The sequence below is a fragment of the Dromiciops gliroides genome, chromosome 4, assembly GCF_019393635.1.
Source record: "Dromiciops gliroides isolate mDroGli1 chromosome 4, mDroGli1.pri, whole genome shotgun sequence".
Lineage (NCBI taxonomy): Eukaryota > Metazoa > Chordata > Mammalia > Microbiotheria > Microbiotheriidae > Dromiciops > Dromiciops gliroides.
In genome coordinates this window covers 84,599,448-85,752,880 of record NC_057864.1, presented here as the reverse complement: position 1 = coordinate 85,752,880, position 1,153,433 = coordinate 84,599,448, and the positions used below count along the sequence as shown (strand labels likewise).

The 1,153,433-nt window shown below is 35.4% G+C and overlaps 2 protein-coding genes across 6 annotated transcripts; both read left to right on the top strand.

The window, feature by feature from the left end:
- Positions 1-373,465: 373,465 nt before the first annotated feature.
- BRINP3 (BMP/retinoic acid inducible neural specific 3) lies at positions 373,466-924,691 on the top strand. Of its 5 annotated transcripts, none has more exons than XM_043962623.1 (8): positions 373,466-374,604; positions 398,791-399,076; positions 687,383-687,573; positions 711,427-711,617; positions 777,176-777,281; positions 781,454-781,690; positions 816,340-816,562; positions 920,210-924,689. In XM_043962623.1, exons 2-8 carry the CDS (start codon positions 398,841-398,843, stop codon positions 921,324-921,326), a joined length of 2,301 nt encoding a protein of 766 aa, XP_043818558.1. In that variant the 5' UTR covers positions 373,466-374,604; positions 398,791-398,840; the 3' UTR covers positions 921,327-924,689. The 5 variants fall into 5 exon arrangements, with proteins under 5 accessions (XP_043818558.1, XP_043818560.1, XP_043818557.1 ...); XM_043962625.1 differs by lacking the exon at positions 373,466-374,604 and adding an exon at positions 375,162-375,596; XM_043962622.1 differs by lacking the exon at positions 373,466-374,604 and adding an exon at positions 375,612-376,258.
- On the top strand, positions 843,666-843,950 carry LOC122725495 (mitochondrial import inner membrane translocase subunit Tim13-like). The gene has a single exon (XM_043962627.1). The coding sequence runs from the start codon at positions 843,666-843,668 to the stop codon at positions 843,948-843,950; it is 285 nt and encodes a 94-aa protein (XP_043818562.1).
- Positions 924,692-1,153,433: the final 228,742 nt, after the last annotated feature.

Below are 1,153,433 nucleotides of genomic sequence, written 5' to 3'. Positions count from 1 at the left end.
GTGAAACTTCCTTATTAGTTGGTTCTTTTAAAGACAGCTAAGTGATATAATGCATAGAGCACAAGACTTAGAAACAAGAAGACCAGTTCAAATCTAGCTTCAGATTCTATTTAATTGTATAACACTGGATAAATTACTTTATCTCAGGCTACTTTGGTTTCCTTATGTGTAAGATGGGGATAATGGCACCTATCTTCTAGGGTTGTTGCTTAAAGAATATTGGAAAGGGCTATGCAAGCTTTAAAGTGCTACATAAAAGCTAATACTAGTATCTTTTATTAAATAATAATGTTAGTAATGAAAAGGTATAGTCTTTTCTATTAGAAAGAATTATTTGAAAGAATATTCAATTTAACTCAGCAATTATTTATTAAGCTCTTGCTGTGTATTCAGCACCATATTAGCTAATATAAGGCATATAAAGGAAGTACAAGAAATCATTCTTGACTTAAAGAAGTATCTATTCTCATTTAGTGATAGTTTGCTTACATAAGAAAAATGGATAGAGAAGCCTTAGAAATACATTAAGGCTCATATAACAAAAATGCTCAATAATCTAAACATATTTATTGAAGAGAGGATCTAATTGATATGCAATTATTTCTCTGTTTTCTGTGGGTATTTATGTCTTTATTTTTAAAGTCTTATTTGTATTTTTTGTGTGTTTACATCATCTTTCCAAATATATTCCCCCTCCCTTTTCCTGGAAGTTATCTATAAGAAAAAGATAAAAAAGGAAGGAAGAAAGGGAAGAAGGAAGGAAGGAAGGAAGGAAGGAAGGAAGGAAGGAAGGAAGGAAGGAAGGAAGGAAGGAAGGAAGGAAGGAAGGAAGGAAGGAAGGAAGGAAGGAAGGAAGGAAGTTGGGTACAACCAACACACTGAATGTGTCTGACACATGTCCTTATACAGCATTCAGTTTCATTTGTTATTTTGATCATACTGCTGTGGTTGATTCTGCTTACATCGCTCCACATACATTCATATGTCTTCTCATGCATCTTGGAATTCTTCATATTCATCCTTTCTTATGGCACATTAACATTCCATTACATTAATGTACTAGAATTTGTCAGTTAATCAACCAGCACTTATTAAGGACTTATTATGTATGTGCCAGGCATTCTGCAAAGCCCTGGGATTACAAAGAAAGTTAAAAGGCAGTCCTTGTTCTCAAGAAATTTACATGGGAAAGACAACATGAAAATAACTGTGTCCAAATAAAATATCTATATATGATCTTGTTGTTGTTGTTGTTCTTGTTTGTCCTTCATTTTCGAAGAGGACCATGATATCCAAAGGTGATGCTATTGCTTACAGTGAATTGAATTTAAGTGAGGCAGGGCTTTGCAAATTCACCAGCCTCACTGTCTCATCTGGAGCCATATATGATATATCATCTATCTATCTATCTATCTATCTATTGTATATAATCAACAGAAGGAAGACCCTAGCATTAAGGGAGATCCTGAAAGTCTTCTTACAGAAATTGGCATTTTAGCTGTGACTAGAAGGAAACAAGGGAAGTTAAGAGATAAGATGTTGTTTGGTCTTTCCCTAATTGATGGGCCTCTGCTTTACCTCCAGCTTTTTGGTACAACCCAGACTGTGGCCATGACTATTTCATTGTGTATGACATCTTTCTTATTTGAGAAAGTCATAACATAAAATTTTAACCCAAGATTAACAAGTGTTATTGGCAAACATATGGTAAAGTCAATCCAATCAATCTTAATCCAATAATCCCCTCAAGCAGGGGTCTTTGGGCATTCCCCAAACCCTATTATTTTCTCACACTAATAAAAATGTCCACTGAAGATAACTGAGGGAAACCCCCCACAAATGACTAACAGATGATTAATTTTCATGATGTGTATCTTAAATTGTTTTAATTTTAAATTGGTTTCATTAAAGAGATCCTCTGTGGAGAACTTGTAGGGAAATATGAATAAAAATCCCACATTTTAATGAGCCAGTTAGGTGGCACAATGGATTGAGTACTGGACCTAGAGTCAGGAAGACGTACATTCACATCTAGCCCCATAATATTTTCTATCTGTGTGACCTTGGTCAAATCACAACCTTTATATGCCTCAGGTTCCTCATCTACAAGATGGAGATAATAATAAGATCTACCTAATAGGGTTATTGTAATAATAAAATGAAATATTTGTAAAGTTTTTTGTAAACTTTAAAGCTATCTAAGGTATGTAAAAGGTATGACCTGAGCAGGTGACAAAGATGCCCCTATGTTAGAAAATAAATATAGAAACTCCATCAATTCTTTTTAAAGAAAATATATTTCTCCTCTTAATCCATATTAATAATTACACTACTACCTTTGATTAGTGAATGTAAATGAGTAGCAGTATGAATTATTGTTTACAAGGCTTGAATGTTACAAGAAAGGAAATGTTTATGAAGAAAGTTGTCTGAGGGTGGAGCTCTGATTTAATTCAGCTTGGTTAACTATTTTTTTAAGTGAAGTAAAGAGGTTTGTGTCTCTACTCTGTCAATAAATATTAAATGAAATTTCAATTGTAGTGATCAACAAATGAGTGGCAGGGAAAAGAATATTTGTGAGTTCTTACAGCTTTGTGGGAAAAGAGGGTAGAGACAGTCCATCAGAAACCTCAATGACAAAACTGTCTTACTGGCTACATGTAGGGTCACCTGATTGCAGGGCAGCAATGGCATTGATAGAAAAAGTTTAAACAAGACCCTAGACTATAACGTGTGACCAAGGCAGAGGATTTATTTTTACTCTGTTTCTAGAACATCTATTTCCCAGTATGCAGGGGGAAAATGAATGAAGTATGGACAGATGATTTGGATAAAATGAGAAGCATTCCAAGTTTTCCAAATACAATATGAACCACTTTAGAAGGAGAATCAATGCTTGCAGTGCTGGAAGGGTCCTTAGAGATTGTCTCGTCCAACCACCTTATTTTCCAGATGAAGAAACACATTTTCATAGAAAAAAAAAAGATTCGATTGGAATGGATTGAAGTTTTTAGAGGGTAAATGACTACTTACTCTAAGCTTGCTTTCCAAGCTGCCTTTTAAATTTAAAAATAAAATCCAAGGGTTTCTATTTTTTAAATGTAGGTTATTTCTAATATACTTTTTGGTTGGGTGGTTTTTCCAATAATGTTTATAATGTGTAAGCTCCCCTTCCTTTTTTTCTCTGTGAAACTTGGTAAATTATACAAAAATTCTGTACTAATGTCTTTTTTACATAATAATTTTTTTTAAATTTGACCCTGAGCTAGCTCTCAATTGTATCTTTGAATGATGTAATCCTGCCACTTCTGAATATAAATAATATTGCAGTATTGGTAAAGAGGGTTTTGAAGTGAATCTCTTAAGTTCACCATGATTGAGACATGATTTATTTTTTAAAAAAGTATGTTCATATGGCACAAGAATCTATCAAACTTTATGCTGGCATTCTGATTTTGATTTTAGTGATTTTCATTCAAACTCCTACATTATAAAAGATTGGAAACCAATTTAGTTAAGCCAGTGGTTCCAGTATATAATAATACAGTTGGCAGACTCAGGTCAAGCAATTAGTAATATATAACCCAGGCTAGGAATAAAAAAATGCATTAAAGTAATAGAAGGAGTCAGTTAAATGCATCTGATTTTAAAATGGTTCATTTAGTGAACATCTTACTGAAATATTAAAATGGCAGTAATCTGTGTGAAGACATTAAACCATCAATTGATAGCAAGGGTCAAATATAACTGAGATTTCTTTCAATTGACAGTCAGATTTCAGGTTAAATAACTTACACTTCATCAAATTCAATGGTAGAGCTATAAAGTGGCGATGGGTAGGGGTACAGAGGGAATGATGTGAGGTTGCTTTAAATCAAAACTAAGGGAACACAGTGATAACAAAGTATTATTAAATCCCTCCCTGGATGGAAAAAAAAATCAGTATGAGGCATCTATGGAAACTTTAAAAACTAATAGAATTGCTTTTTGAATTAAATCCTAGAACATATTTTCACAGGGGAAAATAAGTCTATGTAGGAATGGATTTTGAAAGAAATAATAATTTAGATGTAAAACAGATTTAGATTTATATTTCTTCAAAATCTGTTTAATACTTTCAAAGATTTCCTTCCTTATAACCTTTATGAGCAACCATTAATTGCAATCTGGAAATGTAAAAAAAAAAATGTTCTTGGCAAATTTGTTTGCTCAACACCCAGATTTCCTAAAACAATAACATTTCACATAGATGTTTATATAATAAAGAAATAGAAATGAAGAATATGAATATATCTGTATTTTGTGGTCAGGGTTAGATTGATTTGTGACAGGAGAAATTGTAATATAATCTAATCCAATCTGAGAAAATCCAACAAGCATTTATTCAGCATCTACTGCTCACAAGGCATTGTACTATGTGTTGAGAATAAGAGTACAAAAAGAAAAATGAACTATATCCTCAAGGAATGAAGATAAAGCAACATGTAAAGAAATAAGCATGATCATTTGAGAAGGGAGAGAATCCTAAAAACCAGAGGTATCAGGAAGGTGTCCAAAAAGAGGGCATATATAAACTGAATCCTGAAAGCAGCTAGAATTTACAATGCAGAGAATAAAGTAATAATTTGGCTGGAAGGCATCTACTTGGTCTCCTCCTCTTATGGCTGGGCCAGCAATAGAGAGCCTGGTCCATTGCCAAGGTATCTTATCATACCTGAAAGCTTAGAATTACTTTGCTATGAATAATGTTCATCAAGTAGGGTAGAAAAGTGGGAGAAGCAGGTGCATTTAAGAAGCACACATAGAGGTTCAATGAGAAGTATAAAGTCAGGAGTGTGTTTATAAATATTTAACAAGCAGCTCTCAAAAAACCCATATAGTATACACTTTTAAATTTAATCTCCATTATTAATATTTTATCCATCACCTTCTTATGTCTGGAAAATCAACAAAACAAATCAGGCCCTGATTTTTAGCATTTGCTGATTTCTGATGTGTGACTGCTCACAGTGAAAAAAAAGATATAGATATAGATATATAGATATATACAATACATATATAGACACAATATATATATAATTATGTGTACATAGTTACATATTTTATACTTACACACACAAAACTATATGGAAAATACAAATTTAAGATTAAAGATAATCTTTTTCCTAAGAAGCTTATCTTCTAGAGGAAGTGGGGAGGGCCTTAAAATGTGAGCAAAGTGAAAAAAAAATCTCCTAATACAGTAAGAAATTCTGTGGGTTATTAATTATCAAAATAAAATTCCAGAAGAAATTAGTTCTACAATCCTTACAAATAGACATTTGTTGTTCCCCAAAAAAACCTTCCCCCCTCAAAAAAAGTGAATTGGCCACATTTACATTGAAATACCTGTAGTAATTCTTTTTTCTAGCCCTGTGCTTCCATTGAAGTATGGAACTTGATGAAGAAGCCCATTCTAACAGCTCAGTCACTCATATGTTCAGTTGAAAGAGGACATTGAAAAGTAAAGTGGAAGTAGAGAAAATATGACAGAGCAGAGGCATCAATCCAGTCAAAATCTCTCAACCTTCCCCTCTATACAACTTTAAAAGAATGATCAAATTGACTTCTCTAGTGGCAGAGTCAAGAAAAGTTGAGGGGAGATATTTTTCCAACCCAAACCAGCTTAGGGAGGAGGTCAGAAGGAGACATTTGTGACACTGGGGTAGATGCCATTCCTGAGCACAAATGGTAGCAGTGCTAGCAGCAACAGCAGCTTTATTTTATCTCATCACAGAGACAGCAATAGGGTCAGGCACCTAGTCAAAAAATAAAAATAATAATAATAATATAGGGGACCCCGAGCTAGCACTGGATACAAGACCTTGTTGCATTACCCATAAGCAGTTCTGGATCATAGTTCCAGGGAAGAGAGGAGCATTAGCATTTGCTCAGGGGCCTTGGCCACAGTTCTAAGGCAAAGAGCAAAACCAGTACTTGTGAGTGCAATAAGGTAGGAGACCTTCTAGGGTAAAGAACAGAGCAGACACCAGGAGAATACTGACCACACTTATCTCTGGATCACACTACCTTAGAAGCACCAAAAACTTACAAACCCCCAGAACTAGCTTTGAGAAGAGCACCAAAAAAAAAACATGTCCTGAAGTTTGTGAAAATGTATTCCCTTCCCACATCCCACCCTCAGGAACAGAGCAAGTCAAGACATGGGTTGGAGAAATGAGCAAACAACAACAAATAATCTGACCACAAAATGCTACTATAGTGACAGACAAGATCAAGACACAAATTAGGAAGAAGAGAACAATGTGATTACAATTAGAAGCAAAGCCTCAAAGAAAAAAAAATGCAAATTGGGCACAAGCCCAACAAGAATTCCTAGAAGAGACAAACAAGGAGATAAAAGTGGTAGAGGAAAAATTTGGAAAAGAAATGGGAGTGGAGGGCAGTGGTCAGAAGCAAAACAGACTTTTGAGAAGGGACAAGGTTAAAAAAGAGAGAAGCATAAACAGAAAAAAATAGGATGGAGGGAAATACATAATTAATAACCATAAGTGTGAGTGTGAATGGGTTAAGCTCACTGATAAAATAAAAGTAGATAGAAAAATGGATTAGAAACCAAAATATATTCTTTACAAGAAACACACTTGAAACAGAAAGACACATACAGTGTTTAAATAGAGACATGAGCACAATATATTATACTTCAGCTGAGGTAAAAAAGACAGTGGTAGCAATAATGATTGCAGACAAAGCAAAAGCAAAACAAGACCTAATTAAAAGAGCTAACCAGGGAAACTATATCTTGCTAAAAGTACCAGGGAAAATGTAGTAGTATCACTACCATTCATATATGTACCAATATCACAATGCACTAAGCTATGAATAGTCATATGAAGAAATATTCTAAATCACTGTCGATTAGAAAAAATGCAATTTAAAACAACTCTGAGGTACCACCTCACACCCATCAGATTTGTTGACATGAAAGAAAAGGAAAATGACAAATGCTACAGAGGATGTGGAAAAATAGGTATACCAATCCACCGCTGGTGGAATTGTGAAGTTCTTTAGCCATTCTGGAAAACAATTTGTAACTATGCCCAAGAGTTTTAAAATGGCATGCCCTTTGACCCATCAATACCACTACTACGTCTGTATCCCAAAGAGATCAAAGAAAACAAAAAAGGACCTATATGTTTAAAAAATATATATTTATAGTAGCTCTTCTGTGATGGCAAAGAATTGGAAATAAAGGGGATGCTCATCAATTTGGGGATAACTGAACAAGTTGTGCCATACGATGTTGATAGAATACTATTGTGCTATACAAAATAATGAGCAGCATGATTCCAGAAAATTTGAGGAAGACATATATAAACTGATGCAAATGAAATGAGCAGACAAGGAGAATATTGAACATAGTAATAGCAATAGCATAATTATGATCAATTATGAAAGATATAGCTACCCTAATCAATAAAATGAACCAAGATTAATTCCAAGACTCATGGTGAAAAATGCTATCCATATTCAGGCAGAGAACTGATGGATTCTGAGCACAGATTGATGTATATATTTTTTCACTTCATTTTTCTCACTTTTTTTGCAACATGATCAATATGGAAATGTTTTGCATGATTTTACATGTGTAATTTATATCATATTGTTTGTTTTCTCAATGGGTGGGGTGGAGCTGTGCTGAGGGAGAGAATTTGGAATTCAATTTAAAAATTGAATGTTAAACAAGGCAAAGTAACTTGTCAAGGGTCACATAACTTACGTATGTTAGAGATAAAACTTGGCCACAGGTATTGTTGTCTCAAAGTCTGGCTCTCTATTCACTACATCACAGTGCATGTGTATAATCATATTAGATGATGGGATCATAGATGTGGTCTGGAAGAGACCAGAAGGGATATTTAGTCTAATCTCTCCATTTTAGAAATGAGTAAACTGAAGCCTAGGGAAATTAAATGTCTTGCCCAAGGTTACATAATGGATAGATATGTATAGTGGAATATATATTTTCACTAATAATATTTTTTAATTCACAGACAAATATATAATTATATATTAAAAGTACAAATATGTTGAAACCATTTGAAATCAATAAATCAATCAGTATTTATTGATCATGTCCTATGAGTTTATCAATACCCAGGAAAACAAATGGAAAATCATTCTAACACTAGCTACACTTTCTCATTTTCTCTAGATGACATTATGAATGAATAGTATATTATTCACAGATTGGAGATTAATATTGACATTTCTTGCATATAAAATATTTTGCATAGTAATAGCCATGATGAATAGTGTAACAGATGGCTTCTTTTATTATTGTCAAACTTGCCCTAAAAACATGAAAAAAGATAAACAAAATGACATTCAGTAACAATGGTAGAAAAAAACCCTTAAATTAAACCTTTTTTCAAGAACACACAACCCCATAATAGATACTATATTTAGTATTATTGATTTTTTATTAATTTATCAGCCCCTAAGACCTTTGGATTAGCGTAAGAAAACAAGAACAATACAAAGAAGGGATTCTACATAGATTCAGAAATAGAATTATAACCACAGTAGATTTCTACAGATACCATGCTAGTAATGTCTTTTTGTTCACATTCTCCTCAAGTTCAACATTGAAGACTATTTGTGCCAGCCTGATTGATGCCAGTTGTCTAGCCTTAACAACTACATTGATAGCTCATAGGGACGTGGCCCTTTGCAATACATGTGACCCTCTAGCAATCAGGTAATTTCTGATAATTCTGCATTTCTTACGATAGTCCTGCATGATAGTTGGAGATAATAATCATAAAAATATCATAGAACTGGAATAGACTTTAGACACCACTGGATTTAATCCCCCCATTTAAAAAATGAAGGAATTTAAGTCCAGACAAGTAAGAGGTATTATTGTGTACTAGAAAGAATGTAGGGCTTGGCATCAGAAGGATAGCATCAATGTGGCATCAGTGTGAATTTAATTCCTTCTTAACACACTTACTAGCTATATAATCATGAATAGACAAGACATTTGACCTTTTGAGCCCCACTACAAAATGAAATGATGACACCTGTACAACCTACTTCACAGGATTATTGTGACATCTAGTGACATGATATATTTTCAAACCTTAAATGCACAACTAAATGTCATGGTTATGATTAGAATTCAGGTTTAGTAGATGTGAGTTTGATGATCTTGCCACTATGCTATGCTAAGAGAGGAGATGACTTTCCCAAGTTAACCCAACTAGTAAATATTAGAACTATTATTGGAACCCAGAACTGCTTACTGTGACTCTAGTAATCTTGTTTTAACACTATAATACTTCTCTTCTAAGATCAGAAGAGTTTTTTCAAGATCATATGCTGCTCTTTGACTCTGAAACTGGACTTTTGTTATTGTTATTGTTGTTCAGTTGTTCAGTCATTTCTCATTCTTCATGACCCTATGGAGCACAGCACACCAGGCATTTCTATTCTGCACTATCTCTCAAAGTCTATCCAAGCTTTTCTTCATTGTTTTCATGACAATATCCATCTCATCATTGGCCATCCCTTTTTCCTTTTGCCTTCAATCTTTCCCAACAAAAGGGCTTTTTTTTTCCAACACGTCTAAACTTCTCATTATATGGCCAAAGTATTTAAGTTTTGGCTTCAGTACTGTGAGGGCCAAAATTTGGTGACTTTCCAGTTAATTTTTTAAGTATTGACTGATTTGATCTACTTGTTGTCCAAAAGATTGTCCAAAAACTGTCTTCTTCAGCACCACAATTCTAAAGTTTTATGGTACTTACATTTTCTCATACTCCAACTCTCACCACCATATGTTACTACTAGAAAAAAACATAGCTTTGACTATATGGGGATTTGTCGGCAAATGTATGTAGGCTATCCATAATTGTTATAGCTTTCCTTCCAAAAAGCAAGCATCTTTTTTATCATAAAATTATTTTCCTATTTTCTAGTTACATGTAGAGATAATTTTCAACATTTGTTTTTTTATAAGATTTCTAGTTCCAAATTTTTCTCCCTCCTTCCCTTCCCTCCCACCTCCCCAAGACAGCAAGCAATCTGATGAAGGTTATATATGTACAATCTTATCAACATATTTCTGCATTAGTCATGTTGTGAAAGAAGAATCATATCAAAAGGGTAAAACCTCAAAAAAGAAAATAAAAGTAGAAACATTATGGTTCAATCTGCATCCAGATTCCATAGATCTTTTTTTTTTTTTGGATGGGGAAAGGATTTTCCATCATGAGTCCTTTGGAAATATCTTGGATCATTGTATTGCTGGGAAGACTCAAGTCTATCACAGTTTATCATCATACAATGTTGTTGATACTGTGTACAATGTACTCCTGGTTCTGCTCATTTCACTCAGCATCAGTTCATGTAAGTCTTTCCAGGTTTTTCTGAAATCTTACTGCACAATAGTATTCCATTACATTCATGTACCACAACTTGTTTAGCCATTCCTGAATTGATGGGCATCCCCTCAATTTCCAATTCATTGCCACCACAAAAAGAGCAGCTATAAATAATTTTGTACAGCAAAAAAAAAAAATAGTTCTGTACAGCAAGCATCTTTTAATTTCAAGGCTGCACTCACCATCTGCAGTGATCTTTGAGCCCAAGAATATAAAATATAATACCGCTTCTATTTCTTCTCACTCTATTTAAAAAGAAGTGATGGGGCCAGTTGCCAAGATCTTAGTTTGTTGTTGCTTTTTTAATGTTAAACTTCAAGCTAGCTCTTATACTATCCTCTTTCACCGTCATCAATAATAGGCTTCTTAATTCTTCTTCACTTTCTGGCATGGGAGTGTTATGGTCCGCATGTCTGAGTTTGTTGATAATTCTCCTGACAACCTTAATTTTGGCTTTTGATTTCTCCAGTCTGACATTTCTTATGATGTACTCTGCATATAAGTTAAATAAGTTACAGTATGCACCCTTATTATACTACTTAAACCAATGTTCATTTCTAACTGTTGCTTCTTGACCATTATACAGGCTCCTCAGGAGACAAATAAGATACTCTGGTACTCCCATCCCTTTGAAAACTTGCCACCTTTGTTGACACCCACACAATCAAAGGCCTTAGTGTAGCCAATGAGGTAGAAGTAGATTTTTTTTTGCCCTGGAAGTCCTTTGCTTGCTCTATAATCCAGTGAATTTTGGCAATTTGGTCTCTAGTTCCTTTTTCTCTTAGAAAACTAGCCTGGTCTTCTGGTAATTCACAATTCACATATTTCTGAAGCCTAGCTTGTGGAATTTTAGCATAACCTTGCTGTTATGTGAAATGAGCACAACTTTTCAGTAATTTGAACATTCATGTCATTGCCCTTCTTTAGAATTGGGACATAAACTGATCTTTTCCAATCTACTGACCACTGTTGAGTTTTCCAAATTTGTCAGAATATTGAATACAGCACTTTAACAGCATCACCTTTTAAAGTTTTAAACAACTTGGCTGGAATGCCATCATCTCCACTAGCCTTATTATTAGTAATGCATTTTTTGTTTTTGTTTTTGTTTTTGTTTTTTGGGTTTTTTTTGTTTTTTTGTTTTTTTAGTGAGGCAATTGGGGTTAAGTGACTTGCCCAGGGTCACACAGCTAGTAAGTGTCAAGTGTCTGAGGCCAGATTTGAACTCAGGTCCTCCTGACTCCAGGGCCGGTGCTCTATCCACTGCGCCACCTAGCTGCTCCAGTAATGCATTTTTAAAAGAAATAAAACCTTTTTTTAAATAAACATTTTTATTTATCATTTTGAGTTCCACATTTTGTCCCTCATCCCCTCCCTCTGCTACTCCCTTCCTGAGGTGGTAAGTAATCAGTTAGCATTGCTTTTTTTTTTTTTTTTTTTTGCGGGGCAATGGGGGTTAAGTGACTTGCCCAGGGTCACACAGCTAGTAAGTGTCAAGTGTCTGAGGCCAGATTTGAACTCAGGTACTCCTGAATCCATGGCCGGTGCTTTATCCACTGCGCCACCTAGCCGCCCCCTAGCATTGCTTTTTAAAAATTTTTTTTATTAATTTTTAAATTTTTTTGCAGGGCAATGGGAGTTAAGTGACTTGCCCAAGGTCACACAGCTAGTAAGTGTTAAGTGTCTGAGGTCAGAGTTTAACATGTGCATGGATACTATCCAACCTGTGCTTAACAGGACACCAGGTAATAGATTGTGTGGGTTTATATACATTTTTTTTGTGTGTGGGGCAATGGGGGTTAAGTGACTTGCCCAGGGTCACACAGCCAGTAAGTGTCAAGTGTCTGAGGCCGGATTTGAACTCAGGAACTCCTGAATCCAAGGCCGGTGCTTTATCCACTGCACCACCTAGCCACCCCAGCATTGCTTTTTAAGTCCCACTTGACTACATTCTCTAAGATGTCTGACTCTAGATCAATAACTACATCATCATGGTTATTGATGATGTTGAAATCTTTCTTGTATAGTTCTATATGTTCTTGTCAGATCTTCTTCACCATTTCTATTTCTGTTAAGTACCCTAACATTTTTGTCCTTTATCATGCCCATTTTTAATGAATAATCCCCTTGATAGTTCTCCTTTTCTTTTTTCTTTATTCATTTATTTAGAATTTCCTCCATCTTACATGTAAAAACAAATTGTAACATCAATTTTTATAACTTTGTGTTCCAAATTCTCCGCCTTCCTCCCTATTGCCCCTTAAGAACTCAAGAAATTCAATATACATTATACATGTTCAGTCATATAAAACATAGCAGACCAAAAAAAATTTAGAAAAAGGAACTAACAACAACAACAAAATATACTTCCATCTGTATTCAGATACCAGCAGTTCTTTCTCTGTAGATAGATTGCATTTTTCATATGTCCTGCAGAGTTGTCTTGGATCATTATGTTGTTGAAAATAACTAAGTAAAAAAAAAAAGAAAAGAAAATAACTAAGTCCTCCCCAGCAGATCATCTTAAAAAATTACTGTTATTTTGTATACAGTACATTTCACTTTGCATCAGCACACATAAGTCTTTCCAGGTTTCTCTGATAGCATCCTTTGTATATATATATATATATATACACACACACAAGTACCTATAGTACTTGTAGCAGATGATGTTAGGCTTTTTCTCCTTAGGGGTTGCTTCCCATGTGATGACTGTGGGAATTGGACTAGAAAAATTGCTTTTTCTAAGACTCTTAATCAGGGTCCTAGGCTGGTCTCATCAGGGTCTTAAACCAGATGGTAGTCAAGGTGGTGGTTGTGGGTTGATTTGCATGGCACATTCTGCCCCCTGTCTCTCCTTCTAGGTGCTTGGTTGTTTCAGCTAGGGTTGCTTCCCTGCCCTGTGTGTTACAGTTGTTTGGAATAGTTGGCTCCCTTCTCCATAATTATTTCTCTCCTCACTGGAAGCTGGACTAAAAACTGTTGTGATGGTGCTAGGGATACTGCTATTCTTGCTCTAGGAAGGCTATTGGTTCAATTTAAATTATATAAGCTTCTTTTTTACCCTTTATGCCGCAAATTATGACCAGGTAGAATTCAGCAACTTTTTAGGTCCTATAAAATTCATGAGTGTAAAGTAGTTTGCCAAAATTACAGAATTGGTTAGTCCCCAATTCTAATGGTTTCCTTCTGAGTATATGGAATTGTTCATCAAAAGTTCTAAGCCCAAATTTGATTACTATAGGAGTCTTTGCCAAAATAGAACATAATTCCAATCAGAAGAAATACATTCACCTCATTAACATCTGGGATCAGGACTGACCCTTGTTAAGCTTGTAAAATACATAATTTGTCTTTGATATCACTGTACCCACCCCTGGACCATCTTTAGTTGCACTTTCCACTTCTACTCCCTCACATCTCCACCCGAAGTAAGTATCCCATGGTATGATGGCTAGAACACTGGCATTGGAATTAGAATGATCTGGATCTTTATCTATATTTACACACTTATGACCTTTGTGACTTTGGGTGGGTCATTTAATCTCTTTCACCTTCCATTTCCTAATCTGTAAAGTGGGGATCATAATACCTCACAGATTTTTGAAAATAAAGATCAAATGAAATTGTATAAAGTATGTTAAGCAGCAGCCTGCCAGGTAAAGAGCACTAGATTTGACATCAGAGGACATGGGTTCAATCTGTTACTTACAACCTATATGACGCTATTCAAGTCACTTAACCTCTATGGATCTCAGGTTCATCATTTGTAACAAAAGGTAGTTGTGGGGGCAGCAAAGTGGCACAGTAGATAAAGCACCAGCCCTGGATTCAGGAGGACCTGAGTTCAAATCTGGCCTCAGATACTTGACACTTACTAGGTGTATGACCCTGGGCAAGTCGCTTAACCCTCATTCCGCCCCCCCCCAAAAAAAAAAAGAAAGAAAAGAGGGATTTGAAAGAAATGCCCTTTAAAGTCCAGTCTATTTCTATATCTATGATGCTATGAAAACATTAAAGTACTAAATAAATGCCAGTTGGTATTACTCTACCTAATTATCCATTGCTCCCACTGTGATACTCATCCCTACTTTGTATTTCCTATCAAAACTGTCCTGTCCTATGCATTATACCTCTGTTAGGTAACAATGGCTGCTTTTATTGATTAACTAATTAGCATGCAGGCAATGCATTCAGTAGTATCATATTTTGTTTTTGATGGTGTTTTATATTTCTGTTTTTATGGTTAAAACATAGAACCAAATTAGAACAATAACAACAACAAAACCCTTTTCTTTATGAGTACATTTTAAAAAATATTTGATTTTTCTCCAATTACATGTTAAAACAATTTTTACAGTAAAAAAAATGTTTTGAGTTCCAAATTATATACCTCCCTCCCCACCCCTTCCTGAAATGGTAAGCTATCCAATAGAGGTTATACATGTGCAATCTGAGTACATGTTTAAATCCATAGGCAGATGCCCAATCTACAAATGCCCAGATTTATAATTTTGACCACTTTCACTGTTCACTTGTGAGGAACTTTCTTTCCTTTGCTTCCACCAAAAAATAATTTGACTTACAATATCTAAAATGTTCAGATTGGCATCATTTAAGAAAAATTTAGACTTCTAGACCTACTTTAACACTTTCCACAAATACTCATTTATATAATGCATATCAATAAATGAGTCAGTCATTTCATTCACCTAGTAATTTTTACCATTTTGGATATAAAAGCACTTGTGTCTTACCTTGATGGAGCCCATGTCTCTACACCATTTCATGACCATTTCTTCTCTATGTTGTTTCCTCACTGGCCAACCCTCAGGATTAACCTCATTTTTTTTTTCCACCAGGATTCTTGGACTCTGCTTCATCTGTCTCCTGGCTCTAAGACATGAGTTTTGCTTTAACTTGATGGGACACAGGCCTTCATGTCTCTTTCTGGCAGTTTTCTAACTATGTCCCACCTTGGTTCCCCTCCGCCTTTTCCATAACCTCTTTATGTATTGTCTTCCCTCATAATATAAGTTCCTTCAAAGCAAGAACTCTTTTGCTTGCTTTTATTGTATCCCCCGCGACCCCCCACCGCTCACACACATACTTAGAATATTGCCTATACCTTAATAAATACTCTATTCATGTATCTAGGCAGCTAGAAGGTACAGCAGATAGAACAACAGACCTAGTGTCAGGAAGACTTGAGTTCAAATCCGACTTCAGATACTTACTAGGTATGTTACACTGGACAAGTCTCTTAAACCCTTTCTGACTCAGTTTCCTCATTTTTTAAATGGGAATAATAATAGCATGTACCTCACAGAATTGTTTTGGGGGATCAAATGAGATAATTATAAAGTACTTAGCACAGTGCCTGGCATATTGTGTCATATAAATGTCAGCTATTGTTATCATCATCATCTGTCTACCCATATATGTATTATCTGTCTATTGAAACAAGGTGAGAAAGATAGCTATTCCTTTTACCTGGTATTTTATTTAATCATCTGAAAAATAGGAATGGGACTTGTGATTTTAATGTTCTAATGAATGCTCAGATGAAAGATTCTCTCTCTACTATTGTTGGTTGGGACCTTCTATGGAACTTCAAATCTTAGACAGTTGTCTGGGGCACTGAGAGGTTAAAACATTTTCCCAGGGTTACGTAGCCATTTTGTGACAGATAAGGGACTAGAATGAAGGGATCAATTAACAAGTATCTATCAAGTATTTATTGGATATCAAGCACAGTGCCAGGATCTGAGGATGTAGATAAAAAGAATGAAAAATCTCTATGTCAAAGGAATTTACATTTTAATGGGGGATGATGCATATACACAGAATAAAATTATAGAGAATAAGAGCAAATAAATGGAGAGTATTTAAATAGAAGATAGTTTTGAAGGGAGGGTATTAGCCATTAGGAATTTTGAGAAAGATTCATGTAGAAGGTGTTCTTTAGAGTAGTGAGAGAGATGAGGACGGAAGGGCAATTAGGGAGACTCTCTTAATAATCTGGGCCAGATATGATGAGAGCCTAAACTGGAGTGGTAATTATGTGGATAGAGATAGAGAAGAAGGAGACTAAAATAAGACATTTTGTGGAGAGAGAAAAGAAGAACCCAAGATTGAATTTTGGCTAATACCCACATTTTGAGGGGATGAAATTGATGATGAATGAATAAAGGAAACAGAATAAACAAATAGGTAGGAAAAGAATTCATACCGTACTCTCTCAAATTACAACTCTTTATCCACTGCACTGTGGTGACTATCAAGTGTTCCTTAAAAAATAAGGAAAATGTCTTTAATAACTATTATTAGAGGGGCAGCTAGATGGGGCAGTGGTTAAAGCACCGGCCCTGGATTTAGGAGTACCTGAGTTCAAATCCGGCCTCAGACACTTGACACTTACTTAGCTGTGTGACCCTGGGCAAGTCACATAACCCTCATTGCCCTGCAAAAAAAACAAACAAAAACAAAAACAAAAAACTCTTATTAGAATTGGTGACTAAATCATTTCTGGATCTTAGAAATGATGAATTTGATGAATACAGAAAAGCTTAGGAAGACTTACATGAACCGATAAAAAATAATCAGAACCAGGAAAATAACATACACAATGAAGAACAACAAAACTATCAAAAATGAATGCTGTGAAATTATAATGACCACACTTTGCTAATTATGATAATGCAATCCCCTTGTTTCTTTGCAGAGGTGGGCAAATATAGAACAGTGCATATGTTGTCATAGTTTTTCAATATGTTGCTTAGCTTTGTTGATTCTTTTTCTTGACCTTATCTTTCTTTTTTGTTTGTTTGTTTTATTCTTCAGTCAGATAAGCCATGTATCATACTAGATAGAGTTGGCCTCAAAGCCAGGAAAAAATGCAGTTCAAATTCTTCCCCTGACACATAATGGGAATGTGACCCTGGGGAAGTCAATTAAACCCTTAGTGTTCTAGGTGATTCTCTAACACTCTAAGTTGCACAGTAGGTTCCAGTATGCATTGGCAGAGGGAGTTTCCTGGCCTGATAGTTCCATATTCCAATGAAATCACAGTCCAGTCCTTATCCTTATTTTTTCAATAAAGAGATGGATTTTGAAGAAGAGCTAGGGGAAGAGAGTACACTGGGAAATGTATGTGCTATAAGAAATAAAAATATCAAAAAGTTTCTTTTGAAAATTAAGAAATAAATCTTATATTTATGCAATTAAAAATCATTGGTTTTATAAAAAATATCTCCTTATGGAGCAAGACAAGAGTTAGTGGGCTTCTGCTTGCAAGTGCAAAAGTGTACCTTCACTCTTTATAAAAGCCATGCAAATCTAAGCTCAAATTAAATGACTAATGAGGTCCTTCTTTGAAGAAAATCTTCTTGTATAAAAACCAGGTATTAATTTAAGGAAAGAAATCATTATAAAAAAGTTAAGAGCAACTAAAGAGCTTATGACTCTTTGAAAAACTCTTTTTATCATCTTTAATCCAGAAAAAAAAACAGATTTCCTCATTTGGAAAGTTGAAGAGTTGAGATCTCCTTTTTAACAAGCAAATTTACCTTTCATTGAAGAATATCCTTATTTGGAATGTGCAAAAGATCCTGGTATCATATTTTAAAGCTTGGATACCTCATTCACCTACAACTAAAATGGATTTTAAACTATTGCAAGTGGAGCCAGGGTTTACTGAATACATAGTTTTCCTAATATACATTTTATCAAATTCTTGCTTTAAGAGAAATAGACTTCTCTTCCCAAAAGCCTATAAGAAGTAGCAGCACCTTGAATTAAGGCAAACTCTGTTCCTAAGCTTTGTTTTCAAGAGATTTTGTTTTCCACTTATTTGATGTTTCAGAGCTTCCCTGTGCCACTCTTAAGATAAATCATTATATTTCATTTCATAAGTCCCCTCCTTTCAAATAAAACAAAATAACTTACATTTATATTGCCTTTTAAAGCTTGCAAGGCACTTCTCATTTAATATCTCATTTGATCCTGATGACATTCTTGTCAGGTAAGTGCTAGTGCTATCCTCATTTTATAGATAAGGAAACTGAGGCTGAAAGTGGCTGAGACCTCCTTAACGTTATACAGCTTGTGTCTGATATAGAATTTCAACTCAGACTCAAGTCCTAAGCCCTATTCTCTGTGACATCCTCCCTTTTTAATCTTGGCATTGAGTTATGCATAGCTGTAGATATAGAATATTTTTAAAAAACAGGAAGGAAAGAAATAAGCATTTATTTAGCCCCTTTGTAACAGGCACTGTACCAGTGGTTTTACAAATGGCATTTCATTTGTAAATGAGATAATACACAACAGCTGAGGACACTGTTTCAGAGAGAGGTCAAGTGGCCCATCCATGGTTATGCAGCAAGTAAGTGTTTGAAGTTATATTTGAACTCAGGTCTTTCTGACTACAATCCCAGAACTCAATCAGTTGTACTATCTACCTGTTTTCATAAAAAATCCCTCAGAGCCTATTTAGAGTATGTTGTTCAACTGTATTCGACTCTTTATTACACCCCTGGACCATACTGTCCATGGGGTTTTCTTGGCAAAGATACCGGAGTGATTTTGCCATTTCCTTCTCCGGTGAATAAAAGCAAAGAGAGTTTAAACGATTTGCTTAGGGCCACACAGTTTCTAAGTGTCTGACTTTGGATTTGAACTCAGGTCTTTTTGACTCCAGGTCCAGTGCTCTATTCACTGAGTCACCTAGTTTTCTGTTAGATTATAACCCTGGACTAAAATGAAATTTTGGAATGCACTTTGGTTCTACAATGTAGTCACTACATTTTCCAAATAAGCAATACACATTAGCAGCCCTAGGCTGAACTTTTTATTACTGAGTATGGTTCAACTTCTGATATTTTAAAAATTTGCATGACTTGCCACCTTTGCTATTAGATTGCAGTTTTAAGAAATCATGTTAGAGGTTCTTCAGTTACATTTAATAGGCATGAAATCCAATTACTTTATCTCAGTCCTCATTCACCTTAATCTTTCTGTATCATTCAACCCGATTGTCAACTAGTATTCTCTCATATATACTCTTGGCTTCAACTGTATAAAGATGACTATCAAGTCTACATTTTGCCAACCTCTCTCTACTTTTTTTTTTCAACTGCCTTTTAGACATTTCTGCCTCAATGTTCTCCTGTTTTATACTACACATATTTAAAAGAGAACTTATTTTCTCAAAAAAGCTTATTTTAAGGAGCAGCTAGATGGTGCAGTGGATAAAACACTGGCTTTGGATTCAGGAGAACCTTAGTTCAGATCTAGGCTCAGGCACTTAACACTTACTAACTGTGTGACTTTGGGCAAGTCACTTAACCCTATCAGCCACACCAAAAAAAAAAATCTTATTTTGATCTCTGTCTTACTCATGTCTATTAATAATACATTTTCTTAATTAACTAGATTAAAACTCATGTTCTCTTCTTTCCTCTACTCACTCAACTTCTTACTTAGTCTTCAATAAAAGACTGAACAAAATCAGTGTTGAAGGGACTGTGGAAAAATACACACACTAAATCATTGCTGGTGATAAATCAGTTTTGGAAAATAATTTGGAAGAATACAAGAAAATCTAGGAAATTGTTCATACTCAGAGATTCCAACAATAGATTTTTTTGTCTTCTGTTTATTGATGAGAAAAAAGAAAACAAGAAATACATCTGTACAAAATACTCATAGCAGTATGGTTGGCATGAACATAATGTAATATTACTGTAACACAGAGAATGACAAATGTGAAGAATATAAAGAAATACAGGAAGGTTTGACAACAGTGATGCAGAGTAAAGAAAACAGAGTTAAAACAACAATAAGGACACTGATTTTTTTCTGATTTCATTGATAAAGGGAACTCTTAATAAAGGAACTCCATAAATTTGTTTTGCCCTTTATATTCTTAGAAATTTACTAATTCTTCTTGACACAGAAGGAGAAGAGCAGAGACAACATGGCTTTAGACTGAATGGAAAGTGGCACAGTGAGCCCAATCCAGACAACAAAGGATAAAATCTCACTCTTCTAAACTCAGGCTTCAGGGGAAGAATTCTGAGTTTCGATAGAAGGAGGAGTCTAGAATCATTAGAATATGATTTGGAGATGGCCTGGAACTGGAGAGAATTATTTGGGATGGAGGAAAGGAAGGGAGAGAGAGAATGAGAGAGTGAGAGAGAGACAAAGACAGAGATACAGAGAAACAGAGAGAGATAGAGACAGAAATAGGCCACTGTCAAGTACTGGGTACTTATGAGCAAGTGAAATATTCCCTGACCTCAAAGAGTTCGCATTCTAATAGATGACAATGTAGTAGGGGATGTTGTTAGGTTACAAGGAGGCATAGTGAGGAGTTGACAGGACAGTGACTCAAAGGCATAGTCCCTGTGAAGATAAGGAGAAGGATAACCTATTAGAATGGGTTGACACTGGGGGAGAGGCTTGGAGTTGAAGTCCAAGGAAGAAAATCTGAATGATATTCCAAGAGAAGAAGGCATTGTGTAAAGACAAATTAGAAGTGTTGTAAAAATCTGATACCCAGCAAGATAAAGTTCATCTATCCAATCTGTAACACCTAGGAATGTAGTCCAATATTCCAGTGAGAAACAGGGGGAAGAAGATAAGTAGAGAGCAAAAACATGGCATGAGGTAGCTGGGATATAGAGGACATGATTACTGCCTTCAAATACTTTAAAGACATCATGTGAAAGAGATATTGTTATGGGCCCAGGCCACCCCAGAAGTTTTCTGGGGTACATCAAAGAAGCTTCTCCTTGAGAAACTAAACCAAAGGAGAGATATACCTAAAGAGATAAGTGGAACTGGATCAGGACTGAGCTAGCTCCAGGACCATCACCCTTCATTCCAGTCTCCTTCACCCCTGGGAAGATAAGATTTGGTGTGGCTGCTGCCTTTGTAGCAGGGGGAGAGGATGGTTTGAGAGATGCGCAGCCACCCCTCATCCTCACCCAATTCCCCCAGCCACCACCAGTGGGGGATGGTCTTCCCTCAATAAGGGAACTTTCCACAGCCAGATGATCACCCCCATCAATCCTCTATAAAAGTATCTGCCTGTCTTCTGCTCACAGAGATTGGTATCTCAGAACCATCCTCTGTGCCATGCCTTCTCTCCATGAGAAGAAGTCCAAGGATTTCTCTCTTGGTTTCCCTTCCCCAGCCCCTAAATAAACAATTATTACATTAGATTTGTGTGCAAGAGGGTGTAATTCTTTGGGGTTTTTTTTGTTTTGTTTTCTTTTTAGTGAGGCAATTGGGGTTAAGTGACTTTTCCAGGGTCACACAGCTAGTAAGTGTTAAGTGTCTGAGGCCAGATTTGAACTCAGGTACTCCTGACTCCAGGGCCGGTGCTCTATCCACTGCGCCACCTAGCTTCCCCGGGGTGTAATTCTTTAAAGAGGAATTCCTAAGGACCCTTACCCCAAACTCCTACCCTTACTCCTATCCCCTACCCCTAGCCCAAACCCCTTCCCCAAACCCCCTACCCTATTTCCCATAACAGATATTATACTTTTTCTTGGATTCAGAAGGCAAAACTAACAGTAGTGGGAAGGAGTTACAAAGGTACATTTAGACTTGAGTTAAGAAAAGACTTCATAACAATTACAAATAATCAAAGGTGGCTTTGTCTTTAGGTAGTGGGTTTTCCCATACTGGAGTTCTTTAAGCAGAGGTGTGTGTTGGTTAGAATAACAATGTTTTTGGTGTGTGTGCTGTAATTGTTTTTTGGTTTTTGTTTTTGTTTTTGTTTTTGTTTTTTTCTTTTCAGTTAGGTATTGAGTTAGCTACTTAGTAAGACCTATTCTTACTCTGAAATTCTGTGATATGAAAAAATCAGCGTCACAAATACAAGATGGAAAAGATATGTATAGAACGCTGTTTCAAAAATACCTGGGTTAAGGAGAAGGAAAGTTGATGGATTAAAAATTCACTGACTCAATAGCTTGGCACTGTGGACAAAAAAAAAATGGTAAAGATGCCTTATTGTATTATGATAATCTTCTTCCTGGCTTTCCTATTCCCAGTGGGATGGGGATAAACATCCCCACTTCCCACATGAAGCCTTCACTAAGCAGCCCAACCCACAGTACTCTTTAAAGTTTCATAGTTTCTGTAACTCAGATATTATTTGGCCATCATAACAACCTGCCTATTGTTATGTATTCCTTTCTATATTTCATATCTCCCAGATAGATTTTATAATTTTTAATGTCAAGAATAAGCTTTTACCTGAATGTTCCACACCTAATACTTTCTTAGTAATATTTGTTGATTTGTTGCACATGTTCTCTCCTGACTTTACTAACAAAATCAATTCTACCACAAATACGGATGGTCTATTAAGAAGCTTAATATTACCCATTTTTTTTTAACCTAAAAGAATATTGGGGCCGAGTTACCTGACCCTTTTTCAGTGATAAGGGACCAGGTGCTAGCAGATTACACTTCTTTTGGGGGTTATGTACTCCATTCAACACTAGTGGACACTTGGGGAAAATGTCACAGTCATTGTTTTACAAAGAGTTGATGTCTGGTCCACAGCTCTGCCCTTCTTGTGAGTGGCAGTATTCACAGGATTAAACTAGATGTGTGGTTTATGCTGATGTATTCAGTTAAACTCTTGCCTTGAGCATTCATCCACTGGTTAAACCTTGTCCTCCTCCATGGCCTTCAGCATTTAAATGAACCCTAATAATGGTCACATGGCATAATGATATTGACCTCAAACATGACGTATAGGATGATAAGAAAATTGATTTCAAATGAAAGGGACCTTATAGAAGCCCTCTCGTTCAACTCTTTCATTTAACAGATCAGACTAAACTGGGGCCTGGAGAGTTTAAGTGACTTTCCTAAAGTCACAGAGGTATTAATGGCAGAGGTGGGTTTCACAGCCAAGTCCTCTGATTCTAAAGATCTCTCCCCTATACTGCCTCTAACTATAGATGGTTTTTACTCATGATTACATAAATAAAAGAAAAAATTGAGAAAAAAACATTATTTTAAAAAATATTTTATTTTCCCCAATTATATGTAAAAACAAATCTTAACATTCTTTTTACTTTTTAAGTTTTAAGCTCCAATTTCTATACTTTTACCCCTCCCCTCCCCCTCTCCCTGAGATGGTAAAAATCTGATATATGTTATATATGTGCAAACATGTTAAACATTTCCATATTAGCTATTTTGTGCAAGAAAACTCAAAAAGGAAGGAAGGAAGGAAGGTTTTAATATAATATGAAGGAAGGAAGGAAGCTATTTATTCAGCTGTAACTTCTCTCTTGATCTCCAACCAACTCCAATTGCCTAATGGACATCTAAAATATAATGTCCTATGACATCTGAAACTCAACGTATACAAAACAACTTATTTTCTTTCCTCACATACCATTTCCTCTTCCTAACTTATCTGTTGACAATTGCTTAAAGAACAAGAGATTTTGGGGTCAGCTAGGTGGTCCAGTGGATAAAGCACTGGCCCTGGATTCAGGAGGACCTGAGTTCAAATCTGACCTCAGACACTTGACACTTACTAGCTGTGTAACCCTGGGAAAGTCACTTAACCCTTATTGCCATGCAAAAAAGAAATAAATAAATAACATTTTTTTAAAAGATAAAAATAAAAGAGTTGTGGGGCCAGAGCCATGATAGTGGAGGAAAGGCAGTAACTTCTCAGAGCTAACCACATGATCATACACACACACACACACACACAAACCCTTCCACATAATGCTATCAGACAAATCCTGGAGAAGCAGACCCACAAAAGGATGTCATGAGATCATTTTCCAGTCAAAACCAGCTTAGAACATCAGCAGGAAAGTTTTGTTGTACCAAGATGGGAGTGGAGCTCAGCCTCCTGGCCATGCCATGCAAATACAGCCTGAGGTCACGCTGATACAGATCCAGCCCTAGACAAGCCATACCAGAGAAACAGAACTCTAGAGCCTCTGAATCACCTGCAGCTGTGACTTCTTCTGAAACTAAGCTCACAGTCTGGTAAGAGGGATAAGAAGCCCTAAGGACAGGGGGAGATTACAGGGGTCTCTGCTGACACTGAGGTGGAACTCGGTTGTTTTGCCCATGCTGGGAATCAGGAAGCAATCTTGAGTGGCAGCCCAGGTTGGGGAGGGTTGCAGACTCACCAGCTAGCAACCACAATGAAACAGATTTTTTTTTTGTTTCCAGGTTGAAAAGCAAGTATCCCTGAGATTATTTACAGATAGATCAGGGCACAGTACAGGGAAATGAACAATGTGCCTTTCCTTAAATCATACCACCTGGGACCCCCTGAAGCTTGGGACAATGCACCCTGGAAGCAGTGCCCCACTTTAAGAAGGAATTAAAAGACAAGATATATGCTAGCAAAATGAGCAGACATAAAAGAATGCAGACCATAGAAAGTTTCTTTGGTGACAAGGAAGATCAAAATACCCCCTCAAAAGTAGGTAACATACTCAAAACTCCTACATCCAAAGCTTCTAAGAAAAATGTGAATTGGTCTCAGGTTATAACAGTGCTCAAAAAGGACTTCAAAGATAATGTAAGAGAGGTAGAGGAAAAATGGAAAGAGAAGTGAGAGTGATTCAGGAAAGTAACAAAAAAAAAAGTCCACAGCTTGAAAAGCCAAATGGAAAAGCTCTCTGAAGAAAATAATTGCTTAAGAATTAGGATTGAACAAATGGAAGCTAATGATTTTATGAGAAATTAAGACAAAATAAAACAAATCCAAATGAATTAAAAAATAGCAGGCAATATGAAATATCTCCTTGGAAAACCAGCTGACCTGGTGTAACGATTGGAATAACGCCACCTGCTGGATACTTACTGTAGAAGAGTTCTGCCCATGAAGCGAAGGTCTTTGAGGGCAAGACCAGGAGTCTTTTCTTTGGCATCAGGAAGTGACGCGGACTAGTGGGAGGAGGAAGGAAGAGACTGGCGCTCACTCTCGCTGTGTTTTTCCTGAGGACTCTGGTGGAGAGCGGAGCTAGAAATGTGCTCTCCCTTTAATAGATAGGAATCTAGGCCTTTTTCTCTCTCTTTAGCAAATTCTTATTCTCCTTAATAAATGCTTAAAAGTCTAACTCTTGCTAAAGCTTATAATTTATTGGCGACCACTCATTAGATATTTTAGACAGACTAGCTAGAATTTTAGCCCTGGAAAATAGTTCCAGGAGGGATAACTTGAAAATTGATTGAAGTACCTAAAAACCATGATCCAAACAAGAGCTTAGACATCATCTTTCAAGAGGTTGTCAGAGGAAATTGCCCTGATATTCTAGAAACAGAAGGTAAAATAGAAACTGAAAGAATCCACCAATCACCTCCTGAAAGAGATCCCAAAATGAAAACTTCCAGGAATATTACAGCCAAATTCCAGAGCTCCCAGGGCAAGGAGAAAATATCACAAGTAGCCAGAAAGAAACAATTCAAGTACTGTAGAGCCACAGTCAGGATAACACAAAATCTATCAGCTTCTACATTAAAGGATCAGAGGGGATGGAGTATGATATTTTGGAGGGCAAAGGAATTGGAATTACAACCAAAAATCACCTACACAACAAAACTTTTGGGGGAAAAATGGGATTTCAATGAAAAAAAGGAATTCCAGGCATTTGTAAAGAAAAGACCTGAACTGAATAGAAAATTTGACTTTCAAATACAAGACCCTAGAGAAGCATAAGAAAATAAACAAGAAAAAGAAATCATGAGAGACATTAAAAGGTTAAACTGTTTACATTCCTACATGGAAAGATGATACATCTAAATCATAAGAACTTTCTCAGTATTAGGGTACCTGAAAAGAATAGATTTAGACAGAGGGCACAGGTGGGAATTGATTATGAAGGGATGATATATGTAAAGCATTTATTTTTTGTTTATCATCTTTTTTTTTGCAGGACAGTCAGGATGGGGTGGCCTGCATAGGGTTGAGTAGCTGGTGAGTGGCTTGTGTCTGAAGTTAGATTTGGGTTCAGGTCCTCCTGGGTCCAGGGCAGATGCTTTGTCACCTCGCTGCCCCATGATGACACCTTCAAAAAAAAATTAAGGGGTGAGAGAAATTGCACTGGGAGAAAGGGAAAGGGAGAAGGGGAATGGGGTAAAGTGTCTCACATAAAAGAAGCAAGACAAAGCTAATGGAGGGAAGGGGAAGATGGGGGAATGTGGGGAAGTGAATGAGCCTTACTCTCATCAGAATTGGCTCAAAGAGGAAATAACATGCACACTCAAGTGTGTATAGTTATTGTTTTTGTTTGTTTGTTTGTTTTTTTTGCGGGGCAATGGGGGTTAAGTGACTTGCCCAGGGTCACACAGCTAGTAAATGTTAAGTGTCTGAGGCTGGATTTGAACTCGGGTACTCCTGAATCCAGGGCCAGCGCTTTAACCACTGCGCCATCTAGCTGCCCCCAAGTGTGTATAGTTATATATCTTGCCCTGCGGGAAAGTGGGAGGGGAAGGGGATAAGGCGGGGTGGGTGAAGGAAAGGAGGGCAGATTAAGGGAGTGGCAGTAAGAAGCAAAACACTTTTGAGAAGGGAAAGTGTAAAAGAAGACAAGAGATAGAGTAAATATCATGGGGAGACAATAGGATGGGGAAAATGGTGATTGTAACTGGGAAAAAAATTTTGAAGCAGAGGCAAGAGAAATGTAAGATGAAGATGATGATGGTGGTGGTGGTGGTGGTGGTGGTACTTACTTTGCTGGGCTACTGTGAAGAAAATTCTTTGTCAGGTATAAAATACTATATAAATGTAAGCTATTACTATTGTTGTAATAATTAACCTCATGGGTGTTTTTCAAGGAAATCTCCCTTTAAAGTACTATATAAATGTAGTTTAATATTAAAAGAAAAAAAGAATAAGAATTTTGCAAATCTCACAAGGCATAAAGAAGGTTTATTATGAATATTTTTGCCTTACAAATAGTGAAAAGTTATTGAGAAGAAATTAACCTTATAGAGAATTTATCAAGAGATAAATCCAGTTATGTCAGATTATCTCATATGAATTTGTAGATAAAACTGGAAAGTAGCCAACAAATACATATAAAGTGGCTGGTGTTTTAATGGTGTTTTGATCAGATACAATTATGGAACCATAACAATCGGATTTTGTCATTTCATTTGATATATAAAGCACTGGAAAAGGTAGTGAGGATGCTTGCCTGAAAATCTATTGGATGCAGTAAGAAGTATAAAAAATCAATATTGGCAGCAACATCATGTTAAAAATTTTCTTTTAAAGGTTAAGAATAGAAGATTCCAAAGTTTAGAAAAATAGCATTAAAAATAAAACAAGTAAAGAAAAATGATGTCAACAACTACTCTTTATACCTAATTTTAAAATTTTTCTATAAAATCTTTGTCAGGATGATATACACATGTGCTGAATTTACCTTGAATTAAAAAAAAAAACCGGAAGAGAATGTACTTTTCCAAATAATTTTAATGGATCGATTCTTTAAGGCATTATTAAGAAGTACAGACAATATCAGAAGCCACTGTTCTATATTCTGTATACTTCCAGCCAAGATGTTTCTTTTGTGTATACAAATATCTTTATTCAACCCACTGCATGCCAAAAGCTATTTAGTTAAATCTTTACTGGTAAAATTTATGTCACCTAAGGTGTCTGTCATTGTTCTCCATGGGACCTAAAAAATAGGATATTAATGGTCAATTGTTCCTTAATTAAAGAAAATTCAAAAATACCTTAAATTTTCTAGGTAAATAGAGGGAAATGCAAAAGAGAGCCTAAGGATCAATTAAAATCAAACCAGAAAAATAAAATGCATAAGAAATTCATATTGCCTAGATTATTATACAGAGCTTAAAAAACAACACATAAAATTAATACTCATCAGTAAAAGTGTCTTAGGCAAGAATAGCTAACAGCCAATGAGAAATAAATAGAAGAGGAAGTTCAATTGTATGACAAACACAAATAAAATAATTATATATGGACATTTGGTCATGGTGCTTTATAATGCTCAACCCAGCAATGTGTAAAAAGACCACAACCAAGGAAATTAGAACTGATATAAAAACATCTAGAATTAAGAATGTCTATGAAAAATGTTGACAAAGGGTTTCAAATGTAGTCATCATTCACTTTAACACTCTGTGACTTTAATGAGGTGACCAAAGGGTAGGACAATAAAAAGGATGTTGGACAATATAGTTATGATTATTCACAGTAGTATTGGAGTTGATGATGATGGCCATTCAGGACCAGGCCATTGGCACAAAAAGTTATAAAAGTGTTATTTTTTTTAAGAGTCTAGATTTAGCATTCAGTTCAGATAATACAAGAAAATGATAGAAAGTGTGCAACAAATCACTGCAGGCTACAAAAATTTATTACCTACCAAATAGCTAGTAAAACATAGGACCTGGTTTATATTTCATAAACTAGAATGTCCATACCACCAATACAGACCAAAAAATATCCAAGAGAATTCAATCAATAAACTTTTGGAATTGAACTCTTTTCACAGATGGAACTGCAGTCTAAATCACCTAGAACTAACCTTGATCCATAAAAACCTATGAACAATTTTTTAACATCTGTTACCATATCAAATACTAATATTCTTCAATCTACATAGAATGAAAAGTTTTCAAAATATAGAGACCAAATGGAGGATCAGATAAATCATTATTAGCTCAAGTGATTTTCAGTATACATAAAAGCAAAGCACTTTAAAAGAGCCCATTTTTCAAATAAGGTATATATGTGTGTGTGTATGTGTGTGTGTGTATATCTGTGTGTGTGCATATGTATATGTATGTATGTTTGTGTATATATAATATATTTATTTATCTATTTATTTATTGCCAAAAGATGAGAATAATGGTTATCCTCTCAGATATAGGACCATCACATTTATGTACATTATGCCCATTATAACTTGTATCATTTGAAAATATCTACAAATATAAGAAAACAATATATTGACCACGGCAGAGTGAGAAAACTTCATTAGTGTTTTCTCATTGAGAAAAAGATTAGCCCTCAGTATCCATCAACACCAGAAATGCCAGAACACTGTCTTAGAAAATTGCCTAGAGTAAGTTAAAAGACTACCTATGGGGGCAGCTAGATGGCGCAGTGGATAAAGCACTGGCCCTGGATTCAGGAGGACCTGAGTTCAAATCCAGCCTCAGACACTTAATACTTACTAGCTGTGTGACCCTGGGCAAGTCACTTAACCCCAATTGCCTCACCAAAAAAAAAAAAAAAAGACTACCTACATTCCCACAGATAGCATGTTTCAGAAGCAAAACATGAACCCGGGTCTTCCTGACTCTGAGTTTGGTGTGATATCTTCACAATGTGAAGCCCAAACTTTGTATTGACATTAAAGAAAATATTTATCTTGATTTCTAATATTAAATGGTCATTAAGGTAATTCAGATGTAGAAAAACTGACATCAACTTTATGTGGTAATTATATTTGTATATTAGAACAAAAATTCTTATTCTCATCACCTGATCAACTATTTCACTTTAATGACCTAGAGTGGATTATTCCCTAGTCACAAATACAAACATTCCCAGAGCACAGAGTAGTTCAAAATGCATTTGAAGCTATCTGCAAGTAGAAAAACTGTCACACAACAGTCTAGTGACTCATTATCAAAGTAACAATGCCACATTGGAAACTATGGTAGTGAAACTTAGAAATGCTCTAATGAAGCTGATGGTATTGATTGGGGAATGTTGAGTTCTTCTTGAAACCCCCTTTTTTTTTTTTAATTAATAATTTTATTTTTTTTCTGTTATATGTAAAGATAGTTCTCAACTTTTGTTTATACAAGCTTTACAATTTCAGATTTTTCTCCCTCCCTCCCCTCTCTCCCCCCGCCCCTAGACAGCAGGTAATCTGATATAGGTTATATATATATAAAATAACATTAATCCTATTTCTGCATTAGTCATGTCATAAGAGAAAAAATCAGAGCAATGATGAAAAACCTCAAAGTAGAAAAAAACAACAGCACCAAAAACAAAAGAAATAGTATGGTTCATTCAGCATCTATACTCCGCAGTTCTTTTTTTTTTTCTTCTTGGATTTGGAGATCGTCTTCTATCATGAGTTCCCTGGAACTCTTCTGTACCATTGCATTGGTGAGAAGAATATAGTCCATCACAGTAGGTCAACACTCAATGTTGATGATACTGTGTACAATGTTCTTCTGGTTCTGCTCATCTCACTCATCATCAGCCCACACAAGACCCTCCAGGTTTCTCTGAACTCCTCCTGCTCATCATTTGAAACCCCTTTTTACCCTTGCTTATGAAATTTACACTGTAAATAAATGTAGGACTCTCCTTCCCTGGACCCCTCCTTCCCTGTAGGTCTAGTTATTGTCTGCTTGCAAATGAAACAATAGCTATTCAATTCCCACCCCCCAAGCCAGAGTAAACTAATTAAAATTCTTAAAATGTTATTTTACTATCTGAAATATAATTAAAATGAAATGGTCTACTTAATCATATTTAATTTTGTAATTTGCTTTTTCCACTTAGTATAGGGATATGAACAAGACTTGTGATTTCTTTGATTCAGAGTACTCTCATGTGAGTAACCACGGAAGATCAGTAACTTCTCTGCAACTTACTGTCTTCAAGATGTGTCTAAAGAATTGAGAGTATAAATAACTTGTCCAGGGTCACACCTCCACTATGTATTAGTGGCATTTAATATAATATTCCATGATAAAAGTTCCCTTTTTAAACACAGTTTTGGTAAATATAAGAATGTGAATAGGACACAATTTTTATTGGTTTAAATCGTAAACATAATTAATAGATTTGGGTCATTATTGTATATACTGTAATTATAGCATAACTTGAAGGGCTCATACTACTCTTGATGCTAACTCAAGAACTTACATAGTTTATTGGTCTGAATATATAATATCAGATGATCATTAATGTAATAATTAAAAAATAGTTTATTTTCATGCTTCCTTTTGTTTATAAAATTTATAGTATGAAAATTTTCTTGATAGGAAATGTAGCATTATTTAAGATTTTTAATTGTATAATTTAAAATGATGATATATGCTTATTGATTGGATTTAGTCTAGAAAGATGGATAATTTTTTTTAATCCCTTCAAGATAACATTCAAAGGGAGAACTTTTTCTCAAGCCCTGTTTAACTAGAATTAAAATTTAAGAAGAATGGCTTCTTTTTATGGTCTCATTCGATTCAGTTATAGCTTATTCTGTAAAGTGACAAAGGTCAAAACTTGATCAATTTCATCAGACTGGACTACTAATTTCTAAAATTACATTAAATTGCCCACATTTAAGAAAATGGTGATATTGGAAGGAAAGAGGATAAATGAAGCTGGACTGATATAAAAATTAATCACCCTTTGATAAATTGCAAATCTCTTTTCTGTACCTTTAGTTACAAGTTGTATTTTTGTATAATGGCTTGAAAACTGAATGAGACTAATTGACTGAGAATTGCTTCATCACAAGTACTCTTCAAAAGTGAAGAGAATATAATAATATTTCATTGTTCTTAATTCAAATTATATGGAAAGCTAAAATTGTCTTCATTTTTAAAAAGCAAGTGCTTTTGTTTTTAATTTTGGAATGACTAATACCTAGACTCATATCCAGCTGAAATGCAGTAGAACTATGAAAATTGTTCAACTTATATCCATATGTTTACTTATTCCTGTATAGAGCATTGCTTTTTGATAAATCAGGGGAAATGCTATAATTCAATTGTTGGCTTATACTGATTTCATAAAACAAAGTAATGCAGAAAAACCAAAGACAGAATTATTATATACTTATTCCAAACCAAATGCTATAGATTTGAAAACTAAATTCCATGGATGACAAGCATAGTAGACTTTCATTTTTAATGTATATGATTCATAAATGAATATATAAGTATTACTTTGCCATCTTTGTTCTACTTCTTTGAATCTTTTTTTTTTTTTTTTTGGCGTAGGGAACTCCAGGGTAAGAATATCCTTCTACCAATTTTATAACAAAGTTTTCCATACAAATGCTTTATGCTAACTGTGGTCAGGCACATGTGGATACTAACATGTAATAATACAGCATGTCACAAAAGTCTTAGTGCATTTTTAGTCTATTAAAGCTTAAAATTATAGTAAGACTTTTGGAGTACCCTCTGTAACGCATAGTTATATGCCTAAATTCATTTTGGTGGTAAAATCTAAATTTTTTCTGTGTTGAACCTACATGTAATCCACTTGATATGTTTTGATAGTAGAGCTAGAAATTCTAGGCAAACTTGTCATCTGAAATAAATTTGAGCATCTTCCTATATTAATTTGAATCACATTTCATGATCATGAGATCAATTCTTCATGTGAGGCAAGATTCATACACATATTTACATATATGCATATATTGCTTTGATATTTTAATTCTTTAATTTCCTTGTAATTCATTATTATGATAGCAGAGAAGGGATTTATCATTATGTGTGTTGAGGGAGGCGGAAGAGATATCTTTAATCTCTTCTCCCACCCTTCTCCAAGGGAGACTTTCAGTGCTTCCGGAGGAGGTTGAAGCCATCGGCCACTCTGCTCTCATCAGAGGAAGAGGGGATATCAGACTATAATTATATCCATGTCTCCCTTAAATATTATTAACACAGGAGCTATGGTCGAGTTCCATCTAACTTTTTAATCTCTCATTTTGTGGAGGGAAGAGGACCCTAAGCTTTATACCCAAAGCTTGGTCCCTTTCCCACCATATACCTTTCCACAATGAACATACATAGAAAATAGCAAAGAAACCCATTTATCCAAATCAGTCAGTAGCAAAACAGAAGTCAGAGAAGTCATACATAGTATTGGGATGAAATTTTACATAAGGAGAGTTAATTGAGTGGCTCGCTGTAATATTGGGGTCCCGGAAATAATGAGGGACCTCTAGGCCTAAAGCTCCCTCCCCTCCAAACTGCCTTTTTAGATATTTCTCCCAGGCCAATAAGAAAGGAGCCTAACAGCCTCTTTTCTTTTTTTTTTTTTTTTTCTTTTTTTTTTTTAGTGAGGCAACTGGGGTTAAGTGACTTGCCCAAGGTCACACAGCTAGTAAGTGCTAAGTGTGTGAGGCCAGATTTAAACTCGGGTACTCCTGACTCCAGGGCTGGTGCTCTATCCACTGCACCACCTAGCTGCCCCTAACAGCCTCTTTTCAACAAATGAATCAGGTTTTATTAATGGGAATAAAATAAACCACAAATGGTAAAATTAATAAAACCAAAGACAAGGGAATAGGGGAAAAAAATGGATAATCCCCCTAACTCTAACCTAAGTCTATACCATCCTCAAACTAGCTTCCAGTTCAGCTAATTCAAAAGAGCAAGGCTCGTATGTTAACTCACCACCTGGGGTCTGCAGCTTCAATGGGAAACAGCTTTTTAGTCAGGGCCCACAGGACAAACTGCCAGGAAAAAACCTCTTTCTGTCTGCTCCTACAGCTCACACCACCATAAGGAAAATGACTCACAGAAAGAGACTGAGCTCCCCTCAGTGAACGTTTACCCTCCCTCCCCCAAGAGGGGAGGTCCTTCAAACTGCCTGTGGAGAGTGGTTTCTCCTGCTGACATCAGCAGCATAGTCACTCAGGATAGGCCAGGCGTGACCCATCCCAATCATTCTGCCAAATTCTATTATTTACCACAATAGGAGAATAAATACTAGACAATACATAGTGAAAGACCTTTGGGAGTAAAATAATTCAATTCAATTTAATCATGAGAGATTTTTCTTGATTTCAAATAAGGAGAAACTCCTTGCAGTCTCAACAGTAGCAAGCTGAAGACAAGGACATTATAGAGACTGCCAGCTCCTCTCATGTTTTATCAGTCTTTTCTTTTAGCAACGTGAAGTAGGGTTGGCATCTTCTATCTCTTCTCACAAAACTGGAAGCCAGAAGTGCCTAAAGTAACCTGATACTTGGAATCCCAAAGTGGGAACTCTCAGAGGGAGACATAAAGGGGACTCACTTGGAGAATCCTGGAAGGGATTGGCTAGTGAAGGTTAGAGAGAGGCCCATACCAATGGGCTCTGGGACAGGGGTTACATTGTTGTTGCTCAGTCATTTCAGTCTCATCTGACTCTTTGTGACCCCATCTGGGATTTTATTGGCAAGGTACTGAATGCTCTTCCATGCTGTTCTCCATTTCTTTTTATGAATGAAAAAACTGAGGCAAACAGGGTTAAGTAATTTGCCCAGGTTCACAGACCTAGTAAGTGTCTGAAAAAACATTTGAACTTAAGAAAATAAGTCTTTCTGACTCCAGGGCCAACACTCTATCCATTATGCCACCTAGTTGCCCAAGGGATTTCATTTGAAATTTTTAAAAAAGACCGACTTACTAAGCTCTTCCATTATTTTAAATGACGCTATTGTGGGTCTGTTTTCTGAATTGGGAATCTCCATCTTGGCTTGAGTCATTATGTAAGGTTTGCACTTCTTACATATTACCCTAAACACTGTATATCAATATAGTGTGAGATGCATAAGAATCTCTCCATTCAAATTTAGCAGGTTCGAAGTTATTTGACACTTGCAGTAACAGTCTCATTCTACATTGATAACTTAATTGTTAATATAAAATACTCTATTAATCCCTGTTGGACAATCCTCGTTTACAAATTTCTCATCAGATAATATTATTTTTTAAGACATTCTAACTATCTGAATTTTGTTCCCCAATCCTCTAATCTCACCCCTTTCCACCTTCCACTCTTTTTATTTGCTCTAGGGCTCAATAATTAAGTTAATGTTATATCCTTATTTCCAAAAAGTTTTCACCAGTTGATTGCCCTATGGATCAACACACCATTTCAGTGGTTCCCCAGCTACTCCCTTTTCCTGTGTTGTTTTCCCTTATTAGTATATAAACTCCCTGAGGGAACAGATTGTATCACTTTTGTGATTGTATATCCAGAACTTAGCAGAGTCTGAAACATAGTATATAACACATATATTTTATTATTCATTTCATTCTTTCATTAATTAGCAGTCATGCATTTGTGTCTTTTTCATTTTCCTTTATACTTATATGAGACAAATTTAAAAAAAAGAACAAAAACCTTCCATAACACCGATTTCCCTAGTTACGAATGATTTTTCAACAAGAATACTTTCCCTGGAGTCATTTGGTGACCTGGATGAGAATCATACCCTTTCCATGTATTATTTATATACCTTTAGACAAGGCTTTAAGACTCTCTGAGATGTAGTTCCCTTATCTGGAAAATGGTAATGATAGCAATACCTATATTACCTATCCCATAGAGTTGTTAAAAAGATCAAATAAAGTATATGATACCATATGAATAAAATTTTTAATAATTATTTATGTAAATGTATTTTCATTTTATTTTCTACTATTATATATGTATATATATGAATATATTACTTGAATAAAATACTTTTTATTAAGAAGAAATGGTTCCTGTCTTGTCAACAAAGATGTAGCGGGACTAAGAATTTCTGTAAATTCATAAGGAAGGATTTCCTATACTTTTTTAGGATATTGTGTAACTGTAGTGAAAGGGTATGTATAGAATATTGTAGTGAACAGTGCCTTCTCATGACTTCAAAAAGGACATTTAAAAATTTTTTTTCAATCTTAAAAGTATTTTTTTTCAGTTATATGTAAAGATAATTTTCAACATTTGTTTTTATAAGATTTTGATTTCCACTATGCCCAAAGGTCTATAAAGCTGTGCATAACCTTTGTCCAACAATACCACTATTAGGTCTTTTTCCCAAAGAGATCATAAAAAAGAGAAAAGGACCCACATGTAAAAAAATATTTATAGCTGCTCTTTTTGTGGTGGCAAGGAATTGGAAATTGAGGGCTTGCCCATCAACTGGGGAATGGCTGAACAAGTTGTGGTATCTGAATGTAATCTAATACTATTGTGCTGTAAGAAAGGATGAGCTGGTGGATTTCAGAGAAACCTGGAAGGATTTACATGAACTGATGCTGAGTGAGAAGAGCAGAATCAGGAGAACATTGTTCACAGTATCAACAACATTGTATGTTGATAAACTGTAATAGACACGACTCCTCTCAACAAAACAATGGTCCAAGACAGTTCCAAAGGACTCATGATGGAAAATGCTCTCCAAATCAAAAAAGAAAAAGGAACTGTGGCATCTAGATGCAGAGATTGAACCATACTATTTCTATTACTTTTATTTTTCCTTTTTGCTCTGATTCTTCTTTCACAGCATGACTAATACAGAAATATGTTTAATGTCATTATACATATATGACCTATATCAGATTGCTTGCTGTCTTGGGGAGGGTGGAGGGAGAAAAATTTGAAACTATAAATCTTATAAAAACAAATGTTGAAAACTCTCTACATGTAACAAGAAAATAATAAAATACTTTTATAATTAAAAAAAAGATTTTGAGTTCCAATTTTTTCTCCCTCCCTCATTTCTCTCCCCCCAAGACAGAAAGCAATCTGATATAGGTTACATTTGTATAATTACATTAAACATATTTCTGCATTAATCATTTTGTGAAAGAAGAATCAGAACAAAAATGAAAAACCTAAAAAAACAAAAGTAGGAAAAGTACCGCTCAATCTACATTCACATTCCATGGTTCTTTTTTTTTTTTTTTTAAGTGAGGCAATTGGGGTTAAGTGACTTGTCCAGGGTCACACAGCTAGTAAGTGTCAAGTGTCTGAGGCTGGATTTGAACTCAGGTCTTCCTGGCTCCAGGACTAGTGCTCTATCCACTGCGCCACCTAGCTGCCCCCATGGTTCTTTTTTTCTGGATGTAGAGAACATTTTCTATCATGAGTCCACAAAGGACATTTTTAATGTATGTACACGTTATTCTTTTTTGCTTCTCAGAAAGTGTATTCCACCTGAGCAGAAAATGTGTAGCCTAAATTCCAAATGGAAAAGGGATTTCATGCAAATGTTATATAATTCCCTTCAAGACTCAACTCAAAACCTTTCTTCTTCCTTCCAGCTATTAGTGTGTTCCCTTCCAAAATGACCTTCTATTCATTTTCCATATATTATGTAGAAACTCCTTGAGGACAGGGATTATTATGATTTTGTCTATCTCCAGCATTTTTCACAATATCTGTGAAAGCACTTAATTCTTTTAGACAGATTAATTGAAGACAAGATCCTCTACATGCTCCTATTTGCATATGGTAATGATGATTTCATCAAATTCTATAACTCAGTGAAACTTTTTCTTTTCCTTTTTTTTTTCCAGGGCAATGAGGGTTAAGTGACTTGCCCTGGGTCACATAGCTAGTCAGTGTTAAGTGTCTGAGACCGGATTTGAACTCAGGTCCTCCTGAATCCAGGGCCCATGCTTAATTCACTATACCACGCAGCTGCCCCCCACTGTGAAACCTTTTCAATGAGATACATGACCCCTCACTCAAAAGACTTTAGGGTCATTATCCACATAGGAAAATTAAACTTTAAAAAAGGATTAAGAATAGTTTTTTTCCCAAATATGATTAATTTAATAATCAAGGTTATCCAAGAGTAAATGAAATCTATCATCCATCTATCTATCTATCTATCTATCTATCTATCGTCTAACTATTTATTATTGACACTGCAAATAGGAGGCACTAAACCTATGAGCCAAGTCCAATATTAATAGGAGAGGAGTTGATCTGGGTTGCTTGTGGAAAATTTTACGGTATATTTAATGAACTCAATTTTCACCTGAAACAGACCCATCATTTTATCAGCATTCTTTTCCAGTTAATGTTGTTTAGGTTTAAATACTATAATCTCTGATAATATAATATGGAATATTATACTAAGGGAAAAGGGGAAATGCATGGTGTGCATGAGTAGGCTGCAACATATTAGGAGCAGTGAGTTGTGCAGGAAAAGCAGCATAAGGTATGTCATCAGAGAAACATATGGCCAGAAAAATGGATGGACCTGTCAGGTAGTAAGAGCTAGGTATAACCCATGGAGAGTCTACAAGAGATGATGATGATGAGCATGGAGAGAAGTCAAATGTTTTAACTATTATTTTGCTTCTAGTTTCTCTGCCAAGGATTTTTTTTTGGGGGGGATCAGAAAGGAAAAACAAAAATGACTAAAAGGGATTTTATATTCAAGATGAGAATACAATAAGAGAGTACTTAGCTGCCCTCAATGATTCCAAGTCACCTGGTCCAGATGATTCTCAGTGTACACTTGAATACTAAAAGAAGTCCAGTGAAATTGATTTCAATCCCTTGGAAAATTCCATAATTTATTAAAGGGGTGATTAGAAAATTTACAGATAACAAAATAGTAATCACAAATAGCTAATATAGCTTCATCAGGAAGAGTTTTTGCCAGACTAACTTCATTTCCATTGTTGACATGGTTGCTATTCTGAAAGATCAGGGAAATTCTGTAAATAAATATTACCTGGATATTAGGAAAGCATCTGACAAAGTCTTTTATGCTCTTATTGTGGGAAATGTGGGGGGAGATAAAAGTTAAACAGTGCAAAAATTAAGTAAATTTAGAGTTGATTAAATGTCTGCAGCCAAAGAACAATTAATAATGTGATATTGACTTTTTATAAAGTCTCTAGTGGAGCACTGATAAGTTGAAGAATGTCCAAAGCTGGGAAAACTTCATGTGACATTAGTATCTAAGTATTTGGGGCCTGGAAAAGAGAAGAGTTAAAGGAAGGACATGTTAGGAGTTTTAAAATAAGGGCTAAAGTGCTATCAAGTGGATGAACAATGTGACTTTGCCACACGAGGGGAAAAACTAGGACCAATACATTGAAGCTATAGAGATCAGTTTAGTATTGATTTAATGAAAGTATTTCTGAACCATGAGAGCTATCCAATTGTTTTTAAAAATGCATCTCAATTGATATCACATTTCTCGTATTTTCAATGGGTGGGAGGGAGGGAGAGACTTTGGAACTCCAAATTTTTTTTTAAAATGTTAAAAATAAATAATCTATTTTTTAAAGTTTAAAAATGCATTAGGTTAAGTCTCACTAGAAGTTTCAGGATGAAAGGGAGTAAACACTTGGAGGGGATCCTTGTTCATCTATAAGCTGGACTCTAAAGAAGGTCTCTGAAGTAACTTCCAATTCTGAAATTCTGTTATTCTCTAATAAGGAAAAACATAAATTTTGATAGTTGTGTTCAAAAAATTAACTGCATGAGTAAAGGGTGATATTACATGGTTAAATAATGTTAACGTGATAAAGATTTACCTGTTTTAATGGACTACAAGCACAATATGAATCAACAACTTGACTCTGTCCATAAAAGTTAATATGAACCTATGCTGAATGACAAAAAACATGATGACCAGAATAAAAAATGTGATAGTCCCACTCTATTCTGTCTTGGTTAGACCACATCTGAGTCAGTCAATAAACATTTATTTATCACCTACTATATGTTAGGCACTGTGATAAATGCTGAGGCTATAATGAAATGCAAGACACTCCCTTTTCTCCCTTCTCCCAGAAACCTGACAGCTTAATGGAGGAGATAGCATATAAACAACTATATAGAATCAAGCTATATACAGGATAAAATGGAAATAATTAGAGGAAAGGCACTAGAAGGAAGCAGAATCAGGAAAGACTTTCTACAGAAGGTAAGGAAACATAATGTTCATTATGGGGGGAGGGGCACATCTTAGTAAGGACGTCAACAAAACGGAATACATCCAGAGGAAAGGGACTGGAATGATAAGAAGACTCTAGTCAGTATGATATGAGAATCTGCTCAAGGAACAGAGATTGTATTAGACTGATGACAAGAACATTTATATATAACAGCTGCCATAAAAAAATCTGAAGGTCTGTCATGGAGCAGAAGAGTGTAAACAGTTCAACTCGGTTAGAGGCAGAATGAGGATCAATGGGTAGAAACTTCATTGAGACAGATTTGTGTTTTATACTAGGGGAATAGAAGATTGGGGAACACTTTTGTAACACTTAGAGCCACTAAAAATGAAATAGACTGTATTGGGAGGCAGTGAGTTCTCATTACTGAATGTTTTTGAATGGTGAATGGATATAGATTTTTTATATTTTAGGGGAAATTATTGTTCATTTGTGCTTTAGATGAGCTAGCATCTGATGCCCCTCCCAACTATGACAACATAATCTTTAATAGATTAAAATTTCATATTAATTTTCAAAAAGAGTTTATCAAGAATTTTATTACATTTTGTTGAACAATTCAGCCCTTTTCAAGTAATTCTAGAGAGAGAATTCTCTGTGGCTTAGTTTGCTCATTGATGAAATGAAAGTCCCCATCTCCCTTCTCTGCCCTCCAACCAGCTTTAGGTCCTATGATCTATGAATTATATTTTTAAGAGACATTCCATAGAGCTTTTATGTTTGAATGTGTAGCTCCCATGCATAAAATTCATAGTGAGTAGAGTTCTGAGTATCCTGCCTGTCATATGAGACTAGAATTTTATTGCCTCCCAGAGAGAAGCTCAAATTTATAAGGCTCAGTCTGTTAAGGAAAGGACTAGGGTCTTGAGAACTGTAAATTTTTATTCCCAGTTGGCCACTGGCAGGCTATGTGACCTTAGTGATTTTTTAATCTTTAAAAACAACTGGTACTATACTCCAATATGACTTATGGCATTTCCTGGTTATGATTTTCTATGAAGGATGTGGAAAGTTTTTCATTTGGTTTCTTTTCAATTAAACTTTTTAAACTTGCTCAATATTAGAAATGCTAGGGGCAGGTAGGTGGCACAGTGGATAAAGCACCAGCCCTGGATTCAGGAAGACCTGAGTTCAAATCTGGCCTCAGACACTTGACATTTACTAGCTGTGTGACCCTGGGCAAGTCACTTAACCCTCATTGTTCCACCCCTCCCAAAATGCTACATATGTAATAGGAGATTTCAATAGTTAGGGTTGGTAATATCTACATAGTTGTCTTCAAACATTTATGATGAATTGATATATAAATGTGCTTTTTAGATAAGTTTTTTTTTAAAGTAGAAAAACCAATAGAATGGGAATGGTAAAGGTAACAGAATGAGAGGTAACATAGGGTGCAATAACTCCTGCACTCAGATAAAGATGTTCCCCAAATGGAGTACACAATATAATTTTTACAGAAAATGAAACAAAACAAAACAACTCAGGTCAGCAGGACTTTGTTCTTGGTGCTCTCACCCTTCTCCCCCTCCCGCTCCTCACTGCCACCAACAACCATTTCATCATAGTGAGCCTGACCTCGTTCTGATGGCTGACATCTTGTACACCGTCTTTTGAAATATCAGAAGGACTTGCTTCCTAGAACAGCATGAGGTCTATGCATAGAATCAGCCCAGAGGCTTTAGAGACATTAGTAGATAATTGTTGAATGAAATAAAATATAATTTATTCCCAACTATGGGGATAATTTCTTGCCGATGCAGATGCAAGACATACTTTTATATGTTATCCATTTCATTCCATATATAACCTATAATGGATTTATCTAAAACAATACAGCTCTTTCTCTTGTTCTTTTATTTTTTCATAGGTACCAATATATTACTAGGACAGTTTACCCTAAAGGATTGTCTCTTATTTTTCCAATGTGTCCAGCAAAGCTCCTTTTTGACTCATACATATCTTCAATAATTTTTTTTGTTGTTATTTTTGCCTTTTTTGTTCAAAAATTAACTATGATATCATGCCAACCTGAGATCTACTATATACTTTTTCATTGCTCTTTCAAATATTTTAAAATTTTATTTTTCTGAGATTATAGTAATCCATGATTTGCAGCCATGTAGAATCAATGGGAGAAATTGATATATTTCAGAGAGATGGTCCTTTGTGGCAATGAGCAATTTGGGATCATTGGAATCCCAAATGTGTAGTTTCTCAAATGGGTTGCAGCCTGTTTTCCTCCTCCCTCTCAATTCTGGGTCCAAGTCAATGTGTGTTTGAAGCACCTATCCAAGATATGCATATTGTTGGAATAATTCTGTGCACTGCCCACCCAGCTGAATGTCATTCTGGGCAATAGGCCTTTTTATTTTGCTTTGTTTTTCCACTGTGAATGGTGAAACAAATCTCATTTGCATATCTGTGGATTACACTGATGAGCCTTTGTAGTGTCCTGTGGGCCAATGCAATTTGTACAATGTCATTTGGAATAGAAGCATTTAGAAAACCTAAGCAATGATTCAGAATCTGTGTGTGTGTGTGCGTACTCTGTGAAGATAATTCTACACCCTAACTACACATCTTGCTAAGGATTAATGCACTTTGGATTTCTATAGTCATAGATGTATAATTTTTATTTACTCATGCTTTGGACATCATAAAAGTTTAACAAATGTTTGCTGAATTAAGTTGAATTTCTAGACTAATTTAATCATAGAATCCTGGAGTAGGATGATACTTCGAAAGTTGTTTTACCCAAAGTATGAATCTCATGTAGAACATTACTGACAAGTGTACATATATGGACATATTCCCTATAATATACTTTATATATAAAGGATGATGTTTTCAAAATTTGAAGATAAGCTAAGAGAGGAAAAAGATGGCTATATCGCTTTAAGATATGTCATCTGTATTGAAAAGATTTAGATAATTCTTGATCAGAAATTCTGAAAAAAGGGGCAGCTAGGTGGCACAGTGGATAAAGCACCAGCCTTGAATATAGGAGGACCTGAGTTCAAATCCAGTCTCAGACAATTGACACTTACTAGCTGTGTGACCCTGGGCAAGTCACTTAACCTTCATTGCCCAGCCACAAAAGCAAAACCAAAAGCAAAACCAAAAACAACAACAAAAAAAAGAAATTCTAAAAAAAATTATATTAGAGACATATGTCTTAACTAATATTTTGATAGCAGTATTTAATTTGCATTGTTACACATTCCTTTTTCTAGTTACTCTTCTATTTATCCCTTTCTATGTATCCCCCATATTATTAGAAATAGAATTTTGCAAAAAATTAAGTATATTAGTACTCCGAAATAGTCAAATGATATATGAAATAGTAAATTCAATTTGGGACATGACATTTTAAGATACATTTTGACAAATTATCATATCCAGAAAAAGACAAATAATATGGTAAAGGGGCTTGATATAATACCATTCAAGGTACAGTTTAAGATACTGGAATATTTAGGTAGATAAGTAGATACTTCAAATATTTGGGGAATTATGTGAAAATATAGGCATGTCTATGGTGTGGGCCAGATGTCTCAGCACACCGGAGAGCATCATTCCTATTATCTCTTCACCTTCCCCTTAAAATATTTTAAGACAGACATCATGATTCCCTCTTGGCTTTGCTTATCTACCTAACATCCTTAGATTCTTCAACTGTTCCCTAAATAGCAAGATTCAAGCCCCTGTAAGAGGAAAAGTTGGGGTCAGAGAACCTGCATTTTCTTTTTAGCAACTCTACCTATACATCCAAGAAAAGAGGAATGGTAGCAAAGAAGTCTCTGTCTATAACTATAATGTCTTTGACTGTATGGCACCACTCCATAATTGATGAATAGGCAATAGGATTAATCAGAGACTAATATAGCCTAAGGCAAATGGCTTGCCATGCCAAGATGCAGTTAGAGGATGACATCAAAGGTTAACGCCAATGATATAACTGTGAGGGGAAAAGTAGCAACTTGGGAAGTTGGCCCTGGTTTCATTCCTTATAACTATCACATCTGGGTTGACTTTAATATTTTAAGACAGTATAAATAGGAAAAACAGATCAGAGTAGCATTGGAGGCAGAACATGTATTGATGTTTGTAATTCCCTGAATTGTGTTTGAGAACTTCTGAGTTTGGGGTTTTCCTGGTTTGGGGGAACCTGTTGTTGTATATCTTGAATAATATTATTTTAACAATAAAATTGTTTTAACAATATTTTATCTCAGCAGAATGATTTCAGAAAAACCTGTAAAAACTTAGGTGAACTGATACAAATTGAAGTGAATAGAAAAAGAACATTGTCACAAGTAACAGCAATATTATATGATATTTGTGGTTTAAAAAAAAAAAGGAATTGAGGAAATGCCCATCAATTGGGGAATGACTGTGGTTTATTATTGTGATGGAATACTACTGTATATACTATAAGATACTTTATATGCTATAAGAAATGAAGAGCAAAAAACTCAGCAAAACCTGGAAGAAGGAACTGATGCAAAGTGAAGTGAGTACAAGGAGAACATTGGACACAGTAACAGTAAAATTGTATGATCATCAGCTGTGAATGACTTAGCTATTTCAGCAATACAATGATCTAAAAAAGCTCCAAAGGGCTCATGTCTGAATGCAGGTAAAATCATACTTTTTTAAACTTAATGTGTTGAAGGGCTTTTTTTTTCCACATGACTAATATGGAAATATATTTTACGTTACTGCATATATATAAATATAAATATAAATATATAAATATATATATATAAATAAATATATATATATATATATATATATATAATCTATACCAAATTGCTTGTCTTCTCCATGAGGGGAGAGAAGATGGAGGTAGGGAATTTGGAATTCAATTTTTTTTGAGGGGTGGGCAAAGAGGGTTAAGTGACTTGTCCAGGGTCACACAGCTAGTAAGTGTCAAGTGTCTGAAACCAGATTTGAACTCAGGTCCTCCTGACTCCAGGGCCGGTGCTCTATCCACTGCGCCACCTAGCTGCTGAGTGAACAGAGTTGGAAACAGGAAAACCTGAGTTCAAATCCTGCCTCAGACAAATAGCTCTGTGACCCTGAGCAAGTCACTGAACCTCTTTCACCCTCAGTTTCCTTAATGTAAAATCATAACAGTACCTACTTTACAGGGTTGTTATGAGGATCGAATTAGATAATAGAAACAAAGTGTTTTGCAAAACTTAAAGTCGTACATAAACATCTATCATCTATTTATATATCTATCATCATGATCATCATCATTCCCCCCCTGCTTGTGGCAGCTAGGTGGTGCAGTGGATAGACCACTAGCCCTGGAGTCAGGAGGACCTGAGTTCAAATCTGGATTCAGACACTTGACACTAGCTGTGTGAATCCTGGGCAAGTCACTTAACCCCAATTGCCTCACCCCCCCCCCAAAAATGTTAAAAATTTTTTACATGAAAGTGGGAAAAAATTATAAAGAAAGCTACAGGGGCAGCTAGATGGCACAGTGGATAGAGCATCAGCCCTGGATTCAGGAGTACTTGAGTTCAAATCCGGCCTCAGACACTTAATACTTACTAGCTGTGTGACCCTGAGCAAGTCACTTAACCCCAATTGCCTCACTAAAAAAAAAAAAAAAAAAGAAAGCTACACAAATAGACTAATTGAATTCATAATAGCTAATGAGATCACTAAGTGAAATAATATAGAGATAGAAAAGAATAGAGTCCAGGACAGAGCATTGGGGTCAACAATCATTAACTGGTATGATTTGGATGGAGATTCATTAATGGATTTGAGAATGAGTGGTCAAACAGACAGAAAGAGAACAAGGAGAAAGCAATGTCACACAAACCTAGAGAGAATAGAATATCAGGAAGGTTATTGACAGAGTCAAAAGCTTAAGAGACATCAAGAAAAGATCATGGAATTTGGCAATTACGAAATCATTAATAACATCAGAAAGGGTAGTTTCAGTCAAATGATGAGGTCAGAATGCAGAGTGAAGAGGGTTAAGAAGAGAGTGAGAGGAAAGGAAGTGGAGACATCTATTGTAAATGTCTTCTCAAGGAGCTTTGCTACAAAAAAGAGGTAAGAAAATGGTGAGTTTTTGTCAAAGATAGGGGAGACACAGACAAGTTTGTAGACAGTATGGAAGAAGACAGTAGATAGTGAGAGATTAAATATTGGTAAAAGGGTAGACATAATAGAGGGGGAAGTTTGCTATAGAAAATGAGATGTGTACATAGTGGGTTTTTTTTTTTGTTGTTTTGTTTTGTTTTGTTTTAGCAAGGAGAAAGCCTACTCCCTCATATAAGATAGGGATAAAGGGGGAAATCATGGCAGTGATATGAGATAAGGACAGAATAAGAGGAAACTCAGTCAAATGGCCTCAACATTTTTTAGTAAAATGTGAGAGAAGGTTCTCAGCTAATGAATTGAGAAGTGATGCCATGGTACATTTGAAGAAGTGTACAAAAGTTTAGAAAAGCCACAGTGGTGAATAGAATAGTGAATTGATAAGGACGACGTAAAAGAATGGCCTTAACTTAGTGAAGGCTCAGCTGAGATAAAGTAACAAATCTGTAGTGGATATAATCAGCAAACTCTCATGATTTTCTCCAGTTTCATTCAGCAAAACCTCAGTAGAAACAAAGAAATTGGATGATGTTAGTAATCTAAGGCTGGGATGTGGTAGCTAAGATTTTCTATAAGATAAATGCAAGTGTATGCTGGAGCCAGCTCATATATGTTTATGAGAGCCAATTATTAAATCTTCAGTTAATTTTTACACAATGGAAATCAGCAAACAGTACAAGTGAGGGATTTATTTATTGTTTTGTTGATTTCTAGACTTAAATTGTTAATAAATCTGAATTAAACTTTAATGCCATGAAGCTTTTTTTTTTTTTTTGAGAACTGGTTATTAAACATTTACCAGCATTCTCCTGGATAAAGAGGAAAGTCAAGAGAAAAGAGCACTATAGAGTGGAACTGGTTCTTTGAAGGATCAAGATGAAGAAGGGAAGACATTATAACTAGTGCCAGGATAATGGCCTGGGAGAAAAAATTGTGGGGTCAAGGGTTTGGAGGTTGCTATTAGGGCAAATGAGAGAAAAGACTATATTTGGACTCTTCTCAGAGCCCTAAAGGCAGAGAGTGAGTCCAGTTTCAGGCCCAACAGCTTTGTGGCCCCCTTCCCCCCCCCCCAAGCTCCCAGCAGGGGGCCGCTGGGCACACAAGGCTTCCAGCTGAGGCTCCTGGGCCTTAGGCCTAAGTAGGGCCTAAAGAAGGGCCTAGGTTTTGTGGGAGTCTGGCTGGGCTGTGAGTTCACCTTGAGGCACCTGAGGTAATCCCCACGTGACTGGGAGCTCAAGCCCTGACTTAGTTTTGTTTTGAAAGGTTATATTTACACAAGCACTGTTTAGTGGGAAATGGGGACATTCTTACTCCAGCGTAGGATTGGGACCTAAAGCCACAATTCGATTGGTTGGTAAATGGAACAATCTGATTGGTAAAATCCCAAGATAGGTCTTCTTTCTTGAAGAGTTAAGTATGTTAACACAGTATTATTATGAGAGGGAACCAACACTCTTGCCCAGAATAGGTTAAGGCCTGGTATCGTAGTTTGTAAAATCTGATTGGTTAACTGGTACCAACTGATGGGTTCTTAGGCTATAACTGTTATTCTGTATAAGTAGCAAAAGTAATAACTATAATAACTGAAATGTAAATAAGGGGTATCAAAATGCCTTAATGTGATTGGTTGGAGGGGACCCCTTGAGGGGTATTAATAGAGGTGAGGGACCTTACTTCAGTGCACTCTCCAGCACATTAAGAAGAGTGGCAATCTTTGTGAAGATGAATAAAGCCTTCACTCACCAACTGCTGCCTGCTTGGATTTTTGAACAGTGACCTGCTAGCAACACTAGGGCTGCATCACTTGAGCAGCTGGCACTCAAGCTGCCAACACTAGGGCTACTAACACTAGAGCTCTGCAACACGAAGAGTGGTTAGCTGTGTTTCTAACAGCAAAGAAAGGGTTTCAAATTGCAAGGAAGTAGGAAAAATGGAATTAAAGCAGATTATTATCAAAGAGAAGAATTATTTGTTGATTAACTGATTTACTGCTATAACAAGTAGAGGAAGGTAGGGCCAGTGCCTTGTACATTTTTCAAGGGTGTGAGGATATGCCTGTAATTTTATTGGTATGGAGTGCTCCTGATGATGAAACACAACCCATGAAAATTAACACCTGTTCTGCAAATCCTAGTCTTAGACGGTTTCCAGGGGGCACTTAGAGATTTACTGAATTGACTCTAGTTCACATAGCCAATATGTCCCTGAGTGGCAGCATGGTGTGGTAGACAGACATCTGACTTCAGAATCAGAAAGACCTAGGTTTGGGCCCCTCCTTGAATATAGCAAGTACTTAATAAATATTTATTGAGTTGAACTGAAATTTTAAATAGCAGATTCCAAAGGAGTTGAAGGGCATCTGATTCTTTGCCCCATGGATTAATGTTTGAAGGGGGTAAAAAATTATGCAAAAGGAGAAAGAAGCTATAAATTAGGCAGATTCTGTTTCTGTATGAATCAGTTTCACTGAACCAGGAGATACAGAGGACAGAGTGAAGTTAGCTACCTCCGGTCTCACAGATGAGGTGAGAATAGTTTAATCAGGAGAATGGAAACAAATTAGTCACTGAATCACTTTATATTGGCATTAACTCCAAGGCAAGACTAGAAAGTAGAAAAACAGAGAGGTAAAGGCTTGGCAAAGTAATTCTCAATATCTCTGACCTGCCTAACTTGATACTAAATGTAGTAACTTTTTAACATCTTATTTTATATGTGACAGTCATCACATTATATAGTTTATAAAATAAGAAGAATTACAGAAGGTGCCTATTGAGGATAGATATTTTTTAGCATATTGCTTTGAAAGAACATTACTATTTATTAAAATTTTTCAAGAAAAAAAAAAAAAAGGGGGCGGCTAGGTGGCGCAGTGGATAAAGAACCGGCCTTGGATTCAGGAGTACCTGAGTTCAAATCCGGCCTCAGACACTTGACTTACTAGCTGTGTGACCCTGGGCAAGTCACTTAACCCCCATTGCCCAGCAAAAAAAAAAAAAAAAAAAAAAAAGAAAGAACATTTCATAAATGATTTATTTTAAGCTTTCAGTAATTGTTTTATTTTTAATGTTTTATTGATGCTCTTTTTTGGATCATCGCCTTTTACCAATGATGCCCACACATACATCAGAACCCTCACACTTCCAAAATAAAGAAGTACAACTAAGTGTGTGCCAAACTTGACAATTTGTGCTCATTCTGCATATATAGTCATCTGCCATCTCTCAATTAAAAGGAGGGACATATGCTTTATCATCAATCTGGTTAAGTCAGTAGTTCATTGAATTGATCAGAATTTGTATTTCTTTTTTATAATTTTTTTCTTGGAAATATATACATACATATACACTTGTATACACATACACACACACTATATATATATATATATATATATATATATATATATATATATATATGTATACACACAGCCACATGAATACATATTGATATATAAATACATATATACACATATAAATACACACATATTATTATGTATGTTTATATATCACACAAACTTTATTGAAACCTTTTCTTTTTATATTATAAGTATTAAGAAATATTGCATACCCCTTCCTACCTCCAGTGAGCTTTTCCCTGTGACAAAGAAAAGCCCTTTAGCTAAAATAGCCATGATGACTCTTGGGATTGCATATGTAACATTCCATGTGTAGAGGTTCTCACCTCTCAAATACAAGCCAGGAGGTGCATTTTCTAATATTTTCCACTGGGAACTGATTGGTGATCAAAATTTGAGGCCTCTACATAGCACAATAAGTAGAATGCCAGAACTAGAGTAAGAAAGACATGAATTCAAGTCCAGTCCCTAACACTTACTAGCTGTGTGAATCTGGGTAAATTACTTGGCTTCCCATTTGCTTCATTTTCCTTACCTGAAAAAATAGGGATAATGATAGCACCTACTTTCCAGGGTGGTTTTAAAGATCAAATCAGATAATAAATATAAAGTTCCAGGCAGAGTAAGCATTACACAAAAGTTTATTATTATTATTGCTACTGCTGTTATTGTTGTTATTATTATACAATCTTATTTCATTTTACTGTTATTTCTCTCTCTCTCTTTTTAATTTTTTTTTTGCAGGACAATGAGGGTCAAGTGACTTGCCCAGGGTCATACAGCTAGTAAGTGTCAAGTGTCTGAGGCCGGATTTGAACTCAGATCTTCCTGAATCCAGGGCTGGCGCTTTATCCACTGTACCACCTAGCTGCCCCCCCATTTTACTGTTATTTCTATTTATATAGCTATGGTTACCACACATGTTGATTTGCTGTTTCTGTTTCATTCATCAATTCATGCCATACTCCTTATACTACTTAGAATTCTTCATATTTACCCTTTCTTAAGCACAATAATATTCCATTTCATTCATATATTATTTTATAATCATTTCCTTATTAATGAGAATATACTTCCCCCCACCCCAAGTTCTTGGCTACCATAGACAGTGTTCATATGAATATATTGGCCTATATGTTATTATTCTGCCTTGGACTTTCTTAATCAGGAATAAGATCTCCAGACCAAAGGGTCTAAGTAGTTAATTCACTTTTATAACAATTCCAAATTGTTTTACAGAATTATTGCAACAATTTATAGCTTCAACAAGAGTAATATGTCTATCATCCTATGACTTCTGCAAAATTTACTGTTCCCATTTTTAAAAATCATCTTTTCCAAATGAAATGTGCAAGATAAAACCTTGGAGTTACTTTAATTTTAAATTCTTTTACTATCATTGATTTAGTGAATATTTGCAAATGATCGTTTATACTTTTACAATTCCTTTGAGAGTGTTTTGTTCATAGCCTTTGATCCAGTTATCTACTGATAATTGCTCTTAGAATTTTATATTTGTATTAATTCCATTTACATACTGGATCTCAAATTTTTATCAGAGATATTTAATGTAATGATTTTGTCCAATTATAAGTTACTTTTGTGAGAAAAAATTATTAATAATGAATTTCTTGGGGGGACCTAGAGATCAGTTCCTCAGTCCTTTCTCTCCCCACTCCAGAAAGTTCAGATCTTGCCTAGGAGCCTGTATGGGACACTTTAACAAGAGGTTAAAGAGGCAAAGGCAAGAATCAAAAGACCTTACAGTGACAAGAGTGCATGTCAAATAAGTTGTATGTAAGGTCTTTCTGATTCATATTTTAAAATTCATAACTAATAGCAGACAAATGACAAAGCAAGATTCTTATACACTTTAGTTGTTTAGAATATAAATGGAATAGAATTTCTATACCTGCATCTCACTATAATAACCCATTTGCAGTACCAACCTAAGGGATGAAGAGCCAATAGTGTTCTTGATGAGAAGATAGACAAAGCTCTCAGGGAATAATGCTTCCCTAAGCTTCATGTGCACTCTAGGCAGAAGTTATATAGATAGCCAATTGCAGTGGGCCAGGCTTAAAATCAGACAGGTGTGATAGTTTTCATTCCATGTGTCATATTGGGGAAATTGAGTCAGAAGAATCCTACCTCAGCTTTGCTAAAAGTCATTCTCCTAGCCTTTCCCATGACAATAGACCACTTGCAAAAATGTCTTAGGGTTGTTGGCACCATGGCTCCTAGATGATCATACCTGGAGTTAGACTCAGAATAATAAAACAGTCACATAATGCCAGATGCTTTTCATCCTTAAGTCAGTATTACATAAATGAATTTTGCTTTAAAATGCTTAGTAACAAATAAAAGAGTTGGAATAAGTATACTGCATTCAGAATTCCTTAAAACAGTGGGGACATATTTAAAGTGACTCAACTAGTTTTCAGGCAATTCCATGCATGTTCTAATTCCAGATTAAGTAAAAAGCATAGGTTACCTGAGATTTCCTATTTTAACATATTTTTTTTTAAAAAGCTTGACATCCATATATAAGAGAAATCACTTTTTCACCATAGTTAGATACAATTGTTCACCAATTTATACATTAGAAGGAAGTTTAGAAACATAATACTTTAAACAGTAAATGGAACATTTTAACTTTCTAGGGCATAATTCTTTTAGCACTTTAAAAGAAAAAGACTATTATACATAAATTTCCATAGTACATTTTATAATGTGATGAGGTTTCTTTATTCCTTTTCTAAAGAGCTGAGACATCTTCCTATACCTTAGCAGCTTATCAGATAAAGAGTCAGTGTGACTGCTTTTTTTTTTCTTTTTTCTTTTCTTCAGCAGCTTTTTTTCCCCCCAAGACTTTTTCAGCCCAGCAAGTCATAAGACAGAAAAGTAATTAAATCAAAGTTTAAAGCTGATCTTAGGGCAGTATGGTTCAATGGTGAGAGACTTAAATATATATATATATATATATATATATATATATATATATATATATATATATACACATTCTTTGAAACTTTTACACATTACAAATAATTACTGATTTTAAACTATCCCACTACAAAGGATTTTAAAAGTGGCAGTATATAACAGATTTCAGCCATGCTAAATCCTTAGGCACTAGACATTATCAGATTGTTCCCCTCCCCCCATAACGGAAACTGCCAAGAGGAAAGAGAGGGCTCAGCTCTATAGTGGAAGCTGCCACCTGGAAAGATGGGGGCTGTAGGACACGTAGTATCCTCCATTTTGATTTTAGCCCCATGTAACTATTTTGGAAATTAAAAAGAATCCATTAGACTCACCCTTCTCATGATTTTACCCTGTAAGCAGCCACTTTCTGTCCAGACACACAAGTGCAGTACTTGATGGACACATAAGACAGTAGATGGGCACTTAAGACAAGATGACAAAATAGAGCCCACTGCCACTGTGGTAGGGGTTGATCTGGCTTAAGGCCATGAGGGCTTTCTCTAGTGCAAAACGAGTCCAATTGGTTTGTTTTTTCCCAGTTTCAGAGTTCCAAGGTCAAATTTAGCTCAATTGTTCAGAATCACCCAAAGGGAAATCCCTCAGAATATTCTCTCTCTAAAGCTGTTAGTCCAATTAGTGGAGCCAAAGGGAAATCCCTCCAAATATTCTCTCTGCCCCAGGGGAGAGTCCAAACTGGGTTCTGATGGCTGACTGAACTTTTTGCAAGGGAGGGATACACCCAGCTGCCAGTCACTGTCCAGTGAAAAAGCTGACCCCTACTACTCCTCCATGAGCAAAGGCAAGGGGTAGGGTCAGGGGAGAGAGAGAGAATAAATGAAAAGGGGGTTCTGATGTCTGGGTTTTGTGTCAAGAGGAAAAAGGAATTTCCCATGCCCCACTTTGGTGCCAGAAATATATCATGTGAGAAATAGGTGGTGGGGATTCTTAGGTATTCCTCTTTAAAGAATTACACTTTCTCACACACAACTCAATTAGAATAAAATAGTCTTTTATTTGGGTGCTTAGAGAAAGTGACCTACAGCAAAGTCAGACTTCCCTAAAGAGGATATGGTTCAGAGACATGATTCACTTAGATACCTTTGTCTTCAAACAGAAGAAAGGCAGAAGCTTTTATAGACAGTAGATGGGATGACCACCACCTGACTATGGAGGGGTGGTGGTCCTGACTTCTAGAGTTATCTCTGTTTCCTGGTGTGGCTCAAGTAGCAGACATGCCTAATGGGCTTATCTCCCTTCTTAGGTGTGTCTTTTATCTAGTTGTCTAGTTTAAACTTTAATGGTCCCAATCCCCATGTCTTAGGGATAATTGCTCTTGGAATTACATATTTGTGTTAATTCCATTTACATACTAGACCTCAAATTTTTATCAGAGATATTTAATGTAATGATTTTGCCCAATTAGCAGTAACTTTTGTGAGAAAAATATTATTAATAATGGATTTCTTGGGGGGACCCAGAGATCACTTCCTCATTCCTTTCTCTCCCTACTCCAGATCTTGCCTAGGACAAACCCAAGTGAACAAAATAAATGGAGACAGACTCTTTTGTCTACCTCAGTGAAGGACCACACCTAGATAATGGACTTTGCCTTAGGCAACTTGAGTGAGGGTCATCTGTAGAGTTCATTTTAATTTAGACCATCAAGTCATGTCAACCAATGGAATTGAATGATGCTAACCAATTAGCTTTGATAAATGTATACTGACCTGCCTCTATCAAAAGAGGATAAAACCCTTGGCCACAAGGTTCTCTCTCTTAGTAAGCTCTCCCTGTTAGGACAGTATAGGTTTCGTAGGTCTTCTGAACTCTCCCTGAAACCATGTGCTATCTGTCTGAGAGACAGCATGAGTCTTCCTGGGCTTTTTGTCCTGCTCATGTTAACTGCCGCATAATCAATTTTTTACTGGTATATATAATATTAATTAATAATAAATACTTACTGCCAAAAATAGTGCAATAGGGGACAGCTAGGTGGCACAGTGGATAGAGCACCAGCCCTGGATTCAGGAGGACCTGAGTTCAGGTCTGGCCTCAGACACTTGACACTAGCTGTGTGACCCTGGGCAAGTCACTTAACCCTCACTGCCCTGCCAAAAACAAAAAAAACCAAAACCAAAACCAAACAAACAAAAAAACCAATCTTTTAAAAAAAATAGTGCAATAGCAAATTAATTTAGAAAACACAGCAATAGCCATAATTTATAAAAAACAAACTTTTGCCTTTTTATTTCATGAAATTGAAATATCTTTTTTTTTTTAATGATCTCCTCTATTCCTTACTTGGTTTGGAGTTTTCCTCCTATCTGCCTTTTTCCTTCATTTATTTTCTTTTTTTGCCTTTTAAAACTTATGCTAGAACTTACTGTGATACATGGTGTGACTTGTCGGTCTAAATCTATATTTGGCCAACTGCTTTCTGGTTTTTGTAGTAGTTCTTGAACAAAGTCAACAAGTTCTTTAATCCAGCCATTTGGGACAAAATTGCCTCAGTTTACCCAAATAATTCAAGGAGACCACCAAGTCAAGCAGAGTCAAATTTATTACATTCTCATGAGAACGGGTGACCCCATGCAAGAGATGAGGAACATCATAATGGGCTCATGAGTTGGGTTTTTATGGAAGTTTTGAGGGGGGGGGGGTCCCCTCGTGAACAGGGTGAGCTCATAATCTAACATCCAATCCTGTCTCACCCAAGATGCATGTTCAGCTCATGATCAGGGTATGGATACATGTTCCAAGAGCAAGGGGGAAAGGGGAGGGGGAAAAGGTCAAACCACAGGAGGGGTGAAACCATTCCAAACTACTCCACCTGGGTGAGGAGGGGCAAGGGGGAAGAGGGGAGATGGTACCAGGAGCTAGGGCTTAGGAATGTAAAAGGGGAAGGTAGTATCTGGGTGGGGTCTGCACAAGCGCTAGCAGGAGACATTTTCTCCTGCCTGGTCATTAGGGGTGTTGTAGCAAGAGCATAACTAACCTATAACACAGACTGGAGGTTTGGAATGTAGGTGGGGATGGGGCGGGGGTGGGGGGGTGGTAACCAGGGTACATCAGGTCCAGTAAGGCAAAATACATGATTTCTGTTATTAGCAATGGAATAAAACATGGACAGAATAATCTAACAATAACAGGGACTGGGGGCTGGGTACTTTCCAGATCCCATCCTCAGAATCTGAACTGACTCAAGCCCACCTATGCCATACACAGCTTTCTTATTCAAATATAGAGTCCCAGCTCTTCTAAAGTTGTACTATTTTGCTGTTATTATACTGCCATCTTTACAATTTTCTGCTCCTCTTGCATCATTCTTTTTTGTCAAAAAAGGAATTTTTGAAATAATATTTTATAGGCTACTAAGTCCTGTTTATCTTTGTTATGGTTTTCTTTCAATATCCTTAAATACATTTTTTAAAATTCAGATCAGGTGCTATATTTTCTTTGATTCACTCATTCATTGACTTTTATCTTCTGAGGATCTAGGATTTGTTTCCCCTTCAGGAGATTTCTCAATTTCTTTTACTCCACAATTATTTGATTATTGTATTGAGGCCTTGTTTCTGTAGTCATTTATTCAGTCTTTCTTTTTCCACCAAGTTTTTCCCCAACCTGGGGATCTATCCTTCCTTTTCCCTTTTGCTATGGTTGTTGTCCTTTTATATTACCTGTCCCATATATTGCTACTTTGAGGTAATCAAAGGAAGCTTAGCTCAGACATAATCACTTACTGTCAGAGTTTTCCATTTGTAAACCTTTAGAAAGGAAAGTAGAGATCACTAAAACCCATCATTATTTCACCAAATTCCTATGTAACACAACTTTGGCCTACCTCTTAACATGGTACTCACAGTGTGGATACCTTGGGAGATAATTATGCTAGGTTCAAGTTACTTTGTAACTTTGTACTCTCATAAAACCCCACTAGTGCATTTAAAGGCTATTAGCTTCTGGCCTGGATGAAATTACAAATTTTGTTGTTATTGTTCAGTCATGTCCTACTCTGTGACCCCATTTGGGATTCTCATGGCAAAGATATTATTAGATGATTTGCAATTTCCTTTTCCAGCTCATTTTATAGATGAGGACCAGAGGCAAACAGGGTTAAAGGACTTGCCCAGGGTCACACAGCTAGTAAGTTTCTGAGGCTGGATTTGACCTTATGAAGAAGAATCTTTTGGATTCTAAGCCCAGTACTCTTATCATTGTACCACCTAGCTGTGAAACTGAAAATTAGTTAAATGATAGCACAGAGAATGGTCATCAAGTTGTAAATAGAAACCTAGAAAAGTCACTAATGAAATACCACAGAAATCACTCCTGTTTAGTACCATTTAGTAATGCTTTTTTCTCCCCTACTGTAAAGATTTTAGTTGGATTACTATATGTACTTGAAATAATAGAATTGAATTTTTTTGGCTTACCATTATTTCATTTTTGTTCTATTCAGCTAACATTTATTGAGTATCTACTCAGTTTATAAGTCAGTATTTATTAATTTTCTTTGTCACATTGTGAAAAATAAAAATCAAGGCCAAGGTATCACCTTTCCCCACTCCTCTCACACACCTTTGGTAACTTTCCCCTCTTTGGAGACATTGAAAACTGATTTTGTGAATGTCATAAATTGTGTTGTTTCCTTCCTAAAGTTCCTTCTTATATGATCAAGCCAGTGAAGCTTCTTTTCTCATATTGTTTTCTTCAGGTCCAGTTTCTTAGGAAGTTATCCAAAGTTAGAAGACAGAAATAGGATAGCTCCAATATTATTGATAGATTTGTTCATCTATTAATATATGACAGAGTGCAGATTTCAAAAATCTTCAACAGATTAAAACATAATATAAAATATAATATGGACAAATATAAAGTCATATACTTAGGTTCAAAAATCAACTTCAAAGTGGGAAGAGATATGGGTAGATAGTTTTTTCTTTTGTTTTATTTTTGAAAAAACAAGTCTTGGGAGGGTTTAATGGAGTATAACGAGTATGATAAATGAAGCAAAAAACCATTTCAATCATAAGGTTTAGTGTACAGAATGAGGGGAAATGATAGCAGTGCTATTAGTCTATCCCAGCTTGGCCACAGCAAAATATTATGTTTAGTTCTAGACATCTCATTTTTAAAATGGAATTGAAAATGAGAATAACAAACCTGGCCAATGGTATGTATATATATAAATTCTTTTCCAAGATCTGTTGAAGGAACTGTAGCTACTTTTTTAAAAAAAGCAAATTTAGGGAGAATATAGTACCTGCCTTTAAGTTTTTCAAAGATATATTATGAAGAAAAGAATACTAGATTCGTTCTTGTTGACAGACAGGAAAACTCAGTACAGTAGGTAGAAGTTATAGAGAGGCAAATAACAGCTCCCTGGAAAAACTTCCTAACAATTAGAAAAAATAAAGAAGAGAAAGGGATGCCTGAAGAGGGAGTAAGTATCCCCTCACATGGAGCAAAGCATAGATTATATCATCAATTGTCAGATATTATAGTAGAGATTCTTGTTCAGGTACTCAAACTACTGAGCTTCCTTTTATCTCTAAGATCCCATACTCCTTTACGGGGAAAAACTGCCTTGAATTTGGAATGAGGAATCAACAACTGTGCTTGCTAGATCTGTATTTGCTGACTTTCTGGACTTTGGACTTTGCTATTTTTTTCTCTGCATTAGCTTTCCTACTGGGACATGACCCTTTGCTTTCTTGGCCCTTCAGTATCTCCCAGGGTCTATGTATTTTACTCGAATCCATTATACTCTGACTAGCCCCAGTTTATTTCTGCTTATATCTAAGGATACTCCTATTGCTATGCCTATTATAATTCTATAGCTTAAATTCATGAGATTATCAGGTAACACCATTTGAATAAGATAAAAAATGACATACAAAAGATTTGTCAGAAAGCTAGTAAAAAGGAATATTTATCTTAATTTCTACTATTGAAGACATTCCCCAGTCTTCCATTTTATATTTCTTCAAAATTGAATGTGATTGTGAATATTAAAGGAACTATGGGAAATACATAATCTTATGTAGTTTCATATTCAATTTATATTTTAGCTAACCTCTATAATATTTATTATTTTTTGCCTGAATTGCCCTGTAGCTGTTGAAAACCTGCTTCTCATTTGAAGGCAGCTAGTAGTTGAGAACTGATTTTATGATTGAATGCATTAAGAAGCTCAGCTTCATTAGTATAATTATGGAAATGTGCCTCATAGCCTTGGGATATTTTCCATTTTTTCAAAGAAGATTCTGCTTATAGGAGACCAACATACCAAGCAGGGAATTCATTTTAAGAAATAAATGTTTATAATCTATAGAACTTTGTGTGAAGAACTGTGGATTATTCCTATATCATTAATAATTAATGAAGGAACATTTCAGATGTTATATTACTAATATTGAAAATTAGTTAGGATTAAACATACAAGTCACTGTCCAGGATATAGTGTCAAAGTGGTAAAAAAAAGGCAGCTCTATAAGTTCTTTTTATTAAAAAGAGTTGGAAAAAATTTCCTCAATAACTTTTTCCTATGAATTTTTTAAAATTTGTCTTTCAAAAACTTTTATCTTTTGTTTTATATCACCTTTATTATTATAGAGGTTTTTTTATGCTCTATGCAGATAATAATCCCTTATAACAAAAAGGTGAAATAAGGAAGACAAAAAAAGGTGTAAAAAATCATCCAAAACAATAATTGAGTCTACAACTAAATGCAACATTCCAAATGAATATTCTCTGAAAAGAATCAAAAGAGTTTTATTTTCATATCTCTACCTGAAATCAAACTATAATTATGTCAGGGTTCAGTTTTGAATTTTTGTTGCTTCTACTTAATGCATTATAATTATTCTTCATGTACTTTCCCTGGTTTTGCTTACTCTAATTTACATCTATTCAATTAAGTCTTCTTAGAGTTCTTGAGTTCTTCGTATTCTATGATATAATAGTGTTTATTTTATTATGATAAGAAAATATTTCATTATGTTTGTGTACCGCATTTAATTTAGCTGTTCCCTAAACAAAGCATTTCTCCTTTTTTCCAGTTCTTTGCTATACACAAAAAAATTATGTATATTTTGAGGTATTTGAGTCTAAAATGTAATATCATAGACAAAAAAGTCCTTTAAGTCTTGAACTCCATTAAGAAAGGTCTATCTTCCAGGAATAATGGAGTGCTAGTACTGCTATACTCTTCCTAACCAAATCATATGTGGGATGATTGTGTCCAGTTCTGGGCTATCAATTTTAGGCACCTCATTGGTAAGTTAGAGAGTATCCAAGGCAACCAAGTTGGTGAATGCTCTCCCATCCAAGCCATATGAACATCAGCTGTGAAGGAACTGGTGAGTTTTGACCTATAGAAAACTTGGTGTGCGTGGGAGGGGAGAACATGGTATCTGTCTTCAAGTTTTCCTAGGAGCTGTCACAGAGAATTTAATTTGCACTACTTAACCACAGAAAGCAGAATTAAAAACAATTTACGGGGGGGCAGCTAGGTGGCACAGTGGATAGAGCACCGGCCCTGGAGTCGGGAGTACCTGAGTTCAAATCCGGCCTCAGACACTTAACATTTACTAGCTGTGTGACCCTGGGCAAGTCACTTAACCCCAATTGCCTCACTAAAAAAAAAAAACAAAACAATTTATGGGAGTGGTAAAGAGACAACTTTAGTTTGGATGTCTGGGAAAACTTCCTAACAATTTCCGTAGTGGAAAGAGCTGTCTCAGGACATAGTGGTTTCCCGTTCATTTATGGTCTTCAAGCAAATGAAGGATAACTTGTCAGGTATATTTGTAGGAAAAGCCAATTTTCAGGTATGGGTTATACAAGATAGTTACTAATGAATGTACCTTTCAAAGCTAAAAATCTATGATCCTGTGTCCAAAGCCCTATAGGGCTCTGAATCCACCAAGTAAAAGCTATGTGACTATGGGGCAATCATTTAACTATTTGAAATTTTCTCATAGTAAAATGTGAAGAATTACACCACTACACCCCTAAACTGGGAAAACTGAGTTCTAGTAAATTTTGCTCACATTCACAACAGAGCCTGGCCTAGAAACAAGGTATCTTGGTTCCCAGTTCAGTATTCTCTCTACTCTTAGTCCCCAGGCTTTCCTTTGGACTTCGCCATCATGTCTCAGAAACTTTTTAATTCTAGAAGATTGCTTTAACTCTGTAATTCATACTTCAGAATTAATTGCCCTTTGTCCATTAGGTGCCTACCACTGATTGGATAACTCTTCCCAGATTTTTCATTTAAGGAGAATAGCCAGGCCAGCAATCTCTTTCCTTCTTAAAAAAACTGAAATTTAGACTCTCCATCATGTTCCTGAATCAGGTACCTTCCTCCTTCCATTCCTTTTCAGCTTCCTTGTGTGAATGTGGATGTGTTTTTTTGATTTCCATTAGAATTTAAGCTCCTTGAGTGCAAGGACTGTCTTTTTTGTTTTCTTGTTTGTATTTGTATTCCCAATATTTAGCACCATGCCTGGCATGCAGTGATTTTTAAAATTCTTTTTGACTGACTGATTATATCACAGTACACAATAACATACCTTGAAAAATTATGAGCTCTTCAGAAGAAAACAGTAATTCAACTGGTAAATTCAATTTCTTTTAATATCTTTGTAACATGTTATAAAAATTTTGATTTACAAGATATTCCCATGATTTTTTAAAATTAAAGTTATCACTGTACTTTATGTTTCCATAAATTTCCACTAAGTTAAAGAAATATGAATTTCATATTTTTGGCAGGATAATCACTTTTATGTAGAAAATAGCAACTTGTGCTAGCAATAACAGATGTGGGATGATGATTAACTAAGAAAACACATCATTCTGGAATTTTAAAAAATAGCAAAGTGAAGACATGACTTTTTTGGTAAATATAGCAATATTTTTATTGCAGTTTTTAAATTTTGATTGCTGTACTGGGCTGAATCCTTCTTTTTGCTAGCATATATGAAAAATGAGCCATGTTCCAACCATTGCTAAAGAGTTTGTATTCATATTATACCAGCAGTGAAAAGAGAAGTATTAATTATTAATCATGTGAACCAGTCCCCTCTTTTTTTTTTTTTTCTGCTTGTCAACTCCATCTGACTTCAGTCTATGGCTACAAAGATATATGCAGTAAAATAGACACATATGCTCAGTAAACAACCGTTAAGAGTTTTCTTGATCAAGATGATAATTTCCTTCCCCATTTCAAATATCTCTCTCTATCTTATGTTGGAGAAATTGAACTATTAATAAAAGGAAGAAATAAGGATAAATTGAAATTAAGTGGCAATTTCAGCTGGGATTTTGACTATTTAGAGCACAGTACTAATCAGAAAAGACTACAGATTCAGTCATATCATGCTATGAGTTTTATTCTTGTCTGTGATAACAACTTGCACCTTCTGCCTTGATTCTATGAGTATGTATGTGGATTGTCCAAAGAGTAACGGAGAAGGACTTGAAGAATAAGTGAGAATTGAATAATGCAAAGTAATCATAACTCCCAGAAAAGCAACTTTAAAAAGCTTCCCTGTTGATGAGTGACCTCATCTTCATCTACAGAGGACATTAAATATGAATTAAATATTTTTTATTATTTATTCTAGTGCAATATAAAGCATCTTTAAAAATTTTACTTCAGCACTGATTCTTATACCTAACTGCTTTGGATTATTTCCAAAACTGCTTTAATACTTCATGCATTAATCTGCCTATTCACCAAATATTTACCTAGTAAGTGTAAGACACTCTGCTAGGCACTGTGAGGAAAAAAAAAAAAAGAAGAGATATAGTTCCCACCTAGCATGAATTTGTAATAAAGTGAGGAAATAAGAGATAAACAATACACATCAATGAATGCAAGTAAGCATAGAGGGATGTGCCTGGGAATAACCACAGTAATCTAACAAAGAGAAAGTATAAGCCATATGTTCTAATTCTGATTCTCTTTTGCTGGGTATGAACATCCCTGGTGACATCATGCTCAGGGCATTGTGTCCCCATGATGCCTGTCAGTAAATGATAAATAGCATATTGGGGTGCTGACAAACAGAAATTCAGAAAAGAATTTCAAGCTGAAGTAACCAGTGAAAATTTCATGGAGAATTAGTCTTTATATTAAGCCACTCTGAATAAGTAATTATGTGGTAAGTCAGCATTTATACTAGGGAGTGAAAAAAAAAATAATTCACAAACTTTATGGGTACAAATAGAAATTTTTTCTATACAACTGACTAAGGCCTGAGGAATTGTCTGGTTGTTGTCCTTCCTTCTGGAAGAGGACTTAAATGGCATCACTAGGTTAAGGTCAAGTTATAGTGTGTGGTTAATGAGACTGATACAAGCTCAGAATACTCTACCACAGGTTAGGCACAAATAGTTCATGTGAACATTTGAGGTGGATTGTCTAAATGTGCATATCTCTCCTTCCTTTTGAGCTACTTCAATTCTGCTTTGCTCCTATAGCACTTTCTCTGATGAGGGCATGCCATGCGGAGTGGTCCTATGTCATGTGATGAAATCAATTCCAAAGTTCTTAAGAGAGACCTTGAGAGCATCTTTGTATAGCTTCTTTTGACCACAATGTCTGTGCTTGCCCTGTGTGAGTTCTCCATAAAATAGTCCTTTGGGCAAGTGTATGTTTAGCATTTGAAGAATGTGGGTAGCCCATATTTCCCTGCAGTAGAGTTTGAATGTTTGGCAGTTTAGTTTGAGAAAGGACCTCAGAGTCTGGTATTGTATCCTGCCAGGTGATCTTCAGAATCTTCCCAAGACAATTCAAATGGAAGTGATTCCATTTCCTGGCATGGTGTTGGTATACTGTGCAGGTTTCACAGCCATGCAACAATGAGATCAGGACAACAGGTCTGTAGACCTTCAGTTTGGTAGTCAATCTAATATCTCTTCTCTCCCAACACTTTCCTTCAGAGCCTTAAGAATAATTGAGCTAGCTCTGGCAATGTGTGCATCAACCTCATTATCAATGTGTACATCTCTGGAAAGTTTACTGCCAAGATAAATGAACATCTGCAGTATTCAGAGCCTCTCCTTTTGTTGTAAGTGATGGTTCCATGTATAGATGGTGTGTGCTGGCAGACGGAGCACCTGTGTTTTCTTGGTGTTTATTGTAAGGCCAAAATGAACATAAGCAGCAGAGAATCAATCCATACTTTGTGGCATCTCAGTTTCAGCATCTACATTGAGTGCACAATCATCTTGAAACAAACAAACAAAAAAATCATACACCGACACTCTCTCCATTTTAGTCTAACCTTTTCAAAGTTAAAGAATTTATCATCCTTGTGGTAGCTGACCTTGATGCCATGTTTATCCTAATTGAAGGCATTTGAAAACATGGGTGAAAACTTCATGCTAAAAAGCATGGCAGCAGGCTCACAGCCTTGTTTTACTCCATTTCCATTAATGACTGGCAAACTGCAAGAGTATTGTCCATTATCCAGAACCCAGGCAAGAATGCTATCATGAAACTGATGTACAACCAATTGATGGGCAACCAAATTTTGACATAATTTTCCATAAGCTCTCATGACTGACAGAATCAAAGGCCTTAATCAAACTAACAAATGTTTTATACAGACCTCTGCTCTACTCCTGGCATTTCTCCTGGAGTTGTAGGGCAGCAAACACCACATCAAACATTACTTTTCCCTTTCTGAAGAAACACTGACTTTCAGGTAGATGATCATCCTCTAGGTGAAGGATCAGTTTATTAAGGAGGACTCTGGTAAGAATCTTGCCAGCAATGACTAAAAGAGACGCAGTACTGCCCCCCCTACCTTGAATGTCACAGGAAAATCTACTTCCTTTACCTTTATAGAGATGGACAATGAAAATCCTTGAACTCCTGGGGGAAAACCTTTTCTTACCATATAACCTGAAAATTTTCAGTCAGCTTTTATATGAGCAGTAGACCCCCTGCCTTGTATATCTCAGCTGGAATAGAATCAGAACCAGGTGTTTTACCACAGGAGAGAAGCCTAATGGCATTCAAAATTTCTTCTTCAACTAGAAATTTGTCTAGAGGGATTGACTTTAACCTGAGATAGTACTAAAATCCAAAAGAGCATTGTGGATCTCTGGGTCAGTGTCCAGATTGAACTGGTTGTGGGGCACCTCAGAATTAGGGTGGTGGTGTGGAAATACCAACAATAGTTTCCTAGTTTTCATCTTTTGAACAGGAAAATACCTGCCTCTGAACTTGTGTTAGGAATGCTTGCTCAATTTTCAGAAAATCTAGAGTGGTAATTATTGAGGATTCAAGATATTAACTGTTACTTTCATTCCCAGATTTACATGTGGGTGTTTTCAAACTTTGTAAATGATTAAGAACCAATGGAGTGGGGCAGCTAGGTGGCTCAGTGGATCAAGCACCAGCCCTGGATTCAGGAGGACCTGAATTCAAATCCGGCCTTAGACACTTGATACTTACTAGCTGTGTGACCCTGGGCAAGTTACTTAACCCTCATTGCTCCCCCCCCCCTAAAAAAAGACCCAATGGAGTTGGCAGAAAAGAAGGTGATGCATTTGACATACTGTGGCTGACGTTGGACCTATTTACATATAGAAGAGGATACTCTGAGAAGCTCTCCTCTCAACAGGTGTTCATGAACTCATGAAAAGAAAAAAGATGTTTAAGTTCATACATGTCTTGCATTTCTTATTTAATTCTTTACTCTCCCTAACAATTCTCCAGAATCTAAGGCATATAGCAGGTATAACGAGCAGTTAATATTTATAATGTTTCATTCATTACTTTTTTTGCTTGTTTTGCATCTATCTATGAGTTGGACCATTAGGCAATTGCCAAGGACTAGAAAATCCTCACTATAAGATCTCATCTGAAGTCCAAAAAAGAAATAGAATTTTCTTCATTTTGTTCACTCAAACCTCTTTTTTTGAAGCTGAGACCTAGGAACAAGGAAGAGATTTACATAATTTCCAAGAATTTACTATATTTCTTTTTGAGAAATTCTTTACAGATAATTAACATGATATACTGCTGAAAGTTAATAATGATGTCTCATATTTGAATAGCTTTCATGTTTACAAAGCACATTCACATGTTTGGGGTTTCCCCATGTATTCATCATAAAACCCTTTTGGGGTAGATAGGTTGGCTGCTATTATTCCCATAATCCTCTAGTGGAAGGAACACTAAATTTAAAGTCAGAGGACATGGGTTCAAGTCCTAACTCACCCCTGACTATTTTATAACCTTTCATAAGTCATCCTTTCTGGGGCTCAGTTTCCTCATCTGTTAAATAAGGGAATTGGTCAAAATAATCCCTAAATTTGCTTTAAGATCTAAATCCTATTATCCTATTTATGTTTTATTTTATAGTTTACATTCATTATTTCATTAGCTCCATTTGCCTTATCAGGTAGATCAATTGATTAATTAATTGATTTGAATACAGACTGGAAGCTTCCTAAGTCAATACAAATGAGAAATCATCATTTATATTCCTATAAAGTGTCATGAGGTATAGAGAAGTTAGGATTTTCCAAATGTCACACAGTGACTCTGTATCAGAGGTGAGATCTGAAACCAGATGTGACTGTAAAGCCAACATATTAGGCTGTCTCTCTTGACTACAATAAGATAGCTCTTATTCTGATTTTGCAAATTAACATATGCATTATAATTCATCTATGGTCACATAATTTAATGAATGGTATGCCTGGAAACTCAAAGGTAGATTGCCGGAGTGTCATTTAAGCACTCATTCAACATTACCATAGTACCTCTTGTAGTTCTTGCAAATCTATAGAAAACTGTCTTATCAGATGAAAGACAAGTAAAGTTGGGAATGGACAGGGTCTACTAGAGTAAGCAGAAAGAGTCCTAGGAACTTTGGAATACAGGGTGGACAACATTACCAATGATGTTATAGGCAGACAGCATTACCAAGACCAGTTTTATAACTGGATCCTTTAAACAAGTCAGGTTCCTGCTTGCCTTGTTATATTTTCTCCATTTCTATCTCCTGTTATGACAAGATTGAATGTGGGGCCACTATACAGACTAGGGGCCAATCTATTGACTAGACCTAGAAATTAGTTTATATTACTTTATTGGTGAGTCAAGGACTTTGCATTATGCTGGAGGAGCTCATCATGTGGAAACACAGGCAGGCTCTCAGGAGCCTCAGACTAAATGTGTATTAGTCTATCAATCAACAGTCATTTTTTAAGTTCCTATAATGCAGGCTGCAAAGATACATATGAAATATTTCCTGTCCTCAAGAAACTCACATTCTTTTAGATTAGGCATTCTTAACTTTTTTTCTTCTTGTTTATCATAGATCTTTTTGGCAGTTTGATGAAAGCCATAGACTCAAAATAATGTGTTTGTTAATGCCTATAATAAAATGCATTTAAAAACACAAGGATAGGGGCAGCTAGGTGGCACAGTGGATAAAGTACCGGCTCTGGATTTAGGAGGACCTGAGTTCAAATATGACCTCAGAAACTTGACACTTACTAGCTGTGTGACCCCGGGCAAGTCACTTAACCCTCATTGGCCCACCAAAAAACCAAAACCAAAAACATAAGTATAAAAAGAAACAATTATATTGAAATAGTTATCAATTATTTTTTTTTAAGTTCATAGGTCCCAGGTTAAGAACATCAATTTTAGGAGGGGACAGTATGTGCATAAAAAGTACACACTAAAAATATGCAAAATGAATACAAAACAAATTAGAGAGGAAAGGCATTAGGAGCTAGAAGGATGGGGGCTCCAAGAGGCAGAGGAGAGAAGGAGGTATGTTTCAGGCACGGAGTACCACCAGGGCAAAGGTATGTAGAGAAGTGATTGAGTCTCAAGTGCGATGATGGTGATGATGAGAAGGAGGAGGAGGAGGGCAATAGCATTAATATAGCACCTACAATGTGCTTGACACTGTGCTGTTTTGTTTTGTTTTGTTATGTTTCTACAAAATATTATCTCATTTGAGACAAAAACCCAAGGTGCAAAGTGCTGTCATTATCCCAATTTTACAATTGAGCAAAGTGAGGCAAACAGAGTTTAAGTGACTTATCCAAGGTCATAAAGCTAGCAAGTGTCTGAGATCAGAACTGAACTCAGGTCTTCCCGATTCTTAGCTGTGTTCTAATCATGGTACCACCTGGGTACCTTGTGAAAGGTAGAAATATCAACAAGGGCAGTTTGGCTGAATGTTTAGTGAAGTTGTACAGGAAAATTTAAGCCACGATGTAAGAGATTTTAAATATCAGAGGAGTTTATATTTTGTCATAGCAACATCTGGGAACCTTTGGAACTTATTGAATGTGGAAGATGAAGTTTGCTAATCAAGAAAAATTTGCTTTGTCATCTACACCTTGGGACAATGGGAAAAGCAAATGAGATCAACTATCCTTCACTAGCCTTAGTCTAGTTATTAAATTTGTTGAACATTTTTACGATTACGTCCACTAAAATTTGGGGCATGATGGCATGACCATCTTGGCTATGTTTGGAGGATATTCAACACCAGAAGGTACTTCTTAAGGTGACAGAGTTAAGAGACTACAACATTTTTTTAAGATCTTCTAGTAAGAGGTATTGGAGCTGTATTGGTAAAAAGAATAATCACCTTAATAAAATCATGGCTCACTGAAAAATTGAATCATATTATTGAATAAAATTATATAGCAAAGAAAACTCAATCTAACTAATGCTCATTTCCTTATAAAATATTCTATATATTTCATAATTGTGATTTTTAATTTTAAATGGTCTTTTTGACTTTAGTTCATAAAACAGAAGGATCTAAAAGTAAACCAAGAGTGTTATTTGTAAAATTTACATTGACAGATTTTGTCTTCAAGTTTCATATGGATTCTGCTGCTCACTCTCTAGTGCCAATAAGAGAAATGATATTTTTTGAGGGGGGAACAGGGGGTTGTTTCTTGACAATAAAGAGTATATTTGTAAATATTTTGCCTGCTTTTTAATAAACACAGTAGGCAGCAGGAAGAGCAACAGTAACTACTGCAACATGAAGCCACAAAGCAAAATATTGATGCCAAATGTTTCTGTGAATGAAAATGACATTTACATATTGCTTTAAGATATGCAAAGTACTTTTTAACCATTGTATCATTTGAGGCTCACAACAAGTCTATGAGGTAGGTACTAAAGGTATGTTCATACCCATTTTATAGATGAGGAAACTGACACAGAGACAGTCAGGAATACCAGGAAATTTTTGTGTTTTCATTTTCCTTAAGACTAAATTATTTATGCCGCATCCTAAACCACAAGATTGAGTTTTCATTCTATTGGGAGACACAGAAAATACTTATATTATCCTATTTTTAAAAATATGATACAAAATGATTTATTGTATTGGGGGGTGAACTAAAAATTAGGGGGTAGCACAGAAAAGACCTAATGAAGAAAGTGTTGCTTATGTAGAGTCTTGAGGAGTCTGGGTTGTTAAGTGGAAAAGCTTTGTACAGACCTGTTGTTGTTTGACTTTCATTCTCAAAGAAGATCAATGACATCACAAGCATAATGTCTTGACTTGCAGGTGAATTGAATTTGAGTGAAGCAAAGGTGCCCAGTTATAAGCCTAGTTCCTCCAAAGTCATCAGATTCCAGGGGCAAGACAAAGGTCAAGATGATTGGGGAAGGCTTGGGATACAATGGATACCCTTGACCTTTCTAAATTAAGGTTTTCCCAGGTATCAGTTGGTCCACAGTCACACCTCTTCAATAATTAAAGGATAGGTAAGAATTGAAACAAAAGATGGCCCAATTTGCCATTCTAATGATATCAGTCTGGGAGAGGAAAACCCTCTGGGTTTCTGGCCAGAACAGAAAACCATTGCTATTTATACTATTCTAAGCTATGAAAACCTAAGCAATGACCGACACAGGCTTGGGCTGGGCCTATGATTGGCGTTTAGCAAACTGATTTGGATTTAAAGCTATAGTCAAGTAGTTCTATTTAAAACACAATGGGCTTCTTTAAAGCCCATTTTTTCAGCGCTTCATTTCAAGAAATAAAAAATGAAAATTGTTCAGGACAAAAGGAAGTTTTTCCAGCTTTAAAAAAAAAAATGAAGCACGGGGCAGCTAGGTGGCGCAGTGGATAGAGCACTGGCCCTGGAGTCAGGAGTACCTGAGTTCAAATCCGACCTCAGACATTCAACACTTACTAGTTGTGTGACCCTGGGCAAGTCACTTAACCCCAATTGCCTCACTAAAAATTTAAAAAAAAATGAAGCAAAAGGAGAAGAAATGGAAGGATAAAGTTACTTTCAAAATAAGGGAAGTACAGAGTAGGAAAGAAAAGATAATGACTTTATTTTGTACATATTGAGTTTGAGATGCTTTTGGAATATCCAGTACAAAATCTGCAATAAATAGGTGGTTATCTGGGACTATAGCCCTAAGAAGAGGCTTAGGAAGGATATTTAGTTCTTGGAGTCATATGCATAGAAATGATGGTGAATTCTATGGAAATGATAAAGTCATCAAATGATGGAGTATAGAAAATAAAGGGGGCCTATACCTTTGCGGTATACCCACTGTAAGAGGATATGGTATGGGGGCAGCTAGGTGGCACACTGGATAAAGCACTGGCCCTGGAATCAGGAGGACCTAAGTCCAAATGTGGCTTCAGACACTTGACACTTGCTAGCTGTGTGACCCTGGACAAGTCAATTAACCCTCAGTGCCCCACCAAAAAAAAAAAAAAAAGGGTATGGTATAGTGTTGATCCAGGAAAGGAGATTAAGAAGTAGTCATCTAGAGAGAAAAGAACAGAGAACAGTGTCACAAAAACCCAGAGAGAAGAAAGTATTCATGAAGAGAATATGGTAATCAGTATCCAATGCTCAGAGAGATCAAGGATAAGGATTACAAAAAGCCATTAGATATAACATTTAAGAGTTCATTTACAGCTGAGAATTACCTGAAGAGTATTCAGAGACAGAGGATGTAGGGACCAAATTGCCAACATTTACTGGATTATGAAAAAAGCAAGGGTGTTTCAGAAAAAAGAAAAAAAACACATACACACAACTTCTATTTGTGCTTCATGGACCACACTAAAGCTTTTGACTGTATGGTTGGGTAGCAAGTCTTCAAAGAGATGGGAGTACAAGATCATCTTATTTGTCTCCTCTATGCAGACCAAAAAGCAACAGTTAGAACCCAACACATGTTGTGGGAAGGTTGTAGGAACCCAAGAAACCTTAAGATCTTAACCCCCAAGGAATCCTTAAACTTTCCCAAAGGAAAAGCAGCTCTGTCCCCCCCCCCCCTGCCCAGCCCACCCCCCCACTCCCACCTCAGGAATGGGCATTGCCAAAGTTAGACCTGGTATTCTGATAAGCAATACAAAGGTCTGCAAGATGATATGCAGGATATAGATGGATACTGCATATCCTCCTGACACCCCAGTATTCAAAGATCCCTTTCCAGTTATCTTGCCCTTCTCAGATTTTGCATTTCTATTTATTTGTAATTTCCTCCCCCTTGTTTTATAAGCATAGAAAAGACAAGGTCTTCTCTCACTCAAGTGGGAGCATCTCCATAGTGATTTTATCCCCAGACCATATATTCCTCTCTCCTAATAAATCCCTTTATTTACTGTGTGGGACAATTATGGATTTGAGTCAGATTAAACTCTGAGGATGGAGTATGAAGGATACCTAGCCGCGCCCCCCCCCCCCAATAGCTAGCCTCTTGCTTTGCCTAAAAGTTAATTGCTTGTCAAATTCTCACTGTCTCCTTTAAGTTTTATTGTTGAGATAATGGACTTGGGACAGTTCTGTAAACTTTGGGGATGGGGTCTGGGAGATATCCAGTCCCCCAGTAAGTTTTATTACTTGTCACAGTTCTACCAATTAGCACTATTTACTTTACTTCTGCTTAGTTCCCACATGCCAGCTACACCTTAGTTTATGGCCTGTAATAAAAATCGTGTCTCCAAGTAGTCGGCCTACTCCTCTCACGTGTCAAACCCCAGTCCCTGTCATGATAAATTACAATCAGATAAGGGAGTGATTTCTGCCTCCCTCTTTCTTTGACATTGCTCAGACTTGTACCCCTTCCCCTTCTCCCCTTTGTTCTTGGACGTGTCTCCATACATGGATCACGAGCTGGGTACTCATCTTGGGTGAGACAGGACTGGATGTTAGATTGTGAACTCATCCACCCTAGGTGTACGTGGGGACAGTCCTTTTCAAGATTACTATAAAAACCTAGAGGATTGGGCATATCTTTGCAAGACTTCAATGTGTAATTGGGTTTTGCCCGTCCTCATGAGGATGTAATAAATCTGTCTCTGCTTGACTTGGCGGTCTCCTCGAGTTATTTCTATAAACTGAGGCAGTTTGTCCCAAACATTTACCAAGATTTGTGATGAGCCTCCAATTTTTTGAGTGAGCTGACCTATCTCTGTCCCCGACCCCCATTCAGGTCACAAGTCCCCCCGACACATGGAACAACTGTTTGGTTTAAGATTGACACCTTATTTATTTAAGTTATATGCAGAGTACATCATGTGAAATGCCAGGCTGGGTGAATCCAAAGGTGGAATTATTGCCAGGAGGTAATATTAACAATCTCAGATACAAAGACTTTGATGGCAGAAAGTGAAGAGGAATTAAGAAGGCTCTTAATGAGGATGAAAGAGGGGAGTATAAAAGCTGGTTTGAAGCTTAACATCAAAAACCTAAGATCTTGGGAACTGGTGCCATCACTTCCTGGCAAATAGAGAAAAAATGGAAGCAGTGTCACATTTTATATCCTTGGGCTCAAAGATCACTGAAAATGGTAACTGAAGCCATGAAATTAAAAGATGCTTACTCCTATGGTAAATCTGGACAGCATACTAAAAAGCAAAGACATTACTTTGTCAACTAAGGTCTGTATAGTCAGAGCCATAATTTTACCAGTAGCAAGGTATGACTTTGAGAATTGAACTATAAGGAAAGCTGAGCCCTGCAGAATCAACACTTTCATATTGTGGCACTGGAGAAGACTTTTAAGAGTGCCTCAGATAGCAAGGAGGTCAAATCATTTAACACTTAATGAAATTAATTCAGACTATTTACTGGAAGATCAAATACTGATGCTGAAACTTAAATACTTTAACACATAATGAGAAAATGGAACTCATTGGAAAAGGCCCTTATGTTGGGGAAAATTGAAGACAAAAGGAAAAGGAGATGGCAGAAGAAGAGATAGATCATGTATAGTATCATGGAAACAATGCGATCCAGGTATGTTATTGTCCATCAGGTCATGAAGAGTTGGAAATAACCGAATGACTCAAAAATAACAATAGTTAGAACTTGGGAGAGAACATTTTCATTTAAGTAAGGAAATTAGAGTCAGATTGAAAGAAGCTGGGAAATGAGTGAGCAGAAAGGAAGCAGAGACAATTTTAGATAATCTCTTTAAAAAAGTTTGGTTGATAAAGGGAAGAGATATATAGGACAAAAGTTAGTGGAAATTGTATGGTCTTGCGAAGGGTTTTTGAGAATGGGAGAGACAGGAATATAGCAAGGAAGGAACTAGTAGGAAGCATAAAGTTAAAGATCCTGTGTTTAAAAAAGAATGTTTGTAAGGACAAACTACTTGAAAACAAAGAGGTGATGAGATCAAAGGAAAATTTGAAAGTATTGGCCATGGCAAGGATAAGGTTTACCTCTTCTTCAGAAACTCAAGTGAAAGAAGAGAGAATTGGAGAATGATGTCAAAGAGTTATGAATTGCTGAAAAGTTGTAGAACAGGGAGATTGAAGGGAATAGTCTTTTCTCAGAAAAGTATATTTGTTCTTCATCTGGGGAGAAGTATATGACATTGAAGATTTGAAGAGAAGAGAGGAGAGGAGAGGAGAGGAGATTGGAATAGTCAGTGTGAGGTAGAGAATCAATAAGGAAGAACAAAAGGATTGTTGGTCACAGCATCAAGACAATATGTTGAAATCGCTTAATATAAGGGCAGAAGTTGTGTTTCAACCCATTCATTTCATAGACAATGGAAATCAAATCACTAATCCAAGATTACATAGTGTGAGAAAATAATTATTAGTGGTGGATTTGGGGGGAACCCCACACACACACATACACACACTCAAGGGCATAGCTCAGGAACCTCACCTGATCTCTTTCAAAGCCAACCCAAAGCTGCATTAGAGATCACATTAACTCAGTAGAGATTAAAACCACACCTTTTCAAAAGCGCCTTTCCCCTCAGAAGATTTGTCTTTCACTAGACCCTGAGCTCAATGCAGTACAGCTCATTTTAATATGGACCACCCTCAGGTCATGTCGACCAATGGAATTGAATGATGCTAGCCAATTAGGTTTGAGCAATGTGTAAGAGCCTCCTCTAAGGAAGGAGGAATGGGGGTGGACCTCAGCAGGCTAGTGTACTAGCTGTCTCTCTCTCTCTCTCTCTCTCTCTCTCTCTCTCTCTCTCTCTCTCTCTCTCTCTCACTCTCACTCTCTCACTCTCTCTCACTCACTCACTCACTCTCTCACTCTCAATAGCGGGGAAGTTTTTCAGACATTCGGTCAAATTAATAATAAATGCGTGCCAAAAATGGTGCAATAGCCTCTAATTTATAAGTAAAAATATCTCAGAAACCTCAGCCTTACTCCCCAATAATTTAGAACAGAGACAGGCTTTCCCCCCAATATTTCAAATGACAAAATAGTTAGGAGTAGCCAAGCCAAAATTGAAATCCACCTTCTCTCATCCCAAATCTGGGGCTTCTTCCATTATACAATGCATGCACACACACATACAAATATTAGCTGAGATTATATCTATAGGTTTTACTAATGAAGATCACCAGACTTCATAATTTAAGACTATGAGAAAAACAATAAAAAAGACAAATTTACTGTTAAATTTTTTTTAGATATGGTGAGCTATTCTTTAAAGACAGGTACTTTTAATTAGAACTTCTGCTATGAGGACTAATAAGGGATATGAATATCTAGCCATTCATTAGCTAATGAGTTATCTTTCTACTCTAAGCACCAGCCATTAAAGAATATTGCTGGGAGCAAGACAATGAAAAATTGTTCTGACCTGTGATTCCTTCAGAGTAAGAAACTGTGTCCTCTCCAACTTAAAACCAATGAGCATTCCTAGTACAATGAAACGCTGTGTTTTTTCCCATGATTACAAAATTAGTGTGTGTCAGAAGAAGGCCATGAAACCATCTCCTTGATTTGAAGCCTAGCCTTCTAATTACTAACCCAAGTTTCAAAAGGCTTAGATTTCATTCGTTTGGTCTCAGAAGGCAGAGGTAGGAGTGATAGGTAGAAGTTTTAGAGATGCAGGTTTAGGTTCAATACAAGCATAAACTTTATGACAACTAGAACTGTCAAAAATGGAATTGGATATTTCAGGAGGCAATAGTTTCTCCTTGCTTGAAGTTTACAAAAGAAGTTTGGACATATTTGTAGGGATGTTGAAAAAAAAAACATGTGTAGTCAGTTATGAGTTGGAGTAGATGACCTCTTAAGTTACTTCCAACTTTGATACTTTCAAGATTTCTTAAATGTATTCTGGAGCAGGTAAAAATCTAGGGACTAGACTTCCTTATAATTTTCCTGGGTGTTTTTTGATGTTTTGTCTTTACATTATAAACATTTATATATTAACTGAATTATATATTATTATATATATAATTCCTCTTGAACAAAATAAAACAATCAGACCAAAAAAAACAGTGCTATCATCTGCAAAGTGCATATAACATTCCATATCTGTAGCACCATCCTTCCCTATTTTTAATTTTTAACAAAAATGTATTCTCTTTCCCTCCCAGTCCCTATCCTATTGAAAAAAGAGAAAAGAAAGACAAATTCTTTGTAATAAATATTCATAGTAGAGCAAAATGAATTCTCTCAATGGTTGTATATAAATGCATGTGTAGTATATGTTATATGCATATATGCACACATATGTATATATCTATATACTTATATATTTATATCTATGGATCTATAATTATATATGCATATGTATCTATGTATATACATAATATTTAACACTACAACATAACACAACATAATGTAATGTAACATAACATAATATAGCATAATATAATTAATATAATATAAGTGTATATATGTAGATACTTATGCATATAACAAATATAGTAGAGCAAAACAAATTATCTTAATGGTTGTATACAAGTGCATGTATAGTATATAATATCATACATGTACATGTATGTGCATATCTATCTATATGTACCTCTCTATATGTGTATATATGTGCATGAGGATATGCATATGTTTGTGTGTGCATACACAGAATTCTGCACTCTAAATCCATCATGTCTTTGTCAGGTGATGGATAAGTTTCATCATCATTTCTCTGGAATAGTATTGATCAGAATTCTTACAGCTTTCTAAGTGTTTTTTTAAATGTTATATAAATTGTTCTTCCGACTGCTCATTTTAGTCTTCATTAGTTTAGGTCTTCAGAATTATTCATTTTTATATTATTGATGCCATATTTTAAATTGTTCTTATTCTGCTTACTTCAATCAGTTTTTATGTCTTTTTATGTCTCTTTGAAATCATCTACTTCCTCATTTCTTACAACAGTTATTCCATCACTTTTTCATATTAATTGCTTTCTAATGGAATGCATTAGTGCAAAATTTCTTTACAATGAATCAAGAATGAGGAGAGCCAAGATCCCTAGGTGCAAATGGCCATCTTGATACCCAGTACCTGGTGTTATTCTTCATTTCTCTAGAAGGTCAATGCCATCTAAATCACAGGGCTACCAGCTGAAATCATTCTAAATTCAGCATTCAATTCCATAGAAAATAGCTTTAATAGGAAGTGTTTGAGAGCTAATAAAGTAGGTTTCATTTATTCTTTTTTTTGTTTGTTTGTTTGGGTTTTTTTGCAGGGCAGTGGGGGTTAAGTGGCTTGCCCAGGGTCACACAGCTAGTATGTGTCAAGTGTCTGAGGCCGGATTTGAACTCAGGTCTTCCTGCATCCAGGGTCAGTGCTTTATCCACTGCACCACCTAGCTGCCCCCCAAGTAGGTTTCATTTAAACAACTAAATTATCTCTTTATCTCAAATTCCCAGTTTCACCTATACATGAATATATCCCTCATTCATACCGTAAACCACTGTTTTTCACCTAATTAAAATTCTTCTCTTATTAGCTGTATGACCCTGGGCAAGTCACTTAACCCTTATTGCCCCCGAAAAATAATAATAATAAAAAAAAGGGGGCAGCTAGGTGGTGCAGTAGATAAAGCACTGGCCTTGGATTCAGGAGGATCTGAGTTCAAATTCAGCCTCAAACACTTGACACGTACTAGCTGTGTGACCCTGCGGAAGTCACTTAACCCTTATTGCCCTGCAATAATAATAATAAGAAGAATAAGAAAATAAATAAATAAAAATAAGAAAATAATTCTTAATAATTAGAGAAAACTTTAGAATAAAACAAAACTGAAAATCAAAAAATAATTCTAGCCCCAATTCTACCATTCAAATCAAAAAGACATTTAATAATGTCCTAAAATTCCCAAGACATTATGCTATGAGTTAGAGATACAAAAGTGATGTCATTAATTCTGTTCACATGAAGTTTATGAGCTAATAAGAAAGGCACTGCAAGGTACAATTATATAGGGCCAAATTGGAGGAAAACTCTAAGGAGACTTGGCAAGTGAGAAGTCAACTTCAATAGAGGAATGAGAGAAGGCTTCATGGGAAAGTGGTACCTGACCTTTGAAGAAAGAATGTATTTTTGGGGCTCAAGATAAGAAAAGAATGGGGCAGCTAAGTGGCACAGTGGATAGAGCACTGGTCCTAGAGTCAGGAGAACCTGAGTTCAAATCCGGCCTCAGACACTTAACACTAGCTGTGTGACCCTGGGCAAGTCACTTAACCCCAATTGCCTCACTTAAAAAAAACCCAAAAAGATAAGAAAAGAATGCACTCCAGGCAAGGAGAATGGACTATGTGATTGTATGGAGGTAAGAAAATACAAGAGGAAATCATGGAACATCAGTAGTCCTGGTTAAATGAAAGAATGTATTATGAATAAAAGGATGAAATAAGGTTATAACCAGATTGCAGACTATTTTAAATCACAAGATAAAATATTTGCAATAGGGAACTTATTGACTTTTGTCTCACAGTTGGATTTGATTATAATGGGAGAGAGAATCTAAAAACTTTGTGCAATTCTACCTCACTTAATCCAGTTCACATTCAAGTCAAGACACCACCGCATGATATCATTTGGGTCACTTCAAAAATGAAGGATGAACAACAGGGAGCCACAGAAGGCTGTTAAGTGAGAGTGGGACATGGTTGAACACATTTACTCACAGTGTGATATTTTCAAGTTACTTAACCTCTATTGGCCTTAGTTTTCTCATGAGGCTAGATGTTAGATGTTAGATTTAAAGTCTCTTCCAGACCTAAAACACTACTATCTGATCAAAAATTCAAAAGCTTCCATATATCATTTTGTAGGAATATTTCCTTCATAACATCAAATGTAATATAAGTGCTACTTCATAATAAATGAAATTAACAATGGAATATTGAGAAATACTGAGTATCACTGTGTTTTTTGATAAACCAGTTCAACTACCCCATATGTTTCTATTTGATTTTCCATGAAGTTGCTAAAAATCTTACAGTTCTGACTAATGTATATTATTCTCTTTCCCCTACTCCAGCTGCTCATTAATGCAATGTACCTCAAAGAATCATTTCCAGAAAAATCATTGTCTGCTTGAGCAATCTTCAGGTCATTTGAGTTTCCTAGAATGATCTTTTCACATGCTGATAGAACACAGTCATGGTACAATTAGCAAGAGGACAACTAAATGAGCTGATCTTTTTCTTTACTTGATCAAATTATATGTGTGTGGGGGTATACATTAAGTTTTTCTATACTAACCATTCTTACAATTTAATCAAGAAAAATAAAGCTACTTAGGATCTGTTCTAGGTAATGATTTCAATCATTCTCTTTTTTTCTCAACTTCTGATGAATTTGTTCCCTTTGGCTTGCAGTGAAGGAATGCTGAGGAATTTGGATTTGATATTGAAATAGTGTTTCTATTCAGATCAGGTTTGCCAGCTGTGACACTGGGGACATTTTTTCCAAGAATACCAGCTTTCTATCTTTCTGGTGATGAGGTCTTTTGGGTCGTTGTATTTAGACTCCTGAAATGTTCTTTTTGCTGGTCTCCCAGAATGTATGAATAAAATACCAGCTGGTGTAAAATACTTTAGCTAGAAATTCTGTCTCAAACCATATGGAGTTCACAAGTTTGCTGTTCAATTATATTGGCTTCTAGTCTGGCACTTTTAGATTGAAGATGACTATTGACCAATAGTTTTCTTTAAAAATCTTGACTTGATGTAAATTCTCTTGTGCTCTATCTTTAAGCAATAACTCATCTCAAACTGGCTTATTTATATCTACCTGCATGTTAGAGGTATAGTTGATATAATTCTGTTGATCTGAAAAATACAAAAATAGTGACAGCTTAGCTTGGGTATCTCACTAACTTCTCTCATGATGAGAAACTAGTATAATGCCTAAGCTAGTGCTCTAATAGCATCTATGTTAATCATAGCTTTTTATAGACTTTAAAAACCTTGTGCAATCACTTAAGTGTTTTTTTCATTCATTCATTCATTAAATAGATATTTTCACAGTGTGCATGATTTCATTGCTATCCTATATAGACTTCCACTACTACCATCATAATTAAAGGACGGAGAATGAATGTCTTTCAGAAACAAATTGAATCATGAACAAATCTATGAGATAGATGTAACTGACAATTAGTTCCATCTACTTTGAGTTATTATGACTTTCATTTACATTTCTATAGTATGTAGATTCATTTGTTTAGCTGTGCAGAGAAAAAAAGGATATGTAATTTCACTATTTTCAGTGCTTAAATGTCCATATTTTTCTAGTTTCGATTAGGTTTGATATACAGAAATCACAATATCAAAAAATGTAGGCAACATAAAGAGTGAGTCTTATTGGGGACTCTGATATATCTGTACTTTTCCCTCATCGTATTAATAGATATTTAGACTGAGGAGGTTCAGCTGTCACCCCTGCTAGGTGAAAACAACAACAACAACCAATCATATGGAAAGGGTTTTAAGACAAGTCTTCATAGCAAGTAATCAGCCAATATACATTTATTAAGTATCTACTCTGCTCCAGGCACTGTGCTAAGCACTACAGATACAAAAATAGGCAAAATACAGGCTCTTCCCTCAATGAGCTAACCATCTAAGAGGGTAGAAGTGGAACTTTTTTTAAAAGATGTAATCACCTCAGGAATAAGTACCCTTGGCTATAAATAAAAGGAGGGGGAAATGGGCTTTTTTCTAAATTAAAACGGCAAAGAGTAGAACCTACTTTGTAATTATACTGAAAGAAGTCTTATTTAATATTGCTATATGTGAGGAAGAGTTGAGCACAGTGAAACCTCCCAATTTGCAAATAATACAAAGTCCTTCAAATGAAATAACAAGATGATGGAAACATACTTAAAAAAAAATTCATGAAAATGTTTTAATGGGAAGAAATGATAGGGGAATTTCAATGTGGGCCAGTGTTAGGTAATTTATTTAGGAAAACACTAACCTAAACTGTATCTGTAGGACGGAGATAAATTCCAAGCTCTTAGCAATGATCTTAGAGAGACATGATGATATTGTGTAAGGACTGCTGGATTTGTAGTCATAAGGCTTAGGTTTGATTCATACTTTTGCTACTTATCAGCCATGTGACATTGAATAAGTCTCTGATTTTGGAATCAGAGGAGCTAGGTTCAAATCTCCTTTCTGTCATTTACTACCTGTGTGACCATAGGAAATTCACTTAGCTTTCCTGGGCCTCAGAGTCTTACTATACAAACGAGGAAAATTGGAATAGGTGGCCTCAGGGGACACTTCAGCTCTAGGTCTGTGGTCTTATGATACTATGAGCTTAGGGATCCCTTCCATAGCTAGCTCTATGATCCTGTGATTTGAATGGGATATTCATTCATCAGTAAAATAAGAGTTAAAATATTTATGCTATCCCATAAGGTTGTTGTTAGTAAAATACTTTGTGACACTTAAAGTTCTATGTAAATATAAATATTATATTAGGAAATGGATCAATGGGTAAATTTTATATCCGATCCCTATGCACCACCCCAACCCCAATGCCACAGTAATCATTAGCAAGTATATGAAAATGAAAACCATCATCACATAAAAATGTAGGACCACTATTTCTGTCTCTTGAAGTTGTCTAAGTATTTCTAAAATAACTGAAAATGATGGCAGGCAAGGAGACTTGAAAAAAATCTGATGGAATGAAATATATAGACTGAAATCTAGGCCATTATTAAAGTAGAAAGATGTCATTATTGAACCATTCTGTGCAGATGAAATTTTATACTTTTTATTGTAAGTTGATAGGCTAAGTTTTACTGCTTGAAATAATTTTAGGCAGATGAAGCATAACGGATGCTACTTTCATTCTTTACCAATGCAATATATTTAAAGTAATTTCTCATTTCACTTATGTAAGTCATCAAGTTGCAACTTATTTAAAACTTTCCTACTGCTGTAGATAATCCAACCTCCTCATCAACTATGACCATTATTTTTACCTTATAACATTTTATATAACACTTTCCTAGACCAGCAATGTCTTAAACTCAAGTATGAAGACATTAATAATATTGCATTAGTACCTCTAAATCATTTGCTATCTAAGGACCAAGTTAGTTTTTAGCAGCCTGAGGCAAAGTCATGGACCATTAGAATGTTCTCAGACCCGATTAATTATTTATCAGTCATTAACTCACACCAATTGTGCTATCAAAACACTGATTTTTTCACATAAATGCAACATTACATAGCTCTTTGCTATGATACCCATTATTTAGAATTGTAAAAAGCTTTTAATATTTGAATGTTCTGAAGTTGTCAGTTTTATCAAAGAGAAAAATATAAAATGTTATATCAAGGACTTCTATAATTTTTACATACCTATTCCTGGATGATGATGTCATTATAATTACATGTCAGCCAAATGCTAAATGAATAACAGGTTGAAAGATATGCCTTTTATACATGCCAACATTTTTTGGTTATATAAGCTTTAACTGATGATGCTTTGTGAGCAAACTTTCATAGATGAACTTCACGGGGAGGATGAATTCAGCTTAATATAAAGAAGACTTCCCTAATGATTATAATTGTCCAAAATTAGAGCATATTTACCCAAGAAGTAGAGAGTTTCCATTTATTTGGTCTCTTCATTTCAAGATTAGGTAACCATTTGTTAGCTACACTGCGTAGGGATTTAATACTATAGAGAGATAAAAGACTGACTAGATGACTACTGCTGTCTCTTTTAAATAAAATATTACATTAATATGTTTCCAAATGGAAAGAGGGAAAGGAAAAAGATGAATTTCTATTTAATGAAAAGTTATATAAAATAGTTTAGCAAAAATTAAGTTTATACCAAAATCTTATAACACATAGTAAAAAACAGTTTAAATGGCTGCATGACCTAAATATAAATATATAAAATATAAAAAACTATGCCCTTAACAAATTAGGAAAGGAATAAGATCACATTTCAAACTTGATAGGGGAAAGAATTTTTAATTAAATAAAAGAAATATTTTCATAAAAGAGAAAACATAAGTTTAATTAGATAAAATTTAAAAACTCTTGTATAAACAGCATCAAGTTAAAGAGAAAGTTAAATGGGAAAATCTTTACAGAAAATACCTCTGACCAAGATCTGATATTTAAGATATATAATGAATTGATATAAATATATTCAAATAAGAGCCATTCCTCCAATAAATGGTAAAAGTTAATGAATTATCAACTTCCAAAAGAAAAAAAAGACAAGCTGTATGGAAAAATCATTTAAATGAATAAAAAATAGCTCTGAGGGTCTACCTCATAGCTATCAGATTAGAAAAGATGACAAAAGACGAAAAGAGAAATTATTGGAAGAACTGTGAGAAAACATGAACACTAATGAACTGTTGTTACAGCTGACAACTGAACTAGAAATTAATTTCAAACTATAGATTTTGTTTTGTTTTGTTTTGTTGGGCAATGAGAGTTAAGTGACTTGCCCAGGGCCACACAGCTAGTAAGTGTCAAGTGTCTGAGGCTGGATTTGAACTCAGGTCCTCCTGAATACAGGTCCAGTGCTTTATGCACTGTGCCACCTAACTGCCCCTCAGACTATAGATTTATTGTTGTTGTTTGTCCTTCATTCTCAAAGAGGACCATGTATTGGGGTGCTGTCATGACTTGTACTGAACTGGATTTAAGTGAGGGTCACCAACTTTCTCCTCCAACCGGGTCTAGTGGCAAGATATATATCAGAATAACTGGAGATGGCCCCAGATGTTTAAGGAAATTGGAGTTGTGACTTGCTCAGGGTCACACAGATTTGAGTTCAGGTCCTCCTGACTCCAGGGTCAGTGCTCTATCCACTACACCACTTAACTCCCGCAGTGGATTTATATGAACTGATAGAAAGACATATGAATTAATGCAAAGTTAAGTAAGCAGAGTCAAGAAATCAAGAAATGACAACAATGTAAATGGAAAGAACAGTCACAAAATAGTCAAAACTGAATTTTGCAAAATTACAAAGACCAAGTCTATTTCCTAAGAGACATGAGATGATACTTCCCTCAGTTCTTCCCAGAAGTGAGGTGCCACAGAGGTTGCTTGGTTGTTGTTCTTAGTTCTTAAAAAGGACCAAAATGACATCACTCTGTTAATATCAAGTTACAGTGTGTTCTACTATGGATAATCAGATTGATATCAGCTCAGAATGCTCTACCACAGGTCAGGCAGGCACAAATAATCTGTGGGAATATTTGGGTTGGGTTCCCTAAAATTGAACATCACCCATTTCTTTTGAGGTACTTCAATTCTGCTGTACTCATAGAGCACAGCACCTTCTATAAAGAGGGCATGCCATGCTAGGCAGTCCTGTGCCAGTGTCTTCCATGTCAAGCAATCAATCCCAAAGTCTTAAGAGAGACCTTGTGAGTATCCTTTTTCTGACCACCATGTGAGTACTTGCCTTCTGTGAATTCTCCATGAAAGTCTTTTAGGCAGACATAAGTTAGGAATTGGAACAACCTGGTCAGCCCATCAGAGTTGTGCTGTCTGCAGTAGAGTTGGAATGCTTGACAGTTTAGCTCAAGACAGCAGACTTCGGCGTCTGCTATCTTATTCCACCAGGTGATCTTCATTATCTTTCTAAGACAATTCAAATGGAATTGATTCCATTTTCTGGCATGGGACTAGTATACTATTGAAGTTTCACAGACATACAACTATGAGGTCAGCTGGACAGTTCTGTAGAACTTCAGTTCGGTAGTCATTCTAACACCTCTTAATTACTAGTGGACTTGGACACCTGAAGCAGCTTTTTGGAGAATAATCTGGAAGTCTGTAGGTAGTAAAACATTGTTAAAAAAAAATAGGGCTACTTAAAAAAAATAGGGCTATTTTGGGGGAAGCAAAACACTGATAATGTGTGGGAAAAGGGTGAAATGTATATACAGATATGTATCTGTACATGTATATGAATATGGACATACATGTTTATAAGTATGTATTATGATATACACACATTCATGTTCATTCTTCAAAAGAAAATTAAGTTCTGACTGATAACCAACAACAAAAACAAACAGAATAAAACCAGTTAGCAGGGAAATTATAAGAGGAGCTGAGAGGCACAATGATGTTTTGGAAAAAGCCCTGTATTTGGAGTTATAAGACTCATATTCAAATTCTAACTCTCTCATTTACTACCTGTGTGACTTTAACAAAGTCATATAAATTTTCTGATTCTCAGTTTCCTCATCTATCAAAAGGACTAGATGATCTATAATATCTCTTCCAGTGCTCAATCTATGATTTTCAGGGATCCAGGTGAACGTATGGATCACCTGGAGGTGCCTTATTATCCAAAAGTATTTTTAATGAAATCCTAGTTTAATAGGAGCAAAATTTCCTTCAAATGAACTCCAAACTGAACCCAGATAGCTAGCCTGATGACTTCTTTCCTCAGGATAGTAAGTCCCTATTGTTAAGGGCTAAAATTCTAGCTAAACTGTCTAAACTATTTAATGAGTGGATGAGTGGTCGCCAATAAATTATAAGCTTTAGCAAGAGTTAGGCTTTTAAGCATTTATTAAGGAGGATAAGAATTTGGTAAAGAAAAAGAAAGGCCTAGATTCCTATCTATTAAAGGGAGAGCACATTTCTAGCTCCGCTCTCCGCCAGAGTCCAAAAGGAAGAGCGTGAGACCGAGCGCCCGTCTCTTCCTTCCTCCTCCCACTAGTCCGCGTCACTTCCTGACTCCTGGTCTTGCCCTCAAAGACCTTCCCTTCATGGGCAGAACTCTTCTACAGTAAGTATCCAGCAGGTGGCGTTATTCCAATCGTTACAGTCCCCCCTGTTGTTCCTCAAGAAACAAAATGTTTCCTTGACGGAACAGTAAAAAGAATATAATAACTATTGCTAACTAATAATATGTGAACAACAATATAGAAAAGGAAGAGAGGAAAGTTTTGTCCAGAGGGGCGATTTTTTTTTTTTGTCCTCATGAACTGACGCTTTGACATTAGTCTTGCAAAGGGAGGGCCTCTGCAGAGAATACATGTTACAGATGGTGTATATTATAACAGAAAGAGAAAAAAACAACAAAAACAACAAATCAAAACTGTTCATTTAAAGTCTCTGAAAGTCTTTTCTCAGATGTCCTCTAGGTGTAGTCGTGGAATGGAAGTCTTTTCAGGGGTTGAGGTGTGGATGCTGGTAATCAGCCAGGAAAATTTCCTACAAAATTGAGCTTAACACAACTTTAAAATAGCTTTGTCAATAATCAAATCAAACAATGAAAGTTCTCAAAAACATGTCTAAGGGAATTCAGAATCTTAGTTGTTACACATGAAACATATAATAAAACAAAAATTGAACCATTCTTTAAAATTATAATATTACTATAGTCCCCCCTTATGGAGGGTAATTGAGAAGACAATTGCTGCCATATTAATTTTTAAAAATAATTTTTATCGTTGTTTCATCACTTTTTGCATCATCTGCCTAATTATCCTCATGCCATCATGAGAAATTAAAAAAACCTAATATAATTGGTAACAGATGTCAAGGCCAAATTCAACACTGTTATTTATCATGACATCTGAGATAATTATGGGGGTTACCATAAAAGAACAGAAAAATGATGGGATATGAGCATTCCCACACTTGAGCAATATGTACTGTCCATGCAGTATGCCAGGCTTAAAATAGGTGGATGGAATATATGTCCATGCCACCGAACATATTGGAAGAAACTGAGTCAGACTTAATCAGATGCATGGGATTGAGATGTCCATGGCATCAGGCATATAGGAGGGAGCATAGAAGCCAGGTGTAGAAGTGAGATGGGTGGGATGAATACTTCCAGCCATCTGTACAATATTGTGGGGAAAAGAGAATAAAATATTAAACCAAGAGAATCCAACCTCAACATTTGTCAAAAGCCGTTCCCTCGGCCATACCTTGACTTCATGCATGTCTCCCCTCATGTGACAGTTCAGTGTCTGCTCTTGCATGTATTCCTCTTGTGATTGGATGGCATCTTGGCCAACTGGCATCTGATAACTCAGAATAAAGGCAATTAATGTCTTAAATGATAAGTTCCCATAATCCAAGTCTCATATGGATTTAAAAATTGAGGATAATAAATGATTGCAAAAAATGTGAATACATCTTGACTCAGAACACAATATATAATTATGCAACAATTTCAAATAATACCTCTTTTTACTTAGTATACAATTACTTTTGTGAAAAATCTGAACATACTTGAATACAAGTTAAAGCACAACAGAATCTCAAAGAAAACTTTTTTTGAAAAAAGAAAACTTTTACAAATGTTCCCCTCTTTTTTTTTTTTTTGGAATATGCTTATCAAAAATAATACTTCTAGAATCAATTTATACTTGCCATGGCAACCAATTTGCCAGGGAAATGCTTTAAAGAGTTTGATCAAATAATCAGTTGAGAAAAAATAACAAAAACAAATAACTCAGAATATGGGAGCACAATACTCCTAGAATTAACATTGTATTATGAAATCAAAACCATGTTTCAAAATTAGATAGATGAATGAATAGAAGAAGATACACGTGGAACAATAAAAGACAATGAAATTCAAACTAAGGAAATCTAAATGAATATGAACTTAATATCAATAAGAGTATTATAAAATATAAACTTGATCACATGACTATAAAAAGCTTTTACAAATATTCTCCTTGTTTTAGAAACTAGGTATAAGACACAATCTCAAAAGCATGAAAATCTCTATGAAAATAAACCCATACCATTAATTTCAAAATGTATATGTAATAGCATAGAAATCCTATGTAACCTCTGAACTGATACTATTAATAATCTGAGTGAATTTAGAACACTTTTGATTCCGATATCTAATATCCCCAATACTCATATCAATACCTTGCTGCTGACTTCTACATTTCTGTAAAATATATACCCTTCCATGGCAAAAGAAGCGGAGTCTTGAACTATGTTGATGATTGTCATTCTTATTCGGCTTAAGTTTTTCTTCTTTAACCCCTCTATATTGTCTGTCAGCCTTTTCACCATACAAATGCTTTATAAGATTACTAATTAAAGACAAAAGCAGGTTAGCAAAATTATGAACAAAACGAGCATATCTGGAATTTAAAGGGTTTTCTAAAGTTGTCTCAGAAGCACAGCCAGGCTGGGGAAGGGGTGAGCCTGAAGCTGCAAATGCAGTTAGAGAAAGTTGAGCATGCGCATTAGATCTTTGGACTTCCCGGGCCAGGGAAGCAATGGGCTTGGCCATGGGAGGAGTAGAGGGTGGGGTTTGGAGAGGAGGGGAGGGACCAGAGCAATTAGAATCAGACTTAATTTTGAACTCAGGCCTGGATTCCTCTTCCCCCACTTGGCCTCCAGGTGCTAGGGGATTAAAAACTTCTAGAGGGTGGGTCATTGCCTCCAGGCATGCAAAATTAGAGCAACAATTAGTGTTAGAATTGGGAAAAGCTGCAGGAATCTCTTCAGGTTTCTCTGAAAAAGCATGGTTGGGAGAGGGAGTGATATTTCCTTGTGTGAGTAAGTTGCTGGCTCTTTTAACAAAAATAAAAAGAAAAATAGAAAATCCACAAAAACAAAGCATTAACATGATCTTATCCCCCATTTGTCTGGTTAAACAGACTAAAATCAAAAATAGGGTAATTAGGGAGTTTAAAAGGTCCATTCGAAAAAATTTAAAGGAAAACACAGCCAGTACGCCAGTACTTAGCAGTTAAAGGGAGAGGGAGGGGAAATTTCTTACCCAACCAGAAGATCAGAAGACTGAAGTTTAGCTTTCCTCTTCGTGGTCAGCCATATGTTAAGGGCTAAAATTCTAGCTAAACTGTCTAAACTATTTAATGAGTGGTCGCCAATAAATTATAAGCTTTAGCAAGAGTTAGGCTTTTAAGCATTTATTAAGGAGAATAAGAATTTGGTAAAGAAAAAGAAAGGCCTAGATTCCTATCTATTAAAGGGAGAGCACATTTCTAGCTCCGCTCTCCGCCAGAGTCCAAAAGGAAGAGCGTGAGACCGAGCGCCCGTCTCTTCCTTCCTCCTCCCACTAGTCCGCGTCACTTCCTGACTCCTGGTCTTGCCCTCAAAGACCTTCCCTTCATGGGCAGAACTCTTCTACAGTAAGTATCCAGCAGGTGGCGTTATTCCAATCGTTACACTATCTTATGGGGACATCTGGGCATCCTCGTCCTTGTCAAACCCTTTTTTGGAATCCTGTAATCTTATCATGATGCTTCTGTATTGACTCCATACTTCTTGTAACTGAAATTGTTAAACTGCTTTTACTTCTGGGTTGAATTTGTATCATACTATTGAAACTGCTAACACTTTGCAACCAGTGGACAAAAAAAACCTTATATATACTCAGAAAGGGGAAGTTTCTGAGTTTCCTTCTTAGGAGGGAGTCTCCACATGATCATGTTTCTTTCATCTTGGGACAAATAAATTGGTATCATGTTTTTCTCTCTTTCTCTGATCTGGTTTATCCTGTAGGAGACATTATGTTCTCTGATCTGGTTTTGTTCTGTGGGAGACGTGTCTATATTGTTAATTTTTGTAGGAGATATTATAAAATTAATTTCTCTGATCTGTTTATTATTTTTATAGGAGACAGGCAGATAAAATCTATATTTAATTTTCAATAGTAGCATTCAATGACTTCAAGTAACCAGCTCTGATTAAACTATATCACAATGTACTAAAATACTTGTATGTGTGAATATTTAGGATTTTAGCTATCTTAGAAAAAACATGGAGAATGGGAAAGAAGACTTGGGACTAAAGACAGGTTAAGTGTTTATCCAATTTTTAAAAAAGAAAAAAAAAGTAAGATTCTTCAGAGTAGGTTAGTAGGTTTAATGAAACAGTAAAACTATAGAAAAATGTTAAAATGAAGATTTCTTTATGCTTATAATGAGAGATGATCATTAAGAGGAAACAATTTTTGAGAGCTTTGATAATGAAGAATGTTACCATCTCTTGACAGAGGTAAAGGATTACTATACAAAATAAAACACATTTTTTGATTTAAGGTTTTGTTTTATTTGACTAGGCATGCATTATAGAAAATTAGATTGTCTTTTTTTCTAGTAATGGAAAAGATGGCAAAATGAGAAAATAAATGCTTATTTGTTAATAAATAAATGACTTTGTGCCAAATTAAACTCTTTTTTCCAGGTTTCCTTAATTGTTATATTAAAATAACAGAATACCAGTATAGTAGAAAAAACACTGGATTTAGAATCAGAGGGCCCAAGTTTGAATCTAGACTCTATACCTTACAACCTATATGATCCTGTACAGCTGTTTTTCTCTCTGTACTTCACTTTCTTTGTTTATAATATAAAAAGATTGGATTAGATGATCTCTAGGGTTTAAATCCTATTTATGTAATATTTTGTGAACATAGCATTCTTTTATTTCAGGTATTTATTTGAGAATGAGTCTTATAATATCCTTGTGGACAAGATGAATAAATGTAGATAAATGATAATAAAGTTGGATGGCTTTGAGACATGGTGAATGACTTGATTCAAATGGGGGAGTTTTGTGAATTACCACAGGTATCTATTGTTAATATGAATATATGGATCACCTGGATTTGATGGAGGTACCTTATTATCCAAAAGTATTTTTTTATGAAACCCTAGGTTAATAAATTGCCCTTCAACTCAACTCCAAAGTGAACCCAGATAGCTAGCTGATAGAAGTCCCTACCTGGTCATTTCTTTTCTCTAAGGATAGCAAGTCCCTATTTTATGGGGAAATCTGGACATCCTCATCCTTGCCAAACCCTTTTTTGGAATCCTCTAATCTTAGCATGATGCTTCTGTATTGCCTCAATACTTGTTATAACTGAAATTGTTAAACTGCCTTTGCTTCTGTATCATACTATTGAAACTAATAACACTCTGTAACCCATGGACAAAAACAAACCTTATATACCCTCAGAGAGAGGGAGTCCCTGAGCCTTTTTGGGAAGGGTCTCCACATGATCATGGTTCTTTCTTCTTGGGACAAAATAAATTGTTATTATGTTTTTCCTATGCATTCTCTGATCTGGTTTCTGTGAAGTACCTACTTCTGGTAGGAGAGGCAGAAATAGACTTATCTAATCTGGGTAAATAAATTGTAGGAGATATTATTGATGTTCTCTGATCTGATTATTATCTTGTAGAGGATGGGTATGAAAACTATATTTAATTTTTCAACACTATCTGTTCATGGCCCCACTCTATTTAATAATCTGTTTGATGATTTGATTAGGACATAGACATCACAGGTGTTAAACCTATAGATGACACAAAGATAAAGGGGATGACCAATATGGTATATGACTGAATAATATCCCAAAAGATCACAAAAAAGCTAAGATTATGGAGCAAGTACAGTAAGTAATATTTAACAATGTTTTTGAGAAGCCACTGGCATAGTGGAGAGAAAGATGATTTTTGATGTCAAGAAGACCTGGTATGAAATGTTGTTTCTGACCATTACTGACTGACTGTGTGATCCTTAGCTGTCCCTTAAACTCTCAGTGGCACAAACAACTTTCTAAGACTGTACATTGAAGAAAAGGTTCTGATCCTTGGCCTTCCCATATCCATCCTCTCTGTGATCTGTGGAACATCCCACCTATCTGGCCAGGAGACAAACTCACTACGGAAAATCCCTCTCAGAGGAGTAAGAGAAGACCTAGTCTTTTGTATCTTTACAAAACAAAGAAAAGGGAGGGAATTACAAAGCAAGAAGAAATGCAAAAAATGGGGACCAGGTAACTGAGAGGGGATCTTTGGGAACAAGGTATCAATAGACTATACAGCATCCATTCTTATCTTGCATCTCTTCTTGCAGACCTTAGTACCTTAGTATTGCTTATCAGTGTACTGGGGCCATGCCCTGCCACACCTCATACCTGAGGTGGGAGAGAGAGCTAAGGGGTTGAAATCTTTTGGATTTCTTGGGGTCCCACTGCATTCTCACAATACTCCACAAACACAAAAATATTAGATATACTTATACGTGTATATAAACACATATATTAATAGGTTAATAAACAATTACTATATCTAATATGTGCCAGGCACTATGCCAAGGACTAAGTATACAAAGTATCTGGTAGTAATGATGTGGGATGGCAAATTAATCATGAGGTGTCCCAAAATAATTATAAGACTTAGTGACTCAGTTTCTTAAGTTTTATTGTAATACTATGAGTGACCACAGGGAGGGCACCAGGGAGGGAAGAAAAGACAGTTATATTTATAGTATGGATAAATTGATTATCAGTCTCATTATAATAATCTCCACTTTAGGGATGTACATGGGAGGGGTTATCCTAATTTGGAGTTCCTGGAGTCTTGAGTCAACCCCCAAAGTGGGTACCTTTTTCTGTGGAGGTGTCTTTTGGGGGTTTATATGTCATAAGGTGAATCTGGGGACAAATTTGGCCTTTTCTATGCATATCACCTTTTCATTCCCATGCCTGGTTTCAAAATATTTTTATTTATCAGTTAGAATTTCTATACTGTGAGAAACAAATTGTGAGAAACCCCATTTAAAAATTTCTGGGACTCAGTGCTGGAGAAGTAACAAAGGTCTTTATTTATACATTCACACATGAATGGGCCAGCTCCCTAATGGAAATGGTGGAGAGCTTGGGACTCTTTTATCTCAACCAGATGAGCCCTTTTATCTCAACCAGTTGACCCCTCCCTTCTTCCTCAGTTACAATTTGTGAGTCAAGACACTGGTGCTAAATACTATCCAATTGGAATGCAGTATCGTTACAAAGGGGAAGTCCTCTAAACTCTGCCCCCAAGTGACCAGTCCTGGGTCTTTCTCATAATGTGATCCTGATTGCTGGGGACAGGGGAATAAAGGAGCCATTAGTAAAGACCCTTCTCCCAGCTGAAATTCTCCTCCCAGACATTCCCCCGACAACTTTAATCAGCTTTTGAGGGGGGCCTATATTTTCCCACATATACTCAGTCTGTGTATCATTGTTATAGTTAAGGTCTCTATGACCTGCCTCTTTATGTTCTTGTTGTGAGTGCTGATTAATGTGGGTATTGAGAACCTAGCCCCTGACTTGTATTAATGAAGATTCAAGTCTTAAGTTATCCATTAACTGGGGTATGAAACCCTTATAGAGCTCATATCTAAATTAGAGCTTGGGTCTTAGGTTTTTCTGCTAACTCCTTTTTTGCCTCATACATCAGTATTATCTACTTTCTAGTGAGTCACAAGAAGTGGGTGGTAGCTGTTAACTTTGACAAGCTTTAGGAAGTTCTAGGTTACATCTAATACACATGCTAAGGGCAAAACAACAGACCTCTCTATTTTTTATATCAAGTTGGAACTCTCCAGGAAAAAACAGCAAAACAAAAAAACAACCCTATGAATAACTCTTTATGTCCTAAGTAATTCTTAGTAGTATAAATCACTTACTTTTCCCTGTTTGTGTTTTATGCTAGGGAAGATTACACATATGCATAGACACACACAGAGAAGATATAGATATACATACCCACATAAAATATGCATGTATAAGTATATACGTACATATAAATCTCTATATACAAACATGTGTATGTATGGATGGATGCATGTGTGTGTGCATGTGTCTGTGTATGTGTGTGTGAGAGGGAGGGAGGGAGGGAGAGAGAGAGAGAGAGAGAGAGAGATCTGCACAGAGATGATGGTTAAACCCATGTGAGTTGATGAGACTATAAATGGAAAAGAGAAGAGAGTCCAGACCTGAACCTTGAGGAATAACTATATTTAGGACTGTGATGAGAAAGAAAGGGAATCTAAGAAGGAACTCTGTGTGTGTGTGTGTGTGTGTGTGTGTGTGTGTGTGTGTGTGTGTGTGTGTGTCAGAGGCAATTAAGTAGCATGGTGAATAAAGTCCTAGATCTGGACTTATAAAGACCCAAGCTTGGGGCAGCTGATAGAGCATGGGCCCTGGAGTCAGGAGAAGCTGAGTTCAAATCTGACCTCAGACACTTGAGACTTACTAGCTGTGTGACCCTGGGCAAGTCACTTAACCCCAACTGCCCTGCAAAAAAAAAAAAAAAAGACCCAAGCTCAAATCTAGCCTTGAACATTTAGTAGCTGAATGACTTTGGGCAAATCACTTAACTTTTGCTTCAGTTTTCTCAACTGTAAAATAAATGGGGATAGTACCTCCTCACATATTTAAGGAGCTGAGCAGTCAAGCAGTTCCATTCACTCTGACTCTCATTGACTGGCCAATAGGTTCCAGCCCAAGACTGTGTTGGTCAGTGGTTTTTGATAGCTCAGAATGAGTGTAAGTAGCAATCGTTTTTGTTCTGGCCAGAAAAGCCAAGGGTCTTCCCCTCCCAGATTTATTTATTTTTTTAGTAGGTAAAAGAGACCTTTCACCTCATTTCTTACCTAGCCTCAATCACTGATTGGCTATAGCCTCAGATAGAGACTTGGGAAAGAACTTAGCTTAAAAAGGCCAAGGTCTCCCACTGCATCTGGTGCCATCTTCATTCATCCTGATTTATGTCATGCCACTGGACCCAGATGGCTCTGGAGGAGAGAGTCTGGTGACTTGGTAGGTACAGCCCTGCTATAATTCCAATTCACTTGCAAATCAAGACATCACCTTCCTGATATCTTTGGTCCTCTTCAAGAACAAAAGACAAACAAACAAAAGGAGTTGAGTGGCCAGGGCAAGTCATTTAACTTCTGTTTGCCTTAGTTTATTCAACTGTAAATGGAGTTAGCACCTCCTTCAGGTGGCTTTTGTGAGAATCAAATGAGATATTTGTAAAGTGATTAGCGCAGTACTTAATAAATGTTTCCTCCATTCATTTTTGCTCTAATATATATTCACCCTCTATTCCAGAAAAACTCAAATAATATGACCATAGACAAAATTACAAATATTTCCTTTGGCGTCTGTGCCCTTTCTTCAGCTTTAAGAATTTGAGATACCTAAGCCCCAGTGGTGCCAACACTAGGACACCCCCACACACACACACACACACATGCCTCAGCATAGTCCTGGACAAACAGATAGCCACCAGCTACACTGCCACTTGCTTCCACATAGCCCTGAGGAAACATAGAAACACACCAATGACCTCAGCACATGACAAAGACTAGCACTATGACCCCAGGCTCAGCATCAGGTAAGTTGCCAGAACCCCTTATGGCTTCCAGTATTCACAGCCACCTGCACCTTACCCTCTCAGAGCAGAAACAGACACAATAGTCCCCTTTGGGCCTTAGGGCAATATCAATGTTGCACCAGGTAAATTGCCAGAGCCTGCAGCTCCTGGCACAAGAAGCCTGAGACAGTTACCTGGGAAGCTGAGCTCAAATTCAAAAGAAAGGAAGAATAGGGGGCAGCTAGGTGGCTCAGTGGATAAAGCACTAGCCCTGGATTCAGAAGGACCTGAGTTCAAAGCCAGCCTCAGACACTTGACACTTACTTAGCTGTGTGACCCTGGGCAAGTCACTTAACCCCCATTGCCCTGCCAAAAAAACCCACAAAACAAACAAAAGAAAGGAAAAACAAAAGCAGAAAAGATGATCAAAAAGCAACAACAAAAAAAGATCTGACCAGAGAATGTTATTATCATGACAGGAAAGATCAATACACAAATTCAGAAGAGGAAAACAATGTAGGAACATCTATGGGCAAAGTCCTAAAGAAAAACAGGAAGTGGTCTCCAGTCCAGAAAGAATTCATGGAAGAGCTCAAGAAGGACTTTAAAAATCACTTAAGGAACTGATGTTCACTGAGAGGAGCAGAACCAGGAGAACATTGTATACAGTAGCAGCAGCATTGTATAATGAACAATGGTGACAGACTTGGCTCTTTTTAGCAATGCAATGGTCCAAAACAATTTCAAAGAACTTCATAATAGAAAATGTTCTCAACATTCAGAAAAAAAAGAACTGTGATTTAGGAATGCAGATTGAATCATACTCTTCTACTTTGGGGTTGTTGGGTTTTTTTTTTTAATTTTTTTTTTTTGGTGAGGTATTTCTCTTGCGCTCTGACTCTTCTATCACAATATGACTAATGCAGAAATATGTTTGATGTGATTGTACATATATAACCTATATTAGATTGCTTTCTGTCCTGGGGAGGAGGGAGGGAAGGGAGGGTAGGAGAAAGATTTGGAACTGAAAATCCTATGAAAACAAGTGTTGAACACTATCCTTATATGTAACTGGAAAATAATAAAATACTGAAAAAAAAAGAAAAAAGTTTTAAAAATTACTTAAGTGAGGTAGAAGAAAAATGAGCAAAAGAAATGAAAGTGATGCAAGAGAATTCTGAAAAGGGGGGTCAACAGCTTGGAAAAAGAAAACAACTGCCTAAAAATTAGAATTGGCCAAATGGAAAAGGAAACTAAAAAATCCATTGAAGAAAACAACTCCTTAAAAAGTATAATTGACCAAAAGGAAAAGGAAGTACAAAAGCTGAGGAAAACAATTCCTTAAAAGTTAGAATTGGGCAAGTGGAAGCTAATGACTGTACCAGACATCAAGAATCAATCAAGGGGCAGCTAGGTGGTGCAGTGGGTAGAGCACTGACTGGCCCTGGAGAGTACCTGAGTTCAAATCCGGCCTCAGACACATAACACTTACTAGCTGTGTGACCCTGGGCAAGTCACTTAACCCCAACTGCCTCACTAAAAACAAAACAAAAAGAATCAATCAAATAAATTCAAAGGACTGAAAAAAAAAGAAAATGTAAAATACTTCACTGTAAAAACAACTGACTTGGAAAAGAGATGCAGGAGAGACAATTTCAGAATCATTGGACTACCTGAAAGCCACAATTAAAAGGAGGATCTGCACAACATCTTTCAAGAAATTATAAAGCAAAACTGCCCTGATATCCTGGAACCAGAGGGCAAAGAATTGAAAGAATCCCCCAATCACCTAAGGAAAGAGATCCCAAAATAAAAAGTCCAAGGTACATTATGGCCAAATAACTGAATTATTAGGTCAAGGAAAAAATACTGCTAGTGGCCAGAAAGAAACAATTCAAATATCAGAGAGCCATAATCATGATTAAATAGGATTTAGAAGCTGCAACATTAAATGGCTGAATGTCATGGAACATGATATTCTGGAAGGCAATGGAGTTAGGACTACAACCAAGAATCACTTACCGAGTAAAACTAATAATCATACTTCAAGGCAGAAAATGGTTATTCAGTGAAATAGAAGACTTGCAAGCTTTTATAAGAAGACCAGAATTGAACAAAAAATTTGATCTCTAATATCAAGACGGGAGCCTAAAAGTGGAAAAAGGGGAAAGTACACATAAGGAACACAAGGGAGTTGAAGTGTTTACATCCCTACATGGAAAGATGATACTTGTAATTCTTAAAAATTAATCATTAGGTGGGGCAGGTCGGTGGCACAATTGATAGAGCACCAGCCCTGGATTCAGGAGGACCTGAGTTCAAATTTGACCTCAGACACTTGACACTTACTAGCTGTGTGACCCTGGGCATGTCACTTAACCCCAATTGCCTCACCAAAAAAAAATTTTTTTAGTTAATTAATTAAACCATTGGGGGCATGTAGGTTGTACATTGGATAGAGCACCAGTCCTGGAGTCAGGAGAACCTGAGTTCAAATCTGGCCTCAGACACTTGACACTTACTAGCTGTGTGAACTTGGGCAAGTCACTTAACCCTTATTGCCCAACCAAAAAAATATTAAAATAAAAAATTAAACCATTAATAGTACTGTTAGAAGGAATATACATATACAGAAGGTACAGGTATAATATGAATGTGAGGGAATGACATGAAAAAAATAATTTAAAAATGAGAAAGAAGACTACACTGGGTGTAGAAGGAAGGGAGAGGTAGAATGGGGTAAAATATTTCACATGAAGAGACATGAAAAACCTATTATAGTGGAGGGGAAGATGGGCGGGTAATGGGCATTGCTTGAACCTTACTCTCATCAGTATTAGCTCAAAGAGGTAATAATATGTACAATTGGCTGAATATAGAAATCTATCTTACTCCTGGAATGTAGGAGAAGCAGAGATTTAGTAAAGGGGGTGAGGGGACTGACAGAAGAGAGAACAGACCAGGGGAGGTAGTAGACAGAAGCAAAACACTGTAGAAGAGAAAGGGTAAAAGGAGAGAGGACAAATTTGAGGAAAAATGCATGATTTAGACATAAAGGGTGACACCATAAGCAAATTAGATGAGTAAGGAATAGTCTACCTGTCAGATCTATGGAGAAGAGAAGAATTCATGACCAAAGAAGAGATAGAGAGCATTATGAAATATAAAATAGATAATTTTGAACATATTAAATTAAAATGTTTTTCACAAACAAAAATATGCAACCAAGATTAGAAGGAAAGCAGAAAGCTAGAGAACAATCTTTACAGCACATATCTCTGATAGAGAGACACTCATTTCTCATAAAATTGTGCATACCCCTTGATCCAGCAATACTCCTACTAGGTGTGTGCCAAAGAGATCATAAAAAAGAGAAAAGAACTTACATGTACAAAAATATTTTCAGTGGCCCTTTTTGTGGTGGAAAATATTGGAAATTCAGGGGATGCCTATCAACTGGGGAATGGCTGAAAAAGTTGTGGTATATGAAAGTAATGTAATGCTAGTGTGCTATAAGAAATGATGGACAGGCTGAATTCAGAAAAAAACCTCGCAAGACTTGTACAAACTGATGCAAAGTTAAATGAACAGAACCAGAAAAAAAAATTGTATGCAGTATCAGCAACACTGGGATGATCATCTATAAGTGACTCAATTCTTAGCAATACAATCATTCAAAGCAAGTACAAAGGACGCTACCACATCTAGATAAAGCATGATTGACCTCTGAATGCATATTGACTCATACTTTTTTTTTACTTTATTCTTTTTCATGTTCCTTCTTCTTTCACAACTCTGATATGGAAATACGTTTTATAAGATAGCATATGTATGACCTATATCAAATTGCCTACCATTTTTGGAAGAGGGAGAAGGACAGAGGGAGAAAAATTTGGAACTCAAAATCTTATAAAATGTTTTTTAAATGCATATTGTTAATATGAATATATGGATCACCTGGATTTGATGGAGGTACCTTATGATCCAAAAATATTTTTTATGAAACCCTGGATTAATAAGAGCAAAAAGTCCTTCAACTGAACTCCAAACTGAACTCAGATAGCTAACAGATTAAAAAATCCTACATTGTGACTTCTTTTCCCTCAGGATAGTAAGTCCCTATCTTATGGTAACATCTGGGCATCCTCAACCTTGCCAAGCCCTTTTTTTTTTTTTGGAATCCTGTAATCTTATCATGATGTTTCTGTATTTCCTCCATACCTGTTGTAACTGAAATTGTTAAACTGCCTTTGCTTCTGTATCATAGTATTAAAATTGACAATGCTGGGGAGGCAGCTAGGTTGTGCAGTGGATAGAGCACCAGCCCTGGAATCAGGAGTACCTGAGTTCAAATCCGGCCTCAGACACTTGACACTTGCTAGCTGTGTGACCCTGGGCAAGTCACTTAACCCCAATTGCCTCACCAAAAACAAAAAACAAAAAACAAACACACAAAAAATTGACAATGTCCTGTAATCAGTGGACTGAAACCATATATACCCTCAGAAATGGGGAGTCCCCCAGGCTTTCTTCTTAGTAGGGGAGTCTCCACATGATCATGTGTTATAAATTTCTTTTTGGGAAAAAATATTAAATTGATATTATGTGTTTTCTGTCTCTGATCTGTTTCATAGGAGGACAAGTATGAATATCATGTACTCTGAACTGGGTAGTAGGAGATATAAAATATTATAATTTCTCTGATCTGTTTATTAATTTTGTAGGAGAGATTAAACATTTCTCTGATCTGTTTGTAGGAGACAGGCAGATACAAAAACCATATTTTAATATTCAACAATATTAAAAATTGTCTTGATATGTAATTGGGAAATAAAATAAAATGCTATTAAAACAAATTTGAGGTAGCTCTCCTCTCTCCTCTTCCTAGACATCACTTATGTTTATATCATAGGAATTTTGTTCTTGAAAGACTCAATTTTCTCAAGTTATTTTTCTTACCTTTGTAGAATTTTAGGTCACAGGATACTACTGATACTGTCTCTTAGTTATTTTAAATCTAACATATAGGATATGACAGACCATGTCCAACATTTGCTTTCTTTATTTTAATCTCAAAGATGACATGATCACTTCTTTTTTTTTTTAATTTTGTTTTTTTTTTTTTTAGTGAAGCAATTGGGGTTAAGTGACTTGCCCAGGGTCACACAGCTAGTAAGTGTTAAGTGTCTGAGGCTGGATTTGAACTCAGGTACTCCTGAATCCAAGGCCGGTGCTCTATCCACTGCGCCACCTAGCTGCCCCGATCACTTCTTCCCAAGGTTCTCATCAGACCTAATTGTGCAGCAAGTTCCTCCTTATTGACTAAAATCAGCTCCATAATGGCATTCCCCTTCTTCAGTTCTGACTTCTAAAAAATGAATTTATCAGAATTTCAAATCAAAAACTTCTAGGTTGTTTTGCTTTAAGGGGGGGGAGGGGAGGAGAATGGAATTTTGGTGTTTTGGGAAGATGTATGAAATCTCACCCCAGGAATCATCTGGCCCTCAATTGCATTATGCCCTTATTGTATTTTAACATCAGATTCTTGGAAGGAAATGACAGGACAACTGAAGTAGAAGACTCACAAATGATTCTGAAAGCCATTGAGGAGGCCACCTGTGTTTAAATCAGTTCTCTGAAATGTACTAAGCCTATAATCCTGGACAAGACACGAGATCTCTCAGTATACCAGGGAATTGTCTATGAGTATAAATTGCAGAGAAGGTACCAGTCTGCAGTGGTAGAAGGAGTTTCTTCATTTGAAAGTTTCCCATACCGAATGAAACCAAAACTTCAGTCCCTATTCTTATCCCTATTTATCTTTAGAATGGATTAATGGATTAATCTATTCATAAATTCTGTTGATTGAACATGTCACACAAATCAACCTACTACAAATTAGATCCCTATTACCAGTCACCCAACCTGACCTCTTTTCTGTGTTACTGAATGACAAGGGAGAAGGTCATGCAATTCAACAGTTTGGCTCCACTAGTAATCCTTATTATCTAATATAACTTGACCCTCACTGTGGTCTTGAAATCCTATTAATCCTATTTATTTATTTCTATCATATTCCCTTCAATGATTGCTCTATCCCTTCTCCGCCTCCTCAACTACTCTTCACTAATCTAATACCCCTTCCTCTCAGCACACAACTTTGCCTCATAATTGACTAAGAGGAATGAGACTCTCTTCACTGGTAATTTTTACTCCACTGAAAAAGGCAGTCCTGCTCACTAAGAAAAACCCTTCAATTTATGCCATACAAACAATCCCCTTTCTCCATTGAGAGCACTTTCCTCATTCATTATTCTCTCTCTCCTTCATTTTTAATCTCTCCCTTTCTACTGGTATTTGCTATGAACATGCCAAAATCTCCTTCAACTTAACCCTTCACACTATTCATACTGCTATTTCATTCTGTATCTTTCTCCCTTTTCATTATCACTATTTGTGTAGTAGGGGAGGAGGGTTTGGTGGATCAAAGCCTCCTCTGTTGAGCATGCTTGGGATTGGGTCTGAAGAGGTTATCCTACAGAGCATGAGTGATGCTGAACCTGTGTCCTGACCTCTTCTGGTGAGACCTGCCCTCTGGCCTTTTGTTCAACCAGAGTCTTCTCTTTGGTCCCCATGTGTTCTCTCTTCCACCATAAGTTGGGAAGTTGGATCAAAGAGGATTGACCACTAAGCATCAAGAACTTTAAAGGAACTAATAGATTCTGATCCCTTTCACAATTTTTACTTTTCTGAAGTTTGATTTGGGATTCCCACAGCTCTTCTTTGTACTCCCCATGAAAGGATAGTGCTGATTTCTTCTGCCCCTCAGTTCAAGTAGCACTTATAATTGTTTTTACATTGCAAAGAGCAATGTTTGTCTAAGTGAGCCTGGAGCTACAACTTAACAATCTAGTTCCTCTGCCTTTCTTTTCCCCCTGAGAAAAATTGAACAGTAATCCTGAGGGATGCTTTTTTTGGAGCCTGGTGGCTTACTTTAGGAGTTCAGGCACTCTTGGGTTCTTTAGCTGGTGTTGACTACCCTGAGGGTATTGGTCTTTGAAGTGACTACAATTCTCTTCATTGTTTCTGCTTTATTATGCCCCCTCAGAGAATAGCTCTCATGAAGATCTCTTAAACAAAGTTTAGGAATATTCCATGTCTAGGGCCTCTCCAAAAGGGATCAACAAGCTCTTCCCTGAGAATACCAGTTAGGGGGTTCAGAAGATAGAGTGCTTGTCCTAAAGCCAGTAAGAACTGAGTTCAAATCCAACTTTACACACTTAATAACCATGAGCCTGGGCATGTCACTCAACCTCTGTTTGCCTCAGTTTCCTTAACTATAAAATAGTGACAATAACAGCACCTATTTCATAATGAGATAATAGTTATAAAGTGTTTAGCACAGTGCCTGAAACACAGTAGGCACCATATAAATGATTCCTTTCTCTTCCTCTAGAAATGTGTTTTATATAAAAAAATAGAGCCAGTATAGACCAGCTACTTATTTCCCCCACTACAAAATAAATACTTAAACATAGGAAAAATGCAGGTGTGCCTTAACAAATACTTAAATTTGAATAGGCATGCTAAACACTTAAAGTGAGAATAGGCATGGTATTTCATAATCATCTGTTTTCCTCCCTCCCCAGGGCAATGAGGGTTAAGTGACCTGTCCAGGGTCAGACAGCTAGCAACTATAAAATGTCTGAGTCCGGATTCAAACTCAGGTCCTCCTGAATCTAAGGCCAGTGCTTTACCACTGCACCACCTACTTGCCCCCTCATAATCATCTTAATTTCAGCTCTTTACTATTTGAACAACTCTGGAGAATTATAAAGATCAATACCCCCACGGCAAGCCCATGACCCATTTGGAATGGCCTGGATTTTAGTCACAAATCTAGTTTAGGTATTAGGTTATATGTCATTGTTTCAGTGGTTGACATGGGACCAAAGATTTTCCTCACCTTGAGGAAAATATAACTCATGTGAAAGTACAGTAGCAGAAATCCCTGACCATTTTGTTTAAACAAGATTCAATCAGTCATGTCATATCCTTTAATAAACTCCATTTGAATAAATTAATTAATTTACCACAGAACCATTCAATCAGAAAGCACTGGTTACAGAATTTGGGGAAAATGGGTATGTCATGGGGTGCAGAGCACCCCAGAAGTTCTTTGGGGCACATCAAGGAACCTTCTCCTTGAGAAACTAAACCAGAGGACAGATAACGCCTAGAGAGATAAACTGAACCAAATTGGACTGAGCTAGTTTGGGATTCCTACCCTTCATTCTGGTCTCCCTTACCCTGGGGAGATAAATTTGGGTGTGGCTGCAGCCTTTGTATTCTGAAGAGCGATCTGTAGCCACCCCTCACCCAATTCCCCCAGCTACCACCAGTGGGGGATGGTCCTTTCTCACTAAAGGAACTTTTCACGGGCAGATGGTCCACCCCCATCAGTACTCTATAAAAGTAACTTCCAGTCTCTTGTTCGAGGTACCTCTGAGCCATGTGCTTTATGCCAATCTCCCCATGAAAAGTCCAAGGATTTCTTTCATGCTTTCCCTCCCCCCACCCTTCCCTTCCCTTGCTCCTAAATAAACTACCACCTTATTCTAACTACTGTGCAAGAGGGTGTAATTCTTTAAAGAGGAATTCCTAAGAACCCCAACCCCTGCCCAACCCCGTACCCCACTTCCCACCACAGCAGGTAGGAGAGACCAATCACCTTTCCAACCTCAGAAAATATCTTCCTTGAACTTAGGACAAAGAGGTTTACAAGATGAATACTGAAGTCGCCCAGGAAAATAAATAATGAAAGGAAATGTTATGGGCCCAGAGCACCCAGAAGTTCTCTGGGGTACATCAAGGAACCTTCTCCTTGAGAAACTAAGACAAAAGACAGGCACACCTAAAGAGATAAGTGGAACTAGATTAGACTGAGCTAGTCCCAGGACCCCCACCCTTCATTCTAGTCTCCTCCACCCCTGGGGAGATAAGATTAGGTGGGACTGCTGCCTTTGTGTCCTGAGGAGATGGCTTGAGAGATCTGCAGCCACCCCTCACCAAACTCCTCCAGCCACCACCAGTGGGGGATGGTCCTCCCTCACTAAGGGAACTTTCCACAGTCACATGGTCACTCCTATCAGTCCTCTATAAAAGTATCTACCTGTCTCCTGCTTGAGGAGATTGGTATCTCAGAGCCATGCTCTGTGCCATGCCTTTCTCCCCAAGAGAAGTCCAAGGATTTCTCTCATGGTTTCCCTTCCCCAGCCCCTAAATAAACTACTAACTATCTATTCTATTGCTTTTGTGTGCAAGAGGGTGTAATTCTTTAAAGAGGAATTCCTAAGGACCCCAAACCCCCTATCCTATTTTCCCCACATCATAAATATAGAAAGAAAAACTATGAGTCATCTGCCAAAGTGGTTGAGAATATATGAAGAATGGCATAGAGACTGGTAGGTGACAATGACAAGGATAAGTAAAGGGTGGTATAGATCAATTTCATGTATTTCAAAGAAATGTCTGTGCAGAAATTGTCTAGAAGCAACAGTACTTTGCGTACTCTTCTTCCTATCAAATAGTCTCCACTTTCCTCACCTGCTAATATTAGAATCATATTGTAACAGAGGTCTAGAGAATGTTCAGAGTGCCAAGGACAGGGTGTTCCCAGGTGGTGAAGTTGAGGATTTCAGTTCTGTGCGAAGTGTGATGATATGGAATGGAAGTGTCTTGGAGAGACTGTGGACCATATGTAGACATTCTATTACTAGTTCTGGCTAGTCCTCTTGGGCTCACTGGCCTAACTCATACCATCATTGGAAAATTGTGATTCCAGATGGATGACTAACCTGGAGGAATCTTACTGTCAGGATTCTAGGGATAAGCTGGAGGGTGTTTATCCTCCTACTCCATTAACTCATGAACCCCCATTGATATGCTTCCCCCTTATCATTCAATAGACTCAGTTCTATAGTAAAAGCATTTACTTAAATGTCATAGTAAGGACAGCAGCAACAAATAATTTCCATCAAAATCAGAGGTACACTCTCCTAAAACACACAGAGAAGAAGAGGTACAGAAATAAAAAAAACATTGTAGTGAAACACAGGTGTAGGGGCACAGTGATCAAGGCAATTTACAACTGAAACTACAAGCTCTAGAAGCCTTGTTTGGCTAATGCAGAATCTGGCTAGGGAGGTTGCTTCATCATCCTGTTCTTTTCAGGGCACTTTGATGGTCAGCTTCAATCTTTCTTCTATTCACAGCCACTGCTTGACTAGAAGGAAGGAGGAAGGGCACTATACCTTCTTCATCCATGACCTTTAGCTTTTCAACAATTATTTCCTTGGTTTTAAGTTTCTTCCCTCCATAAACCACCTCAGGCAGCCTTTGGGTAATTAGTTATTTTGACCTCCCACACACTTTGGGGATCTTATCTAAATGAGTGGCTAGGAACAAAGGTGTGAATGTAGTCTTAATCCCAGAGGTATACTCACAATCTTTTTCACCTCTTCCTAAATAATTAAGGTATTCATGCCTCCCATCCTTTCTAGGGTGAGAATGTTTATTTTCCAATTGAAGGATTCCTCATTAACTTTTCAATGTCTGAATTTTACCCTCTGCAGACCTTCAGTTTCTGTAGAAGTGTCATTGGAATTTCCCCTCTCCTCTCACAATAAGACTTATGCTACCCATCTAATAGATATTGTTATGATGAAAGTGTTTTGGGGAAAACTTGCGACCTGGATCAGGGGGCTAGCTCACCCAAAGAATTGGAGGCTCATCATGAATTTTGTAAAATAAAAAGATATTTATTAGGAGAGGAATATATGTCTGGGGAATAGATCACTTTGGTGACTGTCCCAGAGTAAGAGAAGACTGGTCTTTTGTATTTTTACCAGACAAAAGGGAGGGAAAGGCATTACAAAGAACTGGGAGGGAAATGTAACAACAGGGAGGGGATTTTGGAATAATGGGGCATCAGTAAGATATGCAGCACCCATTCCTATCTTGCATATCAGTGTTCCAGGGTCTTGCTCTGCAACACCCATTACTGAGGAGGGAGGCAGAGCTGCCCCTCCTCTGGGATTCCATAGGGGTTGGGATCTTTAGGTTTCTTGGGGTCTCACTGCATTCCCATAACAGAAAGTACATTGTAAAATATAATAGATCATAAATGTAAGATATCACAAACATAGCATATTGTTTAGTATTGTTACTTGGTCTATTTTTACTCTTCCACAACTGGCCCTAGATTGTAAGCTACAAAATGGCAGGATTTTTGTTTTATCTAAACTTTGTATTACATCTAGTACTTAGTATGATACTTTGCAAATAGTAGGTATTTAATAAATATTTATTGAACACCAGTGAATTTGAATTTGATTCAATAGAAATTCTTTAGCAATACTATACAAATTCAATAAAAATACTTTCCCCAAAATATTCTTTTACTGACACTATTAGGTTTTAGGTTCATTATTCCAAGTATTCAAATAATTATATGGATCTGTGATCTTATCAATGTGTATATTTTCGGTTACTGGGTTGGGAAACTGGACCACTAGCTAAAGGAAGAACACACCTTTAGAAGTAAGAGAAATAAAGTGTGGGACAGAGATAGCTCCAGAAATAAGAACTGCCCCTCACCAGACTTTTCCCAACCGACTTCCAATAAGGGACATTCCACCCTCAGGTGATCATTCCCATCTACAATCTATAAAAGTTTTTGCCTCTCTCCTGTTTGAGGAGATAGGTATCTCAGAGATTGTGTCTCTGAACCATCTCCCTTTGAGAGAAGTCCTTGATCTTTCTCTAGCACCTAAATAAAAGATTATTTTATTCAAATTGGATTTGTATGTGAGAGGGTATAATTCTTTAAAGAGGAATATCTAAGGACCCCCCCCCCCATTTCCCCAGTGACATTCCATCTAATGAGAAACAAATTTCAGTCATTTTACACTTTATCCATATCTTCTTTGGTTCTTATCTATGTCTTCCTTTTTTTTTAATCATAAAAGTATTTTATCATTTTCTAGTAACACGTAGAGATAGTTTTCAACATTTATTTTTATAAGATTTCTAATTCCAAATTTTGCTCCTTGCTTCCCCTCCCCCTTCCCTCTCCCCAAGACAGCAAGCAATCTGATATAGGTTATATATGTACAATCACATTAAACATATTTCTACATTAGTCATGCTGTGAAAGAAGAATCAGAACAAAAGGGAAAAACCTCGAAAAAGAAAAACAAAAAAGGTAGAAACAGTATGGTTCAATCTGCATCTAGATTCCAGTTCGTTTTTCTGGATTTGGAGACCATTTTCCATCATGAGGCCTTTTGTCCATGTCTTCCTGTGGGCAGTTAGGTGGCACTGTGGATAGAGCACTGGCTGTAGAGTCAAGAGGACCTGAGTTCATATTTTGCCTCAGACACTTGCTAGCTGTGTGACCCTGAGCAAGTTACTAAGGGAAGGAGATGGCTTAGAAACATTTTCCTTCCAGAACAGAAGGAAGGCAACAGCTTTTATAGAGGATAGGTGGGGTGACCACCTAAAAATGGAAAGTTCCTTTTTGGAGGTGGAGTGGGAAAAGATTCCTGAGAGTCACAGTCCTGACCTCTGGAGTTATCTCTGTCTCTTAGCTCAGGTAGTAGCCATGCCTAATTTACCTTCCTGCTATTGAATTTTATTTCCCCTTATTTATTAGGTGTGTCTGTCCTGATATCTACTTACTTGCTAATCTTTAATAGTCCCTTAATTCTTCCTTATGTCTGTCCTGTTATCTATTTATCTTCGGTTTTGCTTCTCACAGGAGAAATTTCTTTTGACTTATCCAAAGCCCATGTCAACCCCAATTGCCTTAAACATCTGGAGCCATCTCCAGTTGTCCTGATATATATTTTGCCACTGGACCCAGATGGTTTTGGGGGAGAGTGAGGTTGGTGACTTTGTACAGCCCTCCCTCACTTAAATCCAATTCAGTGCAAGTCATGACATCACCCTGATGTCATGGTCCTCTTCAAAGACAAAGGACAAACAACAACAACAGTGACAGCAATGTTTTCTTGTAACACCATGAAGTTTATTGGTGGACATACTCAATTTCTCTTAACATTACAAAGATACTAATAGAACAAACAGATTGCCCATTGACTATCACCCACTCTTGCCACATGATCAGTCCATTCAATTTGATGACAACTTTTACTCCACTTCATAATTCCCTTTTTAGTAATGTTACAACCTATTCAAACCTATCAAGTACACTCTGTATGTTAACTAATTCCGATTTCAAAGACTATACCAGAAAAAATAATGATGATGCTGTCTAGATTGCCAAAATAGTACAGAAAAAAGTCAAGATACTTATAAGAAACATACTGATTTGGAATTATTAAAAATGATTGATTTGGGGGGGGGGGCAGCTAGGTGGCTCAGTGGATAGAGCACTGGCCCTGGATTCAGGAGGACCTCAGTTCAAATCCAGCATCAGACACTTGACACTTAATAGCTGTGTGACCCTAGGCAAGTTACTTAACCCTCATTGCCCCACCCCCCCATGATTGATTTCAAACTCAAGTAATGAAAATAAGCATTGCTTAGTTATAATTGAAGTATTTTCAAAGTTCAGTCAAGGACTGCCTATTTTTTTTTAAACCCTTGGGTTGTAAAAGTCCTTGAGTAGAATTGATTTTTTTCCTTTAAGATACTCGACTGTAATATTTGAGTCAAGAAAGAGATTTTCATAGAAAACTGCAGATGATAGTGAGATATACCAGTCATGTCGTCTTGTAGTTTGCAGGAAATGAACAGTGTTCACAAAATAACCCAGGACTGCTTTATAAATTGCATATTATTTTTCCATAGCAGTCAAACATCTTAAGTCGTTGAACACAAAAGTGTGTTCTGGAACTTCTCTATGTTAAACTATCTGAAATAATGGAAAAGATAAAAGTAACCACTCCTATAAATACATCAGTCATCTGGAAAGAAAGAAAAGGCCTGCAAGGATAAGAGGCATTATCTCTATGACTTCACAAATGACTGTCTACAAGTGATTCATTTGAAGAAATAGTAAGATGAATCAGAGGAGACTAAAGGAGTCTGAATAGACCACCCTTTGCAGGTGGTATCTTCACCTTATCAATTTTCTTTAACAAACTACAAATTAAGGATAAAACATAAAGTTTAAGAAAATAAATGATAAGAATCAGCACATTTTGTTGGATTAAAAAGTGAGAGTTTCGTGAATATACTAACCTGAAAGCCAAGTTAAATAATAATATTAAAACTAGCATTTATATTTAGTGCTTTAAGTTTTAGAAAGTGCTTTACATATATCATTTAATACTCATTACAGTCCTTAGAGGTAGGTGTTATTATTATCCCCATTTTATAGATAAAGAAACTGAGGCTGAGAAAAGTCATATGACTTGCCCAGGGTCACAAAGCTTTAAGGTTGTTGAGACAAGATTTGAACTCAGGTTTTTCTGACTCCAAGTCTAGCACTTTATAAACTATACCACCTAGCTGCCAGAATCTAAGTTTAATTAATATTTGTCAATATCTTTCTTTCTTTCTGTGTATATGTGTGGGAGAAAGAGAGAAAGACAGACACAAAGACAGAGACAGAGAGGAGAAATGGATATCATTTTGAGAGAAGAGGAACACTCATAAATTTAGGGCACTTGGAATCCCCCTGAGGCTAATATATGCAATAAAAATCAAATTAGTCTCAGAAATGGAAGCTAAATTGGTCTATTTTATTATATTTGTTATACTTAGGGAACTTGAACTGGAAATGGTACCAAAATGAGTAGCTCTCTCCTATAAATAGATTATGGCAAAACACATAAACCCAACCTCAAATTTCTTCAGAATGAGTGGGCTCATCCCATCAACCCAATTGTCTTATTCATGCTTCTTAAGATACCAAGCTATGAGATACAAGTAGTTGACAAAGATTAGATAAAACCCTCTCTACTTATACTCTTTGTATGTGCTTCCCTGCCTGGTTTCAGCTCCATACAACTAGATGACCCTGGCTGGGTCTACTGCAGTGTTGCACTCCTACTTTCTTGCCTTCTTTTGTGTATTGTCTCTCCGTTCAGATTATAAGCACATTGAAGACAGGGACTATCTTTTTATTAATTAATTTTATTAATGATTAACATAATTAATTAATCTTTAGAATTTAGCACAATGCCTAGAATATCATAGGTACATAATGAATGGATTAGATTAGATTGGATTTTATTCTATAACTTTTATTTTAAATAGATGTATAATTACTACTAAAAAGTAAAATGGAGGACAATGCTGGTAACTCAATCCTACCTTTTAACATCTGAATGAGGATTTAACATTTATTCAATAATTATTTATGACTCAAGGTCAGTGGCAAACCCTTAATAAAATTTCTCCCTGGTATAACTTGGCATGAGTAGTCAACAACCATGAACCATGGTTAAACTTTCCTTCCTTCCTTCCTTCCTTCTTTCTTTCTTTCTTTCTTCTTTCTTGCTGTTGTTGTTGTTGTTCTTCTTCTTCTTCACTTTCCTTACATTTAGCTTACATTTATCAATATATCTTCAACAGAATGAAACTCTCCTATTTAAAGAACTCCAAATCTTTCCTGCCCATAAATATAATTTATTTTTAAGCATTTACAATATGTGAGTCCCAGCAATAAGTATAATGTAACTCCTACCTGTTCTGGCTTACATTTATTTTCATCAGCCATGTTGACTGCTGCGATATCCCTCATGGTTAGAGATGCTATAGATATATGAAATTTTATCTGGAAAATGAGGGTAAGGCGCAAATATTATTATTAATGTTTTAAGAAACTCCATCCTTAAGCATAATAAACCTTTGTATTAAGTATGCTTAATTATAATCATTTTTGCTTGCCCACTAAGAATTAATAGTTTTCTCTGAATTTTTGTACATTGTAATCTCTTAAATTTGCTTATCAAAAGTATGTTTTGTTTTTTCTCCTTTTCCTCCTACAAAGTGCCACCCCCCTTTTAGATAAAAATAGCTTTTGTTATGATGGAAAATTGATTAATTTCCAAGGTGAGCAGCCTGATCTTCCTTACAAAACCATGAACTTCCAATGTTACTGAGCATATTACATCCTCAGGTTAATTATGGAAACTGGTCCATTATAGTTTCACTTCCCATAAAACAAGTTACTTCGCTTGAGGTAGTTAAAGGTCAAAGACCAATCAGGAATATAAAAAAGACAGTCCATGAGCTAGGTACATGTTCCCATATCAATTAATAATCAAAAAGACTGTCCACAAGTTCTGGCATATGCCACCTGGCCAATTAGTACTCTTACAGCTTCAAACACACTTGACAGGCATTGGCTTACTGATAGGGACTGATGTTAGAAGCAGAACCTTTTCACTATAAGTAGGAGGAAATTAGTCTCAAATCACGTTTCTCAAAATTTAACATGGGACTCATTGTTATATGTTATGACATGGAGAAACCAGGCTCAAGATCAGAAGAAATTTTACTGACCCAGAGGATTGTGTCCTTAATCTATAACTATCTGAGGGGATTGCTAGCAGCTTTCACATTCTCTGCATTTTCTATTCACCTGAGGTCCAATTGTATATAACTGATTTCTGCAACACTTTCTAGTTAAAGAACTCTAGACCTCTCCTGGCCAGAAAATCTCCTTCTATAAATCCCCCTGGAATATAACTAACTATTCATTTAGAGAATATGAGATGCTAAAAGTTGGGAAATAGGCAGGAGAGCAAGATTATTCTTTAATGCCTGGAATTGGCCAAATAAAAACACAACACTGAAGTATCAAAGTTTTAGAACAGGAAGTGACCATTATGTACTAATGCTTTCATTTTACAGATGGAAAATCTAAGGCCAATAGAGATTTGTGGAAGTTCAGACAGGCAACAGACTTAGGATTCAAATCCAGGTTTTCTGACTTTGAATTCAGAGTTCTTTCTACTACATCAGACTTCTACTTTACCACATCATATTAATAATCTTTTAGTGATCTCAGAGTATCAGGCATCATAACTTAGTGGATACAGTTCTGGGACTAGAACCAGAAAGATGACTCCAAATTCTGCTTCTGACATGCAACAATTGACCCTGCACAAGTAATTTAGTATTATTTCTCTCAGTCAACTCAATCAACTTAGCTTATCTACTAAACCATCCATTGAAGGGTTGTGATTTTTTGGGGAGAAGGAATTTCCACATTGTGACTTCCCTACACTAAAGAAATATTTTAGTTGTTTAATAAGCATTTATTTTGTGCCAAGCACCCTTCTAGTAACCTGTGACACAAAAACATAGACTCTTTTTGCTACAGCACACCACTTTAGTGGTTTACAGAATAGTCAGAAGGTAGTGTTCAAAATATTGGCAAGGATTTTAGATCTCATTGGATGATTAAATTTTATGGGATTTTGTTTCAATCTCCCCAAAAGGCTGTAAGGAACTTTTAATTGTGCATAACTAAATTCAAATATTATTTTTCAAGAACACTTAGCTGCTTTAATGGATCTGTGATTCAATCAAGGTAGATGCTCAGGTTAATTGTGTAAATAAGAATCCATCCATTCATGCCTTCTAATTCTGAGTGACTCTAAAAATACTCTCACAGAAGAGTCTACCGAAATTGTTGGAGACCTTCTAAATCTCCTGATATTGTATGGTGATTAATAGAGCACATAGACTCTCCAGGAGTTATCCCTTTGTTGATTACATAACCTCTTCCTACATTACCTCTCCTCAACATCACTCTTCTTCCACTTACTAGTTGTTGTTTTTTTGTTCTTCTTGTACTGTAGGTTATCTTTAAATGAACATATTTTCTCTGTGACTAGAATGTAGACTCCTTGAAAGCAGGAATCAGGTTGCATTTTAGCTTTGTTTCCCATAACATACTTAGCCCAGTGCATTGTAAATATTAGGAACTTAATAAGAAACTTACATTGCTAAATTAGTTGAACTTTGCTCAGGACTGAGATTTGATCATCTTTTTAACGGAAAGTCCCATAACTGCCTTGGAACTTTGTTTACTCAAATGTCAAAGCAAGGTGTTCGATTTGATGGCCTCTGAGGTCCCTTCGACCTCTTGGATCCTTGGTTGCTCTGATAGAAATCACTTTCTCTTCATGTGTTTTCATAGTTCTGTTGTTTCACATTTAACATTACAAGCACACTGGAAATACATAACTAATGTGATATACCTAGAAATCAGGAAAAATGACAAGTTTCTGAAACAGGTATTATATTTATTGCCATTTTTGCTTCATGATTTTATCAATTAAAAAGAAAAAAAAATAAGATGATCTAAAGTAGCATCCAAGGATGCAATTGCGACTTATATGTTTCAGATATTTGAGGTGGTCATTGAATGAACTGGCTTTCTAAAAAACCCTACATTATGAGCCTCAATCTTTTTAATCACCATTTTATAGTCAAACTGGGCATTTACTAACATATATTTAGCCTATTGATCTTCAAAGTTCTGACTAACCCAAAGTATTTTAAAGCCTAGTAAATTGACATTGTTTCCTTATGCCTGAGCCAATGTGAAAAGCTTGTTAAGACCAAGTGATATTTTAAATAATCGTTAGATTTCTGTTCTTCTAAATCTCCCTAGTTCTGATTTTTTTAAACTTCATATAGTATCATCTGCTACTTAATTTTTGAGTATCCATGACTCCTTTCAAAAAAAACTATCTAATTATTGCTCTTTTATAATTAATTAATGTTCCAGAAGTTGGAATTTAGCCAGGTCTCTGTTTTGCTTTCACCTTATTGGAAAAAGAAAAAAAAATATCATAGTGGAGGGAGCTGGGAAATGATTTTGGAGCCATTCCAATCTAAAACTACTTAATCAAAATCATTGCTTAGTGCATGGCCTATTACTGAGTCACATTCTCATGCTACCTAAATAATTAACTTGTAATTAAGAAATGCTAAATTATTAGGATGTCCTTGAATTGCATTTTGAGCATTTTTTAAACCTCCACTGTGTGTGTGGATAAGTGTATGTACATATATATTAACCACATTAAGCTGTTTGGGAATTTGAATACTATGTGTATTGAGAATTCTAAAACATAGAAGAAGAATCCTAAAGCCTTTCCTTATTAAAAAAGAAAGAAAGAAAGATCATTGCTAAGATGTCAAATGCCTGTATAGGAAAGGAGACACAGAGAAATGCAAAGGAAAAAAAAAAGGAATAGAATGATAAAAACCAAGTTAAGAAATGCTATAGATTAAATTATGCAGCTAGTCATCAAATATTTGTTAAGCATTTTAGTATGTGCCAAGCACTATACTAAGCAAAGGACATATAAACATAACGGAGACTCTATCACCTAAGCAGACCCCATCAACTTGCTTGGCTTTCTTCACATAGAGGGCACTGGAGAGTTTGCTTTCAGGAGAATGATGATGAAATAAAAGGGATGAGCCTTTCAGAAAACGTGGATGATCAGTGGACATTCTCTAACTGGTTACAATCAAGATAAATCCATATATTGGGAGAGGATGCCTTTGGGCCTTAGAAGATTAAAATGCTTGTCAGCTTCAGCATCTTTCTCATTTCTTAATTTGTGTCCTGGGGTAACTCATGATTTTTTTTTCTCATGGCATCCAGTGAGAGACCATACAGTAGGGTTGTGGCCAATAGAAACAGCCCTTCTTCGACTTTTCATTCTTTCTTTTCCATTCTAGGTGCAAAGAATGGAGTCTCCAACCTTTGTGAACAGAGCTAACCATAATAATCCAGGAGCCAGATCCAATCTTATATTAATTTTTTTCCCCAGCAAGAATGGCAACAGTGTCCTGAGGAACAAAAAGCAATTTTCAGGAATGAAGTTTGGGACCTCAGTCCACTGGAAAGATTTATCTGAGAATGGTGCTGCATTTGGACATGAATTTGGTAGGACGTGTGCTTTGGTAGGAACTGTGCTAAATATTGAACCTAATATCCTTCATGTAAAAAAAAAAATAAAAACCTAGAGAAGAAAACTCCCTAACACCTCAGTGTACCATGGCACCCTGAGGACAGATAAATCAGGAGTGTGGGGACAGAAAGTTCATATGCTACATAAAGAAGTCAAAATCATGGTTGCTGACTTCAAGGAGCTTACAATTTAATGCAAATGAACATATTCATTACATAAATATGTATCTGCATATACAAACAGATACATTGTAAGTGGAAGATAATCTCAGAGAGAAGGTGCTGGGTATAGGTGGGGGTACTAGGAAAGATGAGATTGGGGTTGAATCTTGAAGGAAGTCAGAAACTAGGAAGAGGAGATGAGTAGGGATAACATTCCAAGAATGAGGGAAATTTTAAAGGCATGGAGTCAGGAGATGAAATGTCATGTGTGTGGGATTGAAAGTAATTTAGTATAGTAAGATTTTAGCATGTGCAGAAGGGAGCAAAGCACAAGAAGGTTGAAAAGTCAAGAAGAGGCCAGGTTTTGAGGGCCTTAAATACCCAAGGAATGATTTTATATCTTGGAGGTTATTAGGTACACCTGGAATTTATTGAGTAGGGACAAGACATGGTCAGACTGGTACTTTAGTAAAATCACTTGGTCAGCTAAGGGAAGTATGGATTGAAGAGGGAGAACAATTGGAAGGCTATTTCAATAATACAGGCAAGAAGTGATGAGGGGCCAATACTAGGCCAGTAACTATGTACACGGAAATGAAGAGGTATATGTGAGAGATGTTACAAAGGAATATGTGGCTTGCTTAGCCGTCTTGCCAAAAACAATGCAGGGAGGGATAGTTGATACAGTGAATGATAGCATAATGTTCCAAAAAGATCTGGAAAGATTAGAACAATTACTTGATCTAAATAAGATTACAATTAGTAGGGACAATTATGAAATTCTATCCTGGAGTTTGAAAAATCAACTACACAAATTAGGATGAGAAAGGTTCGACTAAACCACACTTCATGTGAAAAAAAAAATCTGTAGGTTAGAATGGAATGTAAGTTAAGTATTAGTCAGAGTATGAAATGGGGGGAGAAAAGAGAACAACCATTTATTTGCTACTGTGTGCCACCAAAGACTGTGTTAAGCACTTTACACATACTATTAGCGTCTCTCAAAAATGAAGTAGTAGGCATGGTTGGACTGTATCTAGTGGATTGTGTTTAATTTTATGTGAAAGACTTGAGGAAAAAGATTGACAAAGCTGACAAAATGGAGTCCCTTTATTTTGGAATATAGTGATCAAGATGGTGATGGACTAGAGATCAAAGTCTATGTGAAGTTTACATAGCATTTTAAGCTTTGGAAAGTATTTTATGCATGTTATTTCATTTGATCCTCACAGATAAATGCTTAAAGTATCATTATCTCCGTTTTACAAATCAGGAAATTAAGGTTCCAAAGGGTTATTTCACTTACCTGTGGCCACACAAATTTTAGTTGCTAGGGAAATTAGTTGAACCTCTCACTTTATTCCAGGCCCAGTGCTCTTTCTACTATTCTGCTTCCTCTCTCATACAAGGATTAGGTAAGGTAACTGGTGATGTTTAGCCTGGAGAAAAGAGGGAGGGGAAATTTGATATCTATCTTGAACAGTTTGAAAAGCTGTCATGTGAATGAGAGATCAGAGGCTCTCTGCTTGGCCCCAGAGGGCAGAACTAGGAGTTGGTAGGTGTAAAATGCTGAGAGTTATATTTCAGTTCAACCCGGGGGAAAACATTCTAACAATTAAAGCTTCCTCAGAGGGGTACTGGATTCCCAATCAGTAAAGGGTTTTTTTTTTTTTCCTTTGTTTTGTTTTTGTTTTTTTGAGTGGGAGACTAGAAAGTGATCACTAGAAACTGAAATATAGAGGATTTCTTCTCTGGTATAGTTTAGAAAGATGATCTCTTACATCTCTCTCCCTTCTCTAAAAGCATGCCGTTCAGGGATTCTGTTACTATATGATCATTAAGATCTGTGTCAGCTATAAAATTCTATGACTCTACCATTCCTAGAAGTATCATTCTGCTGGGGAGACAGGCTAGGGCAATGTGAACATGACCTCTAGAAAGATTCTATAGCCTGGTCTTGTTGTTTTTATGCTACCCTGCTCTTTATTATTATAGTGGTTTACACTCGGAGCAAGGTACAGCCTCAGCTTTCCACAGAAAAGAATGAATCAAGAGCTAATCATTATGAGTTATATCTTCAAGGATTTTACTTTCATTAAAGCTATAACAAAACAATCTTTCTGGAGGCATTAAATATGACAATGTTCCATGGTCTTACAAATAGACACAAAAATGGATTTCATCAGTCTCTGCAGGAGTCTGCACAGCAGAAACCTCAAACCAAATTATTTTTTAAAATAAATATTTCCCTTCCATCCAATGAAACTATTAAACTTATACATGAGTTCATTTTTTCATCATTTTAGGTCATATATGTTAGATAGGAAAGCCTATTCTATCTATGCTTATGTTTTTTAAACCAACGAAATTTTTTCTATAGTTATCAGTCGATGAACACAATTTAGATTCACAAGAATTTGTTTCAGTTTAAACCTAGAAGGTGAATTAAGGAGAAAAATATGGTGTAGTTTCTCTGCTTTCTCAAGAAAAGAGTAAATTCTGTTTTAATATTGTAGTTTAGGAATATGATATATTGTGGGACTCTACTACATTTGATTTCGTAGCAGAAGTGACTTCCATGATATATCAGGTGTTAAGTGAGTAGCCTGGACTTGGAACATAGAAATTGTTACAATTTTGATTTGGTCATTCATGGGACTTATTGGCTGAACTACCAAAACTAAAAAAGGTAGTTTTCAATTATGAAAGAGTTCTAGGACATAAGTACCAAGGATGGAATTATGCTAAAATTCTTGCTTTGTTATGTTCTGCAGCCTGGGATTAGATTTGTGATGTATTAAAATCCATTTAATAACATTGAAGCATGTAATGGGATCCTATTATATTTCTTTACTTAAGGTTACTCTTGAAATACCAAAGTATGTATTGGATTGACTTTATCCAGAAATTACACCTATCTACCAAAGAGATTGCAGCTATGTCTGCCTGAAGAAAGCTTTATCACAGTTACACATGACTTTATGACCTCCATACTTTATTACTGCAATGTATTCTACTTGGCCCTACCTTTGTGGATGACCTGAATGTTGTAGCTGATGGAGAATAAAATAGTCAGCCTGCTTAATGTCAAGGACTCAGGCAGAATGGGCTATAATTCTTTAATCTGGTACAGATCTCTGAAGTCTCTGGAATGCTTTCAGAATCTAGATACAGCTCAAACCAAAGATATGAGGAAGTGAAGCCGTCCATTAAATATTATAATCAAGAATGGACACAGCTGGTCCTGGTCTACATTATTAAAGGACATATGTCCCATACCATTTATATCATAGGTCTGGTTAAAAATAAATTTAATAAACCAAATATGAGACTGTACTTTAAGATAATGTTCAGTACCATACATATTTCAAACAATCTTATATTTAGCCAGCTAGAAAAAGTTAGAGAGAGAGAAAAAAATTCAGGACAAAGCACTCTTTGGAGTTCTACTCTCTTATTTCTACAAGGATATTTTTTCCCTAAGATTCTTCTGCTGTCCCTCTTCCTTTTTTCTGTCTATACTTGCTTCCTTAAATAATCTCATTTATTCCATTTTTTTCAATTTCTACACTTTTACATGGTTAATTCAAGATATTTCTTTCTAATTTCACACTATCTCCTGTACCCCACACTGCAAATTTGACCTACTTATTTGAACTCTGGTCAGGGCAGCTAGGTGGCACAGTGTTAGAACTTTAGTTAGGAAGACTTATCTTCCTAAATTCAAATCTGGCCTCAGAGATTACTAACTATGTGATCCTTGGCAAGTCACTTAACCCTGCTTGCCTCAATTTCTTCATCTGAAAATGAGCTGGAGAAAGAAATAGCACACCATTTCAGTATCTTTGCCAGGAAAACCCCAAATGAGGTCACCAGGAGTCGGACACAACTCAAATAACTGAATACCAACAATAATAAAAAAAAAAAAATTGAACCTCTGCCCTTGAACAACCCAGCAGGACCCAAAATTTAATATATCCAAAATAGAATTTATTGTCAAGGACCAAAAGGAATAGATGCAGGCATTCATAAGGAAATAGGGAAAGGCCCAGAAAGAGCACATTATTAACCTTTTGACACAGACTCATCAGTTACAACCCTCCAATATTGTGCCTCAATCCTTGAACAGCTTCCAGCATAGCTAACCATAAAAGATTTCCCTAAGGATACACAAAATACAGAAAGGAACTGTGAGCAAAGATATTCAGGTAATGAAACCCAGAAACTCCTGGAATAATACTTTTCTGCCATGAGGAGATGTCAATTGGCCCTTTCCCATCCAAAAATCAATTCGGTAAACTCAGAATAAGAAGCAAATTTAGGAACATAAACTCAGAAGTTGTGGCTATTTCTGCTTTCGGCCTTAGAAGATGCTCAGATTGGGAGAAAGGGTAAATGCCTTATTAGGGCTAGTGGCAACATCTGCCACATCCCTTCCTAACAACTTAATTGACCAGCCTTCCTGGTTGTAGTAACACTTACCTTTTCCTCTAAATCAACTTCTTTTGATTTTCTTAAATGAATGGCATTACCAGTCAACTAAACATCCATGCCCAAAATCATAATGTTATCTTTAACTCTTTGCTCTCTATTTTCAACATGCTTCATTCCACACCCTCCAATCTGTATATCTTTTGAATATTCATAGCAAGGATGAACTGGCAGTAGCTCAAACTGGCTATCCAGAGCCAATAGTTAATTTTTAGTGCCAGCATTTATACCTTGTAAATTGCTAAATGCTACAAATAAAGACTTTGTTTATTATTTTTATTGATTCTCTTGACTTAAGAAAGTGATCAATAAAATGTTAATAATGAAGTTTAGATGTAAAAGTGTTGTGCACATATTTTTTCTTCCTTTCTTTCTTTCCTTCTCCCTTCTTTTTCACCTTCTTCCTTCTCTCCTTTCCTTCTTTTCTCCCTTCTTTTCTTCCTTCCTCTCTCCCTTTTTCACTCTTTCTCTTTCTTCTCTCCCCTCTGCCTTCTGTCCTCTAAAAGCTAAAAGGTAGAATTTACATTCTATCCTCAAGGCAACAGGGAGCACTGGAGTTTGTTGAATGGGGAGTTACATTGTCAGATGTGGGCTCAATTTATGAGTACACTCCTGAGTATGTGTTTGTGTGATTGTATGCATGTGTTATCTCCTGTAGCCTGATTGTAATCTTCATGAAAACAAGAACGATTGATTTCTCTTTTTGTCTTTCTATTCCAAAAACCTAGTACACTGCCTGTAGGAAAATAATGAATGATTGTTGATTCATTGATTGAAATGTATCAGCTAAGTGATCATGAAATAAGGAAGAAGTTTAGGAATATAAACTCAGAGGATATGCCTCTTCCTGTTTCTTGTCTATTGAAAGCAGGCTATTTACTTTTGATTACAACAGTCATTATTCTGACACAGACCCTTATTGCCACCTACTTAGTCAACTCAAGTTAGCACCACTTATTAAGTACCTACTATATTCCAGGTACTGTGTTAAGCACTAGGGACAGATAGGCAAAAATAGTCCTTTCTCTTGAGGAGCATCCAGTCTAATGATTAAGAAAATGTGTAAATAATTATGAACAAACAAGATCTATATAGGACACATTGGAGATAATATCACAGAAAAGGCCCTCACATTAAAGGGAAATGGAAGAAGCTGAAAATTAAGCAGATAACTGAGGGAAGCCATGAGGTGAAGATGAAAATGAAGACACTCCCAAGCATGGGGAAAAGCCAGTGAAAATTTAGTGTGGAGAGATGGAGAGCCCTGTGAAAGGAAATAGGAAAGAAGCATGGTCACTGGATGAAGAGTACCTGGAGAGAAATAAGATATAGGATGACTGGAAATGAAGGAAGGGAACAGGTTATGAAGGGCTTTAAAAGTTAAAAGGAGGGGGAAGCTAGGTGGCACAGTGGATAAAACACGGGCCCTGGATTCAGGAAGACCTGAGTTCAAATCCGACCTCAGACACTTGACACTTACTAGCTGTGTGACCCTGGGCAAGTTACTTAACCCCAATTGCCTTACAAAACAAAAATTAAATAAATAAAAAAGTTAAAAGGAGGATTTTTGATTTGATACTGGTGGTAATAGGAAACCATTTAATTTATTGACTGGGAGGGAGATGTAAATGAATCACACTTGCATTTTAGGAAGATTGCTCTTATAGCCAAATGAAACATGGATTTGAGTGGGGAGAGATGAGGTAAGGAGAACAATGAAGATGATATTGCAATAGTTCATGCATGAGGTATTGAGGATCTACACCAGAGAGATGGCAGTGTCAGAGTAGAAAAAAAGAGTTTACAAGAAATAATACAAAAGCAGAAGTGATAAGACTCAGCATCTAATTAAAAATATAGAGTAAGAGACTGAGGCGTCAAAGATTACACCACATCTGGAAGCTTGAGTAACTGTGAAAATGGTTGTACTTTTTTATCATAAAAGTATTTTATTATTTTCTAGTTACATGTAGAGATACTTTTCAGCTTTTTTTTTTTTTTTGGTAAGGCAATGAGAGTTAAGTGACTTGCCCAGGGTCACTTAGCTAGTAAGTGTCAAATATCTGAAGCTGAATTTGAACTCAGGTCCTCCTGAATTCAGGGTTGGTGCTTTATCCACTGTGCCACCTAGTGGCCCCTCAGCATTTGTTTTTATAAGATTTCTAGATCAAAAATTTTCTCCCTCCCTTCCTTCCCTCCCATCTCCCAAAGATAGCAAGCATATATGAATAATCACATTAAACATATTTCTGCATTAATCATGTTGTGAAAGAAGAATCAGAACAAAAGGGAAAAACCTCAAAAAACAAAAAAACAAAAAGAAAAATGCAGAAACAGTATGGTTCAATCTGCATCTTGATTCCACAGTTCTTTTTTTCTGGATGTGGAAAGCATTTTCCATCATGAGAACTTTGGAATTGTCTTGGACCAGAGTATTGCTGAGAAGACTTAAGTCTATCACAGTTGTTCATCACACAATGTTGTTGATATTATGTACAATTTTCTCCTAGTTCTGCTCATCTCACTCAGCATCAGTTCATGTTTGTCCTTCCAGGTTTCTCTGAAATCTGCGTGCCCATCACTTCTTACAGCACAATAGTATTCCATTATATTCATATACTAAAACTTGTTTAGCCATTCCCCAATTGATGGGCATCCCATCGATTTCAATTCTTTGCCACCACAAAGAGAGAAACCATAAATGATTTTGTACATGTGGGTCCTTTTCCATTTTTTATGATTTCTTTGGGATAAAGACCTAATAGTGGTATTTCTGGGTACAAGTATGCACAGTTTATAACCCTTTGGGCATAGTTCCAAATCCTTCTCCAAAATAGCTGGATCAGTTCACAGCTCCACCAACAATGCATTAATGTTCTAATTTTTCCACAGCTTCTCCAACATTTATTTTCATTTTTTGTCAAATTAGACAATCTGATAGGTGTGAGGTGATACCTCAGAGTTGTTTTAATTTTCGTTTCTCTAATCAATAGTGATTTAGAGCATTTTTTCATACAGCAATAAATAGCTTTGATTTCTTCATTTGAGAACTGCCTGTTCATATCTTTGACCATTTGTCAATTGTGAAATGACTTAGTTTCTTATAAATTTGATTTAGTTCCAGATATATTTTAGAAATGAGGCCTTTATCAGAAATACTGGCTATAAAAATTGTTTTTCAGCTTTCTGCATCCCTTCTAATTTTGGATGCATTGCTTCTGTTTGTACAAAAACTTTAAATTAATGTAATCAAACTCATCCATCCATTTTGCATTTTAGAATATTCTCTTATCTCTTGTTTGGTCATAAATTGTTCTCCTCTCCATGGATCTGAGAAGTAAACTATTCCTTCCTCTCCTAATTTAACTATGGTATCACCTTTTATGTCTAAATCATATACCCATTTTGACCTTATTTTAGTATATGGTATAAGATATTGGCGTATACCTAGTTTCTGCCATACTATATTCCAGTTTTCCTAGCAGTTTTTGTCAAATACTGAGTTCCTATCCCAGAAGCTAGAGTCTTTGAGTTTATCAAAAAGTAAATACTATAATCATTTAAAACTGTGTCTCCTGTGATCCACCATTCTATTTCTTAGCCAGTACCAAATAGTTTTGATGATTGCTGCTTTACACTATAACTTCAATTTTGGTATGTTTAGTCTACCTTCCTGTGCATTTTTGTACCATTACTTCCCTTGATACTCTTGACCTTTTGTTCTTCCAGATGAATTTTGTTATTATTTTTTCTAGCTCTATAAAATAATTTTTAGGTATTCTGATTGGTATGGCACTGAATAAGTATATTAATTTAGATAGGATTGTCATTTTTAATATATTAACTTGGTCTATCCATGAGCAATAGCTATTTTTTCAATTATTTAGATTTTATTTTATTTGTTTGAAAAGTGTTTTGTAATTGTGTTCATAGAGTTCCTGGGTTTGTCTTGGCAAGTAGACTCCCAAGTATTTTATATTGTCTACCATTATTTAAATGGAATTTCTCTTTCTATCTCTTGCTGCTGAGCTTTGTTACTCATGTATAGAAATACTGATGATTTATGTGGGGTTATTTTATATGCTGCAACTTTGTTAAAGTTGTTACTTGTTTCAAGTACTTTTTTAGTAGATTCTTTAGGATTCTCTAAGTTTATCATCATATCATCTGCAAAGAGTGATAGTTTTGTTTCCTCCTTGCCTGTTCTAATCCCTTTAATTCCTTTTTTCCCCCTTATTGTTAAAGCTAACATTTCTATTACAATATTAAATAATAGAGGTGATATTGAGCATGCCTATCCCACTCCTGATCTTATTGGTGTTAAAGCTAAAATTCTAGCTAGTCTGTCTAAAATATCTAATGAGTGGTCACCAATAAATTATAAGCTTTAGCAAGAGTTAGACTTTTAAGCATTTATTAAGGAGAATAAGAATTTGGTAAAGAGAGAAGGAAAGGCCTACATTCATCTATCTATTAAAGAGAGAGTGCATTTCTAGCTCCCTTCTCCACCAGAGTCCTCAGGAAAGAGCCCCAGTCAGAGCACCAGGCTCCCCCTTCTTCCTCTCACAAGCAAGCATCACTTCCTGACACCAAAAAAAAGATGCATGGTCTTGCCCTCAAAGACCTTCACCTCATGGGCAGAGCTCTTCTACAGTAAGTCTCCAGCAGGTAGCATCATTCCAATTGTTACAGTGGGAATGCCTCTAAATTATTCCCATTACATATGTTTGCTGATGGGTTTACATAGATACTGCCTATTTTGTTGTCGTTGTTGTTTGTTTGTTTGTTTTTTGGTGAGGAAATTGGGGTTAAGTGACTTGCCCAGGTTCACACAGCTAGTAAGTGTCAAGTGTCTGAGGTCGGATTTGAACTCAGGTCCTCCTGAATCCAGGGCCAGTGCTCCATCCACTGTGCCACCTAGCTGCCCCAATACTACCTATTATTTTAAGGGATGCTCCACTTATTCCTATGCTCTCTACTGTTTTTATTTTATTTTTTTAAATTTTTATTTATTTATTCATTCATTCATTCATCCATTCATTCATTTATTTATTTATTTTTGGTGAGGCAATTGGGGTTAAGTGACTTGCCCAGGGTCACACAGCTAGTAAGTATCAAGTGTCTGAGACTGATTTTGAACTCAGGTCCTCCTGAATCCAGGGACGGTGCTCTATCTACTGTACCACCTAGCTGCCTCATTCTCTAGTGTTTTTAATAGGAATGAGTGCTATATTTTGTTAAACGCTTTCTCTGCTTCTTTTGAGATAATCTTATGATTTTGGTTAGTTTTATTATCAATGAGGTTGTTTATATTGTTAGTTTTCCTAACGTTGAACCAGCCTGGCATTCCTGGTATAAATCCCAGGTAGTCGTAGTGTATTATCCTGGTGATAGATTGCTTTAATTTCCTTGCTTCTATTTTATTTAAGATTTCTGCATCAATATACATTAGGGGAATTGGTCTATAATTTTCTTTCTCTGTTTTGGCCCTGCCTGGTTTAGGTATCAACAACGTCTTTTTGTCATACAAGGAATTTGGTAGAACTCCTTCATCTTTTTTTCCAAATAATTTGTAGAGTACTGGAATTAATTGTTTTTTAAATGTTTGGTAAAATTAATTTGTAAACCCATCTGGCCCTTGAGATATTTTATTAGGGAATTTGTTGATGGCTTGTTCAATTTTTTTTTTTTTAATGAGGCAATTGGAGTTAAGTGACTTGCCCAGGGTCACACAGCTAGTAAGTGTTAACTGTCTGAGGCCAGATTTGAACTCAGGTACTCCAGACTCCAGGGCCGGTGCTCTATCCACTGCGCCACCTAGCTGCCCCCCATTTTTTTTAATGGGCTTATTTAAGTATTTTATTTCCTATTCTGTTAATCTGGGCAGTTTACATTTTTATAAATATTCATCTGTTTCATGTAGATTGTCAGATTTATTTTCATATGGTTGACTAAAATAGTTCCTGATTATTGCTTTAATTTCCACTTCATTGGTGGTCAATTCACCCCTTTCTTGTTTGATACTGGTAATTTGTTTTTCTTATTTTTAATCAAATTAACTGAAGTTTTATCTATTTTGTTGATTTATTCATAAAACCAGCTTTTAGTTTTATTGATTAATTCTACAGTTTTCTTACTTTCAATTTTATTAATCTCTCCTTTGGTTTTCAGAATTTCTAATTTAGTATTTAATTGCCTATATTAAATTTGTACTTTTTTTAGCTTTTTGAGTTGCATGCCCAATTCATTGCTCTCCTCTTTCTCTATTTCATTCATGTAAGCATTTAGAGATATAAAATTTCCCCTAAGAATTGCTTTGGCAGCATCCATAAGTTTTGTTATGTTGTCACATTATTGTCATTCTCTTGGATGAATTTATTGATTGCTTCTATGTTTTGTTGCATGATCCATTCATTCTTTAAAATGAGATTATTTAGTTTCCAATTAAATTTGTCTACCTTTCCATGGCTCTTTATTACGTATAATTTTTATTGCATCAGGATTTGAGAAGGATGTCTTTCTTATTTCTGCTTTTCTACTTTTGACTGGGAGTTTTTTGTGCCCTGATATGTGGTCACTTTTTTAATACGTGCCATGTCCTGCTGTGAAAAAGGTGTATTCCTTTTTTTTTTTTTTTTGGTGAGGCAATTGGGGTTACATGACTTTCCCAGGGTCACAAAGCTAGTGTCAAGTGTCTGAGGCCAGATTTGAAGTCAGGTCCTCCTGACTCCAGGGGTGGTGCTCTATCTACTGTGCCACCTAGCTTTCCCAAGTATATTGCTTTCTATTCCCATTCAGTTTTCTCCAGAGGTCTATCATATATAACTTTTCTAAAATTCTATTCACCTCTTTACCCTCTTTCTTATTAATTTTGTGGCTGGATTTATCTAGTTCTGAGAGGGGAAGGTTATGATCCCCCACTAGTATAGTTTTGCTGTTTATTTCCTCCTGTGACTTATTTTACTTCTCTAATAATTTGGATGCTATACCACTTGGTACGTAAATGTTTATTATTGATATTACTTCATTTTCCATGGTACCTTTTAGCAAGATGTAGTGTCCTTCCTTCCCTCTTTTAATTAGATCAAGCTCCAATCTTTTTTTTTTCTGTTTAGAATTTTATTTTCCAAATTACATGTAAAAACAAATTTTGACATCAATTTTTTAAACTTTGTGTTCCAACTTCTCTTCCTCCCTCTCTTCCCCACCCCCAAGAACTCAAGCAATTCAATATAAGTTATACAAGTCTAGTCATGGAAAATATCTCCACATTAGCAGTGTTGTGAGAGAAAAGAGACAAAAGCAAAACTTCAGATTAAGGAACTGTCAAAAAATTATGCTTCAATCTGTTTTCAGATACCATCAGTTCTTTATCTGTAGATGGATTGCAATTTTCATAAGTCCTTCAGAGTTACATTCAATCACTGCACTGCTGAAAATAACCACATGCTTCCCAGCAGATCATCTTACACTACCGCTGTTCTTTTGTACAGTACATTTCACTCTGCTTCAGTTCATGTAGATCTTCCTAGGCTTTTCTGATAGTATCCTAACCTTTATATAGTACCTTAAACTTGACAAAGAAGTTTCTTCACAATAGCCCTGCAAAGTAGGTACCATACATTTTACTATCCTAATAAATCATCATAACTGTTTCCCTCCATCCTATTCCCTTCCCATGATATTTAGTCCATTTTGTCTTCTTTTACCCTATTCCTCCTCAAAAGCATCTTATTTCTGACTGCCCCCTACCCTGCTCTGCCCTCCCTTCTTTCACCCTTCCCTCATTATTCTCTTCCCCTCCTATTTTCCTGCAGGGTTAGACAGATTACTCCTCCCAATTAGGTGTGTATGCTATTCCTTCCTTGAGCAAACACTGATGAGATTAAGGTTTTTGAGCAAATTCTGGGTTCTAAATTTTCTTCCTCCCTCCCTCCTTGACCCTCCCTATGAAATCAAGCAATTCAATAAAAATCATAATGTACAGTTTTGCAGAACATCTTCACCTTCCTTGAAAGTATTTTGCTTTTTCTTCTCACTCTCCTAATCTGGCCTTCCATACTTCCCCTTTATCCCCCTTTCCCTCAACCATCTCCTTCCCCTCCCACTTTCTTTCAGGGCAAAATATATTACTATACCCACTTGAGTATGTATGCTATTCCCTCTTTGGGCCAATTTTGATGACAGTAAGGTTCACTCACTCTCCCACTCCTTCCCCCTCTTCCCCTCCCCATCATAAACTTTTTATTATTTCTTTTATGTGAGCTACTTTCCCCCAGTCTACCTCTCCCTTCCTTTCCCTTTCTTCCAGTGTATTCCTCTTACTCCTTAACTTTATTTTAAATATGTCACCATGGGTTAACTAGGTAGCACATTGGATAAAGTACCAGCTCTGGACCCAGGATGCCCCAAGCCCAAATCTGACCCCAGATATAAGCCACCCCATCCTTCCTGCCCCACAAAAAACAAAGATAAACAAAAAATAAATGCTTTACAGATATCCTTCATATTCAGTTCAGATCTGTGTCCTCTAAGCACATTCCTTTCAGCCGCCCTAATACTGAGAAAGTTCTTATGAGTTAGAAGTATTATCTTCCCATGTAGGAATATAAACAGTTTAGTCTTTTAATATCCCTCATGATTAATTTTTCCTATTTACATGTTTGTGCTTCTCTAGGGTCTTATATCTGAAAGTCAAATTTTCCATTCAGTTCAGGTCTTTTCATCACAAATGCCTGAAAGTACTCTCTTTCATTGAACTCCCATTCTTTCCCCTGAAAGATTATGATCAGGTGGAAGCTAGGTAGCACAGTGGATAGAGCACCAGCCCTGGATTCAGGAGGACCTGAGTTCAAATCTGGCCCCAGACACTTGACACTTACTATCTGTGTGACCTTGGGAAAGTCACTTAAGCCTCATTGCCCAGCCAAAAAAAAAAAAAAAAGATTATGCTCAGTTTTGCTGGGTAGGTGATTCTTGTATGTAGTCCCAGTTCCTTTGCCCTCTGGAATATCATATTCCATGCCCTCCGCTCCTTTAATGTAGATGGTGCTAGATCTTGTGTAATACTTACTGTAGCTCCACAGTATTCGAATTCCTTTTTTCCAGCTGCTTGCAATATTTTCTCCTTGGCCTGGGATCTCTGGAATTTGGCTATAATGTTCCTAGAAGTTTTCCTTTTGGGATCTCTTTCAGGAGGTGATTGGTGGATTCTTTCAATTTCTATTTTACCTTCTGCTTCTAGAATATCAGGGCGATTTTCTTTGACAATTTTTTGGAAGATGATGACTAAACTCTTATTTTGGTTGCGGTTTTCAGGTAGTCCAATGATTTTCAAGTTCTCTCTCCTGGATCTATTTCCCAGGTCAGGTGTTTTTCCAATGAGATATTTCATATTGCCTTTTTTTTGTTGTTGTTGTTCATTTGGATTTGCTTTATTGTGTCTTGGTTTCTCATAAAGTCACTAGCTTCCATTGTTCAATCCTAATTTTTATGCAATTCTTTTCTTTTCTTTCTTTCTTTCTTTTGGCAATTATTTTCTTCTGAGAGCTTTTGTATCACCTTTTCAATTTGGCTTTTCAATCTGTTGACTTTTTTCTCATGACTCTCCTGAATTTCTGTCATTTCTTTTTCCATTCTTTCTTCCACCTCTCTAAATGTTCCTTCTATCTCTCCTACTTTCTCTTCAAAGACCCTTTTGAACACTTTCATGGCCTGACACCAATTCTTATTTTTTCTTGGAAGCTTTGGATGTAAGAGACCTGAGGTTGTTATCTTCTTCTGAGGGTGCACCTTGACCTTTCTTGTTGCTAAAGAAACTTTCTATAGTTCTCAACTTTCTTTGCTTGCTCTACTTGCCATCTTTTACTTGAGAATACCTGGGACCTTCTGAAGCTTAGGACAATGTAGCTTGGAAGTAGGGACTCCCACTGCAAGAGGGGGTTAAAAGTCATACTCCAATAGTTTACCTTTACTCTGTGTGTATCTCTCTGCTTCAAATGTGTTTCTTGTAAACAACATATTGTAGGATTCCAGTTTTTAATCCACTCTGCTATTCACTTCCATTTTGTGGGAGAGTTCATCCCATTCCCATTCACAGTTATGATTACTAACTGTCTATTAACTGTTCTCTCCATCCTATTTTCCCCCTTTGTACTTTTTTCTTTCACCCGATTGCTCCTCACCAGTGTTTTACTTCTGACCCCTGTGTCTCCCATCTGCCTTCCTTTTTATCAGCCCCCCTCCCTTTTCTTAACCTTTTCCTCCTCTGCTTCTGCCCACCCTTCTATCAATGCCCCCCTTTTCCTCTTACAGTTTTAATTCCCTATAGGGTAAGCTCAATTGCTTTATCCTAATAAGCATATTTATTATTCCCTCTTTGAACCCAAACTGATAAGAGTAAGGTTGAAACAATGCTCACTCCTTCCTTCTTTCCCTCTATTGTATTAGGTTTTTTGGGCTTCTTCATATGATGTAACTAACCCCATTCCACCTCCCCTTTCCTCTTCTCCTCATATATTCCTATTTTCACCCCTTAATTTTCTTTATTCATCATATTACAGACATTTTATACTTATAGCCTCATGTATACTCCTTCTGTCTGCTCAAATAGAGATATAGGTCTCAAGAGTTAAATGTATTATCTTCCCATGTAGGGATGTAAACAGTTCAACCTTATTGAATAACTTTTTTTTCCTGTTTACCTTTTTATACTTCTTTTGAGTCTTGTACTTGAAGATCAAATTTTCTGTTAAATTCTGGATTTTTCATCAGGAAACCTTGAAAGTCCCCTATTTCATCGAATGCCCATCTTTTCCCCTCAAAGAGAATGCTCAGATTTTCTGGGTAGTTGATTCTTGGTTGCAATCTACACTCCTTTGACTTCTAGAATATCCTATTTCAAGCCTTGTGATGCTTTAATGTTGAAGCTGCCAGGTCCTGTGTAATCCTGACTGAGACTCCATGATATTTAAATTGTTTCTTTCTGACTGCTTGCAGTATTTTCTCCCTCACCTGATAAGTCATAAATTTGGCTACAATATTCCTTGGAATTTTCCTTCTGGGGTCTCTTTCAGGAGGTGATCAGTAGATTATTTCAATGATGATTTTATCCTCTGATTCTACTTTCCTGGAATATGGTGTCTAGACTCTTTTTTCTGATCATGGCTTTCAGGTGGTCCAGTGATTCTCAAATTATCTCTCCTGGATCTATTTTCCAGGTCAGTTGTCTTTCCAATGAAGTTTTTCACATTTTCTTCTATTTTTTCATTCTTTTCATTCTGTTTGACTGATTCCTGGTGTCTCATAGATTCATTAACTTCCATTTGCCAAATTCGAATTTGTAAGGCATATTTTTCTTCAGTATGCTTTTGCACCTCCTTTTCCATTTGTCAAAGTGCATTTTTTAAGGAATTGTTTTCTTCAGTCAATTTTTGTGCTTCCTTTTCCAAGCTGTTGATTCTTTTTTCATAATTTTCTTGTATAGCTTTCATTTTTCTCATTTCTTTTCCTATTTTTTTCTTCTACCTCTTGCATTTGATTTTTAAAATCCATTTTGAGCTCTTCCAAGAAGGCTTTTGGTCTTGAGACTAATTCATCTTCCCTCTTGAGGCTTCACATACAGTCATTTTGTGAGAATTATCCTCATCTGAATTTGTGTTTTGCTCTTCCCTGTTGCCACAGAAGCTCTCAATGGTAAGGGCCCTTTTCTGTTTCTTACTCCTATTGCGGCTAATTTTAATTTTAATTTTTTTTTTATTTTTAAAATTTAGGTCTGCTCCTGGGGCTTATGGACCATTTTTTTAAAACTTCTTGTGCTGGGGAATAGGGGTCAGGTCCCTGGCTTTCTGCTTTGAGAACTCTATGGCTTTTGGATTTCTCACCACCCTGGGCTTGCTCCCTGTCTTTGCTCCCTGTGCTGGGATGGCTTAGCCTAGTTACACCTGCCCTATGGGTGGTCTCTAGCTGGCAATTTGTCCTCTTACCCAGTACTGGTGGATCTCAGAACTGGCCTGCTGTACCACCAGCTTGTTGAGTCAAGATCAAGTTGCTATACCATTGCCAAGAGCTTCCTGCCAACTTGCCCAGACAGCCTCTACACTAAGCTAGGCTGTGCGGAGCTGCGATGCACTCCCCTTTTGCCCACATGAGACTGACCTTTCCTGAGTCTTCTAAATTATCTCAAGTTGTAAGATTGTGTTTCCCTGTCTTTTTGTAGGTTCTGTAGTTTCAGAATCCGTTTAGAGGATTGAATTAATGTTGTTTTGTAGGCAAACTTGGAGAGCTCAGACAACTCCCTGGCTTCTCTCTGCCATTTTGTCTCTGCCTTGATGGTTGTGCTTTCAAGAGTAATAGGGAAATTAGGAAAAAGGGAAGGTTTAAGGGGGGAAAATAATGATTTCACTTTTGGACCTGCTGAATTTTAGACATCTATGGAATATCCAGTTCAAGAGGTCCAAAAAGCAGTTGGAGAAATGAGTTTGGAGGTTGGGAGAGAAGTTGGCTCATGAGAGAATCCTGATGGCACAATATTCATAGACATAATTTGGATAAAAATCCAGCAAGGGAGACTGAGGAGTGGTGAGACTGATATAAGATATACTAGGAGTGAACAGTGTTACAAAACCTAGAGAGAAGAAAGTATCAAGAATGTTGTCAAGGACAATAAAAGTAAAGAGGGACAAGGATAAGGATGGAAAAAAGGTCATTCAGTTTGGCAATTAAGATATAACAGGTAATTTGGAAAAAGTAGTTTCTATTGAATGATAAAGTCAGAATTCAGACTAAAAAAAATGAGAAGAAAAGACAGTCTCAACTCATCTTTTATCTTGTCTACACCCTTCTTCAAACTACTGTCATATAATCTTTCATATTATTAGGTATAATAATGTCATTCCACTTTTTAAAACCTTTCAGTACCTTTTAAATAAAAATTCTCTCTTTAGCCTGGCAAAAAAATATCTCTATAAACTAAAATCTCTTTACCTCTTAAGCCTTATTCACATTAACCCCATGATCTTATACAATCGGCTACAAAACAGTATTCACCATATTTATACATATTTAGAGCCTTTGCACCCCCAAATCCCTCCCCCCCCCACACCATTCTTTTTTTTTTGGGGGGGGCAGGCAATGGGGGTTAAGTGACTTACCCAGGGTCACACAGCTAGTAAGTGTCAAGTGTCTGATGCCGGATTTGAAGGCAGGTACTCCTGAATCCAGGGCTGGTGCTTTAACCACTGTGTCATCTAGCTGCCCCCCACACACCATTCTTAATGCCTGCAATTCTCTTCTTCCCATCTTTGCTTTTTGAAATTCTCCCCATTCTTTATGGCTTAACTAAAATGCAACATCCTCCATTAATTTATCTGAATTTTATCCTGTAGTAGAGGATCTTCCACATGTTCTGCTTCTCATTTAATTGAAAGATTTTTTGAGTTTTTTGTATACAATATTGTATTTTTTTGTTTATATAATATCTCTCTTGCTGCATTCTAAGCTTCATAAATATAGGACTCATGGGTTAATTATCTTTGTTTCTCTGACACCACCCAGCATATTTTCTTAGAGTAGGCACCTAATAAATGACTATTGAGTGAATTAATCAATGAATGAATGAATGAATGCTAGACAGAGGATACTTGAAAATTCATGCCTATGTAAGGCAAGAAGTCTTAATACCAGACAGTCAATACCACATAGATCTATTCCCAACAAAATTTCCTTTTTGATCACAAATAACTTAATGTAAGGCCATGCAGAAAACAGTAATACTATTTAATTATACTTTGATAATCCCTACGTCCCTAAGAAATTCTTACTTTATTTATTTAGATCATACTTTGATGATCCAGTTACTAATTTTTGTAATATTTTGATATCAAGATTTAATCAGATTTTGCTGAAGAAAAATATTGTTTTCAATTGTAAATGGTCCCTGATTCAATTTCATGAGTTCTTAAAATTATTAATTTATCCCCTGAAGGATCATCTATTCTAATCCTCTCATTTTACTTATGGAGAAATTGGGGACCAGAGGTGGTACATGACTTGCCCATAGTCAAATAGGTATCATATAGTGGTGGCTGGATTTGCACACAGGCTTAGTAACTATATTCCACTATGCCATTTTGCTAAATTGGCAGCTCTAATAAATACTTTTGACCCATTTCTTTCTCAGGGACCTTAGAGGCCATTCAGTCCTAATTCTCTCATTTTGTGTGTGTGTGTGTGTGTGTGTGTGTGTGTGTGTGTGTGTGTGTGTGTGTGTGTGATAAAGAGAGAGAAGGGAAATTGGGGTTAAGTGACTTGCCCAGGGTCACACAGCTAGTAAGTGTTAAGTGTCTGAGGCTGGGTTTGAACTCAGGTCCTCCTGACTCCAGGGCCAGTGCTCTATCCACTGCACCACCTAGCTGTCCCTTTTTGCCCTATTTCTCTGAAGTTCGGGCATACTTTAGAGATATAACAGGTGTGGTTCCAGGCCACTAAAATAAAGCAAATATCACAATAAACCCAGTCATATGAATTTTTTGGTTTCCTAGTGCAGATAAAAGTTATTTTTACACTATACTCTAGTCTATTGAGGGTGTACTTATATTATATCTTTTAAAAAGCCAATGAATATATTTTAATTAAAATACTTTATTGCTAAAAATTGCTAATCATCATCTGAACCTTTAGTGAGTCATAAACTTTTTACAGGCTAAGAGTCTTACCTAGATGTTGATGGCTGTTGAATGGTTGCTGAGGGTTGGGGTGGCTGTGGTAATTTCTTAAAATAAGATAGCAATTAAGTTTGGCACATCAATTGACTCTTTCTTTCACTTGGACACTTAGAGATCATTGTAGGGTTATAAATTGGCCTGATTTCAATATTGTTGTGTCACAGGGAACAGGGAGGCCTGAGAAGAGGAAGAAAGATGGAGGAATAACCAGTCAGTGAAGCAGTCACTACACCCACAACATTTATTAAGTTCACTCTCTTATATGGGTATAGTTCATGGCATTCCAAAACAATTATAATAGTATCAGCAAAGATCATTGATCACAGATCACCATAACAGATGCAATGATGATGAAAAAATTGAAATATTGTGAGAATTATCAAAATGTGACATAGAAATGTGGTGTGAGCATATGCTGTTGGAAACATGGTGCTGATAGACTTGTTTGATGCAGGGTTGTGACAAATGTTCAATTTGTAAAAAACACAATATCTACCAAACACAATAGAGTAAAATAATAAAACAATATATGCACATAAAAGCTCACAGAATATATTTTATTTATGCCAATACTGGTAAGCAATGCGATTTCGATATAGTCTTGTATAAGGTAAGTTTGATCAAATTGTTTCCAATTATATTTCATTGATTTTTCAAAAAAAAGGTAAAACAAAAGTAGTATTTTTATTAGAAATGAGAAATTTGTGACTTTAAAGTAATGAAATAGTGCTTTTAAGGAGGTTGAATGATTAACTGAAATTATTCATTTGTCAGTCTACAAGGATTCAGTTTAATCAAAGCATTATTAATTTCTCAGACACTTTTTCTATGCTTTATATTAACAAGTAAGGCTAAAATTATAACTGCTAATTCAGATTAAACTCCCATGCACCACGACAGTATTGAAACATTGCTCAAATGAGACAAATAAAAGCTGCTGTAATTGCTACTAAATATTCGGTTCAGTTATTAGGAATCCTATTTTAGAATTAGATGTTTAGCTTTCAGAACCTTGGAGAGGGAATAAAACAAAAAGTGGAAGCTATATTTAGAAGTAGCCTTGGTAGTAATATGTTTTTTTCAAGAAGCTGAGATATTGGTTTCTGTACAAAATGAAAAGAATTAGCTGAAAAGATAATTTATAAACTCCATTTTCCTGTCCTAATTAACTGAGGATGTATTTTCTGTATTGGAATTGGAATTAAAATATAGGAAATGGATTTGATTCTTATATATGAGGTACTTGTTAAGGATTCCTTATATATATGACAGTAAGCTATCTAAATCTGTTATACACAAAAAATGTCAGTTTTATTTATTTTAAATGCGGATGTGGAGATAGTTGTTTTTTAATTAGCTTGATCATGAAAATCCTTAGTCATCTATCTTTTTCATTTCCTTTTACATTTATTATGTGTGCACAAAACAGAGGATAAATGTGTACATTAAAAGGATTTTTCCAGGTGCAGTGGAAAGAACATTGGGCTTGGAGTATTAGGTTTTAGGTACTTAAAGCTGTGCTAAATTGATAAATCTTATTTTCTTTCTGAATAAAATGGAGGCAATAATACTTTCATCATCTATATCATGGGGTTATTATGTCAAGTCAATTAATATGTAAATACAAAGTTACTATTATTACTTATTATAACCTTTACCTGTAAAATGAATGACAAAATCAATTGATTCCCAAGAAATCTGTTTAGCTTTTTTCATGTTTATTCAATCAAAAAGTATTTGTTAAGCACCTACTATATATTTTTTTTTAGTGAGGCAATTGGGGTTAAGTGACTTGCCCAGGGTCACACAGCTAATAAGTGTTAAGTGTCTGAGGCCAGAGTTGAACTCAGGTCCTCCTGACTCCAGGGCTGGTGCTCTATACACTGCACCACCTAGCTGCCCCAGCACCTACTATATTTTAAAGTACTTAATACAGTGCCTGCAACATTAAAAAATACTTAATAATGGCTCATTTCCTTCCTTCCTTCCTTCCTTCCTTCCTTCCTTCCTTCCTTCCTTCCTTCCTTCCTTCCTTCCTTCCTTCCTTCCTTCCTTCCTTCCTTCCTTCCTTCCTTCCTTCCTTCCTTCCTTCCTTCCTTCCATTTTCCCTTATCATAAAAGCTAAACAAAGAAATTTACATTTTATCCTAGAGGCAATACCAAGCCTCTGGAGTTGGTTGAATAAATAAGTCATGTGGACAGCTAGGTGGCACAGTGAATAGAGCACTAGCCCTGAATTTGGGAGGACCTGACTTCAAATCTCACCTCAGACAGTTATCAGCTGTATGACCATGGGCAAGTCACTTAACCCCAATTGCCTTAAACATCCAGGGCCATCTTCAGTAATCATGATATGTATATATGTGTGTATGTGTATGTGTATGTGTATGTGTTTGTGTACGTATGCATGCATATGTGTATAAGTATGTATATGAACATATACACATATGTGTATGTTTATGTATGTGTGTTTGTATGTATGTATGTATATACACATACACTGGGCCCAGATTGCTCTGGAGGAGAGAGTGAGGTTGGTGAGTTTTCACGGCCGTCCTTCACTTAAATCCAACTCAGTGTAAGTGATGACATCACTTTCTGATGTCATGATCCTCTTCAAAAATCAAGGACATACAACAACATGCATTCATGTCTGGGCCTAATGTAAATTATTTTGTATATAGATTGTACAGGAGTAGGGACAGATCAGAGGCAGTGAGAACAATTAGGAGTTTGTTTCAGTGATCTAGGCAACAGGCAGTTTGAGCACACATGAAAGAAGAGGGTAGCTATTTGAGTCATCAATGTAAGAAGGGACCAGATGGCTAAGATTTTGTAAATACAGAAATGGCAAGATTTGTCAACTGAGTAGATATGTAAGCTAGAAACCCTGGAAGGATCATGGTGCTTTCATCAGAAATATTGAAGAGGGGACAGTTTAGAATAAAAGTTAAGGAGTTCGTTTTTAGACAGGCTGAGTTAAAGATGTCTCTGGGACATCCATTTTGAAATATTCAGTAGGTGAAGCAAGACTGAAGCTTATGTAGGAGTGTGTGTGTGTGTGTGTGTGTGTGTGTGTATGTATGTGAGAGAGAGAGAGAGAGAGAGAGAGATGCACAGAGATGATAGTTAAACCCATGTGAGTTGATGAGAGTATAAATGGAAAAGAGAAGAGAGTCCAGACCTGAACCTTGAGGAATACCTATATTTAGGACTGTGATGAGAAAGGGAATCTAAGAAGGAACAGTCAGATTAATAGAAGTTGAATCAGGTGATGGTGTCATGAAAACCCAGAGAAGAAAAAGTAGTAAACAAATGCAAGAAATAGTGTATGAAAGATTAATACTGAAAAATAGCCAGCAGCTTTAGCCAGGAAGAGCAGTGATACCTTTGGAAAGAATAACTTTATTTAAGTGATGTAATCAGGAGTTCAATTACAAAGGGTACAAGACTGAGTGATAGAAAAGAAAGTGGAGTAGGTGAGTATAGACAGTTTCAGGGAGTTTGACTGAGAAAAGGTAAAGAGAAATAGAAAGTCATATCTTAAGGGGATGGTAGGGTCTATGGAAAGATTTTTAAGAATGGCAAAGATGTGAATGTTTGAAGATAGTAGGAAAGCAATCAATTTATAGGAAGAGGTTAAATATTCCTTTCCATTTTGTGAAAGTGGTAGGAATACCCAAAGAAGTTTCCTTTTTCTTTTTATTCTTTGGTTATGGGAAAATTCAGAAAGATCAAACATAAGAAGACTTTTGAGCCCTCTGGATGTAAAAAAGGAATGAAAATAGTCATAATCAGGACTATAAATAGTGATTCTTACAAAACCCAAGTCAGAACAATGCATACCTAGAAGTTATGACATTATGACATGTGTCCTAAATCCTATTTAGTTTTATTTCAGGGATTAGCTCCTGAGGGACTTTAAGATGCTTATATTTTGACCAAAGCTAAACAAAGACAGCTGTATAGCTTTCTTTTCAATAAAAAGGACTTGACAATGGTTGCCAGCTATTAATATTATGAGATGTTTTGACTGTTTCTGTGACATTTAGCAGTTAACAAATGCACGAGTAAACTTTTTAATGGGGGTATCAGGTAGTGGTATTCAGTGGAAAATATAAATATATAGAAAAAAAAAACTAATAGCCCACAAATAATTGAATTTAAATTCCTACTTGATATAATTTCTCTGAGGTATCTGTATTGCTTTGTGTTCTGTTTAATTGTTTTTTTTTGTGGGGCAATAAGGGTTAAGTGATTTGCCCAGGGTCACCCAGCTGGTAAGTGTCAAGTATCTGAGGCCGAGTTTGAACTCAGGTCCTCTTAAATCCAGGGCCAGTCCTTTATCCACTGTGCCACCCAGCTGCCCCCTCTTTGTGTTCTTATCCCTAATACCTATCACAATGCTTTGAAAATAGTGAGTGTTTAATAAATGCTTATTAAATTGTATTTTATTGTTGAAAATAAAACTGGGATAAATAAGTTTTTTATTCTTCTTTTACAAGTGTCATTGTTATTGGAACTATACCACTACAATACAAATATATAATATAACACTAAAAAGTGAGAAACAAGGAATAATCTAGCTCCTCCATACCTTCAAACCATTTTTCTCCTAGTCAACCCTATTTCCCAGTGGAAATCAAAGTGTTTAATTTATCAGCTTGAAGGAAAACTATGGCAATTCAAAATCATAGTCCCATAGTTGAAAAGAAGAAGAGGTTAAGGAATATTAAGGATTATATTGAGTTGCCACTTTAATTGGTCCTAGTTTAGTCCTTCCAAAGTTTCCATACATAACTTTCTTTCCCCTTTCCTCCAAGGTTTAGATATTATCAAAGAATATTTATTAAGAAATTCCATTTTTCATATAATGACATTCAGGTGGCACAGTAGATATACTGCTAGACCCACATTCAGGATGCTCTGAGTTCAAATCCAACTTCAGATTCTTAGTCACTTGGTAATCTTGGGCAAGTCACTTAACCTTTTCTTGTTTCAGTTGCTTCAACCATAAAATAAGGATAATACTAGCACTTGGGCAGCTAGGTGGTTCAATGAATAAAGTACTGGTCCTGGAGTCAGGAGGACTTGATCTCAAGTCTCCTTTCAGATACTTACTAGCTGTGGGACCCAGGGAAAGTCACTAACCCCAACTGCCTCAAACATCCGGGGCCATCTCCAGCCATCCTGATATATATCTTGCCACTGAACCCAGATGGCTCTGGAAGAGAGAGTCAGGTTGGTGACCTTGCACAGCCCTCCCTCACTTAAAGCCAATTCAGTGCAAATCATGACATCACTTTCTGATGTCATAGTCCTTTTCAAGAATGAAGGACAAACAACAACAATTAGCACCTAACTCGTGGGGTTGTTTTGAGGATCAATTGGGATATTCTTAAGTTCTTAAGAGTGCCTACCACATTATAGGAACTATATGAATGCTTCCTATTATCATTGTTGTTATTATTTAAAAGTTCATTTGGACCAAATTTATTTATATTCATAGATTTCCATGTCTCTTTATCTTTCAAAGACTTTCATTTGTATGACCAAAGTATGTAATATTGAGTTACCGTGCATTTAGTTATCTCCCCTCCACCATGGATAAAACATTAGCACATTTATGGAAATGATAAATCAATGCATACACAAAGGGACAAGATTTTCTTAACCATGATGTAAGAGGTTGAATACATATTTCCACATAGAATTAGTTTTCAATGAGTTTGGTTGATGTAGGTTTTGAACTGAAGGCAGCATCTTGCTGAAATAAAAAGTTTTAGGAAGTTGTGACAGCCCATAAAACAGTAATTTACTCAGGTTCTGTGAGTAAATGTCTTTCATGACTCTCCTCACCATCCTCCTCTTCTTGACACATCCCTTCTTTTGTTTGCACACTTCCCCTATTACCAAGCCCCAAACAATGTTAGGAGAAGAGGAAAGAACAAATTGGTGGAGCAAAGGGATTTGCAAAATTCTTTCAGATTGATAGTTGTATCTTCCAATGGACTCTCTAAAAGTAGAGAGCAATAAGAGATTGTTTATGACTGTATGGTATTTGCTACCCCTGGGCCCCACTGCTTTGAAGCAGATGTATTATACATCTTATCTCTTTCTCAGAGGTTCTCTGGTACCCTTAAGGGCTTGGGGATATCTAGGCTCTCTGCCAGCAACTCTGGCCCCCATTGATGGTTTCATCTCAAATGTAGGAAGGTCTCCAGCATCCCAGTTCCTTTTATTCTCTAAAAGTCAGGCGAGGCTTTAGTCTCTAACAGTCTAACCTTTCTTTAAAAAGAAATATTTTCTTCAAATGTAGAATCACAAATATACAAATTAACTCCCTGAAATATATGGCTTAATCACCATCTGTCCTTGTACCACTTCAGTCTCTGGGGAGGGGATTAGATATATGGTTTATCTCAGTTGCTATATAATACACAGTCTGAGTTCCTAATCTTAAACCCATGTTGGGTTCAAGTTCCAGGCACCCTGGTTTCTTTGAGCTTCCATATCAGGTTGGCTGGTTGTACCATTCTACCTGCAGTCTTGGTTCCATGGTTACCCTGTCTTGAAATTCCAGGTCCAGATCACCTCCAATACTTGAAAGTGAGAAGAACAAATGAAACATAAGAAAGACACCAGACCCATTTCTCAGAGCTGTGAAAATTGAAAGAGTTCAGTTAATTTCATGGCCTCTGTGCTATGGATGCACTGTTATTTCCCCCCTCTAGATGCAGTAGGAAAGAACATGAAAAAAGCGATAGACTTCTAGTTTGATGGGATTTTTTATAGGCTCTGTAGCCAATCAAAAGAGGTTACTTCTACCCACATGGTGGGAAGACACAGGATTCCTCCATGTTAGTTGATATGGACATACTCCAAAGCCTCATTACAGCCATATGCAAAATTCCTCAACCACTTTATCAAATCTCCAAGCATAGTACAATTTATCTGCCAGCACATTTACTAAGGCAGGACTTCACAAAATGACCATAAAGGGGGTAGAGAGAGGGGAGATTAAAAATGGAGTCTGCACCAAATTACCTTTCCTGATTCCAGCTCATCTTCTGTGCTATCTCAGACCTTTAGGTTGTTTGGGAATTACAAAACACTGGATACTTCTGGCCATATGTAACTCAGTGCAATTTGAGGACCAGGGAAATTTGAGATGATGATGTTATCTTCTCAATGGCCATTGAGTAGGAATAGCGAATGAGTCAATAAAAAAAGTGGAGTGACCCACCCTCAGTCACTCCCTCTCTTCCTTAATTCTCCCAAATGACAAATAAATCTTTTTCACTAGATAGGTCATGAGAGGGTGAGAGAAAAATCATACCTCTCCTCTACCCCATCCCAGGCTTTATGACAATTTCTTACAAGTATTTGAGTAAAGTGTGAAAAAATAGCCTAACCCATCTCATTAGAGACCAGACTTCCCTGTGACTGAAGGAATTCTGGACCATTTGTATGAATATAGAACAGAATGACACCTTTGTGGAAAGAGATTATACAATACAACATCCTTTTGGTCCTGGGGGTACTATAGCAATAGTTTCTATTGTTAGATTCAATCTAATACTTAAAGAACTAAATCTAATATACACTAGATACTAAATCTTTTATTTGGGAGCCCCACACAGGCTTGGGGCACATCTGAAATTGTGTTCCTTTTTTTTAAAAACTAAACCAGTTTTTCCTACTATTAAATGAGTTTGATTCCAATTTGGATTGCCCTACACATTAAGTGCATTTCATTGAAAAAGTGGAATGCTCTATTTAAAAAAATAATATTTTATTATTTTTTCAAGTAAATTTTAAAATAATTTATTAATATCTTTTAAAATTTTGAGTTCCAAATTTTCCCTTTTCCCCCTCTCCACCCCCTCCTTGAGATAGTAAGCAATTTGATTTGGGTTATACATGTACAATCATGCAAAATGTATTTATATATTAGTCATTTTGGAAAGAAAACAGACCCCACAAAAAAGATGAAAAATAAAATGAAAAAATACTATACTTAAATTTGTATTCAGATGCTATCAAATCTTTCTCTGGAGGTGGATGGCATTTTTCATTATGAGTCCTTTGGAATTATCTTTAATCATTGTATTGCTGAGAATAGCTGTCATTAACAGTTGATGACCATACAATACTGCTCTTACTGTGTACATGGTTCTCCTGGGTCAGTTCATTTCACTTTGCATCAGTTCAAACAAGTCTTTCCAGTTTTTCCTGAAATCATCTTGCTTGCCATTTCTTAAAGCACAATAATATGCCATTACAACCATATACCACAAGTTTTTCAGCCATTCCCCAATTGTTGGATGTCCTGTTTTGCAGGAAAGCATGGCGAATTTTTTTTTCTGTACCTACATCTTGATTTGAATGTTCAAAAACCTTAAACCTCTCCCTATCAACTGACTGTTTTTCTATCATTTCTAAGCATGCCTAAGTCTCTTCCTTCCTTATTTTCCATATATGCTGAAGGAATACAGAATAATTTTCACCATAGTTGAATCCTCTAAGAGATTAAAACATAAACATCACAAGAACATTAAAAAAGTTTGTGGAACAGTTGTACTTCATTTGGGTTCTACACTCTCTCAAAGCCCATATCTACTAGATAGCTATGTTTCTCCAAAGTAAAATATTTTCTTCCTTCAGTCACTGCCACCTATTGAGTACAGAAACTTTGTACAACTTGAATTCACAAGATCACCTCTAATCCTCGATATGTCCATATTCCATCTACCCAAAAAACCCTACAATATGGAAAAGGCATTCAGAGTTCAGCCCCAACCTTGCCAAGTTGAGTCCTTCAGCTTTAACTGTGATGTAGGAAACATTGCATTTCCCCCAGTCCTTCACAGGAAGTCTAGAAAGAAGGTTACTTGCCAAACTGGAAAGTTGAAAGAAGAGAAAGGTAACTGAGGGTAGGTCATTCTTTTTAAGGATCCACTGAGTAATTAGGTCTTCCTATACAATGACCAAGGAGGAGATTGCATTATCATTTCAAAGTGTAAATCTTTCAGTGATGAGCCACACATGGCTAGAAAGGAGCTGATCCTAAAAGGACTCAAGTAGTGAGCCAGCATACCTGGTGGGATGTAATCAAGAAGGGGAGTTCTGAGAATACTGCCTTCAATGCTTGGTTACAAAGAACATTTTATTTTGCAAAGATATATAGCTGGAAAAGGGAGAAATATTATAACAGCTAAATAATGTCCCACCATCCACCACAAATTACGATAATATCTGAACAAAGTAATTGAGTTAGTAGACCTAACTTGGAAAATTTATTTTGATATTTATGTGAAGGATAGATTGGAGCCCAAAAGAGGCTATTACAAAATCACGTAAAGATTGATGAAGGTCCAAAATGGAGAGATGGTCATAAGTGGAGAAAAGAAGTTGAATATGAGATATTATACAGGTAAAATCAATAGGACTTGACAACTGATTGAATGTAGAAGAGGGAATAACAGGAGAAGGAGGAGTTCAAGATGCAACTGCAGAACTTTTTTTTTGTTCTTCCAATAGTTTTTGCTGTTGTGGTACCTGAGTCTTTTTATCTACTTTGGAAACTTATTGATCTTACTATTTAGAAGAGTCATCTTTGAGTATAAAATTTAGAAATATTAACTATTTGGCTTAGACTTTAACCATAATTATACATAAAATATCAATTCAACATATGTGATGTGGAGAAACCATATAATCCTATATTCAAAAGGCTCTTGCTTTGTTCAGAATAAAAATAGAAGGTTTGATTTTTACAAGAAAGATTCTTAGGGGCAGCTAGGTGTTGAGGGGCAGCTAGGTGGCACAGTGGATAGAGCACTGGCCCTAGATTCAAGAGGACCTGGGTTCAAATCCAGCCTTAGACCCTTGACACTTACTAGCTGTGTGACCCTGGGCAAGTCACTTAACCCCAATAACCTCACCAAAAAAAAACAGAAAGAAAGAAAAAGAAAGAAAGAAAGAAAGATTCTTTGTGAGCAGAAAGTCCAGTTTTATAGATGTCAAAAATTGAAAAGATTACAGAATCCCAAAGTTGAATGACACTTGAGTGGCCAGCTAAACTCATATCTAAGTAAGAATTCCTTCCCAACTTTGCCCATAAGTATTATCCAGTTTCTTTTAGAAAAACTCTACTTTTTAAGAAAAAAAATGAATCACTACTTGAAAATTCTACTTTCAGATGATTTGAATAGTTAAGAAGATTTCTTTACATTGAACCTTAACTACCCCCTGTAAAACTTCTACATTGTTCTTAGTTATGTACTTTAGGACCAAGCAGGGTAAATTAAATTCTTCTTCCCAAGTCATACAAATCCTTTAGATATAATGACAATTCTCACATTTCTCCTAAGTCTTTTCTTCTACAGGAGATATGTTCCCAATTCCTTTGATCAACAGGATTTGGGTAGATCACTGATCCTACCCCAAAACCTCTTCACTTTATTCTGGAAACATTCCAGTTTGTCAATATCCAACTTAAAATTTGATGCACAGAAATGAACATAACACTTCACATATCTGGGTAGGACATACTTCACATTTGGGCTGTACTAAAATGTGTATATGTGTATGTGTGTATATAGCCACTTATATCCACATATATACATACATACATATATACATATATATATATATAACACACATAAACATATATTCATAGGTATATACACAGAGATGTGGGCTGTATTAAAATATAAAAATATATGTGTGTATTTTAAAGTGTGTATCAAAGAGGAAGAATGAAGCTCTCCTTGCAATCAACTTGGTGTAAATCTTGGGCAAGGGGATTGCAGTAATACCACCAATGCCCATGTCTTGAGCCCTAAGATTAACTATTGCATTTTAGAATAACAGTTTTAAAGGATACCATGTCATGTTGCTGACTCACATTGAGGTTGTAGTTCAATAAAACTTAAATATCTTTTTCACATGTATTCCAGTATACTCTGCCCATCTCTTTCTTGCAGATGTAAATTTGAGTTCAGTCTAGTTTAGGAATTTATACTTTTTTCTTGATCAAGTAAATTATTAATTAATTAATTGATCTATACTTTATTATATTATGTAATTTTAAACTTATATTTGCCCATCATTCTAATGCTAATCATCAGAGTCTCTCTGAGTGTTTAGAGGTCAGGAATAATTTGAGTCATGACTTATACACCATTTTTTAAAAAGTTAAATCCGGGGCAGCTAGGTGGAACAGTGGATAAAACACTGGCCTTGGATTCAGGAGGGCCTGAGTTCAAATCCAGACTCAGACACTTGATACTAACTGTGTGACCCTGGGCAAATCACTTAACCCTCCTTGCCCCACAAAAAAAAAAAAAGAAAAAGAAAAAAGAAAAATAGTTAAATCCACAAAGGTTTGTAAACAAATTTAACAAAATTATAAAGAAAATCGTCTTTGGATATATATGGAGCCTAGAGAGGTAGAAACACTGAGAAGAAGGAATATAGGACAGGAATGAGTGATTATAGCTTTTTAATCATAATGTCCCATATTGGGAGAAAATTGGCACCAAGCTAGACAGAGTCTATGTCTGCTGAAGGGCAATGGAATTTTTTGTAGGGTTTTTTTTTTGTTTTATTGTTTTCCTGTAGAAGATAGTCATTAAGCTAGTGCTAATAAGAAATCAATCAGCCCTCATCATGAAGAAAAGATCAACAAGTCCACCAGAATAAGAACAAATCAGAAATCATGGGAGTGGGAAGTGTTAATAATAATACTTGACATTTATGTAATATTTTAAATTTTATTATGCTTTTTTTTTTTCAGGGCAATGGGGGTTAAGTGACTTGCCCAGGGTCACACAGCTAGTAAGTGTCAAGTGTCTGAGGCCGGATTTGAACTCAGGTACTCCTGAATCCAGGGCCAGTGCTCTATCTACTGCGCCACCTAGCCGCCCTTTTATTATGCTTTTTAATTTACATTATTCTATACATTATGACTCATACAGAGGTGGGACCTTTGTGTAATGGGAGGAGAATAAAGAAGGAAACAAACCCAGTGATTTCATTGACATAAAATGCCTGATGATGAAATTCCTTCTACAAATGCAATTTTATGCCTTCTCTGTAATTTATAATCTCAGAGTTGCTTGGGAATAGAAGTTGTGACTTGTTCAGGGTCACACAGTCAATGTGCATGAGAGGCAGACCTTAAACTCAAGTATTTCTGACTCTAAAGCAGAATCATTATCTATTATATTATTACATTATATACTGCTTCAGAGGTAGATACCATAGTTATAATCAACCTTTTAAATAAAAGGCTACTCATGTTCAGAGAGGATTAAATTTATACAAGATCATACATTAGAAATCATCAGAGATAGGATTCAAATCCATATATTCTTGACTCTATAACCAAATTTCTATTTATCTTACTACTTTGGAAATGAATGGGTTAAAATAAAAGCATCTTATAAAGATAATTATATGACTGGAATAGGGAAAAATGGCCAAGAAAACAAAGCGATCTCCCTGGAATCTCCTCTTGCTCAAGTACCAGATATTTCTTTCCAACAATACCCCTGAAAGAGAATTTCACCTACTACCTTGTTCTTTTTGTTTTTTCCCTCCATGGGGCAATAATGATTAAGTGACTTGCCCAAGGTCACACAGCTAGAAAGTATCAAGCGTCGGAGGCCATATTTGAACTCAGGTCCTCCTGAATCCAGGGCCAGTGCTTTATCCACTGTGCCACCTAGATGCCCTCTATTACCTGGTTCTAATGACGCCCTCTCAATTTAACTGGGTTGGTCCTTGGAAGACAGATATGTAGTCTATCGCTAGATATTTATGCGATACCTTTCCAATTTGTAGGACCTACCAGATTTTTTTTGCTCTTTTATTGCTTTCAAGAACCCAGGGTTTCCTATATGTCAGGAGGAACTATTAGAGAAGGACATTAGAGAAGTCAAAATGAAGATTTCAGTATTTGAAGTTTTAATATTGTTATTACAATGAATATATACATATCCCCAAAATTCCATTAAAGTTCTATTTTGTCACGGTAATGACCATGAGTTCAGGAAGCCTATGCCAGCAGAGGACATACTTTACCTATGCTATGAATCTAGAAAAAACTTCGTTTATTTCTTTCAATAAACTGTTGTGTGAAGATCTACCTAGCTAAATTGAGAGATACTTTGGCCATCAGATAGGGAATTTTTAGCTACAGTAACTCGTCACCACCTACTAAGGAGTAAAAGAATTATTATTTGTGTCAGTGGAAGGGGTATATGAATCAGTGAGAAAATTCAGGTCTTTTGAAATAGTGAATTACTTAGCTCTAGAGTGTGATGCATATTCAAAAACGAGAAAGCATGTAGGTAGAAGTGTGATGAATCAAAGGGCCACAGTTAAAGAGACCTAACTTACTTATCCACATCTCCAAGACAAAGTCTAACTACTGCCTACTGGCAGCTAGCTGAATTGCAGGCATAATATCTATGGGGTAAACTGAGTCTCAAAGAGGATGTGTCTAAAAACTTAAATCTCCTCTATTTAGTAGTAATAGACATTTAAAAGGGTATTGTAATGATTGGAATGACGCCACCTGCTGGAGACTTACTGTAGAAGAGTTCTGCCCATGACGCGAAGGTCTTTGAGGGCAAGACCAGGAGTCTTTTCTTTGGTGTCAGGAAGTGACACGGACTAGTGGGAGGAGGAAGGAAGAGACTGGCGCTCAGTCTCACTCTCTTTCCTCTGGACTCTGGTGGAGAGCAGAGCTAGAAATGTGCTCTCCCTTTAATAGAAAGGAATCTAGGCCTTTTTCTCTCTCTTTACCAAATTCTTATTCTCCTTAATAAATGCTTAAAAGTCTAACTCTTGCTAAAGCTTATAATTTATTGGTGACCACTCATTAGATATTTTAGACAGTTTAGCTAGAATTTTAGCCCTTAACAGTATTCATTACTAAAATAAGCTTCACTTTATGGTCTGTCCAACCTGAAAAACATTTCTTGTATCTTGCAATCATTCCATGTGTTTAATATAAATATTTCCCATTTTATCATATTAATGAGTAAGGCATAAGAATGAATTTAATTATTATATCCTGATGTCATAAGATTACAACCTATTGCCATGAAATAATTAAGGGTATTAATGATGTTTCTGAATTTCACAGTCTATTTCACTTCCAAATAATTATTATGGGAGGAGATTTACCACCTGACAAGATAGTAAAAGTGGAATATTAAAAATGAGTGTTTCCTGTGGTGAATTTGGTATATAGTTATTAAATTGAATTTGAAATGCTGATTGTCTGTAAATGTATAGTTTATGATGCAAGAAATGGAAAGAATCTTAACATTAATCAAAACTCTTGAATGTGGTTCCATATTTCTGCATTGAATTTAAAAATTAACTATTGATACTGCTCAGAACAACAAGGTGACTTATTTTTTCTGTTCTCATTATGACATAAATTATGTCCCACAATGGAGATTTGCACAAATGGATAATGGACTGCCTTATAACATAAAAATATCTAATAAAAAATTCATGAATATTGGTTTTCAACTTACTTTGTGACAAATGAAGTGTTTTTAAGATGTATTTACATTTATCATACTCTATTACCAAGTATTGGGAAGTACTTTCTTTTGTTAACCACTGAAAATGTTGGCTTCCTGAAAGCAAAGTAAGAAAGGCAATATTAGTCAGTTATTTTCCTGTGATGGCTGTGGACAGAATAATTTCTGATTCAGGGAATTAATCCTAAGGAAAGAGAGATTCATTTTTCTATTATTTAAAATGTTTATCAATAAATACTTCATATTATGTATTGAATCCAGTCCTAAAGTACAGCAAGCTATATTTGAAATGAGAAGGGAGCTAACTTAGACTAATTCCTTATGATATAATTTGAATCAATCAGTTAATCAGCAAGGATTTATTAAATGCCTTTTATGTGCCATATGAAATTCCACAAACAGGTTAATGATGGATAGAACAGGAAAGTAATCCAAAGACAGGAGGAACTTGTGGGAAATAATTTTTATTTAATTCACTGAACAAAAAAATTCAGAAGATATTGGTAGAATAAAAAAAACACTTTCCTATATTTGTCTTGATGTCATGTACATACTGAAAGACGTGGTTAATCATAAAGGATCAACTATTATCCAAAATTAAATTCAATTGAGCATATATTAACTAAGCATCTATACTCCATATGCCAATAACTTTACCAGAGGCTGGAGATATAAAGAAAAAATATACTTGCTCTCAATAAGATTATATTCTTCTGAGAAGAAGAGAACAACAAAATATACAAATATAAGTATCTAGAGAATATATATAAGGAAATTTCAGAGAAAAACAACATTTTAACTTAAAGAGGTGACACCTCGCGCCGAGTCCTGAATAAAACTAGGAACATTTCTCCAAGCAGGTAAAGTCAATTATTCTTGTATCCTTTTGGAACTGAAGTACAATAACTTTTATTCAAACTGGTCATCACTCTTCCTGGCATTAATGGTTTTATGGGCAAGCAACGTGGTTAATCAACCTTATATTCATAAAAGTCTAGCCTATCTATGTTTCTCATATTTTATTTTGTAATATTCTATTTTCCCAATTACATATAAAAACAAATTTTAAGATATATTTCTTAAACATTTTGAGTTCCAAATTCTCTCCCTTCACCCCTCCATGCAAGCAGTTTGATGTAGATTACAAATGTGCAGTCATACAACACATATTTTCCTATTAGTCATGTTGTAAAAGACAGTAGGGACAATGAACCCCCAAACACTAAGAAATAAAGTTTTTGTTTTTTTTTAAGCGAGGCAATTAGGGTTAAGTGACTTGCCCAGGGTCACACAGCTAGTAAGAGAAATAAAGTTTTAAAAAAAGTGCAATTCAATCTTCATTCACACTTTATCATTTCTTTCTCTGGAAGTGGATAGCACTTTTTTTTTTTTTTTTTTTTTTTTTTTTTTTTTTTACCATTAGTCCTGTAGAATTGTCTTAGATGACTGAATTGATGAGAATAGCTAAATCATTAACAGGTAATGATCTTTACAATTGTGCTGATACTATGCACAGTGTTCTTCTGGTTCTGTTCAATTCACTTTGCATCAATGCATGTATGTCTTTCCAAGTTTTCCTAAAAGCATTCTGCTCATTTTTTGTATATCAAAATAGTATTTCATCATGATCATATATCACAACTTCTTCAGTCATTCCCCAATTAATGGGTATCCCCTCAATTTCCAAACCTTTTATACCACAAAAAAATCTACTACAAATATTTTTTGTATATCAGGTTCTTTTCCTTTTTTTTACCTCTTTTGGATTGTGAGATTTAAAATTGGATATAAGAGCATTAAACTCCCCTTTAACCTTTCCCTTATATATCTCCCAGACCAGTAAGAGAAACCTCTGAGCTTTAATTAGAGATAGATTACTTAGCTTTTATTGTTTGGGAATTAATTTGCCAACAAACAAGGTGATGCTGATTAGTGAAATAGGAAAGTAGAAATACAAATAAATAGTCTTAGATATAAGCTTAATCTATACACTTTATAAAACTCACCAAATCCCCAAACCACCTCTGAGGCTGAGAACCGCGTCAAGCACGTGCTGCTACCGAGGACCAGGGCCCATCACCAGACCACGCCGTCAAACCTGAGTCAGCATGTGTGTGTGCAGAGCAAGTGAGAGAGAGCACTTCCGTTCTCTCCTTGTTTTTAAGCTCGCACCCAGGAAGTAGAGTGCTTGGTCACCATCTCCCAGCAGGTGCATGGCTGTTTGTCACGGTCTCCTCCCTGAAAGGGCGGACCTTCAAAAACTGGCGTCCTTCAGTTATTGTTTAGCAAACTCTTAAATGTTAGTTAAAAGCTTTCATTTTTTACCACAGGATACAGACCTAGAAGGGTTTTTTCTGTGTCAAAATGTAGGCACAGTATTATAGCCTTCTGATCATAACCAGAATGGTTGGATAAGTTTGCAACTCGACCAACAGTGCATTAGCATTCTAAAATCTCCTCCAACATTTATCATTTCCTTTTTCTGTCATATTAGCTAATCTTACAGCTGTGAAGTGATACCTCAGAGTTGTCTTAATTAATTTGCATTTCCCTAATCAATAGTGATTTAAAACATTTTTATATGATTATAGATAGCTTTGATTTCTTCATGTGAAAACTGCCTGTTCATATCTTTGACCATTTTTCAGTAGAGAAATGACTTATATTCTTATAAATTTGACTAAGTTCTCTATGTATTTGAGAAACAAGTCCGTTATCAGAGAAAATTGCTATAAAAATATCTCCCAGTTTTCTGCTTTCCTTCTATTTTTTGCTGCATTGGTTTTGTTTGTTCAAAAGCCTTTTAATTTAATGTAATGAAAAGTATCCATTTTACATATAATGCCCTTTATTTCCTTTTTGCTTTAAATTATCCCCTCATCCATACATCTCAAAGGTAGAATATTCCTTGCTCTTCTTATAAGCTTATAGTATCACCATTTATGTCTAAACCATGTACCCATTTTGACCTTTTCTTGGTAAATGGTGTGAGATGTTGGCCTATACCTAGCTAATGCCAAACTGTTTCCCAGTTTTCCCATCAGTTTTTATCACATAGTGAATCCTTGTCCCAAAAGCTAGTATCTCTGCATTTATCAAACATCAGATTAATATGGACATAACCTACTGTGCACAATGAACCAATTTATTCCACTGCTCTAGAACTCTGTCTCTTAGCCAGTACCAGGTGTTTTTTAAATTTTTTTTGGTTTTTTCCCATATATCATTTTACTATTTCAGAGAACTAGTATACCTCATTTTTTGCAAAACTCTATTTCTAATAAAATGGGGGGTACATAGAAAGGGAACAATAGAAGAACAATTAGAAAAAGGAATGTGTAATGCAAATTAAACAATGCTGTCAAAATATTAGTTATGGGATATGTGTCTAATATAATATTTTCAGAATTTCTTTTTTTTTCTCATTGCCTATTCTGAGGCTTTCAATTTCTTTTTCTTCTTTTATTGCTGTAGCTAGCATCTCTAATCCAACATTAAATAATAGTGGTGATAATGGGGATCCTTGCTTTTCCCTTGATCTTACTGAGAAGGCTTCTAACTTAAGTCCATTCTAGATAATGCTTGCTGATGGTTTTAGAAAAATACTACTTATTTTAGGGAAAGTTTCATTTATTTCTATGCTTTCTATTATTTTTAATAGAAATGGGTCTTGTATTTTGTCTATACCTATTGAGATAATCATATGATTTCTGTTATTTGTGTTATAGATATTCTTAAATATGCTGATAGTTTCACTAATACTGAACCAGCCTTGCATTCCTGGTATAAATCCTTCTTCAGATACTTACTAGCTGTGTAACTCTGGGCAATTCATTTAATTCTATTTGCCTTAATTTCTTCATCTATAAAATGAGTTGGAGAAGAAAATAGCAAACCACCCCAGTATCTTTGCCAAGAAAACCCCTAATGGGGTCACAAAAACTTGAAAACAGCCATAAATGACTCAATAACAGCAAGAACAAAGATAGAAATATTACAATAACCAATGCCTTCAAGAAGCTTATAGTTTACTTTGGAGGGGATGGAAAAGAGGCTTGAACATGCACAAGTTTCAGTTATTAATACAAGGTGCTTTAAGTCTTCCAAGTTCTTCGTTAGTGTATTCTGTATCTATAAAGTTAACTTGATTTAATTTGTCTTAAAATATTTTAACTTGTTAATTTGTTTTTTTTCTCCATAATGTCAAAAATGCTTTTAAAAAAAGATCTGCAAATGTCAGCCATGTCTTAAACATATTTAATGTTATAAGCTAGATCCATTAACTCAAAGGGACAGTCACTACATTCAACACTTTCAAAGATCTAGGAAAAATATGAGCCTCATATGCTGAACACATTGTACTTCATTTTTAAAAAAAATGTGAAACAACTAGTGTCAGAATTTCCTGAATGCAGAGGACTATTTCATGTTTGGTTTATGATTCTCAAAGCCTACTGCAGGAACTTGTATTTTCTAGATGCTTAATAAATTATTGTGGAATGAATAAATATACATTGCAAAGCTTCCACCTAAGTGCTCTTTGGTTGCCTCATGGTAGTACAGTACCCACAAAAGGCATATTCTGGCAGTCTCTACCAAGCTAGAAAGATTTCTTGTCCCTTCTGGTGAAGGACTGAGTACCTATTGAATGTGTAAGAGGAAAAGAATGCTTGCTTTAAGTAACATAGAAATGATCTTTTTTTTTTCAACGCATTTTAGAAAGACTACAGAGATATGGAGGGGTTACAATCTGCTCTAGTAGAGGGAGTGCCTACAAGAATGAAGTCATAGATCCCTGAAGTAGCTATTGGAATACGCACCTAGATATTTGTAATATTAATGCCCAGGTTTCCACTTTTCTAATACATTCACATGCAAACAAGATTTTTTAAGGATTATATATTTTATCTTGCTAAAGATTAAGCTTTATATACCTTTGAGGTTCCACCTCCCAATCATCTTTGCTAAAGCTGACAAAAATAATCATTGTGAATGCTGGTGGGGCTTTGGGAACACAGGCACTTTAATGAACTATTCAGACAGTTGTAATATGATTCAACTCTTCCGGAAGAAAATTTGAAATTCTACTATATTCTACTGTATGCGTATACATATATACACCCATGTACATGTATACACACATATACATATACACACACATATATATAATGCATGTAAGTTTATATGTGTATATGTATACATACATACATACATACATCACGGGGATGTCAAAGAGGACTTTGAAAATGTCCCATATACGCAAAATTATTTGAATATAATGAAATATTATGCCATAAGAAATGAATAAAAATGACTAACATTTATATAGCAGTTACAATGTTCCAGGCACTATGCTAAGCTCTCTACAAATATATCATTTGATTCTCATAATAACCCTAGAATATAGGTGCTATGTTATCCAATTTTTACAAATGAGGAAATTGAAACAAACTGAGGTCAAATGACTTACTCAGGGTCATACAGTTAGAAATTGTTAGACTAAATTTGAGCTCAGATTTTCCTGATACCAAGTCTTGATGATTTATCCACTGTGCAACCTAGTTTGAAGAATTCTGATAAATTTAGGATGACCTGTATAATCTGATACCAATTAAATTATGTAAAACCTAAGGAACAATACACAATATGACCACAATAAAGTGAAAGTACTTTGAAAAAATTAGAACTCTTATCAATGCAGTGTCTTATAATGACTGTAGAAGACTTATAGTGATGATGCATACCTTTAGCCTTTTGGTGTTGAAGTGGTACACTACAGATGTGAAATGAGGCATATGTTTTCAGACATTGTAAGATATTGATACATTTTCATTTACTGTGCCTATTTGGTACAAGAGAGCATTTATTATGGAACAGGGAGTGGGAGAATTGGGAATTAATTGTGGTACAAAAATCAATAAAATTTGTCTTAAAAGATTAAGCTTTGTAAATATTTTTATTTAGTGTGTATAACATTTAAAAAAGAATGAAAAAATGATTAATCAGTTATGATTATTTGGGGACATCATTCAGAAGATGATAATCATTTGCTACCCTGCATTCAGTGATTCTTTCTGTATTTGGTTTTGTTTGGAGAGCTGTGAAATGGTTTGTTTTTAGAAACTCAGATCTTGGGGCAGCTAGATGGTGCAGTGGATAGATCACCGGCCCTGGAGTCAGGAGGCCCTGAGTTCAAATCTGACCTCAGACACTTGACACTTACTAGCTGTATGACCCTGGGCAAGTCACTGAACCCCAATTGCCTCACCAAAAAAAAAAAAAAAAAAGGAAAAGAAAAAGGAAAAGAAACTCAGATCTCTTTCTTGAACATTTTGTTTCCCTGTATCCTTTAGGCATGCCTGCTCATATACTTTCTTATTTACCCTTTCCCTATGTAAAACTCCTCCAAAGCAAGCATCTCATATCTGTCTTTACCTCTGCATGTAAATTCAAACCTTACAGATAATCATGTAATGAAAGCCTTTGTGCCTTGTTAAATAAAATTCAATAATTAGTGATTGAGTTGGAGGCAAAGACCCTGAAAAGAAAAGTTAAAAACAAAAACAGTAGACAGTCACGTATGCCACTTAGCTATAATGCTCGTAAAGACTGTATTCAGCAAGTATACTTAATCAATAATCAGGATCTTAAGATTTCCATTTGAGAATCCTGAAATCTGGGTCTTCTCTTTGTTAGGCCAGCTAGGGATACATCTCCTAACCATCCTAACCAGCCATCTGAAAATAAATTCTCAATCTGAAATTAACTTTCAATTTGTGATTTGTAAATTACATTAAAATGAAACTTATAAAGAATATATTAATTGGTTGTGTGATCTTGGATGTCAATTAAACTGTCTTGTACTTGTTCTCTTCATCTAAAAAATGGAAGGGCGGAAGTAAAATATCTCTGATATTTTAAAATCCAATAATGCTTTTGTGAGATATGTTGTTGTTTGGAAATAAGGGTGGATAAATGTTTTGCATATTGAAAAAATGTGTATGTGTGTAAATCAGTTTCCCTGTGTGTGTATATGTTTGTTTAATGATTTAGATATTCGTTTCCCTGTGTTTTGGGGATGTATCTCTGAAGGTTGTGAGATGAACTATATTACCTCTTTGAGGCAACAGCATTCTGTGAAGTCTCATTTTAATCCTTTACTCTAAAAATCCTACCAAAATGTAAGGTGTCAGGAACAAATCACATTTCAAGTAACCTTGGTCAAATACCACTTCTACTACACATTATGGGAAGATATTGTCCAAAACTATAACAGTATAGTTGTCTTATATAAAATATGTATATGTATACACACACACACACATACATATGGTATAGTAGTCTAGTTAAATATATACGATCTGATATACTATTTTCTTATTCATAACTATGAACCTAGTTTTTTACTTTTCAATGTAAGTGTAGGGAATAGTTTTTGATATCTGATACACACACACACACACATACACACATGGTATAGTAGTCTAGTTAAATATATAGGATCTGATATACTATTTTCTTATTCATAACTATGAACCTAGTTCTTTTTACTTTTCAATGTAAGTGTAGGGAATAGTTTTGGATATCTGAAAATAATGAACCTCAGAAAAATTTTATAGGCAACTTAAATTATATTTATTTATATTTTCTTAGATTTTTGAGGTAAACATTTCATAATACCAATTACTAAATTGGAATTGAAAAAAATTAATGAAGCATAGTTTTGTTCTTTTCAGTTTATTCTAATGATGAAAGTCTGATTAAGCATTTAATCAGAACTGGATCAAGGTGAGTATAGGTACAAATTCTACCTGGTTGACCCTAAACAAACTGTTCTCTATGCTTGATTATCTGAAAATCAGATTGATATTACCTTTAGTTAGCAAAATGTCATTTGTAAACAGGAACATTTAGAAGACCTCACCACCATGGGGAATATATCTTCAATTTGAATTCTGTACTGAATTTTCTTTATCAGAGCAATGAACACCTTTGAAGACCACAATAAATCTCTTTGTTTTATGCCAGACTTGAAGTTTATGTTTATGTCAAACAACCCTCCGGTTGTTTGATAGAATGATTTCTGTTGTTATATTTCCCAAGAAATCTTGAATGATCTTGACATATAAATGGAAGACACCATGCTGAAAAGGAGCTTATAAGGTGGTGTTTAGCTCTGCTGAATCAAATGCTTTTTAAAATAATCAAACAATAAGCCCAGTGAGTTCTTACATTCTTTATATCTTTCACTCAATTGTAAAATGGTGGAGATGTGGTTTCATTTTTGAATTTTACTAGTAAAAGATGTTTGTTTGTTTTGCCTTGTGAAAACTCTAACGAAGATATTTTCAATTCATGTATTGATGATTCTCATAAACATTTTGTATAGATTTTAAAATTGGCACAAAGTTTAGTAATTACTATTCTTGCCTTGTAAACCTTTTTTAAAGTATTAATGAGGTCCAAAATATGTTCTCTGTCTCTGCTATCTTTCCTTCCTTCAAAAACCTTGCCTATGAATTCGTCAGTACCCATACAGATGTGTTACTGTAGCACATATCTCCTTAGTCCAATCCCACATGGATACACCTGGTCCAATCAAAATGGTTTTCCAATATTTTTCCTCTTTAGTGTCATTTCTACTTCCTCTATAAGTACATCAAGGACAGAGATATTTTGCTTCTGTGTTCTTTTGTGATCACTGGGAAAGAAAACAAACAGTTTGTTATAAATTTTGCAAATCTTTTCAATTTTTCTGGTTAGTTGTCTTCCTCTTTTTGTCCTTAGATTCCCTTGAGATGATTTTGCTTAGTTGAATGTCTAGGCAGTATGTCTTTAAATTTGTTTAACCCTCTTCTCTTTCTCTCTTCTTCATAAGAAAATATTTCTCATAATCATCAATACTTCACATGATTTTTACAAACAACTTTATATCATAACACATTGTTGTCTTGGGGAGCTCTCTGTTTGTTTGTCAATTAGTTCTCATGTTTGCTGACTAAGGTACTTTCTGAGTTCCTTTGGGCTCTATTTAGCACTATTTCAGATGCATGAGGTTGCAAGAAGCTTGACCTCTTTATATTAATAGTATAACACTTGGAAATAAGGATTGAGTGAATTTTCCCTCACCTATTGACCCTGATATGTTATAGAAATATTGCATACCCCTTAGCACCTATCACAGAGCTTTTATATGTTAAGTGTTTAACAAAAGTTTATTAAATGAATCTAGTCCAATCTATATCAAATTGACTAGAGCATTAAATGAGTAAAGGAGAATATTGTATAATTGGACTTGATAAATTGGCTTGAGTCAACCTAAATGCCAAATAGAGTATGCATTTTAGGCAATGAAGAGCCACTGAAGCATACTGAACAGAAGAGAGAGTTGGAGTTAGAAACACATAATTACAGAATCTATAGAGTTAGAAGGAAGACCAGCAGACAATCTAGTTCAAATAATACTGAAAAAGAATTCTCACTATAATACAGTCAGGCCTGAACTTTAAAAATATCATTTCAGCAACTGTGTGGAAAATAGACAAGAGAGAGGAGATATTGGATAGAGGGAAACCAGTTAGGAGACTAGATAAAAGTTCATGTATGAGGTAAATAGTACCTTGACTCAGGTGGTTGTAGTATGAGTAGAATAAAGAAGATGGGCATGACAGATGAGAAGGAGGTAAAATCTAAGGACTTGGCAACTAATTGGATATAGATTGATGGAGTGTAAAGAGTAAAGGAATATGGACCTGGGGGCAGGAAGAATGATGGTACCCTTGACAAGAATAGCAAAGTTAGGAGGAGGCAAAAGATAATGAATTCTGTTTTGGAAATGTGGAGTTTGTGTCTATGACATTATCCAGGTGGTAAACTCGAGTAGCCACTTAGAGAAGCATGGCAGTCATGTCATTTAAGAGAGAAATAGGGTCTGAATATGAAGATTTGGGGAGACATATGTATAGAGATAATAATTCAATCCAAGGGAACTGATAAAATCATTTTTGAGTATGTAGAAAAAGAAGAGGTTCTAAGTTAGAACTTTAAGTTGCATCCTCTTACAGGGGGAAAGACATGGATGTAGTCATGTAAAGGAAACTGAGAAGGATGGGACCAACAATTAGAAAGAGGGTTATAATAGAGTACTGTTATGAAAATCCAAGGAAGAGAAAGTAACCAGAAAGAGGAGATAGTTAACAGTGCTAAACACTGCAAACAAATCAAGTAGACTAAGAATAATTAAATATTAAAAATACAATATAAAATAAATTTTACTTTTAAATTGCAGTTAGTCTACAGAGACTCATTTTAGTTTATAATTTCAGTTCCCCTCACTTTGGTGATTTAATTTAAATATACACACATATACTTGCACGCATACGTGTACATATACACAGTATCTCAAAAGTCTTATTTCAGTTTTATGCTTAAGTAGCTTAAAACTCCACTAAAACTTGGAATACCCTATATAAAATTTACATAACCTTATCATACATGTACAAATAGGTTAATATATTTATATTTTATTTTCCTGCCATGTTTAATTATTTTTTAATATTTGGGAATATCTGATGAAAGCAATGTTATATTTTTTAAAAAAAGATTTATTTATAGTAAATATATTTACTATATAAATATTATTTATCAATATTATTTTTAATTCCAAAAATATGGAAATCATTTTTACATGATAACATATTGCATGTAATGTAGATATGAGAAAACATTTCTAAGGAAAGCAAGAAAGAATACTTTCAAATATGCAAACCTTTGAAATGACAGTCAAAAATTCTAGGTCAATTCCATTTACTAATCAAAAACTAATTTTCTATACCTTTTTACAAGAAACTTGATCTCTTTCTGCTGGTGTTTAGACAGCTATTAAAGGAAAATAGAAAAACGCAAAAAGCATTGTATAGCATAGCTAATGCATTAAAAGTACTTTGAGAGATTTTTAGTTCATAAGAAAGAGCTCAGAAGTAGTAATGCATATCACTTCCAATGAACTTATTGACCAAATGTCACTTTACAATTTAAAGACAAATTTTACATTCCCAAGCCTAGAAACATTGCTAGGGAGTCCTACACTAATTTTAGTTATTTGTATGAATATGACATATATGCATATATATGTGTGTATCTCTCTCTATGTATGTGTATATAGTATATATATATATATATATGTGTGTATGTATGTGTATATATTCATATATATATGATCCGTTGTATCTGTACTACACAAATACCTGATTATCTCAAATGCTTTATTTTAATGTACATGAGAAAATATTAAATCCTAGACCCAGAAAAACATTTCACAAATGAGAATCATAAAATTTTAAAACTGGCAAAGATTTAAGGTAAAATGTATTTATCCATATGTCACACAGAGCTGGGATTAGACATTAAGTCTATTAAAGATCAGGTCATCAGTTCCAGGTCCTCTTCTTTCTACATTCCTCTCCCAGTCCCTTCCTGAGTCTCTGAAATTTCTCCACCAGAATTTAGCAGCCTTCTCACCCTGTAAGTTGACTTTGCCCTTGCTACATATTTCTATGATTGGCCAGTTTTCCATTTTAAGGCAAGTGCCTAGGCTAACCATGTCTTCAATCTTCTCAGGGATCTACTCCTGACAATGTAGACTTTCTCCATCATTCCTTTACCTTTCCACACCCTTCCTGTTTTTCATCTTTTTTTTTAAGTCAGTTGTCTTCACTAATTAGAAGGTAAGCTCCCTGAGGAAAGGGACTAACCTTTTGTTTGTATTTGTATTTCTAGAGCTTGTAATAGTGACTAACACATAGTAAGTGTTTAATAAATACTTGATGACTATAATATATCAGCAAGAGAAAAAGTCACTTGTCTTACTTTTCTTTCTTCCTTTCAAAAAAGCATGTATTTGTTTCCTAAACTTCCTGTAATCAGTTAAATGATCATTGGAAGAGCTTCCCCCCACACCTTAACTGTTGACCTTTTTATGCTTTTCAGAGCTAATTAATGATATTTCCCAAATATATTTTGATTCTTTGTTTCACATAATCTCATGAATCTGAGAAATTAGATCTCTTGGAAATAAACTACATAACATGATACCATAATGACAATGGATTGAATCTAATAAAATAAAATTTAACATAGATAAATTTAAGGTCTTATTCTTGGACTCAAAAAATCAATTTCACAAGTACATGGTGAAATGGTAGCATATTTAGGTTGGATTAGAGAACCCAACACAAGCAAGCAGATATCCATGCAAGTGTCACTGAGACTTGATGTGATGTGACATATAGTTTCTAATATGGCTCTGGAAAGATACAACATTTAAAAGGAACAGAACAGCTGAGAATGGGTAAAGAGAAGAAATGTATAACAACTAATAAGCATTTACATTGAGCACTGGATAAAACACCATTCCTGAGCTCAGGAAGACTGAAATTCAAATCTGTCTTCAGACTCTGAAGAGCTATATAACTTGTCTGTCTCAGTTTCTTCATGAACAAAATAGAGATAATAATAGCACATGCCTCTCAGGTATGTTGTGAGGATAAAAAGAGATATTTATAAAGTGAAATGCAAAACTTAAAATTCCATATAAACACCAGTTATTATAGTTATTATTAAGTAGATATTACTCATATGAGGAAATCCATTAAATCAGAGAGAATAGCATCAGAGATATCATCACTTGCCTTGGATGTATGCTACAGACCACATAGACGACAAGAAGAAATAGATGAAGAATTAGGGAAACAACCTATCAATAAGGCATGATATGGTAGTATAGTTTCTTTTACCCACTCTGTCAAGGAGATATATAAGAATTACATGTCGAGGATGAAGCCTGAAGCTTTGGTCAGAAATCTTAAGTTTGTTATGTCTCATATACTAAGGAGGTATTGTAACATAAAGAACAGGTATTGCAACTTAAAGAGTGGGTATTGCCTTCCTCTGACTCTGCTGATGAAATTTCACAGAAGACAAGATCAGACAAGATCTTGAGGGAGACAGGATCAAGATGGGGCTAGAGTGTGTGGGGAGAAGAGTGCAGCTTAGCAGAGCCTGGTGAGTAGTTAACTTTTTATACCTTCTGGGCCTCTATCCTACTACTACCATATTATCCTTCAGATTTCCCTAAAGTAGCCTGAAGGCAAGGAAAAGAACATCTGGGGAAAACTGGTAAATGCAACATTTTTCCCTTCATTGAGGAGATACCCAGAAAGTAATTGCCTCACCCTGATCCTCCTATCATTTTCCATCCCACTTTTTTTTGGGGGGGGTGGGGCAATTGGGGTTACATGACTTGCCCAGGGTCACAGAGCTAGTAAGTGTCAAGTGTCTGAGCTGGATTTGAACTCAGGACCTCTTGAATCCAGGGCCCGTGCTCTATCCACTGTGCCTCCTAGCTGCCCCATTCTTTAAAATTTGTTTATATCTCTGTTTAATTAATATTGAGATGCTGACATAATATTAAAAAATCACTGAATCTAACAGGTTTTTTTATTTATATGTGTTTCATTATTGTAAATGCAAAGCAAGAGTAAGGGGGAGGAGAGACAGAGAGAAATGGAGACAGAGAGAGAGAAAAAGAGAGAGAGAGGAAAGACAATTTTATTAATTTTGTATTCCATAACTTCCCAAAGAGAGGATAAAAGTTAAATCAACTCATAACCCATGGATTCTCTTTGGCACAGTCAGGCTAAACATTGGCATTGCTTAGGAGGAAATAAGACTTTGTAATGAGTGGAAGGAAATTTCCATAAGAGGTAGCATTCTCTGTCAATTTCACCATTGCTTTCTTGGTAAGTTCCAAATGCCCATCTATTCTTGAGGGAAGGATAGAAGGAAAATATTGACTAAGGTAAAGTCATACCTATGGGACAACTGATTAGAGGAGCTGAGAAATAAAACAATATTTGGAGTAGCTCTACCTCCACCAAGGTGGGGACCAACTAAGAGGAAGTAGTTATTTTTTTCTGTTAAAACAAAAACACCTTTAATTTCAGACATTGTTAGGGTAGTCATGTAGAACTTCCTATATATGAACATCTGCTATTGTAGATGTCTCTGTACAAAAAAGCAGAGCAAGAAATATTTGCTTATAATCACATTTTTTTTTAAAGGTAGCGGGAATAACGAGGGTAGTAATATTCTAATACTCTAAACCTGTGTCCAACCAGTAAGAATAAACCCAATTATAAATCAATGCATTTTACAATTCATTATAAAAATATAAAAACTAGGAATAATTTGATATGCCCCTAGATTTGATGAGAATGGATTTCAAAAGATTCAAATGTAAGGTAGGCTACCATGATATAAAATTCTCCAGAAGCAAGCTAAAGAGGGATAGTAAGCCCTCAATAATAAAGTTCTGAAAGTATAAAGGCAAACTATTTCAAAGAAGAGAATATGTCAGAGAGCATGTTAAAAAGGCTGATTTTCATATCCAGGGAAGATATCAACCATATTAGATTTGTTGTTGTTCTTGTTTTAGTGAGGCAACTGGGGCTAAGTGACTTGCCCAGGGTCACACAGCTAGTAAGTCTTAAGTGTCTGAAGCCGGATTTGAACTCAGGTACTCCTGAATCCAGGGCCGGTGCTCTATCTACTGCACCACCTAGCTGCCCCCACATTAGATTTTTAAGAATACATATAAAAATAGATATATAGTAAAAATATAAAACAGTCCCTGCCTAAGAGACATGACATATGCAAAGATAAGTATATATAAAGTATATACAAAATACAAAGTAATTTCAAAATTTCAAAATGGAGAATAAAGGAAATTTCTGTCTCACCAAGGGGGTGCTCAGGCCTAGAGTACAGTTCAGTTCAGTGCAGTATAGTTTGTGTCCCCTAAAGCCTGTACTTGAAGGTAGCTATAGCAGTGCCAACAGCAGCTTTAGGAGCTCTTATCCACTGATGGCAAGGGGTTGGATAACTGGTGAGAAGGAGATTACAGAGGACCCTCTCTCTGCTGGCACTAGGTGCACAACCTGTTCCAGGTCACAGTACCAGAGCAAATAAAAGTGGTGAAAGGGGAACAGGGTCTCTGGTTATAGTTACAGGATGGAAAAGAGTGCTTGTGTTTTGTGATGTTTAAAATCGAAATTGTGGTAGCCTTAAATTAGAAGCTTTAATACCAGTCCTTGGGCATTAAACATTTATTAAAGCATACAGATATTCCCATGGAGTTCAGAAAGTTAAGAAAAAGAAGTCCTACCTAGCCTAGAGTTCCAGCCTGGTCTGATTCTTCCTCAAGTCCTCTGCCACAAGCCTGCTTCAATCATGAACTCTCTCCAGCAAACTGATTGTGGAAGCTTTTTATAGGTCTGGAACAGAGTCCTTACACACTGCTTCAAGCTGATTGGTTGACATCATCCAAATCCATTGGTTCTAAAGGTGTTCTCAAAGTGTGATTACAATCCAGTTAACTTGAAGTAGGCTAATCAGCAGTTAATCACTCTCACTTGATTCAATCAGTCTAGATTAATCTCCAGGTGGGTGTTTGAGTATCTGCTAAATCTCATTATTTCATCACAGTTTGCTCATAGACAATAGCACAAACCAGGAGAACAATGACTATGCCCCTCCTTAGATCATGCCATCTTGGAAGAATCAAAATTCTAGAACCTTTGAGCAAACAAGAGCAAGAAAATCTGAAACTTAAAATAGGATTCCCTCCACCCTGGGAGCAGAGCCCAACTTTAACACAAAGTTAAAAGTCAATGAATAGGCTAGGGAAATGAACAACAATGATGACAATAACAACAACAACAACAGCAACAACAACAAAACCAAACCCATGATCATAGGAAGTTACTATGGTGATAGGGAAGATCAAGACACAAACTCAGAAGAAGAAATTAAGTCAAAACATAAACATTCAAAGCCTTAAAAAAATGGGAATTGTTGTCAGGTGCAAAAATATTTCCTAGAAGGCCTAAAAATGATTCTAGACATCAAAAAAGAGGTAGAGTAAAAATTGGGGAAAGAAAATGAATGATTTGCATGATACAAATATGATGTGGATACCTAAACCAGGAAAAGCAAAAACAGGGACAAAAAACTATAGACCAATTTCCCTAATGAATACTGATATAAGAAGCAAGAGAACATTTTTTGTTTTTTAGGGAGGCAATTGGGGTTAAGTGACTTGCCCAGGGTCACACAGCTAGTAAGTGTTAAGTGTCTGAGGCTGGATTTGAACTCAGGTACTCCTGACTCCAGGGCCGGTACTCTATCCACTGCAGTATTTTTAATGAAGAACTGTGAATGACTTGACTATTCTCAACACTGCAATGATCCAAGACAATCCCAAAGGACTATTGATGAAACATACTATCCACCTACAAAGAAAGAACTTATATTGATGGACCAGACTGAAGCATGCTATTTTTCACTTTCTTTCTTTCTTTTTTCTTTTAATCCAGTTTTCTTGTACAAAATGACAAATATGGTAATGTTTTACATAATCATACATTCATAACCCATATCTGATTGCCACCTCAGGGACAGGGGAGGGGAAGGAGGGAAAGAGGAATAAAAATTGGAACCCCAAACTATAAATAAAAATGTTTATTATTTTATTATGAGCAGGAAGAGTTCAGAGAAACCTGGAGGGTCTTCCATGAGCTGATGATGAGTGAGATGAGCAGAACCAGAAGAACATTGTACACAGTATCATCAACATTGAGTGTTGATCTACTGTGATGGACTATATATATTCTTCTCACCAATGAAATGGCACAGAAGAGTTCCAGGGAACTCGTGATGGAAGAGGATCTCCAAATCCAAGGGAAAAAAAGAACTGCAGAGTATATATGCTGAATGAACCATACTATTTCTTTTGTTTTTGATGCTGTTTTTTTTTCTATTTTGAGGTTTTTCATCATTGTTCTGATTTTTTCTCTTATAACATGACTAATACAGAAATAGGATTATTGTTATTATGTTTATGTATATATATAAAACCTATATCAGATTACCGGCTGTCTAGGGGAGGGGGGAGGGAGGGGAGGGAGGGAGAAAAATCTGAAATTGTAAAGCTTGTATAAACAAAAGTTGAGAACTATCTTTACATGTAATGGAAAAAAATAAAATACTTTATTAATTAAAAAAATGTTTATTATTTAAAAAATTTTAAATAAAATACCAGGAAATAGATGACCACAATATATAACAAAGATTGTAAACTGTGAGCAGGTGGGATTTATACCAGGAATTCAGTGTTGGTTCAATATTAGGATTACTATGAGCATAAATTACATTATAAATAGCAAAAATTATGAAAATAATATGATTATTTCAATAGATACAGAAAAAGCCTTTGACAAAATGCAACACTCATTCCTACTAGAAACACTAGAAAACATAGGACTAAATGGAACTTTACTTAAAATGATAAGTGGTATTGATCTAAAACCATCAGCAAGCATTATCTGTAATGTGGCTAAGCTAAAAGTTTTCCCAATAAGATCAGGGATGAAACGAGGATGTACATTATCACCATAATTAATCAATATTGTTGAAGTAATAATTGAAATAATTAACAACTTCATCAAATTTTCAAGATACAAGATAAACTCACATAAATCATCAACACTTTTCTTTATTACCAAGAAAGTCCAATAGCAAGAGAGAGAAAGAGAAATTCCATTTAAAACAACTGCAGGGGCAGCTAGGTGGCACAGTGGATAGAGCACCAGCCCTGGAGTCAAGAGTACCTGAGTTCAAATCCTGTCTCAGACACTTAATACTTACTAGCTGTGTGACCCTGGGTAAGTCACTTAACCGCAATTGCCTCACAAAACAAAACAAAAAAACAACTACAGACAAATACTTGGGAGTCTACCTGCCAAGATAAACCAAGGATCTATATGAACACAATTATAAAACACTTTTACACAGAAAATAAGTCAGATATAAGCTAATGGAGAAATATTAATAGCTTATGGATAGATTAAAGCAATATAATGAAAATGACAAGTATAGCTTAATTAATTTATTCATTCACTACTATACCAAACTACCAAAATTATTTTATACAGCTAGAAAAAATAACAAAATTCACCTGGAAGAACATAAGATCAAGAATATTGGGGCAGCTAGGTGGAACAGTGGATAGAGCACCAGCCCTGGATTCAGGAGGACCTGAGTTCAAACCCGGCCTCTGACACTTAACACTTACTAGCTGTGTGACCCTGGGGAAGTCACTTAACCCCAACTGCCTCACAAAAAAAAAAAAAAAGAATATCAACATAATCAGTGAAAAAAATTTGAAGAAAGGTAACCTAGCAGTTCCAGATCTCAACCTGTATTACCAGTTGGTAATTTATCAGAACAATCTGGTACTAGCTAAGAAATAGAGAATTGGATCCATAATATATATTAGGTAAATGATACATAGTAATAAATGGGTGTAGTGTTTAATCAATACCAAGATCCAAGGTTTTGGGACAAGAACTGACTAGTTGACAAAAATTTCTGTAAAAACCTGAAAGAAGTGTGGCAGAAGCTAAGTAAAGAAAAAAAATCATACTCTATACCATGATAAGGGAATGTCATGGGCACATAATTTAGACATAAAAGGTAATATCATAAACAAATTAGGGGACCAGGAATATTTTACTTGTCAGATATATAGATAAGGAAAGAATGATTAAATAAGAAATAGAGAGCATTACATAATGTAAAATTTATCATTTTGTTTACATTTAATTTTGGGGGGACAATGAGGGGTAAGTGACTTGTCCAGGGTCACACAGGTAGTAAGTGTTATGTCTCTAAGGCCATATTTGAACTCAGGTCCTTTTGAATCTAGGGCCAGTGCTTTATCCATTGTGCCACTTAGCTGCCCCAAATCATGTTAAATTAAAAAGGCTTGCACAAACAATATCAATCCAGTCAAAATTGGGAAAGCAAGAAACTTAAAAAAAATTATAACAAGTGTCTCTGAAAAAGACTGCATTTCTCAACAATACAAGTCCTTCCCCAATTGATAAATACTCAAAAGAAATGAACTGGCAGTTTTAAGAAAAGAAATAAAAGCTATCTATACCCCTCTGAAAAAGTAATCCAAATCATTGTTGAGGTACGAAATGCAAATGAAAACAACTCTAACATAGTACCTCACAACTACTAGATTAACTTACATGAAACAAAAAGAAAATGTCAAATGTTGGAGGAGATATGGGAAAATTGGGATACTAATGTTCTCTTGATAAAGTTGTGATCTATCTATTCTAGAGAGAAATTTGGAACTAAGCCCAAAGGACTTTATGAATACTCTTTGACCCAGTATTACCACTACTACATCTGTATCCCAAAGAGATTTTTAAAAAAGGAAAAGGACCTTTATGTAAGCAATGTATATCTATAGCAGCTCTTTTTGAGGTGGCAAAAAATTGAAAATTGAGGGGATGCCCATCAATTGGAGAATATCTGAACAAGTTGTGGTATATTATTGTTACAGAATACCATTTGCTATAAGAAATTATGAGCAAGATGATTTCAGAAAAACCTGGACTTACATGAATTAAAACTAAGTGAACTGAGAACACTGTACACAGTAATAGCAATATTGTACAATCAGAACTGTGAATGACGGTTATTTTCAGCAATACAATAATTCCAGACAGTTCTGGAAGACTTATAATGAAACATGCTATCCAGATCCAGAAAAAGAACTGTTGAAGTCTGAATGCAGATCAAAGCATCATTCTATTTTAATTTAATTTTTTTGTTTTGTCTGTTTTCTTTCTTTTTTTTGATTTAGTTAATATGGAACTATATTTATCATCACTACTTATGTATAAACTATATGAAATTACTTGCCTTGCCAAGGATGGGGAAGGGGAGGGACATGATTTGGAACTAGAAATTAAAAAAAAATTTACTAATGTTAAAAATGTTGTATGGGGGCAGCTAGGTGGCAGAGTGGGTAAACACTGGCCCTGGATTCAGAAGGACCTGGGTTCAAAGCTGGCCTAAGATATTTGACACTTACTAGCTGTGTGACCCTGGGCAAATCACTTAACCCTCATTGCCCCACCAAAAAAAAAAAAATTCTACATGTAATTGAGCAAAATGAAATTTAAAAGAAAATTAAAAAGACAATCCTGGTACAAAAAAATCTGAACACATTAGATTCATAAACTAAAAGAGTTTTGACAGTTATAGTATTCTGGGTTATCGGGTTAGGCCCAAATTATCAAAAAAAGTCTTATACATAGGGAATATAATGTGATTTAAAAAACCATATTGGGAATGCATTCCAAATAAAAGTAACTCCACTATTCATTCATTGCATTCTTACTTAGCATTCTTCTTTATAAATGCTTATACTGTGGGTGACCTATTGAGTCTTGAATATCTTAATATTAACGAATTCAATTCATTCTCTTGTCTTCCTCCCAGGAGAAAATATGACAATATTTTATAGTATTTGATATGTGAATGGCCAATGGTCACTAAAAAGAAATGGTTGGGAGTGGAACACCTGAAACAAATTGAGTATGTTCTATTTTTTACTTTGTGTCTGCTAAATAAATTTAGAGCTTCTGTTACAGTGGATAATCAATATCAGAATCACCTGACTTAACTTATCCTTTTGTCACTTTACATACCTGTGGTTGCTTGGACCATTATAAAGCTAGGTAAGCAAACTTTGCCTAACATGAATCATTTAGACATATAGAAAAGTGGAGGGAAATGTGTGGGAACATTTTTCAGTCATTTTTAAATATGAATAATAATGATAAATGTGTTTATTTATGCAAAGTATGTGCACACAAACTTCAGAGCAGTTCAAAGTAATTTATTCCTCATAAGTGTCTTTTGAATTCATCCCTTTGGGTGTTTTACCCCCTATGTATACTGAGATTGAACAATAGTGTAAACATCCGCTTTTCATATTGCGTCTGGCCAAAGTCTCCTGGTGTACAAAATCTATGACTTATTAACTTATCTTTGGAGAATCTTTCTTTTCCTCATTACTAGTGTTATATCCCCTCCCTCCCCCCCAAAAAAGAGATTTATTCAGAGCCCAGCAGCTTCTGCAGAAAAAAACAAGGTTTCATTTAAATATCAAATAAATAGAAAGCACTTTCTCAAGCTTTTGGGAAGATATGAAGAGTTCTACATATTTATTTGCTTTTCTTTCTGTCCCTTCCCCATCCCCTACAGCTTGTTCAGAGTTTATAGAGAATTCTCTACTAGATTGGGGTGATTCTTTCATGAGCTTCTAATATGGAATAATATGCCTAGTAATCAGAATTTTGAAATATCTTAAAGAGTCCCATAAACTTAAATGTTCTGGTCTCAAAGACATTATTGTCTTCCGCAAAATTCCAGAATGTTAACATAAATTTAATAATCAAAGTTAAAATGAAATTCACCATCTTGTACAAAGGAAACACAAATTATTGTGCATAGTTTGGATTTAACCAAGACATAGCTGAGTAACAGAATCAGAGAAATCTCTGGTTTCCAAAAATATCTTTAATCCCAGGTTCATGTCCTAAAGCTATTATTCACTTTTCTGCCTCTTTTACTTTTTGCCACATAGTCCAGGCATACCTGATTGATTCATAGTTGCTGTAACCAGTAGGGTTAAAGGTACAGAAATAGTGGCTACTATCATGGGGAAAATGGGTGGGGGTCCTTAGGTACTCCTTTATAAAGAATTACACTCTCCCATATAGTCCAATTACTATTAAAATGGTCTTTTATTTGGCATAAAAAAAATGACTGAGGGGTAAGTCAAAGACTCAAGGGGTGAATTAGAAACATCTTCCTCTCAGAACAGAAGGAAGGCAAAAGCTTGTATAGAGGATAGATGTGGTGACCACCTGAAAATGGTAAGTTCCTTCCTGGGATGGTTGGGGAAAGCTTGGATGCTTGTCATTCCTGAGAGTTGAGTTGTTTTTTGAATGATAGTTCTGACCTCTGGAGTTTTTCTCTCTCTTTTAGCTCCAGTCAGGTAGTAGCCATGCATAACTGACTTTCCTGCTATAGAATTTTATCTTCTCATATATCTTAGGTGTGTCTGTCCTGATATTTAATTGACCAGTCTAATCTTTAATAGTCCCTTGATTCCTTGATGTGTCTGTCCTGTTTTCTGGTCAGCCTAAGTTCTATGTCACTACTATTCCTAGGAAGGGCAGGAAAGCAAAATGATGATGCTCAGAGAGCATAAAGCTTATTAGAAATTGAGTTTTCTTTTCTTTTCTTTTTTGGTGGGGCAATGAGGTTTAAGTTAGGTGACCTGCCACCTAGCTGCCCCTGAAATTGAGTTTTCTTCATGGAGATTGATTCCTTTTTCACAAAGACTTAGCAAACTAAGGGCTATTAATTACTATATTATTAATTATATTTGGACTATTAGTAAACTCTATCTCATGTAATATAAAATATCATATATATTCAATATCTAAAATATATTGTATTTTATTTTTAATAAAATAAATATGCAATAAATTTGTAAATTTTTGAAACACTATGTATGGATTGAAAATCTAAACAACCTTGTAGTATTGTTAGTATATAAAGAAACTTATGTCTGAAATTTGGGATTCATACCTCTAGATTTAGTTGTTGATAGCACATCTAACAAATTAACTAATTAGCCTTTCATTTTTTAGGTTCTTGTGACTAAAGACCCAGGGTTTTTTTTTTTAATTTATAGCAATTTAGCATTTCAACAAAATCAACTTTATTAAGACATTAGCAGAAGGTTTTTATAAGCCTATTCTATAAAAAGCAAATAGTAAAAGATAAAATATTAAAAACAAAAATGTAAATAAAATGAGCTGTGTGGATATATTGAGGATGTTATGGTGGAGAATGTGTTTGACCTGGAGTCAGGAAGACCAGAGTTTGAATATTGCCTAGGACATTTCCTCATTTCATGGTCATAGGCAAATCATTTAACCTCTCTTGGCCTTAGTTTGCTCATCTGCATAATAAAAGACATGGACTCAATCACATCTATCTTCTCTCATTTTATGCACACTCCCATTCTGCAGTTTTGTCTCACAAAAAAAAATCACTTATAACTAGAGTGTTGTGAGGATTCAGATCTGTTCCACTACCATCATGACTCATATTAAGTTGTCTTTTTAAATTTATTTTTTGTATACTTTTGAAAAGAATTGTCTTAATGGTTCCTCTATTATTTTGTTGACTGTTATTGTTTTTAACCCCATAGGTGAGTTTCTTATTCTAATCTTTTTTCAAAAATCCCTTTTAATAACATCTAGAGATCAGGTAATTTATTTTGTTTTTTGTTCTTTTCTTGAAGCCTATGCTTTTTTTTACCTTTCTTGTGTTTTGATTGTGTTTTGTTTTTCGTAAGAATGTTCAACCCCCTGTTCTTTTATTGAATGTTTGTATTTTTATATTAATAATTAGGTTTGTGTTTTCAGAGCATCATTTCAAATTGCATCTTGAGGTTTTGCTTTATGGAATATATTATTCTATTCCCCTCTGTGGTTTCTGGCCAGTACAAAATAGTCTTGACTTATTTAAATTTCACTTTCTTTATAATTGAAGGTATTTCTCTTGATCTCTTACAGAAGTTTTTGTCACTGGAATTGATACATTTAACTATTATATGCAAAGCAAAACAACTTTGAGGTATCACCTCACAACTATCAGAGTGTTAAATATAAGAAAAAGGGACCGTATTGGATGTTGCAAGTGATGGGAGAAAGCTGAGACACTAATCCACTACTGGTGGAGTTGTGAAAAGATCCAACCATTCTGGAAAGCAATGGAAAACTGTGCATACTTTTTGATCCAGAAATACCACTGCTAGGTTTATATCCCACAGACATCCCAAAAGGTGTAAAAGACCTATTATTACAAAAATATTTACAGCAGCCCTTTTTGTAGTGGCTAAGAATTGGAAATCAAAGGAATGCCCATGAATTGAGGAATGGCTAAACAAACTGTGGTGTATGATTACGATGGAATATTGTTGTGCTATAAGAAATGACAAGCAGGATGATTTCAGAAAGACGTGTAAAGAAAGACTTGTATGAACTGATGTATAGTGAAGTGAGCCGAACCAAGAGAATGTTGTGTACAGTGACAACAATATTGTTTGATGAAGAACTGTGAATGACCACTATTCTCAGCAATACAATGATCCAAGACAATTTCAAAGGACTAATGATGAAACATACTATCCATTTCCAAAGAAAGAACTGATATTGATTGAACACAGACTGAAGCATACTATTTTTTACTTTCATTTTTCCCTTTTATTCAAGTTTTCTTATATAAAATGACTAATATGGCAATGTTTTACATAATTGCAGATATATAACCTATATCTGATTGCTTACTGCCTCAGGTAAGGGGGAGGGGAGAAACGGAAGGAGGGATAAAATTTGGAACTCAAAACGGAATACTTAATGAAAAAAATTAAACATTATAAGTCTTGGAGATTTAAGCTTACTTTTTTTTTCTTTTTTTGCAGGTTAACTGAATTCTTTCAATTGGCATTTTGTTTTCTCTATTCACTCATTCCAGGCAGTATTTTGTTTTTGTTTTTCATTATGGCTATTTTGTTATTTGTCATCTTGTTCTAGGAAATCTATGATTATCTCTCTGTATCCTGTCTTTGAGATCAGAGTTTTGCTTTATATAAAGATCATGTGTTCTTTTAACATTAGTGCTATTTCACTTTTCTTCCAGATTGAGAATACAAATAGACTGAAATGAAGTACAATCAGTTATTCTCTCTCTTACTTCTTCAGAGAGACTGCCACCATTGATTCATGTTTTTGTATTTTTCCAATTTCTTCTACTATGCAGGACACATTCTCTGATTTGTTTCCTTTTAATTTCTGTTTTCAATATTCTTATTTATGTCTTGAACTATTCAGGCATATGTTGCTATTTTTACATGCTCTCTCCAGAATTCCTAGTGTCCTGTGCCTCAGTATTTTTGGTTCAATTTTTTTTTGTCCTATAGTTTTAGGTATGCATGGACTGATTTAAATGTCTTTGTGGCCATCTTCCTTTCTCTTTTAATACTTTCCCTATTTTTTTCATCTGCTTGTGCTCTGAGTTTTTAACTGAGTTTTTTTCCCCTGAGCTCCTTGATAACATGAGTCTGTTTTTTCTTGTATTCCCCAAACTTTTGCCTTTTGAATCCTTTGATTACAGATCCCTTAAGGACTGTATTGGACTTCTTTCTATGAATTCTTCATAACCTGGTTAGGCTTCTTAGCCTGGGGAGACCCCTGTTATTCCTTTACTTCTACCTCTTAATTCCCATTTTGAGTAGATTTGAGGGTTCATGGGGACTGGAGGAAACATCTAGTCCTTTATGTTGATGGTCTTTTGACTGGAAATCTTAGATATTACATTCTAATGAGGAAAGGTAACACCTATAGCAGAGTGATGGTTAGTGAAGTATATCTTTTGTTTTGTTTTTTGTTTTGGTGGGGCAATGAGGGTTAAGTGACGTGTGAAGTATGTCTTGAAAACCATGGAGATAATGAATGAAACCATAAGGAGTCAACTTGCATCTTTTCCAAGATTAATGATATTGATTCAAAAAAAATTCTCAGAACAAAAGGTGAACAGTGGGACAGCAAGAAGGGCACGATATAAACACATTACTTCATTGTATATGGCAAAAAGATGGCAAGGTTGTATAACTGGATGGACTGTGAAGCATTGTCTGGTTGTATGGGGCAGGCTAGATATAATGAGCTATAGAAATTTTCAATATCACACAGTCACTCACATCAAGATAGCTAAACCCCAGGGTGGAAGTTTCAAAGCTAAGTAGATAATCTCCCTAACTCCTCCCATCTCCAAGGCATGGTCTCGGTGTTTAGATCACCAGAGCATGCAAATAGTAGAAGAGACTGCAAAACAATGACAAAGGTGAATGGGTAGATATTAGATATGTTAACAAAGATAGTATTTTAATAGGAATTATATAACTTCCCAAAGTGATTACTATGAAGGATTTTTATATTGCTTTGTAAGTTCTGATATTAGCTTAAAATTAATGACACTCCATGATCATAACTCACTTTGAGGCTTATAGAGGTTAAAAGTTATTCCTCTTATCTCAGTTGGCACATCGTATTACAGGATGTTTGCTTGGTCTGCTGATTTACAGCAAAGGGTCATAAGAATCTGAGATTGGTGAGAGTCTGGGCATCTTCAGTTCAATTCCATCAATAAATATATATTTGAGTATCAACTATAAATAAAGCATAGGTTCTGGGAAAATAAAAATTTTTATCAAACTATAAACATGTACAAAATGAGTATGTACAAAGTACTTCTGAAACTGGAAAAAGCCTCATGCATGAGGTAACACAAGACAAAACCTGAAGAGAGCTAGGTATAAAGTGAGGATGGAAAGCATTCAAGGTCTGGTGTCAAGAGGGTAGGATTTCATGCACAAGTAAGATGAAGTAGGCCAACTGCCTGATAGATAGAGTGAATGAGGGAGAAAAGTGTGGTGATAATGGAAAGATATTAGAACTAGATTATGAAAAACTTTAAATATCTATTAGAATAATTTGTATCGAATCCTAGAGACAACAAGAAGCCAATGGAGTTTCTTGAGCAGGGAAGAAAGAAGATAAAAATTGTGTTTTAAGAATATCTTTAGGCATTGATGGTACCTTAATAAGGATAATAAATGAGCAGAAAGGAAATCCAAGTAGGAGACTGCTGTAAAAATCTAGGTGAGAAAGAGAAAGACCAGAAAAGGCTATGAGTTTGGAGAAGGTGAACATATTTTGGAAGTAGAATTGATAAATTCAAAATTGAATTCATACGAAGGGAAAATAAGTAGTTGAGGATGACTTGGAGGTTATGAAAGTACTAGCTGACTATGTGCTATGTATTCTAGTGACCTTCACAATCTCAGTATTGTTCATGAAAAAGCAGTCCTTGCTCCCTCAGTTCTTCTCAAATTAAAGCTGGCTAAAATGGAGAAGATGGCCAGTATCTAGATTGTTCTCCAATTCTCAGAAATGATGTATATTTAATTTTAGAGAATTTATTAACAAAGCAAATATAAAATGCCCTTGTTTTCAAAGTTACATTTCTAGCCTGAAATAAATATCCATCATGCCACCAGAGTAAAATTTTCATCTTATATTTCCCTGATATCTCTATTTGTTGTTGCCTTTACTTGTTATTTAAAGGGGCCAAAAATCTCTTAAATGGTTTTCATTATTTTTTTTTTTTTTGGCTAGGCAATTGGGGTTAAGTGACTTGCCCAGGGTCACACAGCCAGTAAGTGTTAAGTGTCTGAGGCCGGATCCGAACTCAGGTACTCCTGACTCCAGGGCCGGTGCTCTATCCACTTCGCCATCTAGCTGCCCCTATTTTCATTATTTTTTAATGCAGTATGCCAGCACAGGAACAATTTATAAACTAATTAGATAAGGCAATTTTCTTCACCAAAAAAATGCAGTAATTTATTTTTAGAATGCAAAGTCTCTAGTTGAACTGAGACAAATTTACAAAAATACAAGTCATTCCCCAATTGATAAGTGATCAAAGGATATGAACAGGCAGTTTTCAGACAAAGAAATCAAAGCTATATATAGTCATATGAAAAAATTCTCTAGATCATAATTGATTAGAGAAATGCAAGTTAAAACAACTCTGAGGTATCACCTCACACCTATCAGAGTGGCAAATATAAAAAAAGGAAAATATTGGATGTTGGAGGAGATGTGGGAAAACTGGAATACTAATCCATTGCTGGTAGAGTTGTGAATAGATCCAAACATTCTGGAGAGCAATTCACAATGATGCCCAAAGAGCTATAAAACTGTTTATACCCTTTGAGCCAGCAATACCACTACTGGTCTATATCCCAAAGAAATCCCCCAAAAGAGAAAAATACCTATTTGTATTGTGAGAAAATAATGGGATTCTATGAGACCCAGAGAGCCTGGCCAGACCTTTCTTAAGGGCAGCCCAGAGTCAGGAGAATTTCAAAGGAAATGTAGTTGGACTTTGGACTGTGAATAAAGACAGTAGAAGTTACCCCACTCAAAACCACACCTACCTGAAGTTTTTTTTTTTTCCCTTCAGAGGGTTCCATACTCTGACATCAGCATGTACTGCACCAAACCACCCTCAAATCCAGTAAACCAATAGGTTTGAATGATGCTAGCCAATTAGCTTTGAGCAGTGTAGAAGGGCCACCTCTCACTCCTGACCTCAGTGAGCTTACACTCGCTCATCTCTCTCTTGGTTTTGGAACTTGGAGGGAGCAGACACAGCCCACTCTTGCTCTCCACTCTCTCTCTTGCTTTACTTTCTGAGTCATGTGCTCTATATTTATTAATATTTAATGAGATTTAATAAATGCTTAATACCCCCAAACTGGTACAGTAGCCTCTAATTTCTAAGTAACAATATATTAGAACCCCAGCTAATTTTTGCTAAAACTTGGGACAATTATAGGGCAACCCCATGTAATTTTAAATGCCATAGCATGAAAATATTTATAGAATCTCTTTTTGTGGTAGCTAAGCATTGGAAATCACAGGAATGCCCATCTAATGGGGAATGGCTGAACTAGCTGTGGAATGAGATTGTGAAGGAATATTTTTGTGATATAGGAAATGATGAGCAGAATGATTTCAGAAAGACATAGAAAGACTTGTATGAGCTGATGTATAGTGAAGTGAGCAGAACCAAGAGAATGTTGTATACAGTGACAACAATGTTGTTTGATGAAGAACTGAGAGGTCCTAATGAACTAGACTTCAAATAGGGGCCTAGTGATAGACCATCCATCTTTAATCCAAGAAGATGAACTGAATCATAGTGGCTTATCACCTTGAGAGCCAAGAGGTAAATTATTTTTGGGCTTCAGCAATTCTTGAAGGCCATATACTAAGTTAGGCTTTCTTTGTTATATGCTTCAGTGAAAAAATGTTCCCATAGACAAATCACAAGTCCTTGAAGTATCAAAATATGTTTTATGAAAGATGTCCAGAAATGTTGCTTTTGTAATTATTGACAAAATCTTGTAGCTACCCAATTATACAAGATGTCTGATTCATATGTTAAGATATTTCAGAAGCTTAAAAGACCTCAGAATTTATCTAGTTCAAAACTATTATTTCACAAATGAAGAAAGTAACTACCAGGGAAATGAAGTGACTTGATCAAGGACAAAGATAGTAATAGAAGTACAACTACAATGTATGTCTTATTTAACTCTAAATTCAGGTTGCTTACTCCTAGATGTCAGATGCTAAAGAACTGGGTTGAATTCCATCAAGACAGTACATTATAAAGACATAAATATGTTTAGCTCCCCAACATTATCCAAAAAATAACAACCAAAAATAACCAAAAACACACAAAGGAAAACTCTCACATAGAAAGAGATGAAGAGAGGAAAGAAAAAGGTGAACAAGGAAAAAGGAACGAAGGAAGAAAAGAAGGAAAGAAGAAAGGAAAAAAGACAACATGATAAAATTGTTGTATTAAAAGAAACAGAAGACAGAATAAACAACAAATGAATATATTTCTAGAGGGAAAGATGAAACTATATTAAGACAATATCATGAATAATAACAATTCTAAATAAAATAAGTGAAAGTCTGATATCACTAAAGAAAGAACCAAAATCAGTATTCAAAGGGGAAAAAGGATGACAAGAGGATAATGGAATGCAAAAGCCTGCAATTATACATGCATAATATAAGTAAATATGGATTTACTTAAAAATTGGAATCTTCTTATTTGAAGTAATGAAAAATACTCAGCAAAACATGCTCAAAAACAAACTAGAAAAAAACTTGATTACTTTACAAACAAAAGTAATAAAAGTAGAGGTTAGCACATGGAGAGATAACACATAATTTTCTTAATTCCTGAAAAAAAATGTGAAAAAGTATGACCACCAAATGCTAAAAAGAAAATTTCTAGATTGATTTAAATTAATTATATATGAGGAAAATCCACAGGGATAAATCACAGTTCAACGGAATCCATAGGAGGCTAACAGAGATAAACTTCCGATTGAATTTATGCATTTTTTTCATACTACAAAACAGAACATGCCAGAAGAAAAATATCATGGTATAAAATACTGATATAGGTGGCACAGGGATTTTCACTCCAATAAATGAACAGCAAGAGTTGTAATATGATATATAAAAAGTTCGTTCAATTCAATAAACATTTATTAAGCAGCTACTTTGTCAAAGATATTATACTAAGCACTGGGGATACAAATAAGAAAAAATGTATATGGCTTTTGCCCTTAAGGATGTTACAATATAATAAGTAAAGACAATATGCAAAAATAAACTAAAAAGTGGAGGTGTTGAGTGCAAAAGGATAATTGACATAAGGGTATGAAGTTCATGGACAAGAAACAAGCAGAGCTGTTCCCGGAAAAGGGATTTACCTGAAAAGTTCTGAGCCTCCTAGAAAACAAAGCTTTGAGAGGAATTTATTACTCTGCTCTTCTAGCCGTCAAATTAGAACAGAGAAGCAGCTGAGGGAGCTGAGAAGGTGTTGAGTATTTAAAAGTTTAGTCAATCTGCATCGTGATAACATTTCAGGTGATCAGTTTATCCTGGGGGAGGCATGATATTCCAGGAATTGAAAGCAAGAAGTGCTGTGGATGGAAAATGGAGAGATATCAAAGATATTTTGACTTCATATAAAAGTTAGGTACCCAAATAGATTTAGTTTACTTTTGCAAGATAAAATATGATAATTTAATATAACACAGGCATTTCATGTATTCCTAGAGAAGTTGCAGAGGCTAGAGAAAGACTTTGATATGGAAATCTACTGTGAAAAACATCAACAAGCTAAATGAATTTCAAAGCTAAGAATAACTACATATTGATTCAATTTAAATTCTATTTGGGAAAACAAAATAAAAATAAAGTTGTTTTGATATTTAACTTTTTCAAACTATCCACAAAAGGTTAGAGGATATAATGAAGTAAGGGCAGCAAGAAGCAGGCATATTGAAATGATTATTGTATGTTTAAATACTACCTCAATGCCATTGCCATAGAAAGACATCAAAGTAACGAAAAATTTAACTTGCTTAGTAATGTAAATTTCACAAGAGGAAAACAAAACAGTTGGTTCAATTGTTTTGGCTAACAACTGAAGCACACTGATAACTTTGAGAAATGGGGGAGAGAAATAAATATATGATTATTTTAAAGTAAAAGCAATATAAGGAAGGCTAGGAATGTTTCTACTATATTTATTACAAATTAAAAACAAAGAGGAGAAAGAGAGCTAGAAACTAAAGCGCCTGGGAATGGTGCTTTAGATAACTAAAATTTACCAAAAAACTTTTGTTCACTGGTGCATCTATGAATGTGTATATATGTTTATGTGTGTGTGTGTGTGTGTGTGTGTGTGTGTGTGTAAAATACACAAAAGTTGTATTGGATTGCTATTATTAAAATATTAGGTTATAGTTCTTCATGAAAAATAACAAGAGTATGATGGATAAAAAAGAAAAAAATTTAACAATGATAACCTTGAACATAAATGGAATGCATACCCCTATAAAATACAATTAAAAAAATCTTATTGAAAAGATTGAAACTCAATATGACAATAAATTACCTGACTTCAAGAGAGAGCTCATGATTAAATTAAAACACTAAAGCCTTTCCACATCCCTTGGTAGGGTTGTTATCATAATTGTATGTGTCAGAAAACATTATTCTCACCTCTAGAGGTTCCGTTTTAAAAATCATGAAAGACATGTCACCCAAAATTTCTTAGAAGGAAAAAGCTGTTGTCTTTCATCATTATACACTAACTTCTGGAACATAGTCTTATTTTTAAAAAAGGAAGGGAAATTATTCTAGTGGCACTTAAAGACTTAGGATAGATAATACTGGGCACTCTGTTTCACTATATTTCTTGGCTTTTAGTTCTTTGTGACTACCTATCACTTCAAGCTTCAGAATTTTTGAGCAAAAGTCATGTCCCCATTTAAAATGGTAAATCTTTTTTTTTTTCTGGCTTTTACAAAATAAACAAATAATAACCAAACTAAAATAAGAATTAACAGACATTAAGATTGATATACATTTGTATTTTACATAAATAACACTGACAGTGAAAGAATAGAACTGAATTCGAACTTACCAGTACTGACCTTACCTTCTTGTAAAGAGTTAATTGTTGTTTGAGGTTTTTATGCCTCGGTGCACACTGGCCTGGGGCTCCACAAACCACATGGTGGTCCACCCACTGGTTTTAGCCGTTGCCATGTCGCTGGCACCTCACATCATCACCACTCGCCGACGCCTACATGGGTCTGGCAAAATTATAATGATTGGAAGCCTAGTGAGGGCAGTCATGTGACTGACTGTCAGAGCGACCATCCCATTGGCTGGGGCTGTGTGGGGTTTTTCTGGGATTGGGGGAGGAGAATTGGGCATTCTAGCTGGACTCTGGAAGGTGACAGGACTTCTGCTGCGTATTCTCAGCTGATTCTTGGACAGTGGTATTTTTTCAAGTTGTATAATTTCCCTTTCCCCATTTTATTTCCTTTCCCTTGATTCTACTGATCCTGCTTGTGTGTGTGTGTTTTTTTAAGTTCATTCTTGTTAAAATAAATTCTGTTCTATTTTGAGGGAGGCTGCTAGTCTCTTTCCATGCCCCAATATTGTGGCGAGCTGCTTAGCTAACATTCCCCAATTAAAAATTGGTCCCTACATTCTGAAAGTCAATGCTAGGGGGGAGCTAGATGGTGCAGTGGATAAAGCATTGGCCCTGGAGTCAGGAGGACCTGAATTCAAATCCACCCTCAGACACTTGACACTTACTAGCTGTGTGACCCTGGGCAAGTCACTTAACCCTCGTTGCCCCCCACAAAAAATAAACAAAGATTGTATAGCTTTAAAGGAAAGAAAGAAAGGCAATACTAGCAGAACATAAGAGTTAATAACAGAAAAGTTTATTATCAGTAAAAGGCCCAGTGATTAATAACATGTGTGTTGGTTAAGTTAAGTTTGGAGAGACTCATAACCAAGTTAGCAGCAGAGTGATGAAATCATTGGCTATAAGAAGTTTTTTTATTGCAAAATTTATTATTTTTAATGTGCTTTTCTTTTTAAAAATTGGGTTCTAAATTATTTCCCTCCCTCCTACCAATCCAGACCTACTGAGAAGATAAGCAAAATGATTTTAATAATTAATAGATGTCAAATGATACAAAACATTTCCATATTAGCCATATCACAAAAAAAGAAATAAAAATAAAGCTTGAAAATTATACTTTACTTAACACCCACTGTTTATCAGTTCTCTCTGGAGGTAGATGGCATTTTAAAATTAGGAATCCTGTGGAATTATCTTGGATCATTGTGTGGATCAGAGTCTTTCATAGTTTGATCAATGTTATAATATAGCTGTTGTGCACAACGATCTCCCAATTCTTTTCACTTCCCTTTGCATTAGTTCATATAGATCTTGTCTTATTTTTATGAAACCATCTCCCTTATGATTTCTGAAATCACAATAATACTCCATCATAATCATATACCATAACTTGTTCAGTCTTTCCTCAATTGATGAGCATCCCCTCAATTCCAATTCTTTGACACCACAAAAAAGCTGCGATAAATATTTTTGTACATATAGATCCTTTTCCTTTTTCTTTGATTTTTTCACTTTTCTTTGGGCTACAGATCTAGAAGTGGTATTTCTGGGTAAAAGGGAATTTATACTTTGACAGCTCTTTGGGAATAGTTCCAAATTGTTCTACAAAATCATTCACATGGATGCCACTAGAAATAAGTGTACCTATTTTCATTCATATCCTCCAGCATTTATCTTTTCCTGTAAAAGTGAGGTGTACCTCAGTGCTGTTCTAACCTGCATTTCTCTAGTTAACAGTGATTTTGGACATTTTTTCATTTGACTATAAGTAGCTTTGATTTCTTCTTCTGCCTATACATACCCTTTGACCATTGATCAATTGGGAAATGAGTTATATTTCTGTCCAATCACATCTCTAATCCCTTTCCTCTTCTATTTCACTATTGGGAAAAATGCTTTTCTATACCCAACTGAGGGTGTATACATATTCTTTCCTTTTTGAACCAATTCTTAGTGAATTTAAAGCATTGCCCTCCTCTACAGTAAGAACTCTTCTTTGTGTGCCTCTTTTATGTGAGAAAAATTTCCCCATTCTACTTTTTCCTTACCCCCCACCTTAGTTTTTCCCTCTTTCACATCCCAAATTTATATTTGGAGATTAGATATGTCATCTACATCTACATCTAAATCAATATCCATATCGATAACAATATTGATATCTATGTCTCTATCTTTATTTATAGCTATAGCTATATCTATTTATATATCTGTATCTAATCATCTATATCAATATCGATATCTATATCCATCATCCATCCATCCATCCATCCATCCATCTATCCATCCATCCATCCATCCATCCATCCATCCATCCATCCATCCATCCATCCATCCATCCATCCATCCATCCATCCATCCATCTATCTATCTATCTATCTATCTATCTATCTATCTATCTATCTATCTATCTATCTATCATCTATCTATCTATCTATCTAATCTATCTCTTGGGAGATCATACAAACATAATGAACTCACACTTGTGCCCTCTGTCCATATAGACTTCTTCTACCTGCTTCACTAATGATAAAGTTCTTAGGAGTTCCATCTATCATTTTCCCTTCTAGGAATGTAAAGACTTTCACTTTATTGAGTCCCTTAAGATTACTCTTTCCTGATTAACTTTTGATGCTTTTCTTGAGTCTTGTGTTTGAACTCAAAATTTTCTTTTCAGCTCTAGTCTTCTCATTCAGAATGCTTGAAAGTCCTCTCATTAAATATCGATTTTCCCCTTGAAGGGTTATACTCTGTTTGGCTGGATAGGTTATGCATGGTTGTAATCATAGCTCCTTTGCTTTCCAGAATATCATATTTGAAGTCCTTCACTCAATAAAGATGGAAGCTAGAAAACCCTATGTGATAATAACTGTTTATATAATATTTGAATTGTTTCTTTCTAGATACTTAAAATATTTTCTTCTTGACTTGAGAGCTCTGGAATTTGACTATGATGTTCCTGGGAGTTTTCATTTTGGGATCTCCTTCAAAAGGTGATTAGTGGATTCTTTCAATTTCTATTTTACCTTCTATATCTAAGATATCATATCACATCAGTTTTTATTTGTGATTTCATGAAATATGTGTAGACTCTTTGATAGTTGTGATTTTTTGGATAGTCCAATAATTTATTTTTGATAATGAAACATTTTCACTTAAAGTTTTGAGTTCTAAATTCTATCTTTCCTTTCCTCCCTCCCTGGGGTAGTAAGCAATCAGATACAGGTTATATATGTGCATGTATGTAAAACATTACCATGTGTAACGATTGGAATAACGCCACCTGCTGGATACTTACTGTAGAGGAGTTCTGCCCATGAAGCGAAGGTCTTTGAGGGCAAGACCAGGCATCAGGAAGTGACGCGGACGAGTGGGAGGAGGAAGGAAGAGACTGGCGCTCAGTCTCGCGCTCTTTCCTGAGGACGCTGGCGGAGAAGGGAGCTAGAAATGTGCTCTCCCTTTAATAGATAGGAATCTAGACCTTTCTCTCTCTCTTTACCAAATTCTTATTCTCCTTAATAAATGCTTAAAGTCTAACTCTTGCTAAAGCTTATAATTTATTGGCGACCACTCATTAGATATTTTAGACAGACTAGCTAGAATTTTAGCCCTTAACAGATGGCTGACCACGAAGAGGAAAGCTGAACCTCACTTCTGATCTTCCGGTTGGGTAAGAAATTTTCCCTACCCTAACCCTTTAAATCTTAAGTACTGCTGAATTGCCTGGTGTTTTCCCTTTAAATTTTTTCAAATGGACCTTTTAAACTCCCTAATTATCCTATTTTTGATTTTAGTCTGTTTAACCAGACAAATGGGAGATAAGATCATGTTAATGCTTTGTTTTTGTGGATTTTCTATTTTTCTTTTTATTTTTGTTAAAAGAGCCAGCAACTTACTCACACAAGGAAATATCTTTCCCTCTCCCAACCATGCTTTTTCAGAGAAACCTGAAGAGATTCCTGCAGCTTTTCCCAGTTCTAACACTAATTGTTGCTCTAATTTTGCATGCCTGGAGGCAATGACCCACCCTCTAGAAGCTTTTAATCCCCTAGCACCTGGAGGCAAAGTGGGGGAAGAGGAATCCAGGCCTGAGTTCAAAATCAAGTCTGATTCAAATTGCTCTGGTCCCTCCCCTCCTCTCCAGACCCCACCCTCTACTCCTCCCATGGCTAAGCCCATTGCTTCCCCTGCCTGGGAAGTCCAGAGATCTGATGCGCATGCTCAACTTTCTCTAACTACATTTGCAGCTTCAGGCTCACCCCTTCCCCAGCCTGGCTGTGCTTCTGAGACAACTTTAGAAAACCCTTTAAATTCCAGATATGCTCGTTTTGTTCATAATTTTGCTAACCTGCTTTTGTCTTTAATTAGTAATCTTATAAAGCATTTGTATGGTGAAAAGGCTGACAGACAATATAGAGGGGTTAAAGAAGAAAAACTTAAGCTGAATAAGAATGACAATCATCACCATAGTTCAAGACTCCGCTTCTTTTGCCATGGAAGGGTATATATTGTACAGAAATGTAGAAGTAAGCAGCAAGGTATTGATATGAGTATTGGGGATTTTAGATACCGAAATCAGAAGTGTTCTGAATTCACTCAGAGTATTAATGTCAGTTCAGAGGTTACATAGGATTTCTATGCTATTACATCTACATTTTGAAATTAATGGTATGGGTTTATTTTCATAGAGATTTTCATGCTTTTGAGATTGTGTTTTATACTTAGTTTCTAAAACAAGGAGAATATTTGTAAAAGCTTTTTATAGTCATGTGATCAAGTTTATATTTTATAGTACTCTTATTAATATTAAATTCATATTCATTTAGATTTCCCTAGTTTGAATTTCATTGTCTTTTATTATTCCACGTGTATTTTCTTCTATTCATTCATCTATCTAATTTTGAAACATGGTTTTGATTTCATAATACAGTGTTAATTCTAGGAGTATTGTGCTCCCATATTCTGAGTTGTTTGTTTTTGTTATTTTTTCTCAACTGATTATTTGATCAAACTCTTTAAAGCATTTCCCTGGCAAATTGGTTGCCATGGCAAGTGTAAATTGATTCTAGAAGTATTATTTTTGATAAGCATATTCAAAAAAAAAAAGAGGGGAACATTTGTAAAAGTTGTCTTTGAGATTGTGTTGTGCTTTAACTTGTATTTAAATATGTTCAGATTTTTCAAAAAAGTAATTGTATGCTAAGTAAAAAAAAAGGTATTATTTGAAATTGTTGCATAATTATATATTATATTCTGAGTCAAGATGTATTCACATTTTTTGCAATCATTTATTATCCTCAATTTTTAAATCCATATGAGACTTGGATTATGGGAACTTATCATTTAAGACATTAATTGCCTTTATTCTGAGTTATCAGATGCCAGTTGGCCAAGATGCCATCCAATCACAAGAGGAATACATGCAAGAGCAGACACTGAACTGTCACATGAGGGGAGACATGCATGAAGTCAAGGTATGGCCGAGGGAACGGCTTTTGACAAATGTTGAGGTTGGATTCTCTTGGTTTAATATTTTATTCTCTTTTTCCCCACAATATTGTACAGATGGCTGGAAGTATTCATCCCACCCATCTCACTTCTACACCTGGCTTCTATGCTCCCTCCTATATGCCTGATGCCATGGACATCTCAATCCCATGCATCTGATTAAGTCTGACTCAGTTTCTTCCAATATGTTCGGTGGCATGGACATATATTCCATCCACCTATTTTAAGCCTGGCATACTGTATGGGCAGTACATATTGCTCAAGTGTGGGAATGCTCATATCCCATCATTTCTCTGTTCTTTTATGGTAACCCCCATAATTATCTCAGGTGTCATGATAAATACAGTGTTGAATTTGGCCTTGACACCTGTTACCAATTATATTAGATTTTTTAATTTCTCATAATGGCATGAGGATAATTAGGCAGATGATGCAAAAAGTGATGAAACAAAGATAAAAATTATTTTTAATAATTAATATCGCAGCAATTGTCTTCTCAATTACCCTCCATAAAGGGGGGACTATAGTAATATTATAATTTTAAAGAATGTTTTAATTTTGTTTTATTATATGTTTCATGTGTAACAACTAAGATTCTGAATTCCCTTAGACATGTTTTTGAGAACTTTCATTGTTTGATTTGATTATTGACAAAGCTATTTTAAAGTTGTGTTAAGCTCAATTTTGCAGGAAATTTTCCTGGCTGATTACCAGCATCCACACATCAACCCCTGAAAAGACTTCCATTCCACGACTACACCTAGAGGACATCTGAGAAAAGACTTTCAGAGACTTTAAATGAACAGTTTTGATTTGTTCTTTTTGTTGGTTTTTTTCTCTTTCTGTTATAATATACACCATCTGTAACATGTATTCTCTGCAGAGGCCCTCCCTTTGCAAGACTAATGTCAAAGCGTCGGTTCATGAGGACAAAAAAAATCGCCCCTCTGAACAAAACTTTCCTCTCTTCCTTTTCTATATTGTTGTTCAGCAATAGTTATCATATTGTTTTTACTGTTCCGTCAAGGAAACATTTTGTTTCTTGAGGAACAACAGGGGGGACTGTAACGATTGGAATAACGCCACCTGCTGGATACTTACTGTAGAGGAGTTCTGCCCATGAAGCGAAGGTCTTTGAGGGCAAGACCAGGCATCAGGAAGTGACGCGGACGAGTGGGAGGAGGAAGGAAGAGACTGGCGCTCAGTCTCGCGCTCTTTCCTGAGGACGCTGGCGGAGAAGGGAGCTAGAAATGTGCTCTCCCTTTAATAGATAGGAATCTAGACCTTTCTCTCTCTCTTTACCAAATTCTTATTCTCCTTAATAAATGCTTAAAGTCTAACTCTTGCTAAAGCTTATAATTTATTGGCGACCACTCATTAGATATTTTAGACAGACTAGCTAGAATTTTAGCCCTTAACACATGTTTGTCCTTTTGTATAAAGAAACCCAAATAAAAGAAAAAATGGAAGCAATAAAGTTAAAATGGCATACTTCATTCTATGTTCAATCAATATCAGTTCTTTATTTGGAAGTAAATAGTATGCTTCATCATTAGACCTTTGAGATTTTCTTGGATCTTTGTATTGCTAGGAGTTAAGTCATCCACACTTCTTCATCAAATAACCTTGCTACCACTATGCACACTGTTCTCCTGGTTCTGCTCACTTCACTATACAGTAGTTCATAAAAGTCTTTCCAGGCCTTTCTGAAATCATCTTGCTCATCATTTCTTATAGCAAAATAATATTCCATCACAATCATGTACCACAGCTTGTTTAGTCATACCCCATTAGATAGGCATTCCTGTGATTTCCAATTCTTAACCACCACAAAAAGAGCTGCTATAAGTATTTTTGTACAAATATGTCCTTTTTGTCTTTTTGGGGGGATTTCTTTGAGATACAAACCTAGCAGTGGTATTTCTGGATCAAAGGGTATGCACAGTTTCATAGCCTTTTGAGAATAGTTACAAATTGCTCTCCAGAATGGTTGGATCTTTTCATAACTCCATCAGCAGTGGATTAGAGTTCCAATTTTCTTACATTCCCTCCAAAATCCAACATTTTCCTTTTTTTTTTTTTTGTTATATTAGCCACTCTGATAAATGTGAAACTTTACCTTGTAAAAATTATATTAACTGCTGGCCTAATCTGTGAACTCCTGGCCAGCTATCTGAGTGCTTTTAATTTAATATGGGAAGAACCAATTGGGAGGCTTCCCCTCTCCCCCACTGCCTCTCCCAGCCTGATAAGGAAAAGATTAAAAAAAAAAAAATCTTTTCTATTAAAGCAAAACAGTTTATTTATGAGAACCAATTTAGAAATAAGATTACAGGAAAGTAAGATATACAACCTGAAACCTCGGCCAACAAACTCTACTGCTGCTTACCCCTCTGTGCATCTCTCGCCGGCCGCAAACTCTCCATCGCTCCCCTTCTGTGGCTGTGGTTGGCCGTCTGCCTCCTGTGCTCTCCTTCACTTTAGTTCTCACTGTCTCTGTAGCAATCCCCTCTTCTAACTTCTCTCTCTGTAGCGACCCCCCCCCCCACCTTCACCATAGCGACCTCCTAGCATCTTCACTACGTCCCCTTTCACCACCCCTGCTCCTGAATATAAACCCTTCTTTCTCATTAGATCCTCTGGCTGCGTTGTGCCCACATACACACCAAGCTAATTGCCTGGCTTCCCCAGGCTGCAAGGAGTCCTGTGCCAGGTGCTCCCAGAGCTCAGGGCTGGGTGGAAGAAGCTGGCATTTGCATGAGGCTTGCATGTGTATCCCCACTGAGCGGGGCTTGGGCTCCTGAGGCCTCCATGTGGGGCAGTTTCAGGAAAGCCAGTCACGTTGGGGGAGGGATGGCCTTTCTGGGATGTCAGAGGCTAATTTCAGCCGCCCACAACCTTAAAGTTATTTTAATTTGCATTTCTCTGATCAATAGTGATTTAGGGGGCAGCTAGGTGGCTAAGTGGATAAAGTCCCTGGCACTAGATTCAGGAGGACCTGAGTTCAGATCTGACCTTAGACACTTGAAACTTACTAGCTGTGTGACCCTGGGAAAGTCACTTAACCCTCATTGCCCTACAAAAAATAAAATTAAATAAAAAATTTTTAAAATTAAATAAAAAATTAAATAGTGATTTAGAACATTTTTTCACATGAATATGGATTTTAAATTTTTGTTTGAAAACTGCTTGTTCATATCCTTTGACCATCTATCAATTGGGGAAAGACTTGTATTTTTACAAATTAGACTCAGTTTTCTATATATTTGAGAAACGAGGCCTTTATCAATGATACTTGTTACAAAAAAGTCTTTTCCACTTTTCTGTTTTCCTTATAATTTTGGTTACCTTAATTTTGTTTGTCCAAAAGCCTTTTAATTTTATACAATCAAAATTATCTATTTTATAATTTGTAATGGTCTCTATATCCTCTTTTGTCCTAAATGCTTCCCATGTCCATAAATCTGATAAACTATACCACACTCTCTTAAATTGCTTATGGTATCACTTTTTATGCATAAGTCATACACCCATTTTGACCTTATTTTAGTATACATGTGAGATGTTGGTCTGTATCTAGTTTCTGCCATACTGTTTTCCAGTATTCCCTGCATTTTTTGTCAAATAATGAGCATTTTTTCCAAAAGCTTGGATCTTTGGGTTTATCATATACTACATGACTATAGTCATTTACTATACTGTAATTCATGCCTATTCTATTCCACTGATCTACTACTCTATTTCTTAGCCAGTACAGATAATTTTGACAATTACTTCATAATACATTTTGATTTCAGGTACTGCTAGGTCTCTTTCTTTCTTTTTTTTTTTCATTGATTCCCTTAATATCTTTGAGTTTTTGTTCTACCAGATGAATTCTGTTATTTTTTCTAGCTCTGTAAACAATTTTTTGATAGTGTGATTGGTATGGCACTAAATAAATAGATTAATTTAAATAGACATCATTTTTATTATATCGGTTTGGACTACCCATGAGCAATTAATGCTTTTTCAGTTGTTTAGATCTGAATTTAATTGTATGAAAAGTGTTTTATAGTTATGCTCATATAGTTTCTTGGCTTGTCTTGGCAGGTAGATTCCCAAGTAATTTCTATTGTCTAGAGTTATTTTAAGTGGTATTTCTCTTTCTATCTGTTGCTGCTGTAGTCCAATAATTTTTAAATTATCTTTCCTCAGTCTATTTTCCAGGTCAGTTATGTTTTCAATAAGATATTTCACATTTTCTACTACTTTTTCTTTCTTTAAATTTTATTTTATTGTTTCTTGATGTCTTATGGAGTTATTAGATTCCATGCAGCCAAGTCTAATTTTTAAGGAACTATTTTTTTTCCATGAGCTTTTGTATTTTTTTTTTCTATTTGGTTAATCTGATTTTTAGGTATTATCTTTGTTAGTATTTTTTGTACCTTTTTCTCTAAGCCATTATTTTTCTTTTCATAATTTTCTTGTATCATTCTCATTTCTTTGCCCCTCTTTTCTTCTGTTACTTTTGTCTCTTCCTTTAATAGGTCTAAGAGTTTTTGTTAAGTGTTTGGGTCTAATTAGAGTATAGGTTTTTGTTTTGTTTTGGTTTTTTTTTTTGAGGCTTTGGTTGTAACTACTTTCACATTGTTATCTTCTTCTGAGTATATGACCTGTTGTTCCCTGCCACAATCATAGCTTTTTATGCTTAAGGATTTTTTGGTTTTTTGCTCATCTTCTAAGCTTATTTCTTGACTTTGAATTTTATGTTAAAATTGGTTTCTGCTCAGTTGGGGATGGGGAGGCACTGTTATAAGCTTCAGGCTCCTTTAAACTGCTCTTTTTTTTGGACAAGTTCTAGGGATCTGTAAATTTTCAGTTCTTCTATGGTGATGTAACCCAGGGAGAGATGTGGTCACTTATCTTGACTGGTCTATGCTCTGGTCTTAAGCCCAAAAACATCCCTGCTCCTCTGTAGCCACAATTACTAGTGCTCTTCTCTGCCCTGGAACTGTGAACAAGAACCTTGCTCCCTTGCAACTGACCAGAAGCATTCCTTTCCACACAGGAGTTGTGATATAGATCAGCTTGTGGTCAGCAAAGTTACCAATAAGTGCCAGCATAGTCCCTGTATACTCTTTCGGACCCGTTGTCTGAGTTGCTGGGCTGAGATTCTCTGAGTTGAGAGCTTCCAACATTACTGATTCTGTTGTTGATGATGCCTCTTTTCAACTGTCTCCAAGTCCTGCAGCTAGTTCATTTGTCATATTCTGGAAACAGACTACTTCTGCACACCTCCTAAGTTGTCTTAGGCCAGAAAAATATCCCACTCTTACCTTTAATTGGCTCTGACACTTCAAAATTTTATTTGAGAAGTTATTTTAAAGCTATTTGGAAGGGAATGTTTGCTAAGTTCATTTGTATTGCTGCCTGTAATCTCCAATCTTCCACAATAATTCTTGAAGACCAATTCTTGAGTTTTAGAAAAATCTGTTTTAGGGAAGTAATACCCAGAGGTACTGGAAGGCTCAAATGAGATGGTGTTTGTAAAACAATTTGTAAACCTTAAACCTCTATGAAAATAGTTATTATTACTATCACACCAACACCATCATCATTATTTATTTTATAGTCATCAGGCTTCAGTCTGGTAATGACTTCATTCCATGGGAGCTCCAGTAATGTTTATAGAGCCATCTAGAGATTTGCTAGTAAACACTTTATAGCTGGACTCTCCAGAAACAAAAATGTACACCAGCCACACTTTTAAGTTTAATATACATTATTAACACTTTTTGAATCCTGGATAATCAACAAAACAATAATTCAATTCAATATTGCAGCTATTTCCTATAACTGAGTTATTACTCACACTGAAAATTTAACAATTGCCTTTTGCAAGCCGGATAAAGCTGGTTCTAGCACTCCTTCAATATCCTTGCTTAAGAAATTAAATGTTTTTTTTTCCATAATTTTCTTGTGTTGCTTTCATTTCTTTCCCCATTTTTTCTCCTACCTCTCTCAATTGATTTTTTTTGTTGTTGTTGAGGCAATTGGGGTTAAGTGACTTGCCCAGGGTCACACAGCTAGTAAGTGTTAAGTGTCTGAGGCCAGATTTGAACTCAGGTACTCCTGACTCCAAGGCCGGTGCTCTATCCACTGCGCCACCTAGCTGCCTCTCAATTGATTTTTAAAATCCTTTTTGAGCTCTTCTAAGAAGGCTTTTTGGTCTTCAGACCAATTCATCTTCTCTCTTGAGGCTTCACATGTAGGCAACGTGAGAGTATTGTCCTCATCTGAGTTTGTGTTTGGCTCTTCCCTGTCAACACAGTAGCTCTCAATGGTGAAAGCTCTTTTTTGTTTCTTATTCATATTGCAGCTTATTTTTTTTTTTAAGTTGAGGTCTGCTCCTGAGGCACCAGCGTCACTGTTTCAAGCTTCTTGTGCTGGGAGATAGGGGCTGTGTCACTGACTTTCTATTCTGAGGGCTTTATGGCTTGTGGATTTCTCACCATCTTGGACTTGCTCCTGGTACGAGGTGGGATGGGCAGACCTGTTCATGCCTGTCCTGTGGGTGGTCCCCTGGTTGGCAGCCTGACCTCTCAGCTGGTACTGGTGGATCTCACCACTGGCCTGCTGCACTACCAGCCTGCTGAGCCAAGATCAAGGGGCCTCAGTTGCTCTGCTGTGGCCTATTGCTTCCCACTGACTTGTGCTGCACTGTGCTCCCCCTGCCTGAGTGAGACCAACCTTTTCTGAAGTCTTTAAAATTATCTCAGGCTGGAAGATTGTGTCTCTTTGTCTTTTTGTAGGTTCTGTAGTTTCAGAATCTGTTTAGAGGCTTGATTTAATGTTCTTTTTGAGGGAACCAAAGAAGAGTTCAGGCAGCTTGCTGTCTTTCCTCTGCCATCTTCAATATTTTTTAATAAAAAGGTATAAAGTTTAAAAAAATATATTTATCTAAATATAAGAACAAACATTAATATAAATGAATAAATATTAGAAATTTTCTCATTGAACATAAGACTAAAATAAGATTATCTATTTTAATGATTATTATCTATCATCACTTGAGAAGTGCTAGCAATAACCATTGATGAAAAGAGATTTGGTGGTTTATTTAGAACATTAAAGATGTTCAAAAAAGGTAAAATAATTTAAAATTATCCCAAAACAATGGGGTATAAAGTAAGCCAATAATAACCACATATATTTTATATTATTAACTAAAATAAATGGTTCTCTTTAGATTTTCCTTACTATTCATATTTGTTTTAACATCTTTATTAGAATTATAGATTTTTTCTTTCAAGAATTTTCACTTTTCTTCATTTTTTCTACCATGTGCAGGGCCAGATCTCAAGCCCTTCCCCCTCCTGTTTTGTACTTAAAATCACATTAACAGGAGTAACTGGTAGAGGAAAATAGCCCCTTTATTTCCTCTCTTTTCCAGGTACTACAGTCTCTCCTCCTTCTTCCTTGAAAATTTTTTTGCATTTATTTGCTTTATATTTCATATATATACTCATTTTATCCATTGATAAAATAAATGCTGTCAGATAAAGGGCTATTTTTAAAAAATTTTCTTTTCATACTCAGTATATAGCAAGGGATTAATAAGTGCCTGTTGACTGATTAGTTAATTTACTCTGTATTTACTTCCTACTTAATACAGTTGTCCTGGGGGAAAAAATGTGATAGTTGAAATAGGTAACTTTAAAATAAATTATTGTGTTCCCTGTCTTCTTACTTGAACATTTATAATTCCTTATTAAATTAACATTTTAGAATTAGTTCTGTGACATACACATACTTAGACAATTGTGAAACTAATTATGTATCAATAAAATCTCACTTCAATCATTCTTCTGTACTAAGCTGTCAATAATAATATAGAAAAAAATAATGCCTTTATTGGCTCCTTGAATAGCAAATTCCTTCAAGAATCGTTAAATAACTTTCTTTTATTCTTTGCTATTTCATCTTCTTTTTACGTATCCTTTGCAGGCTGGTCACAGAAAACACAGTAATAATAAAGCTTTCCCCTGTCCCTTCTTTTTTCCCCCATTCCATTCACTGAGCTTCTTATTAACATCTCCATAGCTCAGCCAAAAAGCCCCAATACTTCTATTCTAATGAGTCTACAATATTATTTTTTTTAAATAGACTTCAGTGAACAGCTGAATGAAACTCTTATTGCAAACTTGGTTCCTTTATGGACATATCAGACTGGGAGGGGAAGAGGGTTAAAGCAGAATCATTTGTCCTGGGGAATAGAATAATAGGGGAAGAAGCTAGAGGACATTAGAGTGAAAGGTCTGAGGCAAACCGAGAAAATTTGTTTAATATTTTGCTTTTAAATTTCAACATGATCCAATGTTCTTTTGAATTTCTTTTAGCAATAGGTTCTTTTTATAGTGCAACTGATTTTTGTGAATAATTGTCAAATGTGGCATTTTCTGCCATTTTGCAAAACTATAAAATGTTCATCAGGGATAGGCAAAACCTTAGTTACTGAAATCTATTTGGTGTTTGAAATTTTAAAGTTGGATCTTCAACTCCAACCCTTATTGGGGGGCATTTTAGTGACTGTCCTAACTCATTGCCCTAATTTCCCAAGTAAAATACAAATAAAAATGTTATTGTTGTTATGTGTTTTTCTTTGTTGTAGTTTTCTTAAAGATTGAGTCTCTTTATCTTACCCAAGCTGGATCTGGGACCTGATAATGTTACTGAATTGGATTGAAACCTGCTCAATTTGTCACTTGGGTGACCTATCCTGGAGCTGGACTTAGCATATATACTGAACTGGCATAGCCCACTAAAGAACACAGGCTGAAACAATCCACTAGCCTCCACCTTGTGAGAATCAGAGCACCAACACCCTGCTGAGAAAGACATTGTGAGAACCAGTGCAGCTCCACCCTGAGGAGAAGTTATGTCAATCAATGCTATCAGCCAATTAGCTTGGAGCTGTGTGTGTAGGGACTGTGCCTGGGCAGGCCCACAGGGGGCTTCTACTCTAGAAAACTGGGGGATCCCTCTTTCCATTGGAGGTGGCAAGAGGAGTGAGTGCAGGTACAGAGAGTGAGGGTCTTGTATTTCTTTCTCCACATGTTCTCTTTAATAACCCCTAATATCTTTTTTTTTTTTTGGTGATGCAATTGGGGTTAAGGGACTTGCCCAGGGTCACACAGCTAGTAAGTGTCAAGTGTCTGAGGTAAAATTTGAACTCAGGTCCTCCTGAATCCAGGGCAGGTGCTTTATCCACTGTGCCACCTACCTGCACCCCTAATATACTTTAATAAATAACTTAATGGTCAAATATTAGTGCTATACGTTTTTAATTTAAGGTGACCACTCATTAGATTTTTAGACATCACAGTTAGATTTTTTAAGCTTCATAGCTTCCCAAGTAGATGGGATTATAGGTATGCCTTTCTAATCATGGCATAAAAGAGTTTTTAAGAAACACATTTTTTTTCTTTTTTTGGGAGGAAATTGGGGTTAAGAGACTTGCCTGGGGTCACACAGCTAGTAAGTGTCAAGTGTCTGAGGCTGGATTTGAACTAAGGTCCTCCTGAATCTAGGGCTTATACTCTACCCATTGTGACACCTAGCTGCCCCCCCCCAAACACATTCTTAAAGAGACTTTCCATTATTTTGAAAACACAGTTTCCAAGTTATGCAAATATTTTCTCTATTTCAATAACATTAAGTGTGTTGTGCTAATCATCCATAGTCACCTAAAGTTGATGAATAAATATTATTGGTTCTCACAACAATTTGGGGTTAATCTATATACCTTTTTGTCATCCAGTACAATATTTATAATTCTGATCTCTGATTATGAGTTAACGTTTCAAACACACACTATTATAAAGTAAGCTATAAAGCTGAATATAGAGAGATGTTTTTCACTTTCATATATTACCTATATAGATCAAATAACTTTTGACATCATTCCTGGATTGTGTTTAGTCATTCTGATGATTCAACTTTGGGATTAAAAATCAATTGTCTGGTTGATCCAATATGAGCAAAATTGGTTCTGCTTTTTTTCCTTCTCTTTTCACTATTGCACTGTAAAACTTCAAAAGCAGTCTAGAATCCTTCAGTGTTCTTATTGTGTGAGATTTCCATAGTCTATAACAAATAGTAAAACACACATTTTTGATGTTCTATATGGCTTTAAGTGGTAGCAGTACTAGCTAATATGTAGTTCTAGAGTTCTGACCTTGTTATATTATTTTAGGATCTTTCACAATGGTTATATGTAGCAATCAATTTACATAATATACAGCATTGCATGACAGTGTGCAATTTGATTAATGTGCTATTTCAGTAAAGTTCATAATGATGCCTGCTGTGAATATGAAACTACATTTAATGAGCTAGACTGAAAATATAAATGTTAATAGTAGAAAATATTTGTAATACAAATTCTAAGTGCTAATTTTTCGACATTATTATTCTTAAACCTCTCCCCTTAACAGTTCTGAAACATCAAACTAAAATATGGTACATGATTAGATAAAATCTTTTTTTTATCACAGGAAAATAGTTTTTTGGCAAATAGTTTATTGAAACCAATAGCGTCATGGGGAAAGAGAATTTGGTTTAACTAGTTTCAACTCAATTGAACTTTTTTTTTTCTATTCATTTATCATTACCTCACAAGACATTTAAAAATTAGACAAAATATGAAAATATTTGTGATATCATTAAAGCAGTCCTTTGAGGAAAATACACACAAACACACAGACATATACACATATGTGCATATATGAAACCATGCATTAATAAAATAGATAAAAGAGTAAAAAATATAGTATGCAAATAAAAACAGAAAATTAATTAGTTGGCAAGATCAAATGTGCAAAAAATGAAGAAACTATAAAAACAAGAGAAAGAAAATGGAAAGAAAATACTATAGAAATGATAAATATAATAAATAACTTTAAAAAAAACAATGATAAATTCTTAAAGCCTTAGCAATTTTGCTCAGAAAAGAAAGTGAACAAAGCATAAGTAACCTACCAAAGAATAAAAAGTCCTAATTTCTGTAGATTTGTGAGTTCTATAAAAAGCTTAAAGAATAATGACTACCTCTGCTATGAATATTATTCTCAATAACTGAGAGAAAAAGCACTCTTAAAATAATTTTATAAAATACATAGTCTTCATACTGAAAATAAGATATAAAGCAAATAACTATGAACTAATGTAAATTAATACTGATTCCACATTTTTAAATAAAAAAAACTAACAGAAAACCTAAAATATATCCAAAAGTATTTGTTATGATCAAATTGGACTTATACCAAGGATGAAAGCAAATCCCAAGGTTGGGGAAACAATTAGAATAATGAATCATATTAAAACATGTGGGAAGTGGATCAAACAACTGCCACCAACTCTATTGCTACCTCCTCTTGTATTCTGATAGAAACAGCTTTGGACCCAGAGTCTAAGAGTCTTGGGAATTTGAATGTTCTCTAGCAGTGCTGCTCCTAGCCCAGAGGTGCTAGCCTAGAGGTAAAACTAAAAATAACCCACTATGACAGTAATTTTTTGAGTTTGACAGCATGGCATCAAGTAGGAGAACAATTATACCAAAAGAGTAATTTTTAAAAGTTACTTTCTGCTATTGCCATCATGAAATGAGAGCAAGAGAGAACCCTTCAGGAAGGAGAATGTAAAAATATCTGATCATCTACATGGTAGCAAGATATCCACCAGAAAGAAAACAAAATTGAACCTTTAAGAAGAAACAGAAACCCTGTACACTATTAATACATGGAAAAAAGTGACTGAAACACAACTCCTTTGTGAAACTGGAAAATTTTAGGGGTAGAAAATGACCCATAATTATTGACTCAAATGAAATACTATCAAGACAGTTTATCAGCTTCTTCTCAGAAATAATCTTCACCTAATCTTCTAAATCAGAAGACATAACATTAACTATTAAAACATGACAACATTTAAAGAAAAATTGCATGTTTGTGTATGTTATACAAAGTATTCACAGCTTATGCCACTAAAAAAAATCTATAAATGATTACAAAAAAATACAGCAGCTGAAGCACAAAAATGCTATTCAAAATACCAGTTACAAATAGAGAAAATTTCTGATTTAATCATTGTTGAACAAGCTACCCCAAACCCTATAACATTTATACTGCCTTTGTTAACAGTTGCAATCTTTGATTAATATATGAACTTATAGCTTGTTCATGTTCATCAAATATATAAAATAGACCAAATAATAGTGATTGCTACAATATTTGATGTCCATATGGAACATTTTCTATTTTGAACATGCCACTAATACAATATCAAGAGCAGTTCATATAAAATTTAACATTTTTGGTGGGCAGACAGTATGAACCCACTATAGATCTGTGTAGCCTTAACTATATTTTTATCTTTCTAAAATGGAACTAAATGTTACTAATATATCCTCCTTGATATACATTAGTGACAAAGCTATTTGGTTCCACCAAATAATTAATTAAATAGATAGTTCATTTGTATAATTTTTCTTCAAAGATATGAAAATATAATTCATATTTAGAGGTATAAAACTCTTAATGTTCACTAAGGAAAGAAAGAAATAGAAAGTTTCAGGATTCAATCTAGAGGTCACATAGAGCCAATGGACAAAAATGATGTGTAACCCTGACAGTGATCATTGTAGATTGTACATTAAACTTTAGAAATAGTAAAACATAGTATAGTAGGCTAGAAAAAATTGGTATCTACTGGTTACCTTTCAAGATATGACCTAGTAGCTAACATTATGTATAAGAAACTCACTATCATTTATGGGAATAACAAGCAACAAATTTCTATACTACACATAAAGATCTTAAGATGTCCTAGAGAGCCCAACCAGTAAACCATATTAAAATGAGATTATCAGCATAGACTGAAATGTTGCTCCCAAACACTTTTCAAAAATATGAGAATAAGAAAGCATTAATTATCAAAATAATAACAATAACAATATCAGACATTTATACAATGGTTTAAATTTTGCAAAGTATGTTATCTACATTATGTTATTTGAACCTCATAATAACTCCATGAGGTAAGTATTCCTACCAATAATAACATTTGCCAGTGGGGATATCAGGTACCAAGTAGACCCAACTAAGCTGGGCTACTCCAGTGCAATGAGCAATCCATAAGCTGCTGATGCCTCAGAGCAGAAAGCTGGTGACTCAGCCCCTGGCCCCCAGAAAAAGCTCTGGATAGTTCATGCTGTATCCCAGGAACAGCAACCTCAAACTTAAAAGGCACAAAAGAGGATAAAATTAAAATATTAATAAGAAACAAAAAAGAACTCTCACCATTGACAATTACTATGGTGACAGAGAGGATCAAAACATAAAATCAGAGGAAGACAATAATGATAAAACAGCTACACATGAAACCTTAAAGGGGAAGAAGAATTGGTCTCCAGACCAAAAAGCTCTGCTGAAAGAGCTCAAAAAGGATTTTATAAACCAAATAAGAGAGGTAGAAAAAAATTGGGAAAAGAAGTGAGAGTTATGCAAGAGAAAGTCAATGGCTGTGAAAAATAAAATAATGCCTTAAAAATACAATTTGAAAATTGGAAAAGGAGGTACAAAAGCTGACTGGGGAAAATAATTCCTGAAGAATCAGAATTGGGCAGATGGAAGCTAATGACTCAATGAGATAATAGGAAGAAGTAAAGCAAAATCAAAATAGTATAAAAATAGAAGAAAACATAAAATACCTCTTCAGAAAAAACAACAAATCTGGAAAATAGATCCAAGAGGGACAATATAAGAATAATCAGACTGAGGACCATTATTTAAAAAAAAAAAACAAAAGAGCCTTGACAGCATATTTCATGACATTATCAAGGAGAACTATCCTATTGTCTTACAACCAGAGGAAAAATTAGAAAAATTTAACTTAAAATTTGTTAAAAGAATAATCACTTATTAGGAACAACTTTCATGGCCACGTGGTACATCTTTGCAATAAATATACTGGTCCTATGCAATATTAAGCACCAGTTTACTGACAAATTTTATATTAGGAAATGAAAGTTTCAATTTTATGAAATGAAAATGAAATTAGCAAAAATGTAAAAGAAAAATAGAAAAATCTGTAGGTGAAAAATGAATGCACTTGGATTTTTGCCTGATAGTAAAATCTAATTTCATTGGCTATTCACTGTGGCAAATATAAAATTAGTTTCACTATGCTTTTTATGTTTTGTTCTCATACCACAGAAAATATTTTTACCTAATTTACAAGTGTAAAATCCCATAATTCCTGACCTAATTTTAACATTTGCAACTAAAGACAATGAAGGAGAAATCCGGAAGGGATTCATTTATCTCTTTCCTTTTCCTCTTCTTTGGAAATGAGTGCTTTGTCTATTAAATAGACCAACAGAATAGAAAAACAAAACAAAATGTTAATAGTATGTAATTTTATTTTGTGACCTCAAATAACCACACTGATTTTTTGACCACCTGGTTGAGTAGCTCTTTTGGCATTGTGCAGATATAACTTCTGTGAAGAAACCACTTTACATTTTACTGGAAATTGTTTTATGGTTTCTATAAGTGTTTTAAAATGTAGGTTCTGGAGAAGAGGATCATGTTTTCTTAAAAAGTGAGCAGACTCAGGGCAGCTAGGTGGTACAGTGAGTAAAGCATCAGCTCTAGATTCAGAAGGACCTGAGTTCAAATCCAGCCTCAGACACTTGACACTTAACTAGCGGTGTGACCCTGGGCAAGTCACTTAACCTTCAATGCCCTGCCCCACCAAAAAAAAAAGTGAGCAGACTCTGTTAAAGATTGGGTTGAATAGACAAGGTAATCAGAGGGATCAAATAATGCTTAGAGAATTCAGTGGCACTAATTGGGAGGGCCACAAAGACAATTTAATAGCTTCTTTTTTTATTAATTTATTATCGAAAAGAGAAAGTTCTATTCTGCCATAAGCAGAATATGGTAAATTGAAATTTGATTTCTGTTCAAGCCTAAGGGATACCCAGGAGTGGTGTTCATAGTAGGAATGGTGGTAGTAGTGGTAGTAGCAGCAGCAGTAGTCACATTACTGATGGACAATTTTTTTTTTTTATCTTTTTTTTTTTTTTTTTTTTTTTTTTTTAGTGAGGCAATTGGGGTTAAGTGACTTGCCCAGGGTCACACAGCTAGTAAGTGTTAAGTGTCTGAGGCCAGATTTGAACTCAGGTACTCCTGACTCCAGGGCTGGTGCTCTATCCACTGAGCCACCTAGCTGCCCCTGATGGACAATTTTATAGGCTGTTCCAAAAGACTTAGTCTAATTTCAATCTATTAAATGTTTCTTGGAACATCCTGTATAGGATCTTAAAGTTTATGGAACACTATGCATAAATTATTTTATTGGACCCTCATGATAGCCCTTGGTGTTTATTATTATGAGTATTGTTATCCACATTTTACAAAAGAAGAAATTAAAAATCAAAGAGTTCTTGCCATATGAGCAGTCATTCAAGGTTTTTTTTTTAGGCAATTGGAGTGAAGTTGTTTTTTTTTGGAAGGCAATGAGGGTTAAGTGACTTGCCCAGGGTCACACAGCTTGTAAGTGTCAAGTGGATGAGGCTGGATTTGAACTTAGGTCCTCCTGCCTCCAGGGCCAGTGTTTATCCACTGTAGCACTTAGCTGCCCCTGGAGTGAAATGATTTGCCCAGGGTTACACTAAGTCTTTGAAGCTGGATTTGAACTCAGGTTCTCCTGACTCAAGGGCTGATGCTCTATCTACTGTGTCACATAGATGCTCCTCTAGTAACTCTTAAAGGTGGTTCACAATGCAGGCCTCTCCTTAAATAAGTCCAATTTATCATACTGGTCCTCAAAGTTACATTGAGCCATGATTGAAAATAAATAAATGTTAGCTAGAAAGGTTAGAAAATATGTCATATTTCTTAAAATATTGCTATAAATATATGTGTATTAATAGTTAACTGAAATTTAACATGACATAATATCTAGAAATTCAAGTCCTTTTGACACATTAACTTGTATGGCACAATTGATATGTCAGTTCTGTGATAGATCCCTTTGTAAATATAAACAATAAATTCACCCATAAAATGGAAGGATAGACTTGAATGGACTAGAAAGCTGAATACAATAATAAATATATTATCTTCAAGAAATCCACCTGAAACATAGATTCAGAATTCAATTGAATTGAGTTGTGTTTGAGCAAGATTTATTATGCAAAAGCCAAATTCAAAAAAGTAGGGGAAACAATTATTTTTTAGAGAAGAAAAACAAAAGAAAACTAAAATTAAAGAAACTACATTTTGCTGAAATATGCCATAGAAATTAATTTACAATTATATATACATATATGTACATATGTATCTATACACATAAATATGGTTTCTCAATTTTCCCACTTTCCTTCCAACACTTGTCATTTCCTTTTTTTATCATATTAGCCAATCTATTAGGTGTGGGGTGGTAACTCAGAGTTACTTTACGTTGCATTTTTCTTGTGAGAAATAATTGTTAAAAATCAATATTTTAAGGGACCCAGCATTCTCCCCTTCTTTTTTAGTCCTTTCTCCCTCCCCCACTCCAAGGTTTAAGTTCTCCTTGAAAGTAAGATTCATCTGGATCAAAGGAGCCTTGAGCAGAGACAGATCCTTTTGTCTAGATAGTTGAAGGACTTTAGCCTGCGCAACCACATCTAGATGGAAACTATTTTGGGTGAGGGGTCTTACATTCTTTCTCTGATGTCATGTTGAGCGACCTGATGTATCCATGGACTTCATTTTAATAAAATCCACCTCCAATCATGTCAACCAATTAGATTTGATTTTTTTTAACCAATTAGATTTCATTGCTATGTGATAAATCTCTTAAAGTTGGAAGGGTATATGAACGGAGACCCCATTGCCATTAGGGGTCTTTGATCTGAGAGAGATGTCCAATAGGCCTCCTTTTATTAGGAGATCTTCTGGGCTATTAATAAAATGCTTAAATCATCCAGAAACTATGTCTTTCATATGTTCAATCATAACGCTCTAATCAATAGTGTTTTAGAGAATTTTTATATGACTATGGATGGTTTTTATTCCTTTGTCTGAAAACTGCCTGTTAATAGCCTTTGACAATTTATTAATTGAAGAACAGCTCTTATTTCTATAAATTTGACTCTCTTCTTTATATATTTAAGAAAGGGGGGGGCAGCTAGGTGGTACAATGAATACAGCACCGGCTCTGGATTCAAGAGGACCTGAGTTCAAATCTTATTTCAGACACTTGACACTGTAAGGGCCTAAAATTCTAGATGTGATATCTAAAATCTAATGAGTGGTCACCTTAAATTAGAAGCTTTAGCAAGAGTAGCCTTTTAAGCATTTATTAAAGTGCATTAGAAGTTAGTGAAGAGAGAGATTGAGAACAGATTCCTTATGGCATGGAAAATCCTAGTTTAGATCTACTCAGTATAGCCAAAGAGAAAAACTTGCCTTTCCCTAACAGCCTATGTTAAGTTCTCCCTATTCTGCCTGTCCCTGCTGCCAAGCCAGGAACCTTAAAGACCTCGCTCCTAAGCGGCTTCTCCCAGAAGCCTCCCATGAAACTGGAAACAGAGCCATCCACACACACACAGCAGAGCCATCCACACACACACAGCTCCAACCTAATTGGCTGGTAACACTGATTGACAGGATGCACAGGAGGCAGACATCACTTCTGGATGCCAAAGTCACATGGCTTCTTTTCAGGCCAGAGTTCACAATGTCCCTCCCAGCAGGGGGTGTCATTCCAATTCTCACAACACTTACTAGCAGTGTGACCCTGGGCAAGTCACTTAACTTTCATTGCCCCACCAAAAAAAGAAAAGAAAAGAAAAGAAAAGAGATCTTTATCAGAGAAATGTGCTGTAAATTTTTTCTCAGTTTTAATTACTATGTAGTTCTCTCCATCCTATTGCCTCCCTGTTTATCCTATTGTTTCTCTTCTTTCATCCTGTCCATTCTCAAAAGTGTTTTGCTTCTGACTTTTTCCTCCCTTAATCTTCCTTTCCTTCTATAAGCCTCCCTGTACCCCCACTCCATCCCATTCCCCTAGTAATTTTCTGTGTGGTATGAAATATTTTTTTACCCAACTCACTTTGAGACTGAGACTCAGGACTTTGACCCAGATCCAAGTATAGGCAATGCAAAAGAGTCCAGGTCCAGCAATGGGACTCCTGTAATATCCTTCTGATTAGTTGTCTGACTCCCTTACCAACTGTGAACAGTAATATCCGGAAACTGAAACTGCTACTACTGATTCAGTTGTCCCAAAGACCTACTGCTGCTTCCATGGGGTGCTTTACTCTCACCTAGGTGCAATAGACCTTTCCTACACATCTTCTAAGTTGTCTTGGTCTGGAAAATTACTTCATGTTGTCCTTTTGTGGGTTCTGGTGCTCCAGAATTTGTTTTGAGGTATTATTTAAAGTATTTTAAATGCGTTTGGGGAAGAATTCAGATGAGTCCCTTCCTTTTTTCCACCATCTTGGCTTCAGTTATTGTTTATATGGAGGTAACTTCCAAGACAATATATCCATCCCATCTTCTTCCCTGAGCTTAATTTCCATATCCAATCTGCTAGACATGTTCATCTGGATGGATAATTGTAACCTAAAACTCACACTATCCTACAAAAATTCTTCATTTCCTCCCTTAAATCTCCACTCACCTTCCAATTTCCATATCTATGTGAATGGAATCATTATTCTCCACAAAATTGAAAGCTTGAAATCATCCTTGACTCTTCCTTCTCTATCATCCCACACATCTAATCAATTGTCAAGACTTACTGTTTCTAACTTACTGTGTGTTCTTACTTAGCTGTGTGACCCTGAGCAAGTCATTTAACCCCTGTTTGCCTTAGAGGTATCTTGGTATCATAGTAGATAGAATTGCACCTGGAGTTAGGAAGACCTTAGTTCAAATCCAGCCTCAAACATTTACTACCTGTGTGATCCTGGGTAAGTCATATAACCTCTGTTTGCCTTAATGCCCTGAAGAATGAAATAGCAAACCACTTCAGTATCTTTGCCAAGAAAACTTCATGGACAGTATTGACATGATATGAACCAGAAGGTCACAGAGATTTGGGAATGGCTAAACAACAAAATACAATTGTTTGCTACATATTACATTAAAGCACTATATATAAATTGTAAGGTTTTTTAAAAACATTATTGTTTTTATAATTATAATCATCATTATTATTATTGGCAGTTAGGTGGTGTGGTCAATATAATGCTAGACTCAAGGTCAAGTATATCTAAGAAAAAAATCCTGCCTGAGACATTTGTTGGTTATATAACTGTGGACATCAGGGGTTGGTCCAGTAAGGAGTCTTCACAACTTCCAGTTCATTACTGTTTTCTAATCTACTAATGGACCCCTGGCTCTTGCCATGAGCATCGCTGCTGAACTCTTAGGGCTTCCTAGCCTTTCCAAATACCCTGAGCTCAATTTTCTTTTCTATTTTCTCCCTCAATTAAGGCATTAGGTCTTAAAGAATTGGAAGTGCTTAGATTTTTCAATTTGTTTACAGAATACTCATACACATAATGAGCAACTAACAAATACTTTCTCATTTATGAATTTTGATGCTGATGATAAATTTGAGAATACTGTTTTCTCAGTCATCACCTTAATTTTAAAACAATTTTGCATGCCAAAAGCTGGTAGCCAGATTCTCAAAATTCATAAGTGCATGACAATGGAATCATCCAAAGAATTTAATAGCCACAAGTTATTTTTTCTCTCTTACTGCAAATAGTTTTTCCCCCTACTTATTTGTTTAGCCTTGTAATTCTTCCCCCTTTTTCAAAGTAAAGCAGGAAAGGGATTGTTCTGTATAGAAAAGAATTCTGGCAACCGTTCACTTTGACCAATGTCAGCTTTCAACCTTTTATTGTCTTCCTTCTTCCATATATTTCTTCCCTATGTTGTCAAGTTGAAAACACAGCTTGGCTCTGGCATTTGGATTAGTCTTCCATCAAGAACAAGGAAAAGCCTGGTGTCTCCAGAAGATGAAACAGAAGGAAAATGTTATATGTGTGTCAAACAGATGTGAATTTCTTTTTTCCAAGTCTGAAAAAATGTAAGGAATAAATAAAAATAGATATAAATATCAGTGGGAGGTTCTTCTTTCAGGACCAGTGAACAGACCCAGGTTTAACTAAAAAAAAAATCAAAGAATATTGAAAGCAAGGTGAATAGAAGAAAACCCTTTAAATGCAAGAAAATAATATTAAGGAAAGCAAAGATAATATAGAATAAAAATTGAACATAAGAGTTAAAATCTGAGCAGGCTTGAGAAAGCATGAAAAAGATTCAAGAGAGGAAAACAATGGTCATCAGAGTAGAGATAAGACAGAGTTAAAAAAAAAGAAGTTGGAGGAGTTAGGAATAAGAATGGGAAAAAAAAGAAAAGAAGGGAACAAAATTTTCTTTGATGGATAAAATATTTCAAGGAGAAAGGAAAAATACCCAAGACAGAGAATCTAAGTAAACGAAAAATGGAACAACAGAAAGGAAGCCATTATTGGTATTAATTAAATTTTAATCAATTATTTGGGTGAAAGAAAGACTGGAAGAAGCAGTAGAGGAAATTTGGAGATGAGAATTAGCTCCCAGCTAACTAAAGTTTTGAGGTAATGAATAATTGGAAGAATTACTGTAATTTAATATGATTTAAAAACAACTTTCCTAGTAGCAAGTATATTTATATTGAGAAAGAAACTAAAGATATACCACGCAATTTAATCACTTTGGAAAGCAAAGAGTAAATAATTTTTTGGATGGTTAAGTACCAAGAAGAGGGAAAATTTACTTAAACATAAGGGATATATCAGAAATGTAATTAATGACAGATATTTATGAAGTCACAATAAATGGTATTTGATTGTCACAAGAATACCAAAGTAAAGTAAAAAATAGACCCAGAAAAGCGTACTTAACTATTTCTTTTCCTATTCTTTTTTCCTTTGGAACATGGTGATTTCCCTTATTTTTTAATTTATATTTTATTTTTTATATTTACATTTAATATGAACATTTAAAAATACAAAGAACTCAAATAGAAAAATGTGTTGTAATCTCTTCTGAATATTTAAAAAAAATTGGGGGGCAGCTAGGTGGCACAGTGGATAAAGCACCGGCCTGGATTCAGGAGTACCTGAGTTCAAATCCGGCCTCAGACACTTGACACTTATTGGCTGTGTGACCCTGGGCAAATCACTTAACCCCAATTGCCTTACCAAAAAAAAAAAAAAAAGGGAAAAAATAATAAAGTATTTATAAAAAAAAAATCGAAAAATCCTTCTTGAGGTGGAGACAAGATGGCCCAGAGAAGCTAGGAAGTTGCCTGAACTTTCCCAAATTTACCTCAGAAACAACTTTAAATTAAGTCTCTAAATGGAAACTGTAGCTACAGAACCTACAAAAAGATGGAGTAAAGCAATGTCACAGCTTATGATAACCTAGAAGGGTTGGGTAGAAGGGGCATGAGTGCAGCACAACACAGAGGGTGTCTGGGCAAGCCAGCAGAAGGCTCTTGGCCACAGCACAGATCAGCAACTTGAGTTCTAGTTCAGCAAGCTAGTGGTACAGCAGGCCAGTTGTGAGGCCCCAGCTTCAATGCAGAAGGCAACCTGACAGCTGGGGTGTCCACCATACAACAGACATAACCATACTGTATCACTCCAGTGCAGTGAGCAAGCTGCAAGCTGCTGAGGCCTCAGAGCAGAAAGCCAGTGGTCAGGTCCCTGACATCCAGAAAATAAGCTTGGGATACTGCACCCTGTGCCCCAGGATCAGAGCTCAACCTTAAAAGGCACATAATAGGCCAAAATATGAATAAGAAACAGAAAAGAATTCTCACAACAGAAAGCTACTATAGCAACAGGGAAGATCAAAACAGAAACTCAGAAGAATTCAACAATGTCAAAATGCCTATATTTGAAGCCTCAAAAGGGAAGAGAAATTGGTCTAAAGACCAAAAAACCCCATTGGAAGAGCTCAAAAAGGGCTTTTTTCAGCTATACATGTCAACTACACAAAAATTAACCATGTATTAGGGGATAAACACCTCATGGTCAAATGCAGAAATTATAAAGGCATCTTTTCAGATCATGATGCAATAAAAATTATTTGTAATAAAGGGCTATGAAAATATAAACCAAAAATTAATTGGAAACTAAATAATCTCATCCTAAAGAATGAGTGGGTAAAACAACAAATCAAAGAAAGAATCAATAGTTTCATCCAAGAGAATGACAATAATAAGACAATATTTCAAAATGTATGGGATGCAGACAAAGATGTTCTTAGGGGAAATTTTTTTTACATCTAAATGCCTACATGAATATAATAGAGAAAGAGGAGATCAGTGAAGTAGGCATACAACTAAAAAAGCTAGAAAAAGAACACACTTAAAATTACCAATTAAATACCAAATTAGAAATTCTGAAAATCAAAGGAGAGGTGAACAAAACTGAAAGTAAGAAAACTATAGAATTAATAAATAAAACTAAGAGGTTGTTTTATGAAAAAAATCAATAAACCTCTGGTTAATTTATTTGATTTTTAAAAAAGAAAGAAGAAAACCAAATTACCAGTATCAAAAATGAAAAAGGGTGAATGTACCACCAGTGAAGAAGAAATTAAGGCAATAATTAGGAGTTATTTTCCCCAACTGTATACCAACAAATTGGACAGTCTAAATAAAATGGATGAATATTTACAAAAAACATAAATTTCCCAGGTTAACAGAAGAAGAAATAAAATACTAAAGCCCATTTTTAATAATAAATTTATTTATTTAGAATTTCCTCCAAGTTACATGTAGAAACAAATTTTCACATCGATTTTTAAAAATTTTATGTTCCAAATTCTCTTCCTCCCTCCCCAGCCCTCCCTAACAAATCAGGTAATTCAATATGTTATACATGTGCAGTCATGCAAAACATCTCCACAATAGGCAGGTTGTGAAAGAAAATAGACAAAATACGTTTACAAAGAGGAACTAAATACACACACACACACACACATATACTTCAATCTGTATTCAGATACCATCAGTTCTTTCTCTGTAGATGGATTGAATTTTTCATAATTCCTTTTTTTTTTTTTTAGTGAGGCAATTGGGGTTAAGTGACTTGCCCAGGGTCACACAGCTAGTAAGTGTTAAGTGTCTGAGGCTGGATTTGAACTCAGGTACTCCTGACTCCAGGGCCGGTGCTTTATCCACTGCACCACCTAGCTGCCCCCATAATTCCTTTTGATAGCATCCTATTCAGGGAAGTCCCAAATTCAAATCCAGACTCAAGCTCTTAGTAGCTTATGACCCTGGGCAAGTCACTTAGTCCCTATCTGCTTCAGTTTACTTATATGTAAAATAGGTGTAAAAATATCAATCACCTCTTAGGGTTACTATAAGGATAAACTAAGATATTTCTAAGCTCTTTGAATATATATAAAGCAGTATATAAATGATAACTATAATTATTAGTCATCATCATTCTCATCATTATCTTCGGGGCCCCAAGTAAAATAGAATGGAGTTCCATAGAAGGGCATAGACTATTCCATTGATGACAACTTAAAAAAAAATAACAAAACGTTATAGAAAACCATTTTCCATGGATGATTTAAGCAAAATACAACTTAGAGGCAGAGCAATATGGGAGCTTACCTCTTTAGGTCTCTTCTCTTCCAATGAGATTGTATATTGAAAGTAGAAAAGATCAGATAAAGTAGTGTTGCAAGCATAAAATCAAGGGTCTTTACTTCAACAGGTTTTGTGCATAATGTAAAATTTAAAAATAAAATTTGGTATTTGAAGGTTATACCTATCAATGCTAGCCCATAAGAAAAACAAACAAACAAAATTATATGTAGGACACATATAAATTTTCCTATATCTTTAATTCACTTGAAAAAAAATAGCAGAAGCTTTGACAATGTTTTTTTCTTGTGTGTCTCCAGCTCATATTCTACGCTATTCATTAAACAAGAGTAATTCATGTTAAGGTAACATCCTTTTTTAAAGATCATAAAGTATATGGAATAACTAAAGAAAATTAAATTGCACCTGTGTTGACAGTACAGTTCTCAAACAAATGGTTGGCTTACCTGATTGCTTGTAAATACATTAGGAGATTGTTAGTACTTAAAACAATGTTTATTGAGACCAGCAAAGTAATACATTGTTCTTGTGAGTTATGTAATGATTTATTATAAATGTAATACTATCGATATGAGTAATTAAATTTGTTTTGTAAATGATTTACATTTAAATAAATTAAGTTTGATATACAAAATCAAATAAATTTGGAGTCACCTCTTACATTAATATCTTCTAGTTAAAAACAGTAATTTATTCTCATTTTTTAATATCATCATTGTGGAAACTCCTACTACTGACTAGATCTGCAATTCATCTTGAACTTTTCTTCTTAGACTGATTTCTGAAGCCCTCCAAAGTTATCATGATATATGGGCACATAGCTAGTATATGTCAGAAGTAGGACTTGAATGTGAATCTTGACTCCAAAGTCAGATATCCATTTTGCCATGCTGTCTCTAATTTATTCATCAATAAACCATTGATTTAATCATTTCCTTATTTTAGGTTATTTGAATTATTTCTTTGTTCTGTTATCAGTACTATTTCTATGAAGATTTTTAACATATAACTTTGAAGGGGAGAGGTTCATCAGAGAAGAACATAAAAGTGGTCAGAATTGACCTACAATTGGACTCCAGACCAGCCCAAAGGACATTCCTAGCCCCTACTCCTACAGTACACATTCCCAGGAACATGTCTTCTCTGAGGGTACAGCTGGCCTAAGGCAAGATGTTGGAAAGCTGAAGGAAAGCTCTTTTTTACAGAAAGCTGAGTTGCATTGGCTTCTACACCTTGGATTTTCCAAGCTGAAGAGCTGCCCTGCAGGGGCCAATACCCAAGTAAGGAATCAATATGAATGAAAGTGCACTTGTTTGTCTGTCATTCTCAAAGAGGACCTTGACATCAGGGTGATGTCATGACTTACACTGAATTGGGTTTAAGTGAGGGAGGGGCTTCAAGTACACTAGAGAGCTGGAAGAAGGGAGAGAATTACCATAGCTTTCACAACTACTTGTGCTTTATAGAACAGGTCTTAAACTTTCTCCACTCACAACCCCTTTTCACCTAAGAAAATTTTGTGACCTCCAGGGTATATAAGTATATAAAATAGGTATACATAACCTTTGACTGTTTCTAATTTTTTTTGCAACCCCCACATTCAGTTATGTGGCCCCAAATAGGATAACAACCCACAGTTTAAGAAGCTACTCTATAGAACAAGAGGATTGACACCCTCACTGGTGTTAAACCTACTTGGATTCCATGGGGTACCTAGGTGATGCAGTGGATAGAGCACTGGCCCTGAAGTTGGGAGGGCCTGAGTTCAAGATTCACCTCAGACATTTACTAGTTGTGTGACCCTGGGCAAGTCACTTAATGCTAATTGCCTTAAAAACATCCAGGGCCATCTCCAGTTGTCCTGATATATATTTTGCCACTGGACCCATATGGCTCTGGAGGAGACAGTGAGGTTGGTGACCTCGCACAGCCCTTCCTCACTTAAATCTAATTCACTGCAAGTCATGACATCACTCCAATGTCATGGTCCTCTTCAAGGACAAACAACTACAACTCAGATTCCTAAGACAAAAATGTTCCAAAGCCTGTTACTCCTTAAAAGGAAGATCCTGTATAAGAACTAGGATGGGACAGAGCTAGAGTGAATTCCCTTTTTCTCCTTCCACCTCCACTGACTACTGAATCACTTGAGGTAAAATTTGGGAGAAGATCATTGCTTCTTGCAATGCCTAGCTGAGTATTATGGACTCTACCAAACTTATTCCTAAATGTTACATGCATTCCTTGTGTACCAATGAGTACTTCATATGATTGAAGAGAATGTGACCTGATACATATTCCAGTTGAATAAGATCACTTCTCCCCTCCTCACCCCCCCCCCCCCACACAATGTAACATACAATGTAAGGTAGACAAGGATTTACTGTGTTTTTTTATGCTCATCTACTTGATGGAGAGTCAGAAGTAAATGCTGAATCACATCCACTGACTGGTTATGGTGACATTCCAGGCAACAGGATAGCTACAGGTTAGAAGATACACCACTACCTCCCATTCTACTCTCCAGGGGAATTGACTTCCACTGTCTTGCTTTTGCTTTGTAGGACCACCCAAAATTCTTTTTTGAGGATAGCTACAGTCTTTCTCTGAGAAACTATGGCACTTTTGATTTGTTTTAGGAGCACCAGGAAACCATAGCCTCAGCTATCTTAATCTTCCAGTACCACTGAGATGCTACTGAGTGTATTTGTTTCTGTATATTGTGGACCCAATCCATTCCACAAATAGACATTTCTCCTCACCCCTCTCTCTGTGCCTCTCTCTGTGTCTCTCTCTGTGTCTAACAAGCACCAAATCACTTTAATGATCAGAGTTTTGTAATTTTGGGTCTAGTGCTGATAGACCCATTTTCTTCCCACATTTTTAAAAGTTATTGCCCCAAAACATTTCTTTTCTCACAAAATTACCCCTAGGACCTAAAGGGGACATGTAGTCAGCTTAGCTCTGGGAACCTGTATCATTGATAGGAAAAGGAGTTGGGTTGAAGATTTCTATCAACTATATGTTACTCTCACAAGAGCTTTTTCCCTTAAAACTTGTCTTTATGTTGTTGTTATTGTTTTTACATCACAGTAATTTCCTTATGTGTTCTTGGATTTATTGAACATTGGCTACTGTATTTGTTTACTTCTAGGTGTTGCTCATCTATTTTCAGTGACCTAGTTTTCAATTTCTTTTATCAGATCCACATTCTTTTGATGACTGTTATTTGTAGTATAACTTGAGAGCTAATAATCCTAGGCTTCCTGCATTTTTTTCTTTATTTCCCTTGAAATTCTTGGCTTTCTGATTCTACAAATAAAATTTATTATTCTTCCTAGTGCTATAAAGTAGCCTTTTTGGAGTTTGATTGGTATAGCTCTAAATCTATAAATTCACTTAAGTAGTATCATCATTTTTGTTATATTGTCACAGCATAGCCATGAACAATGAATAACTACCAGTTCAACTCCAAAACATACCATCTACACTTTGTCCTTTCTCCTCCCCACAGTGAAATGTGGACTCCTACTCCTGAAACTCCAGGATAACTGATGATGTTTTATCTTGTCTTTATCCTGCCCTTCCTTTTATAATCTAGCTCTCCTATCTGTGTTGTTTTAGCATCTTAGGCTATAAGCTCTTTGAGGACAGTATTGCTTGAATGAATGAAGGAAGGAAGGAATGCATTTATTAGTTAGTCAACTAGCATTTAAGAGCATACTTTGTGTCAGGCTAAGTGCTCAGAACATAAATAAAAGCAAAAAAAAAATCACCTAATCTTTAGGAGCTCACATAATAAGGGAAATGGTAGTCAAACAACTTTGTACAAATGAGATATATACAGGATAAATTAGAGATAATCAATGAAAGGAAGGGACTAGAATTAAGGGAGATCAGGGAGGGAACAAGGGGATGAGCATTTATATAGTTTCTGATATGTGTCAGGTACTTTGTTAAATACTTTTACAAATATAATCTCATTTGATCCTCACAACAATCCTGTGAGGTAGGTGCCATCATTATCCTCATTTTATAGTTGAGGACACTAAGGCATACATAGGCTCACATAATATTAAGTGTCTGAGGCCAGATTTGAATTCAGGTCTTTTTCACTACAGGCCCAATACTGTATCCACTGTACCACCAGCTGCCTCCAAAATCAAATTTCCTGTAAAAGGTGAGATATTACCTGGGACTTGGAAGTAAACCAGGGATGCCAGAAGGCAGTGATGAGGAGGAAGAGTATTGTAGACATGGGGGTACAGGGGAGAGAGTGCAAATGCCGAGAGCCAGGATGCAGTGTCTTATGCAAGTTAAGAGCAAAGAAGCCAAGGTCAATGGGTTACAGAGTACAAGGTGAAGAGTAAGGTATAAGAAAAATGGAAAGGTCAGAGAGGGCAGATAATGAAAAGCCATACATCAAACAAAGGATTTTGTATTTGATCCTGAAGGCAACAGGGAACAATTGGGGTTTATTGAGTAGGGGGGCTGAAATGGTCAGGCCTGAGCTTTACTTTAACAACTGAATGAAAAATGGATGGCAGTGGGGAGAGACTTTTGTCCTGGATGCCAAATAAAAGACTATTTTGATAGACCAGGTATGAGGTGAGGGTAACATGCATCAGTGTGGTGATACTGTCAGAGGAAAGATAAGAGATACCAACAAAGTAAAATTAAGAGACCATAGCATCAGATTAGATATGGACAGGGTGGTGAGAGAGTGAAGAGTTGAGGATGACACTTAGGCCCTAAGTCAGGGTAACTGGGATACCCTCAACACTAATAGGGAAGACCCCATATTTATCGGATTGGCTAACATGACAGAAAAAAAGAAAATGAAAAATTCTAGAGGGGATGTGGAAAAATTGGTACACTCTTAAATGCTCAAAAACCCCAAAAGAGTTCTTGGAAGAACTTAAATAGGAATTTAAAAATCAAATAAGAGAAACTGAGGGAAAAAAAGAAAAAAAAGTAATGCAAGAAAATTATGAAAAGAAAGCTAACCAATTGGAAAAAGAGATACAAAATCTTTTGGGGGGGGCATGGCAATGAGGGTTAAGTGACTTGCCCAGGGTCACACATTCAGGTCCTCCTGAATCCTGGGCCAGTGCTTTATTCACTGTGCCACCTAGCTGCCTGAGATACGAAATCTTAAGGAAGAAGATAACTAATTGAAAGTAGAATTTGGCAAGAAGAATGTCATTAAAGGATCAAATCAAATGATGTTATAAGACACCAAAAAATAATTAAACTAGAAAAAATAAAAGAGAATCTGAAACATCTCATTAGAAAAACATCTAATCTGGACAACAGACTTAGGGAAGATAATATACAAATTGTAAGATTATCTGAAAGTTATGATCAAAATAAGAATCTTGATATAATATTATAAAAATTATTGAGGAAAAATGCCCTGAAGTTCTGGAAGAAAAATGTAAAATAGAAATAGAAAAGAAAAAAACAACCCTATTTACCACTTGAAAGAGATACCAGGAAGAATACTTACAGGAATCTCAAAGCTAAATTTAAAAACTCCCAGGTTAAGGAGAAGATATTGCAAGTAACAAGAAAAAAAAATCAAATATTACAGAAATATAGTCAGGATTTCACCAGATCTAGCAGCTTCTACACCAAAAGACCATAGGTCTTGGAACATTATATTTTGAAGAGATAAGGTTGTATCTAAAAATAACTTATTCGGCAAAGTTGAGTATATTCCTGAATGGAGAGAAAAGGGTATTTGATTAACTGAAAGACTTTCAGATATTTTTAATACTAATGCCCTGTTGGTAGTTATGAAATGGTCCAACCATTCTGGAAAGCAGTTTGGAACTATGCAAAAAGGGCTGTAAAACTGCCCATACCCTTTGACCCAGAAATACCAAATACTAGGTCTGTATCACAAAGAGATCAAGGAAAAGGAAAAAAAAGACCTATTTGTAAAAAAGTATAGCAATTTTTTGTAGTAGCAAAGAATTAGAAATTTAAGGGAGGCCAATTAATTGGGGAGAGGCTGAACAAGTTGTGATTGCAATGATTATAATGGAATACTATTATGCTATAAGAAATGAAGAACAAGATGATTTCAGAAAAACCTGGGAAGTCTTATATGAACTGATGCAAAGTGAAGTGAGCAGAACCAGGAAAACATTGTATACTGTAGCAGCAATATTGTAATGGTATCAACTATGAAAGACTTAGCCACCTTAATTAAATCAATGATCTAAGACAATTCCAGAGGACCCATGATGGAAAATGCTATCCACCTCCAGAGAGAGAATTGATGAATTCTGAGTGCAGACTGAAGAATATTTTTTCACCTTATTTTTTCTTTTTTTTGTGTATGTGTGTCTTCTTTTGCAACAAGGCTAATATGAAAATATGTTTTGCATGACTTCACATGTATTCACATGTATTGCTTGCCTTCTCAAGGGGTGGGGGAGGAGCAGCAGGGAGAGAATTTGAAACTAAAAATTTTAAATGGGCATTAATTTTGTAAATGCAATTGAAGAATATTTAATAAATAAAAATATTTATAACACAGTAATGGAAAAGTTAAGAAGAGGTAGAATTTTAGGAAGAAATATAATGAGTTCAGTTTTGTTCGTGATGAGTTTAAGACATCTACAAGACTAGATATTTAGTAAGCAGTTGGATATAGGAGACTTACAATTAGCATTGATGTTAGGGTTAGGTAAGTAGATTTGAGAATCACATGATTAAAGATAATAATTGAAACAATAGGAGCTCATGAAATCACCAAAGGAAATAGTATAAAGGGAGGAGAGGACCCAGGACACAATCCTGTGATATACTCATGCTTATCATAATCTGGATGAAGATATTCACGAATGGTTTCACATTTTTAAATTAAATATAAAAAAAAGTTTCTCAGCTGAGAGGGTAGAAACAAGCTACAGGAGGTTTGATGAGGGATGAAAAGGACAAGAAAATATAAAAGGATTGCCTTGACACAGTGAGGATCCATTTGAAATTACATAATATAAATTTGTAGTGACTCTAGTCAGAATAGTTGTGTGATTTTTCTCCTGCTTCATTCAGCACCCTGAGAGTAGGAATGAAGACAGCCAATGATGGGAGTAATCCAAGGCTCAAACATGACAGGGCAAGTTTGACAGAGCAAAGGATTAAAAAGAAGAGGATAGGGCAGCTAGGTGGCACAGTAGATAAAGTACCAGCCCTGGATTCAGGAGGACCTGAGTTCAAATCTGGCCTCAGACACTTGACACTTACTAGCTTTGTGACCTTGGACAAGTCACTTAACCCCCATTGCCCTGGAAGAAGAAGAAGAAGAAGAAGAAGAAGAAGAAGAAGAAGAAGAAGAAGAAGAAGAAGAAGAAGAAGAAGAAGAAGAAGAAGAAGAAGAAGAAGAAGAAGACAGTGTAGAGTTGAACCGGCTAATTAAGGGGTCAAAATGGAGAAAGAAAAAGAGTGTAGGTGGTGCAGGATTGATGGTTTGGGGAACTAGAAATATAAGGGATCAAAATATTTAAGGTCACAGAGAAGATGGAGACTGGAGATTTGGAGTAGCAAAGCAAAGAGAAAATTGGAATGACATTGGATTGTGATCAGATAAAGAATTTCAGAGTTCATGAATATGGAAGTGGTGCATTTGTGGATGATAATAAGATCAAGGGCATGCTACCACTATGTATAGCTAAGGTGAGGTAGAAGAGGTGAAGGAAAATGAACAGGTTGTAGAACTTGGAAGTAAAGGTGTTTGAGGGAATTTCAGTATACATGTTAAAGTACTCTAGTATGAGGGTAGGAGTTGAGGAGGGGAAAAATTGTGGACCAAGAGCTAAACTGAAAGAAGGGGAGTACTCTTGAGGTTAGTAGATAATAAATTCTGGTGGCTATCTTGATTGGGTGATGGATATGGATAGATTGAGTGAATATCAAAGGAGGGGATGTTACTACATTATGGAGGTAGAGAAAGAACCTGGAAGTGATCATGGGGAGCAAGGAGTATTCCAATTACCTCACCTCAATCAGTAAGTTAGAAAAAACAAATGAGAGTGCAACAAGTTCTGGAAAGGGTGGACAGAGAGGTTATGTCATCAGGATGGAGCCAACACTCAATGAGAACCAGAAGATGAAAAAAAGAAAAAGGAAAATGAAAATGCTTCATATGAAAGCAAATTTCCTGCATATGGAACAGGCATTCCAGAGAGCACAGGTATTTGAGGGGGGTAAGAGTAAAGCAACAGTCAGTGGGGGAGGAAGCACATAATAGGGTTTCAATAACTACAGTTGTGATTTAGAGCTACTGGGGTGGGGAGAGAATGATGAGCTAGGAATATGTTAATCTTTGAGAAATGTGTTTGGGTGAATCATTAATATCACTAGATATTTGGCCTCATTATACACTCTTCTTAAGATACTAGAGAAATCAGGAAAAGGAATTAATTGGAGGAAGGGAAGCTGATGGAATAGTGTTTCTCTCCTAACCCTGAAAGCAGGACTGGCTAGGAGATAGGCAGAAGATATTAGAAGGGATGGAGTTTCTCTGTCCTCTGCTGGCAGAAAAAGAACAGCAAGCAATAGGATGCCATCTCTCTTAACCTTAGTAGACAAGAAGAATCCCCTATAAGCAGGAAAAGATCAGGTCAGGAGACTAGTGTGCCATCTGCGATGGTGTCTCTGATGTCCTGCAATGGAATGACATTCTCAATCTCCTGCTTACTGGAATAGGCCAAGACATAAGATAGGTACAACATTAAGAATGACTTTCATCTGATCTACTGTTGGCAGAAATAGGCCAGATCAGGAGACAGGCATGATGATTGGAATGGCATCTCTGATGCCCTGCAGGCATGAAAGATTCCCTATTGGCAAGAAGAGTCTGGGTCAGCAGACCAGTAGTCAGTGGAATAACCTATCTCTGATCCCCAGTGAGCAGAAAGAGCTTAGTCTTTATTATCATGATCATTGTTGTTGCTACTACTGCATTTGCTATATTTACATTATTTAATACAAATATTATAATAATCACCATGCTAAACACTTACTTCATACAAAGCACCATGTGGAGCATTGGTGATACAAATAGAAAAGCAAAATAATTCCATCTCTCAAGGTACTCACATTTTAATAGGAGCGACAACACCTAAGGAAAGTTTCAGCTGCAAGAGAAATGGAAAAGTCCCATGGTCCTTAGAGTGTACTGTAGTAGAAAAGCATATGTTAATGCTTCTTCTTTAATATAATTTTCACTGATAAAATGATGTTTCTAATGACTATTTAACAATGACAAATAACTTTGGTGGCAAATAACTTTTCTTTCAGAGTCTTCAGTAGCTTTGGCTGCAGTACCTATAGGAGCAGTTGCCATGCTGCATCTCCATAGAAGTTGTTTCTTAGGATGATGGAAGAGGATACTGGACTGGAAGCAAAACTACTCCCAAAACCCTTGGGTATCCTGGACTGTCTCCATAAGGGTTCAAAGGGACACAATGTTAAATGTGGCAGTGGTGATTTGACCTGTGTGGAACATACTGCCTTCTGTTTCCCTCAGGGTACCTTTTTGTTTCAGCCAAGCTGCCTTGCCTGCCTTATGTATGGTAGTTAGTTGACTAACTAGGTAGAGATGTCTGGTCCCCTCTTCAAAAGAATTCCTTCCCAGATGGTGGCTTTGAGGGCTGAACTGGATGATCTAAGGGGTACTGCCACTTCAGGGTCCCTATGTCCATATGCCTGCTGGTGGCAGTGGGTCACATATATCTAATATATTCCTCCCCTCCCCAATCCCATTCAAGAAATGTCATTAGCTCCCTATTACCTCCAGGATTAAATGTAAGGTTCTCTGGCTTTTAAAGTCCTCCATAACTTTCCCTTTACCTACCTTTCCAGTCTTCTTACATTATTCTCTTCTCAAATTATTCTGTGATCTACTGACATTGGCCTCCTTCCTTTTGCTCACATACAGCATTCTATCTCTTGAGGCCAAAAAGAGTTTTCACTGGTGTTTTCCATGCCTGGAATGCTCCTTTTCCTCATCTCTGCCTCCTTGCTTCTCTGCAAGAAGCCTGTTTTAGTTCCCTGATCTTAGTGCCTTCCCTCAAAGATGATCTCCAATTCATCCTGTATATATCTATATATCTTGTGTACATAGTTTGCGTGTCATCTTGCCAATTAGACTATGAGCTCCTCTAGAATAGAGTTTTTGTTAATTTTTTTCCTTTCATTGTTTCCCCAATGCTTAGAACACTGTTTGACACATAGTAGTTGCTTGATAAATGCCAGTTTACTGACTGACTGTGTATTTTTCTTTAAAATGAACTAAATTTAACTTTGTGGGACTTCCACCCACTGTTCCTAGTGTTGTTTCTGGGGTTTAGTAGAACAAGTTCATACCCTTTCTCTAGAACAACTCTTCAAATACTTCAAGTCAATTATCATATACATCCTTCGATATTCCCCCTTCCACAGGACAAGTTCTTCAAACCAGTCCTTACATGTCATAAACTCAAAGCCCTTACACTCCTCTAGAGGCTCTGCAGTTTCTAAGTGTGTCTGGCACCCAAAACTGTACCTCAAACTCCAGTAAGGCATGACCCTGACAGCGGGTACTCCCTAATCCTAAATATTATTTGTTTCAGTACAGACTAAGATATACTTCATTTCTTGGACACTGTATCACTCTGTTCATGATGCACTTATAGCCCATGAAAATCCTTAGGTCTTTGATGAATTATTGCCTGGCCACATTTTGCCATCTTATATTTGTGAAGTTGATTTTTTTTAATACCAGGAATACAGCTTTTCTTTTATTCTCATTAAATATCATTAAATTAGATTCCACATAATATTCTAGCATAACAGGGCTTTGCTTTCACAATTACCTAACACAGAGAGACATCCATGTGAGAGATGCCTGGGACCTACTTCAGAGAAAAGACACTCTGTTCTCTTGGACATGTAAAAAAACTCCTATTATTCTATCATAATTCATTATTTCAATAAAATCAGTAAACACCTTTGACATATACTAATAATCTCTATTGAGTATATCAGCCATCAATGAAATAATTAAGAATAGATTTGTCAACACATTTGCTTTTGGGGGGGGTAAAAATATTAGTCAATTCACCAAGAGTTGAATCATGACTTGTCTATTCTACCCATACCCAAATACTGCTATTGGGACAAGTAGTAATTATGGTCTAAAATTAACATTGCATTATGATTCAGTGATTTACTACTATTATTACTACTATTACTGTTGTAACCACTATCACCACCACCACCAACACTACTACTACTACTAGCCCCTTTTGTTTATGTAACACTTTAACATTTGCAAGGAGCCTTATATGTATATCCATTTGATCCTCAAAAGAAGACTGTTCGGGAAGTAGCAATATAACTAGACACGCAAATAATTTCTCAATTGGGCTTGATGTCAGTTGAGCCTTTACTGACCTATAGAATCTAAATTTTATTATTATCATTACCAATTATAATGACATTATTATATTTAATTATAGTTCTAATTAATTAAAACAACAATAACTAAAACTTACAAAGCAATTTACAGTATGTTATCTCATTCAATCTTCATAACAATTCTTGGGGAGGTGCTATTATCTTCTCTATGTTACAGATAAGGAAACTAAAGTGACATACCCAGGATCCCACAGTCAGTAAGTGTCTGAGGAAGGATTTGAACTCATGCTTTCCCAATCCCAGGTTCAGCATTCTATCCCCTATGCAATCTAGATGCCAGTATGTTGAGTCCATTTCCGAGTGAGGAAACAAAAGTACAATGAGGTTAAATAACCTGACCAGGGTCACATGCATACACACACACACACTCACTCATAATAATCTGAGACCTTTGAACCCAAATCTTTTTTATTCTAAATTCAGTGCTTTTTCTACTATGTCATGTTGTCTCTTTGATATCCCTTTTGATATTTTTAGATGGTTATCATTCAGTGATTTCTTGAGGCTAAACAACCCATTTTCTTCAAATGATCCTCACATAGAATGAACATAAGACCTGTCACCATCTTGGTTGCCCTCCTTGGGAACAGAGACTTTCTTTTTAAAATTTCTTTTTTTATCCCTAGTGTTTAGCATAATGACTTCAGAAATAAATATGTACAATAAATATTTAACAGATTGACTATCAATGACTATAAAAGTCATTCCTAAATAGTGGTGTGTCATACTGAATAGAATACTGCAGTTGTATTCTAAACTGAGTATGGAGGGATCATCCCCACTCCTGGAAGCTATGCCTCTTAGCCTAATTCCCAGGGTCTTGGTATGAATTCCCATTGGAAATGTTGAACCACAAGAGTCCAAGTCCACACAATTGCTATAGCATAAAGTGAGAGTTTTTGGAAAGGACACTAAATTAGGCATCAAGAGACCTGAATTCTATTCTAGGCTCTATCACTAATTTTCCCTGTGATCATTAACTTGTCCTGGCTTCCATGTCACATTGTTGATTCATTTTTATCTTGTGGTTCACAAAAATCTCCAGGGTTTTTTTCAGAGAAACTGCTCTATAACCATACTTTCCTCATCTTGTACTTCTGAATTTCATTTTCTGAACCAAAATATAAGACTTTGCTTATTAAATTATGCCATTAGATTCTGACCATTGTTTTAGCCTGCCAATCCCTAACTTCTGGTTTTGTGTCATCTCTAAATCTGACACTAGCATCACTTCCTCAAATGTTTTTCTAAAATCAAGGTAAACAAGATGTACAACATTCCTCATAGCTACCAGTTCAGTAAAGCTATAATAAAATAAAAAGATTATTTTGTTGTGACTTTAAAATTTTTATATACTTTACATACTTACTCTTGGTGTTGACCACTGCCTTTGCTATATTTGAAGTCATTTGATATGAGACAGCCAGTATACTAAATTTAGTATACTAAATTCTCAAGTCCCAAGTATTAATCCCAGTTAGAAATGTACTACTTTAAGAATTAATTACCATAGTATAAAGAGATATTCATGGAGAGAACTCCAGATTAGGCATATTTGTATCATCAAGGGGAAATCACTTCATCACACTTAAATTTGTTCTGGATACCAAAAGATAGGACTGAACTCTATGGACCTATAAAGTCCTTTGCTTCTAACATCCTTTCTGTCCGTGTGAATTCATGAGATTGGGAGAAGTTCTCATATCTCTGATCTGTCTCCACACATTAAAAATCAAAGAACTGTGGCAGCTAGGTGGCGCAGTAGATAGAGCACCAGCCCTGGAGTCAGGAGTACCTGAGTCCAAATCTGGCCTGAGACACTTAACACTTACTAGCTGCGTGACCCTGGGCAAGTCACTTAACCCCAACTGCCTCACTAAAAAAAAAAAAAATCAAAGAACTATGAATCCTTGTACATAACACAAAAAGGGATGTAGCAGTACATTGGGTGCTGGTCTTGGAGTTAGGAAGACAGGAGTTCAGATGCTGTCCCAGACACCTACTGGCTGTGTGGGAAATCATGTAACCTCTCTCAGCCTCATATTTCTCATCTATAAAATGGTTATGATAATATCACTAACCTCCCAGGGTTTTTGTGAGGACCAAATACAACATATGTAAAGCACTTTGCAGACTTTAAAGCTTTTTGTAAATGCTAGCTATTTTAATTTAAATATATGTGTATCTAGTCTATGCAGAAACTAAGCAACAACTGACCCTAACTCTGTTGTGTTCATACTCACTAGCTATTTCTGACTATCTTAAAGGACATATGTGAACATAGACAAGCAGCTGAATATAGATGTAGTACTTGTAACAAATGTACTAAATGTTACAGGTAAAAAATGGAACATACCCAAGAAAACATCAATGAAATGAATAGTACCCATCTAAATTCGATTTGCAGTGTCTCTTTTGTTTCATGTTTGATACCACCTAACATTGGTCTTTTTCATGATTGATGCTTTTTTAAAAAGTATTACTTTATCCAGCAATGCATTTCATGAGTCTACATCTATTATGATGCTATCATTTAGGTTCCCTTCTTTTTAACTGTTAAATGTATTGGATTCTCTCTCTACTACATTGGAGTTACACTTATGCTACAGAGACCAAAATTAGTCTCATCTGGAAGGATTAGAAATTGACCTCAAGTTGGTTATTACCATATGCAGAACCAACAAATCTGTCTTTTAACATATGACTTGGAAAGGATTCAAAGGCAAGAAACAAACACAACCCATTTTAATTGTTTAAAAGATTGTTTATATATATATACACACACATATATACATATACATAAACATACATACATATATATGTGTGTGTATGTGTGTATATATATAAAAAAAACCTGATTTATTATTACTTATGAGGAACTAGATAGCACAGTAGATAGAGGTCCAGGACTAAAGTTAGACTGGCATCTTCTTGATCAAATCTGCCTCAGACACTTACTATCTGTGTGACCCTGGGCAAGTCTCCTAACTATGTTTGCCTCAGTTTCCTCATATGTAAAAAGCTAGAGATGGAAATGACAAACCACTCCAGTATCTTTGCCAAGAAAATCCCAAAATGTGGTTCAGACACGACTGAAATAACTGAACAAAAAAATTAGTTTATAGCATTCCTTTTGTTCCAGGAGACCTCTTCCTCTTATTTCTAATGGCAAATATTGGTAGAGCAGGATCTTGCTGCTAAATCAGAAAAGAGAACTCATTTGGGTTTATTATTGTTCCATGAATTTTTAAATATCTACTACAAGACAATTTCTAATCATCAGTTGCTGTCAACTCCCATACATCCTTTAATCGTTGCTCATATTCATATTGTATATTAGAGAGGTACATAAATTATAAAGCATATCCATGCAAATGTTCTTTGTTTAATAAAATGTAATTGAGCTTCACATATTAATTGATTCATGTATAATTGTACTAGAAGATCAATAAGCAATTGAATGAATCTGATGCTATCAGTAAAATTGGAGCAAACTTGTCAAAGAGTTGTGAGTTTTAACTTACTTAAGCCTCTGGAGCAAATATATTATGCCCAAAGAAGTAATTTCCTAGTGGAAATAACTAATTTCAACTAATATATCTTTATAAATTAAAGAACTCTCATAAAAATCAGTTCTAGTGTATATTAAAAGGATTAGACCAAAATTTTAGAAATCCATAAAATTTGTTTTTAAATGTATCTTTAAATAATGGATATCTGCATAGCACACAATGGGAAAAAAAAAAGGTGACCTATAACTGTCATTAACACATATGCTCCTCTTTTCAGATGATATTATATTGAAAAGCATTAAACCTCAGAACATTACTGGGCCTCTTCAGTGAGATCTATAATTACTCAGAAAAGACCACCGTACCAATTTATAAAAGAAAAAAAATAGTAGAAGAAAAATTCTGTTGTCCGGCCTATGATATGCTGTTGTATGGATAGTCTATCAAGTTAAGTCATCAGTATTTATATCTAGGAATATTCAAAATTGTAGATAATCTCAAATGGCAGTATCAAGACACAAGACACATTAGAAAATGAGCTCTTTAAGAGCAAGGATTGTCTTTTGCCTAGTACACAGTACGGACTTAACAAATAATTGTGGACAGACTGACATGGTAAACATAAATGGGGACAGGCACTGGACCTGTGATTTCATTGTTATAGGTAACCTTTTTATTTATTTTTTTTTTTTTGCAGGGCAATGAGGGTTAAGTGACTTGCCCAGGGTCACACAGCTAGTTAGTGTCATGTGTCTGGATCTGGATTTGAACTCAGGTGTTCCTGAATCCAGGGCTGGTGCTTTATCTACTGAATCACCTAGCTGCCCCCTTGTATAGGTAATCTTTTATGAAAAAACTACATCTACTAATAGAAGTCAGCACCTTCCCTGCAATTTGTACTCAGAGTTACTTAGAGCACTGAGGTTAAGTGACCTGCCCAGCATCACACAGACAATATGTGTCAGAGGTAGGATTTGAACCTAGGTCTTCTTTGCTCCAAGGCCAGCTCTCTGTCCACTATAACCCAATAGCTCTTGGTGTTAAATAATTTGAAGGAAAAAATCAGAATAGAACAGTAGATCATGTGGCAGGAATGAGATTTGACAGATAAACCTTAGGGTTACACTACAAAATGTAACAAGATGGAAAAACTTTTAGCTTCCTTTGAACATTTCATGGACAATGATATGGGGTGTGGGTTTACTGGATCAAAGTGATTGTGAGGTATTCCAAAGAATTACAACTCAGTGACTCAGTTTCCCAAGTTTTATTGAAATACTGGGAGTGACCACAGGGAGACCACCATGGAGATAGGTATTGAGAATAGGGGGAAGAAAATGGTTATATTTATAGTAAGAAAAAGTGGTTTATCTTCTCATTATCTTAGTCTCCTCCTTGTGGGAGGTTCATGGGAGGTTTTATCCTCATTTGGACTTCCTGGGGTCCTAAGACAACCCCCAAGCCAGGTACCTTTTTCCTTGGAGGTATGTTTTTGGGGTTTACACTTCATAAATTGGCCTTTTCTGCGCATGTTCTCAAGGACATGCTTAAACTTATCAGACCCAGAGGGGTCTCTCTGTTGATGGTATCTCTTTATTTAAGATCTGGTTTCTAAGTGTCCTGTCATCTAGGATTATTAATGGTCCCTAGTTACTGTCTCTGTTGACAGTGAGGGTTGATAGGGACTTACTGTAAGAACGCAAACCTTAGTTTCTCTGTTAACCCTTTTAGGTACTATTGATAGCTACTATTTTTTTTTTTCAAACAAGAAAGTAGCAATGATTTATTGTACAGGTGCGCTACACTAAGCCACAATGAACAATCAGTCTGGAATGATAGGAGTCCAATGGCACAAAATCAAGAAACAGGTAGGTGGGATCTGCATTAAGAGGTGGCATGTCCTTTTGTCAGGGAGGTGTCAAATGGTGGTGAGAATCCTTCATCAGAGGGTAGAGCTAGTGGTACAGTGCTTCTTAGGGAGAGTGAAGTTTCCAGATGGTTTCTGCCTTCCCGAGAATGTCACCAAGGGTTATTCCTTCTCTGCTCCTGTGGCCTCACTTCTCAGCATGGTCTGATTACTTGGACCTCTGCCTCGTCTTTCTCCTCTTGCGTTTCAGCCTACGCATTTGCTTCTTCCTCCACTTGACTCTCATGGCGCAGCGGAAGTTGACAAGATGGCACTAAGAAGAAGCGATAGCTACTATTGATAGGTTATCTGTTAACCCTTTTAGTCTCGTCCATCACTCCCCCTTTTCATATACCCTGTGAAAATGGACGAAGATAATTTCTTCTGTAACTTCTTCCTGCTGAGTGGGGGCAAAGTAGGGCCCCACAGGGGGTCTATGAGCTGAGGGAAATTTAGGAGCTAGAGTTACAAATGCAAGGACAACAACATAAAACACAAAGGATAAACCAAGGGGCAACAGGGACCCTAATACAGAATAAATACAAGGTCCATAAAAAAAAAAACAGACGTAGCAAACAATTGTGAACAGTTTCAACCATCCTGGTAACCATGAAGCTCAACTTTCTGAGAATTGTTGATGTCTGAACCATATAGACTCTACCTCAGTCCAGGACCACATTTGCCAGAGAATTTGAGGACTCTTCCAATTCTTGTAACCTTAATGCAGTAGAATTAGAAATTTATTCTATTGCCAATGTTAAATTTGTAAGCACAGTTTCATGTTCAAGGTACCTAACCCAGGCGATAGTCAGGCAGCAGTTATGGACTCACCAAAGAAAATCATCCCAGGTTCTTCTTCTGACTCTAGTAAGAGAAGAGGGAGGAGGATTCTTATTCTGGGATCCAAATAGCCCAAGGTAACATAAGCAAGTGCTAGTTAACACTAAAGATTTATAATCTCTTCCTTGGTATAGGAAGGGGAGATAATTTGGGGGCACAATAGGGTGCAAGGGAACCAGGGCTAGGGTGGACAGGTGAATGTACCTGGCAACTGATCTAGCAACAAGGTATGCCCTGTGATTGCCTTGTGCTGTGGAATTGATAGCTGGGTGCACTTGGCAGTGCATAACAGAGATCTAACTGGGAAGATTTATGCTAAAACCTGAAATGCATAACTATGTTTCTTAGTTATCATCCTCCCTCTCATCAAAAATGTGTTTGCAATGGGGATGAATTTCACTTTCTTCTAAACCAAAATATACCTAGTTAATTTAACCTTATCATAATACCACATAAACATTTCCAGGCAGATGGCAAACCTAAATATTAATATACCTAGTTGTTTGGCATATCAAGTAACCACACATTTAGACGGAAAACAATATGATCTTACATATTTGCATTGTGTTCATTTCTTCTACTGACTACTTATTCTAATTATAGAAATCTGCTATAAAAGAAAAATCAGGGACATGATTGTGATGGTCAGGATAAAACATCCTTAGCTCTGTTTGATTTCAGGTAAAAGTTAGAAGCAACCATCAGTGATGCAGTACTCTGGGGTCTAAATAGCCAGATAGCCAGGTGGCAAATTTTTCTTGTTCAACAGGAACACAATGAGCCAGAAGGAGCCCACCTCAGATGAGACCCAGATTGTCCTTTCAGCTTTTTCCCAGATACCTCCACCTGCATGCAGCACATTCCTTCTTATGGCACTGATTTGTGGCATCCTCTCTAGTACTTGATTACTGGTTTAATGATCCACATAATTATACCTGAATTCAAAACTCAAAACAATATAAATTACAGTCCCAAAATATTCTATCTTAAATAGCAAACCTCTACTTTTGTTTACTAGGAGACACACATGTTGCTTGGTTTTTCTTTCTGTCTTCTTGAGTTTAAACTTTTCTTGGTCTAAAGATCAATAATTAGAAATTACTTCTATATAATCACAACCTATAACAAGCTCTTTTCTGGCAAGTTTACAAATTAAAAGAAGTCTAGAAGGTCTTTTTTTCTATGTAATGATTTACCAACTTAATAGCCTTAGTTCCAAAATTCTTCCAGTGCTTTCCTCTGTATCTTAGAGGAAACAAAATAATTAATAATCTTTTTCTTTTTTTTTTAGTGAGGCAATTGGGGTTAAGTGACTTGCCCAGCGTCACACAGCTAGTAAGTGTTAAGTGTCTGAGGCCAGATTTGAACTCAGGTCCTTCTGAATCCAGGGCTGGTGCTCTATCCACTGCGCCACCTAGCTGCCCAATAATTAATAATCTTAACAAAAACAGGTAGGAGTCCCATAATTTATGGCATGAAGGGATGTTCATTCATACTGACTGAAAGGGGGTGGAGCCAAGATGGCAGAGGAAAGACGGTGACTTCCCCAAGCTCCTGATAAATAATCCAAACACTCCATAAATAACATCATAAGATAATTTCCAGAGCAGCCCAACTCACATAAGAACAGAGTGAGACTATTTTTCAGCCAAAGACGGCAACTGGGATCACCTGCTGTTTGGTCGGAGAGAGGAGTCAGTACATGATGAGTACCCAGCCTGGAACAGACTTCACCTCCAGGGCCTTTGAGTCCTCAGTGCCTGCAGCTTCTTCTGATGCTCGGCTAACAGACAGCTGAGGGGGTTGGCAGGGGTGAAGTGGCTGCAGTCTCTGCTGGAGTTGGGGCAAAGTGCCCAGTTTCTGAACCAGTGGGCTGAATCAAGTGGTGGCAGCCCAGTGGGGGAGAAGCACAGGCATGCCAAGCTTCTGACCATAGAGAATCAGATTTCAGTCAGACATCTGCTTCCAGGTTGAGATGAGTAGGCATACTGAAGCAATACTCACATCAATGGGATCACTGACCCATTGCAATTTGAAGCAATTTTACAAAGAATTATGTAAAAAGCACAGACTACTGACAACAACATTTTTAGTTAATATTTTATGTTTTCTGAATTTCATGTAAAAACAGTTTTAACATTTTTTTTTAAAATTTTGAGTTCTAAATTCTCTCCCTCTTCCCTCCCGCACATTAAGAAAGCAAACAATTTGCCATAGGTTATACTTCTGTAGAGCCTTCAAAAACACATTTCCATTTAAGTCTTGCTGTAAAAGGAAACACAGACCAAAAAAAAAAAAAGAAAGAAAGAAAAAGAAATTCAGAAAAATTATCTTCAACCAGGTTCTTTCTTTCCATTTTTTTTTTCAGGGCAATGAGGGGTTAAGTGACTTGCCCAGAGTCACATAGCTAATAAGTGTCAAGTGTATGAGATCAGATCTGAACTCAGGTCCTCTTGAATCCAGGGCCAGTGTTTTATCCCCTGTACCACCTAGCTTTCCCTTTTTATTCAGCTTCTACCAGCACCTGTCATCATAAGTCTTTTAAAATTGTGCTGACCACACCTTTACTAAAATCTTAATCTCTTTACTCAAAGAAGCCTACATTTTTGAGAGATAAGCAAGCAGAGTGTTAAACCTGGTAGGTCCCATCAAGGTATGTTTGGGTAAGAATTGTAGATCTGGTATCTTCAGAATTTCCTCGTTAAATTCAGTGGAATTTAACTATAATTATTATTTAAGAACCTACTGTGTTTGAGGCACTATTCTAGACATAGAGTCTACAAAGATGATTTTTTAAAAGTCCTCATTTCAAGAAGCTTACATTCTACTAGGTTAGGTGCAGAGGGATTTATTATTGTAAGGTAGGAAGTCAGTAAGTGATGATATTTTTGGGCATAGGAAGTCATGAAATATAGAAAAAAACTGATTTATTTGATAAATATAGTACCTATACTCAATGAAGAAGACAAACTTTTTTTTTTCCCTTCGGTAAGGCAATTGGGGTTAAGTGACTTGCCCAGGGTCACACAGCTAGTAAGTGTTACATGTCTGAGGCCGGATTTGAACTCAGGTACTCCTGAATCCAGGGCCGGTGCTTTATCCACTGCACCACCTAGCTGCCCAGACATAAACTTTTTAAAGGATCAATGGAAAAATTGGCCACTAATAGTTTTAAATATAGTATATTGCTTAGCTATCCTCTTCTTGTACATGTAGATATCCTATTAATTTAATTAGATATCCAAAAATGAAATTAGTAATGCAGTTTCCATAACTCCTTTACAAAGCCTTTTTTCCCTCTTCTTATTTTTCATAGCAGAGAACTTTTAAAAGAGGCAGCATTGTCTGAGTGTTGGATTTGACATTGGCAAATCTGAGTTTGAATGCAGGCTCTGGTTCTTTCTACCTGTGTGACACTGAGCAATTCACTTAACCTTTATAGGCTTCTGTTTCCTTATCTGTAAAATGAATGGGTTTGATTAGATTATCTCTAAAATCCTTTCCAGATCTAAATACTATGATCCTAGAAAGTGAATAACATTTTTCCTGTTAACTCTTTCCCCAAAGTACAAATAGGTGCTAAGGAATAAGTAAAAATTCTTTAGTTTAACAATATCGTTTCTTGACATTTTCACACTTGTTGTGGATAGTGTAGTGCTCTCTCTTCTCATAGAAAGAGATCAGCAATTAAAAACTATCAAGATAGTTTTCATATAAAGCAACAATATGACCTGATACCCATGAGCATCAGTGATGTGCCTGCCTCCCTAATTTCTAACAATCATTTGATAATTGTTGAAAAAATTAAATCTTTCAATGATCATTGAAAAATTGTTGAGCAGTGTTGAAGAATATCTGTGTAAATCAGTTTTAAAAAGTGATTTCTCCGGGGCAGCTAGATGGCGCAGTGGTTAAAGCGCTGGCCCTGGATTCAGCAGTACCTGAGTTCAAATCCGGCCTCAGACACTTAACACTTACTAGCTGTGTGACCCTGGGCAAGTCACTTAACCCCCATTGCCCCAACCAAAAAAAAAAAAAAGTGATTTATCTAAATAACTTTGTTCCTTGAAATATTACACTTATTACTGGTCGTTTGCAACTCTCATTGTCAAAACATGAAATTCAATTGCTTTTCTAATTGTAATCTTCTTCATTCCCCAAATTTACTTGTCTATCAAAACTTTAACTGCTCAGGAGTTCTCTCTCATTTCTATCTCCACATCTTGCTCAATGTGATATACCACTCCCTATTATGACTTGAATAAAAGGAAGATCTCATTCTATTTCTCTCCTTTCAGGCATATAGCTAACAATAATATACTAACCTCCCATTCATATATCAGTATGATTGGTTATGTGTATACCTACTGTCCAAACCTACAACCTATGAATTATGCTCAATGCTACATATAAATGTATATTTACATATAGATAGTAACAAGACATATCTGTCCTCAATCAGTTACCTATTGTCTTCAGTTCTGTAACGATTGGAATAACGCCACCTGCTGGATACTTACTGTAGAGGAGTTCTGCCCATGAAGGGAAGGTCTTTGAGGGCAAGACCAGGAGTCAGGAAGTGACGCGGGCTAGTGGGAGGAGGAAGGAAGAGACTGGCGCTCAGTCTCGCTCTCTCTTTCCTCTGGACTCTGGCGGAGAGCGGAGCTAGAAATGTGCTCTCCCTTTAATAGATAGGAATCTAGGCCTTTCTCTCTCTCTTTACCAAATTCTTATTCTCCTTAATAAATGCTTAAAAGTCTAACTCTTGCTAAAGCTTATAATTTATTGGCGACCACTCATTAGATATTTTAGACAGACTAGCTAGAATTTTAGCCGTTAACAGATGGCTGACCACGAAGAGGAAAGCTAACCCTCAGTCTTCTTCTGATCTGCTGGTTGGGTAAGAAATTTCCCCTCCCTCTCCCTTTAACTGCTAAGTACTGGTGTACTGGCTGTGTTTTTCCTTTGAATTTTTTCGAATGGACCTTTTAAACTCCCTAATTATCCTATTTTTGATTTTGGTCTGTTTAACCAGACAAATGGGAGATAAGATCATGTTAATGCTTTGTTTTTGTGGATTTTCTATTTTTCTTTTTCTTTTTGTTAAAAGAGCCAGCAACTTACTCACACAAGGAAATATCTCTCCCTCTCCCAACCATGCTTTTTCAGAGAAACCTGAAGAGATTCCCGCAGCTTTTCCCAGTTCTAACACTAATTGTTGCTCTAATTTTGCATGCCTGGAGGCAATGACCCACCCTCTAGAAGCTTTTAATCCCCTAGCACCTGGAGGCAAAGTGGGGGAAGAGGAATCCAGGCCTGAGTTCAAAATCAAGTCTGATTCAAATTGCTCTGGTCCCTCCCCTCCTCTCCAGACCCCACCCTCTACTCCTCCTATGGCCAAGCCCATTGCTTCCCCTGCCTGGGAAGTCCAGAGATCTGATGCGCATGCTCAACTTTTTCTACCTGCATTTGCAGCTTCAGGCTCAGCCCTTCCCCGGCCTGGCTGTGCTTTTGAGACAATCTTAGAAAACTCTTTAAATTCCAGATATGCTTGTTTTGTTCATAATTTTGCTAACCTGCTTTTGTCTTTAATTAGTAATCTTATAAAGCATTTGTATGGTGAAAAGACTGACAGACAATATAAAGGGGTTAAAGAAGAAAAACTTAAACTGAATAAGAATGACAACCATCAACATAGTTCAAGACTCTGCTTCTTTTGCCATGGAAGGGTATATATTTTAGAGAAATGTAGAAGTAAGCAGCAAGGTATTGATACGAGTGTTGGGGATTTTAGATATCGGAATCAAAAGTGTTCTGAATTCACTCAGAGTATTAATGTCAGTTCAGAGGTTACATAGGATTTCTATGCTATTATATATACATTTTGAAATTAATGGTATGGGTTTATTTTCATAGAGATTTTCATGCTTTTGAGATTGTGTCTTATACTTAGTTTCTAAAACAAGGAGAATATCTGTAAAAGTTTTTTATAGTCATGTGATCAAGTTTATATTTTATAATACTCTTATTAATATTAAGTTCATATTCATTTAGATTTCCCTAGTTTGAATTTCATTGTCTTTTATTGTTCCATGTGTATTTTTTTTCTATTTATTCATCTCTAATTTTGAAACATTGCAAGATGGTTTTGATTTCATAATACAATGTTAATTCTAGGAGTATTGTGCTCCCATATTCTGAGTTATTTGTTTTTGTTATTTTTCTCAACTGATTATTTGATCAAACTCTTTAAAGCATTTCCCTGGCAAATTGGTTGCCATGGCAAGTGTAAATTGATTCTAGAAGTATTATTTTTGATAAGCATATTCCAAAAAAAAAAAAAAAAAAAGAGGGGAACATTTGTAAAAGTTTTCATTGAGATTGTGTTGTGCTTTAACTTCTATTTAAATATGTTCAGATTTTTCACAAAAGTAATTGTATACTAAGTAAAAAAAAGATATTATTTGAAATTGTTGCATAACTATATATTGTGTTCTGAGTCAAGATGTATTCACATTTTTTGCAATCATTTATTATCCTCAATTTTTAAATCCATATGAGACTTGGATTATGGGAACTTATCATTTAAGACACTAATTGCCTTTATTCTGAGTTATCAGATGCCAGTTGGCCAAGATGCCATCCAATCACAAGAGGAATACATGCAAGAGCAGACACTGAATTGTCACATGAGGGGAGACATGCATGAAGTCAAGGTATGGCCGAGGGAACGGCTTTTGACTAATGTTGAGGTTGGATTCTCTTGGTTTAATATTTTATTTTATTTTTCCCCACAATATTGTACAGATGGCTGGAAGTATTCATCCCACCCATTTCACTTCTACACCTGGCTTCTATGCTCCCTCCTATATGCCTGATGCCATGGACATCTTAATCCCATGGATCTGATTAAGTCTGACTCAGTTTCCTCCAATATGTTCGGTGGCATGGACATATATTCCATCCACCTATTTTAAGCCTGGCATACTGTATGGGCAGTACATATTGCTCAAGTGTGGGAATGCTCATATCCCATCATTTCTCTGTTCTTTTATGGTAACCCCCATAATTATCTCAGGTGTCATGATAAATAACAGTGTTGAATTTGGCCTTGACATCTGTTACTAATTATATTAGATTTTAAAATTTCTCATAATGGCATGAGGATAATTAGGCAGATGATGCAAAAAGTGATGAAACAAAGATAAAAATTACTTTTAATAATTAATATTGCAGCAATTGTCTTCTCAATTACCCTCCATAAGGGGGGGACTATAGTAATATTATAATTTTAAAGAATGTTTTAATTTTTGTTTTATTATATGTTTCATGTGTAACAACTAAGATTCTGAATTCCCTTAAACATGTTTTTGAGAACTTTCATTGTTTGATTTGATTATTGACAAAGCTATTTTAAAGTTGTGTTAAGCTCAATGTTGTAGGAAATTTTCCTGGCTGATTACCAGCATCCACACATCAACCCCTGAAGACTTCCATTCCACGACTACACCTAGAGGACATCTGAGAAAAGACTTTCAGAGACTTTAAATGAACAGTTTTGATTTGTTGTTTTTGTTGTTTTTTTTCTCTTTCTGTTATAATATACACCATCTGTAACATGTATTCTCTGCAGAGGCCCTCCCTTTGCAAGACTAATGTCAAAGCGTCGGTTCATGAGGACAAAAAAAACGCCCCTCTGGACAAAACTTTCCTCTCTTCCTTTTCTATATTGTTGTTCACATATTATTAGTTAGCAATAGTTATCATATTGTTTTTACTGTTCCGTCAAGGAAACATTTTGTTTCTTGAGGAACAACAGGGGGGACTGTAACGATTGGAATAACGCCACCTGCTGGATACTTACTGTAGAGGAGTTCTGCCCATGAAGGGAAGGTCTTTGAGGGCAAGACCAGGAGTCAGGAAGTGACGCGGGCTAGTGGGAGGAGGAAGGAAGAGACTGGCGCTCAGTCTCGCTCTCTCTTTCCTCTGGACTCTGGCGGAGAGCGGAGCTAGAAATGTGCTCTCCCTTTAATAGATAGGAATCTAGGCCTTTCTCTCTCTCTTTACCAAATTCTTATTCTCCTTAATAAATGCTTAAAAGTCTAACTCTTGCTAAAGCTTATAATTTATTGGCGACCACTCATTAGATATTTTAGACAGACTAGCTAGAATTTTAACCCTTAACAGTTCATAGATATAATTAGAAGAGTTACACAGGATCAGATCTCCTGCCTATTTCCCAATATTTAGTAGCAGATGTCTTCTATTTAGTTATGTGGTTAATATTACCTCCATATCACTGACAAAAAAGAAAAGAAAAGAAATTCAACCTACAACTCTTATATTGTACAGTTTCATTTATAGAGGGCTATAAGTGATTGAAATATATGTTATATCTGGCTGAATTTTTTTTTTTTTTAGTGAGGCAATTGGGGCTAAGTGACTTGCCCAGGCTCACACAGATAATAAGTGTTAAGTGTCTGAGGCTGGATTTGAACTCAGGTACTCCTGACTCCACTGTGCCACCTAGTTGCCCCTAGCTGAATATTTGATACATATTGAATAACATGAAATTGGTTAACATGCTGCATTGACTGCTTCCAATTGAAGAACACGTTCCTTTGGACCTGTAGTAATGTCTGGGTTCCTCTCCTACATCAGATGCAATAGATCACTCAGACCCTGAGCATTCAAGTAAGCAGTCTTTTTGCAAGAAACATTCCAATACCCTTATGTAGAAGCCTTTCTCAAGGTGGTTAGAAAGGTTCAGGAAGATATAAACAAACAAAAACAACAACAAAACACTGTCCAGAAGGTCACAAAGAAGTCACCAAGGAGGTTCCCTGGGGTCTCACGAGTTCCCCAATAAAATTCTAAAAATTGCTTTACACTCGTCCTGTCCAAAGGGGCTATATCTAGTTCCTAGAACAATAAATACATCTCGGGGGGAGGGATTACCCAAATTTCCCCAGGTCAACATGGCAACTGCTTTGCTTGCAATAGTTATGGGAGTATAGGAGTGTTCACTCATACCTCCCTACTTTACCTGGCCCATAACTTGTTCTTGTTGTTTCACTAGATTTCTTCTTACCAAAATAAGCACCAGTATCTGTGCGAGGGTCACAGGACGGTTCTTTGATAGCAGTTCATCTTGTGAAATAATAATTGACAACATTTATGTAGCACTTTAAGGTTTGTAAATCACTTTACAAATAGTATTTCATATTATCCTCACAACAACCCTGGGAGGTAAATGCTATTATTATCTTGATTTTACATTTGAGGAAACTAAGGCAAACAAAGGTTCAGTGACTTGTTCAGAGTCCCATAGCTAGTGACTATCTGACACAGGATTTGAACTCAGGTTTTCCTGAATTCTAGTCCAGCACTCTATCTACTGCAACAACCTAGATGGCTCTATATTACTCTTGTTTTCTTAGACAAAGAGCTCTGCTTCTGATATCACTTATCAGGTTCTGCTCTTCTATTGGGCTTGAAATTTTAAAATAACTAATGGGCTAGATCACGTTATTCATGGCAATTGCATCTCTCTTGGTAATATTTTCTAAGTGTTAATTGGTTAGGGCACATGTCCACTGATGTGCTGGTATATATTTAACAACCAACTTAACAAAAATAAAAAAATGTACCCACAAAAAAACATTTAAGTTTTATCTGCATTATTAACATTACATTCTCAAGTCTAGAAATCAACAAATCAATAAATCAAGCTAATTTGTAATATTTGCTGATTTCCAAGGTGTTTTTTTAATGCTCACACTGAAATTTTAACAATCAGCTCAACTTGAGCCATTAAAATATGGCTCCAACAAATGCCTGTTTGTTTCTGACCTTGTGGAAAGACTTCTTCAGTCTCATGATTGTTTTTTGTGGCAGTTCAGTTTCAGCAAATATTCAAGATACTCAACAGCCTTAGATGTAGGTGACTATTGTCTGGGGGGGACATCTATGATGGGCTGGTTTTCGTAATTAACTTTAAAATGGCATATGGTCAGGTGACAGTTATCTTAGCATGGGAAGTCTGCTCAGCTGAGATACTAAAAAATATCCTTAGAAAGAGCTTTATAGAAGCTACAGAGAAGGTGACCTTTTCCAGAAGTTAAAAGGAGGGGAAAAAACAAAACATGTTGAACTTTTGGTATTCTAAATTATGAGGCTACAAATAGCTATGCTTCAAAGAACACTATTAACTTTTAACATGCAAGAAAAAAATGATCAAAATAAACTATACATAATACAAGTGTTTCTTTTGCTTAGCAAAAAAATAGTCTCCCTAAATGGGGGTTGAACTTATGTTTATAGCAAACAATGAATTATAGCAATAATAAAACACTGATGATAATAATGATAAAAACAATAATAATACTGGTTTGATCCATCACTTAGCCCCACTAATACAGGTAGAAATTCATATATCAGTGGCATCTGAACTGGGAGATGGATCACAGCAGTCACAATAAGGTAGTGGTTAATAAAATAGGGCCACTAAAGGACACTATATATCACTAGATGGAGTCTATAATCCTTTAATAAAAGTCTGACTTCACAGCTCAGGTTTTTTCAGAGGGCTGTCATTATCATCTATTGTGCTTTCCTACCTACTATAATACTCTAGAGTAGAGGAAAGAAATATCTGTCAGATAATGAAGATTCTGGCAAAAGAGGCTAGCGTGCAATATCTGAGACTGTAAGGGCACATAGCTGCAAGTTATTCTCTAGGCCTATTTAAAGAGCACCAGGAGGTACCTCCAGTACCAATGTTAAGCACATTGGAAGAAACTGACCCCAGGGTATGTGTTAGGAGGTTTAGTGTATGGGCTTTTAATAGACTTGGCTCAAGGATTCAGATAAGAAATCCATGGTATGTTTGCAAAAGGAAAATAAGTAAAGAGTGTTGCTTAGAGGGAATCTGTGTATAGAAGAAACAAAATATTTTCCATTGCACAGCATAACTAAATGGCAAGTTTCTGAAATATAAGTAGTTTCTTTTTAGTTATTAAATTTTATTTTTAAATTGTGAAATTAAAAAAACATTTCCATAACAGAGTATAACAATAAAGAAAAGATGATTGTAAAGGAAACTGCAAATCTCCTATGCACAACTTGCCATACCTTTCAAATATACAACAAAATTATTACATGAATTTCTTTTTTCCTTCCCTTCCCTCTCCCACCTTAGAAATAACTACCAATAGACACAAATAGGTGTGTGTGTCTGTATAAAATTAGTCTTTACATCTATATGTCAGTTCTCTCTCTGGATGCAGTTAGTTCTTTCTTCATTTGTTCTTTATGGCTAATTAGGGTATTTATAATTATATATTATATAAATATATGATCTATCTATCTATAGATTCTTATGGGGGGAAAGTATGCATGAGGGGACAAAAAAAGACATAGCATAAAGCATACATGACTGGAAAGGCTAACTATGACACAATATGTCTGGACAAGTTCTCAAAAGTGCTTTTTTGTAAAAACCTAAGTTTGAGTTTCTTCTTTAGCAGCTTCCCAAAGTGATTTCTGTGATCCTCAGTGATTTCTTACCTTATATTCTCTCAGACTCTCCACCGAATATATGACTAAACTTCTGCAGGTGATCCTCACTAGGTGGAGAAAAAAAGAAGTACACACAGCTGGGGTGAAAGGAAAAGTGGGACCCACTACTAACAGGAACAATATTTATACAATTCTGGACCCTCATATGTGACCATTTTTTTCACCTGTAAAATAATAGGCATAAAAAGTGTCTATGGTGGTGTCAAAGAATAGAATGTGGATTTCTCAATCACAAATTAAAATGCAAGAATAACCCTAGTCAGACCTGGAATGCACCTTACAAAGTTTTCCACAGGGCTATTTCCATTGCCTTGCTGATGCTATGGCCTCAAAGCCACTGCCTCTAACTCTTTTCTCATTCTTCCTTTTAGTTCTGCCTTCTATGAGAATCAGCTAGGTAGCACAATGGATAGAACACTGGCCCTGAAGTTGGAAGGATCTGAGTTCAAATTTCACCCCCAGACACTTACTAGCTGTATGACCCTGGGCAAATCATTTAATCCCAATCGATTTAAACATCCAAGTTCATCTCCAGTCATCCTGATAATATATCTTGCCATTGGACCCAGATGACTCTGGAGAAGAGAGTGAGGCTGGTGACTTTGCACAGCCCTTCCTCACTTGAATCCAATTCATTGCAAGACATGGTCCTCTTCAACAACCTTCTATGAGAAAGGTAAATTAAGGCTTTGTAGGATGCAAAATCACCATATAATACACATTTGAATCTTTAGATCCAACTCAAGTATTATCATCATATTGTTCCCTCAATGCACTTCTCCTTAAACATTGATATTTTGTCTGGGTTCAATCCACAATCCACAAGGGTTAGCATACTATCATCCCTTTTATTCCTAGCATCACAACATTTCAGAACTCCTGTGTATCCATATATACCAATATCAAAATATAAACCACTGGGGCAGCTAGGTGGCGCAGTGGATAGAGCAATGGCCTTAGATTCAGGAGGATCTGTGTTCAAATCCAGCCTCAGACACTTAACACTTACTAGCTGTGTGATCCTGGGCAAGTCACTTAACCCCCATTGCCCAGAAATATATATATATATATATATATGTCATTGGCCTATTCCGAGCTGCCTGTTGCCTTTCTCCCATCTACCTCCATCTTGCCTACTACCATGTCCCACTCCACATATGCCTTCTCCTTCTATACACGCTGAAATGTCAGTTACATAAGCAGCACACTTCCTTTTATTTTATTCCTCTCACTTTGTTACTGCATTCAATTTTGGGTACTTACAGAGGCCTGGCTCTCTCCTGATGACACTGCACCCTTCCTTTCCCTTTCCAGTAGTGCCTACACTGTCTTTTATTCCTATGGCTTCACTAGTCTTAGTTGGGAAGTTAGAATACCCCTTACTCCCCATTACTACTTTCAGGTTACCACTGTAACAATTGCTCAATAATCTCTGCTCCTCTGAGTCTCACAGTATTTGAATTTTTTGGACCCAATCCATAATCTGGTAGCCATTATATACATTCCCCTCTAGAATGTTCTCTTTCATTTCTTAATGAGTTCAGTTCCTGTTTCCTCAAACACCCAAGCACCCAAATTTCACAGTTCTTCAATCTACTCAGTTCCCATTAATTACTCCTCATTCTATGTCAGCCATCCTTTGATCCGGCAATCACCCACCAGTATTTTTCTTCCATGTTCACAAATACAAAATTATTTTTATCTGATCACAATCTTTTATCAATCTACCCTTTCCCATTTCTTGTGACATGTTCTTCATTCTCATTGTGCTTTCACTTCCTTCTAGTCCCTAGTTCTTTCCCCTTTTCCCCGTTTTCTACTTCAGCCCTTTGAAGAACCAATTCAATTCTAGAAACTTTTGTCCTACTAAACTATAGATAGTCATACTTTGCCACACCACAGCCATGGATTATCTTCACCCTCCTCCTTCTTTCATTCCTATTCGTGTGTTGCTGACAAAAACTGGAGAAAACCATGAAATTATGACAGCTGGGTTCACTGCTGTTTTGTGTTTTATAAGCTTAGTCAAGCAAACACTGCACTGTCAATCTACTCTGTTCCTCCCCAATCAAGTCACTATCCCGCTCTTCACAGCAGGTGTTACAAGCCTTTTCATCCTTCCTCAACTCCCCTGAGAATCCCCTCATACCATCCTCTTACCTGAGGATGTTACCTCATACTTCACCAAAAAAAATGCCATTGTACATAAACTTCCTCTTTACCCCTGCTCCTCAACTCACTGCTTAGATATATTACTCAACTATTTCTTCCTTCACTCCTGACTTGGCCAAGGGATATAACATATATACATAAAATGTTTGTGTGTATTTATACTTGATCCCACCCTTTCCCTTTTTCCCATCAGACTGCCCTACTACTATTTTCACTATCTTAACTTTAATATCTCCCAATCTAATGACTTCTTCCCTGCTGTCTACACTTATATGTCTCCCTAATCCTTAAAAAACCTTCACTTGGGGCAGCTAGATGGCCCAGAGGGTAAAGCAACAACCCTGGATTCAGGAGTACCTGAGTTCAAATCCAGCCTCAGACACTTAACATTTACTAGCTGGGTGACCCTGGGCAATTCACTTAACCCCAATTGCCTTACCCCCCAAAAAAAACCCAAAACACTTCCAGTTAGCTATTGCCCTAACTCTCATTTCCCAAACTCCATGAGAAATATGTATACAATGGGTATAACTACTTCCTCTCCTCTCATTTATGTCTTAAACTTATGTAATGTGGCTTCTGACAATATCATTCAACTGAAATCCCTCTCTTCAGTTATCATCTCTTAATTCCTAAATCTAAAAGCCTTTTCTTAGTTCTCATTGTTCTTGAAGGTTGATCTCCTTCTCTTCCTGATAACCTGGCCTCCTTTGGTTTTCCTAACACTATTCTCTCTAGAATCTCCTCCAATCAAATGGAAGGGGAAAGGAGAATGCTAAATATCAAGCTAGATACCATAGGGAGTAGCTATAGGGAAGGAATAAAAATGGCAATTAAGAAAGCCAGAAGTTTCCAGGAGACAAAATATAAGAAGCCCAAAGTAAAAGGCATAGATTTAAATATCCATATAGGTATGAAAACTTTATGTGATGAGAAAAATAAAATAAAGTTCTTAATGCAATGAGGCAAATTTGACTTCAGGGGTATCCATGACATTTACTGGATTGAGACACATGACTGAAATTTGTTTCTGGCTGTCTATAACTTATTCCAAAGAATCAGGAAAGGTATGATGGAGGATATATATAAAACAAGGTATAATGAGGAGAAAATCCAGAAATCAAAGGTAGAGAATGTCTGAATGAAGATTAGTCATGAGGAAAAGAGAAACAGATGCAATTTTGTCATTTGCATATACCACTAAACAGAACAGGTAAACAGATGAAGAGTTCAATATATTGATCACATAACTAGCATGAAAAACACCAGATAGCAGTGATGGAGAGCAACAGTCATTGATAAAACTATTGAACCTCTTTCTCTGCCAAAAAATCACAGGAGTTTATAATTTTTGACTTAATGAAAATTTAATCCATTAAAGGGTGGAGGAACCAACAATGGGAAATTCTTTTCTAGACATGAGTTTCATGAAAAATAGGAACTGGTTGGTGGGGTGAAAACAATGGAAACTTTAGGAAAATGTGATCTCTCTCTGACAGAATTCATGAACAAGGAGAAGAAAGACATGCATGGTATGACATGTACTGTACATCTTAAGAGCAGATTACAAATGGTTCAGAGGAAGTATAGGACTATGGACTAAATTCAACAGGGAAACTCAGCTGAGAAAAAAAATATACTCAAGAATAAAACTCTGAAGACACACAAAAGCAATTCTTCTGAAGAGGGAGAATAAAGGTTTATGAAATTAATCATATGGATATACCGAAAATTTAAATTTTAAAAAGATATTTACAAAATATGGAAGCAAATTAAGGTAAGAGGATACAGACAAAATTATGATATAATGAAAGAATGTTTCAGAAGAATTAAGGTTCAGACTGTGATAAAGTAGGTTAAAAGAAAAATTAAAACTTTTTAAAAAAATATGTTATATTCTTGGAAAAGGGAGAATCAAAGCATGGATGGAGATGATGCTAGGGTAGACAAAGTGATGATAACCAATATAAGAAAGGTTATAAACTGTTCGCCTCTTATTTTGATTCTGTTTTCACTCCCAAGAATAACCCATTGACTGTAAAGGACAGAACCAAAATAAGTAGTAGGGAATTGATACCCAAGATAAATTTAGAACTGGTAAGGTGACACCTTGCTGCCCTCTGTGAAACCAAGCACCTAGGCTCCAATAAACTACATCCTTGAGTACTGAACAATCTAGCAGGTGTGACTGCTGAGCTGCTGCCAGTGAAATATCAAAGATTGTGGAGAATGGTAGAAGTACTGAAGGCCAAAAGAAGGGCAGATGGTGTTTTGATTTTCAAAAAGGTAAAAAAATCTAAAAGCTGTCATTTTGACTTCAATTCCTGGTAAAATGTGAGAATGAACTAAAGGGATGATTATGGAATAACTAGAAAAGGAAATAGTAATCATGAGGAGCCAGCATGGCTTCGGGAAGACAGATCATATCAAGTTAACTTCATTTCCTTTTCTGCAGGAATTACTAAATGGCAGATCAGGGAAATGTTGTGTCTATATGTTAATCTAGCTTTTAGCCAAGCTTTTCTAAAGTATATCATTTTATTGTTAGAGGAAAGATGAACAGATGCTGACCAGACAACTGCACAATTAGATGTATTAAAAATTGGTTGAATAATCATGGTGAAAGAGAGTTATTAGTTCTTAAATGTCAATTTAGAAAGAGGGTTTTAAGAATAAATGCTTGGCAGGGCAGCTAGGTGGCGCAGTGCATAAGGACCTGAGTTCAAATCTGGCCCTAGACACTTGACACTAGCTGTGTGACCTTGGTCAAGTCACTTAACCCACATTGCCTTGCCAAAAAAAAGATATATGCTTGATCCTGTGCTGTTCAACCTTTTTGTCAATGACCAGGATATAAATCTAAATGGCATTCTTTTAGAGTTTGTGGATGACATAATTCTGCTATAGATAGCTAACACACTGCATGAGGAACTGGAGATTTAAAAAGAAAAAAAAACCCTTGACAATCTTGAAAATTGGGCAAAAGAAGAAATCGAATAAGAAAAAAGCTGAATGAATATCAAGTCTTCTACTTTAGGTTCTAGGAATCAACTTCAAATTAGAAGGTGGAAATGGGGAGAACATGATGAAATAGAATTTTGCCTGGAAAAGAGCTGGGTAAAAATTTGTTTAGACCACAAATTCAATGGGAGTCAATAGTGTGAAAGGAGAGTTTTGTTTTGTTTTGTATTGTTTTTTAATGGGCTTTTGGGCCACAGTAAGAGAAATAAATGTTCCAGGAATAAGGATGTGATAGTTCTACATTCTGTCATGGTCAGACGACCCTGGGATAATCTGTTCTCTTCTGGGCACTACAAATTAGGAAGGACATTGATAAGATGAAGAACTTCTAGAGGAAGTCAAACAGGAGAGTGGAGAACCTTGATTCCATGTTATAAGAGGATAAGTTAGGAGGCAGTGTTGTATGATGGTTCGAGTGCTAGCATAAGAGTCAGTAAGCCCTGAATTAGAATCCTGTCTCAGATAGTCACTTGCTGTGTGGTCCAAGGAAATCAATTAAGCTCTCTGGGCCTCAATTTCTCCATGTTATAAATGAGTGAATAGGATTCTATGTTTTCTGAGATCCTTCCAGGTCTAAATTTATCATTCTAGGAATGGAGAGGTTTTTAGTATTTTGGAGAGAAGAGACAGAGAAGACAAGCTAGCTGTTTTCAAATATTTAGAAGTCTGTCATGTGGAGGAGGAATTGGTCATGATTTGCTTGGCCTCAGAAGGCAAAACTAGAAGCAGTGGGTGGAAATTCCCAAAACATGAGCTTAGGCTTAATGTCAGGAAATTCTTACTAATAATTAGAACAATGTTTACAAATGAATGCTTTATCCAATAGATGAGTACATCTGGAATAGTGTATATATTATTTAAAAAAAATTAATTATTCTTGAAACTCACTTTATTAAAAATTTCTATGGTAAATTATTTTTAAAGCTAAAGATCAGAGGCAGCTAGGTGGCATAGTAGATAAAGCACCAACCCTGGATTCAGGAGTTCCTGAGTTCAAATCTGACCTCAGACAGTTGACACTTAGTAGTTGTGTGACCCTGGGCAAGTCACTTAACCCTCATTGCCCTGCAAAAAAAAATAAAATAAAATAAAAATAAAGCTAAGGATCCTTTTCACCCAAGTTCAGGCCCCAGTTGCTACTCTCCTGGATGGTTGAAACAACCCTCTATTTTGTTTCCCTGTCTCAATCCTCTCATCACTACAATCCATCCTCCACTCAGCTGCCAAACTCATGTTCCTAATGTATAATTCTGACTATATAACCTTCCTATTCAATAAATTCCAGTGGCTTCTATTGTCTCAAGGATCAAATATAAAATTATCTGTCCTTTAAAGCTCTTCATATCCTGGACCTTTCTGACCTTTCCTGTCGTCTTAAACTTCACTCTTCTTCAAGAACTTTATGATGCAGCCACACTGGCCTACCTGCTGTTTCTCACACATGACTCTCCATCTCACACCTCTGTTGCATCCTCTATGAATGGAATACTCGCCTTCCTTACACAGCTTCTCTGACTTTCTTCAAGATTCAGCTCAAACCAAATCTTCTGTAGAAAGCCTTTTGTGGTCCCCATAGCTGCTAATTCTTCTTCCTCTGAAATAACTTTCTAGCTACTCTCTCTATATACAGTATGTGAGAACCTAGTTATTCATACACTGTCTTCCCCATTATAATTTGAGTTCCTTGAAGACAAGGACTGTTTTTTACCTTTATTTGTATCCCCTGGACTTAGCATAATGTGCATAAATGCTTAATGAATGTTTGTTGGCTTATTGAATTTTCTAAAAAAATAAAGACACCAATTTTATGGCTCTACAACTGTGTATTTCTTCTATATTGTTTCCATATAGTGTAAAACATTTATTCATCAAGCTGGAGTGCATTTTCACCCATTATCTCTTATTCATCTACTGTCGTTCACCTTACCCTCAAATCATATGAAATCAAGGCCTTCACCACTTTGGTTGTCAACCTTTGGAGGCATTCTACTTAATAACTATTCTACCTAAATTTTCATAATATAATTCACTTCTTTGAAATATGTAAATGTACAGGTTGGGTAATTAGACAGATATAAGCATCACAAAAATTTAGAGAGGAAAATATATAGACTGGTATGTGGTTTAGCCTCACTTTTTCTAAGTAAATGATAGCCAATAGAGAAATTTATAATCTTTAAAAGAAAATGGACTGAAACAAATCATTAATTATATACGGAAAGCTGAGAAAGAAAGGTCTAAGAAGCAATGGAAGTATGAATAGATTTAAAGACAATCCAGAAAGGGAAGATAAAGAGCGTGAAACTGATGTTAAAGACAAGCAGGGATAATGCAATAAGATTGTAATTGATATGGTCATTGATTTGGGAAATAGTAGTTTGAATGGAAATAGAAAGGAAACAAGAGAAAGGGGTTAATATATCACAAGAAGACATACATTAAATTAGAAAAAAATCTAAAGAATTAACTTTGGGGAAGAGCAAGAAGCAATTATAAGGATAACAATGGATTTGTGGCAAAAATTTGTCAATAGTATGTTTGATAGAAGAGAAAAAGGGGTGCTACCTAATATCTATTCCAAAGTGATCACCCCATCAATGACAATGACAGAAAGCAAAAGGAAGGTATGTGCAGGCTAATGGAACAATGTTAAAGTATTCAGAGAAAAATAATAGATTTCAAGCTAAAGATTTACAGTTGTTCAAAAGGATAATGGAGAATGATAAAATTTTAAACCTCCTTTAAAATAGAAGCTATCAAGTGTCTAGACTAACTCTACAGAGTGAGAATAGAGGAGAGCCAAGGGAAGAACCTCAAGGTCAGCATGTATCTTAGATTAGTTAAGAAATATCAATCAATCAAGAAAAAAGCATCACTCCTACGTGCCTCCATGGCACCAGACCTACTTGGTGATAGGTACTGGATCTTTTAAAAAGATAAAAAGGAGGTCTTTCCTGCCTTCAAGAAGCTTCTATCAAGGTAAACAGAATGCACACATAAACATAAATTAAAATATATTCAAAGAAGCCACAACGAAAGTTCAGGGAGGAGACCCTAACAACTCAGGAGGATCAAGACAGGTCTCATATAGGAGGTGGTGCTTGAACTGAGTGAGAGCTTTGAATGAAGATTGGGATTCTAAAAGGCCAGAGTACATCCCAGGAATGAGGAACATGTAGCCAGTTAAAAAAAAAAAAAGATGGAGCTGGGATGTGCAACAAGACAACTTTGGCTAGATCTTAGTTTATCTGAAGGGGAATAATCTGTCATAAATATAGAAAGATAGCCTGGCAAAGGGGGTAGCTATATGGTACAGTGGGTGAATTGAGTGCTGGCCCCTGCAGTCAGGAAGACTCATGTTTCTGAGTTCAAATCTGGCCGCAGACACTACCTATGTGACTCTGGGCAAGTCACTTCTCCCTGTTTACCTCAATTTCCACATCTGGAAAATGAGCTTGAGAAGGAAATAGCAAACAATTCTTTAGTCTCTTCACCAAGAAAACCCCAGATGGGGTCATGAAAAATCAGACATGACTAAATAACAAGCCTAGAAAATGAGATCTTACCTTGAGGTAAGGAGCTAAAATTTATTTTTAAACCCTTATATAAGGAAATAAGTTCTTGAAATAAAAAAAAAAACCCTCCAAAATACAGGGTAAATAGAAGATGCAGAATATGTGAACAAATATTTACAATTCTCAAGAGACCTTCACACATTTTCTGAGATTTCCTAGAAAGTCTCATTTTCCATTTCATGAAGAGTTAACATACATTCTACTACAATATGTGTTTTAATGACAAAGGTCAGGTTATTAGTTTGTTGATATAAAAGCTTCCCCTTTAAAATTTTGTGTGTAAGTAAGCCATTATCAACCTAAGGATGTAATTGGCCTCCCTTGTCATAGAGTTGGCTTAAAGGATGACAAATGTCTAACCATTTTGAAGGTTTGTTTTCCATATAGGTGGTTTACAGGAAGACATCAAGCAGGAAAACAAGACAGATCAATTCAACATTATCCCAGTGTGCCAGAGTAACATCTTCAAAGTGGTTCTTTTTTTATCTTATATGACAGGAATTTGCAGAACATCAGAGGTAGCTATATCCAAAGGTAAATGAAAAATATAATAATGTAAGTACTAATAACATAATGATGTTATATAAAGATTACTTGTGAATTATCTAACATTTTAAAATATACAAATATTTTCTCTCGTATATAAACAATTGTGAGTTATATATATATATACATGTATATATAATACATACATATATATGTATATATATATATATTTTTAAAGTTTAAGATAAAGAAGTAAGGGAGAGATGCAAGACACTTATCATATGTGTGATATTAATTCAAAATGTCAGGCATTTGTCAATTCTGAAAACAAATGACCAAACAGTAACAGAGGTTATAGAAGTGCTGTTAACTCTGAAAATACCAAAGAGCTCACACAGGCTATCACAACCATAGTTAACTCTAACAAATAAAACAAAATAAAAACAAAATTAAATTAAATTAAAGAAATAGCAGTGGTCATAAGCAAAAAGCTTTCTTTATTCCTCTGGAGGAGGGAAACTAGACCCTTGTGCTGGGACCTCCTCTAGGAAGAGCAGTGGCTACACATTAAGCTATAGCCCTAACAATGAGGGATAATAGTAACAATGAGACAATTTTGATTCATAGCAGGACTTCATAACCAGAATATGATTCCTGCAGGTGCTTGTCCAAGCTCAGGGACCACCTGAGGTTGGTGTGAAAAAATTCTGAAATTTTGCTGCATCAGAATTCATCCAGAGGATGAATTCATGCAAAGGACTGTTGTTATGCCAAGCTCAGGGCACAGCTTGCTTGTTGGACCTTAGCTGTAGAAAACAGCATGTCTCCTAATAATCAAAAGAAAGGAGTAAAACGAAAGGGGTGGTTTTGGCATGGGAATTCTGACACATTCAAGGAGCCTATTGTGAAAAAAATAATGGGATTTGGCAGATACTCAAAGGCCCCACCTGGAGATTAATCTAAACTGATTGAATTAAGTGAGAGTGATTGACTTTGTTGATTAGCCTACTTAAAGTTAATTAGATTGTAATCACACCTGGCCAGCCCTTAAGAAGGTATTGTTCTCAGAAGCTAAGGACTTTGAACTCAACAAGAGACCACTTTCAAATCCAGTGAACCAATGGATTTGGATGATGCTAACCAATCAGCCTGAAGCAGTGTGTAAGGACCACCTTTGCTCCAGACCTATAAAAAGCTTCCACATTTAGTTTGCTGAACAGTTCCTGGTTGAAGAAGGCTAGTGGTGGAGGATTTGAGGAAGAACCAGACCAGGCTGGAACTCTAGGCTAGATAGGCATTTTCTTAACTTTCTGAACTCCATGTGTTCTCTTTTTACTAATACCAGGTATGCTTTAATAAGTGCTTAATGCCCAAAGACCTGCACTAAAGCTTCTAATTTAAGGTGACTACATATTTAGATTTTTAAACATCATACTATCAAGGTTATTTTTTTCAGGTAAGCGAATTGTTACAGTGTTATGGGATTCTAATTAAGTAGTACCTACTATTATTCAGATGTTGAGGTCCTGAAACCCCGAAAACAAAGTTATATTTACCAGTTCATATCATAAAGTGGTCTCACTGAGTCTGGAAAGACATGAAGAAATGTGACATTACATTCCAGGACATAATTAGCAAAGCTAAATATTAGGATCAAAGTTCACACAACCCTAAGTGGAGTACTGAGAAGAAACCACTAACCTGAGCAAGTTAAAACAACAGAGAAAACTAGCAAAGTCCAAATCATACATTTTTGCACATAGGACAAGCTTGCCCTCTATTGGTAATGGGGAGACCAGGATGGAGAAGAGGAGGCTTTGTTGTTGTTTAGTCGTTTTCAGTGAAGATCAATTTTTTTTTACCCCTTTTGTGGCCAAAGATACTGGAATGCTTTGTCATTTCCTTCCCTAGCTCATTTTATAGGAAAAGAAACTGAGGCAAACAGGGTTGTGATTTACCTAGGATCACACCAGTAGTAAATATCTGAGACTGCATTTGAATTCAGGTCTTTCTAACTCCAGGCCTGGCTACCTATCTACCATACTACCTAGCTGACCAGGAGAAAAGGAGGTGCCCACCCTATTCTGCCATCGGATATGCAGTCATTTTGTCTATTCTGGCAAAGCATTGTAATTGCTATATGCTGTGCTTGCTTCCTTCAAGTCTCAGTTAAAATCATACCTTTGATGGGAAGTCTTTCCCAATCTTTCTTAATTTAGTACTTTTCCTATGTCGATAATTTCCAGCTTATCCTGCATATAGCTTGTTAGTACATAGTTATTTGTGTGTTGTCTCCACCATTAGACTGTGCATTCTTTGAGAGCAAAAAGAGTCTTTAGCTTTTCTTTTTATCCCTAGTGTTTAGCACAGTGGTTGGCACACAGTTGGTGCTTAATAAATGTTTATTGACTGATTGTATCTTCCAAAATTTGATGTCCTAACACTGATCCCCAAGTGTTAAGGGTTTTTAAGCAGAAGAAAAGTTGGGATAACAAAAGATGATAATCAGATAAAGAAATTTCAGATTTCATGAGCATGGAAGTGGAATACTTGTGGCTGATGAACAGATTGTGGCTATATCCATCTCTATGTGTAGCTGAAGTGGAGTAGAGGAACAGGTCATAGGAAATGAGTAAATTGAGGAGCTGAGAACTAAGAGTTAGGGTATTTGTACCCTAAGGTTTTGTCAAGATTATGCTCCTAAAGATTCACATGGGATTTTTCCCCCTATTATTATGTAAATGCAGAAATGCCTCACTTTTGAGAAGAGAGATATATTTAAGATGTGTTAGAAATTCTAGCACTTTATTTTTGAAGAGCTTGCTCTATTTGTTCTGGCAGGAAAAGATAACATTCTTCCTTAGAGATCTTACATTTTTGGGAATCATTAATCAAGCCCTAAAAAGCTTAAAGTATATGGTAAACATTTAAGATGAGCCAAGTTATCTAAATCTGTCCTAGTGTTCCTTCCTTTGGAGTCCAAGATTTTTTTTTCCTTGTGAGATTAAGACTTGTCAAATATTTTTTGTGAAGGATAGAGTGGTGAAATCAACAACTGGTGCATTTCTGTGGGACATTCCATTGCGTTTATGGACAGATTTTAGCTTGCAATTAGTTCTAAATGTGCTAATGTCGTTGGTCACTGGTGTCCATTAAGGAAAGAAGGGTCTCAGAGGTACTCTTTTGATTGGATGCTAATGTATTTTGTTAATAAGAAATCTAACATCAGACTCTAGCAGCATATGTTCAATGTGGGAGGCTGGGATTTACTGAAAGTCTCCTTTAATATAATGTGGTACACATAGGCACTTTTTTTTTCCCCTTCAAAATACTAAAAAAAAAAATCACTCCCCCACCAATCAATTCTCATATTTATTGGGACTTTTTTCTTCAAAGAAACATATAATGTATTATGTATGTAGTGGAATACAGCTGAAATAACATTATGTGATTAGAGAAAATAATGGGAAAATGTTAAAATATGGAGTTGTTTACTTCTTAATCTTGAAAATACCCTCTAGCTCTGTGTTCTGTCATCTTTTCCTCTTTCATATACTCAGAAAGTACTTTATTTCCAACTCCATTTTACCATTTCTTTTGAGACTTGAAAAATATATATTTTTTCTTTTTTTCCTTTTTTATGCAATTTAAACTTGTGCTCTATTATGAAGCAGCATATAACTGAACCACCTGTGATGATGGTATCATTTATCTCTATAATGTGAAATCATTTTTAACCCTCTTTAAACCACATGCTTCATCCTACATTAACAAATAATAATTATCTGTATATGTACATGTGTATATGTGTGAATACATATGCATATGTATGTATGTATGTTTGCATGCATATGCCATTTCATCTCAAATTAATTTGCATCTTTTATAAGTTCTTTAGGGTAAAAATTCAACTGGTCTACAAGTTATATGATAGGAATACTAGAAATAGACTAAGATTATAGCTCCTGTTCTACCACTAGCTAACTGAGTAACCTTAAGCCAGCCATTTTCTATGATGCAACAGGCATATGTTGCCTCTATGAATGTAGAGAAATGGGAAGATGAAGGTTACCCAAAAAGTGATCAGGCCAGGAAACTTATAACCTTTCTGATTCTTAATCTTTTAAATAGGGATGATGCATCTATCCTATTTTCCTTACAAGATTATTGGGTCACCTAATAGGATTTGAGCTGCAAGGGAACTTAGAGATCATCTTATCTATTTCCCTTGTATTGATGAAGAGATAGAGGCAGAGAAGTCAATTGAACAGTCCTAGGTCACATATGTATTATATTGAAGTAGTTAGTAGTTGTATTGAAATCTAGTTCTCTAATTCAGGCGTTTTTAATATGGGGTCCATAGATGTATAGGGGGTCTGTAGTAAGATTTTGAGAAGTCTGAATGGACAAGAAAAAAAATACATCTTCATTTTCACTAATCTCTAAGTGAAATGTAGATTCCTTCAGTTATGAATATGGGCAACAAACATTATTCTGAGTATCAATCCATTGACTTCCCCAAACTGCTAAAGGGGACCATGACAAAAAGAGATTAAGTTCCTGCTCTAACTCCAAAATGAAAATACCCCCCTTACCTCAGTTACTAATAACTCCCATTTACACAGTACTTTAGAGTTTATAAAATGATCATACAACAACTTTGTGAAGTAGGTAATGCATCATTACCCCTTCTTCAATGCCATTTAAGACTACATAGTCAGGATGTACAATTGAGTTAGACCAAGTACTATTTCTCCAAGTAGGAGAAAGTATCCCCTTTAGTCTCCTTTCTTCTATAGCTTCCCTTTTCAATCTATCCTTCACAATGTTGTCACAATAATGTTCCTAAGGTATTGTTCTGACCATATCCCTCTCCTAAACTTTTTTTTTCCCCAGTAGCTCTCTAGGATAAAATATATACTTCTCATCTGTATATTTAGAGCCCTCTAAAGTCTAGTTCTAGCCTCACTTTCCAGACATTTTATATTATTCCTCTTCTATGTTCCAAGAGAAATAGCCTAGTGTTTCTTCTTTCAACTTAATAGTCTATCTTCTTAACTCTGTATATTTACACATTCCTAGAATTAACCCCCTTCTCAACTCAACATCATAGAATCTTCAGCTTTACCAAAGTTTAGATAAGACACCGATTTATACTTTGAAGCCTTTCCTGATTTCCCCAATTTTCAGTGATCTTTCCCTCCTGAATTTTTTTTTCTATTTACTTATCTGTAAGCACATTCACTTTCACCAAATAGAACAAAAGCTTCTTGAGGGTCAATACAAGTTCATTTTTACCTTTGAATCCCCAGAGCCATGGTATAGTAGAGAACACACTGACTCTAGATTTATCTTATATTCAAATACCAGTTTTGTGACTTCATAGTTTCCTAATCTCTAAAAAATGAGGGTTGGACCACTATAGATTATGTCTAGGGTCTCCTTCACCTTCGCTCTATTCATATCTTTTTTGCACAATACTTTGCACCTTCTCTCTCTCTCTCTCTCTCTCTCTCTCTCTCTCTCTCTCTCTCTCTCTCTCTCTCTCTCTCTGTCTCTCTCTCTCATCCAGATTTGTGATTTTATCAGTGTAGAAAAGCATGAAAGCTTCTTGCATCAATTTAGGTTAGCAACTTCTCTGTATTTTATTCTTAGAGTTGCTTGGAAGCACTGAGAGGTTATGAATGTAGGTCTTCCTGACTCCAGGGCCTGTGCTCTATCCACTGTGCCATCTAGCTGCCCCTAAACATATTAATTTCAGCAAATCTTGCATAGCATCCAGAGTATCTAAATTACCATTTGATTATTAAGGCCTTCTTTGGTATAACTGATTTACAATTAAGAGAAGTATCTTCTTTGCTACCTCTACTTATGATGGTATTTCAATTGCCCCAAATGTTTCTCTATTTTGTCTGACAGGGTTAATATCACTACACCACACCATCCACCTCCTTTTGTTTGTTTGTTTTTTGTTTTTGTTTTTTTGATCAAATACAAAAAATTATTGAGAGAGGAATATATGACCAGGAGACAGAGTCACTATGGACACTGTCCCACTGAGAAAGAAAAGAGTAGATCTCTTTATATATTTAGAAACAAACTAGGAGGGGATTGAAACAACTGGGAGGGGGTGATGCAAAGCAACTGGGAAGGTCAAAACAACTAGGAAGGTTGTACCTGGAGTTTGAATAGCACCCATCCATATAAATATATCATCTTTGTCCCTTGCAGATCAAGGTCTTTGTGCTTGGTCACACCACATTCCTGAGGTAGGAGGCAGAGCTGTTTTTCCTTTGGGTTTCTTGTGGCCTGATTCCCACTATCTTCCCCTGTCTCTTATTTCTGGGGAGAAAGGGGTGAAAGTTTGTCTTCTATAATTTCTTCAAGGCTGAAAAATGGGGCATAGAGATGACCCTATCAATTAAGGAGAGAGGGAGCAAAAGGTGTTGTGGATGCAGTCCAAGGGTTGCAGGCGCCAAAATTCTTCCTCAAAATATATTACTCCTTTTATCTTCAGCACTGATACTGGAGCATTTACCTGAATTAATATTTGTGTTACTGTCCCCAAAACATGACAATGTGATACCACCAAATAGTATATGATTTGATGTCAAGGACAATCAATTAACTATTGTGTCACTATGTTACATACCTGTTATTCAAGGTGCTGAGGATACAAGTCCAAAGGGTGAAAAAACCCTACTCCCAGGGTGTTTACATCCTTTCAAAAAATAATTTTAACATGTTTTGCATGACTACACAAGTATGACCTGTATTGAATTGTTTGCCTTCTCAATGAGGGGCGTGGGGAAGGAGAAAGGGAGAGACTTTGGAATTCAAATTATTAAGAATGAATGCTAAAGTTGTTTTTACATACAGTTGGTGATAAATAAACCACTAAAAATAAAAAATAGGTCTTTTTTAAAAATAAAAATATTAAAAATATCTTTTGGTTTCTTACATCACCAAAATTTCCTTTAGTATCCTTTCCCCTTGCCTCTCCCAGAGAACCCTCTCATATGATAAATATTTCAAAAGAAAATAAAATCAACAAACCTGATTGATGCATAGAAAATGTCTAAAAATGTGTGCATTGCGCCACACCCATGGACTTCCAGCCTTCACAGAGCAGTGGGTTATAGATATCTTCACATGTCTTTTCTTTGAAGCCCTGCTTGATCTTTGCTATTGTGTATCATTCATCTCCACATGGAAGCTGGGGTTGTCATCAGGGCAGAGTATAAAGATTCCTGTAGTCTTCAGACATTCCCTAAGTTTGAGGGATTCCAATTTCATGTGGCTGGGAATTTCATGACCTTAGGTGACCAGGAAGCTCAGCCAAGAGCAACAGATGAGCAGTCTAGTCTCGGGGAAAACTCATCCTTCTTAGAGGTAGGATGGGATCCTGATCCAATTACAGAGGTCTTCTCTATTTAAAAAGAAAATCCTCTGGGGCAAGTACTTACCAACACACACACACACACACACACACACACACACACACACACACACACACCTATTCCAGAGAGATTCCATGATCTCTAGAGGAATCCCCTAGAGATTTAATCAAACAAAATAATATAAACCTCACATACCAAATGTTTCAAAATGCTAGAGGCAACTATAAAGCCTAGTTAATACCGTTGTATATTGTATGTTCACTCAAGTATATTAATATATTTAAACCATATAGACACTGTGACTATCCTGTGTGTAGCAGCAGCAGCAGCAACAGCAGCAGTAGCAGTAGTAGTAGTAGTGAGAAAAGAAAATAGTCGAGACTGTATACAGACAACATGGGGCTATGTTAAAAGAGTTGAATCTGGAATCAGAAAAGTCAGAAAATGTGCATTCAAATCCTGGCTCTGCCACTTATTTCCATATGACCAATAATCAAGTCCCTTCAACTTTATGATGGGAACTGTATGACCTCTAAGGTCTCAGTTTATGATCCTTAGTGATAGAGGAATTTTCATCTTGATGGGTTATTTCAATACTTGACAAATGAAATATCACATCGTTTCTTTTCAATGTTTGTAGAAATCCTAATTGAGTGAAGAACCCAATGATTTGTTTACCAAACACTTCCTGTCTTGCCCACCAGTCTCTCTCAAAAATTAAGGTGGATTATGTAGAACACTTTTGGTTAAGCACAGATTGTACCAAAAACCCCATCTAGATTTTATGTCATCACAATTGCCAGCCTGTGGCACAGGATAATATGGATAAACACTTTGTATGTACAACTCAGTAGCATAAAACACTGACAATGGAAAGTCATGAACCAACAGCTCATGAAAGTGAATGACCTAGGTTACTGGATGGCAATACCTTTTGCCAAAATCTTAGGACTTGAGTCAGACTTGATGAGCAGTCAAGGATTGGTCAATGTGCCCTAAATATTGCCTGCATAATAGGAACTCTATAAACTCCTGCTTATGCTATAATAAGCTTTTGTAATTCAAAATGCAAAGCTACCTTATTCAAGGAAAAAATATCAGGACAGTATGAGATGATGAGAAAACCATCTGCCCATAGCTGTAATTTATATTTAAATGGGACATAGCAGTGTGCAATGGAAAAACACTGATTTTGGAATCAGCTCAAGTCCCACTTCTGTTCCTTACTAATTATGTGACCTTGGGTAAATTGCTTAAACTTTCTGAAATTCAGTTTCTTCATATGTAAAAGAAGCATGAAGGTAATAAAATACTATCTACTTTAAATGGCTGTTGAAAATACCTTGTCAAGTGTAAAGTGCTATATAGATATGAGTTATTAGCTATGAGGCTATTCAGGATAGTAGTAAGGGTGCTAGATTTAGGGTCAGAACAACTGGGTCCTCATCCTGTTTCTGCTGTTTATTCATTGTGTGATGTTGGGTCGAACAACTACTCTGGGCCTCAGTTTTATCATTCATTAAATGTGGGAGTTGGACCAGATGGTCTTGAAGGTTCTTTTCTATTCTAAATCCTGTGACATTTATGGTTTAAAAAGTATTTTCATAGCCATTAACTCATTTGATCTTCACAATTGCCCTATGAGGTAGACAGGGTTGATATTATCCTCATTTTCAGAATGAGGAAACCGATACTGAAACAGGTTAAGTGTCTTAGTCACAGAGCATAAACTCAAATCATTGTCTCAAAAGTGAGAGTTCATTCAATCATGTCAGATCTTTGGATTTAATTCAATTCAACAAGTATTTATTTCTGTTGGATAAACTGAGATAATATTTATTGCAAACCCTAACATTTTCAATGCTAGCTTTATTGTTGTTGTTGTTATAATTATCATTTTTGGGGTATCCAGAAATGTATGTAACACTTATCCAACTCTCAAGGAACTTATAAACTAATAGGCAAAAGGCATACATACACATATACATATATATATATATATATATATATATATATATATACATACATACATATATCAACTAAGTTCATATACACACACATATATATATGGCATGAAGAAAAATAAGTGTGAAAGAGAGTTCCAGGCAAAGTGCTAAAGAGATCACATGCACTTTTCTCAGAGTTGAGTCAATTCAATAAGTATTTATTAAGCACCTACTCTGTGTAAGGCACTGTGCTAAGAGATGGGGAAACAGAGAAAGGCAAAAAACAGTATCTGATCTCAAGGAACTGATTATCTAATGGAAAGGCCACATGGAAACAACCATGTACTAACAAGATTTGGGCTGGATAATAAATAAGAGATAATTGGCTAAAAGAAAGTACGAAGATTAAGATTAAGGAAGACTGGATAAATGTTTCATGAAGGATAGAGTAGATTCATTGAGAAGGAAAGAAGTCACATTAACAGATGCAGATGAAGAAAGGAATCTATTTGGGGGGGCAGGATTGAGCATATGAAGACTCAGACAAGAGAGTACAATACTTCAATGGGGGGCAAAAAGTAAACCAGTTTGGCTACAAAATAGAATAGTGGCATCATGTGTGCTGAAGCTAAAAAGATAGGTTTAAATTAGAAGTCCTTGAGTGTCTGGATCAGAAGTTCAGCCTTTAATAGTGTGGAAATATTTTATTAACTAGGGCTAATTTTGAGGGCTAATTTGATTGGGGTACTTATTCTGGGACTGTTGACTTGCTGGCTATCTGACTCCTGTTAATTTAATGTGGCCCGTTTATAAAGTTCCACCACACTGCTCTACTCCCAAATTGATAAACAGAGGATTAAGAAGCCTCTTAACTAAATAATCCAAGCAGAGTTTATTTATGAGATACTATTTCAAATTAGGAATACAGGGAAATAAAGTACAACCTGACTGCTTTCCTGGGGTCTCTTTTCCACCTGCTGCAATTCGAACTTCTTGAATACAATAAGGGCCTTAGCCGCCTCCGGCCTCAGGGCACGTTACACTTTCCCTGGTCAGCTATTTTCTTCTAACTCCTCTTAATCTTCACTTGCTCCAACCTGTACCCTGTGCTGACCTGCTTCTGTGCTCTCCGCTGCCTCCTGTTAGGTCTGTCTGCTCCGTCCTCTGCCGCCTTTGTCGCCCCTCTAATCTTGCCCCTGTAATCTTGTCCGCGGACCTTTCCTCCTTGCTCCTAGTCCACGCTCCCCTCTAGTCACCCTCTCCAATCTTGTCTATCCTCCTCTAGTCAGCCCCTCTAGTCTGTCCTCCTACTCTCCCTCCTGTCTTACTCCCAGGTCTATATATACCTTTTCTTCTCTCCACTCAAATCTCGGGGCTTCCTTTGCCCCCACAGACCAAGCTAATCCACCAGCCAGGGCTGTGGCTGGTTGGGGGGGATACACTCCCACTTCATGTGCCTCAGCACAGGCTATCCGGGATCATTCAGATAGCTCTGCTCAGGTTGGAGGGAGCTGGGGCTTTTTTTCCCCACAGCTGTCTGACCTGGCGTCTTGTATAGACCACGGGGCTTTTTCGCTCAGCTGAAGCTGAGGAGGAGGGGGAGAGACCCTGAGGGCCTAAGGCTTTCTAATCTCAGCCCAAAGGTAGGGTCCCCAAATCAAAATAAATTTCCACAATAGGAAAAGAAAAGGAAGGTGACAAAAATCAAAATATGGCAATTTTTAAAATAAAAAAGCTTGATCTATGTTCTATTTTATTTGTCCTATCATTTTTATTTAACCATTCAGGATGGGGAGGGTAGGAGTATGCACATGCTACCTTATCTATATGTAGCTATTTCAGAAGATCTAGGTGAGATAAGTTTGAGACCTGATCACCCACAGGTGTCAGTTTTATGACTTACATCATATGTTAGTGATTGACCTTCACAACAAAGAATGTTAGTTTTATAGCTACATCTCCAGTAGTACTGCATGCCTTTTTTTTTTTACAACCCAAGTAAATATTTCCTAATACTTATGTATGTAGAAACATTTGTTCAAAAGAAAGGGAACCAAAAAAAAAGAGAAAGGGAACATCCCTTTCTAAGATCCTATACATTAAAATATATTTTTATATTGGATTTCACATGAGTTATGCATTATAAGTAGTGGTGGCTCGCATCTCAAGATTCCCGAAATTTATTTCATTTTTTTATCTCTAAAGACTTATTTAAAGTCCAGAGAGTGATGGTGATTTTTATATAACCATTGACTTCTCTATCTCAGATAAATGACTAATTAGAGAGTAATAACATGATAACAGGAGACAAGGATATCACTTGCCTGGGCATGAGCTGGTATGTCCAAATTTCAAATATTAATGAAAGACAAGGAAACAAGAACAGCTAACCTAATAGGAAATGGAGGGAGTATGAAACAGAGGGAAAATTACGAAAACAGCAACAGGACACCCAAACTTGTTTTACTTCTGTCACCAAACGGCTTTGTGACTTTGATCAAGCTATATAAATCACCTTGGATTCAATTTCCTTAACAATAAAATTAGGGTTTTCTTGTAGATAATTTCTAAGGTGTCTATGAAGCCTAGAATGTTTGTTTCTATGAGGTCAAGGAATGTTAAAGGATTGAAAAGCATTAAAGATTGTGTTGTACCTGGACAAGTAGTTAATTTTTCATATGGTCAGTTCATAGAACTGATATGCTTAATTAAGTGCTTTAGTCAAAATTAAAATTTCAATTGTATATGTGTTGGTTATGTGCATAGAAGCTATTATTTTTTTATAATTATCTAAGAATGAGAGCCTGCCTTTAATATGGCCCAAAGCACATTTCTAAAGTTTGAAATTTGTATGACATAAAAATACATAATAAACTTTTCCAGTACAGAAGTTAGAGTGACAGGAAACCCTCTCTCCATTAGCATTTGTTATAGTTCTAGAAATACTAGATATAATAATAAGATGAGAGAACAAAATTAAAGGTATAATTAAACAAAAAGAAACAAAATTATCCCTATTTGCAGAGGAATGCATAGAAGATCTCAGAGATTCAGTGAAGAAACTAATTGAGATAATGAATAGTTTTTGTAAAATAGCAGGATTCAAAATAATATTCCCTTCTATGTAGTATTTTTTTTGTTTGCATTTTTTGTTTTGTTTTGTCTTATATGGCAATGGGGGTTAAGTGACTTGCCCAGGGTCACCCAGCTAGTAAGTGTCAAGTGTCTGAAGCCATATTTGAATTTGGGTCCTCCTGAATCCAGGGCTAGTACTTTATCCACTGCGCCACCTAGCTGTCCCCCTTTCTATGTAGTATTAACAAAAAAGGAAGAAACTTTAGGAGAAATTCCATTTGAAAGAAGAAAAAATGTATAAATAGCACTTAGTCTACCAGCACACAAATACACATTAAATTTCTATAAATAACAGCAATGAAACATTCTTGTTTTTTTGTTGTTTTTTTTTTTGGTGAGGCAATTGAGGTTAAGTGACTTGCCCAGGGTCACATAGCTAGTAAGTGTTAAGTGTCTGAGGCCGGATTTGAACTCAGGTACTCCTGACTCCAGGGCCGGTGTTCTATCCACTGCGCCACCTAGCTGCCCCAATGAAACAGTCTTAAGAGAAATAATTTTTTTTTTAAATTGAAAAGATATTTACTGCTACTGGTCAGGAAATTATAATATATTAAAATTATAATGTTACCTAAATTACTTTAAGGATACCACTATGCACACGAAAAATACCAAGGGGATACCATACAGCATAAGAAAAAACAATAAGAAAATTCACTTGGAGAAACTAAAAGTCAAAAATCTAAAGGGAAAAAAAAAACAGAAAGAAATACTAATGAAGGGGGATAATCCTTAACTTATACTATTAAGTAATAGTAATCAGAGGTAGAGCAGTATAAAAGACTGGTTAAAGAATAAACAGAAATATGATGTATGATAAACTTAATCACATAAATTACTAGAAAAACTTATTTTTGACAAAAACTTCTAGTGGAAAAAATAGAAAAAACACTTTGGCAGAATTTACATTTAGACCAACATATACTTTATGCCACAATAACTCAAAATGGATATGTGACCCAGATGTAAAGGTAACATAAAAAGAAGAAAAGAAGAGGAGAAAGTGTCATTAGCAATAGTGGCTAAAGAGTGAATTCTTTTTTTTTTTTTTGGTGAGGCAAGTTGGGTTTAGTGACTTGCCCAGGGTCACACAGGTAGTAAGTGTCAAGCGTCTGAAGTCACATTTGAACTCAGGTCCTTTTGAATTTAGGGCTGGTGCTCTATCCTCTGTGCCATCTAGCTGCCCCTAAAGAGTGAATTCTTAAACAAACAAGGGATAGAGGAAGTAATAAAACACAATCTGAATTACATGAAACTTTAAAAAAAATACACAAGTAAAATTAGTGAAGATAGAAGAGAAACCATAAAGTTTGGGGAAATATTTCAACAGACAAAACTGCATTATATATGATATATAGGGAATTAACAAAAATAGAGAATACCATAAGCCATTCCTCAATAGATAAGTAATCAAATAATATGAAAAGAATAAAAAGAATGTATCTTGATTTTATGTTATTTCAGTGGAAAAATAATCCAACCACTTCTCAAGGTACCCATTCCACTTTTTTTAGGAAATTTTTCTGACATCAAGCCTAAAATTTCCTTCTTCCAGATTTAACCCATTGTACCTTTTTCAGCCTTCTGGATTCAAACTCCAAGTGGTAGTCCTTCAAATACTTAGATATAGCTGTCATGACCTCTCTCTCTGTGTCTCTGTGTCTCTATGTCTCTATCTCTCTCTGTGTCTCGCTGTCTCTGTTTCTCTTCCTCTGTCTGTCTGTCTCTGTGCCTCTTTGTCTGTCTGTCTGTCTGTCTCTCTCTCACTCTTTCTCTCCATCTCTTGTCTATCTCTGTTTCTGTCTCCCCCTTACCTCTCCAGGTTTGCTCCAAGTTATCTCCACATGTTATGACATCAAGGACCACGCCATACTGGTTGCTCTTCTCTAAACATTCTTCATCTTTCCAATGTCCTTATTAAACTACCATGCCTAGAACTGAACACACTACACTATTCTATATAATATCTCACAAGTGCAGAGTACATAGGGACAAACACCTCAGAATCCCTAGAAGTTATATTCCCTCTTAACGAAGATCAAAATCACATTTTCATTTCCTCCATTAGACTCCTGATTCATATCAAGCTTGTAGTAAGACTGATGTGTTTTGTCATTGTTGTTGTTAGCCATTATAATAAGAGTAGCATTGCTGTGCCAGTTTAAATTTCACTAAGCACCATATTGTATCTCACTTGATCCTCACTAAAGCCCTGTGAGATACCTGCTATTATTATGCACATTTAACAGATGATGAACCTAAAGCTGAGAGAGGATAAGAAGATAAGCAGGAAATAATAATAAGGAAACACTCTAAGGCAGGAATTGAACTCAGATGTTCTTGACTCTGAGTCTAAAACTTTAACCCCTATGCCACATAAAACAAGTCATTGCCCTCTAACCACTCCTCTCTCATCCTGTATTTGTTCATTTGATTTGTTTTTGTCCCTGAGTTCAAGATTTATCATTATAGCATTTCATCATAGTAGATTTAGACTAATGTTCTAGAATATCAAGCTCCAGCCTTGGGATCCAGACTCGTTTTATACATTGTGTTAGCTCACTTTATGTCATGTGAAAATTTGATGAGTAGACCATGTCTTTAAGTCATTAATAGAAGTATTAAAACATCTTTTGTGGCTTGACATAACACCTCACACTCTACCCCTTTGGAAGGATGAAATTAATTCCTTTTGGTTAAGAGGGAGTTCCAATAATTGTCTGAATAATTAAAGTTGCCTCTATGCAACTTGTAATCTATTACCCCAACACTTGATTAATTTTTTTTTCCTGCTTAGGTGATCTGTAGTATCCTCAAATGATAAAATATTTTCTGTTTCTTCTGTCTTTGTTCCTCACCAAAATCCAAAATACATTATGACCTCTTACCTAAAAAAAAAAACCCCAAAACAATAAAAACCTAAAAACAAACAGACAAAAAAACCTCCAGGTGAAAGGAGAAAAATGAAGAGGCAGAGAGACAACTGTACCTGCAGGATCAGAGGGGGCTTGTGTGTTGTTAACAAAAAACAAAACAAAACAAAACAAAAAACCGAAAAAAAAAATATATATACACATACATATATACATATATATGTTTTATATATATCACACTGTAATTAGATATATTAAGGAAAAATGAACATGCATGTGGAACCCTAAGCTAGTACAAAGAGTTCACAAACCATGCAGAAATTTTAATATTTATGACAGTACAACAAAGGAAGAAGGAGAAAACAGAAATCTCCTCCTAAAGAGAAGTGTCATGGGAGAGGGAAAGATGCAGTAAAGGTGGAAAAAGGACACAAACCCTCCTGAAAGGGAGGAGCAAGGTGATGGCAAAAGCCACATTCTTTTTTCTTGGGAACCACTAGATCATGAAGATACTGTGGTCTGTTTAGGGCTGTTTATCTCCAAGGATCCCAGCTGCATAAACTGGTTCCCAGTCTAGTGCAGACTGACTGGTGCCTGTTTTGACTACTAAGGACACACAGGGAGTGCAGCTTGGGGTATGAACAGCAAATTATGTCATCTGGAGGGGTGGGAGCACATGGTCATCCTTTACATGTTCAGGGCTTCCTGCATACTCTGGGTTCAGTAGTTCTGGAAAATATGGCAACTCAAAAAGTTCAGGGGACCCCTTAACACACAGTTGTATATGTGCATACACATATATACATATACACATATATATTATATATGTGTGTTTGTGTATATACATATGTATGTGTGTGTGTAATGTCTCCTTGGCATACACCACAAGGAAGTAAAAGACAGAAACTAAGGTCTAATATATAACAAAATATTCCTAGCAACACTCTCTGGAGTAGCAAAGAAGCAAAGAGAAGAAAAGAAACTGGATACTTATTTACTATGGAGAATTGCTGGGGGAAAAACCGATATGTTAATCAATGTAAATATTATTATACAATAATAAATTATAAATATAAAGAATGTAGAGTGATAATGGGAAATCTATCTCAACTATTGCAGGGTGAAATGAGCAGAATACCAGCCCCCAAAATAGACACAACTACAACAATATAAAGGAAAAGTTCATGAAAAGCATGCCAAACTGAATAATTGAAAAAACAACAATGGTTCCCCCAAAATGAAAAATACCTCCCTCTTTTTGGCAGACAGCAGGAAGACTACTAAGGCAAAGTGCCAAAATCATGTTGTCAGATATGATCATCCCATTGGTTTTATTTGCTTAATTCTTTTTCTTTGTTGCAAAGAAGTATTGGGGGGGGGGCAGAGGTTGCACATCCAAATAGAGTCATATATTTACAGAAAGGACCATGATATAAAAGCAAATGATACAAATAAAAGCAAATGACACAAAATTAATAAAACATTTAAAAATAGACAAGAGAAAATTCAGAAATGTGATGAATATGGCAATATAATATTTTGACAACTAGTATTAACTAAAATAGAGAAGTAAACTATTTTGGTTTTATTTTTAATTTAGAAGGTTCCAATTTGAAGGGAAACAATAATATTTCAACACAATTATAACTTAATATGTATTTTATTTAAATGTTTATAATTATTTATTGAATCTCTCATTCATAAGGAGACTAAGAAGGAAAGGAGGAGATGAAAAGATTCAAAGTTTGATCCTTGTCATTTGCTTATTATATGAAGAAAAAAAATAACATAAATTTGGTCAATTTATATATTTCTCTTATTTAATAACAATATAGGATTTTATCAGGGCTAATGGAGGGGTAGTATGATATTCTAGGGGCTCTGGCTCTATGGTCAGAGATTTAGTTTTGAATCTTAGCTCTGACATTTAATGGCTTTGTGACCCTAGGGAAACCATTTATTTATTTATTTGTTTGTTTTTTTGGTCTGAGACTCAGTTCTCTAATCTATAAAATAGAAATAATTCTTACACTACAATCCCTGGAAGGAATGTTTCAAGTAAAGTATTTTATATATATTTAAATTACCACATAACAGCAGAGGTGGTAATTATTACAGCTCTTTTTAAAAAATATATCTTTTACTAGTTACTGATCTATGAATATCTCAATCATTTCATTTTTTAAAAAGCTATCAGGTATTTTTGGATGCAGCTTTTTTTTTCCCCCAAAATAATGCTGTCAACATTTGTAGACTAAATGGAAGCTCGTGATTGTGGTTGACTGTTACAAATTAATTACAGATTTAATCAAGTCCCTAATTACAATTAAACACAAGAAATAATTCATGAAAATTTATGGGAAAATGCTATTATTCATCAATGTGTCCCTATTTTTTACTGAATTAATGGAAATATATTGCTCCTAGAGTAAAAAATATAACAGAAAAATCCAACTAACTAATAATATATCAGAACACAAGTAATAAGATAAGACTAGAACAAGAAATAACACCTTCCCCAAGAGGAAAGAAAATTGTGTAAACTTGAATTAACTTAAGTTGGAGAAATAGCAATTGAAGAGTATTTGAGGGAAATAAAGAATATAACAAGTAGTTGCAGCTTTTTCAATTTCTTTCCTTTCTTCTACCCATGTTAGTCTCCTCCCAAACTCTCTTCCCAGTGGAAATTACTTTACTTTCTCATCTTTCCTTTTGGCACATCTCAATTTTCAACTTTTCACTTTCAAGTTTTAAGTAGTTAACTACTTTTTTTTTTGCCACTTTTAAACTTATATTGGCTCCCATTTTTTATCCAAAATCTTTTACTGTATCATTTTTCAATGTGATTGTTAACTTTGTCTCTACATTGATTTTGCCATTTCATATTTGCTGGTTTATTCATTCTACTTTCCTTTCCATTCCCTCCCATAAGGATGTATTAAATATCCAATTTGCCTCCAGTGATAGGCTTGTTTGGATTTTGCAAAGGAAGCATAAAATGTACCATGGTTATACTCCAAAAGAGGATCCTAATTATAATTTAACTTTATGAAATATATGTTTTATAATTTAATTCAGGCAGCTAGGTGGTACAGTGGATAGAGGGCTTGGCCCCTAGTTAGTAAGACTCATCTTGCTGAGTTCAAATCTATCCTCAGAAACTTACTAGCTGTGTGAACATGGGACAGTCACTTAACTCTGTTCTTTCAGTTTCCTCATCTGTAAAATGAGATGGAGAAGGAAATGAGAAAACCCCCACAAAATGGGCTCAGAAAGAGAAGCAACTGAAAAAGAACAGCAAGATAATTTAAGAAATTTATTAAATAAATACCTTTGTTATAGTGGGGAGCAAGCAGAATTCATTAACTATTAGAAGAATACAGGAGAGGGGAACAGATCCAGAGAGAACTCTATAAATAGATAGGAGAAAGTGATCATTTATCAGTGATCAGTGAATTGCAAGATAGCTTTTCAAGGGAAGCCATTACAGTGATTACAGTATTAATTAGGACATTTAAGAAAGATTTAGAGTGATATAATTCTGTTTTTCTAGTTAAAAGTTACATGATAGAACACATTCATTTAATGAAAATGCTTTATTTATGAATTTGGTAAGGGATATTTAATAAGGGCACTAACAGAACTTTAAGATCTTAGGGAATCTGCAAACACCTACAAAAAGGCTGAAGTCATATAAACCCAATAAGCAAAACTTCAAAATATTTTTACCATGTCTGGAAAACATCAGCCAAAAATAATCTGAAACATAGATTAAATAATTAAATTAAATAGATTAAACATAGATTAAATAGGTTAAATAGAATAGCATCATGGCCATAGTGGACCAAGTGGATGGAATAATTGATGTATTTAAATATGGTGTAATAGAGGCAGCTGGGTGACACAGTGGATAAAGCACCAGCCTTGGATTCAGGAGGACCTGAGTTCAAATCCAGCCTCAGACACTTGACACTTACTAGCTATGACACCCTGGGCAAGTCACTTAACCCCAATTGCCTCACCAAATAAATAAATAAATAAACAAATAAACAAACAAATAAATAAATGTGGAATGATAGCAAAAAAGCAGTTGTTATTGATGAATATATTCCAAAATTATATTATTGTTCCTTTTAATTTTTATTCCAAAAATAAGTTACTGGTCATTTTAGTGTGTTGTTGCTTTAAAAGAGACATTCTCATGAGAAAATAGCCTTGGAACACTCTCAACTTTCTCTTTATCTTCGTTTTCAAAAGGGATTGCTTTCTTTACAAGAGACAATGAACCAAACAAATATATTCTTCTTAAGGATGCCTTGCATTTTGAAACTCCTCACAACTTCAATAAATAAGAGTTTAAAAATGAGTCAAAGCATTTAAGTGTCTTCTGAAATGCACTGTGAAGGAGTTAATGTGCCCTAGTAAAGCAATCATCAACTTTATGTCTTTGTCTGTTTATGTACAGTAGGCAATGCAGAGAAAAAGTAAAAGCTGAAATGTCTTTTTCAATGCTCAGGACTGAAATCAACAATGTCAAGTTCTTACTCCCTATAAAAGACAGATGCCAACAATTTCACAAAGTTCAAAAGTTCATCTTTTATATGAATGCTGAAAAACAATTTTAATGGCACTCATCCCATGATGAGTAAGACACAATAGTAACTTCTGCAAATAAGCTGACTTGTTCAGAGAGACAGCCCTTTTTGACGTAATATTGTTAAAGTCTTGTTTTTACAGCATTTATATTTCTGTTTTTTTATGAATCTATGCTTGTAGGAAGCACTTCAATGTTCTCTATGCCTTCCCTTTTCAGAATGATTAACTACTCAGCTATAATTCATTTTGGAGGGAATGTATTGCTTCCATAGTGCCAAATAATCCTTTTTTCAATTCTATAATATACTTCCCTAAAACAATGATTTGAAATCCAATGGGCTTTTCTCTTCCTGTCTAACAGAGAAGTTGTAAATGGAAAGATTTAAATTCAACATAAAGAAAACAGATAATAATGTGTCCGTTGAAGCAAATAAAGATAGAACCTAGAAAAAATAGGAAACCTAGGAAAAACTAGAACCTAGTTCTAGAAAAAAGAAAACAATACCCCTTTTCACGTTTTTGAAGGACTACCCTATAGAAGAATTTGACACATTTTGGAACTGGACCAGCTCTTGGCTGGTGAGCCCTCCCCCTCTGAGGACAGGGTAGGCTGTTAGGACATGTGCTCTCTCATTTAGAAGTATGATACTGGGGTGGGGTATGGCAGGGTTGGCTTGTGTTAAGTGCCATGCGGTCAATTGTCTTCTAATAGTTAATATACTTTAATAATAAATGCTTACTGGCTAAACTGGTGCAATAGTCATTATTATATGAATAGCCATTAATATATAAGTAGTCAATATTTTAGAAAACCCAGCCTAGTGCCCCCAATAATTTAGCTAGAAACAGTTGGTGACCCAATAATTTAGCAAAACACAATTGCAAAGGGGAGTAACAAGGTGGTATTCCTGTCTACTCAGAACATTCTCCTATGAAGACAGGAATTTGTTAGAACAATAGTACAATTTAAACCCTCTTTTCTGGCTAGTGCTTGAGCTTTAATGTTGCCACATCTCTGAACTCTCAATCATCCAAAACCATAGCTAGTTCTACTTGTGCCTCCTGGAGCAGTGGTAGGAAATGAAACCCCAAATCAACTTTTAAAGGCAAGGATGGGGAAAGAGAGGGGAAGGAAGTATTAATTGCAGTGGCTCCAACTCCACCTGAAATTACACTTGCATGTAATGTCAGGAAGGCCCAGGTCACAAAGCTACCAACAAATAACCTCTTTCAAAAACCTCTCCTCCTGATGTGCTTTATTCAAGGTAGGGCCTCAACATTTTTTCCCCTTCAGGGCAATGAGGGTTAAGTGACTTGCCCAGGGTCACACAGCTAGTTAAGTGTCAAGTGTCTAAGGCTGGATTTGAACTCAGGTCCTCCTGAATCCAAGGCCAGAGCTTTATCCATTAGCTGCCCCAGGGCTTCAACATTTTGCTACTGCTTTCCTGGAATCAAGCCATAGCCTCTAATAGTACAGAGAAGGAAAACAGGGTATCAAAGATCATCTCATGAATGGACAAGGGCTGTAGGAAAAAGGTAAGAAGTGAAGGTAGAGTAATATCAGATCTGCCTAGTGACTACTGATCCACATGGATTCACCACTCTCTTCACATTGTGAGTCTTACATTACCTTGCAAGTACTGGTATCTTGCCATTTTTCTTTCTGGTATAATGACCCTAGCCGGTAGGGGCAGAAGATATTTTAGGTTCTATTGTTTCTACCCTTGGGAAAGACAGAAAATGTTCTCAATGCCTCTAAATCTGGCACCTGGATCAAAGCCTCCATCATTCTGCCCTAGTTATAGCTCTTAACCCCAGTAATGCTGTCAAAGGCCCATGACAAAAGACAGGCTTTTCTTTTTGGGAAAGAGGTCACTGATATCTCATTCTGAAAGAAATAAGGAGTTACAAAGGAGGGAATCAAGCATTACTTGGCTTGAGGCTAGGAAGAGTTTCAGAGAAGAATGACAAATACCACTTATTAAAAACTGGAGAGAGCTACTATAGACACCGAACAGAGGAAATATAAGAAGCAGCAATAATTACTAGAAGTTCAACAAGGGCTTCTTTAGAAGTGATTGAATATATATATATATATATATATATATATATATATATATATATATATACCCATACCCATAATCATAACCATATCCATATCTGTATCCACATTCATAACCATATCCATATCTGTATCCACATTCATATCCATATCCATATGCTTATCTGTATCCCTTTCCAAATCCAGGCATCTGAGAAAGAGTTTGCTCATTAGGAAACAGATATTCCTCCTGAGAAGAGATCCCTTGGATTTTCAACCTATAAATAACCTTTTCTTTTTGTAAACCATCTTTATAAAAACTGAATGTTTGCCAGGAGAGTGAGTGACAACACACTGAGTAATGACACATAGGAAAATTCTTAGATTTTCTGGATGGAGGAAATGATCCAGAGATAAGAAAATCCCCAAAAATGTATTTATGATGTTATGTGAGAGCCTCTAACATAATGGTTATATATAATACAGAGACAGAGACAGACAAACAGACAGACAGACAGACAGACAGAAAGCAATGACTGAGACAGAGAAAGAACACTGCAAAAAGATGACAATTTGAAACTGCTTCACAAAGGCCTTTTTTCAAAAAAGGTTTTGGAACACTGCCAATATAATTTTAATAATAGCAATCATCGTTACAGTACCATTTTCAAATCTTTTAACATTCTTTTATCTTGCCAACATGTTTTGTGGTATTTGTGGATTGATTGATGATAAAAAGAGAAATATTATAAAGAATCAAAATGGAAATAGTGATTATTTTCTGCTGATATTCTCAAAAGCAAAAACAAAGTTAAAGTATAACCTTATAACACTAATAACACATTTATATACTGCTTTATGCATTACAAAGCATTTTTCATTCAAGAATTCTTTTAGCATCTCTAAATTTATGTTATAATATAAGTAGGTAGGGCAGAAACTATTATTTCCATTTTAGAGACCAAGAACCAGAGGCTCCAAGACATTTAAGTAACTTGCTAATGGTCACACAGGTAGTATGTGGCTGAGTTAAATCTCAAGCCCAAGTATTTTGAGTTCAAGTACAGAGCTCTCTCAGTTTCTTATACCCATGTGTTGATATCTAAACTTAATTTCATTTGAACTGTTTTATAAAGTCAGACCTTGGGTTGTTTTAGTTATAAGTTAGATAATGTAGTAATATGATAGCATACTAACTAAAATATACATTTCACACACATTCAACTTAAGAATTAATTTTTGATGCCTCAGTAACTAGTTTCATAATGTCTTTCCTCCTATATTTCCTCAACTTTTTGGAAATAAGTATCATAGATTTCTTGTTTTAGTATTTAGTAAGTATTTATTTCTCAAGGAGGATGCAACTTAATTGAGGTTATATAGCAGCAACAACCAACCTTTAGAGCTTAGAGAAGTCAACCAATAAAAAAAAATTAAGTGCTTACTAGGGCCTAGTACTATGCTAAAAACACGAAGAACAGAAACAAAAAACAAAATCAGTCCTTCAAAGAGCTTGTATTTCTAATGGAGGGAGCAACATTTCCATAAATAGGTAAGGTAAAATACAGAGTGACTGGATTAGCTTCAAGAGGAAGGAATTGATCTCTCATACTAACAAGTTAACTAGAAATAATCACTATCTTTTCAGGTATCTCAGCTTTAAAGTTTATAGAAAAGTCTTATCCTGGGCCCCCCACTCTCAAATGCTGGTAATATCTCCAACCTTTGCAAGGTATTTTAAGACTGTCAAAGGTCTTTCTTACCTATTATCTCACCAGATACTAACAACACTCCAGTCACCAGGGATCTCTATCTCCATTTTATATAGATGAAGCCTAGAGAAACATTTTTTTTTCTTAAGCTTACATAGCAGGAAAGTGACAATGCCAGGACTAACACCCAGTGCTTCTACCTTGTAGACCCACGTTCTTTTCACTGTCTCACACATGAAAGATGGTAAGTCCATATCATTTATTGAGATATAATTTTTCCTGAAAATTCATTTATTATGTTTTATTTTATTTTTTACCTTCTATTATATATTAATATAAGTATATATACACACATACATGCATATATATGTGGGTGGGTAGGTATGTATGCATATATATGAGTATATATATATATGTGTGTGTGTGTGTGTATACACACACACACACACACATAGTTTGCACATAATTGTTTCAGTATTGTCTCCTCTATTAGAATATGAGTTCCTTGCAGGCAGGGACCAGGTTTCTATATTTCTTTGTATCTCAGAGTTTAGTAAAGTAGTTGACATATAGTAAGTACTTATTAAATAATTGTTGATTGACTGACTATATAATGGAGAGCATGTGATCAACTATATTGAAACAGGGAGCTAGAAGTGAAATTTATCTCACTTTCTGCTCAATTTCCATCATGAATTACAAATAAAAGAGGTTAAACAAAATCCCAGTATTTTACATAGTATGTACTTGAGATAATTTGGAAGAAATTATAGGGGGGAGGGAAATTTCTATAATTAAAGACTATAGTTTAATATTCACTTTTCCCCTAAGAATGATGCAGCAAAAGATTTTATCGTTTTGTTGCCCAGATAATTTTTCTTTCTTTGTTTTTTAACAAATCAATTATCCATCCATATTTTCAGAATTAATATTAACTCTAACAAGAGACCAAATCAAAACATGGCCAAGTTCCAGAAGTGCTATTTCCTTTTTTCATATACAGTATTGAAAATTATTTACCGCTATGACATGCTATATGCAGTGATGGTCATAAATCTGTTTATTCAGAGGGAGAATAATAGGGATTGTGTAAATAGGAATACTTACGGGAAAGCATTATGTGATACACTGCTTCTGTTTAGAATCCCAAGGTGAAATATTAATGGATATGACTTTCTACTAAACTTGGATATTGAAAAATTTCCCCTGAAAAATTCTAATTCTGGGTAAAAAACTAATTGTATTTTGAAATGTACATTAATGCTTCTTGAAATCCCTTGGGTGTTAGATTTATACCAGTAATTTATAATATAGGATAGATTAATTTTGGCAAGATTTGTGTCATAATCTACACCCTTTCAAACGATGATCAGATTAACACATCAAATGTAAATACTGCCTCATCTTAAGTATTATATATTATTTTCTCCACTATGCTTGGTTCTTTTGTCTCCTTTTCTTTTTTATTTTATGTTTAGAATTTTATTTTCCAAATTACATGTAAAAACAAATTTTGACATCAATTTTTTAAAGCTTTGTGTTCCAACTTCTCTTCCTCCCTCCCTTACCACATCCTACCCCCAAGAACTCAAGCAATTTAATATGAGTTATACCTTAGAAGTCATGGAAAATATCTCCACATTAGCTAGGTTGTGAGAGAAAACAGATAAAAACAAAGCTTCAGATTAAAGAATTGTAAAAAAATGTGTTTCAATCTGTTTTCAGATACCATCAGTTCTTCTCTGTAGAGGGATTGCAATTTATGTAAATCCTGCAGAGTTACATTGGATCATTGCCTTGCTGAAAATAACCACGTCCTTCCCAGCAGATCATCTTACACTATTGCTGTTCTTTTGTATATAGTACATTTCACTCTGCTTCAGGTAATGTAGGTCTTTCCAGGTTTTTCTGATAGCATCCTGTTCATCATCATTTTTATATAAACTTGACAAAGAATTTTTTCCTAATAGCCTAGCAATGTAGGTACCATACATTTTGCCATTTTAATCAATCATCTTCCTCAAGTGTTTTGCTTTTTACTGCTCCTCACCCTATCTACCCTTCCCTTCTTCCCCTCTTCCAACCTCCCCCTTATCTCCTTCCCCTCCGAATTTCCCTCAGGGTAAAAATATATTACTATACCCACTTGAGTATGTATGTTATTTTCTCTTTGGGCCAATTCTGATGATAGTAAGGTTCACTAACTCCCCCTCTCCTTCCCTTCTTCCCCTCCCCTCAATAAGCTTTTTTCTTGTTTCCTTCATGTGAGCCACATCTCCCCAGTCCACCTCTCCCTTCCCCCTTCCCCCAGTGCATTCCTCCTACCTCTCAACCTTATTTTAAAGATGTCATCATGGGTTAGCTAGGTGGCACAGTGGACATGGCACCAGCCCTGGACCCAGGAAACCCTGAGCCCAAATCTAGCCCCAGACACAAGACACCCCCACCCTGCTTGCCCCACATAGAACAAGGATTTAAAAATGCTTTACAGATATCATCCCTTCATATTCAGTTCAGACCTATGTCCTCTAAGTGTATTCCTTTCAGCTACCCTAATACTGAGCAAGTTTTTATGAGTTTGAAGTATTATCTTCCCATATAGGAATGTAAACAGTTTAATATTTTAATATCCCTCATGACTTCTTTTTCCTGTTTAGCTTTTTATGCTTCTCTATGGTCTTGTATTTGAAAGTCAAATTTCTATTGCATTCAGTTCTTTTCATCACAAATGCCTGAAAGTCCTCTTTTTCATTGAAGTCCCATTTTTTCCTCTGAAACATTATACGCAGTTTTGCTGGGTAGGTGATTCTTGGCTGTAGTCCCAGTTCCTTTGCCCTCTGGAATATCACATTCCATGCCCTCCGGTCCTTTACTGTAGATGCTGCTGGATCTTGTTTTATCATTATTGTAGCTTCACAGCATCTGAATGCCTTTTATTCTAGCTGCTTGCAATATTTTCTCCTTGACCTGGGAGCTCTGGAATTTGGCTATAATATTCCTAGAGGCTTTCCTTTTGGGATTTCTTTCAGAAGGTGATCAGTGGACTCTTTCAATTTCTATTTTACCTTCTGCTTCTAGAATATCCAGGCAGTTTTCCTTGATAATCTCTTGGAAGATGAGGTATAAACTCTTATTTTGGTCATGGTTCTCAGGTAGTCTAATGATTTTCAAATTCTCTCTCCTGGATCTATTTTACACGTCAGCTGTTTTTCCAAGGAGATATTTCATATTGTCCTCTATTTTTTTATTCATCTGGATTTACTTTACTGTGTCTTGGTTTCTCATAAAGTCACTAGCTTCCATTTGTTCAATCATAATTTTTAGGCAATTATTTTCTTCATAGGGCTTTTGTATCTCCTTTTCCATTTGGCTTTTCAAGTTGTTGACTATTTTCTCATGACTCTCCCATATCACTCTCATTTCTCTTTCCATTCTTTCCTCCTCCTCTCTAAATCTTCCTTCTATCTCTCCTACTTTCTCTTCAAAGTCCTTTGTGAGTGCTTCCATGGCCTGAGACCAATTCATATTTTTCTTGGAAGCTTTGGATGTATGGGGCCCTAAAATTGTTATCCTCTTCTGAGGGTGCCCCTTCATCTTCCTTGTTGCTGAGGAAATTTTCTATAGTTCTCACATTTCTTTGCTTGCTCATCTTGCTGTCTTTTACTTGACTTTTAACTCCCTCTTACAGTGGGGCCCTACTTCAAAACTATACTGTTATAAGCTTCAGAGGGTCCCAGGTGTTTTGGGTTTGAGGGAGGGCAGGTTTTTCTCTCACCTGGCCTGTTCTCTGGTCTGAAGATAACCCTAAGCCAACTTACTAATTAACCAACTAGCAAAGCTTTCTGTGTTGTGGTTCTTAGCTCTGACAAATCTGTGCTCCTCCCCCACCTGGGCCTTCCTCCTCTCAAGATTTTTTCCTGGTCCCCTACTGAGGTGAGACAGCTGAATTCCTCCTTAGATCCCACAGACATCCCTGTATTTATCATGCCCCCACCTCCCCAGCCAGACTTTCAGCCCTCTCACCTGACCATAAGCTTCATTCCAGAATATGCTGGTGCTGTAGTTGATTCAAAGGCTCCGGGTAAGTTCCTCTGGTATAGCGTACCTGGGACCTGTGTCAGGGAAATTCCAATCATGGGGTTGGACTCTCTTCCCAGACCAGCATGGCCCCCTTTAATCTGTTTTTGGCTGGAAAATAATCTCAGCCTGTCTTTTTGTGGTTTTTGCTGCCCCCGGGGTTCTTTTATTACTGTTTTGGGGGTAATTGTGTCAGGAGCTCCGTGTGTTTAATGTCTTTCCTCCACCATCCTTTTGTTTCCTTTTCTTAAAGCCAAAGTAGATGCACAAAACTATACCTGCCACTTGAGTAGTCCTATGCCATTTTTATGTTTGTGGGGTTTTTTTGTTTGTTTCTGTGGAGCAATGAGGGTTAAGTGACTTGCCCAGGGTCACACAGCTAGTAAGTGTCAAGTGTCTGAGACTGGATTTGAACTCAGGTCCTCCTGAATCCAGGGCCAGTGCTTTATCCACTGAGGCACCTAGCTGCCCCCCCATGCCATTTTTAAACTGATAAAAGTTGAAGGTCAAGTGTTTGTGTCCCTGCACCTATATTAAATACACTTTCTTTTCTGTTCACCCTTATTTGACAGTAGTTTGCTCAGTAGACATATATCCTTCTTCCTCTTCTTCCTCATCTCTAACAACTTCAGTGGATTATTCCCTCAATATGATCATTTCTGTAGTCTTCCAGTCAATCCAACAACCTCATTGTAGTTGTTAAAATTATTTTAAAATAAAGGGAAGCTTTTGACAGATTCTATCCCATCACAATAGCTGATTAGTTTAATGTGTAGATTTTTCAAAAGGAGAAATTGTTTGCAAAAACTTCCTGTCAAGTAATCAACCAACACAATGAGGCCTAACTTTTTATCACTATTTTTGAGGTAGTGATTTCAGGGCTATGAGAGTACTTCAAACTGACTTTGGCAGCTATTTATTTGAAAATTCAGTTCTGGGTCAGGGCGGCTAGGTGGCGCAGTGGATAAAGCACAGGCCCTGGATTCAGGAGTACCTGAGTTCAAATCCGGCCTCAGACACTTGACACTGACTAGCTGTGTGACCCTGGGCAAGTCACTTAACCCCCATTGCTGTGCAAAAAAAAAAAAAAATCAGTTCTGGGTCAAAATCAATCACAGTGGTCTATTCTACATTGACAAATGAAATAATTGATTTATTACCATACTGGTAACTCAATTATGATGAGCCTACTTTAAATCTCTTTGAAAATCTTGTTAAATTTTAATTTAAAATGCTTTATTCTTTGAGAGATATTTTTGAGAGATTCTTATAGAATTCTCTTTCTAACATAGTTCATATCTAAAGCAGTTTGATAAACGTTTTTTGCTATGGTAAACTTCAGTTTTTAAGAGAAACAATTATATGTATATATAAAATAAATAATGGGTGGAAAAGTAGGGAGGAATTGAATATACTAGGGGAATGGAGTTAAATCAGGTAAAAACAATTCTAGTTAAAAAAACAATAATGGAGGACACTTTTTTAAAAATACAATCTACCTTTTTTTTTCTTTTTTTGCTTCTGCTGCATAGAGAGAAGAATCAAAAAGCAAAAGAAATTTAAAGAGGGTTCTTATCTACTAAGTAAAAGAAAAATTGAAACTAAGACTTTCCCTTATAACAAAGCAGCTCACTTATAACATAGATAAAGGACATTGCTATCAAAGGAAGTCTTATTTCCAGTTAAGGTTTTGATACTAATATAGCCAGATTACCCAGATTTATTTGCAGAAAAATTTAAATACCAGATAAAGAGAAACATGCAGTATGGTGTAGTGAAAAGGACACTGAACTTGGAGTCAGGAAGACCCCTGTTCAAATTTGACTAAATACACTTAATAGCTGCTTGATCTTGGGGAAATAATCTTTCTGTGCCTTGGTTTCCTCATAAATAAAATGAGAAGGCTGAACTCATTATTACCTAAAGTTTCTGCCAATTTTAAATTGATTGTATGGTGAAGTCTAGGTCCATAGAAATTAAGTAACTAGGGCATCTATGATATAGTAATAATAATATCTATGCTATCTACCTCACAACATTGTCATAAAATGTTTTTAGATTGTAAAGTAATATATAAATGTGAACTATTTTTACCCAAGTTTACAGAAAATCAGATTAATTTAAACAGTGATTGAAAACCGGGGATTGGTGAGAAAACTATTTCTTTTCTTTACCTCTATAATTATAATTTTAAAATATTTCTCTTAAATGTTGTTTTTCTGTTTTTATCAAGGAAATGTATTTGATCTAAAACAAAGGATAATTCAGTGGGAAATTGTGTTACTCTCTATCTCAATTTGTCATACTTAAGATTAAAACCAATTTAAACCACAAGCAGGAGACCACCACTTATATGGTGACAATGAAACCTATTTAAAGTCAATAAACCTAGGAGTAAATAAATAACTTCTTCAAAATAAGAGCCATATTAAATACTTGGGATTCATTGAGGAACAATTTGTGAAAAAATCATTATTCTCTGAGGTTCTTTATGTTGCACTTTGGTGAAGCCTTTGGATTCCTCAGAATAATGTTTTTAAATGGATAAAATAATATACATAGGATTATAAATGAAAGCAATCATATTGAAATACAGTTATGAATTTTTTTTAAAAATCACAGAATTGAGGTCATGAACTCCTATTCTAGAAGCTTTAAAACTTCTTTATCATATGTAAATGTATTTAAATAAGCATAGGTAAGATTAATTTAAATTTTTTAAAGAGCAAAGAAGCAAAAAAAGTCTCCATTTTTCTTTTTGTGAACATATTCTCTTTGTGTCTTCAGAATTTCTTGAGTATCCCATCTTTCCTGGACAGACTTGCCCTGTAGAATTTTATAACATGAGATCTTATATGTCTTCTCTTTTAAGGCTTTGAAATTTGCTTTCTCCAAATCTAGAGTAGACACCAGATTATATCCAGATAGTCTTGCTTCTCCTACAAATTCTAAGATAAATAATTTAATTTTAATTGTTAATTTAAACCTTACTTCAGTGACAACCAAACCAAAATAAACAATTAGGACAATAAACATCTCTCTCCTGTAGTAGCACACATCTAAAAGCCTCTCAAAAGAAGCTAAACCATCTTCTCAGATGATTTGTGAGAGAAAAAATAATACATTCCTGATCACAGATGGAAATTACACCTCCTTTTGAAAAATGAGATTTGCAAAAAATCTGTTTAGTAAGGACTATACCAAACTCTTTAGGGGAAAAAAATATTAATAGATTATAGGTGATATGGAGTTTTATCTACCCAAGGAATGTATGAATTCATTAAATGTGACTTTTTTTCACTTTGTTTTTCAAATATAATTTTGAGTTGCTTCTGGTACCTGATTTAAATTTCTACCCCTTTTCCTTACAAGAGACACATATTGAGGAAGCTCAGAAGTGGGGCTGGAAATATTTTTCTTCTTAAAGAAACACCTTCAAAACATGATAAATATTCATAAATTCAGATAGTTTAAGGGTATGAAAAATATGGTGTTTTTTTTACCCTTTTTGGTTCCTATTTCTATGGTTCTTTTTCTCTACAAACTTCACTCATGCACACAGACTTTATCACAGACTCAATCATTTTATCTAAAAACAACCCCAACAAAACACATATTCTTTTATTGGACTTTTGATGACACATACACAGGAAGTAGATGTGACATATGACCTTCAGGCTTGTGCTGTCATTCCAAAGAACAGTGTATTAAAGAACTCTAAAAGATAAGTAATACCATTAATCAAACACTGAAGTTATTTCTTGAATTCCCTTGAATCCTAGAGTAGGGCGATACTGTAATTCCTTATCCATGGGACTTTGGTGCTTCTATGTTTTCTCCATGAATATTTAGAAACTATTAGATATTCACATAGAAATGTGAGTGTACTAGTTGCTGATAGTCAACTATTAGGATAAAAATTTAAATCAGGGAGCAGAAGCAACTCAAGATTATATTTTTTAAAAACTATCAACTGTGGAAAATGTCCCATTTAGAGAATAGATACATTCCTTGGGGAAGGTAACACTCCACACAACATATAATTTGTTATTTTTCCCTTAAAGAGGGTAGTGTGTAGAAGTGGAATTACGGTCATTAAATGGTTAGGGTTTTTTCCAATTCTATCTTAGATAAATTAATTGTTTATTAGTATTCATCTCTCAATTTTGTTTACAAGATTAGCATAAAAACATTGTAAAATGCTTTAATAAAGCATAAGTAGATTAGATCTACAGTATTGCCCTGATCTACTAGAGTCAAAATAAGGAAGTTATATTAGACTTGTATGACCCATTTTTAATGAAGTCATGCTGGCTCTTAGTGATAAAAACTGACTTTTCCAGATGTTGACTAGCCATACTTTTAATTATTCATTATTCCCTGCCCCTTTCCCCATAGGAATCAAAATCAAACTCAGTTTCCTGTTGTTTGCAGACTTGTCTTTGTTCCCCCTTTTAAAAAAAGGATATTTTTCTTTCTTCAGTTCTGATGCATATCTTATATTCTTCATAATCTTCCAAAGATCACTGAGAATGGATAAGCAATAACATACACTAGTTTTTCAGTACCTAGGGATTTTATTTGGATTTGTAACAAACTCATTCAAGATAGCTTTTACTATAGTAGAAGTAGTCTTTTACTATACCCTTGCTTATATTAAAGAGTACTGCAATTTAGACTGTTATATTAAGAAGACTTTTTTGAACCCTCAAATGTTCTTGTTCGCTATGCATATTAACTCAGGGCCAAGATTTAAGGGGTATGGATTGAGCTAGTAGATCTGAGAATCTTGCTATCCTCTATTTTGTTACTGGAAGGAAGCAGGACAAAGATTGCCAGCTCCACTAGTTCTACCTAACCCTTTTCTGTCCTACTCCTGAGTTGAACTACTTGACAAGCAGTGTCATATAGGCTGAAAAGAATCTCCTTCATCTGGTTCCTTTTGCATTTTTGCTGAGTGGAGTCCTCAGGATGATTTTAAGGGAATGCAGGCTAGCAACCCAACAGTATGATAAGTGAAAAGGAATTTTACTCCATAATTCAGATAAGAGGTTAGACAAAAAGACTCCACATGGCAGTAGAGCTAAGTTCAAAGGACCAACAAATGCCTGAAAACTGCCCTAGCTAGCTGGGTGTAAATGATTGAGGTCAGAAATCAGCAAAGAGTTTAATAGACCCAGGGACTATGATCTAGAGGTGCGACACAGCTGTCCTATGAGGAATGAAGAAACATAGCAACTGAAGATATGCAGATACCAGTTAAGTGGAGATGCCCAGCAGAGAATTGCACAGCACAGAGAACAGAGCAGTGAATGATCCCAGCTCAGAGGAAATGGCAACTACAGGGTATTTCTTGCTCTTCAAGGGAGCAACAGCAACATTGGACTCACAAGTTGCCCTGAACACATTTATTCCCTTTATATGAATCCCTCAATCCATATTCCTGACATCTTTCCCTTTTCCTACTGTTAATGTGGGAGAATCTACCCTTTATGGAATGGAGGGAATCTTTCTTCTTACTTCTTGCTATCTTGTGACCTCTGGTTACTTTATAAAAGAAATACACTGGTTTCTTTTGATATTAGAAAAAAATCTAGCTTATTTTGATCTGTGGTTTTTAATAGATGAAAAACTTCACCCACAATAATCCTCAAACCTGGGATAGCATTCTAGGGTGCACAGTGGATGAAAGAAAGTATTATATTTCTCTTTGGCTTTCCCTCCTTATTAACCACTTTTGTTCTGCCCCTTCTTATCCAAGATTATTTTTCTTGAAAAAGAAAGCAGAAGAGTTAGAGTTTAGTCATTCTGTCTCCTCTCCATTACCTCTTATCATTCCATCAACTTGAGGGTATTCCAATCCCTTCTTTGTTGTTATTTGGTCATGTCAGTTGTGTCCAACTTTTCATGGTCCCATTTGGGGTTTTCTTGGAAGAGATAATGGAGTGCTTTTTCTTCTCCAGCTCATTTTATAGATGAGGAACCAAAGCAAACAGGGTTAAGTGACTTGTCCAGAGACACAAAGCTAATAAGTGTCTACGACTGGATTTGAATTCATGGATATGAGTTTTTCTGATTCCAGGCCTAGCACTCTATCCACTGAATCACCTAGATGCCCAAATCCCTACTTTAGACCTGTTCTTTTTGTGATATACTTAAAAAGAAACTTAATAATTCCTTATGTTATGGAGGTTATTTTGTAATGCACAAGAACTGATAGATTCAACCATTATAGATGGTTTTGGGATATAATCCTAGTCACAGAATGTCTTGTTAAGGGCTAAAATTCTAGCTAAACTGTCTAAAATATCTAGTGAGTGGTCGCCAATAAATTATAAGCTTTAGCAAAAGTTAGACTTTTAAGCATTTATTAAGGAGAATAAGAATTTGATAAAGAGAGAAGAAAGGCCTAGATTCCTATCTATTAAAGGGAGAGCGCATTTCTAGCTGCCTTCTCCACCAGCATCCCCAGGAAAGAGCCCCAGAGCGAGTGCCAGTCTCTTCCTTCCTCCTCCCACTAGCCTGCGTCACTTCCTGACGCCAAAGAAAAGACTCCTGGTCTTGCCCTCAAAGACCTTCGCTTCATGGGCGGAACTCTTCTACAGTAAGTCTCCAGCAGGTGGCGTCATTCCAATTGTTACAGTCTTTTCCAAGGATGTATATAACTGTTTAGATGTACATTACCAATAGGTGAATTCTTTGTCTATGGAAATTCAAGAAATAAAGATAAATAAAAAATGGTCCTCAGTCCTATGCATTCTCCATACATTTATGCCATGATGCTGGCAGAGTATCAGAAAAGAGAGTAGATAGGGCTAAGAATCATACAGTTTTTAAATCATATATAAATGTTAATTTAAAAGTCAATATACAAAATGTGAGACCCTTGTCAAATGACCAGCAAATTTACCCTAGCATTTGGCTGGATTTATAATGGAGCATTTATAGGAGGTGACAGCCAATAGTCACATAGAAAAAGAAGATTCGCATGGGTTGTAAACTATACCACTAAGTGGAGTTCATGTATATAACAAATTATTAAAGTTTCAAATAAAAATGTTGTTCTCAGAGTTATTCATCAGTCTCAGCTTATTCTGAGATCTTGGTGCTCTCTCTCTCTCTTTCTCTCATCTACATATATCTTTATCTATCTACATATATATCCATGTATATAATGAATATATATATATATATATGTGCATGTGTGTGTGTATGTGTGTGTATGGATATATGGATATTTTTCCAGTATTTTGTCATACTTTTGTGTTAGTCATCTAATATCTGCCTCGCTTCCATCTCATATATATATACACACACATATATATATAAATATGTATGAATGTATGTATATATATGTGTGTATATATATAAATATGATATTATTAACATCTTAGGTGATCAATGAGTTCCTTGGATATAGATATTAGAATTTTGACATAGTTCTCCTTTCTTCCCTCACTGGAATTATTTCTATTTGTATTTTCAGAAATTCTTTCTTGAGAGCTTCTTGTCCCTCTCAGCTTTACTTCACCTAGAGAATTTTGGGCCTTGGGATTTTACCTATTTTTCTTTTTTTTGCTGAACCTCTTGAAATCTGATTTCTAAGTATCTAGGTTGTGTGTTAAACCACATCTAGCATTCATAAGACCATAGTGTCATAGATTTAGGCCCGGATGGGACTTTAGATTGCATCTAATTCACTGTCCTCATTTTAGATGAGGGAACTGAGGCTCAGAGATGTAATGATTGGAATGATGCCACCTACTGGAGACTTGCTGTGGAGAGCTCCACCATGAGGAAAATGCCTCAGAGGCATTGTGGCTTTTCCTTGGCGTCAGGAAATGACGCTTGCTCATGGGTGCTGTCTATCAAGTCCACCAGCCAATCAACTGGAGGAGCCTCCTATGGTCTGGGAGGAGACAGGAAGGAGGAAAGGGAGCCTGCGCAGAGAGCGCTGGCCTTTTTGGCTTCCGGACTTGATGGTGGTGGCGGCAGAGGACTTCACAGGAAATTTGAGGAAAGATAGGAATGCCAGGCTGTTAGAATTCTGTTCTCAATCTTTTTCTTTCTATTTTCCAATAAACCCTTAAAAACCTAAACTCGTTTTATCAGTGATTTTTAGTCAGTTTCCCCCAAACTGGGGGAACACATTAGAATCCACATTTAGAATCTTAAATTACACAGAAACATTTGCTTGTCCAAGGTCACATGGGTAGTAAGTGACAAAGGTGGATTAGAAAACACATCTTCTGATACTAATCCAGTTATCTTTGCAATATACTTTCCTCCCATTCTCTGTCATGACTTTTAAAGTAAAGTTTTCACATCTCCTACAAAGATCCTATCATTTGGCAATTCTAAAAAAAGTTGAGTACAGTTCTGTTCATTTTTCTTTAAAAAAAGCATTTTGGAAATGTTGCTTACATTCATTTTAATTAACAAGTCACTCTCATTGTACATAGTGTGTACTTCATTAGTAACATATTCTGAGATACAGAAAAAGCACAAAATACTGATATGTTTTAAAATATCCTCAGTATCACAGGTTTCATCGTTCTTCTTGGACAACATATAAAATAAATGCATTAACATCAAGGCTTAGCACTTGGAGTCCAAGAACAGCCAGACAGGCATATGGTGCTACTTACCCCGTCACACAATATATAGGTGAGCAGACATCAAAATATGTATTACCCCTTCTTTTTTTCCATCCATCCTTATGTGTCTTTATGTCATCTATTAGCTATGGAGTGCATTGAAATGATTATTTGAATATACACATGAGGAAATGGTCTCAGCTAAAAGAATAATGACTTATAGTAGGTTATTATAGTAAATCAGGCAAGAAGGGATGAGAACTTGAGAAAAGGTAGTAGAAATACTAGAGGCATTCACTATAGATGTTAAATTTCCACACTTGCTCCTATTTAGAGATTACATTGGTCCAAAGACAAAAAATCCTAGAGCACTGCAATGCCTCTTAAATGAGATGCATGGCCATTTAACATAGTCTGACCCAACTAGTCACAGGAAATGACAAGTGTTTGAAGAATTTGTCCAGACCACTAGGTAGTTTGGCCAGACTATTCTCCAGTGATAGGTTTTAATAATAGATAACAAAACATTTCTCCTTCTTTATAACAATGATGCAAGGGATAGTAGGAAATACTTTTGTATAATGCAATCTATATCAGATTTATTTTTCTTTTTTGCTTAATAATTTTCATTTGTTATAAGGGAAGATTTAATTTGGAGGCAGTGGAAGGAGATCTTTTTTTCCAGAAATGGCTATGAAGTAAAGACAAAGACATCAATTGCGTTTGTGTGTATGTGTTTCAGCTTTTACAAAAGGGTATTAGAAGGTATAATAAGAATAAAGTAAAAATATTTACTACTCGTCTAACATCTCAGGAATACAACCTTAGCTTATTTCCTACATAGAATTGATCTTACAGCTAGAATGAGCCCTTATCTCGGTATCCACTGGCCTGGGTTCAGAAGGCTACTCTAGAACATTAATGCTAGACTGACTGCAATGCTCAAACTGTATTCCAAGTTCTAGACTCCTGTGGCTCACTCTCCTGATTTCTAAGATGAATCTCTTATACTTAATAAAGAAAAGAAGAAACATAGAAGCCAAGGACTGAAGTCCTCTCACAGGGCCAGATTGTTGCATATAGGGAGAAGGTGTCAAGGGCTTCAAGGGCCAACATTGTCTCTTACCAGATGTTGTGAGTGAAGGAGTTACACCACTAAAATGCAACTGAAACAAGTATAGCCAAGAGGCCAATAAAAGTATTTGTTTCAAAATAATTGTTTGATGTTTTAAAAAAACTGACTATTGCTTTTAATGATCCCATGAACCTTCCTTAAACAAAGAACCATATTTATAAAATTATTCTTTTGGTGAGGTTGCAGAACAGTGAGTCATGCTAAAGCATAGTCTCTGAAAAATTAAAAGTTGAAGGTTATCCAAAGGTCAGTAGAGAGCTACATAATGAATGTAAAAGTGCTATAACACAGGGAATATGCTAAAACTACCTTGAATCTGTTTGCAAGAGCCAGTTGTTAAATGTTCAGTGTGAGCGTTTACACCATGGAAATTGGCAAACACTACAAATCAGTGTTTGATTTATTATTCAGTTGATGTCTAGACTTTAAAAAGTGATGGACTAAATTTACTAATGTAGGCTAAACTTAAAGGTGTGTCATGCATAACTTCTTTTTTTGGGTGGGGGTGAGCAAACTGGTACTTAAATATTTAGTAACATACCACTATGCAATAGTAATCAAAGAAATGCATGACCTGGACAGAAGATGAATTAGACATGTGGTTAGAGGAAGTGATAACTCATTGGCACACTGCATACTACATTAATATCCACAGAATGACAAGAGGACTAGATTAAGGCTCCCAGTATGTTGGGTGGACCCCATGTGAAGGATTTATGGAAGGAAATTGATGAGACTGATGTATGGGCAGGGATGGATTACAATCTGCATGCCTGTGGAGAGTGCCAACTTTGATGAAATCTCAGATACACTGAGGCATCTTAATATAAACTTCTCTAAAATAGGGCATTAAAAGAAAAAACATTTTCTTTTGTGTATTTTCCATTTTGTAGAGAATTTTTAATGAACTCAGTTTGGTGTAGCTATAATTCCATATGTGTCTTCTAGTCTTTATTCATTCTTCTAATTCGCTATTTAATCTGACCTTTGTTCTAAGCAGCCAATGATCTAACTGCTGATTGTGGAAGTACTGCTGTACTTATAATCATGATCTGTAGATACAAAACTTGTAGCTAGTCCATAAAGCTTTCACTTCTTTTATTTCATTATTAAATACATACATATCTATGTGTGTATATTCATAAAAATACATGTATACACATATGCATTTATTAAAATGTGTAATGTACATTTGGTCATTTTCCATGTTCCTATTTAAAGGTAAACAATCATTTTATCACCTGATCTTTTCATATGTAATGATATGACAGTATATTTACAAAGAAAAAAATTAAAATTACTAAAATGTTTCATTTCCAAAAGTGGTTTGGTGAAACTCTGGAATGCTTTTCCCAATTGTAAATATTTCTCATACTTAATTTCTCAAAATAGCAATTTTTGCTACTCATAATATGTTATTTGTGCATTTGAGAAAATATGCTGAGTCACAGATCATTCTACAAAAATACTAATGTAAATTTTTGTTGTAAATCACTCTTTAATATGGCTGCTCACACATCTACATGGATGCTCAGTTTGGAGTGGGTGAATATTCTCAAAGTAGGGCCAAAAGAGTGGGCCATATGTAAAAATTCCTGACAAGGAAGTGGCTGACAACAAAAAACCTGGGATTGTATTTCTCAGTTTGGGAAGAGAAGAGATGAACTCAAAATCATTTCCCAGATAATGAGATGGGAGTTTTTATTCAGAACAACAGCAAAAGGTTGGGGACTTGAGAAATAATTAGAAGAGAGGAAAGGAGAAGTGGCAGCTGTCCCACGTCAGCAGTCTGACCCAGACAGTATCCGGCGTCTGCCACATTTTCAATCCTTTCTTTAGACCAAGAAAGATGACTTCTAAATGCAGAAGCTGAGAAGTTTTTGTGACTCTGTGCGTTTATCATGTTATAGGAGAACAAAGAGAATCAAGCCAGAGGAATAGGACCCCTACCCTGCCCCAGCCTTAATTCCACTTAATTCTGGTTTTATAATTTTATTCTGTTAATTAATACATTTACCAGATTCAATATCATTTTTCCATAAATATCTCTGGGTGAACTTGTCCTTATGTTGTCAGGTTCCCCTTTGTTTGTGGCATTAGGATACAATGGGGGAGAGAGAGAGAGAGAGAGAGAGAGAGAGAGAGAGAGAGAGAGAGAGAGAGAGAGAGAGAGAGAGAGAAAAATCTTTCCTAGCAGAGGACTAGGAGCTCTCATCCCATACTTTGAGAGTTTTGCTCTCTGTGGGCATAAGCACAAGCTGTTCATAACTGGGCTTCCAATTGTAGAATGGCTATTTATGCAGGCCATATTTTTAAAATCTGTATCATAGGCTCAAGACAAGGGTACACATAAAATCATAAATCTAGAACTTGAAGGACATCAGAGGCTAACATCTAGGCCAAATTCCTTACTCTACAAATAAGATAACAAAATAAAGATAACCAAAATAAAATACTGTTGAAACCAATGTATTTAAGTGACTTGTCAAGGTTACTCACCAAAAGCTACGGGTAAAATTTGAACCCAGGTCCTTTGACTACTGATCCAACACATTTTTCAATATACCATTCTGTCCTTGAGTAGCAGAAAGCAAATAAACAAAATTTAACTTTTGATCATTAGGTACTTCCTCAATTTTCATATTGGAACACTAGAATTAATTTCATAACCTAGAAAAAATTCAAGATTTCATACATTTAAATGAAAAGTATATCATCTGCTACTGTAGTTGCCCACATTGCTATTATCAAGCTGGGAAAGATCTTTCTCCTATATTAGTATGAATTGGGCTCCTTGCACAAGAGTTGGTTGCTAACATGACCACAAAGTTTTAATTAAAATCAGTTATTTACAAAAATTGCTCCATTTGTTTTCAACTATGTAATTTCAAGTCTGTAGCTGAACACTGAACTTTAATAAGTTAAATAGCTGTAAGGACTTAACTGTTATATAAGATGTGTTCAGTTATTTTACTAGTCACTATATAAGGAATCTAATTCTAAAATGAACACTATTTTAAAAAGACAGTCTGCATTTTGAGATTCATATTTAGTATTGTTCATTGCTTGCTGCCACTTAATCATTTAGAGTAGAAAATCAGCTATTGCATTGAAAGTTTCATTTCAATAAATGTAGATTGAGTGACATTTATGTTTACTTGTGATGTAACCAAAAACCATTTCAAACAGAATCACAATAGCTATTGTTTACCTTGCCCAAAACTATGCCATCACAAAATGCATTTTAAGAACTGCATCTGCATACGTGTGTATATACACATATAGATATAGAGATAGATGTTGGAGAGAAGATGAAGATGGAGATGGAGAGATAGACATGGTGATATATGTGTGTTTGTGTGTGTGTGTGTGTGTGTGTATTGCCTTAAGTAAATCATTCTTGGCTTCCCTTGTTGATCACTGCTGAATTAAAAACAAATATTTATAATAGTAAATTTCAATCAACTAGCTGCCAAGCCAGGACTATCTCACCTTGCTACACAGTTTGTTTACAGTATATTTATTATACCTTGTTTTAGAAGGTAAAGACATTTGTAATAGATTTGAGAAAGATTTTACTTCAAAAATGGTTTAAAATGTTTAAGATTATGCTCAAGGATTTTTTTTTTAGTTTTTTTTTTTCTCCAAAACTTAGCATTGTTTGAACATGCCATTGCCCTGGGACTCTAAATAGCTGATTTGTTACTATATGTGTTAAAATTATTATGCTGATAATGATGACTCATATTTACATCATGTTTTCTCATTTGCTTTCCTCATGACAACCTTTGAAAGTAGGCAATGCAATTATTATTACCATTTTACGAAATGGAAATTAAAGATCAGCGTGCCTAAGATACTTGATTAAAATCACACAGTGTCTGAGGCATGGTTTGAACTCAGGTCTCCTGACTCAAAGTCTAGCATAGTATTCACAGCATTAAATGGTACCTCTCAAAATCTAGGACTTTGTTCATTCTGAATAGATAAAAATCACTTGTGTCTTTATTTGCATTGTAGTCATGAACTATATTACAGAGTATCACAAATGAACCAAATTTATTGAACAGAAAATGGAGAGAAATCTGACTTATTCTTTTTTGTTTTGCTCTTATTATGAGAGACTTTATTGGAATAAGTGTTCTAACTTTATAGAACACAGTGAAGCAAAGCCACTGATGTACTTAGACAGTCCTGAGCCTCAAGATGAGCTTTTTTCTTTTTAATAGTATTTTATTTATTTTTACCAATTACATGTAAAGATAGTTTTCAACATTCATTATTGTAAGATTTCGAGTTCCAAATTTTTCTCCTTCCCTTCTCTCCTTCCAAAGATAGGAAGCAATGGGTTATACAATAAAATCATGTTAAACACAATTCCCCATTAATCATTGTGTGAAAGAAAAATCAGAACAAAAGGAAAAAAAAACGACAACGACAACAAAAACCAACAACAAAAGTGAAAATATTATGCTTTGATCCGCATTCAGATTCCACAGTTATTTTTCTGGATGTGGAGAGCATTTTCTAACATGAGTCTTTTGGAATTGTCTTAAATTATTGTATTGCTGAGAAGAGCTAAGTCTGTTACAGTTGATCATCACACAATGTTGCTGTTACTGTGTACAATGTTCTCTATGTTCTGCTCACTTCACTCAGCATCAGTTCCTGTAAGTTTTTCCAGGTTTTTTTCTGAAATCTGCCTGCTCATCATTTCTTATAGCACAATAGTATTTCATTACATTCATATACTACAATTTGTTTAGTCATTCTCCAATTGATGGGCATCCTCTCAATTTCTAATTCTTTGCTATCACAAAAAGCTGCTATATTTTTGTACATGTGAGTCCTTTTCCATTTTTTATAATCTCTTTTGTATGCAGACCTAGTAGTGATATTTCTGCGTCAAAGGGTATGCACAGTCCCATAGCCCTTTGGGTATATTTCCAGATTGCTAACCAGAATGCTTGTATCACTTTACAACTCCATCAACAATGCATTAATGTTCCAATTTTCCTATATCTATTTTCTCCCACCTTTATAATTTTCCTTTTTTTGTCATATTAGCCAATCTGATAGGTATGAGGTGGTACCTCAAAGTATTTTTAAATTGGATTTCTCTAATCAACAGGGATTTAGAACTTTTTTTTCATGTGATTATAGGTAGCTTTAATTTTTTCATCTGAAAACTGCCTATTCATATCCTTCGACCATTTCTCAATTGGGAAATGACTTGGATTCTTATAAATTTGACAGTTGTCTATTTATTTTAGAAATGAGGCCTTTATCAGAAGCACTGGATATAAAAATCGTTTCCTATCTTTCTGCTTTCCTTTTAATTTTGGTTGCATTTATTTTGTTTGTGCAAAAATTTTTTAACTTAATGTAATAAAATGATCCATATTGTATTTCATAATGTTCTCTATCTCTTCTTTGGACACAAATTCTTCTCCTTTCCATAGATCTGAGAGGTGAATTATTCCTTCCTCTCCTAATTTGCTTATGGTATCACCTTTTATATCTAAATAATATACCTATTTTGAACTTATTTTGGTATATGGTTTAAGATGTTGGTCTATGACTAGTTTTTGCCTTACTATATTCTAGTTTTCCCAGCAGTTTTTATCAAATAGTGAGTTTTTATCCCAGAAGCAGGTTTCTTTGGATTTATCAAATAGTAGGTTACTATATTCATTTACTACTGTGTTTTGTGTGCCTAACAAATTCCACTATTATACTACTCTTTTTCTTAATCAGTACCAAACCCTTTTGATGATTGCTGCTTCACAATATAGTTATAGATCTGGTATGGCTAGGCCACCTTCCTTTACATTTTTTCCATTAATTCCCTTGATATTCTCGACCTTTTGTTCTTCTAGATGAATTTTGTAATTATTTTTTCCTAGCTCTATAAATAATTCTCTGAGGACTTTCTATGCTTATAACTTCAATACTATAGTAGAAAGGGTACCAGATTTGCAGGGAAAGGATGTGGATTTGAATCCAGGCTCTGTTATTTGTTACATCTCCTGAAACCTAAAAATTACAGGGATTTATTGAGCTTTGACACTCAACACCTCCTTAGTACTTTCAGTTGCCTCTCCCCCCTAATTATTAGGCTAGAGAATAGAGTAATAAATTTCTCCCAAAGCCTCCCTTTATAGAGTATTCAAAATTTTGCACCTAACTTCATTTCCCATCAGCTGCTCTGCTTGTTTTCAACTCCATGAATAAGATGACCTCATTGGTTGGGTACCTTCTGGTGGGATCCTAAATATCTAAAAAGATGATATTACACTCAAGAGTAATAGGGAAATAATGAAGAATAGCAAAAGGGAGAAGAACATGAGTAGAGATCATGAATTTATTTTGGTATATGTTGAGTTTAAGATGTTAATGAGACATCTGTCTAGAAATGTCTAATAGACAGTGATGCAAAACTAGAACTAAGGAGAGAGACTGGGGTAGGATCTACATATCCCAAATGATTTGTAGAGAAAATCATTGAATGGTTGGGAATTTTTGAGGTGGCCAAGAAAGAAAAAATGTAGAGAGAAAACTGAAGAGGGTCATAACTTACTGTTAGATGCTATGATAAATTATGAGCCAGAATTTTTCAGACAAAGAAATCAAAGCTATCTATAGTCATGTAAAAACGTTCCAGATCGGGGCAGCTAGGTGGCACAGTGGATAGAGCACCGGCCCTGGAGTCAGGAGTACCTGAGTTCAAATCCAGCCTCAGATACTTAACACTTATTAGCTGTGTGATCCTGAGCAAGTCACTCAACCCCAATTACCTCACCAAAAACAAAACAAAAAAAGTTCCAGATCACTATTGATCAGAGATAAGCAAATTAAAACAACTTTGAGGTATCACCTCACTCCTATCAGAGTGGCAAATATAAGAAAAAAGGAAAATGGGATGCTAATCCACTCTTGGTGAAGTTGTGAAAAGATTCAATCATTTTGGAGAGCAATTTTTAATTATGCCCAAAGAACTATAAAACCATGCATACCTCTGATCCAGCAATACCACTCCTAGGTTTATATCTCAAAGACATCCCCAAAAAGAGAAAAAGGGGGCAGCTAGATGGCACAGTGGATAAAGCACTGGCCCTAAGTTCAAAGTCAGCCTCAGACACTTGACACTTACTAGCTGTGTGACCTTGGGCAAGTCACTGAACCCTCATTGCCGCACAAAAAAAACAAAAACAAAAACAAACCAAAAAGAGAAAAAGATCTATTTGTACAAAACTATTTATAGCAGCTTTTTTGTGGTGGCTAAGAATTGAAAATCAAAGGTATGCCCATCAATTGGGGAATGGCTAAAGAACCTGTGGTGTATGATTATGATGGAATATTATTGTGCTATAAGAAATGACAAGCAGGATGATTTCAGAAAGTCCTGGAAAGATTTGTATGAACTTATATATAGTGAAGTGAGCAGAACCAGAAGAAAGTTGTGTACAGTGACAACAATATTATTGTTTGATGTAGAACTGTGAATGACTTTATTCTCAGCAATAAAATGATCCAAGACAATCCTGAAAGACTAATGATGAAGCACACTATCCACTACCAAAGAAAGAACTGATATTAATTGAACACAGACTGAAGGATTGTATTTTTCACTTTTTTTTCTTTTATTCAAGTATTCTTATACAAAATGTATAATATGGTAATGTTTTACAAAATTGCACATGTATAACCTATATCTGATTGCTTACCACCTTGAGGAGTAGGGAGGTGAGGGAGGGAAAGAGGGATAGAATTTGGAACTCAAAACTTTAAATAAAATGTTTATTAAAAAAAAAGTGGCACAGATAGGAGTTGGTGTGTTTACCTAAAAAACAAAAAAACAAAAAACCTGTAAAAATGAGTCCTCAAATATATATATATATATATGAGCCAGTAAATGGAGCCACAGAGAACCCAGAAAAGCAATGTTATGGAAAAACTCAGAAAGGAGTATTCTAGAGATGATAATGTTCAACAATGTCAAATGCTGCAAAAAAAGTTCAAGAAGGATAGAGTAAGAAGAGCAAAATAACCACTCCCATTTCTCTAGTTCATAGTAGCCTAGTCTTATGGTATAGGTGACCACTAAACCCCTATGAGCTAAGAAAAAGTTCATAAATGATGGACATATGTTCTCATTTATATTTAAATATTCCCATGGATTAATGACCTCAGAAATGCAGTTACCCTTTTTTTTTGGTTTTGCTTTGTTATACAGTTACCCTTTTTGCAGAACAGATTGTAACCTATTGGTGCCTTCTTATCCTGTGTGGCTCTTGTCCATCACTTCTCATAAACCTTCCATATAACACCCATCCAACGCAGGGGAGGTGTTTTGGTTATAGCTATTATAAAAACAAGCAAATTTCCTTCATAATAACCTGCAATAAACAAGTAGTTTTCAAGCAGCTTATACCTTTCATCGTGCATATATATGGCCATACATAAATGACTTCATCTTTGCTAAGACCTAATAGATTGAACAGGACGCTTACTGCTTTCTCAAAATTGAATCATGCCCGGTAACAAATGCCAGGTGGGAATTGAAGTCCTATAAGTAAACAAATAATGGCCACTAATTTTATTACTAAACTAACATTTATTAGATATCTTCTAGCAGCCCAATTCAATACATAGACAGTTCTCAAAGCTGAGCTATGCCATTTTCATGAAATAGACTCAGGATATCAGGCCCTTGGATGGAAATGATGAAGTGTGTTATAAAAAGGATTTAAGAGTTTTCTGGGAAAGAGGATGACTGGCTATACAATGCACTGATATCTCCTACCAACTGTTCCATGGAGTACTATCCAAATTGTATTGAGAGAAACACATCACCCTCAGTACTGACAGGAGCTATAAAGCTAAGCTGGTCTTTACCAGTGAATAAAAAGGAAGGGGAAGCAAAGAATGTAAAGTGAATGCTTAGAAAGGAGAGGAATCTTCCGAAGGGAAATACAGACTTTATATTTGTTAAATAATCGAACCATCAGAAGAGACTGTAACAATGCACATGCATTACTGATGGTTCTGAAGTAGTTCAGTAAGACTGAAATGTATTTTATTCTTTTTTTATTGCATTTTCCTTTGGTTCTTCTACGTCCTTTCTTTAAAGTGTCCAGCAAGCTTGAGAACTCATAGAATGGATATATTTAGTCTATTTTGAATCAGTTTCCTTATACTTAAAGTACATATCCTCACAATGTCCATTGTTTGAGTGAAAACTGAAAGATTCTATGGTCTTGTGTGTTAAAAAAAATCTTTAAGAATTAATCTAGGCATCCCAGGAATGGAGTGATACAGTTTCTGATTCGATAAACAAGCATTTAGTAAGTTCTACTTTGTGCCAGACATATGCTAGGCAATGGGTATATGAAAACAAAATTTAACAATCCTTACTTCAAAAAATTACATTCTACCAGGAGAAATGACACATTTTTACCCAAGAAGATGGGAAACATGTATAAGGTCAAAATGGTCATTTCAGTGTAGTGAAGGGTCAGAGAGGCACCAGCAGCTATGGGTGTAGGAAAAGTTTCACACAAGAACAATGAAGAATTAAATGTTGAAGCATATTGCTAACAAAGAATTATACATTAGAAGGGATCTAAAATATATTATCAGAGGAATGTATGACCATCAAAAAAGATTGGCCAATCACCTAGCTGGAGTTAGGGTCATTAAACAGCCTGTGTGCTCCATTAGCTTTTATGTAATGTCCAGAAATCTAGGGCACAGACCCTCAGCTGGGTAAAATCTGGGTGAGATTCCTTGAAGGATATGGACAAGAGTCACCAGGTTGGGCAATTGCAGGATTTCAGTCTGCCCCGAGGAAGAGAATATCCATATAATAATAGCAATAGCAACAACAATAATAATAATAACTAGAACTGCTATTATAAAAAATAATAAGATTTAAGGTATTTTTTCCATTTGATTCTCACAATAAGCCTGTGAGGTACATGCTTTTATTATACTCATTTTATAGATAAGGAAATTGAGGCTTAGGAGAGCTTTAAATTAGGGTCAGCTAGGTGATGCAGTGGATAGAGTGTTGGGCCTGCAGTCAGGAAGACTTAATAACTTCTTGAGTTCAAATCTGGCCTCAGCACCTTAGGAGGTTCCATGACCCTGGGCAAGTTACTTTACCCTGTTTGTCCCAGTTTCCTCATCTGTAAAATGAGCTGGAGAAGAAAATGGCAAAACACTCCAGTATCTCTGCCAAGAAAATCCCAAATGAAGTCACAAAGAGTGACTGAAAAACTACTGAACAACTAAGAACTTAAGTGACTTCCCCATAGTTGCACAGCTAGCAAGTACTGAAAATTGTAGGAAAAGCATTCTACTTCAAATCTTCCTGACTTTAAGTCTAGTGTTCTACCCACAACTTCATAACAATGACAGTATGGATCCATTAGTATCATCTAAACACTATTGTCACAGAGTACTATATAGTTTCTCTAAAATGAATTTCTAACCAATTTACATTTTTTCTTTTACTGAAATGGTACATTTTGCAATGTTACCTATATTTTGAGATGTGTTATGGGAGAATTTGAACTTTGTTAACTTCTAAGAACTCGATATGGACATAAACTATTGAGCTTTCCTGGAAATTAGCATTGGAGTTAATAGAGAAAATCCTCTTCCTCCTCCTCCTCCTCCTCTTCCTCCTCCTCCTCTTCCTCTTCCTCCTCCTCCTCTTCCTCCTCCTCCTCCTCCTCTTCCTCCTCCTCCTCTTCCTCCTCCTCCTCTTCCTCCTCCTCCTCCTCTTCCTCCTCCTCCTCCTCTTCCTCCTCCTCCTTCTCACTAACATTTATATATTGCTTTATTGTTTTTAAACATTACTTTTACATATATTAATTTACCTGATCTTAAGTCATCCTTTCAAATTAGGTGCTATTATTATACCCATTTTATAAATGAGGAAGCTGAGGCACAAAGAGTTCCTACAACTCAGGTCACGTTTAGAATCAGGTAAAAAGGTCGCACATTTCATTTGATCAGGTGAAAAAGAGATTAGATTTAATTTAATTACATAATGTTAGAATATGTGTTAACTAGTTTTACCACTCCAAGTGAGAGGAAAATAAAATGTAATTAAGAAAATCTTTAAAACTGAAGAGTTGGGATTCCTTTCCAACAAAGTTTATGCTTCCAAGGAAGCAATTGGCATTCTTAAGTTTTAGATTTCAAGGCAAAACTACATACAAGAAGAGAAAGTCAACTAAATACAAGCAGGAAATCCATTCAGTGCTAGTCACTTATGCTGCTAATAGGTGAGAGTAATTTATCTTGGGAAGGATCTTGCAAAATCTCAAAAGAGACATGGGATTTCTAAATTCAAGAGTGCCAGGGACAGAGAAAGAACCCCCTTTTCTCTAATCATAAGCTTTCCAGGAACAATTTTAAATTTTTTAAGATTTTGAGTTCAATAGACATTGTTTGTTTTGTTTTATTTTAGAAAAAAGTACTTAGGATTTTATATTCAAATATTGGCCACAATTAAACTAAATCTACATGACTGATACTGACTGTGATTGTGCACAAGTCCTTAATTTCTCCAGGACTCAATATCCTCATGTCCAAAAGGAAAAATTTGAACTATATAATCTCTTAGGTCCTTCCAGTTCTAACAATTATATGGCTTCAATCATAGGAAGATAAAGAGAAGAAAACTTTGCTCATTGCTCAATTTATGGATAAAGAAACTCAGAGAGGTTAAATTTCTTTCCTTTCCTGAGGTCACAGAAAATAATAAATGACCCAAGATTCAAACCTAGCTTTTCTGAGCTCAAATTCATCACCTTTTTCAGCTTTAATGAGTCTTATGAGGTTCTCTGACACATCCTGAATACATGTTTTGGACAGAAAGCAGACTTCTTAAATATTGCTATCAAGCTGACAAATAACTGTCTCTGTAACCTTCCACAAGTAACTACCAATCACTGCTACTTTTCTGTCTACCAATGAAGAAAGTTTGTGCAGTAGAGAAAAGAGGTAATTCAGGAAATGAACTAAATTTGGCACTTTAGTTTGCTAACCAAGACCAGCTAAAGAATGCAGCACATTGGCGATGAGGGGAAATAGTCCTATACAATGTAAAAATGTAAATTCTGCTTTCTTGAATTGTTCTTCTTGTATTTTCTATAGATAGACATACCACAGCAATATAAAAATGCTTATGTTTAGTTTGATTTGGAGAAGGAGGAGATAAATATGGAGCTAAGTCTTTGCTTTTCTAATTGGAACACTAATGCATTGTTGGTGGAGCTGTGGACTGATCCAACCATTCTGGAGAGCAGTTTGGAACCATGCCCAAAGGGCTATAAAGCTTTGCATACCCTTTGACCCAGCAATACCAATATTAAGTCTTTTTCCCAAAGAGATCATAAAAAAGGTAAAAGGACCCACGTGTACAAAAAATATTTATAGCTGCTCTTTTTGTGGTGGCAAGGAGTTGGAAATTGAGGGGATGCCCATCAATTGGGGAATGGCTGAACAAGTTGTGGTATATGAATACAATGGAATACTATTGTGCTGTAAGAAATGATGAGCAGGCAGATGTCAGAGAAACCTGGATGGACTTGCATGAACTGAAGATGAGTGAGATGAGCAGAACCAGGAGAACATTGTACACAGTATCAACAACATTGTGTGTTGATCAACTGTGATGGACTTGATTCTTCTCAGCAATACAATGGTCCAAGAAAGTTCCAAAGGACTCATGATGGAAAATGTTCTCCAAATCCAGAAAAAAAAAGAACTGTTAAATCAGGATGCAGATCAAACCATACTATTTCTATTGGTTTTGTTTTCGTTGTTGTTTTTTCTTTTTTGAGGTTTTTCCTTTTTGCTCTGATTCTTCTCTCATACATGACTAATACAGAAATATTTTTAATGTGATTGTATATATGAATATGTATATATATATATATATATACACATAACCTATATCAAATTACTTGCTGTCTTGGGGAGGGGGGATTGAGAAAAATTTGAAACTAGAAATCTTATGAAAACAAATGTTGAAAACTATCTATAAATGTAACTGGAAAATAATAAAATATTTATATGGGAATAAAAGACTTAGCTTTTCTACAGGTGGTGCCCCTTGCCTATTTTGCCTTCCATTTCTTGGAATTCATTGTCTTTAAGCCTCAGCTCAATGTCATTCTCTTAGAAGGGACCATCTCCAGTGGTCCATATACATACATACACACATACAAACATACATAGAGGTAGTAGACTATAGGTACAAACTACAAAGAATGAGAAACATATTTTCAACATGCCTAAGGTATACATTTGTGTTTGGGTAGTCATGGTGATATTTTTTTAAAAAGAAGAAAATAATGTTATTGAAGCATTTTAAAATACACAGAAGAGAATTGAAGGAATTTCAGAAAAGAACATAGAAGAGCAGGGCAGTTTTTTAAAAAATAATATTTTAGAGTTTAAGTAAAACTAAATAATATAAATATTCATTTCAAATACAATTCTTTTCTGTTCTTTATATAATGAAAAGTTCATGTTTGTTAAATTCATTGTCTGACCAATATATGGATTATACTGTAAAGCCTCACAACTCATTTTCTGGGGTCTCTTGCTTTCTCCAGCCTTGTCTCACACTGGCAGGTCTTGGTCCCCAAGAAAGTACCACCACCAGGACATAAGTACACTCAAATTCTCTCAGGAGTCTAGGAATAACCCTTTTGAGGGGATATCCCCCTCCCTCAATCACCATGTTAGTTCTTTAGCCTCACTATGTTTTCATTTACACACATTCACACATTATAAGGGCATTTCTAGATTTCAAGCATGATCATTTACTTAATAAAGCAAAAGAAATAATGATTTCATAGGTATTATTATATTAAAGTAAATGCAAAAGTAATACATATATAGCAATGCAATAGATACATAAACCTGAGTTGCGCTCTCCCACTGATGCACTGTGGGGGAGAATGGGTACATCTCCTAAAGGAAACTGACAAAAAGCACATGAATGATGAAAACTCAAGAGCTTGATATAATTCACAACTTTGTAACTACCAACTGGTATCTTCTTTCTGTCTCACGAATTGTCCACAAAAAGTTCTTTGATGATCTTAGCTTCTACATGGAGCAGATGTTTCCACTACTCGGTTGAGTTGAATCATTCAGTGTTTGACTAACACCTCAATAGGCATGATGTCTCAGTTGTATTAATCTAAGCATTGGGTGATTTCTCCAATTCTGTTTCCAAGCTGCTCATCCACTCAACTGGACTTATTGCTCTGCAGCACCTCTAATTTCCATAACTTTCAGTGTTAAACTTACAGACTGAAGTACTGAAATCTGTCCTTTTTATATCTCTCTCTTTCTGGATTCAGTATCTAGGTTCTCTCTGCAAATGATCCTACTTTAGTTTATGTTTACTAACTAATTTCTTGTCTTCTATATGTAATCAGATAAATTACATTTGTCCTGTAATTGTAGGAATGCTCTGGTGCCAATATTGCTCTAATATACTATAGCTAGCCACATATTCAAAATAAATAGCAACTGTCTCAGAATTCTGTCACAGTACTCATTGCTCTTAGAACAGCAGAGACAAGTGAATTGTCGAGACACTTTTAACTCAGAAACAAACTGTTCCATATTAAAGAACAGTACTTTAAAATAATAATAAAAAAATTAAGTCAGTTAATTTTCATGCTTCAGGATATGGTTGAGGGGAGGGCCAGGTCTGTGATTTCATTAGGTTATAGAACTCCCAGTAAGGAAATTGCCTCAGTAGCTTGGAAAATTGCTGGAGGGAATGAGATGTTACATAACTTACCCGGGGGTCACATAGCCAGCTTCTGTCAAAAGCAGAGCTTAAACCCAAATCAGCTTCACTCACATTCCAATTCTTGATTCACAACGCCATGTTATCCCCTATCTTTTTATATATTTGTTATAAAATAAGTCAAAAACCTATGTGCGTGCGTGTGTGTTTGTATTGTTGGGAGAAAGAAATATTTGTATAATCTAAAGGCCCTACTGAAAATTCACAAAAATCATAATAATATACGAAATGAAGAGGAAAGAAAAGAGAGGCTAAACAGTCTTTCCATGGGAAAGTACAAAGTTTCAAAACCTTAGGAATGTTTCTTTATCTTAGAATCAAAAGTTCTCATCTATTTGAATCTCAGAGACTACAGGCTTAGCTAAGAGGCAATAGGATCAAAGCCTGTCTTCCTGTTCTATTTCTAAAAGAGAATAGTTAATCATATTTACTATAAATGGGGCAGCAGGACATCAACCATATATCCCACACTGATGAACAGGAAGGCTCCATGTATGTGAACATGATGAGATAGCCTCTTAAAATTTTTTTCAGTGGGGATTTGTTCACATCCTAGATTTGAAGTAGATTTTGTTCAAAGCTTCAAATCTTCCTGAACATACATGACAAGAGTGTTCTGTCTTGTTTTGTTTTGTCTTGCAATATATATTTTCTTTTATTTAGCTCCAGAAATGCCGTCAATATTGAGATTATAGAAGTCCCACTATTTCTATGTGCTTTCTATTTAATTTTACTGAGAATGCTTGTATTTTAAGTTGTTCATTGCAATAAAAATAATGGAATGGACACTTTGATTTATATGTAATATTTCTTAATGTATAATAAGAAATAATTAAATATTAGCATTTAAATAATATTCTTAATCAATGATAAATACAGTTGAAGTTTTACATTCTTATCTATTTCTGAAATGGTTTTCCGTGGAACATTGTCATTTTATGGAAATCATTGAAACAATTCCTTGGTTTCTATTTATTAATCTCCTTTAGATATAATAAAAACACACCAGAAAGGAAAATACCTTGGCAGTAAAATCTATGATCAATGATATCGTATTATGGATGTATCAAAGTTTATTTTACATTCTAATCAAATATACATTAATTTTAATACAAATCCAGTTCAACTCAATAGTCATCTATAAGTCCTATAGATCTGGGTACTGAAGATACTATCAAAAATGAAACAATCTAAGCCATAAGGAATTCATATTTTAATGGGAAAATCCAGATGAATTACCAAAGAAAATAAATAGTGATTGAATTCCTGCTAAGCCACTTAAATTATAAAATCTTATCAACAAGTAGATTTCATTATATAAAAATTATCTGCCGGCACCATACCAATTATAGTTTTGGGAATTGTGTAGTAGGAGGGCAATAGTTTGATAGAGGCAACTAACATTTTGCCAGTTTACAAAATACAACCAATATTGTATTCTCTCCTTGCCTAGTAGTAATTTCATTGCTATAGATCAAGAATAACAATAGACCAAAAAGTTGTTCTGTAACTTTTTGGAAACAGTCTCATTATACCTTATTTGTCCCCATGTACTCTATTTCTGACTGGTCTTCCCACAAAACACTTCACCTCTCAATAACAGGCATTTTCACAAGCTCTGGGAATATTCATTGTATGATCAATTTGTGCTCTAAATCATAACTGCTGGGTGCCATAGTTTTGAAGTTATGTGTTTTCAATGTCTGTTCCTGATACTTAAGAATTCTCTGTCTTCTTATCTTTATTTCCTAGTTTTTCACTCCCTGAAAGTCTCAACTAAGGTCTCACCTACTTCAGTAAGCCTTTCCCAATACTCTTTAATCTGAGTACCTTCCCTCTGAAAGTATCTTCAATTTTCACATTTATGTACAGACACATATGTAATATATGTACCTATAGAAAATATATACATGTGTCTATATATTCCATGGGTGAATCTGTAGATATGTGTGTCTGTATATGTATATACATGCACACACACACACACACACACACATATATATATATATATGAAATTTGTACATAGTGAGTTTTTACATGTTGTCTCCCCAAATATATTGTGAACTCCTTGAGGATTTTTTGGCCTTTTTTTGTATCCCTATAACAGGTACATAGCCGGTGTTTAATAAATGTTTGTCACCCTGACACGCAGAAATAACTAAAAGCTATTGAATATCATTTAGTGAAAAGTAAAAATAAAGATGTCAGTGAATTATCTGTGAGATTTGTCTATGCAACTCTGCTATTTAGAAGCATGCAAATAATTGAATGGATTGTTCATCTTTTATCTGTATCCATGTGGTTTCATGGAAAACATATTTGGTTAATTTAATATGTATTTCATTTAAAGAGGCTGCCCTTTTTATCACTGATAATTAAGTATAGGCTCTATCCAAAAGACAAGGCCTTAACTCATTCCTAAAATCATCTAAGTTCCACCCCCTAGATTACAGTGATAACAAAAAATACTCATGGATTTACTCAATGTCAGAGTTGCAAAGGACTTCATTCTGTATGTACTCTAACCTTTATCTGAAAGCTATATTTAACCTATATCTTCAGCCTACATCTGAAAAAGAATTCTTCATTTCCTCCTACAATTTGCTTCAAAGTGTTATTCCAAAGTGATTTAAGTGATTGGCAAGAGGTAACCCACAACCTCTTGAGATCATCCATTCCACTTTCATATAATTCTAATGATTAGGATGTTTATCACTATCTATTTAGATATTCAACAAATATATTATCTCAGCAATATGGATGTTCTCTCTAACAATGTATATTGCAATCTATCTTGTGATGAAATACTTCCCATGCCTCCTTATAAATTTTCCACAGAGATGATCCAGTAAGTTGAGGACAGTGGTAGCCTTTGTCCAGTCACTCCCACTAAGCCCTAGCCACAAATACAGAAAGTATCCCAAGACTGGGCTGCCAGACACAAAATATCACAAAAGCAATGGAGCAGGGGACATTTAAATATAGGAAAAACACTGGTAGCATGAGAAGAACAATTAAAGTCCCTGGCACATAGCTTACCTTGAAAGAATGGAAGGCTATCTAAAACATACCTTGATGCATGTTTTATGATCATGTTTGTGCAATTGTCTGAGCAATCCTAAGGCTAACATGATTCCCAGAACTTGAGAAGAATATAAAAGCAATCAGAGGGAGGGTTTTGTGGCCTTTCTGGTATAGAAAGATCTTTATAATGATGTGGATTGCTGCAATTGAAGCAAAGAAATACAACTGTGTGAGAAAATAGTGAAGCCTGGGAGCCTTATTCAGCTGTCACCATCTATCCTGTGTCACTAGTGTTCCAATAACCTTTGATGATCTTAGTAAGGCTATTATTAACATCATTCTACTTCAAAACTCTATTATGCTAAAACTTGAATATGAAGCCCTTCAGGGAAAATATAGGGAACTCTTCTCTGTCTATTAACATTCTATGGATTACCATGTATCATGCAGCCTGCCTATCAATTATTGCTTCTCTTTTTAAAGTAACTTGTTCACCTCCTTTTCCAGTAATAAATCTGTTTGATGCCATCCTTTCTATACTTGTACATATTTCTTCATTGGGAATAAGTTTTCATATATTTATGACAATTTTCCTTTGTCCTTCTGGGTAACCCACAATTTTAATTACTGGAAGAATGGGATAACCCATGATTTGTAGCATGGAAATAATACTTGGAGACAAGAAGACCTGGGTTCAGATCTAGCCTTAGATATTTAACAGCTGTGTGACCAAGGATATGTCACTTATGGTCTTATTTTCCCCACCTATGAAATCAGAGTTTAGACCCCAAAGTCCCCTTTAAGTCCAAATCTATGATTCCTTGACCATAGAAATTATCCTAACACCCCTTGAATTAATATAACCTAATCATAGAGAATAACACTGGGATATAATACTTTTATGCTAGGCTTTTATTTACAATTTTCATCCATATTAATATTGGTTATTGAAAAGTTCAAAAACCAAAAAATATATTTGATTCACAATAACTACAAAATTCATGAAGGATTTGGGAGTCAATTTACCAAAATACTCTCAAGAATAATGCATATAATTATAAAGCAGTCTGTATCGGGGCAGCTGGGTGGCGCAGTGGATAGAGCACCGGCCCGGCCCTGGAGTCAGGAGTACCTGAGTTCAAATCCGGCCTCAGACACTTAACACTTACTAGCTGTGTGACCCTGGGCAAGTCACTTAACCCCAATTGCCTCACTAAAAAAAAACAAAAAACAAAAAAACAAAATAAAGCAGTCTGTATCAAGGGATCATCATTGCTCATAGTTAGACCATTATAATAAAAATTATAATACTAAGTAAATAGACAGATGTGGTACAATATCAATTAAATTGTCAATAAACTATTTTATCAAGCTAGACAAAATAATAGCAATTCATTAAGTGAAGAATCTCAAGGTAATTTTTTTAAAGGAGGATTAATAGATCTCAAAATATATTATAAAACAATAATTCTTGAACTATTTGGGACTAGTTTGACTAGATGACTATCAGACTAAGTAAAGAAGAATCAGAAACAATGCAGCTCAGAAATACTCTTAATAATATAGACTATTTTGGGGAGTACTTACTACTCAACAATACAGAAAATTTGGCCAAAAAATTTGAGATCAAAATCTTAGGCCCTATACCCCCAAATTAGAAAGGCTCAGGAAATAAATAGTAAGGGCAAGAGGTCCTACAAAAGGAGGCATATGACCTCGTAAATATCATTGAGATGTAACAATATGAAAACCATGAATAGCTATCAATAGATCTACCTATTTAAAAGAAGCGAAAAGCAGAGAAATCAACAATGGGGAAATTCTGTTCTGGATATCATTCTCAGTAACAGAGAGGAACTGATTTCTGGAGTGGAAATGAGGAAAGCCCTGGGAGTAAATGACAGTTCCTTTCTATTTTTTGTGATAAAAAAGAAGAAATCCTGACAGAATCTTACATGTATCCTAGATTTGGTGAGTGTAGATTTCAAAGAATTCAGAAAAAAAAAATCAGTAGTAGCTCATGGACTAAAGTATTACAGCCAAGAAGAGATACATATAATGAAATATCACATTGAATGTGAAGAATTCAGAGAAAAAGGAGATGTTTATATAAACTGGTAGAGATTAAAATAAGCAGAACAAGGAAAGCAATATACACAATGACTCCAGTGATCAAAATAATAAAAAAACAATAAAAATAAGCTTAATGTTGTATAATTGTAATAACTGAACTTGGACTCAGAGAAAAGATGAACAATGAACCTTCCAATCTTCACTAGAGATGTGGGGGACCAGACATGCAATCTTGCATATGCTGTCATACATAGTTGATATGGGTTTTTTACTTTTATAATCTTTGTTACAGGAGGTATATTTCTGGGCATGGGAGAATAAAAGGTGTGTTCTAATAGAAAAATAAAAGGAGTCACTGACCAAGCAAAGAGATAAGGAGTAGAATCAGTTGTGTAATTAAATACTTGAAAGGAAATATATGTCTTGTAACAGAAGCTAGAAAACTAGAAAGAATTTAACTTTTTAAAGATTAATCACTGTTTTTAGGCTTTTATATCTCTAAACACAGGAGTCATACAGCCACCAGCAAATAGTAAAAAGCATATTAGGGGGCAGCTAGGTAGTGCAGTGGATAGAGCACGGGCTCTGGATTCAGGAGGTCGTGAGTTCAAATCTGGTCTCAGACACTTGACACTTACTATGTGACCCTGGGCAAGTCACTTAACCCTCATTGTCCCACAAAAAAAAAGCATATTAAATATCACTTTTAGCCAGTTGGTTATTCCTAGTATAAATGTGATGGAGGCGATCCAGAGCAGGATCCAGGCTGAAAAGAGAAAATCCCTTAGGAATGGTGAGGCCCTCTGTATGCTCTTGTTTGTGGCTGACATTTTATTGTATCAAACCTCAAGTCAGTGGAAGAGATTTGTAATCAAAGAAAGGAGGCTGGCTTTCCTAGCCACAAATGAAAGAGGAAATTGATGAAGATTATTGCCCACACTTCAACACGAATCTGGATGGATGCCCAAAATAACTCTTCCAAGAGTATGTATATCTAAAACAGACAGTATAGATGGACAATTAGCAAGAATTAAAGTTGAAAAGGTCTCCACAGCCAAGATATGTAACCTTTTTCACAAATCAGATGGAAGAATTATGACTTAACCTCATCCCTTTAAGTTTCTATTATCCAGTATAGAAGTGATCCTTATTTCACACTAGGACAAATGGGGAATTTGATTGGAGGGTTGCTATGGGATAAAATTTTGGTTGAAATTTTTCTCTACAATTACCATGTTATCGTACTGGTCACATCCACCAGTCACATAATATTAATATAGCAGACTATGATACAAAGGCAGCTAGGTGGTAACAGTTGATAGAATGTTGGTATTAGAGTCAGGAAGCCCTGAATTCAAATCTTTTTTTTTTTTTTTTTTTTTTTTTAGTGAGGCAATTGGGGTTAAATGACTTGCCCAGGGTCACACAGCTAGTAAGTGTTAAGTGCCTGAGGCCGGTTTTGAATTCAAGTCCTCCTGACTCCAGGGCCGGTGCTCTATCCACTGTACCACCTAGTTGCCCCCAAGTTCAAATTTTGCCACAAGTACTTATTAGTACTTACCTTGGTAAGTCACTAAACACTTTAGACTTAGTTTCCTTGTCTGTGAAATGTAAATGATAATAACTAATTTAGAGTGGTGTTTTAAAATTCAAATGTAGTCATATGTATATATAGTCTAATTATATATATGTGTGTGTATGTATGTATTTTATAGTCTTATTTGACTATTTGAACTTTGTACATAACTATTATCTAATCATTTCTGTTTTCTGATTAAGAAAAAAATTGAGGGATTTTTATATAGGTGTGATGGATAACCCAAAGATGTATTTTCATCATGTTGGTAAGCAAATTAAAACTGGTAAAGAATAATGAAATCTGTTTTTTGCCCATTTGTATACATTTCATCATATACCAAAGTTCCTTAATTTCTGAGTTACTATTGTTGTTCAGTCATTTTCAGTCCTGATCAATTCTTTGTGACCCCATTTGAGGTTATCTTGGCAAAGGTACTGGAGTGGTTTGCCATTTCCTTTTCCAGCTTATTTTAAAGACGAGGAAATTGAGGTAAACAGGGTTAAGTGACTCGTCCAGAGTTACACAGCTAGTAAGTTTCTGAGGCCTGATTTGGAATCAACAAGATGAGTGTCCCTGACTCCAGGCCTGACATTCTATCCCCTGAACCACCTAGCTGCCCTAGCTGGGTGACTATATAATGTTTATAATAATGGATAAAGTCCAAGTCTACAGAATTCTACAATGGTTATAAATCTTTCAGGTACAAACTTGACCATTGAATTTTTTTAAAAAAACAACTATAACTGAAAATCTAAAATTGCAAGCATTGAAGGAAAAACTATAAATAATTGTTATGTTTACTGTATCAGACTGTTTTCCATCTTGGGGACTGGGGAGGGAAGGGAGGGTGGGAGAAAAATTTGGAACTAAACATCCTATGAAAACAAATATTGAAAACTATCTTTACATGTAACTGGAAAATAATAAAATACTTTTATGATTAAAAATTAAATAGTGTGTTATGTTTTAATGTGTTTACTAGAAATAGTTTCTTAAACTATTTTAATATCCAAGCATTTTTCTAGATTAGAGCAAAAGATGTGCAAACTAACAATGCCTTCCTCCTCCCCCTTCCTTGCCCTTGGACATGTTTCTCTACCCAAAAAGTTTTATAAGAATCTTGAACAAGGAAATAATGTAACATTAAAGATATGTGTGTATGGTGCTTTGTAAACTTTAATGTCTATTTGAATTCTAGCTATTAAAGACAAAGAAAATAACATACATTAAAGATCTTTTATTAATCTACAACTTAATTTTATTCAAATCTTTAACTGCCTTACTGAATATATTTTTGTTATTATATACATGTTTTTAGTATGTGTTAAAGTTTACCTTATTGCTAAAATATACCCCAAATTTGTCACAAGGGAAACTACTGATACACTTTTGTAACCAGATTGCTCTATTACTGGTGACCTACGTGGGGGCTACTGAAGACTAATATTTAATGTTGAATTCATTTATTACACTGTAGATGATGCTTTGTTCTTATCAAGTTTGAGACCAAAAGGATAGATTAACTATGTTGGTAACGTTTCTCCCTTTCTATTTGTTTTTCTTTTTCTTAATGTTGAAGGAGCAGAGAGTAGGAAAAAGCAGACTTTCATCAAATGAAAAAAGTAAAACTTATTTTTAAAAAAAGAAACAATTCATCTGGAAAAAAAAAGATAAACCTCTCCGCTAACCCCCAAAACAGGATGCATCACCCCAAAGCCAATACTGTGTATTATCATGTGTCTACCATTTCCAGGACAAAAAACTATTTATTATTCCTGATGAAGGAACTGTTAAAGGTTTAACTACAAAAATGAGATGTATTATAGAAAATAATCAGTTTCACTTCCTGTCATGTACCTTAACTTATCACTTTCTATATCAGTAGTCACTAGTGAATTTAAGAAGATATTAGGTATGCATACTGGTGAACAAAATGTCTATAATGATTGATGTACAAATTCTTACCATTGAGAAACATATTTTTCTTTATAATAAGATCACTGCATTTTTAATGCTAATATATGTAGTCATGGTCCATTGTGCTGGTGATCTGAGTGAGATGAGACCTTATTACCATTGTATTATAAAATATAAAATTGTGAAAGAAGGAAGATGATTGAAAATTCCATGTTAGGGATTTTTTAAATGACTTTAACATTCTGTTGCTTTACAATAATCATATTGTTCTAAAACTAGAGCTGGGTGATTGATATCTCAGAAACCTGAAAAGCACCTGAATGTTCTTACTGCCTAGAAGAGGTAAGTGAGATTTAATTGGAAGTTTTTGTGATAAAGCCAATACTGGTTTCAGTCTGGAATGTGTGCATAAAGGTTCAGAAAAAGACTACTAGTTTGTATAATTTTTTAAAAAAAGTGATTATCATATAATCCAATTGAATCAGCTCGGGGTGTATTCGAAAGAGCTCTACATATTCTCTGCACTAAGCAACTACATGAGAATCCTTTTCTTATTAATAAGTAAGATTATCTCAGAGGCTGAGACACTCGAGGGGCATGAAGAAAACTTATGAGACCCCAAATTGCTTGAATGGCTATTGGTCATATATGATGACCTGATTATCAGTGCTGGTTTGACAGTTCAAAAATCAAAAATTCTCTTTGATCTATGCCACAGCTGGATGGAGCAATGAATAGAGTTATCTTTCCTGAAGTCAGGAAGAACTGAATTCAAATCCAACCACAGACACTTAAAAGTTATAAGCATGCCACTTAAGCTCTGTCTTGCCTCAGTTTCCTCAACTAAAAAATGGGGATTATAATTGAACCTACTTCTCAGGCTCATTTTGAGGATCAAAAATGATAATATTTGCAAAGCACTTTTCACAGTTCCTGGCACATAGTAGGTACTTAATAAATGCTTATTTCCGTCCTTCTTTCCTTTCTCTGAGTGCAATCACTCAAAATGTACTTCCCATGTCTATATCAACCATATGAAACTAGTATGAACTATGACTCAATGACCTTAGAAAAATGTATGTGGGACTGAGTAGCCTAACTCATATGGTGGCATATGATTATGTGCATTTTGTCTATGCCTGACACATAGTAGGTGCTTAATAAATGCTTATTGACTGATTTTCTTCATTTTACATTATTCTTCCACCACACTCTAAGACCTACCAAACTGAATTTCTCTCTGTTCTTTCCATACAGGAATACATCTCCTATTGGTGTCATTGCACAGGCTATCACCCATACCCAGAATGTACTCTTTCTTTACCTATGCTTCACAGAATCCCTCTCTTCCATCAAGACATGGCTCAATCAGTCAATCAACATTTATTAAATGCCTAATATGTGCCATTCAGAGAGGTGGAAGTGAGGAGTGAGAAATAGCAAAATTAACTAGTATAGAGGGAAAAGAAATGAGGGCCCAGGACATAGTTTTGGGGGACACCAAAAATTAGTAAGCATGATATGGATGAAGATGCAGCCCAGCAGATTTAGAGGGAGCAATCAGTCTTTAAAAGACCCAGAAAGAAATCAGTGTAAACCTAAAGAGAGACTATCTAGAAGCAGAGAATAGTCACTAAATGGTCAAAGGATACAAAAACCAAGGAGGCTGAATACTGAGAAAAGGCCACTACATCTGGCAATTAAAAGACCATTGGTGACTTTGTAGACAATACTTTTAATTGAATATATGAGGTCAGAAGCTGCATTGCACAAGACTTAGAAGAGCATGGGGAGGAAATGGAGCCCCTAGAGTAGACAGCTTTCTCCAGGACTTTAGAGTGTGATTGAAAAGATAGAGGATAATAACTGAATAACTGGCAGAGATGGTCAGATTAAGTTGCTATGTTTATCATTAGCAAGTACAATTGTGTCATTCTTTGTTTTTTATCTGGTCTGTAGTCAGTCCTTAAATCGATTGGTAGCTAGGAACTATGTTGGGCATTGGAGTATAGTGATGTAAAAGTGAGGCAGCTGTTGTCCTGAAGGAACTTGCAAGGTAATGGTAGAACACATTCAAATTGAGGACCTGGGAAGTATCTCTAGGATAATTTCAGTTCTCTCTTGTTTGTTTCTATATGCTTTTTGGAAAACTATCTCAAGGAAAGCCTACCAATGCAAAAATTCATTATATGTGAAAACATTCTTTTTCTTTTTTTGCCTCATCATCACTCATGTGGTAACCCCATTCGGGGTTTTCTTGGTAAAGATACTGGAGTGGTTTACTATTTCCTTCTCCAGCACATTTTACAGATGAGGAAACCAAGATAAACAGGGTTAAGTGATTTGCCCAGAGTCACACAGTTAGTAAGTATTTGAGGCCAGATTTGAACTCAGCAACAAGAGTCTTCCTGACCCCAGACCCAGTACTCGGTCCACTGCACCACCTCATTTGCCCTAGTCCCAAAGAACACTTCAAAAAATTCTGCTTTATCTCTATGCTATTTAACATTTTTGTCAATGACTTGGATAAAGGTATGTAAAGGGCTAAAATTCTAGCTATACTATCTAAAATCTAATGAGTGATCATCAATAAATTATAAGCTTTAGCAAGAGTATTTAAGTGTTTTAAGTATTTCTTAAAGAGCATTAGGATCAGAGAGAAAGGTAAAAATCTAACTATTTCTAAGAGACCCCATCATTCGACCTGCCATGGGGAGGTCAGGAACCAAAAGAAGAAGAACCCCTCCGCCAGCGTCTGTTTCCTAATTCATGTCCTCCTCCGAGAAATGGGAGGCTCCTAAATTTGATTGGCTGGTAGCTTTGATAGACAGTACCCACAAGCAAACGTCACTTCCCGACGCCAAGGAACTGACCACATGACTTGCCCTCAGAAGCCTTCTCCTCATGGTGGAGCTTTCCTACAGTAGCTCTCCAGCAGGTGGTGTCATTCCAATTGTTACAGGTATAACTGGCATGTTCATCAAATATTTAAATGACAAAAAATTGGGAATGATAATGCACCAGATAACATGTTCCAAAAAATTTTTGACAGGCTAGCACATTGGGCTGACTCTAGTTAGATGAAATTCAATAGGGATAAGTCTAAAGTTTTGTTTGGATACAAGTCATGAGCTTCATGAGTACCAGATGAGGGCTAGAGAAGTAATTGACTTTCCAAGGTCAGACAGATAATAAGAGATGAGGGGAGGGGAGGGAGGCCAGAGTCAATTCAGATCTTTCAGCTCTAAGCTCAGCACTCTTTCCACTGCATCACACAGGTCCTCTCATAGTACCTCCTTATTTAAATTAGATATCATAGTCAGTTCCTTATTAGCCATGTTCTTTGTTCTTTATAATGGAAAGATTACTCTCTTTAGCAGACAAAATAGAAATAAAATTCAAGTATTTCTGCTTTCTCTCCATAACATTCTTCATCTTCAACTATTTATTCTTCCATACATCCAATCAAGGAAAATTTTGGGTTTTAAGAACGAAGCTCCTAAGATTTAGAATAAATGAGGTTGGGGCAGTTAGGTGGCATAGTGGATAGAGCACCAGCCCTGCAGTCAGAAGGACCTGAGTTCAAATCTGGCATCAGACACTTGATACTTACTAGCTGTGTGACCCTTGGCAAGTCACTTAACCCCAACTGCCTCACCAAAGACAATAAAAAATAAAATAAATAAATAAATAAATGAGGTTGTTCTTTTTTTTTAACCTAATCAATGGTCAAGCTTTTATTGATAGTTCAGGCTTCCTAATCAGAGGACTGAAGTGATATTTTCTCGAAATTCCTTGCCAAGGTCATCATTCTCTAAGAGCTTTATAATGAACTGCACAATTGATCCAGATAAAGCCCTGCAATACCAATTAGTTTGCTCACAGGAATCTAAGGCATGGGCTAGTGGTTCAATACTGTGTATTAATGCGGCAATGGCAGTCTGGCTATTTTTCAGGCAATATTATTGAAAACTCTATGAACTGCCAAAACTTACTGAATATTGTGGTTTCTTATATGATATGCTTCCCCTTAAAGAGGGTGTCAGAAAATAAAGGTTGATATTTGATCCATTTGTTGGTCAAGAGTAGACCCATGTCATGAGGAATAATAATATCTCCACATATACACATAGTCGAATAACTCAGTTTTAAATTTCCTTTGAGATAGTACATGGATAATGGAGGGTAGTTGGGTCTCTAATTAATCATCAGGGAACTAAAGTTAGGTTCTTATGTATATAGTCAGCTAGGTGGCAGATGGGGATAGGGTACTGGTCCTAAAGTCAAGATCTAAGTTCAAATCCATCCTCAGACACTATCCTGACCTTGGGCAAGTAACTTAACCACTGTTTGCCTCAGTTTCCTCATATGTAAAATGGACGTTATAATAGCACCTATCTCAGAATACTTGTGAGGATCAAATGAAATTATATTTGCAAAGTGTGTATCATAGTACCTGGCCCATAGTAGGCACTGTGTTGTTGTTCTTGTTGTTGTTGTTGAGTCATTTCAATTGCGTCTGATTCTCTGTGACCCGCTTGGAGTTTCCTTGGCAAAGATATAGAAGTGGTTTGCAATTTCCTTCTCCAAAGCTCTATATAAATTTTAGTTATTATTGTATATATATTATATAAATATAGATATGTATAGATATGCATGTATATGTATTTATACATATACATAGTTTATATATGGATATATACCACATATGTATGTGTGTGTATACACATATATATAAAATTCAATGCTTTCAAGAAACAGTGAAGTAGTGAAAAATTCGATAAAATACATTATTTAAAAGAAATTTTGGGGAAATGTTCCAAATAATAAATTAGGAAAATATAAATTAAAACAACTTTGAGATTCCACTTCACAACCATCAGATTAGCATGGCTGACAAAAACAAAAATGACAGATATTGGAGAGACTGAGGGAAAAATAAGTACCTTACTTAACTCACTGTTGGTGCAACTATGAATTGTCCCAACTATTTCAGGAAAGCAGTTTAAAACTATGTCATGGAAGTTACTAAACTATGTACTGTGTGTGTTGGGTATGTAGGTCCACATAAGTTTATCTAAAGGCATCTTACAGGGAGATTAACTACCTCTCTCCAAGTAAGACTGGTTCATGTCCAGAGTGAAGCAGGAAATTAGAGCTTGAGACTGGAACTCTCTGCTCTCCTCAGAGGAGATATCAGTTTAGAATTACATCTTTCTGCCCTTGTAAATATTGTTAGTCTAGGGAAAATGATGTTTAGATTCATGCTGTTTCCCTTGTTGCCCCCTTAACAGTGAATGAGTACACCCAAGCTATATCTGAAGGCTTGTCTCCTCACAAAATACTACTTATTCAAAGACCATCACAAATTATAAATAGTGAATAAACCCATTTATCCATAGTGATGGCAAACAGAAAGAAGAAAAGTTAGGCAGATTGGAATATGCCTTTATGAGATGATATATGTGACTGAAATATCTTAGCGCAATCAAAAAAGAGTGTCCTTGATCTTACCCAAAGGGAAAGTCTTCAAAGTCCAGTGTTGCAAGCTGGAAATCAGGGACATGTCAAAACACTACATCCTATACATACATATCTGCTTCTTACCAAAGTCTTTCTTTCCAGGGACCTCTATCTTAAAAGAAAATGGAACCATATGTGTCCTTTCTCAAAGCTGGAAGAAAAAAGACAAAGATCTCCCTCTTTTCCCAAGCTCTCACCAACTCTGCCCCTCACACAGTCATGGAGCATGATCATTTTATCCACCAAAAAGAAGAGTCATGATTGAACCAGGCTTGAACCCAAGTTTACATTATCGTACCCTTTGATTCAGTAATATTTCTTCCATGCCTACACCCAAAAGAGTTCAAAGAAAAAGGATAAAGACCCATATGTACAAAGATATTTATAGCAGCACTTTTTTAGTAACAAAGAACTGGAAACTAAAGGAATGCTCATTAGATGGAGAATGACAAAACACATTATGTATGTGAATGAAATGTCATACTATTGTGTCATAAGAAATGTCAAAAGGGACTGTTTCAGAGAAATCCAGGAAGACTTGTGTGAATTGAAGCAGGGTTAAGTGACCAAAACCAGTACAATTTACACAGTAACAATACTATAAAGAAAAGTGACTTTGAAGACTTAAGAATTCTGCTTAATTCAATGATGCCAGAGGACTCATGATAATACATAGTACCTACCTTTTGGCAGAGAGGTAAATGCATCAAGGTGCAAAGTGAGATGCACATTTGGAGTTTCCATTGACTGTGCATATTTGTTATATGGCTTTTATTTTGTTTGATTTGGTGTTTTGTTCTTTTTTTAATGGGGAGGAAAGGGAGGTAGAGAGGAGAGAAAATAAATGTTTATTGATAAAGAAAGAAAATAATTTCAAAATCTCTGTTTTTTTTTTCCATGTCCTTATAAATGTTAACGATTCAGCAAATATGTGATCTCATCCCTGACCCCCCAGCTAGAATCTAAATTGAGTAATGAAATCTTCTAAGGACGATGGGAGGTGACTGCTAACTAATAACTACAAGTTCCTCTTTCAAAGTATACTTTCCGGGTTACAAATGTCACCACCTGCAAGGAAAGGGTTTCTGGTTAGAATTAAGAAAGCGTGGGAGAACCTAACTTATCAGGTGACCTGCCTTTTCCAATTGAATTATGTTCAAAATAAGTTTTTGTATTTTTTATTCCTCTTTTCTGTTATAAATATTAGCTCTATAAATCCCTCCTTGTCTCTGACCTCCGAGGAGTCAAATGACCTGATTTAATATGTAACTGCTAGCTTTGCAAATTAAATCATAGATGGATATGTAGCTTTGTTTTTAGTTTTCTTTTTATTTCAGATGATTAATTTTAATGGAAGCAATGCAGAGTCAGGATTTAGTGTCAGGGAAGAGGACCTGGGTTTGAATCCCAACTCTGCTCTCTCCAGTGTATAATCTTGGACAAGTTACTTAATTTTTTAAGACTCAATTTCAAGATCTCAAAAATGAAGGAGTTGGACCAGATGATTTCTTAGTTCCCTCCGAGACTAAATCTATGATATTATAATCAATATGCTGTTGTGCTCCAATTTTCAATTACCTGATGACAGGAATTTTCAAGTTGGCAGCATATGACACCACTCAGGTTCATAGATATTTTTATTTTATCCAATTATCTTTTTTGTTATGAACTTATCAAACAGCAACACACATGAATATATTAAAAAATGAAAGGAGGCATGGATATAAAACTGTGAACTTCTGTCACATACTGCTTTTTTTAAAGTTTATATTATATTTAGCGTGAGAATAGCAAAAACGCCTTGCTTGTCTTCTGAACTTCCTCAATTTCTTTGGTGTATTTTAAAATGTTCATCAATATGCGTTACTTTCATTTCTTTTTTTGCAGTACAATCATGGCTCATTCATTCTACCTCAACAATTCTCACCCACTCACCATTGGTCACATGAAAATAGTATCTCATTCTATATCTAGTCCAATAGCTATTTACCAAACGGTATAAAATATTCTACATCACCAGTCTTCTGGAGCCATCTATTGATTATCATTCCTTTCTTTCAAAGTTTTACTTTTATATTATTGCATTAATTGTATTCATTATTCCCCCAGTTCTGCTCATTCACTCTGTATCAGTTTATGCACATCTTCCCAGGATTCTTAGAAGCCATCATTCCTTATAATGCAATCATATTCTATTATGTTCCTATATCATGTTTTGATAGGACATATATAAATTGATAGCTTCCATTTTGTTTCCAATCCTTTGAAACAGCAAAAATAATGCTGCTAAGAATGCTTTTATATGTATAGATCCTTACATATCACTACTATAGGTATCAATTTATTTTCAGTCCAGCTACGGCAGCTAAAGCTAATACCGTTATAGGGCAATTTTGTATTCTGTCAGACACGTTAAGAACTGCCTTTCATCTCCTGTGTTTAATGCATATTTAAAGAAAAAAAAAGGATGGGGGCATCACAGTTGCTGGCTTACAAACCTCTCATTTTGCCTATCCATAGATTTCTACTGCAAGAGCACAGAAAAGCACTGGCTCTGGCTTATACCTTCCCCACCACCTCTTGCTTCATGAGGGTGATAATTTTCCAGTCACACTGGAAAAGTCTCCAAGGAGTTGCATTATAGGAGAGTGTGCACTGAGTTAATATGGCCTTGCATGAAAGAGCTATTCTAACATTTTCATTTGCCCACCATTAGAGAAAGCAATGGGACTACATGTTTAGACAGAAAGTAAAGAGGTAGAAGTTCTGCCTCCAGAAATTTTATGTAAGCAGGAAGAAATTCCAAAAGGTGATGCTTGCTCAGGAATTGAGCTGTAACTCCAATACCCTTCCCTTTCCATTCTTTCCAAAATAACCTGTCTGATTTCCTGGTTAACAATCCAGAATTATTTTTCCACGTCCAGCACTGATAGAACCATACAGATGGAACTCAGTGGAAGTAATGAGATTTTGAATAAATGTTTTATAAACATAGCTAATTTTGTGAACTATATGCTAAGCCAATTCACATGCTGTTTCTAAGAGGTTTGTTTTGCATCCACCTGAAAAAAGCAAATGGAGACATCTCAATTTTCTTTCTGCCTCTCAAATTTTCTGATCCTTTTGATACTTATATTTTGATACTTATGAAATTGAAGAGTAAATAAATGGGTTACTGCAAATGTCAAAGTGGTGCTTTGTTGCCACTTGTTCCTGGTGAGGGTTTGAATTGTATAATAATAAATATTCAATAGTAGCCCAAAAGAAGAGACACTACAGTAGGAAATATGAAGTACAAGTGAATTTAGATGAACATAAGTGGATTTGTAGAGGAAGATATAATCAAATTGTATTTTAAAGAAAAGAGACATAGAGAATGCTGAGAACAGTAAGTCATGGACATAATAACGGGGCAAAACTCTCTTAGAAATAAGAAATTTGGAAACATGTATTATGCATGTAGAAAAAAATACTGATTAATATGAAACTGTCAGTTTTTATTGTATCTTTAGTCATAAAGTATAAAGTGGGTGGGGCAGGTAGGTGGCACAGTGAATAGAGCCCCAGGACTGGAGTAAGGAAGACTTAAGTTCAACTTCAGTCTTAGACACTTACTAGTTGTGTGACCCTGGGCAAATCATTTACCCCTGTTTACTTTACCTTCCTCATCTATAAAATGAGCTGGAGAAGGAAATGGCAAATGACTCCAGTATCTTTGCCAAGAAAATCCCAAATGGAGTCACAAAAAGACTGAACAACAACAACAAAAATAGTGGCACAATCATATGGGCAGAGTCCTGGATTTGCAATCAGAGAAACATTGGATTGAGCCACAAATTTACCAATTACTACCTGTGTAAACTAAAACAAATGACTTAAACTAGCTGAGACTCAGGTTCTTAATCTGCAAAGTCATGAAAATACACACACATACATATGAAAACATGAGATTATATATACACATAATATGTATATATTTACATAAATATATAATACTTTATAATGTTAAATATGAAAGCATTATATATGAATGTAATACAAGAACATATTCTTATTGTTCTCTGTAGGCTGCACAGACAATCCCAAAACTGTGAAAAATCTGTCTCAGAAGCTGTTGAATCAGTAACTTAGGCAAGCTTTGCTTGAATTGTAATGCATCTTGTTTGTGAATTTCAAAAAAAAAAGTAATAAAACTATGGTTATTTTTATTTAGAAATAATTAACTACAGCTTACTGTATTTCTGTCAGCCTGGGTTTCAGTATAGGCATACCATTGAAATAGACAAATCTTTTTTCTTCTCTTTTAGTCTATTTGAGTGTTAGAATTTTAACAGAGGCAGAACCACAGATTATGTAAGGATCCTTACAGCTAAGATTAACCAAATTTAAAAACAGCACCTATGACCTAATGGTTAGGGCTGCTTCTTTATCTACTCAAGTTTCTTCATTCTCTGAAGCTTTGGGCTAGGGCTTTTAAAAGTTGCTTTGCTCTGCCTGGGTTTGTAATACTTCTTCCCCTAGCTCCCCATGGCTTTCTGGAAATCATGCTGTTTGACTGGATTTAATTAAGGACCTCAAAAAGAACATCTTCATTGTCTGTGCATGTACAACATTTAGGTCTACTTAAAAAAATAATTTTAAACTCAATTTTAAGCATTTCCAATTAACTATCTTTATAATGGCATTGACATATATGAGATAGAAAATATCTTGTTTTGTGGTACTCAAGGCTTGTCTTTGCTACTATTGCATTGGGTATACTAATGCAATGACATGAAAAGTAATATGTTGGTTTTATTTTCTTCTGAAATATCATGTTAGTCACAATTGCTTTCTATTAGAATCCTTTTTTTTTAAGTGAGGCAACTGGGGTTAAGTGACTTGCCCAGGGTCACACAGCTAGTAAGTGTTAAGTGTCTGAGGCCGGATTTGAACCCAGGTACTCCTGACTCCAGGGCCGGTGCTCTATCCACTGCGCCACCTAGCTGCCCCACAATTGCTTTCTATTATAGGAATTAAACAATCAATATCCATCAAATGTTCACTTAATATATAAAGCAAAACCAAAGTCTTGTACCTTACTTTACATGTCATTGTAGTCATAGATCCTATTAATAGATACTGCCTTAGGAAGAAAGAAGATCTATATTTACTTTTCCCATATGTTCAAAGTAAAGTATATTAATATACTCTGAAATATATTAATAGTATATTGTCATCATCACTAAATTAAGCTGGAATAGAGCAACAGGATGAAACTAGAGCAAACATATCTGTTTAAAGAACAAATGTTACTTTTACATATGTATGATGGTATGATCTAGTTTCAAGAGAATAAGGTCTCTAACATCTTCTTTTGAAATGAGGACATACTACATTTGTGTAATATTGAATTGAACTGATATAAAAGATTATTATTTGGAAGAGATAGTTATGTCTATATGCTTCGATGTACTTATCAATAGAACTGGACATTCAAATACAAGTATTAGATTAGATCATAAATATATCTGCTATAATTTGAAGTAAAAGAGACTAGTTGAAGAATTTAGGGTTTTAATTTATCTAGGGGTACTAAAGTAAAATTTTTGTACATTCCAAAGAATAACAAAAGAATAGATTTTGGACTTTCCTGCCTTGACTTCCTCTGTGTTATACTTTTTTTTTTTTAGTGAGGCAATTGGGGTTAAGTGATTTGCCTAGGGTCACACAGCTAGTAAGTGTTAAGTGTCTGAGGCTGGATTTGAACTCAGGTCCTCCTGACTCTAGGGCCGGTGCTCTATCCACTGCGCCAACCTAGTTGCCCCCTGTGCTATACTTTTAAATGTACTGTTTGTCATCATCCCCTATAATCATACACTACTTTTCAGTGACCTTCATGGCTCTTCTAACCATTCCTGGAATGTCCTCTGACATTGACCATTCTCTTAATGTCTACTTTTTGGAATCCTACTGTGAGAACCAGGGGCCCCTGCCCTCTGCTGAGAGAGCATGAGATGACCTTTCTGAGGTTTCTAAGGTCAAATTGGCATCCCAGAAGTTTATGGACTGTCTTTAAGTCATGACAATCAATGGACTTGAATGTTCCCAGACAATTAACTTGGAGCTGTGTGTGGGGACCACCCCACTTCCTGTTCCACAGAGAGCTTCTGATGGAACTGACAGGGATTCAATCTCTTTGGAAGAATGAGTGGCTAGGGGAAGGAGCTTTTTTCTCTCTAGCATAGATCTCAGCTAGGGTTTTTCCATTCTCTCAGAGACATGTGCTCTTTATTAACTTCTAATGTACTTTAATAAATGCTTAAAAGCCTAAACTGTTGCTGAATTTGTAAGTAAATTCTAGCTAGTTTCCCCCCTATAGTGGGGGGCAGGTAAGGACACACACATTAGATTTTAAACATCACACTACCCATCATTAGAGACCCAGCCCAAATACTATCTATTCCAGGAAGCCTTCCCAGTTCTTCTCTTCTTCCTTACTTCCCAAATAAAAAGTGATTTTTCATAAATTGGATTTTGTACTGCAATTTTTTATCTGAATTGTTTTATGTAATATGCAACAAACAAAGGGTCTATTATTTCATCATCACAGGCAACTCTTGGTATGAGAATTCCCTCCTTGGTGTAAGAACAATGAATATCAGAACCCACTCAGGATATGGTAGCTAAGTCCTAGGTCAAGGGTCTACAGAGAGTCAAATGATGCCCACTGCCTGATTAACCTTGAGTGGAGAATGATTTTTATGTTTTAATGTAAGCTGAGGCCCAAGGTTTGAGACTCCTCATTTGTGGAGATCAACACTCCCCTGCACTAGTCATTGATCTCCATCACTGAAGAGTGAGTCCCATAGCAATGAACTCTGGGTCCCAGTTTACATTCAAATAAAGTTTTATGGCAACATAGCTGTGCTCATTTATCTGTATATTGTCTATGACTTCTTTCACACTACAGAGGCAGAGTTGAGTATTTGTGAGAAAGACATACTCTTTGCTTTGCACTGCTATTCATGGCCTAACAAATCAGGGTGACACAGCTATAACTTAAATCTTTAGAGTGCCACATCTATCACCATATCTCAATATTTAATTTTTAATACCTATGTATCAAATCATGTGAAAACAAGAAGAGGTGAGAATCCTTTTATTATGATTTTATGGACTCAGAGTTGATATTGATTTTTTTTAACTAGATGAAACACACTTAATCACTATCTATTATCTATCTAAAATAATATTGAACATTGAAGGGTTTTGGAAATTAGTTTTTCCTACAGACTTTGTAATGTTCTTAATGAATTCAACCTACAATTGCAAGGCCAAACAGCATCAATATGCTATAAGCTTTATTGTAGTAAAGTCAATTTGATAACAAGAATCACAATTAATGGCAAGATGCTTTGTATACTTCCTTCATTGTCAAAAGTTAGAACAAGTAGCAAGTTCCTATGCCCACACAAATTTGTAGTGAAAATATTTTCTGAGCTCAAACTACAGTTGAAGCAGTATTGTACTGACCTTCATGTAATTGCAAAAGAATTTCTGCAAATATTTCAAAACCTATTTAACAGAGCTTCCACCTAACCTTCAATTTGAAGTGGTGATTTATTTGCAATATAATGACATGCTAAAAGGTAAATATCAAAATAAAAATCTAATCAATTTTTAGAAATTACTTCAAAGCAATAAATATGCTTAATTAACGTAACATGCTCAGGGACTGATATCAGTATTTGGCAGTACTTAACTTTGTGAAAAGACATTTTCAAAGATGGAATACATGAAATCTTATTACAAATCAACATTAACAAATGAACATTTACAATTGATTTCAGTGATAGGAAACATTATCTTTGAACCCCAATTAAATATGTTTCCCCCAAAAGAATTACATTCTTTTCATTAGAAATGTATTGGGGTTCCCCAATTGAGAAATGGTCAAAGGATATGATGAAGAAACCAAAGCTATCTATTCCCATATGAAAAAATGCTCTAAATCTCTAATGGTTAGAGAGATGCAAATTAAAACAACTCTGAGGTACCACCTGACACCCATCAGATTGGCTAAAATGACAAAAAAAGAAGATAATAAATGTTGGAGAAGCTGTGGGAAAATTGGAACACTAATTCATTGTTGGTGGAGCTGTGAACAGATCCAAGCATTCTGGAGAGCAATTTGGAATTATGCCCAAAGGGCAATAAAGCTGTGCATACCCTTTGACCCAGCAATACCACTTTTGGGTCTTTTTTCCCAAAGAAATCATGGAAAGGGGAAAGGGACCCACATGTACAAAAATATTTATAGCTGCTCTTTACGTGGTAGCAAGGAATTGGAAGTTGAGGGGGTGCCCATCAATTGGGGAATGGCTGGACAAGTTGTGGTATATGAATACAATGGAATACTCTTGTGCTGTAAGAAATGATGAGCAGGAGGAGTTCAGAGAAACCTGGAGGGTCTTGTGTGAGCTGATGATGAGTGAGATGAGCAGAACCAGAAGAACACTGTACACGGTATCATCAACATTGAGTGTTGATCTACTGTGATGGACTATATTCTTCTCACCAATGCAATGGTACAGAAGAGTTCCAGGGAACTCATGATAGAAGAGGATCTCCAAATCCAAGAAAAAAAAACAAAAAGAACTGTGGAGTATAGATGCTGAATGAACCATACTATTTGTTTTGTTTTTGGTGCTGTTGTGTTTTTTTTTCTATTTTGAGGTTTTTCATCATTGCTCTGATTTTTTTTCTTATAACAGGACTAATGCAGAAATAGGATTAATGTTATTATGTATATATATATGTGTGTGTGTGTGTGTGTATATAAATATATCTATATCTATATAGATATATAGATATAACCTATATCAGATTACCTGCTGTCTAGGGGAGGGGAGGGAGGGAGAAAAATCTGAAATTGTAAAGCTTGTATAAACAAAAGTTGAGAACTATCTTTACATGTAACGGAAAAAATAAAATACCTAAAAAAAGAAACCATAAAAACAAAAGAAATGTATTGGGGGGGGGCATCTAGGTGGTGCAGTGGATAAAGCACTGGCCCTGGATTCAGGAGGACCTGAGTTCAAATCCAGCTTCAGATACTTAACACTTACTAGCTGTGTGACCCTGGGCAAGTCACTTAACCCCAATTGCCTCGCAAAAAAAAAAAAAAAAGGAAATGTATGGGGGGCAGCTAGGTGGTGCAGTGGATAAAGCACTGGCCCTGGATTCAGGAGGACCTGAGTTCAAATCCAGCCTCAGACACTTGACAATCACTAGCTGTTCACCCTGGGCAAGTCACTTAACCCTCATTGCCCTACAAAAAAAAAAAAAGAAAGAAAAAAGGGGGAAAAAAGAAATGTATTATGGGGAGCTTCTGAATTGGCTCTGGTAGCAGCTGCACCTGGAACTCAGCCTATGGATGGTGAGGGGGTCAAGTGGTTGGCTGATGGAGATTACAGGGTTCTCTTTCCTGGTGCTGAGGTGGGACTCTGTTGTTTTGCTCGTGCTTGGATCCAGGTGGCAGTCTTGGGTGGCAGCCCAGGTAGGGAGGGGCACAGGCACACTGGAACTTGCAGCCACAGTAGAGCAAGATTCTCTTTCAGGCTAGAGGGCAGAGAAGCAACTCTATGATTGCTTCTAGACCAGAGCATGGGATAGGGGAGTCATGAACATGCCTCTCCTTGAATCATACCATCTTGGAAGAACTAGGGACTTACAAATTCCAGTTCCCAGAAGTATCCTAAGGAACAGCTGCTCAACCCCTTTGAAGCTTGGGACAGTGCACCCTCCACCCTGGAAGCAGTGCCCCACTTTAAGAAGGAGTTAAAAGTCAAGAAATAGGCTGGGGAAATGAGCAAATAGAAAAAAATGCCGACCCTAGAAAGTTTCCATGGTGACAAGGAAGATCAAAATACACCCTCAGAAGAAGATAACAAAGTCAAATATCCTACATCCAAAGCTTCCAAGAAAAATATAAATTGTTCTCAAGGCATAGAAACACTCCTAAAGGACTTTGAAAATAAAGTAAAAGAGGTAGAGGAAAAAATGGAAAGAGAAACAAGAATGATGCAGGAGGTTCATAATAAAAATGTCAATAGCTTGAAAAGCTAAATTGATCCAATGGAAAAGGAGATACAAAAGCTCTTTGAAGAAAATAATTCCTTAAAAATTAGGATTGAGAAAATCAAAGCTAATTACTTTATGAGAAATCAAAACACAATAAAGAAAAACCAAAACAATGAAAAAATAGAAGGCAATGTTAAATATCTCCTTGGAAAAAAACTGACCTGGAAAATAGATTCAGGAGAGATAATTTGAAAATTATTGGACTATCTGAAAGCCATGATCCAAAAAAGAGTCTAGACATCATCTTCCAAGAAATTTTCAGGGAAAATTGCCCTGATATTCTAGAAGCATAAAGTAAAATAGAAATTGAAAGAATCCACTGATCACTTCCTAAAAGAGATCTCAAAAAGAAAATTTTCAGGAATATTTTAGCCAAATTCCAGAACTCCCAGGTCAAGGAGAAAATATTGCAAGCAGCCAGAAAGAAACAATTCAAGTATTGTGGAGCCACAGTCAGGATAACACAAGATCTGGCAGCTTCTGCATTAAAGGATCATAAGGCTTGGAATATGATATTCTAGAGAGCAAAGGAACTGGGATTACAACCAAGAATCACCTACCCAGCAAAACTGTGTATAATCCTTCAGGGGAAGAAATGGAACTTCAATGAAAAAGAGGACTTTCAGGTATTCATGATGAAAAGACCTGAGCTGAATAGACAATTTGGCTTTCAAATACAAGACCCTAGATCATCATAAAAAGGCAAACAAGAAAAAGAAACCATAAAGGATATTAAAAGTTTTAACTATTTGCATTGCTCCATGGGAAGATGATACTTGCAACTCATAAGAACTTTTTCATTATTAGGGCACAGGTGTGAATTGAATATAAAGGGATGATATCTTTTAAAAAAAATTAAATTCGGGGGCAGCTGGTTGAACAGTGGATAAAGCACTGGCCTTGGATTCAGGAGGACCTGAGTTCAAATCTGGCCTCAGACCCTTGACACTTACCAGCTGTGTGACCTTGGGCAAGTCACTTAACCCTCATTGCCCCCCAAAATTAAAAAAATTTAAATTAAATTAAATTAATGGGTGAGAGGAATGCACTGGGGAAAAGGGAAAGGGAGAGGTATAATGGGGCAAAGTATCTCATATACAAGAAGCAAGAAAATGGTTATGGAGTGGAAGGGAAGATGGGGTAGATAGCCGAGAGTGAGTGAGCCTTACTCTCATCAGAATTGGCTCGAAGAGGGAATAACATGCACACTCAATTGTGTATAGTAATCTATCTTACCCTGTAGGAAAGTAAGAGGGGAAGGGAATGGGGGGGGGTGTTGAAAAAAAGGAGGGCAGACTGGGGGAGGGGGTAGTCAGAAGCAAAAAATTTTTGAGCAGAGATAAGATAAATGAAGATAGAAAATAGAGTAAATAGGGGATAGGATGGAGGGAAATACAGTTAGCAGTATTAACTGTGAAAAAAAATGAAGCAAGTTTATTTGATAGGCCTCAGTTCTCAAACGCATAGAGAACTGAGTAAAATTTGCTGAAATAACATTCATTCCCCAATTGATGGATGATCAAAAGACATTAAGTTTTCAGATGAAATAATCAAAGCTAAATATAGCCATATGAAAAAAATGCTCTAACTCACTATTGATTGGAGAGATTCAGGTCAAAACAATTCTGGGTACTACCTATTGCATTGGAAAATAGGACAGCAGAGGAAAATGACAATTCTTGTAGGGGATATGGTGGAAATGAAACCTTAATACACTCTTGGTAAAGTTGTAAACTGATTCAAACATTCTGTAGAGCAATTTGGAACCATGGTCAAAGGGCTATAAAATCATGCAAACCCTTTGACTTAGTAATACCACTACTAGGTTGGTATCTAAAAAGAGATTAAAAATAGTTGAATTAGAAATTGAGGAGATGCCCATCAATTGGGGAATGGCTGAACAAATTGTGGGATGAGAATATGATGGAACAATATTGTGCTATAACTAATGATGAACATGATACTATCAGAAAAACCTGAAAAGACTTACATGAACTGATGCAAAGTGAAATGTACTATATACAAAATAACAGCAATATTATAAGATGACCTGCTGTGAATGACTTAGATATTTTCAGAAATGCAATGATCCAAGACAATTCTGAAGGACTTATGAAAAATGCAATCCCTCTCCAGAGAAAGAACTGATGGTATCTAAATACAGACTGAAGCATAATTTTTTGTTAGTTCCTTTTTCTAAAGTTTTTTTGTCTATTTTCTTTTACAACCTGACTAAGGTGGAAATGTTTTGCATGACTACACATGTATAATTTCTATTAAATTGCTTAAGTTTCTAAGGATGGGGAGGGAGTAGGGATGGAGGGAGGGAGGGAATTTGGAACAAAAAGTTTTAAAAATCAATGTTAGAATTTGTTTTTACATGTAATTTGGGAAAAAATAAAATTTTAAATGTATTATGAAAAATGTCTACTTTATTATTATATTTGTAATTTTGTCAATAAAAACTATGTATAAATTTGTTTTCTGTCTTATAAGTGCCGACATGATATCCTTAATTTTGCTCTTGGCCCTCAAAGCCTAAACTATTTACTCTCTGGCCCTTTACAGAAAATATTTGCTTACCTCTGTTCTAGGGACTTGGCTACGTAAGGTACAGAACATTTAAGTAAATTGCCCAGGTTAGCTAGTATCAGAGGAGGAATGCCAGCCCACATTTTTCTCACTCCAATCCCTATACACTATCTATTGTCACTCTGACTCTATAGTGTGCTTTCATCACATTCTATTTTATAGCATAATCATTAATTTATGTATCTCTCCTACTTAAGAGTAATCTCTTTAATGGCAGAGACCATATCTTATTCTTCTTTACATTTGCTGCAATTTTAGCATAGTACTTTGATGACACTAAGCACTTCATATCCTTTTGTTTAATCAAATTAATTTATATTAGATTCAGTGCAGCATAGACATATAGTGATCAACTTTGATGAAATTGTTTTCTCTACTTGGACTACAACTTCACCTTCTCATGACCAGAATGTTGGACTCTGTTTTTGGATCCTCAGATTCTGATACGTGAATTTTTGCTTCATTTTGCTGGGACCCATCCTGACCTCCACAAGGTTTCCTGAATTTGTTTTCTTCCAATCTGCCTTCCAGTACACACACACACACATACACTCTTCTTCAATTAGAAGGTAAGGTCCTTGAGGACAGGGTCTGTCTTGCTTGTTTGGTACCTGGTGCATAGTAAGCACTTAATAAATATTCTATCTATCTATCTATCTATCTATCTATCTATCTATCATCTATCTATCATCTATCTATCATCTATCTATCATCATTAAGTGTTATACAATACTCAGTTATGTGGCAGATTGTTAAGTGTTTTCTGTAATACTAAAATTGAGTACAACAACAAACTGGACAAGTCTTCACTATTAATTTAGTTGCTCATATCCTCATAAAGTTCTCACAAAGCTGGTATAGCCCCAGTTAAGGTAAATAGGCCAACTTAAGTGTAAACCATGGCACAGGATTCCCCACCTCACCACACTTGGGTAAACTTTGGTGTCTCAATGACCTGATCTAAACTTGAGACTACCTAATTCTATACCACTCAGAATTTTCTCTAGTAAATCTGCAAATATAACCTGTTTCTAGGTTTCCTCAGATACAGGTGGCATAGTCCCCAGATCCTATACAAACATTCAAAGTAACAAATACATATTTTGGGTCCTTGACTGTTTTTATCTCATTCCAAAAAAAAAAAAAAAAAGAAAGAAAGAAAGAAAAAAAGAAAAAAGGAAAAAAATGCAAGGAACACACAAGTGCCCAAGAAAAAAAGAGAATATGTAAAGGAACCCGCCAAATAGCCCACACATAAATAAAATTCTCATCCATCTGTGGTGAGTCCTACATTTTCCAGACAGCCCAATAAATTTCCCCTAGACTAACAGCGCCACCTGCCTGTGGCTAAGGCTTATCATCCCACTACCCAGAAGGTAAATAGTCTAAGGGAAGCAAGCTTCCTTTGATACTGCTAGATAGGCAATCCTCTCTTCCAATTAGATTGACCTTGTCTGAATAATTTATTACATCCAGAGAATGAAAATTCCAGGTTCCTTACTCCTCCTTAATATGCCTTTCATTTCACCTTCCAGCTGCTCCTTCCAAAACCTATTCCCTCTCTAAGCAGCACACTACTCAAAGGTAATTGCCTTTTCTAGAAAGAAGTCCAGATCTCTGAATTTGGGATTATTTACAAGACAACCTCTGAGACTAGTTTTATCCCTTCTCAGACTTGGAAGCTGGCTTTTGGCATCACATGGTTTAGCAAATTACACTTCTCTGTCTAGGAGAGATTTCGGGACTTTTAAATTTGTGATTTCTCTTACGACTCCCCCTGACCCGTCAAATTTTACTTCTAGTAAATTAGATTCTGGGGTTTTGCTGCCTAGGAAATCCCCACTCTTCAAACTAGGAATCTTGAAATCGAGAATGACATTTTTCAAGAATTCCCCTTTCTGGCCATGCCAACAATAGGCATGTTACTTTTTGCCTCCCCATGTCTCTGTTCTTTGTCATTCATTATGGTTCTCATGTGTATCTGATAACATTCAATTATTTCCCTGCTTCAAAATTATTTGGGCAAGTCTTAGACTGATTTTCTTGATAGGAGACCTAAGTTGCTGAGGATCCTGGGAGACATATTTCTTTCCAACTTGAGAAGAGAAAAATTGATCCCAGGATGAGGACTGCAGGGAGTTTTCAGCTAGAGGAGCTTATTTTTTAAAGTTTTTAAGAGAGAAGAAGTAATGAGGCCTCCCCTTGTCACCATGGCACACCAGGGGTCACATCAGCTCCAGTATAGTAGCAACAGTGGTACCAACACTATTGTTTGTTCTCCTTAAACCTTGTTTGCTCTGAGGAGGTAGGTGCTCTTATTATATCCATTTTACAGGTGAAGCACCTGAGACAGGAAGAGGTCAAGGGACAGGGATAGTAAGCATTTGAGAGTATAATTGAATTCAGGTCTTCTTGACTTCAGGCCCAGCATTCTATATCTATTTCACTACCTAGCTGCCTGAAGACTTGAAGTATTGACGATTTCATTAGTATGGGGAATTACTGTCATGGAAGTTCCTCCACAAAATCATTATTGTATGTGCATATACATGTAATGCATATATGATACAACAGTTAATACATGGGTGTATATCACAAAACATGGATGTATATGTGACATAAGAGATTGCATTTTATATATGATATAGTATGTACTACATATACTACTTACATATGGTACAGTATTGTGAGAAAATAATTATTAAGAATGGTGTTGGGGGGCGGGGCCCACTCAAAGAACTCTGGCTGGTCTTTCAGAGCCAGCCCTAAGGTTCATTAGAAAGAAGGTTCTTTGTGACTAGCTCAGTGAAGAATGGAGATAGAAACCACACCTTTTTAAAAGCACCTTTGCCCGCAGGGGGTCTGTCTCCCTCTAGACCCTGATGTCAGCAAGGTATAGCTCATTTTAATATGTACCACCCTCAGGTCATGTCAACCAATGGAATTAAACGATGCCAGCCAATTAGCTTTGATCAGAGTGTAAGAGCCACCTCTATCAGAAGAGGAAAAAGACTGAGATCATGAGGTGAACACCATTCTGCATGGCATACTAGGTGAGGAAGGTTGTCCAGTTAGTGAGCACTTTCCTCTTTAGGTAATGTAGAGCTTCTGAACTCTGTCTGGGGACATGTGCTCTCTTAGAGACAATATGGCTTGTGTTAAATAAGGTCAATGCTCTCCTAAATTTAATATGATTTAATAAATGCTTACTACCTAAATGGGTGCAACAGCCATTCATTTATAAGTAGCAATATCTTAGAAAACTCCAGCCTAGTTCCCCAATAATTTAGACAGAAACAGACTAGTCCCACAATATTTTAAATAACACTGTATGTATGTATGTATGTGTGTGTATATATGTGTATATATATATATACATACACACATACTTAACCACACATGGTATAGTGTATGTACACATACTTAACTATACACGGTATAGTATATATCTAACATATGCATGTGGCATAGTCTATTAATTACTATATTATGCCATATTAATTATTATATTTTTTAAATCATAGTATTAATTTTATACAGATATTTTAGATATGCATATGTACATATATCATATATATGTATGTATCTATGTGTATCTCATATTTATGAAATATATTGTGCCTTAATAAATGTGTCCTAGGGCATTTCTTGAGGCACAAAGAAGTTCAGTGACTTGCCCAATGTAACAATACAAGTAAATGTCATAGGAGGGATTTGAATGTAGGTTTGCCTTCACTCCAGCCCCAGAATTCTATCCATTTCAAGTTGCCTCTACAATATATACATTTTGTTAAATCAATATCCAAATGCCTCTAAAAGACATCAATTGCTGGGGAAAGAGATTATGCTACTGGAATCCTATTTGAATAAGTATGACAACATTAAATTGAGTTTAATGTGGTAAACGGACGACTGCTCCTTCAACAAGAGACAACCTCTAAAGGAGACTATTTCAGATGTAGCCTTGCTAAGTAAGGTTCTGAAGCTATTTTCAGAGCCTTGATGAATGGAAATGTTGATTGCTATCCAAATACTAGATTAAGTCCTTTAGGAACAGAGACGAGTGAGGATTGAAATAATAAGCATAATAATAATACTTAGCACTTTTCATCTCCAAAGCATTTTATAAACATGATCTAATTAATCCTCACATCATCCCCATGAGTCAAATGAATATCATCTTCATTTTGCTGACAGGAAAGCTGTAGAGTATAATGTTAAATCTCTATCCAGAAAGAAACACAAAAGTATTTCTTTGGGTGGCAGTGCTGACCCAAATTTCATACTCTGACACTTGTGGTTTTTCTTGCATTGTTGGACTGTATTTTTATTTTTCTCAGCGACATTGTGTCTGGAGATCTGTCCAATACTAGAAAACACCTGTGACAATTATTTGACAACTATGTTCAATACCCCCCTGATAGTTAGGCTGAATGGATCTAAGAATTTTGAGTTATGCAAACTATTTAGCAAAATCATATTAAATGTGTTGTTCCAAGTCTACCTATTTATAGGGAGAAAAGGTGATAATATTTTGATGTGTCCTTGAATTCTTAGTTGAAATAGTAGGCTGGCATATATAGTGGTTTATTAGTCATGTCTTCTCAAACATGAGTGTCTGGTCTTGTGTATCTTTCAGTTTAACTGTACCTTCACTAGTAGTAAGAGCTAGGCATGGGCCTACCTAGAAATATTGTACAAGAAGTAGAGAGTAACAGAAAAAAATAATTTTATGTCTCTAGTCTTTAGTTTGTAATAATGGGAACACTGATTTCAATTATGTATTTTTAACTCCCATTCAGCATATACATATGTTTGTATATGATTACAACTTAATGTATTGTCTTTTTCAAGGAATAGAATCATTTTGATATGACATATATATATATATGTATATACATATATGTATATAATATTTAAACAATTAAGCATTTTACAATTAAATCATGCTTTTTACCCACATAGGAAATCTATTCTGCTATTCAGTTGGTTCAGTCATGTTACCCTATTTGAAATTTTCATGGCAAAAATACTGGAATGGTTTGCCATTTCCTTCTCCAGCTCCTTTTACAAATGAGGAAACTGAGGCAAACAGGGTTAAGTGACTTTCCCAAGGTCATGTAGCTATTAAGTATCTGAGATCAGATTTGAAGCCCTGTGGTCCATCCACAGCACCTAGCTACCCTGGGGATCTATGGAACATATTTAAAAGGTAGCCACTTCAGTGCATGGTGAAAATGAAAGTCCATTTTATATACCATACATTGATTAATTTGCCATTTTTCTCTAAATGCTTGCAAAAATGATTATTCATTTCAAATATTATATAGAGGTAGAATAAAGTTGTAATATAAAGGAAATGGGACTGGCTAAAGTTCCTTTTTGTGTGTTGGGAGAAGCTCCCAGCATTAAAGAAACTAGTTATAGTTACAGAGCTTAAGTCTTGACTATTAGGAAAACTTTCATGTTGCCTTATGTTAGACCAGCTTCCCTCCATGCTTTGGCAAGTGGCAAGTACCCTATTGATTTTTTTTCTTTTGTAAATCAAATATAATCTAAATCAAAAGGCAATTCTTTTTATAGTATCTTTTAGAAAGTAAAATAGAATTTCTAAATTTGGGGAGGTTCATGGAAAAATATTTCACTTTAAAACCAATTTAATTTTTTGGTGAGATTCAGAAGCTTAGAGGAAAAGAAAAAAGAACAAAAAAGAAAAATCCACCACCAAATTTGATATATATTATGTGCTTTAAATTTGAATCTTTAAATTTGTATCTTCCATTGATGTCAGCTAAAATTGCAAATATAACCAAAGTGTAAAATTTAGAATAAAGACTTATATTGAAGATACTAGTATAATTTTGCCCTCAGAACATTTTGGAGGAGGTAAATTTTTGAGATAAGGTGAATTAGTACACAATAAACAAAGGTCAGTAGTACTGCTTAATACCCATAATAAATGAAAAGAGATAGAAAAGAAATAAATTGTGCTTCATACACCCATTTGATTAGTAATAAAACATACTATATTGCCTAAAGGGATTATTTGGCACATATACCAATTATTCAAAACAATTTTATATGTCACACTCAAATTTGTATAGCATACTGAAAAGAAACTTGAATTTCTTGTCATATACAAAGAAATGTGAAAAAAGAGTTAAAACATTTAATTTGATTAGACTATTAATTTTCAACTCCACTTTTTAGATAAAAGTTAATACACTTAAGAAATTTAAATAATTCAACCAAATTTTGCAAGATTGTATGTTAATATGATAATAACTTATCTAGCATTTATAATAATTTAGGGAACAGTGCAGAAATTTATGTGTTAAAAATTTTAGCATTCTTTTCCTTTTAATTTTTTGAGTTCCAAATTCTCTCACTCCCTTCAGTTTCAGCCACCCACCCAGTAATCAGGTAAGCAATATATCAATTATATGCAAAACATATTTCCATATAAGCAATGTTGAAAAAAAGTAAGAAAAAGTAAAAAAATATGCTTCAGTTTGTATTCAGAGTTCATCAGTTATATCTCTGGAAGTGCACAACATTTTCACTGAATCCTTTTGAATTGTCTTGGATCATTGTTTTGATCAGAATTGATAAGTCTTTCACAGTTAATCATCATTAAAATATTGTGGTTTTTTGTTTGTTTGGTTTTGTTTTTGCAGGGCAATGAGGGTTAAGTGACTTGCCCAGGGTCACACAGCTAGTAAGTGTCAAGTGTCTGAGGCTAGACTTGAACTCAGGTCCTCCTGAATCCAGGGCCAGTGCTCTATCCACTGCGCCACCTAGTTGCCCCAAAATATTGTTGTTACTGTGTACAATGGTTCTGCTCACTTCACTTTGTTCAAGTTCATACAGATCCTTGAAGTTATTTTTTTTCCTCAAACTATCTCCTTCATCATTTTTATAGAGTAATATTATTTCATCACAATCATATACTACAACTTGTTCAGCTATTCCCCAATTGATTGGCATCCTCTCAAATTCCAATTTTTTGCCACTGCAAAAAAAGAACTCCTATTATATGTGTGTCTGTGTGTGTATAAATAAACATATAGATCCCTTTACTTTTTATTTTATTTTGGAATACAGACCTAGTCGGGATAATCCTGGACCAAAGAGAAATATCAATTTTATAGCCCTTTGGGCTCAGAAATATACTTAATATAAGTGTAATAACTTTATATTTTGTGAAGATTCATTAAAGTATGTTCCCTGAGGTCAGGGACTATCTTTTACCTCTTTGTTTTTTATTCCTAGAATTTAGTACATGGTACCTGGCCCATAATAGGTGCTTAATAAATGTTTATTAAATGAATTGAATATTTCCAAATGCCTGACTTTTAAAATATACTCAAGAAGTTGCAATAACAAAATAAAACCAAAAAGATTCTATAAAATTTTATACTAAATTGATTTTCTCCCCTCAAATTCTCCTTTGAAGTCCTCTCACTGCTCTGGATCACCATTTATTGAAGTATCTTAACCAAATACCCTCCTCAGACAATTCCCAGCTCTAACCTTCTCTTACTAGAAAGTTAGACATTCTAGTAAGGACATAAGGACACTAAGTAGTAACTGTCATATTTTCCTCTATTCATATCCATAAAGATTAGTCAGCATACCTCCTAGTACATAGTAAGATCTTAATAAATTATCCTCCCTCCCTCCCTCTCTCCATTGATCCATCCATCCAACCACAGTTTTGGACATTTTAGTATGTTAAAACTCATACATTAAATTCTTCAAATAAATTAAAATTATATTGAAAAGCCCAAAGAACCAAATTTTAGTGGAAATTCACCTCAGAGGCTTATTAGCTATGTTATCCTGAGCAAGTTACTTAACCCAGTTTGCCTCAATTCCTCATGAGTAAAATGAGCTAGAGAAGTAAATGGAAAACTCAGTATCTTTTCCAAGGACACCCCAAAAAGGGCCACAAAGGGTTGGACACAACTGAAACAACTCAACAACAAAAAGAAAGATGGGATTTCAATTATGTATCATTCCTCATTAATTGAAAATGATTGAAGGTAGTGAATCTTTGATTCCTGATCATATAGAGAAAAAGAATATTTCTCAAATGCTTACTATATGTCAGGTATAGTGCTAAGCACTGGGAACATAAACACAGGGAGTTCCCCCCCCCGCCCTCAAGGAGCATACATTTTAATGGTAAAATATAATATAAAATTTGGGAAACACATGGCAAAAGGGAGCTGGAATGGCAGTGGGGTGCAAGAAAACAATACCAATACAAAGTCAAGGTTGTTGGTGAGGAAGAAAAGTCCAAAGAGTAAGTTGATCCCCTCATCAGATGGGAGTTTGGGTTAAGCATGTGTGCATCAGGAGAGATGGCTTCTAGGTGGAGTTACCTTCAGGCAGTGAGGATGCTGTTAAGAAGGTAGAAAGATTAAAAAAAAAACACATTGAGCTGAGGATGGAGTGAATATAACTGGGGCCCTTTATGATAAGTGAAAATTTTTAATCTAATGAGAAATTTGAATCACTGGATTATGGCTGATTTGGCTAAGTGAGAGTCCTAGAACATTTGTAAATAGACAAAATAGACAAAACTATTGGTGTTGATATATACAGGATGGCTTATTTTAAAGTCATTGTTAATATTTCTTAGTTTCTTTTTCTTTTGAGAGGGGCAGGGCAATGAGGGTTAAGTGACTTGCCCAAGGTCGCACAGATAGTAAGAGTCAAGTGTCTCGGGCCATATTTGAACTCAGGTCCTGCTAAATCCAGGGTTGGTGTATAATCCACTGTGCTACCTAGCTGCCCCCTCTTAGTTTCTTTCAGTTGTTTTGAAAACAGGTCAATATATTTGAGTAGAGAATTATATTTTTAATTAATGAAGACACTCTCAAGTCTCATCAGTACATGAGTTTAGTGTTTCCAAAAGATTGTCTTTTTATATTTCAAATGCTACAAACCCATAAAAAGTATGGGTACAGATATATGACATTAAATTGAAGAACCAGAAACTAGTTATTACTGAAATAATTTGTCAGTAAGCCAGACATAGTTACTTGTATGTGCAATAACTCTGCCTAGAAAAGAAAGCCGCAATGTTTTGAATTTGGTTCTAAATCACAAAGCAACACTATTTGGAAGCATAGACTTAAATCTCCAACAGAGAAAAAAATCCAGATAATTTGAACACAAAGGTTAGTTGTAAAGGAAATAAACTTTTAAAATAACATCTTTTTCCTCAGTATATCACTCCCTGTGCATTTGTTATTATTAAGAGCTGTGTAGAGTCCAGATTCAGGAAATGCTATATAGAACTAGGAACCCCATGGTGCCCCAAAGTACTTGCATGGCCCTTCGTATACTGTAAGTGATATATTATGAATCTTAGGAAGTTTCTTCCCTACACAAGCTAAAAAGAATGATTGGAAAGATCAAATGCAAGCCAGGTAAGCACTGCTACCCCATGAAGTCAAGCGATAAGGACATTATGATTGATTGTGTGAAAGGCCACAGCAATATTGAATCAAATCAAGACTGACAGGAAACTCTGGGGCTCGGCAATCAGTAAGTCACATATTGTTACAGACATGGGGACCAGAATACATTTATGAAACATATGACCAAAAAAAAAAAGTTAAGGGCAAACAATGAAGCAAAGAAAGGCAGGAGATGTGAGGAGAAAATGGGCCTGGAAATGTGGCCTGGAGAGAAAGAGGAAAGATAAAGTTATTACTTTATTTTTTTAAGATTTTAAAAACGTGAAATTTCTATTATATAAAAATGAAGGAAAAAAAGATTCTTGTTTGATTTATGGGCATTTTATGGATTTCAAGATTATAAAACTAAGGTTTCTCAGGTAATTTAATATCAGTTATGGAATTGATTATGAACTTTTAAACTTTCTATTTGAATCATAGCATTATACACTTTGTGTTGGAATGAACCTTAGATTGTATCTCATCCAAATCCACTGTCTTACAGATGAGAAAAGTGAGGCACAGCCACAGAAGTAAAATAATTTCCTCCAGTTTACACAAGTTTTAAGTGGCAGGGCCAAGATATGAACTTGAGTATTCTGACTTTAAATCCAGCATGTACCATATTGCCTCAATATGACTTAAATATAAAAAAGTAAACCAGGGCACTGAGCAAAGTTTCTGATATATGTTTACACTGTAACAGAAGGAAGAAGGGGGAAGCAGTAGATTAGTGTTATTTTCCGTGGAGCTGGGTATATATACTTTGGCTCCATGAATGCCCATGCATAATTTGAATGGTTCTTTGGTCTCTTTGATGAGGGGTGAGGAAGATGGAGGGACTCTGTCAGAGAGGATTGGTAACTGTGCCTGGAAAAGACACATATTCTGTGGCTCATAAGTAGTAAGAATTGTTTGGTTTTTTATTTCTTTTCAAGGTTGTATCAAAAAGAGACTAGAGTCTCTCCAGTCCTTATTGGCCACAGAATGAGCGATTTTTCCTGGTTCATTTGACAATCTTCTTTGGTACAGTTCTCCCTCCCCATCACAGGGACCAGGGGATTAACTAGGATCTAGTTTTACATGCCCTTTTAGCAAGAGGACACAACAAGTATACCTCCCCATGGAACCAAAGTATAGATGTACAATACTAAGGGAAGTTCTTCAGTCCACTCCCCGGTCTCATAACTAAGAGTGAGGGGAAAAGAGATGGGCTTAATAACGTATTCAAAACAGGAGCACCTAGGAGCTGTGAACTGACCCAACCATTCTGGAGAGCAATTTGGAATTATGCCCAAAGGGCAATAAAGCTGTGCATACCCTTTGACCCAGCAATACCACTTTTGGGTCTTTTTCCCAAAGAAATCATGGAAAGGGGAAAGGGACCCACATGTACAAAAATATTTATAGCTGCTCTTTATGTGGTGGCAAGGGATTGGAAGTTGAGGGGGTGCCCATCAATTGGGGAATGGCTGGACAAGTTGTGGTATATGAATACAATGGAATACTATTGTGCTGTAAGAAATGATGAGCAGGAGGAGTTCAGAGAAACCTGGAGGGTCTTGCGTGAACTGATGAGTGAGATGAGTAGAACCAGAAGAACATTGTGCACAGTATCATCAACATTGAGTGTTGATCTACTGTGATGGACTATATTCTTCTCACCAATGCAATGGCACAAAAGAGTTCCAGGGAACTTGTGATGGAAGAGGATCTCCAAATCCAAGAAAAAAAAAAAAAGAACTGCAGAGTATAGATGCTGAATGAACCATACTATTTCTTTTGTTTTTGATGCTGTTGTTTTTTTCTATTTTGAGGTTTTTCATCATTGCTCTGATTTTTTCTCTTATAACAGGACTAATGCATAAATGTTTAATGTTATTATGTGTATATATATATATATAACCTATATCAGATTACCTGCTGTCTAGGGGAGGGGGGAGGGAGAAAAATCTGAAATTGTAAAGCTTGTATAAACAAAAGTTGAGAACTATCTTTACATGTAATGGAAAAAAAATAAAATACTTTATTAATTAAAAAAAACCAGGAGCACCTATTATTAGAAATATTTGGTCTTTAATAAGGACAATTGGTCAGTCATGAAATACCAAGTTTTTCTCTAAATCTAGTAATAAATAAGCATTGATTAAATGCCTTTCTACTCTGTACCAGGAACTACACTAGATGGCAATGGAAAGACAAAAATCAAACCATGCCTGTTATCAAGAAAATTAGATTCTATTAAGGGACATACCATGGAGATTGATAGATTGGGGCGGGGAGAAAAAGAAAGAGACAGACAGAGACAGAGATAGAGACTCTTTGTCTTTCTCAAAAGAGAGATACATACATACACAAGTTTATAAAAACATATACAAAATGAATAAAAGTTCATTTCAATATGGATAGAGGTACTAGTAAATGGAAGGAGAATCAGCAAAACTTCATATACAAGGCGACATTTAAGTTGATGTGATATATGGTGTGGTATGATATGAAACAACTTGACATGACACAACACAACATAGTATGATGTGGTAAAATAAGGGCTTCTAGGTTGTGTAGTGAATAGAGCACCATTCCTGGAGTCAAGAAGATTTCTCTTCCTGAGTTCAAATCTGGTCTCTAGCAAGTCACTTAATTCTGTATGCCTTAGTTTTTTGTTGGTAAAAATGAACTAGAAAGGGGAATGGCAAACCACTCTAGTATCTTTACCAAGAAAACCCAAATGGGGTCACAAAGAGTGGGACATGGCTGAAAAAATGACTAGACAATTATATGACACATATATGGTTTGTGGGAACTTAATGGACTTCAAGACTATAAAGCTGAGAGTTCTCAGGCCATTTAACCATCAGTTATAGAAATGATTGAGAACTTTCAAATAGGATCATAGACTTAGTATTCGATCGGACCTTAAACAGTATCTCATCCAAAACCAGCATCTTACAGGTGAGAAAAGTGAGTATATTTACATTAGATTAGATTTAAATATAAATTATATGTTATATGACATATGTAACATATATTAGTATATATATATATTACATATGCATATATTATATATTTGTAGCAACGATAGATCTCTTTTGCCTTCCAACTCGGTTTTGTTCAAAAGAAATGCTGAATAAGATAGAATTTATTATACAACTTCACTTGTCTCAGTTCTAGGACTAGGAAAGGTAAATGGCCTACTTATGATTGCTATTCATTATAAGATAAAATGCAGGACTTTGTGCTAAAATAATGAAAGCTTACATTTACATAGTGATATAAGGTCTGAAAAGTGCTTTTCTCAAAACATGTTGTAAGGTACAAATATTATTATCCCCATGATACAGGTAAGGAAACTGAGACTTAGAATAAATGATTTGCCCACAGTCATGGCTTTTTACTTTATAGATTTAGTATCAAACTCAACTCTGGGTTGTTTTTTGGTTTTCTTTTTTGATGTTTTATATTATTAAAACTAAAACTATGGAACTTTTGATTGGGGAACAAAACATGCCACTTTGGTAAGGGATCAAAGAAGAAAAAAATGAATGAAAAAAGAATGAAAAAGCAATGCAAATAAGGGATGGTTCATTGCATTTTAAAAGCAGACATGCCTTACATAGGATCAGAGGGGCAAGTATAAGTTGTTGTAGGGATGGCAGCTCAAGAAAGCAGGAATTCAGTGTCTAAGGTAACAGAACAACCAGTAATCTGATTGCTTGTGTCCTTCTGGGAAATTTTCAATGAGAAAAGATAACAAAATAGACATTTCTGGATCAGTAGCTTGAAAGGCCATCTCTCCAAAAGTCTCCTTAAGTGTGCCTATGAAAATATTCCCAAAGAAGCCTTCTGAACACAATAAAAGTGTTCCTTATTTCCTGTAAAATGAGGTAGAACTTATGAAGAAGTTTATATAATAAGAGCTCCATACAGTACACTTTGATGCTATAAAACAACTTTATGTTATTAATTAACCTTTGAATCTCACTCATTTGGTTGATTTTATACCTTTAGATAAAATAGATGTTAATAGGTAAATATGGAATTTGTTGTTGATTAAATATGCCACCACCCTGGGATAGGATATCATTACTACCCATTTGAACTACCTTAATCAGCTCACAGATCTTCATGCCTTAACTCCTTTCCTCATCCTTCACACAACTGTGCCAGAGTTCATGCCACTGACATAATCCTTTGCTCCTCTATCACTTCTCTGCACAAAAACCTTGAGTGGTTCCTTAATGCCTCTTGGGATGTCTTTAGGCCTCTTCCCAATTAGGCAGCACTCTGCTTTTCCAGATTTAATTTCCTATTATTCCCCTCCCTGAATTCTACACTATAATTAAACTAGTGTTGCCCCTAAACCAATTTAATTTGTCTTCTTGAGTTACCATATTTTCCAGAAACACTGTACCCAGTGTTTGCAGGAGGTTCTGGAGAAGTCAAGGATGAACCCCTTACTCCACCCCTTATTCCCCAGCTGAACTGGCATAATTTGTTATTTTCACCTTTTGCTGGACTTTCAGTGTGTCCTTGAAAGCCAGACCTGCTACAAGAGAAGGGCTAGTTAGTCTGCAACAGACTGATAAACTGTGCAGCTGGGACCCTTTCAGATAAGCAGAACATTTTCCCTCCATAGTTCCACAATTCTAAGACCTCCTGCTCCTTCTTGCTTTCCCCCCCTAATGTTCCCTTCCTCCTTGCATGTCACTCCCATTTAGGAGGTGATTGCCCTTCACTCTTCCCATCAGACTTCCCCCTTTTCATCACTCATAAATATTCCAGCTTCTCTTTGGATTGTAAACTCCTCTGTATTTGGTATAGGAGTTTTATATACATGCTCATTTTTTGTGTGTGCAATAAATCCAGTTTCAAGGAATGTCTCATGGAGTTGTGTTTATTTGGCTACAGTAATTGGTGTCAGAAGTGGGATTTGATAAGAGAAACTGACTCAGACTGGAGAGACACAGAGACTCCTAGCTGAAAGCCCCACCCACAGTCCCTGCCTTTAATATCAAAAAAGAAATAATTTAATAAGGAGATTCCAAGTAGGCCCATGAGAAAGAAATTTGGGGGCAGGCAAAATCACTGCTCCTAAAACTAAAAAGGGTAGTGTGATGCATCATCTCCAGGCTCCCTAAACTAGAAATAGTTTCTTTCTTCTCTACACTACACCCCCAATTGCCACCTGCCTTATTGCACTGTCCTACCAAGTTTCTGCCCTCACCCAAGATTTGCCAAAGCAACGTTATTCTCCATCCTAAGCTCCCAGCTAAGATGTACAATTTTCTCCTGTCTTTTTCTTCTTTTACAGAATAATATTCATCCCCAGGCAGAAGCTGTTTGGCCAAACTATGTATAACCAGGATTAGAGTGGCAATTATACTTAAAAGACCAGGAAAGGGTGAAAATAGGAGTTTGTATATACCCAAGAGTTCAGGACAGGTGGGCTATTCTAGGAATCTGCAAGAGAACAATATAAATTATGGATACAAAATAATTATTTCCCCTGACCTCTCAGATCCCCATTACTTATTTCATAAGAGAATTTTCTAATCAACTAAAAGTTTTTGATAAAATGAAACCAGGAGTGTTTTTTAAAATTCATTTTAGTATTCTGGAATCTCACCATCCTACAAGATCATATCCACTCTGAAACTCACATCTCCTCAGTAGCCTCTGTCTCTGTGGTTTCTTCCTTCCCTCTTATTATAGATGGTGGAGGGTGGAGGGTGGTAAACACCTTCCATATCCTCCTTTAAGGAGGGTGCCCAGGGCAGCCATCTCATCATTTTCCACCACATACACTTCTTTGTATTTCATCATACCCTCAAAATCCTTCCCATCCCTCTCTGCTTCTTCTTATGTGTTATCTTCCCCAATCAGATTGTGAGTTCCTTCACAGCTTTGTTGATGTTTAGTTGTGTGGGGACCAATTTTTAATTGGGGAGTGCTAGCTAAGAGGCTCGCCGCAATATTGGGGCAAGGAAGGAGACCGGCAGCCTCCCTCAAAACAGAACAAGATTTATTTTAACAAGAACAAACTTAAAAAAACAAAACAAAACAAACACAAACAGGATCAGTAGGATCAAGGGAAAGGAAATGAAATGGGAAAAAGGAAATTATAATACCTGAAAAAATGCCACCGCCCAGTAATCAGCTGAAAATACGCAGCAGAATGCCTGTCGCTTTCCAGCTTCCACCTCAAATGCCCAATTCTCCTCCCCCAAACCTAGAAACTCCCCACACAGCCCCAGCCAATGGGATGACTGCTCTGACAGTCACATGATTGCCCTCACTAGGCTTCCAATCATAATTTTGCCAGGCCCATGTAGGCGTTGTCGGAGAGTGGTGATGAGGTGAGGTGCCAGAGCCATGGCAGCGGCTACAACCAGTGGGTGGAGCACCGTGCGGTTTGCGGAGCCCCGGGCCAGTGCACACTGAGGCATAAAAACCTCAAATAACAATTAATTCTTTACAGTTGTGTGTGACTCTGTGATTCTTTGGACTGTCTATAAGGTTTTGTTGGCAAGGATACTGGAGTGGTTTTCCATTTCCTTCTCTAGAATAGAGCTTCTTAAACTTTTTCTACTTACCACCTCTTTTCACCAAAGAAATTTTTATATGAAGCAGGATATATAGGTATATAGAATAGACATACATAACTTTTTACTGTTGCCAAATTTTCTGCAAACCCCACATTCAGTTACACAACCTCATATGGGGTCTCAACCCACAGTTTAAGAAACTTTCCTTTAGAGGATTAAGGCAAACAGAGGTTAAGTAATTTGTCCAGGGTCATACAACTAGTAAGGGTCTGAGACTGAATTTGAACTCAAGTTTTCCTGACTGTAGGCCCAGTATTCGATCCACTGAGCCACCAAGCTGCCTTTTTCTTCAGGGAAGGGACTTTCTTTTGTGTTTTGTTGTATCCCCAACACAGCACAGTGCATGGCATATAGTATGCTTTTAATAAGTATTTATTGACTAATTTCACTGGTAAAAGAAAATCCATCCTCTCCACAAATTCAAATCTTGCCTGGAGCCCTAAGGGGTTAAAATAACTTACCCAGGGTTATATAGCCTATATTTATTAGACAGGATTTGGAATGCCAATCCTACAGTCCTTTTAGCTCACTAGCCAGAGCTACTTCATTCTGCCTTGGAAGTACCCTAGAGGTGGACTCCACAAAAGCCTTATCTGAAAATCCAAGTATGTGTTTACATTACAAAAAGATTCACAGCAGTGCCCTTTTACAGAGTTAGCTCCCACAGTAACTTTAAGTGTTTGCTTACAGATCATTAACTACTTAACTGAGAGGCCAGAACCTAGAGACACTTATGCTAAAGTATCAGGGACTGAGGCCAACTGAGAAATCATCAGAAAATGAAGCATGAAATTATAACCTGAGTAGCAAAATAAGATTTGATTTACAGAAATCTGATTTTCACTCAACTTGGCAACAACACAACTATTATAAAACAAGGTACACCTGTAGAGCTCTGTATTAGGCCATTTGATTATACTAAATTAATCTCTTAGAATTAGTATCAGCCTCACACTGACTGCATTAAACTCTGGCTATATTACATTCAGTTTTCAATATTTTCTCCAAAAGTGACCTAATGTTTTTCATATTCTTTTGAGAAAACAATTGTTATGTGATTAATCCTTCCCAGATAACAGTAATAACTAGCATTTATATAGTTCTCTAAGGTTTGCTAAGCATTTTACAAATATTTTATTAGTATCCTTATTTTATAGATGAAGAAACTGAGGCAGGCAGTGCTTAATCAACTTGCTTAGGGTTATGTAGCTAATAAGTATCTGATGAAGGATTGGAATTCTGGTCTTCCTGACTCCAGATTCAGCACTCTATTTACTAACACACCTAGCCTAAATATCTATAGATTCCTTTGTCAATTCAACTTCTAATAAGTTTTATTATACAATTATTTGATTTTTGTATTGTTTTATTTTTTTCCAAACTATATGCTATGCCATTTGTCTACAATTAAATTTCTTTTATTTTTAGAATGCAGGAAGTTATATTGTATAATTGGAATGAAACTTCATGAAAAGGAGAAAATTACTCTCAACTGAGAGAATGGCTACTTTGGTTATCATCCTTATGGTATTTCAAAATTACAGACTGTACTAAGTTTCTTCTTTAGTGAACCAAGTCCCAAATGGCAGATTAATAGAAAAGTAAGCTTTACTGGTGGATTCATCATTCTGTCTATATACAGACTCTTGTAATAGTTCCACCCTCCTCAACCTTTCTGAAGTAGAAGAGGGTAACATTGAGTAGCTTCTCTCTCTCTCTCTCTCTCTCTCTCTCTCTCTCTCTCTCTCTCTCTCTCTCTCCCTCTCTCTCCTCTCTCTTTTCCCTTCCCCTTCCCTCTCTTCTCCACTCCTTTTCTCTCCTCTCCTCTCCCCCTCTCTCCCACCCTTTAGAATATGGAGAAAATCCAATCATTAGCTCCCCTAAAAAAAGTGTGTGAGTAGATAATGGCTAGTGGTTACTGAGTCATAGTTTTATAAATAAATATTATTTAGTCAGATGGCATCATTATATAATTAAATATTATATCTTTTTTCTTTTATATGGGTAGAAGGAAAGACATGGGAACAAACACTGAAGTCAAAAAATAAGAATATGAAATACAAAAAGAAATAGAGTGGGGGCAGCTAGGTGGCTCAGTGGATAAAGCACTGGTCTTGGATTCAGGAGTACCCGAGTTCAAATCCAGCCTCAGACACTTGACACTTAACTAGCTGTGTGACCCTGGGCAAGTCACTTAACCCTCATTGCCCTGCAAAAATTAAAAAAAAAAAAGAAATAGAGTACTCCACTATGTGTTCCACTATGAATCTCTAGCAAAATAAATTATATAAAATAAGAATTTAAGTAGTCTTTATCACATGATTGGATTCTTAAAAAATGATGGAAGATGGGGCAGCTAGGTGGCCCAGTAGATAGAGCACTGGCCCTGGATTCAGAAGGACCTGAGTTCAAATCTGGTCTCAGACACTTGACACTTACTAGCTGTGTGACCCTGGGCAAGTCACTTAACCCCAATTGCCTCACCGAAAAAACAAACAAACAAACATTGCATTGCATTTATTTAGTATTTTAATGTTTTCATAGGATCATAGATATAGAAATAGACTGGACTTTAAAGGACATTTCTTTCAACTGCCTCTTTTCTTTCTTTTTCTTTGGGGGGGGGGGGCAAAGAGGGTTAAGTGACTTGCCCAGGGTCACACAGCTAGTAAGTGTCAAGTGACTGAGGCCGGATTTGAACTCAGGTCCTTCTGAATCCTGGGCCAGTGCTATATCCACTGGGCCACCTAGTTACCCCTTCCTAATAAATTTATACACCTAATAATGCACCTTCCTCTCCTCCCTCCCACCCTACTCCTGGACTATTTGCTCTGATCCTGGTAAACTGATTGTAATCAAGACAATATATCTTGGAAAGAATGAGAAGGAAGGAAGGAAGGAAAGGGGAGGGAGAGAGCAGAAGGGCAAGAACAAATACTTATTAAGTATATACTGCAACTAAAATCCCTTATGCCTTACTAGCATTTTTCTTAGCTTTATTTTTTGTCATTTAAAAATACAATTTAGTAACAACAATGACTTAGTTTTAAAATTAAATATTTATTTTCTTTCCTCACTCCCCTAAACAAAGAGAAAATCATTATTATGAATATGCATTTCATATCCAAAAATGTGATGCATTCTGCATATTAATTCATCAGTGCTCTATAAGGAATTCATCATCTACAATTCATTATCATAAGTCCTCTGGAATCATGGATAATCATTTCATTGATTATAGTTCATAAGTGTTTCAAAATTTTCTTTTGTTAGTGCTACAGTTATATATATTGTTCTAGTTCTGCTCATTTCACTCTGCATCAGTTCATACAAGTTTTCCTAGTTTTCTCTGAAACCATTCCCTTCATCGTTTCTTAAAACAAAATAATGTACCATTTTGTTCAAATACCATAATGTGTTCAGCCATTCCCCAATTTATAGGCACACTTTTAGTTTCAAGTTCTTGGTCACTACAAAAATATATCCACACATGTATATACCATGTATATATGTATGAATATGTATGTGTGTATATATATGAACATTATATACAGATATAGTTATATATGTAAGGACTTTACCTCTTTCATTTATCTCTTTGGAAGGGTTAGTAATAGAATCATTGGATCAAAAGGAATGTGCAGTTTAGTAATTTGGGGGACATAGTTCCAAGTTCCTTTCCAGATTGACCATATCAGTTTACAGTTCTGCCAACAGTACATCAATGTATGTGTGTTAGTGCAGTACCTTCAGCATTTGTCATTGTCATTTTTTTGGTAAACTTTGTCAATCTGATAGGTGTGAGGTTCTCTAGTACATGATTCACCTCTTTTACTCGCTACCTCTTCAGTATCTGACCTTGAATCTTCCTCTTCCAATTTTGGTGGTAATCAGATATAAACCATGTCTCCTGCCTCCTCAACTCTTTGGGTTTTTAGATTTGCAATTTTGAACACCTGAAGCACAGAACATTATTCATCAAAGGGGAATAGATTTTTGTCCCTTGTTACATATATGATTATAGTCATTGCATATTTTATCCTGGTTCTGAATACTTTAGCCTACATTTGGTTATTCAAGTCTTCCAATTTTTTTTTCTGAATGTCTAATATTTAATCTTATGGCATAATGATATATTTATACCCTTGTGTTTATATATCACAATTTGTTCAGCCACTACTTTCCAAATGACAAGCACTGACATTGTTCCTAGTATATTGGTGCCACGAAAGTATTTCTGTATTTTTGTATTTATAGGACTTTTCTTTCTATTTTTTGACATACATATAGGACTAAATATAGACCTATAATAGTATCTGTGTTACTTTAATTTTTCTAGAACAATTACTATTATGTTTCAATTTGATTCAAAATAGGTATTTTATTGTGTCTACTATATTCAAGTAAGTGTTTCTTGCAAGAGATTTCTATGAATGTAATAAGGATGTGATTGTTTTCACTTTTTTCTCATTTTAACTAATTTGAAAAATAATTCATTCAAAATCTGTATTAAATTATAACAAAATTATTTTTTTATTTCTTCCTACTGTAATATAATTAAAATGAGTTTCTAATTCAAAAATAAGATTAATTAGTCCTAGTAATTCAAATTTTCACACAGTAGCATGCAAATGATGATAATCTCTAAATTATTCTCTGAAGTTCAAATTTCCTCCCACTGAATAATTACAAGTTTAAGAAAATATTATAAAAATTACATGAGAGTATAAGGATTTTAGGTTCCTGTCTATATCTTTAATACTACAAACTCTCTGATTTACATACTACTTACATGTTATAGTTATTATTATCCCTGCTTTACAGATGAGGGGACTGAGGCAGAGAAGTGACACTTTTGGTGATACAACTAATGAATTTTCAGGATTCAGGATTTGAATCTGTCTTCCTGATTCTAAGTTCAGTACTTTATCTCCTATTCCACAGTGACTCTGTTTTAATAGTCAGATGGCAGACATGAGGAAATGATTGCTCTGTGTACTATTATTTTTTTTTAATCATTCTGTTTTGTTCACAATGTTTTACAAATTCACACAGGAACAAACAACATTGACAAAAAAGAGCTTAACCCCTCTGGAGAAAGCATTCGGTTTTGATGAAAGTTCTAATTCAAACTGCCAGGGATCTTTTATCCAAGCAGATAAATTAATAAATAACACAACCAATTGGAGATGTTCTTCCTTTATGTAAGAGAAACAACAGCAGTAGTCATGCAGGAAAAGTATGATAGCCAGATGGATATTTTCTGACAAGGGAACATGGGGGAGGTGGGGGTGCAATGTGTTACCGTGTTAGTTTAAATTTTGTTCACTCAAAATACGCAGGGAAAAAAGACAAAGGGGATTTTCATTCCAGCAGCTGCTCTACTAATGGTAGCCAAGAACTGAGATAAAGGCCAATTTTAAGATTTTGACACCCTAAAAGCATCCAGTTTCAGGTACAGTAGAACAGAGATCTCCCCACAATGAAAGTGTTCTCAGATATTTTTCAGTGAAGCTTCAGAGTTATCTATGTCACCTCTAAGGTAGGATACTCAAATCTTAATTAAATTAATTATTAACATTTATTTACATATAGGCACATCACCATATTGTAATGGGTTTCTTTTATTTCTAAATATTGACACTTCTGTCCATTCTTTTTTGTTTTGTTTTGTTTTGTTTTTGTTTTGTTTTTGCAGGGCAATGAGGGTTAAGTGACTTGCCCAGGGTCACACAGCTAGTAAGTCTGTCAAGTGTCTGAGGCTAGATTTGAACTCGGGTCCTCCTGAATCCAGGGCTGGTGCTTTATCCACTGCGCAACCTAGCTGCCCCTACTTCTGTCCATTCTTTTGTCTTATACTAATTCATAGTTATATTTTTAAAAATATATCATCATTTTGACAGAAAAGCATGAACTGGCTGGTTCAGGGGGTCATATGAAGGTCCATCTCAGTGATTTATTTTTGTGTTCATGCTCCTGCCTTCATCATCTCATCTGCTTTATAGAAATCTCCGCCTGCTTGTCCTGTAGGCAACTCAAATTCATCATGTCCCTAATTGAACTTATCATCTTTTTACCTAAAACCTGTTTTTCTTCCTACCCACCCTATGACATCACAGTCTTCTCAGTCACCCAAGAATCAAAAGCTTAGATCTGTCAGTAACCCATATTCTGCCTTGGCAGTTTCCTGCATCTTTTAGATTCCTGAGAAAATGAATGTGAAAAATGAATGAAAAACCATTTATAAAGCACAGTGATAATCTCTGAGAATACAAATTCAAAAGCAAAACCAGAGAAGCTTATTCCAATGGAGAATATTCATAGAGGAGAAGAACTAAGGATAGGCACTTTGGTTCCAAAATTTACTGGGAAGGTAAGTGGCTCTTGCTGGGCAAAAGTTGAATTGCCTAGAGGACTGATATCAAAGTTAAGTTGCAGCCTGAAATTCAATAAACAAAAGCAATCATTTACTTTATGGTGACCTCAATAATAGCCTGAAGAAAAAATACTGAGTTGAGATTCCTTTTCCTGTGGAATTGGAGACTCCCCCCACCTTAAATGAGATGATGGATATAAAGCACCTTGCAAACCTTAAAGTGCTATATAAATATTATTAGTTATTGTTAGCCTACAGTTACCAGGCCTCCAGTCTGGTGATGTCTTCTTTCCTTGAACCTTCTATTACACTCCTGCAGGACTAAGATAAATGTATAGGACAATACCTATGTGTGCTGATAAATGTTTAACAAGGGAGGGAGTGGAGAGAGTGGATTTTAATTTTTCTATTATATTAATAACCAATGATTAAATTAGGATTGAGGTTTTTACCCTTTATTTCCTCATTCAGGGACCAGCCCCTACAGGCCAGTCAGTCTCTGAAGGACTTTGCTGATAAGATTTCTCAAATCCTTCTGGTACTTGCTTTGTGATATGAGATGGGACCCCACCCAACTAGAAGACTTTACAAACAAAATCTAATCTAGGTGAATTCTTGCTCTTAGGCATGTCCATGTCATTGTACCAATCCATTAGAGACTAGGGGAACCCAGTTTATGAAGGAGAAAAACAACCAGAGTGGTCTGGATAGAGATGGATTCCTTTTTCCAGATTGATGGAGGTGGATGAGTCTAATGATCAAGTCATGTACTTAACAGGAGTTGAAGACTTTTAACCTATCTCCTCATTAATACATGTACCCCCTCATTATTTGTCACCAATCAGGGTTGACTTTCATCTGTCAGGGGTACCTCCTTTTCCAAACATATTTAAGCATGCAGGGATCTCTATGGTTTTCTCTTTTGTTACCTAGAGAGACCACTGACCATGAATTTATTATTTGGTAGCCTAATTTAGAAATTGATAATTAATTAGCCAGAAACTCTATCTCTCAAACTTTTCCTTCATCTCAATGATAAACAAACAGTAAATTAAGCTTTGTTTTATTGTAATTACAGATTTCTGAGGTGTAAATGCTCACACTAAAAATTTAAAGATCAGCTGTCCACCCTCTACAAGCTGGCTGTTCCTCCTGTTCCTCCCCATATCTCCATGACTTTTGGGAGCTGAGGATAACCTGAAATGTGAACTGCATATGAGGCCATAGGCACCTGGATGCTGAAGACACCAGATAGATAAAGTGCAGTTAGAAAGCAGAAATACCCATTGTGAATTCTAGGCAAGATAGTTAACACTGCTTGCCCTTGATTGTAGTTAAAGATGTCTCCAGTCCATATTACTCTTGTAATCATATGCTCACCTTGGCACCAGGCAGAACAATGGATGTTGGTGAGGCAAATGCTCTTTCATTCATTGACTTTGCATTTGTCCTACTAAAAGGTAACTTGAATATTTCTGGGATTACCTTGTTTAAGACTGGGAGGGAGAATGACAATTTTAAATTTTTTTTGGAAGTGGCAATGCTGCTCAGCGTTTTAATGTTCTTTTTATTTCTGATTTGATTCAGAAATTCAGTCTATAACTGCAAGTGTGTATTCCTTTGGGTTATATTCAAATGAGGATATGAGTTTTAGATAAACCTATGAAATACTGAGTGATAAGGATATATGCATTTTAAACCCTAGTTCAAGCATGAGCAGAGATGTAGATCTAGAGTAGAAGTAGACAAAGTCTAATTGAGCTTGGAGTGTCACCTGCTGGTTTAGGTAGAGGTTGCACTGTAAGTAGCTACACTGTTGCCCCTACCCCTTGGGAGGGAAGTACATGTTTTGCCCTTGTACTGTTTACACCTCAAAGGAAAATGGCATTTGGAATGGACATTACAAAACAAAAACACTAATTGAGAGCTGGTACCCTACCTAAATAAGGACAATATGAGAGAGTACCTAGTTGCTGTTGAAGAATTCAAGTCATCTGGCCCATATCCTCTTTACCTTGAGTACTAAATAATGTGATTACTGAACTATCATTGATGGTTGAAAGATTTTGGAGAATGGGATAGGTACTATAGTACTGGAGAACTAAGGGATATTGATTTCAATTCCTGTCAAAATTCTAGAATGGATTATTTAAAAGAAAATAGTACAAAGGAAACTATTGATAGAAAGATTCGTTATGAATTCATTGCATAGCACAATTCCTGGAACATTGTATCCACTTAATAAATGCTTGTTGAATAATTAAACGATTGATTGATCAAAAATAGGTCATGATAGACTAACCTCACTTCCTTTTTTGATGTAGTCACTGTACTGGTAGATTAGTATACTTCTCTTAAGTATAGTTTACCAATGTATCATCAAAGCATTTTGTAAAACTCTCTTATAATATTCATATATATATGTATATATATATATATATACACAGAAACAAATATATCAAACAAGATTATATATGTGGGTGTGTATACACACATATATAATCTTGTTAGTTGTTTCTCTGTGTGTGTGCCCTAGGACACATTTATTAAAGCACAACATATGTTATATACATGACATGCACATACATATATGTGATACACACATACGTGTGTATATATATTTTTGTTTGTTTTTTTGATATAGTTGTTTCTGTGTTTTCTTTCCCATTAAACTATGAGCTTCTTGAAGACAGAAACTGCTTTTGCTCTTTTATCCTCACTACTTAAAAGAATGTTTGGCACATAGAAGGTGCTTAATAAATGTTTCTTGACTTGACTTGAATAAAGGTATAGATAGCATCCTTATTAAAATTACAGATGACTTGAAGCTGACAGGGATAGCTAGAGTATTGGATGACAGATTCAAGATCTAAAAAGATTTTGACAGGCTAGAACCTTGGTCTTAATCAACTAAGTTGAAATTTAATGCTGAAAAAATAGATTTTTATATGGTTAGAAATATCAATATTAGAAGTACCAGGGGAGAGATGGTTATATTTTGGAGACATTTCCTATAATACATACACATGTATGTATAACATTTACATACATGTAAATATGTGTATGTGTGTGTAACTTGACTACAAGCTCAAAAAAGTATGCTGTAACAGATAAGGAGTGATATTTTCTTATATCTCATTAATAGAAAAAAACTTACACAAATAAAGTGGTGATGATCTTTTGTACTCCTCAGTCAGATGATACCTGGAATATTATGTTCACTCTTGAGAACCCATTTTAAAAGTGATAAGATAAAGAATTTTTAAAGCAGGGATTATTTTTTAAAATTCTATTTTATTTTATTTTCAATTCTGAATTCTCTTCTTCCCACCTTTCCCCTTCCCACCCATTGAGAATGAAAAAAAAAGCTATTACAAATATATAGTCAATCAGAACACATCAGAACACATGATATAGCTTATATGTGTATGTATAAATATATGCATATATGCAATGCATACATACATAGGCATGCTATATGTATCTTTATAATATATGCATATATTAATACAGATACACATATTCTTCAGTCTGCTCTCTGAATTCATCTCTTCTCTATCTAGAAGTTGGTAATATATTCCACTGTGAGACCTTTGGAATTTTGGTTGGTCATTGTGTAAGTTAGAGTCTTTCAAAATTATTTGTCTTTATAAAATTGTATAATAGTATAAATTGTTTTCCTGATCCTGCTTACTTCATTTTGTATTAGTTCATACAAGTCTCCCCAGATTCTCAGAAACCATCTAGTTCATCATACTTTATGGCACAATAGTATTCCATCATATTCATACATCTTATAAACCCAAAGTCTCCACCTTCTGGCATAGGAACTTAATATTTGACAAAAACTGCTAGGAAAACTGGAATATAGCATGGCAGAAACTAGGCATATACCAACATCTTACACCATATACTAAAATAAGGTCAAAATGGGTACATGATTTAGACATAAAAGGTAAATAGGAGAAGAAGGAATAGTTCACCTCTCAGATCTTTGGAAAGGAGCAGTTTATGGTCAAACAAGAGATAGAAAATATTATGAAATGCAAAATGGATGATTTTGATTACGTTAAATTTAAAAAGATTTTATACAAACAGAAACAATGCATCCAAAATTAGAAGGGAGACAGAAAACTGGGAAACAATTTTTATAGCCAGTACTTCTGATAAAGGCCTCATTTCTAAACTATATTGAGAACTAAATCAAATTTATAAGAATCCAAGTCATTCCCCAATTGACAAATGGTCAAAGGATATGAACAGGCAGTTTTCTGATGAAGAAATCAAAGCTATCTATTGCCATATGAAAAAATGCTCTAAATAGCTATTGATTAGAGAGAGATGCAAATTAATTGATTGATTGATTGATTAATTAGTTAATTAAACAACTCTGAGGTACCACCTGACACCTATCAGATTGGCTAATATGACAAAAAAGGAAAATAAAAAATGTTGGAGAAGCTGTGGGAAAAATGGAATACTAATGCATTGTTGGTGGAGCTGTGAACTGATCCAACCATTCTGGAGAGCAGTTTGGAACTATGCCCAAAGGGCTATAAATCTTTGCATACCCTTTGACCCAGCAATACCACTATTGGGTTTGGTTTTTTTCCCAAAGAGATCAAGAAAAGGTAAAAGGACCAACATGTACAAAAATATTTATAGCTGCTCTTTTTGTGGTGACAAGGAACTGGAAATTGAGGGGTTGCCCATCTATTGGGGAATGGTTGAACAAGTTGTGGTATATGAATGTAATGGAATATTACTGTGCTGTAAGAAAAGATGAGCAGGCAGATTTCAGAGAAATCTAGAAGGACTTGTATGGACTGATGATGAGTGAGATGAGCAGAACCAGGAGAACATTGTACACAGTATCAACAATGTTGTGTGTTGATCAACTGTGATAGACTTGATTCTTCTCAGCAATACAGTGGTCCAAGATAGTTCCAAAGGACTCATGATGGAAAATGCTCCCCAAATCCAAAAAAAAGAACTGTTGAATCTGGATGCAGATCAAACCATACTATTTCTATTGTTTTTGTTTTTCTTCTTTTTTGAGGTTATTCCTTTTTGCTCTGCTTCTTCTCTAATAACATGACTAATAGAGAAATATTTTTAATGTGATTGTTCATATATAACCTATATCAGATTACTTGCTGTCTTGGGGTTGAGGGAGGGAGGGGAGGGAGGGAGGGAGAAAAATTTGAAACTATAAATCTTATAAAAACAAATGTTGAAAACTATATTCATATATCTTTTTTTTGCCATTATGAAAAGAGATGATATATGTTTATATTTAAACACACACATCTAGGTCCTTTTCTTTTTTCTTTGATCTCTTTGGGCTATAGATACAGTAGAAGTATTACTGGAGATGGATAGCATTTTTTATGATAAAGTTCTTTGGAATTGTCTTTTATCATAGTATTACTGAGAATGATTAAGTCATTCACACTTTATCATCATGCAATATTGCTATTGCTGTGTACACAGTGTTCTCTTAGTTCTGTTCATTTCACTTTGCATTGGTTTATGTATATTTTTCCAGGATTTTCAGAAAGCATCTCATTTGTCATTTCTCATAGCACAATGGTATTCTATCACAATTATATACCACAACTTGTAGAGACATTCCCAAATTAATGTGATTGTTATTCCCTCTTTGAGCCAATTCTGATGAGAAAAAAATGGAAGGACTCCTTTCACCTTCCCCATCTTCCTCTCTATTATAAAAGCTCCTTTGTATTTATTTTACTTGAGATAATTTACTCCACTCTACCTCCTAGTTTATTATTATTGTTGTTGTTGTTGTTGTTATTATTATTGATTTTTGATTTTGCTAATCTCACCTCTGATTTTCATGATTTCTAGTTTGCTCTTTAATTGGAAGTTTTTAATTTGTTGGTTTTCTGAGGTTTAGTTCAATGTCAGATATATTGATATATTTTTTCTCTCTTTGATTGATTAAAATATTTAGAAATTTAAATTTTCTTCCAAGTACTGCTTTAACTCCATCCCAAAATGTTAATGTTGTATCAATTTGTCATTATGTTTCATTAAATTCTTGATTTTTTCTATAATTTTTCTTAACCCACATATTCTTTAGGATTGAGTTATTGATTTTTCATTTTTCTTCAGTGTCATATGTTAAATGTAATCTTATTGCATTATGACTGGTAAAATGCATTTGAAATTTCTAATTTTTTTGCATTTATTTGTGAAATTTATATGCCTTAACACATGATCAATTTTTTGAGGGTGTCATTTACAATTAAGAAATAGGCATATTTCTTTATATTTCCTTGCAATATTTCCCAAAAGCTTATTATATCTAGGTTTCTATTCAAGTCCTTCATTTTTCTTTTTTTTCTTTTTTGTTAGATTTATCTAGGTATAAGAGGAATAATTTGAGATCCCCCACTATTATAGTTTTATTGTCTATTTCACCTTGTAACTCATTTAATTTTTCCTTTAAGGATTTGAATGCTATATCCTTTGGTGAATATGTTTGTTATTGCTATTAATTCATGGTTTACCTTTTAGCAAAATGTAGATTTTTCTATTTATTTCTTTTAATTAGGTCTACTTTTGCAGTTGCTTTGTCTAAGGTAATGATCACTACTCCACAGCTCCATCTCCCTTGCCCCCTCCACCCCAGCACATTTTTTTTCAAGTAATTGTTTTATTTAGTTCCACATTAAGTCAGAATAGCCACCACTTAAATTAGTCAAGAAAAACCTCAAAAGAAAATCTCCCTGTTTAAGTGATTGCTTTCTAGTCATCTTTAAAGTTCCCAAAACCTGCTTTCTCCCTTTTTTTTTTCCCTTTATTTTTAATTTTTTTGGTCACTGGCTCTAAATCTTTTTAAATCTCTTAAGCTCTGGGATGCAACAGCATCATCCAGCAGACCTGGATTTTTCCTCTCGAACCCCTCCTCCAGACATTTATTTCAAAGGTTCGCCTGGGTGAGCATCTGTCAGGCCAGAGTGCTCGCTTGCTTGGCTCTGGATGCTTCACCCCATGCTCTGACCACCTGACCTCCGGAGCCGGCCAGAGGCTCAGCTCCAACCCCTCCGGGTGCACCCCTGCAAAGGTCCCAGCACTTTTTTTTTAACTTCAGCTAAAGAATAATAGATTCTGTTCCAGCCCCTCATTTTAGGTCTATGTATATTTTTGTTTCAAGTGTAGTTATTTTTATTACTATCATTATTACTATTTGGGCTGGAACTGTGATTTTTTTTTCAGTGTTAGGACCTCCAATGTGGAGTTCCTTTCACTAGTGTAGATTGGCCTGAAGTACTGTGGGATTAAGGGGCTTTCTAATACTTATCACAGACAGCCTTTGAATCAATATCTTTCTAACTCCAGGGCTGAGTCTCTTAGCCACTACTACTTGCTGCCCCTCATTATCAATATGTCGTTAATATAGAACACAATTCTACCTTTTATATAATCAGCTTTGTTTGAGTATAGTCTTCCATTAGTATATTAGAGCCATGAGTCACCCCATCAAGTCTCACTGATAGCTATGGAGTTTAATTCATCTTTTGTATTATCATAAATTCCATAATTCTATGATTAACTTTGTTATCCACATACTATCCCTTTGTTCATCGTCATCTGAGTTGATGGGTTTTATGATGTCCAATTCTTTGTGAACCCATTTGGGATTTTCTTGCCAATGATACTGAATCATTTTACAGATGAGGAAACTGAGGCAAAGTTAAGTGACTTGCCCCTAATGTTTTCAATTTATTGCATAGAATTTCATAAATTTTCATAATGCTTTCTAGATAACTTATGGAAGTATAATTTGTATCAACATGAATCAACTAGAATAAATAATAGCTGTAAGGTTTGACAAGTCTCAGGAATCTCTTCATCATGTTCCAGCTGCTTGAGAACCCTTAATCATTCATATGAGTTTAAATATGATTGCCTTGGTACTCCTAAAGAAGGAGTCACCAGACAGCATGACTCTTCTCTTTGTTCTCTATCTAATATAGATAGAACCTATGGCTCTCATAATTTCTTGGGGCATAAGAAGTTTCTTTTTCTCATAGGAATAAATCCTATATGTTATAGAAAGAACTTCATACCCATTACAAAATTCTGAAGATTCATTGTTTCCTCCTCCCTTGCTTCCTTGTGTCATGTTCTTCTACTGTCCAATCTCCTGACACAGATTAGAACTCCTTCCTTTCTCTGCAATATAGAAGTGCTTTCTTCTTTTCAAAGAATACTTTGTTCTTCCTGATAATGTGGATGGTAACAAGGCATTCTTCCATCCCTTTCACTTTCTTCTCTAGAAAGGTACATGAGCCACATTTTTTGTGCACATAACAGATATTAATTAGCCCTGACTGACAGAAATGCAAACAGTGCTCTCCCTGAAAGACAGAAGAAAATTCTTGCCAACCCTAATTGTTTTTTTTTTTTCCCTGAGATCCTTAGCATTATATAGTTATTGTGACTAACTCTCATGGACAATTGCTATAAGGAATTGGTTATTTTTCATACCTTTTAAAAATACTCTGGGAGTTTTGGTATGAAAATTTATATCTCATGCCTTTTTGTTTGTTTGTTTATTTGTTTGTTTTTTGGGCGGGGCAATGAGGATTAAATGACTTGCCCAGGGTCACAAAGCTAGTGTCAAGTATCTGAGGCCAGATTTGAACTCAGGTCCTCCTGAATCCAGGGCCAGTGCTTTATCCACTGTGCCACCTAGATGCCCCCCTCATGCCTTTTTAAGTAACATTTTATTTTTTTTCTCTGACTTACTGTTTTACCATGCTCCCAGTTGAGTGCTTTCCCTTTTCTCCAACTCCTTTCAGCTTCTTTTCAAGAATTGTTTACTTCTATTGGATTTTAAGTTCCTTAAGAGCAGTGACTATCTTTTTCTTATTTGTATCCCTTGTCTGGCACATAGTAGTCACTTAATAAATGTTTACTGATTGATTGATAAGCACATCATTTTGTAATCTTGGTATACTTTTGTTTTCACTGTAAAGAATTTCAAATATTGAGTATATGTTTATAAGTATTTAAATAATATTAAAGCTAAAAGCATACATATAGTACTAGTAATTCAATTAATATTCTTTTCACTAAATTATAATTTTAAAAATAACTCATTGAAATTAACATCTTTCATATTTGGTTCCAAAGACCTGAGGAAGGGTAGAGACACCTAAGAAGATTACAGTTACATAAAGAAGAAAAAAGCCACTTCAGCTTTTAAAAGAGCTGAAGATTTATTTGTACATGGCAAAATAAACTATCAAAAGTTTTAATTAAAATATGCCCTTTATATAATTTGTAATGAAGATTTTTTTCTCCTTTGGGTATTTCAGGGGAAAGATTAATGAAGAATTTTTATTATTCTGTGATGAAATCCACTCATCTTACAGAGTCTCAACAATGAACATCCCATTAAAATGTCCACTATGTAGTAAGTTATTATTCTGCGTGATTATCTCACTCTTGTTGTTACAGGGTACAATGACACAACCCTTAGAACTTTTGATGGAGGAAAACCCTTTCTTTGGACAGTTTTTCTAATTATTATGTTCAACTAAAATAGAATCACTGTTGTAACAGAAATCCTCTGTAGCCTCTGTTTTGATATATTAAACAGAATAATAAGATGTTTCAATAAGGACAGGACTGAACCATTGAACAGTCAAAAAAAAGTCCCAGTTTTACAGAAAACCTATACCGAAAGCCTTCACCAGCTAACATCATGTTCCTCTCTTCTGATAAATCTTTTTTAACAAACTTTCCTTTTCAAGGTTATTAAAGTCTATTTATGGACAAACTGAAAATGACTAACTTAAAAATGATAGGAATATGTTAAATTCCTTTTACCTTATCAAGTTATATCTGTATAGTTAGTAGTGTTATATAAACTAAACAGAAGGCTAAATCTTATCCCTTCATGGAACTTAGTATTTCCCTGAGAAAGAAAATCTATAAACACATGAAATAAATATATGGAAGTAAAATTCAGTCTATGGACAGGTTTGGCTATGAAGAAATACAACTAATTTCATTCTAGGACATATGGAAGCAGAAAAGTATTGGTCAAGAAGGGGTTTGCTACAACATCTAAGGATCAGAGGATCAGAGATTTAAAGCTAGAAGGGATCCTAGACATCATTATTTTTAGACTTGCAGAATCAATATTCCAAGGTTATTTGGACATAACCAACTGGGAATAACAGAAGTCCATGTTGTTTCAAGTTGCCAGATTTTTCTCAAATCATCCTGCTCATAATTTCTGATGACACTATAGTATTCTATCACAATCCTAAGCCACAACTTGTTTAGCTATTCCCCTATTGATAGGCATACACTCAATTTCCAATTCTTTGACACTACAAAAAAAAAATTACTATAAATATTTTTGTACAAATGGATTCTTTCCCCTTTTCTTTGATCTCTCTGGGATACAGACCCAATAGTATAATACTGGGTCAAAGAGAATGCACAATTTTATAGTCCTTTGGGCATTTTTCCAAATTCTTATCCAAAATTGTTACACAAGTTTACAACTTCACCAACAGTACATTAGTCCCAATTTTTTCTACATCCTTTCCTCCATCTATCATTTTCCTTTTCTGTCCTGTTAGCCAATTTGAAAGGAAGTGGTACATAAGAGTTTTTTAAATTTGCATTTCTCTAATCAATAATAATTTAGATTATGCACATATACATATATTTAAACATAGTTATACATACATGTGTATGCACATATCTGTATGCATGCATGCATACACCATTTCCTATGTATTTGAGAAGTGAAACTAATATCAGAAAAAATTCTGATAAATTTTTGCCCAAGTTTCCTTCTCTCATTTACATTTTCACTGCATTTGGTTTTGTTTGTATAAACACTTTTAAATTTTATATAATCAGAATTATCCATTTTACTTCCTATAATCCTCTCTGTCTTTTGTTTGGTCATAAACTTTTCCTTATCCATAAATATAACAGGTAAATTGTTCCATACTTCCCTAATTTATTTACATCACTTTTTATGTTTAAGACATTTACCCCTTTTGACTTTATTTTAGCCTATGATGTGAGATATTGGTATATATACCAATATCTGGCCATTTATTGTGAGCCTAATCTAGTCCAGTGGCCTACTCCTCTATTTTTTTTAGCCAGAAACACATTGTTTGGATTATCACTTTGTGGTATAGCTTAAAATCTGGTACTTGTAGCTCACCTTCCTTCATATTTTTTTCACTGATTCTCTTGATGTTTTTGACCTTTTGTTCTTTCAGATGAATATTTTAAAAAAATTAATTCTACAAAATAACTCTTTTGTTAGTTTGATTAATATGGCACTGAATAAGTAAATAAATTTAGGTAAAATTATCATTTCTTATATTAACTTAGCCTATTCATGAGCAATTATTATTTCTCCAGTTGCTTAGCTAGGTCTTTATTTATGTGAATAGCATTTTGTAATTGTGTTCATATAATACCTGGGGTTGTCTTAGCTGGTAGACTCTCAAGTATTTTGCAATGTCTGCATTTATTTTCAATTTAATTTCTCTTCAGAACACTATTTAGAAGGAAATAAAGAGAAGTGGGACATTTTGAAATTAACAGATTTAATTTATTACATACCATTGGGGGCAAAAACCCAAAATAAACCAAAAAAACAAGTGACCTAGACTAGAGTCAAAGTTTCAGATACAATCTACTTTTCGTGTTCTATTTTGTATATAGAAATGCTCATGGCTTGGGATTTTGGGGGAGGGGACATTTTTATTTTGATGCTTGTTAAGAATAAAAAAATAAATTTAAAGGAAAAAGTGGTCACTTCTTTATTTATTGGTCTCCATCCATTTGTCATGCTTCCAAAAACTGGACTTCTGCATGTGAGACTGTCTTCCTGATATACATAATTACTAAGACTTCTCAACTCCATCCTTTATATGGTCTTTTTCTTCTGAATAAAAAAGTATGCCTTTTTGGAGCTATATTCCAATTGTAAATCCTATTCCATTAAGTCTCAGTAATACCTTTGAGATCAGATTTCATCCAGATAGTCTTTTAATATCATCTGACTTGTTAATTTATTTAAATTCAGAATATATATTCTTGTTTAATTATTTAGCTAAGGGGGGAGGGGGAAACAAAATGGTAATGTATATAGTACTAAGCAGAGCACTCCCCAAATTCCCCTCAAAACATCTTTAAAATAACACCTCTGATCTTATTCTGAAATGGCAGAGCAAACAAAAGGTTAGGGTGGAAATTCTTCCACCCCAAGACAATTTAGTAAGTCAGAAGGAGAGATTTATGATCCAGGATGGAGGCTGGCCCAGAGCCCATATGGATGCAACACAATTCTTTACACTCAGAGAATCATAGAATTTTAGAGTTTGAAAAGGTTTCAGCTGGCCCTTAGTCCATGTCTAAAAAGAAATATGCAATATAATACACCAAAAAAGTGTTAATTTAGCATCTTTCTGTTGACTTCCAATGAGGGGAAAGTTACTACATCTCAATATTCAAAAGCAGCCCATTGCATATTTAGATAGCCCTAAGTATTAGGAAGATTTTTTTAAACATCAAAACTAACTTTTACCTATTTATAGCCCTCTGGCATTGAATAGAATATGTCTACCCCTTTATCCGCAAAAATATGCTTAAATACATTGCTCTCCTCAGGCCACAACTAGAATATAGAGGTCAGTTTTGTGTGCTTTATTTTGGAAGGATATTTGTAATCTGCAGAGTGTCTAAAGTGGGGGCAACCAGGATTGTTCTGATGCTCCATATCATTCTATGTGAAGATTGGTAGGAGAAGCTGGAGATGTTTAGTGTGAAGAAAACAAGATTGAAGAAATAACACCGGATACCTGATACCTGAAGGGTTCTTATGTACAAGAAAAAAGTGTGTGTGTGTGTGTATGTGTGTGTATATATATCTATATATCTATCCTATGGGTGTGTGTATATGTGTATGTATATGTGTGTATGTGTGTGTGTATATATATATGTATATATGTATATACATATATATATATTTATATATTTAATATGGTCTCAGGGGTTAGAATGTGAAATAATGGGTGGATAGTAATTGTAAGGAGATAGATCTCATCTTGATATAAGGCAACACTTCAAAATGTCAAAAGTACAAAAGTAGAATAAAATGTCTCCTTATGCCCCTCATCACTGGAGGCCTTCAAGCAGAGGTAGCATGTCTACTTATGGGAGATGTTGCATTAGAAATTTCTGATAAGGTTCAATTTGGATTAGAGGGACTTGGAGGTCCTAACCTACAATGAAGTTCTATCTTTTTTATGAATCATATGAATCTAATACCAGACCTGCCACTAACAAACTGTGTGAAGTTACTGAACCTCTCTGTACTCTTAAATGTAGATAGGAATAAAAAACATAGAAGCCACAGAGGTTACTTTAGCGCATATGTAATGGCATGCCTGGGGTAGGAAAGATGTAGAAATGAGGCAGTTTGGAGCAAGCAAAACTTATTTTTCTTGTCATAGTCACTATTGTTCCTTTCCATTGATATGCAATGAATTCATTTTAGATATGCAGCCAAGATGCTTTAGGCTGTCCAGGAATATTTTATGCACGTGAAAAATTATTCCATGATTGGTCTGAATGATTCATTTTCATCTTCCTTTCTATTATGTTTGTCTCTTCCATAGACTTCACAAGCCTTAGAGTGGGTCACATATGCAATGAGTATTGAGAACCATGTACCTTGATTTCTGTTTATTTTAATCTAGTGGGTTAAAGATCCTAGTTGTTCCCAAGCCACCAAAATTAATGTTACTTTCTAATTCAGTAAATGTTCAGCTCCTTACTTGATTACAGCATTCCATATAATACAAAGGAAAGAAAGATTAAGATTGCTCTGTATCAATAGGTCCTCAAGATTGCTTTCTTACATTAAATTTTAAATTCTCCCACTCTCTGTCAGTCATTCTTGTGTGTGTGTGTGTGTGTGTGTGTGTGTGTGTGTGTGTGTGTGTGTGATGGTGGCTTCATTCTGGTTTATAAATTTCTTTTTTTTATTTAATAAGTTCTGCTTGATTCTGGTATTAATCATAGGATTTGGAATTGGAGAGAGACTCAGAGATCAAATTGTTCAACTGCTTCATTTTATAAATGAGAAATCTGAGGCTCAAAGTAGAAAAGTGAGGTGACTAACCAAAGTTCACACACTGGAATACTGTAGGAGTCAATAAGATAGTTCAGTTGACTTATCTCCTAGTCCAGTGTTCCTAACCTCTTTTACTCACTCTCTATCCTTCATCCCAAGACTTGCATTTTTCCATTACTTCAGTTACATGATTGTTAACAGGGAGCAGTAAAGTTAAAAAAAAAAACATATCAGCAAGCTGTTTAATTGTTTTACCTCTTGACTATAACTAGGTGGTGCTTAATCTCTCTCCTTACTTCCATCCTTTATAATTTGGTTACAAAATCCTACTTATTTTTTGACTCACTAAATAAGGGGGTTTGCATCCATATGGAGATAACTGTGCTGGACTTAAATTTGGATTGGGATCCCTAAATGTTACTGGTTGCTTTACCTTTCCTGTGACCTTTGAGTGATTAAGCTAAAGGAGGTCATAAAAGGACTCAATGTGACGAAAGATTGTTCAAAAACTGAATTGTATTATTTTACAGACTGCTAGATCATGGTTTAGTGGATGGAAGAGACTTTAGAGATAATCTTATGCAACACCTTTGCATTATAAATGAGCAAATGAGGCTCAAATACATGATTTGCTCAAGTAGTGACTTACACAAATGTAGTTAAGTGGCAGTCCTGAGACCTCTGATTCCAATCCAGCACTCCCCATTGTACCACATTCTCCTCTAACTATTTTAAAGTAGATTTATTTTGTAAATCATAGCTTTAAAATTGTCCCAATGCTTTTCTTATTAAATTATCTTTATAAATTTATGAATAAAAACAGTGGTGAGAGCATTGGCCTTAGAGTCAGGAAAATAAATTTAGATTTGATGTAAGGAAAAAACTTCCTATCAATTAGAGGAATCCAAAACAGAATTGGACACTTTGAGAGGAAGCATGTTCCCCTCACAATAAGTTTTCAGGCAATGGCTGGATGACCATTTGCTAAATGTATTGCAGAGAGTATTTGCTTTTTTCCATGTAAAAGTTGGCCTATATGACTGTTGACATCTATCTCCTGCAACTCTGTGATGCTGTTTGGAAAAGAAGTGATTAAAAATAATTAGAATTAGTTGCCCCAGAAAGTAGTGGGTTAAACCTCACCAGAAGTCCTCCTACAAAGGATCAATGACTTGACTCTGGTCAGGCTATATGATAGAAAGTATTCTTGTCCATGTATAATTTGCACTGTGTGGCTTCTAATGTCCCTTCCAGTTCAGAGATTTTGTAATTCTGTAACCTGGAGGCAAATCCCATCTCTGGCACTACCCTGGGCAAGTTAAGTAGCTTCTGTGCACCTCCCTAAGGCTTATGGTTCCGGGGGAGGGGGGGAGGAGAAAGCTAGATTTGGAGTCGGAGGAGGTAGACTTAAATCTTAGCTATGCTTCTTTCAACCTGTGTGACACTGGGCTAACCACCACTCCTTTCTGGGCCTCAGATTCCTTTTCTATAAAATGAGGAGGTTGGACTATATGATGACCTATAAGGGCCATTCTAGCTCTGAACTTGTGGTTTCCCAAGTTATAGATAAGTTGTTATTGGAATTTATGGAAGAAGTTCTGCACACTAGGAAAATCCCAGATCCTTCACTGGTATTTATGTATCTTCATAACTTAGGGCCTAGGTAATTAGATACTGAGCTTAATGACACAAATGCTATGCAATCCAATTTTATTTATTTGTCAGAAGGGCAGTCTTTCTTCATCTCTTGGGATCAGGAAGAACAAAGTGTTACATAGGCATCTTACTTCATAAATTTGTTCGCTTCCCTATGTGTGGTCTTGCCCCATTAGAATGTGAGCTCCCTGAGAGCAGGGGATATCTTACTTTTCTATGTGTATGCTCAAGCACTTGCCTTTTAGCACAGTGCTTTGCATATGGTAAGGTCTAACTTTCCCTTTTTCCTTCCTTTCCATTCATGTGTGGAATTTAACCAGACTGCAAAGTAAGAACATGACATCATTCCCCCCCAATCTATCTTACATCCAAACACTTAAGAAGTAATGTTTTATAAAAAGTTTTGAAGAAAGTTATAACACAATTTCATCTTCCTCTCCCATGCCAATGAGGTGGAAGAATCAGTGAGATTCAGTGGAAATAACTCAAAGCCTAAAATCCTAGAAACAGGTTCTAGTCCAGGTTCTGCCACTAACTGGCTCTGACCTTTAGCAAACAAAACAAAACAAAACAAAACAAAACAAAACAACCAAACCCCACCCCCACCTAACAAAAAGCTCTAACTTTTCCATGATCCTATTTCTTACATAAAATGAGGATAAAAAATAATACCTACCTTACTTTACAAGATTCTTCTGAGGATCACATGAGATGGCAGTTAGGAAAAGCATTTTGAAAAATAGAAAACTCTTTACAAATGTAAGATAGTATTTTAAAGCTTAGAAATATTATCTCTATATACATATAGACACTATGGCAACCAGGAAAAATCTTGTGGATGTGCTGTCCTTTATTAATTAATTACAATCTGCTTTTTAGTTATGTTAGCTAAACAATAAATCAAGTTTTCTCTCTTTGTGATATATATATGTACATACATACATATATACATAAAAATACACACACACACACACACACACATATATATATGTTGGCATATATTCAAGATGTCCAAAAAGGTATACTGCAGTTTTGGGTTATTAAAAGAAAAAAAGAAAAAACAACAACCCTTAAAACTGCACCAAGACTTTTGGGACACCCTATATCTATTCATTATCCAGTAAAGTCCTATTCTGATGTCTTATCCTAAAGAGGGAGAATCCTGGGTTTTCTAAGGCTACAGAAGTATAATCTCTGGCAGTTCCGACCAAGCTAGAATTGCTCTGAGTGCAGTCCTAGCAAGTGAGGTATTTGTCTTCTCTGGGTATTTTCTCTGGTTGTCATGCCGTCCTTTCTCAGCTCAGTCTATTGACTTCCCTGGCTTCCTCTAAGTCCCAACTAAAATTCCATCTTTTACAGGAAGCATTTTCCAACTCCTTTTAATTTTAGTGCCATCTCTCTGTAAATTATTTCCTGTTTATCATAAATATTGCTTGCTTTGTGTTTATTTGTTTCTGTGTTTTCTCCCCTTCTAGATTGTAAGCTTCTTAAGGGAAGAAAATGTCTTTTACCTTTTTTTGTATCCTCAGTGCTTAGCACAATGTCAGACATATAGTAGGTGTTTAATAAATGTTTACTGATTGCTGAGAACCAGCTATGGTCAGAGAAGCTCATCTCCAGGTTAGTTACAGAAAATTATTAATTTGGGGCAGCTAGGTGGGGCAATGGATAAAGCATTGGCCCTGGATTCAGGAGGACCTAAATTCAAATCTACTCTCAGACACTTGACACTAATTAGCTGTGTGACCCTGGGCAAGTCACTTAATCCTCATTGTCTCACAAAAAGCAAATGAATAATTTTTTCACTTAACAAGAACTCTTAAAGATGATTCAGTTGAGTTGTACAATGGCTGTGATATATGCATTAGTTGAGATTTCTCATAATAATGAAATTATACATCCATTTTACTTCTGTATTTCTTATATGCATTAATTTCTATATTATCTTTCCTATTAGAAGCTGCCCCATGAAGGCAGGATCTGCTTTTCTTTTTCTTTGTATCCCCAGAGCCTGACATATGGTATTTAATAGGTACTTCCTTGTGTTTGTGTGTGTGTGTGTGTGTGATTGTGTATGATTGTGTATATGTTGTGTATATAAAACATATGTATTGATATATACATATAAATGTATGTGTGTTTATATATTCATACTCATTTATTTAAAATGGCTGAACACTTAGCTTTACAAGCATGTAACAACAATAGGGACAATACTTAGCTTTCTCCAATTTTCTATTTCTTTCATGCATTAGGAATCTAAATATGGCTCACTATTAAATTTTGAAAAAGTTTAAATTTGGTTTTCAAATCTGATAACATAATCAAATCAAGGTAGCACTTTGGTGGGCATTTCTTTAGTGTTGACAAACCGTGAACTAACTTTCAGACTAGTTTTCTAAGTCTGACATAGATATTTTAAAACGTGGCTGCTGTGCTGATTTCATTCCATTAGTAGCCCAGACCGTCAATCAGTGAATGATTACACAGTTGAAATATTGACAGTAGCAAAAGCAATTTTGGATTTGAAAATTGCCTTTTTAGATTCCATTTCCTAGTTTCAGTAAAAAGACTGTATTTAAGGTCCAGCTTTGTTGATGTGTGGAAGAGAATGGGTCTGGCTGCTGGGGCTTGGATCTAGCAAAAGTGCTTGTAGAAGACTTAATAACTATGTGCCCCAATAATAACTGAATGAAGCATCCCATGGGACCTTTTCAACAACCCTTGCTATTTTCAGTATCAACAAATCTTGCTACTGTTTCTCACCCCAACTCCACCCAAAGAGGCAAATACTTTTTTCAAAGTTTATTAAACACCATAGAAATATTATTTTAGTTTTTCTGTTCATATAACCTAATCCATATTTACTTACCCTGACAGTTGATTAGGATTGGATAAAATTTATTTGCAGATGATACTTTTTTCCCTCTTGAATTATCCTACTTTCTGGATTAGTAGGACATTTTATAATCTCCAAAGAACAGAGAGGTGACATATGATGAGTATTAAATCTCAACTGGGTAGAATTTGGGGCAGTAGTTTACATAAGTAAAGGGAACATGGTGTTCCATGTTCAGAAAGCCACAAAAACTGTAGCTGATTCCTTTAAAAATGCAAAATTATAGGTATAAGTGCTGTAAAATTCAGAAGAAAATACAAAACAAGCATTTTTTTATTTCTTATTTAATTATTTGAGGGTATCTGTGATAGCCTTGTGGAGACTCAATTTGTACTCAGTCAGATCACAGTCCTTCCATGATTTAGTCAATGGTCTTCATTCGGTGTCATGGTCAAAGGGCTTGTCAACAGCTGCTGACAAACCTTCTTGTTGAACGATGAGTTCTCTCTCGACTTAGGCTGGCATCCAGGTGCAACTTAGAATCGTTTCTAGCTCAGGAAAAATGGCCCAAGCTTGTAATCTTCAGTTGTAGCATTTCAGAACCTATTCACTTGCATGTCACCATGAGAAATAAAAAAATAGATCTTAAGTAGAGGAAAAAAGGGGGTGAATGAGGAAGACTGAATAAGCTGAATTTGAGATCTACCTAAAACTTGATGGGATTTAATTATGAAGAGACTTGACTTGCATGTCACCATGAGAAATGAAAAATAGACCTTAAGTAAAGGAGGAAAAAAGGGGGTGAATGAGGAAGACTGAATACTCTGAATTTGCACCAGCTAGATATTCCAGTGCATATAGTGCTGGGCCTGGAGTCTGCAAGACCTGAGCTCAAATCCAGCCTCAGGCAATTACTAGTGGTCTTACCTTGGGCAAGTCATTTAGCTTCTGTCTGCCTCCATTTCCTCAACTGTAAAAATGGGGATAATAGCACCTACATCACAGTATTATATATGAGGTTCAAATAAAATAATAGAGCTAAACCTCTCAGCAGAGTGCCTGGCACATAATAGAAACTTAATAAAAAACTTGTTTCCTTACTTCTAGTCCCAGAACTGCCACTAACTGGCTGTTTAACCTTGAGCAAGTCACTTCACCATGCTGAGCCTAAGGTCCCTCACATGTAAAAAGAGGGGGGTATGAATAGCCTCAGGCACCCTTGTTTTGACTGTAGATTTATGGTACTTAGAACTAAGTTTACTGGTTCTATGGGTCTGAATTTTCTTGGGCCTCTAATATGAGGATATTGTTATCAAGTGATCTCTAAGAGCTTTTCCAGCTCCAAAATTCTATGATTAAAATATATAGTTTTATAATTTGGAGGTTGGCTTCTCTACAGCATTCATAATTCCAGGCATGTTGATTTTAAGACTCATGGATTATGGGGGGGTAATGAGAGGCATAAAAGCCTTAAATCAGATTCTTTTTCTGAGCTTTATAGACAAAAGATATCTATATATATCTATATATCATATATCTATATATCTATATATCTATATATATCTATATATATGAGATAGAGTGACTAAAAATAGCATGCTTGCATATTTCCTGGGAATAAAAATATGTAAATTCCACATGTATGCTTTGCTTTCTTCCTTTACTATGAAAGAACTTAAGCATTATGAGCAATTCAGAGCTTAATCACCTTGATTTCACCATAATTTCTATGACAATTTATGTTTTTAATGGTTAGGTATAGTTTGGAGGCATTGAAATACTTAAGTATGATTTCTCTAACTGAATATATACATAATGTAATTTTTACATGAGAAGTTGTGGTAGATGATTAGATGACAGACAAGAATGTGTTAAGTGAGATCCCTCCACTTAAGGTTGCAGTACATCTCACATAAATCATTGCCAATCCACAAAATTTTGCAGGAACCACCACTAAATGAAGTGTATTGTATTATCAGATAAATAATATGCTAAGATGATGTATACATTTTAAAAGACTCCTAAATTCCATAGAGTATTAAGTACCTTGGAGCAGGGTAGGGAAATGGGTGAATAAATTGGTTGAGAGAGCCTATTCATAATGGTCTTGTGGTTCTATATTGCTGATGATTGCATCTAAAGTGATCAGAGTATGGTGATAAATACTTAAAATCCTTTAGTAAAATGAAATAACTCCCATTTCAAAGTTCAGTAATCATGTCCCACACAATGAACAATAATACTCTTATTCTGTGTTTTAAAAATTATGTTTAAATATTTGAGCAAGTCTCACATATATTTTTCCCAAAATGAATGTTATAATGTTCTAATTTAAGGAAGGGCAGGTGAGGTGTTACTTGCACTGCAAACATTTGGACTGCTATGAATATTAAAGGAGAACAAAATGTTAATCAGGACAGCTGGTGTGGGGTTGCTTTAGAGAACATCTTAAAATGTTTTACTCATTAAAAATGCTCCATAATTCTTCATTTAAAAACTTAAAATAATTGATGGCAACTGATTGTTTCTTTTTCATTTTGTAGTCTTGTAATCTCTACTCTTCCTACTTTTCCACTTCGACTAAACCCAGAGACCAACACCCAAAGCCCTCTTGGTAAAATGAATTGACTGCAGAAGCAAATCTGGCAAAAGATATCATTAAGATTGGAATGATGCCTAAGGAGAAGGGGAAAAATATGAAGATTAACACAAAAATATAACTATCTTCATGGAAAAATCTTTTCTTTGAGTTCGCCAAGTTTGACACTAATAAACACCATAGATTTCAGTATATATGCACTATTTGGCACTACTGACATAGTATGTCATCTGAGAACTCTCTTATAGGATTTTATAATTTCTAGAAAATGGGTGATATTCATATGGATTAACTGGAATAAAGTATATATTGCCAGTCAATGAAACTTTAATGCTAGAAATCAAATCATAGACAAGGTTCACAATGTCCTGTTTATACAAGAGGTGACCTTTGCTTACTTTCCCTTTATTTAGATTGTTTGGGCAGAGAGGGAAAACATATCTCAATAGAGAGAAACTGATATTTCAAACTAATGCTTTACTGAAAAAACATTCTTTAAAGTCAACTGTGAAACATTCTCTCAGGGTAATACTACTTTTTCTTCTTTCATTCTTCACAATCAACACAGAAACACTACTCTTCAGAAACCAGCCAGTCTGTATTTAAAAACTTGCTACCCCCCAACTTATTTTTTGGACATTTTAATTTAAGCTTAACCAAACATTATCATTTGCTGTTTTCTCCTACAAATGCCCATTTTTAAAAAGCATAATGGGGATCTACAGGCTGGGGGTGCTGTAGACTCATGGAAGGGTATTCCAAGTTTATTGGTATCCTTAGAACATGCAAATTGCCAATAAGGATACTACGAACGGGTATCCAATAAATAGGACCAGAACCAAGATGCACATTAAAATGTATTTCCTTACAACATTCATTTACCTAAGGTTATGGGGGAAAGGGAATGCTCATTTATAGTTCTGACCGAAGAGTTAATATAGTCAAGACACACTAATGCTGTAGAAATAGGACAGATCCACAGAACCATACTCAGTTTAAGGAAGGAGGAGAGAACCACGGAGAAATTTGGGACATCATTTAAATAAATGCACAAGAGGCCACCAAAAATTGGCTTTTCAACCCGTCAGTGTTTATTTCCAATACTGGCTATCAGTATCAGTATTAAATGAAGAGAGGAAAGTCTCCAGGGGAAAAAAAAATCCCCTTTCAAATTCATTCTTTCACTTAGCCATGATCTGGGGAAGGGGGGAAAGGAAAATTTCCACTGACCCAGCTCGTGATTTACATACAGAAAACTAGTAAATGAATGGAGGCTGGGTGTGTGTGTGGGGGGGGGGGGGGATGTGAGAAGTGAGAAGCGGTGTGTTTTCTTCTCTGCTGCAGAAAATAAGATTACTTACCAAGAACATTTTGAACCAGGGCAAATGTTTATTCTCTCGATCATACAGCTCCTCAGTCTCTGCAAGAAATCAATTTCCACCCTACCCTTCCCTCTTACTCCTGAAAGAGAGAGATGGACAATTCTTAAAGCTTCGGGGTTCTCCTGTAGATGTAGGGAAGGGGAAAAGACTCCCACAGAGCTGTTTATATAGATCCATGCTATAAGAGTGAACCCAACGGGGGGGGAGGGGCGGGGGAGAGAGAGAGAGAGAGAGAGAGGGGAGGGAGAGAGAAAGAGGGGAGAGAGAGAGAGAGAGGAGAGAGAGGAGAGAGAGAGAGAGAGAGAGAGAGAGAGAGAGAGAGAGAGAGAGAGAGAGAGAGAGAGAGAGAGAGAGAGAGAGAGAATGAGAATCTGATAGGGAAAGGAAGGAAGGAGGAAAATCATGCCCATCACAGTCAAATATAAATCAGTCACAACAAAATTACCAGTTTCTGTCATTTAGGTACAGCCCCCGGGGAATCTGGCCTCAAAAAAGGGAAAGGAAGTTCCTGAATCTCCTATTAAATATAACAATTATGAATCCAGAGAATGAAAGGATGGAAGGGCTGTGGGCATAGGAAGGTAATGGGATAGGCTGGGGGAACCGGGAAGGGAACTGGGAATCTGAGTGGGGGAGGGGGAAGGAATAAAGCTAATCTTACCCAATCGATCATACGATCGTTTGTTCAGTTTCAGGCTGAGCAATCGCGATAGGAAAATGGCAAGACAATGCATTCAGCAGAAAGCCATTTCTAATTTCCCTCTCGTTACTAACCAAGCACGAAAGCAAAAATAGGGACGTTGGGAAGGGAGAGGTGGGACGCTCAATCATGGCATTGCCCCAGCTCCCAAGGGATAGTCTCCAGGAATCCCCAGAGTACAACCGTAGGCTCTTTACCCTAACCCGCATCCGCTCCTCACAAGGGGAATTGTGGTTTCAGAAACAAGGCGATTCCTTTAAGTGGATAGCAAATGGGATTCACCCAAAAAGCAGGCTGCTCCTGCTGCTGCTCTTGCTTGCTGCTGCTGCAGTTGATGATGTTGATGCTGTGACTGCTGTAACTAGTCACTTTCCCTTTCCCTAAGCTTGCCTTTCCCTAAGCCTATCAGGCTCTGTGCCCCCTTAAAGCTCCTTCTTATCTTCTGGGTTTCTTCCACATTATTTGCCTTTCGATTGATTATCGTTGAATGGAGCCAGCTGGAGGGCTCCTGTCAGTAGGGGCTGCTTCTTTTGGTTTCTTTTCCCAACACCCCTCCGCAGTAAGTTGCTGCTGGTTGAGAGGGTTTGGAGGGAAATCCCAAATAAAAGGAACTGACTGACTGAACACTATTAGTCCTATTAATAATGATCACAACTCAGGTATCTTGAGAGGAACTGAAATTGTGAAGAGCAGGGCAGAATCTCTGAGGCTGTACTCTCTTGAATTCTCATTGGATCCTCCCTGGTTCCCTAAATCATTCCTGCTGCTATATCTATCAGGATGACTACAGCCTCTCTTACTAGTTCTCTCTTTATCTCCTTGTCTTCCCCACATCCTTTTACTTCTCTGGGCAGATTTATCTGTATCCCTCCCTCTGTTAACTGGGTTTTCACAGCCTCTTTCTTTCCCCCCCTCATGGGGATTCACAACCTGTAATTATTCACTTCTTCTGCCTGAGGATCTTCACAAATCCACTTTTCCCCTCCTCTTCACATTTTTGTTTCCTTTTGTTTGGTGTCTGGTGGCTCTCTGTATATCTGGCTAATACTTGGTTCCATGCCACAAGGAACTGCTGATTATTTCTAAGTCCAACCACCATGCAGATCACTCCTTTAGCTTGATCCGCAACATCATGGAATGTCTATTTGATTTCTGGATACATTTTTCTCACAGTCATCTTGCTTCCTGAAATTTCCTCTGGTAAGTTATTCCCTTTGTATGTTATTTGAAACTTAATGGTGCTAAGGATTTTTTTTTAATAAGCTTTGTTTCTCAAGGTTTTTTTAAAAAAATCTTTGACACTTCAGAACTCAAAGATTTTTAATTAAATCAATTAATTAACATGTTAGTCAGACATGGGCACCAAATCATACTTCATGTAACTCAATAACTCCTACCATTTTAACATTTTTTTTGCTTATTCACTTCTGTTCACATTCACATTACATGATGTATCTTTAGCCTGTCTGTGCTTTAACCCTTTCTTGCAACTTACATTTGAGCTATAGGAAAGGTCAAATTATATGTGCATATCTAAGAGAACTATATAAAGCCCTACTGGGGGAAAATGGGGTCTAAGAAAGTTCATTACTCCCTTTGAACTGCAGAAGGTTGTTCAGGTCACTATATTGTTATTCTGAACCAATTATATGACTGAAGTAAAGGTACCTTATTATATGTACTCTCAGGGGTTAGCAGGAAAAGGCTTTAGGATTAGACTTCTATGGAGTAAAATGTTAATAAATACTATGTAAAAAATTTTGACTTCTGAGGATATTTATTTTTACTCATTTCCAAATAACACAAGAAGGAAGTGCTGTGGGGAGTAAATATAGAGTATAATTCAGTTATATATTTGGGTCCCTTTCCCTCCATTTCATGTTACATGCATTTTTCTGGAGGTGCACGGAATTGGGAACAGGGATATTTCGAATGGGGTGAGGGTGAGAGTTGATTAAAGAGAACAAGTTTATTTTGGCTGCACTAAAAGTCAAACACAGACAGTTCCTATTTGGGAGATTTGACCACTAACCTCCCCCACTACTTTTTTTCCCCTAATCCTCCACTCCAGTTCCCACCCCCACAAAAAACCCTCAGGCTGAACAGGAACCTGGAGGTGCCCCCTATAGCAGTTTGAACATTTTATGGTCTTCACTGAAGGATTATGATTATCTTCTCTTTCTCCAGTGTGGGTATGTTGAGTATATAAATCTCTTCAAACATCTAGTGGGAGGTACAGGGTTCACTCAATGCAAAACCTGCCTGGATGGGTAATGTATGCAATATGCGTTGGTCTCATTTTTGTCATACCTCCTATTAAAAAGCAAATGAGTACTTTGAAATCCCCTTTAGCAAGATAAAAGGAGTTAAGAATATCATTTTAGGGTACCCCCTCCCCTTTGTATTCCTGTCATTGCCAGCTGTTTCTGCAAGCCAAGTAACATGCTTGAATTCGAAAGCCCCTCCTCCGAAGGTGTAAATGTTTCCTTCACCTGGAGCTGTGTCCCAGACTCTGGACTCGGGTTCTTTCCTGTTGGTCTCCTCCTTGGATCCAACCGAGACACTATACAGTCTAAGCCCCCACTGCCCCTCAATCATCGTTTCTTTCGGAGGATGGTCGAGGTCTTGTTCATTCAATCGCCTTGCCTGGCAGGGGAGTGTCTCCTGGTAATCATTTCTCTTGACTTCAGCTGGAGCAACCAGGACTTAGGACAATTAACCAATTCAGAATTCTTGTTGGAGGATTGCTGCTGCTGCTGCGCATGGGTCAGGGGGAACAAACTTTCAGCGCAGCCTGACGCTTTCTCCTTAACCTAGTCTCTCCTCTGGCAAGGACCAGACGTACTGTATTTAGGTAAGTGGCTGTGTAGTGGTCTGAGGCCCCCCTCCCCCCTCCCTTTCTCCCAGGACCGCATCTGGGAGAGGCTCCCCATCTGCAAAGGCGACTCGAGGTTTAGAGGGTTAGCAACAGGCAACTCTCTTTCTTCAGGTTTTCCCGCAGCTAAGAGCAACGCCTATAAATGATCCCCTGGACGCTCGCCAGGGTGTGAGCAGCGTGAAGGATAGATAAGGTGTCCATCAGACTTACTGGTTCACTGATGCCTTGGACTAGATGTTGGTTGGGTGTGGAGGGGAAGAGGGTGGATGGGTGGGGGCGCTGCCGGACCTCAGCGTGGCTCTGCCCTGCTGCCCCCAAGCAAGGGATCTTTCTTTGAGTCTGTCCAGTCCGTCCCCTTCCTGCCACAGGCGCCAGCTTCAGCTCGCTGGGCATTCGCAGCCCGCCAGCACGGGGTGCGTCGGCAGACAGGAATGCCCGCTCCCCTCCCTACCATTCTCTGACACGCTCCACTGCCAGCCTTCCTGGGGCCAGGCAGGAGAATACCTTCTCCTCTCTCTACTCCAGACCAGCATGTAGACTTCAGCTGGGGAATCAGAAGTCTGCGAGCATTTTTTTTTGTGTGTGTTTTAAGGAGATTGCTTGCGGTGACCTGACCCGGGCTGTCTTGGGCTGGTCTGCATTTATGCCAGTTTCCCAGGATTGAATCTCCCATGCCTCAACCTCACGATGATCTCGGTGCCCTCCCCGATCCTCTTTCTCTCCAGACCGGGAAATACTGGGGGAAACATGAATTCCAACTTTGTGCAAAATCTCTAGCTCGATTATTGAGGAACTCTAAAAGCCAGGTGTCAGCTGGCAAAGCTCCAGAACGTGTTCGCCTCTAATGCTAACGGTTCATTACTACCTTGAATATCCACTTTAAAGTTTGCCCCCCCTCCCCCCAGTGTATCTCTCAGTGTCTTTCTACTTTGCAGGAGGCGGGGGTGGAAAAGAGGAGGGTCTGGGACTCCAAGTGTATTTTCATCTGGCATTACGGAGAGAGGGGGTGGTGCTTCTTGGCTACTGGCTTCTCAGCTGGTTCTGCAGCCAAGCAGTGGCAGGCAGATAGTTTGAGTCTCCACTGGCTGCCTGTGCTCCTTCCTCTTTCCTGAGAGTCGAACCTGGGAGGCTCTTACTTTGCACCAGTTTTTGAGGACGCAGCAGTACATTGCAACCTGCGGTTAGAATCGCCCTCCTGTTTCCATCCTGGCGATTCTCGTGGGAATAATTCAGGGGAAACGCTTCCCTGCCTCTACTCCCCCCAGAAGATAAAGGTGTATACTTCTAGCTGCGTGAGCTGCCCAAAGGCTGTTCGATATAAGGAAGAGACGACCCGGGTTGCAAAATTATTCCTGGCATCACTTACAAATGTACTAACCAGGCATAGGCAACAGAAGTAATGAATTATATGTAGTCTGGTCTAAGAAACGAGGTAAAGGAAACGTCAGGGTGTAAAGCTGCCACATCGGGTTGGAAGACAGTAGCCTCATTTTCTGGCCCCCCTTTTTTCCATCTCTGATATTTAGATTTGTTTGACATCATGCATTTGAGCAGGTAAGGGATAAAGATCTGGTTTTTGTAGTGTGAATTTCCCACTTACATTCAGCTAGCCTGTGTGTGAGACCCATCCTGCAGTGACTTTCTGTTTCCATCAGTACTCGATTCCCGCCCCCCCCCCCCATTGGTTCTACTCTGATGCATAGAATCTTAACATGCACATTTTATCTCTTATACATCTATTGAAGGTTTAATTATGTTTTCTTCCTCACCTTTGGGGGAGGGGGGATGGAGAACCAAATGGCAATTTGGGGGTGTGGAGGGGGAGGAAAGAAAAGGAGTAAAGAATTCAGGAATGGGATGCATGACTGTAATGTATGTAGAATGATAGTACAGAAATACATTTAAATTATTTCTTTGGGATGAACTTCTTAAAGTAAGAGACAAAGTGGAGAACAACTTCTTAAAGAAATCCAGCCATTCTTGTATGCTGAAATAATAGCTAAGACAAACTTGAAAGCAATACTTGGTGGGAACTTTCCTGACATCCTCAAATTATATAAATGTTAGGTTTCAAAATATTTCAGTTTTCAAATGGCAAAAAAAAGATACTAACTTATAAAAAGCAATGCTATAGTTGACTTCAGTGGATAAAACTATGGCCTATTTAAAAACTTATTTTAAAAAAAATGTCCAGGCACTAGGAAAATAAAAGCTGTTTTAAATTCATATCACAGTGACATAACATGAGTGTTAAATCAGAGTATTAGGCCACCAATTTGTGCATGAAACTATTTTAAGAACTGATTAAAACTAATTTTGTGTGCCTTTGTTTCTTGTTTTGCACTGCATAGATTTTACAGAGCACTATGCATTTGGACACTATATATTATTAAGAATTAATTTCAAAAGTCTTCCTTTTAGTTCTGATGGTGTCTCTCATCTAAAATCTTGTATTCTGTGAGTTTGCATTAAGAAATAATTTTACTAATTACATCTATTGATATCTATCTCAGATCAATAATTTTGGTGCTTGCAGTACTTACTGATAGCAACCTTCAAGCAATAAGGACTTTTTGGCACTTTTAGGACATACACTAAAGAAGTTAAAACACTTGACTGAGCTTAAGGAAAAAGATAGTTATTCCTATTGGAAAGAGAACCTCATCAATGACTGGGATTCCCCCCCCCCCTTTTAGCTTCTGGAGTTTTTATGTGTTTATTAGGCTAGGGGAGGGGGAGGAAGGTTTTTCTTTACAAAACATACTGTTAACAGTTTTCCAATTTTGGATAGACATGATTTATGTGATCTTAAAATGTTTCATTTTACTTGTCTTTTAATGAGATTATGTAATGTGATTTAATACTCCAATCGTATATTTTCTTTTAAGAGACCAAATAATACATTATAATAGGAGCATTTGTCACTTTTGCAAGCAGTATATTTCTATTCTAGTTTTCTTTTAAACGAAAAGAAGAAAAATGTGGGACACAAGTCAACTGAATGAAGTTTGGAGTTAGCTCTTGGGAAGAGGATGGATCAGGAAAGAAGCAGCCTTCCAGATTAACTTTATTACTCACAGTATCATTGGATAGTGACTCTTTTCTCCATCTTAAAAGATTTTTTCTCCCTAAAATATAGTTTTTAAAAGTGTTTCTTCTCAATAATGCTACAGAGTATATCTAGTGACATTTCAAAACTTCCATATTTGATTTTAGGCCAAAATTTTATTTTATTCTACACTCTTTAGTGGTTTGAAGGTTTTGATTTTATCTTAAAAACTTTTAAAGGCACATTCTAATTTCTCCTTTGGAAGTGAAGAGGAAGGATAACTGCTAAATTTAACTTAAGTAATTGAATACTCCTTCTAATGAACTATGATTGATATAAAGGGATATCAGTAATAAAAATGAATATTCCCCATCAATAATGTGAACAAATTTTCACATTTAAGAGGAAATGATTTTTCTGATTTAAAGATGGATGACTTTCTAGATCTGATTATTGCCAATTTTTTTCTATTTAAATTCAGAAGACAAGGCATTGCTCTGAAGGCAATGATGTCTAATGGGGAAAAAAAAGGAGAGAGGATGGAAATTAGGAAACCTGTGGACTTAGTTCTTCAGTTGTAAGATGAAGAAACTGGACTCAAAGATCTTGAAGGACCCTTCCAGATGAAAATTGATACTGCCAGGTGCTAATCATAGTATCATAGATCTTGAGCAGGAAGGCACCTTCAAGGGCATCTAACTTAATCCACTCATTTTACAGATGAGGAAAAGCAGGCAGAGAGGGTTTAAGTGACATACCAGGTCACAGAGACAGGAAAGGGTAGAGCTGAGATTTGAACCAATATCCTCTAATTCAACCCTCTTCCCACCACCCAGGCTGTAACTTTGTCTCTAATTTTCCAGTGTGAACTTGATCTCTCTGGTCAACCAATCTCCATTTGGTCACTTGTTAGATCAAAGAACCTAGCACCTGCTATTGAGAGGGTCATGAGAATAAAATGAGATATTAGATATAAAAATCATTTTAAAACATAAAAATTCTATAGAAATATGTTGATAAAAGTAGACTAAAGTTAACATTTCTTATTTGCATACGTCAACCTAGTATTGTTTGGCTGTAAACAGTTTTACTAAATTCACTTTTTAATAAAAGAGTATTGGGTTCTAACAGACATTTTCAGGGTATAATATTAAAGAAAAAGTTGGTATTAGTTTTCTCTTTTGCAACCATTTCTTTGATTTGGCATTCTTTTCAAAAGTCTACCTGAAAGTTTTAAGGGATATATTTTCTGGACCAGATTAAATTTCATTTTATGCTTTATATAGTTACATTTGATGGTGTCTAATGTAAATATTCACTTTTTACCAACCCAGCTGATATTGATTTCCTTCTAGTAGTCTTGTAATGAAATAGCTTTTGATTTCTTAGGAGCTTGATGGTTGTAGACATCAACCTGATGATGTGTGTTGATGTGTTCTGAAGGTGAGAGACCTGGGGGAAAAATGAGATAATATCATATTCACAGAAATATTTGCATTTTCTCACTTTCAAACAATTTGAAAAGGAAAACATTTGGATTCCAAAAATCTTTTAGAAAATCGTTCATATATAGCTAATGGGAGACTGATGATGAGGGACCTCTGTTGTCATGTGGCATTGGTTAATTCATAAAAACCAATTGGATGCTGCCATTTAAATTTGTGATAGTTTACTTCCAACCATGTTCTCAACTTATTCCTACATTTTCCATTATGATTTTAAAATTTATAATGCACTGATTCTGAGAGAGGGCAGAGAATATATCCAGTGTTTTGAAAGGATTTAATGGAATTATAATACTTTTAATTAAGTTGTAGATGACTGTGGACAATTTGCAGTTCTGAATAAAGGAAGAATATTTATGAAAATGGGTTTTAGTCATAGTTTTCTCCAAGGAATTAGTTTTAGTCTTGGCCTTCACCTAAAGCTGCCTATAAGAATACTAGATTTATCAGTTTTGTTTGTGGGAGATGGGGGAGGAAGGGAGATAGAAATTAATTGCAGGGCTAAATATTGGTCAATTAATAACTTTGTCATCAACATTCAGAAATTCTTATAACTATCAATTTTGGACATATTTCAGCAATTGCTTCAAGATGTTTGTATCCAATTCTCTGTGCTATCCAGATGCTAAATCTGAAGTACAATTAGCTGATAAGCCATGGATCTGTTATTCTCTACCTGAACTTTGAAGTAGAATACATATTAAAAACAGTACTTGGTTGTTTTACATTGTTATGTATCTATAAGGTAGCCAATAACTGATACATTGACAAGTTTATCTTTAAAATAAGCCCAATAATTAGTTTTATGCTTTTTCTTTGATAGAAAAGATATGAAATACCACATTTTAAAATGATTTGTTTGACCTGCTAGGTCTTTTAAAGACCAGCATCTCTGTATCCTAGACACCAGTTTGTTTCTGATTAAGTGTTGTAAATTTAGCTATGAAGAGTGACATGTAGTGGAATTATTTATGCTTTTCCTCTTTTTCTTCTCAATCACATTGAATGGACTGCTTTTTCTTGGAAAAAAAAAACTGCTTTAAATTGCCATTGGGCAGAGAGAAAGGAGGGTGAGGGTAACTTAAATGCACTTTTTTCCTATGTGATGTATTTTTAATTGAAAATTCCTCCTTTGGGAACTCTTTAAGCACTTAAAATTGCATTCTCTGATGTGTGGATCTTTTTAAGAACACCCATACATAAATAGTCTAAAATAACTGAGGCAAAGAGCTATACCTTGTCACCATTCCAGTAAACAAAATCTATAAAATCCATATTTAGTGATTAAATGAATTAATAAATATGTGAACATTATATTAAAGTATATAGTGGCCTTATGCTTTATAAAATCACAAAAGGAACAATCCATATTGTAAAGTCCTTTTAAATTCCATTAAGAGAATTTCTTCGAGAAGGTTGTTGGTGTGTTTCAATGCTTGTGCTTTTTTAAAGATTATTCATCAGAATTTCTCCAGATTAAGCTGAATTTTTTGGAAAAAAAAACCTTACAGATGTTTGCCACTGTTAACTTGAAAAAAAATATTTCTTAGATATTGAACTGTCAAAATATAGCCTTGTCTAAGGTAGAGCAATATTCATTTCTATTTCTGATTCTTGATATTTGATTGCTAGTACCTGTATTATTTAATTTTGCTTCCATAACATCTGAGGCTATGTCTATACCTATTAAGAAGCCTGGGGGAAAAAGGCCCCCTGCATTGAATCAGTTTCAAAATTAAAGATTGTATTCAGTAAACCAACTGTTCATAAAGCCACTCTCTGGCTAAGTGTACAGCCACTTAGTTGCCCCATATAGCATATATCAGAGTATCCTTGTACTCATACATGTTAAAAATCATCTTCTTTAATGTTCAAATTTTAAGAACTTCATTCCAATATGAAAATAAGTAGATAATGTCTTCTTCCACAGTGTAAGAGAGCTCAAAAAGAGAGTTGGTACAACGATCAACCAAAAGTGATTTATATTCTTTAATACCATAATGTTTTTGAAATTTCAGAAAGTCAGGTAACCCCTCAAACTTACTTATACAGATGGAGGAGTTTAATAGCCTAAGAATAAAATTTCAAAGGTCCATTGTCTATCCAAGATTACACATGTACTAACTTCACATACTTAATGGTTTTCTTCCATGCTCTTTTTTTCTTACATAACATAAAAGGTATACTGTAATTAAGTATATTACTTAGGCATTTTAAATAAAGTATCTGAATCTTGCCTCTAGGATTTGGACCTGTGACACAAACCTACTAAAATTTATTTTCAATATGATTGGAAAACATCATAAGTAATGATTCTGTTTCTAAGATTTCTATAAGAAAACTATTCTGCAGGACTGGTTGGTGGTTGGGAAGACCAAATCACTAGAGTTTAGATAAATCCAAAACAAATGATCCCCTCACCTCCCGAGAAAAAGATGGGGAGGAGGCCTACCTAGGGAAGCAGGGAAAGATAAAAAAGCCCATAAACTTTCCAGCTTCATAGAATATTGATAATAATTTAATTCCCCAAATAATTGTATGTTAAATGTGATGATTTTAAGAAAATGAAAATATTTGCTATAACAAACAATTATGATGGTTGGTATCTAATTGGATGTGTGATTACTGGTATCATATATAATGCTAATTTTTTTTTCTATTTGTATTGGGTTTTGAAGTTTCTATTTGTAGGATAGTTTGGGGTTCATATAAGATGTGAAGAGAAACCAGTGATCCTTTTTTTTTTAACACTTTGAATAATAAGATATATTTATATTCCACTTTGAAGTTTGCATGTATTATTTCATTTTAGCCTCACAACAACTCTGTGAGGTAAGCATTTTAGGTTCTATTACCTCCAGTGATTCAGTGAGGAATCAGAGAGTTCATTTATTTCTTGATTATACCCCTACTAACCATCAAAGGTAGGATTTGAAAGGAAGTCTTCTGTCTCTGAGTCTAGCATGCTATCCATTATAACATAGTGTCAAAATGCCAGTAAATCTGGGGTTGATCTCAATTACTAATTATAAAGCAGAAAAGAGAAGTGATCATGTAATCAGTGTATGTTATTATTGATCGTATTAAGAGTTGGAAGAGGGGGCAGCTAGGTGGCGCAGTGGATAAAGCATTGACCCTGGATTCAGGAGAACCTGAGTTCAAATCCAGCCTCAGACACTTGACACTTACTAGCTGTATGACCTTGAGCAAGTCACTTAACTCTCATTGCCCCATAAAAACAAAAACAAAAACAAAAACAAAAAGAGTTGGAAGAGGGGCAATATAATCCAAACTTCCATTCAATCCAGGAATCACCTCCACTCAAAACCTTCCACAAATGCAAAACTCACTACTTTATGAAGTGCCCTATTCTATTCTATTTAAGGGCTGTGCTCTTCCTAATAATTGGCTGAAATCTCTGTTTTGATGACTTGTCCTCATTAACCATAATTCTGGGTTTTTTAAGCACCCCAGAAAAGATCTAATTACTAGTTCACTTTCAAATATTCTAAAACAGCTCTCATGGCCCTACTTAATTTTCCCTTCTCCAGCTTAAGCATTCCTAGTTCCTTCAAAATTTTTCATAATTTTGGGTCTCCTCTCCATATTGGTCATCACATTGGTCACCATCCTTTGGAAATATCCAATTTACTGAAAACATATCTGAATATTTTGAAACAATAATAACATACTAGTCATCTAAATTTATTTTTCGTAGTTATCTTGAGTCTTATTTTCTTTTCATGTACATGTGGACATCTACGGATACGTCCATATGTGTTTTTACTTTAAAAGTCAGATCTTCATTGTTTTTGTACTTTGAATCATATCACTTTTTGTCAGAAGACTTAGAAATCTAAAATTAAGTATTGGTTTCACTTTACTTATGACGTAAGTATCATTGCTTTGTCTTGAAACTGATTAAGTAGTTTCGTCATTGGCCTGCTTGAAAAAGACAAACTAACATCAAACAGTTACCTTTCCTTTTATTGTGCTTTTTAAAGATTTACTTTTATGTAAAAAACTGCATAGAAATTCCATACATACATCTTTCTGATGGAGACATATCTTTAAATATTCTTTGTTCTATCACTCTGAAAATTAAGGAACAAACATGAACTTTAAAAACAGTAGGTGCAAATAACAAATAAAATTTTATTGCTATTTTGTAAACTTACTCCCTTTTGACTAATGGAGTGGAAAAGTTCTGACTGAGAATTAAAATGAGCAGTTCTATTAAATCATATTGTTATTAACTTAAAACATTATTAACTTAAAACTTATATCAATGAAAACTCTGAGTGACAAGGGAAATAGGTTAGAGCTAGTGCATTTATGATAGAAGAGGAAAAAGTGGTGAAAAAGCTGATATGTCTCATATCTTTCATAACTACCTGGTAAGACAGGTCTATGGTATTTGTTTTGCTTTACTGAGACCTGTGATTTCATTGGTGTGGAGAATTCTCTTTAAGGATCCTCCCCTCATTCCTACCTTCTAACATTGCAGTTTAGTGACTTCAATTTATAGTCTTACAGAATTTCCTGAGTCACTAAGGGACTAAATGATTTGCCTGGTGTCACACTGTCATTATTTGTAAAAAGTAGGGCTTGAATGTAGGTCTTCTTAACTTGCATGAAATCTCTCCTCTAATACTGTGTTGCTTCTTTGGTTTTATAACAAATTGACTGGAATTTGCTTAGGTTTTATAATATATTGGTTATTTCCCAATTATAATACATTGAGTAGTGTCAACAATTCCTAAGTTGCTCATAAATTGGACAAATTTATTTTCTCTGTTAACCTTTTTAAAAAAATACTCTTCATAATCACCTTTTTGGAGTAAGAATTCCATATGTAAGGTTGTTTCCCTAACATTTCTTATCACTCTCTTTGAGAAAGATTGTTTTAATAGGTTCCTTCTATTTTCATACACATTTCTTCCTGTTCTCTGACCTAACTGAAGGAATAGAGAATGTGAATACAAGGAGAAGAGGAGAGACGTTCAGAACTATTTAGATTTTTTAGATATGAAACAGATTTTTTAGATTTCTGTTTACGAGTGGAAGAAAATTTGGTACAACAGTTGACACATATAATTGGCCACTGGTTTATTCTTGGAGATTTAGAATATATTCAATCCACTAGCATGTGGATAAAATGTACATATTTCATTGCTTAGTCATGCTTGTCTAATTAGGAACACCAGTAGTCCTGACACGATGAATATCTTGCTTTCTGTGAATCTGAACCTCTTGTCTGTTGGAGAAAGAAACCTCCCAACTTTGGGGTTATGTGAGTGTATAGTCACAAAAGGGCTAAAATCATGTCAAAGGTAGCTACTTTAATTTAAATATCTCTTTAGAGAATCATTGTAGTTAAGTCAATATTTATTCTGATTCTATCCTTTTCTCTTATAAGAATGACGCATATGTAGAAGGGTTTTATTTTAAAAAATATATTTTTTTTAAATTTGGACTTAAAGTACTAGTGACATAAATACTTATCCATCTCACACACCCTACCACCTCAAATTTAAGTGCCCTAGGTAATTTTACATAATTTATTAGCAACATCTACTGTTAGGTTTTGATATTACAGTCTAATGTTATTCTATATTATACCCAAGCAAAAGTTAAGGTGGGGGTTGAATACCTGTAGCTACCACTGTGGCATCAGGGGAATGGAGAAGCCCATTTTTAGATTGCAGAAGAATGAAGAATGACTACAAAAAGAAGATATGGAAGCCATAAAATTTAAAAAGTGATATGAAATCTCTACTAGTACCATCTCATCAGTGTCATACTGGGTAGAATTGCCATCATTATTTGTCTCTTTCTTGTCAAAAGTTTTCAGCATATTCCATTCAAATTGTATCTTTTTAAGACAATAGATTTTGATAATAGAAGACAGAAGAGAAAACATTTTACTTGGACAAAATTTATGGTTGTATAGTCTAAATATTGTATATGTCTAAATAGTTCCAATTCTGCCACTATCTAATTGTTTGACCTTAGAAAAGTCACTTAACCTTTTTGAGATTCAGCTATAGGTGCAGATCTATAAAATTATGAGGTATTTGGAGTCTCTGAAGTCCTTTTACTCTGAAATTCAGTCTATGTATTTTTTTTTTGGAATAGTTATCCTGTGAAGTAAAGGATCATATATGTTAAGAGATCTTAGAGCGTCAGTCTAGACACAGAGGTGCTTTAAGGATCTGGCTTCATCCCTGTGCACTTTATTTATTTATTTATTTATTTTATTATTATCAATGACTTGGATGAAGGCATATAGATACCATGCTAATCAAATGTTTTTTTCATGCTAATCAATTTTTTTTGGGGGGGGGAGGGTGGGCAATGAGGGTTAAGTGACTTCCCAGGGTCACACGACTAGTAAGTGTCAAGTGTCTGAGTCTGAATTTGAACTCTGGTCCTCTTGAATCCAGGGCCAGTGCTTTATCCACTGCGCCACATAGCTGCCTCCTATGCTAATCAAATTTGCAGAAGATACAAGCACAGCGGAGTAGTACTGTGGAATATAGAACAGAAAAATACCTCTGGCTAGAGTGAGAAACTACATTTAATAATATGAAATTTAATGTTGCTAAATATAATTTTCTATACTGGGGTTCAACAAATCAATTTCACAAGCACAAGATGAAGGAGATATGGCTATATAAATTCATATTTTAAAAGTTATGGGATTTTAGTGGATGTTAAGCTTAATATTAGGAAACAATGTGATATGACAACTATAAAAGCTTAAGAATTTTATTTATACTAAAAGAGTACTAAGCATGCAATGCCACTGCCCTCATCAGAAAACATCTGGGATGACTGACTTTAGGAAGTGCATAAATAAATTGGAGTGCCTTCAGAGAAAGTTGAATCTGATGGTGATTGGACTGCAGAAAGTCTATTCTTTAGTTTTTCAATTACTTTTCCACTGTGCGTAATTCAAGTCAACCTTCAGTCACTCAGCAGGATTATATTTGGCCCCTAATATGTACCAGGCAGTGTGCTAAGTGCACACTTGATTAAAAAAAGAGGCAAAAGATAGTGCCTGGCCTTATGGAGCTCAAAATTTAACAAGGGGAAAAAATAAGCAAACAAATTTGTACAAACAGAATAAATGGGAAATAATGGAGGGGAGTCATTAGAATTAAGAGGGATAGAGAGAGGCTTCCTGTAGGAGATTTGAGTCATATCTACTAAAGTACATTTTTCATGATCTCCTATTTTATTGCTTCCTACTGTTAAGATAGATGTGCCACTGTGCATTTGACTTTTAAAAACAGTTTTACATTTGTACTAAGGAGATTTGAAGAATGGAATACTTCTTAGTCTCATTCACTTTCCTCTATCCTCCCCAATCAGTCCCACTGTCAGATGCTCACACTTAAGTTCCTCTTTATTGGTAAGACAAGATTTTATTGACAAGATCAAGCAGGAGATTAGTTCCCTTAACGCTATTCACTCCCCAGAGAAATACTAACTCTCATTAAGATGGAAAACACTTAAAGTTGTAATTCAGGGACACTGCATTGCCTCATCAGCTAAAATAAATAAAGAGTAGGAAACTGATGTACAGGCTTAGTGAAGTTAAATGACTTGAAAGATTCCATGAGTGCAATTCGAAAGCAAGCCTGAACTTTTACAGTGCTCCTCAAAACAAGCCCCTCAAATTAATTCTTCTGATGAAACCAAACAGAAAATTACAATAATAAATATTAAGGCACAAATAGAAATCCTTTCCATTCATAAACAGAAGATACAGAACTAGCATAGGTTGTCTTAGTAAAAAAGATAGGAATCCTGTTTATCTTTATTTCCAAAAAAGGTGATTTGTCAGAAAATATAGGACTTTAATCCAAACAATGTATAAACTGACTTTTTTTGAGAGTTTAGAGAAGTGCTCACAGAATTGATGAAATCAGTGGACTTGAATCACTTTGAAGTGACTTCTGGTCAGTGATGGAATATTTCAATTTAACATAACTATGCAGAACAAAAGGTTAAAATCTGGGGATTTACAAAGATAAAGTAAAATATGGATTCTAACCTCATAGAGTTTACCTCCTAGTATGATATCTTATTTCCTTACTCTAGGAATAAACACTATGTTGGGGGGGAGGGCAAGGAGAAGAAGAGAGGGAGAGAGAAGAGGGGAGAGAAGAGAAGGGAGATTTGTTTTTGCAGTAGGGATATTATCAAAAATGGGAAATATTTTTATTTTCCTTTAAATATCTACCTCTGGAGTAAAAAAAAAATGATGAATCATGACAAATGTTTTATAAACAGCTTCCAGTTAAAGCATTTTCTTTTCCATATATTTCCCAAAGTCATATTTGGGAATATATATAGAGAGGTAATAAGTAATATAAACCCACAAGTAAACACATTAAGTCAAATATAGGATAGATTATGTCCAGAAAGGTTTGGATGTGTTCAATATATTTGAGCTTTCCATTGTGATAGATAAACAACACCTTTACAGCTGTCTGCTTTCCCTACCCCAAAAGCACCTAATCATCAAGTAGGATTATAAAAAATATCTTTGAAATATATTCCCAAGTTTTTTGACGATAGCCCTTCAAAATTGTGCTTCAATGAATACATGCTAGAAGTGACCCTCATATCCACTTCCATTATCCAGTCTGTTAGGGGCCAGGAAGAAATCTGACCTTAATCAAAAATCTGGTATTGTATTTCAGGAAAATATTACAAGGCATTTCTTTACTGAAATATCATGCCTCACATCACCAGCCACCACCTGCATCATTTTTACACTGGCAGATTTTGTTACTCTCTTGATTGAAATGGAGGTTATAGTAATACAGGTGGGCCATTCTATAATATGATTGATTAAATTAAGAGGTCAGACACCTCCAGCATTGCACTCTCTCTGAATAGCATAGAGGTCACTCAGTGCGGTCTTCCATAATGTTTATACTAATGGTGATTTGTTTGCAATAAGTTCAGATCAAGTCATATGATGCTTCTCACTTCCATTCTATGAGTGAGCTCTTATTCTAATATGATTCATTCTTGATATTATCAGACTACTCAGAGGTAACTTCCAATGAACATAAGTTATCAAAATGTTAGTGAGCAATTACCATCGGTAAGGGAATATAAATAAGCATGGCACAGGGAAAGATACAGTACTTAAAGTCAGAACTAAGTTAATATTCTGGCTTCCTTCCTTATTACCTATGTGACCACGGGCAAGCCCCTTAACTTATCTGTCTTCATGTCATCAATATTGGGAATAATGCCTGCAATATCCATCTGCTAGACATGTTAAAAGAAATAACAGTCAAATTTAAAATATCATAAAATATAATACCTTAAAAATTTGGTGGGAGGCAAAACAACAACATTAACAATAAAAACAGCAACATTAGCAACAACAACAACAACAACAGCAACAATAATGAAACGCCATCTAGGATTATCACTGGTTTTGGCTTTTCATTAATAAAAAGGTCCTTTTAGCTTTAAGGTTTACAAAACCCACCATATGATAATAAATATGTTATCCTTTATTCTGTACTCCTGCTAAGAGGAATTCATGCTTAACTTTTTCCTCATGAGAAGTATACTGGGTCACTGTAAAAACCCTGAAGGAAGGGGGCAGCTAGATGGCGCAGTGGTGAAGCACCGGCCCTGGATTCAGGAGTACCTGAGTTCAAATCCGGCCTCAGACACTTGACACTTACTAGCTGTGTGTCCGTGGGCAAGTCACTTTACCTCCGTTGCCTGCAAAAAAAAAAAAAATTATAAAAAAAAAACCCTGAAGGAAATTGCTGAAATGAAAATATTTGACATTTTTACAAACTCTAATTATGAAGATGACATCACCACAGAAAAAAATGGAACAGGTAATGCTGGCAATTATACTTCTTACTTTCTTGATATCCTCCAATATTACCATGGATAAATTTAACAGACTACTTTATTGGGGGGGATTTATAGCCTTGTCTTTTTTATAAATTAAAATTTTCATCTATATTAGTAATAGTAATAAAAAGGAAATATGCTGAAGAGAACAATCATAGGTAGAAGGAACATTTCCAGAATCAGGATCTGTATGGATTTTTTTCTTAGATATGAATATTTATTTTTTCATTCCTAACATTGAATGTTTTATAAGTGAGACATGACTACTACTAATAATAACAAAAATAACAATTAATCTTTACATAGTTTTTACTATGTGGCAGGCACTATGCTAAACACTTCTTACAAATATCTCATCTGATCCTTACAACAAACTTAGGAGGTAGGTTATTATTATCCCCATTTTTCAGGTGAGGAAACTGAGGCAAATAGAGGTTAAATGACTTGTGCAGTCTCACACAGCTAGTAAGTGTCTGAGGCTGGATTCCAACTCAGATTTTCCCAACTTCAGGCCCAGGGCTCATAGTGATAAGATACTTGGATGTGGTAGTAGTAGGACAAGGATAGCAACCAGGAGATCAAGGCCCTATTCGTGGTCTTGTCACTAGATGGTAATTGATTGTTTGACCAAAATCATTACAAGCTCAGTTTCTTTATCTTTACAAGGAGGAAAGTGGGCTAGATCATAGTTAATATCACTCCCAGTTCTAAAACTCTATGTTATCGAGTCTTGCAAAAGACTTAAACTATTATTTTATGAAATTGTTTTTGATAGAATCAGCCTCGGGCAGTACAAAGGCACCCTGGTATAGTTAATAGATTACTGGACTAGGAGGAATTAGGAGAGCTAGAGATGAATGACCTTTGGGCAAGTCGGTTCAACTCTCAATTTTTTCCTCTGTAAAATGAGACATACTAGATGAACTGTTGCTTTTTTCAATTTGGTATTTAATATCAATCCTATTTGTTGCAAAAAACCCCCAAAGAATAATTGTCACAACTTAGTCCTGTAAAATTTTTAAAAGAAGTCTTTGTAATATTTGTAAGTTCCAAGATGTCAGAGGCTGGTTTGTTTTGGTTGTTTAGTTATATTTTGTTTTATCATTGAACACTCTTCACTAGCACAGGTCATTGCTAGGAGCAGGAGCTTTTGGAATGAAAGGATAAAGAAATACACTGGTGAGCTGGGGGGTGGCTAAAATACAGCATAAATAATATGTCATATTATAGGTGATATTTCCTGAATGAAAATTTAAGAATAATATATAAGAGGGCAGCTAGGTGGCACAGTGGATAAAGCACCAGCCTCAGACACTTGACACTTACTAGCTGTGTGACTCTGGGCAAGTAACTTAGCCCTCATTGCCCCGCAAAACCCCCAAAAGAATAATATATAAGCATCTCAGGAGTTATTGACTGATAAGACAGGATTCTTTAAGATGAGTGACTTGGTCACTTCTTTCTTGTTTTAATACTTCAACAGATGAGGAATCTAATAGTGTATGTTGTAACAAGTTTTATTGCTTTACAATTCTCTCATACATGTCTTCCTATAGAGTAACTACTGTAAAGAATTAGTTGTTATTTGAGGTTTTTATGACCCCATCTTTTGGCTAGAATTTTTTTAAAAAACCTCGGCACCCGCACTGGTCTCTGGGGCTCCACAAACTGCATGGTGCTCCATCCAGTAGTAGTAGCCATCACCATAGCGCTGGCACCTCACGTCATCACCACTCGCCAATGCCTACATGGGCCTGGCAAAATTATGATTGGAATCCTAGTGAGCACAGTCATGTGACTGTCAGAGTGGCCAGCTGACCCATGTAGCCGTCAGTGAGTGGTGATGCCATGAGGTGCCAGCACCATGGTGACAGCTACAACCAGTGGGTGGAGCACCGTATTGTTTGTGGAGCCCCAGAGACCAGTGTATGTGCTGAGGTTTTTTTTTTTTTTTTTAAATTCTAGCCAAAAAAGATGGGGTCATAAAAACTTCAAATAACAATTAATTCTTTATACTACCTAATAATTCATTGAAGGCCTTCCATTGGTCCTTTGAGTATTTCATGGATATCATTGCAGACTTTGTACTCCCGCATATGTTTTTCTTTACTATCATTATATATAACTACCATGTCCTTGATAATTTTATGCCATTTTTTCTATATGTAGTTTATTATTTTTAACATGCTACACCTCAGTTATCACCAATATCTTACTATTTCCTTTTGGGTGGCCTATAACTTTGGTTTTACTGAAATAATGGCTTTTGAAAATTCACAGACATATAATAGTATCACTAGGAGAATATTGATATAAAAATAGGTTTTGTGATTGGGGTTAGGGTGAGGCAAATAGCCTTATGCTATTTCTCAATTAAAATCCAACATAATTTTCCCTTCCTATTCAGTTCTGACCTCAGTTCATTGTCCATTTTCTACAGACACACACATGTACATGTGTGTATATAAATATGTAAATATATACATATATAGTTATATCCTGAGCAATAAGGCATTTTTATTCATTTGATTTTTCAGATGTGTATATTGTCAGTCTGTTTTGAGTGACTTCTAATATCATTCAAGAGAGTTCATATTGTATTCTTGGATTTGAAGTAGACAACACAATGTCATTTGAAATAGAAGCATCTGAATAATCTTGCCATCCATAGGAGATCTAATTTCTATTTGGATATTTTGCACAGAGCATCCTCCATGACAAAGAACAACCATCCTTTGTGAAGTCCATTAGTGAGCATGTGTATTCCCACACATCACCACTTGATGCCAATACTTAGAGGAGATGTACAAAATTATATTGTTGTATCTATTATGGACTTATTTAATACCCTAGAGATTCCTTCTCTGTGTAGAGATTTCAAAGATTTGCTCTACCAAACCAAAGCATATGAATGTTGTAATCAACAAAGAATAAACATAGTAGAATCTATAGTCTTCACACCTCATAGATACTTGTGTGATTTTCTGCAGATATGGCCTGTTATAGAAAATCACCTGTGAAAGCACTTCCTTTTCCCTTGTTACATTTTCATCAAAGGCATCTTTCTGTGTGTTTGTGTGTGAACCTCATCATCCTCATTATGATTTTATAGAAGGTGTACTGATGCTTCAATATTTTCTAATTTTCTAACGTCTTCTCTCCCACTCTCATCCCTGCCCCAAAATGAACAGCCTTTGATCTTGACTCTGGGAATCTACATTTGATCCTTGGATGAGGAAGGATTGATTTTAATGCCTTTTAATAAAAGGATTAACATTAACATATATATTATATAATCTTAGAACGTTAGAGCTGGAGGGTAACTATGAGGTGATATAATGGCATTCCCTTATTTTAAAGATGAGGAAAGAGATGGAAACTTGGAAAACAGAATTGTACTAAAGGAATTCAGCTTGTATAAGTAGGATAGTTGGTATGAGAACCCAAATCTTCTAAGTCTAAGGCTAGTTTTCTGTTAACAATCTTCTACCCCTTTTTTATGTATGCCACTTTAGCTGTAGCTGTCATTTCTTTGTAATGCTATGATAAATGTTTGAGTGATACTTGTCTAAATAAGTTCCACTAAGAAACTATCATGGTTCTATCATGAAAGGGATCCTATTCAAATGGTTATTAGTAATTTGCATGTTTAGTAAAATATGTTTGTGGTCTCTCTAAGAAAACATGGATTTCAAGTCAAGGGATTCTAAATGATGAACTTGAATCAAGTAAGTCTATGTTGCTTTGCATTTGTTGAGAGGGAATTGATAATTGATGAGTACACTATTCTCAACCTTGACACTTATCTGGAACTATTTCTTTGATAAGACAGAGAAGTTTTAATATTGTCGCTCTTTACAAAAGTTTTTTTTTTTCATGAAATAGTACATTTCTTCCTATCCATCCATTCACTGAACAAATGCCAAATGTCTAACTATGAGCCAGCCAGTCATTGTATATACAAAGACAGAACAAAATAATCCCTGCCCCTCAGGCTCTCATCCTCCTAAATAGCTCAGTGTTATCAAATGATATTTAAATACAACTGTATTTGGTTTTCTGACTTTTCCCCCCTTCCAATCACAGCATACCAGCACCTTTTCACATTCATTCTCATTTATTAGCCAACTTACGTAGATACAGTCAAGTATATTTTTCTACATTCTCCTCCCTTTCTTCAAAAGATTTAGCTAAACATTTTTTAGTCATCCCACTTTGGCTTCTTGATATATGGGCCTTCTTGATATACTTCACACATGACACAATATATCAGTCTCCATAACTTTTTATTTGCTATCTCACATATCTTGGACATACTCTTTCTTCATCTCTGCTAGAGAATCCATCTTTTCCTTAAAGATGAAGCCCGAGTACCACCTCCTACATTAAACCATTCCTGATTGCTCCTTCCTATCTCACTGACTGTTAGTGGCCTTTCTCTCTCCATTGTATTTATGTTTATTCCCTGTGTACTAAAATATGTACATGTCTCTCCAGAGAGAATAGGGATTGTTTCACTCTTTGTATTTGTATCCTAAGTGCCTATCATAGTGTTTGGCCCATAATAGGTGATTAATGAATATGTATTGTTGATTGATAGGAATTCCTCTTAGTAACTTTTCCGTCTTCCTTCCCTTGTGTTCCTTTCTGTTTCAAGGCCACACTGGCCACAATTTCTGCAATTCTTCATTGCTAGTTGGGATATTAGTTGGACTCATGCTACTGCTGTGGCTTTTTTAATCAGTTGTGCATATAGAAGTTATATTTTGAAGCCAAGCTGTTAGCATATTGGCTACTGCCAAGATAAGTGTGGCTATTAGACCATGCCAAATGTGGAAAAACATCTGCCATTCAAAACAGAAACATTAATATACTTAGAAAGAGAAGATACAGATATGAAGTTACTTTTTTCTCACAATAAGCAGAATAAAAAAGAAAACAAAATACGTGCTCAGGTGAGATCTAGTTAAATCATCCTTTTCTCCTTTTCTAACTGATGAAAGCAGGTTCACAAAGTCTGTCTCAGCAGCACCTTCTATTGAATATCATTGATTTGTTTTATTGTGTTTCCCTGAAGTCAGAGTCAATGAACCTAATTTATTTTGAAAGGCCATAAATGTTTCTTTATATTTAAGGACTAATTGGTCCATTTTCAGACAGACTCATCTTTTTGGAAAATAGACCATTTTCTGAATATAGGTTATAACATGTTCAGGCTTTTCTCTTTGCCTGGAAACCCTCCCTTCCCATCTTTGCTTATTGAATTCCTATTTAGAATTAAATGTTCTACTCCAATGTCATCACCTCCATGAAGCTTTCACAACCTGTTCTGCTTCAGACTTCACATTGCCCTTTGCTTTGTAATTCTCTAATGCAGTTACCATGTTGTATTAGTGAATCTGTCTTAATGTTTCCCTCTAAGTCCCCAATATTGATGATAAGCTGAACCCTGTCTTCAGTCAATTTTGTATCTACCCAGTAGTCTAGCAAATGATGTCCCTCACATAGTAGGCATTCAGGAAAATATTTTTAAAACATTTTTATATGTGTTGTCTTTTTCATTCCTGTTACTCATCTTTATTTTCAAAGATGTATACACACACACACACACACACACACACACACACACACGCACAGGGAGGGGGGGAGGGGGGAGGGGAAGAAGAGAGAAAAAGTAAGCGTTCATATGGGAATTTACCAAGCCAATGAAATCCTAAGTTCAGTTTATGTATAATGTACATGAATGTGTATACATGCACAGTCACTCATACATATTTGTGTGAAAATGAATTGGAGAAAGAGTGATGAAGACATAAATCTGTAATTTTTCTTCATTGGCCATCTATTTTCCAAGTTCTACTTATTCTTTAAAATAGTCGCAAGAACAAATGTATTGCACAACCATGTTCCTCAGGGAAGAGAGAGAGGGAGGGAGAAATAATAAAGGGAAGTAGGAGGCTTGACCAGAGATGTTCTTACATTGAAAAGAGATTGATTGAGAATGAGGAAGTTGAAGAATTTAAGAAAAATCCCATTTTGTAACTTATTTGTTCAGAGCCAAAAATAAAAGTAATATATGCATGGGTATTAGAATAAAAAGAGTCAGGTTTCAGTGCCTACGTACCTGAATTTTGAAAAGTTAAAAGTTTGCTTTACTGGCTAATGGTAGATTAGGAAAATTTGACTTCATTTTAAATTAGTGACTTTCTAAGTCCATACAGCCAACATTTTCCTTCATAATTACATTTGGCAATACAATACCTTTTTTTCACTCTTAGCAAGTGTGATTACGATAGTTCCCTTCATTTTTCTTTTTTCCTTCCAGAAAAGGTATAAATTCATGTTTGAAATTAATACTGAATTTACCATTATACCATTTGTTTCCAATATGAATGATATTTCAGTTTGGTAGAGGACCTATAATTACAAAATGCTAAAAGTAAAATAAAACCAGTTCAGTATAAATGCTCAATTTTAAACATTTGTGATGTGGATTAATTCTGCCTATATGACAATGGTAAAATAGTGTTTTGTTTTTTTCCTAGGTTACACTCTGGAAACCAAATTAAAGGGTGTCAGTTTCTATAACTGAACACTTAAGAGAAGTAATTTACTAATATAATTTCAAAACATTATTGTTATTTCACAAGTAATTTGGTATTCATATTGCTTCTTGAAGAAAGATCTCAGTTTTATGGAAGCTCTTCTCTTTAATATCTGAAAGGCCTCTTAATTTAAGCAAAATCCACAGACTGACCATTCTGAAACTTTGTGCTTTATTTGAGGAGCTAGATAAGTAAAGAGCATAAAATTGAATTCAAATATAATCTATGGGGAATATTTTGCTTAGAGCATATGAACTATATAAATTGCTTCTTTCATAACCTGATTTGCAATACACTTCACAAGAGGTAAAGCTCTTGTTTGCTTTATTTCTGAGTTACATAAAATGATTTTATCTGTTACCTAGTCTATAAATAATCTGTATTGTCTCTCTTTATGTGTTTGTATATGAATTTTATAAGTATGCATATTTGTATATGTAAAATAGATAAATGTGTAATATTAAGACACAGCCATAAATTTAATTATATTATTTTAAGCAAGCAGAACAGAACTAATATTTCCAAAGAAAGATGGGAAGAAAATGTATAATCATCCCTAGATGCATGTACAGACACATATTCATGTTATATATATTTTGGTGGAACCCTTCCGCATTTGTAGCTAGCTGATTAATTCTTAAATGTTTTTCAAAGATGTGGAAATATATTTATGGAATATAATTAATTTCATTTTTTTCTTATGGTGAATCCTATATATGAAATAGTGCATTTTATATTTTATATAAATATATTTATGTTTTACACTATGTAAGAAGCATTAAAGCACTGGGGAATATATTACTACTGTACACATTTAAAAAGTTGACTGTAGGCAGCTAGGTGGTGCAGTGGATAGAGCACTGGCTCTGGAGTCAGGAGTACCTGAGTTCAAATCTGGACTCAGACACTTAACACTTACTAGCTGTGTGACCCTGGGCAAGTCACTTAACCTCAATTGCCTCACTAAAAAAAAAAAAAGTTCACTGTAGCATCATTGCTGAGTGATACATTAAATGTTCCTGTCATACGATGCAAGCCTATCAAATTGTGAAGAGTATTATAGCACCAAATACCTTATATCATTAGGCAATTCCAAATAAACACAATAGGCAGGTTGTTAAGATTTTTTAGTTGACCCATTTTATACCCAGTGTTGAGACTGATTATTCTATTATAGCATGGCCACTTTGTTTTCCAGTATAAATACAAGAAAAGCAAACATTTAGTAAAAGGCTCACAATTGTTAAAAAAAAAAGTGCACTAAATACCCCAAAGCTGTGCTATTGCTTAATTTAGTGAGATTGATGCCAAATGAAAGTTGAAAAAACTTTAAAAAGAAGAAGAAGAAGAAGAAGAAGAAGAAGAAGGGTTTCATATCCTTGAGTTGATAGTAAGGAATGATCTGAGCTTCTATGGACTAACCAATTGCCTGTGTATTTTGTCTAGGTGTTGAGGGAAAGCCGAGAGAATGAAGGCTCTCAGTACCCTGTGGAAGCATGATATGGCGGTGCAGTGCTGGTGCTGAATTGCTCTCTCTGATGGCTCTATGGGAGTGGATAGCACTGAGTCTTCATTGCTGGGTTCTAGCAGTTGCTGCTGTTTCAGATCAGCATGCCACAAGCCCCTTCGACTGGCTCCTCTCTGATAAGGGACCCTTCCATCGCTCCCAGGAATACACAGATTTTGTGGACAGAAGCCGGCAGGGATTTAGCACAAGATACAAGATTTACAGGTATGAAGCAAAGGGAAAGCAATTACGGAGATATCATCCTAGAAGTGGTGTATAAATAATAAGAGATTTCTTTAAGGGAAAGTTTCAGATGGGGGACTAAATCACACAGCCCTAGAAAAATCATCATTGCTAAATATGTATGTAGGTATTGTATTTTGCATTCCACAGGCATGCTTTCTCCTTTTTAAAAGTATTTATTGGGAATCTGAAGTACTTTGAAAAGAAATTGAATGGCAGTGACCACTTGTGCTTCACAAATTCTAGAATGCTGCATCCCAACCCAGGATGCCAAAAAAATTAAAATGAAAAAAGTAAATAGCTTTGGAATCTGGGAGCTCTGTTTCTGTTTAATATTCATTCTTTTGGCTTTATGCCTTATGCTATGTTAGAGCAACAAAAATGGAAAAAAAATATTATGAACTGGTTGAGGTATGAGTCTTATGATGTTGAAATAACAACCTCAATAAGTGAAAATACCCAAGACTTCAAAGCTTTTGGTGGGGAAACAGGTGGAGTAAAGGGCAGCAAGAAAGGAAATAATCAAAGCTGAGGTGAACTAGAAAAGCAATTTTTCACTTTTCAATTTTTATTTTGCATCTGATTTTGGATATGTTTCAGAAAAGAAGTTAAAGTTTTCACCCAATGTTGATTGGTGCTTTTACCTACCATTTCCCCAAATCCAATCAATTGAGGAACTAGAGGAATACACAAGTGGTCATTTGCTTGGATTTCATGTAATAGTTCTATGATGAAGAATTTTTTAAAAAAATCAGTAGATTGCCTACTTATTGAATTTAAATTCTTAAATAAGGGAAGATTGGTTTAGAATTTGTGCTTGTGTGTGTGTGTGTGTGTGTGTGTGTGTGTGTGTGCATGCAAACTATATTACTGTAAGATTTACTTTCTGTTTTGTGTGCACCAGAGGGCACTGTGCTGCAGGTCAATATTTATATAGGATTTTGCACAGCACACAGAGAAATAGTTTGTAAATCATCTCAGGAATTCTATTTGTGGGAGAGACTATAGAACAACTGTCAAAGTCCAGTCTACATTTATGCTTCATTTTTAAAGAAATGGTTATTTAATCCATATAGCCAAAATATGCATACCCTGTAGCAATTTTGAAATGAATTTAAAAAAAAATCATTCTGTTTAAAACAAACAAAAAAAAAGAAATATAAAGATCTTAGTTTCTGAAATCACAGTTGAGTCATTCCATAGATCAAGTATCGTACTGGAATATAATAAGTTGGTACACTTGTTGTTTATTTGTGAGTGGATCATTAACTGGTTTTGGAGACCTAACACCTTATCTTTGGCTTGTGTATTATCAAATTTCCTAGTTTTAAACAGTAAAAATATCTTATGTTTCTATAACCCGAGGCAGGATTTTAAAGAACTAATTAAAATAAAAACAATGAAATTAATGTACCAGGAGGACTGATCTTTGTTTTGTTGTATCAGTTTTTTTTGTTTGTTGTGTGTATATATGATTCTATTTGGTAACTCATTCAATTATGAAGTTTTTAAATAGAAGGCAATTTTTACTTCATAACAAGATGAATTAAAAAAATCTTAACGGTTTTAAAAAATACATTTTTGAAGTTCTTTATCAAGGGCATGCTTAGGTAGTATGGAAACCACAATGCAACTATCTACTTTAGTTGCCAGTGAATATTCTATTAAGGATTATTGGAATTAACATTTAGGGGGGATGGGGAAAGATTACGACTTTCAAATTTCCAATATTATTATACAGGACATTATCTATGAAAAGACCAGGACAAAATTGAAATATAATCCAAATCTTATACTCAAAAATAGTCTTTCCTTTCCCCCTAGTTTTTAAACACCCATTTTTGTGTGTGTGCATTTTAAAGATCATGATCCTTCCCCACTTTCTCCAGTGTAATAATTTTGTCTATTTCTTAGTCTTACATTATCCTTTGTTTTAGTAATGGCTTAATCCTCACATAGAGTGCTCCTCAAAGGATGCTGGAAATTTCACTCACAGTTTCATTCATTTGATATACTTGACTCATCTTATAAATGAGTTTAGTGACTGATTCTTTGTTTTTGTTTTGCTTTCCTTTTCCTGGCAGTAGCGTACCTCCCTCCCCCCCCCCAAAAAAAAAACCCAAAACTTTTCAGCTTGGACTGTGTCTAATTCTTGTTGCTTTAAAGCTATCCTATATATGGTTAGACGTGTTTTTGATACAATGTATTGTTTTCTAAGACTCATTTTAGAAATTACCTCAATTTCATCAAATATTTTCCACATTTTAAAAATATCTTTCCACTTTCTCTTTTAGCATCCATTCTTTCTCAGGAAGGGAGCTAAGTTCTCCAGAGATTATAGGCCTTTCAAGGCATACTTAAATGGCTTTTTGATAATATGAAATATTTGCAAATTGATTCACAATTTATAAAGTGCACCAATAAATCTAGCTATTATTATCATTATTATTGTTGTCATTTTGTTGTTTTCATTCATGTCAGACTCTTTGTAACTTATTTTGGGGTTTTCTTGGCAAAGATACTCAAATGTTTTGCCATTTCTTTCTCCAGCTCATTTTATAAGTAAGGAAACAGGCAAACTGGTTTAAGTGACTTGCCCCGGGTCACATAATTAGTAAGTGTTTGAACTCAGTTCTTACTGACTCCAGGCCCACCATTCTATGTACCATGCCACCTACCTTTTGTTGTTATAATTATCTGATTTGGGAGCTCTCTGTAGTTATACAACTCACAGATGATTGAGGCCTTCATAGCCTCTCTGACTTCTACCTATGTCCTCTCATAAATTCAAAATGAGAGTTTTACATAACTTTTTTTTTTGGGAGGGGGTGGGGCAATGAGGGTTAAGTAACTTTCCAGGGTCACACAGCTAGTAAGTGTCAAGTGTCTGAGACTAGATTTGAACTCAGGACCTCTTGAATCCAAGGCTAGTGCTTTATCCACTGTGCCACCTAGCTGCCCCCCTACACAACTTTTTGGAGGCCATTCATCATCCCTTTTCCCAGACATTGTGGCTTTCCCACTATTTTCCTTCATACTAGCCATGTGAGGAGCCCATCATTCTCTTCACATAATCCAATCTCTTGATGATATCTTCAACCAGTTTTCTTTGAATGTCCTTGTTATATGCTTCAGCCTGTTAATACCCACCATTTGTCTTTCCATCATGTTCTGTATGCTGTTCATGCTGGGTCCTTTGGAGCAAGTTGTATTCCAGGTAACAATAGTGCAATGTAAAAATACTGGTAGAACACTAGATTTGAAAAGATGGGCCTTTGCTTCCATTAGAAGCTCAGGAGTGGCAAAGGTGCTTTGTGATTTTTCAAAATTAAGAGAAACCAATCTCCATCTTTTCAATTCTTGACCCAGGCCATTGTCCATCTGTACTGTCTGTCCAGTTATATACAGTGTTATTTGCAAACAAGAGCATCTGGAAGGTCTCCGCATTCACAAGGAATCTAACTTCAAAACTGTGCTGGACTTCCCCCAGTGCAGTGCTGACCACATACCTTGCCTGATGTTTATTATCAGGGAATCACTGAACAGGTTATTTCTGTCATATATTTCAATGAATTATGAATGACTTTGATGTTTGTACTGGAAAGACCTTGTTAAGGACCCATATGCAACATTTTATTCTATTGAATCAAAATGCTTTTCTTTCTCTTTTGTTTTTGTTTTTGTAGGGCAATGAGGGTTAAGTGAATTGCCCAGGGTCATAGAGCTACTACGTGTCAAGTGTCTGAGGCCATGTTTAAACTTGGGTCATCCTGAATCCGGGGTTGGTGTTTTATCCAGTGTATCACCTAGCATCCCTAAAAATACTTTTTCTTAATAAACATTAAGCACAATTGCATCATATATTCTCTATATTTTTCAGGCAATTGTGAAATGTCAAAACTATTGTACATATTGACTATTACTTGCAATAGCCTTTCTGTTCTCTATAGATGGGGTAGCGAGGTGGCACATTGGATAGTGCATTGGCCCTGGAGTCAGGATGATGCGAGTTCAAATTTGCCCTCAGACACTTGACATTTACTATCTGTGTGACCCTGGACAAGTCACTTAACCCCCATTGCCTCAAACATCTGAGGTTATCTCCAGTCATCCTGCTGTATATCTTACCACCTTACCACTGGAACCAGATGGCTCTGGAGAGAATGAGGCTAGTGGCTTTGCATAGTCCTTCCTCATTTAAATATATTTCACTGCAAGTCATGACATCTGTCATGTTCCCCTTAGAAAATGAAGGGAAAACAACAACAACATGTAGCCTTGTTGGGGATGCCCTTGGTTTATGCATAGATGATTATTATAAAAAGTTTGTATCTGTATATAAACCATTAGTTGTTGATGTTCTCTTGCTCATTTTTTATTAATATGGTTTGACATTTTTCCATGTTTTTACTGTGTCCTCATTAAGACACTAGATATCAGTTCCTCAATGTCTTCATAATTGCATTAATTCTAGCATGGATCTTCTTCATATGTACTTGGGCTAGTCTAGCTGTTTTTCCTCTAGTTCTCTTTAGTGCAAGTTTAACTACCTCTATAAATAACTCCCAGCCTGTAATTTAAGGTCTAAAGGTGATGATGGCACTGTCCTTGATAAAAGTTTGTTAACAGTGTTTTTGGGTTTGACAATGTTAAAAATGTTTTATTTTGTTGCAAATCTTTTTCCATTTTTTTCTTCATAGTTTACTTTCATTCTTAAATTCCCTTGGGATACCTTTCTCAACTTAGTATCATTCCAAGCTTTCTTTAAACTTGCTTTAAATGTTTCTTTTCTCTGCTTACTGAGATGATATTGCCCATAATCATCTGTTAGCCTTTTTTTTTTTTTGTGAAGACACCATGTCAGCCTTTTTTTAAAGATTTTTTTTGGGGGGGGTGGGGCAATGCGGGTTAAGTGACTTGCCCAGGGTCACACAGCTAGTGTCAAGTGTCTGAGGCCAAATTTGAACTCAGGTACTCCTGAATCCAGGGCCGGTGCTTTATCTATTGCGACACCTAGCTGCCCCTTTTGTAAGATTTTATAATCAAATTTATATTCTAACTCAGTGTTTGCCTCTGGAAGCAATATTTCTTTTCTTTTTGGCAGCTAAATCAGGAATATATTGTCAAATGCTTTCTGGGTTTTTGGTTGTGGTATATAATCTAAATTCCTGGATACAATTATTATTTTAGGAAAATACTATTTTGATACATATTCTTCTTTTTTTATATATTTTGAATTCTTAAAAGTGCAATGAAACAAATAATTGTTTTATACTTTATTCCTAATTGAACAAATAGTTATTACTCTACTATTAATTTATGAACTTCCAAGAAGGATAAATAGGAAGCTAACATTTGTTTCATTTGAACATACTTTGAGTAAAAAAAAAGCAGTTTTTTTCTTTTTATGTTAAACTTTATTTTTTACACCAATAATATGTTCCCTTCTCAACCTCCAAACTTACCCCTTAATTGAAAAAAGAAGGAAAAACAAGAACTGTATCACAAAAATTTATAGTCAAGTTAAAAAAAATCCTGGATCGTCCATGTCCAAATAATTTTCTCTCCATCTAAACTCTGAATCCCTGACTTTTCTATCAGGAGATGAAGAGTATGTTTCATTATGGAATTGTGGTTTGTCATTACATTGGCTAAAGTTTCTAAATCTTCCAAAAGTGTGTGTGTGTTTACAGCATTGTTATCACTGTATAAATTTTCTCCTGGTTTTTCTAATTTTACTTTGCATCAATTCATTATATCTTTTCATATAACACAATAGTATTTGTTAAGAAAAAATATATTTTCATAACTGTCTCCTACAGAAAACAGACTGAGAAATTCATGGAACAAATCAGAGAGTAGTTAGGAAAACAAAGTACCAGTTTATTTTCCCCAGAGCAAGCAGGCATGTACATGAGGATACTACTTTGAAAATAAAGCTCAAAACCCTTTTGTTAGTGAAAGTATATACACTTTCTCTGCTCACTGGTTACAGACCTTGGTCATCCAAATTTTAGGTGTCTGTTGGGAAATCAATCAGATCCAGATTGATTACTTTCTGTTTCCTGGCTTGTTAGTACAGGATGCTATCAGTTGTACTAGTGTGATACAAATCAGTTTGATAGTTCAAACTTAAAAGCAAACAATATGCCTAGAGCATATGAAGTACAAATCAGTTTGATATTTCAAACTTGAAAACACAATATATGATTCAAAAGGGATTCTCAAAGATGTTCTCAAATGTACCTGGATGTTTTTTACAAGTATTGGGGAGAAAAACAGGATGGCTCCAGCAGATGAAGGTTTTTTTTAGAGAGCCAGGAAGTGTACCAATTATCCTGGGGAAAGAAGTTAGGAGTAGAAAAGAGCTTCTCTGCTAGCTATAAAATCCCAGACATTTGGAGAAGCAAATGGTATGCAACACCCCAAATAACTCTGGGGTTTGATTGACACTTACTTGTATATTGTCTGGGTTCAGCTGGAGTTGAGTTGGAGGCATTTTCATCTTGTTAAATCCAAGATTTCATACGATTCTTTTGTATAATAAGGCAGCTTCATCAAATCCAGGACATTGATATATTCATTAACCATGTCATTTGTATCTAGATTATTACATTTTGCATAACATATTACATCATATTTGTATACTATAATTTGTTCAGTTCTATCTTACTGCTTAGCACTTCCTCAGTTTCCTTGCCTCGATTCCTTGACACTACAAAAAAAAGGTGCTATAAATTTTTTCATACATCCTTTGTGTTTGTTTTGGTTAGGACTAATCTCTTTCTTAATTTACCCTCCCTTTTGCTCTCCCTTTTTCCTCCTCCCTTTCCTTCATGTTTCCCTATTGAGTGAAACACCTTGCTGTTAGAACCATTTGTGTAAGGGCAGCTAGGTGGTGCAGTGGATAGAGCACTGGCCCTGGATTCAGGAGGACCTGAGTTCAAATCCAGCCTCAGACACTTGATATTTAACTAGTTGTGTAACCTTGGGCAAGTCACTTAACCCTAACTGCCTTACCCAAAAATAAAAAAATAAATTTAAAATAGAACCATTTGTGTATTTCCCCATCATTTGACTAGTTCAGATAAAGGTGAGGTTCAAGGGTCACCACCCACTTCTCTCATCCCTTCCTCCTTTCTTGTATAGACTTCTACTTGTTCACCACGATTATCTTGATAGAATTTCTCCATCTCTCCCCCATTTCCTAATGTATTCCCCTTCCCTCCTTTTCCATTAAAAAAAATCATCAAAACATTAAAGAATCACTCCTAAGCCCTTTATCTAGTTAGGCTTCCTCTATGACCTCCTGAGGTTAATAGTTCTGACATGCTTTATTTTCCCATATTAGAATGTAAACAGTTTAATCTTGTTTAGCCCCTTATGATTGTTCAGGATTATTTTATTATATTGATTTTGGCTCCAGTGTTTGTATTTCAAGGTGTGTAGCTCCGGATTTTCCGTAGGAATTCTTGGAAGTCCTTTATTTCTTTAAAAATCTATTTTCCCCTCTGTAGGATTATATTTGGGGAAGTTAGGTGGTGCAGTGGATAGAGTATTTGGCTTAAAGACAGGAAGTTCCTGAGTTCAAATCTGGTCTCAGATACTTACCAGCTATATGATCCTGAGTAAACCACTTAAGCCTGTTTACCTCAGTTTCCTTATTTGTAAAATGAGCTGGATAAAGAAACGGCAAACCACTCGAATATCTTTGCCAAGAAAATCCCAAATGGGGGTCACAAAGATTCAGACACAACTGAAACAACTAAACAATCATCATGACAAAGGATTATACTCATTTTTTCTTGGTAAATTAATCTTTATTGTATGTCTGTTTTTAAGAAACATTAATTTTTCTGCATAAATTATTCTTGATTCTATATGTCTGTTCTTTTCATGGAATATTGTATTCTAAGCTCTCTGCTCCTTTTTAGGGGTGACTGCTATACATGTGTGAGCCTGATTGTTGATTTTTGGTTCTTAAATTCTTTCAGGATGTGTCCAGTATTTTTATCTCTGACCTGAAACACTGTATTTTAGCTATAATGTTTTTTAAAGTTTTCCTTCTGGGTATTTCGTTCAGGGGGTGGCTGGTGGAGTCTTTCTATTCCTACTTTGTCTTCCAGCATTAAGAGATTCAGTCAGCTTTCTTTTTTAATTTTCTTGAAATATGATTTCTAAAGCTCCTTTTTTTGGCCATGACTTTCAGGTGGTTCAATGATTCTTAAATGATATCTCTAAATATCGTTTTTTCAGGTCAGTTGTCTTTGCTATGAGATACTATACATTTTCTTTTCTTTTGACTTTGTTTTAATATTTTTCATTGTCTCTTGGGGGTATTGCTTTCTATTTGATCCATTCTAATTTGGGGGGAGTTCGTTTGCTTGGCTAAGATTTTTTTGCCTCATGTCAAGCTGTTAATTCCCTTTCAGATTCTTCCGTTACTGTCATTTCTTTTCAGTTTCTTTCTTCTCTGTCTTATTTTATTTATTAAAAAATTAAACTCTTAAAAAAAACTTCTTGCCTCTTTTCTTCCAAGAGTACTAGTTGAACTTAAATCCAAGCTGTGTTTTCCTTTGGGCCTTTTCTTATAGATTTATTGTAGCCAGTCTCTTCTTCTGGTTTTGTGTCTTATGTCCATGTTATCATAATCATTTTTTTTTAATGTTGCTCTGCTTCTTTTTTGTTTTATAGTTTACTCCCTGGCTTCAGACTCTGAGTAACGATAGGCTTTTGACCCTTCTGAAGAGAATGTCCTGCTGCTTTTGATGCTTTCTTGGGATATTGAGTCTTGTTTTATTCCTGCATTTCGGGTATAGTTTATGCGTGGGATCAGGTGGTCTGATGCAAGGAAAAGTCAGATTTTTGTCCTCCTGGTGTGAATTCTGCAAGTTCTCGAGCAGATTTTTAGTTTGGCCAAGACACCAATAGCTGTTCCCAATTTAAGTTCCAGGAAACTACTAATGAACCCAACTACCATCAGCCTGCTAGAAAGCTGGTTTAGAGTGATAGACATGCAGATTCCCCTTTGGTCTAAGATTTCTGCTCTTGTTATTCAGCTACATACCTCAGACTGTATTGAAAGCTGGAACTGACATCCTTCTGAGTTCCTTGGGTCAGAGCCACACAGCTGCTGCTTGCTTCTGAACTTCTTTCTTGTTCAGTACACAGCCTAGGGGACCACAGCTGCTATTCACCCTGGAACCCTATTCCTAGGTCCAAGTTCCTTCCACAGTCCTGCATCTGTGACGCAGATTGGTGGGGTGAGCAACAGCGCTGCTACTGGGCACCTATCCCTGCACCCTGTACAATTCTAAACTCAATTAGCTACATTTGAGATCTTTTCCTGCCCTGATGCACAGCATCTCCTGTTAACTCCTCCCAATTGTTATTGGGTTAATTCCATCCTCAGTGCTCTCCCTTCACTGAGGGTCTTCCTTTGCTGAACTTGACTAGAAAAACAAAATGACAGTATGATTTTTTTTCTTCAATTTTCTGATCAGGACTTGGGCTGGTACATTCCGTAGATCTGTTTGGAGTTGTGGGGTAGAGCTTGGCTCTGCTTTCCACTACTGTGACATTTTGGCCTTGTTCCTCTAGTGGTTTTCTTTATTTTTAAATATAATACTTTCATATATGATGAAGTATACACTCTAAGGGCTAATTTAAGTTTTAATGTGCTAATAAGATATGCTTAGAATTATACTAAGTTTGTTCATGTCTCTTATTGAATGGACACAATTTCCTAAATTGACTAATAATGGATATAAACATATTACATGCATTTGCTAAATTTTGATAGCCTTTATTAGTTTTCTTAACTATTCTGCACTTATGATCTCCTTTTCCATTAAAAAATAGAACAGCAACATGCTCATCATTTCATATTTTATTTTTTCTTGCAATCAAATCCCTATAAAATACAAAGTGAACAGTACTAATTACATGATAGGCACTAAATAAATGATCATGAATTTATTAACTTTTAAGGGATTGCTAATATTAGTCAAATGATGCGACTTATATTGAGTTCTAATGATGCATATTTATGTAGTTCAATGTTGTTAACCAACATTGGCACAGATCATAACGCACCTATACTTTCTTATCCTGTGATTGTTGCTTGTCTTTTCATATATCCAAGTTCCTTTATAAACCCTAAAAAAGTATGTAAATGGCAGCTGTGTTGTGGTTATTGTTAAAGGTAATGTCACTTTTCTAACTCTTTCACAAGTTTCATGGATTTTAAAGTGACATGGGCCATTCATCTGTTAGCCTGTTAAATTAATATATGATCAGCAAAAGACATATTTTGAATGATATCTTTTTTTGTTTGTTTGTTTGTTTTTTAAGTGAGGCAATTGGGGTTAAGTGACTTGCCCAGGGTCACACAGCTAGTAAGTGTTAAGTGTCTGAGGCCGGATTTGAACTCAGGTACTCCTGAATTCAGGGCCGTTGCTCTATCCACTGCACCACCTAGCCGCCCCTGGATGATATCTTTTATGCCAGTTCTCACACACAAGTCACTTTGGATGTCTTTTTATTTACTTCTGTGTTCGTATACAAAGTCGAAATTCATAGACTTGTTGATAATGCATATGTTCATCCAAATGATCACTGCTTAGATATATAAAAAGTTATGTGGGAGAAATAGAATATTATTTTAATAACCATTTTAGCTGCTATCAAATAGCTGTTGAAAGTGCCAAGAGTGGAAGATCATAGTATTTTGCTATTGTTTAAGTCCTGGTACAAAAGAAGGGACAGAAACAGTCATTAGGTCTCATATGTTTACTTAGTTAAAAGTAATAATTTGGAAATCTCTTAAGAAATGTGTATTTCCTTTGATCAAGGGTAGGTTTGGCCATAATAAATAATGGATATGTGTTATTGGTTATTGTATTATAAATATAACCTCAAACTACTTGTCTCCTGGGACAGTCAACGCAGTTTTTTCCAGGTCAGGGGGTTCCCAGCCCTTCAGTTAATCATAGTCTTATCGCACCTTATCTTTGGGATCAGTTATATTAAAACAATAACATACATCCTCAGATATAGTTGTTTTGATGAGAGGTCAATAACTTTTATCTGGAATTTTGTGATTCTGTCTTAAGATATGGTACATGTGAGAAGATTCAATAATGAGTCATGATACCATGAGGTAAGGCCGTCTATTTTCCTGGTCTAGAATTCATTGCTTTTTGCCTAAGCATTTATCCAAGGTGCTGCTTGTTCTTTTATAACTTTTCAAATGACAAAGCACCTGTGTTATGAGTATAGTTTAATTCCTAAGTTTGATCCATTTTTCTCTGCCATTAGGATTCTAATCTCTGATGTTTCTTTTACACCTATAACCCACATTCAAAAAGCCTTATTCCTGGTGGCCTAGTCCATAGACCTCTTTTCCAAATTCCTCTAATAACTTGGTATTTGTATATATGAACATACACACATTTATCAGTGTGTATATATTTTTCTAGTGCTTAGCATTATGCTTAGCATATAATAAGTGCTTAATAAATGGTCTTCCATTCGTTAATTCACCCTATTTTGAGCTATCTTTACTGTAGTAGGATTTAAGAAAATGTTAGGTGTCATAGAAGAAAGAGGAAATTATCTTTTTCTTTATGTATGGCCTTGTGGATTTCAGGGGAAAATACATTTGAATGGTAGAATATTTCTTATAATTCATAAATTCTAATAGGGAATGATGAGAATTTGATCAAGAACTATCATTTTCAATTGGAAAAAAATGATGAAAATTCATTGCTCTAAGAATATGAAGTTGAAAGGGAATCCAGATTTCATGTAGTCCCTGGAAATTTACTAGAAGCATTTAACCTTGGGAATGGGAATTCATTCTTTAGTCAGTGGCTGAATTATTAAATCATCAGAAAAATGAAATCAGTTTATATTATTAAATTATTGAAAACTTGGTTCTTAAATCTTTTTTTTTTCCCTGTGGGGCAATGAGGGTTAAGTAACTTGCCTAGGGTTACACAGCTAGTAAGAGTCAGTGTCTGAGGCTGGATTTGAACTCAGGTCCTCCTGAATCCAGGACCAGTGCTTTATCCACTGTGACACCTAGCTGCCCCCTTAAATCATTTAAATTTTTTTCTGATACTTTTTATATTTCATTGATAATTCTGTATGTTTTATCACTAATATTCAATATTCCAACCCCTAATAGTTAGCCATTTTAGAAAAGGATGTGAATAATGTTGATTTATTTTGGCATCTGAAACTTTCTTTTCAGATTTTCTCTAGTTCTATCTTACCAGGAACTCTGATCTTCATTAACTTAGATCAATGAACTTATTAGTGAAATAGTAACAAATTTCAGAAGCATTTTTTTTGTTTTCTATGACGTGTGCTTCACAATTATTAAGTCAGTTTTTAAAGGAAACAATTTTAGTAGTTCAGTTTGTATAAATATAAGTACTAAATCCCAACTAGATTCCTTTGCTATTAGGATAGAGTTTTTATGTGTTTTTATATAGGATGTGGCTTAATGTAAGTAAAATAGTCTTCAAATTAATATTTTATATGTCTTTGCCTTTACCCTTTGCAATGACCCACATGTTATTGAATAGGTAGTATTTGTACTTTATTTTCAATTTTAAAAAATCAGGTTTCTCTACTATCTTTCACAAGATTGAATAAAAGTTCTCTAATATTTCTGAAATGTACATGTAAAATGCTTTATTTTTTAATGAAAAAGTTCCTCTCTTTTGCTTTTATATCACCTCAATTTCTAAGCACCACCCACATACCAAAAGGACTTTGCCTTTAACAAAGGAGAGAGAGAAAGACAGAAGAGGGAAGAGGGGAAAGGGAAGAAGGGAGAGGGAAGAGAGAGGCGGGGGAGGTGGCGGAGAGGGGGGGGGAGAGGGGGAGAAAGGGGGGGAGGGGGAGAGAGGGGGGGAGAGGGGGGAGAGAGAGAGAGAGAGAGAGAGAGAAGGGAGTTGAAGGAGGTGGGAAGGAGAAGGGAGGGAGGAAGGGGGGAAGGGAGAGAGAGAGAGAGAGAGAGAGAGAGAGAGAGAGAATAGAACAGAATTAAATAGAATAGAACATCAAATTGTTCAGGAAAATTAATTATTATATCATTTTCTTTTAAACGGAGATTTCCTAGGAAGTAAAGACACTTTAAAAAACTTGATTTTTTCTTAAGTTAATTAAAATCATTAAGAAAACAAAACGAAAAAAGAATGAAAAATATGCTAATTTTGATACCTCTTCAAAATGCTCTCTTTTTGGGAAATAAACATGAAATATATATTAAAGGAAAATTTTTCATTCTTTTTTCATATCTTCTCTTTTTTTGCCTATGTAAATTGTCAAATCCTACTAAGAAAATTAATGGAGCCATTATATTATGGTAGGAAGATCACTGGATTTAAAGTCAGAATGTGGGTTCTAATTCTGGTTTTAATGTACTAATTTGTCCCTTTGATCATTTTAATTTAGCTTGTCTGGACTTCAGTTTCTTCATCTCTGAATCTCAAGGGTTAGACTCAGTGATCCTTAAGGCTAGCTCCTATTCTAAATATTCTGATCCTATCTAGTAAAGATCTCATCATGGATATAAAATTGAAGAGGAGGGAATCTATCATCAAATACAGGAATTCCAAAAGGATTTATGATTTGATTGCTATAGTGAATCCCTAGTGAAGAAATGTTCTCTAAAAATGCAGATTAGATTTGTGATATTGTAGATGAGGCCTGAAACTGTACGAGTTTAACTGATTTACCCAGAGTCACCCAGATAATTTGTGTCAGAGCAGATCTTTCTGGAATCCAGTTCTGAACCCATATCTTTTTTACTCCGAGCCCAGCACTCTATCCATTATGCCATCAAACAAAAATAAAATTTCCCAAAGAAATTTTAGATAAATTAGACTGTTAGATTATAACAATGTCTTATTTGGGAGGTAGATAACTGTGCATGGATGGCAAAAGAGGCATTAGTGATTACCTTCACCCAGGTATGCTTGTTAGGGTGGGCATAATTGGAATCTGACTCAGGAATGTTTAGGACAAAGCAGTTATTAAATGAACAAGGTAGAATTTGGATATAATTATGATAATGGTAGAATGGAGTTTGTGTATGGAGGAAAGAGATTTCATGCCTTCTTTGAGGGACTGAGTAAAAACTGAGATTTTGTGAATATGTCTTGTCAGTGGGCCCTGAATATAGCCCATGCTGTCCATTAGTTGGTCGCTTGTCTGGACCCCAGGAAACTTAAGAGTTCTTTAGATGGTGTAGGCTGCTTCCATTGGCATACCTCCAATTAGGGAGCTTGCAAATTGTTTTTAGAAGAAAGATTTTGGAGTCATGTCCCCATTCTATATACAACTGGTAATATTCAGAATAGGCCAAATTCTGATGCTTATTTCCCACTGGTTGGTTGGGGTGAGGCACAAAATGATGATGAAGGCCTGGTGGCAGGGCCACCAAACTTCATTGCTTCAGTGCTTTCCATAATGTCTGATCTCTGTTCCTATATTGCTGTCTATGATGTTTATAGAGAAACTTGATTTTTAGAATTTTAGAACTACAAGTATTATCCTTCCTCCAGGGTTTGTAAATGAATTGTTATTGTTGGCTATAGAATATATACATTCTCCATACACTTCTATAAATAATTCAGGCCTCTTCTGTCTCTTATTATTTGCATATTGGGAGATTCTTCCTCTTCCTCTGGGAACCTGAGTTTGAATTCATATTTAGAATTCTCATATGGAGGCAGGAACATAAGCACAACCAAAGCCAGGTTCTGTTCCTCCAAAATCAAGCTCATTTGCACCTTTGTTCAGCCTTTTACAGTGATCTTTCTATAGACTTTTATTATAGTTATTCAAGTGGACTTTATATTTCTGTTGTTTTATATGCCCCTTTAAGCCAAACTGTATCATTTTTTATCCCTGTGAAGCCCTTGCTCTGCAGATACTCTTTAAATCTCATTGGCACTGGTAGGTCAGATCTACAGAGTGAGATGGCTACATGCACTCCTCTTATTTATTTATTTTTTGGGGGGGCAGTGTGAGTTAAGTGACTTGCCCAGGGTCACAGAGCTAGTAATTGTCAAGTGTCTGAGGCCAGATTTGAACTTGGGTCCTCCTGAATCTAGGGCTGGTGCTTTTATCCACTGTGCCACCTAGCTGCCCCCAGCTACATCCACTCTTAAGGCTCTTGGGGATCCTGGAGAATTGGGGATGGTTTTCTAGTACTACAGCTCGTGTCCCTACCCATAAGCTTTTTTTCTTGATTATCAATTGATATTAATTAGTCACCCAGGATTAATTAGCATTTAGTAAGGCATATATTATAAAATGGAATATTAAAACAACTGGTATAAAAATCCTCCATAATATGATACACTTTCCAAATATAGATAGATAATAGATGGATAGATAGATAGGTAAATAGACTGATTCTAGGGAAAAGTTGGCTTAAATTTAGAGTATATGTAGCAAGATGATAATTTAAAGCCACACAAAGTCTTTTTTCCTCCCTCCCATTCCCATGTTGTGCTGTCATGAAGTTCCCCTTAGCTTTTGTGAGGCTTGTTGTAGAACATCAAAGCTACCTTTCCCCAGCTCCAATTTGTCTTTGTCTCTGATTGTAATCATAGTCTCAGCTTTTCCAGGCACACTGCTAGGATGATGACTGGAAATCCAAAATCCTCCAACTCTTTAAAGTTCACAAGATCATTTTTTAGTCAAGATGAGTGGATAAGAGATAGAGAAGTGTGTTTTTTTATAACTTTTCCCTTCCCTTCTTTCCCTCCTAAACATTTCATACAATGGCTTTCAAAGATTTTTTGAACCTAGTTTAATGTCTCTTATTGATTGTTTCTATAGAGTTATTCTCACCTGACTAAGGCAGGTTATTTTAATGTAGTAATTGAGTCATTAGAGTCATACTTAATTCATTACCTCTGATTCATTCAATTTTTCAGTGGACATACTGCCCCCTTTAACAATTTTATCCAAAGCACCCATCATAATTTGTTGCATTTTAACTCTCTATATTGTAAGAAAATACAAAAAACTGTAAAGTCTGGAAATGACTAAAATGTAATTTTATTCTAAGAACTCAAATCCTAGCAAATAAAGGTTTAATATCCAAGTATTGTACTATTCTATAAATATTAATTTAACCAAACATTTATTTACTAAATTATCTCATAATGATGGCAAAATGTAGGTTCTAAAATTTGCATTTATAGTCAAAGGAGCAATTATCTTTCTATAAATCTTCTTAATTACTACTAAAGTATTACAATATAGAACTCACCTATTTAATGTGGATATTTGGGTATAGTAATACAGTCTTTGGGTTACCTTTAGTATTTAAATATTCAGTGTGTACATTTTTTCTTCTAGAAGAATTTATTAGGAATGCTTTCTTACACAATAGGCTAAAATGCTACTGATCTTTTTCTCCTGATTGTCTCTTTTTGCTTCATATTACTGACACTTTTTTCAGTAATCTCCCTCTCTCTCCAACATTTACTGCTTTTGTTCTTTTAGTGTGTGCCTGTGTGTGCGTGTGTGTGTGTGTGTGTGTGTGTGTGTGTGTGTTCAGTCTTAGAGAAACCAACCAAAGCTCTCAGTTACTAGTTGATAAGAAACTACTTTCTACTAAGAGAGAGCCTCATGGCTATTAAGTTTCCTAAGAGCTCTGACAGTGGTTTTTTTTTTTTAAATAAGGGAAAAGAAAGTTGTCTAGAAGGCAGATTCAATGTTTTTAAACTGATGTTTTTCATCCATTTTATAGGTAATAAATGATTTCAAACAAGGAGAGATTAAAGAGTTTTATGAACTGCTGGAGTACAAAAATATATTTTAAAAATCTCCACAAAAAAACCCAAGTCCCCCTCCTCCCCCCACCTATTTCCTATTTCCTTGGTTAAAAAAAAAAAAAAGAGCAAAATGATGATTCACAGGAGAAGGCAGTTACTGACCCTGTTCCCCTTCTGATTTTTCACACAATTTATTATAGCACTGAAATCAATATAATTTCTCATCTTTTTAATTTTATTTTTTTCTGACTTTTGAATTTCACACCTAAAGAAAAAAAGTTAATTCCTTAATACTTGTGATATATACTATCACTTTATATATTTGGGGTGTGAAAAACCAGTATAGATGTGCAATGGTCGGGGCTTTCAATGCAAGTGTTTTGCTCTAGATAAATTCCCCTTCTCAGTAACCCACCCAGTCATAATCTGAAGTCTTCCAGAAACTTCTGTGCTCCATATTTATTCAACTGGCCCTTCTTAGTCAATTTCTGACACCTTTATCCTTTCCTATTGGAGATAGAAACAAATCACAAACATCTAATTGAAAATTAATACTCTCTTCTTCCTTCCCCCTACCATAAAATCGATAGGCTTCATTCCTGTCATCCATTGTCCAAGAGGTATACCAAAATACATGCTTGTGTTGCAGGGGAGGGGTAGTTCCTTGAAGAGCTGTTTGTATTGTAGGCTGGTCTATAATACTTCAAGGCTTTTGTACAATAGGTAGATCCCCCAAGAGCTCACCTTCTAATGTGAGAGACAATGCAAGAAAATAAAACAAATCTTTTTAGTAACAAGATATATATGAGATAAATTGGCTCTCAGATGGAAAGTGCAGTCCCCACACCAGCATTGAGGAGGGGCCTGAAAGATTTTTTGTAGAAGGTGGGATTCTAAATGAGACTTGAAGCAAGCCAGAGAAGCCAGGATGTAGAGAAGAGGAGGGAGAACACTGTAGGCATGGGGGACGGCCAGTGAAAATACATGGAGTCAGATGGAATATATTATGTGAGAGACTGCAAGGATAAGTGTCAGTGGAATCAGAGAATCTGTGGAAAAGATGTGCTTAATGATTAATAAGTTATTATTATATTAATTAATTCATTAATTCATTCATTTTGCAGGGCAATTGGGGTTGAGTGATATGCCCAGGGTCACACAGCTAGTAAGTGTTAAGTATCTGAGGCTGGATTTGAACTCAGGTTCTCCTTAATCCAGGGCTGGTGCTCTATATACTGCGCCACCTAGCTGCCCCTATAAGTTATTATTATTCTGACAGAGTAGTTACATTTTTTTAAATCTTCCAATTTTTCTTAGAACATATCTTTTAGAAAAGTAAGGAGAATTGAACATAAATGAAAACAGACTTATTGGTTTCATTACAATGCGTGAGATTTTGTGTTTTTGTGTTTTGTGTTTTTTGTTTTTTGTTTTTTGTTTTTTTAATGGTCACACTTCCATATGTGATTTTATCACTTAAGGCTAATTCACTTTTCTCACTTCAACACTGGATCTCCAAGTTTCACATATAGTTTGTTGCTTTAGAATAAGAAAAATTTTCCAAAACCTTAGGATTTAGATAATCCAGTTAACACCTGAGATTTGGATTACTGGTACAACATTCTTAACAAGTGACTGTCCTTCTTCTGAGCATCTTAAGCAACCCACACAGTGCCTTGCACAGAGTAGGCATTTAATGAATTTTAAATTTGGGAATGCAGTTTTCTCATTTTTTTAACTGTTCTTTTAAGGAAGTCTTTTCTTATAGTGACCTAAAACTTCCCTCCCTTGTAAATTTCACCCATGATCCCTACTCTTATAGGGCCAGGCAGAATCAGTCCAATTCCTTTTCAACCTATCAATCTTTCAAGTACTCAACAATTATAAACCTGTCACTCCAGTCTTTTTTTTTTTCACCTGGAGGCTAAATTTTCCCTTTCTGTGCCCTTCAGGTCTCCTAAAATTACCATAGTCTGCCCTACTCCCAGCACTCTTCCCTGTGTTCCCAGTTTGTCTGTCAGAAAGTGCTTTCTGCATAAGAATAACCTAAATATCTCTGAGGAAGATTGTTTTAGGCTTATCTCTCTCCATTATTAGCAATTTTAAAGGAATGTATCTCTTCTATTTATTAAGTTACTTAAGCTTTATTTCACATAGATATGACAAACCTTGTAATATGTTCCTTGATACTAAGTGATTAAAATCTAGATTTACATTGGATATTAAGAAATTTTGTACTTTAAAAATCTCCACTAGAATTTACAACATTTAAAACAAAAAAGTGAATCCTGCTATTAAAATAACTAAATGTCTTTGTAAACAGCCATGAGCATACTTTTATTATAAATACTTATTTGTATAAAGTTTCTTCTTTGATCTGTGATGTTTATCTTTTTTTTTTTTTTTTTTTTAGTGAGGCAATTGGGGTGAAGTGACTTGCCCAGGGTCACACAGCTAGTAAGTGTTAAGTGTCTGAGGCCAGATTTGAACTCAGGTACTCCTGACTCCAGGGCTGGTGCTCTATCACTGTGTCACCTAGCCGCCCCTGTGATGTTTATCTTGAAAACCTAGGACCTTAGAAATGAAGAGCTGTGACAAAAGTTATCAACAAATACTGTTTTAAAAACATGAGTATATATGATTCTTCTCTTTGAAGAGTTAAATCAAATTATACATCAATATCCTATCACCCATGCCACTGCTCTAATCCAGACCCTTGTTATAATTTTACTGGAGAATATAAGAGCCTCCTAACTGCTCTTCCCAAACAAAGTATCTATGTTGAGATAGAAAAAAAAAATCAGTAAAATTCTGTGTTCTATTTTTTGGTAGTGAACTTTTTGTCTTGAGGCTTTCATTTAAAAGAACTATTAGAGGTTGGGGCAGCTAGTTGGCACAGTGGATAAAGCACCGGCCCTGGATTCAGAACAGCCTGAGTTCAGATCTGGCCTCAGACGCTTGACATTTACTAGCTGTGTGACCCTGGGAAGTCACTTAAACCTCATTGCCCCACAAAAAAAGTAATAAGATGTATTTATACTATGATATATATATATATGCATATCTATAGTCTTTATAATGTATCTTCATGAGGAATATCTAATTTAACTGCACCACATCCCTGTGATGAAAGTACTACAAGTATTATCCTCTTTTTAAGAACAAGGATACTCATATTAAGAGAGGTTGTTGCTTTAAAAAGTGACTGTATAGTGAAAGTTGGATCTCAGCTCATCCTAATGTTTGTCACATGACACCTTTCTGTCTCAAACAAAATTCTGTAGATTTCAGGTTCTTCATCTGTTTTTGTTGGTTGGCCTAGATGTCTTCTAAGCATCCCTCAAGCTTTATTTTGATGGGTGTTTTTTGAGATAGACACTAATTTATCCTGTTGTCCCCCGCCCCCTCCAACCCCCGGACTCAGAAGTATACTTTTGCTTGTCATGAAAACAAACAAAAAAAAAATATGAGTGTTAGGGAATGCAGACTTTTCCCCTCAGAATTGGCCTTTTTTGATTTATTATTGTTAATTTTGGTAATTCACTCTGAGATCATCTAGCCATACTGTGTTATGGACAAATACTAAGTTCCCTTCATCTGTCCCCCCTCTACCCTTTCCTCCCCAATAAGGAGAGGCGGACAAGCAGGTCTGCATCTGTGCCTTTGTTTATCTATATTACTTGAGATAGGTATATTAAAAAAAAAGTCTGGGATTTTTTCTGTGCATTTGTAAAAATCTTCAACGCTCTTTGCCCCGATGACTATAAAATATTGTTGCTGCTTAGACCTAATCTGTAATTCTAGACAGAGATAGGATAGTCAGAAACTACTTTGCCTTTGAGTTAAAAAAATAGCTGAAAAATTGGGTGATTGTTAGAGCTAACTGAAACGGTTATCCTTGCATTCTTTCTCTGTTTATTTTTGATGATTTGTACATTATCAATTTACTTGTCTTGCTGTGTTGCCCTGTAATCTTCATATTCATCATTTCTTTTAATACAATAATATTCCACATAGATACATATAGTGCAAAATAATGTTTTTGACTTTCAAGTGATTCCAGATGGAAAATATTATTACGAACATGGGTGAAAATAGGGGGGTTTATCAAGAGTGGTTTTTGAAGTGAACTTTAAAGAATAGTTAGAAATTATTGAAGAGGGTAAGAAAGGAACCTACAGGAATAGGGAACAGAGGAGTTAAGACACAGAGGTGGCAAAGGGAAGGTAAATGATTGGAGGACAGTAATTCATTTTGTCTAGGTACAGCATAGGGAACATGGATAGTAATAATCTGAGAAAATACAGGAAAGTTAATATGGTGCCAGAAAATGGAGAACAAATGAGTCACTAAAGATTTTTGAACATAGTGATACATGATTAGAATTATGCACAGAGAAGATTAGACTAGAAGTAGAAGGATGGGTTGAAAGGGAGGGTAATGCAGTGGGGAAGACCAGTTAGGATGCTCTTACAAGAGACCAGTCAAATGATACCAAGGACCTGCCATAGGGTGGTGACCTTGGAAATAGACCAGAGAACAATGTGAGAGATGTTTTAGAAATACTATCAACAGAATTTGCTAATCTGTATGTGAGAAATTGAGTTTTCTGTGTTCTCTCTATCATCCATTTCTGTTGTATCATTTGTTAAACTATCAATAAGCATTTAATAAATACACATTGTGTGTTAGTCATTTTAGTTGTGGTTAGAGATGTAAACACAAAAATGAGACAGTTCTTGCCCTCGAGGAGCTTAAATTAACCTAGGAAATGCAATATGTTCCTAGAATAAGTATATGTAAAATAAACACTTATTTGCAAGGGAACAGAACATGATTTGATAATTGGGGGGGGGGGGGCAAGCTGAGAGTTTTAAGAGGTACAAAGGGCAGCTAGGTGGCGCAGTGGATAAAGCACCGACCCTGGATTCAGAAGTACCTGAGTTCAAATCCGGCCTCAGACACTTAACACTTACTAGCTGTGTGACCCTGGGCAAGTCACTTAACCCCCATTGCCCTGCAAAAAAAAAAAAAAAGAGGTACAAAGAAGGAAGGAAAATATTGTAGGCATGGGGGAGAACCTGTGTGAAGGCACTGAAGTAGACGATGGGATGTTATATATGGAAATAGCAAGAAGATCAGTATGGACCATCCACATTGAACTTTCCAAGCTCTAATACTTAATAACCATGTAAGTTACAAGAAAGGTTTTCTCTCTCTTTACCTAAACTCTTCACCAGTCTCAGATCATTTTCTACAGTTGCACTATGGTTCATTAATTTCCTTGCATGAATGTATTTTAAAATATAGTACTATTCTTCTGCTAGTCCTAGAAATGAGAAAAAAATCATTTATACTCATAAGGTCTTCAGTTTTCTGGACCATAACCTTGTGATCTTCAGCACTGCTTTTTAGGTTCATTTTGCCAATAAGATTTTTGTCCATTTAAATCAATAGAAGTGGCTACTAGTTATAATTTCTGACAAATCTTGAGAGGTTCTGTCATGTTCTGGGGCTATGGCAAGCCAGATTTTTCTACTAGGAAGGAAATAGAACAGTCATAAATAACACCACCATTTTGAACATGACAAACTGAATGAAATGTTCATGCTTCTGACAGAATAATCTTTACTATAATTTACACATTTAAAAAAGCAGGAGTTTTATTGGACAATAATTGTTATTCCTAAAAGTCACATGGAAAATGTTATACAAAGACTATAATAAATTGTTGTTGTTGTTTTTGCTAAACAGGAATAATGTTGTTGAGATATTATTGGGGCAACTAGGTGGCTCAGTGGATAAAGCACCAGCCCTGGATTCAGGAGTACCTGAGTTCAAATCCGAACTCAGATACTTGACACTTATTAGCTGTGTGACCCTGGGCAAGTCACTTAACCCCCATTGCCTAAAAGAAAAAAAAAAGGAATACTTAGAGATATTATTGGGCCTAATTTGCTTTTGCTTTAATGGAAAAATAGCTAGATGGCACAGGATCTTCTAGTGTTAAGGAATTTTAATGTGTATCTTAACTTTTACTATGAAGATTGTGGTATAGCAGATAAAGTGCTCTATTTGCAGTTAGGAAGAACTAAGTTTATATCTAAGACCTCACCTCAGTGCACATTCTGACTCAGATATTTAATAACTATTTGACCCTGAGCAAATAAATGAACCTCTTTTATCTTCTTTATTTCATACCTCACAGGGTTAGTGTGAGGATCAAATAAAATAATACCACACAGCCCTTTGCAAATTTTAAATATATAAATTCCAGTTGTTATTATTATTGTCATTAATATCATTACTGTCAGCAGAGAAAATGTCAGTAGTGGTAATGTCCCTTATTCAATCCAAAGTCTCTGCATTTATTTCTTTTGTAAAAAAAACCTCAAAAGATCATATGGTTTATTTTTAAGTGAAGTCAATATTTCCATTATCTGTTTGTATGAAAAATCTCACCTTTTTTGAAAATCAGATGACATAATAAAAACTGAATTGTTTTATTTGTTCAGATGTTATAGTTTATGGCTATCTTGCCTTTCTGTTCAATGGTTCCAAATTTAGTTTCTCAGTGTGATTTCATTTTCAAACACAGTACATAGTCCTCAAGTATTTGAAACAGTATTTTGAACTTAGTCTAGACAGCTAGCAATCTTGTGGTGAAAAATAACTGAGTTTGGGTGGTGGTATAAAACTTATATTTTTGTCTTCCACTAAAGCTAATATCTGGGAAACAGCATGGCTAGGCAAAAATGCTGGGTTTTGAAGTAAAGAAACTTGGTTTAAAAATCCTGGCTCAGCTATTGAGTAAGACCCAAATTAGGGGTGATAAAATTTAGGGAACTATCTATCTATATGTTTCTTGGCTATTGCTACCTGTGTGACCCATACAAATACCTTAATCTCTTTCCTTGCCTATGGAAAGGAAGGAATGGGCTTTGGTTTTCATTAAGGTCCCTTCTATTTCTGAATCTCAAGAAAATTTATAAATTGTTTGAGGAATAAATTAAAAAGTTCAAAACAAAGACCTTTGCTTTGCTTCTGAAATATTGGTCATCTTACAGAAGGTCCTTACATTCAGTTTGAATTTAGTAGAGCTCATTAAACTTTAAACTGAATATTTACATCCTTCCTCTATCCTCATTCTTCCTCCTTTAATTATTGATACCTTAGCAATAAAAGTTATTATGAAAATAAAGCATGTAATTGATAATAATTTTTTAAAGTATAGACTTTATAAAAGTTTGTTTCCATTCATGTATTTCAGAACAAAATAGAGCATTTATTAAATGTTTTCTATGTAAATATATTGTTTGCTCAGTGGGCCTGGTCAGGAAGTCAGGAAGTCCCGAGTTTGAATGTAATCTGCCCAGACACTGCTAGTTGTGTGACCATGGGCACTCGTCCTCTGCTTCAGTTACTTCATGTATAAACTGGAAACAATAACAGGTATCAAATGAGATAATAATCGTAAAGCTTTAACTCAGTGCTTGTCACATAATAGGTTCTATACTAATGTTTATTCCTTTCCATGAGATGTGTCTGATACTCACACTCTCCTAAGTGCTAAGGATATAAATAAAAGCAAACTAGACAATCCCTCGGCTCCAAGGGTTTACACTTCAGTGAGGAAAGACATGACAAAAGAAAGCTGGTTGGAGAGGAGGGAAAAGAGTATTAAGGAAGAGAGGGGAATGCTGATGCCAGTAGGTAGAGAAATCCTAAAACATGAGCATGAGATCTACAGAGGTTGTATTTACCCTTTATTAATATAAACACAATTTTAAGGGAAAAAATGTTTGAGATTATTCCTTTAGCAATGAAAAAATGATACATAATGATTTAGTCTTTTCTAGATCACACAGGAATTAAATCCCAAATTTCTATCTTTCTACTAAGCTAATGCAACTAAATTGTGTAATAATAAAAGAAAGAAAACTTTTGTTATAGGAAAAAGAGAATGAGAATCCCTCCCTCCCCCCCTTCTCCCAATTTGGTTTCTTTGTTCTACTTTAAAAAGCAAGACCTTATTAGGAATCGGAATGGATTTGTGATTTCACTGTTAAAGTAAATTTCATCTACCAATGAAGGTTGACGCTTTCTTTGCAGTTTCTAGACTTGAGAGTTGCCTTGAATGTGGACCCGTTAAGCATTGGTATTCGCCAGTCAGGACCCGAACCCAGGTATTGCCCAGCCACCTCCTTATCCACAATCCCACACTGCCTTTTATAAACTTTGCTAAGGGAAAGTTATACTGAAAATTCTAAAATATTTAATAGAAATGATGTTTTATTACTTTTAAATAATTGATTTTTTTAAACATCTGAAATTTGGGGGCAGTTTATTAGAGTTAAGAAACATCTTTGCAGACAATTCCCTGAATTTCACCTGCCCTAATTTGAATCTTACCTTCCCTACTTCAATGGTCTTTATCCTGAATCAGTCTCAAACCTTACCACCTGATTATTTTGATAATCTATTTCCTGGCTAAATGTCATAGACTGACTCTCTCTCTCTCTCTCTCTCTCTCTCTCTCTCTCTCTCTCTCTCTCTCTCTCTCTCTCTCTCTCTCTCTCTCTCTTTCTCTTTCTCTTTCTCTTTCTCTTTCTCTTTCTCTCTCTCTCTCTCTCCCTCTCCCCTTCCCTCCCTCCCTCCCTCTCCTGAAGCCTTTTTATAACCTTATCAACCTTCCAAATTCTTTCTCTTTCAATAAAGAGAATTTTGTATTTTGATATTAAAATATTTGTTAAGAGAATATGAGTAACAAAAATTTTAACACTTTCATATTTTCCAACAAACCATAGAGTGTATCATAATGTATGATGTGACCTTAAGTAAATTCAATAAATATTTTTACATGCCAATTATGTGCTAGGCGCTTAGAATACAAAGACACAAATATGAACTAGTTCCTAATTTCACTGAGTTTACAGTCTACTGGGGGAATAATTTCACAGATGAGAGAAAAACAAATAGCATATATGCTACATATTTTTATACTTTGTATACAGGATGCCCCCAAAGCATTAATCCAGTTTTAGACTAATAGTTTAAACTTCCCTAAGAGTTTGGGCACCTTGTATTTCACAAACGAATGTGTAATATTTATCAAATAGAATCATGCATATATAGTGCTTTGCAAATCTTAAAGTGAATACAAAACATGGAAACACTAGGTACTACTTTGTTTCTATATTTAAATGTGTATCCTTATTACTTATCAAATGTTAGATTTCATGGAAAGTACCTGAAAAATCTTAAAGTGCAATATGGTGGTGGCGGTGATGATGTTGATATTTTATAGTGTTATAAGGTTTGTAAGTACTTTACAGATATCATCTCACTTGATCTTCACAACAATCCAAAGAGGCAGATTTGTTCCTATTTTACAAATGAAAAAATTGAGGCAGGCAGAGGTTAAGTGACTTGGCCAGGCTCACACATCTAATAAGTATATAAGGTCAAATTTGAATTAAGGTTTTCCTGATACAAACCCAGCATTCTATCTACTGAGCTGCCTCTATATAAAATGTGAGTCATTGCACAGAATAGTTGTGAGGAAAGTTATTTTGAAACTATAAATTTCTATATAAATATAATCTATTATTGTTGCATAAGATGCTATTATTTCATTGATGAGAGATCTAAGGCTATGCCCCTACTTACTACAATAGCAGAGTGGGCACAATAACTCAATTTTTCTGGTTCCCAAAGCATTGCTCCTTTCACAATATCCGTTTTGTGTCCTGCAGTCTTCATTAGGTTTCTCTCTCTCTCTCTGTATATATATATACATACACACATTTTATATATATAGTTATATATACACATATATAATATATAAGCTGGACTCAATTTATTATTAAGAATTAATATTTTACTTCTCTAAATTAGAAATTCCCATTCAGTATCCATTATTACAACTTAAAGAAAGACTGAAACCTTTTACAGTATATTGATCACTACTTCTTTCTTATACAAGTTTTGCATTTATTAGTGGCTAAATATCTTTAACAGAATTTTTAAAAGTCAATGCATTTAGAGTATTTTAGGGTCACGTCTCGAAGCAGAGATGTGATAATCCTATTGGACTATGTCCTGGGTAGGTCACATCTGGGGTAGTGTGTTCAGTTCTGGGCACTGCATTTTAGGAAAGATGTTGACAACTTTGAGAGAATTCAGGATGGTGAAGGGCTTAGAAATCATGTGAGGATTAGTTGAAGAAACTGAGAATGTTTAGCTTGGGGAGCAGGTTTGTAAAAAGGGCGGGGGTGGGGGGCAGCATAATAACAGCCTTCAAGTATTTAAAAGTTGTCACATAGAAAAGTTAGATTTATTTTATTTGTTTCTAGGAGTGAAATTGGAGAACAAACAGTAGGATATGAAAGTAAGAAAAATTGTCCTAATGAAAGGGGAATGACTCTTGATAGTTGAGTTGTTTGGGGCATAAACCTTCCTCAGTATTGTGTTATTTAATTTACATATAATACTGTAGATGTTAACCAAGATTGAAAAATTGTCTTATTATTCACTATTTTTATGGTCAGTGGGGAGATCTGCCTCAAAGTGCTAGTCTTGGAACTAAGGGTTAGGGTACCAGGCTGGTACTGAACAGCTTCTCCAAGGGCCCCTTTCAAGCTCTAACATGATATGTTGTGAATTCATGGTAACAATAAATTTTGAAGTAGCTCCACACTCTATTCAATGTTTTCCTAAGAGTGTATTAAAACATATAAATAATATTTTAATATCTTAGATGATGAACTTATGACACATTTTTATAAATTTTTAATAAAAATGTTAGGAGACCTATACTCCCATCTCTGTAGATATCTCCTTCCAAACATATAGATCCCAAACCATCCATCCTGAGTGATTCTTGTACAAATCCTAAAATAGAAATACTTTTAAAATCCTACAAGTTATTTAGATGGACATATAAGGAAAGTCAAATTGCTTTGGACATTTCTTTATTCTTCTGTGTACTCTTAAGGGATTTGTCCATTATGGGAGTAAATAGGGTGAGAGTAAATCAGCTAAGAAGTTTTTGAATTTCTGTTACAAGACCTGGATTCCTATTTTCCACATGAGTGAATGTGGGCAGGTCATTTTAGTGAGCCACAGCTACAAGAAAAGTAAAAGTCTGATCCTATGGCATAAGCTTCTCAAAGAAAAGTTAGCTCAAGAGGAACAGGGAATCTGCCAAATGCCAAAGGCGCTATCACAAACAAGTACAACAGAAAAGAAAAGGAGTTGCCAAAGAAACACATGTAACTGCATAAGGAACTCATTGACAACCTCAGATTTTAAAAATTAGATATATAAAAGACTGAATTTGGGGCTGAATATGAATTAATCACAGTAGACTAGTCTTTTTTTCCCCCAGGGCAATGAGGGTTAAGTGACTTACCCAGCGTCACACAGCTAGTAAGTGTCAACTGTCTGAGGTCAAATTTGGACTCAGGTCCTCCTAAATCCAGGGCCAGTGCTTTATCCATTGCACCACCTAGCTGCCCCTAATAGACTAATCTAAAAAAAACAGTGTATGGAAGGAAAAGGCAAGAATTATTAAGGGTAAAACACAGAATGAGGTGAGTTGAAACTTTTAAAGGATAGCAAAATAATTGTGTTTTTTGTTGTTGTTGTTGTTTGTTTGTTTGTTTTTAGTTATATTAAGGGGGTGGGGAAGGGAAAAGATCCATTGCCTGGAGTAAATGGACATATAATAATGAATGATAGAGCACATTGCTCAAATTAAATTTTAATTCCATTTTCTCTGTCAAAAAGAATGATCATCGAACTGGATGAGATTAAGCAAATATAGTCAGAGGAAATTGAAACTCAAGATAAGGGAAGAGCTAGTAGGCAGACACCTAACTGCTGCAAATTAGTTCATCACCTGGACTAGAAAAATTATATTCCAGGTAATTAAAAAAAATGATCTTTATATGAATGAGCCAGTATCAGAAAGGGAATGTGTGCTTTTTATTAAGAGGTATAGGAACTTTGCTTTCATTTTCAAAAAGAGGAATAGTATGGATTTTTTAAATGAAAAAACTTGGTCCGGATTCCTTTAAAAAACATCTAGTTTGGCTTTCTCTTGTTCTATTAATTTACAGCTCTTTCCATTGTGAATTCAAACCCCACTCCTGCTCCCTCCAAGGTTAGTGAAAATTCATTGTATGTTAAATTCAGTGTTTTTTTCTCAGACATTTCTGTAGAGTTTGATACTTCTGACTACCTCTTTTTGCTGGATAATTCTTTAATGCTTATATTTCTATGAAAATTCTCTCCAGTGCAGGGGTTCTTAACCCTGAAGGTAGATTATATCTTAGAATTATCAGACTAGAAGAACCATTGATCCATGTGTTAGTTAGTCTGGTGAAACCTATGGACTCTTTCTCAGAATGATGTTTTCAAGTGCGTAAAATAAAATGCATAGGATTAAAAAGGAAAACAATTATATTGAAATATAAAGATAAAATATTTTAAAAAATCAAACAATTTGGGGGCAGCTAGGTAGTGCAGTGGATAAAGCAAAGGCCCTGGATTCAGGAAGATTTGAGTTCAAATCTGGCCTCAGACACTTGACACTTCCTAGTTGTGTGACCCTGGGCAAGTCATTTAAACCTCATTGCCCTGCCCCTCCCCCCAATCAAACTATTTGAGACCTCAGATTAAAAAGCCCTGTTTAGTGACTTGCCTCCAAGCATTCTGATCATTTTTTCTCAGTCTTCCCTTTGTGTGGGTATGTCTGTCCTAGGCCTTCTTCTCTTCTGGTTCTATACTTTTTCAGTATCTTCTCAGTATTCATGGGTTCATTTATTATCTCCATTCAAGTAACCCTTTTATATACATATGCATATACATACAAACATATCAAATATATATAGCCAACTCTCTATAAGTCCAAAACATATACCTACAGATATACAGATCCAGTCCTATTCCACCAACTGCTTGTTGTATATCTTTAACTGTATATCTTATTGGCATCCCAAATAAGATATTATCTTTTAAAAATATTATTTAGTTTAGACATTCTTTTTTAAAATTTTTTAGTTTCAAATTCTTCCATACCCAGAAACATGAACCATATAAAATAAAGTTTAAATTGAATGGGGTTAAGTATAAATCTCTCATAAGACATGACTGGTGGGTATCCCATATGCTCATTACATCCAGATACTGTTAGGAAGGCACCCAGCACTTTTGAAGTATACCTTGTGGCAATTCATAGGACAATATGGATTAGAGTTGTGCTGTTGCATATGTTGGATCCAAGGTCCACATAAGCAAGGTCATGGATATAAATGGGCATTTATTTTAGTAAATACACAGTATCACACTTAGGTTCAGATCATCAACTGTATTAATAAAGGATGAGGAAACGTGGCTGGACAAAAATGCAAGGCCTGGCGGGTTTAGTGGACATCAAGATCAACAGTAGTCAAGGCTTTCACATGAATGTAGATAGCTATCTCTCCCATTAGGCTGTGAGCTCCTTTAGGGCAGAAACTACCTTTTGCCTTTCTTTCTATCCCCAGTGCTTAGCAGAACATTTGGCATATTTAAGCATGTAATAAATATTTATTGACTGAATCCTGAATATAAGTATGTTTTTCAGAATGAAGGAGTTTATTGTACCACCCAATGTATTTTGTATTGGTCAGCCCTAAGATGAAAGGATTGTAATTACTTCTATACAGGAGGTATGATAGAGCCAGCTTGAACTGGAGCTGATTGTTAAATTTTCAGTACCAGTATTTACACCTTGAAATTGCCAAATGCTAATAAATCAGGTCTTGATTTATTATTTAGTTGATTGTCTAGACTTTAAAAAGTGATGGATAAAATGCAAGTGATGCATATTAAACTTAAAAGTATGTTGTTCTCATGTGTGTTTTGTTTTTTGGGGGGAGCCAGTTGTTAAATGTCTGCCAACACACTTTTACTCAAGGCATGATATTTTAATTGAGATATTTGATGATCTGGAATGCACCCAGAAGCATACTTTAAAAATCACTTTTATTCATTCACTAAGTCAACAACTTTTTGTTAACTCTGTAAAGCACTTTACTCACCTTAAAGTGATAACATATGTAAAACATGGGTAGTATTATATTATTATTTTCCCTATGGAAGACATTGTAATAAGTTCTATGTATGACATGAAATGAACAAAAATGTGTCATGCCCCTTAAAAAGCTGACAATCTATTTTTCAAAGGACATACATGAATAGCTATGTTATAGGCAGACAGAATATGATCAGTTTTAGAAGAAAGGTACAGATTAAGTTTAATGGCAATGTAGAGTAATGAGACACATAGAAAGAAATATGAAGGAGCTCTTCAGCGCAAAGGGGGCATTTGAGTAGTTTTCTAGTGGCAGATATAGTACTAAAAGGTATTTTAGGTGGGCCGAACAGTCAACAATAGCATAGATGGAGATGGGAAATAGAAAGTACGGGTCTTATTTGGGAAAAGACAAAAAGAATTCTATATTGATTGGTATATTTGTTTTGTTTTGATAGGAATAGTGATTTGTATTTTTATATAGCTTGTAGTTTGAATAACAATAAGCAACATTGGGTATGAAGGGTCATAAATTAGGCAAATCTCTGCAAGTACAAAAAAAGGTATATCCTTTATATCAAGTGGATATTGAAACCTGAATTTTTATTCGGACAAATTCAGGTTGACATTATATGTTGGATCAAATTATACCCTACAGTATGATATCAGGATTAAAAATATGTAGCAAAAAGCTAAAAAAGAGAATTGCATGACAGTGTGAAATGAACAAGAAAATGGACCTTGTACTTCTGGACAGATTTCAATTTAGATACAGGTAGATTGGACAAAAGACTACCATTACTCTGATTCATACCTCAGCTGTTTTAATCTGTCATGCTTTCTGCCTTCATCTTCAACTTGACCTGCTCTTTTATGTAGTCTCCAATCCCTTCCTCTATTTCACCTGTTCTTTCCTCATTCCCCAGCCTTTTGTGCCTTCTGCTCTGTTGAGTCAGTTGTATTTAATACTTTCCTTATAGAAGTCTCTTCACTTTATTATAATCTCTTCTATCTTTTTGTCTTCTATTCATCTATCTAAATTTGTATTTTCCCTATAGTCCCTCTGTCTGCCTGGGACAGTATCTGTCATTGTTTGTCTCTGTCTTTGCTTCTATTTCTGTCTCCTTCTCACCCTCCTACCCCCTTCCTTTGCTCAGCTTTTCATTGCCTTTTATCGATGGGAAACTTGAGCGGCTCTGGGGGCTTTCAACAGTTATTCCACCCTTTATAATTTTTCTTCATGATCTAGCACTCATAATACTTTCAGAAAACACCATTCTACCTTATTCTTTTTTTAATGTTAGACTGCTCCCCCTGAGGTGAACAACAACAACAAAATGATACCGCAATTGATTTCTTTCTTGACAATTTCTGTATTATTTCTTGTTTTCATCTACCATTTTTCATATATCAATTGTGATTCTGAGTATTTTTCTAAATATATTTGAATAGAACCAAGAATGTTTCCTAAGAAATGCTGAAAATTAGAAAAAATTCTTATTAAACCTTGAACTATCATAATCTTAAACAATATAAATAACAATAACCATAACTAAATTATATGATGCTGTAAGTAGCTGATATCACTTTATCATATTTCTCTCCTCAGAAATAATTTCTATTAAAAAATGTACTCCTAGGGGCAGCTAGGTGGCAGAGTGTATAAAGCACCATCCCTGGATTCAGGAGGACCTGAGTTCAAATTTGGCCTCAGACACTTGACACTTACTAGCCATGTGACCTTGGGCAAGTCACTTAATCCTCATTGCTCCACAAAAAACAAAACAAGCACAACTTAGACATTGTAATTGGAGATACACTGAAATATTGCCCTGATGCCTTCCCCTAATGCTTGGGTTTGCTTTAAAAATTTTTTTAAAAAGAAAGTAAAAGGGACTGTTTTGGCCTTTTTTCAAGGAATTTTAATTATTGAAATACCAAAGGGACACTCTTTGAGATATTACTGATTCTCAGTATAACAATATTTTAGGTATTATTAAGGTTTTACAAAACATAGTATTTTTGTATATAGTGTGGAATATTAAACACAATGAATGCTGCCCTCTTGCCCACTTACTTCCTGTAAAAGAGTGGGCAAATCATCTGACTTTTCTATGTCTCAGTTGTATCATCTATAAATAAGGGATTTGTACTAGGTAACCTCAAGGTCTTTTCTAGATCTCAATCAATATTCCTGATTGCAAGACAGTGAGATTTCATGATTATATCTAGATTTGTAGTATCTTGTAGAATTCAGTAGTCTTTTTCTTTTCCAAAAAAATATATCAGGGTTTGTAAGAAAGTATTAAAGTGCATATGAACTTAAGTGCATAATGAAACAAGGCATAGGTTCATTCAGTGTGTGATGAACCAATGAATTAAATGAAAACCTATTCGAGAAATTCAGTTTAAACTCTTTTTTGGGTCATTTCATAATGAATCAATAGAAATTTATTCAAATCATTTATTTTTATTGCAGCCCCAACTAGGTGTCTTTGTTTTCATTCATATGTTATTTCTCAGATATTTTACTCAATGAACTTTTGAGGAGAGAAGTGAGCAGAGGAAAGGTGATCTATCATTGAGACTGATAGTAGGTGCTCAATAAATGTTTCCTTCCTTTCTTTCCTCCTTCCCTCCTTTCCACTTCCCTTCCTTTAGTCCTCCCTCCTTACCTCCTTTCCTCCCTTCCATCTTTCCCTCCTTCCTTCCTTCTTTCCAGAACAGGTGCTGTCCTAATTGGATAGTTGAAACTTGCTCACCAAATGTTATCTGCATTGAACAAATTACAAGTCACACATATAACTTGTATAGTTCTTGTTTTGAAGATTGATCTTGTTTTCAGTCTTATGTATCTCTTCAAGAAGGAGTAAATGCTCTTAGTATACCGTGGAATACAATCACTTAGAGAATTTCAGGCTACTACTATAGATTGCCATAAACATTATGAATGAATTTATTCACATCTAATGTTCACTGAGAAAATTTAGTATTTAAAAGTTAGTATTATTTAGTAATTTTCAAATAACTTAAATATTGACTAAGAAGCTTGCAAATGATTACTGATTTACATCAGGGTGATCATATTTAAAGTCATATGGGATAAACAAATATTGTAGTAAAGTCAACAAGCTTTTATTAAGTGCCTACTATGTGCCAGACACTGCTTGAAGTACTGGAGGTAAAAAGAAAAGCCAAATAAATATATAAACAGCAACAAATACTCTCCACCATCCCTGTTCTTAATGAGCTCACAGTCCAATGACAATAGGCAAAGATCTACGTAGAAACAAGATATGTACAGGATAAAATGGAAATAATCTCAGGAAGAAGACAGTAAGATGAAAGAACAGAAATGGCTTTTTGAAGAAAATATGATGTTATCTGAAACTTGAAGGAACATAAAGTATAGTGAAAGAATATATTATCAGGAGTGAGAAGGTCTGAGTTTTACTCCCAACTCAAACACTAACTACTCACATGACTTAAGCAAATCATTTCCCTTTTCCCTACTTCAGTTTCCTTATCTGTAAAATAAGGTGGTTAAACTAGATAGAGTCCAATTACCTTTCTAGTTCCAAGTTTCTAAATAATGAAAACCTAGAATTATAGTGTAATAGTTGGTAGGCACTTTAGAAAAAGCCTAAATTACTAATTTTACAAATAAGGAACCTTATAAGTAAACCTTAGGTCTAGGGAGGTAATGCCACATAAGGAACTTAGGTCTCTTAACTCCTAGTGCAGGATTCCTTGCAATAAAATATCATGGGACAGTGTATTGATAGCAAGGTGTATCATAGAAATGAGAACTGAAAAGTTTATAGATCAACTAGTCCAAGGATTGTTAATCTTTTTGGGGTTATGGATGCCTTTGGGAGTCTGGTGAAAGCTGTTGAACCATTTCTCAGAATATTTTTAAATACATAAAATACATTTAAATACATAAAATAAAACAAATAGGATTTCAAAGAAAACCAATTATATAAAACTACAATTATCAAGATATAAAGAAGTTCACTAACCCCTAAATTAGCCTAACATTCTCCTTTACTGCTTTCCCCCAATATAATAGATGAAGAAAACAAGTATCAAAGAAGGAAAGAGATTTATCTATGGACTGACAGATAGCTACAATTTAAATTTCTAATGTAAAGGAGCAGTAGGACCCATACATGTTCAGATTCTTATCAAGGGCTACCTTATGTAGATGGCTCCTTTTCATGGTGTCGGATACTCTTTATTAGGGTAAAATTTACTGGATAAACTTATTAAAGAATATGTTCTTAAACCTTGGACTTAAATGTTTTATATGTATATTTCAGTGTGGTAATATCTTTTGTAATCCTAAGCACATTTTACTCATTTAAAAATATTGTTTTTAATAGGGATTCATAGGCATCACTAGGGTACAATACAAGTATCAGCCACCAGATGGCAGTGGCATAAAAGCGCTATTTAGATATTTTTACCTCTTCCCAAACAATCCATCTTCCCATTCATTGAATAGTGGGGGCTACTTCAAAGTAGGGAAAGGCTAGCCAGGGTGATACGTAGTGGGAAATCAATGTGTCTAGAGATCTCTATGGTAATTGTGGTGGCCTGGCAGGAACCCTGAAATATTGGCAAATTGGACCCTGGCAACACCATTGATTGGGTTAGCATTCCTGTCAGTATATTAAACCTGTCCACAAAAGTCAAAGGTAAGGTGACGTAGGATTACCTATTTGCTTTATTCATAAATATTGTGATCATCAACTTGGGGACAGCAAAATTAGTTAGGATCACCTATGTTATGGTATAATAAAGGGAAAAATATATCAATATCCCACCTTTCAGAAATGTTTCAGTTCAGATAATGCTGACTGATAAAGTGAGAACCACAAGTTACCATGAAATAAATGACTGTTTTAATTATATGCTCGTATTCTACCATTTAAAAACTGGAAATGAATCTTTTTAGGTTTATTCTTTTTGCCAATGACATCCTCAATGCTAGGTCACACAGTAGTGTATTGTAAATCAATGTAGGTCAATTATAAGAAATAATTTCATTCATAAACCTAACTAGATGAAATAGCTGAAATCAAGAAGCTACTAAAATAAAAAGGAAAAAAAATGAAAGAAACTGAGGCTAATAGAAATACTCATTTGCTACAAACTTCAGAAATATCTCATATAATTGTGAAAAGGAGCTGGGTATACTTGACTGAAATTTTGTAAAATTCATTTTGAATTTGATGCCATGAATACAACTATTTGGCAAAATTGATCAAATCAGAATAATTTTTTAAAATGGCATTTTCTATTGTCCTCATGAATGAACATATTCTCCCACAATATTTGGAAAAGGGTAAAATATTTCAGAATGCTAGAGCATTTTATTTCCATTTGAGAAGCTATTCACTTTTTAAAACATGCCATCAACACAATAATGACAGGAAAAATTGATATAGATGTGAGATCTTCCAGGGAGATAATTTAATCCTCTTTTGATTCTCTCTAGCCTTAAATCCATTATATCTCTCTTAAAAAGAACTTAGTACAGACTTTCAAGGGGATCATACTAGAACATTTTGTCAATCACTTGCTATAAGATGGATGGCATCAAGTTTATATCTGGCTTTCTGAAAACCCTATTAAGGAATTTCTTAATCTTGTGGAATCTTTCTCCAGGATATAAAATTCTCACTTGAGCTCAAGTATAAAATTCTTAACATATACTAAGGAAAAAGAGAAAAAAAGATTTAAGTTTGAATTCAGAAGTCAAATTGACCAAAGGACAAAGGCAATATTTATATAAATACTTGGGTTTCCTCCAGGCAAGACACATTGATCATAAAATTTTCAATGTGAAAGCTATGATTGTATATGTCAAGATTTATTGACAACCTGAATTAAAAGCTTGGTGGGAAGAACATGATTAAAGTAATTAATAGCTACGTATTACCAAACTTAACATGTACTTTCAGAACTTTAAATGGATCATAGCACACTTGGAAAGTATCCTAATAAAAATCCATAAAGTACTGGTGAAACCCAGGGCTCATTACTTTAAAGCAGCTATCGAAAGATTAATGGTATATCATCACAAAAGAGGAAAAGGAATGAATGAATATGAAGTAAGATCATAGTGTCTAGGAGCCTACAGTAGATATAGTGGATCTTGTGGTCTAGTTTCCTACTCAGTTATCAATTGACTTAGTTGGTCCCCAGATAAGAATGTCCAAAGATAAGTGCAGTAAGTTCCACAGGAACTGGGAAGAACAGATTCTGGAAAAGAATTCTGAGTGTGAAATTCTCAAGGGTTGATTAATATTCTCAAAGCACATGATAAACAAGTGAAAAACTTGTTAAAATACTCTTGGAACAAATATCACTTGAATGATAGACCATAAAGACTTTAAATAGGTATATATCACTGTATTTGTAAAATGTTAATCAAGTGGTTTTTGTTTTTTTGTTTTTCTTTTTTACCTCTGGATTGAGTATATGAAATGGTTAAGATACAAGAGTTAAAGCTAAAGTCTTCCATGAGCATCCATATTATATTATATATTATAATATAATATTATATATCATATAAAAAATGTAATAACAAAAATGTTCTGTGTCAATAACTTTTTTTTCTTTTAGAATTCTTTTTTTTTGGGGGGGGGTGAGGCAATTGGGGTTAAGGGACTTGCCCAGGGTCACACAGCTAGTAAGTGTTAAGTGTCTGAGGCCAGATTTGAACTCAGGTACTCCTGACTCCAGGGCCGGTGCTCTATCCACTGCGTCACCTAGCTGCCCCTCTTTTAGAATTCTTAACAGACCTATGCACCTGGGAGAGTGAATGGTCATTTCCTCATACAGCTAGAACTGTTATTTATAAATATTATATATATAACATTGATCCATAAAATTTAATATATGTGTATATGTCTATATGTACATATACACATATTGATACACACCTATGTATGCATGTGTGTATGTGTGTGTTGCCATGCCAAATAGTTATAACCAAACTACCTGTAATGATAGGCTCTCAAAATATAGAGATTTAGGTGACAAAATCAAATTGATATTAAGAACAAATTGAGGTATTATTGTTTCTTCTCCTAAAATTGCATTGAGGATATTTTCAGTGAGTCTACAGTGGATGAGCTTATATTCTAATACTTTTATTCAACTACAAAACCAGTAATTTTTATCTTTTTATGCAACAGTCCATTGAATATAAAAGACTATTTTCAGGATAGCAACTTGCTTAGAAATTGTTTTTCTCTGAACTTCATTGAAAAGGATAAGAATCACCAGTTAATAATATTAATAGATATCACCATGCTTAACACTCATAACCTCCAAACTATTTGTAATAAAAAGTAATCAAATTAGAGAAGTAGTAGAAGAAATCTAAACCAGATAAGGACAGCATAGGGTATATACAATCATCATCATCCTGCCTGTTGCTGTTATTATACAGGAGATGTTTTCAAAAAATTTATAGATTAGCCTATACCTCAACACCTGTGTTCATTTACAAAAATTATCATTTTATTAACCTACACAATAGTCTGCTAAAAACCAAGCATTAAAAAGAAAATAAAAGAACAACATAAACAAAAGCCAAGGGTAGCAACTTATCCTAGTACTGTCTCTACCTGAACTCTATCAAATGTGGTAAGATGACAAGATTAGGAAGTAATAATAGTGATAATGAAAACAGAATAGATTGTAAGCACAATCAAGTATGCTTAAAACTCTAACACTACTTTTTATTGTTTTATATCTTTAAAGATGTGGACTTACATTAAAGTTTCCTGGTAACATATTTGAGCCTGGAATGTTGACCTGCCCAATAACCATAACAAAAGCTACTAGTAACCTCTGTGTTATAATAATACCAAAGTTCTTTGGTTTCCTAGCATTTGGTTTAAAAGCATTTGTAATTCTGAGCTCACTTTAATGCAAAACCTATTACCTTATTGCCATGTTGCAAAAGAAAACTCAGACCAAAAGAAGGAGAAAATAAAGTTTTTAAAAAGTAGGCTTCAGTCTGCATTCAGAGTTCATCAGTTCTCTCTTTGGAGGTTGACAGCATTTTTCATCACGGGTGTAGGTGCTATTGTTAGCCTCATTTTATAGATGAAGAAACTAAAGCAAATGGGGGTTGTGATTTACGTAGAGTAACACAGATAATCAATGTCTGAGATTGGATTTGAACTCAGATTTTCCTTATTCTAGGTCCAACACTATCTACTGTACCACCTAGCTGACAACCTAGTTTTTTCTAGCCTCTAAGTATAAGCAAGCTACAACTTCTCTGACCATGGTTTTCATTAGACTTTAAAGTTATGATGATGACTCACTCATTCCATCAACAACCCGAGCTTTCTGACCATTTTGCTTGAGACTACATGCTTGCTTCTTGGGATTGCTTTCAAATCCCCTTCCTTTCACTGTTGACTCAAGGTTTCCTAGAGACCAGCTTTGCAAATAGCAGCTATATTTCTGATAAAAATCCTTACTTCTGTAAATGATAATTGCCAATATATAGTTTGGTTTTTTGTTAGGGTCAAATAGCTTTTAACTTTTTGTATTTTTAATATGCAAAAAACCTCTGAAATTATTTTCCTTTTTCATCACACAATATTGGAATTTTCTTCTGCAATCACTCTTAGGTTATCCTTCTTACAACTGGTGCTGTCTCACAGGCTTTGTTTGACACAGGCAGCAGGAATGGAGTACAAGCTACCTTTGAATTGGAGAAAGAAAACCTGGCGCCTCTGGCACTTATTAGTTGTGTGGAGTTGAACCAGTCATGTAACATATATCCCTCAGTTTCCTTATCTTAAAAAATGACAATAATATTAGTCATTTAACTAACAAGCATTTTTTTTTTTGGGTGAGGCAATTGGGGTTAAGTGACTTGCCCAGGGTCACACAGCTAGTAAGTGTCAAGGGTCTGAGGCTAGATTTGAACTCAGGTCCTCCTTGAATCCTATCCACTGCGCCACCTAGCTGCCCCCTAACAAGCATTTTTCAAGTGCCTGTATATGTCAAATACTGTACTAAGCTCTGAGGATGCAATTTGTTGTTGTTATTGAGGAATTTTTCAGTGCTGTCTCACTTTTCATGACCCCATTTGTGATCTTCTTGGCAAAGATATTAGAGTGGTTTTCTTTTTCCATCTCCAGCTTATTTTACAGATGAGGAAGTGCAGCAAACATGGTTAAGTGACTTGTCTAGGATCACACAGTTATTATCCGAGGTCAAATTTGAACTCAAGATATCTCCCTTATTCCCAGCCCAATGCTCGATCCACTGTGTCACTTTGCTTCCAAGGATGCAAAGGCAAAAGTAAAATAACAACTAACTAATTAACTATACATGCAAATGTCAAATTCTATACTTAATATACATAAAATAAATACAAAGTAATTGGGGTACAGGAGGGGAGCTCTAAAAACTTGTGAGATCAGTACCTGCCTACTCTCTTCACATGGTGTTGGACGATTAAGTAGAATACTGTATTTGAAAGTACTGTGTAAATTTTAAAGTATTTGACAAATTATGCATTGTTATTATATCCCCATTCTTTAATACAAACATTATATAATGAAACAAAACACTCTTCCCTAGTCAATGTATTAGTAAATGATTCATAATACTCTTATGTTGAGTTCATTGCTTTATGTTTCATCCTTGCTTTCACTCCTACCAGAGAATAGGTAGAGAACAAATCTCCTAAAGTCTTTGTAACCTAAAACTGTACAATTCATTAACATTCATTAAATATACATAATGAAATGACTCAGCTATGCTAAAAATGATTTTCAATATTCTATTGTGCAGTCTTACAATTTACCTCTCTGTTACCTATTATATTGATAATTTGATGAACCCAGGCACTCCTGTTTTGCTAGATCTGCAAGTTTCAAGTGAAACCTGTGGATCTATTAACTAAAACACAAAACAAAATAAACAAAAAAAACAGAACAGAGGATTTATTATAAACTGAATGTGGTGCACCAAAGCAACCAATTAAACTTATTTTGTAATTATTTACCATTAAATAAACTGTTCTTTACACATATTAGAGATGTCTATTTACCATAAAGCTACTATTAGCCAATCTTTACAAAAGCAAAATTAAAAAAAAAATTAGGGCAATGAGGGTTAATTGACTTGCCCAGGGTCACACAGCTAGTAAGGTCAAGTGTCTGAGGCTGAATTTGAACTCGGGTCCTTCTGAATCTAGGGCCAGTGCTTTATCCACTGAGTCACCTAGCTGCCTCACAGATTTTTTTTTTAAATAGAAAACAGACAATTTTCAAAATTATTATGCCAAAGTATTTTTTAAATTTTAAAAAGCATACTATTGATGCTTCTCCTTCCCTCATTTATTACTACCTTCCAACCCAGGTAGCTCTCCCCTCAAGCAGAAGCCTTCTTTCATAACAAATTACACACACACACACACACACACACACACACACACACACGTATATAAATAGTATAGTAAGTATATGCTAAAGAAAACCAAATCAATGTATTATCTGTATTTGAAAATGTATGTTTAGGTCTGTTTCTCTATTCCACTGCCTATATAATAATAAATACAAGAGATGCTTCATCATAAGCTTCTAAAGCCATGATTGGCCATTGCTGAGTTGTTTATTTTAGCCCTACCCCATTAGAATTATCATGTAAGTTCTGCTGGTTCTCCTTATTTATCCTGCATTACTGCATATAAAAAAGTCTTTCCACATTCCTTTTGATCTGTCATGGTCCCCATTTTTATGGGCACAATAAAATTCCATTGCATCCATATTCCACAGTTTGTTCTGTCATTTCCTCCATTTATGGGGCACCTATTTTATTACCAATTCTTTGCCACAATGAAAAAAAAAGCTTCTATAAACTGTTTTGTTTTATATATATATATATATATATACACACATATATATATATATATACACACACACACACACACATATATATACATATACACACACACATATATATATATACATACACACACATATACATATGCAAAAATCTTACACACATACATACAAACTATTTTTTATCTATTATCAATCTATCATCTTTTTCTCTCTTTCCCTCTTGCTCTCCACCCCTCCTTGTCTTTCTCACTTCCTTCCTCTTTTTTTTTCTCTCTCCCTCCAGCCTCTCACCTCCTTTGAGAAGGTGCTTTTTAATGCTTTTGCTATGTCAAAAAGTATGTACAAGCTAGTGACCTTTTGGGCATGACTCCGAATTGTTTTCCAGAATTTTTGAACTAAATCAAAGCTCTGAAAATACTGTATGAGGATGTTTTCCCTTTCCCTCACACCCTGTACTTCCAATAATAGCTATTTTTTCCTATTTTGTCATCTTTTCCACATCTTTTGGGTGTGCAGTATAGTCTCAGAGATGTTTTAGCCTCCAATTCTATTATTATATTATAATTATGGATAAAATGTTTTTATATTATTAAAAAGTTTTCATTTCTTCTTTTAAGACTGTCTATTCATATCTTTTGGTCAGTGATCTACTAGAGATCCAGGAAGGTTATTGTCAAACTGTTGCAGCTTTCCTGTGACAAGCATGGTATTCTTCCATGGATAAGTTGAACTGATGTTTTGCTTGAATGACACAGTTATAAAATACAGGCCATGTATTCCAGAGAAGAAAAAGGTGTAAAATTAGCTTCATTAATCTCATTTCTTCTGTTCAGCAGTAAGGGGGACATAAAAGCTTTTACTTGTTACTAAAATGTAGGTATTCCTCATCCATATGTATGACAATAGAACATACAACACATATAGAAATCTAATGTATGCCAGTTTGTGACTGTTGTAGAGTGGAAATAGCGTAAATTTTGGAATTAGAAGGCTTGGATTCCTTTATCAGCTTTGATACATCTAAAGCTCCAGGGACCCAATTTTCTTATCTATCACTGAGAATGTGACTACAAGACATAAGTTCCTTCTCATCTCAAAATGTTTTAATTTTAAAACTCCATATCTAAAATAACAAAATTCTATGATATTAATGTGTCTAACACTGGTGAACAAAAATTTACAGATAATAAATGTTAGGTAGCAAATATGCTACATACATGTAAAAATACAGTAAATAATACATATATGTAGATTTTATTTGGAAACACTTGGCAGACTTATTTTGTAATTCCATTCTTCAAGTATGCAATGACAAAAATGGAAGAAAAATAAAGGACTTTTGTAAGCTGAAATATTACAAAATAAACTATATGTTTACCTTGACATGATTGGTCTTTTGAGTTATGGATGGTAATATTCTGATTTTACTATGTATAGCGTTAGTTGGAGGTGAGGACATGGATACTTCGGCTCTTGGTATATGTCAATCTGTCTAGTGATATAGAATTTATCTAAGGATTGGAAGCAGAAAAAACTCAGTAGAGGCGGACCCAAGATGGTGGAGAGGAATCAGCAAGCTGCCTGAGCTCTCCTTCTGTTCCCTCAAAAAGAACATTAAATCAAGCCTCTGGACGGATTCTGAAACTACAGAACCTGCAAAGAGACACAGAGATACAGTCTTCCAACCAGAGATAATTTAAAAGACTTCAGGAAAATCTCGGTCTGACTCAGGCAAAAGAGAGGCCCAGCACAGGGCAGCAGCCCAGCGCCGAGGGGGTCAGGGCAAGTCAGCAGGAACTGTGGGCCACAGCCGAACAACTGAGGCCCCTGGAACCTGGCTCAAAAATCTGGTGGCCAAGAAGGACAGTGGAAAAACCTACCTGCACTGGCCGGGAGGGCCACGAACGGGTCAGGCAGGATCGGGCGCCTGGCCGAGTGCTCAGACAGGAAGTGCAGGGGGGCGAACTGCACACACTATGAAGGCCTCAGAGTAAAAAGCTGGTCACACAGCACCTATACCCCTGCACAAGAAGCCCAAAACAGGGACCCTGGTGCCCCCAGAGCAGACCTCAACTTAAAAAATAAATAAATAAGCTACAATAATGAGTAAGAAGCAAAAAAGAGCCCTCTCCATTGAGAGCTTCTGTATCAATAGGGAAGAAGCCAACACAAACTCAGATGAGGACAATACCCTCAAATTGTCTACATGTGAAGCCTCATGAGGGAAGGTGAATTGGACTCAAGAACAAAAAGCCTTCCTGGAAGACCTCAAAAAGGATTTTAAAAAATCAATTGAGAGGGGGCGGCTAGGTGGCGCAGTAGATAAAGCACCGGCCCTGGATTCAGGAGTACCTGAGTTTAAATCTGGCCTCAGACACTTAACACTTACTAGCTGTGTGACCCTGGGCAAGTCACTTAACCCCCATTGCCCTGAGCAAAATTAGAAAAAAGAAATCAATTGAGAGAGGTAGAAGAAAAAATGGGGAGAGAAATGAAAGCAAAACAAGAAAACTATGAAAAAAGAATCAGCAGCTTGGAAAAGGAAGCACAAAAATTGACTGTCCAAATGGAAAAAAAAAGAGCATAATTTCACTGAAGAAAACAATGCCTTAAAAAATTCATTTGGCCAAATGGAAAAAAAGGTGCATAATCTCACTGAAGAAAACAATGCCTTAAAAATTAAAATTGGTCAGTTGGAAGATAAGGAATCCATGAGACACCAGGAATCAGTCAAGCAGAATCAAAAGAATGAAAAAATAGAAGAAAATGTGAAATACCTCATTGGAAAGACAACTGATCTTGAAAACAGATCGAGGAGAGACAATTTTTTTTTTTTTTTTAGTGAGGCAATTGGGGTTAATTGACTTGCTCAGGGTCACACAGCTAGTAAGTGCTAGGTGTCTGAGGCCAGATTTGAACTCAGGTACTCCTGACTCCGGGGCCGGTGGTTTATCCACTGCGCCACCTAGCTGCTCTGAGGAGAGACAATTTGAGAATCATTGGTCTGCCTGAAAGCCATGACCAGAAAAAGAATCTAGACACCATATTCCAGGAAATTATTAAGGAGAACTGCCCTGATATCATAGAATCAGAGGATAAAATCATCATTGAAAGAATCCACCGATCACCTCCTGAAAGAGACCCCAAAAGGAAAACTCCAAGAAATATTGTAGCCAAATTCCAGAATTATCAGGTGAAGGAGAAAATACTCCAAGCAGCCAGAAAGAAGCAATTTAAATATCATGGAGCCACAGTCAGGATTGCTCAGGACCTGGCAGCTTCAACATTAAAGGACCGCAAGGCTTGGAATATGATATTCCGGAAGGCAAAGGAGCTTGGATTGCAGCCAAGAATCTATTACCCACCAAACTGAGCATTCTCTTTCAGGGGAAAAGATTGACATTTAATGACATTGGAGACTTTCAATCTTTCCTGGTGAAAAGACCAGAACTGAATAGAAAATTTGATCTTGACATACAAGACTCAAGAGAGAAGTTTAAAAAGGTAAATAGAGGGAAAAAAAAGGGTTACTCAATTAGGTTAAACTGCTTATATACCTACATGGGAAGATAATACTCATAACTCTTAAGAATTGTAAATGTATTTGGGCAGAGAGAAGGAGTTTACACAGAGGGTATAAATATAAATTTTCTTTGATGTGATGATACAAAAAAAATTAAGGGGTTAAAAAGGGAGTCTAAGGGGAGGAAAGGAAAGGGGAGGTGGAATGGGATGAATTATATCATATGAAGAGGTGAAAAAAAAACCTATTACAATAGAGGGAAAGAAAGGAGGGGTGAACATTGTTTCAACCCTACTCTCATTAGATTTGATTCAGAGAGGGAATAATGTATACGTTCATTGGGATAAAGAAACTTAGTGCATTCTTTAGGGAAGCAAAAGGGGAAGGGAAAGGGGGGGACTGATAGAAGGGAGGACAAAAGCAAGGGAGAAAAGGGTAAAGAAAATAGAGGGGGTGATAAAAAGGGAGGGCAGATTGGGGGAGGCAGAGGTAAGAAGTAAAATGTCAGTGAGGAGGAATAGGGTAAAAGAAGAGGGGAAAAGTACAAAGGGGGTAAATAAAATGGAGGGGAATAGACAGTCAGTAATAATAACTGTGAATGTGAATGGGATGAACTCTGCTATAAAACAGAAGTGAATTGCAGAGTGGATTAAAAAATAGAATCCTACAATATGCTGTTTACAAGAAAAACATTTGAAGCAGAGAGATACACACAGAGTAAAGGTAAAAGGCTGGAGCAGAATATATTATGCCTCACCTAAAGTAAAAAAAAGCAGGGGTAGCAATCCTTATCTCAGAGAAAGCGCAGGCAAAAATAGATCTCATTAAAAGACATAAGGAAGGAAATTACATCTTGCTAAAAGGTACTATAGATAATGAAGTAATATCAATATTAAATATGTATGTGCCAAGTGGTATAGCATCCAAATTCTTAGAGGAGAAGTTAAACGAGTTACAAGAAGAATTAGACAGTAATACTATACTAGTGGGGGATCTGAATCTCCCCCTCTCAGAATTAGATAAATCTAGCCAAAAAATAAATAAGAATGAAGTGAAAGAGATGAATAGATTACTAGAAAAGTTAGACATGATAGATGTCTGGAGAAAATTGAATGGGGATAGAAAGGAATATACCTTTTTCTCAGCAGTACATGGCACATTTTCAAAAATTAACCATGTATTAGGGCACAAAAACATCATAGTCAAATGTAGAAAGGCAGAAATACTAAATGCATGCTTCTCAGATCATAACACAATAAAAATTACATGTAAGAAAGAGCCAGGGAAAAGTAGAATGAAAATCAATTGGAAACTAAATATTATCATTCTAAAGAATGAATGGGCCAAACAACAAATCATAGAAACAATCAATAACTATATCCAAGAGATGACAATAATGAGACAACAAACCAAAATCTATGGGATGCAGCCAAAGCAGTGCTTAGGGGAAAATTTATAGCTCTAAATGCTTACATGAATAAAAAAGAGAAAGAGGAGATTAATTAATTGGGCATGCAACTTAAAAAGCTAGAAAAAGGACAAATTAGAAATCCCCAATTACATACTAAACTAGAGATCCTGAAAATTAAAGGAGAAATTAATAAGATTGAAAGGAAAAAAAAAAACCACTATAGAATTAATCAATAAAACTAAGAGCTGGTTTTATGAAAAAAACAATACAATAGATAAAATATTGGTTAATTTGATTAAAAAAAAGAAAGAAGAAAACCAAATCACCAGTATCAAAAATGAAAAGGGTGATGTTACCACCAATGAAGTGGAAATTAAGTCAATAATTAGGAATTATTTGCTCAACTGTATGCTAATAAATTTGACAATCTAAATGAAATGGATGAGTATCTACAAAAATACAAACTGCCCAGGTTAACTGAAGAGGAAATAAAATCCTTAAATAAACCCATATTAGAAAAAGAAATTGAACAAGCCATTAATGAACTCTCTAAGAAAAAATCCCCATGGCCAGATGGGTTTACGGGTGAATTTTACCAAACATTTAAAGAACAATTAATTCCAATATTATATAAATTATTTGGAAAAATGGGTGAAGAAGGAGTACTACCAAATTCGTTTTATGACACAAATATGGTGTTGATACCAAAACCAGGCAAAGCAAAAACAGAGAAAGAAAATTATAGACTAATTTCCCTAATGAAAATTGATGATAAAATCTTAAATAAGATATTAGCAAGGAGATTACAGCAAGTGATCACCAGGATAATACACTATGACCAGGTGGGATTTATACCAGGAATGCAGGGCTGGTTCAACATTAGGAAAACTATTAACATAATCAACCACATCAATAAGAAAACCAACCAAAATCATATGAGTACCTCAATAGATGCAGAGAAAGCTTTTGACAAAATACAGCACCCATTCCTAATAAAAACACTAGAGAGTTTAGGAATAGATGGAGCTTTCCTTAAAATAATAAACAATATCTACCTAAAGCTATCAGCAAGTATTATATGCAAAGATCAGGGGTGAAACAGGGATGTCCATTATCACCCCTATTAATATTGTCCTAGAAATGTTAGCTTTAGCAATCAGAGAAGGGAAAGGAATTAAAGGAATTAGAATAGGCAAGGAAGAAACAAAACTATCACTCTTTGCAGATGATATGATGGTATACTTAAAGAATCCTAGAGAATCAGCTCAAAAATTACTTGAAACAATGAACAACTTTAGCAAAGTAGCAGGATATAAAATAAATCCACATAAATCATCAGTATTTCTATACATGACCAACAAAGTCCAGCAGCAAGAGATAGAAAGAGAAATTCCATTTAAAGTAACGGTAGATAATATAAAATACTTGGGAGTCTACTTGCCAAGACAAACCCAGGAACTCTATGACTATAACTACCAAACACTCTTCACACAAATCAAATCAGATCTAAATAATTGGAAAGATATCAATTGCTCATGGATAGGCAGAGCTAATATAGTAAAAATGACAATACTGCCTAAATTAATTTACTTATTCAGTGACATACCAATCAAACTACCTAAAAATTATTTTATAGAGCTAGAAAAAATAATAACAAAATTCATCTGGAAAAACAAAAAAATCAAGAATACCCAGGGAAATAATGAAAAAAAAAATCAAAGGAAGGTGGGTTAGCAGTACCAAACCTGGAGCTTTACTAGAAAGCAGCAGTCATCAAAACTATCTGGTACTGGCTAAAAAATGGAGTGGTAGATCAATTCAATAGGCTAGACACAGGAAATGCAGTAGTAAATGACACTAGTAATGTAGTGTTTGATAAACCCAAAGACTCCAGCTTCTGGGATAGGAACTCAGTATTTGATAAAATCTGCTGGGAAAACTGGAAGAGAGTATGGCAGAAATTAGGCATAGACCAACATCTGACACCTTATACTAAAATAAGGTCAAAATGGATACACGATTTAGACATAAGAGGTGATACCATAGGTAAATTAGGAGAGAAAGGAATAGTCTTCCTATCAGATCTTTGGAAAGGAAAACAATTTACGACCAAACAAGAGATAGAGTATATTATAAAATGCAAAATGGATGATTTTGATTACATTAAATTAAAGAATTTTTGTACAAACAGAAGCAATGCATCCAAAATTAGAAAGGAGGCAGAAACCTGGGAAACAATTTTTGTGGCCAGTACTTCTGATAAAGGCCTCATCTCTAAAATATATAGGAAACTAAATCAAATTTATAAGAATCCAAGTCATTCCACAATTGAGAAATGGTCAAAGGATATGAACAGACAGTTTTCTGATGAAGAAACCAAAGCTATCTATTCCCATATGAAAAAAATGCTCTAAATCACTATTGATTAGAGAGATGCAAATTAAAACAACTCTGAGGTACCACCTGACACCTATCAGATTGGCTAAAATGACAAAAAAAGGAAAATAATAAATGTTGGAGATGCTGTGGGAAAATTGGAACACTAATGCATTGTTGGTGGAGCTGTGAACTGATCCAACCATTCTGGAGAGCAATTTGGAATTATGCCCAAAGTAATACCACTTTTGGGTCTTTTTCCCAAAGAAATCATGGAAAAGGGAAAGGGACCCACATGTACAAAAATATTTATAGCTGCTCTTTATGTGGTGGCAAGGAATTGGAAATTGAGGGGATGCCCATCAATTGAGGAATGGCTGGACAAGTTGTGGTATATGAATACAATGGAATGCTATTGTGCTGTAAGAAACGATGAGCAGGAGGAGTTCAGAGAAACCTGGAGGGTCTTGTGTGGGCTGATGATGAGTGAGATGAGCAGAACCAGAAGACCATTGTACACAGTATCATCAACATTGAGTGTTGATGTACTGTGATGGGCTATATTCTTCTCACCAATGCAATGGTACAGAAGAGTTCCAGGGAACTCATGTTAGAAGAGGATCTCCAAATCCAAGAAAAAAAAAAAAGAACTGTGGAGTATAGATGTTGAATGAACCATACTATTTCTTTTGTTTTTGGTGCTGTTGTTTTCTACTTTGAGGTTTTTCATCATTGCTCTGATTTTTCTCTTATAACATGACTAATGCAGAAATAGGATTAATGTTATTATATATATATATATATATATATATATATATATATATATATATATATATATATATATATATATAAAACCTATATCAGATTACCTGCTATCTAGGGGAGGGGGGAGGGAGGGGAGGGAAGGAGAAAAATCTGAAATTGGAAAGCTTGTATAAACAAAAGTTGAGAACTATCTTTACATGTAATGGAAAAATAAATAAATTTAAAAAAAGGAAAAAACTCAGTATTCATAGATTTATGGTTTGTGACTTTGAGAATTTCCATTGCACAGGTCTATCCCTAAGTAGTGTTAAGCAGTGCTTTGACACTGTGTTCTCCAAAGACTTTCATATTGGCAATATTCCTGGATAAAACTAGTGTTTCCCTTTACCTTGTATTAAACATAAATGACTCTAGGGCTGGTTAGGCAAAGGAGGATCCTTAAAAATATCTCAAAGTTACTCAGAAAGCTTTTAAAGTAGCATTTGTAAAACATGCATAACATAATATTGCAAAGATATTGATATCTTGCTTAGTTTAATTTTGATTTAATGGAGTAAAGGTGCAGGAACGTTCCAAATTCTTGGTTTTTTTGTTTTGTTTTGTTTTGGTGGGGCAATGAGGGTTAAGTGACTTTCCCAGGGTCACACAGCTAGTAAGTGTCAACTGTCTGAGGCCGGATTTGAACTCAGGTCCTCCTGAATCCAAGGCTGGTGCTTTATCCACTGTTCTACCTAGCTGCCCCCACATTCCAAATTCTTAAAAAAGGATTTGGTTTCTTTTTGAATTCTATTCTGCTTGACTGGTCTATGAATGTATTCCTTTATTTGATATAATGTTCTTAGAAAAAAGAAAATTTGATAATTTTTCAGTTAAATTGTCACGTTTCTTTTCATAGTTAAGGAGTGATGAGGTTAAAAAATGAAAGAAATAATTTTTATCCCAAATAAACACTTAATTCTTTAAAAGTCAATTAATTTGGGGGCCGCTAGGTGGCGCAGTGGATAGAGCACTGGCCTTGGAGGCAGGAGTACCTGAGTTCAAATCCAAGCTCAGACACTTGACACTTATTAGCTGTGTGACCCTGGACAAGTCACTTACCCTCATTCCCCTGCAAAAAAAAAAAAAAAAGAAAAAAGAAAAGTCAATTAATTTAATGTTAAATAAAAAGCTCCTAAGATACCCTGAGGAATAAATATTTCAACAAGTTTATAATTTCAACAAGTCTCATGTAACTTTATTTAGAGCTTCAGGAAATAGTAACTTGCCTCAATTTATTTTCTCTGCAAGTGAAATTTAAGTCAGCATGTCAATCATACTCTAACTTATCCTAAGCCCTAAATCAATTTACTCAAGAGGCATTCTGTATATATACAGAGAGAACTGTAACAAGTATTATTGTTTCTTGTGGCCTTTTAGTAGTCCCTATAGTTGTTCAAGAATTTATGGGGTTTGTATCACTCACAAGAAGAGTTTTTGGGAAAAAAACTTCATGTTTTGACAGATGTATATAATTCATTATAACTCCTTTTAAAATGACAACGTGGTGTTAAAATTCTTTTTAATGCTTAATAGCAACCAATATCACAACTTAACTGGTGGTTTTATAAAACTAAATTATGACCTTTTTGTAAATATTCTAAGATTAAAATGTAGGACATTCATTTAGTTTTGAATGATTTCTCTGTATCATTGATCTTTAGAAATGATTACACAATCCAGTCCAGATTTTACATTAACGAAAATCCAAAAAATTCCAAACTTTATTTAATTATAGGCTGTATTATCACTATCTGGCTACTACCAGAACTGCTAATCAATAGCAAAATTAACTAACTTAAATTTTTTTGTCTTTCTTTCTCTTTATCCACTTAGTTGAGGCCAAATTAAAAGTAAGTAGGTGCGGTCTTGTTTGAAGGTCAGGTTAAAAGTAAAGAGCCATGTTTGGCAATTTGGGCTGTGGAAGGAGGAAAATTTTAAGGGAGAGGAAATGCAGGACAGGATAAGTTCATTTCCCAAACTTGTGTGACTCCCAAAGACTATTGAAAGAGTATGTAAAATCAATTCTTGTACTGATGGAATATGAGGGAGCTATAAATTGGTCACTTGGCTAATTATACTGGTAAGGTTATCAAGGATGCTGCTGCCAGTGCATATTTTTAAAAGATGAGAATAACATTGTTAAAATTTACAACCATGGCCTATTCATAGTTTTTAATTCAGAAAATTCACAAGGATAAAGATTCTGAGACTAAAAGGAAAACAATAGTTTTAATTCTAAGGGAGCTTTTGTATTAAGCTGAAACCTGCTTCTCTTTCATTCCTCCTAATTTTGCCCTTTAGAGCCAGGCAGAGCAAGGTAATATCCCGTACACAAGATAATTCAAATATATAAAGATTGCTAACATGTTCTCCCTAAATCCTTACTTCTCTAGGTGAAACAACTTATTTCTTTAGCCAAATATCACATATTGTGGTTTCTAGTATTTGCACCATCTTGATACCTTCTTCTATGTCATTTCTAAAATGGAGTACCCAGATTGACCAAAATACTACAAATGTCACCTAAATAGGGCAGAGGACATCGCAAGTGTGGCTTTTCATGTCTGTGACATCCATACCTATAGCTATGCCATGCAATGGAATCTAAGACTCTATTAGCTTAGACTTAGATTATATTAGCTTTTGGGGGGGCTACCATGTCAAGCTTTTGAATTATTTTGAATCTAAAATCCTAATTATCTTTTTTTTTTTTCTGTTAAGTTTAGTCATTCTTTTCTCATTGCATTCTATTTCCAGGAGGGGCAGTTAGGTGGTACGGTAGATAGAACACTGGCCCTGAAGTTGGGAGGACCTGAGTTCAAATCTCACCTCAGACACTTAGTAGCTGTATGTGTGACTAAGCTGTGTGACTCTGGGCAAGTTACTTAATCCCAATTGCCTTCAAACATTTGGGGCTATCTCCAGTCGTCCTGATATATATATCTTGCCACTGAACCCATATGGCTTTCAAGGAGAGTGTGAGGCTTGTGACTTTCCACAGCCCTGTCTCACTTAAATCCAATTCAGTACAAGTCATGACATCACCCCAGCATCAAAGTCTTCTTTGAGAATGAAGGATAAACAACAACAATTTCCAGGATCCTTAAGGTCATTTAGTTTCTTGAGATCTTGTACTATTTATATACTTACTTAGTCCCTTTCCTCAAGGAGTTTAGAGTGACTTTTTTTTTTTTTGCAGGGCAATGAGGGTTAAGTGACTTGCCCAGGGTCACGCTGCTAGTAAGTGTCAAGTGTCTGAGGCCGGTTTTGAACTCAAGTCCTCCTGAATCTAGGGCTGGTGCTTTATCCACAGTGTCACCTAGCTGCACCCTAGAGTAACTTAAAAAAAAATTGTATGACCAATAATACCCAGCACAGTGTCTTGTATGTAGTTGGTTGGTCAATAAACATTTGTAAAGTATTTACTCTGTTCCAGTCAAATGCTGAATGAGTGAACAAATTACAACCCACTATAAAGAATTTAGGATCTTTAGCATGAAATTTACATGGAAAATGCTAATTATAATAACAGAATAATGTATTTATTAAGTTTGTATTTTCCTTGCCTTTAGGAGTTATCATTAATTTCATCCTTAACCAAAAAATATCGCTTTGTTCCCAATTTAGATTTTCATTAAAAATAGCTGGATCAATACTATAAACTGGCAAATGCTGGGAATGTATTGAAGTTTTTGAGGAATTCTCATGAATTGTAATGGCAGGAATTTTTTTGTGCTACTGGGCATAGATTATTTACTTGTAGCCTTTACATGTTATAGATTTAAATTTCCAAAACTTTTATATGCCATGAAATAACAGAAGCAAGATATATTTGTAAAAGTAGGTTGTAAAAATGTTTAGTTGATATAAAAATTATTTTACTGTATATAGTCCTGGGGAAATGATTGGAAAAAATAATCAAATGTCTATTTACTTTTTAACTTAAATCTTTCCCTGAAAGTACATCTTGTTTTATTATTTCTTTAATATTGAAAAGAATGATATGGCCAGTGGTATTAAATTATAAGATGATTTTAGTTAATACCTGGGAGTTACTTTGCCATTATAATTTGATCTTTTTAATGTATTCTCCATTATACCTCCAGAAAGAACATTACCTTGATTAATATTCTGAACAACTAATTTACTGAATGGCCATGCACAATATTTTGTAATTTATCACAGGATGACTAAGGAGATTTGAAAATATAGTGGAACATTTCCTGAGTCACCTTATGGCAAATGAAATATGGGTATTTCTGGGATAGGATGAGCTGGAGAGGCTTACAAAATCTAATGGAGGGGGAGAAGAGCCAATTTTACTATTGTAATATGGATGAACTGACCTGTATGAGCCAGTATACCCAGGCATGCTACAACCCAAGAGCCTCCTGCATATTATGTCTCATTGCCAAGGTTTGAAGTACCTTAGAGGAAGGGTAAAGTCCTCCTTGAACCACTACTGAGAATTTTGTTCTGAGACTAACTCAAGTTTATGATTGCTTCACAGTCTTGTCATATACTTGGAATTTCCTTTCAAATGAGACTATATTTAATAGTAGCGTACAGAGATGAGTTCTGATGGGTTAGAGAGAACCTATGGACTGGCATAGATTCAGTTCTATGGAGAAAGGATTCTGAAACTACAGGACTACGATAAGAAACTAAACAGCTCATGGAAAAGCACCAGCAGCACAATGGAAACATGCCTAGATCAAGCAGCAAAATATCTGGGATAAACAGACACCTTGTGTTTCACTGATACAGTGACTCAAATGGACCAAAATTCTGATTACCTTCTTAGTGATTGTGGGTTTGTTTGTTTTTTTCTTTGTATTTTTTTTTGGGTGGGGGGGGGTGGGAGGAGGTAGGAGTAGGCTCAATCACAGGGTAGTACTTTTTGTATAAATATAGATCCCTCCAGAAGGTAGAGTCCTACCAGAGACCAGAGACAGACTGTTACTTAAATTATTGGGGGACTAGGCTGGGTTTTTCTAAAATGACTAAATTATACATTAGTAGGGGACAACTAGGTGGGACAGTGGATAAAGCATCAGCCCTAGATTCAGAAGGAACTGAGTTCAAATATGGTCTCAGACACTTGACACTTGCTAGCTGTGTGACCCTGGGCAAGTCACTTAATGTTCATTGCCGTGCAAAAAAAAAAAAAAGAAGAAGAAGAAATAAAAAGATAGGAAATTATACATTAATGTATAATTGCACCAGTTTAGGCAGTATTTATTTATTTATATAAAAGTATTTTATTATTTTCTAGTTACATGTAGAGAGAGTTTTCAGCATTTGTTTGTATAAGATTTCCAATTTCAAATTTTTCTTCCTCCCTCTCCCTCTCCTCTAGACAGCAGGCAATCCGATAAAGGATATATATATAAAATAAGGGGCTAAAATTCTAGCTATACTATCTAAAATCTAATGAGTGGTTGCCAATAAATTATAAGCTTTAGCAAGAGGATTTAAATGTTTAAGTATTTATTAAAGAGAATTAGGATCAGAGAGAAAGGTAAAAATCTAAGTATTTCTAAGAGACCCTATCATCCGACCCACCATGGCGAGGTCAGGAACTAAAAGAGACAGAAACCCTCTGCCTGCTTCCGCTTCCTATTTTGTGTCCTCTTCCCAGAAATGGGAGGCTCCTCAAGTTGATTGGCTGGTAGCCTTGATAGACAGTACCCACCAGCAAATGTCACTTCCTGACACTAAGGACCTTTACCACATGGCTTGCCCTCAGAGACCTTCTCCTCATGGTGGAGCTTTGCTACAGTAAGTCTCCAGCAGGTGGCATCATTCTAATCATTACTACACACACACACACACACACACACACACACACACACACAACAACATTAAACACATTTCTGCATCAGTCATGCCATAAGAGAAGAATCAGAGCAATAAGGAAAAACCTCAAAATAGAAAAACAATAGCACCAAAAACAAAAGAAATAGTATGGTTCAATCAGCATCCATATTCCACAGTTCGTTTTTTTTTTTTTTTTCTGGATTTGGAGAGCCTTTTCCATCATGATTCCCCTGGAACTTTCTTGTACCATTGTACTGGTGAGAAGAATCTAGTCTCTATCACAGTTGATCAACACATAATGTTGATGATACTTTGCAAAATGTTCTGGTTCTGCTCATCTTACTCATCATCAGTTCATGCAAGTCTTTCTAGGTTTCTTTGAACTCCTGCTCATCATTTCTCACAGCACAATAGAATTCCATTACAACTTGTTCAGCCATTCCCTAACTGATGGGCAACCCTTCAATTTCCAGTTCCTTGCCACCACAAAAAGAGCAGCTATAGGGGCAGCTAGATGGTGCAGTGGTTAATGCACCGGCCCTGGATTCAGGAGTACCTGAGTTCAAATCCGGCCTCAGACACTTGCCACTAGCTGTGTGACCGTGGGCAAGTCACTTAACCCCCATTGCCTTAAAAAAAAAAAAAAGCAGCTATAAATATTTTTGAACATGTGGGTCCTTTTCCCTTTTCTATGATCTCCTTGGGAAAAAGACCCAAAAGTGGTATTGCTGGGTCAAAGGGTATGCACAGCTTTATAGCCCTTTGGGCATAATTCCAAATTGCTCTCCAGAATGGTTGGATCAGTTCACAGCTCCACCAACAATGTATTAGTGTTACAATTTTTCCACAGCTTATCCAACATTTATTATTTTCCTTTTTTGTCATATTAGCCAATCTGATAGGTGTCAGGTGGTACCTCAGAGTTGTTTTAATTTGCATCTCTCTAATCAATAGTGATTCAGAGCATTTTTTCATATGGGAATAGATAGTTTTGGTTTCTTCATCAGAAAACTGCCTGTTCATATCTTTTGACCATTTCTCAATTGGGGAATGACTTGGATTCTTATAAATTTGATTTACTTCCCTATATATTTTAGAAATGAGGCCTTTATCAGAATAACTGGCTATAAAAACTGTTCCCCAGCTTTCTGCCTCCCTTCTAATTTTGGATGCATTGCTTCTGTTGTACAAAAACTTTTAAATTTAATGTAATAAAAATCATCCATTTTGCATTTCATAATATTTTTCTATCTCTTGTTTGATCATAAACCGTTCTCCTTTCCAAAGATCTGAAAGGTAGACTATTCCTATCTCTCCTAATTAACCTATGGTATCACCTCTTATGTCTAAATCATGTACCCATTTTGACCTTATTTTAGTATAAGGTGTAAGATATTGGTCTATGCCTAATTTCAGACAGTATTTATTATTAATTAATATAAAATATTATTAAAATATTGACCACATTGCATTTAACAGAAGCAGAAAAACTGCCAGTGACATTTTGTCTCTATGTTACCTATACTGGCCTAAGAGGAGAGCTCACCAACAGGACAGCACACCAAGCCTAGAGTGCAACCCAAAGATGGCACTGGCCTTGTGGTCAAGGACTTTTATCTCTTTTGATAGAAGTGGCTCTTACACACTGTTCAAAACTGATTGGCTGGCATCATTTAATTCTGTTGGTTGATGTGACTTGAGGGTGGTCCATATTAAAATGAGCTCTATTGTGATGACCTCAGGGTCTAACGGGAGATAGACTCCCTGAGGGGCAAAGGCAAGGTCAGATAGGTGTGGTATAATCCCATCACTGAGTTAGTCCAAAGAATCTATTCTCCATTTCTATTGTATTAAGACCTAAGAGAGATTAGAATTTTTTCTAAGGACTCAGCTTTCTGAAGTGGGGGGTGAGGGAAAAGTAAAAAACTGGGTTCCTGGGTCCCCTCAAGAAATTAATTGTTAATAATTATTTTCTCACAGCACAATGAGGTGTTTGTGTGTTTGGGTTTGGGTCCTTTTCATTTTTACATTGGCTGAAATAAACCTGTCATATGTTCCATGTTCTGTGGGTCCTTTGTTGCTTCTTGTTGTTATTATTGTTATTGTGGAGAACTGGAAACCAAATTCTGATGTTTCCAAAAAACAAACAAACAAAAACCAAATCCTCAGAGCAGGGATAGAGACAAAGGGAGTTATTCTGTGAGATGACTCCAAGGTTGACCCTAGTTCATATAAACCCTGATTGTTTGTTTTTTTTTTTTTAACATTAAGGGATGTTAACAAGTTCCTTGAACTTGTATTTTTCAGTAGCCATATTTTCCAGAAACACTGTACCCAGAGTATGCAGGAGATGATCCTTCATTCTTAAGGACGACCATGACATTGGGATGATGTCATGACTTGCAGTGAATGGCATTTAAGTGATAGAGGGCTGTGTGAAGTCACAACCTCACTTTCTCCTCCAGAGCTATCTGGGTCCAGTAGCAAGCTATAGGCCAGGATAACTGGAGATGGCCCCAGATGTTGAAGGCAATTGGGATTGATTTGCCCAGGGTCACATAGCTAGTAAGTATCTGAGGTGAGATTTGAACTCAGATCTTCTCAACTTTAGGGCCAGTGCTCTATCCACTGTGTCACCTAGCTGCATCATTCAGGAGCCCCTGAATGTGTCATGGATAAAGTCCCTTGCCCCACAGCTGACATAATATGTTGTTTACATCGCAAGCTATGCTAGGATGAGAAATTGCTTGGGCAGTTTAGGACCCTTGTAGATAATCAAATCATCCTATCTTTATAGTCTAGCAGTTAACAAGGGCAAAGAATGTGCCTCTTGCCATTCCTTGCTTCTTCCTTCAAAGGGGCTTTGTCCTTTTCCCACCTTTACTACACCTTTCTCCCTTCCATGCCATGCCTGTTTAGGTAGAGATTTCTGGTAGCTACTCCTTATTTTTTCCTAATGTTATAAAAATACAGATTTATGTATGGATTATATACTCTTTGGGTTCCCAAAAAATGCTACATGAGGACAGGTTGAAGGAATTGGGCATGTTCAGTGATAAAGGGAAAGGAGTAGTAAGCCTTGGGTCAGGAAGAATTTCAAATCCTACCTTAGATACTTAGCATCTCTATGAAGCTCAGCAAGTCACATGATCACTGCCTGCCTGTAAAATGGGAATAATAACAACATCTACCTCCTAGAATTTTTGTGAGGGGGCAGCTAGGTGGCACAGTGGATAAAGCATTGGCCCTGGATTCAGGAGGACCTGAGTTCAAATATGACCTCACACACTTGACGCTTACTAGCTGTGTGACCCTGGGCAAGTCACAATCCTCATTATCCCACTTAAAAAAAATAGAATTTTTGTGAGGATGAAAGGAGATATTTGTAAAATCCTTTGAAAACCATTAAGCATTATATAAATGCTATCACAGTGGTGGTGGTGATGATGATGATTTTATTCTGGACAAAAAAAAAAAGATTTACAGGGAATGTGATAGCTATTCTCAAATACTTAAAAAAAAAAACAAAAAAACTGCCACTTGAAGAGCTCTGTATTTTTTTTTTCCACTTGGACCTGGAGAGTAAAACCAGGAGTTGGATGGAAATTGCAAAAAGACAAATCTAGCTTTAATATAAGGGAAAGAATATTCCTAACAACGAGAGCTATGTAAACATGGAATGGGTGGCCTTGGGAGTAAGTGACATTCCCCATTCCCACGAGATCTTCAGGACAAAGCTTGATGTCCTCTTATTGGGTATTTTGTAGAAAGGGTGTATATTCAATTCTTAGTTGAACAAGGTAGTCTCTGAGGTTTGTTCCAACTCCATGATTCCAATTTCTTTCTCCCATTGTTGTAAATAATTTAGAATAAAATTAAGAGAAGGTTGATTTTAGAAGTTTGGCTGTCATATTATGTAAAGAAAGACACTTGTAATTATGGAAGTTTTAATACAAGGCCTGGGAGGTATAAAGCAGAGCCTTGCCTTAGATTACATTAATTGGGATGATCCTGAACTAAAGGGAGTCTCTAGCATCCCTGTACTCTAATACACTCACACTCAGGCACTCAGGTAGATAGGCAGATGGCAAGCATTTTTTTTTTTTTTTGTGGGGCAATGGGGGTTAAGTGACTTGCCCAGGGTCACACAGATAGTAAGTGTCAAGTGTCTGAGGCCAGATTTGAACTCAAGTACTCCTGAATCCAGGGCCTGTGCCTTATCCACTGCGCCGCCTAGCCGCCCCCGACGGCAAGCATTTTTAAGCTAGATGTTGCCTTTTGTGTGGCTTCTTTTATTTACTTCAAGCCTGCTTTTATTTAGTTTAAATCTAATTTCAAATGGAAAACACAGCAACATTTTTTGGTTACCACATAGTGTGATTTACCTTAGATCCAAATTATCCAAGGGATGGCATGTAGTCACAAACTTCTACAATTTAGGTAACCAAATGTAATTTTAACACTAATTTGTCAGTGTTTTATGGATTATAATTTTACACCTGTAAACTCCTAGATTTCTTTCACTTGAGCAGTACTCCTTTATGAAATATCCTTGGCATATTGAAACTTGAAGACCTATAAGGATGGAGAACTTACAATCTACAAAGGAAGCTAATAGCATCTTTAAACAGTGTTATTTTTAAGAAAAGTCCTTTGTGTTGACTAAAAATAATCTTTGCAATTTTTCATTAGTTACTAAAATTTTAATATATATCTCAATCAACCAAGCTCAGAACTTCCAATCAGTTCATCAAATGTTTGTTTTACAAAGTAGAGAAATATGCTATCCAAATAGCAGTTCCTCATATTGTTCTCTATTAAATCTACATCTTTTTTGGAATAAATATACATCAGCCACTAAATATATAATTCATTAGATCATAAAGCAAAAACTGAATATGATGTTTGGCTTTGAAAATGATCACAAAGAATCACCTCCGTCTGCCTCTCTCAAACTGAAGATAACTTCTCTTCCCTTCTGAAAACATAATCCAATATTTAGTTCATTCAGGATAACCAAGTTTCCCAAAAAGCATACTCCATCCTCTTTATGAGATAAATGATATGGTATTTTTAAGAAGAAAGAAGTCTTCTTTTTCTCTGTAAATCATTCATTCTCTCTTCAAATGTAACAGGGACAGACTCTTCCAAGATCACTTCTCATAGAAGTGCAATTTCAACTATAACTTCTAGCTTTTATCATTAAACAGACAGTACCAGTTTCTATAGACAGTTCAAAATTGCAAGTTCCTTTAGTCTGTTCACCAACCACATGATTTTTTTCAGGGCTTCCTTTGGTTTGCCGGTGCTTTTATTTACAGTTACTAGTTGTGTGACCTTGGACAAGTTTTATCTTTGTATCCCTGCTGCTTAACACTGCCTGGTATTTATTAAGTACTGTTACACAGATACATAATAATATCCTAATATACATAATAAATGCTGTTGAGTTCAAATGAATTATATAAATCTGATATTTTATTCAGTCTTACAGATTTTCCTTTATAGGAAGAGTGAATTCGGCACATAGAGGTAGGAACTATCTAAGCAACTTCTTCAATAAACACACCAGGGAAAACCACCTTTACTGCAGAAAGAGCTACACTCATTATTCAGTTAAATACAAATAAATAATTTTAAAACTTATTATAGACTTCCAAATGAAGAGGGGTTGCAGAAAGCACAGCAAAATTGCATATTACTTTTGAGTGGGGAAACACATAGTTTTTAAGATTCTGATTTATCATTCTTTTATTCCTGTAAATGAGACTAGGTTACCCTCATTGTTTTAAATAAATAATTTAAAACAAATTACCAGTTATTCTATAAATAGAATATGCCATATAAGTAGTGTCCCATGTTAAAGAAATTAACTTATTAATATAAATTATGGTATGATGGTTCATTTATAAAAGTATAGTAAATTCATAATTACTCTTAGGGATATTTTAAATAGTGAGATCATGAACGCATAAAAAATTAATCAAGTTCTAAAAGTACTCAGTACAAATAGAAATTTATCATTTTATTGTATAAAGGAAGACATATGCATATTTCTTCATATTTATAGAAATTCAGCTTATTCTGTTTGCATTTTTCCTTTCCCAACTAGGTTTTATTCCAAATTTTGTTTCTTTTGAATTCATCCATGGGACTTGGTGAAATGCTTTGTACATTTCAGGTCATCGTTAAGCTAAATATCTGCGATTTGAAAGAATCTTTACAGTCCGTAGTCGTTTATTATGATGCAGCCTCCATCTCTTCTTTCAACGTTGAGTCTGAAAATATCCCCTCCAAGCCTTAGTAGTCAGAGAACATTCTCCATTGAACATTCTGGTAGGGGATAAAATCAACTTCTCTTACTTACGTCTACAGAATCCTTTCCTGTACAGGCATATTGAATCCCTGGCCTGCCTCTGGTCTGTAGTTGAGAGAATCAAGTCTCTAATTTAACTTTAAAACTTCACACTGATAAATTTACTCTGTACTACAGGCAAACCAACATTTATAGCTGGAGACAAGAAAAAGCAAATCTATCATTCATAGAGAATGTTGTAGAAATAAAAGAGGAAGAACAGAGAATGAGAAATGCTAATGGATAAGGTAATAGAAAGAGGCTGGTCATCTAGAAAGGGGAAAAAAATTAAACCTAAATTACACTCTCTAGCTGAATCTACAGATGTTTTATCTAGTCTGTTTCTAATGCAAGCATAGAACTAATACCAAGGGAGCTGGATTAGCTAGGGATTTTCCTACCTATTCCCTCAGAGATGGCTGTGTGAAGTACACACTTGGATATAGGCATTTTATTGTTGTGTTTTCCCAGCCAAATACCATGTGAAAATTCTTGAGATTTGAATTAAATATATTTTGTTGATTCATAAATTCCATAAACATATCAATATATCAGAAAATAGATGTGATGCTGAAAGATAAAATAACTATTGTATATGGCCCTGCAAATTCAAATTCTTGCTGATTAAAAATAAAACTATTAGTCTTTTATTATTCATTAGCTTTTCATGAAAGTCAGATTTATTGGCTTCCTGTTGAAATGGACACTGTTAGAGAGGAAGGTTTTATTGCAATGATTTCAGTTTGAGCCATTTACCTTTCAATAAAGACACAAATCAACATTGTTTGTGTCTAATGGTTATTGATTAGGAAATAATTCTTACAAGTATAATTCCTTAAGGTCAAACAAAGGTTTTGCCAACTTAGCTCTTATGCATTTGACTCACTCTAATTTCACAGGGTTCATTTTGTTTTACTTGGTTTGTTGTTAATGTCCTTGTTTCAAGGTGTAAAATAGAATTTTTTGTCATAAGGGACACTCTTGTCTGTCAAATCCTCTGATGTATAATAAAAAAGACTACCATGGCTTTTAAATTTAAAGTTGTGGTTGCTTTGAGTCAAATGATTGGAGTTCATCTCCTTAATCTGATGACACATAGATAATTTTCTCCATGCCAAAAAAAGCCCTGGAATTTAGTTTCCTATGCAGCCTCAGAGGGAAAGTTTCTAGACACTTAAAAACCAAGAAAAGATACAGGCTAATAGTGAATGATTGCAGAATGAAAAGATTCCTTCAATGACCAGTTATTGAGCTAAATGATCTCTTGTATACAAAGCACTGGACTAATATAAATGATCATGACATTTTTTGTTGTGATTTGTCAATTTTTATGAAAGGATATTACAGATGAAGCCAATAGTATTTATTCCAAAACTTGAAAGCTGCCATAAGCAAATCTTTCCAACAAAATACAAAAACAGATTTTAAGTTAAAAATTTTAAATTGTGCATATTTAATGAGACTAATGTTATTTTAAGTTGAAAATGTCATTTTTAGGGGCTTGAACTGAACAGGATTTTGTTTTGTATCAAAGAATTGTTAAAGTTCTTTGAAGATTGCTTCCCTCCATTTTTTTTATATTGAAAGCAACCAATCAATAAAGTTTTAATAAGTACCTACTTTTTGTCAGTTATTATGCTAGGCAATAAAGCTAACAGAGACAAAAATGAGAGTCCCTGTTCTCAAGGAGATTATATTCTATTGTTGTTGAAGACGTGTACAAATTATTGAAATATACATGCTTATATATTCATGAATTGATTAATATAGGTTAATATACAACATTCCTATTACAGCATATATAATGTATAATAACTATGCATATAGTTATATATATGCATGCATACATATATAATTACATAGATGGATAATTATATGTGGTAGCAATACTCTGGGATCATACTCTCAAAAAGAGACATTGACTCTCAGACTTCTAGGGGTCCCTCAGAGGCATTAGGTGTACCTATCTGCTGTACCATCCATTTTAATATGTTTTTTCTCTTCATTCAACCATCCCATTTCCATTTAGTGAGTTGGCATCAACCAGCTATTACAAAGGGATGCTTACTTCAAAGATACAGCAAGCGTAGAAGCTTTCACTTTATCTGAATGCCGCTGCCCACCCCAATACCTGGGAACACACTACCATATTTACCTCCTTGGTCCTTGGAGAGAATGAGCTCAGACTTAATGTAATGTTTTCTTAGCATTCACTCCACCAAGTTTTCATATCCAAATGTTGCATGCTTGATGGGTAGATGAGTCTGCAACTCTATTAATGCTATACCTGCCCAGAGAGTAGTGATTTCTCTCTGTCTCTGTCTCTCTCTTTCTGTCTCTCTCTAAATTAGAAGAAAAAGTCTTCTTTTCCTGATTAAAAACAACTATTACAATATGTGTAGGAAAGATACCAAAAGGGTAGAATATTTTCATACTATTAATGTCTAACAAACAGAAATGCTTCTTATCAATATTAACTTGTCTCCTAATAATGGATTTTGATACTATATCCACTGTTATAATCTGCCCTGAAGTATCTCCTTCATAAAACACCTCCACCACCTTGCAGAGTATCATAATGGCACACAGAAGGGAATGGTCCTCAAATAGAAATCACACCCTAACCCTTAGCACCTAAATGATTGATATCTCTATTAAAAGGGGGAAACTCAACAATGCGGTATAACTTACTTCTGTTCAAGTTGAAATGACTCAGTAAATTATTTTAAAATTTAGTAAGTTTACAAAAGATTTTTTTAGTTCACAGGTTTAACAATGAATCCTTTCATAATTACAATGATTCTTTTTTATCCATCAAACAAGAAAAATGTAAGCATGTGACTGTAGTGGGATCACTTTCAACTTCCGTAAGAATCAAACAGAAATAGAATGGAAAAGAAGGATGTATGTGTGTGTGTGTGTGTGTGTGTGTGTATATATATATATATATATATACACACACACACACATATATATGTGCGTGTGTGCATACGCACGCATATGCTATATATATTTATAGGTATATATGTATGCACATGTACATGTGTGTGTGTGTACACACACACACACACACACATATATATATATATATATATTTTTTTTTTTTTGCAGTTGAGCAACACAATTCTAATTAAGCATGCCCTGATGTTTGTAAAACCTAGGGGACTTATGCCAGTGATTGTAATCAAGACAGAGCAGCAGAGTTAAATCCACACTTTTATTTTTGACCCGAACAGTCTTGTCCTGAGTATTGTATTTTGTTCTGTTTTAATCTCCAATATGTAATTATGTCCTCAATTAAATTTACAACATTCAATGAGTTTTGAGATTATACCAGAGATTATGTACATAACTGACATTTAAATCATCCTTATTTTCCTTCTTGAATTTTTATAAACAAATTCAAAAAGGGTTATAAATCTGTGTTCCTTTAGGAAAATAAATGTTTTTCTCCCATATGTCTGACATTTGCATAAAAAAATAATAAATGTCATTCTTCATTTGTAGTAAATTAGACATTTGTATTTTAAGCACTTTTGTACAGGGTTTTTATTACTACTGCTACTACTATTATTATTTTTTTATTTGGTTTGTGTTCAGTTTTAATTTCATTCATTCATCCATTCATTCATCCATCCATCCATCTATCCATTTATTTACTTACTCACTAATTCATTTATCTGTTTGTTTATTTTCTGTCTATTTATTTAGCTATTGATCCATCCATTAATTTATTCAATTATTCATTCAATCATCCATTTATTTATCCACCCATCATTTTATATATTTATTTAATTGTTTTTCTATTCATTCATTTATCTATTTATTTATCTATCTGTCTGTCCATCTGTCCGTTTGTTTGCTTATTTTTGTCTTGGATAACCCTAAAACCTAGGAAGTAGCTAGGTGTCCCTGTTGATAGGGTGCTGGGCCTGGAGTCAGGAAGACAGTTCAGATCTGCCTTAACACTCTTACTAGCTGTGTGACCCTGGATAATTCACTTAATTTATGTTTGCCTTAATCTACTGAAGAAGGAAATGGCAGATCACTCCAGTATCATTGTTAAAGAAAATACCATGGACAGTATGTCACACAGGGCCTAAAGAGTAGGACACAACTGAATGCCATCACCACCATCAAACCTTTACCCTAATTTTCAGCTATCTGGTGGTGCAATGGAGAGAGTGTTGGTCCTGGAATCAAGAAGATTTGAGTTCAAATAGCCTCACACTTAATAGCTCTGTGACCTAGGCAAGTCACAACCTCTATTTATCTCAACAGTAAAATAAGGGTAAATAGCTTATCTCCAAAAGTTGTTGTGAGGATCAAATGAGATAATATTTACAAAAGCACTTAACACAGTGCCTGGAACATAGGAGAAGCTATATACATTCTTATTCCCTTCCCCCTTCAGTTGGATCTCATTTTGCTTGTTTCTAATGAATTTACATATGTTATTGCATAGTTATTTATTTATCACCCCACCTCCACCCCTGCTACCTCTAGATTATAAATTAATAGAGAGTAGGAGTTCTCTCAAAGGTCATTTAATTTAGAGTTGGAGGAGATCTTTGTGAATGAGACTTGAAGATAATCAAGGTCATTTCCCATATTGGGAAGATGAGAAAACTGAGGCTTAGAAAGATTTACCAAATGAAACAAAGATAATAAATAACATACTCTACACAATAGATAAATATATTGTATATAATTATGCTACACATAGTTATATCATTATATATGATGTGTTATATATAGATAATAATATATAAATATAAAATATAATAAATAATTCAATCTAATTCTTTTTCTTCTAAACCATGGCCTTCTTGAGAGGCAGCATGTCAGTGGATAATGTCTGGGGCTTGAAGTCAGAAAGATCTAGGTTCAAATGTGCCTCGAATACATAATAGCTGTATTATCCTCAATAAATCACTTAACCTCTCTGAGACTGAGTTTCAAGAGATGATAAAAGCATATATACATGACTAGGTTGTAAGGACCAAATGAGATAATTATGCAAAACTCTTTGTGAACCTTAAAGCTATAGAAATATTAGTTCTTGTTATTCTTCTTCTATACTATATTGCCTAAAATTTGAAACTCCTCTACCCTCCCAAAATAAACTCTAAAAACTAAAATAGTAATCTGTGTATACTTTAGGGCATTACTAAAAACCTACTTTATTTAAATTAAGAATTGGAAAAACATTTTTTATCTTTACAGGTAAAAAAACCAGAATATAGCACTGCAATTTAGAAATTATCAAGATTGAAAAATTATGTACTACAAAACTCATTTTTCCTTTTACATTTATGATACTTGAAAGTCAAGATTAAATTGAATAAATTAGGAAATTCAGAGTTTAGTTTGCCTTTTCATTCATGAAGGAAAATGGAAATAGATTCCTTCATTACTTGATGAAACTGTATGCAGCATTTTGTATATAAAAAGGCAACAAATTAAGCATCTATTCATAAAACTGTATATTCATAAAATTCACATAAATTGAAGTTATGAACTATCCTGCTTAAAAGGTGTTAAGTTGCATAAGAGGCCAAAACACTCTGAACAGTCAATGCTGAAGAATAATTTATTAATATTCAAATAGTGTGTTATATTCCTAAATATGTATTTTATACCATTATTAGAAGATTTTAGATTGTATGGTTTTAGAAAATTTACACTTTATGTTTGGGAAAACTCATCTCAAATATTTAATGCTCATGCTAAATATATGTTAGAAGTTTAAAAAATGTGAAGTGAATTATCTCAAAAAAGCAAATACATAAGAACACAAAGATAGTCGAAGGAAGTGGCAAGAAATAGCTTGATGTAATTGAAAACGTTAAATATCCAGGTTTCATTAAGTGCTTTATATTTGTATTTCCCTGGTGTAATGGAATTTATTAATTTGATCATTGACAATGCTATGCTAAGGTTTAGTAAAAATACAGCAATTCAAACAGTTAAAGAAGAGAATCCAGCTAGTCCAGAATCTAGTTTTTCCAGACCAGAATACAGAGCAGAGTCCAGAATCCAGTTTTCCAGACCAGAATCCAGTTTCCTCCTGATGACATCTTACCACTTCAAGAAGACAAGAGAACTCAGAGACTTTATGTGTTTTGTTAGTTTTTACTATCTCCTTTCTGTTATAATATACACTATATGTAACATGTACTCTCTGCAGAGGCTCTCCCTTTGCAAGACTAATGTCAAAGCGTCGGTTCATGAGGACAAAAAAATTACTCCTCTGGACAAAACTTTCCTCTCTTCCTTTTCTATATTGTTGTTCACATATTATTAGTTAGCAATAGTTATTATATTCTTTTTACTGTTTTGTCAAGGAAATATTTTGTTTCTTGAGGAACAAAAGGGGGGAATGTGGTAAAAAGTTTTAACAGTTGGTTAGATAATGGAGAGATGCCAGTTTTTTTTAGGACCACCCTTTTGGGGAGGAGACCAACAGCATGAGCTACGCACACCAGTCCGCCTGCGACTCACGCCAGATTGCCTGCTGAGCACTCGACTTACGGGGTATGAGCTTAAAAGGCAAGGAGAGAACGGAAGTGGGGCCTTTTTTCCTGCTCCGATGGTCTCCTGGCTGCGCTGCACAGACAGATGGGGACTGGAATTTGACTCGGCCCGGCTCTCAGTTAACAGCATGCGCTTGACTTGGTCTCTCGCCCCAAAGGTGGCCTTCTGCTTTTGGTGAGTTTTATACAGAATATAGACTAAGCCTAGACTTAAGACGATTTGTATTGTATTTCTACTTTCCTATCCTTCTAATCAACATCACCTTGTGACTACCATACAATAAAAGCTCTATCTAGAAAACCAGAAGCTTCTTCCATTTACTAGTCTGGGAGATAAATTAAGGGAAAAGTTAAGTATGGTAGATTTATGATCTAATATCCAATTTTAATCTCACACTGGTCTTTATTTATACAACCTTTGATGTTCTAACTGGTTATTCAGCATTACTTAGGACTTTTAACTTATCAAATTTTTACGTAGGAGGATAACTAATTTACTCTTTGGTTTAAGTCTATAAATTGAAATTATGATTTTATCAATATAAGAAAGTCTAGGATGAGGAAACTCACTTTACCAATGCACATTGACACCTTCTCTGCAAGCTGTCATACAGAATTACCTAGACAGTGGTGGGCTAAACAACTTGCCTGGGGACATACAACTGGTACCTGTTAGAGCAGATCTTGATTTCAAGGGCAACTTTCCATTATGCCACATTGCCTCCTTAAATAAATAAATTATAAACTTATAACAACATCCCAATAATATTTATTGTTGAAAATAAAAAAAAATAATGTTCAATTTATGCTTCTTCTCTGAATACAAAAGTAATTCTCTCCACTGAAGATATGAGGTCATTTTGCAATGTAATGACTAATAGAAATAGAAAAAAAATATATTGTTTAAAGGTAGTTGCTGCTACCTTCATATATTTAAAAATAATTTTATCCTTCATGATTCTCTTTCTCTATGCTAAATTATTCAAAATGATTTTCTTTCATTATATATTTAATCATTTAAAATAATTTAAGGTCCACAAAATTCTAGATTATGATGATCTATCTTCTTAAAATGTGGATTCAAAATGACATATACTAGATCAGCATATGTACTATTTTAGAACTTAAAGAGTCTGTGATTTTGCTGGTGGGGATACTCCTTTTAGTCAAACAGATTACAATTCCCCATATAACTTTGATATTATCCATGGGATATAATGTCCAAAATTCAATCAGACACAGGATCGCCAGAGTTATAATAATCCTATCCAAATTTAATTAGGTTGATACTTGGGAAACATACATTCCATCAATATACCTATACTACTTCTAGCAGTATAGGACCTTGTCCTTTGTTGCAGAAGGCTTCTAAGAGTCCATAGTTACCTACTTGCCAATAATTGTCTTATTAAGGCCAAATATGGAGACTTAGTAGAAACATAGCAATGTCATTATTCCATATTATGACCCCACTTCAACACGTTAGTACTTTGTTGAATTTTACATGATTTTTTCATAGAATGTTCATGACACAATATAATGACCAGAGCTTTTTACATATAAAAGGAATTATTCATGTATGCATTTTTTTACTGGACCTGTGATTTTATTGGTATAGGGAGTTCCAGGTTTAGAGCTTCTTTTACCAGTACAGATCTATATCTTCTCTGCAATTTGCAATCTTAGTGTTCCTTGCGACACCGATAGCTTTAGTGTCTTCCCCAGTGTCACACAGACAAAGGTGTCAGAGGTAGAACTTGAGTTCATGTATATGATTCTAAGGTCAAATCTTCATCTACCATAGCATGTTGTCATTTGTATATTTACCTAAATTTCTCTCTCTCTCCCTCTCCTTCCCTTCCTCTCCCACACCCCTTCCATCCTCCTATTCACTCTCCCTTCTTCCTTTTCCCTTTTCCCCTCCAACTCCTCCTCCCTCTCCCCTAGCATAAAGGACCACCTCCTTGTCAGATAAAGGAGCATAGGAGGAGAGAGTGGGACATCATGTCAGAGGGTTGCAAGATGAACAGAAAGGGAAAAGGAAGTCTTACAGCGAACAGGCTCTGTTTTCTCCATAAAATCTGAGGCAAGGTCTTCAGCTGTGTGAAACGTTTTAGGAAAGAACAGAAGTTTTGAAATAGCCACTGCAAGAAGAGGGATATAGAATCAATTAAGGAGTAATAAGAAGACAGCCTTTCTGCAGTGAGGTGCCTTTGTTCTATTAAATGGCCCAAGGAAAAAATGCTACATAAATAGATTTAAGAAGTATTCAGATAAATTTACTGACAGACCCATATTAAATTATTAAGTGAAGGTTACTAGAGGTATACTTTTTTGGGGACAGGGCAATGGGGGTTAAGTGACTTGCCCAGAGTCACACAGCTAGTAAGTGTCAAGTGTCTGAGGCTGGTTTTGAACTCAGGTCCTCCTGAATCCAGGGCTGTTGCTTTATCCACTGTGCCACCTAGCTGCCCCCCAACTAGAGGCATAATTTTTATACACACCTAATGTCTGAGCTTAATGTGATAGAAGACAATCCTAAGTGTTCACAAAATCTCTTAGTGCCATTGTAAAAGGCATAAGACTGATCTAGTTGTGGATATTTAATGTAGTATTTATTTTGTTTTTATAAATCATGACAGATTGCTAGATAAGTTTAAAGTAGAATTAATGAGATGAACTTTCAGGAGTATCTATAAGAACCCAAACAAACTCTGAATGTATACACACACATATGTGTATGTATGTATGTGTATATATATATATATATATATATGTATTTGAATACCATCCACAATTTGGAAACAAATTTAGACCTTTCCATCTTCATTGACCCCTGCTGTCCCTCTCTCTCTCTCTCTCTCTCTCTCTCTCTCTCTCTCTCTCTCTCTCACACACACACACACACACACACACACACACACACACACACATACAACTTGTTTCTGAAACATACCTAAAGATTTAATGGTTCTATGACTTTGTTAATGCTTGGCTATGGCTTCATCCAAAGTGCCCTGCCATGACAGGTCTGCCTGCCCAATTCCTCTTTTTTCTTCATGTTTCAGATGAGATGCACTTTAAGGATTGCAAGCTCTTTATATAAGCATGGTTTCATTTGATCCTTGCAACAAGCAACTCATGTAGTTTCCACAGAGATTAGTATCCCCATCTAATAGATAAAGGCCCTGACAGCTTGTAAATATCATAGATTAGAATCCAAGTCTAAATAGATCATTGTGTGTGTGTGTGTGTGTGTGTGTGTGTGTGTGTGTGTATACCACAGGGTAGCTACATACCCTCCGTTCTCTTTATATGTTCTCCCTTCTTTATCTCATAAGCTACTTTTAATTCAGCTGTCATCTTTATTTGAATGCCTTCTAAATCCTGTATACAGCTCTTGGGTTTCCTTTGAGCTCTCTTTCATTTTGCATTACCGAGTTACTACTGCATATTGAAACCAAAATGTGTCAATTGCATCTCAAACTGAAAATGTCCAAAGCAGAATTCGCTATATTTTCTCATGAACCTGGCTTTCCTGATGACATCACCATCCTTTTATCCCAGAGACTTGCAAACTCCAGGTCAACCAAAATCCTTCAGTCTCTCTGGTCTTATTATTATTGATGTTCACTTATTTCAGTTGTATCCTACTCTTAATGATTCCATTAGGGTCTTTCTTGACAAAGATACTAGAGTGGTTTGCCATTTCCTTATTAACTCATTTTACAGATGAGGAAATGAGATATTTGTAATATGTTTAGCATGGAGCCTGGCACATAGTAGACACTTAATAAATGCTTGTGCTCCCCAACCCCACTCTGTTATATGTCTAATTTCCATTCCTTTCCATATACTCAAATGGCTACCACATGGGCCAGACCCTCATCATCTCTTGCTTGTACCATTGTAATAGTCTCCTTTTTTGATGACTGGTAGAGCTCTAAATCTATATCTGGTGTCATTCGCCTGCTCCAAAAGCTCAGATGGCTCTCTGTTTTCTCTAGGATAAAATGTATACTCCTTTTTTGATTATAAAGTCCTTTATAACTCATTCACTTCAACTCATCTCTTTAGACTAACTTTTAACGACTCAATCTCTTATAGTCTATATTCTAGCCAAACTGACCCACTTATTATTAATGCATGATACTCATTCTTTTTCTATGTGTGTACATAGGCTGTGCATTTTATGCCCAGAATTCTAACTCTTCACCTCTCTGGAAGCCTTTTAAGGCTCAACTCAAGTGTCAGCTTCTACAAAAGGCTTTTCCTGTTCTCCCCTCCACTTTTGTTAGAGCTTTCCCTTTCTCATAAAATTTGCTTAGTATTTATTTTTAAAACATTTATTTATTACTATTTTTATTTCTCTCATTAGAATGTAAGCTTGTTGAAGGGAGGGACTGTGTTGTTATGGTCTTTGTGTACCCTTTGTATAAAATGAAGCTTGGCATAAAATAGAGTTAAATTTATGTTGGGTTAAATTGAATTGCTCACTCCAATTTTAGTGCTCTTTTTAGCAAACCACACTGTCTCCAAAGAGTCTTTTTTCTAGTTGCAAGTGATATCTCTCCTCTATGTATAGTACTTTATGTTTCTCTTATTTCACTTAAACATTATACCTTGTAGCATTATTATTTATATTGTAATGGAATTTATTAATTTGATCATTGACAATGCTATGCTAAGGTTTAGTAAAAATACAGCAATTCAAACAGTTAAAGAAGAGAATCCAGTTTCCAGACCAGAGTCCAGAATCCAGTTTCCTCCTGATGACATCTTACCACTTCAAGAAGACAAGAGAACTCAGAGACTTTATATGTTTTGTTAGTTTTTTACTATCTCCTTTCTGTTATAATATACACTATCTGTAACATGTATTCTCTGCAGAGGCTCTCCCTTTGCAAGACTAATGTCAAAGCGTCAGTTCATGAGGACAAAAAAAAAATCGCCCCTCTGGACAAAACTTTCCTCTCTTCCTTTTCTACATTGTTGTTCACATATTATTAGTTAGCAATAGTTATTATATTCTTTTTACTGTTTTGTCAAGGAAATATTTTGTTTCTTGAGGAACAAAAGCGGGGAATGTGGTAAAAAGTTTTAACAGTCAGTTAGATAATGGAGAGACACCAGTTTTTGGGTTTTTTTAGGACCACCCTTTTGGGGAGGAGACCAACAGCATTGCCTGCTGAGCACTCGACTTCTGACTTCCGGGGTGCGAGCTTAAAAGGCAAGGAGAGAACGGAAGTGAGAACTTTTTCCTGCTCCTCTGGTCTCCTGGCTGCGCTGCACAGACAGCCGCGGACTGGAGTTTGACTCGGCCCGGCTCTCGGTTAACAGCATGCACTTGACTCAGTCTCTCTCCCCAAAAGTGGCCTTGGGTTTTTGGTGAGTTTTATACAGAATATAGACTAAGCCTAGACTTAAGATGATTTGTATTGTATTTCTACTTTCCTATCCTTCTAATCAACATCACCTTGTGACTACCATACAATAAAGGCTCTATCTAGAAAACCAGAAGCTTCTTCCATTTACTAGTCTGGGAGATAAATTAAGGGAAAGGTTAAGTAGGGGAGATTTATGATCTAATATCCAATTTTAATCTCACAATATGTCATATCCCTTTTACTAGATCAGAAGCTCCAGATGATTAGGCATCATGTCTTATTCTTTGTATTCCCTAAATTGTGATTATTTTTTTTTAATTTAGCACTGTGCTCATAATGGTACTTTGCACATAGTGGACATTCAAAATTATTCATTTTGATAACATTGATATTATGGTGTGACTTGTCCTGGTTCTGCTTAATTCACTATGTATCAGTTCCTACAGTATACTTTTCCATATCTTTTAATATTCTTTTACCTCATTTCTTACAGTACAATAGTATTGTATCACATTCATATACCATAACTTATTCAGTCGTTTATCATTGTCTGGATAGCTGCGTGGTATGAGCACTTTTAGATGAAGTCACTGTATTCTCAGTATCTATTAACTGTTTTACTTTGTTATGAGACCTCTCATGTAGTGGGAGTAATCTATAAATATTTGTGATGTAAATACAAAACATGTAAATAAAACTTTAAAAATAGGTGCTCAATAAACAATTCATTGAATGAATTCCAAAGTTTTAATTTAATTCATACATATATTGCTTTAAAGTTTGCAGAAGTCTTTGCATGTAATTCTTAATCCTCACAACAATTTTGAGAGAAATATGCTCCTTTATCTAATTTACAAATGAGAAATCAGGCTCTGGGTAGTTAAGAAATCACACAGCTAGAAAGTGTTTGAGTCGCAATTTAACTCTTCCAGACTCAGGCCTGTGGTCTATCGACTTCTCGGCTGTATTCTCAGTTATATTTCATTGCTGTGACTCTTAATGGTGAATCCTTGAACATCCCAATTAATTCTCAAAATATGACATTTGTGATTAGAATTTTATAGCATATACTAAATACACACATAATGAATCCAGTGGGCAAGATTTTATTGTGTATAATACACACAGTTCATTCTCCAGTTATAATTACTGTTGAGTTAAAGGTCAAAATCGTTTCACCTTTTTTTCAAAGTCATTTGAATAGACAGTACCAATTCATAATTTTGAAATTAGTTTGAAATGCTTCTTGGCATCACCTGATCTAGAACGTTACATTTTGGTGAAAGCTGAATGTGTTCACATTATTAGTTGATAAAGCCTTAGGTTGATATGACATAGCAGCAGCCAAGGATAAAATTTGTGTCATTCTTTTTCACAGTAAGTGAGAATCATGTAGCTGTTAAATTTGCTGAAGCCATAAGAGTAGGAAACCTTTGACCTCTGTGCTTAACAGGCTTGACTGAACTGGGTTATTCTTCTGACCTCTATTCTGTTAACTGAAATAGAAACCTTTAGATGAAGAACTGACATCCCATTGGAAGTGCAATCTTTTGCTAACTTTTTGTTCAACATCTTGCCAATCCATAAAATCTCAACAATATCTTTGTTCTTCCCTTGAATGAAATAGTTGATGTTACTAAGAGAACTGACAGGATTTCTGTTATTTTACTTTGATACATTATAAGATTTATACTGAGTCTGATAGCATGATGATGGTTTTTGCAGTTGTGATTGAAGTAGCTGTTCTTCTGTATAGATATTTTGAATGCCAAATATTATACTGAAGTTAGATGATGAATTTATAAATTAATCTGAATTGAGTTTGTGCTTACAATAACCCACCTATATAATGTGAATAGAATGCCTAGAGATGGGAAGAGAATGTTCAATCAAGTTAATTTCAGAGGCATTTTAATGACTGAATCATGCCTGAGCTATTTATTTTAACCTGATGTCAGCATGGTGCTAGTCAATAAGTTTAAGTTGAATTTTCATTCTTCGCCACTAGATTAATTCTAGTTAACAGCTATGACTCTCAAAACTGGTGATATAGTGGAGAAAGAATGGGACTTGGAGTCAGATCAAGGTTTAAAGTCAATTTCTCAGAGACTTTATTTCCTCTTCTATAAACTAGAGATGTTAATATTTGCAATACTTACCTCCCAAGGTTGTTGTGAGCAAAATACATTAAATGTCTGAAAGTACCCTAAAATTCAATTATGATGACTGACATTTATATAGAGAGAGCTTATATTTTCAAAGTCTTCTCTGACTTGACTTTCTCAATAATCCGGTGAAATTAGTACTTACAGGTGTCATCATCTGTGATTTCATCAAGTGTGGACAATCCCTCCACATATGAGCAACTTAGTAGCTCATAATCTTAGAAATTTGCCTGGGGTAATGAGTGCTAAGTGACTTGCCCATGTTCACATTGTTAATATGTGTCACTGTGAAATGTGAACCCAGTTTTTTTTTTTAACTTTTTAAGCTTAACAGGTTTAGAGAGTTGTCTAAAACAGAAGTAAAATGGCTTCCTCAGGATAACACACAGTCAGTCTATATTGCTTGAGTCTTTATGACTCTCAAGCAGGTTCTTTATGCATTCCTCCATATTGCTTCTCAAGTATCATTATCCCCATTTTATAGATAAGGAAGCTGAAACTTAGAAAGATTAAATCAATTGTCCATGTTTACAAACTAGTAAGTGTCAGAGGTTGATACTGGAAAGATACATCGATTCTGTACCTGCCTGGCACACAGTAGGTAATTAATAAATGTTTGCTGACTGGACTGGACTTTCACTGTCAGTCATGCTGTTTTACTTGCTGGATCATTAGCCCATTTGGTTAAGGTTCAGGTAATTTGTCCACTGAAAATAGTCAATTGTCAATAAACAATTAAGTGTCTATTGTGTGCTGGGGATATTAAATAAGAAAAAAAGAAAGACAGTCTTTTTACTATTTTCTCATTGATCCAATTTATGACTTGTTGCTTTTTCTTTTTTTCCCCCCAATCTGACTAGAAGAATCTGGAACCTGGTCCATATATAAATTGTCAGTTGAAAGCAGCATATTAAGGATTTGGAGATAATAGTTCTGCTTATTTGGTTGACAATAGAGATCAACCCAACCAACTTCAGAGTTATGAGATCCTCCAGCAAACACATTCCATTCATCACTGCTGTTTGGCCTTATAATATAAATTTTCCTTCAAGAATAGTTGGTTTTTTTTTTTTTTTAGCTAAGACACTTGCAAAGCCATCTCTTTGCTGGATAAATCTTATTTAAGTGCCATGTAAATATTCTCAGAGAAAAATCTATTTTGATCTCTTAAATACAGTTCTGTAAGGGTATGCAAGAACAACCAATATTTCTGTTTCCTTTTTTTGAAAAACAAATATTTTGAAATACACAAAAATAAGACAAATGCATGAAACATGATCGGATCTGAAAAATATATTTTTTGAAAATGCTGTAGCCTAAATCCCGCTTTTGGATTCATTAAAGTTTATCTTAGTCATTTGCGTTTAACTACTGGTTCTGGAAATAAAGGATTTTTTTCACTAGTTACTCAGGAAAACAGACTTATCTAAGATAAGACTTCAAAAGAAAAAGACCAGGAAGAGCAGATACATTTCTGTGGAAAGTAGCTCTTGACTATGCTAACATTTTCAGCATCAGACTCAGCTGTGTGTAAACTACCTCTTGGCACGGCTTTATTTCAAATCTATTTTCATCATAATGGAGTTTTCCTATTGAGATAAGTCAGAATGCTACTATACTTATAGACAATGCATTTGAATTTCAATCTTTGAAGAATAAAAGTCCAAAACATCTGAATGTTTCTTTTCTTTTTGATTGAAGTTTAAAAATACTTATCCTTCTTTTGATGATTTAATTATTCCATCCTTCTTTTCAGTAAAATTCTATAGCTCCCTATTACCTCTAGAATAAAAAAAAAGAAACTACTCTGGCATTTAAAACTCTTGACAACCTAGCCCCTTCCAGTTGCTCCAATTTTCTTGGAAGTTTTGAACTGAACATTCCAAAAACATCTTGAAATTAGTCAATAATTGTACTCATTACATTTCCTTTTAAAACTTTTCCTCTTACAAACTCCCCTATTTCTCTCAAAGGCAGCAAGAAAGAGCTCAAGGTACCCATGTTTTAGGTACAAAAATTTTTTTTCTTGATCCTCTTATCTGTTCCCATTTTCCTTTTCCAACTCTCTTGTATTTAATTACCTTTGATTTATTTGTATTTATTCTATTTATATTCTATATGTACATATAGTTGTGCTTGTCATTTCCATTAGAATTTAAGTTCCTCCTGTGCCTAGAATATTCTCTTTCATCATCTCTGCTTTTTAGATTCCCTAGCTTCCTTAAAAATTAATACAGGGAACATCTAGGTGGTGCAGTGGATAAAGCACTGGATTTTGGAGGACTTGAGTTCAAATTCAACCTCAGACACTGGACACTTACTAGCTGTGTGACCCTGGGCAAGTCACTTCACCCTCATTGCCCCACCCCCCCAAATTAATACAAATGCCACTATATTCAGGGGGTTTTTCCTATCTCCCCAACTGCTAATGCCTTCTTGTATAAGGCTACTTTTCATCTATTCTGTACATAGCTTGTATGTATCTAATTGTGTGTATTTTGCCTTCCCTCTTTAAAATCCTTCAAGGATGTTACAAGAGAAATTCTGAAAGACAAAGTTCTGAGCACAATTCCTTTATTAGCAAGGCTAGCAACTGCCAATAAATAGTATCAATGGATTCTCTATGACCAAAGACCCTGAATGAGGGCTGACAGGGTCTTTTATAGTGATTTAAAAAATGATAGGATATAATCTCAGGAAACACAGGTGTATCTTCTGATTACCTGGAAAGTAAAAACCTCACATCAGCTTGATTTTGCAACATTTGGACCTCCCTTTCTGAAGCCCCCTTAATCACAAATAAGGCATATGATTTAGGAATTTGGGAGTTATGACAGTGGCTTAGATAGGATCAACTTGTCCTTTAGGTTAAGCAAGTTTTTCCAGAATGTGGGTGAGGGGTGAAGTTAAAAGGGTAGAATTAAATCAAATTAAATCAAAAAACAAGTTACAAGAATAGAATAATAACCCAAGTGACCTGAGATTAACTGAGTAAACTTGCAAGGATAAGGAACCTCATAGGGGAATATTAAATCTAGCTTGATTAAGTCTTAACAAAATAGAATTAAAAATCAACTTTTACTTTCACAAAGCCAAGGCTGTTTTTGCTTTTATGTTTGCAAATCTAGTGCTTAGCATAGTGCCTGGAACATCATAAAAGCTTGATTGCTCTAACCTTAAGTATTGCAATAGCCTTCTAATTCCTCTCCCTGCCTCGGGGTTCTCCCACTAAGGCTATGCTCCACACTGAGGCACCAAAATCATTTTCAAAATGGTAGGTCTGACCATGTTAATCTCTATATTTAACCTGACACCTTCAGGATCAAATTTAAAGAACTATTTGGAATTTACAGCTCTTTATAAAGTTGGCCGCTTCAAGCCTTTTCAGTCTTTTATCTTATATTCTCCATGAAGCTTATGATCTCGAAATATTGCTCTATTTGCTGTTCTTATAAAACACTCCCATCTCCCACCTGTGAGCCTTACCATAAGCTATTCCCCATATCTGTAATGTTCCCTGTCTTTGCTTCCTTCTCTTCCATTCCCTAGGATGCTTAAGTATTTAGCTCAAATCTTGATGTAGTGCAGGTCCTTTCATCTCCTCAAGATGTCAGTCCTGATCTGGGTCCATCTTTTATCTATTTTGTGTGTAGTTTGTATATATGTAGTTATATACATGTTGCCTTTGCCATTATAATGAGAGTTCCTCAAAGGAAAAAGATTTTTCACATGTCCAACTCTTACCTCAATGCCTGGAATACAGTAAGCACCTAATAAAGGCTTATTGACTGTCTAAACAAAAGCAATAGATTTTGTGTGTGTGTGTGTGTGTGTGTGTGTGTGCTGTCAGTGCATGAAAATCATGAGTTTAACACAGAATTCTCTTGGTATGCAATCATTGATTCTATGAATGTTACTTGTGGAGTTATAGAATTGTGTGGGAAGGCAACACACAGAAAATAGCTGGAAAAGTAATGATGGTTATTGGGATGGAGAGCAAGAATTATTAACTGTCCTATAGCTAACTAGAAATAGAATACCAAGAGTAGCAGATTAAGACGTGAGGAAATGGGGATTGGTCTCCTCTCAATAAGAATATAATAGTCACCATTCAAATTACACCCCTCCAGACCTGTCTGAGGAAAAAAGGTCTCCTTCTCTCCCCCCACTCTCCCTCAGCCCTGGCAAACAAAAACACATAGTTCAGGGAAACCCTGAGCTGGTCACAATTAGGCCTGCTCCTAAACTGTGTCCATATAAGGGAGGAATTGAAAAATTGTCCCTGTATCACCTCCCCCATTGGCTAAGAAATACTGTGTTGTGATTAGCTAGCTTTAGCACACAGATTGTAACCCTTGAGTAATCAGACCAATGATGAAAAAGGGGAGGGGCCATTTCATATTAGGAATTAGGAGATAAAAGGAGGTCTGGGAGCCTCCATTTTTCGGTCACCTGCCAGGGTGGCCCATTCTTGTTAGAATGACAATAAATGAGCCACATCACCACTGCTGAGTTCCAGAAAATTATTGAGGAGTCATTTTTCTCACAAGACTCTGAATATCCCAGGTATCAAGATTTGGGGTAGTTTTCTTCATAGTTTATAATCGAAAGGAACCAAAAATTATGTAATTATATTGGAAACCTTTTATTTGTAATACATAAATATATTCATAGATTTAAATACTGTAACATTTAAAATAGAAATGCTAATTTGTTAAAGTCATAATTTTGTCTATGCATTATTTATATTTTCTAAGAAAAAAGTTTCATATAAGCCACAAAATAATGTCTTTCTTGTTTTTGGATATTTCTTTACCTTTAATTACAAATCCATACTAGTTTGAGGATTAATTCCCAAATTTCTAGGGATTAAACCAGAGTCCCTGTCAAAGCAATTTGGTCATTCCAGAGGAGGTGTTATGCAAATGGGGTTTTAAACTAAATCTTAAGATAAGAGCTAGAAAGAAAGCCTTGGTGGGGAAAGTTAAGTATGCTAATCTTAGATAATAAAGAGATCCTAGGGAATACACAGGATTTTCTTCTCTTCCCATCCCCAGGGTAAAATGTAGGATTCTGTTGTGTTCACCAAACCATCGATATATAATATTTGGATTGACAGCCACCTTGTTAAACAAACCATATTTGGTTGTGTTGTATTCTTGTGTTGAAAGTCATAGAGAATTGGAATTATTTAGACAAAAATATGAGCCTAAGAAATAACTTCACCTAATATTCTATTTAGCATTTCTGAGTTGAAGAGAATTTTTCCCTCTGAAGTCATCCAGAGGAGAAAATCCTGCATTTGCCTCATGTTGAAGAAGAAATTAAATTTTTCTTTTCCTCTATGGATTTGGTTGCCTGGGTCTCCTGATGTAGTGGGAGAAATGCTGACACTGAAGTCAGATCACCTGAGTTTGAATTTTCTACCTCTGACACATTAGCTATGTGGCACTGGGCAAATCACTTAAATTTTGAGGGCCTCAGTTTCTTCATTTGTAAAATGGGAGGTTGGAGGAATTTAGCTTTATGACCTCTAAGGTCTCTTTTATACTCTTTTTTTTTTTAAATTGTTTTTGGGTGGGGCAATGAGGGTTAAGTGACTTGCCCAGGGTCACACAGCTAGTAATGTCAAGTGTCTTAGGCTGGATTTGAACTTAGGCCCTCCTGAATCCAGGACCTGTGCTTTATCCACTGTGCCACCTAGCTGCCCCCTCTTTTATACTCTTAATATATAGATGTGTGGATCAAATAATCATATCGACCAGAGGACAATTATTTAGTGTGTAGGGCGAAAAAATAATTTTAAAAAGTGAAGTATTCTGAAGTAGGCAGCTAGGTGGCTTAATGGATAGAGTGTCAGGTCTGGAGTCAAGAAGACTCATCTTTCTGAGTTCAAATATGACCTCAGACACTTTCTTGTGTAACACTAGGTAAGTCACTTAATCCTGTTTGCCTCAGTTTCCTTATCTGTAAAATGAGCTAGAGAAGGAAATAGTAAACCACCCCAGTATCTTGGCAAGGAAAACCTCAAGAGGAGTCATGAAGAGTCAGACATGACTGAAACAAATGTACAACAACAACATTTTGAAGTATGGCCCATATTGGTCTGTTTTCCATATCTTTTTCTCCCACAGCTGCTCTTAGACATCCATTATGCCAGGGAAGCAGACTATGGTTCATTATCTTGTGTTGAGTTTTTCCTTATAAATATTTATAATTAATACAGACTTCATTATAGGTTCATTTGACACCAACTAATTATGTATGTATGTATGTATGTATGTATGTGTATAGTGTTGAAACCCGTAACATATAATTATATGCTCAGAAATAAAATTATTTTGGAAGTTAAAGGAAGGGCTGGTGGTATCCTTATTCTTTAAAATACACTAAAAAAAGAAAAAATAGAAATATGACTATGAATTCTTGGCAGATCTCTTCCTAGACACTACAACAATAGGAATATGGTCTATTGAACTAGTGATGAATGGTATTTATTTTCAGATATTTCTGTTTTTTGAAAAGAGTATTCCATGAAGTATGGACCTGTACTTGGAATGTAGCATCAATCTAGTATATTTGTATCACAAATTGAGTCTGAAGTACTCAATATAAATTTGAAAGCAAATACAAAGAAATTTACATTTCAGTATTTGATTTTACAAAGGACCCTAAACAAATGTCTGATGATTTCAGTGAGCTTTACATTTTGTTTTGTTTTTTTCTTTTTCGTTACAGGAAATGACTCTTTTATTGCATAGCCAATAAGTGGATGGTTGCTAACAGAATGATTAATTCTTTTTTTTCCCCCCTCAGGGCAATAAGGGTTAAGTGATGTGCCCAGGGTCACACAGCTAGTAAAATGTCAAATGTCTGAGGTCAGATTTGAACTCAAGTCCTCCTGAATCCAGGACTGGTGCTTTATCCACTCCACCACCTAGCTGCCCTTAGAATGATTAACTCTTAAAGAATAAGGGATTTTAATTTATTTGCCTAAATCAGGAATAATGCTTTAATCAATTTTCTCTCTATTTTAGTTTTATTTTTTTTTTATCCCAGTCTAGTTTTAAGGGTCTTTACAGGTATTTGAAATGCCTGATTTTATCAAATTCTGCACAGTCCAGGCAATTCTTAGCATGGGACTAATAGGGAGCAGTAGGATGGTACTTTTAGTTCAAGCAATTCACAACGTGAAAAGTGTATGCTGTGTAGCAACTTCTGGGTCAGGCCATTCCCAATACAATCCATTAAATGAACATGGTTTTCCTGTTGTAGACCTGAGAGTCTTGAAATTATGCTGTTAGGTTTTCCTCTCTCTTCAGTGGGAAGCTAAACAAGAACTCAGCTTGCCTAAAGTGTTTTTCAGGTTTTTAAACTTTATTGCTAAAAAAAAAACCCAAACAAACAAAAAACCCCAACTTTGTCACTACCCAACCTAGTTTTAAGCTTGATCCTTCCTTTTGTTTCTTTTCTGCACTACTTTACTATGAAAATTTCTGGATGCTTCTTCAGCCCCACGAATAACAGATTCACAAATAGCAATGTTCTTTTTTTAATGTCATTTTTAAAAGCTACTTTACTGATAGAAAGACATTTAAATCTCTGCTGGTTGGGTGAGGGGTATAGTTGAAGCAAAGTAGACAGTAACATCCTGATATCTCTCAAGAAGATACTTTGCTTCTTTAGTCTTTGATCTATCTGAAAACTAAACACAAGGAAATTTATTCTTCTGAAGAATCCAATCCTGAATTGTCACTTTTAATGGGACCATGTCTTTGCCTTCAGTGTTCTGAATTATTGAGTAAATAGTGCTCTGTGAGATGTATAGAGGAAACACATACACAGTAAAAGGGAAGCAGAATTCAAAAGGCCTGGTTTTGATTCTTTTCACTTATTGGCTCTGTGGTCCTTGGTCAAGTCACATAAACTGCATGAGCCTTAGTTTCCTCATCTTTAAAAGGAGTAGTAGCATTTGAACTATTTATCTCCTGGTACTATTGTGGGTAAAGTACTTAGTAAACCTTAAAATGCTGATGCAGTTATCCAAGACAATCCCAAAGGACTAATGATGAAGCATAATATCCACCTTTAAAGAAAGAGCTGATATTGATTGAACACAGACTGAAGCATAATATTTTTCAACTTTCATTTATTTTTTTGTTAATCAGTCTTATTGTACAAAATGACTGATGTGGAAATGTTTTATATGATTGCACATATATAACTTATTTCTATTGTTTACCATGTAGGAGGGGAAAGTTAGGAAGTGATTGAATTTGGAGCTCAAAACTGAAAAATAATGTTAAAAATTGTTTTAACATGTAACTGGGGAAAATAAAAATATATTTAAAAAACCCACAACCTTAAAATGCTGTATAAATAAATGCAAGGCATAATTCTTCCCTAAAGAGCTGGACTAAATAGGTCTTTGAGGCCAATCGTATTAATTGATGATCTGAATTGATTACTTAACCAGCTTTTTATATTTGGGGATTTTAAGAATGTATATTTAAAGGATTTTTTAAGGTCCCAAAATGGAAATTTTATTTTTAGTTGGCACTGGTCTTAGGCTGAATGTTTAGGAATAGGGTATTTTTTTTCTCTTAGCCCAAAAAGGCTTATCAGAAGTCACCTGGAGTAAAAAAATTGTGGATTTTGATAGAATCATAGAATCTCAGAGCTCAAATTCAATTCACCTATTTCATTCACCAAATATTAAGTACTATCTTTAAGGGTAGAAGAATCCAGGCTAATATCCTAGATAGGTAATAATTTTGCCACAATATAAAGATTTCTAATGTTGGGGAAGTTATCATCTCCCATGGTACGGTTCCCAAGGCATCTAGTTTTTCAAGTTAAAAAATCTGAAGAGAAATCCAAATAAAGGAAAAAGAGATTTTGCTAGGTCAGCTGATAGGTATATTAAAACATGATCATTCAAATCCTTTTTTTTATAGCTACTTCAAACATAGTCAACTGTAGAATAGTGTTTCTTTTGAAGTTTTAAAAATAGCTAATAGCATTCAGAAGAAATTAACTTATAAATGAAGTATTACTAGGAGTCTAGCTCCTGATCAGATTTTATTTTTATTTATTTACTTGTGCATGTGGTCATTAACAATGAGTGTCAGGAGCCCTGTAAATGGAATCATTAGATGTTAATGGAGATTTGGCATTATTTACTAATAGAGGACTGCCACACAATGGCTTTGTAGTGTTGAGAATGTTTCAGCCTGACTTCCTAGGGAGCCAAGGAAGAATTACTCACTAGTTGGTCCATAAGACTGTACGTCAAATACAGTAGTTCGAACTGAAAAGAAAAGAAATTTATTAGCACTAAGAGAACCTGCCCATTGGTAGCAGCCACCTCCCACACCACCCCTTTCCTAGGGCACAGATTTGTTTTCTAAAGCTTTTCAGGCTTGCTTAGAGTACACACCAAATCAGCAGCATTCTGAAGCACTTAACTGGCCCCCAAGTGGGTATTATTCTGCCATACAAGGAAAGCTGATTACTGGACTTCCCTAAATGGTAGTCTGAACAGTGTGTTGTGTCACCTGCTCTCTCAACCAAGCAGACTGTTTGTGTTTCCTCCTCCGTTTTGTTGTTCTTGCCCATGGTCTACTAGGAAGCTCCTCTCCTTCCAGAGAAAAGAACAGTTACCTTTTCAGTCATACAGAATGTCTCTAAAATGGCATGTCTTTTCCTCCTCCATTTGTTACACACATGTGTTCACATTCTGTTTGAGGAAATATACATTTTGGGAGAAAAAGGAGCTGTCAGAGGCAAATAAGAAAGGTGGGAATTGATTGTTTTTAGAATTTATTTTTAATTTTTATTGAACAAACATCAACTTATCAATTGCTGACTATTTCCCAAAAGGAAATACGGTACTTTTTCAGAGATATTCTAAACTTGTGCCCAACAACAACAAAAACCATGAAATCCAAATATATTATAAGTAAAAATGGAAGGAATGAAAGGAATTTATCTTTGAACTTTGTAAACATATTTACATATATATAATATACATATAATGCATTTATATACATATCCATAGGACCTATAAGTATGGCTACATGTATGTAGTATAAAGTAAAGATACATAGTAAAGATGTGTACACATATAAGTACATATACATACATATATGCATATTTACCCATCCATCCGTCTATCTCTGTAGCACGACATCATTACATATTGGATACAACATTAGATTTGGAGTCGGGAAGACCTGGGTTCAAATCTCATATCAGACACTTCCTAACTGTGTGTCCATAAACAACTCATTTCTTTCTAAGCTTTGGTTTCCTCAAGTATCAAACAGGGACAGTAGTGTACCTACTTACTTTTTATAAGACACAAATGAAAAAAATGGGCATAAAACATTTTCTGAACCTTAAAGTGCTATTTAATTGAGGTCTAGTATTATTATGTATAGTAGCGTACATAGATTCATGTATAAATGAATACATATATGCAGGATTCTGAGTGTGTACTCTTTGCTCAGCATAATGCTAGATAAGACCAAAGAGGAATAAGATATTTCTTTTAAAATTTTGAAATAGATTTGGATTAATTTTGAATGGTTTTATTTCTCTGTACGCAGGATATACTATCTGGCTTAACAATAGGAAAATGCAATTTCTGGATTGACTCACAAAATTCATCCCTGTATTAAGAATGCTTAACCTGGATGCTAAAACAATACTGTGATATGTTTTACCTCATTTCAGAATACTCTGGCAAGTGGTTTAGCTTTTCTATTACATCTATGTGAATTTGATTGTCTGCCTCCGGCTTGCTTCTGCATTGTTGTTCTAAATGATGTTTTTAAGTTTTCAAGATGCATCATTGACTCTAATTCTGCTATATTATTAGAACCCTATATATGCTGATTATTATATTCTTTTAAAGTTATTTATATTTAACATTCTTTTCTTTTTATATTTTGAGTTCTAAATTCTCTCCTTTCCATAGTTAACCCATCCACTGAAATGGCAACTGATATCATATCAATTATACATGTGAAGTCACACAAAACATATTTCCATATTATCCATATTGCAAAAAAAAAAAACCCCAAAAATGAAAACAAGAAAATTACACTTGAACTTGCACTCAATATTCATCAATTCTCTCTCCAGTGTTGGGAAAGCATTGTTTTTTCAACATGTGTTGTTTGGAAATTGTCTTAGATCATTGTATTGATCAGAGTAGCCAAGTCTTTCCCAGTTGATCACCATTGCAGCATTGCTGTCACTGAACACAATGATCTCCCAGTTTTTCTCACTTCACTTTGCATCAGTTATTTTAGATCATGCTATGTTTGTTTGAAATCTTCTCATCATTTCTTCTAGCACAATAATACTCCATATCAATCGTATGCCACAACTTGCTCATCTATTTTCTCAATTGATAAGCATCCCCTCAATTTCCTATTCTTTGTGCCTACAAAAAGAATCACTATAAATGTTTGTACACATAAGTCCTTTTCATTTTATTTGTTTCTTTGTGGTCAAGACATAATAGTAGTATTGTTGGCTCAGAGGGTATGAACAGTTTCATAGTCCTTTGGACATAGTTCTAAATTATTTTCCAGAAAAGTTGGACCAATTCACAACTTCACTAACCTTTTATTAGTGTACTATTTTCTCTCATACCCTTCAGTATTTGTCTTTTCTGATGGGTGTGAGGTCGTACTTCACAGTTGTTTTAAATTGCATTTCTCTAATCAATAGCGATTTAGAGATTTTTTTTCATATGATTATATATTTGATTTCTTCTGAAAACTGCCTGTTCATATAATTTGACCATTTGTCAGCTGGAAAACGGCTTTTGTTTTTATTACTTTAACTGAGTTTGCTGTATATTTGAGAAATGGTGCCTTCATCAGAAAATTGCTATATATTTTTTGATATTGCCTTTTAGAAAAATGTTAATTTCCCTAATTATCTTTTAATTCAGCCTGTTTTTGCTTTTGCTTTGTCTGAGATCATGATTGCTACTCCTGCCTTTTTTTTTTTATACTTCACCTGAAGCATAATAAATTTTGTTCCACCCCCTTATTTTAATTCTCCTTCTATCTTTCTGTTTTAGGTGTGTCTCTTGGGAAAAAAAAAAAAAACATTCACATTCACGGTTATGATTACAAACTGTGTATCCCCTTTCTCTTTCTTTCTCTTTCTTTTTATTTTGTCCCTCCTCAAAGCCTGTTTTGCTTCTAATGACTATCTCCCTTAATCCATCCTCCCTTTTATCCCTTCTGCATTTCTCTTATCCCCTTTGCTTCTTATTTCTCTTTTGAGTAAGGTAGATTACTATACCCAACTGATTATACACACATATTTAGTCTTTCCTCTTTGAACTATACACACATACACACACAAACAAATATAATATACACATATAGATTTCTGTACCCAACTGCATGTATATATGTATGTATGTATGTATTCCTTCTTCCTTGAACCAGTTTCAATGAGTTAGGTTCAAGCATTGTATTGCCTGTGATCCCTACCCCTAATTTCCCCCTTCACAGTAAAATCTCTACCTTGCATGCCTCTTTTATATAAGAAAAACTTCCTAATTCTATCTTTCCCTTCTCCCTTTTCCCAGTGGCTTTCTCTCTCTCACCTATTCATTATTTTTTGGTGAACATCCCAACAAAATTCACTCACAAGCATACTTTTTATTTATGTAGACTTTTTCTAACTGCCCTTAGTAATGATAAAGTTTTTAGGCATTACAAGTAAAATAAACAAATTAACTTTGAGTCCCTTGTAATCTCCTTCTGACCATTTGTCTGACTCCCTTAGAGTCTTTCAAAGAGAGTCTGCTAAGTCATAGAATTTATGTAATGTTTTGGTGGAAGAAGTTTGCATATGGATGAAATTGCACTTCTAGAAAAGTTTCTCTACCATTGCCCCTCCTGCCACTTTTTCTTCCTATCCATTTCTCCAAAGATTGTTATTTTTTACCCAGAAAGTATAATTAAATTCAATACAGGGTTTTATAGGGAGATTTTGCTGCCATAACCGTTTCATTATTATTATGATTCAGAACATTTTGAGAGATAATCAGTTTTAGTTGAGGTCCTTGCTATGTTTCTGTGATATTTCTTGTGCTGTCCTTTTACTGGTCTCCTTATGTCCAACTCCTGCCCTTCAGTTTGCCCTACATACTAATGCCAAGGCGATCTCTCTTAAACAGATCTCTTATATCATATTCTTTTAGAAAGTCATTGCCTTTCCATTGTCTATGTAATAAAAGTGAAAATTACTTAGTATAGCATTCAAAGCTGGCCATAATCTGGCTTTCACCTACCTTTCATACATTCATAGATTATGAGATTTGGAAGGAAATCTCAGAAACCTTGTAGCCAATTTCCTTAATTTTAGTGGTGAAGAAATTAAGCCTTCCAAAGATTAAGTGTCATACCCAATGTCACATGTCCTATGCTTTAAGCAAAACAGAGGTTTATTTTACTCTGATTTGTTATAAGACATGTATCTTTCTGCATAATGTTTAGTCATTTCTGCATTTGACTTCCTTAAGATTAAGGACAATATCTTGTTCATTTTAATGTATTGCTTAGTGGTGAGTGCATAATAAGTATTGAGTTAAATTTATCAAACTTTTTTCTTGCAACAAGACCATTGGTTTGAAGGAGGTCAGAGAATCCTTTCAGAAAGAAACTCTAACTACTTATAAGTGCCACACATGACAACTAGGTCTATATTTGGGAACATTCTTTTTTCCAGAGATGATGATTTTCTCTCAAATGCCTTTAAGTAATAACTTTCTTTCACTGTTGCTTTACAAATCACAAAACCTTCAAACTACTAACATTTTTCATCACTTTAATAGTCAACCAACAAAACAGCAAATTAAGCCCTGATCTGTAGTGTTTGATGATTTCTGTAGTTTAACTGTTCACGTTGAACATTTAACAATTGACTGTCAGTATGAGCTCGCTATCTCACACACCCCTGCTACATAGTACATGATCATAGTCACTTGGATAGACTTTTCTGTTTGGTAATAGAGGTCAAAACTAGGTAGAAGTTAGCAGGAGGCATGTTTTGGCTAAATTTAAGGGGCAAACTTACTTAAATTTAAGCTGTTCAATAATAAATTGAGTCTCCATTACAGAGAGTGAGTTCCCAGTCATTGAAGCTCTCTGACAGGAAATTGAAAAATTACTTACTGTGATTACTGAGATTACTCTTCAGTTTTTAATTGGACAAGTTGGCTTTTGAAGTACTTTCTAAATTTGTGATTCATGGACTAAGAGAGTTACTGACCCTCACCCCCACCCCATCCCCCTTGCCAAATGATATGGGAGGTCAGAGAAGGGAGAGATGATTCTCATTTGATGACAAAAGGCTTCAGGAAGGAGAAAACATTTGAGCTAGGCCTTGTAGCATGGATATAATTTCCAAAGGAGAATATAGTTGGGAGAAAACTTTCCAGGTTGGAGAAGTATTATGAGCAAAAGCCTGTAGTCATTAAAGTGGTGTGTGTGTGTGTGTGTGTGTGTGTGTGTGTATAATAAGCATTTTTATTTACAATTCTGAGTTCCAAATTTTATTCCTCTTTCTCTCCCTCCCTCTCTTCCCCCATCCCTGAAGCAGTAAGCAATCAAATAGAGGTTATTCATGTGCAGTTATGTAAAATATTACCATATTAGAAAGTTTGTATAAGAAAACTTGAATAAAAGAAAAAAATGGAAGAAAGTGAAAAATAGCATTCTTCAGTCCTTGTTCAATCAACATCAATTCTTTCTTTGGAGGTGTATAGTACACTTCATGATTAGTCCTTTGGGATTGTATTGGATCATAGTATTGCTGAAAATAGTTAAGTTATTCACAGTTCTTCATCAAACAGTAGTGCATCACTGTGCCCAGCATTTTCCTGGTTCTGCTCACTTCAATATACACCAGTTCATATAAGTCTTGCCAGGCCTTTCTGAAATCATTCTGTTTGTCATTTCTTATAGCAAAATGTTATTCTGTTACAATCATATACCACAGCTTGTTTAGCCATTCTCCAATTAATTTCATTTCTTTGATGGTCAGTTCTTAGCCACTAGAAAAAGAATTGCTATAAATATTTTTGTGATATACAAATATTGAGAACAGTGCGTATGGAACATTTATAATATTAAGGGTATAGGGGGCTAGAAAAAATTTAGAATAGAAAAGGGTCTTGATTTCCAGGGTTTGTTGTTTTTGTTGTTCAGTCATTTCAGTCAGTTATGTCCAACTCTTTGGGACTCTATTAGGGATTTTCTTTCTTTCTTTCTTTCTTTCTTTCTTTCTTTCTTTCTTTCTTTCTTTCTTTCTTTCTTTGTTTGTTTCTTTATTTTCTTTTTCTTTTTTTTTTCTTTTTTTTTCTTTTCTTTTTTTTTTTTTGCTGGGCAATGAGGGTCAAGTGACTTGCCCAGGGTTATACAGCTAGTAAGTGTCAAGTGTCTGAGGCCGAATTTGAACTCAGGTATTCCTGAATCCAGGGCCCGTGCTTTATCCAATGTGCCACCTAGCTGCCCCCTTCTTTCTCTTTTTAAAATTTCTTAATAATAAACATTTTTATTTATAGTTTTGGGTTCCAATTTTTATCCCTCTTTCCCTCCTTTCCCTTCCTCTTCCCCAAGGCGGCAAACAATCATATATGGGTTATACAAGTATGCTTATGTAAAACATTATCATATTTGTCATTTTGTACGAGAAAACTTGATTTAAAAGAAAAAAATGAAAGAAAGTGAAAAATAGCATGTTTCAGTCTTTTATAGCAATATCAGTTCTTTCTTTGGTGTTGGATAGCATGTTTCATCAATAGTTCTTTGGATTTGTCTTGGACCATTGTATTGTGGAAAATAGTCAAGTCATTCAAAGTTCTTCATCAAACAATGTTGCTGTTTCTGTGTACAATATTCTCTTGGTTCTGCTTACTTTGTAATACATCGTTTTATACATGTCTTTGTAGGCCTTTCTGAAATTATCCTGCTTGTCATTTCTTATAGTACAATAATATTATGTCACCATCATATACCACAGTTTGTTTAGCCATTCTCCAATTGATGAGCATTCCTTTGATTTCCAATTCTTAGCACAAAAAGATCTGCTATAAATATTTTTGTACAAATAGGTCTTTTTCTTTTTTGGGGGATGTCTTTTAAATAAAAAGCTAGCAGTGGTATTGCTGGATCAAAGGATGTGCACAGTTCTATAGACCTTTGGGCATAGTTCCAAATTGCTCCACAGAATGGTTGTATCTTTTCAAATGTTAAGGGTTAAAATTCTAGCTAAACTGTCTAAAATATCTAATGAGTGGTCGCCAATAAATTATAAGCTTTAGCAAGAGTTAGACTTTTAAGCATTTATTAAGGAGAATAAGAATTTGGTAAAGAGAGAGAAAAAGGCCTAGATTCCTATCTATTAAAGGGAGAGCACATTTCTAGCTCCCTTCTCCGCCAGAGTCCAGAGGAAAGAGGGGCGAGCCTGAGCGCCAGTCTCTTCCTTCCTCCTCCCACTAGTCCGCGTCACTTCCTGAAGCCTGGTCTTGCCCTCAAAGACCTTTGCTTCATGGGCAGAACTCTTCTACAGTAAGTATCCAGCAGGTGGCGTCATTCCAATCGTTACAGTCCCCCCTGTTGTTCCTCAAGAAACAAAATGTTTCCTTGACGGAACAGTAAAAACAATATAATAACTATTGCTAACTAATAATATGTGAACAACAATATAGAAAAGGAAGAGAGGAAAGTTTTGTCCAGAGGGGCGATTTTTTTTTTTTTTTGGTCCTCATGAACCGACGCTTTGACATTGGTCTTGCAAAGGGAGGGCCTCTGCAGAGAATACATGTTACAGATGGTGTATATTATAACAGAAAGAGAAAAAAAAACAACAAAAACAAATCAAAACTGTTCATTTAAAGTCTCTGAAAGTCTTTTCTCAGATGTCCTCTAGGTGTAGTCGTGGAATGGAAGTCTTTTCAGGGGTTGAGGTATGGATGCTGGTAATCAGCCAGGAAATTTCCTACAAAATTGAGCTTAACACAACTTTAAAATAGCTTTGTCAATAATCAAATCAAACAATGAAAGTTCTCAAAAACATGTCTAAGGGAATTCAGAATCTTAGTTGTTACACATGAAACATATAATAAAACAAAAATTGAACCATTCTTTAAAATTATAATATTACTATAGTCCCCCCTTATGGAGGGTAATTGAGAAGACAATTGCTGCGATATTAATTTTTAAAAATAATTTTTATCTTTGTTTCATCACTTTTTGCATCATCTGCCTAATTATCCTCATGCCATTATGAGAAATTAAAAAATCTAATATAATTGGTAACAGGTGTCAAGGCCAAATTCAACACTGTATTTATCATGACACCTGAGATAATTATGGGGGTTACCATAAAAGAACAGAGAAATGATGGGATATGAGCATTCCCACACTTGAGCAATATGTACTGCCCATACAGTATGCCAGGCTTAAAATAGGTGGATGGAATATATGTCCATGCCACCGAACATATTGGAAGAAACTGAGTCAGACTTAATCAGATGCATGGGACTGAGATGTCCATGGCATCAGGCATATAGGAGGGAGCATGGAAGCCAGGTGTAGAAGTGAGATGGGTGGGATGAATACTTCCAGCCATCTGTACAATATTGTGGGGAAAAATAAAATAAAATATTAAACCAAGAGAATCCAACCTCAACATTTGTCAAAAGCCGTTCCCTCGGCCATACCTTGACTTCATGCATGTCTCCCCTCATGTGACAGTTCAGTGTCTGCTCTTGCATGTATTCCTCTTGTGATTGGATGGCACCTTGGCCAACTGGCATCTGATAACTCAGAATAAAGGTAATTAGTGTCTTAAATGATAAGTTCCCATAATCCAAGTCTCATATGGATTTAAAAATTGAGGATAATAAATGATTGCAAAAAATGTGAATACATCTTGACTCAGAACACAATATATAATTATGCAACAATTTCAAATAATACCCCTTTTTTGTACTTAGTATACAATTACCTTTGTGAAAAATCAGAACATATTTAAATACAAGTTAAAGCACAACAGAATCTCAAAGAAAACTTTTTTTTTTTTGAAAAAAGAAAACTTTTACAAATGTTCCCCTCTTTTTTTTTTTTTTTTTTGGGAATATGCTTATCAAAAATAATACTTCTAGAATCAATTTACACTTGCCATGGCAACCAATTTGCCAGGGAAATGCTTTAAAGAGTTTGATCAAATAATCAGTTGAGAAAAAATAACAAAAACAAACAACTCAGAACATGGGAGCACAATACTCCTAGAATTAACATTGTATTATGAAATCAAAACCATGTTTCAAAATTAGATAGATGAATGAATAGAAGAAAATACACGTGGAATAATAAAAGACAATGAAATTCAAACTAGGGAAATCTAAATGAATATGAACTTAATATTAATAAGAGTATTACAAAATATAAACTTGATCGGTTTTAGAAACTAAGTATAAGACACAATCTCAAAAGCATTAAAATCTCTATGAAAATAAACCTATACCATTAATTCCAAAATGTATATGTAATAGCATAGAAATCCTATGTAACCTCTGAACTGACATTAATAATCTGAGTGAATTCAGAACACTCTTGATTCCGATATCTAAAATCCCCAATACTCATATCAATACCTTGCTGCTTACTTCTACATTTCTGTAAAATATATACCCTTCCATGGCAAAAGCAGAGTCTTGAACTATGTTGATGATTGTCATTCTTATTCAGCTTAAGTTTTTCTTCTTTAACCCCTCTATATTGTCTGTCGGGCTTTTCACCATACAAATGCTTTATAAGATTACTAATTAAAGACAAAAGCAGGTTAGCAAAATTATGAACAAAACGAGCATATCTGGAATTTAAAGGGTTTTCTAAGGTTGTCTCAGAAGCACAGCCAGGCTGGGGAAGGGCTGAGCCTGAAGCTGCAAATGTAGTTAGAGAAAGTTGAGCATGCGCATCAGATCTCTGGACTTCCCAGGCAGGGGAAGCTATGGGCTTGGCCATAGGAGGAGTAGAGGGTGGGGTCTGGAGAGGAGGGGAGGGACCAGCACAATTTGAATCAGACTTGATTTTGAACTCAGGCCTGGATTCCTCTTCCCCCACTTTGCCTCCAGGTGCTAGGGGATTAAAAGCTTCTAGAGGGTGGGTCATTGCCTCCAGGCATGCAAAATTAAAGCAACAATTACTGTTAGAACTGGGAAAAGCTGCGGGAATCTCTTCAGGTTTCTCTGAAAAAGCATGGTTGGGAGAGGGAGAGATATTTCCTTGTGTGAGTAAGTTGCTGGCTCTTTTAACAAAAATAAAAAGAAAAATAGAAAATCCACAAAAACAAAGCATTAACATGATCTTATCTCCCATTTGTCTGGTTAAACAGACTAAAATCAAAAATAGGATAATTAGGGAGTTTAAAAGGTCCATTTGAAAAAATTTAAAGGAAAACACAGCCAGTAAACCAGTACTTAGCAGTTAAAGGGAGAGGGAGGGGAAATTTCTTACCCAACCAGCAGATCAGAAGAAGACTGAGGGTTAGCTTTCCTCTTCGTGGTCAGCCATCTGTTAAGGGTTAAAATTCTAGCTAAACTGTCTAAAATATCTAATGAGTGGTCGCCAATAAATTATAAGCTTTAGCAAGAGTTAGACTTTTAAGCATTTATTAAGGAGAATAAGAATTTGGTAAAGAGAGAGAAAAAGGCCTAGATTCCTATCTATTAAAGGGAGAGCACATTTCTAGCTCCCTTCTCCGCCAGAGTCCAGAGGAAAGAGGGGCGAGCCTGAGCGCCAGTCTCTTCCTTCCTCCTCCCACTAGTCCGCGTCACTTCCTGAAGCCTGGTCTTGCCCTCAAAGACCTTTGCTTCATGGGCAGAACTCTTCTACAGTAAGTATCCAGCAGGTGGCGTCATTCCAATCGTTACACAAAACTCCACCAACAGTGGATTAGTGTCCCAGCTTTTCCACATCCCCTCCAACATCCAATATTTTCTGTTTTTGTTATATTTGACACTCTGATAGTGGTGAGGTGATATCTCAGAGTTGTTTTCATTTGCATTTCTCTGATCAATAATAACCTAGAGCATTTTTTCATATGATTATAGATAGCTGTGAATTCTTTGTCTGAAAACTGCCTGTTAAGGAATGATTTTTATTTTTATAAATTTGACTCAGTTCTCTACATATTTGAGAAATGAGGCCTTTATCAGAGATATTTCTTCAAAATTTCTTTCAGTTTTCTCCTTTCCTTGCAATCTTGGTTACATTAGTTTTGTTTGTGCAAAAGCTGTGTTTTAATTTTGTATAATCAAAATGATCTATTTTAAATTTTATTTTATTCTCTATATCTTCTTTGGTTGTAAATTCTTCCCCTGCCCATAAATCTGACAGATAAAGGATTCCATACTCCCTTAATTTGCTTATGGTATCATCCTTTATGTGTAAATCATGTACCCATTTTGACCTTATTTTAGCATATGGTGTGATGTTTGGGACTTTCTTGGCAAAGATACTAGAGTATTTTGTCATTTCCTTCTCCAGCTCACTTTATAGATGAAGAAACTGAGGCAAACAGGGTTAAGTGTCTTACCCAGAGTCACATAGATAGTAAGTGTCTGAGGTCAGTTTTGAACTCATAAAGATGAATCTTCCTAACTCCAGGTCCAGCATTCTATCCACTGCGCTACCTAACAATCCTAGTTTATCATTATCTGTAGCCTATATTTGTATAAAACACACTATCAACAACAACCCTTAGGTGGTACAATTATTATTAATCCCATATAAGATATATAGAAACTGTGGCCCAAAGAGCTGAAGTGAGTTTTTCCAGGTCACACAACTAATAAAGGTCAAAAGGAGATTTCTAACCCAGACACACAGCTAGTAAGTGTCAAGTGTCTATGACTGGATTTGACCTCAGGTCCTCATGAATCTAGGGCCAGTGCTTTATCCACTGCACCACCTAGCTGCCCCCTACATAGAAGTTTTTTGAGTTATTATGAGGAGGTGATGCCATCAGAGATATATTTTAGGAAGATTTCTCTGGTAGCATGGAGGAAAATGTCTAAGAGTTCAGGTTACCATAGGAAGGAAAATCATTTAGGAATCTCTTATCATTATCCAGGCAAGATGTAAAGAAGGTTGACTAGGGTAGGGTTAGTGGGGTTGGATAAGTTGACTTTTGGTACCAGGGATATTCTGAGCTGCCCATCAGCAAAATAAAATTTATCAAATTGTCAAATTTTCAAATTGCCTATGGGTCCTAACATAATAAAGCATAGGTAAATTTTAGTAGTTGGCATCCTTGGCAATTACAAATAAGAAGTAAACATGGGAAGTTGAGGTGGAATGCAGGGGAAGCTTGGCCTCTATTACCTGCAGAGCAACTCAAGGGGAAAGAGCCCCCCCAAAAGGAGGAGAGTGCTTAAGTCACATTTTGACTAAGGTATTTTTACATTTTTCCAAGGGACCATGATTATTTTCAGGGGCTTTGGAACCTCCCTGAGAGGAGGGAATCTTTTCTGCCCTGTAGGACTTGGAGGTGGGGTGAGCTGGGATGGTCATCAATGTGATTTTTTTCCCCTGAGTATATAGAATGGGAGAATTTGACTGTCTTATTTTTTCCTTGATATAACCTGATGATGTTTAGTTCTCAGTTTCATTGTGCTCAGCTGGGTCATGCCTTTTGGTTCACTCAGGCAGTTATTAGCTTGCTGGAAAATTCAGTACAAGTCCTGAGGTTGTGCAGCTGCTCCTTTGGCTTTAGAATTTGTATTCTGCCCAACTGAATCTGAGGGGTTAAGTGCATACAATTTAAAAATCAGTTTCTATCTAAGACAGTAAGATGACCTATTGCACATGCGGTTTCATTCTTGTCAGTTTCATTTCATCTCGCTCACATTTCTTCATGATGATCTATTATCAAAAATGTTTTAAATGGTTTCAATATATAAATGTTTTCATTTTTAGAGGATCCTTTATTTTCAGAATCAATTCATCCAACACAATACGCATTTAGTGAGTATCTAATATGTTCCAGGCATAGTGCTAGGTGTCATTTCAAAGACTGAAATGACAAGATGCCTTGTCTTCACAAAGCTTCTATTCTATGAGTGATTAAATAGCATTTACATGAAAAGTAAATATAAAATATACACTAAGTAATTTCTGTGGGTACATTACTAGCACGTTGGGGACAGAAGATCAGCATAAGCTTCCTGTAAGAGGTGGCACCTAAGCTATGCTTTGATGGAAAACAGATTCTATAATACAATAAAAAGTCTGATGCCTATAAAAACTGCATAAAAGTAGTCCTTCCAAGAAGACATAGAAGCAATTAATTATTTACTTAACAAATCAAATAACTGTTTTTGTTTTTGTTGTTGTTGTTGTTGTTGTTGTTGCTGCTGCTGTTTTTTGGTGGGACAGTGAGGGTAAAGTGACTTGTCCAGGGTCACACAACTAGTAATTGTCAAGTGTCTGAGGTCAGATTAGAAATCAGGTACTCCTGAATCCAGGGCTGGTGCTTTATCCAGTATGCCACCTAGCTGTGCATGATTGGTTCTTTTTTCTTTTAATTCCATAAATTAACCCATTTATTGTTGGACTATGGGCTGCAGATAGTCGGTAGGGAGATTTTACTGGCCTTTCAATTCCTTTGGTCTTCTGAAGGCAAATTTGACTGTGACTGCAGAGGTGGTATTGTAGGTACATGTACCACCAGCTACTCATGAATTTTCATAACAGGATTCACAATGCCAGATACCCACAGAACATCTCTTCATTTTGGTGTTGCCACAGAAAGAGCAGGTATACTTGGCATGCTGGCTAATTTCAATTTTATAACCCAATTTTCTGAGGGATTCACCATAACATGTTCCATATTTACCAACAATTCTGACCTTCTTGGTGCATTTAGCCATTTTGCCAGTTGTGAGCCCAGAGCTTGGACAGACCATGATTGATTTTTTTTTTAATGGGCAATGAAGTTAAGTGACTTGCCCAGGGTCACACAGCTAGTAAGCATCAAGTGTCTGAGGACAGATTTGAACTCAGGTCTTCCTAAATCCACTGTGCCACTTAGCTGCCCCTCTGATTGATTCTTAATATAATTTTTACGGAAACTATTTCAACATATTCATCTAGAATGTATATGCTCCAAACTTTTACTTATTTTACATCTGTTTTGTTGAATATAGAGTTCAATTTTAATTCTCTGTTCATGTGAGCATTAATGTACATGCCCAGAGCTTCTTCATCTATTCTGTAAATCTTCCTGGTGATTTTAATATGAAAATTCCTCCATGAGAGGCAGCTCCAAACAAATTATATTCGGACACAGAGACAGGAAGGATTTTTCTCTTAGTAAACTGGATTTTCAAAATTCATTGTTGCTATTCTTTATATTTTCAAATGGTGTAACTTATTTTAAGCTCCACATTTTTGTTAAAGATATTTTTAAAAAGACATTAACATTTGAAGGTGTTTGAATTTGCCTTTTTATATTTTTAAGTCCTCCAATTTCACAAATCCAAATTAAAATTAAGCAGTCAAAATAGGCAGTTGGGGTTAAGTGACTTGCCCAGGGTCACACAACTAGTAAGTGATAAAAGTCTGAGTTCAGATTTGAACTCAGGTCCTCCTGACTCCAGGGCCAGTGCTCTATCCACTGTGCCACCTAGCTGCCCTGAAAATTCTCTCTCTCTCTCTCTCTCTCTCTCTCTCTCTCTCTCTCTCTCTTTTATTGAAGCAATTGGGGTTAAGTGACTTGCCCAGGGTCACACAGCTAGTAAGTGTTAAGTGTCTGAGGCTGGATTTGAACTCAGGTACTCCTGACTCCAGGGCCAGTGTGCTATCCACTGCACCACCTAGCTGTCCCCAGCAGTCAAAATGTTATTAATGAAGTTTATTAGTAGTAGTAGTAAATTCTTGATCATTTAATACATTATAAAAATGATCTTTCCCAACCCAATTGATTTCTAAAATTGTGAACATTGTTTGGGAAAAATGTTACAAGAGAAGAGGCTTCAACACAGAATAATAGAATGTTAGAGCTGGAAGGAATCTTTCACAGATGAGGTAACAGAGGTGAAGTGACTTGCCCAAAGTTATAAACTGTTGTGTAGTGGCAGAGCAAGGACTAGAACCCAGGTTTCTTGTTTATCAGGCTAGTGCCCTTCCTCTCACATGCTTCTGGAACTGCTCTAGAAAGTGTTATTAGTGATCATTTAGTAAATTTGTAGGTTTTAAATGTGATATTTAATTTTTTTCAGTTAAATGAGGTTACATTTTTTATGTTCTATATTTTATTGTTAATTACATGAACAGTATTTTCTTATTCCTTATCTCAGAAAAGCTTTTGTCATGCAGAATTAAACCTGATGCAATGCATATGTATTCCTTCCTATTCCCATATTAGGACAGATGGAAATTTATGAACCTGTGAAAATGTAGATGGACAGATTGATTTTCAAAATCAATGCCAAAAAAAATTATTCTAGGAATAGTATATAAATTTACATGCATTGGACCAGGAGTCATGAATACCTAAGCTGGAAACCAGCCTCGGATACTTATTTAGCTGTGTGACCCTGGGCACTTAACCTCTGTTTTTCTCAGTTTTCTCAAATGTAAAGTGGGGGAAATAATGGTACATATGTAACAGGGTCGTCGTGAGGAGCAAATGGGATCATAGTGCTAGCTACATAGTAGGTGCCATAAAAATGCTTCTTCCTTTCCCTGTTTCCTTTCATTTATAAGGATTATAATTAAAGGGAACTGGACTTTCTATTCTGACTTAATGTGATCATTTTTGCTAAACTGATTTGTCAGTCAACTCAGTTAAAAGCAAAGAATTGACGTATAACCATAGTTGTCAAAGACACTGGTTGAAAAAGCAAACACACCCTATGTTCTGTCACATGGCCAGTTATTTTCAAAAGAGAAACTAATTAGTCTCTGGTTGTTTCACTGAATTCAGTTTGATGTTTTCAAAATAATCCATCAGTTGATTCAATTCAATAACCTTCCTCTTACAGCTCCCAAGCTGTTTTTTGTGGCTCACAGCTTGAGCTGACCATTTGTTTGTTTGTGAATAGACTGGTCAGTTCTGCCTCAGCAGCAGAAGTGGTTATGCAGGGAAACAGATGGTTCCCTACATTTTTAATAATACTTTACAAAAGAGTATTCATTTATTTCTTTACCATTTTTTTTCAGGATTTGCTATATAGGCACTGTAGGAATGTGCTACAAAAATGATTCATAGTCACTGCTCAGGAAGGATTATAATAACTAGATTGACTAGTAATTGGAGCTGTCCAAAATTGGATTTGGGAACAGTAGGTTACTGCTCATTCAAGGTCTTCAGAAAGGAGCTGAATCACTACTTCTTAGGTGTATTGGTAGGTAGAATTCTTTTTCAGCTCTGAATTAGACCAAATGACCTCTGAAGTCCCTTCTAGTGCTAGAATTTTTTGATTCTGAGACAATTTAATGTGGGGGAGAGAAAAAAGTACATAGGTGTACAAAACATTATTTGATAAATTCCATAAAGAGATGCAAACAAAATTGTATTGAAGAGTTCAGAGGAAAGAGAGATGGCGTCCAGTTGAGAAAATCAGAGAAAGTCTTGAAGATGTCATTGACAGTGGGTCTTGAAGTAAAGATGGGATTTAATTTGGAAAAATACAAACTGTGACTGAACTACACCCTAAGTGTAGAAAGCATAGGTGTAGGAAATAGGAGAGGGAAGAAAACTATTGATGGGACCAAGACAAAGAAATATATAGTTTTAAAAAGACATAGAAAAAGACAAAAAAAAAACCCAAGCATTCAATAAGCTACTACAATGTGCTAGATATTGTGCTAAATGTTATAAAGAAAAAAATATATATAAGGTGGTATAGAGGAAGGAGGGTGGGTTAGATTGACCACTTAACTGAAAGGGAGAAAAGACAGAAAAATAGGGGGTTGAACTGAATAGCTAAATAAAAGAAAGAAAATCAATAACTTTAACTCCAAAACTAAGTAAAGTATTGACGAAAAGGTAGAGATGGGAATGGGAGTAGAGGGAAGACAATTTGTGGGCATAGGGTAGATAAAGCAAAATTAATCATAGAGACAAAGTGTAGCCTTAAGGTGAACAAAAAATCATAATTTAGAGAAAGATAATGCAAGAGAAAGAAATGGAGGAAAATGTAAAATTAACTTATTACATAACTTCAAATGTAAATAAACAACCCAATAAGAAGAAAGAGAATGACATATTGCAAAAAAAAAATCTTCCACATGTTGTTTATAAGAAAATAAAGGCATACAATGAATAAAGAAACACATCCAGAAAGCAAAGGCATACAACAAATAAAAAAAGGAGTTGAAACAAAATTTACTGTGCATCAGATGAATACAGGAAATCAGAAGTTGCAATAATACAGTCAAAGCAAAAGCAAAAGTTGAAAGTATAAACAGAGATGAATAGGGAAGTCACATTATACTTAAAGGAACTATAGATAACAAACCAGTATCAGTAGCAAACACATATGTTCCAAATGGCATAGTATCTAAATCCACAAAGGAAACATTTACGAAATTGCAACAAGATATAGCAATAATAAAAGGAAGAGACTCTAATGTTCCTCTCTCAGAGTTGGGCAATTGTGATAGAAATATTAAAAAAAGGAAAATGTCTGTAGTCATTTTTATTTCCAGAATTACTAGAACTTACTCAAATAATAGCCAAGAGAATAGGCATCCTTATTTTACTCCTGTGTTTTAGGGGAAAAAATAGGGAGAAAAAATAATATATGTAAAACATTTGACAAGCTTATAAAAAAGCACTCTAAAATGCAAGTTATTACACCCATTGCATTTGATGTTTGCGTCTGGTGATAGATACTTATGATAATTTTTAAAGGTCTCCTGATATCTATAATTGTTTTGGATTTTTAGCATAAATAATTGTTGTACTTTGTCAAAAGCAAACTTTTCTTCATCTATTGATATTCATGTAGCATTGTGTATTTTTATTTTAATATGATTATGGTGATCTTTTCATTAATTTTGAACCATCCTAGAATTCATGGTATAACTCTTAGTCCTAATGAATTATTTCTTTAATTTTTTGGTAATCTTTTTGACATGATTTCTTTTAAAAATTGAATTGATAGTATTTCATCATATAGTGTTCTTGTTCTTGTTTTATCCATTCCTGATTTAGATGGTAGGACTATATTAGTTTCATAAAAAAGATTTTTATAGTAATCTATATTTCTTAATTTTTGCGAATAGTTTGTGCATTATAGGTATTAGTTCTTCAAAAGTTGAATAGAGGGCGGCTAGGTGGCGCAGTGGATAAAGCACCGGCCCTGGATTCAGGAGTAAGTGAGTTCAAATCCGGCCTCAGACACTTGACACTTACTAGCTGTGTGACCCTGGGCAAGTCACTTAACCCCCATTGCCCCGTAAAAAAAAAAAAAAAAAGTTGAATAGACTCTTCCAGTAAATCCATGAGGAGCAGGAGTTCCCCCTACTTCCATCCCTTTTGAACTTTTTCTTTGCCTGAAGTTAGATTAATATATCTTCTTGGGGGTAGTTTATATTTTTGAAGGTATTCTTTTTCTTTTCTTCTCTTTTCTTTTCTTTTTTTGGACAGGGCAAGGAGGGGTTAAGTGACTTGCCCAGGGTCACACAGCTAGTAAGTGCCAAGTGTCTCTGAGGCCGGTTTTGAACTCAGGTCCTTCTGAATCCAGAGCCTGTGCTTTATCAGCTGTGCCACCTAGCTGCTCCCCTCTGTTTCTTTTTTGTTCTCAGTTCTGCTAGCAAATAACAGCAGATACTAGCTTATGATAATGTCTATTATTTCAGCTGTTTTTTTGCGTGTGATTTTACCTTGATCATTTTTAATTTTGCTGCTTTGATTTTCTTCCCACTTTTTAAAAAATCAGGTTAACTGGAGGTTGATCAATTTTACTCATTTATTTTAAAGAGTAAGCTTTTTTTTTTATTTGTATAGTCTTTTGGTTTCCAATTTATTTCTCCTATGATTTTTAAGATACCTTCTTTTGTGCTTATTTTAGTTGTTGTTTTTTTTTTTAATTGAACATGAGGGAAAAACAGGTTATTCATTTTTCTGCTTCAATTTCACTCATACTACACTTATCATGAAACTAAAAAAAGACATAGAAAAAGACCAAGTACTTATTTTTGTTTTTCTAATTAGTAAAGTCTATTGGGAAATCTGAAAGGGTAACTATTTGTTTCACTCTATAAAAGAATAGTTCAGTTACATGCCGAAGCAGTGTCACTTTTAAACTTAGCTTTAAGCCATTGTAACTTGGTGAAGGCATACAGAGAATTCCAAATTAGTTCTCAGGAGAAGATTTCTAATTTTATTCATGGCCTTTAGCATTTAGAAAGAAGAGAGGAAGGAAGCAAGGCAGAGAAATAAAAGGGGATGAATAGATTTATTTCATTGCATATTTCCCAATTTTAAAATATTTTAAAAGTTTACAATAAAGAAATACCTTTTATTCTTATTCTAGGGTTTCTTCAATCTCTTTTAAAATTTTTGTTTATTGTATTGAATCTTATTTTGAAAGTTGAATAACACCCTTATTGATATGTTTAACAATGAACCCTTTTTCATAGTTACACCATTAGCGACTTCATTTAAATACTGATTATTTTTTCTACATAAACTGGATCTTTGCTTACTCGTCGTTAGCAAAAACTGCTAGAGAAATGAATTTAAGATAAAATAAATCTCTGACTTTACCAGAAAAGAGCAAAAAAGGAAAATAATTCATTTCCTTGACTTAACCCACTTAAAAGGAGATCAGATCAGCTTGGAACTCCTTTTCTTCATTAGTCTAAGAGGTGATATAAATTTTTTCAGTATAGAATTGGTTACACAAGTGGATTCAATTAAATATGTTATGAAATAAGGAGGTAGACATCTTTTGAGTTTCTATTAGGAAAAACCCATACCATATGTTTTCACTGCTTTATTTGTAGTATTATGAAATTTCAAAGCATCACAACCCATATTCATGCATATAGAGGTAGCTAGATAGTTTATGTGGCTAAAATTCTAGCTAAACTGTTCAAAAATCTATTGAGTGGTCATCATAAATTATAAGCTTTAGCAAGAGTTTAGACTTTTAAGTGTTTATTACGGAGCATAAGAATTTGGTGAGGAGAAAGAAAGAGGCCAAGATTCCTTCATCTATCTATCTCAGGGACCCAGCATCTCAGCTCTACTGCACATGAGGTCCCTGAGAAAGAGAGCTCACTCACTCATTCCTCCTCCCCGAAACCTTCTCTCCAACAGGAAACAGGGCTGCACACACACACACACATACACACACACACACATACACACACACACACACACACACACACACACACAGCTAGCTCCAAGCTAATTGGATGGTAGCTCTGATTGACAAGTCCCACAGGTTGGTTCTATAGATCTAACTTCCGGACACTAAAGTCACATGGTCTCTAAATCACATGCTTTATCCTCATGGTGGAGCTTCCCTACAATATCTCTCCAGCAGAGGTGCCATTCCAATTCTCACAGTAGCCTGCCTCTTAGCTATGAGTAAGACCTTGGGCAAGTCACTTAACATCTGTTTTCCTGAGTTTTCTGAATTGTAAAACAGGGATTAAATATTAGCACCCACCTCTCAGGATTGTTGTGAGGATCAAATGATACAATATCTGTAAGGCACTTTGCATAGAGCCTGGCACATAGTAGGAGCTATAATAATGTTAATAATCATGGTGATGGCTTAAGAACTAAAATGACTTGTGAAGTCACTTACAGGTAGTTCTTGAAAGATACATGTCATATGTGACCTTGTGAAAAGTCACTTAAGACCTCTTGATTTCATTTCTGGAAAACCCTCTCTGTTGCATTTCTGTAAAATGATCTGATTTAACTAAATAACTTATAGTCACTTGGAGCTCTAAATTAGCTTACTGTGTCTCTCCTCCTCTTACCTTAATGCCAATGAAACACACTTCTTGGTCCTTACTTTCCATTCACCTCCATTTGTTGCTTCTATCAAACCCAAGGATTTGCCTGGCTGTTTCCCATTTTCAGCAGACATGTTTTGTTTTGTTTTTCGGGTTTTTCCCCCTCTTCCTTGGCCCATTATAGAATGAAATACAGCCTCTTCTGCTTTCCTGTCCTTGAAAGAATCACATGGCAGCAATAAACTGTTATTCAGGTTATTCTGAAAGTATTTGGGGTCTTAAGGAAGGCATTAAGATTAAGGAGAACTTGGAAAAAACTTGTAGAAGGTAGGATTTTACCTGGGACTTAAAGGAAGTCACATAAGCTAGGGACTGACCCTGGTATTGCCTCTCCCTTTCCTCACTCCTCCCTGCCCCACTCCTAACCTCTATTTCCTAATCCCCAATTCCCTGATCATCTTCAAAAAGCATTCCTCTAGCTTTGACCATCTCTCAGTGAAATGAGCACTGGCTCTAAAAATCTGAATATCTGGGATAAAATGTCACCTCTAATGCATTCTATCCCTGTGAGCTTGGACAAATCACCAAACCTCCTGGGAGCTCAGTTTTATCTTCTGGAAAATGAAAGAGTTGAACTAGATAGGCTCTGGGGATCCTTTCCCATGTAAATATATGATCTCAAAATGTAACCTAGTAATTCTCAAATCTTTTGGTTTGAGCTAGGTGGCACCCTGGAGTCAGGGGGACCTGAGTTCAAATCTAGCCTCAGATACTTGATACTTACTGACTGTGTAACCCTGGGCAAGTCATTTAAACTGATTGCTCCCTTCCCCCACAAAATTGAAGGAATGCTTCCCACTAAGAGTTTTTAAGTGTGTTATATTTATTAATATTTACCATATTAGAAATTAAAATGTCTTAGTATGATGATGAAAATATTTTTAACCCTGTGGAGCCCCCTGAACGTGTCTTGGGGACCTCCAGGACTCCCTAGACCATACTTTGAGAACTGCTGATCTAACCATTCATTTTGATTTATTTCCTTTATTAGTTCAGCTTATAAAGTTATTTAAATATATTTTAAAATAATCAACTCTTCAGTAATATTATTTCTGCATCATACTTTTCATCTCTCCATTTCCCAACTGTTCATTATGCTCAATATGCCTTCATGCCACCCCTTTCCACTTTCTGGTCTGAGTGATTAAGGAATAAGAACTAATTTAAATATCTGTTTAAATAAGCATAATTAGGAGAATGGGCCTTCTAAAATAACTGTGATATATTTAATGCAAAAAATGAATTTTGGATTGTCTGCTCTTTTATATTATCCATAAAATTTTCTCTTTATGTGGGAAAGAAAAGAGAAGAATTAACTCGAATATTACTTGTAAGATGTTGAAAGGAATTGCTCTTAAACTCATTTTAATGTACACCCATTAACTTCAGAGTTGAGTGGATAGGAGAAAAACAAAATTAACATTCTGAAAAAAACCCAGATATAAGTATTGTGGCACAGTATTAATTCATAAATTCAGACTGACATATTTGCATTCCTGTTGATTTGCCAGCAGTTTGTGGAAGCTCCTAATATATTTTCTGGATGAACAATTGAGAAAATCAACAACTCTTCCTTTTTATTTCTCAAAATTTAAAACATTTTATATTCTTCTTACCATTTTTACCAGGTGATTTACTAAGTGAAGCCATAGAGATATTAAATCAAAACAATTATGCTTGTACAAAATGACTAACCTAAGGATGTAAACATACCAGGTATACTAAAAAACATTTAGTACATCTTGTCTAGCCTTCCTTTTATTTTCATATTAAAAATTTCAACAGATATTTTAAATGATATGTGTTAAAATATGGGAATGTTTATGATTGAGTCATTTTCACATCTGCTTTTAAAGCATCCTGATCCTAATTGAAAATGACTAATTTTTGAACACAGTATTTAGTAGTCTCTTATTAATAGTATGGAAGGATGCCATGGTTAACACATTTAAAGGATAGTACCTTTCCTTAGCATTAAAGATATTTCCCTATAGGAGATATAATCAATCCTCAGACACCACATTTGAGGCTTTGTTCTGATATAGATGATGTTTCTGATGTGACATGAAGTGTAACCTTGCCCTGAGTATGCACTGGCTCTTTGATAACATATTATACTTAAATAATTGAGTGATAGCATTTTAAAAATGATTGATTAAACCATACCCTTGAATTTGACCTATGGTAGGGAAAACTGAGAGACTCAAAGAGAAGGACTATATTGACTCTTTTCCCTGAAAGTCAGATCTGCATATCCACAGGGACCTTCCAAGGAGTCTTGTGTTTACAGCAAAAGAGGGAGCCTTATGGCCAAAGAGATGGCAGTGGCTGACAAGTGGAAAAATTCCTGTACTATGAAATATCAGTTTTCTAGATGAAATTTACTAAATATGAGGATTTTTTTTTTGCAGGGCAATGGGGGTTAAGTGACTTGCCCAGGGTCACACAGCTAGTAAGTGTCAAGTGTCTGAGGCCAGATTTGAACTCAGGTACTCCTGAATCCAGGGCCGGTGCTTTATCCACTGCGCCACCCAGCTGCCCCTATGAGGAATTATTTGAACAATATGCATTTCCCAAAACAAATACAGAAATTCTGGGATCAAGTAACAAACAAGAACAGAAAGAGTGCTATAACATGGAGAGACAAACCTGACCATTAAAATTGTGTTAGTTTTGTAAACTAAGTATGTCTACAGAAAGGGGAATTGACACTCTTTAGACCTCAAATGCTTTCCATTTTTGAAGATATCTTCATTCATGGCACTGTAAGTCTAGAGAACTGTATAGGTAGGACTCATTGGAGTGAAAGAGAGACTCACTTGACCACAAATATTTTCAGAATAATCCAAACAGCAGGTTACTGCTTAGAACACACACACACACACACACACACACACACACACACACAATTCAAAATTCTGTATTCTGAAAAAGTGGAGATTAGAAATAGTTCCTCAAAGTAAAAGGGTCATTGGGCAAGATTAGTAGTTTTTCCTATTTAGATTGTGGATTCCTCCAGGACAGGAATTGAATTATATATATTTTGGTCTCCCTCCCTCCCTCCCCCCTCTCTCTCAAAATGATAATAATAAACATTTTAATTTAAAGTTTTGAGTTCCAAATTCTCTCCCTCCTTCCCTCCCTCTCCTCCCCCCTCCTTGAGGTGGTAAGCAATCAGAGTTACACATGTGTAATTATGTAAAACATTACCATAGTACTCGTTTTGTAAAAGAAAACTTGAATAAAAGAAATAATGAAAGAAAATGAAAAATAGAATACTTCATGCTGTGTTCAATCAATATTAGTTCTTTTTTTGGAGGTGGATAGTAGGCTTCTTCATTGGTCCTTTGGGATTGCCTTGGACCTTTGTATTGCTGAGAATAGTTAAGTCATTCACAGTTCTTCATCAAAAAATATTTCCATCACGGTGTACAGTGTTCTCCTGGTCCTGCTCACTTTACTATACATTAGTTCATATAAGTCTTTCCAAATCTTTCTGAAACCATCCTTCTTGTCATTTCTTATAGCACAATAACATTCCATCACAATCGTATACCACAGCTTATTTAGCCATTCCCCAGTTGATGGACATTCCTTTGATTTCCAATTCTCTGCTATAAATATTTTTGTACAAATAGGTCTTTTTTATCTTTTGGGGGATGTCTTTGGGATATAAATCTAGTGGTGGTATTACTGGATCAAAGGATACGCGCAGTTTTATAGCCTTTTGGGCATAATTCCAAATTGCTCTCCAGAATGGTTGGATCTATTCACAACTCCACGAACAATGGATTAGTGTCCCAGTTTTCCCACATCCTCTCAAATATCCAATATTTTTCTTTTTTCGTATATTTACTGCTTAGAATATTACTTAATAAGTCTGGAGGATTGTATATGTCACCCATTACAAAAGTAAGAATCTAAATTCCATGAAAGCAAGGATGTTAAATTTTTCATCTTTGTATTACCTATTTATTGCCTAACCATGATTCCTGACATGTGGATAGTTGTAAATGTAATTAAAAAGAATTTTCTTGACTTTTTTGGGGTGCAGTTTGTTTTGCAGTTTTGTTTTTTTGTTGTTGGATATAATAAAGTTTGTCTTCTTTGCAATTTGTTATTATTCTGAGTTTTGAGGCAGCTTGATTGCTCAGTGGAGTACTAGTCCTGGAGTCACAAATACCTGCATTTTAATCTGGCCCCTGAAATTTACCAGCTGTGTGTACCTCAGCAAGTCAGTTAACCTTTTTGTCATAATCTACTGGAGTAGGAAAATGGTAAGCCATTCCAGTATCTTTGCCAAGAAAATCTTATGGATAGTATTGCTGTGCTTTAATCCACAGGGTGATGGATAGTTAGACACAACTGAATGACTGAAGAAGAACAACAAATAATCTGAGATTTATGTGAGAATTGGGAGCCATTCTACCTTTTCCATAAAGTTACAGAGAAACTCCAATCTCATGTTCCCTAGGGAGCCTTTGGATAGAGGCAAAATGAAAGAAATCGCCATGGACCTAGGCAAAACTCCAGATGAACATGTAGGTCAAATAGAATGATTGGGAATATGTTCCTAAAATTAAGTCTGATCCACAATAATGCAGAGTGGCAATTTTGGGCCATTGGTCTATTTTTAAAAGCCATATGTGGTTGTATGTTTATGTGTGTATACCTATCATACCAAAAGATTACATACATATACACACACACACACACACACACACACACACATATATATATATATATATATATATATGATATTCATATACATGAAGTATATTATGGAAACTTCAGGATCAGAACAAAGAGACTTTTGAACTGAAAAAGGGGGTCGGGTGTAAAGGTAGGAAAAAATTATGCAATTATATTGCATGTAATATACTTAATTTTAAATTACATATAAAATTACATATTAGATATATATTTGTATGTAATCTTTGTGGCTTATCAGGCATTGAACATTAAATGTGCTATATTTCTGCTACTTACACTTGATTTGGTCCCAGGAATGGTATAAATTCATAGGTGTTTAAATTTTAGTTCAATATTGCCTTCTATATTGATGTTAATTATTTTTTGGTGGGGATAATATTTATGGCTTTTGCTTCTTGTAACTGTCTTTTAAAAAAAAATCAGTGGAGGGCAGCTAGGTGGTGCAGTGGATAAAGCACTGGCCTTGGATTCAGGAGGACCTGAATTCAAATCCAGCCTCAGACACTTGACACTTACTAGCTGTATGACCCTGGGCAAGTCACTTAACCCTCATTGCTCTGCAAAATAAATAAATAAATAAACAGACAGACAAATAAATCAGTGGAATAGAGTGAAAACAGACCAGGATTTAGTTTAATAAGAATTGGGCTCAAGTCTTGACTGTTCTGCTCCCTAGGTCTAAGATTCTTAGAAAATCTCTGTACTTCTGTGACTTTTAGTTTCTTCATATTTAAAATGGAATAATAATTTCAGTGTTTATTTTCTAGGGTTGTCTTGAGGGAAGGCTTTGTAAACATTAAATTGCTATGCAAATGTGCTTTATTATGAATGATATTTCATTGTGCATAGTAATATTAATATTGAATTCAATTCATAGGAAGAAAAGTTCTTCCAAATATCTTTGCTTCTATAGCTTTCCTTCTAAATATATGTAATGAGAAAAATTAATTTAATTCAATCTTAATGATAACATCTAAAATGTTTCTATTTTAAGTGAATATTTCCCCCATGTTTTGAGGATACTTCTAAGGCTTAATTTACATCCTTACAGTAGTTTGTTTAATTACTGCATATAGTCTATGAATTTGTACTTGGAGATCTGAGACTGAATACTATTAATGCTCCTTTTTTGGGACATTTACTGATGTGGATTTTTCCTTCCCTATTCTACTTATGGTGTATCTGTACTCTAGTATCTGACTTAGTATCTAACTTAGTGGTATCTAGTATGGTATGGTATCTGACTTAGTCTATGAGGGTGGGTTGTTTCCTACCTTTACCCCCTGACCTCCTTTTTCAGTTTAAAAGCCTCTTTGTTCTGATCCTGAAGTCTCCAGGAAAATGTTTTTTTCCCTTAACTTTGGTAGATGAAAGTGCTTTGGAAAAAGCACTGGCCTAGCGTCAGACTGAATTCTAGTTCCATTTGCACCGCTTAATACCAATGTGAACCTCCATTTCTTCATCTAAGGAAGAGCTTGGCCTAAAAGGCATCCAAGATACCTTCCTGATCTAATATTCCATGATTCAAATATCATGGATCAATGATAGAGATAAAATGAAATGTATATCACTAAGCACATACTTATGCTTAGAATTAAGTACAATGTCGAGACTTCTTTCTTTGACTGGAATGATTCAAACAAAAGTGACAATTATCTTTTGCTGCCAGGATGCTTCCAGCAAGCAGTTCATCATTGCTGACCATGAGGTATACTTTCTCTCCATCCACCTTAATTCATGTTTTCTGTGAAACAGACCTTTACCCCACTGAATGCCGAAAAGAGAGAGGATTGTATCCCTTCCCTTTCTCTCCACTCATACAGCCTTTACAGGAGTGTAGGCTCTTCACATACTATAACTGAAATATTATAGTAGTCTCCTAATTAGTCTTTTCTTCTTAATTACATCTTCTACACAGAAGCCAAAATAACCTTTCTTGGTCAAAGATCTAACTTTATTCCACTGCTCAAAATCTTTCGTTTACTTCCTATCACTCTTTTTTTTTGGGGTGGGGGCAGATCAATAGGAGTTAAGTGACTTGCCCAGGGTCACACAGCTAGTAAGTGTCAAGGGTCTGAGGCAGGATTTGAATTCAGGTCCTCCTGACTCCAGAGCTTCCCTAGCCACCTAGCTTCCCCATTCCTATCACTCTTAGAAAAAAAGTACAGTATTCCCTACCTGGCATTTATAGCCATTCACAGAACATTTCCTACATCCCTTGATAGTATTTTTCCCTCTCAGTATCATTCTCCTCCATACATCTTATACTCTAGTAACAATGATTATTCTAGATATGTGCAACAACATCTCTTACACTATCCCTTTGTCTGAATGGCCTTAGTTTCCTTCCATGCCCTCCTTTTTCACCCCACGGAATCCATAGCTTCCTTCAAGGCTTAGCTCAGTTAAAACCCTTACTTTGAGCCTTTTTCTGTGCTCTTCCTAGCCTATTTGTTAGTGATCATTAAGGATAGTAACTAGACCTGTATTTTCATTATTTTAGCAAACTCTGATGTGAGGAAATACTATCCACAAATGCCTGTTGGCACCTTTTCTGCAATTTGTAGTCTTTGAGAATAACTTTGAACAATGATATTACGTGAGTTGCTCAGAGTCCCAAAGCCAATATGGGTCATTGGTTGGACTTAGAATATAATTATTTCTGACTTTAAGGCTGGTTCTCTGTCTACTATTCCATGCTGCCTCTCACATCGTGCTCTTTCCCCCCATTACTGAAATACTGAGATTATTTTGTATTTACTTGTTGTGTGTGTGTGTAGTATCCTCCTGATAATATATAATATACCTCAAGGGTAAAGATTGTTTTATTTTTGTCTTTGTATCTCCAAATGAATAGCCACATTTTAAAGTGACTAGTATACATAAGGCACTGAGGATATTGTCTATGCTGTCACACAACATATTACACTGAGGGGAAACCTCCCTTCTGACAGATAAGAAGTTGCAAGGATTCACACTGACATCAGGCATGTTAGGTAGGACAATTACAAATACCATTTTAAATGCTAGTAGCTAAAGTGGAAGGTGAACAGATTATTTATGGATATGTTGTTTGAATTCCCTGGCATTTGGGGAAAACAATCGAAAGGATTGCTGACATAAGACTTCCTGGAAATGCAGTTGTTATAGGAAGCTCTTTAAGGATTCAAATTGAAGAAAAAAAAAATCAGAATGTATTGAAAGAAGCATTCTAATTAACATAGGGGTGTGTGTGTGTGTGTGTGTGTGTGTGTGTGTGTTGGAACAGAATTATATTAAGGGGTTCATTATAATAGCTTAGGTTAAGGAATTTGAGTCCCCGATTGGGTTTGTATTTCTCCCAATCTTGCTCTATATTTCACACAGTCTAATTTTAGTGAAGAGAAGGCTCATGTTTTTGTGTTTTAATAAAGTTGTAATTGTGTGAAATATAGATGAAATGATGTGCTCCTGACATTCTTTCTCTTTGTTAACCATAAGAGATCTTGCTCCTCAAAAGTTTTGTCCCTCACCTAAGATTGAGTGCTGATTAAACTCATACGTTGACAGCATGCTATCATTTCATTTCTGGTCGTTATGTGGGTCTATAGAAGTGCTATTTGTGGTGTTCCTGCTTGATCTTTATTTTTATTTTTCATCAAACTATTAACAAATGGATTCTCCAGACCTTCATAATTTAAGGGGGATTATCTTTTATAGCACTACAAACCTACATTTACTCAATGTGTATGTGTTATGTAATAGACACATATCCACATATGATTTTGATAATTATGGGAATATTTACATTAAATATCTTTTAGAAATAATGACAATTGATAATTCAGAATGATAAATGATAATATTTAATGTAATAGTGAATGCTGCATAAAACAGATTTGAAAAATTTTTCATATCTAAGTTTTAATTCTTAATCATCTTTGGTCTTGTCAGAGTTCTGCTATTTTTATGTTTTAATACTTTTCCCTATAGTAACAAATAGATGGTATTACAAATGTAACTCATTTAAGAAAAGAAAAGGGCCCCCAAGGTTACCATTTAAAATGTGCTGATCGAGGAAACCAGCTCATTTTGTTACTATATAAATTTAAGGACTTTGCTTTTTTTTTGGCATGTGCATATGCATAACCTCTATGGAAAAGAGAATTAGTAGCTGGAAAAGCAGCCCAAGACCCCCATTAACCAGCTAACATCAGTTTTATTGAAAATAATGACATTTTAATTCTTGTACTCTGTTTAATAATCCCATTTTTATTTTTTAAAAAGGAAATTCTCTTCAGTTCAGAGAGTACATTAAATACTCTCTAATGATGAGACTAAATAAGCATAAGTAAGGAGTGAAAGTGAAAGAAACATTTTTAAGTGTAGTAGAAGGTCTCTGGAGTTATTGAGACTTTTATTTATGTCCTGTGGACATATAATGACTGACATCAGTTAGCAAGCATTTATTAAGCATTTACTATGTGTCAGACACTGTATGATACTCACTGTGAGAGAACTGGGGAAAAAAAGAAAGGTAAAAACTGTCTCTGACCTCAGCTCACATTCTATTGACAAAAAAAAAGGTATAATAAAGCTATTTGTATATAAGATATATGCAATTTAGATGAAGGCAAGTTGAGGGGAACCAGGCATTATACAACTGGAGATTTTTGGAAAGGACTCTTGAAGAAATTGAGATTTGATCATTGAAGGATGCCAGGGAAACCAAGAGGTAGAAGTGAAGGGCTAAAATATTAAAAGCATGAAGAAAACTTGTTAAAGTCAGAGAGGAGAGATGAAGTGTTGGCAAATATCTCAGTGGTTACTGGATTGGGGGTTACTTGGAGGTAGTAAGGACGCTGGTTATGAAGAACCTTAAAAATAAAACATAAAATTTTGAATATGATTCAGAGATAATAAGAAGCCACTATACCTGGGGAGAAAGGGGAAGTATAATATCAGACTTAAGCATTAAAAATTGTACCTTGGCAACTGAGTTAAGATGGATTATACTGGAAAGATGCTTGAAGAAAGGTGACAAGTTATATGGCTATTGAAAAAGTACAGAAAAGAGATAAAAAGGGCCTGAACTCGGGTTATAGCTCTGTGAGTATAGAGAAGTGAATGTATTTGAGAGGTATCGGGAAGGTAGAAACAATAAGATATATAAATGGGATGAGACTGAGTAAGGAAAAGGTTAAGATGATACTAAGGTTGCAGGCATGTATGACTAAGAAGATGTTGAGGGCCCTCAACAATAATAATGAAATTGAAAGATAGGAGGGTCTGGGGAAGAAATATAGTATTTTAGGGTAAAATACATTGAGTGTTTTATTGAATTATTGAATGTTTTATTGAGTTATTCAGACAGTGATGTGAGACCATAGTTTAGGAGAGAGTCTAGGATTGCATATATCAGTATGAGAATACATACATACATACACAAGACAAAGCCTTGGAAGACACCAACAGTTAGTTTGTATGACATTGATGAAGAACCAGCAAAGGAGACAGAGGAGTGGATAAAAGAGCCAGGACAAAGCAGTGTCATGAAAGCTTAGGGAGGAAAGAGTATGTAGGAGGAGAATGTGATCAACGACTCCAACTGCATCAGGAGGTCAAGAAGAATAAGGCTTGAGAAAACCCCATTAGTTTGGCGAATTAAGAGATCATTGATAACTTTGGAAAGGGTAGTTTAAATTGAATGATGAGGTTGGGAGCTAGAATAAAGAAGGAATTGGGGAGGGAGAGGGAGAAGAATGAGAAGGGGAACAAGAGAGACAGCATGAGTGTGAGAGAGAGCAAGAACAAAAGTGAGAAAACACTTATCTTTTCATTACTTGCAAGAAATTAGTTATTTAAGCTGTAGGGCATAAGAAGATTTGCATTGGTTTAGGAAGTCCCTATATTAATAAATCAAAGTTCCAGTAAAAAAATCTAACTATAATTCATTCAAAATACAACCAGCATTAAAGTGACATTATTAAATAAAGGAAATACCTATATTGTAAGTTTGCCATTTCTCAAGCAAAATGTGGTCATTCTGTGAGTAGAAGAAAATTAAAAAATAAATTGGTATAAATACTTAGGGAAGTTTAGTTATCACAGTTATTCCCTTTGCTTAAGTTGAAGGTATATAGATAGTTTAAAATGCTTCTTAAAACTCTGAAATTCTGTAGCAGATGCAACATAATTTCCACATTTTAGTGACAATTTCATAAAATAATAGATGAATTTTTTTTGTTTGTTTTGGTTTTGGTTTTGGTTTTGGTGAGGCAATTGGGGTTAAGTGACTTGTCCAAGGTTACACAGCTAGTAAGTGTTAAGTGTCTGAGGCTGGATTTGAACTCAGGTCCTCCTGACTCCAGGGCCAGTGCTCTATTCATTGCACCACCTAGCTGCCCCTAATAGATGCAGTTTTACAAATTATTCATGTTCTTAACAAACCTGACATAAAACTAGCAATATTAATTAATAACGGTTGTAGAGGACCTACTCTTAAAAGAGTAATCATATGGATGAGGCAGTTGTTGGGGAGGTGAGGAAGAAGACATGTTTTGCCAAGAAAAAGCACCTTATGGTGCTAAGTACATGTTTTGTACTTTGTATTAAATTTGTTTCACACAGTGCTATGACAGGCATTGTGGTGTAATGGAAAGAAAGGTGTCTGAAATCAAGGAGACCTGGTTTCAAGTCTTGCCCCTGACTCATATTTGACTCTGAACAAGTCACTTACCTATCAGCGCTCTAGTTGAAGAGGTGTTGACCTGAATTGTTATAATGAATTTCTTCATCTATAGTTCCCTTCACCAAGGAAATTAAAGGTCCATATCCCTACTCTTAACAACATCATCTCTAGTTACAGTTTCATCTGACATTTTCCACTTCCATTTTGGGGAAACTTTTCTCTATTACTTCACAAAATTTGGCATGCAAGAAGAGAATAGAAAAAGAAGTGAATAAGGGATCATAATTCTTCTTTCTAATTAATTGAAAGACTGTCCTTTATCTGTAAGAGGCTAAAATTCTAGCTATAACTATCTAAAATCTAATGAGTGGTCACCAATAAATTATAAGCTTTAGCAAGAGTATTTAAGTGTTTAAGTATTTATTAAAGAGCACTAGGATCAGAGAGAGGTAAAAATCTAATTATTTCTAAGAGACCCCATCATCCGACCTGCCATGGCAAGGTCAGGAACCCAAAAAGAGGAAGAACCCCTCCTCCAGCGTCTGCTTCCTACTTCATATCCTCCTCCCAGAAATGGGAGGCTCCTCAAGTTGATTGGCTGGTAGCTTTAATAGATAGTACTCACAGGCAAACGTCACTTGCTGATGCCAAGGAACTGACCACATGGCTTGCCCTCAGACACCTTCTCTTCATGGTGGAGCTTTCCTACAGTAGCTCTCCAGCAGGTGGCGTTATTCCTATCGTTACATATCTATATTTATGAATGTTTTAGTTTTGGTTTCATCTTTTTAGAAAGTGCAACCCAATGGCTTATTGTGTTATAGAAGTCAGGGGCTCACATTCTCATATTTGGAAGGCAATTTGGAGGCCCTTTCATAGAACTCTTTTAATTTACAGATGAGGAAATTAAATTAGAGAAAGGTTAAATACAAAATATATGAAAACAAATTTCTGGAAGGATTGTATAGATCTAATATGAAAGACAATTTGTTAAAGAAAATTAAGATTCTAGAAGTTGAGGTTGTAACAAAAGTAGAGGATAGAGTGAAACATTGTGGAGTTGTGTTTGGGATGGGTATATATTGATGCATATGATTGGTAGAAAGGGAAGAGAAAACAAACTTAGGTACCCTATAACAGAATCATAGGAATCCTGAGCCATAAGCCACTGTCAGTGAATATTCAGTGTAGAGTAACAGGGACAGGGCTAGACCTGTTCAATGATATAGGATATTCCTTGGTGAGGAAATATTACCCATTCAGGTCAGCAGTTTATAGTCTTAGAAAGTTTCCTAAAGTGGTTAGAGCCTAAATTACTTGCCCAGTTTCATAGAGTCAATATGTGTAAGAGTTAGGATTTGAACCCAGGTCTTCTTGGATTCAGGGCTAGTTCTCTATCCATTTGGCTACCAACACAACAGGATGAAACATACTTAAGGAGAATTTCCTATATACTCCTTTCCTATCTACTCCTTTTTTGTTTTTGCTGTTTTCTTTTTTGTTTGTTTGTTTTTTGAGAGCGCAGTGAGAGTTAAGTGACTTGTCCAAGATCACACAGCTAGTTAAATGTCAAGTGTCTGAGGCCAGATTTGAACTCAGGTCCTCCTGAATCTAAGGCTGGTGCTTTTTATCCACTGTGCCACCTAACTGCCCCCTATCTACTCTTTCTTCTGAATGATACTGAGTTAATTATGTCAACCTTTAGAACAATGCCAGACCTATTCAGTAGGATTACTTATTTCTCAAAAGAGTTTGGGTTAACTATGCACAAAAGGAAAAACAGAATTAAAAAGTAGATAAAGCACTGTAAACTGATCCCACCATTTTGGAAAGCAATCTTGCATTATTACCAAACAGTTATTAAACTACCTATACTCTCTGACCCGGCAATACCACCACTAGGTCTATTTCCAAAGATGATTAGGGAAAAAGAAAAAGAACCCATATGTTATGAAATGAATATAGCAGCTCTCTTTGTGGTGGTGAAGAAATGGAAATTGTAGGGAAGCCCATCAATTGGGGAATGGCTGGACAAGTTATGGTATATGACTGTGATGGAATACTATTATGCTATAAAAATGATGAGCTCCATGATTTAAAAAAAAATGGAAAGACTTGCATAAGATAATGAAGAGTGAAATGAGCAGAACCAAAAGAACATTGTATGCAGTAACAGCAATATTTTTTTTTAATTTTTAGTGAGGCAATTGGGGTTACGTGACTTACCCAGGGTCACACAGTTAGTAAGTGTTAAGTGTCTGAGGCCGGATTTGAACTCAGGTACTCCTGACTCCAGGGCCAGTGCTCTATGCACTGCATCACCTAGCTGCCCAGCAATATTGTTTTAATAATGGCTTTGAGTGAATAAGTTATTTTGACTATTTTAAATACCCAAATTAACTATAAAGAATATATGAAGAAAGACACTATCTGCATCCAGAGAAAGAACAGGTAAATAGAAGTATATATAGAATAATTTTACACATGTGTATATATATATATATATATATATATATGTATGTATGTATGTGTGTGTGTCTAATGGTAGCCACCTTGGGTGGGGGGGTAGGGAAGAAAAAAAGAGAAATTTACATAATTATTTTATTTTATATTTGAAAGGAATAGCAAGTTTTACATAGTAGATATGCAGTTGCATTGCAATCATCTTTTTATGGCATTATGTTATGGAAATGCTTTTTTATTCCATAAATTAAGCATAAAACAATTATTTTAAAAATAGATGGAAAATATCTACTGTCTAGACAGGCATTTATCATTATCTCATGACCTCTTTAAGTTCTTAAAAAATATTGAAGACCCTTAAAGAGCTTGCCCTTTGGTACATGCCCTTTTAAAAATTGAAGCATGTTAGTAGTATTACAAAAATAGTTTTGAACTCAAAGTCCCCTTGAAAAGGTCTTTGAGAACCCAAGGGTTCTTCAGACCACACTTTGGAATTGCTGGTCTAGACTATGAAATGTAATTCCAGGTATAGTATGTTATTCTATGTATATGTATAGTTCACAGAGCTGGTTCATCAGTACATATATTTGAATAGAAACAGCAGTGAGAGAATGAACTAAACTCAGAATTGAATAAGAGGAAGAGGATGAAGAAGATTGCAATTAAGAAATAATACAACATTTTTGGTAAAACTCAAATTTCCTGTGAAGCAATGACCAGGGTTTCAACATCATTATGCTTTTGGTGATTCTGTTTATCTGTGAGTGAGTTTGAACAGTTATAGAAGGGAGTTACCCAAATAGCAAAGGCAATATGCATGGTGGGTATAAATAGGTTGTTGTACATTATGAAGGATAGATTATATGACCCCAAATCAAATAAATTTAATAACAAATAAGTATGTGGTGCTGTCAGATAATGAGGGTGAGGGTTAACAAATTTCCCATTGACATTTAGTTGGTGACAAATGATATCAAGAGACGTAGAAAAATGAATCCTTTTCCCATGTCCAGTACCCAATCTACCCTTGCTCCTGGAAGGTTTAGAAGCTGACATGGGTAAGACTTGAAAAGAAGATGATGATGGTTTGTTATTTATTTTGTTTGAGAGAGTGATCATACTGATGAAATCATGAATCAATTGAAGGAACTAGAATCCTAGCCTTCTCGGTATCTTGCATTATACTTACCTGTGTGCTCGCTATGCCTATCATGATAGAATGTAAGCACTTGAATTCAAAGACTGTCTTTTTCATCTTTGAATTCAATTTTCTAGGTATAATACTTTGGCACTTAATCGTAGGCACTTAATAAATGCTTGTTGACTTGAATCAATAGGTGATTTTAAAGTAGTGTGATAACTATAATGAAGAATGCAAAAGTGAATATGACAGTAACTGATAAGAAGATGTATGCCATTTGGAAATGTTATGTATGACCCTATTCCTTAAGAGCTAGTAAAAAGGATTGTAATAATCCATATATGATCTCCATCTGACCTCATCCTGAGGTTAATTTTATTTATCATGTAAGTAATTGTGTATTCACAATAGAAAGTGGTCAAACTACTGTGTAATTGTAAAGTTTACTTGAAGGTGGATCATACATCTTGTTCTGAACTTTTTTGTTTCATTACTGAAATGAATCTCCAGGAGAGGTAATTAAATTCCATAGTTAAGAGCATTTAACCAAAAAGTTTCCCTTTCTATGTATTATAAATTTGGCTTTAGGATTGCCTGAAAGCACTTACGTCAAATGATAAAGCTTCAGAGAACAGGACTATGTGCACATAAATATTTGTAAAACACAATGGAGCCCAGTAGAAGAGCTACTGAGAAGCAAGTTAATAATGTCTATCCCATTTTAGATGAGTAGAAAGGGCTAAAATTAATCTTCAATGCAGTTGAGTGATAAAGATTGGCATGGTTTGGTGTTGATCATTAACCCATATCATTTGGCAAACTGGACTCTGTAATATTGGCAGATTTTATTTCATTCTTAAAGCCTTTAAAGCTTGGAGATTTCCTATGTGCATATCAACATACAATGACTTTATTCGTGGAGGAAAGGTCAGTTTTCTGGCCAATTAAGGTTTTACTAACCAGAGAATTTCTACATAACAGTTTCTATCTTCCAAATCTTTCTATATAATTATAAAATTTTATAGTATAGAAAAATATAAATTAATTATTTTGCTGTATTTTAATAGCTTATTGACATAATTTTCCTATTTTTTCAGGTTAAAAAGCATCATTCTAGATTCATTCTTAATCTAGAAATGGAAGAATTTAAGTTACAAAGCTCTTTTTCGTGGTGGGCTCATCATGGCTAAAATATTCATTCCTAAATATCGTCCGTTAGCAATTATGTTCACATGATAAAACCAATTCCATCTCATCTGAAACTCCAGTGCCCTTGTAAAGTAACTAATTTAGAGTAAGAAAATAAATACACAAGCCCAATAGTGTAGCTAGAAACTGGGAGACAATAAAACAGAGTCAACAGAAGAAAGCTTTCATTCATATTGAAGTGATTTTCATGGATGCAAGTGAACACATTTTTATTTATTTCATCATTATGCCATTGTGAAAGGTATTTTGCCCAGGAAATATAATAATAGTGACATACATTACCATATAAGCATGCGATTGCTTTTAATTAGAGAGCATTTCAGAAGGCAGTGATAGGAAGGTAAGGGGATTTAAGGCTTGAAAAGTAATATCAGTAGAGGCATGCAGGAAAGAAAGCATTAGATATGTAGTGTAGACCCAGTAATATATCCATTTATGCAAGTCTCTTAGCCTTTATCTACCTCAGTTTCCTTATCTGTAAAATGTGGATAACAATAGAACCTACCTCCCAGGGTTGTGAAAATCAAATAAGAATATATTTTAAAAGTATTTTACAAAACCTAAAGTGCTATAAAATGTTAGTTATTATAATTGTTATTATTTTTCCTGGTTTTTTCCTTTTTAGTAAGCAAATTCATCATCTGATCTAAAGTTTTATAGTTTTTTTGTTATTTTATTGAGCTTAGTATCCTCTGACCACCTTTTAATTTTTTTTAAATTTTTTACTGCTGGGTAGAAAAGCAAATGGACTTCAACTATGCCTGAATTCACATTTTCAATCTAACATGTAATATGTGTAGTACTATTACAGTCTAAAGCAGATTTTATAAAACTGACTGCAGCTATTTTTAACCATTTACAGTGAGAGCCAAGACTAAATACAAAGTATAAAAGTAAGAGAACTAAGTTCATCAGAAATTAGAGAAATAAAGCATGAAAAAAAGATAAATTTCCAGTCTAATTTGGTGAATCAATTGTTTATTATGGACAAAAATGTTCATAATTCTTAAATGTAAGCCATTATACAAACTTGATAATCTTAAGGCAGGGATAATTTTATTCTATGATAGACATACATGAGGATTACATGTATACTTTCTCCATGATGTGAACAATAGCACCATTCTTTTTCAATTGAAACTTTTTTAAAAAGTTTTTTTTTTAAAAGAATAAAACTATTGTAGCATGAATAAGCTCAGGGATCATATAACCAAATTCTCATCTGTGGGAAAAGACAAATGACAGATTTAGATGACTTATTAAAAAAACAACTCAGGGGCGGCTAGGTGGCGCAGTGGATAAAGCACCGGCCCTGAAGTCAGGAGTACCTGAGTTCAAATCCGGCCTCAGACACTTAACACTTACTAGCTGTGTGACCTTGGGCAAGTCACTTAACCCCAATTGCCTCACTAAAATAAAAAAAAAAAACTCTAATTATTAGAAGATCCACAACAGTATTTTATTTGGACACTATACTTGTTATATTAGTAAGCTATTCACATCTTGGTCATCCACATCATTTTTAAAAGAAATAAATTCAGGTTTGATTTTCTATTTCATTTTTCTAGTTCTGTATTTGTTTTTTCCAATGTATATGATTAAAACTTGTTAATTGTGTTTTATATTGCACAAATATTGAAAATGTGGGGTTTTTTTTACTATCTATATGACATACAGTCATTTCCTTATATAACCTAAAAGTCAGGGATCTATAGAATCTTAAATGCATAATGGACCTTAGAGGCCAGTGAGTACAACCTCTTATCCAAAGCCTTGACTGGTGTGGGGATAGCAGGCCTTTACCCAGGTTAATACATCACTTCCTGGGGGGTTAGAAGAGAGCTACTATTTTCTCTTTCAATCCTATCTTAGGCCTCATTTCCCTAATCACTATGCTTGTATACCTGTACCAAAATGGGGTAGATGTCCTGAATCAGGCCTTTTATGAACCAGTTATCCTACAAATGGCATGCTTTTCAGAACTGTCACTTTTCTAATTACTCTCCTGACTTAGTGACTTTTCCCCCCTTAAAATGCAGGGAGTAGAGCAAAATGAGGTATTCCAAATGTGGTCTGACAATTTAAAAATAGGAAATATGCATTTATTAGTGCAGCCTAAGATTACATTAGTCCTTTGGAGAACCAAGCACAAGCACTGAATGAGTCAGTAGTATGTGATATGGCATCCCCAAATGCTGATGCAATCTTAATTTGTACTGAGAGGGTGATTATGTCTAGGCTTAGGGAAGTCAAACTACTCTGGCCTTCTAACAACACATCAGGAGTACAGTGTTTCATTCTTCGTATCATATTTTAGGAAGAGTCTTAATAAAGTAGAAATCATCCAGAGGATGGCAAATAGGATGTTATGCGGTACCTTGAGATGATGTGGTATGAAGACTGATAGAAGGAACTAAGAATGTTTACTCTGGAGAATACTTGTAGAGGACAGGATGGTTGAATTGAAGTACTTAAAGCACTGTCAAATGGGAGAAGGATTGGGTTTGTCCTTTCTGGCTCCAAAAGTCAAATAAAAAAGTAATGAGTTATAGCTCCACCAGTCTTGAAAGCTTCCCAACAATTGGAACTATCAACAGTGCAATTGATTTCTTAAGAAGCAGACAGAAGAATAGAATGCACTTTTGGTTTTGGGTTTTTGTTGTTGGGTTTTTTTTTTTTTTTTTGTGAGGCAAATGGGGTTAAGTGACTTGTCCAGAGTCACACAGCTAGTAAGTGTTAAGTGTCTGAGGCCAGATTTGAACTCAGGTCCTCCTGACTCCAGGGCCAGTGCTCTATCCACTGCGCCACCTAGCTGCCTCTAGAATGCACTTTTAAATAAAAGTCTATTTGACCAAACTTGTCTAGTTTGTTGTTCAGGCATGGGTTAGACTAGATGGCCTCTTTGATTCTGTGATTCTCTTGGCCAATATTAAACTTGTGGCTGACTCTAACCCCCCAGTTCTTTATGTGATTTGCTGTCAAGTCATGTCTCCCCCATTCTGTATTTGTACAATTGATATTGAACCCAAGATTAGAACTGTAATGGAGAAGTGTGACCTATTATATAGTAATTGTAATGACCTATAAGAATTCATGCTTCATCTGGTACTGACAAATCTAGAAGATGGAATATGGAGATGATGATAGACTGTACTATCTGCTGAGTGAGGACTAGCCCCATTACATTTAAAGAAAGGCATCAACAGGTTACCTATAAATTTTTACTTTTAACACTAGTTATAAGTGGTTCTGAGTTCTATAACACTAGTTCTGAGACTAGTATTCTCAGAAATAAAATACTAAATAAGGGCTGTCCTATCCTTCGGGGGATATTACCTTGGTAAAGTGACTATCCGTGTTGATGAAACCATAGATTTTTGAAATATATCAATTAAATTCAACAACTTATGAAATCCCTAATTGTGTGCAAGATGCGTTGCTGTTGATGATATAAAGGCAAAAATGAAAGACTCAAAGAATCATTGCAAAATAGACTTCAGTGGCACTTAGTCCACCCCCACATGAAAAAAGAATCTACCCTATTAACGTACCTTAGAAATATGTAAAATGTCATATTACCAAGACCTCATTATTGGTCCACAAGAAATTTTAACATTGCTATGTATTTTTATAATTAGGAATCACTTTGAGTCTGATTTTATTGCAGAGGCTTCCCATTACCTCCAAGATTTTGGAGTACTCCTGGGTCATTCAAAGCTACTCAAAGCTCTTATCCTTCCTACATTTCCAAGTTTCTTAAACTTTACTTCCATCCACACACTCCACATGTGACCACTTTCTGTTCCTTGTACTTTCGCTGCCTTTGTATTAGTTGTTCCCCATGCTTGGAATATTTTCTTGCCTTATCACTACTTCTTAGGCTCCTCATCTTCCTTTAAAAACTCAGCTCAACTCCCACATTCTATATGCCAGGTCTTGCCTGTTCCCTTGAGATGACCTCTCTACTGTGTATTTGTCTTTTATGTATGTTATATGCATCTTTTTTCATTAAAGTGTGAGCTCCTGGAGTAAGAGACTATTTCTGTTTTTACCCCCTTTCTATATCTCCATTGCTTAGAGGGATGCTTGGTGCCTAGTAAGTGCTTAAAAATGCACCAAAGAAAATATTTCATAAAACTTGAAATGCTATCTAAACAGGAAAAATATATATTTTTTAACTTGGTCAATGAGAAAAGCCTTTTTCTATGTTCAAAAATCTGAATGGAATGAGTTATGTCAATGGAAAATTTCCACTGGCTATCTGTGAATTAGTCCTATGGATTTCTGATTGCCCTTCTGATGTTCTGTCCTTAACCAAAAGCACAAAGTATGAACTGCAGGAGAAAGCTGCCTTGGGGAAAAATGCCATTTTGCTTTATATATGATCAAAATCTTTCTCTAATCTTTAAGTAATCATGAGCATGTTAAAAATTATTAAATACATTGTAAACATAAAGCATATGTTGCAAAAGAACAATAAATCTTAAAACTGTCAAAAGCATCCTAATATAAATGAAGCACATGTACTGAATGTGCACACTAAGTGTGGAGTGAACCGGAGTAAAATATTCAGCTTTGAGACTTCATTTTTTTGCAAGGAAATAAAAGGATACACTGATTGCACAGTCTCTGCAAAAAGTAAGTTGTCTTACACCTTAATTAGCATGTTTTCTTGCTACTCTATTTGCTCATAATTACTCTGTACCATATTATTGCAATCTAAAGGTGGCTAATAGTGTTTTCCATGAGTCACAAGGTCAGGCTTCATTGTTATTTCAAGAATATAACAGGAAATTCAAGTTCTCCAAAAGAAACTATTCCACTGTAGGCTGATGGCTGGCTAAAGAAATTAAAAACCAAGGGGCATTACTTTGTGAATGACCCTCATACAAAGCATCCAGTTAGATATTATCCTGGTCAAAATGAGATGAATAGTGAGGCGAAAATACACCCAGGGATGGAGGAGTGCCAATTTACTAATTTCAAGGACCTTCTTTCATCTCTCTGCTCCACCTGCACCACTGAGACGATACAAATCAATACAGTATCTATGCTGGTTGTCAGTTTTCCAAATTTAAGTGCTGAAAGTACTTGAGGAAATGCACTTTGAGGTTGGGTCTGTATAATCAAATGGAATTGGACAGGCCTTGTATAATATGGTCTGCCAAATTGGGGCAACTAGATGATGTGGTGCCAGTTATGGGACTGAGAAACACCAATTTTCATGATTTCACAGTATGCAGAGAGAAAATGGAAATCCATGCTGACAAGTTTTTTTTAACCCTGAATTGGGTATATGGTCTCATCCCTAAAGTCATTAGGGTGAATTCTTAGTATTTACAAACTTTCTTGCCAGTGCACATAGAGCTGCTAGGTAAACTGTATATCTCGAACACTGTTTATTTCTTTACATTTTTAAAGTTTTAAATGTAATGACACTAATGGTATGGTCTTATCCAAGGCCTTCATGCTGTAGTGCCTTAAACTGGGTGCTGGAGTAGGGGTTAAGACTATAATAAATACCCAACGCACTGTGTAGGATTTGGCTCTCCCACATTTCACCTAAGTCTGTCAAAATCTAACCTCTCTTGTTTTGGCTCCTTCATTCAACTTGCTTTCTCTAGCCTGTCTAAATTCCTAGAGATATATTACCAGTACATCATTGCATTCAAACTCTCTAGATGCAACCCTGTTGAGGTGAAATGTTTTAGCTTAACTTAGCATTGTAGATTTTGGACCCCAACCCAATGTGTTTTCTATTTATATGCACAAAGCAATGTGTTCACAGTATATAACATTTTCACGACTAGGCATTAGCAATAATGACAATTTAGATTTTTAAATCTATACAATTATAGAGTAAGGCAAAAATAAATAATATAATTAGTAATGTATTAAAAGAATAACATGCATAACAATACATTAAAATATACATGTAAACTGAGGCCACACTCTCCCACTGGTGCACTCAGTGGTAGTGGTAAAGAAAAAGCATTTATTTATAGGAACCTGACATGAAAACATATGCTGGAGTATAATTCATGTACTTAGGGAAGCTCACAACTCTAGATTTCACGTTTCAGTTATTGGTCTTTTCAGGGCCATCTGTACCACATGAAAAGGCTTCTCTGCTCACTGCTTAAACATTGATCCTCACCACTTTTCATCTAGGAAATTTCTTTCTTCTCTACTCAGACATAGCCTTTCAAGCTCTTTCAATTAGCCATCATCCTCAAAATAAAAGGCATTTAGAAAGAATTAGCTTTCGATGTGAATATCAGTTCATTTCAAGCCAGACAAATGCCAATCTCATAAAACTCACTATCTGAGTTTGGAGTTATATAGAACAGCCTAGCCAATTAATCACTCTCTTGGATGCTGAGTTATGCAATCAAAATAGAGCTCATAGAGACATAACTCAGGTATACTCTTAAAGCCAGCTTTCACAGCAGTTGTTCAACTTCTTCCACTTTCCCTTGTCAAGCCTGAGGTGGCAGCAGAGAGCAACCTTTCGAAAGCTTCTCTCTATCCCACCCTTTCTTCACCTCCCCACCTCTTTCCAATTCTAGTTGGAGATGACAAACAGTAATTATTTCTGCAGCTCTTCACAGATGAAATCACTTTTCTCTACAACTCATCTGGAAATCACTGAACTGAAGCCTTCTCTCATCTGACTACTTTTAAAAGTCAGAACTCCATGAAGCCTGCCCCTCTCTCTCCTTCCTTTCCTCTCTCTGTCTCTCTGTTTCTGTGTCTATCACATACACATACACACACACACACACACACACACACACACACACACACACACACACACTGTTTTCAACTCTTCTCAGGTTCTTCCTTTCTTCCTTCTGAATCTGATGTGCATTATTACTATTCTGTACTTTTCTCTATGGCTTAAATGAAAGCCTTCTGACTTTGAGTGACTCAACTTCTACTTAAAAAGTGGTAATTATCAAAAATTTTCCATATCAAATTTAAAAAAACTAAATTTCATTCTTCAAATGTTTATATGATTTCCTATTTTATTAATTTTTACCCTTTATAGTTATGAAACATACACATGAAAATTAGGTGAGGTACCTACCATGCCTCATCCCTTTTCATCCTTAATGATTCCTTAAGAAGAAAAAAGCCTTAAAAGGACAATATAATTTATATATTTCTTTTTAAACCTTTATCCCTTGTAACTAGGGAGTTGGGGGAAAGAGAGAGAGAAAAAGAGAGAGAGAGAGAGAGTGCACGCACACACGCACGCATCAATAAATTTGAAAGTATATCAGTTTCCCATCCTTGCAACATCATAGAAGGTCTACTTTTGTCTTTCTATGAAATTTGTTTTAATTAGTCAATGAAGGATTTAAGCACCTTTTATGGGCTTGGTACTGGGTAAACCAATACCAAAAAAAAAAAGGAAATAGTTCATGGTCTCAAAGAATTTTCATTCTACTTGGGAAAGACCTCATGTACACATTCTGTACATATATATATCTGTACACATATATAAAAATAAATCAGGATATTGGGGGGTATTAGCAATTGGGGAAATTGAGAAAGACCTAAGACCTTATTAAAATAAATTTTATTTTCCTATTGGTTAATGACAGGTTTCCCATTGTTTTAACCTTGAGGAGAATATAGGAAATTTTCTCTGTATCTCCATCATCTTCTTTAACAATAATTAAAAAAAACAAACAAAACAATAATAACAAAACAATTTTGGCCAAATACATAATCAGATAGGAATTTTCTAGTTTGGAATTTCTAAGGCACTCTACATGAAATTGGAGTCTGATTTTGTTAGAACTGTGTTAATGTACCCACGTTTCTAATTTTCTCTGGCCACTATTGAATTCACTGTTGGAATTGGAAACAGTGTTTTCATTTGTAGTAGTATATTATGAGAGAGAATGTAAATCCCAGTTTTGTAGACAGGGAAAGATGTGACGGGGTTTCTAAGTGCATAGTAATTAGGAAAAGTTGGAAGAGTTAGATGAATAAATGCAAATTAAAAAAAGAAGACCCTTAGGGACTGTGTTGAACATGGATCTTGCTGTTTGACAATCTCTCCTTATTTTTTACTAATTTTACATTTCAGTTGATATAATATAAATAGTAAAACTAGAGAGAAATATAGAAGTCTGTTACTCTCTCCAGTAGCTATTATTTTGTTTAACAGTAAATAGTTGGGGGCAGCTAGGTGGCACAGTAGATAGAGCACTGGCCCTGGAGTCAGGAGTACCTGAGTTCAAATCCTGCCTCAGACTCTTAACACTTACTAGCTGTGTGACCCTGGGCAAGTCACTTAACCCCAATTGCCTCACTAAAAAAAAAAAAAACAAAAAAACAAAAACAAAAACAAAAAAACAGTAAATAGTTTATGGTGTAAAGGAAAATTGGTTACAATGTACTTTCTATCAAAAGGATCTGATGACATTGTTGTGTGTCTATGCATATGTATTTATGTTTCTGCCATTTGTTTGTCCCTTAAAACTCATTCTTCCTTATGGCAAAATTCAGTAAGTTTTAAGTGGAAACTTTAGAATGAGTACAAAACCCTAAGTTGAAAAATACTTGTTAAAATCAGAAGTGAATTTCCACACACTTCTACATGAAAAGAAAAAGAATATTAAAATAGCCCTGACGATAAGTACTAGCCTAGGGCCGAAAAGACATCAGTGTGTGCTGAATGGCAATTAGGTTGTGTGACTAATGAGAATTTGATAGTAGGTTTAATGAAAATTTTATACCCTGTCCCTTTTTTCATTTTTTCATAGGGCTTTTCCACACAGCCTTGTGAAAAACGCCCCTTATATGACTGATTTGGGGGTAAGTGAAAGGGATATAAAATGGAATTTTGTAGTGGGTCTATAGAAGACATAGGGCATTGAAGGTTATCTGATTTACCCCGAGCCCTTATTTTAAAGATAAGAAAATGAAAACCCACAGAAGTGAAATGATTTTATCAAGGTGACATTGTAAGTAGAAGAGTCAGGATTTGAATCAAAGTCCTGCAAATCCAGCACTTACTTTCTGACGCTGTGCAAGCCTCCCAAATCAGATGTGAGGCTGAGAAAAAGCCTGACCTGTCAGAATTTATGACTTCAAAATAAGGATTCCGTACATATGAAAATACACATTATCAGTTCAAGTTTTAAAAAAAATTGGTTAATAATGATGATTCTGAAATGCAAGGTTAGTTTTACATACTGCTCAGTAATTTCTTATCCATACAATGAGATTGAGAGGCACTAGGACTTGTCTGAGGGGTAGCTAGGTGGCACAGTGGATAGAAGGCTGAGCCTGAAGTCAGGAAGACTCAACTTTCTGAGCATAAATCTGCCCCTAGATACTTACCAGTTGTGTGACCCTGGGCGAGTCACTTAATCTTGTTTGCCTCAGTTTCTCATCTATAAAATGAGCTGGAGAGGAAAATGGCGAACCACTCCATTATTCCATTATCTTTGGCAGGAAAATACCTACCAACTGGGGTCACGAAGAGTTGGACACAATTGAAAAATAATCGAACAGCAACAACAGATATGTCTAGAGAAAGCTATTTCTTTTCCATAGTTTATAAATGGAAAGGGGCAGGTAGGGAGTAGTGGTAATGATATAAAGGAGTTATCAAAGGACAATGTTATGATCAAACAGAACCTTTAAAACATTCAAAATTTTTCTGAGAGCCAACCTATTTGAAAAACATTTAATAATTAATAACTGATTTTTATTGTAATAAAGTTAAGAAAAAATAAGCATAGGGAATTAGGGCTTCTGTTTGGTTTGGTAGAGAGGGGCTGCAATGTTATTAAAATTAGGATGATTCTTCCTGTGCCAAGATGGCCAAGTGAGGAAGCAACCCACTGAACCTCTCCCAAATTTCCTGTCCTAATTGACATAAAACTGCCTCTAAATTGTTCCAGGACCAGGGAAGCTGCCTAATAGCCTGGCAGGAAAGGTCTGTCTTACCTGGGTGGGAGAGAAGTGAGGTCCAGGAGCAGCAGCAGCAGCAGCAGCAGCAGCAGCAGCAGCTTCTGGACTCACAGCAGGGGGCCTGAAGCAGGGCTCGGAACCTTGTGAGGTTCCACCCACCTGCAAATTAGCAGCTCCCTGGTCAGGTACACAGTCTGGGCAGCATAGCAGGGACATTGACCAGGCACCCCAAAGCTAGCACAGACCACCAAGGAGGCTTTGACCCCACTTCTGAGCAGTAGTGAAGCACCACCCAAAGCTGGTCACCAGCAAGTTCCCGCCCCTGTGACTTCCCAGGAGAAAGACTGTTTCCAGGGCAAACCAGCATCAGGGGACTCCAACCTTCAGCAGATCACAACAAAATTACCCATCCAGGGCCTGCTAACAGAGTGACTAACTAGTTAGCATAGCAATCCAGCTGCAGGACTCCCCTCTTCCCCCACCCCCACACACATGCTTGGGCTTATTAGAAACAAAATTACTCCTCCAGGGCCAGCCACCAGAAAGACTTTGTTAACTTTAACAACCCAGCAAAAGCAAGCAGCTATTCCCTGAAGCCCAGTGAAAACCATCAATAAGACCCAGAGCCTCAGCACAAAAACTTGGGACAGTTTATGAATAGAGCCCAACTTGAATAAAAACATCAAGGCACAAAAAAGGTACAAAAATGATCAGAACAACAACAACAACAACAACAAAAAGCTTGACTATTGATAGGTACTATGGTGATAGGGAACATCAAGGCATAAACACAGAGGAGAACAATAGTAATAAAATGGCTACAGGTGAAGCTTCAAAGAAAAATGCAAATTGGTCTCAGGCCCAAAAAGAATTCCTGAAAGAGCTTAAAAGGGACTTTAAAAAAGCAAATTAGAGAAGCAGAAGAAAAAATGGGGAAAGAAATCAAAGTAATGCAAGAGAACCATGAAAAAGAAACAAAAATTTACTGAGGAAAATAACTACCTAAAAAACAGATTTAGCCAAATGGAAAAGGAAGTACAAAAGGTCACTGAAGAAATAGAACAAATAGAAACTAATGCATCTATGAGACACCAAAATACATTAAAACAAAATCAAAAAACTAAAAAAAGAATGGAAGAAAATGTGAAATTTCTCATTGCAAAAACAACTGAACTAGAAAATAAATCCAGAAGAGATAGTATGAGAATTATTGTACTACCAAAAAGCCATAAACAAAATAAATAAAAAGCCTGAACAATATTTTTCAAGAAATTATAAAAGAAAATTGTCCTGATATATTAGAAACAAAAGGTAAAATAAAAATTGAAAAAAATCCACCAATCACCACCTGAAAGAGATCCCAAGATGAAAACTCCCTGGAACATCATAGACAAATCTTAAAGCTCACAGATCAAGAAAAAAATGCTGCAAGCAGCCAAAAAGAAACAATTCAAATACCGCAGAGTTACAAGCAGAATTACACAGGATTTGGCAGCTTTTGCATTAAAGAATCATAGGGATTAGAATATAATATACCAGAAGGCAAAGGAGTTAGATTTACAACCAAAAATCACCTACACAGCAAAACTGAATATATTCTTTCAGGGGAAAAATTTGACCTCCAAATACAAGGCTCAAGGGGAAATAAAAAGGTAAAAAATAATTAAGAAAGAAAAACTTTAAGAAATTCAATAAGGTTAAACTGTTTATATTTCTATATAATAAAATAATATTTGTAAGTCTTAACAACTTTATTCTAAGAGTAGAGCAATTAGGAGTATATGTAGAGATAGGATGTGATCATAAGGTGATATTAAGGGGACAATATTTGTAAGTCTTAACAACTTTATTGTTGTTGTTTATTTATTGTTCCAGAATAACTGGAAGGAGTATATATAGACAGATGGTGTGGTTATAAGGTGACACTGATGGAGCAACACTGCAGAAAACAAAATAAAGGGGTAAAAAAAAAAATTGCTTGGAAGAAGAAGGATGGGAGAAATTGACTGAGGTGAATTGCCCCCCCCGCCACGAGTCATGAAAGAACTATCAAAATGGAGGGGAAGATGGGGGTGGGGGGAAAGACGAAGTTTAAACCTTATTCTCATCAAAGTTGGCTCAAAGAGGGAATAACAAACACACTCAGTTGGATATAGAACTCTGTCATACCCTATAATGAAGTTTAAAAAGGGAGCGTGATAACAGAAAGGGGAAGGAGGACTGATACAAGGGAGGGGATACTGGGGAAGGCAGGCATCATAAGTAAATACTTGTGAGAAGGGAAAGGGGGGTAGTAAGAGGCGGGGGATAAACAGTTGAAAAATAGCATGGAGAGAAATAAATAGTCATCATAACTATTAATGTGAATGGGATGAACTGACCCATTGAATGGAAGCACATAGCAGAATGAATTAAAAACCAAAATCCTACAATATGTTTTTTGATTTTGTTTTTGTTTTAGGGGGACAATGAGGGTTTATTGACTTGCCCAGGATCACATAGCTAGTAAGTGTCAAGTGTTTGAGGCCAGATTTGAACTCAGGTCCTGGTGAATCCAGTGCTGGCGTTTTATCCACTGTGCTAACTAGCTGCCCCCAATATATTGTCTATAAGAAACACATTTAAAGTAGAGAGATACACACAGGGTACATATAAGTATCTGGAATGGAATTTATTATGTTTCAGCTGAAGCAAAGAAAACAGGGGTAGCAATCATGATTTCAGATGAATCGGATACAAAAATAGATCTAGTTAAAAGAGATAAAGAAGGAAATTATATCTTGCTGAAATGTACCATAGACAATGAAGCCATATCAATATTTAACATATATACACCAAATGGTATAGCATCTAAATTTTTGAAGGAGAAGTTGAATGAATTACAGGAGGAAATACATAATAAAACTATCCTAGTGAGGGACCTTAACCTTCCCCTCTCAGATCTGGATAGATATAATCAAAAACTAAACAAGAAAAAAAGTTAAGGAAATGAATATAATTCTTGAAAAGTTAGATATGATAGATCTCTGGAGAAAATTGAATGGGAAAAGAAAGGATTATACCTTCTTCTTAGGAGTACATGAGACTTACACAAAATGAATCATGTATTAGGGCATAAAAACCTTAAAGATGCAGAAAAGCAGAAATAGTACACACGTTCTTTTCAGATCATAATGCAATAAAATTTACATTCAGCAATGGACAATTGAAAGAGAGATTAAAGATCAATTATAAATTAAATAACCTGATCCTAAAAAACAACTGGGTCAAGGAACAAATCATAGAAACAATCAATGATTTCATTAGAGAAAATGACAATGATGAGATGACATATCAAAATTTATGGGATGCAGTCAAAGCAGTTCTTAGGAGAAAATTTATATCCTTCATTGCTTACATCAAAAAATAGAGGAAAAGCCAATCAATGAATTGGGCATTCTACTAAAAAAAGATAGAAAATGGACAAATTAAAAATCCCCAAATAAACACCCAATTAGAAATCCTGAAAATCAAAGATCAATGGAATAGAATAGATAGAAATTACACGATAGTAATCTAGTGTATGATAAATCCAAAGATCGAAACTTTTGGAACAAAAACTCATTATTTGACAAAAACTACTGGGAAAACTAGAAAATGGTATGGAAGAAACAAGGTATAGACCAACATCTCACAACATATACTTAAATGAGTTCAAAATGGGTACATGATTTACACATAAAGGATGATACCATAAGCAAATTAATAGTGCATGGGATCTTTTATCTGTCAGATTTATGGGTAGGGGAAGAATTTACTACCAAAGAAGATAGAATAAATGTAAATGTAAAATAGATCATTTTGATTATATAAAATTAAAGCTTTTGTACAAACAAAACTAATGTAACTAAGATTACAAAGGAAACAGAAAACTGAAAGAATTTCTGAAACAAATACTCTGATAAAGGCCTCATTGCTCAAATATATAGAGAACTGAGTCAAATTTATAAAAATATAAGTCACTCAGGGGCAGCTAGGTGGTGCAGTGGATAGAGCACTGGCCCTGGATTCAGGAGGACCTGAGTTCAAATCCAACCTCAGACACTTAACAATTACTATCTGTGTAAACCTGGGCAAGTCACTTAACCCCAGTTGCTTTACCAAAAACAAAAAAGGAAAAAAATAAACAAACAAACAAAAAATACAAGTCATTCCCCAACTGATAAATGGTGAAAGGATTTAAACAGGCAATTTTCAGACAAAGAAATCAAAGCTGTCTATAATCATGTGAAAAATGCTCTAGATCATTATTGATCAGAGAAATGCAAATTAAAATAACTCTGAGGTCTCACCTCACACCTAACAGAGCGGCAAATATAACAAAAAACAGACAATATTGGATGTTGGAAGGGATGTGAAAGCTGGGATGCTAATCCACTGTTGGTGTAGTTGTCAAAAGATCTAACCATTCTGGCAAGCAATTTGGAACTATGCCCAAAATGCCATAGAAGTGTGTATATCCTTTGATCTGTATATCCCAAAGAGATATCCAAACAGAGAAAAATACCTATTTGTACACAAATATTTATAGCAGCTTTTTGTGATGACCAAAAATTGGAAATCAAAGGATTGCCCATCAATTGGGGAGTGGGTAAACAAACTGGTATATGATGGTGATAGAATATTATTGTTCTATAATTTCTTATTTATCACATATATAATATAATCTTACATAGATATGTATATAACATTTCTTATATGACAAGCAGATTAACTTCAGAAAGGCCTGGAAAGACATCTATGAATTGATGTACAGTGAAGCGAGCAGAACCAAGAGAACATCATGCACAGAGACAGCAATATTGTTTGATAAAGAATTGTGAATGACTTGACTATCTCAACAATACAGTGCTCCAAGACAATCCCAAAGCACTATTGATGAAACATACTATCAACCTCCAAAGAAAGAACTGATATTGATGTAACAAGCTAAAACATGCTATTTTTTACTTTCTTTCATTTTTTTCTTTTAATCAAGTTTTCTTGTACAAAATGATCAATATGGTAATGTTTTACATAATCATACATATACAACCCATATCTGATTGCTTACTTCCTCAGGGAAGGGTGTGGGGGAGGGAGGGAAGGAGGGATAAAAATGGGAACCCATAATTTTAAATAAAGGCATTTATTACAAAAATAAAATAAAGTAAGATGATCAAGGATCAACCCCCTGCCTTTTTTTGGTTTTACTTTTTTCCTAAGAATGTTACCAAACTCAGTCTCAGTATCCACGAATGGAATAATAAACCTTGAGCTGACTAACTCAATCAGTAAGCTTTTATTAAACACTTACTATATGCCATGCCTGGGAAAAACATAGTTCCTGACTACATGAAGTGTTCAAATTTGAATGCGAGACAATGCAAATTATCATGTCCATGTAAAAACAACTAGGAGAGACCAGGGTTGGGAAAACCTAGAGAGGGCAAAGAGGAAGAGGAACAATGTCAAAATTCAGAGAGCTTAAGAAGGCTAAGACTTGAAAACAGGCTGTTAAATACAGCAATTAATATATTATTGGAAATTTTGGAGAGAAAATTCCAGTTTTATGATGAGATTTATTTATTTATTTTTAAACTTTTTTAAAGTAATAAACATTTTTATTTATAGTTTCCAATTTTTATTCATCCTTCCTTCCCTTACCCCCTCCCTTCTTGAGACAGGAAGCACTAAGATATGGGTTATGCATGTATGATTATGTAAAACATTACCATATTAGTCATTTTGTACAAGAAACTTGAATAAAAGAAAAAAAATGAAAGAAAGCAAAAAATAGCATGCTTCAAGTCTGTTCCATCAATACCAGTTCTTTCTTTGGTGGTGGATAGTATGTTTCAATATTCCTTTGGGATTATCTTGGATCATTGTATTGTTGAGAATAGTTGTGATGAGATTTGAAGCCAAACTGCTCTGGGATCTTATTGTAAACAGCTTTCTTAAGGATTTGAGTTACAATAAAGAGAGGGAACTGTAAAAAAATGGGAATGAATAGATGAATTAAGAGACTGGAGGATGGGGGAGAAATGGATGCTGTTTATAGGTATTGGATAAGCAATAGACGTGGATTGACGACTAGTGAATAAGGGTGACAGTGGGACAATATGAGAGAGAAGATAGGGTAGAGTGGTATCACTTGGGTTTCTAGAGGAGCTTTCTTTTGCAAGGAAAAGTAGTGTCTTATCAAATGAGACAAAGGTGAAGGAAGGGAAAGTAGAGGAAAGATATTTGAGTAATGGTAAATGAAGAGGATAGGAGAAGAGGGAACTCTTAGCAAATGACTTCATTTTGTGTCATTTAAATATAAGACAGGATTCTTAGTTGTGTGGTTGGGGGAGAATGGATGTCATGGGAGCCTTGAGGTAGTATGAAACGACTTGAAATACTGTAGTCAGTTGTATAGTGAATTCATGAGGAAGGTAATAAAGGAAAGCCTTGTTGCAGTGAGGGTCCAGTTAAGATTATGTAAGTAACAAATTTATAGTGGACCTAGTCAATATGGTTTGGTGTTTGTTTTGTTTTGTTTTGTTTTCTTTTTCTCCAGCTTTTTCTAGGAGGCAATAGGTAGGTAACAAGCATTTATTAAGACTTATCTATGTGCTAGATACTGTGCTAAGTACTACAGATACAAATACAAACAGAAATAAATAGCCCCTGCCCTCAGGAAGTATACATTCTAATAGGAAAATACATGTAAAAATGAGTCTAAAATATAGGATAAGGGGAAGGGAGAAGAAAGGGTACACATGCAGGTGGCAGGGCAGTGAAGTAGAAGCACAGCTAGAAGTTGAATGGAGGGTAGCCAGCTGTAACCTGTCTCCAAAATGGTGCCCTTGGAAGGAATTCACTAATGGGAAAAGGCGAAAGGGACTACAGTATGGAGGATAGTGTAGGGTTAAACAAGTTCACCAAGAAGTCAAAATAGGGAAGGATAGAATAAATAGATAAATAAATAAACAAATGAATGAATGTGTGTGTGTGTGTGTGTGTGTGTGTGTGTGTATATATATATATATATATATATATATATATATATTTTAAAAGAACTTGCAATTCAGGATGGGTCTGATCTGATGAATGCCTTTTGAAAACTGGAGAAGTCCCTGGTACAAAGACATAAAAGGAACGTGAGTTGGGATGCCTTGTCCAGCATCATTAGTACTTCCTTTGGCTGCTATTTGGAATTGATTATCATATGACCCAGTGGAACATCTCATTTTGCAGGCTGTATGATGCAACATAACCTCATAAATTATTTCCTCAGCATCCAAAGCTTAAGTCTAAGAAAATGGCACCATTGACTTACAGAATTTGCAGCTTTAACCCATGTAAACCAAATTTTGACTAAAATAATTAAAGATGTACAAGCAAAATGTCAGTTTTTAATAGACATTAGTGCCAAGACAAAACTTGCTATTTTTCTTTAGCTTGTCTTAAAACTGCCTTTAAACGAGGGTAGTAAAATCCAGTTCTTCAAAAATGCAAAACAGACTTTTAAGTTTAATATGCTTAATTAGCATTTCCTCCATCACTTCCTGAAGTCTAGACAATCAATAAATCAATAAATCAAGACTTTATATGTGGTGTTTGCCAACTTCAGCTATAAATGCTTACAATGTAAATTTAACAATTGGCTTCAGGAGATGGTTCCTATCTGATTGAATTTTCTTGATAATGTCAGTTTTATTCTATAATTTATTCCTCTCCCCTCTGTCTTCCACCTTTTACATATTATGTGTATCCTTGACTCAAAATATATTGAGGAGATGGGACAATGAGAGTGACAGGATACAAGAAATTCTTAACCATGGAATTTAAATTTTAAGCAAACTATTTTATTAATTAGAGACATTGTAACGTAGCAGATAGAATGTTGTATTTGGACTCAGGAAGACCTGGGTTTGAATCCCATTCTGGAAAGTCACTTAGTCCGTTACAAATTCAGTTTTCTCATATGTAAAATATTGTAACAATAATACCTTACTCACAGAATTGTGAAGAATGAGATAAAATATATTGTTTTGCAAACCTTAAAAGGTTTTATAAATAGTAGATGTTATTAATTTAAAATATACATAATGAACTTGTAATTTGCAAAAGTATGATATTAATACAGTAGAGTTTTAGAGAACAGAAACTTCATTTCTGGAATTCCATCTCTAAGATAGTCTTATTTTGTGTTTATGTATACATATATGTTGATATAGACAAACGTATTTATAGAGAAAAAGAGACAGAAAGACACAGTCAGAAAATAGACAAAAATCAAGAGAGACCCTGAAAAATGTCATGCTTTGTCACAATCCTTTCAGTTATCTACTCTAACCCACACTTTTGTTAAATAATTTATCAAACTGTCACATTCTTGTGAGGATAATGAACAGTCTAGATTTTATGCCATTTAAGAATGAGACTCAAATGAGCATTTCAACAAGCCTCATAATAACACAGTCAAGAGAGATTTTACCTCTCTTGCCATGTTCCTTAGTTGCATCTGTATTCTTACTACCAATTAAAAAAATTTTTTCATGCTTACATTTTTCATGCTGATACTTTTTCATGATTTCTTTTGGGGACTTGATTAATTTTGTGGAAATATTTTCAATTTAGTACTAAAAGGTTTTGAGCCCCTTCTATTTCAAGGAAACCTATAATTATCAGAAAGATCATTTTTGGGTTGCAATAAAAAGGTAGGTTTTTTGTAGTTTGAAAATCTCTGATAATGTTCTTTTATGGAAGAATTGGCTTTATTGTAGCACTAATAGATTTTTTTTTTGTTTTTACAATTAAGTATGTCATGAAGGGGAATTAAAATTCTCATTAGAGAAGATACAAAACAGAAAATAGCTAGCATAGCTTTTCTTTTACTTAGTTTTATGTTTTGGAAAAGGGAATCAAATGATTCAAAGGGAGCTTTTCTTTGAAGATTGTGTCCTCTATTGTTCAGTAGAATGAGGGTCTGAAATTATTTAAATAGGGAATTTTCTGTTGACGAATATAAGCATATAAAATTTAATTTGTTCCAAAGGATAGCATTCTCTGGAGTCTTGCTATATTGTTTAATCAGCTTGTTATTCCAGCTTCCTTCTCATTGTACACAGTTGTATTGTTAGTTGTGTTAAAAATAGTCTTTGGATTGAAAGTAATTTCATTTTTGTCATGCATCTTTTTTACCCATTACATTAATTCATGAATCTTTCTTCTCATACTAAAGTGTATATAATGCTAGTCTTGGAAACAAAAAGATCTCGATTCAAATCCTGCCATGAACACCATGAGCAAGTCACTTCATCTCTGGAATACAAATATCTTCATCTTAAAAATGGATATGATAATGCATATGATTTCTACCTCAAAGGATTCATAAGAGCTTCACATGAATAATATATGCACTGTACTATATAAATGTCAACTGTTATTAGCTCTATTTTCTAAAATTATGCTCAGCATATCAATACCAAAGAAACCCCATTTACTTCCATGCAGCATATAACTACTCAATGGTTCTCTGCCAGTACAAATTTCCATGAAACCAAGAAGCAAGCACAACTCTTGTCTTTTTGAAATTCAATTCAATGAGCATTTACTAAGCTGTCCTATGTGCCAAGGCACTCTTCTAGGTAATGAGGAAATAATGACTGCAAAAAATCATCCCTCAAGAAGCATACATTATCTTGGGGAAAATATGTACACAGATAATACATACATACACACATACAAACAAGCATGCATACATGCATACACATATACACAAACATGTATACAAATGCATGTGTGTATATGTACATGCACAAAGACGTTACAAAATAATTTGGAGAGGGAATCATGAAACCCTAACCACTGTATTGATCAGGAAACGCCTTATGTGGGAACTGTCACTTTAGCTGAACCTTTAGGAATTTGGGGAATTTCAACAAGATGAGAAAAGCAAGGACAATATTTCATAAGAAAGAGGTGGCGGGGGGGGGGGGGGGGGGGGGGGGGGGGGGGGGGGGGGGGGGGGGGGGGGGGGGGGGGGTGGGGGGGAGCTAGGTGGCACAGTGGATAGAGCACTGGCCCTGGATTTAGGAGGACCTGAGTTCAAATATGACCTCAGACACTTGACACTTACTAGCTGTCTGACCCTGCGCAAGTCACTTAACCCCAATTGCCTCATTAAAAAAAAAAAAGGTGGGGAGAATTGTATAGTTTATCATTTTAATTGAAGTATATTGTTCCAGTGCTTGGAATGAGATGCGAATTATGGGGTAGCAATGAATCCATGAAAACAGGTGAGGTGACACTGGAGATAATGGAGGCAGCATGTTTAATGGATATAGCACTGAAAATGCAGTCTGAGAAGATATTGCATTGACCATTGCCCCTAACACACTGCCTATGTAATAAACCTGGCTCAGGCGAAGAGATAAGGGAAAACATCCCCAACCCATTTCTTTGTGGAGGTGGGAGGTTCATAGGTGTTATATATTGCATGTTTTAATGTGTTAATCATTCACACTTTTTTTCTCCTTTTTGAAAATAATACTATTTGTTATATGAAATGGCTCTCTGGAATACTGAGGAAAACTATGATAATATAAGAAATAGAAGTTTCTTAAGTTCTTTTTAATAAAAAAAATTATAGACAACCAGGCCAAGAACAAATCTCTGACCCATTCCATTAGACACTTTCAAGTCAACCTTGAATTATTCAATCAGTGAATGGATCCACTTATTTTGTTGTCCAAAAATATCTTACCATTTGTTCCACAAAGTAGGCATGAGGGAATTTTCCTAATACTCTACAGAAATTTAGGTAGATTGGGTCTACAGTTTTCTTCTAATGTGCCAGTTTAGTAATCCTATTTTAAAAAAAAAAGAGTTAAATTAGTCTGACTTGTGCTTGATAAAGCCTTGTTGGATCCTAGTGAGCACTGATTCATTATCTAGATATTCACAGACCCTCCCTTTAATATTGTATTCAAGAATTTTCCCAGGAATGGAAGTCAAACACATTAGGCTATTGTTTGTAAGCCTCTAATTTCTACCCTATTTTGCAAAACAGGGCAACAAGTTTTGCTTGAGAACTGTTACCCTTTTTATTCTCCAGGGTCTTCAAGGCCACTGACAGTAGCTTAGCTGACATGCATGTCAAACAAATATTGTTTGTTTACTTTGTTTTACTATGCTGGAACATATCTGATTCTGGGAGAGTGACTTGAACCCACAGAGTGCTGATAGGTACTCTTTTACAATTTCCTTACTTATTTTAAATTTAAATCTCTATTGGCCAATTTTGTTCTGTCATTTCTAGTCCCAATTTATTCTCTCTGAGAGGAAAAAACAGTCAAATAGGAATTGAATTCTTCTGCTGCCTATTCCAAGGTCATCTGCACATGCATAATGAGTACCAGTCCAACCAAACTCTGATTCTATTCTTTTGCTTTCCAGAATATCTAAAATGGACTTCTTGTAGTCTTTACTATTCACTGCTAGCCTGCACTCATTTTGAGCTTTCTTGTTTCAGACACACTTCTTATAGGACAATATGTCCATTTTGTATTGATCCTCACTTATCTTCATTTTGCTTTGATATGGTGGGAAAATGGGTGCGGGTTGGTGGGAGTTGGGGTTCTTAGGAATTCCTCTTTAAAGAATTACACCCTCTTGCACACAAAACTTAGTTAGAACAAGGTGATAGTTTATTTAGGAGCAAGGGAAGGGAAGGGTGGGAGGAGGGAAACCATGAAAGAAATCCTTGAACTTTTCATGGGGACATTTGGCATAAAGCACATGGCTCAGAGGTACCAAATCTCCTCCAACAGGAGACTGGAAGGTACTTTTATAGGGAACTGATGGGGGTGGCCCATCTGCCCGTGAAAAGTTCCTTTAGTGAGAGAGGACCATCCCATACTGGTGGTAGCTGGGGGAATTGGGTGAGGAGTGGAGGACCATCCCCCACTGGTAGTGAATAGAGGAATTGGGTGAGGGGTGGCTACGGATCCCTCTTCAGAACACAAAGGCCGAAGCCACACCCAAATTTATCTCCCCAGGGTAAGGGAGACCAGAATGAAGGGTAGGAATCCGAAGCTAGCTCAGTCCAATTTGGTTCAGCTTATCTCTCTAGGCGGTTATCTGTCCCTCTGGTTTAGTTTCTCAAGGAGAAGATTCCTTGGTGTGCCCTAGAGAACTTCTGGGGTGCTCTGCACCCCATGACAGCTTCATAGTCCACATAACAAAACAAAAATCAAAGAGGACAAATTCCCTGTGTGGATATTTACATTGGTCTTTCAGGATTTCCCTTATTTCCCTGTATTCATTAGATTTGTTTGTCCACAGAGTTTCACTCTTGAGAGTTTATTATCCTTTGGATGGATGGGGATATATTGTTTTTATAATTAGGAATATTGGCAGTCCAGGAACATATCTTCCACTTCTTTGTCCCACTCCCAATCTCTTCCAAAGTTATTTCCCAGATTTCAATTAGCCTTCCTGGACATGTGGACAGTGACTGAAATTCAGTGTACCTATAAAATCTTTAATCTTAATACCTGTCCCTCCTTAATTTCCTATTTTTGATGACACTATAACTCCCTCTGTATCTAAGGATTGTAGTTGTACACACATCTTTATCTCTTCATTCTTTTATGCTCCACAACTTATAGAACATTCCAAAGTCGTAGTGTAGTTAATAGTTATGTGCCAGGCATGATGTTGACTCCTTTACAAATATTATTTCATGTTATCCTCCCAACAATCTTGGGAAATAGGTATTCTTATTATCCCCCTTTTACAAATAGGGAAATTAAGGTGGACTGAGGTCAAGTGAGTTGCTCAGGGTCACATACTTGGTCAGTGTCTGAGGACTATTTTGAACTTGGTTCTTACCTGACTCTAGGCTCACCACTATCCACAGAACCACTCATTTGCTTCTCAAATGTCTTTATCCAGGAAACTTTTCTAGGTTATCCCTCCACCTCAGATACTAGTGCTTTCCTTTCTAAAGATACCTTCAATTTACCTAAACTTTATTTAAGTTGTAAATTCTGATTTATGTTCACATTATCTCTGTCATTGGAATGTAATCTCCTTGAGGGTTGGGTTATTTTTGTTTTCTTTGTATTCTCAGCATTTTTGAAGTGCCTAATAAGTTATAAGTGCTTATAAATGTTTATTGATTGATTGAATTGAATTTATATTGTTGTTGGTATGGAACTAACTTCTCCTGAAAAAATGTTTCACTTAAATGAGGTTCTTCATTTTGTTGTTTTTTGCAACAAAATTGATAACATTATTAGTTGGAGTTTGCCTTCATTGTTTCCTAATACAGCATTCAATTAGATTTCATACTATGTATATCTTTAAGGAATGGTTGAAGGTAGGGATGCAACTAACAGTTATAGCAAAAATTTGAATGAGTTTAAAGATTATATTTTAAATAAAATTCGAGTAATTAAATATACTTTAAATCCTTTGATACTAATCAGTTTTTTTGGTTCTTTAAAAGAACAACTCAAAAGTGCTTTATGGGTGGGTGTGGGGATCAAGATATTTGATTAGAAACAACCCAGCTGAACTGTCTCAACATTCCCCTCCAAATAACTTTAAAAGAATGCCTCAAAATTTCAGAGGTCAGCAGGAATAATTGGTGATACCGGGATGGAAACTTGTTCAGAAATCCACAAACATGGTTTCCTGACATACCAAGAGCAGAAACTTTAGGAGTTCTTAACCCAGAGATAGTAGGGAGGTCAGACAACTTATCTAAAAGAGATTACAGGGGTCCTTTTGCTGTCACTGTGTCCAAATGGCACTGATTGGAAACTGTTGTCCATAGAGAGTTCTGGATCACAGTTTGAAGTAAAAGAGGAACACTCATGGCTAGAGGGGACCAGGAGCCCTTCCTGCATACAGACCTGAATACAGACTGTTGGAGCCATGGCCCTATCTCTTCTAGGCTCACATCACCTTGGAAACACCAGAAACTCGAAGAGCCACAGAACTAGTTCTGAAAATAGCAGCAAATATAGATGATAGATGATAGATAGACAGACAGATAGATAGATAATGTCTGAAGCATGGGACAGTGCTTCCCCACCCTCAGGTGAGCAGAGCCCAATTTTTAGATTAAGTTCAGAGTTAAGAAATAGAATGGGAAAACAAACAATAAAACAATAACAAGAATTTAACTATAAAAATCTACTACGATGTCAGAGAATATTAAGACATAAACTCAGAAGACAACAGTGTGAAAACAGCTACAAAGCCACAAAAGGAATAGTAATTGGAGACAAGCTCAATGAGAATTCCTGAAAGAATTAAAGAAAATATTGCAAGTAACAGAAATAAACAATTCAAAGATTGTGGAACCACAGCCAGGATAACACAAGATCTAGAAGCTTCTACATTAAAGGATTGGAGGGCCTGGAATGTGATATTCCAGAGGGCAAAGGAACTGCTCTTCCAACCAAGAATAAAATCCTTAGCAAATATGAGTAGGGGGAAAAATGAAAATTTAATCAATAGAGGACTCTCAAACATTCCTGGCAAAAAGACCAGAGGTGAATTGAACATTTGACATTCAAGCAAAGATTAAAAAAGATGTATAAAATGCCCAATGTGAAAGAGTAAGCAGATGGTTTCAATATATTAAATAAACTGTTTAGATTTCCTATATGGGAAAATGATATATGGAACTGCTAAGAACTTAATCATTACTAGGGTGGTTAAAAGGAGTTTACATGGATAGAAGTCATAATTGTGAGGTGGTTATGTTGGAATGGTCTCCAAAATAAGAAAGGGTGAGATAAAGGGATGCACTGGGAGAAGGGAAAAGGGAGAGGTAGAATCGGGACATATTATTCCTATATAAAAGAGAAATGCAAGGAAGAGCTTTTTACAGTGCAAAGATAAATAGGGTGTTGGTAGGCAGTACTTGAACCTTACTCTGATTAGAATTGACTCAAAAGAAAAAAGAATACATGTACTCACTAAGTCATGTATAGAAATGTAAGTTATCCAATAGAAAAATAGAAGGGGAAGGGTATAAAAAGGGGGAATGAATGATAAAAGGGGGATATATTAAGGGAGGTAGTAATTAGAAGTAAAATAGATTTCACATGTATTATTTATATCATTTTGCTCATTTTCTCAATGGCAAGGGATGAGGTGGGAGGGAGGAAGAGAATATGGACCTCAAAATTTGAAAAGAAAAGAATATTAAAAATCTATTTTAAAGTGCTTTATAATCTAGAAAGAAAAAAAGAAAAACTCATTGTTTCCCTGCCTAATTATTTTAGCTATAATTATTTGAGTTCATTAATTCTTTTCAGCACCCTACATTGTAGAGTTGTTGTAGACAAATATCATGGTATTCATTTTTGTAAGCAGCTAGGTGTAACAGTGGATAGTGTGTTAGAATTGAATCAGAAATTCTAAGTTTACTAATTGTGCATTTCCTTTATCCTATTTTTTTCTCTTTTTATTCTCTCCCTTTTTCCTGTTCCTTCTCTCTCTCTCTTTTTTTTTTTACATCTGACCAGTTCCTTCTTTTATCTGCTCTATCTTTTATTTCCCCCTCCTTCTCTTATCTCTTATCCCTTTTTGCTCTTACTTCTCTAATGGGTAAGACATTCCTGAATACCAATTCTGTGTTTATTTCCATTTTTAATCCAATTTAGTCTAATCTCCTCCTTGGGACCAGAAACAATACTTTTCTCCTGATCATTTTGGGGCTGCCCCCTCTGGGTTTCCAATGTCTTTTTTTATTGTTTATTTATTTAAGTTTTAGTTCCAAATTCTATTCCTCTCATCATTCCCTCCCTATGGCCTCTCCCCCATCCCAAGGAGGTAAGTAATCAGATATAGGTTATACACATTATATTATATACATGGTACTGTGACTTTTAAAAGCTAATGAGTTGTCTAAAAAATCTAATGTGTGGTCACCTTAAATTAGAAGCTTTAGCACCAGTTTGGGGGCATTAAACTTTTATTAACACATACTAGGTATTAGGGAAAAAAAAGAACACGTGGAGTTAAGAAAAGGCCTATCTAACCTAGAGTTCCAGCCTGGTCTGGTTCTTCCTCAAGTCCTCTGCCATGAGCCTGTTTCAACCACTAACTGCCCAGCAAACTGAGTGTGGAAGCTTTTTATAGGTCTGGAGCAGAGGCGGTCCTTACACACTGCTTCAAGCTGATTGGTAGGCATCACCAAATCCATTGGTTCACTGGACTTGAAGGTGGTCTCTAGTTGAGTTCAAAGTCCTTAGCTTCTGAGAACGATACCTTCTTAAAGGCTTGTCAGGTGTGGTTACAATCTAATTAACTTGAAGTAGGCTAATCAGCAGTCAATCATTCTCACTTGATTCAATCAGTTTAGATTAATCTCTAGGTGGGCCTTTGAGTATCTGCCAAATCCCATTATTTTCTCACAGTAGGATTTAAAGGAGGGGAAGGTTCTTTGCTCACCTGGCTTGTTCTCGTTTGTAGATAACCCCAGGCCAACTTGCCATTTAATCAGCAGCAAAACTTTTTGTACTGTGATTGTTAGCTCTGATGAGCCTGCACCACTCTTCAACCTTGGCCACCTCCACTAAAACCTACTTCCTGGTTCCCAGAAGGGGGTGTAACACCCAAGTATCACCTCAGCACCAGCAGAGACCCATGTAATCTTCCTCAGGCCAACTGCTCAGCCCTCTCAACAGACTCTGAGTTTAGTTCTAGATGACTAGAGTGCTTCTGATGAATCAGAGGCTCAGGGGGTCTCTTTCTCTTGTGGTTGGGTTCCACTCCCTGTTTGGCACTGAATCCCCCTCCTGTTGACCTTCTAAGCTGTCTTTGGCTGGAAAATGATCTCAGCCTGTTCTTTTGTGGGGTTTGCTGCTCCAGGAATTATCCTATGGCATTATTTGGAGGTTTTTTGGAGCAGGGGTTTCCAGTGTCTTGACCAAAAGTGCCCTTCTCCATTCTTAAATGATAACTTAGAAATGGATCTAAGCAATGAATGTTCAAACAGTTGTTCACTAATTTTTTTCTTATATGTTATTTTTGTTGTATGTGCTTTCATGGCCAAATAATTAATCACAAAGAGACTATTTTCTTTGGTTATAAGCCTCCCCTTATGTAGGCTGGTTCTTGGAAAACCTATTTGTTCTGTTTTTAGAGCCACATTCAAAGCCTTTTGAGCATGGCAAAATCTGCTAAAACCTTAGATTTTCTGGCATAGCCTTTGACAACTCACAGTTATTTATGTAACATATAAGGTTTTGGAGTAGGACTTTCAAATCATTTATCATATTATGTGAGACAGAAACATACAACTAGATAGTTAATTGAGTCCCCAAATTTAACAGGAAGAGGATAGTTGTCTCAGCTGACTTCATGAGTTTACAAAATTCCTTTAAATAGCATCAGCCAGTTTCCTGAAACAAAAGATTATCTTTCTATACGTTGTTCTAAAGAATGTTGCAAGATATACAATAAATACAATAATAAATAAGGAATTAAAATGCATATTACATGGTGGAAAATGGAGTAACTCATGCTGGATGTGGACAAGTAAGCGGGAGGGAGGGAGGGAGGGAGCATGCAAATGAGAAAATATGAAGAATAGGAATGAAATAAAGAATCAGGGAAATATAACAGAAAGATAATATTTAAAATAGTCTTATGGCAAGGACCAGTGATATAAGTGGATATCCAGAGTGATCCACTAGTATCTTTGAGATATCAGGAAAAAGAGAGGAAGGTCTCTAGTGCAATGGATATAAAGACTCATGGGACAACATCAATCTCAGTCACATAAGATGGGCAGGTATAGATGGAATTGTGATCTGCATTAGAGTATACATCAAAATTAGCATTTGAGTATATTACATATATAGTTAGTTGGCTTAGTTTTGTTTTCCCAGTAGGATTATAAGTTTTTTGTTTTGTTTTAGGGCAGGGACCATGTCTTATACATTTTTCTTTCCTCTATAATGCCTGGTACAGTGTTGGCTCTCATTAAATGCTTGTTTATTTTCTTCATTATAAATGTTGCATTACTGTTAACAAATATATACTTAATTATTTACATCAATAAACTTGCACTATTATCAATTTGAATATTCCTTTCAGAACTATAGATTATAAAATATGTCTTTTCTGTTTGATTCTTATTCATGTCTTGTAAAATCAGAAGAAATAGATATAAAATTAAAATGTACTTTGTGATTAAAACATTTTTCATGAAAAACATTGTCAATGGAAATGTAAATGATATTAATTTACTAATTTCATCATTCTTTACTGTTGGAAAGAATAGTATTTATTATTTAGGCATGAAACATTTTAAATCATTTATATACATTGACTCTGAAAGGGATATTGAAAAGCAACAGGTGCCTAGAGAAAACATTTAGTTGGAAAATGATATATAGAGTTTGAAAATTGGGTTTTGGGTTTGTTTATTGTCTGATTATAATGTTCATTGTCTGAACGTTATTTTTGTCAAATAAACCATTGATTTTTTTTTCTTGTATTGTGCCCCATGAGTTTATTCAAGCACATATCCCCCTTTGATGTGAAGAAAAGCTTTATACTCAGATTAGCTCAGCAGGATAGGGAACAACAAACATACTAAAACTGATCATACCTTGAATTTATTTAACACTTTCTGAATGGATCTCAAAAAGTTCCATAACCACACGTATACATGTTCTGTACAACCTACTTAGAGAATAGTTGGGAAATTGAAGTTAATTACCCCCATTTTCAGATCTTGGAAACTAAGACAGGTGATATTAAAGGTATGTTAAGGGGGGTATCTAGTTGGCACAGTGGATAGAGCACCAGCCTTGGATTCAGGAGGACCTGGGTTCAAATACAGACTCAGACACTTAACACTTACTAGCTGTGTGACCCTGGGCAAGTCACTTAACCCCAATTGCCCAACGCCCCCCCCCCCAATAAAGTATGTTAAGATCTAGTCCGGAGTCTTAATTTTATTGATTTAAAACCTCTCAACCAGTGAGATTAAGTGGCCTTGCTATGGTCATATGGCTACAGTTAGTTGTAGAGCCTAGAATAAAACCTGGGTCCCATGACACTTAGTTCTCCAGTAATTTTATTATGTCATGCTACATCAACTGTAATACAAATATTTGTCTGCTAATTGGTAGCATATACTTCTAGTCAGACTCCCTGTAACTCATGAAAAATTGTGAATTGGGATGCCTCCTACTTTACGTATCAGGGAAGGTATAATGTAGTTAGGGTCAATTTTCAATTGATCAAAAAACAAAATTTTCAATTAGGTATTATGTAAGAAACACTATTTCAAATACTAGGGATATAAAGACCAAAACCAAGTCTGTCATTCTCTAAGGAAATTGTGTTCTATTAGGGGAACTGTGTGTTGGAAAATAAATAGTACAAAATACATGTAAAATAAATATTTGGAGAAAACTGGTAGCAACTTGGATAACAGATAAAGAAGCCAGGGATTTTTAAGAGGTAGAGAGGTCAGAAGGAACTGTAAGGTTTAGCATTGGGTAGGGAAAGTATCCTTTGCAAAGGATAGAATGTCATTTGAGAGGATATATTTGGATGCATCAGAGAACTGAAATGAGATAAATTTAATAGACAAATCTGGAAAAATAGGCTAGAATTGGGTTGTGAAGAGATTTCAGTGTCAGAGGAATGTATATGTTTATTCCTTGAGGCAATAGGGAGCCACCATATGTTCTAACCCCAATATATAACCTCTCCCATGGAAGCTTCTGATACCACATAGAGGTTCTGGGTAGGGAGAACAATGTGGTGTAACCCGTGTTTCAGGAATTATCATGTTGGCAGCTATGTAAAAGATATATTGGAGAGGAGAGATACTTGAGGGAGGGAGAACAATTTAGAATAATAAGAAAAGAGGTAGTGGATACCTGAACTGGCATGGGTGGCCTTGTGAGTAGAGAAAAATAAATCATTGTGAGAAATGTTGTATAGACAGAATCCTAAAGATTTGGAAGCCAATTGGGTAGTGAGGATGAAGGGAAGTAGGGAATTGAGGATGACTCCAGGGTTATTATCTTGGCTGATTTTGAAGATAGTGTCACCCATGACAGAAGTAGGAAAGTTACAAAGAGGAATGGGTTCTGTCTCGGATATAGAGAGTTTGAGTTATATACAGCATATCTAGTTCAAAACATCACATAACTAGTGTAGCATTAGAATTAAGAAAAGAAGAAGAAGAAAAACAGAAGAAAGAGAGAAAGAAAAGAAGGGAAAAAGGAAAGAAGGGAGGGAGAGGGGGAGATGGGGAGAAGAAAAAAGGGGGAGAGAGAGAGAGAGAAAGAAAAAGAATATACTGGACATGAGATGGACGGTAGTTTGTAGGGTTAAAACCAGCAGAGAGGACAAAAACAATGGGGGCTGAGAAATCAATGGATTTGACAATTAAAAGGTCATTTGTAAATTTGGTGAGAATAATTTCATATGAATGATGAGGTCAGAATTTAGATAAGAAATTAAATTAGTCCTACAACTTACCATTTATAAGCTTAGTTAAATTAATTTTTTTAAAACTAATTAAAAAAGACCATTTTGGAAAAAAAAATGTTGATGACTGACTAGGTTTTGCCTGATGTAGGCTTTTTTCCCCCTCTCCCAACACGGGAACAATCAGAGCCCTTCTCATTCTATCATCCTTGAGGACTGACTTCCTAAAAGGAGTCAAAGCATTCCCTTGGCTCCAGCACATGCAGCTCCAAAGTCATCTAAAGGCATTAAAAAGTTCCTTCCAGGAAAGGGCAGAACCAAGATGGAGGCAGAAGGGCAGTGACTTGACTGAACTCTTCCCAAGACCCCTCCAAATACTTTCAAATAATGCCATAAGACAATTTCTGGAATTACAGAACCCACAAAAGGACAGGGCAAAATAATCTTCCAGCCAAAGACATCTTATAAGGTCAGCAGGAACAGTCTGTTGTACTGGAGTGAGAGTGGAGTGCAGCCCAGCGAAGGCTGTGCTGGTGCAAATCCAACCCCAGCCACAGCAAATCAGGAGTAGGCCTTGGGAACTTCTGAATAAGCATCAGCAGGAACTGCTTACAAACTCATCCTTGGAAAGGGGGTAAAAAAAATTGTCCAAAAAGAGATTACAAGGATCTCTTTGTGAGCACTGAGGCTGGGCTCTGTTGTTTTGCTCATACTGGGATCCAGGTCACAGTCTTGGGTGGGGGTCCCAGGCAGAGGAGGAGCACAACTACACAAGACCTTGCAGCTACAGTGGAGTTCATAGTTCCAGGGCAGAAGAGCAAACCTGTGGTTGCTTGCAGACCAGAGCACAGGCCAGGAGAGTGCTAAACATACCTCTCCTTAAATCATACCACCTGGGAAGAACTAAAAACTTAAAATTCCTAGGATTATCTCAGAAAACAGCTGCACAAACGTCCTGAAGCATGGAACCTCCACAGTGGAAGAAGTGTCCCACTTTTACAAAGAGTTATGTGTTGTTTAAAATTCTAAATGTGGTTCTAATCTGTCCCCCCCCCCCATTTTGTGGGGAAACTGGCTAAAATCACTAAATTCACCAAGAGTTTAGTCTTTTAAGGGTTTATTAAAAGATATAAGATAGTAAAAACAGAAAGATTGAGAACAGATTTCTTATAGCATGGAAATCCTAGTCTTCTAAACGCCCCTGTGAATTCCTGCCACGAGGCTGATCTCTCCAGCCAAAGAGGAAGAAGTTCCCCACCAGTGTTCTCTTCCTCCTTTATATCCTCCTCCCAGAAATGGGAGGTTCTCCAAGCTGATTGGCTAGCAGCATTCAAATTCATTGGTTCACTGGACCGGAAGGTGGTCTCGATGTAAAGTTCAAAGTTTTTAGCTTCTGAGAACAATACCCTATTAAGTACCAGCCAGATGTGCTTACAATCTAGTTAATTGGAAGTAAGCCAGTCACAAAAGTCAGTTGCTCTCACCCAATTCAATCAGTTTAGATCAATCTCCAGGTGGGCCCCTCATTATCTGCTAAATCCCTTCATCTACCACATTCCATTATCTTGACACAGTTATAAGTGAAGAAATAGGCTGGGAAAATGAGTAAACAGAAAAAAATGCTGACCCTAGAAAGTTTCTGTGTTGACAAAGATCAAAATACAACCTCAGAAGAAGAGGAACAAAGTCACAGCTCCTACATCCAAAGCTTTCAAGAAAAATATGAATTGGGCTTCAGACCATAGAATTGCTCAAAAGGGACTTTTAAAATAAAATAAGAAAGGCTAAGGAAAAAAAAATGGAAAGAGAAGTGAGAGTGATGGAAAAAAATCATGGGGGAAAAATCAACAGCTTGGTAAAGGAGACACACGCAAAAAAATACTGAAGAAAAAAAACCAACACCTTAAAAAGCAGCCTTGGCCAAATGGTAAAAGAGGTACAAAAAGCCAGTGAGGAAAAGAATGCCTTGAAAAGCTGAGGTGACCAAATGGAAAAGGAGGTACAAAAGCTCTCTGAAGAAAATGACTATTTAAAAATTAGGATTGAGCAAACAGAAGCTAATGACTTTATGAGAAATCAAGAAACAATAGAGCAAAACCAAAGGAATGAAAAAAGTAGAAGGCAATGTGAAATATCTCATTGGAAAAACAAATGACTTGGAAAATTGATCCAGGAGACCCAAAAGATTCAGGGACAATTGCCCTGATATTCTAGGACCAGAAGGTAAAATAGAAATTGAAAGAATCTACCCATCACCTGTTGAAAGAGATCCTAAAATGAAAATACCTAGAAATATTATAGCCAAATTCCAGAGCTGCCAGTTCAAGAAGAAAATACTGCAAGCAGCCAGTATAATGATTGGAATGATGCCACCTGCTGGAGACTTACTGTAGAAAGCTCTGCCATTAGGAAGAAGTCCTCTTAGGGCAAGCCATCCGGTCAAGGTCCTTGGCATCAGGAAGTAACATTTGCTCATGGGTACTGTCTATCAAGGCTATCAGCCCAATACAACTTAAGGAGCCTCTCAATTCTGGGAGTGGGACATGAAGGAGGAAGCGGATGCTGGTGGGACTGTGCCTCCTCTTTTGGCTGGAGACATCAGCATGGTGGCAGAGAACTTCACAGGGGAGTTTAGGAAGGCGAGGATTTTAGGCTATAAGGAAATCTGTTCTCAATTTTTCTTTCTTTTACTACCTTTTCAATAAACCCTTTAAATCCCAAACTCATTTATCAGTGATTTTAGTCAGTTTCCCCCCCAAAACTGGGAGGGACAGATTAGAACCCACATTTAGAATTTTAAATTACACACCAGAAAGAAACAATTCAAGTACTGTGGATCTACAGTCAGGATAACACAAGATCTAGCAGCTTCTACATTAAAGGACTCAGAGGCTTGGAATACGATATCCAGAGGGCAAAAGAACTGGGATTACAACCAGAATCAGCTACCCAGAAAACTGAGTATATCTTTCAGGGGGAAAATGGGAATTCAATGAAAGAGAGGACTTTCAGTCATTTTTTTGTTTGTTTGTTTGTTTGTTTTGTGAGACAATGGGGGTTAAGTGACTTGCCCAAGGTCACACAGCTAGTAAGTGTCAAGTGTCTGAGGCCGGATTTGAACTCAGGTACTCCTGAATCCAGGGCTGTTGCTTTATCCACTGCACCACCTAGCTGCCCCACTTTCAGGCATTCTTGATGAAAAGTCCTGAGCTGAATAGAAAATTTGATTTTCAAATATAATACCCTAGAGAAGCATAAAAAGGTAAACATGGAAAGGAAACTATAAGGTATGAATCTTGGAATTCATAAGAATTTTCTCATTATTAGGGCAGGTGGATGGAGTATATTAATACAGAGGGTACAGGTATGAGTTGAATATGAATGGACATCTTTAAAAAATAAAATTAAGGGGTAAGAGATGAATGCACTGGGATAAAGGGAAAGGTAGAGGTGGAATGGGATAATGTATCTCACATAAAAGAAGCAAGAACAAGCTTATGCAGGTGAGGGGAAGATGGAGGAGATGTTGGGTAGTGAGTGTACCTTACTTTCATCAGAACTGGCTCAAAGAGGGAATAACATACACACTCAATTAGGTATAGTAATCTATCTTACCCTGCAGGATAAGGGCAGGAAGTGATAGAAGGGAGGGCAGATTAGAGGAGAGGGCAATCAGAAGCAAACACCTTTGAGGAAAGAAGGGTGAAAGAAGATAGAGAATAGTGTAAATGTATGGGGAGGGAGTAGGATGAAGGGAAATTCAGTTAGCAATAGTAACTGTGAAATGATGAGCAGCATGCTCTTAGAAAAACCTGGATAGACTTACATTAGCTGATACAAAGTGAGATGTACTGTATACAAAGTAACAACAATATTGTAGGATGATCATCTATGAATGCATTAGCTATTCTCAGCAATGCAGTGATACAAGACAACTCTGAAGGATTTATAAAAAATGTGATCCATCTCCAGAAAAAGAACTGATGTATCTGAATACAGTTTGAAGCATAGTTTTTTTTCTTTAAGTTTTTTGTCTGTTTTCTTATAACAAGCTGACTAATGTGAAAATGTTTTGCATGACCTCTGTAAGGGCTAAAATTCTAGCTAGTCATGTCTAAAATATCTAATGAGTGGTAGCTGCCCGCAATAAATTATAAGCTTTAGCAAGAGTTATACTTTCAAGCATTTATTAAGGATAAAGTAGAATTTGGTGAAGAGAGAGAGAAGAGGCCTAAGATTTCAGCTATCTATCTCAGGAAGTCCGTCATTTCTGCTCCATTCTCCATGAGAGTCCTGATGAAAGAGAGCAAGAGAGCCTGCCTCACCCCTTTTTCCTCCTACAAACCTCCTGTGAAACTGGGAATATTCCATCCACAATCACACACAACTCCAAACTAATTGTCTGGTAGCTTTGATAGACAGTACCCACGAGCAAATGTCACTTCCTGACTCCAAGGAAAATCTGCATGGCTTGCCTTCAGATGCCTTCTCCTCATGGTGGAGCTTTCCTACAGTAACTCTCCAGCAGGTGGCGTCACTCCAATCATTACACTACACATGTATAACTTATATTGAATCGCTTGCGTTCTTAGTGGGTGGGGAGGGAGGCATGAAGAGAATAGGTAACACAGAGTTTAAAAAATGGACATTAAAATTATTTGTAAATGTAATTGGAGGAAAAATAAAATTTTAAATAAATGGGAAAAAGAAAAAAAAATATTTCCTCCAGTCATAGATATACCATTGTATTTTTGAAAATCACATGTTCACTATGTCCTTGATCATATCTTGCCCTGAAGACAAGTCACGTTTCCACCTGGAGATGAGAGTGGGAACTTCCAGAGAAGCTAAGGGCTACTATGTGCTTATGGCTTGTCTTTGCTGTGTTAGGGCAAAGTAAAACTTTTAGTTAAATGTTCAGTAACATAAAGTGCCTCATCTTGTCCTAATATAGATCCCAAATTAAGAGAGTCCCAACATCAGAATGCCTCTGACACCTTCCATGAAGTCTAACCCAAATATTTTGTCTCTTTCATAAGAACTCTTATTACCAAGTAGAATTATAGAGCATATCTCACACTAGGTTTTGAATAATTTTAGTCAAAACCTGTACGAATCTTTGGGCATAGTGCTGAAAATGAGCTAGAACCTAGATTGTAGCTAGATATTTTTGACTTACAAAAGTCAAAAATATTATGACTTATTATGACTATAGGTACATATATACATATGGTGTGTATATATATATATATAAATGTGAGTGTGTGTGTGTGTGTACATAAATATGTGTATGTGTCTGATAGACAAAAGATCCCAGGCTATTATGAAGTTCAAATAAGGTAATCTGTGCAAAGTATTTTGCAAGATGCTATGTAAATTTCAGTTATTGTTATGACAATGAGGATCAATTAAGGTCGTATAATTATCATATATTATTATCATTATTATGCTAATTAAGGTCAAATTGAATGTGAGTAGTTTTATTGTTCTTAGGCCTATAACAAGAATATCACAGAGAGAATACAACTGGTCTACTCACCCTGGAAAAAAAAAAAAAACAACAGAAAATCCATTCTGCTTTGGATGGCATGACAGAATAATCCAATTGCTAAAACACAATGTAAATTTTCTTAGTGAGGCACATTAGTAAAAATTTGGAGAGGGTATCTAAGAGGAAAGGGCTTTCTTTATTTGTCTTTCCATAGGAAGATTGCCCTAACATTTACCCTGAGTTTTCTGGTTCCATTATCACAGTTTCTAGTTGTAGACAGCTTGCCCATTACAGCTCTTCTCATCACTTAAGGCTCTGTCTGACCTCTTCAGCTTTTATAGGCTTCTCAAAAAATGTCAAGTTAGCTCTTCTTTTAGCTTCTAATCCTCCTCTTGTACACAATGTCCTGTTTTAATGGGTTGTCTTAATCATCTCTGTGTGAGAAGAGAACACATTCTAGTCATGGCCTGTTTTCTGTGTCTTAGATATGATATTCCATATCCCATCTTCATGCCTTTCCTTATCCCTGGAAGCCCTATCTTTATAAATATTGTGATTATTTAAGTTCTTTGAAAAATCCAGTGGAATACATGTTATTAAGTAAAATAGTCCTTAGTATATTATTTAATGAATCTTTACACTACAAATATTATCCTTTATGATTATAATAACCTACTATAAAAGAATATAGGATGATATGGACCAGCTTTTAGGAAAGACTAAAACAAGTATTTATTACTACTATATACCAAACCCTTTGTACTGAACGATTTATAAATATTATCTCATTTGATACTCTAACAATTTTGGGAGGCTATGGTTCCTCCCATTTTACAAATGACAAAAATGAGGCAGACAGAGGTAAAGTGACTTACCTAGGGTCACATAGGTAGTAAGTGTTTGAGGTGACATTTTAACTGAAATTTTTCTCATTCAATGTCCAGTGTTTTGACTACTCTGCCAGCTAAATGCCTTTTAAAGGAGTGTGTGTGTGTGTGTGTGTGTGTGTGTGTGTGTGTGTGTATGTTTTCTGTTTCTAACCATAAAATACTAAAGGGGAAAAACATTGGAATCCTCACATATTTTTTAACAGTGCAGACTTCATACATTACTTAAGTTTGATTCAAATGATAACTCAAGAGGTTGCATTTGAAAAACAAAACATAATTTGAGAAAAGCAGAACTCACAGGAAAGGAGAGCCAAATTATAATGGAACTCTTAGTAAAGAAATCACATTTAGGGTTGTGTTTTTTAAAAATCCTTTTAAATTCCAACTTTATCAATCCCTCACAGGAGTCACTTGAAATTTCACATGCCTTGCTTCAGTTTAGTTTTGATTCTTTCATTCTAAAGAAAGCTCTTCCAAGTAAATTTACGACAGAAATCAGTTCTAGAGAAACTGTTGTTAAATGAGAAAACCACACTGACCTTTCAAAAGTAAAATTTCAAGATTATTGAATAGGTACTATTGATTTTTTAAAAACAAATCTTTTAAGAAAAGGAATTGTTTTTGAAATGAGTCTCAATGGTTAGATTCAATTTTCAATGACTATTTTTATTTAAAAACTAGGAGATGAAAAATTTCAAAAGTCAGACTACCTATTTTTACTTGAAAGGAGGAAATGGTAGAGGAACTATATTAATGCCAAATTATGTTTAAAACGATCATAGCCTAATCATGTATGAAGATAATAAAATAATATAATAATAGTAATACTAAACAATATCTGTATAATGCTTTAATATTTGCACTGTTCTTCATCAATATTATCCTATTTGATCCTAAAACACCCCTGTGAGGTAGATGCTAGTGTTATCCTCATTTTAGAGGTGAGGAAAGTGAAGCAGATAGAAATTAAGTGACTCGCTTGGGGTCACACAACCAGTAAATGTCTGAAAAATAATTCAAACTCAAAGTCTTCCTGAATCCAGGTCCAATGTTCTATAGATTGTGCTTAGAATGGGTCATTCTTAAAGTAAAATTGCCATCATGTATTATTAAATATGATGATACATTTTACTATAAATATTTTTGTACAATTTTTCCCCTTTTCTCTTTTTCACAATTACTGTTGTCAACTGTTTCCCTCTATTCTATTCCCTTCCCCATGATATTTATTCTATTATCTATATTTTTTCACCCTATCTCTCTTTAAAAAGGATTTGCTTCTGACTATCCCCTCCCCCAACTTGCCCTCCTTCCTTTTGCCCCTCCCTCTTTACCCCGTTCCCCTCCTATTTTCCTGCAGGGTTAAATAGATTACTCCACCCAAGTGTGTGTGTGTGTGTGTGTGTGTGTGTGTGTGTGTTAATCCCTCCTTGAGCTGACTCTGATGAGATTAATGTCTTTGAGCCTATTCTAATGAGTATAAAGTTCATTTACTGCCCTGCTCCTCCCCTCCATCTCTTCCTCCACTCCATAAGCCCTTTCCAGTTTCTTTCATGTGGGATTTCACCCCATGCTACCTCTCCCCTTCCCCCTCCTCTAGTGTATTCCTCTCACCCCTCGATTTTACTCTAAAGATGTCAAAATGGGGCAACTATGTGACACAGTGGACAAAACACCTACCCTGGAGCCAGGAGGACCCCAGTCCAAATCTGGCCTCAGACACAAGAAACTCACCTGCTGCACAACGCTTGGCATGTCCTCTAATTCCAACTTTTTATGGTTCTCTAGGTTCTTATATCTGAAAGTCAAATTTTCCATTCAGTTTATGTCTTTACATCACAAAGACCTAGAAGTCCTCCTTTTCATTGAAGTCCCATTTTTTCTCTGAAACATTATACTCTGTTTTGCTGGGTAGATTATTCTTGATTGTAATCACAATTCCTTTGCCCTGTGGAATATTATATTCCATGCCCTCTGATCCTTTAATGTAGATGCTGCTAGATCTTGTGCTATACTGACTGGGGCTCCTCAGTACTTGAATTCTTTCTATTTGCAGCTTGCAATATTTTCTTCTATGACCAGGGAGTTCTGAAATTGGTTATAATATTCCTGGGAGTTTTCCTTTTGGAAACTCTTTCAGGAGGTGACTGATGAATTCTTTCAATTTCCATTTTACCTTCTGTTTCTAGAATATCATGGCAATTTCCTCTACAATTTCCTTGGAAGATGATGTCTAAGCTCTTTCCTTGATCATGGTTTTCAGGTAGACCAATAATTTTCAAATGATTGTCCCCTGGAGATATTGCCCATTTCCCTCTAATTTTTTTATTCATTTGGATTTGCTTTATGGTGTCTTGGTTCTCATAAAGTCAGTATCTTCCATTTATTCAATCCTAATTCTTAGGCAATTATTTTCTTCAGCGAGCTTTTGTATCTCCTTTTCCATTTGGCTTTTCAAGCTATTGAGTGTTTTCTCATGTCTTTCCTGTATCACACTCATTTCTCTTTCCATGTTTTCTCTACCTCTCTAACTTTATCTTCAAAGTTCTTTTTGAAGCACCTCTGTAGCCTGAGAGCAATTTTTATTTTTCTTGGAAGCTTTAGATATAAGGACCCTGATGTTGCCATCCTCCTCTCAGGGTGCACCTTGATATTCCTTGTCACTAAAGAAAATTTCTATGGTCCTCACCTTTCTCTGTATGCTCATCCTGTCTTTCTTTTACTTGACTTTTAGCTCCTTTAAGTGGAGCACTGTTTCCAGGCTGTACTGTCTCAAGCTTCACAGGGTCCCAGGTGGTTTGATTTAAGGAGGGGCTGGTTCTTCACTCACCTGGCCTGTTTCCTCATCCATAGATAACTACAGGCCAACTGGCTAATCACCCGGACAGCAAAACTGTGTGTGGTATGGTTGTCAGCTTCTACATGACTGTGTACTTCCCCCACCTGGGCCATTGCTACTCAAGCCTACCTCCTAGTTCCCAGCAGGGGTGAAAAACCTAAGTTCCACTTCAGCACCAACAGAGACCCCTGTAATCTCCCCTCTGCAGGGCTCAGCCCTCTCACCAAACCATGAGCTTAGTTCCAGAAGACCCTGGTGCTGTAGCTGATTCATAGCCTCTGGGAGTCTTGTTCTCTGGCAAAGCTTCCTGGGACTGGCTCTGTGTCAGCATGACTGTGGGCTTGGGATCCACTTCTGTCTTGCATAGAAGCTCCCTCCTTCTAATCTTCCAAGCTGTCCTTGTTGGAAAATTATCTCAGCCCCTTCTTCTTTGTATTTTTCTGCTCCAGAAATTGTTCTATGGTATTATTTGAAGGGTTTGTGTCATGAGTTTGAGATCTCACTGCCTTTCCTCTGGCATCTTGGCTCCCGATACATTTTATAATGACTATTTTATCAATAGTTCAAAAATGTCAATTTAAATTGGCTTTTTTCCCAAAAGGTGACAAATTTCAATTCAATAAGAGAAATAACTTTTTAAGCTTATTACTATGTTCAAGTCAATCTGTGAATTGCTGGTGATTTAAATTTCAAATCCAACAGTTGAATCTTGATTATCAGAACTAATAACAATAGCAGTTCATCTTCACATAGATTTTCAAGGCTTGCAAAGCACTCTACATTTGTTATCTTAATTGGCACTTACAACAGTCTTGTGAGATAGGAGGTTTAATATGCCCTATTGTATAAATGAGGATACAGTCTCAAAGTGGTTAAATGAACTGGCCAAAATCATATACCTATTAAATGTTTAAGACAGGATTTGAAACCTAGGCTTCCTGATCCAAAGTTCAGCACTCTATCCATTACAGCATTAATTTGACTAGAGCAAATTGGCAAATAATTCATCACTACAATATATGATGCATCTCAGAACACATGATCAAGAGAGGTAGCAGGTCAGGGGCAGCTAGATGGCACAGTGGTTAGAGCACCGGCCCTGGAGTCAGGAATACCTGAGTTCAAATCCGGCCGCAGACACTTAACACTTACTAGCTGTGTGACCCTGGGCAAGTCACTTAACCCCAATTGCTTCACTAAAAACAAAAAAAAACAAACAAAACAAACCAAAAAAAAAGAGGGGTTAGCAGGTCAAAAAGCCATCTTCATTAATACTGAGAATCAATCACTTTGTCCAATCAGCATTTTTAAATACCCATGCTATATCAGACTCCTTGCTAGGTATTGAGGATACTAATATAAGAATAAGGCTCTCGCTGCCTTTAAGGAGCTAACATTCTTAGTTGGGGGTGGAAGATGGGGTGGAGTAGAGATATAGTTCAGAGATCATTATGTCAAATAAAGGGGAGCTTTGATCTTGGTCATCAAAATAATTGTAAATTGAGCCACAGCCTGGTAGATGGCTAGATATTTTCCATTGACAAGTATAGGATTGCTTTGAATATTGTTTCCTGAGCAAAATGTAGGCAACCACAGGGTCATGGGGTTAGATGATGACTGATGCATCTGCAGGCAGAGGCCAGATGTCTATCTACGTTTTCTGGTCCCTGATATCCTGGTGGCATGGAATGAATCATAGGTCTGGTGAGTTGGGCGGGGGGGGGGGCAGTCATAGAGGGTTTCAAGGGAAGGACAGAAAATTTCCCCCAGGATTCTTTAAATGCTTCCTTGGTGCCTTGCAACCTAGCATAAGAGGCAGACATAGACTTGCAGGCAGGTGCCTGGGATTCAATTGTGCCTACACAAACTGGCTATATCAGCAAGTCACAATCACTGATCTCTATGAGTGAAAACTTTTCTTACCTACATTGATTTCAATCCCTATTTCTCTTTCACACATAAATACACACACACACACCCACACACACACAATGCATCAAAAAAACTCTGGTTGTAGGTAAAGGAAATGATTCATTGAATTAAGAGATTTAAACAAATGGTTCTCAGTAAGAGAAAGCTCACTTTCTGTCTGTGTTGGTTGATACTGTTCTCATTTCCTTTCTTTATGCCAATATTATCCAAAATACTTCTCAAAAGACATCTGACATTCTGCAGGCCATGATTTTTGTGACAAACAAATATTGTCAGTTCTGCTGTGTTTATACAAAGGCTCATTGTACAAATCCCTACAGTATGATTACTAGCAATTCATGGTACCTAAATTATTATTCTTTGTCTTGAGGATAGCAACACTCTATTCTTATAAATATATTGGGAATCAACTGCAAAAGAAAAAAAAACACCTTGTTGAACTTTAAAAACTCTTATAAGTCATTCTTAAATTGGTTTCTTTTCAGAATAAACCTCTAACATTTATGACTTCTAAAAAGCAGACTGCTTAATTTTGATAAGTAACAACCTCATTCCCAAGACTGATAATAGTCAAAGCATAATCAAACTAAACTGTACATTTAATGGAAAGTATGCTACTGACATTTATGTCCACCTACCCATTCGGAAATCCTTGTTTTATTTAATCATTCATCAAAGTAGTGTGAGTTGGGAAGTTTGGCATTGTAATGTAATATACAATTTTCTCATTGTGCATGAACAACCTTTTTTATTTCTGTATTAGTCATCTTGTGAAAGAAGAATCAAACACAAGGGAAACACCTCAAAAGAGAAAAATCAACCACCAAAAGTATCAACAGTATGGTTCAATCTGCATTCAAATCCACAGTTCTTTTTTCTGGAAGTGGAGAACATTTTCTATCATAAGTTCTTTGGAATTGTCTTGGATCATTGCACTGCTGAGAAGAGCCAAATCTTTCACAGTTGATCATCACACAATGTTGCTGTTACTGTTGAACAATGTTCTTCTGGTTCTGCTCACTTCACTCAGCATCAGTTCACTTACGTCTCTCCAGGTCACAACACTTTAAAGGAAAGAATGTGTGATAGTAAAATTTTGGCCCTGAAAAGTCCAGGTAGATCTGAATTTGAGACCTGTCTTTGCTGCTAGATTATCAGTAGATTACTTAATGACTTTGAGTACTAGTTTTTCCATCTCTAAAATGGGAATCTCATATTATCTGCTCTCTCTATATATTTATATGTATATATGCACATCTAATCTATCTATCTATCTATCTATCCATCTATCTTATATTACCATCCATCCATCTATCTATCTATCTATCTGAACTTGGAGTCAAGAAGACCTCTGGAAGAACTTTGTTTAAAATCCATCTCAGATCTGAGAGTTAGATGACACATTGGATGGGTTCTATTTCTGGACTCAGCAAGAACAGAGTTCACATCTCACTGCAGATTATTTTACAGTTATATGGCCTTTGACAACTCTAACTTATGTTTGCCTCCAGTTACCTCCACAATAAACTGTTTATGTCTAACACCTACCTTCTAGTGTTGTTGTGAAGGTTAAATGACATATTTGTAAAGCAACTTTCATCAAGAATCTGGCACAAAGTAGGTGCTAGATAAATGCTAGCTACTTGTTTTGTGGTGGTGGTGGTGATGATGACAACAACGATGACGGTGATGATGTCTCTGGGCAAGTCACTTAACTTCTATGGGACTCAGTTCCTTACCTTTAAAATGAAAGTTGCATTTTATCACCTCTAAGGTCCTTTCTAGTTCTACTAAATTTTGGATTCTGTGATTCTCTTCTCTGAAACCATTCACAACTTTAATATCACCACACCAAGTTAGTAGTTCATTTTTTATATGCATATATGAGGTTTAAAATCTAAATTGTGTGATTGCCTTAAATTGGAAGCTTTATTTTTTTTTTAATTTTTTTTTTTGTGAGGCAATTGGGATTAAGTGACTTGCCCAGGGTCACACCACCTAGTAACTTGTAAGTGTCTGAGGTTGGATTTGAACTCCGGTCTTCCTGAATCCAGGGCAATTCTCTATCCACTGTGCCCATCTAGCTGCCCTTAAATTGGAAGCTTTAGCACCAGTCTCTTGGCATTAAACATTTCATTAAAGCATACAATACTCACATGGAGTCCAGAAGTTAAGAAAAGGCCTATCTAGGGGCAGCTAGATGGCGCAGTGGATAGAGCACCGGCCCTGGAGTCAGGAGTAACCTGAGTTCAAATCCGGCCTCAGACACTTAACACTTACCTAGCTGTGTGACCCTGGACAATGTCACTTAACCCAATTTTGCCCTCACTAAAAAACAAGAAAGAGAAGAAAAGGCCTTATCTAGCCTAGAGTTCCCGCCTGGTCTGGTTCTTCTTCAAGTCCTCCACCCATGAGCCCTGCCTCAATCACGAAACTCCCCAGCAAGCTGATTGTGGAAGCCTTTTTATAGGTCCAGAGCGTGGGTGGTCCTTACACACTGCTTCAAGCTGTCATCTAAATCCATTGGTCACTGGACTTGAAGGTGGTCTCAAGTTAAGTTCAAAGTCTAGCTTCTGAGAACACTACCTTCTTTTTTTTTTTTTTAGCAACAAACATTTATTTTATTTTCCATTTACATGTAAGGGTCGTTTCAACATTCATTTTCATAAGATTTAGAGTTCCAAATTTTTCTACCTCCCTCCCTCCCTTTCCTCCCCTCTCCACAAGATGGCTCAATCAGTTTATATATATATACAATCCACAAGTGTTCTTCTTATCAGTTCTTTCTATAGGGGTGCATAGTAAGCTTCCTCATTAGTTCCTTGGAATTGTCTTGGATCATTGCACTGCTGAGAGTAGTTAAGTCATTCACAGTTGCTCACTGAACAATACTGCTGTCACTACGCACAATGTCCTCTCAGCTCTGCTCACTTCACCATACATCGATGTTCATTAGTCTTTCTAGGTTTTTCGGGGATCATCCTGTTTGTCATTTCCTGTAGCACAAGACCATTCCACTACAATCATATAACACAGCTTTTTCCATCATTCCTCAATCGATGGACATTCCCTTGATTCTCAATTCTTAGCCTCCACCAAGAGTTGCTATAAATATTTTTTGTACAATTTTTCTCCCTTTTCTCTTTTTCATGATCACTATTGTTAACTATTTCCCTTCCATCCTATTCCCTTCCCCATGATATTTATTCTATTGTGAGATTTAAAATTGGATATTAGATCATAAATCTCCCCTACTTAACTTTTCCCTTAATTTATCTCCCAGACTAGTAAATGGAAGAAGCTTCTGGTTTTCTAGATAGAGCCTTTATTGTATATAAGGTTGTTGTTGATTAGAAGGATAGGAAAAATAGAAATACAGTACAAAATCGTCTTAAATCTAGGCTTAGTCTATATTCCTTATAAAAACTCACCAAACCGAAAAGGCCACCTTTGGAGTGAGTCAGACCGTCTGTGCCGCGCCACCAGGAGTCCCGCCAAGCCGGCAAAAAAGGCTACTCTCGTTCTCTCCACCCCGGAAGTCAAAAAAAACCCGGCAGGCAGTCTGACATGCCGCAGCAAGGCAGACTGTTCATCTCCTCCCCAAAAGGGGTGGTCCTTGAAAAACTGGCGTCTTTCAGTTATCCTAACGACTGTTAAAAACTTTCATATTTTACCACACTATTATCCATCTTCTTTCATCTTATCACTCTTCAAAAGGGATTTGCTTCTGTCTGTCCCCTCCCCCACTCTGCCCTTCCTTATTTTGCCCCTCTCTCTTTATCCCCTTCCCCTCCTATTTTCCTGCAGGGTTAGAGAGATTACTCCACCCAACTGAGTGTGTACATTATTCCCTCCTTGAGCCAATTCTAATGAGATTGAGGTCTTTGAGCCGATTTTGAAGAGGGTTAGGCTCATTTACTGCCCAGATTAAATAGATTACTCCACCCAGTTGGGTGTGTCTATTAGTCCCTCCTTTAGGCAGCACTGATGATCTTTGAGCCTTTTCTGATGAGTGTAAAATTCATTTACTGCCCTGCTCCTCTCCCATCTCTTCCCCCACTCCATAAGCCTTTTCCTGTTACTTTCATGTAGGATTTCACTTCTGCTCTTCCCCCGCCCCCAGTGAATTCCTTTCACCCCTTAATTTAACCCTAAAGATGTTATCATCTAGCTAAGTGACACAGTGGACAAATCATCACCCCTGGACCCAGGGGCATCCCAGCCAAAACCCGACCTCAGACACAAGACAGTTGTCCACTGTATGACCCTAGGTATGTCCCCCAGCTCCAATTTTTTTATGGTTCTCTTGGGTCTTGTATTTGAAAGTCAAATTTGCCATTCAGTTCAGGTCTTTTCATTACAAATATCTGAAAGTCTTCTTTTTCATTAAAGTCCCATTTTTTTCCACTGAAAGAAAATGCTGAGTTTTGCTGGGTAGGTTATAATCCCATTTCTTTTGCCCTCTGTAATATCATATTCCATGCCCTCCAGTCCTTTAATGTAGAAGCTGCTAGATCTTGTGCTTTCCTGACTGGGGCTCCACAGTACTTGAATTCTTTCTTTTTGGCAGCTTGCAATATTTTCTCCTTGACTTGAGAGCTCTGGAATTTGGCTATAATATTCCTTGGGGTTTTCTTTTTGGGATCTCTTTCTGGAGGCGATTGGTGGATTCTTTCAATTTCTATTTTAGCTTCTTCTTCTAGAATTTCAGGGCAATTTTCCCTGAGAATATCTTGGAAGATGGTGTCTAAGATCTTTCCTTGATCATGGTTTTCAGGTAGACCAATAATTTTCAAATTATATCTCCTGGACCTATTTTCCAGGTTGGCAGTTTTTCCCAGAAGATATTTCACATTGCCTTCTATTTTTTTATTCATTTGAATTTGCTTTATTGTGTCTTGGTTTCTCATAAAGTCACTGGCTTCCATTTGTTCAATCCTCATTCTTAGGCAATTATTTTCATCAGAGAGCTTTTGTACCTCTTTTTCCATTTGACTTTTCAAGCTGTTGACTTTTTTCTTATGTCTTTCCTGCATCACCCTCATTTCTCTTTCCATTTTTTCCTCTACCTCTCTAACTTTATCTTCAAAGTCCTTTTTGAGCATCTCTATGGCCTGAGACCAATTCGGATTTTTCTTGGAAGCTTTAGATATAGGGGCCCTGATGTTGATATCTTCCTCTAAGGGTGCCCCTTGGTCTTCCTTGTTACTGAATAAACTTTCTATGGTCCTCACCTTTCTCTGTCAGCTCATCTTGCCTTTCTTTTACTAGACTTTTTACTCCTTAAAGTGGGGCACTATTTCCAGGCTACAGTATCCCAAGCTTAAGAAATCCCAGGTGGTATGATTTAAGGAGAATCAGGTTCTTCCCTTGCCCAGCCTGTTTCCTGGTCCTAGATGACCCCAGACCAACTTTCTAATCAACCAGCTTTGTGTGTTGTGGTTGTTAGCTCTGATGAGCCTGTGCGCCTCCCCCACCTGGGCCACTGCTACTCAAGCCTACCTCCTGGTTCTCAGCAGGGCTGTAAAATCCAAGTTCTGCCTTAGCACCAGCATAGACCCCTGTAGTCTCCCCCCTGCCCAGGGCTCAGCCCACTCACCAGACTGTGAGCTTAGTTCCAGACAACACTGGCACTTCAGCTGATTCAGAATCTTTGTGGGTCTCCTTCTCTGGTGAGGACTTCCTGAGACTGCATCTGTGTCAGGGTGACTGTGGGGTTGGTCCTGACTCCTGTATCAGCACAGCAGCTCCCTCCTTCTGACCTTCCAAGACGTTCTTGGTTAGAATATGATTTCAGCACATTCTTCTGTGAGTTTTGCTGCTCCGGGCATTTTCCTATGGCGTTATTTGGATGTTTTTTGGAGCTATCGTGTCATGAGTTTGCGAGCTCACTGCCTTTCCTCTGCCCATGAAACAACCTTTTGATTTTTACTTTGTGAACTTTTTATGATCAATTATTTGCATTTTTTACTGTAGCACTTTCCTAACTCAAATGGATACATAGATTGAAAACAAACAAAAAAAGAGATAAACCAGCCCTCTTCTTCTCTCTCTTTGTTTTCATTAAGATTTCTAATTAAAATATTATTTGCAAATCTGTTTATGTATTTTGAAAGTTATACTTTAATGGAGGGATGCCTTACCTATAAAGATAATAGGCAGTCTCCTATCTGATATATGCAGTGTTACTTGATGCATTTTTCCTCCTCCACCATGACACGTCTTCCCTACTCCATTGTTTTAGATTGTCTTTGGCTCATGCAAGACATTACAGCTTTTAGGATTTCATTAGTGGGTTTTTTGTTGTTGTTGTTTTGTTTATTGGTGGGACAATGAGGGTTAAGTGACTTGCCCAGGGTCACACAGCTAGTAAGTGTCAAGTGTCTGAGGCCGGCTTTGAACTCAGGTCCTCCTGAATCCAGGACTGGTGCTTTATCCACTGCATCACCTAGCTGCCCCCCTCATTATTGTTTTTGCAATTATGTAAAACATCGCTATGTTAGTCATTTTGTAAAAGAAAACTTGAACAAAAGAAAAAAAATGAAAGTGAAAAATAGCATGCTTGTCTGTGTTCAATTAATATATGTTCTTTCTTTGTAGGTAGATAGTATGCTTCATCATTAGTCCTTTGGAATTGTATTGTACTTTGTATCATTGTATTGCTGGAAATAGTTAAGTCATTCACAGAATGTTCTTCATCAAACAATAATGCTCTTACTGTGAACAGTGTTCTCTTGGTTCTGCTCACTTCACTATACATCAATTCATAAAAGTCTTTCCAGGCCTTTCTGAAATCATCCTGTTTGTCGTTTCTTATAGCACAATAATATTCCATCACCATCATGTACCACAGCTTTTTTAGCCATTCCCCAATTGATGGGCATTGCTTTGATTTGCAAATCTTAGCCAATACAAAAAGAACGACTATAAATGTTTTTTCTACAAATAGGTCCTTTTCTCTTTTGGGGGATATCTTTGGGATATAAACCTAACAGTGGTATTGCGGGATCAAAGAGTATATATACAGTTCTGTTGTTCCAAATTGCTGTTCAGAATGGCTGGATCTTGTTACAACTCCATCAATAGTTGGTTAATGTCTCCATTTTCCCACATTGCCTCCAACAATCAATATTTTCCTTTTTTGTTGTTGTTGTTGTTATATTTGCCACTCTAATAAGTCTGGGTTGATACCTCACAGTAGTTTTTATTTGCATTTCTCTGATCAATAGTGATCTGGAGCATTTTTTCACATGATTATTAATAACTGATTTCTTTGTCTGAAAACTGCCTGTTCATATCCTTTGACAATTTTTCAATTGGAGAATGACATATTTTTTTATAGATTTGACTCAGTTCTCTATATATTTGAGAGATGAGGCCTTTATCAGAGATGCTTGTTTTAAAAACTCTTCCCCAGTTTTCTGCTTCCCTTTAATCTTGGTTACATTAGTATTGTTTATGCACAAAAAAAAACCTTTTTAATTTTATATAATCAAAATGATCTATTTTACATTTTGTAATGCTCTATCTTCTTTGATCCTAAATTCTTCCCCTTTCCATAAATCTTAAAGTTAAACTATTCCAATCTCTCTTAATTTGTTCATGGTTTCACCCTTTATGTGTAAATCATGTACCCATTTTGAGCTTATTTTAGTGTATGGTGTGAGATATTTGTCTATACTTAGTTTCCATCATACTGTTTTCCAGTTTTCCCAGAAGTTTTTTGTCAAATAATGAGTTTTTGTTCCAAAAGCTTGGATCTTTGGGTTTATCATATACTAGATTACAGTAGTCATTTACTATAGTATAATTTATGCCTTTTCTATTCCACTGATCTACTTCTCTGTTTCTTAGCCAGTACTAGATTGTTTTGATTATCACCACTTTATAATACAGATCTGGTACTGCTAAACCACTATTTTCATTTGTTTGGTTTTTTATTCTCCTATTGATTCCCTTGATATACTTGAGCTTTTGTTCTTCAAGATGAATTTTATTATTTTTTCTAGATTTATATAAATATTTTTGATAGTTTGATTGGTATAGTACTAAATAAATTAATTAACTTAGGTAAGATTGCCATTTTGATTATATTGGCTTGGCCTACCCATGAGCAATTGATATTTTTCCAATTATTTAGATCTGACTTTTGTTTGAAAATTATTTTGTAGTTCTGGTCATATAGTTCCTGTGTTTGTATTGGTAGGTAGATGCCCAAGTATTTTATACTGTCCATAGTTATTTTAAATGGAATTTTTCTATCTGTTGTTGCTAGGCTTTGTTGGTAATATATAGAAATGCTGATGATTTATGTGGATTTAGATTACATTATTTTAGCTCATAGTTCTGATCCCTGTTTAAGCCCATGGAGAAATAATATTTTAAATGATTGGCTATTTATTTTTATTGTAGTGGGAATGAAGGCTCCTATAGCCTGTTGTGAGGGGGAAGTTAGACCTCATAAAAATACACTTGGGGGCAGCTAGGTGACACAATGGATTAAGAACTGAATTCAGGAGGACCTGAGTTCAAATATGGCCTCAGACACTTGACATTTACTAGCTGTGTGACCCTGGGTAAGTCACCTCATTGCCCTGCAAAAAATAAAATAAAATAAAAATAAAAATAAGAAAGAGAAAAAAAGAAAAAAATACTAAATATTTGGTTTTACAAGGAGCATCAGCAAAGGGATAAATGGGCAGATCAGGGAAGCTAAGGCAACTAAAAATATACTTCAGCTACTTCAAAATTTTTGTCTGAGTTGGACCAACGTTTATTCCTTGAAGTAATATTAAGGTTTGTGTAAATACACACAGAAGGACAATTCGTGCTCTTTTTTCATAAAATGACAGCATTGGATAAAATGTTCTTAAAATTACTTTTTAAAAGTTCTTTTATAATTATTGCAAATTTGAGACTTATTCAATATAAAGTATAACACAAGAAAATATTTTATTTCTTTAAAGGAAATGTGCCAAGCTATCAGCTTATTATTAAAAAAATTTTACCTTTCCTGAGAAAACACAAATTTGAAAAAAAAAAATGCCATTGATATTTGATCTTTTTTTTCCCCCAGAAGCTTGGAACACTGAAAACATTTTCTCATTATTTTATCAGTGCTATGGTTGTTCTCTTTCCAATAAATTAGCCCTTTCTAGGCATGAATGTTAAAGCAGGGGGAAGGAAAGAACTTCTTGCTATTCATAGATGTATTCTACTAATTGGTTGTGAAGTGAATAAAGATTTATAATTTGAAATACAAACAGAATGTATCTGTCCTCTGAGTGAGTTTTTTTTTTTTCACTCTCCAAATTCAGAGGACTTGACAACTGGCTTTCCCCAGTAAAACTTTCCATTCTTCATCCATGCATACTGCCTCAATCAAATCACTTTTCATCTTGGCCTGTACTGATTTTGTTCTGTATAATAGCAAGCATTACATCAGTGGAGAAAGAATTCATAAATTTCCTGAGAAGGGAAATATAAGTAAGTTCATATCCTTACTGAAGCTACTGATAAATTCAAAATTATTAAAATAAGTTTTATGAATCTTTTAAGTCTGGACCATGTATGCTAATACAGCTGGAAAGAGTAAAACTCTACTTGATATGATTGGTAGAGCAATAATGCAATGTATTAGTGATCAGTGCTATTTTCCACAAAGGAAGAAATATATATTTTTTTAACTTTTCTGACTTAGAATAATTTTCTCAAATGAGATCATGTTTTTAAAGCTTCCCTTTGGAGGGATAAACATAAACTATTTATGTACACAGAGCCTTGGTATAAGAAGAATTTCATTTCAAAATATCTTATAGGCTAGAAAAGTTTGGAAAAGCCATTATCTCCTCAAATTATACAGAAACTACAAAATTTGCCTTCTTCTTATCCTGTTTAACAATTATTTTATTTTTATTAGATCCATTCACAATTAATTCTCTGACTCAGTGAGCTATGAACAACAAAAATGGATACTCTCATTATTTTCATATAGCTATTGATTATCATTAAAATGAAACTAAAAAAGGGATACTCATGGAGCCATTGGATTCAGAAATGGGTGCAGGGGCAGCTAGGTGGTGCAGTGGATAAAGCACCAGCCCTGGATTCAGGAGAACCTGAATTCAAATCTGGCCTCAGATACTTGACACTTACTAGCTGTGTGACCCTGGACAAGTCACTTAACCCTCGTTGCCCAGCAAAAAAAAAAAAAATAGGTGGAGAGGAATTTAGACATTATTTAGCCTAGGGGATCTTTTCCTTTTTGTATCTAATTGATTCTTGTTGGTAGTGAGATAAAACCTATGGAATTCTTAGAATAATGTTTTAAAATAAATCAGATTACAAAGGAGGCCAATTAATATGGAAACACCATTTAAAAAATAACTTTACAGACCCTAGGTCAGAAGTGTTTCTTAAGTTCTGCCCAGGTTTTTATATGTACAGAGCCTTATTTGATTAATGGTCTTTTGGTTCTTGCTATTGCTAAACTTTTATTTAGTAATGCCCAGCCCCATGAATGATCTATGAATTTATTTTACAACTTCCTTAATAAGGGGTCATATAACCTTTGATTGAATCCCACCATTAATAGAAATTACTATTTTATAAGGAAGCTTAGAGATTTAAAAAAAGAAAGGATGTTAGAGACTATTATATTTTAGAACCAAGCCGTATTTTCCATTAGGACCTTCCATAGTTCTTTTAGTTCCTGATGTATAAACAAGCTCTGGCTTCATGACTACTTATTTATAATGGCTATCCAATATTAAATTATCATTTTTCTTTAGCCATTCAAGTTATGAAACAATGCTGACTCAGTTTTTTAGTTTAATTTTTTAAAAAATGCTCAATTTTACTTCAAGAAAGACATTAACATATTTCCTTCAGTGTTATAATAGTACACTTCAGAAATTAAACAATTTCTAGTGTGAGAAAACATGGCACAATGGATTAAGTTGTGGAGTTGGAGTAGGAAGACAACTGTATGAAACCTGGGCATTAGAAATATCTTCTTATTACCTTCAAAATATAGGCATCTGGTGGAAGGAGTTCTACAACTTGAAGAAATCACAATTCCCCACCCCCACCCCCAGACACATAAATTCTGATAAAATTCTAAGAGATTAGACCTAAATGCCACCTGTCTAAGCTTATCTTCATTGTTTTGGCCAAACTGGTATACTCACCATTCCATTAATATGTTCTATTCATTCCTAAATAAGTAACTTTATTAATTTTATTTACATCCCCTAGATCGTTCTTTACCTTCCTCAACCCCTCATTTCCTTGCTTCTAGCTCTTCTAAGATTCTTATTCATCCTTCAAAGCCCAAGTAAAATTCCATGTCTTCCACAGTGCTTTCCCTTTATCATTCCCAAGTAGAAGTGATCTCTTCTAATAAAATAACATAGTCTTGTTGAACTTTCATATTCTTTTTTTGAACATATCTTATCTCTTGTACTAGACTGTAAAGTCATTGAGGGCAGAAACCATGTCTTATAAAACTTTGTAATCATCATATTTGCTACTTCAGTACCTTGAGATAAGATACTTGTTGAATAAATAGTGTGTTTGTTATAATACTCTGGATGAATGACTTACATTTGAATATGTTCATATGAAAATCTCTATGCTATTGCATGTTAGGTCTGAATTGAAACAAAAATGGAATCACTTCATCATATAACCAAACATTCTTCCCATATAAATTTTGCAAATTATAATTTGTAAATTTTGTTCATATTTTCTAGTCACACTGACTAATTCTCTATTCCTTTTTCCCCTTTCTTGTGAAAGAACATAATTTCCCCTTTATGAGGTAAATAAGAACTAAATATTTAAGTATATTTAAACACAAAAGGTTTGAGTCAGTCAATTTCAGGGGAGAGAATTGTTATTCTGAGGTTTTCTTTCCTAGCTACAGTTTTCACTTAGGCAGTGAGGTGGCACAGTGGATAGAGCTCTGGTCCTGAAGTTGGGAGGACCTGAGTTCAAATTTCACCTCAGATACTTACTAGCTGTGTGAGCCTGGGGAAGACACTTAACCCCAATTGCCTTAAACATTTGGGGCCATTCCACTCATCCTGATAATATATCTTGCCATTGGACCCAGATGGCTCTGGAGGAGAGAGTGAGGTTGGTGAACTTATGCAACACTCCTAATTTGCATCTAATTCACTGCAAATCATTACATCACTCCTATGTAATAGTCCTCTCTTAGAATTAAGGCTAACAACAACAGATTTTTCAGTTAGGTGACCTGGGAAAAGTAATCTTTTTAGCACTCTTTCTACTTTCTATCATGTCAAACACATTCCTCTTTGTCTCAAGTAAATAAATGTCTTCTTGAACTCCAAGGGAAATTGTGCATTTACTAAATTATTGGTAAAGGAATAGTTATAGTGATTTTCATGTATGCTCATCATTTGTGAGTATAAATAAGTAGGTCCCACATGTAGGACTAATTTAATCAGGAACCATAACAGTAAATGTTCTAGTGAAGAAGGCATCATTGTATAATGGAAAGATCATTGAACTTGGAAGTTGAGATCAATGAAAAGTCCAAGAGACAGAGTTTCTGGGTAATTAATAATCAATTTATTAATGGCATTAGCAAATAATCAGTAGATTGAGGTCAGTGGTTCTCTCTGTAACAAAAGACCCCACACTGAGGTCACTAAATGTTTAAATGCCTTTGAAAAGGGGAATGTTTCTGGGGATGAAAAACCACTCTGGTTGGTAAACAATTAATGAGGTTATTAAAATGAAAGGTAGTCTTTTTCTAATGAAGAGTTGGAGATGTAAATTTTATCATGGAAGCATTTTCTAAGATCATTATGCCCCCAGCAGTCTATAAAAATTGAACAGTGGGCTGAAATTTACTTAGATTGAATTTTTTTTACCCTTTAATCAAAAATAATCTCTCCCAGTTGGGTAGGGTTCTTCCCAAGATTGAGGAGAATGTCTCATTGTTTTTGTTTTTTGTTTTTCATTTTTTTTTGTGGGCCAATAAGGGTTAAGTGACTTGCCCAGGGTCACACAGCTAGTAAGTGTCAAGTGTCTAAGGTCAAATTTGAACTCAGGTTCTCCTGAATCCAAGGCTGGTACTTTATCCACTGCACTACCTAGCTGCCTCTAGAACGTCTCGTTGTTAGCCCTGTCCTTCACAAGTATTGGGCTTTGAATGAGGATGTAAAACTCTACTAATAACAAACCTACTAATGATTGTTTATTAATAATCTAAAGAAGATCTTTGGGTCCCATATATAAAATTAGTTATTAATATAATAAGGAAATAATCATTTTTTTCTTAAAGTAGAGGATGTGAGTTCTAATTCCTCTTCTGCTACCTACTATATTTGTGCCTTTTGACAAATCAGCTTCTCTGGGACTTAGTTTCCTCATATAAAATTAGGTTATACTACAAATGTAAATGATGGTTTTACTGCTTGACTTTTATGGTTCAACTCTAAAACTATACATGTATGAGCTGATGATGACCATGCCATCATACAAATGATTATATATGATCTATGATCACATTATGACCCTACTGAAGGAGGCACAACTCCCCTAAGAATACAGCTCCACTTCAGATACAGACCAAGACTTTTTATCAGCATGGATGAACTTTCTCAGAGATTTGTTTGTGTAGGTATCCCACTGTCTCTTTATTGGTCTCTGCCTTACAATCCCCAATTTTTAACCACTCAACCATCATGTGATAATGTGGTACTGCAAAAGGACATTTATTTATTTATTTTTCATTTATTTAAATAATATGTAAGATATGTCATAATAAATAAGACTCAAACCACAAAAAAATTTGCTTACTCATTTTCTAAGCCACAAACTCTATAGAGTATAGTGAGTCCTCAGTATATTTCCTAGCAATAATAAGTAAACTAGAGTCACAGGTTTATGAGTCCATCATCCTTGAAATCTTTGAGCTGCTGTATCAGTATAGCAAGGCAACCTGAGGTGCGGATAGGGAGAGGTAAAGAGATGTTAGCAACTCATCTAGTAATTAAACCAAAGACTCTCAGGGTTTAAAATGCATTGTCTATCAGCACACCAAAACCATATCTGTGAAGCACTGATTTCTTGCAATTGGAGCTTTTTAAGATGGGACCTGCAGCTGGGAGGACATCTGTAGCTATTACTTTTCAGCCCAGAAAGAGGGAAAGCATGCCATTCATAACAGCAGGAGTTAGATTCAGCACTAAGACAGTTTCCTACATCCTTGCCCATTTTCCTCTCCTCTCTTCTGCAACCCAAATCCCTTCTCTCTTACTGATGCCCTTGGCACTAATTAAGAGCACTACAAAAGCTCCTATTCAACCAGAATACATGCTGTGAGGGCATCATCACCCCTTATCTTCTTTACAGGCTTGCAGGAGATTTAGTTCCCAGGGAGAGAGTCTCCATTTGTACTTTTTGGAAGTTGACTGGACACTCCTCTCTTGCCTGAGTCATGAGATCCTCTCCAACTTGGGGGGGGGGACATAATAACAATTGGAATGATTTGACAGTTGCTGGAAAGATCATATTGTACATTTTGGAAGGATGGCTCAACCTATGAATAGGTTTGGGAGGATAGATATTACAATAGACACAGCTAAAATCTACTTCTGGATTCTTTGGATTCAGAAGTAATTAAAAAAGAGAAAAGAGTCAGAAGTAATGGAAATACAATTAGGTGGCAAAACTTTAAGAGATCACTGTATTCATTTAAATAATATTTATTTAAAACCTACTATGTGTGTTACACTGTCCTTAGCGCTTGGGGTGAAACAAAACATCATGAAAACACGATCCCTTAGTTCACAGAGCTTACAAATGTAGCAAGGGGAAAATACATAAATATAGGTAATGAAAAACAGTAGATGATCAGTGGATTAGATGGTTTCAAAATGAGATGCTAAGTGAATGTCAAATAAGAAAGATTTACTGATTTGAGGTATCCTTTAAATATTCATGGAAGATGAGGAATTTGAATTAAGCTTCAAAGAAATGGGTAGACTTGCATTTGGACAAATGTGGAGGGAGGCTTTGGAAAAAATGAAAAACGATAGAGGTAATTTCAGGATAGATAGATTAGATAGATGTAGGATATTGAGTAATTTCTTCTAGTTAGAGCCTAGATTAAGTATATCAAAAGACGTGTAAACATATATAGACCATACTTCCCTCTTAAATGTTACTTGTACAAAATTTGAGTTTAGAAAATCATTATATATATTTTAGAAGCAATAATGATTTCTTTTCAGGTATAGATTAAACCTGAGTTCCCTTCTTCTATTCTACAATTTCAAAAGACCATGTTTTAAAATGAACCCTTTGGAACAGAAATTAGGTGTACTTTGGTAATTTTAATAATAAAAAAATCACCTACAAATCTACAAAAAAGGTGTTTTATTCACTGTAGAATGTCTAAATGTTGAAGTAGTGTGAAAAAAGAGCCAAATTTCATCTTTGTAGTTATTGCCTCTAACTGACAGAGATCACAACCCTTCCTTACCTTAAGAAGCCATTAATGAACCTTCTTTGTGATTGAATTTTAATTGCATTAGGACTATTTCATTAGATTGTTATCTATGACTTTTAAAAATAATGTTGCCTTTAAAAAGTAATGACTGAATATAAAATGACAATATGTTATAAACATATAGGGAAGAATTGAAGAAACCCAAAGTACTAGTCACTTAGCATAGTGTGGGCACTAGCTCTCAACAGCATAGCCTTGGGAGTAGGCCTGGTGCACTAACTCTCTTGAAGCTCTCTTTTCTTGGACTGTGGTCCACTTACTCACTCACCTTAATTGCACTGATAATGGCAGGTTAGGATGGTTTTTCTGCAGGCATTGATCACAGGGATACAAATCACAATTAGGGTTTGAGACCTGCTCCCACTCTCGGGTAAGACATATGTCTGCTATTTAGATCTCTAAACCTTAAGCCCCACCAATATGCCACGATGATACTAAAAACATTTATCATGAAGCATTTATTAAGTAAGAAGGCAAAAGCAAGAAAAAGTATAAAATAACAGTCCATCCATAAACCTGGATTACACAAAGCCTAAATAGACCTCTTTGTTATCCCATTATTCCTAATTCTATCATCCAGAGCAAAAATGATTAAATCTAACCTTTACTCCACATGTCTCTATTTGTTTGCCCATAAAATCTTCTGAGAAATTCCTGAAATTCCTTACTGAAATTCAGATTAGACATAAAGAAACCTATAGAAAAATAGAACAATTACAATGATGAACACAAAGATTAAATGTTCATAAAATAAGACACATTTATTTGCAGTGAAAGTGCTACTGGAAGATTTTGTAGTAATTTTTCCTGCCTCAATCAGAGATCTTCATGTTTCTGTTTCAATATGATATGAAGGTAAACCTGGATTCTAAAAGCTAACACTTGTGAATAAACTCTAGTAGTTCCTACTTGTCTGGGAAAAAAAAAAAAAAAGGTTTGAACAAGGACCAAGTAAAGGGACATGTCTATTGAGTGCAGATTAACCTAGTTTGCATTGGAAAGTCCAATCACCATAAGGTTAAATATCAGGGAATGACATTTTTTGGCTACAAAAACTCATAAGGATTATTTACTAAGGTTAGAAATATTATTTGCTAGTTGGAGATAATACAAATACATATGAAATCTGACTTTTTTTTAAGTATTCCAGAGTTGCCTAGAGGAAAACTTCTTACACTATGGGTCAGGACCCCATGTGGGGTCATGTAACTGAATGTGGGGTTCACAAAATATTTGCCAACAGTAAAAGGTTATGTATATCTATTTTATATACAGATATACCCAGGGTTGTATAACAGTTTCTCAGGAAAAAAAGGGGTGATGAGTGGGAAAAAGTTTAAGAAACCCTGGCCTAGAGCATGGATAAATTAGTTAACTCACACAGGATCACATAGTTTGTAAGTGTTCAGAGGTGAGACTTAAACCCAGATCTTTCTGCCATAAAGACCATTTCTTTATCTACTAGACCATAAGGCCTTTCTAGAGAACATATAGACAATAAATATTAAGTAATTTAGGATAGTTAAGAATAGCTTGGCCATCAGAAAAGGGTTTATGTAGAACTTGGTGTTTAAGTTGAGGTTTTGTGAGAAATCAAAGGGAATCTAAGAGGTAAGAGAGAATTTATTTTAGCTATAGAAAAAGGCCAGTGTTAAGGCAAAGAGATGGGAGATTGAGTGACATGTGAGGAAAAGGAAGACAGTTTTACTAGACCCTAGAGTATAAGAAAGAGTAATCGATAACAAAGCTGGAGACGCAGGTTGAGGCTAGGCTGTAAAGTTCCAGAAATGTTTAGAGGTAATGTTTGTAAATGCATTAGTTATTATTGGTAATATTGATTTTAAAAAAAATCCTATTTCTAACACATTGTAGAAATTTAGACTTAAACATTGTTCATTTAGGAATACTTTTTCTATAGGGTTTTGAATTTCATTTTGCTAAAAGCAGACCATTTTTTTCATCCTCCCCTCTTTTCATCAAAGGGATATATAGTAAGAGCTTTCAAATATGTGAAAGGCCATTTTACTTCTCAATGTAAGTTGCTATTTTGTGCTCCATTGAATGTTTTAATTACTTAAATGGCAGATTATTGGCTTCAGGTTGGTTAAGTTTTGCCAATAGTTTAAGGAAAAGTGAAGTGATTACATACCAGTAGATCAGCAGTCTCATAGATGTGGCTTCTTTCTCTATTGGTACAGATGAAAGCCATTTCCAGCTTTCTTATTCTGTGCATTTCTTCCTTATGTGCTATTGAAACTTCACCTTGGAGGATCTCTGAAATGTGCTGCCAACCTTCCTTAAAGTAATTTGCCATTTTAGGGCCACTAGGGTAGCTCTTGAGATTTCGATCTATCATCCTCTTCCCTCTCTGCAAGACTGACCCAGATCAGCAAAACAAAACATACATATCGTTGTTGTTCAGTTGTGTCTGACTTTGTGACTCAATTTGGGGTTTTCTTGGCAAAGACACAGGAGTGGTTTGTCATTTTCTTCTCCAGCTGACTTTACAGATAAGGAAACCGAAGCAAAAAGGGTCATGATTTACATAGGGTCACACAGTTGGTAAGTGTCTAAGGCCAGATTTGTATGTAGGAAGATAAGCCTTCCTTACTCAGGGCCTGGCAGTCTCTCCACTGTACCACCTAGCTAACTAACAAATTTGTTTTAACCTCACCGTTGCTTACTGATTCCATCACCATGTTCCCATACTGATCTATACTGATTTCATACTGATCCATACTGATCTCCTACTAATAGAATAATTGAAAACACAGCTTTAGATGCTGTAAATAGACATACCCCCACCTAAATATACAGTTGAACATAATAGAAGGGGAAAAAAAAACAAAAACAGCAGCCATAGTTACCTTAAGTCTTAAAATCCCACTTGATTTCCTTGAAACTCGAAGCTTATTATGATGTCTATATTAGGCATTGGAATTTCTTAAATAAAGACTGGGAGATTGAGAATAGACCTTACTAAAGTACATTGTTGAATAACTTCTAAGGAGACTTTTAAGTAAAAAGTAGTCATCTATCTCCCCAGGATGGCTTAAGTGCAAACCTGGCTAGAGGCAGGGATCTGAACTAGATGACTTATTGAGGTCTCTCCCAGGCTCAAGCTTCTAGATGTTTACAACCTTTAAAAGAGATCTGACATTGAAGGGAAACTGTAACTGAACAAGGGGCAATCCTAAAAATACCTTGTAGGTTAATGGACTTAATGTACTGTTCTGAAATTTATACCATGATTTATACAACCATTAATCATTTTTGATAGTTTTTATGACAACATATGTGATGTATATTAGATAAAATAATACAAAAGCCAATTATACAGCTCCTGCAGTGCTCGCTACTTCTGCTTTTAATTAGTGTATTTCATCACCCTGTCTTAATAGTCTCTTTTTAATTTCTTCTCCCTTAAGGTCATTTATGGTGTATAGGTTATAGTAGATGTTAAATTGTTCAAATAACTTGAACTTTCTACTATGAGGAGGAATAATTTAATACCAGGTCTATAACTATCATTATCCAGATGGATTATTTAACATGTCAAAATGTTAAAACTCCTTCATAGTTCAGAGGATTATAGATGATTGATAGCTGTGAACATTTGACATTTTGCACTTATGTTCATTTGTGTTCTGATTCTCATCAAAATGTTCAAGAAAACTGGAGAAGAATCATGATTATCTGGAGAGGGATGATGGTGTTGCTTTCTCTCATAGGCCAGGTCTATACTTAATCAAAAGTTCTTCAGTGGGATTAGAAACGGTAGATGAAAAGAGCTTTGAATCATTTTCAATATTTGGACACCCTTGTTCTGAGTCAGTTTTCTGTGTTTATGAAAAGCTGGGGTATGTTGTAATGAATAATTTTCTGCACATGAGCCTGTGATGGACAGCAACAAAAAATAGGCAGCAGCCTCTAGTAAAATATATTCTGCTCCATTAATTTTGACCTAAAGTTTTAGTCTCTTGACTAAAAAGTCTTGATCAATATCAGAAAGGGAGAAAGGCATGTCAAATGAGATTGTATTTCTTTATCAGGCGATCTACCAATAATACATTGTTGGTCTGTGCTACATAATTTGTATTTACAGGTCAGGAGCCTGAGATGTTGATTTGAAAACTCCCTGACTTTCCTGTGGTTACACAGCTGACTAAGGCCGGAAGGCACATCTATGCCCACATCCTCTTGATGTAAAGTCCATCATTCTATTCAATATGCTACACGGATTCTCCATTGATATTTCTATTATGATTACATATCTTCTTGTAAGGTGGAGGGTTTTTGTTTTTTTTTTGTTGTTGTTGTTTGTTTTTAGAAAGAAGCATCTTTAGAGTATATGATACTCCCCCCATTAGGGCCCAGGGAGGAAACATTTTCCAAGATTCTTCTTCATTTCTTCATGCGTTTGTAGGAACAAGCCTATCTTATAGGTGATTTTCCTTATTGTAAAAATTGTAATAATTCCTTATTTGTGTGTGTGTGTATTCTAATGGCCTCATGAATCAGGACTTTAAATGAGATGCTACAGTGAGATGTCTATTCACAAACTATAATATAAACATCCTGTAATAGTATACTTGTGGCATCATAACTCTTATCCAGGTGTGTAAAACACCCTGCTGCCCTCCAGGTTTGGCTTACTCCTCCAAATGCACTCATATTAACAAGACTAAGTTCTTGGAGATAGTTAATCATTACATGGTTATATTTAAATTCTATAACTCTTCTGTTCTTTATACAATTACCCACTCACAAAGCAAAATGTCCAAATAGTGTATAATGTTTATAAAACTAACTTTAAACAAAAATGGCACTTTCAGATCTTAATAATAACTCTGATTAAGACAAAAGAAATAATAACAGTATAAATACTAATATACTAAAGCAAATATATAAATTATAAAATACATCCCAAAACACATATAAAGCCATATGACATTATTCCACCTGTGCTCAATAGCTATGGTGAAAAGAGGATACACATTTATAGGAAGCTGATTAGGAAATATATAATGGGGAAAAAAATCATTCCCTCCAATTAACTTGCAGCTTCAGAATGTAAGTTTCCATGTTTTTGTTACATTCGTTAACGTTACCACCACATGACACTGCTTCTCTAAATCATTTCTGTTGATCCTTTCTACTTGTTAGCCAAGGAATTCTCTCTTATTTTCTACTTAAACATAGACTTTATAAATGCTTTCAACTAATCATCATTCTTTTTATTCTTATTCTTATTCTTGTTTTTTAATGAGGCAATTGGGGTTAAGTGACTTGCCCAGGGTCATACAGCTAGTAAGTGTTAAGTGTCTGAGGCCAGATTTGAACTCAGGTACTCCTGACTCCAGGGCCAGTGCTCTATCCACTGCGCCACCAAACTGGCCCACTAATCATCATTCTTAAAGAGACATTTAAAAATGCTAGCTAGCTCTTAAAGTGAATAGTATTTCTCTTTAAGCCAGACATTACCAAGCTCATTTAACTTGACTATCTCTTGGGCTACACAGCTCAGTCCAGACAGTATGTTTGCTCACTCTTCCATCTCTTTCCAATGAAGGAGGGAAGGGGAAGAAAAACAAACTACTTGCATCAAATATGCATGGTTGGGGCAGCTAGGTGGCACAGTAGATAGAGCACTGGCCCTGGAGTCAGGAGAACCTGAGTTCAAATCCGGCCTCAGACACTTAACACTTACTAGCTGTGTGACCCTGGGCAAGTCACTTAACTCCAATTGCCTCACCAATATATATACACCCATATATATACACCAATATATACACACACACACGCACACACACACACACATATATATATACATATATATACACCAATATATATGCTTATATATATACATACACATATATGCTTATATGCATATATACATATATATATATATATATACATACATACATATATATATATATATATATATATAGAGAGAGAGAGAGAGAGAGAGAGAGAGAGAGAGAGTGAGTTAAGGGCTACAATTCTAGCTAGTCTGTCTAAATTATCCAATGAGTGGTCGCCAATAAATTATAAGCTTTAGCAAGAGTTAGACTTTTAAGTGTTTATTAAGGAGAATAAGAATTTGGTAAAGAGAGAGAGAAAGGCCTAGATTCCTATCTATTAAAGGGAGAGCACATTTCTAGCTCCGCTCTCCACCAGAGTCCAAAGGAAAGAGAGTGAGAGCGAGCGCCAGTCTCTTCCTTCCTCCTCCCACCAGTCCGTGTCACTTCCTGACACCAAAGAAAAGACTCCTGGTCTTGTCCTCAAAGACCTTCGCTTCATGGGTGGAACTCTTCTACAGTAAGTCTCCAGCAGGTGGCATCATTCCAATCGTTATTTTATATATATATATATGCATGGTCAAGTAAAACAAATCCCTATATTAGCCATGTTAAGAAATGTTACATATATCTTATTGAATAACCCCATAAAATAGTTTTCATTTTAGACACTCATACACACACACACACACACCCCTACCTGTCAAAATTAACTCTAGGACTTTGCCACAATATTTCCTTCCACCTAGTAATGCTCCTTAAAATCTTCGCTTATTTAAATCCTACCTTTTTGTTTGTTTGTTTGTTTTCGTGGGGCAATGAAGGTTAAGTGACTTGCCCAGGGTCACACAGCTAGTAATTGTCAAGTGTCTGAGGCCAGATTTGAACTCAGGTCGTCCTGAATCCAGGGCCAGTGCTTTATCCATTGTGCCACTTAGCCGCGCCCCTCCCCCCCGCCACACCTTTTTTTTTTTTTTAGGTTCTGCACAAACCTGATAGGAGAATGGATAAAGTGTTGGATATGGAGTTAGAAGACCTGTTGTCATATAAAATGACACTACTATTTAACCACTGGTGTGATGTTGGGAAGGTCACTTATATGGACCTCAGTTTTCTGTAAAGAGGGCTGGGATTAGATGACCTCTAAAGTTCTTTATAGGTTTAAATCTGTATTCCTGTGATCATCTCTTTATGAGGCCTTTTTTGTTCTTCCCTGTCAGAAATGACATTCCATTGCTTTCTACTCTTACAGCTCTGTCCTTTTTAATGTTACTTATCTCATGAAATTTCTTTTAAAATAATATTTTTCCAATTATATGTAAAAGCCATTTTTAACATTCATTTTTGTTGTTGTTGTTGTTGTTGTTTTGGTTTTTTGTTTGTTTTTTTTTTAGTGAGGCAATTGGGGTTAAGTGACTTGCCCAGGGTCACACAGCTAGTAAGTGTTAAGTGTCTGAGGCCGGATTTGAACTCAGGTACTCCTGACTCCAGGGCCAGTGCTTTATCCACTGCACCACCTAGCTGCCCCAACATTCAAATTCTCTTTCCCCACTTTGAGAAGGAAAGCAATTTGATATAGGTTATACATGTATGCTCATTTAAAACATGTTTCAATATTAGTTATTTTGTGAATGAAAACATGGGCAGCTAGGTGACACAATGGACAGAACACCAACCTCAAGTCAGGAAGATTTGAGTTCAAAACTGGCCCCAGACACCCATCAATTGTGACCCTGGGCAAGCCATATGACCTGCCTATCTCAGTCTTCTCATCTGGAAAATGAACTGGATAAGGAAAAGACAAATCATTCCAGTAAACTTACCAAGAAAACCCAAAATGGGGACACAAATAGTTGGATAAAGAAAACACAGGGGAAAAAAAAAGTTTGCTTTGATCTATTGGATCAGAATCCATCAGTTTGTTTTCCTCTGCAGAGTTATATAAAATTTTTCATCAAAAGTCAGTCAGAATTGTACTAGATTTTTGTATTGCTGAGAATAGCTAAGTAATTCACCATTAATCATCATATACCATTGTTTTTAATGTGTACAATGTTCTATTGGTTCATTTCACTTTGCATCAGTTCACATAAATCTTTTTCAGGTTTTTCTACGTGCATTCTGCTCATCAGTTCTTATAACACAATAGTATTCCATTATAATCATATACTACAACTCAGTCAGCTATTCACCAATTGATGGGAATCACCTCAATTTCCAATTCTTTGCTACCACATAAAGAGCTGCTATAATTGTATTTGTTTACATAGGTCCTTTTCCTTTCTGTTTTTTTTAATCATTTTGAAATATAGACCTAATAGTGATATTGCTTGGGTCAAAAGGTATAAGAGGTCTATTAACTTTTTGTTTGTTTTTGCGGGGCAGTGAGGGTTAAATGACTTGCCCAGGGTCACACAGCTAGTAAGTGTCAAGTGAATGAGGCCATATTTGAACTCGGGTCCTCCTGAATCCAGGAACAGTGCTTTATCCACTGCAACACCTAGCTGCCCTCATTAACTTTTGATGTTCAATAATTTCCCTAGGTAATGTTCTCTTTTGAGATTTTTATTGCTAATATAACCTGTTTTAATGTTGAGAAAATTAAATCTCTTAAGTTGTTCTTATTTTTATAAAGTTAGGTATAGAATAAAGAAAACATTGTGCACAGATAGAGCAATATTGTTTGATGAAGAACTGTGAATGACTTGCTTAACCTCAACAATATAATGATCCAGGGGCAGCTAGGTGGCACAGTGGATAGAGCACTGGCCCTGGAGTCAGAAGGACCTGAGTTCAAATCCAACCTCAGACACTTAAGACTTACTGACTGTGTGACCCTGGACAAGTCACTTAACCCCAGACAAGTCACTTAACCCCAATTGCCTCACCAAAAAAACAAAAGTAAAAACAAACCAAAACAATACAATGATCCAAGACAATACTAAAGGACTATTGATGAAACATACTATCCACCTCCAAAGAAAGAACTGATATTGATGGGACAGACTGAAACATGCTATTTTTTTTATATTCTTTCATTTTTTTCTTTTAATCAAGTTTTCCTGAAAAAATTACAAATATGGTAATGTTTTACATAATCATACATGTATAACCCATATCTGATTGCTTTCCACTTCAGGGAGGGGAGGGAGGGAAGGAAGGATAAAAATTGGAACCCAAAACTATAAATAAAAATGTTTCTTACACTAAAAAAAAAAACCACATAAAAAAGGTATGCATATCTTTACTGCACTTTGGGCATAGGTTTAATCTGCTCTTTAGAATGGTTTAATCAGTTCACAACTCCACAAATACTGCCTTAGTGTCCCAATTTCTCCACATCCCCCCCCCAACATTTGCCATTTTCCTTTTCTCTTACAACAGCCAATCTGATCTGTTTGGGGTGGAAAATTTATATTTCTGTATTAAATATTAATTATTAATACAAATATAATTATATACAATCTGTATTCTAAATTAAATTTAAATTTCTGTATTCAGTAGTGATTTAGAGCATTTTTTCCGTTTGACTCTAGATAGATTTGATTACTTTGTTGGAAAACTGCTTGTTCATTTCCTTTGACCACTTATCAATTCCTGAATGGCTTTTATTTTTATACAAGTGATTCAGTTCTCTATATATTTGAGAAATGAGGAAGGCCTCATAAAGGAAGGTCTTTATCAGAAAAACTGACTTCTTTTTTTCCACAATTAATACTACTTATTTCCCTTCATCTTATTATCTTATTTTCCCATTTATCCTCTCTCTCTCTCTCTCTCTCTCTCTCTCTCTCTCTCTCTCTCTCTCTCTCTCTCCCTCCCTCCCTCCCTCCCTCCCTCCCTCCTTTCACTCTATCCATTCTCAGAAGTGTTTTACTTCTGACTACCACCTTCTCCCATCTGCCCTTCCTTCTCTCAGCATCCCCTTGCCCCTTATTTTATCTACTTTCCCTCCTTTCCTGTTGGGTAAGATGGATTTCTATATCAACTGAGTATGGATGCTATTCTTTCTTTGAACCAATTCTAATGAGAGTAAGACTAAACTACTCCTGCCCCCAACATCCCCCATTTTCCCTTCGTTCATAAAAGCTCTTTTGTGCCTATTTTATATCCTATTATTTATCCAATTCTACCTCTCCCTTTCCCCTTCTCCCCACGCATTCTTCTTTCTCACCTCTTTAATTTTTTTAGGTAACCATCCCATGATATTCAAGTCATACCTGCACCCCCTGTCAATGCAAACTACTTCTAATTTCCCTAATAATGAGAAAGTTCATAGGACTTATAAGTATCATATTCCCATGTCACAATGTGAACAGTTTAACCTTATTGAATGCATTATGTTTTCTCTTCCCTGTTTACCTGTTTATGCTTTTGCTTGCGTTTTATATTTGGAAGTCAAATTTTCTATTCCTCTGTGGCCTTTTCATCAGAATGCTTGAAAGTCTTGCATTTCATTGAATGGGAATACATATATGAAACCCTTTTATGCTTTAATGTTGAAGCTAATAAATCTTGTGTTATCATGTGATTCCATGATATTTTAATTTTTCTTTCTGGCTACTTGTACTATCTTCTGCATGATTTAGTAGATTTGGCAATGCTATTCCTGGGAGTATTTTGTTTAAGCTCTCTTTTAGAAGGTGCTCAGTAGATTTTTAAAGCACTCTTTTCTGCTCTGGAACTGTGACCAGTGTTTCTTCTCCCCCATGTCCACAATATACGTTGTGCTAGGGTTCCTGCTCTCCTGGCAGTGGTAACAGGGATTATGACCCAGATGCATATTCGGCTATATAACAGAATCCTATACCCAGCACCAACAAAGAGACCCCTGTAATCTCCCTCTAACCAGTTGTTGGACCCCTTTATTTTCTGTGGACTGAGAGGTCTGGAAAGCCACTGCTGCTGATTCAGTTGTTCCCTAGGCCTGCTTCTGGCTTGCTGAGGTAGGTGTTGCCTGTGTTGGACTCTACTCTCATCCTGGTAAGAGTCCTTTCTCACTGACCTTTTAAAACTGTCTTAGGCGAGGAAATTGTTTTCCTCTTTCCACTTGCATCTCCAGTATATGTTTTGAGGAATTATTTAAAGCTGTTTGTAGGGGAATGTGGAAGAGTTAGGCAAGTCACTGTCTTTTCTTTGCTATCTTGGCACCACTACCTTTATGAAGTTTCAGTATATTAAATTTGTCTCTGTTCCTCTTCTCTCTTATTAGATTCTAATTCCTTTGGTGGAACTGTGCTTTACTCATATTTTAGCAAACGTCCTTGAATACTGAAAAATGCTCAATATATATTTTTAAATAAATGAATAGTGAAGTCTAGACTATTAAGATAAATGTCTAAGAGGATAAAATTTAACAGATATAAATATAATACCTTTATCTTGGTAAAAAATCATTTAAAAATAAGTGAAATAGGCTAGAAAACAGTGGAAAATTTTTTAAGAAGAGGAAATTTTGGCAAATTTCATTTAAATATCATCCATAAAAACATATTGTCTTGGCCTTCCTTAAGTATTATAATGTCCAGAATGCAGATGATGGTTTCTCTGTACTCTGCTCAGTTCAGAATGTATATGGAGTGTCATCTGTAATCTGGGGTTTATTTTTTGGAGTACCTTCACAAGTTGGAGATAGTCCAGATGATAATAAAGTAAATGATAAGAGGAAGGGATGATCATGCCTTATGAAGGCTAGTTGAATTGTTTAGAGATGGGGAAGACTTAGAGGAGGCATGATTGTTGTCTTCAAATATCTAAAATGCTATCATGTAGAAATGTGGTTAGACTTTTTCTGCTTGACCGCAGAGGGTAGAACTTGAGACAGTGGGTAGAAGTTGCAAAGAAATAGAATTAGGTTTGATGTAAGGTAAAACTCCCTAACAGTTAAAACTATCTGAAACTGGCTGTGTAGTAGTGAATTCCTCCTCATTAGACATCTTTAAGCAAAGTCTGCAGCTACTCAAGGTCTCTGTACAGATCATTCTGTCACAATATCTAGATGAGATTGGTTGTTTTCTCATATCCTTTGTAATTAATAGGGATTATGTGGATGTGGGATTTGAGGTAATTATAAATTTAATGATATTAATTATATATTGTAATATAAAAATTTATGAAAAATCAAATAGCCTACACTAGGAGGTATAAACCTTATATCATAGTTTGATTTTTCTTTATCTCTACATATTAGAGAGAAATTTTGAGGGTATGTAATGTCTTTTCTGGAAAGACAAAATGCTTCCACATGGGGTTTTAATACTGACTAAACTATTTTTCTTTTTGTTTCCATTTATATAATTTGCTAATAAATGAAAGAGTCTTCTTTCTCCTTTTCCCACTAAGTCCCCCAAAATCCTCTGTTAGGAGTAAAGAAATGCATTGGGAGTAGAGAAAATAAGAAAATTTAATAGGATTTTATGTTAGACCTGGCCATTTAGTCTAACACCTTTATTTTTTAGAGATGAGGAAACTAGTCTAGAGAGGTGATTTTTTTATCCCCCAAAGAAAAAGTTAGGAAGTAAGAGAATTAGGTTTGGAACACTCCCCATAAACCTGTTGGTTTTTCATATTTGGATTTTTCCTGCCTGATTCTAAATTCAATGAGTTTTTCAACAAAACAAATGATCCTTCCACTTATAATTATGAAATCATATAGAATATTAGAGCTAGAAAGACCTTCTGAGTTATTTAATTAGACCTTTCATTTTACAGAGAACTAAAAGGCCCAAGAAGTTAAATCACTAGCCTTTCTTTATATTACTGACTCACAGGAGAGTTGAGACTTACATCTCATTCCTCTAAATGCCAGGGCAGTCCTCTTTCCCCTATACTTTGCTGAATTCCTAACTTTTTAGATTGTTCAAGGGAACAGTTTAGTGTTGTTTAACTTTTCCAGCTTGTGGCAGATGATTAGTTCATTGGAGCTCTGCATATCTAACCATTTAAGTCTCTTTAAGTTCAAACTGTATTGACATTGCTATTATTGAAGAAAAACAGTCTGCTAGAAGCAATTTTTATTAAATTAACATTATCTTAAATCCAAACTTAGTGAAATGTCTAAACTCACATAGCTCCCTACCTTTCCTTTCCTGCCCCTTATAACTCGTATCCTTGACCATTTCTTTTCCCAAAATTTAAGTCAGTTTTATAGAAATATTTTACAAGAAAAACTGTCAAAAAATAATATAACATGCTTTGAGTGTTAACTTTCATCTAATAGAACAATAGTAATTTAATCCTTCTAGATCACTCTTCCCTCTTTGACCACTTCCCTCAAAGTTTCCCCTCAGATGGTCACATATAACCTGAAGTAATCAAAGCAATTTCATCCCTCTATTCAATACCTTAATTTCTTCAGGAGATGAAGAAAGAAGGAACTGTCCTTAGATGTGTTAAGAGCTCAATCACTTCAGGGGGTAAGTCAGTGGTCTTAATTATGTGAGATGTATGCTTTGTCATAAATTTAGTTTCCATCCATAATACCTATTCCTTGTGCCTTTGCTTTTGTTCTTTACCATTTACATATTTGCCTACAGGGAAAAGTCTCCAAGTGATTTTAAAATGGAGAAAATATTATTTCTCAATATTTTTAGTTGAACTAAAAGTAAGTGCTTAAAAATTCTTTCATGCTGATTAAAAGGCATGACTAAGATAATTCCTGAAAATAAATTTTTGTCCTAGAGTTAAAGTTGATGATTATAGGAGGCATACTTCCCTATTGTGTAGGTTATTTGTGATAAGGCAGGTTGATTATCTCTCATAAATCCTAAAAAAATAATATGTAGCTCAGCATCTATTTTCTTGCAGTTTAGTAACAATAATGAGGACTGTTGAGTGTCATTTTTTAACCTTACCAAACCTTAAATGAGATTTGAGTCCTCAGGACTTCTAGTGCCTTGACTTGACAGAAGAAGAAACTTTGAATTTGTAGTAACATTCTGGAGTAATCATCATTTGCCAAAGATGTGGCACAAATTAAAATGTTGATGATGTCTCTGGGGCAGCTGGAAACCCATAAGGCATACTGTAAGCTCCAATGGGAGAAAATATTAACAGAACAAATTAGCCATTCTTGTGAATACAGTTAAAGAACACAGTTCTAAAGATAGTGAAGTGTCTGTTGTGACTAAGAATCTTCAAGAACTACCACCACACTCTCTTGTCAGTAGATGATGCATTGCAGTTGCAGCATGTATGTGATTATGATGAAATATTCTTATAAATATTTTACTTGAAACTATGAAATGCATCAGGTAACAGACAGAGGGGGGAGGTAGTTAAGGAGAGGGAGAGAAGAAAGAGAACATTCTAATATTCTAATATACTTGGTGGCTACAGGGAAGAACTATTCTACCTGATGGGTTAGCCCATCACTTTTGACTACATGAAGCCAAAAGAGCTACATGAAATCAATCCTCCATTTAAAACTTTGTAAGAACATCCAAACATATTGGATGTGATGTTTTACTTGTTATTTTGGCATACATGCAAACAATTCCTGGTCTGAAATTACTTTAATATTTCGTCAACTTTGGGAAATTCATTCATGCTTCTTTTTATTAGTATAGACAATACCATGGGAAGATGGGGATTTGAAAACTAATAGATAATAGAAACAAAATATTATTATTGGAATTTAGTGATAAACTCTGACAAATACAAGGCTTCTTTTCTTAGTTTGATCATATCAGAGTTACAGTTTTAATTCCCATAAGGACCACTCTTTTCTGGTGCCTTGCCCATAGTAGACACTTAACCAATATCAATTTAATTGAGTAGGCAATATCAACAACTCTTGATTTTTACTAAACATTGGTAAAATTAAATGTATTTAATGATTTACGTTCTCTTTCCCCTCCCCTCCAAAATCAGAAGGTGCATATTTCTTTTGTGTATAAAATGGTTGTTGAGATTTTTGTGTCTATATATTGCTATAGTTACAAAATACACATCTGATATATTCTTTCAATTCCTTCACTCCCCTCCCCAATTTAAAAAGCTTACTTTAAAGCCAACTTTAGGAAGACAGCCATTTCAAGGCTTCCTGCCAGTCATTGGTCTCTAGCCAAAATGAAATACAAGAGTTTAAAGTGCAATCTAGACTGTAGCAAATAAATGCCCCCCTGCCACCTGCCCTACTACAAGTACTAGTAAAATTAGCAGGTATAATGAGCTTTTAAATCTGGTTATTTCTCTTAACTCCAAGTAGAAGTCACCAGAAGAATATTTGCCTCTGAATCTTTGGAACTTAAGATATATTAAATTCCCCAACATCTCACTACTTTTTAGATGAGTGATTTTTGATTTATGTTTAGATTTCAAGGGGCTCTGGAGGTGAGGGAAAATCACATATTTATTTTTACTCTCCCCAGATGAAATTTAACATTTCCTTTGATAATTAGGAAAAACATTATTCTCAAAGGCTTCAGTTCTTTACAAAGGGTTCAGGACACAAAAATGTTTCAAATTGATTTAGGCTGTCTTCATAAATAGGTATAAGGGAATCTGGAGTTTATTCAATAAATACTGATTATATAATGTAACATATGTTAATACTGAAAATAGTTTGTATTTACATAATGAATTACAGTTTACTAATCACTTTCTTCTAAGCAATCCCACGAGTTAGTGAAAGTATTATTTTTCCTTATTTTACTCATTTGAAAATGGAAGCATTGAGAATGACCTATGATGTTGCAGCTGGTATATATGAGGGTTGTGATTGACTTTATACAAGGATTCTTCACTTTATGTACAATGGAATTTCTTACTGCATTAAAACGTTTAGTTTATAAAAGGTTTTTTTCCCCCCTCCATGAATGTGTTTTTTGTTCCAGTATAACTGCAAGGAACATGCATTGAGGCCATACTGCATGCAGTGCCTTGTGGTAAACCACTAAAGGTGGGTGGTAGGAAGGTACAGAGTTGAATATTAAAACAAGAACCATGTGCACCAGGATTTTACAATATGATGCAGTTAAAATTGTCACTATAACTGTGTATTACTTGTTCGGTGTTGCTAAGAATCTCATTACTTCTGTCTGATCTCAGGAAGAGAGATTGCTATTTTGAGTAGGGAGACAGGTAGGCATTTTCATAACATAACAATTTCAACCTCTCCTCTTAAAAATACATTTTATTCATCGAATACATTCATTGAAATGGATTCCATATCATTTAGAGTGGAACTACATAAATAGCATATTCTTCCTGTAGCATTGCAACTCTAGATTGTATCAAATAAGATAATTCAAGGTTTCCCAAAAGACTTTAAAGGCACCTTGTATGTCTAAAGTACATTACAAATCTTAAACTGCTATATAAATTTTGTTGTTTTGGTTTTTTTTGTGGGGCAATGAGGGTTAAATGACTTGCCCAGGGTCACACAGCTAGTAAGTGTCAAGTGTCTGAGGTTGGATTTGAACTCAGGTCCTCCTGAATCCAAGGCCAGTGCTTTATCCACTGCTCCACCTAGCTACCCCTGCTATATAAATTTTAATTGTTACTACTACTACCATCACCACTACTACTACTACTACTACTACTACTACTACTACTACTACTACTACTACTACTACTACTACTACTACTGCTACAACTAAGGTAGATGGGATATTTAGGAAGAACTAGCACCTCTTGTGTGAGGGCTTGCTGAGTCCTTTCAAAGCTGCTTGTCTACCTTTGGGGGTCCACTTTTCAACCAACTCTCTTACCTGTGGCTCCAAGAAGCTGTAGCAGCTGAGGCAGACCCCCCCCCCCATAAAACCATCTCAGCAGATGCACTGTCAGGTCAAAGGTAACTGACAGGCCTCAAACCCATTGATGAGTTAGGGGAGTTTCTACCCCAAACATGCAAAGATGTCCCCTACTGGAACAGCAGATAAGAACAGTTTGTTACAATGACCTTGAAGGTGGCTGAAGCAGGCACTGTGGAACTCTTAGAGCTTGGTCAGACATCAAAGATGCCAAGGTCATCTGCTGAACCTTGGGCCATTGCCAGTCATCTTGACTTTTGTCTTCCCACTGGACTCTAATGACTCTGGAGGAGGGTGAGGCTGATGACTTTGTGCAATTCTGCCTCACTTTAATCCAAGTCAAGCAGCACCCTATTATGTCATTGGTTTTCCAAATCAAAGGATGAACAATGACAACTATTAATACTACTATGTATTAACTATTAATTTTTGCTGCTGCAAAATATTATAACCTTGATTTGACATGAGTAAATAGAATAGAAGTCAGTTTAAGAAGACTTGCCTGAACCAAATCCCAGGAAGTTTATGTAACAAACAATGAAAATGATCTCTTTATAAAGCAGCACACATACACAGTAACTACATGGCATACACCTTCCTCCCTCTTACACTGTTTTAAATAGTCCTTGGCATAGTTGTGTACCTTGTCACCTGAATATGAAATACAGTAGATAGCAGTAGATAGAAAGCCTCCAGGTGATGTGAGTTTAGGTTTCCCCTTTAAAAAATATTAGCTGTGTGTCCCTAGGCAAATCATTTAGCTTCTTAGTCCTTTAGACAATTCTCTACTATCATAAATTATAGAACAGTTGCCAAATTGAAGTGGTAGAGAAAGTACCTTACTGTAGAGTTGACACACTAGAGATGTTGGTCCAGATGCCATCAGCATTGTCGTCTTCATCATCTTTGCTGTCATCATCTTCATTGTTGGTGCTGTGATCCTCCTCCTCCTCATCTTTTGAGTAGATGCCTTTTTAGTTTAGAGGAGACAAAAAGTAATTGCAGAACATAGGCTGTTAGAGCTGGAAGGAACTTAAACAACTAATCTTATCTGGCCTAATAAGGAATAAAGCCCTCAGCCTGGAGTCAGTAGGACCTGAGGTAAAATCCAGCCTAAGACTAAATATAGGTTAAGTCACTTGCCCAGGGAAACACATTGTGTTTCCCTGGGCAAGTGACTTAACCTATATTTGCCTCAGTTTCATCAACTGTAAAATGAAATAATAGAAGATACCTCTCAGAGTTTCTGTGAGTATCAAATGAGATGAATTTGTAAAGCTCTTATCACAGTACCTGACACATAGGGGATGTTACATAAATTCCCTTTTCCTTTCCCATTTGTAATATAAGAAACCTGAGGTTTGGAAACATGATGGGTGTGTCATCTATGACTCAAAATATATTCCTCTAATTCCAAGACCAACACTATTTCAATTATGCTGTATAGCCTCTGAATAAAGGTTGCTAATTAATGATAGTATACATTATTGATGAAACAGTTTTAACTAGGTTAAACAAATTTACTACTTCATTTCAACATTGCAATTAATCATAGAAGAGCAAAGCCCTTTTTTGTCTTTTCAGAATATCTTTTTATTTTTCATTGTGGTATAGATAAGTGGTACAGTGTACAGGACATATAAGAGATGAGGTAGAGTATATAGAGTGCTTGGCCTGGAGTAAGGAAGATTTGACTTAAAAAATGACCTCAGACAGTTACTAGCTGTGTGACCCAGGTCAACTCTTTTAACCCTGTTTGCCTCAGTTTTCCGATCTGTTAAAATGAGCTGGAGAAGGAAGTGGCAAACGATTCCAGTATCTTTACCAAGAAAAGCCCAAATGGAAACACAAAGAGGCAGACATGACTGAAACAAGTGAATAACAATTTAAGCATTTCAGAAATCATTGCATTTTAGGTTTACTGGGCAAAGACAACTTTTGCTTGAGATTCCAAATCTAATGGAAAAGAATAGAAATGCTTCTGAGATTCTAAAAAAGACTGAGGATTCTTGTAGGAAAAGCCAAACCAAACCAGTAAGTATTGTTGCTACCCAAATGACTCCTTAAAGAGAAAAGAAATTCAATTACTTTCTATATATCACAAGATAATAGAATTTGAGAAGGACATGTATCCTTTTGTAACATCAGCATTAATTATAACAATATCGACAAAAACATTAAATCAATGTAATTCAGTTTCTGTACTGAGACAACCTAGATTATACATAATACCTGGCTCAGTTGTGTACATTAGACCTCCTTTCCAGGCTGAGAGATATTAGGCAAGGGCAAAAATTTTTTTAGAATACAAACTTGTTTAAAAATTTTTTATGGAGAAGGAAAGTGAAAGATTATGAGCAGTATCACCTCATAAAACAGTAAGTAGCATTGGCATAAAAAGCAATTAGAAGAAAACTTGGTGAGAGACCAAATTAACTAGAGTCATCCCAAGGACGTGTGAGAATGAAACTGGAAGAAAGAAAGCAAACAGGAAGCAAATGGGAAAAGATCTGTAAAGATTATTAAAACATACCTTATTCCATCAAGGACAGTGATGCCTGCATATTTGGGCTCTAATGTCACAACTTCAAATGTGCTTTATTAGGAAGTAGAAATGGAACTCACAAGAACAAAGATGGGAAAAGTAACTGGACTAGAGCAGTTAAAAAAACAGGGTTTCTGTGAGAAGGTGATGTAGTTTTGAGGGTATTGACAGATTGCTGCTCAACATATATGAAAGTAGGGAGTTTACCAAAGGTGTGAAAAATATATCATACTTTATTGTTAAAATGAAAAACTGGTTGTGAGAAAATTTGCAAATTCTGGCTCATAAATCTACTTTCTCACATACAATCAGTCAGTCAGTAAGCATTTAGTAAGTACTTAATGTGTCAGACATGCTAATTCTGTGGCTACAAAAATGGCAAAAGACAGTTCTTACCCTAAAGGATTTTTTTTTCTTCTTTTGGTAAGGCAATTGGGGTTAAGTGACTTGCCCAGGGTCACACAGCTAGTAAGTGTTAAGGGTCTGAGGCTGGGATTTGAACTCAGGTACTCCTGAATCCAGGGCCAGTGCTCTATCCACTGCGCCACCTAGCTGCCCCACCCTAAAGGATTTTACAATCTAATGAGGGAAGCCAGCACAGAAAATGAAGCTAAAAGGGGTGGTGGTGGATGACTTTTTTGGGGCCCCTTTTTTTTTTTTTAAGTGAGGCAATTGGGGTTAAGTGACTTGCCCAGGGTCACACAGCTAGTAAGTGTTAAGTGTCTGAGGCCAGATTTGAACTCAGGTACTCCTGACTTCAAGGCCAGTGCTCTATCCACTGAGCCACCTAGCTGCCCCGAGCCCCTTTTTAAAATAACGGTTTGCAGTAAAACTATTCTCTCTACCGTCTCCTCAGAGGAGTTTATAGGGGCAGCTAGGTGGCACAGTGGATAAAACACTGCCCTAGAGGCAGGAGGACCTGAGTTCAAATCTTCCCTTAGACACTTACTAGTTGCATGACCCTGGGCAAGTCACTTAACCATATTTCTCTTAAACATATTGGGCCATCTCCAGTAATCCTAATCTATATCTTGCCTCTGGACCCAGATGGCTCTGGAGAAGAGAGATTGGTGACCCTGTACAGCCCTCACTTAAATCCAATTCAGTACAAGTCATGATATCAGCCAATGTCATGGTCCTTTTCAAGAATGAAGGACAAACAAAAGTAGCAACAGAGGGCTCTATTGGGTAGATTTATAGATGAAATATGAGTGCCAAGGCTAATTGGATCTTATAGAATAATGAGGTTCTTGTAGGAATGAGTAAGGAGTCCAAAATAGTGCAGACAGATGGGAAGAATAAATATAGAATGATTTACACATGTTTTGAAGGTGGGCTAGTAGAAGAGGGTAGGAAAGTTTTCATAGACAATATTTATATAATTACATTTTCACATTATTGAATCTTATTGACTTGCCATGAAGAAAGTCTTTTATTAACATGAGTTATTATTATAATCAAGTATGGTTTTAATAATATATTGTGTCACGGGCAGCTAGGTGGTGCAGTGGCTAGAGAACCGGCCCTGGAGTCAGGAGTACCTGACTCCAAGTGTCTGGCCTCAGACACTTGACACTTACTAGCTGTGTGACCCTGGGCATGTCACTTAACCCCAATTGCATCACTAAAAAAAAATGTGTCTCTTGTCCTACTTTAGATGTTAATATAATATACATTCTGAAAAATTTTAGATCAATTGATATCTAGTTATGCCTCACCCATTTAGGAGTTATGATATTGATTTAAAGAAAAAACAAGTGAAAAATTATAATAACACTATTACTAATAAATAGTATTTATTTAGAACTTTTTTTTTTGTTTTATGTGAGGGCCAATGGGGGTTAAGTGACTTGCCCAGGGTCACACAGCTAGTTAAGTGTCAAGTGTCTGAGGCTGGATTTGAACTCAAGTCCTCCTGACTATAGGGCCGGTGCTGTAGCCACTGTGCCACGTAGCTGCCCCTTATTTAGAACTTTAAGGTTTACAAAATATTTGATAAATATTATCTCATTTGATTCCCATAACCTGAAGACAAAGATGCTATAATTATCTCTCTTTAGTAGATGTAGAAAGTGAAACAGACAGAGGTTAAGTGACTTCCCCAGGGTCATGTTGCTAAGTTTACATATTTGTGTAAGATTCCCTCTAAAATTATCTCACTTTAGCTACTCTTTTGTTTTTGCATTTATTTTGCACATTATTTTCCCCATTTGATTGTGTGCTCCTTGAAAGCAAAGTTTTTTGGTTGTTTTCTTTTTATTGGCCTTCTATGAATCCCATTTGCTTAGCACAGTGCCTGATCCATAGTAAGTGCTCAATAAAGACTTGATGACTTCCCTTGTATAGTTCATTTTGTGATTTTATCAGACTTATCCAAAAATTCTAAAATGGTAAGGTATATTTTAAGTCCTGAATGTATCATTTGCAGATTTGATAAAAATGCCATTTCTCCTTTTATCCAAATCAATGTTTATTCTTTCCAAACATACTCTTTTAGTTAATTGTCTATGTAACATAATGACTAACATTCAGAATAGTTTGGTACTTCAAAGATAGGCTTTGGTGGCAAGAGGAAATTTTGAATCACAGAAAGCATCCTACTGTTTCCCTAAGTGCAATTGAGCCTTTCTCTTATTCACTTCTGGGCTCAGCTCATTGTTGGTCTCCCGTGAGTGGTGGTTCAGTATATTTATGTCTATATCTGATTCTCACATATCAATATTGATGTTGACATTTAACTATCTCTCACTGTCTCTCTCTTCCTTTCTTTTCCTTTCTTCCTCCCTTTTCCTCTCTCCCTCCACTTCTCTCTCCTTCTCCCTTTCCCTCCTCTCAATGTTGACATACCATATCTTTAAAAATAGGTACTGTTGGGGCAGCTAGGTGACTCAGTGGATAGAGCACTGGCCCTGGAGTCAGGAGTACCTGGGTTCAAATCCGGCCTCAGACACTTAATACTTACTAGCTGTGTGACCCTGGGCAAGTCACTTAACCCCAATTGCCTCACTTAAAAAAAATAGGTACTGTCAAGATAGAATGATAAACTAACTAAATGGACTGCCCATCTAACTATGTACCAGAATTTGAGGAACAAGCACAGTTCTACCACTTAGTTTTTCCTACCTGGCTTAGTAGATCAATATAGATTCTTTAAAACTATGACAGATCTGTTGCATAAGCTCTGATAGCTTATACCAAGTTGCAACATCTACAAATATGGTTCTGAGGGTAGATTGTGTCGACTAGCCTGCATCAGGCCTCATTAAGCATAGAAATGGGCAAAACCAGTAGGTTTTCATCACTGGGTAATGAAAGACCAACCATAGAGCCCGAAACATGTACTATAGCTAGAAATGAAAATGAAAATGAAAATAGCTCATGTTAATGCAAGACTTTTTTTTGCTCAATCCATGAAAAATATAATTATCTTGATTTTGCAGATGATGAAACTGAGACCTAAGAGATCTGAAAGGACTTGTGTGTGGTCACACACCTAATTAGGGTCAGCCCACGATTCATAATGTGCTTTCCTATGCAGTACTTTCTCCATTAAGCCTATCATATCCAGACCATCTTGTCATCAATGTAATTTGAAAGAATGTGATTTGAAAGTTATTTCATTCAAGTGAAGAAAGAACTCTGAAATTACAGCAAGGAAAATCATACCATGATAAAACTGGCTTCATCATATACTGTAAGTGAAGTTATCTTGATGTTCTCATCACTATGTTGAAACACCAAATAATAAAAGCACTAGCTCTGGAGTAAGAGAACCTAGGTTCAAATCCTGTGTGACCTTGGATGAGTCTCACTTCCTCTGTCTCAGTTTGTTTATTTATAAAATGATGACATTGGATTAGATGGTTTCAGAGGTCCCTTTCCACTTTAGAGTTGTGATTATCCTATGATAATTCCACAAGTAATGACTTGATTATACATATTTGGATGCAAAGCGCTTATTAAGATGATACTTTTGTAGAAAGGTAAACGATTTGTGATTTATGAAACTTAACTTTAGTCTATAATGATCTTTTCAGTGCATAGCAGAATACCTGATATTGCTAAGGACACTGGCAAGTATTTTATAAAGCAATTATGTATTTCTCCATCCAGTATTATCAAATGAAGAAACATTATCATTCCTATCATGTCACCCTACTCCAATAGTTTTGTTTTATGAAGAGATTTATAGAGAAACAAACAACACCAAAGATTCACCCCCTTTTAAAATAAAGCAGGGTAGGGGGCAGCTACGTGGCGCAGTGGATAAAGCACTGGCCTTGGATTCAGGAGGACCTGAGTTCAAATCCAGCCTCAGACACTTGACACTTAACTAGCTGTGTGACCCTGGGCAAGTCACTTAACCTTCATTGCCCTGCAAAACCAAACAAAAAAAAGTAAAATAAAATAAAGCAGGGTGCTTCATAAAGTAGGCTCTGCACTGCTGTTGTTTCTATACATATCACTTCTAAAGTTGCCATCAGGGGGCAGCTAGGTGGCACAGTGGATAAAGCACCAGCCCTGGATTCAGGAGGACCTGAGTTCAAATCTGGCCTTAGACACTTGACACTTACTAACTGTGTGACCCTGGGCAAGTCACTTAACCCTCATTGCCCCACAAAAAAAAAAGTTGCCATCATAATGAGGTAACACAGATAACAAAATAATTATTTCAGAGAATTGACAGTCTACTTATTAGTGGGAAGACCTTGAGAATGTCACTGAACCTTTCTAATATCCCAGTTCTCATCTGTATAGTGCAGATAATGATACTATGCTATGTACTTCAAAGTGTTGTGAGTAAATTATTATACTAATAATTAGCATAACAATGATAACCTTTAGAAGAAAATCATACACTTTTATTTAGAGAAGTTAATTCATTTCAATTAAGTTACAACATAACATCGATTTATTAAAGGGCTCCTTTCTGTCCAATTTTGTTTTAGGCACTAGCGTTATAAAGGCAAAGATGATCTCTGGATTTAAGGAGTTTACATTTTTTTGGGGGGGATATCTTACATATTCATATAAAAGTAAAAACTGAATATATGTATATTACAAGTTTGTATGTATATGCTTGCATATGCCTATATGTATATGCATATGTATAGGCATGGTTTAACAATGACCAACACTGACATTAGACATTTTACACACAATGATGTATTCAGTTATATATTATTCTTTGATGTGAAGAAGGAAAACATGAATTTAAATTTGACAAGATTTCTTAAGTAATGTATGTTTATTTTGATTTGAACCTATAATAAATTCTCGTGGTTAATTTTGAAGAAATTTCTGTTTAACTATTTGCTAATTATATTATTACATGTCTTTCATATGTTAATATTATTATAAGTAATATTATAATATTATAAGAAGTACTCATTAGCTGGGAGTCAACATGATTTGTTTTTCCAATAACGGGGATGTATTACCCTAATCTATCATATTGTTTCCTAATTACCTTAATTTCAGTGTTTTCTGGGCAGCTGCTAGGGGTCTGAGGCACAGTCTATGACTGTAGAATAGAGTGAAGATAACTGGCCAATGGCCTTGGCCTCATTAATGCTGAGTTTTAAAAGGGTCTAGAAAATAAATCTCCCTACATTTTATCCTACTTTTTCACAGCCCTTTATTTTCTCCTTTCTTCCTTTCTTTTTCTTATGTGCCTTTTTTTTTTCCGGTAAACATCATGAACTTAACAACTGTGGTTCTCATAAGAGAGCACGCTTTCCTTACAGCCTTATTCCCCAAACCTCACCACCTTTTGGAAATCATAGTGAGGAGCTTGTCTTGAAATGAAGAATATTGCTAGAGTAGCTCTGGCAACTTCTTCCACGTGTCAGGAATGATACTCTTTTCACTATTTTCACTTCTTGTCATCCTGCAAGGCAGCTTTAACTGCCCTAGCTCTAGGATGGTCATGAAGCAGTATCCTGCCTCCTTTTTTTGGCCTAGAGTTCATATCTCCAATGCCAGAAGTATATCTTACTGCCAATGTTTTTGGCTCTTCTTAAAAACTGATTATATTTGTACTTTAGCCTGTAAAATTGTATGTATTTTTTTCAGAAAGGATAAGTATTTATCAAGAGCTTTCTTGTGCATTTGAACTACAAACCTGCCAGTGGGATTTTCCCCTACAATTTCTAAAATATAATTCAGTGTTATATTTTCTTGAACTGGAGATTATGCAGCTGATCCATGATTCTGGCCCGCTTGTCATGTTTGTCTTGCTTCCTCATGTAATCGCAGTGACAAGAATTACATTATTCTAGCACACAGAACAGTTAAATAAGCATTCTTAGTGCAAATGAGCAAAAGCTATATCCTTGTGTAAACCTTTCATGTCCTATTAAACATATTTCCATAGTACATATACTTTCATTTTCGTTAAAAATAGTTTTATTTCTTATTGTTGGGTTTTTAAAATTATTATTGGAGATGGAGATGTCACCAGAATGTTTTTGTTGTTTGTTGTTGTTGTTGTTTTTTCTCCAAAAGATTGTGACCTGTCACAAGGAGCAATTATACTTTCACGGACTTGAATAAAAATTTCTGTTACCTTATTTGAGCACTAAATATGTCCAGTTTTTAAAAACCATGTTTTCAAGTTTAAACTACATTTAACTACATTTTACCATTTTAAAGTCTAAACTAAAATGCTTTGAAGATTTGATTACTTGGACCTCATAAGGATCGTGTTCCATGTTCAGTAACCAAGGAGATTGGAAAGTGAGAAATTTCCATCGTTTGAAATATGTGTCTTTGGCAGGAAGTTGCCTTTTTCTTCTCTTTTATTTTGTGTCTCCTTACTGATCACTTTTACTAACTCCTCTGTCTTCAGCTGAATAGGCTATGGATGGGAAATATCGACTGTTCCTATTCTGTCTGAAATCAACAATATAGAGTGATTAGATGTGATTAGTAGGTAGACCATTGGTTTAATAATCGAAAAGTAATCTGAATTTGGAAAAAAAGTATTTTTCATGTAGTCACAAGCTTATTAGACTGAGAGCCCTACAATTTCCTATCTCTGTCTTTCTCCTCTAAGCCCAAAAGAACTTCAGGCAAAACATTTACAAAGATATTTTCAATTATGCTGGTTGAAACAAGGAAATAAATGGGTAGTTAGTTCAGTGTTTGGATTAACATCCTATTTTACTGTAGAAAAAAGGTGATGATTGGATAGTTTTAATTTAATTGCATCATTTTAATAGGGAAAATGGGAAGGTCTGAATTTTCTGTGGTATTTGGAACTAATCAAAACTTAAAAGCTTCTCTCTTTATGAAATAATAACATTGAACACATTGCATGCTGTTTGGGGTTTTAATATTTTGAAAGGTAGAGCTGCCCTGTGTTATCTTGCCAACAGGAAAACAGTTAATGTCAATAAATTTGAGAGTACTAGAATTCTCATATATGTGTAGAGAATTTAAATGATTTTATGAATATAATCAACAAAATCATTTAAATAAAAAGATGAAATTAAGTTGAAAGCTGATTTATTAGTTAATATATCTCATGTGTCCATTGGGACTGTAGTGTCATAGACTAAAATCTAATAAATAATAACATGCCATCATTGTTGAAAAAATTGTTGGCATGGATTACATACTGTTTACAACTCTTTACATGAAATTTTAAAATGTGAGGATATTGTGCAACATCTACTGAAGATGAACTGATATTTCAGGTTTTTTAAAAAATAAGTTTTATTAAAAAAAAAAATTGCATTTATGCCACAGGTGTTCCTAATTTACACCCACCACTGCCCTTTCACCCCTCACTTGTCTAGAAATGAAGCAAAAACAACTAATGTAACATTGGCATTTTATAATATGTGCAATATTCTGTACCTATGGTCCCCAGTTTGTAACTGAAAAAGGGGAAGTACTTCCTTATACCTTTCCTCAGAAACCAAAAGTTTTTCACTAAAATGTCTCACCTTTCTGCTTTGTTATTGTGATCTTTCCTTAAAAATAATTTACTTTTAAAACCAACTACATTTTATAGAAAAAAACCCAAAAGTTCAGTGAAACTCTTGATTTGCCTTACTTTGTTAATGTGGGTTCAGTTTCTCCTTAATTCCCTTGGTATGACATGATAGTTGCAACTTAGTTTTGATAATTCCTGCTTTGTAATTTAACTTAAAGTCTGAAAGTGCCATTCCCCTATTTGCAGTTTATTTTGAGTTATTCTCTCCAGGGCTGGATTTAAACATTGACATCACATTGATCACTACCTCCTCTGAAACCCTCATGAAGTTAGCTTAAGATCCTGGATGGGAGAGCTTTGTGAATAATGATGGCTTCTCAAAACATATTCCCTGCTTCCAGGCAACCTTTCTATATCTGGTTGGACCTGCCTGGCACATACTGCTTCTCATCTCTCCCTCAGGGTGTTTTACTACGTTATCAAGGCTAGCTTGCCTGCCTCATAGGTGGCACACTTAGAATACTTTCTTTTACTCACCTCTGATTCTTGAAATCTCTGAATCCCTTCAAATTTCAGCCCTTATGCCACCTCCTATATAAAAACCTTTCCTTATCCTCCAAAATTACTTGGTACATATGCTGAATTTACTTATCTTTGCATATATTTTCTCCATGCCAAGACAGTGTAAATTCCTTGAGAGTGGCAAATGTCTCATTTTTGTATTTGTATCCTTTAACATGATAATAGTCTGATAGATGGTAATTACTGTCAAGATAATGGAATGTGATAGATGAGATTTGGCAGATACTCAGGAGCCCACCTGAGTGGATTACTGGCTGATTTGACTGGATTAGTAGTTTACTAGATTCTAAGCACATCTGGCTGGTACCTGAGAGTACTTAAGAAAGCATGGTTCTCAGAATCTAAAAAAAACTTTTGAACTTCCTGCCCAGTCAACCAACCAGCTTGAAGAACCTCCCCATTCTGGGAGGGGACAGGAAGCAGGAAAGGGGAGCCTGTGTGAAGAGCGCAGTCTTTTTGGTTCCTGACTTGGTGGCGACGGCAGGGAAAGACAGAGAGGAGCTGAGGAAAGATAGGATTGCAAGGTTGTAAGAATTCTGTTCTCAATCTTTCTCTTTCTATATTTCAATAAACCCTTAAAAATCTAAACTCATTGGGGCAGCTAGGTGGCGCAGTGGATAGAGCACCGGCCCTGGAGTCAGGAGTACCTGAGTCCAAATCCGGCCTCAGATACTTAACATTTACTAGCTGTGTGACCCTGGGCAAGTCACTTAACCCCCATTGCCTCACTAAAAAAAAAAAATTCTAAACTCATTTTATCAGTGATTTTAGTTAGTTTCCCCCAAAACTGGGGGAACAGATTAGAACCCACATTTAGAATTTTAAAGTACACATTACTTAATGTTTGAAGAGTTGAATTTAATTGAATGGACATTGCTTTGGCTCCAGAAAGAATTACCTTTTCATCTCAGAGAAGAAAATAATTGGACTTCTCAATGTACATGTAATACTTTCAAACTAGAAAAGACCTTATAAGGTAACCAGTGGAACAAAGACCACCAGTGTTAGAAATCTTTTGACACAAGCCAGCTATCATTGGGGAATGTGGGTGGGAGAAGGAAGAATGCCTTCTTGTATCATAGTTCCCCTAGTTTTGCCCCCACAACCTTCTGCACTACAGTTTGCTTTTATCCTTTGCCTTCCTATAGCAACACTACAATTCAACTCTTTCTATTTTATCACCATACTGGAATTAGGGCAGGAACTTTGTTGCTAAACTCATTCTATAATTATAGTCTCACTTTTTACCTTTTAAAATTTAAGTCCTGGACTTGAAGTCCCTTATCTCTAACATTAGTTCTTTCTTCATCACAACCATACCTTAAAAACCAAGCCTAGATAAAATATGCAGATACTAGTATCAGATCTCTTACTTTCAGAACCTTATTTAGAGGAAGGGTCATTAAGTTCAGGTCTGACTCCACTGTTCACTAGAGTTTGAAAGAAAGATACCCTTGACCTCTTAATTTTACAAAATTCAGAAGGAAATAGAAGACCCAATCCGAAGATGATGTATTATAGTCCTGTGGCTAACAAATTCCTCCTACCCCTTGTTCTTCTGGGTCTAGAGATGAAGAATTCCTGGATAAATGAAAATCACCTTTTCCTCTGCTCTCATTGTCCACATCTACCTAACCTGTATCCTTCTCAAGTCTGAATCTACCTCTTTTCACCCCTTCCACTGTGACTGCTGAAACAACTGTTATATCCTTAACTAACTTTAATATATCTTAGACCTCTATACTTTGTGCTCCTTCCATACACCCCTAATGTGATCCTGGGCAATTAATTTCAACCCTCTAGGACATAGTTCCTTGTCTATAAGAAAGAAAGTTGGATTAAATGACCTCTTAGGTCCCTCCCAGCTATAAGTCTGTGATTCTATGAAACAGAATTTTATACAGGAAACATTTGATAAAAAGGGAACATAAAAATATAGATTGTTTAAATTAATAAGAAATAGATTCATTTATAATTTTCTAATAATTGGTATATATTTTTGAAAGTTAAAAAATTTAAGAAGATGGTAGAACTATAGCAGAGATCATCTTAAATATTGCACCATGTTAGAAATCCCCTTGTTCATGAACTCAATTAAGCTTTATCAAGTACATTGGCTTTCTACATAGCCTGGCAAAGTAAATTAGGGAATTATTCATCTATCATCATTATCTCTCATCTGTCTATATTTATAATTTTCTTGGAAGTATCACGAGGTCAAATTAGTTTTCTGATTACTACCACTCCTCTCTAGCTTCAAAAACAACTTTTCTCCACCCAAGGTTTATAAGATGCTTATTTTAATAAAATATAATTATCATATCATGAACTTATATAAAAACAAAACCAATTCTACTGGCTAAAGAAAGATCTAGAAAAACCAGACATAATTTCAAATAAGCTCACCCCTTTATTGATTTATTTTTTTCCTTCTGATTCCTAAGGATAGTATGCATAATCAATTACATTCTTCAGAGGAAATATGATACAAAGGTAACTAATAAAGTCAAATTTTTGTGTGTTGTAGAGAAATCCTAGAGTATTGCTTTTTATTTAGTGAATGCCAAGTTCTTTTGTGGGGGGGCAATAGTCATAGTCTGGTTAGAAGTAATAAAAATCAAGTTTGAAAAATTTATTTTGCTATCCTAGTCTTCTACAGTTGCCATTGAAGTAACATGAGTCTTTTGTCACCATTTGAAAGTAAGTACACCAAGTTGAGTACCACAACTAATAACTTGCTTTAAAAAAAAAAAATTCAGAGAAGTCAATGGGGAAATGCTTAACATTTATATCCTCTGTTGTAGATTCATTAATCACTCGATACTCTATATTAAAACCTTTTACTTTAATATTGAACTAAATAAAATGTATGAAACTGATAAGAAAAATATGGAAGATGCTATAGATATGGGCATATGTTGGTCAATACCTCAATCTATCTCCTACTTATTATATTTAAATAATTTAATAGCTTAATATATCAGAAAACATAATAACTGAACTTTTTTTTTTGCAGGGCAATGAGGGTTAAGTGACTTGCCCAGGGTCACACAGCTAGTAAGTGTCAAATGTATGAGGCCATATTTGAACTCAGGTCCTCCTGAATCCAAGGCCAGTACTTTATCCACTGCGCCACCTAGTTGCCCCCAAACCTAGCTTATAACTGAACATTTTAAGGGAGAGATAGAGATCTTAGAAATATTTAGTAAACTCCTACATGTTCATTGGCCATCCACATCCATTGGTTGTTATCTCTAGTAGAAAGAAGAAATCATTTAATGATGAAAACTACAAAGTTTCAATATGATCTCATCTGGAGGCTTATTAGGATTAAAAATATTTTTTTTCCCTAAGGTAAACAATAAGACATCTGATCTACCCAAGCTCAGGTGATGTACTTATAAAATATGATCACAAATCATGAGATGTTCATACTCTGTTTCGCCTGAGGAAGTATGGACATGTCCTGTTTGAACCATAACTGTGCAAAACTTGGAGGGACAATAACTAGCCAGACTTCTGGTTGACATTAAAAGACACAGAGGAAATTTGAGTCTGTCTAGACTTGGAATGATTGAGGATTGTTCTTCTGGTTAGATGAGAAGTTTTCTCTCCACTCCCACAATAGAATGGGAGCTAATTGCTTCTCTATATCTCCAACACTTGGCATAGTCATTTGTATTTAATAAATACTTAATTAATGTTCATTCATTATTCATTCATTCATTCATGGGGGAAAGCCTGTATAAAGAAATGGAGGGGGAGATAGAATGTTTGTTGGACTAATTGGCCGGAATGTAGAGTGAATGATGGGGAATGATGCAAAGTCATCCTGGGAAGACAGCATCATGAAATCATAGATCTAGAGCAGACAGGGACCCTAGAAATCCAGAACTTTACTTTTGCAGATGAGGAAAACGCAGTGCTGGGATAAGTGACTTGCCTCTACATCACAAATATAAATTGGAAATGTCATGGACTAGAGTTGAAACTAGGTCTTGGGACTCCAGTGTTAGTACTTTCTCCAGTCTCCGATATTGCTTCCTATGGATAGTTGGAGCCAGAATGTGAAGGGTTTATAATTCTTGTTTTTTTGTTTGTTTGTTTTTTTAGTGAGGCAGTTGTGGTTAAGTGACTTGCCCAGGATCACATAGCTAGTAAGTGTTAAGTGTTTGAGGCCGAGTTTGAACTCAAGTACTCCTGACTCCAGGGCTGGTGCTCTATCCACTGCACCACCTAGCTGCCTCCAGGGTTTATAATTCTAAAGGCAAACATTGTATTTTATTGTAAGACAGGAGGGAGTCACTGAAGGCATTTAAGGAAACGATATGTCAAGAAACTAAGTAAAAACTTTCCTCATAAGCCTAAATTGTACTCTTACAAATATACAGGGCACCAGCAGGAGGAGTGGGAATACTTTGGAAACCATGTGTTCATAGATCACCACACAGGCAAGAGGTCTGCCAGATAGATAGGTACCTGGAGAGAACATGTGTGGCCATGACAGACTTGAGGAAGAGAAATCATAAAGGGAACATCTATGGTCAAGTTGCATGAGTGGAAGGCCCATTGCCTTTGATGTTATAGGGCCATCGATGAATAGATGACTAGGCTCCCTCCTGATTTTGTGTGGCAGGCAATCACTGCTGAGCCTATTGCCTCTACTGAACAATGCTCCTTGATGTTTTCATGTGGCCACTGATCATCATTCTTAGGCTGGTTTTTTGGTCTCTTCTCATCACAGCCAGATTCTGAAATGGAATGTCACTGGATTTTGGAGTCTCTCTCTGCCTTCAGCAAGAATCCTCAGGTGGGGTGCAATCATGAGGATGAGTGACATTGCCTATTTCTCTTTTAGCACAAAGCCCATAGATTAGACTTTAAAATCCTTTGAAAAGACAAAAAAAAAAAAAAGGAAAAAAAAAGAAAAGAAAAAAGTCCTACCACATTCTGACTAGAAGACTCCCTTCAAATCGACATCTATAAATGAATACCTATTATTTCAGAACAAATCCATTTAACTATAGTATCATTTAGAATATATTTATCTAGCTTATCCAAAGGTTATACCAGAGATTTATGGCTTTTGAACACTGACATCAAGCCCCAATTTACCACTTTGAACTTTTGCCCCTTGCTCTTTGTTTTCTGTTTAGTCCTCAGGGATGAAACAGAACAAGACTAGCATCTCTTCCATATGAGACCATCTAAAAAATTAAAGGTAGCTATTACATTCTCCTTGAGCCTTCTCCAGGCTAAATAACTTCTGTTTTTTAAACTGGATTTTAATATTTGGACTGAAAGACATTTACCATCCTAGTTTCCCTCCTGGATTTTTTCTAGTTCTTCAACATCTTTTTTTTTGGGGGGGGGGGGTTGGTGGGGCAATGAGGGTTAAGTGACTTGCCCAGGGTCACACAGCTAGTAAGTGTCAAGCATCTGAGGCCGTATTTGAACTCAGGTCCTCCTGAATCCAGGGCCAGTGCTTTATCCACTGCACCACCTACCTGCCCCACAATGTCTTTCTTAACCTGTGGTTAAGGACTGTATTGAACATAGTACTCCATGTCAATGTAGAATGGAACCAATGTTCACTTATTCCTTGAAGATTTACTTCTCTTAATGTAGCACACGATTGTATTTTTTCTGCCATATCAAATTACTGTCTCATATGGGAGACTGCTTAACCTATAGGTCATTTATGAAAATGGGAATTTTGTATATTTTGTTCATTTCTTGGTAATGAGTTATTTGGAAGGATATTTTAAAATGAGAGTACTTCACAGATAACATGAGATTTTCCTTCCTCATCTTTACATCTTCCCTTCTAGGAATTTATTCTAGTCCTGACTAAAGTCCCACTTTCTACAAGAAATCTTTCCAAGATCTTGGTAATACTAGCATCTTCACTCTGAGAGTAGCTCTAGTTTATCTTGTATATATCTTGTTTGTATGCATTTGTTCCCATTTTTTCTCCCCAATTAGATTCTGAGCTCCTTAAGAGTACTGGTTGTGTGTGTGTGTGTGTGTGTGTGTGTGTGTGTGTGTCTTTGTATCATCAGGGCCTAGTGAACTACCTACTACATGTTAGGCACCCAAAAAATGCTTGACTTGACTTACTAAAAAAAGATGGGAGATCATGCCATGAGATAATTTGTTGAAACAAAAAGTTTCCCCTGGATAGCAAAACGAGTTGTATTCATTTATGAGGAAAGTAGATCTCTCTCATATGATGAAATAGAAATGTTTTATTTCTCACCTGCAGCTCAGCTTCTCACTTGCTCTTTCATAATCCCACTAGGGCTCAGGTTTTTACTGCCATTAATCGCTAGGATTTACTTCATTTTATTTTATTTTTTGCAGGGCAATGTGGGGTTAAGTGACTTGCCTAGGGTCACACAGCTAGTAAGTGTCATGTGTCTTTAATGGTATATTTAACATTTCTTATCCTACATACTTCCTCTTTTGTTATGTGTTTCAGCTTCCCCACCATGTGCATTTTTTTTTGGTGGGGCAATAAAAGGTTAAGTGACCTTCCCAGGGTCACACAGCTAGTAAGTATCATGTATCTGAGGCAGGATTTGAACTCAGGTCATCCTGCATCCAGGGCTGGTGCTTTATCCACTGTGCCACTTAGCTGCCCCAAATTACTTCATTTTAAATGGGCACATCCACTAAAAGAAGAAATTGTCATCATTCATAAGAATATTTATAATTCTTTTTAATGGCTGACATATTCTTATTGACTGATGTCTAGCTTTATTTTTATAATCTAGCCTTTCCAGAATGCTGATATTATATTTTGTTTTTGTTATTTATATATATATTTTTAATTTAATATGTGGTCCAAATAAAAGAGGAAAGCATTATGAAAGGAATATTGCAACGTTAACTCACACATTAATGTTATACCTAGGATGTAAGAAAATAACTACTTAGAAGCAACAAATTATAGAAAACTCAAAAATTGTTTTTAAAAAAAGATTTCACTTTAAACTTTTTTTAAAGGACTCAGTTTCCTGTTGTGTAAAATTATTTTTTTGTAGTTTAATCTGGAGCGAACAGGATGTGAAATTTGTAAAAGTATTTATGTTAGTTTCTATGCTAATCATTTGTAGCTTCCTTGCAAAATAATTTTTCTTATAACTTCAGGAGTAACATCAGCATTGCTCGAGAATTAAGTGTCTTGATCATAAATTTACTGATTCCTTCAGCACAAACTCTTCTTGAAAATGTCACTGTTAAGCAGCTTTAAAAAGATTTGTAGCTATCTTTTTTGTCCCTTTGCCAACATGTAGGTCTAGGAGATGCAAAAAAAAAAAAGATGGGGGAAGGGCATGATGAAAGTCATTTCTTAAATGCTGCAGTTCTGTTATAAAAAGTGATTAATATTGTGAAAGGGGTAAAAACTCCGTACTCAAACTTGTGATTTTGGCCATTAAACATAGCTATTAAAATTGGGACGGCAATAGATACTGAGATATCATGTGTATATAGTTTTTTAACTTAAAATATACAATATTTTATAAACTATCTGCATAAAAGTTATCCCATAAATATGTATATGTATATATATATATTTATTATTATTAAATTACCTATTTAGCTCAGTAAAGTTTATCTAGTCTGAACCCATTCCATCATATTTACCTGAAATAGGCATTTAATAAATGTTTATTGATCAGATGGGTCATCAGGTATGCCTGTGTAGGCATATTCTTGCAACTAATAGAATACTGCAGATGATGATTTCTGCCAGACTGCCAAGTCTGATAGTTGGGTCAAGACCATTGAGACATACCCTAAAACATTTTTTTACTATGGCCTCAATTCAACAGCTTTCACACCCACCTCCTATAACACAGAACTACTCTAATGCTGTGTGTAGTGAACAGCATATATTCCTCTCTTTCACCTTCACTGCTCAAGTTGGAATTTTATTAACTTTTCCCAAGTGAAATAAGCTTATCTCTCTTTTTTTTTGATTTGTTAACATTGTAAGATGATGATTTAGGTCAAAGAAGTGAAGAACACAACTAGAAGAGAGAAGGGATCTTTTCTGGACCATATCTAAGTAGCATTCCTGAATAAAACAAACTTGGTTTCTTTATTATCTCTATATATTTCAGCACTTAATGACTGCTTTCTGAAGAGCTGTGGTCTCCAAAATACTTGAAAGCATCAAGGAGAACATAATGTATTTATATGTCTTGTAGTTATGCAGAAAAAACGAGTTTTCTTATTTTATAAATCTTTTAGTTTTAGAGTTAATCTTAGATCTTAGCATTCATGCATCCAATAACCTACCTCACCTATTTTACAGATGAGAAAAATTGAATTGCCATTAAATTGTGACTTGTATCTATCTATAAGGTCAGACAGCTAGTGACTGATAAAATATTACCTACTTTCATCCTATGGGAATAATAATAACATTGCATTTCTTTCTTTCTTTTTTTTTTTTTCGTGAGGCAGTTGGGGTTAAATGAGTTGCCCAGGGTCACACAGCTAGTGTTAAGTGTCTGAGGCCAGATTTGAACTCAGGTCCTCCTGACTCCAGGGCCGGCGCTCTATCTACTGTGCCACCTAGCTGCCCCAGCATTGCATTTATATGTGTGTGTGTGTGTGTGTGTGTATTTTTAAAGTTTGCAAAACACTATACAAATATTGTTTCATTTGACTCTCACAAATACCCCTCATTTGGGAGAAGGTAGATGTTTTAATTTTTTGACTTTGTAGATGATGAAACTGAAGTAGGCACAAATTAAGGGACTTGACCAGGGACCCAAACTTAGTAAGTATCTGAGGCCTATTTTGAACTGAGGTCTTCCTGACTCCAGGTCCAGTGTTCTATCTACTGAGCCACTTAGTTGCCATAAATGGTTTATGAGATTTTGCTTCATTTACATAGCCTTCATAAAGAGCTATTTTCTCCAGGTCAGCCCTTTATCCACTGTGTCACTTTTTATCAACTAATAGTTACTGTTCACTAAATATGCACTGTGTTTTGTACAAATCAATAAACAAGTACTTATTTTAATATATTTTTATTTCATTAAATATTTTTCAATCATATGTAACATTTTTAATGAACTTTAAAAAAAATTGGGGTTCCACATTCTCTCCCATCTCCAAGCCCTTGAAGAGACAAAAAAATTTTATATTGATTCTACAAGTGAAGTCAAGCAAAACATATTTCCATTATAGCCATATTACAAAAGAAAACAGACAAAAAATAAAATAAGAAAAATAAATAAAGTAAAAACATTAAACTGTAGGGACCAATTTTTAATTGGGGAGTGTTAGCTATGCAGCTCACCTCAATATTGGGGCACGGAAGGAGACCGACAGCCTCCCTCAAAACAGAGCAGGATTTATTTAACAAGAACAAACTTAAAAAAAAACACAAACAGGATCAGTAGGATTAAGGGAAAGGACATAAAATGAGGAAAAGGAAATTAAACAACCTGAACACCACCACTGCCCAGGAATGAGAACACGTAGCAGTATCCTATTGCCTTCCAGCTTCACGCCGGAATGGCAAAAAACCTCCCTTCTTCCCAGCAGACCCCAGGCTGACCACACACAGCCTCCAGCTAATTGGCTGGCCACTCTGACAGTCACATGACTGTCCTCACTGGGTTTCCAATCATTATAATTTTGCCAGGCCCACGTAGGTGTCGGTGAGTGGTGATGACATGAGGTACCAGTGCCTTGGCAACAGCTACAACCAGTGGGTGGAGCACCTTGCGGTTTGCGGAGCGCCAGGCCAGTGCAAGCAGAATTATATTTTTTTTAAATTCTAGCCAAAACATGGAGTCATATAAACCTCAAATACCAATTAATTCTTTACAATACTTTAATCTGCCTTCAGGGTTCATCAGTTCTCTCTGGAGAAAGAAAACGGTTTTCATCATGTGTCCTTTGGAATTGTCTTGGATGATTGTCTTTATCTGAATAGCCAAGTCTTTCACAGCTGATGATCTTTACAATGCTGCTATTACTGTGTACAAAGTTCTTTTGGCTCTGTCACTTCATGTGATTGTGAAAGTCTTCTCAGATTTTTCTGAAACTGTTGTTTCTTTTCTAATAGCACAGTAGTATTCCATCACAATCATATACCATAATGTGTTCAGCCATTCACCAATTTTTGAGCATCCCTTCGATTTTCAAATCATTGACACCATGAAAAAGAGCTGCTATGAATATTCTCGTACAAGTCAGAAGCCATATTATGAAGGGATAAATAATGCGTGAAAGGAGAGGAACTGGAAGCAGCAAGTCTATGCAGATTTTTTTCCCCTTTCTTTCTTTCTTTTTTTAAGGAATTTGGCCAAAGGAAGGGAAGATATAGGATAAAACTTTGAGGGGATGTTAGGGTATGTTGTAGGTTTTTAAAGATTGTGGGGACTTGGAAATGCTTGAAGGCAGTAGGGAATAAATCAATAGTTAAGGAAAGGTTGAAAATTGTAAAGACAAAGGAGTATGATGGAGTTGGCAATATGTTTGTGATTGAGTATATATGTGGAAGTGTTGGCCTTGATAAATAGAATGACCACCTCTTTTTCAATAACTGGGGATTCTACATTTGCTCACAGAAATTGCTTAGCATAGAATGACTTAATTCTTTCCACTTCTATCAAAGACAGCTTAAATCCTAATTACTTTATAATATCATCCTTTCCAACATAAAATATTTTGTTTGTAATCGTGTTAAACTCAGTTTACACTTCTGTTACACTTAAAGAGCTTGTCTGTGACACTGTTATGGTCTTTCATTTTAATTAATGTTTCTAATCTCCCTTACTTGATTATTAAGTTCTTGAGGGCAAGAATGTCTGCAGACTGCAAAATTTTATGAGTCACAATGTTTAATAAAATTCCTCAAATCACTTTTTAAGTGGTGGGCTACTTGAGAGCAGATACCAGTTTTCACTTTTTTTTTTTTTGCATATCCAATGCCCTGCATAATGCCTTATATAGAATAGACAATCAATGCTTGTTGAATTCAACAATTACTATCCTTTGATAAATAACTTCTTGTTGCTATCAATATAACAACTTTGATAGGATTGAGGAACTGAGATACAAACTAAAAAATGGCCTAGAGTCCCATAATTTTAATAATAATAATAGCCACCACATAGCTATCTGATGTTTACAAAGTGTTTTACATAAATTATCACATTTGAGCCTCATTATATATTCTACCTTTGGCCTATGCACAATTTCCGCAGATATATATATATATATATATATATATATATATATATATATATATATATATATATAAATAATTAATGGAACTGGCAGTATGCATCAGTAAGAAGCAAAGTCAGTGCTACTCCTCACTCGTTTGTCCTTTACACCTGCTTGCCAGCTATTTTGCCCCCATAAATCTTATTCTCTGCACCTCCTCCTTTCCAGCTCACCTTTATTTTTTTGTCTACCCCCATAAAAATATGAGCACCTTGATGGTAGGGATTGTCTTTTTATTCTGCTTGTATTTGTATCTCCATTGCTTAACATAGGGTCTGACCCATAGTAAGTACTTAAATACTTACTCTATATACCTATGCAGCTATGTATCTATGTATCTGTCTATCTACAAAGAAGAAATCACTCATAAAAGTACATGCTATTTAGACATTCAGTCAACAGCTATTTTTAAAAATCTTACTATTTGCCAAGCATTGTTCTATGCACTAAGGATACAAAGAAAGGCAAATATACTGTTCCTGGCCTTAAGAAACTTTCAGTCTGATGGAGAAACACCATATTGGTAATATTTGCCTACATAGATGTGTGTGGTACATGTGTAAAGTAATATTAGAGAGAAGGCATTTCTGGGGACTGCAAAAAGCCTCCTGCAGAAGATTGTATTTGAGTTGAAGCCAAAAGGCAGAGGTGAAGAGGGAAAAAATTGGAGGCATGGGGGGACAGTCAGTGAACAGACATGGAGGTAGAAGATGGCTTTTTGAATATGAGGAAAGATAAGAAGGCCAGCATCACTGCATTTTAGTGTATATGTAGGGGAGTAAAGTATAGGAATATTGGAAAAGAGGGATATGCGAGGTTGTAAAGGGCTTTAAATGCCAAACAGAGGATGTTATATTTTATCTTTGAGATAATTGGGAATCATGGGGCAGCTAGGTGGTGCAGTAGATAAAACACTGGCTCTACATTCAGGAGAACCTGAGTTCAAATTTGGCTTCAAATACTTGACACTAGCTGTGTGACCCCTAGCAAGTTAATTAACCCTCATTGCCCTGCAGAAGAAGAAGAAGAAGAAGAAGGAGGAGGAGGAGGAGGAGGAGGAGGAGGAGGAGGACGAAGAAGAGGAAGAAGAGGAAGAAGAGGAAGAAGAGGAAAGAAGAAGAAAGAAGAAGAAAGGGGAAAAAAAGATAATTGGGAATCACTGGATTTTATTTAATAAGGGAGTGGCAAGGCCAGACCTTCACTTTAGGAAATTTACTTTTGAAGTGGAGTATGGAGAGGAGTAGGAAGATACTTGAGACAGGGAGAGCTGCTAGAATGTCATGAAGAATATTATATGATGATCAGTGCCTACACTGGGGTGCTTGCTCTGTGAGGGGGGAGAAGGCAGTAGAAATGTAAAGACTGTACGACAGACTGGATATGGAGAAAGTGAGAGAGTGAGGAGTTTAACGTGTTACTGAGGTTGTGAGTTTGGAGGATTTGGAAGATTATCATCTATCTATCTGGATGTATATATGTATATCTCTATAGATACTTATCTAGCTATATCTTTCTATATCTATCAATCATCTGTCAGTCTATAGAGAGGAAAATTTGAGAGAAAGTAGATTCTTTTAAAAAATTTATTTATTTTTAAATTTTTTTCCAATTACATGTAAAGATTTTTTTTGAGTTACAAACTTTTCTCCCACCCTCACTTCCCAACCCCCCCCCCCCATCCTGTGGTCAGCAAGCAATTTGATATAGGTTATACTTTACAATCATGTTAAACATATTTTCACATCAGTTATGTTGTAAGGTAAGGATCAGAACAAAAAAAAAACGCAAGAAAGAATAAACATTAACAATATCAACAACAACAAAAACAACAAAAGTAAAACCAGCACGCTTCAATCTGCATTCAGATTCCATAGTTCTTTTTTTGCTTGTGAAGAACATTTTCCATCATATGTCTTTTGGCATTGTTTTTGGATCATTGTATTGCTAAGAAGAGTTAAGTCTATTACAGTTGGTCATCACACAGTGTTGTTGATACTGTGTACAATGTTCTTTTGGTTCTGCTCATTTCACTCAGCATCAGTATACTTAAGTCTTTCCAGGTTTTTCTGAAATCCATCTGCTTATCATTTCTTACGGCACAATAGTATTCCATTACAATTATATACTAACACTTGTTTTGCCATTACCCAATTGATAGGCATCCCCTGAATTTCCTTTCTTTGCTACAAAAAAACAAAACAAAACCAAAAACAAGCTAAAATATTTTTGTACATGGGCCCTTTTCCCTTTTTTATGATCTTTTTTTCATATAGACCTAGTATTGTTTTGCTAGGTCAAAGAATAGAGCAAGTAAATTCTTAGTTCAAGTTTTCATCTTTTACCTCTATCTACAATCCTCCTAGAAAACTTCTTGAAAAATGTTGCCTATAACCATTGTCTTTATTTTCTTCCTTCACACTTTTCAACCCCTTTTAATCTGGCTTTATCACTAAACTGAATGTTAGAAACACAGCTAACCGTTCTTCATGTTGCTCAGCTTTAGTGTTGGCAGCTCTAGTGTTGGCAGCCCTGGTGTTGCTAGCAGGTCGCTGTTCAAAAATCACAAGCAGGCAGCAGTTGGTGAGTGAAGGCTTTATTCATCTTCGTGAAAATGGGCACTCTTCTGAATGTGCGGAGAGTGCACTGAAGTGAAGTCCCTCACCTCTATTTATACCCCTCAAGGGGTCCCCTCTGACCAATCACATTAAGGCCTTTTGATATCCCTCATTTACATTTCAGTTATTACAGTTGCTATTTATATAGAATAACAGTAACAGCTTAAGAACCCATCAGGTGGTACCAGTTAACCAATCAGATTTTATAAACTATAATACCAGGCTTTAACCTATTCTGGGCAAGAGTTCTCCCTGCCCCTTCAGAACAATACTGTGTTAACATACATAACTCTTCAAGAAAGAAAACCTGTCTTGGGGTTTGACCAATCAGATTGCTCCGTTTACCTGCCAACCAATTAGATTGTGGCTCAACCCTATGCTGGAGTAAAAATGTCCCCATTCTCCATTAAACAGTGCTTGTGTAAATATAACTTTTCAAAACAAAACTCAAGTCAGGGCTTGAGCTCTGAGTCACATGGGGATCACCTTGGGCACCCCAAGGTGAACTCCCAGCCCAGCCCAACTCCCACAAAACCCAGGCCCTTCTTTAGGCCCTTATCAGGCCTAAGGCCCAGGAGCCTCAGCTTGAAGCTGTGTGCTGAACTGCCCCCTGCTGGGAGGTTTGGGGCCATAAAGCTGTTGGCCTGAAACCAGACTCACTCTCTGCCTTTAGGGCTCTGAGAAGAGTCCAAATATAATCTTTTCTCTCACTGAATATGCTTTCTCCAAATTAACCAAGGCTTTTTTTTTTTTTTTTTTTTTTTTTTTTTTAGTGAGGCAATTGGGGTTAAGTGACTTGCCCAGGGTCACACAGCTAGTAAGTGTTAAGTGTCTGAGGCCGGGTTTGAACTCAGGTCCTCCTGACTCCAGGGCCGGTGCTCTATCCACTGCGCCACCTAGCTGCCCCCAACCAAGGCTTTCTTAATCTGCCAAGTTCAATGGCCTTTTCTCAGTCCCTCTCCTTTATGACATCTCCTCATCTTAGACAGCCTTTCCTCCCTGGGTTTCTGTAATCACTTGTGCCTGTCTGGTTCTGCCTTGGTTGTTTTTGGAGGATGGTTATCCTTACCCCTCTCTTTTCCTGCCCCTTCTCCCACCTCAAGTATGCATAAGGATATCCCAAGGCTCTTTTCTTTTTACTTGTTTCTCTTAATAATCTCATAAACTCCCATGGATTTAAGTGTCATTTCTATTCATTTATCTCCCAAATCTACATAGTCAGCATTCAATTCTCTTTCCTGAGCATTAGTCCCTTATCTCTGCCTGCTAAATATCTCTACCTGGATGTTCATAGGCATCTCAAAATCAATATTTTTTCTCAAAACCAATCCATTGTTGTTGTTGTTTTTTTAAATCTATGCCTCTAAATAGATTCTTTGCTTTTCTCGAGGCCACTCTTATTTTTCTAACAATCCAGGTTTATAACCTAGGAATCATCCTTATCTCTTCACTTTTACACCACTTCCCACCGAAATAAAAATGAATTGACAAGTCTTGTCAGTTCCACCTTGATAATATCCCCTCTCCAATCATGACCACTGTTAAGGGCTAAAATTCTAGCTAGTCTGTCTAAAATATCTAATGAGTGGTCGCCAATAAATTATAAGCTTTAGCAAGAGTTAGACTTTTAAGCATTTATTAAGGAGAATAAGAATTTGGTAAAGAGAGAGAGAAAGGCCTAGATTTCTATCTATTAAAGGGAGAGCACATTTTTAGCTCCCTTCTCCACCAGCGTCCCCAGGAAAGAGCGCGAGACTGAGCGCCAGTCTCTTCCTTCCTCCTCCCACTAGTCCGCGTCACTTCCTGAATCCTGAAGAAAAGACTCCTGGTCTTGCCCTCAAAGACCTTCCCTTCATGGGCAGAACTCTTCTACAGTAAGTATCCAGCAGGTGGCATTATTCCAATCGTTACAGTCCCCCCTGTTGTTCCTCAAGAAACAAAATGTTTCCTTGACGGAACAGTAAAAAGAATATAATAACTATTGCTAACTAATAATATGTGAACAACAATATAGAAAAGGAAGAGAGGAAAGTTTTGTTCAGAGGGGCGATTTTTTTTTTTTTGTCCTCATGAACCGACGCTTTGACATTAGTCTTGCAAAGGGAGGGCCTCTGCAGAGAATACATGTTACAGATGGTGTATATTATAACAGAAAGAGAAAAAAAAACAACAAAAACAACAAATCAAAACTGTTCATTTAAAGTCTCTGAAAGTCTTTTTTCAGATGTCCTCTAGGTGTAGTCGTGGAATGGAAGTCTTTACAGGGGTTGATGTGTGGATGCTGGTAATCAGCCAGGAAAATTTCCTACAAAATTGAGCTTAACACAACTTTAAAATAGCTTTGTCAATAATCAAATCAAACAATGAAAGTTCTCAAAAACATGTCTAAGGGAATTCATAATCTTAGTTGTTACACATGAAACATATAATAAAACAAAAATTGAACCATTCTTTACAATTATATTATTATTAAAGTCCCCCTTTATGGAGGGTAATTGAGAAGACAATTGCTGCGATATTAATTTTTAAAAATAATTTTTATCTTTGTTTCATCACTTTTTTCCATCATCTGCCTAATTATCCTCATGCCATTATGGGAAATTTTAAAATCTAATATAATTGGTAACAGGTGTTAAGGCCAAATTCAACACTGTATTTATCATGACACCTGAGATAATTATGGGGGTTACCATAAAAGAACAGAGAAATGATGGGATATGAGCATTCCCACACTTGAGCAATATATACTGCCCATACAGTATGCCAGGCTTAAAATAGGTAGATGGAATATATGTCCATGCCACCGAACATATTAGAAGAAACTGAGTCAGACTTAATCAGATGCATGGGATTGAGATGTCCATGGCATCAGGCATATAGGAGGGAGCATAGAAGCCAGGTGTAGAAGTGAGATGGGTGGGATCAATACTTCCAGCCATCTGTACAATATTGTGGGGAAAAATAAAATAAAATATTAAACCAAGAGAATCCAACCTCAACATTTGTCAAAAGCCGTTCCCTCGGCCATACCTTGACTTCATGCATGTCTCCCCTCATGTGACAGTTCAGTATCTGCTCTTGCATGTATTCCTCTTGTGATTGGATGGCATCTTGGCCAACTGGCATCTGATAACTCAGAATAAAGGCAATTAATGTCTTAAATGATAAGTTCCCATAATCCAAGTCTCATATGGATTTAAAAATTGAGGATAATAAATGATTGCAAAAAATGTGAATACATCTTGACTCAGAACACAATATATAATTATGCAACAATTTCAAATAATACCCCCTTTTTTTAACTTAGTATACAATTACTTTTTTGAAAAATCTGAACATATTTAAATACAAGTTAAAGCACAACACAATCTCAAAGACAACTTTTACAAATATTCCCCTCTTTTTTTTTTTTTTTTTTTTTTTTTTTTTTTTTTTTTTTTTTTTTTTTTTTTTTTTTTTTTTTTTTTTTTTTTTTTTTTTTTTTTTTTTTTTTTTTTTTTTTTTTTTTTTTTTTTTGTTTTTTTTTTTTTTTTTTTTTTTTTTTTTTTTTTTTTTTTTTTTTTTTTTTTTTTTTTTTTTTTTTTTTTTTTTTTTTTTTTTTTTTTTTTTTTTTTTTTTTTTTTTTTTTTTTTTTTTTTTTTTTTTTTTTTTTTTTTTTTTTTTTTTTTTTTTTTTTTTTTTTTTTTTTTTTTTTTTTTTTTTTTTTTTTTTTTTTTTTTTTTTTTTTTTTTTTTTTTTTTTTTTTTTTTTTTTTTTTTTTTTTTTTTATTTTTTTTTTTTTTTTTTTTTTTTTTTTTTTTTTTTTTTTTTTTTTTTTTTTTTTTTTATTTTTTTTTTTTTTTTTTTTTTTTTTTTTTTTTTTTTTTTTTTTTTTTTTTTTTTTTTTTTTTTTTTTTATTTTTTTTTTTTTTTTGTTTTGAATATGCTTATCAAAAATAATACTTCTAGAATCAATTTACACTTGCCATGGCAAACAATTTGCCAGGGAAATGCTTTAAAGAGTTTGATCAAATAATCAGTTGAGAAAAAATAACAAAAACAAACAACTCAGAATATGGGAGCACAATACTCCTAGAATTAACACTGTATTATGAAATCAAAACCATCTTGCAATTTTTTCAAAATTAGATAAATGAATAGAAGAAAATACACATGGAACAATAAAAGACAGTGAAATTCAAACTAAGGAAATCTAAATGAACATGAACTTAAAGAGTATTATAAAATATAAACTTGATCACATGACTAAAAAGCTTTTACAAATATTCTCCTTGTTTTAAAAACTAAGTATAAGACACAATCTCAAAAGCATGAAAATCTCTATGAAAATAAACCCATACCATTAATTTCAAAATGTATATATAATAGCATAGAAATCCTATGTAACCTCTGAACTGACATTATTACTCTGAGTGAATTCAGAACAGTTTTGATTCCGATATCTAAAATCCCCAATACTCATATCAATACCTTGCTGCTTACTTCTACATTTCTGTAAAATATGTACCCTTCCATGGCAAAAGAAGCAGAGTCTTGAACTATGGTGATGATTGTCATTCTTATTCAGCTTAAGTTTTTCTTCTTTAACCCCTCTATATTGTCTGTCAGTCTTTTCACCATACAAATGCTTTATAAGATTACTAATTAAAGACAAAAGCAGGTTAGCAAAATTATGAACAAAACAAGCATATCTGGAATTTAAAGGGCTTTCTAAGGTTGTCTCAGAAGCACAGCCAGGCTGGGAAAGGGCTGAGCCTGAAGCTGCAAATGTAGTTAGAGAAAGTTGAGCATGCGCATCAGTTCTCTGGACTTCCCAGGCAGGGGAAGCAATGGGCTTGGCCATGGGAGGAGTAGAGGGTGGGGTTTGGAGAGGAGGGGAGGGACCAGAGCAATTTGAATCAGACTTGATTTTGAACTCAGGCCTGGATTCCTCTTCCCCCACTTTGCCTCCAGGTGCTAGGGGATTAAAAGCTTCTAGAGGGTGGGTCATTGCCTCCAGGCATGCAAAATTAAAGCAACAATTACTGTTAGAACTGGGAAAAGCTGCGGGAATCTCTTCAGGTTTCTCTGAAAAAGCATGGTTGGGAGAGGGAGAGATATTTCCTTGTGTGAGTAAGTTGCTGGCTCTTTTAACAAAAATAAAAAGAAAAATAGAAAATCCACAAAAACAAAGCATTAACATGATCTTATCTCCCATTTGTCTGGTTAAACAGACTAAAATCAAAAATAGGGTAATTAGGGAGTTTAAAAGGTCCATTCGAAAAAATTTAAAGGGAAAACACCTGGCAATTCAGCAGTACTTAAGATTTAGGTTAGGGTAGGGGAAATTTCTTACCCAACCAGAAGATCAGAAGACTGAGGTTTAGCTTTCCTCTTCGTGGTCAGCCATCTGTTAAGGGCTAAAATTCTAGCTAGTCTGTCTAAAATATCTAATGAGTGGTCGCCAATAAATTATAAGCTTTAGCAAGAGTTAGACTTTTAAGCATTTATTAAGGAGAATAAGAATTTGGTAAAGAGAGAGAGAAAGGCCTAGATTTCTATCTATTAAAGGGAGAGCACATTTTTAGCTCCCTTCTCCACCAGCGTCCCCAGGAAAGAGCGCGAGACTGAGCGCCAGTCTCTTCCTTCCTCCTCCCACTAGTCCGCGTCACTTCCTGAATCCTGAAGAAAAGACTCCTGGTCTTGCCCTCAAAGACCTTCCCTTCATGGGCAGAACTCTTCTACAGTAAGTATCCAGCAGGTGGCATTATTCCAATCGTTACACCACCAACTTCTGATCTGGACTCTTGCAATTGCTAGCCTGTTTTCCCTATTTCCAGCCTCTACTTTCTGCAGTGTATTAATTTGCAAAATCGAATGGCCTTTTGTCAACCTCTGTCTTTTTAACATCCCTCTAACATTTCTTAATGTTGAACATCCACTAGTCTTAGACAAACTCTTGTTTGAATTTTCTGTAATGCTGCACTCCCTTGGTTGTCTCTTCCCTTGTCTGGCTACTCCTTTGTAGCCTTTGTAAGATCATCAAACCTTACTCATCTTTGACATAGTTAAAAATTGATAGTCCTAAAACACAGTGTAACCATGAAATTTCTCTGCTTAAGAACCTCCAGTAATTCCTTTTGGACTTGAGGATGAAATAGAAACTCTTTCTTTGGCTTTTCTTTTTCTTTTTCTTTTTGTTTGTTTGTTTTACGTGGGGCATTGAGGGTTAAGTGACTTGCCCAGGGTCACACAGCTAGTAAGTATCAAGTGTCTGAGGTCGGATTTGAACTCAGGTCCTCCTGAATCAAGTGTGGATGCTGTATCCACTGCACCACCTAGCTGCCACATTTTCTTTGGATGTTGAAACCCTTCACAAATAAGTTCTGTTTTATCTTTTCAAACTTATTTCACATTACTTTTCTTGATATATTCCAATTCTAACTAGATTGGTTGGCTTCCATTCCCTCTTTCTCTGCCTTTGGTATGACTGTCCCCTATTGCTAGGATGTTCATCCTTCTCTCTTCTGCCTTTGAAAATTTGAGCTTGATTCATGACTCCTTTCTGTCACAACTTCCTCCTTCCAGAAACCTTTTCTGATTTCCTCAGTCTGGACTTTTTTTTTCCACAAAAATCACTATATATATATATATATATATATATATATATATATATATATATATATATATATATATATAAATGTGTGTATGTATATATATACAAATATATATATATACACACATTAGAAAATATATGTATTTATATTTTATATACCTATATATCCACAGTCATGTAAAACTTTCTCAAGCTAAAAGGGGTTGCAAATGGGAAAAAGTTTAAGAAGCCCTGCCCTAGGGAATAGCACAGGGGCAGTGAGGTGGGGCAGTGAATAAAGCACTGGCCCTGGATTCAGGAGGACCTGAGTTCAAATCCAGCCTCAGATACTTTATACTTATTGGCTGTGTCACCCTGGGAAAGTCACTTAACCCTAATTGCCCTGCTCCCCTCCCCCCCAAAAAAGTATACTTTGTAAAGGTGCAATAAAAACAAAAATTCTACCTCTAAAAAAAAGAAAAAAATACCTCCCTAGTGCATAGCACAGTGCCGGGTCCAGAATAAGAGCTTCTAAAATACTTGTTCATTGAGTCATGTTCACTTCACTGGTTGTGTTTCGCTTTCATATTATGTGTGAAGTGAATATTGCCTATTATGTACATTGATCAATATGGAATGGAAATCAGAGTCTACAACTTCCTTATTTTCCCAGGGTAAAATGCTGCTTGTCTACGAGGCATTTCTTAGGTTGATATATTTTTATTTTTTAAATATCATTTGACAAAATTTCATAATATTCTCATGGATAACACAGAAATGCGTAATAAGATAATAACATAGGTAAATTTAGAAGCAGTTTAATTTCTGGATCCAAAGGGTAATTCTCAATAGGTATATGGGAACTTGATGGGAGACATCTAGAGGAGTGCTCCAAGAACTTGCCCTTTTTAACTTGGTCCTATTTAATATTTAATTCAGTGACTTAGATGAAGTATAAAGAAGACACACTTGTCAAATCTGCGGATGACACAAAGCTGGGAAAAATATGTAATATGTTGGATAACATAGTTAGGATGAAACTGATTTTGACAGGTTAGACTGATGGGCTGACTATAAAAAGATAAAATTTACAAAAGATAAATGTAAAGTTACACACTTAGGTTGAAAAAAATAAACTCCACAATAATATATAATTTATATAGTTCTTGATTTTTATGTGTATCACTCTTCCCCACCAGGAACCCTTTTCAAAACAGAATGTAAGTATTTGAGAGCAAAAACTTTTTTTTCATTTTGCCCCTGTATCCCAACTATCCAGTATAGTTCTTCTCATATAGTAGGCTCTCAATAATTGTTTTGGAAGTTTGTGTTATATTGTATTATATACTTCATGTTAATTAATTGTAGAAGACAGTAACCACATTTTTTAATAAAAGATTAAAAAGAATGCTGACATAGCATGCCCTAAAAATGGCACAGTGTCCAGAATGTAGTTATTTTGCTTTATTCTGTCAATGTCAGATCACTTCTGGAACAGTGTGTTCAGTTGTGGGAGCTACATTAAGGTAGGACAAAGAAAAAAAAAAAAAGCAGTGTGTTCCAAAGAGTAATTGAAGTGATAAAAGAACTGACATCTGTGGCATTTGAGGTTTGGTTGAAGGAACTGGTTGTTTAACAGCTGGAAGAGAAGACTTAGATGGGGGAAGTAATTATCTTCAGATAGGAATAAGGCTGTCATGTGAAAGAAGGGTTTGACACGCGCTGTGTGCTCAAACCCGGAGGACAGAGTTTGATAAGCATTATGGCATAGGGGAGGTGGGGAGGGAAAGGACTACACTTGAAATTGCAAGTCATGGGCTTGAATATTCGCATCTCAGACCCTTACTGGCTTTGTGATTATGAACAAGTCAGTTAACTTGTTGCAGTCCAAGTTTCCTTATTTGTAATATGTGGAAAATGATACTTATACTGAACTCACACAGGGCTGTTATAAGGAAGGCCCTCTGTAAACCTGAAAGTCCTATATTAATGAGGAATGCCAACTCCTCTTAAATACCATCTTCTCCTCGGCTTTTGGTAACACTATACTCTAGTAGTTCTCCTTTCTGTCTTGCCATTCTTTCTTGTTGCTTGTTATCGTTATCAACAAGAGAAAACAGGTGGAACTTTCAGTAACACAGGAACAATGCCATTGAAATCTTCCTAAGAATTAGAGCTATCCAAAAGTGAGAAGCATTTGTCTCGGTAAATAGTAGGCTAGGTCTCACTGGATGTTTTTAACTAGATCCAGAATGAGGGCTTGTTAAATGTTGTAGTTGAAATTTTTTATTAGGCATGTGTTATATTGCATCTCCTATGACCATCTTTCCAACTTTGAAATGCTGTGATTCTGATGTGTTGAATCTGAAATATAGCACCAACTAATTTCATAATTTAATTGAATATCAATAATAAATATGAAAATAATATGCCAGGGTTGTATAATAGTATTTTAATAGTTTGGTGTAGTTTATATTACCTCTATTAAATTAGTTTTGATTGGTTTTATTCAGTCTCCTTGAAATTACTTTCAGTTTATCAATATATTGTTCAATAAGCATTTATTTAGTACTAGGCACTGTGCAGAGTACAGGGGACAGAAAGGGAAAAAATGGACAGTCTTTGCTCTCATGCAGCTTTCAAGATATACACTTCCAAGAATATAGAAAGTAAATAAAATATGATTTCATGGTGGAGACACTAGAGGCCAGGGAGGAGATAATTGAAAACTTTAAAAAGTATATAATGGGAGTAGATATAGTAGGTAGAAGGCTGACCTCGTAATTGTAAAGATACAAGCAAGCCCTCTAGCTGTGTGACCATGACCATCTCCCTTAACTTTGTTGTTGCTGTTGTTTGTCCTTATTGAAGAAGACAGTGATCTTTTGAGGTGATGCCATGACTTGCAGTGAATTGGATTTAAGTGAGGCAGAGCTGTGCAAAGTTACCAACCTCACTCTCTCCACAGAGCCCTTGGGGTCCAGTGGCAAGATATACATCAGGACAACTGGAGATGGCCCCAGATGTCTGAGGCAATTGGGGTTAAGTGACTTGCCCAGGGTCACACAGCTAGTAAGTGTCAAGTGTCTTAGCACCCTAGGGAACTCTTTATAATTATAAATTATAGATGAGTTGTTTATTTGTATCAGTTAAGGGAATTTCCATAGTGGGAGTTCTCTGCATTGATGAAACCACTGATCTGGGTGGCCAGGCTTTCTAATTACCTTCTCTCCCCTCACTGGTTCAATATTAATTAAATATTCTTAACTGAAGTTGAGGAAATTAGGTATCACATTGGATATTTTGCTAGATCTGGAGTCAGGAAAAGGTAGCCTCAGACACTTTCTAGCTTTGTGACCTGGAAAAATCACTACCACTGTCTGCCCTGGTTTCCTCAGCTGTAAAATGAAGATAATAATAGCTTGTACTTCCCAGGATTATTGTGAAAAACAAATGAGTTAATAATTATAAAGTGCTCAGTACAGTGTCTGACTCATAGTAAGTGCCTAACAAATACTTGTTTCCTTCTACCTGTGAGCAGAAAAGGTGATTACCAAGGTAATGAAAAATCTAATTTGTGAACCCTTCTTTAATTATATTGTAAATTTTTAGCTATAAGCAGACATATTTAACCTCATGAATTTTGATAAATGTTATCTGTAATCATCAAAGATTACAGTGTATGGCATGCACAGGGGACCTATTGGGTGAAAATTAAAAATTCCGCCAAGATCTTTGGATATTAGTAAATCTGATTGTGGAATCCATTCCTTTATAAACATTTTGGAAATTGGAGTAAGTTCCTGCATCTTTGTGTGCAATTAGAAGAAGTGAGTCATCTCCCATTGAAGGGGGACATTACCGGCAATTTTCCAATTTGCCAGATATTCACATATATCACATGAATAATTGAATAATGAGATTGAGCCAAAACTAGTGTAGTTAATTTTAGTTGGGTGAATTGAGTACCATCTGGACTGCTGGCTTTGCTAACTTTTAATTGACCCAGTTCTTTCATAAGAGTTCTAATACCTAATTTATAAAATAGTTATTCAAGCTTAAACTAGAAAGTGTAGGGACACTTGTTAGAATGCTTAATTGGAATTTCATTGAATACCAATTCTCTTTTAAATGGGTTAAATGACCAATCTTTGGCCTTCAAAGTTCATTGCGTTTTTATATCAATTTTATAATTGCATGAAATACAATTGGACTTCCTACTTCATTTTAAACCTGAATTTTAAATTTGTTCTAGTACATTTTTACTGAAATTTATCAGTAAAATTAATCAATTTTTTCTATTTGGAATAGATTAGCTGTATAGAATTAACATTAAACTCAGCTTTGTCCCTCTCATCTCCCCAATTAGATGCTGTTAAATATTGCAGCAAAAATGTAATCAAAGGAATTTATGTGAGTTTTAACCTGTGTTTGTGAGTCTTTATGTCTTATAGAATTTATAAAAAGGGTTTAATTTTAATTACTCTTTGGGGGGCTTTATTTGTATGACCTTTCTAATAAAATGCAAGATGCTATGTCCAGTTGTATGAGTCCCATCTGTTACTTTGTGTTCAGATCCAGAAAATTAAATGCTATACCTCGATTATTAACTTCACTGGAATATACCCCACTGATTTAAGTTAATGTATCCAAATTTACTTTTAATTTGAGACAGAAGTTGGCCAATCTCTTAAGTCCTTCTTCAGTATTTCATTGTCATACAGAAGTGACCTTGCCCTCTTGAAGGTTATGCTAGTGGAGCTCAATCTCTGGAAATTCCTTTGAAACTGAAAAAGCCTCAGATACAAGCCTGCTCTTGGTCTACATGACTTTTGTCTGAGTATCAGCTTTGATAAGTTGGAAGCAATGGTTGACAATAAGACAAACTGCAAAGTAATCAAAGCAGGGCAGATTCTTTTCTTGCAGAATTTACTCATATCATTGAAACCATAAATTCTTTAAGTATTAAAAATTCAGTCTCCTTGATTTTGGAGAATCCTCATTAGCATAAATTGGGAGAAGGGAAAGAACAGAACGATTTATACAAGGACCACAACACTGCAAAATAAAATTACTTTGGAAGACTTAAAAACTCAGGTGAATTCAATAACTAATTATATCTCCAGGTGACCTATAAGGAAGCATGTTAGTCACCTGAGAGAAATGTGATAGACATCAAATGCAGAGAAAGATGATAGAAACACTGTGCAGATGCATGCATTTTTGGACATGTCCATTGTGTGGGTTTGTTTTGCTTATCTATGCTTATATTTTACACATTTTTCTATTTATCTCAATTTATAATTGGATAAGGATCATGGGGAAAGGGGATTAGCTCTAGTAATGCAAGAAAAGGGACATTGAAACATTTTTAATGCACAGAAGAGAATAGGAGGAAATTCTGAATAAATCCAAAGCAAGCAGGAAAGTTTTTGAAATAATATGTAGAATTTATCATATACTTTTAGGAAGCCCTAGGCAGTGGAAACTCAGTTTCTTAGAAAATCCTAAAATAGAATAACTTTATCACCCAAAAAACCAAATACATGTAGAAAAAAAGGAAGTCTACCCCATATCTTCAGAGCCATAAATGGAAACTTTACTAACTGGGACAAACTCAAATGTATCTGGGAGTATGAACAATGAGGTTCTCAGGGCAAGGGGTGAATAACAAGGATTCTAAGCTGTGACCAATCCCTCTTGATATTGATCTAGGCTAGAGAAAGTGGTAAAGGAGTTTGGGAAACTAGGAGGCCAAAATGTTAAAAGAGAACACAAAGGGGCAGCTAGGTGGCACAGTGGATAAAGCAGTGGTCCTAAATTCAGGAGGACCTGAGTTCAAATCTGGCCTCAGACACTCGACACTTACTAGCTGTGTGACCCTGGGCAAGTCACTTAACCCTCATTTCCCCACCAAAGAGAGAGAGAGAGAGAGAGAGAGAGAGAGAGAGAGAGAGAGAGAGAGAGAGAGAGAGAGAGAGAGAGAGAACGAGAACACAGGTCCTGGCATGGATTATAATTAATGTATTAACCTTTTTGGGAAGGAAGAAGAGTAGCCTGAAGGTCCATAGATGGTAAGAGCAATTATCTGGACAATTTGGATTAAACTTTAAAGGAAAAGAGATCATTATGAGCAATGGCACCAAAGGAAAGGTCAGAGTGGCATTGGTGAGCAAGTATACAACACCTCTTCATAGCCCTATATATAGATATGTGAAAGAAAAGAAATGACTTTTTTGATAATTGTGCAAAAAGATGTAGTGTCTTCAGGAGAAATCTAAGTTTCATCAATTACAATATAATAAAAAAGGAATGTGAGAATAAGAGGTCGATGACAGACAGAAATTTAAAAATAAAATAGGACTCCAGGAAACATAATTGAAAGGAAAGACAGAAGTACCTAGGGATTAGAGAAAGCTAACACTCACATGACTCTGTAATAAATAACTTTGTGTAATTGGCATGCATTCCTCAACAGTCTCCCTTCTTCTCCAGAACTCATCCTATTGATCCCTCTACTGATGCCAAACTGATCCAGTATTCAGTGTGATATAGATCCTTAGGCCAGGTGAAACATTATGTGTAAAAAGGAAAAGAGTATGATGACTATGGATACAAAAGGAAAAAGAGTCCCCCTGGGGAGTAAAGGGGGATATCCCCTTGAATTTTTGTCTCTGGGCAAAGTCCTAAATACACTATGCTAGTTTTATCTTTGCTGACATTATATACTGAGCTGCTCTTTTTGACCTGCTCCTGGATAGGGCTGAGATTAGGGTTGGGGATGGGCATAGAATGTACCTTGATGACATCCATGGAGAGGAACTCTTTCTTCTCTTGAAATGAGGACTGAGAGGTGTGGGCCAAATTATAGAAGGGGTTGGGGTCAGGCATGAAACTCTGTGATCCAGCCAATTACCTGAGAGTGCCGTGAGTATTAAGGAGAGAAGCAAGGTAGAATTCAGAGATCACCACCACCACCATTAAACACCCAAAACAGGAGCTGACATTTTTATGGAGTTTCAAAATTTTCTAATCAAACTGAATATACTATTTCATTTGATAATGATAAGTTTCAAATTAAATGAGGTCTAGATTTTTAACCTTCAAAATTCAGTGGCAAAAGATAAATTTGTGATTAGCTAAATGAGGTATATGAAGGTAATTTATTACACTCAACTTCCTATTTGTGTATGTATAGTCAAGAACAAGGAAAGGGGAAAATGGCATAATGAAAAGGGCAACTGTGTAAGAGCAGCTTTAAAGAAAAGGAGGTGAATTTAGGATGAGTATTCTATTTAAGTATTTGTAAATATCAACTCATATATCTTGGACAGCTGTTGTAGATGGAAAATGAGCTATATCTAAAATTGAGTAGTAGGAGGAAAGCAGAGTGGATATCATTTGAGAAACTTATGTGCTGCCAAAGCCTATCTTTTTGGCATCCATCTTCCCTCTGTTATTCTGTGCAGCTGTCAGTCATATCTCTGAAGAATAAATGTGGGTAACCAATAGGACAATGAAGCAATATAAATAGTAGATATAAAGTAGGTCACAGCATATTACACATTTTACTTGCATGCAATAAGTGACATAAAACATGTAATCAAAATCATGTATGATTGAAAAAGGGAGATTGATCATGAGATGATATGTAGAAATAACAGATGGAAAGCTTGAAAGTTGCAGTAATAGCTACCATATTTTAAAAAGAACCAGGGAGTTATAACTTTCTGGGTAGAACTTCTAACTGAGGTTTTTGAAAGTACTGCCCAGGGTCAGAAATGGATGTATTGTAATGCAAAATAAAGTAAGTAGATCCAGGAAAACAATATACAGTATTATTAGAATGATGCCAATGGAGAGAAAAACAAAAGAGTTGATATTGAAAATATTCATATATTGGTCAAAGTGGTGGTAGTATTGGCTTGATTTGCCTGGCACCATTTTATCTCAGACTCTAATGAAGACACTTAAAGACCTGGAACCCCAAAATGCGAATAGTCATGTTTTTACCCCAGTTAACTTAGGGATCATCTGAGAAGAAGCACCTATGGAGATAGAGCCTCACAGCTGCCCAGGCAGTTGGTAAAGTCATAGTTACTGGAGACTCAGAAAAGAAAGTTCTTACTATTAAAAATGTTGAATAGTTTGATATTAGTTTATCAGTGGAAAAAAACATTAAAGAAGCATTATTAATGTCTGTTTTGCTCCTGAACTCTAAAGGACCTTTCCAGATTTACAGATGAAAATTTCCATCTATGTTTCTTCCTCCGTTATAAGGTGAGCTTTTTAAGAGCAGGAGCTGTCATGTTTTTTTTTTCTATTTATATACTCGATGATTAGTGCAGTGTTTTATACATAGTCAGTATTAATATGTATTTTTAATTGATGTATTACTCAGATGTCCTAGAATATCATGGTTTGCCTTCTAGATGCCAGTTGGCATAATAGGTACACTAAAACTCATCCACTGAAATATTATTGGTTCTATATAAAGGAAATATTTATAGCAGTTCGTTTTGTTACAAAGGAGAAAAGACATGGAAACTACATACCTATTGATGGGGGGAAATGTTAGTAAATTATGGAACATACATGTGATAGAATAGTTACAATGTAAGAGCTTATGAATACCATGAATACAGATAAAGGTGGCGAGATTTATATGAATCAGCGTAAAGTAAAGTAAGCAGAATCAGGCCCAAAATATGCAAAATGACTAAAACAATATAAATGGAAAGAACAACAAAACAATTGAGACTCAGTGCTATAGAATTTTAATGACCAAACTTGGCTTTGAAGAAGAGATTTTATGGTAAAATGTGATTCCCTTTTTTTGGCAGTGATGGCAGACTATCAACGTAGAATGCTGCATCTACTGTCAGAGTTGGCTGATACATTCATTTTGTTGAACCTTTTTCCCCCCTCTCTTTTTGTCGCTCCTTATGAGGCAGGCTCTCTGGAAAGTGGAGAAGGGGGATTTGGAAGTTGTGGACAATGTAAAGCCTCAACATATTAATGATTTAAAAAGTATTATTGTTTTAAGGCAAAAAAAAAATGTCCTTCTCAATCCACATTGGCAGATATCAGTATCATAGTTTGGTTTCTTCTAGGCTACCTAATGAAATCAGGTCTCTCCTACTGTATTCTTAGGATCATAGATTTAGGGTTAAAATTCTAATCCTTGGTATTGGAATTACCCAAGGAAGTATTGGAGAAGAAAAGCTTCTCCTGTATGTTATATACTAACAAGATTAATATTTTTCAAAGTTCAGTAGATGTTTGTGTCCATTGCAGACTATCTTATGGGTGCCAAATCCTTTCAAATAGTGGCAAGGATAATTCTAAGGAAAGGATAAATTCCAGTTTTTAATTTGGAGGATGCCTTAATTATCAGCAATTTCCTTTTAATTCATTATAAAACCACTTTCCCCAGATATTAACTAATAACAACAGCAGGCAATATTAGTCAATGGCTGGTTAGCTGCATAGTTCCTGATTTTAAATCCCATACAATTATTTGTGTAAATATTGTCCCAAATAGTACTTCTGATGCAAAAACAAATATATGTTTAAAACAGGGGTTTTATAATAAGAAAACCATCACAAATTACTTTTTCAAGGCATCTAACACCTCCTATTTGTTTTAGCCTCCATGGAAATCTAGGCCATTTTTCATAAAATTTTTGTCAGGGGCTCTGCTAATGATCACTACCCTGGAACAAACTTCTGTTTGAAGTTTGTAATTCCAAAATAACTCTGTAGGGATTTCACTCCAGGAATTGCAACTTAGTTACATGTGACCTGCCAATAATCTGGATCATTTCTTGTCTATATGGTATTAACATAAATCTAATGAATGCCACATGATACTAAGGGAAGTTCATTTGTCCAGTCTATGATATAGGTAAAGAAACAGTGTGACATATTTGATAGAAAACTTACCTCTGATTCAGGAAAAAGCGATAGAATGACCATTTTTTAAACACCTACTATGCACTAAGTGCTTTAATCATCATCATAATAATGGCCAACATTTATACATCACTTACTGTATACCAAATACTGTGCTAAGCACTTTATACATATCATCTCATTTGTTTTTCACAACCCTGTGAGATAGGTACTAATATTATTTCTATTTTATAGATGAGGAAACTGAGGCAGGCTGAAGTTTAGTGACTTGCCCAGGGTCACATGACTAGTATCTGAGGCCAGATTTGAACTCAAGTCTTCCTGACTCCATGTCCAGTGCTCTATCCACTGGAGCATCTAGCAGACTCATAAGACTTGAATTTGTGCCCTGCTTCTGACACATACTGGCTTTATGAACCTAGCCAATTCAGTGAACCTCTAAATGCTCTATGCAATGCTCTCAGACTATCACTTAAAATAAAGATGCTGATTTGCATTGCTAGAGGAAGTTTCCTCATCTCTTAATTTCCTGTACTCATCAAATCATAAGTAATTTCCCTATGATATCAAATCATAACAAAATCAGAGGTGATTTTCTTCTCCCTTTGATACAGGCTAACTTGATTAACATCCTCATCACATTGGAGATATGGTTATGCTTATAGTGTAAAAAGATAATAAATGTCATCCTGTCAAGTGATGACAAACTGGAACAGAAGGCCAGTGAGATCATCATTTGAATCTTGAAATGTTACTGGGGCACTGGCTATGCCAAAGGGCATTCATAAGCTGGTATTCTCCATGTGCAAATCTAGCATGAAAAACTGTCTTCTAGTTATTTTCAGTTATAGTTTTCATGAGGGTATGATCCCTTTAAAAATCCAGTTTAATAAAAATGCACACCTCTTGTATCTTTTCTAGGCTATTTGAAAGAAGAGGTAACAAAGACTGCAGACAGTTCCTTGATCTCCTTATAGTCAATGAGAGGTCCTGCCCTTCAACCCTCCTCCTTTCTTAAGGACAAAGAACAGGGGTCCCCTGCTGGCAAATCATTTATTACTTAAACAGTCATGTACCAAGAACATACTTTGTGCCAAGCTCTAGGAATAAAAAGGCAGAAGTAAAACAGACTTATGCTTTCAAAGGAGTTTACATGCTTTTGGGGAGGAAACAATACAGACAAGGAAGAACCCATGCTTCAGATTCATCTGAACTCATACCCAAAATGTTTGCCTCTTTTGTTCATTTAAAGGACTTGTGTGTGTATACAATGGATGTGTACCTATGCCATTTGCAAGAACTCCCAAGGTCTTATCAATTGGGTCATGACAGTTCTGCTGAGACTACACCTTTTTCACTCCCTATTAACTAAGCTATTTTGCAACTGTATCTTTATTTCAGTGACCTAATGAATAGATTGTTAGCTTTGAAATCAGGAAGTTCTGAGTTTGACTCCTGTCTTAGAAACTTAAAATGTGTGTGACCCTGGACAAGTCATTTAACTATTGTTAGCCTCAGTTTCCTATTTGTATAATAGGGATAATAAAAGCACCAACTTTACAGAGTAGTTGTGAAGATCAAATTATACATACATACAGATAATATTTGTGTGTATCTATCTATTTATCATCTATCATCTATCCATCTATCTATCTATCTAATCTTTGTAAACCTTAAATTATTTTATGAATGCTCATTGCTATTATTATTGTGGTTGCTGTAGTTGCTATCCTGGAATTAGAACTTCATGTACACTTGAGGTAGTTTTTGCTCGAAGAAACTACATAAAAATATGTCCCATTAAATGTAGGAACTGTTGTTTTCATCTTATTATCAAGTGAGATAAATACTTTAATGCTACTCTAGACACTGCCCCTCCCTTCAACCTATCACAGGCTATTTTCCATGGTTACCGCATTTTCAAAAACCATTTTTAGGCAGAAAGACCCCTTATATTCTTACCAAGCTCTAGGCAATATAACTTCTCAGGACCACAAAGCCTCTTGGTGCTTTATTTTGCCTAGTAATCCACTCCCTTTGATGAAAAGGGAAGCATCTGTGGCAGTTTCTTTGGGTTCCCAAGCCCTAGGTTGAATTTCCTATCTCATTCTGGTATGGGGTCATTTCCTTTTCTTTGTACTGGTTCCTCTTGCCTATGTGGTATTTTCTGATAATGCCAAGACAGGTGATTAACTTTGCCACATCTAAAGGTAAATCTGTACTGGTCCCAAGGCACTAATTCACCTAGTGCCTGAGGCATCTGACTGGCTCCCAGTGGTATTCTGACTGTCTGGCTTTTATTTCTAACAAAATTCTGAACATTTCTCTGGACCTCCATTCTATTGTTCAGCTAGATCTTAGCTCTGTTAAATCCTGGAGTCTCATTAGCTGATAGATATTCATACCCTCATGATAATCTGAACCAATAGTGCAACTTTTTTAGTTTGAGAACTCCCAGCCACTGAAATTTGTTAATATATTCAATTAATTATATAGATCTGGGTACTGTGTTTTAATCCTAACATTAACATTGTGGTGCTTTTCTTTCTCTACATGGATTTTTTAAAAAATCATTTAGGGTGAAGCCTTGAAATGTGGCTGGTTTCTCTGCAAAAGACCTATTCCCTCTATTAACAGTATGTCCTGATCAACAGGATCTTTTACTCCTTTCCCCTATGACAGTCTTTCAGGGTTTAAAGGCTATTTCAAACTAAGAAAGGAGAGTTAGTGCTTTTTGTTTCAAAAATATATAGGGGAAAAACATAGGGGATTCTTAGGGTAGCTGTTGATAATGGAAACAGTAGGAGGTGCCCTCATTTGCAAAGACCACTCCTGAGCTGCTGCTTTGATGCTTATTTTCTGAAATTTCTGCCATTGCTTCCTCAACTTATTCAGCAGCTCTACTATTCCTTTAAAAATAACAAGGCAAAAGAGAGTTCTATTGAGATTGGTATATTTCTCACATCATAACACCTACTACTGAATTTTTCTTTCAAGAAAGAGAGGACTGAGCTCTCATGGAGAATAGGGATCTACAGAGCACATCATCACTAACATATCCTATTGAATGTTCTGCACAGGTTCCCACGTGACTACACCTCGGGCATTCAAACATCATATGAGCTGCTGACTGCCTCTCCTGGATGATTAATAGCCAGGGCTATAGATAAAAGGGTTGTGGGGAAAAAGAAAACCAGACCACCCACAAGTACCAAACCATTGCCAGCTCTCCAGAGCATAACTGTAGCTATTTACTTCTAGATTCTATAAAACTACAGGCTTTGCTGTGAACCTTTCCAGGACTGCCATATACCAACATTCATTAGAGAAAGGGCCTTTCTTGCATACAGGCAGAGAAATATTTGAGCCAGGAATAGGTCAAAGTGAGGAGACAAGACAGAGGCTAGTAAAAGCAAGGAATCACTAAGAAAGATTTATTCACTGAGCTGGACTTTTTATATACTCTATTTGCATATAATTGCCAACTATATATGACTTCTGCCCTGACAGATCCTCACACTGATAATAAAGTAGTTTATTAAGATCACGGGTCACAGTTGCCCTGAGAGCACAGTGCTTTCCATACTATAAAGACAGGAAAATAATTGAGGAAGGTTCTCCTTAGAGAAGAGGAGCTTCTGTTTCTTGGGAGAAGAACAAGAATGGGTAATACTAGAAGATACTGAGAAGGCAGGAAGCTTGGTATCCTCTGGCACAAATAATAACAATAACAACAACAAAATCCCAGAACTAATAGCCAGTTGTTTTTATTTTAAAATAAACTAAAGACAATAAGGCAAAACAAAATAAAACATATAAACCCTGGTTAACTGAATTCCTCTTTTATTTTTATAGATAATAACAATAAGTAACACTTATAAAGGATGTTAATGTTGGCAAAGTGCTTTATATAGTCTATATTATTACTATTATCATTATCATTATTATTATTTCTTATTCTTATCCTAAAGCATAATAGTGAAACTCAGTGGGTAAACACAGCTATTAAGAATCAGTTGTTCAAACCTAAAGAGAAAACACACACACACACACACACACACACACACACACACACACACACACAGGTATTTGTGCTGTGTTTTTAACTTGTGGGTTTCATGTATCAAAATGGGTTTATCTAGATATGTTTTGCAGGGTGGTAGGAATAGATAATGCTAGAATAAGGGAGATTGATTCCTGCCAGGAGTAAAAGTAGAAGGTTGGGGCCAGAGGTTAGCCACTCTGCTTCTTGATGTGGGATGGAAATTTGGGGTCAAATTGATGGTGAGTCGTCCCAAAAGAATTACAAGACTCAGTGACTCAGTTTCCCAAGTTTTATTGCAATACTGTGAGTGATCACAGGTATCTCTTGAATAGTGAAAGAAAAGACAGTTATATTTATAGTATAGATAAATTATCAGTCTCATTATAATAATCTCCACCTTGGGGAGGTACAAGGGAGGGCCTGTCCTATTCACTATAATATTCTCCACCTAGGGGTGTTATAAGGGAAAGCATATCCTAATTTGGAGTTCCTGGGGTCCTAAGCCAACCCCCGAAGCAGGTACCTTTTTCAGTGGAGGTGTGTTTTAGGGGTTTACATGTCATAAGTTGAATCTGGGGACAAATTTGGCCTTTTCTGCACATGTTTCTTTTTGATTCCCATGGCTAGTTTCAAAATATAATCATTTCTCATTAGAATTTCTATAGGTTGTCTTTTTCCTTTATTGTTATTTTGACCTTACCCCTTCTGGTCCGTTATGGATGTTAATCACTATGGGCACGAGAACCTAACATAAGTTATCCATTAACTGGGATCTGACCCCCTTTTAGAGCTAATATCTGTATTAGAGCTTGGGTCTTAGGTTTTTCTATTAACGCCTTTTTTGCCTCCTACATCCTTCTCAGAGAGTAGTAGTACCAGACGAGAAGTTTATCTGTCTAGCCCTTTAAATATCATTAGTCTAAGGGGCAGCTAGGTGGCGCAGTGGATAGAAAACTGGCTCTGGATTCAGGAGCTCCTGAGTTTAAATCCGACCTCAGACATTTGACACTTACTAGCTGTGTGACCCTGGGCAAGTCACTTAACCCCAATTGCCCCACCAAAAAAAAAATATCATTAGTCTAGTGAAATAATTATTTATTTTAAAAGTTGAATTTCTGATCTTTATCTCTTTTTAACAATAGCATTTTATTTTTTTTTTCAATTGCTTGTGAAGCTAGTTTTCAACATTCATTTTGTAAGATTTGGGTTCCAAATTTTTCACCCTCCCTCTCTTCCCTCCCCCCTCCTGAAGTCAGATATGTTATACATTAAAATCACGTTAAACATATTTCCACATTCCAGTCATGTTGTGAGAGAAGAATCAGAACCAAAGGGGGGAGGGACACAAGAAAGAAGAAACAAATTGTGAGAATGTAACACCATAACAAAATAACAACAAAAAGTGAAAATAGTATGATTCTATCTGCATTCAGAGTCTTTTTCTGGATGTGAAGACTATTTTCCATCATGAATCTTTGTGAACTGTCTTGGATCACTGTATTGCCTAGAAGAGCTTAGTTTATCACAGTTTGATCTTAACCTCTTAATATGAGAAAGGAGTACTCTGACCTATATATCTAAGGCTTGAACCCCCTGCGTGTATAACCCTAGGTGCCAATTCTATCATGGACAAGTGTAACAAATAGCAGTTTAACCCATTTATCCAAACTTATAGCAAACAGAAATCATAGTGTGTGTTTGTGTGTGTGTGGCTGTGTGTGTACGTACATACATACACACACATACATACATATACACAATATGTATAAGTTCTTCCTTTGGACTGATAAATCTTAGCTCAGCTATAAGAGAGAGTCCCAGTTCTCACCTATGGGGAAATTCCCTGAAGTCTGTACTAGAGACGTGATCAAGGTACGGGATCCTCTACATGTTGTCTCCTTCATAGAGTCTTTCTCTCCCTTCAAGACATGAAGAGATTTTGGAACCAATTGTTTTATCTCTTGAAGCTGAAACACTCAAGGTAGGGATCTCTCTCTCTCTCAAGATCTCACCAACTTTTCCCCTCATCCACTGTGGAGTATTGAGTAATCAATTTCCACAAATAAGTAGAATCCCATTCAAATAAGCTTTGAGGCATGGTTATACAACTCTATGTAGAAGTGTGATGGAGTTTGCACTTTTATATTAACAGAGTTGTAGTAAAATAAAAATAACTAGAAATCTAAGTACCATGGTATAAGATAAAGAACTGGTCTTATAAGAATATCTATGTTTACTATTTCTGAGACTTGCTGTCTCTGTGACCTGTATAAGTCACTTAACATATGGTACCCCCTGCATTGGTAGATGAAGTTTCCTCATCTGCAGTCTCGTGTATCAGCAATTACAGGTGCTATTCCTCTTTCTATAATATAACATGACATGCTATAATTAATGTAATATGATATGGTATGATACAATGTAACAGAATAATAAAACACTTCACAAGGAAGAATGGTATAGTGGATAGCGATGCTCAGATAAAAATACCTGGATACATGTCCTTCCTCTGACATATATAGGCTGCATCACCTGAGAGGAAGGCAGTTACATTTTAAAAGGTCTCAAGAAATTCTCTAAGACCATATGCTTCATGATAGTGACAGATGAAAATTGATAGAGTAAGTACCCAAGGGTTTTCTTAACCAATTAAAACATGGGTCTGTACCAAATCAATTAGATATACATACATGCATGCATATATACACATACACCATACATACATACATGCATACATACATGTATACATACATGTATACATACAATATCTTACATTTATAGGGCTTACTATGTGTCAGGCACTCTGCTAGTCAATTGACAATTATTATTTCATTTGATACTTGCAATCAGCATGAAAAATAGATGCTGTAATTATAATTTTATAGATTAGGAAATAGGGTTACACAGCCACTAAGTGTCTGAGGCTGGTTTTGAATTCATGATTTTAGTCCTGGTTCTATCTGCTGTACTATCTAGTGAGCTCTCTGTCTCTCTCTCTGTGCCTGTCTCTCTATGTTTTTGTATGTATGTGTGTGTGTGTGTGTATATATATATATATGTGTGTGTGTGTGTGTATTTAATGCACACACATATCTATATATAGATATATGTGTATCCACATATACATGTATACACACATATACATCATGTTCTTCAGTAATCTTTGATGCTCCATTTAAAATGAGAATTTATTTATATGTTTACTTTGGTTCTAAAAATCAATGTCTCCTAGAATGTATATGCTTTATCAATGCTTTTACAAATCCTATTAAAGATATTATGGTTGCTGTTGCTCCTATTTTAGACCTTTTACACACCTATTGTAAACTTCTGTCACTACAAATAGCTCTCTGGTAAAATTTATTTTTGCACATAAAAAAGACCATGAACATGTACAGACACTCACACATTATGTATATCTACTTCTCTAGACATACATACATACATATCAAGACACCACACATACATATATGAGTGTGTGTATATATACATATATGTATGCATGTGTGTATATCAACATGGATATTTATATCAATATACCTTTTTACTATAGTGGTAATGATTTGTTTCTTTTTAATCCAGCATTATATTCCTTTTTGAAAAGGTTCTACATTAATACCTTGTTGTAAATGTTCCTTTTTAGATATAATACTGTAATTTAAAAGAGGCACACCCTTTGATCACAAAACCTTTCATTGAAATTTTTCAAAGGAAAGAAGAAATTCAGATTTGTTTAAATGGTGTTGAGATATAGTGTGATATAGGAAAAGGAGCACTGAACTTGGAAATCAAATACATGATTTCAAATAAAATCCCCAATAGTGACTAATTGTGTCAACTTGAGCAAATGACAAAAAAAAATTATTTTTGTCTCAATTTCCTCATTTGTGAAATTATGGGGAGGGATACATTGTAAACCTTTAAGTGCTGAATTGGTTTATTATAAAACTTTTAATAAAATTATTTTACAATATTAAAATTATCATTTGAATATGCTTTGTCTCATAGTAGAAAGTAGCATATCATGGTTAAAAGAGACCAAACACAAAGTTAGAAAACTTGGGTTCAATCTTGGCAACAATGCTTAATAGCTAGTTGTGTAACGCTGGACAAATAACTTTAACTAGGACAAAACACTGAGCATAGATTTATACACCTGAAAAATGAAAATGATCAGACTTATTTTTTATAACTCATAAAGTTATGGTAAGAAAAATACTATATAAGATGATGTGTTATTATTTTTGCTATTATACTACTATGTTACCAATATTTATAAATCTATTTTAATCATGTATTTTGGTCACATTGCTTTAATGTCAAAAGAAAAGTAAATGATATTTATCCTCATGTAAGCAGAAACCAAAAAAACTTACTTGATGGACCTTTACAAAATCCTACTTATTTTTGGTGTGAAAATGACCTTTGGTTCTTGATTCTGCATAATGACAGGTTAAACCAAGCTTAAGGACTACAATGCATGTCCTGGCAAAAGACCATTCCTGCTGTCTGAGCACCAGCTGAACTAAGTACAGAGAAGCTTATCACCTGGAAGTTGGCCACTTGGTGATAAAGTCTTTGGCCATGGCAAAATATGAACAAAGGAACAGCAGGAACTGGCTTTCTCTACAGTGTATATTCATTTCTCCTTCTGCTTTTTCAGTGGTATGGCAGAATAGTACAGATCAGGGTGGAAGGTAATGAATGTTACTCTATTTTTAATTATATACAGTCTTTAGTTTAGCTGTTGATGTTCTAAGTGAGATTCTTGATTGGTAGGTATATAACTGAAGGATAAGAATTATATCAACCTTGACATTTCTATGAATTAAACAGGAAGACAAGAGACAGTTGTAGTTACATGGAAGTATAGCTTAACAGCAGAGGTGTAAATATCCAGCTAAGTGAACCCTATTAAAATGTAACTTGGTAATGTTTAACAAAGTAAAAACACAATACAAGGAGGGAATAACATACACACCCATTTGGGAGGAGTAATCTATTTTACCCTACAGGAAAGTAGGAGGGGAAGAAGATAAGGAGGGAAGCGTGAATGTAGGGAGCACAGAGCAGGGGAGGGGGCAGTCAGTAGCAAAACCCTTTTGAGGAGGAGTAGGGCAAAATAAGATAGAAAATAGAGTAAATATCAATGGAAGGGAATAGGATGAAGGGAAATAGTTATGATGATTGACTACAGTGGCAAAATGTATGGTACCAACTCTGCTCGGCTATTTTGAAGAAAATTCTTTATCAAGTTTAAGGTACTATATAAAAGTTATGATGAGCAGGATGCTATCAGAAAAACCTGGAAATACCCACATGAACTGAGGCAGAGAGAAATGTACTGTATACAAAATAACAGCAATATTGTAAGATGATCTGCTGGGAAGCACGAGGTTATTGTCAGCAAGGCAATGATCAATATGACTCTGAAGGACTTATAAAAATTGCAATACACTTACAGAGAAAGAACTGATGGTATCTGGAAAGAGACTGAAACACTTTTTTTTTTTTTTGGACAACTCCTTAATCTGAAGTCTTGGGTTTTTTTGTCTGTTTTCTCTCACAACCTAGCTAATGTAGAGATGTTTTCCATGACTACTCATGTGTAACTTTCATTGAATTGCTTGAGTTCTTGGGGTGGGGGTGGGAAGGGTGGGAGGAAGATAAGTTGGAACACAAAGTTTTTTAAAAATTGATGTCAAAATTTGCTTTTACATGTAATTTGGAAAATAAAATTCTAAAACAAAAACAAAAACAAAAAACAATACCACAAACCCCACAACACAATATAGATAATGTTAATTTGTGGATCATTTAAGAAATATGTGACCAGCAAAGTTATGCTTCTTTTTGACTTTGACGCCACTGGCTCACAGAAATGATTGATTAGGTACAACTAAGCAACAAGAAAGATTATTTTATGGGACCATTGACCTACTCTCTTTTCACTGCCCATAGTCAGAATTGATTAAGATTATCATCAAAATAATTGCATCAACATTTGTTGTAGAGGAGGAAGAAAAATTCTATAGAGAATTTAATAAGACATTCAAAATTAAATCAACATATTTGTTGATGACTCAGTCACTTTAATGGAAAGGCAGGCATTAGGTGTAAGGCAGTGAAAAAATATAAATCAAGAAGACCTATTTTCAATCCCAGTCTCAGACACTTACAAGTTGTATTCCTCAGTTTCCTCAAATGTAAAATGGGGATAATAATAGCACATACCTCATAAGGTTATTTTGAAAATCAAATGCTGTGATTTCATCTCTTCTGGTCATTCCCTTCAAATAATGAGAATCAGATTACTACCCAACTATGCTTATGTATCCCTCTCCCTACAAAAGTTCACTTCAGTGGTGAACCTAACATGTTGGTGGAAGGGAATTTGAAAATTGTTTTCAAATTTCCAGACTTATATAAAAATCCCTGGTTTGTTTTCCCCTGAATTTTTGCCAATTTTAGTTTCCTCAGATACTGGTATATCACGAAAAAAAAAAGAAAGAAAGATATTTCAAGAGTGTGTAAGAAAAAAAATAATCTTTGTTATGTTTTATCATATATAATGGTTGAGTGCCCCTTTCCTTCCTTCCTTCCTTTTTTTCCTTCCTCCTTTCCCACTTTCATTCTCCTTCTTTTCCCTTCTTTTTTAAGTTCCCTTTTATCAGAGACTTTAATGACACATAGCAATTGGGCACATTTGCAGGATTTCTTACCTTTCTAACACATTTCCCCATGTTATCTGGGAACTTCACTATCAGAAATTATTTGGTATTTTGTCGCTTCCTCCCCTTGTAAACACATTGTTCACAATGCTTAAATAAGGAAGAAAGGTTAATTTATAAGTCAAAGAAAACAAATAATATTCAAAAAAGAAATTATGGACCATTTAGGAATCCTGCTTATTAGCAGCCCCAGCAGGGGATCCCCTGCTTTTTTCTCATTATCAATGCCATCCACAGTGCCTTTAGTCATCTCTATAATGTAGCTATTTTTCTCTGCCTGCAGGTCTTCTCAGCTCCCATCAGATAGGTACTACTGAGAATCATGTGACTCCTCAAAAGAAACCTTCCCGGAAGGCCTGTCCTGCTATTGCAGCAGATATATCTCTTGTTTTGGTTTGCAATCTCTTTGTCTCCCCAAGTTTAGCTCTGATACACTGTGAGGAAAGGGACAAAATCTTTTGCTTTCTTCTTCATAATACAATTCCTGCCAGTGTGTGGTCTTGGGCTAGCTTGTTCATTGATCAGCAACATGTTGGACCTTGAATCTTTCACTTAAGTCCTTGAACCAAATGCCAGCCTGGGTCAAAGGTTTTCTCTGCTCCAGCCCTTGAGTGTTTGCATTTGCACCACTAAAGGTTTAAGAGAGCTTCCAATTCTTTTCTTTCTGACAATGATAACTATACGTCCTGATGTTCCTCTGGAGTTAACTATATGGTGTTATCCAAGAGGTTCAAAGTTGCTTGCCTCTGTAGGATGATAGGCAGTCTAGAATAACATTGGGTCTGGGTGGAGAAGCCTGCATCCAAATTGCTATGTGCCAGGAAGGATACAGTTTTACTCAGTCTAATGTATATTTTCTGAGACTCTTTTTATGATAAAAACAAAAAACAAAACCCAACCAATAATTTAACAGTTCCTGCTTTCCCATTGAGTCAGTATCTGCTTGTATTTTTCTGTTGGTTGTTACATTTAAATCAATGAGAGGAAAATTAAGCTACATGAATAAGGATATATGATGTGAATCAATGTGTTTATTCTCTCAATTGAGACTGTACAAATTATAAAGTGATAACACAGAGATATTAGTCATGCAAAGAACAAAATTTACCTGCTACCTTATGTTTTACTTCACTATTGAGTTTTAAATTGGCTTGGTTGTAAAATAAACTTACAACTTATAGCTGTTAAATTTGAATATATTGATTGGAAGGAGAAAACTGTCATAAATCTCTAAAGTTAAGTGATAGCTCTGTAATTACTAAATATCTATATGAAATTTGTATCATTTTTATTAGGAGAATGATTGTTAATAATCATTAAGATATTTTATATAGTATAATGACGTTTTATTTAGAGAGTAAATGTGTTATGTATAAAGATTAGATACTACTCCAGTTTTAGAGATGAAGAGATTGAGGATCAGATAAGATAACTGCCATTTCCAATGTTTCACAATTAGCAAAAGGCAAAACTGAGTCTAGAACCCATTTAATGTCAAATCAACAAACATTTATAAAATACCTTCTGTGAGATATACACCATGCTAGGCTCCAGAGATGCAAAGAGAAAAATCAAATACTTTCTTCTAGCCAGGAGCTTTCATTGTCTCAGGGGAAGGGAAGGAGAAGAGAACAAGCATTCATTAAGTACACAGTATTTGTGAGAAACTGTGCTAACTGCTTTAGAAATATATTATTTTATCTTCAGAACAACCCTGTGAAGTAGGTGCTATTATTATCCCCATTCTACAGGTGAGAAAACTGAGGCAGAAAGAAGTTAAGTTGACTTGTCTAGAGTTACATAGCTAATATCTGTGGATGGATTGGAAGTCAGGTATTCCTCATTCTAGGTGCAATCAACTGTGCCACCTAGATGTCTAGGGGAAACAGTATGTACAGATGCAAATGGACAGAAAATTAGACAAAGTTAATACTACATAAACACACACACACACACACACACACACTTCCAGGAAAGACACTAGTAGCTAAATAGGTCAAGAAAGGTCTAATGCAAAAAAGTGGGAAACTAGGGATTCTAAAAGATAGAGTAGGAGTGAATTCTAGGTATGAGTGAAAACTGGTTCAAAGGTATGGAAATGGGAGATGGAACTCATACATAGGAAAAATAAGAAGGCATCTATGTCTGTGAAATAGAGTACTTGAAGCGGAGTAAAGTTTCCTAATGCTGAAAAGTTAGGCTTCTGCAAAATTGGAAAGGCATAACTGCCAAACACCAGAGTTTATATTTTATTTTTGAGATTAAAAGGAATGACTGAATCTTATTGAGTAGATGACTGAAATGGTCCAATCCAAACTTTAGGAATTTCACTTTGGCACTATGTAGGATTCCGTGGGAGGGGAAAAACCTTGAAGAAGGTCAACAAATAGTCCAGTTGAGCAATAGATGAGAGGTGCCTGAATTAGAGTGGTCATTATGTGGGTCAAGAGAAGGGGATAGATGAGCTATTATGGAATTAAATAAAAAGAACACGACCTCTCACATAAATTGTACGTAGATTTAAAAGATTTTAGCATTAAGAAATTCCCCGCACATTTCTATCAGTTTAATTTGGGCCTCTTCTTCTTCTTCTTCTTCTTTTTTTGTTAACCCAAAAAAGAAGCAGAGTTGAACTGTGGATCAGCAAGGCAGCAGCCAAGGTCAGCAACCCTGAGGAGTGTACCTGTTTCTGCCTCTGGCCACCACATACAAAGAGTGAGAAAGAGAAGTAGAGTTTTTGTTGCTGCTATTTCAGACCAGCTTAAAGAAAGTTCTGAAACAGAAATTGTTAGTGTTAGAGGGGAGAAAGTGCAGATAGGCAGAATTTCATCAAAGCTGAGCAGGTTGGCTAAAGGGGTTGGGTATTCCTGAGTGTATTTCGTGCATCTGTCCCCCCTGTGCTTTTTATGCTCTTTTGTTCTAGGTCATGTTCAGAGTTGCCCGACTTCTGGGCTATGAGTAAAACTAAAAGATTTAGATGGGGTTGAATTTGTGTCACAGAACCTGCAATTGTTACACCTTTCATGGTACCCACCTTTCCCTCTATCATAGGACATGGCAATGTCAGAGGTCAGTGGCCTTGACAATTCTACTGTATTAGAAATTATTCTTGTTCTAGTTTAAAAGTGTATCTCTATATAATATACAATTCACTGATATATTTCTATACTCATATCTATATTTCTGTCTCTCTATATACCTTTATCTATCTAGAGAGAGAAACAGATTGGCAGACAGGGAAAGGAAGTAGGGAATGAAAAGACATGCATCTATGTCTATATAGATATTCAGTTGAATGGATGTTTATCAAATTTCTATTATGTGTAAGATGTGCTTAAAACTAGGTACACAAAAACAGAAATGAAACAATTTCTTCCTATGGGAAGGAGTTTAGTTTCCACTAGGGACATGGAACCCCCAAAAGAGGAAGGGAAGGGAGAAATAACATCATTTATATAGAAACTACTCTGCGCCAGGAACTTTACTAAGTTCTTTTTACAAATAGCATCACATTTGATAAAAGAAATAGGAATTGAATTTGTGAAGCCAAATTAGAACTTGGGAGGACTGAGTCCAGGGCTGGCACTATCCACTGCGCCACCTAGCTGCTCCCATGGACAGTTAGTAGATGTAGATGAAAAATTAGAGGGAAGGAGACAACGAAGAAGACAAAGAAAAGGTAGGGAGAGAGAAAAACCTGGAAAAACTGGAAAAGGAATTATAGAAGGTTTATTAACAATAAACCAAGCTTCCAGTGGAGATAGTAAGGTTATGGAGAAGGACATGATTATAAGGATTAGTCTCCATGAGGAGGGAAAATCTTGTTCTCTGACAATAATAATAGCAAAGGAAGAAGAGTTTGGGTTCAGAGGAGTGGCAGCAGTTTTATTAGTGAACCAAGAGGCAAGATCATCCAGAGAAAGTAGTATAGTGCAAAGTAGCCTAGATTTGGAGGCAGAAGAGACATGGTTTTGATTCATACGTACCTCAGGTACTTGCCAGGTGGTAATGATGAGCAAGTTGCTAAATCTTACTGAAGCAGTTTGAATTGTGCCTCAGACACTTACTAGCTACATGATCCAAACTAAGTCACTTTAATCTCTCCCAATCTCAGTTTCCTAAACTGTTAAATGAGGATAATATTATCACCTACCTCACAGGGTTGTTGTGAGGATCAAATGAGATAGTATGTAAAATGTTTTGCAAATCTTAAATTACTATATATATATATATATATATATTACTATATATATGTACACACACACATATATATATGTACACACACATACATGTTGGTTGTTAAGTAAAATTGCAAAGGTAAAGCATTTTGCAAATGTTAATGTGATAAAATATATCAATATTAGGTATTTTTTGAGAACACAGTGTGCCTTGAGGAAAGACGAAAAGCTTTATTTAGCATAGCTGCTGTGGTGAAAGTGACAAGGAGTCATTCAGAGATAAATGAAAATCTTTTTGTAAGGGGGTGAGTGTCCACAAAATCTCCCAAACATCTGGGACCATCTCCCATCATTCTGGTACACAACTTGCCATTGGACCCAATTCACTGCAAGTCATAACTTCATCCTGATGTCATGTCCTCTTTGAGAGGAAAAACAACAACGACAGCAACAATAACAACAACAGCAACAGCAAGTGTCTAGCTGAAGTCAGAGTGAATGTGTCATGGACTCAATCAGCATATTTTGAAGACTTCATAGAGCAATACAATATCCAGTGGTTTAAAAGAAAGAACAGAGAAGGCAGATGGTGGAAGTGACCAAAAGTTAAATATGGTAAGGCGGTAAGGGTAGAGGAGAGTCCATTGTTTTAGCTTTCCATTGGCTCTAGAGGATATGGTAAGGGTCAAGAACAGTTTCATCAGAAAGGGAAATTTCTGAATTCAAGGTCTACTAGGTGGAACAGTTAATGGCAAAGATGAGGTCTAAGCTGACTTTCTAAGGTTCAAGAAGATTGATGACCTAGGAAACCAGGGTGCTATATATCTTGTTAATTTTGGCATTTATGTTTTTAAGGATTGGTAAATTAATAGAGGTGGAATAGAGAGCAAGAATATCTGGTGCTAAAAATAAAAGAAAACAAGAGAACTGGCATGTACCAGAGATGTATATGCTAAGGACAGTTCATATTTAGGAGTCTAATGGTCATGTTATCAATAGAGAGCCAGAAGGAATTTCAGAGACCTTCTGTTCAAACACCTTCATTTTACAGATGATGAAACTGAGAGAAAGGAAAATGAATTGCCCAATGTTACACAGACAATAAATAGCAGAACAAGGATATGAACCTATGTTACCAATCAATTTATCTAGATCAATCATTCCTAAACTTTTTGAAAATTGTCAGTATATTTAAAAGATATGCACACTAGGACAGTTATACTATTATGATCCACTTATTGAGAAAATAATAGATCCATTCACCACAACCAACATTCATTAACCTCTAGCATGTAATGGGTACAGTGGCAAGCAGTGGAAATACAAGATGTATGGTGGAAAAGAGAGAAAAAGACCCAAACCCGCAAATACAAAGCAACACTTAACATCAAAAGATTTCCATTCTTGAATACAAAATCTAGGCTCACATTCTATTTACCCAACTGTCTCAGTTTCCTCATCTGTAAAATGGGGATAATAATAGTACCTACCTCCCAAGGTTGTTCTTAGGATCAAATGAGGTAATAATTGCAAAGCACTTAGCACAGTACCTGGCACATAGTAAGAATTATCTAAAAGTTATTATTATCGGTTACATTTAAATACTATATAGCTGTAAGCCTTCTTTCAGCTTACTTTTTCATGTTATAACCTTTCATATATTGTTGTAGCTAATATAGAACAAAATGGACCATACGGATATATAGATATCTTTCAGTAACTCTGTATCATGACCTTAACCAAGGGGACCCCTGGCTCAAAGGTTGGGAAATACTGATTTAAATTCTTCATATTTTATCCATATTTTACATTATATCAACAAAGAAAAAAATACAATCATATTATCTCAGTTGTCCAAAGAAATATTTTCACTGAGTTATGTTTTAATATACTCTGCCATTATAGAGAAAAGATACCCCCCACAATCTTCATACTCAATATTTCTTTTGTTAAAAAAAGAAAAAGGTGAGAATACTGACCACTCTATTACCTAGTGTCCCCAGTACAAGGACACACTTGATAAATTTGGTTTGAGTATACTTCCAGAAAACAAAACAAATGATCTCTGTAAATAATCTTTTTATGCTTTCCCTTATCCAGAGATGAAAGCTCTGTAACAGAACACATTTCCCCTTAGCTACCAGGAAAACTAGAGACAAATTTGGGGTGAAATTGGAGATGCCTGATGTATTTATTCCTCTGCTTCATTTACATGGTGTCTTTTACAATGTTATTCCTAATTATCTAATTTTTGCATTTGCTTATTTTATAAACCACTTCAAATTTTTTTAGGAATAGGTGACATATAAATGCTAGATAGACTGATAATTGCTTAGACCGATAGACAGGTAGATAGGCAGGACCCAAAGGCTAGCTTACCTTAACCAGACCTTACTAACTTGATCATAATGACATAGTCATTTAAATAGTCATTCTATTTATAATAACTTATTAAAAAATTTTAATAATGATTAATGAATTTTTTCAGAGGTAAGGAGCTATAGTTCACCAATTAGACCATCTTTTAAAGTACAGGTAAAGTTGATTAATTGAGCTACTGTTTCTAACCATATTTTTAGTAGTTATTAAGGGCTTTAATTTTTAAAAATTAATGACATCATCTTCTACTTATAAATAATGAATAGGCAGTATCTCCTGATTGAGCCAACCTAATTTAAAATGTTCTTTTTTCTTAGTTCTTAGCATGTTATTAATTTGTTCTTTGTAATTAATATATCACTTCAGTGAATGCTATCCCCTGATGTTCTTAGGTAACAAGACCACAGAAATGTCTCCCTCTATTCATGACTGAATGAGTGAACAAGACCATTAAAGATGATGAATCTACCCCCCATTCCTCTGAAATTACACAAATTTTCTCATGATGATGAAAAAAAATGAAGCATCTTTATTTGTCGCCCATTTTCCCTTTAGTCTTCTTAAAGTTGCAGAGATCAATTTCCCCCATAGACTTCTCTCTCCATTGCCCTCTGTAGGGTCCCATGATTCCTCGGTGGCCATTCTTTCTTCAGTGGTCTAAAGCCTAGCTTCTTAAACTGTGGGTCAGCACTGCATATCAGGTCAGGTAACTGAATGTGGGGGTTGTGAAAAATTTGGTCACAGTACAAGTTTATGTATACCTATTTTATATACCTATATGCCAAGGGCTGTTTAAAAATTTCTCAAGCAAAAAAGGGGTTGCAAGTGGAAAAAAGTTTTAAGAAGTCCTGGTCTTGGGAATTTGGTTCAGGATTCATCTAATAGTAGGTAAGAAAACTTTGATTCCTAAACTCTTTTTTCAGATTCCTAGACAGTAATAGGACAAATTTTCAAGTTAAGAGGGGCTGGGCAGCTAGGTGATACAGTGGATAGAGTACTGGCCATGGATTCAGGAGGACCTGAGTTCAAATCCGACCTCAGACACTTGACACTTAACTAGCTGTGTGACCCTGGGCAAGTCACTTAACCCCAATTGCCTCACTGAAAACAAACAAACAAAATCAAATTAAGAGGGTCAGGAATCAAAATGATTCTTTTCCTTTTGCTAGTCTTGAGAGTTTCTAGGGCTTTGAAGGTGAGTAGAGAAAATGAGCATAAGTGATTACAGCACTGGTCATGGAGTCAGGAGTATTGGCCTCAGACACTTGACACTGACTAGCTATGTGACCCTGGATAAGTCCCTTAGCCCCAGTTGCCTCAAACATCTGGGGCCATTTCCAATTGTTCTGATGTATATCTTGCCCAGATAACTTTGGAAGAGAAAGTGAGACTGGTGACTTTACAGCCCTTCCTCACTTAAATCCAGTTCACTGCAAGTCATGATATCACCTCCTGATGTCAAGGTCCTCTTTGAGATCGAAGGACGAATAACAACAGCAATCTCTGTCACTACTAAATCTAGCTATCTTTTAAGACACTGTCCTTGAACTTCTTGTCTTTTTTCTCTATACCATTTTAACTTGGTAATCTTATTATTTCTAGGGGTTCAGTTATCATTGCTTGGGAGATGGTGCAAAGATCCATATATGCAAACTTAGACTTTGCTGAGATTCTAATCTTGCATTTATCTGTCTCTTTCTCTATTTGTCCCTATTAGAGCTTTCAAACTGAATGTCCTATAAAAGCATCTCAAACTTAACATGTTCAAAACAATCATTATCTTTACCCCCAACTTCTCTCCTCTTCCATATTTGCCAGTTCTGTTAATGACACTGATATCTTCCTTGTCACTTAGGTTTACATCCTCAGTGTCATCCTTGACATCTATTATGTTTGCTGGCTGTCTACACCAAGTCTTCTCTTCTCCAGCTCTTATCCTCAACTCTCTCCTGCTGGAAACTTGAAATCAGCTTCTGATTCCCCCAGCTCTAATCAGTGAGCTTTGGCCATGACCCAGGCCTCCAAATTACTCTTAAAGCATCTCTGCTCCATGTTGCCATGTATGTACTCTCCCCACCCCCCATTTTGTTGTATACTCGGATTATAATATATTGTCCTTCAGGGCAGGGACTGTTTCTCTGCTCCTGACTCAAAAGACTTTTCTACCTCGACTACAACTGCTTTCTCAACCTGGTGTTTGTACTTCTCTCCTGTGGTGTGATGTTTGTACTTAACACCTTATTCCTGTGTTACCTCTATTAGAACATAGTCTACTTGAGAGTAGGGGTTGTCTTTCTTTATCCTTTCATTTGTAGTCCCAGGATTTAGCACCGTGCTTGGCAATACAGTAAGTGCTTAATAAATTCTTTATCTAAAATGTTTTCCCCCCTCTTAATGCTAATCCTTTCCCTTCATGATAATCTCCAAAGTTTCATATGTGTGTGTATACACACGTGTGTGTCTGTACACACATATATCTTTGAACATAGTTTTTGTTGGTTTTGCTCCCATCAGACTATAACTTCCTTTAGAGCAGGAACTGTTTTTTGCCTCTCTTTGTATCACCAATGCTTAGAATGGTGCTTGACACATAGTTGCTTAATAAATACAAGTTGATTCTCTCTCTCTCTCTCTCTCTCTCTCTCTCTCTCTCTCTCTCTCTCTCTCTCTCTCTCTCTCTCTCTCTCTCTCTCCCCCTCCCTTTCTCTCCCTCTCTCGCTACCTACATACCTCCTGGTCACACTTCTGGATTTCCCTCAACTTGTTAATGTCCTTAAATGTTATGCCAGAAATGAACACAATATTCTCTGCATGTACTGTACTGACCAGGGTCAGCAGGACTCTGGTGCTCATTTTAGACACTATTTTTTTTTTACATTATCATAACTGAAGATCACCTTTAATTTTGTATTATACCCTTCTACATCCTGTTCTCTTGATTCATATTGAAAAGCCAGAAAATCTTTTTTACCCCCCCCCAAAACCTTGCAAAGTTGTACCTTCACTCTTTACATTTATCCTTACTAAATTGAATCTCATTAGATGGTGCTGTCACTGTTTCTTGTCTAGAAACCTTTTGGGTGTCCAGATTTAGTATCTTAGCTATTTCACCTAGCTTGAAATTTCCTTTAAAAAGTTACTTAACTGATATTACCAAGTTTTACTTGCCTTATTCTAGAAGTACACTTCATTTTAGAAAAGATAATATAATATTTCATTAAAATTTTACATTATTTTATTGCTTACATTCTTTGAATAAATGCTTTGTCATCACAGAAATTGATATTTCAGATATCTTAAGATTTCCTATATTCAGACTTTTAATTTGCCTCCTTTTAAGGAGCATTTCAAGTGTATGAGTGCATTCAGTTGTATAATCTAGAAAGATCTCAGCAACGGTTTGCTACTTCCTCTACAATATCTTTTTTGCATGAAAGGTTTGAGATTTTCTACTTCAAAATATGTGATAGCAATTTGCGTAACAGGGTAAACAAAAAAAAATATTTTAACACATTGCTCTAGGTTATCTCCCTAGTGGAATATTGATGACTTTGAGTTATTTTTGCTAATTATTTTTCAATCACTATCCCACAGGATAATTGGCTAGTGGCTAATTTTTAAAAATGTTAATCCAGCAAAAAAAATCACTCTCTACATAAAATATTTTGATGCAATTATAGAATGTATTTTCTGTTAACATACAAAGTAATGGCTTCCTTGTGTGGAAATTTATTTTGATTTGGGGACCCTACCTTTAGGCTGAGATTAGAAAGCCTTAGGCCTTCAGGGTCTCTTCTGTGTGGGAGGTGCTGGTGCCCCTCCTCCTCTGCTTCAGCTGAGCCAAAAAGCCCTGTGGGCTGTACAAGATGCCAGGTCAGACAGCTGGGGGGAGGGAGCGCTAGCTCCCTCCACCCTGAGCGGAGCTATCTGAGATATTCTGAGCTCATCCAGGTCGGGCTCTGGTTTAGCCTGTGCTGAGGCACGGGATGCTTGAGCATCCCCACAACTGCAGCCCTGGCTGGCAGATTAGCTTGGTGGGTGTGGGGGCACAAAAAGCCCCGAGATTTGAGTGGGGAAGAGGAATATAGATAGATAGATAGATAGACAGACAGACAGACAGACAGACAGACAGACAGACCGACCGACCGACTGACCTGGGGGTTAGAATGAGGGGGGCTGAGAAGAGGACTGGAGGCTAGCTGACAAGATTAGAGGGGCGGCAAAGGTTGGAGAAGACAGATAGGGAGGCTGCTACAAGGACGCTAGAGAAAGTGAGAAAGGGCTTTCCAGTTAGAAGAAGGTCCATTGGTATGGAGGAGTGGACAAGAGGACTGGGGGCCGGCAGATGAGAAGGAACAGGAACAGAGAAAAGAGAGACCGAAGGGCAGACTGATGGAGCAGACAGACAGACAGACAGAAGGTCGGTGAGAGAGAAACACAGGGGTTCAGCAGTGGCAGTAAGGAGAGGAAAGTTAGAAGCAGGGGGATTTACAAAGTGAAAGGGGCTTGGAGTTAGAATAAAGGACCTGAGTAGTGAAAGTGGAACATATCCTGAGGCAAGAGGCGGCTAAGTTCCAGGGGCAGCAGGTGGAAGCACCAGAACAGTAACACAGTCAGGTTGTACATTTTATTTCCCTGTATTCTTAATTTTAAATAGTATTTCATAAATAAACTCTGCTTTGATTATTTAGTTAAGAGGCTTCTTAATATTTTGCTTATCAATTTGGGAGTGGAACAGTGTGGTGGAACTTTATAAATGGCCCATGCTAAGTTAGTAGCAGTTAGATAGCCAGTTAGTCAAAAGTCCCCAGATTAGTCATCCCCAGATTAGTCCCCCAAATTAGCCATAGTCATTTAAAAATATTTTTATACTTGTTATACCTTTTCCAATTTTATTTCTTCAAGAATATTTGATAGAAATTTGACACTGCCATTATGAAAAAAAATGTCCTTGGAATAACTTGAATGCATTACACACACACACACACACACACACACACACACACACACACATACATACATACACACAGGCATGCATGTACACATGACATAAATGTTTCTGTGGTAAAATAATGGAATTTGGCAGACACCTAGGGGTCCCACCTGAATGATCTAGTAGTGTTTGGAAAACTGGCTAGGGATCATTTGATATGGGCCACACCTGGCCCGCCCTGAGTGACATATGCTGCTGATGTCAGTAGGGGAACCACTCTCCACAGGCAGTTTGAAGGACCTCCCTTTTGGGGGAGGGAGATTAAAAGCTCACTGAGGGGAGCTCTGTCCTTTCTGGTCAGTGAGCTTCCCGTAGTGGATGAGAGAGAGCTTTTTCCTGTCAATTTTTTCCTGTGGGCCTTGCTGGTCGACTCTCCTGTGGGCTTTGCCTGTCAGCACTGGCTACATAACTGTTTCCCATTGAAATTACAGACCCTAGGTGGTTAGTTAATAAATGAGCCTGGCTCTTTGAATTAGCTAAGCTGGAAGCAAGTTTAGGGATTATATAGGCTTTTGTTAGTGTTAGGGAGATTATTCATTTTCCCCTTTCCCTATTCCCTTGTCCTTGACTTTATTAATTTCACCTTTGCTGTGTATTTTATTCCCATTAATAAAACCTGATTCATTTGTGGAAAAGAGGCTGTTAAGCTCCTTTCTTATTGTCCTGGGAGAAATATCTAAAAAGGCAGTTCGGAGGGGGGGAAGTTTTTGACCTAGAGGTCCCTCATTATTTTCTGAATCCCAGTATTACAGCAAGCCACTCAATTACCTCCCCACATATTAAATTTGGCCCCTAAATTTCTTAACTATTAACATGATGAAGTATTTATCTCCTAAAGAATTTCAGGAAAAGGCATTCATATAATATGAACTATGTTTTTAAAACTATTATATGAAGTACTCTCACTAAACCTGAATGGCAAATTCTAAATTCATGAATTACTTCACTATTAACTCATTTTGAAATCTTATATGGATGTGTCAACACAGAAGTTTTATTACTACCTACAAAAAATGGTCAGGTTCTGTTTTATAAGGAGATATTTTAGCTAATTAGTATGCTTTCCCCCCCACTGTATTTCATTTAGAATTATAACCAAATTTTAAACTTTCAAAATATTCATCATTCTAAATGGTTTCATTGGTATTTGAACCATAAATATATTATTGATAAACTTTAGCTTTTAAAATAGAACTTTATAAGAGGATAGTGAATGCATTATTTTTCATTATTTTCTACAATATTATAGAACCATAATTTTATAGATGAAAGAGACCATAGAACTGATTTCATTCTACTTCAGTGAAGAAACTGAACTTCCACATACATTGGACAAATTTCTTGAAACCCCTGAGCTGCAGTTGGCTGCTTCATCTGCAAAATGGGGATAATGATATTGTAAAAACTTATCTTGCAGCGTTTCAGGTGAAGATCAAATGAGAAGCTGTATTTAAAACAGGTTACAACCACAAATCAGCATATAAATGCCAACCATTATTATTTTTAGTGGCATATGTGAGGCTTCTAGGTTTTCTTATTACCAGGACAATGCTCTTTCCTTTGTCCTTCCTTGGTTGTGCATAATAATGGATCCACAGTTTTTATTATCTAATATTTTCAGAAATGTGAATTTTAAATTTTCCAAGAAACCATGTCTCTGCTAAATTATTCTTGTTACTAACTGAAATTCTCTTTTACTTCTCTACCCTCTTGATCCGTATTAATAGAACGAATTCAAAAAGTAGAGCAGAAAAGGGTGAGTTGTACCTTTAGTTAAAGCTAATATATATGACATAAAAAATATACATATATATACACATATATTATGTATTTCTTTTTTTAATCCATAATGTAATTTCTAACTAAATTTTTATTTTAAAGACAAGTAGTTTGTTCAACTTATATAATGAGCACCTTTAATGAGTTGCTTACTTGGTAAATAAGAAATATGTAGTGGTGTGATTTGGGGTGTATTCATTTTTTCATTTTTGTGATTAATAACATTTTAAATGGGGCTTATGAATGACCCTTCTCTTATAGATATTCTAAATTTGTATTAAGAGTTATATTGGTAGAATGCACTACTTCCCCCATTTGTTTACATTCCCTTTATGTGTAAATGGATTAGATAATGTTTCAAAAGAAATGTTTAAAATGAGAGTTCTTTTAAATTTAGGAGCATATTAATTTATTCTGAAAAAAATCCCTATTTTATGAACATCTTGGATCCTTTCTTTTATGCACAAATAAAAGTAATTCTAATCCATTGTCTTTATCTCTTTGCTACGGTGTAAAGAATACTAACGTTGGAGTTCGAGGGTCTGAGTTTAAATGTTAGCTGTGTCATTTCCTAACTGTGTGACCTTGAGCAAGTCACTTAACTTCCCTGAATTTCCTTTCTTTTATCGTTAAATGAATGATTAAATCCATGTCCTCTAAGAACCTTTCATCTCTAAATGTATGATTCATCTTCTTGGACAATATTAACACTTCAATGCAGTAGCTTCAATTGTTGTTATTCATTTATTTTAGCTGTGTTCTACACTCCTGTCAAAGATATTGGAGTAGCTTTCCATTTCCTTCTCCAGCTCATTTTTACAGGTGGGAAAACCAAAGCAAACAGGGTTAAATGTAAGTATCTGGGGCTGTATTTAAACTCAGGTCTCCCTGACTCCAGGCCCTGCACTCTATCCACTGCACCACTTACTTAGCTTCAGTACTTTATTCCAAAATAATGACTAATCCAAATGGGAATTTCTGGTACTATGGCATACTTTTGGAAGAATCATTTGAGACAATGAGGTCTTTATTTTTGTACACTTTGAATTAGGCTTTATGGGGGTATCTGACTATTCTATGTTTTCATATTACTTTCTTTACTAAAGATTTTTTCTTAGAGAAACCAATAAAAAATTGTAACTACTTCATAAGATGAAACAAAACAAACCCTAGTCAGATCAGTTGGTGGCATTCTAACCTACTGTAGCTATTTAATTCAATCTTATTAAATTTGACATACATTCATTAAGTGCACTCGGTTTATTATAACTTAGAACTAAAATTATAAATAAAATGCAGACCCTATTTTCAAGAAGCTTAGAATCTAAAAGGAGAAAAGATATATTCACAAATAACTGATATATGTGGCAATGAAAAAAATATGAGAGATTCTGACAAAGTGCTATGAGAAATGTAAGGAGGAAGCTATTTTCTTCACTTGGCGGGGGCTGCAGTCAGAAAAGCTTCCTAAAAAGTGCGGGGCCCTGTGATGGGTCTTAATGGAAGGGAGAGACTTCCATAGAAAAGACTGATTGGAGGGACTATATTCAAAATGGGGAAGAAGACTTGACCAAAATCACAAACATGGGAAAAGGCAAGAATAAAACAAAAAAATGAATAGTACAGTTTGGTGAAAACAGAATATGTGGAAAGGGAGCAATATAAGAAACTGAAACCAGATTGTTGAGATCCTTTAATGAGGTGACCAGGAAATTAAACTTTGTTTACTAGGCAATGAAGAGTCACTTCAGGTTTAAGGGGAGAAGAGTGCCATATACTGTGTGGTGCACTTGCTTTGGAGGTAAGAGAGTCATGCTCTGGTTAAAGGTTAGGGCTAAGCATGTAGATTTGGGAGTTATTTGCCTAGAGTTTATATTGATAACCAAGAGAATGAATGAGAAAACCAAGAGGAAAAAAAAAAAGACAAGAGAGCCAAGGACAGAGAGAGAACCTTGGGAGTCTAACGATTACAGAAGAAATAGCTAAATGGGTATTTTTCTTATTTAGGTTATTATGAAAACTTGCAAAAAATCAAAACAGGATTGAGTTTCAGTGTAAATCTTGCTTTATAAAAAGACATAATAGTGATATATAGATATACACACAAATATATATGTATATATATCAACTCATCAACTTTGTAAGATAGCACAAGAATTCATATATATAATATATAACATGAATTCTTGTGCTATCTTACAAAGGTGTTTAGAGATTGATATAGCACAACTTAACCAACATTAAAATACCTACTGGAGGAAAACACCAAGGATAAAATAAGTAAACATATATTGTTTGTATGCTGTTTACTTGGGGAAGGAGTGTTCATCTCTACACACTGATTTTAGCAGGGCATAAATTCCCTAAGCCGATGTAGATCAAAATTTTATTTTTAGATGAACAATTTTGCATTGACTTATACTCAGAGATTTGCCTAGGGATCTGAGAGGTTAAATGAGTAACCTATGGTGAAACAACTGGTATTTATCACAGGCAGGGCTTGACCTCAGGTTTTCCTCACTCCAAGGCCAGACTTTTATGTACTATGCCATACTACCTGTAGGAGGGGGCAAATGCAAATGACTGGATCAGTGAAAGCTTCTTGGAAAAGATGCTACCTGAGTTGATCTTTCTTTGAAACAAGAAAATAGGGGGAAGCTAGGTGGCGCAGTAGATAAAGCACCACTCCTGGATTCAGGAGGACCTGAGTTCAAATCCGACCTCACATACTTGACACACTTAATAGCTGTGTGACCCTGGGCAAGTCACTTAACCCTCATTGCCTCACCAAAAAACAAACAAACAAACACAAATCAAAACAAAACAAAAGAAAAACCCCAAACAAAAAACAAAGAAACAAACAAAACGAAACAAGAAAATAATTTTGAGAGGTAGAGTTAAAAAGAGAGCACATTTCTGGTCTGGAATGTGTGAATGCAAAGAAGTAATAATGTCAAATTCAGACACAAGCTACTGAGGCAATTTGTCTGGAATGTAGAATGGAACATTATATATGTTGGAGGCATATTGTGGAAGACCTTAAATACAAGACCAATGAAGATAAATTGTATCCCAATCTCAGATATATAGCTGCTAAAAATATTGATAAAGGAATGAGTTAAGACTTCCTTGAGGAGAAAGCATTTAAGTTGTTTTTAAGAGTTGGGAAGCATATCGAACCTCAGAAACAAAAGCATAGAAAAGAGAAAGAGGATAGCATGTTTGAAAGATAAAGTAGTACAAGTTGAGTGCATGGAACTGAATAATATGACATAAGATTAAAAAGGGAGCGTTGTGTGAGATTTTGTTTGAATTTCATTAATTTTATTAAAACATTTAGTGACCCTAATCCTTATTATGGATAATAAATTATGCCTAGAAAAGAGGCATAATCTACTAGTGTAATTCCCTAGGTCCCCCCAGTGGATTTCTTATAAATTAAAATAAATCAATTAATCAATGATCAAGCATTTATTAAATTTGTACTATTTGCCAGACATGATTCTAGGTTCTGAGGAAACAAAGATTTTTAAAAATAAAAGTCCCTGTCCTCAAGAATCTTACATTCTTTCCCCTTTGTTTTTCCTGGACAAAATGATGACTTTTAAGCACCCAAGGGTAGTATAAATTTTAACCAGTGATTTCCTAATTTTATCCTGTAGATACTATAAAATACTTTTTTGGGTAGAAGCCGTCTAAAGGTCTACTCCTCTCTCCCCATCTTTGTACCACACTTCATTAAGTTCACATTCTCTTAAACAGATTTCTTTCCTGGAACTGAGGTTGTTCCTTAACTAACCTAAAAGCCAAAGGATACATGATGATTTGATCTACCTTTCCTGTAGAGGGTATACTTGTTTTTCTGGGGCCAGGAAAATAACTGTTTGGGGCAGGTGCTTTTATGTAATAAACAAGCTACAATAAACTGCATAGCCAGATCCTCATTGCTGGGTTTCTATCTGAATAAATTAAAATTAAAATTTCTGAAAACTCTTCCTGAAAGTGGTCATGAAAAACTTCCACTTTTATAATGCTCTATGTGGCATGTTCCCTAGGAAAATGGTTTATAAATCTGCTGACCCCTCTCTATTTTTTCATTTATATTCTGGTGAGGTTTTTGTTAGTTTGTTTGCTTGTTTGTTTAGCTCGTTTTTTGTTTATGTATGATCAAGAATAGGATCATCCCCTTTTTATTTCTTGTACTTCATAAGGCTGCCATTGTAATTCTGGCTGTTGTAAAGCTCTATTTGTCAGACAGATTATTCTTTTTGAAAATTGGGCATTTGGATAAAATTGCCTTAATATCAATTAAAGGTTTGTCTTTAAATTTCATGTTAAGTCAAACTGTATTTGCCATTGACAAGTGACTCAGAAATTCTTTTGATTATATTTAATATTGAACCACCCTCCCCCTTTTTAAACATTTGAACACAGAGCTGTTTCATTAAGCATGAAAGTAGGAGAGGAGGGGACTAAATAAAATAAATTCAACTAGATAATTAATGTCTTCTCCCTCCAAGTTGGAAATTGGTTTTGCAAAATCACTGGGACACAGCCTCCTACACATTTACACACTGATGGGAAGATGAGAAAACCCTTTCTCCCCATTTCAAGAATTTCAAGTTCTAATTTAAACTCACTAAGCTATTGGAACTCAGGCTACTTAAACATTGCATCCATTCCCAAAACATTTTCCTACAAATGGAATGAGATGTCACTGTATCATTCTTTCAAAAGCTTATCAATCATGTCATAGTCAATAGTGTCAGTAAGCTTTTAGCTCTATGTTATCAATTTTCTGCTCAAGCTAGGAAATGAGTTTGTCAAGAATCATGGTGAGATACAAAATGCCTCACCCCCCTCTACGGCTCTGTTTTGGGCACCATTGGAAACAGCAACTTCAAAATTTTGACATTGCTTTAATGTTCATATTTACTGATTTAAAAGTAAAAAAATTTATTCAATTTGAGAATCAGAACCCATGTACTAGTTTAATGAAATTAGAATTTTCTTTTAAATAAATACTAACAATATACTGCATATAATTGCCCACATCATATTCCATTTTCAATAGGGTTTTGACATAATTCATACTAATGGAAGTTTGGTTCTTAAAAATAATTTTAACCCTTGAAATGACTACCTCATTTGTTGTTAAGGCAGTTGGAAATGGGGTTTGCTCTGTATTCCTCATGGTGCTATGCAAACAGGACTTGACTTGGCATTAGTAAATGATGGAGTATTTCAGTTTTATCTTTGTCTCCCATTAGCTGTGCCACCTTGACCCAGCCATTTAACCTCTAAGAGTCTTGATTTCCTGTTCTGTAATATAACAATGATAAGTAATTTTCCTACCTAAGTCACAGGGTTTTTCTCAGCACATAATTCAATCTGTTTCATAAATCTCTTAAAGACCTATATAATTGTAAACTGTATTTTCTTGTCCATGTTCTAGTTTTGATGCATACATATATATAATTATATATATGTGTGTGTGTATGTGTGTATATATATATATATATATATATAAAATATGCACACACATTTCTTTTTGTGGGGCAATGAGGGTTAAGTGACTTGCTCAGGGTCACACAGCTAGTAAGTGTCAAATTTTTGAGGCTAGATTTGAACTCAGGTCCTCCTGAATCCAGGGCTGGTACTTTATCCACTGCACCACCTAGCTGCCCGCAGATATATTTTTTAAAATGGGTTTGCAAAAGTCAAACAGCATCATCATAATTTGGATTTGACTCTGGGGACTTATTATAACAATACATTCTCATGTGTTATAACTTTCCTAAAAGCAAATAGGAAAATGAGAGCCATGCAAATCTCTCATAAAATTGTTTTGTCTGAATTAAGTGGGATCAGATGAGGAAAATGAATGAAAAACTTTGTATACATAAAGTACCATATGACTATGAACTATTATTATTTTTCTTAGTATTGATATTTTTTAATGGTGGTCGTCATAGTAGCACTAATAACAGCAGCAGAAATTACAGTTTTATTAGTAGAAATCAGTGAACAGTTTAAAAAGAGGACATTTCTTCAAATGAATCAGTTGATTGTGTGGTTGTGAATATTAACAGCCTAATTTGTATGATATCTTTGTGGTACCAGGTTCTCAAGTTGTACTTGATACCAAATAGGTTTTAGGATATAAGACTGGATTTGTGATTTTATTGATAAAGGGAATTCTTACGTAAAGTAACTCCCCATAAGAATGCAGCTCACCACCTTCTCTGCAATTTTTAATCTTAGTGAGTTGACTAGAACCCTGGGAAGTTAAGTGACTTGCTCAGGGCCACATAGCCAGTATGTTTCAGCAGTAGAACTTGAACCCAGATCCTCCTGACATCAAGGCTGGCTCTCTATCCACTGCAACAAGCTGTCTTTTCATAATAAATATTAGTCCATACTGCAAAGGGATTTATTTGATTTTATATGAATATTTGGACTTTTAAATTTTTATTTCTATTAATATTTTATCAATACAGTAGGCTTTAAAAAAAATCCAATAGTTACCTTGAACCATTCTTTAAAAAAAAAAAAAACAAACCCTTTAAAATGAAAATTGCTGGAGAAAAGCCAAAATGGTAACTATGCATCAGTAAACGATAATCACTGATGTATGTGAACGAAAATGTTAATGGAATTTCTAAGTGCTAATATTGTTGGGGTTATGCTTAATAAGGATCCTACTAGTATCTTATTTAGCTATACTTACACTCTATAGAGTCAGAATGACACTAAAAATGTTCTAACTGCAGTTTTTAGCCAAAGCAATTAGCATGGGCCATTTAGCATGGCAGTGAGATCAGCAAATTCCCTCAAGTATTGATCATTTAAATTGTCACACAAGTTGATAGGCCACACTGATTGGTTTGAACCATTCTGCTACCCTGTAAGTAACTGAAGCTTCAATCATCTATGCTAAGGCATAGTACTGATGTGTAAAGTATTTAGTTGATGCAAAATCATTGATTTTAGCCTCCCTAGCCAAGTTTTTAAAAACAGCTGCAAATGATTATCAGGAATGACTGATTGCAACTTCCCTACCCTCAAATAGGAATTTATGTCAACAAACATTTATTAAAATCCAACGTTGTGTAATGGACAGGGTATGTTTCGAAGCTGCAATGGATGCATGGTTTTGTCAATCCTTAGAATACTACTGATTATACACCATCCACGTCACCTTATCCTGTGTTACTTTTACACATTTCTGTTCATAAATTCTTTGCAATGGGTATGTGCCTCACTAGCAATCTTTGCATTCTTTAGTCAATTATGTAACTCTAAAAATATGGTTTATAGGAGAATTGTTTACAAAAAATGTATTTGACATGAATAAATTTTCATAAGTAAATATTTTGCAGTTAAAAAAATAAGTATGTGAGTGTTATTCATGTCCGCTTCGCTGCCTTTTTTCATAGCACTAATGCCTGTGATTTTTTTCTCAATCATTGATATCTTCCATTTTTGAAATACCTTGAGAATTAGTCACATATTTTCCACATCAAGGAAGCTAAAATTATGTTAGCTGCTTCATGACTTTCTCTGTGTACACTCGGTCTGTTCAGCTGCCTTTCCCCTTTTTGTATTCTTTATTACCATATTTACTTCCTTATTTGAATACAAATGTAGTGGCTCCACTTTCATTTGTGGAGAAAATGATTTGTTTTAGAAATCATCATGGGTCTTTTCTATCTTTTAGCCTCTTGTTTTCTTCCAAATTTATCCTTAAATCCTGTTGGGATGATTTGGTTTAAATAGGCAGATTATCACACTAGTTTTTCTGCAAACTTTCTTTTCATTAAGTAACTTCTTGGGGCAGCTAGGTGGCACAGTGGATAAAGCACCGGCCCTGGATTCAGGAGTTCCTGAGTTCAAATCCAGCCTCAGACACTTGACACTTACTAGCTGTGTGACCTGGGCAAGTCACTTAACCCCCATTGCCCCGAAAAAAAAAAAAAAGTAACTTCTTGGTGTTTTAAAAAGTAGTATTATTCATAAACTTCCACCATTCTCCTTTTTTATAATTCTTAAATGAATTTGTGTACTAAGTAGTATTGCCCTTGATTGCTATATTTCTCTGATTAACAAGGAAATATAAGAATTTATTCTAGGAATACAATATAAAAAACCATACAAAATAACATTTCCCTTTGAGAATATATAAGATAAAAGTGAATGTGAGGCATGTGTAGAAATATCTATAATACAAGTTAAAGTTCTGTCAGTGTGTGGAAAAGCTTTATAATAAATTCAAGGATGGAGAGATCTTTGATCAATGCAAAAATGGCTAAAAGTCTAGCAGGAGGAAGAAAAAGGATGGACTTTGTAATTTTAGCAATTTAGCATTCAAAACATTCTGGATATAATACTGAGCATACCAATATTTTGCCATTGAGTTAAAAAATAAAATATGTATGAAATGATACATGAACATAAAAATAAATTTGGAAAATAATGATAATGGAACAGAATTGGAAGGCTTCAGTGCAATAGAATTTCTTCATTTTTCTATGGGGCACCTCATGCAGTTGAAGTTATGATGCTCATAAATTAGTCTTAAGCAGAAAAGTATGGAATTTACTTCTAAAATGGGCTATAAAAAGCATTTTCCTGTATGCTTAGAAAGAAAGAAAGCTCATAGTAGAAATAGGAGAGTGAAACAATGAGAAAAAAATTTGACATGACTAGAGTATTGCTTGAAATTATTGCTTCTTTCTTAATGTAGAAGGAGATTGTTTTCTCCTTTCCTGTTTTAAGCACTGTGATATTGATAAGACAACTTGATGAAAATGAAATAGCTTATGTTTACTGGTACCTTTGAAGTCTGTAGTGTGTGTTATTTTCTGAAGTCATTTAACATAAATAGTAAGCCTGAGGGATGAGAGGTCTAAGTGCCTGAAAGGCAACACTGTCCAATTTGTAAGCTGTAGAATCCGACAGTAATGTCCAGAACAAAAATGGCATTACCAATTTTCACTTCATAGGTATTTTATGCTTAAAAACTACTGCTCACAACTCATGCCTTTGATTCAAGGTGACATGTTACAATTACTAGATGAATACTGATATGCATCCTGGAAAATTAGATCATAAATCTTTCTGAATTTGTTTTTGTTCCCCTAAACATGCTCTATTATAGGAGTATTTCCTCCATTTTTTTAATGGAGTTAACACATGAGAAAATGATCAAATAAGAAGCATGTCAAAACAAGTTGTACTTAATTTTTGAACTTTGACCCATGGATACTGCAGCTCATTTTTATTTGCATATCCTATGGGGGGGGAAAGTCAGAACATTTTAGTAATAAAATGAACAAAGTCTGTCTTTTATCCACTTCAATGCCAATATGTGATTAGGTTTTTTCCTATCTTAATTTTAGGGAAAAAAGTTCTCCTACATCAGATTTATATTACAATCATAATTTTATGTTTTTAAGTCTTCATAGCAATTTTTTGTTGTTGAGGCAATTTGGGTTAAGTGACTTTCCCAGGGTCACACAGCTAGTAAGTGCCAAGTGTCTAAGGCCAGATTTGAACTCAGGTCCTCCTGAATCCAGGGCCAGTGCTCTATCCATTGTACCACTTAGCTATCCCCTTCATAGCAATTTCAATTAAACTGCTTTTAACTATTTCCTTTAACTATTTATTTTATAAAAGTACATATACTTGCTTCTTAATTTCATACTTACTTGAAATGAGATACCAAATCGTTGCCACAGTAAGTCCTGTTAATTGCATGTTGCACTTAAAAAAAAAAATCAAGTTCATGTTTTATTGTTTAACTAAGATGATTTAGTTTTAATTGTTGTCTTTTGCTTATTACTGGAAGATAGACTTATTAGGCACTATTCAGTGCAGAGAGTATATACTAATTTCATGAAGGGATCTTTAATAAACTTAGTCAACATTTTTAAGGACTGACTATATAAAACAAATGTCCCCCACCATTACTTAGTTTACTATTCAGTAGCATAATGTAAGAAATGAGAGGGAGGAAAGCCTGGTTTCAACTTCCTCTGAAATACAAGTCATAGCAAATTAAACTCTCAATGTCCTCAGTTTTCTTCTAAGACAGTAAGTTATATATCAATTTCAGTTCAGCATCAGTAAAAGGAATTTACATACCAGAAACTCCTTATCCCCTTCACTTACCTATCATTTTGCTTTTTTGCATAAATAATTAGCTTCTATTCTTGACTATCCTTTACCAGGTCGAAAAAGTTCTTAAATTTAATATCTTTACTTTTGTTTAAATTCCTATTATGAAAGTTAATTACTGAGAATTTTTGAGCCAAGTGACGTGAACAGACATTGCGGGAAGTTTATTCTGGTAGCAGTATGAAGGATGGATTGGAAATGAGAGAAATGAAGGTAGGGAGAACTGTTATCAAGCTATTGCATTAGTTCAGGTAGATGGTAATGAGAGCATGGACCAGGGTAATGAGAGTGAAAAGAGAAGAAAGGATTGTTTTGAGAGACTTTGCCGAAGTAGAATTAATAGGATTTCACAATTAAAAAATAAAAGAGCTCAAGGAGTTGGAAGAGTAAAAGATGGTAACAAAAGGCCAAACTTTTGAGGCTAAGGGAATTGTGATATCATCAGCAGAAATATGAAAGTAAAAAGGTAGAAATAGCTTTAGGAAGAAAGATAGTATTTCAGTTTTCAGATATGTTGATTTTTGACATAGCAAATATCTCTAAACAGAATGGGGATAACAGTTTGGTTGTTGGGTTATATTTCATACCCTTTATTACCCCATTTGGGCTTTTCTTGGCAAATATACTAGAGTGTTTTGCTATTTTCTTCTCCAGCTCACTTTACAGATAAGGAAACTGAGACAAAATTAGGTAACTTGCCCAGGGTCACACAGTAAGTATCTGAGGTTTGATTTGAACTCATGTCTTCCTGACTCAAAGCCCAATGATCTCTCCACTGCACCATGTAGCTCTCTCAATTTATTGGTTACTGCTAGCCTAATAAATTGATCATTCTTGGGTCATTGTCTCTCAGTTAACCTTAATTTTCAAATGTAACATACCTAAGAGGTCTGTCTAGAGTTCACAAAGACTCAAACGGAGTGATCCAAAATAGAAAGGATGTTTGTCAGAAGAAATGGAAAAAAATAATTCAAAAGGACTCATGATGGAAAATGCTCTCCACATCCAGAAAAAAGAACTGTGGATCTGAATGCAGATCGAACCATACCATTTCTACTTTTTTTTTTCTTTTTTCTCTTTTGAGGTTTTTCCCTTTTGTTCTGATTCTTCTTTCACAACGTGAGTAATACAGAAATATGTTTAATGTGATTATATGTATATATATATGTATATATATGTATATATGTATATATGTGTGTGTGTATATATATATATATATATATATATATATATATATATATATATATATATATAAAATCGCTTGCTGTCTTGGGGAGGGGGAAGGGAGAGAGAAAAATTTAGAACTAGAAATCTTTTAAAAACAAATGTTGAAACTATCTCTCCATGAAACTAGAAAATAACAAAATACTTTTATGATTAAAAAAACCAAGAAGTGGAAAGGCCATTGAGAAATGAAATACAATATAGTCCTTCATTTCTAGAAATGAGCTGATAATATTGAGGAACAAGACATTTTGGTCAACAAGCTAGAATTGAACAAGTGAAATCTGTATGTATTTTGATGATTTCCATTTTAAAGAATAATCTAATTGTCCAAGAGTAGGTGGTATGGTCAATTGGAAAGAGCATATCTTTGTAGATAAAGCACCGGTCCTAGATTCAGGGGGACCTGAGTTCAAATCTGGCCTCAGACACTTGACACTCACTAGCTGTGTGACCCTGTGCAAGTCACTTAACCCTCATTGCACTGCTCCCCCCCCAACAAAAAAAGGCATATCTTTGGAACCAGAACAATTAGGTTCAAATCCTTACTTTTCTACTTAAATCTTATTTCACCAACTTCTCTAGTTTCCTCAACATAAAATGATAGGTACTAAATGTTCTCTAATGTCCCTTCTATCTTTGTGTTTATGACAATACCTCTCCTCCTTATAATCACAAGGGAAAAATATTAATTAGTAGGAAATAAAGGAAGAGTAGAGTGGATTCTTCACGATAAGCCACTATCCCAGTACAGAAAGTAGAGCTATTCCACAACAAACATTTTGAATATTTTGTAGTTACAGATGTTTTCTTCAGAAATAGACAAAAATGTAATATTTTCTGCATGATTTATAAGGATTATGAATAGACTTCCCTTGTTGTGATACCTATGGGTACTGTTGAGTTATTTTCAGAAAAATCAAATAACCTGACCTATTTAGTGTGTGGAAAAATAGATGTCAGTATCAGGTACTCAAGCTTATTGACTTGAAAATGATAGCCTAGGGTGACAATGTTCTATGTTTCCTTGATATTTCATGCAATTGCTATTGCTATAACAGAGAGAAAAACACAATAAAAATAATCGAGGGTGAGCAGAAGCAACAAAGAAAATAAAGCAGTTTTAAACTACACTCAGTCTGTGCATTTATAAACAAGTGCACATTCTATGTTATATTCATGACATATATTAGGTTTGACAAGTAGGCATATGACTATGTAAGCACAACCATATTAACAGCACAAAGGCACCATAACCATAACTATCCGACCAGAAATTGGATTTCACAACTTGATTTTTCTACTCTGTTATTCAAAAAGTGTCTGTCTTTACAGTGGACCATTTTCTGTAAGTGGCTTAGTTTGCATCTATGCTATAGTAAGCTCACAAATCTAGTCCACCAAATCTTTAATCTTCTTAAAGCAGTCTCCAGCCATGAGGCTGTGAGGAAATGAGTTTAAATCTTTGCTTCCCTTTCCAGCTCCTTCTTTCTCCCCAAAGGCTTTACATTTAAAAGAATCTGTTCTGACCTAAGATTGGTTTTATAGCTAGAAAAAGAAGGAAGGCCATGAGAATGAATTGATAATGAATTGATAAAGGAGGGGAGAGATGGGAGCTCAATATGATAAAACAGTAAACTGGAAACTTCACTTGAGGAGGAAAAAACCTTGTCCTTTTTATGCTTTTAACATTGAGGTGTTTTAACGTAGTTGGCTATGACATCACCTTTGCTGCAAGAGGAAGCAGAAAGGATACAGGAGATGGTACAAATGTTCTAGCTCTGGCCATGTGCAAAGGCAAAGAGGTAGAATATTACAGGTCATTAGATTGCTTAAAAGACAATAGATGGGGCAGCTAGATGGCGCAGTGGTTAAAGCACCGGCTCTGGATTCAGGAGTACCTGAGTTCAAATCTGGCCTCAGACAGTTAACACTTACTAGCTGTGTGACCCTGGGCAAGTCACTTAACCCCCATTGCCCCGCAAAAAAAAAAAAAAGACAATAGATGTGCTAGAAAACAAATTAATCTGTTTAAATACCTCTAATGGAAAGCTGAATTAGTTATTTGTGAAAAAGTTGCAGAAAAACAAACAAACAAAAACCTGGTAACAGTGGATAGAATGCAAGGTCTGAAGTAAAAAGACTCATCTCCCTGAGTGCAAAGCTGGCCTCAGACACTTACTAGCTGTGTAACCCTGGGGAAGTCCCCCTAGCTTATTGTTTGCCTCAGTTCTCTCACCTGTAAAATAAGCTGGAGAAGGAAAAGGCCAGCCACATTAGGATCTTTGAAAAGAAAACTCCAAATGGGCTACAAAGAGTCATACACATCTGCAGTGACCAAACAACTATTGAGAAGAAATACATGGAGGAACTTTTTTTGGGAGGGTCGGGACAATTAAGTGAATTGCCCTGGGTCACACAGCCAGTAAATGTCAAGTGTCTGAGGCTGGATTTGAACTCAGGTCCTCCTGAATCCAGGGCTGTTGCTTTATCCATTGCACCATCTAGCTGTCCCCATGGAGGAACTTTTTAACCTCAGATTGAATGGTAATAAATGTGTGAGTTTTTTAAAAAATATATATAAATAACAAATCTTAGCGAGACTAGAATCAAATGAAGTTGTGATCTATGAGTTTTTTATTTAATGAGAGGAATTTTATCTAAATATTTTTATAGCTTGTTCTATAGTATTATTGACAATGTTGAAACTGATTCATTCTTCTATTTATATTTCACAAATGTAGGTGTTTAAAATGCTTAGTCCCTCATCTCTTTTTTCCTTGTTCTACTTATTTTTCTTTATCTCAGTCCATAGAGTGTTCCCAGATTTACTTTAAAACATAGTTTCATCATTTATTATTCCACAATCATACCCTATTATAGTCATATACCTTAATTTGTTGAGCTATTCCACAACTGATGTGCACATCCTTGGATTCCAGTTCTTTGCACCACAAAAAAAAAAAAAAAAAAGAGCTGCTGCAAATACTTTTTGTAAATATTGGTCCTTTTCTTATTTTTATGGGTACAGGCCTGATGTTGGTATCAGACACTTTAGTAACTTTTTGTGCATAGTTTGAAATTACTTTCCAGGATGACTAGAATAATTCATAACTCCAACAAAAATAGATGTGTCTGTTTCCTGCATCCTTTGTAACATTTGTAATTTTTTTCTCTCTTTTTGGGGGGGTCATCTTTACCAATCTGAGGGGAAGTCAGTACAACCTTTAAAATGTTTTATTTTGATTTTTCTATGGTTTTATATATACCTGGCTTCTTTTTTCCCTTAAGAACTGCCTATCCTTATACTTGCATTATTTAACTATTGCAGAATATTCTTTTTTTTTTTTTTTTTTTTTTTGCGGGGCAATGGGGGTTAAGTGACTTGCCCAGGGTCACACAGCTAGTAAGTGTCAAGTGTTTGAGGCCGGATTTGAACTCAGGAACTCCTGAATCCAGGGCCGGTGCTTTATCCACTGCGCCACCTAGCTGCCCCCAGAATATTCTTTTTTAAAAAACAAATTTGAATCAATTCCAAACATACATGTATATGTATACACACAGATGTATTCATAAATATATATAAATAAATATATACACATTATATGTATATACACATTTATATCTGTCTATCTGCCTGACTTTTAATTTTATTTGGAAATAAGAGCTTTATAAAAGAAATTTATTACAAAAAAGTTTTCCCTCTCTTTTCTAATCTTGACTTTAATGAATTTCCTTTGCACAAACTTTAAAAATTATATATAATGGAAATTACATTTTTTTTTGTGCTTCTCTTTATCACTTGTTTGGTCATACATTCTTCTGGTAGCCATCATTCTAAATCTAAAAGGTAATTTCTTGTTTGCTCCTCTTATTTGGGTCTGTTTTGACCTTTTATATCTAGGTTGCAAATCCATTTGGAGCTTATCTTATCTGCCTTATCTTCCTGATTGCCAGAGTTTTCCCAAACACTTTTGTGAAATAAGGAGTCCCCTTTTTTCCCCAATAAATGGTGTATTTGGATTATTGAACATGATCTAAAGTAATAGAATCAAACACAAATAGAAATTAGATCCCTGCTGGTCCTGATATTGACTTAGCAAACCACAAGTTAATATTATCTATTGTAGGGACCAGTTTTTAATTGGGGAGTATTAACTAGGCCAGTCGCCGCAATATTGGGGCAAGGAAGGAGACCAACAACCTCCCTCAAAACAGGATTTATTTAACAAGAACGAACTTAAAAAAAACAAAACCAAAAAACACAAACATGATCAGTAATATTAAGGGAAAGGAAATAAAATGGGGAAAGGGAAATGATACAACCTGAACAACACCACCACCCAGGAATCAGCTGAGAACACACAGTAGCGTCTTGTCTCCTTCCATCTTCAAGCTAGAATGGTGAAAAACCTCCCTTCTTCCCAGCAGACCCCAGACTGACCACACGCAGCCCAAGCCAATTGGCTGGCAGCTCTGACTGACAGTCACATGATTGCCCTCACTGGGCTTCTAGTCATTATTATTTTGCCAGACCCATAAGTTGGCAAGCAGTGATGACGTGAGGTGCCAATGCCATGGCAATGGCTACATCCAGTGGGTGGAGCACTGTGCTGTTTGCTGCATATGATCCCATCTTTTGGCTAGAATTTAAAGAACCCTGGTGTGTGCACTGGCCTGGGGCCAGTGTTTGTGAGGAGGAAGCCAGTAAAAAATCTTTGGAACAATGGTATGGGAGAGTTTATCTTTCCCCTGAGCACATGATTAATATTACTGGGGACATTACAACTAAATTTGAACTTTACTATACTACTATAATCATAGCTCAAATAGCAATTAATTCTATACACTATGTTATATTATATGTGCAGTTATTTTGTTAAACATTTCCTAATTATATTTTAATTAGTTTTGGGTCACACTTTCTGTGGGCTGCTTATGGCTCATGGGCCATGAATTTGATACTTTTAAAGCAATCTATGAAGTTTGTTGATTTTGATATGTTACATACCTACTTTATCCCACTGCTCAACTTCTTTATTCACTAGAATGTGAGGACTAAAAATGGTTTGAGAGACATTGTTTCTGGGTAATATAATAATTTTATTAATTAGGACAATACTAATAAAATGATGGTCATTTGGCCATCTCTCTCTTAGACCAAAGTCGATCATGGTTGAGGGCTTACAGTTTATGTACCCTTAAAAAGATAGATGTTCACCGGGGTGAGACTCAACCCTGATTAGGTGACAGTTCATGAGAGAATGGATATTATAATGAGGGGCTGAGAGTGATATCATGTCACTCTCAGACAGATAAACTATCTCTATACCACACCACCCATAGCTTTGAGCTATATATTCAAAGAATGCATACCTGTCCCAAGCCTGAGCAGAACACAATACTTTCCATCAGAGTGGGGTCTTGAACAAGAAATTTAGTCCAGTCTCATTATCAGCAATGTTCTTTAAGAGACTGAACTTTTAAAAATCAGGACTTTGGAAGAAGAGAAGACCTCTGAATCTTCCCAAATTATTGGTTATTAATAATCATTTCTCTTAAGCACCAATTTAAAACAAAACTTTGTATTATAATTTAATATTTTATAGTGCTAGACCCCTCTTCTCTTCACCTTATAAATTATTTGCTTGGAGATTTTTGACCTTTTGTTCCTCCAGATAAATTTTGTTGTTGTTGCTGTTATTATTATCATTATTTAGTTGTATAATAATGTAGTCGTTTGATTAGCCTGATACTTAACCAGCAAATTATTAAAGGTAGCCATTTTATTTTTATTACATTGGTTCAGATATCTTCTTTTCATTGGCCATTAATATTTATCTAATTATTTATTTCTTTAAAAAAACCCAGTGTTTTGTAGATGTACTATTTTTAGTGATAACAACTGAACAACAAGACAATTCTGAAGGACTCATGATGAAAAATGCTATCCACTTCCAGAGAAAGAACTGATAGAGTCTGAATGCAGATCCAAGCATACTATTTTTAATTTATATTTTTAATTTGGTTTTGGTCTGCATTTTCTTCCACAGTATGACTACAATGGATATTACTTTTTCCTGACTGTACATGTATTACCTATATCAAGTTGTTTGCCTTCTCAATGTGGGGGTGGGGGAGGAAAGGAACAAGAAGGTTTGGAACTCAAAATTTTTAAAATGAATGTTAAAAGTGTAATTTAGAGAAAAATAAAATGTTAGATTTTAAAAAATTATTTATTGTATTCATCTGATTTTTTAATTTTTATAAATATTCATTCATTTCATTTAAATTTCTAATTGGTTTGATATTTTTTAGTCAGTCCTTTCAATTCTGTCCAACTCTTTGTGATTCATTTGGGATTTTCTTGACAAAAATACTGGGGTGGTTTACCATTTTCTTTTCCAAGTCATTTTATCAATGAGAAAACTGAGGCAAACAGTATTAAGTGACAAGGGTCATACAACTAGTAGGTGTTAGAGATTTAATTTGAACTCGGGTCTTCCTGACTGCAGAACCAGTACCCTATCCACTGAGCCACCTAACTGTCCTTTACTGACATACTGTTAGGCAAAATTGTTTCTAATAATAAGCTTTATTCTTCACTAATTTTAATTGTTTTTCCTGTTTACACTGTTACCTTTTTTTATTCTAAAATTAAAGACTCTATTTTCAGTTTTATTGTTCTAAAATATTTCCTTATTTTATTTATTAATTCAGTAGGGTTTTTTATTTTGCTTTTAACTATAATAATCATTAATTTCATTTTCAGGTTTTCTATTTTTGTGTTCATTTTTAAATTTTGTGCTGTGGTTGTGATACTCTTGTGGCATGCCCAATTTGTCAATTTGTTCTTTATAACTTCTGTTGATGAAAGATTAAAAATAAATCTTTTTCCCCCTAAAGTTTGTTTTGGCTCCTTCAAAAAAAATGTATATTGTTTTGCCACTGTATTATCTTCAATAATCAATCAATATACATTTATTAAGGGCCTAATGTATGCTAGCCACTCTATTAAACTCTGGAGAATACAAAAAGAGTCAAAAGACAGTTCCTTCCTTCAAGGAGCTTAAGGCAGCATGTAATAAATATATAAAAGGCAATCTATATGCAGGATAATTTGGAAATAATAGAGGCAAGGCACTTCAATTTTAGAGGTTAGGGAGTACTTCTTATAGATGGTGAGATTTTTTTTTATTTGGAACTTGAAGGAATTGAGAGAGATCAGTACTTAAATCAGAGGAAGAAGACCTTTTCAGGTAGGGGTGGGGGGGCAGTCAGAGAAAATGCCCAGAATGTAAGATGGAGTATCTTGTTTGTGGAACAGTCAAGAGGTTATTGTCATTGTATTTAAGAGCATATGACATGTAATAACGTATAAAAAGACTAAAGGGAGCAGGTAGCTAGATTACGAAGGGCTCAGAATACAAAACAGATCATTTTGAATTTGCTTTAGGAGGCAATAAGTAGCTACTATAGTTTACTGAGTAAGGGAGTAAGATGATCAGACCTGCATTTTAGGAAAATCACTTTAGTGGCTGAATGATGGATAAACTGGTGTGGGGAGAGCCTTGAGGTAAGCAGAGCCACAAGCAGGCTCTTGCAATAATCAAGATGTTACATGATAAGTGCCTGCTTCAAAGTAACAACAGAGTCTGAGGAGAGGAGGCATATTCAAAAGATGTATCATAGGTAAAATCAACAGGGCTTGGATTGTCAGACAAAATGAGTAATGAGAGTGATCTGAAGGTTGAGGTTTGGTTGGGCATAATCAACAATGTGATAAAAGGTCTTGGGATTCAAGAGAGGAGTACAGCAAAGAATTGAAATAGTTCACCAAAGTCAAGATTGAGAGAAAAGGAAAGATTGGACAGTCCAGGGGAGATTGCCTGAAAGAAAAATGGTCAAGTTACTGGAGGTCATGGTGTGCATGAACCGTAGGTTTATGTATAGGAAACCAGAGGGAAAAATAAAAAGTCAGTAGATTAGGGTCAGAAGGGGGGATTTCAGAATTCTTGAACATTGTTGTGATACATTTGTGGGTGATAACAAGATAAAGGGTATGGCTCTTTATGTTACTGAGAAGGGGTGGAGGAGTAGCTCATAGGAGGTGAATAAGTAGTGCAACTATGAGGTTAGGGTATTTGAGGGATAATCAATTTGTATATTGAAGTCCTTTTGTATGGGGCCAGGAGTTGGGGAGGAGAAAATAACTGTAAGACAAGGATCAAACTCATTGATGAAAGAAGAATGACCTGGGGGATCTGTAGACAGTAACTACTAGGATTTTGATTGGATGGTAGATATGAAGAGCGTAAACTTTAAAGAAAGATAGGTTATGGAGTGATGGAGGGAACCTAAAAGTGATAATGGAGAGCATGGAGTTCCTTCACTAATGAGCCAAGGAGAATGAGTGAAGGTGCAGCCAATACTAGAAAGAGTGTCCTGTGGAGGCTGGGTCCTTAGGAATAAGCGAGGTTTCAGTAAGGGCTAGTATATAGGAGTGGGAGAGGAATATATTTAAGATGAATTAAGGATAGGGTCTATGAAGTGGCCTTTTAGAGAACATTATAGAAGGACTAGATAAAGTTAGGATGAAATTTTGGTTCTAGAGGATTAAGGTGAATGGAAACAAGGAATTGAGTTGTAGGGGGTGAGGAATGGGGTGTGGAAGATGATCTAAAGGAATTCAAAGTAACTAGGATGTGAAGGGTTTGTTAAGTGGAGGTGCCATTCTTATACCCTCAAAACACAGACAAAGCAGGAGATAAGAGGCCTGAAGTTGAAGGGAGGGTTGTTCTTTGCACAGGTTTTCTACATCTCACTTGGGAAATTGGGCTGGAAGTGAGATGTAATATGCCTTATTTTGGTAGAGCTATTAATGATTGCATTGGGGAAGATGGAAGATGCTTGACCTCGGGGATGCTTGTCCCCAGGGGACATTCTATTCCCAGTAGGAGATGGAAGGTTGAGGGCACTAGCAATACAATCAGAAGTCTTCTCATCTGAGGAGGCCAGAAGGAAGTGGTAGACTCACTTTGAACCAGTTCCATTGGATTATGTCATTTAGTACTCAGTTAATTTTTAATCCTTCTTCAATGACCCTTTATTGAATATAATTTTAGTATTTTTTATTTCATAAAACATGTTTTTTGCCTTAATGGTTAATTTATTTTTCCATGAAAGTATTTTATTATTTTCCAGTTACATGCAGAGATAGTTTTCAACATTTGTTTTTATAAAATTTCTAGTTTCAAATTTTTCTCCCCCCCTCCTCTTCCTCTCTCCTCCCCAAAAACAGCAAGCAATTTGATATAGGTTATATATGTACAATCACAGTAAACATATTTTCTGCATTAGTCTTGTTGTGAAAGAAGAATCAGCACAAAAAGGGAAAACCTCAAAAAAGAAAAACAAACAAAAGAATAGAAATAGTATGGTTCAATTTGCATCTAGATTCCATAGTTCTTTTTTTCTAGATTTGGAGAGCATTTTCCATCATGAGTCCTTTGGAACTATCTTGTACCATTGTATTGCAGAGAAGAGTCAAGTGGATCACAGTTGATCAATACACAATGTTGTTGATACTGTGTACAATGTTCTTCTGGTTCTGCTCATCTCACTCTTCAACAGTTCATGTAAGTCCTTCCAGGTTTCTCTGAAATCCACCTGCTCAGTGTTTCTTAGAGCACGATAGTATTCCATTACATTAATATACCACAACTTGTTCAGTCATTCCCCAGTTGATGGGCATCCCCTCAATTTCTAATTCCTTGCCCCCACAAAAAGAGAAGCTATACATATTTTTGTACATGTGGGTCCTTTTCCTTTTTTTTAATAATCTTTTTGGTAAAAAGACCTAATAATGGTATTGCTGGGTCAAAGGGTATACACAGCTTTATATCCCTTTGGGCATAGTTTCATAAAGCATATGTTTGATATTGCTCTTCTTTATGAGATTTTTCTCTTCTGTTATATTTTTATAAAGGTGTCATGCACTGCTAAGAGATATATACATTTCTTTGAATTTCTGTTCAAAATTACCAGTTATCTGTCATATCTAACTTTTCTATTATTTCATTCAGATCCTTAATGTATTTTTTTTGGATTGGTCTAGTTCTGGAGGAATATGTCGAATTCCCCACTATTAGAAATTTATTGTCTACTTCTCCCTATAATTAATTTAGTTTTCCTTTTTGATTTTATTATACTATTGCATTATATTTCTCCCTCCTTTTCCTCTCCACTTTCTCTTTATCTCAAGTTCTTATTCCTTCTTTCTTTTCTTTTGCACCGTTCTTCATGACTTCTCCTACCTTGGAGTTTATTTTACTTATAACTAATCTCTCCCTGAACCTGCTCTCTCTGTTACTCCACTGAATCAAATGAATTCCTCTACCAAACTCTTTGGCATTCTCGTTTGTTCTCTCTCTCTCTCTCTCTCTCTCTCTCTCTCTCTCTCTCTCTCTCTCTCTCTCTCTCCCCCTCTCTCCTACCCTTCTGTGACTTCTTAATCTATTTATTAATCTATCTATCTATCTATCTATCTATCTATCTATCTATCTATCTATCTATCTATCTATCTATCTATCTATCTATATCTATCTATCTATTTTTGGTGAGGCAATGAGGGTTAAATGACTTGCCTAGGGTCACATAACTAGTAAGTATGTAAAGTGTCTGAGGCTGGATTTGAACTCAGGTCCTCTTGAATCCAGTGCTGGTGCTTTATCCACTGTACCACCTAGTTGCCCCCCTGTGACTTCTTAATTTAACAGTAAGTTTCTAGTGATGCCTGCCACCTTCACCCCTAATATATTTGTATTGACATCCACTTGTTTAACCTGATTTATATGAGAAAATTCCCCTAGTCTTCCTACCCCTCCTTTTACTTAGTGTATCTTGTTTCCTCTTTCCTTTCTTCTTTTTAAGATCATCAAAACATAAAAAATCCATTCCAGATCCTTTTATTTGACTACTTCCTGCACCCAGTGCCAGCAAAATGTTCCCAATGAGCTCTTTCTGAACAGTTTTTGCACCCCCTTACAATCTATAGATCAACAGCTTTTTAAGCCATCACTATTGGTTCTTTATGCCCAAGGCCTTCTGTGAATATGCTAGGGTAAACCCTGCACTGGACCGAGTTCCACTCTCACCCCACTGAAATACACCTTTCTTTTTTTGTTTGTTTTGTTTTTAGTGAGGCAATTGGGGTTAAGTGACTTGCCCAGGGTCACACAGCTAGTAAGTATTAAGTGTCTGAGGCCGGATTTGAACTCAGGTCCTCCTGACTCCAGGGCCGGTGCTCCATCCACTGCGCCACCTAGCTGCCCCGAAATACACCTTTCTAACTTAGTTCTAAGTTGTCTTGGACAGGAAAAGTGTTTCATTCCATCCATTTGTTGGTTAGGCCTCTCCAGAGTTCCTTCTGAGGCATCATTTTAAAGTAGTTAGGAGGGGAATTTAGGAGAGCTCAGGTGAATCCCTGACTTTATTCTAGCGTCTTGGTCTGCTCTTCTATTGTTCTAATGCCTACACATTATTTTTTTTTATTAACAATAGTCTTTTGAAGTGAGATTTAGAGTTTTTGTCATGATTTTTGGACTCTTCTCAAGCTTTCAGGCTTTTTAATTATTCCTAAATTACTTCAACTTGATTAATTATCTAGATTATTTATTTCTGGTATGAGATGCCATATAGCTTCTTTGAATTTTTTCAGTCTTTTGATGTTTAATATTTCTTGTTTTTTCATGGTGTGATTTTCTTATTTTTAGTCAGTGCTAATTTTCAGATGGTTTTTACCTTGAATAAGGTTTTGTACATTTCATGCTTTTAATTCTCATGTCTTCCATCTACAGCTTTTATTTCCTTTAGAATTCTCATTCTTGGGGTGGCTAGGTGGCGCAGTGGATAGAGCACCGGCCCTGGAGTCAGGAGGACCTGAGTTCAAATCCGGCCTCAGACACTTAACACTTACTAGCTGTGTGACCCTGGGCAAGTCACTTAACCCCAATTGCCTCACTAAAAAAAAAAAAATTCTCATTCTTTCAATTGTATAACTTTTCAGTTCTTTTTTTTTTGGGGGGGGGCAGGGCAATGAGGGTTAAGTGACTTGCCCAGGGTCACACAGCTAGTAAGTGTCAAGGGTCTGAAGCTGGATTTGAACTCAGGTCCTCTTGAATCCAGGGCCGGTGTTCTATCCACTGCACCACCTAGCTGCCCCCTCAGTTCATTTTTGAAAAGTTTTTATAGCTATTTGACTCAGTGAGTCAAGTGGCAGGCCTGGAATCAGGAAGGCCTGAGTTCAAATCCACATCAGACACTTAATTAGCTGTGTCACCACAGTGCCTGGCATATAGGTGCTATATGAAGTTGCTGTTTTTTCTGTTGTTCTTGCTGTTATATTGCAAACATCCTGAGAGCAGGAACTTCTTTTTTTCTTCATTTTTTAAACAGTGTCTTATGTGTAACAGAGGTTAAATTAGATTTATTTTCCTTGACAGTGGGCAAGATTTAGACAGTTGAAGGTTGGACTCTTCAGCTCTGTATTAAACAAAAAGTTTCTATAAATTAGAATTACCTTAGGAGGTAATGATTTCCCCATCTCTAGATAACTTTGAATAGTGGCTATAATGCTATTTACTTTTTGAAAGAATTTATAGGCTATTCCTGCTTTAGGAATTTAGGTCAGATTGTTTAATACTGAACCTTCATTATAATTCTTGAATTCTAGAAGTTATGACAAGACACTCTTTTGTCTTCAATTTGCCTTAGCCTACAACATATTGTTTTATTTCTTAGTTACATGTCATATTGCTTTGTACATGTAAGCTGTTTGAGTACAGTATCTACATTATTTCTTGTTTGTATCATCAGTATGTAATATAATACTTTTTATATAGTAATAAACATTTAGTACACTTTGGGAATTGAATTCTACATACCTTGTGTGGTAATATTATTAGAATTAGGCTGACATATTTGGGAGGGGCCACACCTGGCCTGCTATGAAGTTATGTATGCTACTGAAGTCAGAAGGAAAAACCTCTCTCCATAGGCAGTTTTTGAAGGACCTCCCCTTTTGGGGGAGGAAAATTAGATGCTCGCTGAGGGGAGTCTGAGTCTCTTCCAGAGCTCTCTTCTCCACTTCTGGTGGTTGCAAGCAGCTACAGCAGATGTCCCAGGTGGTGAGTTAATACAAAAGCCCTGCTTTCATTTGAATTAGCTTAACTGCAAGCAAGTTGGAGATTGTATAGACTTAGGTTAGAGCTAGGAAGATTATCTGTATTTCTTCTCCCCTATTTCCTTGTCTTTGATTTTATTAATTTCACCTTTGCTGTTTACTTTATTCTCTCTAATAAAACATCTGTGGAACAGAGGCTGTAAGGCTCCTTTCTTATTGACCTGGGAGGAATATCTAGAAAGGCAGTTTCAGAGGGGAGGAATAGCTAAACACGTTGTGGTATATGATGGTGATAGAATATTGTGCTATAAGAAAGGACAATAAGGATGATTTCAGAAAGGCCTGGGAAAAAACTTGTATGAACTGATGTATAGTGAAGTGAGCAGAACCAGGAGAACATTGTGCACAGTGATAGCAATAATGTTTGATGAAGAGCTGTGAATGACTTTACTATCCTTAGCAATGGTTCAAGACAATCCCAAAGGACTAATGATGAAGAAAACTATCTACTTCCAACGAAAGAATTGATATTGATGGAACACAGACAGAAGCATGATATTTTTCTCCTTCTTTCATTTTTTTCTTTTATTCAAATTTTCTTGAACAAAATGACTAATATAGTAATGTTTTACATAATCATACATGTATAACCCATATCTGATTGCTTGCTGCCTCAGGGAGGAGGGAGGGGAGGGAGGAAAGGAGGGATAAAAACTTGGAACGCAAAACTAGAAATAAATATATTTATTAATTTTTAAAAAGAAAGAAATAATAAATGTTAATTCATCTTGGCATGTGTAGAGAAGTTTGTTACTGTGCCTAGAGGGGAGTTGTAGGGCATTGATGGTGACAGTTCCTATATGGGATACTTATATATTTTCACCTGAATGTGTGCCTTAAATTAATGTGTTGGACTGTCTAAGTACTAAAGTCATGTGATATCATGACAATTTAAAAATTATGAATGGTCTTTAGAAGTTGTATTTACTTGTATCATAATATTTTGAGAGTCTGTAAAGTAAATATTTGATGTTTAATAATCTTTACAGCAGCAACATGGAAATAATATACTCATTTATATAATCATACAAATAAAATTCCATAGTTGAAAAGAGATAAAAAGTAGTCAGTACATTTATTCAGTGAGAAAAGTATAAAATATCCTTGTTCTGAAGCAGCTAGCATTATTATAAATCTAGTTAGCAAAAGCAACAGGCCACTGTTTTAACAGAAAAGACAGTATCTTAAAATGGATTTTGAAGAACATGTACCATGTGCTCATGTCCCATAAAAGCATCCTGTGGAGTTATTAAGAGAAAAAAGATCTGCTTTTTCTCAATGATTCTTGGCAGGGTCTAAGCTTTTGTCAAATTCCAGAAAGATAGTGATTAGAAGTATATTTTTTTAGCATGTAGCTAGTTGATTTTTTTCTATTAGCTTGAGATAAGAGGGGGGAAATGGAGTACATTTAATAGATAAGGAAGTGGAATAGTTTCTTTGGCTTCTCAAAGAATGATTGCCTATTTCCTGGTTACTCCATAAACTTTTGTTTGCTAATTTGATCTGGAACAATATTTTTATTGGTGTATAAACTTACTTTATCAATGAAGATTAGCAAGGCATCTGCAATTTATGATTTTAGACAATTGCCAGGGGGTACTGAGAGAAATTAATAACTTGCACATGGTCCCATAGCTAGTATGGGTGAGAAGCAAATTGGAACTCATGACTTCCTGATTTTGAGGCTGCCATATGGTCTGTGACATATGTCACAGCTGCTTTTCCCCTTGTGTCATATCCTCACATAAAAACAAATCAGTGGATTTATAGAACTACTTTTCATATTTTGGTAATGGATTATTCACTCTAGTTAAGTTCATTATAAATGTTACTTCTTCTCACTAGAGTATATGACAGATGACTACAACAAAGAATTGTTGTAATATAGTGAACCCAGGCGATCAAGTGAATTTGGCAAATGAAAAAATATAGGTAGAATATGTGTTTATGAATAAAAGTAAATTTGCTTTTCAGGGAGTTTGGCCGCTGGAAAGTAAATAACCTTGCTGTGGAGAGAAGAAATTTCCTTGGCTCCCCATTGCCTCTTGCCCCTGAATTCTTCCGCAATATTAGGCTATTGGGACGTCGACCCACTCTACAGCAAATCACGGAAAATCTCATCAAGAAATATGGGACTCACTTCTTGCTATCAGCTACCCTGGGAGGTATGACTGCAAAATTATTTTTTTATTGATATCACATGTTAGAAAGTAAATTAGTCCAGATTAATAATATCAAATGAAAAGCTATTCTTTCGTATTAGTGTTTCCTTTCTGCTTTTCAATTAAGTCACAAAAAACCCTTCATGATGATGATGATGATAACTTGTACTTATATAACAAAAGTTTTCCAAATATCTCATTTCATCCTCACAGCAACACTGGAAGGTAAGTACTATTATTATCCCCATTTTACACATGAGGAAACTGAGGTAGACAGAAGTGAATTGATTGTACCCATAGTGATATATGTGTGTGTGTCTCTGTGTATGTATATACACATACATGTATGGGTATATATTCATACATATAGGGACATAGATACAAACATTCATACATGCATACATACATACAGTTAATAATTTCTGGGTTATATGTGAACTCAGGTATTCCTGACTCCAGGTTAGTTTTTCTATTCACTGTGCCATCTATCTAGCTACTGCCTACTCTTCTATCTCCTACTCCTAAATAATAATAATGATAATGAGGATGACATATTTATTAAATTCTTATCACAGTGCCTGGGATATAGGAGGCATTTAACAAAGTTATTCCCTCCCCCTACATAATAAAATAATAACAATAACAACAATAATAATTATTATTATTACTAACATATTTTCCTATTTCTAAATTTATCTTATAACAATGAAAATTCATCTCTCTAACACATGTTTAATGAGTAGTTCTTATGTTTAAAGTATTATAACAGTTTGGAAGCTTAAGAGATAAATTGTAAATATATTCCAGGCTTTGACTTCAAAGAGTTTATAATCTATAAAGAGAACTTAAATATAAAATAAAGAAGTTGGAATAGATTTTTATAAAAGACCCTTTTGATTTCTAAAGTTTACAAAAAATTAGAATAAAATAAGTTATGTAATGGGTCCTAAGTCAAATCATAACCATTTATGAAAGGTAAAGAATACATCATCTAGACTTTAATATATTTCTATACTTATTGATAAAACTTTTGTTAGATCATGTAGAAATAAAGGGATTATTGTTGAATGTGGCTAAACTACTATTTATTAAAGTATGGCTTTGGTGGAGACACAATATAACATTTATGAAAAGAAGCAGACACAAATATCATTGACATCAATATTTTAGGGACTATATTTTTATCAGTGTGGTCACTCCCTCCACTGCCACATTTTGTAGCTCCTCTGTGTTTTGAATTGCTGTAGTTAAAATGTTTATCACTTGGTGGCCAGTCTTCAGGTGATGAGACTACTAAATTTACTTACGTTTGTCTTCTGAACAGAGGAAAATCCTTCAGCAGGTTCATATTCTAAGACTTTCCAGTTTTATTGGATCTGCAGAGGTTGCATTTTGCTTACATTGCTATAATGACAATAAGCACTATATTAGGACTTTTTTGAATTATTAATGATAGGATTTTAAAATGGAGCATATGAGATACCTTTAATTAGCTGTTCTATGATAGTTGAATCTAATAGTAGCATTACCATCATATAGATTATAATAACTTTAAAAAGCTCTTTCTAAAGGAAAAAAACCCATTTACTATATTTCACCAAATATCTAAACTATTTATCAAGATAATTATTTGGCTTGTTTGTATTTTGGAAAAAGTCATCAAAAGTGCATAACTGATTAAATATCTAAAATAAGCTTTTCAATTTAAAGAGTTATTCTAGAGATAGATTGCACACCTAAGATGTATTGATTTTGGCTATGGAATATATTTCATGATAATTTTTGTAATATGTTTCATCATAATACAATGTAGGGTAAACACTAAAATCAAATACTATGTGCCTGGACTGAATACAGAAGTAGAAAAAAACAATTGAATAGGGAAAAGGAGAATGTTTAGTTGTTTAAAGCATCTGAGTGGAAGAAAAAAAAAGCCATACCAAAACAGAGTAAACATCATTTGAAAATTAATCAGTATTGTAATATAAAATAATAAAAGTGCTTTCTTGAAGGAATATAAAATGAATCTGCTTTGATTACTTGGCATGGATCTAATTTACAAAAGTCACTAATTATAGTTAAAATATCAATAACAACATTTATTAAGAATGTTTTTTCACTTTCTTATTTTTAATAAAAAATGCCATAGTATTTTAACCTTAAGGTCCAAAAATTCTGTTCCAGTGAAGCCCAAGCTCAGGCTGGTTGGAAATGTGGTTAACTCTGGCATGTTCCATGTTGGAAAGGGTTTGACTAACTTATAGCACTTAGAGACTCATTAGAAGAAAAAGATATTTTGGCCACAGTAATTAATAAAGTCCATTTATTAAGCCAGAGAGGGGTTACATCTGTGTTGGGTGCTTCCTCACTGGAAAATCCATCAATTATTGTTAAATCACAGGCTACTTTGAGAATTTCCCTTTGATTTTTAAAATTCAGTTTTTAAAATTATATTTATTTAAAAAATGAATGGAATACAATTTTAACCAATTTCCCAAATACTTTCAACTAGTCTAACTAACCAATAAAAATAGAAAATTATTCCACTGTTCATTAAAATAATACTTAATTTCTAAAAGGATAATTTGATAAATGATACTAGAGAACCTCTCTGCCTGTATTTAACTATATCCTTGAAATATTTTTTCTTTGACTAAGAGAAGATGCCATGTTGTTTCTTTGCATCTCTAGGGAAAAATGAATAAAATTAATGTTAAGAGAGAATAATATGTGTATGAAGTAGAGAAATTTATGCATAACTTAAAATTATGATACTTCTTGAATGTTAGGACCTATGGTTAGATTAAAAACTCTTCCATGATTTGAGAAACAGTGAGCTCTCAAGTATCTATTTGCAAGTTATTTTCTTTTGAACTGTCTTCCTAACCAATAGTAATACTAGGTTGCATTTCTATACCTTCCCAATATATTGAAACTGTCACCAACTCATTGTCAGATCATTTACTCTTAAAATGAAACTTAATTTTACTACTAGGCTAAGTAAAACAATTTTATTTAGAAAGGCAAATATGTTGTACAAAATATATTGTGCCTATTAAATGTAACTATGGGTACTTTTTGCATTCTTTATGATATAATCATATTTTCTTCATAATAGCTAAAACATTTTAAGATATAATTCAATATCATAATGGTTTCATGTTCTTATTAGTGTTGACATTATCACCATTTGTGCAGATTACAATCTATCCATGTCTTCTAATTGTGTTATTTTTGTTGATATCTTCCCATATATCTTCCATAGAAGAGCTACCCAATACACTAGAACTGTTTCCCTGATGAAAATAATGAGAAGGGAAAACAAGATTTTTCTTATTCCTAGAACAGAACAATTCTTCACAGTTACACAATTGATGAAAGATGTAGAGGATCCAATTCTTCTTGTTTTTATTTGTTTTAATTACTGGGAAGCATTTAACTCATTAAAGTGCTATTATTGGATCAAAGGATATGGTCAGTTTACTGACTTTTTGGGCATAATGCCAAATTGCTTTCAGAATGTTTGTACCACCTCATAGCTCCACTAAGAATATATTATTGGTTTTGTTTAGATCCAATCCCTACAGGATTTGTCATACATTTTTTTGACATCCTTCTCCGATTTATCAATATCAAGCTAGACAATTAACAAGATGATAGTCTTGACAAAAAATGTGCAAGATTGTATCTAAGTTCAAGAAAGATTCCTTCATAAATGGTGAAATTCTCTTGATGTCTCTTTATTTGTAGATGATTCTGCATAAAAATATTAATTATAGGATGACGAAATTGTTTTGTTATAGAAACTCAAGAAGATAATTTACATGGAAGGATCAAAATTTGTTTTGCTTGAGGTAGGAGAAAGAGAATGATGGATCATGAGATAAAAACAAAAATATTAAAAAATCAGGAACAAAGAGGGGGAATCTAACTGAAAAGACCAAAGCAAGCTCTATTCAACCAAAACTCTTATACTAGAAACTTTCCTTTTATGTATAACTGGGAATTTTTTCACAATGTAGTTAATCCTAATAATCCATCTGATAGGATTTATACCTGTGGCATAGTAACAATGGGGAGCACCATTAGAAAAGGGGGAAGAACTCTAGAAAATAACAAATATTACTTTATCCTTTATCTTCCTCTAGATTTATACTGCCAAGCCCATGATCATAAGTCTATTGAAGGTAAAGAACATATAATGAACCAGAAATGGTCCTTTATATTAGAGGACCTGAGAGCAAAATTATTTTAAAAAATTTATAAACCTCACAAACTGAACTATTGTGGGTAATATCAGAATAACTAATTTCTTCTGGTATGGCCTTTTTTCTTATTTTATATATTAATTTTTTCTTTTTCTTTTTAAAAATATTTTTGTCCCATTAAGTTTTATTTTCCCAAATTACATATAGATACAGATTTTGACATGTTTTTTTTAAAAAAACATTGTGTTCCAAAATTTCTTCCTCCCTCCCTCTCCCCACCCCCCAAGAACTCAAGCAATTCAATATAAGCTATACATCCGCAGTCATGCAAAACATTTCCACATTAGCCAGGTTGTGAAAAAAAAAAACAGACAAAAACAAAACTTCAGGGAAAGAAATTGACAAAAAATTATGCTTCAATCTGTATTCAGACACCATCAGTTCTCTCTCTGTAGACAGACTGCATTTTTCATAGGACCTTCAGAGTTGTCTTGGGTCATTGCATTGCTGAAAATAAATAAGTAATTCATAACAGATCATCTTACAGTATTGCTGTTTTTTGTATACAGTACATTTCACTTTGCATGAGCTCATGTAGGTCCTTCTGGTTTTTTCTGATGGCATCCTGATCATCATTTTTTTTTTCTTGGTAGTAAACTACATTTATATAGTACTTTAAGGAGAGATTTCCTTACAATAAACCCATGAGGTTGATCCTTGCAACAACAGTAATAGGTAGCATTTATATAGTACCTTAAACCTGACAAAGAATTTTATTCACAATAGCCAGCAAAGTAAGTATCATAACTGAAAGTCTTCTTTTTCATTTGTGATGTTTAAAATCTAATGTGGGTCTTTACCTGCTCCCTCCACCCCAGTTTTTTTGGTAAAACTAGCTAAGATTTACTAATAAATTCAGCAAGAGTTTAGGCTTTTATGTATTTATTAAAGTATATTAGAAGTTAGTGAAGAGAGAGGGAGGTTGAGAACACATCTCTTATAGAATGGGAAACCCTAGCTTAGATCTATTCAGTATAGCCAGGGAGAAAACCTAGCCTTTCACTAGCAGCCCACATGAAGTTCTGCCTCCACGCCAAAGTCCCAGACAAAAAGAAGAGTATCCAGTAAGCCACCCTCACCTTCCTACTTCCTGTCTCCCTCCCTGAAAGGGGAGGTCCTTCAAGCTGATTGGTTGAGGGTAATCTCCTGTTGATGTTATAGTCCACAGGCACTGAGAACAACACCCCACTCAGGACGAGCCTGGTTGTCTTGATTTAATCATCCTTAAGTAGGTTCTCAGTCAATCTCACTGTCTCACCCAATTCAATCAATTCCAAATAAAACTTCAGGTGGGGCCATATGGCATCTGCCAAATCCTATTATTTTTCACATTTCCCCTGTGCTTTGTTAAGAAACAATTGTTTCCTTAATGAAGCAATAAAATTACGGATACTTATGACTAACAAAGTAAAGGGACTTGCCTATGAGGCAGCTAGGTAGTGCAGTGGATAAAGCACCAGCCCTGGATTCAGTAGGACCTGAGTTGAAATCTGGCCTCAGACACTTGACAATTACTAGCTGTGGGACCCTGGGCAAGTCACTTAACCACATATTGAAGTCCTATTTTCCCCTCTGAAAGATTATACTTAGTTTTTCTGGAACAGTGATTCTTAGTTGTAATCCCAATTCCTTTGCCCTCTAGAATATCATATTCCATGCCCTCTGATTCTTTAATGTAGAAGCTGTTAGATCTTGTGCTATCCTGACTCTGGCTCCACAGTATTCAAAGTGTTTCTTTCTGGCTGCTTGCAATCTTTTCTCCTTGGCCTGGGAGCTCTGGAAATTGGCTATAATATTCCTGGGAGTTTTCGTTTTTGGGATCTCTGTCAGGAGGTGATCAATGGATTCTTTCCATTTCTATTTTGCCTTCTGCTTCTAGAATATCAGGGCAATTTCCCCTGACAATTTCATGGAAGATAATGTTTAATGTCTTTTTTTGATAATGGTTTTAGATAGTCTAAAAATTTTCAAATTATCTTTCCTGGATGTATTTTCCAGGTTAGCTGTTTTTCCAAGGAGATGTTTCCTATTGCCCTTGATTTTAAAATTCATTTGAATTTCCTTTTTTTGTTTTGATTTTTCATAAAGTCATTAGCTTCTTTTTGATCAATCCTAATTTTAAGAAATTATTTTCTTCAGAGAACTTTCATACCTCCTTTTCCATTTGGCCAATTTGGCTTTTCAAGCTGTTGACCCTTTTTTCATGACCCTCCTGTGTCACTTTCATTTCTCTATTTTTCTTCTACTTCTCTTACTTTATCTTCAAAGTACTTTCTGAGTGCTTCTATGGCCTTAGACCAATTCATATTTTTCTTGGAACCTTTGGATGTAGGAGCCTCAATTTTGCTATCCTCTTCTGAGGGTGCACCTCAATCTTCCTTGTTACTAAAGAAACTTTCCATGGTCTGCATTTTTATCTGTTTTCTCACCTTGCCTTTCTTTTACTTGACTTTTAACTACTTCTTAAAGTGGGGCACTTTTTCCAGGCTGTACTTTCCTAAGCTTCAAGGGGTCTCAGGTGGTACAATTTAAGGAGGGGCAGCCTTGTCTATGTTCTGGTCTTTTAATAATCCCAGGCCAACTTGCTAATTAACCAGGCAACAAAATTTTGTTTGCTGTGGTTATTAGCTCCAAGGAGCCCTTCCCCCACCTGAGCCACCACCACTCTTGCCTAATTCTTGGTTCCCAGCAGGGGTGAAACACTGAAATTCTGCTTCAGCACCAGGATAGACCCCTGTAATCTACCCCCAGCCAACCGCTCAACCCTCTCACCAGACTGTGAGCTTGGTTCCAGAAGACGCTGGGACTGTAGCTGATTCAGAAGCTCCAGGAGTCTCTCTCTCTCTGGCAAGGCCTTTCTGGGACTGGCTCTGTGTTAGTGTCACCACTGGGTTGGCCTCCACTCCTGCGTTGGCACAGAAGACCCCTCCTGCCAACCTTCTAAGCTGTCTTTAGCTGGAAAATGATCTCAGCCTATTCTTTTGTGGGTTCTGCTGTTCCAGGAATTGTCCTATGGCATTATTTGGAGGTTTTTTTGGAGTAATCTTGTTGTGAATTTTAAGAGCATACTGCCTTTCCTCTGCCAAAATTTTTTCTAATTCTTTCTTATTTTTAAATAATAATTTTTTGAAAAAAAACTATACATCCCTTCACTCCATCAATGAATAATATCTTTAAAAAAGAAAAGGAAATTCCACCAGCTTTACCATATCACTGCCCCCCTCTGATGTTTGTCATCTTTCTCTTTTGTTTCTTCTTTCTGATGGGTGTGAGGAGAACCTCAAAGTTGGTTTAATTTTAATTTCTTTGTTCATTTTTGATGTAGAGCATTTTAATCTATTTTATAGTTTTCTTATACATTAATTTTTTTTGAAAACTGCTTGTCATATTTCTGTACACAGCATTGGGGGAACACTTATCAGCCTTTTAAATTGGAATTGGTTCCTTCTATGTCTTGGAAATGACACTATTATAGAAAACTTATAATGAAGAGTTTTGTTTTGTTTTATCAGTTACTTGACTCCATTCTAAATTTTACTACATTGGATTTGGTTTTGAAAAAACTTAAAATGTTATAAAATAAAATATGTATTTTATCTTATACCAATCAATCAATCAAAAGTAATTATTTTTGTTTATTTAGATTTTTAAATTTTTTTTTTAATTTTTGTGGGGCAATGAAGGTTAAGTGACTTGCTCAGGGTCACACAGCCACTAAGTGTCAAGTGTCTGAGGCCGGATTTGAACTCAGGTCTTCCTGAATCCAGGGCATGTGCTCTATCCACTGCACCACCTAGCTGCCCCAAAAGTATTTATTAGTCACCAATTATGGGTTCCAGGTACTGTGCTAAGAACTATGTGATCTTCTTTATCTTGTTTAGTAACTAACTAGCTGTCTATATCACTGATATTTGAACATGTATCAAAAATAATGCTGAAGCTTGGAAAAGAGTAGAAAGTCATTATAAACATAGCTGTAATATCACATTTGGTTTGACAGCTTATTTCTTCATTCATTCAACATGAATCTATTAGAGCTGCTATTCCAAGAACTTTTTATCAATATCTTCTTTCAACTAAGGTTACTTAGTGGCAAAAGGTGACCTGCAAAAATGTAATAGATTATGGTCAGCCACTTTCATGAAAATAATCCCTTTTGCAAACTTATATTATGAGAAAGTCATATGGTAGAAGTATACTTTAGCAGATATTGTATGATGTGAGCCAAAATGGGATAGTCATCAACATCATGGTGAACAGCAAAAACACTGAAAAGCTGCAGTGGTCCTTTAGTTGAAGCAGCAAGGAAACAAAATGCTTTCAAATGACAGCAGATGGAGTGATTGTGACATAATTTGCAAGATCAAAGACAGAACAACTCATTTTGAATAATGAAATTGAGAGATTGAGATGTAGATCTGTATTGATGAAGCTTGTGACAAGCCCTAGTATCTACTCCCATGGGACATTTTGCAGTCTATTCATCTAATCTCATATGACTGCACATTTTCAAACATCATGTTCTTATGCTACTGATATTTTTTCAGTACCTCATTCACATTTCAAATACAGATGACACTATTAACCACAGAATAGTATCTCTCTCATCTAAATCTATTTCTAATCTATCTTTACCTATAGCTATAAATATTTAATTATGTCTTTGTAACTGTCTATAACTATTTAAGTTGATATTTTATTTATTCCAAATATGTTTAAATTTTTAAAGAACACATTTTTAATTTTTTATCATAAAATATTTTATTATTTTCTAGTTACATGTAGAGATAGTTTTCAACATTTGTTTTTATAAGATTTCTAGTTTCAAATTTTTTTCCCTCCCTCCTTCCTCTCCTCTTCTAGACAGCAAGCTATCTGATATAGGTTTTATATGTACATTCACAATAAACATATTTCTGCATTAGTCATGCTGTGAAAGAAGAATCAGAGCAAAAGGCAAAAACCTCCAAAAAGAAAAACAAAAAAAGTAGAAGTAGTATGGTTCAATCTGCATCTAGATTCCACAGTTGTTGGTTTTTTCTGAATTTGGAGAGCATTTTTCATCATGATTCCTTTGGAACTATCTTGGACCATTGTATTGCTGAGAAGAGTCAAGTTTATCACAGTTGATCACACAATGTTGTTGATACTGTGTACAATGTTCTTCTGGTTCTGTTCCTCTCACTCAACATCAGTTTATAGCAGTTATGAAATCAAGTTTTAGCAAACTCACTTTTCTATCAAATTAATTAAAACTAAAATATTTTAACTTAATATGCATCTTTTGTTTGCCTATAATAAGAAATGTCTTTTGGAATTAAAAATAGCCCAACTTTCCTTATAGAGTGTATGGTCTTGACAAAGTTACCTAATCAAAACTGTTTTCAATTTGCTATCTCAAGAACACAAAGGCCAGGTTAAGTTGTATCCAAGCTATGATAAGGCATTACCAAAATTGACACAGAAGTACATTTGAAACAAGGAATTTGAGCTTGTGGGGGGAAATGTGAAATGTATTTTAGCATTGGCTATTAAAGTTAATTGGTTATATAATTGGTTATCAATGTTTCTGTCACAATTTATTGCTGTATTAGGAATTTAGCCAGCATTAATCTATTTTTCCATGTAAACATAGATTTCAACATTCATTTTTATAGTATTTTGAGTTCCAAATATTTCTCTCTTAATCCCTTCTCTCCTCTCTCCCTAAAGAAAGCAATATGATATAATTAATACATATACAATCATGTTAAACAAGTTTCCACATTAGTCATGTTGTATAAGAAGAATCAGAACAAAAGGAAAAAAAAACATGAGAAAGAAAACAACCAAAATACCAAAAAAAGTGAAAATAGTATGTTTCAACTTACATTCAGACTCCCTAAGTTTTTTTTGTATTTGGATAACATTTTCCATCATGAGTCTTCTGGGAATTGTCTTTGATTGCTGAGAAGAACTAAGTCTATCACAGCTGATCATCACACAATATTGCTGTTACTGTATGCAGCATTCTTCTGGTTCTGCTTATTTCACTGAGCATCACTTCCTGTAAGTCTTTCCAGTCTTTTCTGAAATCATCCTGCTCATCATTTCTTATATCAGTTATAGTATTCCATTACATTCATATGCCCTAATTTATTCAGCCATTCTCCAATTGATGGAAATTCCTTCAATTTCTGATTCTTTGCTTCTACAAAAAAAAGCAGCTATAAATATTTTTTAACATGTGGGTCCTTTTTATGATCTCTGTGGGGTACAAACCTAGTAGTGTTATTATTGGATCAAAAGGGGCAATGCACAGTTTTACAGGGTTTGGGGCATAGTTCTAAATTGCTTTCCAGAATGGTGGTGAACAGTTCACAACTCCACCATAAATGAATTACTCTCCAATTTTCCCACATCTCTAACATTTATAATTTTATTTTTCTGGTATTGACTTATTTATGAATTAAAACCGTGTTTATAAAATAGTTTTTTGGTAAAGAATAATTACTCTCTTAAGTAAGATCTTATATCTTGATGACTAGCTTTGTATAAAAGAAAGTTTAATTGATTTCCTATTAGAATATGTGAAGTTGAGGCTTTATTCCTTTATTTATAAGCTGAGCAAGATAATTAATGTTTCTCACCTTAAGTTTCATCATCTATACAATAAGGATAATGATATTTGTTCTGCCTAGGTCATAAGGTTGCTGTGATACTCAAATGGAATTATTGGTATAAGTGTCAGGATGTGAAAATAATTGGCCTTTGTCTTTGCTATGAAAATAAACCTCTTTAAAAGCCAAAATTGTGGAAATTAAAACTTTATTATTTTTAGATAGGCACTAACAATTGGAGTGAAGGCAGAAGGTCGATTCAACAAAATAGATAATTAGATTTGACAGTAGGTTCTATCCTTAAGGTAGAACTAGAATGATTCAACCCAACACATCATTTTTCTAGGATTTTAATCTTTGCTGAACAGTGGCAAATAAAAACTTTATTGATTGAAACCCAATGCTTTATGGAAAATTAAAACTTTGATTCTTACATTTTGAAAAATCCAATTTCTAATTGATCAAAGCATACAGATTTGCTTTTTTATTCCAAGATATTTAATGTAAATCCTTTCTTGATTAAGTCCCCTTCTTTTTCCACACTTTTGAGTGCTGATTTAATTTATTATATTGATCATTACCTGGAATGTGGTCACTGTTCAGAAAACAAATTACACAAAGAATATTCTTGTAGCAACAAGTATTACTAGGTTGTGAAAGCTAAAATTGTGATCCCTAACAGTCATTTTGATTTTTGATACCTGAAGTTTTCTTCTTGTATTTCAAGCAGCATCAAAGTTTTTAAACTCTTGTCTTTATTTAAAACAAGTTTAATTTATTTAAATTTAAACACAAATACACTTGACACTTTCAGGTTAGGAGAAAAGTAAGTTATTGAAGTTAAACAACAAATTGTTACAACTCTAAAAGTTTTACAAATCATCTAGAATCCAAGTGAAAGATCTTCTCCTTTGGTAGATATATAAACGCTGAACTACTCATTCCTATTATTTATTACAACTCTTAGAGGAATATATGTTTTGTGGGGCAATGAGGATTAAGTGACTTGCCCAGGCTCACACAGCTAATAACTGTCAATTGTTTGAGCCTGGATTTGAACTCAGGTCCTCCTGAATCCAGGGCCAGTGTTTTAGGCACTGTGCCACCTAGCTGAGGCTAGAGGAATATTTTTTAAACCATTATCTCTTTAAGCAAATACCTTAAGATTATTGGTTTTAGGGGTAGCTAGGTGGTGCAGTGGATAAAGCACCGGCCCTGGATTCAGGAGGACCTGAGTTCAAATTTGACCTCAGACACTTGACACTTACTAACTGTGTGACCCTGGACAAGTCACTTAACCCTCATTGCCCCGCAAAAAAAAAAAAAAAAAAAAAAAAAAAAAAAAAAAAAAAAGATTATTGGCTTTACCAGGTACTTCCTGAGTACTTTGGGATAATTATATTACTTCATCTGTTGTATGATGGAATTGGACTACATTTCTTCCTAGTTCCCTTCTGTTTGTAAATTTGTCATTCTCTGATGCTGTTACTATATAGATTCCAACAATACATTTCAATATACTTTTTAAGGTTCATGTGGTTTTTTTTCCTTCTCCATTAACTTAGATTTATCAGTATACTCCCCATGTAAAGTTGCTATCTAGCTATACTGTCTAACAATCTAATGAGTGGTCACCAATTAATTGGAAGCTTTAGCAAGAGTTTAGACTTTTAAGCATTTATTAAAGAAAATTAGGATCTAAAGATCAGAGAGAAAGGTAAAAATCTAACAATTTCTAAGAGACCACATCATCCGACCTTCCATGGCGAGGTCAAGAACAAAAATGACCCAACGTTTCCTTCCTCCTCCCAGAAGCCTCTTGTCTAAACTGGAAACATCAAATGTCACTTACTGACGCCAAGGAGCTGACCTTCCAGGCCACATGGCTTGCCCTCAGAGGCCTTCTCCTCATGGCTGAGCTTTCCTACAGTAACTCTCCAGCAGGTGGCATCACTCCAATTGTCACACCCATAAATATTTGAACAGTTCTACTTAAGAAAATAATTCTCAAATTCAAATCCATAAATGTGCCTATTACTTCTAATTATGGAATTATTCCAAGAATCCATTTTTAATATTCTCTGATATATTGCCACATACACACCATTAAAGTACTCTTTTGTTAATACTGATCTTTCCATGAGTTTTATTCCCTTCCTGTATTCAGAATTGAATAATGGTTTTCTGTAGGAAAATAATTAGAAATAATGAAATAATAATAGTGATAGCTATGATATAATAATAGATATAATACAGTTCCATAAAGAATGAAAGTTTTCATGTTAGAATTACATACAAATCTCAAAACATTGCCTTTTTATCTTTTTATGATGCATGTGATATGTTTTCAAGGCAAATTAAGGAACATAAAGGCAATTTAAGGAACATAAAAGAGAAAAGCTTCTGCAAATGGATCAAAATACAGTTTTTTCTGATTATTAGTCATTTCTCTGTAGCTTTTGTTGGTAACTTTTATTAACTTTTGTTACAAGAATCCTCTGAAACACTTAATGATATATGTTTTAGCAGTTCCCCTAAAATGCCCCAATTTAAGGACCACTCATTGGCACATTGTCTTTGAATGATGAATTTAAAAATTTTGGATATGTAAAGAAATTAATTTGTTTGTGTGTGTGTGTGTGTGAGAGAGAGAGAGACAGACAGACAGAGACAGAGAGAGGGAGATCTATTTAATACTCTGTACCAACATTGGAGTTAGAAAGACAAAAATAACCCAGACCTTATACTTAAGAATCTTTTGTGCTAATGGCAAGATAATATATACACATGAGTTTATACAAAAATATATACAAAATACATAGAAGGTATAGAGAGTTCTAGCAGTATAATACTTGACTTCATATGGTAGGAGGAACTTGAGATCAAAGTTGGAGAAACATGGTATTCTAAGATGTACTAGGAACAAGGGACAAGACTTGAATATGAATTTATTAGGCACCTGTTACATGCCAGGCATCATAGTTTTTGTTTTGTTTTGTTTTGTTTGTTTTTCTGCTTTTGTTTTATTGAGGGCAATGAGGATTAAGTGACTTGCCCAGGGTCATACAGCTAGTAAGTGTCAAGTGTCTGAGGCCAGATTTGAACTCAGGTCTTCCTGAATCCAGGGCCAGTGCTTTATCCACTGCACCATCTAGCTGCCCCCAGGCATCATGCTTAATGATTTACATATACTATTTCATTTAATAGTAATAAAATTTTGATAGCACTTTTTTGTGTGTGAGGCAATTGGGGTTAAGTGACTTGCCCAGGGTCACACAGCTAGTAAGTGTTAAGTGTCTAAGGTCGGATTTGAACTCAGGTACTCCTAACTCCGAGGCCGGTGCTCTATCTACTGAGCCACCTAGTTGCTCCAAACAAAGGATTTTTTGTTTTGTTTTGTTTTGTTTTTTGCTGGGCAAAGGGGTTTAAGTGACTTGCCCAGGGTCACACAGCTAGTAAGTGTCAAGTGTCTGAGGCCGGATTTAAACTCAGGTACTCCTGAATCCAGGACTGGTGCTTTATCCACTGAGCCACCTAGCTGCCCTTGATAGAGCTTATAATGTATCAGACACTGTTCTAAGCACTTTAAATTGTCATCTCATTTGATCATCACAGCCATATTGGAAGGTAGATGTTTTTATTATAACAGCCACTTTTACAGATGAAGAAACTGAGACAAACAGAGGTTGAGTGACTTGCCCAGTGTCACCTTACAAATAAATTTCTGAGATTAGATTTGAATTTAAGTCTCCCTGACTCCAGGCCCAGGCTCTACTATGCGGGCTAGGTGTGTCTAACAAGGAGAGGGACTATTTTACAGAAAAGGGAAAGAAGCTGAGAAAAAGCATATCAGTGAGAGAATCAATGTCATTTCTGAGAAAAAGCTATAAAGTCAGTATGACTAGAACAGAGTTTGGGAAGGGCAATAAAGTGTAAAAACTTTGGACAGGTCATGACAATCAGTTTGGGGACTGATTGTGAAGGGTTTAAAAAATCAAGATGATTAGGGAAAAAAAAGGAAAGAAACCTACATGTTCTAAAATATTATAACTACTTCCTTTGTGGTGTTAAAGAACTGGAAATTGCAGGGATGCTTGTCAACTGGGGAATGGCTGAACAAATTTTTGTCTATGATCATGATGGAATACTACTGTTCTGTAAGAAATGATGAGATTGATGAACTTAGGAAAACAAGGGTGGACTTGCATGAAAAAAATGAATAGTGAAATGAGCAGAATGAAGAGAACTTGTGTACAATAATAACAATATCATTTCAAGAACACTTTTGAATGACTGTCATTTTGACTATTATAAATATACAAATTAATTACAAAGGACATATGAAGGAAGATATTATCTGCAACCAGAGAAAGAACTGAAAATAGAAATATGTAAAGAATGATTTTACACATGTATATATATGTAAATATGCATATGTATATATACACACATACATAAATATACTTACATATACATACATATGTATTTATGTTTAATGGTAACGATCTCTGGGGGGGGAGGAAAGAAAAAGGTTACATGATAAATTTATTATATATTTAAAAGTAGTAGCAAATTGTACATAATAAATCTGTAGTTTTATGTACAATCATCTTGTGCCCCCTATACTACCATGTTATGGAAATGCTTGTTTTATTTCTTAAATTCAGAATTAAAAACAACAAACAAACCAACAAATAAGGGTTCTAGGCAGCCATTAGACTATTTTATGAGATGAGCGACATGGTAGGACCTGCTCTTTTGAAAGATCCTTTTCAAACACCAAGCATGCATATAAATAAGTGAAGTAAAAATAAAGTAATGAAGTAGAAGTCATTTATTGCTTGGGGGATTAAGAAAGGCATCATGGAGAAGGTAGTATTTAAACTGGACTATGGAAGGGAGGTAAGGATTCTAAGACAAGAAGATGAAAAGGAAATAGCTTCCAGGCATGGTGGATGACCCATACATGTCACAGAGCCAGGAAATTCAACGTTGTGAGCTGAAGAGAAATAATAAAGTCAGTTGGTGTATGTCAATCTAGTGTATGTGAAATGATGTCACATCAAATAGCACTGGTTAAGAATGGACAGAATCAGACAGTAAATGAACTTTATATATATATATATATATATATATTTTTTTTTTTTTAGTGAGGCAATTGGGGTTAAGTGACTTGCCCAGGGTCACACAGCTAGTAAGTGTTAAGTATCTGAGGTCGGATTTGAACTCAGGTACTCCTGACTCCAAGGCTGGTGCTCTATCCACTGCACCACCTAGCTGCCCCAGTAAATGAACTTTAAATGCTAAACAGAGTTTGTATTTGATTCTAGAGGCAATAGGGAATTACATGAGTTTTGTGAACAGATCAGTGTCTTGGTCAGACCTCTACTTTTGGAAATAATTTTGACATCTCTAAATCATCTGGATGCTTTAGAAAGGAAGAGCTTAGAGGAAGTGAGATCAGTTTCAAAGGTATTGAAATAGTCTAGGTAAGAGTTGCTGAGAATCTTAACTAGGATGTTCACTCAACTGGAATTTAAGTGCCTACTATGTTCCAGGCACCGTGCTAAGTCCTAGGAATACAAAGAAAACATTTTCTGTCCTAGAGGAGCTCACAGTGTAATGGGAAAGAGATACAACATGTCAACAACTGTGTATAAACTATGTATGTGTGAGTGTGTGTGTGTGTGTATATATATATATATATATATATATATATCATATATATATATATATATGATAAATTGAAAATAATCTCAGAAAGAAGGCACTAAGATTAAAGAGGACTGTGAAAAAATTCTTATAGAATGTAAGACTTTATTTAAGACTTGAGGAAAGCCATCAAAACCAAGAGGTAGAGATAGGAAGGGAAACATTCCAAGTATGGGTGCAGGCCAAAGAAAAATGTTCTTTCAGGAGAATGGAATATCTTTTGTGAGGAACAGTAATGAGGCCAATGTGACTAGATAGCAGAGGTTATGTAAGGGACTAAAGTGTCAAGAGACTGGAAAGGTAGGAAAGGGCCAGGTTATGTAGAGCTTTGGAAGACAAATAGAGGGTTTTATATTTTATTCTGGAGGTGATAAGCCACTTGGGTTTACTGAACGGAGGGACAATAACATGGTCAAATCTGTACTTTGCGAAGATCACTTAGCTGGCTGAGTGGAAGGTAGCTTGGAATGGAGAGATATTTGTAGCAGGGAGACCAACCAGTAATGTACTGCAATAGTCCATGTGTAAAGCGATGAGAGTTCACACCATGGTGGTAAGCAGTGTTAGAAGAAAAAAAGGGGCAGCTAGGTGGCGCAGTGGTTAAAGCACCGGTCCTGGATTCAGGAGGACCTGAGTTCAAATCCGGCCTCAGACACTTGACAGTTACTAGCTGTGTGACCATGGGCAAGTCACTTAATCCCCATTGCCTAAAAAAAAAAAAAAGAAGAAGAAGAAAAAGGGGTTGTATATATGAGAGATGTTGCAAAGGAGGAAAAAATAGGACTTAACCATTTATTGGACATGGAGAGTTAGAGAGATTTAGAAGTTGATGATGACATTGACTTCTAATCAAGGGTCACTGGGAGAATGGTGGTACCTTTGACTATAATAAGGAATTATGAAAGAACGAAGGGTTCTGAGGGAAACATAATGAATTTAGCTTGTGTCATATTGAGGTTATGATGTTTATGGTAGGACATTCACTTCAATAAAAAGAGATGTAAGATTAGGGTTAGGAAAGAGAAGAGACATCTTCATAAAGATTATAATTAAATTCATGGGACCTGATGAGATTACCAAGTGACTACAGTGTGTAGAAAGGGATGCATTTGCATTATAGAGATTTTGATCAGCCAACATAAATAAATTAATGGCTTTTCAAAATAAATACATTTTTGACATACATGCAAGGCCTCAAAATATACTGGGAAGAGCAGTAGAGCTTGAAGTCAGAAAATCTGGGCTATATTCCCATTTCTACCTTACATTAGCTCTTTTGATCCTGTGTACAATACTCAAACATTCAAACCTCAGTTGCCTCATCTGTAAAATGATGACATCTAGATATCCAGTGATAAAACCTTATTTGGCCTTGTTACATAAAACATTGCTCAGATTCACAAACCCAAATCATCCATTGCCAATTATGAATTTCTTTAAAAATAAAAAAAAAAGGGAACAAAAGAGAAAAGGAAAAGGATTGTGTTGTTCTATGCTCTCATTCTCATAGGAATAATAGCAAAATCTGAATGGAATGGATACAGTCATAAATTCTTTGGACTTTTACTGTATTATAAAGATGAAATGAGATAATTATATAAGGTTTTTAAATACATTCTTTTTTTTTTTAATCTGGACCTATGATTTCCTCATAGATGAACTTCTTGTGAAGAAACTCCCTTTACCAAGGAAGATCTAATCTTCATTTCAGGGAGTTTCCTGGAGACTTCAAGAGTTTAAGTGATTTATTCAATCTATTGTTCTACTGAAATGTTAATGAAAGTAAAGATAGTGTACAACCATCAGATATAAAGCAGTAACCATCAATAAGATGGAGTTAAATGCTCCTTTTCAAGCATGTACTCACCTTTCATTTTAATCTATAATATAAAATAATTCTCTACAGTGAAATGGGGAATATATATCGGAAAAATTCTATTTCATTTTTCTTCAATTTCAGTTTCTAAATTGAAACATTTCTATTTGATACATGGGGATGGGATTAAATGGGAGAAGGCTTGAATTCTATAATGGCTTATATTTGGGTGGAGTGCAGAGTTAGAACATTGAGGACTGTGATGATATAGAATCAGAAAGTAAATTCTGAGGGCTTTTTCCTGTGGCATTGAATAAAAAAGATAATAGCTTTGTCTTTTCATAGAATAGAGCATCAAAGTTTTCAGGGCTTGGAAGGAAATTGGTGGAAACACTTTGCAATTTTACATGTATTTGTATACACAAAATGAAATTATTTTTTCACTGTAAAAAAAAGTGATTTGCTTATTGTCATAGAGCAAATGTGGCAAAAGGAAGACTTTAACACAGGGCTTCCTGGCTTCAAGGCTCAAACCAGTACTCCATGCTATCTTTCTCTAAAACCTATATGTTATCAAAATATAAGGAATTATATTAAGGAATTTCAGAAGGATACTGTTGGATGAGTGTTACTCATTGTGGAATTATGCCACAATAGTGACCCTTGGTTCTCTAATGTGCCAGCAGACTACCAACTTTGGCATTTCCTACCAAACTGAAAAGTCTTTCAGTATTAGCCATGTGGTTGAATGGTCATTGTATCAATCCTAGTTCTTAAGGAAGTTGTTTGTACAGTTCCATTGTTATTGTACAATGTGTTATTATAGTTTTTCTCATTTCATTCTTCATCTTTTTATAAGGGCCTTCAAGATTCTTCATTTTCATAATATGTATACTATAGTAGAAATTATTCTTCTGCTTCTGTTTGCTTAGTTTGAGTTCTTATATGTCTTTCCATATCTTTTTGAAATAATCTTTCCCCTCATTTTGTATAGCATGGTATTCCATCAAATTCATATGATACAATTTACTGAGCCATTCTTAAACTGATGAGCATCCTCTTAGTTTCCAGTTTTGTTTTTCCCATTGGTAAAAGAGCTGCTATAATATTTTGTATGTATAGTACCCTTATTTCTTTTTTTATCTCTTTCACATAGAGGCATAGCAATGGTATAGTTAGGTCAAAGGGAATTAATTGTTGAGTAATTTGGTGTGTATAATTTCAAATTGCATTCTAAAATGAGCTGTACCCATTCACAGGTCTGTGAATCATAAACAGTAGTACATCAATGTGCCTGTTTTTTCACAGCCCCTCCAACATTTATCATTGTACATTATTTGTTATTTTGTCACTATGATGATTGTGATATCTCACACTGGTAAAATCATAGATCTTTGTAGCACTGAATTGTTGTTTCACATATTAGCAAAATGAATGCATAACATTGCCCAGAGCATGGACTATCTTCAAGTATGAACTTTACCATTAAAATAACACTTTTAAAGGAAAATTGACACATTAATGTGATTGCTCAAGGTCCCAGAAAGCATAGATCTTCCAACAACAAATTCAGTCAGTACTAATTCTTACTATGTACTGAGAAAAAATTGCATATCAATTTTAATCCTTTTGAAGATGTACAATACTGGGACCTCAGAACATCAAAAATAGGTCAGTATTACTTGAATGGTACTACCTTCTTCACTTCCATTTATTCACTAGGGTAGCAGGTTTCCTAGTTTTCAACCCTGGAGATCTTTTCACATGACAGGGTCCATTTATTAACTCTCACTCTCCTGAAAAGCTTTGTACTTTGAGACTGAGTTCCCATCAGTATCTGCTGCAGGGGGATAGGGCTGTGTGGCAGGTGTCTGTAAATAGGAAGCAAAACTCCAAGATTGTGAAGTTGTAGTACAAACTTTTTGTGCTGAGAAATTCCTGGGGGTAACTTCACAACATTAGCTTCTTTATAGCCTTGGGTATCTGAAGGAAGAAGAGTTGATAAGCTTTACAGTGAAATCTACTTTAAGTTACTTTGCAACAGGGATATAGATCCTGACTAGAAATATGCAAATAGCTGCTTTAAGATAAGAGAGGAATTTAGTGCTAGTCCTACACCAATTTTTGGAGCATGAATATAGGCTAGGGGCTGTACAAAAATTAATTATTAACTAATCTAGTCAAAAATTATATAATTGGACTTATGAAAAATTATAAGTTTAGGAAAAAATATAATTGGGCTGTAAGTCCCTTTCATGGTCACCATTGAATATGAAAATATTTTGAATGATTTGGCTAATTTGGGGCTAATCTGACTGGAGGACTAATCTGGGAACTTTTTACTATTTGGTTATCTGACTGCTGTTAATTTAATGTGGGCCGTTTATAAAGTTCCACCACACTGCTCCACTCCCAAATTGGTAAGCAAAATATTAAGAAGCCTCTTAACTAAATAATCAAAGCAGAGTTTATTTATGAGATACTAATTAAAATTAAGAATACAGGGAAATAAAATGTACAACCTGACTGCATTCCTGTTCTGATGCTTCCACCTGCTGCCCTTGGAACTTTTTTAATACAATAAGGGCTATAGCCGCCTCTTGCCTTAGGGTATGCTCCACCTTTCTCTAACTTTCACTCTTTTTCTCCTTCTCTCCAGCTTCCCTGCTTCACTTTCACTTCTAACTCCACCTGCCTTAATCTTCGCTTCCTCCAACCTGTACTCTGTGCTGACCACTTCTGTGCTCTCCTCTGCCTCCTGTTCTGTCTGTTTCTATGCTCTCTTAATCTTGTCAGCTTCCTTTAATCTTGTCCTTTGGCCTCCCTGTTCTTCTTGTCTCATCCTATCTCCCTTGCTGTCTAACTCCCAGGTCTATATATATCTTTCTTATCTCCACTCAAATCTTGGGGCTTTTTTTGCGCCCCCACAGACCAAACCAATCCGTCAGCCAGAGCTGTGGCTGGGGGCGGGGGGAGGGGGGGGGATGCTCAAGCATCATGTGCCTCAGCACAGCTTACGCCAGAGCCCGGCCTGGACAAGCCCAGATCTCTCAGATAGTTCCGCTCAGGGTGGAGTGAGCTAGTGCTCCCTCCCCACAGCTCTCTGACCTGGTGTCTTGTACAGCCCACAGGGCTTTTTGGCTCAGCTGAAGTGGAGGGAGAAGGGCACCAGCACCTCTCACACAGAAGAGACCCTGAGGGCCTAAGGCTTTCTAATCTCTGCCTAAAGGTAGGGTCCCCAAATCAAAATAAATTTCCGCAGGGTCATAGGGAAGCTGCTGCTATTACTTTTGATGCTCCTGAGGAAACAAATTTTTAGTGGTGTATGTTGTAATAAATCACAATTTTAAGCAACATTTAGGTTTTATACAAGCTAGATTTTGAGGGAGATTTGAGCAAGTATTTGAATCAGTTTTAATTTTCTTTCTAGAAACACATATTGGAAATGTAATTTTCAGATAATATTATTTGCTGTCCCTTTATAAATATCAAAATATAAACATCAAAAATATTCTCTTTCACAGGATAAACATGTGTTCTTAATTTGTATTAATTTTCAACCAAGATTATATCAATTTTTTTTGTGATTTGTTCTTTGGAGGATGGGGGTCATAGGGAGCAAGTTGAGGAGAAAGGAAAGAAGAGGCATGATATCCCCCTAGGGTATGTTGTTTGGCTCACATGCTTTTTTGAAAGTGGAATAGAACCTTATGAGTGGGCATATTGCCATTATAACAGATGGGGATACCAAAGAACTAGAGCAAGCATCAGGTTGGACAGTTATAGACCACATTCCCATGCAAGAATATAGCAGTGGTCTATAGCGCTCTCATGTGGGATATAAAACCACAGTAGTTTTGCTGTTTCATCTCAGGGTTAAGAAAAGAAAATATAGAATTCTGAATTAGTTGTTTTGGCATTTGACCGATGTGGCCAGCCCATCAGAGTTGCATTCTATGCAGTCCAGTCTGAAACTTGGTAATTCAGCTTGAGAAAGGACCTCAGTAGGGGCAGTTAGGTGGCATAGTGGATAAAGCACCAGCCCTGGATTTGGGAGGACCTGAGTTCAAATTCGGCTTCATACACTTGACACTTACTAGCTGTGTGACCCTAGGCAAGTCACTTAACCCCCATTTCTCTGCACAGGGAGAGAGAGAGAGAGAGAGAGAGAGAGAGAGAGAGAGAGAGAGAGAGAGAGAAAGAGAGAGAGAGAAGACCTCAGTGCCCAGTACCTTATCTTGCCAGGTGATCTTGATTCTGAAGATAACCTGGCAAGAAGAAGGTATTCATAGATAGAGAAAGAGAAACTATTATATATATATAATTATATATATATATATATATATACACACACACACACACACACACACACATGTATATGGATATACACACACATATATATGTATATGTATATATATATGTATATATACATATATACACACTAGGTAGTAAGGTCCATATATATGTATATAACCTCTATCTCCAACCACATTAATACCTAGTAGGGCAGACAAAATAAGTGTGCAAATAATGATAACTCCATATAGAATTACATAAGTACCCTAAGATATGGTCAGGAAAAGTATAAAGGTAAGCTGAGAATGATAAAAAGAAAAGACTTGGGGCAGCTAGGTGGTGCAGTGGATAGAGCACCAGCCCTGGAGTCAGGAGTACCTGAGTTTAAATCCAGCCTCAGACACTTAACACTTACTAGCTGTGTGACCCTGAGCAAGTCACTTAACCCCAATTGCCTCACTAAAAAAAAAAAAAAAGACGACTTTCTTTCTTTTGGAGATTAGAAACAGTTTTACAAAGTAGGTGAATTTTGAGTTGGGTCTTTAAGAATGAATATAATTTTGCAAAGAGGTTATAAAGAGAGCATTATGTGTAGAGCAATGTTGTGAGCAAAAACAAGTAGGGAAGCTAGAAAATGCATGGCCTATTAAGGGAATTGCAGACAGTACCCATTATCTGGATCATAGGAAAGGAAAAGCAGAATATTAGAATGGAAAAGAAGAAAGCAAGAGTGTAGAGGAATAATTAAATAATAGACCTAGCACTAGAAGGGTTTCAAGAGTATATCTAGTAAAAACGTTTTTTTTTTTTTTTATAGATTTAGAAACCGAGGCTCAGAGATGTTAAATGAATTGTAGTGTGAAAAAGGAAGAATTTAAACCCTTTTGGTTGTAGGAATATGACAGCTATGCATGCTCTTTGATGAGCTAAAACATTTTGACTTTTTTTCCTCTAGTAAATTGAGAGACCAACATGTTTTCAGAACAATATAGTGGTGTAATCACTGCTACATAATGTTGATGGGGGAGCATATCATGACAGCCAAGGGAAGATATTTCAAGAGTCTGAAAAGGAGTAGTTTGAGTCAGAGTGGAAAATACATAAGAACTATTTTATAATATAATCAATGGGAGTTGATGACTGACTCAATATATTCTTGATGTAGGAGAGGAGTCACTCACAATTTTTGTGGATAAGCGGAAGTTGAGCAAGAGATCAGAAGGAAGTGATTCTACAACCAATAGTTCCTCAGTCACTCTTGAGACTCTTCATCAACTTGCTGCTTCCTATTTCATCGACAGGGACAGCACACTGCGGAGACTTCACCACATTCAAATTGCATCCACTGCCATAAAGGTATGAGTTTGTTCTGCAGTTGTATATTTTTCTTCCTTTGAAAAATTGAAATATTCATTAGCTACCATTAAAATTAGCTGAGTATTATTTTGTTTCCTATTCTTTTACAGTATGCATTTGTAATTGTGAGATAGAGTTGACACTAATTTTACCTGGGAGCTGAGTGCTGAACCTCAAGCCTTTTAATTAGGCAGTATAAAATTAGAACTATCCTAATTAGCTCACAGAAGACTGATTCTTTTCTATTGAACAGGGTCAAGATCATAAAGTTGTGTGAATGTAAATTTACCATTAACTTGAAGGCAGTGAGTGAATTTCATGAGTTTTGATTTTTTTCTCTCCAGAAACTTTGCTTGGTGTTCATTGGAAGTAAATGAGAAATCTTAGTTTCTTAAACTACTCTTGTAGTCTCCAAACTCTTTTGATTGTGTACCCCTACAAATAGAAAGTTTGGAGCATGTGCTACCCAATCTATAGATATTTGTTTGCTTATATATTACCTATATCCTACTATACTTATATATAAATATATGTTTACATATATATGTACACAAATTTTCAATATGTAAACCCTAAAACATATACTAATTGGACAAATTTAAAAGATGATATAAAAATAGACAATTAGATATGTGTGTAAATATACAGATATGTGTATGTGTAAAAACACAGATTCAGAACTGGAAGGAATCCCAAAAGCCATCTAGTTTAACCACCGCATTTTATAGATAATTAAATTGAGGCTTAGGAAGACTATTTTATTAAAACCAGAAATAACCATTTTAGTTTCAATAAATTTATCATTAATAATATTTTCACTGAGAACAGTATAGATAAGTATGTTGCACTATTATTTTGGCTTAACACTGTCATATAGCAAATTGTAAGTATAATTCTCAGTTCAACATATTCTGATACTTGGTTGTAAAGACTGTGCTACCTGAGAAATATACTTCACGAAATTATATATGGCAAATCTAAATGGCTGAAGTGCATTGTTGTTACTTGGGCAAACTAAATAATGGCACTCATTTTACAACCCCACCCACCAATTTTGCAAGGCTTTTGGTTGAATTTCAGCTAAGTTTCTGTCTTCCCTGATATCAGTTGTTTTGGCAAATTAATTAGTGTTGCATTTTTTGTACATGTAACAAATGGGTCTAAAACTTACAGAAGCTCTTTGGAAGATTTTTAAATATTTAGGAAAATTATATTTCCATGTTTTTAAGATGTACGAATATAATTTTTGTAGGTGACATTTACATTTTCTATTTTAGCAAAGAAAAAGCTTAGATTTAAAATATCTTGCTGTTGGAGCAGCTAAGTGGTGCAGTGCATAGAGCACCAGCCCTGGAGTCAGGAGGACCTGAGTTCAAATCCAGCCTCAGACACTTAACACTTACTAGCTGTGTGACCCTGGACAAGTCACTTAACCCCAATTGCGTCACCAAAAAAATATCTTGCTGTGATGGCTTCACACTGTTATTAATATCTAAAACCCCAAAAACATTAGGTAAGGCTAATCATTAATGCTAGTAAATAAAAAAAATCCGTATTTAAAGTAATCTTGGTACTTTTGATTTTCTTAACCAAATTCCTTGTTAGGTTTAATCAAATTGTAATTGCTTTTAACTCACAAAGTAAGTGAAGAACTAATACTAGGATTATTAACAGTCAGTTCTACCATTTTGATTTTATATACTTGTGCTCAAAGTATTAGTGTTATCTTCAATCCTTGATTTCTTTGCAAGAATCTATTTAAAGGGGCAGCTAGATGGCGCAGTGGATAGAGCACTGGCCCTGGAGTCAGGAGGACCTGAGTTCAAATCCAGCCTCAGACACTTAACACTTACTGGCTGTGTGACCCTGGGCAAGTCACTTAACCCCAATTGCCTCACCAAAAACAAACAAACAAACAAACAAAAAAACCCCAAAAATCAACCAAACAAAAAAGAATCTATTTAAACTACTTGTCTATTACATGATGCTTTATCAGTTTAATTAAATTTAGATAATATAATCTAGAAATCCACAGGAGCAGGTCGTTGTGAATTGCTATTTGTTAGTATATGCTGGAAGTGAATAGACCAGTGAGAATGTCATGGACAGCTCCTCTCCATTGTAAAACTACCTTTTTTTTTTTTCCCTTAAGTTTTTTTTTTTTGGTACAATAAATGATATGTGACCCTAAGACATGTGAACTGAATGAGGGTGCCTGTATCCTTAAACCTCATGTTAAATATGACCAAAAATCAGTTTCTTTCTTTATATACATGTAAAAATAAATAGAAGTGCTAATATTTTCTTCCTATATCCCAGTACATCACATTTAGAGAGCAATGAACTAGAGATCTCTTGGGTCTTTTTGAATTTTTTTGTTCTCATGATGCTTTAGCACCATGAGGCTGGTAGAAATGAGAAATGTTGTAGGCAGCTTTTCACTGTCTCACATGCTTTCCTTGTGGGGAAAAAATGTAAAAATACGAGCTAGATGATAATAATGCTAGTTGAGTGATTGGACTTAATATGTTGTGGCTAATAAGTAAATGTCAAGTTAAAAGGAAGTCTGAATACAAGAGACCTAGACACTTTTTCCTTAGACTTGTGCTATTTAGCATCTGTGTGTGTGTAAGGCATAGATACCATGCCTAACAATTGTGCAGATGCCACAGAACTAAAAACCGTCAGCTAATTGTACATTGGATTATAGTTAGGATCAAAAATTAGCTCAATAGGCTCAAATGATAAATTGAATTAAGAAAAAATATATTTAATCAAGAGACATGTAATGTATGTCTTCCATCTCAAGAAAACAACTTCACAATTTTAAGATAGGGAGACATAGGTAGAGAGAAATTCATCTAAAAAATCTGGAGGGTTTAGTAGAATGAAAATTCAAAAATGAATGAACATTGTGAATACAAAGAATTCCTTTTTGGAAGTTTCCATTATGAAATTGTTCAAAAAGAGGAAGGCGATAGTCTTAGGATCATAAGAACATTGCTGTGGATTTGGAAGTGACCTCGCTATCTCTCTTGTAGGACCTCTAATTTTATAAATGAGGAAACTAAGGCACTTTTAAGTAACTTGTCCAATATCCCTTGTACTGTAGGTGATAGAGGCAGGATTTGAACGTAGGTTCTTTAATTCTAGAGCCTGTGTCAGAAGACAACTGTAAGAAAGTGTTCCATTCTGATCAATTAATTTTTAGAAAGAGTTTCCATAATTTTGGAGCCATTCATAGGAAGGTGGCCAGAACTGAAAAGATCTTCAAGATCATGGCAGGATCTTGGGTTGAAGGAGCTGAAAATGTTTAGTCTAGAGAAAATGAAGACATAGGGAATCCGTTATTCAGATCTGTTTTATGATAAAGGGTTTAAGATTTAAAGGCCCCACTTGCCATAACTAGGAACAATGGGTGGGACTTAGAAACTGGTGTAGGCAGGATATAATTAAAAACTTCCAAAGAATGTGAAATGCCCCAATATGGAATGTGATGCTTTGGGAGGTAGGAAATTCTTTCAATCTGAAGGCTTCCGTCATATTCTTGATGAAGGGGGCTGCTTGTTTAAGCATTGGTTATCATACGAATTTCCTTCCCACACCTAGATTATTTTATTTTCCCATTATAAATGATTCAGTTACAGGGGCAGCTAGATGGCACAGTGGTTAAAGCACTGGCCTTGGATTCAGGAGTACCTAAATTCAAATCCGGCCTCAGGCACTTGACACTTACTAGCTGTGTGACCTTGGGCAAGTCACTTAACCCCTATTGCCCCGCAAAAACAGACAAACAAACAAACAAACAAAAAATAAATGATTCATTTACATAATTAACAGGCATTTATTAAGCACTTACTATTTGCCTGGCACTATGCTAGGGGCTAGGGATGAAAAGATAAAAATAAATAGTCTTTGGACTCCAAGACTTCATATTCTGTTTGAGGAGACTGGGGAGATATGCATGTGTACATTTATACATAAATATATATATATATATATATATATATATGTACACATATCCATATCTACCCACTCATATACATCTATTGTTACTGTTGTTTGCCCTTCTCAAAGAAGAGGAGTATGACGCATTTCCTGACTTGCAGTGAATTTGGCAGCCATCTGGGTTCAGTGCCAGGAAATATTATCAGGACAACTGGAAATGGCCTTTATTCAGTGAGAGACGTTGGACTTTTAGGCTAAGGCCATACCCATTCAGTGATTAAGTCTAGGTAAGAAAGGAGACAAAAAATGCTCTTTTACCTCATCAAAAAAAAATCTAGATAAAAGGGGTGGAGGGAAAAACCCTCAAGGGGCCATCTCCAGTTGTCCTGATAATATATCCTGCTGCTGGACCCAGATGGCTCTGGAGGAGGGAGTGAGACTAGTGACATTGAATAACCCTGCCTCACTTAAATCCGCTTCATTGCAGGTCATGGCATCTCTTGATGTTATGGTCCTCTTTGAGAAGGAAGGACAAACAAACAACATTATATGAGTAACAACAGATTTTTTCTTTCTTTCTTTCTTTCTTTCTTTCTTTCTTTCTTTCTTTCTTTCTTTCTTTCTTTCTTTCTTTCTTTCTTTCTTTCTTTCTTTCTTTCTTTCTTTCTTTCTTTCTTTCTTTCTTTCTTTCTTTCTTTCTTTCTTTCTTTCTTCCTTTCTTCCTTTCTTCCTTTCTTCCTTTCTTCCTTTCTTCCTTTCTTCCTTTCTTCCTTTCTTCCTTTCTTCCTTTCTTCCTTCCTTTCTTCCTTTCTTCCTTTCTTCCTTTCTTCCTTTCTTCCTTTCTTCCTTCTCTCTCTCTCTCTCTCTCTCTCTCTCTCTCTCTCTCTCTCTCTCTCCCTCCCTCCCTCCCTCCTTCCTTTCCTTCTTTCTTTCCCCTTTTCTCCCCCTTCCTGTGTAGGGAATCATACCATTACTGGCAGGTGTTCTACAAAAAAGGAATACAAATTTGTATGCAGAAACCTCACAAGATTTCTAGGGGTTTACCTGCAAGATGTCTTCTAAGGACTACTCCTTAAATCTAAGTGACTCAGACCCTCACTGATTGTTCAACAATAGGTAACAGCCCAGGCCATATTTTATCATTACAGCTAAATAAATAAACTAACTAGCTAGCTATATTGGAGGGGAGGGCACTAGTAGATGGGAGGGGGAGATCAGGAAAGGTCTCATAATTTATTTCCCGACAACTATGCTTCTTGGAGTTTACTCCACCATCATCATGCCTCTCTGAGTACTTTGCCTCCTCCTTTGCCTCTCCCTGCTTTTCATTTTCCTCTGTGTGTGTGTGTGTGTATGTGTGTTGGTTTACCCTATTAGACTATAGACTCTTTGAGAGGAAAGACTATATTTCCTTTACTTATTTTTCTCCAAAATTTAGTATGGTATCTAGCACCCTGTAGGTGCTTAATAAATGTTTATTGTATTATATATAGATTGTGGCACTTGAACTGAGTCATGCAGACTAGGAATTCTAAGAGACAGAGGTGAGAAGGGATTGTATTCCAGGAATGTTGGAGATTAACAGGACAAAGGCATGCAAGTAAAATCCTTGGTTTGAAGAAAAGTAACAAGGACAGTATAGAATGTGTGAATAGTACTGATCAAGTTTTGAAGCACTTTAAATACCAGTAGAGTTTTATTTGATCCTGGTTATAATAAGGAGCCACTGAAGTGTATTGAGAATGGGAATGACATCGTCAGATTTACCCATAGGCAAATCAATTAGACATCAGTATGAAGGATGGCTAGGGAATGTAAGATAATTTTTGTAGGCAAACAAATTAGGAGTCTATTGCAATAGTACAAGTAAGAGATGATAAGGGACTGAACCAGAGTGTTGGTTGTGTGAATAGAGAGAAGGGGGATAGATATTATGGATGTTGTACAAATTGAAAATAGATTTGGAGTGAATATGTAGGGTACGTGAGACTGAGGTAAGGATGACATTAATTTTAACATCCTGGGTGACTAGATCCGTTGTGACGTTTTCAACAAAAGTAAAAGGTGAGGTTGGCGGGAAGAAAACAAGAGGAAGGGGAAGGAGTGGAGTTCAGGTTGCTTCACAATTGTGATTAGCATGGATATTATCCATTCTAACATTGAACAGAATAGAAGAAGAATGATATTTTTTAAATCTTAAAGAATAAAATCTCATTTATATTTGTGTAGAAAATCTAGTTTATTTTTAAAAAAACTTCACATAGAATAATTCTAGAGATGTTTACTTTGAGATTACTTAGGTGAAATGGACTGGCAGAAGAATTTTTAAAATATATGTGCATTAATTTGCATAAAATCATATTTTATCATAGAAGATACCTTTATAGTAAGGCTGGCTTCTATCAAACTAATAATTTCTTGCATTCAGCATCAGTACTTTATTATTCACAGTAGGGTTTTTCCTCCCATTTAGAAGTGAGATTTACCTGTGTTATTTCTATAAACTCTTAAGGGATTATTCTTCAGAAAAAAATAGACCATAAAACATCTACTGTCATATGGTATATAAATATTCATTTGATTTATTGTTATTTCTTAAATTTTGAAAATAATTGGGGAAACAATGTAATGTGCTTGCAAGGAATTTTGTAAAACTAAACTAAAATAAAATTAACTTCTAAATCCATGGTGGTACAGTTCCTTGGTCTTCTCATCATCAAGTCTAGAGTTAGTGATAATTAAAATATCTGAGAATAGATAATGCAGCCTATATTTGTAAAGTCATTTTTTTTGGTGGAAGAGGAGGCTTTCTAATGGTTTTAAAGGAGTGAGTAAAAAGGCCAGTTTGACGACCATACTCTGAACTGTTCACCTCCCTACCAAAAATAAATTGAACCACAGAACCAAGACATTTAAACAAGTTGTATCTATAGATAATGTGCATGATCTAGTCTGTTAGAAAAAAATAGGATTTTTCATTTAGATTCTTAGAAATAAATTAAGTAATTAGTGTGCGTTAGTTATCTGAAACTAGCACAAAAAATGTGTCTTTTTTCCTTTCTTATTATTTCTGTATATATGCATGCTATATTCCATCAGTACATCTGTAAACACAAAGTTGCTAAAGTTTGACTATATTGGTTAATTACCTATTAAAATTTTATGGAAATGGTACATACATTAAATATGATTTAATGTTGCCTATGAATCTTTGAATATTATTGTTAGTCTAAAATTAGAAGCATGTTATTAAGTTTATAATTGGTCTCTACTTTCAGAACATTTTTTCCACTGAAAAGATGTAATGATTGGAATTCTTGCTAACAAAGTTAAACTATATGAATTTATATTCAAATATCATATGCATAGTAATACATTATAGTCTTTTACCTCTAATGAGGAACTCAAAGTATATTCTAAGATTGTTAGTGTTATTCCTTGTCCTACATTCTTGAAGAGGGCCATGACATCAGGGAGGTAATGTTATGACTTGCCGTGAATTAGATTTAAGTGAGGCAGGATTCTGCAAAGTCAGTAGCCTCTCTCTCTCCCCTTCAAAGCCATCTGAGTGCTGTGGAAAGATATATATCAGTAGAACTGGAGATAGCCCCAGATATGGTGGGGGATCTTGGTCTTCTTAAACTTAGGTCTTTCCCAGGTCTCAGATTAGATAGATAGATGGAGAGATGGATAGATGGATAGATGGATAGATGGATAGATAGATAGATAGAGATGTAGACAGAGATAGAAATATATCTATATGTAGATATAAACATAGATATGTTGATATAAACACACATTGATATTATATGTGTGTGTGTATATATATATATAATAAAAACACAGCCACTTCATTCTTAAAACATGAGATCTATACTTTGTGGACATATTTTTTCTAAATATTACAATTTAAAAGTAAGATTATACATATTAAGCAAATCTTAAGTTTTTAAAGAAGTATTTTATATGCTTTTAAAAAATCCCTTGTCATTCTTTTTCTGAAATAAAATACTGTAGTTCAAATATATATATTTATTATATTTTGAGCTTTCATCTTAAATTAGTGAAATATATATCAGGCAAATTTTAAAAACTCATTATGTAGGTCTTTCCTCAACAAATATTGAAAAAGTTGCTAGAAATAAAATATTAAAATGAAGTTAAACGTTTCTAGTTGAAACTATAGGCTTAATTAATTGTTTCATTGTAGCCTATTATATGCAGAATTGCATATAGTATTGAAAGAGAAATTATGATGATACTCCCAAACTTTCACTCATATTTTTGATTGGAGTAAAGTGACTTTAAATTTTTAGATTCAATATTGACCTTAGTTTTGATAATAACTTTCACAGGGAAGCATTTATCAGAGAAGTGGTATGCATAATAAAAGTAAAATCAATGAACTAATTTCATATTTTCCTTTTGTAATTGTACAACAGGTGCATCTATTTTACAAAAATACTACATTGCTAGTTCCAGTTTACCTAGACAAGTTTGGTATTGGTAGCTACTGTGGGTAATTTAGGCATTAGTTGGCTGTTAGTAACTACAGGATGACCCTCATTCCTTCTTTTCCTCTCACTTTTAGACTGTTACTTTTTTTAATTAATAAAGTATTTTATTTTTTCCCATTACATGAAAAGATAGTTCTCAACTTTTGTTTATATAAGCTTTCCAATTTCAGATTTTTCTCCCTCCCTTCCCCTTCCCCTAGACAGCAGGTAATCTGATATAGGTGTTTTATATATATATATATATACACACATACATACATACACATATATATACATATATATGCGTGTATATATATACACATACATACACACACATAATAACATTAAACATATTTATGCATTAGTCATGTTATAAGAGAAAAATCAGAGCAATGATGAAAAACCTCAAAATAGAAAAACATCAGCACCAACAACAAAAGAAATAGTATGGTTCATTCAGCATCTATACTCCACAGTTCTTTTTTTTCCTGGATTTGGAGATCCTCTTCTATCATGAGTTCCCTGGAACTCTTCTCTACCATTGCATTGGTGAGAAGAATATGGTCCATCCCAGTAGATCAACACTCAATGTTGATGATACTGTGTATGATGTTCTTCTGGTTCTGCTCATTTCACTCATCATCAGCCCACGCAAGACTCTCCAGGTTTCTCTGAACTCCTCCTGCTCATCATTTCTTACAGCACAATAGTATTCCATTGTATTCATATACCATAACTTGTCCAGCCATTCCCCAATTGATGGGCATCCCCTCAACTTTCAATTCCTTGCCACCACATGAAGAGCAGCTATAAATATTTTTGTACATGTGGGTCCCTTTCCCCTTTCCATGATTTCTTTGGGCAAAAGACCCAAAAGTGGTATTGCTGGGTCAAAGGGTAAGACTGTTACTTTTTAAACAGGTATAAGCTATTTTGTGATAACAGCACCATTATTTCTCTATTCAATGTCTCACTCTCATTTTAAAAGGTATTACATTACTGTGTTTATGGTATTAGGGAACCTAAGTTTAGCCCAATAAATTAAATCTATAAGCATTTATTAAGAAACAACTATGTGCCAGGCATTACACTAATAAATTACTGATCTTGTCTTCAATTGTGTGATGAGTATAATATTTATTTTGTAGGTTATAATTATGAAGCATTATATGTGAGCTAACATTTATTGTATATTTATATACCTAAATTTGCTCATTAATATATACTTTGTGCCTATTTCAATTTATTTAGTATTCCTATTTTATCTGTATATAATTTCTATCATGCTGAGAATTACTCTAAAGTGGAAACTTTTTTAAAACTCTTCTTGCAAAAAATGGTGAAAGGGACTCTTTTCCACCATTTCCATTTAAATCATATAGATGTGAGACCCTGCCTTCAAAAATATCTGAATCTCTAATTTACATACCATGCATTCTATTCCTAGAAGTTAATTCTACTTTTATTTATCTACCTTTCTGTTTATTTTAAATTGTATTTTATTTTATTTTCAGGTTCTCATTCTCTGTCTTTTACTTTCCCACCCTGATGAAAGCCCAAGGAAAACAAAACCTATTGCAAACATGTATAATTCACTAAAACAAATTCTCATATTGTTCATGGCCCAGAAGTATACAAATTTAACCAGCTAACAATATATGTGTGGATAACATGAAATATGTAACACACAATAACATAATCATAAACATTAAGTACATTAAGTGCCTACTATGTGCCAGTTACTGTGGTAATTGCTGGGGATACAAAAAAGAGGCAAAAGACATTTCTTATATTAAAGAAGCTCACAATTTAATGGCAGAAACAGCATATAAATAAATATATGCAAATGAGCTAAATAAATTAATACCCTATATGTGCTATATATAGATACACCCCCATACATATATAGAAACATAAAGATAAAATACATGATATATTATTATATAGCTATGAATCTCTATATTGATATGTATCAATCTATATTTATGTATATATGTATATATACACATCCATATAGACATCTATACATCTATCTGTGTCTATATCTATTATCTATCTATCTATATTTCTATAATAATAACAATATTTTAAAGGCATAGGGATGAACAGTTTTGGGAGACTTAAGAATTGTGAGTGACACAATGATCAAACAATAACTGAAGTTACTGCAGAAGCATCCTACAAACCTCTAAAGGGTATGAAATCAACTTACAAATCAAGAGGCAGAGAGATGAAATATGATCTATTTTTTTCTGTTGGTCTGGCTCTCTTTGTCTCTGTCTCTTAATTAGCTATCTGAGTCCACTACCTCTAGAGGTGAGCTTCTATAATTGTAATTGATCATTGGGTTGATCACTGTTCCTAAGTCTTCCAAAGCCTTTTGTCTTTACAATATTACTGTTGTATAAATTGTTCTCCTGGTTCTTCTTATTCATATTAAATCAGTTTATAGAAGTCTTCTTGTTTCTCTAAAACAATTTTTTTTCATAATCTTGATAGTACAATAGTATTCCATTACATTGATATAAAGCAACTTGTTCAACTATTCTCCAATTCGTAGAAACCCCCTCAATTTCCAATTCTTTTCTATCATAAAAAAGAACTGCTATAAATATTTTTATATCTATGGGTCATTTTCCTCTTTAATTATTTTTGAGGGGTCTATATCTATTAGTTTTATTGCTGGGTTAAAGAATATGCATAGTTTAATTGATTTTTGGACATAGTTACGAACGTCACTAAGAAAAAACATAGCTTATAGTGTATTTCAAATGGCTCCCCAAAATACTTTGCAGGAGTATAAGATATCACAACATTCATGATATAAGCAGCCTGGAATAATATATTTATAGGTGTAATCGGAAGCCTGCATGAATATTTAAATTTATTGATAATAAATTCTCACATTAATTCAATGCATGCACTTTGCTTCCTCTCAAAAGTTGGATAGGTTAATGATGTGACCTTTGGTAGTAGACTTCATCAAGTTTGCATGTGATTTTTATTCACACACATTTATCATTAGGATGCTGTAGAAGCCACCGATGATAAAGTAAATGAGTACGAGTAAATTTAAAGAATAAGCTCAGGGCTATTTTGACTTGAATATGCTGTGGGAGAAAGAAAATATAAAAAGAACACATAGAAATCTTTAGATTAGTTACAAAACTTAGTAGCTGAATGGAGGAAAGGTCAAAGAGGCTCTGGTAACCACCAGCAAAACAGATATAATCAGCAGAATAGTATCATGCATATAGGTTATCAAGAGCACATATTAATTAGCTAGTTCCTATGATCATCAGCATATAAGCACTTAGAAAGAAAAGTAAAAACATAATTACATATGCATATGTTCATATGCAATCACAGTTTATATACTTGATATTCATAGAAAAAGACTAAAGTCTTAAAGGACAAAGCACAAAAATAAGTTAAACAATAAACATTTATTAAGCAACTACTATGAGCGAACCATTGTACTGGGGATAGCAGGCAGAGATGAGGAGAACATTCCAGGCAAGGGGCAAAAGCCAGAGAATATGCCTGTAGCTGAGAGATGGAATGTTTTGTTTGAAAAATAGCAAGGACAGGAGGATATCACTGGATTGAAGAATATATTTTGGGGAGTGAGGCAAAAGAAGACTAGAAATGGGAGAAGTAAGTTATGAAGCTCTAAGGACAACACACAGGATTTTGTATTTGATCTTGCAGGTAAAAGAGAGCTTCTGGAATTTATTCAGTAAGGGAAGGTTTAACTGGAATTTCTCTTTAGAAAAACCACTTTGGTGGCTGAATGGAGGAATGTTTAGAATAGGGAGAGACTTGATGCAGGCAGACCCACCAACAATAAGGTTTGGTAAGGGAAAGAAGAAGGAGAGATGGATCCCAGTGCCTGACACATAGTAGGCACTTACTAAATGTTAATTGATTAATTGAAAAGCAATAGATTGTTGTCAGGTAAGGGGAATTGGAAATCCTTGAATGTTGAGGGGGTGCATTTTTAAGGAAATGACCATCAAGGATATGACTGTCTTCATCTGTGGCTGACACAGGGTGGTCATGGGAGGTGAATATTTTGAGGAACTGAGTGTTTAAGGTGTTGTATATGAACATCATCACTTGATTGCTTCGAATCCTAGTTTCTCCATCATCTATACAACAAAAGTTTTGGATTAGGTAATTTCCAAGGTTCTTTTAAATGTTAAGATGTAATGAGTATACTTTATATAGGTCAACATTTCAAATAAGAAAATTTATGTAAACACACATATGTAAAGAAAGATAAGTCTAACAAATTAGAGAATTATAGAATAGAATGAGGGTAGCTAAGTGGTGAGGGCAGTTTGGTGGCACAGTGGATAGAGTCTCAGGCCTGGAGTCAGGAAGACTCATCTTTCTGAGTTCCAATCTAACTTCAGACTCTTACCAGCTGTGTGACCCCAGAAAAGTCACTTAACTCTCTATGCCTTAGTTTCCTCATCCATAAAATGTCCTGGAGAAGAAATTGGCAAACCACCCCATTATTTTTACCAAGAAAACCCTAAACGGGGTGACAAAGAGCAGAGATGTCAGAATATGACTGAAAAATGATTGAACAACAACAAAAGGGTCGAATGAAAAGATCAATTCAAAATTAAGAAAACAGTCATTAGATACAGAAAATGAGTAAAAAGTAGAAATACAATGTAAAATTCATAAAACAATATCTTGGAGTTTCATAGAGAAAGGAGAACCACACTTCATTTATTTAAAAAAAAATGAAATAGCCCTAGAGCATTGAGGTTCAAAAGTTTAAGAGCAAGAAAAAAATGCAATAAATGAATCACAGAAAGCAGATGGTAATGTAAAAGGAGAAGTAAATATATTTTATTGTAGGATAGTGGTTTTCCTTGTTGAAAGAAATAAGTGTGTTATCATTATTCATTTATATATGTAATGTAAAACACTAAGGAAGTTTGTGTAAATCTTCCCTGAATTATAAGATAAATCCCATTGTTAAATAGGTATTAGAATGGGTAAGAATTATCTTAAGTGATCACAATTTTTGCTTTATGAAATATTTCAATATATTTTGTATGTTTAGAAATGGTATACCCCAACCTCCTTTTATATATCTTCCTCAAGGATTGATAATGACAGTAATTTTATCTTTGCTACTGTGAAGGCTACATACAATATCTGTAATTTTTTCATAGGCTGCTTCCTAGTGCTCTTCCTTCCCACATCACCATTTCCAATTCCCTCACACTGAGTTGGGTAAGCCCCATCACTCCAGCGTCCTTATTACACTCTTTATTACTTTTCCATAGTTCTTTGTGGAATTGTTGATTTCTTAATATCAAATCCATAACCTTCCCTCACAAATTCCTTTGTATATATTCTATATTTCTTTCTAACAGAATAGAAAATCATTGAAAGCAGACATTCTTTTTGTCATCTCAGTGCCTAGCATAATACTTGGCACAAAGTTCTCACTGAGTGAATCCTTGTTGAATTAAATTCTCCACAGCTGCTTTTTCTAAATCACCTCTTTCCTCCTCAGACTCATACTTACTTCATTTACAGAGGAACTTCACTGTCTGCTTTATTCAACAAATTGAGGCTATCTGTTCTATATCTCATCTTCTCCTCTCACCTACACCTTGAAATCCCTGAGCATCATTCTACATTCTCTCATCTACTGGTTCAATCTTTGATAAGAAATGATTATCCTTATCACTAAAACAAATTATTCTACTCATGCTTTGACCCTTTTAAATTCCTTCAACTTAACCCTTCCATAATTTCTTCTGTCTTTATTATATTGTTACACCTCTGTATTGAATCCTTCCCTACTGCCTAAATTTGATCAAGTCCCCCATCCTTACAAAAAGAAAAGAAATGGGGCAGCTAGGTGGTGCAGTGGGTAGAGTACTGGCCCTGGAGTCAGGAGGACCTGAGTTCAAATCTGGCTTCAGACACTTAATACTTAGTAGCTGTGTGACCCTGAGCAAGTCACTTAACCCCAATTGCCTCACAAAAAAAAGAAAGAAAAAAAAAGAAAAAGAAAATCCTTCACTAGACCCTACTACCTCCTCAAGGTATAGTCATATATTTCTCCTCCCTCTTATAGAAAACTACTGTGTGTTTTTTGCAAAGGTCATTTATACTTGCCTTCACTTTCTTTCATTTTTACCTTTCAAACCCTTTCTAATTTGACTTCTGTTTTCATGAAATGGTTGAAACTGGTCTCTTTACAGCGATCAGCTATCTCTTATTTGGTAAATCTAATTCCTTCTTCTTGACCTCTCAATTTTTGAAAGTAATGATTAACTCTTACCATCTCCCAGATTTGGGGGATGATTTCATCTCTTGGTTCTCTCACTGCCAGACCACACTTTCTCTATCTCATTTTATGGGTGAACATGCATTAACTACCCCTTAAATCTGAGTGTCTCTCAGAGCTCTCTCCTAAGCAATCTTCTATTTCTTCACCTTCTCTTGGTTATTTTATCAGCTTCCAGAAGATCATAGGATCATAGATTTAGAGGGATATAGGACAAGAGAAGCCATGGAATCAAATCCCCTCATTTTATAGATAAGGAAACTGAGGCACATGGGAGTTAACTGGCTAGCCCACAGTCACAGAGATAGTAAATGTCTGAGGCAGGATTTGAATCCAGGTCTTACTGAGTCCAAATAGAGTGTGCTGCTCAATATACCACATTGCCTCTTAATGCAGGTTTCTATCTTGACAGTTTTAAAATGTTATCTATGTCTACAATATTTTTATTTATTTTGTTTAAATATTTTACAATTACATGGTTTTCTTATTTGGATTTTTGCAGTTCAGTATAAACTTGAAATAGTCTGCTTCCACCTCCCCTCAGCTATATTACCTGCTTTCTGTATCTCATTCATCCAGTCTGTTCATTCATATAGCTGCCAAAATAATCTTCATATAGCCCAACATTGACCATGTCACTTTTCTCCTTACATTTGGTGGCTTCCAATTCATCTCAGGATTTATTTTAGAATTTAAGTACCTTAATGATTTGACTCTATCCTGACCCTGCAAGGCTTTTTGGATACTGCTTTGTTTCAAACACCCACAATTTTGTGCCCTGGTTTACCTTTTTTGCCCTGAACCCATCACCCTATCTCTTGTCTCTGTGGTTTTGCACAAGCAGATTCCATGCATACAATTTACTTCTTCCTCACCACCTCTTAGAATCAATCTCTATTTCCTTCAGGGATCAGCTGTGTGAGTTCTTAAGGAAATCTTCACTGAACTCCCAAGTAGTTGATACTACAATCTTCCTCAAACTATCTGGGATTTATTTTGCTGTATGGTTGTTGTCTTTTCCTTATAGAACGTAAACTCTTTAACTTAAGAGACTACTGTTGATTGTGACTTGATATTTATCATGGATTGCACAATGCACATAGTAGGTATTAATAAATGTCTTACCCCTTTTCTTCTCAGAAGTTTTGTAATGCCACTTTCTACCTACATTTGCTTCAGACTCTTATTTCTTGATAGCCCCATTATCTTGATACCATCTTACTACCATAGTATTTGGTACTTGAAAAATGGTTTAATATCAGAAACAGATGTTTTAACAATGGAAATAACATTAAAGGAGATGCATTACCATTGGCTTTGCAGCCTTACCCTAAAGGCCAGTCGATCTTTCTGTTTGATTCATACAAACTTCTTATGTGTTGTCTCCTTTTATTAGAATATGAGCTTCTTAGGGGGCAGCTAGATGGCGCAGTGGTTAAGGCACCGGCCTTGGATTCAGGAGTACCTGAGTTCAAATCCGGCCTCAGACACTTAACACTTACTAGCTGTGTGACCCTGGGCAAGTCACTTAACCCCCATTGCCCCGCAAAAAAACCCCAAAAAACAAAAAACAACAACAAAAAAAGAATATGAGCTTCTTGAGAACAGGAGCTGTCTTGCCTTTCTATTTCTAGGTCCAAAACTTAACAAAGTTCCTTGTTAATTATAAGCCTTAATATATATATTTTTAATTCAATCAACCACTTTTCACTTTGTAATAGAGTTTCTGTTGTGTTCAGGGCCCCTAATATCTAAAGCAACACCTTGTGGGTTGTAACATACAAGTATATGACTTATAATTATTTTAGTAAACTTCTACTTCTTACTGGACACTATCTCCCAAACACATAGAACTGGTTGCTTCAGAGAATTTATATCTTTCTTTACAACCTACTTATTAGGTTTTAATGTGTACACAGATTCCTTAAGTCATATTAATATTCAGTTGTCCATTGTGTAGTTATTAAAAATTTAGCACCTCTTTTACTATTTTATGTTAGGATAATCCAAATCACATTAAATCATAATGCTTTATCTTTCTTAAGAACTGTAAAATGGATAAAACAAGTTTGAAGTTCTTTTATTGTTTTGTGATATCCGCTTAATTTTCTTTTGAAAAATAGATTCATACTCCACAATCTGTTTTGGAAATTTAGAATTTAAGTTCTGATGATTTTTGAGGGCAAAACTTTAAACAGTTTTGGTTTAAAAACTAAAATATCTTCTTGGAGAGGTGCTGCATAAAAGCAAGGGGAGTTGAGTGAAGATTACTGACAAGTAAATTCAAGAAATAGCACAATAGATTATGAGCTGGGATTGAGGACATGAGGGCATTTGCAGCAATCACGTAACAGGATACTAGACTTTTCTGTGACTTTTTGCTTATTTAATGTCTGTATTCAAGCTGCTAATATATAGGTGTACACTGAGATCTGCTGATATTTCTCAGAATGTAGTTGAGTTATAGCATTTTTTTGGTGGTGGTGGGGCATTGAGGGTTAAGTGACTTGCCCAGGGTCACACACCTAGTAAGTGTCAAGGGTCTTAGGTCAGATTTAAACTGAAGTCCTCCTGAATCCAGGGCCAGTCCTTTATCCACTGCACCACCTAGCTGCCCCCCTAGCATATTTTTTTAAGACTCTGTCTGGTCCTTCATTGCCCTGACTAATACAAAACAAAATACCACCCAAAAAATCCAAAAAACTTATTGGTATGAAACCTGGTAGTATGAAATCTAGTACCTAGTAAAGCAAGCTAGACTCTATTTAGTAACTGTGGTTTCAAATCTGGTGTCATTCATTTCAATGTATTTGAGGATATTGAGAGATTGCTATTAGTAAGTTTATCTTATTACTTGTTCTTTTCTACAGGGAATATTGATGATAGTTTTCCAGCATATAGTTTCGATATTATATCAGTAACTTTTCTTTGTATACTAGCAAGTTATGAATATATGATACACAACTATTAACTAATATATTTCTCAAATAACATTTTCAAGTCTATACTTTGACAATATGGAGTAGGCCAAGTAATAACTCACACTGGCTAAGGTAAGTAGCTGCCTGTCACATTGCATAGAGGGATGCAGTGAAAAAAAAAAGACATATTTTTTTTGGATAATTAATTCATAGATGTCAGAAAATCCTATGTCACTTAAGTATTTATTTTTCAATAAATAGAATGTCTTAGAATGCAGCTGCTAGTTGATAATAACACATACAGGTCAAGATTTTTCAAACCTTGCCTAGGGCACATACATATCCTTTTTCCCATGACTAGGCATAGATCAATTCATAGCTGAAGAGTGAGAAAAATAGGATTCTTTAATCCTTAAATAGAAAATTTCAGATGACAAAAGAAAAGCTTATAGAATCATTATATTAGTATGAAAAGAATATTGAGTACTGCTTCCTGATTTCATTTAGAATATGTTAGTAAAAAATAGCAGAAAGAAGGAAAAAAAACAAACAGAAAATGAATATCATACATATCTTCAAAAACATGCAACTAATTTAAATTGTCATTTTGCTCCTTAAACCATTACTGTTAAATATTATTTTTCAATAACAGAATAGACTGAAGAAAGTAGTGCAGTAGCATATAAAGGTCTTATTCTTAGATTGCAAATTTATTTAAATACAGACTATTCATTGCACCATTATTCCATTATTTCATTAGTCCATACAAGTTATGTTCAAAGACCACCTCCCCTCTACCTTTGATGCACTAATGGAAGTGTGAATAGTAAGAATGGAGAAATGAGAGTTTAAAACCTAGTTGTTGTAAAAGAAATAAGATCTTGACAAAGTCACTAGGTAATTCCAAGAATAGTCACGTATTGCCTTGTGCTACTACCCAGAACTATTAAAGTTAACATAATTCTTTTCTATTAAACTTAGTTGCTGAAAAGTCTAGTGTAAAATATACCTGCTGAGTACTCACTAAGCCTTGGAGGGGAGAACTTTGATAACATTCTTTAATTTAATATCTTGGGCTCTCAGATTCAAAATAAAAAGAAACATCCTACACAGGCAGGGCCCATAGAAAACCAGAAAGAATTGTTGATAATGAGTGGTCTAGGGAAACCATTATCTTTGGAGTGTCAGCTTTTTGCAATAAGCTTAAAGTCTTTACTGTCACAAAGGCCTTTAAACACACAGTAAGAGAGAGAGTATTCACGTTTCCCCAGCTTAAGGAAACTCTGGAAACCCTTTAGTTGACTTCAATGGGATGGCAGTGAAATACAAAGTAAAAATGGGGAAAAAAAGAAAGTTTTAAAAAAGGAAAAAAAAAATAGGTTTGATCAGATATTATGTCTCAAATGAACATTTTATTTCCTATAACAGATGTTCCTATTTATAATTATATAACTTAATGGTAAACTTCACTATTATTCTTAACAGTGGACAAATGACAAAAATGTCTTACTAGTTAATTAAACACATTCATAGCTGTTTGGATCTTTCATGTTTTTTTTTTTTAAAAGGATCATTACTGGGGGCAGCTAGATGGTGCAGTGGATAGAGCACCGGCCCTGGAGTCAGGAGTACCTGAATTCAAATCCAGCCTCAGACACTTAACACTTACTAGCTGTGTGACCCTGGGCAAGTCACTTAACCCCAATTGCCACACTAAAAAACAAAAAACAAAACAAAAAGGATCATTACCCTGAAGTCTAACAGATAGGAATGGTGGATATGGAGTCAATACAGAGACTAGAAAAATAACAGAATAATAGAAATGGTGTGAGTGGTGAAGGTTATACCACCATTAGATAATCATGTGGAGCCTCAAAGCTCAATTCTCAGTATTATTTCCTCTACTACCTGAGGGTGTACAATTCAGACTTATGGCGTATTTATGGTCACCACATTTACCTGGACCTTGTCTGCCCAAGGGAACTTGCTGAATTTTTTTCTGGTAGGGAGATTTCTATTCTTCTGTTTCTTTCCAGTGTCAACTTTTCATTAGAGTCAGTGAGTCTCAAGACTATAGAAATAAACTTAGTGAGTAGGATGTCTCTAACAGAAAAATCCCAAGGGAGCAGCAAAACTCACCCACCAGTTTAGAGACCATATGAACCAAGAGAAAAAACCTTTTAAGACTCAGAGCATATCCAACAGAATGGGCTTTCAGCTCTCAGAGTTCTTAGAGCTGCTTCAAGATTCATGTGTGAAAATAAAGTACTAGTGTCCATGTAGGATTCATAAGAAGCAGCAAATAACAGCTCCACAGTTTATCCCTGAGGCTCCTGCAACAGAAAGAATGCAGACTTTTGAGGGGTGAAGATTTGTCAAGTTAACAGTGATTATATACAAAGGAGATATGCATCCATATATATTTATAATATATGTACATACATACATATATGTATCAAAAGAAAACTTGGCTGAAAACCTGAAATATAGTTGGTATTCTTTCTTTAAATGTCATGTATCTCCTTAGAATGTAGCATATTCATGTATTATTTATTAAGGAAAATATAGGTATTTTTATCAATTCAAATTATATTTAATTGAGATCATAATTTACTATATATAGAGGACTAGGAGATATGAATTGTGACCTACACAGTGTTCTACATTTGTATTTATTCTAGTGTCTCTTAACATATGCGTGTGTGTGTATAAAATTGGTATATGCATACACACATATATAAATATATGTATATATGTGTGCATATATGCATACACACATGAACATACACCCATACTTATATGAAACTCAATTTAGTCTATGTCCTAAGGGAGAAAATGAAAGGGTTAGAGGAATGCTTTTCAACTCTACAGATTATCAGGGATAATTACGTGTCCCTTGAATAAATAGATATACTTCAATGAGGAAAAAAGGAGAAATGATTTAATAATAATAGAAAGCACTTTTTGTCCTCATAATAACTCTGGGCCTAGGTATTAAATTTATTCCTATTTTACAGATAAGGTAACTGAGTTAGAAAGAGGTTAAGTGAAACTTGTCCAGTGTCAGACACATAAAGTTTGAGGCCAAATTTGAATTAAGGTCTTCCTGACTCTAAGCTTATTAATTTCTACTAAGTCATCCAGTTTCCTCATATAAAGAGGCAGAGGGAAAGGCTTACCCTTTAGTCAGAGAATAGAAGTGTTTATCTTTTGAAGCCATACTTATCTTGGCCCTAATATATCTTTGCAGGCTCATTGGATCCCCTCTTTTGCATTTGTGACCCAACCAAACTGACCTTTTCTTTGATCCTTCATCTCCTATGTCTGTGTTTTCTCTTTGACCATACCCTTTGTATAGAATACACACCCTCCATACCTCTGCTTCATAGAAACCTCTCTTCCTTCAAGTACCATCTTCTGTAGGAAATCTTTCCTAATTCACCTAAGTGCTAATGCTCTCCTTCATTAACTACTACCTTGTATTTACCTACTTCATATAAATTTGTATTTATTAACTTTATAACTATACTCCATATGTTTCATATGTACTTGTCTCCCCCTCCCCACCCTTTTAAAATGTCAGCTTCTAATGAACATTGATTGTTTCATTCTTTATACGTGTATCCCCAGTGCACTGCACAGTACCTGGCACATAATAAATGCTAGTTGATTGATGGGTATTGATCCTTCCTGAATCTGAGCCTCTTGAAAAGAGAAATGGAAAGTTACTAGAGTGTATCAAGCTCCTGAACTCCAGATTCCTAGAGACAGGTGAAGGTATTGGCCGGGGAAAGAAAAATCTGGAATCTCTAGTCTTCCTGTGAGAAAAAAGAAATGTTCTAAACAGCACTGACCTTAGGAATTGCTTCACAAGTATTCCTATGCTATACAAATTAGAAAGTTTAAGAAATGTACTTTTTATTTAACAAAAGAGCAGGGGGAATATATTTGGTGTATTGTTGAAAGGAAAGAATTGACACATGGAGAAAATATGCAGAAAGTTGTCACTTTTCCCTCTCATTTAAAATCCTCTTGATATTAACACCTTCCCCAAATTTCTCTTTTTTTATAATCTGATGAAGTAGCCCATCTCCTTGTAAACCAGCCACTTTGTATATTTTATCCTGTCCTCTCCATGTCTTCTTCTGCAGATTTCCTCATCATTACTCCCTTTCTCTAATCTTTCCTCTCTTATCTACTGTTTCCTTCCATACTACTTTTAAACACTGACAGATACTTGAAAACCTCTCACTAAATTCTATCATTTTTGCTTGCTAATTATTGTCCAATATCTCTTCTCCCATTCTTGGCTGAACTCCTTGAAAAAGCCTTCTATACTCATTGGTTTCACTTGCTTTCCTTTTATTGTTTTCTTAATCTAATTTAATCTGGCATCCAGTCTCATCACTCAAGGAAAGTTCTCTCTTCAAGGTTACCAATTATATCTTAATTGCCAAATTTAATAGATTCTTCTCAGTCCTCATTTTCTTGGCCTGCCTACAACAGTTGACACTGTTGGTTGGCCATAGTCTTCTCTGGATATATCTATATCAATATTTATGTATCAATCTATATACCTATATATATATACACACACACACACATACACACATACATACATACATACATACATACATACATACATATATAGGCATAGATCTTCCCTGGTCCCCTATATCAGTTTGACTAATGGTATCTAATCTTTTTGATGCATCATTTTCTATGTCATACTTACCTGTACACCACACCTTTGTTATAGACTGGCTTCTGTTTTCTGCATGTGCTCTTGCTTGGTAGTCTGTTTTGCTCCCATGGACTCATCTATTTATGTGACTCCTGCAGCATACTAGACAAAGTGTAGGATTTCAGCCAAAAATAGTTGAGATCAAATGCTACTTCAGAAAATTACCAGACTATATGAACCTACACAAGTGACTTAATTGTTGAGTCTCAGGTGCTTCATCTGTAAAATGAGGAAATTACACTTGATAACTTCTAATTTTTATTCCACCTGTAAATCTATGATCCTGTAATCCCAATCTTCTTCCTCATTCCAGACCCGCATCACCAGTTTCTTAATGGACATTTCAGACTGAATGTCCTAATAGACATCTTATACCAAGCAGAACTTATTCTCGTTTCCCCCAAACCTGTCCCTCCTTCAAATTTGCCTATTATTGTCAAGGATATCATTTTTACAATACTCCAGGATTGTAATTTCACTGTCACCTTTGATACTTCTCTCTCATTCACTCACAGATCAGTTGACAAATGTTTTCATCTCTACCCCCACAACATCTCTGCAACTGTCTCTGTATCTCTCCATCTCTAAGGCATCTTCCTTCCTTCCTTCCTTTTTTCCACCTTCCTACCTTCCTTTCTTTCTTCATAGATCCATTGTCATATCTTAAACCCTTATCACTAAAAGTACATGTGGTATCAATAAAAGTGGTTGAAAAATTATCCTTATTGATCTTTAAAGAATCTTTTTACTCTGAATAGAGGAAAGGAGGAGATAGTGAATGAGTTAGATAATTTACAGTATTTGTTCTATATTGAATAATTAGAATTTTAAGTAGACTATAAAATATATTCAAATAACATAAGAATATATTTATCAGTAAACAGTCAGCAAAAAAATCTGCTGAGTTTAATAGACTGACTACCTCAGGACTTGAAAATGGGCTCTGAATAGATATATGTATGAAGTAGTGTCACAAATTTCTTTTAATACCAACTCAAAAAATAAGCTTTAAAAGCATTAAAGAGAAAACAACATAATTTAGCTTATATATAAAATCATGCTGTTAAGCCCACACTACTACATGGCACAATTCATAGGGTTCTGGAAATGGAGTCAGGAAGAGATGCATTTAAATCCAACCTCATCCATGTATTAGTTGTATGACTCTGAGAAAGCCTATCTTGATTTCTGTATGCTTCAGTTTCCTAATTTGTAAAATGGAGATAAAAATAGCATCTAATTCTGAGGGTTATTGTGTAGATAAACTAATATATTTGTATAGCACTTTGCAAATATTAAGTTACTATGTAAATGGTGGATATTGGTATTTTCAAAATTGGTATTGAATATGTGGAAACTTGTTCACATTTTTTTCTCAAACTCTCTTGGAACAAAGATAAATTTTCTAGATGACTGACAGGCCTGAGTGTCTTCTATGGTCTCCAAGTACTGTGAAGGCAATGAGATCATTTACCAACCAAAGCCATGGCCTTATTTTCCTTAACACAACTCTTTAGCATTATGTCAATATCACTATTTTGTCACCATATAATGAAGGTTGAAGTCTATCAGGAACAGTTTTATTTTATTTCCCCCAATATTGGTGCTGTACCACTGATTAACCACTTCTCTAATATTTGGAAATAACTCTTCAGAAGAAAAAAATAATAGCAAATACTTTGAGGTTTTTATGTTCTGCTAAGCGCTTTATGCATACTGTTATTTGAGCCTCATTATATCCCTACAGTGCTAGAATTGAAATCAGGAAGACCAGACTTCAAATCTTGACTCAGAAGCTTCCTAGCTGTGTGACCTTTAGCAAGTCACTTCTGTTTTCCAAAGAAGAAAGAAATGTCAAGACACTCCAGTATCTTTTCCAAGAAAACCTGATGGACAATGCTACACAAGGTCATCAAGAGTTAGGTACTACTAGACAGGAAAAACAACAACCCTATGAGTTAAGTTCTATTAATATCATCTTATTCATCTTTTCATCATACCCATGAGGGAACTGATATCCATAAAGGCTAACTAATTTCCATAGAATCATCTAAGCAATACATTTCTTAGATTAGAAATGAACCTAGTCTTCTGACTTGGTAGAATCCATTATGCTTTATTTCTTTCAGGCATTTTAATTTTAAATGATTATCAGAAATTGTGGTCTTTGGAAATTATTGCTAGGTTTCCAGAATTTTTTATAAACATTTCTGAAATACTGGTAATTCCTGAGCAGCATATAAAGTTAAAAAGAGAGTTTAAATGTTTTTCTAGTGTTAGTTGCCACTAAGATTAATTAATCCCAAAGACAGTTTAACAGGTAGACAACTGTGTTGTCAGATATTTCCCTTTTTATTTCTTCTTTGTCTCTTTCCTGGAGGTACAATTTATCAGGTGTTTTTAAAGAAACTTCTTTTCCTTTTAGGATTGTTTCATCTAGCTACATTTCTGCTCCAACTTTTTAGTCTTACTGATTCATTTCACACAAAGGCTATTGAGCCTTTTTTTCTCTATATCCTGTGTAAAGACGTTAAGACATGGATTAAGATTTTGCTTTCATGTTTTGCTGTAAAATAAAAATTCTAGCCCTTTAAATCCTCCTGGATTATCTTGTATATATTTTATTGATGAATTCGTGAGATCTTTTATGTTATCTTCTTAGTCATCAAAATGGGCCTAACTGACCAAAGATAGAATCTACTTCATGATCCTATGTAGTAAACAGTACTGTTCTATTTGTTTAAACAGCCATTTTTTTGTTATCACATGGTCTTAATGGAACCTGGAGAGAAAAGGACAACTGATTCCCCCTAATTTATTTATTTATTTTTTTGCGGGGCAATGGGGGTTAAGTGACTTGCCCAGGGTCACACAGCTAGTAAGTGTCAAGTGTCTGAGGTCCCCCTAATTTCTACAACTTGATTCTACTGACTCCCTAACTCTCCTGGGGATACTGGGACTACTGTAATATTTTAGCCTCTATCTTAGCACATCTGCAAAGATGAAAAACTCAAATAATTACAATTTTGCTCCAGATAAAGATTTTTGGTTTTTGTTTCTTTAGAGATAATCTGAGTACAGACTAAGGGGAATTATTTAGCTTAATGTAAAACTGAGCTAAGAAACACATGGACCATTAGAAGAATAATTAGCTCAACAACATTAACATTTATCAACAATGACATGTATAAAATAAAAATAAAATTCTTACAAATATATTAGAATTCTAAAGCACCCATTTATTTTTATTTAGAGGCCTACCAGTTACATATCTGGACTGCATCTACATTTACCTACAGAGAAAAAGAAAAGGAATGGGGTAATAACTAGTCAGATTAGGTCACACGCTACATGGCTTTAAAACTCTACCCTTGGGGCAACTAGATGGCGCAGCGTATAAGCACCGGCCCTGGATTCAGGAGTACCTGAGTTCAAATCCGGCCTCAGACACTTACTAGCTGTGTGACCCTGGGCAAGTCACTTAACCCCAATTGCCTCACCAAAAAAAACAAAAAACAAAAAACACCCAAAAAACCTCTACCCTTGAGACTGAAGTAACACTTTTCTACATTCAGAACTCTGCAAGCAGAAGTATTCATTTTATAAGGAGGGAAATATGATCAGCATTAAGTAAATAAAGATTTTGCTCCCTTCAGGCTTCACAATATTGATTCAGTGGAGTGTGGCCCTATGGCCATGATGGAAAGCTTCTGCATGAATCTCCAAATTATTGGCTAACACAGGTTAGATGAATGGAAGGGGTGAGTTGCCTAGCCTAAAGTTCTCTCCCCATTCAAACAGCTGAAAGATCTTCACTGTTACCAGAACGTTGCCAAGAATGGAAGTAGCTAAGCTCACAGCTTTGTATCAGTTATTAATTATAGCATGACTTGTGATGGTAGAAATTGAATTAAACATTGCTGAAGTAGTTGAACTCATTCAAAACAAAATAAAACAGGTTTAGTCAATAGACTAAGTCAGGCTTGGCTTATATCTAAATGAGTATATCTTAGAGAAGAACAAATTCAGCATTCAGATTTAATTTTAAATACAGAGAAAGGGAAGGAAGACTGATGCTGATGACATTCACAACTGGTTTGAGAAAGATGTTCTGTGCCAGAAATCTAGTGAATCAGGCTAAGAACAGGAATGTAATAAAAGACTCATGGACCTTATAAAATTTGTTAAAAAATGTATTTACTCAACAATGAAAATAGTAATTTCTTCAAGTAGACACTGCTTACATCTGCATTTAGCATGCCAAAAACATATGCTCAGAAAGATATAAGTTGCCCAGACATAGGGATTTGATCAAGCCTGAGGAGCACAGAATCTTCATGTATTGGGATTCTTCTGCATCTAATGGCCAGCCATACATGTTATTGGGTTGAGCTTTATATTCCATGAACCAATCAAATCCCCAAAATGATTATCTTGACCTCCTTAAAGAAAACTGCTCTAGCCTATGTAAAACAGCTTCTACCACAGTGGGGAAAGAGATAAATACATGATTAGAACGAAATATTATTGGGTTGAACCAGTCTCACAGAGATCATAGAGCCGTAGAGACTTGATTAGGTTGTTTTCAGATTTTTTGTTGTGTTTAGAAGAGAAAAAGTTCAAAGGACAGGGGATGTCAAAGAAACACTATACAGGTTATCATAGACCTTGCTGGAATTACCAAAAGACAGAGTTAAAAGGGACATTAAAGATCTTCCAATTCATCTTACTATCCAAAGTAGGGATTTTCATACTCTTCAGTGACTTCCTAGTAACTACTAAGTTATGTTCAAACCCCTTAGTCTTATATTGAAAGTGCTCCACAGTCTGGCATTATTTTTTATACACACACACACACACACACAAACATACATACATACATACATATATATATATGTATTTATATTTATATTTATATATCTCTATCTATCTATCTATCTATTTACATTGTCTCATGCTAGTCTTTGACACATACTCAGGCCTCTAGCCAAACTGGATTATTTTTCATTTTCTGTATATCACCAATGTCTTCCTGCTTTTCTGCTATTGTTTATGCCATTTCCAAGTATTAGAATACTAGCATATATCACTGATTCCTTATTTTGTGGGAAGTCTACTTATTCCTTTAAGCTCAATTCAAATGCTACATTATACATAATGTCTTCCCTGATGCCCTAAATATGTAATGTGATAAGGCTTCTACCACTCCCAAACTTAGAGTGCCTCAAATGGCACTTTCTTTATATCTATTGCACATTTGTTGTTCTTTAGTGATTTCAATCATAACTTACTCTTTGAGACCCCATTTTGTGTTTTGTTGGCAAAGATATTGTAGTGATATGCCATTTCCTTCTCCAGCTTATTTTACACATGAGGAAACTGAGGCAAACAGAGTTAAGTGACTTGTCTGAGGCTGAATTTGACTCTGGTCTTCTTGAATCTGGGCTCAACACTCTACTATACCTTCTAGCTGCCTCACCTCATATATAAACTATATTTTATTTTATATTTTGATTTTGTCTATATGTACTGTGCTGTTTAAAATCTAAATGTGTTGTCTAAAAACATCTAATATGTGGTCATCTTAAATTAGAAGCTTTAGTACCAGTCTTTGGGCATTAAGCATTTATTAAAGCATACTAGGTATTAGAAAAAAGAGAACATGTGGAGTTAAGAAAAGGCCTATCTAGCCTAGAGTTCCAGCCTGGTCTGGTTCTTCCTCAGGCCCTCCACCACAAGCCTGCTTCAACCACAAACTTTTTCAAACTGAATGTGGAAGCTTTTTATAGGTCTGGAACAGAGGTGGTCCTTACACACTGCTTCAAGCTGATTGGTAGGCATCATCCAAATCCATTGGTTCATCGGACTTGAAGATGGTCTTGAGTTCAAAGTCCTTAGCTTCTGCAAACAATACTTTTTTTTTTTTTTTTTGGTGGGGCAATGGGGATTAAGTAACTTGCCCAGGGTCACACAGCTAGTAAGTGTCAAGTGTCTGAGGCTGTATTTGAACTCAGGTCCTCCTGAATCCAGGGCCAGTGCTTTATCCACTGTGCCACCTAGCTGATCCTAGAACAATACCTTCTTAAGGGCCAGCTAGGTGTGGTTACAATCTAGTTAACTTGAAGTAGGCTAATCAGCAAAGTCCATCACTCTCACTTAATTCAATCAGTTTAGATTAATCTCCAGGTGAGCCTTTGAGTATCTGCCAAATCCCATTATATTCTCACTGTACCCATATCCCTTCTACTAAATCAGAAGCTCCAAAACAGCGGATCTGTGACATCCAATGTGTATCACACTGTTCTGTTGTATTTAATAAATATATGTTGAATGAAAAAGTGAATGAGTGAGTTGATATCCCATTATATAATTATCTACATTATTCCTAACAAAGAGTTCTCTACTTTTCAAGTCAGGCTGCCAACTTGTCAGACGACTCAAATAAGTAATAACTTCCTCCTTATGATGAACAAAATGAAGAAGATTTTGAGCAGAGAAAGGGAAAATCAGGAACATAGAGCTAAAACCCCAAATGAAAAAAACTTAAGACCATTGGTCACAAAAATTGATAGAGACTACAGGTTCCATACAAATCAGAATTTTCTACCCAAAAAGATGCTATTACTGTTGGCCATTCAGAGCTATACCTAGGGTAGGACAGTCACACCTTTTCCCAAGGGATGACATCAAGTTAGATACATCTGAATGTTGGGATATTTCTCCTGGATCATTTATGTTCCCCCCTTGTGTGCATGCATGCACATGCACATGCACACATACACTTACACATACATACACACATACAAACACAGCTTTTAATTGCTTTTATTCCCTTGCTACTTCTTTCCACATTCTTCAACATAATCAAACTTAATCCTAATCTTTTCAAATCCTTAGTCTCCTCTGTCATCATCATCTTCTTCTCCTTCTCCTTCTTCTTTCTCCTTCTTCTCCTTCTTCTTCTCAATTTTCCTCTTCTTCATTTTCTTCTCCTCCTCTTCCTCCTCGTCCTTCTTCTTCTTCTTCTTAACTGAGCTCTCCGGAACCTTCCCTGTTATTAATAAACTCCTCTTCAGCCTAGACCTCTTCCTATAACATTTCTTCTATCTTCTGATGTTCACTGAAACTTAGATTTCTACTGAAGTCATTACAACTCATGGCAGCCAACCTATTCCATTGCTTCTCATACCTTGATAGAAAGGAGCAAGAGAATTTGAAATACTCCTTAATCCCTATGCCTTTCAAATGCTCCCTCTGTCACTACCAATTAGGAAACACCTTTTTTCTTTATTTTTATTATTTTTTTGTGAGGCAATTGAGGTTAAGTGACTTGCTGAGGGTCACACAGCTAGTAAGTATTAAGTGTCTGATGCCAGATTTGAACTCAGGTCCTCCTGACTCCAGGGCCGGTGCTCTATCCACTGCACCACCTAGCTGCCCCTAGGAAACCTTTTTAATGCTTATTCTATCCAATCCAAACCTTTTTTTCTGTCATATATGAACCTAGCCCCTTTAGTTATCTGTCTCACAGTCTGCTTCTCCACTTTACCTCCTATTCCAATATGACCATCTTGGATTCCTTTCTACTTCCTCAGCTTTTACAGTACCCATGACCTTAGTCCCAAGTATATCTTTGACATGCTAAGACTCTCTTACTCTTTCCTCATATAAATTGGTCCTGGTTGCAGAATTCCTATTTATGGTTTTGTAGCCACCCTTCTTGTATTAAGCTTCTATCAACAAACTTAGGGTAATGCTCTGACAAGAGAACTGTAAACTATCCTTGGGCCTCTAATCAAAGCATTTTGAACCTGATATGACCTGTCAGAGTTTGTGTACCATTAGCATAGCTTTGAGAAACAAATGTTATCTCCACATTGTGATGAATCATCCAAACAATATGGTAGTCATAGAGTAATGATATTACTGTGTAATAAATCATATAAGACAAGCATATGCTTTTTATTATGAAGCTATATGTATTGTCATCTCTATTCTGATATCTCCTAGTCCCAATCTCATTTTAACTCTAGTATTGTATTTCTAATTTCCTAATGAACATCTGTACTGATTACTATCATATCATTCACAATATGTCTAGAATAAAATTTATCTCTTTTCCACATCATCCCCTGAAATCTACTTCCTCAGTGTTTGAGGTAGGCCTATCTCTTAGTAGTTCAGGTTTGATTTAGGGAAAAAATTAAATATTTATAAATCATTGAACAGTTAGCAAATCAGAGATTTACTTTGTTCTTACACAGCATACAAGCAACAAGTTTATAGTGGCATTTAGGATCAGCTTTGGTGACAATGGTCTCCTCTTCCTTATGTCAGGAAAGATAGGGTACTTCACATAGTTTCCAAATAACCAACAAATTGAGAGGTCCATATTTCATTTTGGGTAGGAATTTTTCTGCCTTTTAGTTGACCAGGAAAGTTATAAAGACAAGCAGAAGACAACCAGGTCCCAGGGACTCATTTGTTTCTTTATAGGAAAAACTAATTTCTGTCACAGGAAATAATGTGGCCTATGAAAAAGACATGGACCTAAGCCATGTTTGAGGCTGCTTCATTGTACCTATCTTGAGGAAAATGATGACTCTTACATTTTAATTATTCCTTCACAAGAATCAATTAAATCCACATTGTTTAGTTATTGCCTTACATTCAGGTGATAAGATTGTTACTTTTTAGTATTGTATGATAATGTCTGGAGAATACTACCAATCTTTGATATTATTCTGTAGAATATTTGGTAATGAGGTAAATAAATTATTGTCTGAAGGGAAATAACATAATGAATATTTTCCTTTTATAATGTCAGTAAGATGGGAATAAAATATTCAAAATGTTAGAATTTTAGAGCCTTTCTAGAGAATTATTTTCTCATTATTTCAGATTTCAGATATGTTTTTTTTTCTTTTTAAACTATTTCCCCAATTATATGTAAAATGATTTTAACATTTAAAAAAATAGTTCCAAATTCTCTCCCTCCTTCCCACCTCTCTCCTGTCATTAAGAAGGCAAGACATTTTATTTATATATGAAGTCATGCAAAATATATATTCCATATTAGTTAGGTTGTGAAAGAACATACAAAACCCCAAAAAAAGGATCCCAAGGGGAAAAAAGTATGCTTCAGTCTGGATCCAGACTTATTCTTTCTCTGAAGGGAATAGTATTTTTCATGATATATCCTTCAGAATAGTCTTCAGTTATTATATTGCTTAGAATACCTAAATAATTCACGCTTGACCATTGAATAATATTGCTATTAATAGTAATCTCCTGGTTATGCTTATTTAATTTATGTTTGTTCATTTAAGTATTTCTAGGTTTTTCTAAAAGCATCCTGCTCATCATTTCTTATATCACAATAGTGTTCCATCACAATCATATACCACTATTTACTCAGCCATTCCCTAGTGAATTGGTGGATAGGATCTCTTTGTCACAACAACAACAACAACAAAAGTTTTTTTCTTAATATATAGGTACAGATAAATAGATATAAATGTATATGTATATATGTATGTGCATATGTGCATACCACCATATATATATACATATATAGTATATGTTATACACACACACACAGACACATATATATATATACACACATATACACACAAAATTCAGGAGTGAGAAAGATTCTTTCTACACACACACACACACACACACACACACACAAACACACAAAATCTTACCACTTAGTTTTATTTTTCTGATATCCCATTATAGTCAACTCACACCCATGCCCTCTGTCTATGTATACTCTTTCTAACTGCTCTAATAATTATAAAGTTCTTAGCACTTCCTGGTATCATCTTCCCATATATGAATGTAAACAGTTTAACCTTATCCAATATCTTACCTTTTTAATGCTTCTCTTGAGTCCTATATATGAAAGTCAGATTTTTCTATTCAGTTCCACTCTTTTTATCAGGAATGCTCAAAAGACATCTATTTCATTAAATATCGGGTTTTCCCCGAAGGATAATACTCAGAGTTTTCCTGTGTAGGTGACTCTAGGTTGTAATCCCAGTTCCTTGACCCTCCAGAATATCATTTTATTTTCTTTCTTTTCTTTTCTTTTCTTTTCTTTTCTTTTCTTTTCTTTTCTTTTCTTTTCTTTTCTTTTCTTTTCTTTTCTTTTCTTTTCTTTTCTCTTCTCTTCTCTTCTCTTCTCTTCTCTTCTCTTCTCTTCTCTTCTCTTCTCTTCTCCTTTCTTTCTTTCTTTCTTTCTTTCTTTCTTTCTTTCTTTCTTTCTTTCTTTCTTTCTTTCTTTCTTTCTTTCTTTCTTTCTTTCTTTCTTTCTTTCTTTCTAGGGCAATGAGGGTTAAGTAACTTACCCAGGGTCACACAGCTAGTAAGTGCCAAGTGTCTGAGGCTGGATTTTAACTCAGGTCCTCCTGAATCCAGGGCCAGTGCTTCATCAACTGCATTACTTAGCTGTCCAGCCCTATTCTGTTTTGAAGATGTTATTTTCTTCACTAATTTATGTTCCTTGTATAACTAAGCTGTTGATTTTTTGTTCATGATTATCTTGCATCATTCATTTACTTTCCTATTTTTTCCCTTAACTCTCATATTTGATATTTAAAATTCTTTTTCTAGCACTTTCAGTAATTTTTTGGGATTGAGACTATTTTGTATTTTTTCTTTGAGGCTTTTTGGATGTAGGTACCAGCATAGTTTCTTTCTGTGGTCAGGTTCTTTTTTGGTTGTTTTCTCATTTTTCCAGTTTTCACTTTTCTTGACTTTTATCTTTATGTTAAAATTGGTTGCTGCTCTCAGGCTGAAATGGGCACCATCCCAAGCTTCATATATACATATATATATATGTATATAGACACACACACACACACACATACACACAAACACACACACACATGCATACATACATTTATGATGCTGTTTTCAGAGCTAGTTCTCGAGGCGTCTATGTTTTCAGTTTCTCCAAAGTGTTATGATCTAAGGAAAAGTGTGGTCATTTCTCAGTTACCACACGTCCTCTTTTCTTTCCTGGTATTGTGATCAGGGTCCATGCTCCCCTGTGGCCATATGCTCATGTGCTAGTGCTCCCTCTTATCCTGAGCCTGCAACAGAGATCTTCATATAGGCGATGTGACAGAGTCCTGCACCTAATGCCAGAAAAGAATCTCCTTTAAACTCCTTTTGACCAGCTGTTTTACCTCCTTATCATCTTTGAGCTGAGAGCACCAGAAACCTTCACTTCTAAGACCTGCTGCTAGTTTGCGGGGACATGGCTGGTGCTATACTGCTCTTCACTTACTTCTGTGAGACAGACTTTACCTGACAATGTTCTAAGTTGTCTTGGACTGTGTCGAAAAATAATAGATTTTAGCAGACGCCCAGGGGTCTACTTGATTGACTTAGTAGTGTTTGAATTGGGTGTGAATGAGAAACTACTAAGTACACACTTAAAGATGATTAGATTTTAGCCACACCTGGCCCACCCTGTTAAACCTAGTCTAACTTGGCCAACCCTGAGAATAATTGTCCTCAGAGGCTGTGGACTGCATCATCAACAGGGAACCAGTGTCAGCCACACAACTTGATGGACCTCCTCTTTTGAGGCAGGGAGAAAAAAGTAGAAAAAGGGACCCCAAAAGGAAGTAGCTCTCTCTCTAGGCTTAGTGGAGCATTTGGAGAAGACTAGAGATTGGCTGAAAACTCCCATAGAAATTACAGACTCCTGGTGGTGAGTTAATAAAATACAGCTCTTTGAATTAGCTGAACTGAAAGTGAGTTTGCGTTTTGAGACAGCCTTTGCTAGAGCCAGGGAGATTATCCATTTACCTATTTCCCTATTCCCTTGTCCTTGACCTTATTAATTTCATCTTTGCTATGTATTTTATTCCCCTTAAATAAAACCTAATTTGTTTGTGGAAAAGAGGCTGTTACTCTCCTTTCTTATTGGCCTGGGAGAAATAACTAAAAAAAGGACCTAGAGGTCCCTCATTATTTTCTGAACCCCAATATTTGGAGAGCTACCCAATTAATTCTCCTCATGTTAAATTTGGCCCCTACAGCTGGAAAAATGTCACTGACATTTTGTTGGTTCTGTATCTCCAGAATGCATTTTAAGGTATTATTTTAATATTATTTGGAGGGGAAATTTAGAGTCCAGGTGAGTCCCTGCATTTTGTCTCCTATTTTGGCTCTGCCTCTCTGTGAATTATTTTTAGGGAGTTTTATATGCCTAAAATTTAATGTATTTATTATCAGAAACAAATCTTAAACATGCAATCTTTGATACATTCTTGTCATTTTGGCCTCTTTCTATACTCATTTGTCTTTTTTGGTCCTAGGTAAAAATACTTGTCTGTCTAAAATATATTTCAAACAAAAATATAAAGCTTAATGTTAGTGCTGATTTACATTATTTTATAGAGTATTTACTCTACCTTTCTATGTAATCAGGGCTAAGAGATGAATTGATTTAAAGACATAAGGAAGTTAAGTTGTGCTGGGAATAGATCTTAACTTTCCCCTACCAGTCAAGTCTCAAAATTTAAGGGTAATTTCCATTTTAAAGTGCTTTTACACACTGGGCAGATATCCGACAATGGTACAGTGATTTGATACTTGTCCAAAAATCTTGTCAACTTAAATTAGTTGACTATATCTGAGATGAGCTTAATTGAAGTTTCCTTAAAACAACAGTCATATACTGGAAATTTTCTGACTCATAAATTGATACCTTTGTCATTTTAAATGTGATTAGAGTTTGAAAAATTTTTGGACTTTCATTCACAAATAGCATTATCTTGCTGTCTTTTAAAGTTTATAGTCTTAAACATTTTTGACTTAGAATATTATGAAGGTTAAAGTCTTTTTTATAATTTAGGTCTCTATGAAATGTACTCTTACTTTCACATAACTGAGAAGTAGTTACAGCAATTTAGTTCAGACTTTGAAACAAGTTCACCTTTGATCTGATATGAAGTTTGAAAATCTCACTGGAAATGGTGTGCCTAAAGGAAATTGTGAATTGAAAAGGGAGAGAGTATTATGAAATGATGCTTCATAACTTTAACAATTATGAATAGTGTTTTTTAAAATCACTTTACTGGAACATTTCACTTTCTTATAATGACATAAAAGGATCTAGTTAAAAAAAATACACACAAAATTATTTGGCTGAATGTTTGCTGCTTTTTTTCCCCGATGATTATTGACATGCTTTTTGTTAGCTATAGTTTTTGTTCTTGAAAAAAATACATACATAGAGAGGGTTTGCTCATTATGAATTAAAAGTGTATAACAACATTACAGAACCTTAGAGACTGAAGACCCCAAAGGTCATCTCATCTACATAAGTATCCCTTCTACAATATAACTGAAAAGTAGTGAAAATCTTATGTAAGAGAGAACCAATTCTTTCCAGATGCAAGATATTCCATTTTTGGATAGCACAAATTGCTGATTTATTTTTTTTTTCTTATACCAAGGCTATATTATATGTGCCTCTGGACAACTTCTATACATTGCTCCAAGTTCTTTCTTCTGGGGTCAAATAGAAGCTGTATCCCTCTCCTATGTTACAGCGCTTCCAATATTTGAAAGACATTATCAGGTCTTACCTCTATATTCTCTCTGGATGAACATCCTCACCTCCTTCCATTGGTCCTGAAATGGAATGATCTGGAGACTTTATACCATCTTATATAAGCACCTCTTGAAATTTTCAGCTTATCAATATCCTTCCTAAAATGAAGTACCCTAAAGTAAACATAACATGCTATATGTGGTCTGACTAGGGAAGGGTACAGTAGCCCAATCATCTCGCTAGTCCTAGAAACTACCCATATCAGTCTTAATGCAAACTAACATTTCATTAGTTCTCTTAGCTAGTTATTCCTGTGTAAAATACCAAACATAGAAAATACAAAGACCTAAAATACATGTAAATATCTCAAACATTTATTAGTTGTGTTAGTTTCCACTTGTTTAAAATGATAATACTCCTAGCAATACTTAACAGGATTTTGAATCAAGATCTTTGAAAATCTTAGAGGGCCATGCAAAGTTGAATAGGTATTACCTGAAATAGTTCCTGATTTCAAACAAAGATTATCATTATTATAAGCAATCACATTATATCCATTGTTTTATTCCAGTGCCAGCCAACATTACTGCCAGGTCAAAGTATTCTAGTCTCTCATATAAATGGCTTTGCTACTTCTATTTTTTTTCATTACATCCATACATAAAAATGGAAATATTCCATGTGATTGTATAGGTTAAAACCCATTTATGATGTCTCAATCCACATGATACTTCCTTGGCTTTTCATAAATACTTCTACTGAATATTCTGGAATCTTTCCTGTACATCATTTACCATCATACATATAATCAAGAAGTCACATGGTCTATATGTTATCCTGAGCTCTTGCTGCACAACTAGACTACATCCTATTCCCAATTCAATTTTCAAGCAATCTATGCTACTTATTATGTGTAAGTCTTCACTACTAATATACTAAAGACTACTCATGCCTATCATATAATTTACCACTGCCTTTTAGGTCACCTATAATTTTTATTCTGTGGAGATTATGGTGTTCTATGAGTCACACCCATATTGTAATACTGGGAAATTAGTTGTATTTAAAAATAGTCCTTTTTGTCTAGGGGAGTAGTTTGGGATAATTGAAAACATTGCATAATTTCCCAAATGTAGTCTATACAATTCTCTTCCTCCAATTCAGTTCTGACACTAGTTATACATAATGAATATTTTTTTCTCATCTCCAGTGTACCATCGCTTTCACTTATAACTTCCCTACGGGACATTTATTTTTGAAATAATTAGTTTTGTTGCTACTTTTGAGTTTAGAAAAATCATTTTTCAAAAGATTTATTTTAAGTGCTCTCATGCATCAAATCTAGCTCTCAGAAAGGCTAACACATACTCTAAATGGCAACTGAAATTTTCAATGATGATGATACTAGTAAGAATAATTGTTGCTGACATTTATCCTTTAAGGATTACAATATGATTTACATTTGTTCAGTGAATCATTTCAGGTAGTTGTATAGGCAATATTATGCCCATTTTACGGAATGTGTCTTAGAGAAATCAAGTGACTTGTCTCTGACAAGTAAATCTTAGTATTGGTCTAGAAACTATTGCACTTTATGAAACATTTTTTATTTTGTTTTTATACCACTTACACCCTCAATACATCCTTTCTTCTCTGACTGCCAGATACATCATCTTTTTTTTTTTTTTTAGTGAGGCAATTGGGGTTAGGTGACTTGCCCAGGGTCACACAGCTAGTAGGCATTAAGTGTCTGAGACCGTATTTGAACTCAGGTACTCCTGACTCCAGAGCCAGTGCTCTATCCACTGTGCCACCTAGCTGCCCCAACATCATCTTTTAATAAAGAGTACAAAAAGGGAAGTATCTCTCTATATATACGCATATATACATATGTATGTATGTGTGTATGTTTGTATATACACATGTTAACAACCAATACAGTAATTAAGTTTTACATTATAATGCTGCTTTCCACATACATATTCCCCAATGTACTCAAAGAAAGAAGGCAAGTACATTCTTATATCCCTTCTTTGGATCTAATTTTGGTCTTTATTATTTCATTGCATTTAGTTTTGTTTTTCTTTTTAATGTTCCTATTTACCTTGTTTTAGTCATTGTATATAATGTTTTTTCTTTTTTTTTTTGTATCAGTACTTGTAATTCTTTCCTTGCTGACCATTTATTATAGTGAAGTAGTCCTTTAGATTCATGCACAAAAATTTGTTTATTCATTTGTTTTATAAGTATAGTACAGTAAATAGAGCTCTGGACAAAGAGTCAGGAAGAGCTGAGTTCAAACCTGAACTCAGACATTTACTAGATGGGTGACCCTGGGGAAGTCAATATTTGCCTCAATTTCCTCAACTATATAATGGGTTTGATAACTGCATGAGCAGCATTGTAATGGGGATAGAATGACATCACATATGTAAAAGTACTTAGGACAGTACCTGGGACATAGTAGATACTATGTAAATGCTAGGTATTATTCAATATTATGTAAATGCATATTCCTTTCCCTTTAGTTGGTATCAATTGAAGGGCTCCTTTTTTTTTTCTTTTTGTTGTTGTTGTTGTTGTTGTTGTTTTTGCCAGGCAATGGGGATTAAGTGACTTGCCCAGAGTCACACAGCTAGTAAGTGTCTAGTGTCTGAGGCCGGATTTGAACTCAGGTCCTCCTGAATCCAGAGCCAGTGCTTTATCCACTGCACCACCTAGCTGTCTCCCTCCTTTTTTTTTTCTTTTTAAGGAAGTTTTTACAATTGTATCAATATAGAATTGGCATATTGATTCCCAGATAATTAATGAAATTTGTATTTACTTTGAATGGGATTTATGCATCATTTGCACCTGCCAATGTGTTTTGTTTTATATGTGTGTGTGTATGTATATACATGCATACATATATAATCGAGTGTTGCCAATTAATTTTTTTTTTGTGAGGCAATTGGGGTTAAGTGTCTTGCCCAGCGTCACACATCTAGTAAGTGTTAAGTGTCTGAGGCCAGATTTGAACTCAGGTCCTTCTGACTCCAGGGCCAGTGCTCTATTCACCTAGCTGCCCCTCCAATTAATTTTATATATAGAAATCTTAATAAAGCTATTAATTGACTTAATTGGTGTTGTTGCTAATTATATAGAATTTTCTCAATAAACTATCATCATTAATAAATAAGGGTTAGTTATTTCTTTGAGCAGCATTTTCAATAATGCCAAATAATTTCATGATATACTAAAGCAAAGATCATGATCAATGTGGCAATTTTTTTAAAAAATGAAAGCAACTATCTTGACAAATACCCAATATATTTAGATGGGAAAAATGTCACCTATTACCATAGGTTCCATGTAATTGCAAATTTAGCATAAAATAGTATTTTAGTAGACTTTTATCCTTTTGTTTTTACATTACTTTGATTTCCCAATTTATCTATCTCTTCCCAGATGGTCATTCTTTGTAAAAAAGAAAGTTCAATAATGATTTCCCCAGGATGCTCAAGAAGAGGAAAAAAATAAACAAAATTGATCAATAGGCTAAACACACACATTATACTGTTTGAAATCTGTGGACCTCCCATCCCATTTCTGCAAAATTGTTTGTGTATGTGTGTGTATTTGGTTGTGTGTAGGGGGGTTCTAATATCTTATTTTAGGGGAGCCAAGCTTGTTCTTTATAATTTCTTAACAATAATTTGTAATTGTTTTGTGTTAGTTTTTTTTAATTTGCCTCTACATTGTTGTAATCATTGTGTATGCTGTTTTCACTACTCTAATTCACTTTGCATCATTTTTTGCAAGTGCTTCCATGTTTCTCTGTATTCCTCATGTTTTTCATTTCTTACAGCAGAGAAATATCACATCATATTATGATTATATACTAGTCCAGAATTATGATAGTTTGCTTAGCTATTCTCCAATTGTTAGGCATTTATTTTGTTTTCAGATCTTTCTTACCAAAAAAAAGTAATGGTATAAATAGTTGGCTATATATGGAGCCTTTGTTTTTCAGTGACCTCCTTGGGTAATTCTCATATCATTTGTAGATTTTGTTGTTCATCATTGCAATTTTTTTTTTTTAGTGAGGCAATTAGGGTTAAGTGACTTGCCCAGGGTCACACAGCCAGTAAGTGTTAAGTGTCTGAGGCTGGATATGAACTCAGGTACTCCTGAATCCAGGGCCGGTGCTCTATCCACTGTGCCATCTAGCTGCCCCCTCATCATAGCAATTTTGCTATTGTGAAATTTAACCTCCATATCTTGGTGTTCTCAAGTATGCTTTGAGAGTTAGTGGGAACTAAGTAAAATATGCTGCCTTTGAAGATTTTGGCAACATTATACATTACCATGTTATGTGAGCTAGAAACCAAACAAGCAGCCTTTGGGGATGTGTTTTTAAATATAGAAATATAGTAAGATGTTACTTATTTGAATGTTGCTTAATCTGGCAAAATCAGTTATGTAGAACGGAGTCAAAACCCCAGAAGAAAGCAAAAATTGCTTCTTAAGAACAAAAAATAAATGTTGTAAAGTTCCTGCATTAAAATGCATATATTTGTCTTATAGGAGAATGTCTGTGAGACCCTCACTAAAAGCCCAAGTACTTTTGGCATCTTCTCCACAGGGAATTACATCTCAACCTAAACATCACCACGCAAATAAAAGCCTAGTTATACCATTCAACCAAGTTTGGTTGTTTGGTTTCTAGCTCACATAACATTAGAATCAACAGAAGAAGACCCACAGTAGCTCACAGCAAAGTAGGATAAACAAAAGATAGAAAATCTACATAAAAATTCTAAAATTGTGTCCTACTGAGCTTTTAGTATGGTGTCAGATAGAGAAATAATCATGCTAGGTAACATCTATTATGAGTTTTACAATTTGAAAAGCTCCTTATGCATAACTGATATCCTCTTCACAAGTGCTATTATTATCCTTTATCTTACAGATGAGGAAATTTATGCAGACAGAGGTTAGGTTATTTGCCTAGGATCACACATGGAGTATGTTTCTAAGGTCAGATTTAGACTCACATCTAACTTACTGTAGATACAGCATTCTATCCACTCTGCCACCTACCATACCCTCAAGGTTGCTTAAGTTCGTTATTGTCCTCTGTTTTGTAACATTATAGAAAAGTTTAAGAATGGTTATATTAAATCATTAAGAAAAAAGAAAGCAAGTGCAGGTATAAAAATACAGTACAAAAGTCTCAACACAATTTTAAGTTATCAAAGCTCAAACCTGCACTAATAATTTTGGGACACTTTATATCCATTATTACTCCATTTTAGAAGAAAGTAAAATATACTGTATATTTCAAAAAGATTTATAGGCAAAAGTATTAATATTATATTCTGAAAATGGTAAGCACAAGCTATCTATAAAGATGTTTTTTTTTGCAGCTAAGTTGGCAAATGAAGGTATACTGAGGATAGTAATTTTTTCATTATTTTCTTTTTGGGTTTTTTAGGTTTTTAATAATTTTTTATTTGAAAAATTGGTAAGGGGGCCAATAGGTAGCACAGTGGATAAAGCACCAGCCCTGGATTCAGGAGGCCCAGAGTTCAAATCTGGCCTCAGACACTTGACACTTACTAGCTGTGTGACCCTAGGCAAGTTACTTAACTTTCATTGCCTCACCAAAAAAAAAGGTAATCAAGCACATTAGCTGAAGTCACAGAGTAGTGAACAATTCTATTCCATTTTATTTATTTTTTCTTAAATATTGTAATGATTGGAATGATGCCACCTACTGGAGACTTACTATAGGAAAGCTCCACCATGAGGAGAATGCCTCAGAGGGCAAAGCCATGCGGCTTTTCCTTGGCGTCAGGAAGTAACATTTGCGCATTGGTATTGTCCACCAAGGCTACCAGCCAATCAACTTGAGGAGGCTCCCATTTTCTGGGAGGGGACAGGAAGGAGGAAGGAGGGCCTGCTCAGAGAGGTCTCTCTCTTTTTGGGTTCCCGACTTTATGGTGGTGGTGGTGGCGACAGAGGATTTCACAGGAAAATTGAGGAAAGATTGAATTGCCAAGCTGTTGGAATTCTGTTCTCAATCTTTCTCTTTCTATCTTTCAATAAATCCTTAAAAACCTAAACTCGTTTTATCAGTGATTTTAGTCAGTTTCCCCCAAAACTGGGGGAACAGATTAGAACCCACATTTAGAATCTTAAATTACACAATATCAATGAAATATTTGTTAGCTCATTTATCTATAAGCAGATGAATGATTAGGGGAGAAGAAGATGATGTAGAATAGTGAAAGATATGGGGCCACATGTTAATCCAAGTAAATATATCAATTATGGAAGTAACATCTATGAAAATCCCAAGTTTTCTGTCCTTAAAGACATTTACCTTTAACATAGTATCTATCTATCTATCTATCTATCTATCTATCTATCTATCTATCTATCTATCTATCTATCTATCTATCTATCTGTATAAATGAATATAAGATATAATACATATATATAATACATATATAACATTATATATATATATATATACATATATATAGCAAAAATGTACTTCTCCAGTTTGATATGTTTTGCAAGACTTTTTAAACTAGAGGTTAATTTTTAATATTATTCTTTCTCTGACCACATTATAAATCAGACAGAAGTGTCTATAAAATGTACTATAGACATGAAATGCTACATTTTTATTTTATCAGTGATAACACAATCATTTTATTCTTAGAAATGTTAAAAATACCTATTTAATTCAAATGAAATATATGATTTTTATATTTACTACTATAGTAATTCATAATGTGGTGACAGTCTTAGAGACTGATTTCTTAACAACTCTATAATGGTAAAGATGTTGGAATTCTGTGACACTTTCTTGCCAACAACGTCTAGATTTAATTTTAAGAAGATGATAATACAACAATACCATTTCTGTAATTCTGAGTACAAAGAGCATCTATCTCTGCTTCTGCTTTTCTAATTAGGTCTGGATCCATTCACTTTAATGCACCAGGCTTATCAGCTCTCTTTGGTCCTTACTTAATTAGGTGAGAAATGGGAGACTGTAACAACGGCAAACTTGAGAATTTCTCCTAATGACTTACACAATGTTTTAATTGTTTTTTTTAAACACCATATATATCTACAATCATTAACTATTGATGCAGTCAAAAAGGTTTTTTTTTTAAATTATTATAATAAAGGCTTAAAAAGGCAATTAATTTTTAAGTATCCAATAATATTGATGAAGACCTGCTTTTAAAAGAACATATGGGAGCAGCTAGGTGGCACAGTGGATAGAGCACTGGACCTGGAGTCAGGAGTACCTGATTATAAATCCGGCCACAGACACTTAACACTTACTAGCTGTGTGACCCTGGACAAGTCACTTAACCCTCATTGACCCACCAAAAAAAAGAAAAAAGAAAAACATAAGCAGTCCTGGGACACAGTTACCAGGCACTTTTGGTCAGTCATAATGGAGAAGAAGCTCTGGTCATATCTCCAGGGCCAAGAGAGAAAAATTACTTATGGCTGTAGGTGAATATGGGGCCTTCCTGGGTAAAGACCTAAGTGAAGACCTAGAGATCAGTGACCTCACCTCTAGCAGAATTGGAAGAACTTTGGAAGCACAGAAAACTTGCAGACCCATAGAACTGGATCTGAAAGCAGTACACAAAAGCCCAAAGCTTAGTACAGTGTCGCGTTACCTAGAGTTGAACATAAAGTTTAACATAAAGTTAAAAGTAAAGATTTAGTATGGGAAAGTGAGAAAATAACAACAACAAACTTTGACTATAAAAAGCTACTGTGGTGGAAGGGACTGAGGAGATAACAATGTGAAAAAAGCCATAAACAAAGCCTTAAAGAAAAATGTTCATTGGACCCATGGGTAGCAAGGATTTCTGGAAGTATCAAAGAAAGAGAAAAGAGTGGTAGAGGGAAAATTAGGAAAAGAAATTAGATGGGCAGCTAGGTCGTGCGGTGGATAAAGTGCCGGACCTGGATTTAGGAGGACCTGAGTTCAAATCCAGCCTCAGACACTTGACACTTACTAGCTGTATGACCCTGACGAAGTCACTTAACCCCCATTGCCCAGCAAAAAATAAAAAAGAAAAGAAAAGAAAAAAAGAAAGAACTGATGGTGTCTGAATACAGACTGAAAAGCTGGCTTGTTTTTGGCAGCTACATGGCACAATGGATAGAGCACTGGCCATGGATTCAGGAGGACCTGAGTTCAAATCTGGCCTCAGACACTTGACACTTACTAGTTCTGTGACTCTGGGCAAGTCACTTAATCCCAATTGACTCACTAAAAAAAAAAACAACTAAACTTGAAAACAGATAAAGTGATCATTTAAGAATTATTGGACTACCTGAAAGCCATGATCAGGAAAAAAAAAGAAGAAAAGGAAAAGAAAACAGATATTATATTATCTTTCAGGACATTATAAAGGAACACTGCCTAGATATCTTATATCCAAAAGGTAAATAGAATCCAAACGTCATCTACTAAAACAAACAGCAAAATGAAAACTCTGAGGAATACTATTGTCAAATTCCAGAACCCCAGGTCCAGGAGAAAATCTTGCAAGCAGTCAGAAAGAACCAGGAGGACATTGTACATAGTATTGGTAACATTGTATGATAATCAGCTGTGACAGACTTATGTCTTTTCAGCAATATAATGATCCAAGGCAATTCCAAAAGACTCATTGTGGAAAATGCTCTCTACTTTGATGAAAAGAACTGTGGAGGGGCAGCTAGGTGGCGCAATGGATAGAGCACCAGCCCTGGATTCAGGAGGACATGAGTTCAAATCCAGCCTCAGATACTTTACACACTTACTAGCTGTGTGACCCTGGGAAAGTCACTTAACCCCAATTGCCTCATAAAAAACCAAACCAAAACAAAAAAGAACTGTGGAATCTAAATGCAGATTGAACCAAACTACTTTTTACTTTTTTTTTCCTTTCTTGAGGTTTTTCCCCTTTGTTCTGATTCTTCTTTCACAATATGACTAATGTGGACTTATGTTTAATGTGATTGTACATATATAACCTATATCAGATTGCTTGCCAAATTTAGTAGGGGAGAGGGAGGGAAGTGGTGGAGAAAATTTTGGAACTCAAAATCTTATAAAAAGAATGTTGGAAACTATCTTTACAGGTAACTGGAAAAAATAAAATACTATTAAGATTAAAAACAACAACAACAACAACAACAAAAAGAAATGACAAGGAAGGTTGTTTAAAAACAAAACAAAACATCACAAGACCTCCATGAATTGATGCAGAATGAAGTGAAAACTGGGAGATCATTGTGCATGGCACCAGAAATTTTGTAGTGTCGCCCAGTTGTGATAGAGTTGGCTACTCTGATCAGTACAATGATTGCAGGAAGTTCCAAAGGACATTTCCAGAGAGAGATCTGATGAACTCTGAGTGCAAATGGAATATGGCTAATATGGAAATATGTTTTGCATTGTTTCACATGTACAATTTATGTATTGTTTGCATGCTCAGTGGGTGGTAAAGTAGTAGGAGTGGAGAGAACCTGGAACCCAAAATTTAAAAAAAGAAAGAATGTTCAAAATAAAATCCAAAGTAATTAATTAATGTGACTTTTGACCACTGAAAAAGGGAGGGGGAGGATATATGTGATGTTTTGATATTTCAGGGCTCTGTTGGAGGTATTTGTCTCCTTTACAAATATATATTCTCAGTGACTTAATAGATGGTCTTCCAGACTTGTGGCTGGAAAAAAAAATGCACTTTTGCTAATCTGTTATTTAGCATGGTGTTGAAATAATAAACCCTAATAGTTTGTTTAGTGATATTTTGGAACACTTAAAAATATTATAACTATAGTACCTAAGCATTCGATTCAAGGAACTTAAGCCAGAAGTAAGTAGATTAATTTTTCAATGTATGTATCTTACATTCTATGTATGATTAATACAATATTGTGTTTTGTAGAAGCTGCACTTGGTACTTTTGTATTGACAGAAGTCTCCACACCAAAATACAATTGCTTCAGTGTTGTATATTATGGAAAATATAGGGATTTCCTGCCAAGAAGGTTGTATGAATAGAAGGCAGCCCACCTAGGTCCCTCTCACCTGTTCTAGCAAAACCTCATAAATAATGATCAAGAAAGCCAATGAAAAAACTATCATAAGTGACATCTTCAGTCCAGGCACTGCATGAAAAGACCTTTTGAAGTCCACTGCCCCTTCCTATATATATCCTGTAGTCAAAAGTCACCTTGCAAGGTTTTGTGTTCTGAGTCAGCAATAAAAGAGGCTACCTTGAGAAAACAATCTAAGGTTAACTGAAAACCCTGGGAAGAAGCAGTAGGCATCAACCAGTGACATGTCACCCAGTTCAATGCCATGGGAATTAACCCAGGACATTTGATAAGGAAGGTGTCTGAGTTCCATAAAATACTTTCTTGAGTTGCCAGAGAATATTTTCAAGATCCAGTGATCTGAACTTCAATCATCTAGTGGAAATTGGGGAACCCTGGGAGGTAAAGTTTATTTCAATACTCTAGGGGACGGAGATAAAACATAGAACAGTTGACCACTCCATCCAAAAGTATAGCAGGAGGCAGAGAGTGATCCTGGCACAGAGCTCCTATTAAAAAAACAAAACAAAACTGAAGTTGAAGAAAAAACTGACCAATATTTTTTTTTTAAAATAGAAATCTAACTCTGTAACAACTACAAGCAAAGCCTCAAAAGAAATTTTGCCCCTCAAAGAAAATATATGAATGCTACAGGACAATGGAACAATCGATTAAAAAACTAAAATAAAATCTCTAGGTGGAAAAATTGTTAGTAGAATAAGTAGCATAGGAGATAAAGCAGTAAATCTTTCTCAAAAAAGGAGTACACAAAAACTAGGATAAACCAAATATAAATGACTCCATGAGAGAGCAAGCAATACTAAAACAAAATAATTTTAAATAGAAAAATATTTAAATTTCATTTTTAAAAAAGTTCTGGAAAGAAGTGGAAGAGATATAATTTAATAGTATTCATATTTCTGAAAGTCATGGTTTTTAAATGTCAGAACATTATATTTCAAGAAATTACAAATGAAAACTGCTTATATTTATTAGAACCAGAGGCCAAAGTAGAGTTTAAAAGAATACATCAATCATCTACTAAAAAGAAACCTGAAAACAACCCTAAAAAGACATGTTATAGCTAAAATTCATAAATTACATGTCAAAGAAAAAAAATTACAGCATTCAAAAAGATGTATTTCAAATATCAGGAACATGTAGTCTGCATGACTGTAACCTGGCAAATTATATGTTAAACAAGAAGAGATCTTAGAGTACAATATGGCAAAAAGAAAAAAAAGTAGACCCACAAGAAGAACAACTTAGCAAAGTAAAATATTATTCTAGAAGTTTAAAATAATTATTTAATAGAAGACTTTCCCCAAAATAATGACCATTATGCTAGAAATAAAAACTGTATTTTAGAAGTAGTTAATAACTCATAAAAATAAGGAAATGGTTAAAGAACCTCTGTTTATTCATTTTTGAATTTGGATCTCATAAAAATCAGTGATTGAAGACACTATTTGCTTCATCACAAAGAAGTGATGATAGACCACTCTTATTTCCTTGTTAGACAATTTTTATTAAAGTGATAGAACATGATTAACTTTGACTTGTTACCTTAAAAGAATTTTGTTATTATTTTGCTAGTTTTATAAATGTGCCCCTTTCTAATACCATGTCATCTGCTGAATAGTTTATAAATTGTCACATATCACTGACAGAAGTTCAACAAATTACTTTTAGTATCTGATAATTGGCATGGTACATAAATTAATTTAGCTGGTATAATAATTTTGGTTATACTAGCATAATCCAATTCTGAGGATTATATACCCCCTTAATTATTGGTTTTACTTTATTTTTGTTTTAAAATGGAGGGGGTGGGAGTAGTTTATAGATGTATTCATACTGGGTAACCAAAATGATAGATCAGCGGAATCCTAAAGATATGGTTTACATAGATTTTAGCAAAACACTTGAGAAAGAATCTCATTCAATTTTTGTAGAAAAGATGAAGAGATATAGACTAGATTGTAAAATAATTAGGTTCAGAAACAGGTCAAATATTCAGAACTGGTCTAAGAGCTTGACATAAAGATTAGATGTTAATTATTTGATGTTGACTTGCTAGAGAAGATCTTCAGTGGAATACATAAGGAGTCTGTTTTCTTACCATGCAAATTTTTAAAATAAGACTTTGGGGAACATAACAACTGATTTCTCATTTTTGAAGTCTGTCATTGGAGGAGGGATCAGAGTTTTATTTTAAGAATTGGTACAGGGAGCAGCTAGGTGGCACAATGGATAAAGCACCGGCCCTGGATTCAGGAGGACCTGAGTTCAAATGTGGCCTCAGACACTTGACTCTTACTAGCTGTGTGATCTTGGGCAAGTCACTTAACCCTTATTGCCCTACAGAAAAAAAAAAGAATTAGTACAAATATTAAAAGATGAATCTACAGATTGTCATTCTTCTAAACAACAAAAGCTGCATAATTCTTAAACCACTTCTTTGCAATCATCTTTAAAAACATTCAATATATGCAAGTATATTTAATAATTTGGGGTGAATTAAATAGCTCAAATGCCCAGGTCAGACAGTGAAATTGATTGCTAACTAAATCAGTCACAATCTTTTCTCTTTTTTCTTTTAGAATTTAGAATTTTATATTTTTCCCAAATTACATGTAAAACCAATTTTAATGTAAATTTTTAAGACTTTGTGTTACAAATTATCTTCCTTCCTCCTTCCCCACCTCCCCCTTAAGAATACAAGCAATTCAATATAATTTATATATGTGTATTCATGCAAAATGTTTCCACATTAGTCAGGTTGTGAAAGAAAACAAGCAAAAAAACCTTATGAAAAAGAAACTAAAAAAAAAAATTGCTTGAATCTGTATTCAGAGACCATCAGTTCTTTTTCTGAAGATGGATTGCATTTTCATAAATCCTTCATAGTTTCCGAAAATTGCTAAGTCATTCACAGCTGATCATCTTACAATATTGCTATTACTTTGTATATAGTACATTTCACTTTGCATCACCTCATGTAAGACTTTCCAGGTTTTTCTGATAGCATCCTCTTCATCCTTTCTTATAGTACAATACTGTCCCATTATAATCTCATCCCACAAATTGTTCAGCCATTCCCCAAATGATGGGCATATACTCAATTTCAAATTCAACTTTTTTATTTTTTATTTCTTTTTGGATACCAACCTAGTAGTGGTATTACTAGGTCAAAGAGTATACATGGTTTTATAGCCCTTTGGCCATAGTTCCAAATTGCTCTACGGAATGTTTGAATCAGTTTACAACCTCACTAAGAGTGCTTTAATGTCTCATTTTGTCAAATATCTACTACAACATTTGACATTTTCCTCTGCTGTTTTGTTATCCAATCCTACAGGTATGAGGTAGTACCTCACAATTGTTTTGACCTGCAACTCTCCAATCAATAGTGAATTAGAGCATTTTTTAAAATATTGTTATAGGCAGCTTTGATTATTCCATTTGAAAATTTCCTATCTTTTGATCATCTATCAATTGGGGAATGGCTCTTATTTTATTAAATTTGACTCAGTTGTCTATTTGTTTGAGAAATGAGGCCTGTTCAGACAAAATTGCTTCAAATTTTTTCACACTTATTGCTAATTTTATTTCCCTCCATCTGATTCCCTCCCCATGACTTTTACTCTATTTTCTATCTCCTTTCACCCTGTTGCTCCTCAAAAGTATTTTGCTTCTGACTGCCCCCTCTGCCAATCTGCCCTCCTGTCTATCACCCCCCATAACCTTCCCCTCCTACTTTCCTGTAGGGTAAAACATATTACTATACACAATTGAATGTACATGTTATTCCCTCTTTGAGCCAATTCTGATGACAGTCAAGTTTACTCATTCCCCAGGACATCCTCCATTTTCTCCTCCACTACATAAACTTTTTCTTGTGTTTTTTTTAACGTGAGATACTTTACCTTATTCCACCTCTCCATTTCCCTTTCTCCCAGTGCATTCCTCTCTCCCCTTAATTTTATTTTTTAAAAGATATCATCACTCCAAATTCAGTTCACACCTGTGCCCTCTAAATATATTCCATCCAGCTGCCCTAATAATAAAGTTCATATAAGTTACAAGTATCATCTTTCCTTGTAGGAATGTAAGCAGTATAAACTTTTTATATTCCTTTTGATTTCTTTTTCCTGTTTACCTTTTTATGTTTCTCTAGGGTGTTGTATTTGAAAGTCAAATTTTCTATTTAGCTCAGGTCTTTTCATCATGAATGCTTGGAAGTCCTCTCTTTCACTGAATTCCCATTTTTTCCCCTGAAGGATTATAATCAGGTTTGCTACATAGTGAATTCTTGATTGTAATCCCAGTTTCTTTGCCCTATTGCAAAAATTTCTAAGTTCTATGAAGGAAAAGAAATAGCAAAGTCTCCAAGCCATAGAAAATAGGTTTATTGAGAGAGGGCCTATCTTATACTAAAGCCGGTTAGTCAGGGGTTGGACCTGAAAGACCTCAAATTACAGAATCGATGGGTTTTTATAGCCCTACAGAGCTTAAATGCTTATCTACCATACGAATTAAAAAAAATTTAATTTTAAGTCATCTTCTTAGGAAATGTGGAAACTGCCTTCATGACAAATGTCAGCATTTTCCAATACTCTTATCAGTCTTCTTGTGGCAACAGTCATAATTCTGCTGCATGACCCCCTTCTTGTCAAGGATATTACTCATGAGCTGCATGACCCCCTTGAGTTAAGCATACCACTCTTGATTTCTAAAATATATTATTGCTGACTATAGTTTCCTCTGATATTACTTAATGCTTAACATTAGAAAGTATCATCTGACATTATTAATTAGAAAGAAAAGAAACTTAATCTAATAATACAATTAAAATAAGATACCTAAATATGATAAATCACAATTTTTCTGTTAATATACTGATTATTATAATAATTAAATCACTTATAACTATATTAAATCTCTCATAACGAAGGGGTGAGGAAAATCTCACAGCCCTCTGGGATATCCTATTCTAAGCCCTCCAGTCCTTTAATGTAGAAGCTGCTAAATCTGGTGTTATCCTGACTGTTGCTCCACAGTACTTGAATTATTTCTTTCTGGCTGCTTGCAATATTTTCTCCTTGACCTGCAAGCTCTGAAATTTGGCTACAATATTCCTGGAAGTTTTCCTTTTCGGATCTTTTTCAGGAGTTGATTGGTGGATTCTTTCAATTTCTATTTTACCTTCTGGTTCTAGAATACAAGGGCAATTTTACTTGACAATTTCTCGGAAGATGATGTTTAAGGTCTTTTTTTTTTATCATGGTAGTCCAATAATTCTCAAATTATCTCTCCCGGGACTATTTTTCAAGTCAATTGTTTTTCCTTTGACATATTTCACATTGCCTTCTCTTTTTTCATTCTTTTGGTTTTGTTATATTGTTTTGTGGTTTCTAATAAAGTCATTATCTTCCATTTGCTCAATCCTAATGTTAAGGAGTTATTTTCTTCAGAGAGCTTTTGCCTCCTTTTCCATTTGGCCAATTTGGCTTTTCAAGGCATTCTTTTCCTAATTGGCATTTTGTACATCTTTTACCACTTGTCCTAGTCTGTTTTTAATGTGTTTTCTTCATTTGTATGTGTGAGTGTGTGTCTCCTTTACCAAGCTGTTGACTTTTTTTTTTATGATTTTCTTTTATCACTCTCATTCCTCTTTCCATTTTTTCCTCTCTTACTTTATTTTCAAAGTCTTTTCTGAGGCCTTCTATGGCCTGGGATCAATTTCTATTTTTCTTGAAAGCTTTGGGTGTATGAGCTTTCACTTTCTTATCTTCTTCTGATGGTGTATTTTGATATTCCTTTTCAACAGAGAAACTGTTTGCTCATTTTCCCAACCTATTTCTTGACTTTTAACTCTTTGTTAAAGTGGAGCACTGTTTCCAGGGTGGGGGCACACTATTTCAAGTTGCATGGGTTTTGAGAAGCTATTTTCAAAGATACTTCTAGTAATTTGTAAGTCCTTAGCTTTTCCTAGGTGGTATGATTTAAGGAAAAGTATGTTTACCACTCTACTGGCCTGTGCTCTGGTCTGCAAGCAACCAGAGGCCTGCTTTTCTTCCCAGGAAGTATAAACCCTGTTCCAGTGTGGCTGCAAGCTCTTGTGTGCTTCTGCTCCTTCCCTGCCTTGTATGCCCCCCCACCCCCACCCCAAATTGTGATATAAATCCGAGTATGGGCAAAAGAACAGAGTCTTGACTCAGTGCTAGCAAAGAGACCCCTGTAATCTCCTTCTGGTCTTGTTTGACCCCCTTACAGTCTGTGGGCTGAGTTCTGCTGCTGATTCAGAGGCTCCCAAGGCCTGCTTCTGGTTTGCTATCCTTGTGGCTGGGTCTGTGCTGGGGTTGGATCGGTGTTGGCCTGGCCTGTGCTGGGCTGCACTCCACTCTCACCATGGTACAACAGACCTTTCCTGCTGACCTTCTAAATTGTCATTGGCTGGAAAATTATTTCACCCTGTCCTTTTGTGGGTTGTGCTGCTCCAAGAATTGCTTTTTGGCATTATTTGAAGGTATTTGGAGGGGTCTTTGGGAGAGCCCAGGCAAGTCACTGCCTTTCATGTGCTATTTTGGTTCTGCCCCTCAACCTTCTCTTTCTTAATCAATTCTAGATTGTTCCCAGGAAGTGAAATAAAACTCATTGGCCTATACCTTCCATGGTATATTTTCTTGCCTTTTTGAATATTAGGAATTTGCCCATGTGAGGCAATAATAAAAGTGATAGAAGAAGGAAATGTAGGTTTGATGCCAGAAAAACAACAACAACAACAAAAAAACTAAACAACCCCTCCCCCCAAACTCTCTCCCAGTTGCTGTTATTCCCTTGTTTTGTTATATCCAATGCTATATGACCCAATGACCTTTTGTCTATAGGGTTTTCTTCGGAAAGAGATATTGATGTGGTCTGCCATTTCCTTCTTCAGTGTGCCCCCATTTGATAAATAAGAAACTGAAGCAAATAAAGGTTAAGTAACTTGCCCAGAATCACATAGCTAGTTAGTTTCTTAGGCCAGATTTTGACTCAAGTCTTTCTGACTCTAAGCCAAGTGCTCTATCCACTGTACCACCTAGCTGCTCATTCCCTCAATTGGTTCCATGCAAAAATGAGATAGTCAGCCTCAGAAGGTAACTGGTTTCTCTTTAAATTGGATGTCTTCAAGTACAAGTTGGATGACCACTTGTCCAATATGTTTGTAGAGGTGATTTCTTATTGGAAATGAATGGATTACATAGCCATGGAAGTCTCTTCCAACTAATTTTCTTTTTTCATTATGCCCATGGACCCAAATCTTTTCTATTGTAGATTGAAGGTCTCTAGTTATTTTCAACTTATTATCATATGGTATGATATTAATTTGAAGCTTTTCCTACCATTATTTCATTCCACAGAACACTCAAACTTATTATTTCCCTTTGTAAAATGTATTTCTTTGATCTATTATGTGACTAGGACTCCTGTATACAATAGAACCATCACCTCCCTAAATCAGTGTGTGTGTGTGCGTGTGCGCATGTGAATGCGCAAACATGAACAGACATGTATAGCTTTTGAAATCTTTGAAGAGGCACTTAATTTTCTGAATACTGCCCCACCTCCTTGCCCTCCTGCCCCCCAAATATCTTTCATTTTTCTTTCCTGTTATAATATTAGTATATCTCTATTCAATATCTTAGTTATACACAAAGATCTTGATTCTTAATTAACTGAGCACTCTAGGTGGTTGTCCCATTAATGCTAAATTTAACTTTTTTTTTTTTTTTTTTTAGTGAGGCAATTGGGGTTAAGTGACTTGCCCAGGGTCACACAGCTAGTAAGTGTTAAGTGTCTGAGTCCGGGTTTGAACTCAGGTCCTCCTGACTCCAGGGCCAGTGCTCTATCCACTGCACCACCTAGCTGCCCCTTTTTATTTTTTATAATGAAAACTGTGATACCTAAAGAAGATTGGCATTTGTGTATTATTAGAAAAAAGCAGAACTTTGGAAATAGCTTCCTTGTCTTTTATAAACTTATGTAAATAGCCATATACAATTATTATACTCACCATTTATTGCTACCTGAAGGTTTTTAGGTATTAAGAAATAAGATATTTCTGTTTTCCACATGATAGTATAGTCTTTGTATTATACATCCTTACAAAATCACAGCTGTATAAAGACAAAGACCCTGTAAGTTGATTTCTAGCAAAAAAAAATGCAATGGCCTTAAAGACAAATATGGTTATTATGTAATACTTTGGAATGATTAGATATTGATTTTATTTATTTTTAAATAAAGATATTTCATCCTTATGAACCAAATAAGCACCATTTGTTATTTTGATAATCACTATGAAGGCTTTGTCTCTTTTTCTCTCATTAGGTCTTGTGAAGGATTCAGGAAATTATCACATTCCCCTTAGGAGTTTAGGAATTCTTCATAAGAGTTTATCAATCAAGATTAACATCCATGAAAAGATAAAGAAATTCACTTTGATATGTAACTTTATAATTATCTATTGTCCAACGAGTGATAACTTTAAAACTGTATATGTATCTAATGAATAATGCATAACTTTAATAGGATAACATTTAAATATATATGTATATATGTAACACATATAATATTTTCTGACAAGACTTCAGTCAGTATCTGAGTCCTAGACCTCATAGGAGATAGTAGAATATGCATTTTCTTGAAATCAGAGTTTCTCTTGAATGCTAATTCTGACCCTCTCTATGTTATTTGAACCTTTTTTTTCCTATTTGTAAAATTGTATTTTAAAAGAATGTTCAATTACCTACTTCACAGGATCTTTGTAGGGAAAGTGTTTTGCAAATAGTCAAACATGATGCAAAAGTAAACTTTTACAGACAATACCTTTGAGAGATAATATAACCTTAATATGAGAAGAAACAACATTTTACAACAATAAAGATTAAACTGTTTGATAGTGTTCTCATTTATAGCCAATTCAGTAAAATGGAATGGAGAAGATTCTAAAGTGTAAATATTGGCCTAGTGTAGTGGTCATAACTCTCGCTAAAAGTCCATAGAAGCTCCTTATAGGACCTAGGACGTACCCTTTCTCAGTTTTTCCTTATCCCTCCTTAGCATAATCTTTTCCAATGGAGATGTTTGTCTTTCTTTTCCTTTCCCTAAGCTATTATGGGCATAGTCGATGTCTCACTTCCTCATACTTATTAATATATAGCTTCATAATTTGGCTCTGATAATTTAATCTGTTTGTATTTCTTCTACACAATAACGTTGTTAGCCATTGGAACATAGAGATAGTTAACTAAAGTAAAATAAATGTCTTCTCAATTCTGCATACTTGTAGTCAACATATGTGTAGTTTATCTGTTATGATTGATTCGGTTAGTGATCAGTTTCATGGTCTGACCTGGGTGTTTGACTGAGCTGACTATTTCATTCACTGATTTTAAAGATGATCTCAAAGAAGTGGTTTCAAAATTAGTACAAATATAAAAACATGGACCAAGGTAACAAAGCAAGTGTTATTATTTATCTACAGGTTGTCATTCTTCTAATTCACAAAAGCTGTGTATGTTTATTTTTGGGGTTAAAAAGATGATTTTGGTTTCTGACATTAAAAATCTGCCTTGAAAAATTACTTTCTTAATGCCTTTCTCCAACCATAAAAAATAATATATATAAATGGTTTTTCAATAAGGTATCAAGACTACATAAACTGTTAATAATGAGAAATACATGGATTGTCCTCAGGAAGGCAAAATATCTTAGTCTATAAACAGTATTGTATTATCATTATGTTGAGATGAAGTGGTGAATTTTTATGCAAGAATTCAGGGGGGCAGCTAGGTGGCACAGTGGATAGAGCACCAGCCCTGGAGTCAGGAGGACCTGAGTTCAAATCTGGTCTCAGACACTTAACACTTACTAGCTGTGTGACCCTGGGCAAGTCACTTAAGCCCACTTGCCTCACTAAAAAAAAAAAAAGAAACAAGAATTTAGGTTTATGTTCCTAAGTAGTATTTTGAACTTCACATTGGGTTTGCAAGACTCTCAGCATTTTTTATAGCTGAATTCAAAAGAAAATTCATTTATTCTCTGTGAAAATATTACGTGTGTCCATTTTTTCATCTAAAAAAATGCTTTTATATTGCTCCTTTTGCTTTAGAAAGTAGCTTCTTTGCTTTTGTTTTTGTAAAGACCTCACCCTGTAAAAACATAGGTAACTTGAATTAAACTGTGTATGGAAAATATCAAGCAAAATCTGCACATATTTGTTATATTTTATTACACTTTGTGTTTTTGTCTCTGTACTTAGCATGAGGTTTAATGGCATTCACATGAATTGCCAGTAAGGTATGATAAATACACAGAAATACATTCACATAATTAAGTGGGACTACCGTTGGGAAAAACGTGGGAGCAGACAAATTTGGTGTTCAGCTTATGTTGATTCTCTTTCATGTGTCTCCTTTCTAATAATGCTTCCCACCTCCTTCTTTCAAGTGTTTAGCCAGTGGTGCCCAGAACTCCTTTAGGTATCTTCCTGGGACTTGGATAATGGTCTCTATTCTTCTCTTCTTCCCTTATAATCAAAACTTAAAGTTTCCGGCTTTTCCTTCTCTCCCAGTCTTCACAATGGGTAGAAGAGGGTTAATAATCAGATTAAATTCATCTGTTTGAAAAAGGTAGATTAAGGGGGCAGCTAGGTGGTGCAGTCATTAGAGCACTGACCCTAGAGTCAGGAGGACCTGAGTTCAAATTTGGCCTCTAACACTTCACACTTACTAACTGTGTGACCCTGGGCAAGTCACTTAACCCCAACCACCTCAGAGAGAAAGAGAGAGGATAATCCACAGGGAGCTGATGAGATCACCAAGTGAAAGTGGGAAAAGGGAGGCCGACCCAGGACAGAACCTTGTGGTACCTTAAGAGTGAGGGAGCAGGAAGACCTGGATGAACATCTGGTAAAGGATATTGAGACAGTGAGGAGGAGAACAAGGAAAGAGAATTGTCATGAAAACCTAGAGAGAAAGGAATATCAAGGAAAAGAGTGTGATCAACAGTGTCAAAGACTGAAGGGAGGTCAAGATTGATGAGGATTGAGAAAAATACAATTAGGTTTGGTAATTTAGAGATCATTGATAACTCAGGAGCGAGCAGTTTCAGTTGAATAATGAGGTCAGATGAGAACAGCAGAATTAAGAAGAATGAAAGAAAAGAAGTGGAGACATCAGTTATGGGAAGCCTTCTCAATTACTTAAGCCAAGAAAGCAGAGAGAGGTATGGTATGATACCTAGTGGAGATTGATGGCTAAAGTGAAGTATTATTTGAGAATAGACAAATTATGGGCAAGTTTCTAGGCAATAGCAAAGTAGCAGTAGACCAGGAAGGACTGAAGTTTAGCAAGAGGTTAGAGATGATGGGTGGGGCAATCTGTTGAGATCACTTGTATATGTAAAAGGGTTTGTTTTGGAAAATAGAAGGGAAGGGCTAAGTCTTCACCTGTGTAAAATGCATAAAATTTAAGGATTTGTAAAATGTCAGTTACTGTAATTAATTCTTTAGTAATTGATTAATTGTTCTGGCAAAGAAACCTGTGCTACACAACAGAAAATTACTCAATGACTTTTATGCAATTTCTTTCTGCTTCTACAGTAAAATTGACAAAATGGTTGAAATAAGAGGAAGAAAACACTAAAACCCTCCCAGTTTTTAGGTAATCTATAAATATTAAATTAACTGTTGATAATTGAAATGTGATATCTCTGTCCAAGAACTAATGAATTGCTATTTTAGGGAGAAAGTAAATTGCATCAATATTGACATTATTTCTACAAATAAAACAGAATACTTTAAGGACAGTGTTATCAAATTTCAAGATGTCTTGGAGATTCTCTGTGCGTACATATAGAGGCATTGCCTAAGTTGAATTCATCTCGTGTCCACAGACAAAAAGTAACACCATTTGGATGGATACTTAGTTTGCCTTGAATTGCTCAAACAGCATATTAAACAAAAACAAAAAAACAAAAACAAAACCCACCATGGAAGTAATTTCACCTTAAGTGACAGCATCTGTGGCAAAGGATAAAATTAGAACAATTCTATTAAATTCTGGAAAAAGTGCTCTAAACCAAGTCAGTGTATAGTTTGATGTTCACTGATTTCAATATGAAGATGATGGTGAGGGGGGAAGTTGAAAAACATACTAGAAAATATGGTTCTAAATGAAAAGATTAATAAGAGAATTATAGCATCCTCAGAAGGCCCAAATAGCATATGTCCATATATGTATATGTATGTACCTATATATGTAATTATTTTTAAAATTATAAATTGTTAAACTCGGTCAGTGCTGAACAGCATAACAGCATCATCAAAATTATATATATATATATACACACACACACACACACATTTACATGTGTGTGTGTGTATATAAAAGGACAGGAAACCATGGGTTACTGATAGAGTCTTTTTTGAGGTAACTCTCTTTGTTAATTGAGACTATAAACCAGTTAGAACAAACGTCAAGATGCATATCAATTTAGAAGGATAAATGAATTAATGAACTTGAAATAGTCCTGTCTTCCAAACTTCCCTATTACTCTCAAGTACACCACTATACTCCCAGTCCCCAAAGTAACAGTCTCTCACCTCCCTCCACCCAACCCAATCTGTTGCTAAGGTATGTCAGTTTCACCTTTGTAACACCTCTTGAATAAATCTCCCCCCACCCTGCAACCTGCTTTCTTTTTGTTACTGCCATTACCATAGTGCAAACCTGCTTCTCATGCCTTTTCCATTGCATTAGCCTGGTTAATTAGTTGGTTGGTCTGCCTCCCAGAAATTCCCCACACCACTCCATCTTCCAGTAAGAAATTAAGGTAGTTTTTCTTTTTTAAATGTTATGTTTCCTTTTTCCTAATTAAATGTAAAATAATTTAAACATTTTCCTTTTTTCCTCCAGGATCAAATATTAAATCCTCTATTTAATGTTCAAAACCTTAAGTAACAGCCTACCCCTACCTTTCCAGTCTTCTTGCAGTTTACCATTTCCTCTACTCTTCAGTCCTGTGATATCAGCCTCCTGACTATTCTTTACATGAGAAACTCCATGCCCTGATCCCAGACATTTTCACTGGCTTGCCCCCTTTGCCTGGAATACTTTTTCTTCTCATCTCTGCCCCTTGGTTTTCCTTGCTTCCTTCAAGTTTCAGCTTAATTCTCATCTTTTATAGAAAGCCTTTCCCAATTTCTAGTGATTTCTCTCCTTTAATTATTTGCTATTTATCCTGTATATAATTTGTTTGTACTTAATTGTTTGCATATCTTCTTGCCCATTCAACTGTGAGCTCCTGGAGTCCTGGCCTGTCTTTTGCCTTTATTTGTATTTCTAGGCTTTAATCATTTTTTGGCTTATAGGGGGTACTTAATAAATATTTATCAAATGCCTGAGTTACTGAATAAAGCATTTGTTAAACCTTTACTATATGCAAAACTTTGTGGTAAGCTCTGGGAATACAAGTGGAAAAGGAAGATAGTCCTTGCCATCAAGAAGCTTGAGTTTGAATTGCACAGATAACAAGTGGAAGGTTTCAGCTGTAATCCAGATAGAAAGATCTTCTGGTCCTTATCAGTGGCAAAAATTACAGTAATGCCTCTTCTTTAGTGTTATTCCAATGATAAAATCAAGACATTGATGGAATAATTTTCTTTTCTGGGTCTTTAATAAAAGTACTTGTAGTATCTATAACATCTGTATCTCCACAAAAGTTGTTTCCAAGGATGATGGCTGTGTGCACTGGACTGGAATCATTACTATTCCAAAGGAACTTGGGTTCATGGTCTCTTTCCATCTGGGTTTTTGGGAAGATGATGGTAGGGATGGTGGCTTGACTTGCCTGGCATATGCTGCTCCCTGCCTTTCCCTTGAGGAGCTATGCTGCTTCAGTTAGGCATGCTTTTCTGTCCTGTATATGACAGTTGGTTGACAGCTGGTGGGGATGACAGGCCCCTTCTCCATAGGAATTGCTTCCCCAGACATTGGCAATGAAAGCTGTCCAGAAAGTAGAACTGATAATCAGAGGGGGGATCTGTCACTTCCAGGGCTCCTTTGCCCATCTGTCTGTTGGTCGCAGCAGGTCAGCAGTTACTACCAGTAGTGAAGAGAAAGGTGGGCCCCTTCTCCACAGTGATTTTTCACCTCAATGACAGTTGTATGTGCTGAGTCACAGAAGCAGATAAGGTTGTTTGGAGGACATTACAATTTCCTAAGTCCTTGGGCTCAGAGTCCTTGGCTGTTTCCATCATGGTCTGAGGGAAGACGATGGGGAAGGTAGTGGTGTTGGTTTAACCCATGTGGTACATGCAGACTCTCATCTTACCTTCAGGATGTCTTTTGGTTTATTCTAGCCTGGCCTGCCTTCCCTGTGAGGGAATCTAATAAAATAGTATGTGCGATTATAATAACTTCAACTTTACTGATGTAAATAGGCTACTGTCCCTGAAAGGATGTGAATTGTCATCATTTCTTTGGGAAATATAACTGACATAAAATAGTCATCCCAATAGGAATGGAAAGGGTATACCCCACAAATACTTGATTTCACTTTCAAACAAGAAAGGACAAGAGCAACCTTGGTTTAGATGACAAGCTCATTTAGAAAAACATTGCCAGGTGTAGCAGATTACATGTACATCACCTCCAACAATGAAAATATAGGAGACTGTGAACCAGCAGAGGAGCTGGGTTTAATATCTCACCTAAGTCAGTTCATTTGAAAATCTCAAGATGACATTGGATGACAATAAATAGAGGACATGAAATAGAATCACAATGGACAAGGTGTGCACATAGATCATAATCAATATTAATGACGTATATCATTGACAATAAGATCACAGATACACCAAAGTACTAAAGATCCTATATAACACTGTATAGGACACTTTGCCCTGATTTAAAGCCAGCTCCATTAAGGATGCTTCTTAAAAAATTGTAATAGTTGCTGGAGAGAGTAAGTGTTGGACTTTAATGCAGCATCTAGATTTTTAAAAGGGGACTTAACATCTTAATCCAAAGGTCAGAAAAAACCCATTATTTTTTTTTAACATTTTTATGCTTTAATCTGTATTCAGATACCATCAGTTCTTTCTCTGTAGATGGATTGCATTTTTCATAAGTCCTTCAGAGTTCTCAGATCATTGCATTGCTGAAAATAACCAAGTTATCCACAGCAGGTCATCTTACAATATTGCTGTTATTTTGTATATAGTACATTTCACTTTGCATCAGCTCATGTAGGTCTTTCCAGGTTTTTCTGATAACATCCTGCTTATATTTTTTCATAATAAACTACATTTGTATAGTATTTAAAAGAGAAATTTCTTTACAATAAACCCACAAGGTTGATTATTGCAACAACAGTAATAGATAACATTTATATTTTACCTTATACCTGACAAAAATTTTTTCTTCACATTAGCCCAGCAAAGTAAGTACCATACAATTTTGATCAATCAATATATCCTCATCACCCTCATCAATCAACCCTGATCTTTGTCCAATCATCATCATAATCATCGTTGTCGTCATCATCAAACATTGCTCTTGGCTCTGCTTCAAAATTTTTTTCAGTTATTATTGCTAACTCTGTTTCCTTCCATCCTATTCCTTCCCCATGATATTTACTTTATATTCTGTCTTCTTTCACCATATCCCTTCTCAAAAGTGTTTTGCCTTTGGCTATCCCCTCCCCCAATCTGCCCTCCCTTCCTTCGCCTCTCCCCCATTATACTCTTCCCCTCCTACTTTCCTGCACGTTTAGATAGATTACTCTACCCAACTGGGTGTATATGTTATTCCCTCTGTGAGCCAATTCTGATGACAGTAAGGCTCACTCACTCCCCAGACCCTCCTCCATCTTCCCCTCCTCTCTATAAGTTTTTCTTCCTTCTTTTAAGTAAAATACTTTACCTCATTCCACCTCTCCCTTACCCTTTCTCCCAGTGTATTCCTCTCTCACCACTTAATTTTATTTTTTACAGATATCATTCCTTCATATAGAACTCTCACCTGTGCCCTCTGTCTAAATACACTCCAACTACCTGTTGTAATAATGAGAAAGTTCTTATAAATTACAAGTATCATCTTCTCATGTAGGAATGTAAACAGTTTGACCTTTTATTATCCCTCATGATTTCTTTTTCCTGTTTACCTTTTTATGCTTCTCTAGGGTCTTGTATTTGAAAGTCAGATTTTCTTTTCAGTTCAGGTCTTTTCATCACTAATGCCTGAAAGTCATCTATTTCATTGAATTCCCATTTTTCCTCCTGAAACATTATACAAAGTTTTGCTAGGTAGGTGATTCTTGGTTGTAATCCCAATTCCTTTGCCCTCCAGAATATAATACTCCAAGCCCTCCAATCCTTTATCACAGAAGCTGTGAGATTTTGTGTTATCCTGACTGTGGCTCCATCATACTTGAATTGTTTCTTTCTGGCTCCTTGCAATATTTTCTCCTTGACCTGGCAGTTCTGGAATTTGATTATAATATTCCTAGAGGTTTTCATTTTGAGATCTCTTACAGGAGGTGATTGGTAGATTCTTTCAATTTCTATTTTATCTTCTGGTTCTAGAATATCAGGGCAATTTCCCCTGACCATTTCTTGGAAGATGATGTCTAAGCTCTTTTTTTGATCATGGCTTTCTGGTAGTCCAAAAATTTTCAAAATATTTTTCTTGGATGTATTTCCTAGGTCAGCTGCTTTTCCAAGGAATTATTTCACTTTGCCCTCTTTTTCATTCTTTTGGTTTTGCTTTATTGTGTCTTGATTTCTCATAAAGTCATTAGCTTCCATTTTCTCAATCCTAATTTTTTTTTGTGGGTCAGTGAGGGTTAAGTGAGTTGCCCAAGGTCACACAGCTAGTAAGTGTCAAGTGTCTGAGGCCAGATTTGAACTCAGGTCTTCCTGACTCCAGGTCCAGTGCTTTACCCACTGCAGCACCTAGCTGCCCCTTAGTCACAATTCTTAAGCAATTGTTTTCTTCAGAGAGCTTTTGTATCTCCTTTTCCATTTGGCTTCTCAAGTTGCCGACTTTTTTTCATGACCCTCCTGCATCACTCTCATTTTTCTTTCCATTTTTTCCTCTACCTTATGTTCCATGACATGAGACCAATTCATATTTTTCTAAGAAGCTTTGGATGTGGGAGATTTGACTTATCTTCATCTGAGGGTGTGTTTTGATCTTCCTTGTCACCAAAGAAAGTTTCTAGTGTCCCCATGTTTTTCTGTCTGCTCATTTTGCCAGCCTATTCTTGACTTTTAACTCCTTCTTAAAGTGGAGCACTGCTTCCAGGGCACACTGTCCAAAGCTCCAGGGGGTCCCAGGTGGTAAGATTTAAGGAGAGGCACATTCTACAATCCCCTGGCCTTTGCTTTGCTTTGTAATTAACCACAGGACTGCTTGCTCTTTAAGCTGGGAACAGAATTCTGTTTCATTATAGTTGCAAGGTCAGAAATGCCTGTGCCCCTCCCCCCCCAGGCTAGCACTCAAGACTGTTTCTTGGTTCCAAGCATGGGCAGCACAACAGAGTTCTAAGCCTCAGGGTCACCAGAGACCCCTGCAACTTCCTCCCTCCCCTCCACCGAATGACTCACCCCCCTCACCAGTCCGTGAACTGAGTTCCAGAAGTAGCTGCTGCCACAGCTGATTCCAAGGCTCAAGAGGCCTGAATAGCTGGGCCTGGGGCTGTGTGATGCAACCCAGATATGCACTGCACTTTCACCCTGGTACAACAGACCTTTCTTGCTGACCTTCTATGCCATATTTGGCTGGAAAATAGTCTCACCCTGTCCTTTTGTAGATTCTGCTGCTGTAGGAATTGTCTCATGGAATTATGTGAAGGGATTTGCAGGGATTTGGGGGAGAGCTCTGAAGGAGTCACTGCCTGTCTTCCTCCATCTTGGCTCCATGTATTTTTGGTCATATTAATGACTTTAGGTTTGAAGACTACCAAGAAATATTGTTTTATGAAAAATATTTTTTCATGTAAGAATATAAGCTTTATATTCTCAGCAGTAAAATGATCCAAGACAACTCTGAGGACTTATGATGAAAAATGCTATCCATCCCTAGAGAACGAACTGATGGTGTCTAAATACAGATTGTAGTGTATTGTTTTAAACTTTCATTTTCTAAAGGGTTTTTATAAAAAATTTTGTTTGTTTTGGTCTATGTTTTCTTTCACAACAAGTCTAATATGGAAATATATTTTTCATGACTACACATGTATAACCTTTATCAAATTTCTTGCCTTCTCAAAAAGAGGGGGAGGGAGGAAGTGAGATAATTTGGAACTCAAAATTTTAAAAATAAATGTTATTTTTTACACCTAATTGGGAATAAACAAGATAATAAAATATTATAAGCTTTATTTTATATTTTATGGGGCAGGTTCTTATATCAGGGTATGACACTGAAAATTTATAGCCCATTCTATATTATTTATTAATTATGGATTGAAAATTATATCTGATCATTGGAGTCAGCACTTTGGAATTACTTGGATTTAAAAGACTGTTTGACTTCTTTACATTATAGTCTATAAGAAAATTTGACTTTAAGAGTTTAACTTCCCCAATATTTTGGGCTACACCATGGATTCAATCTATTTTAACCCAGAAAGGAGGAGGGAGAATGGGTCTACATGGTCATAAGATGTTTAGCCTGGTCACAAGCCAAGCATGGGACCACTCTTTTGTAGAGAATTGCCTAAAATAAGATTTTCCAGATGATGTTGATTAACTCGTTTTCCTCACTGCCTTGGATTTTGGGAACCATCTTTTGCAAGTCAGCATGGTTATGTCACATGTAAGCCTATCCTACACCTTTACCCTGCCTCTTCTATAGATGAATTACAATACTAATTTAGCATCAGTGAAACTTATGTAACCAATTGTAAACAAAACAAAACAACACAAAAAACAGGACTGTTCTCTCTATTACAATGCAACCCTGGCCACTGAGGGTCTTGGGATTTCATTGGCAAATGATAGTGTTGCTAAAAAAAAATGACCATGCTCAGAACATTGTGCCCCAGTTGCTTTTCATTGCAGAATTTTTTTTTCATGAATAGGGGTTTATCTAATGGCAACATGTGAATGTTATCTCTGATTTTAGAGAAGTTTTCAGTACATTCTTAAGATATTTATTTGGGGCCAAGAGGAAGAAAATAGAATCGTAGGCAAATGAAGTCATTTTTCTCCTCCACGGTTGGAAATACATATTCCTAATGCCCTCCTAGCTCCTAGACTTCTCAGTAATATTTACAGTCAAAAATCAAATGTTTGTATGTGACAGCTAAACTGAATTGAAATGAACATTTTAAATGCCTGATTTATATAATAAGTTAATGTTTTGTTCATTAGGTAACAGAAACACGAACTGGTCCTCTTGGCTGCAGTAACTATGACAACCTAGATTCAGTCAGTTCTGTGCTGGTTCAAAGTCCTGAGAATAAGATTCAGTTACAAGGTATGTAGGTGCACTTTCATTAATTTTATATGAAACAGAATGACATTTATTAAGTGATATTTCCTTTTTAAGGTAATGTATAACATATTGGACTTTTAAAACTGTTGAAAGGTCAATTTCCTAATTTTTGTCTGATAAATTCTTGAAGAATATAACAAAATTTCACAATTCAATTTCTTTCCTGAGTTAAATAAATACATACATGTGCATATACATACATGTATACACCTCTAGCAATGTGAAGTAAATGATCCTGTTAATATTTTATTTAAGTGCAAAAACCATTATCTTCACCAGTTACTATGTATTTCTATTTCTGTATGAAACTTTCCTCTTTTCATAGATTCAAATTTATACTTGCATACTATAGCAACATCATTTGTTTACAGTGTAAATTTAATACTATTACTTGTATCCATATTTGCCTTCTAGTAAACTGATCTTATACTTCTTGAAATAATATCAATTGATAATATAAATTCAATGTATCTCTTTCCTTTTTATATTGTTAATGGCAGTGATTTGAAATGTTTCTGAGCTATACCCTTTCGTTGTATTAGGTGAGTCAATTGAACAAACTGGTGCCAATCAAAAAGTTATGAACATGTGTTTGTATGTATTTGTATCATTACTCACACATAATCAAATGCTGGATCATTATCCAGCATAGCTATGCAATAGATAAACAGTGGAGAATCAATGCCATATAAAATCTGACTATATTTGTTGCATTGATGGGGGATTATCTTGAGGGTGAGGTTGAGGAAAAAGGAGAAAGATACAAAGAGGGAGAGATTGCCATGCTTTGGTCCATTATTTCAGCTGTATAGAGCTAAATTAACTGTTTCCATTTTGTATAAGAGTACCTAGGATACTGATTCAGAATGGCCTACTAAAATTTGTCTCATTTTCACATATATGAAATTTGGTAACATAGTTCATGTAAGTGACACCTAAATCACAAACAAATTTCAAGTATTCAAGTAATAAATAAAATAAACAAATAGGTATTTTAAAAGGCATTTTAACACTTACAAATGTAAACATTAGAAATAATTTTGTCATCCATTTTCCATTATCACTTTCTTATATAAAATTGTTGAAAATTTACCCTGTGAATATGTAATTATATATGTATATGTGTATGTGTGTATGTCTAGCTATATAAATAAAGTATCATACTGACAAAACCATGTATGAACTTACCACCTTTATTGTCCCTTTCAAAAAATATATATTTTTAGAAAATATAATAAATATTCGAACCTTAATCTCTGCTTACATTAATGCAGTGGTTGAAATGTATTAACAAAAACCACAGACTTCTATTTATTGGTTTTAGAGAATGTTGAGAGATAGAAAGAGAGAGACAGAGTAGAGACAGACAGAGACAGAGACATACAGACACTTTGACAGAGACAAAGAGAAAATTGAGAATGGCTAATCTTTACTCACATAGTATATAATCCTGATAGAATACAGAGAAAATAAACAAATAACATATTTATATAACATTAAAACAAAAGGTGTTCCTTAATAAAATCTGAATGTTTAAGTAATGATAAAATATGAATAGCCAGTGTCAGTTAAGGTCAGTCCTCAAGAAAATACTTATAATGAAAAATACAGTGATATTGTTTTTTTCAAAGTGTGATTTTTTTTCAATCAACAATGCAGAAAATATAACCAATTTAAGCATTGTGGTTATTTTTGTGACTAGAGAACATATCAAATGATACATTTAAATAGTAAAATGCAATGGGTAATTGGACATATTTTCTCTTGTTATTGTTTCCTATTTTCCTGCTAGTTGTCATATTGTGTATTTAGATCTCTATGTTATAGTTTCAGATATCGACATAAAATGAGACTAGCCAAATAACAATTTCCCCTTGTGCTCTCTCATAGCCGAGTTCTAAGAAATCTTAACATTTATTGAATTTTTCCTAACAATGGCAATTTTATAGCCCTTTTGTCATTCTTTGACTGTCCAACTAAAAGAAATCCACTTTATTAAACTTTTCATCTGAGAAACTCAGAAAGAAAATGACCAAGATTGTTTCTATACATGACAAGGAAACGAACTGTAACATGGCTAAATTAGTCTGTATGGTTCCCTGTGGCCAGTCTTTATGATCAATAAAATTAGCCTATAGGAATGTCAGCTATGTAGTCATATTTCTATCAAAAAGAAATTAGATGGTTTTACGTTAGCGAGATCATAGGCAAGGGTGGCATCGTTGGATATAATGTTTGAAGACCAATTCTTAGCATCTGAGTGTTTGATTTATCCTTTGTTGTTCATGGAACAGATATGCCTAGACTTCTAAATAAAACAAGGAAATAATGTGGAAAAAAAAAAGAAATTAGAAGTGATATATTTCTTAAAATGCTATGTTTATATATATATATATACACATATGCATACATACACATAGACATAGACATATGTATGTAAAAATGCTTTTCTAAAAAAGATAAAAATGTTGGATCTGAGACCAAGCATAAGGAAGATAACTCTATAACATATACTTTGGTATATGTTCCAAACAGAACTTCTTAGCATTCCTCCCAAAGATCCTCTTTTTGAACTTCATTATTACTGCTGAGGATACCAACATTCTGTCAAACAAGCAGGTTCACAACCTTGTTGCCATTTACAACTTCTGATTTCTATGTAACTTAAATACCCCATAAGTTGCCAAAATGTGTTCTTTCTTCTATACTATTACCTGCATATATGCCTTTCTGTACATTCACCTAGCCAACACCCTTGTTCAGAACTTCAGCATTCATGCACAGACTGTTACAAATAGTCTGGTTGGTCTCCTTACCTTAAGTCTCTCCTAACTTCAATCTGTTGTCCACACAGCTGCTAAAGTGGTTTTCCTAACTTGTAGATCTGACCATATTAACCCTGAACTCCAACTCTTGTTAACCCCTTTACTAACATGATCAAACATAAAATCCCTTGTCATCTAAAACTCTTTACAACCTCCATCCTTCATACCTTTCCAGGGTTTTTTTTTTTTTTTGCATTCTACTGCTGCCTTTGTCCTGTGTATTCCAGTCATATTGACCTAGATCAAAACACTCCAAATTCCTTGTCTTTTTAATACCTTTACCATACTTGGAATGTTATCCCTTCCAACTCTAATTATTAAAATCAATGGCTTCCTTTAAGTTTCCATTCAAATGTACCACTCCTAAGGAGTTTTCTCTTTCCCATCACCCTCTCGCACTCCCACAAGGTTACCTTCCATCTATTCTCTATTTATGTTGTATGTTCTGATATATAGCCATATATACCCATATACACATATATGTAGTTATATATCTCTACACATATATACGCAAAAGTCTGAATCTTTTTCTAGCTAATCTTCCCCATTAGAATTTAATGTTTATTAGAATTAAGTTCCTTGAGGAAAGGTTGTTTTTCTTTTATCAGCAGTGCTTAGCCCAGTGTCTGACACATTGTACTACATGTTTTTCGATTAAGAGTTGACAGTTTTATAAAATCCCTCAGGTCGCTTTTATAAAACCCCTAAATTGGCTTATATATTGAATCAATCATTCTGTAATTATTCCATTACTCTTAGATATGGTAACTGTTTATTATTAAAATAATAATCACATCAAAAGCCTTCAGTGGCTCCTGATTATCTCTAAAATAAAATATCTAGTCTTCTGCTTGACATTGAAGACCTTCTAAAATTTGAATCTACCAACCTTTCTAGACTTTGCTCTCTTTAATGCCTTTCTAAGACAACCATACTGGACTTATGAGCTATTCCCTGCACCTAACATTCCATTTCTAACCTTTGGAACTTTGCCTAGGCTGTTTCCCAGCCTAGTATGCATTAAGTCCTCAGATTAATTTCTTATTCCAAGTTTCTTTAAAGCATTACTTCAAGTGCCAATAACTACATGAAGCCTTTAGTGTTCTCCATTACTTAGTGATTTCTTCCTTCTCAATTTATCATGACGTTACATATCTGGGTATAAATGTATGCCCTCAGTAGAATATAAGTTACTTGAAGGCAGAAAATATTTTGTTTGTGTTCCCAGTGCCTAACACATAAGTTCTTAATAAATATTTTTGAATTTAATTTAATGGAATGATTTATGAGCTTTAAAAATTATTTTTTCTTTGTTTTTTTTTTTTAAAGGGCTTCAAGTCATCCTTCCAGACTACCTACAAGAACGTTTTGTGCAGGCAGCTTTGAGTTATATTGCCTGTAATTCAGAGGGAGAATTTATTTGTAAAGACAACGATTGCTGGTGTCAATGTGGCCTCAAATTCCCAGAATGCAACTGTCCTTATATGGATATTCAAGCCATGGAAGAAAATCTTCTTCGAATAAGTGAGACCTGGAATGCCTACAACAATGATTTTGAGGAATCAGGTAGGACATGTACTTTGTTTTAATGGGGCTATAGCTTGTTAGGATATCATTGAATGAGAAAATGTTTCTTTTAATAATCAAGAGGTATAGCATAGTACAGATGGACATGACCATCACAGTTTAATAATAAACAATTTTATGTGTGTATCTCTAGTCCAGTTTTCCTCAAGCTGGCATTCCTTACACACACATACATGCACACACAATCAAGAAGGAATTATTCAAATGTTTTTGCCTATCAGTTATACCTCTAATCCTTTACATGGAGTGTAATGAATACCATTGTCATTTTCTATCATAAGTCTTCCTTATTTTCCAATTCTGAAAGTGATAATTGGGCATTTCCCTAGGGCCATTGAGTGGTTCTTGGATTTTCATTATGATAATCAGAGTGGTGAAGATTGACAGGTTTATAGGATTTAAATCTCAAAGGGACTTTAGATATCTTGTTGTCTAAAATCTCACTTAATAAATGTAGAAACTGAGACCTAGAGATGGTACAAGATTTGTACAAGGTCATACATGAAGTATTTAACACAGTCAAGTTTGAACATGGCTTCACTAATTCCAAATAAGTCTCTTGAATAATATCATCTATCTCTTATAGACAAGAAAGTTCCAACTATAAGTACTTTTTAGTGCCATAAAGCACTAAAATGCTGGCTCTATTGGATGCATTGATTGGGGGATTGTCTTGAGGGAGAAGACGAGTACTTTGTGTGTGATTTTCTAATACATTTGGATTCTCTAATTCAGATTTCACATTTTTCATTTGTAAGCAATTTTCTAAGACCAAATTTTTAGGTCTGTACAATCATGGTTCAGTCTAAAATGGGAGACTTCTCACTATGCCCTCACTGTTGATTTCTCCTGAGAACATCAGAATTTGGCTACTTTTATCACCCACTTATGGTCTTCCATAGGGACATTAGAATATGATAAATGTCTAGGTATCTGGAAAAGAGGTTAAAAAAACCCTGACGCATCTATGCAAATGTCTAAGCTAATAATATAGTGATAAAAGTCAAGCTTTACTTTACAATAAATAATTGAATGAGTGAATGAAGGAATGCAAAACACAAAGTTAATAAACAGCTACTCTTATAAATCTCAAGAGCCCATCTATCTCAGTAAGATCTCGAAAAAGACAAATTTGAAGGATATGGCAAATTATGACTTCTGTTATAATTGACTGCAAGGCTAATAGACTGAAAACTCATGAAAACATGGAATAGAGTGCAATGCTGATATGATTAGCCATATTAGAGTTCACTTTAGCATTGTACTATGTAACTATTTCTGGTACTTGTCTGCTAGTAAAATAGGCCAGGCTTAGTACAAAACTCTTATCAGTAGCCATTCTTTTCAATGCCACCTGCCATCGCCAATTATAGAGGAGCAGGAGCAGGAGGAAGAGGAGCAGGAAGAGCAGGAGATGCAAGTCTGTTCCTTTGAGCATTCACTAAATTATCAGTTCTTCCTCATTAATTAATTAATTAATTAATTAGGGAGGGTGAACTTCATCATATCATGGTTCAATCTCATCACTGATTAGTTATATATGGTCAGAAGCTGACCCTCCAAGCTTTACAAAGGGTAATCTAGAACTATGAAGAACAGTTCTGAACATGATCTGTCAAATGCCCTTTGTTTTCTGGGAATAGGGGCAGTTCGATGGCACATTGGATAGAGCATCTAACCTCAAGTCAGTAAAACCTGAGTTCAAATCTGACTGCAGACATTTACTAGTTGAATGATCCTGGAAAAGTTACTTAACCCAATTTGCCTTACTTTCCTCATCTGTAAAATGAGCTGGAGAAGGAAATGGCATACCACTCCATCATCTTTGCTAAGAAAATCCCAAATGGGGTCACAAAGAGTTGAACATGATTGAAACAACTGAATACCACCACAATCCTGGGAATAAGAATAATTTCTATTTATGTCTACCCATCTCTCTGCTTTTAAGGTTTTTTTCTCTATTATTTATTCTATATAATTATCTTTATTCCCCATTCTATATTTACTCTCCCTTTAAAGTACAGATTCAAGGGTGTGGTTCAGGAATGCATTAGTCTTGATTTAATCAATAACCTCAAAATGTCATGATTCAGTTAATATGCTAGGGTAAGAAAGTTTGTTAACATTCCATCAATGTGAACAAAGCTTCACATTAGAATGTTTATACTTTATAAGGAGTATATTTCAGTGCCAGAATAACAGCCTTATCCATTACCATCCGGTAACCTTTACTAGGCTCTTCACCAATCACATTTTCTACCCAATGTTGTTATGCTCCTTAACAGGTGAACCATATCCAAGTTACTACCAACCTTATATTATCCTTCCATATACTAATGTCTGCCTCTAATTCCTACTTTTTTCCCCACGACTTGTTATATACCTCTTACACTCTGGCATGAGTATCATGATTACTACCTAATACCCTTTATACTCTACATCAAACTCCTTTAAATATAGGGTTATATTTTCTCTATACTAAAATTTTTTTTTTGGTGAGGCAATTGGGGTTAAGTGACTTGCCCAGGGTCACACAGCTAGTAAGTGTTAAGTGTCTGAGGTCGGATTTGAACTCAGGTCCTCCTGAATCCAGGGCTGGTGCTCTATCGACTGCGCCACCTAGTTGCCCCAAAAAATTTCTTCTAATGCAGATTCTAGTCAGGATATTAGTCAGGAATGGTATTATTATTATTATTTTAGTATACCTTGATTTCACTGGTATAGGGAATTGTTGGTGAGTAACTACCTCTGCTAGTAGAGAATGGCATCTACTCTACACCTTAAAGTCTTAGAAAATTTCCTGAGGCACTAAATATGAATATAAATGAATCCATCTCTCTGTATCTTTCTGTTTAAATGTCTGTTTATCATGTATCTCTCTCTCTCTCTCTCTCTCTCTCTCTCTCTCTCTCTCTCTCTCTCTCTCTCTCTCTCTCTCTCCTACCTGTGATTTAGGGAAGAGAGAAATGAGTATACCTGAATATCCAGAACATCCAGACTTAGGGAAGGAAGGACTTTTTTGAGCATCAATAAAACATTTTAATGTACAAAATAAACTTTAAAAGTTTAAAAGGAATATTATATACAATAAAATATACATATAATAAAATAAGATATATAGTAAAATTATATATAATAAAACAAAATTATACATATCCAAAATAACAAATTGTGCATAATGGAATTTCACAGTTGAAGGAGTTTATGTGCTAGGTACTATGAAATGAACAACTCAGGGTGTTTGTTAAATAGGAGCTGATATAATCAGATTTATCCTTTAGAACATTTAACTTGTCAAGCAAGTTGATGCAAGAGAGTAGTAACAAAATTTTTCAGTTGACAAGACCAGCCAGGAGACTATTGCATTAGTTCAAACATGAGAGGATAATCAATTATAAGAAACAACATGCAAACAACTATGTACAAACAAGATATAAACAGGACAAATTGAACATATTCGGTAGCAAGAAGTTACTTGCATTGATGGGAATCAGGAAACAGTTCTTGTAGATAAAAAAGATTTTTGTTGGGACTTGAAGGATGATAGGAGGGGGAGATTATGAGAGAGAACATTCCAGTCATGGGAAACAGGTAGTGAAAATGCCAAATCCAGAGATGGAGTGTCTTGTGAGGACAAAGAGCCCAGGTTTTCTGGATCTCATAATATATAGATGTGAGTAAAGTGTAAGCAGACTGGCAAGGTAGAAGGTTGTCAATTTATGAAGACTTTGAATATCAAAAAGAGGATTTTATATTTGATCCTGGAGGTGATAAGGAGTCACTGCATTTTTAAAAATAGGGCCAGCTTTATGTTTTAGGAAGATTAATTTGACAGCTGAATCAAGGATGAACTGTGGTTCATAAAGATTTGAGGCAACAAGACTAGCCAGGAGGCTATTGCATTATTCCAGGTATGAGAGCAGACAAGGTTTGTACCAGGAAAATAGCAGTGTCAGAACAGAGTAGGAGGATGTATATGAAACATGTAATTAGGAAAATCAAGAATATTTGACAACAGATTAGATATGGGGGCTGGGAGAGTGAGTAGGTGAGGATGAAACCTGGTTTTTGAACCTGAATGACTGGTGGGATCACCACTGCTAAGGGTCTAGCTTTTTGGTTTCAGAAACTTGATTTTATCAGTTCTCGTTCATATTCTTTTCTTTTTGTGTTACCAAAATCTTATTTACCTGGAACTTCACTCTGTGACATGTCCAATAATTAGGATTATAGTTGATCTGACATTAATTGCATTTTACTGAGACACTTTTCTGATGACAGGCACCCTAATCTCCTAAGTGATGTAAGACAACAATCTTTAATGAGTTGAAACAACTAATACTAGCAACTTAAAAAAATACTTACTAGTTTCAGAGTGATGATTACTAACCTTGTTCTTAGATTTTATATCAACTTTTTGCTCTCCATCTACTGACTGCACCAACCATACAATTCTTTAAAATCCGACACAATTTTAAAAAATTAAATAGATAGACTGATTCATTTAAATTCTCAGTGCCCCAGGAAATTGTTGAAGACTAACTTGTACAAGTAGAGGGAGTTCCTCCCTATACCCTATACCAATGAAACACCCTATACCAATGAAATCACATTAAAATAACTTTTGTTAAATGTGAAATTATTCATTTTAATTATGTAATAATTTAATTAAATGACATCCCTGATTATTACTCTACCTAAAATCTGTGTTAAAGTGAATCTGCCACTACAAATAGGAAATTCAAAGTAATATTATTTTTAGAATCAATGCTATTGGAATATTTTATAGGTGAATGACCAAATGTGCTAATGAATTGCTTCCTAAACAGGATCCCTCTAAGTCTTCCTTAACGAGCACTGCTAGGCCAAGTCCTTCCTAAACCACATAATTAGTTTATAAGGAATTTTTGGATGTACTAATTCATGTTATAGTAAAAGAGTGAAGTGCTTATTTGTTTTATGTTTACTTTGAATCTCATCATTAATTTTTTATTCTTTCATTCATTTTCTCATTTAACAAGACTGTATTAAGTGTCAGGCACTACTGCATAAATGTGTATTGTATCCTAGTTATGAATATCTGAAGAAAATTTTCCCAATTTAGTGTTAATATAATATTTTCCATTAAAATCATAATCATTGTAGGTAAGGAATTTGCTTTATGTATTAGCTTCTATTTCAACATAATGGAATTTGCAAAGAACCTATGATAATTTTGAGGACACATGCTATCTTTTATATTCCACAAGGATAAATAGGATAAAAGAACTATCACTGTATTTACTTGGGGCAAAGACAAAAGTAGGAAAGGACTTGTGGTACCTTGGGGCTGCTGTGTTTGCTGGTGAGATTCTAAGTGGGTTGTATGGAAGGAAATTAACCTGTTTTTCCATTTCTCCTGCTGATGGCAAGGCAGTGGCCACATCTGTACATTTCACTCCTTGGATTCCCCCTTTAGGGATCCCAGGGTACAATACAGTAGTTTGTGTGATTTTTACATGCCTAAGGCTGAACTCCATTTATACTCAGAATAGTCCATACTACAGGAGTTTAATGATTCTTAATCATTGAGTTGTGTAGAGCTTTTGATTGTCTTCATATTTTATAGTTAGATATGAATATTATTTTGCATTGAGTTAACATGCACACCAAAGAATTGATTACATTTTATACTATCCCTTTATTTGAGATGGTGGCAAGGGTTTATGACTTTCAAAAGAAGACAAGTGGAAATAGATTATGTATGTGAAGGTATAAGTGAAATATCAAATCAGAAAACTCACTGGATGAAACCAAAGACATTTTTATATATGGTTTATATTATTGAATATTAACATAACTATCACTTCCCTTAATTAAACACAAAAGCAATAATCGGTTATGAATTTTTAATTTAGATCATACCAAATCATATGCTGATTTATTTATAAGTCCTGACTTCCACTAAAGTTCTGAATCTGTATTTTATTGTGGTATTGTGGTGACCTTTGGCTTTCAAAGGAATAATTTTTTTCCTAAAACTTATCCTCCTATAAAAATTCTCAATTTCTTTCATAGGAACCAACATTAGTCAGTCAATAAACCCTTATTAAATTCCTCCTATGTGCCAGGCACATAAGTGCTAGGAACAGAAAAAGAGGCAAAGGACAGTCCCTTCTCTCAAGAAGCTTATAGTCTAGTGGATGAGACAGTATATCATGTATTCATTATTTATTATAGTAAAGCAATATCTCATCCTTCTAGTCTCCTAATTTTACCACTTCATCTCTGTCTTCAGCTCCTCACTCTAACTCCATATCAAATCGGTTACTAAATCTCCTTTCTTCCTCCAGAATTCTCATATCTGTATCCTTCTCACTACTCCCATGGCCACCACCTTGGGCCATGATCATCTCTTGTCTATACGATTACAATGGCCTAAATGTTCACTTTGCCTCAAGTCCTACCTATTCCAATCTATAGTCTCCAGAGTGACCAAAGTCTGTTAAGTACAGATTTGCCCTTATTGCCCTCTATTCAAGAACCCCTTTCCATATGAATCCACTAACATATTTTTGATAGACATTAGGGACTTAGAAATTGGGTTTAATACTCTTCAAGTTTTAGTTCTCTGAGGAATCAAGTGCTTTGTGTAAAATCATAGTTTCGATTATTCTTTTCAGTTAGACTTAAAAAAAAACTTTAAATAACTGGCAAACTTGATAGTTGGGAATAGGGATGTTGAATGGAAATTTAGAAGGGGAAAAAACAACAACCTCTAAATGGGCTGATTGAGAGAGAGAATTTAGGAAAACATATATCTGAACGAAAAGCATTATTCAAAAGAGATTGGTGGAAAGAGAGAGCTACATAATATATGGAAAACTTGAACACTTGAAAAACTTACTGGGTTTATATCATTTACTAAATCAAATAAAAATCAGAAGCTTTGATTAAAATTAGCTATTATGTCTATGTATATATGTGTGTGTGTGTGTGTGTGTGTGTGTGTGTGTGTGTGTGTACATGAGAAAATATTTTCCTGACTATCCTGAAGGCAAAATCAACAAATACAAAATACACCTATAAGTTTCAGTTTATATTGAAATGTCAAATAAAGTTATATTAAAGCATATTTAAATGAGGCGGTCAGAGAACACATATTTCTATGCATTTTTGCGAACTACCCGCGATTTTTAACTGAAGCAATTCTCCCTGGATCATGAATTAGAATGAACAAGTTGTGATGTTGTGATATTTGTCTTGCATTTAGCAAAAATTGTCCAAAGGTTTCACAAAGGTTTTTAAAAGGTTTTTTGATACTCTTTAGTAATCAGTCTACTATGAACTTTACACATTGGAAAAATCATACTTACACTTAGCAAATAGCAAATCAAAACTATTGTCACTTGTGATAGCTTATATTTTTATTTGTCAATATGATGTCCCATTTAAATCTAAGAGTACATTATTTGGTCACTTAAGAATGGCAGCTGAACCTTTTAAGGGCAATTGCATGTATGCTACTGTTAGAAAACTCTTTCCTTTCTGACATGTTATCTGAAAATCACTCTATTTTTAATGTTATAATCACACAAAATCATAGATGATAATCTGTGCATGTCTGGAGGGTAAGTGGTTTTTTTTTTTTTTGGTTTTGATTTGCACTCCTTTTCACAGTAGGTATTTTTCTTCCTTATATTGATTACCTTTAGTACTTTTTGTAGGTTCTTTTTCCCCCTTCCAATTATGAAGTAAATTTGGCCATTTATATATGTTGAAAGGAGTTCTTCATGGGTGAAGGATAATTTCCCCCTCCTTGTTTGAATTGTTACAAATAAATAACATTTTCATTTTTACTATGATGGTATTAAAAGCACGGTACAATTTCCCAAAGGCAACCCATCCGGCTTTCCTCTTATGCAGTGTTTTCCCCCAACTTATCATCCATTTATAGTGTACAACAACCATTTATGAACTGATGAAATAACTTTTCTGCTTACCCACAAACCTGTGCATACCTATAATATACTATATAAATATGAACTAATGTGAGTATAGTCATAGTAGGTATTGTAACTTGCTATGTCTCTGTCTTGATTAGTTATTAGCTTAATAATTTTAAAAGAAATAACTGGCTATCTCATAGAATCAATTAAGTCCTTACTATATGCCAGGCATCTTACTAGCTGTCTGGAACAGAAAGACATAAAGGAACAAAGATATTGGAATTTTTTTTTTAATGGGGCAATGGGGGTTAAGTGACTTGCCCAGAGTCACACAGCTATTAAGTGTCAAGTGTCTGAGGCCAGATTTGAACTCAGGTCCTCCTGAATCCAGGGCTGGTGCTTTATCCACTGCACCACCTAGTTGTCCCCAAAGATGTTGGATTTCTTAAAGAGTATTTTAAAAGCTAAAAGAGATTTTCATGGTAATGTAATCGAATCTTTTACCAAATGATTGAATCCCTTCTATGAGCTTCCTGGAAATAGTATCATCTAGCCTCACCTTGTAGATCTTCAGTACCAGGGATACTCTCCTAGCCCATTCCATTTTTCTTATTCTATTCGTTAGAAAGTTCTTGATCAAATTAACAAATACATAGATTTTTCTACCAATTTATTTTTATTATATTGAGCAACTGTCTGAATAACCTGCTGAGTAATTAGACCAAAATGACTGAACTAGCTATAATTTTCTGATTTTATAAGAATGACCCAGCAGGGGAAAAAATACTGAATGTGCTTTTAGGCTGTGTGAAGAGGCAGCATACAGAATATAGAGCCTCTGAAAAGATATTATCTAAATGCTTCATCAGAACTACTGCCATGTCCTACCAAGCTGAAAATGTTTCAAGTATATATTGGTTGAAAGCCAAACTTTTTTTCTTTAGCTCAGCCATATTTAAAGAAGTGCAGCAGTTGGTTAGCGACAAGATGTTACATGTTTTTGGCCACAGAAACTTCAAAAGACCATCTTCTAAAGATAATGAATGGTAGTTGAGGAAATAACATTAATCAAATTATAGATCTTTGAGGTACTGAAATGGCCAGAAAGATAGAGGCAGAAGTTTTACTATGCTGTGCCTTGAGCAAACCATATCTAGACTATCATGTTTAGTTCTTAGCACCAGATTTTCATGAGAAGAACAACAAATTTGATTACATAATTAAGAAGACAAGAAGGCTTTCAAGGGATCTGGAGACCATACCTCATGAGAACTGGTTAAAAAACTAGTGAAGAGGGGCAGCTAGGTGGAGCAGTGGATAGAACACCGGCCCTGGAGTCAGGAGGACCTGAGTTCAGATCCGACCTCAGACACTTAACACTTACTAGCTGTGTGACCCTGGGCAAGTCATTTATCCCCAATTGCCTCACCCCCGCCCCCCAAAAAAAAACAAAAGAAAAAAGAAAAAAATTAGTGAAGAGTGGGCTTGGGATAATGGAGTAGACAATCACTATCTTCAAATATTTGAAGGGTTAAATTTGTTTTACTTTTGCCATTTATTAGCTATGTGATCTTGGAAAAATCATTTCTCTATTTTGATCCTCGGTTATCATATCTGTGAAATGAGAGAATTGGATTAGATCATTTTTCCGGTCTCTTATTCAAATGATATAATATTTGTCAGGCATTTAATGCAATGCTTAGCACATTGTAGGATCTTCTTCCCACTTCTTCCCACTCTAACATTCAATGAGACCATGGATATTACTGAGACAGATTTTCCTCAATAAGAAGAACATGTTTAAACTCTAAGATTCCAATAAGTGTGATAGCTTGCTTCAGACAGTGGGGAGTTCCACCTCTGAATATTGTCAAGCATGTGGTGATTGATCATTGCTATAGATATTATAGAGAGTCTTCTTCCTTCAGCTGTAGGTTCAACTAGATGGACCTCTAAGGTCCTGTCCATCCGTGAAAATTTACTAATTTTTTGAATATCACATTATGTAAAGGAAATCATATTTAGAATACAGCAGGAGAAATCCTGTTACTGCATGAAACATAGCTTTTTTCCTGATCCTCCTATGTAATTTCTTGTGTGAATAAGAAATTTCATGCTTGTATATCATTTAAAAGTTATGACAAGCAGAATGCGTTCCTACCTATTCTCTCATCCCAACATGCACACATACCAAATTAATGGGAATGGAATTTTTGATTTTCATATTATGTTTCTGAACTTTAGCAACATTTTTACTAAACAATATGTGGGAAATCTAATAAAACACAAGATTTTTTTGGTGAAAATTATAATTTGTCTAAACACAATAAGATAATGAAGAAAATTATTCTTCCAACACTAGAAGGGACTTAATTTTTTAAACATTATTGTTTTACCTAATTTTATTAAAAAATATTCTACACTGCCCTTCAAAATGATGGGGCTGTTAACATTTAGTAAAACAAGTGTATACTCCATCTCTGATACTTTGATATAAAACCCCACAAATTGCATAGTGATAAATATTATCTAATATTTTATGCATGTTAATGATTAAATGTTTGTTGGCGATATAAGAAAAAGTCATAAATATTTTAAAATTGTAAGATTGCATTCTAGAAAATGTCAGGATTTCATAGAATCGTCAACATTTAGACCTATGAGGGATTTTAGACCCCTGTTCTTTTTATGCAAATCCTCTTCTTTTATAGGCAAGTCCTACAAAATGAAATGACTTGAGGGGCAGCTAGGTGGCACAGTAGGTAGAGCACTGGCCCTCTAGTCAGGAGGACCTGAGTTCATATCTGGCCTCAGACACTTGATATTTACTAGCTGTGTGACCTTGGGCAAGTCACTTAACCCCAATTACCCCACCAAAAAACCCAAACAAACAAACAAACAAAAACAAATAAAAATATTAAATGACTTGCCCATGGTCAGAGAAATAGTAAATTGAAGGGCTAAAATTTGGATACTGGTATTCTGACTCATGGTACAGTATTCTTTCCATATTGCTGTACTTATTTGCTTTGATTTGATTCTCAGAAAGCTTCATACTCACACACACACACACTCACACTCAAAGAATAGCACACAAAAACAATAATAAAACCCAGAAATTCTACGATAATGTTGCCTAGATAAAAAAGATATACCTGTGGAACTGCTGAATTGTTTGGCACTGAAATTCACATTTAACTTTTGCTATCTTATCATATTATTCTCAGATCTAGCTTTGATAAAGAAACAACTGTTCAGCTGGCAAAAGTTAATACTACTTATGGAATGACCGATAACATGTTTTCCGAACTTTGGAGTTAAGATCAGTAAGGAAACAAATGTATGGGGTATAAAACTGTCATGTATTCTGGAGCTATGGTATGTAAACATTTTTGCCAGCATACTGGTAAGATTGAGTGATATTGTAGCTCTGGCTTTGCCAGATAATAGACATTCAGTGGCAAATACATAAGTGACCTGGAATGGACCTGCAAATTCAACTAGTTCAATTCCTTATATATTTCAGAAAACTGTTCTATAGTATCTCTGACAAGTGAGACAATGTCAGTTATGTCTGGATGAAGTCAACTAGAATAAAATCATGAGGGAACTTGAAAACCTACCTTGGGAATTCAAGTTTCCATTTGAAAACTTCTGGTGGCAGGAAACTCACTATTAAAAAAAAAAAAGTAATACACTCTGTTCTGAAGAATTCTAATTGTTTTTAAAAGTCCTCTTTATATTCTGGTAAAATATGATTCTAACTTTGTTATGCTCACATCCTAATAATATATCATTAAATGAAACAAATATTCTCTATCATTGAATATGAAAGAATGCAATGTGTGAATTACTGACTTTTTAAACTTACAGATATATTTGTGTATTTCAAAGAGGATGGTTGTTAACCCAAATTATCCCTAATTGGTGGAAATGCAGTTAGTACAAGAATAAAAAAGTTTCAGTCATTGTGGGGTTAAGTATTTTGACTCCAAATATAGCACCTTTTTCTAATGATACTCTAACACTATCTAGTCACATATTAATAATCTACAGCATACTGGTTCAAGTTCATTTATTATTGTAGGCTAATAAGAGAAAATTTTCCTTGTAATAGTTGTTAGTTATTAAAATCATATAGTTACATTCAGGATGGAAATCAATGGATTCTTTTCAACTTAAGTGGTTATTAGAATGAAATCAACTTTTTAAATAAAAAGTCAATTTATGCATGTAAACAAAGTTGTATATGTCTTCATATGTAGTCATTTTATATAATCAGTAAATTTAACCAAAAATTGGTTTACTCCATCAAGATAATCAAACCAGTTTGAGTAATAAAAAATCCATTGTAATAAAATACCAATATTCAATATTCTGTCCTGACTTTGTGCTAGATTCTCAGTGATCTGACATAGATTCACCATAAATTTCATTAGAAACATGAGAAAATGAGAATGATGCCGTGTTAACTCTTATTTGTGACCTTATCTATAGCTATATATTTTGATCACAGAAGGAGATACATTTAGAACTAGAAGGAATCTCAAAAGTCATCTAATCCAACCCACTCATTTTACAGAATTCCTGAAACACAGCTCCAGAAATGTGAAGTGACTGTACCAAGCTCACACATGGAATGAGATACAGAGCTTAGATTCTAAATGAGTTCTTACAACTCCAGGATCAGTGTTTTTTCCACTGAGACACATAGAAAGAGATAGAAATCAAAAGAGAGGATTTCTCTCTATTCTGTTTTTCTCTTGGCTAGGATATATACACTTGTATTTTGTAATATATGCAATATATATGCATTACATATGTCTATGTCTTACAACCATTAAGCCTATTCACATTTACTATTAAATAACTCTGGCAGAGCTGAGATGTCATTTAGATTATCATTATTCCCCTGTGGTTACAGTATTATGAACAGAGACTCCCTATAATTACATGATGCTTTTGGTTCTATTTCTATGTTTGTACCTGAGCTAAGGAAATGCCAAGTGTGTATGCATGAGATTTGTCCTAGGTAGAAACCTAAAAAGTGAATAAAAAATGATATCGTAGATATCATGATAGAAAATTAGACCTAGAGTCAGGAAGACACACATTCAAATATGACCTTGGGGACTTAGTATCTGTATGAACCTGGAAAAATCACCTAACCTCTGTCAGTTTCCTCATTTGTGAAAGGATAATAATAGTACCTACTCATCCTCTTATTTTCCCTTAATATTTGTAAAGCTCTTTGCTAACCTTAACGTGTCATATAAATACTAGCTATTATTATATTTTTATATTTCCAGATAAAATAAAATGTGAATATATGCAGATGCGTCTGCACATGTGCACACATGCAAACACATACGCATACATTTCCTTTGATAGTTCTCTATAGAACGCAAGATATTTTCTATCTGAAAGCCTTCAAGGGGGATAAAAAAGATAACTGTTCAATAACCTTTAAAAACAATCCCTGAACTTCTCTGGTAACTTTTAAAATTCCAAGCCAGCTCTGATTATTACTTTATAGGACATAAAACTATGTCTCTCAGGGATGACAGTATTGGGAGAGGTGGACAAAGTAAGAATCTAGTTAGTTGAAAACCAGTAAGAAATTGATTTTTCAAAAGAATAAAGGTTGTAGGGTTAATTCTTTTAGCCTTCAAATCCCAAGATTGTCTTTTTTATTTTGCTCATACTCTCTGAAAGAACATAATAATGAACTGACTTTTAAAAGTAGGAGATATTATAGAAAGAAAGTTTTAAAAATAAATTATTTGCTCCAGTATAATAGTACCAAAAAAAATGGAATTGGGATTCAGAAGGGCCTGAGTTTTAATCCTGGTTCTGCTCATTTTTTTTCCATTTGACATAATACACAATTCATTTAAACTTTCTTATTCTTAGTTTTATTATGTACAAAGTGAAGGGGTTAGATTAGACGAACTCCTAAGGTCTCTGAGCTCTAAACTTATTCATTGTACTATCTTTGTAGGGCACCATAGTTATTGTCATAGTATGATTATTATAGTAATAATTTTAGTATTATATTTATGTATATAATTGGCCATTGTAAGATTTTATTTTTTTGATTAACCCACAAGGACTCAAGCAATTCAGAATAAGTTGTCCAGGAGTAATACGAGCTATGGTATTATTGCTGGATCCCAGGGTTCGATTTTACCCCAGATACTGCAGTTGTTGTGTTGTTTCCTTCCCCAGATTATTCTGTAGATAAGAGGTGAAGAAACTTAGATTATGAATGAATACCATTCAATATATTAGGATAGTTTTCAAAAATCTAATAAGCTCACAAAATATTGGCATACAACAATTACAATTACCCTGCTCACATTTGCTATTATAATAACTTACACACAGTTGCAGAATCATTTACATGATTATTATCCTTCTGTGGGTACAGTGTTAAACACCTCTAGAGACGCTTCCCATTACTTAACAATTTTAGTCTTTTATGCATCTTGCTATGCCAGTTCTTGTGATTTGTAGTCCAAATCACAGATCATGGGATTAGGGCATGTAAACAAATGTTCTAAGTCCTGGATGAAAACCTATACATTGCTGGAATATAGAACTAGTTAAAGAGCTCCCAATTGCTATTGGGTTTATTTGTTTGTTTTTTGTTGTTGCTGTTTGTTTGTTTGTTTGTTACTATGCTCTCTTAGCAGGATCATAAATCTGAAGAGACTGGGTATAAATCTCATGTCAACTTTTTGTTGGGCTCCAGAGTCATCCCCAAATATCCAATTTCATGAATTTCATTATGTCATTTCTGCAGAATTATAATCAAAATGGGGCAAATGAGGCTTTGGGGACAAATTTAGAGGACATTAATTTGATACTGCCATGAAAGCAAGCCTACAGGTCCATACATGGGAGGATGACAGAGTAGCATATAAATGAAGCATAAAAAGAAACTGGAGGTATCTTAGTTAAAATTTCAAGTATTCTTGTAAATATAATTCGTCATATTATCTGCACCCAAAGAAATGACTGGAGAGCTATTTTGAATTATTTATTCTCACCATCTGTTCATTGTTTAGCATATCTTCTGTATGCAGATATATCTTATGGACTCTTAGACTTTAGATTCGACCATTTCAAGACAAGCAGCTGTTTTCTTATCAAAAATCTATACTGAAGCTGTTCATCCTAAATTGGTGCATGTCATTAGTATCTCAAGGGCCCTGGCTGAATTAATGTATTTAAACAACTTACTCCTTGAAAACAGGTTTTTAAGTGGCTTCTCCCAAACCTATAATTTTAACAGCAATACTTAGGAAAAAACCAATAATATCATCTTGACTAAAACATATTCAATTAGTATTACTTTGGAGTATGACACAAGTTGGATAATGGTGAGCATATGGTCTTATCATGAAACTGTCCTCAACATAAAGATGTTTCTATCTTCTATCTTTCAAGTGGGGTTTGTACTTTTATGAAGAAAGCAAAAATCCTAGTTTATGTAATAACATTTTATAAATAATTTTTAAAGTCAAGTTCATTGGGAACTCCCCACACGATCACTCCAAAAACTTCAAAATAATGCCATAAGACAATTCCTGGAGCAGCAGAACCCACAAAATGAGAGCATGAGATCATTTTCCAGCCAAAGGCGGCTGAGAAGGTCAGCAGGAAAGGTTTGTTGTACCAGAGTGGGAGTGGAAACCAGCCCTGCTGCCACCCCATGCAGATCCAGCCCTGCAGCTTTGCCAATACAAATCCATCCACAGACAAGCCATTCTAGAAAAACAGACTCCCAGAGCCTCTGAATCAGCTGCAGTGGTGGCTTCTTCTGGAACTAAGCTCATGTTATGGTGAGAGGTTTGAGTGGTTGGCTGAGGGGAGACTACAGGGGTCTCTGCTGGCACTGAGGAGGAAACTCTGTAGTTTTGCCCATGCTGGGAATCAGGAAGCAGTCTTGAGTGGCAGCCCAGTTGGGGGAGCAGTGCAGGCTCAGAGGATGTAGCAAACACAGCAAAACAGATTTTTTTTTTTTGTTTCCAAGTTAAAGAGCACTTAGGCTTGGGGTTATTTACAGACCAGAGTACAGGCCAGGCAAGTACAGAACATGACTCTCCTTAAATTATACCACCTGGGACCCCCCTGAAGTTTGAGACAGTACATCCTGGAAGCAGTGCCCCACTGTAAGAAGGAATTAAAAGTCAAGATATAGGCTAACACAATGAACAGAGAGAAAAAGAATGCAGACCATAGAAAGTTTCTTTGGTGAAAAGGAAGACCAAAATTACACCCTCAGAAGTAGATAACAAAGTCAACATTCCTACTTCCAAAGAAAAATATAAATTAGTCTCAGGTCACAAAATACGCAAAAAAGATGTTGAAGACAAAGTAAGAGAGGTAGAGAGAAAATGGAAAGAGCAATGAGAGTGATGCAGGAAAGTCATGAAAAAAAGTCAACAGCTTGAAAAGCCAAATGGAGAAGCTCTCTGAAGAAAATCATTACTTAAGAATTAGGATAGAGCAGACAGAAGCCAATGACTTTATGAGAAATCAAGACACAATAAAGTAAATCCAAATGAATAAAAAAATAGAGGGCAATATGAAATATCTCCTTGTAAAAAGCTCCCCTGGAAAATAGATTCAGGAGAGATAACTTGAAAATTATTGGACTACCTGAAAACTATGATCAAAAAACGAGCTTAGACATGATCTTCCAAGAGATTGTCAGGAAAATTTGCCCTGGTATTCTAGAAGCAGAAGGTAAAATAGAAATAGAAAGAAACCACCAATCACCTCCTAAAAGAGATCAGAAAATGAAAATTCCCGAGAATATTATAGCCAAATTCTAGAGCTCCTAGGTCAAGGAGAAAATATTGCAAGCAGCCAGAAAGAAACAATTGAAATACTGTGGAGCTACAGTCAGGATAACACAAAATCTGGCAGCTTCTACATTAAAGAATTGGAGGGCATAGAATATGATATTTCAGAGGGCAAAGGAATTGGGATTGGAAAACACAAGTGATCTCCACTTTTAGTCAAAAATCTTTATAAAGCAAATTATAAAAGTATTATTTTACTTATTTTAATCAATATAGAAAATCTCTTTATGTAATTAAGTTTGTATACAAAATGTCATTATGCAGTCACCAAAACTCTTTTATGTGATTACTATTTTTATTTGGAACATTACTATATTAGTCAATTTTTACAAGGAAACTATATTAAAAGAAAAAATGAAAAATAAGTGAAAAATAGTATGCTACAGTCTGTGTGCAATCATTATCAGTTCTTTATTTGGAGGTGAATAGGATGCTCCATTAGTTCTATTAGTCCTTTGGGATTGTTTTGGATCATTGTATTGCTGTGAATAGCTAAGTCATTCACAGTTTCTTATCAAATAATACTGCTGTCATTGTTCTCCTTGTTCTACTCACTTCACTATACATCAGTTCATATAAGTCTTTCAGGACTTTCTGAAATCATCCTGTTTGTCATGTCTTAGAACACAATAATATTCCATTTCCACCATATATCACACCTTGTTCAGCCATTCCCCAATTGATTGTGATTATTATTTATAATGAATTATGATATAAGCTATGGGTGGTTTAAGAAAAAAAAAACACAATGATAATATTGGCCCTTCCATCCAGAAGTTTAATAACGTTTAATAGACTTTTAATATAGTTTTTACAATGACAGGAATTTTTAAAGCCTGTTCTTAATTATGTTGTTTACATAAGTTAAATGATTAATTAGATCTATTTTGTTAGATAGTCAAACACATTGAATTTAAAGCAAAAGGGTCTTATATCCACCACATATAGAATTAGGAAAGAAAAGCAAGACTCAGTTGAAAGTCGTATATTTTATATACAGTATTACTATCTTGAAGGCTGCCATCATTATCCACAATATAGTAATTTGAATGACATTTTGTTAACATAAAAATTAGCATTTAAGAGTCAAATATGTTTCTACATTTGGAGATCCATCTTTTTTTATAGAATTTGATTTATACTGGTCAAATGAAAGTATTACTTTCATAAACAAAAAACACTTCATCAGAGGATAGGAGGAATGTTAACGAAGTGGGATTACTGGTGCTAATTAAAAATACTTTAGTTTCTTATGGCTTATTATGTGGTTGATCTGAACCCACCTCACCTCATTTTAACCTAATAATTATACTAAGTTAGAACATGTTCAATCAATCAAGACATCTTAGACCAGGGCTTTTTAATCTTTTTTGTGCAACAGACTCCATTGGCATCTGGCAAAGTCACTTCTGAGAAGGTTTTTCATTACAAAAATATCTGGGATTAAAGAAGAAACCAATTGTATTGAAATACAGTAGCATATGCATATGTAATATTTAGTATATATACATATTATTGCAGAATCCAAGATTGATAACCCCTACCTTAAATTAAACAAGAAAAAAAGTCTTGAAAGACAATTTGAAAAAAATTATGTTAGACCAGAGTTCTGTTCCAAATGACTATAGAATTTGAGTTTCCTGTAAAAGGAGGTTTTTTTTTCACAATTTGAGGCAAATATAGCTTTCCACAACACTGCTGAGGAGGACCTACATGAGAGGAGAGGAAGAGAAGATTGGATTCTCTCAGGTCTCTTTTGATTCCTACCTCTACTATGACTATATAAAGACCTTCTAGATTGAAGGGTCCAGAATATCTTGGACTTCCCATATACTCATCAGTGTCCTAGATGATATCCCCAAGGAGTTTAAAACCGACAGCATCATCAGAAGGCATGGACAAAGATGGATACACATTCATCATGCTTAAGGGAATCTTCATGAACTTCTCACAAATAAAGGGTATTCCATTACTCAAGAGCCATTACCCTTTTGCCACAGGTGGTTTATCATCTTGATCCCACTTTCTCATGGACTCTGAATGTACTTTTGGAAAAGTGTGCCACAGATTTTTAGGGCAATGTTTTGTACCTGATGCTCTTATGGGGCCATGTTGGTAAATATCTTTCTCTAAAAGCTATGTAAGGATAAATGACTAAATATTTCTCAACTATCTATCTTGGAGAGAAGCACAGCAGTGGGCATTCTAGCTGAAACCTTTATAAAGTCCCCCCATACCACTTGAGCTACTCCTGGAGCTTTGAGAAGGAGAAGTGGTTAGCCAAGTTCAGGGGACTCAACTCCTCAGTGAGAGTAGGAGTTAAGGTAGGATCTTGAGAGCTTAATTGGGCTATATCAGAATAAGTATCAATTTGCTTACCTCAAATATATGTTAATTTCTGTACAAATGACCACATTATTATGACATGATTATTTTTTGTATAATCATATGGATTGCTATTGAATATTCATTTAATCCATTGATCACAATAAACTGAAATGGTCTTTTTATTTTCAGCTACTTACCTGTGAAGTGCTATTTGTATTAAAGTTACATTTATATAATATATTTAGCTGTATATATTGCTTATATAATACCTATATTCCTTGGAAGATAATGTTTGCAAATCAAATTTGATAAATTGAATCATTTTCCACTTAAAAGCATTTTTAAAAATCATTATGCAATTAAAGATATCTACTTTACTGCTATTTCTTCATCTCTTAAATTAGGTGTTTAAACATATTCTATATCCAAGTTAGAGTCTGACATATATAAGTGTATATGGCATATACACACTTTAAGCTTTAAAGGACAAAACTTCACTAAGATATTTGGGATGTGAGCTCATGCTCTCTCTCTCTCTCTCTCTCTCTCTCTCTCTCTCTCTCTCTCTCTCTCTCTCTCTCTCTCTCTCTCTCTCTCTCTCTCTCTCTCTCTCTCTCTCTCTCTCTCTCTCTGTCTCTGCCTCCGTTTCTGTCTCTGTCTCCCCTTTCCCCTTTGCTTCTCCCTCCCCTTAGCCCTTTCCCTCTCCCCACCCTTTCTCTGTGAATGCATGGCTATCTTAATTTCTTTCATCAGTGGACCATTTTCATACTTGTGCAAAATTTACAAGTGTTTGTTATTTTGTAGAAACAATGTTTTCCATCTGAATGTGATTCTATAATTCTGAACTACTTTCATAGTATCCTAGAATTGGAAGAAACCTGAGATTTCATGCAGAACTAAATCACTACTCAATAAAATATTTTATTCGATTTTTTGATTGTTCTAACCCTTGTGAAGTGGCTTAGTATAATCTACAAGCAAAAAGAATACCCTATATGTATTGAGGTTCTCCAGATGCTATTTATGGATAATTCTGTCCTAATTGCATTGAAGCCCAGATGGGCAATCTATTCAGCTAATACATCAGTACATATATTGAGGATAGGCATGGCAAGCAGATAGTGGTTTGAGTCTAGAATTGATTAGAAGGATAAAAATGTGCTAATTGTATTTGTACAATTTTATAAGGCTTTCAGAACATCCAAATAGCTCTGAGGCAAAACAAAAACAAAACAAAACAAAAAAGTGTCCTTTTTAATTTTTTTTAAAGTATCCTTTTGACAGAAATTTACTCCTGGTAAGATTATATGGTTGCAAATCTTGAAAAACTTCAATCCCTACTGAAAAATCAAAGTTATAGGTGATGAGGGGTGACACAGAGAGACTCATTTTGTATGCATTTAGGATGCAACTTATTTGGGGGGAGGGGGTTGGTGAGGCAATTGGTGTTAAGTGACTTGCCCAGGGTCACACAGCTAGTAAGTTTCAAGTGTCTGAGGCCAGATTTGAACTCACATCGTCTTGAATCTAGGGCCAGTGCTTTATCCACTGCACCACCTAGCTGTGCAACTTATTTTTAACAACCATCTGTTCTCAAGAAAATTGCTGTATGTGATACCACTAAGAAATTTAATTTCACACAAGAAACTGGTCTTGTTATGAAATGAAAAGCCTGAGTTATAGATTGACAACCTGAATTTTGCACTGGGACTCATGAAATGTAAAGGAATGCAGAATAAAGTAGGCCTTCACCATATTGATTGGATCCTATTTGGAAGATTTTAGAGAAAAACATAAACAAAGATTGGCAAGGATAAGAAAATTTTGAGGGTATTATTCTATGTTGATAGTAGACAGAGCAAAGATTTGTTGAAGTCTTGAAGTATTATAATATTAATTTAAGGTCACTACCTTGATCTCAAAAGATAACAAAAATGTTAGAACCTAGGTGTGATCATAATTGAACTGAAAGAGATATCAAATTTATCAAAAGAATGAATATGTAGCAAAAATTACTTATTTGATGAGATTGCTTGAATATTTAATGGCACTTTCTACTGTTTATTCCATATCATTATATCAGAAAACTGATTCAAATTCTATGCAATGGAATTCTTATAATGAACTTTAATCAACATATACCTTTAAATTATTCTAATTAGATTGATCCAAATTCAAGCTATCTTTTAGTCACTGGAAATTTTTAGAAAATATCATTTGTTGGGGAAAAAAGTGAAACTAACCATGACTCGAAAGAATTCTAGAAATCTCAAAATTAAATTTACACAAGTCTTTTGGAATTCCCATTGCAATGATTAATTTCTCAATTATTATGTTAGGCTAATAATTACATACTGGTCTTAACTATATTGTAGGTGACAAAAATATAATCAACTTAAAGAAGTGATTTCTCCAAACCTTCACTGCTTCTATGACCAATATCCACTTTCTCACCCCTGTGGAGGTGTTTCTGTTTTAATAAAATGAACAGGTGCAATATTCAGTATTCCTCCAGAAAGCCGGTAGCAAAATCAGTTCATCTCATAGTCCAGAAATTAAGATGTAGCCAATCAGAACACCGAAATATAATTGCCTCATTTTCAACCTTAACTGCATTATGTGCCTCCTGCTAGTGTCACACCTGGCAAATCTACTTATTAAAGTTATGAGAGGGAGAGTTTGCTGAGGTATTTTGAACACTATCCTGACATTATAATAAAGAAAGGAAACTGGCAGACATGATCTAATTCAGGTTATGTCTACTCAGTTCAGTTATTACTGTTATTCCTGCAAAGCTGATAAATAAATTTCACTCTCAGAATTATTCTAAATCATATTGATTCTTGGAATCTGTATAATTTAAAGATACCAATCTCTTTTTGCTCTCTCCTTTTTTTTACATGGGCATACTGTTTTTCTTTTTTTATATAACTGACAATATTTGTGTTTTCTTTTTATTTCTCTTTATACAAGCAATTTCCCTCTAATTTGTAGTGTTCTGTTTAAACATTTATAAAGCATTCATATGACTCTTATCATGAGTAGAGAATTAGTTAACAAGTATTCTATTCTACCATTTATTTTACAGATAAAAACCTCTAGGGGCATTGAGCCAGTCAAAGAGCACCTTAAGGGGCAGAATAATTTATTTACCAACCAGTGTTCCTATGGCACTGACATTTCTCCTCCATGTCTCATAGCCAATGCTAAGAAAATTAATTAGAAAGTACTGTGAGCTTTTTTATGGAAGGGAAGGTGTGAACAAAAGTTATGAATATGATTGTCAAATATAAAAGATAGATCATTGTCAAATATGCTATGCCAAACAAGTATATATGAAAAAATACCTAAATGTAAGATATTTTAAATGAAATTGATATGTAAATAATGGGAAAAGATGATTATATGATTGTCAATAGATTCATAAAAAGCTTTTGAAAAAAGTACATTCCCTTCTATTCAAAACACTTGTAATTATAGTTATAAATGGATTTTTGCTTAAATTGATAAAAAAATTTATCTACATCCATCAGCAAGCATTATTTGCAATTATAAATTATTTTACTGAATTAGAAAAATAACAAAAATCATTTTGAAGAACAAAAAGTCAAGAATATTAAAAGAAGTAATAAAAATATGAAGGAAGGAGGTTTAGCAGTACAGGATGTTAAACTATATTATAAGGCAGTAATTTTCAAATCTATCTGGTGCTGGCTAAGAAATAGAATGGTAGATCAATGGAACAGAGGAGACAAAATTTACAATAACAACTTAGTATAATAATTTTGTATTTGACAAATACAAAGATAACATTTCAGTATAATAATTCATTATTTTGTAAAAATTGCTGGGAAAACTAGAAAACAGAATGGCAGAAATTTGGCATAGACCAAAATTTTATACCATTTACCAAAATAAGTTCAAAATGGATTCATGACCTAGATATAAAGAGAGATATAAAACATTTGAAGAACACATTACTTTTCAGACTATGGATAGGTGACACCTGAGATACGAAATAGATAATTTTATTACCTTAAATTTTTTTTTTGTACAAATAAAGCAAATATATGCAAGATCAGAAGGAAAGCAGACAATTGGGCCAAAATTTATAGATATTTTCTCAGATAAAGTTATCATATCTCAAATGTGTAAAGAACTTTGTCAAATCTATAAGAATTTGAGTTGGGGGTGGCTAGATGGCACAGTGGATAGAGCAGGTCCCCTGGAGTCAGGTGGATGTAAGTTCAAATCCAACCTCAGACACTTGACATTTCCTAGCTCTGTGACCTTTGGTATATTACTCAACTCTGATTGATTTCTCACAAAAGAATAAAAAAAGAAAAAAGAAAAGAAAAAAATGAAAAAGAAAAAGAATTTGAGTCATTCCCCAGTTGATAATTACTCAAGGGATACAATGAGGCAGTTTTCTGATGAAAAAAATCAAAATAATTTATAGTCATGTAAAAATACTCTAAATAATTATTGATTAGATAAATACAAATGAATCTTAAGATATCATTTTATACTTATCAGATTAGCTAAAATGACTGAAGCAGAAAGTGACAAATATTGGAAGTGATGTAACAAAATTGGGACACTAATTCATTGTTGGTAGAATTGTGAAATAGCCTAACCAATTTTGAAAGCAATCTGGATTGATGCCCAAAAAGTTATTAAATTATCTAGACCCTTTGACTCAGGATTATTACCCCTAAGTCTATTTCCAAAGATAATCATGGAAAAAAGAAAAGGACCTATATGTTCTCAAATATTTATAATGGCTCTCTTTGTGGTGGCAAAGAATTGGATATTTGGGGGATGTATAACAACTAGGGAATGGCTGAACAAGTTGTGGTATATGATTTTGATGGGACAGTACTCTGCAGTAAAAAATGATGAGCTCAATGGTCTTAGAAAACCATGGACAGACTTGCACCAAAATAGTGATGTGTGAAATGGGCAAAACAAATGGAACTTTGTATGTGATAACAATATTGTTTTAAGAACAACATTGAGTGACTAAGCCATTTGGACTATTATAAAAACCTAAATTAACTACAAAGGACATATGAAGGAAGATTCTATCTTTCTCCAAAGAAGGAACTGATAAATAGAAGTATATATGGAATGATTTTACATATATACCTATATCTATATCTACATATACATACACAGATACAGATTTGTGTCTAATTCCTGGTAGCCATCTCTAGGGCAGCGGGAAGGAAAAACTCTATTTAATTGAGTTTTTAATATTTAATAGAGTTAATGAAATTTACATATTAACTCTATATTATCAATTTAAAAAGAATAGTAAGCCATACATAATAAATTTGTAGTTTTGTCTGCATTCATCTATATTGTTTTATTAAATAAAACATAAAAAATGACCAATAAGAAAAAGAAAAATGTTAATGCCCATGTTGAAGATGTCTCTATAAACGCATAATTAACACTTATTTCATTTGCAAAGTTTTACAGAGGAATTCAACAATAATTCATACAATTTTGATATTACTTATATTAGAAATTTTTATAGAAACCATATTTGAGAATTTTATGGCTTAAAACTTAAGGTAATCGAGAATGTTCTATTTGTCTTCTTTTCTCCTTTGTTCTGCTTCATTTTAAGAAATCTATTTATTAAAGTTTTATTGATGGTATTTGTTTTTATATCACAGGCTTCCTCCTATATCCTCCATAGTGCTACACTGTGATTTTCTCCTTATAATAAAAGAAAAACACTTAAGCAAATCCCACATTCATTGATCCTTTGACACAATAATATTCAATAATCTGCATAAATCATCTCTCACTTCTCCAAGGGAAAAATAATAGGGTAATTTCCCTCATTTCTTATCCAGATTAACCATTTTAATAAAATAGTCTTTGACTGTATGGCAGTGTGTTTTTCATCTATTTTCTGTTTGTGATAAATCATTGCCAGTGGGTCAAGAAGCATTTAATAGGAGCTTTCTATTTGTCTGGCATTGTGTTAAGTGGTAAGGATACAAAGAAAGAAACTAAACAATCCCTGTTTTCAGGGAGCATATATTCTAATGGTTAGGTTAGTCTATATCAATTTATATAAATATTTACATGTATTTTTCATAATTCTTTTTCTGCCATTTTAATAGTATATAATATTGTAATTATTCACCCACTCTTGCAAAAGATGTTGCCATTTTTTGGTATTGAGTTTCTTTTTCACTAATATTATTCTCATTCCTAAAATGTACTGAAAGATTCATAAGTGCTATTTAGACTGGCACAGGAATCATTTGTAGAAGAATAACCATTCAGGTGATACAATTTCACTCATTATACAAAAGAAGAACACCATGAGGCCTATTTATCAAAGTATTTGTAAGATAAGATTCAAATGTAGCAAAAGATGCAGAAACAATTATTTCACTCTTTGGTTTCATATTATTCAAGAATTATAGGCAACATCTGTTAACATCTCTTGTTTTATCCATTTCCCATACATATATATCTGATAAGAGAACTCCGATATATTGGCAATATACAAAGAATTATTTCTAAACTTTTCTGCAAATTTTAGATTTACTTACTTTTTTCTGCATATAAAGATGTAACATTTCAAATTTAAAACTGTTGTGGGGGGGGGGGTGGAGCCAAGATGGCAGAGAAAAGGCAGTGACTTGCCACAGCTCTCCCCAAGAACCCTCCAAATAACTTCAAATAATATCACAAGGTCATTCTTGGAGCAGCAGAACCCACAAAAAGACAGGGTGAGAGTATTTTTCAGCCAAAAAGTTCTTAGAAGGTCAGCAGGAAAAGTCTGTTGTACCAGAGTGAGAGTGGAGCACAGCCCACCACAGGTCACTCCAGCACAGAACCAACCCTCACTTAGACACAGACACAGTCACAGAAAACCAGGTACAGGCCTTGGGAGCCTCTGAATCAACAGCAACAGCAACTATTTCTGAAACTGAGCCCACAGATGGTCACAGTCTTGGGTGGGGGTCGCAGACAGGGGAGGAGCACAAGCAAACTAGAGTTTGCAGCCACAATGGAGTTGGTTTCTCTTCATAGATCCAAGCAGGCCTGTGGTTGCATGCAGAGCAGAGAACAGGCCAGGAGAATAGAAAATATACCTCTCCTTAAATAATACCACCTTGGAAGAACTAAAATGTTACAAATTCCTAGAAGTATCTTGGAAAACAGCTACACAAACTCCCTGAAGCTTGGGACAGTGAGCCTTCCACCCTGATAGCAGAGCCCCATTTTAACAAAGAGTTAAATGCCAAGAAATAGGCTGAGAAAATGAGCAAACAGAAAAAAAAAATGCTGACCCTACAAAGTTTCTATGGTGAAAAGGAAGATCAAAATAAACCCTCAGAACAAGATAACAAAGTCAAATCTCCTACATCTAAAGCTTCCAAGAAAAATAAGAATTGGTCTCAGGTCAGAGAAGGGCTCAAAAAGGACTTTGAAAATAAAGTAAGAGAGGTAGATGAAAAAAATGGAAAATGCAAGAGTGATGCAAGGGAATCATGAAAAAAATGTCTAAATCTTGGTTAAAGAGAAACAAAAAATAGTAAGGAAAATAAAACCTTAAAAAAAGACTAGGCCATCTGGTAAAAGGGGTACAAAAAGTCTGCCAGGAAACGAATTCCTTGAAAAGCCAAATTGGCCAAATGGAAAAGCATATACAAAAGCTCTAAGAAGAAAATAACTCCTTAAAAATTAGGATTGAAGGGCAGCTAGGTGGGACAGTGGATAAAGCATGGCCCTGGATTCAGGAGGACCTGAGATCAAATCCAGTCTCAGGCACTTGACATTTACTAGCTGTGTGACCTTAGGCAAGTCACTTAACCATCATTGCCCTGCAAAAAAAAAAATTAGTATTGAGCAAATGAAAGCTAATGGCTTTATGAGAAATCAAGACACAATAAAACAAAACCAAAAGCATGAAAAAAAATAGAAGACAATGTGAAATATTTCATTTGAAAAACAACTGACTTGGAAAACAGATCCATGAGAGATAATTTGAAAATCATTGGACTATCTGAAAGCCATGATCGAAAAAAGAGCCTAGACATCATCTTCCAAGAAATTGACAGGGAAAATTTCCATGATATTCTGGAAGCAGAAGGTAAAATAGAAATTGAAAGAATCCACCCATCACCTCCTAAAAGATATCCCAACATGAAAACTCCCAGGAATATTATAGTCAAATTCCAGAACTACCAGGTCAAGGAGAAAATATTACAAGCAGCCAGAAAGAAACAATTCAAGTATTGTGGAGCCACAGTCAAGATAACACAAGATCTAGCAGCTTTTACATTAAAGCATCAGAGGACATGGAATATGATATTCAGGAAGGCAAAAGAACTGGGATTACAAGTACGAATCACCAACCTAACAAAATTTGTGTAATCTTTCAGGGGAAAAAATGGGAACCCAATGAAAGAGAGGATTTTTCAGGCATTTGTGATGAAAAGATCTGAGGTGAATAGAAAATTTGACTTCCAAATACAAAACCCTAGAGAGGCATAAAAATGTAAACAGGAAAAAGAAATCATAAGGGACATTAAAATGTTAAACTGTTTATATTCCTACATGGGATGATGACACTTGTAATTCATAAGAAATTCCTCAATATTAGGGCAGATGGATGGAGGATATTTAGACAAAGGGGAGAGGTATGTTGAATATGAAAGGATGCTATCTTTAAAAGATAAAATTTAGGGGTGAGGGAGGAATGCACTGGGAGAAAGGGAAAGGGAGAGGTGAAAAGGGCTAAAGTATCTCACATAAAAGAAGCAAGAAAAAGCTTATGGTGTGGAGTGGAAGATGGGGGAGGAGTGGGGGAATGAGTGAGCCTTACTGTCATCAAAATTGTCTCAAAGAGGGAATAACATTCACACTCAATTGGGTATTGTATTTTATTTTACCCTGCAGGAAAGTAGGAGAGGAAGGGGATGGGGGAAAGTGATAGAAGGGAGTACAAATTGGGCAAGGGAGCAGTCAGAAGGAAAACACCATTTTTTTCACAACCTGACTAATGTAAAAATGTTTTGCATGACTACACATGTACAAATTATGGCATATTGCTTGTATTTTTAAGGGCATGATGGGAAGTGAGGGAAGAAGATAATTTGGACCACAAAGTTTTTAAAATGGATGTTAAAATTGTTTTTACATGTAATTGGGGGAAAAATAAAATTATAAATAAATGAAAAAAAAAACCTGTTGTGTCCATAGGTTCCAAAAATATATTCCTTTGAAACTAGTTTTTTTTTTTTTTTTTGGCAGGGGGAGGGAAGTTGATGGGGGGGGAATGAATGAATTAATAATAGAACACAAACATCTGAAAATCAGTGAAACATAAAAGTAAATATATTTTCATTGTTCTACTTTGTTTAGCATATGAAGCATGACATACTATTTTAAACTATACTTTTTGTGTGTGTAAATCACCTTAGTAATGTGTGATCAATAGTGAAGAAACTTTTATTAAATGTTTATCAGGTTACTTGAAATATTGGTGGTATTGAAGATAAATCATTCAGATAAAAATTTTAGTAGCTTTGCAATTTGTGATTTCAGTTTAATATAGCCTCTAGTGTTCAACCTGCTATCACTTTTATTGCTGAGATTACACTGGAAAATATTGTTGTGAGGGGGGAAAGGTGATATTGCCATGATTTTATTAGAATATTCTTTTTAGATGATATCAGCACTATAAAAAGGAATACAATTTTTGATACTTGTTATGTCATTTATATCTTATCTTACTGTCTCACAGAGTGCCACCTCCAGGCTGCAGCTTGTTGATTTCAGGAATTTGTCACTCTGAATATTATGATTTTGTTTCTCCACTATTTGGTTACTGCTTTTTCTGTGAAGTTAGCCATTTTAAACTGCTCATTGGCTGATACTTAATCTGCTTCCCTAAGAATCAAATACATATTCTTTCTTGGAAATGTGTAAACATTTGATAGGTTTTGCACCTAAATCTTCACATTGTTCTTATTTCCTTGAGCTTGAAGTTCTTTGGTATTACCATTTCATATATCTAAAAAATAAACCTCAAAATGAAATATTATATTTAATATACCAAATGTTGAGTTGATTATCTAAAGTTAAGGTATTTTACCTTGGAACAATGAAGCTTAAAAAGGAACAATATTATTATTATTTTTTAGAAATTATTGACCCTAGTTGTGACTTATCATTTCTTTAAATCTATCTAATGACTTTTTATTAACCTTCTTTGATATTCTTTACGCAATTAATACACATTTATTCTATCAACCTGGCATCACTGTTTTGCTATTTCTTTAGCATACAGAGAGGAACATTCAAAATTAAATTATGTAAGGAAATAAAACTATTTTAAATTATGAGTTAGAGGGTTCCATGGTGTCACAAAGTATAGAGATAGATAATTGTTTAAATACTGTGCACATACATGGAGTTGTTTCTGTAACTGCAGATATTTCAAAATTATTTTCCTATATGCAGAAGAACCTGCCCTTTTCTTTGACCCAAGTTCCTTTCAATGTGGTTTAGAGTTTAAATTCACATATATTATTTCATAAATTGGCTCATTATTCTCCCTCCCAGAATTCTGGGAAAATCTCCAAATATAGCTCACCTCTCACTTCCCATTAAGATTCTTAGCTTCTTCTCAGCTTTGAATGATCTGAATAGAAACAAAACTCACATTATAATTTAGAGCACATTTATTGTAGGACATAGAAAGATAATAAAATACAGTATTGAACCCCCCAAGTGTCTGGGAGTGACTGGCTCACTGCCATATTAATGAGGTCTGAACTCACAAATCAGCTCACACCTTTACTTTTGCCAAGGGAACTTCTGTACCCAGGAGTTTCACAAATGGCTGAGGAGACTTCAAAGTATCTGACCCAGTTCTTATCAGCTCTAATTGGGCAAGCCTCAAAGTTGTTTTTGTTTGCTTTTGTTTTTCTCTTTTGTTTTGTTTGTGTTTGTTTCTCTGAGTGAATGGTTCCCTGGTCCTTGCAATTAGTTTCAAGTACACAGGGAAGGAGATGTCTTTTCATTATTCACTTCAGTTCCCTAGTCCTTATACCTTTCAGATAGATTTTCCCCTACAGATAGTAACAATGCCAACCTTTCTAAGTGGTAATCCCATGCCAGTTCTAATCCAAAAATATCTATGTAAATGATAGAAGGAAAGGATATGATATCTTTTTATCAGCAGCATGAACACCACTCATCATTCTGTATTATTCATACAGGTTTTCTCTACTAATCCAAGAGTCAGTTATGTAACTTAGACATTTATCTCTCTGGTGTGGTTCCAGGAGCTAGTCTCAGAAGAAACCAGGAACTTGTAAGGAAGGACACCATCCTACATATGCAGCCAATAAAACAGAATATAACATACATAAACCTTGAAATGTATATCTTTTTTTAGAGATCTTAGATCAAAAGCTACAAACATTACTGGATCATAGCTGGAGAACCAGAAGGAAAGTTAAAGTTCATCATGTCCATTCTCCTCACTGTTTTAGGTAAACTGAGTCCTATAAAGGTTAAGTAACTTTGTCCAATTCAGATAGTTAAGTAGATAGCAGAATGATTCTACAAAAGGTTCTGTGAGTCCAAATTCAGCAGTATTTCAATGAAGGGTGACATTGCCTCCAAATAAGAACTAACTAAAATGAAATTGACTTGCCTTATATTATGTTTAGTCAGTATACATTGCATAAGCATATATATAACATGTTAAATGATTACATAACAGCCCATAGCTCCCAGCTAGGTGGGTTGTTGTCAAGAAAAAATGAGATATTACTAAAGTGTTTTGAGACCTTAAAGCACTATGGAGATTCTAGCTGTTATTATTATGATAGGCATGTTAATGTTAATGAAGGTATTAGAATATAAGTTCTTTTTTATCAGGAAAAGTGCTATCCACTTCCAGGGGAAAAAAATGATTGAGTCTGAATGCCGATCACAGCATACATGTTTTTATTTTTACTTTAATTTTTTTTGTCTGTGTTTTCTCTCACAACATGACTAATAAGGAAATATGGTTTGCATGAATGCACATGTTGCTTACTGTCACAAGTAGGGGGGAGGGAAGAGAGAAGGAGGGAGAGAATTTGGACCTCAAATTTTTTTTAAAAAGTAAAAGGTTTTACATATAATTGGAAAAAATAAAATATTATTTTTTAAAAAGCTTGTGAATTCCTTGAGGACAAGAATAGCTTTTACCTTTCTTTGCTTCCAGCACTTTAGCATAGTACCTAGCACACAGTAGAAACTTAATAAATGCTTCTTGACTCAATTTATATAATATTTAACTATTTGCTCTTATTAGTTAAAACCAAATTTAAACAGAAAGATGATAATAAAGAAGGTAAAATAGTGATAATTTCAGGACTATGAATGAAAGTTAAAAAATCAAGAAGGTACAGCCTCATTAAAAATTAATTACTTTTAATTTCTATCAATTGATTACTAATATTTTACAGTATTAATATAGTATAGTACAGCTAATGTTTCTTCCCATAAAAAATGTGACAGGCAGAATAGTTGATGACTACTTCAAAATGAGGAAGTAACAATAGCCCTTTGGATTTTCTGTTCCACTTGGATGGCATTTTTGACATAGTGACTTTTGATAATTCAGATGAATTTTGGCAGCCCCAGGAGATTACCAACTGCTTCAGTGTCCCTCGTGTGCTAAATTCAGCAATTCTTGGCTTCTTCTCCTGCTTACCACTATTACAGAAAGCAGCAGGCTATTATGAGATCAGTCAATTACCTAAACAGGTGAAGGTGGTCAAAGGATATAAAAAGAGTTTTCCAAAGAAGAATTACAAGTTTTTGATAAGCATATGAAAGACTACTACTATTAATTAATGTGTAAATGCTAATTAAAAAAAACTATTCTAATGTTCCACATCACACCCAATGAATTTGCAAAGATGGCAAGAGACAGAAATATTCAATGTTTAAAAGGTTGCTACAAAACAGTCACAGTAATTCAGTTTTGTGAATTTGACCTGCTAAAATAGAAAAATGTATAATTATGGTAAAAAAAGTGATTCATAACTTTGGACCCAGAATTAACATTATCAAGATATAAAATTAAGAAAAAAACTAGTGGAGTCAGGAGGACCTGAGTTCAAATCCAGCCTCAGACACTTGACATTTACTAGCTGTGTGACCCTGGGTAAATCACTTAACCCTCATTGCCTCACCCCCCCCCCAAAAAAAAGTTAATGTAATTTTGAGGGGCAGCTAGGTATCACAGTGGATAGAGCACTGACCCTGGGTTCAGGAGGAACTGAGTTCAAATCCAGCCTCAGACACTTGACACTTACAAGCTGTTTGGCCCTGGGCAAATCACTTAACCCCAACTTCCTCAACAACAAAGAAAAAAGAGAGAGAAAAGAAAAGAAGAGAAAAGAAAAGAAAAGAAAAGAAAAGAAAAGAAAAGAAAAGAAAAGAAAAGAAAAGAAAAAAGCTAAATAGATTATTTGAGTTGTGTGTGTGTATGTATGTGTATGTGTGTTCTTCAGAACTCTTTCTCACAATAAAAACTCAATCTGGTAATAGATGAATAGGTTATGATATATAAATCCATGGAATAACATTGTTCCTTAAATGAGAATGAATACAAGCAATTGAGAGAATCATGGGAATACATGAATGAAGTAATGCAAAGTGACATAAAGAGAAACAAAGAACCATATACACAAGAATATTGATAATATAAAGAAGAAACGTATAAAGTGTTGGGTAAATTTAATCCCTAATGTTATTTTCACAAAAAGGAGATGAGGATATTATCCTTTGGGTGGGGGGGGGTGCAGAGAAGTGAAGAATGGAGTATTACTTAATTTATCAGATGCAGAAATGTGTGTTGGTATGTTTTACTTAACTGTTTTTCCAGAGAAACTTGCTAGATGTTAGTGCTATCATGGGAAATTGGGAGGATATCTATAAATTCCTAGAACATAAAAGCAAAAGGCATATATATATATATATGTGTGTGTGTGTGTGTGTGTGTGTGTGTGTGTGTGTGTGTGTGTAATTTAAAATGTGTGAAAATGCAATGAATCCCATAAAGTGTTATATAGATGTAAGGCACTGCTATTATTGATATTAAGTTGTTATTTTCATCCTTTTTAAACAATCACTTGCTATTAGTAATTATTACTTATTAGTTGATTACTAACCAATTGTTTTAAAATAATTAATTCATTAAATGAAAGAATTTGACAACTAAAAGAAATCTTTCTTTTATATAGGTTAATCCACCTAGGTTTTTAAATAAAGACACTGAGGTACAGAGATTAGGTGTGTGTTTGTTTTTCAAAACCATAAAGCCATTTTAGTGGCAGAGCAATGAGTCCTAGTTTTCTGGTCATCATTTAAATGTTTTGTCTGTCACTCCATATTTACTGAATGCAGCTATTAAAATTTCTCTCTCCAGACCTGACTTTGTAAATACACTCTGTTTCCAAAGGTGCTCATGCATGACGGACTATATGATAGTTATGTGATTTTAGAAGATTTGCTAGGAGTCTTTCTAATACTTATTATTTTCAGATTCTTTTAAAAAGACCATTCTGATTGTGTGTGCTAATGAGGCATAATCTTATTTTCTTAAAATAAGTTCTGTTTAGAACATTTAGGAATGTCATACTTATGTATTTCTCCTTAAAATATACAACAGTAAACATTAAATTGTAGAAAAACAAAATCTCAAGTATTTTCTAAGTTTTTCAATCTTATAGTCATTTAATTTTTAAAATTTTAGCATCCCTTTTTATTCCTACAGTTTGTTTATTAGACAATCAACCACTTGCAGAGTGGCCAATTAGACTGGATAATGGCTGACAAAATTTAGAAGAAGAAAACCTTTCTAATATTTGTTTTTCAGTATATGACTGTATAAAAAATTTCTGCTATTGTTAATTAGTATATGCCTTGTTGGTATTGGGTGTGATTACTTGAAAAAAAATCAGATTTCTTACTAAAGTTTACTCTTTTTCTTCCAAAAATGTTGAAGTTAAAATATTGTTGTAATGATCAATTTTTCCTATACTATGTATTTTTGACTATGAAAGCATTTAAAGGGATCATTAATGTCACTATGGGATATGCAAGACAGATTAATGATCTTTGAACATAGAAGAGGACTTATTGAAATACATTCATATCATGAAAATAGGGTACACAAAAAATGAAGTACTACATTCATTCTGGCACAAGTGTTTTCTTTTGCATATGGTATTTGACATCTCTTCTACTTTCATGATTCTATTCTGATATATGTGTGTGTGTGTGACTATGGGATTACATTTAATGTTACTTTTTACATAGCTATAATTTTAGGTGATCCATACTCAACAGTGAAATAAAATGATTTTTTTCTATTCATTTCTAAGAAGTTTGTTTATTCGAAAAAATAATTGTTTTATCATTAAAGTGTTTATTTTTTTAACCATTTTTCTAGATGAATTCAAATTCTTTATGAAAAGGCTTCCCATGAATTATTTCCTCAACACATCTACCATAATGCATTTGTGGACAATGGATTCTAATTTTCAGCGTCGTTATGAACAACTGGAAAACAGCATGAAACAACTTTTCCTAAAGGCACAGAAAATTGTACACAAGCTTTTTAGCCTCAGTAAGAGGTGTCATAAACAACCACTCATCAGCCTGCCAAGACAAAGGTAAGAAATGTTTTGACAATCTGGGGAACTGGGTGCATTGTTTTGACATTGAAATCTGCTTCAGATTTCAGGTATGGTAATTAGCTTCTTGCACACTGGCTTTTATATACTTAATGATGAATTGACAGCAATTTGTCCTCCAGGGCATTATAATGACTATTCACAAATATTCCCCAAAGAAGTGGTACAACAGGAAATCTTAGACTCTCAACTCATTTGTCTTTATGTGAGCTATCAGAATCAATAAATCATGTATAGGTAGTCACCAGATAATTCTTCAGAAAAGCAAATAAAAACAGATCACCCCACAAGCAAACAATGAACATAATAATGTTATTACTTTTCCTGAACTGAAAATGTTTATTATTATGCATCTTGAAAAATACAACTATCAAATGTTTCTTATATTTACTAGTTCATATTACAAAGGATCTTTTGCTTTGTGCATTTTCAGAACATTTCCAAAACTGTCATTCAAGGGTGGAAAATTTTTATTAGGTGTGACAGATTTTCTGTTGTTTGGCTCCATTGTTTGCAAGAAAGATAGGATTAATTTTTTTTAAAGATTTAGTAATCTTTTAGTTTAAGTAAAAGGGTTTTTAGTTATCTGAGTTCAACAAAACAGATAAAAACAACAACAACAACAAAAATAGTTTCCAAAAAGAAATGTTTCCTGGCAGTTATGAAGGTATAAAGCTCCATGTGTAACATATGGTATCTTTGTGCTCATATTAGATTAAGTATGGGAACTTCAACTTGATTCCCAAATTACTAAGAAAAAGAAGATTAGTAAGGAATCAATGCAGTCTTATTTATCTGGGAGGGAAAAGCAAATTAAATGTGAGATTAAATTTTTTTCAAAGTTTCATGAGAAAATGGGTTGTTGGAATACTTAAAATAGAAACCATGGTCTACAAACTGCTCACTTTGGCAGCTTTACATACAGAGCATTGATTTATTCTCTGCTAGGTATTTGGGTCCTTGGCATATGCAAGCATTTTTTCTTGTTCTTGTCTTTCTTATTCAAGTTTTCCAACTTGTTTTTCTTCACCATCCACTTTATTAATTCATCTACCATCTAATATTAATACACTCTTTGCCCTTGTTGGGCTTTCTGTAACCAATTTGGTTTATTTGATCTATTATCTTATTAGAAAGATTAAAATGAGGGAGAATCTAACATTTTTCTCTTGTTTGCTTTTTGCTTTTTGAGAGTCTCTACCTTCTGATTGAATGACTGAGCACCAAGAGCTTAAATTTCCTACTAATTACAATGATTCTTTTTAATCACTCAAATGTATATACCAAGTGCTATACAGATATTGTATACTTTCTTTGACTCATAGGTTTAAATACATAGTCTTCCAATATCTGCCATACTTATTATCTTTTTCAAAATGAACTTTCTTTACTTCCCTTTCCTATCTCAAAAAAATGCTTCTTTTAAAACTTCTCATTGTTCCCTGAAATAATTTATCTTCTATAATACAGCATTCCATAAAACTGGAAAGTTTAAAACCATTTTGAAGTTTAGAAACCACATTTATGTTTCTTAATCTATGATGTGTTGTATGGTGGGAATTATTCATACTGTTGAATTGCAAATTTATGTAAAGGGACATAGCATTTTTAAAAATGTTTACATTCTTCCCTCATGATACATTATTTCATAAAGTAAAGTATTAATTGATATGGTTGCTAGAGATCTGACCTCAGAAGTCCTTATTTCTTCACCTGGAGTTTTCCCCCAAGATAACAGAAGATTATAAATGAAATTAAATATCTTCTTCTAGTCTTATTGCCTTGTAGAGTATTCAGGAGTTGCAAGACTTCCATCAATTGCTAAATGTACATTGAGTTCAGGACTTTTAAAAATTTCTTTTCACTAGATATAATCAGTCAATCGTGGTGTTAAAGTGGTAGCTCAACTTAAGCTATGTTAAAAAATATATTTAAATGGGGCAGCTAGGTGGCACAGGGGGTAAAGCATTGGCCCTGGATTCAGGAGGACCTGTGTTCAAATTCGGCCTTGGACACGTGACACTTACTAGCTGTGTGACCATGGGCAAGTCACTTAACCCTCATTGTACCCCCCCAAAAAAACACAAAATGAAACAAAATCATGTATTTAGATGTAGCCCTTATTGACCAAACATTGATTTGAAGATAAAGTTTAATTATTAGTAGACAGAAAGTTGCATCAGTGTTGAAATATAAAGAAATAAAATGTGAATTAGTACCAGTATAGTATTTATAATTAAAAACCTATGAGCTGGACAGTTCTGTTGCTAGGGCATTCCTAATTATTTTCAATTTTAATCTGATATTTTGTAATTTTTTTCTCCCTTTAAATGAAGGTCCATCAAAGGATTCTTCTAGAAGATGGAATTTTAGCTGAAGTATAAAAGAAGCTAAGGAAGCCAGGAGGCAGAGATAAGGAGGGAGAGCATTCAAGGGATTAGGAATAGCTGATGAAAATGCCTAGAATTAGGAAGTAAGGTGTCCAGTGCAAAAAAACATGTGCAGAGCAAGTAAGGGTGAAAAATGTTATAAGAAGCCTGCAAATGTTGAATGAAGCCACATTAGGAAGGACTTTGAACACGAAACAGAAAAAAATAAAATTATTTGATCCTTAAAGAGTCACTAGAGTTTATTGAAAGGGGTAGAAGAAGAATGTATAGCCATTCTTATGCTTTAGGAAAAATGATCCCTAAATGGAGGATGACTGGAGTGGGGAAAGATGTGTAGAAGGGAGACTGACTAACCATCAGATTATTGTAATAGTTCAGGCATGATAGGATAAATGCCTACACCATGGTAGAACAACATGAGAGGATAGAAAGGGACTAAATTAGAGATATTACAAAGGCAAAAGATTGGATATGAAAGTAAGGCAAGAGAGTGAGGAGTTGAGGATGATAGCTTGTTTGAAAGTATGTGTGATTTTGATCCCTATCTTCTTATGTTTGTATCTTAATGTTCTCCCATTATATTAGGTAACATTTTTGTCTTTCTCTTTAGATTCTGAGGTTATCAGTGGAACTAATGGGTTTCCCATTAGTTATGGTAGTTAGTGCTCAAAACATGATCAGTGCATTCTCTTCAGATCAGATCTTTTTGATGTTTTTTTCTTCTTTTTCCTACTTCTCCATCTTTCTTTTTCTTGTTCTTTTTGTTCTTATTCTTCTTCCTCCTTCTCCTGCTCCTCCTAATTTTTCTTCCTTCCTTTCTTCTTCTACTTTCTTCCCTCCTTCCTGTTCTCAATCCTTCCCTCCTTCCTTCCCTTCCCTTCCCTTCCCTTCCCTTCCCTTCCCTTCCCTTCCCTTCCCTTCCCTTCCCTTCCCTTCCCTTCCCTTCCCTTCCCTTCCCTTCCCTTCCCTTCCCTTCCCTTCCCTTCCCTTCCCTTCCCTTCCCTTCCCTTCCCTTCCCTTCCCTTCCCTTCCCTTCCCTTCCCTTCCCTCCCTCCCTCCCTCCCTTCCTTCCTTCCTTCCTTCCTTCCTTCCTTCCTTCCTTCCTTCCTTCCTTCCTTCCTTCCTTCCTTCCTTCCTTCCTTCCTCCCTCCCTCCCTCCCTCCCTCCCTCCCTCCCTCCCTCCCTCCCTCCCTCCCTCCCTTCCATCCTTCCTTCCTTCCTTCCTTCCTTCCTTCCTTCCTTCCTTCCTTCCTTCCTTCCTTCCTTCCTTCCTTCCTTCCTTCCTTCCTTCCTTCCTTCCTTCCTTCCTTCCTTCCTTCCTTCCTTCCTTTCCCATTCTGGCCTTTGTTTTGGAAAAAAATGAAGTCATAAAAGTTTGATGCAAGGAAGAAACAGTATGTTGGCAATAAAAATCACTTTTACTTAGGATTTGCAAGTTGGAGTCTAAAATTTTAACAATTGGGGCTGGTTGTCCATTCTGCAGTTTGGAGAAAAGTTAAAGCATAAATAGGAAAATGTGACAGACTCTTAAAAATTTTCAGTGTAATGATTTGGGTAGTGGGATGCTAGATTGTATAGGGTAATGTGGGAGGGCAAAGTGGTCCTTTAATATTTTGTACGTCAAATAGTCAACAATTCTCATCAAGCCTTTATTAGCAATAAAATATCCTTAGTTAATTGATGGGCAGACTCTTAGATCTTTGCTGTATGTATCTTAAACAAACTCTTCAGCATGTGATAAATCACCACTAGGTGGCCTACTCCTGCTGAGGTTCAGCCTTTTCAAATAAACTGAAGCAAGCTATCCAATTAACTAATGGTCAGTATCTATAGCTACCAACAGCCAGAATGTTCTATGTCCCCAGGGGAAAAACAAAACAAAACAAACAAACAAAAATGGCACTAGTATACAATTTTATATTATTGTTCTTTATTCAAAGAGTGGACTTTCTATAAATTATATATCCTAGTTATTCCCAGCCTAGGATATGAGAAACAGCAATAGAGTTTCAGTAATATTTGGTAAATAAATATATTATTCTATTAAATAAATCTCTTTATTTTATTTGTTCCTAATGTGCATTTACTCTATATTTATTTCCTTCCATATTGAATGTTCAGTATTCAAAGGATTGCTGAAAGCCAAGGGTCCAAAAATATTGTTATTCTCATATATCATCAATATTCCTAAAAGATGTTATGTAACTGTGTTTATTTTATTGATGGCAAAGGTTAAAATTTAAGATCTGTTTCCTCTGATGTCAAAAAGTGATATAGGAATTTTTTTTACATGGTGGCGATGGTATTCTTGTTTTGTTTTATGTTTTTAATGATAGATAGCCAATGAATATTTGCTGAATCCAAATAGCTTAATTTTATTTAATATTTTTTAGTATTTGATATGTAATCGATCACCTAATTTGTTAGAAAATTAATACATAATGCAAGGCCTCAGTATTATTATTTTACATTTATTTTAGTTAAACCCATTTTATGTGACCATGATAATTATTACTACAAGCATACATTTAAAGACATTTTTCAGGATAGATTATAATAAATTTAGACCTGTTTCTATTATACAATGTCCAATAAGCTAACATTTTATAAATATTATTCAGTGAATTTTTTTTTTAATTTTTAAAAATAAGATTCAAGCAAAAATATTTCCATGAAATAGTCATTTCAAGTAGATTGTAAAGTCTGATATGATTAGGACAGTCGCCTTTATTTTACAAAACATGAATTTTATCTTTCTTATCATTCAGCCTAGCAGTCTGAGTTAAAGAATAGCCGAATAGATTTTCTAGAGATCCATGACACTGCAGCAATCATACTGGTTGTGTTTGGTACAGGATGGCAATAAAAACAATCTGAAAACTATCTAAAATGTTTTTATAGAATGCCCTCAGTTGATTAGCTATACTGGTTGGTCTAAAAAAAAATTTCTAGAATACCCTATAGCTGCAAGGCAGATTGACTGAAGTTTGAATTGACTATGATATAAGATGATCATAGATACCCCTTAGATATATCTGCAACATTGTTAAGCAAAACTTTCCTCCAAGGGGTCAGTGTTAAACATAGACCAAATAAGCTGCATTACACATTTTTATTTAATCTCCATTTTTAACATATTTAAATCACTTTCTTAAGTCTAGAAAAGTAACAAAAAAATCAAGTCCTGACTTTTGACATTTGCTTATTTCTGAAGTATAAATGTTCACAGTGAAAATTTAACAATCGGCTCCCATGAACTGGTTAAAGCTAGCTCCAGCACACCTCTTGATAAATGCATATTATCTGCCAATAATTTAAATGATTACTAATGCAACAGCAACATGCAAGCTATTCATCAGACTTTCCTCCTCCACCCTTGTATGTATACAAATAAATACAAACCCCCTACAACCAAAAATATTTCATTCAATAGGTATATTTGTGTGGCATGCAACACATTTTTATTTTCATCTCATTAAGTAACATAAACTGAATGGAATTTTACTTTATAGATGACTGTTAGTAGATACTCTGGTATTTTCAAATGTAGGTCTAATCATGTCAGCCTCTCCCCCTACCACCACCCTCAGTAAACTCTTGCAGCTCACCATTGATTTCAGGGGCAAATTAAAAACAAACAAACAAACAAAAAAAACAACTCTGTTTAGGATCCAAAGCCTTTCATAACCTAATCCCTTACTATCTATCTAGTTTTTTGTTTTTGTTTTTACACATTATGCCCCAAAACATACTCTTCAATCTAGTAATGTTGTCTTCCTGGATATTCCCCAATCAATATACTTTTTCTCTCCAGTCTGATCGTTCTCTCTAGCTTTATTCTTTGCCTGGTGTTCTCTACTCCCTTTCCTCTACAGTACTATGATATCATTATCACAATTTTATAAATGATCAAACTGAGGCTCAAAGAAATGAACTGACTTGGTCACATAGGAACAAGATCCAGAATCAGGATTAGAATCCAGATTTTCCCTGACACCAATTCCCCCCGCCCCAAATCCCACACCCTGTCCCCCCTCCCCGCCACTTTTCAACATAGCACAGAAACCCAGAGGGGAAGCTGCATTTTACAGTTGAATAAACTGAACCTAGGAGGAGAAAAGTGACTTCTGTTTGATAACTAGTGTCAGAAGCACAATTAGAATCCTCATCTCTCTTGACTGTACGTCCTTATTTCTACCATGCTGCTTAAATAAAACCCCATATAGTTCACCATTACATTGAAACTTTCAGGTAATATCTGCACTGATATCAAGAATTATAAAGGAGATGAAATTGACATGCAATTGAAACCTTATATTGTCCATAATTCTATCATGTCTGCTGTATTTGACCTAGTGTTCTCCTTGCTTAATTGTTAGTTCTTTCTGAAGCTTCTTATTCCCTTTATCTTCTCCCTCACTCATGACAATAAAGATCTAATATCAGTTGAATAAAATTAGTCCTAATTGACTAATTAATTTGTTCCCCTATATAACCAATCTCTAGTTTCTTAGAAAGCAGATTTCTGTACTATTAAATTCCCATTTCTTTTTGACTCAACAGGGACAAGATGACTTCCCTTAGCCTTCAGTCCCTATGGACATATTGAAAGAACATACCATAGAAGTGAAAAATTCCCTCCTTGTCTTTTTCTCCTGTCTTCTCTTTCTTTCCAACTGAGGTCTGTTTTATTTTTGCCTGTTTCTTTTTATTTTTCTCTCCTAATTTGAACTAAGATGGGCTAATCACCAACCTTTCTACTTCCTAGACAGCTTTGCATTTGTTTAAATGATTAAACCTTTACAAATATGGCATCATATTATAGATTTTGATTTTACAAAGATACCAGATAACCAAGTTTGCTCAATTTAGAAATATAATTTTACACACCATTCGAAGTCAATGAATTTTGACCTCAAGGGAGCCAATTCCTGTTCTGTAAAGTACTGTATAAAAAAATAATCCGTATGAACATTTGGGAGGGAGATGTCTCTATATTTGTGCATCACACATTTCTTTTGAGCTTGGACACAGAGTACATTGACCTGAACATTGTGATATCATTTTAGTCCTCGAGTATGAAGGACAACAACAGGACAACACATATCAATTGATTTATTTGCTTCTCAAACTCCTGTACATCTTGGTGGTGGTGGTATTTTGTTCATAATATTTTAGGTCCTTGATATTGTCAAGAAAAAAATGACAGAAAATAGTGTTGGTTTCATTTTGCAAATGGGTAAGGAAAAAAAAAACTAAGGAAGCAAACATCTGTGATGAATGCCATAGCTAGAAATTTTGACACTTCTCTCATCCTGAAAGTGATATTGGATACACCTCATCTTATTTTTTGGGTTCTGTGTGTGTGTGTGTGTGTGTGTGTGTTTAATAAAACGAATAGGGGCAAATAGGTGGCATAGTGGATAAAGCACCAGCTCTGGATTCAGGAGGACCTGAGTTCAAATCCAGCCTTAGACACTTGACACTTACTAGCTGTGTGACTCTGGGCAAGTCACTTAATTCTCATTGCCCCACAAAAAAAGAATTAAAAGAAAAAAAGAAAAATAAATAAAATGAATAACTCTCTAATCCCTTGGAATTAGAGGGGTTATGCTGATAGAGTGTGCAAAAGGATCTAGTTGGTAGGAACTGTCATATGACATTTAACTCTACCTTATTCTTTAGTAACTTTTTCATTTTACTTACAAAAACCTGATTAATCTGATTTACCTTAAATGAGAGGACAGCTTTTATACATTTAGTCATTTTTTCTACAGAAGGTTCTGTATTTATGCAAATTGATTTGTGGAGCTTTGTATATTACTAATACGTTGTTAGCATACTTGTTGGAATTAGCACAATCTGTAGATATGTAAGGGCATTCTCATTATGGTATTGTTCTCTTGTCACAACTTCAATATCTATCTTCCCAAGGTTTTTATTAAACCTTGTATGTGGCAATAGCACCCTTTTGTCAGCTTATGGTAAAATTTGGAAAATATTAGAACATAGTTTAAGGAAACATATGATAGATATTATGAGAATGTCATTGTGAGCCAGAAATGATAAACTACAAATGGATAACAGGGAGGTGAAACTCAGGGGAGATGAAGAGAAAAGAGATTGAATAATTACTTTTGAAATATTCAAGTCACCACATTTGAATGGCAAAAATCAACACCCTCCCCCATATATCCTATAATACTGAAAGAATAGACAAATGAGATTCCTGACCCACTATTGGTTTACAATCTTTGCAAGACAGATGAAAACAAAAGAAATTACAAGATTGGAGAAAAGCAAATCTTATTTTCAAAACTGAAACAGCATGCTAATGAACTAGATTTTGATTCCTGACAAAATTCTAGAGAGCTTTCTTGAAGGGATGATTTGTGAGAACTTAGAATGGAAAATTACAGTTGTTTAAAAAAACAAACAAAAAACCCCCAAAACCTTAGCTTGACTTTAGTAATAACAAGTTATAGAGATGAATATAATTTTTTTCTTTTTTTCTTCCTTCCTTCCTTCCTTCCATCTTCTTTAGTTTTTGAACAGTAATAGACTGGTAATTCACAGGAATCCATAGATTTCACCAAAACATTTAATAAAATAATCTTTCATCTTATACTTGTGAATAATATGGAAGTTTAGAGAAGTTTAGAGAAAAAGATTTCTAGTAGAATACCTCAAGGTATTCCTTTGGTCTTATGCTATTCAATATATTTTCAAAAATTTAGATTTGTGGTGTCAAGCTTAAACAGAATCATACTCCACTTAATCATATAAAAGGAATCCCTATGGCTCACATGTGGATTAAGAAAACCACAATTTATTAGTACCTTTGTTTTATTCTGTTTTTATTTATTTTGTTAAATATTTCTCAATTACATTTTAATCAATTTGGAAGTTTTCAATAGACAAAAAATTAGGTTTGGGGGCAGCTAGGTGGCACAGTGAATAAAGCACTAGCCTTGGATTCAGGAGGACCTGAGTTCAAATCTGGCCTCAGACACTTGACACTTACTAACTGTGTGACCCTGGGCAAGTCACTTAAACCTTATTGCCCTGCAAAAAAAAATCTAGTTTCATTTAAAATTATTGTGATGTAGATAAGTAAAATGACCTACCCTTGGATTTTTTTTTTTAATCAACTTCATAAGTTTAGAAAGTGGGGGGAGTGAATGTTGTGGTTAGAAGAGAATTTGTGTATTTTAACAGATTACTACCTCAACATGAAAAAGGAGTATAATGTTTCAACCCTCCCACCCCCAAATAAAGCCTAATATCATATTAGAATATATTGAGAAAGCCACAGAATGTAGAATGTGGTGATAGTACTTCTCTGGTCAATCTGTATTTACAGTATCATACAAGCTGATTACCTTGGGCAAGTCACTTAACCTTCACTGCACCCACCTCCAAAAAATTTCCCCAAATTGAAAATAACACTGGATGCTAGGTGGCATAGTAGATAGAACACTAGACATGGAGTCAGGACCTGACTCCATGTCCTGCCTCAGATACTCACTAGTAGTGTGACCTGGGCAAGTGGCGTAAGCTTTTTCTGTCTCAGTTTCTTCACCTGAACAATGGGCATAACTATAGCACCAACCTCACAGCATTATTTGTGAAGAGCAAATGAGAGCACTTGACCTTGGCCAAGTCATGTAACCCAGACAAAAAAAAAAAAGAAGAATGTAAAGCACCTCTGGCCTATGTTGAACATAATGAGTCAGTTTGGAACTATACATTCCAGCAATAACAAGGTGAGGAGTGATCCAATATGACAAGGAAGGACACCTGAAAGAAAATTTCCATCAATTATAGAGGATTGAGTTTCTTTCCTTTCTTTTCACTCCCCTTGTTGAATAAGACAATCTTGTGAACTTTTAAAGGGAGAAGGATCCGGAGTGCCCATGAGTAGTGGTAGCAGTGTCTGCCAGATAGGTACCGATGACAGTGTATGCATCAAGGTCTGAGAAGCACCTGAAGGACAAACTGCCCACTCCCAGGAAAAAGATTTAAGATTCTGCAAGGGCATTATGTATGCCTTGAAGCCCAGCAGAGAGCTAAACCTAAATGGAATTTCATGAGGATTCAGCAAAAAAGAGAAAAGAACTTTCAGTAAACAAAAGTAATGTATGTACCTCGGCCCCACATGTACCCTATACTTGTGCCCATTTTACCTAGGGATCTTGTGTGGACAAGGTAACAATATGCCCCAGTTTGGGGAGATGATTCTCTAATACCTCTCCTTAATATATCAGCTTAGTAAATACTCCTTTTAAAAGGTAATTGGAGTATGGCTGACTAATGTTGATGGGAAGCACACTGGTATCTCATGAGCAATATGACAGTTGATTCTGCTCCCTGAGGAATTTTCTAAATTCACCAGTTATCATCTGTCTAAGCTCCTTTTGCTTAGTTCTACAGACCCGCATCATGTGTCCCCATCTATTGCAGTAATAACAAAATCTAGGGGGTTGATCCTCAGTTGCCCAGCCTCACTGCCTTGTGGTTTAGTATAATGGAGCTAAAATGCTTGGATCTGTGGTTGTTTCTTCAGTGTTGTCTTGCAAACCCCTCTCTTTCTGTCTGTATCTGTCTTCCCTCTCCTTTACTTCATAAATATATGTTGCTATTTTTAAATTCTGTCTGTACTTAGGGCATTCCAACCTGGACAATGTCTTTCAAAGTATTTCTGTATTTCTGGCAAGGATTGGAGAATAAAGTGATTGGAAATGAAATGGGCATCTCTAGGATTTGATGGATCTAATCCAGCATAATTTTTAGCACTTTTACACAATATATCATAGAATCCATTAGTCTTTTCCTTAGGTTCCTGAATGGTATCTATAAATTTTTGCCAGTTATCAGTTTTGCTCACACAAAATTCCATTGCCTGTAACAATGTTTCCCTTGCTTCCTGAAACTTATCAAAATGCTAAGGGATGTTGGCGGTCCCAGTAAAGGTCATCTAAAGGCCACCGTATAACAACTTTTCCTGATGTGACTAAAGAGTTTGCTGTATTTATTATTTCAGCTCTTTCACCTGGGGATAATATTGTTTCCATGAGATCAGTAACATCACTCCAAGTGGGCTGATATCCTCTGCAGTACCCATGAGATCATGGGTGAGGATTTCTTGGAGGGATAGAATTTTTGGCTTTTCTGTCAAGGAGACAAAGGATACAAGCCTGTTTTCTTCTGTGGCTAGCTTTCCTAAGGCGGAACCCTAAAGAATACAGTAGGGTTTGGTATTTTTATTCTCCATATTATAATTCAAAATTTACCTTACTAAACCCAGAACAAAGAAATAAAAATAGAAAATGCACAAAATGAAAACATTAGCATGATTTTTCCCGTTTGTCTGATTAACCAGACTAAAGTTAGAGAAAAGCAGGTAATTAGGAGGTACTTAGGTACTTAGCAGATAGAATAAATCCATTTGAAAATTTAAAGGGGACACGCACATAAAATCATTGAAAATAAGAGAAATATACAAACAAAATGTCTTACCTAACTTGTTTTTGCAGAGAAGATCAGAAGATTGAGGGGTTCAGCACCCCCTTTTTGTGGTTGCCAAAACTGTGGCAAATAAAACTCTATGTGTGGTCACTCTATTACTGTCCCAAGTGTAGGAAAAATTAGCTGGGCTTTATCATATCTTTGTTATTTAGAAATTAGAGGCTACTGAATCAGTTTGGGGGCATTAAGCATTTATTAAAGTATATTAAATATTAGTAAAGAGAGCAACCCTGGCTCTGAAAGATAAGAAAGCCTAGAGAAAATAGGGAACCCAGAGGATTGTATTTGCAATCACCCAGTTCCTGAGCCAAAAGAGAGTGCATGTCTCTGCAAGCTTCCTGAGGGCAAGAGGAGAGTCTGCTCATACACATTGTTCAAAGCTAATTGGATAGCATCACTCAAATCTATTGTTTCACTGGTTGTGCAGTAGTGGTGAGGTCAGAGAACAGATCCTCTGTCAGGAACAAGGCTTTCAGGTAGGCGTGGTTTTGAATGAGGTAACTTCCTGACTCTGGGCTGACCTTAAGAAAGGTCAGGCCCAGCTTTCTCAGTGGCCTCTGGGGAGTCCCCAATTCCCATTATTTTCTCACAATATAGATATAGATATATATCTGTGTATATATGTATATGAGTGTTTATGTATGTATGTGTATATGTACATGTATATATACATACACCTACCTATGTATATAGTGTATGGGTATATATATGTATGTGTGTATACATGTATATGTGTATATATATATCTATCCCTATGTGTGTATGCATGTATGTGTTCTACAAGTATTATATGAACTTGGAAGTTCTTGAGAAAGTTCAGATCCCCAATGGTTATTTTCTATCAAAAGACTCAACATGGGAGGTATGTTTCATATTTTTCCATTAAGTGTTTTCAATAAAGTTTGCCCTTTGGCTTTTGATGGATACACAATACCTTCATAGGCATTGGACACAATTTGGTAGCATGTATTTATTAGAGTATATTTATTATCTGATGAATTTGAGTTACATGCAGCTTAAATCATTTTGAAATGAAAAAACAGACCATTTTGCCAAATCTAGGTAGGACATTTGAGAATTAATGAAAGAAAGTAGGAACAGAATATTAAAGGAACAACATGATGTAGATACAACAATAAAACATTGGAACAAATCACATTTCGCTGGGCATGTTGGCAAAAATGTAAATCCATAGCAACAAATTATAATTTTTTAAATATAAATAATGGATATGGCATAAATTTTAATGTAACTACCAGGGAGTTATTTATAAACATTTTTCATATATAAAATTATTTTGAGCAAAAAGTTTTTTTCATATATGGATATTATATGTTTTTGAATATACTAAGAAAATATTGTATCTACATCATTCCTATATGAAATCTCATAAACATATAGATAGATATAAGCATAATAAGTTATATAGTGCTTTACAGTTTAAAAATCACCTTTCTATACTTTATTGTATATGATATGCACATACATAGAGACAACTATGTGAATTCAACACATAATGGGTGAAATTAGCTTTATTTTATAGATGAGTATGTGATGCAGAGATGCAGAGTAATTTTTCTTTTGTTTTTCTCTAAGTTAAGTAACAGTACCTACTCAGGAACTTCACTAATCCAAGCATAATGCTATATCCACTATACCATATTGCCAGTAATATCACGCAGAAAGAGGCTTTGTTTACATAGATGATTTGAAGATATTAAAGATGAGAATTTATATTCACATTCTCTGTCTTTGTGGATATACATTTTGATGCAATTGTCTGGTTACAAATAATTAAATATTATTTTCTAATGAATATCAGATCATTAGGGGATATATCTCCTTGCACAAGTCTGTATGACCTAACTCATTTGAAGGCATTCTCTCTATTTTGCTTAATCTAAATGATGTTATTAATCAAGAACCTATGATTTCATCCATGTGAAGATTCTCCATTAATATATAATGCAACCAGTTTAGATCTCATAATCTGACAGTCTCCTGAAGCTCAGAGAATTAATTGTCCACATTCACAAAGCTAGTAAATATCTGAGACAGTATTCAAACTTAGTTCTTTCTTACCTGAACTATAGTATTATCCACTGTGTCATGACAAATCTGAACATCTCCTTTTAAAAATAATATAGTCTGTTTTAATTTTTCATTTCTCATTTCTTTTGACATCATATAGACTTAGTCTGGATCAAATCAGTTAAATGGATACATTTATACATACCTTTATCCAGGAAACAAAACACTAGATGAAGTTAATGTGAAGCTTGATAAACTGTTTGAGATGAGTGGAACAAATAAGTACATAAAAGGAATTATATCATATGTATTTTAATGAGAGCAGAGAGGTGAATATGGATCACACTGAGTCATTTGTAAAGGCTATGGACTGAGGGCAGCTAGGTGGCGCAGTGAATAAAGCACTGGTCTTGCATTCAGAAGGACCTGAGAGTTCAAATCTGTCCTCACTCAGACACTTGACACTTATTAGCTGTGTGACTCTGGTGAAGTTATTAACCCTCATTGGCCTGCAAAAAAGAAACAAACAAACAAAAACAAAACAACAAAACAAACAAAAAACCCCACCCAAATAAATAAATAAATAGATAAATAGATAGATGAATGAATGAATGAAAGAAAATAAAGTCTATGGACCATCATTCTCAGAGTATCCAAGACTTTAAAGGTAATAACTTAAATTCAGAATAGAAACAGTGAACATAAGACTCTAGTCTCTTGAGAAACTGTAGGGTATTGAATCATCTTTTAGAAACAAACTTTTCACTGAGATCACAATGACAGTTTCCTTTTCCAGATACAACATTTCCAACATGGTGATAGAAATTTCAGCTGTTTCCACTTTCTATTGCATGGTTACAACAGTGATGTGAGATTAAAAGGTTGGGTGACTGAATGGGAAAATTAATACAACAGAAACAGGGGGGTTCAATTTCAAAATATCTCCATCTCCAAGGAATGTTTTAGCTTAGCCATACATCTTCTTAGAGTAGCTAGGTGACACAATTTATAGAATTCCAGGACTGGGGTCAGAAAGACTCATCTTCCTGGATTCAAATCTGGTCTTAGATACCCTGGGCAAGTCTCTTAACCCTGTTTGCCTTAGTTTTCTCATCTGTACAATAGGCTGAAGAATGGCAAACCACTCCAATATCTTTGCCAAGAAAATCCCAGATGGGGTTATGAAGAGTTGGACACAACTGAACACGCACACACATACATGCATGCACATATACACGTACACACACACACACACACACACATACATACTTAAATGCTGCTTGAAAGAAGACAGATGCACTAACTCAATTCCATTCAACAATAAGAAAATATTAAATGATACTGTGTCAGACACTTAGCTAGGCACTGAAGATTTTTTTAAAAGGGTGGGAAGGCCTCAAGGAGCTTATGTTCTACCAGAGGATAAAATAATATAATATTTGGGAAGTGTATTGTAAACCTTAAAACACTATACATGCTAGCTGTTATTATAATTAATGGTAGTAAATGTAGTAGAATCAGATTTAGAGCTATGTTCAAACAAATAAATATAAAATATAGACAAACTAAAATTTAACCAGGTAGAAAATGCTAATATCTAGGAAGATCAAATGTTAGCCAATGATTCCTGTGCTGTGCTTTTAAGGAATTTGAAGATTCTGTGAGGCACAAAATGAACAATGACTCCATTCTACACATGGAAGAACATATTTACAAAGTATATAGGAGATGGCATGCTATGTACATGGAAGGACCAGTAAGCTTAGAAAATTTATATGTTTGTGTGTGTGTGTATACACATATACATATACAAGCATATATACATACATATACATATATAGGCACCTTATGCTACCTACCATTTGACTTCATATCTCCTATTTTTCTCACTGCTCTCCTGAGGAAAAAAATCCCTTCAGCTCATATTTATATGCAACTACATATAATATGCACTATATTATACATGTAATATATGCACAGTAATGTCACCTATATTTCTACCTATTACAAGAAACTTTTTCTACTTCTTCAAATTGTTAAAATCCTCCCAAATTACTCTGCATTTATTTTCTAAATATTTACATGTTGTTCCCTTCCAGTAGAATATAATCCCCTTGTGGACAGAATTATTTTGGTTTTTGTGTTCTTATAACTAGCACTATATCTGGTGTGTTGGTGCACAGTAGGTACTCAGCCGTTACTGAATTGAACTGAGTTGGAATTCATGACAGGTCAAACTAAGTGCCCTGAAGAATGAGCTGAAGGATTTTACAAGAATTTACAAGACTGGCCCACAAGAAGAGGTCCTCCCCTGTTTCAATCTGAAGTGTCTGTGAGCTGCTTGGCTCAGAGACTCAGAAAGTGACTGACATCCACTGCCTGGGCCCTTCTATGAAAACTTCACTTCCTCCTGTGTTCACAAGTTCTGGATCAGGGGAATTTCTCCTTAAGTTCTCAATGAGAAATGTTACAGGGTGGCACCTTTAAAAAGGGGGATGGTGGTGGTGGGAAGGGTTGGGGAGGGAGAGGAAAGAAACTTTTTCTGTTAATTGTGGCTTTGAGCTTGGAAGGGACAAAAACTGGTGTGCCATATATGTATGTGTGTGTATAGTTATATATGAATGCAATCCTTTAATTACATCACTGAGGTCTAGAATTTTGCCATTTTTTTCATCTTTGCAACTTTAGAATTTAGCATAACTCTTTACCAATACTACAGGTCCATATTAGATGTTAAATTATTAAATGTGCCTTTTTTATTGTTCCTATACTTTCCCAGAATCACATACATTGCCTCCATGTGACATAGAATCACTTGTCCTATATAATGAAGATTCCCTTTTCTATTGTCCCAGGGCTATGAGACTCAAATTTTTATGCTTCCTAAAATAAATTCTGTACCTGAGGGCCTCATAGCTCTCGAATGATCAATGTAGGGTCAATAAAATATTACTGTGTCCTTTCCAAATGCTTTAATATTGCAGTATGTGTGAAACAATTACTATATTATTTCAGTTTGGAATATATGCTACATTTTCTGAATGTAACTTTATATAAAACTGTAGGAAAAGACAGGATATTAATTTCCTTTCCATTTCTTTATTGCAGACTGCTTTTTTTCCCTTATTATTTTAGATTAAAACATCCTGGAATGATCTTCTAATATCAACTAGGAAATTCTAAAGAAGTAAAAGAAAATAACTACACCTCTGTATATTCTTCCCTTGTTATAATTATGAGGCAGATTTGAAAGTTGTATGAATAATGTTTAAAAGAATAAAAGATGAAAATATTAGAAATATTTATAAACTAAGCCTCTGAGATTGGTTTGTTCTTACAGAAAACTGCCAGGATTCTATTGAAGATTTAATATTACTATTATTATTAATAATCAAACTATAACAAACAAAAATCTTTTTTCTCTAGTCAACTGAACAATAAATTGTTAATAGCAATTCAATTCTTTGTTTCTCTCAGGATTCTAACCTAGGTGTTATTCTTACTCTTCATTCTTCCTCACCTCAAATTTCTAATCAATTACCCAATCTTGCTATTTCTCCCTTCATAACATCTCACTTCTGATTATTTCCTCCTATTCACACACCAACAACCTTCTTTCTTGACTTTTTCACTTCTGGCTGCTTAAGTGGTCTCCCTACCTCAAGTCATTTCCCACTTCACTCCATCCTCTGCAGAGCTGCAAAAATCATTTCCCTTGAGCATAGCTTTGATCATTTCAATCCTCAGCTTAGTTAACTCCATTCATTTTCTATTGCCTCCAGGATAAAGTATCAACTCTTCTATTTGGCTTTTAAGACTTCTCTCCAAGGACAGAGAGGTACCCCAGTGGTTAGAGTGCCAGACCTGAAGTCAGACAGCCCTGAGTTCTAATCTGGACTCAGACACTTACTAGCTATGTGACCCTGGGCAAGTCACTTAACACTGGTTGCCTCAGTTTGCTCATCTAAAAAATAAGCTGAAGAAGGAAAGGAAATGATAGAATCACTTCAGTATCTTTACCAAGAAAAACCCAAATGGGGTCTCTAAGAGTTAGACACGACCGAAATGACCAAACAACAAAACTCTCTCACTTCAGTGTTTGTCACTCTCCTTCCCATGAGCTTTGAACCAAACATACTGGCCATCTCTCTATTCTTCACATATGACACTGCATCTCTAATCTCTGTGCCTTTGCCCTGGCCATCCCATATGCCTAGAATGCATTCACATTCCACTTTATGAAATCTTTCTCATCCTTCAAAGTACATCTCAAGTACCACCTTCTACAAGAAACCTTTCCTGATTTTCCCCAATTCTTAGAGTCCTCCTTTCCTATTTATTTTAGTTTCATTTCATTAATTTTATCATTTGTTTATTTCTTATTTTTCTATTTCTATTTATTCAATAATTGCACCTATTGTCTCCCCTGATAAATGTAAGCTCCACAAGAGTAGGAAGTTTCATTTTTTTGTATTTGTATACATAATAGACACTAACCAAATGCAGATGGACTGATTTGTGCCAGAGATAAAAAGACAAAGTTGAACTGTTCAAGCCTCAAGAAAGTTATATTTTTCTGGGGAATGACGAGAAAACAATATCATGAATAATTCAATATAAAACACCTAAAATTTTTTGAGCAATAAAGACAGACAAGTAAGAGCATAAGGAAAGGCCTAGTGTAGGAGGTAGGAAGTGAGCTAAGTCTTAAAAATAGCTCGGTATTTCAGGAGGCTAAGTTGACTAGGAAGAGTATACAAGGCATGAAAGACAAATTGAGTGAGCAAAGGCTCTAAGATATGACATAGGATGTCATGTACAAGGAAAAGCAAACAGAGCAATTTGGTCTTTATAACTAGATGATGTAGACAATTATCTAATTCTTTCAAAACAGTAACCAGATTATTTGGAAAAATGTTAATGAAATGATTGGCCAAATGACTGATGTGGTAGCCTAGGGTATTCATAGCTGCTGTAACCATTAAGTATCAAGATATTCACTGTCACTATATTTCAGATAAAGTAACAAAATTATTGTAACCTTTTTTTGGCATAATATAGTAATGTTTGTATAAATTCATGTATATGTATGGATTCATATGCATACATACATATATAGACATCATATAGTACTCTCTATATAGATTTTCTATAGATAGAAAAGGCTTTAAATATCATGTAGCTTAACATTTTTATTTTATATACAAGAAAACACAGACCTAGAAATATACATACAGATAAATATATAGAGATGAATAAATGGATAGATAGATGAATAAATATAAATGTTAGATGATAGATAGATAGATTGGTAGATAGATAGATAGATAGATAGATAGATAGATAGATAGATAGATAGATGATGGTTGGATGGGTGGATGGTGGATGGGTAATTAGTTGGGTGGATGGATGAGATAAATATATGTATAGCTGGATCTTTAGACAGATATAATATCTATGCCTATATGTGTGTGTATATACAAACATACATGTTCTATACAGATATATAAATACACATATGCCCTTCTAAAACTTATCTAAAACCAAATTGAATTATTGATCAGCATTGGAAAATTAAACATTTGCAATAAGTTACTTTAGACTACGAGGAATAGCAAGGTGTTTAATCCCTGGCATTTGAGTAGAGCTAGTAGAAGTTAAAAGTGAGTGAACAAATTTCAAGAATCAAGCCAATAGAAATCAAAATTCTCTATCTCACAATTCAGGTGCATTTCAGCCACCAGCAAATAGAACAGTACAAAAGATCATTGATGTGACAAAAGAACATGAGAGAAAATGAAGGTCAGATTGTTGTGGTTGTTCTATTAAACTCAGCAGGCAGTCTTAATGTAGATTTCTCAAAGGAAACAAAAGGATCAAGTCTGAAGTAATATCTTTTATTGAAATGCAATAGACTTAATCTAGACTAGGATGAAAGCAAGATATAAAATAGAAATTAAAGCAATAATAAAATAACAAAATTCAATTTTAGGTAGTGAAGGGAAATATATATTACCCAATTATGTTAAAAATGAAAGGAAAATAGAAAAGATCTTACATGTTTGCAAAAGACATTTGTGTGTGTGAGTGCGCGTGTGTATAAGGTCTATTTAAATGCTGGATTCTTCATATGGTTCAATTCATTTCCAAAGTAGCTACATTCTTAACTGAAGAATTGTTTCATCTATAGATAATAACACAATGTCATCTGCAACTATCAGAATATAATTGCCTTTGTCATTGTGACTAAAAATATATTCCTAACAATAGTCAAATATGTTTTTAATGAATTTATTAAGCTATTCAGATGGATTATTTAATTCAATTAATTCCCAAGAAATTGGTCATCATGAACATTAAACTTTTGCACTCCCAGGGAATAATATGATTGTGAAGAAACTAAATTTCTCTGTCTTCTTCAAAGGTTTACCATGTTCAATTATTTTTATGTTCTTTACTTTAAAAAGGGGATTCAATTTTATGAACCCGCAGGTCTAGTATAAGCATAAATTAAGGGAAGGAGAAGGTAAAACTTGCTGACTGATTTAAATCAGAATTTGAAATAGGGATAGTGTTACAAGATGCTAATTGAACATTCATTAGAAGATATGCCACTAAAATCAGGAGGCAGGATCTTTTTGTTGGTGGAACATTATCAAAGACTCTGACATGGGGTTTATGTTGGCTACATGATAATCATGTTAGTCATTTTGAATAACAATTGATTTAGAGCCACCACACATACACACGAAAAAAAAAATACTTTAGTGTTTATCTGGGAGCTCCTAAGGAGAGTGTCTGGAACCGTATGTGGATGAGAGCCTAAGCATAGTAGTTAGAATTATGAAAAGTTCAAATTCCAATTTCAAGTTTTATTCTATACGAGTTAAATTTAGTAAGTAACCAGTAGAAATAGATGACAAAGACTTTTTATGGCTTTTAATAGACTCTAATTTCCTGGGTGTGAAAACAAAAGCTAAATCCTTTCATAAGTGAATAACAATAAATATTTAAATTGAATTTGTAGGCATCTCCAAGGACCTACATAGTTATTCCTCTTTAAATTTTTAATCATATAATATTATTCATGATTTTAGGGTGATCAATATAAATTTTGATTTTTAATAATGATTTTCTATAGTTTATTAAGAGATGACATTTCTTATAAACTTCTTTCATTGCTATGCTTAAAAGAATTCCCATTCAGTGCTTGCTCTCTCTCTCTCTCTCTCTCTCTCTAACACACACACACACACACACACACACACACCAACTTACTACCAGACACCTAGAATTTAAGTAACAAGGGCCCTGTAATAATAATTCTTCTCTAGGAAGCATGTCTTCAGAAAATGGAGCTGACATTTAAATTGATAAAATATTGAGATTTAGGTTTAATAAATTAGAAGCTCTGAAGCTACTCTCCCAACCCCTAACCTCCCCATTTTGAACTGGTAGGTGAGGTCCCCATAGGACTGCTTCTACTATTCTGCACAGAATTCCAGAGAATTCTAAGCCTCTGTACATCATAATATATTTTTTTAAAAAACTATCTCCAGTGAATTTCACCCACTGATTATCAGGTAATATCACTAAGCCAGACCTAATTATCTTTTAGAAAGGAGGATTTTTTAAAATTGCTTCAGTTTCTTTTTATTGTCTTATTGCTATAGCTACCATTTCTAGTTAAGTCATAGTTGTGGGTAGTCCTTTTTTTTTTTACCCCATTCAGAATTTTATTTTTTTCCAAATTACATGGAAAAACAAATTTTGAATTCAATTTTTTATTACTTTGTGTTCCAACTTCTCTTCCTCCTTTCATCCCCACCCCACACCCCAAGAACTAAATCAATTCAATATAAGTTATAAATGAGTGATTATGCAAAACATCTCCACATTAGCCAGATTGTGAAAGAAAACAGACAAAAAACAAAACTTCAGATTAAGGAACTATAAAAAAAATTATGCTTCAATCTATTTTTAGATACCATCAGTTGTTTTCTGTAGATAGATTGCAATTTTCATAAGTCTTTCAGATCTTGCTTTGCTGAAAATAACCAAGTCTTTCACAGCAGATCATCTTGCACTATTGCTATTATTTTGTATATAATACATTTCACTCTGCATCAGTTCATGTAGGTTTTTCCAGATTATTCTGATAATATCCTGCTCATCATTTTTTTGTTTCCAAAAAAGGAACTAACAAAAATAATTAAGTTTCAATATGTATTCAAATACCATCAGTTTTTCTCTGTAGATAGATTGAAATGTCCATAAGTATTTCAGAGTTATCTTGGATCTTTGCATTGCTGAAAATGACCAAGTCATTCACAGTAGATCATCTTGCACTATTGCTGTTATTCTGTATATAGTATATTTCACTTTACATCAGCTCATGGAGGTTTATCCAGCTTTTTCTGATAGTATCCTGCTCATCATTTTTTAATAGTAAACTACATTCATATAGTACTTTAAAAAAAGATTTTCTTAAAATGAACCCATAAGGTTGATTATTGCAACAACAGTTATAGATAACTTTTACATAGTATGTTAAAATTGACAAAGAATTTTCTTAGCAAAAGCCCAGAAAAATAAGTGCCATACTTTTTGCCATCATCATCATCAATCACCAGCATCATCTAACATTACTCTTTTTTCTGCTTCAAAAATTTTTTCACAATTACTATTAACTGTTTCCCTCCATCCTATTCACTTCCCACTATATTTACTCTATTGTCTATTTTCCTTTACCCTATTCCTCCTCAAAAGTGTTTTGCTTTCAACTGCCCCTCCCCCACTTTGCCCTCCCTTTTTTCACCCCTCCCTCCTTATCCCCTTCCCTTCCTACTTTCCTGCAGTGTTGAATAGGTTACTCTACCCAATTGAGTGTGTATGTTACTACCTCCTTGATCTAACTCTGATGAGATTAAAGTCTTTGAGCTAATTCTGTTGATTATAAGGCTCATTCACTTCCCCACACCTTGCCCATCTCTCCCCCCACTCCATAAACCCTTTCCTACTTCTTTAGTGTGAGATTTCACCCCATTCTACCCCTCCCATTTCCCGCCCCTGCAGTGCATTCCTCTCGCTCTTCAATTTTACCCTAAAACGATGTCATCATGGGACAGTTTGGTAACACAGTAGATAAAGCACCCATCCTGGACCCAGGAAGACGCACACACAAATCCAGTCTCAGACACAAGACACTTACCAAACCCAACCGCCCCCTAAGCCCCCCCCCAAAAAAAAGATAAATAAATAACATGCTTTAAAGATATCATCCCTTCATAATAAATTCCCACCTGTGCTCTCTGTCTAAATTTATTCCTATCATCTTACCTAATACTTAGAAAACTCTTATAATTTAGACATATCATCTTCCCATGTAGGACTGTAAACTGTTTAACCTTTTAACATCTCTCATGATTTCTTTTTCTTATTTACCTTTTTATGCTTCTCTAGGGTCTTGTATTTGAAAGTCAAATTTTCTGTTCAGTTCAGGTCTTTTTATCATGAATACCTGAATGTCCTCTTTTTCATTGAAGTCCCATTTTTCCCCCTCAAAGATTGTATGCAATTTTCCTGGATAGGTGGTTTTTATTTGTAATCCCAATTTGTTTGCCCTCTGGAATATCATATTCCATGCCCTCTGATCCTTTAACATAGAAGCTACTAGATCCTGTGCTCTCCTGACCGTGGCTCCACAGCATTTGAATTGTTTCTTTCTGGCTGCTTGCAATATTTTCTCCTTGACCTGGGGGCTCTAGAATTTGGCTATTATATTCCTGGAAGTTTTCCTTTTGGGATTTCTTTCATGAGGTGATCAATGGACTCTTTCAATTTCTATTTTACCTTCTGCTTCTAGAATATCAGGACAATTTTGCCTGACAATCCCTTGGAAGGTGATCTTATTTTGATCATCATTTCAGGTTGTCAAATAATTTTCAAATTATCTCTCCTGGATCTATTTTCCATGTCAGCAGTTTTTCCAAGAAGATATTTCACATTGCCCTCTATTTTTTATTCATTTGGATTTGCTTTACTGTGTCTTGGTTTCTCATAATGTCACTAGCTTCCATTTGTTCAATCCTAATTCTAAGGCAATTATTTTCTTGAGAGAGCTTTTGTATTCCCTTTTCCATTTGGCTTTTCAAGCTGCAGACTTTTATCTCATGACTCTAATATATCACTCTCATTTCTCTTTCCAGTTTTTCCTCTATGTCTCTTACTTTGTTTTCAATGTGCTTTTTGAGTGCCTCTATGGCCTGAGACTAATTCATATTTTTCTTGGAAGCTTTGGATGTTGAAACCCTGATGTTGCTATCTTCTTCTGAGGGTGCTCTTCAATCTTCCTTGTCACTAAAGAAACTTTGTATGGTTCTCAACTTTCTCTGCTTGCTCATCCTGTATGTCTTTTACTGGACCTTTAACTCCCTCATGCAAAAATGGGGCCTACTTTCAAGCTACACTGCCCCAAGCTTCAGAGGGTTCTGGGTGTTTTAGTTTAAGGAAGGGCAGGTTTTTTCTTGCTTGGCCTGTTCTTTGGTCCAAAGATGACCTCAGACCAACTTCCTAATTAACCAGGCAGCAAACCTTTGTGGGTTATGGTTGTTAGCTCCAATAAGCCTGCACCCCTTTTCGACCTGGGCCTCCACCACTCAAGATTTCTTCCTGGGTCCCTGCTGTGGTAGGACTACTGAATTCCTCCTTAGGTCCCACAAACACCCCTGTATTCCGCCCCCCCCCCGCCCCAGGCCATTTAGCACTCTCACCTGACTGCAAGCTTAGTTCCAGACAACACTGGCACTGCAGCTAATTTGGAGGCTCGTGGGTAAGTTTCTCTGGTGCATCCTGCCTGTGGCTGGATCTGTGTTGGGGTGATCTGTCTTTGCCAGAAAAATAATATGAGCCCATCTTTTTGTGTGTTCTGCTGCTCCAGAGGTTGTCTTATGGCTGTTTTGGAGTAATTGTGTCAGGAGCTCTGAGCATTTAATGCCTTGCCGCTGCCATCTTGGCTCCACCCCCTAGGGCACTCCTTTCAGGTGTGCAGATTTCAAGTCATCTATGCTTTTTAATTTTATGAGAATACTGATTAAACTTTACCTAGGTATTTTATATTATGAACCTGTAGTGAATCTCTAATGGTTAAAAAAGTTACAGTACATGGCTATAATGGAATACATTTTGGTATAAGAAATGGTGATGGGAATAGTTCAGAAAGCCCTGAAAAGACATATATGAACTGATAAAATATGAAATGAGCAGAACAAGGAGTATGTTGTACACAGTAATGGCAATATTATAGGATACTCAACTCTGAATGAATTGGCTATTCTCAGTAATAAAATGATCTAAGGAACTATGATGGAAAAAAATGCTATCCAACTCCAGAGAAAGAACAGATGGGAGATTCAAGCAAACTTATTTTTACTTTATTTTTCTTGGGATTTTTTTTTGGGGGGGTATGTTTTCTTTTGCAGCATAGCTAAAATGAAGAATATGTTTTATATGATTTCATGTGTATATAGGAATTTGCTTGCCTTCTCAAAGAGTGGAGGAATCCAAAATGTATTTTTTAAATGAATGTAAATTTTTACATGTAATTGAAAATGAAATAAAATAAGATGAAAAAATAATGTTGAGGGAGTTCATAAGCAAATGACAAACTGGGCTAGATGATTTCTGAAATACCTTCCAACTCCGAGATTTTTGTGATTTTATGATTTAATTTTTTTCTAGAATAACATAAACAAAGCATAATATAGTAGAAAAAAACTCCTTAAAGTACTTTTATTTTATACTGTATGTTTTCCACAGCTAATCCTTTTTTTTTCCTCAAGGAGAAATTGTTATATATTGCTAAAAATTGATACTTATTATTCAGAAATTCTATGTAAACATCTCCATTATTGTTGCAGGAAAAAAAAAAGGTGAAATGTATCAGAGGCCCTATATTTTTGCTCATAAATACTTAACACCTTTAAAAAATACACTACTACCACGGAATTTCAGACAATGATCCATTTATAAGATGCTATTAAATGCTGTGTGCTCCCTGGTCTTGTACTCAAGTTCTGATAGATTGATGAGGTAGCAATGCTTTGAGAAACTACTAGTGTTTGCTGGAATAAGAAAAACTCATAACAACTTTGTTGAAATGCAATAAGCAATATGGATTTAATTTATGAATTTCTATTTCTTTATTTTAACAATTCTTACTATTTAAGTTACTTTCCCAAGTATAAATGTGGATTTAAACATTAAAGTGTAAATAGTTACACAAGTTAAGTATGAATAAATAAAACAGATATAATTGGAAATAGGAGTAAGCAAAATATATACCCTCTGATTTACTTCTGTACATTAAGAACCACAGTCTTTTTCCATTAGACCTGCAGCTGAAGCCTCTTATTAGAATGTGAGCTCCTTGAGAGCAGGGACTATCTTTTCTATATGCGTATTTCCAGCACTTAGCACAATGTATTATATAATAGCACTTGTTTTTTAATTCATTATGTGGGAAGGTCTACATAATGGTGGGTTCCAAAAAAAATATTCAATTTACAGTACTCAGGAGACATAGATTCCAATAATGCCTCTTTTATTCTTGTTGCAACATAAAATAAGCACTGCATTTGGAGTAAGAGGACCTGAGTTCAAATACTGACTCTGCTCGTTACCAGAGATAAGTGACTTTGGAAAACATGTCCCATCTCTGGACTATTTATTCATCTGTAAAATCGGATAGGAAAAGTAGTAATTTATAGCCTACCTGGTCCTTTCCAAATCTATGAAGCTATATTATGTTATATGGTCTATAGTTACCTCTCTGTGCTTCAATTTATCTGTAAAATTGGGATAATAATAACTATTCCATTTCACAGTGTTTTTGTGAGGATTTAAAGGGACTATGTATATGTAAATGATTTGAAATGTATAATATATTACATAAATTAAAGTTGGCCTAATTGTTTACATAATTTTAAATCAGTTTTCAAACCCTGCCTCCAGAAATATAGTTTTGTGCTAAGATTATATATACAAATATATGTACATATATAAAATGTATATTAAAACCCACCTTAAAGACAAGCACAAAGAACTCTAAATTGGGGTGACTTTGCTTGGGGGCCATGGAGGGCAGCTTTGGCTCAGACTTCGGGGGTGTGGTGGGGGCGGGGGGCGGGAATCTGGACTCAGGGCTCATCATGGAGCAAGTGAAGGTGCAGATCGCCATAGCCAACACGCAGGAGCTGCTGCAGAGGATGCCGAACAAGTGTTTCCGGAAGAGCATTGGGAAGCCCAGCAGCTCCTTGGACAACTCCGAGCAGAGGTGCATGGCGATGTGCATGAATCGGTATATGGACGCCTGGAATACAGTGTCCCGAGCCTACAACTCAAGGCTGCAGTGGGAGTGAGCCAACATGTGAGGCGTGTGATCTTTTAGTGGACATGCAGGAACTCTAGCTGTGTTGTCTAGACCTCAGAGTGGGTTGGCCCTGGATACCACCAGGGAGTTCATTCTCCTCCCACCCTCCCTTCTGACAAGTTGCTTTGAGAATGAAAGGCATAAGGCAGGGGCAGGGGTGGTGATTCCTGAAATTTGGCTTGATCCCTTGGTGATTCCCCACCCCCTTCTCAACACACTAATAAAAGCCCTGTTTGTGGAAAAAAAAAAAGAACTCTAAATTAAAATTTATATATATATATATATATATATATATATATATATATATATATATATATATATACACACACATACATACACACACACACACACACACACACACACACACACACACACACTCAGCTATAACCATTTGATGGGAGGATTACCCTGGCAGCTTGCCAAAATCATTGTGTCCTTTTTCCTGTTCTCTGTGAATGTGGGAAGTGAAAGGGCAAAGAAGTGAAATTCTAATCAATCCATTTTATTACTTGTTAGTAGATCAGGAGAAGATTTATTTGGGCAGGAGGTTAAAAGTAATAGCCTAAATAGATTTGACTGAATTATCTGTGGGTTGAATTTACCCATTCTATCTTCCTCATTCAAAACCACAAATAGATGATATTTAAACAGTGAAACTTACTCAATGCTTTTTTTTTTTTTTTAAATTCTAGTAGAATAGGTAAGTGAGGAGTAGAAATCTGGTTTTTTTTGTCTGCAGTGCCTGTACTAGTCTTTTATAGAAGCCATTTAATAGAGTTTTGTTGTATTAGATTGGAAGCACTATTACATTACCTAATTTGTCAGCTATTGTGTTATACCATGTATTCCATTAGTACTCATGTAATATCAAGAGACCTACAAGAGAACATGTTGGGTGTATATCTTGAGAACTCATAAGCTATTTTCACCATTGGAGCAAATACCAACATCGAGATCCATCAGCATGTGGAGTAAAAAGCACACTCACAACTCAAATCAATTTAAGTAGTTAAAGCAGATTATACTGGAAATGATCTTTTATATAAAGCTAATGAACAAAATCTTATTATTGAAATGTTTCTGAGTATACAGTTTTGTGATTTAAAAAAAATCCTAATTGCTTTTTGGATAATGTTTTATTAAGATGAATTACAAAAATCCCAGAAAAAAAAGATGTAGTATAATTTTAATAACAGGAATACTTATAGATCACAAAATGAATATCGTTAATTGAAGGCATATGAAATTAAGAATCTAGCAAAGCTGTACTTATTGGAAAATTGTAACAAATTTTCCCCTATGTACAACAACTGAAGTAGTAACTTAATTACTCATACATAATACATCTTATTTTTCAAGGATTTCTTTACATTATAATTTCTGAAGTAACGTTTTTCTGAATAGGTTTTTATTTATATAATTTCATACTGATTCTGTTTGGCTGGATTATGTCCTTTGGAACTGCAAATAGAATCTTATTAAACATGCACGTGATAGGGAAAAATATTAGCTTTAAAAATACCTATTAGGGTATGTGGTAAGTGAACAGAGCATCATCTGTTTTTTGATGTTACAAATGAAGTGTCATAGGTATTAAGTGGGGGATGAGTTCTCTTTTATAGACATTAATCCAGGCTTCTCTGCATGCCTGAGGTTGAATCTATCAAGTAAAGAATGTAATAGAAGTGGTCATGGCAATATGATAAGAGTTGAGGATGAATATCATATCATCAGTCATTTGCCATACATGGAAAGGATGTAGCTTTGTGTTTGTACTACAATACAGCTTCATAAAATATTAGAAATGATCAAGAACTTTAGTGATGGTGTACAAATATATTTTGATATAAACAAATGCCATTTATAAACAAAAAAAAGAGGTTGCAAGGATGACTAACTGTGAGAGGTGACACAATTTACCATCAAAAATAAAATCATTAAACGTAATCCTAGGAGAAATATTAATATACTATATTGCCTTGCATTTATAGTTTTATACTTTTCATTTACTATTAGTCTTGCAGCTGAGGGACTCTTATTTACTCAGTGGTAAAAATAATGAAAGGACCAACTTCAATTCATGATGATCTTTAATATTTTGTAAAAAACAGTCTTTGAAGTTGGAAGGGACCTCAAAGGCTATGTAATCTAACCTGTACCTGAACAATGGTCCCTTTCTTAGTAATTACATCCAGTTTGCATTTGTCCTTTCGTTTTCAGATACAGGAAGCTCACAACCTTAGAAGACAGCTCCTCCTCCTCTACTTTTTGACAAAAAGCATCCCATGAACTTTAGTATTGTAAGGGAGCCCTTAAGTCATCTGGTTCAACTCTCTCATTTTATAAGGGCCAGAGGAGCCCAGTGTTACATAGCCAGTGAGTAGTAGAGAGAGAATTCAAATACAGATTCTGTGTCCAAATTAGACATTAGAATATTAATGACAGAACACTATGTACTTCGTCTGTGGTTTCCAGATTGGAGTTCCAGTTAGTTAACTACTTAACAACTGAAAAATGATCAGGAAAACATTTAGATGTAACCCAACAGCAGGTTTAGACATGGGAAATAAAAAGAACCAAATGGCACAGACCTATATTGCCTTATCCAAGATTTTTCTTTAAGGTCGATTAAATTTTACCTCATCTCTACAGTTCATTGGTATCCTTAAGGAGTTTTTAGTGTCTTGATTCTCTGCAAACAGTTCAAGCCCCCATTGATGGTATTATTCCAAGTGTAGGGTAGATCCCTTGCACTCCAGTTACATTTAGGCATTAGCAGTCATATTAGAGTTTCAAAGACATATTTACTTTGGGGGCAGCTAGATGGCACAGTGGTTAAAGCACCGGCCCTGGATTCAGGGGTACCTGAGTTCAAATCCGGCCTCAGGCACTTGACACTTACTAGCTGTGTGACCCTGGGCAAGTCACTTAACCTCCATTGCCTACAAAAACAAAAACAAAAACAAAAAAACAAAGACATATTTACTTTGAAAGATAAAATCATAAATATACAAACTTACTCCCCAACCTGAGGCAAGCATAATTTCCTCTGCCTTCTCCTCCTCTTCCGTCTTCTCCACCTCCACCACCACTACCACCACCACCAGCAACAACAACAACACCAGCACCTCAGTCTCTGGGAAATGATTGGGTGGACTATTAAATTCATAGTTTAGCTAAGTTCTTAAAGATCCCAGTTCCAGTTCCAAGTCCAACATCTACCCTCACCCCACCCCTGGAATTGAATATCAGTTACCCTGATTTCTCAGTGCTTCCTTGCTGGGGTAGCTAGCAGAACCATCTTGTCAGCAAGCCTGACTTTGCGCTCACTGTCTCAATATCCCAGGTCTGGTGGGAATCATGTCAGCCATCTAAATCTGAGAAGGAAAAATGAAGTACAACAGAGACAAACATTTCCAGGATCATTTTTCAAAGAAAGAATAAAAGAGAGGGAGAGCAAAGGAAGAAAGTCCTTCCCCTCTCCTTCCTGCTGTGAGTGAACTGTGATCTTTACCATCTGCATAAAAAGAACTGAAGCCAGATAGAAGAACTATCTTACAGTCTCACACAAGTTTTAAAGAGATAGCCTGTTCCAATTAGACAGCCAATCAAAAGAAACTGTGATAGGGAATGCAGAATTCCTTCATATTAGGCAATCTAGCCCTGCTCCAAAGACCTTTCAAAGTGCCTCCATAGTAGACAATCTAAGCCTCCTAAGGCCCTGTAACTTTTCCATTATTCTTCTTCACACCATCTCTTCCTTCCTTCCTTCCTTCCTTCCTTCCTTCCTTCCTTCCTTCCTTCCTTCCTTCCTTCCTTCCTTCCTTCCTTCCTTCCTTCCTTCCTTCCTTCCTTCCTTCCTTCCTTCCCTCTCTCCCTCCCTCCCTCCTTCCCTCCCTCCTTCCTTCCTTGGTGAAGAGAAGAATGTAGGTACTGATCAGTGATTTAATGATTTCCTAAACATAAGGAATTCCTAGTATGGAAGCTTACTCCACTAACTTATTTCAGCAGCACGTCTTTAGCTTAGAAGGTCTGACAAAGTTCCTGGAGAGAATTGAGACTTTAAGAAACTTACCAAGGTCACATGAAAAGAAAGTTTTGAATCAAGGTATTTGTCATTCCCATGGTCATTGTTCTATCCACTACACTAATTGCCTTTCTGACAAAATAATTTTATGGAAGAAAAACCCAAGTTGAATTCAGGGGAAATTATTTAATGTTTAGTTAATTTTATTCTGTTCCAAGGCATGAGACAATCTGCAGCCAGCTCTCCCACAAGAGTTACCAGTCCAAGTGAATATGGATGGGCTCTATAAAAGTCTGTCACCCCAACTGGACAGACAACTGATATGCAGATGTTTTACTGTTATTAGATGAGAAGATCTATCTTTTATGTCATTTCCCCCTTTAAAGTAAATAATCTTTTTAAGTAAGAAATCAATCTTTACATTTTATTGAGAAAATTTGCATAAGCCACACTACAACTGGTGTTCCTTTTTACTCAAAAGATTAAAAAAAAGATTAGACACCCCAATTTAACAGTTATGTAAATTTAAAATAGGGAGACCTGTAAAGAAGAGGATTCATTTAAAGCTTCATGGCATTTAAATAGAAGAGGCCATGATCCCATTCAAAAATATGTAAAAGATAGTCACTGTATCACTCTGCACCTGTGCTTAAGAGGAGGTACAAGTACTAAAGCTCTAAATTGGATTGGCTTCAAAGATTTTAAAAAATAGACTCTCTGTCTGGGAGATTTTTATCTTTTATGAATAGAGATTCATGTTTTGAAAGGGAGGAGTGAAGAACTATAGGGACATTCTCTGCAGGAGGCACCTGTGAAACTTGGCAAAAATAATCTCCTTAGGCTGCTTGTATTGCTTTCTGAATAGCTTATAGTATGTGAGTAAAGAGGCAACGACCAGTGTTTTCTCTTGAATGGATTCAGAGACTGCTAAATTTGTTATCGGTGAATTATGTGACTATTTCAGTGTCTGTGAAGTGTTGTTTTGAGGCTTGTGTCATTTTATTGTACCAAGTTGGCAAATATTTTCTTAATGTAATTTTCATTATTTTTATTTCCCTAAGTATTGGGGACCTGATTATGAGCAAACATTAATTTTCCATCTTTCAAAAAATCCAGTTTTAAAGTAAAGCAAATATCAATTTCATGTTTGTCATTAATTATAAATTTATTATTTTTTCTTTTTTAAACTGAGGATAAACATATACCTGTTGAATACATAGACTGGTTGAATAAATAATGTATGCCAGTTGGATGTTTTAGGTTAGTAAATAACTCAAATATTATCATAAATATCATGTATTCACACCATCTTTAACTTAATAAATATAGCCATGATATCACGTGTCTCTTTTAAAAATATGAACTAAAGCAACAATTACTGCTTTATTTTTAGATGAAAATCAACCTAGGTTTGGAAACTAATAAATATGTTAACAAAAGGTCACAAATATAAACATAGATTGTAGTGAGAGAATATTTTTATTTTTCTTACTAAATAGTTATGAAAAATAAGAGCACATGATCACATGCAACAAAATTTAGAAGGACTAGTCTACACTAGAGAAACATAGTTATTTGTATTGCAATGAAAAACAACTATTTCAGAGCAGTTCTGACTATAACTTTTGGTGAAAGTGATTAATCATACATACACAGAGTTGTATTTGGTTGCCCCCGCACCCCCCCCCATACCCTTTTTAACCATCTTTGCCTAGAATTATGCTACCCAAATGACATAGTTGGATTCATTTTGTAATTTCTGAAATGAAGCATATAAAAAATGTTTTAGCCACATAGTACTTTACTGATCACTAATCTAGAGGAAATTCATAGTATTTGAATCTTGAAGGAATTAAAATTGGAAGAAAAGTTTCAGAGATATATATCATTTGAGAGGGGTAAAAAAGAAATCTAGGAGAGATGCCTTTCCACTATTCTGGTTCTCTCCCTGTGGTCACCCACATTATTACAATAAAACTTGGGAAACTGAAAAAAAAATAAAGAAATCTAATTTAATTATATGGTGATAACAACATTGCTGGTTCTACCTTGAGCTCACAAAAAGTTGATAATAAATTTTGTCATACTATGAGTGGCAACAATATTAGACATTACTGGAAAAAAAGTTTTCTTTAAAAATATTTTCTATATATTCAGTATTCATACATAACTTTAAAAATTTATAAAGCTGAAATCTTATTTATTTGGGTTTTTTGTGGTCTGAAAATGTTTCTATGTTATTATTGAGCTCCCTCCATCAAGGTCTCTGAATAGAAAACTATCTTAGAAAAAATTAAAAATTAAGAATAGATAGTTTATATTTGTGATGGGATTTGTCATTCTTCCATTAATTTTTTTTAATTGAGCATCAATTATGTGTAAGCCACTATATAAGGTACTATGGAGAATACAAGAAAAAAACAGACAATGAGAGATTCATAAAGATCTTTTCTTTTGCTCAATAATTCTGTTAATATGTAATGACTTTTCCATTATTTCTAGCTGTGGAAAATGTGCCCATCCTTTATGATTCTGTTCAATGCAACCTTCATCGCATATACTTTTCCTTAATTTTTCTAAATGGACTTGATAAGTCCTTCTCTAAGAATCTCATAGAAATGATTACCTTTTTTTTTTCTTGACCCTTTAAACATTTGATTAGTCAATAAGAATTTATTAGGGGGCAGCTAGGTGGTGCAGCGGATAGAGGACCGGCCCTGGATTCAGGAGAACCTGAGTTCAAATCCAGCCTCAGACACTTGACACTTACTAGCTGTGTGACCCTGGGCAAGTCACTTTACCCCAATTGCCCAGCAAAAAAAAAGAGAGAAAAAAAGAATATATTAAGTCATGGGGCAGCTAGGTGGTGCAGTGGACCTGAGTTCAAATCCAGCCTCAGACACTTGACACATACTAAGTGTGCGACCCTGGGCAAGTCACTAACCCTCATTGCCCTGAAAAATTAATTAATTGATTAATTTTTTAAAAAGAATATATTAAGTCCTTACTTTGTGATAGTCCCTTCTAACTTCTGGGAATACAAAGAAAAAATGAAAACAATGCTTGGCCTCAAAAAACTTACATTCTAACAGAGAAGACATAAAGGTATGTAAAAGATAAAAAAACAGTATAGACATGAACTTAGAGAAGAGTATACTAACAGCTTGTTGGGACCAGGAAAAACCTCTCGGTGAAGGTATCACTTGAAATGAGACTTGAAGGAATCCAAAGAAAGATGTATAGGGATAGAATTCCAGATATAAGGATATCAAGTTCTTCATGTGTGAGCAGTAGCAAGTGGGCCATTATGGATAGACTATAAAATTGGTGGAGGGGGATAATGTGTAAATAGACTAGAAACAAAGGAAGGGACCAGGTGATGAAAAGTTTTAATTCCAAATAGAAGACTTTGTATTTGTCCCTGGTGGTAATACTGACACTGTGAAAGTTATTGAGTAGTGCAGTAAAATATATTTTAACTTTTAATTTATTAAATGAAACAAATATTTCTGTAGCATAGTAGATTTTTTTAAAAAGATGATTGTAAGGGGGCAGTTAGGTGGTGCAATGGATAAAGCACTGGCCCTGGATTCAGGAGGACCTGAGTTCAAATCAGGACTCATATACTTGACACTTACTAGCTGTGTGACCTTAGGCAAGTCACTTAATCCTCATTGCCCCACCAAAAAAAAAAAAAAAAAAGAAAAGAAAAAAGAAAGATGATTGTACATTGTACATGAAACTGCAAATCTTTTACATGAAACTTGATATTCCTTTTAAATTTATAATAAATTTATCATGTAACTTTCTTTTTTCCCCCTTTATTTCTTCCCTCCTTCCACCCTAGAGAAGGCTACCATTAGATACGCATACAGACACAAATATATGTAAAATCATTCTATATATAATTATAAGTTTTTTCTCTGGATGCATATATCATTTTCCTTCAAAGGTCCTTTGCAGTTAATTTGGGTATTTATGATAATCAAATGACTTAGTCATTCCAAATTCTTAAAACAATATTGCTGGGGCAGCTAGGTGGCGCAGTGGATAAAGCACCAGCCCTGGATTCAGGAAGACCTGAGTTCAAATGCGGCCTCAGATGTTTGACATTTACTAGCTGTGTGACCCTGGACAAGTCACTTAACCCTCATTGCCCCACAAAAAAACCAAACAAACAAAAAAACAAAACCAATATTGCTGTTACCGTATACAATGTTTTCTTGGTTCTGCTCATTTCACTTTTCATTATTTTGTGCATATCTATCCATGTTTTTCTAAAATCATTGAATTCACCATTTCTTCTAGCACAGTAGTATTGCATTATGATCATATACCACAACTTGTTCAGCCATTCTCCACCTAACAGGTATCCCTGCAATTTCCAGTTTGTTGCAACCACAAAGAGAGCCATTATAAATATTTGAGAACATATGAGTTCTTTTCCTTTTTCCCTATTCATCTTTGGAAAAAGATCTTTCATATTGTTGGGTCAAAGTGTTTAGGCAGTTTAATAACTCTTTGGGCATAATTCCAAAATTGTAGAAATGCAGTGGAGTGGCATGTATTTTAACAAATTCACTTTATCAGCTGCATTGAAGATGAATTAAAGTGGCGAGAAATTTGCAGAAGGGAGACTAATCAGAGACTAAAGCAATAAAATGGAGCTCATATGGGGAGTATCCTATGACTCCTGGTGTGCATCTAACTCTAAGCAGGGCAAGGGGTAGCATGTCTACTCAATGCAGACTGGTCTCTTGACAGAATTTAGCTAGGGTAGACTTAAGGGTCCTATTCATACGCTCCACTTTCCCTGAACTCTGAGGTCTGTGAGCAGTATGCAATTTCCACTTGATTGCCAGACCCTTGGCCAGCCCCCGCACCACGGTGGCCACGAAAGCAGGGCCATCGTCACTCCCAATTGAAGGCCATAACGGGGCAGAATCTCTCGGAGAAGGGCTCTAACCACTTCTGCTGCTTTTTCTGTTCGGGTTAGAAAAGCCTCAACCCAGTTGGTAAAGGTGCAGATCAAAACCAAAAGATATTTACAGCCTCTGCAGGCTTTAATCTCTGTGAAGTCTACTACCAAGTCCTTGAAATGGGCTGTCCCTGCTGGCTGAACCCCCAGAGGTTTATTGGGGCCCTGGCTGGGGTTATTTTTAGCGGCATAGCAATATTTCTGAAGCATGGCTCCTAGGGCAGTCTTCCCCAGGTAGGTGAGAATATGCTGCTGGCGAATGAAAGCACATGCGTCCTTCCAAGGGATAAAGAGGCACCCATCTGGGAGCACCCAATTCCCAGTGGTGTTCTGTTGTGCCCCCTCCTTTTGAGCCCAGCCTACCTCCTCGGGGGTATATGCTAGGTCTTCAGTTTCTACTGGCACCGATTCCCACCTTTGCACAAGGAGGTATCCTTCCCTTGTGCTAGCCGATTCTGCTGCCTGCCGGGCTGTGCTGTCAGTAAGATTGTTCACTTTTATGATCAGATCATCCCCAACCTGATGGCCTCATCAATGAATAACTTAGACCTTTCTGGGTTTCTAGACAGCCCCAAGCAGTTGCAGGATTTCAGACTGGTTTTAATATGCTTGTCCCCTGAAGTAAGGAGTCCCCGTTCCTTGTAGATGGCCCTTTGGATGTGGAGGGTTGCAAAAGCACACCATAAGTCAGTATAGATGTTCACTGACATGTCCTCTGCCAGTTGCAGGGCACATCTGAGGGCCCATAGTTCTGCCCTCTGGGCTGACCACCCCTGAGGCAGGGGCCCTGCCTCCATTACTGCCTCCTGAGTAACAGTGGCGTGCCCTCCCCGTCATTCACCATCCCTCATAAAGCTGCTCCCATCGGTGAAGAGTTGGATGTCAGGGTTAGGCAGGGGGTGATCAGACAGGTCAGGTCTGCTAGAGTGTATTTCCTCTATGCCCTAGGCACTCATATGTTCAGGGGGGCCCTGCTCGGTGGGCAAGAAAGTGGCAGGAGTCAGTGTTTTAACTGTCTCGACCCGAACTCGGGGGTTTTCATGTAGGAGTCCCTGATATTGGGCCAGCCGTGGGTTAGATGTCCACAGGTGGCCATGGGAATTCATGAGGGTGACGACAGGGTGATGCACCCTAACATGGATAGTCTGTCCCAAAGTCAGTTTATCAGCCTCTTTGACAAGGAGGACAGTAGCTGCCAGAGCTCTCAGGCAGGGAGACCATCCTGCTGACACAGGATCAAGGTGCTTGGATAGGTAGGCAATGGGCCTCTCCCATGGCCCAATAGTTTGGATAAGGACCCCCAGGGCAACTTTGTTCTTCTCAGTCACAAATAGATTAAAAGACCTGGAGACATCAGAGAGACCTAATGCAGGAGCCTGTGTGAGTAGGTGCTTAATCTCCCTGAAGGTTTGCTCTTGTACCTCCCCCCAAAATTGGGGCTCCTGCTCCAGTCCTGAGAGGGCTTCATACAGGGGTTTGGCGAGCTGGGCAAGCACTGGCATCCAGATGCGACAGTATCCGGCTGCCCCGAGGAATTCACGGAGCTGCCTCTTGGTCCTTGGAGTAGGAATGTTGAGAATGACTTTTACCCTTTCTACACCCAAAGTTCGGTGGCCCTGTGTAACAAGAAACCCCAGATTCTTCACCTGGGTTTGGCAGATCTGGGCTTTCTTCCTGGAGACCTTGTATCCTGCTTTGGAGAGGAGATCCAGCAGGGCCTGGGTTCCCATCCAGCACTGGTCTTGTGTAGATGTGGCAAGGAGGAGGTCATCTACATACTGGATCAGGGTGCAGCCAAGCTCCTGCCGAGGGAATACCTAGAGATCCCGTACCAGCACTTCCCCAAAAAGAGTGGGGGAGTTCTTGAATCCTTGGGAAAGGCAAGTCCAGGTTAGCCGGGTTTTCCAGCCTGAGTCCAGGTCCCCCCACTCAAAGCCAAACAGGGGCTGGCGGGCCAGGGTGATTCGCAGGCAGAAGAAAGCATCCTTGAGATCCAAACATGTGAACCAGGCAACCTCAGGGCATATCTGGGCCAATAGGGTGTAGGGGTTAGGAACCACTGGGTGGACTGTGATAGTGACATTGTTGAGTGTGGAAGATTGACACAAGGAAGTCTCTCATGGCCTGGGGCTTCTGAGTAGGGAGGGGTATGATTTTTCCAATTAAGGTGGTCAGTGGTGGTGAAGGGCTGATAATAGAAGACAGGCTGGTCTGGTTGATAAGTCCCATCTGGGTTCTCTTGGCCCTGCCTCAGGGTCTCTCGGAGGGACATCTGGAAGACAGGTTTGGCCTCAGCTACATCAGGGGGGCTCAGTCTTCCTCTCCAGTCTGGGGTAAAGGGCCAGAGAAAGTGGAGGAGATGAAGCCAACAGAGAGGGAGTCTCATAGGGAGCCAGAGGTTCAGATTCTGGGGTGGTGGTGGAGTTGAAGCTGAGATATACAGGGGAGTCTCGTCTTCTGGTGCCCCCTGTAGGATGACTGACTTGTGGGGGTCTGACCCTGATGCCTGGCCAACAAAAATCCTAGCCTGTCTCTGTGCTCCCTTACACATCCAAACCCATGGGGGCTTGGTGCAGACAACTTCCAACCAGGAGTCTATATAGGAGAACTGATCTGGGTGCTTGGGCTGGTCTGTAAGACCAACTACCACCCTGTAAACTGAACTGGTGATTTCTGGGTCTAGAGTTTCATCTGAGGGGCAACCCACATTGAATATGGGCCATACCAAAGTGCATAGGGTTCGGCGATGCCTCAGAGTTATCTTGACTCCATAATCTCCCCTGAACCCTTTCTTAAAATTCCTTATCATACAGTGTAAGACTGTATGCTGAGACTGAGTTCCACCCATGAGGAAAGGACAGAATGTACGGTGTGGCAGAGAAAGAAGGGATGGGGATGCTCACAGAGCTCACCCAGGTGCCTTTCCCCTCGGTCACAAGATAGGGAAGGCCCACTCAAACTCCGTAACTTTCGGCCATGGAACCAAAACATACACACACACTCACTCACAGAGTCAAACAGAAGTTAAACAATCCCATCCAAATAGTGAGCCCTGAACCTGGACCTGGACCTGAACCTGAACCTGAACCTGAACTTATATTTGAATCTCAACCTGAACTGGGAGGTGATCAGTCTCCCCTTCCGCCTGCAGCGGGCCTGACCATGGACATGGCACCCCGGGGGCCTTAACTTACCGGTATCTTCCAGGAGCCCACTGTTCCAAATTCCAAGCGGAACCTGGTCAGTCGAGTAGCTACGGTCCCGGGATTGCCGCTCCCGAAGAGACTCCTGCTAACGGTCCAGGTGGCACCATTTCGGTTCAGGGGCAGGTCTCCTGGGGCTCACAGCTCTCAGTTCCTCACCGGAGGCTATCCAATACAGCCTACCTGAGTGGGTTTCCCGGCCAATGTACCAAATGTTGTGGGAAATTCCAATGGAGAAACCCAAACGGCACTCAGGAATAAGGCAGAGCAGTTTATTGATGCGCCGGCCCAAAGCAGAGTCGCCTCTGATACTCTGGGCAGCCACCAAGTGTCCAAGCTGCAGTTTTTATATCTCTTAGGTGTGAAAATGCATGCAGGTTTTCACAGGTACATTGTGATGAGCTACTTGGCAGACAGGAAGGCATATTTCAGTAAACAGAGGCATATGTCAGGAAGTTGTACTAAACCACAGACTTCAGGGGAACAAACAGTATGTTCTACTTTCATTTTGGGGGTCTTAGCTCGAGCCCCAGTTTCATCCCCTGTATTTTCCCATATCATTATTATAAAAACCCAGACACCTAAGAGTATCCAGAGGTATTCATGTAGAGAAGGTAATCAACAGTCTCAAATACTTCCTTTTCTAATAAACTCTTTGAGTGTAAAAAACATGATTTTTCTATCTTTCTATACCTCCTCTCACACTATAACATGAAGTTTTCTACAGATTAGAGGATTAGTAAATATTTGACAAAATTTAGACACCATCCCAACCCTCAAGGAGCTCACAAATAATAGGATATTTAAGGTGTGCAACAATAAATACAATAAACAATAATTGTGTCTACACTGTGAAGTATACTCTTTCCAGTACAATGATTACAAAAATAAAATTAAATCAAAATTAAAACCCCAGCTCTTAAGTATGCATATTTTAGTAGTGGATAGGACTAAATTTGTGGTTCCATTCATCCTGGAACTTCTGGGTGTGGATATTCACTCTGCCAAATCACATTAGCATCTTCTTGACAATTTATAATCCTAGAGAGTTTCCAAAAGCACTATGAGTTTAAGTATATTACCAAGGGTAATTCAGACCATGTATGACCAAGGCAGAACTTAAACCCAAGTCTTTTGTTCCCAAAGGCCATCTCTGTCCTCCTCACCCTGCTGTCTCTCAGGAAATAATGCCTGTATTTAAATATAATCTGTGCTTCACCATCTTCTTGCTAACCTATCTTTACCAAGTACTATGGGCCTGACTCAAGGAAGCTTATTTTTTTTTCTCTTTGGCTCATAGTTCTTAGCCCAAACTTTGGGACAGAGAAATCTCCAAAATAAAACATAAATATTACTTTTTCTTTGCTTCCCCAAAAATAACAGCTACCCAACTATTGCAGAGGTACCCATTCATTTGAGACAATTTTACACAGCTAGTAAGTGTCTAGTATCTGAGACCACATTTGAACTCAGGTCCTCCTGAATCTAGGGCTGGTGCTTTATCTACTGCACCACCTAGCTGCCCCCTCCCCCCCGCCCCCCGCCCCCCTGCCCACGACATGTGCTTTTAAAGGAACACTATCAGTGTTTTCAATGTAGACATATCTTGATCAGAGAAAGTCACTCTCTGGGATTTTAATCTCTGCTCAGGAAAGGAAAAGCAAAGGAAGAAGGTGACCAAGAATTTATGGTCCATAAGATTTTTTTTCAAGACACTTGGGTATACATAGTTAGTCACCCTGTGATATTTCTGTCTTTCACTATTAATTGTTCCTGAAGACTGGGGGAAGAAAAAAATCCCTCTGAATTTACTTGCTTATATCACAGTGGGGAGAGGTGGTTATTCTAGTGAGTGTTTAGTTATAAGGAGGTTGACCTAGGCTTTGAATCCCAATTAAAAAGGCAGTAGTATGTTTTCATGATCAAGCTACTTTAATTTTTATACTACCATATATAGTTAACTCTAATACATGGTAATAGATTAAACCAAGTAACCTAATAGATTAATAATTTTTGTCAGTGATATGAAAAAAGGATTCAATAATGTTAGTTTGATGGTCATGTGCTCAATGACCCCAAAAGCACATTAGAAGACATTAGCAAACTCATGTGTTTACTTTTGTATTTTAAAGATGATGTTTATGAGAGTTGTCTAAATATGTTGGCAATAGATATGATTTAAAAATAGGGATTTAATAAATGATTATTATATAACATTTATTTAGAGTTATAAAATTGAGTTAAGAGGTCTAGAGAGATATGACACTGTTATTTCTCTTTTTGATAATTTTTAAAAAAGTTTTTTAACTAAAGTTTCTCCTGAAACAGTCTTATTCTTATGGCTAGGTCAAAATAGTATATTTCTATGGCATATGGAACTCTGGAAATTCCTTTGATAATCTATAGAATATGTCAAATGAATTATGCATATATATGAATAATATATAATTATATATTAATATATAAAATACTCACTTATGATATTTAGCTGTGTCTTGGAAAATGTTCCACACATATAAGTGTTTCTATTCATACGCAGAATCATAGTAAATAAACTTGAGCCTTGGAATATTGTCAATCTTTGAAATTCATAGGAACCCAAAAGTACTCATTCTAGGCATCTTGAAGCTAGATAAGAATCATATTACCATTTTAAAATGGGAAGCCCATTTAGTCACTTGGTTATTTATCTATTTATCAGTCTCTATCATCTATTTATCTAACCTATCTATCTATCTATCTATCTATCTATCTATCTATCTATCTATCTATCTATCTATTTATCTATCCTATTCTAAACTATTGTTATCTCCTTTCTAGTATTGCAATAGTTCTCTAATTGATCTGCTTGACCGAACTCAACTCCATCTCTTTTAATCCATTCTTTCCCAAGTCTGCCTAACTAATCTTCAGACTTCATAGGTCTGAACATAAATATACATACATATACATTCATGCATATCCATCCATATACAGGTATATATATATATATATATTTGCATGAATATGTATGGATATGTAGTCAGCTAGGTGGTACACTGGATTGAGTGCCAGTCCTGAAATCAGGAAGTCTTCAGTTAAAATCCAGCTATGTGACTTTGTCTCAGTTTCCTGATGATAATAACACCTACCTCACCAAATTACTGTGAGGTGAGGATCAAAAGAGATAATAATTGTAACGTGTTTAGTACAGTGCCTGGAAAATAATAAGTATTATATAAATGTTATCTATTATATATGTGTATACATACATATATGCACATACATATGCATACATGTATATACACAAACACAAGTGTATATTTATACATACAACCAGAATTTAATAGTAATAGCATAAGTCAACTAAAGTATGTATTGTTAGTTTTAAGAATGAACCCAAGAATATAAAATAGTTTTAAAAAGAAATTTATTGGGTCATTTAGTTGAGGAGAAAGCTTGAAGGATGCTCCCTATTTAGTCTCTGTGACATTTACATTACATAAGGTGTAGACAAGAATAGCAGAATTCCAAGTACACACAGTTAAAGAACACAAAAATGCAGAGAGAAAAGTTCCCTGGCATGGCGCTTGACATGCATATCAGTAAGCATAAATATTCAAATTAAGGTTTATTCTTATATAAACATGTGAAACCCAAAATCTAAGCATTGGGTGGACCTTAGAATTGGGTAGCAGAAGAAGGAAATGGCAAACCATTCTGATATCTTTGCCAAGAAAACCCCAAATGGAAAAGAAAACCCCAAATGGGATCTCAAAGTCGAACATGACTGAAAAATGGCTGAACAATAAAGAAAAAAGCACAGAGAAGAGTCAAACATAGCTTTGTAATTTTCACTTTGTATAACTGTGAGAATATTTCCATTCTATAAGGAGGGGATAGAAAGAAGAAAATTGGGAAGTTAGGCAGGATTTGACAAAATTACATTTTCTAAAATTATATTGAGTTTGAGGTGTCAATGGGACAACCTCATGAAGATAGACAAGTGTTCAACTTGTACAAAACCAGCGATTCAAACCTAAGTCTGATTCAAAGTCCAATAATTTAATCAGTTTCTAGAAATACTCTCAAATGTAATTTGCCAGGATTTGAAAACTTGAACTGATTTAAATGAGATGAAATAAGTATTCTCTTTCTACTGTACTTACCTTGTGTTTCAAAATCCTCTTAAGCATATTCATCCTAGCTTTTCCATTGTGAAGGTAACTTCTGACAGAGAAGGTGGAAGACTTCTCCGAGTAGTAGCTGAGTAATTATATTTTCTCTTTGTCACCTCTTAACATTATGCTGCCCTCTCTTAACTACATCTCTATTCCCTATTTGTTCTTGTTGACCAGACATTGCTTATAGTGTCCCAGGATGACAGCAGTGAAGAAAGGACAAGAATAGACTCATATATAAAAAAAAAGAGTAGACTCATATGAGAGATGTTGAAATTGCAATTTGATAAGTACAGGTTATGGTAGAAAAGCTTTCTGGAAATCAGAACTCTGGAATCAATAAGAAGAATCATTAGAGAGGACTAAAGGGATAATGTTTAACTCAACAAGTTATAAATAAAAAACGAAAATCTCAATGAAAAACAATCCAAAATTTTGTCACAAAATATCAATAAATATATAAAAATGATTTCTTCAGTACAGAAATTATTTGTATCCAGTGTCACTGATAAGAATTTAATATCCAAGGTATCTAGGGAAATGAAACAAATATATGACCATAAGCCAACCCTTGATAATAGACATGAATAGTTTTTTTCCCCTAAAACATCACAAATTACAAATAACCACATGAAAACATGTTCCAAATCATTAAGAGTAAGAAGAATGCAAATTAATAGAACTCTGAGGTTTTCCATTACACTATAAAATTTGATAACAATTACTGGTGAAGGGAAGGAAGGGAACAGTAGTTTATTAAACACCTAATATGTGCTTACTGTGCAAAGTGCTACATTCTACTTTGCTTAGTGCATTATAAATATCATCTCATTTGATCCTTTCAACAACCCTGGGAGGTAGGTGCTACTATTATTCTGATTTTACAGTTGAGGAAACTGAGTAAGACAGTGGTTAAGTGAGTTGCCCACGGTCACACAGCTAGTCTATGTCTGAGTTTCAGGACTTTTTAGGTCTAGGACCAACAGTCCATCTATTGTGTTACTTGTTCATGGAGATGCAGTTGGGGATTGCTTGGAGAAAATATAGGAATCGAACCAAATTTACTTTAAAAAAGAGAATGTGAAAGAATGTATATTCTGGAGAATTTTAATTAGTACATCAGCCTGGGGAGATATCACATGATCTCAGATATGTTTTTATATTTTTAGAAGATTCAATATGGAAGCATTTGACTGATGATAAATAAGTTTTCTTTAATCAGAAAACATTCCGATTCAGTAACTATTATATGTATGGAAGAAGCTACAAAATATGACTGACAGAATAGAAGGGGAATGTCATATTCTATTACTGTTTTAATTGCAAACCTCTCAATATTTCTAAGCTTATACATTTGTATAATATAATCATAAAATTAAAATAATTTTAACAGTGTTCTAATCTGATTCCAAAATTTAATGACAGAAATACCCACCTGTAAGATGCACCAACCCCCTTACACACCCACACACACAAATGAACTCCTGAAACCTCAGACACCAATCTAAATTCAAAAAGTAGGGGGCAACTGTCATTAGTAATTTGTAAATCTCCCAGAAAATGTGCCTGGTTGCCATGGCATCCATTTGAAAATTGAAATATGCAGAATCATGAATCTGTCTAGATTTTATCCTTTCCCTTTCACTTTGACAAATCTTCCTTCTTGATATTCCTTTAATTTCCAAAAGGCATTTTTATTGTTCATTCTTGGGCATGCATAGCATCATTAAGTGCAGCTACCATGTTAGAAATTACTGCAGGATTTACAAATGTGTTTTGAGGAAAAAAGTATTCTGTCAGCAATGCTAAAACTAATGAACTCCAAATAAAACTAATAGTTCTAACAGAAGTCAGATTAACTCTAGAGTAATGAATGTTTCCAGAAGTATTTGCATAAAAGTGTCATATCGGATTATCATGCAAATATTCCACCTTAAAAAAACTATTTTTATAAATTCCATAATGATAGCATTAGAAATTCTTGTTGTATTAGAAAAACATTTTGATCATAGCCTTAATGAATGCTTTAATTTCCTATATATATATTCTAATAAGTGTATGGGAACTCAGTCCAAAGATTTAGATCTACTCGTGGAGTAGGTGCATGTGTATGTATCTATACTCACATGTGCATGTATACACACACACACATATATATGTATATATGAACACAACATTATTGTGTTCATTTGAATATATTATAGAAATTATATGGGTTTTATATAAAAATATATATATATACCCATATACATATACATGTATGTGTCTCATACATATCTTCAAACAAGCAAACAGAACTATTTCTTAAAATGTCATGGAGGAAGCAGGTTTTAGATAGAGTAGAAAATAGTTATTTTTAAATAACTAATTTTTATGAGTATGAACAGAACTTTTTTGTCAAAAGTGCCTATGATATGAAAAGCTTGAACTTTTTGTGGGAGGGGGAAGGATGGGAGAATGTCACATACCTCTTGACTGTATTATTCACTCAAAAACCTAGGGAATCTTCCATAATGCATACATAGAGGCGTGTTCCTGATTTGAAAACTTGCAAATCACACTATACTAGGAAAAACCTTTACATCATTTGAAATATTGTTAGAAATAACAAGTCTATAATGAATGGCAAACATATCAGTAGCAACTGAACAATGATATTATGGCTTACAGAATGATTTATCTATAGTATTATTTGGTCCTTACAACCTTATGAGATAGATTTATCCATCAATTATAGTTTGCATTTTACAGAAAAGAAAACTGAAATCGAGAGGTTGTGTAATTTGCCTAAGGTCATGCAACTAAATTCTCATAACTGGTAAATCTACGTCAAACCCAAATTTTCTGTTCTCCAAAACAGTTCCATTACACATCTGTCTCACAACAAAGAACTCTTTTGCATGTCAACAGTTATAAAAGCCTAATAGTTTCCTGTAGAAATTTTCAAAGTAACTTAATCCTAGCTAAGATCTATTACATGATTTTGTAACTATAAGTACCTGCCATATAAGTATATGCCACATTAATATATTCCATGGTGTGCACTTCATTGGCATAAACCATTCCCAGTGAATGACTTTACTTACTAAGTTTATGTGGTTATTTTTACACATTCTTTGTTCTGCTATTCTCTGCTTGTATATCAATCAGGAGGATGTGTTTTCTGATCTAATATCTCTTTGAAAACCTCCTGAAATTTGTCACCCTACTCAGACATTTGAGGTATTGTCAAGAAGGAACATGGTAATTATTCTACTGGTATAAGTAACTACAACCTTTAAAAATTATAAATCCTGGCTAAAGACTTAATAGGTGAGGGGACTTCAGCTCCAAAACTTACCATATTTGTAATAATTCATTCAATTGTGTAGGATCCACTTTACCTAGATATTATGGGATTATTGGGATCAGAGCTTTGGTAGCTTAAGAAAGCCTGATAAATTTTTCACCTCTAGAATGGAGGTTTATCTTGAGGTAATGAGAGCATCATTATCATTGACCCTATCTTCATGGAAACTTCTGTTTGGTCTCAAGTTTGACATTCTCCAAACTTTCTTTGAAATGGATGAAAGCTTCATTTCTCGAATGAATGCTCTAACTCCAGACTGGACAGGCCATCTCAGGTTTCATTTCTTTAATTTCAAAGTGGCATATAGGTTATTGGATATTCAACAATGAGAAAAAATAATAATGCTGATTTCAGCCAAAGCTAAAATTTATTTTCATCAAAGGACAATTCTATAGGTAATAACAGAATTCACAATGGAAAAAAAAAACCTCCTCCAAAATCGACATGAGAACAAAAGGAATAGGAAGAAAAGATAATAAAGAAAGAAAAGGGAGTTAATTCCACCAATGCCTTTCCCTCTCCACCACCTCCCACATACTTCAGAGGACTAAATATTCAAGCCAATCCAGTGGAAGTTTTAAATTAAAACTTGTTATACTATTTAATTCAAATCTTAGCTACCTATTCAATTTAGTGATAGACAAGTCTTAATACATTAATTTTAAAATGTACACATAAGGCAGTAGTTTTAAACTATCTCCTAACCATCCTTTTACAAAACTTGGAGAGCTGTTAGGACAAAGTAGATTGATACAGGCATTATGCACTATGATCAGGTACTGAGATTATTTGGATGACTGCTGGAACTCTGTGATCAAAGTAGAAGAGTAATTTCATGGCTTGCCTTAATGACAACTTTATCCCTTAAAAGGTGAAGAAAGCAATAAAGGGGGGTGGGAAGGGAACTACAATTCTGGCATGTAAAAGGGACAAATTTCTGAAGAAGAAATTATGAGAACCTTATAGGAAAGCAAACATGAGACCTTACAACAGGGGTTTTTAGCCTGGGATCCACAGGTCCCTAAGGGGATTGGGCAAAGATTTTGAGGGGAATGGATTTTGATGGGAAAAATATATCTTCCCTTTTACTAACTTCTACCTAAAATTTTGAACATTTCCTTCAGTTATTTAAAAACATTCTGATAAGTGGACAACAGGCTTCACCATATTGTCAAAGACTTCTATAACACACATGCATACAAATTAAGAATCTATTCAGTTTTTGTGACAAAGAATCACAGGGAGAGTACTATATTCGAGATTTTGGGGAAGATTTTTAAAGGTTCAGAGATGGGTTTCCACGGGGTAAAATTCTGCAGGGAACATCATTAGTCTAAAAACTTGAAAAGTTCTCATGAATGAAGTTCTAAAGGTGTAAAAATAAACAAACTCCATGAGGAAGAAAATTTAGAGTTCTGAAAGAGATTGATACACAGGGAACTCACTGAACAACTTAGACTTTGTAAAGATGTAGAGAAGTTGTAAACTAGGACAAGTAGTAGACAATGAATATAAATGCATGTAATGTTCTTTTTTAATAATAATGCTAAGCACACTACAGCCCAGGATGATTGGAGATTATCAAGAAGTGCTAAGGACCTACACACAAACACACACGCACACACACACAGAGGTTTTCATTTTAAAGCTTTGCTGAGGGAAAGTGGCAGGTTCAGATCAAAGAATAGACAGAAGCAGTGATTGGGGTATACAAGGTGATGAAAAATGATGGAAAGGATTCAACTTTCATATTGCTTCTTTTTTCTCTACCTAGAAGAATAATATTTGGGTTGGAAAAGATAAATAAAAAATGGCTAAAAAGAGTGAAAACATAATATAAGCAGGAGAATATTATAAGATCACTAATTTTCTCTTGGTCAGTTAGATTCAACAGATAGAAACTATATTCCAGGGTTCCAAAACAACTGTCTGATGTGAAACAGCACAGTATTTTGGAAAGAACACTGGAAGACCTGGATTTGCCTTTTGCCTCACATCCTTTGTAATTGTATCACTCTGTACAAATCACTTGATATCTAAACCTCAGTTTCCTAATATGCAAATTGGGGTGATAATAATACTTAAATCCAAGGTTGTTATGAGCATCAAATGAGATAATGGTTGTAAAATATTTTGCGAACCTTAAGATGCTACAAAATATCAGTTATTGTTATAAATATGTAATTCCTGAGCAACTGTTAAGGATATTTGAAAGAACATAAAGATCATGAAAGGTACACCAGGACTAAAAACAGGGCAAACTTTGTCAATGTATTTTTTTTTTGAAGGGGAGAAAGTGGAATCTACAAATTATTATACAGTGAATATGATGTAAATTCTTAGAAACATCCTATAACATAGGATAAAAGCTAGAAAACAACTAGCAAAAGAATCTATGATTCATATTCATTTTCTCTCTCTCTCTCTCTCTCATACACACACACACTCTCACACTCACACAGAGAAACAAACAAACAAAAAGATTCAGGCTTAGGCACACTGAGTGGCATAGCTAAGAGCCAGAAAGTTCTTATTTATAGTCTTCTTCTACTCTTCTCTAGTCATATCACATTTGGAAAATGGAATTCAGTTCTTAACAGTACATTTTGTTTTGAAATTGATAAACTGGAACTCATCCAAGAAAGGGCTACCAGGATCATTAAGGGCCATGAGATCTTCCTCTTTAAAAAAATAGTTGAAAGGAATAGAAATGTTGGATGATCTGTGATTGCTAATTTCTTGTATCAGAAGTCTTACAAAATGTAAGAAGAAAGATATTTGTTCTGCAAGCTCCAGAATTTAGAACTGGGAAAAATGAATGAAAAAGGAAAGAATTGAAAGTTAGATGGTGGATTAGATAAAGCATAGGTCTTTGGAGGGAATAGTAATACTACCTATCTCCCAAGGTGTTGTAAGGATAAAATTAGATAGTATTCATAAAGTGCTTTGCAAAGCTTTAAGTGTCATATAAATTCTAACTATTGCTATCATGATTAAATGATGTTAAGTAAAATTCCAAGAAATTAAATATAACCCTAAGTAGAATGCATTATCTTTGAAAGTAGGGGGTTCCCCTTATTATAATGTTTTATAATAGAATTTTTTTCACTAGAATGTTGTAATAGATTTTTGCACAGGTGTGGGGGATGCTAGATATCCTCTCATGACCTTTCATATTCTTGGATTCTGTACTTTATATGTGGAGATAGGGGGAATTGGATCTGTAATTTTACTAGTATAGGGAATTTCCAATGGGCAGAAAAAAACCCAAACCCTACCTCTATCAATGTAAATAAGCACCTATTCTTCAACCTATAGTCTTAGAAAACACACCTGGGCATAATAAGAGACCGGTTTTATTTGACTGGTGCCACCAAACCAACGTATGGCAGGTTTACTTAGCGTTAAGATAGTCTCAGAAGCCATTTCTCTGTCGACTGTATCACACTGTCATTGAAAATTGTGATTACCTATCTTTTATCTGGCCTACTAGTTGACTAGAATCAATGGGGGGAAAATCCAGGAGTAACAGATAATAAAGAAAATACATATAGATGCCAAGTGAGACAATCCCTTAATTGACTTAATTCTTATTTTGCCAATAGGAAGCAATATACATATCATTTAACAATGGAAAACCAGTTAGAATTTTATTCAAAAGTTGAATTCTGATGAATAATAATGAACAAATTAGTTCATTAATTTGTTTTTATAGAACTGGTAAGGAACCACCTTTCTCTTCGGTGTAAATAGGTGGAGACTATGGATGTGGAAATTGGTCTGCATTGACAGACATGGTTGCTGTGTCAGTTGGCTTTGCCTTAAAAATGTTTTTCTTTCTGACAAGAAAGGGTTCATTGGGGTCATGGGGCGGATTAAGATGAAATGACTAGTATAAAAATGAAAGGTAGCCATAAAACATTAAAATAAAATTCTGACCCAAAACAGAAAAACAATACTGAATGTAGACAAAGAAATGTAAGCCAAGTTAACAGCACATTTCAGAATCCACCTACTGAATATGAATTAAGGGCACCAGAAAATAAAACAAAGCATTTCATCATAAATATAAAACTATCTCCTTGCATTGACAAAACATTTCTTTCAGGTATATATATTTTTCCATGAGCCTATCACTGGTATAAGCTGATAGTTTTATTGTTGTAATTAAAGATATTTTTAAGGGGACTTTAATTTGAGGCATTATAGTATTTGGTAGGATTATGTTCTTTGGAAAAATTGTCACCTTATTTAGCTAACATAATATTGCTCTGAAACTGTCTACATATGTTGTCATCCCCTTTAGAATGTGAATTCCTAGGGAGGAAGAGAATTTGGAACACAAAGTTTTAAAAACAAATTTGATGTCAAAATTTGTATTTACATGTAATTTGGAAAATAAAACTTAATGGGGGGAATATTAAAAACTAGGACCAGGTTAAAAAACAAGAATGTGAATTCCTTCACCTAAACACAAAATTATAGTAACTTTTTGTGGCAAGGAACTAAGGGGTGACCAAAAACTGAAGGGTGGTGGAGCAAATTATGGCATAGGAATGTAATGTAATACTATTATACTGTAAGAAGTGACAAAGAGGATTATTTCAAAGAAATGGAGGAAGGCTTATATGGAATGGGGAATAAACAGAACTAAGAGTTCATTTTATATGAGAAGCACAGCATTGTAAAGACAAAAAAACATTGAAACACTTAATAACTATAAATGACACAATCACCAACCATGATTTCAGAAGGTCAGTAATAAAGCATAGTACTTATCTACTGACAGAAATGATGTATTCATTGCACAACAAGACATATATATTTTGTACCAGCCCACATGGGCATCTTTTTTTGTTTGACTATGCACATTTGTTCCAAGGTCCCCCATTCTTTCCCCTTGACATGGGTTAGGTAAGAAGGGGAGTGGTAGGAAGAAAATTTAAAATGTTAATTGAAAATAATTTAATTTAATTTTGTAAAAAAAAAGAATATGAACTTTCTGATAGCAGAATCTGTCTTCTTTTCTCTTTATACCTCCAAAACTTAGGACAGTGTTTTTACATTCAGAAAACATTTAATAGGAAGCAGTGAGGGTGTATGTATAATGGATAACACTCCCTTCTCTGGAATCATGAGGACCTGCATTCAAATGCATCCTCAGACATTTACTAGCTATTGACATAGGGGATAGAGTCCCAGGCCCGAAGTCAGGAAGATTCATCTTCCTGAGTTCAAATTTGGCCTCAGACATTTACTATGTATATAATCCTGAGCCTCAGTTCCTCATCTCTAAAATGAGCTGGAGAAACAAACCTGACAAACCCTTCTATTATCTTTGTCAAGAAAACTGGTTTGGACATGACTGAACAACACAAAGCACATAATAAATGCCTTTTCATTTGTTCATTTCTTTTGTATTTAGCATACTGATTCATGAGTTCCACATTTACTAGTTAAGCTCTAGCTTTATGAGAATACCTCAAAATCTTACATGCTAGGTAGTTAGGTGGCACAGTGGATAAAGCACCGGTCCTGGATTCAGGAGGAACTGAGTTCAAATCCTGCCTCAGACACTTGACACTTACTAGCTGTGTGACCCTGGGCAAGTCACTTACCCCCATTGCCCCACCAAAAAAAAAAATCTTAGGTGCTAGAAGGAAGTAAGTTAGTTGTAACCATCAAATCACTTCTATAGAAGTTTTGTTGAGGCAGCTGGTTAATGTCATGAATAGGACACTGCTCCTGGAATTAGGAAGGCTTGGCTTAAAATCTGACCTTACCCTTTACTAGCTATATGACTCTAGATGATTCTCTTAACCACTCTACCTGTCTCTGTTTCTTCATATGTAAAATGGGTATAATAATAATACCTGTCTCCCAGAATTATTGTGAGGATAAAGTGAAATAATTATATTTAAAAAGTACTTTGTAAATCTGTCTAAATTCAAACTCTTATTATTATTTTTCCTGTGAAAGGGACTGTTGCCATTCTTATTTTCTTCTTTGTTTTCTTCACAGTATTGTCAAAATCTCACATTACTTTTGACTACAAGCATTTATTGCTTACTTTGTGCCAAGCACTGTGCCATGTGTTGGAAATTTTTAAAAAATGTGAGAACATTCCTGCCATCACAGAGCTTACATTCTTTTCATTAGACCCTTTACTCAGTCAGCCCTCTTCTCCAATACACATATCATGTAACCTCAGGGCATAGCAGAAATAGAAAATAACACCTCCCAAAATATTTTGGGATTCTCTAATAAGTTACTCATTTTGCTCTCATTGTTACCTGGTAAAAAATATTAATCTGTTCCCTATGGCCCTCAAAATTACATCCTCCTCTCCACAAAAGGAAGATTTTGATGGGAGAAGTGGTGGTAGATATGAGGAAAGCTCTGCAGTATTGGGCTGCCTGGGGAAAAAGAATATACAGTATAGCTATGAAGCTCCAGAGAAGGCATAGGTAGTAGGAAAGCACAAGGTCTCTGCAAGTGGAGATAGGGCAAATAGGTACTAAAAAGAGGAATCAAAAGGTACTGATTACATACATTTGGTCAACATCACAATTTTGCCTCTGGTCCTAGTTATATGATGTTCTTGCTATATGTACTTAGATATCTGTGTAGAAAGATAGACAAAGCCTAACTGTTTGCAAAGCAGACTTTAAATAATTACTTTTATTGTTCTCTAAAGCATAGACATTTTAACCATATTGTTTTTAAAAATGAAGACAATGTTGTCTCATTCATGTGCTTTTTTGTCCTTATTTAGATCTTATTGCATCTTTCTTTTTTTAAAAAAAATAGGAAACATAAATAACAAAACCTGTGTTATTCATTAACATATGTGATCTTAATGTAACCAGTTTTTCTATAAATATTCTATGCCATTATAGTTGCTTGTGGGGAAAAATGCTTAAGGAATAAGAAAGGCTATTAATGAGGAAGCTAAAAACAACCTTTTGTTTGCTAACATCAACCACAGTTTAAAAGTCTTCAGCTTGTCAAAGGCATACTCATTCTTCACACAAGGCATGCCACTCTAAACACAGATTGGTTCATTGTCCTCAGTGTTCAAAAACTGCACCTGTTCTCTTTTAATGGATTTTAAAAGCACATAATGCTGTAATTATCTACTGCATGAATTACAAGTATCTGCAGAACTGGTAAATAATATAGCATCACAAAGCAAAATTATAGTTCAATGCTTATTTGCATGTAGATGACCAAAAATATGGCTCTCTCTACACTCTTCATCTAGTAGACAATAAAATTACTCTCATTTCCCATTGTAAAGATACTTTTATTTTTAATTATTGGCTGACTTGGATAAATATGAGTTGGTTACACTTAGAGGGCTCTTACGTAGCAAGGGAGAAGAGAACAGTATTTCATCCACTGTTAGCATTTCTACCTTTTTCTTATTGTTCTTCAAACTTAGCCCATGGGAAACTACTACTCATGGATTTGGCTATACAGAGCCATTAAACTGAATTGGAAGCAAGATTAATTTATTTCTGTTTTGAGCAAAAATTTATGATTGGTGCAGTATATAGGCTGCTGAAAATTCCAATTTCCTGTGGCACCATTTTGCATATAAAAGATAGGTTGGTTTGACAGTTCACATTAGAACTTTTATGTACCACCCTCATATCCTGCACTACTAGAAGATTAATAATCACCATGGCTAAAAGATAAACATTGTTTGGTATTTTGTGCTCTTTTAATTACAGATTTGGTGTCTGCATGTAGATATTTCTATGATTAGTATGTGCCAAAAATCTTCTGAATTAATTCAGTCAAGAGTTATTTAACACACATTCATTAACAGCAGAAGAAATGTTCTTAGGATAATTTATAAGCTCGTCTCTATCTCTGTTACTCCCTGCCTTGTATTTACTTATCTGAGCACTATCCCATTTCTCCCTCTAAGGCTCACATGTCCTAGTACAATATAAGTTCTTTGAGTTCTACCATTTTAATGTTCTATCATTTTAAAATATTTTAATCCTTAGTCCCATGGACATGATAGGTTCTTAATACATGTTTATTGATTGAATGAAAGAATATATTTGAATTTCATTTTCTGTCATATATGCTCAAAAGTTACTTTTCACAGTAAATCTCATGTAATTGGTAAAAAGATTTTAAAATATTGTTGGGTTAAATATTTGTATCACTTGACTTGGTGAAGCACCAAAGCCAATCAGTCACAAATATATTTTAAATTCAATTTTGTTTTATTTTCAGTACCAAAGTCTCTTCCTCTCCCCCCTGCCCATTCATGGAGAAAGCAAGAGAAACAAAATGAATTATGTGTGTTTATGTATGTATGTATGTATATATGTGTATGTATATATAAAATCAAGCAAAACAGAGTTTGGTATTAGTCATGCCCTATCACCAACCCTGCCAAAAAAAAAGCAACAACAAGAATGAGGAAAAAAAAATATTTTTCGATCTGTACTGTGTCCCTCAGTTTTCTATTTGTGGGTGGGTAGCATGTTTCATCATGAATTCATTAAAATTTTGTTGAGCAGAGTTAATAAGTCTTTCAAAGTTGATTATCTTTATAGTATTGCTGTTACTATATAACTTCTCCCCCCAGTTTTACTTCCCTTTTCTTCACTTCATCGAATCTTCCCAGGTCCTTCTCAAACCATCTGCATCATTTCTTAGAACAAGAGTATTTCATACTGTTCATATGCTATCCTTGTTTAGCCATTCTCCAATTGATGGCCTCCTCTCAGCTTCCAATTCTTTGCCACAACAAAAAAAGAGGTTCTATGAATATTTCTGTACACAGGGGTCCTTTCCCCTTCTCTTTGATTTCTTCAGTTTATAGAGCTAGTAATAGTATTGTGGGGTCAAATGGTAGGCAAAATTTAATAGCTTTTTGGGCATAGTGCCAAACTCAGTAAGCATTTATTAAGAGCCTTATATATGTCAGACACTGTGAGAGTCACTGGAGCCAGAACAGCAATGAAGGAAATAATTCCTACTCTAGCTGAGGTTATATTTTAATGAGGGTATATATACAAGTATTTATACAAATATGTACAGAATAAATATAAAAAGAATAAATTCAAATAAAAGGTAGTTGAGATAAGGTACAGAAATTAAGGAAGGAGGGCACTAGCAGTTCAGAGAATTAAAAAAGAATTTGTCTACAACATGATGCTGAAACTGCTTTAAAGGAAAAAGAGGAAATTTGTGAAGAAGTGAGGAATGTTATCCCAACCATGGTGAATTGCCGTTGCAAAGTCATGGAAAGATGTATTTGGTTTCCATGTATGAAAAACCAGTTTGACAGAACAGCAGGGAATTTAAAGAGGAATAATGTATAATGAGGTAGAAATATAAATTACATCAAAGTTGGTAAAAAATTTTAAAAATAAGGATAGGAGTCTATAATTTATCATAAAGGCAATAGGAATCTACTAGATTTATATGGATAGGTAATATGGCCAGGTCCTCTTTCAAGAGAAATAACATTGGTAGCTATTTGAAGGACTGATTGGAGTAAAGGAGATACTTGAGGCAGAGAGACCAATTTGGATTCTGTAGTAATAATCTAGGGAAAAGATGATGAAGGTTTGAAGCAAAGTAGTATTTATGTAAGAAGAGAGAAAGAAGCAAATAAAAACAAAACCAAAATCATTTTATAATGAGACTAGGTTTGCTTTGTTTTTAATGAAAGAGTATTGTCTTAAAAACTATTTATTTTTAACATTATTTTATTTTTAACTTTTGAGTTCTAAGATCTATTACTCCCCTCTCCACCTTTTCCCCACTCACTGAGAAGGAAAGGGAAAAAAAAACTTGTCAATTATACATGTAAAATCCTGTAAAATATATTTCTATATTAGACATATTACCAAGAAAATGAGAAAATGAGAAAATTATACTGAAATTTGCACTCAGAACTTATCAGTTCTCTCTCTGGAGGTGGATAGTGTTTTTTGAGAGCTTTGTAATAGTCTTGGATCATTGTATTGATTGGAGGAATCAAGTCTTTCAATGTTGGTCATCATTACAACATTGCTGTTAGTGTGCACAATGATCCCCATGTTCTTGTCACTTCACTTTGCATCAGTTAATGTAGGTGTTACCATGGCTTTTCCCCCCCTAAAACCATGTGTTCATCATTTCTTATAGTTTAATAATACTCCATCACAATCATATGTCATACCTTGTTTAGCCATTCTCCAAATTATAAGCATCCTTCCAATTTCAAATTCTTCACCAGAACAAAAAGAGCAGCTATAAATATTTTTATACATATAATGCTTTTCCTGTTTCTTTGATCTCTTCATGAGACAAAGCTAGAAGAGTATTGTTGGATCAAAGTCTATTCAAAGTTTTATAGCTCTTTGACAAAATTATTCTTCAGAATAATTAGACCAAATTAAAATTTCACCAACAATTTATTAATGTTCCTATTTTTCCCCATCCCTTCATTTCTGATAAATATGAGGTAATACTTCAGAGCTACTTTAATTTGTATTTCTCTAATCAATAGTGGTTTAGAGCATTTTTTCATATGAGTATTGACAGCTTTGATTTCTTCTTCTGAAAACTTCCTAATCTGAGGAATGGCTCTTATTTTTATAAATTTGAGAGTTCAGTTGATAAAGCACCAGTCCTGGATTTAGGAGGACCTGAGTTCAAATTCACTTAACTCTCATAGCACCACAAAAAAACAAAACAAATAAAGAAAACAAAAACAGTCACTGAGTTTCCTACATAATTGAAAAATGAAGCCTTTAGGTTGTTCAGTCATTTCTGACAGGTTCTACTCCTTTTGACTCCATTTGGAGTTTTCTTGGCAAAGATACTTCCAGCTCATTTTTTTTTTTTTTTACAGATGAAGTACTGAGGCAAACTGAATTAAAGTTTCTTGCTCAGAGTCACACAGCTACTAAGTGTCTGAGGTCTTATTTGAAGCCAGAGATAAATCTCGTTGGCTTCCAGGCCTAGGACTCTATTCACTGTGACACCTACATACCCATGGTCTATGGTATCTTTTAGCGAAATGTGGTTTCCCTCATTATCTTTTTTTATTCTCTATTTTTGCTTTTGCTTTCTCGGAGATCAGGATTGCTACCCCTACCTTTTTCACTTGAGCTGAAGCATATTAGATTCTGTTGCAACCCTTGATTTTAACTCTGTGTGTATCTTGCTGTTACAAGTATGTTGTCTCTTTTATACAATATATTGTTGGATTCTGGTTTCTAATACATTCTGCTACCTCCTTCCATTTTATGTGTGAGTTTATGCCATTCACATTCATAGTTATAATTACTGTGTATTTCCTCTCCCCATCCTATTTTCTTCTGTTTATCCTTCTCTTTCACTCTTTTATTCCCGTCCCTCTTCAAATGTCTATTTTGTTTCTGACCACTGCTTTCCTTCACCTCCTATTTCCCTATTGGGTAATATAGATTTTATATACAACTGGGAATATATACATACATATACACACATATATATGTGTATGTATATGATTCCATATAGATAGATCTCTGAGAGTGTGTGGATCTCTCTCTCTCCCTCTCCATATATACACACACACACACACACACACTGTGTATGTGCATATGTGTATATTTGTGTGTGTATTCTTCCTTCTTTGAATTCCCTTTGTTAGGAATGAGGTTCAATCCTTGTCCACCCCACCATTTTCAACTCCACTATAAAAGCTCTTCCTGACATGCCTCTAAATGAGAAAAAAAAAAATGACCATTCTACCATTACCTCCTTTCTCTATATCCCTCTTTCTCACCTTTACATTTTTTTTAGAAATCATCCCAACATAAACAACTCACACTCATTATATCTATCTACCCTAATAATGATAAATTCTTAAGAATTAAAAGTATCATTTTTTCCATATAGGAATATGAATGGTTTAACTTTATTTTGTCACTTGCGATTACTCTTTCATATTTACCTTTTTATGTTTCTCTCAGTCTTGTGTTTGAATATCAGATTTTCTATTCAGCTCTGTTCTTTCATCAGGAATGCTTAAAAATCCTCTATTACATTATATATTCATTTTTCCCTTCTTGCAAAATTAGATTTTTTTTTTCCTGAGGAGGTTATTCTTGGTTGTAATCCCAGTTTTTACATCTTCCAAGAACACCTTATTCTAAGCCCTCAACTCCTTTAACATGAAAGCCATTCAGTCTTATGTGAACCTGACTGTGGCTATGTGATATTTTAATTGTTTCTTTCTGGTTTGTAAAAGTATTATTTCCTTTACTTGGGAGTTCTAGAATTTGATTTTAATATTTTTGGCCATTTTCATTTGGGTATTTCTCTTAGGAACTGATTGGTGAATTCTTTCAATTTCTATTTTACCCTCTGGATCTAAGAAATTAAGGCAGGCTTTTTTGATAATAACTTGAAATATTATGTCTAGGCTCTTTCTTTGATCATACCTATCAGATAGTCCAATAATTCTTAAATTATTTTTCATCATTTTATTTTCTAGGTGTGTTATTTTCCAATGAGATAGTTCATATTTTCTTCTTTTGATTTTGTTTTATTGTGTTTTTTTAAATGTATCATGGAGGGGGCAGCTAGGTGGAGCAGTGGATAGAGCTCCGGCCCTGGAGTCAGGAGTACCTGAGTTCAAATCCGGCCTCAGACACTTAACACTTACTAGCTGTGTGACCCTGGGCAAGTCACTTAACCCCAATTGCCTCACTAAAATTAAAAAAAAAAATGTATCATGGAGTAATTAGCTTCCACTAGCCCTCTAGCAGCCACAAGGGCTAGTTCTTGTCTCTGCCTTAAAACTGTGCCCAAGGTTTCTGCTCCTTTATGACCAACCACAAGCACTCCTCTCTACCCTGAAACCAAGTGCCAGAATTGTGTATGGGTAGTAGAATTGTTAATTAGCAGCAGCAATACTCATTGTCAGCAAAAGGACACCTGTAATTTGTTTCTGACTAGTACTCTGACCTCCTTAACTAAGCTGTTGCTGCTACTGCTGCTGCTGTCACAGCCACATCCAAAGTCCAGGGCTGGTGCCGCTGTAACACTGTGAACTTGCACAGAGTGTCACCTCCTAAGTTATCTTAAGATAGAAAAATGCCTTACTCTGATCAAACAGCAACAACAATTTAGCAGGCAAATTATTAATATTTAGTAACAAATGATTGATGTATTCAATAAACATAAAATTAATTGGATATTCACACAAACATCAATTTAATTAAGATTTTCATCCCTCTTTCTCCCTTGTCTGTCTTAACATTATCTCATTCAGATAAGCTTTGAAGGTTCATATTTTTAAAAAAAAAAGTAGAGTTGTATTATTTTTAAGAAAACAGTATTTTATTTTATTTTATTTTTTGGTAGGGCAATGAGGGTTAAGTGACTTGCCCAGGGTCACAGAGCTAGTAAGTGTCAAATGTCTTAGGTCGAATTTGAACTCAGGTCCTCCTGAATGCAGGGCTGGTGCTTTATCCACTGTGCTACCTACCTGCCCCCAAGAAAACAGTATATTAATACATTTACTAATCTGACAAATTACGTGATTTGCAGCACTGCTTTTTAAAAAGAAATACCTGACAAAATGCAAATAGGGCTTTCCCCTAGGGTGCCAATATCAGTGTGCAGGAAAGGAATAAATCCTTCTAAGGGGGTTAATTTTTCCCCAAGGTGAGCATCATCCCTATAGTTTACCTTTCAGTTCTCCAGAATATCAAGTACAGTCTTCCCTGCCCAGCCCAACACTCCCAAGTGTTTCTTCAGTATAATACCCTTCTTTCCACAAAGCACACATGAATTTGGTCCAGCCTCCTATTTTGGGTCTCTTGCTGCTCTATTGCTTGTGGTAAAAACCATTCTAATTGTGCCACTGTGTGACTTCATGGATGCGCCACACATATCTTCCCAGTACACACTGAATTTGTCTTTGGTCCAGTTTTGTCTACCGATAGCTCTACTGAACTCTATGGTACATTTTAGATATGATTTAATTTATATGCCATATCTAAACTCCAAACCTGACATCCCATCATGCCATAGAGGTTATTCTCCTTTGAAGGATAAATGAATGAAGCAAAATCTGTAACAAGTCTTCCTAGGCTCGAAAGACTTTGAGTATGGACCAGTTGACAAACTTTATTCATTGTTCACTAAGAGACAAATTCCTTTGGTCCCAAGATGACAGGGGGGAAAAAAAAAGCTTTCTGTGAAGATGAGAAATTGTAATTTATGTTCCTAGAGATGATGCCTATTTTAGTAAAATCAAAGATCTTCTGAAAGAAGTATGAATAAAGTGAAGTGGGCTTCAAAAACTTTAAACTAAAGTCTAATACCATAAATACACTGTGTGAGCAGGTTTTCACTGCCTTGCAGAAGATGTGACCATTCATATAACATTTTAAGATTTGAAAATTGTTTCATATTCATGATTTAATTTGCTATTCATAATAATCCTGGGAGGGTAGGCACATCAGGAATTATTATCTTCCATTTAATGATGAGGAAACAGGAGCTCAGAGAAGTCACATGTTTGCCAACGGTTACCAATGGTCACAGTCAACCTGTCAGCAAGTATTAATTAAGCACTTACCATGTGTTAGGCATTATGTTATTAAGTGTCTATGGCAGGAAGTGAACACAACTTTATCTTGCCTCAGAGTTCACTGTTCTAACTTTATCAAGCTGCCTCTGAAGACCTCTATCTAGATTTTAAAAATAAGGTCAAAGGTATTTTTAATTATGCCTTTGTCTAGATGCAGTGCTTAATAGATATTAAAATACTTCCTTCACAACCATCTGTGCTTGATAGTAAAAGAATGCTTATTCCCATTTTGAAAAAGAAAATCTTTCAGAGGTTAAATCACTTGCCTATGGTCACACACAACTGTTAAATGGAAAATTGGAATGCAAACCTCTCAGTTTCTGATTCTAATACCAGTGAGTGCTCTTTCTACTTTGTTTCTTTGTAGTTATTTTAAAATAGCACTCTGATATGCTCAACATTTGGATTTGCATGACGAACTGCTTAAATAAGTCTTATGAAATTACAACTTTCACATTAAATTATGGACTTTCTAAACTTGTAGGTTTGTTTCATTCTATCACTTTTTCTTCCATGAACTGAAAAGGCCAGGTTCTTTTGATTTTTTTGTTTATTTTTGCTGATTTTTAAAATTCTGGTAATTATTATGCTCTTCTCTATATGGTATCTATAATAGCATTATATATTTTGAAATGTTTTACCTCAAAATTCACAGGGTACTCTAGTGGTAGTAAGTGAAAAGTAGATGGGGGTGATAATTCCAAACATCTCATGCCTAATGGTTTTATTTTATACTAACCAAGATGTAGTTATCATTTAATAACAGTTCCCTATATTGTCGGACTCATATTTAGATAATTTGTTGTGACATCTGAAACATTTTTCTTTTAAGTTACCATGTGGTTAGACCTTGTGTATCAATGTGTAAATCTGTGATTTCACTGAGGTGGTTATTCCTCACGCTGCTTGCAACAACCACCTGTGAAGATTGTAACCATTCTATTTCCTAGGAGAATTTTAGAATATAGATAGATATAGATATAGATATAGATATAGATATAGATATAGATATAGATATAGATATAGATATAGATATAGATATAGATATAGATATAGATATAGATATAGATATAGATATAGATATAGATATAGATATAGATATAGATATAGATAGATATATGTATGTGTATGTATCTCAGTAAAGGTACAGGTATATACATATTGTGCATAGGTACATGTGTGTATATGTATGTGCATGTATATGTATACGTATATGTGTGTGTGTGTATATATATATATATATATATATATATTTAGAGAGATAATTTAAATATATGTAATTCTGTATTTTTAAAATGTGGATGATTAAACTGTCAAGTCAAAATTAGGCCCTATATAATTCTCTCTCTCTCTCTGGATAAATAGATAGATGTAGATAGATAATATGTGTGTGTTTATGTATGTATGTATGTATGTATGTATGTATGTATGTATGTATGTATGTATAAGCCCATATATGCTTGTGCTGAAATTAGAATTATAATATTTACCTAAGATTAGAGATATTTTATAAGATATATTTTTATTTATCTTTTTTATATAATTGGTGAGCCAGTTGTTTCTATTATTTCTTATTTATTATAGAGTGAAAAAATTTATATACTTTTTGATGCTAAATCCATTCTAGACCAGGAATCAATGTTAGGAAGTCTTTTTGAAAATATAACAAATGATTTTAAATTCACTAAGCATTTATAAAATTATCTACTTTATTCAAAGAACTGTTCTAGGATGTTGGAAATTCAAACACAAAGACAAATCCTACACACTAGGAGCTTTTACTCTAGTGAGGAATACTGTGTATATGTAGAGAATTAAATATAAATAACTAAAAATTTATTTAGGGGGGAAATAATACTAATTAATGAGTGGATCAATAAAGGCCTCTTCTTGGGATGGCATCTGCCTTGAGTAAAAAAGGAAACTAGAGTTTTGAAGAGTTGGAAATGAGGAGGAAGAATATCCCAGGCCTCGGGTTGGTAGTGGTAAACTTTGTTCATCCATTCATTTTTTCAACAAAAATTTATTAATTGCCTTACTTGTGCTAAATATTATCCTAGTTACTAGGGATACAAAGATTAAAAATTAAAAAGTCTCTGCGCTCATGGAACTTCCATACTATCATTGAAAGACATAGACATGGAAGATGGAACTGTGATTATGGGTAACAATAAGTAGATCACTTTGCCTGAACCATAAAGTGTATGCTGGTGGGTAGATTGCAACCAGATTATTAATGGCTGTAAATGCCAAATAGGGGGATTTGTATTTCTGTTTCAGAAGCAATAGAGAGACACTAAAACTTCTTGAATATGGGTTTGACATAGATAGGACAGTTCTTGCCTGCTTACATTTTTAGCATCTTTTGAATTTTGTATTTTGAAGACAAATTTTCTATTCAACTTTGGTCTTTTCATCAGGAATCCTTGAAAGTCATCTATTTAATTAAATATCCATTATTTTCCCCTGAAGAATTATACTCAGTTTTGTTGGAGAGGTGATCCTTGGTTGTAATCCTAGATCTTTGCCCTCCAGCATATCATATTATAAATCCTCTAAACCTTTAATGTAGAAGCTGTTAAATCTTGTTTTAGGTTGACTGTGACTACATGATATTTGAATCATTTCTTTCCAATTGCTTGCAATATTTTCTGCTTGAACTGGAAGCTCTGGAAATAGTCTATAATATTGTTTGCAGTTTCCATTTTGGGAGATGATTAGAGGACTTCAATTTCAATTTTACCCTCTGATTTTAGTATATTAGGGCAGTTTTTTTGATAGTTACTTGAAATATGAGGACTATGCTTGGCTTTTTTGTTTTGTTTTTTTTTGTTTTTGTTTTTTGCAGGGCAATAAGGGTTAAATGACTTGCCCAAGTTCACACAGCTAGTAAGTGTCAAGTGTCTGAGGTTGGATTTGAACTCAGGTCCTCCTGAATGTAGGGCCAGTGCATTTTCCACTGTGCCACCTAGTTTCCCCCATGCTTGTTTTTTGATTGTGGCTTTCAGGTAGTCCAATAATTATATTTCTCCTCAATCTATTTTCAGGTCATTTGTTTTTCCAATGAAATATTTCACATTTTCTTCTAGTTTTTTGTTTTGTTTTGTTTTGTTTTTACTCTTTTGATTCTTTTTGATTGTGTCTTTATGTCTCATGGAGTCATTAGTTTCCACTTGCCCAATTCTAATTGTTAAGGAAATATTTTCTTCAGGGAGTTTTTGTCCTTCCTTTTCCATTTGTCCAATTCTGCTTTTTAAGGTGTATTTATTTTTCATAAGTTTTTTTTTGTGCTTCCTTTACTAAACTGTTCACTCTTTTTCATGATTTTCTTTCATCAAACTAATTTCTTTGTTACAAAATTTCCTTTACCTCTCTTGATTTTAAAATTCCTTTTGAGCTCTTCCAGAGCTAAAGACCATTTAACATTTTTCTTTGAGGATTCACATGTAGCTGCTTTGATTTTATTGTCTTCTTAGTTTGTGTTTTGATTTTCTCTTTAACCATAGTATCTTTCCATGGGCAAGTTGATCTTTTTGTTGTTGTTTTTGTTGCTTTTTTTTGGGGGGGGATGCTCATTTTCCATCCTATTTCTTGGCTTTTAACTTAATGTTAAAGTAGGCCTCTGCTCCTAGGGTTGAGTGGGCACTGTCCCAAGTATAAGATATTTTCTGCAGCTATTTTCAGAACTGGTTCTGGATTATTGAAAGTTATCAGTTTTTCCAAAATTATATGGCCCTGACCTGGGCTCTGGTTTGTGACTGACCGAAAAGCATTCTTTTCTACCCTGGAACAGTAAGCAGTCATTGCTCCTGCTAGTTCTCCTCCTGAGATTGTGACCCAGAACTATATATAAAGTCCTGCTCCCAGTGCCATCAAAGGGTCTCCTGTAATTTGTTTTTCTGACTGATTGTTTGACCCCCTTACTATCTGTGGGCTGAGAGTTCCAGAAGCCAATGATGTTGATTCAGTTGCTCCTGACTTTCAGGAGTATGGTCTGCCCTGGACTTCAATCTACTCTTACTCTAATGAGACAGACCTTTCCTGCCAATCTTCTAAGTTGTCTTTGGCTAGAAAATCATTTCACCCCATCCTTTTATTCATTCTGCTGCCCCAGAATTCATTTTGAAGCAATTATTTTTACATTCTTTGGAAGAGAATTTGGTAGAGCTCAAGCGAGGCCTTGCCTTTACTATACCAACTATAAGGACTGTTTTTTGTTTGTTTTTAAAATATATATATATATATATATATATATATATATATATATATATATATATCAATTGATTTCTGTGTGATTAATGGGTTGGAAAGAGAGTCTGCAGTCCAATTCCACTGTTCCTACAATAACCAATTGTGGGGTTTAACAACAACACAACCACATTTACACTTCACCTATCTAGCTCCCTCCCTCCCTCAATCTACCATTTTTCAAAGCTCACAAGGTTCAAATGATAAAAATTCCCTCCTCTCAAAAAAAAAATAATCATGGGAGAAGAAGGGAGTGAGGACCAAACTGCTAGAGATCAGAAAGGAAGAGATCAAAGGAATAAGTTGAGGGATAGGCCTTGGGAAGGAGAAGGGCTACCTCTTCTTCAGAGACTAGAACAAAGAATGATAGAATTATTGACAGTGTAGAGGCATGGAGTATGGGACAAGAAGACATGGTAGGATAGCCTTTATTTTCTCAGTAAAAAGGGTAACATATACTCTGATGAATAATAAGGGGAAAGTAGGGGCATAAAAGCTTAGGTATAGAAGAGATTTAGACCAATTCCTGCAAGGGGTATGGTAATAAATCAAATTTTAAAAATGTACCACAGAGCTAAGTCAAGATTAAATTTAAAAATAAATACGATGCATGCTATTTTGAATACGCTGAATTGAAGATGAATGCTATCCAGGAGGAAATATCCAGCAGCACATTAGTAATACTAGCAGGACTAGAACTGAGGAGAAACATTAATGTTGTATATAGAGATCTGTGAATCATCTACATAGAAATGATATTTGGATTCAACCTGAATCACCATGGACAAGTCATTATCCTCCATAATTCTCATTAAAATGAGACTTAATATCTTAATATCTATCATATATTGATATTAGGAGCCTTGTTTAAATATTGCATGAAAAATGCACTGTAAGTTCTTTAACACCATTTACCATTCATTGGAGGGTCTATTTAATTATGTGAGATAAAATCACCTCCCCTTTTTTCCAAACAAGTCTTCAATTATGGAAAGAAGGAAAAACAAAGTCTTCTTCCTTTTCTTTTTCCATATGATCCCAATGGTATGGTGCAAGTCTCTACCTCAAACCTGAAATTAAGCTCATTGTCTCTTCCTTTTAATTATTGGTAACAAGATCAACAGCAAACTGGGTTGCCCTTCTCAAGAAGCCTAAATCTGTGCTTCTACATTGCCTTGCACTGTTAATTGAAGCAGAAATATGACACAATCATTTTGTAAGCCAAATTTTGGTATTTACACAATAGACTGCCATTGGCTGTTTTAGGTGAAGGATTTCTCATGTCCTTCCAAACAAAAAAGGAAGAACTGTAGTTACTCCATTAATCCTGAAAATATTACCTGCTTTCTTTTCTTAAAAATGCTTTGTAAAAGATAGCAACTGAAACAATTTGCATAAAGGAATAATCTACCCAAAAAAATTTTGGAATAAGACTTTAAGATGTCTGATTGAACAAAATATATATTTTTAAATAGCTACATGGTTGACAGATGGCTGAAAATGTGTTGTGTTTTTATTTTATTCAAGTCTGAAAGTAGTATGAACCAACAGTTGAGATACTTGGTCACTCATGTGGCAGACGAGACAATACTGAAATGAAAAACATTGGCACGCCTAGCCATAATACAGATCTTCTAGGATTATATTTTAATTGGAAAACTCTCCCAAGGCTAGATTTGGGGGATGCATGCCATTTGCTTCTTCAATTCAAGCTGAACACAATGCTAAGATTCAAAGCTTGTAATTTCCATAGTTTTAATTTGCAGAAGAGCAAAGATTCCTTCTGATCCATCAAATACTCACTGAAAAAAAATGCAGTGGAAATCACATTACTCCTTTCTGTTGCAGGGCAAAAATAACACCATTAGGTACTTTACATCACCAGGTACATAGAAACCATCCTTTTCAATATGACCCAATTTATATAATAGTGAAATGCTTAATTAGCTTTATATAGCTTCATTTCTAAATTTTAAAGGGCTGAAAAGAATTTTCACTTACAGTGCAAACAATATAGCTTTGCCTATGCGTTTGAAATTATGGGGTGAATGCTGACATTTGGGTCACAGTAGGGCTTACTGTGGTACAAGGAGAGTCAAGGAGTGCAGTTACTTCTAATTTATCAACTAAAATGCAGACAGTTCTAGGATTTCCCTCCTGCATGGATTTTCTGTAGTTTTCCCTAGAGATAGTTACATTCTGCATAGGATCCCAGAAGATAGTAAAAGGTCATGTGGGTGTATGTTTAAGTGCTTCACATCTGGCCCAGTTTCTTTCCCTTGAGGCCAATATTGATACTCTGCTGGTGTAGATGTCTCAATATATTCCAATCCAGAACTGTGTCTCATTCCCTCACTATCTCTGCCATGCCACCATTCTTTACCATATGTATGGGCATGAGCTACTGCTCAGCCAACAGAGCGATTTTGCCTTTAAATGTAGAGCATAGAGAATAAAGTAATAATTTTTCAATATTAAATATGTCTAAATTTCTAATCCACTGTGCTGGTCCATAAAACAACAGGAATTGTCTCAAATCCCCAGCATTTTTCCTTATTTGCTCAATGCATTCAGCACCTACCTCCGACTCTTTCTTTCCCCCATATCTTGGACTTCACCATACGTATTGATGCTATTAGGTAGCAAGATATAAATCAGGACTGGAGATGGCCCAAGATATTTGGGGGAATCATGGTTAAGTGACTTGCTCAGGGTCACACAGCTAGTAAGTGTCAAGCTTCTGAGGCCTGATTTGAACTCAGGTCCTACAGACTCCAGGGCCAGTGCTCTATCCACTGAACCACCTAATAGCTGCGACTCTATTATGTACAACTTGCTATTCCTTTTAAATACATATTAAAGTTATCATGTAACTTTCTTTTTTTCCCCCTCCCCGTGCCTCAAGATAGCTGCCCATTAGACACAAATACATGTGTGTGTGTGTAAACTAAATAACTACATCTCTCTCTCTCTCTCTCTCTCTCTCTCTCTTTCTGTCTATATCTATATGTAAAGAATTAATTGTTATTTGAGGTTTATATGACCCCATATTTTAGCTAGAATTAAAAAAAAACACCTCAGCATGCACTGGCCTGGGGCTCCGCAAACTGCACGGTGCTCCATGGTGCTGGCACCTCATGTCATCACCACTCGCCGACACCTACATGGACCTGGCAAAATTATAATGATTGGAAGCCTAGTGAGGGCAGTCATGTGACTGTCAGAGAGGCCAGCCAATTGGCTGGGGGCTGTGTGTGGTCAGCCTGGGGTCTGCTGGGAAGAAGGGAGGTTTTCCTGCATTCTAGCTTGAACTTGGAAGGCGACAGGACACTGCTGTGTGTTCTCAGCTGATTCCTGGGCGGTTGTGTTGTTCAGATTGTATAATTTCCCTTTCCCCATTTTATTCCTTTCCCTTAATCCTACTGATCCTGTTTGTGTTTTTTTTAAGTTCATTCTTGTTAAATAAATCCTGCTCTGTTTGGAGGGAGGCTGTCTGTCTCCTTCCTTGCCCCAATATTGCGGCGAACCATTTAGCTAACACTCCCCAGTTAAAAATTGGTTGTCACATATACATGTCTATATATAGATATATAGATATACACAATACATACATCCATACTTCTATTTATCAGTTCTTTCTCTAGATGCAAATAATGTCTTCCTTCATAGGTCTTTTATAGTTAATTTGGATATTTGTAATAGTTAAAATTATTAATCACTGAAAATTATTTTAAAAACAATATTGTTATTGTATACAGTATCCTTTTGGTAATGAGGATAATAAAATTCAAACTATTTCACAAGACTGTTGTGAGGAAAAGTTCTTTCAATGACTCAAATTCTATCTAAATATAAGCTATAATTCAGTATCCTTGCTCTGTGCTTTTCTTGTTATCCTATATATATATGTGTGTGTGTGTGTGTGTGTGTGTGTGTGTGTGTATGTAGTTCTTGATTCATATTTCTTTTTCAATGATACTGTAATATATTAGTGTTCAAATGCATCTTTTGATTATTTCTCTTTCTTTCCATATAATTAATTTAATTTTATTTTGCATCATTTTCCCTATATAGTGAAACTTAGCTCTTTAATGTTCTCAGTGATTATACTAGTAACATTCTATCATTAACAGAGCTAACTACAGGCTTAGCACATTTTGTATAGGACTCAGTGGGAGGTTGTCTTTCTTGGCCTTATTTTAGCTTTGAAATATACTAGATCTATTCATGATTCTCCAATTAATTTTACCCATAAGGTTTTTAGCTTAGTTGACAATATGTTGTAATCTACTAAATGACACTTCTTATTTCCATTGTCTGAAGTTTAATTTTCAGTTTAAGTCTACATGTCATAGTTTAATTTAATACTTTTTTTTAAGTTAACAGATGCATTATCTGTGAATGGTTTGTTCACTCAAATGTTTCCTTTAATAGTTGCATCCATTATTTAGAAAATACATAATTTCAGGAAAACCCTTTACTTTCTAAACAATATACAGGTGAAATCTCACAAAAATGAATGTCATTACAATGAATCATTCCCTATAATAAAGCTATTCCCACATTTCAGTAGATGAATATGAATAACTGGGTTTTTTTGTTTATTTGGGTTTTTTTTATGTTTAAGGCAAAAATCTCTAAAACATAACTAAAACCTTTTCTCATTACTCACCATAAAAGTCATAAAAAAAGAAATCTTTGTGTATTTTTCCCGGGAGACTCATAGTAATAAAGTGGAATTAAAATGATCAGACCAGGTTAGCTAGTATAAGATAGTACTCCTGAAGCAAGTGGGTGGTGTGGTAGATAGAATGCTGCGCTTAGAGTTAGGAAGACCAGAATTAGGATTCAGCCTCAAACACTGAGTGACTTTGAGCATGTCATTTAACCTTAGAATGCCTCAGTTTCCTCAACTTTAAAATAGAAATCATAATAGTTTCTCTCTCCTAGGACTATTGAAAGGGTCAAATCAGATAATATTTGTAAAGTGCCTGGATCATAATATGTGCTTTAAAAATGCTGTTTCATTTCTTCCTGTTTTGTTCTGTTTCACTATAAGAATTGCCCTTCAAGGGGGCAGCTAGGTGGCGCAGTGGATAAAGCACTGGCCTTGGATTCAGGAGGACCTGAGTTCAAACCCAGTCTCAGACACTTGACACTTAACTAGCTGTGTGACCCTGGGCAAGTCACTTAACCCTCATTGCCCTGCAAAAATAAAAAAAAGCAAAAACAATAAAGTTCTACTCATACTTATTAAAAAAAAGAAGAATTGCCCTTCAAATACCCTCTCCATCTCAAATATTATTTAATAGAATTTATTAGGGATTAAATAACATATTTGTCAGATGTGTACATGAAATTATACTAACTAACTCTGAGGTACCACCTGACACCTATCAGATTGGCTAAAATGACAAAAAAGGAAGATAATAAATGTTGGAGAGGCTGTGGGAAAATTGGAACACTAATGCATTGTTGGTGGAGCTGTGAGCTGATCCAACCATTCTGGAAAGCAATTTGGAATTATGCCCAAAGGGCGATAAAGCTGTGCATACCCTTTGACCCAGCAATCCCACTTTTAGGTCTTTTGCCCAAAGAAATCATGGAAGGGGGAAAGGGACCCACATGTACAAAAATATTTATAGCTGCTCTTTACGTGGTAGCAAGGAATTGGAAGTTGAGGGGGTGCCCATCAATTGGGGAATGGCTGGACAAGTTGTGGTATATGAATACAATGGAATACTATTATGCTGTAAGAAATGATGAGCAGGAAGAGTTCAGAGAAACCTGGAGGGTCTTACGTGAGCTGATGATGAGTGAGATGAGCAGAACCAGAAGAACATTGTACACAGTATCATCAACATTGAGTGTTGACCTACTGTGATGGACTATATTCTTCTCACCAATGCAATGGTACAGAAGAGTTCCAGGGAACTCATGATAGAAGAGGATCTCCAAATCCAAGAAGAAAAAAGAAAGAAAGAACTGTGGAGTATAGATGCTGATTGAACCATATTATTTCTTTTGTTTTGGGTGCTGTTGGGGTTTTTTTTTTCTTTCTATTTTGAGGTTTTGCATCACTGCTCTGATTCTTTCTCTTGTAACAGGATTAATGCAGAAATAGGATTAATGTTATTATGTGTATGTATATGTGTGTGTGTATATATATCTATATGTATATGTATAGAGATATATAGATATAACCTATATCAGATTACCTGCTGTCTAGGGAAGGGGGGAGGGAGGGGTGGGAGGGAGAAAAATCTGAAATTGTAAAGCATGTATAAACAAAAGTTGAGAACTATCTTTACATGTAATGGAAAAAATAAAATACCTCATACATAAAAAAAAATAAAAAAATAAAAGAGGTAAAACAAAAAACAAAAACAAACAAACAAACAAAAAAAAAAAGCACACAGGGGGGCAGCTGGGTGGTGCAGTGGATGGAGCACCGGCCCTGGATTTGGGAGGAGCTGAGTTCAAATGCAGCCTCAGACACTTTACACACTTACTAGCTGTGTGACCCTGGGCAAGTCACTTAACCCCAATTGCCTCAAAAAAAAAAAAAAGCACGCAGGACAGTAGATTATCTACTTTAATTTTGGAAAATTATGTTATTTGGGAAAAGAAAGTTTATAGTTAGCCCTACTTGAATGCAAGCTACTATTTGTACCAGCAGCCTGCATATTCTATATAATAGGAACAAATTAACTACTGATAAATCCAAGGCTGAGAGTTCTAGGATATTAGAGTCCTATAAATCTCTAGAATTGAACTCACCTCACTTCATACTATATGTTTAATAATTTCTGAGAAAACAAAGCTGTAGAATAAAAAACAAATACATAATAGATAGGAAATCGGCCTCTGAGTCATGAAGATCTGAACCTTAGAAGCTCACTTTTACCCTTGACTTCATGCGTTGGAAGGAATCTCCACCTCCACAATCTCCTCTGCTTGGCTTGTTTCTCCAAACACCTAAGTTATAAGGTAAAACCTCAGGTCAACGTCTTCTTCCCTCTTCAGAAGGTATTCCTAATTCTCAGAGACTCTCTATAATGCAACTCCTCCAAACACCACTTTTCAGCTACTTTTCATTTATTGTCTTCCCTCATTAGAATATAAATTCTTTGAGGACTATCTTTCTAATTGTATTTATATTTCCAGCATTTAGCAAGCCTTGTGGGATACTTAATAAATAATTTAATAATTATTAAATTTATTAAATATTTAATAATTCCTAGTAAGCTTTACTTGACTAGTTGACTTTTCATGGAAAGGAGAATGTGTGTAAGAGAGGGAATCTGCAATAAAACTGGAAAAGGAGGTAGGGATAAGCTTGTATAGGGTTTTTAAGAATGGGATAAAGATTTTGTATTTTATTTTATAAGCAGCATAGATCTACTGAAAAATTCCATCCAGTAAGGTGGAAAAGGCAGATATTCATTTTATGAATATCATTTTAGTAGCCATTCAGGGAAAATATTAGAGAAATGAGATATTGGAATCTGGGAGACCAATAAGAAGGCCATTAAAATAATATAGGTAGGGGGCAGCTAGGTGGCGCAGTGGATAGAGCACCGGGCCTGGATTCGGGAGTACTTTAGTTCAAATCCGGCCTCAGACACTTGACACTTCCTAGCTGTGTGACCCTGGGCAAGTCACTTAACCCCCCATTGCCCCACAAAATAAATAATAATATAGGTAGGGGGCAGCTGGGTGGCGCAGTGGATGGAACGCTGGCCCTGGGTTCAGGAGGATGTGAGTTCAAATCCAGCCTCAGACACTTAACACTTACTGGCTATGTGACCCTAGGCAAATCACTTAACCCCAATTGCCTCACCAAAAATAATAAAAAAAAAAAGACCTATAAAATAATATAGGTAATAGGTGATTAAGGACTGGACTCATGTAGAAATTTGGGGAATGGATAGAATGGGAACACAGGTTGTGGAGCTAGAATTGAAAAGAGTTTGCTAATTGATTGCTTATGAGAGCATGAAGAGGTTTGAGAGAAAACATCACAGGATCATAGACCTCAAATACATAAACACACAGGCAAATAATATCAGAAATAAAATGATTAAAAAGATGTCAGAGGCAACTAGTGCAAAAACTTCATTTTAAATATAAAGAAATTGAGAGGGAGGTTAAGGGAGTTACTCAAGTTAATCCACATAGTGTGTTTGAGAGATGGGATTTGAGCCCTGATTCTCTGACTCCAGAGATGGAGACAATAACGGAATGAATTCATAAACCTGAGTTAAGTATTATAATGGTAGATCATTAATATGAATAAGAATTTTTGAGGATAGTTTGATCTGGGGTGGGGAGGGCACATATGATTAGTTTCATTTTGAGTGTGTTGGGCTTTAAGACCCAACAGGAATATACAGAATAGAGATTAAGTGATGTTGTTGCTGTTTGTCCTTTATTCTCAAAGAGGGCCGTGAGATCAGGAGGTGAGGTCATGATTTGCAGTAAATTGGATTTAAGTGAAGTATGGCTGTGCACGGTCACCAGCCTTACTCTCTCCTCCAGAGCCATGTGGGTCCAGTGACAAGAAATATATCAAGATAACTGGAGATGGCCTTGGATATCTTTTTTTTGTTTGTTTGTTTTAAGACAAATGGGTTGGGTGACTTGCCAGGGGGCACACAGCTAGTAAGGGTCTCAGTTGACATTTGAACTCCGGTTCTTCTGACTGCGGGGCCGGTGTTCTGTCCATTGTGCCACCTAGCTGTCTACAGTTTAAGTGATATATTAATCCTGGTTCTATATATTTGGAAGTAGTTTGCATAGAGACCATCCTTGAATCCATGATAACTAATGAGACTACCAAGTGAAAAGTGTAGAGAAAGAAAGGAAATAAGGGACCAGATTAAATATCTGGCAGATATCCTCACAAAGTGGACAGGAGGATGAAAGTAAAAATGCAGAAAGGGGACTGAAAAGGAACCTAAAGACAAATTTAGATGAGGTTTAATGAGAGTAGTGTCATAGAAGTCAAAGAATGGGAAGCAGAAAGTCGAGACTACTTACTCTATAAACTGCTGAGAGATCAGGTAGAAATGAGACTGAGAAAAGGCCTTCAAGTTTAACATCTATGAAATTGTTAGTAACCTTAAAAAGGCTCATTTCAGTTGAAAACTACTATCTTTAATTCTACTGAACTTTGAAAGTATAATTTTCTATTTTGTCTTATTTATGACTGTTTTGAAAAGTAATGTTATCAGTTTTATATGAATGTCAAAACAAAACAGTTTCATTTGAATTTATATTGATATGGTACACATTTTCTATATTAGTCTTGGCGATTTTCTTCCAAACCTTTCTTAAAATCAACAGTCAACTTTTAATAAAAACTGCATTTTGTATTCCCAAAAAAAAAAAGGAAATTATACTAACTAACATGGTGTATGAGTCAGGATCCAAAAAGTTTCAACAGGATAGAATGTTATTTTGAGCCTGATGATATTCTAAAAGACATAAAAGGACATTTAAGTGGGATAGAAAGACTTGCATTTGTATTAAAAAAACAAACAACAACAACAACAAAAACAATCTTCATAAATACAAGATGTGGAGAGCAGTAGCCAGATAGCAACTCAAATTTAAAAAAATAAAATTTTTGGATTTTAATGAAATACAAGCTCAATATAAATTAGCATGATAATATGATAGCCAAAGAAAGCTAAAGGTTTTTTGACTGAATGAACTGATAAAAGATACAGAAAAAGATGATTGTCATAATTATGAATTATTGGATTTTGTTTGGGGTGCCTTTTTAGGAAAGGCATTAATAAGCTGGAGAGCATACCAAAGAAGGTGAAGACATGGATGAAAATCCTAGAGATTATAGCCCAATAAGATTGATCAAATGAACTACAGATGACTAGTCTAGAGAGGAAAGGACTAGGTAAAAACGTTGTCCATCTTCAAATATTTGAAGAGCTATTTAGTAGAAGAGGGATTAGACTTGTTTTGTTTAGCCTCAAACGGTAGAACTATGTGCAATGCACTGACTTTGTAGAATGACAGATATGCCCTTGTAAAGATAACTTCTATAAAATGAAAAACTATACAAAAAAACAATGCACAGCTTCAGGAGATAATGGGTTTATTCCCTTCTGTTCCTGCCCTACCCCAAAGCCTTCACTGAAACACTAGAAGACACTTGGTGTGCAGTTACAGAAAACATTCTTATTCATATATAGGTTGGATTTGATGTCCTCAGGTTTTTCCTTTTGTTTGTCTTTTATTTTTCTAAGGGAACCAATCACATCACTTCAAGGGTGATGTACTGACTTCCACTTGAATTACATTTAAGTGAGGCTGAGTTGCACAAGGTTGTCAGCCTCACTCTCTCAGTCATTGAAGTCCAATGAGGAGACAAAAGTCAGGATGACTGGTGATAGCACAAGATATAGTGAATGACCTTGGCATCTTTGATGCCTGAAAAAGCTCTAAACACTCTATAGCACCTACTTCAGCTGCCTTCAATACTTTTGGAAAAAAATGTTCTCATCTACCCACTTTACCAGGGAAAGTCTTCATCTGCTTGGAGTAGACTTTCCACCCCACAACTCAACAACCAGTTTGAGACCTGTCAGTTACCCTCAACCTGATTTAGCTTATCTGCCAAGACAGTTTACTGTGGTGTGGTGACTGCTCATGTTACAGCTTCTTGGAGTCACAAATCTTTCTGAACACTGAATATACTCATATTCCACGGACCAATCAGCTAAAGATATCAGTTTTTAAGCTGTTTCTCTCATAACAAAAGCATAACACCATTTTTTTTCAATATAAGGTAATGTAATGTAGTCAGCATTACTTTGCTCTAGTATTAAAAATGTAATGATCTTGCCAATTCTAAATAAAAGATGTTAGTGTGAGAAATTGGCAAAGTCCACATTGTGAAGCAGAGCTGGTTCCTTAGTTGAGTTGTAGTAGGGTCAGGAAATGCATTTTATAGAGAGTTAAAAAAGGTATATATCAGCTTATCACAATTATGTTTTTTGCTGTACATGAATACCTTAAATTATAGGCCATTTACCTTCTGATTTGCTTTCATAGATCCATGATTTCAATTGTGCATACACTGACACATTGCAATTCCTCTATACCTTAGTACATAATAGTGCTTAGTATTTATTAAATTGCCATGGAGCAAAAAAAAAAATCATCCCCTGAAGATCAAGCTTCTGATTTAATGTCTTCTCCTTGGAGGATAGCTGTATAATCTGTGACCAGATTAATATTTGAAGTCTTTTCAGTTTGTTAGGGTTTTCCAGACCCATGTATTCTACTAGGATAAGCCTTGGGCATCAGGCTCACCTCTTTATTCTTCCATGTATCACTAAGAATTTATTAAATACCTATTAAAGTCCAAGTATTATGCTAACCTCTAGAGATACAAACACAAATATGAAAGTTGTTTCTATGAAGGTCTTATATCAAGTATGAAAACATGTAAATAACAACAATAATAATTATTATTAATAATCATAATCATTAAGTACAATGACTAACATTTGTATGGCATTTACTATTTGCCTGGCACTGTACTAAGTAATTTACAATATATTTAACTATATACAACATAAATGATAAAAAAATAGGATAGACATTGGAGTTTATGCTTTCACATGACAAATAAAATAATTCCATAATATCCCAGGGGTGATAACAAATAAGATTTGTGTGTATGTTTATTTAAAATATGTTCAAGGGGTGGCTAGGTGGTGCAGTGGATAAAGCACCAGCCCTGGATTCAGGAGTTCCTGAATTAAAATCCGGCCTCAGACACTTGACACTTACTAGCTGTGTGACCTTGGGCAAGTCACTTAAGCCCCATTGCCCTGCCAAAAAACAAAAAAAAATAAAATATGTTCAACACAATTTTCTTTTCACTAACATGCAAGAAACATTGTATCCTGTAGAAGTCAATTGGCCTTGGGAGTGCTGGTGGTGGGGGTGAGGACTTTCTATCACATTTTCCTATAGAAGGCGGAGTCAGATTCTTCCACTCCTATGTAAATATTTTTTTTTTTTTTGCGGGTAATGGGGGTTAGGTGACTTGCCCAGGGTCACACAGCTAGCAAGTGTCAAGTGTCTGAGGCCAGATTTGAACTCAGGTACTCCTGAATCCAGGGCCGGTGCTTTATCCACTGCACCATCTACCTTCCACCCCCCCACCCCCATGTGAATCTTAAGAGAGCTTTCCCATTCAAATATCTCTGACTGAAGAGTGGAAATTTTCTCTATAACTGCTACAACCCCTTCCTCTGCATTAGCCATTAACTAAGACCTAAATAAAAGAAGGTTCTTGTGCCAAAGTCCTTGGCACTATATTCTTTTTCATCTCCATAAATCAATATGGTTTTATTAATGGAATTAACATGAAAGAAGATGTGTTTATCTGCTTTGTCACTGTATCCCAAGAACTATGGGACCTTTTCATATGACTAAAAGCTAAAACTTCTTTTGTATATGTTGTTTCCCCCTCCCTAATATAATGTGGGCTCCTGGAGAGCATGGACTATCTTGCATTTCTATTTGTTTTGTTAGAGCTTCAAACATAAGTGTTTAATCAATGTGTTTTTTTTTTCCCTATTCATTAGTTTGATCATAGTTCTCATATGGAAACTTTACATCATGTTGGGGAAGAGGGGCCTTTCTAGAAATGGCACATAGTACAGGTGTTTGACAGCTGTCATTCCCCTAAACCGGGAGTTTAAAAGTTACATTAGTGGGGCAGCTAGGTAGCACAGTGGTTAAAGCACTGGCCCTGGATTCAGGAGGACCTGAGTTCAAATCTGGCCTCAGACACTTGACACTTACTAGCTGTGTGACCCTGGGCAAATCACTTAAGCCCGATTGCCTCACCCAAAAAAATAAAAAAATAATAATAATTTAAAAAGTTACATTAGTTATACCTACAAGGAGTATAACTTGGCAAGAGAATATATCTAAAAGAGATTTGGGGCTATTAAAATGAGGGGTAAAGGAACATATGCCTATTTTAGTTTTATAAAAGACGAAAATTTTACTGAGTAATGGGCTTAAATGATCGAACTTGTATCATCAATGGAATAGTCACTGCAATGTAAAACAGTTGACAAAGATTCACTTTTTCTTGGCCTTCTTGTTTGGCCAATTTAAGTTTAATGACACTGGACCTGCTAACTATGATGGAAGGAAAGGAGATTATAAGAGGATTTGACACTTTCAGTTTCTTCAGTCAGTAGAGACTTTACCTTGAGGAGGTCAGCCACATTTTGCCTAGATTAGGACTTTAAATACTGTAAGCAGCGGGAAATCTCTCCTTATTCACTAAAATATAACAAGTTGTAATAATCTTCTAAAGCCTTAGAATTACTGCTGAGGATTATGAAGTCCCTGAACCAAAAGAAGCCCTATTACACTAAATTACAAAAACCAGAGTCTGTTTCTCTTTTCGGTCTGGGCTTTCAGAGATGAACAAGAGACATCCAAACATATTAGGCAGTAGAGAATGAGTTTCTATAAATGGCGTTTCAATTACAAATAGCCAGCCCCTTTCTCAGGTACTGTTTATCCTTCAATCTGTTTCCAAGTAGCACCCTGGAAATAAAAAGTCATATGTATGCCAACTCAGTTTTTGAATCAGAAACTCTATTAGAAAATGGGATGTAAATCTAATTATTGTAACATGTGTTTTCTCCCTGTGGAGTGAAGGGTTTAGATGTGAGGGAATGCTGACATTGCAAGAAAATTCTAGGACACCTTCCCCTAGGGAGGATATATTCAGCTAAGTTCTGGCCATGCTACTTTGGGGTTTGATTTTATAAACAAATAACCAAAAGGACAGCAGGTGTTTTTACTTTACCTCATTGATTATGATTAGTGGTATTACAAAGCTTTTCAAATTAATGTTGACATACTGCTCTGAAAGCTCATTTTCTCATATGTGTGATAGGCCATAGTGTTTCTGAAATGTGTGTATCCCCACTTGCCAGAAGAGCATGTCATTTAGTAGAATCTTTCTAAAAGCAGATGTTGTCTACTTCAATCAATTTCTAGCTATTAATGGTAGCTTTTAACTACCTTTGTGAAAGGCAGATATGTTCAATTAGTGCTTTTCAGGAGCAACATGCCATTTATTCTGCAGAAAGGCTTAAGGGTGCTGGAATCCTTGGTAGAGTTGCATCCCCTTCACTAAAAATTACCAAGTAGCTGCAGTATTCTGAACAGCTTCAGGGAACAGTTCCATTTTAATTCTGCTTTTTACAGTAGGTAAGAAGTAATGAACAGAGACTAACCCCAGTCGAAGGAAATGGAAGAAATAGGTATAGTCTAAATGGATTAGCAAAGGTAAGATGCTTCTCAAAACCCACCAAATGGCTGTCACATTCAGGCTTTCTGAGCTGGTACACTTGATTACATTCTCAGATGCTTCCTTGGAGGGACACATACACTAATTTCAAACTCTATTATCGTGCTAATGCTAAAAGAAAGCTACATATGACATATACTGGCAATTGATCACATCCACCATATTTTATGTGTGTTAAGGGCCATTAAACAAACTATTCTTAAATAAACAAACACTAAATAGGCCTAGTTAGAGTTGTAGTAGGAAATGATCTGTCACCTTTGCTTTTTATGAGATTTTAAATTGCTTTACAATAGTATATCAGTAGGGGCAGCAAGGTGGCACAGTGGATAAAGCGCCAGCCCTGGATTCAGGAGGACCTGAGTTCAAAACCAACCCTGGTGGGGCAGCTACATGGCACAGTGGTAAAGCACCAGCCCTGGATTCAGGAGTACCTGACTTCAAATCCAGCCTCAGACACTTACTAGCTGTGTGACCCTGGGCAAGTCACTTAACCCTCATTGCCCTGCAAAAAACAAAATAAAAAACCAAACAAACAAAACCAACCCTGGGCAAGTCACTTAACCCTCATTGTCCTGCAAAAAATAAAATAAAATAAAAAATAAAAATAAATAGTACATCAGCCAAAGCAATATATATGTATGTGTATATGTATGTATGCGCAGTTTTCTGATGTCCTCTTTGCGGCAGGACCTACGGCTCCCATATCGGACTGCACAGCCACACTGTGGCCTGTGGCTCTTCAATGCGCTGATCCATGGTTATCCACGACTGGTGGAAGCCTACTATATGTATACATTATTTGTATATCTATATCTATATCTATATCTATGTCTATGTCTATGTCTATGTCTATGTCTATGTCTATGTCTGTCTATGTCTATGTCTATGTCTCTATCTCTATCTCTATCTCTATCTCTCTATCTCTATCTCTCTATCTCTATCTCTGTCTATGTCTATGTCTATGTCTATATCTCTATCTCTCTATCTCTATCTCTATCTCTGTCTCTGTCTCTGTCTATGTCTATGTCTCTGTCTCTATCTCTATCTCTATATCTCTCTATCTCTATCTCTCTATCTCTATCTCTATCTCTGTTTATGTCTATGTCTAACTATATCTATGTCTATGTCTATGTCTATGTCTATCTATATCTATGTCTATGTCTATGTCTATGTCTATCTATATCTATGTCTATGTCTATGTCTATGTCTATTTCTATCTATATCTATGTCTATGTCTATCTATGTCTATGTCTATGTCTATGTCTATGTCTATCTATATCTATGTCTATGTCTATCTATATCTATGTCTATCTATGTCTATGTCTATGTCTATGTCTATGTCTATGTCTATGTCTATGTCTATCTATGTCTATGTCTATCTATGTCTATGTCTATCTATGTCTATGTCTATATCTCTATCTCTCTATCTCTCTATCTCTATCTCTATCTCTATCTCTGTCTATGTCTCTGTCTCTGTCTCTGTCTCTGTCTCTATCTCTATCTCTATCTCTATATCTCTATCTCTATCTCTCTATCTCTATCTCTATCTCTGTTTATGTCTATGTCTATGTCTAACTATATCTATGTCTATGTCTATGTCTATGTCTATCTATATCTATTTCTATGTCTATCTATGTCTATGTCTATGTCTATGTCTATGTCTTTGTCTATGTCTATGTCTTTGTCTATGTCTATGTCTATATCTATCTATATCTATGTCTATGTCTCTGTCTCTGTCTCTGTCTCTATCTCTATCTCTATCTCTATCTCTATATCTCTATATCTCTATCTCTGTCTATGTCTATATCTATGTCTATGTCTATGTCTATGTCTATATCTATCTATATCCATATCTATGTCTATGTCTATGTCTCTGTCTCTGTCTCTGTCTCTATCTCTATCTCTATCTCTATGTCTATCTCTCTATGTCTATGTCTATATCTATATCTATATCTATATCTATATCTTTATCACACACACATACTTAGGAGTGAAGTTTTAAACCTGTGCCTATCATGACAACTTATAGCAAGTTATAGAGACATACCATTCCTCAATATGTTTACCTACCTTTCCAAATTTATTATAAATTTACTCCCCTTTGTTCACTCTTTAGTCCAGCTAAACTGACCCTCTTGAAATTTCTCTTTTGCTATTCAATCTCTCATTTCCAGACCTTTACATTAGTGGTTCCCCATTCCTATAATGTTCTCCCTTTTTCTCTTTATCTCTCCTTTTTTTTTTTTTTTTTTTTAGTAAGGCAGTTGGGGTTAAGTGACTTTCCCAGGGTCACACAACTAAATAAATGTTAAGTGTCTGAGGCCGGATTTGAACTCAGGTACTCCTGACTCCAGGGCCGGTGCTCTAGTCACTTTGCCACCTAGCTGCCCCTCTTTATCTCTTAACATTCCCAGTTGCTTCAAAGCCCTGTTCAGATTTGTTTCTCCTCTCCTCCTCCATACTATGTAAGCTCCTGGAGTTTAGGGACTCTTTGTTTTTTTGCTCTTTTAACTTTCTGTCTCTAGAATCTAGCAAAATGGTTTCCTCATACTAAGCATTTAATAAATGCTTGCTGATTGATTGATTGATTAGTTTGAACACGTCTTGTGTTACATTTAAAAGCAGTGTGGTATTGTTTTTAGAGGAAAGACCTGTAGTTGAGTTCTGATTTTGATAGTTGTGTGACCATTAACAAGTCACTTAAAATCTTTTAATCTCATTTTCCTACAGAAGTACCTATCCCAAAGGTGACTGTAGAACTCAAATGAGATAATGTACCAAAAGTGCTATGTAAACTTTAAATTCTTATATAAATATCAGTTTTGTTGCTGCTGTTTCAGTCCTTTCAGTACTGTCCAACTCTTCATTACCCCATTTTGGGTTTTCTTTTTTCTTTTTTTTCCAGGACAATGAGGGTTAAGTGACTTGCCCAGGGTCACACAACTAGTAAGTGTCAAATGCCTGAGGCCCAATTTGAACTTAGGTCCTCCTGAATCCAGGGCCAGTGCTCTATCCACTGCGCCACCTAGCTGCCTCCTATTTTGGGTTTTCTTGACAAAGATACCAGTGGTTTGACATTTTTTTCTTCAGTTCATTTTGCAGATGAGGAAACTGAGGCAAACAAGGTTTCACTGGGTCACACAACTCGTAAGTGTCTGAGGCCAGATTTGAAATTTTAAAAAATGAGTCTTCCTGACTCTAGACCCAGCACTCTATCCACTGTGCCAACTACCTTCCCAGATGTCAGTAGTTATCGATTTAAAATCTTTATTTTATGTAAAATGAGAGATTAAGATAGGGTTCCTTACATTAAGAACTTCTGACCTAAATGGTAAAGGCAATAATGAAGAATATCCATTTTGTATCCACATTGATCATCATTTTAATATTCCCTTGATTCGATACAAAAAATGATATAGAACATTCCTTTTTTAGTTCTCCAACTAAAGGAACTACATGTACTTTTTTCTCCCTAAAAATTTCACATGTTTTGTAAACAAGCTCAGTTTGATTTCCTGAAGAAGAAATTTAGTAGCTATTTTTAATGACAGAAGAAGTTTTGTATAGGATTCAAGAGAAAGTTAGTGTAGAAAGTAACAGTAGAGTCTATTGATCATAATATGAAATTCTATCCTAACTCCCTTTGGTATGCTCAATTTTTACACTTAGTTCTAGGTTTGTATACTACAAAGAGAATGGAAAAAAGAATAAGGAAACTTAGGTTCTCATCTTAGTTCTTTTCATTTATCAGCTAGGTGAACCTGGTTGAATCTCCCAGTCCTCGGCTTTCTCATTATTAAATGAGTTGAATAGGCAACCATTTCAAAGATTCTATGTTAGGAGTTTGAACAAGAGTTTTATGTTGATGCAACATCATGATGATCTTTTAAATAAGAAAAAAAATGTCCAATATAATGGTTGATTTTTTAAAATGATTCTTATACAATCTATTTATTTGTTGGGGTTTTTAAATAAATTTCATTAAATTCATTGACTTATTTTGATTAATTAGGTGCTTTGATATCCTCTAGTCAGAGGCAAATTTCCCATCAGCTACACTTGTAGCCAAACTTTGTTATCCAGAAGTATTTATTCCCAGCTCTGGCAGGAGTGTCCCAATTAGGAAAGAATATTTCCTGAGATCATTTCAATTTCTGGTATTATTCACCATTATCTGTTGGGGAAAGGTGATTTTTAAAGACTAGAAAAACAAACATAATCCTGTTTTTTCAAGGTTTTTTAACCCAAGAAAACTTTCATATTTTCTTATGTCATAGGAAACCATTTTATGACCAACCACTGAGTCAAAATTTGTGTTACTGAATTAAATCCTAGCCATCTTTCAGAGAATGTAATGTTTCAACACAATTTTCACCCAAACAATTTAAGGAAGTGATGTATGATGACAAGTATCTTTCTATTTAGAGGAACTAGAATGGGCTGCACCTCCCCAGATCATTTTCAGAGGTGATATATGTGGAAGTAAAACGAAATGGAAATCATATCATAAATCATTTCTCAAAAGGATATGAATACTGCCTGAAAGACACCAAAAAGCAACTTTAAAAGCATTTGACTCATCAAAAGAGGGAAAATATGCATTGGAGAAGAGATCAGCATTTATTTATGAGTTCTTATTCACTGACTTTGTTTCAAGAACCTGAATGACAAATTGTCATCCTGACCCTTTTTTTGTGCAGAAACACAGGCATCATAAAATGTGTAGGCTACTCTACAATGACTTGTGTGACTGCATATTTTAAAAATACTTAACATAATTATACTAAAACATGTTCAATGAAATAAAATATTTTTAACTTTATAGGGAAAGAATACACATCCCTGAAACAAGATAATAAAGTTAACTTGGGAACCTTCTCTGACATATCAAACTACAAGATGCAGAAAACAAAAGGAAATTCCTAGCAATCATGGATATTGAAAACACACATCTAATAAAAATCTTCATGTATATTTCATTGATCTTTTCATTTTCAACTTAATTTCTTCTTGGTTAATGACCTTTGTTATATTAATACTGGCAAACTACATTGGTAGCTCATCATGTTTGCTAATATGCTATATATTTTTCATTGTTTCTAATGCAGAATTATGTTTTGTTGCTATTTCTTCCTCTCTTTTTGTGTGCTCATTCATATTTCTATCCTGGTCTTTTGAGGTGAGAGGTCAACCCCTTGATCTTTAGCACCAGAAATTAAATCCTTCCTGCTTACCCTGTTTCTTTGGCTGTCATTGTCCATCTCCTAGAAGGCAAAACTTTTAAATATTATCATTATCATTCTATTAATATTTCACTATTATGCAATTCTCTACTGTCTCCAAATACATGATTCTTTAAAGGATCACAGAGTAAGCTATTTTTACCATCTAGACAATGTAATTAACAGACTCATACCCAAATATCTGTGTGGGAGTTGGGGGGGTGAGGATAGGATTGGGGGAGTAAACCTATCCTGCTGGCTGTGGGAAGAAGTAAATTGAAGCCAATGTAGTTCAACAAAATATTTCTTGAGATCATTTCAATTTCTAGTTTTATTCACCACTATCTGTTGTGAAAAGGTGATTTTTAAAGACTGGAAAAGCAAATGTAATCCAGCTACCTTCTTTACATCTAGACAGCTATACAACAAATTAGGTGCCAAGCAGCATCAATCCTACAGAATTTATGGTATTAACATGGTCACTAGAATTAAGGTCAACTTGATTTTTCAGTTTCTTCTCAGTCAGTTTTGTCCTACCATATAGTTATGACCAATTCACCATTACTATTCAGCCATAATTTAAAGATGAATTTGTCCTAGATAGGAATGGAATAGGGAGAAAATTTAGAATAAAACAATCACAGAACTTTGAAATTAAAATAATTCTTCAAGATAATGGAATTGAACCTAAAATTCACTGTAGTTATCTTATTATCACAATCTGTAATTAAAAAAAAAAATTCTAGTCCTTTCTTTGCAAATGCACATTGGGTGAATCTGGTGGCATAAATCAGGAAGCCAAGGGAATAGTTGGATCAACATGTGCCTGAATAGCCAAGAACTGTATTGTGATAAGTAAAACTAAATCTCTGGTCACCTTAAATTAAAAGCTTTAGAACCAGTCTTTGAGCATTAAACATTTATTAAAGAGTAAAGAGAGAACACGTGAAGTTCAGAGAGATAGGAAACCTATTTACCCTGTCCTGCTTCTTCTGCCACCAGGAGCTTGTTCCCCAATGAAAGAGCTTTTCTCCCTCAGTTCGAGGGGAAGCTTCCTCCTGACCAGAAGAGGGGTGGTCCCCACACACAGCTCCAAGTTAATTGGCTGTTAGCATTCAAGTCCATTGATTGACATGATTTGAAGGTGGTCCATGAATTGTGATGTGACTTCCTTGATGCTGGGATGACCTTAGAAAGGTCACCTCATGTCTTTCTTGGCAGGAGGTGGTGCCCTGGTTATCAAAGTATGTTTTGGGTCACAGAAGCTTGGAATCTAAAAGCTGCCTGTGACTCAGGTTGTTTGTAATAGTGACAAACTCATTTATACTACTTGACAGTTTGCCAATGTCCTTACTTATCTGCTTGGAACATTTCTGAGATACTTGTCCAATCTGATCTGGTAGATAAACCTCAATGATTTCAGAAAACAAAACAAACAAAAACAACAAAAACAAAACAAAACAAAACCAAAAAAAAAACCCTGTGCCCTGCTCTTCTGTGTTCTTCTAGAAGTAGCCAGGTAATGCGGTGGATAGTGCACTAGGTCTAGAGACAGGAAATTCAGGCCTCAGACACTTATAAGCTTTGTGACCCTGAGCAAGTCACTTACCCTCTGTCTACCTCCTTATCATCTGCTGTAACATAAGGATAATAATAGCACCTGTTTCACAGGGTTGTTAATGAGGATCAAATGAGATAATATTTGAAAAACTCTGAACACAGGGCCTGACACACAGTAGGAAGAGAATGTTCATTCCCTTCCCTTTTTCTACTTATCTTCATAAGCCTTACATTTTTCAGTATTTTAAAGTAGCAATTGCTTAATTACACTGGTGGCTTTCAGGGCTAAAATGAATGCTCAACCGAATCCTTATTTATTCATTTTTGTCTGAAACACCTGCTTTATTTCAATTTGTTGAGGGGGAGAAAGATAAACATGCCAGACTTGGAATGTAAAATATGTATGTATGTATATATGTATATATATAACCCTATATATATGTATGTATATGTGTGCATATATTTTTAAAAGACTGAAAAAGTAAAACTAAAAATGCTACTTCACAAAATCATTTTATGTGAATTTAGTATTCATAAAATAATAATAGACCTTAGTCTTGAACCAACAGCTTTGAGGAACTAACCACAATTTACTTTTCCTCAAACATATTAAGTTATAGAAAAGACAAAGTTGTTTTGTGTCTTCTGCTAAATGATAAGATGCTCTAATGTATAACAGTGGTTAATCCTATATTTGAGTTTATTCTGAATAACACTTGATTTTTGCCACTGATGACACCATCCAGAGATCCATTTCTCTCCAGTAAAGCCATGTGTTGTGTGTGTACACACATACATATATACTTACATATATATATATATGTGTGTGTGTGTGTGTGTGTGTTTATTTGTATATATTCGTACATATAACATATAGAAATAGGGATACTTATTCATTTTTTAGAGTCAAGTTTCATGGAATTGCAAATTTGCTTTAAAAAGCAAATAAACAAATAAAAGATTCTAAATTTTGGCCCTTCTAAATAAATTTTGGATAGTCATTTAATGTCACTCATCATTTTATGTAAACTGTTAACCTTAAATTTATTTCATGTATCTTCATATATTTTATGTATGAATTATGAGGGAAAAATATGCTATGATAATACCAGTATACTGTGGTTTACCAGTGAAGCAAAGTCCACCACAAACCTTTGGCAAAGGGGAAAAAGTAAACAGTTACATAAATAGTTATTGCATGTTGTATCATTGTGCTTTATTAAAAGCAGACTTTTTAAAAGGGGTGTTGCTTTAATGCTTAAATATATTTTCAAATGTGTTCACCAGATATTACCCCAAATATTTTGATTAATATTGGTGATATAACATTCGATAAAGAAATTCCTATATTGTGTAGAATGGAGTAAACATTTCTGGACTTGGAGTCAGAAGCCTTGAGCTGAAGTTCCAGCTCTGACATTGTCTAACTATGCAAGAAAATTCAAATCCTTGAAGCACTACAGACTTCATTTTCTTCAAATTTAATGTTTTTGGTTTTGTTCAGTCATTTCAGTTTTTGGCTGACTCTTCCTGACCTCATGTGGGATTGTCTTTGCAAAGATACTGGAGTGGTTTGCCATTTTCTTCTTGAGCTCATTTTGAAGATGAGAAAACTGAATCAAACAAGGACAGGTGACTTGCCCAAAATCAAATAGCCAGTGAGTACCTGAGTTTGGATTTGAACTCAGATCTTCCTGACTCCAGACCTGGCACTCCATCCAATGTGCAGGCTAGTTGCCATCATTAAAAGGACACTCTAAACTTTGTGCTGTCATGAAAACGGTGCTATATAAATGTGAAATCATTAGAAGTTATATATATTGGCCAAGTGCCTTGGCTCAGCTCTAGAGATGATTGTCTTTACTGTGAAGAAGTTTCCTACTAGATAATTACTTTGCTACAAACTATTTCCAACTTGCTCAGCTATTATGAAAAAAGAATTAAGATGGCATGTTTGCTATGAAAATCACTAAAATATAAACTATATAAGAAAATATAACTGCATAAGTCCCATCAAAATATAAATATGCAGAACTCCCCTAAGCTAAATCTAGGTTTTTGCTACCTGTCTGGGTCTTTTATCTATTGTCTAAAGCAAACGAACAAGCTCTAGCTGATGCCTATATATTCTTTGTAGACCAAATAAGCTACTGCATTAAAATAGAATGGCAGGATAATAACAGGGAATTGTATCAGTTACTAAGTGCTCCATAAACCCATTTCCAAATGTTTGTCATTTCCACAAATGTTTCCTGGGGAGTATTAGTCTCAACTCCTGCTTAACCATTGTGTCTTTGAACAACACAGTAGGAACAATAAAGAATCATGGACTTAGAGCTAGAATAATTAGAGGTTATTTACTTGAGTCCCTTATCTTACAGGTGAAGAAATTGAGTCCAGAAGATACTAAAGTCATTCCTACAAGCTCAAGCAGATAGTAAATGCTGGGTAGTATTTGAATTCAGGTCCGTTGACTAAAAAACTAATGATTTTTCCATTGTAGTACTACTGTCCCACTCCAAGTCAATTATGCCAAGATGTTAGTAAAAGTTGCCACAGCTTTTGGTAATACAAGCCTTTTTGGCACAAGAACAAAGTCTTGGGAACACAGGATTTCTTGGCACAAGATCTGGGTAGTCACAAAATCCCAAAGTTATGACTTTCACCACCATCAGCAAAGTTTAATTTGTCAGGACACTTTTAACATTTTCTTGATGTTTCTCCTAAGGGAAACACTATGCTCCTCCAAGCCTATGTCTCATCACTTGTGAGATTATCTTCATTTAAAAAAACCAACCAAACAAACAAAAAAAACGACTTTCTTGCTAGAAGTTCCTAACACTACTTGCATAAACTGATGATGAGTGAGATGAGCAGAACCAGGAGAACATTGTACACAGTATCAACAACATTGTGTATTGATCAATTGTGATAAACTTGATTCTTCTCAGAAATACAATGGTTCAACATAGTTCCAAAGGATTTATGATGGAAAATGCTCTCCAAATCCAGGAAAAAAAAAAGGACTGTTGAATCTGGATGCAGATCAAACCATACTATTTTTATTGTGTTTTTTGTTTTTGTTTTTTGAGGTTTTTTCCTTTTTGCTCTGATTCTTTTCTCATTACATGACTAATGTAGAAATATGTTTAATGTTATTGTTCATATATAACCTATATCAGATTACTTGCTGTCTTGGGGAGGGAGGACAGGAAGGGAGAAAAATTTGAAACAAGAAATCTTATAAAAACAAATGTTGAAAACTATCTCCACATGTAACTGGAAAATAATAAAATATTTATATGGGAAAAAAGAGAGAGAAAGTTATTTCCTATTATCTCTGATATTATGCTAATATAATATCTTGTATATAATAAAGACTTAATAAATGTTTAAAAAAAAAAAGCTCCTAACACTGCAAACTAAAGCATAGCTAATGGAGGATGCTAATGAGTTCAAAAATGAACATAAAGTTCATGCCATCTGGAAAAGTCCCTTTATATTACTTTTTTTAATTGTAATTTTTCCACATTTGATTATATTTATTTATTCATTTTAAATTCATGGTATAAAACAAGCTTTTCCATAATGTAGTACAATAAAAAAGATGACTGCACATGAAACTACAAATATGCTATGAATAACTTGCTATTCCTTTCAAATATACAACAAAATTATCATGTAAATTTATTTTCTTTTTTTTCTTTCCCTCCCCCCCTCCTTGCCCTAGAGATGGCTATCATTAGACACAAATAGGCATAAATATGTAAAATTATTCTTTACATATTTTTATTTATCAATTATTTTTCTGGATGCAGATAGCATCTTTCCTCATTGAGTATTTATAATAGTTACTCACTTAATGTCATTCTTAGAAAAATATTGCTATTACTGTATACAGCATTCTTTTGGTTCTGTTAATTTTGCTCTTCATTATTTCATGTAAGTCTTTCCATATTTTTCTAAAATCATTGAATTCATAATTTCTTATAGCACTGTACTAGTCCATCACAATAATATACCACAACTCATTCATCTATTCCTCAGTTGATGGGTGTCCTTGCAATTTCCAGTTCTTTGCTACCACAAAGAGAGCTTCTATCAACATTTCAGAACATATAAGTTATTTTCCCTTTTCCATAATCATCACTGGCAGTAGACCAAGTAGTGGTATTGCTATGTCAAGAAGCATAGTTAGTTTAATAACTCTTTGGGCATAATTCCATATTGATATCCAAAATAGTTGGATCAGTTCATAATTCCACCAACATTGGATATACATGACTTTTTTTTAAGTTCCTAAAAGCTATGGGAAAAGCACATTCCTACTAGTCAGGTTTTTTGCCAACTCAAAATCAAACCAGAAAGTCCAATTTTCAGAATTCATCTGACACATAATTTAAAATCTTAATTGTGTAACATGAAAAAAAATCATTTTGACAGTCACTTGATCAGTTGATACTTACATGATTCTGTTTAGTTGCTATGTGATTGAGAAAGGACTTATTTCACATTAGTGGATTTGATCAAATAAAGAATATGAAAACCTTTTATTTCTCTTAACAGAACTAAGGAAAATTTGAATAAATCAAAGTGATAAGCTTTGCTGATCACATGAGGAATCCTATGAAAATTGCACGAGAGGTGACAACATAAAATAATATGTTAATATAATCAACACATTTCCTTTTTCATCTTCTAAATGTTCTGAAGGATAAATCATGAGACTTTGCTGTCTCAAAAGATACACAGATTAGATTTTTAAAAAGCTGAAGAAAATAAATTATTTTACTTGCTAATAATTATCAAATTACAATAAATGAAAGGAAAAAGACAAGCTTATTTTAAAATGATACCATTTTATTTAAAAGTTATGAAGAGTGAAATTTTACCTTAATTTGCATTGTTGAAGAATAAGAATTCTATGGTATTAGAAAAGCAAAACAAATCTTAATATGCCCATTCAAAATGAATTTCTGATTGTAGTTGGGAAAAATAAGCCAATGGCATCATTACTTAATATAAAAATTTTAAGGAATTAATGGAGTTAATTTAGTAAAGAATTAATTCTCCATTCTATAGACCTTATGGAATTTGGAATCTTTTTTTCTCTCATTGTGTTATACCTTCAATCTTATCCTTATTGCTATAGACAAGTGAGATTCTTTCTGTTGCATGTATGTATTTTATTCTCCTACAGAAAAACCCTAAACATATGTTGATGTATTATGATCCCCTAATGAGGACATCATCTATTCCTGTTATTTTTTATACAGTACATTTCACTCTGCTTCAGTTCATGTAGGTCTTTCCAGGTTTTTCTGTATCATCCTGTTCACCATAACTTTTATATAGTACCTTAAACTTGACAAAGAATTTTCAATAACTATAGCCCAGCAAAGTAGGTACCATATGTTTTGCCATTATAATCAATCATCATAACTGTTTCCCTCCATCCTATTCCCTTCCCATGATAGTTACTCTATTTTCTATCTTCTTCTAGCCTATTCCTCCTCAGAAGTGTTTTGCTTCTTACTGCCCCCTCCCCTGCTCTGCCCTCCTTTCTTTCACCCTTCCCTCCTTATCCTTTTTCCCTCCTACTTTCCTGCAGTATTAAATAGATTACTCCACCCAATTGGGTGCGTTTGTTATTCCCTCCTTGAGCCAACTGATGAGATTAAGGTCTTTGAGCTAATTCTGATGTGTATAAGGCTCCTTCACTTCCCCACACCTCCTCCATCTCTCCCCTCAATCCCTATATCCTTTCCTGTTTCTTTCATGTCAGATTTTACCCATTATACCACTCCCCTATCCCCTGCCCCAATGTTTTCCTCTCCCCCCTCAATTTTACCCCAAAGATGTCATCATGGGGAGCTAAGTGACACAGTGGACAAAGCACCTGCCCTGGACCCAGGAGGACTCAAGCCCAAATTTGGCCTTAGAATCAAGACACTCATTAAACCTGACTGCCCCCCCAAAGATAAACAAAAACAAATGCTGTACAGGTATCATCCCTTCATAATAAATTCCCACCTGTGTCCTCTGTCTAAATTTAATGAGGACATCATCAATCATTTAAATCACTAAACCAACAGACCAGGGCTAGATTAATGCAGAGACAATCTTCTTATTAGATGATAATTGTTATAGATATGTCAGTTGCTGAAAAAACTAAAAGTACCTATAGACAATTGATGGTGTAAGAAGTACTGATAATAAATTCAGATGTATGTTTGAAAGCAAGCTCTGCTAGCTTAGAGCCATTAACTTGATTGCTTGAAGATCTTCAGGGATGAAGATCCCACGACCTCCTGAGAAACACTCATTCCATTTTTGTATTCTTCTAAGGGTTAGGAAACAGCTCCTTGAATTGAGTCTATATTTTCTGTCATTGCTCCTAGTTCTTTCCTCCATAACAAAGCAGGAAATATTTCATCATTCTTCTGTATGATGTTCTTTCAAATACTTGTAAACAGTGGCCACTTTATCTATATGTCTACATATCTATTCTAGTCCTTCAGAAGAAATAACTTTCCAAATTTAGACCAATGACTCAAGAGAACAAGTGCTTCAATAAGAATGAGTTATATGAAACAACAATTTTGCCTCAGGCTTCTGAGACATCTAAGTTTCTACCCTGAGTTACTTCACAAACTGATGCTAATGAAAAATTCACAACTGCATGTGTGAGTTTGAGGTTTAGCTTTATTTCTTTTTTTTTTTTTAATGAGGCAATTGGGGTTAAGTGACTTGCCCAGGGCCACATAGCCAGTAAGCATCAAATGTCCGAGGTCAGATCTGAATTCAGGTACTCCTGACTCCAGGGCCGGTGCTCTATCCACTGTGCCACCTAGCTGCCCCTAGCTTTATTTCTTAAGTAAGCATAAATGAAAAAGATCATTTAGAAAAAAATCCTCCAAACTTTATTACTTAAAGCAAATTACATAACCAAGCATTGTAATCTTAATTAGGTTTCCCCGTGTTCTTTTAAAAAAAACCTTTAAACTAAACCTTTCATTGTCGCTTTAGGTTTCTTTGTTTCTTAATTAATTTTTCCACTTAATAATGGTGTAAGCCAAATCATATTGGTACAATGCTAATTGTGTTTACCCTTAAAAAATCCTTACTTAGTTTCAGAAAAAAAAATTTATACAACAATTTATCATTTAAGAGGATGTGTAAACACAAATCATCTCAGCTGTTTGGACTGAATTTACTATTCTATATGGTGAAGAATAACATAAAATAACTATCATCTATACAGAACTTTAAAATTTCCAAAATGATTTACATATATTATCCTTTTTGATGATCAGAGCAGACCTGTGAGGGAAATACTATTAATGTGATCATTTTATAGATGAGGAAATTGAGGCTGAGATAGTTGAAGTGACTTGCATGATATCAAAGAACTAATAATTCTCTGAGGGAGGATTTGAACTCAAGTTTTCCAAAATTCAGTTACAACACTCTTACTCACTGTGCTCTCTCATTGAGTTGAATTCATGATAGATAAGAAACTCAAGTTCATAATAGATGAGAATGGGGAAACGGAACTGGTTATGTTTATCCTAGAAAGGAGATTTCTTAGAGGTACCATGAAAATAATACTCAAGGATTTGAAGGACTGTCACACGAAAGAGTGATTAAAATTGTTCTGCATAATTCTAGAATGGAACTCAGGAAAGATCGATGGAACTTGGATAGAGGTAAATTTGGGCTTAATGTAGGATGTAACCAGTGGAAGTGAATGCCTTCAGAAGGAGTGTGTCATTCCTCTTGCTGACTGATGTTCATCTAGACTTTGCTTGAAGACTTTTAAGGAGAGGAAACTGCCACCTCTTTATGTGAGGAAGGAGTCTTTTAGAGCAAAGCTTCTTAAAATTTGAGTTTTGATCCCACATGTTGTGGAATAACTGAATGTGGGGAGTCATGAAAAAATTGATAATAGTAAAAGGTTATGTATACCTATTTTATATGCCTATATAGCCGGGGCCGTGTAAAAATTTCTTGGGGAAGTGGGTTGCCAGTGGAAAAAGTTTAAGAAGCCCTGATTTAGAGTACTGTGTTCACCTGTGAGATGATCAGTTTAATAAGGATTTCCTAAAGCTTGAGAATGTCTGAAGGAGGGCTGTCCGTACTGAGCCAGAGCACTTCTCTCCAAAAATGGATTGAACAGAAACTCAGTTTTAGCATAATGCCCCAAATCAATCCATAGTTTGATGAAAAGGTCCTTTCCCTTATAATGACCAAACCCTCTCCATGTGCCTCTGAATGACCGCTGTGTTGAAACCAGCTATTACAGGTTTGGAAGAACCAATTGTTAATTTTTCATTTTTAGCAGTTATACCTGAGAAATAAGCAAATTCTAAAAGCCGAGATTTGATTTGTAATTTTACTGACTGTCTAGACTTAAGAAAGTGACGGAATAAATATTAACCATGCAGAATATAATTAAACACATGTCATGTATACTTTATTCTGGAGAGCCAGTCATTAAACATTTACCAACACTTGATCTCATCCCCATCAGTCTTCTACAGCAGATCATCCCCATTATCATCCTTACTTACTAACGTTCAAACTCACTGTATCTATTATTTTGTTACTTGCTTCTTGCAAACCCATCCACCTCTGTCTCATTTTTAAAAAAAACCTTCACTAGATCCTACTATTCCCAACATCATCATCTCTTTCTTCTCTTTCAACTAAACCCCTGCAAAAATCCAACTATAGTCTGAGACTCGAGGTTCTTTTGCGCTTCAATTGGGTAAACCTTTCAGGTATCCGCATTAAATTCAGTAACAATACAGTGAAGCCTTGCAAACCTCTATAGAGTTATGTCAAAATTGTAATAGGCTCCCTAACTATTATTGAAAATTTTCAAGCAGTATTGATGTTGCAGCATGGTACAGGGAGAGACTGTATAGTACAGTGGAAAGAGCACTATTTGGAATCACAGAACCTGAATTGGAATCCTGCTTCTGTCACTTGCTACCTATGTGACCTTAGCCAATTCAGTTAACCTCTCTGCTATACAATGTTTTGTTTTTGTTTTTTGCGGGGCAATGGGGGTTAAGTGACTTGCCCAGGGTCACACAGCCAGTAAGTGTCAAGTGTCTGAGGCCAGATTTGAACTTAGGTACTCCTGAATCCAGGGCTGGTGCTCTATACATTGTGCTACCTAGCCACCCCCTCTGCTATATAATCTTAATGTGTAGAATGAGACAGTTGTAATATAAGGCCTTTGAGATTCCTTCCAGCTATAAATCTAAGATCCTATGTTATTAACAAGTATGTGTGTATGTATGTATATATATACATATATATACACATATGCAAATACACATACATACATATATATACATATATATGTATATATGTGTGTGTGTGTGTATATATATATATATATAGTAAGGGCCAAATTTAATATGGGGGAATTAATTGGGCATCTCTCTGTAATATTGGGATAAGAAAGGAGATTAACAGCCTCTTTCAGAAAAAAACAAAACAGGGTTTGTTGATGGGAAAAAATTTAAAACACAAGTAAATAAAAAAAGTAAAAAAGAAAAATAGGGACAAAGAAAAAGAATTTAAAATAAAAAATTTAAAACACAAGTAAATAAAAAAAGTAAAAAAGAAAAATAGGGACAAAGAAAAAGAATAGGAGAAGGAAAATTATATGACCTGCAATCACACCACCACCTGGACTCAGCAGTCCCGTCTTTCTCTCATGCCAGAATGAGTCTCTCTTCCCTTCTCCTTCCCAGAAAACTCCCCTCCCAATCTGGAAACCAGGCAGTCCACACCCAGCCCCAAGCTAATTGGCTGGCAGCCTTGATTGACAGAATTAACAGGCAGCTGTAGAACTGCCAGCCTTCCCAAATTCCAGAAGCTGAAGATCACCTGACTACCCTCACCAGGCTTCTAGTCATAGTAATTTGGCCTGGCCCATGTAGGCATAAACATGTGGTGATGATGTGAGCTGCAGTGCCATAATGATGGCCACAGCCAGTGGGTGGAACACCGTGCAGGCACAGAGCTGGCGGTGGCTCAGGCTGGCCGGGGCATGTGCTGGGGCTTCTAATTTTAGCCAAAGATGGGGTCATAGAAACCTCAAATCACAATGAATTCTATTTTATATATATATATATATATATATATATATATGTATATATAAAATAGAATTCATTGTATGTATATATATATATGTGTGTGTGTGTGTGTGTATATATTCTATTATATATTTATTCTATTATATATTTATTATATATTCTATTATATATTATATATACGTATGTATATATATTTTATATATGCAGTATTTATGTTGCTTTGTCGCTTTGTCATCCAATCAACAAGCATTTACTAAGCACCTAATATGTGCTAGACCTTTTGCTAAGTGCCAAGAAGACAACTAAAAAGGATGCCAAAATCCTTGGTCTCATAATGATTACGTTCTTATCTATTTTCTTATGAAAATAACCTTTTATGCCTACGCTAAAGTCCTACTCCATTTCCTCATCATAATGGAGTGGTGGCCTTGAGTGGTTAACTTTGTTAACAAGATATGAGCTCTTGTAGGTCCTACAAAGATTAAAAGTTTTATAATATGGGTCTGGGAAAGGAAGGAAAAGCTAACATGTATCTGGTGTGTCTAGGTTATGGAACACTATGGTCCCATTTGGATATTTCTTGGCAAAGATACTGGAGTGGCTTGCTGTTTCATTGCCCAGTTCATTTTACAGACAAGACAACTGAGGCAAACAATTAAAGCAACTTGCCATGGGACACACAGCTAGTAAGTGTCTAAGGGTAGATTTGAACTCAGGAAGATGATTATTCCTGATTGAAGGCCCAGTACTCTATCCCCTGCACCTCCTAGCTGCCCCATGAGTTACATTACTAAAGGTATTAGCACCATTTTAAAGGTAAGGAAACAGAATCTCAAGCTCATTTACAAGCCATTATTATACAACAAATAAGCAAAATAGATGGGATTTGAAACTAGGTTTCTACAGCCTTTGAAATCCATTGCACCATGCAACATTTCTGAAAATGTATTTGAACTCAGGTCTTCCTGGCTTCAGGTCCTACACTTAGTTACCTAGATGTCTCCTTTGTTTATCCCTTCTTTGAATATTTTCAGTAAGAGGAGCTCCAAACTCTATATACATAGCTGTATAGGGGTATGATTTGCATTAGTAGAAGGTTTCATGCTTAAAAAATTACAAATCCTTGAAATATCAAGGTATTATCCAGTTCTCTATTGGAAAAATAAAACCTTGAAAATATTGAAACGTGTTTAAATAAAAAGAGGACTTTATTTCAATCAGATTAAAATCCCCAAATAATGAACAGTTTGGTTTGCTTTTCCTTTACTTATTCAGCTTCTTGATTCAATCCAACTTGTCTTCTGCATGTTGTAAATGTGGAACCAACTTTTAGTCATATCTTTTACTTCATGTCTACTCAAAATTGAAAATTTCTTTACTCAAAAGCAAGATAGCTTTCTGTACTCCCTATGTTTTGAGCAGAAAAACAAAGTGGCAAATCATTTTTCTTTTATCCATGATAATAGCCATTAATATATCCTAGATATATCTATATCCAACTATCTATTGAGTAATTTTTTTTTCACAATTAACTAACCCTAAATTGTTACTAGACAGAGTTATACTATAAATCTCTGTCCCATAAGGCTCCTTGCTTTAAGTACAGTTCTGGGTTTTTCCTGGCTTTTCCTCCCTCTCATTTTTATTTTTTCATTAATAATGATTTCCTTATCTTAATTTATTTGAAATTTTCCATCAAAATTCATATGGGTTTAAAGCAATACTATTTAATCAATTTTTCAGTGATGGAAATTTTAAAAAAACACAGTTTTAGATAAATTATTTTTTATATACCTATTTTCTAAATAAAATGTAGAAATCTTAACTATCTCACTCTCTTATTGGTTCTTTGCCAGGAACTTTAATATATGTGAAAATTAGAAACCATAGATGAATCACAGCAGAAAAGGTGTTTGGAATAAAGAGTAGGGAATGGAAAGAAAGGCAAGTAAGATTTTGAGTTAAATAAAGGGACAAAGAAGAACACTCTGTGCAGCTCTGTTTAATTTCCTGAGATTTAATAATGAAAGGTCAGGAGGCTGACATCCCTGAAAGAAAGAATCAAGAAGGGTGCCAATTTAAAACTGATAATCATTACATTGGGTGTGAGCATTATTAATAGGAAACTGGGTTTTACTATGAGGCAAGGTAATTCTGCCATAGCTTGAAATAAACAGCGAGAGAGAGAGAGAGAGAGAGAGAGAGAGAGAGAGAGAGAGAGAGAGAGAGTGACTAAATAATATTTGCTATTATGTATCTGCAATGGGGCTAATAAGCACCTTATACTCTTATAACTGGTTATAAATGATGATTTCCAATATCATGTTTATCATGCCCCTTTCTTTCTTTTTTTAAAATAACAACTGAGACATAAACACTGATAGAAAAACAACTAAATTACTCCTTAAAAAATGTTGCTTCCAGGGGCAGCTAGGTGGCACAGTGGATAAAGCACCAGCCCTGGATTCAGGAGGACCTGAGTTCAAATCCGACCTCAGACACTTGACACTTACTAGCTGTGTGACCCTGGTCAAGTCACTTAATCCTCATTGCCCCACCAAAAAAAGAAAAAGGAAAAAATAAATGTCATTTCCTACTTTTTCATATGATTATTTTCTGTTATGTACCTAGTTGAACATTTTGTGAATACAGAAGTTAAAATAATCATAATCCTTTGCTTTTTCTTTTGTCATCTCTTAACTGCTTTTCCTCCCTGACTTCAAAGTTAATGATTTTCAATGTATATGTCATTTAAAAGTATTTTTTTCAGACTTTGTTCTTATGCTTAAAGAAACAAAATTAAACTTGGAGAGAAGAGCTCTATGACATATTTTGGGGGCATGAAATATATACCCTCCTCCTCTAAAAAAGTAATAAATAATGGATTTATGTTGCTCCAAGAGGGATTTAACTTAGATGTCTTACGTTTTGCATTATATGAAACCTAAATAATACGTCTCCAACTTTTATTCATTGTTCATTATCCAAGATGTATTCTTCTGCAGTGCACCTCCAGTTTTATCCAAGTAATGTATCAAAGCTAAAATTCAGTGGGGTATTTTTGACCTTATACTATCATTGGATTATGAGAAGATGGTTTCTTAAAACTTAGAAGACCCCAGATCCCTCACAAATATACCATGAAAGTTCTTAAACTATACCGGAAGGAACAGTGTTAAAGAAAATCAAAGAGAAAGCTATATCTTCCTGTCTTCAGGTCAGGATTCTACAAAAAGACTTGTGGAACCAATGACCAGGCAAAGCAAGAGTCAGAACCAGATCTGTACTCAGCATGGGAAGACCTAGGCAACCTATTTCTGAAACAAGACAAGGCTAGACTAGAATTCAGCTAGGGTGCCCTCAGCCCAGCATGCAGACCCAAAGGCAGTGTAAACTGAAACCACATTGGAAGAAAATAAGGCTAGACAATTCCTGAAGAAAGAAGGGCCTAGACTTAGTCACTAAATTCAGGATTAATCAAGACCTATCTCCACTATCCAGGAGTATGGAAGCAGATTTTGACACTACTATGGCCTTAATCCAGAAACTGAAGCTGGAGATATGAGGAAACAGAAGAAAGCACCAAAGGAAATAAAAATAATACTTGGACTGAGAGAAGCCCAATGAGTAAACCCGGAATAATAAAGTAGTTTGACAACATGACAAATGGAACTCCAGAGTAACAAATATTCTGAATACTGGGCTACAAGAGAACATGGCAGAAATGAAACTAAAGATAAAAAATGGAGTAGCCAAGGAGGAAAAAATGCCAAACAAATTTATACCTTAGATTAGATTAATTAATTAGAATAGATTAGCAGTAAACTTTACTCAAAAATTGAATTCTGTAAAAATCATAATGGACCAAACCACAACAAAAATATTCCATAAAGAAAGAAGAAATACTAAGACAAAATAAAACTGCCCTTTGATCATTCCCTTTAAGGATTTTCCTTTTTACCTGGTCAGTGATGAAGTCAAGACATATTTCTATTAGCTGAAGTTATCAAAGAGACTCCCATCCTTTACACTAGAAGAGATTCTTGTTCTTTTAAAGGTGGGACTAAGGTCCCTTCCAAATAGATTTGATTCTATGTTTGTAGAAAAGATAAGATGTCTCAAAATTTATTAAAGCAGTGACTTTGTATTTAGTATATCATCTAGTGACCTAAACAGATGTAAATACTGTATGAAATATGGATGATACTCTAAAATAAGTTGCTAAGATTAGTCTTATACAGTTTGACTTTGTTTCATAGGAGGATGATTATGCTTCTGTTGAGCCCCTTTCTCCACAATTTTCTGCATAATTTAGGAGACATGTAGAATTATATCCCTTTCTTAAAATTATTTTAGGCATGAAGATAATTGAATATTTGGTATAGGGAGCAAGGACACTGGGTTTTTAATTTACCCATTTTCAAATTCTGCTTTAAAATATTTCTTGTCCAAGGCTCACATAATCAGTTATTAATGTATGAAGCCTAAAATAAAAATTTGTTGGTTAAAGGAATCTGGGGTAAGAAAACAAGGATATATTCAGTGCTTATTAATAATAATACTAGCTAGGGGCAGATGGGTGGTACGGTGGATAAAGCACCGAACCTGGATTCAGGAGAACCTGAGTTCAAATCTGGCCTCAGACACTTGACACTTGCTAGCTGTGTGACCCTGGGCAAGTCAATTAACCCTCATTGCCCTTCCCCCTCCCCCGAAATAATAGTACTAGATAACATTTACATAGTGTTTACTATGTGCCAGGCACTGTGCTAATAGCTTAAAGATGTGTAATGCCAACAGCCTGAGTTGTCTTTGCTGTTCATAAATTGTCATTTTAAGTAGTATGAAAGTATACTCATCAATTTATTTCCACTGCTTTCTAAATGAATAGTATTTTTAAATTTCAGTGTTGTTCCTATAAAGGATTAAACAGAGCTTACACTGGGGAAAACCCAATTGCACTGTACATCAAACTGTTTGAAAATATTGTAATTACTCCTATGCTCAAAGACCTGAATAACAGCCACATTTTAAAACACTATGGGAAATAATGAATTATGATCTGGTTGATTTTTTAGTTTTTAGCTTAGCATTATAATGAATTTGATTGTTTAAATATATATCTGAAAAAAAAAACTTCAAAACAAGTCAAATGCCACAAGCATTCCCTTGAGCCTTCTAAATATTATATCTAGACAGCCTATTCTTCCCCTAATGGACATCTAAGAGAGAAATTATTATTTATAAGGTGCTCAAAAAACCAAATGCATTTAATAAAAGTGTACCACTTCAAATGATATTCATTTCTCTTTTTTTTAGGTGGATAAATCCCCAAGATTTAAATACATTTATTTTAAATGTATATCATGTATGTGTGTATGTATTTCTCCTTTCTTTAGTTTATCATTTTTTACTTTCTATCCATGATTGTTCCTGAACTAATCCCTCATGATGATGAATTTGAATGAGTGAAAATTAAGCATTTACTTGTATGCCTTAAGTATACTGCAGGTGGCATTTTGTTTGATACAAAAACTACATTTCTATCTCAGGTTCTCATTTCACCAAAATTTTTTTATCTTTCATTGGCATAATCATTTTTAATATCAGGTTGCAGGGTAACTGGTTCTGCTATAGTACTAAGAGTTGATTTCTGGTATTTCTCTAAAAGTGGATGTTTTCAGAAAAAAAACTACTTCAGGCTTGACTCAAATGCACCTATCCTTGTGTATTGTGATATGAATTGTACATTTTTTCCAGTGTGAGCCCTTTTTAAACAATTATGAAAAGTCTATAATTCTTCCTTTAAGGAACTAAAGATGTTTTAGCCTAGAGAAGGCTTAAGAATGGACAAATAATTGGTGGTTAACATGTGGAAAAAAGATTAAACTTGTTAGTCTTTGATCCACAAGACAGAATCAGGACCAATGGGCAGAAGTTTGATATAAGTAAATTCTATCTCAGAAGAAAGAGGAACATCCAAACAATTTGAGTTGTTTGGTAATGGATTAGATCAGGAGGCAGTGAGTTTCCCAAGGTCTTTTGGGTTACCATTAGCTTTTTAAAAAGAATGCTGAATTCAGAATCAAAGGAACAACACTCCAGTCATGGAATGTTGTACTTGTCTCTTACTACCTGTGATATTGGATAAGTTATTTAATCTTTGCAGACCTCATTTTATCATCAAGAAAAACAAAACAAAACAAACAAAAACAAAAAATAAAAGAACCCACAACCAATAAGAGGATCGGATTAGATGACATTTTGAGGTCTTATCCATATCATACTGTGCTATAAAGTTGGTGGTTATTTCAGGTATAAGCTGGACCTCAGATTATCTCAAGCTTATCTCTTTATAATTATGTTTTCTTTGTGCTTTCATTTTGTTTTTTACCTAGATCTTCGACCTACTGGTTAACCCGTATCCAGTCCTTTCTGTACTGCAATGAAAATGGCCTTCTGGGAAGCTTTTCTGAAGAAACTCACTCTTGTACTTGCCCCAATGACCAGGTTGCTTGTCATGGGTTCCTCCCCTGCATTGTGGGAGATGGTTCTTCATGCTTGACCTGTGCTCCTGATAATCGTACCCGCTGTGGAAATTGTAATACTGGATATATGCTGAGTCAGGGGCTTTGTAAACCAGAAGTGGCAGAATCCACAGAGCACTATATTGGTTTTGAGACTGACCTGCAGGACCTGGAAATGAAATATCTATTACAGAAAACTGACCGGAGAATTGAAGTCCATGCCATTTTCATCAGCAATGACATGCGCCTCAATAGCTGGTTTGATCCTTCCTGGCGAAAACGAATGCTTCTTACCCTAAAGAGCAACAAGTACAAAGCAAGCCTTGTCCACATGATTTTGGGTCTCTCTCTACAGATTTGCTTAACTAAAAATAGCACCTTGGAGCCAGTTTTGGCTGTTTATGTCAATCCTTTTGGAGGCAGCCACTCTGAGAGTTGGTTTATGCCTGTGAATGAAAACAGCTTCCCAGACTGGGAACGGACTAAGTTGGATTTACCACTTCAGTGTTATAACTGGACGCTGACTCTGGGTAACAAATGGAAGACTTTTTTTGAAACAGTACATATCTACTTGAGGAGTCGCATCAAGTCAAATGGTCCAAATGGCAATGAAAGCATCTATTATGAACCGCTGGAGTTTATTGACCCTTCCCGCAACCTGGGCTACATGAAAATCAACAACATTCAAGTATTTGGTTACAGCATGCACTTTGACCCTGAAGCAATTCGGGATTTGATCTTGCAGCTGGACTACCCCTACACTCAGGGATCCCAGGACTCAGCACTTTTGCAGCTGCTTGAGATAAGGGACCGTGTAAATAAACTCTCCCCACCTGGTCAGCGTCGTCTTGACCTTTTCTCTTGCTTGCTTCGTCATAGACTCAAGTTGTCTACTAGTGAGGTGGTGAGAATTCAATCTGCTTTGCAGGCCTTTAACTCCAAATTGCCAAACACAATGGATTACGACACAACCAAATTATGTAGTTAACCATAAATGTCAAGCACAACCCAAAACCTTGAAGGAGTTTTTACAGTGCTTTTGTGGAACAGTTTATGTTTGGAAGAGTAAATTTAAATTGTCTTTTCAATATCTGTCTTATATCAGTCAATACCGTTGGATGGCAATTTACACATGAACTTGCTGACAATGAATATATTATACCTGCAGTTTTGGTTTATGAATGAAATAAATACTGACACCAGTCTAGAAGACATTCTACTTTTTACAATAAATTTCATTTGTAATTTTATATGTTCCGTGGCAATGCTTTTGTGCATTACATCCTCTAGAGGGAACATAAAAGGATACCAATAAAATTTTGTAGCTGAACAGTTATTAAAAAGAAGTGCTGTGGGATTCCTTTTTTTTTTCCATGAAATGACTTCTATTTTGATACAACTTTGTTAAGGGATGGGGAAAATGCAGAGGGTTTTTTTTTTGTTTTGTTTTTTTGTTTGTTTGTTTTTTAATGGAAATACTGGAAAGATTCCTTGCTTGATGCAAACTAGATTCTCTCTCCTGTAGTCCTTATGGACAACCCAACCATTGGTAAAATGTTGCATTCTTCAGTAATATTTTCATTGTTAATAACATAAAAATGGAGTTGTGTCTCTATCATTCAGATTTGTAAACTTTTCCTAGTCAAATTAGTCAATATAACATTTCTCAAATCAATATCACTCCTTTTAGTAATTAGACTATTTTTATGAAGCAAACACATATGGAAAAAAGAAAAAAATCATTATGATTAGAAATGGAATATATAGGTAGAAAAATTAATTTCCATGGCAACTGTCTTAATAATTTACTTTGTCACCTCTATTAACTAGAAGTAAACATTAACATTAGACATTTTCAATTTAATTCAAATGGCATTTAATGAATACCACCTGTTCAATCATTTTACTGACATCAACAAAATAAAATAGCATTCACCTACTGTAATTTGTTAGCAAAAGATAAATATTTAAAACAATAATTAATTAAATAATACATGAGAACATTTCAGAGAGGTAAATAAAATTATCCCCACATGCTTAGGAGAACTATCATTGCTTAGAAAAAAATCAATAACTTTTGAACTTCTATGAGGAGCTGTCCCTTTCGTTACATCACTGATTTTTACCTAAATTCTTGACATAGAAAATAAATCAGTTTTTCTTACATATAACTTGGAAACCATTCTTTGAGAAATAGTTAATTTGATTTTTCGATCAACTAAAGTCCACAGTTATATAAAAGATACATTGCTGCAATAGTTGTTTATTATGAATATTGAGATATCTTTTTTCCTTAGTCTGATGGTACCAGTATCAACATTATAAATTAACTACAAATAGTATCTGGCTTGGTTCTTTTTCCCAGATCACAAATGACACTCAGTACCAGTCTGTCTTTTTTCATTGTTGATTCAAATCAGGCAGATTTGAAGAAAGAAAAAATATTCACAAAATGGCCAATTAATACTTATAAGGGAAGGCTTAAACTACATAATTCTACTAGTTTAATCTAAAAAGAAAAATAAAGTAACAACTTGTGCTCTCTTGAATCAAGAAAAGAAGATAATTACCTCATTAATGTTCCCAAATGGAAAAATGTTGAAATTTGCAAGCTGCATCTATACAAAGTTATAGCATCCTGATGAAAAATTTTAAAAATTAAAATATGAAATCAACAAAACTTCAGTGATAAAGCATAAAAATTATTGAGTGCTATAAGTTTCAATGCCTGTTAACAGGTGAAATCTATATAGAACAGTAGGTTTGAAAAATACTTTATGTAGATTATCTCATTTGACCACCATTAATGATACGTAAATTATTATAAGTTACTACAAGAATTATCCTCCCTTTTATTTGTGAGGAAACCGAGGCTATGAGAAGTTAAGGGTTCTTTTTTATAGTCACACACCTCATAAGTGGTAGAGCTATCAATGTCTTCCTGACTCTTGATCAACATTCTGCCTCTTTCCCCAGCATACATTCAATATATCGGTGCTAAATGAATATCACTATAGAGACACAATCTGAGATTTACAAGTTAAACTAGATCTCATTAAATATATAAGTGTATGGAGAAAGAAGTGATCTCTTAAAATGTTTTAATACTATAATGGCTAAACCAAATAAAGTCAGTGCACTAAGATATACTCATTTATTAAAAATTGCATTTATGCCTTCCCCAAAACTATTCGTCAAAAACTAAAGTTCAAATATATTTTAAAAGAGGCCTAATTAATAAGTGGTTAATTTAGAGTTGTTTTAATGAATTTATTTAGATGTCTTAAAGGGAAATTAAAATATTTCTTCCCTAAATTCTAAATTCCAATAAATAAATTATTAAAAATCCATAACAAATCCATTATGTGTTCAATGTTATCCCTTACATATCATAAAAAAAATAGGTAATACCCTTGCCCTCAAGGAGTTTACAATGTATTTGGTTGGTGTTGTATTGAGGTTTTCTGTATCTGAGACATCAAAAATGTACAACTCATCATAATTATTATTGGTGTTCAAATCAATTAGAATTATTCTCTAATATGTGACTCCATTTACCATTAATCTTTGAAAAACTAAAAAAATATCAGTCAACAATCTGCTGAACTCTGCTCTGCTGAACAGAATCTAGAAAAGTAAGAAGCATTCATCACCACCCTCAGAAGCTTTTTAAATTGATGTCATTGTTTTTGATGTTGTTTGGGTTTTTACAAATATTATAACAACACATTATTAAAAGACAGAATCAGAAAAAAATACTCAAAGAAACTGGTTTTGAAAACACAAAGAACACAATGGTCTACACTCCAAATAGCAACAGTTAGCTTTTTAGTTTCTCTGAACAAGTTTGTTTTAATATTGTCCAAGAGATCACTGTTATATTAAAATAAAAGTACTATTCTTGGTCATAAAGTCTTCAGGAAACATCCTTTGTACTCAGCACATCTATCCCTTTTCCAGCTCCACTGTCATTACCTGCCATATCAAGAAGCACAGACTGATTTTTCAGATAAATGTGGCCTTAGGTTATACAGATGGCTACTCCTACCAGCTACAAGTAATGATATAGCCATAGAGATCTCTCTGGATCTTTTCAGCTTTCAGTTCAAATTCTGATACAGTATTATGAACACTGGACTTAGAAACGGAACAACTTAAGCCCTTAGGCTTATTAGGTGTATACCTATGGAGAAGTTACCATTAACTTCTCAGAAATGAGGTTTCTTCATCTGCATAGTTCCCAGAAATTTTAAAAGTGAAGAATGATCTTTTTAAGCCATAACATTCTCTATACATAGGAAATGCTATTATGAGTAAAAAGAGGCTATAATTTTTTTTGGGGGGGGTGAAGCAATGAGGGTTAAGTGACTTGCCCAGGGTCTCACAGCTAGTAAGTGTCAAGTGTCTGAGGTTGGATTTGAATTCAGGTCCTCCTGAATCCAGGGCCAGTGCTACCTAGGTGTGCCACCTAGCTGCCCCTATGATTTTCTTTTTCCTTAATCCCATGATTTTTTTTGTCCCATTAAAAATAATAGGCAAAAACAAGGACCTCTTAGCTGGCCTCTGGCCTCTTTATCTCCTGCTATATTATTAATTGGCATTCCTATTTAAGAACAAATCATAGGGAAGTTAATCACTAATTTCTTTTTTTTTATTAAAAAAAAGCTGCTACCCATTTGTTAATCATAGTTTTTAATTAAACACAGTTGTATTTACTAATTCAATTAAACAAACATTCATTGAGTAGCTGTTACATGCCAGGTACTGTGCTAGGTGCTAGAAGCTAACCTCTAAAATTTAGGATAACAACCATAGTTTGTACTATGCAAGAACTCACTATTCAATAAATATTTTTTTCCTTCATTCACTATCCCCTAGCCCAAGACAGGATTCTTTTTTTTTTTTTTTAATTTTGTACCATATCTCCCTACCCAGTATAAAATGAAGTAGAGAAATTCTGGGACCTGAATATCACATGTGATTATCCACACTAATGAATTAATCATGTAATTACCAATGTGATACTTCACTTTGTGCTACTCTAAGTAACAATGTGAAAAGGTCCTAGTTACGTGTCTATGAAAGATCAAAATACAATGTTTTCCTTATCCTTTCTCAGAGAGGCAGTGAAAAAAAAAACAACACAACACTCAATCTGTATTTAAGTGAGACTTCTTTTCATATTCCACTCAAAACAGTCAATTAGTATCTTTTAGCTTCAGTTTACTGATATGAAAAATGGAATAATAAATAAATAAAATGGGATCATATAAAATGGAATAGTGTTTTCGAATCAGTCATCTAAATGCCTTTCCTTATGCAACATAATCTTTTAATTGCATTGTGTCTTTTTATTGTGTTTTTTTTTAGCAAGTAAAAAGAGGTTCTCAATTCAAATTAGAATCTATTGATCTTTAATAGAGGGGAAGAGTTAGTGGTTGTGAGACTTAGAATAATATCTGGATTTCTGTCAAGTAATCACATGACCTGGAGGACTAATGTTTATTTCAATTTCCCCCAAAAAGATGTTTGACTGTATAATCTCTAAGGATTATTCCAGCTATAACATTTTGTGATCTTATGAAATGTTACACAATGACCCATATATAGACTAGTTTTCAGTTCTAGAATGATGCATTTTCTCATACAACAGGATATTCTGAGTATATTCAACACTGGGTAGAAAAATCAATATTTAATAAGTGATGTGAGTTTCAGCTTTTTTTTTCATAAAACTAAATACTGTCACTGAAACTTATGAATAACTTTCCAAGGACATTAATGGCCAAAGAAAATATGAGACAGCTCAAACAATTGACATTGGTCACACTTCCATGTCTCAATGTTATTTTTCCTAATAGCTTTTCTCATCTCCTTTCATTATTTAGAGAATAAAGAGTATTCTAGTTCTGTCTTTGTAAAGTATCTTCATAGTTTCCCCATAAGCAAAGCTACTCACGAATCCCAACTCATGATGGACATGGTATAATTTTCATTAATAACTTACATCCTTCCCTGAGCCATAGCCCAGATAAAAAATTCAGGATTGCTGACTACTGGGTTCTTTTGGTTTGTTAAAAAAATATGCTACTAGGAAAGAAAACTGATCAGATAACCAAAATAATTATTTTCTAATGTGAGAGTGACTTTATGGTCAGTAATTCACATGCTTTGTCTTTCTAGAGTAAAGCTGGACATCAGTATCAACGTGCCCTTTGGACAAGCTAATGCTCCTGTGGTAATTATAATAATTGATTCCTGGAAGGAGAGCACTGTCAAATTGACTCCTGGATTCTTAGTATGCACTCCATGTACATACTAATTATCACATTCCATCAGCAAGGAGAAAAAATATAACTTCTACCAAAGATATTTTCAAACCAGAGAATATAAAGTAAATAAAAATACTTCAAATATTGAAGGGTTTTTTTTTAATTGTGTAAAAACCAAGACAAATTACACAAAGTCTTCAAAAATTTTGCTGGCCCCTCTTACCTATATGAATATATATTGTGTGCAAAGGAAATTATTATCTTCACTTCTCCATAAGAAAACTCTCTAATGATCTGTCAAGCATGATAACTCGGGCCTTTATTGTTGTTCAGCCCTTTTAGTCATGTCCCACTCTTCATGACCCCATTTAGGGCTTTCTTGGCAAAGATACTAGAGCGGTTTGCCATTTTCTTCTCTGGCTCATTTTACAGATGAGGAAACTGAAGTAAATAGGGTTAAGTGACCTGTATCTGAGGCTGGTTTTACCTTAATTTATATTCTTTTCATACCATTTGCTATACCATATGGCTAAAAAGGCAGAAAAATCTCTGTGGAATCCTGCTTCTTTGTAGGTGGCCTTAGACAAACCACTTGAGGTCTCATTGCTCAAGTCAAGTCACTAAGTCTATAAGTTCTAACGAACATGTACACTTACATTGTTCAAGGGAGTTTTCTCAACAAGTCCCATATACTAATGAAAGCATGGAGTCCCAATTCTTTAATTACTAGGGAATTCTAGTATCAATGTCCAAACCGTAATTGTGAATATCTTTATTTGATTTTCTTGTCATAGGTTGTTTTACATTATCTTTCTTTGAAGAATAGCTTTTTGAGGACAGGAGTGATTTTCTTCTTTGTCTTTGTATTCCCACAACTTAGTAGTAGGTGCTTAATAAACACTTATTGAATTGTTTTCCAAAATTGCATCTTTTTAACATAAAAATGTCCTATGTGTTGATATACCATGACTCACATCCCCATTTTTATGAGAGTTCTTAGAGGTAATCAACCATCATGCCCCTTTGTGATTTAAGAATATACAATTACAATCCAATTTCTATTTGCATATTTACTTAAGTTACACCTTTAATCTTTTCTTTTTAAGAAACATCAGATCATTAGATGAGACTTCTTTTCTTTCAAATCACTCTCATCTGGTTTTCTTTGCCATATAAGGCGAATTTACCAAATTGTTCTTTCATTGAAATGGCCAATTATATATTTTTTTCTTCAAATGCTCTTTAGCACATTTTCTCTGCATCTGCTGATCGATTTTTTAGATTATATTATCCAACCACTGCTGTTTTTCCTTCTTTCCTTTTTCACCTCATTATTTATAGCATTCCTTCACTGTTCAAACAGGGACAGAGAAAAGTAATTTAATTCCATTACTTGTTGGTAGTTCCTATTAAATATTTGTTGGGAATGGATATTTTTTTTTAAAAAATCGTTACCATGGGGCAGCTAGGTGGCACAGTGGATAGAGCACCGGCCCTGGAGTCAGGAGTACCTGAGTTCAAATCTGGCCTCAGACACTTGACACTTACTGGCTGTGTGACCCTGGGCAAGTCACTTAACCCCAATTGCCTCACTAAAAAAAAAACCAAAAAACAAAAAACAAATAAAAAATCATTACCTAAAGTGATAAATTCTACTTCCTTTGCTATTCCTATCTTCCACAATAGGAAAAATTGAGTTTGACCCTAGTCGATAACCAATTATGCATCACCAACAGAAATACCCTACAAAAGATACTCTAGGGGCACCTAGGTGGTGCAGTGGATAAAACACCGGCCTTGGATTCAGGAGTAATTGAGTTCAAATCCGACCTCAGACACTTGACACTTATTAACTGTGTGACCCTGGGCAAGTCACTTACCCCCAAATGCCCTGCAAAAAAAAAAAAAAAAAGATTCTCTAAATGCCCTAAAACCAGTACCATAATAAAAATTTAAATAACTTTATTATAATTAACATGTTCATCAAAAGTAATAATAATAATAATAATGATAATATCTAACATTTATATAATGCTTTTAAAATTGCCAAGCACTTCACATGTGTTACATTATTTGGTTCTCAACAAACTTGTGAGGTAAATGCCATTATTACCCCCATTATATAGAAGAGAAAATTAAGACTGACAAAGAGAATGTGGTTTGTGAAATGTCATACAGCTAATAATTAACCAAAGGAAAAATTTGAAATCATGTATTCTTGACTCAAAGACCAGTATTCTACCCACTATGGGGTCTAGGTGGTTAGTTTGAGGACATCAGAAAATCTTATAAAACAGAATCATTTGGGAGTAAATGCATTGGATGATTCAATTCTTAAGACCTTAATTTTACACAGCAAAATATGTTCAATTAAATCCAACAAAGAGTCATTAAATTTCTGTTCTGTGCTGGTTGCTGGGTATACGAATACATGAATGGAAATTTACTTTTCAGTCTTCAAGAATGGATCCCTCTATAGAGTGAGAAGGTTGGGGGTAGGAACATAAGTTATAATAAATATAAGTAAAATACAAGAAGAGGAACAAAGGAGATATCCAGAAAAAGTGATTGAGATGGGAGAGAACACTTTCTTCTGGGAAACCAGAGAAGACTCTAAGTAAGACATTACTCCTGAGGTGATACTAAAAGGAAGATCAGGATAATGAAAGGCAGAGATGACAAGGGAGGGCTGCTCATCATCTCAGATTAGAGGTAGGGAGATAACCTGGGAATGCACAGAAGTGAACCTTTTGAGTTCAGAGAAGAGCTGGTAAATTCAGTTTAGCAAGAACATAGAGTGTACATAGTAATGGGGTAGCAATGAGAAAAAAGACTAGAAAGGCAAAAGGGAGCCATATTGTAGAAATTCTTATATGTCAAAATGAGGAGTTGACATTTTATTCTGGAGGTCATAAGAAATCACTGAAGGTTTTGGAATAAGAGAATGACATAATTAGTCTTGTACCTTGTGAAGATTATTTTGGCTGCTTCACAAAAAGCAGATTAGAGAAGGAACAGATTAGAGTCAGAAACAATAATTCAGGAGGATATTACAATAATCTAGGTAAATAGTAATGAATACCTGGTCTCAGTTGGTGGCAAGGAGTTGGATTTGAGAACCATAAAATAGGTATAATTGATAGATCGTTGCAAATGATTAGATACACAAAAAAGGAGAGAGACTTAAAGATGGTTCTGAGCTTTCAAACCTGAAAGAAGATAATAGGGTCATCAAGATAAATAGGGGGCAGCTGGATGACACAGTGGATAAAATACCGGCCCTGGATTCAGGAGTACCTGAGTTCAAATCCGGCCTCAGACACTTACCACTTACTAGCTGTGTGACCCTGGGCAAGTCACTTAACCCCCATTGCCTCACCCAAAAAAAAAAAAAAAGATAAATAGGAAAGTTTGGTGAGAAGATTGAAAAAAAAATTACTTTGAGATATTTTGAGTGGAAATTAGTGGCCAATGTAGTAATGCAGAACATAAATTAGAGATGGATCAAATATGTGCACAGAATATGATCCAGGTGGACCCACAGACTTGGGAGCATTTCTATTCCTTTTGTTTAGAATAGAAGGTGAAAAGTCAATGGCAATGATCCAGCAGGTGAGCATACAAAAGTGTGCTAGCATACAAGAGGCCATGCTCTATGCACCAATATGGGCTGATTTTTCAGATTTAGGAGTCACATAAACAGGATAATTGAACCCAGAGAAATTGATGATAACACTGAGTGAGAAGAGGGACCAAGAAATAACTTTGCGGAAAATTCATACTGAAATGGAAAGGCGAGAATGATAATGCAGCCAAGGAAATTGAGAAAAAGTAGAGAGACTAGTTAGAAAGAAAGCCAAAACAGAGAAGTAACATGGAGCAGATGAGTCCCCCTGGGGAGAACCAAAAGAGACAGGAAACTTCAAGTATATCAGATATTCCTGGAAGTAACACTTCTCAAACATGCATACAACTTTGTTTTTTTATAAGTGGGTCAGTCCTTTAAGAAGGTTCTGTCGAAGAACATCAATAAGAGTTGTGTGGGATCAGAAAGTATGCAGGGATCACAGTTTTACTGATGAAGGAAATACCAACATGACTAACATCAGTCACAGAAACATTTTTGAAGAACCTTATCTAAAAACTTGAAAAGTCACAAAATAAAACAAAACAAAAAAAAACAGTTATGACACCAGGTAGTCTGCTTTCTTAGCCTAACTAAATGTAAAGGCAATCAGGTAAGCACTTCCTTATTCATTTAACTTATTTCCCCTTTACTATCACTCTATATTATGGTGCTATTTAAATGAGTAATTGGTTCCAAAACAAAAATAAATTAATTTCAAAAATATTTATTAATCACCTACTATGTTCAAAGTACTGTCCAAATGTTTAGGAATTCAAGGAGGAATTAGATATCTATGCTGCTCTTAAGAACTTTATATTCTTTTAGGGGAAATAAGACATGTAGCAAATACAAATACTCATATTAGAAGATAGCATGTATTATGTGACTGTGTATTACTACAAAAAATAGAGATGTAAGAAAGGAGAGTAATATTGATCCAGAGCTACGGATGCCAAGGCTAACTTCATTAAATTTAAAAAAAAAATGATTACATTAAGACTGTGTCTTGAAGGATAGAAAGAGTTTTAGTCCTAAAAAGTGAGGGTAGGGGGCAGCTAGGTGCTGTAGTGGATAAAGCACCAGCCCTGCATTTAGGAGGACCTGAGTTCAAATCTGGCCTCAGACACTTGACACTTACTAGCTGTGTGACCCTAGGCTAGTCCCTTAACCCCAATTGCCTCACCAAAAAAAAAAAAGTGAGGGTAAATACAATCTTTACATAAGAAACATTGAGCAAGTGAATAGAAATTAGAAAGGAAGAAATGACTCTCAGCTGGGACAATTATAACAGAAGTTAAAGGGATTAATTTTAGAAAAAAAGGCCATTAGATTTTGCAATAAAGAATTCAGTGGTAACACTGAAGAGAGCGAGTAGAATGGGAAGGAACTTAAGTCACATTTCAAGGGATCCAGGACTATGTGAGTGTTAACTGTAGATCTCTATTCCAAAATTTTGCAGTGAAGGTTTTAATCATAGAATTATATATCTAGAGCTGTAAGGAAGTACAGGGATCATCAAGTCCAACAAACTAATTTTATAGTTGAAGAAACCAACAGAGAGAGAGACAGGTTAAGTAGGTCAGATAACTAGTAAGTGACTGAGGGAGAATTTGAACCCAAGTCTTCTTCCTAATTCCAAGTGAAACACTCAATCCAGTATACCACATTTTGCTTTGCTTTTTTTTTGCTTTTAACAGTAACCAAATGTGTTGTTTTTTTCTGGTATTATCAAGGAATCAACTGCTATACATACATATTTTCCAAATAACTGAAGTTTATCCCATTATGTTCAAATATTATTTCTTTACTTAATTTAGCCATAAACTCCCTTTAAAATTCTTGACTCTGTGATCTAATTTGATTTGGTTTTAGAAACAACATAACTAAGCACAGCAAAACTGTGTCTAAAGGGACAGCTAGATGGCGTAGTGGATAGAGCACCGGCCCTGGATTCAGGAGGACCTGAGTTCAAATCCAGCCTCAGACACTTAACAATTACTAGCTGTGTGACCCTAGGCAAGTCACTTAACCCCAATTGCCTCACCAAAAAAAAAAAATGTGTCTAAAGTGAGAGTAAATAGTCTCAGAACAAGACCTTGAGAGCAATGTTTGTGAGTTATTGTGTATGAACTTTGTATCAATCCAGTGTATGCTTAGAGGCCTTTCTTGCTTCATTCTGGCTTCTTGTGTGTGTTCCACATAACCGAGGCTATTAGAAAAGTGACAGATTGAGTAAGATGTTAATGGACTAGAGGAACCTTTTTTTTTTTAAATTATCCTAATTGAAAACATACTTCTAAAAATCTGAAAAGCTGCGCCTAAGACAATTGCATTTTTAGTTTTTATAATTATGTTTTTAGAGATCTGGGACATTTTTAAAAGACAGTATCTCCTTTCCCCTTAAATATATACCTAAAAAAATCAGTTAAATTCATTGTTTGCTATTTTTTGGATAACTGTGGAAATAGAAAGTCCTGAGTGGTCTAAATTGAATAAATTATTACCAATTCTTGATTTTACTATGTCAAATATAAATTCAGACATTGGTCATATACTGGACAAACACTAAATAAAGATTAGAGATAGCTCACTGAATAATTCACACCATTATCCATATATTTTAGACTTAATTGGAGATCTGAATTCTCCAAAAAACTGGGCTAATTATCCATTTTCTTTTGTAACTCAACACTTTTCTGAAGATTCAAATCAATTCAGCAGACACTTATTAAGCACCTCCTATGTGCAAAACACTGAATTGGATATAATTCTTTCAATCCTATATGCATGAAAATATAGTTTTTTGGTTTTTATATATTAATGTTCAGCACTCATTTCATGCTTAGAAATTAGCATGAGTTTCAGCTATGCCCTTATCATCAGACTGAGTCATACAATGACATACAAGGAAACATAAAATTATGCAATCTCTGATTTTTATGGTTACATAAAGATCATTTACAAAGGCTATTGAGGCCATATTTATATTTTTCCCCTCAAAATAAAATTTTGTCCCATTTTTCATTTTATAGCAGGCATAATTCATAGACACTACTATTTACTTATTACATGAAACTAAGATTCTGGATATGAGTATGCAATCATCTTTTTTGTCAGAATTGTCGTGGAACTATTCCATCATCTATATTCTTTGGGTAAAGATGAGCTCTAACTAAAAGCCAGCTTAGGTTTAAGCTGCCAAGTCTCTTTCCAGAGTCCTTCCTCAGCACCACTTTGAAAAAAATATAATCACATCAGCACTTCAGTGACTAGAAATAACAAACTCGGCTTGCCTCATTGTGCTTCATATATATTCATAGCAATACCATAGTTATCTGAGGACTAATTCTGCAGTACCAATTACATTCTCTTTGTTGTGGGGTCTCTTTTTAACTATTCTTTAGAGCCCTTTTTATAGGCCAAGGCTCAACTTAGGGGAAAAAAAAGTCTATTTGATTAAGGAATTATCATGCTGTCTTAATTTTCTGAAATTGCATTATACAAGCACGCGAATGTGTACATATGTGTTTTGTGTATGTAATTCATGTATATACATGCATATACATACATATGTGTATATACATATATAGCTAATTTTAAAAATGCTTTATCTTTAGGGAAAAAGAGGAGAAAAATATTCAGATCCTTAAATTTCCTCACACAAAGTCAAACATTACATAGCTAATTCTAAGAGCTTGATAACCAGACTGTTCAGAGAAGTGGAGGATTTTACTATTTAACTGGGGGTCAACTAGAAAATCCTTATTGATCTAAAATTCAGTGGTGGATATTTTCCTAAAGTGTATTAGCCTACTTTCATTATTTATTAAGTAGTCTATAGTTCATGAAACTTTTTGTTCATTCAAAGTGGTATTTCAGTCACATTTTATGAAGGTTTTCAGGCAATCGCATGACTACTCATTGGTAGGTCATGCCAGGACATGGCCACATTGCTTTATCTTTATCACCTTAAATTTCATATGGACAGCACAGGGAGAACTGGAAAAAAAATAAAGCAATTACTGAAAGCACTTATCTTACCTTGATGCAGTCTATGTGATTCTAACTCTATAAATATTCTTGATGGTGTCTGTCTAATTAATAAAATTATTGTTGAAAGCCTCTCTGTATATAGCTCTTTATTCAGAGTTAAGTACTGGACCATTAAGTTGTTGGTTAGTTCTTACATAGTCCTGAGCTCATTTGGCCAAGGCCTGACACCATCTATGGTGTGACATAATTCTCCCCACAAATGGACACACACACAAGGCAAACCACGAATATCTTGTAAATGCTATCCAAATAAAAAGAACTTTATTTCAAAAGTGGAAGCAAGCAGAAATAGATTTAATGGGGGCAGCTAGGTGGCACAGTGGATAAAGCACCATCCCTGGATTCAGGAGTACCTGAGTTCAAATCTGGCCTCAGACACATGACACTTACTAGCTGTGTGACCCGGGCAAGTCACTTAACCCCCAATGCCCCACAAAAAAAAGAAAGAAAGAAATAGATTTAATGGAATCTTTGAAAAAATATATATATATACACACACACACTTCCATATTCTTATACAAATATACATTTGTATCTATGAATATTAGTAATAAACATGAACATGAAAATACATCTGTATCATCACAAAAATAGCAAATACTTCATAACACTTAATATGCCAAAGATACATAGAATTTATAACTTTTCAAGTGTCTTGGAAGAGTTGGCTTACCTATTTCCCCATGACCCCTATTAATTCAATCACAAATTTACTATGAAGAGGAAGACTTTCTTAATATACTCATTTTTTTATTTGGAGTTAGGAAAATATGACTTCATAAAATAGAATGGTTCCAAGTTGAACAGAACCATTAAAACCTAAAAATTAGGGTGGGTGGGGAAGGAGGGAGGAAGAGAATTTGGAACATGAAGTTTTAAAAAATTGATTTCAAAATTTATTTTTACATGTGTCCTGCCTATATTTTTCATGTTGTAATCAATATAACTTTTTGAGTGAATACTTAGCTAATTTTGTCAGATTGATTTGTTGAATATACTTTGCCAAGCTGGTAAAAAAATACAAATTCACTAAGATTGTTAGATGCAGTACATTCTATTATAATTATTATTTTAAAAAATGAAGCATAGATCAAATTACATATTCAAGTTGTAAGGCAGAGTGCTTGCCCCAAAGATGCTTAGAAGGTAAGTCACTGTAAACTAATGTAATACTATTCAATGAATATTTCTGTTGTTTCACCATGTTCAGTAGTGTCCAATTCTTTTTTCAACCCCATTTTGGGTTTTCTTGGCATAGATACTAGACTGGTTTGCCATTTTCTTCTCCAGCTCATTTTATAGATGAGAAAACTGAGGTAAAGAGGGTTAAGTGACTTGCTAAGGGTCACATAGCTAGTAAGTGTCTGAGGCCAGCAAACTCATTAAGAGAAGTCTTTCTGACTCTGGGCTCAGTATTCTATCCAATGTACCACCTAACTGCCCCCAAATATTTATTAAGCATCTACTATGTCCGAGGCTCATCAGCCAGTATGTATTAAGCATCTAACACATGTCACACACTGTGCTAAGCAATGAGATTAAAAAAAAAATTCAAAAGGAAGGCACTATAATGGGTGGGACCCAGAAAGACTTCTTGCACAAGGTGGAATTGTAACAAATATGTTAAATAAACAAGGGAAGCCAAGAATCAGAGGTCTGGGTGGAGAGCATTCCAGGGAATAGGGGACAGCCAGTGAAAATGGCAAGAGTCAGGAAATGGAGTGTCCTATAAAAGGAACAGATATAAGGCTGGTATTCTTAGATGGAAGAGTAAGATGAAAAAAGTAAAGTATAAGATGGCTGGAAAAGAAGTGACATACCAGGTGGTAAAGGGCTCTAAAAGCCAGACATTGAATTTCATATTTTCTCCTAGAGGTGATTAATAACCAAAGGAGTTATCCAATGAAGTGATTGGGTGAATGGATAGATCTGGAAGATCACTATGGCAACTAATTGGATAATGGGCTGGAGTGAGAAGAGCCTTGAAGTAGTCCAATCAAAAAAGCAATAGTCCAGGAGTAAGGTGATGAAGGCATATATCAGGATAGCATACATGGAAAAGGAAAGAAGGTAGAAATGACAAGATTTGACAACAGTTGGGAGATATGTGGCAAATCCAAGGAAAGAGTCAAAGATAACACAGAAGTTGTGAGCTTGGGTGATGTGAGTATGGTGGTTCTCTTGTTAGTAATAGGAAAATTTAGAAGGGAGGATTGAAGGTACTCAAGATTCACCTGCCTAGAGTCCTATGAAGATAAAAGAGAATACTCACTCTTCTTCTTAAGCAATTTGGTAACTGAGATTTCTGCAGCCCCTCTTTATGTAAGGAAAGGGGCACAGGTCCCTGTGTTGTTTGTAAGAAATTAGAAGAGGTCATGGGTTTCAGAAGAAAGCAGAGGGGAACTTTCCCTCAAAAAGCTGCCTTTTCATAGGGTGAATTGCATTCAGTTTATGGGCAAATTCTGATTAATTTTGCTGTTCTAGAGGTAGCTTGTAGGGAAGCCCTATAAACAGTCTTAAAATTCTCTCTTGGGCCAGATCTCCATTAGCAGAGCAACAATTTGAGAGAATTATCAGAAACATTTAGGGCAGAAGGCTAGGTAATTCTAGAAAAATTAGACTTTAGTGCCTGAGTTACTCTAATCATTCCTGCAATTCACTAATTTCCTTCTTCAATAGAGACTTAGCCTTTGAAAGCCATTTACCCTTATCACCAACCCCCAAATCTCCATTGGAAGTTACTAGGTAAACCAGTAAAAATAGCCTCTTTAGACTAGAGAAACAAGCAGAGTACATTTTTTTGGAAGTTCAAACCAAACTTTTAATCACAGAATATAATGGCCCTTTTCCATTCACAAAATGGGTGTTCTTACTTTGGAAAATTCTGCTGTGCACAATCATTTCCTCATTCTTAAAGAGGGATGTTTCAACATTAGTGCTGATATGCATTGGCAGGGGATCCTGGACAGAGCAGGAAACATTTGGCCTGAGAAACAAAATAGCTTCAGCTGAGTTTGACATTATAAAAATAATAACAACTGTACTCCTGGTGCCACATAGCTACCACAGAATGCAACCACCTAAAAATTATAGTAAGTTTTCAAAGACAGTTGTCATTCCAGCCTTAACTTCCACCCCATTTTTTCCTTCTTTCAATCATTTTTCATATTTCATGAATTCCAGGCCTGTCAAAATTCAGGCTTTCCATTACTTAATATTCTCCAGTTCACCTCTTTCTTTCTTTCTTTCTTTCTTTCTTTCTTTCTTTCTTTCTTTCTTTCTTTCTTTCTTTCTTTCTTTCTTTCTTTCTTTCTTTCTTTCTTTCTTTCTTTCTTTCTTTCTTTCTTTCTTTCTTCTTTTTTTTCCTGAGGCAATTGGGGTTATGTGACTTGCCCAGGGTCACACAGCTAGTAAGTATCAAGGATCTGAGGATGGATTTGAACTCAGGTTCTCCTGACTCTAGGGCCAATGCTCTATCTATTGTGCCACCTAGCTGCCCCTCAATTTATTCTTTAAGTGTGATGCTGATAATGGAGTAATCCATGTATGATATGAGCAGCAGAAAGTAAAACAGAGGCTTTTTTGTTTGTTTGTTTGTTTGTTTTATCCAGGCTTTGAATTTTGGTTAACTCAATCTAAGGTTATGACCCTGAAACCCAGAGTAGCCTCATTGGTAATAATAAAAATAATGTTAGCATTTATATAGTGCCTACTATATGCCAAGCACTGAGCAAAGCTCTTTAGAAATATTATCTCATTTAACCCCCACAAGAACCATGCAAGGTACTATTATTACCCTTATTTATATATGAGGAAACAAAGGCAAATGGAAGTTAAGTGACTTACCCAGAGTCATACAGCTAGTAAGTGTCTGAAACTGATTGGAGCTCAGTTCATCTTAATTTAAGACACAGAGCTTTATCCACTGTGCCACCCAGTTGCTTCACTGTTGAACATGTGGGCATAAAATCACATGAAACACTATTTATTTTGCACTAGTCATGATTCAAAGTCACATTCACCTTGGCCATCTTCTTGCTATCAGTCTTGATGCTAAACCACCAGATTATAGAAAATATGCCCTAGGAGACTTAGCCCACTCAGCTCTGAAATTTATGGTCCAGGACCCATATATACTGTCCTTATTAGCAAAGGCATGAGGGCAAACTCACATGGCTCAACATGGCTGTTCTCAGCCTTGCTTTATCTTCTAGCCCATCAATCTTCTTTCAATCTGCCCTGCTGTTTTGTTTTTTTTTTTTGAGTACATTGTTGTCCCCTTCTTCCTCTAAGTACTATAATCCAATTAATGCTGTTATTGCAACTAGAAAAGGAACTACTTCCCTGTGGTTCCACTTACCATCCCTGTCACTTCACAAACCAAAACATTCTTCCCTAGATACACCTGTTTTTTGTTTGTTTGTTTGTTTTTGTTGTATTTTGTTTTGGGTTTTTTTTTTGAGTGTGTGTGTGTTGCTTCTTCCTCTAATAGAGTAAAATGGCACAGTCCACTAAATTTGGTTACCACCAGTTCCTTGTGGGCAGGAATTTTTTTTCATTTTGTATTAAATTTATATCTATAGAACTTACCACAGTTATTTGGCAGATGGTAATTCTTAATTGTCTGTCTTTCTTTTTCTACCTTCCTTCCTTCCTTCCTTCCTTCCTTCCTTCCTTCCTTCCTTCCTTCCTTCCTTCCTTCCTTCCTTCCTTCCTTCCTTCCTTTCTTTCATAAGTAGATGATGGTCCCACCATATTCCACCCTGTTCAGAGAATGTATGGAACATTGTGTACATTTCTGTTCATCAAAACTTAGCAAGGACATTGATAAGCTTTGAGGTGTCTAGAGGAATGCAAGTAGGATGGTGATAGTACTCAAGTACATGACATAAGTGGATTATTTAGAGTAATTAGGAATGTTTTATCTGGAAGAGGAAAATATTCATAAGAAAAATGATAGTTGCTTTCAAGTATTTTAAAGGTAGAGGGATTAGTCTTGATTTGCTTTGCTCTAGAGGTGCTCATAAAAGGCTAGTTCTCAAAAGCAGAAAAAGTAATGGGTGATAGTGGCAAGCAAATTTAAACTTGATGGTAGGAAAAAAAACCCAACAACAAGCTTCTAACAATTAGATCTATCCCAAACTAAAATGGAATGCCTTTAGGGGTAATAGACTCCCCCATATTACTTTTATAATGAAGACTGAGTGATCATTTATTGGATTGCTACAATAGGGGTTCTTTTTCAGATGCAATTGGATATGAGGGTTTCTGAGGTTCCTTTAATTTTGAAATGTTGTGATTTTGTGAATAATAAATAGACAAAGCTTATAAAAAGGTAATTCTCAAAAGTAGAAATAATATCACAAATCACCAAAGAAAAGACTAGTTCTGTGATTTCTGATACACTGTGCCCTTTTAATCAGCTAAAGTATCAAATTATTTCCCCCAGATCTCAATCCTTTGTTTGTACAATAGATTTTTTAAGTGCAGTAATTTTATTCCCATGAAAATTTATCTGTTTTTTGTCTCTCCCCCTCATTCTTGAATCTTGTTTCTGTTTGTGCCATAAAAGCATGGACTAGGATCATGGGATTTTAGAATGAGAAGTGACTTTAAAGGTCATTTAATTAAACTCCCTCATAATACTGATGAGGAAAGTGAGACCGACAGAAATCAATTGACTTGTTCAATGCCATGTGAGTAAGACTCTTGCAAAGAGTTATACCTAGGCACTTGAGCCTCAATTATCATGTTCTTTCAGCTTTGTCTTGATTAATTTTTTCCCTGTGAAAATTCAGTAGAGGATGTTATCCAAGTTTTAATTCTTCCACTAATCAGAGCTCCACTGTTATTCAACTGAAACTCATAAGATGAATCCATGTAGCTCTTCTAATATTTTCCCCTACACCCACATCCCATTTCTCCATCTTTTCCACAAGGATATTGTCAATGTCCATAGGTATTTGGAGAGATATGGTCAACTGCTTTGTAGAAGTCCCAACATTCTTCTCATTTGCCCCTCTAAGAACTCTATCCAAAAAATATAGATGATAAAGCTAACTTCATTTCATTTTCCAAGATACAAATATTTAAATATTTTTATTTTTATTTTGTTATTACAAAAGATACTTTTCAGGAGCTTGCACCAAGCTTTGTGGTTGTTCAAAGAAAAAAAATATTGGCATAGAAAGCATCAATGGATCTATACTAATAAATGTAGAGTAGTTATTTTAAAAAGCTGACTTTCAAAGTATATTAATAGTTCCTCATTTCACTTTAATTACTTCATTTGCTGTATTAGATTTTTAGAAATGTTAATTTTGTGTTTATGCAAGATATCAGTATGAAAGTCTTGGAAACTAATCTCCTCTAGCTGCAAGAAAATCACTACAGATTTAATAATATTAGGAAATATCTCATATACTGACCAAGTTCCTGGGGACCCTTAGGTCTCTAGTTACTTCTCTCCCAAATAGCTGCTATATTTTAACTCTGTTCTTGCCAGTCAGAAATATTTACAAAAAGTCCACTTGGGGAAGAATGATATTTGAGAATGATAACAAGGTGAGGGTCATCGTGGAGGAGTTTCTATGCAGCTTAGAGTTAAGAGAAAGGCCAAATATACATTCCGCTGCCATCCCATATTCAATCAAGTTAGGGTCTCAGAAAAATTTTATCATCACTCTACCTAATGGCACAAGCAGTATTTATCCTAAACAATGTGATATACCAAGCACACGTACAACACTCAAGGTGATACCACATGTTGATTGACTGTCACAGGGAGTGGTGTCACAAGAAAGACATATGTTAGCACAATTATGGGGAAACTGGATAAATTCCACCTTAGAATCTCAGGTTTCCAAAAACTAATAATTTTAGTGATATCTTAGCCTACTTCCTAAGACTAGTGAAAAACCCTATGACTTCTATATAGTGTCAGTCCCAAACTCTTAGCACAGAGTGTTCTTCTTCTCCAGATGTCCAATTACCACCACATGCTCATAATTGTACTGGAAATGAAGTTCAGTGGCAGATACTTGAGGGAATGCTTCTATAAAATGACAGACAACCCTAGTCTATCTGCCATCACTCTCCCAAATATTAACAGTATCTCCAGCTAATTGTTGTCCTTTTCTCCTCCAAGGTGAAGATTTCAGGGCTTCTCTGTGGACTTCTGATAAAATTCCATAACCAAATAGGGAATATGGATAAATGTGCAAATGAAAAAGCATTTATTAAAGACTTAATATATGCCAAGTATTGTGTTAAGTGCCTGAGATAGACACAAAACCAAAAATAATCCCTGCCCTCAAGAAACTTACATTATTTTTTTTCTTTTTTTCTTTTCCTTTTTCCTTTCCTTTCCTCTCTTTCCTTTCCTTTCCCCTTTCCTTTCCTTTCTCTTTTCTCCTTTCTCTTTTCCCTTCCCTTCCCTTCCCCCCCCCCTTGCTTCCTTTCCTTTCCTTTACTCTCCTCTTTTTTCTTTTATTTATTTTTGAGGCTGGCATTCTGTGCCTAGCCTGATAGTGTAGGACACCCACTCATGGGACAATCTCAGTGATGATTGGTAACATCAGGGCCCCTACATCTAAAGCTTCCAAGAAAAATATTAATTGGTCTCAGGACATAGAGGCATCCAAAAAGGACTTTGAAGATAAAGTTAGAGAGGTAGAGGAAAAATGGAAAGAGAAATTAGGGTGATGCAGGAAAGACATAAGAAAAAAGTCAATAGCTTGAAAAGTCAAAATGGTCAAATGGAAAAGGAGGTATAAAAGCTCTCTGATGAAAATAATTGCCTAAGAATTAGGATTGAACAAATGGAAGCTAGTGACTTTATGAGAAACCAAGACACAATACAGCAAATCTAAAAGAATAAAAAAAAATTAGGGCAATGTGAAATATCTTCTGGGAAAAACTGCTGACCTAGAAAATAGGTCCAGGAGAGAGAATTTGAAAATTATTGGTCTATCTGAAAACTATGATCAAAGAAAGAACTTAGACATTATCTTCCAAGATATTCTTAGGGAAAATTGCCCTTATATTCCAGAATCGGAAGATAAAATAGAAATTGAAAGAATCCACTGATCACCTCCAGAAAGAGAGCTCCAAAGGAAAACTCCAAGGAATATTGGAGCCAAATTCCAGAGCTTTCAGGTCAAGGAGAAAACATTGCAAGCTGCCAAAAAGAAAATTCAAGTACTGTGGAGTCTTAGTTAGTATAGCGCAAGATCTAGAAGCTTCTACATTAAAGGACAGGAGGGCATGGAATATGATAGTCTAGAGGGCAAAGGAATTGGGATTACAATCAAGAATCACCCAGCCAGCAAAACTGATCATAAACTTTCAGAGAAAAAACTGGGACTTTAATGAAAAAGAGGACATGCAGGTATTCATGATGAAAAGACTTGAACTAAATTGCAAATTTGACTTTCAAATACAAGACCCTAGAGAACCATAAAAAATTGGAGTTGGGGGATATACCTGGGGTCATGTAGTGGGTGACTCTCCTCTGTCTGAGGCCGTGTTTTCGCTGGGATCCCCCTGGGTCCAAAGTGAATGGTTTGTCCACTCTGTCACCTAGCTGCCCTATGATGACATCTTTAGAGTTAAATTGAGGGGTGAGGGGAATGCACTGGGGGAGAGGGGAAAGGCAGAGGTGAAATCCTACATGAAAGAAACACGACAAGGCTTATGGAGTGGGGGAAGAAATGGAGGAGGATTAGGGAAGTAAATGAATTTTACAGTCATCAGAGAAGGCTCAAAGACCTTAAACTCATCAGAGTTTCCTCAAGGAGGGATTAACACACACACCCAACTGGGTGGAGTAATCTAATCTGGGCAGTAAATGAGCCTAATACTCATCAGAATTAGCTCAAAGACCTCAAATTCCTCAGAATTGGCTCAAGGAGGGAATAACATACACACTCAATTGGGTGGAGTAAACTCTCTAACCCTGCAAGGAAATAGGAGGGGAAGGGGATAAAGAGAGAGGGGCAAAAGATGGAAGGGCAGATTGGAAGAGGGGACAGACAGTAGCAAATTACTTTTGAAGAGGAATAGGATGAAAGATTGATAATATAATAAATATCATGGGGAAGGGAATAGGAGGGAAGGTAAAAAGTTAATAATAGTAATCATGCAAAAGAGAAAAGGGGGAAAAATTGTACAAAAAATATAGCAACTCTTTGTAGAGGCTAAGAATTGAGAACCAAGGGAATGTCAATCAATTGAGGAATGATGGAAGAAGCTTTGGTATATGATTGTGGTGGAATGGTTTTGTGCTATAGGAAATTACAAACAGGATGATCCCCGAAAAACCTGTAAAGACTCATGAACTGATGTATAGTGAACTGAGCAGAACTGGGAGGATATTGTGCAGTGACAGCAGTATTGTTCATTGAGCAATTGTGAATGATTTAACTACCCTCAGCAATGCAATGATCCAAGATAATTCCAAGGGACTCATGACAAAGCTTGCTATCTCTCTCCATAGAAAGAACTGATAGAAAGAGCACTTGTGGATTGTACATATATAACCTTGTTGCTGTCCTGTGGAGGGGGAAGGAAATGGAGCGGGGGAGGGAGAAAAATTTGGAACTCTAAATCTTATGAAAATAAATGTTGAAAACTACCTTTACATGGAACTGGAAAAAATAAAATAAATATTATTTCTTAACAAAAATAAAAGAAGCTGGGGTACCCACTAACTGCATACTAGGGTGCCTCCTTCTCATGAGAAGAAAATAAAGCTTTTGTCACCTCGCTGCTGAGTTCCTGAGAATTATTGAGAAGAGGATGGATATTTCCCTCACAATTGGAGGTTCCACCAAGATGTAAGGAGCTGGGGGGACCCTCCCTCCACGTTCCAGCACTCCCAGTGCTTGCCAGCAATGGTTGGAGCCTAGAGGGGGGCCACCCCCCCACTCCTGAGTCAGTCGCAAACTCAGGGTGGAGCATGTTCACCAAGGGGAAGGGACTTCTGGCCCAGACTCCTCCTCTCGAGTTTCCAGCTCACCAATTTAAGCCTGGAGACTGGGTATTGATAAGAGCCTGGAAGAACAACAAGTTGGAGCCTGATTGGGAAGGGCTGTTCCTGGTGTTACTTTTCACTGACATTGCAGTGAGGACTGAGGAGCAAAACTGGACTCACTACTCACTACTTTCAAGTAAAAGGGGCACCTTTTCCAGAAGAAAAACCAGAGCCAAAACATGAGCAGTGGACTGTGAATAAGGAATCTGATGGACCAAGGGTGAAGTTTAAAAAGACTTTAATGTATAATATACCAAGCCTGGTACAAAAAGGGTGAAGGGAGGTAACATTTTGGGGTAGTCGGAGCTGCTCAGGCAAACAAGTAGTGGAGGAGCAAAAAGGATTTTTTATATGGGCATCTGAAGGAGGAACTGATCCCATAGGAAGAATAGGAATATCCTTTGAAAATCTCATGGATCCTACATCCCCCTATCCTTTTAAGACTCCAGAAATAACCTCTCCAAGTCCAGAAGGGAAATTAGGAAACCCTGAAACTCCTGAATTAGAGGCCAGTGAAGTTAAGGATGTGAGACAGACAGTGGAGACAGAGACTGGGTTTGGAGATTCAAATGCTTGGATGGAATGGGTCAGTGCTTTGGGAAGACCAGCTGCCCATACTCTAAGTCCAGATTTTAGCCTGGAGGCTTTCTGGTGTCCCCTTCAATTATACCAGAACGGGTTGGCAAAGGATGAGAGTTGCAGGGATTTGGAGCTACTCTTCCCTGTAATAAAAAGGACAGCAGAAAAGATCATACCTACTTTTGTTGGAGTCCCAGGAAACAATCCTGCCTGTCTCTCCAGATGGGTGAGAGGTTTTCTGGTCTTGGGTAATATGAATTGTGTCCAAACATGGGAAGTAACTGAGAACAACTTGGTAGATTTTTCATCCCTGATCCTCCCCCAGCTGACCTATGGTGGTATTGTGGTGGAAGAACAACCTTACCCCCCTAACTGGGCTGGGACTTATGGGCTGGTGTAGCTGACCAGCCGCTTTACCATGGCATCTGAGCATTTCTCCAAATCTGAGTCTAAATCAAGAAACAAACAAAGCCAAGAGGGGCAAAAAGGGTCATCTGACACTCTAATCTGCCTAGATAGCATAGGATTTACAGATTTAAACCAAAAGGCAGAGGAGATATTCAATAAATGGAATGAGAGGAGCCAAATAGTCAAAAATAAAGAGGAGGGATTGTGAGAAGTGGGTAGTTGTCTCCTCTCAATGTGGATATAACAGTCAGTCATACTCCCCCTGACCTGTCTGTAGGGCAAAGGTCTCAGATCCCCTCCTCCCCCTCAGGTTAGCAAGGTCACATGGTTCAAGGAGCCCCGGTCTCAATAAGGTTGCTCCAGAGTTGTGTCCATATAAGGAAGTATAAGGTCCACTCCTGAGTTATGCCCATACAAGGAAGAGGGGTGGGAATACTGCCTTCCAAATAGCTAGCTTTTACTCATAGATTGTAATTCCACCAGTGATGAAAAAGGGGAGGGTACATTCTCCTTAGGGACTAGGGTATAAAACAAGGACTGCGAGCCCCCTTTCTGGGTACCCGCTAACTGCACACTAGGGTGCCTCCTTCTCATGAGAAGAAAATAAAACCTTTGTCACCTCGCTGCTGAGTTCCTGAGAATTATTGAGAAGAGGATGGATTTTTCCCTTACAGTGGGGCTGCAGGAAAATAGGTACACTAATGCATTGTTATTGGATCTGTTTTTGGTCTAGACAATCTCGAAAGCAATTTGGAACTGTGCCCTACCAAAACTGTCTAACCATTTAACCTAGCAATACCACTGCCAAGCCTATACTCTAACAGGATAAAAAGAAATGGAAAAGGACCTACATGTACAAAAATATTTAGAACAGCTCTTTTCATAGTAGTTAAAAACTGGAAACTAAGGATATTCTCAGCTGGGGAGAATGCCCAAACAAATTTTGGCATATGAATGTCATGGGGTATTATTGTGCCAAAAGTAATGATGAAATGAATGATTTCAGAGGAAATTGTGAAGATCTCTATGAATTGAAGCAAAGTGAAATGAGCAGAACTAGGAAAACAATTTATACAATGAAACAATATTATAAAGAAAAACAATTTCAAAAGACTATTTAGAACTTTGATCAATGCAAAGGTAAACCCTATTTCCTGAGAATTGAAGATGAAGCATGCTACCCACATCTTGCCAGAGAGATAATGGACTTGAAATGCAGAATGAGACATACATTTTTGGATATGGTCAATGTTGAAATTTGTTTTGCTTTATATTTGTTATGAGGGCTTTCTTTTTCTTTTAAATGTCCAATAGGAGGGGGGATGGTGGAGTAGGAAGGAGAGATTATAAATGTTTGTCTAAGCAAATCAATCAGTCAGCATTTATGAAGTGCCTACTTTGTGCCAGGCACTGTTCTAAGTACTGGGGATATAAAAAGAGGCAAAGGACCCTCTCTGCCCTTATGGAGCTTACAATTGAATGAGGAAGATGATGGGCACACAAATATATACAAAGCAAAGTATACACAGGATAAATAGAAGATAATTAACAGAGGGAAGGCACTAGAATTAAAAGGATTTGGGGAAGGCTTCCTGTAGAAGGTAGGATTTTGGTTGAGACTTAAAGAAAGTCAGGGGGCAAGGGTGGTAAATAGTTAGAGTGGAGGAGGGGGAGCATTTCAGGCATGGGGGACAGCCAGAGAAAATGCTGAGAGCCAAGAGAGGGAGTTCTTGCTCATAGATTAGCCAGGAGGCCAGCATTATTGGACCAAAGAGTTCATGTCCTGATGTAAGGTATAAGAAGATTGAAAAAATAGGAGGGGACTAGTTTATGAAGGGCTGAATGTCAAATAGAGCATTTTGTATTTGATCTTAGATGTAATATAGGAATCCACTGGAGTATATTGAATAAGCTGGATGATATGATTAGACCTGTAATTTAGGAAAATCACTTTAGTGGCTGAATGGAAGATGGATTCAAATGGGAATACACTTTGTCATGGGGTGCAGAGCACCCCAGAAGTTCTCTGGGGGCACATCAAAGAATCTTCTCCTTGAGAAACTAAACCAGAGGACAGATAGCCTAGAGAGATAAGCAGAACCAAATCGGACTGAGCTAGCTTCAGATTCTCACCCTTCATTCTGGTCTCCCTTACCCCTGGGGAGATAAATTTTGGTGTGGCTGTGGCCTTTGTGTCCTGAAGAGAGATCTGTAGCCACCCCTCACCCAATTCCTCTAGTCACCACCAGTGGGGGATGGTCCTCCCTCACTTAAGGAACTTTCCACAGGTAGATGGCCCACCCCCATCAGCCCCCTATAAAAGTAGCTGCCAGTCTCCTGATCGAGGAGATTGGTACCTTAGAGCCATGTGCTTTGTGCCTATCTCCCCATGAGAAGTCCAAGGATTTCTTTCATAGTTTCCATTCTCTCCCCTTCCCTTCCCTTGCCCCGAAATAAACTACCATCTTATTCTAAAAAAAAGAAAAAAGCTTATGGAGATGAGGGGAAGATGGGGAGGTGTGGGGTAGTGAATGAGCATTACTCTCATCAGAATTGGCTTAAAGAGGCAACAGCATACACAGTCAATTGGATAGGGTAATCTGTCTAATCTTGCAGAAAAGTAGGAGGGGAAGGGCATAAATGGGAAGAAGTAAAAGAAGGGAAGGCAGATTAGGGGATGAGGTAGTCAGAAGCAAAACACTTTTGAGGAGGGATATCTCTAATGTTTCTCCAACTATCTAGTTGATCTCCATTGGTATATAGCAACATCAACATGTCCTGAAAAGAATTGATTTTTTTTCTCTCCAAACCCCCATCCTCCCATTACTATTAGTTCCCTTATTTCTATTAAAAGTACTACAGTTTAGTTTTTTACTAGACATTCTTGTTTGCAACTTTGGTCAACATTTTTTATTCTTTTCTGTCTCTCCTACTTACTATTGTCAATGATTTGCCAAGTGATTTCTAAGGCAACACTCTCATCCATCACCCTTTCATTATTTACATTAAACTACTCTAGTCCAGACTTTCATCAGCTCTTGTTCCCAACTATTGCAAGCCTCCCAAATAGTCTTCTGCATTGTCATTCCCTATCTTCTCCATTATCCTTATCCTCCTGTCCTCTGCACTGTTCCTAAAATGATTGAGAAATGTCAATGACTGGGGTAACCTTCAAAAGGAATGGATTGGCTCAAACTATTGAGGACGTACTCTTATCAGAAGAGCCATCCCTTTGAATTGATCTATAAAAAAGAGTCTTCTCTAGGAACTCTGAGCTCCTATACAATTTCTCTTTCTTTCTGCCACCAATTACTTTGGAAAATGCACAAGATATTTTGAATTATTGACTACTTATTATTTCACATGTAGGGATGACCTGAAAAAATAAGGGGACAGACCTGCAATAAACACTATTATTTCACAATATAGTTTGGACAAGTCAGTAGATCTGCATTTTATCTGGTCTGATTGAGTTTGGTCAAAATAATTTATAAATACTCATTGAGTATCTGTAAGATGGAGAAGAGGCAGTAGAGCTTGCACCAAATAGTGTTTAAGGTCCCATTCTAATTCAGTCTGTGATTCTAAAATTATACTTTGCAGACATATTCTCATAGGAGTCAACATTATCTCTCATGGCATAGTAAAGATATTTTAAAGAGAGCAGCAAAAAATGGAATTCTTCCAAATAAATGTTCCCAAAGAATAATGATCATAGGTACATCCTTTAGACACAATGCTAAGCTCTGGGGATACAAAAGAGGCAAAAGACAATTCCTGCCCTCAAGACTTACTATCTGTCTGACATTAAGCAAATAAAATGTAACCTCCCCAGCCCATAGTTTCATTTGTCCAGTTATAATGATTAGCTAGATGACTCTTATGTTCTCATTCAGCTTTAATATCAGCCTCCCTACAAATGAAAGATTCAAAATTCTCCTATAGTGTCACTGAAAGACAGTACATGACTTCTAATTTGGAATAGAAAAGGGACATAATTAGAAATCATAGGATCAAAGATTTAAAGTTATAAGGAAGGGGGCAGCTACGTGGTGCAGTGGATAAAGCACCAGCCCTGGATTCAGGAGGACCTGAGTTCAAATATGGCCTCAGACACTTGACACTTACTAGCTGTGTGATCCTGGGAAAATGTAAGTAAATTATGACCTAGTAAGTTTAAGTGGATTGTAATCCTTATTCTTTGACTCTGCATTCAGAATTCTTCCCCTTATATCATAAAAGTTTTTTTAAGAGGGTACCAACCAGTACAATCCTAATTACAAATTCTTATCTGTTCACTCACTCAGGATCTTAATGAAATTTATTTTTAACCTTGCATGGAATATTGTCTGTAATTCATAGAAATGAAAGTGTTTTAAAAATATTTAATTCATAGATTTAAGTAATTTAAACTTGACCCCATTTTAATCACTCTGAATTAGCTAGGTTTTACTGTAGCAAGACATCCTTTAGGACAAGATAGCAATAAACTAAAGTGAATTTCTAAAATCCCTAGATCCAGAAATCACAAGAACTTTTCTGAGTCAAGAATAATTTTTAAATTTCTGTTGCAGAAAGGAAAGGTGGCCAAAGACTCTTAAACACCATGATTTATGTAAGGTTATGAAAGTCTAATATTTTGAAAAGATCTTGGAATTTAAATCCAGGTCTAATGTCTATTGCTTCTAATTTGGCTTTTGTTTTTCTCAAGATCCTGAAATATAGAGCATCCAGCTAATCATAAACATTTTAACAGTCAACCCTATATTTGATGCAGAATAATAAATGCCACAAGCTCTGTTCACATACACTCTTGCCATCTGAGCATATAGTTGCTATGATAATATGGATTCTTTTTTTTCTTTCCTTCTTTCTCCCTCCTTCCCTTCTTCTTAACTCACTCCTTTCTTCCTTTCTCTCCCTCTCCCTCCCTCCCTTCTTTCCTCCCTCCCTCTTTTTCTCTCCTTCCTTCCCTTCCTTCCTTCCTTCTTATAGTATAATTATATATAGTATATTTAAATAAATAAATTTAGAACTAATTTGATTTATGACTCAAAGAGCAGTCATTAATGGTTACATATTACTTTGTAAAGAGTTCTCCAGTGGAGCTCCCCAGTTATGTCCTCTGGGAATCATGATGTTTAACTTTTTTGATCATTAGGCTTAAGGCTTAGATGATATATTTATGAGTTTTGAAGATGACACAAAATTGAGAGGAATATCCAACATTATGCATGACAGAATGAAAGTTGAAAGACTCTTACCTAGGTTATTTTGCTAAATCTAATAAGATGAAAATAAACATATATTAATACAAAAAAATCGACTTTATAAATAGGGGATAAAGCAGGCATAGTTAAAGCAGAAGTTTATCTGAAAAAGATCTAGGGATATTAGTGGACTGAAAGCTCACTTCAGAAACTCAATGATATGAGATGACAGGAAAAACCTTGTGATACATTGAGAAAGGAATAGCTTCTAGGACTAAGGTAGTGATAAGTATAATCCAGTCCTTGTGAGAGTTTTATGCTCAGTCCTTAGCACCACATTTTGGGAAGATCATTGATAATCTGGAGAGACTCTGGGGGAAGGCATTCTGGATGATGAATAGTCTTGAATCTCTGTTATATGAAGGCTGATTGAAAGAATTTGGGATTATTAGCTTCAATAAGAGAATACCAGTGAATTTAAGGTGAGGATGTGATAACCTTGTTCATATACTTGAAAGATTGTATCACAGTGGAAGTATTATAATTGACTTATTTGCTCCAAAAGGGCAGAATTAGGAACTATGGGCCTAAGATACAAAGAGGCAAATTTATCTTGATTTAAGAGAAAACATCCTAGGCACTAGAGTTATCTGCAGATAGGGAGGGCTGCCTCATGAAGTATTGAATTCCACCTCACTGGAGGTTTTCAACAAAAGTCAGGCTGACCACTTTGAGGGTATGATGTCGCAAGGCTTCCTTTTCAGGTATAGGATGTTATAGATGGTTGCTGATTTATAATGCAAGATTCATTTCTTTCTCTTCTACCTCTAAAAAACTATGATTTTGTAATTTGTATGCCTCCAGAAAAAATTGGCATCATGTTCTAGATAGTCATTTTTCTATGAAATGTATAAAATATACAGTGATTTAACAAAGTTGTTCTCTTAAATTTACATTCAGATGGCTTAATCCCACCACAGAACCCTGGCCCTTTTTAGTTGGCAGCAGTATCCTGCCCTTTATTTTTCCTTTGTTTTGCATTTTAAAGTGCTTCATTAGCTTAGAAGATGTTTCATTAAGTTTTATTAAACTCATTAAGCTGAGAGAGTGAGAAGTTCCACTTTACACACTAGATGAGAGCCACTTCACTGAAAAAGCCTATTACCATTACTAGTTCATGTAAAACTGTTCCAGATTATTTTTCTACAGTCAAATGGAAATTAAAGTTATGCACTGAGAATCTACTAAATCATTATTCAAAATATTTTTATTTGATACCATTTTCTAAGAACTTATATCCTTGAATAACAGTAACCATGTCTTCTCTCTTTTCCAAAGGCCTGAGTCTATGTCATACTTATTCTGCCTTCTTCTATTCTTTTGAAACCATTTTGTAGAGTAGAACATATTATATTTATACTAAACAACTATAGCTTGTAATGATAAAAGACAAAGCTCATTTTTCTTGCATTATTCTCTATCATTTTTGCCAGCAGGAATTAAAGTGAAGTAGGTTATATAACAGTGATATTATCTTTCATAGATACAGTCCATTAATAACTTTTGAGGGTCTCTTTAAAGAGACAACTGTTATAGGATATATGTAAAGATAGGAAAGAAAGGCACCGAGATTCAAAACCCTAGTGTTATATCTTTTTTGTTTGTTTTTGTTTTTGTGGGGCAATGAAGGTTAAGTGACTTGCCCAGGGTCACACAGCTAGTAAGTGTCAGGTGTTTGAGGCCGGATTTGAACTCAGGTCGTCCTGAATCCAGGACCGGTGTTTTATCCACTGTGCCACCTAGCTGCACCCCCCCCCAGGGTTATATCTTATTCAAAGTGTCTAGTGCCATAAATCAAATCAGTCCTCAATGCCTCTGAGGACTTCTTTGATAATATCTCTGAAACAAATACCTTGTATATGTATGTGTGAATACAGAAACACACACATCTTTATATATATATATATACACATATGCACAACACATGCACACATGCATGTGTATTACTATGCATATGTATATATGTATAAAGATATATATGTGTGTGAGCATATATATCTTCTTCATGGAGAGGTAAATACATATATATATATATATATGTGTGTGTGTGTGTGTGTGTCTGTATGTGTATATGTACATGTGTGTAAAATATTCCTCATGGAAATAGGGGAAAAAACCTAGTAATATTTTACATAAGATAGTCAACAGAGCATTTCTTCAGTGTTTAACATAGAATGATCAACAAACAATAAAAAGGAATTTTGTATTCCTGGGCTGTGTTGGCATGGTATGATGCTGAACCTGTCCAAATTTCTAAAATATTATTATTATTACTACTCATTTCTAGTTACTCACATGGGGAAAAAGTGACACAACCAGAAAACATTTAAAAATGTTGTTAAGGATTATGATGCCCTGGGTTTAAAAAGTGAACATATTTGGGTCATAATTGTAATTTTATCAGTACAGTCCATAGAAATCAATGTCTTCAAAATACAAAGAGAATTGGGGGCAGTGAATGGCTAGTTAAGAATATTGTGTTCAAGAACAGGATTTAGATTTCTGGACCACCACTTAAAATACAGGTGTGGTATGTTGTTGGCCAAGAATGGACAGCACCTCACAAAGCTTGGTAATTTCATGTTTTAATTAGATGGAGTCATTCTAATTGAATGGCTTAAAACTGAAAAGGAAAGAAAAGTGAGTAAATTGTTGACATGTCTACTAATCTGGATGCCTTAGCAAGCATGAAAAAGAATCATAGAAATACTAAGGGATTTACAGGGGAAACAATATAAGAAAAAAGCCTTATATAAGATCCTGGCCTCCAGTGTCTTCGGATGCTTCTTAACTCTGCATTCTGGCTTCTGATCTCTGCCTTAAATGGAAATTGTTTTCTTCAGTGTTGTCAGTGATCTCTTAATTGATAAATTTAATGACGTTTTCTCAATCCCCATACTTTATATACAACTGCAACCTTTGACACTCTCACCCAACCTCTAGTTCTCGAGACTCTCTTTTCTGTAGGTTTTCATGATATTTCTATTTCCTAATTTGACTCCTCTCTATCTGATTATTCCTACATATCCTTTACTTGGATGTTCATCCAAGTGTACCAGCTAATGTAGCTGTCTCCACGGCTCTGTCCTGGGTCCTCTTATTTTCTTCTTTTATATTACTTTGCTTGCCCTCTCCCTCCCTCCCTCAACTTCTGTTTCCTTCCTTGCCCCCCTCCTGTTGGAAAAAAAATTCTCATTCCATCAAGTAAAGTCTTCACATGTTTGTTGTAGATATTCCCCAACTAACCAACAGGTTTGAGATCTGTTGGTTACCCTCATCTGATTTAGTCTGTCTGTGAGATGGTTTATTGGAGTATGTCTGCCATGTATGCTACAGCCATAGGTAAGAGCTGGGTGAATCAGGTAGACACCAGTGGTGGAAGAGTAGCCCTGAAAAAGGCTTAGGCAAGCCCTCAAATACCCTACAGAGTAAAAGTAAGTAGAACTAAAAGAATAATTCAGAATATAGTATCAATATTTTTTTTAATTTATACATTTTAAGACCTTTATTAGAAAATGAAAAACAAAGTGTGCAGAACCAGGAGAACAACATATACAATGAAAATAACACTATAAAAATAAAACAAATAAACAAAAAATTGAAATCTCTAAGAACTATGATCAACAAAAATAACCATTCATTATTCTGGAGGACTGATAATGAAACATTCTATCCCTTTGAAAGAGGTGATGAGTTTGAGGTATAGAATCTCTCTTTCTCTCTCTCTCTCTCTCTCTCTCTCTCTCTCTCTCTCACACACACACACACACACACACACACACACACACATACAGAATTTGTTTTGCTTGACTGTATGTTTCTTAAAAGAATTAATTTTTCCAATGGGATGGCAGGTGGGATGGAGAAAGATAGATTTCTATTAATTAAAAAATAGGATGGGTATACTACATAATATGTTGCATGCATTTATAAATGACGTCATTTTATTATTAATTTTATTTAACTGTTTTACTTCCTTGAAAGAGACTAAGTGGAAATCATCTGTATATGTATGTATGTATGTACATATGTAATATAAAAATAAAACATGCCAATAAAACTGAAATTGACAAAAATAGATTATCCTCTATGGGGTATAATAGTCCTTTGGTTTGGAACTTTTCCTAGTCATTCTTCATGACACCTTAGATAAACACTGATCTTCTTTTATGCCCTACTTGATACTAATAATCAGAAAGCTCTCAAATAAGGTTCTCTCTATTCTTATGTCTTTCAAGGAAAACTTGTAGGATTTTGATGTTTGAATGGAAATACCATGTGAAAGGAAAGAAAAAGAGATAGAAGATAAAGAATTTATTTAGCACTTTGAGAAGTACTGGGGTTACAAATTCAGACAAGACCCTGACCTGAAGCAACTTGCATTCTGATAGGGAGATGAACATAAATAGCTATAATTTGAGGGTCAGAGTTTATGTGTATGATGGCATTGTTTGTAAATGGCTGAGAAGTAGTATAGAAGATCCTTGCCATTTCCATTTTTTTCTATTGAATTAAAAGCTTTAAAAATATTGCAGTCACTTATATGACTGCAAAGATGTAGTTATTTTAATACCTACCTATTCCCTTCTCATACCTAAATCAAGTTTACCATTAATTGAATTAGTTGAAATGGGAAACCAAGTAGGCTTATGGGTCATCTTTGCTTATCCTTCCTCCACAATTATTTTCATTCAGACTAATTTAGTCATTCCTACTCCCTTCCTCCCATACATATAAAGATAAGTAAAGTGTCTTCTCAAATGACTCTAGATCAGAGATTCCAACTAGAGGGTTTTTTTTTCCCCCACAATTTTTTTTCTAGAAATAGCATTAAAGAAAAATGAGAAATCATTGTGTTTTTTAAAATTTATATTTATTTTAAATTTAGTCCCAATGAATTCAGTATACATTGTACTTTATCACAGGTCCATACTAAATCTCAGGGAAAGAATTAGTCCTGTTCATTTGCTGAAATCTAGTCAATGTGTATGTAATGCTAACTTGCAATTATGATTCTTATTTTGTCACCTTTTTCCTTCCTTGTTCACTCTGTCTCTGTCTGTCTCTATCTCTGTCTGTCTGTCTCTCTCTTTCTTTATACCCTTCTCCAAGTCAGTGGGCTTTGAGTTTAAACCTGAGGGCCTTGTTTGAAAAGATCCACATTAATTATATCTCATCAGCATTAATCATGGTGACAGCCCCTGTTAGCAGTGCTGTTTATTTTCTTTCCACCTTTTCTGCTGTGCTGTCAAATGGAAGACTTTTATCGTTCTTGGGGGAGTAATCCTTCTCTATGACCAGCTGCTATGGAACAATTTTTCTTCTCTGTAGTCTTGAACTGGCCTTGCTTGTTTCCTTATAAATGAAATGGCACAAAATGCAGCAATTAAGAGTCTACTTTAATTTAGTCCATTTGTAATGGAGCAAATAAACCAACCAAAATATCCTATATCAACAAAAACTTATTGAAAGAAAAGCCAAATTTTATAGCATTTCGAAGATTTTACAAAGGCTTACCAAGCATTAAAATCCAGTTATTAATATAAACCATTAACTCACATGAACTCTTTTGTTTCTCTTTCTTAGCTGATCTTGTGGGTGAAATTGCATCAATTCTCTTTAAAGTTTATTAAACATATAATGAATTATTGAATGAAAAAGTACTTGTTAAATGTTTACTATGTGCTGAGCACTATGCTAAGTGATAAGTATACATATAGAAAAGTAAAAGCAGACCCTCTCCTCAGGGAGCTTATATATCTGAATGTAGCAACAGGTGATAAAAGGGGGCAAGTCACATAGTGGGATGTCTTAGATCTCAGGTCAACATGCATGTGTTAAGTGCTAATTCTGTTGCAGACACCATGCTAGGTACTGGGAATACAAATACAGTTATCCTTTTCACCTGCAATGATTAGAGACACCACATAAAATTTTTTGGCCCTCCCTTCATAGCAAAGAAAAAGTCTCAATTTTTTTCTTTTCCTTTTTTGGCATATTTACAGGGCCCTATTGTAACATTTGTGTTGATATTATACAATACTATACATACTTTTTATGCATTTTTTAGTTTCTAGACTTTTCCTGTGTTGTCTGCTGGCCTTTGCATGTTGACTCCAGCTTCTGCAAAACTCCCCCAGAACTCCCATCCATCCATTCATTTCTTCATTTATTTATTTGTTTCTTTGTTTTTGTTTGTCTGTCTATTTATTTATTTATTCATTGATTCATTCAGTCATTTATTTACTTATTTAATTAATTCATTTATTTGTCTTTGTTTATCTATCTATTCATTCATTCGTTTATTTATTCATTTATTTGTTCATTCATTTGTTTATCTATTTATTTATTTGTTTATTCATTTATTTAATTATTCATTCATTCGTTTGTTTTGTGAAGCTCCAATGGGGAAAGTCATGATGTGGAAGGGATAAGCGAACAAGCAAAAAAGAAAAAGAGCCCCTGTCATGAAAAAAGTTAAACTCTAAGGGAAGACAAGATATTAAAAGGATTTTAAAGTCAAGGGGCTTGGGGTAGGGGATATCAGATGAGCTTGGAGAAGAGTGAAGAATGGTTGGCCTGGACCATTCTTCAAGAAGGGAGGACCTATTGGAGACAGTTGTCCCAATATAATTGCAACAATTTGCCTCAGATAGTGTTAGCCCAATGCCTATTATTGCCATGACTGTTTTGGCATGCCACCTTAGGCGGGCAATGAAGCTTTCTTCTTATTAAATGAAAAACAAACTTAATCTTGACCTGTATGTTATGATTCTGAAACTTCATGGAATATTGTAGAGAGAGCTTATGACTGAGACAGAGCTCCAGTGGCTAAAATCTTGGCAAATCATATGGAATGGTATGTGAATACCTACCTCTTGACTGATTTTTGTGGTAGATTTGATAAAAGCCTGGAAGATAGCGAATGACTTAAATTACAGATTAAAACAATAACCACAACGTGAGGAAAAATTTCTTATTAATATTGATTAATAATGGTAGGTATCAAAGTTTCAGATGGGGAAAATGAATCACAATCTAGATGTCTTGAGTGAGAAAGTGTGGAAGAAATGAATCCTTATGGAGAACAATTGTGCCTCTAGGAGTGAAAATAAGTGAATTAGAAAGTCTTTTTAATAAACATTAAAACCTCTTCAGTGAATAATAAAGAAATAACTATGTTGCTATGTAAGCAAGTATCTGTTGTTAAATTGTTTAGTTTGGCAGGCTTTGAGGTTTAGTCAATAGCCATATTGGCAGATAGCTGAAAGGAAGGAACAGCTGAGAATGGAAATGGACAAGTGAGATTGGGAAATAGATAAGATACAAAGAGTAAATATCATTAACAAAAAAGAGAATTAAAACGAGATTGTATTAGATTAACAAGAGGAGAAAGAGCTAATAGAAATTTAGGACAGAGGTTATGAGATATCAAACATCTGACAAACTCACTGGTTTCAAGAACAGGCGGAAATGAAGGAAGAATATCAGAATATGTAGATGATAAAAGAGTATAAGCTAGTCCACATATTGGAACAGAATATAGATCATGTTGCCAACTTACTGTCTCTATGGAACCTGAATAGTAAACAAGGAAAGACTGGAATATTTAAGGAAGAAATACCTAAGGAAAATTCCAGTGAGAATGGTTCCCTGGTCTATGAAGATATAAATTGGTGAATACTCTCTTTTTTTTTTTTAATTTTTTTTTTTTTTTAGTGAGGCAATTGGGGTTAAGTGACTTGCCCAGGGTCACACAGCTAGTAAATGTTAAGTGTCTGAGGCCAGATTTGAACTCAGGTACTCCTGACTCCAGGGCCGGTGCTCTATCCACTGCGCCATCTAGCTGCCCCTGGTGAATACTCTCTTAAGGTGATGTCATAGAAAATGTACTGGATTTAAAATGGAATTCAAATTCTTGTTTTACTACTTACAATTTGGGTGACATTGGAGAAATCAATTCATTTTTGAGCCTTGATTTCCTCATATTGAAGAGAAGGGTGGATGATCAGGTCAGTTGGCATGATGTAGATGACAATGGAGAATTTCTGTTAAGTACATAACAAAAATAGCTAATAGGAAGTTCATGCCTGAGATTAGAGAGCCAACAATAAGAGGGCACCTACTGATATTTCATGAATATATGTTGTGTCCAAATGAGCTATATCCTCAGGTACTTAAGATACCTTTGTAGCTTTGATAGGTGAACTACTCTCAGTGGTATTTGCAAGATCAAGGGAACAGAAGAAGCAAAGTGGCACTGCTAAACTATGAAAGAATGGATGTCCTGATTTTTAGAATTTGGGAACAGAATTGTATCTTCCAACTGTAATGATTGGAATGATGCCACCTACTGGAGACTTGCTGTGGGAAAGCTCCGTGATGAGAAAAATGCCTCAGAGGCATTGTGGCTTTTCCTTGGCATCAGGAAATGACATTTGCTCATGGGTGCTGTCTATCAAGGCTACCAGCCGATCAACTTGAGGAGCCTCCTATTTTCTGGGAGGAGACAGGAAGGAGAAAAGGGAGCCTGCACGGAGAGCTCTCATGCTTTTGGGTTACTGACTTGATGGTGGTGGTGGCGGCAGAGGACTTCACAGGAAATTTGAGGAAAGATAGGAATGCCAGGTTGTTGGAATTCTGTTCTCAATCTTTTTCTTTCCATTTTCCAATAAACCCTTAAAAACCTAAACTCATTTTATCAGTGATTTTAGTCAGTTTCCCCCAAAACTGGGGGAACAGATTAGAATCCACATTTAGAATCTTAAATTACACACAACTCTAGGCCAATGAGATTGACTACTATTAAAACAATCTGGGATATAATGATATAATGTGAAAGAGAATAGCTATTTAACATCTAGAAAAGGAAGGGATGACTATTAAGAAGTAACATAGTTTCATCAAGAACAGGTCATATGTCTAGTTTTATTTTTGAAAATGATTACTAAACCAGAACATCAGAAGAATGTTCTGGATATCACTCAGTTTAGCAAAGTGTTTGAAAAAGTATCTCATGTAGACCTTATGGAAAAGATGGAGAGATTGTGGATTGGAGATATTATTATTACATATATTCAGAACTTGTTGAATGGACTAGGTTCAAAGGATAGTCGTTAGTGTCCTGATATCAATTAGGTAGGATATCCCTAATATGGTGACCCAGGATTTATGATTTGCCTTTTGCTCTTTAATTTTTTAATAAATAATGTAAATAAAGGAATGTATGGCATGCTTGTAAAATTGGGAGAGGAAACAAAGCTGAGAGGGATAGCTAACATATTAGATGGAGAGAATCATAATTAAAAAAATGACACAATGGGCTAGGAATGGCTTTGCTAAGCCCCTCAGCTCAGAATTCCTAGGGATGATAGCTATTCACTTCAACCATTTCCTTTCCAGATTTAGCATGCATGTTTCCTTTCCAATTACAGGAGATTTTCTACCTTTTCCTCTGAGTACTGTAACCAAATCAATACAACCTGTAATTCTTGGAATCTATTTCAATCAATTGCCCTGTTGTTTTATTCACCATCCCCAGGACTTCCCAAACCATACAGTCTTTCTCTGGCTATTGTTCCTTATATGTATTGTCTCCTTCCATTAGAATGCAAGAAAGTTGGAAACCGTCTCTTTTGTATTTGCAAACCCAGTATTTAGCATGATGCCTAGAATATAGTAAACTACATAAATGCTTTTTTATGCATCCATCCATTCATTCATTCATTCATTCATTCATTCATTCATTCATTCATTCATTCATTCAGGCTAATAATATGGAATTGAATAGGAATAAATGTAAATTCTTACACAAGTTTGAGAAATTGATTATACAAGGTACTATTAAGATGTAGTTAGGCATATCAGCAGTTCCCGTCCCCCCCCACCCCCAAAGAGCTAACATGTAAAATGTGTACAAAGTCCTTTAAATGTATTTTCCCACTTGATCATCACAATAATCCTGGGAGAGAAGTGCTATATCATTATCCCCATTTTACAAAGGAGGGAATCTGTTCTGAGAGTTCTCCATAGCTAGTCATTTTCTAGGGCAGGATTTGAACCCAAGTTTTCTTGGCTCTGAGTTCAGTAGTCTATCTACAATGCACACTGCTTCAAAAGAATTATAAACTCAAAGACTTATTATGTTGATATGACAGCCAAAATAAACCTAATATGATTTTTTATGACATTGAAAACCATAGTTTTCAAAGATCAGGAGTTGATGCTCACACTATAGGTTGCCCTGGTCAAACCACATTTTGAGTATTGCATGTCATTCTGGGCATAATATATTAGGAGAGACAATGATAAGGTAAGGAATATCCAAAGGAAGGCAACCAGGATTGTAAAGGGCCTTGATCAATTGAAGTAACTTATGACATTTAGGTTGAAGCAAAGAAAAATCATACGATTCATGGTTTCTATTTTCAAAGATTGAAAGGATTGTATTGGGCAAGAGAGGTTAGATTTTTTGTGGGGTCCTAGATGACAGAACCAAGAATGATGACTAGAAACTATGAAGAGTCAAATTGAAGTTTGATGTCAGGAAAATCTTGGTGAAAATTAAAGCAAGTTAAAGATCAAGATGGTGGAGGGAAAACATTAAATGCACAGAGATCCTGATATAATTGCCCCAAAAAGAGCAATAAAAGAACCCCTGGAGCAGGAAAACCCACAAAAATATGGGCTAAGATTATTTTCCAGCCATAGACAGATTAAAGGGGGTCATGCTGGGCTGAAAGAAAAGTCCAACCCCTGTGATCATGCTGACAAAGACCCCAGGCATGCCACAACAAAGGAACTTAACCCCTGAACCTCCAAATCAGCTGTAGCAACAGCATCTTCTGGAACTGAGCTTGTGGTCGGGTGAGAGGGATGAATGGCTGGCCAGGGGTGAAAAGTGCAGGGATATCAGCGATACCAAGGGATGAAATCAGCTGTCCCTCCCCAGCAGGGAATCAGGAAGAAATCCTGAGTGGTGGTGGGCCCAGACGGTGGAGGGGTGCAGGCTCTTCAAAGCTAAGAACCACACCACAGAAAGCTTTGCTGGTTGGTTATTTAGTAAGTAGGCTTTAGATTATCTTCAGATCAGAGAACAGGCCAAGAAAGAGGAAAACCTGCCCTCCCTCAAACCAAAACTCCTGGGACCCTCTGAAACTGGGTACAAAAGTGTAGCCTAGAAGCAGGGTCCCCCAATGGGGAGTTAAAAGTCAAGTAAAAGATGGCAAGACAAGGAAGTAAAGAAAGTTGAGAATAATAGAAAGTTTCTTCAGTGACAAGGACGATCAAGGTGCACCCTCAGAAGAGGATAACAACCTCAGGGCCCCTACATCCAAAGCTTCCAAAAAATAATATGAACTGTTCTCAGGCCATGGAACCTCTCAAAAGGGACTTTGAAGAGAACATAGAAGAGATATAAGGAAGATTTAGAGAGAGGAAGGAAAGAATAAAAGAGAAATGAGAGCGATTCAGGAAAGCCATGAGAAAAAAGTCAACAGCTTGAAAAGTCAAAGGGGAAAGGAGATAAAAAAAAGCATATGAAGAAAATAATTGCCTAAGAATTAGGATTGAACAAATGGAAGCTAGTGACTCTATGAGAAAGCAAGATACAATAAAGCAAATCCAACTGAATGAAAAATAGAGGGCAATCTGAAATATCTCCTTGGAAAAACAGCTGACCTAGAAAATAAATCCAGGAGAGATAATTTGAAACCATGAACAAAACAAGAGTCTAGACATCATCTTCCAAGAAATTGTGAGGGGAAATTGCTCTGATATTCTAGAAGCAGAAGTTAAAATAGAAATTGAAAAAATCCACTGATCACCTCCTAAAAGAGATACCAAAAGGAAAACATCCAGGAATATTATAGCCAAATTCCAGAGCTCCCAGGTCAAGGAGAAAATATTGCAAGCAGCTCGAAAGAAGGAATTAAAATACTGTGGAACTCCAATAAGGCTAAAACTAGATCTAGCAGCATCTACATTAAAGGAATGGAGGGCATTAATATGGTATTTCAGAGGGCAAAGGAACTGGGACTACAGACAAGAATCATGTACCAGCAAAACTGACTATCATCTTTCAGAGGAAAAAATGGGATTTGAATGAAAAAGAGGATTTTTTTTTCAGGCATTTGGGATGAAAAGACCTGAACTGAATAGAAAATTTGACTTTCAAATACAAGACCCTGGAGAATCATAAAAACGTAAACAGGAAAAAGAAATCATGAGGCACATTAAAAGGTTAAACAGTTTACATTCTTACATGAGAGGATAATACTTCCAACTCATAAGAACTTTCTCAGTAAGGAATATACAGAGGACACAGATCTGAACTGAATATGAAGGGATGATTTCTGTAAAGCATTAATTTTTTTGTTTATCTTTGTTCTTTGTGGGGCAAACAGGGTGGGGTATCTTATGTCTGGGGCTGGATTTGGGCTTGGGGCCTCCTGGGCCTAGGGCTGGTGCTTTGTCCACTGTGACACCTAGCTAACACATAACCTAGCTAATGTAGAGATGTTTTCCATGCCCCCCAAAAAAGACTTAATAAAAAGATGGAAAAAAGAAAAGTAAATCTTACCAACCTCAATCTGTGAATTTGTTTTACTATACTTATTACAAGTAAAGATTTGGGGGTGGAGAAGGGGGAGTTTGGTACTACTACATTGATTTTAATATATGCCTTTCAAAATATCTGTATGTAATAAAGTTTCATGTTTCCATAAAAACAAGCAAGTTAAAAGTGAAACGAACACTTGGGGAGGCAGTGGGTTGCCATTGTTCTTATTTTGTTGTTGTTGTTGTTTTTGTTTTTTCCAAAGTCTTCAAGCAAGCATTGAGTGACCATTTATAGAAGGATTTTTTTCAACTAGAGGGGCTCTAATGTGCCTCACAACTGTAAATCTTTGATTCAGTGACTATATGAGTTCTGCAGTCCCATACAACTTTAAATCTATATTCTAACATTTTATGACATGAAACAAGTAAGCTCTTCATGGTGAATAGGAGCTTCAAGTTCAAGTGACCTAAGGGGCTCAGGAAGTACTCTGGGAACTGCATATTGCAAAGCAGTGTTAAAAGTATAGGGATCCTGATGGATTTTGAGAAGCACAGGAATAAAAAAAAGGGATGGACTGAAGCTGCCAAATGTAAAATACCATGAAGTATGAGTGATAATCTATCTCTTAAAAATATAGGATGATTCACTCTCAAGAAAGAGGAGAGGTTGTGTCACTGGTCATAGCCCCCAGTGGACTCAGGAACAATTTTATATGTAGGTGAAAGTAAAACTGGACATGCAAAATTAAGCTAAGAGAGGATTACAGAATATGTCCCATGGGATAGCACTTTTGTTTGGAAAAGAACTGGATACTGTATATATACAGATTGTAAGATTTTCAACTTCCAGATGTCACTTTCTAGGAAAGGAGACATTCTACAGAGTGTTAAACCTCCTTGAAAGAAAACAGTATTTTAATGACATATGAATTCTATTTTAGAAGTGCTGAGATACTGGTATAGATCTTGAAAATTAGACTACATTTGTCATAGTAGAACAGAAATGAGATGTATGTTTGATTGAAGCACTTGACACACAAATGAGAAAACTTTTAGGTTTAAGTGTTAAATATGCATATGTGCCTACAAATATGTGTATTACAAGTATATGGTTTAAATATGTGTACACAAGTACATTTGGACCCAATTTACTTTGGGGAATTGTTTTTTTAAATAGAGGCAAACAGTGAATTTGCAAAAATAGATATTATATCAGGCATCTGATTTTGCATGTAAATTTGTGAGAAAATTAATAATTATGACATAACAACAGAAGAAAAATCTTCATGAAATCCATAAGACTATGCCTTCTCATTTTCTCCCTCTGGCCCCTTACAGGAGATTTTAAGCAAAGATTGGATAATCCCTAATGGATATTTTGTAAAAGCTATTTTTTGTTATGGATTGAATGATGAATTCCTTTCTGACCCAGAAATTCTGTGGTTATGAAGGCAATATAATCTAAAAATTGAAGCTGGCACAAGAAAATTATGAAAATGTTTATACACATTGGGAATCCCTGAGCATGCTGTGCAAATTAATGAAGGAAAATGGGATGTATAACTACAATGTAGATGTATCCCCTCTATTAGGCTCAAGTAGGAGAGCCATGGTATGGTTATGTATCAGTTATAGACAATGATTCATAGGTTTTTTTTTTCTTTTAGGTTATACAGTACAATAATGTTAAAAAAAATTCCACATTTGTCATTTTGTGAAAGAAAAAATACAGAACAAAATGGAAAAACCATGAGAAAGAAAAAAAACACTAAAAGAAGTGAAAATAATATGTCTTGATATTCAGTCAGACTCCACTGTTCTTTCTCTGGATTAGAATATTATTTTCTATTGTAAGGCCTTTGTATCAGATCAATGTATTACTGAGAACTATCACACTTGATCATCATACAATGTTGCTGTTTCAGTTTATAATATTCTGTTTTTTTCTCACTTCACTGAGCATTAGTTAATGTAAGAATTTTCAGGGTTTTCTGAAATCTGTCTGCTCATCATTTCTTATATTCCATTACATTCCTATACCACAACTTGTTCAGGTATTCAGCTGCTATAAATAGTTTTGTATATGCGGGTCCTTTTCCCTTTTTTATGATCTCCTTGGGATACAGAACTAGTAGTGGTTTTGCTGGGTCAAAGAGTATGCACAGTTTTATAGCCCTTTGGTCATACATCCAAATTGGTCTCTAGAATGATTGAATCAGTTCACAACTCCACCAACAATGCATTAGTCTTCCAATTGTCCTACATCTTCTCCAATATTTGTAATTTTCCTTTTTTGACATATTAGCCAATCTGATAGGTGTGGGGTGGTAACTCAGAGTTGCTTTAATTTGCATTTTTCTAATCAATAGTGATTGAGAACATTTTTTCATATGACTATAGATAACTTCAATTTCTTTATGTGACAATTGCCTGTTTATATCCTTTGACCATTTTGCAATTGGGGATTGACTTGTATTCTTATAAATTTGATTCAATTCTCTATATATCTGACAAATGAATCCTTATCAGAAATACTGGCTGCAAAAATTGTTTTCCAGCTTTCTGCTTTTCTTCTAATCTTGGTTGCATTAGGTTTTTTTGTGCAAAAATCCTTTTAAATTTAATGTAATCAAAATTACATTTCATAAACATTTTCATAATGTTCATCTCTTGTTTGATCATAAGTTCTTTGCCTTCCATTAGGCAAATTAGGAGTGGAAGGAATAATTTACCTGTCACATCTATAGAGAGGGAAAGAACTTATGATCTGCTTATTGCCAAAGCTAACACTTCTAATGCAATATTGCATAATATTGGTGATAAGGGCATCCTTGTTCCATCCCTGATCTTAATGGAAATGCTCTAACATCCTCATTACATATAATGATTGTTGATGTTTTTAGATAGATTCTGCTTATTTTAAGGAAAACTCCATTTATTCTTATGATCTCTAGTGTTTTAATAGGAATGAGTGGTGTATTTTGTCAAAAGCTTTCTCTGTGTCTATTAAGATAATCATATGATTTCAGTTAGTCTTTTATTAATGTAGTCAATTATGTTTATAAAATTGAACCAGCCCTGAATTCCTGGTATAAGTCTCACCTGCTCATGTTGTGTTATACTGGTGATAAATTGCTACACTTTTTGCTAATATTTTATTTTTAAAATTTGCATCAATATTCATTACGGTAATTACTCTATAATTTTCATTGTCTATTTTGGCTCTTTGTGGTTTATGTATAAGCCCCATATTTGTCTCATAAAAGGAATTTGGCAGGACTCTACCTATTTTTCCAAACAGTTTATGTAGTATTGGAATTAACTATTCTTTAAAGTTGTGGTAGAATTCACTTGTAAATTCATCTAGTGATGGGGATTTTTTGTTAGGGAATTTATTGATGGCTTGTTCAATTTCTTTTTTTTCTAAGTTTTCTAATTTCTTTTTTTTAAAGTATTTTATTTCCTCTCCTGTTAATCTATTAATTTATTTTTTGCAAAGTAATTCACTTTATTTAAATTGTCAAATGTATTGGCATAAAGTTGGGCAAAATAGCTCCTACTTGTTGCCTTAATTTCCTCTTCATTTGTGGTGATTTTACACTTTTCATTTTTCATACAGGTAATTTTGTTTTCTTCTCTCTCTCTTTTAAATCAAATTGACCAGAAGTTTATCCATCCTTTTTAATCTATTATTTATTTATTCAATAGTTTTCTTGCATTGAATTGTATTAATCTCTCCTTTGATTTTCAAAATTTTCTAATTTAGTGTTTAATTAAGGATTTTTAACTTATTCTTCTTCTAACTTTTTTTCATTGCATGACCAATTCATTGATCTCCTGTTTCTGTAATTTATTCATGTAAGCACTTAGCAATATAGATTTTCCCCTAAGAACTGCTTTGGCTGTATTGCATAAATATTGGTATGTTGTCTCATTATTGTTATTCTCTTTTATGAAATCATTGATTGTTTCTATGATTTGAGGTTTGTCCCACTTGTTGTTTAGGATGAGATTATTTAGTTTCCAATTAATTTTTGGCCTATCTTTCCATGGCCCTTTATTACATATAATTTTATTACATTATGATGTGAAAAGAATACATTTACTATTTATGCCTTTCTCCATTTGATTGTAAGGTTTTTGTGCCCTAATAGAATTTCTATGTAGGTGCCATGTCCCACTGAAAAAAGGCATATTCTTTTCTAACACCATTCAGTTTTCTCTAGAGGTCTATCATATCTAACTTTTATAAAACTCTATTCACCTCCTTAACTTCCTTCTTGTTTATTTTGTGGTTTACCCAGTTCTGAGAAGAGAAGTTTGAGGTCCCCCAATACTATAGGTTTGCTATGTATTTCTTCTTTTAACTCACTTAACTTTTCCTCTAAGACTATAGATGTTATCCCACTTGGTGCATATATGTTTCATATTAGTGTTACTTTATTGTCTGTGGTACCTTTTAGCAAGATGTAGAGTCCTTCCTTATCTCTTTTAATTAGATCTATTTTTTGCTTTAACTTTGCTTGAGCTCAGTGTATATCTTCGCTTCAAATGTGTTTCTCTTAAACAACATATTATAGGATTTGGATTTTTAATCTACTCTGCATCTGCTTCAGTTTTATGAAAAGTTCATTCCATTCACATTTACAGTTACTAATTGTGTATTTCTCTCCATCCTCTTTCCTGCCAATTTATACTTTTCTCTCTCCTTTCACCCTGTCCCTATTCACAATTGTTTTCCTTCTGACCACCACCTCCATCAATTGGCCCTCTCTTCTATCAGCCACCCCTTCTCTTTCTTCTTTTCCTTCCTACTCCTGCACTCTCTTCTATCAGTGCTCCTCTTTTCCTTCCTCTTTCCCCTACTACTTATGTTCTCCCTTCTATAGTGCCTCCCTTTTTTTCCCCTTTCCCCTTCTACTTCCATATAGGGTAAGGTAAATTTCTTTTCCCAAATGAGTGTCTGTGTTATTTCCAATTTGAGTCAAATACAATGTGTGTAAGGTTAAAACAATGCTCACCCCATCCCTTCTTTCCCCATACTATAATAAGTCTTTTGCACCTCTTCATGTTATATAATTTACCACATTTTCCTCTTCTTTCCTCTTCTTCCTTTTTAAAAAAATATATTTACATCAAAATCAACATATACCTACACCTTCAGTCTATATGTACTCCTTCTCTCTTCTGTAATAGAGGTACAATTCATAAGAAATACAAGTATCATCTTCCCATTTAGGGTTGTAAACAGTTTACCTTTATTGAAAAACATTTTTTCACCCTGTTTACCTTTTTATGCTTTTTCGATTCTTGTATTTGAAGATCAAATTTTCTTTTAAGTTATGGTCTTTTCATCATGAAAGTTTTAAAGTTCCCTGTTTCATTGAATATCCATCTTTCCCCCTGAAAGCTAATGCTCATTTTTTCTGGGTAGTTGATTCTTGGTTTCAATCCAAGCTCTTTTGCTTTCCAGAATATAATATTCCAAGCCTTCTGATCCTTTAATTTTGAAGCTGCAAGGTCCTGTGTAATGTATATTTAGTTGTTTTTTTTTTCCTTCCATTTGGCCAATTATATTTTTTAAGGAATTGTTTTCTTCAGTCAATTTTTGTTCTTTTTTTTCTAAACTGTTGACTCTGTCTTGCATAACTCATTTCTTTTCCCATTTCCCCCCCTCTATCTCTCTTATTTGATATTTAAAATTCTTTTTGAGCTCTTCCAAGAAGGCTTTTTGATCTTGAAACCAATTAATCTTCCCCGTTGAGAACATTGCATGTAGGCATTTTGACAATGTTAACCGCTTTTGAGTTTCTGTTTTGGTCTTCCCTGTTGCTTTAAGAGCTTTCTATGGTCAGAGTTCTTTACTGCTTTTTACTTATTTTAGCCTATTTTGTGACTTTTAAAGTTAAGCTCTGCTCCTGAAACACATGGGGCAGTATCCTAAGCTTCATGGCCAGGGGGCCAGGGGCCTGATCATTGGCTTTCGGGTCCAGGGCCTCAGGGACTCACAGCTTGTTCACCGTTGGGGGTGGTTCAGCCTAGTCATGTTGTTGTATGTGGGCTTCGCTAATGCTTTCTGCATTAGGGCCAGGGGCCTCACAGATGTCCTTCTATGACACTAGTCTACTAAGCCAGAACTGAGAGGCCTAGGCTACTGATCTATCTTGTGGCTATGAGTCTTCTGCTGGCTTGCCCAGAGACTGTGCTCAGCTATACTCCCCTAACTCCTTTTCTTTTTAAATATTTTTTTTTTGCTTTGAATAGAATTTTATTTTACAACATTTAACATCAATTTTTTAAAACTTTGTGTTCCAATTTCTCTTCCTCCCTCCATTCCCACCCCCCACCCACAAGAACTTTAGCAATTCAAAGTAAATTATACATGAGTAGTGATGGAGAAAGTCCCATATTAGCTAGTTGTGAGAGAGAAAACAGTAAAGAAAATCCCCAAACTTCAGATTAAGGGATTGTCAAAAAGGAAAAGAAAAAAAAATTGAAATGTGTTTCTATCTGTTTTCAGATACTATCAGTTCTTCCTCTGCAGATGGGCTACAATCTTTATAAGTCCTTCAGGATTATATTGGATCATTGCCTTGCTGAAAATAACAACATACTTCCCAGCAGATCATCCCCCACTATTGCTGTTATTTTGTATACAGTACATTTCACTCTGCTTCAGTTCATGTAGGTCTTTCCAGGTTTTTCTGATGGTATCCTGTTCATCATAACCTGTATATAGTACCTTAAGCTTGACAGAGAATTTTCTTCATAAAAGCCCAGCAAGGTAGGTACTATACATTTTGCCATTATAATCAATCATCAAAACTATTTCCCTCCATCCCACTCCCTTCCCATGACATTTACTCTCTCTTCTTTTTACCTATTCCTCCTCAAAGTTGTTTTACTTCTGACTATCCTCTCCACAGCTCTGCACTCACTTTTTTCACCCTCCCCTAACACCTATTTACTCAAGTGAGGAAAAAGCTTTCCTGAAGTTCTTCCAATTTATCTTAAGTTGGAAGAATGTCTTACTCCATCTTTTTCTAGATTCTGTAGCTTCAGAGTCTGTTTAGAGTCTTGATTTAAAGTTTTCTGAGAGCAACTTGGGAGAACTCAGGCAACTTCCTGGATTCTCACTACAATCTTGGCTCTACCCTCTTCTGTTTTCTGATTCATAGTTTGTTATTTTAAGACTTTGTGTTCCAAATTTTCTTCCTCCCTTCCTTCTCACTCCTCCCTCAGATACTTACTAGCTATGTGACCCAGGGTAAGTCGTTTGACCCTGTTTGTCTCAGTTTTGTCATCTGTAAAAATGACCTGGGTATGGAAATGGCAAACCTCTCCAGTATCTTTGCCAAGAAAACCCCAAATGGGATCGCAAAGAGTCAGATATGACTCAAATGACTGAGCAGTAACAAAAATGTGATTAGAAGCTTACATTATATTTGGTACCAGGACATTTACTGAGTATAGAAAGAAGAATACCTGGAATGCAGACCCTGACTTTGAAACTCTTCTTAAATCAGATCTACTACAGATCAGAGTTAAGCAATTTTATTTGGATAGTTAAAAACGTGTCTTAAGGACCTTGTCTAAAGCACACTTGATCAGATTCATTCATTTCCTGTGACAGCAACTATACTTTATAGAATATGTACTGTTAGGCACTGATGCTTAAGTGAATGATGAAAATGACATTATAAATGCGTATTAGAGGTTATGGAGCACTAGAGTTAAAGAGTGAATAATATATGGGGTTGAGTTATATGGCAGCGTATCTTGAACAGGAGAAATTATAGGAGATATAATGTGCAATGTAGCCATGGTGTATTATGTCAGGTTATGTTAATGTGACCCCTTTGACTGCCATTTTTATGCCGATCCAAGTGGACATTAAAGTTTTCTTATAAACTCAAATGTAACTTTAACCTCAATCTGTGATGAGACCACAATCTCCTAAGGAATGGATTCTGAAACTTTTCTCTTTCATTGACCTCTCTGGTACTCTAGTGAAAGTTTTATGGCTCTTTGGCAAAAATGTAGTTTAAAATACATAACATATAGAAGATTATAAAGAATTGCAATTGTAATAAAAATTATCTATCCATCATCTTCCCCCCCCCTGCCCCCTCAAGGATCCCAGATTGAGAGGCCAGGAGCAGCTAGGAGGTGCAGTGGATAGAACACCGGCCCTGGATTCAGGAGGACCTGAGTTAAAATCCGGTCTCAGACACTTTACACATTTACTAGCTGTGTGACCCTAGGCAAATCACTTAACCCCAATTGCCTCACCAAAAAAAAAAAAAAAAAAGAGGAGAGAGAGAGAGAGAGAGAGAGAGAGAGAGAGAGAGGGGCCATAGCTGGAACATAAATTTTAGGCTCACCACTTACAAACCTCCAGTATTTTTCTTTTTAAAATTCTTAACTATACATTTGTACATGTGCTTTGATCTCCTACTCTCTCCCCCAATATCTACTTTATCATTGAAATTACCAAGTATCAGGAAAAGTAACAGCATATAGAGTAACTTACAGCATATGGATAATTTTACCAAGTTCTTCATATAATTTCTCTACCACTTCATTATTGGTAACATATTTTGGTGCATAAATTGTAATTTTCTTCATGGAAGTCATATCATCATCATTAGCTGTATATGTTGCAGTAACCAAGTGTCCCAGGAAACAGTGTTTTTTGCCTCAAGGTACACAATATTTTGAACTCTGCCAAGTTTTTTATCATCTCTTTAAGCAGCGCCTTAATATTAACTTCTTTATCTTTTCTGAATTTATTTAAAGTGAGAATGTCAATATTCATATGACTTAGTTCCTTCACAATATATCAACTTAATAGTTGCTTGACAAATTGCTCACACTTTAAGGTACTAATAGTTAAATTGCTGTCCATAGATGGTATATGATATGAAGGATTCTTAGCATTCTTTGGCAACTTCTCTACCATTTCACCATCATTACTTTGAAAGCAAAAAGTGATCACATAGGTCTAGACTTAGATTTATCTTTATTTAATGTATTGGCATATCCAAAAGAATTCACATCCTACTAGGTGGTGAGACTATCCATATTAAGCCTAAGACAATGCCACAGGAAACATACTAAATAACTTTGCAACTGGGTTAAAAAAAATCTTCTAGAGCTTTAACTTTATTAAGGAGAAACATGGAAACTAGGCAATCTCCATACCAGAATGGGAAAGGTTATGATTTTTTGAAAGGGCTGAGGACAATGTTTAATTTTAGCAATGTATTTGTGTCATTATAACCTAAGTGCCTTAAGTGACCTGTGGGAGACACAAATATCTCATGAAAGAGAAATGTTTAAATTCTTTTTTCAGTAGGAGTGCAGAATATGAAACTAGGGCCTTAGAATCTTTACTACCTTTGGGATTATAAGTACTAGGTATCAGAAAACGCATAGCAAATGAATGTCGGGGGCAGCTAGGTGGCACAGTGGATAATGCACTGGCCCTTGGATTCAGGAGGACCTGAGTTCAAATCTGACCTCAGACACTTGACACTTACTAGTTGTGTGACCCTGGGAAAGTCATTTAACCCTCATTACCCTACCAAAAGAAAAAAGAAAATGAATGTCATTACCAAGCATTTGTAACAGTGTCATTTTCTGTATGTCCTAGTATTAAAAAGAACAATTCACCAAGGTTTTTGATATAGATACTTAGAAAAAATTTGTCAATGAATTATTAAAGGAATGAGTTTAGGAATAAGTGAATTATTACTGTTTGCTCAGGTCTTTAGACACAATGATAACTTTTTAGCTGATTGTTATGTATACAGCAGTTTGGTCTACCTAATACAATTGGATTTTTGAAAATTAATTTAATCTGGCCAAGTCCTCCTTTAAATATCCACAGTGATATACATACACAAATTAGAACTTTCGCTAGCCTACATGCAACCTAACATTTAACTTCTGATCTAACACATTCACATCATGATATTCCTTCCTATGTGGAATATTATGGATAGCATCAACTTACATTTATGTAGCACTTAGAGTTTTTGAAATGCTTCATCTACATTCTGATTTGATACTACCAGTAGTCCTATGAGGTAGATGACACTATTATCCTCATTTTATAAAGGGGAAAACTAAATCTAAGAGGTTCAAAAAACTAATAATTGGCTCACTAGGCCACTGTGCTTCTCATGGTGAATGGAGAACCACTTGCAGAGGCAGGAATATTTGGGTTCAAGTAAATTCCCTGAAACATCTTGTGTTACCTTGGGCAAATTACTTAACCTGTAAGTTGTCTGGGAATCTATCTGTGACTATAATTTCTAGAACAGTTGCTTAGCTGCATTATCCAAGGAACTTTCCTATAACAATAAAATCACAGATATTGACAGGAAAAAAAAGCCAGAAGTTGATTGGCTCAATTCTGATGCATATTCTTTGTCTACCCAACTTGAAAGTTACTTTACTTAAAAGTACTGACATTATCAGTAAAGTATTTTCATGTCAATCTGACCTCTGTTATTTCAGATAGAGAGTCTTCATAGCTGAAAAGTATTTCTTGTTATGTAAGCTATTCAATGTTTCCCTACAGGATTTCTCTCTACGCACAAGTCTCACTCTGCAGGGAATATTATTTACCCAATATATATCACTGAACTTAAAGCTACGAGCTCTTGCAAGCATCAACCTAACAAACTCTGAACATAACATTTATCATATCCTAGTTTTACATGTGTTTTTCCTTGTTTTTCTTTGAAATATTTTCTACTTAAACTGCTGGTCTATCAAAAAAAAAATAAGAATAAAAAGGTGGGGGACCCTCCATAGCCTTTTTTTTAAACTTAACAACAAAAGAAAAGAAACCAGAAATGAGAAAATTGCTCAGCATTCTGAGTATTATTCTTTTGTGCTCTGTGGGTCTCTCAATTTCTTCAAAGAAATCTGCGTTAAAAAAAGAAGCTGCACTCTTGGCTGCTCCTTCTCTGAACTATGTCCCTGCAGCAGAGTCCATTAAAAAGGAAAGAAAAGAAAGAAACGAAACTCCCCATGATATGGCAAAGTCTAAGTTTTCTACCACCATGGATTTCCTTGTGATATTCCTGTTAGCAATAGTTGCACAAACAGTCCAGGTTTTGCCTGGTAAATAGTCAATATATGACACAGGCATTACATGTAAGACATAGGGAATGTAGAAGCATATGTATGTTTGAGCAACAACAACAAAAAGAAGATTTGAAACAAAACTGACAAAAACTCAGTTATATTTGCAAAATAAGCAAAAAAATGTTATATCTTTGAATTATTTAATAATTTGCTGCTAATCTATGGGACTCTTTCACAACAAAGAAATATTATGGAAATGTTTTGAGGGTTTTTCATATCTTTTGTATATAAAATATATATATATATAGATAAATACACACATGTGTATGCATATACATAATAATGTGATCACACCTATCATCATACATGATATAAATCTGTACATTGCTTCGCGTATATATGCATTTCATATATATGTGTGTGGATTTATGTATATACATATACACATACATTATATAAACACACATCTCACTATTCACAAAAATTTGGGGTTAATCCTGTATATATGGCTTGCTTCCTTTATTCTGAATTACTTCTCTTATTTTTTCTCTACAATGGTTGAAGAGTTTTTCATATATTTTCAGATATGTGTATATCAATCTATCTGTATATGAATATATAATAAGTACAGATTTGTCCATGTGTATATATATATATACACATACATATGCGTATTGGTATGCATATGAACAAATATAAATATTTATTTGCTTGTAATGATACCAGGAAGAGGAAATATGAGAAATCCTTGTACACTAGTCTTTCATACCCCATATCCAATTGAGTGAATATCAATATACCATGGTAATAAAGGGATGGATAAATATTTTAAGTTATCACTGGAGAAGTGTACTTTCCCTCTTCATAATCCTCCACTACTTCTATACAAATAGAAAAAGCAAACAAATAAAATCTGTTTTTCAAAGGTAGTAGCTTATTGACCATGGTACCAAAATGGACCAACATTGTGCTGTTAAAAGTAGCAACACTATCAATATTTTTGAAAAATAAGATTTTTCTTGTCTGCAATCTCTTTGATTTTTAAACCTTGGGATTATTGGATCAAAATTTATGAATTCTGCTTTCCCAATTGGCTAGAAAAATTGACAACTTCATCAGCATTTAATTAACATATGTTTTCCCAAAGCATCAACAAGACTTTTGTTTTTCATTTGTTTTAACCATCTTTGACAATTTGGTAGGTATAAAATGATACCTCAGAGTTATTTTAATATGCATTTCCATAATTATTCAAGAGTTCAAGCTCTTTTTTATGACTGTCCATAGTTGTTGCTTCCTTTGGGAAAAAAACAATACAACTTTTTATTCAATTAAACAAATATTTATTAGATATCTATCATGAAGTAGATTTATGCCAGAGGCTAGAAATATAAAGGTCAAAACAAAACAGCCTCTCATCTCACAGAGGTTACATTTTTGGGGGAATACAATATTCCCATAACATAGTAAATACTGAAAATTTGAAAAGTGAGAGAAATTAATACATGGCATAATGATAATAACTAATTATAAATTTGTGATCTACTTTTTTCCTTCTATTTCTCTTGTGACCCATATCCTTAAAAGCATGGGTGAGCAACATGGCTGAGTGATGTGATTACTTCTAGCCCCCAAGGCACATGGCAGTTGACTAGATTAGGCAGGAACCCACCCAAATGTGAAATCTAACTTCTTTTTAGAGTATAAACAAAATTCCGTCTGGGTAAGGCTTTGCCTGATGGAGAAACCACCTGTCCTTAATCCTCTTCCTTAGAGTTTAGGGCAACCAAGCTCATGAAAGAGAAAACTGGCCAGAGTGAGCCAAATGAAAATGACTTCCCTTGCCCAGGTGCTTTGAGGCTGTTAAATCTTGCAATCAAGCTATATTTTCAGCAGGAGAGCTAAAGCCTTTTAGCCCATTTCCTCATTAAATATCCACCAATGAGGACTGAGTTTTATTTATCAGGGGAGTTACTGACCAGATGGGATTTAAGGCATTCCAAGTCTCTTTTGAAATGTTTGGCTACTCAGAGAAACTACGGGCCAACTATTTGTTGATTACTGACTAGCCTAATTAATAAATTGATTATTAATAAGTTGGAAAGTGTCCCCAGGGTATTTATTCAACACAAAAATAATAAAAGTCATTTCAAGGGGAAGAAGATGGTAATAAATGGGAAAATCAAGAAAGGCTTCATTTTGTGTCATTTGAATACTTTTTTTGAAAGAAACAAGGAAAGGGGCACCTAGGTGGCACAGTGGATAGAGCACTGGCCTTGGAGTCAGGAGGACCTGAGTTCAAATCCGACCTCAGACCCTTCACACTTACTAGCTGTATGACCCTGGGCAAGTTGCTTAACCCCAATTGCCTCACCAAAAAAAAAAAAAAAAAAAGAAGAAGGAGGAGGAAGAAGAGGAAGAAGGAAGAAAGAGGAAGAAGTAGGAAGAAAGAAACAAGGAAAACAAGAATAAGGTAATCAATGAAAAATAATCAATAAATATTTATTAACTACCTGTTACATGCCAGGCACTGTGCTAAGCTCCAGGAGTACAGGTAGTGCATTATGGAAATGTAGGCGGGAAGAAGAACACTCTGTATAGGTACAGCTTGCAGATGATTCTCTCAGAGTTCCTGAAGGAGAATGGTGTAGCATAAGACTGCAAAGAAAAATGGGAACCAGATAATCAAGAATATTAAATGCAAGGATAAGGAACTTTTATTTATCATGTCCTTTATCCATTTCTTGTTCAGAGATGATTATAATTTTAATAAATTGCTGTTCTGATTTGTAGTGTAAAAAAGTCAAAACAGATGAATAGTGCACTGATATTTTTCTAACTTTGCCTCTGCCATTTTTATTCTAAATGCATTGATTTTATTTTCGAAAAACCTTCATTGCACAGAATCAAAATGATTTCTTATATGGTTGTATTTCGTTTCTAGTTAAGAATATTTTCTCTTTCCACATTGATGAAATCATAATCTTTGATTCTCATCTTTTTGGTGTGATTTAAAAAATATTTTGATTTTTTTATCATTTTGAAATTTCTTGATTTGTGTAGTACATCTCCCTCCAAACTTCCATCTTAACAGTTCTCTTGTAATGAAGAGTGCTTTCCAAACTAATTTTTCTGTTTAAGTTTATCAAATGATAAACAGACTGATATACATATTCACTACTAAGTATCAATATTATATATGTTAGCCACCTATTTTCCCATTCCTTATTGAGAACCAGATAGTTTTTATAAATATAGACATGAAAGTGGATTGGTTATTCAGAAACAGATTGTTTTCATAATTACTGCCTTGTAAGTTGAGACCTGTTTCAATTTCAGAATCACTAAAACCCAAATTCATCATTTTTTTCTGATGAAAGTAGTTCCTTTTACACTTTTCCTTACTTCTCTATCAGTTGCCCCAGTATTTTCTCTTTCATTTTTTCCCCTGTATATTCTGCAGATTTTCACTTATAAGTGTCTCTCAAATCCATCCTCTACTTTTCATTCCCAATGTCATCATTTTAATTTAGGTTCTGCTCATTTTACTTCTGGATTAATGCAATAGTTGCCTAACTTCTTTCAGTTAAACAAACAATCATAAGTGTTCTAACTTTTTAAAAGAAATGACTTAAAATATTAATATCATTTTAGATACTTAACCAAAATAGAGAAAATCTCATTCTTAATGAACCTTTTTTTCTTTAAACATTAGCTCTCTCTTAAAGGTTACCTTAGTTTGTAATTTCTTTTCAGTTATTGCTACTTTATTAATTCTTTAAAAATTCTTTTAAAAATGTGCAAGTCAATCCTATGTAAAATTATCATTGGCTACATATTGTCTAGGGCAGCTAGGTGATGCAATGGATAGAATGTCAGACATGAAGTGAGAAAGGCTCATCCTCCTGAGTTCAGATCTGACCTCACACATTTACTTAGCTGTAAATATGGGCAAGTTGCTTTTCACTGTTTGTTTCAGTTCCTCTTTTGTAAAAGGAATTGGAAAAGTAAAGGGCAAACCAATCCAATATGTTGGCCAAGAAAACCCTGAACAGGGTCATGGAGAATCAGACATGGCTGGAATGACTCAACCGCAAAAAACAATAGCATCAAGCACAGCAACCTCCTGTTTCTAAGTTCTTATAAGTATTCTGAACTGGGTCTGACTGAAGCACAATCTCCAGATAGTTTAGTTTTGATATTAAGATGTCTAGCCATCTCTAAGGTAAAGGGGAGGAGGGGTGAGGAAAAAAAAGGAAAAACAAGAAATTTAGACAATAAATTTATTACATATTTAAAAGGAATAGCTAGTTGTACATAATAGATTTGCAGCTTCACATACAGTCATCTTTTATTACTATTATTATTGTTGTTGTTATTATCATTATCATTATTATTATTTTACTATGCTATGGAGATGATTGTTTTATTCCATAAATAAAAAAATAAAAGAAATAAAAATTTTAAAATAAAATACAATGCTAAAAAAAGAAATAAAATAAGACACCCATTGACCATTCAACAATTAAAAGATTTACTTAGCTATGCTCTGAGTTTATTCAACAAACCTGTTCAATGAGTGCTTCTTAAGTTTATTCAGCTGAGTGCAACTTCCTTTGTTAAGTTATTCCTTATTAGAAGGGAAAACAGCACCTACCTTGCAGGGTTGTTGAAAGGATCAAATGAGATAATACTTGTAAAGCACTTAGCACAGTGCCTACCAAATAGAAAATGCTTTATCAACTTTTGCTATTGTTAATACTTTCCATATCCAATTATCAGAGAAGTGACTAAAACTCCTCCTGGCTCTTCAGGACCCCAGGAGTGATGTAAATAGCTCGTCTTCAGTTTTTTTAAGCTAATCAAGTCTGAATCATGGTTTTAATACAGTTTAAGGGAAGTGTATCCTAATTTGCATGGGGGCAGGCGGTTAGGATATTGCTTTTAACACAACAAAAGACCTTAAAAATCTGTCCTTGGTTTATCTCCTTAGTCAAACATTCTGCTAATACCCTACATGAACCCTCTATTCCCTTAAAACAATTTAGTCAATATTACTGGCAATTCAAAGAAAGGTAAAGATTTCAGCAAGAATAAATAAGAAGATTTTACTTTTGTAAGTGATTAGATTTTCTCCGTACAGGATGGTAATAAGACAAAGATCATTCCAAAGTTATAGCCTTTGGGAACAAGCATGAAGGTGGTTTTTCTAACAAGATGATGAAGTTGGACGGGAGAGAACCCTTTGGGAAGATGAGTAATTTCATTATTTGCCATGTTTATTTTGTAGTTATCATGTGTGAATCTGGCCAAGCCTGAAATGTTTGGTGTTTTGGGTTGTTGTTGTTGTTTAATACTAGAATTTTTAGCTGTTTCAAATAACCTTTCTGGAAAAAAAAGTGTTAAAAAGATTCGTCCCCTTGAGATCAGGTCCTCAAAGCTAAATTTAAAAAGGGGGGGGGGGGAGAGAAAGGGGGAGAGAGAAAACTGAGCAAATTATATGTGGGAGGGGTGAGAAGTTGGAATTAGTTATAGTCCCTCAGAAAGCAATCAGATTTGTGCAACTAGGGCTTATTGAGTAATGTGTATGTTTTATACCTTGCCAAGGAAAAAGATTGGCAGTAACTTGCCTTCCTTGGAACCTCTGCCTCATAGCCTGGCTTCCGTGGGAATTTGCCCAATCTGCTTTGTGGAGGTAATCCAATCCTGAACAAAAGTGAAGAGGTAGGGTTGGCCATTCCTGGATAATTGCCTCAATTCTCCACATCACTTTGGCTATGGAGATCTGGACCAGGGAAAGCAACAGGGAAAGGGAGACCATCTCTCTTTCCAAATAACATCATTTTCTAAATGGCTATTGACATTATGAGGCTATTCAAACTAACCTATTAAAAACATAAAGAGGCAATCAGGTTAGCTTACTAACATTTAATGTAATATCCTATTCAGGGCAGGGAGTAGCTGACTCCTCAGTATGCAAATGCATTCTGTAGAGCTTGACTCTGACTAGGAATATATGAATTCAGAAATTCATATATTCAGCAAGAGTAAATCTGCAGCATTTCTGAGAGTCAGAGATGGGAGTTCCTTTACAAGCAAGAACTCAGCAGACTTCATGTAATAATAACTTTACTAAAAATTATAGAAGAATAAAAGACTAGTTCCTTTCTACTATGTAGCCATTTGGTGCATATTTTAGTTGAATTATATATGTGACCCAAAGTTCATCTCCCTTTTACCTTTGTTCCAATTAATTTCTCTCTTCTAATTAAAGTAAGTATATAAATCAATATTGATTACTCTATCAATGAAATAATACAATGCTGTTTGGAGCTCTGTAATGTATGCCAAACAATACTAGGTAAGATTCATTATCCCAATTGCATCTCTGCATAGAAACTGTTTGCTTGACTTAAGGAAGAAACATTTTTAAAATTATAGTCTGTACTTTTGACATTTATTCTAATTTTTCCCCAGAAAGAGACAAGATACAATTTCTTGTTTTCTTTCACAATTTGAGATTCCTCCATTGTCTTCATGAAGATTATTACAAAGGTCTCTAATGAAAAGCCTGAGGCACCACAATATGATTTTGTCTATTAAGATAATTTCAAGGACTAACGACATAAATGTAATGATGTTACTGAAATAAGTTGCTTTCTTTTGCCTCCCTTCACCCTGCTCCCCAACCAGGATATTCTTTTTGCTTTTGAACATTTTTTTTCTCATTTAGCCTTTTGAGGAGTGAAGGTGGTACCATATGCATATTAAGATGGACAAAGAAGGTCACTATGGAGCTCAGCAATATAAAGGTGGTGACCTCTGGATATTTTGACATTTAAAACTCCCAGAAGGCTGACTTTCGATTATTTCTAGTATTCTAGGTTTCTATTATTATTTGGGCTTAGAAGAAAATCTATCCCCATAAAAAGTAAGCAATTGGACCAAAATTATTCTTTACAAGGCAATAAAGTAAATAGGTAAAATTGACAAAGCGTTCAGAGATTTTTAATGTTTCTGCTCGGATTATTCAAAATAACAATAATAACAACAACAACAATAATAGTTTAGACACATCAAGAATCAGGGTCATTTTTAATATGTGGTGCTTCTTCTGAGTATGGGTTTTTCTTTTCTTTTCTTTTCTTTTTTTTCTGGGAAAAATAATTCACCATGACGGAAATGAAATGACACTGAGAAATCATATTACTTGCTATTTGTGGCTCTATTTTCTTGATTTCTTTTTTGTGTGGAGCCTGTAATGAATATAATGATTCATATGTTTTTATGGATTTTTAGAAATGCCTCAGATTCCTGGCCATTTCTATGAGTAAGATTTGAAAAGCTCAGGAGGTTGCTCCTTTAGCCTTGTCATGATTTTTAAAGCTTAGCTGATAACACACTTCTTAAACTGGACATTATTTCCATGTATAATGAGATGAGATTTCATCAGAAAATCCTATTTATATTTCCTTAGTAAGCAACTGGATCTTCTTCTCTGGCCCTGAGGTTTTACTAAGGTCTTAGAGATGGATGTATGAGAACAAACAGTAAGACTGCCTGTTGAATGGGTTAATCAGGGGAGATAAAATTCCTTTCTGAAGAGAACCAAGAGCCTATCTGCCTATATGAAAAAAGAGCATGCACAGTGCCATGTTGATTACTGTTTCAAGGATCTAATGTCTGCATGCAAAGGAGGGTATACTTACATCTGTGGCTATAAATGCATCACAGTTTCAGAGTAGAAAGAGGTTGTATGTCTGGCAAGAGGTTGATAAGTTTAGGCTTGGAGTCCTCCACTGAGGTGAAACACTACTTCTCAAATCCATTGCACTTTTGTACAATTCTAATGGTAAGAAATTCTTCCTGAGTTAAAGTCTATATTTGCCTCCACTAATTCTACCATTTCTCCTAGTTCTATACTCTGGAGCCAAACAAGTACAATTCTAATGTCTTTTCCATGAATACTTGAAGGCAATAATCTTCCTCCAAGGTAAATTTCCCCAGATCCTTCAACAGATCTTCACCTAACAGAAAACTGAGGCACTTCAACATTCTGGTTGCCTTCCTCTGGAAACTCTATAGTTTACTGCTATTCTTCCTAAACTATGGCAATAAGCACTGAGCTCCAAAATGTCAGAAATCATGTGACCAGAACAGTGTACAGTGGAATTTTTACCTCTTTATTCATATGAACTTTTCTAATTGCTCTATCATACTATTGACTTGTAATGAACTTGTAGCCTATTAAATATTCATATTTCTACATGTAAATAGGTCCCTAATATTTAGATAATTGTGATTAATATCTTATGAATGATAGACTCTAAAAGGACTATTTACATTACTCTTTTTCAGTCCATCCTACATTAGAATCATTGATCTAGAGCTGTAAGGTACCTCAGAAACCATCAAGTCCAAGTCCTTCATTTTACAAAGGAGTAAACTGATATATATGGAGGCTAAGGGATTTGACTAAGGTCATGTCAATAGAAAATGTCGAAGGCAATTCTAAATTCTTATACTCTGACACTAGAGTTAGTGCCCTTCCTGAACTTTTCTATGATTGTATAAGTCTATAAAAGGTTACAGGTAGATTTCAAGAAGAGAACATGATAGAACCACTTAAGAGCAAATTTCAGAACTAAACCACAGGGGGATACTAGTTCCAGTGGTCTATACCTCAGAGTGTTAATATAAGTCCCAAATTAAATAAAATATTATGAATTGCTTTTTTGTCTTTCATTCTCAAAAAGACCAAACTGACATCACTGTGTTGGAATCAAGGTAAAGTGTTTTCAACTGTGGCTGATCAGAACAATAGTGGCTGAGAAGGCTCCAAAAAGGCCACATGGACATTTGCAGTGGAGAGGTCTCTAAATGTGGGCATTTCACAGTTCTTTTGAAGTGCTGCAATTATGCTTCACTTATAGCACCTTCTTTGATGTGTTCACACCCTTCTGGGTGGTCCTTTGCAGTGTCTCTCATATTATGCATCCAATGCTAATGTTCTTCAGAGAGCCCTTGAGAGTGTCCTTGTATCACTTTATCTGACCTCCATGAGTACTTACCTTTTGTGAGTTCTCCATAAAATAGTCTTCTAGGCAAATGTATGTTTGGCATTTGAAAAATGTGACCAGCCCATTGGAGTTATACTCTCTGCAGTAGAGTTTGCATGCTTGTCAGTTTAGCTTGAGAAAGAACCTCAGAATTTAGTCCCTTATCTTGACACAATCTTCAGAATCTTCCTAAGACAGTTCAAATGGAAGTGATTCAGTTTCCTGCCATGGCCTGGTATACTGTAGAGAAACAGCTCTAGACCTTCAGTTTGGCAAGCAGTCTCATACCTTTTTCCTTCCACACTTTCCTTTGGAGGTTCCCAGACACTGAATTAACTTTGGCAATGCATGCATCAACCTTATTATCTGGATGATGAGATAGATCCGTTGAAGGTATACTGCCAAAGTAAGTGAAATTATCCACAATATTCAAAATTTCTCCATTTGCTGTAACCAGTTGCTCTATATATGAATGGTATGGTGTTAGCAGGTGGAGAAACTTTATTCTCTTGGTGTTAGTTGTTAGGCTAAAATTAGCACAAGCAGCAGAGAATCAATCCATATTTTGTTGCATCTCAGCTTTAGAAGCTGCAATGAGTGTACAATCTTCTACAAAGAATCATATACCAACTCTCCCTCCACTTTAGTCTTGACTTGTACCTTTTCAACTTAAATGATTTACAATTAATGTAGAAGCTGTTTTTTCCTCACTGAAGATGTCAACGGCATTGCTTAAATCATGCGAAAAAGGCATGGGAGCAAGTACACAGGCTTGCTTTCACTTCATTGGTGAATGGGAAATCATGAGAAAATCATCCCTTATCCAGAATGCAGTCAAGCATGCCATTATGAAACTAATGCATAATCCTGATAAAATTCTCTGGGTGACCAAATTTTGACATAATTTCCCACAAGCCCTCACAACTGACTATCAAAGGCTTTGGTCAAATTGCCATATGTTTTGTCCAGACTTCTGTTCTGCTCCTGGTATTTCTCCTGGATTTGTTGGGCAGCAAACACCATCTCAACCATTTTTCAGCCCTCTCTGAAGCCCCACTGGCTCTTGGGTAGCTGGCCATCCTCCCCGTGAAGGATCAGCATATTAAGAAGTACTCTGGAAAGTATAGTGCCTTCAATGCCTAAAAGAGAGTCTCTTGGGGTAGCTAGGTGGTGCAGTGGATAGAGCACTAGCCCTGGAGTCAGGAGAACCTGAGTTCAAATCCAGCTTCAGACACTTGACACTAACTAGCTGTGTGACCCTGGGCAAGTCACTTAACACCAATTGCCTCACCAAAAAAAAAAAAGAGAGAGAGAGTCTCTCTCTCTCTCTCTCACACACAAACACACACACACACAAACACACACTTATGTTTATCACAGGATAATCTATTTCTTTACCATTATACAGATGGACAATGGAGGCATAGTTGAATTCCTGGGGGATAACCTCCTCTTGACACATAGCTCAGAAAATTTCAGTCATCTTTTGTATGAACAGTGGACCCCCTGCTTGCAGTTGGTGTTTTTCATAGAAGAGTGTAATGGCATTCAAAACTTCTTCAGTTGGAAATTTGGCTAGAGAGAAATTGACTTCAACCTGAAAAATAAGGTTAATGGCTCAGCATTGATTGATGATGGTATGTTTAGAACACTATGGAAGTGTTCACCAAAAAAAAAAAAAAAGAAAAGAATGTGTTTAGCCCATTTCTCCAATATCATATCCTTAACAATGTGACTCCATTGGAACTGAGTAATTGAGATGCACCTTAGGTCTTTAGCCCATAAATAGCCTAATAGCCTTTTGGGCATTATAAAAATGCTTTGGATTGTTACTATCAGTATAAAACAATTTCTTCTGCCTTCTTACTGAGGGAAGAATCCTGAATATCTTCAAGCTTCATTTACTCTTTTTTTTTTTTTTTTGTGGGGCAGGGGGGATTAAGTGACTTGCCCAAGGTCACATAGCTAGTATGTGTCAAGTGTCTGAGACCGGATTTGAACTCAGGTACTCCTGAATCCAGGGCCGGTGCTTTATCCACTTTGCCACCTAGCTGCCCCCTAATCTTTTCTTCTGATGGATTTAAATGCTTTCTTCTTAGAGATGGATGGACTGTTCTGCTGGTGAACCCTTTGAAGTCCTCATTTTTCATTTAGCAGTTTTGTAATTTCCCCATAATCTTCATCAAACCAGTCTTGATGATTGTGAGTGTTCATACTCAGAAGAGTAAATGCAGTGCTGCACACCAATCTCTGAAAACTCCCCACCCCTTTTCTGTTCCACTGTCGCTAACTGTGTGTTGGCTCAGTTTTCCCTCCAAGTTAGCAATGAACTCTTCATACTTGGAGAATCACTCTAATTGTTTGACATTAAGTCTTTGGATAGTAGGAAGTTGTCTTGCCTCAAGGCTGTGATTTTTGTTGAATGTGAATATTTAGCTTGGGGAAGATAAATCTATAATCAGTCTAACACTGCGACATACATTGCCTTCATCATTCTCACATCCTGTCTGTCTCTTCTCCTTATAATGACATAGTCTATTAAACACCAATGTATGACGCAAAGGCTCATCCATGTAATTTTATTGTTATTATTATCATTACCTTTCTATTCATCTTTTTTCAGTGGGGTTCAAATAGAAATTGTCTTTATCTAGGATGAGGTACATTTGACTGTTATTTCTTTATATTTTATGTTCTGTGAACTATTTCATAGGTGAATAGAATAAATGCTTTTTTGCAATTGAAGTATTAAGAATTAAGCTTTTAATCTGTGGGCTCACTGAAAGCATTTTAATTACAAGTCCAGGAGCATAAAGAACAATGGGAATGATATGCACCTAATCCTATTTTCAACTGAATTTGATTACTTTCAGGTCATTTAAACATAAACATCTTTGTTCTTGTCATTGTTATTATTACCAATATGTTTATTTTCAAAGATGAAACTTTATACTCATATAGAGATGGTTGTGGAAAAGAAAAGGAGAAACTCATCTATGGAGGCAATATGATAAAGCAGAAAAAGCAAACCATTAAATTGGGAGTTGGGAGAACTGTTTTAATCCTGATTTTAATCCTAACTGGCTATATGACCTTGGGCAAGTATTTTATTTCTGTGAGTTCAAGGTTCTTCATCTATAAAATGGGGTCATGGAATTAATTCAGCTCTAATGTTTTTGTTTTGTTTTGTTTTGTTTTCCTGGGGCCTCTGATGCACATTGGAAAAGATCTACCAACATCCATCATGGTAGAGAGAATTTGCATTTGTTGATAATAATGTTAAGAGAATAATCTTCATGTGAAGCAGGTTTTTTTCCTAATAAGTACTGTTTTCCTTCTGAAAATTTGGGGATCTTTATGCCAACAAAAAGAATGAGAAAGGCATTACTGGTATAAGCTTGAGAAATGTAAATTAAACTGACTTGTCTGATGTCCTTTTAATGTCACGCTATGATTAGAAAATTTGAAGAAGTTCACTCTGATTTGCCTTGATCACTATAGACAGGAAGAGAAGGTGGAAAGCAATAGTAACTCTTTGGATTTTCATGTTTTCTGACTGGGATTTCCGAGGAGATGGTTAAGATTATCTTATAAAGTGTTAAGGGCAATAAGATGATCTTAACTCTATGAATTTGTTAACAAGAAATGCTTCAAAATTTATTTACCACAGTACTTTTTATGGGAGAGGGGGTGGTAACTGTGTATCTGCCTATCTATTTACTTATATATTTTGTGTATGTATACATCTCTAGAGCCATCTATAAATTTTATATGACTAGGGGAGAGGGAGAGGAAGAGACAGAGAGACAGAGACAGAGAGATAGAGACAGAGAGGGAGAGGGAGGGAGGGAGAGAGTATGAGAGTGCAGAACTGTGGATAAAGAACTCACCTTAGAGTTAGGAAGAATCTGGGTTGAATTGTTACCTCTGAACCATTCTGACTGTACCTTTTACATCACTTAGCCTCTAAGCTGTTGATTTGACTCTCTATTAGTTGCAGAAAGGTTGCTAGTCTGTACTAATAAAGTAATTTCATTCACAAAGACTTCATTACACCAATGAAGTGATATCTTGGTCCAGGCAAATGCACATATGTACAAATATGATATTTGTGTAGAAGTAATTTTGGTGTGAATGAGCTGGTCTTTTCTCCAAAGTATTCTGAGAAGCAATAGTAAATACTCTTGCACAAACCTGTGAAATCACCTCCTTTTCTCTCTCATACACTGCCCCCATTCATCTGCTTGCTTGGTCTTTAGTTAAAGAGTGTATTCTTTTTTCTGGTGTTCCAATGTAACTCAAAGCATTAGAAAGTAAGTCTGAAAATACTTATTGCTTTGAGAGGCATGCTACTATGAATTGCTGAAAACAGCATCATTGCTAAGTATGATGTAATTACATTTTTATATACTCCATATATATACTTTGTTAGATATGAGTTAGATATTAATTAGGCTTTAGAAACTCATTTTATTAGACTAGGAAACCACACACACACATATCAGCTGTAGCTGATTCAGAGGGTCTGGGGGTCTCTTTCTCTGGTGAGGCCTTCCTGGGACTGGATCTGTGTCAGTGTGACTGTGGGGTTGGGCTCCAATTCTGTCTCAGCACAGAAGCCTCCTCCTTCTGAACTTTTTAGCCGTCCTTGGTTGTAAAATGAGCTCAGCCTGTTCTTCTGTGGATTTTGCTGCTCCAGGTATTGTCTTATGGCATTATTAGCAGGTTTTTTGGAGTGATCGTGTTTGTGAGTTTGAGAGCTCACTGCCTTTCTTCCACCCTCATTTTTAACAAAAGTTGCAAGCCTATAGTTACATAAAATATTTAAGAAAACTCTCCTCCTATCTTTGATCTATAGGCATCAAAAATGTCTTTTTCATAGGCCTAGGTTCTAGGACTATGACAACAAAAAAATTAATTGTAATTCTTCAAGCAGAGACTGGATAAGTATTGGTCAGATATGTTGTAGTGAGGAATCCCTTTTGAGTATGAATCAAAGTAGGTGTGTATGGAATTCCTTTCTGACAATAAAATTCTTTGATTCTGTTAATACAGCTGCATTTTAAATTTTAAGGTTGGTCTCTTACCAGTTTTGTTTTGTTTTTTTGTTTTGTTTTGTTTTTTTCATTTGTGGTAAATATTTTGAAAGCAAAGATAAGAAGGTCATACTTCACTTGAAGGAGCAAGATATTATTTTACATAAGAACAGAACAGAACAGAGGTCTACTTTAGGTTGCTACAGCCTATATCATCTCAATCTTATCTAATTGCACTTAGAAGATATAGTCTTCATGGGGTGCAAAGTCAGAGACCCTCTGAAACTTTTAGGTTTTTCCTTACCACCTCCCGCTTCCCGGCAAACTAGACATGCTTAAGGGGATGGTCATGTTTTGTGAATTAATTGTCTTTCATTTCTCTTTTGTGACAGTCTACTTAGCCCCAGAATCATACATTTAGAGGGCATTTACAAAGAGATGGGAAAGATCAATAATACCTCTCAACCCTAACTTAGTGATAGCAAGGATCGTGACCTATCTGAACTTCATATGGTTCACCAATGTCTAGCACAACACACTACACATTAGGTACTCAATAAATTTTTGAGTAACTGTAATGTATATGTAACCCCCATCTCAAAGGCCATTGGTATATGACTCTTTCATTATTGGTGGAGATGAAGGCCCTCATTTCTATGCAGGGAGGTACAGAGTTAATGAGAGGTAAGTGAGCTCCAGCTGATGCCAATCCCTTTCAGGACTCTTCAAATCAGAATCCCCTTGGTATACACCTTCAGGACTCTTCAAGGTTAGAACCCTTGGGGATTATGAAGCTTATTTTGAAACTTGTTAAAAAATTGTGTAACTTTCAACACTCTTGACTCTTGACTTCTAGCTTCAGGAGAAAAGATGAAGTAGGCCAACTTGACTTCAGACTACAAAAGTAAAAGACTCCATGAGAGGAATGGAAATTATCCATCACGTCCCCATTCCCATCTTGCTAGACTTACAGGAGTTTTTCCTTGGGTGAAATCTAGGACACTCTCTCTTGTTTCATCTGAGCTCTCTTGTTGCCATTGGGAAAGCTCCTTCACTCTGTATTGTAAGTCATATATTCTCCTATGTAGGCCTTCTCTAATTATAGTTTTGCTATGATTTAGATAAATAGGTTTCTTTGCTACATATGTTCATTGTAGAACTGATATTATCTAGGAAAGGGGTCAATTCTTGGGTATAGAGCTTGGGATGTTATTCTTCCACTTAAAAAAAAAAACTCACACATACAAATGGATCAAAAATTAAGTCATATAAAGTCATATCCACTAGACTAATAATGCTTAAAGTTGCGGATAGATAAAATTTTAGTTTAGTTCCCTGGCTCACTCTGAGGAAAGCAGAAAAGTGACCTACAGTCTCCTGCTTCTCCTCTTGGCAAGAATAAATATCCACATCAAAGAAAAGTGGGGTAAGAAGAGGTTAGAGATATCTATTCTGCTTCCATTTAAGACATACAATGACAGCCCCCTTGCCAAACATGGAGCTTCAGTACACATATGTAACCTTCTCTACTACTACATATGATCAAATGATATAAATTTATTCTTATAATGGTATTACAAAATTGAAGTTCAAAATTTTCTACCCATGTATCCTACTTTGCAAGTATAGTCAGATGGCCACATAAATACTATATTTATGTATTTAGTACTACTCACCAAGACACAGAGCTCACCATTTGAGGACCTAGGGGCAGCTAGATGGCAGAATAGATAGAGTGCCAGGTTGGCAGTCAAGAAGGATCATCTTCCTCAGTTCAAATATGGTCTTACACACTTACTAGCTGTGTGACCCTGGGCAAGTCACTTAACCCTGTTTGCCTCAGTTTCCTCATCTGTAAAATGACCTGGTGAAGGACATGGTAGACAACTACAGTATCTTTGATAAGAAAAAGCCAAATTAGAATCATGGAGAGTCAGATACAACTGAAAATGACTGCACAACAAATTTGAGTACCACTGGAACAATGGTTTTCATTCCATAGAAAATATCATTTGTTCATAAAACTCATTTGGCTCAAAATCAGACTGTTGTTGATATCATGGAAATATATACCTCCCTTCACCAATATGACTATAATGTTTAATTTATAGAAATGGATTACAGTAGAGAAACATGTAGACTTCTATCTTCTAATCCAAGGTAAATGACAATAATGAGTATGATATGTACGTTAGTCAGTGCTATTTATTGTAGTGTTTCTAAACTCCATAAAAATTCCATATCTACCATATAGCACAAAATTTAAATTTTAGTGTTATTATTAAGGAATTTACCTATACTAACAAATTCCATACAAAGCTCTTTCTTTAAGAAAGAAAGAATACATAATAGGAATCTGACAGCTATGATATCTATATTCTTAGATTATTTTTCTCTCTTTTTTTTTCCTCTTGATATTCATCTTGTTGTTTCAGTGATGGAACTGTTTTGTAAATAATTAATTTGTACATAATGTAGACCTTGTAAACAAAAGCCATGACAAGTAATAACTTGGAAAACTCCAGTTTTATTCTTTACCCCTCATAGGTCATGGGCCTTTTATAACCATGATGGAAGGAGAATTATATGTACAGCTCACAATAGTATTAAATTAAATGCTGAGTCACAAATGATATCCCAGGAAATGGTAACTATACCGGCGTATGCAATATATACCACACTAAGTTTCTCAAGCAGAATGGTTTACAAATTCCAAATCCAAGTGATGAAAACAATACTATGCAACCTGGGAAGAGGGAAAAAAACTGATCAATTCTAACAGTTATGAAAACAAACATAAACCTGAAAACATTAATAGTATAAATGAAGCCATGTATTTATCTTTTCACTAGGACTCAAAGAACTTCTTTGAATATGTTTAATTTTTCAAGAGAATTGAAAATTTTAAAAAATTGAAAAACTCCAAATATACATATAAGCAAAAATAGAAAGGAAACATACAAAACTTCTCTCCAATTAATAATTACTGAAAACTGACTTCAAAACCCAACTTAGAAGGAAGAATATAGCACATAGACAATATAGCTTGTCATTCATAGAAATGCCTCCTTCAGTTGTCAAGAAAGCATATGCTTGTGTTGGGCAGATTCTGTAAATAAATGAAAGATTTTATTCTACAAAGATATTTACCAACAGTTATTTAAACATGTTTCCCCAGTATGTAGCTCATCAGAAATAACAAAAGATGAAGGGAAAATAAAAGATATTTTTGAAATTAAAAAAACATCAGGGGGCAGCTAGGTAGTGCAGTGAATAAAGCACTAGCCCTGGATTCAGGAGGACCTCAGTTCAAATGTGTCCTCAAACACTTAACAATTACTAGCTGTGTGACCCTAGGCAAGTCACTTAACCCTCATTGCCATGCCAAAAAAAAAATCATTACTGCCCCCCCCACTTATTGTTTCCTATATAATATGGCTCTTTAAAGTAGTGCTATTATTCAATTAATGTATTTTAAAAAGCAATGTTGTACATGAGCTTCGGAAAAAAAAAAGGTACCCATCAGGAAATGTCTACAGGAGGAAAGAACAATTTGAAAATTCATTGATTATCTTTCTGATTTTCTAGAAAACAAAGTCAATCTTGAAGTAAATCTGTCCTTTGGCCAGAATTGTGGCCATTTGAAACTGGGGAGTAATGGAACTTTTTGGTACACAATATCAAGGATTTAAAATTCAAAAAGTTTGCTGCAAAACAATTACTATTGTGTTTACTAAAGGTTATTTAGGAACTGACAATTTAAAAAAATCATCTAAATTCTGAATCTTCTATTTTGAAAAAAAATGGAAAGTTAATGTACTTAAGATACAGAATAAGACACACTTTTAGATATGCCAAATGTTTGTATCTGTTTTGGTTTACTATGCTTACGTGTAAAAAGAACTGTGCTTTTTTAATTTGGGAGGAGAGAGAGATTTGTTTTTAATGTTTCTAGTTGTGGATTATGAAAGGAAAGTTACATGGAAAGTTTTTTTAAAAAAAGTTATGCACAGGGGCAGCTAGGTGGTGCAGTGGATAAAATACTGACCCTGGATTCAGGAGGACCTGAGTTCAAATCCGACCTCAGACACTTGACACTTACTAGCTGTGTGACTCTGGGCAAGTCACTTAACCCTCATTGCCCTGCAAAAAAAAATAAAAAGTTATGCACAAGTTAATTTTTTTCTTTTGGGGGGGAATAGAAGAATAATACTCACAGATTGCTTTGTAAGAAAAAAAAACATTTTATTTGTGCAAAAATGGAGACAGAAATCTTTTTTTTCTTCTTCTTAGCAAACCTACAGGATAGAATTTAAGGTATTTTGCCTCTTGCTGTGTGACTAGTCACTCACTTCACCTCAAATTCTTAGACTGTTTTAGAATATTAATACAAAAAGAGGATGATCATGGATCAGTTCAGCCACCCACCATAAATAGATCTTTCCATAATGTAACACCATCTGCCCAGCCCTGAGAACAATCAAGCTAGTTATTTGAAGCCACTGAGGATAATGGGAATGATTTTCTCTATTTGTTACTTTTATATTCTATACTTATCCTTCCTTGTGACCAGGAGTTTCTTTCTGCTCACCCCTAAAATTCTTGTTCCCCTCTCCTCCTGAACCATGACTACTATAGATGCACATCTTTTTTCCCTCTTACCACTCTTGATACTCATTCTAAACTATCCTAGTCTGACCCTTCCTAGGTCCTATTCCCTGTCTGCCCACTCTTTCCACTTCACACTTTGAAATCCCATTTTTGCTGTTAATAAACTGTTAACAAAACTCCTCATCACCCTCAAGATGTTCTTTCCATACTCATTTCTCCTCCACATTACCTCTTCAAATTCTACTATGGATATCACATCCCTCATCACCTACTATAATATTAGTTGTACTTTTTCTCACATTCCCCATCACTAGAGGTCTTCAACAAAAGCTTGAATGAATATCCATATGGGATTGTGTCAACTAATCAGTAAGCATTTATTAAGTACTTATCATGTGCCAACTATGCTAAATTCTGGGGACATAAAGAAAAACAAAAGTAGTCCCTGCTCTCAATAAGACTACATAGAAACAACCATGTGCAAATAGGATAAAAATAGGGTAAATTGGAGATATATTCAGAATGAAGGTACTAGTAGATGGCAAGTGAAGAGGATTAGAACAATGTTCTAGCAGAAGTTGGGGGTTTAATTGACACTTGAAGGGAAATAAAGAGACAGAGATGAGTTGACAGAGAATCCCAGACCTGTATTTCTGGTAGGCTTCTTGAAGTCTCTTCCAACTTTGAGATTCTGTAAAGGTATGAGAGTGACTTGGACTTCAATAATTGGTTAACTATAGTATACACATATAATCAATTGGCTATAACTTATAAGGAACACAAAAAGCTAAATGATGGTGTCAGAAAAAAAAAGAATTTGGTAATGACATCATGAAGAAAAGAGAGCATTAGCTTCATCTTATGTGCATGTGGTTAAGCACAGTAAGTTTAGAGGCAGGATTTGAACCCAGGTCTTCTAACTACAAAAATACAATACTCATTCCAGTAGATCACAAAGGCCTTCCAAGCTAGGAGATCTAGTAGTACTTGTCAGATAATAAGTTAATCTTCATTAGTCATGGTGAATTAGAGCACAGAATCTCTCCATTATGTCTGATTCCATATGGTTGTTTAGATCTAGCCTATGTCATTAGTCTGTGTGAATGGTCTGAAGGAAAAGGAGTAAAAACCCTCAGAAGAATGTGCTGAGATCATTTTCAAACTAAAGATGGCTTAGAAAGTCAGAAGGAGAGAGCTGCTGTGCCAAAGACAATAGTGGAGCCCAACCCCACAGTCATGCAGACACAGATCCAGTCTCAGGCAGGCCTCTCTAGAGAATGAGACACCCAGAGCCTCTGAATCAGCTGAAGTGCCCGTGTCATCTGGAACTAAGCTCACAGTCTGGTGAGAGGGCTGAGGCCTTGTCAGGGAGGAGACTACAAGGGTCTCTGCTGGTGCTGAGGCTGAACTTGGCATTTTCACCCCTGCTGGGAACCAGGAAGTAGGCTTGAGTAGTTGTGGCCCAGGTGGGGGAAGGGCACAGGCATGTCAGAGCTGACAACCACAGCCTGGGATTATCTATGGACCAGGGAACAAGACAGGCAAGTGAAGAACCTGCCCCTCCTTAAATAATACTACCTGGGAGCCTTGAAGCTTGGGACAGTACAGCCTGGAAATAGTGAACAATTTTAAGGAGCTAAAAGTCAAGTAAAAGAAAGGCAACATGAGCATGCAGAGAAAGGTGAGGCCAATAGCAAGTTTCTTTAGTGACAAGAAAGATTGAGGTGCACCCTCAGAGGAGGATGGCAACATCAGGGCCCCTATATCTAAAGCTTCCAAGAAAAATACAAATTGGTCTCAGGTCATAGAGGCATTCATAAAAGGACTCTGAAGATAAAGTTAGAGAGGGAGAGGAAGAAATGGAAAGAAATGAGGATGATGCAGGAAAGACATGAGAAAAAAGTCAACAGCTTGAAAAGCCAAATGGAAAAGGAGATACAAAAGCTCTATGATGAAAATAATTGCCTAAGAATTAGGATCGAACAAATGGAAGCTAGTGACTTTGTGAGAAACCAAGACACAATAAAGCAATTACAAATGAATAAAAAATAGAGGGCAATGTGAAATATCTTCTTGGAAAAACCGCTGACCTGGAAAATAGATCTAGGAGAGAAAAATTTGAAAATGATTGGTCTACCTAAAAACCATGATCAAGGAAAGAGCTTAGACATCATCTTCCAAGAAATTGTCAGGGTAAATTGCCCTGATATTCTAGAAGCAGAAGGTAAAAGAGAAATTGAAAGAATCCATTGTTCACCTCCTGAAAGATCCCCAAAGGAAAACTCCCAGGAATATTATAGACAAATTCCAGAGCTCCCAGGTCAAGGAGAAAATATTGCAAGTAGCTAGGAAAAAGGAATTCAAATACTGTGGAGCCCCAGTCAGGATAGCACAAGATCTAGCAGCTTCTACCTTAAAGGATAGGAGGGCTTTGGAATATAATATTCCATAGGGCAAAGGAACTGGGATTACAACCAAGAATCACCTATCCAGCAAAATTGCGTATAATCTTTCAGAGGAAAAAATGGGACTTCAGTGAAAAAGGAGGATTTTCAGGTATTTGTGATGAAATAACCTGAACTGAATGGAAAATTTGACTTTCAAATACAAGACCCTAGAGAAACATAAAAAGAGTTGACAAAATTAATAAAAATTATTCAGTCTCTTAGAAGAATCTTGACATCTCTAAAGGAAATGCAGCAGGGAAAATGAGGTAAGAGAGATTAGTTATGAGGGCAGACTCCAAAATTGGTTTCTGACTGCTTATAGGTAACAAGGATGGAATTAAAGTTACCAAAAGTAGAACTCCTTTTGCTCTTCTCCTAGAGAAAGAGAAACCACATATTTGTTTAACTGGATTAAAACAAATACCCAAATAAAGAATAACAGCAAAAACCCTTTATGACAACTGTAGAACTTGTTACAGCATTAATGATGCTACTAATCTGAGTTGTGTTTAATTCTTCCAGAAGCCCAGCTACATATGTGAAGAGATCAATTTATGTGTGGGTTCATGAATGTGATTAAACAGTATATAGGATTCAGATTGTAACCTGTATTCTGATGAACATAATGTCTAAATAAAGCACATACCTAGCTCTGGATATGCAATCAGTCATGACAACATGACTTATTACATATCCCATCTAGCTATCCAGTTGTACAACTGTCTACCTTGGACACCTCCTTGCCATCTGCTCATATAACATATGTATCTCCAAAATACATAAACACACATACACACACACTTTCAAACTCTTGTTCTGGGCAAGTAACAAAATCAATACTACAAATTATTCTGGAAAGGACACTTTATTAGATGACCCTGTGAATTATCTCAACATCTTTGTGACTCTTCCAACCAAAACATACCCTCGTAAGTACCTCTCCATGTGAATGATCTCTCCCATTAGAATGCAATCTCCTTGAAGGTATTTTATTTACAGTCACAGATTTAATACAGTTCCTGGCAAAGAGTGAGTACTTAGTAAGTGCTTTTTCATTCATCTACCTACTTATTCACTGGCTTCTCTTACTTCCAATAAGAAGGGTTTGTTAAAAAGGTTAGCACAATCCATTTGTTAGCAAGACATTTAGAAAATTGATGTTCCTAATACTAACCAATGCTATCTTTTCCTTATTTCCCCATCTTGATTCCTTTACTCTATGTTTTTGCCTAAAGCTGCCCTTGAGGAATTTTCCAATCAATGGGATCATACATATAGCAGCATAAAGCCCACCAATCAAATGCCTCATATTTACTGAGGAGAAAAATAATAGGGAGACACATTTCAAACTGGATATTCCATACTCTTCAAAAATCACTATGTGCAAAACTGGGCTAATCTCACAGGACCCCTCACACACCAAGCCAGTCTTTCAAATTTCCCCATTTCTGCCAAAAGACAGAACCATTCTTCCAATCTTCCATGTCTGTATTTAATTAGTTGCTAAATCTTACTGCTTCTCTCTTCATAATGTTGCCCATGCAACCAATTTTCTCTACTCACACAGTCACAACGTAGCTCAGGTCCTTATCACATCTTGTCTAGACTATTGAAGTGACCTCCTTGCCTCATTTCACCCACCCCCAACCCTTCCAGTCTGTTCTACACAGCTGCCAAAGTGATTTTCCTTAGATATGACCATATCATGCCTCTCCTTATTAAATTCCAGTGGCTCCAGATTTCCTCTCGGATAAAAAAAAAATTGCTCTCTTTGTCATTTATAACTTTCACAACCTAACCCTAATCTATCTCTCCAGACTCAATATATATTACCCCCTTTCTCACACTCTATGATCCAACCAACATGGCCTTTTTACTTTTCTCACATATGGCACTTCTTTGTTCCTGAAATGTCCTCTGATCACCTCTAAATCAAAGAATCTTTCATATTTTTCCAAGTGCATTTCAAGAATCATTTTCTTTGCTGACTGTTTCAAACATTAGCCCCTTTTGTCCCAACTACCTTGAACTTAACTACCATATATTTATTTTACAATTATTCTCTACATATTTGTTCTGACTATACTAAACATACTAAATTTAAATGTTCCAATTCTGAATATTCTAAAAGGAAATTTTAATAACAATTATATAGTACTCCTACAAGTTATTGTTATGGGAGAAATTGGTGGGGGTTTAGGTTGGGGGTGTTTGGGTTTCTTAGGAATTCCTTTTTGAAGAATTGCACTGCCACACAGAAATCCAATGAGAATAAGATAATACTTTATTTGGGCACTAGAGAAAGGAAACAAAGAGTGAAATCCTTGGACTTCTTTTCATGGGGAGAAGGTATGGCACAGAGGTGTGGTTCTCTGAGATACATATCTCCTCAAGTGGAAGACCCTTGATGCTTACTAGCTGTGTGACCCTGAGCAAGTAACTTAACCCTCATTGCCCTGCAAAAAAAAGTAGAAATATAATAAAACAAAGATAATGTTAATATGTTGTCTTCTAAGTCAATATTTGACCCACAAGTTTACTTATAAAAAGTTTAGTTGCCACTGTTTCTATTTGAGCTTGACAACACTGACATATTGGATAGTTGTCCTCAGATCCATGAAATACTGGGTTCAAGTTCAGCCTCTGAAACATACTTCAGTATGGACCTAGATAATTCACTTAACTTCTCAGCACTAGGAAACTCAAAGCTTATAAATTGGAGAAAGGAGTCCCCCACCTCTACCCCTCAACAGGTAGTTGGAGTTTCCTTATCTGGGAGTTCCCTGTACCAATGAAATTACATTTGTAGTCCCTGTAATTACCTATTCATTAGAAAGTATTTGCTTTCATTCAGCTAAAATCTGTCTTCTATATTGTCATAGAATCTCTGAGTTAGAAGAGTTCTCAGACGAAATCCATCCCAACTGAATGAGAATTCCCTCTACCATATACCTAAAAAGAAGTCATCCAGTTTTTGCTATGTAGGAAAAAGCCATTCCCTCTTGGGGAACCCCATTCTATTTTTAGATAGCTAACTATTAAGATATTCTCCTTTGACCAAATCTAAATTTGCCTTTCTGAATTTCCTACCCATTGTACTGAGTTTTATCCTCTGGATTCAAGGAGAAGTCTACTCCTTCTATATGATAACCCTTCAAATAAACAAAGACAACAATCATAACAATCCTAAATTTTTACTTGTTCAAGGTTTCTGTTCTTTTTGACTTGGCATGAACCTGTGTCTCTTTCCCATTCTCATTCGTACCTCTTATGCATACTCTTTAGCTAATGAATATACTTTCTTGAACCCTGGTATCTAGAATTAAATATAGTGCTCCAAAAATGTTCTGACCAGGGAAGAGAGACTATCACTTCACTGGTCTTCAACACCTAAACATGAGTCTTAGTTCTCTCCTTTTCAGAAAGAGGATAACTATTTGTATTTTTACACTACATCCACCAAAGCTGAATGCTTGAGAAAGTTATAGGTTTCCAGCTGACACATTTAGTTTGGCCTTTCAGAAATTTTTGCTTCCTTAATTCAAGGGAGTACTCCACTATGTTGTGTTCAAGTGTGCCAGATTAGGGACATTTCAAGACAGTGAACTCCTATATGCTTTCAATTTAATGAGTTTGAGATTCCAGGTTGTGCCTCTAATCTCTATGGTTGTTTTCCTAAGAAAGACCTTGAGTCCAAAAACATCCCCTCTACTGTTCTTCAGACTGGTCACTTAACTGTCCTGTAACCACTAACTTCTCTAAGTTCTTAATAGGGGATTTTCTTTAAGTTTCCAATATTCTCCAAATCCTATTCAACTGGCAAAATTATTTCATAAGCTATATTAGGTACTAGCTTACAGTATTTCCTGTAGCCTTCTACTTGGACAGTGTGGGGAGAGTTGAAAGTGGTTTTAAGGAATCTAGGTTTGGAACCTATGGACACAAATTTGTTTCTTAAAATTTATTTAGAATTCTATTTTTCTCCAATTACATATAAAAACAATTTAAATATCCATTATAAAAACTTTGTGGTCCTAATTCTCTTCCCCCTCAATCCTCACACCCCCTCTTAAGAACAAAAGCATTTCATTATAAGTTATACATGTGTAGTCATGCAAAGCATTTCCACATTAGTCAGATTGTGAAAGAAAACAGGCAAAAAAAACTTAAGAAAAAGAAACTTTTAAAAATATGCTTTAATCTGTATTCAGACACCATAAGTTCTTTCTATGGAGATGAATCACATTTTTCTAAGCTGTTTTTTGTTTTTGTTTTGTTTTTTTCATCACAGTTTTCAGGTAGTCCAATAATTTTCAAATTATCTCTGCTGGATCTATTTTCCAGGTCAGCTGTTTTGCCAAGGAAATATATCAGATTGCCCTCTATTTTTAAAAATTCATTTGGATTTACTTTATTGTGTCTTGATTTCTCATAAAGTCATTAGCTTCCATTTGCTCAATCCTAATTCTTGTAACGATTGGAATAACGCCACCTGCTGGATACTAACTGTAGAAGAGTTCTGCCCATGAAGCGAAGGTCTTTGAGGGCAAGACCAGGAGTCTTGTCTTTGGTATCAGGAAGTGACGCGGACTAGTGGGAGGAGGAAGGAAGAGACGGGCGCTCGGTCTCAGGCTCTTTCTTCTGGACGCTGGTGGAGAAGGGAGCTAGAAATGTGCTCTCCCTTTAATAGATAGGAATCTAGGCCTTTCTCTCTCTCTTTACCAAATTCTTATTCTCCTTAATAAATGCTTAAAAGTCTAACTCTTGCTAAAGCTTATAATTTATTGGCGACCACTCATTAGATATTTTAGACAGTTTAGCTAGAATTTTAGCCGTTAACAGATGGCTGACCACGAAGAGGAAAGCTAACCCTTAGTCTTCTGATCTTCTGGTTGGGTAAGAAATTTCCCCTCCCTCTCCCTTTAAATTGCTAAGTACTGGCGCACTGGCTGTGTTTTCCTTTAAATTTTTTCGAATGGACCTTTTAAACTCCCTAATTACCCTATTTTTGATTTTAGTCTGTTTGACCAGACAAATGGGAGATAAGATCATGTTAATGCTTTGTTTTTGTGGATTTTCTATTTTTCTTTTTCTTTTTGTTAAAAGAGCCAGCAACTTACTCACACAAGGAAATATCTCTCCCTCTCCCAACCATGCTTTTTCAGAGAAACCTGAAAAGATTCCCGCAGCTTTTCCCAGTTCTAACAGTAATTGTTGCTTTAATTTTGCATGCCTGGAGGCAATGACCCACCCTCTAGAAGCTTTTAATCCCCTAGCACCTGGAGGCAAAGTGGGGGAAGAGGAATCCAGGCCTGAGTTCAAAATCAAGTCTGATTCAAATTGCTCTGGTCCCTCCCCTCCTCTCCAGACCCCACCCTCTACTCCTCCTATGGCCAAGCCCATAGCTTCCCCTGCCTGGGAAGTCCAGAGATCTGGTGCGCATGCTCAACTTTTTCTACCTGCATTTGCAGCTTCAGGATCAGCCCTTCCCCAGCCTGGCTGTGCTTCTGAGACAACCTTAGAAAACCCTTTAAATTCCAGATATGCTCGTTTTGTTCATAATTTTGCTAACCTGCTTTTGTCTTTAATTAGTAATCTTATAAAGCATTTGTATGGTGAAAAGACTGACAGACAATATAGAGGGGTTAAAGAAGAAAAACTTAAGCTGAATAAGAATGACAATCATCACCATAGTTCAAGACTCCGCTTCTTTTGCCATGGAAGTATATATATTTTACAGAAATGTAGAAGTAAACAGCAAGGTATTGATATGAGTATTGGGGATTTTAGATATCGGAATCAAAAGTGTTCTGAATTCATTCAGAGTGATAGTATCAATTCAGAGGTTACATAGGATTTCTATGCTATTACATATACATTTTGAAATTAATGGTATAGGTTTATTTTCATAGAGATTTTCATGCTTTTGAGATTGTGTCATACTTAGTTTCTAAAACAAGGAGAATATTTGTAAAAGCTTTTTATAGTCATGTGATCAAGTTTATATTTTATAATACTCTTATTGATATTAAGTTCATATTCATTTAGATTTCCTTAGTTTGAATTTCACTGTATTTTATTGTTCCATGTGTATTTTCTTCTATTCATTCATCTATCTAATTTTGAAACATGGTTTTGATTTCATAATACAATGTTAATTCTAGGAGTATTGTGCTCCCATATTCTGAGTTGTTTGTTTTTGTTATTTTTTTTTCCTCAACTGATTATTTGATCAAACTCTTTAAAGCATTTCCCTGGCAAATTGGTTGCCATGGCAAGTGTAAATTGATTCTAGAAGTATTATTTTTGATAAGCATATTCCCCAAAAAAAAAAAAAAAAAAAAAAGAGGGGAACATTTGTAAAAGTTTTCTTTTTTCAAAAAAAAAAAAGTTCTTTGAGATTCTGTTGTGCTTTAACTTGTATTTAAGTATGTTCTGATTTTTCACAAAAGTAATTGTATACTAAGTAAAAAAAAAAGGGGTATTATTTGAAATTGTTGCATAATTATATATTGTATTCTGAGTCAAGATGTATTCACATTTTTTGCAATCATTTATTATCCTCAATTTTTAAATCCATATGAGACTTGGATTATGGGAACTTATCATTTAAGACATTAATTGCCTTTATTCTGAGTTATCAGATGCCAGTTGGCCAAGATGCCATCCAATCACAAGAGGAATACATGCAAGAGCAGACACTGAACTGTCACATGAGGGGAGACATGCATGAAGTCAAGGTATGGCCGAGGGAACGGCTTTTGACAAATGTTGAGGTTGGATTCTCTTGGTTTCATATTTTATTTTATTTTTCCCCACAATATTGTACAGATGGCTGGAAGTATTGATCCCACCCATCTCACTTCTACACCTGGCTTCTATGCTCCCTCCTATATGCCTGATGCCATGGACATCTCAATCCCATGCATCTGATTAACTCTGACTCAGTTTCCTCCAATATGTTCGGTGGCATGGACATATATTCCATCCACCTATTTTAAGCCTGGCATACTGCATGGACAGTACATATTGCTCAAGTGTGGGAATGCTCATATCCCATCATTTCTCTGTTCTTTTATGGTAACCCCCATAATTATCTCAGGTGTCATGATAAATAACAGTGTTGAATTTGGCCTTGACATCTGTTACTAATTATATTAGATTTTAAATTTCTCATAATGGCATGAGGATAATTAGGCAGATGATGCAAAAAGTGATGAAACAAAGATAAAAAATTATTTTTAATAATTAATATTGCAGCAATTGTCTTCTCAATTACCCTCCATAAGGGGGGGACTATAGTAATATTATAATTTTAAAGAATGTTTCAATTTTTGTTTTATTATATGTTTCATGTGTAACAACTAAGATTCTGTATTCCCTTAGACATGTTTTTGAGAACTTTCATTGTTTGATTTGATTATTGACAAAGCTATTTTAAAGTTGTGTTAAGCTCAATTTTGTAGGAAATTTTCCTGGCTGATTACCAGCATCCACACATCAACCCCTGAAAAGACTTCCATTCCACGACTACACCTAGAGGACATCTGAGAAAAGACTTTCAGAGACTTTAAATGAACAGTTTTGATTTGTTGTTTTTGTTGTTTTTTTTCTCTTTCTGTTATAATATACACCATCTGTAACATGTATTCTCTGCAGAGGCCCTCCCTTTGCAAGACTAATGTCAAAGCGTCGGTTCATGAGGAAAAAAAAAAAAAATCGCCCCTCTGGACAAAACTTTCCTCTCTTCCTTTTCTATATTGTTGTTCACATATTAGTTATCAATAGTTATTATATTCTTTTTACTGTTCCGTCAAGGAAACATTTTGTTTCTTGAGGAACAACAGGGGGGACTGTAACGATTGGAATAACGCCACCTGCTGGATACTAACTGTAGAAGAGTTCTGCCCATGAAGCGAAGGTCTTTGAGGGCAAGACCAGGAGTCTTGTCTTTGGTATCAGGAAGTGACGCGGACTAGTGGGAGGAGGAAGGAAGAGACGGGCGCTCGGTCTCAGGCTCTTTCTTCTGGACGCTGGTGGAGAAGGGAGCTAGAAATGTGCTCTCCCTTTAATAGATAGGAATCTAGGCCTTTCTCTCTCTCTTTACCAAATTCTTATTCTCCTTAATAAATGCTTAAAAGTCTAACTCTTGCTAAAGCTTATAATTTATTGGCGACCACTCATTAGATATTTTAGACAGTTTAGCTAGAATTTTAGCCGTTAACATTCTTAAGCAATTATTTTCTTCAGAGTTTTTACATTTGGCTTTTCAAGACTTTTTCCCCCCATGACTTTCCTGAATCACTCTCATTTTTCTTTCCATTTTTTCCTGTCTCTCTCTTACTTTATCTTCAAAGTCCTTTTTGAGCTATTCTATGGCCTGAGACCAGTTCACATTTTTCTTGGAAACTTTGGAAATAGGAACGTTGACTTTGTTATCTTCTTCTGAGCATGTATTTTGATCTTCCTTGCCACCAAAGAAACTTTTAATGGTCAGCATTTTTCTCTGTCTGTTCATTTTTCTAGCCTATTTCTTGATTTTCAACTTATTAAAGTGGGGCACTGTCTCTAGGATACACTGTCCCAAGCTTTTGGGGGTCCAAGTTAGTATGATTTAAGGAAAGACACATTCTCCACTCCCCTGGCCTGTGCTCTGGTAGGTAAATAGCTCCAGGTTTGCTTGCTCTTTAATCTAGAAACAGAATTATGTTTTACTATGGTTGCTAGCTTTGGGTGTACCTGCACCCCTCCCCCACCTGGGCCAACCTCTCACAACTGATTCCTGTTTCTGAGCATGGCAAAACCACATCATTCTGCCTCAGTGCCATCAGAGACCCCTGCATTCTTCTCCTGTCCAACCACTCAAACCTTCTCACCAGACAGTAAGCTGAGTTCCGGAAATAGACACCACTGCAGTCAATTCAGAGGATCTGGGGGTCTCTTTCTCTGTTGTAGCCTGGGGCTGGATCTATGTTGGCATATCCCAGGTCTTGGCTCCACTCCCACCCAGGTACAACAGACCTTTCTTTCCTGCAACCTTCTAAGCCATCTTTGCCTGGAAAATTATCTCACCCCATCTTTTTGTGGGTTCTGCTTCAGGAATTGTCTTATGGAATTATCTGGAGGTTATGATCATGTGGGGAGCTCCAAAACATTACTGCTCCCCTGCCATCTTGGCTCCACCAGCCTCCACAATTTTCATAAGTCCTTCAGAATTGTCTTGGATCCTTTCATTGCTGAGAATTGCCAAGTCATTCACAGCTGATCATCATACAATACTGGCATTACTTTGTATACAGTATCAGCTCATATAAGTCTTTCCAGGTTTTTCTGAGAACATCCTGCTTGTCATTTTTTATAGCACAATAGTATTCCATCATAATCACATACCATAGTTTTTTCGGCCATTAACCAATTGATGGGCATCTCCTCAATTTTGAATTCTTTGCACCAGAAAAGGGCTGCCATAAATACTTTTTATATATATATATAAGTCCTTTAACTTTTTGTTTTTTATCTCTTTTTGGATTCATACCTAGTAGTGGTATTAGTAGTTCAAAGAGCATGCATAGTTGTATAGCCCTTTGGCCATGGTTCCAAATTGCTCTACAGAATGTTTGAATCAGTTTACCACTCCACCAACAGTACATTAATGTCTCATTTTCCCCATATCCCTACAAACTTTGTCCTTTTCCTCTGCTGTCCTATTCTCTAATCCAATAAACCTGAGATAGTACCCCAGAATTATTTTGACTTGGATCTTTCTAATTAATAGTAAATTAGAGCTTTTTCCCCCATATGGCTATAGATAACTCTGATTGTTTTGCCTGAAAACTGTTCATACCTTTTGATCATTTATAATTTGGGGAATGACTTATTTTAATAAATTTGACTCAGTTCTATATGTGTTTGAAAAATGAGGCTTTTATCAGACAGACTTGCTTCAAAATTTTTTTCACAGTTACTATTATTAACTGTATTTCCCTTCATCCTATTCTGTCGACATGCCATTTCCTCTATGTTCTATCTCCTATCACCCTGTCCCTCCTCAAAAATGTTTTGCTTCTGCCTCTCCACTCCCCCAATCTACCCTCCTTTCTATCACACCTCCCTACCCCATCTCCTTCCCCCCCTACATTCCTGCAGGGTAAGATAAATTACTCTACCCAATTGACTGTGTATGTTATTCCCTATTTGAGCCAATTCTGATGAGAGTCAGGTTGATTCAGTCTCCAGCACTTCCCCCATCTTACCCTCCACTGTATAAGCTTTTTCTTGTTTCGTTTATGTGAGATACTTAATTGCATTCCAAATCTCTTTTCTTTTATCCCAGTGCATTCCTCTCTCACTGTTTATTTTTTTAAAGATATCATCTCTTCATATTCAACTCACTCCTGTGCAATCTCCCTAAATAAACTCCATCCAGCTTCCCTCAAAATGAGAAAGTTCTTATAACTTACAAATATCATCTTCCCATGTAGTAATGTAAACAATTAAACCTTTTTAATATCCCTTATGATTTTTTTCCTGTTTACACTTTTTTTTTTGCTTCTATAAAGTCTTGCATTTGAAAGTAAAATTTTCTATTCTATTCAGGTATTTTCATCAAGAATGCCTGAAAGTCCTCTCTTTCATTGAATTCTGATTTTTTTCTCCTGAAGGATTATAGTCAGTTTTTATGGGTAGGTCATTCTGGGTTGTAATCCGAGTTCCTTTGCCCTATGGAATATTATATTCCAAAGCCCTCCTATCCTTTAATGTAGAAACTGTTAAATCTTGTGTTATCCTGACTGTGGCTCCACAATACTTGAATTGTTTCTTTCTGGCTGCTTGCAATATTTTCTCCTTGATGGGAGCTCTGGAATTTACCTATAATATTCCTGGAAGTTTTCCATTGAGAATCTCTTTCAGGAGGAGATCAGTGAATTCTTTAAATTTCTATTTTACCTTATGGTTCTAGAATCTCATGGCAATTTCCCTGACAATTTTCTGGAAGATAATGTCTAGGCTCTTTTTTTTTTTTATGATGGCTTTCAGGCAGTCCAATAATTTTCAAATTATCCCTTTTGGTTCTATTTTCTAGGTCAGTAGTTTTGTCCATTGAGATATTGCACATTGTCTTCTGTTTTTTTTTTTTTCATTCTTTTGGTTTTGCTTTATTGTTTCCTGATTTCTCATAAAATCATTTAGCTTCCATTAGCTCAATCCTAATTTTTAAGGATTTAATTTCTTCTATGGCCTGAGACCAATTCATATTTTTCTTGGAAGTATTGAATGTAGGAGCTTTCATTTTGTTATCTTCTTCTGAGGGTGTAATTTGATCTTCCTTGTCACCATAGAAAATCTCTATTGTCAGAATTTTTTTTTCTGTTTGTTCATTATCCCAGTCTATTTCTTGACTTTTAACTCTTTGTTAAAGTGAGACACTGCTTCCAAGGTTGAGGGTGCACTGTCCCAAACTTCAAGGGATTTGTGCAGCTCTTTTCAGAGATACATCTAGGGATTTGTAAGCTTTTAGTTCTTCCAAGGAGAGGTATGTTTACCACTCTCCTGACCTGTGTTCTGGTCTGCAAGCAACCACAGGCTTGATTTTCTGTCCTGAAACTAGGAACAGAATCCCATACCACTGTGGATGTAAGCTCTGGTGTGTTTGTGCTCTTTCCCCTCCTGGGACTGCCACCAAAACTGTGACCTGGATCCAAGTATGGGCAAAACAACAGAGTCCTGCCTCAATGCTAACAAAAACACTCTTGTAATCTCCTTCTGGCCAAATGTTTGACCCCTTTACAATCTGTAGGCTAAGAATTCCAGAAACAGTTCTTGTTGGTGCTGATTCAGAGGCTCCAGAGGCCTGCTCCTTGCTGCTGGGGCTGGGTTAGCACTGGTGTAGCCTGTGCTGAACTGTGCTCCACTCTCACCCTGGTACTACAAACCTTTCCTTTCCTGCTGACCTTCTAAGTTGCCATTGGCTGAAAATTATTTCACCCTGTTTTTTGTGGGTTCTGTTGCTCCAGGAACTGTTTTATGGCATTATTGGAAAGTCTTGGGGAGAGCTCAGGCAAGTCACTACCTTTCCTCTGCCAGCTTGGTTCTACCCTGCTAAGGCCAAATTAATATATTCTCTTAACCCTCACTGAGAAAACTCCCTTGGCCAATGCAGATCCAAATCTGTTCTTCTACTAAGTTACCTGCAGCCCTGAAAATTTAAGAGATTTTTCTAGATCATAGAGTCATTCTTGCTCTGGAATTTGAAAGAAATAAAGAAATCAAAAGGAAAGAAGTAACTTTGTGGTATAATTGATAGAGCTCTGGACCTTCAGATGGAAAGACCTGAGTTCAAATCTTGCCTCAGACAATCATTAGCATTATGAACCTGATCATGTCAGTTAACTTCTGTCTACTTCAGTCAATATTGTTGTTTTTTGTTTGTTTTTGTTTTTATTTACTTTCCAAGTTTGGGATTGTTATAGCTCTTATCTCACAGGATTATTGTTAGGACAAATTGAGATTATATTTATAGAACACTTCGCAAAATTTTAAATATCATATAAATGTTTGTAATTATTATTTATTTAAAAAAACAAAAATCAAGTGACAACTTTTCTATTAATTTAGTACCTTCGGAATAATAATTCTGGTAATAAAAGTATTGCCATTGTGAGTCAGACAAAAACTCATGCTGGCAAGATCTGTTTTGTCAAGAATGACATTTCAATCAGTTAGTGCAAAACCTTGATGTGTTTGTTCTCATGCTGGATTCAATTTTTTAAAAATCTGAAGCTGATGTTTTTACTCTATACATTATATTTTACTTCAACAATATTACAAGGTTGAATTAGAACCATTCAATACAATTAAGTAACTGTCAACATTGCCATTCTCATTTTATATCATTTACAGCTGAGATCACACTTCAAGTGTGATTCTTTGTGCATCTTAATAATGTCTATAGAGTTCAGCTTGGTCTGAATGGTACCTCTACTATATACAAATGATTATAGAATTCACCAAGCTACAACAGTATCTCTATGGAAGTAAGTGTATATTAGATTTGGTGCATGATAGGTAGTCATAGCAAACAGCTCATTTACTCTATGATTTCAGCCTCTGCAGAATCCTACTAACTAACTGAAATATGCATCTTATTTGCCAATAAGTTAATCAACACTTACTGAAGACTTATAATGTTAAGCACCAAGGAAAAGAGGTAGAAAAATTTAAATCACAGTGTATGTCCTATCAGAGCTTCTGGTCTATTAGCACACTTGAAACCAATAAAAAATATACAACATAACATATGATTAAGTGCCAAGTTTCATAATTTAGTTTCTAAGTGGTACAAGAGGTCAGAAAAGAGAATTCAATATTGGTTGCTATAGTCTGCAGTCTTTATTGATGAAATGGAACTTGAAATTTGGAGAGCTGTAAAGGAGGGAAAACAGCAATCATTCTGGTTTGCCAAGACTGACAAATCAATTGAGGCCATTTTTCTCCTTACATTGCTCTGGTGACTATCATCGGATTTTCCTCTGGCTATGTTCAAGGGGGATTCAACTGCAATCCAATCCAATCCAAGTCAAGCCAACAAGCAATCATTGTATAGCTCTGGATAAGGTGCTATGTTAAGTGATCAAGAATACAAAGACAAAACTTTAAAAAGGAGGTTATATTCTACCAGGGATGAGTATGCAATATATTTTGTATTTGGATTTCACTGCTATATAGAAGTCAACAAAACTTTTTCTGAACATTATGTTTCAGTCCATGGCTCCCTGAAGATGCATTCCTTTGCTAAGCAGTGCAATTAATATGGACTTCTCTGTATGCACAAGAGTATGCATATGTGTATGTACTGTGTATGTAAAGCTTTTGTGTATATGTACACATGTAGTACATATGGTCTTTGTAAGAAAATATAATTTTAAATGGAGAACCATGAGCACAAATGATATACAGATTGAATTATACTTTTATAAGAAACCCATCATTTTCCCTCAAATAAACTATCTGAATAGTTTATCAAGGAGATGAAACTTTCAGGACTATGTTAAATTAGTCTCTAAACAAAATCACTTTGGGAGCTGGTAGGAAGGATTATATGGTTGTAACATACAGTGATAAATGGAAAACATTATAGTAACAAAAAAAATTATAAACCTTTGGTCTCTCTAAGGGCTTCAAAGGAACAAAACCATCTGTTATCAAGTTAACCCTTGGACTATCCATAACTCAAGGTCTTTCTTCAGGACTTTTCTTAAAAAGGAAAAAAAAATGAAAGCCAGATTTCCAGGAATGTGTGTGTGTGTGTGTGTGTGTGTGTGTGTGTGTGTCATTTATGAAAAGGTAAATATTATGAAAGAATTGACCCAATGATTAGAAATTTAAGATGAGAATTTTGGTAAAATATCTGGTCATTGTAGAGGTCTATTTTTAAATTAACATGACATTTATTAAGCATATATACTACATGAAAGGCACAACAGTCCTGTTCTCAAGAAACTTATTTTCCAGTCTGGATATGGGCTATGTGCACAAATAAATAAAATGCAGAAGAGGAATTAATGGAGTAAAATGGGGAATGAAAGATTTGGAGGAAGTATACTAGGCATATTTAAGAGAGAGAATAAATTTGATTCCGGGAGGGGAGAATATATGTTTAAAATCAAATTCAGTTTTAAATATATGTACATATACAGTGTATATACACATATACATATACATGCACATGTATGCATATTTGACTTTTTAGACAAAAATTTTATTCCATTTTTTATTTAACTTACCTTGGAATACAGGAATATCTGGTATTTATGAAATTTGAAATTCAAGACACACTGTAGTTTCATATTAGAACAAGTTCAGAGTTTGTACAGCTTTACTATCATTTTATCTTGCTAAATAATTCCCTTTATCTGATTTCTCTCTGGGTATAGACAATGTCAACCTCTGAGTGCTATGGAAATTCTGTCTTAGTGGCAAAAAGAAAATGAGAAAATGAATGAGTTTTATACTGTATACCTTTCTAGCTATCTATAAGGGAGGTAATAAGAGCCAGGTAAGATGATGGTGGTGGTGGTGAAGCAGCAGAAGCAGCAGCAGCAGCAGCAGCAGCAGCAGCAAAAGAATTTCAGACACAAGAGACAGCCTATCCAACATGGAGAAATTTATGAGAAAAAGAAAGTAGGCAAATTAGGCTGGACCAATGAGTATCATAATAACAAATAGCTTTTCTATAGCACTTTAAAATTTGTTTTAATATGTAAAATCATATCTGATACTGACAACAACCCAATGAGGTAAGAGTTATTATTATGGCCATTTTATAGATGAGGCTACTGAAACACCAAGAAAATATGGGACTTGTTCAGGATCACACAGGGAACATGTCTGAAACTGAGATCTTTCTGATCCCAAGTTCAGCATTCTATCCACTATGTCACCTAGCTACTATGTAAAGAGAAAGAATATATTATAAGCCTGGAAAGGTGGGCTGGCTTGTGAAGGACTTTAGAGACAGAGGAATTTATATTATTTAATCTTGGAAGCAAAATGTAGTTGGTCAAAATTGAGAAGAGAAGCAACACAGATGTATACTTTTTAGAAAAATCTTTGTTTTAGGAAAAACTATTTTGGTTGTTTTATGGATGACTGATTACATTAGTTCTGTTGTATCATTCTGCTAGCTTATGTTTAGTTTGAAGTCTACTAGGATCCCTAGGTCATTCCCTAATGAGCTCCTTTCTTATACCCTTTCAGCTAAACATTTATTAAGCACCCATGATGTTCCAGGCACTGTGCTAAGCACTGGAGATATGATTGTAAAGAAATTCACTAGGTCAATCAACTCCTGGTTGACTCGCCAAAAAGTGTGGGGACCAATTTTTAACTGGGGAGTGTTAGCTAAGCGGCTCGCCGCAATATTGGGGCAAGGAAGGAGACCGGCCAGCCTCTCTCAAAACAGAACAAGATTTATTTTAACAAGAACGAACTTAAAAACAAAACACAAACAGGATCAGTAGGATCAAGGGAAAGGAAATAAAATGGGGAAAGGGAAATTATAATACCTGAAAAAATATCACCGCCCAGGAATCAGCTGAAAATGCGCAGCAGAATGCCTGTTGCTTTCCAGCTTCCACCTAGAATGCCCAATTCTCCTCCCCCAAACCTACAAACTCCCCACACAGCACCAGCCAATGGGATGGCTGCTCTGACAGTCACATGATTGCCCTCACTAGGCTTCCATGAGTGGTGATTACGTGAGGTGCCAGAGCCCTGGCAATGGCTACAACCAGTGGGTGGAGCACCATGCGGTTTTCGGAGTTCCAGGCCAGTGCTCGACAAGGCATAAAAACCTCAAATAACAGTTAATTCTTTACATGATTCATTTAAAAAAAAAAGACAGTCACTGTCCTTTATGAGTTTACATTCTAAAAGGGGAGAGAACACACAAAAGGAAGCAGGAAAGGGAATACAGTGGGAGATTAGATTACAGGATATCAGGGTGCCTGGCATGGCAGCATCTTGTTCTATGGGCTTGAAACCAGGTAGGGCAGCAGAAGCAAAGTGGAGTGAACTGAGAGTCCAGTTTCTACATGTACAAAGTAAGGCATTAAGAGGAATTAGGTACTCTGCCTTCCAGCCTTCCATTCAGAAAAAAGTGATGTTAATCAAGGATTGAGTAAGCAGCATGGTGATGAGTTTGAAAGTTACTAGCTTATCCTGGAAAAGGCATCTTGTTCTGTGGTATTGAAACAAGACAGGGCAGCCAATGCAAAGTAGAGTGTGATTGATTTATTTAATCTCAGGGAATATTTAAAATTGGTTCTTATTGCATTATAGCTATAATGAACTCAGCACTATGCTAAGAGGTTACAAATATCTCATTTGATCCTCTCAACAACACTGTAAGATATTATTATTCCCAATATACAAATAAGGAAACTCAGGAAGATAGAGGTTAAGTGACTCACCCAGGTTTACAAAGTTAACAAGCATCTGAACCAGGGTTTAAACTTAGGTCTTCACAACTCCAGGTCCAGAGTGCTTTCTACTGTGACACCTAGCTGACACAAATTTTAAGCTTTCCCAGTTCTCTCATGCAGTGCATTACCTATGTCTTCTGGCTTTATTTAATCTTTAAATTTGATAAGCATGTTATTTGTGCTGTATGATTATTATCTCATTTGATCCTCCCAACAACTCAGGAGGTAGGTGCTATTATTATCCCCTTTTTTAAAGATGAGGACTCTGAAGAAGATAGAATTTAAATGACCATGTTCAAAAAGTTTCTAAGGGCCTGAAGTGTCCAAGGTTCTCGATTAAACCATGTCTATAAGTAGCCACCAACTTAGTACCAACGTGACTGAATTGATTCCTTTTGCTCTCAATCATGCACATTGTCTAAATTAACTCAGTAATTACCCACATGGATCATTTGTATAGATATGACCTTAGGCTACTTTTTACTGGAAAGCTTTTTAGACAACAAGTTTTTGTAGGAGATTTCTGGTACCTTCTATTTCCTATTTAATGAGTCAGTTCTTTTTTTCAAGTCTCAACTTGATTTAAATAGTACAGATAATATGGAATAATAAGCAAACTCGCATTTCCTAATATAATACAAATGATCATATTTTGCCGCAAGGCCTGTAAAATGATGCAGGTTTCTTCCCACTTAATCTCAATGAGCTCAATCACTTGGTGTGCTTGATGCATATCTAAACACCATACAGCACATTGCTGAATACAGAATTATTTAGAAATAATAATGGATTTGATACTGTGATGCAAGAAAACTGCTGATCACACTCAAAGGGAACCTCAAAGATAAAATTGAAAGAGTCCTTTGATTTGGGTTCAACTCTTAGCTCTGTTACTTGCAAACAGTGTGATATTGAGCAATGTCATTTTACCTCTGAGTTTCAATGTCTTCATCTGTGATATCAGGGAGCTGGACCAGATGATTGTGGCCTCCCAGGCCCCTTGTAGCCTGGGACAATCTGTCAGGGGACAAAACAAACAAACAAAACAAAACCTGTATTTAAAGCAAGAGTACCTTATTTGAATTATAGCTTTGCTACTTGTTACCTATGTGCCATTGGGAAAGTTATTTAATCTCCCCAACCCTCAGTTTCCTTTCTTGCAAAATTAAAAGGTTAGATTAAATTAAATTAAATTAAATTAACACTAAGAATTTGTTTTGTGTTAGGATCTATGATAGACACTATGAAAGCAAAGCTAATAATAGAATAATACTTGACCTAAGGAAGCTTTTCTTCTATTTGCCAGCATTGGGGGTAAAATATAACATATATACAGATAAATACAATATATATATATATATATATATACATATATATATATATATATATATATATATATATATATATATATATATATATATATATTTAGTAGTTAGGCAATTAAGGTTAAGTGACTTGCCCAGGATAAAAAGCTAGTAAGTGTGATGTGTCTGAGGCCAGATTTGAACTCAGGTACTTCTGACTCCAGGGTTGGTGCTTTATCCACTGTGTCACCTAGCTGCCCCCTAAAATAATTTTTAAAAGGTAGAGTACCATTAATCACTTGTGGTATAAGGAAATGTTTCTTTTGGGAGGAGACGCTTGAACTGAGCCTTACTGGGTGTTAGGCATTACAAGAGATGGAGGTGAGGAGGGAAAATTGTCCAGGAATGAGAGAGCCAACAGAGAAAAGGCATTCGGGTGGGAAGTGGAATGTCATGTACTGGGGACAGCAAGTAGGTCATTTTGGCTGAAAGAAGAGTGTGGGAGAGAGAGTAATGTCTAATCAGCCTGGAAGGATAAGCCAGATAAAGTCACTTAAAATGTTTGAATGTCAAATATTTTTGTTTTCCCTTTTGATTTAATGTTTTTCCTTTTGCTTTAATCCTATAAACAATGGGGAGCCATGAGAGGTTCTTAATCAATAGAGTAATGTAGCAATATTTGTTCTTTATAATTATCAATTTGTGAGTAGCTTGGAAGATGGATTGGAGGAAAGAGAAAATTGAATAAAAAGATGAGCAGAACTTCTTACCTCCCTTCTAAATCTATATCCTATGAGCATATAAAAGAAGTCACTCCAAGCAAAATCCTATATTTTATTCAATGACACTGAAACAAATTTGAATTATAAGATGAAGATCACTTTATGAAATGGAAGAATCATGAAAAATCAGATTTTGGAAGACAGTCTTAGGGTAAGTGCTAGGCAGGTAGGTAGTATAGTGGATAAAGTGAATCTAGAGAACTGTGGAGCTGGAGTCAGGAAGACCTGAGTTCCAATGTGTCCTCAGAAGCTTACTAGTTGTGTAGCCCTGGGCAAGTCACTTAAACACTGTATGCCTCAGTTTCTTCAACTGTAAAATGAGGATGACAACAGCACCAATCTCCCACAGTTGTTGTATCAAATGAGAAAATATTTGTAAAAGGCTTATCACAGTGTCTGGCGTGTAGTAGGTGCTTAATACACACGTATTTCCTTTCTTCTCTCCTGCCCTTTTCTGGGAGGTCTTAATCTCAGATGTTTCTTCTTTTCCTCTTCTGTCTAGTCAGAAAATTTCTACTGGCAACTCAATTGATGTCTGCCTTCCAGAATTAGCTTCCCTCAACCCTTTGACCCTGGGTGTGGGAGCCTAGAGTGGTCTAGGGGAGCTTTCTCCTTCAAATCCCCCATGTCTGGTTTCTTCTACTGGGCTTCAGGCTATTGTCTATTCTCACAAATGCTATTTGATCCATGTTCAGTAAAATTTGCTACCTGAATTTCAGTGCCTGTCTCTACCATTGATGATGTTATCTCCTTTACCTCCTTCCACATTTACCCTGATTTTCCCCCAAGCTGCTCCTTTTATTATTTGTCTACCACCAAGAAAAAAAAAAATCTGATAGTCTATCCCTAGCACCTCTCCCTATGACTGAGTCAAAACCTCCTTCCCTTAGAACCAAAAAGCCATGGTTACTTATCCTAATTCTTACCCTATTAGTTCTAATTGCTTCACTTCACTTATAATGCTGTATATGGCATAACCTTTTATTTCTTGAGGAATATTCCCTCTACTTTTATTCAAGCTTACCATGTTGTTGTTGTTGTTGTTGTTGTTGTTGTTGTTGTTGCTACAGTTGTTGTTTTGGGAGGGTAAAAGTAGGGTAGTTTGCTAGAGTTGGTATAGAAGACTTCAAGTGGGGAAACTTAGTGAAGATTTGTATTTTATAGTATCAGAGAATTTCCTAAAACCCTGAGAGGTAAAGTGACTCTTCATAGTTTCATTTCTTTTTTCTTTTCTTTCTTTCTTTTTCTTTTCTTTTCTTTTTCTTTCTTTTTTTTGAGGGACAATGAGGGTTAAGTGACTTTCCCAGGGTCACACAGCTAGTAAGTATCAAGTGTCTGAGGTCGGATTGCAACTCAGGTCCTCCTGAATCCAGAGCTGGTCCTTTATTGCTCCACCTAGGTGCCCTTCATAGTCTCATTTCTAATATATGTCAGAGGCAGGACTCTCACCCAGGCCTTCCTCATTTTAAGACCCACTTTCTCCATTCACTATAACATACTGACTCTCAATGAAAATGTAAAAAGTAAAAGAAAAATAGTAGATATTTACAGAAAGTTCCCCCAGCCCATAGAAGACATAACATGAAAACAAAATTATTATTTCTTACCCCGACACAATGCAGTAGACCTGATCCTTCCCTCTGTTGAAACTATATGAATAATTTTCCTTCTTAGGCATTCATTTTCCTAGAGGGTATTTTTTGAGTACCATCTCAAAAGAAATGCTCATTTTAAGAACTTTGTCTAGTTAAATGAATAGATGTAAATGAATCTCATGCCCCTCCAATACAGGGTAAAACAAAAACAACTATTGGTTCACAAAACCCTTGGTCCAGTTCTAGGATGAATTATCCCCATTGAATCATTCCATTCCTAATTGATTCAGGAAAATCTTCAATTAAAAGCTTATATTAAATTGGAATAAGTTTCTCCAAATGTGGCTAACAGGGTACTCCACTCCATCATGTTTACTTAATATACAACATTGATAATGGATATGGGAGTCTTTACCCCCTACAGAACACAAAAACATATAATAATAAGAACTCATTGGGGCAGCTAGGTGGCATCATGGTTAAAGCACTGGCCCTACATTCAGGAGTTCAAATCCAGCCTCAGACACTTGACACTTACCAGCTGTGTGACCTTGGTCAAGTCACTTAACTCTCTTTGCCCTGGACAAAAGAAGAAGAAGAAGAAAAAAAGAACTCATAGGAGCCCATTAACAGTTATACGAATAGCATTAAAATAATCTATTATCTCCACTAAAAGAACTAAATTTGTGGATGTTGTTAGGACAGGCCTCTGTTGTTCCAATGACTCTCTCCCATATACAAACAACCATTTTTCACACATAATCTCTATGAGAATTGTAGTTTTCCTTATAGCTTAGACTCCCTGTGAAAGACAAACATTCTTTAGGGGTTATTGAACAAGTAAATGCCTTCCCACTGTACTAACTTTGTTCTCCAACCAGGATGTTGTGGGAATTATTTGGGCCATGTTTTTTTTTTCTTTAAGGATTTTTTTTCCACTTTAGAAGCTCCATTTCCCCAAAATATCAAACTCAGGAATTCTTGAACTTTGAGTTATTCACAAGTCAACTCCCAAACTGGGGCTGTCCAAGAAATTTCCATTCTCAGTTGAGAAACCTGGATTTTAGGGTCACAAATTCAAACTGCCTGAAATGAAGTCCTTTTACCATTTTTCTCTTCTATACTGTAGTCCAGGAATATAAGGAATAATAAAATGAGGACATGGGGATTTATCCCTTTTGCATGTAGATTTTATACATTTTAGTGAAAGGGAAAGAAACTCTTGAAAACAGTCTGCCTTCCTTCACTTTCAGTCAAGTCATCTAGAAAGTAACCTTGGGGTGCATGGAGGACTAGCACATCTGTTTCCCTATTTAGGGCTGCCCATCTACCTTTTGTATTCACCTGGCACTCAGCTCTCATGTGTAGCTCACCTTTAGCATGCTTATTGTTTGTTTATCTGTTTGGGTTTTTTTGGTGAGGCAGTTGGGGTTAAGTGACTTGCCCAGGGTCACACAACTAGTAAGTGTCATGGGTCTGAGACCGGATTTGAACTCAGGTCCTCCTGACTCCATGGCCAGTGCTCTATCCACTACACCACCTAGCTGCCCTGGTACAGCATGCTTATTGGTGGCCACACCCTTCTAAAACTGTCTTGACAGACAAGCTAAACAGGTTGAGGGTAACAGAGAGGCTTCAAATGAGTCCTTAAGTTAAGGGATATCTACCATAAGCATGTGAAAATTTCCCTCAGCAGAATGCAAGGATAAAGCAATTTATTCCAATAGCCATGAAAGCTGATGAAGGAGGCTTTCTCAAGTGCTTAGAACTCGGTCAGACATCAAAGATACCATCACTACTGTCATCTACTACATCCCAGGCCATCACCAATCATCTTGAATTTTGTCTTGCCATTGGATTGCACTCTGAAAGAGAAAGTGAATCTGAGGATTTTGTGCAACTCTGTCTCCCGTAAATCCAATGCATGTACTAGTCAAGACATCATCCCTCTGATGTCATTAGTCCTTTTTTGTAAATGAAGGACAAACAAGAGCAAAAGGTAAGCTTAATCATTGAGTAAATCAGAGAATCTACCTGTTTCCTTTCAGCAAAAGCTAAAGGGCATGCTTATCTCCAAGGGAGTTTCTGTTCAGACAAAATTCCACACCCTCTCCTCTAATCAACTTGATTGGATGAAACTAACCAATTTCATGTGGGACTCCTCACATAAACCACCTTAACATTAAAAAAAAGGGGGGGGCAGTGAGGAAATTTACTCTACGGGAGGTAGGGATGTTGCTAACAGTATTTGAATCCAAAATGAAAAATAGATTTCATTTTAAAAACCATATTCTGGTAGGAACATTAGGCTCTTTTTTCCCCCTTTCTATGTGCTAATTATGTTTTATAAGCTTATATTTATTTGTGGCAAACCAGTGTGACAGTTTTAACTAATGTAGCTAAATGTATGTGACGATGTAGATAATGCAGTTTTTCTGACATTTGATCAGTCACTAACTTAAGCCTTTTTGAACATTTTTTTTCTTCTGTATGCCACAACTTTTGCCATATGCCTCTGGTTCTAGAAACTAGATCCATTTAACCCCCACCTCTCAGCTCAGCTCTGCTCCCAGATCTAGAGCTAATCCTGAACAGAAAGCAGAGGGATTTAAGAAACCCCATTTCAATAGATTTCTGGCTCAGAATTAAGTCAGTTTTACTGCCAGCACCACTGAAACATTAACATTATAATCCTCTATGTCTGGGCTTCCTATTTTATACTAGAGTTCCTAGGTAAGGGGGTGCCTGTTCGTATTCCTATTGTCTGTAACTAGGATTCTTTCATTGTAATCAAATCCTAAGTAATTGGGCTTTTGCCCTCAAAGTCGGTCCTTTCCACATTCCCCCAATTCCCCCTTCAGTGATTATTTTAAATGAAATAAAAGTAAAACACTTATAAACATTAATAGCCCGACGTAAATGCCAGTGACTACTATTATTACCACTAATATTACAGTTTTTTACTCTTATTGTAGGTGCTGAAATTGTTATTATTTCCTGCTTTACTTCTTCTTTCTTGAGAATACCCTAATCCTGAATCTCCCAGGAACTGTATCTTGTTCAAGCCTATATTTTGGTTCAGCAAGGAAATGGCAAAAATCTCAGCATAAGACAAGGGAGGCAGATTACAAAGAAGACCAGAGTTTTAGTAAGATATAGAGAGCTGGAAAACCTGTTATTTCCTCCTGCATATAAATATCTTTGCTCTTCTTTTAGTATGGATTTCCTGTCCTTTCAGCTATAGTAGGGGAAAGTCAGAATTGTCTGCTTACATCTGTTACACCTGTATTGGTGGCATACCTAACTCATTCAGTGCGTCCTCCAGTAAATATGGGCCACTCACTGCCATAATTAAAATAATTTCTCTGTGTGGGTTTAAAGAGGTTCAAAAATGGGAATGATATTCCACCAGTTGCTGCTACTAATTTTAATTCTTTCCATTTGGTGATAAATGCCTCTCTAAATGAGTACTCATGCTAGTAATCCAGGATCCACACTAAGAAGGGAAAAAGGAAGAAGTATATGCATAAACTTATATTACATAGATAAACATACACATATACACATATATGCATAATAATATACACATGCACATATATATATATACATGTGCATACACATGTATATCTATACATATACATATGTGTTTGTGTATTTTAGAGGCCATTCAACAAAACCAGCTGGATACTGAAAGAGGGTCTGCTGGTTCTACAAATTTCTGTCCAGGTTGAGGTGCTATATTTCTCCAATAATGGCTTCCAAATTTTCCCTTTTTTTATAGTAAAAGTCTCACCTTCAATGTTTTAGGGAAGCTCACCTCTCTTCAGAGATTGAAAGATGGTGATTGTCGCCTTGCTAGGAGTTATTTGAGTTTAGGTATTGGTTGAATAGAATTAGAACAACAGACTATAATATTTCCCAATTTACTTAAGTTTTACTAATAAGGAGGATGTGTAGGATCTATGGTCCTAGGTTCTATGGTATGTTTGAGCCCATGGGTCCACATAGACATTTATTTATGAAGTTAAAATTTGGGAAACAGTAAGCAGTCTCAGATGGTTTCAGGTATAAAGCAAAAGAATTCAATAAGGAAATAAAACTAACAGTATGTGCACTGGCAGCTAATTAATATGGACATGAGTCTTACTAGGAATCTCTGATTCTGAAATATTATTGACAATGCCAGGAGAATGGGCATGGGTTGTTCTCTCAAAGTAAGGGATTTTTTTTTTCCCTTTCGATTCTACAATATGAATGTGTAGTAGGCATAACATCCTAACTAATAGCCCCATTTCAACTAGTATAGTTTTTTTTTTCTTTAAAAGGTATTGAGGGGCAGCTAGGTGGCACAGTGGATAGAACACCTGCCCTGGATTCAGGAGTACCTGAGTTCAAATCCGGCCTCAGACATTTAACACTTACTAGTTGTGTGACCCTGGGCTAGTCACTTAACCCCGATTGCCCTGAAAAATAAAAAGGTATTGAGACCATCCTCAAGATTTGATTGGCTCAGGAGATTAACGATTTAAACTACTGACATCACTTCCTGGTTTCCTGAGTATAAAGAGCTGGTAGAGTTCCAGTTACACAAAGGAAGGAGCTCCAATGTCACACAGATACTTGGCTGGTGGATCACTGGAAACTTTGTCCTTATCCTAAGGAGATGAGAAAGATATTAATTATTAAAATAGCTATATTTCATCTAACAAACAGTTTGGAGATTGAATGGCTGAATGGGGGAAGATTTTTTTTTTTTAGTTTAGAATTTTATTTTCCAAATTACATGTAAAAGCAAATTTTGACATCAATTTTTTAAAACTTTGTGTTCTAACTTCTATTCCTCCCTCCCTTCCCACCCCCCACCCCAAGAACTCAAACAATTCAATGTAAGTTATACATGAGTAGTCATGGAAAACATCTCTATATTAGTTAGGTTGTGAGAGAAAACAGATAAATAAACAAGACTTCAGAATAAGGAGTTGTCCAAAAAAAAAAAATGTGTTTCAGTCTGTTTCCAGATACCATCAGTTCTTTCTCTGTAAGTGTATTGCAATTTTTATAAGTCCTTCAGAGTTATATTGATCATTGCCTTGCTGACAATAACAGCGTGTTTCCCAGCAGATCATCTTACACTATTGCTGTTATTTTGTATACAGTACATTTCTCTCTGCCTCAGTTCATGTGGGTCTTTCCAGGTTTTTCTAATAGCATCCTGTTGATCATGACTTTTATATAGTACCTTAAACTTGATAAAGAATTTTCTTCACAATAGCCCAGCAGAGTGGGTACCATACGTTTTGCCATTGTAGTCAATCATCATAACCATTTCCCTCCATCCTATTCCCTTCCAATGATATGTACTCTATTTTCTATCTTATTTTGCCCTATTCCTCCTCAAAAGGGTTTTGCTACTGGCTGCCCCCTCTCCTGCTCTACCCTCCCTTCATTCGCCCTTCCCTCCTTATCCTCTTCCCCTCCTATTTTTCTGTAGGGTTAAATAGATCATTCCTCCCAATTGGGAGTTATTCCCTCCTTCAGTCCACTCTGATAAGGTTAATGTCTGAGTTAATTCTGTTTTCTTAAATTTTTCTTCCTCCCTCCCTCCTCCACTCTCCTTATGAAATCAAGCAATTCAATATATGTCATACTTGTGCTGTTATGCAGAACATCTTCGTCTTACTCCAAAGTGTTTTGCTTTTTACAGCTCCCTCCCCCAAACTTCCCTTACTTCCTTCCCTTGTTCTCCCCCCAAACCCCTTGTCTCCTTTCCCACCCACTTTTCCACAGGGCAAAAATATATTACCATACCTACTTGAGTATATATGTCATTCCCTCTTTGAGCCAATTCTGATGATAGTAAGGTTCACTCACTGCCCTATTCCTTTCCCCTCCTCCCCTCCCCATCATAAGCTTTTTTCTTGTTTCCTTCATGTGAGGTACTTCTCTCCAGTCTACCTCTCCCCTTCTGCTTCCCACAAAACAAAACAAAACAAAAAAGATGTCATCTTGGGTTAGCTAGGTGACACAGTGGACAAAGCACCAGCCCTGGACCCAGGGGGCCCCAAACCCAAATCTCTTGGCCCAGTGCAAGTTGTTCCTAGTTCTCACTCTGTATATGTATTCCCTATAGACCTGTCAAATATGGGATCCAGATAGTCCTTAAAGATTATTGTAATAGGTAGACACCTCACTGAGGCAATACTCATGGATTTTAGAGACAGTAGATATCCATCTCTCATACCTTCAAAGTCTACCAAACTCACTGTGTGTCTTTAATGATGTCCGCTAAAAGTCTAGACTTGCAAAACTCATATCTGAGTCAAAGAGTTGATTGAAAATTCCCCAGGACTCCTGTAGACACTTTCTACATTTCAACAATACTGAATGATGACTGGCCTGGGCTTTTTCACTGATCGGGCTTGGCATCAAGATTTAATTTCACTAAGCAATATATCTAGGAGCTTAGTACTTCGAATCAGGAGATCTCTCTATTTGACTTCTATTTTTAATAGTTAGTTGTGTAACAATATAAGAATTTCTTAATCTATTTAAGGTTTAGTTTCTTCATTTGTAAAATTTAGAAAATAGTACCTTTTTTGTCCCGACCTAGAAGGGTTATTAGGCTATTCAAATGAGACAATGTGGAGAAGCATGTACAGATGATTATGCTATATAAATAACATTTTTATGGCTATGGTAAATACCATCATGAAGGTAGAAAAATGTTTCCCTTGTTCAATCTATAAATGTAAATTATAAATATATATATATTAATAAATGTATATATAATCATCATTATTTGGCATGAGGATCTCATCTCTAGTGACATCAAAGAGTAAAATATATCACATTAAGAAAAGGAACATACTAATATAAAGTAGTGCTAAGCCTCATAAGGAAGAAAAATGTTGATACACACAGAGAGAAAGCAATGTACATAAAAGTAGAGACTGACAATCAGTAATGATAGCTCTGGCAAAATAGGGTAGAGAAGGAAATATAATTTTCCCAGTGTCCAACTGATAATTATTCCTAGGGCACACTAAACCTCCTGGTTAGGGAAAAAGAAATTCTCAAAATGTCAATTCTCAAAAATAATGAGAATTTAGACATATAGAGAAAAAAATGCCTCCTCTGAGATAACTAAAGGAGAGTTAGTGAATGAGCCCCTTAGAGACCACACTGGGGTTTGGGGAAAGGGAAAGAAAGAGTTCAAGTATGCACAAGTGTCATATGAGTTCTTCAACATGAAAATAAAATGCATATTTTTCTCTGTTTTTCACACTTCAAAATACTTAGACATCATTGGCAACCTACATTCCCTTGGTAAAGATGTATCAGAAGTATTCTTTTTTCTCTCCTTTTCTTCTCTGACTCGACCTTGTAATTATGTGTTTTTCTACATGAGCAAATTAAGTAGTTGCACAAAAGATAATTATTAAGCAATTTTGCATCTTATTTAAGGTTCAGAATTTCTTACTGTGAAAAGGAGAGTGGGCACCTTTGTAGAATGTATTTTGCTAAATTTTTATCTGGGAATTATAGATTACGTTTGCATAGTTTCCACCCCCTACCCCAGGCAGATATTCTCTTAATTTTATTTTAATACTAGAGTTTGCTCCAAGATTCATCCCTTAATATAATTTAACTTTGTGTTCTTGAAGGATTCTGGTCAACCAAGTGTGGAATACTCTTCTTAAGGGAGATAAACAATGGAAGTCCTTCTATCATCTTTGTAAATTCAGTTACCTAATTTTGAGTCATCTTAGAAATCTACTCGGAGAAAGAACTGATAAATAAAAGTATGTATAGAGTGGTTTTACACACACACACACACACACACACACACATTTGTGTCTAATATTAGCCATTTTTAGGGTGGGAGGGAGGGAAGGAAAAATGAGAGAGAAAGTTACATGATAATTTTATTATATATTTAGAAGCAATAGCAATTTGTACATAATAGATTTGAAGTTTCATGTGCAATCATCTCTTTTTTTCTATTCTCCTATATTATGGAAATGCTTGTTTAATTAAGTTCGGAATAAAATAAATTAAATTGAAAAAATAATGATACTAAAAACAGAGAAATATACTTGGGATCAATTGAGATGAATCCTACTGTATTGTTATTATGGCCACAGAAGGATTTTATCAACATTTACAACATTGACTTGTATATTTACATTTCATCCATATTCACCTCTCTGTTTTCACAGTAAGATAAAATAGACTCACTAAAAAAAAAAAAAGCATCTCACCAGAATAGTATTTCCACCAACAGGGTATTCCCACTGCCTTTTGACAGTTTTGCTTTTCCAATTTGTTGCATAGATGTATCCTACTTGTATGTAACACTTTTTTTTTTTAGAAATTATTTTTATATGTTAAACATTCTCCAAAATTTATCCCATTTCAACTTTGTACTTTTTATTCATCAGCACTGTGATAGAAGTCTGTACAGGCCATCCTGTTGTACTTACTGAGCACAGCCCAAAGTCCTTAACAATGAGTAACCAAATACCATTGGAATCCTGAAGAGTTCTTATGAATTTTGTGGTCTTACATTGGAATTCCCTACATCAGTGAAGGGCCATTTAATGTTCCACTAAACCTTACCATATATGGACAATGAAAAGTAAAAGTTATACTCATCAGTCTCTTTTTTTTCACCAGTGATGTTGGATCACCAAAAGGGGTACATGTCCAAATAAGTGAATCAGTATGGTTCATTGGAAAGAACATGGAATTTGGAGTTAAAGGACTTGGGTTTGAATCCCAAGTCAGCCACATTGTTCTATGTGACCCCAAGCAAGACAGCTTCTTTAGGCCTCAATTTTTACCTCATTTGTAAGATAAGAATGCTAAACTCAATAGCTATAAGGTTACTCTCAGGTTTCCATATATAAACCTATAGGTCTATATGATTTTAGATTCCTGATGAAGACATGAAAATCTCTAGTATGAGATTGTCTAGACTGGATGCAAGCTAAAAAAAAAAAATTTGGAAACCTGATAAGAACTTTTCAGGTATGTAACCTAGTTGTTTTTTTCCATGTGTCATAGCACCACAAATCTTGTATGCATACCATAGGGAAATCAGTGAGGAAAAATGAGATTCTGTCCCCACACTGGTAAAAATACAAAATATACATGGTAAAGGTAGGGGTGTGTGTGTGTGTGTGTGTGTGTGTGTGTATGATTGCTGATAAAAGCTGCCAAAAAACTGAAAGTGTACAAATGAGCAACATTTGCCAAAACCAGAAAATAAATTCAGTTATCTCCACCTAGAACTCTACTTACTTTCCCATGTAGCAGACCAGACTTAGTGACTCTGACTTGATTGTTTCACTTCAAGGATTCATCCTTATGACTTTTGTACCATTGTTGGTGTTAGTTTTTAGATTTTTTTCTTAAGTTTTTATTGTTTCTACTTCTGTCCCCATTACTCAAAATGTAGATTTCCCTTAAAATACTGATGAAGTAAAAGCTGATAAAATGCTAAAAATCATGACATACTTAGTGTCTGTCCTCATAGGACTTGCAATCAATTATGAAGCAATGTTATTTATAAATAACTATAATACAAAGTAATATATGATTGGTATAGTATAGTGATGATATATGATGGACAAAGTTGCCTTTAAAAGTTGGACCTTAAAGGAAGTATATGATTTTGACAGTCCATTGATTGAGTCATCCAAAAGAGGTTGAATTGCTTTGTATTTGTGCACATAGACTGAGAGAAATACCTGATATATCGATTGATGTAGTATGGGATTTTAACATTATAATTAGGTATATATTTAACTGGAATCTCATCTCTTTATTGGGTATATATTAAATCAAAACTTTGAACAGTAGTAGTGGTATTTGTACTCTATCAGTATCACCGAAAGGAAAAAACAAAACAGAATCTATGCCCATGAGAAATCATATCTTTTATTTTATAATTCATTTTTGTCTCACTTAGACTGTAGCTATAACCTGTGGATCTTTTTTGCCAAATCACTAAAGAAAAGAGGCATAGTCGTTATTTAAATCTGTATGATCAATGTCCCAACTGAATGAATCACCATTTACTTTTATTGCCCACAGCATCCAGAAAAAAACAAAACAAAACAAGATTTTGTTATGAATCAATGCTGTTTCACAGGAAGTCTCTCCATATAACAATATAGCATTTTTCTTGCCTTGTTTGGTGTCTTTGATTTTCTTTTCTTTTCTTTTTTTTTTTTTTTTTTGGTTTTTGTTGTTGTTGGTTTTTAGTGAGGCAATTGGGGTTAAGTGACTTGCCCAGGGTCACACAGGTAGTAAATGTTAAGTGTCTGAGGCTGGATTTGAGCTCAGGTCCCCTTGAATCCAGGGCCCGTGCTCTATCCACTGCGCCACCTAGCTGCCCCTGGTGTCTTTGATTTTCAACTGTGCCCCCTCCCCCCAAAAGAGAATCTCCATTTCTTTTTTGTCAAGTTACAATTCCAGCATCAATTGTTAGCCTTTTGCAAAATAAAATTTGAAAAATTTTCTTCCCTGTCTAGCTTCTTAACTAACACTGCAGGGAAGCAACACTGAATAGTGGGAAGAATACTCAGTTTGAAATAAGAGGACCCAGATTTGAATGCTTACTCTGTCACTTACTAGATCTGTGACCTTGGGCAAGTCACTTAAACACTTTTGTTCCTTACCTTAATTGTGAAATCAAGTACTTGAACTCAATGACTATTAAAGTCTTCTTCAGCTATAAATCTATGATCCTGTGTACAAATTACATTTTCAATCCTCTCTCTCTCTCTTTGTGTCTCTCTCTCTGTGTCTCTCTGTCTCTCTCTCTCTCTGCCTCTGTTTTTCTCTGTCTCTTTCTGTCTCTCATATACGGAATTGATTACCATCTTGACAGACTAAAACTGCCTCTCTCTCAGTATTGTATTCCAAAAACCCAAAAAGTAATCCCAAAAAGTCACACAAAATCATTTTTCTTTTTTGGTGAAAATCAAATTTATCAGGCAAATACCCAAGTTTAGGATTTGGAGGCAAAAGTCTTGAGTTCAAATTATGACTCTGGTATCATTACTCATGTGAACTTAGGCAAGTGAACCTCTTGGAGCCCCAGTTTCCTAACCTTTAAAATAACACTTTTATGGTTTGGGGAAAAAGATGGAAAAGATTTCTAAGTTCCCTTTCACATTTAAATCCTATAATCCTTGGCTTTTATTTCAGTATCGCAGATGATGGCAAATGGTTATGCAGAGGCAGTTGATCAAGCAGTGTCCATAGATAGCCATGATTAGTGTTTGATTCAGTGACAAAAGAAGCTGAATTAATCCAAATCCAAATTTGTGTTGCATAGACCAAATAACTTGTAGAACAATGGAATTTTATACCCTTTTATTGTTAATATGAACGAGTAATTGGATCAAAAGGCCTACCTATAATATAGAATTAATGTATTTTTGTCAGTTTTCTTTTCTTACTAGGAAAGTAGTTTTGATTTTTGTTGATGTTTAAAGAAAAAGCTTAGAGCTGTGTAGTTTCAAATATATATATAGTTTAAATCATTTAATACTTAGAACTATTTTATTAGCAGTCTCTCAGACATTACAGATTGAATTCCATAAGTCATTCACTTAATGGGAGAGAATAAGGATGTGAATATGTATATTATATAGATATATGACATTTTAATAAATACTTCTAGTTATTAGCTGTATTATCAATAAATATTTACTTAATAAATACATTTTGAACATCCATTATTATTTTTATTCAAAGTTATGTAAGGAAACATCTTTTTGATCTAATGGCTTACAATCTATAAGAGTGGGAGAATGGATAATAAAATGCAAAATAATATATAAATACATATTTTGGGTAAAAGAGACATAGAGCACCTTATTTCATCTATGTACCCTCAGTGGCATGGTCCTTTTCACATTCTTGCCATTTCTGCAGCAGACAAAAGAGGAAACAACCAAAAGAATAACAATTCCCCTCCTAGCCCAGACCTTTGTACAGAGGGAGGCAAAGGAACATATTCGAATTATGTATGGGATATGGTGAAAGCCATGGTCCTCATGGCCTCAGCTATATACCAGTAAGAGATGAAGAGAAGTCTGGAAAGTCTAATACCAGATGGGGCAAAGAAACAACATGGGTCATAAGTAGGACACCTGTTTAGGAATGTAGTAGTAGTAATAAGTCATGGGGTGGGGGCCTTTGGTTGTTAATCTTTTATCAGAAAATTCCTGAGGTGATCAGAACAGGGATTCAGATACTACAGTTTCTTAGCTTTGCCTAAATAGATATTTAGCCAATTCTTGCTTATTTAAATTTGAAGGGGTTGAAAGGATTTAAGACTTAAAATACTATGAAGAGAAGAGGAGTCAGATTGTAGTTACTAGTTTTGTGGGTTTGTATTACTTTTTTTGGTTTATTTTGCTATTCACTTCTGTCTGGCCTAATGACTTCATGAGCAAGTTGATAGATATAACCAGTTTTCAACTCCAAAAAAAAATAATAGGAGGAAAGAATGCCATCAGGTTAGGGTTGTGACAATAACAGAGGGTTGGAAGTTTACAAGGTGAGATTCTGGGTAAGCAGAGGGATTAAGGAGTATGTTAATGGTGTCAGGAGAAAGTAGGGACATTCCAGCTGGTTGGGTGAACCTCTTGTAGGAAAGTCTGAATGAGATTTTACAGAAAGGGCATATATGGATGGGCTGTGATGTATATCACTGCAGGGAGCTCCTGAATTGAATAAATCAGATTCATTTGAATTTTTAGGTAGATGACTGCTCTATGTCTCTAATGTTAATCAGTACCGTTAATTTACTGATTGTCCGAACATCCTAAACATGATTGAAGTTCAAAAGTTTCCAGGGATATCTGGATTTGAGGAAAGCAAGGCATAAAGAAAACATTATTCCTGGAGAATCTCTATAGTATGATTCTGACCCACTTAGTTATATGAAGCGTTCTGGGGGAGAAAAAGGGCGTTATACAAAATAAATATATTTGGAGTTGAATTTAAAAATTTAAAAATAAGAGCTAACATTTATCAGAAAGAACTCAATGGTACAATGGATAGAGTGTTGGTCCTGAAATCAGAAACAGCTGATTTGAAATCCATCCTTAGACACGTAATTGTATAACTACAGGCAAGTCACTTATACCGTTTGCTTCAGTTCTTCATCTGAAAATATGGGGATGATAATAGCAACAACTTCCTAGGGTTGTTATGAAGATAAAGTGAGTTAATATTTGTGAAACACTTTACAAACCTTAAAGCATAAGATAAATGCTCATTATTATTCTTATTATTACATAGGACTTCAAGGTTTGCATAATGCTTTCCATACTTTAGCTCATTTTATCCTTATAATAACCCTATGAAGAAAATGCAATATAGTGAATCAGGTAGATCAGTGAAAAAAAATCATAATGATCTTGTAATCTTAGTGACCTCCAAACATTTCCTAATATGACCCAGCCTTGCCAGTTACAATGTTATGACTTTTTTTCAACTATATTCAAAGCAAATATACACCATTACTCTATACATATTTGAGTGATTTCTTCCTTAAATTTGTATAGGGCTTTTATACATTCTAAAGTGGTTTCTCATTGATTGGCTGGTTGGTTAGTTGTTCTTCATTCATGAAGATTGGCATCATTGTGTTTGAATCACGTGTGTACTAATAGGACCAATACAAGCTTGGAATGTTCTACTGCAGGTTGGGCACAAAGAGTCTATGTGAACATTTGAATTGGTGATGGCTCTATAAATTTCTTCATCTCAGGTTTCTTTTGAGCTACTGCAATTCTTCTCTGCTCATAGAGCACAGTGCCTTCTCTGATGTAGGCACTCCATGCTAGGTGGTCCCCATGTCTCTCATGTCTCACAATCAATTCCAAAGTTTTTCAGGGAGACCTTGAGAATGTCCTTGTCCTTCTTCTGACCACCATGTGAATGCTTACCTTGTGTGAATTCTCTGTAAAATAATATTTTAGGCAAATGTACATTTGGCATTTGAACAATGTGGCCAGCCCACTGGAGTTGTGTTCTCTACAGTACATATAGATTTTATATATATACATATATATATATACATATACATATATCTATATCTATATCTATATATCTTCATACACATACACACACACACACACACACACACACACACACATATATAGGTGAGGTAATTGGGGTTAAGTGACTTGCCCGGAGTGATACAACTATTGAGTGTTAAGTGTCTGAGGTCAGATTTGAACTCAGGTCCTCCTGAATCCAAGGCCGGTGCTCTATTCTCTGTGCCATTTAGCTGCCCCTAGATTATATAATGAGTCATAACATGGGGATAACTCAAAAAGCATCATGTTTTTCTATTGAAGAAACTGAGGCTCTGAAAGGGGAAATGATTTGTTTATTTTTTCACTCAACTGGTATTGACTAAAGTAGGGCTAGAAAGTAACCCTCCTGATGGTTCCCCTGATCCTTAATTATGAAAAAAAGGATTCTGCTTAAATATTTTTGTAATTGAATTTAATAGCTTTCACTTTAAGGTTTGCAAAGTGCTTTACATAGGCAATCTCATTTGATACTTGTATTTCTGCATCACTATAATCTCCAAATTGGATGGAATAGGACCAAATTGTAATTTCATTGATACTATAAAAATGTCAATGAGGAAACTCCCTCACCCAACAAAAATTGGCAACTTCTCTCTATCTTTGACATTCCTGGGATTGTGAGAAGTTAAATCACTTAGCCAGCATCACATAGTCAAGGAGAATCAGTGCCAGAACTTGAACTCATGTTATCCTGATGACAATGTCAATTCTCTATCGTTATCCCACAGTGCCTTTCATTTTTATACCATATGTTTCATATTAAATTTCAAAAATATGAATCTTGAAAGAGAGGGCAGCTGGTATCATTGAGAAACTTAGTAAATCTGTGAAAAAGAGAATGAAAGTGTTCTTTCTAGATGGTCAGAAGATTTTAATTTCTTCTTCAGCAAATTTCAGCAAATTTATGGTTTTTTTTAAGTAGGAATATAAAAAGTTATACTTTTAACTTATATGGTATTTTTATTTCAAAACATTTTGATAGGCATTTATATGATGAAAGAAAAAAACCCCATAAGATAAGATATAAAAAACCATGTCCTCATTTTTTTAAGAGCAAATTTAATATGAAAAATTGGGGTAGGAGCAAAATAGTTGACTGAAATAAGTCACTAAACTCATTGGGCAGACTCCCTGAAAATAGCAATTATGGCAGGTCATAAGTGTTTCAAAAGATGAGTAGGCAGGAATGTTTTGGTCTGCATTGTTGGAGGGAAGGACTGAGAAAATGATCTCTGGGTCCTCCCAGAAATCAATTATGAATAATTATATTTTCTCACAGTAGTATAAATTTAGTGTGTATCCAATGTTGTGATTTCCTCCAGCTCCTTTCAGTAACTTGAGATTCAGAGCAAAACAAACAAAAGAACAAAAAACCCCAAACTAGATAGTGTGATTCAAACAGAATAATTCAAATTTTGTATTTGACAAGGAGTGGTAAGGATAGGACAAAAGAACAAGGGATTCAAGTGTGGAGGACAAAGTAAAGACGAACTTATTTAATAAGACAATTTGATATTAGGGAAAGGAAGATAGTATGCACAGTGCAGGGGTGATAGTCTGTAAAAGAACTGAGGGGCAGGGGAAAGGAAAGGGAAAGGAATAAGAATTTATTCAGCATCTGCTGTGCTAGATATGGACTAAATGCTTTATAGGTACTATCTCATTTGATCCCCTCAATAAGGTGCTATTATTATCCTCATTATACAGATGAGGACTGATGCAAATAGAGGTTAAGTGACTTTCCCAGTGTCAAACAACTAGTGTCAGGGGCCAGGTTTTAATTCAAGCCTTCCTGACTCCAGGCCTAGTTCTTTGTCCATTGTACCTCCTAACTACTTCAGAATGGAGGTCATAATTAGCATGAAGAACAAGATTATAGACCATAAAGCATAAAAAAATAAGATGATAAAATATTATGATCAAGCAATGGAATTTTAGATTTAATGGACATAGAAAATTAGCACTTATAGGTTATGACAAGGCAAAGGGAATCTAATCTGATCATTGGAGCTGAGATCAACTGCAGAACTAGTTCATAAGAATTGAACTCATTGATGAACTAGGAGGTTAGGGTATATAAGGATATCTATCTATCTATCTATCTATCTATCTATCTATCTATCTATCTATCTATCTATCTATCTATCTATTCCCCCTAATACGAAGACAGGAGTTTTGGTGAACACTGTGAGCAAGGCATTGAATTCATCAAAGAAGGAAGGCAAATTTTCCCTAGGTCTGGAACTAATTGCATGATACTAAATCACATGCACATGTGAATATGTGAGTTTCCCATGAAATATATAGAACTTATACTTTCAAATGCTTATACATGTTCATATAAATATAGTGGTTCTCCTACAGTGGGCTGTGATTTCTCACAGCAAAATGCTATAAGCACAAAACATTTGAGAATCATTACATTAGTGTGATATATCAAAACCACTTCCTTTTGTCCAGATATCATAGCAAATGGCTATTAGCCTAGAATATCCAGATAATTATGTTGACCTAACATTTCACTTTATATGTGCAGTCACAGTCACATTTTCTCTGTGAGTACTAGTGTAATTCATTATTCTGAACCATTTGCAAGTGCCTTGTGATATAAATTGCGGAAATCTGGCCCAGTATGGAAAGAACTTTGTTCCAATTCTGCATCAACTCCTCTGTAATAATCTAGCTTTTGGCAAGTCACATGATCTCCTTGTTACTCAGGTAACATCCTAGGACTTGTCTGCTCAGTCATTGGTTTCCTTCCACAGATTAAATCTTTCCTAGTTTGAAATTATAAATATTCCCCATATCCACCCTTAAACATCCATACCTGTGACACCTGAATATTTTGGGGAACAGATTAAGAGAACATATCCCATAATATTATTGTACTAGAAATGACTTCAAATCCCCTGTGGCTCTCATCATTCTAATTCTGCTCCTCATGTTTATTCACAATGTAACACTAGAAACTCTGCTTGATTCTTTCTCCAGGTATGCTTTTTTTCCCCCCAGCAGTAATTGTAAGGTGACTAGTCATGACCTTGGCTTTATCCACGTTCAATTTCCTATCTGAAACTTCAGTGAGCAGCAATTTGGAAAGCATGCCAAAGTACGTATACTGAGAAATAACATTTGATGCTTGGGACCGTAAATTCTTCTTCAGATATCTCACTGTTCAGGGAAGATTGAGTAGGATTAAAGGAAGCAGTCATGCACTCAGGGTTAAATAAAAAAGGTATTACACTTGAGTGGTAATTTAGGTGGGACGGATGTTTTCCACTTTGCAGACACAGAGGTACAGCATGGCAGGAAACTATTCAGTGAGGAAGATAAAGAGGAATGCTGCTGTAAGCCTCAGTGACCCACAAATAGTTAGAAAGAGAAGCCACTATTAATTTAAATCTGAAGTGAGCAGAAGGGTGAATAAACATCCATGTTTATCACTTAGGGCCAAAAAGGCAACAGGACAAATGAGGTGGTATTTTACTTCCACCATTGGACAAGAATTTTCAGATGCTGGCCTAGCTGTCATAAATAATTATCAACTAGAAATTTTTAAAAGGTATTATTATTTTTAATAATGATAGCAATATACCTCAGGTATTATCCTTATAATACTAGTCCTACTAACAATCATTGCTACTAATATCAATAATAATACTTATAGTTTTACTAATAATGATTCTAATACTAATTACTACTACAAAGTCAATAATATTTCTCATTTATCATCATCATTATTACTAATGTCACTTTCTTGAGATCATAGAATCTTTTTTTGTTTTTAAGTGAGGAAATTTAGGTTTAAGTGACTTGCCCAAGGTCACCTAGCTAGTAAATGTCAAGTGTCTGAGGCCAGATGTGAACTCAGTCCTCCTGACTCCAGGGCCGGTGCTCTGTCCACTGTGCAACGTAGCTGCCCCGAGATCATAGAATCTCAAAGGTTATTTCGTCCTAATTCACAAGTGAGCCAGAAATATCTTTGGCTTAATTTCTAACAAATTATAATATAAATTTCACTTGAAAATTTCTAGTGGTGAAGAACCAGCCAAGGCAGCAACTCCTGCTGTTGGAAAGACGTAAGTTTTAACTTACTTCTTTCATAAAATTAAAAGCTCTAGTTATGCAGCTTGAAACACTTTCTTTTTTTTTTTCATTCTGCATTCTGAATCCAAAAAGGATGTCTAAAACTACTTCCAAATGAAAGTCCACCAAATACTTGAAGGCAGCTAACATATCCTTATTATTTTTTTTCTTATCTTATCTTCTTCAAATAATTCTTGTATATCAGTCATTAACTTCCCTTACCCTCAATTTCCTTTTAATAAAATGAGCATTTATATATATATATATATATATATATATATATATATATACATATACATACGTATATCTATATCTATATCTCTAGACACACTCCTCAGTTTAGCACATGAAGCCCTTCTCATTTGTGATCTAGCCTCCCTTTCCAGGTTTGGTTGTTTGTTTGTTTTTGTTTGTTTGTCTGTTTGTTTTTGTTTGTTTGTTTGTTTCTTTCTTTCTTTCTTTCTTTATTTCTGGTCTGACTGCCATAATAGTCAACTTATATTCACCTGTTCTTCTTTTTTTCCCCCCAGGGAAATAAAGTTTAAGCGACTTGCCCAAGGGCACAGAGCTAGTAAGTGTCAGGTGTCTGAGGCTGGATTTGAACTCAGGTCCTCCTGAATCCATAATCCAGGGCTGGTGCTTTAACCACTGTGCCACCTAGCTACCCCTCCTGATTTATTTCACACATGTCATAGTCAAAATGGCATGTTTGTTATTCTTTGAAATTAAGATTTTTTCTCTTGTATTTGCTTCTTTTCCCATATAATCCCCCAGGCCTAGAATGCATTCCTTCTTTAGGTCTACATTTTAAAATATTGAACTTCCTAAGAAGGGTAATCTAAGATGTCACTTGTTAAGGAAATCTTGTTGAAATTCATGATCCTGTCTTCCTCAAATTATCTTAGACTTACTCATCTTTGTAAATATATCTTCATAAAAAAATGAAAGCTCTTTAACTCCAGGGACCATTTTTTTTTAATTTGGTTTTGTTGTTGTTGTTGCTGATGTTTGTTTTTCCATTCTCCCTGTGTGTTTTCTTGTTATTTAGCATAGTGCCTTTCTGGAAATAGGTGATTAATACATTTTTTTCCATATAAATTATTATTATTATAAAAAAGTATTATTTTCCAGTTACATTTAGAGAATGTTTGCAACATTTGTTTTTACTAGATTTCTAGTTTCAAATTTTTCTCCCTTCCTCCCCTCCCTCCCACCTCTCCAAGACAACAAATAATCTGATATAGGTTTTATATATACATATATATATATATATATATGTATGTATATATACACACACACAATCACAATAAACATATTTCAGAAGAATCAGAGCAAAAAGGAAAAACCTCAAAAAAGAAAAAAACAACAATAAAAACAATAAAAATAGTATGGTTTGATCTGCATCCAGATTCAACAGTTCTTTTTTTTTATGGATTTGGAAAGCATTTCTATCATGAGTCCTTTGGAACTATCTTGGACCATTGTATTGCTGAGAAGAATCAAGTCTATCACAGTTGATCAACACGCAATGTTATTGATGCTGTGTACAATGTTCTCCTGGTTCTGCTCAACTCACTCATCATTGGTTCATGCAAGTCCTTCCAGCTTTCTCTGAAATCTGCCTGCTCATTGTTTCTTATAGCACAATAGGATTCCATTACATTCATATGCCACAACTTGTTCAGCCATTCCCCAATTGATGGGGCAACCCCCTCAATTTCCAATTCCTTGCCACCACAAAAGAACAGCTATAAATATTTTTGTACATGTGGGTCTTTTTCTCTTTTCAATGATCACTTTGGAAAAAGAACTAATAGTGGTATTGCTGGGTCAAAGAGCATGCAAAGCTTTATACCACTTGGGCATAGTTCCAAACTTCTCTCCAGAATGGTTGGATCAGTTCATAGCTCACCAACAATGCATTAGTGTTCCAATTTTTCCACAGCTTCTCCAACATTTATTATGTCTTGTTTGGTCATAAAATGTTCTCCTTTCCAAAGATCTGAGAGGTAAAAAATTCCTTCCTATCACCTTTTATGTCTCAATCATGTACCCATTTTGATCTTATTTTAGTATAAGCTGTAAGCTGTTGTTCTATTCCTAGTTTCTGCCATACTATCTTCCAGTTTTTCCCCCAGTTTTTGTCAAATACTGAGTTCCTATTCCAGAAGCTGGAGTCTTTGGAGTTATCAAACAGTATATTACTAAAGTCATTTACTAACTGTGTCTCCTGTGCTTGACCTATTCCATTGATTCTCCACTCTATTTTCTAGCCCAGTACCAGATAGCTTTGATGACTACTGCTTTATAGGAAAGATTCAGATTTGGTACCAGCTAGCCCATCTTCCTGTGCTTTTTTTTTTTCATTCTTTCCTTGATATTCTTGACCTTTTTGTTTTTTCCAGATGAATTTTGTTATATTTTTCTAGCTCCATACAATAATTTTAGGTAGTCTGATTGGTATGGAATGGAATAAGTAAATTAATTTAGGTAAAATTGTCATTTTTATTATATTATATCTTGGCCTATTCATGAGAAATTGATATTTTTCCAATTATTTAGATCAGATTTGATTTGTGTGAAAAGTGTTTTGTTATTGTCTTCATAGAGTTCCTGGGTTTCTCTTGGCAAGTAAAACTCCCAAGTATTTTATATTGTCTACTGTTGCTTTAAATGGAATTTCTCTTTCTATCTCTTGCTGCTGGACTTTGTTGGTCATGTATAGAAATGCTGATGATTTATGTGGATTTATTTGATATCCTGCTACTTTGCTGAAGTTGTTATTTTTTTCAAGTAATTTTTGAGTTGATTCTCGAGGATTCTTAAGTATACCATCATACCATCTGCAAGAGTGATAGTTTTGTTTCCTCCTTGCCTATTCTAATTCCTTTAATTCCTTTCTCTTCTCTGATTGCTAAAAATAAAATTTCTAGTGCAATATTAAATAATAGAGATGATAATGAACATCCCTGTTTTCACCCCTTGATCTTATTGGGAAGGCCTCTAACTTATCTCCATTGCATATAATGCTTATTGATGGTTTTAGTTAGATACTTCTTATCATTTTAGGAAAGCACCACCTCTTCCTAAGCTCTCTAGTGTTTTTATTAGAAAATGGTGTGCTTTACTTTTGTCAAAACTTTCTCTGCATATGAGATAATCATATGATTTGGTTAGTTTTCTTATTGATGTGGTTGATTATGTTAATAGTTTTTCCTAATGTTGAACCAGCCCAGCCTTTCTGGTTATAAATCCCACCTGGTCACAGAGTATTATCCTGGTGATGACTTGCTGTAATCTCCTTTCTAATATTCTTATTTAGGATTTTTGCATCAATATTCATTAAGGAAATTGGTCTATAATTTTCTTTCTCTGTTTTGCTCTGGCCTGGTTTGGTAATCACCACCATATTTGTGTCATAAAACGAATTTGGTAGAGACTCCTTCACCTATTTTTCCAAATAATTTGAATAATATTGAATTAATTATCCTTAAAAGTTTGGTAGAATTCACTGGTAAACCCATCTGGCCCTTGAGATTTTTTTTGTAGGGAGTTCATTAATGGCTTGTTCAATTTCTTTTTTCTGATATGGGCTTATTTAAGGATTTTATTTCCTCTTCAGTTAACCTGGGCAGTTTGTATTTTTATAAATATTTATCCATTTCATTTAGATTGTCAAATTTACTGGCATAATTTTGGAGAAAATATTCCTAATTAGTGCTTTAATTCCACATCATGGTGGTGAAATATCACCCCTTTTCGTTTATGTTACTGGTAATGTTGGCTTTCTTCTTTCTTTATTTTAAATCAAATTCCCAATGGTTTATCTATTTATCATTTTTTTAATAAAACAAGCTCTTAGTTTTATTGATTAATTCTATGGTTTTCTTGCTTTCAATTTTATTAATTTCTCCTTTAATTTTCAGGATTTCTAATTTAGTATTAATTGGGGATTTTTAATTTGTTCTTTTTCTTCTAGCTTTTTAAGTTGACATGCCCCAATTCATTGATCTCCTCGTTTCTCATTTTTATTGATGTAAACATTTAGAGATATAAAATTCCCCTAAACACTGCTTTGGCTGCATCCCATAGGTTTTGGTATTTTGTCCCATTATTGTCATTGTTTTGGATGAAGTTATTGATTGTTTCTATGATTTGTTGTTTGTCCCACTTGTTCTTTAAAATGAGATTATTTAGTTTCCAATTAACTTTCAGTCTACCTTTCTATGGCTCTTTATTACATGTAATTTTTATTGCATCATGAACTGAGAAGGATGCATTTACTTTTTCTGCCTTTCTGCATTTGATGATGAGGTTTTTGTGTCCTAATACATGGTCAGTTTTTTAATATCTGCCATGTACTGCTGAGAAAAAGGTATATTTCTTTCTATCCCCATTCAATTTCTCCAGACATCTATCATTGCTAGCTTCTCTAACATTCTATTCACCTCTTTACCTTCTTTCTTATTTATTTTGTGGCTAGATTTATCTAATTCAGAGAGGGGAAGTTTCAGATCCCCCACTATTATAGTTTTGCTATCTCTTTCCTCTTGTAGCTCATTTAACTTCTCCCCTAAGTATTTGGATGCTATAGCACTTGGTGCATACATGATTAGTATTGATATTACTTCATTATCTATAGTAACTTTTACCAAGATGTAGTTTCCTTCCTTATCTCTTTTAATTAGATCTATTTTTGCCTTTGCTTTGTTTAAGATAATAATTGCTACCGCTGTTTTTTTTACTTCAGCTGAAGCATAATAGGCTGTGGCCTATTGCTTCCCACTGACTTGCCCAGACCCCTTCCATGCTGAACTGTGCTGAGGTGCACTGTTGTACCCCCTGCCAGAGTAAGACTGACCTTTCCTGAAGTCTTTTAAATTATTGCAATCTTGTTGTAGGTTATATATATATACATATGACTCACTCAAGGCTCAGATAATGGTTATATTTTTGTTTGTTTTTTGTTTTTGTTTTTGTTTTTGTGGGACAATTGGGGTTAAGTGACTTGCCCAGGGTCACACAGCTAGTAAGTGTTAAGTGTCTGAGGTCCAATCTGAATTCAGGTCCTCCTGACTCCAGGGTGGGTGCTCTATCCACTGTACCACCTAGCTGCCCCAAGAAGGTAGTTTCAACAAGACAACACTTGATTGAATTTGGGAGTGATAGTGGAATCTGAGAGTGACCCCATATGAGGTTGTAAACTTGGGTGATGATAAGAACAGTGCACTCTTGATATATGTAGGGAAATTAAGAGGAAAGGTGGGTTTGGGTAAAGATTTGTTTTGTTCTAGACATATTGAATTGAAGGTAACTATGAGATATACAAGTGGAAATGTTAAGCAAGCAGTTTGAAGATATGTGACTAGATGAATCTCAAGGAAGAGTTGATCTATACACACACATAGAAACATGCATATGTCTAGGTGCATGGAGGTGATAATTGAATACAAAGGAAGTGATGAAATTATTAACATAGAAAAGAAATAAATAGAAGGCCCAAAATAGAGCATTACAAAGTCCACTCTATTTTTCAGTGACTGTCTGTTAAATTTTACTTGTTCTTGATGTTTGGAATTATTATATCTTGGAAGTGCCACAAAATCGAAGCTATAAATGACTGATCCACACCATTGTTAATGAACTGCTCAACTTCTTTCTAACAGTTGCCTGTATAGACATATGCCATGTTTTAAAAATGAGAGAAAGACTATATAAAGGTCAATTCTCATTTTCAACCATTTTAATGGTTGGCTGATCATCTTGTAGTTGACTCATCTGGTTGCTGCACAGTCATTCAAGCAGCTGAAAATTCTGAACTGTTCTTGCCACAGCTCAGTAAATAAATGCAGCAATAATCGATAAGTCACCGAGAGACCTGGAAGGAGGAAAAACAAGTCGTTATTCCTCAAGTATGTCCACTTCTCTATGTGCAACCTCTCATAAATACTTGCCTTGTGCTGATGAACATTTGAGAGAAAATCCAGCACAGGGGGAAGAGAACTGGACTTGAAGTCAGGACACCTTGGGTTTAAACCCTATGCAATGATTTGCTGAATAACCTGGCCAACTGCTAGCTTTCTGTGTCTAAGATCCTACATATGTAAAGTAGGATAAGAGCAACTACATAACAACTTTACAAGGTTGTTGAGAGGATAGAATGAGATAATATATGGTAAACACATTCAAATTTTAAAGCACTGTAGAAAGGTGACTTATTATTTACATAAATCCTCTCTCTCTATCCATGGAAGAATAGGCAGTCTTAAAGTTAAAAATAATAATTCGAATATCCTGAACAATATAAAGTGTATAATTCTATTCTTAAATATACTTCTTCCTAATGCCAGAGAAAAAGTTTTCAGCATGACCTAAGAAAAATTTTAATAAGAAGAAAGAATGAAGGACAGTTCCCTAAATAACAACAACAACAACAACAAAAAGTGTCCCATATGGCAGTATTGAAGCATGGAGAATGTAAATGAAAGGGTGGAAACATTTCCTTGGAAGCAAAAATCTGAAAATAAAAAAAGACGGAAATTCTTATTCTGGAAACAATAGTCATGATGTCAACAGACTAGGAAGAAGACACCTGTGGGGCATTGAGATGGAAGATAGTGTGGGTGGCTATTTGTGCAACATATGGAAGTGTACCCAAAGATGTGGCTGCTATGCTGAGGCTAAGTTATTAGCAGAATCAAGTGGAAATTCATTTTACCAGTAATTCTGCTTAAGAAGAGATAGATGGAGATGAATGAGTTTGGTATATTTTAGATCAAATTGGTCTACAGATGGTGATTAGACCCATGAAAAGAATGAATAGAATATATGCAGGGGAAAGGTTAAATAAGTTAACTCAGGGTTAGGGCTTGAATTTTTTCTATTACATCATTGTTACAACTTGGTGTGGCTATTTTTTTTTTCTTTTTCAATCTGAGGTAATGGCTTCAGTTTGGACTGGATTAGTAAAGTGGTCAGATCAAAATTTTAGAGAAACCATTTTGGTGACTATGTGAAAGATGGACTAGAGCCCAAGAAATTTTTACATGACCCTGAGTATAAAGGTATATAAAATAGGTATGCATAACCTTTTATTGTTGCCAAATTTTTTGCTACCCCCACATTCAATTATATGACCCCATATGAGGTTGAGACCTACATTTTAAGAAGCTTTACACAAGGGTGGGGAAAAACTTGGGGCGTTAAGAAATAATAGGATGGGGGGGGGAGGCATGGGGCAGCTAGGTTGTGCAGTGGATAAAGCACAGGCCCTGGATTCAGAAGGTACTGAGTTCAAATGTGACCTCAGACACTTGACACTTACTAGCTGTGTGACCTTAGGCAAGTCACTTAACATTCATTGCCCCAAGCAAAAAAAAAAAAAGAAAGAAAGAAATAATAGGATGGTATTATAATCTATGTGATAGATGATAAAGACTTGAACTAGAGTTATAATGGGGTTGGTGGAAAGAAAGGGATGTGTGTGAGAGTGTGGAGATTAAAAAAAAAAGATTTAGTAGCTAATAGAGAGTGAGGTGAGTGAGAGTTAATTGTAGATAAAAATGTTACAGGCCTGGATGACTATAATTCAATTCACTAGGCATTTATTAAGCACCTCCTATGTGCCAGCCACTGTGGAAAGTGCTGGGACACAAATAAGAAATATAAAATCTCTGTTCTCAAGAAGTTTATAATCTAATGGAGGCAGACAACATACAAAATCAAGCTGTAAAGTACATGAGAAAACACCAGGGGGTACCTGCTGGGAGGCATCTTGTTTTGCAGAGTTGAAATCTGTAGAGCTGCAAAGGCAAAAAGGGGTGAGCTGCAAGTCCAAGTTCTTCCCTCCATAAAGGGAGGCGGTGGAAGGAGTTTAGTCATAATACATTCCAGCCCTCCAATCACAGGGGAGAAGACTGAGGAAGGTGGTATCTAAGACTTCAGTTAGCGACATGGTGATGAAATTAGAAATGATAAACTTATTTTGGGAGGGGCATCTTTCAGTGAGGTTGAAACCAGGAAGAGCTGTAGGTACAAAGTAGAAAGGCAGGTTATGAAGGAAAGAATTCTTTTTCTTTTGGGAATGTTAAACTTCAGATGTCTGTGGGATACAGTTTAAAATGTCTAATTGTCACTTTTTGATGTTAGACTGCATTTGGGGCCATCTGCAGTTGTCCTGACATCTGCGATTACATACACACACACACAGACACACATACTACATTATATAAATATATATACACACACAAACACAACACACATATATATACACATTTGCACATACATACATATGTGTATATGTGTACATGTCTACATACATACACATATACATATATATGTATGCCACTGGACCTAGATAGCTCCAGAAGGGAGAGTGAGGTTGGTGACTTTGCACAACCCTTCCCCATTTAAATACAATTCACTGTAAGTCATGATATTTCCTTCCCAATTTCATGGCCCTCTTTGAGAACAAAGGACAAACAACAACAACGTTAGACTAGAGCTGACAAGAGAGATTAGGGTTGGATACATAAATCTGGGAGTCATCTACTTAGAGATGATAATTGAATTCATAGGAATTGATGTGGCCCTGACATAAGAGTGTATGGAGAGGAAAGATAAGAAAACTCTTAACAGAGCCTTTGATTGCATTCAACTAAGGGATATTACATAGATAACATAAGGAAGTGAGGAAGGAGAAGAACCAAGAGAAACCATGAGCAGCAAAAGAACCCTGGGAAAAAAGAGAATCCTCAGGTAGAGGATGGTCAATAAATGGTGTCAGACACTAAAGAGAAGTAAAAAAAGTTGAGGATTGATAAGAGACCATGAGATAAGAAAACACAAGTGCTAAGGATTTAAACCAAGGTCCTCTGAGTACAAACTGAATGCTCTTTCCATTACAGTGGTCATATCAATGAAACACAAGCTTTCTGCTCAGTCTCTTAACTCCCACTCAAATTGGCAGGATTATTCTTCAGAAGACAGCTGATTACTCCTACCCCCAGAGCTGTAGGGTTAATCCGAAGGTAATTTCTCTAGTATTGTTGCTCATGATCCCCCAATGATGTGCTCTACATTGATTGTCAGTCAGCCAGACTTAATTAGCTCTTTAGAAATAGGCATTTACTAAGGGGGTAGAGTAAGAACAGTTGGAGGAAAACATTTCCCCAAATTTGGGAAATTCCTCAAACATATTCAAAGTTCATGGGAAAATGAGCTTCATTTTATAGGGATCATGCAACAAAGGGGTAAATTGACACCTCCTAATTATTAGAAGTTTTGGGTTTTTTTTTTTTTGGTTTTCATGGAATTATTATGAAATTCACCCTAGGTATAGCTCCCAATGCAGATGCTACCCTTAGTCATTGCTCTTGCAGGACACTTATGCCAATGCCAATGTGAAGTTATACACTCTCTTTGAAGTTCATAAGGTGATCCTCTATTTAATTTTGGAGTATTTCACAACTTGGCCCTAACCTCTTTTTTTCAGGCTCATTATGTGTTAATCACTCTGCTAGAGTCCACAGTTTAACTAAACTGGATTTCTTTCGGTTCATAACCCCCAGTAACTATCTCTTATTGTTATATCTTTGCACTGACCTTTCTAGGTACCTGGAAAGTACTCTCTCTTTATCTTTTCCTCCTATAGTCCTTTATTTCCTTTAAGATATAGCAAAAGTATTCTTTTGTTTGAAACTTTTCCTAATTCTCCCAACTTCTAATGGTCTTCCTCCCAAACTCCCTTGTTTATTCCACTTTACACATTTTTTGATTTATTTTCTTTATATTCATGCTTTTTTTCTTTTAATTGTCTCTCCCTTTAGAATGTAAGCTCCTAACAAGAATGGATTGTTTCATTGTTTATACTTATATCCCAAACATCTACCACAACATCGGGTAGTATTGATTTATTGTTTGACAGTTAATTGCTCTCATTAATGTGAATATTCCCTCTAAATGGGGAAAAGAAAATTCTATTCTTGCTCATCCTGTGGGACTTGGAGATATGTGGTTCTTGTCTGTGTTTTACAAAAAGGGTACTATAGGAAGTCCATCTAATATGTTCCAACCAATGTGTGAGGTGGTTGCACCAACTTTCCATTGCTGTCTTGAGAATAATAAATGAGTGAATTTTCATTCAGTTATTATCCCTAGGTCCTGCCTTCTAGCAAGCCTATCTTTTTTCAGAGATTTTTTTGGGGGGCAGTGGGGGGGTGGAGCAATGAGGGTTAAGTGACTTGCCCAGGGTCACACAACTAGTGTCAAGTGTCAAGTGTCTGAGGATGGATTTGAACTCAGGTCCTTCTCAATCCAGGGCTGGTACTTTTATCCACTGAACCACCTAGCTGCGCAGAAGATGTGTATGTGCATATATATTATAGCCTTTATTCAGCTTCGCATTCTCATTTTATGCTATAATATGATAATTCTTTGAAACACTTATCATATTCCTCTCCCTTGCCCTTTCCAATTTTGAAAAGTGAAAAAAAAAAAGAATTTTCATTTCTTTGGAATTAAATTAATGTTGACCCTTGCTCAAGTCAACAGTATTATACATAAACCAAAACTGTGCCATATTTATTTAATTATTAGTGTCACTAAAATATGTTAATTTATATTAACTTATATTGACTGTCTCTATAGGAATAAAGCACAAAGAGGTAATTTATCCAGTTCAATCAGATATTCACAAAATTAGGAGAGTAGGGCAGCTAGGTAGTGCAGCAGATAATGCACTGGCCCTTGGATTCAGGAGGACCTGAGTTCAAAGCTGGCCTCAGATACTTGACACTTACTAGCTGTGTGACCCTGGGCAAGTCACTTAACCCTCACTGCCCCACCAAAAAAAAGGTGGGGGGAGATAAACCTGCTTAATGAATTGACTAGTAGCTGAATTGAGTCCCAGTTAATCAGATAGCCTGATGTAGGCATATCCACTGTTTTTTTTTTTTTTCTTGTTGTTTGGTCTTTGCCTGGCAATGAGGGTTAAGTAACTTCCCCAGGGTCACACAGCTAGTAAATGTCAAGTGTCTGAGACTGGATTTGAACTCCGGTCCTCCGGAATCCAGTGCTGGTGCTTGATCCACTGTGCCACCTAGCTGTCCTTGGCACATCCATTTTTGCAAAATAATACCACTGGTTTCAAAAAAGATCATATAGAGTAAGGATGGACAAAATATCGCCAATGTACCAAATCAAACCCACGGTCTATTTTTGTACAGTCTATTTTTGTACAGCTAAGAATATTGTTTTTGTATTTTTAGATAAAATAAAACTTTATTTTAAAAGATAAAAAAAAAGTATCCATAGCTTTCAGGCCAAATAGGCAGCAGGTCAGATTTGGCCCTTGGCAATAGTTTGCTGATCTCTGATCTAGTGCCTAGTTTCTTAAATTGTGAATCTAGACCCTATATGGGGTCATGGAACTGAATGTAAGGGTCACAGAAAATTTGGCAACAGTAAAAGGCTATGTATACCTATTTTGTATACCTTATACCCAAGGTTGCATACAAATTTCTTCAGCAAAAATGGTAGGTGAGTGGAAAAGTTTAAGAATCCTCATCTAGTGTATCTCCTTCATTTTAAAAAACGGAAACTGAAACTCAGAGACATAAAGATGGTGTTCGAGTTAACTCAGCTAGTTAGTGACAAAATCCAGACTTAATGAAGAACAGAGGTTAAATGCATTGAAGGGTCTTTGATATACTTTTTTTAAGATTCATCTGAGCATCAAAACCTCATTCACATTGTAAAATTCCTTGTATTTACTGCTCTGGTGAGTTTATGTGTTTCATTACTACAATTAAAATGAAATGAACTACAAAAAGCAAAATCTGAAGTTTTTTTCCTCCAAGTTGATTATTTTCATTACCTTACAAAATGTATTTAATTAAAAACACATAGATACATCTGACCAAAAAAAACTATGCTAATTTACCAACTACCCTAAAATGTTTAATTTATATTAAAATTAGATAAATAGATGATAAATAGATAGATGATAGATATGTTAAGGGCTAAAATTCTAGCTAAACTGTCTAAAATGTCTAATGAGTGGTCGCCAATAAATTATAAGCTTTAGCAAGAGTTAGACTTTTAAGCATTTATTAAGGAGAAGAAGAATTTGGTAAAGAGAGAAAGGCCTAGATTCCTATCTATTAAAGGGAGAGCACATTTCTAGCTCCCTCTCCACCAGAGTCCTCAGGAAAGAGACAGACCGAGCGCCAGTCTCTTCCTTCCTCCTCCCACTAGCCGCGTCACTTCCTGACGCCAGACTCCTGGTCTTGCCCTCAAAGACCTTCGCTTCATGGGCGAACTCTTCTACAGTAAGTCCAGCAGGTGGCGTCATTCCAATCGTTACAGTCCCCGTTGTTCCTCAAGAAACAGTGTTTCCTTGACGGAACAGTAAAAAACAGAATATAATAACTATTGCTAACTAATAATATGTGAACAACAATATAGAAAAGGAAGAGAGGAAATTTTGTCCAGAGGGGCATTTTTTTTTTCCTCATGAACCGACGCTTTGACATTAGTCTTGCACCTCTGCAGAGAATACATGTTACAGATGGTATATTATAACAGAAAGAGAAAAAAAAAAAAACAACAACAACAAAACTGTTCATTTAAAGTCTCTGAAAGTCTTTTCTCAGATGTCCTCTAGGTGTAGTCGTGGAATGGAAGTCTTTTCAGGGGTTGATGTGTGGATGCTGGTAATCAGCCAGGAAAATTTCCTACAAAATTGAGCTTAACACAACTTTAAAATAGCTTTGTCAATAATCAAATCAAACAATGAAAGTTCTCAAAAACATGTCTAAGGGAATTCAGAATCTTAGTTGTTACACATGAAACATATAATAAAACAAAAATTGAAATTCTTTAAAATTATATATTTATCCCCCCTTATGGAGGGTAATTGAGAAGACAATTGCTGCAATATTAATTTTAAAAATAATTTTTATCTTTGTTTCATCACTTTTTGCATCATCTGCCTAATTATCCTCATGCCATTATGAGAAATTAAAAATCTAATATAATTGGTAACAGATGTCAAGGCCAAATTCAACACTGTATTTATCATGACACCTGAGATAATTATGGGGTTACCATAAAAGAACAGAGAAATGATGGGATATGAGCATTCCCACACTTGAGCAATATGTACTGCCCATACAGTATGCCAGGCTTAAAATAGGTGGATGGAATATATGTCCATGCCACCGAAAATATTGGAGGAAACTGAGTCAGACTTAATCAGATGCATGGGATTGAGATGTCCATGGCATCAGGCATATAGGAGGGAGCATAGAAGCCAGGTGTAGAAGTGAGATGGGTGGGATGAATACTTCCAGCCATCTGTACAATATTGTGGGGAAAAAGAGAATAAAATATTAAACCAAGAGAATCCAACCTCAACATTTGTCAAAAGCCGTTCCCTCGGCCATACCTTGACTTCATGCATGTCTCCCCTCATGTGACAGTTCAGTGTCTGCTTTTCATGTATTTCTTGTGATTGGATGGCATCTTGGCCAACTGGCATCTGATAACTCAGAATAAAGGCAATTAATGTCTTAAATGATAAGTTCCCATAATCCAAGTCTCATATGGATTTAAAAATTGAGGATAATAAATGATTGCAAAAAATGTGAATACATCTTGACTCAGAAACAATATATAATTATGCAACAATTTCAAATAATACCTTTTTTTTACTTAGTATACAATTACTTTTTGAAAAATCTGAACATATTTAAATACAAGTTAAAGCACAACAAATCTCAAAGAAAACTTTTTTTTTTGAAAAAAGAAAATTTTACAAATGTTCCCCTCTTTTTTTTTGGAATATGCTTATCAAAAATAATACTTCTTTACACTTGCCATGGCAACCAATTTGCCAGGGAAATGCTTTAAAGAGTTTGATCAAATAATCAGTTGAGAAAAAAAAAAAAAAAAAAAAAAAAAAAAAAAAAAAAAAAAAAAAAAAAAAAAAAAAAAAAAAAAAAGATATGGGGCACATACTCTAGAATTAACATGTATAATAAAATCAAAACCATCTTGCAGTGTTTCAAAATTAGATAGACAAATGAATAGAAGAAAATACACATGGAACAATAAAAGACAATGAAATTCAAACTAGGAAATCTAAATGAATATGAACTTAATATTAATAAGAGCATTATAAAATATAAACTTGATCACATGACTATAAAAAGCTTTTACAAATATTCTCCTTGTTTTAAAAACTAAGTATAAAACACAATCTCAAAAGCCTGAAAATCTCTATGAAAATAAACCCATACCATTAATTTCAAAATGTAGGTGTAATAGCATAGAAATCCTATGTAACCTCTGAACTGATACTATTACTGAGTGAATTCAGAACACTTTTGATTCCGATATCTAAAATCCCCAATACTCATATCAATACCTTGCTGCTTACTTCTACATTTCTGTAAAATATATACCCTTCCATGGCAAAAGAAGAGGAGTCTTGAATTATGTTGATGATTGTCATGCTTATTCAGCTTAAATTTTTCTTCTTTAACCCCTCTATATTGTCTGTTAGTCTTTTCACCATACAAATGCCTTATAAGATTACTAATTAAAGACAAAAACAGGTTAGCAAAATTATGAACAAAATGAGCATATCTGGAATTTAAAGGGTTTTCTAAGGTTGTCTCAGAAGCACAGCCAGGCTGGGGAAGGGCTGAGCCTGAAGCTGCAAATGTAGTTAGAGAAAGTTGAGCATGCACATCAGATCTCTGGACTTCCCTGGCAGGGGAATCAATGGGCTTGGCCATGGAGGAGTAGAGGGTGGGGTCTGGAGAGAGGGGAGGGACCAGAGCAATTTGAATCAGACTTGATTTTGAACTCAGGCCTGGATTCCTTTTCCCCCACTTTGCCTCCAGGTGCTAGGGGATTAAAAGCTTCTAGAGGGTGGGTCATTGCCTCCAGGCATGCAAAATTAAAGCAACAATTAGTGTTAGAACTGGGAAAAGCTGTGGGGAATCTCTTCAGGTTTCTCTGAAAAAGCATGGTTGGGAGAGGGAGAGATATTTCCTTGTGTGAGTAAGTTGCTGTCCCTTTTAACAAAAATAAAAAGAAAAATAGAAAATCCACAAAAACAAAGCATTAACATGATCTTATCTCCCATTTGTCTGGTTAAACAGACTAAAATCAAAAATAGGGTAATTAGGGAGTTTAAAAGGTCCATTTGAAAAAATTTAAAGGGAAAATGCAGCCAGTACGCCAGTACACCAGTACACCAGTACTTAGCAGTTAAAGGGAGAGGGTAGGGGAAATTTCTTACCCAACCAGAAGATCAGAAGACTGAGGTTTAGCTTTCCTCTTCGTGGTCAGCCATCTGTTAAGGGCTAAAATTCTAGCTAAACTATCTAAAATATCTAATGAGTGGTCGCCAATAAATTATAAGCTTTAGCAAGAGTTAGACTTTTAAGCATTTATTAAGGAGAATAAGAATTTGGTAAAGAGAGAGAGAAAGGCCTAGATTCCTATCTAATAAAGGGAGAGCACATTTCTAGCTCTGCTCTCCACCAGAGTCCTCAGGAAAGAGACAGACCGAGCGCCAGTCTCTTCCTTCCTCCTCCCACTAGCCCGCGTCACTTCCTGACGCCAAAGAAAAGACTCCTGGTCTTGCCCTCAAAGACCTTCGCTTCATGGGCAGAACTCTTCTACAGTAAGTCTCCAGCAGGTGGCGTCATTCCAATCATTACAGATAGATAGATAGATAGAGTAGTAGAAATGAAACCGTACTAAAAGTCAGGAAACTAAAGTTCAAAATTTAGCTCTGCCACAAACTGGCTGTGTGACTGAACAATTGTATAATCTCATCTCCTCTCAGAGGTAACACTTTAAAGTTCCTTATAGTTTATTCCATATAAAACTACATATCTCTATCATCTCTCTCTGTCTCTCTGTCTCTCTCTTTATCTGTCTGTCCATCCATCTATTTATCTACATATATACCCACACACACGCACACATATATATGTGTGTGTGTATATATATATATATATACATGTATATATATATACATGTATATATTATACACACATATATGTGTGTGCCTATACACACACATAGAATTGGTTCTTACCATAGATTGACAATTGATTTTAGATTAATTCTCTGTGATTAAGATCTGAGTTTTTAAGGAGCAACTCCTTTACATAGAAATAAAGATGGAAGTATGGATAGACATATGTATCAAATTTGGAGATAACAACAAAGCTAAGAAGGCTACCACATTGGTGAGTTTATGTCTCACTAGGTTAGATTATTGGATTTAAAATATTTATCTAATCAGATAAAACTTAACAAGTACAAGTTTTATATTGGGATTAAAAAATAACTTCTTCAGAATAGGTAAAGTATACATGGGTTGATAGCAGTTCCTCTAAAAAAGATCTGGGAATCTTAATTGGTTGCAAATTCACTATAGTGTAATAGGGTAACCTTCAACAATTATACTAATCTTGGGATGCATTGAAAGAGGTAAGATCAGAGAAAAGTCATTTCTGGAGAATGATATGCTTTTTGTAGCACCACATTTTGTGTGTGTGTGTGTGTGTGTGTGTGTGTGTGTGTGTGTGTGTGTGAGGCAATTTATGGTTAAGTGACTTGCCCAGGGTCACACAGCTAGTGTCAAGTGTCTGAGGCCGGATTTGAACTCAGGTCCTCCTGACTCCAGGGCCAGTGCTCTATCCTCTGCACCACCTAGCTGCCCCTGTAGTAATTAGAATCTAGAAATCATTCAGGAAAGGATGATTAGGGTGGTGAAAGGCCTTGAGTTCATAGTGTTAGCACTGATTGAAGAATTAGGGGTATTTAAGCCTGGAAAAGAGAAGACCACCTTAGTCATCCTCAAGTATTTAAAAAGTTGTCCCTGAAAGAAGAATTAGATTAGTTAAATCTGATACCAAAAGGTATAACAATACATACTGGATGGAAGTTGTAAAGGAGTAAATTTGTACTTGATATAAAGAAAAAAAATTCCTGTGAATTATAGCAGTGCAAAAATTCAATGAGTAACCTCAGAAGGTAGTGAGTTTCCCTTCATTAAAGGTTTTCAAGAAAAGACTGGAAAGATGAGTTATTGTGTATTTGATAGAGATTTTTATCTGGGTACTGTTCACCTTTGTGATTCTGAAGTCATTGAAGGATCTTGGCCAATTTACAAGTTTTTATAATAATATGATACATGGGCAAGTTTCACTTAATTCACTAGACTATGAAACTGTTTCACATATTGTATGTGCACATTCCTATAAGGTTCTCTTATGTCAGCACTTTAATACTTCAGTCATCTGCTATTATGTTCAGTGTTGCATGTGAACTGCAAATTGTGACCCCTATAATACTGGATTTCAACTTCTTATAGACAAAAAAAGTCTATCCCCCAGCAGCTAATCGGGTGATGGACCTCTCAAATCTTAGCAAAACTGGTCCTCAGATTGCATAGTTCATCACTATGCCCCCCTCACACCCTTTTCATTCCCTTCCTGACTATGTTCCTGACTTGTTGGACTTTAAAATTATTCATCTACTGCTGTCTCATTCTCAGGTGTCAGTGTCTGGGGCCTCCCGACCCTTGAACATCCCACCATCCCTATTGCCTGCTCTCCCTATAATATTCATTTGCAAGACCTGTGATCCTTCTCTCATTGATGAATTTTTCCTGAAGCCTTCATTTGTGAAGAGGTGCAGACTTACTTGCCTCCATTCTCCTCTTGGTCCTTTTGCTAACTTTTAGAACTTAAAATTCATCCCCCACCTCCTACCCCTGATTTTCTTCTTCTTTTTATATATTGAGTATTAGAATGTATGCTTCTTGAGGACACAGACTAACTTTCTTTTTGCTTGTATTTGTATCCTCAGTTCTCGGGGAATAGTAAGTACTTAATGTTTGTTTCCTTCCTGCTACTTTTTCAATTTGAAAGCACTTACCAAACCTTACTGTAAAGTTATAGCCTCTGAGCACCTAGTCTACCTATTTCACCACCCCAATGAGGCCCTGAATTACAATTTTAGTGGATTCAGGCTCATTATTTTAAATAATTCAGAGAGTTATATTTATCAACATGTTTATTAATTAAACTAGATAGGATTTAATTCTTCTTTGTATTGTGTGGATATTGACACCTCTCCCCCTTGCCCCACCAAAAAAATATGATGAGCATTTGGTTTAGATCCATGAACTCATCAGTATAAGTAACTCTTAAGTGAGGAAAATCCCTTTACCAACATATACAGGGAACTATCCTTTAGCTTAAAGTTTTATGGATTTATTTGAGATACTGAAACTTTAGGTTACTTATTACCACCATTATGTTCCAGAGGCAGGATTTGAACTCGGGTCATCCTAACTCAGAAACCAATCCTCTATGTCACATTATCTCTGGCATGAGACTATCTAGGGAAAAATGAAGCTTACACATCACCCTGTGATTTTATTAGGAAAACATTGAGAAGAGAGAATATTGAATTTCTATAATATATTTAAGACACTACTGGGGTCCTGAGATCAGAGAAACTTTTTGTGGTGTAATCTAAGCAAAAGTATAAAAATACTATTCAAAAGTTCCTTATTTTTGGATGGGAGTAATAATAAGATTTTGTCTTTTCCAGAATGTTAGATATCACCACTAGATTTCCCCACCCCCACTGCTCATATTGTTGCCTCATTCTTCAGTGTAGTGACCCTACCAGTGCCTGTGCCCAGGTAGAACAAAGAGTGACAAATGAGAACTGGCAGATTCACAGAAGTAAATAACAAGAAAGCCAAAAGGCTTGCTTCTGGGACACTGTTGGTGTTTTCTCTAACCACAAAGGCAGGGGGCTTTATAATCTGGAACACTATTTTGATGTTTTAAATCTTTCTGGTTTATTGTTTCCCATGGCATTTAGTAGTTTTAAATTTGTCAAGTTCTATTCCCCCTCTCAACATTCCTAGGTCTCCATTCCTTACCATGCCATGGTCCTCTTTGAGATTGAAGGACAAACAACAACATATTTCAGAACCAATATCAACCAAGTTCTTGTAACCTTAGAAGCTAGGTGGCAAGTCAGTGGGAGTGCTGGGGTCAGAGTCAGGAAAAATCCATCTCAATCATGCTGTGCGTCCTTGGTAGCCCTCTTAAATGCTCTCCACTTCAGTTTTCTCATCTATAAAATGAGGGAATAACACTTGATAGCCTTTAAGCCAGGGGTCCTTAAACTTTTTATATCATAGACTCCTTGCCAGACTGTTAAAGTCTATGGACTCCTTAGTAGAATCATGTTTGAAAATGCACAAAATAGAATATGTAACATTACAAAGGAAACCAATTTTATTGCAATATAGTAATCAAAATATTTTTTTTAAATCACATACTTTTGAATCTAATCATGGACTCCAAATGGTTAAGAATACTTTCAGTAAGATTTCTTTCAGCTCAAAATTAATTATCTTACAACTTAAACAGTAATGAAGGAGTTTGTTCTCTCTCTCTCTCTCTCTCTCTCTCTCTCTCTCTCTCTCTCTCTCTCTCTCTCTCTCTCTCAATGTGTTGAATGAACCTTGAGATATATTCTTGAGACCAATTTATCTTCCCTCTTGAGGCTTCATATGTAGGCAATTTGACAGTATTGTCCTTATCTGCATTTGTATTTTTCTCTTCCCTGTCAACACAGAAACTCTCAATGGTAAGAGCCTTTTTCTGTTTCTTACTCATATTGTGGTTTATTTATTAAAGTTGAGGTCTGCTCCTGGGGCACAAGGGTCACTGTTAAAAGCTTCTTGTGCTGGGGGTTAGGGGCTGTATCACTGACTTTCTACTCTGAGGCCTCTGTGGCTTGTGGATTCCTCACCACCCTGGGCTTTCTCCCTGTGCTTACTCCAGGCACTGGGATGGCCAGGCTCAGTTGTGCCTGTCCTGTGGGTGGCCCTCCAGCTGGCAGCCTGCCCTCTCTGCTGGTACTGGTGGATCTCACAACTGGCCTTCTGGGCCTCCAGCTTGCTGAGCCAGTATCAAGGGGCCTCAGTTGCTCCTTTGTGGCCAAGAACTTCCTGCTTACTTGGCCAGAGCCCCTCCATGCTGCACTGTTCTACGCTAAGCTGCACTGTGCTCCCCTTTTGCCCAAATGAGACCGACTTTTCCTGAAGTCTTCTAAATTATCTCAAGTTGGAAGATTGTGTCTCTTTGTCTTTTTGTAGGTTCTGTAGTTTCAGAAACCATTTAGAGGCTTTACTTAATGTTCTTTTTGAGGTAACTACAGGAGAGCTCAGGCAACTTGCTGGTTTCTCTCTGCCATCTTGGCTCCACCCCCTGAGATATATTCTTAATTTTTTCCCTTCTATTAAATAACTATAATAGTTCTTTACCTTTCTGGTCCCTTGTATAGAAAATCATGTTGATTATATGGGTGAGTTTTAAAATAAAAGTGGAGAATATGTATGTCCTTCATATTTAATATTATATCATCTATAGATCTGACTTCTAAGAGCCTGTTACTTGGTGACATAGGAGGCAGGGTGAAAAGAGGGTCACCTAAGATTCAGGAAGATATTGGGCTCAAATCATGCATTTGAGATATACTGTGTGACCCTATGCAAGTTACTAAACCTCATGGTATCCCAGGCAATTTTTCTTATACTAGAAACCGATTTATATTTTTTGAAGGAATTTCCACATGAGTAACTACCTCCCCATCCTGTAAGTCAAAACAAGCAAAATAAAAGAAAGAATAAAGCAACTCTTTGCATAAACCAAACATTAAAAAATCCTCATACATCTATAATATGTATTATTCAGTTCAAAGAATATATCAGTTATCCAGTCAGTCAACAAGCATTTATTAAACACTTCTGATTTGTCAGATACTATGCTAAGAGTTGGTTGGGGATACAAAGAGACCAAGAGCAATTTTAGTAATTTACCTGGCTTTTTGTGGATGAAGTCAAGATGTTCTTTATTGTTCCTAGAAATCTATGAATACAAACAGTTAGGTGTATTTTGCTGTGATTGGCATTTATCACTGAAATTTTGAAGGCCATTTCACAGAAAATTGGTCCCATCTCCTATATCTGAAATGATGTTAAGAGGAGGAAGCTGGGAAGATAAAAGGAATGAGTACTTTTGCACCTTTCTGTGGGGCTTTATCACCCCATCAAGTAGCCAGGGATGCTTACTTAGCACGAGAAAAATATTTGGATAACTCTGCTGATGGCATGGCATGGTTGAGAAGACAGGATCCTTTCAGGTATCTAGGCTCACAACCTAGGCATCAGCTTCTATTCTTCATTCCTTCACCACCCTCCCTGCTATCTAATCTGTTGTCAAGGCCTATTGATTTTTCCTTTGTAATACTTCTCATAAACATACAGTCTTCTCTCCTCTGACATGGCAGGTCCTCATCACCTCAGGCCTAGATATTGCAAGACCTTACTGACTGGTCTACCTGCTTCAAGTTTCTCCCCATTTTAGTCTATCCCTCACTCTGCTGACACAATGATCTTTTTTAAAGCACAGATCTGACCATGCCACCTATCAGTTCAATAACTGACCATGCCTCCCTAGCACCTTAGGATAAAATATAAAATCCTCTATTTGGTGTTGAAATCTCTTTATAATTTGCTTCTCCACTCCACATTTCCAGTCTTCTAATATGTTACACTCCTCCTTCCCACTCACCCCCACCCCAATATTACCACAAACCAGTGACAGTGGACTCCTTGATGTTCCTGTATCCTGACTTTCAGGCATCTTCTCTGGTTTTCTTCCATCCCTGGAATTCTCTCCCTCTTCACCACCACCCCTAACTTTACTGGCTTCCTTCAAGATACAGCTAAAATCTCACATCCTACAAGGAACATTTCCTGCTCCCCATTAATTAAAGCGCCTCCCCTAATGATGATTATCTCCAATTTATTTGCTATATCGTATGATTGTGCATAGTTGTTTTCATGTTGCCTCCCCCTTTAGAAGGTGGGCTTCTTGATAATAGAGATAATTTTTTGTTTGTTTTACTTATACCTAGTGCCTTAACACATTGTCTGCATTTAATAGGCATGTAATAAATGTTTATTGAATGATTTCAGAGATAGGTATTTTGTGATTATATCATCCCTTTCCTAACAGCAAAAGTTCATTTAAGTTACATCAATATGCAAGACGAAGGAGCAAATTAAGCCTTCTGTTTATTATTTCAACAAACATTTACTGAGTGCTTAGAATGTGCATACATAGTATGATGGATACACAGAAACATAACACATTATTGCTTCCTTAGAGCCGCTTAAGTTCTAGCTGGTGAGATGAGATATGCACACATGAAAAGTTCAATACAATCTAAACACAAAAATTGAAAGCTTAGGATTAAATGCCAAAGGACTGTAATTATTAAGGAATTTGGGGAAATGACAAAACCACTGTGGCAATGATCGGTCAGGAAAAGCATCAAAAAAGAGGTTGTATTTGTTTCATCTTGAAGGATAGGTAATCCTCAAGTAGGATTAAAGAAGCAAGCGATAGTATCATTGAAGATGTTTAGGCAAATTTATACTCTGGGAAAAGTGAGCAGGCCTATCTGCCTAGAGGAGAGGGTTCATGTTATAACAATGATAGATGTTTATGTTGGGACCATATCAAAGAAGGCCATGAATTTCAGTTTAAAGAATTGGAACTGCATCCAGAAAGCAATGTGTCTTTGGTAAGGATGTGTGATAAAATAATGGAATTTGGCAGATATCCAGGGGCCCCACCTGATTGATTTAGTATTGTTTGAATTGGGTGAGAATGAGAAACTAAGTACCTACTTGGGGATGATTGGATGGAGGCCACACCTGGCCTGCCCTGAGTGATGTGTTACTGTACTACTGATGTCAGTAGGGGACCACTCTCTGCTAACCAGCTTAAAGGACCTCCCCTTTGGGGGAGGGAGAGAGAAAGTAGGAAGGGGAATGCTCACTCTTGGAAGCTATCTTTCTTTTTGGTGAGTTTTAGTGTACCAGAGAGGGACTGCACATCTGACTCTCATTGAAAAACTATGGACCCCAAGTGGTGAGTTTGTGGAAGTGAGGCCAGGTCTTCGAGCTAGCTGAGTTGGAAGCAAGTTTGGGGTTTGAGTCAGTCTTTGCTAGAGTCAGGGAACTTATTTATTTTTCTCTTCCCCTATTCCCTTGTCCCTGGCTTTATTAACTTCACCTTTGTTATAAATTTTGTTCCCATTAATAAAGCCTGATTTGTTTGGGGAAAAGAGGCTGTTAACCTCCTTTCTTATTAGCCTGGGACAAATAATTTAAAAAGGCAGTTTGGAATGGAGGAAACTTTGGACCTAGAGGTCTCTCATTATTTTCTGAAACCTAATATTATGGAAAGCCACCCAATTAACTCTCCCCATAATAAATTTGGCCCTTACAGATGAGAGCTATATGACGAAGCCATAGTTTCATGAAAATTAGCTAAAGATGATCAAAGGAAGGACAGAGAGAGAGAGGCCAGAAAGGTGGGAAAAGATTGTGAATAGTAGTGCACTACGAAAGCCAAGGAAGGAGAAAACACTGACTATATGAACACAATTACGAAACACTTTTCACACAAATAAAGTCATATCTAAACAACTGGAAAAATATCAGTTGCTCACAGGTAGGCCAAACCAATATAATAAAAATTACAATTCTACTTAAATTAATTTACTTATTCAATGCCATACCAATTAAACTACCAACAAACTGTTTTATAGAGCTAGAAAAAATAATAATAAAATTCATCTGTAAGAACAAAAGGTCAATAATATCAAGTAAATTGATGAAAAAATGCAAAGGAAGGTGGTCTAGCAATACCATATCTCTAATTATATTATAAAGTGTCAATTATCAAAACTGATACTGTATAAGAAATAGAATGGTGGATCAGGGGAATAGATGAGGTATATAAGACATAGTAGTAAGTGACCATGGTAATCTAGTGTTTAATAAGCCCCCAAACCACAGTTTCTTGGATAAGAATTCATTATTTGACAAAAATTTCTGGGAAAACTGGAAAAAAAAAATCTCAACAACTAGGTATAAAGCAACATCTCATCATACAATAAGATAAGTTCAAAATGAGTACATGATTTAGATATAAAGGGTGATACCCTGGAGAGTAAGGAATATTTTACCTGTCAGATATATGGAGAAGTGAAGAACTTTTGATCAAAGAAGAGATAAAGAGCATTATAAGATACAACTGGATAATTTTGATTATATTAAATAAAATGTTTTGCACAAAGACAATACAATCAGCATAAGAAGGAAAGCAGAAAGCTTGGAAACAAGTTTTACAGCCAGTGCTTCTGATAAAGGCCTTATTTCTCAAATATTTAGAGAACAGAGTCAAATTTATAAGAATACAAATCATTCCCCATTTCATAAATGGCCAAATCATATGAACAGGTAGTTTTCAGAAGAAAAAAAATCAAACCTATCTATTACCATATGAGAAAATGCTCAAAATCACTATTGATTAGAGAATTGCAAATTAAAACAACTCTGAGGTACCACCACACACCTACCAGGTTGGTTAATATGACAGAAAAAGAAAATGATAAATGTTACATAAGATGTGGGAAAATTGAGACACTAATGTATTATTGGAATTGTGAACTGAACCAACCATTCTAGAGAGCAATGTGGAACTATGCCCAAAGGACAATAATCCTGTGCATACCCTTTTACCTAGTAATAATACAGCTATTAGGTATGTATTCCAAAGAGATCATAAAAAAGGGCAAAGAAACCACATGTACAAAAATATTTATAGGAGCTCTGTGTGTGTGTGTGTGTGTGTGTGTGTGTGTATGTGTATTGGCAAAGAATTGGACATTGAGGGGATATCCATCAATTGTGAAATGACTGAACAAGTTGTGGTATGTGATTGTGATGGAATACTATTGTACTATGAGAAATGATGAGCAGGCAGATTTCAGAAAAGCCTGGAAAGACATGAACTGATGCAAAGTGAAGTGAACAGAACCAAGAGAACATTGTACACAGGAATTGGAATGTTGTGTAATGATCAACTGTGAATGATTTTACTCTTCTTAGCAATAAGATGATCCAAGACAATTCCAAAGCTCTCATGATGAAAAATCCTATCCACATCCATAGAAAGAATTATTGGAGTCTGAATGCAGATCAAAACATACTATTTTTATTTTCTTTGTATTTATGTAGTTATTTTTTTTCCTTTTGGTCTGTTTCTTCTTTTACAATAAGACTAAAATAGAAATATGTTTTACATGATTGCACATCTTTGAGGTATTTAAAATCTTTACATTTTTAGTGCGCAACAAGGGGATTGAGTAAAGGAGCAAATTTGGAACTCAATTTTGTTAATGGATATTGAAAATTGTCTTTAACTGTCATTGGAAAAATAAAATACTATCTAAGTGAAAAATATTATTTTAGTGAAAGCAATATAATTGAATATATATCATTAATTTTGAAAATCCTGGTTTAATATTTTGGAATTCTGCAATATGTTTCCGTATTCTGAAAGAGTAGTGGCCTGGTAGGTGCTGAATAAAAGCTTGTTCATTGATTGATTGAAAGGTAATGAACTAATGAGAGCCCCAGTTTCCCTTGCCCTATGTTGGGGAATGCCACCTTTAGTCAGGGTACTTGGAATACTATATGTAAAATATAACTAGCTCACCTGGTGACCAAATAAATGTGTCAGTTTAAATCCATATATTTTATTGTCATCAGTAGTTCAGACATGTCAGGCTCCCTATGTCTCCATGGACTAAACTGTCCATGGGGCTTTCTTGACAAAGATACTGGAGTGGTTGGCTATTTCCTTCATGGAAACAAAAGTTAAGTGACTTTGCCCAGGGTTGCACAGCTAATAACTGTCTGAGACTCAATTTGAACTCAGGTCTTCTTGACTCTAGCATTAATCTCTATCTAGTGAGCTACCTAGGTGCCTCCTATAATAAATATTAGTAAATATTAATTTTTTTCTCATTTTAAAAATGTCTCATTGTTTTTTGTTTAGAATTTTATTTTCCAAATTACATGTAAAAAAATTTGACATAAATTTTTTAAACCATTGTGTTCCAACTTTTCTTCCTCCCTCCCTCCATCCCCCTCATCCCCCAGAACTCAAGCAGTTCAATATAAGTTATACATGAAGAGTCATGCAAAACATCTCCACAGTAGCCAGGTTGTGAGAGAAAACAGACAAAAAAAACCCTTCAGATTAAGGAACTATCAAAAAAAAAGTTTCAATCTGTTTTCAGATACCATCAGTTCTTTCTCTGTAGATGGATTGCAATTTTCATAAATCCTTCAGAGTTATATTGGATCATTGCCTTGCTGAAAATAACCACATGCTTCCCAGGAGATCATCTTACACTATTGTTGTTCTTTTGTATATAGTACATTTCACTCAGCTTCAGTTCACATAGGTCTTTCCAGGTTTTTCTGATAGCATCCTATTCATCATAACCTTTATATAGTACCTTAAACTCGACCAAGAATTTTCTTCACAATAGCCAGCAAAGTAAGTACCATACATTTTGCCATTATAATGAATAATCATAACTATTTCACTCCATCCTATTCCTTTCCCATGATGTTTACTCTATTTTCTATCTTCTTTTACCCTATTCCTCCTCAGAAGTGTTTTGCTTTTGACTGCCCCCTCCCCCACTCTGCCTTCCCTTCTTTCCTCCTTCCATCCTTATCCTCTTCCCCTCCTACTTTCCTATAGGCTTAGATAGATTACTCTTCCCTATTGGGTGAGTATGTTATTCCCTCCTTTAGCCCACTCTGATAAGATTAATGTCTTTGAACTAATTCTGTGTTCTAATTGTCTTCTTCCCTCCCTCCTTCAACCCTCCCTATGAAATGAAGCAATTCAATTTATGGTCATACATGTGCTGTTATGCAGAACATTTTCACCTTTCTCCAAAGTGTTTAAAAGTGTTTTGCTTTTTACAGCTCCCTCCCCCAAACTTCCCTTCCTTCCTTCTCCTTTTTCCCCCACCCCCATCTCTTTCCCCTCCCAACTTTCCCTCAGGGCAAAATATATTACATACCCACTTGAGTATGTATGTTATTCCTTCTTTGAGCAAATTCTGATGATAGTAAGGTACACTCATTCCCCCACCGCCTTCCCCCTCTTCCCTTCACCTCCATAAGCTTTTTCTTGTTTCTTTTATGTGAGCTACTTTTCCCCAGTCTACCTCTCCCTTTCCCCTTTCTTCCAGTGCATTCCTCTTACTCCTTAACTTTATTTTAAAGATGTCATCATGCCCTGTCTACTTCACCACCTACCTTGCAAGGGGAATTTTTAGCCAGTCAGCTAAGTGGACCTGTTGGTGCAGGTAGTTCTGGAAATGATTAGAAACAATAGTTGACATTTATATAGCACTTCCAGGTTGTGAAGCATTTAATCAGCATTATCACACGTGAACCTTACAACAATATTAGGAGGTAAGTACTAGAAATATTATCCCCATTTTATAGATGAGGAAATTAAAGGTAGAGAGGTTGAGATTTGTCCCATATTTCTAGTAATGATTGGTAGTGAGAATTCAAATGAAGTCATCTCTCACACCACATCCAAGTGTACTTATATGCCATACTGTCTCATGCTCTGTGCACTAAATTTTCTTGCCTCTCATGTAGCTTCTTATTGTGTACATTTAACATGACTCATGACTTGTCCCTGCTAACCAGTCTTTCAGAAACATAGAGAAATGAAGATAGAAAGATCTCTTTTTTTTTCTCTTATCTAAATCTTTCCATACTGAACTATATGACTCAACTCAGGTCCAAACCTTCTATCTGAGTCTGAATCAGTCAGCCTGGGTTAAGGTCACTCAAATTGATTCCTTTGTTGTGGTAGATTGCTTATTTGGCCAAATAATGGTTCTGTTCTTACCCAGAGAGTTTTTAAAGAAAACTGTCCATCAAAACCTGGATGAAGTACACTAGCGACAAAGGCAAAAAAGTCTGTTTTGGTCAGTTTGTATGAGGTCAGGAAATGCTTACTTCATGCTGGCATAGCCCTTTCCCCAGAAACTCTTTATCCTACCTTTAATAGACTGTTTCTTCAAAAATATTTTTATCAACACATCCATCCAGTTGTTTTTAATTCACAAATAAAGAAAGAAAACTTTCAAAACCGTTTAGATTTGTTTTCTGGCAATGTTACTTAACTATTTTCCCTGTTTATATTAATAGCATCATCTTTAATACAGCTCTTAGTTCCTTCACTTACATTCAATATAAAAATAAATTCTGGTTCTAAATACTATTGATTAAAATAACATAGAGCTGACAAAAGCGGGGATGCTATTTGTTTAACATCATATATTTTTAAACTGAGTAAGTTTGTTATTACCTAGTCAGAGAATTTTAAATTCTACTCTGGCAGACAAGGAACCAGGATGAACTCATGTTAACAGCAATTCCCCTCCACACACACACACACACACACTCTCCAAAGATTGAAATTACATTGAATTGTTACCTTTTGAAGTAACATACCTGTCCAGTTGGTAAGAGAAATAATTAGCTTGATTATTGGTAGGTTCACTGAAGATTTTTTTAAGTGCATATAAAATTGTCTTGCCATGAAAAATGTGCCTTTTATGAAAATAACAGCTCCTTCTGAGGTAAACTCAGATTATGTGCAACTAGTTCAGCTGTTCTGGCTGAACTTACTTGTCATATGACTGAATCTGCTCCTGGTGGGTAGACATAGAATCATCTACTGCCTAATTTAATGTCTTTCAAAATGAACAGAGCTGTACCCCTCTTACTCATCCCCTCTTTGATCCTCAGCTGGGCTCTGATTAGAACAGGTAATAAATTTTAGAAATATGCAGTCGCCGCCTTAATCATTTGCATCTGTGACTAAAGTGGGATTGAATTTGGCATAAAAAAATTTTTTTAAAGTTGGGTTGTTCATTTAATGAAAAAAAATGAATGAAAAAGCAATTATTAAGCACTTGTTATGTGCCAGATAATGTTCTAATCACTTAAGGATATAAATACAAGAAGAAAGGTAGCCCCTGTCCTATGGAATTAAATTCTAATAGGTGAAACGCAACATATATAATGAGTCATGGCTAAGGAGAGTTATTTTGTACTAGCTATGTGGAACTGAAAAATCACTTCCAAAAATGGTGATGTTGACTTTATTACTGTTCCAGAACTAGAGGTGAAAGGGGAATGGCAGTGAGAGTATGCATGTAGGCATAGCATGAGGATAAACGGAAAGCAGCATTGTGTTGGGTCTGGTTGGGCACTCTATGGAGAAGTGTCATCAATCATGTGTCCTATGACAACAGCTACAGAGTCCTGTAAGGAGGTGGGCATGAAGATAGATGATTTAGAGATGTCAAAATGATTTCCAAAAGTAGAGGTCTGACCAAGACACTGATCTGTTCACAAAACTCATGTAACTCCCTATTGCCTCTAGAATCAAATACAAACTCTGTTTAGCATTTAAAGTTCATTTACTGGGGCAGCTAGGTGGTGCAGTGGATAGAGCACTGATTCTGGAGTCAGGAGGACCTGAGTTCAAATCCGGGCTCAGACACTTAACACTTACTAGCTGTGTGAACCTGGGCAAGTCACTTAACCCCAATTGCCTCACTAAAAAAAAAAAAAAGAATATATTAGCTTTGGGGACAGCTAGGTGGCACAGTGGATAAAGTACTGGCCCTGGATTCAGGAGGAAATGAGTTCAAATCCAGCCTCAGACACTATGTACTTACTCGCTATATGACCTGGGCAAGTCACTTAACCCACATTGCCTTGGGAAAAAAAAAGAAAAAGAATATATTAGCTTCTCCAAAAAAACAAACCATAACAAAACAAAAAAGCCTCCAAACTAAGCCAGAAAACAACTCCTACAGCAGCAGAACCCACAAAAATATGGCTCAGATTATTTTCCAGCCAAAGACACCTTGGAAGTTTGGCAGGAAGGGGAGCCAGGCTGGAAGTGGAGTCCAACCCTGCAATCTTATTGAGTACAGATATAGCCGCAGGCAGGCTGCGCCAGAGAAACTTACCACCTAGCCTCCAAATCAGCTGTACTGCCAGTATCTTCTAGAACTAAGCTCATGGTCTGGTGAGAGGGCTGAACAGCTGGCTGTGGAGAGGGGGTTATAGGGGTGGTGGTGGTGGTCTGTGGGGTATATGCAGGAGCTAAGGGAGAATTTGAATTGTCTTACCTGAGCAGGAACCAGGAAGAAACATTGAGCGATGGTGTCCAGGTGGTGGAGGGGTGCAAGTTCTTCAGAGCTAATAACTATGGTACATAAATTTTGCTGTCTGGTTGATTGACAAGTTGGCCTGGGGTTATCTATGGACCAGAGAAAGGGCCAGGCAAGTGAAGCAACTGCCCCTCATTATATCATAACACCTGGGACCCCCTGAAGCTTGGAACAGTATATCCTGGAAGCAGGACCCCACATTAAGGAGTTAAAAGTCAAGTGAAAGACAGGCAGGATAAGCAGACAGAGAAAATGGTGGAACCATAAAAAAGCTTCTTAGTGACTAGGAAGGTCGAGGTGCATCTCAGAAGAAGATAGCAACATCAGGGCCCTACATCTAAAGTTTCCAAAAACATATGAATTGGTCTCAGGCCATAAGGGCACTCAAAAAAGGACTTTGAGGATAAAGTTAGAGAGGTAGAGGAAAAAATGTAAAGAGAAATGAGGGTGATGCAAAAAAGACATGAGAAAATGAGCTTGAAAAAGTCAAATGGAAAAGCTCTCTGACAAAAATAATTACCTAAGAATTAGGATTGAACAAATGGAAGCTATGAATTTATGAAAAACAAAGACACAGTAAAGAAAATCCAAATGAATAAAAAATAGAGGGCAATATGAAATATCTCCTTGGAAAAACAGCTGACCTGGAAAATAGGTCCAGGAGAAATAATTTGAAAATTATTGGTCTACCTGAAAACCATGATCGAAGAAAGAGCTTAGACACCATGTTCCAAGATATTCTCTAGGGAAATTGCCCTGATATTCTAGAAGTAGAAGGCAAAATAGAAATTGAAAGAATCCACCAATAACCTCCTGAAAGAGATCCCAAAAGGAAAACTTCCAGGAATATAATAGCCAAATTCCAGAGGTGCTGGGTCAAGGAGAATATATTGCAAGCAGCCAGAAAGAAGCAATTCAAATGTTGTGGAGCCATGGTAAGGATAGCACAGGATCTAGCAGCTTTTACATTAAAGGATCAGAGGGCATGGAATATGATATTCCAGAGGGCAAAGGAATTGGGTTTACAACCAAAAATCACCTACCCAGCAAAACTGTCTATAGTCTTTCAGGGGAAAGAAATGTGACTTCAATGAAAAAAGATTTTCAGATATTCATGATGCAAAGACCTGAACCGAATAGAAAATTTGACTTTCAAATACAAGACCCAAGAGAAGCATAAAAAGATAAACAGGAAAAAGAAATTATGGTAGTTATTAAAAGGTTAAACTGTTTATATTACCACATGGGAAGATGAAACTTCTAAATCATAAGAGCCTTCTGTCGATTAGGGCAGATAATAGGAATAAATTTAGACAGAGGGTACAGGTAGGAATTGATTATGAAGGAATGATATCTGTAAAGCATTTTTTCTCTTTTTTTTTTTTTGTTGCGGGGACAGTTGGGTTTGTTGAGTGTCTTGTGTCTGAGGCCGAATTTGGGCTCGGGTCCTCCTGGGTACAGGGTGAATATTTTGTCCACTGTGTCACCTAATTAATCCATTATGACATCTTTGGGGTAAAATTGAGGGGGGAGAGGAAAACACTGGGGGAGGGGATAGGGAAGTGGCAGAATGGGGTGAAATCTCACATGAAAGAAACAGGAAAGGGTTTATAGAGTGGGGGGAGAGATGTGGGAGGTTTGGGGAGGTGAAGGAGCCTTATACACAGCATAATTAGTTAGAAGACCTTAATTTCATCATAGATGGCTCAAGGAGGGAATAGCATATGCACCCAATTGGGTAGAATAATTTATCTAATCCTTCAGGAAAGTAGGAGGGGAAGAGGATAAGGAGGGAAGGGTGAAAGAAGGGAGGGCAGAGCAGGGGAGGGGTCAGTCAGAAGCAAAACACTTCTGAGAAGGAATAGGGTAAAAGAAGATAGAAAATAGAGTAAATATTATGGGAAGGGAATAGGATGGAGGGAAACAGTTATGATGTGATTGATTATAATGGGAAAATGTATAGGGCCTACTTTGCTGGGCAAAAGGGAAGAAAATTCTCTGTCAAGTTTAAGGTACTATATAAAAGTTATGATGAACAGGATGCTATCAAAAAAACCTGGAAAGGCCTATATGAATTGAAGCAGAGTGAAATGTATTGTGTACAGCAATAGGGTAAGATGATCTGCTGGCAAGGACGTGGTTATTTTCAGTAATGCAATGTTCCAATATAACTCTGAAGGACTTATGAAAATTGCAATCCATGTACAGAGAATGAACTGATGGTATCTGAAAACAGATTGAAGCATCATTTTTTTTTTGATAGCTCCTTAATCTGAAGTTTTGTTTTTGTCTGTTTTCTCTCACAACCTGGCTAATGTGGAGATGTTTTGCATGACTTCTCATGTATAACTTATATTGAATTGCTTGAGTTCTTGGGGGTGGGGGTTGTAGAGTGAGGGAAGAAGAAAAGTTGTAACACAAATTTGGAAAATAAAATTCTAAACAGAGGAAAAAAAAAGAAGATATTAGCTTTGGGGGCAGTTGGGTGGCACAGTGGATAAAGCACTGGTTCTGGATTCAGGAGGACCTGAGTTCAAATCCAGCCTCAGACACTTGACACTTACTAGCTGTATGATCCTGTATAAGTCACTTAGCCCTCATTTCCCTGGGCACGGCGGGGGTGGGGCAGGAAGAATATATTAGCTTTGTGAGCTATTATATCAGACTGTTCACTTATATTGAGCTTGAGATCACCTAAAATCTGTAGAGTATTTGAAATGAATTACTGTCTATTCATGTGTCCCTTACCTTGTACCTCTGAACTTACATGTAAGACTTCAATTTTATCCCTGTTAAATTTCTATTTATTGGATAAGGTTCAATGATCTAACCTGTAAAGATATTTTTGCACCCTGATTCTTACATCTAATAAGTCTGGCATCATTTAAGTTTTATAGAAAGACATCTATGCTTCCAACCAAATTACTGATATATGTTCAACCAAATTATGTTGAAGCAGAGATTCCCTACTGCAAAGTCCTTTTATAAAACTTAGCTTTTAATCATTGATGACTTGGATCATTGATTTAGAGCCGTAAAAGGTATCTGGTCCATATAGCTATGATTTTCCAGTCCTCACTGTACAGATGTGTTAATTAACCAAGAGAGATTTGAATACACAGGAGATGACAGGATTTGGATTTGAACCCAAGTCCTCTAGCTTTAAGTCTAGTGTTCTCTCCACTGAACCATGTGTTTTGACCACTATCTAATAATGCTATTGTTCAAGTATTCCTGACTCATTTGTTCCTCCTCACATCTGATGATTTGTCTCTTATTTTGATAGCTTTGTACCATCTATACTTTATTCCTATAATTTTCTCCTATTTAACTCTAGGTCTCATAATTCCTTGTTTCCTTCAAGTCTCAGCTCAATTTCTATCTTCTGTAAGAGGCCTTTCCTTGGACCCTTGGCTACTAGTGGCTTATCCTTCTCTATCTATAATGGTGATAGTGGGGGAGTATTTAGCATTTACATGGTACTTTCATGTTTTCAAAGAATTTTTCCATGTTTTATCATATTTGATTCTCAAAATAGCCCTGTGAGGTAGGTGCTATTTTAGCCTCATTTTACAGATGAGGAAATTGAGAATAAGAGATTTTGACTGGTCTGGGATCATAGAGCTATTAATTGTCTGAGACAGAATTTAAGCTCAGGTCTTCCTTACTCAAGGTCCAGCATTCTATCCATTTTATCATCCAGCTGCCTCATGTGCTTTGTATGTTAAATTGTATATACATTTATATGTATCTGTTTCCTCCATAAGTTCAATACAGAACCTTAAGCTCACTTCTAAGAGGTATGATCCTTGGTTTCATTTTTACCTTTGTATGTTTGGCATCTAGTATAGTAGCTGGCACATAGAGGGTGCTTAATAAATGCTTATTTTTTAAATTTAATTTTTGTTATAGGTTAATAATACCTTGGATTCAGGAGGACCTGAGTTCAAATCCATCCTCAGACACTTGACACTTATTAGCTGTGTGACCCTGGGCAAGTCCTTTAACCCTCATTGCCCCACACACCAAAAATTGTTTTGATGTATAATTGGGATATCTATATAGATATATATATACACATACACACATATACATATATATATATACATACACATCCATATTTGTGTGTATACATACATCTCTATATATGTATATATATATTTAAACAATTCCCAAGTTCCCAAGTTTTAGAGTTGAAATGGCCTTAAAGATCATTATTGAATCCAGTCTTTTGTTTTACAAATGAGAACACTGAGGCTTAAAGGGATTTCAGTGATGTAGCCCAGGCCACACAATTAAGTAGCACAAGCAATATTCAAACCAAGGTTTTTATAAAGTATGCAAGGTGATTTAAATAGATAATCTAATTTGATTCAAAATCCTGTGATTTAGATACTATCATCTGAATTTTATGTATGAAGAAATTGGGTGGTACTCAGAGAATTGAAGTGACTGGCTTAGCATCACACAGCTAGTAAAGGCCTGATAGGAGATCCATATTCAGGTTTTCCTGACTCCAGGTCCAAGACACTATTGATTATACCAAATGAAATATTTAAAAGATTTCATTGCTTCAGTCCTAAATAAATTGGAAAGGAATGATGTCTCCACATGATAGTCTATTTGTTACTGAAAAAAATATTCTTTACAAATGCCCAGCCTAGAGATCACTGGCAATCAAAAACATTCAGGAAGTGCTCACAATATTATTAGGAACTAAAAAAAAATACAATCTGTAACATTCCACCATATCACTATCTGAAATAAATCCATATCCCCCAACAATCACTGTTGTGGTGAAAACATTTAAAAATAACTGGATCACAGAAGCTAGGTGGCATAGTGGATAAAGCACTGGCCTTGGATTCCAGAGTACCTCAGTTCAAATCTGGCCTCAGACCCTTGACACTTACTAGCTGTGTGACCCTAGGCAAGTCACTTAACCCCCATTGCCCTATAAAAACAAAAACAAAAAGCAAACAAATCCCCCCAAAAACAAACAAACAAACAAACAAATAACTGGATCAAGACAAACCAGGACTCAGTTAATAGTAGAGTACAAGTTCCCCACCAAAACTCTTGCATTCTCCTTATCTAAAGAACAACAAATTCATTTAAATATGAAATGTTGAGTGTCTTAAGGTGAAGTGCAAGACATAAATCCTTTGGTAAAATCTGCCTCTAATATGGTATGGATTGAGGAAACAGACTTGAAAGAAATAATTGGGGCAATGGATTTCATATGAAAAGGCCCATCAAATTTTACCATTATCATGTACAAATTTTCTGCTTTCGTAAAAAAAAAAAAAGCCTCAATATTTTCATGAAACTGAAATAGCATCAAATACCTTTAATGACCACAAAACATCTACCTCTTCTCTTTCTGTACAACCCTTGTCTATATTCTCTAAAAGTCTATCATAGGAGGTCCATCCAGTGTCCTGAAGTCTTGACTCTCCAGAATTTTTGTCAAAGCTGGTAGTGGGAATCCATTTTGATTTGGGGACCCTGCCTTTGGGCTGAAATTAAAAAGCCTTAGACCCTCAGGGTTTTTTTTTCTGTGTAAGAGGAGCTAGGGCCCCTCCCCCTCTGTTTCAGCTGCAGCGAGGACTCTGACCCGGGCTAAACTGCACAGATGAAAACCCTGAGCCACGGGTGTAGCACGGCGAGGTCCCGTTCTGGTTTGCACAGTGGAAAGACCCACGAAAACCCTCAGAGATGCTGGGGTTTGCTTTGCCCAGCCCCAGCTGGGGGCTAGAGAAGCACGGGGCTTGGGCGGCCCTGGGGGCAGTGAGCCCGGGTTTCACCTGGGAGAGCAGGTTAATAAAAAGGGGGCTGACAAGAGAGATGGGGGATTGGTACAAGGAGGTTGGAGAAGACAGACAGGGATCCTGCTAAAAGGATGCTAAGGAGCTTTTCAGGAGAGTTGACAAAGTGAAAGGAGTTTGGAGTTAGAAGAAAGGCATGAGCAGTGAAAGTGAAAGCACAAGGTGCAGCTAGGTGGCACAGTAGATAGAGCACCGGCCCTGGATTCAGGAGTACCTGAGTTGAAATCCGGCCTCAGACACTTGACACTTACTAGCTGTGTGACCCTGGGCAAGTCACTTAACCCCCATTACCCCACAAAAAAAAAAAAAAAGAAAAGAAAAAAAAGAAAGTGAAAACACAGGGGAGCTGGAGTAAAGGAGAAAAAGAGTGAAAGTTGGAGAAAGCTGGAGCACACCCTAGGGGAAGAGGTGGCAAAGGCTCTTATTATGTTAAAAGCAGACAGGTTGCATAATTTGCATTTCTTAACCCTTATCTTTTACATTGATTTTTATAAATAAATTCTGCTTTGATTATTTAATTAAGAGGCTTCTTAATCCTTTGCTTATCAATTTGGGAGTGGCGCAGTGTGGAGGAAATTTTTAAATGGCCCATACTAAGTTAATAGCAGTCAGATAGCCAGCTAGTCAAAAGTGCCCAGATTAGGTCCCCCAGTCAAATTAGGCCCTAAATTAGTTTCAATTTTTTTACATTTGAATGGTGACTGTGGTAGGACTTACAGCCCAATTATAATTTGTCTAAAATTATAATTTTCCATACTTAAAATTTTTCATATAAGTCTAGTTATAATTTTTTTAGATTAGATTAAGTTATTTTTTAAATAATGTATAAAGGGGTGGAGGACTCCATTCTGGTGCCAATTAAAGTAATTACAGAAGGTACAGATGCCTTGACTGAATCAACCAATCCATTCCACAAAATGTTTTATGCCTTGTGGTTTTTTATGAGGTGTGAAGTTCTTTGATTACATGAGGTTAACTCCAAAAGCTAAGTTGCCCCTGAGGACTTTACAAAGCTGGAGGAATTTCAGCAGTAGATCAGGCAGTTATTAAACTGATGTAGCAGTGAAGTACTCCAGGTTTGGGAATAAAAAATCCCAATGCTGGAACCAGGGACCCAATTGGTTCCATCAGGTTCATATCCAGATATAGTAACTGGGTCAGATGAGTTACCTCAGCTTCCCCAGGACAAGGATCCAAAAGATCCTCCTGAAGGTCCTTCCTTGTTTCTTGGGACATTTATACTGGTCTGGCTATGACACCTGACTCTGACTCCTGAATTCCTTTGGCTCTCTCTCTCAACTATTTTTGTTCCCCAAATCCCCAAGGTTGGAGATTCCACTCCCAACACCTAGATTAGAAAAGGAACAAGCACAGAGGCCTCTAAGATCCATCTATTATGAGTTTCCTTGTCCACAAAATGAGGAATGGGGATTAAATTATCTTTAATACCCCTTCTTATGCAGTATTTACCCTGGATACTGTGCCAAGGATTTTTAGAAAATATAAATATAGCATAGAACACCATCTCTGCTCACAGAGAGCTAATAGGATGTTGAGGTTGTGACAAGTAAGACAAGATTTATACATATCAGTAAATGAGAGGTCAGTCCAAGACAAGGAATAGTCAGGTGCGCAAAGCTCTAGTTCTGACTTTAGGTTTTTTTAGGAGTTCAGATATTACAGAGCTCAATATGTGTAGTAGTAGAGAAGACTTTACAGAGAATGAGAGATTTAATCCAGGCCTTGGAAAGTGGATAAAACTTGGATTAAAATAAAGGAGAAGAGAAAATATCTTATGTTGGGAGAAAACAAACATTAATAAAGATGCTAGGGAGGAATAAAAATGAGTTGTGTGGGAAATCGCATAGAAACTTCATTCTTGCTTACAAGTTATTCATATGTGTAGGCATATGTATAAATCCTGACTCTAACAATGCTCTTAGCAATTGATAGTTTCTGTATAATATTACTGTACCATAAAAAGAACTGCTGTGTATAAATGATAAATAAAGCAATGTTTCAAAGTTGAAGTGTATTCCCAAAGTTTCAGAAACAGTCATGCCTATTTACTGCAATTGGTCTAGTGACTATTTCAGATACCCTAGAAGATATCATTCAGTTGTAATTTCTCTAAAAGGGTCCTAATGTGGTAACATTTTATTGAAATGTCAAGCAATATAATGGATGTTACTACCTCGGTAACTTATAATGTATCTGAAATAGGAAAAAAAATGAAACTTGTATATATATAGATACAGGTTTCTCCAAAAGTGTGAAAGTAGTTTTAAGCTATTAAAACACACACACACACACACACACACACACACACACACACACACAAACATATACATATGTGTACCCATTAACCAAGGTTGTGGTGAAGATTAAATCAGACAAATATTATAAAGAGATTAACACACCATAAATGCTATATAAATCTTAGTTATTATGTATATACAATGTACTAATATGTACATTCTGATAAAAAATTAATTTTATTTTGTTATTTCTTATGTTTGTGACTTTTTGAGACTAGGAAAAATATTTCATTCTAAATACTGAATGTTTTTTCTTGTGAAAACATACTGAGCACATGTTGACAATTAATCTGAGTCAATTCTAAATAATTACTTCCAAAAATGAGTAAACAACCCTAACATTTCCTCAGGGAAATAGACCCACTTTTATGATATAACCTTTAGGAAATAATAGGTTATTTATACACATATAGAAATAATGACAAAAAAGAAATATGATCTTCAGATTTTGTTTTAATGAGATTTTTTGACTTTATAATAATAAATACTGTTCTGGCTAACACTCAGATTCACTATTCAGTGACTAGGCAAGCATAAATAGTAAGGGAGAAAAGCCTTCATATTTGCTTCACAGGTTTTGAGAGACTATCCATTTCCTATCACTGAAATGGGGTTGTTAATTTACTGTTTTTTTGCAGTTCATTGTGAAGTAAAGCTTCTAAGCACTGGGCTGTGGAGGTGTGTGTGTGAGGAGGGTTGAGTTAAAACAGTTATGCTAGTCTTGCATGGGGCCCTAGAATTCATACACAGCTAATCGACAGCTAAACAGTAGTACATAATTCATTGGTGTACCTCTCACAGATTCAATTCAATTCAAGAAACATTAACTAATTGTAAACTGTGTATTAGTCAATGTTTTCTCTTGGCATACAAAAATAAAAAACAACACAGTTTCTATCCTCAAAAGTTATATAATTTACTAAAATAATGAAACTGTAAATCAGTAAGCCAGTCAACAAGCATTATTCAGACCCCTGGCAGTATGCTGTGTTGATACAAAAAAAAGGCAAATAATAATTAGTAGATACTATGCAAATAACTATGACATAGAAAATCACTTTCTCTCTGAGATATATGTATGTATGCATATATGTGTGTATATATATATATATATCTCAAAGGAAAATCAATTTTCCTTATAGTTATTTGCATACACACAAAGTACGCAATACAATATACATGTATATGTGTATATCTAGGCACACATACATATATGTACATATGGTATATATATGTACATATATATCAATGTATACCTGTATGCGTACCCATATACACATTCATACATATGAACACATACATGTGTGTGCACACATGCATGTATACATGTATACACATACATGTACAATAGGAGTAGGAGGTATGGGGAAAGTTTCATTATGAGCCAACCATCGAAGAAAGCAAAAAAAAACCAACAAAATAGCAAAGGTGTGGAAAGAGCATTCCAGACTTGAAGGATGGTCAGAGGAAAGGTGTGGAATTGGGAGTTGCAATACTATGTTTAAGGAAAAATAAGGCCAGTATTGTTGGATTATAGAGCATGTCAAAGGGAGTAACATTTAAGATAACTAGAATAATAGCAAAGGGCCAGGTTGAAAAAGGTTTTAAAAGCCAAACAGAAGTTTTTGATATTTGATCCTAGAAAAATTGGGGGCTACTGAAGTTGTTTAGTGATGTGCTCAGATTTTTACTTTAGGAAAATCACTTTGATAGTTGAGTGGATAATGGCTTAGTGTTAAGGAGATGCTGTAATATGTTATAAAATAAGCAAGTGCCTAAGAGAGACCAAATAAATATATAACAATAAAATATTGACATTAGCACTTAAGCTTATGTTAGAAATTATTCTTCCCTAGATGGATCAGCCTCTGGTTTGCTGTTGCTGTTGTTGTTGTTATTGTTGTTGTTATTGTTTTTGTTTTGTCAGGTTTAAAGGAATAGGTTAGTGTGTTGGAGTAAATATATTCAATGTTATTAATAACAATATAAGAATCTTATTTTTTTTTACCTAGAAGGGAGGAACTCAGCCCTTCTGCATTCTTGATTTCTTTCAAGGCTTAGCTCAAGAACTATCCCCTCCATGAAGTTCCCTTCTGCATCCTAGTACTCCCACTGTTTACTTAAATCATCCCTGATAAAACATTGTCTGCTAGAGATTTCTGGGCACAGAGGGAAAAGAGAATTCCCATGGCCACTCATCATCCTCCATATTTTTCCCTTTAAGTATGCCTCCATGACTTTGCAAAGGCTATCCCCAATGCCATTCTCCCTCCTCACCTAGCTTCTCAGAATGGCTAGGTCACCATTTTATTTTTTAAGGCTAACTTCAAGTGGCATCTCCTCCATGAGAGCTTTCCTGATTTCCTCCGGTTGTCCTTCCACCACATTATTTTATATTTCCTTTACATTTGCATATCTGTTTTCAGGATGTATCACCACAATGAAATACAAACTCCTCGAAGGTAGAGAATGTTTTATTTCTGTCTTTTCAGTACCCAGTAAATAGTAAGTGTTTAATAAATGCTACTTGAGTGTATTCAGAGCCAGTGCTTTACAGATACTCAATAAAAGCATATAGAATTAAATTGAATCTCTCTTCCTGTGAATTGAAATGAATCAAGCATACCTGAGCAAGATCCTGCTCTTTCCTGTAAAACCTAAAATCCCAATCTATTTACTGGTGCTTTGAGGCAAACTGCCATAGACTTCTCTTAGTAAGTGTGCAATCCTGGTATATTGAGCATTCCTAGGATGGCGGGGGAGAGCTATTCACTTCTGGACTTAGTTTTATGGATATTAGCATTTATTGTAAGGGACAGTGATTGTGATTTCCTGGTGAAGAATGCAAGGTCACAACATTTTCAATACCAAATTATGAGGAATAACTAGAGAATAGAAATTGGTATTCCTAAGACTAACGATTGTCTTTTCTTTCTTTTTTTTTTTTCGGGGGGGGGGGTGCAATGAGGGTTAAGTGACTTGCCCAGGGTCACACAGCTAGTAAGTGTCAAGTGTCTAAGGCTGGATTTGAACTTGGGTTCTCCTGAATCCAAGGCCAGTGCTTTATCCACTGTGCCTCCTAGCTGCCCCTAAGAGTGTGTTTTCATAGGACCATTTTTGAGCCTCTCTCTTCCTCTTGCTACAAGCTTAAGAAATCTAGTAATCTCTCTGGTTTTATCTATCCCTTATTGACCATTATCCATGTTCCTTCTCCAGTATCACCATTCCCTTATATAAGTTGTACATACCTATGATAAAGGCCAATTGCTTTGAACATTACTGGCCAGTCAGAACTTTTGTTAAATCCTGAGTTCTCCAAGTGGTCTTTAGCACATCCAGATATTATACTCAAAATCATTGATAAAATTTTTGACCAGTAAGGGCCAAAGATAGGACCCTGTGGCAATCTAGTACAAATATTCCTCCAAAATGCCTTCATTCTTTTAATCAATTTTCTTTGAATATGTTCCTAAATCCAGTGAACCATGCTGATGATTCTCAAACCTATTTATCCATCCTTATTCTCTGTGCTAACCTCCAGTCTCATCTCAAGATGCCTATTTGTAGACATTTTAAACTACACATGTCCAAAAACTGAATTCATAATCATTCCTCCCAAACCCTTTTCTGTCTATATTCTCTTCTTACTACTGAAAAAAAACCCACTGTCTAAATGCCTCTTGCTTGTAACCTATATAGCATCCTCAACTCTCTCCATCTGTTTCATCCCCCCTCCCCTGACTGCCATATGCATTCTGTTACCAAGGCTTGTCAATTTTACCTTGACAATATGTCTCAACTACATCCATTTTTCTCCTGTGATGATACTAGTACCACCTGGCCCAGGCCTTCATCTTCTAAGGCCCAGACTATGACAGTAGTCTTCTGGTAGGTTTGTCTGCCACAAGTCTTGCCCCTCTCCATTCCATCCTCCACTCCTGTTTCAATGTGATTTTTCTTTTTTTTTGTTTTTTGCAGGGCAATGAGGGTTAAGTGACTTGCCCAGGGTCACACAGCTAATAAGTGTCAAGTGTCTGAGGCCAGATTTGAACTCAGGTCCTTCTGAATCCAGGGCCGATGCTTTATCCACTGCACCACTTAGCTGCCCCCTCGACGTGAAAAAATCCCAAGTCTCCTCTATAAATCCTAGTGGCTCCTTGATACCTACAGGATGAAATATAAAATCCTCTGTTTAACATTCAAAGTCCTTCATAACCTATCCCACCCTTATTGTTCTAGCCTTCTAACATATTATAACCCCCCACCCCATTTCATGATATGTATAGAATATCTACTATTTTAAAAAATGTACTCCATTACATGAACATTGACCTCCTTGCTTCTTGAGCAACACACTCCATCTCTTAACTCTGGGAATGTTCACTGGCTGTCTCTCCTGTGTTTCCTTCCTCAGTGCTACCTTCCAGCTTCTCTGGCTTCCTTCACATTCCAAACAAAATCCCATTTTCTAGAGGAAAGCTTTTCCAATCACTCAATTCCAGTACTATCCCTCTGTTGATTGTGTTCCACTTATCTTACATGTAGATTGTATATAGTTGTTTACATGTTGCCTCCCTTATTGTACTTATTATATTATTCCCTCCCTTATTATACTTATTATATTATTCCCTCAAAGACAGGGAATACCTTCTGCCTTTCTTTGTATCTCCAGTGCTTATCATAATGCCTAACAGTCTACCTTGTGCATATCTTTCCATGTTGTCTAAAAGTGATTTTTTAAATATATTAAATATATTTTGTTGAAATCTAGGTACAACTTATCTATGGTATTACTTTAACTACCAGTTTAATTACCAGTTTAGTAAAGTTCCTAAAAAAGAAAGTGAAGTTAATCTGGCATAATATATTCTTTATTTAAAAAATAATTCATTTGTGATATATAATTATATTTTATTCATATATCAAACATATAATAAATGCACACACATATGACATATATAACGTACACTTTCTACATTATTACATTTAGATATACCGAGATATATTCTAATACATATAACAGTATTTTATGTATTCTTGATTTACAATACTTGCCCTTGGCAATTACTGTTTCACTTTCTAAAAGCTCAGAACTATCTCTTTAATAATATGTTCTAGAATTTTACTGTGAATTGAAGCTAAGATCACTGACCAATAGTTTATGAATTACATTTTCACATTAAAAGGAAGAAGGGAAATGGGGCAAATTTTCCCCCTCCTTTTGTCTTGAATGAACTCTCCTATTCTTCATGATCTTCCAGAGATCACAGAATGAAGCTCAGAAATTCAATGATGTAGTCAGTGATTAGACAGCTCTCCATTTTTCTCTTCATTAAAATAATTTCTGCGTGTGTCTTCAGAATTTTACTCTTAAAACTTTCCCATCTTTCTTAGACTTACCTCAGAACAATTTTGGGCCATGCTTTTATACTTCCTTTTATCCCTTAGAAATCCCTGTCTTACCCCTTCTCTGATTCTAAAATGCACACCAGTCTATATCTGGCTTTCCTATTCTTCACTATCATTAATTCTAAGATAGCCTGGTCACTTCCTCCCAAGGTTAACATCATTTCTACTTCAGCAACCAATTATTCCTGAGAAGTTGGAATCAAGTGCAGAATATCACTTTTTGCTTTTGTACCTTTAGGAGGAATTACTATTAATCCAAGTCATGTACTTATCTTTGCCTTTGTCAGAATTTCCAGCAGATGGTCAGATAACTGAAGTCTCCTTTCACTACTATATTATGCCTCTGTGCCTCCTTTGTTAACTGTTTTCTGAACTCTTCATCTATTTCCTCTTTTTCTCCTTCAAAATGATGCTGCTTTCCATTTTTCTCTGTGTTGAAATTCACATAAATGATCTCTGTCCTATTTCCCCTATCCCCAACTATTTTAAAGAGATACTTCTCAAATTATATAGTTTATATAAGGAGGTTTTTTTATACATTTCTGCTATCATTGTTATTATTCTGAGATTTTTTTTTGTCTGGATTAAGTACCACTCATTAAGGGCAGCTAAGTGCTTTCTTTCTACTTTGTCACTTTTATTGTCTTTACCTTGACTATTAAACAATTTAATTCTCTTTTACCTGTATGAATACCATTATTCTTATTTTAAAACAAAGACAGAAGTAAAAGATAAGTTGAATAGGCCTTCCTCTCCATCTTTTATTATTGTCATTCTACCTGCCCTAAGTAGTGCTATTTTCCCTCCATTGATTTCCCCCCTAATACTCAATGTGAATAAATGAATCCTCTGTTACACTTGGCATTTATCACAAGCTTCAGCCTGATCCATTCTTTACCTTTCTTAAAGTTATTCTTACAAGTCTGTGTCACTTTTAAAATATTTGTCCTAAAATCCTTTTCTTTTTTCATCTGTTATAAACATTTTTTAATCTATAATCATGTCTGAGTTCCTTGTACAATCACATCTGCTTGTGTAGACATCTCCACCTTTCTCACCACCACCATCACCAAGGGAGTTATGGATGATATCAGAAATATGTCTTCTGACCATACATGAAAAGTGTTCAAGATTCCTTGAAAAGGGTAATATCAGTGATAGCCTTGAGCAACAACCTTCTGATCATTAATATATTGGGTAAGGAATAAAACAGAGAATAATATGCTTACTAAAGGTTTTTTTTGTTAGTTTATTTGTTTACCATTCTCATGGAGGAAATCCAGGGCTAAATAACTAGGTGGTGAAATCCTCCAGGTGTTCTTGTTTATGAATAATGATGTTGATAGCTCCATTAAGCACTGGAACATTACAGAGCATTTGGGACAAGAATCATAATCATTCAAAAGACTTTTCCTAACTTTTCACATGGGAAAAGCAAGTGGATAAACAGTGTTTATTGTTCAGATTATCATGTGGGATAGATACATGAACTATTATTTGACTATACCTATTATGTATAGCTATCTTAGAGTAGACTACAAGCTATTTGAGAGTAAAGACCTTAATTTCCTTAAAATTATATCTTTAGGATAATAACACATAGTGGATACAGAATAAATTATTGTTGATAGACTGGTACATTGACATAGATTACAAGTATATAGTGATTTTGGACTATATTTGTATAAGACAAGGAGAATGTGTTGAATTGCCTTTGAGAAATTGCAAAGATTCCACATTTACCTCCAAATTTTCCCATAAGCAAATGCCTCTCATTTTCATAACATTTTATTTGTGTTGTATGATTATGAATCATAAAACATTGTGGTGTATCAAGAAAGAAAATAAATATAATTCAAAGAGCAGTGGAGAGGACCATGTTAGGGATGAAGGTGATGGAATACATAATTAAAAAATGAAGAAGAATGAGTGCATGAATTTCATGCAAGAAATGTGTGATAGAAAAAAGATGACTTAGTTACACTGAAAAAGCAAGTGATAGCTAATAGACTGTGCATACATTTCACTGGCATTTTTGCTATGTCAAGAAAAAGTGAGCAGGGCTCAGCACTCTCAGTTAATTCCATGTGAAAGGATATGAATAAATTACATGCACTAGCATGAACTGAGTATGTCTGGAAGTATAAAGATTCATATTGTCGTTGGAAGGAACACATTTCTTGAGGAGACTGAAGATAGTATTTAAATGGCTTCTGTCTTGGGGTGGAGGTGAATATGTGGGTGCACATGACTCTTTTTGGGGCACCTACACGATCCTGACTTTATATTTCTCAATTCTGGTTCTAGATATGCCTTCATGACTGGTGGTTATATCTGTATCCATTGCTCTCTTTACCATATTCTGTCCTTTTCTCATGTCTTTCTCTCTCATGAAAATCTGTGTCATCTTTCCCCTTTGGGGAGTAGTCCTTCACTTTTTCTGTTGCTACCCAATGGAAAGTGCTTATTTCCTTTTAAAATCCCAGGTAAGGGGGCAGCTAGGTGGTGCAGTGGATAGAGCACTGGCCCTGGATTCAGTAGGACCTGAGTTCAAATCCATCCTCAGACACTTGACACTTATTAGCTGTGTGACCCTGAGCAAGTCACTTAACCCTCATTGCGAACAAACAAAAACAAACAAAAAATAACCCCAGGTGAAGGGACAGCTCAAGTGTTAAGAAATTTATCAGTGTAAGGAACCACACTCTTGATACTCAAGGAATTGGTCATGTCTACAGCAACTCTGCAGCTAAAAATGTCGTCAATTCGAGTACAAGTACTTAGGACCAGATCAATTTCAGCCTTTGTTGGAGGATCTCCTTTGTGCAGAAATTTTCATATCTTACTCAGGAGATAGAAATAAATTATACCCAATTCCTATATGTGTATTGATTATATATATGCCATTATATTACTGTAGATATGAAACATATTTAATGATGACTTATCTAGATCTACATATAGAAAATGAAGTTGGAAATGAGATAAATTTTCTTCAAATATATTGTCTGAATTCATACTTTTGTTTTGAATAACCAGACAAGAGAAGAAATTTATTTTTGCTTGAAGTATTTTAAAACTTGCTTTAATTCTCCTCTGTATTTCATTTATGTGAATCACACATAGCATAAAAATATAACTGATAGACCCATTACTAATAGGTAGGATGAATGATCTAGGCTATAACCTCCTTGAATGAAATTCATGCACTAATGATAAACCAGATACAGTTGTGGAAAGAAGAGTTAGTTGAAAGCCAGTCTCTGGATTCTTTTCCTTCACTGATAAGGCAGAATGAAACAGACTTCTTGATTTCTTTATTCTCTTCTGATTGTATAATGTATGTATGTATGTATGTGTGTATACATACATACATATATATGTGTACCTATAGGTATATATGGGTATATATGTATATGTGTATGTGTATACATATGTACATGCATACATCTATATCTATATCTATCTATATTTTTACAAGGAGGGGCAGCGAGTTGGTGCAGTGGTTAGAGCCATGGATTCAAGAAGACTTAATTCAATCTGGCCTCAGATACTTCACACAAGCTGCGTGACCCTGGGCAGGTCACAACCCCAATTGCCTTGAAATATCCAGGGCCATCTCCAGTCATCCCAAAGTATATCTTGCCACTGGACCTAGATGGAGGAGAGAGTAAGGATGGTGACTATACACAACACTCTCCCACTTAAATGCAAATTCACTGCAGGTCAAAATATCACCTCCTGATGTCATAGTCCTCTTAGAGAATGAAGGACAAACAAGAACAACAAGTCTTTTTCAAGGAATATTATTTTTATTTTTTATGAGGTTATTTGGATTTCTGGAAATGTTGAAACAGATTATCTATAAAGATTACTTAAAATGGGCTATTTAATTAACTGTCCTAAACTTCTAAAATAAGCTTCTAAGGATACTGTAATAAAAAGTTGGCTTGAAACTTGAAAAGATCAGCCTAATGCATTTCTTCATGATGGGTAAGGAGGAGGAAATATAAATGAATAGGTTTTCCAGCAACAACATTTTGATACCCATTTCAGTTTTAATGGTATAACTTGATGTCTCTGTAGGATATGCATGTCTTAGCATGACATCTGTCATATCAGGTTTATAGTCTCAAATTTTATTTTAATTTATCTGTATTTCTCTATTTAATAATTTGGTACTGAAAGATAAAATATAATTTAGATAACCAAAAATCAATTAAGTCTTCATAATATACATTGAAAGATTATTGTGCAAAACTACTAAGATTTTTTAAAGAAATCTATTTCACTTATACTTTGTAACACCTTTAGGACTATTATTCAGTTTCAATGAATCTTAACTGCCAACTTGACAGGCAATAAAGATTTCTGTGCATTTTTTTATTATTCCTTTTCATTTTCTTCCATATAGAATATTTCAACTTGAGAAGCACAGATTTCAATATTTCTAACTAAGCCTATTTTGATGTTTCCTTTCAACTACTTCAAGGAATGATCTTTTAAAAGTGACTATCTCATTGATTACTGCAACTATTTATCTCAGACATGAAATGAGTTCTAATATAGCCCCACAATTTGAATAGAAATTATCATTAAACAAAACTAATCTTTAGGTCTTTGTGGGTGGTAGTAGTGGTGAATGATAAATGGAAAGGCATTTTATAAGCTGTATTTGTGAGCAATTCAGATATCTTTGTCACATCCATCACCTCCCCACATGGATCAACCAATAAAATTGTTTAGGGCTTCAGAAGGAGTCTGATGAAGCAAGTTCCTCATTTAACTGCCCACAGCATCACCTTAGGGACAGGCAAGTTGATATAAAGGGCAAATGTTAATTAAAAAACTTGTAAAGGAAACTGATGATCACTGTTCAAAGTTTGCTTACCTGCAGAACTCAATTTGGGTTATGCTCAGAAAGCCTGATAGTCCTGTCTAAAAATGTGTTCTTGTATATAGTCAGGGTATCCTGCAATAGGGCTATTCTATAATGAAGCAATTAAGACATTTTCCCAAAGAATGATTTGCAGCTCCAGGTTCATTATGATCAGAAAAAAAAATTCTTATGGATTCAATGCATAAAAAAAGAAAACTAGAAAGAATTCATTGCCTTTCACTATTAATGGAGTTTTACAATCTTAGAGTTCACTGTATGTCATCTTCGATGAATAATGCATACAATTTGGATTGACTTTATTCTGTTTCAGGGAACTATATTATTCTCAGGGAAAGGAAGAGGTACTAAAGACCCCTTTAAAAGCAGAATTTTTTATATGAATGATTGGGAAAAGAAAAAAAACCCCTAAAGTATAGGATATTATTCTTGGCTTTCTTTTTATTTTACATAGTATTATATAATACCTAAATATATGAAAATCCTACCAAATGTTTATATTATTAATTATTCCCTCAGGAAACTTTAATATGAGCATTATTCTTATAGGCTAATGCAGTGCTACTTAGATCTACTGGAATGTCTCATCCAATTTAATGGGGAAAATGACTTAACTGTTAATTATTTTGGTTTTCCATTTCCTACTGCATACCTGGACATTTTGTTCATTATGATACTGGAAAAGAAACAATTGTTTGCTGAACATTTAGTATGTATGAAACCCATGTATACAAATAACTATCTTGGGAAATTTGGGACTAAATTTCAGAGAAAAAGCATATGAGTATGAGGGGCAGCTAGGTGGCGCAGTGGATAAAGCACCGACCCTGGACTCCCTGAGTTCAAATCCGGCCTGGGACACTTGACACTTAACTAGCTGTGTGACTCTGGGCAAGTCACTTAACCTTCATTGCACTGCAAAAAAAAGAAAAAAGCATATGAGTATGAAAAGTTAACTAATAATGGATGAATTAATTTATTAATTAATGAAAAAAAGTATTTATCAATTAGTACATTCCAAGCACTATACTTAGCAGTAGGGATACAAATCTAAAACCAAGGCAGTCTTTGAACTCAAGAAGCTTACATTCTAAAGGAGGAGATAACATAAAAATATGACACAAGTCTTACTCTCCATAAGCTTATAGTCTCCCAGAAGGACAGACATTTTACAAAATCTGTTCTTGTGACACGTATACAAGTATTTAATATTAATATATACATAAATGTATACAATGCATACATAGATAAGTCTATGCATACATATATATGTGTACACACCTGTATTATGCACATTTTATATGTATGTATGTTTGAATTTTTTAAACTTACTCTCTAATTTCTCTTAGGAACATTTTGTAGTTCCTTAAAAATATGGCTATTAATTTTATGTTGGTTTAGGTATGTTGAAACTAGAGTGACAGTAAAACATATGATATTGGATATCACATTTTTTAAATGAAGCTTGTTTTTTTCTTTTTCAAGTTTACTGTATTCTATACCTTGGCTAAAGACCTGTAAAGTAATTCCTAAAAATCTTGATTTATTTAGTGTTCTGATCAATGATTAAACCAGGTTGTTTATCATTGTCTCCTATTCCCAATCTTATTTCATTTAATCTATGTGCATTTACTTCATCTTTATTCTTTTTTTCTGGTAGTGCCACTCTATGTTCCAAATTTCAACATATAGTCCAATCAATCCACTAAACATTTATTAAGCACCTACTATATACAAAGCCCTATGCTAGTATCTGGGGATACACAGACAAATTAAAAAAGAATGTCTGTACCCAAGCATCTTCCATTCCACTATGGGATATGTAAAGTGTTAAATATATACCTTATAATTTGAGGAAAGATAATTAGGGGATCAGAAAATCTTTCTAAAAGAAAACACCAAAAGACACATGAGCTAACCCTTAAAAGAAACATCAGGGGCAACTAGGTGGCACAGTGGATAAAGCACCAGTCCTGAAGTCAGGAAGACCTGAATTAAAATCTGGCCTCAGACACTTGCTTGACTCTGACTAGCTGTGTGACCCTGGTCAAGTCACTGAACCACCATTGCCCAGGAAAGAAAGAAAGAGAGAGAGAGAGAGAGAGAGAGAGAGAGAGAGAGAGAGAGAGAGAGAGAGAGAAAGATCAGAATTCACATAGTGAAGTGATGATGCAGAGAATTCTAAGCTGAAGTTTACAAAGGCAATGCCATGAAAGATAGAATGGCAAGTTTAGGGCATAGCAAATATATTTGTTTAACTAGAACACAGAGTATATGAAGAATGTGAAATTAGCATTAAACAGAATCTAGTAGAGATGAGAACGAGTTTTAAATGCCATCCTTAGTAGTCTGCAGTCTATTCAAAGGCAACAGGTAGCCTATAGGAGTTATTTGGTCAAGAAAAATATTTTTGTTTAGATGATTAGTTATGCTAATTGTCTTCCTTATGGGATGATTTTTTTGCACTTAGGATATATATATACACACACACACACACACACACATATAGATATATACACATATAATATGTATACATTTATAATATATATAAACTTGGTAATAAACATATTTAAAACATATACTGCTTTGGGGCAGCTAGGTGGCGCAGTGGATAAAGCACTGGCCCTGGAGTCAGGAGTACCCGAGTTCAAATCCGATCTCAGACACTTAACACTTACTAGCTGTGTGACCCTGGGCAAGTCACTTAACCCCAATTGCCTTACTGAAAAAAACAAAAAACAAAAAACATAAAACATATACTGCTTTAATCTGGGAAATTTGTGTTTAAAATCTTTGCATCAGTATTGACCAGTGAAATTGTTCTAGAGTTGCCTTATACCTTTACTAATTTAGGTATTGTACTATATTTGTCTTGAATTTGTTAGAATTCTTTATTTGTATATTTCTGAGGAAAAATGATAAATTCTTCTTGGCCACGGTGTCTCCATCTTCACAGATTTAGTGCTTCATTTGTTTAAAATGACAAAATATTGTAGATAATATTTCAAAAAATATAAAATAATGGCAATATGAGAAAATTATATAGAAGTGAATAAGACTAACTAATAACAGTGTCATTATAGGAAAAATTATATCTGTTAACATATTTTAACAAAATAAAATAAGATTAATGTAATCAGAATATGATTAAAATTTAGATAACCAATATGATAACAATAAATCAAGACTAAAAAAGAATTTTAAATATCTTTGGAGAAATAAATAAATTGAAAATGATAACCTATGAAATAAAACAGAATATTTTTATATTTAAAAAATATTTTTGATTCAGATACTGTGATGCAAAGGAAAAGAAAGATTCTTACTTATGTTAGCAACAGCACAGAGTTTTCCAGTTCTATCTCTTTGATAGTACTGGGAGTCACATGATCTATAGTTAAGGAGCCTTAGAGTTTTCCTTCTTGATTCTATCACCAACTCACACTAGCACTATATGTTTGGAGGATAAAATATGGGGAGGATAATAAGCCACTCTAGGAAACAACAGAGTTATTGTGACTATGAGGTCAGGTATGCGTTCTTTCTTTCTGTCAGAATAAATTAAACCATGTATGTAATGAAAGTTTGCTATTGTGAGTTGTTGTTGGTGATTGTTGTTGTTCCTTCATTCTCTAAGAGGATCATGACATCTGGAGGTGATGTTATGACTTGCAGTGAACTGGATATAAATCAGGGAGCACTGTGCAAAGTCACTAGCTTCACTCTCTCCTGTGGCAAGATATTTACAAGGAGACTGGAGATGGCCCTGGAGGCAGTAGGAGACTTTGACCTATCTTGAGGGCCTGCTTTGTAACTAGCCTCTTACTGATACCCAAATCAAATTCTGATCCTTCCAAAAAGGGAAGACCTGGATAAGAGCAGCGGTAGAGAGAAGTTCCCATGATTAAAACCATTCTGTTTGAACTCGAACTCACATTTGATTGGATCATAGACTATAAGATTAAAGGATCATGTGTGGGATTTTCATATAGATGATAGGATGGGTCTATTGATTCTTGAAATATCCAGGATGAAGCACATATTTAGAAGAAAAGTGCAAGAAATTATCAGTTTTTAGAAAAATATCTTAATAGCAATATTTCTATAATAAATGCTTTTATAACAATATTTCCCCAGTGATGTTGTAGGAATATACATCATGAAACACTATTATTTCCAAATACTATTCATTGAAAATCAATTAGAGTGCACTAATGAGGCATAGGGTAGACATGAACAAATAGAAACCATATAACAGACAAGGACTTAAACAAAAGGAGCACTTTTAAGAATGTCATCAAAACCTTATTAAAAAAAAAAAAACAAACCCAATGATATTCTGTTCCCATGGAGAAAGTAAAGAATTACCAACTGAGGTGTTGAATGCTTCATTGGTATTGCTTCAATGTCAGGAAATGTCAAGGAAGACCTCTAGTACACCTGTAAACCTGCTATATTGATCTTAGGGAAGGAAGAGTGGAAGGAAATAAGCATTTGTTGAATGCCTACTATTTCCCAGGTCCAGTGCTAAGTGTTTTTAAAAAATATATTATGGCATTTGATCCTCATAACAACCCTGTGGGGTAGGTACTATTATTATACATATTTTACAGTTGAAGAACCCAGGGCAGACAGGTATGAAGCAACTGGCTTATGATTACTTAGCTAATAAGTATCTGAGGCCATATTGAACTCCAGTCTCCTTGACTCCAAACACAGTACTCTACCTAATCCACCAAATAGATGTCCCCATATTCAAGACAAGGATAAGAATCCCACAGATTGCTCAGTAATGGATGCTCTGTGATTTGCATTGTTAGAATAAATATCCACATTGACAATGAGACATTAAAGTTTATTTAGTATGGAAATTATTTCATATATATGATATAAGATAATCCTTTAATATCCTATATTAAAAAAGCCAGTTCAACTTAACAAATTATATTTGATGAAACTTGTCACACAAGGATGAACTTTACGTTCATAAGAAGAGATGAACTTATTCTTTCAGATACATTTTAGCTCCTTGGATCAGAATTGATGGTCATGTCAGTTACCAAAGAATAGCTCCACCAGTAAAACACTTAAATAAAAAGTTTCTCCTTGAATGTTATGATGGTATCATCCATGTGTGAACAGAAGACTGATGTGAAAAACTATGCCATTAATTTAACTTTCTAAATATGTAAGCTTTTGTGATGTTCATTTCTTCTTTCTAAAATAAAACAAATATCTTATTATTATTTAAAAACCTTTGGAAAATATTTGGGCCTCAAACTAATTTTAAATAGGATTAGTTCTAATGAGGTTTTAACTCCAATTAAGAGATTTTACTTTTGACAAATTAGGTAATAGATTTCCAAAATAATTGAGACTAATAATTCTATCTTGCCCCTTTGAAAGTGTGGTGACTCCTGGCATATTCATCATTCAACTCATTTCTAATCATCAAAACTTCCTTTCATCAGAGACTTATTGACAAGTTAAGAGAATAAAAACATATAACTTCCAGCAATATATTAGTATGTTTCCCTCTCTCCATACTAAGGGATTACTACTATGTTAAAAAATTTTGACTAACTTAGTATTCAGTGTAAATTCCTTAGAATAAAATCAGTCACAATGTGACAAAATACTCCCATTCCCCCAGTGATTATTATTTGAGAGGTAACTGCCAGTGTAGTCCCAGAGATGTCCATACTGAAATGTGTTTATTGACGTATTAAGTATTTAGGGCTTCAAGAAAGACAAGGGGACTTCCCATTAAAGATAGTCCTTATTGTTAGCATAGTTTTGTTTCACAAATTCCTGGATAAATAAGTAAATACCATATAACACCTGAAATTCATGGGAGAAAGGACAACACAAATTTTTACTATCTGGGAATGGGAAGAGAATACAGATGGGTGCTAGCTTAAAGTACATTGTGTCCCCAAAGTCTTAGTACTATTTTAGATTATCAAGGCTTAAAAGTCACTTTCTAAAGACGGCAGACCAGACTATTATGTAGCCATATTCTTATACTAGTTTTGTCATTGTTATATATGTTAAGATCATAAGCTTGGAGTACGGAAAGGCCTTAAACTATCCCTGTAATTCAACCCAATAATTTAATAGATGAGGGAAGAGAAATCCAGATATGTGAAATGCCTTGCTCAGAGTCACTTGATTGGTTGCTGTCCTTCAATCTCAAAGAGGACCAAAATGACATTGCTACGTTGGGATCAAAACATAGTGTGTCTAACTGGCTGATCAGACCAATATGAACTCTGGAAGCTCTACCTCAAATCAGACACAAGTCCGTATGAACATTTGGAGTGGAGATATTTCTAAATTTGCACATCAAAGTCGCATAGGGAATAAGTGATAGGTAGAATTTAAAGTGCAGTGCTGTGACTACAAATTCAGTAAATATTTTTGCTATGTATACTATCTCATCTCTATAAAACTGTGTAAAACTATCATTGTATGCCCCACTATCTTTATTCTGTAAGAAGTAAGAAGTGTTACATACATTGGAAAAAATGATCAATTTTGAGATATATAAGAGTAGACCATGTATTAGAATTTCCTACAGAAATGGGATCTTACTGATCCTACTCATTTTCTGAATAAGGAAACTTAGGACTAAGTTGACAAGATGATATAACCAAGGTCACACAATTGACTTATGGTAGAGTTATAACTAGAAGCCAGGTTTCCTAATTTTCAGTTCAAAACTCTACCAGATAACCCCTTCAATAGATTTGTTTTCATTCACTTCCTTGTACCCCTCAAAGATAATGAGTTGATCATGATTTTTCCTGTATTGTTTCTACCAGGACCTATGTTCATTTGTTTTTAACTTTTTCATGACATGAGATTGTATCATGCTTTCATTCCTTTGATTCAGAACATTATACTTAATCATGTTCTTTTTCTTCTTTATGAGGAAACATCTTACAAAATTCGTTCAAATTCAGGAAATCAGTATAGTTATTGAGAACAAAGAAAATACTGTAATTTGAGGTTCTCCATTCTCCATTTATTATTTTTGATTTTTTTTTGCCTTTCCTGAACTTAGACCATGTTCCAAAATGCACTCATTTCATCCAAAGATGGCCAAATGAAGATTACTTCCCTGCTGAGTGAAGAAGCTCTGAGAGGAAATGGAGCTCATTTGCTTATAAAATAATTTTGTTTTCTAAACTATGTTTAGAGCATGAAATAAATAGTGAAATAATGTATCACAATATGTCGAAGACTTGTTGGAAATTTCATTCTTGCATGTGAATGACAAACTAGACCAAATTGCAAATGGAAGAATATATCTAAAATTTTAGAGATTTATGTGATATTTGAATGAATATTTGAAATATTTTTTTATACGTGGTTCAGGTAGCTGTAACTACCTGAATAATAGAAAAATTTGATTAAATAGAAAGATATGCAATGAAAAACATGGTCCTGATTTACCTTTTAAAACACATTTGGTGGGGCAGCTAGGTGGCTCAGTGGATAGAGCACTGGCCCTGGAGTCAGGAGTACCTGAATTCAAATGTGGCCTCAGACACTTAACACTTACTAGCTGTGTGACTCTGGGCAAGTCACTTTACCCCAACTACCTGATTAAAAAAACACAAAAAAACACAAAAAAACCCAGAAAAACAAAAAACAAAAAAAACCCCACATTTGGTATATTAAATTGTTACTTATAAAGTTCATCAAAAATACAGGCAGAATTATAGAATTAAGTAAAGATATTTTAAAAAAGTGTAGTTTCAGATATCAGAAATCTATGAGAATATTGTGAAATAGTAGATTGTTAAAAAGGGATTAAGAGAGTAATGAAGCAAAAAGACCCAATAATGTCATGTTCTAGGAAACTTTTAGACTGTAAGTTGCAAAACTGCTGCTTATCTGAAAAAGTTGAAATATTTGCACATAGCAGTATATCCCTGAATGTATGAAATCACATCTAGCAAAACAAAAGCAAAAACAACTACCCAAATGACTATCCTTTAGAGAAAAAAATAGCATTATTTCAGGATTATTTTTAATTACATAGGTTTATTAGATAAATAATTCCCTGTACATAATGAACATACCTTTTATATTATTTTCAAAGCAATCTGTTATGTATTAGAGGTACTTGGAATAAAATTTAACAGCAGAATAGATACTAATAGCTCATATAGAAAATTCCTTTGTGTCTATAGATTTGAAGATACTAAATAACCAATATTTCACTTGAGTAACACTTTCAGATTATTAAAAAATAGAATTCTATGTTTACTTTATGTAGTTGATTAAATATAAAAAATCACAAAGCTTTTGAAATATTAGAAATAAATTGATAGCTTCATTACTTACTTGTAGCTTGATAGACAAAATCTCTTTAAATATAGTGACCCATTGCATAAAAAAAAAAAAAAAAGAAAAATGCTAAACTCATGTGGCAGAATTGTTGCTGGCATTGCTTTGAATATTTATGAAGACAGGAACTAAAGACACAATCAAGTGGCCTTGATCTATCAGCACTCCTGTGAATTGCACATGGTAATTAACATGTTTAAATATGAAATTATGTGGCTTTGTTTAATGTCTAAACACAGCTGTGAACATTCACTGTCCATCAAAACTTGACAGCAGTAATGAATACCTTTGTCAAATTTGTGGGGGTTAACTTGAATTCTGACTCTTCATCTTTTCTTCAAATATGGTGGTATATTTGTTGTTGTTTCTAATAATAAATATATTGGTAGAGGGGGAGGTTAAAATATCCTCCCTGGCATACCTAGCTGAGAAATCTGACTGTAAATCTTTTCTCATTTTTTTTTTACTAAAAAACATTTTTACAAAAACAAAAACAAAAAACAAAAAAAACCTAATAAACATTTTTATTTAGTTTTGAGTTCCAAATATTATCCCTTCTTCCTTTGCTCCCCTCATTCCTCCCTAAGGTGGTAAGCAATTAAATATAAGTTGTACATGTGCAATTTATGTAAAACATTACCATATTAGCCATTTTGTTTAAGAAAACTTGGATAAAAGTAAAAATGAAAGAAAGTGAAAAATACCATGCTTCAGTCTGCATTCAATCAATATCAGTTCTTTCTTTGGAGGTAGATAGCAAGTCATACCTCTTTTGTTATGGCTCACTTTTCTGTTTGCCACATTATTTTTTAGTTTGAGACACCTTACATCTTCTGACTATTCTAATGCCACTGATCTAATTTCTTCCCCTTATTGCTTTCACCTCTAATACTTTTCTTTTCTTTTCTTTTTCTTTCTTTCTTTCTTTTTTTTTTTTTTGGTGAGGCAATTGGGGTTAAGTGACTTACACAGGGTCACACAACTAGTGAGTGTCAAGTGTCTGAAGCCGGATTTGAACTCAAGTCCTCCTCAATCCAGGACCAGTGCTCTATCCACTGTGCCACCTGGCTGTCCCCACCTCTAATACTTTTCAATCAATTTTTTTACCTTAGAATATGGCTCTATTTTATACCTGATTCAACACAGAAATAACAGATCATGTCTCATTTCTCTGGTACCCTCTTTTTAAATTTCATTTATCATATTATCCTTAAGACATATCGATGGTTTAATTACCACCATATTATTATACAATTATAACAATAACTAATAATTTCTATGGTGCTTTATGCTTGCAAAATAATTTCCCTTATCAACCCTGTGAGGAAGGTAATGGAAGTATTATTATATTCCATTTTTTTTTTTTTTGGTAAGGCAATTGAGGTTAAGTAACTTGCCCAGGGTCACACAGCTAGTAAGTGTCAAGTGTCTGAGGCCGAATTTGAACTCAGGTCTTCCTGAATTCAGGGCCGGTGCTTTATTTACTGTACCACCTAGCTGCCCCTATTCCTTTTACAAATAAGGAAACTGAGGATAGAAAAGTTAAAGTATTCCCTCAAGGTCACTCAGCTAACAATTTGTGGCATAAGGTATTAATCTAGGTTGTTTTTACTTCAAGTACAAAGTACTTTTCAAAATACCATGATCAATATTCAGCAACATTTTTTGCCTTCTATTTCACATCATTGGAAGTCTTCTAACAGAGTCAGGATGGCTATTTGTCAGGAATCTTGTAGAAGGAATTCTTATTTTCAATATTAGATTGGATTGATGGACACTTTAAGCTTCAGTATTTAGAATATACATAAATTCAAGCGAAAATAAGAAATAAGTTTTATTTGTTATTTCCCTACAATCTTTCATTTCCTTAAATTTATTTTCTGAGGGAGGTGTGAAATAGTTGTTCAGGTGTAGGAGACATATTCTTGACTGAAAATGATGGTTTGCAATTCCATTACCACTATTGTTATTTATTTATATGCACTGAATGTCTTCCATGAGAGCATGAATTAAGTGTTAATTTAACAATATTTATTAAGGTCCAAAACATTAAAAGGAACAGAACATCTTCATTTAACTACAAATGGTCAAATAATTGGGGGCATAATCCAGTTACTTCTCTGTAATACAAAACAAGGAAATAAATACTAGTTAGGAATACAGTTTATTTGTGCAATTATTGAGATCAGCAAAATAGATCAAATGTGAATATGGAAGTTAACTATCTCAAATCAGAATAGTAGAATCTCAGCTTTAGAGATTCAATCTCAAAAGTCAATTATTCCCGGCAGCTAGGCGGCACAGTGGATAAAGCACCAGCCCTCACCTGAATTCAAATCTGGCCTATGACACTTGACCCTTACTAGCTGTGTGATCCTGGGCAAGTTGCTTAACCCTCATTGTCCTGCCTCCTCCCCCCCCCCCACCACCACCGCCAAAGTCAATTATTCCAATTCAAGGTAAAAAAAAAACAAAACTCTTCTATAAGATTCCTGACAAATGGTCAGTCTGCTTCTGTTACAAGACTTCAAAGAATGGGAAAGTCACTTACCTTATTACAGATCTAATTATTATGTACATTTCCATTATATAATGCCTCAATGTACTGATTCTCAACTTTTCCCCATTACTGCTTGTTTTGACTTTTGGGATTAAGTAGAAGAAATTTAGCCCTCTTTCACAAGATAGCCATTCAAATGTTTGATGAGCCATCATTTTCCCATATTAATTTTTTCTTCCCCAGCCTAAAAAAAGAAAACTATCCTCATTTCCTTCATCCAATATTTATATTATAAGTCTATATTTCCTTCATTATCATGGTTGTACTCCTCTGACAGTACTCGAATTTTCTAATGTCCTTCCAAAAATATGGCACCTGAAAGTGAGCACAATAATCACAATTTGTGACGTGACCAAATTTTTTTTTCTTACACAATAATGTGTAGGCCAAGGTTACACTAGCTTTAGCTATGATGTCACAAATTTAATTCATTAAGCTCACAGGCCACTATGATATCAATGTCTTTCCATATTACCTGTTGTTTAGCCACTCCTCTTTAATCCTGTACTTGTACAATTATTCATTATAATCATTACCCTTTAGGTTTATTCAGTCGTTTCTGTTTATGATAATCTAGCCTGGGGTTTCTTAAACTTTTTTCACTTGGGACCATTTTCACTCAAGAAATTTTTATGTGACCCTCTGTATATAGGTATATAAAATAGCTATAACCTTTTCATGTTGCCAAATTCTTGAGACCCCTCACATTTATTTTTGCAACCCCATATGGGGTCAAGACCCACAGTTTAAGAAGTGAGGATATAGCCTAGAACTTGATATCTTGTCCACAAGAAAATCATGAGAGATTGTGTTAAACTCCATCCTGAATTTGAGGCATACTGTGACTGTGAAATTCCCTTTATATGTCTATGCAGTAAGGATATCAATAAAGGAAATGTAGATTGAATGGTATGGCATTTTTACTGGCGAAGTTATACTTATATATTTCTTAGTGATGATTGCTGCTTTTTTTTTTTTTGCTATTCTAGTAAATTAGTCCCTTAGTGATGTATTCAAGAATTTTGTCAAAACACAAAATTGTAATCCTTCCTATTTTTTTCTAAGTATACTTTCCATTCTTCTTTGGTTTTTGTTGTTGTTAATTGGGACATTTGCCTGTCTCTAATCTCATGTTACCTCCTTTGCTCTCCATGATTTTGTGATTGTGACTCAGCAATTACAATCATCAATTTATTTGTTTGTTTTTCTGTATCCTAAAAGTAATTTTGTCTGGGTCTTCTGACATGTACTCTTTTTGGATAGCTATCTGCTCTCTTAATATGCGCTAACTTACATTTGGGTCCATGATTCTGTTCAGTACATTTTTTCTTTCTAGTGTGAAGAATGTTACCATTGCTTAAATAAATAAATAAATAAATATATATATATATATATATGCAACAGTTGAAAAGCTCTCCCCTTCCTCCATCATCTAATATTTTCCCATCTATGTTATGAAGCATTCCTATTAGTTTTTTTATATTTCTTTTATCTTCAACAGAACTAATAACCCCCCTTTTGTGGCCCTTAATATTAACCACCAGGCTTAAATGATTCTATGCTTTGATATGCATGACAGTATTCTTATAGGTGCCAGTCTTTAAATTCATGTTCCGTTACTTGGTGATAATTTAACGTGTCTCTCTCTCTCTCTCTCTTTCTTTTGTGTGGCAATTGTGGTAAAGTGACTTTCCCAGGGTCACACAGCTAGTTAGGGTTAAGTGTCTGAGGCCAGATTTTTGAACTCAGGTACTCCTGACTCCAGGGCCGGTGCTCTATCCACTGCGCCACCTAGCTGCTCTGATGATTTAACCTCTTGATGTGTCTTTTAAAAATCTACTTGTTTGGGGGCAGCTAAGTGGTACAGTAGATAAAGCACTGGCCCTGGATTCAGAAGGACCTAAGTTCAAAGCTGGCCTCATACACTTACTTGACACTTATTAGCTGTGTGACCCTGGCAAGTCACTTAACTCTCATTGCCCCCCCCAAAAAACAAAACAAAACAAAACAAAAATCTACTTGGTCAGTGAGTTTCTGGTGCATCTGTATCATTCTCTTTAACCTAGCTTTCTTCCTTATTGGAATTATTTATATTTCCAACAATGGAATTTCAATTTTTAAAATCATCCTATGACTCTTGGACTTTCTGTACTGGATCTTAGGTCATGGGATCTAACCTATTCTTTCTCTGAATTCTTTAGAAGTGGTTCTTTTAACATGAAGGACATGCATTGGATGACATCCTCTGTCTATGTCAACAGCTCTAAACTATGATTGTCACTTCATCTGAAGGTTCCCATCATTTCTATGTCAGCAGTCTATTTCTTTGTTATGGTCAGAATCAAACATAGAATTGTATTTCCTGCGTTTTATGTTTTGGATAGTTAAGGCAAGTATTATGTTTATCAGCTGTTCAGCATCAACAGATAATGTCTATGCGATTTTTTATTCCCTCACAATCCCAGTTGCTAAGATGATGTTTTCCCCATTTTGGTATTAAGAAACTAAAATATATAGTTACAAGATGCTATATCATGTTGGAATAAAAATAGAGAAAGATCATGGAGGGCCAAAGAGGTAAAACAAATTAGAGAACTTTCTGTCTCTGTCTCTTTCTCTGTCTCTGTTTCTGTCACACACACACACACATGCACATACAATCTTAAAAATAGGTTTTAAAACTTTCCCTAGTATAATACTAGTCAGGAAAGTGTTTGCCTTTCCCCATGAAACTCATGATCTAGATATCACTTGTAGTAGCCTAAGTTAATTTGATTAATTTAGAATTAAAAAATATAATCAAATTATGAAAAATACACATATAATATACATGTTTCATAGTATAGACATGCTTTAAATATTAAATATGTAAATATGAATTTGTATGCATTTGTATGCCATACAACATTTGAATTGGTCCCAGACCCTGGAAGAACTCAAAGAGGATTTTTTTTTTTTTTGGTGAGGCAATTGGGGTTAAGTGACTTGCTCAGGGTCATACAGCTAGTAAGTGTTAAGCGTCTGAGGCCGGATTTGAACTCAGGTTCTCCTAACTCCAGGGCCAGTGCTCTATCCACTGTGCCACCTAGCAGCTCCACCATAAAACATTTGAAACATTAGGAAAACATAGTTCACAAAGAAATGAAATTAATAAATCCCACAGAATCTCCAAATGCTGTATTTAGTTTATTCATTGCTCATTTCTGAATGGCATAAAACAGGGTGCTTCATATATGCTTGTTGATTTATTTATTGCAGATGATATCAAGTTGAGGTCTGTCTTTTAGCCTCTTGAAAGACAGGTTGCTTTGTGAATTTATTTCTCTATTTCATTCTTAATGAATGCATCATTGAGCTTTGTTTATCTAGGGAACAGAACACAATTAAATGGCAATACAATTAGTGCTGAGAAGTCACATAAAAGTAGACTTGTTGAAAAAAGAAACTAGGAAAACCAAAATTGGTAGGTAAGTGAAAAAATATTGTTAACTCTACTGTTTATGATTTGATTTAAAATTAGGTAGTAGGAGGAGATGTAAGACCAATCATTACAGTTAGATCTCTGTTAAAAGAAAAAAGTTATTGGATATTGATTGAAGGTGATATGTGGTTAAGGATAGGGAAAGTATCACAAATTGTTTTATATATATGGCCATTTCCTTAGCTAGCTTTCATAATGGTCCTATATTTTGTTTGATGTGGGAAGAAGGAGCTGGGACAGAAGGGGGCAGTGGTAAATCACATCTTGAACAATATACTTGCTAGTGATGCTTGTAATTCAGCAAGATTCTTGGGAATCCAGATAATAGTCAATACCTATTGATTTCTCCTCTAAGATGACATCAATACCTTTATGGTATTGAGTTGTTAAACATAAAACAATACATTGTCAAACTAAATAATTCATAAACTACTCAGAAAATGTAGCATGGAATCCCATAAAGTAGGTAGTTAATTTTTCTTTCCTTCTCTTCATGTTAGAATGAACTCTGAATATATTGGTAGCAAAACTGCCTTGCCCCCATTTTTTCCTTCTTTTCCCAATTCAGATACTATTAACTTTATTATAAGCCTAAAAGCACCTCTTCCTCTTTGAATTTCTCATAGAACTTGACTGGAATAATTATCCTTTGAATTCTAGCACCTTCCTTATGGTACAGTGGTGAGTATCCCCACCTGTCAGGAGGGAAACTTAGGCTTAATTATATGATAGAAAACATTCTTGCACTCTTTTTTAGGGGAGGAAGAATAATGGAGTGGGGGAAAAATGCTTCTCCTGGGGGAGGGGAGGGAGGGAGAAAAATTTGAAATCGGAAATCTTATGGAAACAAATGTTGAAAACTATCTCTACATGTAACTGGAAAATAATAAAAAATCTTTTATAATTAAAAAAATGGATATAATAATATTTATATTATCCTTGATACTAGGCTGTAATGAGGATCCCATAAGATAAGGTAAAACACTATAAATGTGAGCAAAGATAATGGTGATGACAGTGATTATCATGATTTCTTCCAAATACCAAAAAATCATTTAGATTGAGTTTTACCTGCATCTTTGATACATTTTAATAACCATTTTACTGATGCCTTTAATATAGCAGTTTCATTTTTAAAGTTTTACATTCAAATTTTTTTTTTGCTCAATATAGTCAAATTGAACTTATGATTTTTAAAGAATGCAAAAAAAGGATTCAGAACTTTAGTAGCAAAAATAGAGTAAAATGTAGCTATAAATTATATGGACACAAAGCTACAGAGAGAAACACAGAGAGACAGACAGAGTAACAGAGAGAGAGAGACAGAGACAGAGACAGAGACAGAGACAGAGAAAGAGAGAGATAGAGAGAGAGGAGAAAAAGAGACAGGGAGAGAGATGGAGAGAGAGAGAGACACACACACACAGAATTTTACCTGAATACACATTGTCATGGCTAAAGATTGTGAAATAAAAGAGTAATAAAGAAGAACTGTGATATAACATGATCGTATACATTGCAACTATAGCCCATCTTATTATTGATGGACTGCTATTAAATTCCTGTTCCTATTTTTGTTTAAAAAAAGATTCCAGAAAAAAATTAATTAGATATCGAATGTACAAAAATAAAGGATAAGATTTTCTATACTTATAAAATAACCAGTTAAATGTGATAAAATATATATTTTGGTGAATATTCTTTTTCAGTACAATTTTCTGTTTCTGGATTGAATGATTCTACTTTTAACAAAAGCTAAATACAATGAAAATTTATAACAAATAAAATCTGAAAGTCATGAATTGTTTCAAGGCCATGAAATGTATAAATTTCATCCCACTTATAATAGAACTCTTAAGCTAAAGTTATTCTTTGGGAGGAAAAAGACTTTATTAAGAATGGTTCCATTTTATTTTCTTTCTATTGTCTTCTATAACAATATCTTCCAACTTTTTTTTTTAAATGAAAGAAAGAAAAGTCTATTAAACTTAATCAGATAAGCCAATCTGTTCGCAATTGAGGGAGAGAATTAAGAATGTTTAGTTGTGGTGCTAAATTGCAAGGACATAACTGTGCAAACAGGCTTTCTAGTTGGCCAAGAGACGAGACTACAGCATAACTTAGGTGAGGATTTAAAAGCAAAAACATTTAATGTATTTTTTCTCAAAAAAGGCAATTTAGTAACCATGGCATATGGCCGCCTGCATTTTTGTTTTACTTAGCATAATTAAATAGGCTTTTTAATCCTCAAATATAGAATTCAAAGACTTCATACTTGAAAAATTACAAAGTGAAAGCAAGGAAAGATTCCCACCTCCCCATTTCTTTATAAGCTCAGTTTATTTAACAAAATGTAACTGAATACACATATACGTATATATGTATGTGTATACAAGTACATATATATACATATAATTATCATGCAATTATATTTATCTGTAGTTGTATAATGTGTGGAAAATGTTCTTCCCACAAAATTGGCTGGGTAGGGGCCTAGAGATTTCTGAGTTTATTAAATGGCAAATGTGACATATGAGACTTTTAAAAGTTGTACTAATATAATCTCCTTAAAAAAAAAAAGGCTTTAACATGCCGACAGGCCTAGGTTAACTCTATTGAATTTTTTAACAAATTAGCAAGCTGGGTAGATCAGAGAGTCAATTTAAGATACTCTCTAAATTCCTTATTATGGCAAATATATAATTGTACAAATCTAAAATCCAAATTATAATTGTGTTTTGTGCTAAAGAAGAAAAGCAGAATGGGGAAGTGGAATAAAATCCATGGAGACATGAATTCAAATGTTGCCTTTTACATATTCTGAATTTGGGGATCCTAGGCAAATCACTTAGTTTCCCTTCATTTTTGATTACCTAAGATTCTGGAGAAGTGATGAGTCAATCAACAAGTACTTATTGAATGTTAGGCACTGTGATACGCCCTGTCAACACAAAGAATGTTAAAAATATAATTGCAGGGGCAGCAAGGTGGCACAGTGGATAGAGCACCGGCCCTGGATTCAGGAGGACTTGAGTTCAAATCCGACCTCAGACACTTAACACTTACTAGCTGTGTGACCCTGGGCAAGTCACTTAACTGCCATTGCCTCACAATATCTATATGTCTATATATCTATATCTATATCCATCTATCTATCATCTATCTATCATCTATCTATCATCTATCTATCTATCTATCTATCTATCTATCTATCTATCTATCTATCTAATTGCTACCATCAAGGAGATCACATTCTAATTCGGGGAACAGAAGGCAAACAACTCTTTATGTACAAGATATATGTATTATAAATGAGAGGTTATCTGAAAGTAAAGGCATAAGCAGTAAGGAAAATCCAGAAAGGCATCTTGCAAAAAATGAAATTTGAATTGAATCTTGAAAGTACCCAGTGAAATTAAGAGCTAGAAAGTAGGGAGAATGTTCCAGGCAAAGGGAACAATTGGGAAAAAGCATGGAGTCAAGAGATCCAGTGTGATACAACATCCTAAAAGCTTTATTAAAAGAGGTACGGGTTATAATAGAGACAGCTTACATTTCTCCCAGGTCAGATCTCATTTGAAGTATTATGTTGAGTTCCAAAGATTACATTATACTTTTTTATTGACAGGTCAGAGGTCCCCAGAGGATGGCTCCATATTTACATCAAGGTTCTAGTTGTGCCCCCAAGGATTTGGGGTGTCTTCCACTAATGCTATTGCTCTGAGTGCCTATCCAGTATGTATCTTCCTCCCCATATGATTACCATGTTATTTCCTAAATATCAGATAAATCAATTGACCTTTTCTGTATTATTCATCTATTTAATATTATTGACAACCAGTTACTTTACAAAGGGATACTCGCTAACAAGATAGAGAAATCTTCAAGTTATAGAAATAGCTCTATGAATGGAGACATCTTTGTGTACATGTCAGTCCCTGGAAAGAATATGTTTAAACTTAAAGTGGTTGCTACAAAATATTCCTTCCACCAAGTTCACTTCTGGATTCAGCATAGTTGATTGGTGAGTTACTGGCATCTTGTCTTAGCTGTCAGGCCAATTCACTTCTAGACTAGGTCAAGTAGGTTGTACTTAAGGTCTTCAAAGCTCACAAAGCTGTTCCAAGTACAATACTCCTTCATCTAAGATCAAGAAAGAATAAAAACAAAAGGCAGAAGGAACAGCAGGGTCAGAATTAACAGATTACAAGGTGAGCTAAGTGAAGAGATGTGATAGACGAAGCAAGTAACCCCCTCCCTCCCAACACCTCTTGGCTTACAGCAGTATGTTGTTGGTGGTGTTGTTTTCATTTTCATTAAAAAGCCAACAGAGAGACAGAGAATTTGTTTGGATGCATACTTGTTTCTAGCTTGGCAGCTAATGAATATACTTTTCTTTACTACAGGGAACACTCAAAGAAGACATATACATGTTTTGAAGTGTAAGGGAGGGCCTGTTTGTATTTCCCATTACTTCTTTTTGTAAGTACTTTCCCTAGGCCTTCTCTCATTTCAGCACCAAGTAGAAAAGACGGTGTGTTTAGCTCCTACTAGGCAGTCTCTTGTTATATTAGAAGTGGTGATAAGATTGAACAAAATGTTTTATGAAGATTCCTTAAAATAATTGAGATGTCTGGCCTGGAGAAGACATTATGAGAGGGTGAGTCTTTATTATTTGAACTCCTGTTATATGGTGGAGAGATTTAACTTGTTTTGCTTGCTCCATACGATAAAACTAGGATAAATGGTTAAATCTTGCAGGCAGGTTTTCTTTTCTAATAATTCACCTCTCTAAAAGTGGAATAAGCTGCCACAAAATACGTTAAGGTTTTCTTCATTTAAATTATTTTGAAAGAAGTTGGATAGTCAATTAGGAGGAACTGTTAGAGAAATGATTCTTGGTCAAGTATAGGTTGGACTAAATTATCTCAAAGGTCCTTTCCAGGGCCAAGATTCTGGGTACTTCATAGTTTCTAAAGGGAAACGCGAATCTGAAAATAGCAACAGAACAAATAAAACAATCTGTTTATAGTTCTGTTAACATAATTGCAGCCATTTAACAGGTGTATGAGAAATATAAGTGATGAAAACATCAAGTATTATACAGTAGGATCAAAGAACTTTTGTGTAGATAATTTACTGGCAATCTATCAGGTTATTGCTTTCATTAAGAAATTCCGAGAGGAGACAATTAGACCTCTGATATGCATTTGAAAGAAAAGAATAGAGTGAATCAATGGACCTGAAAACTATGGTGTTTTCTAGATGAAATGAAATTCATATCATTTTGTTGATTTTCTTGGACAGAAAGCTATAAAATTATTGGTTCTCTAACAATATGGGTCATATAATTTCTCAGTATCTAGAATATAATGTGTATATATATATATGTATGTGTATATGTACAGAGACAAAAATGTATGCATATAAAATATAGTATTTCCATTTAGTGACAAAATCTGGGCAAATCCCTAAACCTGCAAGTATAGAGCACTCTGTCACTTGTTTAATGACAAAGAAATTATTTGAGAGATTTAGGAGGGAATCTTTGCATTATCAAATTAAAATAGCAGCTTGTTAGATTTTTACAATGCATGATAGAGGTTGAACTAATAAAGTTGATGGCACATTTTCGACAGAATTTTAAAAGCCAATTGAAAGTTATTTGCCTAATAGTACATTATGAACTGAAGTTAAATAAGTGATTTTTAGATATTAAATCTTAAAATATTTTAGAGAACAATTACTGATAATGGAAAAACTCATAAGTCTCATTTTTGTTAATATTCAGGTTACTTTGAATATTTCTTTCCAGGCTTTTGTATAATTGCAATATATTTCCTCTTTCATCAGTTCATGCGGCCTGCTTTATTTTCTATTATTTCAATCTTAGTCTCCCAAATTCCATAACAAGTAAATCATCTTGTTTATGTAATGATATTATTGAGAGTAAGTATCTGAAGGTATAATTCAAAGATAACAAAACAATTAATGAAAAGCAAATGGGTAAGAAAGGGATCTATTATTACCAATCTCAAGCTACACTAAAAAGCTTTAATCATCAAAACAATTTGGTGCTAGATAAGAAATAGAGAGATGGATCAGCAGAATATATTAGAGATAGAATATCCCAAAACAAACAAGCACACTCTGACGGAACATCATACATTTATAAGAATGGCAAAGTTGACCAAAAAAGAAAATGGCAAATAATGGAGGAGCTTTGAGAAAATAGGTAGATTAATATATTGTTGGTGGAATTATTAAATATCCAGACATTTTTGAAAGTAATTTGGAACTATGCCCCAAAAGCTATTAATATGATAAAATACTATTGTGTTTTAATATATTTAAAGGTTATGGTTTCAGCTATTAAGCTGTGCATACTCTCTGACCAGGCTATACTACTACTAGATATAGACTACCAAAGAGATCAAAGGAAGTGCTGGCTCCCTGGGAATACAAATGGGAAAAGAAAAACATGTCCTGCCTTCAAAGAGTTTGCATTATAATGGGGGAAGAAAACACATAGAAGGGACCTGAATAGACAGGGTGGTGGTAGCACAAGCCACTACCTTTGTAAGGGGGCAAGTTAGAATATCAGTGCAGGGAGCCATGAGTGAACCAGGTTTGAAGTGAGCATGGCTATTGTGGGCACTTCATTGAATCAAGGTTGTAGGGATGAACTCACTAATTTTAGAGCAATTCATAGATGTGGGGGCACTGTTAATGTCAAAAGGCCACTTCAATAGAGGTAGAATAGTCCACAAAATCATGAGCTAAGGCACGTTTGAAATGCTTCTGTCTGATGTTGATACTTCATCAGATATAAGTGATGAGATGAGAAATGATAAAGTTCTAAGGAGAAGGAATACTTTGGAGGCAGAAATATAAAATATGACTATTAGTTGGATGTATAGCATAAGGGAGAGAGAGGAATTGAGCATAATGCGTATGTTATGATCCTGTGAGAATGGAAGGATGATGGTTCCTTTTAGAGAAATTGGGAAGTTTGGAAGAAGTGAAGGTTTGGGGAGGAAAAGATAATGAGTTCTCTTTTAGACACACTGAATTTGATGTATCTCCAACACAAAGTCAAACAAATGTTCAGTAGGTGATACAAGCTAATGGGAGAGACTATACACTATGTATAATGTGTATATACACATACATATATACACATAGACATACACATATAGCATATATATAATGTATATATGGTGAATTTTGATATTAAATAATTATGTATAATCCCCATCTATTAAAAGATTTTAGGTCAATATTTGACATTAAAACTTAATATTTAGTTTTAAAGTGAAGTGCACACATGTACTTAAACTTTAGAAGTATCCCAATTCTCTGTTTCACATGTATATATATTATATGATTGTAGGTTTTTGTTATTGCACATTTATTTTCTTTTTAAATTCAGTGCTTGAGAATAATTTTTAAAAAGTAGGAAAAAGTCAGAAACAGTGCCAGCTGTTGGACTTTCAATTAAGAAAACAACAAGCCTCTAGCATAGTGACAAGGATCCAACACCACAAGCTCAACAAAGCAACAAACAAAGCAAAAAAAGCTAACAGCTGCTGTTTCCAAATATTATCAAACATTTGATATAGGAAAAAAAAAAACAACTCCCCTGAAAGTGTATCAGTGAGAAACTGCCAATTTTTGATTAATTCAAATTTTCCTGAGCTTTCAGAACTGGAGCAGAAAACTTACTTGCCCCTGTGGTGATAGGAGTAGAAACAATGATAAAATAATTTAAAGGCAACAAACTCTGGTTCCACATGGAGACAGGGTGAACTCTAAAACTTTCTGTTAAAATTAATTATATTCGATTCCAAATGCTATCTCTCATATCTGATAGAAATTTACCACCAACATAGAAAACAACGTCATCCATCCAATCAATCAATGAACCTTTATTAAATGCCTACTACATACCAAGCAATAGTCCTAAGTGCCAGAATTACTTATCATTTCTAAAAACAGGGTGGGGGGGGGTTCTTAAAAATCTTCCATTTTCATATAATAGTTATAGAGAATTGGTTCATAGATTTTTTTCTTTCAGAAATTATATCAAATTTGAACTTAGGACACTTCAAGTAAAATTTATTAGCTTTACTTTGATTGGACCTGGAGTCAGGAAGAGCTTATTTTAACTCCACCCTCTTATTCTTAATAGCTGTGAGAACTTGGGCAAGTCGCTTAACCTCTATCTAACTCAGTCTATTCATTCACAAAATGGATATAATAATAGCATCTATTTCTCAGGGTGGCTTTGAGGATAAATTGTGATAATATTTATAAAACACTTTACAATCTTTAAAATTCCATAAATTCCAGTTATTATTATTGCTGCTGCTGCTACTACTACTACTACTACTACTAATTACTTATTAATATTTTAGTTTAAAATTCATCAACGTTCATTAGAGATATTGGTCATTTGTTTTCTTTGTCTTGTGTCTCCATAGTTTACATATCAAGAACAAATTAATATCTTAGAAAGAGATTGGAAGTGTATTATATTTTATTACTTTATTAATAATTTCAAATATTTAATATAATTTGCTTGAAAATCCATCAGACCTCATAGGTGTTTTTTTTCTTTAGAAGTTAATTTATAAATTATTCAATATTTTTTTTCTTATATTTCTTTTATTATTCAGGGTAGTTTATACTTTAAGTCTTCATTGATCTCTAAATTATAAGATACTATTAGCATAAACATAAGCAAAATAATATTTAATAATTTACACTATTTCCTCTGCAATTGTTGTGAGTTTTTTCAGGTTTAATATGATTTAATTTCCCTCCCTTTTTAAATAAGATAAATTATTTTATTAGTTTTTTATGCTGTTTTATTTATCAATTCATTCTTTTGCCTCTTCCTTTTTTTCATCTTTAATTTTCAAAATTTCTTAAGAATTATTTAATTAGTCTTTAATTTTTAAAATTCTTATTTTAGGGTTTTTTTATTGAATAAAATTTTTATTATTGCAATGTGATCAGTAAATGAATTATTTAGTATTTCTGATTTTTGCCATGTACAGTAAAATATGTAAATACATTTCCATTCTCATTCAGTATTTGCTAGAGATCTATTAACTATTTTTTTTCCAAAAAATTATTTAGGTCTAACTTTTTTATCATTTGTTAGATTTGTATAGGCCCAAATTAGTTCATCAATCTTCCCTTATTATGATTTAACTATCTATCTATCATCTATCTATCATTAGTTTTATTTTTATTATTGTTGTATTAATGAATCACATTTCATTATAAAGGAAACAATGTGGCATTGTGAACAGATTCCTGGACCCGGAGTTCAGAAGATCTGCATAAAAACCTTGCCTTACACATTTGCTAGCAATGTCATCTTGGACAAGTCACTTTAATTTTTCTGCCTAAGTTTCCTCAACTCTGAAATGGTTATAATAATAACACCTACCTCCCATTTGTTGTTTTGAAAATCAAATGAGGTAATAATGGTAAGCATGACTAGAAAGAATAGGAAGAAGCAAAGAACTTATATCTGAGTAGCTATTTAAATACCTAGTAGATAGGGCCACCTATTGCCTCCATAGAAGAGTGAAACCTCAAGGAGAAAGACCCATAAACCTTCATTTCACTAACACCTTTGAAAGCATAAGCTTATTTATTCTGTGCTGGATAGTTAGGCTTGAAACTTCCACCTCATCCCCAGCTCTTAACTCTATGTTCTCTTGGACTTTGAACTTCCCAAGAAACAATAGCTTCAGATCCAATTTGACATCTGCTTTACTCTTTCCGCTGGATCATGACTTGTTCTATGGCTACATTTCCCTAGGAAGAGCTTCTGCCTTAGGCATGATGCTTAGACTAATCACCAGCCCCTGTGTCCAACTGTTTAATTATTTTACCGTGGGCATGGAAATAATCCTCTCAAGAGTTATGAGGTAAATATTTAATAAAAATATAGTCATAATAATGACATTATGTTTTCTTTTAAAACAAAGCCTTTTCATACACAGTTTTAAACTGTAACATACAATTTAGCATTTAGTTTATTTGAAGTAGATATTTTGGGAGGAGGGGAAATGTCTGTGAAATACATGGGATTTAGGAAGACTACATAATGGTATTAGTATTCTATTAGGTAAAAGTAAAATTATTAAAACCTCAAATGAATTAAATGTTTCAAAGTACAAATAACACTTTAGAGTTAACTGGTAATATGACTCAGTACAATGAAAACTGGACTAGAAACTTATGTCTGAATATTCTTACTTTCTTTTTGCCATTAGCCCTTAGGGTATGATCTAGGGGAAATTAGTTTTTCTCTGTCCCTATAGCCTCCTGTGTTGAATTAGAATAATGATAATACTAATGACCTACCTCATAGTACACTTCTGATGAATAACTAATCAACATTTGTAGGCCCCATCTCCACTGTGGAGGCAAAATGAGGGTTGAGGCATTATCCACATGATTTAGACAAAACCCAATAGTTTCATCAGAGAGATGCAGGGGAAATTGAAAGGAGTTAGAATTCAAATAAGTTAATTATGTTGCTTGTTAGCAACTCTGGTAACTTTTCCTGAATTATCTATATAATTACCTCAACCCTCCTGCTTTGCTTCTGCTGTGAAAATACAGCAATAAGTGCTCTGGAAATGTGTTATCATCCATCCAGTCTGCAATTATCTTTGGTAATGGGGGACTAGAATGACAAGGACCAGAGCCATCCATGGATAATCGCCAAACCTCACTTTAGCCAGTAGTTTCCAATTCCGTCCCACCTCCCTTAAAATTTTTACCAGAGCTGCTAATGAGAACCATAATTGACTGATTTGTGTTTCTGTTCCATTCTTTTCCCCTGCCTTCTCTCTGCTGAAGGTGCTAATGAGCAGTGAACTAGCCTAGAGGCAGATAGCAGGAGGGTGAAAGAGGAGAAGCAAAGCCCTTCTGTATAATTAAGGGCATACTGTAATCATAAAACTGATTTTCAAAAAAGTTCCTTTACTCTCATCTAAAATCTTTTTAATATGTCAATGTTCATTTCATCTGTTAAATATGTTCAAGACAAAACTTGGATAGCTGTAGTAGTTCCAATCACTTCTCCAGATGCCTGCCTGTTCTTGTGAATATCTGTTTGTATGTCCCTTAGCATCCTTTGACCATTTATTTCATGCCATTGCGTGCAATCTCTACTTATCTACAAAACCTTTCTTTTCTTCATTCTACAGCTATCTAAACTTTTGTCTCCTCAATCAACTGGCATTGAATAGCTAGCCTGGAAAGCCCAGCTTAAACACAGAAGAGAAAGCAATATCCAAGAGGATGGCATTAAGTACCAAAACCACTATTACAAGTTTTAATTTTAAAGGTTCTTTAGGTTTCGAAAAATCAAATAAATCTAAGTTTGAAGGGTATTATTTTGCTGCTGCTGCTGTATTGCTTTCTTGGTAAATTCTAGTGAGAAACAACTCCCTGAAGAGAGATATTTTATAGTTTTCCATCGTCCAAAAATCACTACTGTTTCTATCTTATTTATCAAGCTATTATGTTACTTATGGAATAATAACAAGACAAATAATATCATCCCATTGTCTCATAAATCTCAAACACATTTTTAATGACTTCTTTAGGCATAAAGTCATGTTGCAAATTATAAGCCACTTAAGACTTTAGACCACGAAAGAAGGAAGTTATCTGGAAAGTAGCCACATGTGATAATGCAGTTGCTATTATTGTTATGCTGTTAACTATAAAGATTGTGCAGGGAGGAAAATGTCGTTCATAAATGAGGATGCATTCCTAACTTCCTTTTGGAGGTTAACCTACAACCCTCAGACTTTTGGAATGCAATGTTTTAATAATAATAAACTCTTTCTTTCCTCACCCACAAATAAATCTCACATTCATATAGTTCTCTTTGAAAGATGGTATGTCATATGGAACTGTAGTAGTCTCAGAAGTTACCTATAAGTATTCTGGGTGGTCTGAGCCCAAAGATGAAGAATCAACATAGAACATCTCCAGAACATTGCTTCCTTTCCTGATAACAGGACAGCTAAGCAACCCAACAACAGATATGTTAAATACCTTTAGAGGAAGACAGTATGAGTCCTACTGGAGATCTCCTTGAAAGCCCAAGAATATAACTGGATTTCATGGAAATAAAGTTCCAGGGACCCCAAACCACCAAAACCATGTTGCTTTACTGAAACTAAAGGCTTACCTAAAGTTTAGCTTTTCCTGCCTTTAACTTTGATTGCATTTAATCCTTGGTACTCTGAGAGCCAACCTCACTGTGCCTGCAATTGTTCTGTTACTTACTGATATCTGTATTTTCACCATTTTGGCTGTGATTATTCCATCTCTACACTAGTGACGCAGCCGTGATGACTTTCTAAATGTGCCAACAGAATATAATAATAATCTTTGTGTATCATATATGACTATTTAGAGAAACTTAATGTTACTCAGTTCTGGGGAAGCATTAGCTTAACAAAATTAATAAAGCATATAAAATATCCTTTATAGATAGGGAAATTTACTTTCTCATAAAAAAATAGTGTATCCACCAAATAACCACATAGAGGGATGTAGTAGGTGTTTGTTTTATTTTGCTGCTGCTCTGTTCATCTTGTTTTTGCTTTTGGTGGTTGTGCCAGGGATATGTGGGGGGGGGGGGCGGGGGTGGTATCATGTTACAATAACATTACTGAGTGCAGGAAGTGTGGCCATTCCTTTTCTCCCTTACCTTCTCTCTCTTTTCTCTCTCTCTCTCTTGCTCTCTCTCTCTCTCTCTCTCTCTCTCTCTCTCTCCCTCTCTCTCTCTCTTTTGCTCTCTCTCTTGCTCTCTCTCTCTCTCTCTCTCTCTCTCTCTCTCTCTCTCCTGTATTTTATACATGACTAGGTGTGTGTGTGTGTGGGGGGGGAATGTGTGGATATGATAACTTGCTAGTTAAATGATCCTGGAAAATCATCTATCTTCTACTTCAGTTTCCTCATCTGTAAAATGCACCTACTTTCTGGAATTATTGAGAGGATCTGAGGAAATAATAATTATAAATTACTTAGCACAGTGCCTGGCACATAGTAAGAACTATATAAATGGTTTTTTTAAATTATTTATTGTATCTTTTGTCAGGGCAATGAGGGTTAAGTGACTTGACCAGGGTCACACAGTTAGTAAGTGTCAATTGTCTGGATCTGGATTTGAACTCAGGTCCTCCTGAATCCAGGGCCGGTGCTTTATCCACTGTGCTACCTAGCTGCCCCCAGCACTATATAAATGTTTAGTGTTCTTATCTGTGAAGAAGTTCAGTTTGACACTTTTGAATTATAAAAGACCCAGTTAAGTGAGAATTGGAGTCATAGTTGATAAAAGCCTGATCTCAGAGTCAAGAAGATCTGGGTTCAAATTCTGCCTCTGACATGAAGTACCCATGTAACCATGACTCATAACCTCTCAGTGAATAAGAAAATATACTTATTATCAATTACATATGACTTGTCAGTCTGTATTGTTGGAGGAAGTTTTTCCACTGGAAAGACCACTGATCTCAGAGTCATGGGACTTAAGTTTGAATCTTACCTATAATATTTATTAGTTCTATGACCTTGGGTAAGTTACTTACTTTCACTGGACCTCAATTTTCTCATTTGTATAATTATGGGTTTGTACTAGAAGACCTCTGATGTGCCATCTAGATCTAAAGCTATGATAAAAAATACATGTATGAATTATCATTTAGTTCAAGTGAAGTCATACTAAATATTTACACCTTTTATATCCAAACAGGCAAAATTTTCAACATTTATGATACTAGACCTTGTTCTATTACCAGTGCTACCTCCATCTTCCCAAACTTAACCATGTATCTACACAGCAGAGATGACTCATGATCTTGTGATTACTATTTTTTTGTTGTTTTTAATTACATATTGAGGGTTTAATAAGTTAGGTCTTTAAAGTATAATTGAGGGGGCGGCTAGGTGGCACAGTGGATAAGCACCGGCCCTGGATTCAGGAGTACCTGAGTTCAAATCTGGCCTCAGACACTTGACAATTACTAACTGTGTGACCCTGGGCAAGTCACTTAACCCCCATTGCCCCACCAAAAAACAAAAAAACAAAAACAAAAACAAAACAAAACAAAAAAGTATAATTGAAACATATAACCTATATCTGATTTCTTACTGCCTCAGGAAGGGAAGGAGGGAACTCTAAACTTTTTTTTAAAAGGAAATGTTAAAAAAAATTTTAACATGTAATTGGGGGAAAATAAAATGTTAAGTACAAAATAAAGTATAAGAGAAACAAAAGATTGAATGATAATCCAAAGAATTTGGCCAGACACTGGGCAAGTCACTTAACCCTCATTGCCCTGTCTAAAAAGAAAAAAAGAAGAATTTGGCCAGTATTTTCAGACAGTAGAGGGAATTGAAAATGAAAAAAAAAATAGGGGTGGGGAATTTAGGTCATAGAAACAGTGTTGCTATAAAGCTGTAGGAGAAAGGTTAGAGCTAAAGGATCCTCAAAGTTGATCTAATTACTAGATTCTACTATAATCACTAGGGAATTTCAGTGATTTGCCCATGGTCATATAGTCAGTTAGGGACCAAACTCATAGTAACGTATCTATTGATTAATTACTCCAGTAATGTTTCTACTATACCATCTTGGTAATGAGAGTATTTTTTTCTAAATAGAATTTATATGTTCGTAGAAGTGCTGTCCCCTTCACAGTAGTTACTGGGATGGCTGTATACCTTTCCCAAGGATTTCTCCAGTCAACCTGAAATTTTTAATGAAAACAGTCAATACAACAAATTGGAGGTCTTCAATCAGGGCAGAAGAGTTGCAACTGGTGTTACCCAACAGCAAGCACTGGAATAACCAAGGAGAGGTGCTGAGAACAGGGTTTATACAGAGTACGCAGGCAGAGAGGGTGAGTGAGGTTAGGTATCTCACAGTTTCACCAGATAATTTTTTTTAATATTGTGCAAAAGTCTGTAAAGAAAGCTTGGGAATCTGAGGAGGGGGGAGTTTGGGAGATTTATGAATGAATGAGAGGCCTGAGTGACAATGTCTGGTGAGCCCCAAGTAAATCATTGTCCTGGGAACCAAAACCAGAGAAGGATCAATTAATTCTCAGTCAATTGTGTTTGGCATTCCATTGACCAATAACTTTTTAGATATCCTCTTGTAATTACCTTCAGCATGGTATATTATTTAAATGGCAGGAAAAAACATTGATCGTGGAGTCAGAAGACCTGAATTTCAGGTCTACTTTTCTACTTGGTAGTTTATGACCCTAGGCAAGTTATTAAGGCTCTTTGAGTCATGTTTCCTTATCTAGAAAATACTTTTTGTTCTTGAGCTCCCTTTTAGTCATATCCTACTCTTCATGACCCCATTTGGGATTTTCCTGGCAAGGGTTATATAGTGGTTGGCCATTTTCTTTTCTAGCTCATCTTGTAGATAAAGAAACTGAGGCAAATGGGGCTTAAGTGAAATTACTTACCAAGGGTCTCACAACTAGTAAGTGTCTGAGGCTAGATTTGAACTCAGGAGCACAAGTCTTCCTGACTTTAATTCCATTATTCAATATATTAGATCCCCTAGCTGCTTGATACTTCACCAAGCTAATTCACAGATCTGTCGTAAAGGAAGCGCTTTATAAACCTTAAAGCTATTACCAAATATAGGTGATTATTATGCATAATGGGGGCCATGTGTTGCCCTTAGAAAGTTTCAGAAAATCAGTGGAATCACTTAGAAAAAATTTTTGTGGAAAAAATCAGAGATTTAGTTAGATAAATGTCATCCTTTTTACAAATGTTGTGTGCTTATTGTATAGAAATATTCATCCTCAATCCCTTACTCTTACTCAACTAACATATGGAGTCAGCTGCCAAATATCATCTACATTCAAAATGTACCTTCCATATGTCTTCTTCTCCTCACTGACATAGTCACCACTCTAGTTAATGTCCTCTTCATCTCCCACCTGGGATATTGCAGTAATTTCTAAGTAAACTTTCTGATTCAAATCTCTGCCCCCCCATTTCAACTTATTTATCATGCAATTTTTTTGAGTCTTGTATTTGAAAGTCAAATTTTCTATTTATTTCTGGTCTTTTCATCATGAATGTCTGAAAGTTCTCTCTTTCCTTGAATGTCCTGGCTTTTTCCCTGAAAGGATTCTACTTAGTTTTGCTGGATAAGTTATTTTTGGTTGTAATCTCAGTTTCTTTGCACACTGGAATATCATATTCCAATCCCTCTGATGCTTTAGTGTAGAATCTACTAAATTTTGTGTTATTCTGCCTGTGGCTCCACAATATCTGAATTGTTTCTTTCTGGCTGCTTGAAACATTTTATCCTTGATCTGGGAGCTCTGGAATTTGGCCAAAATATGCCTTTGAGTTTTCATTTTGGGATGTCTTTCAGGACAGAAGTAGTACATTCTTTCAATTTCTATTTTACTCTCTGGTTCTAGAAAATCAGGGCAGTTTTTCTTGATAATTTCTTGAAAGATATCTGGCCCCTTCGCCCCTTTTATCATGGCTTTCAGAGAACCCAATAATTTAAAAATTATCTCTCCTTGATCTATTTTCCAGGTCAGTTGTTTTTCCAATGGGGTATTTCACATAGTCTTCTATTTTTCCCATTCTTTTGGTTTTGTTTCATTGTTTCTTGATTTCTCAGAAAGTCATTAACTTCTGTTTCCTCAGTTCTACTTTTTACATTATTTTCTTCAATGAGCTTTTGTACCTCCTTTTCCATTTGGCCAATTTTACTTTTTCAGGAGTTTTTTTTTTCTTCAGTGATTTTTTTTGTGACTCTTTTTTCCATTTGTCCAATACTGCTTTGCAAGTCATTCTTCTCCACGTTGGCTTTTTGTACCTCTTTCACCATTTGAATAGTCTAATTTTTAATGTGTTATTGCCTTCAGTATTTTTTGTTTCCTTTACAAAGCTGTTGACTTTTTTTATGGTTTTCTTGCATCATTCACATTTTTCTTCCAAATTTTTCCTCTACTTCTCTTACTTGATTTTCAAAATCCTTTTTCAGCTCCTCATGGCCTGAGACCAATTCATATTTTTTCTTGCCGGCTTTGGATATAGGAGATTTAACTTTGCTATCCTCTTCTGAGAGAATATTTTGATCTTTCTTGTCACCATAGTAACTTTCTAAGGTCAGAATTTTTCTCTGTTGTTTGTTCATTTTTCCACTTTGTTTCTTGACTTTTCACTCTTTATTAAAGTAGGTCTCTTCTTCCTGACTGGTGGGTGCACTGTCTCAAGCTTCAGGGGTTTTTTGCATATATTTTCAAATTAATTTAGAGGGACCCATATGTTTTCAGTTCTTCCAAGGTGATCTGATCTAAGGAGAGGTGTGTTTACTACTCTCCAAGGGCTGTGCTGTGGTCCACAAGTGACCACAATGTCTCTTTTCTGCCTTGGAAGTGTGACAAGGGTCCATGTTCCACTGTGGCATCAGACTCTGGTGTGCTATTGCTCCTCTTCAGCCTGTGACTGCCACCTAGGGCTGAGACTTGAATCTGAGTATGGGCAAAGCAACCAAGTCCTGCCTCAGTGATAGCAATTTGAACCTTGTAATCTCCTTCTGGTCAGTTTTTGACCCCCTAATATCTGTGGACTGAGATTTTCAGAAGCAGTGACTGCTGCTATTGATTCAGTGGCTCCCAAGGCCTGCTCTTGGTTCATTGGAGCCTGGTTTGTACTGGTGTGCCTTGTGCTGGTTGCCTCTCCATTCTCACCCCAGTACAACAGACTTTTCTGCTGAACTTCTAAGTTGTCTTTAGCTTGAAAATTATTTCACCTTGTCCTTTTGTGGGTTCTGCTGCTCCAGGAGTTGTCTTATGGCATTATGGTTTTAGGAAGAGCTCAAGTGAGCCACTGTCTTTCCTCCTCCATCTTGCCAGCATGAAGTTTTTTTCTAAAAAATAATAAACATTTTTATTCGATGTTTTGAGTTCCAAATTCTATCTCTCCTTTCCTCACTTCCCCCTTCACTCAGATAGTAAGCAATCATATATAGGTTGTACATGTCCAGTTATGTAAAGCATTATCATATTAGTCATTTTGCATAAAAAACTTGAATAAAAGGAAAAAAATAAAAGAAAGTGGGAAAATAGTGTGCTTCAGTCCATGTTAAGTCTCAGTTCTTTCTTTGTAGGTGGATAGTAAGTTTTATCATTAGTCTTTTGGAATTGTCTTGGATCATTTTATTGTTGGGAATAGTTAAGCTCTTCATCAAACAATATTGCTGTCACTGTGCTCACTTCACTATACATCAGTTCATATGTCTTCCCAGGTCTTTTAAAAATTATCCTATTTGTCATTTCTCATAGCACAATACTGTTCCATCACAATCATATACTACAGCTTGTTTAGCCATTCCCCAATTGATGGGCATTCCTTTGATTTCTTAATTCTTAGCCACTAGAAAAAGACATGCTATATATTTTTGTACAAATAGGTCTTTTTTATCTTTTTTGGGATGTCTTTGGGATATAAATATATCTCCATGAAGCATTTTTCCTAAAGTTCAAATTTGACTATATTATGTCCTCTCACTGCTAGTAACTCCATATCAATTCCTGCATCAAATTGTCCTAGCCCTTATATAAATATTTAAATATAGAATTTACATAAATATAGATTCCTCTGACTGGCACTTAAAGGTTTATACAGTGTGGTGTCTTCTTATCTTTCTAGTCTTATTCATTATTCCCCTCCATACATTTTACAATCCAGACATACTTGCCTTCTTGCTTTTTCTCCTGTGTAATATATATACCATCTCCCCTTTTTTTACTGTTCATTCCTCACATCTAGGATTCTATATCTCCTAACTTCTGACTCTTGAAACCATTGGTTTCCTTCAAATCTCAATTTACGTACCCTCTGCATAGCACACAGTAGGAATCTTAACCTACCAGTCTCCCACATACAAAGTTCTAAACAAACTACACAGCAACATTTTAGCACAATTTTCCTCCATGCAAGAATAAGCAATGATATTGATAGTAAAACTCAAGGCACCAATTCCAATGTCTTTTTTTAAATTCTGAATTCTAAGTAAAGATGTATTTGTTTTGCATCTTTCATTTTGCAGAATAAACAAAGCAATAATGCATTTTTAATAAACCAATATTAGTTTTGCTATTAAATGTGTGAAAACTGAACTCTTCAATGCCAGCAGCTGCTCACATACAACAGAATCGTTGGCAGCCCTCAGGAAAATAGCTGCTACCAATTGTTTATAAGGTTTATCCACATGCTGAGCAAACGTCAAGCAGCTGGGAAATCAGAGGTTTCTGTGTATATTTAAATTTAACTGTTAACTATTGCTTTGCTATATACTATTAGTTTTAAATATGTTCACAATATTAAGATGGAAAGACATAGGCAACTATATGGGAGACCATTATTTAGAATAATTTTGCATCTTCCACATAATTAGAAGAATATGTATGGGACACAATTTCCTAATGCAAGATAAGATGGAAGAAAGAATACACTCCATTGAGCAAAAATCTTCAAATATGAAACGACGAAAAAACACAATCATATCCTGAGGCCACCTTGTCATAGCCACCTTGGGTAGATTCAGGACACAATTCTTACTTTTCAAAAGCTTTCCACAGTATGTAAACATGAAATAATAGCATCATTTGTTCTCTTATATATAATCAGGATAGCTAAAGGTATAAATGATGCCAGTAATCAATTACCAAAGTAGAAAACTTGCTCTCCTTAATGCAGCAGGCCACTATTACACCAGCACTTATGGTGGGAAGAGTCATTAAGTCTTAATGTAGTATAAAAAAGGGAGGGGGTTGTTCATGAAGAGTGAAAGTATTAGAACGGGATGGAAGTTATGACAGAACAAATCCCAGTGGGGAAAAGGCACAAGATGGAGCCTGCATTATTTCTAATTCCATAGACAGCATAAAATTGGTGGCCCAGAGTTGCAACAGGATTCACAATACAATCCAAGGACCAAAGCAACTCCAAGTTGAAATTTTATAATCTTGGACAAAGAGAAGATGTGGCACTAATAAAAAACAGTCTCACCACTATTGAAGCAAGGACAAGGGGGTAGTATAGACCACTGAAATAAGGCTATTCTCTAAATTGCTAAGTAAGGAATTTGGTACAAAGGGTCAGGGACCACTGTGTAGAAAGAGCTAAGGGAGTCTATATGCTCTTATCACTGGGGTTTGGGGTGCAACAAATCAAAGTGGGTTTTAAAGGATCACACCTTATTTTTTTCATAAAAGTATTTTATTATATTCCAGTTACATGTAGAGATAGTTTTCAACATTTGTTTTTATAAGATTCAAACATATTTCTGCATTAGTCATGCTGTGAAAGAAGAATCAGAGCAAAAAAGAAAAACCCCAAAAAAGAAAAAAAAATAGAAATAGTATGGTTCAATCTGCATCTAGATTCTGTAGTTATTTTTTCTGGATTTGGAGAGCATTTTCCATCATAAGTCCTTTGGAATGATCTTGGACTATTGTATTGCTGAGAAGAGTCAAGTCTATTACAGTTGATCAACACACAATGTTGTTGATACTGTGTACAATGGTTCAGCTCATCTCACTCATTTCACTCAACATCAGTTCATGCAAGTCCTTCCAGGTTTCTTTGAAATCCACCTGCTCATCATTTCTTACAGCACAGTAGTATTCCATTACATTCACATATCACAACTTGTTCAGACATTCCCCAATTGATGGGCATCCCCTCAATTTCCAATTTCTTGCCACCACAAAAAGAACAGCTATAAATATTTTTGTACATGTGGGTCCTTTTCCCTTTTGTATGATCTCTTTGAGAAAAATACCTAATAGTGGTATTGCTGGGTCTAAGTGTACATACAGCTTTATAGCCCTTTAGGTAAAGTTCCAAATTGCTTTCCAGAATGGTTGGATCATTTCACAGCTCCACCAACAATGCATTAATCTTCCAATTTTTCCACAGCTTCTCCAACATTTATTATTCTCCTTTTTTTCATATTAACTAATCTGATAGATGTCAGGTGGTACCTCAGAGTTGTTTTCATTTGCATTTCTCTAATCAATAGGGATTTAGAACATTTTTCATATGGCAATAAATAACTTTGATTTCTTCATCAGAAAACGGCTTGTTCATATCCTTTGACCTTTTCTCAATTGGAGAATGACTTAGATTCTTATAAATTTGATTTAGTTCCCAATATATTTTAGAAATGAGGCCTTTATCAGAAGTACTAGGTATAAAAATTGTTTTCCAATTTTCTGCCTCCCTTCTAATTTTGGATACATTGCTTCTGTATGGAAAAAAAACCTTTTAAATTTAATGTAATCAAAATCTTTCATTTTGCATTTCATAATATTCTATATCTCCCGTTTGGTCACAAACTGTTTTCCTTTCCATAAATCTGAGAGGTAAACTATCACTTCCTCTGCTAATTTACCTATGATATAACCTTTTATGTCTAAATTGTGTATACATTTTGACCTTATTTTTGTATAAGGTGTAAGATGTTGGTCTATGCCTAGTTTCTCCCATCCTATCTTCCAGTTTTCCCAGCAGTTTTTGTCAAATACTGAGTTCCTATCCCAGAAGCTGGAGTCTTTGAGTTCATCAAATAGTACATTACTAAAGTCATTTACTACTGTGTCTCCTGTGCCTAACATATTCCATTGATCCACCACTCTATTTCTTAGTGAGTACCAAATAGTTTTGATGACTGCTTCTTTATAATTAAGTTTCAGATTTGGCACAGATAGCCCACCTTCCTGTGCATTTTTTCCCCATTACTTCCCTTGATATTCTTGATTTTTTGCTTTTCCAGGTGAATTTTGTCATTGCTTTTTTCTAGCTCTATAAAATAATTTTAGGTAGTCGGATTGGTATGGCACTGAATAGGTAAATTACTTTAGGTGCAATTGTGATTTTTATTATATTAGTTTGGCCTATCCATGAGCAATTGATATTTTTCAAATTATTTAGATCTGATTTGATTTGTGTGAAAAGTGTTTTGTAATTATGTTTGTAGAGTTCCTGGGTTTGTCTTGGCAAGTAGACTCCCAAGTATTTGATATTGTCTACTGTTACTTTAAATAGAATTTCTCTTTACCTATTCCTAAACTCTATGGTGTTTTTTTTTTAGAAATGGGTTCTGTATTTTATCAAAAGCTTTCTCTGCATCTATTGAGATAATTATATGATTTTGGTTAGTTTCCTTATTGATGTGGTTGATTATGTTAACAGTTTTCCTAATGTTGAACTAGCCCTGAATTCCTGGTATAAATACGACCTGGTCCTAGTGTATTATCCTGATGATCACTTGATGTAATCTCCTTGCTAATATCTTATTAAAGATTGTTGCATCAATATTCTTTAGTGATATTGGTCTATATTTTTCTTTCTCTCTTTTGGCTTTGCACCAAACTTGCAGTGAAAACAACAGCATCAACAAGTCTAAAGCTTGTGACAGTTTCTCATCACCCCCAGGTGAGGAGAGCCCCATTTTAACATAATGTTAAAAGTCAAAAAATAGGCTGAAAATATTAGCAAATAACAGCAACAAAGAACTTGACCATAAAAAACTACTACTCTGGCATAGAAGACCAAGACAAACTAAAAAGTAAAAACATCTATCTATATATATATATAAAGCAACAAAGAAAAATGTTAATTGTATAAAAGTCCAAGAATAATTCTTGGAAGAGATAAAGAAAAAAAAGTGTTAAAGGAAAAATTGGGGAAAGAGATGAGTGATACAAGAAAATTTTGAAAAGATAATTAACATTTTAGTAAAAGAGGAACAATCAATAATGAAAAAAACCCCTAAAATACAGAATTGGCTTAATAATAAGAGACACATAAACATTCATTGAATAAAATAACTCTTTAAAAGCAAACTAAGCCAATAATTAACTAAAGATCAAACCTCCCTAAAGATTAAAATTGAGCAAGTGGAAGCTAATGTCTCCATGAAGACATCAAGAAACATGTTTTAAAAAGAACTAAAAAAAAAAAAAGAACATGTGAAATAACTAATTGGAAAAACAACTGATATTGAGAATAGTTTGAGGAAAGATGAATTAATAATTATAAAGTTACTTGAAATCCATGATAAAAAAGATCCATTACATCATATTTCAAGAAAACTTAAAGTAAAAATACCCTAGTGTCTTAGATCCAGTGAGAAAAAAGAAATTGAAAGAATTCTCTGATCACCTACTGAAAGAGACCACACAATGAAAACTCCCAAGAATATTATAGCCAGATTCCAGAGTTCCCAGGTCAAGGAGAAAATAGCACAGTCATTAAAAAAAGACATTATAATGGAACCACAGTCAGGATCACACAAGATTGAGCATTTTCCATGTTAAAGTAGCAGAGAGCTTAGAATGTGACATTATAGAAAGCAAAGGACCTAGGGTATAGGACAATGAAACAGAAGAATTTCAAGCATTCCTGATGAAAAGAGTAAAAATAAATATCAAATTTGACATTCAAACACAAGACTCAAGAAAAACATAAAAACGTAAACAAAAAAAGAGAAATCATGGGGCTCAAGAAAATCCCAAACTATTTATGTTACTATATGGGAAGATGATACATGTAACTCTAGAATTTTGTCATTATTAAGATAGAAATATTCTGTGTAGATAAGAGAAGGCATGGGTATGAGTCAATTATGTTGTTATGATCTGAGAAAAATGAAGGGAAGAGAAAGAAAGATGCACTGGGAGAAGGGGGATGTAAGTGATAGAATGAGAAAAAAATTATCTCATAAAAGAGGCGTACAATGAAAAGCTTTTTATAGTGGAGGGGGAAACTTATAATGGTGGTGGTGGCAGGAAATGCTTGTACCTCACTCTCAATAAGAATTGGTTCAAAGAGCAATGCTATATATCTATCTACTCATTTGACTATAGATGTCTATTTTATTTAATGGGAATTAGAAGGGGAAAGACATAAGAGAAAGGAGATAGGGTGATAAAAGAGAGGGAGAGTTAATAAAAGCAGTGGTCAGGATTAAAACAGAGGGACAGAATTAAAAAGAGGGAAGGTTAAACATAATACACTAGGATGGAGGGAAATACAAATTTACCATTACTGAGAATGTGAATGGGATGAGCTCACTCATAAAATGAAAGTAGATAGCAGAATGGATTGGACACAAGAGTCCAACAATATGTGATTTATGAAACACACACTTGAAACATAAACACAGTTCAAATGAGTGACTGAAGCAGAATTTATTATGCTTCAGCTGAAGTAAAAAAAAGCAAAAATAGATAATTAGAATAAATAACTTGGGAAATATCATTTTAATAAAAGGTACCACAGACAATGAAATAATAACTTTTTTTAAGTTTCTCTGAAAAATGCCTTTTTTCCAAATATATAAAAACTGAGTTAAATTAATAAAAAGCAGCCATTCCTCGATTGATAAATTGTCAGAGAATATGAACAGTTTTCAGAAATCAAAGCTAATTCTAGTTAGATGAAAAAATTAAATCACTACTGATTAGAGAAATGCAAATTAAAATAACTCTGTTGTACTTCACATCTATCAATAGTGAGAAATTCAAGAAGGGATAAGGCTAAATAGGTAAACTAACGAACTGACCCAACCATTCTGGAGAATAATTTGGAACTATGTTTAAAGGCCTATAAAACTGTGCATATCCTTTCCCCAAGCAACACCACTGCTGAGTCAGTACCTCAAAGAAATAAAAGGAAATATTTAAAACAACTCCTTTTGTCATTGAGAATATTGAAAATTGAGGGGATGTCCATCAATTAGAGAATTGCTAAATAATTTGTGGCATATGATTTTTATGGAGTAATGTTGTGCTATAAAAAAAATAACAAGAGGGAAAGTTTCAGGGGAAAAAAACATGGGAAAACTTTTATGAACTGATGAATAGTGAAGTGAGTTTAAGCAGAGAGTCATTGCATATGGTAACAGTAATCTTATAATGATATTCAACTGTGAAAGGCTTAGCTACTCTGACAATTGCAAAGGACATATAGTGAAAAATGTTATCCACCTCCAGACCGAGAACTGATGACCTCTGAGTGCAAATTGAAATATGATTTTTTTTTTTTTTTTTAGGCAATGGAGGTTAAGTGACTTGCTCACGGTCACACAGCTAGCAAGTGTCAAGTGTCTGAGGCCGGACTTGAACTCAGGTTCTCCTGAATCCAGGGCCAGTGCTCTAACCACTGCACCATCTAGCTGCCCCTGAAATATGATTTTTATAAAAATAGCTAACATGTAAATATGTGTTATATGATTGCATAAGCATAATTAATATATTGTTTGCCTTCTCTGTGGATAAGAGGGAAGAGAGAGGAACAAAATTTCGAACTATTTTTTTAGTGCTAAAAATAAATAAATGATATATGAAAAAGAAAAAAGAAGAAAATTGACTCCAAAGAGATTTGCCTGATGGAAGTCGTCTCTTTTTCTGGTGGCACCCTACCACATCAGCTTTTCAGGATCAGAAATGTATAGCTCAGAAGCAATGAGAGTACACCTGTGTGTATTCTGAAAGAAGGGAAAGTTCAACCATTTCACTGGAATGTCAATTGACAATGCCTTAAGGGGCTATGCAAATGTGGAAGGAACAAAAAAAAAATAGTTCTCAATTTTCTATTAACCACTGAAAGATTCAGAAATCTGGAACTATTCCATCAAATGTCTTTTAGTTTGTCCACCTTTATACAAACTTTTGCAGAATAATGTTTTTGTCTGATCTTGAAAGAACTTTTCCAACCATAAAATTATGTCAATATAATTCAGAGATCCTTTATTTTTCTTTCAGATACCTATACTCTCTGAATAATGAAAGTGAAAGTCATATGTAGAGGTAAATGGTATTTGTTCTTTATTTCTTTTTTTAAAATTTAAAAAAAATTTTTAGGTCAATGGTATTTGGCTATAACTTTTTTAATCTTAACATTTTAGAAAGAGTGTTAGAGTTTAATCTTAAAAAAATAATATACTGCGTCATTTGAAATATTGGGGGGAAGCCTGTTTCTGTTCTAGTTTATTGGGGAATGTAGCTGGGGTTTGTAATATATATGTATGTATATGTATATGTATATGTATATGTACATGTACATGTACATGTACATGTATATGTATATGTATATGTATATGTATATGTATATGTATATGTATATGTAGCAATGGCTAATGCACAGTTTGGGGCATTAAGAATTTATTAAATCATATTAAATGTTAGTAAAGAATTGACTGAATTTAACATAAGCCAAAACCCCCTAGCATCATAAAGAGGCAGAGAGCACATGGCTCCAAAGTAGAGTCCAAAAGCCCTACATTACCTAGATAGATAGAGAAAGAGGAATGCTTGGCTGATACCCCTGGGTTCCCATGCACAAAAGGATAAACCTCTTGTGGACCAGAGGAAAGGTGGTTCTTGCACACTCCTCAAAGTTAATAGTTATTTTCTCACAGTAAAATTTATCTGAGTACAATTTATCCTCTCAGAAACCATGTCCACCTTGTGGAGACTCAACAAGAAATTTTATAATGAATTATTTAATATGATGAATTTACTTTCTTATTTATTAGCCAAACTAAGTAAGTCAAACTTCTTACTTGATATAATGTGAATTCAGGTAAGGAGGATGCTTATTGGACTTTTTCTTGAAGCTAATGGTAATGTCTTCATAGTTGTGTAGGAGTTTTAATTCAGAGGAAAAGAATATCTCCTTTTTGTTTTGGGGTTCTTGTTTGTTTTTGCTTTTGAAACCTGCAGAAATATTAGAAGTGCTAAACTTCTTAAACTCTCTTTTGTGTTTGGACAAGCAATCACAAGAACCAAAGGATATCAACCTTAGGGGTCAGAGTTGGCTCCAGATTAAAAAACAATAACAAACAAACCCACAAAGATTAGAAGTTGCTTTCCCTGCACTTGATAAACCAACCAAATATTCCCCTCTCCAAACTTACATAAAATTTAAAAGAGCTTCAAGGAAAGAAAAAAAATCTTCACAAATCCATGACTAAATTGGTGAATTTGAAAACTGCTTTCAAAAGTTATTTGATTTCCCCTCACCCGTTTGATGTCCCCTGTAACACATCTCAGGTTTTCCCATCTTTATATCTTTGTTCACACTGCTCTCCCCATGCCATCTCTGACTATTGACATTCTACTCATCTTCCAAGCCTACCCAATTATTCAAAGTGAAAGTGATTTCTTAACTAATATTGAAGCATCTAAGGCAGGGATATAACTATTTGTATTGATAAAATATAATTTATAATCATCATATTCATAGATAAAATATACATCAAATGTTTCAACATATGAAGTGTTCTGTAAAACTTAAAGCTACATTTGTGTAAAACAATATGTATTATATGATGTATGACAAATGTGTGTGCGTATGTGTTTCTCCACTTAGAACGGGGCATTCCTACAAAGTGGGCATTTAAATGTTGGGTACTTTTTATATAAATTACTTTATTTTAATCTATATATGGTATTTCACTGGGAGAGAAACTCTTAGTGAGAATATCTCTTCTATCAAGGTAGTTTAGCACTTATACTATAGCTTATAGTTATAAACAGTTACTTAGTACCCTAATAAATTACATGATTTGTGCAACATCACAAAGCGAATATGTGCCAGAAGTAGAACCAGAACCCAGGATTTCTTATTCCAAAGGTTGACCCTCTATCTTATGCGTTATGTTTGCTCTAATGAAGGAATTGAAGTAAAACCTATGCTGAATAGACACATGGTATCATCAAATGGATGTGGCCTTACCATCCCTTCTCTTGAAGGGGAAAGGAAGGAATACTTAGTCTCTACCCCAAGGCAGTACCACATAATGAAAAAAAAAAATATATATATATATATATATAACTATATATACATATATATATATATATATATATATATATATATATATAGTTAGGATGATGTTCCCTATATTCATATGAGCTTTGACCAAAGGGAGCTAATCTTGAAGTGGACCTGAAAAATAATCTTGCTTTATTTTAAATACATGACAATCAGACTATACATCATAGGTAAGTTATATAAAGGGGCAACCTAATTTTTCTTTTGAATCATTAATATTATCTTCATGCTTCTTAGAGGCATCTGGGTAGTATAGTGGAGTCTAGGCCTGGAGTCACAATGATCTAAGTTCAAATTTTGTGTGAGAAACTAGCCATGTGACCCTAGGCAAATCATTTAACTATTCCTTTGGGCCTATTCTGATGAGTAAAGTTCATTTACTGCCCTGCTCCTCCCCCATCTCTTCCCCCACTCTATAAGCCTTTTCCTGTTTCTTTCATGTGGGATTTCACCCCATGCTAACTCTGCCCTTCCCCTTCCCCCAGTGCATTACTCTCACCCCTCAATTTTACCCTAAAGATGTCATCATAGGGCAGTTAGGTGACACAGTGGACAATATCCACCCCGGACACAGGGGGACCCCAGCCAAAGCCCAGCCTCAGACATAAGACAGTCACCCACTGCACATTCCCAGGTATGTCCCCCAACTCCTGGTTCCTAGGGTCTTGTATTTGAAAGTCACATTTACCACTCAGTTCAGGTCTCTTCAAGACAAATACTAAAAGTCATCTTTTTCATTGAAGTCACAGTTTTTGCTCTGAAATATTATAATCAATTTTGCTGGATGGGTGATTCTTGGTTGTAATCCCAATTCCTTTGCCTTCAGGAATATCCTATACCATGCCCTCTGATACTTTAAGATAGAAGCTGCTAGATCTTCTGCTATCCTGACTGGGGTTCCACAGTACTTGAATTCTTTCTTTTTGGCAGCTTGCAATATTATCTCCTTGATCTGGGAGGTTTGGAATTTGGTTATAATATTCCTGGGAGTTTTACTTTGGGGATATCATTCAGGATATGATCAGTGGATTCTTTCAATTTCTATTTTACCTTCTGCTTCTAAAATATCAGAGCAATTTTCCCTGACAATTCTTGGAAGATGATACCCAAGCTTTTTCCTTGATCGTGGTTTTCAGGTAGACCAATAATATCAAATTATCTTTCCTGGATGTATTTTCAAGTTCAGCAGTTTTTCCAAGAAAATATTTCACATTGCCCTCTATTTTTTTATTCATTTGGATTTGCTTTATTGTGTCTTGGTTTATCATAAAGTCACTAGCTTCCATTTGTAAAATCCTAATTCTTAGGCAATTTTTTTCATCAGAGAGCTTTTCCATTTGGCTTTTCAAGCTGTTGACTTTTTTCTCATGTCTTTTCTGTATCACCCTCATTTCTCTTTCCATTTTTTCCTCTCCCTTTCTAACTTTATCTTCAAAGTCCTTTTTGAGCTCCTCTCTGGCCTGAGACCAATTCATATTTTTCTTCGAAGAGTTAGATGTAGGGGCCCTGATGTTGGCATCTTCCTCTGAGGGTACACCTGAATCTTCCTTGTCACTAAAAATGTTTCTATGGCCCTCACCTTTCTCTGTCTGCTCATCTTGCTTTTCTTTTACTTGACTTTTAGCTCCTTAAAATTGTGCACTATTTCTAGGCTGCACTATCCCAAGCTTCAGGATGTCCCAGGTGGTATGATTTAAGGAAGAGCAGGTTCTTCACTCACCTGACCTGTTTCCTAGTCCATAGATGACCCCAGACAAACTTGCTAATCAACCAGCTTTGTGTGCTGTGGTTGTCAGCTCTGATGAGCCTGTGCCCCTCCCCCACCTGTGCAACTGCTATTCAAGCCTACCTCCTGGTTCCCAGCAGGGGTGAAAAACCCAAGTTCAGCCTCAGCACCAGCAGAGACCCTTGTAATCTCCCCCATCTCACCAGACTGTGAGCTTAGTTCCAGATGACACTGTTGCTGCTGCTGATTCAGAGACTCTGGGGGTCTCTTTTGCTGAAGAGGCCTTCCTATGACTGGATCTGTATCAGTGTGACTGTGGTGTTAGGCCCCACTCCAGTCTCAGCACAGAAGTTCCCACCTTCTGATCTTCCAACCTGCCTTTGGATGGAAAATTATCTCAGCACCTTCTTCTGTGGATTTTGCTGCTCCAGGGATTGTCCTATGGCAGTATTTGGATGATTTTTGGAGTGATGGTGTTGTGAGTTTGAGAGCTCACTGACTTTCCTCTGCCATCTTGGCTCCCTATACCATTTTTCAAATGAGAAAACTGAGGCAGACAGAGGTTAAGTGACTTGCTCAGTGTCTCACAGATAATAAGTAAACATATTTTATTCTTTCTTCCTTTTTTTTTTTGAATGAGACAATTGGGGTTAAGTGACTTGCCCAGGGTCACACAGCTAGTAAGTGTTAAGTGTCTGAGGTCGGATTTGAACTCAGGTCCTTTTGACTCCAGGGCCGATGCTCTATCCACTGTGCCAACTAGCTGCCCCTAGTAAATATATTTTAAAATAATTTTAAAATGACATGTTCTATGGGTTTAGATTATAGACTATTTTAGTAAGAGAAAAGCTGTGTATTTTTAATCTAGACAAAATCAGAAACTATTTAAACAATAATTTACCAAAAAATCCCACTGTTTCCAATAAATCTTCTAATATATGTATTTCTATTTATTTAAATATTTTAAGTAAATTCAAATAGATACACACAGATGCTTAACACTCATTAATATTAAATACTGATAGTCAAAAGGTAATAGTATTATATTTCTGCTTTTCAATCATATTTGTCTTCCAACATATTGAAAGAAAATTATTAATTAATGTGTTATTTATATTTATCCAAGTTAAAATATGGATTTTGTAAATTTTCCTACGTGCTACTTTAAAAAATATATCTCAAACTTAATGAGATGTATATCAAGATTATATTTTAGGCAATTTTCTCTTTCTGCCTTTTCAGAATGGAATAAGGTTATCTTTATGAACACAGAGGTGAGAAGTCCCCCTTTCTTTCTTTCTAAATTATTTATTAATTAAAATTGGACTTCAGTAACTGTTGTGGCACACAATTTTTTTTTTTCCCTGCGGGGCAATGGGGGTTAAGTGACTTGCCCAGGGTCACACAGCTAGTAAGTGTCAAGTGTCTGAGGCCGGATTTGAACTCTGGTACTCCTGAATCCAAGGCCGGTGCTTTATCCACTGTGCCACCTAGCTGCCCATCACACAAACTTTTTATTGAGCATCTTGGAGCATACTCAGGTATATGTTTATTGATGTCATACTATTCTTGACTGCTAAATTATCCCATATTTAGAAAAGAGTGCTAAGCCAAGATTAAAACTTAAGTCATCTGAATTCCAACTCTAGTGTTCCAATCTGCTGGCTGTATCTACTAATAAATGGTCCTGTACTATAGGCAATGATTTCCTGTTTTCTAGATTAAATAAGGGAAAATAGTTCTAGTAGGCTAAACATTTAAAAATTATAAATTTCCAAATGTATGTACATGGTATATTCCTAAAGAAGTCTAGATTTCTTTAAAATGTAATTGTTATCAGTATCACCTAGTTTGAATGCTGTTCTCTTGAATTCCCTAGATGAATGTATAAAGGTGTTAAAGATAGTAAAGTTACAAAATGGATAAGGGTGTTGAAGATGGTAAATGATTACAAAGGATTACTTTGTGCTAAAGTTGTCCTGAAACAGAAAAATCAAGGATAGCAGGTAATTCCTGTCATATGTGATCTCTTCTCCTTTATTCTTCTTCTTCCCACCTTTTAACTGGTTAAAAAATAGTCAAAGGAACTAAGTTGGGAACACTGAAACACAACTGTACTTTTAGCATTAAATTGAGTTTGGGTTGGAAATTAAATGTGAGTTGTTCCCAAGAAGAATCATTCTGCTTTATCAATACTAGTGGAAAGAAAAGGACTATTTAAAGTGTGTGTGTGTGTTATTGTATATATAATAGTGCTTCTTGGACTGATAAAGTAGTAAACTTTGCTATCAATTTCTTTGCTCTTCTATATGCGTGCAAGCAGAGGTTCTTTGAGATTCACCAATCCTTTGGCATAGGTGACTTTCATATTAGCCACTCTTTCATTTTCCTTTCTTCAAAGGAAATGGTTTTCTTTCAAAGAGATTAATGCAAGGCTTAATTTGCCAGGCAGCTCCCAGATTATTACTGACCTATTTTGATAAAAGGGTTACGTTGATAAAGGTGTTCCCTCTATTCTTGGATGCTACTAAAATAAAGTCATAAATTCTCTCATTTGAATGAATTCCTCCCATAAAACAATAGCAATGAACAGTTCAAATCTTCCTTCCTTCATGACTCATCACCTCCCCTTAACTCTTCATCTCAAATTCTGGTACACACACTTTAATAATAAACCATGACTTAATTAGAGTCATAAGCAAGAAAAGAAATAAAGAAAAGAACATTTAAAAGTAAATGCTCCAAATTGCTGGCTGAATTAGTTTTTCAGCCATAAGGAAGGTAACTTGGGTCCCTTTTGCTCTCCTTTCCTATCTTGCTATGTTTTTCTTTTTCTCAATAAAGGCAAAGGGAAAGCCCCCAAACAGGAATAGATTATTTCTACAAACCAATTCTAAATAAATAGCAAAAATCAGCAACATGGTGTTATCATGAGTTGGGAGTGGTTGTGGTGATGGCATGAGGGGCAATTTGCATCAAGCCCTATCCAAATGTATAAACTGCTGCTTTTCTTGAGCAAGGTAGGGTTCCAGACTGATCAAGACACCAACATTTCACTCCTTTCTTGATCTTTTTTCTGCACTTCTTCCTTCTCCAGAGGTGGTGTCATTCTTTATCTGACCAAGTGAAAGAGAACAAAGGTAGAAGCTTTTGTGCCCTTCTAATTTTCTAAGCCTTCCAATTCCTGTTAATCCATCTCTGAAGAGCAGTTTTCTGCAGTCTCTAGGGCATGCTACATACATTTTATTGATGCCTTCTGTCTTTCTGAAATCACACTACTTCCCTGGAATAAACCTTTCCTTATGATGAAGAAAAACATTTAAGGAAGAAAAAAAAAACTTCCATTACAATAACCATATCTAACAAGAGGATAGTCACATTTGGAGAGAATTAGCTTAATGGCAACAGTGAAGTAATTGAAGTCTTGAAACTTGGCTCAAAGAATCATAACATATAGACAGAAGCAGCCTTGTGTAATGCAGCATCAGGCAGCAAAGCAGTGATGATTAGATATTACAAAGGCTACATATACTAAAGTAAATGGTGAGAGAAATTTATTTTCTTAAATCGTGATTGATATCATAATGATTGTGTTAAATAATATGTTGGACTATAAGGTCCTTTCCAGCTTTAAAGTTTTATGGTTCTATTAAGAAGTATTGTAGAAAGGATTGAACACTGACTTTGGAATCAGAGGAATTTTGTCTATTTACTTACCATGGAATCTTGGACAAATCACTTAACTAGTTGCCTCATCTGGAAAAATGGATGCTCCTTCTAAGATTAAATGCCCTGATTTTATAAACATCAAAGTAAAAAATACATCAAAAGTACACATATTATTAGTTGTTTAATTCCTATCATGGGCCATGATAAAGGTTTAATTATATCTTTCATTTTTTATGATGAAGGAAATATGAGTGTGATAAAAGAAAAGAAAATTACTAAGTACATATTAAAAATTTTAGTCATTACTGATAATGTTTTTTTAAAAAACATAGTCATAATCCCAAAGGAAAAAGAACATCAATGTTGAATGCTTATTATGTAGACTATGATATGTAATTAGCTGGAAAACCTATAGAACTAATCTATTAGTTCATCTATCTTGCATAGATTGCAAATGGAAAATGAGCTGGGCCCCAAATTAATTAGGAAGGAAAGCAAGTAGGATTACCATTAAGAAATTACATAGTACTTGCAGCAATTCTTTTTTTATATATTTTATTTATTTATTTTTTCCATTACATGTAAAGATAGTTCTCAACCTTCATTTATACAAGCTTTCCAATTTCAGACTTTTCTCCCTCCCTCCCCCCTCCCCCAGACAGCAGTCAATCTGACACAGGTTTTTTATATATATGTGTGTTTGTGTGTGTGTGTATTTATAAATATATATATATATATGTATATATATATATATATATAATAACATTTAACATATTTCTGCACTAGTCATGCCATAAGAGAAAAACCAGAGCAATGAGGAAAAACCTCAAAAAAGAAAAACAACAGCACCAAAAACAAAATAAATAGTATGGTTCATTCAGCATCTATACTCAACAGTTCTTTTTTTTTTCCTGGATTTGGAGATCCTCCTCCATCATGAGTTCCCTGGAACCCTTCTGTACCATTGCATTAGTGAGAAGAATATAGTCCATCACAGTAGATCAATGATACTGTGTAAAATGTTCTTTTGTTTCTGCTCATCTCACTCATCATCAGGCCATGAAAGACCCTCCAAGTTTCTCTGAACTCCTCCTGTTCATCGATTATTACACCACAATAGTATTCCATTACATTCATATACCACAACTTGTCCAGCCATTCCCCAATTGATGGGCATCCCCTCAACTTCCAATTCCTTGCCACAACATAAAGAGCAGCTATAAATATCTTTGTACATGTGGTTCCTTCTCCCCTTTCCATGATCTCTTTGGGAAAAAGACCCAAAAGTGGTATTGCTGGGTCAAAGGGTATGCACAGTTTCACAGCCCTTTGGGCAGAATTCCAAATTGGTCTTCAGGATGGTTGGATCAGTTCACAGCTCCACCAACAATGCATTAGTGTTCCAATTTTTCCACAGCTTCTCCAATATGTAATATTTTCCTTTTTTGTAATTTTAGCCAATCTAATAGTTGTCAGGTGGTACCTCAGAGTTGTTTTAATTTGCATCTCTCTTATCATTAGTGATTTAGAGCATTTTTTCATATGGGAATAGATAGCTTTGATTTCCTCATCAGAAAACTGCCTGTTCATATCCTTTGACCATTTCTCAAATAGGGAATGACTTGGATTCTTGTAAACTTGATTTAGTTCCCTATATATTTTAGAAATGAGGCCTTTATCAGAAGTACTGGCCATAAAAATTGTTTCCCAGATTTCTGCCTCCCTTCTAATTTTGGATGCATTGCTTCTGTTTGAACAAAACCTTTTTAATTTAATGTAATCAAAATCATCCATTTTGCATTTTATAATATTCTCTATCTCTTGTTTGGTCATAAACTGTTTGCCTTTCCAAAGATCTGAAAGGTAGACTATTCCTTTCTCTCCTAATTTTCCGATGGTATCACCTCTAATGTCTAAATCATGTATCCATTTTGACCTTATTTTAGTATAAGGTGTAAGATGTTGGTCTATGCCTAATTTCTCCCGTACTATCTTCCAGTTTTCACAGCACTTTTTGTCAAATACTGAGTTCCTATTCCAGTAGCTGGAGTCTTTGGGCTTATCAAACACTACATTACTAGTGTCATTTACTACTGTGTTTCCTGTGCCTAGCCTGTTCCATTAATCCTCCACTCTATTTCTTAGCCAGTACCAGATAGTTTTGATGACTGCTGCTTTATAGTAAAGCTCCAGTTTTGGTACCACTAACCCATTTTCCTGTACATTTTTTTTTCATTATTCCCCTTGATATTCTTGTTTTTTTGTTTTTCCAGATGAATTTTGTTATTATTTTTTCTAGCTCCATAAAATAATTTTTAGGTAGTCTGATTGGTATGGCACTGAATAAGTAAATTAATTCAGGTAGTATTGTCATTTTTACTATATTAGCTCTGCCTATCCATGAGCAATTGATATCTTTCCAGTCATTTACATCTCATTTGATTTGTGTGAAGAGTGTTTGGTAGTTATGTTCATAGAGTTCCTGGGTTTGTCTTGGCAAATAGGCTCCCAAGTATTTTATATTATCTATCATTACTTTAAATGGAATTTCTCTTTCTATCTCTTGCTGCTGGACTTTATTGGTCATGTATAGAAATGCTTATGATTTATGTGGATTTATTTTATATCCTGTTACTTTGCTAAAGTTGTTAATTGTTTCAAGTAATTTTTGAGTTGATTCTCTAGGATTCTTTAAGTATACCATCATATCATCTGCAAAGAGTGATAGTTTTGTTTCCTCCTTGCCTATTCTAATTCCTTTAATTCCTTTTTTCTTCTCTGATCGCTAAAGCTAACATTTCTAGTACAATATTAAATAATAGGGGTGATAATGGACATCCCTGTTTCACCCCTGATCTTACTGGGAAGGCCTCTAATTTATCTCCATTGCATATATTGCTTGCTGATGGTTTTAGGTAGATACTGTTTGTTATTTTAAGGAAAGCTCCACCTATTCCTAAGCTCTCTAGTGTTTTTATTAGTAATGGGTGCTGTATTTTGTCAAAAGCTTTCTCTGCATCTATTGAGATAATCATATGATGTTGGTTAGTTTTCTTATTGATGTACTTGATTATGTTAATAGTTTTCCTAATGTTAAACCAGCCCTGCATTCTTGGTATTAATCCCACCTGGTCATAGTGTATTATTCTGGTGATCACTTGCTATAACCTCCTTGCTAATATCTTATTTAAGATTTTAGCATCAGTATTCGTTAGGGAAATTGGTCTATAATTTTCTTTCTCTGTTTTTGCTTTGCCTGGTTTTGGTATCACCACCATATTTGTATCATAAAAGGAATTTGGCAGAATTCCTTCTTCAGCTATTTTTCCAAATAATTTGTGTAATATTGGAATTAATTGTTCTTTAAATGCTTGAGAAAATTCACCTGTAAACCTGTCTGGCCCTGGGTTTCTTTTCTTAGGGAGTTCATTAATGGCTTGTTCAATTTCTTTTTCTAATATGGGCTTATTTAAGGATTTTATTTCCTCTTCAGTTAATCTGGGCAGTTTGTAGTTTTGTAAATATTCATCTAGATGATTTAGATTGTCAAATTTATTGGCATACAGTTGGGCAAAATAATTCCTAATTATTGATTTAATTTCCTCTTCATTGGTGGTAACATCCCCTTTTTAATTTCTGATACTGGTAATTTGGTTTTCTTCTTTCTTTTTTTAATCAAATTAACCAATATTTTATCTATTTTATTGGTTTTTTTTCATAAAACCATCTCTTAATTTTATTGCTTAATTCTATAGTTTTCTTGCTTTCAATCTTATTAATTTCTCCTTTAATTTTCAGGATCTCTAGTTTAGTATCTAATTGGGGATTTCTAATTTGTTCTTTTTCTAGCTTTTTAAGTTGCATGCCCAATTCATTAATCTCCTCTTTCTCTTTTTTATTCATGTAAACATTTAGAGCTATAAATTTTCTCCTAAGCACTGCTTTGGCTGCATCCCATAGTTTTTGGTATGTTGTCTCATTACTGTCATTTTCTTGGATATAGTTATTGATTTTTTCTATGATTTGTTGTTTGACCCATTCATTCTTTAGAATGAAATTATTTAGTTTCCAATTGATTTTCATTCTACTTTTCCCTGGCTCTTTATTACATGTAATTTTTATTGCATCATGGTCTGAGAAGGATGCATTTACTATTTCTGCCTTTCTACATTTGACTATGATGTTTTTGTGCCCTAATACATGATCAGTTTTTGAGTATGTGCCATGTACTGCTGAGAAAAAGGTATATTCCTTTCTATCCCCATTCAATTTTCTCCAGACATCTATCATGTCTAACTTTTCTAGTAATCTATTCACCTCTTTCACTTCTTTCTTATTTATTTTTTGGCTAGATTTATCTAATTCTGAGAGGGGGAGATTCAGATCCCCCACTAGTATAGTATTACTGTCTAATGCCTCTTGTAACTCATTTAACTTCTCCTCTAAGAATTTGGATGCTATACCACTTGGTGTATACATATTTAATATTGATATTACTTCATTATCTATAGTACCTTTCAGCAAGATGTAGTTTCCTTCCCTGTCTCTTTTAATGAGATCTATTTTTGCCTGTACTTTGTCTGAGATAAGGATTGCTACCCCTGCTTTTTTTACTTTGGCTGAAGCATAATATATTCTGCTCCAGCCTTTTAACTTTACTCTGTTTGTATCTCTCTGCTTCAAATATGTTTCTTGTAAACAGAATAGTGTAGGATTCTGGTTTTTAATCCACTCCACAATTCACTTCCATTTTATAGCAGAGTTCATCCCATTCACATTCACAGTTATTATTACTGTCTATTCCCCTCCATTCTATTTACCTCCTTTGTACTTTCCCCCCCTTCTTTCACCCTATTCCTCCTCACCAACGTTTTGCTTCTTACCCCTGTCTCCCCCAACCTGCCCTCCCTTTTTATCACCCCCTCCCTTTTCTTTACGCTTTTCTCCCTTGCTTTTGTCCTCCCTTCTATCAGCCCCCCCCATCTCTTCCCCTTTTACTTCCCTAAAAATGAGCTATGTTTCTTTATTCCAATGAACATATATATTATTCCCTCTTTGAATTAAATCTAATGAGAGTAGGGTTGAAACAACGTTCACCCCTCCTTTCTTTCCCTCTATTGTAATAGGTTTTTTTTCCACCTCTTCATATGATGTAATTCACCCCATTCCACCTCCCCTTTCCTCTCCTCCCCATAGACTCCCTTTTTAACCCCTTAATTTTCTTTGTATCATCACATCAAAGGCAATTTATATTTAAACCCACAGTATAAACTCCTTCTCTCTGCCCAAATACATTTACAATTCTTAAGAGTTATGAGTATTACCTTCCCATGTAGGGATATAAACAGTTTAACCTAATCGAGTAATTTTTTTCCCCTCTGTTTACCTTTTTAAACTTCTCTTGAGTCTTGTATGTTAAGATCGAATTTTCTATTCAGTTCTGGTCTTTTCATCAGGAAATATTGAAAGTCCCCAATGTCACTGAATGTCAATCTTTTCCCCTTAAAGAGAATGCATTTTTGCTGGGTAATAGATTCTTGGCTGCAATCCAAGCTCTTTTGCCTTCTGGAATATAATATTCCAAGCCTTGTGGCCCTTTAATGTTGAAGCTGCCAGATCCTGAGCAATCCTGACTGTGGCTCCATGATATTTAAATTGCTTCTTTTTTTTTCCTTGCAACAAACATTTATTTTATTTTCCATTTACATGTAAGGGTCATTTTCAACATTCATTTTCATAAGATTTAGAATTCCAAATTTTTCTCCCTCCCTTTCCTCCCCCCTCCACAAGATCACAATCAGGTTATATCTGTACAATCCACAAGTGTTCTTTTTATAAGTTCTTTCCATGGGGGTGCATAGTAAGATTCCTCATTAGTTCCTTGGGATTATCTTGGATCATTGCACTGCTGAGAGTAGTTAAGTCATTCTCAATTGCTCGAAGGAATAATACTGCTGTCACTAGGCACAATGTCCTCTCAGGTCTGCTCACTTCACTATACATCGAAGTTCATTAGTCTTTCAAGGGTTTTCCAGGATCATCCTGTTTGTCATTTCCTTTAGCACAAGTCCATTCCACTACAATCATATAACACCGCTTTTTCCATCATTCTTCAATTGATGGACATTCCCTTGATTCTCTCTCTCTTTTTTCTTTCTTTTTTTAGGCTATGGGGGTTAAGTGACTTGCCCAAAATCACACAGCTAGTAAGTGTCAAGTGACTGAGGCTGGATTTGAACTCAGGTCCTCCTGAATCCAGGGCCAGTGCTTTAATCTACTGCACCACCCCCTTCCCTTGATTCTCAATTCTTAGCCTCCACCAAGAGTTGCTATAAATATTTTTTGTACATTTTCCCCCCTTTTCTCTTTTTCATGATTACTATTATTAACTGTTTCCCTTCCATCCTATTCCCTTTCCCATGATATTTATTCTATTATCCATCTTCTTTCATCCTATCACTCTTCAAAAGGCATTTGCTTCTGTCTGTCCCCTCCCCTACTCTGCCCTTCCTTCTTTTGCCCCTCTCTCTTATCCCCTTCGCCTGTTATTTTCCTGTAGGGTTAGAGAGATTACTCCACCCAATTGAGTGTGTACATTATTCTCTCCTTGAGCCAATTCTAATGAGATTGAGGTATTTGAGCCAATTTTGATGAGTGTTAGGCTCATTTACTGCCCAGATTAAATAGATTACTCCACCCAGTTGGGTGTATCTGTTAGTCCCTCCTTGAGGCAGCTCTAATGAGTTTAAGATCTTTGAGCCTTTTCTGATGAGTGTAAAATTCATTTACTGCCCTGCTCCTCTCCCATCTCTTCCCCCACTCCATAAGCCTTTTCCTGTTATTTTCATGTAGGATTTCACTTCTGCCCTTCCCCCTCTCCCAGTGAATTCTCTTCACCCCTCAATTTAACCCTAAAGATGTTATCATCTATCTAAGTGACACAGTGGACAAATCATCACCCCTGGACCCAGGGGGATCCCAGCCAATACTCAGCCTCAGACACAAGAGAGTCACCCACTGTATTACCCCAGCTATGTCCCCCAGCTCCAATTTTTTTTTTTTTATGGTTCTCTAGTATCTTGTATTTGAAAGTCAAATTTGCCATTCAGTTCAGGTCTTTTCATCACAAATATCTGAAAGTCTTCTTTTTCATTAAAGTTCCATTTTTTCCCCGCTGAAAGATAATGCTGAGTTTTCCTGGGTAGGTGATTCTTGGTTGTAATCCCGTTTCCTTTGCCTTTTGGAATATTATATTCCATGCCCTCCAGTCTTTTAATGTAGAAGATGCTAGATCTTGTGCTATCCTGACTGGGGCTCCACAGTACATGAATTCTTTCTTTTTGGCAGCTTGCAATATTTTCTCCTTGACCTGAGAGCTATGGAATTTGGCTTTAATATTCCTAGGAGTTTTCTTTTTGGGATCTCTTTCTGAAGGTTGTGAGATTTAAAATTGGATACTAGAGCATTAATCTCCCCTCTTTAACCTTTCCCTTAATTTATCTCCCAGACTAGCAAATGGAAGAAGCTTCTGGTCTCTAGTTAGAGCTTTTATTGTTTGGTAGTTACAAGGTCATGTTAATTAGAGGGATAAGAAAGTAGAAATACAAAACAAATAGTCTTAAGTCTAAGCTTAGCCTATATTCCCTATAAAACTCACCAAAAGCCCAAGGCCACCTTTGGGGGGGGAGAGCCGCATCAGGCACGTGCTGCTAACGACGAGCCGGGCCGAGTCCAACTCCAGTCAGCGTCTCTTGGTGCCGCGCAGCCAGTGAATCAGGAGAGCCGAAAAGAGTGCTTAGCAGCCGGGCTGTCATGCATAGCCCATGCACAGCCATCGGTCTCCTCCCTGAAAGGGTGATCCTTTAAAAACTGGCGTACTTTTCTACCACAAGGTGATCGATGGATTCTTTCAATTTATATTTCAGCTTCTTCTTTCAGAATTTCAGGCAATTTTCCCTGAGAATATCTTGGAAGATGGTGTCTAAGCTCTTTCCTTGATCATGGTTTTCAGGTAGACCAATAATTTTCAAATTATCTCTCCTGGACCTATTTTCCAGGTCGGCAGTTTTTCCCAGAAGATATTTCACATTGCCCACTGTTTTTTATTCATTTGGATTTGCTTTATTGTGTCTTGGTTTCTCATAAAGTCACTGGCTTCCATTTGTTCAATCCTAATTCTTAGGCAATTATTTTCATTAGAGAGATTTTGTATCTCTTTTTCCATTTGACTTTTCAAGCTGTTGACTTTTTTTCTCATGTCTTTCCTGCATCACCCTCATTTCTCTTTCCATTTTTTCCTCTACCTCTTTAATTTTATCTTCAAAGTCCTTTTTGAGCACCTCTATGGCCTAAGACCAAGTTGTATTTTTCTTGGAAGCTTTAGATATAGGGGCCCTGATGTTGACATCTTCGTTTGAGGGTACCCCTTGGTCTTCCTTGTTACTGAAGAAACTTTCTATGGTCCTCACCTTTCTCTGTTGGCTCATCTTGCCTTTCTTTTACTAGACTTTTAGCTGCTTAAAGTGGGGCACTGTTTCCAGACTGCAGTATCCCAAGCTTAAGAAGTCCCAGGTGTTATGATTTAAGGAGAATCAGGTTCTTCTATCGCCCAGCCTATTTCCTGATCCTAGAGGACCCCAGAGTTCCATGATATTTAAATTGCTTCTTTCTGGCTACTTTGAGTATTTTCTCCTTCACATGATAATTCTGGAATTTGGCTACAATCTTCCTTGGGGTTTTCCTTTTGGGGTCTCTTTCAGGAGGTGATCAGTGGATTCTTTCAAAGATGATTTTATCCTCTGATTCTATAATATCAGGGCAGTCCTCCTTAATAATTTCCTGGAATATGGTGTCTAGATTCTTTTTCTGATCATGGCTTTTGGGCAGTCCAGTGATTCTCAAATTGTCTCTCCTGGATCTGTTTTCCAGATCAGTTGTCTTTCCAATGAGGTATTTCACATTTTCTTCTATTTTTTCATTCTTTTGATTCTTCTTGACTGATTCCTGGTGTCTCATGGATTCCTTATCTTCCAACTGCCCTATTCTAATTTTTAAGGCATTGTTTTCTTCCATGAGATAAATTAATGACCTTTTTTTTTTTCTATTTGGCCAGCTGAATTTTTTAAGGAATTGTTTTCTGCAGTCAATCTTTGTGCTTCCTTTTCCAAGCTGCTGATTCTTTTTTTCATAGTTCTCTTGTTTTGCTTTCATTTCTCTCCCCATTTTTTCTTCTACCTCTCTCAATTGATTTTTAAAATCCTTTTTGAGCTCTTCCAGGAAGGCTTTTTGTTCTTGAGTCCAATTCACCTTCCCTCTTGAGGCTTCACATGTAGGCAATTTGAGGGTATTGTCCTCATCTCAGTTTGTGTTTGCCTCTTCCCTGTTGATACAGAAACTCTCAATGGAGAGAGCTCTTTTTTGCTTCTCACTCATTATTGGAGCTTATTTATTTATTTTTTAAGTTGAGGTCTGCTCTGGGGGCACCAGGGTCCCTGTTTTGGGCTTCTTGTGCAGTGGTATAGGTGCTGTGTGACCGACTTTATTCACTGAGGCCTTTATAGTATGTGCAGTTTGCCCCCCTGCACTTCCTGTCTGAGCATGCTAGATCAGTGGGCCTAGTTGCTCCTATCCTGTTTGTGGCCCTCTAGCTGGCAACTTGCCCTCTTGGCTGGTGCAGGTAGGTTTTTCCACTGTCCTACTGGGCCACCAGATTTTTGAGCCAGGATCCAGGGGCCTCAGTTGTTCAGCTGTGGCCTGCAGCTTCCTGCTGACTTGACCGACCCCCTCTGTGCTGGGCTGTTGCCATGTACTGCACCTCCCTTTTGCCTGAGTCAGACCAACATTTCCTGAAGTCTTCTAAATTATCTCTGGTTGGAAGACTGTGTCTCTCTGTCTCTTTGCAGATTCTGTAGTTTCAGAATCCATCCAGAGGCTTGATTTAATGTTCTTTTTGAGGGAACAGGAGAGCTCAGGCAGCTTGCTGATTCCTCTCCGCCATCTTGGCTCCACCCCCCACTTGCAGCAATTCTTGCAGAAAATCTTTTATCACCCCTCAGTCAGACCTTTCCCCCTTTGGAACTCATATTACACCTTGTACTTCTTTATATACTTATCATGTATCTTTTTATACTGTAATTAATTATGGATGCCATTCTTGCCTATTAGGGAAGCATGGTATAAAACATCTGGAAGAGAGTATAATATAAATAACTACAAGTTTTTCCCAGAAAGTGTTTGTTGTTTTAGTACATACATACATACATACATACATACATACATACATACATACATATATATATATATATATATATATATACATATATTTAATTACAAAAGGCTTTTAACTACAAGGAAATGTGTATATAAACTATATTTTTTTAATGTCTGTAAATTTTAAAGTTATTCTACCATCTTGATTACTTAAAGTTTCCTTTTGATACTCCCTAATCTGATCCAAAGTGGTCCGCCTCCTCCCATTAGTTGGTTTGTCACTATCAATGTATATTTTTCTCAGTGATATTGAATGGCTGTGAGTTCTGGTGAATTCAATGTCTGAAGAACAAAAACTGAAGGCAACAGAAAAGTATATGGTGGGGGAAGCTAGGTGGCACAGTGGATAAAGCATCGGCCCTGGATTCAGGAGGACTTGAGTTCAAATCCACGACACTTACTAGCTGTGTGACCCTGGGCAGATCACTTAACCCTAATTGCCTCACAAAAAATACACATGGTGGGTAAGCTGAAACACATAACAAAACAAACAATAACAAAAGAGGAAGTATGTAGGATAATAAATGTTAAATATACCATTAAAGAAATATATGACAAGGAGAAAATAGGCTGGTCATGAATGGAGAGTAGTAATTACTATACAGGATTCAGTGTAATCTAGAAAGTAAGGAGAATCCCAAAACATTAAGGGAGCCCCCTTTGACAAATTTATGGGATTACATAGAAAAAGAGTAACAGAATGAGTGGGTATGGATGGACTATAATCTGCATCAATGAATAGAATACCCACATTGATGAGGTCATAGCTCCATTGGAGTACTGAATCTAGAGAGTCTCTAGTTTAGCCATTCACTTTTGTATGCTCTGACTCAGACTTTGATAGGGTTATCTATGGATGGAAAGCTGCACATTCTGAAATGCTAAATTTTTCAAAGGAAGATAATATTAATACAGCTACTAAAAGCATCATCATATAAATTCTTATGGAAAATCATCAATAGCATACATTTGTCCATTTTGACCAAAAGATAACATTCAGATTACTCTTCATTTACCTTTTTAACAATCTCAACAATGTAAGATACAGATGATACATATTTAGTGAGATATTAATAAATTTCCCAGATATGGTTTATAGAGTCTCTGTAGAACTAACTCTATCATTTTGCTTCCAGTGGTGAGAATAGATGATGGCAGCTAAATTTTGTGACACCAAGAACTGCATTGATGAATTTCTAAAAGCTTGAGATCTGTACCTGATTTGCATATTAATTTAAATTTTTATTTGTGCAAATTGAATAGTTGTCAGATTTTTTTTAATTGGGAAGACCTATTTTCCATTTTTGTTCCTAACCTTTTTTCTGTACTTTCATTTTCTCAATTTTTTTATTATTATTATTTTTGGCATTTTCTCTCTAATCCCTTCATTTCTCTATCTTTAGTTGTCTTTTGTTGTCCTTGATAAATCTTTTCTACTATATTTCTTTTTTATTTTTTGTTCACATATAAAGTTCATTCTAATTATTCATCTCCCTGAATTTCTATTTATACAAAATAGTTTGTTGTTTCTGCAATATCGTGTTTGAATTTTGGTTATAAACTATGGGGTAAGACTGTTGTCACTGCAGCAATCTGTGGTTGACCCATTATTGTACTGAAAATCAGATATCTTAGTTTTAGTCCTAACTCTGCTTTCATTTATCTCTCTTCCTTTAGAAAAGTAATTTCAATCTTTTTAGAATTCAGCTTCCCTACCTTCTGAGGTTAGACAGATCATCTCTAAATTTGTAATATTAAAAAAGAGTTAAATTTGGATTAAAACCTTAGTTCTGCAATTAACTGGGCCTAAAAGTAAATTACTTGAATGTTTTACTCACACCATTACCATAAAGTTACCTCATTCACCACCACCATGGAAATGTGGCCTTTTCTTTCACTGCTTTCCATTATAAGTTCAAGGAGTAACATCCCCAATATGTTGTTCATCCTTCATTTGGAAGAGCACCAATGAAATCACCAGATGATGTTTAGATTTGCACATGAGTTGGATTTAAGTTAATCAGAGTTGCACAAAGTCATCATCTTCATTCTCTTCCAGAGTCATTAAAAATCAAGACTACTGGAAATGACCCAGGATACAGTGGACAACCTTAGTGTCTATGATGTCTGACTAAGCTCTATGTAACTGATTCAGCTGCCTTCATGGCCATTGAAGCAAATTGTTTTCATCTGCCCATTCCCCCAGGAGAAGTCTTCACATACTTGAGGTAGTTATCCTTAAAACACACCAATGGGTCTGAGGCCTGTTGGTTACCCTCAACCTGATATAGCCCATCTGCTGAGATAGTTTTAACAGTGTTGTCACTGCTCATGTTACAGGTTCTTGGAGCCATAGGTGAGAGTTGGGTGAAAGGTGGACACCAAAAGTGAGTAAGTACCTCTGGTGGTGATAGATTGAGGCCCAGGACTTCAAACCACAGAGATTCTAGAGTCCAGGAATCCTGGATCAGTTCCAGAGCTAGCCCAGCAATTAGGCCTTGAGGGAGAAGGCTTCCTGGACTTATAGAAAGTAGAAGCAGGACTGCCTTTGGATTTAAACTTGGTGCAGCCAATTCTATGTAGGAATTCAACTAAACTGTGAACCTAATACCTCCCTAACCCCAAATTAAGGTAGTGAAGGGGCGATTATAACCCTTAAATTGTATTGTTATTGTTATTCTATTTGGGAAGTAAATATCCCTTTGCAAAAGCTAACCCTGGGTTAAGTGATTAAATGGAAGTGGGAGACTATGCATTATTAGTCCCCTAAAATATTGGGACAAGGGAAGACAGATAATACAGGTTCAAGCTACATAACAGAGAGACAAACCTCCAAGATTCCTAGGAACCCTGAAGGCTAAAAATGTGAAAGACTTGGTCCTAAGAAAGCATGACAGAATGAACCATATTATAAATGAGAATCTCTTCCTTGGATCATTTTTCTTCTTGGTTTGCTTTTTGCTTGTCAGTATTTTTGTTTTTCTGAGTATTCCCTAAGAATTCATATCAGTACTCCAGGGTTTAATTGTAATCTATCTTTCTTTCTTTCTTTCTTTCTTTCTTTCTTTCTTTCTTTCTTTCTTTCTTTCTTTCTTTCTTTCTTTCTTTCTTCATTCATTTTTTATCTGTTATTCAAATTGTTATTATTATATTTTATCACATTATTAGTTATTTTATAACTTGAATTGGAAACAAAATTAAATCTAATAGTGTACAACTTTGGGAATGATTTTATTTTGAAAGTTATGAGCACAAGTAATGTGCTTTTTTTCCTTCTGAGTGGAACTTTTTTTTGCTACTTAATTTGGAACTAATTGGACTTACCTGGACTGACTTTGCATTTATGAATATTAATACCTTTTATTCAGCAACATCAGTGAAAATGTATCTATTTTATGACCATCTTTAATACTATAGCTGCTGTTAGTGTGTCACTTACTTATCACTCTGTGTGATGCTTATTATCATTATTGAACTATATCAAATTTTACTAAATTATTGGTCAATTAGTGTATTTTTTGTTATTTGGTGAAATACTGGCATTATTGAGTGACATTGATAGTATTAATGGCAAAATAATGTCACCTTCTAAATATAGATTAATTATGAGTATAATTTAAAATAATGCCTAGCATTTATATAATAATTTAAGGTTTGCAATACACTTTATAAATATCTTATTTTATCCTCACAATAACCCTTGGAGGTAGGTTCGCTCTATGAGCTTATTGAAAATGAAGTTAACCCTATACATAAAAAAAACGGTGTTATGAAAATTTTGAAGGGCAGTGTGGCAAGTTAGAAGACAGTAGCATAGCCCAACTAAGAAGGGGTTTAAGACAAACCACTATGGATTTGCTATGAAAATTGTCAGAATCATGTCAATAGAACTAATATAGAATCACTTTTTTGGGGGGGGGCAGCTAGGTAGCACAGTGGATAAAGCACTGGCCCTGGATTCAGGAGGACCTGAGTTCAAATCTAGCCTCAGACACTTGACACTTACTAGCTGTGTGACCCTGGGCAAGTCACTTAACCCCCATTGCTCTGCCCTCCCCCCCAAAATGTACCATGTAAAAATATGTTCCATCAGACACCACTTTAGAATTATACAAACCGCCTTTAGCCCTGTGTCTCCAAATGCCTATAGGACATCTCTTTCTGTATATGAAACTTTTACTTTAAACTCAACATGCCAACAGTTAAGTTGATTTTTTTCCATGTAAGCCTCTATCCTTCTGAATTCATTGTTTTTCATTGACACCACCATTCACCCATTCTCTCATATCTATATTCAGAGTTGTATTCCCTATCCCTGTCTTATTTTTGAATTTTCCTTTCCTCTTGCCACCCTTCAACAGCCAGTTACTAGGTCCTGTCAAGTGGGGCTCTGTAATATCCTTACATTCATGGACTCCTCTCTATTCTAATGCTACACTAATACAGACACATCATTACCACTCACCCACACTGCAATAATAGCCTTCTAATAGGTATGCCCATCTCTACTCTCTTCCCCTTGCAATCCAACCTTCACAGTGTGGCCAAGCAGACACATTTTGCATAAATTCTCACAGTCACTATCCTTTGCAAGCCCTGCTGGCATTTCTTCAAAGGGTATTGATTTCTGATCAACAAGGTTTTTTGTATGCTTACTGAGAACATGGTCATTTTTTGCTTACTGAAAAAATTTCAGTCATTGTCTGGCATCTGAAGCTCCCCATCATCTGATGCCATCCTGATTCTTCAGTTTCATCTCATACTATTTTTCCTCATTTACTCTATGTTCTAGCTTAATGGAAATATTGATAGAACTAGTGATTTATTAAGAGCTCACCATGCAACAGGTACTGTGCTAAGCAATGGGTATACAAATAAATATAAACAAAAAGAATAACATGGCCTACCCTCAAGGGTAATTCATTTTGACAGTAAAGATAAAACACACAAGGGGGAAGAACAGTTCCTCAAGGATGCCCCAGCTGAGAGTCAGAGGGCCACACCCTTGCCCTGCTCTTTGGCAGGATCCTTGCTTCTCTCCCATCTGTAGAAGGCCTCTTCTTTGATCACATCCTTATCATAGAATGTGTTGAAGAACATGTGTAATAGGTCTGTGGGGAGGGAAAGACCTCTGTGACACAGGTTCCGGGACAGGCCTCACTACCCAGCCTCTTCTGATGGACAGAGGCTAGATACCCAATATACACTGTGGCCAGAGACAGGAGGGTGAGGGAAGGATGGGGAGAGAAAGGGAGAGAGACTGAAGCTCATGGAATGAGTCCCAAAGCAAAGAGGTTTCATGGCGGCCCAGTCTGGACCTTGACCCTTACTGGCTGGCTGCTCCAGGGTGACTACAAGTGCCTGAATGAACCTTGTTCTGGGCCAGAAGATTTGCATTTTTACTAATTTACATTTATAAGAATGTTAAACAATTTAGAATAAATAAAATATATTTATTATTCTGGCCACTTTGGGGAATCCAGAGAACCTTGAATCATTTCAGGTGGCATCCATTACCTTTAAAAACAGAAGGACTCCAGAGAACATTGTTAAATATCTCTATAGGTGCACTTCCCCAGTGATTATATTTGTCAGTTGTGAGAGGGGAAGGGAAGAACTATTTGGGAAATGATTTTTCTGAAATTTCTTTGAGTTGCATTTTCCTTTGAACAATATCAAAGGAAAGTAATAAATCTTCATCTATTGAAGGTGGGTGTGATTACTTCTCCCAAAAAATGGAACTCAAGTCAATTCTATTCAGCATCTGATTCTCACCAACGGTGAGGAATTTATGTCCAGTATGCAAATGACTCGAATTATAAGAAAGTGAATGCTCTATGTTAAGATTTCATAATAGAAGAGGAAAGTCTGGAATATTCTGATATGCATAATAGATTGTGGGATCTGAGACTTCAGAGAAAATATAGGTAGAATCCTATGGAAGAAAATTCTATAGGGAAAGATAACACAGGAAGGATGGGAAACTCTCAAGTTCTGAAGACACGAAGCTAAATCAAGCCATTCTAATGAGAGTGACTCCATGATACTACTATTAGGCATGTATTTCTGGTATCTTTGACCAAAAATATCAGAAAGGAAAAAGACAAACATGATAGATGATAGACATACATATGTATACATACATACATACATACACACACACAAACACACACATATAAAAATTTTGAGTTGTTTCTGTTGTGTCCAACTGTTAATGATCCCATTTGAGGTTTTCTTGGCAAAGATACTGGAGTGGTTTGTCATTCCCTTCTCCACCTCATTTTTACAGATGAGAAAACTTCAGCAAACAGGGTAAAGTGACTTGCCCATTGTCACACAGCTAATAAATTTCTAAGGCCAGCTTTGAATTCAGAAAGATGAGTATTCCTATCTTCATGCCTGATTATCCAATATGTTACCTAGCTGCCAACATATGTATATGCTCATATATGTGTATATACATATATATACACACTTGTACATTTATGAGTATATATCCATGTGTATAAGTATGTATGTATATATATGTATATACACATATATACATGCATTTATATAAGCACTTTTTCTATTATACCAAAAATATATAAAATGTTCTCATGTGATATATACTCTGAATATAATATTATCATTTGAGAAATGATGAATATTATAGATTACAGAAAACCTAGGAATATATGTATAAAGTTATATAAAATATAGTACACAATTCCAGGAAAATAATATATACAACTGAAATGATATAAAGGAAAATAAGTTTCATTTATTTAAAAATTTTGATCAATTTAATGAACAACAATGACTTTAGAAGATAATGATGGAAAATACTTCATGTCAGGGAAGCTAGGTGATGCAATAGATAGAGCATCAGCCCTGGATTCAGGAGGACCTGAGTTCAAATCTGGCCTCAGACACTTAACACTTACTAGCTGTGTAACCCTGGGCAAGTCACTTAAACACAATTGCCTCACCAAAAAATAAAAAAAGAAAGAAAGAAAGAAAGAAAGAAAGAAAGAAAGAAAGAAAGAAAGAAAGAAAGAAAGAAAGAAAGAAAGAAAGAAAGAGAGAGAAAGAAAGAGAGAGAGAAAGAAAGAGAGAGAGAAAGAAAATACTTCCTGTCTGTTGTCAGAAAGGTGATGGACTAGAGGTGCAAAATGAATCAATACACATTTTCAAAAATTGCCAAGCTGTTGATTTGTTTTGCTAGATCTTCACTTCACAAAGGACTGTCCAGGGACTGCTATGGGACCCCAAGTAAAGGTCATAACTATTTTCATAATAATTATAATAAGACATTTTAATTTCTAATATTACAAATATCAATAGATGTAGCCCATATAAACAAAAGCTCTTTGAAGTTCTCAATATTTTTTTTAAGTACATATAGGTTCTGAAATAAAAACAAGAACAACAAAAAGCCACCTTGAGTATCTCTATTCTTTTCAGCATTTAATCCTTTAATCCTTACAAATGATAGATACTAAAGGGATGTTGGGAGACTTAAAGAGAGGAATGCCAACTATCCAAATAGTTGAGGCTGATGGTTTACTTGAGCTTTGGAGTTTTAAACTTCCTTGGGCTATGCCAATTGGGTGTCTACACTGAATTTGTATGGGCAATGGAATAGGTCAAAGTTCCTATGCTGAAAAATAGTGAGATTGGCTCAGAGATTGGCCTCTGAAATTCCAGGTTAAGAAAGAGAAGGTGACTCAGTCTGGGAAACAAACAAAGGGAGATTGGATTCAGACAAAGTATGTGTGTGGGGTGGGGGGCAGGGTTGCTTTAAGTAACGCAATGTAGATTTGGAACTTTATTATTTAGAGAAAGGAAATTCATTGAACATTTTGTATCAGGACCACATAAAGAGGGTTGTTTTTTTTTTAGATCAATCTCGTGTTGGTGTATAGGGTAATAGGATATTGTCTGGGGAAAGTCTTACACCCAGTGACTGGCAAGAGATAGTATAGAACTGTAACTGAAAGACTACCCTAATAAAGGCATGATCTTTGCCTGTTTGCAAATAAAATCTTGGGTTGTTTTACCAAAGCAGGTTAAAAGTTTTTTTTTTCTTCTGGTTAAATCAATAAAGAGGTGAATCTAATAGTTTTTATGAGGATTAGAATTTGTCATCTGATATTTTATAGTAATCACAATTACATATACATACGTATATATAAACACATATACATAATTTAATATTTTTATTTTGTTTTACTATTTATTTTGATTGCTTTTTTTTCTTTTCCAGGAGGAAAAAAAGCATTTTGACTAGTGAAATCATAAGTAGGAAGACCCAGATTCAAGTTCAGTCTCTGATTTATGCTAGGTGTGTGACCCTGCACAAATCATTTAATCTGGGTGTGTGACTCTGCAAAAATCATTAAATTGTGCAATCCCAAAAAGTGACTTCTTGAGGCTACAAATTTCAGAAGAGGTGCTATTCTACATTGGTGGGAGTTTCCTCTCTAGGTATTCTCTATATCGATGATTTCAAAGGTCTTGTTTCTCTCATATCCTCCTCCTCTCAACCAAAAAGGTTAAATTAGATGGAATGGTTTATACTCAGTAATAGTGTATTTTAAAGCTCAGATTAAAATGTAGCTATTGATGATTTCTTTTTGCATATAATCTGTGGAATGTCCATCCCCATGAAACAACAGCAATCAGTGATTTGCCAGGGGAAAAAAAAGAATACAAAAATCTAAAAAGCAACTATTCAAGAAAATTTCTATCAAGGATTACCTGAATACTTTACTTCCACTAGTATTGATTTTCCATTGTGAAGATTCCATGATGGAAGTGTTCCCCATTTTTGTCATAGACTTTGAGAAAACTTCTGACAATTTCATGGCAAACTTTTACCTTAATCCTGAGAGCTTTTGGTTACTTTAAAAAAATGATTTCTATGAAGATCTTTTAGTTTCATTTAACTCTCCTTTAAAAATGTTCCTTTCCTCACTTCTCTTGTAGGAAGAAACATAAATATCCCAACTTCACTTTTAGTCTCCCTGATTCTTAGAAATTAATTTTTCCAATAAAGAAAACATCATTTAAAAACATCAATTTGATAAAAATTTTTCAGTGTAAAAAGCTTAAGATGTAAAGGTGGTGACACTTTTTAGGATTAACCACTGGTTTGGCTTATCACATTTTTGGGGGGGGAATCAATTCTTTCTTTTGAGGCTAAAGGTCCCCCTCTCACCTTGCTGCTGTCTTTCTGTCTCTTTGTTTCTCTCTAATTATTGAGCATTTATTTTCTTCTTCTTTCCAACCCTCACCTCACCCCCACCTCCTTGCACTGGGAGAATGAAAAGAAATACTAAACCCTGGTATTACATAAGTAAAGTTGAACAAAACAAATACATACACACATACACATACACACACACATATATATATACATATATATATATACATATATGTGTATGTGTGTGCATGTGTGTGTGTTTCTCATTCGGCACATCAGTACATGACATCTCTGTCATGAGGTGGGTAGAATTCACTGTTTAATCCTCTGGATACACAGTTGTCCATTGTATTCATCAGAGTTCTTATGTTTCAGAATTGTTTGTTTTCACAATATTATTAAAGTAGTAGGAATTGTTCTTTGATCTGCTCATTTCACTCTGAATTAATTTAAACAAGTCTTCTCAGGTGTCTTTAAAACTTTTTTCTCTTTTAATTTCTTGTAACAATATCCTTTTATATTTATGCACCATAATTTGTTCAGCTATTCTTCAATTGCTGGATATCCTGATAGTCAGGATTTTCTTTTTCTTTCTTTCTTTCTTTTGAAAATATTGAGGCATTTCCTGAAGATGGACAATTTATCAAAACATTCTTATTTGTAGAATTCATTGCTCTATTTGCATCAAGACCAAAAATATCATGTCTCTAGGAAGAAGTCTATAATCATACAAAATAATTTGGTCTGATCATCCATAAAAGACAAAGTAGATAAAGAAAGTCTACTGCCTGTATTATGACATCTGTGTGGTAGAGCGGAAAAAGTGCCAGGACTTGAGTCAGGAAAACTGAGTTTAAAATCAGATTCAGACATTTACTAACTATGTGACCTTGGGCAAGTCACTTAACAAGGCATTGTTTATTTTAGTTTCTTGGAAGATAGGAATAATAATAGCACCTACCTTCCAGGGTTGTTGTGAGAATTGAAGGAAATAACATTTGTAAAACACTTAGCAAAGTGCTTGGCACATAGTAGGTACTATATAAATGCAGGCTTTATTACTACAATTATTTATGACATGAATTTGAATAGACTATCTATAAAGCTTGTCCCTGTATATACAAATCTGGAACAGAAAATAATTGGACAATAAAGTGCACTCAAGATTACATAGGAGAAGGTGATCAGGATAGATTGTATTCAGGAAATTATGAAGTTTCCCTAATGACCCCAATCTTTTCCTGAAACAATGACTCATCTTTTTAATACCATTATTCTGCTAGTGATGCCATATGTTACATGATAGAACAAAAAATATAATCTATAAAAACTATATGTGTAAGTAGAGAGAAAGAAGTTATGATAATTGATGCCAGAAAAATAGGGGACAATAGAGGGACTACCATAAATTCTATGGTAAGATTAAGAGCAAAGGTGTAGAAGATAACCTTAGAAAATAATTGTTATGTTAATAAAACTGTTTCAGTTTTTAAAAAAATATTCTTATGAAGAAAAATGATCCAGGAATCAGCATTTTGTGTAGTTTACAATAAGAAAATAAGCAGATTGACCCTTTTCATCCCCCAATTTGCAAAGTTCTTTTGTTCTTATTCAAAATAGTGTACTGGACCAGAAATTGAGCTGTGGTGATTAGATGTGAACAGAGGCAGAAAATGGCAAGTCAAAACAACAAGAAACCTTGAAGATTCTAGACTCATGACTTAGGTTGATGTAATATTTTTCCTCCTCATGACAGAATTCAACATGTAGTATCCTATCTAAGAACAAATATTCTCAGAACAAAAAGCATTATGATAAGTTCTTCTGTCTAATTGTGTCAGGTCAAAATACATTCAATAAACCTAGAGTGCAGGACAGTTGAAGTGGGACTCAAAAGTCATTCATTGATTGTTCATTTCTGATTGACTGAGGAAGTAAGTCATAAGAAACATCAAGTCCTATTTTTTTTTAGTGCAACAAACATTTATTTTATTTTTCTAGTTACACATAAGAGTAGTTTTCCACAATCATTTTCATAAGTTTTAGAGTTCCAAATTTTTCTCCCTTCTTCCCTTTCCTTCCCCTTCCACAAGACATCAACCAATCTGATATAGGTTATATTTGTACAATCCACAAGTGCTCTTTTTATCAGTTCTTTCTATGGGAGTGGATAGTATGCTTCATCATTAGTCCCTTGGGATTGTCTTGGATCATTGTTTTGCTGAACATAGAACAATATTGCTGTCATTGTGCATGATGTCCTCCCAGTTCTGATCACTTCACTATACATCAATTCAGATGAGTCTTTCCAGGGTTTTCTGGGATCATCCTATTTGTCATTTCCTACAGCACAATAACATTCCACTACAATCATATACCACAGCTTCTTCAGTCATTCCTCAGTTGATGGACATTTCCTTGATTCCCAATTCTTAGCCACCACAAAGAGTTGCTATAAATATTTTTAGTACAATTTTCACCCCTTTTCTCTTTTTCACAATTACTATTGTTAACTGTTTCCCTCCATTCTATTCCCTTCCCCATGCTATCTACTCTATTATCTATCTTCTTTCACTCTACCCCTCTTCAAAAAGTATTTGCTTCTGTCTGTCCATTCCCCCAATTTGCCCTCTCTTATTTTACCCCTTCTCTCTTTATCTCTTTCTCCTCCTATTTTCCTGAAGGGTTAGAGAGATTACTCCACCCAATTGAGTGTATATGTTATTCCCTCCTTCAGCCAATTCTGATGAAATTGAGGTCTTTGAACCAATTTTGATGAAGGTTAGGCTCATTTACTGCCCACATTAAATAGATTACCCCACCCATTTGGGTGTGTGTATTAATCCCTCCTTGAGCCAACTCGGATGAGATCAAGGTATTTGAGCCTATTCTGATGAGTATAAAGTTCATTTACTGCCCTGTTTCTCCCCTATCTCTTCCCCCACTCCATAAGCCCTTTCCTGTTTCTTTCATGTGGGATTTTACCCCATGCTACCTCTGCCCTTCTGCTTCCCCAGTATATTCCTCTCACCCCTCAATTGTACCCTAAAAATGTCATCATAGGGCAGCTAGGTGACACAGTGGACAAAGCATCCACCCCGGACACAGGGGGACCCCAGCCAAAGCCCAGCCTCAGACATAAGACAGTCACCCACTGCACATTCCCAGGTATGTCCTCCAACTCCAATTATTTTTGGTTCTCTAGTGTCTTGTATTTAAAAGTCACATTTTCTATTTAGTTCA

What these genes read in the sequence shown, in the direction of transcription:
- LOC122725495 (XM_043962627.1), top strand. Translation starts at nt 843,666, where the DNA reads ATGGAGGGCAGCTTTGGCTCAGACTTCGGGGGTGTGGTGGGGGCGGGG.
- BRINP3 (XM_043962623.1), top strand. Translation starts at nt 398,841, where the DNA reads ATGATATGGCGGTGCAGTGCTGGTGCTGAATTGCTCTCTCTGATGGCT. An exon ending in ACAAGATACAAGATTTACAG is followed by an intron (nt 399,077 to 687,382) that starts GTATGAAGCAAA and finishes TTTGCTTTTCAG; the next exon opens with GGAGTTTGGCCGCTGGAAAG. An exon ending in CAATGATTTTGAGGAATCAG is followed by an intron (nt 781,691 to 816,339) that starts GTAGGACATGTA and finishes CCATTTTTCTAG; the next exon opens with ATGAATTCAAATTCTTTATG.